At 37.5% G+C, this 887500-nt stretch overlaps 1 protein-coding gene, 3 long non-coding RNA genes, 1 other non-coding gene and 1 pseudogene across 8 annotated transcripts; 4 read left to right on the top strand and 2 right to left on the bottom strand.

Annotated features, from left to right (window-relative positions):
• The first annotated feature begins 179961 nt into the window (after positions 1 to 179961).
• Positions 179962 to 186473, top strand: LOC123379284. Its single transcript, XR_006583555.1, has 4 exons — positions 179962 to 180077; positions 184537 to 184594; positions 185775 to 185831; positions 186247 to 186473. It is a non-coding gene; the product is annotated as an uncharacterized LOC123379284 (long non-coding RNA).
• A 62374-nt stretch (positions 186474 to 248847) lies between these two features.
• On the top strand, positions 248848 to 746770 carry FBXL17 (F-box and leucine rich repeat protein 17). Of its 4 annotated transcripts, XM_003981190.5 has the most exons (9): positions 248925 to 250420; positions 269589 to 269711; positions 273972 to 274229; positions 294526 to 294657; positions 403847 to 403954; positions 429319 to 429449; positions 582540 to 582616; positions 724758 to 724900; positions 743868 to 746770. In XM_003981190.5, exons 1-9 carry the CDS (start codon positions 249434 to 249436, stop codon positions 744006 to 744008), a joined length of 2100 nt encoding a protein of 699 aa, XP_003981239.3. In that variant the 5' UTR covers positions 248925 to 249433; the 3' UTR covers positions 744009 to 746770. The 4 variants fall into 4 exon arrangements, with proteins under 4 accessions (XP_044890453.1, XP_044890457.1, XP_023114658.1 ...); XM_045034518.1 differs by lacking the exon at positions 294526 to 294657 and having other exon boundaries at positions 248848 to 250420; XM_045034522.1 differs by lacking the exons at positions 724758 to 724900; positions 743868 to 746770 and adding an exon at positions 588313 to 589965 and having other exon boundaries at positions 248853 to 250420.
• Positions 545375 to 569573, bottom strand: LOC109502603. Its single transcript, XR_002744595.2, has 3 exons — positions 569240 to 569573; positions 549219 to 549327; positions 545375 to 545578 (listed from the first exon to the last, which is right to left on the bottom strand). It is a non-coding gene; the product is annotated as an uncharacterized LOC109502603 (long non-coding RNA).
• On the bottom strand, positions 547247 to 547353 carry LOC111556731. Its single transcript, XR_002736448.1, has one exon. It is a non-coding gene; the product is annotated as a U6 spliceosomal RNA (small nuclear RNA).
• A 9152-nt stretch (positions 746771 to 755922) lies between the features above and the next one.
• On the top strand, positions 755923 to 771102 carry LOC123379282. The gene is made up of 3 exons (XR_006583553.1): positions 755923 to 757009; positions 763396 to 763552; positions 766202 to 771102. It is a non-coding gene; the product is annotated as an uncharacterized LOC123379282 (long non-coding RNA).
• A 106781-nt stretch (positions 771103 to 877883) lies between these two features.
• On the top strand, positions 877884 to 879112 carry LOC109503206 (annotated as a pseudogene).
• Positions 879113 to 887500: the final 8388 nt, after the last annotated feature.

The following is an 887500-nucleotide window of genomic DNA, read 5'->3' as shown; positions in this document are numbered from 1 at the left end:
TGGCTAATTAGATACTCCTATTTGAGGTGAGAGTCAGGGGATGGCCCATGACGGTTGCCTCATCGCAGCCAATGCCCAGGAATGTGGAGTCGGGCAGAGGGCATGAGTGTCGGATGGCAACAGACTGCTACAGTGATGTAATTTTGACTGTAACTTAAACCTTTTGGTTCCTGTCTGTTTCCAGGTCAGGATTCCAGCTGCCTAGCCTCCAGCTGCCCTGCCAGCTCAGTGGGCTATTCAGTAACCTTACAACAGATTCATTTTGTTTGTTCTTAGACTAAATTAGCCAGAATCAGTAGCCATTGTTTGCCATCAAGAGTCTAGAGGAACAGGATGTTCAGGAGCTTTGGGGCAGGGGCTTGTGAGCGCTGAGTGGCGGTGTCCTCAGTGGCAGCGGTGGGTGGTATGGCTTGAAGGACATTCTTGGGTCCTTGCTACGAACAAGACTGGCAGGAGGAGGGGCTCCAGGCTGCCTCTGGTAGGTCCTTGGGTGTCACCTGCTTTATAGGGAAGTGTTAGGTTGAAGTAAAAGAACATGGAAGCCTGAGTTCTAATTCAAGCACTGCCCTTTACTAGTTAGATGACCTTTATAGGCCTAAGTTTCTCATTCATGCTTTACAATGAGGGGAACCCATACGAGCTCACCCTGTGTTAAGATTCTATAAGTGTCCTTGATCATCCCGGATATCCAAGGTTGTGATTTTTAAATTCATTTTATTTACTTATTGTTCAAAAATATCTATAAGATGTGTGTTTCTAGTAATAAACAATAAACTTTGCTTTTATTACTGATGTAATTTTGTCTTCCTGACCCTGAGACATTAACTTTCATCAAATGTCTGAAGAAAAAATAATTTCTATATTACTGTGTAATATAATTGTCTTAAATATTTATATTATACTAAAATTAATTAAATTAATTTTATCAAGTAAATAATTATATATTAGTAAATAGGTTCTTAAATGTCTTCCAAAGATGGTTTTATCATATCATTTTCCTAAAACACTAAATTTTGAATGTGCATAAAACTTTATGAAGATCTTATTAATCAGGATTCTCTAGAGAGAAAGAACCAATAGAAAATTTTAGACAGAGATAGGTTAGTTTAAAGCAACAGCTCACAAAATTATGAAGGCTGGCAAGTCCAAAAGTCTGCAGAGAAGCCTAGCAAGCTAGAGACCCAGGAAAAAGTCAATATTGTATTTCAAGTCCAAAGGCAGTCCACTGGCAGAGTTCCCCCTTCTTCTGGGGAGGTCAGTCTTTTTCTATCCATGCCTTCAACTGATTAGATGAGGCCCACCCACATTATAGAGGGTCCATTAGATGAGGCCCACCCACATTATATCTGCTTTACTCAAAGTCTACTGATTTAAATGTGAATCTCATTCTAAAAATACTCTCACAGAAACGTCTAGAATAATTTATGACCAAATACTTGGGTACTCTGGCCTAGCTAATTTGACATGTAAAATTAACCACCACAATGCACACGGTTAAAGGTTAAAATTAATAGCATAGGTGGTAAATCTTACCCATCATCACTGAAGGAAGAGAATACCCACTTAGCTAGAGCGACTGGGGAAAGCTTCATGTAAGTGGTGTGGCTTAAGGGTAAGTGAAGATAGTTAGAGCTTCCATCTTCCTGTTCACCATTGAGACAGTCATTGACAGGGATTTGGAGAGTAGGCTGCTTCTAGATGTTTCTTGGTATATCATTCTCAGTGAGTAACCATTTACCTTCCTTATGAGCCCATCTGAAGCCTAATCAATTACTTTAGATGAATACAGACTTATTAAAATTCTTTTAGCACAAAACAGAAAGCTATTCAACCACAGCTAACATTTATTATCTACTATCTGTATTGGACACTGTGCTAAGTGTATTATCTAACTTAATAGACACAAGACACACACCTTAAAGTGGGTACTATTATTAACCCCACTCTACAGATACAGAAGACTGAAGCTCAGAGTGGTTAAGTCACTTCCCCCAAATTACACAGCTAAGTACAAAACCAGGATTTAAATCTAGGTCTGCTTAATGCACAAGCTCATGATTTTTTTTTTTAATTTTTTTTTCAACGTTTTTTATTTTATTTTTGGGACAGAGAGAGACAGAGCATGAACGGGGGAGGGGCAGAGAGAGAGGGAGACACAGAATCGGAAACAGGCTCCAGGCTCTGAGCCATCAGCCCAGAGCCCGACGCGGGGCTCGAACTCACGGACCGCGAGATCGTGACCTGGCTGAAGCCGGACGCCCAACCGACTGCGCCACCCAGGCACCCCACAAGCTCATGATTTTAACCACCAAACTAGATGTAAAAAAGAAAAAAAAAAAGTGCTACCAAGATAAGAAATTGCCAATGCTTTATCTTACTCTGGATTCCCCTCAAAGCAAATTTGACACAAGGTTTTGGCTGTATGTAAGCTCATCTGGGAGGTGATCTCAGAAGCACAAGTATGAGGAGGTAAGGCAGAGAAAGGAGGTCAGCCAATAAAGGATATTAATACCTTACTGTGTGGGTTCAATCCCCTTGGCAACTCTGTGAGACTATAGAACATGGCTCAGAACTGACCTGCCAAGGAGCAAAGAAGCTGGCACACTTATCTACCAGTTCTCATCCTTCCTTGATTGACTGTTGTTCTTCAAGGGATGAATTCCCTGGCCTTCCTAGTCTGCAGCACACATGGGCTGAGCAGGAGATCCAGGCACTTAAGGAAGGAAGTGCTTGGTGTATGTGGGAAGCACTGAAGTTACCGGTGAGCTTCAGGTTAGCCCACGGGATCTGAGTGGGACATTAATAGCATCTGCTACAGGATATGAATTAATTCAGAACCATTAATTATCAGAAGTTTTCTTATTGTGTCAGAACAGTTTATTTCATAAATAAATAGATTTGTGCTTCTGTGAAATTGTATCATAAAACAAATTAGCATTCACCCTTTAAATTCCCATTTAAGGAACTTACAATAAAAAAAAACAAAACGAAAATGATATCCAGTTCTAAGAACATACTAGAATTGCTTATAGAGCCATATATTAAAAAATAATTGCAGCAGCAAGCAGGCCAACCAAACATTGTGCTAGACAGTTACTAACCATTGCCGAATAAATTATCACTCCTTTTACTCATTCTGGAGACCTATGGAATATGTGTGCCCATGGGATCAGATCACCCTTGCAAACCTGAAAGCCTGTGGTTTCGTGTCTTTGAAGTACCATCCTAATGACTTTTCAAAATGAATTGTGTGGATACACTTGTAACCTAATTCTGTTTGTTTTGTTTGTTGTATCAGACCACCCTAAACAGACCCTATAAATTTGGTGAAATCTGTTCAGCTACTTTTTTCACGATGAAGCAATAAGCAAGCAGAGAGAGACTTCATTTTATTTACGGAGAGCTTGTCTTATATGTATGGGTAACAAACTGGATTTCAGAACTGAAATTAAGCTAAGGTAGTAAACAGTCAAATCCCAATTTCCCTAAAGGACAGAGCCTAAGGCTGTTTTAAAATTGTTTATTTGTTTCCTTATCTTATGACTATAGTTTTTAATTGGTTTTAGAACATCCGGTTCTAATAAATATTTTCCCTGTGCTTCTTATAGCTGAGTTTCCTCAGAGACCCAAGCACCTTTTTTTACATTTTGAAAGCTGTGTGATGACCTAATAATTAGCAAGTTTGTAGCTGGGTTAATAAAAATAAAGCATTTATTATGGAAAAAATGAGAAATTTATTGCAAAATTTTGAGCTATCTTCTAAATGTGGAGTCAATAAAGAGCTTGAAGAAAAAAAGAAAGGTGGAGAGAGATGTCAGTTGAGTATAATAGAGTTAACCTAAGGGTGCACTCCTGGAAATACTCAATTATCATTATATCCTAGGCTAAAAACACCCTTAGCTTTTTAGCCTTGAGTTTATTTCCTACAAACACCTCAGCCACTGAGTTTATTCAGTAGAGACTGCAGTTATTGCCTCATAAAAAGAAAGCATCCACAGCCTATCTCCTTAAGGAGAGAGATTGGTGTTTAATCCAGAAGTGGGTCTCAGAGGACTAAAAGTCCGCAGAGTTTGGAAAGCTGAAAACTATTCTTGTTGACGGAAAATGCGTGCTCATTCAAAGGAATTGTTTTTGTTTCTGTTTTTGTCTTTTTTGCTTTGTAATAAAAGTGGACAAAAGATCCAAATGTGCTTTAGGATGTAATCTTTTTTTTAAATATATGGTTGTCACCATGGATATTTTCTTTAAATCTAGAAAACTATCTCAAATGACAACTAGATTGAATAATAAATTGGGATCCTCTCTACCAATAATAAATTGAGAATAAATAATAGACAACATATTTCATAGAAGATATATCTCCATCATAATCAAAGCCAATCACGTTTCTAATTTAACATTCAGTATTTGAACCCACCTAAGTGGCCTACCTTTTGGGAATCTGGGGAATCTTTCTGCTGAAAGTTCATTAGGAAAAAACTTAACCTAAAACCACCAGACTTTGTATCCTGTAAATACAAGGTTACTCTTGAGAAATTCTCTGCTTGTCTGCTTTGTCTGTATTGATTTCTTAGGTCTCAGTAGCAACTTATTTTTATGATCTGTTTATGTTAGAACATGGGGAATACAAAACATATTCTACCTGTCCTTTGCAACTAATATTACCCATCTCACCATTAGCATTATTATACAGGATTATTTTGCTATTAATATCTGCTCACCAGTTAAATACTTGAGACAAAAAACAAACAAAACCTTTGCTAGAAATAATAAAACATAATAATTTCCAAAACATGACATAAAAAATTTAAGCTCTACTTTAGGGGGTGGTAAAAATGACCAATCTCAGACTCTGTCTTATTTCTTTTCAAAGCTGAAAACACAAAACCTAACTAGGTTTTGGATAGGAAGGCAGGACTCCAGCATATAGACTTTTAGGATATCACATCTTCATAAACACAAGCACAGATAGGTTTCATATAGTGCCAGTGATGGGTGTCTGTTTACAGATAGCAGAGTTATTATATTTCTGTCTCTATTCTCCTTTGCTTTCAATGTTTGGTACAAACATTTCTGCAGCTGTATTTTAACCTAGAAATTCTCTTTGAATGAAGCTTCTTCCTCTATCTTTGGCAGCAGCTCCCTTTCTTCCAAGGACTTCTACACATTTATTAGGTGGTGCACACTCCACTCTTTCATTAAGATGGCAGGTCCTAGAAGAAGCTTTCTGCATCTGCAACTATTACCCAATTGTAACCACACAGTCCCGTTTCCTTTTTTTTAAATGTTTATTTAATTTTGAGAGAGAGAGAAAAAGAGAGGGAGTGGGGAAGGGCCAGAGAGAGGGATAGAGATAGAATCCCAAGCCTGCTCCAGGCTCAGTGCAGAGGGCTTGGTCCCACAGCTGTGAGATCAGGACCTGAGCCGATATCAAGAGTCCGTTGCTTAACCAACTGCACCACCCAGTCGCCCCCACGCAGTGCCATTTTTGGGAGGTGTCCATGGCTTGAAGATACTAAGTTTATAAATTAAATAAGACAGAGAATTTATAAATACTTTTGAACATTCAGTTATCGTTTTTGAAGCTCAAGACACATCAGCTCTGTTAATCTCAGCTTCTCCATCAGTAAAGTGAGGGGGTAGGACACATAGTCTCTACAGTTTATTTCATTTTTAACATTCCAGAACTTAGGCTGTGGCATCAGAACACCTAGGTCCGAATCTTCCACCACCTCAGGAAACTTAGGAATTACATACCTAACAGGGTTGTTATAAAAATTGAGTAAGCCAATGCATGTAAAGCACATTGGACAGTGTCTAAGTGTCCTTTAACAAATGTTAGCTTCTGTTATTATTATTTTATAATAGCCTCATTTTACAAGTAGATATTCATTTCCTCTTTTATATATTTATTTAACAAATATTTATTCAACACCCACTCTATATAGGTAACAGGGATAAAAAAAATAAAGTCAAATAAGACATTAGTCCTGACCTCAAGGATCCTAGAGTCTCATGGAAAAGACAAACAAGTAAATAAATAATTATGATTCAGTGCAGAAGGTACTTTTGTAGCAGAAAGAAGGTTGGGCATGGGCGGTATGGGATGAGGGAATGCTTGTGGGATGGATGAGATCATGTCTAAGGTGCATCCTCTGAGCAAGAGTTAGCTAGAGTCAGCAAGGGCACAGGGCAGTAGCAGAGGTAAGAACTGGGGGATGGAAGGAGTGAGGAGCTCCACGTAGAGGGAATATCATGGGCTAAGACTCAGATGCATGAAACAGCATGGAGTATTTAGAACTGATGATGATTCTGCATGTGTGGAAAAGAAGATGCATGTGGCAAGTGGCAGACAAGCTAGTGAGGCAGATGGGGGGGGGGGGGGAAGGCAACATTTAAGAAAGGAACCGAGGAAGGGAAAAAAGACTGAGAAGGAGCAACCAGAAAGGGAGAAGAAAATTCAAGGTTAGCATTCTCAACTGTGTGGCATGCAGTGGGGAGATTATTACTTGATTCCTCTTTTACTGTCTACCTTTGGATTGAGTTTTTATTATGTTTCTGTTTTCTCTGCACTATTGACTTGGTTAGTTATGCTTCTTTGTTTTATGGGGTTTTTAGTAGTTGTTTAAGGCAGGGTTGACAAATTTTTCTCTAAATTTGAGAGAATAAGTATTTTCGGTTTTTTGGGTCATACAGATATGAAAACAAATGGGCTTGGCTGTGTTCCAATAAAACTGAATTTACAAAACAAATTTGGCTCACAGAACCTCGTTTCGCAACTCCTACTCTGGAGTTTACAATATACATCCTTAACGTACCACAGTAAACCTTTAAATACTATTGTACCACCTCAAAGTGTCTTTTCAGAACCTAATAGTATGCTTTCATTTCTTGCCTCTCTTCTTTTGTGGTGTTGTCATATTGCCATAAATTTTACTTCTGCACATCCTATAACCTTCATAATATACTGCTGTTATGTTTGTTTAAAGTCAACTATCTTTTTTTTTTTTAAAGATTTTCAAATGAGAAAAAAATAGCTATTTTTTTTATCTCTGGACATATTTGCCATTTCTGCTGCTTCTCATTTCTCTGTCCACATTCAGATTTCCATCTGATACCATTTTCTTCTGTCTCAGTTGGGATTGGGATGCTGGAACCATTTGGGGTTAGTTAGACATTTGACTCTTTCTCCACATGTCCTTTCATGTAACTACCTTGGCCTCTTCACAGCATGGCAGTCTAACGGTAGTCAGATATTTTTGCGTGACGCCTGGCCTCCCTCAGAGCAAGTGTTCCAAGAGGGACTCATTTCAGAACCCCAGAAAGAAGCTACTAGGTTATTCAATATCTAGCTTTGGAAGTTATGCAATTCCATTTCCATGGCATTCTATTGGCCAAAGTGAGTTATAGAGTCATCCCAGGGGAGGGCTCCACAGGACCTTGATAGCCGTGGTATGGTTCGCAGAGGTGGAGGAGGGGATGGCGTAATCCTTAAAGACAACCTACCATAGCTTAATGACAATAAGATTTATTGTGATTAGGAGGAAAACATTTCACTGAAGAGATGGGACTTAAGTAAGGCTTTGAGGGATATGTGGGCTCTTCCTAAGGAAAGAAAAGTACTCATGGTGAAATGAGCAGATCCTCCCAAGAGGTTCTGGATTTGAATGCTGCTCTTCCATTACTAATCACCTACCCTTGGGTTCAAACTCACTGGTTAGTTTAGTTGACAATGGTAATAATCTACCCGAAAAGCCTGGATTCTAGCAGGGGCTCATTAGAAGGGAAGTAATTACTACTACTCATAACGGGACAACCTTCAAACTGAAACATATACTGAAGGCACAGTAAGTGAACTCCAACATCAAGTCAGAGGTGTTAGAATGGGTCTGTTCCTCTATATATAATGTACATTTTCTCCCTCTCTGGATGTTTTAAGATATTTTTCTTCAATATTCAATGTGTTCCTTTCTCCTTTCTCACTGCTTTTCAGATTTTTTCTGTTCATCACTTATGTTTGGCAATTTCTCTATGATGTACTTTGTTCATCGTGTTAGATTCATGTTAGATTCCTATTCATGTTTGATTCCTATTGCTGCCGCAACAAATGATGACAAATTTAATGGCTTAGAATACAAATTTTGTGTATCAACTATACTTCAATTTTAAAAAATACAAATTTATCATCTTACAGTTATAGATGTCAGAAGTTTAAAATCAGTCCTATGGCAGAGCGCCTGATTGGCTCAGTAGGTTAAGCATCTGATTTCGGCTCAGGTTGTGGTATCACGGGTTTGAGCCCCACATGGGGCTTTCTGCTGTCAGCACAGATCCTGCTTTGGATCCTCTGTCCCCCTCTCTCTCTGCCTCTCCCATGCTTGCATGCTCTCTCTCTCTCTCAAAAATAAATAAACATTAAAAAAAATAAGCCTTGGGGCGCCTGGGTGGCAGAGTCGGTTAAGCGTCCGACTTCAGCCAGGTCACGATCTCGCCGTCCGTGAGTTCGAGCCCCGCGTCAGGCTCTGGGCTGATGGCTCAGAGCCTGGAGCCTGTTTCCGATTCTGTGTCTCCCTCTCTCTCTGCTCCTCCCCCGTTCATGCTCTGTCTCTCTCTGTCCCCCCCCCAAAATAAATAAACGTTGAAAAAAAAATTTTTTAAAAATAAGCCTTATGGAGCTAAAATCAAGGTCATGGCCTTCTTTTAGGGGCTTTAGGGGAGAATCCATTGCTTGCCTTTTTTAGCTTCCAGAGGCTGCTTGCATTCCTGGGCCCCTGGCCTGCCCTTGCATCATCACAGCCTCTGCTTCCATTGCCACATCTGCTTCTCTCTGACTTTCTTGCCTGAGTCTTACAAGGCCTTTATATTGGGTCCTCCCAGATAGATCAGATAATCTTCCCAAGTTAAGATCCTTAATTTGCAAATGATGTAAGGTAACATAGTCACAGGTTCCAGGAATTAAGACATGGGTATCTTTGAGAGACCACCACAATTCTGCCTACCAAAGTGTTGTTTTTTTCATATTTCTTATTTTTTTTAATGTTTATTTATTTATTTTGAGAGAGAGAGAGATAGAGCATGAGCAGGGGAGGGGCAGAGAGAGAGAGGGAGACACAGAATCTGAAGCAGCCTCCAGGTTCTGAGCTGTCAGCACAGGGCCCTCTGCAGGGCTAGAACTCATGGACCACAAGATCACCACCTGAGTCGAAGTCACACACTCAACAGACTGAACCATCCAGACGCCCTTTTTTTTTTTTTTTTCATATTTCTTGACTTGAAGTGTTTTCAGTTTCTTGTATCTGTGGGTTTATAGGTTTCATTAAACTTGGGAGAATATTTCTTCAAAAAAATTTTTTTCCCATTTTGTAGCCCGCTCTTTCTTTTGTGGCTCCAATACATGTATATGAGACTGCTTGATAGTATTCCTCAGGTCATTGATGCTCTATTAATTTTTTTCAGTCTTTTTCTCTCTGTTGATAATTTCTATTGCTAGTCTTTAAGTCCAGTGATCTTTGTTTCTGTAGTGTCTATCTGCTGTTAATTCCATCCAAGGTATTTTTCATTTTAGATATTGCTTTCAGATTTCATTTCATATATTGTATTTTCATCTCTAAAAGTTCTATTTAAGTCTTTCTTAAATCTTCAATTTCTCTCTTTATCATGTTCATATTTCTTCCACTTTTTTGAACATATGGAATATATTTACAATAGCTGTTTCAATGTTTTTATCTGCTGATTCTAAAATATATGTGATTGATTTTTCTCCTATCTAAGGATCTTATGGTCCTGCTTTTTGCATGCCTGGTAGTTTTTTATTGGATGCCAGACATTTTGAATTTTATTTTGTTGAGTGTTATATTTTGTTGCTTCATTTAACTATCGTTGGGCTTTGTTCAGGATCATTTGGAATTTGTTTTGATCATTTAGAGGTTTACTTTTAAATTTTGTCTGATTTGACCCAGAACAGTCTTTGGCCTAGAGCTAATTTGGCCCCACCAGTAAGGCAATAGCCATTTGAGAGGACTACCCAATGTCTCACGTATTAGGAAATCTTCATTTGGGCTTGTGTGAACACAACTTACTTCTTACTATGCATTAATTCCAGTGATGTTTATGCTTGTTCCTATTCCTTTTTGTTGGTTCATTCCCTGGCCTTGGGTAGTTTCCTCACATGCATACTTGCTCAGATCATTACTCAGATGAAGATTTGAAGAAAGTCCTTTGCAGATCTCCAGAGCTCTCTCTCTTTGCAGTTGCCTTCTCTTCATTACTCTGTCCCACAAATTCTAGCCACCCTGGCCTCCTTGAACTTTCAACTCATGAAACTGCCAGGCCCTGTTTGAGTTCCCTTATCTGTGCTATAGCCTCTTCAGGCAGTAAACTGAAGTAATCATGGGTTTCCGTTCCTGTGGATTACAGTCCTGGCACTACCCATTATTTCATGTTTGAAAACCATTTGCTGTCTAGATTTCATCTGAGTTTTTAACTGTTGAGGATGGGAGGCCAAATCCAGACCTTATTACTCGATTATAGCAGAAAGTTTTCAGTAATTATTAAAGCATAAAAACAAATATGTATTAAATATATATATACTTACTAGAAGAATTTATAAGTGGTTATATAACCACTCTTCACAAGTATTCCTTAAGGCAGAAACTATGTAGGTTACTTTTTTTTTTTTTAAGTTTATTTATTTTTGAGAGAGAGCATGAGTGGGGGAGGGGCAGAGAGCGAGGGAGACACAGAATCTGAAGCAGGCTCCAGGCTGTCAGCACAGAGCCCAACATAGGGCTCGAACTCACAAACTGTGAGATCATGACCTGAGCCAAAGCCGGACGCTTAACCGACTGAGCCACCCAGGCACCCCTGTCAGTTACTTTCTTAAGACTGTCCTTAACTCAACTTAACTCAGTCTACTGTCCTTAACTCAACAATAGCTGGATCCATCTATCAAAGACCAATCTCAATATGGAGCAGGCAGTACAGTGAGAGCCCCATTCTTCCTCTCCAATCCAATGAAATTCAGACTTTGAGTAGATGGCTCACAATAACTCTTTAACTGCCCATCTTGCTACCCCTCTCTCACTCTAATCCCCAGGGTTGAGTTCCCATCGTCCTGTCTATTCACTGTGACCCTACCTGCCAGGAACACAAATGAGTGGACTAGAAACAGGCTGATTAGTGAATAGAAATTGAAATAGACTCTTGCTATCTATCATCTATCTATCTATCTATCTATCTATCTATCTGTCATCTATCTACCTTTCTAGAGAGAAAAAATTGCAAGAGAGTAGGGTAACAAAGAGAGATTCAGAATCTGTGTGGTTGGACTATGATATATAAACTCAGAGGCTGGGAGACGCCACATTCTTTGTGGGCCACAATGAGTTATGACACATGTAGAGAGAAGAATATAACAGATATACATTAAGAAGAGAGATGGCTGACCATGGCCTGAGTTCCTGGTGACTTTCCTGTTCTTGATTCCAATTTCTTCTTGAATACCTGCCCTTGGGTCCTACGATACCCCTTTCGTACCCTTCTCCTTGCTAAAATGAGTTTATAGAATTTGTTACCCTTCAACAGACCTGGAATTTGGGTTTTCCAAAGTCAACCACTGGGATCCCACATTTCTGAATGTCCTTTGCTGCCTGTCAAATCTGGAAGAGACCTGTTGTCCTCCGACTGAAACTCTTTCCACCACCATGTATTTCAGCTTCCAGGATTTGCTTTTCTTTCCATCCTGCTACTCATCTTCCCCTTGCAAGCTGTTCCTGGGTCACTAAAGCCCTGCTGCAAACCTCAGTGACTGCAGCCCTTTTGCCTGACTTCTAGAACAAGGCCCATCTAACTCAAGGACCACCCACTCAGGATTCCTAGCTCCTACACTCCAGCCTAAGAGGGACCTATTGAATCACATGGAAGAGGCTGCCACTCTTCCTCCATGCAAGCCAGACCCAAAAGTGATATAGACTTTCCCGTGGGGCAAAGCAGGCTGCTGTACTATGTAATATTCTTCTTTATAATCCAGCCAAAGTTATGGGAAGAGTTTGGCAATGAGGGAATGAGTATCATTCATCATGTCTCCCCTTTTCTCTCAAGAGAGTACCTAGCTAATGCCAACCTAAATAAAAAGGTATAATCGAACACATTAATAATGAAGACTGCATTATGCTATTTTCCAGGGTTGCAGAAATGCTGAAAACTGGCTCTTTCAGAATAAAAATTAACAAGTGTTGCCTCCTATACCTCGAGTATGTATTATTATTAGAATTCATTTTTTCTTTCACATACCCATATTTCTCTCTAGCCGATCATAAATTTGCTAAGCTCTGACATAAAACAATTTTTAGCAAGAGGGTGCATGAGGGTAGTCATAGTGGGTTATTAAAGCAGTGGAGGGAAACCTAAATATTGCTGAACAGGTCATAAATGAAGCTTTAAAATGAGCAGTTAAATAGCCCAAGAGTACTGATTAGAGAAATAAAAAAGTTAGAAGGCTCCATGTGAATTTGGATTGTAACTATTAAACTCTTTCATGAATTTACCCAAACTCCATAGATATGAACATCTTTTAAAGAAGAGAAGCTTTTTTTTGTGTGTCTCTAGTGAGTTTCATGTTGTTTTTTATTTTTTCATTTTATAAACTAAAAAGCCAAGATCAATTTCTGTCCTTTGATAATATGTCTTTCCATCCAAACCAGATATATATCAAAATAACAAGTACAATTACCCTTAAATTCCACTTAAGAAAACAGTAAGAAAAAGTAGCCAAGAACATGAATAGACAACGTACAGATGGCTAAATGCAAGTGACTAATAAGTACTGTATATGAAAACATGTTTAATCCCTTCAACAAAGATGCAGATTAATATCACAGCATGGCACCATTATTTCTCTACCACATCAATAAAAAGTTTTAAAACAATAACATTTGATGCTAGTAAAGGTGCATTGAAATAGTTGTTCACATATTGCCGATAGCAGTGTAAACTGATGCAGCCTTTCTCAGAATAAGTTTAGGAATAGTCACGAAAAATATTAAATATGTTCATTATCTTTGACCCAGGGTTTTCTCTTTAGAGATTCCATTCTGGGAAATAATCTGAGATATGAACAAAGATTTATGCACAAAGATGGCTGTAACAGCAAGACTTATAAAATACAAGTACCAGAAGTCCTATGACATAAGCTGAGTTAAACACAGAGGAAAGTTATCCCACACAACAGGAAGAACAGAGGACGTAGGCTTCAGGGTTGTGATTCAGTGGTTCACTGATGTCATCAACGAACCAGGTTTCATTCCTTTCTCTGTGATCTTCAGAGCTGGCAGAAAGTAAGATGGCTGTATATCCACAATTCACAAGCTGTATAAGAAGAGAGACTATCACTTCTGTTGGCTCTGTCTTGGATGTGAGAAAACCTCCCCGAATCTCTTCATCAGAACTTCCTTTCACATCTTATTGGTTAGTAGTTGTCACATGCCATTTCTGAAATAATCACTGGGAAAAAGAATTGTATTTTTACACTAACCAGGGCCACTCCTGGAGCTCCTAGTAGAATCATTTCTCTTTGAGGTGCGTGTTTACCTGGAAGAGCAGTATACTCCTGACCAAATTCATTGTTCTTTTTGGAAAACAGAAAGGACAACCAAAAGTGTATATTATAAATCTAAATGAATTAAATGAGCAGTTTGGTACAATAAGTACAGGACATTCATGCTGTATGTTAGATGACTGGCCATTATAAATGTTGTGTTTGAAGAATGCTCAACATAGAAAAACTTTTGTTTATCATATAATGTTTTCTTAGTCTGCTTATGATGTCATAGCAATATACTATAGACTGGGTGGCCTAAACAACAGAAATTTATTTCTTATAGTTCTGGGGGCTGGGAAGTCCAAGATCAAAGGGACTGGCTGATTCAGTTCCTGCTGACAGCTCTCTTCCTGGCTGCCTTCTTCCTCTGTCCTCACATGTCAGGGAGAGAGAGAGAGCAAGCTCTCTCTGCTGTCTCCTCTTATATGAGAACTAATCTCATCAGGAGGGTCCTACCCTCATGACCTCAATCCTAATCATCTCAAAAGGCCTCATCTCCAAATAACATCACATTGGTGATTAAGGCTTCAACACATAAATTTGGAAGGGGATACAATGTTCTGTTGAAAACAAATGTTATGTAAAAAAAAAAAGGCAATTAGAAAAGCACATGCACATTATAGCCAAATGATACATACGTGTACATGTGTTGGTGTATACAGACAGATATCAGAAAGAAATGATAAAATATTAGCTGTGGATATCTCTGTGTAATAAGATTATTGATGGCTTTCCTTGTCTTTATTCTTTTCTGTATTTCTCATTCCTTTCTATATGGATGGATATATGTAAAAAAGTATAAAAGTTAAACGGGTGTCTGGCACAGTCAATTGAGCATCGGACTCTTGGTTTCGGCTCAGGTCATGATCTCATGGCTCTTGAGTTTGAGCTCCACCTCAAGCTCTATGCTGATGGTACAGAGCCTGCTTGGAATTATCTCAAACTCTCTCTCTGCCCCTCCCCCCCCCCCCCGGCTCTTTCCCAAAATAAATAAACTTAAAACAAACAAAACAAAAAATTTTTAAAAAGAATAGGTTATTTATAAAAATTTCACTCAAATTTGAGGTTAATGGTAGCTCTAATTCTAGAAAAGTCAATTATTCACCTCCAATTACTCACTGTATATGGTATTTTAACACTTTTGAGGGTATTTGTCCATACTTATGGGTTGGGTCTACAATAGATCATGTGTGCTGGATTATTTGATCAGGAGGTCTTTAAAAACATTTTGTTTTGACTTTTTACACAGTACTCAGTTGAATAGCTATTATCGGACTATTCACACTACCCAAAGATCTAGTTTATCGTTGATATCAGCCCCTGCAATACCTGTGATAAACTTTTGGCAAGCCATCCACTACTGGGGCTTGAGGACATCTACTTCTAAAAATACTTGTTAAGGTAATGAAATATTCCTTTGCAAGTTCATGGCACAATGGCCTTCTGACTAGCTCTTGCCACACTAACATATTTGAATAAGTGGAACCTTTCCATTCTCACACAGACCAGCTCATTCAACCTTCTTATCATCAATGTCTACCTTCAAGGGATACCATAGGAGTTGGGTAGGAAAAAGTCCAAGAACTGGAAAAAGAAGGTTTTAGGGTATCCTCCCTCACAGATGGGTAAGGTGACCAACCGTCCCAGTTTCCCAAGACCAAAAGGTTTCCTAGCTTGTATGCTAAAGCCAGGGAATGAGTTCCTGGGAAAGCTGGGATGGGTTAGGTCTCCCTAGTCACAGTTCCATAAACTGCTCAAGCCAAGAGAGCCACACCTGGAAATCATTGAAAAATGACTTGGGAGGCTAAACTATTATTTTTGTTTTCCTTTGTTTTCTTATTAAAATCTCCCTTGGAGCATTCCAGTCTGTTTCTGCTGTACTGCCATTCCATTTTAATGGAATTAAAATTTTTTTTTCCTACTTTTCAGTTAAGAGTCAAGGGAAGCAGAAAGACTCAGGAGGCTGGGTGGAGTGGCAGCATCAGGAAACCCTTAGGAGGCAAAGAGAGAAGTAAAATCCAGTAGGGAGGGGGTCTGTTTGTCCAGGGAGCTACAGAAACCTGGGGTAGGCATTAGAACATTCTTTTGTTGAAAAAATTAAGGATTTGATCTTTTGATGAGGTCCACAACCCAAATTTTTATTCATCTTTACCCTCACTTTCAGTTTTCAAGATCTGTTGTCATGGCAACGTCATGAATTGAGTAGTTAGTTCAACCTTAATGTTTGTTGGTATCTGCTATGTTATTTAAAACTGCAAGGTTTTCTTAAAAACAAAAACAAAAACAAAAACTCTTGATATTTTATTGTTCAATCTCCTCAGAAATCATTGAATGGACTTATTATTATGCTTATTCCTGACAGGAATACCAGAGCCATATGCAACACATAAATGATCTCTAAGGATTTTATCACAGGCCTCTCCTCATATACAGAGATTATGTGCAAAACCAAACTTTGTTTTCACAGAGTTACACAAATAGATAAATTCTGTGTGGTACATTATATACTGCCTTTTTTTTTTTTTTTTTTTTTTTTTTTTTACTGAAAGTGATTATCAGAAAGGTTAAGACAAAAACTTAAAATATGAAAATCCCCATACAGCTAGCAATAGCCTATAATCAAAAACCTTTAAGAATAAGATAGTAAAAGCATATTTAAAAATGAATGATTACTATGGTTTCTAGTATAGGTGCTGAGAAAAAAAAATTAGTATTTAAATTTACTGCTCCAATTCAGACAAGTCTTTAAATACTATATAAACTATATGGATGGATGGTTAAACTCAGACTCTAATCACTTGAGGCTAATAAGATGCATTTTCTTTGTTTTCCTTAATTAGCACATAAATGCACAACATTAGCATCTTATGCTTTCATGTTTGTTGAGTGAATCAGCCTACTTTTTAGGATGTGTGGCAGGAAAATGTATTTGAGAAGTTAATTATTTTTCTTTCTACTTCTACCCCCTTTTGCCCCATTCAGGCTTGTTAGTCTGATGAGATGAAGAATGTGTCAGAGAGAGAACCATCCTGGTTATCTAGGCAGACTGGCTCATGGACCATTTATAAGTAAAATTCCCATGCCCTAAATATGGCAGAGAAGCATTGGATAACTACAGGTCTTGCAAGGAGCTGTGCTAATCAGCATAGTGGAACAGTCTGCCATAAACTGGGTTGTGGACAATTGATATTCAGAGGAGTCCACCTTGGCCCTTGGTGCCTGGAACCATGGAACACCTGGTGGAAGGTAGATAGGGGATTGAATGACTCCAGCAGTTGGGAAATAAAACTTCAAAAAGACTATGTTTAAATTTTCTGAAAGCTAAGTAAAATGGGGACTGACCAAGATGGCCCTAACATTCCCTTTAACTTGACTAAATTTTAGATAAACTTCTTTCTGACTATAGGCGTCTGGTTGCCCTTTTCTTTTCTTTTCTTTTCTTTTCTTTTCTTTTCTTTTCTTTTCTTTTCTTTTAAGATTTTATCTTTTCTTAAAGTAATCTCCACACTCAACATTGGGCTCAAACCCACAACCTGGAGATAAAGAGACACATGCTATGCAGACTGAGCAAGCCAGGCGCCCCTGGCTTTTTTTTACTTTAGAAAACTTGCAGTTGTAAATTCTCTCTACTTCTCTTTGAAATGTAAATTTTCTACAACCAAAAATGTTTTTCTTGAGAACAGCGGAGCCATCCTTTTGAAATGGAATCATCAAGACGGAGACCCTGTCTCCGTCTTGGTGGAGGATAGGATCTAACTTTGATAAGCAACACTTAGTAAATACAGATGGTCTAATCTCATTGACTAACTTCTCAAGTTCCCCAGTACTTTTCCATTAGAAATCCTCCTGACTTTTGCCTCAGTAGAGTTCAATTTCTCTCCTCTATTGCAATAGTCTCTCTCTCCTTTTGCATAAAGTTTTCCTTGCCTGTTTAACTGGCCTGGCACAATTTTTCTTTTACAGGACTCAAGAGTAAACAATTAAGCTGTCATATAAAGTTTAAATTTTGGGGGTGTCTGGGTGGCACAGTCGGTTAAGCGTCTGACTCCTGATTTCAGCTCAGGTCATGGTCTCACAGTTTATGGGTTCGAGCCCCACATCAGGCTCCATGCTGGCAGTGCAGAGGTTGCTTGGGATTCTCCCTTTCCCCTCTCTTTCTGCCACTCCCATGCACTCTCTCTCTTTTTCTCTCAATAAATAAAATAAACTTAAAACATTTTTTTTATTTATTCAGTTCAGTTTGTGGCCTGAAATTCATAAGCCTTAAAAATAGAAATATTTCTGCTCTGTAGCTGGCTTCTGAAATCCTGGATATTTTGCATTAGAGTCAGATTCAAAAATAAACTGTTTCCTTATATGCTTGCTTCCTTTTTGAATGTTTCTTGTTCTTCATCATCAGAGATGGTTACTATTTTTTCCCCCAATTTGATTATTTATATTTCCTTGTGGGACATAAAAGTTGTTACAAGGATTGAAAGTAGGATCTGTACACTGAATATACAGAATCTAGCCTTTGACAGCCATTCAGCTAATGCAAAGAGAGTTGCATTCTTTCATCAAAGTGCTAACACATTCAACAGCCCATTGGTATAGACAGAAAAGTTCTAATTTAAGGACTTATTTTTCACAGCTTGAGAAGGAGACATAAACTTTCCTTTTCAATTATAAACAACAGAAGAACTGAAATGAAAACAGCTTAAACAGTAAAGATTTTTTCAATCCTACATAAGAAAAATTAATGATACAATACTTTTCTACTGTTGCTGTAGATAATGACTACACAGTCCCATGGCCCCGAAGTCTGGCTCAGCATTTCTCAACTAGGTCTTGTACTCAGGGTCTCACAAGACTGAAATCAAGGTATCAACTGCACTGGGTTCTTATCTGGAGGCCTTCAAGAAAATTCGACTTTCCAACTCCTTCAGTTTGTTGGCAGAATTCAGTTCCTTGAGGGTTACAGAGCTAGGCTCCCACTTCCTTGATATGGCCCCTTCATCTTTAAGCCAACAATGGCATATTAAATCCTTCTCATGCTTCAAATATCTGACTTCATCTTCTACTACCAGCTGGAGAAATAGCTCTGTTTTTAAGAGCTCACGTGATTACACTGGATAATCCAGAATAATCTTTTTATTGAAGGTCATCTAATTAGTAACTTTAATTACATCTGCAAAATCCATTCTGGCATGGAAAGTAAAATTCACAAGAGTAAAATCAGGGGGGAAAGGTCATGGGGACCAAAATTCTGCTTACCATAGACGGATTTGAAATATACTTTGGAGGTGGAGGTAAAAAGTTTGTTTCAAAAAGTATTTAAGGGACATCTGGGTGGCTCAGTCGGTTAAGCATCCAGCTTGGGCTCAGGTCATGATCTCACGGTACATGAGTTCAAGCCCTGCATCAGGCTCTCTGCTCTCGGCACAGATCCTGCTTTGGATCCTCTATCCCCACTCCAACCCCCTCTCAGTTCTTTCCCTGCTCATTCTCTCAGAAATAATAAATAATTTTTTTTAAATAAATAAAAGTATTTAACAGTTTATCTAGTGAGATGTGTATCCCCTATCTAGAAACTTATTAAAGGCCCTCACCCTTTCCTTCAGTACTTGTATTCATTAGTTGACAAATATTCTGCTTGAGGGCTTTCAATGTACAGAAAAAGAGCAAAGACAACTATCAGTCAGGAAAATTTGAACGTGGTGTTAAAAAGAAACAAGAGATCCCAAATGGAGTCACTTTTGCTAAGCCCCTGTGGGACCTCATATCTAATCTAACTGAATTTCAGCTTCTCCCCAGAGTGGATTTTAAACCAATCATCCTGGAATTTCCTGATCAACGCTGGTGAGGTAATCTGCAAAATAAGACCCCTTGCCCTTGCCCCGAAGGGAAAGTGGCCATGTCTGAAACCATCCTGTCTCTTTGGCCTGCCCTATTTCTGCTTCTAAAAAATCCTTCCATTTTGTATAGCTCCTAGGAGCTCCTTTCTCCTTGTTAGATGGGATACCACCCAATTCATGAATCATTGAGTAAAGCCAACTGGATCTTTACATTTACTTGGTTGAATTTTGCTTTTTTAACAGTGGTAATAAGAATTGTGGTTTGTGAGGCAAAGACATGGTGAAATTAAGCAGGAATTTGTAAGTGTGGAAGTCACTTTTCCACTGTTCATCCATATGGGTGTGCTGGCATGAACAGAAGCAGAAGAAATTAATGCAGAGGACAGTGATCTGGAGCTTGGGGTCACACATAATATGTGAGGAGAGGAAACCAGAAGTAGATTATGTTAAAGAAGCTAAAATGGTAAAGAAGAAGTCTTTACCAGGAAGTCCTAAGTAAGAAGAGGACAAATAAAGGTAAAAACAGCGTTAGGACCAAACAGTGTCATCAGCTAGCTAACCTGTTTGGAGACAAAAATTTATTGTGAGGCGTACATTAAAAAAAATGTTTTTTCATAAAAGATAATCTCCCTACCTAGAATCAACCCTGTAATTTTATAAAAATATTCAATTAATCATGGAGATCCTTGTTGAGTACAATGTATAAATACATACATATGCACATGCACACACACATCTTTTTGGGGGGGGAGGAGAGCTGCTATTTTGGGGAGGAAAAGCCCAAGTAAAGACCGAGTGGACAGCTTGATAGATCTCAGACAGGAAAATATGCTAAAGCAAAAGACCCATTGAAGTGTGCTCTATTTTTACTCACAAGCCCAGGGCCTCCACAAAAACATCCACAACAGCCACAGAAAATGCACATTTTATTCTGCTGCTCCTTCCACTGGACAGTGATTTGGATTTGGAATGAAAAACAAGCTCGCATTCATGATCCAAATTTTAAAACCTCTAGGTCACTGTGTAATAAACATTAATAGATTTTGCTTTTCATCGTCCTGGATCAGCTAAAACAATTATGCCCTCTAGTCTCCAAAAACTGTACTGCAAAAGCCATTTTAACAGTGTTTGCTTCAGCTTCATCCTCTTCAACTTTGGTTCTTGAAGTCAAAAGTTAGCAAAAATGTGATTCAGATTCACTAAGACTCCTCCAGGTGTAAGCAAACAATCTCATTTGGCTGCATAAACGTGGCTATTGTGAGGTTCATTTGCCCTCTTAAATCTCTACAAGAAAACAACAACTTTAAATCGCGTTCATGCTACATTTTGGCAGTCGTATTTTTAATTTTTTACATATTATAGAAAAAATACTCCCTAACAGTTGCGAAGGAGAAAGTTATCCATCATTTCCTAATAAAGGCACATGACTAAACACATAATGACAAATTACAGAGGTTGCCTGCCTGACCTTCATTAGCCATCTGACATTTAGGATGCTTATCTTTAAAAAGTCACCCCAGCATCTTTTAAAAAATGCTTTGATTTGATCTATTTCTACTTCTTCTTTGAGGTAATCAGGCTGGGTGGTTCTGAGAACACATTGTTTATTTGTTCCTTTGATACCTTTATGTCCTGTCTGCATGCAAGGGCACACCTTACCTAGAAAAGAGCTCCTCAGCAGTTCTCAGGAACAGGAGTTCAGTGCCTTCATCTTGGGCCACCTTTACCAGAATTTCATTTTTTCCCTCTTTGATTCTGAACAGTGCATATATATTTGAACACCCTAACAACATTCTGCCAAGTCTCCTTTGTGGAGTTGGAATTCAGATCGGTAGTCAGGTTATCAAAATACCTTCCCACCTAGATGGGATCGCTGTTAATTACTCTGATCAATTGTAACACATGGCTAAGACAGAAAAAAATATTGAGAAGAGACCTTAGTGGATCTAATTTTATTTCAGGGACAAAGACAAATGACTGGATATTTTAGGGGGAACCAGGAAGGAAGAGGAGGCAACATTAAGGTTTAAAGGCTTCCGACAATCAGTTTCAGGTCTCTAAATCTAAATGACTAATCTCACTTGGTTATTTTAAAGGCTATCTGGAAATCAAATGGAAACAGTTTGAGATATCTTCTCTGGTATACAGAGGATATGATTCATCGCAACAGCTATGTGTGGCTGGGCATTTTGTGTCAAACAAACTTCACGTTTGATATCTCTGCAAATATGCAAACAAATATCACCTTGGAGATTTAAAAGCTCAAAACATCTTGGAGTTTTGAAAGATTTTGTCATTTCAGAAATGGAGGAACAGGGATCCTCAGGAGCAAAGGTGGCTTAATGGATCTTCCAAAGCCCCAGATAACTATCTTTCCCTGACTTATTCTTAAGTTTTCATTTTTTTTAGATGCCTAAAATTCTCCTCAATGAGACATTAATTTAATTTATTAATAGCAAATCCTCTTGCAAGGATAACAAACACTCTGGGATGGTGAAGGGAATCTCTGTCATTTACAAACGTGTGTCTATATCCGGGTGGGGTTGCTTTAACAAATCTTCGGGACAAGAAAGGATTTGGGGGGGGGGGCACCTGGGTGGTTCAGTCGGTTAAGCGTCTGACTTGAGCTCAGGTCACACTCACAGTCTGTGGGTTCGAGCCCCACGTTGGGCTCTGTGCTGACAGCTCAGAGCCTGGAGCCCACTTCGGATTCTGTGTCTCCCTCTTTCTCTACTCCTCCCACGCGCACACTCTGTCTCTCTCTCAAAAATAAACATTAAAAAAAAATTTTTTTTAAAGAAAGGATTTTTTTTTTCTTAAGATTTCAAAATCATATCACACGATGGGAAATTCAGTGTCAGTCATGTTTAGGAGGCCCTCCTCCATCTAGCATTATGTAAGAATTCCAGGCAGTTTATGCTGTTCAGGAAACATGGAGAGGAGAATCTGGTGGTGTGCTCATCATAGCTGCACTGAGATCCTCAGTGTTTACGTGGTTTTCTGCTAATCATGACAACCTCTACCTCTGCACCCAAGTAAGCCACTGGCATAAATGTCAACCACCAGGCACCATCGACCCTCCACTTTTTCTAGTCTCTGCAGGGCATCCATTCTAATAGCTAGGTTCTCTCTTGCTCAATCAACAGAGTTCTCCTCTCTATATAATAATCCTGCTATTAAAAACGGAGGGGGCAGGCTTTTGAAAACTAAAACTTCTTAAACTTTTCTGAGCAAAGAAGACTCCAGACCTCCAGGATATTTGTCCTTTTGAGAAAGAAAACGTAACTGCTTCTTTTATAGATAGTCTGTTCAGGTTATCTACTGCTAGGTAACTCAGTCTGACTCAAAACAATAGCAATTCTTTATTTTGCATTCAAGTATGGGAGTCCACAGGACTCAGGCAGTTTTCACTTGGGGTCTCTCACATGGTTGCTGTGGAAAGGTGGTTGAGCCTGGGGTCATTGTGAAGGTTTTATCACTCACAAAACTAATGCCTGGACTAGGGAAACTCTAACAGCTGGAGCTAGAACAGTTTGGATTCCTTGGGGATCTTTCTCTTTCTGTGGTCTCTCCATGTGGTGTCAGGTAGCATGAAGGTAGCAGAGTTCTTACAAGGTGGCCAAAGCCTCCCAGAGTGAGTAGAGCAAATATCCCAAGAGATACCAGCATAAGCTGTATGGGCTTTTCTAATCAAGCCTTGGAAGTGACGCAATGTTACTTCCACTGAATCCTGTTTGTGTGGGTAGCCAAAAGGTCCGCTCAGATTCAAGAGAGTCTCCTCAGATTTTACCAGTTGATGAGAGGAGAAAGAACAAAATTGTGGATATACTTAAAAACCACCCCAAGAGTTTATAGGAAGGAAGGAAGGAAGGAAGGAAGGAAGGAAGGAAGGAAGGAAAGAAAAGAAAAGAAAAAAGAAAAGAAGAAACAACTTTTTCTCAGTTTGGTTATCCTTCTCCTGTGTGTCCACCCATAATTACCAGGCTGCTGCTGCAAACCTTTCTGGCTTAGAAATTTACTCCCCTTCCATTTCCCATCTCTTTGTAGAGCTTTCTTACTGTCAGTTTTGGTCCCACTGCTCCAAGTCCTGATTATCTCTCCTCCTGGGGACTAAACTAAGCTGGCTTGGGTTCTGTTTCTGATCAGTCTCTGCAGTTCTGTGTATTTTAGAACTCACAAATACTATTTCTACCCCTGGGCACGCTGCTGGGGAATCAGGTTCCAGCCTGGGCAAGAAACAGCTTCAGCTTTTCTGGAATGGAGGCTGGGGAGGTCAGAGCTGCCACACCACAGCTGGAAGTCGGCTAGGCCACAGAGAAAGATTTGCATATGGAAGTGGCGATCTTTATTTCAGCAGTTCCCTGGACTAAGAGTGGCGAAGAATCTCTCTGAGCTTCAGGTCTTTCCTCTCAAGTATCATGGCCCTCTCACAGGACACACAGCCCAGATTGATACTGCTGGTCCTGACGATAGCTCCATGCAGGTTACCTCTGGGCCTCCACTCTCACTTAGAAAATGGGCAGCCTTGTGGGATTAGGTATCTGAAGGCTTAGGTGTCTAAAACTCCTATTAGGATATGAATCCGGCCCACAGTGGTTCTGTGGCAGTCTTTTTCTTTAGCAAGATGTATCCTGAGCTCTGAACTGTCCACTTACAGAACAAACGGACACATAAACCCACTGTAAATTGTGTATCACATATGTGAGGGTCTTACCTCATTAACAGTGGTCCACAACCTGCCGCACAAATTCTTCCTGGCACTGTCATTGAACTACTTTTTCTTTTAACAATTCACAAACATTTTGGCAGATTTGATTCGTTTTGAATTTTTAAAATAGTATTTTAATAATATTTCTCCTCCAAGAAGTGCTTATTCATTACACATAATTTGGCAAACTTTTTCTTTCAGCTCCAATAGGAAAAACATGAGGAAAGCAATTCCATTGCCTCTTTTGGGTATAATGAATCTTTTCACATTTCTTCTAGTTAGTTTCTTAAAAAATAAAAAAAAGAATGACAGCCCGGACCATGCTTCTCATATTTGTCTGTAATGTTGTATGGTTAATAGTCCAGTCTCACATTTGCACGGGGCCAGCTGGCGAAGATGGCACCACAGGGAATCCACCATAATTTTAAGGCATGTTGCAGAGTCACATATGTGCATAAATCTAAATTCACTAGAATGCTTATGGGAACATAGTCATCATCAGATTTGGAAATAAATCCTTTATTGCTTTCATTTTGAACTTCACCCTTACTTGACTCAAATTATCTTTATCTGATAATGGATGAGAGTTCTCATAATGAGTAAACAAGTTTCCAAGAGCAATCTCATTTGTGAAACTTCTTAAAATTCTTGTCAGAGCCCATTTTGAACACAGCCAGGGCAATTATTTCTGTTCTCTTTTAAGAAAAATCTCCTTGACCTAGCTACTATCTATGATGTGTCACAGTTAACATGTAATGACAACACCAGCCAAAACCATAAACTCACTTAAAAAGTGCAGATTAAGAAATTTGAAATCCACATAGATTGTCAATCACACCATAAAAATATGGGGTCTCATCTCACACATAGCAAAGATTGGCATACCCAGCTATAAAACTCTTTCCACGTGCTTGGTAAAAATCATTTTTTATTTATATGTAAAATAGCCCGGATGTTTGTAAAAAGAGAAGAAGAAAATTGAATTCAGCCCAAATACTTGTTCATCAGTTCTTAAAAAGTGAATGTAGTTAGGGGCACTTGGGTTGCTCAGTCGGTCGAATGTCCGACTTAGGCTCAGGTCATGATCTCACAGTTTGTGAGGTTGAGCCCCACATCGGGCTCTGTGCTGACAGCTCAGAGCCTGCTTTGGATTCTGTGTCTCCCTCTCTCTCTACTCCTCCCCTGTTCACACGTTGTCTGTCTCTGTTTCTCTCAAAAATAAATAAACACTTTAAAAATTTTTTTTTAAAAAGTGAATGTATTTACTACTAATATATTTAATGACTTAGGATTCTAACCAAGTAAGTCATAGCCATCCTTCTTGAATATTCCTAAGAGTAAGTATAAAATCTCAAATAAGTACACAATCTTAAAAGTAAGTATAAAATAAGATTTAGATGAGATTTATCCATCCAATTCCAGACCTTGGAAGAGTTTTTCCATACACGAAAGTTGAGGGAACCAGCACTTCATCTGTGGGTAAAAAATACTTTCATGTGGTACAGTGAGGCAAGATGCAGTAGTAAAGGTACTTAGTTTATTTTTCCATCAAGTGGGAGTAGGTCTCCTTCCTCCAAATCTGGATTTTGGTAAATCACTGTTTTAAATAAGTTACCAAGACTCTCCTCTTGCTCACCATTGTTCCACTTCAGAGTCCCTGTCAGAGCCTGCTACTCTCCCACCCCGTATCCTTCTCATGTTGTCTGATACCTCCAGTTCCACACAGGGACACCCAGGGGATGTTGAAGAAAATCCCACTGCTGATTTTACACATGCATGGTTCCAGCTTCAGCAGAGGCCCCTCCCCTCAGCCTTCCACATGTCCCAGAAAGTTCTCGTGTCCATTCATCATTGGGGGCTATTTCACTCAGTCCCCCTCTTGGCCTCCACTATCCCTCACTCCCCATTCTTTCTCTCAGTAGATGATCTTCAGTCCTGTAACATTAGAAAAAAATAGACTCTAAGGCAGTTGCTAAACTTCCTACCCCTTCCCTTGCCCTCATCCTCATTCTGTTCCTCATGTCTTTAATTCTATCCCATTTCTGGGGTACCTTCAGTCTTTCCCTCTTCTTTGACTTCTCCTGAGCTTATGAAGCTAAGCCTCTCTAATCCAAGAAGAGCTCCTTTCAGTTCTGCTTTCTTTTCTAGTCACCTTCAACCCCCAATCTTACTGGTCTTTCAGGTAAGACTGGTCATACTGGTCTTAACTGATCATTGCAGGTCTGATACCTGTGAAAGGAGAGAAGGAAGGAAGGGTTGGATGGGAAAAGCCACAGACCACAGTGTAACTCTAAGAAAAATCTCATCTTTGATGATGATGAGACATCACTGAGCAAAAGTTTCCTGTTAGAGGGATCCTGTGTTGAGCAGAAGTGGGCTGGTTCTATGACCCTGCAGTGTTCAGTCAGTCATTAGGGGCAGTCTGTGCAAAGTATGGTCTCAGTGTTTCCATGGTAGAAGACAAAATTCATCAATCAGTTATGTTTCATACAACAATTTGGAGATCTGGACAGCATATCTGTGATTGTCACAGTCTATACCATATACTGCCCAGATTCACTTCTCCATTCATGCTTTCCATGGTCTTCATGTGCCTCTATTCTTAAGGGAAACTTAGAAGAGGGAGTTATCCTACAAGGATAAGTTACAACCCCTGTTTCTACCATTGATCTCAAACCTCCCCTCGCTTCCTCCCATACTAAGCTGTCTTCTTCCAGTCTTGTTGGCTTACCTAGTGGCATAACTCAAAAACTCATTCCTGAGGGGTCTGATTTCTTAGAAATCATAACCTTCTCAGGCTGTGGCTGCTGCACATGTACATTCACAGTTACCATTAGGCAAGAAAGTATCAAGAAACACCTAAGCAAACCACCTTGGTTCCATACATCTTCTTTTCTGCCCTCATTTTGTCATAGCAGCCCTACCTCTTCCTGCTGGTTGGGTTAAGTTATTTCTGACAAGATGGTGGCTCCATGTCTTATCTGCCAGTACTTGGACACAAAGAGTCCATAGTGATCTGGCAGCAGTCATAGCTTAGAGTTCATGGGGATCCTTATTCTGTTCCTTCACAAGAATGCACCTCCAATCTTGCAGGGTGACCTTGACCCCCAACCTTGCATGGGTGACCATGACCCCCAACCTTGCAGAGTCCAGAGCTGAAGGAATGAAAAACACAGAGATCTCAAGTGGGTCATTGAGAATGATGATAAATGAGGCCATTTCTATTTCTACTCTTGGTTCCCAGATCCATGTATTCTTCCTACTGAGGCTATTTAGAGGTCTCTGATGGCACCCCATCCTTGTAGAGTACTGCATTTAAGGATGTTAGTTCAGATGTGTCTTCAATAGGTTCTTCTAGTACTCTATGAGGGTGGCAGATTCCGGAAGGTGCAATGTGTATTGCAAACAGTGAATTCTTTGCTGAGCAGTGGTTTCCCTGATTGGATGCTATGTTATGTGGACTACATCCTATGGATCAAGCATCCTGTAAGCCCTCAGAGAGTGATCCTGCCTGAGGATCTATGGAAAGGAAAGGTAAACTCATATCCAGAATAAGTATCTACTCCTGAGGGAGAACATTTTAAAGTGAAAGGGGTTCAATGTAGTTCACTTGCTACCAAGAAGATAGTCAGTTTGCTGAAATAATAGTGCCAAATTGGGGGATCAACATTGATTGTTCTCTTCTGCTCATGGGTTGGACATTCAGAGGCAGTGGCAGTTAGCAAATGATAATACATGTTGTTAGATTCATGTGCAGTCTCCATCTCTGCCACTGGGCCACTCTCATTATGTACCCATCATTCCAGTTCTGAGGTGGCAGTGATGAAAGCTGGTGAATGCCAACTGTCATTTTTTCTGTTTAGTTGCTCATGGTCTCCTCCATAGTGCGTGCTTTCTCCTGGGTATTAATGTGTGAAAATCTTCATACTTTGTACCCACTACCATACGCTATCGATTTGCTTTTACCCCAGAACTCCTTATGTCTGATCTTCTAGTGTTTTTTCTTCTAGGCCCCTGGTCATCTTGTTAGGCTATTGGTCACTGCCCAAGAACCTATAGTCTTGCCTTGGGCCACTTGTTCTTGCACACAAAGTAAATGATGAGGCATATCACCTGCTCATTGGGAAGATTTTCCCTTTCCACCGTATTTCAAGGCCATCCCTGAATGTGGCTATACAGCTGCAATCCATTTTTGGATTGTACCCACATACTAAGCTGATCCATATGCAGACCAAACCTAGACATTTTCCTCCATCTACAGCTGGTCATAAGGGGCCCCACATATACTCATAGATGTTATCTGGGACAGTGGTTCTGGGGCAGCTGTGGTGGAAGGGTAGACTACTTGCTCATACAGCTTATTTGTGCCCTCTGGTCTTGCTTCTGATGATAGATATTAGGCAAAACTGGCCAATTTTTGCTCTATTAATTTTCCACAGCTCCCTGAAGTCAAGCATCCTTGGCTGTTCCACTCTCCTTATTGGTTGTTATGATTATTGTGGCCTGCTGGCTTTTAGTAGCTGATCATCACTGCTTGGTCTTCTTTACTTCACTTCTCATCATGAGTCCAGCTCTGTGACCAGCTATCTTACCATGATCCCTGGTCTGCATAGGTGGCCACCACTGAAACTTTGAGTGCTGCTGGTGTCCCTCTCACCAAAACATTCCTGAAAGCCTTGGTGAATGGTATATCCTCTGGGGCCCTCCATGGAATGTTATCCCGCAGAATGTCTTCTGGTTTCACATAATGTATCTATTCCAGCATCCCACTTTCTGCAGCCTTTATATTCCATCTTCTACCATATACAGGGAAGTTCAGGCATTCCCATTGTCCAGCATAAGACATCATTTTTTCCAGACTTCTAAGAGTCACCCAAGTTGAAAGTTTGTCTCATCCCCTTGGGTCCAATGCAGGGTGGTAAATCCTATGTCCTGAGAAAGCATCACCAGTTGCTGACTTTTTGCTTATCCAGTTTTATGCTCTGACCCTTTGATCAAGCACCTTCAAAATTCAATCCCAGGATTATTCCCCCAGTCCATGCGTATACATACTGCTTAATTCTTCCAACTTCTTTAACAGAAATCTCTTTTCCTCCTTCTCTCAGGCCCAGTATGTTTCCAGCAAAGTTATGTGGGGATTTAATCCTAGTAATTAGTCTGGCAGCCTGAAGAGAAGGTGGGATGAGCTCCTGAGGGTGTTATCCATTGTTTAATTAGGAAGAGAGCTCAGCAGAATATTTCCTCTTGGGAACTCTTCCTCCGGAGAGGTAGGCCACATTTTCAAACTCTGAGATTTCGGGGACTGTACAGAGTTAAGATCCACAGAAACACTCACTCTGGGTGTTTCCATTTCATGTTTCAGGGTCCCAGGTTTTCCCGACCTCAGCTCTTACCCTTGTACACAAGACCTACTTTGAGCATTTAAATATCACTAGAGTTCAGCAACCTCAATTATCAGATGTTGATTTTGCTCCTCAGCTGTGATTGCTCTCCCACACAGCAGGAGATAAGGGTTTTTTGTAAACTGTCAGGTAAGCTCTCACATTTAGCTTTTAACTGTTTGTTAACAGCTCTTACTAGGATTTCTAATCATCCCTCTGTAAGGCTTCAATACAACTTAGTAATAACCAGCCAACTCCACTATAGTCTTTGTCCTCTCAATATTTATCAGATGCTTTTGCATCATCTCGCTGACAAGGGCATTCTTCTCCACTGGGTGTTTCCCAGGTCATCACCTTTCCAATGTCATCCCAAATGGCCTTTCCATTCTCATCTCCTGCTGTCTATCTGTCTTCTCCCACCCCACAAGCACCTTAAGCTCCTCACCATTCTCCAAGCAATTTTTGCTGCATCATGCCTACACACCTTTGCCTATGGTATTGCCTCTGCCTGCAGCTTTTCCTCTTTACCTCTATGACCCATGCTTCAAGTTCAGTGCAAGCATCATCTCCTGAGAGTCATAAAGTGGACATGCCTTTGCTTTAAGGTCACACAGACCTGAGTTGTAATACCAACTCTATGACTTACTGCTGCAAGAATCCAGCAGTTTTTGGGGGGGGGGGGATGTAAACTCCTCTGTTAGTACTCAAACTGCAGGGATGAGTTTTCTGATAAGCCATGGAGTGCAGCTCTGTGCTATGGTAAGGATGTAGTAAAGTGTCTAAATTTGATGTAAATGGGAGCTGGTTTGGGGCTGGAATCTTTTAAAATGCATCCAATGACTCCTAAAGGTCAGGCTACCTCTATAGGCTGAACCCACACCATTCAGAACAGTCAAGGTAGTGATTGCTGGATTGGTGAAGCAGGTGAATTACCGGTTAAGACTTGGGAACCAGATACATCTAGACTCAAATTCTGACTCTGCTACTCAGCTGAATGACTGTGGGCAATTTACTTAAGCTCTCTGAGCCTCAGTCTCCTCCTGGGAAACTTGGAAACAGTAAGCCTAGCTCATTGCATGGTAGTAAAGCCTGGGTGAGAAAATGTGTAGAAAGCATTCAGTACGCTGCTCAGCACATTGTAAGAGCTGGATGAAATGAAGGAAGGAATGACATTGATTAGTCTACATTCCCATCTCAGGTGATGGTCTCTCTTTAGGACAGATGACCTGTCATAGATGGTGAAAGGGATATCCTAAGTGGGTTCCTTTCCTGATGAGCCCGTCTGGCCTCCTTCATATTTAAAGCTCTTTGCTCCTCTTTCTTTCTTGACTTTTTCCTTCCATGTATTTGATGCTTCACTTCTGCCCAGTTTGCTAAGCACAGTTCTTTCTCCCCAGCTTGTGCCAAATGCTTTGAATCTCATTTAGTCCATCACTTTATCAACATTTACCTCTTATGCCCCCCTTTGATTAGGGCCCTGCTGGGGAGACACCCAATTAATGTGGTGAAGCAATTAAAGGCAGGGCATTAATGGCTGGCAATGCTGCGTTCCTCCCAGGGAGTCTGAGGTACTTTAATAGGAGTCTCCTTAGCTCAAAGCAAGGAGTGACTAATGGGCTAATTTCAGGACCTTGTGAGGTCAACATCACTGGGACAACAACCTACATAAAATCCAACTGGAGGACTGAATAAACTAGTGAGTGCCAGACACTGACTATGAACAGGGTCTCCTGTCCTTGAAGTTGGTTAACAGTGTCAAAGGGTCAAAGATTCCTCAAAGAGCACACCAAGCTAAATGGGACAGTGGAAAGTAACCAGATAGGTGCATTACTGAGACTTTGATTCAAAACCTTAGTCTCTCTTGCCAAGACAGCAGGTCTCCCTGCCTCCTTGAATAGGTTTCTTTCTACTCTTTTTTCCATACCACTGATAGGGGACCTTTAGGTAATACCATTCTGAGAATGGTATCTTTCATTGGGCCCCCATTACCTAAAGGTAAGGTCTGAACTCCTTATCTTGACACAAGCCCCTCCTGCCACACGTTTACTCCCTTCTTCAGGCTCATCTTCTGCCACCGCCATCACACACTCACATTCCAGACCAAATGGGAAGACCTGCTGTCCCCTAAAGCCCTCCGGACCTAGCATTTGCAGTTCCCAAAACCCAGACTGCCTTCCTCCCCTCTCACTCCCATAATGCCTCATCTCCTCATTCTCCTCCTCTTGTACATTGCCCCATGGGTGCTTCTGTGTTTTTTCAAGACTCATCTGTTATCACATCCTGGGGAAGTCTTCACTATCACTCACCGTCACTTAACACTTGCAAAGTCATACATTTCTTCTCTTTTGTCCTACCAAGCATACCTCTGTTATAATATTTTCACTTTTTAAAAGTTACTTGTTTTGTATGTTTTATCCCACATTAGGTAAAAGCTCTTTGAACATTTGGAGCATGTCCTGTTTGTTTGAATCCTCAGCTTCAGGAGTTCAAGGTGATCGATAAAGTGTTTTGAGTGAAATGAATGTAGCTATGAATGACCAGAATTTAACTGGCATTCTGTGTCTACCGCATATTAGAGGGCAATCTATTTAATCTCTCAGTAACTCCATCTCCTATTTTGGTAAATAGGAATAAAATACCTACCTACAAGGATGAAAATGAGATTTTATGTATATGAAATGTCCTGTCCAATGCTGGGCACAGCACACTGTCCAATTGGGCTGCTGCCCCCACCTTTACCAGCCTCAGTATATGTCTGAGTTGAGTTACAGTACCTTTGAAGACAAGTCCCCAGAATCATAGGAGGAACCAAGAAACTGAGGGGAAAGCCAATATTTGCTGAGTAATTTCCTGTGTCTAGTCTTATTACCACTAGTAATAGTAGTTGTTCAATAAACATCTGAATTTATTAAAAATTTTTTTTAATGTTTATTTATTTTTGAGAGAGAGACAGAGTGTGAGTGGGGGAGGGGCTGAGAGAGAGGGAGACATAGAATCTGAAGCAGGCTCCAGGCTTTGAGCTGTCAACACAGAGCCCGACATGGGGCTCAAACTCACAAACCATGAGACCATGACCTGAGCTCAAGTCAGACGCTGAACCGACTGAGCCACCCAGGCGCCCCAATAAACATTTTAATTTAAATAAATCAAACAGAATCTTTTTACACTGATTCAGAGTTTGAGGACCATTTCCTTCTGCTGTACTTTCCCAGTAATTAAGTTACAGATTTTCCTTGAATAACTACGATTATGCAGACAGATTTATAAGCTGTTACTGCTGAGTACTTAAAAGAGACTGGTTCTTTATACTGGAATGAATGTGTTTGGCTCACAGTTTTTGCCAGCTTTGTGAGTAAAGAATTCAAAGACATACATTTCTATTGTAAATTGAAAATTTCTCTACCAACAACAAATAGAGGAAATGAAAGAGAGAGAGAGAGAGAGAGAGAGAGAGAGAGAGAGAGAGAGAGATTCCCATACGTGTATAGATACATAGAGAGACAAACGTCTCCTCCATTTGATGGCTATTCAGAGCACACTCTAGTCTGGTATCTTAGAATAGCTTATTTGTTGAATACTAGAAGAATCAAGTAACTATAAGGGATTCAAATTGCCATAGAAAGTCAATCTTTGCAATATATTGTTTGCTCAAATGAACTGACAAGGAAATCTTTCAGGAACTAGAACCAGAAGGCCTCCTAGATATAAAAGGAAAAACACTACAGTGAGCTCTTGGTTACTGAACACTTTTAAAACAAAAGGAAATGACAATAAGACATCATTTCCTTGGCTTTGTGTAAATTCAGTCTGTCAGTATCTGGGCAGGACTCTTTCAATCTTTTACTACCAGATATAAGTTGTAATCTATGCTGTTATTTACTGCTTATAGAATATTGTCTCTTAAGAAATGTATATAAAAAGGGTAAATATATACAATGGTATATGCAGATGTTTAATTTATATGTGTTCATTTATGATTAAACAATTATTTATAGAATCCTTGGTACGTGCCAGATAGTGCTTTAGGCACTGGATATATAGCAAAGGACAAGACAATGTCTTCTGTCATGGAGTGTACATTCTGAAGGATGGGGCTGAGGGTAGATGGAGAAAACATGGCTGTTAAATAAACTGATGAACAAGAAAAATATCACAGAGTGAAAAGTGCTATGCACAGGGAACATACAAGTCCCTACAGTAGGAATAGGCTTGGTGTGGTGAAGGAACAGAAGGCAGATCAACATGGTTGGAGAGAAGTGATATGGTTAGGAGGTGAAGTGGAACATCAGACTTGGAAAATCTAGGTACTGAATTTCAGTTTTATTCTCAGTGAAGTTGGAAACCGTTGGAAGGATTTTAAACTGAGTGGTGACAGAATTGGAAGAACATTTAGAAATGAGGGTGGAGAACAGATTCCAGTGGGTCAAGAGTGGAAACAAGATTTCCAGTTAGAAGGATTCTGAGTTGAAAAAAAAAAAAAAAAAAACATGACAGCAGCAAAGACTATAGCAAACTGGTGAAGATGGAATCAACAGAAAGACCTTACATATGATACACATTTGCATCTGTTTATTAATTGGCAAAAGAACTAAAATATCTTTGTCTTTTTGACATTTAAATACTAAATGTAAGCCAAGCACTGTGACGTATGCTTTATCTCATTCGATCCCATTACAACCCTATGGATTGCTATTATAATTATTTCTTTTTTATGAGATAGGGAAACGGAGGCTTGGAGGTCCAAGGTCATACCACTAAAAAAAGGTATCCTCGGCTCTCTCTGCCTTCCCCTGCTCATGCTCTGTCTCTCTCTGTCTCAAAAATAAATTAAAAAAAAAAATTTTTTTTAATTAAAAAAAAAAGGGGGGGCACCTGGGTGGATTAGTCGGTTGAGCAACCGACTTCAGCTCAGATCATGATCTCACAGCTCATGAGTTTGAGCCCCGCGTGGGGCTCTGTGCTGAAAGCTCTGAGGCTAGAGCCTGCTTTGGATTCTGTGCCTCCCTCTCTCTCTGCCCCTCCCCTGCTCATGCTCTGTTTCTGTCTCAAAAATAAATTTAAAAACATTAAAAAAAAAGTTTTTTTTTTTAAAGTATAGTTGGAACTTGTAATTCAGGTCTGCTTCTACCAAAATGAGTGAATTTATAACTTAACTACAAATTAAACTGCTTTTCAAAAGTGAAATATATAAACGATTTACTAAAAGTATCTAGAACGCTTTCTTCCCTTCCATCATAATTTTACCAAGGACTCTAGATTTTACCATTGAATAAACATCAGGATCAGAAGCATATAACTTGAGTCTATGGCCCTAACTGTGGAATGGGATATGATAAAAAGGACCAACAGATTGCCTATACATTTCTCATCGTACCTCACCAAGCACGTATAGGCCAGTCTTCTTGAGTTGAGACTTCCTCAACAAGCCACTTTGTGTTCTGATTTTTAAATCCCATTGATTCTATTTCAGTGCCTCAACCTCGTAGCCCTTTGTCTACAGCCGCTTTCAATACCCGTGTCCAAGTCCTATCACCTGGTGCCTCATCAAAATTCTACCGGTGGTGCTTTATGGTTTATAAATCATCTTTTCACATTATTACCTCAACTCTCATAGCAATGTGAGATAGATATCAATACATTTTGTTGGTTTCTTGATACATCTATCTTTTTTCACATTGTAACATATTTGCAAGTGAAATAGGTTTTACACACTGGCAACTAACAATTGCTATTGGCCAGATAGCAGTTGTGGTATGTTTGTCCTTGACTTGCTAGCTCAGTCTGACATATTTTTCCCGATGGTATGAATGGAAATCACTGTTCTCAACTGCTAGCTCCTAACAGATTGTTTAAGGAAGGAATATGAGTCCTGATTATTATCTAAATACTTCTATTAAACATCCTAAGATGTCTTCCAGAAACAACATTTTGAGAATGAATAGGGCTTGAAAAAACTTGCAGAGACTCGAGTGGAGCACTTTTTAGAAGATGATGCATCACCAATGCATCTACTGGCACAGAGGCTAATAATGTGTAGATAAAACATGGGTGCAGACTACTCTGAATCACAGCGATCCAGAAGAGTTGCACTATGAATGTGAAGAAGTTTTACGAACATCCTAACCCAGAGATTCACAAATTTTCTTGGTTTCAGCCTTACGAGGGTCTCAGTACTTGTTCACAGCATGCCAAGGCCAATAGTTCCAATTATTAATTACTTAGGTCCAACAATTTAGCAGCCATTTGAAAATTTGAAAAAATGATATATATTTTTTCCTTCCTAAATAACTGGAATTACCTTCTAACGGGGTAATGCTTTTGGGTACTGCACAACTCTAAATCCTTGGAATTAGATTGGACACTGCCACCCTCATTTCCTGTTCCACATTATTTTTGCATTATGTGCTTTTTTTTAAGTAAGTATAATTGACATACATTATATTATTTTCAGGTGCACAGCATAATGATTTGATATTTATATATATTGCAAAATGATCACCACAATAAGTCTAGTTAGTATCCATCACCATAGTTATATATTTTTTCCTTGTGATGAGGACTTTTAAGATCTACTCTCTTAGAAAACTTTCAAATATGCAATACAGTATTATTAACTATAGTTACCATGCTGTACATTACATCCCCATGACTAATATATTTCATAACTGAAAGTTTAGTACTTGCTTTTTTCTCACAGCGATTGCCAATAACCCACCTTCACAAAATACAATGTCATCAAAAGGGATGTAGCCTGAGCTAATATTAAAATTGCCAATAGTCTCAAGCTCATAGTTGGTACCATGTCTAACAGATGTCGAAGTATCACTGTGCTTCCCTTAAAAATGTAAAATATCCTATAATACTGTGAGTTCCTTGAGGAGGATTGGTACATGTTACGGGAACCATGGCCTTGCTCAATCCATTTGGCTCAGAGTTTACTTTTATAAATGCTCAAGAATAACATATGATAAAAATGAAAACAATGTCCAAGTAAGTACACAAGAGCAATTAAATACACATAAAATAAAGTTCCAAAATGATAAATCATTTTGTTACAATTTTATTAGTAGGAACCTTTCTTTCTTTGGGGTACATAAGTGCTTCTTATAACTGATGGCATCTTAGATTCTATTTTATAGATTGAGGTAACCAGACATTAGATTCTGAATTCATCTCCTTGCCTCTAGGCACTTAGGCTATACTTTGTTGTCAGATCAGTTGCCCTAAGTCATAATTTTCACTATGTCACTTCCCCTTATCCAAATATTCAACAACCTGCCTTTGCTTGCATGATTAAATCTAGGTTTCTCCATGCGACAGGTATTGCTGTCTGCAGGGTATTTTAATGTACCTACTTTTGTAGCCTTAGCTTTTGCCTTTTAGGGCCAGAAGACTCTCAGCCTGCACCTTCTTTTAATTGGAAAGCACTTTGCTACTCTAGGTCTCAGTTACCGAATCTATAAAATGAGAGTTTTGATTCGATCAGTGGTTCCTAGGTGTTTTGGAAAAAAAAAATTGAAGACTGACATAGGGTTGCCAGAGTTTGAGTCCATGACTGATTAATTCTGATATTCATATAGTCTATTTTAATAGAATTGTGTGGCAAATAAAGTAAACAACATAAATAACAAGAAAAAACTGAATAGAATTAACTATATAAAAAGTTGAGCTTATTACTTTTACTGTTTTCATTTCACCATGGACTGTATACACTGTTAAGCCTTGGTTCTTAGATCAGCATTTGAGACCAATGGATGACTCTTCCTACTCAAACTGAAGCCTTAGACCAGGGGCATCATATCACCTGGAAGCTTGTTGGAAGTGCTAAATTCAGAGTCTACATTTTAAAATGATGCACACGTGATTTGTATATACATTAAAGTGTGAGAAATCTTAGACCAGATGCTCTCCAGCAGGAACATTCTCTGTTACCTATGATTCTCTTATATGGACTTGGCTGCCAAACCATGACTTGCCCCGTGACTTGCATCAAGCTAATCTTATACTTTTCTTCCATATTTCTTACTGCTCAGCCCCCTCCCTGCCCTTTTACCTGTTCTTCAATGTCTGGCTCAGCTCTCATCTTTGCTTCTCTGTGTGTGACTTTAGGCAAGCTGATTTTCCAACCCAATTCGCAACTGCCTCAGAAATATCTATTTCATAAGGCTGGTGAAAGACTAAATGAGCTAATATTTGTAAACTTTGTACCACAGTGCTGGCCATAACAGGCCCTCAATGAGGAGGAACGGCTATTGTTGCTGTCTTTGTCCTTACTGTAACTAGCAATACTAGTGTACCAAACAGGCAAAATGCCCTGCCCCGTAGAACTTACTTCCTAGCAGGTACTGCCGAATTAATGTTTGTTGGATACTGGAGTCACATCTTGATTTGCCAGGCAGTCACTCATCAGCTCAGTGGGTCCTGAAGATTGCCAGAGAGCTCGCTGTGAGATTTTTGTATGCTTATGAAATTTACCATATTATGTGTTACACTATAAGTATTCATGTATTTGTTTTTCACTTGTTAACCTCTTAAATGCCTTGCTTCTATGAACAGTCCCTTGGCACTTGATACACAGTGGGTATGCTTAGTGGATAGAAGAATTTTAGAAAGTTCTCAGCTCTCTTTATCCTTCTAGTGTGAGGCTGCTGTAGTCAGTGCGGTTCAAGCAGCCATTTTAGAAAAAGGTGTTCCTAGCTCCAATCAGACACCGTTCTCTGAATTCTCCTGTTTGTCCAGGCTGTTTAACATGGACATCTCTATTTCTAGCCTCACTGTCTTTAAGTTGCCTTGTCACTGATGCTGATGACTTCATGGAGAACTTCTAGCTTGAAAAACATAATGCCAACCACAGGCTGGTCCTGAGTGCATAGGTTTTTGTCCACTACAGATTATTACAACACACATTCATTCTCTCCGACTTTCTGATGTGGCCTTTCCTGTAGTTCACATGACTATCATTAAGAAAAAAAGATCTTGGAAATTTTTGGTTTAAATATAAAAACTATCACTAAAGCAATTTCAGGGAAATGAAGAACTGTCTTATCGTTCCTTTTGGCCTTGTCTGCCCCATGATCTAATTGATATCCATTCTTTTTCAATTAAATCACCACTTGTTTTGGCAAATCCAAGACAGTTCATTGTCTTTCTACTGCCTGTTTGGTAAGGTCAGGGCTGGTGTTTCTGTGCATTAGTTTCCTGAAACCAGGTCGACACGAGCAGAGGGGACTTGGAAACCGAGGTTGTCTAGTTCCCTGGAATAGCCTAAAATCACCCTTCCAACTGTAAATGCCTTCCTCACTAAAGTTTCATCATCAATTTGCCGATACGCTTCTCTTTCTCTAACCAGCCCCAGTAAAGCCGTATCCCTTATTCAAAACACCCATGTTCTCTACATCCTAAAATTCGCCATCTAAATCCAAGATGCTTGGGGAGATCATTAGTTCAGACATTTGACTGAACAGAGCCCTTTATCCCATTTCCCCCCAAACAGCAAGCTATGCTAAATGCAGGGTAGGAAAACTCAATAACTCATGGCAAAGGCATTCATTTTACTTTTAAATTTCAATCACCAGGGTGAAGGGTCAAAAAAGGCCATGACAGAAATTCTTACAGAAGAAAATCCCCCTGTTGCCCTGAAGCCAGTCATCTTCCGATTGAATAAATCATTACATTCTGTGGAACGTCAGCTTCAGCTATGATCAGAGTGCCAAAGAGAAGGGCTTTCTTTAGGGCTTTCTTTTCGTTCTGCCTATTTATTTTGGTCAGGCTGACAGATGAACAGCCTTTTCAAAACAGCAAGATTCATTAAAGACTCGTTCCTACACATGCACTTGGTGCTGGCCTGGTCCCACTGTAGGAATGAGGAATCTACATTGCTGTGCATGGTCCCCACGGTAGCATACGCAGACCTCCTGGTCCTCTGCAAGGATATGGTGGCTATCCACATCCTCCTGCTTCACTCCTTTTGGTGAGATGCCACAATATTTAAAAGAGAAGGAGGAAATAGACTTTGACTCTAATCTGCAGCAAATGGACAGGGAGAAAGTCCTGCCTTTTGCCTCTCTCCCAGATGGCACCATTTCCTTTTCATCACCTATCTTCCCAGCTGCCCTGTACACCTGAGCTCATAACCCTCTCCCCCAGTACTCTGAGACTTCCACTGAAACTTCCAATGAAACCACACAAGAAACCAGAGAGACTGCTCACTCCCTGCTTCATGAATGCTCTTGCCTATTCTCTCCTTTCTGCCTCCTGGGATTACCTTGGTGCTTCCCAAAGTTTGGACTTGGCTCTGCTTCTGCATTTTGCTGAGACTTCGCTTCCCAGATGCCCAATAAAATCTCTACTGGGAGCACCACTTATCCTCAAACTCAGCACTGACAAGCTAAACTAGATTCATTCCCAGATAAGTTCTCCTCCTGACACCCCTGTTTCTCCAGTTGACTAGGTTTGAAAACAACAGTTATCTTCGATACCTCATTTTCTCTTCCAAAGAATGAAGCCAATAACCAATTGGTATGACTTAAAAATGTCTCTTGAATCCACTGCCTTTCGAACATCAGGGCCACATTTCTAGTTCATACCCTTATTTTCTTCAGACATTTACCACTGGCTCCTCTCATCTCTCATCTCACTTGCAGTCACTCCTAACTCTTCCTTGCCCTCCATCCTGTGAACAGCTCATTCTGGAACAGCTCTAATCCTGGTGCTTTTCTGCATAAAAACGTGTAGGGGCCCTCCATTGCTGAATCAGGTGCATGTTCTTCAGACCGGTTTCAGAGCCCCCAAAATATGGCCCCAAGATAGGACATCTGTAATTTTTCCTACCCAATAGGCAGTTCTTTTTTGGTAGATGCCTTTAAGTTTCCTTTGGGGTTTCCCTCCTCCCTAATCCATATGGTTTGGTTGGCACTGATCCCTCTTCTTGGCTCTAGAAGTGGACATGTGACTTATCCTCCAAAACACAGTAAATAGTTCTGGGAGAGGCAGAAATAACTTAAATTGGAACAATGAGTCTCTATTCTGAGGCTTTTGCCTAAACATTTGAGAAAGAGAAACTCATTTTGTGTTGACACTGCTAGGAGTAACAATGATAAAAGATTGGAGCTGCCAGGAGTTAACAAGCATAACATGATAATGAAGTCAACAGAGAGAAAAGAAGTGGCATTTAGAGAGCAAGATGGGAGTCCCTGGATCTAGCTTTGATTGAAGCCAGAGCATCCCCTGGCCTCTCCAGTGATGTGGGACAGTGCATGTCTTTCTGAGTTTGTCCGGTTTTATTTATGCTGCAGTGACCTTCAATCTAAAGAATTCTGACCAGGGGCGCCTGGGTGGCTCAGTGGGTTAAGCGTCCGACTTCGGCTCAGGTCATGATCTCACAGTTTGTGAGTTCAAGCCCTATGTCGGGCGCTATGCTGACAGCTCAGAGCCTGGAGCCTGCTTCAAATTCTATGTCTCCCTCTCTCTCTGCCCCTTCCCTGCTCACGCTCTGTCTCTATCTGTCTCAAAAATAAATGAAACATTTAAAAAAATTAAACATAAAAATAAAAAAATTAAAGAATTCTGACCAATGCAGCTTCCACTTATCCTTTTGAATGTTTTCTCCTCCTCTTCTACAGCTATGCTAAACTATTGGTCTTCCTTCAAAGTATAATGATTTTACATATTTGTGCTTTTGCTTGTGCTGTTCTATTTGGAACACTGCAGCCATCTATCTCCACCAGTCCAATCTTTTAAGGTCTCTTTCAGATGTTAACTCCCATCTGATGTCTTTTCTGCCCTTCAGCCCCATAGGGTCTTGCCCCCATTTGAATCCCCCCACTGCCACGGAGTCTTCTGTGCCATTAAACACTTAACATCCTTCACCAGTGACCCACATTAGATGCACAATAAACTCAAGTGAATTAAATCAAACTAAAAAGGAGGGGGCTTCCTACATAGAAATGAAGTCAATACTTGTTGAGTTGAGTTGACTTTATGTCCTGAGGAAAGTAACAGGAAATAGTTTATCCTTTCTACATTACACATGGCTTTAGTTTCTTCCAGCAGATAGGTAGACATTTTGACTGCTACTTCCTTAACCACACATGCCACTGTAAACTATAATTTTGCAGCATAAAAGCACTTTAGTTTGAACGTGTGGGAAGCAGTAGTCCTTCTGGTTACAGAAAGGAATTTTATTTACTTTAATACTAGGTGCTTCCTTTGACATAGAGATTTTGTTGTTCTTTTGTTGGTGTCACCATTGTTTTGGTGTTTGGGATGTATTTTTCTCAAATTCAATATTGTGGATTTATTTCACTAATAATATCAGTATTTCTGAGGCTTTTGTATTGCTTTCTCCTTCAGAGTACTGCAATTCTTTGAGCCTTGTTGGTTTTACTACAGCCCTATTTGAAATGAATGTTTTAGTTGCATTTGGTGTTTATATAATACCTGCCAGTTGATCTTCTGAATGATTTTTAGCTCCTCTCTGGAAGAGGAAAGTAACTACACCATAGTCTGGCAGAAGAGGGGCTCTTTCTATAAATGTTAACTGACTGGTTAAACACGAAAAATCCAATCCAACGCCTTGAATCTCTTGTCTATGTGATGCCAAAGACCCACTTTTTTCCCCTTAAGTTAAAATAGTTACCTTGATGTCACATAAATACAACTTATGGAACCAGACTTTGAATTCAAAAGAAATCTTAGGACTGAAATCCAGGCCTTTCTTTCCCTCACTGCCATAGGCTCCATCCCCTTGAAGAGCTGCTTTACAGTTAAGTGAGGAAAAAAAAAAAAAAACCCTCAATTTATGTTTGTCTTGGTAAGCAGCTTAGAAAGGAAACTCTAGATGGTCTATGCTCTTGTCCATATTCGGCTCATAATATCACTGGGAAATGTTTTTCTTATGAACACTGAAACATGGGAAACTTGTAAGTTTGGGGTTTCTATGTATGTGATGTGAGTGTCTGAACTAAAATGTTTACTGTTTCTACCTGATTTTACAAGCAATACATATTCACTGTTAAAAAACAAGGCCACAATGAAATACCATTTTATAACTGCTTTATGGGCAAAATTTAAGGAATCTAACATTCTGTGTATTGGGAAGGTGTAGATAAAAAACATCTTTCGTATGTTGCAAGTAGGAGTGCAAATTGGTTCCACTACTTTGGAAAATAATTTGGCATTATCTTGTATAGTTGAGCACTCACATACCCTATGGCATGAAACTATACTTTCTATATACCCAAAGGAACATGCACCAGGAGTTCTATACAAGAATGTTTATAGCAACCTTATAACAGCAATAAACAAACACACAAACAAAAACTGGAAACAACTAAAATACCCAGAAGCAAGGAAGTGTACAAATTATTGAATATTATACAACAGTGAAAATGAATGAATTATAACTACATGTAGAGTATATATGGATTTTGTAACATACTGTTAAATAAAAAAAGCAAATCTTAGAAGACTGCATACAATATTTTACTCTTTTAGCAAAGTTCAAAAACAATTAACATTTTGTTTAACCATACATTCACACAATGAATAAGAAAAGCAAGACAATGATAAACCCCAACTTTGAAAAACTTGTTATTTCTGGCAGTAAGGCAAGAGCATACTATGGGGAGGAATACATGGGAGAATCAAATAATTGTTCATGTTCGAATTCTTGGATTGTGTGATAGTTTGTGGGTATTTATTACCAAGAAATAAAATTAAACAGGGCTACGAATGGACCAATGATGGTAGGGTGCCATTAACCAAGATTTAAGGTGAATTCAATTCTGTGCATCAGAAGTCCAGAGTTAAGAAACAAAGGACAACAAACATGAAAAGGAAAAACATGTCACTTGAAACTTTTCATTTTTCAATAGTGGGAAACTCAACTGCAGTGGCTTAAACAAGAACGAGATTCCTTATCTCTTCCTGCACTGATATTCGGGTGTATAGGACTTTCATTTTTATGAAAGGCTAAAGCCTAAGATGCATGCTGACCAAGGCTGTCCTCTTTTAAAAGGATTTGCCGAAGCCCTATCTAGCTTCTGTTGGCTTCATTCATTTACTTTTTATCCTTGCTTTTACTGTTCCTGCTGCTTCCCACCACCTTCTCTCTACTTTCCTTCTCTCTTCTACATGGCTTCTATTTATTGCCCCTTATTGCTTCTGAGTATTCACAACTTCAGTGTCTTACCTTCTCTCTTTGTGCATTTCACTTTGTTCCCAAAATGAATGGTTTGTTCTAATGTCGTTAAGTTCAGAACTCCTTGAGAGAGACCTATTTAGCCAAAGCTCACCTGTTGGCCCCCTAAAGTGTCTCCAGTCAGGTTTATTGATTGGCTACCCTGCTTCATTCCCCTAAGGCATTATGCACCAGCAAGGCCCCTTTAGGGATGATCTCTCTGAAAAGGGTTGTAGGCATGGCAGACATTCCAAAGCTTGACCCATCAATGACAAGCCAGCTCATAATGTATAGCTGACATATACGGTCAACAATATGGTCCTAGAAGAGCATATAAATGGTAAAGGAGAGGGTGGATTTCTACATTGTTGTGGTATTGGGAAATGTTATCAACTCTTTTTAGAGAAATGTGTAAAGGATTCTTGAAGGAGATTTTTTTTTTTTGAAAGAGGAAAAGAAAGGATGAGTCTCACATATTATTATGGGTTTATCCCTCTTCCGGTATCTTTACTGTCATTTCTATGGGACACTGGAAAGGAGAAATAAATACAGGTTTTCAGTCAACCTCCTGAACCAGAAACCAGCTTCCGCATTTTGATGAGCTTAGTTCATTTCAACATCACCTGCATCCTTGAAAACAATATATTTTCACAAAATAACCCTTCTTACTGCTCTGGTATAATGAACAGGAAACTTTTAAAAAGGTGAATTTTGGGAAAGGCAAAGTCCAAACACTACTGCTGACAACCGAGTCAATGGGCTAATTTGTGGTCTCACTATATGGGGAAGAATTCATCCCTTGGCAGCTTTGCTGTGACTGACCATCAGTGGGTTTTTCCTGATCTACTTTGCACTTGGGAAAGAAATGCAGACTAATTTCTAGAAGGCTGAATCGTATTTTCAGGATGGGCTGGAGTGGGCAAGAAAAACCTAGAAACTCAGCTCAGCCAGCAAGTAGCATTTGTTGTCTTGTTAACTATCTTACTGTTATCTTTTTTTTTTTTTAAGTCAGCAGTTGGTATTGAAGGCATTATAACACAATTAACAGAGAAAGCAGCAGCAAATTCCTCAAAACAAAAAAAATAGTAATGAATGTAAATGCTCTTTGCCTCATCTCTTACTGACATTCTTCTTTTCCTCAGTGGTTTAATAGACTGTACTAAATCATCTACACGTGTTCAGCTGGTTCCTGCTCTAGAGGATCAGATACATTTGGAGGGAAATTAGCAAGAGTAAATATTTAGCCTTTGGCTGTGAGATGGGAATTTAATCTGAGTGAAGATAGTGACCCATTTGAGATTTAAATACATGATCTTGCCTCTAACCCATGGACCCTATATGGGGAAAAATCAAACAGTCCACCAGAAGTACTTATCTACATACATATTTATTTACTATTTTCTGTGGTGTGTTCAGTATTGTGGCATGTGTTAAAGATGGAGGAGTGGTATGGGATCAGCAATCAAAATGCAGAAACACCATTTATTAATTGGCAATCTACTTGGGTAGATAAAATATGAAGCAAATTGTAAGGTAGGATGCCAGTGGTTCTCTGCCTTAACTATCCACTGGAATCACCTAGGGGGCTTTTAACACTACTAGTGTTGAGGGGCACCTAGGTGGCTCAGTCAGTTAAGCATCCAACTTTAATTTGCACCATGATCTCATGGTTTGTGAGTTTGAGCCCTGTGTAGGGCTCTGTGCTGATGGTGTGGATCCTACTTGGGATTCTCTCTCCCTCTCTCTCTCTCTGCCCCTCCCCCACTTGCTTTCTCTCTCTCTCTCACTCTCTCTCAAAATAAATACGTAAACTTGAAAAAAAAATACCAATGCTGAGTCCTACCTCCAGAGAACTTCATTATATAATGTACTTAGTATATAGTAAAGAATTTGTCCGGTGAGGACTACAAGTCCTAGTGCTTGTTTTCAACATTAGTAGCATATTTAGAATCACTTGGAAGACTTTTAAAAGCCCATGAACCCAACTCAATAACATGAGGATCTCTGGGTATGGGACCCAGCCATTAGTATAACTTAAAGTTCTTGAAGGCTGAGAGCCATATCCCTAGAGAAATTCATAGCAAGAGAGAAAAAAAGTAATGTCTGGTACAGTGAAGAAGATCCCACAAAGAAGGGCATAAGATGCTTTGACACAGAAGGGAGCAGACTTTTATGTGGGAATAAACATGGGCAAAGGCACAGAACTGGGACAGAGGCTGGTGGGAACCCAGAACACAAGCTAGACAACAGTCAAGGCTTTTGTTTGAGAAGAGTGAAAATACATTTTGAAAGACAAGGTGAATTGAAAGAGGGATTTTTTAAAGTTTATTTATTTTTGAGAGAGAGAGAACACAGGCACGAACAGGCAAGGAGCAGAGAATGAGGGAGAGAGACAGAGAATCCCAAGTAGGCTCCACAATGTCAGCACGGAGACTGATCTGGGGCTGGAACTCATGAACCATGAAATTATGACATGAGCTGAAATCAAGAGTCAGATGCTTAACCGACTGAGCCACCTGGGTGTCCCAAAAGATGGATTTAAAAGTCACACTGCACACTTATTAAAATGATGAAAACCCCAAACACTGGCAACACACCAAATCCTGGTGAGGATGTGGAATGACAGAAACTCTCATTCACTGCTGCTGGGAATGCAAAGTGGGATAGCTGCTTTGGAAGACATTTGGGCAATTTCTTACAAAAAAAAAACCCAGGACATTCTTATACATTTCAGCAATCGTGCTTCTTAGGAGGTACCCAAATGAGATGAAAACTTATGTCCACACAAAAGCCTACACACAGATGTTTATAGCAGCTTTATTCATAATTGTGGAAACTTGGAAGTGACCAAGATGTCCCTTGGTAGGTGAATGGATAAATAAACTGTGGTACATCCAGACAATGAATTCAGCACTAAAAAGGACAAAAAGACATGGAAAAAACTTGAATGCACATCACTAAGTGGAAAAAGCCAATTTAGAAAGGCTGCATGATATAGGATTCCAGCTATATGACATTCTGGAAAAGGCAAAACTATGACAGAGTAAAAGGATCAGTGGTAGCCAGGGATCAGGGAGGAAACAAGGGATGAATAGGCAGAGTACAAAGGATTTTTAGGGCAGTGAAACTATTCTATATGCTACCACATTGGTGGATATATGTCATTGCACATTTGTCAAAACCCAAAGAATGTGCAGCATCATGAATGAACTATGGACTTTGGATGATAACGCATCAATGTAGGCTCATCGATTTTAACAAATCACCACTTCCATGCAGGAGGTTGATAGTGGGGAGCCTGTGCATGTATGAGGTCAAGGAGTGTATGGGAACTCTTTATAATCCCTGCTGAATTTTTGCTGTGGTCCTAAAACTCTAAAAAAATAGTCTATGTTTAAAAGTGGGGGAAACAAGTCAGGATGAAGAGTTGAAAATTTAGACCGGAAATAGCAGGGTGCTCTTGTATTTCTTGAGCAGGGAACGATGTGGTAAGAATGATGTTTTAAGAATACTTTTGTCACAGTGTATAGAGTAGATCAAAACAGCAAGACACTATGACAACAATATAAATGCAAAATGATGAGAGAGGGTTGAAGATCTGGTGATGATCTGAGACTCAATGGGAAGGAAGCCTTAATGTTGACATCTCGTCATCTTGAGCCCTGTGGTTCTCTTTTCATTATGTGATAAATAAAAGCGGTGTTGGGGCTATCTAAAAGGGAAAGGGAAGAGTATGAAAGAAAAGTTGAAATGTGTCCGAGGCTCTGAAAAATCTGTGCTTCAGAATGAGGCTGGAAGGCAGCATATGGAAAGCACTTGAGTACATTAAAAAGCCACCATGTGAATTATTTTAAAAATCTAATTTGCAAAGGCCATTGGCATTGCTTGGGTGCATTTGTAAATCAGGCAGTCGCTAAGTCATCTTGAACAGCTAAAGCTATAATTTCCATGAAAAGGCTCAAAATATTAAAACATTAATTGAAAAAGAGCACTTTGAAAATCCTGTTTGCAGAGTTCATTCAGCTGGGCAGGATAGGGTCAGGCTACTTTTTCATCTGCAGGATAGGCTAAGCCTTTTTGCATGATTGCCCTGGAAAACAAATCCTTCATATTGTAAATGAATGACTCCTTGGTCTGTTTGCTTTATTAAAGTCTATTGCAGTCCTTTTTATTTATTAAGCTCTCGGTTTCTAGTAAACTCTCAAACTTGAATATAAAATGTCCCGTGTTATTTAATCTGCTAGCTATTGTTTATCCCCTTGTCTCATGAAGCCAGGGCTGGCAGACTCAGCTTTTATTATAATGGCTGTAAAGTGTCTGTGGCATCTGTGATGGGGATAAGCCTGGCAGGACAGGGGTCTGCTGTTCCCTGCTCTTCTCCTGTGGGCTAGCAGGTGGGCACAGATGCTCCCCTAGCGCTCCCTCCCCAACAGCTCCTGCCAAACCTTAGATCACCTTTACAGAACAGAGGGTAACTCAATGTCAGCACCTCACACAGGCTAATCTTCCCTCTGAGGCAGTTGACAAAAGCTGCTGAGAACAGAAGATTGACTCTGGGCTCCTTCTCTGAAGGTCCTTGCTGTTTCAAGGTCAGGTAGGAAATGCACATAGTGTCTTAATTAGGGCAGACGCTACAAAGTCTGGAAGGGAATAGAAAAAAAGGAAAGGAGAACTATATGCTTATTCCAATCCAGGTACTTTATATTAGCATAGTTTACACTCTTACCATCTTAGGAGAAAAGAAATATTATTTCCCTCATTTTATAGGTGAAAAAAAAAAAAAGGAAGGTATAAAGAAATAACCAGGAAGCAGGGCAGGCACGCAGATACGAAGTTAGTAGTAAAAAAAAAAAAAAAAAAGTTATTAGTAAGCAGCAGAGCTGCGGGGGTAAATCCAGGCCCGCCCAACTTCAGACCCTGAGTACTTTTCACTCCACTAACTCTTGTCTTGGTTCTGTTGCCAGGTCCGCCTGGACCCGCCAGTACTCTGCACCTCCTGTCTGTGTGGCCCATTCCTGCATTGCTTCTGAGATCCTTGCCTGAATGGCAGAGCCCCAGGGCTCACCCATGGAAAGTTACTTCTCTGTAGCTCCCAGACTGCAGGTCAGCTGGGAAGTCCACATTCTTGTCACACACACACACCAATTTTGTCACTGGTAGGATTAATTTAGCTCATTAAGCACCTTCGCATTAGGCCTGTGGCTTAAGTGACGTGTCAAAATTTGATGACTACTATTTTATGAATTACACTGATGTGCTGCTTCTTTGATCCCTTTTCATAGCCCATGTGATGGCCATCTGGACACCACCTTCTCTTGGAGTTTTTGGGATGGCAGCCAAAGCAAGTACAGAATGCTGAACAGATCAATATAGTTAAGCTCATTACCATAATCCACAGACATTAAAACGTCAATACCTCATCCCCCTGACAAAGCCTATATCAAACAGAAGGCTCGATGGCACAATAGATAGATTCATGAGGCTTTCACCTCTGGGAATGGGTTTCAACACGGCTTAGGTCACTTGAAAAAGATGAGTTTCATGGTGTTAACTTTGCCAAACTTTGTTTATTGGCATTTGGGCTCCGATCGCAATCCAATCACATGGGCAGCTTTCCTTTACAAAGGGGACACTCTCCACGCTTTCATCAAACACAGGAATTCATTTGAGCTCTGTGTGACCAGTATCCTGTTCTATTAAAAACACCTATAAATATTAGACTGTGAAGCTTCACATATAACCATATCAATATGTTACGCCAAGACATGAAGAATTTTAAAACTCAATGAATATTTCTCAGGCACTTAACTTATGTGCTCAGCACTGTTCTAGGTGCTGGAGGTGTAGGAGGGGTATACAACAGACTAGGGGCTTCCTCTACAGAATTTATGTTGTGGCTGGGGAGACAGACAAGTAAACAAATAGATAAAGTAATTTCAAGTAACTATAGATGCCATGAAGAAAGCAGACCTGGAAATGTAAAGTGGGGTGGTGAGCTGAGTCCAATATGTGGAGAGAATAGCCGTGAAGAAGTTTGGAAGTTACAGGAGAGGCATCCTAGGTAGAACAGTAAGTGCAATGCCCTGAGGCAAGAATGAGCTTAATTCATGTAAGGAATAGAAATAAGGCCAACAGGGACCTCAAAGTCAAGCTGAAGTTGGCATGGGCTAGATCATGCAGAGCCTTCCTTGACATGATGAAGGACTTGGGGAGTCACTCGAGGATTCAAAGTAGTGAAGTGACATAGTTTTAATTTCATTTTTCATTTTAATATTTGTTATTAGTATTAATCATGATTCATTTTTTAGATACAAATTATTCTGGCTATGGCAGTGGTTTTCAACATGGGTGATTTTTCCCCATAGGGGACATTTGTCAATGTGTGGAGATACTCTTTGTTCATCACAACTGGTGAGTGCCACTGACATCTAGTGGGAAGCTGCTAAACATCCCATAATGCCCAGGACAGTCCCCACAGCAAACAGTCTAAAATATCAGTGGTGCTGTGTTTGAGAACCCCTGAACTATGATATGGAGAATAGATCATTAGGAATGGGGAAGAGTGGAAGCAGAAGGCTGGGGCAGGAACCAAGGAGAAATTACGGTTATTTGGACTAAACTGTCAGTGGCAAGGTAAAGTGACTCAAGATATATTTTGGAGATAGAGTTGATAGCACCTGCTGATAAATTGGAAGGAATTGCTGTAGGAAGTAAAGGAAAAAGGAGTCAAGGATGACTCCTCATGTTTTCGCTCTGAGCAAATGGGTAGACAATACAGTCATTTACCAAGATGGGACAGAATACGCAAGGAATGGGTTGAGAGGGGAGAGATCAAGAATTTTATTTTGGGCACATTAAATGTAAGACCTGTTAGACTTCTCAGTGGAGATTCATTAATACATGAATCTGAAACTAAAGGTAGGGATCAGTTATTGAGCATGTAGATAATAGTTAAGGCCATGGGACTGGAGAGGGTGGCTAAGAGGAACAGAGAGGAGAGTGCTGATCTCTCCAATATTTAGGGGCTGAACTGAAAAGGAAGATCCGGCAGTGAGCACTGAGAAAGAGGTGTTAGGGGAGTACCTGGGTGGTTCAGTTGGTTAAGTGTCCAACTTCATCCCAGGTCATGATCTCGCAGTTTGTGAGTTCAAACCCCACTTCAGGCTCTCTGCTGTCAGCATAGAGCCTGCTTCCAATCCTCTGTCCCCTCTGTCTGTCCCTCCCACCTCTCTCTATTAAAAATAAATAAACATTAAAAGAGAGAGAGAGAGAGGTGTTAGGGAAGCAAAAGGGAAACCAGGAGAATGCACTATCCTCAAAAATAAGGAAGGAAAGGGTTTGCAGAATGGAGCCATCATCTATACTGAATGTTTCAGAGAGGTCACATACAACGAGAGAGAAAAAAAAAAGACCTTGAATTTGGCTGGCTCGATTTGGCCAACAAAGTAGTCACAGACTAGAGTAGCTTGGGTGACATGGCAGATATTGCGCCCTGACTGGTGTGGGTTGCAGAGAGCTTGTTCAGAAGATATAATCAAACAATATGAATTCTTTCACTAAATATTGCTAAAAAGAGGAAAGAAATGGGATGGTGACAGAATTCCAATTGCACAGCAACAAAGAACTGTCTTCTTCTTAATAGAATCCTTTCTTTATAAGTCACAATGTGTTACATTTACTTATGAAATTCACCAGTAATCATTTAAACAACTAATTTCATTATTTCCTAGGCATTGGTATATAACACATGCATTTTATCAACAGTGGAACTCTATTTTATGAATGAAACTAAAATAAAACATCCCGGAGCCACTGAACGAGCTTCAGAACAGTAATTATTTTAAGAATGTAGTTAGAAAACGACCACATGAAGTTCATTTAATTGAAACAACAAACTTCCGTGCACCAGTCAGTAAGGGGGTAAACTTGTCCTCCCAGCAGGTTCTTTCTCCTAAACCTGAAATTATAGCAAGATTTTCATCTTGGCACCGTCACTTCTTAGTTCTCTGACTAAGTTGCTTCATCTCTGGACACACAAGAGTCCTCATTTATAAAACAGTAGAGGTTTGGGCGGAGATTAAATGAAATAAAACATGCAAATTGTGTGTGTCCTGCAGGCATTAAAAATCCATCTTCTCACTTCTTTCTGGCACCTTCACTCCAGTACTTTCTGACTTTCTTTACATGGCAGTGCTGGTCATCATGGGGAGTTCTGTTTTTTTCCCCACATCTCTCTTATGATGTCTTCCCACCTCGGCTAGCACACAGTCCAGAATGCAATGGAATTTGATACACTTGCTGCCTATTACCCTGAAGCATCTATATGATGTTAACACCGTAGCAAGATTTGTTTCCGTGGTTTCTGTATTTCAGTGTATGAAACATTGTGGATTACCAAATATGTAAGCTATGATGACTTCAGAGTGAGAACTCCACCAAATTGTTGGTTCAGAGTTTAGATACAGTCAGGACCATAAGATACAGCCAGGACCTAAATTATCCAACCACAAACAGAAGATTTTTCTAAGAATGAAAAAAAAAAAGACCAAAAATCACAATAACTTAAATTATTTATATAAGTAGAAGTGAGAAAAAAGCCTCTTCAAATTAAAAAAAAAAATTGCTACTGCCCTAAATTGAGATTTTTGAAGAGAAAAGAACTTATTTGTTGATTAAATTCTTATCAAAGATGGGGAATGCTATAGGAGACTGTTAAAAACTGAGAACAAACTGAGGGTTGATGGGGGGTGGGAGGGAGGGGAGGGTGGATGATGGGTATTGAGGATGGCACCTTTTGGGATGAGCACTGGGTGTTGTATGGAAACCAATTTGACAATAAATGTCATATATTGAAAAAAAAAGATGGGGAATGCTAGGAGGAATCCATAAAGACAAGGAAATTGTAATAATGAAATCTTTGTATAATTTAAGCAAAGCAATCAGTTCCCATACACCAAACCACAGGCTCTAGAGTTCACCAGTTCAGAAGAATGGCATATTCACAAATGTATCATTAGGATGGGCTGAAGGTTTCTGGGTTTGTTTTTTAGACAATGCTGGGAATATCTGCCAAAGAGTGTTCATCCTTTTGTGCTTCCAATAAATGGATGCTGATAGTTCACTCCAAATCCCCAGACTTTTTTTTCCAACCATGGTATTTTGGAAGTTTCTTTTATTTCTGAGTTGCCTAGACTTTCTCCTGTCTCTGTGCATACATTTAGGGAATTTTGATGTGAATGTCTCAATGACTGCCTTATTTTTAACTTATTTATGGGCAATTCCTAAGTTCTATCTAGTATTCAACTAATTTAAATGAATGAAAGACATCATTAAGTCATGAACTGTCATTGGAAGAAAGGTGATAAAGCCAGAGGCCCATGTTTTCCTCAGCAAAGTCTATAACTAGTCAATGGTCATCTAGATCCCCATTTGACCCTCTAAAGATCTAGAACTGAATATCCAACTAGGGAGCCCATGCTGATCCCAATCTATTTGAATGGCTCTACATCTATCCTCTGAATCCACACAGAAACAAACTAATTTCCTTTTCTAGGTAGGCATTGCCCATAACACAACCCAGCTCTGCCTGGTACAGAGTGAGGGATAGGGAGTTCAGGGGATGAGAAGGAGCTGCTTGAGAGGGTAGGTAACCAGGTACAAAGGGAAGAACTCTTGCTTAGCCTGTGAGAAGAGCATAGGTGAATGGGGGTGGTGGGAGTAGACAATGCCTTCTGTTAATGTTAAATACTTTTCAGGTCATAGTTTGAACCCTGTGCACAGACTGAAGGATGCATGCCATTTTAGCCCCAGTTAACAAGTGATTTTCACACTTTTGTCCCTTCCAGTCTCAAATCCCCCACTACCGCTCTGCATTTCTTACATTGGAGCCTAAACATCCCAGAACACCATCTCTGTGAATATTCTGAGATGTGCCTAATGGAGGGAGGATAATGTCCTTGGGTTAGGGTAAAGACTGTTTTGGAGATACTGACCTATGTTCAGCAGCCTTCCTAGGGCAGTTTCCACAATGAATGAATCCTATCTTTAAACATGGAGCTCACTTGGGCTTTTGAAATGTGAAGTCAGTGCCAAGTAGGACCAATCAGAGTCTGGTGTAATTTCTGCCATGCAAATCTCTTTTATGTAAATTGTGTCTTAGGGAGCTTCCAAACGCATACAGGTGAGGAGTGATTACAGAAAGTCCATAATTCTTCTCATATTATTAGCATCTTCAGTGCAAGAATTCTGACAGAGACACTAATGATGAAGCAGCCAAAAAGGAAATTAAGAAGACAATCCCATTTAAAATTGCATAAAAAATAATAAGATATCTAGGAAAAATTTAACCAAAGAAGTGAAAGACATGTACTCTGAAAACTATAAAACACTGATGAAAGGAACTGAAGATAATACAAAGAAATGTAAAGACATTCCATGCACAAGGATTCGAAGAACAAATGTTGTTAAAATGTCTATATTTCCCAAAGCAATCTACAGATTTAATGCAATCTCTATCAAAATACTAACAGCATTTTTCATAGAACTAGAACAAATAATCCTAAAATTTGTATGGAACCACAAAAGACCTCAAATAGCCAAAGCAATCTTGAAAAAGAAAAACAAAACTGGATGTATTCCAGACTTCCAGTTATACTACAAAGATGTATTAAGTATGGTTTGACACAAAAATAAACACATAGATCAATGAAACAGAATAGAAAACCCAGAAATAAACCCACAATTATATGGTAAACTAATGTTTGACAAAGGAAGAAAGAATATGCAATGGGAAAAAGTCTATTCATAAATGGTGCTGGGAAAACTAGACAGCTACATGCAAAAGAATGAAGTTGGACCACTTTCTTACACCATACACAAAAATAAACTCAAAATGGATCAAGGACCTAAATGCGAGACCTGACCATAAAAATCCTAGAAGACACTATAGTCAGTAATTTCTCTGACATCAGCTGAAGCAACATTTTTCTAGATATGTCTCCTGAGGCAAGGGAAATAAAAGCAGAAATAAACTATTAGGACTACATAAAAAAAAAAAAAAACTTCTGCACAGCAAAGGAAGCAATCAATAAAACTAAAAGGCAACTGATGGAATGGGAAAAGATATCTGCAAATGACATATCAGATAAAAGTTCAGTACCCAAAATATATAAAGAACTTACCAAACTCAACACCCAAATAATCAAATAATTGGGTGAAGAAAAACAAATAATCCAGTGAAGAAATGGGCAACAGACATGAATAGACACTTTTCCAAAGAAGATACCCAGATGGCTAATAGACATGAAAAAAATCACTCATCATCAGGGAACTACGAACCAAAACCACAATGAGATAAAACCTCACACCAGTCAGAATGGCTAAATTGAACAACTCAGGAAACAACAGATGTTGACAAGGATGTAGGGAAAGGGGAACCATTTTGCACTGTTGGTGGGAATTCAAATTGGTTCAGCCAATCTGGAAAACAGTATGGAGGTTCCTCAAAAAATTAAAAATAGAACTACCCTATGACCCAGCAATTGTGCTACTGGGAATTTATCCAAAGGATACAAAAATGCTGATTTGAAGGGGCACATGCACCCCAATGTTTATAGCAGCTCTATCAACAATAGCCATATTATAGAAAGAGCCCAATGTCCATTAACTGATGAATGGATTAAGAAGATGTGGTATATATATACAATGGAATACTACTCCGCAACGAAAAAGAATGGAATTTTGCCATTTGCAACAACGTGGATGGAACTTGAGGGTATTATGCTAAGCGAAATAAATCAGAGAAAGACAGATATCATATGACTTCACTCATATTGGAATTTGAGAAACTCAACAGATGAACATAGGGGAAGGGAAGGAAAAATAAGATAACAGAGAGGGAGGCAAACCACAAGAGACTATTAAATATAAACAGGGTTTGCTAGAGGGGAATGTGGTAGGGGGTATGAGTTAAATGGGGGATGGACGTTAAGGAGGATACTTTTCAGGATGAGCACTGGTAGTCATATGTAAGACACAATCACTGGGTTCTACTGAAGACAAGACTACCTTGTATGTTATCTAACTTGAATTTAAATAAAAAAGAAATCTTGCCATTTGCAACAACGTGGATGGAGCTAGAGAGTATAATGCTAAGTGAAATAATTCAGAGAAAGACAAAGAGCATATGATTTCACTCATATGTGGAATTTAAGAAACAAAACAAATGAGCAAAGGAGAAAAATGAGAGAGACAAACCAAGAAACAGACTCTTAACTCCAGAGAATAAACTGATGGTTACCAGAGGGGAGGTGCATGGAGGAGATGGGTGAAATAGGTGATGGGAATTAAAGAGAACACTTACCACAATGAGCACTGAGTAATGTACAGAATTGTTGAGTCACTATACTGTACACCCAAAACTAATATAACACTGTAGGTTAACAATACTGGAATTAAAATGAAAAACTCAACAACAACAAAAAAGACTTCTGATATAGAAAAGCTCCAAAAGTTCTAAGACTATTCATTCTTCAAGGGATGCTTCTCCATTTTTGGTTGTATTTTATTTCCCTTAGTATTATTCTATCTGCCTTGGCATCATTTTACTTTCTTAAAAAACTTTTTTTAAGCTTCATGTGGTGTGGATGAATCTTCAGCCTTGGGATAAAAGTCAATTCATAGCAATGTAGCAGTATCTAGTGATTCTCAGGATTGTCCTACTTAAGACAGGTTAAACTGTTCAACAGGTTAAAACTGTTTCCAGATCCCCACATTATCATTTATATCCATTGATTGAAAAACCGCATAATGACAGAAGCAGACGCACTTGAACAGAGCATAGTAGCAACTGAACAAGTTCACTAGTTTTCAAGACAGTACAAATACATGTCATATTAATCCTACACTTTTCAGGAAGTGCCTAGTGTGCTATAAGAATGAGTCAATCTTTTAATATGATGGCTGCTCAGGAGTCTGCCTCCATCCTTTCCTCATACTTCCCCACCTCCCCACGAAGAGTTCCTTAAAGCCCTGATACCTTTGTTAAGCAGTGTGCCAACTCATAACACTCATTGGTTTTGCCCAGAATGCAAGATAACTCTTCTGGCTTGACCTGATTAGATCCTAAGTTAAAACCATAGAATTTGGTGCTAGGGGGCAGTAGAAATCATCTAGTTTTACCACCTTAATTCCCCAATAAGTAACCTAAGGCCAAGGCATTGGAGTGGCTAGCATAGGGCATGGAGAGTAGGACAGAACCAGGTCTTTCTGGTGCCCAGTCCCTGCCTCTGTCTTATATATAGAAGAGCCAGGCCTGCATCCTAAGCATTGGCTACTCCCTAAGGCCTGAAGATTCTGCAGTGTGTCAGGTTGTGTCCTACTTTCAGCACTCTACTCATATAACTCCTCTCGCCCACAATCTATTTCTCTCCATAATTATCTGGCAGAAATGTGGTGCATTTTCAAGACTTGGCAGAGTAGAATCTTCCCATGAAGCATCTTTAGACCCTCTCAAGTCAAATAAGACACTTTTTTTGTGCTTCTACCGTAGAAAGAATAATGATAATGGCTAACATTTACTGAGCATTTACCATATGCCAGTAATGTTATGAATTATATATCACTCAATTCTTATAACATCCTATGCCATAGGAACTATTATTTGTCTCCAGGATGAAAATGAGAAAACTGAAATTCAGAGATTTAAGTAATTTTTAAGAAGTGCCTACAAGTGAGATGCCTCACTGGCTGCGTGAGTTAAGTATCCACACGCTTAAGTACTGTGCTATCAACAGTTGTTGAGGCACATCACCCATAACATGGGAGTGTACTTATGTTTGACATAGGTCTTTCTTTCCCACTAGACTGTAAACCCCTCAGAGCAAGGGCTTGTGTTTTGACTTTTTTTCTCTCCATACCTAGCAGTTTCTGGCAGAGAGTAAGTTGTCAATAAACATTTGCTGAATGAATGCATGGAGGAAAGAATCATTTTTCATCAGGGGTTCTTAAAGTGCAGTTCCAAAACAGTCCGTGAATAATGGTTTATAAATGAGAGGCCCAGACTAGTGATTTTTTGCCTGAATAATGACTTCCCCAAATAGACACTACAGATTGTTGGCAAAAATGTCAGATACTTAAAAGGCTTTATATAGTAGCACAAATACCTCTATAGGTCTCTATGAGAATTTCAGATTTCTCTCTCTTCTTTTCTTGCTAAGGAAGAAAGGGGAGCAAGAGAGGAAGCAGGGAACAGTGGGAGTAGTGTCAGAGTGGAGGCCAAGAGAGACAGCCCCACTTTCTGCTCTGTAGTCACTTAGCTTCCTGAGAAATGCTGGCGTGGGAGATAGCCATAAAAACACTCTTTCCAGTTTTAAAAAAGATATGCTTTTACATGCTCTCTAAGGCCTTTTAAAAGCAAATATTCTGGGATTCTAAAATTCACCTCTAAATTTCACCATGGCCCCCAGGTGGATCCAAAATTCAAGTCATAGGAAAAATCTTGGTTACTTTAGAATTCTTCAAAGTATGTATTTTCTATTGTACAGTTTTGAAGCTGCTTTTAAAAGACAGAAAATGAAAATTTAGAAAATGAAACTAAACCTATGCTTCTTTCTCAAGGGCAGAGCCTTCAAAGATTTTGTGTTTGTGGTGCTGAGGACCAAAGATGCGCTCACCTATAAATGGTCATCAGCCAACAAGAGCTGAAGACACGCCGTGACCCCGAGCTAACCCTCCAGCCCAGCTTGGTCTGCCTGTCTGTCAAATGCAGGGTGGGAGCTCATCAAAGGTCTCTTCCAAGGCAAATGTTCCATGATTTCACACACTCCTGAAATCAACTCGTGATCTCCCTTTACACCACCAGCAAGGGAGGGCATCAGATCAAAACCCCCTGCCAAATATGGCCTTTTGTAGCAACATGGATGGAACTGGAGAGTGTTACGCTAAGTGAAATAAGTCATACAGAGAAGGACAGATTCCATATGTTTTCACTCCTATGTGGATGCTGAGAAACTTAACAGAAGACCATGGGGGAGGGGAAGAAAGAAAAATGGTTGAGAGGGAGGGAGCCAAAACATAAGAGATGCCTAAAAACTGAGAACAAACTGAGGGTTTATGGGGGGTGGGAGGGAGGGGTGGTGATGGGCGTTGAGGAGGGCACCTGTTGGGATGAGCACTGGGTATTGTATGGAAACCAATTTGACAATAAATTTCATAATAAAAAAAAGCAAAAAAAAAAAAAACAAAAAAACAATCCCCCCCCCCCCCCCCCCCCCGCACCACATACCACTCCTTCTTCCACCGCCTTTCTATTAATGCTGTAGCTTTGGTCACAGCCATTATCTCTCCATGACTATTGGAAGTTCAAAGTCACTTACTTCTTTCTTTTGACTTTGATTCTCCTCATCCCCCACCCTGCCTACAATTTTTCTGGATGACTGGGAATTATCTGAGAACATGCCAATACTCACTTATGTCATCTTCTAGACACAAATCTTGAGATTCACACCCATTTCCTACCATAAGAGAAATACAGTATATATGCATTTAAAATATGACTTTCTTTGGAAAAAAAAATCCTTAATTTCACAAATAGTTTATTTGATGCAAAATTTGAAATTATCTTGAGTTTTTAGTTCTCGTGATTTTCTCATTAAATATATTTTGCTTTAAAAAAACACAGTAACAAAAAATTTAGTATTTGTAATTAATACTAAATGGTCAATAAATGACCATTATTTAATAAAAGAGGCTATGACATTTTCCAGTGCTTAGCTATGAAGCTCTCAGCATGCAAGTCCCTGATAGATATTTTTGAACAACTCACATAAGCTATTCTTAATATCATAAGCTTCCTTTTATCCTCTACCACTTTCTTTTTTAAACCTGTTAGATATATTCACAGAATATCACATTTTCCTCACAAGCTGTTTTAATTTGCATTTTTCTCAATGACTAATCTGACATGCCAGATAGGAGATTCTTATTTTTTTCCAACTTAGGAAATGCTACCAAAGTATTTTGTTTTGTTTTTGTAAATTCTGAGAAATCTAGCAATAATAGACAAGAAATAAAGAGTCCAATGTCTGCATGTTCTTGTTCTCAAGATGGTCATATTTTTGAGATTATCCTTTCTGCAAAATGGCAGTCCACGTTTCCTTTTCAGAAAGTCATAAAAGTGTTGCCAGAATCAATATTTTAAATTCTTGTGTTGGTTTCAGACAGCAGGATTCACAGTGGTAATACCGTATACCATGTGTTTCTATTTGAAATTATCTGAGTTTCTTATTTGTAGTTATGCTGCAAGATGGTGTGATTCTGAGTTTTCTTTTCTCCCAAAGATTTTATTGCCTTATTTTTTAGAAGAATGAATTTTCTTATTTCTAAGACATTGAGAAACGATTCCATTTCTCTATATTTGTACCAAGAAGAAGAAAGCAGTTATCCATTTCCATTTCTTCTGTGTCATATTAGTTGCCAGGAGAATCCTCCTTGTACTTTCAGTGGCCATTTGTCTCCCAGTTATTTATAGTCAACTAATGATCACTCTTCCGGAACTTTGTCTGTGTTCCACATGTTTGGTTGGAATAAGGCAGTCAGTTGGCAAGAAAGCTCAATGAGGAAACCCCTCAAAAACTGGCTTGAGGATTTTCCATGTTTATTGTTGGTTAGAAATAGGACTCAGGAAGTACTCATTCTGTACTCATCACCAGTAACAATCAGAGATTTACAATAAATGGAGAATCCCCATGTGAATGGTAGTTAAGTTCCTAAATGTATGTGATTGCACTTTTGCCATTGGCGTTTACATACCTTAAGTAAATCTTGCATCTGAAAGATAAGATGATTCTTCTAGAAAATTCTCATGACTGTGGCTGAAGAAACCACAAAGTTCAAAGGGGAGCCAAGAGTTGAGGCTGAGGGATAGCAAAGACTTAGAAACAGAGGCTATTTCAGTTTGCAGAAGGAATGGGACAAGTAAATGGCCTGACCTACTGGTGGCTTTACTTTTGAAAGAGTCATAACAGTTTCTTGAGAAGTTAGGCACAAAGACCTCAGACTGAGAATAGGGGTGACATAGAGGTTAAACAGACATCCCCAGACTAAGAGAAATGAGTAAAAATAATTTCTAAGGCTGGAGAATTCAAGACTAGTCCATCCATTCAGTAGCATTTATTGAGGATTTATTGTATGTAAGTCACCAATTATGTTACTATGCACACTCACCTCACTACTAAACAGAATGTTCCCCTGTCCCCTTCTCTTAGGAGTTGCTCCTCACTCGTCTCACGGTCATGAGATCGAGCCCTGTGTTGGGCTCTGTGCTGACAGCGTGGAGCCTGCTTGGGCTTCTCTCTCTCCTTCTCTCTCTCTCTCTCTCTCTCTCTCTCTCTCTCTCTGCCCCTCCCTCACTTGTTTTCTCTCTCTCTCTCTCAAAATAAATAAACTTAAAAAAAGGAAGTATATACTTTCTGCTTTGTAATTGTACAAGCCCTCTTAAGCCTCAGCTTGCGTTTTTATTTTAGAATCATATTGAAGACCACATGGCATTCTAACCTACTGAATTTTTCTTACCAGGTTTTCTAATGCTATAGACTCAGTAGGCACATGGTCACAATTCCTATATTTAACTAATTGTTTTGCTATCACATGACAATGACTGCCAATTTGTAATGGTGTGTTCACTGCCTTCTACCCAGTTTCCAGTCAGCAAGTCTCACTTTTTATAGTCTGTTATTTTCAACACCTTATTTCTGGGAACAAATTCTGTTCCCGTTAAGATATATTTGGTTGGGATGCATCTGGGTGGTTCAGTTGGCTAAGTGTTCGCCTCTCAATTTTACATCAGGTCACGATCTCACCGTTAGTGTGTTTGAATCCCACATCGGGCTTTTATCTTTTATGTCAAATAAACATATATTTGACACAAAAGATAAATTTGGTTGGAGGTAACGCAACATGCTGGACGGCTTAAACATCAAAAGTAATTTATTGGCTCATGTAATAAACAGTTTGGAGGTAATGTAGGCTTCAAGCATGGTTTGATCAGGGCTCTGGCCCCATTTCTCTGTGGTGCTTGGCTCTGCCCTCCTCTTTGTGTTAGTTTGGTCTTAGGTTGTCTTCCCAAATGGTAGTGAAATGGCTGCCAATGGCTACCAAGACTACGTGTTTCTTGTTTACAAATAATAAATTTCTCTCTAACTTTCACATCTTTTCTGTCACACAATAGAGAGAAGCTTTGGTTCACAATTAAGTTGTAGTTAATCATTTCCACATCTTCATGTACTAACTCAACAGGTACTCCTGACAAAATGTAATCCCATCACCAAATAAGGAGATAGGAGATCTCAGTCCACTCACCTATTTTCACAAGCATTTTATTTCATGACACTTCATGTTAAGCAGATTTTCTCTTACCAGACTCTAAGACCCATTTAAATTTTCCTCTTGCTCTTGAAAAGGACAATTTTCCTTATTTCCAAATTGATGTCTGAGAGCAAAGAGGACATATGGTTTTTGGTAAAACTGGAAAGTCTTTGGGAAAGAAGTTGTCCCAGGACAGAACACTCTTTTATGCTACTTTTTCCTTTCTGAGTCCACTCCTGCTCTTAGAGGTGTCAGTAGAAAGAGGAACAAGTCACCCTAAAGACACATAGCTTTGGGATGATGTTACCACCTTACACATACACCCTGGAATTTAGATATCTGGCTGCAGTGAGATCTGCTCCTTCACTTCTATGCCAACTCTGCAGAGGGTCCCGCATCCCTACTTTGTACCCAGCACATCTGTATTTTAGAATCAGCTCTTGTTGTTCTATTCCTTTTCACTAAGGCATAGGCAAACATATTATGGTCTCCAAATAGATTCAAACCACTTTCTTAAGAGCAGACTCAAGTATTAGATGTTCATGTGTAATATGGGTTTACTTAGAACATCCAACCACATGTTCAACTACAAAGGAAATCAGATTAGAGGAAGATGTAGTCAAAGTGGTACTTAGTAATCTCCCAAGGCCAGGGTCCAACCCTCTGACTCTGTGTCTGTGAAATGTATAGAGGTGTACCAAAGAAGGTCTGAGGGAAGTCAGGAGGAAATGCATTGTCCGTCTTAAGAGAATTTCTGATAAATTCTAAAAGAGCAGAAAGGAATTTGGAAATTTGGAAAACACCACACAAATAGCCCAGAAGTTGCAGCAAACAATATATTTGGTGGTTCAAGTTCACAACTCTCTCTCTCAAAATGCCATTATTTGGGACCCTACATGGAGTTAGGTCTTACAATCCAGCCTTTCCCCATCACAATGCCCTTCTTGATTTAGATATCAAAACCAAGCAGAATACAGTCTGACACCACCTTGGATACGACAATGGATAAAAGATTATGCCATCCACTCCTGGATTGGATAGAGCTGGAGTTCCGTTAGTGGACAATCCATCTAAATCATTCAAGGCTTTTGTGCTATGGCACCTTCGATGTCTCGGACAGCTCTCACTCCTCTCCCAGATATCTCTCCTATTTCCCAAGCAGCTCAAATGCCCAGCAATTCAACCATGTGATAAATACAAATTAAACTTTTGGCTGTCCCCAACTTTATTATGAACACCTGGGGGGAGCCAATTTAAGGGAATAAGCATTCAAGGGAAGACATAGCTATTTTGTTATCATTGTGCACAAAAACAGGTGGATGCAAATTCCTCACTTTATTGCTTTGTTTGGTTTGCTTCATTTCCTCCCATCAAGACCTTCTCTCTCTTTCTATAACCTGTTTTGTATTCTGCTGGTAGATCTAGTTCCTCCTCAACACAGAAAGAAAGCTAAATTGTTTTGAGATAAAAATGTCATCTGCCTCCCTCAAAATGGGAAATTCAATCATACAAATGACTGTACAAATGACTGTGGAGGCTGGTTCTCCATTTCCAATGTGGTGTCACTTAGAATGAGATGTCCTTCAGCAGCTGTTGTGCATTATTATGGAGGCTGAAAGCCCATTCCTCCAATCACAGCAAAGGACACCCAAAGCTGCTGCTCCCTCCCTCAAACAAATCACTCCAGGCTGCAAATCTTAATTGTCAACAGCAACCAAGAGAGCAGACTGCACTGGGGAAATCCAGTGCACCCAGCTTGGAGTATGGGCCAGAAACACAAATAGGAGCAGAGACTTGCTGTGTAGCCTGGAGACACATAAGTACCTCTTCCAACTGTGACATTCTTTGTCAGGTGAAGGTATAGAGGGCCTGAGAGCCCCAAGAGGGGAAGGGGCCACAAAGCTCGGTAACACGTCAGCTGGCTTCAACCAGATTTCCACTCCTTCATTCCGACTAAATATTCCCTTGGGACTATTGCTTTTCTCTGTTTGATAGTGTTCTTTAGGCAAACTCAGAACATGTTTTTTTAAAAAAAGTGTTTATGTTAATTTATTTTTGAGAGAGAGTGAGACAGAGATAGAGGGGGAGGGCCAGAGAGATGGAGACACAGAATCAGAAGCAAGCTCCAGGCTTTGAACTGTCAGCACAGAGCCCAACACGGGGCTTGAACCACGGACCATGAGAACATAACCTGAGTGGAAGTCAGATGCCCAACTGAGCCACCCAGGTGCCCAAATTCAGAACATATTTTAAAGATCCTCCCTGTTGATGGGGGGTGGGAGGGAGAGGAGGGTAGGTGATGGGTATTGAAGAGGGCATCTTTTGGGATGAGCACTGGGTGTTGTACGGAAACCAATTTGACAATAAATTTCATATATTAAAAAATAAATAAATAAAGATCCTCCCTTTCAGTAGATGCAGTTTAAAGACAACTTTAGTTTTTGCAATACCCATATTATACAGCCTCATGATTAGAAGGAAAAGGGCTCATTATTAAAGACGTCTGCTGGGCACCTGGGTGGCTCAGTCGGTTGAGCGTCCAACTCGGCTCAGGTCATGATCTTGAGGTCCGCGGGTTCGGGCCCCACATCAGGCTCTGTGCTGACAGCTCAGAGCCTGGAGCCTGCCTCGGATTCTGTGTCTCCCTCTCTCTCTGCCCCTAACTAACTCGCATTCTGTCTCTGTCTCTCTCAAAAACAAATAAACATAAAAAAAAAATAAAATAAACATGTCTGCCAAGGAACAGTCAATAGAGATCTACAACCAGTTCATTCTAATATGCCCAGATAACTGTTAACCCCACCAAGAATGAGAGCAATAAATTAAATGCACTAGTTGGTATCCACAAAAATGGTGACAGGAAGGGAAATACTTGTGTGCATATTTGGGGCCAGGCCTCAGTGTAAGGGATTTTCATGTGCATTATCTCCTATAGTCCTAGAAAACCCTGTTAGATAAAATTATAACTTCCATTTTTACAGGTAATAATAGTGAAGTTGACAATATTTAAATTGGCCAAGTTTCTATACAGAGAGTGAGTGAACTAGAATTTGACCTGTCTAGCTCTATGCTCTTTTCATTACATATTTCAATTTTGGGCATATGACTTCAAGAAAGCAGATTTAAGTAAACCTTTCCCACTGTGGGCCTGATCAATTTTAAGAATAAGTCCTATATGGGAATATTGCTTCTGGGAGGAGTAAATTACTCATACCTCAAGTAATAAAACTTTCTCTCCTGTTTTTCCATCTCTAAAACCTTCTCTTCCCTTTTCCTATTTGCATAAGCATGGGGATTTACAACAGCATAAAAACAGTAATTCTAAGAGAAATGTAATTATATTCCTCTAAAAAAGTGGCCGCCTAGGGGAATCCATATAATTCTTTCCCTCATCAAAAGTTACCCTTCCAAAAAAAAAATACAAAACAAACAAGCAAACAAAATGATAGGAACACACACACACACACACACACACACACACACACACACACACACATGCAAATTCTACATGTGTCTCCTAGACTGGCTGGTAAACTCCTTACAGAAAGAAATCATTGGTCTGAAACTTCATCATGAATTGAGGAACTCACATTGGAAATGAATGGTAGCTTGGGTGACTTAGACACTGCTCAAATTGCTGGCGGTGGATCTGAGGGTTTATCTTGAGGGAGCCCAGGGTTTAGAGAGACAAGGGAAGCCAGCCAACACTCTGCAGGAGAAATGCAGGACTGGGTCAGAGGTAGGAGTGAAGCTGAAAGTATAGAGCCAAGAGGTTAGAGTCTTGTGGAAGCAGAGATCTAAGTACAAGAAGGACAGAACAAGAGTGAGGACAATCACGGGACACCTGGGTGGCTCAGTGGGTTCAGCATCCAACTCTTGGTTTTGGCTTAGGTCATGGTTTCACAGTTTCATGAGTTCAAGCCTTGCATCAGGCTCTGCACTGGTAGCATGGAGCCTACTTGGGATTCTATCTCTCTCCCTCTCTCTCAGCCCTCTGCCACTCACACTGTCTCTGTCTCTCTCAAAATAAATAAACTTAAAAAAAAAAGAGTGAGGATGATCACCATGAACAGCGTTGAAGAATACGTAAAACTTTTCACTTTGGGATGGCTCAATTTTTAAAGTATACGGCACGTAAGATGGGTAATATGTGGTAGATAGGACAAGTACCTAAAATGGAGACTCACAAAAATGATCCATAAAATACATGTGGGTTTTATTGTTGTTATTGTTATCATATTACCTTAGGTCAGCAAGGTTTCCAATCTCAACAACAGCTCCATTCTTTCCCCTGGAGAATACATTTGTCCTTTTCCTTTCTGTGAGGATAATCTTCCTGATGCACACAGGTCATTGTGCTTCAATGTTACATATTTTCTTACCTCCCTTTTCTTGCCATGTTTTCTATCATCTACATTATTCCAAATGTGACTTGCATGGTTTTACATTTCCTACTGAGTTGTACAATCATTCATGTGCCTCCTTCTCACAAAGTTCCCTGAAAAAAGATTTATAGTCTATGGAAACAGTGCATTATTACCTGTAAAGTAAAATTGAGACACTCAGAACATCAGCATGGAGATAATTCTCTAGCCATGGAGCCCATGGAAATCTGTCTTATACAAATATTCCATTTTAGTGTTACACAAAGAATAATCTAGTACATAAAGAGTCCCCCTAGAAGTTAAGTAAGCACTATTATAAACTTGTTTTGCAACACCTATGTAAGGGACATTGTGATTCAATATTGAATAATAAAACATTGAAATACAAAACATTGTGGAGCCCGCTGTTATGCTCAAAATAAAACTGACGCAATTCTTATTTTTTTATAGAAACCTAGCTTATTTTAATGTTTATTTTTGAGAGAGAGACAAGCACAAGCAAGGGAGGGGGAGAGAAAGAGGGAGACATGGAATCTGAAACAGGCTCCAGGCTCTGAGCTGTCAGCACAGAGTCCCACGCGGGGCTCAAACTCATGAACTCATGTGAGATCATGACCTGCGCCGAAGTCACTTAACTGACTGAGTGACCCAGGCACACCCACAATTCTTTTTTTTTAATTTTTTTTTTTGAGAGAGAGTACAAGCAGGGGAGGGGCAGAGAGAGAGGGGTACAGAGAATCAAAACAGGCTGTCAGAGCAGAGCCCAACGTGGGGCTCAAACTCAGGAACCCCGAGATCATGATCTCAGTTGAAGTTGTATGCTTAACCGAGCCACCCAGGCACCCCAAAACTGATGCAATTCTTAAGTTAAAACTTGGAAAGTAGATTGTTACCACCTGGAGGTGGACTCAGGTTGGAATGGGAACCCTCTCAAAGTGTTTGCCTGACTCTGCACCCCTCCCTAGAGAAGAGTAGCTCTTATCTTTCCTTGGCCAATGCACTCATACTCTGTCAAGATGAAAAAAAGTTCTTCAGATACATGTACCGTGAAAGGAATATTCTTGAAGCAGAGGAACGGTATGTCCATCCTTCTATTCCCTCTACGTACACTTCTTCAGAGCATCAGAGAGGTGCCAAGACCTTGAGCTCTGCAATCAGGTTGATTCCAGCAAGTCTCTGAGCCAACTTTAAGTCCCATTTGGGGCAGAAGTCGAGAGAGTGTTATTTTCTGCCCTCCAAAGCTCTGGAGCATGCTTTGATAGAATGTTTCAAATCAATACAATGCAAGTCACACTCTAAAGTTCTTGAGGATTAAAATGTGCCTGAGAACAGGTTGCCAGCATATTGAGCCAGAATTCAAAAATTTCTTCTTTTGAATACAGAAAACCTCCTGAGGTCTCTTCACTACATTACCACACAGTCTCCTTTAGAGGGCTCGCAGTTGGGCTGGTTAAAAGCAACTCTGAACGCTATCACCCCTATTATATCTGCTTTGAGGGTGAAAGATTCTTCTAACTTAGTATTTGTTGTGTTTGCAGATCTTTTTTGGTCTCTTACGATTTGGAAATGGGAATGCACAGCTGCAGAGTGGCAATCAAAGTGGGGGAGGTGATCATTTACATTCTAACACACAGAGATTTCCTAGTCAAGGTTACTTATAAATCAAATAGACGTCATTTCATAAACACCCCCTAACAACTGTACTCCATTACCAAAATGGGAAGCAGTGCTGTTAATGGGTATCTAAGGACTGAAATCAATTTAACTTACAGGCACTCAGCTGCTACAACAGTTGTGAACATATCTGAATTTTAATAAACGCTGATTAGTATTAATATCATACAAGACTTTAAATGTGGCTGGCATGAAATTCTCAATCTAATGAACAGAGAAGCCTGTTGACAAAGATACATTCTCTATTCCCTTGTCTAAAGAAATTTTCCATAGGTTTGACAGTATTACCATCAGTTTCACAAAGATATCATGGCATTTAGTTAGTGTTTGATACTGTAACACTCTCATGAAAAGAGAGTAACTACAAGACTCACATGTCATTCAGAGACAACATGGAAATGATACAGAGCAAACCCAGGAGCAGCAAGTGGAATGTGAAAATTAGGAGGAAAGACAGTGAAGATATGCAGGCCGTGATGACACAGAACAGCTGGGGAGTGAGGGCCTGCTCCTTAGAGAAGAAGCTGACAGCGGCCATGACCTGTATAAGGAGTGATAATGCTGGGACATGGCTCCACTTTTGTTTCCTTTCAACAGGAGTGTAAAGGAGCAAAATGAAGGGAAGTGTAACCTATCAATTGGAATTGCAAACATGTCTGATTTTAGCAAGTTTCATGTGAACTCTGAGCTCTGATTTCTTTCTATTTTCTCACTCATCATCGTTTGCCTTGACTACCCTGGGATGTAAGAAAACTGGACTCAGAGTGGATAGTTAATTGTTAGAATAGTATGAATCAGTGGGTTTTATTTGAATAATATCTATTGTCTAGGATACTTATATATATTTTAAAGGATATATTGAAGTATAATTGACAAATAAAAATGATATATATCGAAAGTGTACTCCTTGATGTTTTAACATATGTATACATTGTGAAATTTTCACCACAATCAAAGTAAGTAACATATCCATCACTTCACATAGTTATCATAATTTTCCTTGTCTTTTTATTTTTATTTATTTATTTTTTTCGTTTATTTATTTTTGGGACAGAGAGAGAGCATGAACGGGGGAGGGGCAGAGAGAGAGGGAGACACAGAATCGGAAACAGGCTCCAGGCTCCGAGCCATCAGTCCAGAGCCTGACGTGGGGCTCGAACTCACGGACCGCGAGTTCGTGACCTGGGCCTTGTCTTTTTATTAATGGTGAGAACACTTAGGCACATTTCGCACGTACAATACACTATTGTTAACTATGGTCATCATGCTCTACGGTAGATCTTCAGGGCCCATTCATCACAAAGGTGACACTGCAGTGAGATGGAGGAAAGGATTCTCTTTTCAATAACTGGTGCTGGGTAAAATGGATATCAATATGGAAGAAAAAAAAGAATATGTAACCCCTCCCCCACTATATACAAAAAGAAAATTCTAAGAGGGCTGCAGATTCAAACATGAAAGGTACAGGTTTCCTTTTTTTTTTTTTTTTTTTTTTTTGAGAGAGAGCGAGTGGAGGAGAAGGGCAGAGAGAGAGAGAGAGAGACAGAGAGAGAGAATCTTAAGCAGGTTCCACGTTCATCACAGAGCCCGATGTGGGGCTCAGTCCCACGACCCTGGGATCATGACCTGAGCTGAAATCAAGAGTCAGCTGCTCAACTGAGCCACCTAGGTGCCTCACCTTTGCTTTATATGGGTTTCTGGGGTCCTAATGACACAGTTTCTTTATCTGGGTGCTAGTATACAGGTATGCTCAGTTTGTAAAACCGCATGCAACTGCGCACTTACAATTTGTTTACTTCTCTGTAATAAATGTTATACATCTGTTAGAGCTGTTATACTTCAATAAGAAGTTTTAAAAATCAAGTAACATCTGAACTTAAATGTTAACGGGTCCTTACTCTCTTACAACCCGCAGAAAAGTTGAAAAATTGTTAATACCATAAGCACACATATAATGTACACCTATATTCACCAGCTGTCAAAATTTTACATTTGCTTTCTCCCTCCCTCCCTCTCTCTTTCTGTCCACCCACATACATATCCACTTTAATTGAACCAGTTAAGAGTAAATTGTACCATTTTAACTGAACCAGTTATGAGTAAATTGTAGACGTGACTACATTTCACTTCTAAATTCTTCACTGTGGATCTCCTAAGAACAAGGACATGACCACATCAGCACTACATAACCACATTCTATTCTCATATTTTAAAAAGTGTCTTATGTAAATTAAGTGTTCATACTTTCCCAATTGTCTCAGTAATGTTGTACAGTTTTGTTGTTGTTGTTGTTTTTGTGTTTTCGAAGAGCCAGACTCCTAACAATTAGTTGTCAAGTCTCTTCAGGGGCAGTTGCTCTCTTCCTCCCTGCCTGCCCCAGGAGGGAGGCTTTCTACCGTCTCTACCTTGCCCCTGGTCTCTGCAAGCACTCGTGGCATCTGTGAGATGGACTGGAAGTGTTAGGACAGCCCTTGTGTTTGAAGCTCCCAGAGGCCACGTGTTGTTAAGCTTGCTCACCCTCAACATCCAGCAATTCATTAAAGCTTTGATCTGAAACGTTAAACTCACTTGTAGAGTCACCCCATCTTCCCTGTGTCCTGCCCCCGGCAAACCAATGTTCCTGTACCTTCTCTTCCTGGAGGTATCCATTTTTTCCCCTTAGATTTCACAATAGGTGGATGCACTGAAAAACTTAGCTTAGTCTGTTATCCAGTCTGTGGTTGAAGTTTCTCTGGATGTATCATTACCTTTAAAGTTGTTGTGTTGTTGTTATTGTTGTTGCTGTTGGTGGCGGTGGTGGTTTTGTGTGGGTATGTGTGTGTGTGTATATGTTTGAGGCTCTTTTTTTCCTCCATTTTTGTCCTATCTGCTTTCTATATTCTGGGAATTTCCCATCTTTTTTTATATATATGTTGATAGCACGATTTGTAGATTTGCTTTCTTGTGCTGCTGAAGATTTATTCACAGTAAAATATATTTTCTATTGCTAAAAGGAATTTGAGCTAGGAAGAGAGAGGTAAATGCACGTGCTCAATCCATTGTTTTGCTCTCATTTCTATTTTGATTCTTTTAACTTTACATCAAGATTTCTTGCAATTAGGGCCAACTGTGTACAAGCAGATGATTTCATCAACTCTCAAGTTGTTATACCCACCCCCTTCACTCTCCTAAGTTTTGTTCTTCCCTCTTTTGCTCCCTAAATAAAGAGAACAGAGAGAAGGCAGTTATGAAAATCATATACCACTTTTGCTTCTGTGTTCACCCATTGTGGGAAAAAGTTGACTTTGGTTAAAATTTCTCCCTAAAATGAAGGCCCTGCAGTATTAGATTTCCTCTCCACCTGAATACCCAATGCGTGGATAACAGGAGCACTGTCATAACCTTCAAATAACTGGAACATTTTGATGAAATAAGCCTATTCAATAAGCCATCAAAAGCACAAAGGAAGTGGAATCAAGTTGATAACCTCTTTTAGGGAACTAAGATGGAAGTGGATGGCACAACCTCAGAGACAATAATGATATTTCCTAATTGGACTACAGAGTGCAGAATGTCTTATCAACAGATAATATGGCATAGTGCAGCCCATAATTAAAGGGAAAGATTTTAAAGAAGCAGATTTTGAAAGGGACATAAAACTATTTAGATCAAACGACACATACAACTTATAAATGTATACAAATATATACACAAGTTGCTTGTCCAACTCACAGAACAAGACAGTCAGATTTGAACTAAATTTCCAGTAGAATTGTACGCTAAATGCATACGAGAGACCAGAGCATAAATTCAAGCCCTGAGAGAGTAATAGTAACTGACATACAGGACAGAGGAGAGCTGTTTTACATGTTCTCTCAGCAGAAAGTATAGTAAAGGGAATTGGAGGGATAAATGTTTCAGAGAAAGCTAAGTCTTGCAAAATGGACCAGGTGAAAAGAGTATTAATTCTAATATACAAGGCAAGCATTCAAGGGTGAAGGACTAGAGATTGTAATCCATCCTTCTCTCTGCCAGATTGAGTGCCATCCATACCATGCCAGGAAAACATTCTATTTAGGGCCATGAACTCAGTGGAAAATTGAGTAGCATCTATAAATTCTATTCACTCCCTTTTCCAGATCATTAAAGGCATTAAACTAGACCAGACCCAACAAAGACCCTTGCAACACCCGACTACACATCGCCCTAGAGTTAATTATGCTATCATTAATCATTTGCCCATTGTTTATAATCACCCAAGCATTGTTAATAGAACTAGATTCTTATTCAAGTCTGTTTTAAATTAATTTTGCCAATGAAATTTGGAGGGCTAACATACAATGATCAGTTGACACCTACATCCATCAATTATGCAGCATTCTCTCTTTTCCTCCTTGGGAATTTTTTTTGGTAGGATGTGCCCTCCCCACAGATCTAAGCTTTATGTTAGACATAGCTCAGCTGTGCTCTACTTGTTTGCAGTTTTTCTCTTTAAATAGCTGCACCATAACTTTTTAATCTGTTGACATAAGAACAACCAGATGATAGTGACTCGAATCACACTTGTTTCTTAAAAACTGATTACACGTCTGTTTTGTTTTATATTCATTTTTCCACCTACGACATTCCTGTCTTCATTTTCAGCAATATGTCCTAGTTCTCCATGGAAGTGACCAGTTCGTATATTTCTTTAACACTATTTAGGTCCTTTTATGCTTGGATGTGTGTCACATCATTGCCACTTTGGATTTATTAAATAAATGTCTTATACTCTTTTCAAACTGCATTTTGAAAAGGGTTATTTTTCATATTTTTTCCACAGACTTCAAAAACAGTCCATATCTTCCCTTTATACATCTGTGCATTAATTACTGGTTTTATTTTTATGGACTCTATTCTTTTCCAGCTCTTTTTCTCTTTCTCTATTTTTAACTAATAAAACCTAATTTTAAATGCATATATTTTAGAATCAAACAGCTCTACAAAGTTTGTAATGAAAGAGAATACTCTTCCATCCCCACCCCAGCATTTACTTCTCCAAGAGACAACAGATTTGATCTCAGCTAAATATTTTGGTATTTATCTACATGACTTGAAATAATGTACTTGAATTTCTACCATTGATTTTTATTTTAGACATTATGTAATGTCTTCCCATTATGGAAGATGAAAGTTTTACTCCTTTTCCTCCCGTGTTCCTACCATACATGTGTTACCTTTCCTTTATCTTATGCTTCGGATATGATTATATCATAATTTTAATTAGATTAATATCAGTTTATTTTATTATGATTATGTACAAGTTAGGTCTAGGAGAAATAAATGGTAAAGTCTGATTATTTATTCTTTCCTGTACAACTTTTTGTTTTCTCTGGAATTAACAATTGTCTTTGTTTTCTTGATTTTTTATTTACTTTTCACTAATTCATCCCCTGACTTCTCATCAGTTGTCAAAAGCTCCTCTCAAGACTGTCAGATTCATTAGCATTACCTCCATTGTCTCTTCCTAATAAAGGGCCTTACAGAGCCTCTGACTTCTTCCAGGCTGGAATGGTAGCACGCCAGGTCTGATGGACAACTCTCATCCTGGGATTCCCCCCATTGGTTGACTCTCCTGGTCTCTTTGTCCTGGGTTTTTCTCTTTCTTGACTTAATCTCCAAGAGTCTTGAAAATACATAAATGGTAGGTGATGTTTTGAGGAAGCTGCATGTTTGAAGTTGCTTTATATTGACGTAACACATTGTTGGCTGGGAACATAAATCTAAATTGGGACTGGTTTCTTGCAGATTGTTTGAGGCCCCCTATTCTATCAGCTTCTAGCTTTCAATGTTGCTGTTGAGAAGTCCGAAGCATTCTGATTCTAGCTTCTTTAGTATTTGATCAATTTTTTCCCTTTCTATTTGTTTCTTTTTGTGCCCTGTGTTCTGAAATTCCACAGTGATGAATCTCAGTATAGTTCTTTTTTTATCCATTGTGCTATATACTTGGGGCACCCTTTCAATCTAGAAATTAAGTTGTGTAATTCTAGGAATTTCTTCCTCAATTACTTCATTGATGATTTCTTCCTTTGTATTTTTCTTTCTTTCCTCTTTCTGGAATTCCAATTATTTGAATATTAAACTTAATGTGTTTTTCATTTTCTCCTGTCTTAGTTTCCATCTTTTTGTTCCTCTGCTCTACTTTCTGGAATAGTTCCTTAACTTTATCTGTCAATCCTTCTATTGAGGTATTAACTTTTGCTATATTTTCATTTTCTAATAGGTTTTCAGTTTCTAGTATTTTTTATTTTTATTTTTTTTAATATATGCAATTTATTGTCAAATTGTTTTCCATACAACACCCAGTGCTCATCCCAAAAGGTGCCCTCCTCAATACCCATCACCCACCCTCCCCTCACTCCCACCCCCCATCAACCCTCAGTTTGTTGTCGGTTTTTAACAGTCTCTTATGTTTTGGCTCTCTCCCACTCTAACCTCTTTTTTTTTCCTTCCCTTCCCCATGGGTTCCTGTTAAGTTTCTTAGGATCCACATAAGAATGAAACCATATGGTATCTGTCTTTCATCGTATGGCTTATTTCACTTAGCATCACACTCTCCAGTTCCATCCACGTTGCTACAAAGGGCCATATTTCATTCTTTCTCATTGCCACGTAGTATTCCATTGTGTGTATAAACCACAATTTCTTTATCCATTCATCAGTTAATGCACACTTAGGCTCTTTCCATAATTTGGCTATTGTTGAGAGTGCTGTTATAAACATTGGGGTACAAGTGCCCCTATGTATCAGTACTCCTGTATCCCTTGGATAAATTCCTAGCAGTGCTATTGCTGGGTCATAGGGTAGCTCTATTTTTAATTTTTTGAGGAACCTCCACACTGCTTTCCAGAGCGGCTGCACAAATTTGCATTCCCACCAACAGTGCAAGAGGGTTCCCGTGTCTCCACATCCTCTCCAGCATCTATAGTCTCCTGATTTGTTCATTTTGGCCACTCTGACTGGCGTCAGGTGAAATCTGTGTGTGGTTTTGATTTGTATTTCCCTGATAAGAAGCGACATTGAACACCTTTTCATGTGCCTATTGGCCATCTGGATGTCTTCTTTAGAGAAGTGTCTTTTCATGTTTTCTGCCCATTTCTTCACTAGGTTATTTGTTTTTTGGGTGTGGAGTTTGGTGAGCTCTTTATAGATTTTGGATACTAGCCCTTTGTCCGATATGTCATTTGCGAATATCTTTTCCCATTCCGTTGGTTGCCTTTTAGTTTTGTTGGTTGTTTCCTTTGCTGTGCAGAAGCTTTTTATCTTCATAAGGTCCCAGTAATTCACTTTTGCTTTTAATTCCCTTGCCTTTGGGGATGTATCGATTAAGAGATTGCTACGGCTGAGGTCAGAGAGGTCTTTTCCTGCTTTCTCCTCTAAGGTTTTGATGGTTTCCTGTCTCACATTCAGGTCCTTTATCCATTTTGAGTTTATTTTTGTGAATGGTGTGAGAAAGGGGTCTAGTTTCAACCTTCTGCATGTTGCTGTCAAGTTCTCCCAGCACCATTTGTTAAAGAGACTGTCTTTTTTCCATTGGATGTTCTTTCCTGCTTTGTCAAAGATGTGTTGGCCATACGTTTGTGGGTCTAGTTCTGGGGTTTCTATTCTATTCCATTGGTCTATGTGTCTGTTTTTGTGCCAATACCATGCTGTCTTGATGATGACAGCTTTGTAGTAGAGGCTAAAGTCTGGGATTGTGATGCCTCCTGCTTTGGTCTTCTTCAAAATTACTTTGGCTATTCGGGGCCTTTTGTGGTTCCATATGAATTTTAGGATTGCTTGTTCTAGTTTCGAGAAGAATGCTGGTGCAATTTTGATTGGGATTGCATTGAATGTGTAGATAGCTTTAGGTAGTATTGACATTTTGACAATATTTATTCTTCCAATCCATAAGCACGGAATGTCTTTCCATTTCTTTATATCTTCTTCAATTACCTTCATAAGCTTTCTATAGTTTTCAGCATACAGATCTTTTACATCTTTGGTTAGATTTATTCCTAGGTATTTTATGCTTCTTGGTGCAATTGTGAATGAGATCAGTTTCTTTATTTGTCTTTCTGTTGCTTCATTGTTAGTGTATAAGAATGCAACTGATTTCTGTACATTGATTTTGTATCCTGCAACTTTGCTGAATTCCTGTATCAGTTCTAGCAGACTTTTGGTGGAGTCTATCGGATTTTCCATGTATAATATCATGTCATCTGCAAAAAGCGAAAGCTTGACTTCATCTTTGCCAATTTTGATGCCTTTGATTTCCTTTTGTTGTCTGATTGCTGATGCTAGAACTTCCAGCACTATGTTAAACAACAGCGGTGAGAGTGGGCATCCCTGTCGTGTTCCTGATCTCAGGGAAAAAGCTCTCAGTTTTTCCCCATTGAGGATGATGTTAGCTGTGGGCTTTTCATAAATGGCTTTTATGATCTTTAAGTATGTTCCTTCTATCCTGACTTTCTCAAGGGTTTTTATTAAGAAAGGGTGCTGGATTTTGTCAAATGCTTTTTCTGCATCGATTGACAGGATCATATGGTTCTTCTCTTTTTTTTTTGTTAATGTGATGTATCATGTTGATTGATTCGCGAATGTTGAACCAGCCCTGCATCCTAGGAATGAATCCCACTTGATCATGGTGAATAATTCTTTTTATATGCCGTTGAATTCGATTTGCTAGTATCTTATTGAGAATTTTTGCATCCATATTCATCAGGGATATTGGCCTGTAGTTCTCTTTTTTGACTGGGTCTCTGTCTAGTTTAGGAATCAAAGTAATACTGGCTTCACAGAATGAGTCTGGAAGTTTTCCTTCCCTTTCTATTTCTTGGAATAGCTTGAGAAGGATAGGTATTATCTCTGCTTTAAACGTCTGGTAGAACTCCCCTGGGAAGCCATCTGGTCCTGGACTCTTATTTGTTGGGAGATTTTGGATAACTGATTCAATTTCTTCGCTGGTGATGGGTCTGTTCAAGGTTTCTATTTCCTCCTGATTGAGTTTTGGAAGAGTGTGGGTGTTCAGGAATTTGTCCATTTCTTCCAGGTTGTCCAGTTTGTTGGCATATAATTTTTCATAGTATTCCCTGATAATTGTTTGTATCTCTGAGGGATTGGTTGTAATAATCCCATTTTCATTCATGATTTTATCTATTTGGGTCATCTCCCTTTTCTTTTTGAGAAGCCTGGCTAGAGGTTTGTCAATTTTGTTTATTTTTTCAAAAAACCAACTCTTGGTTTCGTTGATCTGCTCGACAGTTTTTTTAGATTCTATATTGTTTATCTGCTCTGATCTGTATTATTTCTCTTCTTCTGCTGGGTTTAGGCTGCCTTTGCTGTTCTGCTTCTATTTCCTTTAGGTGTGCTGTTAGATTTTGTATTTGGGATTTTTCTTGTTTCTTGAGATAGGCCTGGATTGCAATGTATTTTCCTCTCAGGACTGCCTTCGCTGCATCTCAAAGCGTTTGGATTGTTGTATTTTCATTTTCGTTTGTTTCCATATATTTTTAAATTTCTTCTCTAATTGCCTGGCTGACCCACTCATTCGTTAGTAGGGTGTTCTTTAACCTCCATGCTTTTGGAGGTTTCCAGACATTTTCCTGTGGTTGATTTCAAGCTTCATAGCATTGTGGTCTGAAAGTATGCATGGTATAATTTCAATTCTTGTATACTTATGAAGGGCTGTTTTGTGACCCAGTATATGATCTATCTTGGAGAATGTCCCATGTGCACTCGAGAAGAAAGTATATTCTGTTGCTTTGGGATGCAGAGTTCTAAATATATGTCAAGTCCATCTGATCCAATGTATCATTCAGGGCCCTTGTTTCTTTATTGACCATGTGTCTAGATGATCTATCCATTTCTGTAAGGGGGGTGTTAAAGTCCCCTGCAATTACCACATTCTTATCAATAAGGTTCCTTGTGTTTATGAGTAATTGTTTTATATATTTGGGGGCTCTGGTATTCGGTGCATAGACATTTATAATTGTTAGCTCTTCCTGATGGATAGACCCTGTAATTATTATATAATGCCCTTCTTCATCTCTTGTTACAGCCTCTAATTTAAAGTCTAGTTTGTCTGATATAAGTATGGCTACTCCAGCTTTCTTTTGGCTTCCAGTAGCATGATAAATAGTTCTCCATCCCCTCACTCTCAATCTAAAGGTGTCCTCAGGTCTAAAATGAGTCTCTTGTAGACAGCAAATAGATGGGTCTTATTTTTTATCCATTCTGATACCCTATGTCTTTTGGTTGGTGCATTTAATCCATTTACATTCAGTGTTATTATAGAAAGATAGGGGTTTTGAGTCATTGTGATGTCTGTATGTTTTATGCTTGTAGTGATGTCTCTTGTACTTTGTCTCACAGGATACCCCTTAGGATCTCTTGTAGGGCTGGTTTAGTGGTGACAAATTCCTTCAGTTTTTGTTTGTTTGGGAAAACCTTTATCTCTCCTTCTATTCTAAATGACAGACTTGCTGGATAAAGGATTCTTGGCTGCATATTTTTCCTGTTTAGCACACTGAAAATACCGTGCCAATCCTTTCTGGCCTGCCAAGTTTCAAAAGAGAGATCAGTCATGAGTCTTATAGGTCTCCCTTTATATGTGAGGGCACGTTTATCCCTTGCTGCTTTCAGAATTTTCTCTTTATCCTTGTATTTTGCCAGTTTCACTATGATATGTCGTGCAGAATATCGATTCAAGTTACGTCTGAAGGGAGTTCTCTGTGCCTCTTGGATTTCAATGCCTTTTTCCTTCCCCAGTTCAGGGAAGTTCTCAGCTATTATTTCTTCAAGTACCCTTTCAGCACCTTTCCCTCTCTCTTCCTCCTCTGGGACACCAATTATGCGTATATTATTTCTTTTTAGTGTATCACTTAGTTCTCTAATTTTCCCCTCATACTCCTGGATTTTTTTATCTTTCTCTCAGCTTCCTCTTTTTCATAACTTTATATTCTAGTTCACCTATTCTCTCCTCTGCCTCTTCAAGCCGAGCTGTTGTCGTTTCCATTTTGTTTTGCATTTCGTTTAAAGCGCTTTTCAGCTCCTCGTGACTGTTCCTTAGTCCCTTGATCTCTGTAGCAAGAGATTCTCTGCTGTCCTGTATACTGTTTTCAAGCCCAGCGATTAATTTTATGACTATTATTCTAAATTCACTTTCTGTTATATTATTTAAATCTTTTTTGATCAGCTCATTAGCTGTTGTTATTTCCTGGAGATTCTTCTGAGGGGAATTCTTCTGCTTGGTCATTTTGGATAGTCCCTGGCGTGGTGAGGACCTGCAGGGCCCTTCCCCTGTGCTGTGGTGTATAACTGGAGATGGTGGGCGGGGCCGCAGTCAGTCCTGATGTCTGCCCCCAGCCCACCGCTGGGGCCACAGTCAGACTGGTGTGTGCCTTCTCTTCCCCTCTCCTAGGGGTGGGATTCACTGTGGGGTGGCATGGCCCGTCTGGGCTACTTGCACACTGCCAGGCTTGTGATGCTGGGGATCTGGTGTATTAGCTGGGGTGGGTAGGCAAGGTGCACGGGGGCAGGAGGGGCAGGCTTAGCTCACTTCTCCTTAGGTGATCCACTTCAGGAGGGGCCCTGTGGCAGCGGGAGGGAGTCAGATCCGCTGCCGGAGGTTTGGCTCTGCAGAAGCACAGAGTTGGGTGTTTGCGCGGAGCGAGCAAGTTCCCTGGCAGGAACTGGTTCCCTTTGGGATTTTGGCTGGGGGATGGGCGGGGGAGATGGAGCTGGTGAGCGCCTTTGTTCCCCACCAAACTGAGCTCTGTCTCCGGGGCTCAGCAGCTCTCCCTCCCTTTGTCCTCCAGCTTTCCCGCTTTCTGAGCAGAGCTGTTAACTTATGACCTCCCAGATGCTAAGTCGCGCTTGCTGTAGGAACACACTCTGTCCGTCCGGCCCCTCCGCTTTTGCAAGCCAGACTCGGGGGCTCTGCTTGGCCTGCGAGCTGCCCCTCCACCCCGGCTCCCTCCCGCCAGTCCGTGGAGCTCGCACCGCCTCGCCGCCCTTCCTACCCTCTTCCGTGGGCCTCTCGTCTGCACTTGGCTCTGGAGACTCCGTTCTGCTAATCCTCTGGCGGTTTTCTGGGTTATTTAGGCAGGTGTAGGTGGAATCTAAGTGATCAGCAGGACGCGCAGTGAGCCCAGCGTCCTCCTACGCCACCATCTTCCTCCTATCTCTAGTATTTTTTAAATGTTTATTTATTTTTGAGGTGGGGGGAGGAGCAGAGAGAGAGGGAGACAGAGGATCTGAAGCGGTCTCTGTGCTAATCAGGCTCAAACTCATGAACTATGAGATCATGACCTGAGCTGAAGTTGGAAGCTTAACTGCCTGAGCCACCCAGGCATTCCAGTTTCTAGAATTTTAAAAAATAAATTTAGTTCTATTAGAACCTTAATCCTGTTTTCAAATTTGCATTACCTTTTTTTATGTAAGCCTATTTTTCCAACATTTTAATCCAAAGATTTCAAACATACACAAATGGTGAAAGAGTAGAGTGATAATAATCTTACACACACTACCCAAATTTGGTAATTATATACCATCCAAACACAATAATTGTTAACATTTTACTACCTTTGTTTTTATCTATGTCTACATATGTATATATGTATATTTTGCTAAGCCATTTGAAAATCAATTGCAGATACCATGTTACCTCACCCCTAAATTCTTTCATGGATACAATGTGATCAGTTTATCCTCATTTGCCATTGATTTTCCTAGGTTTTTTAAATGTTTTATTTATTTTTTGAGAGGAAAGAGGAGGACAGAGGATCCCAAGTGGGTTCCATGCTGACAGGCTGATAGCATCAAGTCCATGTGGTGCTCGAACTCACAAAACATGAGATCATGACCTGAGCCAAAGTCTGATGCCCAACCAACTGAGCCAGCCAGGTGCCCAATTGTCCTAGTTTTTAAACTGAATGCCCTGTGTCTTGAGAACCCCGCTCAGGACAGTCGATCATCCTCAGTAACTCATAGTGATGACATTCTCCTACATAATCATAAAACCATTATCAAACCTAAGAAAATTGACAGAAATTCTATATCATCTTCATTCCACTCTACATTCGAATTTATCCACTTGTCTTTATAATATATATGTGTATGTTTATGCGTTTGTGTATGTGCATGTGTGTGTATATTAAGCTCTCTACCCTTTGCTTCTCTGACATTAACTTTTTAAGAAATCAAATGAGTTGTCTTCTAGAATAATGCCTTATTACATTTTTGGATTTTCCTGATTGTTCTTGATGTCATTTAGTTTATTCTCTGTCAACATTATATTCTGCATACAGGCAGTAAGGATTAAACTTTGATTGGGTTGAGGTTAAATGTTTGGTGTGAATACTCTATATGTTATACTATATACCTCAGAATGAATCACATCAGGAGGCACAAAATGTCACGGTTCCCTGCTATCAGTAATATTAGGTTTGAAATCTCAGGTAAGGTGATGATCACCAGATATCTCCATTGGAAATGCATGTTATCTCCTTTGCAATTAACAAATAATCCATGGAATAATATTTTAGGACCCTTAACATATTCTGCTCCTCACAACTTTTCATCTCATGATTTTAGCATTCATTGATGATTTTTACTGGTAATATTATTTCAAATGGGGCCACAAAATGGTGATTTTTCTATTTCACTTATTCCATATTTATTAGCTGATGTTGTTCTGTAATAAAGAACTTTCTCTAAACTGGGGATAAACAATAGTTTCTCTTAAAAAGATCTAGTAAGTCTTTGCTTTTTTCTCTTTCATTCCCAATTTTCAGAATAAGGAATGGTGCTATTGGCCCTCCAAAGGTAGCAAATAGGATCTTTCCCCTTCATCCCCAATCAATGAGGGGTAACAGGTTTTCTGTTGTTGTTGTTGTTAATATATCAGATTTTATAATTTTGTTTTATATATAATACAACAGATTTTTTTTTTTATTTTAGAGAGAGAAAGACAGAGTGGGGAAGAAGGGCAGAAGGAGAAAGAGAGAGAATCTTAAGCAGGCTCCACACTCAGTGCAGAGCCCAACATGGTGTTTGATCCCATGATGCTGTGCAAAAAAATCTCTTTAATTTCAATAAACATATATATGGATCATTTTTTTATTTTTATAGGTTTTTTAATTTTTATTTTTTTATTTTTTTATTTTTAGAGACAGTGCAAGCAGGGACAAAGGGGGAGAGAGAGAATCTCAAGCAGGCTCCACACTCAGTGGAAGAGCCCAGGACAGGCCTTGATCCCATGACCTGGGATCATGACCTGAGCCAAAGTTAAGAGCTGGATGCTGAACCAACTGAGCCACCTAGGTGCCCCTATATGGATCATTTTAAATGACTACATAGTGTTTCATTGTGCAACTAAAACAAAATCTGACCAGTCTTCTATGATTACAATTTTAAAGGCACTATTATCCTCTCCACTTGCCTATTTTTTTTCATTTTCTTTTATTGAATATCCAAACAGATTTTTGATTAGACAAAACTTGAAAATTTTCTTTAGAGAAAACAGAAACCCAAAAAGACAAAAGACATACAATTAGATTATTAAAATTAACATTTTTACATTTTACTTTTCCATGGAAGCTCTAATAAGTTTGAACATGGACCGGAATTCTATCAAAGAGAAGTGATATCACAGCATTGATATCAAACAGCCTGTGTCCTGACTGGTATTTAAAAAAAAGATGGAGCCAAACAGCAGCTCTCTAAGTATCCTAGCTTTGGCAGAAGAGTGTGTTTCTAGAAGCCAGATTTTAAAACTTGGATACTAATTATCCATAATGAAGATCCTTCTTTTGTAGGTCATATGTTTCAGAAGTGCTTTACTAAAATGTCTTCAACCCTAAAATTAATTTTGTCTTTAACTTTCTTTTCAGTTAACCTTAATCCAGTTATGGGAAATTGGACTCAGGTAAGTATGGGTGGTAATAGAATTGTTTATTTTTCTTTTTTAGCTCACTTATCTCATTATTAAGCTTTTAAGTATAATGGATACTAACAGCTTAGTGTTTGGCCAAATTGCTTATTCCAGATGAACTGGATATTCAGGGTTATTTTTATTTAGGAGGAAAAATGGCAGAGGAAAGCATGTGGTCAAAAAGAATGACAGAACGATGAGCCTAATGAAAGGGTTGGCTGGATGTTCTCCAGTATCTCTTTAAAATGAGATTTCTTGACCCAGTTATCTAAGAGAAAATTTAGAACTCCCCCCCCCAATCCTCACTTACAAAATTGACTTGGATATTCCATCTGTAGCATTAATATTTTGAAACAAATTCATTCCCTTAGTCATCCCCAATGAATTGTGTTTAACCTGACTTAGAGCAGGGAATTAATTCTGTCTTATAGTAAATGTATTTTGAAATTTCTAAGTGTGTGGAAGTAAAGCTCTGTTCAAGAGCATGCCAGTTACTTAAAATATTAAGAAAGGGTGATTCTGATTTTTCTTCTGATGTTCTTCCACCCTGATTTTGTATATTGGTCTTTTTCATTCATGGTCAACTCTTTGACCCACCAATGAGCCAACTTAGGATCCTAGACTTTTCTGGAAAGATTTACTAGTGGTTCTTTCTTTCTTTCTTCTTCTTTCTTTTCCTTCTTTCTCTTTCTTTCTTTCTTTCTTTCTTTCTTTCTTTCTTTCTTTCTTTCTTTCTTTCTCTTTCTTCTTTCTTTTCTTTTCTTTTCTTTTCTTTTCTTTTCTTTTCTTTTCTTTTCTTTTCTTTTCTTTCTTTCAGTACATAAAGATTTGCAGTGGGAAGTTCTTTCTTCCCCCATGTTGAGGCAGCATGTTGAGGTTGCTAAGTGACTGGGCAAGGAAATTACATTCATATTCATCATATGCCTGCACTTCTCTGCCTACATGAATTGAAACTATTGGTATCACGACGAGGTTTATTGTCGGCATCTTTGCCATCTGCATGCTTTTCACACTCTTGCTGATTGCTTTTCTCAGCTTCACATTTCAGCCTTCATTTCACATTGGCAATGCAAAGATATGAGTCACTGTGGCTTAACAGTTTGAATAATGGCCCCTCAAATAGGATCTCTGGACACTCTGCTTAAGCAGGGGCTTTCCTTGCCACAATGGACATAAAGCCTATGCCCTCTGCAAAGTGAGGAGAACAGTTTGAAAAAGAGAGGTTAGATTTAGTATCTCGGTTGTCCTCTTTGAACTGGGGTTGACTTCATAAGAAGAATGTTCTTGGCCTGGTGGTCTGTGAGTCAGGGCAGCTTTGCTGTCATTTTGAAAAATTCAATTGAGTTTAATACCAAGTGTTTAATTCAACACATTGACTGACTTCTCAATCTGTCCTAGGCACGATGTGGGCATAGACATGAGTCTCTGCCATATGTTCATTCAGCTGACCAGGTGAACTCTTGCCTAAGTTAGAGACTTCTCTAGCTGTCCTTTTTCTCATTCATGGCTGTCTTGGGGACAGTGAGATGGCCTATAGGAGCTGTTGGGAAGTCCTGGGGGACAAATAAATAGGATGTATAAGTCAGACTATAGATAATTAACTTGGCTCTCTTTTCAAAATGTTTTCCACTATTTCTGGAGCAGGGGAGCAATTATCCAAGTTCTTTCATCTGAAAGCTCTAGTGCTCCACATTTATGGTATTCATGGGAGTCCAGACTGTTCCTGAAGTTACACTACATCAATGTCACTTGCAGTTAAACAATTTTACATATAACTAGTCCTTTCTTCCTCAGATCCTGTCATTTTGCATGCATATAATTTCTATGGGAAACATGTGCCATATTCAAAATCAGCTTTCAGCCTTCATAAGTCCTATATGTACATTTCTGACGAGCAAGTGTCACTTCTCCAGAATTTGCAAATATCACAAAGGCATAACATTTTCTTCCAAAATGCACCTTTTGAGCATACTTTGGCACATATTCTGAAAAAAGATTTGAAATATGCTCTTTACTCAACTGACATTGGGAGGAAGTTGTCCAAAAAATACATTATTCTCTATTTCTTTTTTGTATAATGTACAAGTCAGAGCCTCACTGGGACATCTTTCTTTCCATTTTGATTGATCCATCTAATTTGCAATTTGGCTTAGTGGTTACTGAATCAGCCCAGCAACCATTGCCCGGCATCATATACTCTTTTCATAAAAGCTAGTGTCAAAAATGCACTTGTTTTTGTTTGTACCCAAATGTATAGAATGGAATCATTATATTTTACATCTGAAACTAATATAACACTGTGTTTTAATTATACTTGAACAAAAAAAGAAAAATCACATATAACTCTGTTCTTTTTATGATACTATTTTAAAGGGCACTTTAAAAATTTGGGGGTATATATTCTACAACTTACAGATTTCATTTGATTTCTAAATTTTATAGAAATCTCTATTCTCTGACTTAATGATACCAAGCCCATTCTTTTTAACATGCTTTACCTAATCAGGAAACATGCCCCATGTTTTCACCTAAACAAAGGAGAATCACTTCTTTAAGTGACTATGCCACTCATGACTGAGCAAAGCAACTTTTTCAGCACAATTTTAAAATTAACAAACAACTTCTTAAATGAATATTCATGGTTCAAGCAAAGACAATGGAAATGAAAATGTGAGAAATGTGCCTCCACTATCTTGACACCCAAACAAATAAAACTTTGAGTTCCTTTCCAGTTTTTATTCATACACATTGGCAAATTTGTCATAGTTACCAAGTGTAAACAAAATCTTATGCTCTGTTTTTCATGTAATGTTTCATAATAGTTTTCCTTCATGTTGAATGGTCTTCAAAAACTTAAATCATAATGACTACACAGTATCCCCAACAGTTCACTTTGAAAAATGCATAGAAAAGCCAATACAAAAGCCCACATCATTTCTCCCAATCATGCCTAAATACACATGAGAAATCTGAATGGAAGTGGTTATCAAAAAAAAAAATACACTTTTTTCCCTAGTGACAATTTCCGTAGTCACAGTTCTCCCTAGTATCAGGGAAGTTCTTCTCCCTGCTCATCTGTGGCTGTTTCAAAATATATCTACAAAATCTTTGACACTCCTCCTTTCAGAAGATGGAATCTAATTCTCCTCTCCTTGATTATAGGCAGGACTCACTTCTAACAACATGTGGTAGAAATAATGCTCTGTGACTTCTGCTTGGTCTTTCAGGATGCTTGCCATTGAAAACCAGTCACCACCATGTTGTAAGGAAACCCAAACTATATAGAGAGGCCACACGTGGGCCTATGGGCCTACAACCTCAGCTAGGTCTTCAGCCAATAGCCAGGATCATCCACTAAACATGTGAATAAATAACCTTCAGAAGACTCTAGCTGGTGAGTTTCAAACCTTGCACCTGAAGCTCTGAAGATTATGGAGCAGAGACAGGTCATCTACACTCACAGAAACCATGAGAGATAATAAATGATTATTATTGTTCTAGTGCAAGCCTCTTCAGTGAGCCTGAAACAGAAAAACACTTAACTTCCCCCTGGTAGATGTGCTCAGACTTTCAGAAACTTTGTGTTGACCTCTCTTTCAGGAGTCAGGACAAGAAAAAAAAAAACGCACTATTTGGCTTTTTGTTTCTTAGCAAATCATCATTTTGTTCAGTTGATTGTTCATAACTCTTTTGGTTACAAGTTTCAGAAAATTCAACCCCAAAGTAGTTTACACAAACAAAGGAAATTATTGTTTCTTGTGTCTGAAAGGTCCAATGCAGATCTGGCTTTAGAAACAGCTATATGAAGAAAATGAAACAGGATAAGAGTGCACTTAACATGGTGAGCACTGAGTAATATGTAGAACTGTTGAATCACTACCTTGTACACATGAAACTAATATAACACTGTATGTTAGCTATTCTGTAATTAAAAAAGAGAGAGAAGTAATGCCATTGGAACCTAGTGTGTCTCCAACGTTTTGTGGCTCTGCTCTTGTCCCTGTTTCTTCATTCTTAGCTTCTAGATGGTGACAAGATGGCAAAAATAATTACAGGCCAACCATCTTCCAGGTGCAAGTATTAACAGAAAAAAAAATATACCTCCCTGTCAGCAGACCCAGCACAAAGTCTGATTACATTTCAGCAGCTCTGATTGTGTGTGTGTGTGTGTGTGTGTGTGTGTGTGTGTGTCCACCTCTGAACCCGTTACTATAAATTTGGGAATGTGCAGTGCTAACCAAGTCACCTGAACTTCTGTGGGGCACACGAAATGGAAATTGAGAAGATGATTCTGAGATTCTATCAGGATGTAGTAACCAGAGAAGGACAGAGAGGTAGGTAGAAATAATTGCACAGTAAAGTTAAATAAAATGAACATAACAAATAGGGCAATGAATAAACTGAAATTTTCTAAGACATACTAGCAAAACGCCTTCTTTCCTCCTGCCTCCTTTAACCCAATGAACAAGTACAGAGAGTGTACTGTCCACTGAGGTGGTTTAGAATGCCATTTCTAAAGACTACATTTTCCATCAAGTTTTTAAGGCTGTTTACAAAAAGTGTTATTCTACTACTTCTGATTTTAAATCCATTAAGCACTTATAAATATCTAAAAAGACTACATTTTTCACACAAAAGCTTATTTACCCACTAGGTATACAGCACTGTTAAAGAAAACTGCATGCATTTAACAATGGTTATAATCTGATGTATCTTCTAAATATAACCATTTTGGCCTTATAACATTCCCTCCTCACTTCCCTATCTTTTCCACCAATCCAGTAGACAAGCACAGGCATGTGTAATGCTTAGAGGTGATGCAACAAATTTATATCCAAAAGCCATTTACAAAAGACAAGCTTTTCTCTGAATTTCAAGACAAAAGGTACAAAATGTGCTAATTTTACTACTTTGTCATATACTGGTAAGCTCTTTAACATCTAGAGACTAGACATTGCAATATCAGGATTTGTTTGTTCATTAGTTAAACTATATACAGCCCAAAAAATGCACATAACATACAGAAAAACAGTTTTGTTGGGAATGTTGATGAAAACATTAGCCTATTAACTTTTGAAATTCGTTCCTTCCCACTTCCTTCAAACCGTTGAACCAGTACAAATAGTAGTACAATGCTCACACAGGTGATTTAACAATTTCATTCCCAAAAGACAATATTTCCTATGAATTTTAGCAAAAAAAAATTTACAAAGTGCTACTTTACTACCTCCTCTACATTTAACATGCATCCAGTATTTCTACTAGATGTTTCAAATAAAGACTTCATCTGCCAACTGAATACACAGCAGTCTTGAATAAACCACACACATGTAATGACAATTATTATATGAAAATGTCTTCAAAATGTGAACATTCTGGCCTAAAATCCTTCCTTTCTCTCCCTCTTCCACTAACCCAGGGGACTGTAATGCTCAAATTTTCAGAAGACAATCTTTCCTTGGAATTTTAGCACAAATTTTTCAAAATGTGTTAGTTTACTAACTCTACTTTTGTCATAGACTGGCAACATCTTTGAACATCTAGAAAGGCTGGATATTATAAATTACAACTCAATTGTCTATTTTATACACTATATATCCTGTAGAGTAATAAAAAATGCACAGACATAAGGAACAATGGTTAATTTTGCCCCACTATAAACAGAGTGGAATAGTGGTCTCTGCATTTCCTCTCCCTCCCCAGAACAGTGCACAAATACAATTTTCCTGCTTAAAGAGATATTTTCTCTACCCCCCCAAAACAATATTGCATGTGAATTTTAATAAAAATGTATTGACAAAATGTGAGATTTTATAATCTCTATTTTCAACACATATCAGGCACTTCAGAACATCTAGAAAGATAAGATATTTAATAAAGCACTCAGCACCATCAACTATATATACAGTAGTAAGGAACATGCACACACAAAACAATGATTATAATATGAAAATGTCTTCCAAATATGACCAGTCTGGCAAAGAATCTGTTTTCTTTTCTTTTCTTTTCTTTTCTTTTCTTTTCTTTTCTTTTCTTTTCTTTTCTTTTCTTTTCTTTTCTATTTATTTATTTGTTTGTTTATTTAATTATTTATTTCAATATATGCAATTTATTGTCAACTTGGTTTCCATACAACACCCAGTGCTCATCCCAAGAGGTGCCCTCCTCAATACCCATCACCCACCCTCCCCTCCCTCCCACCCCCCATCAACCCTCACTTTGTTCTGTTTTTAAGAGTCTCTTATACTTTGGCTCTATCCCACTCTAACCTCTTTTATTTTTCCTTCCCCTCCCCATGGGTTTCTGTTAAGTTTCTCAAGATCTACATACGAGTGAAAACATATGGTATCTGTCTTTCTCTGTATGGCTTATTTCACTTAGCATAACACTCTCCAGTTCCATCCACGTTGCTACAAAGGGCCATATTTCATTCTTTCTCATTGACACGTAGTATTCCATTGTGTGTATAAACCACAATTTCTTTATCCATTCATCAGGTGATGGACATGTAGGCTCTTTCCATAATTTGGCTATTGTTGAGAGTGCTGCTATAAACATTGGGGTACAAGTGCCCCTATGCATCAGTACTCCTGTATCCCTTGGATAAATTCCTAGCAGTGTTATTGCTGGGTCATAGGGTAGGTCTATTTTTAATTTTTTGAGGAACCTCCATACTGCTTTCCAGAGTGGCTGCACCAGTTTGCATTCCCACCAACAGTGCAAGAGGGTTCCCGTTTCTCCACATCCTCTCCAGCATCTATAGTCTCCTGATTTGTTCATTTTGGCCACTCTGACTGGCGTCAGGTGATATCTGAGTGTGGTTTTGATTTGTATTTCCCTGATGAGGAGCGACGTTGAGCATCTTTTCATGTGCCTGTTGGCCATGCAGATGTCTTCTTCAGAGAAGCGTCTTTTCATGTTTTCTGCCCATTTCTTCACTGGGTTATTTGTTTTTTGGGTGTGGAGTTTGGTGAGCTCTTTATAGATTTTGGATACTAGCCCTTTGTCTGATATGTCATTTGCGAATATCTTTTCCCATTCCGTTGGCTGACTTTTAGTTTTGTTGTTTCCTTTGCTGTGCAGAAGCTTTTTATCTTCATGAGGTCCCAATAGTTCATTTTTGCTTTTAATTCCCTTGTCTTTGGGGATGTGTCAAGTAAGAAATTGCTGCAGCTGAGGTCAGAGGGGTCTTTTCCTGCTTTCTCCTCTAGGGTTTTGATGGTTTCCTGGCTCACATTCATGTCCTTTATCCATTTTGAGTTAGTTTTTGTGAATGGTGTGAGAAAGTGGTCTAGTTTCAATCTTCTGCATGTTGCTGTCCAGTTCTCCCAGCACCATTTGTTAAAGAGACTGTCTTTTTTCCATTGGATATTCTTTCCTGCTTTGTCAAAGATGTGTTGGCCATATGTTTGTGGGTCTAGTTCTGGGGTTTCTATTCTATTCCATTGGTCTATGTGTCAGTTTGTGTGCCAATACCATGCTGTCTTGATGATGACAGCTTTGTAGTAGAGGCTAAAGTCTGGGATTGTGATGCCTCCTGCTTTGGTCTTCTTCAAAATTACTTTGGCTATTCGGGGCCTTCTGTGGTTCCGTATGAATTTTAGGATTGTTGTTTAAATCCTTTTTGATCAGTTTGCAAGCTCTTGTTATTTCCTGGAAATTCTTTTGAGGGGAATTCTTCCATTTCGTCATTTTGGATAGTCCCTGGGGTGGTACGGAACTGCATGGCACTTCCCCTGTGCTGTCTTGAATACCTTGAGTTGGTGGGTGGGGCCGCAGTCAGACCTGATGTCTGCCCCCAGCCCACTGCTGGGGCCACAGTCAGACTGGTGTGTACCTTCTCTTCCCCTCTCCTAGGGGCAGGATTCACTGTGGGGTGGCGTGGCCCATCTGGGCTACTTGCACACTGCCAGGCTTGTGGTGCTGGGGATTTGGCGTATTAGCTGGGGTTGATAGGCAAGGTGCACAGGGGCGGGAGGGGCCGGCTCAGCTCGCTTATCCTTTGGTGACCTGCTTCAGGAGTCCTTGGCACCAGGAGAGAGTCAGACCCGCCGATGGAGGGATGGATCTGCAGAATCACAGCGTTGGGTGTTTGCGCGGTGCAAGCAATTTCCCTGGCAGGGACTGGTTCCCTTTGGGATTTTGGCCGGGAGATGGGCGAGGGAGATGGTGCTGGCGAGCGCACCAAGCTGAGCTCTGTTGTCCAGGGCTCATCAACTCTCCCTCCCGTTGCCCTCCAGCCTTCCTGCTCTCTGAGCAGAGCTGTTAACTTATAACCTTCCAGATGTTAAGTCCCTCTTGCTGTCCGAACACACTCCGTCTGGCCCCTCTGCTTTTGCAAGCCAGACTCGGGGTCTCTGCTTGGCCAGCGGGCTGCCCCTCCACCCCTGCTCCCTCCCGCCAGTCCGTGTGTAGCGCGCACCGCCTCTCCGCCCTTCCTACCCTCTTCTGTGGGCCTCTCGTCTGCGCTTGGCTCCGGAGACTCCACTCTGCTAGTCTTCTGGCAGTTTTCTGGGTTATTTAAGCATTTGTAGGTGGAATCTAAGTGATCGGCAGGATGCGGTGAGCCCAGCGTCCTCCTACGCCGCCATCTTCCCAACCAAATTCGTTTCTTTTCGTTTTATACAACATAAACAGCTAACTCTCCTCTGTCACTCTTTCCTTGATATTTCTAGTCTTATCATACAACCTGCTTATGGCCAACATCATCAATTATCAGTGATGTTGAGACTAACTGTCTGATTCTGTGCTTACTTCTCCTTCCCAATTCTTGGCCGTTATTTGCTGTGACAGTATTAACCTAGTGGCCCTTCTGCAAGGCTTCACTTTTTTGGTCCCAGACTAAATCCCAACTTTGGATATAACATCCCAGTAGAAATCTTTACAGACTTTAAATTTCACTAAGTCTTAGCCAACATGCTTGTACAGTTTGCTTTTTTACAAGTTGAGGCTGAATTCCAGCATAAATATAGAATTGGTTAGTCCTTTTGAAGGCCACCCTAATTGGATTTGATTTGAAGATTCATATTATAAAACTCACTCAACCAGACCTTTCAGTCTCTGATCCATAGAAGGATGAGAGGAAGTCAGAAGTGTAAATTCAATGACACTTTTTATTTTAACAGCAAGAAAATTGAAAAGCAATCTGAGAATTGGAAATCTATTTTCTTCATCACATGTAAACTTTTAAGAATCTGCTGTACATGACTAAATTTTTATTTGCAACATTATATAATTCAATTCACTAGAGTATTTAAAAGAGAAAAGTGGTCTAATATTAATTTTCAATCATTTATAATGAAAAAAATTCTATATTATAACTTTGTGAGTCAAAACAAACAAGTCTTTTATTTTCTTTAAAGGCTTTTCTGTGTTCTGTAATTACACTAAACAAATTTTCTACCCCTTTCCCCATTTTGAGAATTGTTTACTAACTAGCTAAGGAATTTATTATGTATAAACATAAGTGACATGATATTTTACAAATATCAACCTACCTCTGAAATGCAAATATATTTTGCTCAGTACAGTGATACAAATATGACTATAGATCCAAGAGTAGAAAGAGGCTTACACTTATATACGTAATTCTTTGGAAATTGCATAAAATGCAATCACAGAAATGTGTTTATAATATTTACTTTTCTTTGTAGTTACATTTTAAAAATACATATTTTCCCAAAAAGTTTTCTGTACAAATTTGGCCATTTTAATTATTAAATCTCTGCTTTCAGAAGACTGTTCCTTCATCAGCTATGTGCAGAAACCAAAAGAACCCTGAAATAGATAAATGGAGGCTATGGAGCTAACAAAAAGAAAAGCATATTTACACTCCGATCAATAATTACCTGATGCTATTTATGCCTCATGAAACTAGAGAAAGGGTTCAGCTCTAGAAACAGTGACCTCTTTCACTTATCAGTTAGCAAAACCAGAGAAGGATTCTAAATTGAATGCAATTCTGTATATTAAGGATGATTGGTCCAACCCAGCAGTCCAGTCTCTGGATGAACATATGTCCCTTTAGTCACATAGGTGTTTGCTTCTGGATTGCTACACGAAAAGGAAAGAAATTTCTATCTAATTTAAGCCACTGTATTTTGGGATCTCTTTGTTACCACAGCTTAACCTATGTCCTAACTGATGGAACAACCCAGAAAACCTCACCTACTGTGAGAACCAGCATAATCATCATCATTATCTTTGTCCTCATGATATAATATTTGCTATCACCTGATGTATCTACTAATACACTGCTCATGTCAAGATGATTTTATTTAAAAAATCAACATTAACAGCACACACTGTAATGCATGCAATACAATACACGGTGCAGGTTACAATGGTAAATGTGCACCCTGAGCAGCATTTTTGTGCTGAGTAACGTGCATGTGCAGATTTCACATCTCTTCACTAAAGACTGGAGTGTCGGAGAGGAGGTGACGTGCCCCTGGATCCTTTGAAAAAGGCCAGAATGTGATTGGGAAATGAAAATGGAGAGATGTGGCTAAAGTGTGGAACCACAAGTTCTATCTCTCTTAGAAACACATTTGCTGCTAAGTAATTGGTACTAAATATATCTTTAGACTAAAACAGACAGTTTCAGTAAAACTTGCAGGCAAACATACCACCCACAGAGGGCAAAAAGACAGAGGAATAACATGCATCATCCAATTTGTGCCTGTAGGTAAAATCCATCACCTGTTCAGACTGCTGTGGATCAGGCCTCTTCTCTGCCACTCCTCACACTCCGGGCAGCTGCAGGCTGACAGGAGCTCCTGGCAGTGAAGTTGTCTTTAAATTTCTCTGCTATTACAATTCCATTTCCAAGGATTTTTAGTGCAGCAATGGAATATATTAGTAGACTTGTATTATTCACTAGTCCTGCTTAGCTACACACAAAAGAGTTTATACTGAATTCAGAGCAATGTCTCTGGGTCTTAGAAGTTTCATAGATGCATGTATTCCTTTGTACAGTTTGGAAAAGAGGCCAATGTGAGAATTTCTCCTTGGAAGAGAAAACAGCCTCGAGCATCTGAGACCTTCCTGCCACAATTTTACCCTCTCCTGAGAAGCTCCAAATCTCCTCTCCAAATGTATATGTATGTATATGTATAGAGGATTTTGCCTTTCATGCCTGAATACACGGGGCATGTACTGCTGGAAATCACTGAAAAAAAAAAAACAGACTTAATTAATACAGGAATGTGCCTGAAAACACTCATATAGGGACAAATCAAATGACTCTAACTTTCTAAAACAGCAAACTGAATGCCTCCTGCACACAGATGTTGAAAATAGAACTTATTCATTTTAAATGCTCACATTTACAATTCACATGAGTGAAATTATCATATTCCATCAAGGTCACTGAAATTAGCATTACGGTGACCTCTCTATTGTGTCTCATCAATCATTCAATATATTAAGTCACTCTTGAGAGCCAGGCCCTGTGACAGGTCCAGGTCGCCGTGTGAGGAATGCCTTCCCATTTATACCATAAAATCATCTCTTACTCCATGGTAGGAGTTGGCTGGACCTAAAGAATAATGACAATTCATCCTTGCTTTTACAAAATCTATTGGATAGCTGAGGAGCAAGATACAAACATGACAAGTGTAACACTTTTTCAGAGATTTCAAAGCCCAAATTAATTAACTGCTAAATAGAATGAGTGGTGTAAAAAATTAGTCAAATTCCCAAACCTGAACAACCTCTAAAGGCATTGCCAACCCCTCCGCCAAAGGAGAATGCTTGGGTGAAGCGAAGTTCTAACCCTCCTGCTCGATCTCAGAGCTCAGACACAGAGCAGCAGTCCCCTACAAGTGGATGGGGGGAAAGTAGCTCCGGCTCAACCATCTGAGGAAGGACCAGCAAGGAAAGATGAAAGCAAAGTAGATGGGGTGAATGTCCCAAAAGGCCAAAGTGGGCACTCCAGCCATGGTCCAGGACACGGAGGGAACAAAGACCACTGGAAGGGGTCAGATAGGAAAGATGGCAAAAAGCATCAAGACTCCCAATCTGCAGATAAGCCAAAGAACCTGAAGAAAGTACAGCTTCCAAGTTCAGTTCTGCAAGCAAGTATGCTGCTTTCTCCATTGATGGCGAAGATGAGAACGAGGGAGAAGATTACACCGAATAGACCTCTGCATCCTGTGCTTCCTCCTAGTCTCTCCACCCTGGAACGTTCGAGAGCAAATCAAACCTCTGTCCAGACAAGACAATAAAACTCACCATCTCCTGGAGACCTTTCTTAACTTTTTTTTTAAAAAAACAAAAAACAAAATGAAATGAAATTCTTTTGCATGCTGCTGCAGCCTTTAAAGTATTGAACTAACTGGAGAATCGCCAGTGTAGCCAGAGAGAAAGAGACGGACAGCTTTTAATGGAAAAGTTGTGCATTTTTACGACACATGCAGTTGCCTGTGTGATTAGTGCCTGCGGGCTTCCATTTAGCAAAATGGCAGTGACAGTGATGCAGTGTCTGGATCTGGTTGGGCAGTAGGACAGGGTTAAGGAAGAGTGAGATTTCTACCTTTTCGTTCTTAATATCCTATTGTGGCACATATGAATTCTCAAACATTACCTGAATAAATTTTCCATCCTTGGAAAAAAAAAATTAGTCAAATTCTTAACAAAGCACCCAGCTGGTGGCCAAGAAGGACTTTCCAGTTATTGTCTCACCTAATCTTCTCCACAACCTCTTAAGTATTATCCCCATTTGTGGAAAATGAAGTTAAAAAGACAGAGTAATTTGATCAAATTCATGCGATGAGTAAGTGAGGGGTCTGGGACTGGAATCAGACCTGTCTCCATCAATGACTTGAATTTAGAGGACCAATTAGACTCTCAGGGAGAAGTGACATGACCTATGCCAAGTCTTAGAGGAAGGCATATTTGGCCAAAAGAAGAACAAGGGCTTTCAGAGTTAACATCTGAGGTAATTGGGGGCCTCAGGCTTGCTTGCCTACCCAGGAGATGCCTCAAATCCCAGGAGTGGTTACTTCTTCCTTTTGTTAGAGCATACAGTGCGCTAAGCAGTTGTCTGTACTATACTCATTTCCCACGTTTATATTTGCTTTCTCTTTCACTGGTGGTCTGAACGTATGAGTTAGTTTTGGGGACAGAAAAAGCCGCATTCTATCATTCAAATTAAATGCCTTCAGGTTTTTTTTTTTTTTCTGTAGAAGGGCATCTGGATATTAGCATTTCCAATTGTGCCTAGGAGTCAAGAAGCAGATAAACACATTGAAAAGTTGACTTTTCATTATGTCCTTGAGCAGATCATTGCCATGAAAACTTTAGTCCAATTACGGTTTATGCTGCAGACCTAAGGTTCCAATAAAGCTACTAAATTTGTAAAGAAGATTCTGTTTTAAACCTGCTGGAAATTTCAAGCTGGTATCTCCTAGGGTTTCCAAGATACAGTTGTCTCCAAATTGGCCCTTTGTGTTGTGCCCTAGGGCAGCACAGCAGTGTTGCAATTGTGTCTAATTAACCTCCTGCTAAACACAAAATGTCAGAAAGGCAAATCACCAAGCTACAGCAAGATGCTGGGCTGTTGTTATTTTCAACAAGGGTAGAACTAGCTGTTTTAGGTTTGAGGCAACTACTCAGAAATTTGGCAGGATATTAGCACTTAGTATTAGGGTATTTGCATGTCAAAGATGAGATTTGAATAGGTCTTAACTTTGAGGAGGTTACGTTTTAAAACAAGTAGCTAAGAAAGACAAAGATTATTATAGATGAATATTAATTTAGAGGAGATTTTGTAACTAAGTTTGGTTGCATTCAAAATTCTGTTATCTGCATAACTCAAGGTGACTATCATATATCGCAACTGAAATTTTTCTTTCTTTTTTACAAATTTTAATTTTTATTTACTTTTTGAGAGAAAAGTAAAGAGACAGAGTACGAGTGGAGGAGGGGCAGGGAGAGAAGGAGACACAGAATCTGAAGCAGGCTCCAGGCTCTGATGCAGGACTTGAACCCACGGACCGTGAGATCATGACCTGAGCCCAAGTCAGATGCTTAATTGAGTCACCCAGGTGCCCTTGGAACTTTTTCTTTATTTAATAATGTAGGTAAACAGGTGGGGAAAGCAAAAAACTTGTATTGCAATTCAGCTGCTGTAGGCTAAACTATGCTTCAGCAACAGCTCCAAAACCACTGTAGTCTTAAATACCAAAGTTTTTTCTTTTTTTCTTTTCTTTTCTTTTTTTTGGGGGGGGGGGGGTAATCTCTACACCCAACATAGGGCTCAAACTTACAACCCGGAAATCAAGAGTTGCACGCTCCACCAACTGAACCAGCCAGGCACTCCTCCCCCAAAGTTTTATTTTTCAACAGTGCTCCATGTCCACTTGCTCAGCTGGGACCCAGTTTGCAGGAGGTTATATCTCTGTACTACCACAATTGCCAACTTGTTTTCTATTGTTGTATATCAAATTACTACAAATTTAGCAGCTTAAAACAGTACACACAAGAGTCTTGTAGGTTCTTTGGGTCAAAAATTCAGACATGGCTTAACTGGGTTATTGGCTTCTCGGTCTCTCACAGGACTGTAATTAAAACGTTAGCCAAGGCTAGGACTCTCATCTGAAAGCTTGAATGGGGACAGATTCACTTCCTCACTCATGTGGTTTTTGGGAGGATTTAGTACCTTGCACGTGGTTGGAATGGGGGCCTCAGTTCCTTGTCATGTCAGCCTCACCACAGAGCAACTCAAAACATAGCAGCTTGTTTCACTAAAGCCAGGAAGGAAGCAAATGTGCTAGCAAGACAAATCTACAATATAATAAATATAATAATGGAAATGACTTCCCAACACCTTTGCTATATTCTATTTGTTAGTATCAAGTTACCAGAACAGCCTATACTCAAGAGGAGGGGACTGCACAAGGACACGAACCACAGGATATGAGGATCAGTGGGGGTCATCTTGGAGTCTGTCCACCACAAAGTAAGACAAAAAAACAAAACAAAAACAAAAACAAAAACAAAAACTAGTTAACATAAGGGGCCATGCACTGGCTCTTAAAGATACATCACCTCCACTACTTTCATCAGCCATACCAAGTCAAATGGCCATATCTGCTTTGGGAGAGGAGGCATGCAATCCCACTACATGCTTAGAAAGAGGAGAAACAAAACATTTGCCAATAGCCCCAGTGACAACCACATTTTGTCTATGCAATAAAATCACTTTGGTCTCTGTAGGCCAATTCACCAATTACAAAAAGATCAGTGCATAAAATAACAAATTTAAAAAAATAATAAAACAAGAAAATTATACCATCACACCATTGTCTTAACTTGGGTTCTAAAAGCAGACTCCGAGATAAAAAAAGTATAAGTAGTTTATTTTAGAAGTGATGGTGTGAGGACATGAGAGAGGCAGGGAAAAAAGCTAAAAAAAGAGGGGTGTGTGTGTGTGTGTGTGTGTGTGTGTGAGAGAGAGAGAGAGAGAGAGATAACAGTGGCTACTGTGGCAAATTGGGGCTCAAACCTTCTGAAAATATTTCTAATGAAATAAAATTCTGGAGACATTTTCAGGAGACCCGGCTTCCAGGTCCAACATATTATTCTAAGAAGCTAAGACCTCTTGAATCTTATTTTCTTCATCTGTAAAATTGAGGAAATTTGCTCCAAAACTTTTTTTTAGGTCTTGTAAAAATAATTTACTTCTGACTCATATATGTCATGTTATTTAATATGAAATCTGCTTTACTCTGGTGCCTTTGATTGTTTCTGTCACATTAGGGAGAAACTGAAGTTCCACCGTTCCAGGTACTATGCTAGACACCTCTGGGGAGACATATGAGTAAGAATCCTAACATCCCTCCTCAGAAAAGCTTTTAGTCATATAGGAGAGACAGACATGTACACCTTAATTCCTCCCCCTTATCCTCTTTCTCCTTTCTCTTAATATCACCCATGTCTGTACTTGGTATTCAGAAGAAATATGTGCAGCAAAAGATGCAATAAAGTGCTATGCTATTTCTCTATTTATCTTCATTATCTCCAGAGAGAAAAGATGCCAACGTGAAAATCAATGACAGGTTAACTGTCCCTTTCTCCTCACAAAGGAAACGCCTTAGATGGTTTCTTAGAAAAATTCAGACTTGGATTCCTTTCTGATTTCCTTTAAATGAAAATTAGCATAGAGAACTGAATTATAAATAAAATGCAGCGCCACAGGCAAGTTTGGACAAACCGAAAAACCAGTTCCAGCGTTAGAGAATTTCTGCATGTTGCAGGCAATGAATGAAACAGAGGGAAAGCGACTGTGTCCTCGCACCCTATGCCTCTCCTCATGAGATGCTCAGTGTTTCCCAGGGCCAGGAGTCCAGATGTTGAAGTCTTGAGAGTGGCCTGCTGAGCAGAGGTTCTCAAGAGATTGGTACCTCCATCTAGGGTATGGTTGCAGATTTAGTAAGTAAAAATACAGGATGCCTAGTTAATGTGAATTTCAGAGAAACAGTTATTTTTATAGTGAGAGCATGTCCCAAATATTTCACGAGACATATTTATACTGAAAAATATTTTGTTGTTTCTCTGAAATTCAAATATAACAAGGCATCCTGGATTGAATCTGGCAACTCTACTCTAGGGAGCTTTTCCAAAATTTGTGGAGGGAAATATTTTCATCACAGTGATGAAGGAGGGAGTAGGGATGCTGGATATTGTTCATGTGCTAAACAATCTTACATAATAGAAAACTGTCTCATAGCCACATGACTTTTGAATATCCCACTGGACACTCATGAAAACAAAGTAAGTTGGGATGGTTTTAATGTATAATGGGTTTAACATGCAATGGAATATTAAAAATAAGAGTGCAACAACTATGTATATTAAGGGATAATTTTGCTTTTTGTTCAGTCTGTTACTAATGGCAATCCATCATCCCAGAAAACCATATCACCCGTGGCAACAGAGTTTGTGGAATTTGAGTCACCAATATATCACCTCTGAATCACTGGTGGCTGTCACCATCACAGTGCTTCTATGTGTATGTGTGTACAAGGACGTGATTCTTCATTATTCTTGCAGTATTATTGAGTGCAAGTTCTTACATGTTAAAATACTGTGTCATAAATTATTTCCTTCTATTTCTCTTTTACATTAAAATTAGGGCATTATATATTTTATTCAAAATATTTGCAGAGATAGATTATGTTACCTATGAATTTCATCTCAGGACAGTAAGGGGGTTTGGGTCCAATTGGACCAATACTCACTGCTGGAGGGACCTGGGACCTAGATTTGTCTACCGTGCCACTTGGGTAGGCTCCGGCACAAAAAAGAACTTTGGAGGAAGAAGGACTCTAAAATTTTCAAAGGAAAATCAAAACAGCGTGATTATGCAAACACACTGCAACCTCTTCACCTCCTCCTTTCTCATCTAAATCCTTCCAAGAAACAGAAATTCAATCTTGATTCTGCTTTAAATTTTTTAAGTGTTATTTTTTCCTCTAAGCTTTGGGACAAAAACTGCATCATTGCATGTTGGATGTATTTCTTTGCATTAACCAAAATTATGTTTTATGAATCCTAATAGATCTAAATGGAAAAGAAATCAACCCCTGAGGCTATTTAGGGTTTATTAATACTAATACTTCCGTCAGCCTAAGGAATGATAGTGTTGATTTGGCTTTTAAAAAATCTATTTCTTAGTGAACACAGTATCTAACCAAATAGAAGACAGACCTAGATCCTGCAGATATCTAAACATAATTATTACAATTCACATTCTAGGCTATTAAGCAATTTGTCTGGCAATTAACTCTCTATACAGTTCCTTGAACCACTGTTATCATAATAAATAGCATTTCGATATAATCAATGTTGGGGATGCTATGAGACTGTCCTCAGGAGAAGGGAAAAAATGGATGCTGGTGACAAAGAGGAAGGACAGAGATGAGCCTGGGTGTTCTGGATATCAACTGCTGTGTAATAAAGTCCTCCTGAAATCAGTGGCTTAAAACAACATCCAATTTAATTATATCTCATAATTTGGGGGGTTAGGAATTCAAGTAAGGCTCAGTGGGGCAATTCTTCTGTTCCACAAGATATCCACTGGAGTCACTTGGGTATTTAACTGGAATTGGTCTGAATGGTTCAGGATAGCTTCCTTCACAGGCTCAATGCCTTGACAAGGAGAACTAGAAACATGAGCTAAGCTGGACCCTTGTCCTCTCCGTGTGATCTTTTCTGGAGAGTAATTGTGTTGCTTACCTGGTGGCTAAGATGCAGGAGTGTTTCCTATGAAGCAGAAGTAGCTGATCTTTTAGGGCCTTGACTCAGAAACTAGTGCAGTGTCATTTCTGCTGTACTCTACGGTTGCCATTAACAGACGGTGCACAAATTCAGAGTGAAGGAAAATTGACCTCACCTCTCAATGGGAAAAGGATCAAAGAATTTGTGGCCACTTAACGTACCAGATTTGAAGGGAAAAAGAAGATAAGCTGGTTGATGGGCGCACATTACACCACCACAAGATGCAAAGCACCATGTCGTGCAAGAAAAACATTGTTAAAAAGAGACAGAGGGAAATGGCATAGCACAAAATAAACAATAAGGTCAGCAGAGGTGCTGCTCACTGTGGTTCTGAAGAAGTCTGACAACAGTTTAAATTTACAATGTTGTGAGAGATTACAGCATCACATGACATTATATCATACTAGCTAACACAGAAAAGTACAACAGGTTCATATTTTGAAATATTGTATGATGGATATTTTATTCCTGTAAGATTACTTCTCTAAAGGCCTTCTTCAGAGTAAGGGAAGAGTACAGCAAAGATAAAAGATTTAATGTTCCTACTTGGACTTCCAAATTAAGTTCATGAAGTCCATTTCATATAAGAATGTAAAAGAGTCGGGTGGTTTAGAGTAAGTAGAACTTGCAGTTTTAAATGAGTCTGAACTTAGTGGAATCAAACAATAGAGGCTATAAAGTAGACCACAGAGTAGTACGGATAAAGATGTGATTGTTTTGTCAAGAACTGGGGACGTGTTATGCTCCTTGTACTTTTTATATGCGAATCCTATGGACATAAAGCATCTGGGAATTCTTTATTGATACAACCAGATCAACAACCAGAATAGGACTGCAGAGTCTGTCCCTCACACCGATCCCCCAGACTTCTCAATGAGAGCCATGGAATCTTTTAACTTAGGTGTGTGGGGCAGGGGCAGAGAATAATGGATTTTCTCCATTTACACACAGGAAAGAAGCTGCCACCTCTATGTCCTTCCCCCAAAAAAAGATGAAAAGAAAGAAATTTAAAAAACTTCTGATCCTTTGAGAATGGAAAGGATGCTGGGTTCTCACTCATTTGGATTGTAAATAAAATCTCTCCAGGAGTCAAAAAGCCTGGTGTGTTCCAACCTAGAGAGGTCCTGGTTTTTCATCTCTTTTTATACATAAATTCCTAGGAGCTAATCTAAGTGCCTATCTCAGGATGTTTGGATTTGGAGGAGATAAGAGAAGTTGTATTATCCTTTCAGATCAGAACAATTAGCTACATCATTAGAAAAACAAATGGCTACAGATCTAATCCTTATGGCATGTGAAAATGCATCCAGGGGAAGTGAAAGCCAGTATTCTCTATCTTTGTATCTTTCACATTTCTCTGTCTCAGGCGACTGGAGCTTTTTGCAGGAGCACTGATGAGGAATCCAGAGAAGTTTCATTTCCCCACAATGATATAACAGCGGTTTCCTGACATATAGAATGTTAATAAAAACACTTGCTAGTCTAGGGGTACAAGTGGAAGATGAAAAGTCACACATATTTAGAAGTGGCAAGACTAGGATATATATGGTGTCCAAGTTGATCATTTTTATTGCTTTTAGCTACAAGTACAAGTGACATAATCACAATGACTTACGTAAGTAGGGGATTATTTTTCCCCTCTAACAAGAAGTTTGAAGGTAAGTAATTCATCAACGTTCCAGACTTCTCCTGGCATCCGATTGCCATGTTAGCCTATGGCTGGTCAGTTACAAGGTGAGTACTCTACCTACTGTCATCATGGATGCACTTCAATAATTAAGAAGGAGAAAAGTCAAAGGTACATATCAGCTTTTTAAGTTTTTTTAAGTCCTAGAAACAATACCTTCTGAGAGGCCTATCCAGTTATATCCATTTATATCTTTTTTTCCCCATTTATACCTTATTGCCTATCCCTAGTGAAAGGGAACTTGAAAAGGTGAATATTGACACTAACCACATTGGTATCCTGAACAAAACTGGGTTTCTTTTAGCAAGAAAGACAAGATGAAAAGCTATCAGAACAGCAACGAGCAATGTTTCCCATCCCCTGGGCCTCAGGCTAAGGAAGGAACATAAGACTACAAAAATCCCAGGTAACTTGGGAGTAGGCTGAACATAGAGAAGGTTTCTGCTCCACTTGCTGTCTGGATCTGTGAAAGGAGACTTCCTCTCAATGTGCTGGCATTGTCACAGGGTGGATGGAGTGGAGTAGGAAGGCAGTGGTGGTATGTTTAAGCAGGGAAACGACCTAAGAACAATACGGTGGTTATCCAGAAGTTCATGCATCCTTTATGTGGCACTGAGAAGGGCCATAAGGGACAGAGGAATAAAAGAAGTCCCAGTCAGGGGCACCTGGGTGGCTCAGTCAGTTGAGCGTCCGACTTCAGCTCAGGTCATGATCTCACAGCTCCTGGGTTCGAGCCCCACGTCAGGTTCTGTGCTGACAGCTCAGCACAGACTCAGGCTCTGTGCTGACAGCCTGCTTCGGATTCTGTGTCTCCCTCTGTCTCTGTCCCTCCCATGCTTGTGCTCTGTCTCTCTCTGTGTCTCAAAAATGAATAAATGTAAAAAAAAAAAATTTTTTTTTAAAGAAGTCCCAATTAGGGTGAGAAGGATGCAGAAGACATGGATCCCCTCACCAGAGGCTCTGGCAGGGACAATAAACATCAGAATCTTATTTCTGTCCAAGATCCCCAACCACATACATCAGCAACAGATAGAGTGCTTCAGAGGTAGATCCCTAAAAAGCCAATGGCAGCTGCTGAAGAGCTGAGGCTGGCCCGTAGACCAGGCATGCTACCCCGACATAACAGTACAGAGTGGCAAATGGAAGGAAAGGTCACAAACTTTGAATTGTGTGCCTCTAAATCCTGAATTGAATATAATTCACTGAGAGGCTAAATTTTCAACTGAATGTGACTAAATTATGTCCAATCTGCAAAATCAAGATCATCTTTCCCTCTACAGTGAGTGGGGATAGGATAGAGTCCCGAGTTAGTTTAATTAAATCATGGAGATATAAAAAAGTTGCACTTATAAAAGTTACACTTAAGTTACACTTACGTCATATATAAATTTAAAATCTATGGTCATAGGTAGAGTTATGATTATGGCATAAAAATTATTGAAATTTAGAAATTGTGTTTGGCCATTTCTGATAGCAAAGTGTAATGATTAAGCCAATTCCTTTATTCAAGGCACAAACAATAACTGAGTCTTCTTTGAAGACTTCATGCTGGTGGCTTGAGCCTTCATGCTGGTGGCTTGATTTTAACCACCACAGCGGAGGCACAGACTGTCTCTGGGGCTCTCTGAGCATGAGACAGGAGGCTCTGCAAAGGTGAGTGAAGCAATATTCAGGTTCTGAGTAGGAAGACCCTTGTGGGGTGTGAGTCAGGCTGAGGAAATCTCAGCAGTTTGGGGTAAGTTTGGGAGATAGTCCACCCGAAGACAAAAGAAGAAATAGAATGTTTCTCAGAGCTTGGTCATCACTGGGGAATTTGTAAGAAATTCTCAGAAGGAAGTATTAGGAGAGGGAGATGATAAGATAATAATAGTAGTAATAATAATCACAAATACTTATAACCGCTATTATTGGCTATGAATTTCTACTCTTTGGGAAACATGAAAAATAGTTATCTTCAATTCTCACAACAATTCTTGCAAGGTAAGTATTTTTATCCCCAATTTTGCATATAAGGAAACAGACTCAGAGAGATCAAGGCACTTTCCTAGGATTACACAGTCAGTAATAGGGTTGAAACCCAGGTCAGCAGCCCAACACCAAAGCACTGCTCTTTTCACTGTGTTGTGCCTACTGCACACAACCAGGGAAACAGTCTTTGGCCATTTACCCAAACCCTCCCATTCTGAAAATGGGGAGAGGTTGTTCAAGACAAGCAGTGGGGTTTTGCCCCTTGTCCTGAGATATCCTACCTCCCATTCCCGCCAAAAAGGGAGCGGCTGAAGGTCCCCATGCTTACATCTGAGTTTCAAATCAACAAAATCTGGGTGTGTAAGTAGGAGGAATAGGATCTTCAACAGTTTCATGTTCAACAAAAGACTCCTGATTCCTAAAAGATGCAGTCTTCCAGGGTAAACACAGTGAACTTTCTGGAATTCATAACCAATTACATATGAATTTGGGATTTTTCCATTACATTCTTTGAGCTACTCCCTCTTAACTTCATAACAAGTGATGTCACCCCTGGGGGGCCACCAGGAAGCAGAGGGATTTCATGTGTCTTAAATCTGTATCTAGACTGCAATGGTATAACTAAGTCACATTACAGTATTTGCAAATATTCAACTCATTGTTTTCTTTGGATCACTGAAGCGCAGCATTAAAATAATCCAAATTTCATTTTTTGGTCTATTTCCCAGAATAGAACTCATTATGTCCAGAGCCTTATGGGTCTCTTTAGGAAGACAAGGGCAGATCTCATTCTCCTCACCACAAAGGAAAACAACAATTGAAGATAACCTGTGGCTTGCATCTCTTATATCTAACTTCCTCCTTTGGTCCAAATTTCTAAGGGTTCCCTAGGGTGAAAAGATAGGGGAGCTTGGACGGAAAGGAGAGAATGACAGTTCAGGATGAGAAAGTTTGTCACTAGTTGACCCTATGCAAGAGGATCCAAAGCTTGTGAACTGACCTTCCAAATATTCTATGCTTTTCATATAGAATGAAAATAGAAAATATGTGATATTTATTGACATGTTTCAGCAATTAAATTTAAAATTTTGTGTCAAGAGGCTCTTAACTGAAGTTATATATAACTTAGCCCACACTTACATGTCCAATGACATGGATTTATGATGGGATAATGTCATCTCTTGTGTTGCCCACAAGATCCTTAAAGGTGATCCTGCAAGAAGTGGGGACTAAGCCCAAAATGTCAGAATCAAGGTTGGGCATGATTTCACAATAGGGCAAGGTACAGAGTTTTAGGGGGTGAGCACACCTGGCCTTGATCTGAATTGGATCTGGCAGATGAGGTTTACAGAAAGAATTTCTGGAGGAGACTAAGGCAAATTAGGCTTGCTAGGCCAAGATCCTAGCCAAGTGTTGGAATACAGCATGGGGTGGCCACAAGGAACAGATTCCACTCCCCTGGAAAAGAGAATGAAAATAACTAGGTGGGGCTTGGGTTAGGGTTCTCGTACAGTAGGACAGAATACATTCAGAAACCAAAGCAAAAGCCAAGTTATAAATTATATAAGCACACTATCAGGTGACATCTGTAGCTGGGTAAGTCCAAGAATGCCTGGAGGTTTCCCCTAGGTACCACAGGTCATGCCACAGGCAGGAAGGGGGCATTTAATAGGTTCATGAAGTTGATTCATGGATGGTGAACAACAAGGCTGCCTCATTCCACAACTTTCATGGGGCATGTGAAGGGCCTCGCTTGGCTAACTATCCAGTGGCCAGGACTCAAAGACAGTACAAATGGCATCCACTGGAGTGTTCCATGCAGTGGCCGAGTGTCAAATATTTACTCTGCACATTTATGGTCTTTAGAACTGTTAGCATGGTATACAGGTAGAACAGAAGATACTGACCACAAATTTCTATTTATTTGTGCATATCTTAGACTGATTTAGAAATAATTCTAAAATATCTTGCTCTAAGTTGAACAGAGCATATTGCTGAATGTGAAGAGCCAGAGAAACAATTCAGTTGAAGCAAAATTTACTGGTTAGAAGTAAGGACCAAAGATTTTTTGAACCACAGATTTTTGAATACCAAAGTGCTTTGACTCTGATAGTTAGATTTATTTGTACAAGTTGCTCACATGAATCTTTTAACAAGGGAGAAATTTTTAACAAGGGAGATGAACAAGAGCTAAGCTGTGAAGCTAAGGAGGCTGAAATTTGAACCCACAACATTTCCTTGTCAGAGACCACAACATCTGGCTAGTGGAGCACATTTATATCCCTCCATTGCTGTGTCTTCAGGGTATGCCTGTCCATAACTCCACTCTACATTTTTTTATGTTTTATTTTTTTATGTGAGTCCAAACTCACCCCCACTCAGACTAGAATATGATAAATGACAACCTGAAGAATTGTAAAGATATGCCCCAAAAATAATTCTCACTCAGTTTTTTTCTGGCATCTTGTTTGGTCCAGTGTCTGAAGCTGTGATTGATGAAAGCTGGGCGCAATGGCACAAAGCTGGAGTCGTGATCACTCAATGTTCCTTCACCTGAGAAAATAAATCAAGAGGAATAGCACCACGTAGCAGGGAAGTGAGGTATCCTAGAGCTATTTCTGTGGCAGGCGGGGGGAACAAGTCATAGTCTCCCACAGAGCTTGAGTCTCTCAACTTCATTTCCATAATCAGGTTAGCTACTTTTCAAAGATGCACTATGACACTCATATGGAGGGAAAGCTCATGTTTCTTGGCTCAGCCTAATATGCTGACAGTGAAAAGGTGAGGAAGGCACTTCCCCTCTTTTTTTCCCTTAGTGAATTGAAAGGCACTTTGAAAATATATTTAGTGTCTCTGAACATTTCTGGGCTCACTGCTGGTAGCATTTACAGAAGCCACCTGGTGATACAGAAGCCTCACTCTCAAAAGCGAGCTTGAGATGAGTGAAAATAATGATCTAAATATTCTCTCCTAACTTGGGTGAGAAGGGAGCTGAGATGACAGGGGATCCCAGTTACCTAGCACTCCTTCTGATGCCTTCCTCTCCCTCCGTACCCTTCCAATCTATCACCTAGCCCTACCGAGGTTTCCTTCTGAATATCTCTTGAACCCACCTGTTATTTCCATCTCCACCACTAAAACCTGGTCTTCAGTTCTTATCGGGACACACACACACACACACACACACACACACACACACACACTGCACTAATCTATGGTCTCCTTCCTCCAGTTTTGTGGTCTCACAGTCCATTCCCCACATGGTAACCAGAGGTGTTTTTACAACATCAATCACTTATGCCACTCTCCTGAATCAAACTCTTTTATTGGCTTCCTTTCACACTCCAAATAAAATCCAAATTCCTCTAACCACAGTTTTAGGCCCTCAGTTATTTGACTTCTGCATCTTTCTCCATTCATTTCCTACAACTTTCTCATCATTCATAGTGCTCCAAACACACTGACCTTCATCCAGTTCCTCCTACCTTGCGCTTTCTTCTTACTCTTTCTAGAATGTGCTTCCTCCTGATCTTGGTTCTTCAGTACCACTTGGATAATCAGATTAAACATGGATGCTATACAGAGTTATTTCTGACAACGAATAGATTTTCACTCCCTGCCAAATCTGTAATGTTTTGTAGGTTACTGAATCATTTACCCATTTATTGTTAACCTCCAACAGACTATAGGATCCATAAGAACAGGTATCTCATCCTTGCACCTAGTAGTAACTGGCAGGTGGTTACGCACTCAGTAAGTATTTATTAAGTGGAATGGACTGAATAAATGAAGGAATGACATTCTGGCTGTAACCCCTAACTCCCAGTTGCTGAGTCATTGTTCCAGCTAATTGGCTGGCCTGCTTCCCAATATTATATTATCTTGCTTTCCTCTGGTTTATAGGCACCCCAAGAGACACTTTGATATATCAGTCACCTTTTCACCAATTGTGCTTTGACTGATTCTGCTTGTCTCAGTGAGCTATGCCTATGTATGGGCTCTGACAATGAATACCAATGACCCTAATGTAGTTTCACTAGCTAACAGGGATAAAGGATGGTATGATGGATTAAAGATTGGCACAAATTCACTGACCTTCCTCCTTGGTATATGTTCAGGAATATATGTCTACTCCCCTTGAATCTGGTGTGTTCTGTGACTGCTTTGACTGATAGGATGGGTTGGAAGTGGTGCCGTGCCAGTATGGGGTCCAGGCCTTATGAGACTGGTAGCTCATACTTCCTGACTCTAGGAACACACTCTCTTAGGGTCTTGAGTCATCATGTAAGAAGTTTAATTACCCTGTGGAGAAACCATGTAGACAGCCCTCAAACTACAAAAAAAGGGAGAGGGGCCTGGCTGAGCCCAGACATCAGGCAATACAAATAAGGCAACAGACACATGAATTAATCCTTCTTGGACTTTCCAAATCTAAACAACCACTAGCTGAATACAACTGAGTGACCCTAATCAGGGCTCCATGAGGCAGAAGAGTTGCTTACCTGAACACTGTCCAAATTCCTAGACTACAGATTTTGAGCTTAATGAAATAACTATTGTTACAAGGCATCATAGGTTTTTTTTTGGTTTATTTATTTATTTTGAGAAAGAGATAGAGAGAGAGAGTATATGTGAGCAGGGGAGGGGCAGAGAGAGAGGGAGAGAGAGAAATCCCAAGCAGGCTCCACACTGTCAGCCCAGAGCCTAATGCCAGGCTTGATCTCACATATCATGAGTTCATGACCTGAGACGAAATCAAGAGTAGGACTCTCAACTGACTGAGCCACCCAGACACGCCTATTGTAAGGCATCATGTTTTAGGTGGTTTGTTAAGTGAGAGGATGGGTGACAGGACAAGCAAGTAGACTGAGTTTTATCCTTCAAAGAAGGCATGATCCTCTACTCCTTTGAAAAAGATACTTGTTATCAGTCAGTAATATGGAACAAATTAATCATAATCAATATTTGGGAGGGAGTGTGATGTGTGATGACTTCTCAGGTTCAGAAGAAGATTCCTGTGTGTTTTCTAGGATGCAAATCTAAACCACAGCAATATCAAGACTATCTTATCAGGACAACTGATAAATGAAAAAAAACTGTCATAATATTCAATTCAATTCTAACTCAATTTTCTTCCAGGCCTATCTGATTAGTCTACCCAAATAGGATGTGATATATAGGTGCACTTTAGCATATTCTGACACAGGATTTGATTGCAATTTCTAGATTGAGGATATACAGCACTCTCAGAAATGAATCTAAAAACCTTCCAGCACTCTCTACCAACTATCTACTAACCCCATTAACAGCAGATAAGAGAGTATATCCAACAATTTTTCTTGCAGATTCCAGACTTTCTTAAGATTGTCTGAATCTGATATGCACTAGATTACAGTTTCTGTCTGTTTTAATCACTGATGTATCTCCAGCATGTAAAACAGGGACTGAGACATTGTAGGAGTTCAATAAATACTCTTAATAAAATAAATCACTGAATTAGAAAAAAAATCAAAGAGGCAATTCTGAGCTGAGGTGGTCACTCCATAAAAGTATCAGATTGGGGCACCTGGGTAGTTCAGTTGGTTAAGCATCCAACTCTGTTTTGGTTCAGGTCATGATTTCATGGTTCATGAGTTCAAGCTCCACATGGGGCTCTGTGCTGACAGTGTGGAGCCTGCTTCGAATTGTCTCTCTCCGCTTCTCTCTCTTTCTCAAAATAAATAAATAAACTTAAAAAATTTTTAATAATAAAAAAATAAATAAAAGTATCAGATCACCAGCATTTCTTTAGGACCTCAAGCATGCCCAAGTGCTATTCAGAAGATTATGACACCAAAATATTTCATTATAAAAGCTTTACAGTATATTTTATAAGATTTAAGAGAGAAAAAAGAGGAATGAAGAATAACATAACTGAAATTCATGTACTACTCCCACCCAGCTTTAGAGACAATTATATTATCAAAATTGTTCCAATTCACCTAGGGTGGCCCTTTGTAGGTGCCTTCTCCACCCTGCCCTGCAATATTACCACTATACTTAACTTGGTGTTCATCAATCTCTTTATACATGTATGTATGTACACAGAATCTAAAGCAGGCTCCAGGCTCTGAGCCATCAGCACAGAGCCTGATGTAGGGCTCGAACTTATGAACCACAAGATCATGACGTGAGCCAAAGTCATACGCTTAACTGACTGAGCCACCCAGGCACCCCTCTTTTTACATATTTTATACATAGGCACACACACATATGTAATATATATACATATGTGTGTGTGTATATATACATATATATGTAATATATATACATATGTGTGTATATATACATATATATGTAATATATATACATATGTGTGTATATATATTACATATATATGTAATATATATACATATGTGTGTATATATTACATATATATGTAATATATACATATGTGTATATATATACATATATATGTAATATATACATATATATTACATATATATAATCTCTCATATATATAATCTCTTTATAATAATGGTATTATGTAGATAAGTATCTTTAAGTGCTAATAGATAGTATTGTTCCATGTCTTAAATTGTGTTACCTAACTATATGAATCCTTCTGCAATTTGTGTAAGTCTATGTTTAAGAGTTCATCCTTCTAGAAGTTCTGCACATTTACATAGCACAGATACAGACAGACATACCATATATGCTACTTTGTGACCTTGTTTTTTTCTTTATGGTCTTTCATTCTAAAATAATTCACAAAACAAAAATATAACAAACTGAGGTGGCCATACCCCAAGAGGTAAAAAACACTGCGCATATACTAGAAGTGTCCTTTTTTCAGTGCATTCACTTCCTTCACTCTCCCTCTTATCCTCCTCCCATAGGCAGAATTTGGTCTTTATATTTATATCTCCCTCCCCCAAATATCTAATACAAGTTTTTATTTTTAAAAACTTTATCTATCATCCTCTTCTAGAAAGAAAAAGAGAAATACTGACTTTTTGAGGGTCTGGACTTCATGTAGGTATGTGAGTTCCAGCTCCCCACGTGGAAAGGGTCCTATGCCTAGTCTTAGATCCCCACACAGCCTCTCCTCTCTTGATTTTTCAAGACTTGAGATGCCCCAGGGCGGCCTGTGGACATCACTACCCAGGGGCTTCTCTCTCTCCATTTTTGACACTTGTAGATTTCTACTGTTTTATTGTGAGCTCATGTATACAGTTTAAAGATGTATATTTGACCTTATGCAGCATTTCAAGGTGCTTATAGCAGGAGAGTTTTTCAGAACATCTAATCTGCCAAATTTCTGGAAGTAAAAGTTATGAAAGTAATTCCTCAATATTCTAAATATATTGTAGGCAGCACAAGCATACAGTCATTTCCCATAAGACTGTCACAATTTAAATAGCTGACAAATATTTACAAAACACGTGCTAGATTTTTTAAGTTTGTTTATTTATTTTGAGAGAGAGAGAGACAGAGAGAGAGAGAGAGAGAGAGAGAGAGAGAGAGAGAATGAGAGTGTGCATGCACATGAGTGAGCAGGGGAGGGGTAGAGAGAGGGAGGGAGAGACATAATCCCAAGCAGATTCTGTACTGTCAGTGTGGAGCCCAAAGTGGGGCTCAATCCCATGAACTATGAGATCAAATTGGACACTTAACTGACTTAGCCACCCAGGTTCCCCACTTAACTAGATTTTTTAAAGACATGTATCAATTTCATCTAAATAACTCACTTTGTTTCAATGTGAATATCTTATATGATCATTTTTGTTTACATAAACATATTTTTAATTTTTTTAAATAGAGAATAACCACACATGCCTAATAGGTTAAAAAAAAATAACCAATTTTTCCTTCATTAGTATAAAAACAAAGGGAAATATTTCAGAGGCAATAAGTAGTTAAAAAGCAAAAGAAGAGAAAAATCTCCAAAGTGGTTAGGCCAGGCTTAGTGAGAGGGAACATTCGTGAACTGGGTCGACTAACACAGATAGAAGGAGGGGTCCAATGTCTGGAAAGGGGGGGGTGGTTAGTGACGACAACATAAGCAAGTGTAACTCTTAGTCAATGCTAATGGAAAAAAGAACTCTGCAATACCTGGGAAGTCTTGTTCTGGAACTGCATATCAAGTAGACTATTATTCTATCTGAAGTTATGATTATGATTGCTTTTTATTGGTTGTATAAGGTGGTTTTTATTTTGCTTTGATACTCTTTCTGTATTTAAAAATTCTTCCTGAGTTAGTAAATATCCTAGCTATCTTCCATTTGTCCCTTTGTCATTATCTAGCCTTCTCTGCCCTGTTCTGGAGGGTCCCTGGAGGCTGATGCATGGTCACAATGATCTCTTTTGGACCCTTGACTTTCGGTTGAGTTTAACCAATGAGAGGCACCAGGACGGGGCTAGAGGGTAGAAAGAGAATGAGTCAGATTACTTGCTCCCCCAGCACGTTCCCTGACAGGTAGTCATGGATTATCTGTCTCCTTCTAACCAAAGCCACATATTTCTATACAGTTACTAACTCCTTATAACGGTGACTCTTCCCCCACCTGCCCCATCAGACATCAGGTGGTCCCAGTATCATTACTACTAGCCCCATGAGCCATTAACACTGCCTATAACTTTATTAACCTCTCCTCAAATTATCCAACTTGATTTTATCATCTAATTTATGAAGGAACTTTGCATGATATCCAGGGATAATTTTGGTGTGACGTGAGACTGAAGAGATAGGTAGGGAAACTAATATGATCAGATTTTTTTTTTGAAAGATTTCTCTGGGAGAAGGCTGGGAAGATGGTGGAGTAGTAGGGCCCTAAACTTACCTCATACCACACATATAACTAGATAACACTCACATCACCATAAATAACCCCAAAAATGACCCAAAGATTGGCAGAACCAACTCTACAACTAAAAAAAGGAGAGAGGAGGCCACATTAAAGAATGTAGTAAAAGGCAGAGATGTGGCTTGAGAGCTAAACAGACTATCTGTGGTCAGGAGGGAGTTGGTGGCGCAGAGAAGGGTGAGAAAATTTTAACTCATCATTTCCCCATTTTATCATTCAGTCTTTTTGCGGTAGCATTGTTTAGATATAATATGCCATAGAGTATTTTTGGGGAAAGACACTATAATTTTTAAAGAGGAAAACATTTTTTTTCCTTAGCCTTTTTGAGGTAAATGGGTGTTAAAGGAATAAAATGACTATCACACCAGCAAGCCCACAAAGAGAAGACAGATTCCCATAACACTTTATTTTGAAAGTGAGAGAGACCGAACTTCATGAGTTCTTAAAACCAGTGGGACCTAGACCCTGGAATTTTAAAAATCAATGGCCCAACTCTTGGAGAGCCCAGAGGATGTTAGGAAGCTGATAAACAAACCAGATGGGTGGTTCTTTAAAATTTTTTTCATGCACATTACAATATGATGAGGCACATATTCATTCCTTCATTCATTCCTTCATTCCACAAATGCTTATGATTAATATTTATGATCATCCACTATATGGCAGGCAGAGCTCTAGATAGTGGAGATATAAGCAAGAGTAGAGAAAACCCTGCCCTCGTGGAAGTATCATTCTAGTGTGAGAATGTAGCATTGAACTTGAGCTTTTAACACATCTTGAAAGGTGTTTGTAAAATAAACTTCCAGATGTGAGTTATGAGCTCCTACCAGTGTATGTTAACTCTTGACCTCATGGACTTGGTTTTGAATCCCCAGCTCTGTAAGCCCTTCCTTCCACTCTTTTCTTTTTTTTTTTTTTAATTTTTTTTTAACGTTTTATTTATTTTTGAGACAGAGAGAGACAGAGCATGAACGGGGGAGGGGCAGAGAGAGGGGGAGACACAGAATGGAAGCAGGCTCCAGGCTCTGAGCCATCAGCCCAGAGCCTGACGCGGGGCTCGAACTCACGGACCGCGAGATCGTGACCTGAGCTGAAGTTGGACGTTCAACCGACTGAGCCACCCAGGCGCCCCCACTCTTTTCTCAATGTACTTGAACCTTAGCTTTCCGCCATGGAATTATCACTCTGGATGTCAACATTTTGAGGTAGCTTTAGCAGAGCAATCTGCTGTAGCTCTTGACTGACAGCACCTATCTCTGACATCTCAGATGGATGCACCCTAGATCTTCAGAGGGCAGGGTTGGGGTGAGCTGGTAGTGCTGAAGCAAGTATTCAGAAAGAATGAGTCCTACACAGCAGCAACAGTTAACAGCACATTGTGAGGATCTAAAAAATATTCATTTTATTAGTGTTATCAGCTACTTCCAACAAAATAAAGACATTAAATTGTTAGTTGAGGGGTTGGATCAGCTGCAAAGGATGAGGGGACCCTGGCCAACTAGGGTCAGTGGAGAGGAAGGAGTAAGCTGGGAACACACAGAGGTTGTGTTTGCTTGCCCGACAACCAAGAATGGTCTCCCAGCTCTACAACTTATTGAAGTTACCTCTCTAAAATTTCTCATACATAAAACAGACATGATAATGGCACCTAACTTTTAGGGTTGTGGTGAAGATTAGCATAAATATATAAAGCACTTAGAATAGCACCCTGGCATACAGTAAAAACTCAATAAACATTAGCTATAATTATTTTTTAAGTCATAGGCTGTGTTGAAGAGGGAGTGTGCTACAGTTGTAGTTTGGTCAGAAGTACAAGCATCACCAAGTGATGGCAGATGACTCTCCATATTGTTACTGCCTCCTACTGGAATGGATTCCAAATGGGGTGGAACTGCATGTAAGGACAATTGTTTGAAGTAACTCATGGGAGAGAAGAAAAACAAACAAGGAAATGAGTTACTGCCTGAAAAAGATAATTTGATACCTTTCCCAATAATCAATCCTAAAATTGTTATGATGCCATAGTTTAATATTTCTCTGGCTAATTCTCCATGTGGTATTAATAATTGTCTTCCAACTTGTCTTAAATTATCCTTGGAAGCTATATTGCTTCTAGAAACTGCACTATGCATTACAACCATCTGGAGTAATTATAAAACACACTGATGCCTAGGAGTTGGTTCAGTTATTTTCTCATAGGATCTAGACATCTGCATTTTTTTTTAAATGGCTCAGATGATTTCAGTGTGCAGCTAGAGCTAAGAACTTCTATCTTAGAAGATAGTTCCAGAATCAAACCAGTGGTTATCAAAAACTTTTTTCTCACAACTGCTAGCTCTGAGCACTTCAGCATGATGAAAAATTATTGGGACTGGCCCTTTTTCTAACACTCTACTAATTTCTAATTTCCCTTTCTTCCACTAAACAAAAGGAGAAAGGAAAAAGAAAAACTTCATTCAACCAAACTTTGTATCTTCAATCAACCAATATTTATTGGGCATTTGCTACAGAACAAGCATTTGTTGGGTTCTAAGGATCTAGTGATGAATAGTGTAGATTTCACAGACTGGTAAAGGACTGTGTGGTCTAGTACACTGCTTAGCCAATAGCCTCACATCTTACGTATGTGAAGTTCAAAGTGCAACCCTTATCTGGTTAAAATTAATCTGGGAATTCTTTATGGGAATCTGGGAAATCTTTATGTAGATTTACATATAAAAAAAGATTTTTTTTTAATCATTATTTATTTTTGAGAGAGAGAGAGTGAGCAGGAGAGGGGAAGAGATGGTGACACAGAATCCACAACAGGCTCCAGGCTCTGAGCTGTCAGCACACAGCCCAATGCAGGGCTTGAACTCACAGACCATGAGATCCTGACCTGAGCTGAAGTCAGATGCTTAACTGACTGAGCCACCCAGGCACCCCTATAAATCTTTTTTCTTTAATTTTTTATTGTGGTAAAATACACATATCATAAAATGCTACCATCATAACCATTTTTAAGGGCATGATTCAGTAGTATTAAGTATTATAATATTAATAGTGTCATATTGCCGTGTACCCATCACCACCATCCATATCCAACTCTTTTAATCTTGCAAAATTGAAACTCAATCCCCATTAAACAATAACTTCCTAACTTTCATCCCTCTAGCTGCTGACAACCACTATTCTACTTTCTGTCTCTGTGATTACGACTATCTGATACCTCATATAAGTGGGTTCATATGGTATTTGTCTTTTTGTGACTGCCTTATTTCACTTAGCATGTCTTCAAGTTCCATTCATATTATAGCACATCAGAATCTCCTTCCTTTTTAAGGTTGAATAGTATTCCATTATATGTGTATTCCACATTTTGCTTCTCTACTCATCTGTCAATGAACACGTGGGTTTCTTCCATGTCTTAGCTATTGTGAATAATGTTTCTAGGAACACGGATATACAAATGTCTCTTTGAGATCCTACTTACAATTATTTTTTGTATACACCCAGATGTGGGATTGCTGGATTGTATGGCAATTCTATTTTTAATTTCTAGAGGAACCACTTTACTGCTTTCCACAGTGGTTGCATTGTTTTACATTCCAACAGTGTGCAAGTGTTCCAATTTCTCCGCATTCTCACCAACACTGTTATTTTAAGGTTTTGTTTTGTTTTGTTTATTAAGTAGCCATCCCAGTAACAGATGTGAGGTGGTATCTCAGTGTAGTCTTGATTTGCATTTCCCTGATGATAAGTGATATTAAGGATCTTTTCATGGGCTTCCTGCCCACTCCTATATCTTTTGTGGAGAAATGTCTATTCAAGGCCTTTTTAAAATCTGAGTGTTTGTTCTTCGTTGCTGTTGTTGAGCTTTAGGAGTTCTCCATATATTCTCAATATTGATCCCTTATCAGATGCATGATGTGCAAATATTTTGTTTCATTAAGCAGGTTGCTTTCCACTCTGTTGATCGTGTCCAATGATGTACAGGTTTTTAATTTTGATGAAGTGCAACCTATTTTTTCTTTTGTGGCCTATACCTTTGGTGTCATATCCAAGACCTCATTGCCAAATCCAGTGTCGTGAAGATTTTCCCCATGTTTTTTTTTTCCTAAGAGTTTTATAGTTTTAGCTTTTACATTTAGGCTTTTGGTCCATTTAAAATTAATTTTTGTATATGCTGTAAGGCAAGGGTCCAACTTCATTGTTTTGCATGTGGATATCCAGTTTTCCCAGCACCATTTGTTGAAAAGACTACTGAATAAATAGTCTTGCCATTCCTGTCAAAAATAATTGGATTATATTTGCAAAAATTTATTTCTGAGCTTTATATTCTATTCCATTGGTCTATAGGTCTGTCTTTATGCCTGTTCTTCAGATGAAATTTTAATAAGGGAAAGGTAACGACACTTTCTGTAAAAAATCAAAGGAGGCATCAGAGCTATAGAAATATGGGCCAATATTTTATTTTTAGCCTGGCAACACTCAAGCCAGATATACCTATTATAACCCAGCTTCTAGCCACCTCCAGCCAACCTTGTGTTGGTTTCTTTAGAAGGAACAGAAGCAACAGAAATAGCAGCATATAACCTTTGATGCTCTCTTCTCACTGTCCCTCTTCCTGCATGCTTATGTGGTCCCTGCTTTGCTCTGTCTTCCCCCAATTCCAACAGACAGGCTGAGATGAAGGACAGACTTTTATTTCCAGGTTTTGAACTTACTTTATGTGAAGTAAATTAACAAACCTGGTTGTCAGTCATTTATACTTCAGTGTAAAATACAGAATGCTGATACTTGGGATACTTAGAGACCACTGAAATGTAGAAACATCTTAGCTGACAGGTACTTCATTGTAGAGTCAGAACTATAAAACCTAGATATCCATTCAGTGTTTTCTTCACCCTATTGCCTCTTCATGGTGGAGACAAGAGTGGGTGTTTTTGTAGAAGTGGGGTCAAGGATCCTCAATGATTTAGGCTGAGTTCTGAATACTAACAGTGTGGGTACAAACAAGGAAGACAGGGATGAAAAGCATTGCCTGCTTTTGTACTGTGCTGAGATCTAGCTCTTGATCAAATTTGACTAAGAGATATTTTAGTCAAATTTTGGATATTTTGAAATACTGAACTCGCCTCAAAAAAAGCTGATGTGTGCCCCTTCCGAGTGAAGTTTTGCAAGATACTCTAAGCTCTTCAAAGCACATATACAGAGCACATATCTGAATATCCACAGTGAGGATAATGCTATTCTTGTCCTGGGGTTGAAAAGAGGATTTCTCGCTCATGATACCACATTCTGCTTGTTACAAAAAAAGAGAGGTGAAATTGTCTCACAGCTGGCAAAGCTCTTTCCTAATCTATAAAAATTCTTCTATGCATTATGGCTTCTAGCTATTCTCTTAATCTCTGTAGCCTTGATTTTCTGATTTCTTCATATTTACAGGGAAGTCTTATTATACAAAGGACATCACCCATGATGGGAGTTTAAAATATTGCTATGCAAGAAAGGAGTCTTTGGTGTGTTTGATATGTAAAGCAAGAAAAAAAAAACCCTAAATTTACAAAGTTGATACATTTTCTCCATGATTCCCCAGGGGCCCAGCCAAAGCCAAAAATCAAAATGATCAAATTTAGTCTGGAACACACTGTACTGCTACAGATTACTTGTACTTCCTGCGGTTGGAGCTCTTCTGTTCCTCATTTGCGATTTTCATGGGCTACCAAGCTGATATCAATTTGGGCATTTCTAAAATCCAGATTGGGTGTGAAGATTTCTTATTAAAAATTAAGTTAAAATGGGAAGACAAAACATAATTGAACCAATCTGAGATTATGGTTGGATTGTATTTGTTCAAAGAGTTCGGTTATCAGTCTTAATAGCCATTAGTAATGGTTTGAGGTCAAACTTCATGCATGCCTTTTAAAATCAAGATATTTTAAAGAGGCCTTTTTGATGCTGTGTGTTCAGCCTTGAAATTATTTGCTTGGATGTTGCTGCCACAGGCTCTCAGTGATGTACTTGAAGAGAAGTTTCAATGGACAATCATTTAGAACATTTAGAATACTCAGAGGAAATGAGCATTTGAATGAATCATTGACCCAAACAAGAAAAGCTTCTATGTTATTTAAAATGCTTCAGAAATCCTAAAATAATTAGTAGCAAATCTGAGTACAGTGGAACATCCCTAAATCTTGCTCCAAGAGCAAAGTGATGAATCCCTCTTCTGGGGCCCATCTAAAATTAATATTCTTTAAGCCAATCTCTATTGTACTTACTGTAGGGATGTTTTACTTAATCAGAAAAGAATATGAGTAGGCTGGTATTAAAATGTGCAATGTAGCCAGAAAAAAAATCATTATTCGTTACAATTTTCTGTTTTATAAAATACACCATGTTGATAACACTATCTAAACAATTCCACTAAATAATGAAAATTAAAATGTTAATTGTTGATAGTCTCTAATCTGTCCAAAATGGTTTATCTGTTTGACTTATTTTGGCATTTTTTCTTGGAATTAACATGTCCATGCATGCTGAAAATGTATTTCTTGATCTGGATGGTAGGTACATGAGTGTCTTCACTTTTCTTTTAAAAAATCACTACTTTAAGTATGTTTTGTGTGTGTGCTATACCTCAATACATTGTTTAATACTTGCTGTAAAAACGTCTACAATAATACACTTGGAAAAAATATTCTCAGTTTATATCAAAGACCAAGGGTTAATTTTCCTAATTATATATAAACCTTCTAAAATAAAAGAAAAGGAGGGGCACCTGGGTGGCTCAGTGGGTTAAGCGTCTGACTTCGGCCCAGGTCATGACCTTACTGTTTGTGGGTGTGAGCCCTGGATGGGGCTGTGTACAGATAGTTTGGAGCCTGGAGCCTCTGCATCTCCCTCTCTCTCTGCCCCCGCCCCCCTACCCCCCATTCTCACTCTGTCTTTCTCTCTGTCTCTCAAAATTGAATAAACATTTAAAAAATAAAAAAGTAAAATAAAATAAAATAAAATAAAATAAAATAAAATAAAATAAAATAAAATAAAATAAAATAAAAAAGGGAAAGATCCAAAACCCAAGGAAAAAGGTTGTGCAAAGGATATGAACTTAGTGTTCACAGAAAAAAAAAGAAATACAAGTGGATCTTAAACATATAAGATAATGTTAAATCTCATTTAGAACAAGAGAAATGCAAATAAGACTTTATTGAAACAGCACTTTGTGTTTACTAGCTTGTCAAAAGTAAGAAAAGGCTGGGTGCCTGGGTGGATCAGTTGGTTAAGCATCCAAATTTGGCTCAGGTCATGATCTCACAGTTCGTGAGCTGGAGACCAGCTTCAGGCTCCACACTGACAGTGCAGAGCCTGAATGGGATTCTCTCTCTCTCTCTCCCTCTCTCTCTCTCTCTCTCTCTCCTCTCTCTCTCTCTCTCTCTCTCTCTCTCTGCCCCTTGCTCACGTGTGACTCTCAGAAAGGAAAGGAGGGAGGGAGAGAGTGAGGGAGAGAAAAAAGAGAGAGAGAGAGAGAGAGAAAGAAAGAGAGAGAGAGAGAGAGAGAGAAAGAAAGAAAGAAAGAAAGAAAGAAAGAAAGAAAGAAAGAAAGAAAAAGAATTACCCTAAAAATGAAAAAAAAAAAAAAGGTTGATCACACTATGTGGTAAGATCAAGGAGATCAACAGACATACTTCTCTACTGTAGAGAAATGCAAACTGGTAACATTTTCATAGAGGACAATTTGATGGTATCTGTCATATTTACAAATGGATTTTTTTTACCATAGCAACTCCACTTCTAAATATTTAACCTACAGTTATGTTTAAGCATGTGCAAAGTGACACATATACAAGAATATTAATGGCAGCATTGCTTGCAAGAGCAGAAGATGGAAAGCAACCTAAACGTCTCTCAGTAGACTGGAGGTACAGTCACACAATGAAATATTCTCAACCCCAGAAAAGAATGGGAATGTTCTTTGTGAGTTGATATAGAAGGATCTCCAAGAACTACTGTGAGTAAAATAAAAACAAGTTGTGGATAGTGTGTACAGTACACTATCATTCACCCACGAGAGAGGCAGTATGTATTAATATTTTCATGTATATTCACAAAATATGCTTGGAAAGATATACAAGAAAGTCCCACCATTGCTCAGAGAGGGGAACTGGGTGGTTTGGGAACAGAAACTCAAGGAGGACATTCACTATATGGCCTTTTACATCTTCCGAACATTGAACTAAGTGAACATATTGTTTGGAAAATACATTTTTTATTTTAAACAAGGATACATTTTTTTAAATATGCCCATGAATTTCTTCCTTTAAGTGTTACTAAAATGCCTTAAAGATTGGAATAGATAAGAAGCACTATAGGTGCACAAACTGATCTCATCCTGCTTTAAAGGATCAGTGGGAGATGTAATTAATGTATGGGGTACAATTATGTGAAAATTCCAGAGATTCTGTTTTGTTTTGTACTGTATGCTGATTTTTAGAGACTGTTCAGACTTCTAATGAGGTGTTTCTCATCAGTCAAATTACCAAAAGACTACTAAATAGGTAAAAATTGTGGTAGGGAATTATGTAGTCTCTTTCAATATTAGTTTCATTAGTCTAAGAAATCCGAGAAATCAGTTAAAGAATGTAGATGCTCTAATTCAATATTCTAACTCAACCCAGTATTATTCTAATTTGAATTCTAATTGAATATTCTAATTCAATCTTATATTTATTAAAATATTGCTTATCTTTCTGAAGAATGCCCTTTACAGAATGCCCTAAATAGAAGCCATAAGACACAAGAAAAGACAGTCTTGGCATTAAGACAACCAGCTTGCTGGGTTAGTGTCATGTCTTATTTTGTGTTCAGCAGGCATCTGACACTCTGAAAATAATCAAAACTGGTTTTGGAAGTTAATTATCAAATGGTGGGGCTATACAGTCAATCTGAGCGACTGTGCCAACATCATTTATTAAAGTAGTTAGAAAAAAATCAAAGCACATGTTGCAATGGCCTTGACTGCTCTATGGTGGTAAGATAAATGCTTAGGAAAATTATTTAAATTTTTCATACGATTAGGGTAGAGAGATCACTTTATAGTGATTATATTTGGTTTTCTACATGGAAAAAAAAACTAAACAGATAATTATCAGTTGGTGTTCCTGCTGTCGAAGACAAGGCATTTATTGAAGGCCTCTCTGCACCAGGCACTTAAGTTTGGCTGAGTAATTTTTATAGCTACATGAGGTAGGTTTAGTTATCTACCTTTTGAGACAAGGAAGCAAAGACACAGAGATTGTACATTTAGGAGTGATGGACCTAGCATTAAAACCAATCTCTGGCCAACAGGATGGACCAATATTCTTCTACCACAGTACTTTTACGTAAAAACTACTTACTGCCCATATTTCAATTTTGCCAGCTGACCTGTATAGCACTTTCCCCTTCTCTAGCACAGGACTGAGTCTAGAGCTGGGAAACTGCATGTAATCACCATGCCTCTTTAGCCTCTTTTAATCTAAAACATCTCCACAGCCTTTCTCTCTTTCACAACATTGACGTTTTTATTTTTAAAAATTTTAAATGTTTATTTATTTTTGAGATGGAGAGACACAGGGTGTGAGCAGGGGAGGGGCAGAGAGAGAGGGAGAAACAGAATCTGAAGCAGGATCCAGGCTCCAAGCTGTCAGCACAGAGCCTGATGCAGGGCTCAAACTCACAAACCGTGAGATCATGACCCGAGCTGATATTGGACTTAATTGGCTGAGCCACCCAGGCACCCCAACAGCCTTGGCATATTTAAAGAATACTGTTGCTCTGTATACTTTTCTTTTTACATAGAAAGTTTCTCTTTCTGTGTTTGTCTGATGTTCCCTATTGATTAGATTAAGGTTTTGTACTCTTGGGTGGAGTACTACACAGGACAGCAATGTTGTATTCTTAGAGCATATCATTGGGATGCACACAATGTGCATCTGTCCCTCACTGATGATCTTAATTTGATCATCTGGTCAAGGTGTTGTCCAATTTTCCCTCTCTGTAATTACTGGATTTTTTTCCTCAGTTGCAACCAATAAGTGGTCTGTGGGGAGATACTTTAAGACTATGCAAATATCCTGCTTTTCACTAAACTTTCCTCCTAAGTTTAACATGCATTGATGATTCTTATATGATTTAGTCTTTACCATTATGGTTGCAAGTGATAATTTCCTAAATCCAACATTCAGTCTACATTTACCAGTAAGGCCCAGTCATTCTATTTGAAGTAAGAGAAGTCATCTATCTACCTACCTATAAATCATCAGTAAGAATTCATAAGTTCATATTTTTTCAATCATTGATGACTTATTTTACTTAATTAGATGTTCAAATGGTCACAGATTTGGTGGTAGATCCTTGTGACATTTCCCTAGCATGTGTTTTAGTATTTCTTTACTTTCTGGAATAACAAACGATGTTCTTGTATCATCTTGTACCTACTTGCTCCAATTCCAGAATCAGCTATTTATCTAAGAAGCTCTAGTTGTTTTTATTGACAATAATGTTAGAGACCAAAATCTGGATGCTAGGTATGCTGACTGCTACCGGCATGCCTTTACTTCTTAGCTCCTTCAGTAGACAGAGCTAGGAAATATATGTATGTGTATTCACATATACATACACATACATACAAACAAATAGACATATAGATATATACACATATTTTATGATACCCAGCTTCCAAGATGGCCCCCAACAATCCCTGTCTCTAAGTTTCATGAGAAGTTTGGTCTGAGTGACCAACAGGACATGGCAGAATTGATGATATGTCACTTCTGAGATCAGGTTATTAGACACTGTGGCTTCCATTTTGATTTTCCTCTCTCCCTCTCCCTCTCTTTACTGTCTCTGAGAAAAGTCTGATGCCCTGTAAGCAGCATATGGAGAAGCCCACAGAATGAACAACTGAAGCTTTCTGCCAACAATCCTATGAGTAGGCCTGGAAGTGGATCCCCTAGCCTTAATCAGCCTTGAAGATGACTGCAGCCTCATGAGAGACAATGAGTCAGAACCACCCAGGTAAATTATTCCTGCATTCCTAACCCACAGAAACTATAAACAATGATTGTTATCTTAAGCTGCTAAACTTTAGGATAGTTGTAGGGCTATAGATTAATATATGCATACACACATACACACTTTAGAAATCATGAGTATATACTGGTATTTCCAATTCCAATCCCTTCTCACATTCCACAGTTGTATGTCCCTTCTTCCTCATCAAGAACTCTTGCTTCTGCAATCCCTATCACAATAACACCAGCATTATTCACAGAGCTAGAACAAACAATCCTAAAATTTGTATAGAACCACAAAAGACCCTGAATAGCCAAAGCAATCTTGAAAAAGAAAACCAAAGCAGGAGGCATCATAATCCTGGACTTCAAGCCGTTTTACAAAGCTGTAATCATAAACACAGTATGGCATTGGCGCAAAAACAGACACTCAAATCAATGGAAGGAATAGAAAACCCAGAAATGGATCCACAAACGTATGGCCAACTGATCTTTGACAAAGCAGGAAAGAATATCCAATGGAATAAAGACAGTCTCTTCAGCAAATGGTGCTGGGAAAAGTGGACAGCAACATGCAGAAAAACAAACCTGGAAAACTTTCTTACACCCTACACAAAAATAAACTCAAAATGGATGAAACACCAAAATGTGAGACAGGAAGCCATCAAAATCCTCAAGGAGAAAGCAGGCAAAAACCTTTTGAACCTCAGCTGCAGTAACTTCTTACTCAACACATCCCCAGAGGCAAGGGAAACAAAAGCAAAAATGAACTATTGGGACCTCATCAAAATAAAAAGCTTCCGCAGAGCGAAGGAAACAATTAGCAAAACTAAAAAGCCACAGACAGAATGGGAGAAGGTAGTTGCAAATGACATATCAGATAAAGGATTACTATCCCAAATCTATAAAGAACTTACCAAACTCAATACCCAAAAAACAAATAATCCAGTGAAGAAATGGGCAAAAGACATGAATGGACACTTTTCCAAAGAAGACATCCAGATGGCCAACAGACACATGAAAAGATGCTCAACATCAGTCATCATCAGGGAAATATAAATCAAAACCACAATGAGATACCACCTTACACCTGTCAGAGTGGCTAACATTAGCAACTCGGGAAACAACAGATGTTGGTGAGGATGCAGAGAAAGAGGCACTCTTTTGCACTGCTGGTGGGAATGCAAACTGGTGGAGTCACTCTGGAAAAACAATATGCAGTTTCCTCAAAAAATTAAAAATAGAACTATCCTACAACTCAGCAACTGCATTACTAGGTATTTATCCTTGGGATACAGGCGTGCTGTTTCGAAGGGGCACATGCACCCCCATGTTTATAGCAGCACTATCAACAATAGCCAAAGTATGGAAAGAGCCCAAATGTCCATCGACAGATGAATGGACAAATATATATATATATATATATATATATATATATATATATACACACACACATACATACACACACACACACACACACAATGGAGTATTACTCAGCAATCAAAAAGAATGAAATCTTGCCATTTGCAACTCTGTGGATGGAAGTAGAGGGTATTATGCTAAGCAAAATTAGTCAGAGAAAGACAAATATATGACTTCACTCATATCAGGACTTTAAGATACAAAACAGATGAACATAAGGGAAGGGACGCAAAAATAATATAAAAACAGGGAGGGGCACAAAACATAAGAGACTCTTAGATATAGGGAACAAATAGAGGGTTGCTGGAGGGATCGTGGGAGGGGGGATGGGCTAAATGGGTAAGGGGCATTAAGGAATCTACTCCTGAAACCATTGTTGCACTATATGCTAACTAACTTGGATGTAAATTAAAAAATAAAAAATTAAACAATTAAAAAAAGAACTCTTGCTTCCAACATCAACATATTTACTCATTAGCTTAATCCTATTAGGCATCCAAAGTCCTCTCAGAACTTTTTGCCATAGCATGACATAAATACACCTACTTAAAAGTGATCATAGGGGTGCCTGGCTGGCTCTGTCAGAAGAACACGTGACTCCTGATTTTGCAGTTGTGAGTTGAGCCCCACGTTGGGTGTAAACATTCATTACTTAAAAATAAAAAGTCTTAAAAAAAGAAGTGATCATGGCCTGTTTGCAATTCTTCCCCTTTTCCAGCCTTTCCCTACTCCAAACTGAGGGTATACAGGGAAATTCGATGTGCATAAGTTATTTGTATCACTTCTTTTTTGATTTCTTTGTTTTCTCTTCCTGAGTATGGTTCTGGTATTTATTTGAAGTAAAATCAGAATAAGTTCTTTCAGTTTTAAGGTTTTGTCCCTGTTCTCATACTTACTGATTTAGTTTTACTTTTGAATATATAAGATATTAACATGCCTTGGAAAGCCAAAACTATATAAAAAGTTACACTCAGAGAAGTATTACTCTCACATGTATCCTTTCCACACTATGCCCCCACACCCACACCTTATGGGTCACCATTAAAAAAAAATTGGTTTCTTGTTTATCATTTCTGATCTTTTTTACTTTGTAATAACAAGATGCAAGTATGATATTTATTGTCTTTTCTTTTGCACATACCTATATAATTTCATAGAGATTGTTCTCATTCTTTTTACAGTTGTATAGTGCCCCCATTTTATGTACCATAGTTTATGTTGGAATATTTAGGCAGTTTCCAATATTGTGTAATTATAAATAATGCTGAAGTAAATAACCTATGCATACATATTTTTATTTATTTATTTTTATTTTTTAATTTAAATGTAATTTATTGTCAAGTTAGCTAACATATAGTATATAGTGTGTGTGCTTTTGGCTTCAGGAGTAGAGTCTCATGATTCATTGCTTACATACAACACCCAGTGCTTATCCCAACAAGTGCCCTCCTCAATGCCCATCACCCATTTTCCCCTCTCTCTCACCACCCCACCCCCATCAATCCTCAGCTTGTTCTCTGTATTTAAGAGTCTCTTATGGTTTGCCTCCCTCTCTGAAACTATTTTTTTCTCCTTCCCTTCCCTCATAGTCTTCTGTTAAGTTTCTCAAATTCCACATGAGTGAAAACATAGTCTTTTCTGACTGACTTATATCACTTAGCATAATACTCTCCAGTTCCATCCACATTTTTGCAAATGACAAGATTTCATTTCTCATTGCAAAGTACTATTTCATTGTATATATAAACCACATCTTCTTTATCCATTCATCAGTTGATGGACATTTGGGCTCTTCCCATAATTTGGCTATTGTTGAAAGTGCTGCTATAAACATTGGGGTACATGTGCCCCTGTGAATCAGCACTTCTGTATCCTTTGGATAAATTCCTACTAGTGCTATTCCTCAGTCGTAGAGAAATTCTATTTTTAATTTTTTGAGGAATCTCCACACTGTTTTCCAGAGTGCCTGCACCAGTTTGCATTCCCACCAACAGTGCTAGAGGGTTCCTGTTTCTCCACATCCTCACCAACATCTGTTGTTTCCTGAGTTATTAATGTTGTAGTGACACCTGTCACTCCGACAGGTGTGAGGTGGTATCTCATTGTGGTTTTGATTTGTATTTCCCTGATGATGACTGATGTTGAGAATATTTTTATGTGTCTATTGACCATCTGGATGTCTTCTTTGGAAAAGTGTCTTTTCATGTATTTTGCCCATTTTGTCATTGGAATTTGTTTTTCAGGAGTTGAGTTTGGTAAGTTCTTTATAGATTTGGGATAGTAATCCTTTATTTGATATGTCATTTGCAAGTATCTTCTCCCATTCTGTCTATTGCCTTTTAGTTTTGTTGATTGTTTCCTCTGCTGTGCAGAAGCTTTTTATCTTGATGAGGTCCCAAAAGTTCATTTTTGCTTTTGCTTCCCTTACCTCCGGAATTGTGTTGAGTAAGAAGTTGCTGCAGCTGAGGTCAAAGTGGTTGTTGCCTATTTTCTCCTCTATGGTTTTGATGGTTTCCTGTCTCACATTCAGGTGTTTCATCCATTTTGAGTTTGTTTTTGTGTAGCGTTTAAGAAAGTGGTCCAGTTTCATTTTTCTGCATGTTGCTATCCAGTTCTCCCAGCACCATTTGCTAAAGAGAATGTCTTTTTTCCATTGGATATTCTTTCCTGCTTTGTCAAAGATTAGTTGGCCATACATTTGTGGGTCCAATTCTTGGTTCTCTATTCTATTCCACTGGTCTATGTGTCTGTTTTTGTGCCAGTACCATACCGTCTTGATGATTACAGCTTTGTAGTAGAGGCAAAAGTCCGGGATTGTGATGTCTCCTGCTTTGGTTTTCTTTTTCAGGATTTCTTTGGCTATTCAGGGTCTTTTGTGGTTCCATACAGATTTTAGGGTGGTTTGTTCTAGTTCTGAGAAGAATGCCAGTGCAAGTTTGATTGGGATTGCATTGAATGTATAGACTTCTTTGGGTAGTATTGACATTTTAACAATATTTGTTCTTCCAATCCATGAGTATGGTATGTTTCTCCATTCCTTTGTGTCTTCTTCAATTGCTTTCGTAAGTTTTCTATAGTTTTCAGCATAGAGATATTTTTACATCTTTAGTTAGGTTTATTCTTAGGTATTTTATGGTTCTTGGTGCAATTGTAAATGGGATCGGTTTCTCGATTTCTTTTCCTGTTGCTTCATTATTGGTGTATAGAAATGCAACTGATTTCTGTACATTAATTTTATAGCCTGTGACTATAGCTGAGTTCATGTATCAGTTCCAGCAGCTTTTGGGTGCAGTCTTTCAGGTTTTCTTTTTTTTTTTTTTTAACGTTTTATTTATTTTTTGAGACAGGGAGAGACAGAGCATGAACAGGGGAGGGTCAGAGAGAGAGAGACACAGAATCTGAAACAGGCTCCAGGCTCTGAGCTGTCAGCACAGAGCCCGACGTGGGGCTCAAACTCAAGGACCTCGAGATCATGACCTGAGCCGAAGTCGGCAGCTTAACCGACTGAGCCACCCAGGCGCCCCAGTCTTTTAGGTTTTCCATGTAGAGTATCATGTTATCTGCAAAAAGTGAAAGTTTAACTTCTTTGCCAATTTGGATGTCTTTTTATTTCATTTTGTTGTCTGACTGCTAAGACTAGGACTTCCAACAGTATGTTAAACAACAGTGGTGACAGTGGATATCCCTGTCATGTTCCTGATCTCAGGGGGAAAGCTCTCAGTTTTTTCTCATTGAGGATGATATTAAATGTGGGCTTTTCATATATGGCTTTAATGATATTAAGGTATGTTCCTTCTATCCCAACTTTCTTGAGGGTTTTCATTAATAAAGTATGCTATATTTTGTCAAATGCTTTTTCTGATCTATTGACAGGATCATATGGTTCTTATCCTTTCTTCTATTAATGTGATGTATCACACTGATTAATTTGTGAATATTGAACCAGCCCTGCATCCCAGGAATGAATCCCACTTGATCATGGTGAATAATTCTTTTAATATACTGTTGAAGTCGATTTGCCAGTATCTTGTTGAGAATTTGTGCATCCATGTTCATCAGGGATATTGGCCTGTAATTCTTTTTTGTGGGATCTCTGTCTTGTTTAGGAATCAAGGTAATGCTGGCTTCATAGAATGAGTCTGAAGCTTTCCTTCCATCTCTATTTTCTGGAATAGCTTGAGAAGGATAGGTACTTACTCTGCTTTAAATGTCTGGTAGAATTCCCCTGGAAAGCCATCTGGCCCAGGACCCTTATTTGTTGGGAGATTTTTGATAACTGATACAATTTCTTCGCTGGTTATGGGTCTGTTCAAATTTTTTATTTCTTCCCATTTGAGTTTTGGTAGTGTGTGGGTGTCTAGGAATTTGTCCCATTCTACCAGGTTGTCCAGTTGTTGGCATATCATTTTTGGTAGTATTCTCTAATACTTGTTTGTATTTCTGTGGTATTGGTTGTGATCTCTCCTCTTTCATTCGTGATTTTATCTATTTGGGTTCTCTCTCTTTTCTCTTTAAGAAGTCTGGTTAGGGGTTTATCATTTTTGGTTATTCTTTCAAAAAATGAGCTCTTACATTCATTGATCTCTTTTACTGTTTTTTTTTTTTTTAATTCTATAGTGTTTATTTCTGCTCTAATCCTTATTATTTCTCTTCTCCTGCTGGCTTTGGGGTTTCTTGCTGTTCTGCTTCTACTTTCTTTAGGTGTGAGGTTAGGTTTTGTATTTGGAATTTTTCTTGTTTCTTGAGATAGGCCTGGATTGCAAAGTATTTTCCTCTTAGGGCTGCCTTTGTTGCATCCCAAAGGGTCTGGACTGTCATATTTTCATTTTCATTTGCTCTCAAATAGTTTTTAATTTTTCTTTTGTTTAATTGCCTGGTTGACCCATTCATTCTTTTTTTTTTTATTTTTTTTCAACATTTTTTATTTATTTTTGGGACAGAGAGAGACAGAGCATGAACGGGGGAGGGGCAGAGAGAGAGGGAGACACAGAATCGGAAACAGGCTCCAGGCTCCGAGCCATCAGCCCAGAGCCTGACACGGGGCTCGAACTCACAAACCGCGAGATCGTGACCTGGCTGAAGTCGGACGCTCAACTGACTGCACCACCCAGGCGCCCCGACCCATTCATTCTTTAGGATGTTTTTTAACCTCCATGCATTTGGAGGCTTTCCAAATATTTTCTTGTGGTTGATTTCAAGTTTCATAGTGTTGTGATCTGAAAATTATGCATACATATTTTTAAATTGTTGGAGGTGTATCTTTAGGAGAGATTCCTAGAAGTGAGATTTCTAGTCCAAGGATAAATGAATGCATAATTTTGTTTGACATTGCCAAACTCACTTCCATTTTGAATTCCAATCAGAAATATATGAAAGTGCCTATTTTCCCACAGACTTATCAACAGAAAGTACCATCCAACTTTTGAATTTTAGCCATTCTGTTGAGAAATGCTGTCTCAGTGTAGCTTTATTTTGTATTTATCTGATTATGAGTAATGTTGAACATCTTTATAAATATTAAAGAGCCAGTTTTATATCTATCTTAATGAATTGTCTGTTTACTTTTTTTTTAAATTTTTTTAAGTGTTTATTTTTGAGAGAGATAGAGAGAGACAGAGTGTGAGCTGGGGAAGAGGCAAAGAGAGGGAGATACAGAATCCAAAGCAGGCTCCAGACTCTGATCTGCCAGCACAGAGTCTAACACAGGGCTTGAACTCACAAGCCTTGAGATCATGACCTGAGCCGAAGTCTGATGCCTAACTGACTGAGCCACCCAGACACCCCATGAATTGTCTGTTTACTTCTTTTGCTCAATTTTATCTATCAAGCCCTTTATCTTTTTTTCTTAATTTTTAAAAGTTCTTTATATATTAAGGATATTAGCCCTTCACCTGTGGTATATATTGCAATTTTTCCCCACAATTTGATAACTGTCTTTTGAATTTGCTTATAGTGTGTTTTGCCATGCAGTTTTTAAATTTTATGTCATCCAGTCTATCAATGTTTTCTTTTTATTGCCTCTGGACTTAAATTCCACTTAACTCAACTTTTCTCCACAGAGCAATTCACCTTTGTTTTAATACCTGTATTATTTTTTTACATTTACATCTCTGATCTATTTTTTTTTATTTATTTTTGAAGGAGAGAGAGAGACAGAGCATGAGTTGGGGAGGAGCAGAGAGAGAGGGAGACACAGAATTTGAAGCAGGCTCCAGGCTCTAAGCTGTCAGCACACAGCCTGATGCAGGACTCGAACTCACAAACTATGAGATCATGACCTGAGCCAAAGTCGGACGCTTAATCTACTGAGACACCCAGGCACCCCAGATCTCTGATTATTTAAAAGTTTATATATATATATATATATATATATATATATATATATATATATGTTTGACTCAGTGATCTGAGATACCACCTTAATCATACACTATTATTTTTATATATTTGGTTCTATTTCTGGACTTTTTATCTACCCCACTGACCTCTTTATCCTTGTACCAATACCACACTGTTTTGATTATAAAAGCTTTTGGAGTATGTTTTAATTGCTGGTAGTGCTTGTCCCCTCTCAGAAATGTTACTTTTCAGTATTTTCCAAACTATTCTTTTGTGTTCATTTTTCCATATAAATCTTGCAACAAACTTATTTGGCTTCACTTAAAAAAAAACTTGCTGGATCATGATGGGCTCTGTGCTGACAGCATGGAGCTTGCTTGGGATTATCTCTCTCTACTTCTCACTCTGCCCCTTCCATGCACATTCTCTCTCTCTCTCTGTCTCAAAATAAATAAACTTAAAAAAACTTGCTGGAATTTTTGTTGGGGTAATACAACACATATATATTAATTTAGTGGAGAACTGATATCTTGATAATGTTTAGAAGTTCTAACCAAGAACAAGGGATTTTTTTTAATGTTCACATCTACTTTTTGTTTCTCAGCAGTGTTTTATAATTTTTTTCATATAAGTTGCAGTAGGCATAAAAACGGCCTCCCAAAGATGCTACATCCTAATCTTCAGAACTTGTGAAGATTTTACATTAAATGACAAAAGGAGAATTAAGATAGCAGATGAAATTAAGGTTACTAATCAGCTGATCTTAAAATAGGGAGATTATCCTGAATTATCTGGATGGGCACAACATAATCACACCAGAGGGAGAAAGAGACAGGGAGGGAGGGAAGGAAAGAGGGAGAGATTCTGAAGTGCACAAATGTGGAAGGGAGAGGCAGAAGGGTCAATGTCAGAGTGACATGGTATGAGAAAGAATCAACCAATGGCTGGCTTTGAAGGTGGAAGTTGGCTATGAGCTAAGGTATGCAAGCAGCATCAAAAACTTAAAAAAGGCAAGAATCGGGGCGCCTGGGTGGCTCAGTCGGTTAAGCACCCAACTTCACTCAGGTCATGATCTCACGGTCCGTGAGTTTGAGCCCCGCGTCAGGCTCTGTGCTGACAGCTAAGAGCCTGGAGCCTGTTTCAGATTCTGTGTCTCCCTCTCTCTGACCCTCCCCCATTCATGCTCTGTCTCTCTCTGTCTCAAAAATAAATAAACGTTAAAAAAAATTAAAAAAAAAAAAGGCAAGAACCATTCTCCCAAAGCCTCTCCAGAAATCAATTCAGCTCTGTAGATACCTTGATTATAGTCCATTTCTCACTGTTTGGGACTCTGAACTTACAAATCTGTGAAATAATAAATATGTAATTATTACACCACTTAATTTATTGTAATTTGCCATGGCAGCAATAGGAAACTAATACATAAATTCTTAACATTTCTTGTTAGGTTTACTCCTAAATATTTTCTATTTTTTGCTATTATTGTGGATAGGGCTTTTCTGATTTATCTTGTAACTAGTTTTTATGCCTGTTTATAAGTTCTATTTATTTTTGCATGTTAATTGTATATGTCACTTCCTTTCCATGCTCTTTGTTTGTTGGTTTCATCATGAATCTCAAGAATTTTTCAGGTATACTACCATGTAACCTGAAAACAGAGATAGTTTTCTTTTTCTTTTTGTACTTATATCTCTAATTATTTTCTCCGGTCTAATTATATTGGCTAATGCCTCCAGAATAATGCTAAATAGTGCAGTGTTATACACGGAATGTTTGTGTCCCTCTAAAATTCGCATGTTGAAACTCTAAACCCCAAATATAATGACATTTGGAGATGGGGCTTTAGGAAGGTAATTAGAATTAAATGAGGTCATGAGAGTGGACCCCCCCATGAATGGGATTAGTGCCCTTATGAGAATCATGACTCATAACGTTGAGCTTTTGAAAAGTAAATATGTAGTCAAGACAAACTCTTGTTTAAAAACTCAGGATGGGGGCACCTGGTTGGCTCAGTCAGAAGAGCATCTGACTCTTGATCTTGGGGTCGAGAGTCTCAGCCCACGTTGGGTGTAGAGATTACTTAAATAAATAAAACTTCAAAAAATAAAATAAGTAGTACATAAATATAAATAAATAAAAATAAAAACTCAGGATTTTTAATCTCTCAGATCCTCATCTTAAGTCACTATGTTCTCTTTTTACCTTTTTACATCTTTTTTGTTTTTTTATCTTACAGTAAAATTGAACTTTTATTCATTTGGTATATAGTTCTATGGCTTCTAACTTATGGATAGATTTGGGTAACCACCATCATTATCAGAATATAGAGCAGTTCCATCACCCAAAAAACTCTTTGATGCTAACCCTTTATAGTCATTACTTTCTTTCTATTTATTTATTTATTTATTTATTTATTTATTTATTTATTTATTTTCTAAAGTAATCTCTATGTTCAATGTGGGACTTAAACTCTTGAGCCTAAGATCAAGAGTCACTTGCTCTTCTTGACTGAGCCAGCCAGGCACCCAATTACTTTCTTTTTAGATGAAATAAATATCTACATAAAGATTCAATTTTTTAGCCTATACCTTCATTTACAAATATGTATCCTTTTAATTATTCCTTCATAGATAATATATCAGTGTTCTTTTGCTACATAACAAAATACCACAAAAATTAATAATTTAAAGCAATAGCCTTTTATTATCTCAGTTTCTTTGGAGCTGGACTTTGGGTACGAATTACCTAGATTTTCTACTCAGGGTCTCACCAGAATGAAATTAAGATGTCAGCAAGAGATGGGGTCTCATGTAATGTCTGGGTCCTCTTCCCAACGTCATTCAGGTTGATAGCAGAATTAAGTTCCTTGCAGTTGTGGGATCAAGGACCTCAGCTACTAGAAGACCACGTTTCACTATGGGCAGTTGACAACATGACTGTTTTCTTCTTCCTTGAGATTAACAGCAAGGAATCTGCTGTTGCTTCTTGTCTCTTTCAGGGCCCACTTGACTAGTCTGGCCCACCTATGATAATCTCCCTTTTGGTTAAGTCACAGTCAAACTTTAAGGAACTTAATTGCATCTATAATACCTCTTTTGCCAGATAACATAATCACAACAGTGACATCCATCATTTTTACAGGTTCAGACCACACTCAAGAGAGAAAATTATAGAGTTTGCTCACCAGGGTGTAGGAATCTTAAGGTCATCTTAGAATTCTACCATAGATACCATAGATAGATAGATAGATAGATAGATAGATAGATAGATTTTTTTTTAACTTAAAATACTCTATTTTTCTGTCGTTGTAGTACACTGAAGTAACTACAGAAGCTGGGCAGGTGACATAAATGAGTAACCTGTTACGATGTTTCAAAGGGACACATGCACCCCAATGTTTATAGCAGCACTATCAACAATAGCCAAATATGGAAGGAGCCCAAATGTCCACCAATGGATAAATGGATAAAGAAGATGTGGTATATATATACAATGGAGTATTACTCGGCAATCAAAAAGAATGAAATCTTGCCATTTGCAGCTACGTGGATGGAAGTAGAGGGTATTATGCTAAGCAAAATTAGTCAGAGAAAGACAAATATCATATGACTTCATTCATATGAGGACTTTAAGAGACAAAACAGATGAACATAATGGAAGGGAAGCAAAAATAATTTAAAAACAGGGAGGGGCATGAAACATAAGACACTATTAAATATGAAGAAAAAAAAGAGGGTTACTGGAGGGGTTGTGGGAGGGGAGATGGACTAAATGGGTAACGGGCATTAACAAATCTACTCCTGAAATCATTGTTGCACTATATGATAACTTGAATGTAAATTAAAAAAAATAAATTAAAAAAAAACGAGTAACCTGTTGTGACAAATGATACAGCCATGCTCTGCTGAGCTGGGGGTGGGAAGGGAGGGAGTAGGTAGCTATTTACTCCCAAGCAAATGTCAGTCAAGCACATAGATAACTACTGCCAGATCACCTTTTTCAACAGATGTCACAAATTTGAATTTGTACACATGATCTGCCATTTTAAAAAATTTAGGACACTAGATCAAATTTTAAAAGAAATATTGTGTGGGATGAACAACTCCTAATTAGGAATGCATTCAGACTATTAGTTTATAGAACTATGTTATAGTGACTTCATGATCATATAAGTAAAATAACTGAGGTTAAGAGACCTGCCCAAACATCACTAAAGTACTTAATGTCAGGGTTTAAGTTAGGACTCAATTCTTGTGGGCCCTAGCACTCCCTTTATCTTAAGTAATCATTGAACTTGTTCCACTGTTATGTATTCAAATAACCCACTTGAAATTCACAGTGCTTTGAAGAGGTTGATCACTTCTCAAGACATTCACCTTTCAAACTAAACATTTCTAATAATTTTCCTTTCCTTTTATCTCAAAATCAAATACCAAAAGGCAGATTTTTATTCATGGTTCCTCTATTAAGACAAGGTATAATTTATCAAGTATTTGTAACACTTTGAGTATTGCTTTTGGAAAAAACATCTGCCAAGAGATAAATGATGTGATATCTGGATAAACAGTTGCCTGCAACTTGAGAAGCAAAGATTCTTCTCAATTAATTTATATCACATTAGACATTTGTGTCAAGTAGGTGCTTCATGGAATTTGACATCAGGACAAATATTATTAATAATAAATCTATCTTTCAGGTATATTGTAAAGTATAATTAGCTACTATCTGAAGAGTACTTTGTATGCAGAAATTGCTTTATAAATCCCAGGTATGATTTCTCATTAATAACCTTGAATGCATTTGACATTAGACAAATGTGAATTAATTTGACATGAAAATTGCCTATGACCCATGAGTGGTTATAAATGATATAATTATACAATACAGTATTATTAACTACCATTGCCATGCTGTAAACGTGCTAAAAGAGTAAATCTTAAAAGTTCTTACCACAGGAAAAAACAAATCTGTAATGACATACAGTGATGGATATTAACTAGACTTATTGTGGTGATCATTTCATAATATATACAAATATCGAATTATTATGTTGTATCTCTGAAACTAATATAATGTTGTGCATCAATTATACCTCAATAAAAATTTTAAAAAATAAATGACATAGTGTGAAACTCAATAATTCTAACCAAGTAAGAAAGAATAAATAGTGGAAATAAATATAAGTTTTTGGGAAATAGCTAAACACTATACCAAAAACAATTTTGAAAACTTGGGGCGCCTGGGTGGCGCAGTCGGTTAAGCGTCCGACTTCAGCCAGGTCACGATCTCGCACTCCGTGAGCTCGAGCCCCGCGTTGGGCTCTGGGCTGATGGCTCGGAGCCTGGAGCCTGTTTCCGATTCTGTGTCTCCCTCTCTCTCTGCCCCTCCCCAGTTCATGCTCTGTCTCTCTCTGTCCCAAAAATAAAAAAAAAATTAAAAAAAAGTTGAAAAAAAAAAGAAAACTCAAAGAAAATTGTTGCACAGAACAATAACAAAAAATTGTGGGGGGAAACAGTAAGATTTAGCTATTTGACTATTACTTTTGATTAAAATGAGATTCTCTTCTTTTTTAGAATTAAACATTTGACTTCATGTGAAAACCCCAAAGGAATCAAAGACTCATAAAAACATCCCAGGTATTACAGACAGGCATTTTTTATTACTGGGCTGAAGAAGAGCTCCTTTCTGAACCATTGCCCAGTAGCTATGAATTGAAATTACTGCTGTTAGAATTTATATGACTCAATAATAAAAAGATAAATAAGCCAATTTAAAAATGGGCAAAAGATCTACATAGACATTTCTCCAAAGATGACATACAAGTGGCCAATAATCACATGAAAAGATGATCAATATCATTAAGTCATTAAGGAAATGCAAAATTTTTTCAATTTTTTTTTTAAGTAATCTCTACAACCCAATGTGGGGCTTAAACCCACAACCTCACTATCAACAGCTGCATGCTTCACTGAGTGAGCCAGCCAGGTGCCCCCAAGGAAATGCAAATTTAAATCACAATGAGATACCCACTAGGATGGCTAGAATCAAATCATCAGGTAATTACAAGTGTTGGCAAGATATGGAGAAATTGAAACCTTCATACACTGCTGGTGGGAATGTAAAGTGATGTAGCCACTTTGGAAAATAGTCTGATGTTTTCCCCAAAAGTTAGATATAGAACACACTTCATACCTACTAGGATGGCTATAATTTTTTAAATGATAATAACAGGTGTGTGTGAGGGGTAATCATAAATCACAGACAGGAATATAAAATGGTACAGCCACTATGGAAAACAGGTTGGTGATTCTTCAAAAAGTTAGACATAAAATTATCGTATGAACCAGTAACTTTTTACTCCCAGATGTTTACTCAAAAGCATTGAAAGGGACACCTGGGTGGCTCAGTCAGTTAAGTGGCCAACTTGGTTTCAGCTCAGGTCATGATCTCATGGTTTCTTGTGTTTGAGCTCCGTGTCGGGCTTTGAGCTGACAGCACCGAGTCTGCTCGGGATTCTCTCTCCCCATCTCTCTGCCCTTCTCCCATTTGCACTGTCTCTGTCTCTCTCAAAATAAATAAATAAACATTTTTTTAAGCACTGAAAGAAGGAACTCAAATACTCATGTACCGATTTAAAAATTTTTTTTTAATGTTTATTAATCTTTGACAGAGACAGAGACAGAATCCGAGTGGGGAAGGTCAGAGAGAGAGGGACCTACAGAATCTGAACCAGGCTCCAGACTCAGAGCTGTCAGCACAGAACCTGACATGGGGCTCAAACTCACAAACCGGGAGATCATGACCTGAGCCAAGGTCACACCCTTAACCTACTGACCCACCCAGGCAGCCCTCATACCAATGTTTATTGCAGCATTGTTCACAGTAGCCAAAGGTGGGAATGACCCCAAGTATCCATCAACAGATGAACTGATAATCAAAATGAGGTATATATACTCACAATAAAATATTATTCAGTTATAAAAATGAAGTTCTGATATATGCTTCAACATTAATAAATTTTGAACACATTATCTAAGCCAGGCATACAAAGACAAATACTATATGATTCCAAATATATGAGGTACCTAGAATAGGCAAATTCATAGAGACAGCAATTAGAATAGAGGTTATCAGGGGATGGGGAGGGGAACTGGGAATTATTACTTAACAGAGTTTCAATTTAAGGTGATGAAAAGTTCTTGTGGTGATGGTTGCCTAACACTGTATTAATGTATGAATGTAATTATGTCACTGAATCCTATAAAAATCATTAAAATGGCAAATTTTATGGTTTACATATATATATTACGGTGTGTGTGTGTGTGTGTATGTATATACATATATGACCAATTTTTAAAAATTAATAATGTAACATACCAAAAACTTGGCTTGTATATTTTAAATGGATGAATTTGTGTCATATGAATAATATTCCAACAAATCTATTTTTAAAACCTATTGCTGGGGCACCTGGGTGCCTCAGTCGGTTAAGTGGCCATCTTGGTTTTGACTCAGGTCATGATCTCATGGTTAATGGGTTCAAGCCCTACATAGGGCTCTGTGCTGACAGCTCAGAGCCTGAAGCCTGCTTCGGATTCTGGGTCTCCCTCTCTGCTTCTCCCCTGCTCATGCTTTGTCTCCCTCTCTCAGAAATAAATAATTTTTTTTAAAGTAAAACTGCTTAAGCCCCAAATACTCCTCAAATATCATTTACACACATGCACCCAAAAAAATATATTTGCATATTGTACCCGTGATCCCAAGCAAGCTTTCCTGAACACTGCTTGTCCATTCAGAGTTAATTCCATGCTTTTCCTTCATAGTGCTTATCACAGTTGACATTTGTTCCACTACTAGATTCCTAGTTCCATGAGAGTAGGGATCCAGTTTGTTTGCAATTCACTACTGCTTTATAGTGGCTAACACATAATTGGTGTTGAAAAAATGAATGACTGGGTTTGCATGAATAGCTGTGGGTCTTATCAGTTGATAAAGTAACCTTGCAAAATCTATGAGTTGACAGCACAAAAAAAAGTTTATATAAGGCAGTGAATAGCACATTTCTTCAAAACTGCCTTAGGAGTGCACCCCAAGACACCTATCTACAAGCACACTAAAAACATGTGCGTCTAGTAAAGGAAGGTTTACCCAACTGTGATTTGAAAGGTGGTGCAAGGGTTTCACTACCAAATGGTTAGGATGCTGTTTTATATTTGGATAAAAGATTCATTTATACATTTATGTGAAAATTGAATTTGGCAGATCGAATATTAAGAGAAACCTTAAATTCTAGAAATAAACAAAAACAGTTGCTAGTATGCAAAGACAGCTACCAAAAAGAAGTCAAGAGATCTGATTTATTTAGATTAAAGAAATGACATTTCAGGTAGCAAAACACTTAAAAAGAGGGACTTGAGAGGAAAACAGACTTTAGAGTGAAGAGGTCTGAAGAACAGTAAAGCAAGAGCAAAGGGCAGACTCAAACTGAAATTGGGAAAATATTCCTGGAGCTAATTATGGTCAGAAAGTGGAACCATTTTCCTAAAGAGGTAATTATAGCAAACCCAATAGCAACATTCAAATGGAAATTAAATGTTTATGGAAAATGTGGTATTCATTTTTCTGATACAAGAAGTTCTACTAGCTGACTCATGAATTCATTACCCTCTTCCATATTCTTTCATGCTTTTGCTTCCTAAGAAGTTTTCCATTTTATCTGAGCTTGGGTCTGATGAGTGTTTTACAATTGTGTGCTTAGTCAGCATTTTATATTTTACAGGAGGTACTTATCTGAATGCCATATTTAAAATTTCATCTAAAGGCTAGGCCAGTGAAGTTCATACAGTATGATTTTCTCAGCTTGGGTTCAGTGCAAGAAGCTGTATTTTAGGCCAAAATCTCTCAATCTAAGTGACATCGTCAATGAGTAAAATACTTAAATCTCTTATTCAAACATTTAACGTTCTATAGAAATATGATACACATATATTTCAAGATACAAATTGGGATTTCCTGTTCAACAGCAAATTTAGAACAAGTGCTTTTCTCCTCTCTTTCCCTAGTCCCCAATAATATAGTAAAGGAATAAACCTAGTGAAAGATGATAACTACACTTATTATGGTAAGCACTACATGATGTATGGAATTGTCAGATCACTATGTTGAACATAATATAACAATGTATGCCAACTATACTTCACTTTTAAAAAAGTAAGAAATCCCTATCACATCAAGGGAGGAGAGATTTTGAGAAATTTCTGGAAGATAAAAAGAGGGACACAGATAATATGGGAAGGTAGGAACCAAAAAGAGAGGGGTTGATAGACCAGCTCTCTCCTGAACAGCTCCACCTGGCAGTCTCCTTCCCCTGCTCTCCACCTTTCTGTCCAGGTTACTCAGAAGTTATTCCCAGGCAAAATCACGGGGACCTTCTCTTAAGAATTTAGTGAACTGCCTGAGGAGAATTAGAGTTATTAGGGTAGCCTAATAACTGCAGCCATTACTGTTTTGACATTTGGGGCCAACACAGCCTTATGGCCAGCTCCCTCCTAGCCTCTACCCACCATGTCTATACAACTCCCAGTCAGCCATTCTGATGAGGCTACAGAACAGATGGAAAAACAGCACAGGCACTCTAAACCAGTTATCTGGAACAATCAACACAGTCAAACATCACAGACATAGGAAGAAAACCATCAGCGTGGAAGATATAGAAAAAAGAAACTGTATAAACAAAACAAAAATCCTATGAAAATGGAACCAACCATTAGAAGAAATGTCTTTGAGCAAAACTGAACAGACTCAAGACAGTAAACAGCAAAAGGGGAAGAGACGATGTTTGTGGCATGATAAAAAAAAGTTTCCTCCTTCAAGAAGAAAAAATTATAAACTTCAGAAAAAAACAAACTATAAAATTCATGGTCCAAATAAGCAAACTAAATTATGGCTAGATTTAATGTAAAATATTAAAAGAGAATTCATGTGGGAATATTTTTTTACAGGAATATTAGTCTTTGAGTGACCCAGAGGTCATGACATTAGGACCCAGCACACTCCTTTTCTATTCAATGGACCATATTTTACACAATGAAAAATGTAAATATTCTCATCTAATATAGTAGGAGTCAAGAGAAACTTTATTTTTAAAAAGTTTTTAAGAAAAATTTTAAATAAATATTCTAAAAGAAATACAAGGGGAAATATTTAAATAAATATTTAAATATTCAAATGTAACCAAAAGAACTAAAGTAATAATTATCAAAAATTGGAATAAGTAGGGGCGCCTGGGTGGCGCAGTCGGTTAAGCGTCCGACTTCAGCCAGGTCACGATCTCGCGGTCCGGGAGTTCGAGCCCTGCATCGGGCTCTGGGCTGATGGCTCGGAGCCTGGAGCCTGTTTCCGATTCTGTGTCTCCCTCTCTCTCTGCCCCTCCCCCATTCATGCTCTGTCTCTCTCTGTCCCAAAAATAAATAAACGTTGAAAAAAAATTTTTTTTTTTAAAAAATTGGAATAAGTAGAAAATAAGCTAAGGAAAAGAACTTATCTAAGTCCTTATCTTTCAAGGCAGGCAGTACAGACAATCATGTAACTGACAAATAAGAATGAGTATTATGGGTATATTTAGTGACATGGAAACAATTACGGAGTTGGGGGCAGAGAGAGGACATTTAATTGGTTGCTTCTTTGGAAAAAATAGGCTTAGGTATCATTACTTTTCATTATAAACCTTTATACAACTTTTCTTTTTTGGTGTTCTCGTTGCTACATAAATATACTGCTTAGATAAAAATTAAACCTGAGGGGAGGGGCCAAGATGGTGGAACAGCATGGAAGTTTTTTGTGTGTCTTATGTCCATGAAATATAGCCAGACCAACACTAAACCATCCTGCACACCTACAAAACTGATCTGAGGATTAACAACAATCTGCACAACCCGAACCACAGAATTCAGCAGGTATGTGGTGTAGAGAGGTGAACTGGGGGAGAGAGAAGCCACGGAGGGCAGGGAGCCGCTTTTGCATGCAGAGAGAGGACGGAGACGGGGGTGGGGGGAAGAATATGGAAAGGGACCCCCCTCAAGAGCAGCTGGAGAGAAAGTGGAAAAGTGGAAACAGCCCCAGGGACTGAACTAAAAAGGGAGATAGGAGAAAGGAGAGGGTTTAAATTCCATTACGACTATAAAAAGGGTGAGCACAGAGTCTGAAACTCTGCAGCTCAATACCTGGCGGTGCTCTGGTGGGAAGGGCGAATCCCCAGGAGCAGAGTGGAGTCTGGGGTTCTTCAGGCCACATGGAGACAGGCAGTTCCCCTGCTGGAGGACACCTGGTAGAGGCTGTGTGGGTGCCCCAAAGGCAAGGCCCCAGTGGACCCGGGAGAACAACCACATTTACTGGTGCTGGAACAAGGCTGTTAAGGGTGAAACCTGGTTCCAGATATGTGTTGTGATTTTCCATAATCCCTGAAACACTTTGCTACACTATCTCGCGAACTTTTTCTGGGGTGGGCTGGCACCCAGCTGCAGTCTCTAGGCATCAGCAGCAGCACAGTCCCGCAAACGTTCCTGAGTGCAGCCAGCACCTGGACATTGCTCAGTGAGACCCTCCTGCAGGGGAGGGCAGAATGGGTAAAAGCTGCGGTCCCTCAGAAGTGGGAGTCGGGAAGAACAGCCTCGTCTGGGACAGAACTCAGGAGGGAGGTGCTGCCTGGGTTATGGTCACGGATTGTGTAAAAGCAGGGAGTGGATGGAGGTTAAAGACAAAGGATGGGTGCGCAATTGCTGACCGGGGAGAACAGAGTTCTGATTAACTAGAGACTGGGAAGCTGGGTGATGCCATTTTCACTGCTCCTGCACATGTGCAAACGCACCTATGAGGGCCACAGCAATCAACCCCAGGAAGCTAAGCAGCGCCATCTAGTGGAGAATGGAGCCATTACACTAAGCCCTGCCCAACTGGGCCAACTTCGCTCTTCACGGACACAAGTCTCTCCGCTTGGTTAGCTTATGGACTACAAAGTGCTTCATAGTTTGACTTCAGGGTAAAATGAAGTAATTTCAGTCATATTTCAGTGTGTTCACAGGTCCATCTTTTCAATTTTCTTTCTTTTCCTTTTTCCTTTTCTCTTTTTTTCTTTTTCATTTCTTTTTCTTCAATACAGAAAGAGAAAAAATTCATTTTTTTAAATTTTATTAAAAATATTCTTTAATTTTTTTCTACTATATTTTTTACTTTTGTGTAAATTTTTTCAAATTCTATTTTACTTCCATCATTTCATTTTAGTCTCCCTCAGTGTATTCATGTTTTCAAATTTTCAAACTATTTCCTTTTTTTTTTCTTTTCCCTTTTTTCTCTAATCTATCAATCCCCTTTCAACATCCAGACCAAAACATACCTAGGATCTAACATCATTTATTCAATTTTTTTGGTATGTGTTTGTTTTTAATTTTCTCATTTTAATATTTTTTAATTTTATTTTTTTACTTTAATTTTTTTACCTCATTAATTCCTTTTCTTCCTTCAAAATGACGAAACGAAGGAATTCACCCCCAAAAGAAAGAACAGGAAGAAACAACAGCCAGGGACTTAACCAACACAGATACAAGCAAGATGTCTGAACCAGAATTTAGAATCACCATAATAAGAATATTAGCTGGAGTCAAAAATAGATTAGAATCCATTTCTGTGGAGATAAAAGAAGTAAAAGCTACTCAGGATGAAATGAAAAATGCTATAACTGAGCTGCAACCTCGAATGGATGCCACAGCAGCAAGGATGGATAAGGCACAGAGAATCAACGATATAGAGGACAAACTTATGGAGAATAATGAAGCAGAAAAAAGAGGGAGATTAAGGCAAAAGAACATAATTTAAGAATTAGCGAAATCAGTGACTCACTAAAAAGGAACAACATCAGAATCATAGGGGTCCCAGAAGAGGAAGAGAGAGAAATAGGGGTAGAAGGGTTATGTGAGCAAATCATAGAGGAAAACTTTCTTAACCTGGGGAAAAACACAAGCATCAAAATTCAGGAAGCACAAAAAAAGGACTCCCATTAGATTCAACAAAAACTGACCATCAACAAAGCATATCATAGTCAAATTCACAACATACTCAGACAAGGAGAGAATCATGAAAGCAGCAAGGGAAAAAAAGTCCTTAACTTACAAGGGAAGACAGATCAGGTTTGCAGCAGACCTATCCACAGCAACTTGGCAGGCCAGCAGTGGTAGGATATATTCAATGTACTGAATCAGAAACATACGCAGCCAAGAATTCTTTATCCAGCAAGGCTGTAATTCAAAATAGAAGGACAGATAAAAAGTTTCCCAAACAAGATTAAAGGAGTTTGTGACCACTAAACCAGCCCTGCAAGAAATTTTAAGGGGGACTCTCTGAGGGGTGAAGAGATGAAAAAAAAAAAAACAACATAACAACAAGAAATAAATAAAGACCAAAAGCAGCAAAGACTAGAAAGGATCAGAGAACACCACCAGAAACTCCATTCTACAAGCAACATAATGGCAATAAATCCATATCTTTCAGTACTCACTCTAAACGTCAATGGACTAAATATGCCAATCAAAAGACATAGGGTAACAGAACGCATAAGAAAACAAGATCCGTCTATATGCTGTTTACAAGAGACCCACTTTAGACCTAAAGACACCTTCAGATTGAAAGTAAGGGGATGGAGAACCATCTATCATGCTAATGGTCAACAAAAGAAAGCTGGAGTAGCCATACTTATATCAGACAATCTAGACTTTAAAGACTGTATCAAGAGATGAAGAAGGACATTATATCATAATTAAAGGGCCTATCCACAAAGAAGACCTAACAATTGTAAACATTTATGCACCAAAATGTGAGAGCATCCAAATATATAAATCAATTAATCACAAGCATAAAGAAAGTCATTGGTAGTAATACCATAATAGTAGGAGACTTCAACACCTCACTCACAGCACTGGACAGATAATCTAATCAAAAAATCAACAAGGAAACAATGGCTTTGAATGACACATTGGACCAGATGGACTTAACAGATATATTCAGAACATTTCGTCCTAAAGCAGTAGAATATACATTCTTCTCCAGTGCACATGAAACGTTCTCCAGAATAGACCACATACTGGGACACAAATCAGTCCTGAACAAGTACAAAAAGATCAAGATCATACCGTGCATATTTTCAGACCATAACACTATGAAACTCAAAATCAACCACAAGAAAAAGTTGGGAAAGGTAACAGTTACTTGGAGACTAAAGAACATCCTACTAAAGAATGAATGGGCTAACCAAGAAGTTAAAGAGGAAATTAAAAAGTTCATGGAAGCCTATGAAAATGATAATACCACAACCCAAAACCTCTGGGATGCAGGAAAGAAGGTGATAAGAGATATCTAGAAATCCAGGCCTTCCTACAGAAGGAAGAAAGATCTCAGATACACAACCTAACCTTACGCCTTAAAGAGCTGGAAAAAGAACAGCAAATAAAACCCAAAACCAGCAGAAGACAGGAAATAATAAAGATTAGAGCAGAAATTAGTGCTATCGAAACCAAAAAAAAAAAACAGTAGAACAGATAAATGAAAACAGATGCTGGTTCTTTGAAAGAATTAACAAAATTGGTAAACCACTAGCCAGTTTGATCAAAAAGAAAAAGGAAAGGACCTAAATAAATAAAATAAAAAATGAAAGAGGAGAGATCACAACCAACACAGCAGAAGTACAAACAATAATAAGAGAATATTATGAGCAATTATATGCCAACAAAATGGGCAATCTGGAAGAAATGGACAAATTCCTAGAAACATATACACCAACAAAACTGAAACAGGAAGAAATAGAAACTTTGAACAGACCCATAACCAGTAAGGAAATTGAATTAGTAATCAAAAATCTGCCAAAAAACAAGAGTCCAGGGCCAGATGGCTTTCCAGGGGAATTCTATCAAATATTTAAGGAAGAGTTAACACCTACTCTCTTGAAGCTGTCCCAAAACATAGAAATGGAAGGAAAACTTCCAAACTCTTTCTATGAAGCCAGCATTACCTTGATTCCAAAACCAGACAGAGAGTCCACTAAAAAGGAGAACTACAGACCAAGTTCCCTGATGAACATGGATGCAAAAATCCTCAACAAGATATTAGCCAACCGCATCCAACAATACATTAAAAAAATTATTCACCATGACCAAGTGGGATTTATACTTGGGATGCAGGGCTGGGTCAATATCTGCAAAACAATCAATGTGATTCATCACATCAATAAAAGAAAGGACAAGAACCATATGATCCTCTCCATAGATGCAGAGAAAACACTTGACAAAATACAGCATCCTTTCTTGATAAAAACCCTCAAGAAAGTAGGGATAGAAGGATCATACCTTGAGATCATAAAAGCCATATACAAAAGACCCAACGCTAATATCTTCCTCAATGGGGAAAACTGAGAGCTTTCACCCTAAGGTCAGGAACAAGACAGGGGTGTTCACTCTCGCCAGTTATTCAACACAGTATTGGAAGTCGTAGCCTCTGCAATCAGACAACACAAAGAAATAAAAGGCATCCAAATCAGCCAGGAGGAGGTCAAACTTTCACTCTTCGCAGATTAACATGATACTCTATATGGAAAACCCTAAAGATTCCACCAAAAAACTGCTAGAACTGATTCATGAATTCAGCCAAGTTGCAGGATATAAAATCGACACACAGAAATCGATTGCATTCCTATACACCAACAATGAAGCAGCAGAAAGAGAAACCAAGGAATTGATCCCATTTACAAGTGCACCAAAACCATAAAATACCTAGGAATAAATCTTACCAAAGAGGTGAAAAATCTAGACACGGAAAACTAGAGAAAGCTTATGAAAAAAAATTGAGGATGACACACAAAAAAGGAAAAAGATTCTATGCTCCTGGATAGGAAGAACAAATATTGTTAAAATGTTGATACTACCCAAAGCAATCTACATATTCAATGCAATCCCTCTCAAAATAACACCAGCATTCTTCACAGAGCTAGAACAAATAATCCTAAAATTTGTATGGAACCAGTAAAGACCCCAAATCGCCAAAGCGATCTTGAAAAAGAAAACCAAAGAAGGAGGCATCACAATCCCGGACTTTAAGCTATACTACAAAGCTGTAATCATTAAGACAGTATGGTACTGGCACAAGAACAGACAGATCAATGGAACAGAACAGAAAACCCAGAAATGGACCCACAAACGTATGGCCAGTGAATCTTTGACAAAGCAGGAAAGAATATCCAATGGAATAAAGACAGTCTCTTCAGCAAGTGGTGCTGGGAAAACTGGACAGCAACATGCAGAAGAATGACCCTGGACCACTTTCTTACACCATATACAAACATAAACTCAAAATGGATGAAAGACCTAAATGTAAGACAGGAAGCCATCAAAACCTCGAGGAGAAAGCAGGCAAAAACCTCTTTGATCTTGCCCACAGCAACGTCTTACTCAACATGTCTCTAGAGGCAAGGGAAACAAAAGCAAAAATGAACTACTGGGATCTCATCAAAATAAAAAGCTTCTGCACAGCGAAGGAAACAATCAGCAGAACTAAAAGGCAACCAGAAGAATGGGAGAAGATATTTGCAAACGACATATCAGATAAAGGGTTAATATCCAAAATCTATAAAGAACTTATCAAACTCAACACCCCAAAAACAAATAATCGAATGAAGAAATGGGGAAAAGAGATGAATAGACACTTCTCCAAAGAAGACATCCAGATGGCCAAACAACACGTGAAAAGATGCTCAAGTTCACTCATCATCAGGGAAATACAAATCAAAACCACAATGAGATACCACCTTACACCTGTCAGAATGGCTAACATTAACAACTCAGGCAACAACAGATGTTGGTGAGGATGCAAAGAAAGAGGATCTCTTTTGCACTGTTGGTGGGAATGCAAACTGGTGCAGCCACTCTGGAAAACAGTATGGAGGTTCCTCAATAAATTAAAAATAGAGCTACCCTATGACCCAGCAATTGCCCTACTAAGTATTTATCCAAGGGATACAGGTATGCTATTTCGAAGGGGCATATGCACCCCCATGTTTATAGCAGCACTATCAATAATAAACAAAGTATGGAAAGAGCCCAAATGTCCACCGATGGATGAATGGATAAAGAAAATGTGGTATATATATACAATGGAGTATTATTCAGCAATGAAAAACAATGAAATCTTGCCATTTGCAACTATGTGGATGGAACTAGAGGGTATTATGCTAAGCAAAATCAGTCAGAGAAAGACAAATATCATATGACTTCACTCATATGAGGACTTTAAGATACAGAACAGATAAACATAAGGGAAGGGAAGCAAAAGTAATATAAAAACAGGGAGGGGGGCAAAACATAAGAGACTTTTATTATGGAGAACAAACAGAGGGTACTGGAGGGGTTGTGGGAGGGGAGATGGGCTAAATGGGTAAGGGGCATTAAGGAATCTACTCCTGAAATCATTGTTGCACTATACGCTAATTTGGATGTAAATTAAAAAAAAATAAAATTAAAACAAATAGCAAAAGGTTGTTGACCAAAATGGAAAAAAAATTAAATCCGAAATTGTTTTTCTGAAATTCAGGAAGGAAATAGATTTGAACCATCATGTTCTTATTCATGACAATGTTAAGTGTTCCAGTTAACACTGGGGAAAATGAAATAACCTAACACATTTATTAGGGCTTTCTAGGGTTAACCCTTAGAAAGATCAAACATGTCCTTAGTACTTGAAAAAGTGTTAAAAAACAACCAAAAAAAAATCACCCCAGGGCAACTATGATACAGCTACTGCTTCAGTACAAGATGAGGCCACTGCTAGAGCAGAAGAAACCTGGGAAAGTAACGGCCATTGTGGATGGAAGGGATATCAGGAAACCATCAGGTGGGATTGTCCATCCTAAGGCAACAGAGGCCAAAGAAGGCAGGGACCTCACACTGTATAACAAAGAGCAATGGGACTGCTCTTTTACACAACTTGGTCAGGAAGCTCCCTCACATAAGTTAACATTTGAACAAAGACCTGATCAAAATGAGGGAGCAAGTCATAAAGATACCTAAAGGAAGGAAGTTTCAGACAGGGAAATCAGCAAGGGTAAAGGCCTTCGGTTGGAAATCTCATTTAATGCAAAACTTCTCCTTCAATATCTCAAAGGTATTTCTAACTTAGTATATTCCAAACTAGACTACTTTTTCCCTCAAACCAGTCCTCTTCCTGCACTTGAAACCTTGGTAAACAGCACAAACATATAGCCACTAGTGCAAAACAGGAACCTAGCAAACATCACAGATAAGGGTTTCTTCCTGTCCACAACATCTAATACATCTAGTGCATCTGGTGGACAACCTTGCTAGTCCACAGCATTCTCACCATTAGCAAGGACTCTTGCAGCAGCTTCTCCATGGTCTCCATCCTGTGTGATCTGACTCTGGTGACCTCTCCATCTGCATCTAGCACATCCTCACCTTTGCTCTCTGCACTCCATTCACAATGGCTTTCTTTCAGATCTGGGAACACTATTTCTTCTGCCTCAGGTCTTTGGCATCGGTTAACTACCACCTCCTGTGGCCATCCCTTCAGTGACCTGTATTTTATCAAATCTTTAGATTTTATTTCAAATGTCACTTCCTCAAGAAGAACTTTCCTGATTGGGTCAGGCCCTGATTCTATCAATTCTTATGCTTTTCCTTCCTCATCAATCTCTTAAATTCTCTGATGGAAGGAAGAGTGTTTATTTTGCTTATATCCTCAGCACTTACAATAGTGCCTGGCATATAACAGGTCTTCGGTAAAGTTGACCTTTCTTTTTCAAGCCCCTGGCTCTACATCACTTCCTGGCACTTCCCTCAGAACCTCTAACTTCCTCTTAAACCAAAGGGACAGGACAAGCCACACCAGACTTCTCCCTAGTCAGTGAGAAGGTCACCATTTCTAAAATGGAGGTAAAGGGCAGAAACATGTTTGCCTCCCCTATGTCAGCCAAACAGGATCTTGCACTGTCCCAACCATTCTTTGATCACCCTCTGCACCACTGTTCTGAAGACCGGAGGTGGTAAGCATGGGCCAAAGAGAAGACAGTTCTCTCTGGTAAGCAAACCCCAAACAATGGTGCCTGATAGCCCTGGTTCACTGATAGAAGACCACTACTGAGGCAAAACTTTCAGCTCCAAAGACAAAGCTCCCATGCCCTGTGGAATTGGGGATAACAGGTACAAGAGGCCATTCAAAAGTTTTTTAAATAACTGCAACAATACTTAATATTTATTGGGCATTTGGCATGAGATAGGCACTGAGATAAGCATTTTAAACATATTACCTTATTTAATCCTGTCAACAGCCTAGGAGCTAGGAACTACTCTTTTCACCATTTTACAAATTAGAAACACACTGAGTAAAGTCCAGCAATTTGCCTTAATCTCACAGCTAAACAATTGGTGGAACCAACTTTCCAGGAAAAACAACTGTGTTATACAGCATGGTTAACAACATGGACCTTCTAATGGTAAAAGTGGTGTAAACGACTACAATTTGCCAAAGCCTGCATGTTAACTAGGCAGTCAAGAGAAACTATTAGGCAATTTTCTAGCAAACATAGACTCATGCTACCTTCTTTTTAAGTCACAAACTCAGTATCTTTGCCTTACATATATTTGTGGTTGTATTTATTCCAAAATTACATATATGATCATAATATACACGATTTTATACATGCTAGGGGCTTCTGTAAGAATTATTCCACGTCACAGAAGCTGTAAATGTGTTACAGAGGACATGGATTCTAATATGTTCTATTACTGAAGAGTTTCTGTCTTACAGTCTTCAGGTCAACTAGCCCTACAGTTGCATCAATATTGGACCATTTTGATTGGGTTGGTTTCAAGCACTGTATCCGTGTACTACAATTGCTAAAATTCCCAACTGTGGGTGTGTGCAACATGGTGGAAAATGTCTCCCTACCCCCCAACTATGAAATGGCCCCATAGCTAGTCCCTGCCACTCCCAGGTTTCAGTAGTTTTCAGTCAATGTGTTCCTGGGCAGCACAGAGAAGTAGAAGAGTCCCCACAGGGGATTCTACAGAACAGAATTTAACCTTTCGCTTCTCTATCTTTTTCTAGTTTTGTGTTCCATATATGCTCTACCTTCAAGTAACAAGGGAGGTCTGCCCCATGCCTTTAACTTTATATAGACAGTGCCCTCTCCTGGCTGCCAAGGGTATGACATATAGAGCTAAATCACTTCTTAACTCTACCCCCAAAATGCCCAAAGGATTTAGAGAACTAGCTGACAAATCAATAGAATTACAGTTGGCCCATGAACAACACAGCATTTGGGGCACTAACATCCCCCCTCCTTGTGCAGACAAAAATCCATTTTGACTTCCCCCAAATCTACTTACCTGCTAATAGCCTACTGTTGACACAAAGCCTTACCAAAAGCATAACTGATTAACACATATTTTGTATGTTATATGTAATATATACTGTATTCTTACAATAAAGTAAGCTAAAAAAAAAAAGAAAAGAAAATATTATTAAGAAAACCATAGGGGGGGTGCCTCAGTGGCTCAGTTGGTTAAGTGTCCTACTCTTGATTTTGGCTCAGGTCATGGTCTCAGTTCCAGAGTTCAAGCCCTGTGTTGGGCTCTGTGCTGTCAGCAAAGAGCCTGCTTGGGATACTCCTCCCTCTAACTCTGCTCCTCCCCCATGCACATTTGTGCATACATGTGCACATTGTCCCTCAAAATAAATAAACTTTTTTAAAAAAGCTTCCTTAAAAGAAAGGAAATCATAGGAAAATAAATTTATAGTGATGTACTGTATTTATCAAAAAAATCCATATGTAAGTGGATCCACACAGTTCATAAAGGGTCAACTGTATTTACTGGTTGCAAGGAATTACACTAGGATTGGCATACCATACAATGCAATAAAAATACTTTTAAAAAATCTGAAAGCTTCCTGCCACGTGGTTTGTGAGTACAAACTATTATTATGAAAATAGTTCACCTTTGCTCTATAAATGAGAGAGTAAAAACTCCAAACCATTTGTATCAAACAAGGATCTGACAATTAAGTCTTTGTCAGACCAAAAAAGTGAAAATGCATTTCATAGGCTCTGGAGCCAGCCAGCAGGTTGGGGTCTGAACCTGGCTCTGTCATTTATCATCTGAGTGACTTTGGGCAAGTTACTTTACCTGTATGAGGTTCAAATTCCATAGGGATCACATACACTACGTACCTACCTCACAGAGTTTATTGTACAGATTAGATTTAAGAACATAGTAACATAAAGGACTTAATACAGTCCCTAGCACTTATTAAATGCTCAACAAATGGCAGCAATTGTGATATTGACAATGATATAAAGTAATGATCTCCAAATATCTTTGATTATTCACTTCTATCAGAAAAAAATTTTTGAATAGTGTATCTCCAACATATATATATATATATATATATCTTTATAAATTATATCCACATACACCAATGTGTTAAAATAGAACTGTCTGAAGGATGCAACACAGTATTTCTATTTATAGACACAATTATAAATAAAAGTTCTATTTTCTTTCCACATCCCAGTGAACTGTGTTGTGACACTCCTAGTGTGTGTGCACCCTACTGGAGACTACTGATCTAAAGGCCCAAAATAAAAGGCTTTTCCCAGAGCATCTAGGTCCAAGTTCAAGATCATATTTCTCCTCCATAACCTCTTACCACCCCTCTCTCTAAATTTATCTTCCACAAAATATAAGTCCTATAGACCATGTGGGAACTTGCTTTCTGCCTCTCCCGTAAGCCACATTCACTGTACTTGATGACTCAGCTCACGTCCAACCTATACCCCAACACCTGGCTTAGTAGTCCGTCCTGTCTATTGTTAGTCCCAGATGAATATGTGTGCTATCTTGATCTCTACTTGGTTTATATTTGTACACATCTTATCTCTCCAGCAATAAGACCTGAAGACAGGAGCCATGTCTTAGGCTTCTGGTGATCTCTGATGCTGGTGAATATATCTTCAAAATACATACCTGTTGAAACATTGACATGCAACTTACTTTTATTTTTTAAAAATATTACACTGGCTTCCTTGTCTAAAAGTGTGTTCTACCACATAAACTAATCATAAAAATTGAAGTTTCTTGCTACATGTTATTCAAACCTACTTCTTAAAATTAAACTATCTTAGAGGTGAAAAGAACTATCTTATTTTTCAAATGTGAAAACCAAGACTTGGAGATTAAGTGAACTCATTTTTTAAAGACATTTTCCAAAGGAAATTTTCAGAGTTCAAGATAGTTCTTAGTTCATCAGAATAAAAATATTTGGAGTGGATGGGGAGAGAATTTAGACATTCCTTTTATAGTTTGGTTCAAATGAGATCCTTCAGGACAGGAGAGCCTCTTTCTGTCTTCCTTGTCTCTGCACCTCATTTGTCTACAGCTTTAGGTTTTTTTTTTTTTTTTATGTTGTACAAAAGCACGAGGCTTTTAAAATCTGTCAAAAAAAAAAAAGTGGCCCTTGTTACAGGAGGTACCCTGAGAATTGAACATAAGCAGTACTAGGCAGTTAGATGACCTAACTATAAGATGATGACTATCGAATAGAGAAAATCAATTGCCTTTTTTTCCCTGCTCAGAAAGTGCCCTGTAGGGGATAGATAAGTGCAGGCTGTAAATAGTTTATTACTCCGGAGTTCTTCCTAATGGCAGGCAGCACTGAAGCTGACAAGGTAACAAGTAGTCACTCAGCCAAAGGTCACTTTCCGTAGCCCAGCAGCCTTCCCACTTGGAAATGCAATCTGGATCTAATGTTGATTTGAAAGGAGAGGTCATTATACCACCCAGCTCCAGGCATCAACTTTCTAAAGGTTTTTAAATTGTGCTTCTTTTAAAAATGAACTCAAACCTGTGATATTTGTGCTTTATTGCTAGTGAAAAGACCTGATTACCGTGGTCAGCTTAACTGCTTTTATTGAGAAGTGGAAGCCAAGGAGTGGAAAATAAATCTTGTGGCTCTGTGTAGGAAGTCTGAAATAAAATTCATCACTCCAGTTAGCTTTCAGAAATAAGAGGGATGAGGATGGGGCTCTGGTTTCTTTTGATTACAACTGTCTGTACAAGTGGATTGGGAGACTGTGTGGGGTCTGAAGGCTGCTGCCCTGGAGAAGGTCACTGGGATCCCTGAGCAGAAGGGAAGGACCTCCAGACAACACTGACTCTTGCACAGTAGCAAAAAATCAGTTCTGAGTCACCCTGCACTGGGCAGAAAGACTAGAATATACAGACAAGTAGATTTACATTTAAAGCCTCCCTGCCCCCACTCACTCCTCAAATATGCCTACCCTTGAGGGTAACCTAAGTAATTCTACTGGGAAAGGGAAGTAGAATCTACATTTAAGGATGTAATTTTTATTTCCATTCAGGGACAGCATTCTTTCACCTCTAGCTTTACTGGCATTAGTGGTGCTGCCACAGCCAGTTCAATTTCAGTCATTTGACAATGATTTGGGTTTGGCTGTTTGGGACCAACTAGCTCCAAGTTGAATAATGCTGATTATTACATATGATATGTTTTCTCTAATATGTCCTGTTTAATCTCTTATACTATCTATATTCACAAATTGTGTAACACCTACTTGAATATATCTCCCATACCTGTGAGTCTTCACAGCTACTCTTTTTTAAAAAAATTTTTTATGTTTATTATTTATTTTTGGGACACAGAGCGTGACTGGAAGAGGTGCAGAGAGAGAGGGAGACACAGAATCCAAAGCAGGCTCCAGAATCCAAAGCAGGCAGAGAGGCAGACACAGAATCCAAAGCAGGCTCCAGGCTCCAAGCTGTCAGCAAAGAGCCCGACACCAGGCTTGAGCCCTCGAACTGTGAGATCATGACCTGAGCTGAAGTCAGATGCTTAACCAATTGAGCCACCCAGATGCTCCTTCACAGCTACTCTTTTTTTTTTTTTCAATATATGAAGTTTATTGTCAAATTGGTTTCCATACAACACCCAGTGCTCATCGCAACAGATGCCCTCCTCAATACCCATCACCCACCCTTCCCTCCCTCCCACCCCCCATTGACCCCTCAGTTTGTTTTCAGTTTTTAAGAGTCTCTTATGCTTTGGCTCTCTCCCACTCTAACCTCTTTTTTTTTTTTCCTTCCCCTCCCCCATGGGTTTCTGTTAAGTTTCTCAGGATCCACATAAGAGTGAAAACATGGTCTCTGTCTTTCTCTGTATGACTTCTTTCACTTAGCATAACACTCTCCAGTTCCATCCATGTTGCTACAAAATGCCATATTTAATTCTTTCTCATTGCCACATAGTATTCCATTGTGTATATAAACCATAATTTCTTTATCCATTCGTCAGTTGATGGACATTTAGGCTCTTTCCATAATTTGGCTATTGTTGAGAGTGCTTCTATAAACATTGGAGTTCAAGTGCCCCTATGCATCAGTACTCCTGTATCTCTTGGGTAAATTCCTAGCAGTGCTACTACTGGGTCATAGGATAGGTCTATTTTTAATTTTCTGAGGAACCTCCACACTGTTTTCCAGACACAGCTACTCTTAAAACAGAGGTGGACTGAAGTGCCTGAGTGACTCAATCAGTTAAGTGTCTGGCTCTTGATTTTGGCTTAGGTCATGATTTTGGTTTTGGTCATGAGCCGTGTGTGGGGCTCTGTGCTGACAGCACAGAGCCTGTTTGTGATTCTGTCTCTCTCCCTCTCTCCCTGCCCCTCCTCCGCTCTCTCTCTCAAAAATATATAAACTTAAAAAAAATCAGGGCTGGGCTAACTGCTTATTTCATAATTCAGCCCATACTACCTGAGGGAGGAAAATGGCTCAACCTCAAAATACATGCATTTCCATGGTTTACATTCTGAAACTTAACTGGGCAGATTATTCAGCATATCCAATAATTTCTTTTGGAATTTTTCTGATTATGTGAATACACTTCAGAGGTAAGTTATATGAACTAGCTTGGATTTGCGTGCTGATCTTGTAATAACTCCATTGGCCAAAATACACCGGCCATAATTATTTCAGGTGGCCAGCCTCTACTTGTCCCTTGCTGCAGCAATACAGCTTTGTCTTGAGGACATCACTATCATCTCCACTCCTCAGAAGTGCACCGTTACAGGCCATTTTGAAGTGCGTCAAGTTGAAATCAGAGCTGCAGTTTCTAGGTCTCCAGGAAGAAAATGCATTCCTCAGTTTTAAGCTGACTAAAATGAACACAGAATTGGTTTTGTTTCGAGGAGAGTGAATGTATTCACAGCAACTTATGGATTAATAAAACCATAAGTTTTATTATGGGAGAAATAAATAAATTTCTTTGGGAGTTTTCTTTGGGAGAAACTGCCACAAAAAATGACAGCAGCTTTATATGGGTGTTATAAAAAGTGATACGCCTCAATAAGAAAATCAGAAAGGCTCTAATAACTGAAGTATCAAATGCATGGAAGGACAACCCTCAAAAGAGTAAATTTAGCCAGTAAGCAAACCTGGAGAAATGTTCACTCCTACCAGTAACCCAATGAATGCAAATTTGAAAAAGAAGATATTGTTTTCATCGCTTAAATCAGCAAAATTTAAATTAAATTAAAATAACCAATGCTGCTGAAGTGGCAATCTGTCACTCTGATGCAAGCGACCACATTTTAATTGGCTCATCCCTTTAAAGAACATTTGACAATAAGCAGTGAGAATGTTAAAACTACCTATTTTTGGTTCAATAGTTCCTAAGAAGATAATCTAAAATGAATAAAAGAATCTCATGCATAAAGACATTCATTTCAAAATTATTTATGTTACCAAAAATTTGAAATAACCTCAGTAGTCAAAAATAGGAAAATGTTAAACAAATGGCATATTAGATAGCCATAAATTATTGCTATCACGAATATTTATTCACACCTAAAAAATGTTTATGGCCTTCTGGTCAGTATGACAGTTTTGAGCTTGTGAAATATTTCTCCTCTGCTTCAAATACATTAAAATTTCACTTAAAAGTTAAAAAATTTTTCGGGCCCTGTGCTGACAGCTCAGAGCCTGGAGCCTGCTTCAGATTCTGTGTCTCCCTCTCTCTGCCCCTTCCCCTCTCATGCTCTGTCTCTCAAAAATGAATAAATGTTTTAAAATTTAAAAAAAAGTTAAAAAAATTTTAATATATAAATAATCTCAATTAAAAAGACTTTTAAAGCCTCAATACACAAGCTGAACAGCAAACTAAATACATTCTAAAAAGAAGTAATGAATTGGGAGACAGATCCAGGAATCTCACTGAGAATTCAAAAGCAACATAAAGAGATGGAAAAATATGAAAGAAATAATAAGAGACATGGGGAACAGAAAGATCAGTCCATTATCTAACTGAAGTTTCAGGATAAATAATAGAGAGAATGGGGAGAGGCAATATTTAAATTTAAAAAATGGTTTAGATTCTCCCAACTGTAAAGAGACATGAGGTCACAAAAGGGGCACCCTGTGTCCTGAGGACAGTAAAACCAATGCACATCTAACCACATCATAATGAAGTTGAGAATATTAAAATCACAGAGAAAATCCTAAAAACTACCAGAGATAAGTCAGATTATCTACAAAAGAACAATAATGGGCTTGGGTAACTCGCCTCTGAAGTGTCTCCACATAATAAAGAAAAAATCCCAAAAATGTTACCAGAAATGCTAAAGCCCTTCACCCATAGTTGGGTTTTTCAACATTGCTTATCTGTATCTATTTCTATTTCTATAGAAATATTATTATATTTCTATCTAATTTTATACCCTGCTGCCTTACTGTATCCTGTCAGTGTTGTTATAGTTTTTTATTTGTTTCTTTGGTGTTTTCTAGGTATAAAATGTATATAATGATGTACATATGATACTGTAATGTTTACAATTATATCACCTAGAAATAACAATGCTTTTATGTCCTTTTTACCAATGCTCATTCATTTGGTTTCTTGGTCTTATCTAAATGCGTTGACCAGAATTTCTGGAACAATATTAATTGTCTTGCTTGTCACTTTATTGACTACTTCCAGTATACAATCTTCAATTAACATGATGTCACTTGAGGGTAGAGATGAATTCTTCCTTAACATGATAAAACATATCTATTGATTCCCACTTTACTTATTATTTAATAAAGAATTGATGTTGAGCATTATTAAATATATTTTCAGCATCTATAAAGATGATCACATAAGTTTACATTTTGAGTAATATGATAAATATTATTAGTTTTTTCTGATGTTAAATTATTCTTAAACTTCTAGAGAAAATGCCATTTGGTCATGATTTATTATCCTTTTAATGTGCTGCTGAGTTTTGTTTATTAATGTTTTATTTAATGTATTACATAGTCATAAGACTGATCTGTCATTTTCTTTTCTGTTGTTGTGGGTTTTTTGCTGTCATATTTGGATTCTGGTATCAATGTTTTCCCATTTTATAAAAAGGATCTGGAAGCTTTAGTCCTTCTTCTATGTTCTGTAACAATTTAGACAGCATTGGAACTCTGACTTTTAGGAGCTAAATAAAACGCGCCTGTGAGAACATTTGGACCTAATGATGTTTTGGGGTTGCTTTCTGACAACTTTCCATACTTCTTCTCTGCTAATTCCTGTTTGCATTTTCAAATCTCTTCTAAGATCAGTTTTGCTAGTTTAATTTTTTCTATGAAATTAAACATTTTATGTTTTGATATTGATATCACTGATATGATATTAATATCAACATTATATATATTACATATATAAATAAAATCTCAAACTTACAAAACACTTACAAATATAAAGTGTTTATCTTTTCCATAAACCCTTTGAGTGTAACCTGTTGGCATGATACATCATTATCCCAAATATTAGTGTCATTTTCCTACAAACAAGGAAAGTCCCCATTCTAACCAAAATGCAAGCATCAAATTCAGGAAAGTAACACTGATATATCACCACCATCTTATCATCAAACTTCATTTAGGTTTCACCCATTGTACCCAAAATGTCCTTTACAGCCAAATGATCTAGCCCAGAATCATGTGTTCCATTTAGTTATCACATCCCTTTGGTGTGGAAAGAGACTCATTCTTTCAGTGACTTTCATGATCTTGTTGCTTTAAAACATTACAGACCACTTATTTTGTAAAATGCCCCTCAATTTAGGTTTGTCTAATGTTTCCTTATGATTAAATTAGGGTTAAGTGCCTTTGGTAGGAATAGCACAGAAGTGATGAAGAAAAAATATTGATTTTGGGATCAAATTTATCACTTTTTTATTGTCTCTAGATTTTGAATAATTAGAAAGCTTTCCCCATACTAAGATTAAAGATGTATTCACCCATGTTTTCTTTTTACTTAAATTGTTAGAATATTACACTTAGATCTCTGATGAACTTGAAGTTTATTCTTGGGTATATTGTGATTATTTCATTTTATCTTTTCCCAGATGGCTACCCAAGTCCATCTTTGACCCAGTGATTTGAGATATACCTTTACCATATACTGGATTTGTGTAGGAACTTGGATCTCTGTCTGGGCTTTCTATTCTGTTCTACGTCTCTGTCTATTCATATACCAGTATGACATTGCTTTAATTATAGGAACTTTGTATTATGTTTTAATGCTTGGTAAGAGTAGTCCTTCCTCATTTAGTGGTTTTTTGTTTGTTTGTTTTTGGTTGTTTGTTTTGTTTTTTGGTCCTGGCAACTCTTATATGTTGGTTTTCCACAGAAACTTTAGGATCAACTTTTCTACCCCTATATTAAAGACTGGTGGTGTTTTTATTGGAGTTGCATCATATTAATAAATTCATGTAGTGAGACTGTCTTAAGTTTTCCTATTCAAGAATAGAGGATATACTTTGCATTTCTTCAAGTCCATGTTTGTGTCTTTCAGAAGTGTTTTAAAGTTTACTTCACATAGGTTTTGAACGTTTCTTTATTTTTGGTTTGTTTTGTTTAGAGAGAAAGAGAGAGCATGAGCCAGGAAGAGGGAGAGGGAGAGAGAGAGAGAGAGAGAGAGAGAGAGAGAGAGAGAGAGAGAGAGAATCTTAAGCAGGCTCCATGCTTAAGAGCCCAATGTGGGGCCTGATCCCACAACCCTGGAATCATGACCTGAGATGAAATCAAGAGTCGGATGTTCAACTGACTGAGCACCACCCAGGTGCCCCAAGATTTTAGATACTTCTAAACTTTATTCTTAAATATCTGCTGCTATTATAAAGGGGTTGTTCTCTATTTTATGAAGACCTCTTTATTTTGAAACAAGACAAAACTGCTTCACCTTTATAGTTCCCTTTCCTTCTTCTCCTACCTAATATAAATTGCATACTCCATAAGTCATCCCTCCTAGGCACAGGGACATCACATCTAGTCTATGTAGGTGGTGCACTAGCTGTCTCCAGAGCATAGCAGGCACCTGTAATCTATGGCCATATGCCAAGGCCTTGCCAAGAAGCCAACAATATTACCTATGATATCCATATAGAAAAGATATAGTAAGGTCTGTAGAATATGACTTGTCACAGAATTACATCTGACAATGTCTAAAACATTAGTCACTTTTGTTCTCTGAAAAGCTCATCTAAACAGTTATAATTAATTATTTCATTATATGTCCATCTACCTTTGATCTGAATCCCTCTTTGAGAGGCATAATGCTTTAGTTATTTATGAATTAACAGTACGTGGCACATAACACTAGTTACTCAATAAATGTTTATAGACCCAATAAATGAATGAGTAAATTATGTCTATCATAAACACACCTTACCCTCTTTAAGACATAGATGTTGCCTCTTCCCATGGTTTTATTTTCTCTCCCATGCAAATTTAATATTGGGAACTTTTTTCCTCAGAGTAAGAGGAGAATATAGCATTTTATCCTACTACATTATAAAATGTGATTATTTCTCCCGAAAGTAGGTCTCAGAGTGTGTTAGGTCTTCCCAGTGCTTCTCCTCAGTAGTCATCTGAGTGTGTCAGAGCCACTTGATCCCTTACAAGCACTTCACATGTTTTCAGACATCATGGTTTGTAGATTTGCTGTCACTATCAAAACTCCTCAAGCTAGGCAAGAAGGATTCCTCTCTAGGTATAAAGGCCAAGGACATTAAGCAAGAGTCCTTACTGAGGACTGAAACCCACTGAACTGAGCACAACCAAATCTCTCACTCTAGTTTTGACCCCATCTAAAATCTGAAATTGAACTCACAGAGATTTTTTAAAGTTTCAGAAGAATACACTGCTTTCTGACATTTTCCTGGTTTTCTTCTCCAGGCAAGGTTGTTCTATCTCAATCTAAAAGCCATTCAATTTGGTAAATCTCTTCACAAATAGAAAAAAAAAATCCCATACCTTTTATAAGCACATAGCAGTTTTCTTCCAAGAATCTTCAAGTAGTAAGCAAACAAAAGCAATATTAGAAATGATGATAAGAGGAAGTAGATGTTACCACTGAATTGCTTCTCCAGTTGAGAAAGTATTACATGAGAAGCTAAAGCAAAAAATATCAAAGACAAAGGAAAGAACTTCAGAATCTGATCAAAGTCTCTCAAGTATGTGCCATCAATCTTTCAGAATCAATATCCTAATGGTCATTTGTCTCGATGGGCTTCAGTTTTCAAAGTGTAGGAGTGGGAAACATGGGGGTGGGGAGGGATTGATTGTGTTATGACTAAGGCCAGCTTGCTGAGGAGGGGCCAAGCAGGTGGTAGATCTTCAACTCTTCTGATTAGTTGGGGAAAGCCAGTGCTTCTCATGAAGCATGAGGAAGGGACATTACCACAATAACCCTTGAGATAGAAAGGAGAGGAGAGCATTCCACTTTGTGCTATGAGAAAATGCACTTGAAATGGCAAGATAGGACACACCTACAAAAAACAGTAGAAGATATGCCACTAGTGGCTAGATCCAGACTGAGGGCAACTAAACAGCAGCCTCTTTGTCATTCTTGTCCCTGAAAATATATTGTTACCTCCTGTCTTCTATCAAAAGGGTTTTTAAGAAATGTCAATTGAAAGAGTTGGTAGGAATGAATTTTCATCCTTATAATTTGGGAGAGAATATTACATTTTAGATTTCCTAAATCAATATTATCTTTGTTCATATTTTTTTAATGTTTATTTATTTGAGAGACAGAGTGCATACACAGAGAGAGAGGGAGAGAGAGAATCCCAAGCAGGCTCTGTGCTTCAGCACACAGCCCAAGGCAGGGCTCAATCCCACAAACCTGGGAGATCATCACCCGAGCCAAAATCAAGAGTTGGATGCTTTACCGGCTGAGCCACCCAGGCAGTTCATATTAAATACAGTTAAATCACTGAAATTATCTCCAAATATTAGGGTGTAGGTTTCCTGTTATTTCAGAAAACAAAAAAGCAAAAAACGGTAGACAAGTTAACAGGTGATCTGAGCAGAGACATGCATTTGGGTATATAATTAATTCTACAACCACTATTGGATCTAAATATACCTTCTTAGTTCAAAAATGCATAAAGCAAGGTTAAAAAAAATCATTTTCTGCAATCTGTGTTAAATCTTCCCATGTTTCAAAATGTAGAACCTAAAACTTTTCTTCGGATCCAGGCCACGTGTCTTTTTGAGAGATACGTGGGACTCATTTTATTGGGACTCATTTTACTCTGACGGAGGTTTACACAGTCTGTGATCACTAGAGGCTTAAAGGCATTTAAACTTATTATTTTCTAATTGCCTGAGAATTTAATTAAGTCTTGATCATATGATTAAAGGTTATCATCACCTCAATAGTAAAATCAGGATTTTGAATGTTATAGTTCTATTCATATGTCTTAGTTAACTGAAAAATAATTTCATCCAGTTGTCTTCTAAATTATTGCAGCCATTCTTTTGACTTTCCCGATAGCAATAGAACTCAGGATATCACAGGGAGAATGGCCATTTTCTCTGCTTTGATTAACTTTATTTTTAGGAGTGCAAAACAATAAGTAACTGAGTCTACTTTAACATACATAAAAGTACCACGAGTTTTCAAATAAGCTTTACAAAGGATCCATACCTACTTCTCCCCAACTTGAAAAGAAGCAGAAAACAAACAAGAAAATAAAAAAAAAAATCTGGATTTAAAAGCCCTGTGGCAACTGGGAATCAGCAAAAATTGAACAGATTATCTATGGCTAAATTCATATTATGATTATTATGGTCAACAACTCACATTAAATTGTTTCTATTTACCATTATATAGCTCATATTCTTAGCTGTAGGGAAACAGCCAAACCACCTTTGCCAACTTTAGAGACTTGTGACTTAGGTTCAGTTTCACTGTATGGTATAGCCAGAGCTCCTATGATCAACAGCAATAACAAGAATGTTCTCTTGTAATAAATATTAGCAAAGGGTGTGTATATTTCTGCTCTTCAGATGACTGTGTCAATTTAATCTAATTTTAGTTCAAAGAGTCATTCATCTCTGGTTCTGCATCAGAGAAAAAATTACTTTATTTGATTAACTGTGAGGACTGGGAAGAAGTCTTCCATATATCTTAATATTCAATTCTAATGCATTCATTAGGAAGAAACAATTCCATAACCTCAAGTAAATCGTCTCAAATTGGAATGGTCAAAACAAAAATGCTAATAACCAAATAGAATTTAGTGTGTTACATAAGCATGTGCAATCATCTAAATTAAAACTAATCACTTTGTATCAGAAGCAGTAATAAAAGCCAAGTTCTGCCTCATTGTTCTCCAGCGAAGCATGAATAATTCATGACTCAGGTAAGCTTCCCACCTCTTCTGTGTCTTCCTCAAGATTTTACCAGTTTTATTATTCAGACTGTGTCTCTTTAGAGCGCTTTAGCCATGTCAGAATTGAAATGATACTAGGCATCACACCTTCTGATGTTACTATTTGTAGATCTGTTCTTAGGCCTTGATCCAAAGCCGAGTTTGACCAGGTCTTCCTGGACAAAGCAAAATCCCAGAATTTAGCCTTGCTTCAGGACTTCCCACTCTCCCTGAACCTGCCCTGATTCCTCGCCATAGTCTCCAACACTCTCCCTGAATTAAAAATCTTTTCTGGTATCTGGTCCCACCGTGTCTTTCCAGGAAGCTGCTTATAGTGGAAAATTTAAATTAGCCTGTTTTATAGCCAAAAACTCTTTTTTTTAATTTTTTTTTTAATTTTTTTTTTCAACGTTTATTTATTTTTTTGGGGACAGAGAGAGACAGAGCATGAACGGGGGAGGGGCAGAGAGAGAGGGAGACACAGAATCGGAAACAGGCTCCAGGCTCTGAGCCATCAGCCCAGAGCCTGATGCGGGGCTCGAACTCACGGACCACGAGATCGTGACCTGGCTGAAGTCGGACGCTTAACCGACTGAGCCACCCAGGCGCCCCTAGCCAAAAACTCTTAATAGCACTTTTTACTTCACAATGAATGCACCCACCAATAGTGTCACCACTTTTGCACATCACATTTATGCATTCAGCAAACATTTACTGAGTTCCTACGGTGGGTGATATGCTAAAGTCAGAAAAAGACTCAAGCTCTGCCTCCATGGGGGAACAAACATGGTGGACCAAATGTTAAAACAGCGGTGCTAAGAGGTACTAACTCACAAGAACAGGAGACGTAGAGAAGGATTCCCAGAGAAAGACACTTCCACCGATTCTTAAAGGATGAGCAGGAGTACCTAGGTGGTTGCAGAGGAGGGAGAATAAGGGAAAGAACTCCAGCAGGAAGGGATGAACACCTACAAAGGTGGAAAGTTGAGGACAAGAAGCAGATTCCAGAGGGTTCCAACGTCAGTTCCAAAGTCAGGTCCCAAAGTCAGTCTGGATGAGCAAAGCTGGCTCAGGGCAGAGCAGCAAAAACTGGGAGGCAGTGAGCTGACTGGAGAATGCAGGCCACTTCGAAGGTACCAGCCTACAGTGGCCATGTGGGATTGTAGGCCCAGAGAGGCCAGAGGCAGCCAGGAATCTGGATGTTTATGTAATATCTTAAACTTTTTCACTGTCAGCAACTTTTTTTTTTAATACCAGTCAGTAGGTGAAATCAAACATATTATGTATTTTGTGGTAGGCTGAATAATGGCCCCTAAGATATTCAGATGCTAACCCCTGGAACCTTAAATATGTTACCTTATGTGGCAAGAGGGACTCTGCAGATGTGATTAAATTAAGGACCTTGAGATGTGGAGATCATCCTGGATTCTTCGAGCGGACCCTAAATGTAGTATCAAGTGTCCTTAGAACAGGGGGAAATGGGGAGATTTGGATTACAGATGAGAAGTAGGAGAGGAGATGATGGAAGCATGAAGCAGGAGTGATGTGAGGAAGGGGTCAGGAGCCAAAGAATGCAGGCAGTCTCAGAAGCTAGAAAAGGCAAGAAAATGTGTGGACTCTAGAACTAGAAAATAATTAATCTGTGTTATTTTTAAGCCACCAAGTTCATAGCAGTTTGCTACAACAGCCACAGGAAAATAATAGATCTTCCAACCTGATTCAGCTCTTTGAGTTGTCCGTGGCATGTGTGTTTGTGTGCCCAGCTTGACATTAGACTATAGAGGTGGCCTGGTCCAAGCTCTTGGTATTCTACCTGCTACCTCATTTGGAAACATTTGTTCATGTGTCATTCTACCCTATTAGATACTGTGAATTCACCAGAGACAGGGACTGCCGCTCACTCTCTCTGTGTTTCCATTGCCTAGCAGAGCGCTTGGCACATATTCTTTGCTTCTCAATAAATAAAAGGCAAGGTAGAAAGGGAGCCTGGAGCCAAATCACCAGGGTCTTATTTTTACCATGCCAAGAAATTTGAATTTTATATTGAAGGAGATGGGGAACAAATAAAATATTTTAAGCATAGGAAGGACATGATGGTTTTGCTTCTTAGAAACTGACAATACCTTAAGGACAATTTAGAAAAGCACAACTGAAAACAGGAGATTGGTTAGAAAGCTGTTGCAGTAACACAGGAATCCTGTAAAGCAAGACTAAGTTAGTAGCAGTAGGGATATAAAGAAAATTGATCATATATTGGGGTTTAAATTGATGGGACTTAAAGACTGGTTCAGGGCCTCCTGGCTGACTTAGTCAATAGAGCATGTAACCCCTGATCTCAGGGTCATGAGTTCAAGTCCCACACTGGCCACAGAGCTTACTTAAAAAATTTTTTTGTTAATAAAAAATAAAGACTGGTTCAATATTGTAAGACAGAAAAGGAGAAGTCTTAATTGACTCTCAGGTTTGTAGTGGCAAAAGTAAGGTGGAAAAGGAGAAGTATAGGAAAGAAAATGAAATTAGCTTTGACAGGTTGAGATTATAGTGCCCATGGGACATAAAATGGAACTATTCAGTTGATTATATTTTCTTGAGTTTACAAGGGCAGTTTGAGGTAGAGATAGAGATTCTATCTATCAACAATAGTTGAAGCTATGAATTGTGATGATATGACTTACAGGATGTGCATACATCAAGAGAAAAAGAGAGGAGGATAGAAGAGAAAGGAGAAGGGGCGCCTGGGTGGCGCAGTCGGTTAAGCGTCCGACTTCAGCCAGGTCATGATCTCGCAGTCCGTGAGTTTGAGCCCCGCGTCAGGCTCTGGGCTGATGGCTCAGAGCCTGGAGCCTGTTTCCGATTCTGTGTCTCCCTCTCTCTCTGCCCCTCCCCCGTTCATGCTCTGTCTCTCTCTGTCGCAAAAATAAATAAACGTTGGAAAAAAAAAAAAAGAAGAGAAAGGAGAAGGGGTGAAGCTCAAGACTAGTGGCATTTAAGAGAAAAATACAGAAGAGTATCTCTTAAAGTAAATAAAGGACAAATAATCAGAGAAAGGAAGAAAAGTCCAAAGAAAGACAAGTTACTGAAACCAAGGGTATGAAAAGACCAAAAACAGCGATGTGGTTATCAGGGTCAAACACAGAGAATAACTGAGATTTTAAGACTGAAATTTGTTTAAGAAATTTAGCAGCTACAAGAATATAAATTTCCTTAGCAAAAGAAATTTCAGTGGTATGACAAGATGAGGGCATCAGGCAGAATCAGACTGCAGTGGACCAACTAGTAAATGAAAAGGCAGGAGTATGAATACAGTGAGCAGAGATGGCGAGATCAGCTCTAGATACACATTGCAATTAAATTGGTAGGTTTCTTGGGGAAAACTGAAGAGGTTTCTGCCTTATTAATTCTATTTTGTCTATAAAGTGGGAGTCAAGATCCTTTCTTGAGAGCAATGATGAGTTAGAAGATATGAAGGGAGGGGCGCCTGGGTGGCTCAGTCAGTTAAGCGTCCGACTTCAGCTCAGGTCACGATCTCGCGGTCCATGAGTTCGAGCCCCGCGTCGGGCTCTGGGCTGATGGCTCAGAGCCTGGAGCCTGCTTCCGATTCTGTGTCTCCCTCTCTCTCTGCCCCTCCCCTATTCATGCTCTGTCTCTCTCTGTCTCAAAAATAAATGTTAAAAAAAAAAAAAAAGAAGATATGAAGGGAGTAATGAAGGCTTGAAATAGTCACCAAAATGATGGCGAAAGAGCTGAATAAATTCCAGGCAGCAAGGAAGATTAGCATACACTGGAGACCATCAATCCATGAAGGTTCCATACCAAACCAGTTGTGTGGTTCTTCTCCATAGCTGGTACAGTGAAAACAAGGACCAAAGAGTTAAGAGTATCCATAGATCATGGATCTCTGCCAGAAGGAAGAAGTGGACCCAGAACCAAGCTGATGGCCTGAGAAACAATGAAGGGATTAAGAGACAGGATATTAGGGGATAAGGCAGTAAGAGAACCAAAATGATAGGATGTCCTAGTCATATAAGAACACTTAGGGGTCTAATGTTTAAGTGGGGTCCAATCTAGTTCAAGGATCAGCCATGGAGCAGGTGACTAAGTGGGAGGTGGCAAAAGTTCTTAGAGCCACAGAGGGTAGGAATCCTAAGGCAAACATAATGCTAATAGAATAGATAGATACTGATGTCACACAGAATGACTTCAGGTAAGGAATAATGCAACCATTTGATGAAGTAATATAAAGCCCCACTCTGCCTCAGGTACTGCATTAAGTGATGGGTCAGACCCTACATGAACTAAAAGAGTGTACAATATTGTTCAGAGTAAAAGTGGTAAATATATATATATCCCATTTAATATGTGATAAATAGTAACTGATATGGAATACCCACCTAACTGTAGTGGGCATACAAAGGAGAAGGTGTAGTCAACAACTTGGCAAGTTCAGAGAAGACTTCACCAAGAATGTAATACTTGCCAGAGTTACTAGAAAAAGTTACATTAGGAAGTAAATAGCTGACAATGATAAAGAGGAGTAAAGGGCAGCCAGTCCTAATGACATGCAAGTGAAGAGCTGCAGGCACCAAAAGTCTGCAACACAGAAATGACATCTCCCCTCCATATCTCTGGCTGCCCTAAGTGCCACCTAAACTATTCAGCACACCACTGCCACACCTACTGGCCTCAAATACTACTTTCAAGACTTCGGTTTCCTTCTTACATCTTTCCATTTCTTTCCAGTTCCTTCACCAGTTCCTTTTTAAAGTGAACAGTCTCAATTCTTATATCACAGAGAAACAAATGTGAAAAACATTTGTTTTACTTGCCCAACATCCCCATCCCAACAGTATTTCCCACTACTTACCTATCAAGTACTTCTGCAATGTGTCACCTGCTTCCCGTCTTTCTCATTCATGAACGCTCATGCTCATCCCATGTTCTCCACGTGTGTTCCCTGTCTGTAATATTTCTCCCAGTTTTCCCATCTAAATTAGTTCATTTCTCCTGGCCTAGGTGAAGTTCCATGACTCCCATGATGCCTTTCCTTGATCATCTCTGAATTAGTTTACTAGGTATTATAGCCTTTAGAACTGTGCTGTCTCCTCATATTCTCTAACAGTTCACATGTGCTAGACCTATCTTTTCAAATAAGGTTCCTGAGGACAGAGACCTTGCTTTATACCCCTAGTGGTTTGTAGAGTGTTGAACACACATCAGTACCAAACTAATATGGTAGTAAGTACCTGAGTCAGATCTCATTTTTTAATTCAAGATTTGTTCCTCATACTGAATTCTTTTTATTTGTGAAATGAAGAACCTGTACCCTAATCACTCAGATCCCTTTCACCTGCTGCAATCTGAGTCTAACAAATGCTAATTATTTTATTTGATCAGAAGCTGTGATAGTACACATCAAGAATATCACATGGGCGCCTGGGTAGCTCAGACAGTTAAACGTCTGACTTTGGCTCAGGTCATGATCTCATGGTTCATGAGTTCGAGCCCCATGTTGGGCTCTGTGCTGACAGCTCAGAGCCTGGAGCCTGCTTCAGATTCTGTGTCTCCCTCTCTCTCTGCCCCTTCCCTGCTCATGCTTCATCTCTCTGTCTCTCAAAAATGAATGTTAAAAAAAATTTTTTAAAAAGAATATCACATTGCTTTGATTCTAAGATTCTATCACATAGCATGCACCATATTTAAAAGGAAAGTAAATATATTTCAATGTACACTTTAATTCTAAGAGTCAAGTTTAATAAATAATTATTAAATTCATTCAGCAAATATTTCTTGAGTACCCATTACATGTCAGGCATAATTCTAGGCTCTATAGGACCTTGTAGTATATAAAGCAGACAAGGTCTTTGCTCTCTTGGAGCTTATATTCTAGTAGAAACAGACACTAAATAAACATATAATATCAGGTATACTATGTCACTTACATGTCACTCAGTGCTATGGAGAAAAATAAAGCCTAGAAAAAGGATACAGAGACATGGGGTTTGTTATAGATGAGGTAGTCATCTTAATTTTAACATCACACAGAAAGATATGGGTATTCTTGTAGACATGGACACAGGTATGTATAGCTATAAACAGATACAGCTATGGATACATAGATAAGTACAGATGTCAATGTTCTAGACACAGCACTATGTGCCATGTAATGAGCTTAAGTGTATCATGCTCACAAGCTTATTTAATCTTTCCAACAATCCTTTGAAATGTACTCTCCCATTTTACAAATGAAAAAAAAAAAAAAACACCTCATATTTAGAGAGTAACATGTCCAAAGTCACTCAGGAAGTGTCAGTACTGGAAACCATACTGAATTTGCAAAATACTGATTTTCTTGCACAAAAATATTTTAAATTAGAATGGGAAGAAAAACCATCATGTATTCTGATTGCCAGGAAAAGAAATGTATTTTCGTTTTAGGGACACCTGGGTGGCTCAGTTGGTTTAGTGTCTCACTCTTGATTTCGGCTCAGGTCATGATCTCACAGTTCATGAGTTCAGGCCCCCATTGGGGTCTGCGTTAGGAGGGCGGAGCCTGCTTGAGATCCTCTTTCTCCCTTTTCTCTGCCCCTCCCCAGTTCATGCTCTCTTTCACTCTCTCTCAGAATAAATAAACTTTAAATAATGTATTTTTGTTTTAAATATGTCTTTGGCTTTGTTGGTTAATCATCTGACTTCGGCTCAGGTCATGATCTCACAGTTCGTGTGTTTGAGCCCCACATTAGGGGCTCTACCATCAGTGCAGAGCCCACTTCAGATCTTCTGTCTCCTCTTTCTCTGCTCCTCCCCTGCTTGCACACTCTCTCTCTCTCTCAAAAGTAAATAAAAATTTTTTTAATACATAAATATGCCTTAAAAGGTCAGAGGTCTTTTGTGCATTTAAGAATTGTGATGGATTATATCACCATAAAAGCCAATAACACAGCTGAATATGAAGAAAACTCCAAGTTACATGGTTATACAAAAAACAAAGTTGTAAAAATGTAATACATCATGCTGCCATTTATACATAAAAGTGGACCATTTTCCTTATTTGTGTATATATGCACAATATATCTCCCAAGATGAAAAAAAAAAATGTTGGTAACAGTGGTTACCCTAGACGTGAGTAAGGAGACTTCCTTTTTACTAGTATATAACTCTTTAAAATTTTTTCATGTGCATGTGTTGCTTATTTACAAATAAAGCTTTAAATTTTTAAATGGGATAATTGATGTCAACAGGACACCCAAAATTGCAGATAGAATAATCTTGTACAAAGAGATCCTTTTCTTAACAAAACATAAAAATTTTCCACAAGAGAGCTTTCATTAATGTGTAGCCACACTGAAAATTGATGTTATGATAAGCTTGGCCTACTGTATGATTGTTGAACCACATTCCTCTATAAGCAAAGAATAAATGAACAATTGGAAAATAGCCAGAAAGTAGAAAGTGACAACATAAACAATCTAAGCACTGTAAAGTTTTTTTTCCATCAGACATCTAAAGAGTGATAAGAGCTCAAAAGGTACTTGTAAGTATTCGAGAATAAAAATTTAGATTATTTTTCAAACCTTTCCTCCTATATAACATTTTCCCTTGCAACTTCCAAATATCCACCAAGATTACAAAGGAACAAGTCTTTCACAAGAAAGTCGTGGGAAATAAAAATGAGAATATCAGGGTTCTCTTTGTATAAAATTACAAGAATGCCAAATGCCAGCATTATCTGGTTACTTAATGTATTTTAAATGTAAAATAAGTTTACACTAATCCTTTGCCCTTTTGAGTCATGAAGTGTAAGTTTTTAGCTATAACGGGTTTAGCAAAACGTTTTACCTAATTCAAATTCATGCCTCTGCATTGAAAAAGGAGGCGGAGTCCAGGGTACCTCAGTATAATCTATTGGGAATTTAGACCTGTAATTAGCTGCCTTTGGTATCATCACTTGCTGTTCAATATCACTGCAACTGAGAAAGCATTTATCTGGCAATAAAAAGCTTTTTATATGTTATATGTGTCAGCTTTGTGTAGTTAGTCAGATCTGTAATTAACTCTCCTTTATAAGCTTTGTAGAAGAATGTAGGAGTACGGGTAGTGAAATCGTGGCAGGTTGATGCCCTGTGTCATTTTGTGGACTAGTTATGGTGCCAAAAAAAGAAAGGGGCCGAGTCAACACCAACTGGAACACAGCATCACAGAGATCTTTAATTTCTAGGATTATTTAGAAATAGATAATGATGGTATGACATACATTGACCCTGAATCTCTAGAATTGTGGGCACTTTGCTTCAAAATTTTGTTCGCAGTGGTGAGGTTGCCACTCAAGTTTTCTTCCTTCCTGACAGGGCAGGTGGATCACTGAGATGGCTGCCTACACTGCAAAAACAGTGTACATGTTTAAAGCAGAAATTTCATCAGCATAAAACTAACTGGGCAGAAATGAGGCTCTTCTGACCTTACCATCATTAGCATCTTGTAACCAAACAACTCAGATACCTTTGAGTCCTTTGCTGGGTCCCATGAATTATTAAGTGGAGAGTCTGATGGCTTGCCCAATTAATGATATACATTTTATTTCCAGGAAGGATTTATTCATCTCTAATAAGTGTTTACCATGTTGTGAGATTAAAAAAATAATAAAACACTTGGAATTTGGGTCAAGAAAACCTACAGGATTTATGTGACTCATTAATAAGTAGAGTAAAATAACCTTCATCTTGAATGTAAAAAAATAAGTACAGCAAATTTTCCATTAGAGTCGTTTCAAAATGGAGAAGAAACATAATGGAAAAGATTCCCTTTGACAAAATATAAACATTGAGATGGGAATAACAATTACAAAAATTACCTATGTAACTAGATATATAAAGGGTCCATGACAAGAGAGTGTATCAGTCATATATGTGAACCATATACTGGAGACAAGAAATCCTCTCATTTGAAAAAAGTGCCAGAAACCATCCAATGTCTACAAGTGGACCTGGTGTCTCACCTTCTGTGCAGGCAACCAGATTTTTCGAACCCGTTTCCTTTAAAGCCTTGCACACATATACATGAGTGATTTAGTAATCATTTTTTCCCATCCATTCTGATGTAGCAAGACAACATTCAGACTCCTTTACACAAAGAAGGCTTGTGCCAGGAGAAGTAAAGATATATACAAAGAAGGGCAAACAATTTTGCTCAAATCACTAGCCTTCCTGTGTTGCTCCATCATCCCTGACTGAATAGACGTACCAGACATAAGACAAGATAATGGGAAGAATATAAAAGAGATAATAATATTTTTTCCTTCTGAAGAATCTTCCTACTGAAGAAGGAACATACCTTTGTTCAGAGCAGATAAGAGCATACTCAAAGACAGTATTTGATCAGCTTCCCAATGGGAAAAACTATGCAGTTACAGGCAATTAAAAGGATGAGAAGGTAGGAAAATTTGCCTTAATTCAAACCAACAGTTTAAATATTACGTATAGATAAAAGCAAGCAAGGGATATCCAGGAAACAATGAAGCCATGTCACAGATAGGTAGAGAAGGGAAAGGGGTCAATTTAGAAGAATAAGACATACAAAATAGAGACTCTAGATATGTTCCTTTTGACATTAAATACTCTCTTGACATTAAATACTTGGAAGGTTTGAGCAAGGTAATAACCAAGTGAAAATAACTTATGTACAAGTATAGAGCTTAGCTATATAAAAAGTCCCTAAAATTTTTTTTAATTTATTTATTCTTTTTAAGTAGGCTCCAGGCTCAATGTGGAGCTCCAATTCAAGATTCTGAGATCAAGAGTCGCATGGTCCTCCAAAAGAGCTAGCCTGATGTCCCTGAAATTTTTAATTTGTTATAAAAGCATATTACTTAACCAAAAGTTACATCCTCATCTGGACATGGCTGAGAACATTCGAAGGAAGTAACAGGATCCTTTAAATATTCAGGGGGTACAAATCACAAACCAATACACTAAGGTTATCCCATTCACCATTGGAAAACTGACTTTCACTCAGAGCTTGTTCACTCTTATTTTAGAAAGGATCTAACTCCCCTCCCCATTGCAGATTAGAAGCAAGAAATTAAAAGGGGTAGCTTCTAGATTCGGGCATTCTCACAGTTGTAATAATTGATGGTTGGCAGTGAGACAATGAAGGAAGCAGAAAAAGTATTAAAAATAGTTATTAATTGAGAGATGTGGGTATTTACTTCAAACTGAGGTCAATTACCTCAGTAAAACAAAAATCTTCATTAAATCATTTGAATGCTTTATTTTCATTCTCCAATAATTTTGTTCCTGTAACAGCATGAAGCAGTTCAAGCCAACCAATAATGATCTAAAAATGTACCAAAAAGCCAACCTTTCTCTGACTTTCTGACCAATTTTAAATGTTACATCCTTTTATTTAGTTTCCCATTATAACATGTGACTGCACTCACACTAGACATTTACAATATTTGCTCAAAGAGAGCTGAAAGAAGGCTACTGTCCAACTGCAATATCTTCCTTGTAATGCTGTAATCACGTTTTTGCAAGGAAATAACAAATTTTTAAATAACAGTGTTTAAAGGCATACATGGTCTAAGAAAATGTCTCTTTTTTACCAGGCAGAGTTCTTGCCAACACAGTTCTCTTCTCATTGATTTCATATCATACAAACTGGTGTAAGTGAACATATAAAAATGGAAATTGCTTCAAGGCTGAATGCAACCCTGATAAAGCAGTCATACTTTGTTGCATTTCTATATTAACCATTAACCCACAAGAAACTGAAAACATGCTAAAGTGTAGCCCAGGGTCTCTCTTTGTACCTTGGGCTGCCAGACTCCTGTCCAAACGTGTCAGGAAACACAGATGAGGATGGAATCATCGTATACAAATCCAGAGTTCCTTTCTGGCACCACATGTTGTAATGCCTAAAAACAAGGGGGGAATAATAATCATAGCAATGTATTTTGACTACTTATTATGCCCAGGTACTGTTCTAAGCTTGTAAATTAACCCATTTAATTTTTTTAAAAAAGCACTATTAGACAGGATTATTAGATCTAAGTACAAGGCAAATGTGGCTGAGAGATTAAGTAACTTGACCATGATCACAAAGCTGGAAAGCAGAGCCTAAATTCCAAAGCATGTCTATCACATGGAAACTCTTAGGTACCTCAACTGAAATTTCCTCTTCTACTGATTAATTACTATACCTTTCAACCAAATACTAAGATTTGTTTTACGATTATAGAGTTGACAAGATGACACAGCACCAATATTTCCCTAATTATTGCTATCTGTCACTCCAGTTTTACAAATAGGGTAAAGGACAGCAAAGCAGAATTCTAAAACACAACATGAGCAACCTAGAGTACACTTTTTGCTCTACAGGAAAATGTCAACAACTCACTTTGTGGCCCCCTCTTCAATATTAACAGAAGTCTTCATTGTAACTGTTTGCATCCTTGTTAAGGCAAATATAGGCATACCATGCTCTTGAAATTTGGTGTATGGTTTCACCATTGCATTATTCAGGATTCTTTCAATTGCAAAAGGCAAAAACCAACTCAACTAACCTAAGCTACCATAATATTAAGGGTTCACTACTGGCTTCACATGAACCTAGATCTAGGTACTCAAGCGGTGTAGTTTGTATATCCTCCATCCACTCCCCAGCTTGGCCTGCCCCATGCTGCCTTCATTTTCAGGCTGGCCTCAAGTAGTGGCAAAATGGCCGAAAGAAGGTATAGGCTTAGCAACCCCAAAAAACAAAAGAGAGTTTCTCTTTACCACTGGTTCCAGCAGAACGTCTCAAACTGATATTTACAACGGTGACTGGCCTGCCTGGATCACATAAACTGCCTCTGAACTAGTCTCTAGGCCACGGCATATACTGCTCTCAACTTCCATGCACCAACCACTGGCTCTAGAGGCAGGTTCAACTCCAGCTGAACCAAAGGCCTCAACTGAATCAATGAAAGAGTTGAGAATCAACTCAACAATCTCCTATAGTTCCCTATAGGAGAATATTTTTACCCCGATATAGGGAAACAGACGCTGAGTACAGACAAGCCACAAATGTCCATTATTTCTTTCCTGGCATGCCAGGATAAGTTGCCATCTTGTCATCACTTTAAGCAGATTTTGAGTTCAACATGACTTCCTTATAATGGACTAACTTGTACTGAGTCAAACAAGAGCAAGCTGAAGAATATTAACAAGGTTTCACTGAATCATATCAATGCAGATGTGTAGACACAGCAGTAGCAGCAGAAAACTTAGGCAACTATAGCAGTCATAGATGGTGGGGCTAATTTGGGCAAAGGCAACCTTTAGCAGAGATGGCAAAGAGGCACTGCTAGTAAAGTACTTTGCCACATCACAGTCAACAGGTCAAACTCACATGATAATGTTTACTGTGAAAGTAACTGCAAATAATATATGCATCAGACTTCGTAGTTTTGCAAATAGGCAGAGAACAATGTTGTCAGCAGTAATATCTTTAATGCCGAGAATGCTATTTGGAAATAAAATAGGAAAGAACTTCAATATTCTCCTGCACACAAAAGTTACCCTAATTTAATCCAATTTGTCATGCTACACAGGTTTCCATTCATTGCTGTTACCCAATTTAAATAGTTCTCTTATAAATATATTGTGTTAAGAAGTTTCATTTGGAAGAAGAAGGAGAAGAAGAAGAGGAAGAAGCGGAAGAACTTGTTTCATTTGTAAGTCAGTGCTTTTAAAATTTGAGTCCATTTTCCCATTGAAAATGTATAAGAAATGGAGACTGGGTTCCAAGGCTAGACCACTAGCATCAATCAAGTAATCTGTATGTGCTTAATATAGAGCCTGGCACACTGCAAACACTTCACAGATTATAGATGTTATTATTTGTTATAATATGGTAAGCATGAACAAAATGATCAAAATGGTTTTTTAAAATACTAAGAGTTAAGCTAATGAGTATTTACAAAAATGACAGGAACACTCAGTTACTATGAAAAAACAAGCCATTTGTTTTAATTCCCAATTCCATTTCATATAAGAAGGTATTTAGGGGTGCCTGGGTGGCTCAGTCAGTTAAGCATTCAACTCTTGATTTCAGCTCAGATCATGATCTCAAGGTTCATAGGATCAAGCCCCTCTCTGAGCTAACTGTGCAAAGCCTGCTTGGGATTCTCAATCTCTCTCTCTCTCTCTTTCAAAATAAATAAATAAACATTTTTTTAAAAAGATGGTATTTAATATATTTCAGCTTAATGAATGTTTATTATTGCAAAAAAAAAGAAGTAGGGAATTATCTTAATATGTTTCAGAACAGAATACTATTTAAATTATGATATAATTAAATTTTGGGATTCTATGTAGCTGCAAAACTGAATTAAATATTTTGAGTACAACTAGATCCATACAGCTGGGAATATTTAATGAATTGCTTTTTATTTACCAAGAACTTTTCATAATTTCTCCTTCCACATGCTTACATCTGATGAAATTCCATTTATAAATTGAGGACACGGTATATTGCTATTACCAAAAAAAGAACTGTAATAGGGACACAGCCATAATTGAATTTACATCTTAATTATTTACACTCTTCTCTTTGCAGCCTGAATATTCTATGCCTCAGAGCTGTTTTGCAGACAAAATATCATCCAGGATTAGTAACGCAGATACTCTTTTGACATAAGTGACAAGTTCTTTTGGGTAACTCACATAATGTCTCAGTAAAATTTACTTCATTTAAGAATTAATTCCACAGATCTATTATAGAAAAATCTGATGCTAATTTTGACATTTTTTAAATTATTTAAATGCTAAAGATACCTAACTGCTATCATTTATCTGACCATTTTTGTTTTAGGACGATTTGGGAGATAATTTTTTCAATCAGAAGTCCTTAAGAAAAAAAATAAATGTAGATAATCATGGGTGCCTAAAAAAATTTAATGAGTTAGTGTCAATAAGACTGCCTCACTAGGGTTTAGACTTCTACTTTCCAAGTATCTGGCTTACTGCTACCTATAAAAGAGATAAAATAGAGATACCAGATTGATTGAACTTTGCTTCATTTTTTTTCATTCACTCAGTAACTAGTTCTGGAGCACCTATTATATGTCAGGCATATTTCTAGGTTCTAAAAGGAGACAGGAGTAAATAAGACAAAGTTCCAATCCTCCAAGGAACTTAATTCTGCTTGAGAAAGACAAAAAATAAATTATTAGGTAGTATTATTCCTCCAATGAAGAAAAATAAAGAGGATAAGGACAAGGTTGGGGAGAGAAGGATAGTGATCAGGGAAGTCCTTTCTGAAGAACTGACACTTGAGACTCAAATAAGAAAGTAAGCCATGCAAAAATTAGAGTGCAAAGGCCCTGAGATGCACAAATCTCACTGTGTTACAGAACAGCAAGACCATGGTAGCCAGAACAAAGTGAAAAGGTCAGAGGGAAAATGATAAAAGATGAAGTCACAGAAGTGGGAAGAGCCAGACCCTACAGAGCATGCAGGTCACAGTAAGGAGTTTGTGTTTACTTTAATTGCAATGGGAAGCCATAGGATGGTTGGGAATAAGACAGTGACAGGACAGGAAGTCCGGAAAAGAGGCTCTAAGGAGGCAAGGAGACCATTTCAATCTGGGCAAGGTATGACACTATTGCACTATTAAAATATTGACTCTATACTGCCTAATATCCAAGATGAAAATAAAATTGTTTCTGTGCAAGTGCCATGTTGGGAACAGAAAAATCAGCCATTTAGCTGAAGCGGAACAGATGCAGCTAGAATAAAATACCTGTTTCTATAATGACTGTAGAGAAACTGCTCACCTGAAGGCTTACCTGAAGTACCAATTTACAGAGGTTCTTTGTGGATGGATGCTAAATTAGAGAAGAGTGTAAAAGGTCAGAATATTCTGAAGTACATATAACACCTTATCTCCCACCCCCTCCTCCTGTGACAACCTGGCTTCTGGGTGTTGTTATGAATAGAAAAGCACGATGGGCACTACAGGCAATAAACAGCTTCTTCCAAAGTAAAATGCTGCCATCTTGAGGTTTCCAGAGAACAAAACTAATGTGAAAAACCAAACAAAAAAACCCTGTGTCTATTTGTTGTTTCTCTATGCAAGGTATTCGATTTGGGGGAAAAAAATCATAAAGGCCATTAATTTAAAAGAATCAACAAGTCATCTAACCAGTCTCATGCTCTTGCTTGCTTGACTCAACCTGTGCTCTATAGTGGGCCTTAAATTCATTGTAGGTAGAGGGTATGTTTGGATTTTTTTCTCCTCTGTAGCAGCTAACACTAGCCCTAATACCTTTTCAAATGATAAATCTTCTGCATCCCTTTCATGATCTGGACCTATTCAGGTTTTTTATTTATTCAATTTTGGTAATTTATATTCTTCTACAAAAACATCAATTTCCCAGATTTTTAAATTGTCATAGAGTTGTACATAATATTCTTCCATAAAAGTTTGAGTCTCTCGTCTACCCATGGTTATGTATTATTTTTAATCATTAGTGTTACATCTTTTTTACTTTCTCATTTATTGTAGAATTTTGAGCAGAAAAAAATGACAAACTTGGGACCATTTAGGAAATAGCTATCTCATCTCTAATTAGTAATAACTGGAATCTGAACCAAAGGAAACCAGATTTAAAGGATGCTGCAAAACAAATAAGCAGGAAATGGTGACTACTGATATCTGTTTATAAGGAAAAGGTTAACATGATGTTGCAGTTTCTAGCCTAGGATGATAACCAAAGGGGGAGAATAATGATCTCCCCTGAGGACATCTGAATTTCAGGTGATGGAAGGATAGCCTTGTGAAAAAGTCCAATCAGTTTGGAGCTGTAAATACAAATCAAAGCTAGGGATTATGGCTGAAGCTGTGACAATGCATAGATCAGATGGAAAAAATTATACAGGGAGAGAAAAAAGTGAGTGTATTAAAATGTCAATAATTAAGAGTTTTTTCTAAAGACTTACACTTTTGGGCAGCTGAATAAAATCAGAGAGCATATTAGAGAAGCCAAAAAGGTCAACAATTTTAAGGAAGAGGTTTAAAAAAAGCACAGCACAAAAGATGCAACAGACTAAAATGATAAAGATTTGACTACACAGAAAGAAAAACTTTAATGTGGAACAAAGTACCATCAATAACCAAATTAAAATTTTGTTTTTATATAAAAAAAAACTATTTCTAACATGCCTGACCAGTCATAGGACTAATTTCCCTAATACATGAGCACTTAAAAATCAATAAGAAAGCCATAAAAGAATAAACTGATAAACTGAACTTTAACAAAAACTAAAACATTTGCTCTGTGAAAGGCTCTATTAAGAAGATGAGGGGACACTACCGGCGACTAAGTGTCCGACTCTTAATATCCCTTCAGGTCATGATCTCAAGTTCACAGGATCAAGCCCCACTTGGGGCTCTGTGGTGACAGCGAGGAGACTACTTGGGATTCTCTCTCGCCCTCTCTCTTTGCCACATGCAAGTGCACACGCGCACACTCTCTCTCAAAATATGTAAGTAAACTTTTTTTTTTTTTTTTAAGGTGAGAGGCACCTAGGTGGCTCAGTCAGCTAAGCATCTGACTCTTGATTTCAGCTCAGGTCATGATCTCACAATTGTGAGACTGAGCCCCACGTTGGGCTTTGTGCTGACAGTGCAGAGCCTGCTTGAGATTCTCTCTCCTGCTCTCTCTGCCCCTCCCCCACTTGCTCACGTGCTCCCCCGCAAGATAAATAAATGAACAAACAAAACAAAAAAAAGAGGATGAAAAAACAAGCTGCAGACAAGAGAAAAATAGTTGCAAACAACCTACCTGACAGGGAATTTCATCTGGAATTTATAAAGAATTCTCAGATCTCAACAGCACAAACAAATAAACAACTCAATAAGAATGAACAACTCTAAAAGACATGGGTAAACAGATATTTTACCCAAGATGAGTTATGAATGGTAACTAAGAAAGATGAAAAGATGTTCAGCATTATTAACGGTTAGGGAAATGCAAATTAAAACCACAATGAGGTATCATTATACACCTATCAGAATGTCTAAAATAAAAATTATTGATAACACCAAATACTGGCAAGTATGCAGAGAAACTACATTAGTCATACTTTACTGGTGAGATGTAAAATAGTACAGCCACTCTGAAAAATAACTTGGCAGTTTCTTATAAAACTAAATATGCATCTGCTATACTACTACCCAGTAGTCACACTTGTAGAAAATTATCCCAGAGAAATGAAAACTTACATTCACACAAACACCTGTGCATGAATGTTCATATCAACTTCATTCACAACTGTCAAAACTGGAAACAACCCAAATGTTCTTCAGTGGATGGATGGTTACACAAACCTTGGTATATCCATATAATGGAATTCTAGTCAGAAGTAAAAAGGATAAACTATTGATGCAAACAACTTGGATGGATCTCAGGGTCATTATGCTTAGTAAAAATGCCAAACTCAAATGGTTACATACTGTACATTTGTGCTTGTATACATTCTTAAAATGACGAAAATATAGAGATGGAGGACAGATCGGTGGTTGCTAGGGGACAAGGATGAGTGTGGGGACAACTACAAATTGGAAAGTCCTTTTCAGAGATGAGTTCTATCTTGATTATGGTTGTGGTTACACAAATCTACATATGAGATAAAACCGCATAATACTTTACATGCACAGAGGAATAAAAATGGAATAAAGTCTGTAATCAAGTTAACAATTTTGTGCCAGTATCAGTTTCCTGGTTTTCATATTGCACTACAGCTATATAAAATGTGATCAATGGGATAAATTGGGTGAGGGGTTCACAGGGCTTTGTGTGCTGTTTTAGCAATTTTGTAGGAGTCTATAATTGTTTTAAAACAAAGATTTTTTTAAGTTATGAGGAAATATGTTATTGCCTAGAATGAAGGACTTCTAAATATGGAAAAATTGCTTTTAACTTTAGTTAGATGGTATATGCAACTGTTTTTGCAATGTTTCATTATTGAATATGTGAAAATAAATTAAAAGAGGAAAAATATCACTATGAAAGTGACACATCAATAGGAAAATAAGCAAAGAACTAGAACAGACCTTTCAGCAAAAGACATACAAAATGGTCAAAAAACATGTGAAAAATGATCAAGCCCATTCCTTATCAAAGAAATACTAGTTAAAATCAGACATCATTTTTGCCTTTCACATTAGCAAAAATTTTAAAGGAATCTGTGTGACTATAGGGAAATAGGGATCTACGTCCTTGGAACATTTTTGGAAGGCAATCTGGAAATATTTACTAAATTTTTAAGAGTTTTTTTTTAACCTAATAAACTTTTTAAAAGTTTATTTATTTACTTAGAGGAGAGAGAGAGAGAGAGCGAGCATGCCCAAGTGGGGGAGGGACAGAGAGGGAGACAGAATCCCAAGCAGGCTCTCCACTGTCAGCACAGAGCCCAACACAGGACTAGAGATCCTACCAGCCGTGAGATCATGACTTGAGCTCAAACCGAGAGTCTGTATGCTTACCCAACTGAGTCATCCAGACAGCCCTGTGGTCATTTTTTTGTAATGCTACTATTCTTCTCAAGAATTTATCTAACAGGGGTGCCTGGGTGGCTCAGTTGGTTAAGCATCCAACTCTTGATTTCGGCTCAGGTCATGATCTCAGAATTGTGAGATCCAGTGCTGCCTCTGGCTTGGTACTGGGTATGGAGGCAACTTAAAAATCTCCGTCTTCCTCTGCCCCTCTCCCACTCATGTATACCACACAGGCATGCTCTCTCTCTCAAAAAAAAAAAAAAAAGAATTTACCTAATAGAAACAGAGACTGTTCAAAGATCTATGGACACGGATGATCACTGTAATGTTTATCACAGAAGATTTTTACAAACATTTACAAACATAAATATCCAACAATAAGGGATTGTTTGAAAGTTAAGATATGGCCATACAATGAAATATAATCGGGCATTCAATTAATGCTATTTACCAATAACCTATTATTTGTTCTAGTTGCTTTATAGATATTAACTCAGATAACTATCACAGCATCCCTATAAGGTAGATACTATCATATCTCCATTTTTCAGGTGGAAAAAAATGAACTATAAACAGTTGAAATAACTCACCCAAGATACTCAGCTAGATGTAAGTAGTCCTGGCTTTACACAGTAATGTAGGACCATACAATGACCATGCATACTGAATACAATGAGGTGAGCTTGATAATCAGTAAGAAAATAATTGATATAAAGTTTTTTAATCAAAATATTAAAAATACTCATGCTGTCTATTATAAATGCACAGAAAATAATACAAATAATACTTAATACACTCCAATTTATTTTTTAATTTTTTAACGTTTATTTATATTTGAGAGAGAGAGAGAGAGAGAGAGACAGCACAAGAGGGGGCGGGGTGGAGAGAAGGAGACAGAATCCACAGCAGGCTCCAGGCTCTAAACTGTCAGCACAGAGCCCAACTCTGGGCTCAAACTCATGAACTGTGAGATCATGACCTGAGTCAGAAGTCAGAGTCAGAAGTCAGATGCTTAACCGACTGAGCCACCCAGGCATCCGTGTAACGTCATGTTTTAAGTTTGGATAACTTTCCAATATTTTATCCTTAATGCTTTCAGTATTGTGAAATATTTCTCATGGTTTCTGTGCTGTGAAGTTTTTGTAAGTGTCACTTCTTCTGGGATATCTTCCTCCCTTCCTTCACAAGCACTTTCTTCATTTATGTCAATGCATCCTCACTGAGTTCCTTGGCTGCATATCTAGGTCTCTCACATAGCAGCAATGTTAACATTCCCCTGGTCAGTCATTCCTTCTAGAAATTCTACTCGAATTTCACTTTCAGCACTATTACTTTTTGTTTCTTTGCTGCCCTTTCATCTTTTTTAGCCAATTCTTTCTTTTTTGTACCCATTTTTCCAAAATGTCACATAGGTTTATCAATGGGAAACATGGAAGCAACATAACTATGTGTTTTATTGGGGCACCTGGGTGGCTCAGTTTGTTAAGCATCCCACTTCAGTTCAGGTCATGATCTCATGGTTCATGAGTTCACGCCGTGTGTCGGGCTCTGTGCTGACAGCTCAGAACCTGGAGCCTGCTTCTCTCTCTATTCCTGTGTCTCTATTCCTCCCCTGCTAATACTCTCTCTTTCTCTCTCTCAAAAATAAATAAATATTAAAAAAACAATATGTGCTTTATTGTCTGTGTGTGAATTGGTAACAGATGTACAATGACCAATCATCAACAGATTTTGAAAGAAGTGATGTGATTGGTGACTGATCATAATATATATCTATTTTTACATACAGATGTGTGGTTTGAAGAGCTAGCAGCAACATTTTGTTCTTTATGCAATTATTCACATGGTAAGTGAAATATGAATTGTGTTGTTGAGTCTGGTATTTTTTTAACAAAACCATAGCAACTGAAATTCACGCAAAGAAAGAACTGACTGCAATAGCTTAGCCAGAATTTGAAGACTAGCAGTACGACACCAGAACATTTTCTCTTAACCACTAGGCAATAATACCTCTTAGAAAAGAAATGGTAGGTATATTAAAACTTTGAAATATGTCATTACAGTAGAAAAGAATTGCTAACATATAATATAATCTGATATTTGAAAAAATAAGTTGCAAAAATAGTCATTTGTGTGTGTATTAACATATTAAAAAAATCTGTAGAAATATTTACCAAACTGTTGATAGCAGTAATTATCTCAAGGTTGGGGTGCAGAGTCTGAGAACTTTATCTTTTATATTATATATTCTCTCTACACAGAGCCAGCATGAAATATGAAGACAAAGGGAGAAGGACAAAAGAGGAGGAAGTGATGGAGGAGACTGCTGTCAATATTGGTGACTGTGCAATTCAAGTAAGACAAGGCTTGTGACACTGAGAAATTGCCCTCATAAATCCTCTCGTCTCTCCTCTTTCAGTCCCTCTCCTGTCTAATATGCTCAGGTATCTCTCATCTTCGTTAAAAATTAAAAAATTCCTTCACCCTGTGGATTCCTCGAGTTCCCATTCTTGTTTTTGTTTGTTTCTATTCTTTTCATGGCCCACGTCTCAGAAGCACACACTTTTTCTTCTCTATTTCCTCTTGCCCAGCACTTCCCATCATGTCATAACCCCGTTCCCAGAACAATATCGATGTTGAAATTGTTCTTTCAAAGGTCAGCAAGGGGAGCAAAACAACCTCCTTCCCACTGCCACCCCCACCAAACCTGGTGCAGACACGGCCCGAGCAACCTTCCGAAACACGGAGCTAAGTACGCTGCGCTCTGCGAGCCGTTCTGGTGAGACCAACCCTCCAAGCAGAGGCCGCCAGTCACCGGGGAACAAGCAAGTCCCCGTCTCTACACGTCTCTACACCGGAAACAGGAACTCTGAAGGGGACAGAGAGGCGCCAGCGGTTGCACAAACTGAGGAGTCGGGTCTGCGCAGAGGACTTCAGCGTTGCTGCAGGACCCGGATGCTGTAAACGGCTGGTGTGCGTGCAGGAGCGAGATGGCCCACTGCAGGCTAAAAACGGGGATACCCTCCCCCCCGCTTCTGTCCTCCACCACAGTCATTGCAGGATGGGATGTGATTTTATAAAGAAGTCAGCAATGTTTCCTTAGAAAATGACGCCTTTATTACCAAATTCAGTGGACTATTCTTACCCTCTTTCCCAACATACATTATTACCACGAGGTAATCACAATACCTGTGTAATGCCCCAGAATTTACACAGGTGAGAACCTGACTCACCTTCCCCTCTGATGGAAGGAATAAAGGAAAAACCTGGTATCCGAAAACCCCTTTGCTCTGGCTTCACGTGCTTTTCTGCCTCATCCAAAGGAGCCCAGAGTGGCAGCTTCATGGGGCTGTGGCCAGCAGAAAGGGAGAGAGAAAGTCCTAGTAGCTGCAGCCACGGATTCTCCCCTCTTCCACACCAGTCGTCTGTCCTTTGATCAGGGGTGGGCGTGAGGCCCTCCTGGCTGTGCAGGATGGAAAAGGATGGATCCAGAGAAGGGGCTTAGATCTCAGCAAAGGCCATTTACCACAGAGCCAAGGATTCAGGCCGTGATCTTGGGGAGGCCAGGTACCCCAAACCTAACCCAAAGTCCTGTGGTGCCTGGTCCCAAAGCAATAAATCCCATGCTGCTCTGTGGACCCCCTTCCTTCTCAGTGGACATAGAGCACATTCCAGAACCAGGAGTGGTGTCACAGCCAAATATATTTGGACTCTGTGGGGATGGGGGAACAACTCTGGAAGAGAATTAAGTGTCACTAGGACCCTGGGATGGTAGTGAGAGAAGAAAGAGCTTCATGGGAATGGGATTTTCCCCTCATCTCTTTACATACCTGGCTCCTTCCTCTCAGGCCTCAGCTCATAAGTCACCTCCTCACTGAGGCCCTCCAAGCACACCCAGACAAGGCCCACTCTCCTCTAACTCCTCAATAGTCCTGGTTATTACCTTCTTTAGGTTCTGACAATAATAAGAATAAAATTTCTTTCACTTTTTTATTGCCCTCTCTCCCAAGTCATAAGTTCCACAAGAAGGGATCATGTCTGCTTTTTTCCCCATCTTAGTGTGGTTTACCCTCAAAATTGAAAAATATTCAGTGATGGGGAGGTAAGCCCAGGCAACACTGGAAGGGAGGGAACAGGGAAGAGAGACAGGGAAGGGAGGAAAACCAATAAAGAAAGCCTCAATGAGCAGGTCAACACTGGGAGGCAAAGTGGGCCTCAGTCCTCCAACTGTAAGGAGACTGGGGCATTTACCAAACATCTGCTGGGACCCACTGGTGAAGGAGCCTGTCAGAGGTGTTATCACATCTCTGAGCACATGCACAGACCTGACAAACACACTTAGCAGAGAAACTTAAGCAGCCATCGGCCTCTGTAGGAACTTGTGTGCCAGCAGCCTCCAGAGAACACTGGGCAGACACGGGCCAGGCAAGAACAGCGTAGACTAGGCCTGTTCCCAGATAGCCTCAGTTCCCAGATCAGGCTCTGGCACCTGGTGTGTGCTCCATAAATTACAGCTGAATAAACAGAAGATTGATACATGAATGAATAAAAATGAGGATGGATGGGATTCCAGTAATGATAATGTCAGGACTGTTTTTTTTTTTTTTTCTTTCTTGGTGTTGGCCTTAATTTTGACCCAATTCCTAGATCTTCACATTCTCCTTCTGCCAGGTTGAGAAAGATTTATCAGATTTCTCCTGCCATGTGCATTTTCCTTCTCTTCCTCCTCGCCTTCCTGGTCAGTGATTCATACACCTTCCTCAGAGGTGTTTTCTTATGCTCATTCCACTGTCAGAAAAAAAGCACTTTATGATTGACTTCATTCCTGCTCACTTTTCAATGAGAAAAATATTACTAGGTTTCTTGGAAATAAATATAACATTACTTTATTGATCCAGTTTTCCTGGTATGTAAGCTATTGCCTATAAATTAGTTGGCCTACTTTTAGAAGTTGCATTAATTCTTTTGGGCCAATTGAGTACACTTTAGTGCACAAACAGCAAGAAAAGTTAAATTTACAACATTGCACACTGCAACTATTAATCTAGATCAACACATACTAGGGACCACTTTTTCCTTTCCCTCTTTTTATATCGTTTTCGTCTGCACTATGAATAGGACATCTTGTCCTGGGCAAAGAAATATTATATCTTCACGTTTTCAAATACTTGATTAAAATCTTTTAATTTGATTTAAATCTTTATATTTAAATCAAGATAAAATAAATCTTGATATTTAAATCAAGATAAAATATTGATAGTAAAAATCTTTTAAACTTAAATTAAATTGCTGATGTACACATTCTTTTTGTTTTTCTCCCACAGCTCTTGGTTTACATGAGCTTGGCTTAATTCTTTTATGTAACAAACGCTCTGTGAGAGTGAATTTTCTTTATATAAGCAGTAATAATGAATTTGAAGTTATCAAACACATTTGATTATGTTTCTAATTGTTTTCTGTAGGGCCTCTCTCTTATTTGTCATAATCAATTGTTTTTTTCTTGCTTCATGGCGACTTGCTATAATACTGAATAATAAATGCAACTTTCCTGGCCAAGGTCATCTAAATAATACTACATGAACTTAAAATTAGTAAATAAACTCACATCTCTTTATTGTTCCTCTTATGGTTAATTTTATGTGTTATATTGGCTTGATCATGGTACCCTTGTTTTTGATCAAGCGCCAATCCAGATATTATGATTAGCATTTAAATCAACAGACTCTGAGTAAAGCAGATTACCTTCTGTAACAAGTTCCATCCAAGGAGTTGAAGGCCTTAAAGAAAAAAGTAAGGGCCCCAAGAAGAAGGAATTCTGCTAGTATATTGCCTTGAGATGTGGGACTGCAGCATCAACTCAATCCCTGGGTCTCCAGCCTGCCATTCCATCCTGCAGATTTCAAACTTGCCAGAACCCACAACTTTATAAGCCAATTCCTTAAAGAAAATCTCTCTCCCTCTCTCTCTCTCTCTCTCTCTCTCTCTCTCTCTCTCTATATATATATATATATGTACATATATATATGTGTGTGTGTATGTGTGTATATACATACATAATATATAAATATAAATACTTAAATATAAATACATATATATATATGTGTGTATATATATATACATATACATATATATATATATATATATATATGTATATATATATGCAGTTCCTAAATTGCAAAAAAAGTAAATCTTCAGAGGAAAGTCCTATATGAATTTTTGTATGTTTGGAAGAATTGTTTCCTTGTTTCACCTCCATCCTTCCAGTCATCATGTTGAGTATTAAGGGCACAAAGAAGAAAAGTCATGGGCACTGTTCTGAAGTTACAATATGATATGATGATAGCAGAGATAGACATAAGGGATGCACAGACATATTCAAGGAGATAAGCACTACCCAATGCCAGGAGAAGCTGAGGAGGCTTGACAGAAATGTTTCAGTTAAGCTGGATCCTGAGAGATTAGTAGTTGACTGGTATAGGAAAAAGATCTTCTAGACAGGTTTAATATTTGATTAAAAAATATGACAGCTACCTATTATATTCATTAATTCACTCAGCAAGTATTTATTGACTGTATGTTTTATGCTAGAGATGGTTTTTGTCCTCAATTTTAACTCCTATTTTTACATCTCCCTTTCCAGGCTAGGAAAAACCATCATATTTATCCTGCTAGATGGCTGTCTCTCATAGTTCAGCTCCCATCACATCCTATAGCAGATGTTGGCAATAAAATGTTGAGCAAAAACAAGCAAATAAAAAAGGAATGCTTAGGATTCACTTTAACAAGCAATGACAGAAATCCCCAAATAACAATGACGTTAGCATGATAGAATTTTATTTTTCTCTCATCAAAATGTCTACATCTATGATCTAGGGTTGGAATGATAGCATTAGGCTTCTTCTACCTCACTACTCTGTCAACCTCATCATGCAACTATCACTTAATTCAAAATGGCTGCCCTAGCTCCAATTGTCTTGTCTACATTAAACCAATAGGAAGGAGAAAAGGAAGAAGAGATGAGCACTAATCTTCTCTTTACAGACACTTCTGGAAGTCACATATATCACTTCTACCAAAATCCCATTTCCCAGAACTTAGTTATACAACTACAACTATTCTTCATTAGTGGCAGCCGTATACCCAGATAAAAATTGAAGAAGGAAAGGAAAAAAAAAAAAAGAGGTTAGAGTGGGAGAGAGCCAAAGCATAAGAGATTCTTAAAAACTGAGAACAAACTGAGGGTTGATGGGGGGTGGGAGGGAGGGGAGGGTGGGTGATGGGTATTGAGGAGGGCACCTTTTGGGATGAGCACTGGGTGTTGTATGGAAACCAATTTGACAATAAATTTCATATATTGAAAAAAAGTTGAAGAACGAAAGATAAATATTCAGAGACAATGGACTGTGTTGCAGAAGGGAGAGAATCAGAATGAGTATTATTCTGAACACTACACCCTTAGGCTGAAACAGAGTTGATAAACAGAAGTTAATTGTTGTTTTAATGTCTTCTAAAATCTCCACTATATTAGGGTGCCTGAGTGGCTGAGTTGGTTAAGCATGTGACTTAGGCTCAGGTCATGATCTCACAGTTCATTGGTTCAAGCCCCATATCGAGCTCTGTGCTGACAGCTCAGAGTCTAGAGCCTGTTTCCAATTCTGTCTCTCCCTCTCTCTCTGCCCCTCCCCTGCTTGAAGCCTGCCTCTCTCCCTCTCTCAAAAATAAATAAACATTAAAAAAATTTTAATCTCCACTATATAATTTCATTGTTTTAATGATAGTCATTTAAAGCTAGTTGTTTAGAAGAAAAACGTACTTGAATTTCTCCAAAAATCAGGAAACGAATTTACAATTTCTGCGTGAGTTAATTGATCAGTGGATAAGATAATTGGTTTTGTAAAGGTGAGTCCCTACCCAAAAGGTATATCCTCTTTCTTATTTTGAATCCTTTATATGATACATGGGAGAGGAAATCACAAACACTGAAAACTCAAAATAGAAGTCAACAGCATGGTTTCTCACTAGTAGCAAAAGTCTGAAAGATTTTTAATTATTGTAATTATTGTATTAAACATATCTATGTGGCTGCCATGGAGGCACACTGCCCATTCTTCCCTTTCAGAGAACCTGCCATGAGGAGCATTATTGATGGACACACCTCTGGATTCTTGGTTCAAGACCAGATAGCCTCTGACTGTTCCTAGCCAATGGCTGAACACAGTGAAAGTATGAGAGATGTAACCTGTGAATTTCCAATCCTGGTCCTCAAGGATCCCTTCAGCTTCTGCTCTCAGTTTTCACATGCCAACAACACATGAAGAAGCCGAGGCATTCTCCTTGAAAATGAGAGACTATATGAAGAGAGCGGCTCAGTCAGTAGCTGACACTAACTGCCAGACCTATAAGGACATCGTGAACCATCTAGTGACAAATTGCCATGTGACTTGCAACTACATGACTAATTCCAGGCAAGATCTGCAGAAAAACTGCCTTTGAGTCCAACACACATTGCTGACCCACAGGAACATGCGCAAATAAAACGGTTGCTCTAATAAGCTACTAAATTTTGGAACAGTATGTTAAGGATCAAGAGGTAACTGATACACACCTAAAATATAAGGTATATGGTGGCTGAGGATTAAATATATCTATACATACATATACATACACATATATACATATATAAGGCAAATACTAACAAGATTCAAGTCCAATTTTCTACATTAAACAAATTAGATTTCAAGACAAAAGCCATTATCAGAGTTAAAGGGCGTCAACATAATTCTAAATTGTATACACCTAGTAAAATGGTCTCAAAGTATATAAAACAGAAAAAAAGCAAAAAATGGAACTACAAGAAGAAACAGATACGTCTATAATCGACACAACTGCCATCAGTGATTAAAATAGATCAAGAGGACCAAAAAAAATGAGATTTGAGGAGATTGGAATGCACAGTTAAAAAGCTGGATTTAATTAACATATAAAGACCCTTATGCTCTGCGGTAGGAAGAATTTTAGCTTGTGCAGGGCCCGTGGATATGATGGGATAGTTACATCCTTCATTACACTATGTTATACAGGACTCCATCTTTTCAGACTGGAAAGAGATTCTCCTCCTGGCTTTAAAAAATGTAACCTCCTGTGTGTGAAAGGACCACATGGCTAGAACCAGAGGGGGCTCCAGGAGCTGAGAGCCACCCCTGGCCAACAGCCAACAAAAAATATGAGGGCCTGTTTTATAACGACAAGGAATCGAAGACTACCAACAATCTGAATGCATTTGGAAGAAGATCCTGGGCTGCAGATGAAATCATTGCTGATAGATACTTTGATTTCAGCAGAGAACCCATGCTCAGACTTGTGACTTACAGAAACTGTGCGATAATAAAAATGGATGTCATTTTAAGTCTCTAAGATTGTATTAAACTTAGCTAATATACACTCAACCATTAGAGAAGCATATTCTTCTCAACCTCACATGCAGTATTTATTAAAATTGATCACAAACAAGATTTCAGGGATAGTTTCCGCAAGTTTTAAATAACTGATGTCACATGAACTATATTCTTTGATCCCAGTATAATTAAAACAACAATCTGTTCATGAATTTCAGGGAATCCAGAAGGTTTCAGTGTCCAAATATAGCCTAAAAGCGCTAAGAGGGCTGGCTATACATGAGCAGGAGCCCCAGGTCAGGAGAAAGAGGCCACCATAAACGGAAATGTTGGATGCAAGGACAAATGATTGTGATGGTGGACTCTGCAGTGGCCCCTGTGCCCAAATAGCTCACAAGAAGCTAAGGACTAGCTTCCCTTCTGTAGTCGCCAGTCTGGGGCAGCAGAGTAGACACTTGGCAGCAAGACCATCAATGACTCTGAGGATGCTTTTCTCCCTACCATTCAAAGTCAAGAAAGCCTGCCAAACACCTAACATTATCTGGAAAGAAGCAGGTGAGAAGGAAGAGAAATCAAACACTGAGCACTAAGCCTAAAGAGGGCGTGCCTGGCTGGCTCAGTTGGTTGAGTGTCCCACTTGGGCTCCGGTCATGATCTTGCTGCTGGTGGGTTTGAGCCCTGCATCTGGCTCTGTGCTGACAGCTCAGAGCCTGGAGCACGCTCTAAGATTCTAGACGGATTCTGTCTCCATCTCTCTGCCCCTTCCCCGCTCGGGTTCTGTCCCCCCTCCCTCTCAAATATAAATAAAGCATTAAAAAAAAGCCCAAAGAGAATAAACATCCTCAAAAGACAATTAAAATGGAAACAGATACTACTGAGATACTATCGATCGATAAGTTTAAAATTTATTTTCCCTGCTATCAGCACAGATGGCTAGTGAGGTATTTTTTTTCATTCCTGAGAGGAGTATAATTAAGAATTTTTTAGGAGTGTGTGGGTGACTCAGTCAGTTGAGTGTATGACTCTTGGTTTGGCTCAGGTAATGGTCTCACAGTTCTTGGGTATGAGCCCCACTGCTTGGGATTCTTTCCCTCTCTCTGTCCCTCCCCCGCTCTCTCTTTCTCTCTCTCTCAAAATAAATAAACTTTTTTTAAAAAGATTTTTTTAACACACCACACAAAATTTTCTTTAAAACTCATTTAAGGGGCGTCTGGGAGCTCAGTTGGTTAAGCGTCTGACTTCAGCTTGGGTGAAGTCTCGCCATTCGTGAGCTCAAGCCCCGTGTTCGGCTCTGTGCTGACAGCTCGGAGCCTGGAGCCTGCTTCGGATTCTGTGTCTCCCTCTCTCTCTCTGCTCTTCCCCCACTCATGCTCTGTCTCTCTCCCCTTGAAAAGTAAATAAACATTAAAAAAAACTCATTTAAAAGATCAGTATTTAAATTATATCATCTCCCAGCAGGTGTCTGTTAGACCTATCTCCATACTAGGATCTCAAACTCAAGTGCTTAACAAGGACCAGGCATATAACATAAATGAATGAAGCAGACTAAGTTTACAAGAATAGGATATGGTGGAGTCTTTGGTAACCTGAAGAACACGTACCCCAAATCAAAGGATCTCAGATTCTGTGGCTTGGTTCTTGGCAGTGGGCCATCATTTTGTCTATTCCATAATATGCAATATGCATGCACATTTGTTATCTCTAATACATCGTGATCAAACTAGATCATAGTTAAATATTTTTATATCTGTTTCCCCTACAGTGAGATATTCCAAACGCTAAAACAGTTTCCTGTTAATCTTTAAATCCCCAGGATATACCTTTAGCATACAGTAAGCCTGCAATAAATACTTGTGGTAGAAATCATGAATGAATAAATAAATGACCAGGGGCTCATAGCAGCAAATCATCCAGATCAATGCATTAAATGAATGATGGCAAGAGTAATCAAATCACAGACATGAACATGAGGCACCTCACAAAGTTCTGCCTCTCTGTGGTGTGACATGCAAACAGCTGACAGCTCTCTGCTTAATGACAGTCTGCAACCTGAGATTCTAGAAGCTCAGTGTTTGGAAAGGCACTAATTTCTTTCATTTTTAATTAGGTGACCAGTGATTAGATTATTATTGCTAGAGACAAGCTGATTAAGAAGTCACTGACAAGTCATTTGTCCTCCTCCAACGGCTGTCACAAGGATACATTTACATAATGACAGCTTCCCAGATGGGATCTCTACTCTCAGCTAGTGTCACTTCTGGCAATAAATGCCAGTCCCTCACTATTTGGGACTTCAGTAAATTTTTCCAAGCAGGCAGTTTTCTAGAGGAAATTCTTACTGAAAAAACTTAGGAATGGAAATGTACTGAAAGAGGATTTGCTAAGGCTTGTAGGTTTCTCTCTCTAGGTCTCTTTTTCCTAGAAAGTAAGTTTCTTAAGGTGGTGATGATAGGGTGGTGGAGGGAGGGGAGGGATCATCAGTTCTGGCTTAGAAAGAACACTTTGGGGAATTAGTTAAAAGAGTATCACCTTAAAGGGGCAGGGAGGTGTAGGGGAAGGAGTGATTGGTGTGTGTGTGTGTGTGTGTGTGTGTGTGTGTGTGTGTGTGTGGCTGGGGTAGGAGTTGGAGAGTCGGAGAGCAGGGAGTGAGTAGAAGGTTCTCTCTTAAATATTGTTGTATTTGAAAAGCAGAGGGGTGGGGTGCCTGGGTGGCTCAGTCGGTTAAGCACCCGACTTCAGCTCAGGCCATGATCTCACAGCTCATGAGTTCGAGCCCCACGTCGGGCTCTGTGCTGACAGCTCAGAGGCTGGAGCCTGTTTCAGATTCTGTGTCTCCCTCTCTCTCTGCCCCTTCCCTGCTCATGCTGTGTCTCTCTCTGTCTCAAAAATAAATAAACATTAAAAAAAAAAAAAAAAGAAAAGCAGAGGGGGACCTGGGTGGCTCAGTTTGTTGAGCATCCAACTCTTGATTTCAGTTCAGGTCATGATCCCAGGGTTGTGGGACTGAGCCCCATGTTGGGCTCCACACTAAGCATGAGGCCTGCTTAGGATTCTCTCTCTCTTTCTCTCTCTCTCTCTCTCTCTCAAAAATAAAATAAATAAATAAAAAGAAAAGCCAAAAAACTTCACTTGATAAATTTTTCAAACTAGAGCAGCCCAAAGCCTCTATCTAGGTTGCTTTGTTACTTTTTTTTTTCTTCTCATTTTCAAAAGCCTTTCAAGGCTTATTGTGTTTCTCCATTTTTACATAAACAGTTGATTACATTCATTAAATGAAACATTCAATGGGATAAGACAAAGAGAGGGAGAGCAAGAGAGAGAGAATTCCACCTCTGATTATTTCAGATTAGTGAAGCCTCAGTTAATTTCTAAATGGAATGCCATTAATCAAGTCCCTAAGTTGAATCTCAAAAAAGACAAACAGAAAAACTGAACTTCAAATGCAACCTTCAAAATGGCTGAAAATGTAGGAGAAACTAGCTTGTTTGGAGTAAGTGTTCCAAATTAAAGAAAATTCTAATTATGTAAAATAAATCAAATTGTTTTTTCAGTGTTGCCAGCCAGGGATTGCTCTGAACTACTTAATGATATTCTAGCCCTGCATCTGAAATTTTCTGAAATAGGTGAAACATTTTTCATGCATTTTTTTTTACATTATTAACTTGTTTGGTAAATTTATTTTTTCCCATAAGAGATGATGATGCTCAGTAGAGTGCCCCAATTGTGGCAGTACATCAAGATAAAAAAGGGTACATTCCAAAAACATAAGGAGTTCAATATCAGAAAATCTAACGCAGTTCACCATCTTAACAGATTAAAAGGAAAAAAACATAACACGGATAATTTTTTGCTCATGAACTTGTAATTTGGGCTGGATTTGGTAGATATGCTTCACTTCTGCTTCATACAACTTTTGTTAGGGTGGCTGGACTGAGGCTAGCAATTCAGCTTCCAGGTGAGCTCATTATAGGGCCAGCAAGTTGGTACTTGCTATTGTCTGGAAGGCTAGTTGGATTTTTTAGGGGAGCCTCAGTTCCTTTCCACAGGGCTGCTTGAGCTCTCCACCACGAGCTGGATTCCACAAGCAAGTGTTCTAAAAGACCTGGGTGGAAGCGGCAAGGCTTCTTAGGACTTAGCCTTGGACATCCCAGAATGTCATGCCCACTGCATTCTATTCTTCAAGCAAGTCTCTTAGGCAAGCCTAGCTAGATGCAAGGGGAGGGGACTACATAGTCAGGTTTGGGGGTGCCAGCTTTTATAGGAGTTGTATGAGAACTAGCTGCTTGCAGCTGGGGATAATGGGGACTGTGGAAAGGCATAGGGCCCCCTATTCCAGGGGACAGAAGTCACTGATCCCATGGGAAGCTGAACCTGGGTGCAGTCACTCCAGTTGGCAGAGAAAGTAAGCTGGATTCCAGTTAGCTTGTTGACCAGATGACTCACAGTTAGTACCACAGTGAGAATTTTAGCTATTCCTCCCACTGCCCTTCCGTCTATCTGCCTATTTGCATCCATTGTTCTGGACACTTCTTGGTCCCCTTCAATCAGAAAGCTCGCATTCTTCAGTTTTTTACTGATTCAGTTCTGTTTTCTCTTCTTGAAGTTCCTATTATTTGGACATTGGATTCCCTAGACTATTCCTCTAATTTTCTTATCTTTTCATTTCTATTTTTCATCTCTTTATATATTTGTTATGCTTACAGAGAGATTGCCTCAATTTCATCTCCTAATGTTCTGGTTTTTTCCCACTGCTATAATGTTTTTAATTTCCAATATTCTTTCTTTTTTGTTCTTTATAAAAATTTTAGCATCATATTGTTGTTGCATAGTTACAACATTCTATCTCCCTAAGAATATTAAAAAAATAGTTTTGGTTTGGGGTTTGGTTTCGTTTCGTTTTGTTTTTAAGTTTTTTTCTACCTAGATAGCTTCTGTTTCTTCCAACTTGCTGTTTTGTTTTCTGTTTTGTCCTTATTTTCTTTGTTAGCTTTCCTCATATGCCTGGAAATCCTTGGCAGCCTGCCCTTCATTAAGAATAGGAAACTAATAAAAATGAACTATTGGGACCTAATCATAATAAAAAGCTTCTGCACAGCAAAGGAAACAATGAGCAAAACTAAAAGGCAACGAGAAGAATGGGAGAAGATATTTGCAAACTACATAACAGATAAAGAATTAGTATCCAAAATCTATAAAGAACTTATCACACTGAACACCTAACAAATAATCCAGTGAAGAAATGGGCAAAAGACATGAATAGACACTTCTCCAAAGAAGACATCCAGATGGCCAACTGACACATCAAAAAATGCTCAACATCACTCATCATCAGGGAAATACAAATCAAAATCACAATGAGATACCACCTCACACCTGTCAGAATGGCTAACATTAACAACTCAGGTAACAACAGATGTTGGCGAGGATGTGGATAAAGAGGATCTCTTTTGTACTGTTGGTGGCAATGCAAACTGGTGCAGCCACTCTGGAAAACAGTATGGAGGTTCCTCAAAAAATTAAAAATAATGGGTATTGAGGAGGGCACCTTTTGGGATGAGCACTGGGTGTTGTATGGAAACCAATTTGACAATAAACTTCATATGTTGAAAAAAAAATAAAAATAAAAAAATAAACGTAAAAAAAAAGTTAAAAATAGAGCTACCCTATGACCCAGCAATTGCACTACTAGGTATTTATCCAAGGGATACAGGTATGCTATTTCGAAGGGGCACATGCACCCCAATGTTTCCGGCAGCACTATCAACAATAGCCAAAGTATGGAAGGAGCCCAAATGTCCATCGATGGATGAATGGATAAAGAAGATGTGGTATATATATACAATGGAGTATTATTCAGCAATCAAAAAGAATGAAATCTTGCCGTTTGCAACTATGTGGATGGAACTAGAGAGTATTATGCTAAACAAAAGTAGTCTGTCAGAGAAAGACAAATATCATATGACTTCACTCATATGAGGACTTTAAGATACAAAACAGATGAACCCAAGGGAAGGGAAGCAAAAATAATATAAAAACAGGGAGGGGGACAAAACAAAGAGACTCATAAATATGGAGAACAGAGAGTTGCTGGAGGGGTTGTGGGAGGGGGGATGGGTAAGGGGCATTAAGGAATCTACTCCTGAAATCACTGTTGCACTATATGCTAACTTGGATGTAAATGAAAAAAATAAATTAAATAAAATGGTAAAACACACACACACACACACACACACACACACACACACACAAGAATGCTGAAGAATGATTCTGCTAATGACAGATATGTTAAAAAAAGAAGACTATTCAATTGAAAAAAAAGAATAGGAAACTAAAAAGAGGTTTTGGGCATGTGAATGAGACCTATCAACTATGGGCTTCTCTTTATCTGGACAGGCCATTTGTTAGGAAAGCCCTGGTGTTGATATATTTAGATATTTCCTCTTTGCCTAGTCATATTTCTAAGAATATTTTGACACTGACTGGAGAATTAGAGTCTAGCTGACTCTTCTGGAGGCCACATAAGGGATGATGGCTAGAGGGTTCTGCATTCAACACTAGGCATATGGCCACCCATTCTCCTTGTTTTTAGTATTGTAGCCATGTTCCCTCAACTGTGTTTAAAATGCCCCTTCCCATCACCTCCAGGGCACTGATCCTGTTTTACACTTTCCAGAATTAAACCTCTAATCCTCTACCTGGATGGACAATGGACAGTTTACCCAGAGTGACAGTGGGAAGGAGGAAATTTTAAAATCCAACCATTTCTCGAACAGCATTCACCCATATTTGTTATTATAGCATGACTCCAATACACACATATCCATAAATGGATACACTTCACATCCAGCTCCAAATGCACCTGGCACTAACAGTTCCTGAACTTCTTCAAGACTCTGGAGTAAATTGTGAATTGTATTTATTCGCAGCCTCTAGGCTGTTAGCTTGAGATATGGTCTTCTAGTTAATGTGCCCTCAACCACTAGCTTTCCACCTTACAAAATTCTGTTGTCACCACATTGAGGGGCTTTGATTATTGAAAATATACCTTGTGTGTAGTTTTAATATGGTTTGGGTAAGGAATTAAATTAGATGCACCATCTTATCCCAGTCAGTATTTTTTGTGGTTGTTTGTTTTGAGTATAGTTGACACACAGTGTTGGATTAGTTTCAGGTGTACATCAAAGAGATTCAATAAATTTATTATGCTGTGTTGACCACAAGGGTAGCTACCATCTGTCCCCATACATCTCTGTGACAATATCATTGTCATATTCTTTTCGGCATCTTAACCTAGCGGTGTTAATAGTTTTAATAGCAAATTTTATATTTTTTTCTTCTAGCTGCTGAGCAGTGTTTAAGTGTGTTCCCTCCTAGAACAAGTGAGTAGGCAAGACTGACACAAAAATAATCAAGCCTGTAAGCTGAGGTGTAAAGCTTTCTAATGTATAACCACACTTGTAAAAGTACTCTAAAATGGCTAGCTACTCTATATTCTATAATGTCCTAACATCTACAAATTTTTTAAAGTTGATTGGTATATAAAAGTTTACTGGATGGCATAGCAATAGGTCCCAGAGTCAGACTTCAGAAGAGTTTAAAAATCAGACCTTGAAGAGTTAATGGAATTCTTCTAAGACTCAGTTTGTTCAACTCTAAAAAAGAAATGATGAGTGTGGACCTTATAGGTTTATTGAGAGAATTAAAGGAGTGAAAACATAAAAATGGCTTTGAATAGTGCCTGGTATCCAATGATTACACAATAAATGTCGGGAATTAGAATTGAAATGCAATTTAATATATTGACATTAATTTGTTTTTAAATGTGCAGATCCTTCAGATAACTTTTGTATAACATTTATGAAATTAAATAATCCTACATAACATTGAAAAGAGTGATCTTCAAAAAGTTAACACTTGGTATTTCCTTAACAAGAAAATTCAAGACATTTATAAGAATTTCCAGTTTGTACTTAATCATTTCTGCCAAAACTTAGGAGAAAATGATACTTTAAATTTCTACCATAATTGTGCTAGCATAAATTAAAACTAGGAAGCAGCCACTGTATATGTCAATTTAATAAAACCAGTATATAATTAACAACAAGCTAAGCTCCATGAGATAATTTCTTCATTCCTTAGCTGACACATGTTTTAAAGAATTACCTCTTTCTTTTGATAATTAAAGCCAACCAGGAAGGGATTCTTTTTGTTTTGTCTTTCTAGTACCAAAATGAATTCCCTTTTATGGTTTATTGCTTAATTAGAGGATATAAGGCTTCTCTGCTGATAAAAATATTTCACCACTCGAAAACCAGCATTGCAGTTAACTTTTCTGCATAGGCACTAGTTGAAATATGGCATGGAGCAAGACTGACACCTGGTGGTCATATGAGTTCATCACACTTAATTATTCCTTGGAATTATTTCATTTAAGGCCCCTTTTTATTAAAAAATAATAGGGCGGAACAGCATTGAAGCTTTTTGTGTGTCTCGCATCTGTGAAGTACAGCCAGACCAACACTAAACCATCCTACACACCTAGAAAAGCGATTGGAAGATTAACACAACAGTCTGCACAACCTGAACCACAGAATTCAGTAGGTACCCGACACTAAGAGCTGAATTTGGGGAGCAAGAAGCCCCAAAAGGAAGGGAACCCATTTTGTGGGCGGAGAGAGGACGGAAACTGGGGAGGGGGGGGGAGCATACAGGAAAAGCACCCTTCCCCAAAAGCAGCTGGAGAGAAAGTGGAAAATTGGAAACAGCTGCAGGGACCAAACTAAAAATGGAGAAATGAGAAAGGAGAGGGTTTAAATTCTGTTAAGACTGTAAACAAGGGGAGCGCAAAGGCTGCAACTCCGCAGCTCCATACCTGGCGGTGCTCTGATGGGAAAGGTGGATCCCCAGGAACAGAGCGGGGTCTCAGGCCACACTGGGAAAAGCAGTTCCACTGCTGGAAGGACACTTGGTAGAGACTGTTGAAGCCACCTGGTCCCAGCAGACCCTGGAAGGCAGCCACATTCACTGGTGCTGGGGAAAGGTTGTTGAGGGTGAAGCCTGGTGCCAGATGCGTGTTGCAATTTTCCATGGTCCCTGAAACGCTGAGGCTACACTGTCTCACGATTTTTGGGGGGGACAGGCTGGCACCTGGCTGCAGTCTCGGGGCACCAGCAACAGCCGGATCCAGCAGGCATTCCTGGGTGCAGCCGACATTCGGCTATTGCTCATTCAGCCATCACTGGGTGAGACCCTCCCACAGAGGGGCGGAGGGGGTCAAAGCCGCAGTCCTTTGAAGTAAGGGGCCGGAGAAAACAGCTGCATCTGAGACAAAACTTGGGAGACAGGTACTGCCTGAGGCCTGGTCACAGAGAGTGGAAAAGTGGGGAGTGGACGAGAGCTGAAGACAGAGGACCGGTGTGTGACTGCTGATCCAGGAGAACAGACTGGGTGGCTGGGTAGCGCCATTTTTCAGCGCTCCCGTGCATGCGTGTGCGCACCAAAGAGCACCGCAACAATTCATCCCAGTAGGCCAACAGTGCCATCTAGGGGAGAGCGGAGCTGTTACACCGGGCCCTGCCCAACTGGGCCAACTTCGCTCTTCAAGAACACAAACCTCACCGCCGGCTTGTGTGGACTATAAAGAGCTACATGGACTGACCTCTAGGGGAAAACAAAGCAATTTCAGTCCTACTTCAATCTGTTAGCAGGTTCATCTCTTCAATTTTTTTCTTTTTCTTTCTCTTTTACAATTCTTTTCTTTTTCTTGAATATAGAAAGAGAAAAAACTCATTTTTATTTACAATTTTTATTAAAAATATCTGTCTTTAATTTTTATTACTGTATTTTTTACTTTTGTGTAAATTTTTTCAAATTCTACTTTACTTCCATCATTTTATTTTAGTCTACTTCAGTGTAGTCACCTTTTAAAATTTTCAGACAATTTCCTTTTTTCTTTTTCTTTTTTTCTCTTTTTCATTTCTTTTCTTTTTCTTGAATGCAAAAAGAGAAAAACTTCATTTTTACTTTCAATTTCTTTTAAAAATATTTTTATTTAATTTTTATTACTGTATTTTTTGCTTTTATGTAATTTTTTTCAAATTCTATCTTACTCCCATCACTTTATTTCAGTCTACTACAGTGTATTCACTTTTTCAAATTTTCAAATGATTTTTTTGTCTTTTCCTTTTTTCTTTTTTCTATCTTTTTTCTCTTTTTCATTTCTTTTTTTCTGAAATACAGAAAATGAAAAATTCATATTTCTTTTTAATTTTTATTACAAATATTTTTCTATAATTTTTTCTACTATATTCTCTACTTTTCGTGTATTTTCGTCTACTTTAGTGTATTCATTTTTCCAAATTCTCAAACGATTTCCTTTTTTTTCCTCTCCCCCCCCCTTTTTTTTTGTTTGCTTGCTTGTTTGTTTCTCTAATCTGTCAAACCACTTTCTACACCCAGACTAAAACACACCTAGGATCTAGCATCATCTATTTGATTTTTGTGTGGGTGTGTTTTTAATTTTTAATTTTAATATTTTTTAATTTTAATTTTTTTAATTTCAATTTTTCGACCTCATTAATTCCTTTTCTCCCTTCAAAATGACAAAACGAAGGATTTCACCCCAAAAGAAAGAGCATGAAGAAACGACAGCCAGGGATTTAACCAACACAGACACAAGCAAGATGTCTGAACCAGAATTTAGAATCACGATAATAAGAATACTAGCTGGAGTCGAAAATAGATTAGAATCCTTTCCTGCAGAGATAAAAGAAGTAAAAAATAGCCAGAATGAAATTAAAAGTGTTATAACTGTGCTGCAATCATGGATGGATGCAGCGGTGGCAAGGATGGACAAGGCAGAACAGAGAATCAGCAATATAGAGGAAAAACTTATAGAGAATAACAAAGCAGAGAAAAAGAGAGAGATTAAGGCAAAAGAGCACAATTTAAGAATTAGAGAAATCAGTAACTCATTAAAAAGGAACAACATCAGAATCATAGGGGTCCCAGAGGAGGAAGAGAGAGAAATACGGTTACAAGGGTTATGTGAGCAAATCATAACAGAAAAGTTTCCTAACCTGGGGAAAGACACAGACATCAAAATCCAAGAAGCACAGAGGACTCCCATTAGATTCAACAAAAACCGACCATCAACAAGGCATATCATGGTCAAATTCACAAAATACTCAGACAAGGAGAGAATCATGAAAGCAGCAAGGGGAAAAAAGTCCCTAACCTACAAGGGAAGACAGATAAGGTTTGCAGCAGACTTATCCACAGAAACTTGGCAGGTCAGAAAGGAGTGGCGGGATATATTCAGTGTGCTGAATCAGAAAAATATGCAGCCAAGAATTCTTTATCCAGCAAGGCTGTCATTCAAAATGGAAAGAGAGATAAAAAGTTTCCCAAACAACCAAAAATTAAAGGAGTTTGTGACCACTAAACCAGTCCTGCAAGAAATATTAAGGGGAACTCTCTGAGGGGAGAAAAGATGAAAATATAAATAAATAAATAAATAAATAAATAAATAAATAAATAAATAAATAATAAATACTAAAAACAACAAAGATTAAAAAGGACCAGAGACCACCAGAAACTCCAACTCTAAAAGCATCATAATACAATAAATTCATATTTTCAGTACTCACTCTAAACGTCAATGGACTCAGTGCTCCAACCAAAAGACATAGGGTAACAGAACGGATAAGAAAACAAGACCCATCTATATACTGTTTACAAGAGACCCACTTTAGACCTAAAGACACCTACAGATTGAAAATAAGGGGATGGAGAACCATCTATCACGCTAATGGTCAACAAAATAAAGCTGGAGTAACCATACTTATATCAGACAATCTAGACTTTAAAATAAAGACTGTATCAAGAGATGCAGAAGGGCATTACATCATAATCAATGCGTCTGTCCACCACAAAGACCTAACAATTGTAAAGATTTATGCACCAAATATGAGAGCACCCAAATATATAAATCAATTAATCACAAACACCAAGAAACTCATAGATAGTAATACCATAATAGTAGGAGACTTCAACACCCCACTCACAGCAATGGACAGATCATCTAATCAAAAAATCAGCAAGGAAACAATGGCTTTGAATGACACATTGGACCAGATGGACTTAACAGATATATTCAGAACATTTCACCCTAAAGCAGCAGAATATACATTCTTCTCCAGTGCACTTGGAACGTTCTCCAGAATAGACCATATACTGGGACACAAATCAGCCCTAAGTAAGTACAAAAAAGATTGAGATCATACCGTGCATATTTTCAGACCACAATGCTATTAAACTCGAAATCAACCACAAGAAGAAATTTGGAAAGGTAACAAATACTTGGAGACTGAAGAACATCCTACTAAAGAATGAATGGGCTAACCAAGCAGTTAAAGAAGAAATTAAAAAGTATATGGAAGTCAGTGAAAATGATAGCACCACAACCCAAAACCTCTGGGATGCAGAAAAGGCGGTCATAAGAGGAAAGTATATAGCAATCCAGGCCTTCCTAAAGAAGGAAGAAAGATCTCAGATACACAACCTAACCTAATGCCTTAAAGAGCTGGAAAAAGAACAGCAAATAAAACCCCAAACCAGCAGAAGACAGAAAATAATAAAGATTAGAGCAAAAATTAATGCTATCAAAACCAAAAAGACAGTAGAACAGATCAATGAACCAGAAGCTGGTTCTTTGAAAGAATTAACAAAATTGATAAACCACTAGCCAGTTTGATCAAGAAGAAAAAGGAAAGGACCCAAATAAGTAAAATCAAGAATGAAAGAGAAGAAATCACAACCAACACAACAGAAATAAAAACAATAATAAGAGAATATTATGAGCAATTATATGCCAATAAAATGGACAATCTGGAAGAAATGGACAAATTCCTAGAAACATATACACTACCAAAACTGAAACAGGAAGAAATAGAAACTTTGAACAGACCCATAACCAGTAAGGAAATTGAATTAGTAATCAAAAATCTGCCAAAAAACAAGAGTCCAGGGCCAGATGGCTTTCCAGGGGAATTCTACCAAATATTTAAGGAAGAGTTAACACCTATTCTCTTGAAACTGTTTCAAAAAATAGAAATGGAAGGAAAACTCCCAAACTCTTTCTATGAAGCCAGCATCACCCTGATTCCAAAACCAGACAGAGACCCCACTAAAAAGGACAACTATAGACCAATTTCCCTGATGAACATGGATGCAAAAATCCTCAACAAGATATTAGGCAACCACAGCCAACAATACATTAAAAAAATTATTCACCACGACCAAGTAGGATTTATACCTGGGATGCAAGGCTGGTTCAATATCCACAAAACAATTAATGTGATTCATCACATCAATAAAAGAAAGGACAAGAACCATATGATCCTCTCAATAGATGCAGAGAAAGCATTTGACAAAATACAGCATCCTTTCTTGATAAAAACCCTCAAGAAAGTAGGGATAGAAGGATCATACCTCGAGATGATAAAAATCATATATGAGCGACCCAATGCTAATATCATCCTCAATGGGGAAAAACTGAGAGCTTTCCCCCTAAGGTCAGGAACGACGCAGGGATGTCCACTCTCACCACTGTTATTCGACATAGTATTGGAAGTTTAGTGTCTGCAATCAGACAACACAAAGAAATAAAAGGCATCCAAATCAGCCAAGAAGAGGTCAAACTTTCACTCTTGCAGATGACATGATACTCTATATGGAAAACCCTAAAGATTCCACCAAAAAACTGCTAGAACTGATTCATGAATTCAGCAAAGTTGCAGGATATAAAATCAATGCACAGAAATTGGTTGCATTCTTATACACCAACAATGAAGCAACAGAAAAGGAAATCAAGGAATCGATCCCATTTATACTTGTACCAAAAACCATAAAATACCTAGGAATAAATCTAACCAAAGAGGTGAAAAATCTATACACTGAAAACTATAGAAAGCTGATGAAAGAAATTGAAAAAGACACAAAGAAACGGAAAAACATTCCATGCTCCTGGATAGGAAGAACAAATATATTGTTAAAATGTCGATACTACCCAAAGCAGTCTACATATTCAACGCGATCCCTATCAAAGTAACACCAGCATTCTTCACAGAGCTAGAACAAATAATCCTAAAATTTGTATGGAACCAGAAAAGACCCCGAAAAGCCAAAGCAATCTTGAAAAAGAAAACCAAAGCAGGAGACATCACAATCCCAGACTTCAAGCTATACTACAAAGCTGTAATCATCAAGACAGTATGGTACTGGCACAAAAACAGACACTCAGATCAATGGAACAGAATAGAAAACCTGGAAATGGACTCACAGACATATGACCAACTAATCTTTGACAAAGCAGGAAAGAATATCCAATGGAATAAAGACAGTCTCTTCAGCAAATAGTGCTGGGAAAACTGGACAGCGACATGCAGAAGAATGAACCTGGACCACTTTCTTACACCATACACAAAAATAAACTCAAAGTGGATGAAAGACCTCAATGTAAGACAGGAAGCCATTAAAATCCTTGAGGAGAAAGCAGGCAAAAACCTCTTTGATCTTGCCTGCAGCAATTTCTTACTCAACACGTCTCCGGAGGCAAGGGAAACAAAAGCAAAAATGAACTACTGGGACCTCATCAAAATAAAAAGCTTCTGCACAGCGAAGGAAACAATCAGCAAAACTAAAAGACAACCGACAGAATGGGAGAAGGTATTTGCAAATGACATATCAGATAAAGGGTTAGTATCCAAAATTTACAAAGAATTTATCAAACCCAACACCAAAAAACAAATAATCCAGTGAAGAAATGGGCAAAAGACATGAATAGACACTTTTCCAAAGAAGACATCCAGATGGCCAACTGACACATCAAAAAATGCTCAACATCACTCATCATCAGGGAAATACAAATCAAAACCACAATGAGATACCAACTTACATCTGTCAGAATGGCTAACATTAACAACTCAGGTAACAACAGTTGTCGGCAAGGATGCGGAGAAAGAGGATCTCTTTTGCATTGTTGGTGGCAATGCAAGCTGGTGCAGCCACTCTGGAAAACAGTATGGAGGTTCCTCAAAAAACTAAAAATAGAACTACCCTACGACCCAGCAATTGCACTACTAGGCATTTATCCACGGGATACGGGTGTGCTGTTTCAAAGGGACACATGCACCCCCATGTTTATAGCAGCACTATCAACAATAGCCAAAGTATGGAAAGAGCCCAAATGTCCATCGATGGATGAATGGATAAAGAAGATGTGAGATATATATATATATATATATATATATATATATATATATACACACACACACACATACACACACAATGGAGTATTACTCGGCAATAAAAAAGAATGAAATCTTGCCATTTGCAACTACGTGGATGGAACTGGAGGGTATTATGCTAAGTGAAATTAGTCAGAGAAGGACAAAAATCATATGACTTCATTCATATGAGGACTTTAGGAGACAAAACAGATGAACATAAGGGAAGGGAAACAAAAATAATATAAAAACAGGGAGGGGGACAAAACAAAGAGACTCATAAATATGGAGAACAAACAGAGGGTTGATGGAGGGGTTGTGGGAGGGGGAATGGGCTAAATGGATAAGGGGCATTAAGGAATCTACTGAAATCATTGCTTCACTATATACTAACTAATTTGGATGTAAATTTTTTTTTTAATTTTTTTTTCAACGTTTATTTATTTTTGGGACAGAGAGAGACAGAGCATGAACGGGGGAGGGACAGAGAGAGAGGGAGACACAGAATCGGAAACAGACTCCAGGCTCTGAGCCATCAGCCCAGAGCCTGACGCAGGGCTCGAACTCACGGACCGTGAGATCGTGACCTGGCTGAAGTCGGATGCTTAACCGACTGCGCCACCCAGGTGCCCCTGTTTGGATGTAAATTTTAAAAAATAAAAAATAAAGTGAAATCAAAAATAAATAAAATAAAATTCAAAATATATATAATAATAATAATAATAATAATAATAATAATAATAATAACTGGGGCACCTGGGTGGCTCAGTTGGTTAAGCATCTGACTTAGGCTCAGGTCATGATCTCGCAGTTTGTGAGTTTGAGCCCCGCATCAGGCTCTGTGCTGACAGCTCAGAGCCTGGAGCCTGCTTCAGATTCTGTCTCCCCTCTCTCTGCCCCTTCCATGCTCATGCTCTGTCTCTCTCTCAATAATAAATAAATGTTTAAAAAAAAAAGGTAAAATATGTAAAAGATTATGAAAGTAGTAAGAGATTTGCTGTACAATGAAAATCAGCTAGGGAATATTTTAAACTTCAAAAGCACAAAAAATGGCAATTAGATACATCTTGTTTCATTGGTAGGAGAGGTGAAACTTGCTTTTTATGCTTTTTGTAGCATAAAGCATTCTTCTGAATGATTCTTCTGCAACTATATGGGGATTTTACAGAAGATTCCTCCCGTAAATGAATTTAAAAGAATTCAAAACAAAAAAATCCAACAACAAATAAAAGCAAAGTATAAAGATAATATCATCAATACTAAACAAAGGGAACATATCTAATCTTGTCTACAAACTTTATGTGGCATCAATAATGAATAATTCAATTTAGAGCACAGTAAATGTAAATACCAAAGTCAAAGAGGGCTTCCTTTGTGGGAAGGTCAAGATGGTAGTGTAGGATATTGTAAAACAAACAAACAAAAAAAAACTTCTGTCCAGTTCAGGAATACCAGAACTGAGGACAGTAGCATACTAAGAAAAAGATACAGACTATGTTCTGTGAAGTCCTCTAGCCAACCTTCCAACATAGAAGCTAGAAGAGAAACCAAACAAGAGAGGCTTTCCCCTAGATACACCACAAAGTGGCAGAGAGATGGGGGTAATTCCCAGGGACCACTATCTCGAACTTGAGTGATAGTGGCAAATAAAGGCAGATAAGTGCAGGGATATAGGTACAGCCACACACACTCTCTGTCTCTCTCTCTCTCTCTCTCTCTCTCTCTCACACACACACACACACACACACACACACACACACACACACACACACACGACAAAAAATATTGTAACTGTTCACCAAAGTGGTTCACTCTCCTGAAGAGAAGAGCAAAACCCTGAAGGTAACATATCCTCATACTTGGTTAGGAAATATCACTATCTCAACTCAGCTAGCCTTGGGTGCAGGAATTTCAACAGAATTATGAGGAAAGAGAGAGCAGAAATATATTTCCCTGAATGCGATTGACTATGGATGTAGCTTCCTCCCCATCCATCTCATACAGCTGCATAATTGAACAGATAATACAGACCAACATATCTAGTCTTCTGGCTGCAGGTGAAGACTGAAAAATAGTACCCAAGGAAATAAGAAAGAAAGTCAAAAGGAAGCCATATATGGTATTAGGAGGGTAAATCATAATCCTGAATAAACTATTCTGATTCAAAGTTGAGAATAAAAGAGATAATCTTTAACGATGCAAAGTGCTGTGCTGTGCAAAGTGTAGCAAAAGGAAAAAAGAAAGTGAGTACTAGCATCCAAAGAGCATACTCTTGAAGAAGCTTATTCCAATAAATAGAAAAAAATAGAAAACAATGCTTAATAATGTCAGAGAAAATTTGACATAAAATAGTGGCACCTGGATGGCTCAGTCAGTTAAGAATCCAACACTTCGTTTCTGCTCAGGTCATGATCTCACAGTTCATGGGCTCAAGCCCTGTGTTGGGCTCTGCACTGACAGTGCAGAGCCTGCTTGGGATTCTCTCTCCCTCTCTCTTTGCTCCACCCCCCTCTCAAAGTAAATAATAAAATAAACTTTAAAAAAGTTTTTTTTAAAAAGAATAAAATAAAAATACAGTGAAGTGTTTTAGGAGAAAAATGATGGCATTACAGGACGTCCAATTCATTAGGAGTAGATATTACCTTACAGTAAAGTGAACCAATGACATTGAGACACATTTAAGATAGCCACACAAAGCAGAGGAAAAAGACAAAAAGAGGAATCCCTTTTTTTAGGAAAGAAAAAGAGATACAAAAAAATATAACAGAAAGGTACAAAAGAAAGACAGTAGAAAGCCAAATATAGGGGCACCTGGGTGGCTCAGTTGGTTAAGCATCAGACTCTTGATTTTGGCTCAGGTCATGATCTCGCAGTTCATGAGTTCAAGCTGGGCGTAGGACTCTCTGCTGTCCAAGGAGGAGCCCGCTTGAGATCCTTTGTCCCCGTGTCTCTCTGCCCTTCCCTGCTTGTGCTCTCTCTGTCTCTCTCAAAATACATAAACTTTATAAATCAATCAATCAGTCAATAAAATATTTAAAAAGAAATTCACTGACTCCAGACACAGATTTTTGTAGGGGCATATTGTCCTTTGAAAGGGAGTGAGTGATCCCTCCCCTCAATGCTATCCCAGCCAAGTTTGTCCCCTCACTGGGGGCCTTGGAGAGGAATTTTTGTGCTCAGCTCTTTCCATTTTTCATACACAGACCTCTCCCAGGGTTTATCTTAGGCCAGTGATACTGAGGTGGGACCAGGTTCTGGTTTTGGTCTCTTCATAATGTCAGAACCATGTCTGCCTTTCACTATATGGAACAATCCACAAGGTAAGCAGCATTTTTATTTTTAATTCTTAAAACACGAAAGGTCTGATTATTAATTACCCTTTCCCTAAGCCATCCTCCCGCCATCCTCCTGCTACTTTTGTCACTCTGTATGCAGCAAGGATGGTCGGTCCCCATCCCCCGTCCCCTCAGCCCCATGTGTTTACTTGCATCTGCTGTGAACAGCTTCCAGCATGGCAGGGTGCCCGCCCCCAGTGCCTGGGCTCACTTCTCTGCCTGAGAGCTTTGAATGGCACAGAAAGAGCTTACTCCTGGCCAGCAGGTGTAACTGGCAGTATAGGGGAGTTGCAGCCCCTGAGGGGCAAAGCAGAGAGGAAGGAAGTGGATGATTAAATGCTCCATCCTTCCTCCCTCCAGACTAAAACTCAGTGGTATTTTCCAAGCATTTACTCAGAAGGCTCTGCCAGGCCTGAGCCCCAGTTCTCCTGGTGGTGGCGGGCTCCTTAATGCACTCTTAATGACTGTCCACTTTTACTCTTCTCACTGTCACCCTGTCTCGCGTTTACCACTTTCTGGCTTGTGCTTCTTGAGATCACCTTCCAAATAAAACCACTTGCACCCAAACTGTCACAGAGTTATATTTATTGATATAGAAACATGTTCTCAAGTTATTCTGAACTGAAAAGAAAGCATATTAGAAAGCAGTAGCACCAGTTCCTAGCAATCATGGGCTGTGGTGTCTTCCCCTACAAATATGGTGCTGAAGCTATAGGGAGAGGTTGGTTTGTCCCAGTGCTAACCTCCAAGTTGTCGGAAGCACATTGGTCATGGAGAATGTGCCTGGAGGGGATACCTTTGTAGAAGAGAGGGGAATGTGTAGGTTAGAGGAGATGAAGGCCAGATGCCAGGAACAAGCATGGACAGGGGAGGGCTTCCTTATTTCCTCCCTTTTTTCTCCCCACATTTCCCAGACAAGCCCAATGGATATTGCAACGCATTGTGTAGCAGCCCCATCCAAGTGCCAGCCAGGGGTGTTGGGTCACTTTGGCTTGTGCAAGAACTCAGCTACAGGCCAGAGCTGATAAGGGTCATGCAGGCTTGTATTCTCCCATCTCACCCCCCTTCTATGTCATCATAGAAATAGGTATCCACCTCCACCCCCTCCATCCCCAACAACCATGGGCTAGGCAGTTATAATAAAGGGAGGCAGCCTCTCTTCTCTGAGCAGTAGTCCTAGGAGATAAATGAGTGGTCGAGCCCAGATTGCTTTATTCCTCAACACAGCACCACATCTAACTAATCTAGGATGGCACAAACTAGGGCCTACATTTGTACCTCTCCCCAGCTAAACATTTTCAGTGAAGGGAATCAGGCCCCAAGGAATATAAAATACTAAGAGGGGAGCTCTGAAAAGTGCAAACACTATAAACAAGATTACTTTCATAATTTAAAAATTTAGAAAAAGGAATTATAAGACCCACTTCACATATTATTATGACGAAGTCAAAATGCGTGGCGAGGACTGCCCAGGTATAAAGTTCTGTGCCAGTGTAACAGGAGGGGTACAGAGCACAGTGGAGGTGGAGTTTGAATGTTTGGAAGGGGGAAGATAAGGGAGGTTCCCTAATTGCTTCCATTTTCTTTATGAAGTAAGGGATGAGGTCAATACTTAGAGCAAAGAGGAAGGTTTTGGGGGTTTGAGCGGATGCAGAGGGGAACCAGGTAGGTTGGAAGTTTAGAAATAGCCTCATAGAGCAAGACAGTGAACTGCCCTGACAAATAAATCCAGCAGGTTTGAGGCCAATAATCACGAGTTTGTAGTGGGTATAATCTCTGTTGTGTGACTTCTGTCATCAATGTTCAGTTGTACTTTTGCAGACATGAACAGAGTGGGTAGTTAGGTTTATCCAAGACAAAGGTTTTGCCAGACATGGGATGAAAAGATAAAAGGACATAGTTTAGAGAATGGCAAAAGGCAAGGCATTAGTAAAACAATAAACCACTGAAGTTAAGCTGGATAAAAGGAAATGTAGAAAAACGGCTGGCCAAGAGGGAGATGTGGAGAGGCTAGGACTATGTTTATCTTTATGCATTTCCATCTTTACAGATTTCCTACAACTCGCTGAATGAATCATCCTTCTTTTAAGAAAGTGAGGCTTTTATTTTATTCTTTATACTTTACACGTTATATACTCTTGTTGATGTTTAATTTTTTTAATGTTTATTTAGTTTTGAGAGCCAGACAGCGCACACACAAGCAGGGGAGCGGCAGAGAGAGAGAGAGAGAGAGAGAGAGAGAGAGAGAGAGAGAGGCAGACAGACAGAGGATCTGAAGAGGGCTCTGCACTGACAGCAGAGAGCCAGACACGGGCTCGAACTCACTAACTATGAGATCATGACCTGAACCGAAGGTGGATGCTTAACTGAGCCAACCAGGTGCCCCAACGTTTAATTTTAACTGCCAAATATTTTATAAAAAGAAAATGCAGAGGCAAATTACAAGATTTCTCTAGTAAATCTCTTCACAAGGCAGATTATGTAGTTAAACCTTTTGCTTTACAACTGATGACACCCATGCTTTGTTTCTTAAATGAAGGTTTTCCTTTTCTTCTGAAGACAATAATCATCCTTAGTTGATAATAGATTAGAAATTCTGTATCTTCAGGTGCCAGTTCTTAAGTAGCTTCCAGTTGGGGCAAGAATTTAGTTGCAGGTAAAATGGACAAAATGAATGTGATATTCCTTTTGAGAGCCTTGCAGATCACACGGTCACCATTTTCTAGGGGCTTTTCTTCACTGTGCCAAGTACAACCTGAATCACGCCAACAAACTCTCCCACTGCTGTGGTCTGTCCAGCAAGGCCAGGTGGAGTCACATGACTGTCCAGGTGATGTCAAAATATAAATGACAACTTGGCATAACCCTGGAGCCACAGGGGAAAACTTCATAGACATTTGCCAAACCCCATGTGGATAACTTCAACTTCAGCCAACACAGCATCTGTGAAGACAGCCAACCAAATCTGGGGCTGCATGTGATTCTGCAGATTAACAACACATTGGAGTCTAATCAGTGTCTTACTGTCATCTAGTGACCGTTAATGGAAATGCAGACCCTAAAACTCCCTGAAAGCCTGCAGAACATGGGATGGCTCTGGGTTGGAGTTGGCCAAAAGAGAAATAGGAAAGAGATCTAGAAAGCAGAAGTGAAGCAGCAGCCATTGCTCTCTGAAGGTCACTGTGGTTAGAGACCATGTGAGAGACAGACATAGAGGTGGGATCCAGTTTGTACTCATTCTTTCTGGCCCCAGTTCCCAGTCTTGCCCTACAGCTGGCAGTTCTGACCAATAGCAAAAGTTCACTAATTGTTTACTGTGAACTCAGAGATGTCAGCCAAGAAGAGGGAAGAGCTTTCCAGGGACTTCAATACCAGCTTTTCAGGGGCTCATATTAGCAACTGCATGTGCCTGGCTTCCCATAAGCTCTGACTTGTCCACCTGTGCCAGTGCTTCAGAACCACTGTCCTTTTCCCTGATCTTCCAGTGTTGGGGACATCTTTACTGGCACAGCCCTTCTCCTAATTGTGTGCTGTCCAACTCCTATAATAAATCCTTATTTCGTATACTCATAGTGGTTCTGCTTCCCTGAATGAACTTCATTGAAACACTCCCTCTCCAATAATCCATGACAGCAGAAAAGATGTCCTGTACCCCACCTGTTTCCCGGCAAAATTCAGCCCCAAATGCAAATCCCAGAAGGTTACATCCGATTGGTAGAATCTCATTCATGTTTGCATTCAAGCAAACAAGGAAATCGGGACATGTGTGGCTTTGTCTTGCTTTTAAGTATTAGAATGTGGAGATAGTGTTTGTCAGGGGCCTGTTTGAAGAAGATGCCACCCTTAAACAGGGTAATATGACAACACTTTAAGACATGGGTAGGATTTAAGGAAAGTGGGTAGAGGTTGGCAATCATTGGCCTGAGAAATTAGTAAAGGGAGCAGATAAAACAAGCAGGAGGGAAATGGAAGGGGCATCTGACAGAAGCTGGGGCCTTCCACAGAGGCACACAGCTAACCACTTCCACCTATCAAGGACAAAGATGCTGACCACTTTCTCTTCCTGCCCTCTAGACCTCCTCTGGGGTCTGTATGATTACCGCAAGGGCCTTTGCTCACGCTATTGCCTACACTTCTCTGTATAGTTAATTTCTGAACACCCTTTTTACTTTACAACATCTATTACTTCCATCACAAAGAAAAAGTAATTTGCTCTTTCTGCTAGAAAAAGACTTTTCTATATTTTCAGCAAAATCTTTAAAATCCATGTTGAAAATATTTTAAGGCCTTTATAATAGTGATTCTTGATTTTGAGATTTCACTTTATTGTAGACCAATAGGTTGGTAAATTAAAAAGCAATTAATTAGAAAAAGAAATAAAAATAAAAGCAAATAAAATACAAGCCAAAATATTTTACCATTAAATTCTATAGCACAAAATTATCCTGTCAAATTGGCCATAACAGTTTCTTAATACATATCCTCCATTCTGTGCTACCATTGGTCCTCTACCTCTGCTATGTCCACGAGAATAGTTTGAAAGAATCGCCTCTGAATATTTTTTTTAAATAGTGTAAATTCTCTATACCAGACCAACTAAATCAAAATCTCTGGAAGGTGAGGACTGGCATATACATTTTGTTTTTAATTCCCCTATGTGATTCTAATATGAGACTATGGTTGGGAATCAATTACCCAGACTGATAAGTTAGCTAAAAAGAGAAACTGAATCTTCTTTGTATTTGCATAGTATAAAGCCTAGGATGGGTTTGTTTTTTAATACCATATTAATTTATTTACAAAATATTTACATTAAAAACCCTCTCCTCTAAATGTATAGCTTTAAATACTACACTACATTTAGAAAACCTGTCATTTTGCAAAAATAGTTTCTTCAATACTCTTTTTTCTTTCTCCAGTATTTTCCCCCTCTGAAGTAGTTTATCTTAATTATTGAAGGCGCTGGGGAATTAATTATTTAGGAAATCTTGAACAATGGCTTTTCTTCTTTCTCTTCTTTTTCTTTCTTTTTTCTTTTTTTTGGGGGGGGGGGAATTTTTTTAAATAATTACTTCTGTGAACTTTTCATCCAACGCTGATGCCTCTTATCTTTCTAGCAGCCTGGCCTAAAAATGTCAGGTTGGTATAATCCATATCCTCAAACATCTCAGTAGATTTTTACATGAATTTACTCATTTTTTCCCACTAAATGTATTCTCTTTGTGTTGTCTTTGTGTTGTCCTCTCTTTATTTTGCACCTGGGCTTTTTTCTTTTCTTTTCTTGGAAGTTTTCATGGAGCTTGTCTATTTTCCCTACAAATATACTTACTTACTCATAGTCTTAAAAGACCTAAGACTGTATGTTTTTAAGTAAGTTCTACCATTTTCTTCATTTGAGTTGTAAAAGGAGATTTTAAAGTGGAGCAAACAAGCCTAACTAAAAGAGTCTTTTTTTAAAACTAGGTTAAGGAGGCCATAAGGGAGGTGGAATGTATTCAAGTCCTCATCAGGGAAACCATGAACTTAAAAAAACAACTTTTCAGCCAGCTGTAGGTCCTCAGCCGAGACTTAACTTCCTCCTCATCAAGACACCTTAGTGATCTGCATTCTTCCCTTCAAAAGGAACCAGTGCCAGTGTTTTAAGAAGTTTCAGTCTCTCATTTGCATATTAATCCAACCAATCCCAGTTAACCTGGTTTTAATCCCTGATCATAGAGGGCCTGAATGAGGACTATACTAGTAGTTTTTTACTACTACTCTGCCCCCTCCTTTTCTTCCCCGGAACATGATCCAGGTTTCTACCTGAATCTCTGTCTCCCAAATTGCAATTCTAATTGCCCAAATAAATGCCTATTTGCTTAAATTGTCAGTGAATTCTTTCTTGATCAATGGAGCTTTAAACATTCTGAAGAGTCTTTGTGAAAGCTTTAGAGGTTCTGGAAAATTAGGAGAATTTTTAAAAGACGTTCCTCTTTCTTTGCCAAATTTATATTCTTAAAGACCTTGGTAGATTTTTCTAAATGAGAGGCTTCAGAGTAATTTGATTTTTTTTTCTTTCTCAGTATTTTCTTTCTTGTCTGCCTGACCATAAGGACGTAAATTGAAAATTCCAAAGGAGGCCCTGGGGAATACTTTCGGAGGCTGTCCCGGAAACTACTTCTTTCTCTTCTACTTAATAGAAGTTTTTTTCCTTCCTCTGAGCTAGAAAGAGGTTTTTTTAATGAAGGGTTTTCCCCTCCTAGTAGCCTAGTTTAAAAAGTGAGGGTGAATTTCTTAAACATGAAAATTTTCTGGGTCTCACAGCTTCTTTTTCACTTTTAACAGTTACTGGCTTCTTGTGAGAGATCTGCTTTAGTAAATCTCAAAGGCACTAGGGAATTAATTATTGAAGAAGTTTTGCATGAAGCTGTAGTCTTCGTTTCCACTTCAAATACCCTGTTCTTTCTCCAAGCCTTAAGACATGAGGTGGTGTTCTCTGATGAAGAACGACATCATGTAATGAGAATTGACTCAACCTGGTGCTGCCTTGTGGTTGTGAAATTGAGGGATAGATGAAAGAACACAGGTTTTAGAGTCAGAATACAGAGTTCAAGTTTTTTGTCCCTACTCCCTGTTAACTGTGTATTTGTAATTGATTTGCTTGGTTTCTCTCAACCTTATTTCCTTTATCTGCTGAAGAGGGGATTATATCTACTCCCTCAAGAGATGTCGGGAGAATTAAATTTGATGATATACATAAAAGTGCCAAACACTGGACTTGGCATCTAGGAACGTGTCCAGAGGAGAAGTAATCAGATCCTGATACCGAAGAGAGTTGATCAGGTAGCTGGGGATTGGTGGGAACAGAGAATATCAAACAAGTCAGTTCCTTTGACTACTTTCATGCCTATAAAAGTCTTGTTACATGTTTTCTCCAACATGGTGGTTTTCATTCCTGGCTACCCATAAGAATCACTTAAGGAACTTGAAAAAAACAATTGGGGGGGGGGGGAGGAGGTACAGTGAAAAATGAAATCAGAACTTTGGAGGCGGCAGGCAAAGATATTTGTTGTTCAGGTGGTTTTAAATGTGTGAGTCAGGATTAAGAATCAATGAACTAAGTAATTTTATACTAAGGAAAGATATAGTGAATTCAATAATAATTGTCTAATTGGAGCGCTTGGATGGCTCAGTTGGTTAAGTGTCCAACTCCCGATTTTGGCTCAGGTCATGATCTGATGGGTCATGAGATCGAGCACCACATGGGCTCTGTACTTACAGTGTGGAGGCTGCTTGGGATTCTCTCTCTCTTTCTCTCTCTCCTAGAATAAATAAACTTTAAAAAAATAATTGTCTAATCATTAACAAAAAGACATGTCAAAGACTGGGAGAAAGTATTTGCACAACACAAATCTGTGTTTATCCAGAATTTACAAAGAACTCTTACCACTGAGTAGTAAGAAGACAAACAACTCAATTAAGAAGTGAGCAAAAGAGGGTGCCTGGGTGGCTCAGTCGGTAAGCATCTGATTTTGGCTCAGGTCATGATCTTGTGTTCCGTGAGTTCGAGCCCCACGTCGGGCTCTGTGCTGACAGCTCAGAGCCTGGAGCCTGCTTCAGATTCTGTGTCTCCCTCTCTCTCTGACCCTCCCCCATTCATGCTGTCTCTCTCTGTCTCAAAAATAAATAAATGTTAAAATTTAAAGAAGTGAGCAAAAGATATGAGCAAATAACTTGATTAATCATTTTTTAAAACTTTTCTCTATTTTGTGATGTTTTGACATCTTACAAAGCTTGCTAGCGTGGGAGAGACTGACCCTCCCAGGACTAGCCAATTCTTTCAGAGGGCAAAGACTGGGCTGGGAGCACATCTTCTTATGCACACCAGTCACTCCCAAATCAATAGTCCCAACCAGTTCCTTGTCTAACTCTCACACCCCAAGCCAATATTTCCCCTGCCTTAAACTATCCCAGGGCCAGGTACAGACAACCAGAGACCACCTCTATAGATCTGGGGCTGCAATTATTCAAACTAGCCAACCCTAAACTGTTACTCTGCCCAAGAAATCCCCAATAAAGCTGGTTTCCACTTCCCTTCTGTTTTGCCCAATCTCAAATGGAGGGGCAGGAAGGGGGTAGATTTAGTAGATGGCATTAGGGCTGCTCTGTGGGAAAATTGCAAAATAGATGTGTGTGTGTTGGGGTTTTTCAGCAACCTCTTTGTGCTGTCTCCAAATTTCCCAAGGTCTCCCCCTCTCCCAGTCTTCCTGCTCTCCCGGCAGTGACCAAGTGCCCCTCCCAGTTCTCTAGGCCAATTGTTTTCAAAAGTTTTGAAATAAATATGGAAATCTGTGTACCCTCTTGCCCATTTTTAACAGCTAAAATGTTATCATACATTTAAATGTTTGTTGCTTGTTAATGGAAGATACCGAATATTAAATATTTTATTTATTTAAAAAATGTTTTTTATGTTTATTTATTTCTGAGACAGAGAGAGACAGAGCATGAGTGGGGGAGGGACAGAGAGAGAGGGAGACACAGAATCCAAAGCAGACTCCAGGCTCTGAGCTGTCAGCACAGAGCCCGACGCAGGGCTCAAACTCACAAACTGTGAGATCGTGACCTGAGCCAAAGTTGGTCGCTCAACCGACTGAGTCACCCAGGCGCCCCTTAAATATTTTATAAGATTAAATTGATGATTGATTATAATTGGAATCAATGAATGAAGATAAGATTTGATGAAACAGGTCTAAACTACCTTTTTGAATAAGCATATTCCACCTAAAGAAGTGATATTACATTTTTATCTGTGGGTTTTATCCAATATACCTCAAAATTTTGGTAGCTTCACAAAGCATGCCATTTCTGTTTAAAAGAATAAGAATCATTATCCACACTTCCTTTCCTATTGTGAATTCAATGCTTCAACATGGGTCAAACACCCTATTTCTCAGAACTTCACCTTCTTTTTAAAAAAGATTTTAGGGGCGCCTGGGTGGCGCAGTCGGTTAAGCGTCCGACTTCAGCCAGGTCACGATCTCGCGGTCCGTGAGTTCAAGCCCCGCGTCAGGCTCTGGGCTGATGGCTCAGAGCCTGGAGCCTGTTTCCGATTCTGTGTCTCCCTCTCTCTCTGCCCCTCCCCCGTTCATGCTCTGTCTCTCTCTGTCCCAAAAATAAATAAACGTTGAAAAAAAAATTAAAAAAAAAAAAAGATTTTATTTTTAAGTACTCTCTACACCCAATGTGGGGCTTGAATTCACAACCCTGAGATGGAGAGTCACATGCTTTACTGACTGACCCAGCTAGGGGCCACTCAGAACTTCACCTTTAACAGAAAGGCATATTAAGATACATATGCCTTAATTAACAATTGACAGGGGTTTCCTTGAACAAAAACTTGAATATTTCTTTGTTTGGCTCCTCAGAAGTATTTACATTTCAGAGCCAAGCACTGTAGTAAGATTTGAGATGGAGAGGAAGATAGGCATGCCATCCTTGTATAACAATGGGGAGTTGGCCATTTCAGAGAGCTCAATTTTGGAAAAACATAAGGATATTGATATCCTGTAAAACTATTCATGTAAATGCACGTACTTGAAAGTTTTCAGCTATAACCATGGTATGCATACCTATTGTTATCTTTCAAAACTTAACTCTATTTTAAACTTTATATTTATGGAATAAAAAGATTCATCTGTTTAAAGAAACTTCAGGTATCATGAATTGATAGTGAAAGTCTTTGGGAATGTGCTGTTGCTGGGTGAACTGGGGAGTCCCTGAACCCTGGGGCCTTGATGCAGCCAAACTACAAGGAGTCACCCAAGGTTTTTGGTCCACAAGAATGAATTCAAGGAGACAAAACAGAGCAGATGGATGAATAACACAAGTGGGAAAGTTTATTAAAGCAAAAAGTCCACTCTTGAGATATGAGGAGAGCCGGTGAGTTCTAAAGAAAGATTTGGGCACCCTGGGGGTTGGTTTCTAACTTTTATTGACAGTTATTAACTAGGGTGCAGAATACTTTTTACTTGGGGTGGAAAGCAGGGTTTCCTGCTTTTTCTTCCTAATTTGGTCAAGGGTTTCCTGTCATGGTGTCTGTCATCTTGGGCCTGTCTGGTTAGATCTGACCTCTTCTGGGGTACTGCATGGACAGACCTCTGACTTTCATGATAGCTGGCCATGACATCCTCCTTGCTGACCTCCAGCTATCTTGTTAAGACCTAATTAACTGCCTACTCTAACAGCACTGAAACTTGTCCATCACCCTGGAAATTACTCAGTGATGGTAGTCATCTATTGCCTAAAGTCCACTCTGGCATTAGATTCTTGAGAAAAATCCACATTTACAGCTTTATTTCTGGATATACCCTATGTTTTACTTCTGAGCTATTAAAACATAGGTATCTTTTTCAGATTACTTACGAAATCTATATATGTTTTCCTATTTTATATATAATCTTATATATTTCTGGCCATAAAGACTTACTATTGTATTCACCTAAGAAGATTTCAGTACATTTTCAAGTATGTTTGTCTTAAATATATAAATGCATTACTCAAGAGATTTCAAATGGAATTAATTTTCCTCTTTCTGCCAAATTAATAAAAACCTAATTATTATAATAAGTTATGGTTGAGTCAGAGGTTGGCAAACTATGACTTGTGGGCCAAATCTGGGCCAACACATATTTCTGTATGGCCCATGAGCTAAGAATGGTTTCTACATTTTTAAATGTGTGGGGAAAAAATCAGAAGAAAAACAGCATTTCCTGATACACAAAAATTATATGAAATTCAAATTTCAGTGTCTATGGAGTTTTACTGGTGTTCCACATCCTTCTATCCATGGGTGCTTATGCACTACAAAAACAAAGTTGAGTAGTTGCAACAGAAACTACATGGAACTAAATGTCTATAATATTTATTATCTGGTCCTTTACAGAAAATGTTTGCTGATCTCTACATCAGATTATTATCATACAATTAAAAGTCTGCTCCAGGGTAGAAATAAAATGGTGTACAGATTGAGTTGATTTTCAGCATTTGTCCTTTTTTAAAGCAGAGAAATCCACCTGGAAATGGAATTCTGCCTAGTGGTTTTCCACACCATTCAGAATGAAGTCCAAAGTTATTATCATGGTTAAGAAGATCATTCATGAAATTGCTCTTACCTACCACTGTAACTTTTACTATACTCTGCCTTTAGTCACTCTGATTTAGTCATACTGTCTCCTTGCTGTTCTGGGATTCACACCTCGGGGGCCTTTGCATTTACTGGACTCTCCATTCCCTCCCACCAACAGATAACAGCATAGCCTACTTACATATTGCATTCCTTGCTCTGTTCAAGTGTTACTTAATCTAGAGGCTATCCATAACCACCTTATCTAAAATAGCTCTCAGCCCCCAACATACATACTCTTTTTTCTACAATCTAAGTTCCCTGGGAGCAGGTACGTTAAGAAAGCTTTATTCAGCACTATCTTCGAAGTGTTCAATTCTGAGTAGATGCTCAAACTATTTGCTGATTGAACGAATAAATGATCACCCAAACTGTGTATATGTGAGTTACTAAATCAAACAGAGATTCATCTAAAATGCTGCAAGTTCCGTTGAAAAAATACATGCATGTGTTTGTGTACTACTCTGCTTGGTTAATCAAAGGATTTAAGGCAGAAAAAAAATGAGTAAAATATCTGGGAACTGTGAAGACATTTGAGGATAAAACTCAATGACTGTTGGCCAGACCCCACAAACCTATGATGCCGATAGACCCTCAGAAGCCAGTAAGAGAAGATCCATGGTGTGCCAGAGAAGAGGCAGTTTCCAGCTGGGCTGGAGAAGAACACGTGATTAAGAACCTGCAGACCTTGTGTTAGGTAAGGCCTCTCACTCCTAATTGCTCATTAACCTTTTAAAAGGTCTGTGGTGCAGACCTTTTTACAGATAAGGAAATTGACTCCAGGAGAAGTAACCTGCCTTAACTTTCTCCTACTTTCTTATGCACAGAAATTAGTGGGTTTATAAATGGTAGGATTACCAAACGGAAAAACAAAAACAAACAAACGAACAAAAAACAAGTACATTGGTGAAATGTACTTTGGTGAAAATCATATAAAATTTAAGTGAATATATAGTGAACTTTCGCTTTATTGGAATTCTACCAAGCAGAAAATGTGGATAAAGGGGACTAAGGACTGACGTTATAATTTTCCTAATGATTCACCATAAAAGACAGGGAAATGGGTGGGATTTGCTGAAAACTGATAGCTGGCCTGGAGGAAGGAAGCGAATGGAGGAGATAAATGAGAAGTGTGAAGAGTTCATTTCTTAAGGATTAGTGGTAGTATCCGTCTTACTTAGCATCTTTATAAATGACCTGGTGGAGGCTCTATCAGAGAATTAATGGATTTAAATAGACTTTTCCTTTGCATAGCAGAAAAGGTATAGATTAGAGATAGCCATCATTGAGATGTTAATGAATCCTATCTCCATCTGAGGGATTTGGATAGCTGCCTTTAAACCAATTAAATGCACTATTACCATCCCAAAGAGGATGTGTGTGTGTGTGTGTGTGTGTGTGTGTGTGTGTGTGTGTGTTGGGGGTAGTAGGGGAAGTACCCACTGACTGAAGGTAGAATCAAAATGGAAAAATTTTGGAAGGCAAGGGGCCAGAGTGAGTTTTGGGTTACACAAACTATTAGTATTTTTCTAAGAAGTAACTGAAACCTCTCCTAGGAAATTCTGACACTATCACCACCAATCACAAGAACAAAACTTCTTTTCCTACTCTTACGTAAAACTGTGGGGTTGATATAGGTGGAAGATTGTGTACTTTTTATAATTGTTAATTGTGACAAGTAGGATTTTTGAAGGGTCACTAAATTCACTGAAAAGCTGTGGGTAGTTGTGTGATAGCAGCTGAGAGAGCATAAAAATACTAACCTGGGAAGAGTAGAGAAACCAGGATATCGAGTGAGGAGAACAGTGACTTGTCTGGCAGGTTATGCCAGTCAAGATCTGCTAAGGTTTTCCTATCTATTGCTGATTCCTTAGGTGTAATTCCAGACTTTACATAACCAGGATTTAAATTACCTTTCCCAGGTTATCTTTCATTCCAGCCTTAGACCACCAATAGGCAGCATTGATGTGCGTCTAACTAACAAATGTTAATTGTTGTCATTATCAGTATCATCCTTTAAAACCCCTTCAGCTACCCTATTCTGAAGAAGTCTTTTCAAAAGATCTCTCTCACTCCCTCCTTGGGATTAGTTGATCCTTTTTTTTCCGGCCTTCCGAAAGACTTGTTTTACTCCTCATCCTCAGTATTCCTTTTATTCTGTCTCTTTCCTAGCTAATTGTTTATTTCTGGCTGCTCCCCCTTGTTAGTTCTTCAAATGAGGGAATCTTGTCATATTCAATTTCAAAATTTGCCATGTATATCCTTAAGATTTCTACCAGATGTATAAAAAGAGGAAACCTATTTTAGTGTCTTTCAAAGATACAATTGATATCTTACAAGCTTTGAGGATCATTTAAAAGATTTGGGCAATGGTGGATATTGTTTATGACTTTTTGACACAGCTGGGGTGAGTCATTAACTCCCGTCAGAGGCAAATGAGAGCAAATGAGAAAAATTTGTTAATGGTATGGCTTTGACATATACCTTTGGCACTTCCTCAAAATATTCTTAGAAATTCCGTTTGGAGAAAGGAAAGTGATGAGAGCTAGAAATAAATTCTAGCTGTCTGAAGATAGCAGATCATAAAATTAGGGATTGAAAAGATGGTAAAATGAATACTAATCTTTATTGATTGCTTTCTCTCAAAAATGACAATAATGAGAATCTTTTCTAAGATACCACCAGTCCTCACTTCTTTTCTTGTGTTTCCTTAATTAATGAAAATCAAATACATAAATTTCCTCACAGAATTTCTCTCTCAACCATTGTTAAAGAAAATCAAAATCAATAACACTTGTTAAAGATGGTAAGGCAGACTTTATTCAGGACCATCAAGTGAGGCGTAGGGGCCACTGCAATGGGATCTTATAGTGAGCAATGGAGAGCTTGGGCTCCACTCCAAATACAGCACAGGCCGGTGGCGATTTATAGCTGGGAGGCAGAACGGAGGTCCATGAATGAAGAATTACTAAGGAAACATCAGAGGTGAGGGTGATTCTGGCTAAACCAACCTAACGGGATTCTTGCTGAAGACAGGCCAGGGTGATCAGATATCACGGGGGGCGGGGGGAGGGGGGGGAGTAGGTACAGGATGGTGAACTTGATCAGATATCAGGGGCGATCAGATACGCAGAGTAGGGGGTTCTTGTTAAACTAATGGAGTTCTTGCTATAACTAGATTTTACAAGGAAGTACACAGATAGGCCTAGGAAAAGGTTCAGGAGCCTGACTAAAGTTTAGTGAAGTGAAGAAGCTGTGTTGCCATAATCGGCAGGAGAAAATTTTCCAATAGCTTAAAAATAGACATACATAGTAAGTTTCAATAAACTCCAAAATGTTAAAAATGCCAGGAGATGAAACAATGTGAAAATAAAAATAATATTAAATACTATAACATTGAATTTTTAATTATTTTAAAGATTTTTTAGATGTTTATTTGTTTTTGAGAGACAGAGAGTGAGACAGAACACGAGAAGGGGAGGAGCAGAGAGAGAAGGAGACATAGAATCTGAAGCAGGCTCCAGGCTCTGAGCAAGCATTCAGCACACAGCCCAACATGGGGCTCAAACCCATGAACCTTGAGACTGTGACCTGAGCCGAAGTCAGAAGCTTAACTGACTGAGCCACTCAGGTGTCCGAAGTTTTAATTATTTTAACCCTTTTTTTAAACTAAAAATAAAAAATATTACAAAATTAATCTAAATCACCACCTTAAAGTATCTACTTTTGTTTTAAGTAGATAAAAAACGTCATGACAATTGCCCTACCTTCTACAGAATGGGAAACATACCACCGTAGCATTTTGTCAAGATGACTTGCACCATGACTTAGTCATTTACCTAGTGATCACTGCCCCCTTCAAAGAACACACAATTCCAGGTTTCTAAACATGCCTTTTACCTAAGACCCACCAATATACCTGGGCTGCTGCTGACCTCGCCTTTACTTCCCTGACCACTAGAGATCATGTAACCTTTGCTGTGAACTTGTCTGTGAAGCCAGAAATTCTGAAGGTCGAGAACAGTCCGGTTTGGACTGCCTATGTGTTTGCCCCACATCAAAAACTTGTTCCCTATAAACCATCTGAAGAATTTTCACTTGATTTTGCTACCCATTAAAAAAGAGTTTGAATTAGAGATTTCACGGAGGACAAGCATCATTACTATTGTTTCTTTTAACATATCCGCACTTTGGGGCAGGCAAGGTGTATAGATAGGGTTAAGAGCTTCTTGTAAAGTATTTCGTTTCTAGTGGTTTTTCCAAAAGTTAACAGAGACAAAGTAGATGGAGCCAAAGGGGAATGGGACTGATGTTAAGGGAGGAGAAGGATGGAGAAAGGAAAGGGTAGATCTCACTGAGCTGACTCTATGAGGATACTGGGGAAGAGGCATGCTGAGAGGTGGGAGAAAATCTGTCAGGAAAGAGTACAGAAGACTTCGAAAAAGAGGCGTAAGAGATTACTGGGGGTTATATGCAATGCTGGGTGTTTTCTAGCCTAATCTTCCTTGTTATCTACATCTTTTGTTGTCTCAGAGCTATCTTATTGCTCTGTTAGTTGTAGTAAGCAGATAATAATATGATGGGGTTCAGAACACACTAACCCTAAACATGGCAACTTGCATATTGAAAATTTTAAGCTCAGTTTGAGGAAACAGTGGAAGCAGAAATGTATCTTTGACTTTCCCTTCCATGGCCTCTCTCACCGAAGTAGGTCATAAGACCCTCTTTTGAGAAGTGCCCTCCCTATACACAGAAGAAAGGAATTATCCTTCTCTCCAAGACAGAGGGACACCAAGAGGAATCTAAACAAGCAGGCCTTGCTTGGTTTCCCATATATGACACCTACCATGTGTTACTCTCTGTCCTATCTTATTTCTCCATGACTGTTCACTTTTCATCAGATCTAGCATACAAACACTCAGGCTTAACCACTTCTGTAGGTCTTCATTTCCTTAAGAAGCCTCCCTTGTCATGTAAATCTAATAGTAAATTAACTCACGATTTTTTCCTGCTAATCTGTCTTTGTCAGTTTAATTTTCAGACCCAGTCAGGCACCTAAACTTGTAGAAGGAAACTTCTTTCCTCTTCGAAAAAACAAATAATTCTTCTTGATAGAAACACAAGTGAAGTTTTGCTACTGGTAATGTGATTGATTATTGCCCTGTGAATGTTACCCAGTCTTGATCTCTTACCAAATTCATTTCAGTGTATCTGATTGTCTATACATTTGGCTGCTCTCTGATTTCTCCTTTGACTTTTTTTAACACCGTCCTGATTCTCTCATTGATTAATGGGTTGTAGAAAATCTTTGACACGTGTTCATGTTACATTTGATTGACAACTGTGATTTTCCTTGTACAAAATTTTAAAGTTCAAAAGTTTAAGAGCTCATCATCCAAGATGCCCAATGGCTTTACCTGGCAGAGCCAGGGAACACACACCCTGGAGAAGCGTATCTCAAAAGCAGCCCCAGCAAAATGCTGTGGCTCCCATAGGTGAATACCAAACAACCACAAAACTAACTTTGCTGACTTTTCCCCTCATTGGCGTATACAGACAGATCAGGGCACTTATGGGAAAAATGAATGGTTTTTGGAAAGATAAATCAGCAATAGACAGGAGAAAAACTTCTCTGTTAAATGGTAATGTAGAGGTTCCTCATCTTTGGTGATAAGAGTCAGTCTTACCTGTTTGCTTTCAGGGATGGAATTTATGACAATTGGGTTCCCTTAAGCTTCAGAGAGATTCTGCTTTTAGGCAGATAAGGAATTCAGAAACTCAAATGCCTTCTGCTCAAAGTAATTTTTATGCCACATTTTTATGCCCTTTATGTACATTTTATTTTACTTGGATTTGCTTTTTTCCTAAGCTACAGTTTCATTAATCAAATAAGCTGACATCACTTCTACATGATTAGAATTTTTTAAATGTAAATATTGTTTAACTAAGTTAAGTCCTTATTCTTTTTTTTAAATTTTTTTTTTCAACGTTTATTTATTTTTGGGACAGAGAGAGACAGAGCATGAACGGGGGAGGGGCAGAGAGAGAGGGAGACACAGAATCGGAAGCAGGCTGCAGGCTCTGAGCCATCCACCCAGAGCCTGACGCGGGGCTCGAACTCCCAGAACGCTAGATCGTGACCTGGCTGAAGTCGGACGCTTAACCGACTGCGCCACCAGGCGCCCCAGTCCTTATTCTGACAAACTTTTAATTTCAACAGTAATTTTGTATTCCAGTATGTCACCTTCAAGATAATTTCCAAGATCTTAAGGTAACTTAAAACCTTGGACTCTTATTAAAGTTTATTTATTTATTTTGAGAGAGGGAGGGAGGGAGGGAGAGAGAGAGAGAGAGAGAGAGAGAGAGAGAGAGTGCATGAGTGGGGGAGGATCAGAGAAAGAGGGAGAGATAAAATCCAAACAGGCTCCATGCTTCTAGCGCAGAGCCCTATGTGGAGCTTGAACTCATGAACCTGAGATCATGCATGACCTGAGCCGATATTAAGAGTCAGATGCTTTTCCGGATGGCCAACAGGCACATGAAAAGATGTTCAGCGTCGCTCCTTATCAGGGAAATACAAATCAAAACCACACTCAGGTATCACCTCACGCCAGTCAGAGTGGCCAAAATGAACAAATCAGGAGACTCTAGATGCTGGAGAGGATGTGGAGACACGGGAACCCTCTTGCACTGTTGGTGGGAATGCAAATTGGTACAGCCGCTCTGGAAAGCAGTGTGGAGGTTCCTCAGAAAATTAAAAATAGACCTACCCTATGACCCAGCAATAGCACTGCTAGGAATTTATCCAAGGGATACAGGAGTACTGATGCATAGGGCCACTTGTACCCCAATGTTCATAGCAGCACTCTCAACAATAGCCAAATTATGGAAAGAGCCTAAATGTCCATCAACTGATGAATGGATAAAGAAATTGTGGTTTATATACACAATGGAATATTACGTGGCAATGAGAAAAAATGAAATATGGCCTTTTGTAGCAACGTGGATGGAACTGGAGAGTGTGAGGCTAAGTGAAATAAGCCATACAGAGAAAGACAGATACCATATGGTTTCACTCTTATGTGGACCCTGAGAAATTAGCAGGAACCCATGGGGGAGGGGAAGGAAAAAAAAAAAAAACAGGTTAGAGTGGGAGAGAGCCAAAGCATAAGAGACTCTTAAAAACTGAGAACAAACTGAGGGTTGATGGGGGGTGGGAGGGAGGAGAGGGTGGGTGATGGGTATTGAGGAGGGCACCTTTTGGGATGAGCACTGGGTGTTGTATGGAAACTAATTTGTCAATAAATTTCATATAAAAAAAAAAGAGTCAGATGCTTAATGACTGAGCCACCCAAGCGCCCCACTGGGAGGTATTTTGTAGACGTGATTAACACGTGATTTTAAACAACTGAGCCACCCAGGTGCCCCTAAATTGAGTTAATTAATAGATAAGCATCATTCAACACCAGGACAATTTCTAGATAAACCAGAATACTGAATCATTGATTATGAAGCAAAATTTGAACTTAATCTACTTCTCATCCTAGGTCATATGCTACAAAGAGGCTATATCTTTCATTCATGTTAATGAAGTGTTCCTTTTTGCATCTTAACAAGGTATAAAATAGATGTATGTTGTTGTAGAAGTTGTGTTATATGTGTTCACATGCTAGTTGCTCAAATGATGGTGTATGACTGACAGTTAAACAATTGATCCCTGTTGGGAGAGAAACTTTTCCTGTACTCACTAATGCTCATTTCATAGGGACATGCAAATTAACTAAAAATAGACAAACAGGAGAAAAGACAAAGTTTATTTACATACTCTCACAGAAGTCACCAGTAATGAATAACTCACTGAATAGCCAGAGGTAACTGTTTATATACCAGCTTCACAAAGAGATAGGTTTAGGGCTTCAACTGGAAACCATGGAAGGTTCTATTGGTCTTTATTATGCTAATGAACAGATAATTTTGCACTTCCCAGTGGTAAGGACCAATCTTCTTCCAAATGAGAAAATCTCTCAGAGAGGTCAATGGCAGCTATATTTAGGGGAGAACAGTAAAACCTTGGTTTGTGAGCATAATTCATTACAGAAACATGCTTGTAATCCACAGCACTTGTATATCAAAGCGAATTTCAAGAACCTTTGGCTCAGTTGTAATCATGTGATGTTCATGTACTACTTGTATTGCAAGACATCATTCATTTATCAAGTCAAAATCTATTAGAAAAGTTTGCTCATCTTGTAGAACACTCAATGGAACAAGTTATTCGCAATCCAAGGTTTTACTGTTTCTGCTTCAGTTTAAATGTTTCCTTCTGTGGCTGCTGATTGGTCACATGTTTGAAACTTAAAGTAATTTTAATCGCTTCACCCCATACCATCATTTTTCTCTTTGAAATAAAAGCTAATTTCTTTTTTTTAAGTTACAATTTTTTTTATTAAATTTTTTTAATGTTTATTTTTTGAGGGAGACAGAGACAGGGTGTGAGCAGGAGAGGGGCAGAGAGAGAGAGCGGGAGACACAGAATCCAAAGCAGGCTCCAGGCTCTGAGCTGTCAGCACAGAGCCTGATGCGGGGCTTGAACTCACAAGCTATGAGATCACGACCTGAGCCAAAGTCAGGCACTTAACTGACTGAGCCACCCAAGCACCCCTAAAGTTATAATTACTAGGAGTGGTTGAGACCATAACAGGGGCAAGAATGACAGAGAAATAAAATTATGTGTTTTTGTTTTTCAAAGAAAAAGAGTAGGGTTTTTTCCCTTAAGAAAGGTAATTTTGGGGACATCTAGGTGGCTCAGTCATTTAAGCGTCTGACTTTTGATTTTGGTTCAGGTCATGATCTTATAGTTGAGGGATCAAGCCCTGTGTTAGGCTCCCCGCTGGGAGTGCAGCCTGCTTAAGATCTTCTCTCTCCTCTCCCTCTGCTCCTGCTTCAGTCACTCTCTTTGTCTCTCCCCAAAATAAATATAAATAAATAAAATCTTTTTAAAACAAGGCAATTTTTAAAAAATCTCAATATTCCTTTACACTTAAGAAGTATTGAGGACTCCAGAGCTTTTGTTTATGTGAGAAGTGTAAAAAATATTTATATTTTGAATCTTTGGAAAACAGCAATATCATATGAACCTATTGCATGTTAAATTAAATAACATTTTAATAAAAGATAACTGTTTTCCCAAACCAAAAAATTCAAGAGGAATGGCATTGTTTTACATTATTGGGAACCTCTTAACTGTCTGACTTACTAGAAAATAGCTGGATTCTCATACCTGCTACTGCATTTAATCTGCTGTGATATCACACTCTGTACTGTACACTTGTGAGAGAATAAGAATGAAAGGGGCAAATAATAGCTTAATATTATTATGAAAATAGTCTTGACTTGGTGCATCCTCTAAAAGAGTTTTAGGAACCAGGGTGCCTGGGTGCCTCAGTCAGTTAGTCATTTGACTCTTGATTTTGGCTCACATCATGGTCTCATGGGTTGTCGGTTTGAGCCCTGCATTGGGTTCTGCGCTGGCAGCTCAGAGCCTGCTTGGGATTCTCTTTCCCTCTTTTTCTGCCCCTCCCCCAGCTTGTTCCCTCTTTCTCTATTTCTCTCTCTCAAAATAAATAAACTTAAAAAAAAAACAGTTTTAGGGACCCTACAGGTCCTGAGACCATACTCTGCCCTAGCCACGGACTTAATGTTTGTGTCCTCCCAAAGTTTGTAAGTTGAAACCTAATCCCCAATGTGATGGTATTAGGAGGTGAGGCTTTTTGGAAGTGATTGGGTCATAAAGGTGAAGCTTTCATGAATGGGTTTAGTGGTCTCATAAAATGGACCCCAGAAAGCTCTCTTACCCCCTTCCAGCCATGTAATGACACTACAGTTAGCTGTCTATGAACCAAGAAGAGGGTTGTCACCAGACACTAAATCTGCCAGTGCCTTTATCTTGGACTTCCTAGCCTCCAGAGTTGTGACAAATACATGTTTGTTATTTAAGCTGCTCAGGCCATGGTACTTTGTTACAACGGCCCAAATGAACTAAGATAATCCTTAAGAAAAGGGTCAATTTATTCTAGAATATAAAATAAAATAATAGAGAAGACTCATAAAGGGAATTTTATTTTCTTTGGTTTTATAATAGATCAGTCTGAAAGAGGCTATAAAATATGTTAAATTTTAGCAAAGATAACTCAGTTTTAATAGCTTACTTCCTTGGTTGACTGATTAATAACTATCATTTATAAGATGAAAGCTCACTCTTTATCTTTTATGTTATCTGACTACATAGGAAAGATTCTGTGGCTTATCAGAATAATTTTATTTGTGCTTTAAGTTGATTTTGTGTTTGTGATTAAGAAAAGAAAAAAGAACAGTCTTTCCACTTTTGAAAGAACTAAAGTTCTTTTTTTTTTTTTTTTTAATTTATTTTGGGAGAGAGCGCATGCATACCCACACATGGAGGGAGGGGCAAAGAGGGAGGGAGAAAGAGAATCCCAAGCAGCCTCTACTGTGGTTGTTAACTCAGAGCTCAATGTGGAGCTCCTACCCACGAATGGTGAGATCTTGAGCAGAAACGAAGAGTCAGAATCTTACCTGAGTCACCAAGGCACCCCTGAAAGAGCTAAAGTTCTTTACAATCCTTTTAACCTTCTAGGTTTACCTTAAAAATCTTTTATTGTCACTTTGATTAAATAAGTAACTAAGTATTGTTTTTCAGTAACCCTTGATCCTACCTTAAGTATCTACAGATCCTCTGACAACTGTTTTGAAATTGCCTTCCCCAGGGGTGCCTGGGTGGCTCAGTTGGTTTGGCGTCAGACTTGGGCTCAGATCACGATCTCGTGGTTTGTGAGTTCAAGCTCTGCATCAGGCTCTTTGCTGTCAGAGTGGAGCCTAGTTGGGATCCTCTGTCTCCCTCTCACTATCCCTCCCCCAGGCTCTCCCTTATTCTCTCAGAAATAAACATTAAAAATAAATAGACTTCCTCAAAGCAGAACGCTAATTTGATAAATAAGTAAACAAACAAGTAAATAAACATTTCAGGATAACTTTTACACCTGTATCTTTGAGATTTTCAAAGGATCCCAAGAAAAATATCACAAAGACTTGCTTTCTTATTTTATAAAAAGAGAGATGCTACAAATAATTAGGTTTGTTTGAAATGTTCCTATTGTGAGAAGTGGATGGGAAGAGTTGTCAGATCAGAAGAGATGTTCATCTTCTCTAGCATAGATTTGTATAGACAAATGTTATTATATGTTTTCAGAGCTTGCATGCTTTATGGGACATCCCCAGAGGTTTGTTAGTGTCCTTGCTGTATATAATATTTTTAGTTTCGGGGGAAATCAGAATACAATTCATGAAATAGTTATGCAGTGCACCCCAACAGAGAATTTTACTTTCTTCCATTCTGAAATTATTGGGTGCAGTAATAAATGAACCATAGCCATTGAGGCTCTGTAATCTACACATAGGTTCATTTGTGTAGCTTTGAAGCTTGTCTGAGGGCCAATTGTCTGGAATTTATGATTTGGGAATGGTACTTTTTAAATGAGCAAGGATAGGTCATTTTAATGGAAAACAAAAGTTGACAAATGATAAGAATAAGTTCACTTACTGGGAGGCCAGAAACCTTAGCCTATTTTGGGGACCTCAGAAATGAGGAAATCACTGAATGCATAAGCACTACAGAATAAATCTGGTGGAGAGAGGTTTTGAGATTTGATTTCTTTTTTTTTTTTAATTTTTTTTTTCAACGTTTATTTATTTTTGGGACAGAGAGAGACCGAGCATGAACGGGCGAGGGGCAGAGAGAGAGGGAGACACAGAAATGGAAACAGGCTCCAGGCTCCGAGCCATCAGCCCAGAGCCCGAAGCGGGGCTCGAACTCACGGACCGCGAGATCGTGACCTGGCTGAAGTCCGACGCTTAACCGACTGCGCCACCCAGGCGCCCCGATGATTTCTTTTTTTTAATGTTTATTTTATTTTTGAGAGAGAGAGAGACCATGAGCAGGATAGGGACAGAGAGAGAGGGAGAGAGAAACCCAAGCAGGCTCTGTGCTGTTGGTGCAGAGCCTGATGCCGGGCTTGAACCCATGAACCGTGATCGTGACCTGAGCTGAAATCCATAGTCGGACACCAAACCCACTGAGTCACCCAGGTGCCCCTTGATACTTGATTTCTTATCCTTAGGATAGTCAATAATAGAAGCTTTTAAAATTCCAATCTAAGATTCCTTATGAAATCTCCCAATCAGAAGTTTATTTTGTGGTCTTAAAGCTTAGTGCTTAAGTTGGAATAGCAGCCTCAAGGCAGGTGATATAGTCGGTTAATAACTGTTGTTTATAGGGGCGCCTGGGTGGCTCAGTCGGTTAAGCGTCCGACTTCAGCTCAGGTCACGATCTCGCGATCTCGCGATCTCGCGATCTCGCGATCTCGCGGTCCGTGAGTTCGAGCCCCGCGTCGGGCTCTGGGCTGATGGCTCATAGCCTGGAGCCTGCTTCCATTTCTGTGTCTCCCTCTCTCTCTGCTCCTCCCCCGTTCATGCTCTGTCTCTCTCTCTCTGTCTCAAAAATAAATAAACGTTAAAAAAAAAATTAAAAAAAATAACTTGTTTATAAACTTTTCTCAGTAGTCAGTAATAAATAATTTAAGCCTTCAATAGGGCTAGGATCAGGGTGAGGCAAGTGAGACGTAGCAGTGTTTTGCCAAGCCATATTGGAACCTGAGGCAAATGGGAAAATCAGTAATACTCATCCTGTCTTTGTTTAAAATTTTGACATTTGGGTGGTTTTTTTTTTTTTGCATTCCTTTTGATTTTTAAAAATATGGCATCAAAGTATAATTCATTCATTGTTCATTGCTAGGTTTTTTTTTTTTTAGGTTTATTTATTTTTTTTAATTAATCTCTACACCCAACATGAGGCTCAAACTCATGATTCCAAGATCAAGATTGCATGCCTTTCTGACTAAGCCATCCATGTGCTTCTTTTCATTACTTCGTTCTTGGTGCCCCCTTAAATTTCGTGCCCAAGGCACCTCAATTGTTTCATCCTAGCTCTGGCCTTGTTTTGTGGACCTGTGACAACTTTTCAGCTCTGCCATTATCTAGAGAAAGCAGCCACAAACAATATGTAGATGAATGAGCACAGTTGTATTCCAATAAATCGTTAATTATGAAGACCAAAATTTGATTTTCACATAATTTTCATGTATCACAAAAAAGTTATGTATCTTTTGATGCTATTCAACCCTTTAAAAATGTAAAAATTATCTTTAGCTCCAGGAGGTACAAAAACAAGCTTTAGGCTGAAATCAGCCCACAGGTTGTAGCTTGCTGTGTTAAAAAAAAAAACAAAAAATTTCAAGTGAGTACATTTGAAGATCAAATTGGCTTTATTCAACAATTCATGAATCAGGCAGCATCCCATCTAGCAAACAGAAAGCAGCTCTGAACAGCTGAACAGAATGGAAGACTTTTACAGGTGGAAAGAGGCAGGGACAAGAAAATAGCGGATTACCTCATCTTTCTTTGGGGGACAGGGGTCTACATGGTGGATTACCTCATTGATGTTGACCAGGAAATTCCAGATATGCTGGTTTAAGATAACATTCCTAGGAGAAGTTGAAATTGCAGTTAGGTTAGGTATAAGTCTCCCATCGGTGATGTGGGTTTAGCATTCCATTTTGGGTTTGCTGTTGTTTTTTTTTTTTTTTTAACAGCTAACTCCTGCCTTTGCTTCAACTATGTAAACAATGAAGCCAAACCTAATAAAACCAATCTTTTTGTGTGATTAAGAGTAATCTTTGAAATTATCATTCTCAGAAGAAGAGACTGTCCAGAAAGATTGTGAAAGACTTTGAAATGACAAAAGAAAAAGTATCTTTGAGTGTCCTATGAAATGCCAGGTGTTGTCTAGCCCACTCTTCCTCATTATTTGTATCTTTCATTGTGTCTGAGTCTTTACCACTGTTAGTTATAGTAAATTACTTCACTATTTCCCTGTGAATTTTGATCTTTTTTTTCATGTATTAACAAATTCATTTTAGCACTCCTGAATGCCTCTATTTGCATCTTGCCTTCCCAATCTTTTTGAACTGCCTTTTATACTTTTCTAGTTTCCTCAATAACTTAGTTAAAACATTTTTTAACACATGCCTATTTTATTTTTGTACAACATATTCATGATATTATCTTTAAAGAAAAAGTATCCTTTAGCAACAGGCTAAGACAAACATAACTTACTATTAAAGTCCAGTTCCATACCCAGGTAAAGTGAGGATAGCTCTTGGATATTCTATTCATTCAACACTTACTGATTGGCAGAATGTTGGGGATATAAACATGAATAAGGAAATCCAGTTCCTTCCTCTTAGAGTTCACAATCTAGTGAACCTGCTGGTCCTTCCTATTGATTTATTCATTCACTCACTCTCTCATACTATAGATATTTACTGAAGCCTTCTGTTAGCATTATAGCTCCATCATACGTGGCATTCATGTCTTACCAACGTGCTTAACAACGTTGCTATGGGGGAAATGTTATGTGTTGTACATTCCAAGCAACTTCTGTTGATTAAAAACATTGGTAACATTTCTACAGCTTTCTCAAACAGAAGAGGAAAAGGTCCTACTTTCATAATTTTGTCTCACTACAAGATTAGTAACAATTTACAAATGAATTTTCAGCTGCTCTGTTGCATTGGAAATTGCCTATATCATTCATGGATTGCATATCCTTTTCCAATGATACCGTTATTCCTGAAAAGATTTCTCGAAATTCTTCTTTAAGATTGCTTTGAAATGTAGAAGTGCTCTCTTATGAGTACTTAAATGTAGATATTCATTGATTTTAGGAGGATTTGGTTTTACAAAGAGTCAAAAGTCTTTTGGAAAGAATTATAATCTCATTGCACAGATGTGAAATTAAGGATCAAAAATAAGGTTTTAGATGACTTCTTCTCTACCTCCTTTCCACCTTGAGTCTTTTACCACAAGAAAAGTAGAGATCACCTAAAAGCCTTTCAGCATTTTAAAGTGTAAAAAGTGTTAAGTATAGAGTACTAAATAAAATTTCTACTTGGGTACTTCCAATTTCTGCTTCTTCATCTCATTTACCAGTAGGTACCTCTACCTACATTATCATGTGTATCAACACCAAATTATTTAGGAACTTATAAAGATAGATCTATATACACTAATCACACACATATTTTTAAAACCTACAATCATGCAATATATATTTTTCTAGAATTTTCCTTTTAATCATAACCACTGTGGACATTTGGTATATAATAATGGCAATATTTTATTTTATTTTATTTTATTTTATTTTATTTTATTTTATTTTATTATTTTATTTTATTTTAAGCAGTCTCTCTACACCCAACTTGGGGCTTGAATTTACAACTTTGAGATTAAGGATTGCATGCTCTACTGACTGAGCCAGACAGGCTCCCCAATAATGGTAGTATTTTAGATCAGACTGTTATCACTAAGAAGACATTTTTCTGATAAGCACAACTCAGGTCAACAGATTCCTCACCTAGTTTTGAAAATGATCAGTATTTGGGGCACCTGGGTGGCTCAGCTGGTTAAGCCTTTGACTATAGCTTAGATCATGATCTCACGGTTTGTGAGTTCGAGGGCCATGTTGGTCTCTGTGCTGACAGCTCAGAGCCTGAAGCCTGTTAAGATTCTGTGTCTACCTCTCTCTGCTCCTCCCCTGCTCGTGCTCTGTCTCCCTCTCAAAAAATAAACAAACATTAAAAAAAAAAAAGATCAGCATTTGTCATGTCTCCCTTCCCCCTTTTTTATAATACCATTTGAAAGTAAGTTATAAATATCATATTTTACCTTAAATATTTTAGTATGAGTCTCTTAACAAAAAAGACATTCTTCTATATAATCATATTCTTTTAATGCCTAAGAAAATTAACAATAATTATATAATATCATCTAAAACCCAGTCTATATTCAAATATTCCATACGTACAAAGATAATTTTCTTAGTTGTTTTGTTACATTATTTTAAACCAGAATCCATTCTAGGTTCATATATTTCATTTGGTATTTTTCTTTCTTCAATCTATTTAAATATAGTTCAGATACCCTACTTTTTGTTTTTATAATATTGAATTTTTGAAGAGTCTAGGTTAGATGTTTCACAAATTAATGTCCTATGTTCCTCATTTTAAAGTTAAGTTTAATGACATATAATTTATGCAGTGTAAATTTCATCCTTTTTAGTGGTTAGTTCTGTGAGTTTTGGCAAATGCTTTTAGTCCTGTAAGCACCACCACAATCAAGTTATAGAATACTGCTAACTCCCCCCAAAGTTCCATTCTAGTAACCATGGCTCTATTTTCCGTCCCTACGGTTTTGCCTTTTTGGGAAAGTAACATAAATGGAATCGTATGCTATGTAGCATTTCGAGTCTAACTTCTTTCACTTAGCAAGATGTGTTTGAGATTTATCCATTGTTGTGGATATAACACAATGTATCCATTCAGCAGTGGAAAAATGAGTTGTGTGCAGATTTTAATAACTATAAATAAAGCTACTATAAATATTTGCATATAGACTTTTGTGTAAACATACTTTTTTATTTCTCTTTGGTAAATACCTAGGACTAAGATTGCTAGATCATATGGTAACTGTGTGTTTAATTTTATAAGAAACTGGCAGCATGTTTTCCAAAGTGGCTACCATTTTGCATTTCTACCATCAGTACATGAAAGTTTTACATTTTCCCCATCTTTGCCAACACTTGCTAGATCAATCTTTTTAATTTTAGCCATTCTAGTAGTAGGTGTGTGTGATGATACCGCATTATGAGTTCAATTTAAATTACTTTAATGATTTTGAGGTCTATGTCTCAGGGACAGGAATTGATAGTTTCTGGACTGTGTGCCATTAGAAAGACCCCACCAAAATGTTAAAGTCATTTCTCTATTGTCTTTTTTGTTTTGTCCTTTCAAGTTTTCTCTCTTTTGGCTGAGATTATAAACCCAGCCCCAATGCCTATCTCAGTCTAGTCATAAGGCTGCAAGAATTTTTCCAACCCTGAAAACTCTTACTTGCTTATATGTATCAGTTTCTCTACAAAATGAAGAGACTGAGTTAACGTTAGAAATTGTTTGGTATTTCTTGAAAATTACTTTTGATGGTAGCATAATACACAAGGAGAAGCCTTCTCTCTCTTTCTCGCTCTTTCACACATATACATTCCCATATACCTCCAGTAGTCTAAAAACTGATGGCTTCCCAGAAATTGGCTTCCCAGGCTCATATTTTATTTTATTTAATTTTTTTAAAGTTTTTATTTATTTTAGTAATCTCTACAAAATTTGGGATTCGGGGCGCCTGGGTGGCGCAGTCGGTTAAGCGTCCGACTTCAGCCAGGTCACCATCTCGCGGTCCGGGTGTTCGAGCCCGCGTCAGGCTCTGGGCTGATGGCTCAAAGCCTGGAGCCTGTTTCCGATTCTGTGTCTCCCTCTCTCTCTGCCCCTCCCCCGTTCATGCTCTGTCTCTCTCTGTCCCAAAAATAAATAAACGTTGAAAAAAAAATTAAAAAAAAAATTTGGGATTCAAACTCATAATCCCGAGACTAAGAGTTACATGCTCCCATTACTGAGCCAACCAGGTACCCCCCTATTTTAGAAACCATTATTCCGGGGCGCCTGGGTGGCTCAGTTGGTTAAGCATCCAACTTCGGCTCAGGTCATGATCTCATGGTCCATGAGTTCGAGCCCCACGTCGGGCTCTGTGCTGACAGCTCAGAGCCTGGAGCCTGTTTCAGATTCCGTGTCTCCCTCTCTCTCTGACCCTCCTCCGTTCATGCTCTGTCTCTCCCTGTCTCAAAAAGAAAGAAAGAAAGAAAGAAAGAAAGAAAGAAAGAAAGAAAGAAAGAAAGAAAGAAAGAAAGAAAGAAACCATTATTCCTCCATTAACCCACTCTTCAAAATTTCCAGAGTAATCATTATCCAACTTGATCTTAGCAAATATTTCCTATAATGTGCCTGAAAAGGATTGTTAATTTTCTTCATAGACTCTTCTCCAAAACTACATCTCTAAGAAGAGACTATGAAGCAAATCTCAATATTATTGAGGTGTAGTCTGGAATAGCAAGGCATAGTCAGAAATGAGACAGACATTTCAGGGGTGATGGGAGGCTGGTTGTTAATGAAAGTAGATGAAACAGCATGAAATAGGCAATACAATTTAAACTAGGTCTTAGGGTTAATTTCCCTTAGAATTAGAGTTTCTTCTGAAATAACAAACTTTCTTGTAATTCTTTATAGATTCTAGTCACTTTCTACTGACTATGTGTTTCACATACCTTTTTGGTGAAGATCCTAACACATTTTGGTGGCCCTAAGACTTCTAAAGTAAATTTTCTTCTTCTTTTTTTTTTAATTTATAAGAATGTGTACAGGGTTGGTGACTGAGGAACTATTATCCTTTCAAAATTGACATGGAAAGTGACTATCTTAATTTTAGAAATAGTTCCTCTAGGTCTACAGCCCTTAAAAATGGCATCTATCACTATCTGCACTTGTTACCTGTCAGTCGGCCAGCAGTGAAACACCTTTGATGTACAGTCTAATAAAGATTCAAATTATTCAAGCTAGACCTAATTCATTTATGTTCAGGGCTGTCAATTTTTACAAACATGGAAGAAAACAGAGTAAATATGTTGATGTATCAGGGAAAATCACTGGGAAAACAATAGGAACTGGGAAGAAGTCCTGACTTCCCAACACACACACACACACACACACACACACACACACACACACACACAAACACACACTCTTCCAGAAAATAAGACTGAAATTAATATACAAGGTGATGGGGAGAGGAAAAGAAGTCACAAAGGACAGTATGCTTCCTAAAAGAGTGGTTCTCAAGCTTTTGGGATCAGTTCTCTTGGCGGTGACAAAAGACCCTGACATCCACATTTTACACACACCCATTTTTCAGATGGGGGTAGGAGAGGGGACTCAAAAGCAAGCGTTACTGACCAAGCACATCTAAAAAAGATTATGTTTATGTTTGCTTTAACAACTGTGTTATAGACAACATAATTTTTAGTCCCTCTCCTTGGATCTTAACATGTAGTTAGTAGAAAATAATGGACCCCAAACTGGACTGATGCATTTGCATTATCACATACTGTGAGCATAATGGACAAAGATACTAAACTAACAAACTAAATTTAAAATGATTAAAAAATGTAATATATAATTAAAAAGCAAGTAGAACAGAAGTGAAACCCAATGCTACTTAATATAACAAAGGTGATATATTGATGAAGTGTCCTTCCAGAAAGTTGAGGGAATTTATGTAATTTATGAGGTTAAAGAGATTTCCAAATCATTCTTCCATTGCTTTCACACATGGGTATGACCCTAACTGTCTATTTTTAGAGAAGAAAAATAACTGAAAAAAATACTTTCATCCTGGGGCACCTAAGTGGCTCAGTTGTTTAAGTGGCCTACTCTTGATCTCAGCTCAGGTCTTGATCTCAAAATCGTGAGTTCAAGCCCTGTGTTGGGCTCCATTTAACACCTACTTAAAAAAAAAAAGTGCTTTTATCCCTTTCTATATCCGAGGCATATTATTCATTCCCTGAGACAAAAAACAATGTCTGAACACTTGGCTAAGGAGGCAACATAAACTTCCCCCAATCCAGGGATTAATACAGCCAGCAGTATGGGAATATCAGAGGAGAGGTGAGTTTGACCCCCACATCACCACTCCTGCCACCCTTCCTCTGTCCTCAACCTGTGCCAGGAAGGCATTACACATGTAACTTGAATGTTTTTTTTAGTCCCTTCAGTTTGTGGATGCTGGTTATGAATGGGAATGGGCTAGGAAGAGGCAACCTGCGACAAATAATCAGACGTGGAAGTGAAGCAAACAAGGCCAGAGCACTGACATTCAGTTAACTGTTGTACTGATGCCTACAAATTGTTAACATGTGGAATTGTGGCTTGCTATTTCTGAGTAATTAAAAGTAATTTTAATTATCTGGCCTTTCTTTGTTTATTGTGAGCAAGTAGGTAACTATTTTAAAATTATATAATAAGAACTTTTAAACTTGAGGATAAATATAAAATTTGTTAGGGAAACACATGTAACCTCAATCCTTTTATCTAAAGTTCCTGTCTTAGCAGTAGAAAGTGAGAAAATATCAATTACAATGTAGAATGTAGCTGGACACAGAATTGAGGAAGTATAAATGGAAGAACATCTTTGTGGTGTATTAATTCAAGTAGAAGATAAATATGTGATTCTTAAGCAAAAGAGAGAAAGAAAACTAAAGCCTCAGCTTTGCCTCAATTATTGCTTTAATTCATATAAAGGTGGGAGAACAAGGAATTCACTGTATTAAGTCCTGGTTGGTTGCTTTCATGACCCTGAATGAATCTTTGAAGAGGTATCAATTGTTTGCTTTCTCCTGGTAGACTATCTTAAGTCTTGGTTTCCAGAGGACTATGTTTGCTGGCTGAATACATTTCCTATTCCCACAACAACAAATTATCACAAATGTAGTATTTAAGACAGCACTTGTTTATTATTTCATAGTTACGTACATCAGAAGTTTTGGCAAGGGGCCAACTGGATTCTTTGCTCAGGTTCTTACAAGGCTGAAATCAAGGTGTTAGTGGGTCTGTGTTCCTTCTGCAGCTCAGGATCTTCTTCTAAGCTTACGTATTTGTTGGCATAATTCAGGATTCTACAGGACTGAGGCCTGGCCTTCTTGCTGGCCATCAACCAGGGCTACTTAGTTCCTCGGGGCCACATAGTCCTCTCCACAACTTGGGAGTTGGGTTCTTCAAGGCCAATAGTAAAGCGTCTGTTGCTGCTTTGAATCTCTCTGACTTGTCCTTGACTCTGAATTCTAGACTTACTTTTAAAGAGTTTACCTGATTACACCATACTTACTCAAAATACTCTCTCTTTAAAATGCAACTGATTAGCAACTGTAGGTGCTGGCGACTCAGGAGTAAACTTAATTTGGGAGTAGGGCTTAATTCTGATGTAGGCAACAGTCGACCAATGCTGAAACACTGCAACCGCAGACTGCGGTAGCTGCTGTGAAGGAAATGAACAATGTACTGTGACAGAACAACTAGGGAAGAGCTCTTGTGACAGGTGATATCTGGGCTGAGACCCAGAAGATGAGCATCAATCAGTCATGAGATGAGCTGAGGGAAGAACAGTACAGGCAGCAGCTGAACTTTTTTTTTTTTTTTTTTTTAATAAGCTCTATGCCCAACATGGGGCTTCAATCATGACCCTGAGATCAAGAGTGGTATGCTCTACTGACTGCACCAGCCAGGCGCCCCAGCAGCAGCTGAACTTTTATATCATGTCTGAAACAAACTATGGAAGAGTACAGATTGTCCTCCTGGGAGTTCTCCAAAAGCTTGTTTTCTCTATTATCTTTGGCTTTGAGTATTTGAAAAGCCGATCTGTGTATTATCTTTGTTTTTGAGTATTTCAAAAAGAAGGCCAATAAGGAATTAAATTTATTGAACGCTTGGGGTGCTGTATGCTTTTTCCACGTATAAAAGAAGGTGTTCTCCTAAAGAGTGTTCTTTTAGGTCATCTGTTGAACATACCACAATCAGTGGGATCAATAGCATGTTACTTGTGTTCTACTTGTATCCCTGGAACTATAGGATGTTGTAGCTATTTACAACAACCATCATTACTCAAATGCAAGCATTAAAGTATTTTATACATAAGTGTCTTCTTATAGGCAAGTGTGAATTTCAAAGTAGGTACATTCTTGGTCAGCAAAGAAGAAAGAAAAGGCTTTAAACGAAAAGCTGTCCTTTCAACATTTTAAATCTATATACTGGCTTTCAGTGTGATTCTATGTCATAACACATGTCTACCTTAGGTAAGAGCTTTATTCAAATATGAAAATATTTTATATTATAGAACTATTTCACAATTATTTATACATTAATAAAATAACTTAAATATACAAGTCACTATTTCGGTGTTCTTCCTTCCCTCCCTATACATCATCCCCTCTTCTCTACCTTATTCATAAATTACAAAACCCTGAAAACTCCACATAAGAAATAATTTTCAATCCTACCCCTACTTCATTTTCCCCACAATGATTGCCTTAATTCATGCTTTTAAGTTCTCTCCATTGATCTTTTGAACAATCTTAACTAGTCTTCCTGCTAAGAGCCTCTTCCTTCTCTAGCCCTTCTTTTATACAGTTACCAGATTATGCTCCTAAAAACTGAACAAAGTTCCTGTCCTCATGGAGTTTACATTCTAGTGGAAGGGACTGAAAGTAAAAAAAGAAAAAAAAAAGTCAAAATAAACATGTGATATTGAATGTAAAGAAAATAGAATTAGGGTAAAAGGAAAGATTAAAGGAGGGAGTGATTCAGTTTTAATGGGATATAACTGACATATAGCACTATAAATTCAGAGTGTGTGCATCAAGAGGAAGTAATTTTAGTTAGGGTGGTGACCTTTGATTATAACAAATGTTAATGACCTTCAGCCAATGTCAGCAGGAATATACCCATAGTCAAACCAAGTTGGGTTTATTGACTTGTCACAAGGACACAGTATAACAAGAGGAACTGTGGAGAATCTCAGTAAAAAGGTGTTGTAAAAGATATAACTGGGCTTGTGTTAGGTGATTCTAGAAAGGTTCAAGGCTTTCCTCTGGATTGGCTGCTGTCAGGAAGCAGAGGTAATTCTATGATGGAATATTTTATTTTTTTAAATTTTTTGAATGTTTATTTTTGAGACGGAGAGTGAGAGAGAGAGAGAGAGAGAGAGAGAGAGAGAGAGAGAGAGAGAATGAGGGGGGGAGGGGCAGGGAGAGAGAGGACACAGAATCTGAAGCAGGCTCCAGGCTCCAAGCTGTCAGCACAGAGCCTGACGTGGGGCTCGAACTCACGAACCGTGAGATCGTGACCTGAGCCGAAGTCGGATGCTTAACTGACTGAGCCACCCAGGCGCCCCTGATGGAATATTTTAATAACTGTTTTCTAGTAGAAGAATAGAGCAAGGGTAGGTTGTAATAGGTCAAGAAACAGGTCATTTATATTAACCAGAAATGCTTGGTCATTTTTGTGGTTTGAAGAATGTTCTTGTATTTGCTTTGTTTAGACAGAATTATAGAGGAGTCTTTTCTTTTTTTTTTTTTTAATTTATTTTTAGTTTTAGAGAGGTCATCATAGAGCCTGACATGGGGCTTGAACCCACAAACTGTAAGATCATGCCCTAAGTCGAAGTCAGACACTTAACCAATTGAGCTATCCAGGAGGGGTCTTATATTGGGCCTGTCTATTATGGTTACAGAGTGGCCATGACTGATATTGATGTTTTGTAATATTGTTTACGTTCAACAGAACACTCAGACCTAGCTGAGAATGCCAGAGACACCAAGGCCTAGCTAAGAGTTCCAAGCCAGTTATATCCATAACTGAATATTTATCAGTGTTATTATTTAGGATACTTAGTTCTAAAACTCATCACAGCTCTGATGACCACAGCAGTAGCTTATTTAATCATTACTAAAATACACAAGATTGCTACATGCTGTGGTAAAGAGAGAAACAGCCACCTGTTTGTAGTTGAATGCCTCTGGAATTGGAAGAATTAGTTCTGTGAATTTCAGAAACCCTTTCAACAATTTCAGTCACTTGCCTCATATTCTGAAAGCTAAGAAGTTGGGAGTTAACTGCACATTATATGTGCAGTTCTGATAGATCTGCATGGTGTCAAGCTGGGTAGTGATCATGTGGGGAGCTTGTTAAAATCAGGTAGAGATTTGAGCACCCCAACTCGAGAATCTGATTTAGCCTAAGTTTGGGACATTTATCCATGTTTTTTTTTTTTCCTTTCTTTTTAATTACTGAGTAATAGTCCATCAAATTAGTGTACCAGCTTATTTATCCATTCTCTACTGATGGACATCTGGGTTGTTTACAGATTTTGCTGATCATGAGTAAAACTGCTATGAATATTTTGTGCAGGTCTTTTTGTGCATATAGGCTTTTATATTTGAGTAAATACGGGAGTGGAATTGTTATGTCATAGTGCATGTTTAATTAATAGGAAACTAATGGGTCCATAATCTTGACATTAAGTAATAAGAAGATTTAGAACATCAACTTTTGTTCAGAGTGCAGCTTGGTAGAGATTGCAAAGGCCTGTTGTTACAAGGCCTCAGGCAACCCCTGTCACCTCTTAATTCTCCTCCTCAGTATTGAACCTCTGGAGCCAGAGAAGATTCCTATACAGTCCCAGAGGGATGAAAGCTGTGTGTATAACATCTGCAGAAACGTAGTTTGGGCAGTGCCTTCTGATAGTGAGTGATACGTAAAAACCCTCCGACAAGTATTTGCCTCTAGGTTCCCAAGGATTCTACCTGGCTGTGATCAAGCTCAGAAATGGAGATCCCTGAGTGCTGGAAGGTCTAAAATAAAAGTCATTCTTGACAAAGAAGCCGTTATTAGCAAAGGTTGGATGGTACGTTTGAGCAAAGGCTGGGGGAGGTTGGCCACAGGGGTGGGAGTCACACAGACTCAGACAATGGTCTCTACACTGATTGGCCTTGAATCTTGAAATAATTGCTTCCTTAGTTTTCTCAAGTTATCCTTAGCAGCTTTTAAAAACACCTGCCACTTTGCCTCCACTCTTCCAGCAGGTAAGCAGGCTCCACTTAAAAGGAAAATAGAGACTATGTGACAGGAACTTTCTCACTTTCATATCTCCCTATCTGTAGCCATTTTTTATGTATCTTTCCCTATTCCTCCCAATCAGTGAAGACGATACTCCTCCTAAGATACTCTGCCATTCCACCATCTCAGGGGCCTTGCTGGCTTATCTCCTCCCTTATACTGACGCATTCCCATCATTTAAGCCTCTTCGAATTTGTCCCTCGTGAAACCTAACCTTCTCTCAATACTAGGTACTGCTCTGATCATTGTCCTGCTTCTTGGATCCCATTACACTCAAAGCTTGTAAATGGCTGTCTGCAAAGCCTATTCCCTCTTTCTCTTGGGGATCATCAAGGTCCGTTCAGAACGCTTTATCCTACAGTAGGCACTGCACAATCATTTTCAAGGTATACGACGGGTGGTCGATGGGACTCCAGGAGTGCAGACGATAGTCCTCTGTAGCTTGTAGTCTGGAATGCCGGATGACTCACTCGGTTGGGAAACTTTGTATCTTTTTGGCGTGCAAAAGTAACGCGATATACGCTTTCACTTTGAAATAAAGTTATGAACTCTGCAGTTGGCCACAAGCAACAAGTATAAACACAAGTGAAATACACAGCGGTTGCGGCACCACTAATTAGCCACTCACGTGAGAACACAGGGGCACACCACCCAAGGGCCACGCATCTAGTACTGCACCGGAGAGGCTACCAGGGAGCCAAGTGGGCTTCCGGCGGAACCCTGTTTACAGCTCCTCAGTGGTCTCGGTATCCGAGTCTGGGGGAGGGGGTTGAGGGGAAGAGCGCAGCGGCTCCCGGCCAATGGCAGTTCTTGAACTTACACCTACAGACGTCAGCAAACGGATGTCACACAGCTGGCTCGGAAGCGTCTCCTCCCGCCTCAGAAAAGAGGCGTGGGCCCAGCGGCCTCCGCGAAACCTTGGGCGAGGGAGGGAGGGGCGCGCGCCGCTCCCCGACAACCCCGCGCGCCAGCCGGTCCGCTTCTTCCCAGCAGTCCCTGCCTAGCGGCCGTCCCCGGTGAGCAGCCGGGCGCCCGCGCGCCCGCCCGCCCCGAGCGCGCCGCCGCCGCCGCCAGCTCCGCCCCCTCCTCGAGCGGGCCGCGCGCTCCTGCGGCTCCGAGCAGTGTCGCGGGCGCGCGCGCCGCCGGCGGAGCCGCAGTTAAAATGGTCCGAGCGGGACCTCGCGTTCCCCCCGCCGCCGCACTGACTGACTGAGCCGGCGAACCAGGCTTGGACTGGTCGCCCAGCCGGCAGGCTCGCTCCCTCCGTCGCGTCCCCAAAGCTCGCGCCCATCGTTCTCCCGGCTTCCCGGGGCAAAGCATGTAGCCCCCGTCGGGCGCCCGGGCGGCCCGCAGCTGACGCCCACCCCCCACCGTCGCGTGTGTGCCCGTGTGTGCGTGTGTGTGCGCAGGGCGGGCGACCCCGCAGCGGGCCTGAGGCCGAGCCAGAGAGCGGCCTGCCCCGCGGCCGGAGCTCGCCTTTCGGGGCCTCCTTACTTCCCTGTCCCGGTCCCCCTCCTCGGGGCCTTCTATATGGGCCACCTTCTCTCGAAGGAGCCGCGTAACCGCCCGAACCAGAAGAGGCCTCGCTGTTGCAGCTGGTGCCGCCGCCGCCGCCCTCTCCTCAGGCTGCCCCGCCGGACCCCGGCCAAGGCGCCCCCCCAGCCGGCGGCGCCCCGGAGCCGGGACTGCTTCTTCCGCGGGCCCTGCATGCTCTGCTTCATCGTGCACAGCCCCGGCGCGCCCGCCCCCGCCGGCCCAGAGGAGGAGCCGCCGCTCTCGCCGCCGCCGCGGGACGGGGCCTACGCCGCGGCCGCCTCCTCGCAGCACCTGGCGCGGCGCTACGCGGCCCTGGCTGCCGAGGACTGCGCTGCCGCCGCCCGCCGCTTCCTGCTATCCTCTGCCGCTGCCGCCGCCGCCGCCGCCGCCTCGGCCTCGTCGCCCGCCTCCTGCTGCAAAGAGCTGGGGCTGGCCGCGGCCGCCGCCTGGGAGCAGCAGGGCCGGAGCCTCTTCTTGGCCAGCGTGGGGCCCGTGCGCTTCCTGGGGCCGCCCGCTGCCGTGCAACTCTTCCGGGGGCCGCCGCCGCCGGCCGAGCCCCCTACGCCCCCAGAGATGGTGTGTAAGCGGAAGGGGGCCGGGGTCCCCGCCTGTACCCCGTGTAAGCAGCCCCGCTGCGGCGGTGGGGGCGGCGGCGGCGGCGGCGGCGGCGGCGGTGGCGGGCCTGCCGGGGGAGGCGCCTCGCCGCCGCGGCCCCCCGACGCCGGCTGCTGCCAGGGCCCCGAGCAGCCACCGCAGCCTCTCTGCCCCCCGTCCTCCTCTCCCACTGCCGAAGGTACCCCCACAGAGGCCGGCGGGGACGCCGTCCGAGCGGGGGGCACCGCCCCCTCGCCCGCCCAGCAGCAGCGTGAATGCGGCGACGCGGACTGTCAGGAGCCCCCCGAAAACCCCTGCGACTGTCACAGGGATCCACCCCCCGAAACCCCAGACATCAACCAGCTGCCGCCATCCATCCTGCTCAAGGTGGGTCTGGGCGAGTGGCGCAGGGATGCGTGCTTTCCCCCAACCCCGGCCCCCGCCTCGGAGGTTTTCTCTCTCCTCCCCCTGAGCGTGGAGGAGGGGGTTCCCTGATAGCCAGAGAAGTCCGAAGGGGAGATTGGGAAGCCAATGGGGAAGATGCTTACGGCCTGCTCTTTCGAAGTAGAAAAACTTGGAGTCTCGTCAGTGGTTTTTAGTAGTTTGGGTTTGTTACAACAATTCAGGATTCGTCTGTTATTCCCAGTGGTTTAGAAATTATTCGTAGATGTTCTGCGAAATATTTATCACTTGAAGCAATTTACATTTACTGGTAAAGACTTCGTCTATTAGTTTTTGACAGTGTTCAAACCGTACTTTCCGATTCGGTAGCTAACTAGTTGAGGTCAGTTACGATGACCTTTAATTGAACATTTACTATGGTCAGGCAGTATGCCAGAGCTTTATATACATACCTCATTTAATCCTCCAATTAACGCTATGAAATATTAACCGCACTTTATACACGAAGACACTGATACTGCAAAATAGTAACTCAGGCAGAGGTGGTCTTTGCTTTGTGGAGCTTAGAGTCTAGCGAGGCTTGAAGAGCTTGACTTGTCCAAGGTCACACACACAAAGTAAGGGCACATCTGGGGGAATTTAGGCCTTTTGGACTTGAAAACCCTGTGATTCATTCTATGTTTTGTTGCATTCCTACATTTTAACCCTTATATAGAAGCATACAGTTTGCCAGAAAGTAGAGACAAAGGTATTTTTCATGGGGGAATAGGTGAGTGGAGAAGAGGTGGGTGTCCTCTGGGAGACTACAGGACACTTTCAACTACTAAGTTAAATTTGCACTTTTGTTAATGCTAGTTGAGAAATTTAAGTGACAAAGTTAGTTTTAAGTTACTGCTAGCAAGTTATTTTTTCCTCATTTCCCAGCCCCTTCCTGGAACTTAATAAATATAAACCTTTTTCACTGTGGGTGATATTTAAGACTAAGATATTTAAGATACTTAGTCAAAAATAAGCTAGACAAGAATTTGGCGACTTTTATTGTTACTGAAGTAACTGTCTTCAGTTACAGTGTTACTGCCACCAATATACTTTTCTGATTAGACCTTTTGAACATTTATAATCCTGTGTGTTAAGATTTGTTTTACTGTAATGTTCTTGTAACTGATACAGCAAAAGAATGGGAAAGCATAACCTCTTCTTGAGTCAAAATGTAATGATTTAACTCTTAAGGAGTTGTACTTGTTGGAGGAGTAATTGCCTCCTCTGTTTTGAGGGTGTGCATTTTAAGGCAGAGCGAACTTTCTTGAGTCCTTTTAAATCAGTAATGACAAAATATCAACAAATACTTGGTATAGAAGTTTGATTACTCTTGTTACTTGGTCAGTAAGACTGTTTAAAAGCAAACCAAAACAAAACCCAGGTACTTTCTACCCAAATCATAATTTCAGGAGGTAGAGAACATTTTAATTAAAAAAAAAAAAAAGTACATGGTCTTATAATAAAGAAAATTTGTATAGAATAAATTTTGCTAGAATAGAATATCTACAAAAAACATTTTTTTTTTCATATTTTTGTGTGGACTGTTGAGAACTTGGTCTAAGGGATATTTGAGAATTTTACCTACTGGATTTGCCTAAGACCTGTTGGGTAGATTTCCTTGTTAATAGAAACGTGAATAAAGATTCTTCGTGTGGATCTCATGGTCTTAGTGGTATTCGGCACAAAGGAAGTTGGGACTGTTGGAATATTGGAAATAGAGGTTTTTCAGTGTTTACTAATCCATTCCAACTTTTAGGGATAAGGCTTTTGGGAGCAGAGGCTCTGTCAACATATATTTTGTTTCTTGCTCTATCTCCTTCCCTAAGTGCAGTGGCTGGTGTGAAGTAGCTCTTAGTAAATATTTATGCACAAATGAATGGACAGGTGTTCAGGATGTCTAGGCTGATACTGTGGGTGACTGTGCCATGCCACTAAGCAGTCTCTAAGAAATGTTTATGTCCTGACTTGAGTTGTTTTGAGTCTCAATAAAAGCCATGTGATGGTGAAAAGGTTTTGGCTCTATTTCTGGTAAGAACTGGAGGTGTTTGGCCTGGAGAAAAGAAGACTTTGGGAGCTATTACAATGTTTTATAGTACAAGAAGAATTGTTGGGTAGAGAAGTACAAATCCATCACCTCTCTTGGAAACATTCTTAGAAAGCATGCCCTTCTTCCCTAATAGTGGGTCAGCAGCCTTTATGATTGTGTTGCTGTATCTTTGTACCAGAAGTTACTATAGTTGTAAAGGGGATGTGGAGGAGGGAGAGTTTGGGAGAGAAATGTAAGGAAATGTGATTTAAAGGTTGTTTTTTTTTTTTTTTTCCAACGTTTATTTATTTTTGGGACAGAGAGAGACAGAGCATGAACGGGGGAGGGGCAGAGAGAGAGGGAGACACAGAATCGGAAACAGGCTCCAGGCTCCGAGCCATCAGCCCAGAGCCCGACGCGGGGCTCGAACTCACGGACCGCGAGATCGTGACCTGGCTGAAGTCCGACGCTTAACCGACTGCGCCACCCAGGCGCCCCTAAAGGTTGTTTTTAAGGGATTGTTTCCAGGTAAAAGTTTCTCCGGCAAACAGCAAAGGAGAAACACTCAATTTTTTTTATGGTGCTTCATAGGGCAGATTTTTGGCTCAATATCAACAAGATTTTCTTTTTAAATTTTATTTTTATGTAACTTGCCTTAAAATATTAACACAGGTAAGGCAAAAGTTTGCTTAGGTGCACCCCTACCCTCCCATCTAGTTTCCTATCCAGAGGTAACTGACCACTCTTACCAGTTTAGATTGTTCTTCTAGAACTGCTTCTAGAACAGTAGCTTAAAGTAGTTAACATGAAATCAGATTTAAAATTTAGTTTCTCAGTCACAATTGCCATACTGGACTATACAGATCAGAACATTTCATCATTGAAGAAAGACCTGTATAAGCCTTCATAGGTGTTTTGTTTTGTTTTGTTGTTGATAAATGGCACCGAATTGTGCATGCTCTGCTTTTTTGTTGTTGTTGTTGTTAACAGTATGGTTTGGAAGTCTTTCTTTCCTAGTGAGCAGTGTATACGATTTCTTTTATTGTTTTCTTTTTTTTTTAAAGTTTATTTTACTTATTTATTTTTTTAAGATTTATTTATTTTGAGAAAGAGTATGAGCAGGGGAGGGAGAGACCATCTCAAGCAATGTTTGAGCTATTGGCACAGAGCCCGATGCTGGGCTCAGACTTAGAAACTGTGAGATTTTGACCTGAGTGGAAACCAAGAGTCGGATGCTTATCTGACTGAGCCACTCAGGTACCCCTAAAGTTTAAGTAATCTCTACACCCAGCCTGAGGCTCAGATTCAAAACCCTGAGATCAACAGCCATATATTCCATTGACTGAGCCAGCCAGGCACCCTTTCATTATTTTTAACTGCTGCATAGTATTCCATACTGTTATACTGTATTTCTCTACTATTGAATGTTTCCAACTTATTGCCCCTGCAAACAATGTTAATACATGTTTTCTGTGCACATAGAGTCCTTTCTTTTTTTTAAGGTAGCTTTCAAGAAGTGAAATTTTAGGATTGAAGAATGTATATATTTGGAATTAAAAAGTCCTTTCTAACAATAAGAACTGTGTGAAAATGTCCTAAAATAGTGAGCCTCACCGAAAATCATAATTAGGTAATTTCAGAACAGAAAGGGGTCTTTGAGATCATCTGGTTACTCCCCACTTCTGCATGAAAAAACAGGCATGGAGAAGTGAAATGGCTTCCCCAAGACATTTTAGATAATGAAAGGCAGACACTGGGCTGGAACCCCTCTCACTGTGTCCAGGTCTAGAGATATTTTCAGTATATTGTGAAAGAGGGTCTGAGTAATCTTCTTTCAGAGATTTTTATGAAAGAGATTCCTGAATTGGGGATGGCAGGGAGGAGCTTACACCAGAAGACTGTAAGCTCTTATGAGTCAGAGGCTAATTTTATAATTGGGTCTGTAGGGTTGAATTGTGGCCTGTAAATATAAGCAATTTGAGAAGTAGGGAATGACTCTTGAAAGGTCAACTGTGGGAATAGCTTTTTGTTAGTACTTATGCCTGTTATAGTTGATATTTGACTGGTTGATGGATTGCTTTGAATCAAATAAGGTAGCTTCAGTCTCTGGTACCTGTTGCCTTTAGAACTTAAAGCAATTCTGCCTTCTGATATCACAGTTATGTTTTTTTGTGTTTGTTTGTTTTTCAAGTAGGCTCCACACCCAATGTGGGGCTTGAACTCAGGACTTTGAGATCAAGAGTCAGATGCTTGGAGATCAAGAGTCAGACGGACTGAGTCAGCTAGGCACCCCCAACAATTAGATTTTGATATTGTGGAACCACTATGCAACAGTTTTACCAAATGATAGCTGTGAAATACTTTTCTTCAAGTGGTTACTATTTGAGTGACTGCGTATTTTGAGATCTATATTTAAGGCTTAGAGACTTTGTGTGCTTTATATTTAGATATTTTGCTCTCTGTCAGCAGACCTGTTGCTTTACAGAGGAAATGAGGTGAGAGATCCAAAGTCTATTACCACCATTAGAAAACTGCCTCACCATGTACGCGCCCCTGATAATGTGTCATTAGGTATTAAATCTTTGCTTTTACAGCTTTATTACCAACAGGTTGCTTTAGTGATCGAGGAAGAATTTTATAAGAGAATTGTGCTTTGGGGGAAGGCTTATGTACTTGCTATTTTTTTTCCAGATGTGAAAATAAGGATGAAAACAGTGGAAATGGGAGTCAAACAAAAGAAGTAATATCACTTTTTAAAGCTTTGAATGTAGATTACTAGTGAGTAAGAGAAACTAAATTAATATGTAACATTTCATGAATGCTTGACTTAAGCCTTCAGTACCAGATTACCTCTAGAAGGTATGTCTCTGCAGTTCTATGGATGATTTTAGTCAGCTCTGAAATGGAATGTTGTGAGGAAGTCAGGTTCAAGATTTTTCTTTGCTGAAGAATGCCAGATAATCTTGATTAACTTAATCAGGCATAAAAGGTGAGATTTGTTTTCTTCTTATCTTGAGAAGTCTATAAATTTTGGTGCCTTGTGATGAGTAGCTGTTAAGATGATAACCCTGAGCCAAATTTTTCTGCTAACCCTGGAATACCAAGTCCTATAAATGATAGGGAATATGAGAAGGTAAGTGAAGGCATATTTGGAAGTATTTAATTTAGCATAATAATCTCCTAAAAATTGTTTAATTTTGGCTAAATATCTTATTTTATGCTTGTCCAGAGTCTTGCCCAAGTCTTGGCCAGTTTGGAGTCAAGTGGTGTGCTAAGTGCATCTACGTGGAGAAAGAAGCTAGACTAGTGTTGAGTGATGGTTACATGCATACATTTATATGTAAATTCTCTAGTTCTGTCCATATGAGAGGGCCTTAGAGCAGCAATACCCAGTAATAATGTATGCACTTAGCATCCATATCTTAGCCTCTAAAAAACATTCTCTACTAAAAGGAATCTGTGCTCTTGGAGAAATGGCTGATTACAGAGCTGATACGAAGAAAGTACAAGATGAGCCTAGAACATTTTGTGCCAGAACACAATGAAGAGCTCAAAGGATAATAGATATGTGTCAGAAGGACACATCATTTCATAGTTTCCTTCCAAAATACTTAAAAAGAAAAGTTTTGTATTTTATTGAATTCTGTGACTGACTTTAGAATAGAACTCATTCTTGTGTAAATTTCATAATACTTTGCTATAGAGTAGCACTCAGTAGTAATAGTTGGGATTTTGTAAGTTTGCTGTGCCTTAAATTTTAATCACTAAATTGTGAGAAATTATTTTAAATTATAGATTAGAAAATAGTTTTCGAGTCTGTGACTTCTGTGTGGCTATGTAGTTAGAAAAGTACCAGAAATGTTTTGTGCCTCTGTTTTTCTAAATGGTGCTTTATTCAAGAGACTGCTTAATAAATGTTGCTTTCAAGCTTTTGGCAGGTAATGCAAGTAGAACATTTAAGAGGCAAGGTATGATACACATGGCAAAAAAAATGGAAAAGACCAGAAAAGTTGAATATGGTTGAAATAGTTCATGTTGAGAAGATTACAAAGAGGGAATCTATCTGAATCTTGAGAATATTACCTGCTTTGTTTCTGACTATAACATGTGATTGTTGTGTGTATGTGTGTATGTTTTCTCAATAGGAATCAAAGGTTCTGGGAAGAAAAATGATGGAATGATAGAAATACAGAGCTCATGGACTGTTAAAAAAAAACAGCTCTATTGATATTTAATTTACCCAATTTAAGTATACACTTTGAGTTTAGGAAGTATGTAGAATTGTACAACCATTATTATAATTGAGTTTTATAACACCTCAAATAGTTCCCTTATGCTGCTTTGTGGTCAATTTTTGCTCATAAGGGGTATGAGCAGCTAGGGAGCTCAGGCAACCACTGATCTGCTTTCTGCCTATATAGTTTCCCTTTTCTAGAAATTTCATGTAAATAGCATCATACACTATGTAGTCTAGAATATTGTCTTGTATCTTTAATATCGCTGTCTCTCTCATGACACCTAGCATAGTCCCTGCCACAAAAGGAGCCTGTATAAAATAGCTGCACAGATTTACTTCTTTTCAAGTATTTAAAAAAATTTTTTTAAATGTTTATTTTTGAGAGGGAGAGAGAGAGAGACAGAGCATGAGTGGGGGACAAAGGCAGAGAGAGAGGGAGACACAGAATCTGAAGCAGGGTCCAGACTCTGAGCTGTCAGCACAGAGCCTGATACAGGCCTTGAACTCACAAACCACAAGATCATGACCTAAGCCGAAGTCGGATGCTTAATTGACTGAGCTACCCAGGCGCCCCAGTCTTTTCAAGTATTTCTATAACTTGCATGCCACCTGCCTAGTCATAAATTTTTGCAGTAATATTTGATAGCAGATAAGACCTCTTTATCAAGAAATAAAATGGCCAAGTGTAAGTGTTGGCTTGGTTGATTTTCAAGTACTCTAAGGTTCTGTGGGGTAGGTATGACCAAGTGCTAAGCAACAGTGCATTCTCTTGAAGTTTCTTCAGTGTGAAGTCTTTGAAATCTTATACTGATGCCCTGCTTAAAAACAGAATCTTTTTTCTTTTTTTAAAATTTTAATGTTTATTTATTTTAGGGGGGGGAGGGGGAGAAGGAGGGGCAGAAAGAGAGAGGGAGACACAAAATCTGAAGCTGGCTCCAGGCTCTGAGCTAAGCACAGAGCCTCACCCAGGGCTCAAACTCACCAACTGGGAGATCATGACCTGAGCTGAAGTCAGATGCTTAACCATCTAAGCCACACAGGTGCCCCTAAAAATGGAATCTTTTAAAGATTAGAAGTATTTGGCTATCACCTCGTGGTGATTAGTTCAGATTATATCTGTAATATGACTTGGACCTTTTCTGGTAATTCATATTTAAAAAAAATTCTTTTTTAAAGTTTGTTTATTTTTGGGACAGAGAGAGACAGAGCATGAATGGGGGAGGGTCAGAGAGAGAAGGAGACACAGAATCTGAAACAGGCTCCAGGCTCCGAGCTGTCAGCACAGAGCCTGATGCGGGGCTCCAACTCATGAACCGCAAGATCATGACCTGAGCCGAAGTCAGACGCTTAACCGACTGAGCCACCCAGGCGCCCCTGGTAATTCATATTTTAGTTGTGTTTTCCAGATTCACCACTAAAGATCAAGAATATTGTTTTCAACCCAGGTCCTGTTTAGAAGTCACTGCTATTTTCTAGTAGCCATTCCCCTTGTATTCTTTTTAGTAACGGAATCTACCATGTTCTAGCTTGGCACATAATCACCTAATTAGAAACTGTTTCTCCGCCTTTCTTCTACATAGGTGTAGCTATGTGATTAAATGTTAGGTGATAAGATGTAAGTGGAAGTATTGTCCACTTTTATGGTATTCTTAGTCATACCATAAAAGTAGCTGTTTGTCTTTTGCTTCTTCCGTTTTTCAGGGCTAGACCACCTGGATTATAAGAGTAAGCCATTTTCCACTCTGTAGATGAGGGCAGTGAGGGAAGAGCAACAAGGTACAAGATGATGGATCCCTGGATCTTCTACATCCTTAGAATACCTACACCTCCTTAGTTTGGATTTCTGTTATGTTCAAGTTATTGCTAACAGGCCTGTGGTAAAGTAAGCAATTTCCTGGCTTGTTGCAAGTAACATCCAAGTTTTTTTTCCAATGTCATTTTTTCCCTTTGTAGTTTCCTTTATTCAACAAAAATGTTGTTTCTGGTCAGTCCTTTACTGACCTGTGGTCTCTTTATTCAAAGCAACCTTCGGGGGCACCTGGGTGGCTCAGTCGGTTGAGTGTCCGACTTCGGCTCAGGTCATGATCTCTCACTCTGTGAGTTCGGGCCCCACGTTGGGCTCTGTGCTGACAGCTGAGAGCCTGGAGCCTGCTTCAGATTCTGGGTCTATCTCTCTGCCCCTCCCCCACTCATGCTCTCTCTCTCTCTCTCTCTCTCTCTCTCTCTCTCTCTCTCTGTGTCAAAAATAAATAAACATTAAAAATTTTTTTAAAAACAACCTTCGAAATACTCTTTCTTTTAAGTCTTAAATTATCCAAAGATAATTTGGAAATGCCTTTGACTATATAATCTTAAAGCCAATGAATGCATCTCATGTCTTAATGTCTCCAGCAGAAACCTGGGTACATACACACAAATGTTGGTTAAATGAGTTAAGATAATTTGGGAGAGAGGTAGTTACTTTTTGAGGAGTTAAGATATGGAAGAGAGAGCATTTTAATGACAAGAACAGGAAAATTTTTATTTTAATTATCTATTTTTATGTAACAAATTATCCCACTGCTTAGCAGTTTCAAACCACAAACATTTATTATTTCATATTTTCTGTGGGATAATAATCCCTGTGAGATTGACATGGGTCCCTTTGGTCAAGGGTCTCTTATGAGGCTGTAATCAAGGTGTTGGCTGGATCTGCTCAACTGGGGCTCCAGAATTCCTGTCCAAGCTTATTTGTGAAATTCTTGGCAGGCCTCAGGTCCGCATTGGCTGTTGGCTAGATGCTTAAGTTCCTTGCCATGCCCTGTGGCTTCTCCATAGAGATAATAGCAACATGGCAGCCACCTTCTTCCAGAGCAACAGATCCTAGAACACCCAAAAATGGAAGCATTTTTTTAACTTCATCTTGGAAGTAACATCCTGTCACTTCTGCCATACTCTGTTCTTTATAAGTGAGTCATTAAATCCAGCTCACACTCAAGGAGAGGATTACACAAGTGTAAATATCAGGAGGTGAGCTCATTGGGGACCATTGTGCAGGTCGCCTACCACAAACAATATGCAAAGATCTATTAAGTATGCGTTGGCATATCAGCTTAGTGTTTTTACTTTTTTACTCATACCCATCTTTCCTAGTACTGGTTTTATCTACACTTCACCTGCTTATTAAATTTCCTTTCAGCTGGATAACTAAGACTCATGTAGCTCCACCTAGATTTAGTCAATTATCTGTGGATTAGAACAATCATCTCACTTTTACAAAAGAGAAAACTAATGTTCAAGGAAGGTACAAACCAAATTCAGACATATTTATTTTTGTAAACTTGATTTTGAGAGAGAGCATGCAGGGAGTGGGGGTGTGGGCAGGCTGATGCGGGGCAGGGGAGCGGTGAGTGAGTGAGTGAGAGAGAGAGAGGAAGAAAGAGAAGGGAAGTGAGAGAGGATCCCAGGCAGGCTCTGCACTGGTCAGCACAGAGCCTGATACAGGGCTTGAACTCACAAACCGGAACTGTGACATCATGACCTGAACTGAAATCAAGAATCAGATGCTTAACAGACTGAAACACCCAGGCACCCCCAAAATCAGATGTATTTTAAACAAGGTACTTGTTGGTTCCACTGACCATGTTCCACATATCTTCTACTTGTTAAGGGACAAATTAGCCCTTTAAAACCACATAAGTCCTTTAACCTTAAACAAATGATCTACTTTCCCAGAATCTTTATTTCTCATTTTATAAAATGGGGAAGGTGAGCATAAAAAACATCCACAAGAGAGGGACTTCCAGCTATGGCTGCATGAAGAGTTTGGTGACTGCTCTCCACAAAAATAAAGTAAAACTAGGTAAAATTGTCTGAAACTATTTGGGCTATGCAAATTTGGCAGGCAAAAATTCAGAAGCACTTATTTTTAGGAAAACAGCTAGAGCTTTTAAGAACGGTTGAAAGCTACAGCATTCTTGCATGAAGACCCCTACTGTGTGCCCCACCTCTCTTGCCCCAGTACCTGTGGCAAGAATGAAAGTTTGGGAAACCAGCGGCCCTGCTGGTTTGTGGCAGCAAGTGAAAACATGTATTTGTCAACTTAAAGTGATGAACTTGATGGGAAACAGGGAAAACTCACATTATTTGCAAGTGTGAGATTGTGGTGCTAATTGGGATGCGTGGGGGACCAGCCAGGTTTTTAACAGGCAGACTTTGGAATTGAGAATACCATAAAGGGATAAGTTCTCCATGCATCCCTGGTGAAACTATGCACATGTGCTGGGGAGACCTGAAAGTGTCTAGCAGAAAGCAGGGGCCAAGGCAAACTTGAGAACTGGCCAAGGCTTGAATATGCTCTTCCCATCCCACACACAGATTGAAGGGCAGGTTTGAAATGTGTGAGCATACCTTTGCCCAGATAACTAGCTGAAAACTAAGCTATGCAGATAAAGGGTAACCTCCTTAGGAAGCCATAGTGGAAAAAAAAAAAAAAAGGTAAGTATTAAAACCTGAGCAGAGACGTTGACACTGCAGGAGACATAGATCCCACTCTTTAAGGCCAGGGAAATTAAAAAAATTGTGGGGGTGACTGGCAGGCTCAGTCATTAGAACATATGACTTGATTTCAGGGTTGTGATTTCAAGTCCCTTTTTGGGTGTAGAGGTTACTTTAAACATAAAATCTTTCAAAAAATTCTGAAAAATAAATTCCAGAGTTGGTATATTTTTGATAATGTTATCTAAAATGTCTTGTTTTTAACAAAAAGCTAGGAGACATGTAAAGAGACAGAAAAATGTGACCTATACTGAGAGAAAAGAGTGCAGTTAATAGAAAATACCTGAGTGGACTCAAATATTAGACTTAAAAGATAAAAACTTCAAAAATGCTATTATAAACATGTTAAAAGAATAGAAGGAAACATTTTCAAATGATAGCAGAATATGATGATACTGACCCGACAAATGGTGACTCTCAATAGAAGGAAATGGAATCTATAAAAAAGTATTTTATTTTTTTAGTATTACAAATGGAAATGTTTTCATTTTTGAATTATTCATTGTTAATATGTGGAAATACTTGCTTATTAGCTCTAAATTATTTGTGTGTTCTTTAGGATTTTTTAAATATGTAAGATCATGATATCTGTGACTAGAGAACACCTTAGTTCTTCCTTTCCTGGATGCCTTTCATTTCTTTTTCGTGCATAGTTGCCCAGGCCAGAATCTCTAGTACAATGGAGACAGCAGACAGCCTTGTCTTGTTCTTTATCTCAGGAAAAACCTTTCATCTTTCATCATTAAGTATAATGTTAGCTGTAGGTTTTTAATAGATGTGCCACCTATCAAGTTAAGGAAGATTCCTTTTATTTATAGTTTTATGAGTATTTTTATCAAGAAGGGGTATTGGATTTTGTCAAGTGCTTTTGTGTATCTGTTGTCTGTTGAGATGGTCATTAAAAAACCCCCTTCATTACATCTAAAACGGTGAGAGGAAAATTGCACTGTATCTAAACGGAACAATATTTTCAAAGGATCCATAGCTTCAAAAATAATGGATTTTAGAGGATATTGGACCAACATCTTTACAGTGATGAGTGGGGAAAAAAACAAACAAACACAAAAAGCCCCTAAACTATCAACCCAGAATTCTATATACAATCAACAATTGTCTCAGGAAAAAAGAAACAATGATATTATGTCATGAATAAAACCTGAGAAAATGTTCATCAACTCATTTGAGCTGCAAGAAATTCTAAAAGATGTATTTTAGTTTGAAAAACAATGAAACAAGTGGAAACTTGTATATTCAAAAAGGAATGCAAACCATCAAAAATGCTATTGTGTCTGCCTTCTTGATCTAGGGGAGGAGGGTAGAATTCATAGGTATTAAAAATAAAAATTTATACAGAAAACCCCCCTTCATTTCAGTAATATGGTTCATTAAATGGATTTATTTTTTACATTTTGGATCACTTTTGCATTTCTGTGATAAATCCTACTTGGCCATGGTATATAATACTTTTAATATGTACTGGTATAAGTTTGCTGATATTTTGTTGAAGATTTTTGCATCTGATTTCATAAAAGACACTGGTCTGTAGTTTTCTCGTGATGTCTTTGTTTGGCTTTGGTATCTGACTCCATAGAATGAATTAGGAAATGTTACCTCATCCTCCAATTTGGAAGAATTTAAAGATTAGTATTAGTTCTTCTTCAGATGTATCACTAATTATGCCCTCTGTTCCTTGGCATTTCTTTGTTGGAAGTTTTTTGATTACTGATTTAATATTTTTACTTTTTATTCAGATTTTCTCTTTCTTCTTGAGTCAGTTTTATTATTTTTTTTGAGTTTGTATGCTTCTAGGAATTTGTCCATTTCATCTAGGTTGTTTAGTTGCCATAGTATTCTATAATTCTGTTTCTGCAAGGTTGACAATGATGTCTATTTTTTTTAATGGTTATTTTTGAGAGAGAACGAGAGTGTGCATGCATTAGTAGGGGAGGGGCAAAGAGAGAGAGGGACAGAGAATCTGAAGTGGGTTCCATGCTGATATCAGACAGCCTAATGCAGGGCTCGAACTCAAGAATCTCGAGATCATGACTTGAGCCCAAGCCAGATGCTTAACTGACTGAGCCACCCAGGTACCCCGATATCTCTATTTTCATTCATATTTTAGTAATTTGAGTGTTCTCTCTTTTTAATCTGCTGAAGGCTTGTTAATTTTGTTGATATTTCCAAAGAATGGACTTATGTTTTCTTTGTTTCTATTGTTTTTCTAGTCTATATTTCATTTACATTTGCTCTGATTTATTTTCTTCCTTCTCCTTGGCCTATATTTAGTTTTCTTCTCCTTTTGTATTTCTGTAAGGTGGAAGGTTAGGTAGGTTATTGGTTTGAGATCTTTATTCTTTTTAATACAGTTATTTACAGTTATATTCCATAAATTGTGGGATGTTGGGAGCACATGGCTGGCTCAGTCGATAGAGCATGAACCTCTTCATCTCAGGGTTGTAAGTTCCAGTCCTATGTTGGGTGGGAGAGATTACTTAAAAGTAAAATCTTTAGGGGTGCCTGAGTAGCTCATTAGGGTGAGTGTCCAACTCTTGATTCCGGCTGAGGTTGTGATCTTGTAGTTCGTGAGATCGAGTCCCACGTCGAGTGTGGAGCCTGTTTGGATTCTCTCTCTTTCTTTCTCTCTGCCTTTCCCCTATATGCTCTCTGTCTCTCTCAAAATAAGTAAACGTTAAAAAAAATCTAAGAAATAATAAATTTTGGGATATTGTGTTTTTGTTTTCATTGATCTTAAAGTACTTTTTACTTTTCCGTGTGATTTTTTTAAATTGTTTTCAAATGTGTTGTTTAATTTCCACATATTTCTATATTTCCTTTTGTTACTAACTTCTAATGTCATTCCGTTGTGGTCAGAAAAGATATTTGTGTAATTTCAGTCTTTTAAAATTTATTGAGATTTGATTTGTGGCTAACATATGGCTTATCTATGTGCACTTGAGAAGAAAGTGTATTCTGCTGTTGTTGGGTGGAGTGCTGTATAAATATATCTGTTAGGCCTAGTTGGTTTAAGCGTTAACATTTTCAGTTTCCTCATTTATCTTGTGTCTGGTTGTTTTATCTGTTATTAAAATGGGGGCTTGGTGTTTCTCTTGTAGAACTATTTATTTTTCCCTTCAACTCTTCAATCAGTTTTTGATTGATCTATTTTGGACTTCTGTTACATGTACATATTTAATTGTTATATCGTTTTAGTGGATTAACCTTTTATCATTCTGTAAATTTTTTTGGTCTCGTAACAATTTTTGTCTTAAAGTCTATTTTGTCTGACATTAATGGGGACACTGCAGTTCTCTTTTGGTTACTATTTGAATAGAATACGTTTTTCCATCTTTTTAATCCATTTATGTCCTGGGGTCTAAAGTCAGTGTCTTATAGACAGTATGTAATTTTATCGTCTTTATTGTTATTATTATTCTTTAATATTTTAATGTTTATTTTTGAGATAGAAACACAGGGAAACAGGGGAGGGACAGAGAGAATGAGACACAGAATCTGAAGCAGGTCCAGGCTCTGAGCTGTTAGCACAGAGCACAAAATGGGACTCAAACCCATGAATGGTGAGATCATGACCTGAGTTGAAGTCGGATGTTCAACCAACTTAGCCACCTGGGCACCCCTTGATCATCTTTATGTTCCATTCTTTCATTCTCTGTTTCTGAATTGGAGAGCTTAATGTTTTTATATTTGATGTAATTACTGATAAGGAAAGATTTCTGCATTTTTCTTGTTTTCTGTCTTATACTTTTTGTTCATCAATTTCTCCATTGCCCTTTTTATGAAATATTTTAAGTGTACTATTTTGATTCCCTTCTCTTTTCTTCTATGTATGTATATTTAGTTAGTTCCTTAATATTTGCTCTGGTGGATATAATTTATAACAACCTAGTTTGAATTAATACTGTTTTGTTGGTCTTGAGCCTGTCTATGGTAGTACATTATGTCAGAAATGCCTGCAGTGTTCTCTCAGGCACACATTACTCATGGCATGCTCCACAGACATTTCACCAACCAGGGCCCTCGTTTATTGCTGGGCCAGCTCTGCTGGTTCTTATTATGATATATATAGCATGCCAAGGACCATGTAGCCAGGTTGAGAGCAGAGAGAAAGAGAAAGCAGACTTGGGGCTCAGCCTTTATTAGGGTCCAGTTGTGGAGTGTCTAGGGTTTTGCTCATTCACTCTATTGGCTAATTTAAAGCAGAAAGGCAGGAATTAGGGCCTGAGAAAGGAGAAAATAGGGTCACTCATGTAGTCAGTTATTTAGGTTACCTGGGGTTTTCTGACAGAACTTTACAGATGGGGCAGCCTCATTGCTTATGTGGTGGTTTTTCTAGTAGCTGTGTCATACAGCTGGCAATATGTTTATTCAAGATAAATGTTTTTTGAAATGGATATCATGGCGATCAAAAGCTTAATGTTAGACCCACTACAATGAAAAAATCTTACTGTCACCAAACTATGGAAAGAGCCCAAATGTCCACTGACTGATGAATGGATAAAGAAGATGTGGTATATATACACAATGGATTATTACTGAGCCATCAAAAAGAATGAAATCTTGCCATTTGCAACAATGTATGGAGCTGGAGTATATTATGCTAAGTGAAATAAGTCAAAGGAAGACAAATATCATAGGATTTCACTCATGTGGAATTTAACAAACAAAACATGAACTTATGAGAAGGGGGAGAAGAGAGAGAAACGATAAAAGACTGTTAACTATAGAGAACAAACTGAGGGTTGATGGAACTTGGTGGGGGATGGACTAAATGGGTGATGGGCGTTAAGGAGGGCTCTTGTATTGAGCACTGGGTATTATATGTAAGTGATGAATCATTAAATTCTATTTCTGAAACCATATTACACTGTATGTTAACTGACTAGAATTTAAATACAAATTTGAAAAAAAAATCTTATTGTTAGACACTTAACCTACAAATATAAATACCATGGTTTCAATGATATATAAAAACTTTGTTTCTATATTTATGTACTTCCTGTCATATATTTTTATGTGTTTTGTGCCCAGCAACATAGATTTATAATTATTATTTTACATATTTTTAATTTTTTATTTTTTTATTTTTGAGAGAGAGAGTGAGTGAGTGAGGGAGGGGCAGAGGGGGGGGGAGAGAGAGAGAGAGAGAGAGAGAGAGAGACAGAGACAGAGACAGAGACAGAGACACTACCCATGAGGCGCAGAGAGAGAGAGAATCCCGAAGTGAGGCTCGAGCTCATGAACCAGGAGATCGTGACCTGAGCCAAAGTGGAATGCTTACCCGACTGAGCCACCCAGGCGCCCTTGTAGTTTTCTTCTCAATCATGTACAAAATAAAAGGGGTACAAGTCCAAAATACATTAGTTATAAATTTTATATTTACCTACATAAACACCTATCTTTACTGTTTTTTTTTTTTTTTTAACGTTTATTCATTTTTGAGACAGAGACAGAGCATGAATGGGGGGAAGGTCAGAGAGAGAGGGAGACACAGAATCTGAAACAGGCTCCAGGCTCTGAGCTGTCAGCACAGAGCCTGACGCGGGGCTCGAACTCCCGGACCGCGAGATCGTGACCTGAGCCGAAGTCAGACGCCCAACCGCCCAACCGACTGAGCCATCCAGGCGCCCCACTGTTGTTTTTTATTTCTGCATGTGATTTCAAGCTGCTGGCTTATGCGCTTTCATTTAAGTCTGAAGAGCTCCCTCTAGCATTTCTTACACTCAGGTTTACTAGTGACATACTCCCTCAGTTTTTATTTATCTGGAAATATTTGTTTTTAATATATTTTTTTAAACATTTATTTTTGAGAGACACAGACAAGAGAATGAGCAGGGAAGGGGCAGAGACAGAGGGAGACACAAAACCTGAAGCAGGCTCCAGGCTCTGAGCTGTCAGCACAGAGCCTGATGCGGGGCTCGAACCCATGAACTATCAGATCATGACCTGAGCCGAAGGCAGTTGCTGAGCCACCCAGGTGCCCATCTGGGAATATTTTAACTTCTCCATTATTTTTGAAGAATAGTATTGCCAGATATACAGAGTTCTTGCTTAACAGTTTTCCTTTCAGCACTTTAAATATGTCATCCCATTGCCTTGTGGCAAAAAAGGTAGTGAGGATTCCTTGCACACTCTTTAGTCCACAGAGTTCTCTTTGCTGGTTCTACTGGCCAGAAAAATGGTTTTACTTTCAGAGTTTTAGGTGTCTACACAGCTGCCACATTGCAGCTCTGTGACTTAGGCTGTATTGGGACATGGCCAACAGAGAGAGAAAAGAAAAGGGAAAGGAAAGAAAACCCAAAATGAAGGTTCTCACATTTTCTGTCTCACATTCTGTCCAGAAAGATGGTTTTATCTCTGTAGTTTAGTTGTGTCTTATGTACAGTTCTTCACAGGGGCCATCCTATTCCATGATGGGAGAAAAAACAAAAAAACTCAGGAAACTCATTCCTATTACTGACTATTCTTTAAGTTTTGGCTCACTTCCCCAATCCATCTGTTACTAACATTTATTTATTTGTTTGATGTTTATTTTGAGAGCATGAGTTTGAGTTTAATGTTTACTGAGAGAGCATGGGGGAGGGGCAGAGAGAGGGGGAGAGAATTCCAAGCAGTCTCTGTGATATCAGTGCAGAGTTGGATTCAGGGCCCAGTCTCCCTGTGATATCATGACCCAGCTGAAATCAAAAGTCAGATGCTTAACCATCTGAGCCATCCAGGCACCCAACCTTTTATTTATTTTTAATGTTTAAAAACTTTTTAAAAAGATTTTATTTTTAAGTAATCTCTATGCCTCCTGTGGGGTTCAAGCTCACAACCCCCAAGATCAAGAGTTGTGAGCTCTACTGACTGAGCCAGCCAGGTGCCCCTATTTACTAACCTTTTGGAGTCCTGAGTTAATTGCTTTTAGTATGTTGTCCATAGGTTTTAGTTGTCATGAGTGGGAGTGAGAGACTGTAGTGGGTTTAATGTCATCTTTGCTGGTGATTCTTACACATATTTTTTATTTCTCAGTAGACCCTTGGAAAAAGAATGGTAGTTGTGAAGAGAAGGTAGTTATTTTCCCCAGGCTTAAGATTTAAATATAGTAGAAATTCTAGCTGAGATGTCTACAACTTTTGCCTGCCCAGAGGCTTACCACTTTAGGTAATAATAATGATAGGAATCATTTATATACTATTTACTCTGTTCCAGATACTGTTTCCAAAACTTTAAACTCCTTTAGTCCTCACAATAACTATCAGGTCAATATTATCCCCATTTTATTTTATTTATCATTGTTATTATTTTTAATGTTTATTTTTGAGAGAGAATGAGAGCAGGGGAGGGGCAGAAGAGAGGGGGACAGAGGATCTGAAGTGGGCTCCATGCTGACAGCGGAGAGCCCAATGTGGGGCTCAGAATCATGAATGGTGAGATCATGACCTGAGATGAGGTCAGCCACCCAGGCAATCCCTATTATCCCCATTTTAAAGATGAATTGAGGTACAGAGAGAGTAAGTAATTTGTCCAAATTGCATAGATAATAAATGGTGGAGCCATGATTTAAACCCAGCATAAGACAATTTAGTGTTAGAGCACATGTTCTGGTTAAAATTTTTACTTAGTGTTATGGAAATTATCATATACAAACCAAAGTAGAAAATACTGTAATGAACCTGCCCTCCACCATGTATCTTCAACCAGTTTTATTAGTTTTCAGTATTCTGCCTTTCTTGTTTTATTTTTCACCAACTTTTTTTTGTTTTTGATAAGGTACCTGAAAGCAAATTCTAGATATCATTTTATTTATAAACACTGAAGTATATATCTAAAATGCATAATACTTTTATAAAACGTAACCACAGTATGAATATAACTACAATATAATCAAAGCTTAAAAAGTGAATAATAATTTTCTGATTTCTAATATCTTGTGTTCAGTTTTATCTGATTGTCTCAGAAGAACCTTCTTATAGTTGGTTCAGTTGAGGATCCCAATATGGTCCACACATTGTATTTATTGATACATACCTTAATTGTAAAAATTTTAATACTGGCAAACACACATTTTCTCTCTCTAGAGAGAAATCCCCCTGCTCTCACACCCACTCTTTTTACATAGAAGGTAATGTTAACACACATTCTTAACTCTCATACCCTCTTTAGGGCTGTCCCTAATGATGACTTTTCTAATAATGGCCACTTGTATTCAAGATGGTTTTCTGTTTTAAAAGTTAATTTTTTCTAATTAACAAAAACCTGTTCCTGTGCTTTTGAAGTATTTGGCACATATTATATGGTTCCTTTTTTATTTACAGATATTTTCCAATTTATCCCTGGATGAGCGTTGCCTTTCTGCCTCGTTGGTTTGCAAGTACTGGCGTGACCTTTGTTTAGATTTCCAGTTTTGGAAGCAGCTGGATCTTAGTAGTCGTCAGCAGGTATGGAATCTAATTCTAAGAAACACCTTAGCCTACTCAACAAATATCTTTATTTCTCTTCAGAAATTATTTCTTTCATGTTGGAGTTTTTCAAGATAGTTCGAATGACTGTAACTTATAATTCTATGCTTCAGTAATTTTTTTGTGTGAATTTATGTTATAGCTAGGTTCTTGTGGTGAAGAAGATATTTAATGTGGATTGGTAATTTTGGGTTGCTTCTTAATCCTTTTGTCTAAGTCCTCTTTGTCTTCTCCCTTTTTTCATTACATTTAAAGAAAGTTATTAAGCTTTCCCCCCCTTTTTGTAGGAATTATATCATGAATTTTAGTTTAGTAGTAGAACATAATGGCATATGTTTATATAGTACTGCTGATATGCCATTTACTGTTCTCTGGGCTTTACACATACTAAAGCATTTGAATCTTCTAACAACGTTTTGAGTTGATACTATTATTATACCTTTTAATGTGTTATTATTATACTATTAATTATAGTATCTTTACACTGTTGTTATAGGTGAATAGTATAACTATTTTTTTTAAATTTTTTTGTTAAAGGATTTTAGTTTATTTTGAGTGAGAGAGTGAGAGTGTGTGTGTGTGTGAGAGAGAGAGAGAAAGATCGGGGGAGGGGCAGAGAGCGAGGAAGAGAGAGAATCCCAAGCAGGCTCTGCACTGTCAGTGCAGAGCTCAATGTGGGGCTCAATCCTATGAACCGTGAGATCATGACCTGAGCTGAAACAGAGTCAGACACTTAACTGACTGAGCCACCCAGGTGCCCCAATAGTTTAAGCATTCTCGCACTACTGTTACAGATGAATAAATAGAAGCAAAATGGGCTAAGATATCTTGTTTTTATTTTCCTTTTGATTAATTTTCTAATCTTCCCTATTGCCTGGCTGCCCAATGTGTTCATATGGTGGCATAAGTTAGGAAAAAAGGTGGAGTTAATAGTGCTTATTGCATACAATTTGTTGGACTTGTTTTTTCTTTTGGACTTGGACTTGATTGTTAGAACTTCTTTTGGACTTGATTGTTAGAACTTGGCATTGAAATGCATAAAAATATTCAATAAGAATAGGATTTTATTGGAGTACTGAACCTGTTCTAAATCCATGATACTGTTAGGTACTGGTGTGCTGCCACATGTTTAACAACTCCTTTCAAAAACAAACAAATAGAAAGCTGTGATTTGTAATATTTGCTAGTTTTTGTGGTGCAAATGCTCCCACCATGGCCTATTTCAGGCTATGGATGTAATATCACTGAATGCGGTGATGTCCCTGATTTGGAAAGAGATACACATTGCAGGCTTTTGTGAGTTGGTACAAGCCAACTGCATGCAGCATACCACTAGTAGTTTACGTGGGGGTTGTGTGTGTGTATCACTCGTTCACTTTAAACAAAATAAGCAAATCCTGGACATTTATGTGTAAGTTTTCTTTTTGTTTTTCTGCCTCATTGGTTAGAAGCTGAAATAATTACAGAATTAGTCATTTCCCTGCCTGGGTCCATGAAATTTGTGTCCAGGGAGAATAGTGAGTATTTAGTTATTGTGGCTGGTAGAGTGGAAAGAAGTAATGTGAAATAATCCATTGGCTCTTTAGTACTCTTGGATATCTGAGCTGTTTGTTACAAACTCAGGCTAAGAATAGCTTTACCCTTCTATTGGTAGTTATGTCTGGAGATGAAAAAAGAAGAAAAGATAAAAGGAGACCTATGTCCAGGTTTTAACTTTGAAGGTAACTGTCTGTATTTATGCTTTTTCCAGGGAGCATAAAGGTAGTTTCAGCCTTGTCTCTTACTTTTAGTGCTCCTCAGCACTACAGTTCTTTACTTCTGTTCTAAATTTCGTCATGTGCATCTTCTTTGACCATTATTTGTACTCAGGGGACTTGAATAATATTAACCCTCTTTTTCTTTTTTATTTATGTTTACTTACTTATTTTTTATTGAAGTATACTTTTACAGGTGTACAGCATAGTGATTTGACAACTCTATACGTAATGCTGTGCTCATCCCAAGTGTAGCTGCCATCTCTCACTGTACAAGGCTATTACCACACCATTCACTATACTCCCTATGCTGTACCTTTCATCCCTGTGACTTATTCCATGATTGGGTATAGAATATGTACAGGTTGATTTTTTAAAAATTATGTTTAAAATTCAGACGGCCATGTGAGTTTTTTACCACATGAATTCTAAGGTTACTCATACTTAGCTTTGAGGTATTTTTTTTTATATAAATTAAAACAAAATTTTGTTTAACATTTTTTAATTTATTTTTTTGAAAGAGACAGAGTGCGAGCAGGGGAGGGGCAGAGAGAGAGGGAGACACAGAATGAAGCAGGTTCCAGTCTGAGCTGTCAACACAGAGCCTGATGTGGGGCCCGAACCCATGAACCCTGAGATTATGATCTGAGCTGAGTTGGACACTTAAAGCACCTCTAGCTTTGAGGGTTTTTTTGATAAAAGGTATTTGATATGGACATTTGTATGTAATCTTGGATGTGTTCATAAACAAAATGATGTATTTTATAATATATATATATATATATATGTATATATATATATATATGAGGTAGTATTCTGATAGAAGTAGTAAAGGGACACCTGTTTGGCTTGGTGTCCTACATCAGCTCACGTCATGATTCTACATCTGTGAGTTCGAGCCCTGTGTTAGGCTCTGTGCTGATACTCACAGCCTGGAGCCTTCTTCAGATTCTATGTCTACCTCTCTCTCTGCCCCTCCCTCACTCATGCTATGTCTCTCATTGTGTCTCAAAAATAAATAAACGTTAATTTTTTTTTTTTTAAAGGGGCACCTGGGTGTCTCAGTTGGTTAAGTGGTGACTTCAGCTCAGGTCATGATCTCGCCATTCCCAAGTTCGAGTCCCACATCAGTCCCTATGATAACAGCTCAGAGCCTGGAGCCTATTTCAGAGTCTGTCTTCCTCTCTCTCTGCCCTTTCCCCACTTGTACTCTGTGTGTCTCTTTCTCTCTCTCTCTTTCAAAAATAAATGTATATTAAAAAAATAAAAAATAAATTTTAAATAAAAAAGTAGTAAAACAATTAAAATTTATATTTTGTGGTAGGGATCATCTAATACTAGGTATAATAAGTTACAATTCATATAATGTGATGACTGATACACACTGTTTGCTGGGTTAAAAATAGAAAACAAAGCAATTAAAATCTCAGTATAATTTTGTGTATTCAAACTTTTTCAAAGTTTAACTTTGAAAGTTAAAGTAACTTTCCTGATAAGGATAGATCTTAGGCTTTCAACGAAAATTAACACATATATTTTTGCTTGGTGTTTTTCCATACCACTTCTGACACCAGATGTGTGGAGTTTTTTTCATTCTAAAAAATTCTCTGATAATAACTGGGTATCTAACAATTCAGTGCAATTCTGACACCAACTCCTGGGGTTAATGCAGACCTCAGCGATTATGGGCTTTAGTCCTATAAGACTGTCCCCTCTTCATACACCCCTCACGAGTCCCAGGAGTCACCAGTAGTTCTCACTGACCAGCTGTGACTTCAACAGTTCCCTCTAGTCTTTCCTCAGGTTTGATAATTTGCTAAAATGACTTACAGAACTCAGGAAAATACTTTTACTGGTTTATTGTAAAGGATACAACTCAGGACTGGCCAAATGGAAAAGATGCCTAGGACAAAGTACGGGGGTGGAGAAGATGTGGAGCTTCCATAGAGTCTGTGGGCCTGTCACCCTCCTGGCTCCTTAAGGTGTTCACCATCCTAGAAGCTCTTCAATTTTCATTGTTGAAAGTTTTTCTAACCTAGTCTCTAGCTCCTGTACCCTCCCAGGAAGTCAGGGGTTGAGGCTGACAGTTACCACTTTCTAATCACATGGTTTTTCTGGTGACCAGACCTCATCCTAAAGGTATCATCTAGGGGCCCCCGTTTAAGTCATTTCATTAGTATAAACTCAAGTGTGGTCAAAAGGGGCTTGTTATGAATAACAAAGGACACTCCTATCAATCAGGAAATTCCAAGAGTTGTGGAGGCTCTGTTCTAGGAATTAGAAACAAAGACTAAGTATGCATTTTATACTATACCACAGTTCTTGTTATGCTTTAATATTCAATAAGAAGGTTTTCTTTTGATTGTGGTTTTCATGCTGTAATCTAATTATTACTTATTTATTGGGGGAAAACTTAATAAAAGAATAGAAAGTAAGTTTCTACTTTTAGCAAAAGTTTAAACTTATTCCTTTTTTTTCCTCCTAGGTCACTGATGAATTATTGGAAAAAATTGCATCGAGAAGTCAGAATATAATTGAAATCAACATTTCTGATTGTCGCAGTATGTCTGATACAGGCGTATGTGTTCTAGCATTTAAGTGTCCTGGACTTCTTAGGTATACAGCCTACAGGTGTAAACAGCTTTCTGACACTTCTATTATTGCGGTTGCCTCTCATTGTCCTTTACTTCAGAAAGTTCATGTAGGCAACCAGGACAAACTTACTGATGAAGGACTCAAACAGGTAAATATTAGCATCTATAAAATGGTTTTACTCTGATTAACTCAAAATGTTTGCTTGAAGCTACACTTTAACACATTATTATATGTTAAAAATAATGCTCAGTGACTAAAATAAGCCATCTTGTTTTTTGTACCCATGAGTGGTTGGTTCAGTCAAATTGATAAATAACTTTGGTGTGTTTTGTAGTGAGTGCCTGAACTTCTGGGACAAGCCGTTTTATTTATTTTTTTGTTAGTTAAATTTTATACCAAATTTGGCTTTAGGTTCCAATAGTATGCATTTTGGGTTAGTATGAGGTTTTAAAAATTGACTTTTAATTCCCCTTTTATATTACTAGATGATATGCTTATGTGCTTTAAAATACGTATTTTAAAGCATAAATGAAAGTCCAAATTAAGGAGTGTAGAATGAAGTAAAAGCTGCTCATTACCCATATTTGGAACAATAATTGGATTAAAATACTATATTTTATCTTTGATGCACTTCCTTTGGAAATGCCATTTAAAATTTTTTGTCTCAGAGTGGATTATTCATTCGTGAGTATTGAATGGATTCTATGTGCCAGGCTCTAGATTTGTGAATATTGTGAATATTTAGTAATGTTCCCAGTTTTGTACTAGGTACTTACTGTATTTTAACATGTAACCCTTGAAGTAACTTTGTGAAATAGTTGGTATTAAACTCATTTTGTAAAGGGAGAAATTAAAGGTTACAAAGATTAATTAACTCGCCTAATGTTTAGCAAGTGGTGGAACTGGGGTTTAAAGCTTAGATTCTCCAAAATCTCTTCCATCTTTTGACTTTCCTACTCCAAAAGACTTTGAATAAGGGGGCCTGCTCTGTGAGGGCAGAGGCCCTGGACGTTTCCCACTCCAGCTACGGTTTTCTTGACAGACATTTTTGAAAGAAAGAGCTAATTAATAATTTCATTCAAGAACTTGTCAGGATTAAAGTTTAAATTTAGAAGTGGGGTGTAGTTCTGACACTTCCCAGTAAAGGCAGAATATTGGCAAAGTCCTAGATTTAAATCTGATCTGAAATGAACTTAGAAGAAGATCGCTAAATTTAAACATTACATATGAATTAATTGAAAGCTCAGTATTAGAAGGAATTTGGGGAGATTCTGTCTTAAGCAGTACTGGGTGTGTCAATCTAATTTATGTATTAAAAATGCTAAAATGTATAAGGGAAACTGTTCTGTCTGCAAAGGCAAATTGTGCAATAACACCGTTATTTGTTTTAATATCTGTCCTGATCATTTCTGCTATATATACGATCACCCACTAGTGGAATGAAGTTCTTATATGTATTAGAACAAATTAATCTTTAACGGGAAATTATAAATTTTGTTGACATGGCATGATTTTTTTTGTGATAGAAATCTGTTGACATTTATAGAGGTCTGTGTATTTATAAAGTTGACTAAATCTGTTGTATTTTTAAACATGATATAATATGAATAGTTGAGCAGACTGTTAAGGGTGTTTGTGGTAAGAATAAGATCATAACTATGATTGAAATAGAGGGAAAATAAAAAGTCCTTTAAGGAACAAGAGTTAATATGCCAATCAAGTACCATGAATTTATCTAACCTCTACAACTTCTCTAGAATGTAAGATATCTTGGAACCTATAAATTTATGATTAGATGTTTGCTTCAGATTTTCATGGCTCTTTTTTAAATACATATATTTTTAATTTTTAGAAAGAGAGAGAGTGCACGGGAGTGGGGGAAAAGGGCAGAAGGAGAGAGAGAATCTTAAGCAGGCTCCATTCTCAGCCCAGAGCCTGGCAAAGGATCTCACAAATGGATCTCACAACCATGAGAGATCATGACCTGAGCTGGAATCAGAAGCTTAACCAACTGAGCCACCCAGGTGCCCCATAGGCAAATATTTTAAATCAATTTTTGGAAACATGCTCAAAGAGCTAGTGGAAAGTATGGACAAACAACTAAAAGTTTTAGAAACTAAAAGAATTCTAGAAAATGATGTATCGAAAAATTGAGATAGTAATAAAGATCTAGAAATTATCAAAAGGAACTAAATTGTAATTCTGGAGCTAAAAAGTACAATAACTGATATTAAAATATTTTCTAGAGGGATGCAGCATCAGATAGGGGTAGGCAGGAAAGAATGAGTGAACCTGGAGATGAAACAAAGGAAATTATTGTGTCTGAGAAGAAAAAGAAAAAAAGAATGAGGAAAAGTGAATAGAGCCTGAAGGACCTGTGGGATATCACTAAGGAGAACAACATTTGCATTATGATTGTCCCAAAAGGAGAAGGGAGAGAGAAAGAGAAAGAATATTTGGAGAAATAATTACTAAAATGTACCAAATTTGATGTGAAAGACATGAATCTGTATATCCAAGAAACTCAGTGAACTCCAGGCAGATTAATTTCAAAGAAGCCTACAATGAGACACATGATAGTATGATTGTCAAAAGCCACAGACAAATAGAGAATCTTGAAAGCAGCAACAAGAGTAGTGTCTCTTAGCATACAAGGGATCTTTAATAAGATTAACAATTGATTTTTCATGCAAAACCTTGGAACCAGAAAGCAGTGTGCTGATGTAAGTTCTGAGAGAGAAAATATCAAACAATTTGATATTTGACAAAACTATTCTTTAAGTATGAAGTCAACATTAAGATATTCTCAGGTAAACAAAAAGTGAGGGAAGGGGCACCTGGTTGGCTCAGTCAGTGGAGTATGTGACTCTTAATCTTGGGGCTGTAGATTTGGGCCCTGAATTGGGTATTAGATACTACTTAAAAAAAAAATCTTCAAAAAAAAAAAAAAAAGGAATTCATCGCTAGTAAATCTGCTTTACATGAAATGCTAAAAAGAGCATGATAGCTATATAGGTAAATATAAAAGATAGTTTTACTTCACTTTTGGTTTGTAACTCCTCATTTTTTCCTATGTGATTGAAGAAAAGCAAATGTATAGATGAAGATTATAAATCTATGTTCATGGGCACGTAATGTGTAAAAGTGTAATCTATAATAATACTGTAAGTAGAAGGAGTAGAGACATAGCACCATCATGTATACTGTTGACACTATGTTGGTATTGTTCAAATTATGTTATTATAAGTTTATGATGTTAATTGTAGTCTCCATGGTAACCATTAAGAAAATAACTGAAATATGTGTAGGAAAGTAATGGGAAGAGAATCAAATGGTATACTGCATAAAATCTATTAAATACAAGAAATGTGGTAATGGAGGAATTGAGGAACAAAAAACATTTAAGACCTACAGTAAGCAAATAGTTTCTAAATGGCAGAAGTAAATCCTTCCTTGTCAGTAGTTACTTTATTTTATTTTTTTTAATTTTTTTTTTTTAATTTTTTTTTTCAACGTTTATTTATTTTTGGGACAGAGAGAGACAGAGCATGAACGGGGGAGGGGCAGAGAGAGAGGGAGACACAGAATCGGAAACAGGCTCCAGGCTCCGAGCCATCAGCCCAGAGCCTGATGCGGGGCTCAAACTCACGGACCACGAGATCGTGACCTGGCTGAAGTCGGACGCTCAACCGACTGCGCCACCCAGGTGCCCCTATTTTTTTTAATTTTTAAAGTTTATTTTATTTTGAGAGAGAGAGAGCACGGGAGGGACAGAGAGCAGTGGGGAGAGAAAGAGTCCCACCACCAGCTCAGAACCTGATGGGCTTGAACACACAAACTGTGAGATCATGAACTAATCTGGAACCAAGAGTCAGACACTTCACCCACCGAGCCATCCAGGCGCCCCTAACAGTAGTTACTTTAAGTTAAATAGATTAATTGGAGCACCTGGCAGGCTCAGTCAGTAGGGCATGTGACTTTTTTTTTTTAAAGATTTTAAGTAATCTCTACACCAAATGTGGGGCTTGAATTCATAACCTCAAGATCAAGAGTCACATGCTCTTCCGACTGAGCCAGCCAGCTGCTCTAAGCAAGCAGTTCTTCGATTTTTTTTTTTTAATGTTCATTTTTTTTTAAGTTTATTTATTCTGAGAGACACAGACACAGTGCAAGCAGGGGAGGGACAGAGAGAGGGAGCAAGAGAATCCCAAGTAGACGCCACACCACCAGCTCAAAGCCTAATGTGGGGCTTAAACTCATGAACTGTGAGATCACGACCTGAGCTGAAACCAAGAGTCAGACGCCTAACTGACTAAGCCACCCATGCAACCCAAGTAAATGTTCATTTATTTTTGAGAGATAGAGAGTATGAGCAGGGAAGGGACAGAGAGCAACAGAGGATCTGAAGCAGGCTATGTGCTGAAAGCAGCAAGCCCAATGCAGGGCTTGAACTCATGAACTGTGAGATCATGGCCTGAGCCGAAGTCAGCTGCTTAACCAACTGAGCCACCCTGGTGCCCCTAAGCATGCAACTCTTGATCTCATAGTCATGAGTTCAAGCCCCACATTGGGTGTGGAGTCTACTTAAAAAAAAGTTAGATTATACTGTAAAAGACAAAGATTGGCAGAATGGATAAGAAGATAACTGTACCTATCATGTCTATAAGAGACTCATTTTTTGATAGAGACAGAATGAAGTTGAAAGTAAAGGATGGAAAAAAGATACTCCATTCATTCCCGCCAACAGTGTGAGAGGGTTATCCTTTCGCTGCATCTTTGCTCACATTTGTTGTTGCCTGTGTTGTTAATTTGAACCATTCTGACAGATGGGAGGTGGTATCTTATTTTGGTTTTTATTTGTATTTTCCTGATGATGAGTGATGTTGAGCATTCTTTCATGTGTCTGTTAGCCATTTGTATGTATTCTCTGGAAAGCTCATGGGTTGGGGGTTTCTCAGAAAGTTAAAACTAGAATTACTCCATGACCCAGCAATTGCACTACTAAGTATTTATCCAAAGAATACAAAAATACTGGTTCAGAGGGGCATATGCACCCATGTTTATAGCAGCACTGTCAACAATAGCCAAATTATGGAAAGAACCTAAATGTCCATCAACTGATGGATACATGTGTGATACATGTATGATGGAATATTACTCAGCCATCATTTCATTCAAAACAAATGAAATCTTGTCATTTGCAACAATGTGGATGGAACTAGAGAGTATTATGCTAAGTGAAATAAGTCAGAGAAAGGCAAATACCACGTGATTTTGCTCAGATGTACAGTTTAAGAAACAAAACAGATGAGCATAGGGGAAAGAAGGAAAAATAAGATAGAAACAGAGAAGGAGGCAGATTATAAGAGACTTTATAAAGGACAGACTGAGGGTTGCTGGAGGAGAGGTGGGTGGAGGTATAGGCTGAATGGGTGATGGGCATTAAGGAGGACACTTGTTGGGATGAGCACTCAGTGTTACATGTAGGTGATGAATCCCTAAATTCTACTGATATCAATACTACACTATATGTTAACTAACTTGAATTTAAGTAAAAAAAAAAAAAAAAGATATTCTGTTCAAATGCTAATAACCAAAGATGGTTGGAGTAGCTATATTATCATCAGAAAAAAATCGATTTTAAGTCAAACAAGTTTATAGTAGACACTGAAGCTCATTATATATTGATGAGTTTCAATTTCTCAGGAAGATAGAACATTTATAAGCATATATATACTTAATAACAGAGCTCCTAAATATAGGAAACAAAAGTGGAAAGGTTTGAAGGGAGAGATAGGTAATTCTCCATTAATAATTAGAAACTTTAATACTGCACTTCAGTGATGGCTACAACAACCAGACCGAAGATCAACGAAGAAATGGAGGACCTGAACAGTGCTATAAACCAATTATACCTAACAGACATATATAATACACTCTACAATAGAATATATATGCTTTTCAAGTACACATGAAACATTTTCAAGATTAGACCACAAACAAGTCTTAGTAAGTTGAAAAGATTGAAATCATGCAAGTTTCTTCTGTGATCACAGTGAAACAAATCTAGAAATCAGTAACAAAAGGAAAATTCGAAAATGTATGAATATGTGGAAGTTAAGCAACACACTCTTGTACAGCCATTGGGTTATAGAGGAAATGATAAGGGAAATTGGAAAATACCTTGAAATGAATGAAAATTAAGACACAATACACAAAAAGTTATGGGATGCAACAAAAGTAGTGCTCAGAGGGAATTTCATGGCTGTGAAAGCTTACATTACAAAGAAAGAAAAATCTGAAATTAGTAACTTAAATGTACACCTGAAGGAGCTTGAAAAAGAAGTTAGCAGAAGGGAGGAAATAATGATCTGAGATAAATGAAGCAGAAAACAGAAAACTAGTTTTTCTGAAAATACTAACAAAAATGACAAATCTTTGAGTAAGAAAACAAAGAAGACTCAACTCACTAAATCAGAAATTTAAGCATGAGCATTCCCACCAACTTTATAGAAATAATAACAGTTCTACAAGAAAATTAAGAGCAACAATACACCAACAAACTGGGTGGCCTAGATGAAATGGGCAAATTCCTAGAAATACACAAATGGCAAAAACTGATTGAAGAAGAAGTAGAAAATCTTCTACAACAAGTAAGGAGATTGAACCAGTAATAAAAATCTTCTCCAAAAAGAAAAGACAGAAACCAGATGGCTTCCCTCATGAATTTCCTCAAACATATAAAGAATTAATACCGTTCCTTCTCAAACTTTTCCAAAATATTTAAGAAGCAGCAAGCAGTACTTCCTAACTCCTATGAGACCAGCATTAGCCTGATTTTGAAGCCAAAGACACTTCCAGAGAAGACAATTACAGAACAGTATCCTTGATAAGTATAAATGCAAAAAAACGTCAGAAAAATAGCAAGCAGAAGACAGAAACATATTAAAAAGATTATGTATTATGACCAAGTGTGATTTATTCCTTGATTGCAAAGGTGGCTCAATCAAGCCACTGATGAAAAATCAATCAGTGTACTATATCACATAACTAGAATGGAGGAAGAATTCACATAATCATCTTACTTGGTGTAGAAAATGCATTTGGTGATTCTAGTATCTTTTCATATTAAAATCACGCAATAAACTAGGAATGGAAGGACACTTCCTCAACGTAATAAAGGCCATATATATCAAAACTATTGTTAATATCATACTCAATGGTGAATGACTGAAAAATTTTCCCTTAAGTTCAGGAATGAAACCACGATGCCCACTTTTGCTTTTTCTCCTCAACATTGTACTGGAAATTCCAGCCAGAGTAATTAGGCAAGAAAAAGAAATAAAAGCCTTCAAAATTGGAAAAGAAGAAGTAAAACTATCTCAGTTTGCATGGTTTTATATAGGCACACCTCAGAGATACTGCAGGTTCGGTTCTAGACCACCACAGTAAAGCAAATTACAATAAAGCAAGTCAAATGAATTTGAGTTCCCAGTGGATATAAAAGTTATGCTTATGCTAATTGTAATTTATTAAGTGTGCAATAGCACTATGTCTAAAACAATAATGTACATTTCTTAATTAAAAAATACTTTATTGCTAAAAAGTGCTAGCCATCATCTGAGCTTTCAGGGAGTCATAATCTTTTTGCTGATTGCCTTGGTGTTGTTGGCTGCTGACCGATCAGAGTGGTGGTTGCTTAAAGTTGGGGTGGCTCTGGCAGTTCTCTTAAGAAACCACTTTCTTCATCCATAAGAAGCAACTCTTCATCTGTTAATGTTTTATCATCAGATTGCAGCAATTCAGTCACACCTTCAGGCTCCACTTCTGATTCGAGTTCTCTTGCTATTTCTACCACATCTGCAGTTACTTCCTCCACTTAAGTCTTGAACCCTCAGAGTCATCCATGAGGGTTGGAATCAACTTCCTCCAAACTCCCATTAATGTAAATATTTTGACTTTTTCCCATGAATCAGGAATGTTCTTAATGATGTCTAGAATGGTGAATCCTTTCTGGAAGATTTTTTTTTAATTTTTTTTTTTTAAACAAGCTTTTTGCCCAGTGTGGGGCTGAACTCATGGTCCTGAGACCAAGAATCACAAGGAGAGTGGGGGAAATAGAAAACAACTAGTTGGTGGAGCAGTCAGAACACATGTACTATTTATCAATTAAGTCTGCCATTTTATATGGGTATGGTTACATTGGAGTTCAGTGATCACAGATCACCATACCAAGTATAATAATAATGAATATGTTTGAAATATGGTGAATTTTACCCAAATGTGACACAGAGACATAAGATGAGAAAATGCTGTTGAAAAAATGGTGCTGATAGACTTGCTCAATACAGGGTTGTAAATTTGTTAAAAAATAACTGTGAAGTACAATAAGATGAAGTACAATAAAATGAGCTCTGACTGTATATAGAGTAGACCCTAAAAAAACTCTTCCCAAAACTGTTTGAGCTAATAAAAGTATTCAGTGAAGTTCTAGGATACAAAATCAGTGTGCAAAAATTAGTTGCATTTCTGCAAACTAGCAGTGAAAAATCCAAGGAAGAAATTAAGAAAATAATTGCGTTTACCATAGCTTCACAAATAAAATATTAAGGAGCAAATTTAGCGAAGCACATGCAAGACTTACACGCGGAAAACTACAAAACAGGTTAGAAAGAAACTAAAAAACACCTAATAAATGGAAAGACATCTTGAGCTCCTGAATTGGAAGACAGTATTTTTAAGAGGATAATACTACCCAAAATGATCTACAGATTTAATGTAATCCCCATTAAAATTCCACTGGTGGTTTTGCAGAAATTAAAAAAACTCATTATACAATTCATAAGGAACTTTAAAGGACCCAGAACAGCCACAACATTTTTGAATAGGAAGAACAAAGTTGGAGGAGTCCTACTTCTCAATTTTAAAACTTCTTATGAAGGTATAGTCATCGAAACAGTGTGATACTTAGTGGAAGAACAGATGTATAGAAAAATGGAATAGAATTATGAGTCCAGTAAACCCTCACATCTTTAGTCAATTGATTTTTTACCATAATGCCAAGACCATTCAGTGGGGGAAAGAACACTTTTCCAAAAAAAAGTGCTGGTAAAATTGGATGTCCACATACAAAAGAAAGAAATTTGATTATTTATACCATATACAGAAATTAAATGGGTCAGAGACCTGAATTTAAGAGCCAAAACTATAACACTCTGAAGAAGGGATAGGTGTATATCTTTAGGTCTTTGGAGTTGGTAATGATTTCTTAAATACAACACCAAAAAGGCAGGCAACAAATGTAAAAAACAGATAAACTGGACTTGATTAAAATTAAAAACTTTTGTGTTTCTATGGACATTATCAAGAGAGTGAACAGGCAACCCACAAAATATGAGAAAATATTTGCAAATCGTGTATCTGAAAAGGGTTTAATATGTAGACTATATAGAGGACTATTACAGCTCAACATCAACAGAAGCCCTTCCCAAAACTCAGTTGACAGGCAAAATGCTTGAATAGACCTTACCAAAGAGGAGATACAAATGGCCAAGAAGCACATGAAAAGATGCTTAACATCATTAGCTGCTAGAGAATTGCAAATCAAAACCACAATGAGATACCAGTTTATACCTATTCTCATGTAAATAAGCCCAACCCACAAAACGAAATAACGCAGTGTGGCTTTGTGTATTTGGAGAAACTGGAACTTTGTACATTGCTGGTTAGGAATATAAAATGGTGTGCCTCGTGTGGAAAACAGTTTGGTGGTTCTTCAAAAGATTGAATACGGGGTTAACATATGACTCAGCAATTCTGCCCTCAAAATATACCCCAAATAATTGAAAAAGATGACTTAAGTAGATACTTGTTTATTAGTTTTTGTAGCATTATTCATAATAGTCAAGGTGTGGAAACAACCTAATGTCTATTAAGAGATGAATGAGTAAACAGAAAATATATATGCATAATGGAATATTATTTAGCCATGTAATAGCATGAGATGCTGATACATGTTACTTAGTGCATGAATGAACCTTGAAAACATATGCAAAGTTAAGTAGGCTAGATACAAAGAACAAATATAGTATGATTATACTTATATAAAATACCCAGAATAGAAAAATTCACAGAGATGTAATGTAAACAGGAGTTTTCAGGGGCTAGGGGAAGTCAGGAATGGGGACTTGTTGCTAAATGTGTAGAGCGTTGGGGTGCCTGGGTGGCGCAGTCGGTTAAGCATCGGACTTCGGCTCAGGTCATGATCTCATCAGGTCATGATCTCACTGTTCTCTAGTTCGAGCCCCGTGTCAGACTCTGTCCTGACAGCTCAGAGCCTGGAGCCTGTTTCAGATTCTGTTTCTCCCTTTCTGTCTCTGCCCTTCCCCTGCTCGTGCTCTGTCTCTCTCTCTCAAAAATAAACATTAAAAAAAAAAATCAATAGGTAGAGTGTTTGGAGTGATAAAGTTTTGGAAGGAGGCATGGTGATGGTTGCATAACACTGTGAATGTAATTAATGTCACTAAATTGTATATCTAAATATGACTAAAATGGCAATTTTTATGTTCTATACATTTTATCACAGTAAAGGAAAAAAATAAAATATCTAATTGTTTTTAGATTCAAAATTTCTGTAAGATAAAGGAAAATGTCAGTCTCCCCTAATCTATCTTTACATGTTCCAATGATGTTCAGTCAGTTAGGGAATGAACAGGTGTATATTGAGTATGTACTATGTGTCAGGCACTGTTTATATATTCTAACTACATGTTCATGTTAAATTTCTCTTTTGATTCACATCTATTCTGAGATGAGGAAGCAGTTATAGAGGGATTGTAAGTTATTTATCTGAGGTTGAAGTAGTAAATGATAGGACTGACTCATATCCAGGGGTGTCTAGAATTCATACTAAATCTACTCAGTTCATTCCCTCCACTTTACAGATGACATGGCACACATTTTACCCTTATAATGGTGATTGATGTTTAATAGTAAGACTGAAAAACTAGAGATCTTGAAAAACCTTTTTTGGCAAAATGTGTTGTGTTTAGTTAAAGGATATTTTAGGTATTTTTTCTACATTAGCATCACAATTGGCAAAAGGAAGTAAATATATATTGGGTTCTTTTTATATATGTTACACAATTTAATCTTCACAACAAAACTGAGGTGGTATTTCAAGATGAAAAATGGAATCTCTTGTAAGTTATTTGCCCAGGTTCACATAGCTAGGAAGGTATGGAGCTAATATTCTCTTTCAATTTTTTGATCTCTGAATCATGTGACAACTAGAAATGTAGAGCTTTTATATAAATGTCAAGAAGCTTTTTTTTTCAGGAAATTCATCTGTATAGCATTTCTAAAACATTCCTTTCCCATGGATCCTAATGAATAGTTTTCTAATAGCTTCCTTCTTTACCCATTAATAATGATTAATAATGATATACAACATTTATTAAGCAATTTTGTATGCCTTGCAGTATGCTAATTAACATTTCTATGTGCAGTGTCATTTTTAATCTTCTCAGCAACTCTGTGAGGTATAGGTAGGCATTATTATAATTCATTATAAGCCTGATGATGGGCCTGAGAATGGAAGTTGGTCAGTTAACTGAAAATCAATTAAATTAAGGAATCACAAAAATCAGTGTGTGTCATAAACATTTTAATTAAAAAGCAATATAAATGTAATTCATTCATGAGTCTTTTGATATAGGGTTAAGGCCTTTTTCTTGAGTTAGAAATGGCTAGACTTTTGACTTTCTTTGGTTCAACTATTACAATGGTGTCACCTTCATGATTTTCAGTTGTTTTTTCATTTAAGTGATACAGGAACTTAAAACTACTAACAGAGGAATATGAGTGCATCTTAATTTAGAATATGATCTTTCCAGTACAGCTCTTCTTACCATGGGATTGCATTCAATGAACCTGTTGTAAATTGAAAATACCCTGTCAAAAATGCATTTAGTATACATAATTTACCTGACATCACAGCCTAGCTGACCTTAAACTTGCTCAGAACCCTTACACTAGCTTACATTTGGGCAAAATCATGTAACACAAAATTTATTTTATAATAAAGTGTCAGATATCTCATGTAATTTATTGAATACTGTATGAAAGTGAAAAATAGAATGTATGGGTACAGAATGATTTTAAGAGTACAGGTTGTTTACTGTCATGATTACATGGCTGGCTGGGAATTGCAGCTCCCTGCTCATGCCCAGCATCACGAGAGTGTATCTTACTACATATTGCCAACCTAGAAAAGGATCAAAGTTAAAAATTTGAAGAATAGTTTCTGCTGAATGTGTATTGCTTTGGCACCATCTTAAAGTAAAGAGATCATAAGGCAAACCATCCTAGGTTGGACCATATGGTTGTCTTACCCAAAACTAATATGACAGCAGCTTTTTATGGCTTCCTTTCATTGAATGCAAACATTCAACCTAGTTTTTATAGCTACAGCTTTCTTTTCTCCTTCTCATTGAAGTCAGTTTATTTATTTTTCTTAATGCAATTGTGTTATAAAAATTACAATTAGAAAAAACAGATTTGGGAACAAGCATCCCTGCCTCTTGGCAGTTTTTTCTCTCAAGTTTTGTTGACATTTGCTATTTCAGTGTGTTCCTTTTTTTCATTGTGATAAAATATACATAACATTTACCATTTTAATCATTTTGAAGCATATAAATCAGTGGCATTAAGAATAGAATATTGTGTGATTATCACCAATATCTATTTCTAGAACTTTTTCATCATTCTAACGAGTAACTCCATACCAGTTAAACATTTACTTTCTATTCCTCCTTTTTCCCTCATGCCCTAGTAAGCTCTGTTTTGAGTCTATGAATTCTAGGCCTATTCTAGCTGTCTCCTATAAGTGGAATCATGCAACAGTAAATATTTTGTGTCTGGCTTATGTTTTCAAGGTTCATGTATGTTGTAGCATATAATAGGGTTTCATTGCTTTTCATGGCTGAATAATTTTCCATTGTATGTATAAACTACATTTTTTCTTTTCATCTGTTGATGGACACTTAATAGCTTTCTATGTTTTAAAAATGAAGTTGAAAAAGTTTTAATCACAGTATTTTCTTAGTTGAAACATTAGTTGTGACAAAGGTTTTTTTTGGTGTGTTTTGGTGTTGAAATAGCATTTTTGATATGGATTGAGTTTTATTCACTGTTCTCATTTGCATGTGGATAATAATTACAGCAGTGACACATTGGGAATGGAAAGTAGAAGGAATAACTTTCTTTCTCTAGTGAAGGCAGCGTATTTTAAAAATATTTTCTTAATACTGATTTTGAGCAACTTTCATGTGACATTGGAAGACCTAATCTTGTTTTTATCCCACACCAGTTTTGTGGTTTCAGTTGTCTAAATTCATTGTCCGTTGAAGTATATTCTTCCTAAGGTGTTTTTTTTATTATAAAAATAACCTGGTAATAACAGATGGCTTCTTAAAACAAATTCTCTTTTATAAATGCTCAAGGGTAGTATGCAATATTTTAATTAAAATTTGAGATGCTAGGAAAATCACCTTCCAACATTTTATAGAAAAATTTGAAAAATACCTTTGGATGTTTTAGAGCAAATTTGTGAATAATCTTGAATAATTATTATAAAGAAGAAGAGAATTAATCAAGGGCAATCTATTTTCTGTTATATTTGTTTACTTCAGTCCATTTGTACTCCTGATTACTGTCACATGTGAAAATGAACCATGGCTTAATGGGTGGATGGAGTAGCTTCTTTTTAGGTGATGGAGTGACCAGCAGCATGCCTTTCACTAAACACTTTCCTTCAGGGTTGACTGCTGAGTGCCTTTTATATATTATTGTTCTTCCTGAGTTAGAGAGGGGTCTTCTATTACTATTTATCTGATTTTTACTTTTCATGGGTAGCCAGATATTGAACTGATGTCGATAAAATTTCAGAACTTCTCTTTTAAAAAATTTTTCTTTCTTTATTTTGAAAGAGAGAGACAGACACATACACACATGCAAGTGGGTGAAGGACTGAGAGAGAGGGAGAGAGAATCATAAGCAGGCTCAGAGCTACTGGCTTGGAGCCTGATGTGGGGCTTGAACTCACAAACTGTGAGATCATGACCTGAGGGAAAACCAAGAGTTGGACGCTTTAACCGACTGAGCCACCCAGGCGCCCCAAAATTCAGAACCTCTTAAATGATAAACTTGGGTTCTATATCTTAGGTTAGTTACTAAGGCCATTTACTTGAGTGAAGAGTGAGAGTTAGGATTGCACCTGACATGGGTGCCAGATTCAAGTAGAAATAAAGGGCAGGTTGAATGAAAATGGAGAGGTGTGGTTGGAGGTAAAATTCCACATAATAATCTCCATTACCTAGGAAAGCCTTCAGGCAGCAGTTTTCCAGTATCCAGCCAAGGTAAGTATTGATATTCATCTAGTCAACATCAACCAGATAGGTATTCTTACCTGGTGATGAGTAGTTATCATTTCACAGTGTTCTTTGGTAAGGTGGGAAGTAATATGGAGATAATTTTGAGATGTTTGTAGATCCTTTAGGTGTTGATTTTTGCTGGGATAAGAATAATGGGGGTAGATTATTTACTTGATATAGGAGGAGATGGATTATAATTTAGTGTTTCCTACCCTAGCATTGGTTCCGGTAGAGGTGTCTTCTAGTGGGTTTCTGCTCTGGCAAGTTGTTTTTCTGTGTCCACCTTTTTGTCTCTCCAGTTTTGGGGACACTGGTTTTTCTTGTAACCTCATTTCTGTAAGAAGAGTTACTGATTTTTCAGTTAAGCTTTTTCCTTTCTTGTTAGTATGGAGTGGTGACTTCTTTAAAAATTTTTTAAAAATTCTTTGTTTTTGAGATTGAGACAGAGTGTGAGTAGGGAAGGGGCAGAGAGAGAGGGAGACACAGAATCCGAAGCAGGCTCCAGGCTCCAAGCTGTCATCACAGAGCCCAATGCGGGGCTCAAATTCATGAACCATGAGATCGTGACCTGAGATGAAGTTGGATGCTCAACCGACTAAGCCACCCAGGTGCCCCTGGAGTGGTGACTTCTAAATTCCTTACCTGCTGGACTAGAAACTGCAGGTTAATTTTTTTTAAAGGCATTACTATTACTGGATGATGATTTTGATCTTGTTTATACTCAGTCATATGCTTTAATATGGTAGATTAGTGAAAAGTCCAGCGTCTTTAACTTAAATAATCTAGAATAGTCCCTATACTGGGGCTTGGTTCTTACTCCATAGTACCACCTTTTCCATGTCTCATCTGAAAACCAGTGTTCTTATCAAGATCTCTCCATTTTGGTAGGGCCAGAGCTTTAATATCTCTAGCACTCTCTTTCTGAATAGAGAATTCTGTTTTTAGACGAGTTATATACAACTTCTATAGTTATTAGATAGAGGACTAATTGTATGAAATTTAGGGAATCGTGACAGGGCTATTCATATAGGTTGATGCCCTCTCAATGTTTTCCTATGGACAATGGACAAGATGATTGCAGCATTGAGAGATCTGAACAACATTAACATAACTGGGAAATATATTGGGTAAAATGATTGACTCTCCGGTGATTGGATGGTCTGGAACCTTAGGATACTTACAGTTGGGAAAATGATGATTAGTTCAAATAAGTACTGATGGAAATGCAGTCTTGCCTATCATGTCCAGTGATGATGTTTAAAACAGAACATCAGTTTCTGCAGTGAGACTAAATGACAGTAATTATCCCTTGAGGCACTCTTTTTTGATAAGTTTCTGAGGCTCCCCTGCTGCTGATGTCTCTTGAAGCCCATGTTGCTTCTACTTCTATGGAAAGTCACTTGTTTTTATATAAAACCAAAAGACACTTCATAAGTCAAAATACCAGATGATCAGTTTCAAACTCTTTTGCAGGCTGCAGCAGTGTGACTTACGTGTGTTGACATGAGATTCTACCAACCTGTTCATACAAACTAATGTCTACATTCCTACCAGAGACCTCATTCACTCCTTCTGTATAGACTCCTCTGTATTTTTTCAGTGGTCCTGGTTGGTGCACTAAGAGTTGAGGCCTCTTTACTTCCTAGGATCTGAACAAATTAACAAGAGAAGGTAATAGGGACAGAGGAAAAATATCAAGTCAACTTTATTACTCAGAAAGGCTAGATTGGAGAATATTGCTTAAAATGGAGCAAAATGGGCTTGTTAACTCTGGAGGTTGGCCAGCAGACCCACTCATCATCAACTCAGCCACACCAGCAGAGTGGCCTTGCAAATATAGAAGTGCATGCTTGTTTGCTGTGGGCAGTTTGTTTCCAGGGGGAAGAAGGATAGAGATGAGCTGAACATTTCCAGTGTATTAAACACAAACTAGTCAGTGGAGAGATAAGGAATTAGACTAATTGAACTTTCTCCAGAAGAAGGAAGCATTACTCTTCTAAGCCTATCTGTATTTTCTTGATTTATCCATTTTAGACCATCTAGGCAGATTCCTTGCTATGGAAGATGAGAATTTAGCTTACTTATCCTTCCCGGTCTCCTATTCACTCACCCTCCCAACATAATTCTTCCATAATTTTGATTAAGTATTTGGTATTTACATTTTATAATTACATACCTGCCTTTTTTCTCTATAGAATTTTGTGGTTCTTGAAATTAATCTTCTCATCCCATTTAGTTTACTGACTTTTTATGATTTTTAAAATGTTTTTATTTTATTTTTGAGAGAGAGAGAGAGAGACAGAGAGAGAGAGACACAGAGCACGAGTGGGGGAGGGGCAGACAATCCAAAGCAGGCTCCAGGCTCCGAACTGTCAGCCCAATGTGGGGCTCAAACTCACAAACTGAGATCAAGACCTGAGCCGAAGTCAGACACTCAACTGACTGAGCCACCCAGGCACCCCATTTACTAAGTTTTATAGTCTTATCATGAATGGAGTCAAAAGCTTTTCCACAGTTGCATTAGTATATCTATATGTAGATACTTAGTTAATATATATCTTCATATAGCAGATTTGCCTGGCATAGTCTGTAGGGTCCACATTGGACTTCTTGTATACAAGTGCTCTTGCGTTAGTGGTCATCAAAGTATCTTAACCTTCACCATTATCCTTAAGGTTTTCCTGATCTTGTGGTTGTATTAGATATCCTGTTACCTAGATGTTATATCTTCTTTCTCTTGGTGTATTCTTGTTTTGTAGAGCACAGATTTTAGTAGCTTCCTGATAAAGAATATATAGGAGGTAAATCTTTTGAGAACTTGCATGTCTGAAGATGTCTCCTTTTTATACTCATACTTAATTCATAGTCTCAATCCTGAGCATAGGATTCTAGGTTTGAAATACTTGTCCTTGAGAATTTGATGGCATTGCTCTATTGCTTTCTTTCAGTGTTGTCATTAAGAAGTTTGATGCCTTTTTAATAGCAGTCTTTTATATGAAATATGTCACTGGAAGTCTGTAGAATCTTTTTTTTATACCCTTTAATTCTGACATTTTATGGAGATTTGCCTTGTCATTGGTCTGTTTTTGTCATTTGTGCTGGACATGTGAATGTGCTTTTTCAGTCCAGAAGTCCCTATCTTTTAATCCTGGAACATCTTACAGAATTCTTTATTTGAATTTCTTCATTTTCACCTTAGAAACTTTCATGTCATCCCCACATTTTCTGGAGTATGCTTTTGCTTTGAGCTATGCATGGTGTACCTCAGTCCAAAAACCCTGTGTTTTACTTACTCCAGTCTTTTGCTATTGTGAGAGAGTGGGCAAGATCAGGCTGTGCAGTCATGGGTAGGTGATCTGAGTGGTTAACCACTTCTTAAGTACACTTTAAAGAATTCTGGTGTTTTTAATGCCATCCTTGCCCTCAATGCCAGACATATGTGAGCCTATGAGGAGTTTTGTAGTGATATCAAGTTGATTTTCCATCTTCCCTGCTGTTGGCTTTGGATTAGCTTTCTTAGATGTAAGTAATGTGCCATTATACATTTGTTCTAGAAATATATGTGCCTCTTTTATGCATTATAAGATCTGGTTGTGAATGTAATGAATACTGATGAACAGAAATGGAATTTCATGATAGCTGCAACAGCAGTGATATTATAAGAAATTGTCTTTGATTTCCATTGTTTACAAAATCACATGTACTGCTAAACTATTGTGATTTTTTGTTTACATTAATAAGTGAAGTAAAAGCTAGAGTTCATTTAGAGGATAGTATGAAAATAAAAATGTACTCTTTTTTTTCTCATCTGCTTTCCTGGAATCCCTGAAGTCTACCTGTGGACTCAATTTAGAATTCCTGGATTAACTGGATATGAGACCATAATCATGGTTTCCTATATTCATCATTTTTCAAAGAGGCTTCTTTACATATATGTATCAGCCTTTTCATTCATTTAGCGAATATTTACTCAGTATCAGCTGAGTTAAGCAGAAGACACTGGGCACCAGGGATAGTTAACAGGAAAACTTCTGTCTTTGTGGAACTTCCATTTCTAGTTGAATATGTAATTGTTTATAGTGCGGTCTAGATGAATATAACATAGTTTAATTATGTATCCCTGGAAAATAATGGAATTTGCATGTCTTTGTTATAATGTCATTACTTTACTTGAAACAGAACTTTAAAGTTTTTTTTAAATTACTAAAGTAACATTTATTTTTAAAAAGATGTGAGAAGATTGATAGGCAGAAAAGAAAAAAAATGCACCATTAAAACCTTGGTGTACGTTTCAGTCTTTTTTCTTTTTTTTTTTTAACATTTTTTAAAAAAATGTTTTTATTTTTGGGAGAGAGAGACAGTGTGTGAGCAGGGGAGGGGCAGAGAGAGAGGGAGGCAGAGGATCCAAAGTTGGATGCTTAACTGATTGAGCCACCCAGGTGCCCCCACTCTCTTTTCTATACACATATACACATACACATATGTATATTTAAATGTGCATAATTTGTTTAAAGAAATTCAATTGGATTATATTTTAAAAACATATAAAATTTTAATTTTTATTTGTCAAGTGTTTACTTCAATTTTAATGGCTGTACAATATTCAGTTTCATGAAAACACTTATTTGTATCTTTAGGTTGTTTTCTCTATTTTACTATTTAAAAAAATCCCATTTGCTCATTGCTTGTAGCTAAAATTTACCAAAAACTTTTATTTAATTGTTCCATCAGTTTATTATGAAAAAATTTATACTAATGGAAAATTTGAAAGAATTTTACAGTGAATGCCCATATACCCACTATCTGGATTGTATAATTAACATCTTTTTTATATGTTTTAAAAGTTTTATATTAATTCCAGTTAATATACAGCATTTTATTAGTTTCAGGTGTACAATATAGTAATTCAACAGTTTCATACATTACCCTATGCTCATCATGACAAGTGCACTCCCTAACTCCCTAATCCCCATCACCATTTAACCCACCACCCTATAATTAACATTTTAGTATGCTTACTTTATCATATAATCTATCTAATTATCTGTCCCTCTGTCATTAATTTTTTTGCAAATATTTTTAAGCTGAGTTGTACATTTTTCAGTTACACAATTTTTTTTTCATTTATGCTAGGTTCCGCTCCAAGGAAACTTTTCAGTACTAATTTTCACTCTTACCATGACACTTTGAATCTTTGCTGACACACACTGAGTTTTATTATTTAATGTAATTTTTTAGATAATTTTTGATGTATAAGTTGTTGCTAAAGGAGATTGCTTATTTTAACTCTAAAATGACTCCATTCATATGTAGTACTCATGAAACAGCATTCATTTATAGTTTGATCATCTACACTGTGGCTTTTGAAAGGAAATGTATATAATTTGTTCTCTGTGATACTTGATGGTTTTAATGGGAACATTGTACCTGTTTGGTAACTAAGGTACAGTTGGAATTTCAATCTGGAAAATAGTCCTTTTGTTTTCAGTTTATGCAGTACAGTGTGTAAATAAGTACTCTAAAATATTACCTACAGCATATTGAGACTTTTTCTTTTTTCCCAGGGTAATGAGCCAGTGGAGGGAAATGATTCATTGGGGTCTTCAGGAGTAGAAGTAGATCTAATGAATTAAATATTCTTTCACTCATTAGACCTTTGCCTTGCTTCTTGGAACTTAGTTTTATTCCTTGTAACTGGGCTCCACCAGTGTAACAATATAATTGACTCAAGAGAAATACAGATGTGATTTTGAGGTGTTAAGAAATCTGGACGCCTTAGGTGGGCATATAGTATGAGGTAGTTGAAGCAGGGAAGTAATTAGCAGATGAAAAGGCTTACACAATACTATCTTAAGTTATAGATCGCCTACATTCTACTTTATTTTAAAAGTAGTTTATAAGCAGTTAATTTAACTTTGGTATGGCTATTTAAAAAAATTATATGGAAATTCCACTAGAAATATGTTATCTTTGTTATTTTCTGAGCATTCAGCTAAATCTCTTTGTTTACAGCTGGGCTCAAAGTGCAGAGAACTCAAAGATATTCATTTCGGCCAATGTTACAAGATCTCAGATGAAGGCATGATCGTCATAGCTAAGGGCTGTCTGAAATTACAAAGAATATACATGCAGGAAAACAAATTAGTAAGTACTTGTTACAATCTTCATTTTTAAAAATTTTGTTTCTAACCTTTGATTTCTTTATAACTTATAAAATTTTATCTGCTTCTTTTGATGGTTTAGAGGCAAATACTACTTAAAAACAAGAATCCTCTCAAAACAATGGTTTTATAAATTGATCCTATAACTCTGTAGGTACTTGCATGTGGTACTTGTGTGTTAAAAATTCCTCATTAGCATGTGCTAATAGGTTTTTGTCTAAATTCTGGCAATTAATTAACTCAGGTAAATTGGAAAAAATAAAATTTAGTTGCTAAACATAAGTCTGTGGTGCTTGTTCCTTTTGATTTCCTAGGGATTGGAATAATTCTAGGTAGTTAGATTTTTTTTTTTTTATGGTTCAGAAAGATGTGTACGTGTGAACTAAAGCTTTTCACTTAGTGTGGTAAATGAGATTCAGTAAACTGAGGCAGATAATCTTTTTAGTTATATAGATTTTATATTTTAATGACATACATGTGTAACTCATTCATAATATATATATTTACAGCTGTTTATTTTCTTTTATTGAGATGTAATTCACCTGCCATAAAATTTACTCTTTGAAAGTATTGTGACTTAATGGTTTTTAGTATATTCACAAAGTTGTGTAGTCATCATCACTAATTCTAGAACAGTTTCATTACCCCCAAAGAAAGTCTGCTAATTAGTTGTCACTCTCCATTTCCCCCTTCCTCCAGCCCCTGGCACCTGGTAATCTACTTTATGTCTCTGTGGATTTGCCTGTTGTAGGCATTTTATACAAATGGAATCACACAGTATGTGGTATATTGTATTTGGCTTCTTGGACATAGCATAATGTTTTCAAGGTTCATTCATGTAGTAGCAAATATCAGAGCTTCAGTTTTTTTAGTGGTTGAATAATACTCCAAACCTTTAAAATTTTGATTTGATGGGTGCTTAGTAAAAGTTAACAGAACAGGTTATCATTAGGGAGGTACTAGTAGATTTCTCAAGGTTGAGAAATCGTGTACATTAAAATGTAGGCAAGGTGGTACTGAATATGTTGCATATTTTCAAAGGAGACCTGCTCTTAATTGTATTCCCCAAATAAAGGGATCTTTTTGTTGCTTCTCGGGATTAGTTTACAGTATTTGATAAATGTGTCTCATAAATTAGTGTAAGTTTTAAAAGATCTCTAGAACCATCAGCACTTCAAATGAGATAATGTACTTTAAAACAAGATTCCAGTTAGAAAAATCAAAACACTATAAGTTAAAAGGAAATGCTTTTATCACCACATAGAATTATATTTTCCTGTGAAATTATATAGTAAAAATCCTCCACATTTCTCTTTACATTTATTACAAGTTTAATAATCTCTCTTAAAGCAGTATGATCTTATAGAATGAATAAAGTTTTCTGGGTCAGAGAGGGTGAATTTTTTAAACCTGGTGTACAATCACTTGTGATTCTAGGGAAATTGCTCTATGAACCTCTTCTGCAGACAGGGTTACTAATACCTGTTTTCTTGCAGGTTGTAGCTCTGAGGATTAAATGGCATAATGTCCTTACGTTGTCTAGTACAAACTCTGACCCATAAGAGACACTAAAACTAGTAATTTTTATGAAATCCTGTCTGTATTTGTTGTCTGTTGGTTTCCACTTTACATTCAAGAGAAATGAAAGGATGGTAAACCCAACTTGAGATTTTTATATTCTTCACATATTGGGGATGTTTGTTGGGTGATTAATATTTGTTTCCTTGTTGAGTAAACACAGAGAAACATTTTTCTTAACACATTAACATTTTTAGTCCGTGGTTCCCCAGAGGAACTAATTGTATATGTTCTGAAGTTTCTACTTACATTTACATTTGTTTTTCCTTATTATTGTGGTTCATTAAAAAGATGATATACTTAAATGATAAGGAAATCAATTTTGTATGTCGTGCTATTCAGTAAACATTTGATTTCATTGGAAATTTGAACTAATTTTGCTAAATCTTAAAGTTCGGTTCAATAAAGTTCCTTCAATTTAAAGTTCTAGAAAAGGAATCTTAGAATCATTTGAGCTCTTCATACTGGACAGTTGAATTATTATCTATCCTCCCATAGGAGCTACACCTTGTTGTTTTAGAATTTATGAAACAATGAGAAATATTTGAATCCTTTCAAAGCTATAATTTTAAGTAGTTCAGGTTTTCTCACTCTGAGAACTGTTATTATTAGTCTTTTAACAAGAAGTATTTTAAATGGGGTGAGTAGAAATAATAGCAGTCTGGCTAAAGGCAAATTATATTTATATACTTTTATATTTTTATACAGTATATATTTATAAAAATATTTATACTCCATATGTAATTACAGGTAGGAAATATCACTAAACATCACTAAATAAGACAGATTTTGTAAGTTAACAACTAATAGAGATATTTAGGAGAATGCTGTGTCTGAAACGATGCCAACAGAATTTGACCTGTGCAGATACCGATCATTAATGAAATTGTTTTGCTAATTCTCTTATTAAATTGAATCTTCTCAAAAGAGTATTAGAATTTTGTTTATAGTCTAAAAATAGTCATAGCATAGTGTTTCTTTAAACGTGTAAACTTTGCTGCCTTTAAAATATCAAATTGTTTTTATATATTGGCAGTATTTGAGTATACATTTTTTTTCATATTGTATCTTGGCCTTTAGATGGCAGCATTGTCTTTGTATATTTCAGTGACATCGCTTTTGTGTCCTTGATGTAACTATAAAGGTAGAATGCTTATACATAGTTTCTGCAGGTATTATGGTTTGTTTTCAATTTTTGTTCTTTAGGTGATTTTAATGGGAAAATTTCTTAAAATAATTTGAAATATTAGTTATATTTAGAAGTTAAAAGATGAACTTGCTATTTTACACAAAGTAGAAAGATATTTGAACATTCTTATTTGTGGGACTGATTCCTGTGTTTATCAGAGCGAGTTTTATTCCAGTGGAAAATGAGGACAATGACTTTAGATTTTAAGACTCAGTGAGTTATGGTGAGGCAAAGAATTGAGGACTTCCATGTAAAATTTTACTCAAAAGAGATTTCTGTTTTACTTCTTTTTGAGTGATACAGATCCCATGCTCCTATATGACATGTTTTGTATTTGGTATAAAACTGTGGTATAGATTTTAGAAATAGATTTGAGGAATGCAACTATAGTGAGGTTCTAGCATATTGTATACAACTATCTCCCTTCTTCTAGTGATAGCTTTTGTATCTCTTCTGTGCAGTACTGGCTACAGAGTTATTTTTTAATCCATACTTACTTAAATGTACAGTTATTGATGATCTAGACACCTCTTTAAATGTATTCTCTCTGCTTCTTTACTCTTGTTGCTCCAGATTCCTCTTCTTTACTCTTTGGACAGAGAAGTTCTTTGGGCAGCTTGTTACTTAGTTGTGACAAGATCAGATGGATTATCTGTCAATTGTCATCCAACCTGATGCTTTAAAGTACTAAGATTTTATAATTTATTTAGAAAATAGCTTCTATGTGAAGTCCTAGGGTCAGTATATTTTATTTAGATCTATATGTGTTGTGTTTATTTGGTCTATTTTTTTAACACCTTCTATTCTATAGAGTTGGGTTGTGATCTAGTATAGGGTGTCTCAATTACCAAGAGAGTAGTAATGTATTATGAATAGATTTTAGAAAGTTTTAGGGAAGTGATAAATGTTTCGTGGTTAAAACTTGATGTCCTGAGAGTTAATTGTGAACTTTTATTTTTTTTTCAATCTCCTGGTGAATTATTATTTTATTAGTTTTATAATTATATGGCATAGAGTTCTTTGACTGCTACCATAATTTTTTGATAATGTTTTTATTTTTTCATTTTATAATTTTTTGGAGGCTTACATGTATGAAGTAGATCTAAATTCACCTCTTCAGACCGCCTTCTTGTAGCCTGGAAGCATTTCAAGGGGTGATTGAGGCAAATGCCCTATTTGAGTTGAACTAAACTCAGTTCATACCTTGATCCTAAGGTTTCTCAGTCATGTGACTTGGGTTAGTTACCTTAATTTTTGTACTTTCATTTCTTTGTTTGCATAAAGGATATAATGCTACCTCAGATGTGTTCTTATGAGTATTAAAGAGATTAAATGAGATTAAGAGGTAAAGTAGCAAATGTGTTTTATGGTCCCCAAAATAGGAAGTCTTCTGTAAAGTTTACTTTACTTCCTCTTCCTTCCAGAGTTTACTTTCTGGAATCTACCAATTTGAATTAAGGCTATCATCTACTATATTCTGATTTCACACCTATTCACAGTTTAATTCCTGATTGCTGCTTGCTGTGATTTGAGGTTGTTGCAGCAGCTAAGTGAATACACTGGTAACCATGTTATCATCAACTGGAGTATGTGAGGTAAACATTTTCGTCAGAATTTAAATAGCAGTAGCTAATTCAGCATTTATATTAAGGCTTGCGTTTCCTGACTCTTTGCTTTTCAACTTAGAGTTAATATATTAAGGGATTTGGTTCCCCTTTTACCCCCAACACCCCACTACATTTCTTATATCTTATTTTTTGAAATACTCCTTGTGAAACAAGTTTACTTATAATCCCAGACTTAAATAATTTATATTTGTGAGGGATTCCCTTTTCAAAATACTCATTTCAACTTCCAGGTCTCTTACAGTAGATACTTGCCTTCATTGTCCTTTCCCCTCTTAATGGATGAGGCATTTACTTACATCCAGAGTGGTACTTACTTTCCAGTAGACACGGTGCATGAATGTGGCACTCTAAAATAGGTGACCTAAAGATACTGGGCTTTATCTTATTATTGAATGCTACATTTCAGGATTTTGCTGTCACTTGTTGATATTTAAAAATATTTGATAGTTAGGTTTTTCTTTTTGTATTTATAATGTGCCAGGCAGTGTGCAGTTTTACATAAGTAGTCCTCAAAACCATCATATGAGGTAGTTTATTTTTATTCTATTTTACAGATGAGGAAATTGAGACCTAGAGAGGTTAAGTGACGACAAACAGGTGTCAGGGTTAAGGTTCTAACCCAGATCTGTTAGAATCCCAAACCTTTGTCCTCAAGCCCTTTCATGGATACATCACAGATGGAGCTAATAATCTATTTGCCTTTTAACCATACAGTAATTTCTAAAAGACATTTTCCCCCTTTAAAACACTTGCTGACAGGTACTTTGAGACATCAAAGAAAGAAATTATTTATTATCATGAGCAGAAGATCTTTTTGCTAGGATGATAACTGATTTCAGGGGAAGTACCAATGGAGACATATTGAAATCTTTTCTAGAAAATTAGTAAACTTATCAAAGAATAAAGGCGTTTCAGGATGGCATTTAATTTTCATCTTAATCCTGTATGAATATGATCATAGTTAACTTTAATAGAATTGCACTATTTATGCAAAATTTTTTTACTTTGCAAAAGCATAGTATTTTATTTTAGTTTTTTGTGAAATTTGGATTCAGAAGCTAAATACCATTTTATTTTTGTCCAGTAGATTTAATAGAAATTTGAATAAGTCAATGAACTGATTACCTTCTACTCTATTCCTTAATATTGTTTCAGATGTTCATTCGGTTCATTTAATATTTGACTAGCGTGTGCCAGGCTCTGTGAGAAGTGTTGAGAAATTAAGTTTTATTGCTAAAGGGAGGAGATTCCTGTCTAGTTCTAAGTGCTGTGGAAATACCAATGACAAAAGTAGTTTGTAAATTGTACTATAAGTAGTAGGTGACAGTTGAACTGAGTCTTGAATGATATATAGTGCTGTGATATTATGATGCAGGTAAACATTTTTGTTGGGGTATTTGCATTTGTGAGAGACAGCACTAACAAAGACAAGGCACTGGGAAAATATGTGGAATGTTTAATATGTGTTGGGTGTTAAAGTAAGATTAGTTTTACAGGCAGGGTGGTGGGTGAAGTGTTGATATTTGGGTTTGTAAAGGAGGATAGGGATCAGGATGAGACTTTTGAACATCATGCTAAAGGAATTTGTATGTCTCTAGGTAATAGGGACTATAGCATGGGGTTTCAGCAAATGTGAAATGTGATCAGGTTTTGAGGTCTTGTATTATTTTTTTATTTTGAGAAATTGAAAAATATAGAATAATAAAAAGTAATAACATCTATATGCCCATCATCTAGACATTGACAGTTGTTAAACATTTTGTTCAATTTGCTTCTTTTTTGAGTTAATAAAATAAATAAACTTTGAGCCTCTGTTGTCTTATACCCCATGTCATTCCCACTGTCTCCTAGAGACAACTACTATGATGACCTAAAATGCTTTAAAAAAAAAAAACTTTAATAGACATAATTGGTACCATGAATGATATAGTATTGTTTAGTTTGTAGTCACATATAGTTTATATCTGATATTGTATTGTTAAATATCTGTTCTTACAAATTATCAGCCAACAATTTGCATTTTTACTTTTAAACTTACTTATTTTTTAGTTTTTTAAAATATAATGTACTGTCAAGTTAGCTAACATACATTTTATATAGTGTGGCATTTTTACTTTTTTAAGTTGTTTTTGAGATCTAGTGATAATATGTAATTCATTCTTTGTAACTCTTAGTGTTCTATATAGATATGTATATCTTGTTTATCCATTCCTTACTGAAGGACTCTTGTATTGCTTCCAGTGTTTTACTGTTACAGGTATTGTTGCAATAAAATCCTTATGTAAGTCTCCTGCGCTTATGTATAAGAATTTCTCTAGGGTCTGTACCTAGAAATGTAATTATAGGGAGCTAAGAAATGTAGATTTTCCAATTTTTACTAGATCATGCCAAATTGCTCTTCAGGAGTAATTAAAATCATGCTTTGCAGGTTTATCTTGCTGATGGATTATGAACTCTTTTGAGGGCAGGGAGTATCTACTTATTCTTTTATCCATCACCCCTCATTGTGCACGTAATAGACATTCAGTAAGTGTTGGCTTAGTGACAAATGGGTTCCTACTGAATTGAACATGCTTTTAAAATGTATTTTTCCAGGGGTGCCTGGGTGGCTCAGTCAGTTAAGTTAACTGAAGTTAACTGAAACTTCACTTTCAGTTAAGTGTCTGTCTCTTGATTTTGGCTCAGGTCGTTATCTTGCGGTTCGTGGATTTGAGCCCCATGAGCCTGCTTGAGAGTCTCTCTCTGCCCTTCCCCTGCTCATGCTCTCTCTCAAAAATAAATAAATAAACTTTAAAATGTATTTTTTCAAGTATTTTGGCGATGTACTTTAAAAAGAAGATAGATTTACGTATGTAAATAAAAGCTTGAAAAATAGCTTACAGATTCACAGTCAGTAGTTTTCTGACTTTTTAAAATCTTTTTTCATGTTTATTTATTTTGAGAGAGAGAGAGAGAGACAGAGAGAGAGAGAGAGAGAGAGAGAGAGAATCCCAAGCAGGGTCCACACTGTCAGCACAGAGCCTGATGTGGAATTCGATCTCATGAACTGCGGGATCATGACCCTAGCCAAAACCAACAGTCAGATTCTTAACCAAATGAGCCACCCAGCCTCCTCTGACTTTTCAAATAAGTAAATTTCTTTGATCTAGTTACTGTATTAATGATGTCACTCTTTGTGTATCAAATTTATCCAGCCATTGTCATTAAGTACTCAAGAGGTATTTTCTAGGATGGTGGATTTTTAACAACATGCAGTTTTGAGCAACAACTAGAATATGATTTGTATTCTTGTCAGAATTATATGGACTTGTGTATCCTTATTGTTAATAAAATTGGTTTTATTTTCTCAATGGTATTTGAAGGACCAATTTTAATTAAAAGCAAAAGTTATTTGGCATCCAAATAACTTGAAAACCAAAGTTAAAAGATTATTTGGTATATTTTTCAATCTGAAGAATATAATGAACTCATTATATATTCTTTGCTAAAACTTATCCTGTGTCTTTTTAATCTATTGGTATCTTTCTCGTGTGGATATCCTTTTTTATGCTTTTTTAAAAAATTATTTTTTTCTCTTTCTAAAAATTAAAGGAATTTCTATTAAGTTTTGTTTTAATTCCACTGTAGTTGGCATACAATGTTATATTGGTTTTCAGGTGTATGATATAGTGATTCAACAATTCAGTACATTATCCAGTGCCATCATGATAAGTGTACTTCTTTGGGTATCTTTATCAGGTATTTTGGTAAGAACATAAATGAATTGTATTATGTCATTTGGAAAGTATAAAAAACCATAAAGTGTGTGTGTGTGTGTGAGTGTGTTTTCTTCTCCTATGTACCAGTGTGACACAGAGACAGGCAGTGACTTGGATAATAACTAAATAATTTTTCTTTGGAATTTAGTAATTTTTTTTACCCAGCATATTTACTTGCCTAATTGTATTAGTTTAGTAGTATTAAAATTAGTTCACAAACTTGGGACTTAGGACTGATGATAGGAGATGCTCAAATGCAAAAAGCATCTCAGGAGGAAGCTAGCCTATTATTAAGAACTCCAATACAGATACCCAGTGTTGACAATGCAGAATTTATTATGGTTAAAAATAGGAGACTCCAAGTGGTATTTACATATTCTTAAAAAAATTTTTTTTGGGTGATATTCTAGATTGCTAAAAATATCCAACTTGTTTTGGTTTAAAATTTATAGTTGGTAGGTTATTTCTAGTATTGCGGTTCTTTTGCTGATGTTATTTCACTTATATATTTTATACTTTAGATCTTGCTTTTTCTTTAAAGATGTAATTTTTGTTTACTTTTCTTTTGGCACTGCATATTTTAAAAAATCAGAAAGATTTGGAGCAATTCAAATTATCTCTCAGCTATAAGTGTGAAAGTGCTGTCTAGGGCTTTGTGCTCAAGTGTTGGTAACAGGAGATATTGGATTGAGATAAAGAGCCTAGTCATCAGACTTAGCAAATAGAAATTTTATAGTGTTGGATGGCATTGGGATGCTGGGAGTACATTAATTCTGTCATTTATGAGCACATAGTCTTCAGCTACCTTTCTAGACTGTCAGTCACCAAGTAAGATGTATTGCTTGGATCTAGGGAGAAGTTTTGCCTTATGTGTTTCTTTTTCCACAGTAATGAGGTGCTAGGGTCTTAGGATATCCAAGACTTAATCCCATTTATTATTTTAGTTGTTAAGCTTAAGGGGAAAAGAATTAGTGTTTTTGTTTTGTTTTTTTAGGTTTGCCCTTCTGAATATCATTAGTTGAGTCTGGCTACCAGGTGACAGGATGCATCTTTCCTAGCATTTTCTTACAGCTGTTATCAAAAAGATAAGTTTCCATGAAAGTGTTATGCTACTTGGGCTTTCACCACTGATTCTTCTTCAGGTAAAAGGTGTACAGGTTGTGCTTCTGTCTAGGTAACTTGTGTGGTGAGTACTGTTCCTATTTCTGTTACATACTTTGCTTATTTATATTGCGTAGATTGTCTTCCTTTGTTGTCTTTCTTGAAGTTTTTGATAAAAGTCTAAACATGGAGTTGCCTCCTGGGTGGAAGGATGGGTTGTCCTGAGAGTGTTGGAGTAAATTCTTTGCCTTGGACTGTGTCTTCTGGTTTTTAGTAGTTGAGAACTTGAAAAGCCAGATGAAGTCTGTACTATTTTGATATTTACTCACTTTTTAAACTCTCTTATTGCATCTTATTTATGTAGCCATATCAAATTTAGGTCGCAGAAAAGATCAACATGGTATTTTTCTTTAGTAGTTACTGTACTTCACTATTTTTGGTTTCTAAAATATAATAGAAGTGGATTACTTCAGAAGAGTTCTTGGGGTAGAAAATTTATAGTGTCTGTTGCCAGGTTTTATGGGACTGACTTTCTGATTTAAGCGTAAAATCTAGGTGTTTATCATTCACTCTAAGATGATATATACATGGATACATTAAGAATATGTAATTCAAAGAAAAATAGTTATAAATCAGAGTCCTTCTAGTTGAACTACATTTGGGCGATGAGTAAATCTTTTATTTTTTTCTTTTTGAATATGTCTTTGTAAACATAAAGAGGAAGGTATTTATTTATATTCAGTGTTCTTAAAATGCCTATCTGAATACCTACAGATTGTAAAATTGTTTGCATGATGTTATGCTAGCCCTTCATTTTGACTCATCAGAGAACATGATAGAATTAGGTTAAGTTTTGATTTGTAGATTCTCTGAATGGGGAGTCAAAATGTATTTCTATGATTTTTCACTAAGTTGATGTTAACTTTAAATATTGGCATGTAATTTGAATAGCTTGCTATGTCATATGTTTTAAGTTGTTGCAGGACATAGTTTTGTACACACATGTACATACCCCTCTACCGCTGATATATTAATAAATATTTTTCTCATTATATATAATTGTAGGCAGTTCTATTACATAATCTAATATACATTCCATAAATTAAAGTTGTTTTAGGCTTACGAATGAAGAGCTTAATGGAAAACAGCGTGAAAGGTATACCACTGAATTGCGTCATGACCTAAGACATTTCCGTAGATTGACCTTTTGTTTTTCACATCCACAACCCAGGAATGCTCTTGATAAAATACTATTTATCATTTCAGAAAATCTGTAATGGCTTCCTTCACAGGTTTCTCTAGTTACTAGTCTCTATTCTCATTATATTCTCAACTTGTTCATTTACTCTTCTTTTTCTGCTATCATCTTGCTTCTAATATTTGTTCAATACCTTCAAGCTCAGCTAAATATTTTTTGTCAAATTTTCTTTAGGAATTCCACATTTATTACTTTCCCATATACTATCAGCTTTTCCTGTACTTTATAATTTTTTATTAATCCATTGATACCTTGTTGTAGGTTTCAAGGTTTCAGTTTAGTCATGTAAGCTCTTTGTAAATGGGGATGATAATGTCTTTTTTAAAACATGTAGTTAAGTATCAGACTACATCTGTCAGTGTTTTGGCTATTTAAATAGATATTAGAAGTTCTTAAAAATTAAAGATCTTCTATGTAAAAATTGTAAAGTTTTTGAAAATGACTGTTAATGAAGATGAGACATTTTATACTCAAGTCTTTTTGATTTAGTTCTGGAAAAATTACTTTTGTGACAGGAAGGAAAGCTATTAAAAATTAACATTTTCAATGAAACACATGTCAGTAACTTTAAAGATGATTATTTATACTTTGGTATGTACACATAGCCTAGCTTGTGGTACATAAATTTTTATTAACAACTGAATTGGTGAAATAAGCTTTATTCTCCAGCAGTGTCAACTGGTTCTTCATTAATGTTTATACCAGAAGAATGGCAGTGACAGCTTGAGGAAGTGAAACCCCAGAGAAGTCTACCCTCTTCAAGAATTAAGTAGTTTTTAGGAAATGATTTCTTAAAAGTGAACGTTGAACTTGTGTCTTTAAAATCTTTTTATTGTAAATGGCATTTCTTGATTTACATCTTGTTGAGAATATTTGACTTTAGTGCTTCCACCAATGCATTTTTTCCTGCTTTCTGACAACTGTAACAAAAATCTCTCCAAGACTGCTAAGAATTGTGTTTTTTTTTTTTTTCTTTTGTCAAACTTTAATCACTTGGATGTTCAGGAGATGAAAGTTACCAAGTTGTTTCTGTGGATGAGTTTGTTTAGATGAGTTTGATTTTGTTGCTACAATTAGAGATAGATAAAGTGTAATATTTGATGCATATCTTGGTTGCTTGATACTAGCTAAATGCACCAAATAAATCTGGTGTTAAGTTTAGTTAGAACACTGATACTGCATGCTTTGAGGGTAATATACTGTGCAGAAATGACACTGACATGTATTCTTTTAAAAATACTTCCTGTAAAAGTCATAGTTCTTACTTTCATAAATTGATTCCATTTATATTATTGTCTTTTTGTTCTTTAAAATGTTCTAATGGTTTTGTAGAATCAAAAATTGGGGAAAGAATACCCAGAAAGGAGCGTAAATAGGCATCTGACTAGAATAATCAATGCAATTTGTTTCTTTCTTTTCTTGGAGGAGTAAGTGCCATTTGGAAGACTTAAGGAAAAAAATGGGCAAGTATTTGTTCAACCAACTGTATTTTAACCTTGGATTGTGTTTTTTCATTCTGGAAGTGATATTTCTTTCTAGTACACCTAGATGGCTTTTGACTGTAAAGTAAGTCCAAACATATAGGAATCCTCTTTTTTTCATATATATATATATATATATATATATATATATATATATATATATAATCTTTTTCATATATTAAAGTCTATATAAACCAGTTACATTTTTTAATGTACTTTATATTATAATTTTTTTTTATTACAGTCAAGAGCAGTTTTGTTTTTTTTTTTAAAGATAAAGTACTTGTGCTGACTGTGGATCAGTGTAAGACTAGGAGGTATTTCCATATAGTCTTTTCCACAGTGGTGAATCATTTTCATTCTACTGTCTGCATTTCCCTAGTGTCACAGGTTAATTCTTCAGATGTTTGTGCTTTTCCCTTTTCTTTCTATTAAAGCATACCTTACTTTACCTGTTGTGGAAAGTAACTTCTTTCAGTTATTACAGCCAACTTGTAATCACCTCAGTGCTTACCTCCCATTCTTGAGATTCTATATTTGTACATGTCTAAGGTTAATTATTCATTTGTCTTAATACATTATATATATTAAAGGTACATTAGATTTGTTTGCATGTCTTATTGATAGTGCACTTCCTTCTTCTGACCCTACTTATTAAAGTAAGAAAAGTCCTGTTTCTTAAGCAAAAATGGTAATGACTTAACCTTGAAAGTGACCTTAGAAGACTCCCAAACCTACTTCCTACAAATTCCTTTAGTGCATGCCTGATAATGAGTTGTCCATCAATGTGCATCTGTGTTGAGAGGGTGATTTATTGATAAATATTCAAGAACTCATGCAATATTTTAATGACAGTTTAAAAATTATTAATAATATTCCAAAGTGATATTTGACCAGATTTTTCTTATTTCTAGCATTTAGGTTATTAATTAATGCCCTTTTTAAAAAAGAGTTTACATAAACTTAGCACATTATTTAAACAAGACTAGAGAAGCTTATTCTCACATCAAATTAGTCTGAAAATCTGTAATTTAACAATTGAAATCATCACCTTTTGTGATATGTGCATTGTTTTAGGAGACCTTTCCTTTTTTCGGTGGTGTATGGCAATACCCACTAAGTTAGTGGTTCCCGTAAAACTTCTGTGGTTTCATTTACTATTAACATGCTCTTTGACAGCTTGCCTTTACTAATCTCACACCATGGGCCTGAAACTTTTTCCTTAAAGCTTTATAGTTGAATTACAATACATTGTGTCCTTTATTTTCTCCTGGAAAAGGATTTAAACAAACTTTCTATTGCACTTGTTGAATATGTATTTCATAGTAACCACCATGAAGTTTGCAGCATTTAAGAAGATGAAGAAGCAAAGATAAAAGATACACATTCAAGAAGGCTTGGTTTCACAGTTGCTGCATAATCCTTTCTGCTGTCATTGGTACCCTAACCCTGTACCTACCAGAACAAAAGAAACTGAATTGGAAATTGTGGGAGCTGGGGAACATTCAGTTGGCAGCCCATCGCATGGCCCATAGGCGTTGTCAGGTCTCAGTTTGATGCCCTTTATTCTTTCTGACAGATGTGAGGTAGGGTCTATGAGGGGGAAGTCATTACTAGAGAGAGGGCAGTGTCAGATCAAAAGTAACCAGTGATCAAACAAGGTAAAGGGCTGTGGAAAATAGGCTCTCTTTCTGGCCTCAACACCTGCCTGATCACTGAAGGGAATAGTCCTTATGTGTCAGGGAAAGTTGATTTTCTTTGATGTACAGTGAATTAGAAGTCGGAATGGAAGCTTAACTGTAGTACAGAAGATTTTTACTTCCAAGTTCTTGGGCAATTTGGGTGTTTAAATTTTTTACTTTAATTGTCTAGAAGTTAGAGAAGTCATTCTCTTCTAAATATTAAAGCTTACCCATACTAACTTTGTTAACACCATATATGTAGAGGTAAGTACTAATAAACAAGCAAGTTTCAGTACAGTATAGAACAGGCTTTAGAAGTTACCAAATTCTTCTTTTCAGTATTGAATTACAACTTTACGCAGAGCATTTGTATGATTATGACAGTGAATACAAAGTGGATAGTGCTAAGCTTGTCACATAGTAGTAGGTCCCTTCGTTGCATAATTTTGGAATTTATCTAAGTCATTTCAAATGAGTTTGAATTAATTCTTTCTCCTTAAGTGCTTATTATTATATTTTCTCTTCAGATAATGCTTTCTAATCAAGTCAATTAAAAGAAAATTTAAAGAGAATCTTGTTGGGGTTTTCTATGTATGTTTCTTTTTTCCATGCCCTTTCATGTTTAATGCATATGACTAAAGTCTAGAAGAAGGATGCTATTTTTATCTTTCATTAGCTTGCTGTGGTGATAGATTGACAATTGAGACCTATTTCTAAAAATTTCATTTATGGTGTTTTCCTTTATATTAATAGCCAAGATTTAACCTTTACTAGTTCTTTACTGTCTCAACTTTGGGTATTTTAAATACTGCTGAATTTCATTCAGTTTATAAGCAATTAAAAGTCATTTTGTCCTCAAATTCTACCAGTAAGAATGTATTAGAAATTGTTGATTTTCCAGTAAGAAGAATAAAGAGTCTTAGTGCCTCTGCCTTTTAAAAATGATTTTTAATCTAATAACTTGTCTGGCTCTACATCTTTGCATGAACTCTTACATTTGTTTGTTTTTGATATTATTAGGTAACCTAAATCTTCCTCTTTGGTACATTTAGATCTATAAAGAAATATAAAACATGATATACATTATGTTGTATTACCTTCATATTAAATTAATATTTAGCTTCTAGATTACTGTTAATAATAAATATATTTTATGCTTGAGAAATTTCAGAATAATGTATTTGAGCGTACTGCTAACTACTGATATTTCTGATTTGGCTTTTAAACAAACTTTGCTCATAAATAATCATAAATATGTTTGTTTAGGGTTTTCTTAAGGTAGTTTGACTTAGGAGTTTTTATGTTGACATTGAATAAGATGCATTTTAATTTTTTTATTTGATTTATTTTCTTTGAAGTAAAATGTGTTATAAATTAAGATTCTGTATCTATTTCTGAAGCTTTATGAAATTTAAAAAATCTTAATACAGATACATCACACATCTAAATACAATTAGACTCATTTTTTTTTACTTTCTTTTATTATATAAATTTCAGGTATATAGCATTATAACTTCTAACATGTTTGCCCTGAACAGCCTCTGAAGGACTGCAAATTGAAACCAATATGGTAATATTACTCTGATTAAAGGAGGAGAATAATTTTGGCTTGGGTCTTGGTTCTTTGAGAACATTTCTCCAGTCTGCCCTTCAGTCTGAATATTTGCAAAATGGATTTGAGTTTGCCAATATTTTAATACTGTTAGGAAGAAACATTTGTAAAAGGTAAATTTCTATAAGGAAATTCCAGTTGTTTTTCAAAATGGACTTCAGTATAAAATTTTGCTAGTCATAATCTTTGGTTTTATAGCATGCTATCATTAGTCCATGCATGCTCTTATTTCCTTATAAAAGCCAATTTATCTAAAAATTATTTAACATTTACTCAAGAACTTATTCCTCTAAGAATAGCATATTACCAGTAACTTTCAACCACCCATGTATTCCTCCTTTCTCTCATTTCTGACTCCCCTTCAGAGGTAACCAGAAGTAACCACTATCTTGAATTTTATGTTAATAATTTTTCCCATTTTGTTACATATGTATATGTGCCTAAACAATAAGTAGTTCAGTTTTTACTTGTTTCTTTAAATTTAAATTTTAATTTATCATTTTTAAAAATATTTATTTATTTTTGAGATAGAGACAGTGTGAATGGGGGAGGGTCAGAGAGAGAGGGAGACACACAATCTGAAGCAGACTCCAGGCTCTGAGCTGGCAGCACAGAGCCTGATGTGGGACTCGAACTCTCGTACCGGGACATCATGACCTGAGCCAAAGTTGGATGCTTAATAACTGAGCCACCAGGGTGCCCCTACTTTTTTTTTTAAGTACATTTCTAAAGGGGCTGTTGAACTGGTAAAAACAGTACTTTCTCAGATATTTCAATGCATTATTTAAAAGTAATGTACTTTAGTCAATTAATATAAGGAAATATTTCTGAACTTAAACTCGATACTATTTATTTATTTTTTTTTAATTTTTTTTTCAACGTTTATTTATTTTTGGGACAGAGAGAGACAGAGCATGAACGGGGGAGGGGCAGAGAGAGAGGGAGACACAGAATCGGAAACAGGCTCCAGGCTCTGAGCCATCAGCCCAGAGCCCCACGCGGGGCTCGAACTCACGGACCGCGAGATCGTGACCTGGCTGAAGTCGGACGCTTAACCGACTGCGCCACCCAGGCGCCCCAAACTTGATACTATTTAAAGTAAATCTAATTTGTGAGAGTCTCTGCTGTGTTTTCATTTTAGATCTTTTGATTGTACAGTATCTGTATGTTGGTCCCTTGCAATTTGAATCTTCCATTTATAAATTATAAATATAGAGGATGAAGCCTTTTCTTTCTCAGTTTTGGTTTATAACAATTGTAGCAATTTCTATGACTTGGTGTACAGTTTAGAAAAATTCCTCTTTGGGGGCTCCTGAGTGGCTCAGTTGTGGGTAAGCCTCCAACTTCGGCTCGGGTCATCGTTTCACGGCTTGTGAGTTGGAGTCCTGCGTCGGGCTCTCTGTTGACAGCTCAGAGCCTGGAGCCTGCTTCAGATTCTCTCTCTCTCTCTCTCTCTCTCTCTCTCTCTCTGCCCCTCCCTGCTCATGCTCTGTGTCTCTTTCTCAAAAATGAATAAACATTAAAAAAAAAAAAAAGAAAAGTTCCTCTTTTTGGTGATAGAAATAGTTGATCAGGAATAGCTAAATAATTACCAGTTTGGTATGGAAGTAAGTGGATTTTAAGCTTACCAAATGACCTTTATGTTTTACTTAGTTTAATGTGTCATTAGTAATATAATAAATACAACCATTGCCATTTTCCTAAGGATAAAATGATTGAGCTAAATTTCTTTGATTGCTAGATATACAATTGATCTAAAAACAGCTTTTGGTGGTGGTGGTGGGGTTGTGTAGAGAAAGCTACATTAAATATTTAGGTTGGTTTTTAAGACTTCCTATGATTTCAGAGCTACTAATTTGCAGAAAAGTGTTTTTTTTGTTTTTTGTTTTCCTCTCTCAGCATAGTTCATTAGATTGGTTGGTAATTCAGTATTGGTCTGGTATACAAGTTTTGGTGAAATCAAATCAAATAGCATATTTGCTTGACTACAGGTGATTTTACTCCAGTTTCTATTTTTTTAACTGTAGTCCTTGTAAAATAAAAATCAATATTCATATTGTCTTCATGTTTTTGGTAATCCTTTGGAAATACAGTTGATAATACATAAGAATAGTCAATATTCAGAATGGCTAATGATTTGCAAATATATTGACTGAGCTAATTAATATTACTGGAGATCAAATTAGCACATTTCAACTTTGATTAGCACAGATTTTTTTTTCCTCTTGAGCAAGTTATGATCAATCACATTTACAAGAATGTAGAATATACATTTTTATACCAGTCTTCATTTGCAGGAGACTTTTGATCTAAGTGGAAAACTCATGCACATCCCTTTGTGTGTGTGTAAATATGTGTGTATGCATGCAAGCATACATGTATTTGTATATGTATGTATTTATAAAATAAAGTTGGTAAAGTGATTTCAGTTAATGTAATTTGAATTTAAAAGGGAGATTTTTTTGTTTCCTTCTTTATACTGATGAACTATGCTTTTTTGCTCTATTATGGTGTCCAAGAGGTCCATATTGAATGTTGGTTCATCTTTTCTCTCCAAAATATATTTTGGTGAGATCGCTTATGAATGATAAATACAATTGGCAGAAAGTATGTAGGTTGTAGTTTGAGAAGCTACACTTAGTTCATTCCATTGAGCTTTATTCGCTGTTTTGTAATGTATGGTACATCTGAAGAAGCAAAATAATACTCCCTTGCATGCTTTTTTTTTTTTAAGTTTATTTATCAGAGAACGTGAGCGGGGGAGGGCAGAGAGAGATTCCAAGCAGGATTCACACTATCAGTGCAGAGCCCCACGTGGGGCTCAGACTCACGATCCCTGAGATCCTGACCTGAGCCTAAATCAAGAGTCTGAATGCTTAACCGACTGAGCCACCCAGGCACCCTACCCTTTCATGCTTTTTAAAAGTGTCAAATAGTTTTCTAAAGATATAATGATATAGTTCCTTGTTTTTTCTTAATTTAATCTAAAAAGTTATCACATGGTTTATAGTGGTCATTAAATACATTGATTTAGGGTTTGGGAGAATAGAAGCTAAGGTTAGAGGTAGAGATTGAGAGTGGAGTGACATTGTATGCTCTAGTAAATGATATTGAAAACGTGGAAATAAGTGATGCTGCAGTTTCAGGTGATATAATTGTGTAAAATAATTTTCCTTGGCTTCTTTATGGTTATTAGCTACATGGATCAATTACTTTTTTTTTATAAGGCCAATATTTTACCATTCACTCATTCATTTTAAGCATTTCTTGAGTACTAACTACATATACAGCACCATGTTTCTAGACCCATTTGTCTAGTGTGCCAACTCACTTTATAGTAACTTTTAAGGATTATGAGAAATTTCTTCCTATCTTGTATTTATCTATGAAAGAGCCTGATGTAGAACGTAGTAATACCCCCTGTCAAAGCCATTGCTCTAGAGCCTGGACTCTTAAACTTTCATATATTGAATACTACATTTTAAGAGTAAGAATTTGAAAATTATGGAATGTAGATAATATTTTATTTGCTAATAACTTAATAATAATAACCTTGAAGTTATTTCATGTCTTATTTCATCTTTACTAAGATGAAATATTTTGAAAATTAAAACTAAAGGAGATATTATTAAATAGCATAAAACATGATATTATAATGACTTGGTCTTTTTTTTAACTTAAAATTTTTTTTTAAATTGAAGTTTCTATTAGCTGCTTATCAGAAGTTTTACTTTTTTTTTTTTAATTTTTTTTTTCAATGTTTATTTATTTTTGGGACAGAGAGAGACAGAGCATGAACGGGGGAGGGGCAGAGAGAGAGGGAGACACAGAATGGGAAACAGGCTCCAGGCTCTGAGCCATCAGCCCAGAGCCTGACGCGGGGCTCAAACTCACGGACCGCGAGATCGTGACCTGGCTGAAGTCGGATGCTTAACCGACTGCGCCACCCAGGCGCCCCCAGAAGTTTTACTTTTAAAGAAAGACTTGCTTCATTGAGCCATAGGAGTACTTGGGTAGTGTATGGGTTGTAATACTTAAAGAATTAAATATAATGAATTGAGTTTTGGCATTATTCCGCTGAACTGAATTTTAATTATTATTAGGATATTTAAGGGACATTGTTAACTATATCACAAAGAATCTTCCCTTATGAGAATTTTCAGCTAAATATTCCCTCTGGTCATAGTACTATGGAAAGCTAGACTTCTGAGCAATTATTTTCCTTTATTATTTTATTACTGTGAATTTTATAAAGGACATTTTGGTTTCCTTTCACGCTTTAGTGGGGCATCTTAGATATCAAGAAACAAGTTAGTAATTCATCTAGGACAAAACATTCACAACTTCCGTGTTTTATTGTAAAGTGACTTTTATTTTAACCCTTAATTTCCCTTGCCTCAGTTTTCTTCTACTTTTTTTTTCCTGTAGGGTTTATTTACATGAATTGCCTCAATTCTTTTTTGGAAAGGGGAGGAATAGATCTTAATACAAACAGAAGTACTTACATAAGCACATTTTAACTTTAAAATACATTCTTTGAATAGGCAGTTGTGGTATAATGAGAAACGCTTTGGAGCTTGAATTAGGAAGATACAGGTTTAAATATTACCTGTATCCTTTAGTTGAGTAACCTTGAGTGAGTGCTTCTGAGGTGGTTTTTTCATTTGTAGCATGAATGAGAATATTATCTCAGGTAGTTTATGTTCAAGTGGTAGTCTCATGTTAAGTGATCAGTAAGCTTTTTCCTTCAGAAATTTATCTGTCAAGCTGTTGTTATACATCAAAAGCTGACCATAATAAAAAAAATATTTGGGAGGATTTTACATAATACTGGGAAATATAAGAAAATAGACCTAAATAACCCTTACTATTGTAAAAAAAATACATGTGCATGGTTATGAAATTCTAATATAGAAAAGTAGAAAATGAAAAGTGTGAAAAACTTTGCTAATCCTTCTGGTGATTATTTTCAGTCAACTTTTAATGCATATACCAATATGTATACATATGTCTTTATTTAAAAAAATTATACTACATATTCTGTTCTACAGCACTTCATTTTTGCTGGGCACTTCTTTTCTTTTTTCCCCCTATAACAAATGATAAAGCCACAACTTTCAGTGGTTTTAATTAGAAAAATATATCTTCCTATGTGCCTTTTTATGATATTTTGTTGATAATTTTAGTAAAACCCAGAAGCATATCTTTTCTACATATGGTCCTTTATCTCCGTTCCTCATGTTTTTATTTTTTTTTAAATAGTGACCATATCTGCTGGAATGTTTTTGAGACCATCAAATAGTTTAACACCTGGAGGCAGAGATACTAGAATAAACAAGGTGCTTTAAAAAATATTTGATACTCTATACTTAGTCATATCATTAAGGAACATATTTTTTTTTGTGGAAAGTAACTGATCCTTTTCTTTGGGCCAGACCAACGGACATTGTGACAGACCTCTTGATGTTTTATCAAGAGTTTTGCAGAAAGGTAGCTTTTGTGTCAGACAGATAGAAATTCCAGTTCTAGCATTACCAGTTTGTAAGTTATAGATTCCTTCTTAAGCACTTAAATATTTTGGAGATTTGATTCTCTGTTTATAAATTGGAGATGATATCATATACTTTGGGCATTGAGAAAATTAAATGGACTGAGATATATATATGTAAATTGTCCAACAAAACATCTTGGCATCATGAAATAATAGCTTCCCCTCTTTTCTTGTTAACTTCCCAACTGCCATATCTCTTCTCTCTCTTCATGACCAAAGGAAATTAGGAAGGAAGTCATTGCTAGAGCTTGCTAATAGTGAACACTTTTGTTTTTTAGCAACTTAGAAAGGGGGAGAAGTAACTGATGGTTGCTTTATGTATTTGAGAGAGTTCAGTGAACCTTTCATCTTGTGGTGAATTTCTGGAAGAGTGATCTTTAACCTCTAGTGTTTGCTTGATATTTTCAAAACTCCACCTATGCTTCTTACTAGTTTTTTTGTTTTAATTTTTATATTTTTTGAAGTTTTAATTTAAATTCTAGTTAGTTAACATATAGTGTAGTATTGGTTTCAGGAATAGAATTTAGTGATTCATCAATACATTTAACACCCAATGCTCATCACAAGTGCCCTCCTTAGTACCCATCACCCATTTAGGTTGTTCCCTATCCAACTCCCCTTCCAAGCCTTCAGTTTGTTCGCTATAGTTAAGAGTCTCTTATGGTTTGCTTCCCTCTCTTTTTTTCCCCTTCCCCTATGCTCATCTGTTTTGTTTCTTATATTCCACATATAAGTGAAATCAGTGGTACTTAGCTTTCTTTGATTGACTTATTTCACTTAGTATAATGCACTCCAGTTCCATCCAAGTTGTTGCAAATGGCAAGATTGTATTCTTTTTGATAGCTGAGTAATATTCCATTGTATATATATCACATCTTCTTTATCTGTCGTCAGTGAATGGACATTTGGGCTCTTTCAGTAGCTTGGCTATTATTGATAATGCTGCTGTAAACATTGGGGTGTATGTGCCCCTTCAAAATAAATTTTGTATCTTTTGGGTAAATAGCTAGTAGTGCAATTGCTGAGTTGTAGTGTAATTCTATATTTAACTTTTTGAGGGACCTCCATACTGTTTTCCACCACGGCTAAATCAGTTTGCATTCCTACCAACACTGTATCAGTGTCCCCCTTTCTCCACATCCCTGCCAACATCTATTGTTTCCTCTCTTGTTAATTTTAGCCGTTCTGACAGGTTTGGAGTGGTATCTCATTGTGGTTTGGATTTGTATTTCCCTGATGATGAGTGATGTTGAGATCTTTTCATGTGTCTGTTTGGCATCTGTATATATTTTTTGGAAAAATATCTATTTGTGTCTTCTGCCCATTTCTTAGCTGGATTATTATTTTTGGGGGGGGTATTGAATTGGTAAGTTCTTTATAGATTTTGGATACTAACCCTTTATCCTATATGCCATTTGCAAGTATCTTCTCCCATTCTGTAGGTTGTCTTTTGTGTTGTTGATTGTTTCCTTCAATTTGCAGAAGCTTTTTATTGTGATGAAGTCCCAATAATTCATTTTAGCTTTTGTCTCCCTTGCCTCTGGAGATATGTCTTATAAGAACGTGCTGGTCGAGGTCAAAGAAGTTGCTCTCTGTGTTCTCCTCTAGGGTTTTGATGGTTTCCTGTCTTACATTTAGGTCTTTCATTCATTTTGAATTTATTTTTGTGTTTGGTGTAAGAAGGTTACTAGTTTTATATTTTGTACTCCTAGTAACTTATGTATAGTGGTTATTCTGGTTGATTTTTTTTTCTATCATTTTCTTATCTATTTGTTTATTTACTTACTACTTATTTATTTTTGGGAGAGTACAAGGCAGGGAGGGGTAGGGAGAAGGGGACAGAGGGTCCAAAGCAGTTTCTATGCTGACGGGCTGATAGCAGAGCCCGATGTGGGGCTCCAACTCAAGAACTGGCTCATGACCTGAGCTGAAGTGGGACGATCAACCAACTGAGTCACCCAGGCACCCCATGTTCCTATAATTTTTTTTTTGTCTTGAATGCTCATTCTCAGAAGTTAAATTCTCTTACTTTTTAATGGGGAATATTGAAATCATTAAGTATGAGCTACCTCATATCATCTATAATTCATTTGATTGCAAGTAACAGAAAACCTGACTCAACTTGCTCAATTAAGTTTATTCATGTATTCATAACTATGTAGATGTAGTTAGACTTTAGGGTTGATTTGATTCAGTGTCTTTGACAGTTTATTTATAGAACTGGTTCTTTTGGACTCTTAGTTTTATGCTTTGTTGTCATCTTTCATCTAAATCTGAATCCACTTGTAGTTCAAAGATGGTTGACAACAATTCCTAAGTATATTTTGTGTGTATATCATCATTAATTCATTTTGATTGGTGAGAATGTTGTACTCAATTTGATGCTTGGTACAGAATGTAAACATGCAACAATTTGTTTATCTTCTCATCTATTAACAGACATTTTGATTATTTATAATTTTTTTAAATGATTTTCTTGAAGTTTATTTATTTTGAGAGAGAGAGAGTGCATGCGTGTGCATGTCTGAGGTTGAGGGAGGGGCAGAGGGAAAAGAGAGAGAAACACAAGCAGACTCTGCACTGTCAGCATGGAGCCCAATGTGGGGCTCGATCTTATGAACTGTGAGATAATGACCTGAACCAAAATTAAGAGTTGGATGCTAATCGAATGAGCCACCCAGGTACTCTGGCTATTTACAATTTTTTAACTGTTATGTATAAAGCTGCTATGAACATTCATGAATAACTCTTTGAGTGGACAAAGGCTTTCATTTGTCTTTGGTAAAGGCCTAGGATTCATATAACTGGGTTGGATATTTAGTGTTTGTTTAAATTTTACCTTATGAGAAATTGCCAGAGAGTTTAACAAGGTGGTTGTGTGTTTCCAACAATGTTTGGTAGCTCTGTTTGACTATATCCTCATCAACAAGTGGTAATGTCAGACTTCCTAATTTTAGAAATTCTAAATGGGTGTGTAATGGTACCTTACTGTGTTTTACATTTTTTCCCTTCATGTCTAATGATACTGAACTCCTTTTTATGTGCATATTAGCCATTCCTGTCTTTTCTTTTGTGAAGTATCTGTGCAAATATTTTGCCTATTTATTTATTTTACAAATTTCATTGTCTTGCTGAGTTGTAAGAGTTTTTTATATGTTTTGGATACAGGTTATTGTGTCAAATATATGCACTGTGTTTACTTTGTGTCTTTCCTTTTCATTTCCGTTCATTTTCTTTTGAAGAGCAGAGGATTTTAATTTTGATGAAGTCAAATTTGTCTTTTTTTTCCTCAGTGGTAAGTGCTTTGTGTCTTGTGTAAAATCTTTGCTTAGTGTCAGCTGTTTTTCTTTATTATTGTGTATTATGCTGCTCCACTAAGGTGTAAACTCAGTAGGAGTAGGGAGCCCATCTGTCTGACTCACTCATGTATTCTCTGTCTAGAAGAGTGGGGCAATGTGATAGTTGCTCTAAAGTAATTTTTGAGTGAATTATTTTGGTCTGATAGACTAAAATATTTTAGCCATTGTTTATGTCTTACTCTCTTCTTTCCTCTGTACTTCACTCATTGTTAGACTGGCTTGTTTCCTTTGATTGCTTCCTTGCTTTTCAGTCCTACTGCTAACTCTTTAGTCCTAGCCCCTTTATTTTTGTGTGAATTGCAGTATCTCGTTAGGCTTGTTAGGTTTGCCTTTAAATCAATTCCAAAAAAATCAGTAAGATATTTACTCTCTCACTGGTACTTCCTTAAGAACCAGTTAAAGCTCTATTATACATGGTAAGGTAGAATCTGTTATCTTAATAGTTCTCTCTTTTTTTTTTTTTTTAACTTTTCATAGTTTTCATCTTCATTTATTCTACTCCTTCCTGGAATACTATCCCTTTTCCTCCTGCTGAAATAAATCTCAATTATTCCTTAGGTCCTTTCACTTATTTTTAAGATCGGGTTTTTGCCTATCATCTTGCTGAGTATTTCTCAACATTATTTTTTTGCCTCTCTGGATTGTTTTTCCCTCGAGGTAAGATTCATACCTTCTGCTTCTTTTGTAAGGAAGAACATCATAGAGGTGATGTTTCTTGGTGGATCACTCCTTTTCCTCCTTGACTGAATTTCATGGTGACACTGCATGGGAAGGGAGTACCTTTATATTCATTTTTCATCTCTTTTCAAAAATTATTTTATTTTTAATTGTGGTAAAATACATATAACATGAAATTTGCCATCTTAACCGTTTTTAAGTATGCAGATTACTGGTGTTAAATTCGTTCACATTGAGGAGCACCTGGGTGGCGTAGTAGATTAAGTGTCCGACTCCTGACTGGCTCAGGTCATGATCTCACAGTCAGGAGATCGAGCCTCACCCCCCCACCCCTTCAGGCTCTGCTTTCAGCATGGAGCCTGCTTGAGATTCTTTCTCTCTCTGTGTCCCTCCACTGCTCACAGTCTGTCTCTCAAAATAAATAAATAAACATTTATTTAAAAAATTTGTGCACGTTATTGTGTAACCAATCTCTAGAATTGTTTTCATCTTGCAAAACTGAGACTTTATACCAACTAAACAACAAGGTTTATTCCTTCTCCTGCAAGTTTTTGGCAACTGTCATTCTACTTTCTGTCTCTATGAATTTGATTTCTCTAGGTACCTCATATGAATGGAGTCATACAATAGTTGACTTCTTGTGACTGGCTTCTTTCACTTACCATAATGTCCTCACAGAATTTGTGCATATTGTAGCATATAGAATTTCTTTCCTTTTTAAGGATGAATAGTGTCTTATATACTTGATTTTGTTTATCCGTTCATTTTTTATTTTTTATTTATTTTTATTTTTATTTTATTTTTTTAACGTTTATTTATTTTTGAGACAGAGAGAGACAGAGCATGAATGGGGGAGGGGCAGAGAGAGAGGAAGACACAGAATCGGAAGCAGGTTCCAGGCTCTGAGCCATCAGCCCAGAGTCCGACGCAGGGCTCGAACTCATGGACCGTGAGATCATGACCTGAGCTGAAGTTGGACGCTTAATCGACTGAGCCACCCAGGCGCCCCTATCCATTCGTTTTTTAAATGACACTTGGGTTGCCTCCATGTTTTAGTTATTGTGAATAATGCTTATATGAATATGGGTATACAGATATCTTTTCAAGACCCCTACTTTTCAGTTCTTTTGGGTATATAACCAGAAGTGAAATTGCTGGATCATATGGTAAATTTTATTTTTAATGTTTTGAGGAACTGCCATTTGCTTTTCCACAGCAGCTACACCATTTTCATTTCCACCAACATTGCAAAACAGTTCCAGTTTCTATGCATCCTTGCCAAAACTGTTGTTTTGGTGGTTATTTTGGTAGTAGCCATCCTGATGGGTGTCACATGTCATCTTATTGTGGTTTTGATTTGTATTTCTCTCATGATTAGTGATGTTAAGCATCTTTTCATGTGCTTGTTGGCCACTTGTATATCTTTGGAAAAATGTCTATTTAAGTCCTTTGCCATTTTTAAATTGGGTCATTTTGTTGCTGTTGTTGAGTTCTTTGAGTTCCTTATATATTCTGGATATTAACAACCCCTTAGTAGAAATTAATACGGTTCACATATATTTTGTCCCATTCCATAGGTTGCCTTTCACTTTGTTGATTATATCCTCCAACGCACAGACATTTTAAATTTTGATAGAGTTCAGTTCATCCGTTTTTACTTTTATTTTCTGTGCTTTTGATGTCATATCCAAAAAATTATTACCAAATCCACTGTCATGAAGCTTTTATTTTTTGTTTTTTTTTCAAGGAGTTTTGTAGTTTTAGTTCTGTGTTTAGGACTTCGATCCATTTTAGTTAATTTTTGTATATGGTGAAAGTAAGGGTCCAGCTTCATTTTTTTTTTTTTTCTCCACACGGATGTCCAATTTTCCCAGCACCATTTGCTAAAGAGATTTACTCCACTGAATGGTCTTACCACCCTTGTTGTGAAAATCATTTAACTTACATATGTGAGAATTTATTTCTGGGCTTTGTATTCTGTTTGTCTGTATGTCTGTCTTTATGCCAGTATCATACTTTTGATTACTGTAGCTTTATAATAAATTTTGGAATGAGGACGGGTGAGAGCTTTAACTTTGTTCTTTTTCAAGATTGTTTTGACTATTCAGGGTTCCTTGAGATTCCATATATGCTTTAGGATAGATTTTTTGTTTGTTTCTGAAGAAAGTGCCATTGGGATTTTTACAGGGAATATATTAAATCTCTAGATCACTTTGGGTGGTAGTGACATTTTAACATAATTGAATTTTTCAATCCATGAACATGGGGTTTCTTTCCATTTATTTATATCTTTAATTTCTTTTAGCAATATTTTGTAGTTTTCATTATATGGGTCTTTGACCTCCTTGGTTAAGTTTATTCCTAAATGCTTTATTCTTTTAGATGCTATTATATGTGGGATTGTTTTCTTAATTTTCTTGATTTGTTTATTTTTAGTGTAGAGAAATAACAACTGATTTTTGTGTGTTGGTTATATGTCTTGTAACTTTAAAAGTTTTTTTGGTGTATTCTGCGGGTTATTTTATATATAAGATCATACAATCTATGAACAGGGATAATTTTACTTCTTGCTTTCCAATTTGGATGCTTCTCCCCTACCCCAAACCCAATTGCTCTGGTTGTGACTTCCAGTACCATATTAAATAGAAATGGCAAAAAAGGGCATCCTTGCTTTGTTCCTAATCTTAGAAGGAAAGCTTTTACTCTTTCACCATTGAATATGATGTTAGCTGTGGGCCTTTTCTATCACTTGTTACTGAGTAGTATTGGTCACATTCCGTAATAAAGAGTACTGTTTCTAGCTATAAACTAGTCTTGCTGTATTGGCATTAAATAAGGTTTTGGAGTTTCGTTTTTTTGTTTTTTTAGCAGGCTTGCATACATTAAGTTCCCAAGTAATATTTTTTATTCTATGTGTGTGTGTGTGTGTGTGTGTGAGAATATACACATATTAAATAGGCTCCACACCCAATAGGGAGCCTAGTGCGGGGCTTGAACTTATGACCTTGAGATCAAGACCTGAGCTTAGTCAAGAACTGCTTAACGGACTGAGCCACCGAGGCATCCCCTCAAGTAATATTTTTAATGACAGTATAGGCATTGATATGGCACTTGCTACTTTATCATCCTGTTTGGAAACATGTATTAAATAATTGATGGCAATATTACAAATGATTTGAGAGAACTAAAGTCCTAGTTTTTCCCACTCATATTTGGCAAAGTCACCACTTTTTTGAAAAGGTTACTGCTTCAAAAATAAAATTATTTTTAAAAATACATACCCCAGGAAATCTTGCTCCCTATGTGTAACCAGTGTTTACGAAAATATGAGAAAGTAGAAGCCTATATTCTTATATATTTTTTATACAAAAAGTAGTTAGTATTTACAAAAAGGGAGGTATGCTAGTTACAGAAATGTTAAATTACCATGTGTATTATATTTCACAGGTTTCTCATAACAGTTACATAACATATCACTCATTTTTTTCTCCTCTTCTGTAACTAGTATATAGTCGTTTATTATTTGGAGATAGCATAATTCATTCAGCATGTGATTCTTAGATGCTTAGGGTGTATCCATTCTTGCTATTACAAGAATTGTCAGATTAGTTACACATACATTATTTTGTACAAATATAAGTGTCTTTGTCAAGAGATTCTCAGAGTGGGATTGTTAGGTCAGAGGGTGCAGACACCTGTGATTTTGGTAGATACTATCAGATTTTCTTTTCTGGGGGTTGTGTCATTTTGTATTCCTATAAGTAGTGGAAATGGATTTAGAGTGCTTGTTTCCCACAGCCTTGTCCATAGTATGTCTTCAGTACATTAGGTTTTTGCCATTTTGATAGGCAAGAAATGGTATCTTACTTAGTTTTGATTTGTATTTCCCTCTTTAAAAGTCTGTTTGGGCATCTTTTCATATGTTTAAAGACCATTGGGATTTCTTTTTCTGTGATTATTCATCCATGGCTCATTTTGCTACCAAGTTGCAGATCTTTCTCTTATGTATTCCTAGGCAGTTGTTATTTATTCAAGATATTAGTTTCTTGTATGTGATTAGAGTTCTAAATATTTTTTTCCCAGTTTGTCATTTCACTTTAGCCTTGCCCGTAGCACTTTTACCATGCAGAAGTTTTTTATTTTGTTTTTATTTTTTTAAGTTACATTTATCACCTTTCCCTTTTTGGCCTCTAAAGTTTGTTTTATAGTTAGAAAGGCAGAAGCAGTACTTTCTGAATGGACTGGAATAGCCTCAGGTAATAGGAACATTAGCAACATAAATTGTACAACTGGTGGTGTGGCAGAGACATTGGAACATTTTTAGGGCAACAGTATGCAGATGTATTCTTACATAATAGCATTCAACACCAGTCTACATTTCTATAAACCAGAGGCCATTTTTTAATGTGAGAGAAGTAGGGAAAGGATGTCTAACCATTATTCTTTAAATCTGCACCAACAAAAGACATGCACTTAATTTTATTAGCGCTTGAGAAGAAGCCTCTTTATCCACTCATCTGTCCTCAAAGAAGCAGCAGAATAAATATTTCAGAAGTTGTGGCTGTATCTCTAGTTAGAGTCACTGATATCAATGTCTTGTAATTCAGTGCTTTACTGATAATGTATTCAGTAATTAAAGATTTGAAATGTTAGTATTGTTATAGATTTAAACATAACACAACAAATGCATGCATACCCATATGACAGGTAAGTAGTAGTAATGATATTAATAATAATGTTTTTATAAGCAAAAATTATAGGCAACATGAAAATTACTTTCATTAGATATATTATTGAATACATACCCTTAGGACACCCCTGCTAAGTGAACTATTTGGTGATTATTTAATTTTAGATATCTATTATAAAGCTTTGTTTGCAGATAGGCATTAAACCTGTGCTTTTCCTTTAAATAAATTTTTATAATTCTTCTCAAATTAAAATAAGCATGATCTATAAATTGTTAAAAGTTAATCTGTTTTTAAAAACACTGTTTGAAAGTAGTCTACTCAAACAAGATTGTTGAAAATCAAGTTTTTAAGGCTTTGGGAATTATTTTATCTATTTTTTTTAGTTGCAAAATCTGGGGTTTTCATTTTTGAATAATGTAGTAATTACATATTTAGTAATCGATATTCTTATTAGTTGGAGCAAAAATTGTGGGAAGCATAAAACAGTTTAGCTTTCCCTCAGATTTAAATGTTCAAATAAAATTAAAAATTTTCAAGACATTTAGAGTCTTAGCTTATAAAGACTTTATTTGAAACATTTTTGAGTTCAATAGACTTGTGAAAGAGATTGGATTATTATAGCCCAATTATGCTTTTAGTTCTCTTTTCTAGACAAGAGAGAAGAAATCAAAAAAAATTTTTGGATGCTTTCCAAGAGCTCTATGTGTGTGCATGAGAAGTTATAATCACTTGATTCGAGTCTGAGTTTTATTGGACAGGCTTGCTGGTGGGTTAAAATCCCCTCATCCTCTCCCAGATGGTAACTGCCTTGTTTATCTTCCCTTAAAAACAGTAAGAATTTGTTTTTTATAGCTATCTCAGACCTGGTGACATAGGTCACTTTGGCTTCATATGCTGCTGGCTTAAAGAAAGAATGAAATATGAAAAGACAAAAAGAAGGGCATAAAAGAAGGTAAGGAAAGGAATACTGTTCAAGGTAAAAGAACAGGAAAACATTGAGGATTAAAAATGATGAAATAAGTTCAAAGTAGTAAGGAGAGATAAGTATAGAGTGCTAAATGTTCTAAAGAAAGGTCTTATTATCATGTCAGAAAATGATTTTTGAGCTAAGAGAGTAGATATTTTTTAAAGAATATATTATCAAAATTGAGTACTTTTTAATGATGTATAAACAGCATTCAATGCCAATAGGTCACTTTTGGATCTTAGGGAACAGTTTTGGATCATGTTTGATAAACTTATTTTTCACTGCACACATTTCAGATACACTTATTTGAGGAAAAATATTGCTGTTCACTTTTTGGTAGTATCTAGCTTGGATTCCAGAGGTAATTATTCTAGGTTGTATATTAATAGTTGCACATTTGCAAATAACTAATTTAAAAAGTGAAAGTTATCAAAATTTAAATTGCATTTCTGAGATAATTTTATCCAACTAAAATAATTGCTTTTAGATTATTGATTTTTGTCTATTTAAAATATATTAGGGATGTTTATAACTATTTTCAAAATTATTTTGCATTTAAGAAATATTAACATAATGCTGCTATGAAAACATTGAAATCTTCATATTATTTCAGATGTCTTATAAAGTAAATTCTGCTGAAAAAGTTAAGTAACTCAAGTTGTCTCATTGTGAATACTTTCTGCATTGCAGTGCACAGATAAAATTCATTAGATATAACCTCTCCACAATGGTAGTTGTTTGTCCTAACCAAATTAGAAATGCTTTAATCCAAGAAATATGATATTTAATTTTGTTTTATTTTAGGAGTAATGCCACACTGTTAATTTTACTATCAAAGAAAATTTCAGAGAAAGTACATATTAATGTATTTAAAAATCTCTTAATGGGAATGGTGATTTTTTTTCCTGTTGCTAACTCTGCTCATGCTGTACTTAGATGATCAATTTCAAGAATGAGATTGATAATATAATTTTAACACTATTACATGGAAGAAAAAATGAAGTGGAATGGCTTATTTAAAATACTTCGTTTGTTGTCTGTATATGTAGAATAAAAACATTGGAAGGCAAGCACTGTTTGTCCCCACCTTGTGTCTCTAAGGGGGAGTAGACAAAGCAGAATGTTCCAGCTGTGTCACATCAAGCATAGTCAGTCATGGTTGGGTTTGGCCTTGTTTTGGGGATGTGCTATAACTTATTTTTTAAATGAATATTTAATTTCTGCTGTGGGTTTTAAAACAGTAGTGTTAAAAACCTTTTAATAATTAATTGCAATTGCCCTATCACAAATATGATGGATGTTAGACAGTTGTTTTCATAACCATTACTTGTTTGGCTTATGGTTTTAATGCCATGGATGAGAATGTTAAACATTTCATTCTGAGAGCAGTTGTATTGTATCTTTATCTTGTGTGCTGTTGATTCCATATACTTTAAATTCTAAGTCTCTCATGCCTATGATATATTGGGCTACTGTTTTCTGTTTATGATTGCATACAGTGCTCAGAAAGGCTTAATTAAACACAGTTTTGATGAGGAAGAACTAAAATAATATCTCATATTTGAAAATATCATATACAAATAGTAAAAGTTACCAAATGCTGTCAGTTTTTAAAACCAGTTTTCACTTCTTGCCTCAGAAATGTCAGGGCCTCTTTGCTTGTTGGTTATTGAAGAACATTGTTTTCTGTATACTCTTTTTAAAACAATATTGGATTGTTTGGGATTTATTTAAAAATAAAAATAAAAATGATTGCAAAGATATTGACGCATAGCACCATATAATATAAGGTGTATAATAGGAGTTTGGTAAATACTTTTGCTTGATATTTGTGCAACTTACTGTTTTGGTAAAGCTGTAGGAAGGGTGAAAACCTGCTAAGACATTAAGTTACTGGATGTGGTATTGCTCTGTTTTTGAACATGATATATGAGTATGTACCTCATTACTATTATTTTAAAATAGGTCATCTTTTTGTTGTTTGTGTTGGTCTTTTTCTCAATATTAGAGAACCTAACATTCATTTGTTAGGAAGGAAAAACGTTCACAGTTTTTATAGCTGTCTATTAATTAGTATGTTATTTTGTTGTATGTACAGGCAATGAAATGTTTTGTGAATTGTTTCATGAAAGTCATTTTAGACAAGAACCATATATTTAATTTTATTGTTATTTAATGATCTATTAAAGATTTTATTTTGGAAAAAACAGCTCCAGTAAAAACAGTTAAGTTTCATGTGATTATTTGTTTGCTAATACATAGACTAATAGATAGGATACATACATAAAATGCTTTTGCCTTTAAATCACTGGATATGTAAGGTGCATATACTTTTATACTAAAATTACTGTTCCATTTGATTGCTGAAATTCTTTACAGGTTTTGGGATAGATATTTAATATTGCTTTACGATAACATTTTTAATATGACTGTTATGTGGATACTGGCATATTTTTTTTTAATGAATTTGACATGTTAAGATGTATGGAAATGCTTTCTTATTGTACTTAGTTAAGGTGATTAATCTTCAATGTAACATATCTTAATTTTTATACCAAAATACTTAAGAGTGTTTTCTTTAGCAGATTGCAGGAAAATTATTGTTACCATTAAAAGTGCTCGTTAAAAGTTATGACTAAGGTTTTGGTAGTATGATTGTAACAAATAAATGAATATACATAGGTTTAGTTTTTGGAGAACTAATATGTCAACTTCACATGTTTTTAAAAACTTTTTAATCGAAAATATAATACAGGAAATTAACATGTAGCAACACACCTGTTTCACTTAATACCTGATGGGACTTGATAGAAACATAACTCAGAACTAGAAATTGAGATGATTTGTATGATTGGTAATTATTACTGTAAAGAATTTTAAATGTGATGGTTTTAATACATACACAAATTAAGTTTTAAAAACCTAAAATGGAACAATGTATATTGGCTCCATATCACAAGTGGTATTTTGTGTGATTAGTTGGGTTTACAATAACTTACAAGATTGCTAATAGTTTAATGATTTGGTGTGATTTAGTGATTACTGATCTCTAAAATATCAATAGTATAATTTCCATTTTGTGTTTATTCTATGGTATCTAATGGTGTGCAGTTATTTAATTCATTTGTTTATTGTATTTACAACATGGCCTTGCTGTTTAAAAATGACTACTTGATAGGCAAGGCTAAACTATATGTAATCTAGTTTGTTTAATAATGAGTGGGCATCATTCAACACGAGAAATCAGTGTTGTCTTCTAAATGTGAAGATTTTTCTCACTTTTTTGTTTTGATATTTTAATGTTAAAAATTTTACAGTTCATATTTAAAGGTAGCTATCATTTATATGTATAAACTTTTGAATACCTGCCGTATAAAAGGTTCTACACAATGATGACTAGTGCTTGTGTTGTGAAAGGTAGGATTTTATTAATCATCTATTAAGTGTCTTGTAGGTTTAACTTGTGATCTATGACAGAAGAAATTTGTTGTTACAGGGAGTTATTTCATGAGAAATTAGAACTTGATTTTGCCTTATGAAAATGGGTTACATTTCAAATACAATTCTAGTACGTGTTGATAATCTTTTAAAAATGTGTTTCTCTTGTAAGTATTTTAATCATAGTAGATCATCTTTTTTTCTTCTTTAAAGAGTTTAGAGGGTCAGGTAAGCAGGATGGGTTTTACTGAAAGTCTTAATCTTTCCTAAGGGTAGAGTTTCATTGAGTTCATATTATGTCATTTTTCATGAATCATAATACATCCCATTTGGGATAGATCTGTGTGGACCTTTTTTTAAAGAGTCTCATTACTGACGACCCTTGTTAAATAGATGTCAAGAGATGGCCTCATCAGCAAGGTGTGTGTGTTTCCAGGGCAGCATGGTGGTCAGACGTTAGTTATATATTGTGTCCATTTTGGGACATTTAAAAATGAAGGCTATTTACTTATTGGACTTACTCTATATATCAAAGATAAATGTTTCCTATTATCCATTCTAAAGTATTCTGTAGAGTTACAACGTGTTAATTTGTTTTTAAATACCCTCTGTATTTTAAAATATTGGAAGATGTTAGATTTATATCCTAATTGAATTATCAAATGATATACATTAGCAAGCAGAATTTTAATTGTAGTTGAAGAGTCTTTGAGTTTTTATGGGAATGTGGTGCCGAATTAAATATGTTTGATGCCTGGTTGCTTGAAGTGTTTTTCTTTTTTTTTCTTTTTTTTTTATTATTTTTTTTGAAGCGTTTTTCTTTTTTGACAACTTTCATATTTTTGGAAGAAAATAAAAAGTCTCCTAGTTGTATTATGATTGGAAGAAAAATACTGAGAGAAAACTGTTATCAGGTTTGATTAAAATTATGCAAGTTTGGGGTGATATTTAGTGTGCTATTTCACTTTTTTGATAGAAGAAAACTATTTTGAAATATAGTACATTTAAAGTTTATTGACTGTAACATTACTAAAATTATATATAACTTTTCACCTCACCATTCAGATGCACAAAAGTTAAATTATAAAGGGGAGAATCTTCCCGATCTTACTAAGGTATTTCTGTTTTTAACAACAGATTCAAAATAAGTAAAACCAAAAATAGGTCGCTCAAGCACATTTTCTTCTTACTTCTCTAGATCTTATAAGCTCTAGATAGATTCTAAAGAAGATACTTTACAATTTTTTTGAATGTATTTTTCTTTTTTGCTTCAATAATAATGCAACCTTACTGATATGCTCTTTTCCTAAGTTTTGATTATTTTTGCTTTCTAATGAGCTGCATTTTTGCAACCTTGTTACTTGATCAGTTTCAAAAAAATGTTCATCTATCATTCTTAAGTGATTTTTAGAGATAGTTGTCATATTGAACATAATGATGTATTACATGGCACTTATATTTTTCTTCATAAAACTAAATAAAATGGAAAAACTTTTTAAAATAGGAAAATAAGACAATAAATGGTCTTAATATTTCAATGGGTTATAAAATTCATCTATTAAATTGGTGTTATGATACCTGTCCTACCTAGGATGTAAGATTATAGACTAAAACAAGATTAGAGCTTTTAAAGGATTTTATAAGCTATAAGTGTTATACAAATATATTATTACTCCAGATGTTAGGACTCCAGAGATTTTCTTGCCTTATTTTAGAATGATGAAATGAAATAAACATATTTTATCACTTTTATAAATAGTAATTTCAGAAACTGAATGTTATTTTTTGCTTTTTTGTGGGGGCTAATATCTAGGTTGTATAGACAGACCATTTAACTTTGTAATACTATATTAATCTGAATTAAATTTGTAATGTGGAAGAAGAAATACTCAGATTAAAAACAAAATTTAGGATTAAAGTTAATAATATCAATTTGTGCTTTGTTAATTATAATATCAAATGTGCCAGTCATTATAGTAGAACATTAAATTATAAATTATTTCCCTTGTGCTATTTTTCTGAGTTCACTTATGGGAAAATCTTAGCAATTTGCTCTTTCACACCAAATTATAAATTGAATCTTTTTAAACATAGTTTAAAAACTTCTTGACTATACTATGTCAATACTGGCCGACAGTGTAAAGTTTATGGTTATTTTTAAGAGTATTTTTGAAGTCATCGATTTTTTCTCTTTACCACAGTTCAGGGGAATATATTCAGAAGACTGTAGAAAAATGTTAGTGTTTAAGGTTACTCAGTTACTTATTAAATATTAGTAGTATTTTAAGGAAAATGTTTTAAATACGGTCTTTTTTTTTGCTTTCATTTTAGGTGTTTAAATTGTTGTATTTTGAAATGATTTCAAAGTAGAAGTGTTACAAAAATAGTACAAAGAACTCCTATACCCTTTGCCTAGAATTATTAATTTTTAGCATTTTGCCACCAAATATGGTATTTCCCATTATCCTCTATTTTGACTGTGAATGCATTTTTCATTATGGTAACTATTCATAGTACTATGATTTTTATTTCTAGATCTTTTATTATCAGAACCTTCTTCACATAGTTTTTGTAAAATTTTTATTATAAAGTTACTATATTGGATGTTCAAAAAATAGTTTTAGATATATTTGGGACTGAGGCATTAAATACAGTGTGCAGAATTATAAATGGTGATATGAACCTAAATATTTTACAGAATCTGTTGTGTTCATTTTCACTGAGGCTGATGAGTGAAATGATAGCTCTTATCTTGGTAGCGGGTAGAGGAATAATGGAAATACAGTAATATATAAATATAAACAATTGAAGATAATTACCAAACTCAATACTAGACTGTTTCATCCTTCTTTTGCTGAGGTCTAACTCTTGCTGAAATGTAAATGAGCTGAATAGTTTAGTATAGCTAGTAAGGTTATATTTTGCAGTTGTTAGCTTGCTATAAATGAATGACAGAACTAGGTCTGTCTGTTTTAATTCCTTCCTCACTAACACAGTGATGTACTTCCATGTAGCAAAAGGTAGAGTTAGCATTAAATGGCCTTAAGCTTCTGCTTTTTGAAGATACATGGCCCATTGTTTTCACATTGAAATATCTGCTTTCAAAGCATGTTTATCCAGTCTGGGTGTGCAAGTTTGGAAGTAAATGTAGGTGTTTGGTAGGGCTTATTCCAGAAGAGTTGTGATCCCAGTTACTTACCTGAATAGAATGGCTTATACATACACTGGTGGTGTTAGAAGAATTATTATCAGGTAGCAAGTTGGGAGAGGTGAATTCTTCTTTCTAACACCTTGCAATTGTCTAATTTATGCACCATTTGAAAACAAAATTCTCCTGTCTATTCAATGGGTAAGAAGTGAAGAAGAACTGAAAGTGGAAGTTGGAAAGACAAAGTAGCATGAGCATTGGATAGTTGTTGAATCTTTAGCAACTGAGATTTGGCTGTATGTAAATGTTCACTTCCACTTAAAAATATGACAGAAACAATCAGTTGGACTTTGTTAATTGATTCAATTTAAATTCAGTTGTATTTCATACAAGTAACTTTGGTCTGACCTGAAAACAGGAAATCGATGACTGCCATTAGCTTATTATGGTGGAATGAGGGAAGAGTATGCTGTAACTACTGGTATGACTAGGCACTAACTTAGAAATTGTCAGTATTGGGCATTTTAATTAGAAGGTCCTGAAAAAAGAATATATATTTGTGAATGTTATATAGAATAACATATATTTGTGTTTCCTCAGAATAGTGAAAAATTTACATACTTGTATTTTTAAGGATAGAAATGATTTTACTCTATTAAAGTACTTTTTAAGTAAAAAATTCAGGATTAGAATAGCAGGCTTATTTTCCTTAAGTTTTACAGGGCTCTTCAACTGAAACTTAGGTTTATAAAAGTTAGGGTTTTTTGCTCACACTTTGGCATTTGTGCAGTGTCGTAACATGTGTGACTGCTTAAATAGAAGATACGTGTGAAATTACTCTCATCCCACTGTTGGGTTGCCTTCCAGCAATGGCTTGTACTGCTATAATCAGGCAATCTGCTACTCAGGATATTTAAGTTTAGAAAAAGGAGATTCTATTTTTTTTTTTTAAATAGGAATAAGGGAACTTGCTTTTCTACATGGAAAGGTTGCCATACTAGCTATGGTTGCATCAGAAGTAGAGGTAGTTCATGACCTACAAATGAGCAGTTTCCAGCATTGAATTTTTAAAGATGTGCTTTTTTTAAGGAGTTGAGTGGAACTAGGAACACCTTTTCCTAGGAGTGTTTTATGTAATGTGTTTCTAAGCTAGTCTACGTAGCATTTCCTATGAGCTATAATACTGCTGCGATTATGAGGCCTAGCTGCTTTTGATAAGAATATTTCTATAGAAAAATATCTTCAGAGCACTAGGTTAGGAGATTCAGAGGACACATTTCTGTCTTTTCATGATGACTCCAAAGACCTGGACAGGAACTTCAGCAGTGAGCTAGCTGGGGGCACAGAAGTAGGTGTTAGAATCTGGGGAACAGGTTTTTTACTTTGGAAGCTAAACGGTCTGACTAGAACTCTTCCATTGAAAATACCTAGAACACACCCATTATTTCCTGGCATTGGGCCTTCGTCTCTTCTCTTCTTAGGTTCATTACTAGCCTCTTGTTATCATCCACTCTTTTTGTAACTAGAATTTTTTTTTTCCTTTCTTCAACTAAGACACAAAATAGTGTCAGTATTCCCTTCTCTTTTCCTATCATCAGAGCAAGTCTTCTATCTTTTTGAGGTTTTCTAAGAGTATATACAAATAACAGAGATTTGGAGAAGGAATAAAAAACACTTAGGGAAAGCTCAGTCCAAGGACAGATAGCAGTGGTGGATATTTGGGGATTCAGAAACCAAAAGTCATTTTCTGTATAGACTTCATTGTTGCATCTCCAAGGGAGATCATGAAAAGAATTAGTGTTAAAAATGTATGTGAAGGAAGGGTAGGTAGGTTAACTTTTTTGCAATGGGGAACTGAAAGTAGAATGCGATCATTTCAGTGGTGCTTACCTTTCCCTTATTTCCATTTCCTCTTTAGTCCCAAATTTAATTTATGTTGACCTGGTCCTGACTTGTTCCCTGCTTGAAGCCAGAATGGTGATGGCTGGAGTTTTCTGAAGAAGTTTGCCGACAGTTTGGCTAGGAGAGGAAAGGAGATTAAATCTCTACAGGCAGCAGCAGATAGTGAAGGAAAATTATCTGTGGATTTTCAGTCTTGGGCCATGTAGGACATGTGTAAGTAGGTGATGCTTGCAAGTCACATACTGCTTTTTGTTTAAAGCAAAAGAAGCCTATGTTCCACACTTTGATGTTAAATAATGATGTAATGGTTATTTAATAGGGCAGTGGTAGAGGGCCCTGCAAGAAAATTAAGTAAGTATTCTAACATACATAATTTATTGATTCTTCAGTAGATATAGCTCTAAATTGATTTTTTTTGAGACAATTTAAAAAAATACCTTAAGAGTTCTAAGGGATTTTTTTTTTAATGTAAGAAACTTGCTAAAGTTTCAAATGATACACGTTGCAACCATAGTTAGGTTATTTATTGAAGCTACACAGTTTAAATGGGCAATTTCTGGCATAATTAAACATTGTGGGATATAGATAGTCTAAGAGGATTATTAAATGAAAACAGGGTGGGTAAATTTGGAATAGAGGATTTTTTAAAAAAATGATTTCTTAGAGTAAAACAGTTTTTAAGTTTGGTAATAGGGAGCTACTTGGGTAGAAAAGGAATAGTTAGTTCATATATTATGGGTCAGGGTAAGTGAATAGTGTGGAAAGTGCTTTTTTCTTAACCTCACTGTCCTTTTGCAGCTACTGGAAACGGTAGTCCACTCACAAATTTTACCTGTTTTGTGAGACCTTGCAGTTTTAAAACTGTGATCTTCTATAGGATATCCTATTTCAGAACATCCTGGTGATGGTTAGGAAGGCCTGAATAATTCTCAAACAATTATTTAAAAGTAGCTCTTAATGCACAGAAATTCACCTGCCCTGAAAGACCTTAAATATTTAATTTATAGAATGATACTTTGCATTTGATAGAAATTTTAAATTTTAGAAAAACTTTTTAGTGATTTTTAGCTGTCAGACTTATCCTAAATAGAATAGTTTTCCTTTGAATTATTAGATATGGAGTATTATTTTAAACATAAACAGATGAGAAGAGGTAGAGAATCCTTTTATTTCTTTATTTTGCTTTTTTAAATTACAAAATCAGTACATCGTCATTAAGGAAAGCTTGAAAAACACAAAGCCAAAATGGCAGAAATCACAAATTACCCAGAACCCAAAGACAAATCAATCACTGTTTATACCTGAATGAATATTGTCAGGATTTTTCTATGTAAATATAATTTGTATTTTCCAAAAATGTTATGTTTTATATATGACTTCACTAATTAATATATTTTAAATGTTATCCTATAACAAGAAGCAATTTGGGAGAACATCTACAGAAGAGTGTACACCATAGACTAGATAACTAAAGGTCACTCATTTAAATTTAAACCTTTTTCAACCTTTCTAAAATACTTTGTTAAAGAGAATATATTAAGATAGACTTTTCTGGTTGATTGAGGGTCATCACTATAACTATCAATACACTCAGGGTCAATTGAGAGGTATAGGAGTACTTGACTTGATAGTCAGTGGCCCCAGACCATTATTTTTTAGGTTTCATGATGGATACCTAAAAACAATGTGTTCAGTACAAAAGAGAGGGATAGTGTAATAACCAATAAATGACAGTGATTGAAGTAGACATAATCATGACAGTGAATTGATATATTTAATGGCATGGAACAATTACTAGTGTCAGTACTTTGGGTTTTTTGTATACCAACTAGTGAGAATGAGAGAAGAGAGAGAGTATGAAGGTTCAAGTTCTCTTTTATGTAAGACTTTCAAATTGCACATAACTTAAAATACTATGATTCAACACTCTGTGGACATCATGATGGAAAAATGGCAGCCTTATTCTTTATACTGAGAATGATAAAGTACTTGACAGACCCACAGTGAAAGGCCCCTTTATTTAAAAGAAGAGTCTGGCTAGATAACTTGCTCCAAGGTAAATAATAATACTTAACATGTGAATCCAGCACTCTGTGATATACTTTACCTATTTTAACTAGTTTAATTTTCATACCATCTCTATGAGTTAGGTAATATTATGTCCATTTTTCATATGAGGAGACCTGAAGCACAGAGAAATGAAAGCTAGTAAGTTTCAGGGCCAAACTTAGAATCTGGACACTATCTCATTAAAATCCATGTGCTTAACCACTGCTTTGTGCTACCTCTGTTACAGCAAATAAGGCCTAATGTTGTTTTAGGCATAAAAGTAGTAAAAATTCCTCTTGGAGACCTGTATCCTTTAGTAATTTATATTAAATGTATAACCACTATTGTGTCCTTCTCATTCATTTCAGAGCATTACAAAATTAAATCTCTAGGCCTACTTGAGACACTGGGAAGTATGTTTTCCCTATATCTAAATGCTCATAGGATAATAACAATAATAAATATACTTACATGTTTTTCAAGAAAATGTATAAAAATTTACCCCCAAAGTAAAAAGATCCTTTAAAAATATACAAATTCATGTATCTCCATTAATGTAGACAATTATGAATAAGATTTAAAAATTCCAGTGTAATGGCCCTTAGATATCAGAGTCTGCTCTGAGTACTACAGTGGTACTTTTAGATCAGTTTTACTTTGCTAGTAAAGGCTCAAGCAGTAGGTTTTGATATAAATGTAGTAGATCCAAACTGTCAGGTTTGGTTGTTGTTGTTGTTGTTGTTGTTGTTGTTGTTTTTAATAGGAATGGAAGTGAACAGATGTATTAAACAGTAAAGGTCAATATATTTTTTTTAAGTTTATTTATTTATTTTGAAAGAGAGCTGAAGGGGCAGAGAGAGGCAGAGAGAGACAATACCAAGCAAGCGCCATACTATCAGTATGGAGCCTGATGCGTGGTTCGAGCTCACGAACCGCAAGATCATGACCTGAGCCGAAATAAAGTGTCAGATGCTCAACTCACTGAACCACCCAGGTGTACCAAGATCAATATTGTTTTGAGAAACTTTAATTTCAGAACTAGATAGGTAAATGTATGGATGTTTCTTTCTGTGGAGATTGCTCAAAACTGTTGGAAAAGGACCCTTAGCAACTGCTTGAGTATTGACTCCAACTACCTCCTGTAAACGGAGACTGCTAAATAATTCTTAGTCTTATTCTCTTTCTGTATAAACCTTTATTTTCAGTTCAAACTGAGTAATGCTCAAAGCTCAGTTGGACTGAACTCATAATCTTATCTATCTCTTTGAATCTATTTTTCTTTTGAGTTCTTGTTCTTGGGTAAAATCCTTCAATGTTTGTTTCCGTAGAGATTCCACATTCCTTAGAATGGTTAGCAGTATCCCTCTTGGCTTGACTTCCACTTAGCAAATCTTGCTCCTACTATGCCCTTACAAACCTACCGTGCCTTAGCTGAATTCGCGTGTAGTTTTCTGAACATGATGTTCACACTTACTTTCCTGCTCAAATTTCTCTTTCCCCTCTTTTCCATCAGGCTCATCTTTTAAGACTTGTTGGTTTATGACAGCTTTATCAGGTAGGTATTCTTATCTCTACCTTTTTCATATGAGGAAATTAAAGCTTAGAAAGTTTATCTTTCTCAAGAACTGATCAAATTCCTGTCTTAGAAATTAGAAATTGGGAAAATGAATCCATTCCTCATAGAAAAATTTTATTGTAGACATACAGTAGAGAATCAGTTCCTAATGGAAAAACTTTATTTTTATTTTATCATAGAGCAAGATCAGGAAGAGATCTCCCTCCACACAGGAGAAGGAAATTGTTTTTTTTTTTTTATTATGTATGAGGCTGAGATTGAAGGTGATGGAAGGGAAATAATTGAATATGAGGGGTCGAAACGCCATGTGAGGAGAGAGGGTAAGGGCTCTCTTGGTGGCTAGGTCTTTTCATTCTTGTGTTGATAACTGTAAGAGACTTCCTTTCTCTGGAGTTCATTTGAATTGATTTTTGGTTCTTTGTGACCTAAAGGTCCAAATTAAAGCAGACCTGTATATTTGCATATATTTGCTAGCTTAGTTTCAATTAAGTAGAGGAAATCTTGACTGAAAAGTGATTATATTCCAGAAGTGTATTTATGAATTTGATTGGAATCTAGAAAATGGTTTCTCATGAAAACAATTATAAGTGATAATTATATTCTTTAGTTAGTTCATATAGGTTATATCGGGTTGAACTACTATATATTATTATGTAATAAAAATAGATAACACTATTGAAATATGTTTATTAAAGTCAAGTCGGTGATTCAAATGAAGACTAAAAGAGTTTTTCTCAAATGCTGGTACCTGAAGAAAAGCAGACTTAATTAAAGAAGCATAGGGTAGTAGATATAAATTTACATGACAGTTTTGGCTGCTTCATATTTATTTAAAACAACTGTATTGAAGGTGTTTAGTATCCATGACAGATAATTTGTGTTTAAAACTGTAATGAAATGAGAAAGGATGGAGATACATTTCTTTGGTCTGTGAAAGATAGAGGGAAAGGAACATGATACATGATTCCTGCCTCCTATGTTAAAAGCATTATTTGTGGGCACCAAATTTCTGTTCATTGGTTCTCAAACTCTTCGGTCTGTGGACCACTTTATACTCTTAAAAGTTATTCAGGACACCAACGAGTTTTTGTTTATGTTGTTATGTCTATTGATATTTTTTGTACTTGAAATTAAAAAAGAAATATTGAATATAGAAACATACATTCCATTAGTCATCAGAGTGATTATGTTATCACAAGGTCATATAGTGTCTGAGAAACTCCACTGTATACTCAGAAAATGAGAGTAGAAAAGGCATTTAACCTGTTAGCCATATTATTAAAATAGTTTTGACTTTATAGCTATCCTGATCAGGTCTTGAGTGAGAAACCCTGGATCAAACTTTGAAGACTGCTCCTGTAGTTATAGTAATTCTGTTTTGAAACTCTTTATTTTAAATGGGAGAAGACTTTAGTCTTCTAAAGTTGATGCAAGAAATAAACCATTTTCAGAATGTGTATATTTTATGTTGAGCAAACTCATCACTCTTAAATTCAGTTATTTTACATAATGAAAGAAAACAATTTGAGTTGACTTTGTATTTAGTTTTAGATTGGAAGACCAAAATATGAAGAAAAAAAGAGATGGATAGTGTTGATTGTAGGTGTGTGTGTGTGTGTGTGTGTGTGTGTGTGTGTGTGTGTGTGTGTGTTGGGGAGAAGTGTTTTGGTCAAATGGAATTGAGCTGGTACTGGAAATGTGATCTCTGTGGCTCATCTAATGGTGGTCATTTTGCTCTGTTTTTAGCCATCCATTGTGGTTCACTATATGGCTGTTACTTGAGTCCTATACCAGGTAATTTAGAGACCACAGTTAGTAAAGGGAGTATATTTTCAAGCATTCTTATATATGAAAGAATCTCATGACCTTTCTGAGCCTTAGGAAGGATGTTTATATTAAGACTTAAGCACTTTGTGTTGTTACTAACACTAGCTGGATTTGAACCAGGGACTTTAATGTAATGGTGAAGCTGTACAATTTGGTGTACAACTGTTTTTTAAAAAAAGAAAAAATTTTAACATTTATTCATTTTTGAAAGGCAGAGAGAGACAAAGCGCAAATTGGTGAGGGGCAGAGAGAGAGGGAGACACAGAAACAGAAACCGGCTCCAGGCTCTGAGCTATCAGCACAGAACCCAACGCAGGGCTCAAACTCTCAGACCGTGAGATCATGACCTGAGCTGAAGCCGACTGAGCCACCCAGACACCCCTACAACTGTTTTTTTAAAAAGTCGGTAGTGTTTGCCCCTTATATATTAGGTACTCTATTTAGTAAGTGCATGCAAATCACCTCCCCCCCCCCCCCCCCGTTACATTGAGTTACATGTTAACTTAATTGTAACATTTTTGGCTGAGAGGAATTCTGTGCCTTCCTTTTAAGTAATCTGCATCCCATCTGGGGCTTGAACTACGACCCTGGTTTCAGGAGTCACATGTTCTACTGATTGAGCCAGCCAGGCATCTCAATTCTGTGGCTTTTTTATAAAATAAAAAAAAATATTTTGAACTGTGAATTATCACCAGTTTTTCATTCAGCATAGGTTTTTCTTAAAAAAACAAAAACAAAAACAAATTATATCTACATATGAATTCCATAGAGTACATTGCAAAAAAAACTATTAGTGTGTATGTATATATATAAGGGCCATATGCCAATGTCTGTAAAACACTTTGAATTAAAATATCCCACAAATTACAAACATACTATTCTTTAAAATATTTAAATATAGTAAATATCACTTAAATTGAAATACTGCATATATTTCCTAAATGGTTCAATTAGGTTTAGGCATTTTGATGAGGAAAATTATTATCTTAATTATAGTTGCTTCTTTAGAAGAAAGTTTTCAGGTTTTGTGTGTAGAATTACGTTTTCTAAGTATCTTAATTTTTCAGTGCCTCTCTGAGGCCTAGGCAATGATGAGCTAATTCACTTTTTTAAAAGGGCTAATTTGGAAGTGATTATTTCTTCAGGCTAAAGATTTGTTTGGAGAGTCTTGTAACAACTTAACTGAGTAGAGTCAGGAAGCAATCTGGATTTCTAACTTTCTTTTTGAGACTCTGTTTGAAGTAATTATTCCAAAAACAAAGATGAACCCTCCACTCACTTTTTTTAGGGAAATTACTCAATGACATTGTATTGATATAATTCTTTTTTGAAGTATTTTTGACTAGTGATGACTTTATATTCATTTAGGAGTAATCATTAGACTATCTTTGTCTATTTTAGTGTAAACTTTTGTTTTTCCTTGGATGTGTCAGTTTAGTTACATTGATGACATCTGTATTTTCAGCTAAATTAGCCTTGACCAACTGCTTTATTGATTGGTCCAAATTTGTGGCATGTTTTTCAGAAAGACTTATGATGGGTTGGCGCACAGAAATGTCATATTTCAATCACGACATGAGAAATGGTTGGATTGCCTGTCCTACTAGGAGGTATTCTTAAAATTAGTTATCCTGTTATATCAATACTCATATCTCCCATTAAGAATGAGAAATATTTAGATTTTGTTATTACCAGTTTATTTATAAATTCATAGAAATTATCATTCGAGGAATTAATGTGCCAAACTTCTTTGGATTCTGAATTTTTTACTCTTCTTCTAAATAGGAAAATATGTCTCTGAGTAAATAATAACCTACTCTGTTGATACTGATAACTTATAATTGATATAATTGACTATAACTGATAACTCCATTTATGCTGATAACTGTAATTTTCCAGGAATAATGAAGCTTTATCACTTAGCATTGATGCAAGAATAAGTATTATTTCTCCAGCTTTTAATTTTTTTTCTTAAGACTAGATCTACAGAATTACAAATAAAAACAAAAATATAAAATTTACCTCAATTAAATTTCCATTATATAAAGATAGTAGTTAACATAGTATTTAAATCTTTGTCCATGAGAAATGTGACTTCAAGTGCTGTCTGTGTAAGAAAGATGTCAGAATCTTGCAGCATAGGTAAACTGTAGTAACTGTGTGCTAAAAGAAATGTTGTAAAATTACTGGCTTAAAATTGTTTTGTAATTCAGATGGTGCCAACAGTTCTTCATGAAAAGGTGACTTGTTTTAAAAATTCCATTTATTAATATGCATTTTAAAGCTTTTAAACTCATTTTAGGTTTTTATCATTTAATTTATCTATATAAATATGTGCCTCCTCCATTTTGAGAGTAGTTGATAGAAAACCGAGCAACAAAATAAAGCCAAAGGTCTCAGAATTAACAAGTGGTAGAAATAACAACTCAGAGATCCTTGAGTTTTATTTGTACTGTTTCTTACATTCAGTAGACAAAAATGCAGTGAAAAGCTATAATTAAAATGCTACAGTGGTTACTTTATGAATCAGTTTCATTTCATAGAAAAAACCTTTAGTAGGTATGTTGCTTTTTATTATGTTCATGTATACATATACTTTACTACAGTCTATAATCTAATTATAGACCATATTTTAAGCTATTATTTTAAACTATAAACATATTTAAACATACATATATTCTTTGATATTCATTTTATTTTCCTAACTGTGATCTTTAATTATAAATCATTTTGAGTCAACAATATTTTGGAACTAGCAGAACTCTACCCTTATATATATAAAACAATTCCATGTAGGCCTTCATTATATAAATTCTAGGTAACAAAAATGTAGACAGAAATACACATCTTTATTTTTTTCCTTTCTCTTTGTTGCTTTGTGTGTGTGTGTGTGTGTGTGTGTGTGTGTGTGTGTGTGTGTGTAAAAGAAGCTAAGTGACTTATTTCATACTAATGAATAATTTTTAGGTCTAGGAGCTGCCCTCTAGGTTTTCTCAAATTGCTACCATAGCAAAATAAAACTAAGTAAAACTCCATAGAATGAATACATCTTTCTGTATATAGAACATTGTTAAACATATTTACTTTACAGTAAAAATCTCCATATGGAGATAATTAAGTAATATAAAAGAATCAGGTCTTTTATAGCCATTAATTTTTAACAACTGCCCTATAATACAGTAGGTAATTTGGTCTGCACATTTAATTAAAACCATTATCTTTCTTTTTGGACACATTTATTGTACAATTCCGAAAGTTGTACATGAAAAAAATTGTGAATCTATTTGTCTCTAAATTAGGCCACTTTGAACAAGTAGGGGAAAGAGAGTGTGTCTCTGTGTAAAGAATTATTCATTTTAGATTTTTGAATAGTAAAGTGTATATAAAATTATTTTAGTTATGTCACTAAAATTTCTTGAGCCAGAGATATAAAAATGAAACCATGTACTCTAATCATTAGCAGAACCAGTGATTAGTTTAAAACATTTTTTGAAAATTTCAAATCAGAGTCTGAAATGTAACCATTTATTTCTGGTTTTAGAAAGTATAGATTGTACAAACTTGGAACTGTAATCAAAATTCCCTGTGAGAATGGACACATTACTTTTGAGCTCTAAGAAATTCATTTTATGAAATCTTTAAGTTTAGGGTCTAAATTTGCACATTTAGGTTCATTTACCCATCATTTTAGATGTTCTGGGAAGAAATATCTAATGATTTTTCCATGACATCTACCCTTTTTTTCAGATTCTCGACTGACATTTTATCGTGTTATTGTGTTCCACGCTATTTAGTTCCTTCTGGAGCCTTCCGAATTTCACATGCACTACTTTCATCAGCTCCTGCAGAGTGGATAACTTACCTAGGGACCCAGGTCTTGCTGGACAAGCAGGCAATTGTGAACAGGGACAGACTGGCCTTTTTTTTTTTTTTTGACTTAAATTTTTATATTTTTTGTGTTTTAAAGTATAGATACTCATTTTGGCAATTTATTGAAAAGTAAAAGCCAGTGAGTTTTCTGTAGGAAATACATATCTTTATCTGAAGTGGAAAGATTGTGTAGAAGTGAGCCTAACTACCTGCTAGCTTTTCTTTCCATATTCAGTAACTTTTACATTGTAACTGAAACATTTTTCTATCTCTAAACTAAGTATATCTTTGTTTTCTGGTACATATTTCTGTAATGTAAACATGCTTGTGTAGATATGAAGAAAACAATGAGAAGCTGTTCTGTATGCACAAAATATGGTGTCTTGTGGGGGTTTACTAAGGAGTAGAAGGGAGGGATTTATTTGAGGAGCTTTAAACTAGTTGCAAACTGGGAATTTATCTTGTATATCATAAAGGTATAATTCTGCCATCAGTTTAAAAGAAAAACAAGATTTTGGTAGACTCGACTAAATGACTTTAACAATGTTAGAGAATTCTAAAAACTGGTATAAATCAGACTGCTGTAGAATAACAGCAAAAAATTGGGGCTACTTTTTCGATGTGCACTCATTATAATTAGGTGTCTCTATTGGCAGTTAGGTAACAGGAAAATTTGATATGTTGTATTTTAATGAAATAATGGCACTTTATAAAACTGAAAGTTAATTTTAAATATTGTTTAGCTCAGCCAGCCAGAATTTTGATGTGGATGTGGAAGAAAAGAGTCACCTTATAAAGTGCAAGAATAAATATATATATTTTTAAATGCTAAAGTATGAAGTTTAAATTTTTTTGCTGCTTTTTGAAAATATGTAAGAACTAAATTAGGTTTTTGATTAATGACTAGTTAATAACAGGGAATAAATAAGCATGATTCTAAAAATCAAATAGAATGAATTAGGAATTGTTAAGACTTATGACGCTTTAAAATTCTGTATGAGAAAATAGTGTATTATCAAGGGATGAATTGTGTTTTGTGTTGATCGGGAGCTTTGCTATTTTTAAAAATTTATTTCTATTTTCTGCAATTATAACATTGTTTCCCATCTCTCAGACTGAATTTGAACTGATTTCTTCTTAACACCATTAAGCAACTTAGTAATCAGTGGCATTTAATTTTTGTAAAGCAAAACTTAGGGCTTTGGGTGCTTCCAATAAAACTAAAAAGCCATTGAAATTGTTTTGTTTGGATTTTAGTTTAAATCTGTGTCTATCCTGCTTTATAGCTCTCCCTTTGACTAATAGATTAGCAGTGCCTTTTTCTGTGCACAGGTTTTATGCAAAAAAGTAAATTTTCTTAATGTCTTCTATCCTTCTTTTTGACATTCAGTAGCCAAATACTTTTTGCCTTATCTTTACATTAAGTAGCAAGAACAGTGTAGCTTGAATAGATTAAAGATTATTGTGTTGGAGTATTTTTTATCATATAATGCTATTAGGTTTTGCAGAATTTCTGTAGTACTCTGTTTCTCCCATTAGAAGAAGAAAGAATTAGTTGTTTAATAGATAAATTTCAAATTGTATAATAGAAGCCCTAATTGGGTATTTGTGGAAATGCAAGACTGAAATTGTTTTATCATTCTTCTGGTAAGAAGTAAAAGCATTGCTTTGGTGAGAATGGCACTTAGAGTTAGAATTCAGCCAGACAATTGGGGCTTCAACTCTTTTTACGAATAAAGAGTATAATGGCCTATAGAAACCTAAATTTTCAGAAATATACTGATTTCTGGCTTAGCTGAATTTCTTAGTTTTGTTTGTTTGTTTTGTTTTTAAAGCTATCTTTCCAGCAAAGGATAGAATGTTAAATACTTAGAATTCTGAAGCATGATTTGGTATAAAATGACCTAAAATTATTTTTTAATTTATAATAAATACTGGGTTAATTTTTTAAAGTATATTTCTGAGTTGTTTAACATTTTTTTTTGCAGTATTCAATGTTAATTTTGAAAAGAAATGTTTCAGCAAAATTTTAAAACTGTTTTAGCACTCTTCTGTAGATGAATGGGCAGTCAGTGTCAGTCTTAAAATTCTTTTGCAAGGTAACCAAAATTATTTTTCTCTGTGCAGTAGAAACAGTTAAAATAATGTTTATGCACTGGGTTTTCTCCTGATGTTTGAGTTTTTAAAATTGCCACATAGTCTGAAAATGATTTCATTGTGCTGGAAATGCTTTGGGGAAGATTTATTTTCTTTGTAAGTGGAAATTGAGCACCACCTGTTGGTCAAACATATGTATTTTCATTTGTGATTTCAGCAAAAATATTTTGTTGTTAAGTAATTACATTTCTTAACAACAGAGGTCTTATATAATTCTGTCACAGTATAGATTTACTTCTAAAAACTGTATTTCATAAAGTTCACCCGAATGCCTTTATTATTACAGATTATAAATTGATCCACTTTTATCATCTTTACTGTATAAGATATACTGTATAAGTAAGTTTTCCTAACTTTATTGCTATATTCTGCTGAATTATATGTTACCCTCTTAAGGAAGTGGATGGTCTTAACCCTCTGTGTACCTATTAAGTTATTAAAAGAAATAATTATTTTATTTGCGTTATGTGGAAACTATCAAATTGAGGAAGAACAGTTTGACGTTTCCTATGTTATCTATGCATTAGCTGAATGCTGCTGGATTTAATGTTTTAGAAAAAGAAATCCTTTTCTATTTGTTTTTCTTTCTTAGTAACAGTTTGAAGTAAAAAGAAAGTAAGAATTCTTACACTAGAAAAAGCAATTACTGTTTTTATTGCAGCTTTTAAAATAATTTTACACTGTCATGCTGAATGTTTTATTTTGCTTGAAATGGATACTTATAACTCAAGTAGACATTGATAAAGCAAATTACTAATTTTAAAATGTTAATTTTAATAATTGATATGAATACGAATGTTAATAAAACTACTCAGAGCAAAGCAAAAAAGGTCTGAAGTGACATTTGATACTCTCAGAGATGTGAAAACTATATTTTCATTAAGACTAGTTGCAGAAGGCAACTGTGGTACTTCTTTCACTGCTGACATCAAAGTGAGCGCTACAGCTGTATCAAAGTCTTAACCCCTCATACATTAATAATGTACAGTAAATAAATCAGTCCTTTTGGGTTTTAGGGAGGTTGATCTTTTTATTTTAGGTTATACTTTCCAAGAAGAAATTCCATGCTTAGTGTTAGATGTATTTTTGCCAAGAAAACAGTATAAATACAGCCAAAAGAAATGTTTAAGAAATTTACGTTGGTATTTTATATATCATAACTGAAAGTAACTGACTTTTTATATAAAAATTAAGACTAGTAGTGTCAGTTATATTAGATTATTTCAAATCATGAATCATACCCCAATTCCCCTCAACTCCTGTTGCTTTTTCCTATATCCCTTTAATGTTACCGCTTCTTGCTAGTTTTCCAAGCTGGAAACTTCAGTGTCAGTCCTGTCTCATCTTCCCCAGTTTCTAAGCACTGGCAAAGACTCTTCATTCTCTTCTCCATACTACTGCTCTGCTTCAATCTTCCTCATTCCTCTGACTATTCCAGTAGCTACCTAACTAATTTTATTGTTTTTAATCTCTTTTCTATTTCACCTTATCTTCAATAGCACTGAGACATTTTTTGTTTTGTTTTTCTACTAAAACACTTGGCTGGTCATATTAAAATTATTCTTTAGATCTCAATTGCCTACTATGCAATCAATTCTAAATTCTTTCAGATGGCATTTTACTGGGACCTTAGAGGTCCTTACAGGTTCCAATCTACTGCCTTACTTTTTCCTCTTCCCTTTCCCACCCATTGAAACCAAATGTCCTCTCCTTTGTGAACAGTCTTTTGAAGAATTTAATTATACTAATTTGAGCTCTACCAGCAATTGGATCATATTACTAGAAGGTCTTTTATTACTGAAAGAGTTGTTAGTTTATACTGGTATAAATAGTTATGAAGTCCCTGAAACCGGTGACTATGGTTTTGTTTGTTTGTTTGTTTGAATTTTGAATTTTAAGTCCCAGGCATAGTCCTTGGCACACAAGAGGCTGTAAACTTAAAGAGTTTGTCTACTTTGTCTCCTAGAGCAATTTACTTAATTACTCAGTCCCTAAATGTATTTACATGTGTAATGTGCTTAGAACAGTGCCTGATACATAATAAAGGCTCAATAAATGTTAACATTTAAAAAACAAAATAAACCATTTAATACATTCAAAATTGGGGGAAGTACACAAATTTGAAGCAATTATTTAAAGATGTTTTTGTAGTAAAATATCACATTTGAAGCTAATTTAAAATCTTGACTATATGAAAACCATTGTAACTGAGTAATGAATGGTTTAAAGTTTTAGTGAGTTTGCTCTTTAGAGTTTAATAAAATATGTGTACATATACAAATAACTGCTTAATCTTGTCTTAAAGTTGTCATATTATGTTAAAGTAATATCACTCTAAACTGTTTACCAAAATGTTTTTTACAGCTACAGAGAAATATTGTTAAGAAGATAAATAAAAAAATTGACACCTTTTTTTTTTTTTTTAGGTAGACTTTTAAATTAAAAGATGAAGGCCTAGCATAGGTTCCCCCCCACCTCCAAAGTCTGGATTATAGTAATATTAGTAGAAGGTTTTAAAAGACAACTGTGGAATGTTTGAAATAAGTCATTCTGTCACAAGGCTTATGGCAGAAATAGACTTCTTTGTGACTTGACAGTCTTAGCTTTACTAGTGTTTTTGGTTGTTTGTTTGTTTTTACTTTCTTCCATCCTTAATGACTTGATGAATTTCCTCATCATTTCCAGCCAAGTTCAAAGTAAATATTGCCCTGATTTTCTTTCCATGGTTTTAGAGGGAGGATAGATGGGTACATAAGGAAATGTCAATTTTTTTATAATATATGATGTTATAGTTAAATTTTATTTCTTTAGTTAGAAATCTTTATTTACCATTTGGCATTGGGAGATAAAGGTTAAAAACATCCATTGGGAAATAGACCTCCGAATCTAGACAGTTCTCCTCAAAAATTCATAAAAGCATTCATAATGAATGAGAATCACTGAGTAATGTTAATATTAGCTTAGATTGTAAACGCAAGGTATTTTTAAGGAGTTTACAACTTCTTGGAATTATAAAAGGTGTTTTTTCAGACAACGGGGTAAAAAGAAATTTGATTCTTTGTGGGGTTGGATCTTATATTTTGTAATCTAGTATCATTAACATATTGCATAACTTTAAAATATCTTGGTATGTATCATTTTCTTTGAATGCTTATGTTGGAAACAAGTATACCTTTGACAGTCTGTGTTTAATATTATGTGTGTCTGCTTTGAATTTTTTTCTTTTTTGATTGACATACATTACTCCTGAGTAAGATGCTTACTGTTGATAATATTCTTAAATAATTTGTGCAGTCTGCAATTAATAATTTAACTGCAAATGGCTTTCTGTTGACTCTTTGTATGTTATTTCATCTTATGATTATAAAAGATGCCATAATTTAGTAAATTAATTTATTTGGGGAATTTAATTAAACATTCAAGGATGAATACAGTCTGAAGACTTATAATCTTGAATTTTATTTTATTGTTTAGTAAATCGTATATTATTCCCTAAGAGTTGTGTATTCAGAATAACATAGGGATGTTAAAACTTAGAAGAAACAAATATTTTAAAATTATTTTCGGGGCGCCTGGGTGGCGCAGTCGGTTAAGCGTCTGACTTCAGCCAGGTCATGATCTCGCAGTCTGTGAGTTCGAGCCCCGTGTCGGGCTCTGGGCTGATGGCTCAGAGCCTGGAGCCTGTTTCCGATTCTGTGTCTCCCTCTCTCTCTGCCCCTCCCCCGTTCATGCTCTGTCTCTCTCTGTCCCAAAAATAAATAAATGTTGAAAAAAAAATTAAAAAAAAAATTATTTTCTAGGAATAAAATGATACATCGTTCCTTACTTGAAAATACCTTTTAATTATTGATTTAGTTTTCACAGTTTTGTTTAGATCAGAAAGCTTTCAGTATTTCTTAAATGAATAAGCCACTTAACATTAGCATGAAATATTTCAATTTTATATTTTTATATTCAATATATAACCCATATTAATATGTAGCATTTCACTTTATAATGAAAATTTCTCATTGTAAGATGTAACTGTTATTCCTACCAAGAAATATTTTAATTTTAAAATATCAGTGATGACAATATTTTCAAAATAATAAGCTAATAGAAATACAATGTGTATTCAACAAATACTTCGGTGTCTAATAAACACTATGATTTAAGTTGGGGTATTTCTTTTTTTAAATTTTTTTAAATGTTTATTTATTTTAAAGACAGAGGGAGACAGAGCGTGAGCAGGGGAGGGGCAGAGAGAGAGGGAGATGCAGAATCTGAAACAGGCTCCAGGCTCTGAGCTGTCAGCAAAGAGCCTAACATGCGACTTGAACTCACAAACCGTGAGATCATGACCTGAGCCAAAGTCAGACACTTAGCCGACTTAGCCACCCAGGCACCCCTAAGTTGGGATATTTCTTAATGAAATATTATTTAGGAAGAGAAAAACATAATAGAGAATTAAAATGCAGTGTTACAAGTGCTATAAGAAGTGGTACAAAAGGAACTTAGAGCAGTGCTTAAGTCTTTTTAAGGATTCAGGGAAGGTTTTTGTGAGATTATTTTGCTTCAGCTCATTTACAAGGAATTGAAGAATATTTCCAGGTGGTATTAGAAAATAAAGAAGGGGTTTGAGGTTGAGGGAGCAGTATGTGCAGAGGTGTGGGGACATTTAGAGAGCAGGGCTTGAACGAGGGGGCTGTGGACCATGAGGCTGACTAGAGATATAGTCTATAAAACTTTTTGGGATGTTATGCTAATAATTTTGGATATTATCCTGGAGGCATTGGTGAGGCATTAAAGAATTTTAACCAGGAGAGGAACATGTACCCATTTACATGTTGAAAGATTATTCTGGCCATACTATGGAGGATGAGGGAAGAAAGGGCAATTTAGGAAATTACTGCAGTACAGGAAAGAGAGTGCCTGAACTAAGTGGCAGTGAGAGTAGAAAAGGAGGGTATTAAGGAGATAGAGTCAGCCAGCAGGTCTTGATGATTAATTGGTTGTTGAGGTTCACAATGTTTTGTTTGTTTGTTTGTTTGTTTTGAGTACTCAAGGACAGGTATCTAGTTTGAACTACTACCAGTGACATTGGGACTAATGGAAAGAGGACATAGTTTTGAGATAGAGTTGGACTTTAGTAGTAAGCATGCCATTTTTGAGATGTGAGAGAACGCTAGCTTAGGTACGTCCAAAGATCTGGAGCCCAAGAGATAGAAATTTGGAAGTTAGCCAAACTGGTCCCAAACTCATTTTGTTGATTTTGTTTTTTTAGCTTGTTAATGACTCTCTAAGAAAAACAGCAAAAGAGTAAGGAGAATTTAGAAATTGGGTCAGAGAAATTTTGGGAAAAGAAATGTCTGTGTATAGTCTATTTTGGATTTTAAGGGAACTAGCTGGGATTTGTTTCTCCTGCCAGTAAATTCAGTTCCCTGCCACCATCTATCTCATGTGATCAGTGAAGTTGTCTTAAGGGAAAGGAGAGTGGATAATGACCCAGCTGTTCTGGATACCTACAAATTTAGGGGATGCCTAACTTTTTAGTGTACATTTAACTCACGTGGGCACAATATCTGCTTTTTTGTTGTTGTTGTATGTGTCAGTGTTTCTTTCAGTTGGTATGGCAAATGGGGAGTTGACAGAATAAAATCACTAAAGTGAGCAAGCATAATTGTTTTGATGCCATTATTTATTTCAAAATTGCAGAAGTAGATCTAATCCAGTATTTAATCCAACATTTTATATGTGTTGTATATGATTTTGGATGCTATGTTATTTCCAGGACAGTTTATATCTGTGCTTTAGTTATTTTAAATGAAGTTGCATATGAGTTATGAATCTTTTATTTGGACTTTTGAAGTTGCAGTATTTTGTGTATCATGGAAATATTTTTGTTAATTTTTAAATTGTGATATGTATAAACATAGGAAAACAAGATTAAACGTATTGTATTGTCTTATATACTTGAGATTGCTAAATATTCCATAAATTTACCGAACATAACTTAAACGCCATTTATAATAACAAATCCCAAAAGTAAATACCAGGGACTAAACTCAACAAAAGATGTACAAGACCTCTATGGAAAAAATTACCCAACTTTATTGAAAGATGTAAGATCTAAATAAATGGAGATACCACGTTTTTGGATGGGAATACAAGAATAGAAATTCTCCCCAAATGAAACCATTAAGTTCAATACAATTTTGATCGAAATCCCAACTAGTAGCTTTTCTCAGCATTAGCGTAGATGGCCTACCTCGCCCAGCATGGTTTGCGCGCAAATGCAACTAACCTTGCATTTCGAATGGGCGCTCTGCGCATGCGCAAATGCCCTTTCGCCACGAGGGGGCGCTGTGTGCGTTCGCGAACAGCCTTCCTGCCTCAGGGGTGGTGTGCTTAGACAGTCTGATTTAAAAATTGACATAGAAGAGCGTCAAGAAGAGCGAATTGGTTTTGAAGTACAGTATGGGTGGACTCATCCTAGCACATATCAAATTTATACTTTGCCACATAAAACAACAGTAAATTAGCTAGAATGATAATGACACAGGTAAACAAATTGATGGAACAGTCTACCTCATCATCCTTATTTCCTTACTCCTCTTTGTATACAACTATATGCCAGCCAACCCGAACTATGTATGCCAACATCATGCTGGGAATTGCAACACTGTGCCTTGGGTATTGCCACTCTCTACAGAATTCCCTTCATCCATATATATTGTACTTTACTGAATCTAAAATGCATTATTATTTTATATACCACTAAAAAAAAAGTTGCCAATTGAACTGACACATCATCATTGCTGGATATGTTCTGTTTCAGAGATGTTAAAACATGAAAATATGTGTCTTAGGATCTTTGGAACATGGTATTTAAAATGCCAGGGGCGCCTGGGTGGCGCAGTCGGTTAAGCGTCCGACTTCAGCCAGGTCACGATCTCGCGGTCCGTGAGTTCGAGCCCCGCGTCAGGCTCTGGGCTGATGGCTCAGAGCCTGGAGCCTGTTTCCGATTCTGTGTCTCCCTCTCTCTCTGCCCCTCCCCCGTTCATGCTCTGTCTCTCTCTGTCCCCAAAATAAATAAACGTTGAAAAAAAAAATTAAAAAAAAAATAAAAAAATAAAATGCCAGTGTCTCCAGAAAAAATATTCCCTGGTTTCTCTTATCTGAAGTAAGTTCTCTCACTAAGAATTTGCAGAGCATTTATTTGTGTCTTTTTGTGAAAATTTTACAACAGATGTGTACAAAGCCTTTTCCTCTCAGATTTCCCATTTCTCAGTGTAGGTATCATCAACAGTAATTCTAAAAGAACTGAGAGTTAACAAATATTGAAGGCCTACTGTATGTCCCATGGTAGTTGCTTTAAGGGTATTGTCTTGATCTTTAGGGAGCTCTGCAAGGCAATTACTGTTATCCAAATTTTTGCATAGGAAACGAGCTTGGAGTTTAAGATTGCAAAACCAGGATTGGATCCCCAGACTGCTTGACTTCAAAGCCATGACATACCACATCACACTGCATTTCTGCCTCTCTGCTTCCCTTACCCTGATTACAGTGAGCTAGCTGATTGCAGAAACCATGTGTTTTGTATCTCTGTATTCCCCATATCTTGTTATTTATTCCTTAAACCTACTAGGTGGATGTGTAAAATTAGAGGAGATTAAGGCACCTCTTCAATAATTCTTTAAATATTTGCTCAATGTTTATTTCTGTGTGGGATCACACAGGGTAGGCGTTAATTGAGGCTATTTTTTTGACACCACTAATAGATTAAATAGTAGATGCCACTTCTTAATTCAATGAACTTTTGAACATTTTGGAAAAATAATTTCAAGTAAGAATTTGTATTTTCATGACAGAAAAATTGAAAAGTGAGTAAAAAAGATTAATAACACATATTTTGGAAGAATATACTATGTACCAAGCACTTCACATGCATTATCTCAGTCCGTAAAGTAACATAATCATAATCGTCAGTACTATAGTTATCTTTATTTTGTTACATGAGAAGACTCAGGCAACCAGCTGGTAAGTCAGTTAGTCCACCATGTCATTGCTAGTAAGAAGAAGAGTTACAGTTCGCCTAACAATGGCTACACTCCTCACTGTCTGTTTTGGTTGTTTGCTTTTAAACTTCAGTAGTGAACTCAACAGTTTGAAATTTTCCTTTTTTTTTTTTGGCCAATATTCTTTTTGAGATTTTGTCAGTATTGATTCATGTAGCTCCACTTCAATTAATTTAAAATTTTTCAGAAACCAGTAAGTGTACTTAGTTTAAAAAGTCAAAGTATGTTAGGCCTAGAGTGAAAGATGGATACCTCTCTCTCCATTCCTTACTCCTTCTCACAGAGACAACTGCTTTTCATATATATATATAAAAAAATGTTTATTTACTTATTTAGAGAGAGAGAGCATGCGTGAGCATGAGCAGAGGAGGAGCAGGGAGTGAGGTAGAGAGAGAGAATCTCAAGGAGTTTCCACGCTCAGCATGGAGCTCCATCACTTGACCCTGGGATTATGACCTGAGTCTTATCAAATCAAGAGTTGGATACTTAACTGACTAAATCACCCAGGCACCCCTGCTCTCAACTTTTGGTGCTCTTTTTTCCCCCTTTATTTACTTCTATATCTGCCCCCTCCCCCACCCCCCATTGACTCTGGTATTTCCTGACTTTTCAATTTTAATTATGTCTTTCTACTGTGAAAGACAATGATTTAGCATTTCCTTCCCCCCCCCCCCGCCCCCCACACCATTTTGTTTTCTTTTTTTTCCTCCTCATTTTTTGTTGTATTTACATCACATTATTATAACTGTAAATATTTACAACAGAGCTATGTAAAGTTCTATGTTCACTTTTTTTCTCTTTTGTGAATTTTTTGAGTTGTTAACTACCCCCCCACCATTTTCTTAGTTTTCATTGTACAAATTACTAATTCTTACCTTAAATTCTGAGCAAAATAGAACTCATCTCAATGTGATCAAATTAATAACATAATTAGTGTTTATTTATTTTTTTTTCTTAGAGACATTCTTTCTGGAGCCCTAAGCCCTCCTTCAATTCGGATTTCTTTAAAAAAATTTTTTTTAATGTTTTTTTTATTTTTGAGAGAGAGAGGGAGACAGAACGTGAGCAGGGGAGGGTCAGAGAGAGAGGGAAACACAGAATCCAAAGCAGGCTCCAGACTCTTGGCTGTCCGCACAGAGCTTGATTCAGGGCTGGAACCCACAAGCTGTGAGATCATGACCTGAGCCGAAGTCAGACGTCTAACCAACTGAGCCACCCAGGTGCCCCAATTAAGATTTCTTTTGTCTCTTTTCTGTGTTAGAGCCCTGTTTTTCCTGGTATCTGTATTTTTCTCTAACTTGTTTTAGTTCTTCAATTTTAATTCCTCTAATAGTGTTTTGAGGAAGAATGCATGGAGGTTACATTTTCCCCCTTGGAGAATTTAAAGTGATACATTGATGTGGAGTTAATTCTTCTGTAACTACAATAAAATCTGATATTTTTTTCAAACTGCCCAATAGTAAAAACAAATTGTTTCTTATCCTATAATTAAATAATTTAGGAGGAAAAATATGGTGAACTGTTACCTTGTTGAAACTTTCCCCTCCAGTTTACTACTGTCAAAGACTTCAGGTTGAATTTAAAAAATGATGAAGCACATGAAGATTTAGAGAAAGCATGGTTAATATAACTCCTTATATAAAAGAGGTAATGTCAGTTGTAAAGAGTGTCATGGCTCTGTTTTCATTGATATAATGGCATTTACTTTAAATAATTCTTGATTTAAATGAAAACATCTAAATTGTAGTGTTTAAAAGCAATTATAATCTAATTTCCATATAAAGATGTCCAAGATACAATCTAAATATAGGTTAAGTGGGAAAAAAAGTCTTTTATAATTGCCTATGGAAAAAATTAGGCAGAGTATGCACGTTGGTTTATCTTTTATGGTTTTTAAGTGGAAGCTTTCTGTTTCTGACATTGCAGAGAAGCCTTTTCACATAAATAACCTCCCATAAATCATCTCAAAATGTCTAAGTAAGGGCCTGCATAATAATTTTTTTCTTGAGTAGTCTGCAAATGACATCTCAGTCATTAACTACTTTAGGATAAAAGCATTTTGCTAACATTGAGCTTCACTCAAAATTCTTAACTTGTTTAGATTGGCATATGGTGTTTATAGTATTGTATTTGACTTATTTGTTAGATGTCTTTTTTTTTTTTCCTTAGTAAGAAATCTTACTGTTAGTTAGCTTGTCAGACATCATTATAAATAGGGGGATAAAAATCTTGGTGGTAGATTGCAGTGTTTTATAGTGAGCATTATTGATCCATAAAGACTTACAGTATATTATTCTAAGGTTGTCATTGCTAGAAAGGACTGAGGAAGGATTAAGGAACTACATTGACAGAAGTCATCATTTTAATGACAGGCAATTTAGTTTGAGGTAACTGAAGCAGGGAAAAATGCAATCAATCATCACAGCAAGGATTTTCACAAATGTTTACCAGTCTATAATGAATGTTGTGTAGATCATCAAGGTCATTTGATAGCTTCTCTGAAAGTATTCATATTATAACAAAGCAATTCTAGTATTTTAAATAAACTACTGTGTCCAATTCCTAAAGTTCTGTGGTACAATGAAGTTGTGAAATACAAAGTTTTAAAAGGTTAGGAAACATGAAAAAAAAACCCAGCTAATTCATTAACCATTTTATTTCATCCTTGGAATTAGGCATATTGTTTTCTCGCCAGTGATAGTTTACTCAAGTGTTTGGCTAAGGAATACACATAAAAGATAATTTGATATTGGATCACATTCACTTTATTGTTAATTGTTTTCAAGTTTTAATACAGTGTTAAAAATTTTATTTTTAACAACTCTTCAAATTGTTTTCTCTTGATTATCATGAGGGGGAAATCTACATATAAATTCCCTTCTACCCAGATTCCCCATCCAATTAGTTCTGGGATAGTACATGAGGAGGACTGCTGAGTTAGGAGAGTAGTGCTCGTGAAGAAAGTGAGGGTAAATGTTGCTCACTGGTTGAGAAAGCTTTAGAGGTAGTTTTGGGTTCAAATTTAGGCTCTGTCTTTTGCTGGATGCGTGATCTAATTTAGAGGAATAAATATCGTGTTCTGCCCCTGCGGAATGAGAATAATAATAATACCTTGCCAATGTGGTGGTTGTGAAGATTAATCTCATAGCTTTTGTAGGAGACTTACAGTTCTGGACACAAAGTAGCATTTCAAAGATGTTTAGTTTACTTCTTCACTTCTCCTGTATGAGAACAAAGATAATAAAACAGTTGGTCTCTAAAATGCCAGTATTGGTAGGTAGAAGGGAGGCATGGTTATTATTTTACATTTGAATGAAAATATACTTGGGGCGCCTGGGTGGCGCAGTCGGTTAAGCCTCCAACTTCAGCCAGGTCACGATCTCGCGGTCCGTGAGTTCGAGCCCCGCGTCGGGCTCTGGGCTGATGGCTCGGAGCCTGGAGCCTGTTTCCAATTCTGTGTCTCCCTCTCTCTCTGCCCCTCCCCCGTTCATGCTCTGTCTCTCTCTGTCCCAAAAATAAACGTTGAAAAAAAAATTAAAAAAAAAATATACTCAAGATTTAGTCACAAAAAGCTTACCATAGGCCAAGGTTATTAGAAAGTAAAAATTGTGGCTTAAAAAATTGTTTTAGTGATTTCATGTAATTGTTTTGATTTAAATTACTATGTATCTCCCTCTGCCCCCTCACCCCATACAAAACAAAAACCTGGATTAGCTTATTTGACCAAATGATTTGTTGGAGTCTTGTGTCCTAGGCACTACCTCAGTCAACTAGAACTATCACTGTAGTTATATGGTGAAGGAAATACCCTTGTCATCTACTTTATAAGTTACACATTTGCATTTCATTCAGCATTCATGGTAAGTAATCTTAAAGGTCATTAATTTCTGTTTTTCTATCTGGGATTCTGAGCAAGTTGATAGTTGTGGAGGGAGTGTTCATTTTGTTGAGGAGCTCTGGTTTTGGGGTTGTACAGACCTGGATTTTAATTGTGAGTCAGTCACTTACCTTGTGTGGACTTAAGTAGTAGTTATTTAACCTCTCTGCTTCTCAGTTTCCTTATATAGGAATAGGATATTCCTAATTATATCCTTAATTAGGATACTAATAGTAATGACATTTGTGGTTCTGTTTTTAATTAAATAAGATAGTATATGTATTTTGAAAAAGAACAAAGCTGGAGGATCACACTTCCTGATTTCAAAGTATATTAAAAACCATAGTAGTCAAAGCAGTATAGTAGTATCATAAAAACAGACAGATAGGTTAGTACAACAGAATAGAGAGCCCAGAAATAAACCCCACGTGTATGGTCAATTAATTTATGACAAAGAAACCAAGAATGTACAATGGAGAAAGGATAGTCTCTTCAGTAAGTGGCATTGGGAAAACTGGACCCCTATCTTACATGATGCACAACAATTAACTCAAAATGGGTTAAAAACTTGAACATATAACCCCAAACCATAGCGTTCCTAGAAGTAAACATAAATGGTAAGCTCCTTGACATCAGCCTGGGCAATGATTTTTTTGGATTTGATGCCAAAAGCAAAAGGCAACAAAAGCAAAAAATAAGGGAAACTACATCAAACTATACAAAGCTTATATAAACGAAGGAAACCATCAACAGAATGAAATGGCAGCCTACTGAATGGGAGAAAATATTTGCAAATCATATACAGTAAAACCTTGGATTGTGAGTAACTTGTTCTGTGAAGTGTTCCTCAAGACAGGCAAACGTTTCTTTTTTTTTTTTTTTCAATATATGAAATTTATTGTCAAATTGGTTTCCAGAGGCAAACGTTTCTAATAAATTTTAACTTGATAAGTGAGCTGCCTTGCAATGTGAGTAGTATGTGACTCTGAATGTCACATGATGACAACTGAGCCATTGGTTGGTTCTTCCATCTCTCTTGCTCACTTGCTTGCTGGCTTGCTTTGGGATTGTGGGAGATCAGCAACACAGTGTTACATTTCTGCAAATACTCAAAAGGAGACAAAAGCAGGTTCATTGGATAGGTTCCTTGTTAAAGTTGCCTGAAAAGAAAAAGATTCCAGTCAGCCAATAGATAGCAGTGATTCCGTTAGTGATAGTGACAGTCCTGCACAAAATCCTCCTCTCTCTTGTCTCCCTTACACCAGCCATGAACGTTTTCAAAGGTAAGTGCAGGTTAATTTATTTATTTCTTTATATTTTGGGTTTTCTTCATTATTTTGTATTATATTACAGTAATATAATCATTTTATATGAATATTTTGGGGTTGTGGCATGAATCATCTGAGTTTCCATTATTTTTTTTTAAATTTTTTTGATATTTATTTATTTTTGACAGAGAGAGGGAGAGAATGAGTGGGGGAGGGGCAGAGAGAGGGAGACACAGAATCTGAAACAGACTCCAGGCTCCACGCTGACAGCAGCGAGCCTGATATGGGGCTCAAACTCAGAGACAGTGAGATCATGACCTGAGCCGAAGTTGGACGCTCAACCGACTGAGCCACCCAGGCGCCCCTGAGTTTGCATGATTTCTTATGGGGAAATTCACTTTGATATAAAGTGCTTTGGATTACAAGCATGTTTCTGGAACAAATTATGCTCCCAAACCAAGGTTTTACTGTATCTAATAAGGGGTTAATAGCCAAAATATATAAAGAACTCCTACAACTCCATAGCAAAATAACAATCTGATTAAAAAATGGGCAGAGAATCTGAATGGACATTTTCCAAAGAAGTCGTACAGATGACCAACAGTTTCATGAAAAGGTAGTCAACATCACTGGTCGCCGGGGAAGTGCAGATCAAAACCACAGTGAGATAACATCTCACCCCTTTTAGAATGGCTATTCTAAAGAAACAAGAGATAATAGGTGTTGGTGAGAATGTGGAGAAAAGGTACCTCTTGCACTGCTGGTGGGAATATAAATTGGTGCAGCCAGTATGGAGATTCTCAAAAACTTAAGCATAGAACTACCATATGATCTAGCAATTTCACTTCTGGGTATTTATCTGAAGGAAATGAAAAAGCTGACTTGAAAAGATACATGCAACCTTCATGTTCTTTGCAGCCATTCATGGTAAGACCTGGAAGTAACTTCAGTGTCTTACCAGTGACTGAATGGATAAAGAAAATGTGTTATATATACCATTGACCCTTGAAAACTCAGGAGCTAGGGATGCCAAATCTCTGTGCAGTTGAAAATACATGTATGCTTTTTAACTTCTCCTAAACCTTAACAGCTAATAGCCTACTGTTGATTTGATAGCAAATAGTTGATTAACACATATTTTGTATATGTATTATATACTGCATTCCTAAAGTAAGCTAGAGGAAAAAAATGTTAAAATCATAAGAGAAAATACATTTATAAAACTATATTGTATTTATTGAAAAAAATCTGCATTTAAGTGGACCTATAAAGTTCAAAGCCATGTTATTCAGGGTCAGCTGTGTGTATATATATGTGTGTGTACGTATACACACAGTGGAATATTACTCAACTGTAGAGAAGAAATCTTGCCATTTACGACAACATGGATGGACTTTGAGGGCAATATGTTAAATGAAATAAGTCAGGCAGAGAAAGACAAATAATATACGATCTTACTTACATGTAGACTCTAAAAAAAACAAAAACAAAAAACTCAGCCACCTCATAGATGTAGAGACTAGATTGGCAGTTATGAGAAGTGGGTAAAGATGGTCAAAAGGAGCAAACTTCCAGTTATAAAATAAGTCATGGAGTGCAATGTATAGCATGGTGACTATCGTTAACACTACTGCATTATATTTTTGAAAGTTGCTAAGAGAGTGGATCTTAAAAGATCTCATCATAAGAAAAATTTATAAATATATGTGGTGATGGGGGCACCTGGGTGGCTCAGTGGATTAAGTGTCTGACTCTTGATACTGACTCAGGTCGTGATCTCAGAGTCATGAGACTGAACCCTGTGTCCATGCTAAGCATGGAGCCTGCTTGGGATACTGTCTCTCCCTCTGTCTCTCCTCCTGTCACTTGTGTTCATGCTAGCTCTCTCTCTCTCTCTCTCTCTCTCTCTCTCTCTCTCTCTTTCAGAACAAACAAACAAAATATATGTGGTGATGGATGTTAACTAGACTGGTTGGTGATCATTTCACATATATACAAATAGTTGAATCATTATGTTGTATACCTGAAATCAATAAAATGGTATATGTTAGTTATATCTCAATTAAAAAAGATAACACATGTAAAAGTCCTAATATACACAGAGTATCTATTGTTGACTGTTAATTATAATTACAGTTTTCATACCATACTCTGGATTAATTTATATACATGTCCACATGTATAAAAAATAACTATTTATAATGTTTTACAGTTAAGTCACTAATCATACATAATACATTTCTGACAAAGAGAGTATTAGTTTTATTGTGAGTGAAGTAAGAGACCCTGTTACTTGTAAAGTGTGGGGTAATTTGATATAAAAGTCATAGCATTTGTTGGTTGCTTTGTATATGTCCCACACTATGCTAGTATATTAGTTCATTTAATCCTCACTATGACCCTGTGAGGTCCATGTTGTTATCAGCCACATTTTATGGATGAAGAAACCGAGACACATTAATTTGCTCAAAGTCACATAGGTGGTAAGTGGGGGAGCCAGAGATCCTTGTTTTGAAGATCTTTGAAGAGTTCTTACTTTCACTTCCTCTTTAGTTCTCTTACCAAGTACTTGGAAGGTGTTTTCCAACTGTGTGAAAGGAACTCCATGAAATATTAAGATGTCACAAATAAGATAGATCCATGGCAAAACCTTGCATTTATAATTGAGTCTCCCTGAGCAGGTTATTTTATAGTTGTTATAGTTTGTAGTTTTTTGGCAGATATAGCCAACTCAAAGCATGTACCAGTCCATAAATATATTCTCATGAAGTTGCCTATAATAATAATTTCCTTCATGGTAAAGACTCATCTTTCACAATGTGTGCATTGTAGCACCTTCCAATATTTTCTCTAGCGTTTGATCCTGTGTTGTGATGAATAAAGAGTACTTCTATGGCTTTAACAGGTGTCAGGGGCTCATTAGCAATTTTAAGCTGTTTTGTGCTACCCACGCCTATGCGCATGTGTGGGTGCTACCTACCACCTGCTAGATTCCTGAATGGGTGGGGGAGGAACAGAAAAAGCATAAGAGAGTCCAGACTTATTCGATGGAGTTAGTCTTGGGTTTGGAGCAACCTCTCTCCTTTTCATTTTTCCTTAACCTCAATAGTGAACCTTTTCTAGTTGAGGTTGGCCTGGAATTGAGAAGGCCCTTAATAAAAATGTGATAAATTAATATAAGTAAATGGGTGAAATGAATTTTCTCATCACGATCAAACAGATATTAGGTGGAAAGTGGGAGGAGAAGCAGCTGCCACATGTGGATGTGACTGGGACATTTTAGGATATTAGAGAAGATAGACCTTTAACAGACAGGGGAGAAAGCTCCAATTTGAATTGTTCATTTCAGTGGTTCATGAGGAACAATGAGCCCATCAGGTGTCATGATTTCTATTATAATTTGCTTCGTTATTAGATATTGATTTTCATTATTTATGTTCTTTGCTGTTGCTATTCTTATTTTTCTTTTTTTACATCATCCTTATTTACCAAATCATTTGTCTTCATCATTTCTACTACTTGCTTGGATGTAATTATTGGGAAGGGGTGTGTGTGCATGTGCCCACCAGGGGTAAGGGAAGGGGAGAGAAGACAGAAAAGGATGTTTACCAAGAATTACACTTTTGGGGTGAATTTCAGTAATCTGTTATTCTTTAAGTAATTTTCCTCCTGGTAATATTGAAAGGGGATATGGGAGGAATAATTTAATAAAATATTGTTAACATAGAAGTGTATGTAAACTTTGTACTGAGAAAAGAAATTTTAAATGGGATTTAGTCTCAAGATTTATGGCTAATGAATGTTCTGTTGCTTTGGTTTTAATAGATAAATTTCCTTAGAAACGTGTGGTTTTTCAAACAAGGAATCTAAAGCTCTACTCTTTTTCATTTTATATAAATGGCTGTTAAATGCATGACTTAGCTGCATTTGGAAATGAGCTAGGGAGGCACCCTCTTTTCAGCTGAACACTGGAATGGAGTGTAAAGAAATCCATCACTTCTTCATAGGGCTTTACAGACATTGAGAGTTTTTCTTATTTAAGGTTCCTTTTTATTAAGTGTTTCTACTGTTTTTAAGAATCTAACCCTTTGTCTAGTAACATGCCTGGCATCCCTCCTTTTTACCTCCCATGGATGTGTTGTTTTTTTTTTTAATTTTTAATGTTTTTAAATTTATTTTTGAGAGAGAGAGCGCGCACGCGCATGGGCGCGAGCGAGCATGAGTGGGGGAGGGGCAGAGAAAGAACAAGACAGAATCCTAAGCAGGCCCCAGGCTCTGAGCTGTCAGCACAGAGTCTGATGCGGGGCTCAAACTCAAGAACTGTGTAAGATCATGACCTGAGCTGAAGTCGGACGCTTAACCGACTGAGCCACCTGGGCGCCCCTCCCATGGATGTCTAATAGATGATTGGAGATAATAAAAATTGTCTTTCAATCTATATGTTTCAAAACTTAGTTTCAGAGTTGTTGAGGAGACTTTTTCGCTTTGGATACTTGGTATTGCTGCTGTTTTTGGTTTTGTCAGGATTCACCTAATCTCTCAGTACCTAGTCTCTCAGGCTACAGCCACAATACTTCACATGGATATTTGTAGTAATAGTAGGGGGAAGTGCGTTTCAGGGCAGTACCAATATTTTCTTTGGTATTTCAAGTAATAAATTAACGTGATAGGAAAACCTCATCTAAAAGATTTCGGTTAATATTCTTTATTCTTTGAATGTATATTTTATGCCAGTACTGTCTTAGGTGCTGGAGTTTCAGAGATAACCAATGCATAGTCTTCTTTTTTTGGAAGATCTTTGGGTTGTAGAAGAGGGGTAGAGAGGGTGAGGAGGAGATCCAATAATCGTATTTTCATATCCTTGCCTCACCTCAGATTGCTACAAGTGTGGGGAATCAAGATTCTTCTGTGCACCAGCCTTATGATCATGTGGGGCCAGTGCTGATGTAAAAAGTATATAAAATGGGGATGCCTGGCTGGTCTAGCCCATGGAACATGAGACTCTTGATTTCAGACTAGTGAGTTCAAGTCCCATGTTGGGTGGGGAGATTACTGAAAATAAAAAATAAAAAAATCAACCTGCATTGAAAAAATAAATAAAAATGAAGGAATTTGGTGGAGGAGGCACAAATAGGCAGAGCACAGAGGATTTTAGTCAGTGAAAATACTCTGTATGACACATAATTATGGATATATGCCATTATACATTTTCCAAACCTATAGAATGTATAGCACCAAGAGTGAACCATATTGTGAAATATTAGGACTTTGGTCATTGTAAGTTCACCAGTTGTTAACAAACTTACCCTTCTGGTGGAGGATGTTGATAAAGGGGGAGGCTATGCATGTATGGGGACAGGAGATAATATGGGAAATATTTCCACCTTCCCCTCAATTAGCTGTGAACTGAAAACTGCTCCTAAAAAGATTTTTTTTTTTAAGATTTTATTTTTAAGTAATGTCTACACCCACCGTGGGGCTTGAACTCACAACCCTGAAATCAAGAGTTGCATGCTCCACCACCTGAGTCAGCCAGGTGACCACAAAACAGAAATTCTTCATTAAAAAAAATGAAGGAATCCACACATTTCTTCATCTGTCTCCAGTAACTAAGCTTGATGGAGTTAGCCCTGTTGTGTACATTCTTCTCATTAAATTCTTCAGATTATTCCCATCTTGGATTATCTTGAGATAATGGTCTCAGTACTTTTGCTGTGATGATGGATCTCATCTAAGTTATAGATTGAAAACTTTCATAACACTATAAGGAAATAATACATTCCAAGGTAATTCCTATAGTCAATTTTAAAGTCCTTTAATTAAAAACCTATAAAAAAGAGTATAACATGTCATAAGTGATATCTACCTTTTTTGAGTAGTGTTTATATATCTTTAAAGAAAATGAGTTTCTCCCCTCTGACATGTTTTCAGGGGTTGAATTCTAGCTTTTTAGTTTGGTACGTAAATCCAGCATAGTTCTGATTGAACAGTTTATCGGGGAAGGAGTGAAGAATCAGGCTTTCTGCAATAACTGAAGTATTGTGCCAAGTGGCTGATGCATCTCGGAAGAAAAACATGAGAATTTATATAATCTAAAGTTCTGGTCCTTTTCTGATAACGTTGAACCAGAGCCGTTTCATAGTTACAGATTTGCTTTTAAACCTTACACTTTGAGATAAAATACTTTGAAAGTAAAAAGAGAAAAGTGCTGGGTGAAGTTAGTATAAAAGACATGGCACATATATGCATGTGTGCATACACACACCCCCTACTCCATTAAAATTATTGCTTCTTTGGAATAAAATGAAAATAGAAATGTCATTTACTCATGATTTATTCATGAGCTGCTTATCCAGTTTATGGATCATCCAGACACTTTATTTCTCTTTCTTCTCCTGGCCCATCAGCTGCCTACTCATAAACCTCTAGTTTTTCTTTCTCATTACCAACTCTACTAGAGGGTGGGATGTGTCTGGCCACACAGCAATTTAAATTAGCCAACTTTGTTCCTTGTTGACAGTGATCAAACTAAGAACGAGAACTAGTTGAGACTTGTCTTTGATATATAGTTGTTTATGCTGTTCCTATTTATTATTATAAGGGATAAATGAAAGTTGACTTTCTTAAATTTTTTTTTTTTTTTTTTTTTTTTTAGAGAGAGCGTGAGCAGGGAGAGGGGCAGAGGGAAAGAGAGAATCTTAAGCTCCACGTTCAGCGCAGAGCCTGGCACGGGGCTTGATTCCAGAACCCTGGGATCATGACCTTAGCCAAAATCAAGAATTGGATGCTCAACTGACTGAGCCACCCAAGAACTCAGAAATTTGGTTTTTTAAATAATAAAATTCAGAAAATGTAGTTGAAACAACATGATCATTAATTTTTCATAACATCCTACAGGTAGGTCTCCACTCATATGTTACTTCCTCAGATAGGCTTTCCCTGATTTAACCCAGCCTAATAAAGCATACTTACTCACTGTTATCCTCTTATCCAACCTTATCCGTCTTCATAGGGCATATTTAATTCATCTGTCCACCTGTGTATTGTCTTTTGGTTTATATTACAAGTGCTGTGGAGGTAGTTGGTCTTACTCTAGTATAGTGCCTGCTTCAGAGTAGGCACAAAATATTTGTTAAATAAACCATAGACAAAGGAAGCAATTTTCTCTGTGCTATAGAAGTAAAAAGTAACAATTAAAGATAATAATTTACCAAGGTTAAATTACTCCTAGTGGGGGTAGGATTAAGTAACACCCTGAAATTTACAATGCATATCTTAAGTGTTGACAATTTACATAAGTAAGAATTTCTAACTACCTAAATTTGTTAATCTGTGTATAAACTAGAAGTGAAATAATTTGTAATTATGTATCATTTCATAATGGAGTTTTTTGACTTTCAGTCCAGTAATAAAAATTTGGTCTATTTTATAAATATGTTCTAAAGCATATCTTGGAAATACTGCTTTTGCTATGTTTGGAGAATTCTGTATATAGCTCTTTCAGAAACTCTAGATTTTCTGTTATATGTTAACTGAGAAGTTTATTGAAAAAAGTAATCTCAAGTATTGAGATTGGTGTGTGTAAATTTAGGAATAATAGTAGGGGTAAACATTTTAGGAAATGCACTTACAGACTTCACAGTATTTTCAAAGTGGCATTTGCAAGTGTTGTTTAACAAACCTTTAGTCCATACAACCCAGAAAAATAAAATTAGGTGTACACATTATGCAGGATTTTCCACAAATACTTTGAACATTTAGATGTAAACAGTTTTTGTTTGATATTTGGCTTATGTAACATAATGCAACATATACAAAGTATTGATAATAGAATTATTCTTAGTTCAAGTTCTTACTTTTATTTAGAGAAATTGGTTCTGTAATGCCAACTAGATTTTTAGTGATTCCCTACATAGTTACTACTACTCTGTTGTGGGAAAATCCTGAAAACATTATGCTAGTTAAAAATTTTTCCTAGTATAGTGTTAACTACCTTTAATAGTAAAAAACTGTTTTTTAATAATTTTTGTGAGAACTGTAAGTAGTTGCAATTTATTATGCTGTAGAATAAATCTACATTTCCCAATCATTAGAGTTATTAAAAATTATTTCCCAGTATTCAAACATTAAAGTTAGTAATGTGGTTACTGTTAGTAGTTGCACCTTACGTAAAGCTACAGTGTGAAATTTCAAGGAAATCTTGCTTCATATCTTTAAGTCTTGAAAAGATTCTTGTAGTATCTATATTTCAACTCTACCACACTCACTCATCTGTCACATTCTAAAATTTGGAAACTTGAAGGAATTGGAATTAGTTCACCTGTGTGAGAGAAAGCCAAAGGACATTTAAGTATTTCTGTATATGAAGAGAAGTATATTACATTTCTGTAGAAGTTAAACTTAATTGCAGTCTTGAACCTTGCTATTCAAAGTATGATTTGAGGACCAGCAGCACTTTAAGGTTTGTTAGAGATTATAGGATCTCAGGCCCCCCATCAGGCTCAGCCGTGTTAGAATCTGCATTTTAACAAGATGTGATGTGTATGCACATTAAAGTTTGAGGTGCTCTGGTTTAGAATAAGCTGGTCAAATAAAAATGAAAACAGGACCTGACTTTAGGGTGGTGAATACTGTTTTTCAGAGATTTAGATATTTAATAATAGCACAAGTTCCATAAGTCTTGCTGGGAGTAGGCGTGTTACTGTTTATATGAGCCCTGAGAACAGTGGTTGCTTCAGTTATCTCTTGTAAATGGTACAAGATTGACAAAAGTCAGTGGAGCTTTGAGAAATCACAAGTAGGATCTTTTCACTGTGTGCTGGTGTTTTCCATTAAATCTTTATTATAAAATAGTATTAGGTTGAACATACTCTAGATATAGTAAATGGGAATAGTTAGAAGAGTAAGTAGTTTTGGGAATAATGGCTTCTGGCTCTGTCACTTGAAACTATATTGGGTCAGGGATGCCTGGGTGGCTCAGTTGGTTCAGTGGTCAAAATTGGCTCAGGTCATGATCTTGTGGTTCATGAGTTCGAGCCCCGTGTCCGGCTCTGTGCTAACAGCTCAGAGCCTGGAGCCTGCTTTAGATTCCATGTCTCCCTCTCTCTCTGCCCCTCCCCTGCTTGTGCTTTGTCTCTCTCACTGTCAAAAATAAATAATAAAGCATTTTAAAAAAATGTATTGGGTCAGTTGTCTAGATTTAAGAATTGTATCAGGATCACTGAATATCAAAGTGAAAGTCCTTTCCTGAAGATGAGTACCAATAGTTTTGTTTTGTTCTTTTCCCTGATTACGTAGAATGATAAATCAGTATTTTAGGAAATCAGAGAACAACTGCCTGGGGTTAGTCATATCATCAAAGCAACTAAAAGGGCAATGAAATAATAAGTGTCCAAACATGAAAACAGAAAAGATCTTTCAATGTAGACAAATCATTGATTAAAACAAAATTCTAAATTATTCTATTGCTTTTCCTACAATAGAGTTTTGTGTTCTTGATAGTATTAATTCATCTAATAGTTTTTGAATATAGAACTAATCCATGGATTATGGATAAAAGAAATATGGCTTTGGCCCTATCACAATGTCAATAAAAGTTGAAAATATATTCTCAACTGTTGTTATAATTCTTCACAATTTTTTTATGTTTACTAATATTACATAGCATTAGGAAATGTAAACTAGGGAAATAGAAAATGGACTGGTGGGGTTCCTGACTGGCTCTGTCAGTAGAATATGTGACTTTTTTTTTAATGTCTATTTATGTAGGGGTGCCTGGGTGGCCTAGTGAGTTAAGTGCCTGACTCTTGATTGAGACTCTTGAGAGTGAGTGAGGGAGGGAGGGAGGGCGCAGACAGCACTGAGCCTGTTTGGCATTCTTTCTTCTGCTCCTCCCTTGCTTGTGTCCTTTCTCTTTCTCTCTCCCTCTCTCAAAATAAATAATTGAGGGAGAGAGAGAGAGAGCGAGTGAGGGAGGGACAGAGAATGAGAATAGAATCCCAAGCAGGCTCCGTGCTGCCCGTGCAGAGCCCAACATGGGACTCGATCCCAGCAACAGTGAGGTCATGACCTGAGCCAAAATCAAGAGCCAGACGCTTAACCAACTGATGCACCCAGGTGCCCCAATGTGTGACTCTTGATCCTGTGATTGACAGCAGTGATGGGTGTAGAGATTGTGAATTTAAACCCCATGTTTGGTATAGAGATTACTTAAAAAAATCTTAAAAGAAAATAAAAGACTGTTTTATTCATCTTTCATGGATATTTGAAGAGTTATGATTGGTACTTTCATACTAGTAGATTTGTTCTACTGAAGTTACTGTCATGGATCAGTAAAGCTGGCAGAGCTTAACTTATCTTGTCTTTTCTTTCAGCCTTGAACCTTTTTTTAACAAGTGAAAATCTATTTAGAAAGTCTTCCATATGAAAATCTTGCATACTTCGTAATTCACTTCAGTGTCAGAAAATTTTAACTTATTTTGAATTGGAATCACTTCATTTTCATTTTAACCCTATTTATTCCTATAAGTTTATAAACACTGAACCAAAGAAGCAGCACAGAGACAGGGACTAATTTGTTATCTTTGTGTAATGATTCATAAATTTGGCTTAATATTTTTTTCTATTCATCACTGGTTTTCCCCTTATGTTTTGATCATTTGGGACAGAGCACCTGACCCATTGAATGTTGTGAGTGCTCTTAAATTATAGAGACCAAACTAGGACAAGAGTACCCGTTGTCTTTCTGACTCAGTTGGGACCAAACAAGTTACTGAAAAGAATGTGTTAATGGAAAAAAGCTGTAGACATTCTTTAAAACAAATACTCCACATTATATACTGAATGTTTCTTTCCATTTTGGGTAGTGTGTTCAAATCAAGATAATTTTCTCTTTCTCCATAATTATGGTTTTGAAGAATTAATTAAGTGTTATGAACACTTTGACAATCTGGTGAAGACTATGGAAACTTTCTCAGGATAAAGTTAAAATACAAAGATATGTGAAAATACATAGATGTGTATTTTTTAATGTATTAAATAATAATATTGGCTAATAACTGATAATTTTGAAACCGTAATGAACATCAATGCCATTTCAAGATATCTGCAACAACTATAATGTGGAAAGAACCATGATTTCTGTTGGTGATAACCACTGTATTTTGTTGCCTATATTCATAACTGAAGTAAGTGCTAGGTAGAGGAAAGTGAAAGTAAAATGTTATAGGGAAAGTAAATAAGTTACTGAATATAAAAATGTAATTTATTTTTCCATCCAAATGTACATATCCATTAGAGGTAACAGACTCTATGGCAAGAACCCTTTATCCAACAACTTTCCTGAACTCTTTTATTTGGAACCTTAAAAAAATGTCCCCCCTGCCCCGGGTGGATATTTATATCATCTAAAAATAATGGTTTTTTCCCCTCCTTTCCAAGCTTGACACATTTCCTTTTCTTTTCTATTTTATTTTAACCATGACCTCTAGAACTGAATTTAAGAGCGGTGATGCTAGTAGTCTCCTTTTTTTCGTTCTCAATCTTAAAGATTCTTCATTAAATATAATGTTTCCTGTAGGTTTTTGCTATACGAGTATTCTTGGCTATCCAAGATTGCTTGGAGCCTGAATTTAAATAGTTGATGGGGGGCGCCTGGGTGGCGCAGTCGGTTAAGCATCCGACTTCAGCCAGGTCACGATCTCCCGGTCCGTGAGTTCGAGCCCCGCGTCAGGCTCTGGGCTGATGGCCCAGAACCTGGAGCCTGTTTCAGATTCTGTGTCTCCCCTCTCTCTCTGCCCCTCCCCCGTTCATGCTCTGTCTCTCTCTGTCCCAAAAATAAATAAACGTTGAAAAAAAATTAAAAAAAAATAGTTGGTGGTAGAGCAAGGAGATTTCAATTAATTGGTTATATATGCTTTATGAATTTTGAGTAGTGAGTGGTGAGAAGTAAGATAATGAGGAAAATTTAAAACTGAAAATGTATTTGAATTGATTTTGTTACTGAGTTTCACTGGTAGGGGTGCAGCTAAGTTCAGATGGGACAGTATCCCTGTATAGTTTATACCAACCTAAAGAAGTTCTATTCCATTAAAAAAATCATGAATAAGTAATTTAATAAGTAATTTAATAAGAATTTACTTTATCAAGTATTTTCCTGTATTAATTGATATAATCATATGATACTGAACTGCCTTTGCATTATAGAATACCTCATGATGTCATTATGTATTATCATTTTTTAATATAATTGTAGATTCAGTTAGCTAACATTTTATTTAGAGATTCTTTTTGTTTATTTTCTCTGTATTTAACTCATAAGTGAAATGGGCCTTTTTTTTTCTTATAATATCTGATTTTAGAATCAAGATTCCATTAATAGCTTCTGAAATTGAACTGGGAATTTTCACCCTTCCTATTTGCTGGTACAACTCATATTAGAAAGTCATTATTAAAACCCCCCTTTTTTGGGTTTTGGTCTTGTGAGAATGAGTGGAGTTGTCACTATTTCAAATTATTTCATGATATTTGGTATATTCATGGTCTTCATTTCTTCTTTTGCCAATTCTGGTATGTTATATTTTTCTAGGAATTTATCCACTTCATCTCAATATTCAACTTTGTTATACCACTTTAAAAAAATCTAGCATTTGATACTCCCCCTTTTCATTCTGTATTTTGCTTCTTTGTTCCACATCCCAACCTCACACCTATTTTTGATGAAAAGATTGTCAATATTTGTTAATATTCTTAATCCATGAAAAGCAATCTTTGTTATGTTGATATTTTGATTGGTATTTTGTTGATTTCTATTATTTATTATTTCCTAGCTTCTTGTTCTTGTTAACGTTATATCTTTGCTTCTTGTTTTTGTTTAGAGTTTTTGTTCTCAGTTGTGAGTATTCTTCGTTTTCCCCTTTTCTTTGTGTTTAGTTTATAGGACAATAACAGTAAGATATTTGATAACCCTTATAATCCTGTGTATTTTCATTTTCTTCCTGATTTTTTTGTTTGTTTGCTTGTTTTGAGTTTCTTTATATTTTAATAATCTCTACACCCAGAGTGGTGCTCAAACTCATGACCCTGAGATCATGAGTCCCACGATCAGCCTACTGAGCCAGGCAGGCACCCCTGTTTGTTTTTAATTTGGGTACCTTCTCTAAGAGTGTTCTCAGTTTGGGTTTTTGTGAGGCAAACTGTCTTATCCATTGTATGCCTGAGTGATTTTTATTCTGCCCTACTTTTGAGAAATAATTTGGCTTGATATAAAACTCTAGAGTGAATATTACTTAAACACTTTAAAATGTTACTATATTATATTGTATCTAGTGTTGTTCCAAAATTTATCTCCTTTCTCTCTGGAAGCTTTAGGAATTTTGTCTTTTTCTCTTTGGTCTCAAATTTATCCATGGTGTGTTATGGTATAGAGTCTTTATTTGTTCTTTTAAAGACTCTGATCATTTGGAGATATTTCATCTGTCTTTAGTTCTGGAACATTTATTTTAATTATTCCTTCAGAAATTTTCATTTTTTCTGTCTACTTCCCTCTCTCCACCATTTTTCTGGGGATTCCTATTATCCGGCTGTTCACATCTGCTTCCATCTATTGGCCTCCCTTTTGTGTTGTTATAGCTTATCCTTTTGTATTGCCTTTTAGGAAGAATCTCCAATCTGATTTTCTAAGTCGTAATTCATTCTTAGTGGTATCCATCCTGCTATTTATTTCCTCTATTGTATTTTCTATTACAGCTGCTATATTATATATATATATATATATATATATATATATATATATATATATACACTCACATATATATTAAGTGTCTTTTTAAAAAATGTTTATTTTGAGAGAGAGAGAGAGAGCAAGTGGGGGAAGGGAAGAAAGAGAGAGGAAGAGAGAATCTTAAGCAGGCTCTGCTCTTTCAGTGCAGAGCTCTATGTGGGGCTTGAACTCAGGAAATCGTTAGATCATTACCTGAGTCAAAATCAAGGGTTGGAGGGTTAACCGACTGAGCTACCCAGGCAATACCCCTATACCAATATTTTAAATTATTTTTAATGATTTCTTATTTATGACTCACGTTGCTGATATCTTTCTTTATTGCCATAGCTATATTGTATTTGTTTTAAATTATTAATACAACTATTCCAATAATTCTGCTTTAGTAGATACGTAAAACTCCTCCAGAAGATCATAAGTGAGTCCAAATTTTTAATTATGTAGGTGCAAGAATGTGTGATGTTGATATTGATAAAATAACTAGAGGAAGCCTGTGCAGTTTGCCATCCAGGATTTCTGGGTCTTGCACTGACAGCCCATTCTGTCCTGGTCCTTGCTGTGGTTTGGTGCCCCCTACTGGCCATTGCCTCTTCTGGCTAAAATTTCCATGGGCACAATTTAGTTTTCTTTTGTGAGCTGCAAGGCAGCAGCAGCAAATATAATTTTAAGTTAACTGTCTTTCATTTTGTGGGGCCGATTGGAATGATTAGTCTGGGAAAAATAGGGGAGTATAGGAACCCAGTCTCTCCCTCCCTGCTTCTAGGAATGGTGTTGCTCGGCATGGATTTGTCTTCCCCTTCACTCCTATCTCCCATTCTTTCCTTACTCATCCCAGAGAGGTAAGTCAATCTTAGATGTTTAGATTTGTGTATTTACTTAATTATGGATGTTCTTCATAGTTGTCCAAGGATCTAGATTTCTAGATCTAATCTTGTTCCTAGGATATAATCACTATGTTTCTTAATATGAATTGGGAAGGGCTGACGGCCAGCCTCTTGTGCTTGTTAATCCGGCATTGAACTACAGGCACCACTGACTTCCTGTTGATCACTCATTGCCTCTTTTCTGCCTAGAAGTTTCATCCCCACCTCACAAGAACTTTTAAACTGCCCCATGTTACCTTGCTGACATTAACGACCAGCTACCTACTGCCTAGTTTCTATGGTATGGTGAAGGTGAATGCTTTGCTTATCTCAGAGGAGAGGCAGGGGTAGAAATGAAAAGTTTTCCAACAGCCTGTTTCCTTCCAACATAGGCTCCAGGAGTCTGACTCTAACATAGTTTTTTGTTTTTGTTTGTCTGCTTTTCTTCTTCTTTTTTTTTAAGTTCCATGTAACTACTTCCTTCATCAAGCTATGGTTTTGCCCAGGATTGATTGTTGTGGAAGAAGTCATTAGTAGAGGGAGTTTGCCATCTTGATAGGAACAAGAAAATATATTACCTTATAGGTAACCACGAAACAAATTTTTTCTTAGCCTAGGTTAAAAAACAATTAGTCTCAAGTTGGTAAATTTAAAAATGGTATTTTATTGCATTGCCTTCTGGTATTTATATTTTGATTTCACTAGCTATTGAAAAAATTTTCTTTTAGGGTACTCTGTATCCTCATATGATTCCGTCACTTTGGGAATTCCTTTTGCCTTTTGTTTGGCTTTGTATTTTTTATATCTCATATTATCACATCTTCGACACTGAGAAATTGAACATGCCCTGGATTCTTGGAAGGTGTCACATTTTTTAGCAACAACATTTTTACAGAGCTCTTTCACATATATTAATTGTATTCATTTATAACTGACATTGTGTGGAGGAAACTGTAAGGCTCAGAGAGGTCAAGTTTTTTGGACACAATGACACAAATGGCAAGGCAAGAATGTAAACCTAGGACCAGCTTCAGTTCCATGGCTCTGTCTGCTACACTACAACTACACTGGGAGTTTTTTACATATTAGAATCCTCTGATTTCTTTGAAAATTATTCTTTATTCTTTTTTTGTGGAGAAATGAGTTTCACAGTTTTTGCCACTTAGAAACTTTTAAGTTAAAGATTTTCTCAAACCACATATTCTATATTGACAGGCATTTTTGATGGGTTGTACTGTATTTTTTTTTAAACCAACATATTTGCTTTGTACCTGACTTTTCTCCTAGATCAAATCTCTTCAATTCCCGATTTTCACAGCTTGAAAAACAGTGTTGTTTGTGTTGGAGAAAGAAATTTCTCCAATTCAAATTATGCTGAGAAAATAGCTGATAGCAGCCAAGGACTTCTTGTTGGTGGGGGGCACCTGCCACTTTTGAATCATAGAAACTGGTTATTTAAATGGAAATTGTGTAATTGTTTTCATTATGATCTATAGACTGCCTTGGAAATATGTAGTTTCTGGATTTAGCCTCTCACAGGTTTTTTTTTTTTTTTATGTTTAGTTTTTCTCTTGATTACTGGCATCTAATTTGTGTCATTGGAATTTCTTTTAAATTCTTTGTTATCACTCTAGGACTATATCTAGAGTAGACTCTTTGTTGATTAGTTTTCTACTACCTAGATTATAGGATCCTACAGTGTTTTAGCAGAAAAGAAGTTAAAGGTCATCCAGCCTGACTTCCTTGATTATATCTGAGCAAATGGAAAGAAAGATTAAATGACTTGGCCAAAGTCATCTTACAAATAAGGGCTTAAGCCTCCCCAGAGCTCAGGTTTTTTGACTCCAACTCTGGTTCTTTAAACTATACCACTTAATCTCCTTAATGAATGGTACAGAGAAAGTTTGTATTTTTTATTTGAATCTGTTTCTCTTGTAGGGGATCTCACATTTTTTTTCTTTTCAACAACTGACTACTTCTTTGCTACTTATTTTTTCCCCCAACATGTGAAAGTGTAGAAAGAAAAAAGAGAGCTAACATTATTAAGTCCCTTCTCCATTGATGCTCTGTGTTAGCCTGCTTGACCTGCCATACAAAATACCATAGACTGGGTGGCTTAAACAATAGAAATCTATTTTCTCACACTTCTGGGGTCTGGAAAGTCTAAGATGTAGTTCATTGTCTGGTGAAAGCTCTCTTGACAGCTACTTCTGCTGTGTCTTCACCTGGTGGGGGAGGGGGATAGAGGGGGAGGGAGAGAGAAAGGGAAGGGAAGGTGGAGGGAGAGGGATGGGGGAGGAAGACAGAGAGAGAGAGAGAGAGAGAGAGAGAGAGAGAGAGAGAGAGAGAAATCTTTCCCTCTCCTCTCCTCTCCTCTCCTCTCCTCTCCTCTCCTCTCCTCTCCTCTCCTCTCCCTTCCCTCCTCTCTCTTCCCTCCCCTCCTCCCCTCCTCTCCCCTCCCTTTTCTTTTCTTTTTTCCTTTCTTTCATCTCTTTCTCTTCTTATAAGGCCATAGTCTGGTCCCATAAGGGCCCCACCCTTGTGACCCTATTTGACCTGAATTAATTCCTAAAGACCCTATCTCCAGATACTGTCACTTGGGGATTAGGGCTTCAACATATGAATTTTTGAGGAACACAAAACAATCCATAGCATGCTTTGTGTATCATAACCCTGTGAAGTAGCTAGCATCCCTTAGAGCTGCTGACATGCCTGCCTTATAATTCTTAATGGATCACTGTTAAGGTCTGAGGAGATAGCAGATTGATGTAAGCACAATTTCTTCCACAACCTTTGATAAAGCACACACAGTTTCATAGGATTGTTCCCAATTCCCTAATTCAGGCAAGGACAGGGTTTTCCTTCAGAAAGTTATTATATGTGGGGCGCCTGGGTGAGTTAGTCGGTTAAGCGTTCGACTTCAGCTCAGGTCATGATCTCACACTCCATGAGTTCTAGCCCCAAGTCGGGCTCTGTGCTGACAGCTCAGAGCCTGGAGCCTGCTTCGGATTCTGTGTCTCCCTCTCTCTCTGCCCCTCCCCTGCTCATGCTGTCTCTCTCTGTCTCAAAAATAAATAAAAAAAACATATAAAAATTAATGTAAAAAGTTATATGTGTATGATTAGTTTAAGATCATTTTACCCATTTAAATTGCTGTTTAAATCTTAGTGGAAGTCATTATCAGGTCATGATTGAGTGCACATGTGCACATTCTTTGGTATGAGAATTCCTAGATTTGAATCCTTGTTTGGCCACTTAGTGTCTGTAAACTTGGAGAGGGTGTTTGTCACTCTGCCTCAACTCATTGGTAAGGTGGACAAAATTACCTCTCAGCTGCTGACACTGAGGAATAAAGGAGTCAGTGCCTCCTGAATAGTAAATATTCAGTTAATAATGATTATTATCATCTTATTTTGCTACTCCTCCTGACTCTTGGGGCCCAAATGACTAGCTTATTTACTCTCTGTAGTAGACCTAAAAAGTTCTCCCTTTGTCCCTTAAGGCCTTGGTAGATTTCAATTAATTCTGTATTGTGTCTTGGAAGGGTAAATAATTATAGGCTATTTTATCCAGTTTTTTTTATTCTTAAATTATGCTAGTGGTAGAGACATCAGGAATCATAATATCCCAACAATTCCTGCTTTAAAAAAAATTTAATGTATATTTATTTTTGAGAGAGAGGACGAGCTGGGGAGGGGCAGAGAGAGAGGGAGACACAGAATCTGAATCAGGCTCCAGCCTCTGAACTGTCAGCACAGAGCCCGATGTGGGGCTTGAACCCACAAACTTTGAGATCGTGACCTGAAGTGAAGTTGGATGCTTAACAGACTGAGCCAGCCAGGCACTCCTGTTTTATAGTTGAGGAAACTGAGTCTCAGGCTGAGCCAGAATTCTCTGTCAGGCCTCTCTGCCCCCATATCTTGTGCTGTTTCAATTACAGTTCATTAAAAACACTTCAGCACTTTCAAATGATATCTGATTAGTGTGAAGTTTGTAACATTCTCCTATAAAGCCCAGGTAATTTGTTACCCAGACATAACAGAATCCTGTTCAGTGAAACAAGAAGTTGGTGACTAAAATACTGTTAAGAACAAATTAAATATTTGTGGTGCTTCTAAAAATGCCAAAGGGCCACAACAGTCATAATGCACATCAAACTAGTGGACATAATGAACATTCAAATAATCATCTGAAAGAACTGAAAATCCTTATTATTTTTTGGAAAGGAGAAATGAGGGTGGGGGTGGGGGAGAGAGGTCTGCAATTTTTTTTTTAAATAAACCTTCTGAAGTTATTTGCTAATTCAAGACAGATACATATATAATTTTAATAAAATGAAGCTAGAAATAAAGAATAAACAAACTTTTGCCCAATCATAAATATTTTGACTTTAAGTTAGCTGATGTTTTGTTTGAATGTCGAGATAAGCATTGATTTTCTTTAGAAGGCATCATAGTTAATTAATTTGCCCAATATTAACTGAATGCCTGCAATGTGCTAGGCATAGCAGGGGATATAAATGTAAATTAGACAATAATCCTTGCTTCCAAGGAAGTTGTGATCTAGTCAGAGATGAGATATATGCAAATAACCTAAATGGAAGATAGTACAGAATACCTACCAGCAGAGCAGGCTTTCCTGAGCCTTGTTGATTCTGAGCTTTGCCTCAGGCCTTGGGGTAACAATATAGCTCACATTTCTAGTGATATTGGCCTTGTTTGTGATTTGCAGACTTGGTTTAATTTTAGGTCTTCATCTATTTCCAGTCTTGGTGATGTTGGCCCTTTTTTTCTCATGGCTTCTTAGCATTTTTTTTTTTTTTTTTTTTTGAGTGGACTTTACCTAGGAAGACACTTACTCAGAGAAATTCAGTAGGCAGGATGTCTTCATCAGTTGCTCCATTTTCATTTCAAATTTTACTCTTAGACGAGAGCAGATGTTTCTTTATTTGTCAGTATGTTTTTTGAGTACCTATAATGGACAGAGGTAGAGGTAATTGAAAGGTTGTTTATAATATATGAGATAAGAACAAGACACCCTCTCAGATTTCCTTCCAGACCAGTCCTTTGAGTCAGAAATTCTTCTAACTGAAAGGGTTAGAATCCAGAAATTGGGTTTTACAGATGAGAAAACAGCCCTAGGGAGGTTTAATGGTTTACTTAAGGGCAGGGAGCTGGTTATTTTTGGAGTCAACAGAGGGGCCAGTATTCAAAGTTTTTGCTAAAATTTGTACATGTTTATCATGTGCCTGTTTTGTTTTGTTTTGTTTTGTTTTGTTTTGTTTTGTTTTTGCTGAGCACTTTTATACAGATTTCCATTCTATCACAAGATCTCTGTTTTTATTTCTGCCCCTCCCCAGTGACCAGATTAAAAAATGTGGAATCTGTTTTTAGTAACACCTTCAAATCTGAGTTCTCCCAAATGATTTATCTAAGGTTGCTTTGTTAGAAAGATGCTTTAGAAAAAAGGATGTGTTGTTTATAACAAAACCTTGGAAAAGTTTGCATCATTTTGGGTTTTAAGACCCTTGTTATTTGATTTACAACCAATTTAAAGTAATATAATCTGTGTAAACAAATTTAATGTGTGGAAATAAGTTAACCTGTCTGACATGTTAGAAATAGCATCCTAGGAACTGGAACTAGATCACATAGTGGGCCTGATCAGTCTTTTATGAGCACAAACCCAGAGGACTGCTTGGAGTTGGGACTAAATATGAACCCAACATAGTTCTGTTATATTCCCTCAAACCTATTGTGGGAAAATAGGAAGTAAGAAAACCTTGCTACTGAATTAAAAGTCAATTTTTGGATTATGTTGAAGAAAAAAAAAACCCAACACACCTGAAACCTATTCTTTCTCTTTTATGAATTTGCTTTTGAATCTGCCTAATGTAGGGATTCATGGTAGATACTAAAAAATTCTATCAATTTCTAAGTTTCTGATTTTAGAAAATACTACAAAGAAAAGATTATAGGACCAACCAAATGAAAAAGTTACAATCTATTTTACAATGTATATATATTAAAATACTCTGGGGGTGCCTGGGTGGCTCAGTTGGTTAAGCGGCCGACTTCGGCTCAGGTCATGATCTCGCGGTCTGTGAGTTCCAGCCCCGCGTCAGGCTCTGTGCTGACAGCTCAGAGCCTGGAGCCTGTTTCAGATTCTGTGTCTCCATCTCTCTCTGACACTCCCCCTGTTCATGCTCTGTCTTTCTCTGTCTCAAAAATAAATAAACGTTAAAAAAAAATTAAAAAAATTAAATACTCTGCATGTTAAGCCTTCAGGACACTGGAACATACTTCTTTTTATTTATAAAATAATTATCTTCTGCCACAATTATGTTCTGCCTTAATGTTCTTCATGATTTTAGAAAAAATATATCTCTGTTTGCCAGAGAATAAACGATAAATGTATGTTGAGATATGTGTATATGGACCTTTCTTTAAGATTGATTACATAATCTCTTTGATGGAGATATTGCTCAACACTCTGTTGCATTAAGTTGTACAAGTTCTTTGTGCACTCACAGAAGCCACATTAATTATCTCACATAGCAGAGATGAGCGAGTAAAGCATCATATTTCGTATGCAGATTGTACAGTGCTCCACTGCAATAAATCTCATAGCTGAGTAGCATATGTGTAGCCAATTCGAGGAGGAGGACATTAGAGTTAATTTAAACATTGATACTAAATGGTTTTCTGAAGAGCATAATGCAGTACCTCTGAAAGCCCTAATGGAGGGAAAAGCAGAGGGTAGGGCTGTCCTTTGTTCTCTGTTCTCACCATTATAATTTATCTCACCCTTGTGGGATAAAAGTATATTTTTGTGAAATTATAGCTTATCTTAAATTATTAAATCTTATTTCTACAAATTATCATATTGTATCTTTCCTTGGAATACAATTAAATAAGAATCTGTCACTCTTCAATATTATAGAATTGATGCTTGAGAAATTAGAGGCATTTATGATTTCCATTTTCTCTCTGTTTGATTTACCCTTTGGGAATAACTGATGTCTTTAGGATGTCTTGATTATTATTTCGTGTCCTTACTGGATCTTCAAACTTAGTCACATCAGTGATTTAAACAGTGGAAGAAAGAAAAGCATGGGGGACAGAGTTTTCTCTCTAGGTGGGTATTGAATTAGGGAAGAAGCTATATATAGGCAGAGAATTTTAGACATTAGTAATTGGTGTCTTGTGTCTTCTGAAACATAAGAGAATATGTAATTTAGCCAACTCAAGCTCAACTGGGGAAATGGACTTGAATATGTTACAATTTTTTTTAAACTTTATTCCTCTTTCTCTTTTAGAAGCACAGTTTACTGTTTAAGAGCTATTTTACTAGTAAGTTTCTCATTTACCAGTAAGTTTTTTTTTATGTAATGTACCTTGAAACTCTTTTAATTTGGAGTTTTAAATTTTATAAAAAGTATTCTTGTCTTGTTTCCATGAGTACAAAAATGCAAATTTACCTAAGCATACCTATATTGTGGGAAAAGGTGGTTTCACATTTATTAGTGCTTGTATCTGGATACTTCTTTACAAATTCTAAATTACTTTAATTCCTTCTTAAAGTGTTGCTACTTCTAATTATCCCTATGACTACTGCTAGGTGTTAGAACCAAGGAGGATGGGCCAAGTAGGGGGGTCATCTGGTGGCAAGATCCGATATACTTTATTCATTTTCTCTTGTAAAGAACACACACAAAAAAATACGAAGGAATTAGTGGAGTAGCTCTCTATCAATCACTATGTCTACATCTCAGCAGCATAATGTTGAATGAAAAGATTAAAGCAAATTGTAGAAGGATATATATACAATATATGATTTATATAGATAATAAAACCTGTAAAACACCACTTATGTGATGGTGGAATATTATTTGGCTTTATAAAGGGCTTATACAATGTGGAGAAATGTGTGTTGTGTATAACAGAGTAGAAAATTGTCTATGATTATAGCTCCAGGGAAGTGGCTGTATAATGTGTTTACTGTTCTGCATCCTTCTGTTTGTAACTTGCTTGTCCTGTAGTTTTGCCAGCTTCTTTTGGCTCAGTGTCAAAGAATCTTGTGAATTTACAAAAGCAGATATTAGATTGTATCAGAATAATAAAGTCTGGCTGGGGGAAGATTTCTATTAAACTGTTTTTCTATTTATCTCAGAAAGAATCAGGCATTTATTGAGTAGTTGCTATATATCAAGCTCCAAACTAAAGGGATCAGACTTGATTTTCTTGTTCTCACTAAACAAGATAATAATAATAACTGAAAACAGCCATTTTTGAATAAACATATGAGATTTGCATCCTTATTAATAATGAAGAAACCCTAAATGAGAACAATGTTGTTACCTTTTTTACTTTGGAGGTTGGTGAAAGTGAGAAGTATGATAATTCTCACTAGAGTCAAGGATGTGCAGGAAGGGGTATTCTCTTCAGTGGCTCGTATCAGTCAGTGTAGTCTGTCTGGAAGACAGTGTAGCAAAATCTCTCAAAATTAAAAAGGCACATATTCTTGGATCCAGGAGTCACACTCTAAGGAGTGACTGCCGATACCTTGCACATGCTTTTTAAATTGTACTTATAAATAAGGATATTCACAGAAGTATTGTTTACAATAATAATACAAAATAAATAACAAAATGGGAGACAACTTAGATATCCATCAGTATAGGATTGGTTAAATAAATTTGTATTTTCACATGATAGAATACGGTGCAGTGATTAAGATAGACCTCTGCTTGTTGAGATAGAAGGGTCTCTAAGATATTGTAAGTGAAAAAAGAAAGCTGCAGAGCAGTGTATGAAGTACGAAACTGTCATTTTATAAAATTAAAAGGAAAAATAAACAAGTACATATACTATACACAAGCATATACATCGAACAATTTTTTTATAAGCGATTATAAGAAATCTTAAGAATAACTTTTGGGTGATGAAAATGAAGAGGAGAAGGCTTTTACTTTTCATTTTGTACCTTTAATTACACTTTATATTTTTTAAACTAAGACGTGTTAATGTAATGTTTTTTAAAATGGCGATAGGATTTACCTCAGATTTTCTGTCTCCTCATCCTCTACCCTCATTCCTCCTTTAATGATAAAATGACACAAGCTACAACAAGGAAACAAACAAAAATCAGCAAGCGACTGAGGGGTTATATAAAACACAAAAACAATTATGTTTTCAGTGAGCAGAGACGGTGAAAAACACCCTTCAAAATAGGTCATTATTAATAGTTATTTATTGTCTTGTTAGTTTAAAACATGATGCAAAGGTCAGGACAGTAATGGCTAAAGCCAATTGGTCATTAACTGTGGTAATCATTGACCTTAAAAAGGAGAATTGGTCTTCTAAATGATTTTCTGAAGTTGTTAATAACTGTATTTGAAGATTAGCAGTTATATTGTGATGGTGACAAGCGTGCCAAAAGACATTGGCCCCATTCGTATGACAAATTATGTTTTTGGTGTGTAATTTGCAATAGTATTCGTCAAAATTATTCATTCTTTCTAAAAGGAAAAAATTGATTGGTAGCAGTCACAGTGCCAAGGTTAGCATTTTAATGGTGCTGAAACATCTAAATTTCCTGGCTTTTAAACCTTTTAAAAACCTTTGAAGAGATTTATATGGCGTCTTAGATATGTAACAGTTCTTAAAAAATAATAAGGTCACTTTTTTCTTGTATGCGAAAAATGTATTTTCCTAGATATAGAGGAGAGTTGTCAGCTTTCCTTAACTGTTTTTGCAATCTCTTTATTCATTGGGGTTTACTTTTGGGTAAAGGAAAGAGAAGGTGGTTTCCCTGCTCTAATGTGGTGGCTCTAGTGGGATTTTCCCTGCACTCATATTTTGTTAGTATAGGAACGTGTCTCATTATGGGCAGGTGACCTCTAATAGCATGTTCTAGAAAATACGGGTCTTAGCTCTGCACTGCTCCTCTGGGCATCTTGCTTGGAGTAGTGGATTATGAATGGAGGTGAGAGTATTTCTGAATACAGGAGAGCAGTGCTCCATTTTCTTTCTGTATATGTTGCATTCCTATGCAAGTTGATGACCTTACAAAGGTAGCAGATCTTCACTCTTCAAATAAGTTAAATGTAGGGGCACCTGGGTGGCTCACTCAGTTAAGTGTCTGAAATTGGCTCAGGTCATGATTTCACAGCTCTTGGGTTTGAGCCCCGCGTCGGGCCCTGTGCTAACAGCTCGGAACCTGATGCCTGCTTCGGATTCTGTGTCTCCCTCTCTCTCTGCTCCTCCCCTGATTGCACTCTGTCTCTCAAAAATAAACATTAAAAAAATTTAAAAAACCGCAAATAAGTGAAATACAGAGTTCTCCTAACATGCAACAAAATGTGCATGGTGCTGTATGTAATACTGATTATATATGTTTCTGTAAATTAACATGCTGGTACAGAATAAAACAGTATATTTTATACTGTTTGGCCAGATCATAAGTAGAATCAGCTTTCATTTTTAATCCTTTGTTCCTACCATAGTTAAAAATAATGTTCAGGATTTTCTCTAAGTCAGGTGCCTTCCTGGCTTGTTGCGTCCCTTTTGTAGCAGAGAGAGAGAGAGACTGAAATCCTCCTTCTTAAAGCTGTAAGCGGGGGGGGGGGGGGGGGGGGGGGTAAAGCATGCTCAGTCATTACATTACAGTGCAGGATCAGGAAGGAGTTAGGTCTCTAGGCCAGGGAATCAAGATCATGTGTCCATTTGCTGGTTGAGAGAGGGAAGGGAATGGGAAATGGAGATTGCAGTGGGCTCCCTGGTTGAATCTGGCTTTGAATTTTTCTCAGCCTGTTCCTGCTTTAATGTTTTTATGTCAAATATAATTTAGAAAACTCAAGAGAAGGAAAATCTAGTGTATTAATCTATATTTTAACTTTTTCTCTTGCTCCTCTGTACTTTCCAATGTTCTGAGATTCTTTCTTTTAGTATTTCCTTTCATTTCAAGAACTTCCTCTTGTTCTTTAGAGTAAGTCTGCTGGCAACAAAGTTTGTTAAGTTTCTCTTTATCTATGAGTGTCTTGATTTCCAGTTCATTCTTGAAGGATATTTTTGCTTGTTACGGGATTCTGGCTTGCATTTCTTTTCTCAGCATTTGAACAATATTGTCCCATTTGCCTCTGGTGTCTATGGTTTCTGTTGAGAAACCTATTGTAATATTGAATTGTTTTTTGAATTCCACAATAGATTTAGCTGCTTTCAAGATTTTGTTTGGTCTTTAATGTTTAGGAGTTTGATTATGATACATCTTAGCATTTTTTTTTTGGTCCTGTTTGGGGTTCACTCATCTTCTTGAATTTGTAGGTTTATTTCTTTAACTAATTTTTTTAAGTAGCTAAATTCTCTGGATTATTTTTTGCCTTATATATCCCTGACTGGGTGCTGGAGAAGCCAGCAATCTGGAAACATCAATGAGCACAGACAAAAAAACAAACAAACGAAAAACCCCTAAGAAAATGGCCTCAGGAAAACTCTGCTGTCTTGCTGTTTCTGGTCAAAGGATCAGAGTCTGAATGTGTTTGTTTTATATATGATGCCCAGGGTTTTTGCTGTACTTAGGAGGAAGAGTAGAATAGTTCATCCTATTCTGGAACCACAGTGCTAGCTTGAATGTTAATCCCTGACACCTGATGGGTAGGAATCATGTCCCTTCCTAGCTTTGTCAGAAGCCATGAGCACTCCGAAGATGTTTAGAAGGCAGTAAAAGTTAAGTGGCATGAATAAAAATTAAAATATGCTCAAAACTTTTTAAAAATAAAATTTGAATATCATAAATTTATATACATTAATTTTAAGGGCGCAGTGTGTTAAAAATTTCAAATCTGAGGTTAGAGTGAGTCTGATATTAACAGAAAAAAATTTAATTATAATATCTTATATTTTTATGTGAGTGACCTTATTTATGAAAAAGCCTTAATCTGATAGTCTTATCTTCATTTTACAGAAGGCAAAACTGGGGTAAGAAGATTCAGTAATGTATCCAAGGTGGCCACAGTGCTGCCTAGGGCAGAGCTGAATTTGATACCTGGATGTTTTCATTCTTCCCATATACTTTGTATATTCACATCTCTAGGCCCTTGAGCCTCTTATTTTGTTGTGGTCCTTCCTTACCTCCATGCCTGGAATGATCTTTTAAAGGTCTTTCCTTTTGCAACTTTTATGATACCATTTGGTCCCTTTACACATTTATAAAACAAATTGCTTTGTCTTCTGTGATCCCAAAGCAATTTTGCAAAACTGTTTTAGCATTTTTCTCATGTTATTATGGGTATTTGTGTATATTACCCTCCACTACCGCTGCACGCACATACGTGTTAGACCGACCCTTTACATAGTTGATGATAAACTTTTATTAACTGAATTAAGATTAAAATCTGACTCCCAGCTAGGGACTTACTTTCCTATGTTGCATTGCATTCTCTGAATATAATGAAGTATACAGTGTTGGGTAGGTACAAATTGCCCAAGATTTTAAGAGACCAAGCGTCTTCACCTAACTAAACCAAAAGCCTGATTGAACAAAGATGTTCGTTTTGATGCTTTAGTGGTTGGTTTTCTTTATGAAATTGTGAAAACTTAGGTTTTACTCCAGATTAACATATAATATTTTCTATCTTTTGCCAAATTAACAGATTCATTTGAAAGCAATTACATTGAGCTTGTATTATACATGGGTCCTTTACATGCATTATCTCTTAATTCTCACTACAACTTGATGGGGGCAAATACTATAGTCGCTCTACTTAAGATGACAATATTGGAGTTTGGACAGATTAAGTATGTGGCTGGTATGTGGTAAATTAGTATTTCAAATCCAATTTTTGTGACTTCAGATCCAAGTCTTAACCATCTGAAGTCGTAGAGATGCTGTTCACCCATTTCTTTTTATATACATGCTTATATGCATAGTGTTTGCCAGTGTCTGGTGTGTGCATTTTGAAAACAGGAAGAAGTGGGAAAGATCTGTGGTCAGAGGACTAAGGAAAGGGGCAAGTTGTATGTCATCTCTTCCTCATTCAACACCTTGTACTTGGTTTTAATTTCTGTGGTTAGAGGGAAGGGGCCTGAAGCTTTATGAGAGACAGACAGACATTGTGATGTAGTGGGCCCCAACAGAAAAGCTTTGGTGATTCAGGTGAAGGGGGTTGGCAAAAGTCATGGAGGACTGATTCCCCTGGTTCCATTGGTTCTACTTCTGCTGAGATTCCAGGAATGGAATCTCAGGAGCTGTGGGAGATCACCCTGTGACACTGGGACGGTCATGAGAGCCAGGACAAACCTGCAGCTCTGTTGAGAGGCTGTGCTGTAACAGACATGGAGCAACAGGAGCCAGAGCAGGAGGAGCAGAACAGGTCAACACCTTATGGGAATAGCATCTAACAGATGGGCATTTGGGCAGGAGTGAGGCATTACTCTGGACACCTCACAAATGACTGTGGAGAAAATTTAGAGTTGCTAATTTCCATGCATCAGGCAACTGGGAAATTTTAGCTCCCTAATTAGGTCATTAAAAGCAAATTTGACCCTATTTTATAGTCCCATATGAGTGAGGTCTGGGATACATTTGATTTATATTGTTTTCAGACAAAATACAGGTGAGAAGCTGTGTGATACAAGCATATTATCACTATGTTGCTGAAGCGGTTTGCTTTGTGAATCCCTGGAATGCATCCCTCCACTAAACATCACATATTTCTGTACATTGGAAGTATCTTTTAATACTGAGTTCTAGCGTATATCTTGTTTTGTAATCTAGCTGTATGTTGGAAAATTTTCCTATTTGTATTTTGGTTCTAAATTAGTGAATTGACTATATAGTATTCTTCTTGTTCCTTAATAATTTTTAAAAATTTACATGTTTTTACTATATAGGAAAAAGATATAAGCAGATTCTTAAAAAACTTGGCTTTGGTCTGTGCAAGCAAAGTGTACTTAGATGTATTATATATTGCTTTATGGTATATTTTCTTCTTTTTTTTTAAGTTTATTTATTTTGAGAAAGAGCGAGCGAGCAAGCAGGGGAGGGGTAGAGAGAGGGAGAGATAGAATCCCAAGCAGGTTCTGTGCTGTCAGCGCAAAGCCCGACATGGGGCTCAAACTCACAAACCGTGAGATCATGATCTGAGCCAAGATCAAGAGTCGGATGCTTAACCAACAGAGCAACCCAGTGTATTTTCTTCTTATTGTGTAGTTTATAGAAGCAATTTTAGAAGAATAAAGGCCATTGGGGCACCTGGCTGCCTCAGTCAGTAGAGAATGCAACTCTTGATCTCGGAGTTGTGAGTTTGAGCCCCACGTTGGGTATAGAGATTACTTAAAAATAAACTCTTAAAAAAATAAAGGCCGGGGAGAAGTATAGTACTAATTTACATTTAATATTTTAAAACTTAAAATAACTTATGTTCTATTTTTTCCAATTTCTAAGAAAATTTATGTTTTTTCTTAAATTTTTCTAAATTGGAGAATTTAGAAAAAGAATAAAGTTTAAAAAGCCCTCTCCTGTGCTTTTTCCTTTATTAGCAGTTTTCTTTTATGACTATAAGAGTAAAAATATTGATGTAGAACTTTGGAGAATGAGAAAAGCATAAAGAAAATTAAAATCACACTTAGATAATCCCACCCCAAAGAGGTAGTTAACATTTTATTTTTCAGTTTTTTCTGCATATATACCTAATAGAATCATATTTCTACTAATAATTCTATATTCTGCTTTTTCATTTACATTATATTTTCCTACTTCATTAAATATTTTAAGAAATACGATTTTTCAAGGCCATGTAGCACTCTATCAACAATATATGCCATCATTCAACCATTTTAATACATTTGGGAGCTTTTAGTTTTTTCAGTACTACAGATAGTGCTGCAGTGAGCATTCTGGTCCACAAATCTGTCTGCTTCTCTGCTTAGCCTGTTGTATAGAGGTCCCCAGAAGTGTTCTTCCTGGGTTAAAATGTGTAAACATCTTTAAGACTTTACACTGTAGTTTAAATAAATATAAATGAAATCATCTACCATAGTACCTGGCGAATAGGCACTCAAATACTGACTTTTTTCTTAACAGTAGAAATCTGCATTTTATTTGTTGTTTCATCCTCATGATTGATTTTCCACTACCTGCCTTTCCAGGATTTTTTTTTAAAAAGTAAATTGTATAGCCAAAGTGGGGCTCAATCTTGTGACCCTGAAATCAAGAGTTGCATACTCTACCTTACCAAGGTAGCAAGTTGCCCCTCCTGGATTTCTTTTATTCATTTGTTCATCTATTCAGTAGGTGTTTATTGAGCACCTACTATCTGTCAGGCCCTGTGCTACTGGTACATGTTAACTTGGACTTGGGGAAAGCATCATGGAAATACTTGAAAACTTCCTTGACCCCTATACCTAGAGAAATGAATCAGTTCTTGATCTTGTACAGCATGAGCTCTCCCCTTCTGAGCTTCTAATTAAAAAAAAAATGAAGTGAAACAGATTTATACAATTGACATTTTAATTTTTTCTGCCAGAATTGACAAAGAAAATGCCTCCTTTGCATTCATGTTACTTAGCATGACTTCTTTTGTGAAGGTTAAGTGTGTGTACCAAGTGGACTAGGTCAAGGGTGGGTAATGGACTCACCATCTTACTTCCAATTATTGTGGGAACCTTATTAAACGAGGTGGGATTTCATAAGCTGTTTGAAATGTAAGAAAGAACATTTAGTGAGCTATGAATGTATTTGTCTGACATGATGAAAAATGTATAACCTAATTTTAGGTTTTGTTTTTTGATGATAGGTTTTCTTGTTTAAAGAATGTTAACGTGAATATGTAAGAAATGTTCTATATTCATACATTAGGGTGTTTGTACTCTTTTTTTTAAAACAAGTCATTATTGTCTTTCATTTATGATTAAAACACAGATTGTTAAGGCTTTATACCTTGGTAGATTTTATTCATCCTGGGAAGCATTTTCTCCTGTTAAAATATTAAAGCCTAATCTGAAATATTTTCACAAACACAAGTGACTTTTTGAAGGTTGTGCTCTTGCTTCTGTGCATTGTCTTTTTGCATATTATATATCAGCCTCTCAGAGAGGGGTGTGTTCTTTGTTGCTATAGAATATTGTACATTCAAATGAAGTCCACTTATATATTCATGACTTAAACACCTTTGTAGAAACCTTCCTTATAAACACAGGTGAAAAAAAATTTGCTATTCTACTTATTACCCAGCACCTTGTATATTTAAAAGCTTGTTACAAAGCCTCATTTTGGGTGTGTATACTTTGTTGTGCCTTACAAAGTCTTTAACAACAGTAGGAATATGCTGTCAAACCTAAGTGCTTAGAGTAGAATAATTTGTCAAGTTAGAACATTAATAATAGAATCGATGTACCCAAACAAAATAAAGTTATTTGGGTTATTTCCTTTTATTACTTATTATTTAAAATGTATTGCAAAATACAGGTAAACCTGTTGTGTACAGTTAAACTTGTTACTGATGTTTTACCACCCAAAGACTCATTTAACTTGTGTTTTTTTCCCTTCGATACCAAACTTCAGACTGGTGGACATGTATAGAGTAGAACAGTTTAGGTATTGGTATTTCTATTTATAATGACTTGGTGGTGGATAGGTGGGACATATTATAACAGAGAGTTTCATTAAGTGCCGATTTACATTCTAGCAAGTATAATGGTAGCAATAAAATTAACTTAGTATAGTAATGTTGTATCTCCAAGGAATTGGGGAAAGGAAATGTGTACATTGAGTAGTGGCTAAATTTTTTGAGCACTTTGCATGGTAGGTGTGTAGCACACGTCTCTTGGAATGCTCATAAGAATTCCATTAGGTTCATATCTTATTTTCACACTTTTTGGATAATAAATAACTTCCCTAAAGTCACACAGCTAGAGAGAGGTGGATCTGGATTGCAACCCAGGCAGTCTGGGCTCAGTGATTTCTTAGACAGCCATATAATACTGCTATTTCTTTTTGAGATAAATAAAAAATGGAATATCACTGATTTGAAATTGTTGCAATAATTATATTTAAAAAGCTTTCATGCCACATTATGACCAGCCACTTATGAAAATGTATGACAGTGGCCATAAAAGATGCAGAAGAAACATGAGGAAAAGGAAAGGAAGGACCCAGAGAAAGGAGGTGAGGTGACCGATCGAAAGGGGAGAGGACAAACGAAGAGGGATTCTGGCAGAGGTTGAGGAAGGAAGCAGAGAATGCTAGTTACATAGGTAAGGAAAGAACCAGAGACAGCTTAGAAGTCTAAGTAAAATTACTTTTTTCATGGCTGGCTTTTCCCTTGCTTTGTGAGTTTCAGCGTGCCTTTTGGAATACTGACTTTTCTGCAATTCACAGTTCTTTCACTCTTCTTTGTGTGTTAGCCTTCTGGGACTTAATTTCATTTCATCCTTTATGATGAAACTTCATTCAAAGTTGGATGATTCAGAATTCAAGTTGTATATATTCTTTTTTTTCCTATTTTCTTACATAACTCATGATACACATCTGCATAATGAAATTTTGGTAAGTGATCTGTCTGATGGATTTAATTTAGTCTTCAATCATACTCTTGTGAATTTCTCTTTTATACTTTTGAAATGAATCCTCAAACTAGCCATATCTGTTAATTTAAAGGTTTTATTTACAAACAAAGTTTGACAGAATAGAAGAGACTTTACTTTCAGAGAATGAAACTTTTTTTTTTTTTTTGGTGATATGACCAAAGAATGAATTATATGTTTATGAAACAACTACTTTATTTTCAATTATGTATACTTATTACTTAATTGATTCCAAATTTAGTGCTCAAATAGATTATTTGGTTTTATTTTAAGTACCTTACTGATTATTTTGCAATGAAAAGAGCACTGGGCTGATATGTAAACTTGGACAGGTTACTTTATCTATTTCTTTATTTGTAAAATTGAAATCACACCTGCCCGTTTCTCTTACTGGGTGAGTATACAAATGTGTATGTGTACTAGAAAATACCTTGTAGATATTGTTGCTAAATACACCTATGGTTGTTACATTAGTATATTGCTTTTAGATTCCCCTTTCCATTACTTAAAAGATGAGCAGATACAGAATAGACTAATTCTTCTGTTTCATTTAGATTATCCAAATATTGAATTTCAATAAACTAAAGCAGTATTAGTCAAAGAAACTTGGTCAGCAAATTGCAAGGAAGTGGTTAAGTCATACCCAGCCTATCATACATCTTTTTAATAGGGACAAATATCTATGCCATTAGTTCTGGACCAATGTCTTTCCCTTTCACAAGACTTTTAATGCATAACTTATAAATCTCTTTATCAGCCAATCTGACTTTTCCAAACCCAGACTAACATTAAGCAAGATAGAATGAGTAAAAATCAGGGAAGGTCAAATAAGCAATCAAATGATCAGATTCTCATTGGACACTAATGGAATTTTAGACTTTTAGAAAATGATTAGTTATGAATTTCAATGCCCTGTTGACAAAGGGTCAGTTTTTGTAAAATTATGGTAAAATCTTAATGAGATTTTTAAATCACTGTGTTGGATTATTATCTGCATAAAAAACGATACATAGTTCATATTAAGTCTCACATGAACATTTTTACTGAAAAGATAATGGTATTATGGCTATGATTTTTTAAAGAGCCTTATCTTTTAGAGATCTTTTGACAAACTTGCTGATAATTGTGATGTTTTAGAAGTAGATGGGGCTATTGATGAAACAAGGTTGGCCATGAATTAGCAATTATTGAAACTCGGTGATTGGCAAACGGAGGTTTATTTTACTGTTTTGTCTACTATTGTAAATTGTTGATATTTTTTATAATAAAAATAGGTGGGTGGGAGGATGGGTAAAATAGGTGAAGGAGATTAAGGGGATTAAGAGATACAAATTGCCAGTTATAAAGTAAATAGGTCACGAAGATGAGAAGTACAGCATAGGGAATATAGTAATAATATTGTTATAATGTGGTATGGTGACAGAGGATAACTACATTTATCATGATGAGCATTGAGTGATATATAGAACTGTTGAATCACTATGTTGTATACTTGGAACTGGTCTAACATTGTAAACTATAGTTCAATAGTAAAAAACCCCTAACATTAAATTTTAGTACTTTGTGTTTCTGATATACTTAGTGAAATAATTGTGTCATGCTAATTTAAAGTCAGAGTTGTACTGGCAAATGTGAAGTCTTAAAAAATCCTTGTCTTTTTCATGATCTATAAAATCAGGGGAGCCGGTCTGGCTCAGTTGGTAGAGCGTGCAACCCTTGATCTTGCGGTTGTGAGTTCGAGCCCCACATTGGGTGTAGAGATTGCTTAAAAATAAAAATTTTAAAAGTTAATATTTTTTATAGCTCTCTATTAAAAAGATATCAGGCATGTAATTAAGACTCAGCTTAAAGTGTTTGGGAAAAACCTTATTTGTAACAAGTATAATTTTTAGTCATATTTTTGGTTCCTTTCCATGTGAACTACCTAAGTATGGCATATATAGAAAATAATAATTCAATGACTATATTAATAGAGCGAACACAATTGTAACAAATGTTTAACATTTGTCCTTCTCACTAAATTGTAAACTCCATGAAGTCAGTCTGTAGGTCTTAATCATTGTGTGGAACACAGTGTGTGGAATATAACATGTGCTCAGTAAAAATTGTTGTGTGGTCATGGTTTAAGAGAAAACTATGTTTAAATAATTTGCCTTTAGATTTCATTTAAAAATGTATTAAAGATACAAAATTATTATTAAATGAAGAGCCCAGTGATGAAGGTCTTACTGAAATGATTTATAAAGCAAAGCTATACTAAGTGTTTGTCTTCGTAATTAGGTATTTCCTTTAATGTGACAAGTTCCATTCTTTGCTGTTTTTTTTTTTTGCAATACTGTGTCAAAGGAGAAAGCTTTCTTTTTTTTTTTAAATTTTTTTTCACCGTTTATTTATTTTTGGGACAGAGAGAGACAGAGCATGAATGGGGGAGGGGCAGAGAGAGAGGGAGACACAGAATTGGAAACAGGCTCCAGGCTCTGAGCCATCAGCCCAGAGCCTGACGCGGGGCTCGAACTCCCGGACCGCGAGATCGTGACCTGGCTGAAGTTGGACGCTTAACCGACTGCGCCACCCAGGCGCCCCAAAGGAGAAAGCTTTCTAATGCATTAATTGTGAGTGTACCTACTGCACTCTGTTGAAAGGTATAATATAGGAAAGCAAAGGAAGATGGAAATGAAATAGTTCTTGTAGATTTTCAAGATTTGAATGAACAAAAGGAGACATTTTATTCTGTTCTGATTTTTTTAATATTTATTTTTGAGAGAGAGAGAGAGAGAGAGAGAGAGAGAGACTGAGCATGAGTGGGGGAGGGGCAAAGGGAAGGGAGACAGAATTTGAAGCAGCCTCCAGGCTCTGAGCTGTCAGGACAGAGCCCAATACAGGGCTTGAACTCATAAACGAGATCATGCCTTGAGCCAAAGTTGGTCACTTAACCGACTGAGCCACCCGGGCACCCCTATTGTGTTCCATTTTTAAAGCTCCTATAAGTATAATGTATAGTCACTGGGTATTTAAATAAAATTTATTCCATTTGGGATTTTTATCATTATAGTACTTGACATATTCTTTGTCAGTTGTCAGATGTGGGTGCTTACTGATTGTGCCATGTGTCTAGGCCTAACTGAGGTAACCTGTGGTGTGCTATTCTGCTGTTTCCTAGGGGGCATGGACCCTGCTGTGGTGATAGCCTTCTGACATGCTTCTCTGAGGCCAAAATCTCTCTTTGGCTGGTTCTGTGTGTACCTGCTGGACTTTGAAGTACAACTCTCCCTTCACCTTTCACTTAGAGCCTTTAATTAATGGCTCTGTTAGTCATGGGCCTGCGGTATGTGTTAGCTTTGCATTTCATACATTGCCAATAGGATAGATACCCTCATTATCAAGTCATAAGTATCCTGTCTGTTTTTCAGCCCTCCGTAATCTGGTTACGTCTTCCATCTTGGCTTCACATCTAATCAGAAGGCCTTGGGAAACTGAACTCCACTAAATTGGGATGCAGTATACAGACTGAAATATTCCCAGGAAGCTTTCTGATAGTTGTGGGAGCTAGATCTGTTCCTATTCCACCGGTAGCTTCTGTTCTTAGAGGCAGGGACTGTACCTTATCTTCATACTGCATTAGTGCTTAACATGAGGTGGTATGACTATAATAGGTACTCAAATATTTGGTGATTGAAAGGGGCTTAAGAAACTGAGCAACCCTGAGTGAAATAAGCCCTTCCTTAAAAACACTGTAAGTGTGTCTTTATTTCTAAAGATATTGTTGATTTAGTAGACTCGGGTAGTCATTTACTACTGGGGTCACTTTTCTTTCTTAAACTTATAATTCATTCAAATGATTATTACCAAATGGTTATTACTCAGACAACCAAACTCTTTTCCACCTGGCTTTTGCCCAGAATCCATAAGGCTTTTCTTCTCTGGTGAATCTTGCTAAACTGGAACACATGGCAATATTTTGCCCTTTGGTTATAATGTTCAGTTAGAACCCAACCTAAGCAGATTGCTTTATGCTGGCTTTATTTTGCATTCAGAAGATGAGGGCACTCTACAGGCCCACTGACCACTCTGGCTGTAAGAGATGAAAAAAATAATTAAAGGTTAGCTTTCCTCCTGAAAAATTCCCTAGGAAGTAGATTGACTATGCCCTTGATCCTTGTTATTCTTTTTTCCTGGAGATAGAAAGAAGGCTTTGAATTGGTTCTGAGGTCTTGAGTGAGATTAGATAGTCATGCCAATAATTTCCCCACCTTAGTTTTCCAGTCCATTCCAGAATCAAAGTGCTGCTGTTGCTTTCTTTGAAAATCCTGTCCTTCACTTCATGAAGTCGTTTGTCTCATTCTTAGACTCTTGGAACAAATAAGACCAACAATTCACATTTTCTTGGCATTAGAAGGATTTGTTTTTCAATACTGGGCCAACAAGCCATTAACGTGCATCAAAACAGTACTTCGTTCATTTTTATTTTTGGAACTTCTGTTGTGTGCCAGGTCCTGTGCCCAGCACTGAGGATACAGTTGTGAATGGGATAGATGGGGAGACCATCACATAGTGAACAAGGAGAGAGGACGGTGGGATGAAAGGAGATATAAGAGACAGGAAGGAGGCAGATCATGTATGGCTTTGTAGGTTATAGAAGGAGTTTGGATCTCATTCTTAGAGTAATTGGTACCAGTGGAAGATTTTGAATAGCAGACTGACATCTGATTTTTAAAATCACTTTTTTTTTTTTTTGAAAGATCACTGTGGCTTGATGGGTGGAAAAGAGATAGGTGGAATCAAGGGCAGGCAGAAAGAGGTCCAGTGTGCAGGATATTGAAAATGTGCAGGAGAAGGCCGGCACATCGTGGACCATGGTGGTCTATTGTGGCAGTAGAGGTGGCAAAGAGATAACCCTGAAGTGTACCCAAGATCATCTTAAATACTAATATTTGAAAGTTGTAGTTAGCTATGGTTTTTAGATTTAGTAATAGGATTGTTTCTGTCTTGTCATTTGCAATGACATGGATGCAGGTAGAGAGTATTATACTAAAGTCAGTCAGAGAAAGACACATACCATATGATTTCACTCATATGCGGAATTAAAGAAACAAATGATCAGGGGCCACTGGGTGGCTCAGTCTGTTAAGCCTCCGACTTCAGCTTAGGTCATGATCTCACTGTTCCTGAGTTCGAGCCCCGTGTCTGACTCTGTGCTGATAGCTTAGAGCCTAGACCTGCTTTGGATTCTGTGTCTCCCTGTCTCTCTGCCCCTCCTCTTCTCATGCTCTCTGTTTCTGTCTGTCTGTCTCTTTTTTATCTGATCATTTGTTTCTTTTATCTTTATTTTTAAAAATTTTTTTAATGTTTATTTTTGAGAGAGAGAGAGAGAGAGAGAGAGAGAGAGAGAGAGAGAAACCAAGAAACAGACTCTTAACTAAAGACAACAAAATGATAGTTACCAGAGGAGAAGGAGATGGTTAAATAGGTGTGCACTTGTCATAATGAGCATCAGGTGTTGTATGTAAGTGTTGAACCACTAAATTGTACACCTGAAACTAATATTACACTGTATGTAAACTAACTGGAATTTAAATAAAAGTTTTTTTTTAAAGACTGCAAAAATAGGGCTATTTCTGGATGGATTCTATAAGAATCAAGGAAACTTGTTAAAAGTGTGTATTTCTGGGTCCTGGATTAGTAGTTTTGGGGTGAAGTTTAGGAAAAACATTGAAGTTTTCTGAGCAGGGTCAAGAAATAATTTTATATTATTTAGTGCATTCATGTACTATTTAGTACACTCGTACGTTCTATAATGCCAGCAGCATAAACGTATCGAAAGGTTGCTCTACCTTTTTAGAGTCACTACAAATTCCTTTCATTCCCAGATATGCTAACAATCATTCCCCAAAGTTAATCTTTCAGCTCAGATTACAAAAATCCCTTTCATTGAATCTATCTTATTCTGATAAAGATAAATCTCTCCTCCCAAGTTCTAAGAAAACTTTTAAGTGTTAAAATAAGAATAAATTGCATCTAAAAATAAGGTAAAACCAGAGAGACAAACCATGAGAGACTCTTAAGTACATCGAACAAACTGAGGGTTGCTTGTGGGGTGTTAGGTAGGGAGATGGGCTAAATGGGTTATAGGCATTAGGGAGAGCACGCAGGATGAGCACTGGGTGTTATATGTAAGTGATGAATCACTAAATTCGATTCTTGAAGTCATTATTACACTATATGTTACCCTGTCACTCTGCTTCTTTGGGGCTGAAGGGAAGGCCTTGACTTAGCTCTTGCATTTGAGTGAGATTAGCACCATGAAATGAATCACAGACACTCCTTACCACCAATGCTTTTCTTGTTGTAACACTAAATGGATCTGCATCCTCTTAATGCAGATGTAGAAGTGTAGCTTGGCTTTTAGAATGCCAGTTTAGGGATAGGGTTCTAGTTTGTATAAGGTAAAGAGCATGGGTCTCAAAACCTAAAAGACTAAAGTGTAAGCCCCACTTTGCCACCTTCTAGCTGTGTAATTTTGAGGAAGTCAATTTCTAATAGGCTTATGTTAGGGGCCTATGAAATGGAAATTATGATGCTTCTTAAAGCTCTTATGAAGATCCCAGATGATGCATAGAGAAGACTTAGTTTGGCATACGGTAATGCCTTAGTAAATATGGCCATTTATTATTATCTAGCTGTTTTATTACCTACTCCCTTTTCAACTCTTTGGCTGCTAGTACCCCTAATCTTGGTTTAGTGTGAGCTGTGTCAAGAGATGAAAACACAACCCAAAAGCACATTTATAAACATTTACTCACCAAGCAAAATTGGTGACCCTGTACTGTCCATCTTCTGCTCTTTCTATTCCAGACAAGAGTTTTTCAGTCATATATGGCCATTTCTGCCACAGTGGCTATTACACTTCCCCTGTATTAGAATTTTCTAGGCCAATTCTTTCTTTTTTTTAATTTTTTAATGTTTTAAGTATTTATTTTTGAGTGAGAGATACAGAGTGTGAGTGTGGGAGGGGCAGAGAGAGAAGGAGACACAGAATCCGAAGCAGGCTCCAGGCTCTGAGCTATCAGCACAGAGCCCGACGTGGGGCTGGAATTCACCAGCTGTAAGATCATGACCTGAGCTGAATTTGGACACTTGCCCCATAAGCCCATTATTTCTACCTCCTGAAGATGTTTCTCTCTTGTCTCCACAATTAGATCTCAGAAGAAATATATCTGATTGAGTGTAGTTCCCAAGAGCTTATGAGAACCAACATCTTTTTCCTTTGTCCCTTTGTACCCTGCATTTCTGGTTTTCATTTACTTCTAGGTTAGCCACTGGAGAAGGCCCTCTTATGATTCACAAACTAAGGGACACCTGGGTGGCTCATTAGGTTAAGCATCTGCCTCTTGATTTCAGCTTGTGAGTTTGAGCCCCTTATTGGGCTCTGCGCGGAGAGTGTGGAGCCTGCTTGGGACACTCTCTCTCTCTCTCTCTCTCTCTCTCTCTCTCTCTCTCTCTCTCTCTGGTCCTCCCCTGCTTGTGTTCTCTCTCAAAATAAATAACTTTCAATAAAGATTCACAGATTGAAGCTCTACTAGAATCTTTGTGCATGTTTGTATTATTCAGGCTTTTCATGGTTCTCTCCACTCTGAAGACATACACTCCTTGCCATCATTGCTTTTTCTCATTGTAACACTAAATGGACCTGCATCCTCTTTATGCAGATATAAAAGTGTAGCCTGGCTTTTAGAATGCCAGTTTAGGGATATGGTCCTTCTCTACCTCTGCCATGTGAAGAGATAATGCTATTGAATCTGAGGTTCATCTTCCTCTTTCTCTCCATCACAGCTTTGACTCAAAGATTAAAATCTGCTTTGTAAGCTGATCTCATTCTTCCCTTATTTTTTGTTGCTTCTTTCCAAAACCTGAGCTACATTTCTGTTTGCATGGGAATTCCTATGTGCTGCCTGATTTCCCACAGTCTTTGAGTTAGTGTGATCCTTCAAGGCCAACGATTCCAGGTTGGAGCTTTTTATCATTCCTGCATTAATAATAGAAAGGAAAGAACCATACAATCCTCTCAATAGATGCAGAAAAAGCATTTGACAAAATACAGAATCCATTTTTGTAAAAACCCTCAACACAGTAGGGATAGATGGAATATGCCTCAACATCATAAAGGCCATATATGGAAGACCCACAGCTAATATCATCCTCAATGGGGAAAACCTGAGAGCTTTTCCCCTAAAGGTCAGGAACATGACACGGATGTCCACTCTCACCACTGTTGTTCAACATCATACTGGAAGTTCCAGCCTCAGCACTCAGACAACAAAAAGAAATATAAGACGTCCAAATTAGCAAGGAAGAAGTCAAACTTTCACTCTTCACAGATGACATGATACTCTACGTGGAAAACCCAAAGACTCCACCAAAAAATTGCTAGACTGATAACATGAATTCAGCAAATTCACAGGATGTAAAATCAACATACAGAAATCTGTGGCATTTCTATACACCAAGAATGAAGCACCAAAAGAGTGATCAAGGAATCGATTCCATTTACAATTGCACCAAAATCATAAGAAACTTAGGAATAAACCTCACCAAAGAGGTGAAAGATCTGTACTCTGGAAACCACAGTATGTAATTTTTTAAACAAATGGTGGTAGGACAGTTGGATATTTATATGCAAGAAAGTGAATATTTACCTTACTTGGCGCTGTTCACAAAAATTAACTCCTAGAGCACAATAGACCTAAAGGTTAGAGCTAAGACCACTATTAAGAAAATGAAAAGACCAGGCATAGAATGGAAGGAAATATTTATGAAACAAATATCTGATAAAGGACTTGTGTCTGGAGTATATAAAGCGCTTTTAAACTTAGTAAGACAAACCAGTTTTTAAAATGTGTAAAAAATGAAACTTACATGACTCAGCAACTCTACTTCTAGATATTTATCCAAGAGAAATGAAAATATATGTCCATACAAAGTATTATATGTGAATGATCACAGCATGATTATTTATCAAAGCCCAAACTGGAGACAATTCAAATATTTATTATCTGGTGAATAGATAGGTAGTAGAGCTATACAGTGGAGTTCTGCTCAGCAATAAAATGAGCCAACGACTGATCCATGTAGCAAGGGTGAACCTCCAAAACATTATGCTAGTGAAAGAAGATAGAAACCAAAGACTACTTATGGTATAATTGTTTATATGGAATTTCTAGAAGAGGCAAACTATAGAGATAGAAAGCAAGACCAATGGGTGCTTAAGGGTGGGAGCTGTGATTGCCTGCATATGGGCAAAAAGGATGAAGGGCATGTTGGGGATGGTGCAGTGGAGGCTCTTTAAAAGGATTGTGGTGGGGCATCTGGGTGGCCAGTGGGTTTAACGTCCCACTCTTGGTTTTGGCTCAGGTCATGACCTTGTGATTTTGGGAATTTAAGCCTCATGTGGGGCTCTGTGCTGGCAGCAGAAGCCTGCTTGGATTCTCTCGCTCTCTCCCCCTTTCTGCCCCTCCCCCACTTGCACCGTCTCTCTTTCAAAATAAATAAACTTAAAAAAAATTTTTTTAACTACATTGTGGTGATGGTTGCACAACTGTATAAGCTTGCTAAGACTCAATAAACTATATCATAAAATGAGTGAATTTTATGGTATATAAACTGTACCCCAATAAATCTGTTTAAATAATTCTCCATAGCACTTGGTTTATGAGATAACTACCCAGTTTTTGCTCCCCTCTCCCCAAGAAGATGTCATAGCTCCTTGTCCCTTCAGTAGTATTTCTCAAGCTTTAAGGTACATGAGAATCACCTGGGGGGGGGGTGCTATTTAGCTAGCTCAGTTGGTAAAGCATGAGACTCTTGATCTTGAGATTGTGATTTTGAGCCCCACATTGGGTGTACAGATTATTTAAATAAATAGTAAAACAAACAAATAAACAAGGAATCACCTGGAGATCTTACTAAACTGTAGATTAGGATTCAGTAGGTCTGTGATGGGGTCTGAGATTTTGCATTTTTAACAACCTCCAAGTTGATGCCAGTGCTGTTGGCCACATTTTGAATGCAAGGCTTTTGAACTTGTTCAAAACTCAGGCTGCATGTTAGACTCTCTCTGGGTTGGGGGGGGGTAGCTTTTAGAATAAAATTAAGGCATATCTCCACCAGAAATTAAATCAGGAAACTCTTCAGGTAATTCTGATGTGCAGTCAGGCTGAGAACCTTAACAAAATGGGATTCTTTTTACCATAATGGTTCAATAATAAGCTTCTACCAATGTCTCCCTCACTCTCGTCCCACAGTTTAGCCCAAAACTTAGAGCCCCCAAATTATGATCAGAATGTCTTGGAATAAGTAGGAGGGTAAGCCAGCAGGCTTTGACTACACTTTTTTTTTTGAATTATTTTCTTACACATGTCAACCCCTTAGTCCTGGCTAAGAACTAGAATACAGAAGAAAGGGGAGCCTGGGATGATTATGATGATAATAGCTAAAATGTGTTAAGCAATTACAATGAACCATGTCCTGTTCAAAACATTTTATATGCATTTATCTAGCCTCATATTTTACCCTGTGAGCTAGGTACTGTTATTTTCTCTGTGTTATAGAAGGAACAAAGTATAGAGACATGAAATGACTTGCTTAAAATTACACAGCTAATAAGTGGTCCACCTGGGATTTGAAAAGAGTTAGGCAGACTACTGGGTCCCAGAGAAGCTGATACTCACCAGTACCTGCTGCTTGCAGTCTATACTTATTTCTGCCTGAAACAAGTGAGATATTTAACCCCAAATTTCTAACATATCTTCTATTCTTTGGAATGGAGCCAGACCCTGCCCGAATCTTCAAGGCCCTTTGATTAGTCTCCTAAAACATACCCAAGCGTAGTTAAGAGTGTTTCTATATCCCAAGGACTTACTCTGGTCTTGCTTGACTTATAGGACTCTTTTGGTGCTGGAAGCTCCTCTGAGTTCTCTTGTTCTGATTGCTTGAGCTGAACGAGGAAGACCCGCAAACCAAATTTTTAATACTCTTTTTTCTTCTCTCTGCAAGATTTAACACCTTGGACCTGAGCTTTCTTGTGTCCTTAATCCTTATCTGAGTTCCTCTCCCCTCCTTGAAGATGGAGGTAGGAAAGGCTAGATGTTAGAGTGAGATTGGGCAGGGTATTTAACCACCTGACCATATGTATTTAACCTCTGTTAACCCCTACCCTCTTTTTAAAAAATAGAAATTGGTTTCCATTGAGGCTTCAGGCGATTTTAGTGCTTGAAACATTCTTTGTTAACATAACGTTTTTTAGAAAGCTGAGTGTCAGGAAGGCCCATTTTTAATTTATCAATGGCACCCTTAGCCTTAATATGCTAAAGCATACTTTACTTTTGAGTGCAGAATTAATCTTTTATCAGATGTACCATGGATGCTGTTGGTTTCATTATTTTAGGAAAATGTTCTTGTGATTGTTTTAGAATTAATGCTACCCACATACCTTTATTTTCCAATATCTATTCAGAATAGATAAGGAAGATACAAAGTGTCACCCATATTAAAGCTAATGCAAAAGAGATTTGTCACTGCTGTTTGAAAAACTAACAAAGGTGTTTAACTTGTTGATCTCATCTTGACTGTGAAGAAAATGAAACTGAAATTAAGCCTATGGTAGAGAATATTTGGACCTTCTTTTATAAACTACCACTTTGTGGAACAGTGAAGAGAATTTTAGCACAATTACAAGAGGATAATTTTATACACTGAAATTTTCTGGAGGTGGGGGAAGACAAAAAAGGAATTTCACTTTGCCCTTTGTTTAAAGTAGGGCCAGGTGGAAATGTCAAAAGTTGTCAAGGTAACTTCTTGGCAGCACTTGGGCCTCAAGCTTTTACATGCCTAGGAGTCACTCAGGGGCTTATTAAAAATAGGGATTCTTGGGCCTCACCCTTTTGGCTCTGAATATTTAATGAACTCCTCAGGGAATTCTAATATGTATTACATTAGTCAGGGTTTTCTTGAGAAACAGAATCCGTATGAGAGAGAGAGAGAAAGAGAGAGAGAGAGAAAATGTGTGTGTGTGTGTGTGTGTGTGTGTGTGTGTGTGTGTGTGTGTGTTTCTATAAAGAGATTATTGTAAGGAATTGGCTTACACATTTATGGAAGCCAAGAAGTTCTAAAACCTGAGGTCGCAATCTGGAGACACAGAAAAGCTGATGATATGGTTCTAATCTGAGTCCAAAGGCGTAAGAACCAGTAGAGCCAGCAGTGTAAGTTCTAGTCCAAGTTTGAATCTGAAGGTAGGAGACTGATGTCTCAGCTTGAAGATAGCCAGGTAGAGAGAGAAAGAGCAAGAGCGAGAACAAAAGAGCTAGAGTGAGAGAGAGTGAGCCAAGTCTCCCTTACTCAGCTTTTTTGTTACATTCAGAACTCCAGTGGGTTAGATGAGGCCCACTCACATTGGGGAGGACAGTCTGCTTTACTCAGTACACCATCTCAAATGTTAATCTCATCACAAATATCCTCACAGACATACCCAGAACACTGTTTAACCAAATATTTTGGTGCCCCATTGTATAGCCATGTTGACACATAAAATTAATCATCACACCATCCTAATTTAAAGAATTTGAAGCAGCGAGGGGCAAAGTCAGATTCCTTGAAAGAAACACTTGAAGGTAGAAACCTTATAAAGAGACCATTGTTGTCTTTTAGGAACCAGTTATATAATTTCCATGATAAAAAATGTTCAGACCAGGCAAATCCATAGAGGTGGAAAGTTGCCAAGAATTGAGGGCAACTCTTTTGGGGGTGATAAGCATGTTCTAGGGTTAGATGGGTGCACAATTGTGAATATGCTAAAAACCACTGAACGGTACCCTTTGAAAGGGTGAATGTTATAGTGTGTGGATTATATGTCAATAGAAAATATGTACATTGAGAGAGATTGGTAGGAAGAAGTGGTGATGGAGAGTGTTGACATCTTGGGTGCCTGGCTGGTTCAGTCAGAAGAGCATGTGCCTCTTGATCTTGGGGTTGTGAGTTCAGGCCCCATGTTGGGTGTAGAGATTACTTGAAAAAGAAATAAAGTTAAAAAAACCCACAGGAGATATTGCTGCATGTTTGTAAACAGATTAAAATGAGCCAACAGAAAGGGAAATATTAATGACACAAGGTAGGACAGAGGGAATTTGCAGGAGCCAAATCTTTAAACTCGCTGGGATGCCACTTTGAATAACTTTATTCGTGTCCCTTCCCTAGGTAACAGATCAGTCAGTGAAAGCATTTGCTGAGCACTGTCCTGAACTTCAGTACGTTGGCTTCATGGGTTGTTCGGTTACTTCTAAAGGAGTCATTCACCTAACCAAGGTAGGTTCTGTGGCTGCATCTCCTTAGCCTTTCTATCATTCATATCAGCACCCTAGCATTGGTAAATGTATTTGAGTGAGGAACAGTCAGACCATTACAGGAGTGTACTAGGATTGGGGTGCCTGGGTGGCTGAGTTGGTTAAGCATCAGACTTCGACTCAGATCATGATCTTGCGGCTCCTGAGTTTGAGCCCCGCATCAGGCTCTGTTCTGACAGGTCGGAACCTGGAACCTGCTTCACATTCTGTGTCTCCCTCTCTCTGCCCCTCCCCTGCTCACACTCTGTGTGTCTCTCTCTCAAAAGTAAACAAACATTAAAAAAAAAATAAAAGTGTACTAGGATTTGGTAGTTGAGATCAGTTTAAAGCAACAATACAAAATCTATCCTTTCTTAAATGGAACATTCATTTAAACAAGAAAGCTTACTTTCTTGCTTTTTCATTGCTAATGACTATGAGATAAATACATGCATTAAAGAAACTGATCTATCTAACAAAAATTATTTAAATGTTAATTTATTGCATTTGGCTTTTAGGAAGTACATATGTCTCATGCATATGATTAAGCTGAAAATGTAAGGTGAAAAGAGAGGTGAATTTATGTCAAAAATTAACCTTCTAGGAGAGTTCACTTTTATACCAAATATATAAAATATCATATTTTGGCAATGATGAAAATGCCATTTCCTTTGTAATCTCTCACTTATGTGTCAGCTTTACTCCAGAGCTTTAAAATAATTAGGAGCTAATTCTTACATGTGTGTAATGAAGACTGGATGACTATAAAATTTACCTGTGTATTATCTGAAATTTGTCATTGGATAGATTTCAGCTGCATCATATTATACTTAGGATAATGGGTATGAGTCCTTGCCTTTCCCACTTTGTAGTTGAGTAACCTTTTCATTCACCTTTCCTTCATTTCACTACTCTTAGGAAACTGTTGTGTTAGCAGCACAATGTTGAAATAAACCGGTTGAGATCCCAGGTTTCTCAGAGCTTGGTCTCTTCAGGTCTCTTTAAGCTTACAGTTTAGTGGGAAATAATCTTTTTCTTTTCTTTCTAGGAAGAGAGCAAATGATAATGAGTTACGTGGGACTCTCCAATAAAGGCACAGGGGATAGGTGCCTGGGCTCTGTTGTTTGCTTGAGTTTGAATCTTGTCTCTGGCACTTATTAGCTGAGTAGACAAATATTTTTCAGGGTATTAATTGAAATAATACATGCAAGGTGCTTGCCTCAGCGTCAAAATTGCAGTAAATGCTAAGCTAATGTTACTCCTAGTATTAAAATGGATTTTGTTATATCTAAGTTGCTTGAAAATCAGAGCAAACTTTGAGAGAAGAATATCAAATCATTGTTTTGGTCTGGTGTGTCTGAAACAGATCCTGTGATTGTCCTGTGTCTTAAATGACTGATAACTGACCAACTTTAGTTGTTTTTTGAGGACCAGAGACTAAAGCTGGTGGAGACGAAAAACACATCATTCTCAATTATTGTTCTATCAGAATATCTTAGTGTAACCAAGACCATACATGACCATAATTTTTATTCATTTCCTATAACCTTGGCCTGGAACATCTTGGTGGATGAATGTTTTTCTAGTCACATCTAATGTTGTTTATAGTGTAGGGTAGAAATGCCTTTGGATGAACAGATTGTGCACAACAAGTGTTATAATGACCATATGTGGGATTTTTATGATCGCTAGAAATTGTACTCATTAAAGACAAAACAAGACTTATTAGATCAGTAAGTGCTTCCCTGAGCATTTTGAGATGGCCAAAAATTATGGTACACTGGTACTTAAAAGATCAGAATTACTCTCAGTGACAAAATAGCAGCTATAGCAAATAGCAAATGTCTGCGTTGGAAGGCTGAATTTGCTGAGAATGTTCTTCTGAAGATTATAGGCCGGAATTGGTGGTTTGGACTGTCAGTAGTTCAGATCTACTGGATTAATATCAAAGCCAGTCCACAGACTTTTGAGGATCATTCTTTGTTGGTCAATAAAGTCTTTTGCTCTGATGAGAAGACTGGTTGGTGGTATAATATTGCTTATTTTCTTGGATTCAAATAAAGGCAAGATAGAATTTTAAGCATGCATAGCTTCTCTAAAGCTATTTTAATTGTTTTTATCTCTTGAATACTAAGGGTAGAAATCATGTTTTAGGGGCACCTGGGTGGCTCAGTTGGTTGAGCGTCTGACTTCCGCTCAGGTCATGATCTCACAGCTCGTGAGTTTGAGCCCCACATGGGGCTCTGTGCTGACAGCTCGGAGCCTGGAGCCTGCTTCAGATTCTGTGTCTCCCTCTCTTTCTGCCCCTAACCCACTCACATCCTGTCTCTGTCTCTCTCAAAAATAAACAAACATTAAAAAAATTTAAAAAAGAACTCAGGTTTTAATAAAATAAAAGCTTTTGGGTTAAAATATTTGCATTCTGACAGTTTTCATACTCAGATATTGCACAAAATGTAATTTACATTCACAAAATGTTTATAAATATATAAATGCTCCGAGGAAGTTGTGTTACCCTTCTTATCATCATGGTATATAATTTTTAAATTAATGATTTAAGAGATGTGAGATGCAGAGTGTTGAGAGCTATTGGTGTAAATATGTTTAAGTTTATATGGTTTAGAAATTCTTCCCAATATATTACTTTTCTAAGTCTCTGACTCTCAGTTTGCTAAAAGAGGCAAATGACATAAAACCTCCATGATTTACTTTCCTGTCTATGAAGAGATGTGTCTAAATTAGATGATCTATCTTTAGAGTTTTTTGTACCCAGAAGAACCTATGCATTTAAAAGTAATTGACCTGTGGGGCACCTGGGTGGCTTAGTCGGTTAAGAGTCCTACTCGATTTCGGTCAGGTCTTGATCTCATGGTTCTTGAGATTGAGTCCTGTGTCAGGCACTGTGCTGGCAGTGCAGAGTCTGCTTGAGATTCTCTCTCCCTCTCTCTCTGCTCTCCCCTCTCCTGTGCACATGCTTGTTCTCTCTCTCTGAAATAAATAAATTTAAAAACAGAATCATTAACCTAGAAGGGACTATGAGGGGGGTTTCCCTGAAACTAAGAAACCAAATTAATAATTTAGAAAGGAAGATTGGGGATTTGTTACACCAAGGGCAAGAAGACAGAAGATTTGGAATAGGTGGAAAAATATTGATATCCTATTACTATGGATCATTGGGCTCAATTTTACTTTGATGCTCTCAGCCTTGACTAGACTGTTACTCATTTTGCAATATTTATTGACGAAATACCCTTAGTCTTCAGATAAATTCTGCTAATATCAAATAATCTTAGAGTAGGAGGTCTTCCTTCTAGTCTCCTATGATTGCAAATTAGAGTCCAGAAATAGCTAAGACTGAATGCAGCCAAGTTGAGAAGATAAAGTCAGGTTCACTAGGCTGTGTTTGGAAACATTGAGACCCATATTCAAGAAGCAATAATAAGAACTTTTGAGGTCTCCATTTAACAGTTGAGAATCTTAGTGACGTGTTGTATGTGACAGAATTGAGTCTTCTCCAACACAGGTATGTTTGTTCTTTCACTGCAATGTATCTGTTTATAAATATAAAATATTTCTATATTGTTTTCCCTCCTACTCTTCAAAAACAGATTTAGCAAATGCAAATATGTAATTAACCCCTAGCGTCTAGATGGTGGTGCCTAAGTATCATTTGCCACTGAATGAACTAATAGAAACACGTCAAAAGGACCCAAAGTAAACATGAAATGGTTCCCAGTGGCCTAAGTTGGCTTACTTTGAATATCAAAAAGGAAAATGGCTGCAATGGGTTAAAGCAAACCAAATGTACAAAAATCTTGAATTCATAATGATATATAAAAAACAGAATAAAATGATTTATTTTTCTAGCTAAGATGGAGCAATAGGGACCAGATTTACTCTTTTCCTTGAAATATCCCCCAAACCAGGCAAAATATATGTAACAGTAGTCTTCAAGACACTGGCTGTCAGACAACTAAGGACAGTGACCCCTGAGATATGAGAAGCAAGAGGAGTCCTATGATTGCTTCCATCTAATGCACTGAAAGAATTTCCAGCACATAGCACAGGGTGGGCATGGGCGGGGGGGTAACCCAGGCAAAACTCAGCAGACACTCTTGAGTTAAGACAGAACAGGAAGTCCAGGGAGACCAAGGCAGCCAGAGTTCAGAGGACAGACCACCAGAGTGGAGAGAACCCCATAGAGAACTCATAGGGAATCCCAGAGGTCTGTAGATGATCTCTTTTGCACACCCAATCCTAAATAACCCATGAGTACAGAAGAAATCAAAAGAGAAATTAGCAAGTATTTTTAACTGAATGAGAATGAAAACACAACACTGATGATTTAGTGTGATCCTGCTAAATTACCCTTTAGGTAAAATTAAATAGCACTAAACACCTATATAAGAAAAAAAAAGAACATCTGAATTTGGTGACTTTCTACGTTATAAACTTTTACCTTATGAAACTTAAAGAAGAAGAGCAAATTAAACTCAAAGTAAGCAGAGGAAAGGAAATAGTAAAGATCAAAATGGAAGTCAATGAAATGGAAAACAAAAAGAAAAGAAAAATCACTGAAATTAAAAACTGGTTCGGGGCGCCTGGATGGCGTAGTCGGTTAAGCGTCCGACTTCAGCCAGGTCACGATCTCGCGGTCCATGAGTTCGAGCCCCGCGTCAGGCTCTGGGCTGATGGCTCAGAGCCTGGAGCCTGCTTCTGATTCTGTGTCTCCCTCTCTCTGCCCCTCCCCTGTTCATGCTCTGTCTCTCTCTGTCCCCAAAATAAATAAACGTTGAAAAAAAAATTAAAAAAAAAAAAACAACAAAAAACTGGTTCTATGATAAAATAGATCAAATTGATAAATCTCTACTTAAACTGATTAAGAAAAGGAGAGACAGAGAGACAAAGACAAGACACAACTTGCCAATATCATGTCATAACTACAGATTCTACAGATGTTAAAAGGATAACAAGGGAATGTGTTTATGCCTAGAAATTTAATAAATTAATGAAATGAAAAATTCATTTGAAAGACAGATTACCAAAGCACACTCAAGAAGTACATAATCTGAATATCTCTGTATCTGTTAAAGAAATTGCATTTGTAGTTAAGAACCTTCCCTCCAATAATACTCCAGGCCCAAATTGCTTTACTGGTGAATTCTACCAAATATTTGTTGTATTTAAAAACTTTGAGGCACTTGGCTGGCTCAGTTGGTGGAGCCTGCATCTGTTGATCTCCGGGTCATGAGTTCACACCTCATGTTGGGTGTAGAACTTAAAAAATAAACAAACAATCTAACTAAAAAACTTTATCAGTAAGAGATACACATGAGTATTTACTGGTAACACAGTGTTTAGGCATTTGGTTTGAAGTATTTCAAAGAAGATAAAAAGAAGAAAACGTGGATTGGCCGATGAAAAATGGCAAACTATAGATAATTGAGCTAGATTATAGGACATGGAGGTTTATTACCTTATCCTCATTACTGTTGTTTGAATTTGAAAATTTCCATAATAATAAAAAAAGCTTTTAAGAGGTCAAAAATTTAAAAATGTTTATATTAATGTCACATGATAAAATCACACCATTCAATATCATACTTTTTAAGAATGCATGCGAACATGGGAAGTGTTCAAGATAATAATTAACAATAATTTATATTAGCATATAATATTAATTTAAAAATCAGTTGAACAGATAGATCTATGGAGTCTGAAATGTCAAAGTGGCAAGTTATTTTTACCTGTAGTTGGAGTACAAACTTCAGAAATGCTGTGGGTTCGTGAATTTAATGCTGCAGATCCGTTGTAAGTTTACATCAGATCAGCTAAAATGATTTTAATCTTTTATTAGATCTTACTTTAAATATCTACTAACGGGGGCACCTGTGTGGCCCACCAAGCGTCGACTCTTGGTTTTAGCTCATCGTGATCTCACGGTTCATGAACTTGAGCCCCATGTTGGGGCTCCATGCTGACAGCACAGAGCCTACTTGGGATTCTCTCTCCCTCTCTCTCTGACCCTCCCCTGTTTGGGTGCATGTGTGTGCCCACGCTTTCTCTCAAATAAATAAACTTTAAAAAAAATTAAAAAATAAATTACTACTATGGAAGGTGGGGAAGAATTTTTGACAAAAAGTTCACTTTTATTATATACCATGTAAAAAATTCATATTTGTCATAACTTAAAGGTAGATGTATTTTTTAGATTGCTGATATATTTTAAAGTTATGTGTGTTGATATTATTTTAAAATATGAATATAGTAAGATTGCTAAATATTATAAAGCTGTGAGTGTTAATTAGTTAATAATATAATTCTGATGCTACATTAGGTCTTATTGTTGCTTTAGTTATTCAGTTTATAAACATGACCTGAATTCTTGGGATATGTCAGGTATGGTTTTGGTTGAAGTTTTTAATGTTTGTTTCTGTTTTTAAACAGAATTTTTTGGGCAAGGTAACAGACAACTAAACAAAATGCCCAAACTTCTGATATTTTTTTGGACCATAATCACATTTAAAGATTTAAAAAAAAAAAACACGTATTTTAAAAGTGCTTATGGTTGAAAGTATGAAATGTTTTCTAAAGAAAAACAAAATTGATTTTTTTCAGTCAATTTAACTTAAGTAACTGAAAGAATGTTCATTCATGCAACTAACTCAATTTTTGTCTTCCCTTTCTTGTGTATCCAGAGACTAGAAATGAAAGATGAACTTTCTTGCCTTTTAAATTTCCAAACAACTGATCAGTTTAGAGTACTTTATTCTACAGTTAGAATAAAATGTTTTGCTGCCTTAAGGATGATGTTGCTGTTTAGTTATAGATTATCATTTCATTTTTTTCTAAGTAATTATAGTAGTTGAGTGTTATTTTGAGATATGGAAAAATACATGTTCTTAAATTCATTCAGCTCTAAAATATTTTGTAGTAAGTATGAGCCAGTGAGTATTATGAAGATTTGTTTGTTAGATGACCATGCTTTGGTTCTATTTAGCCTCCAGAGTTAGGAATTGAGCCCAAAACCTGAATGTTGAAAATATTGGCGATGATTATCTAGATCTGGTGTGATCCATTAATTGATTTTTTTTTTTTAGAAGTTTGCAATGGACAGCAAACCACTTATTGCTGTCATCAAAGCTGATGGTATGACCTGGGGCAAATCACCTAATTTCTTTGCCTCAATTTCCTCATCTATAAAATAAGGATAATAATAGCGTCTACCTGCTGCTTGGGTTGTAGAGGAAGTGTGCTTGGGCTGTAACTAAAGTAGTCAAAAAATAAAATAAATAAAGTAATGAGAAAAATATTCATCCTGGTGTCCAAAAGTTCCTGGTAACTCTTTAGTCCTAATCTACTCCTATTCTTTCATTAAAATAAAAATGTAAAATAAATTTTCATGAAAATAAATCTTATTTTAAATCTTTATGATCCTTTTATTTCTATCTCAGTGCCAATACTGAATCTTAAGATTAATAACCATATGTCTGCTCTTCATTGTTTTGTTTTGTTCTCTTCCTTTCCCTGCCAACACCCTTATGGGTAAGTTCATGCACTGAACAACTAAAATAGTATTTTTAATAAAATTATTAAAAAATTCTTACTGCAGCAGTACACTGAATCAGAATATACTCTTGTACCTTATTATTATTGCACAAATTAATGACTTTGATTTTTACTTTGCTAAATTAGTATAGGCAGTATCTACATAAGCTATGGCAATTTATCACATTTAGTTTTTTATTCTGTTACATCAGTAACACCTGTCCAATGAGGTTACTCTTTTTATATTTTATAACCCTGTTGCTCACATTCTAGTTGTAATATATATTTGTTTGTGCTACCTTTTCATTTCAACAACTACAGTGGCAGGATGTATCAATGTGACACGAGTAAAATAAATGAATTCATCTTTCAAATGACTCCATTTGTGAAAGTCCTAACAAGTAAAATGAACAGATGAGTTTCTTTGTTATATCTATCCTTTGATAAAATGGTTGCTTCAGGCTTTAATATAAATATATAATATAAAATGAAGAAAGTAGGCAATCTTTTTTGAAAGGGTCTTTCTTGGATCTTGGCTTTTATATTTTAAATATTGTTTTACACTGCTTATATTATCCTCATTTTATCCCTTGACTTTTTATCACATACTTCTTATTCATAAATTGTGGTTTTGAGGCAGATATTCTTATATTCGTATGAAAAAGGATTTCAACTTTATTTATCAGGTCTCTAACACATGAGGTCAGTCTTTATCTAAGAAAGATTAGGAGATGTTGCTTTCATGCTTTCTTAGACTTTCAAATTCCTTCACACTGTTTTGTGAGAGAAATTTTATTTAAGGAACAGTGTGAGTCTACTTCACTCAGTCTTGTGGTTTATACATAAATTGTAATATTAGACACGGATGGGGCCCCAACAGAACAGACTGCCGGAATTAGAGAAACCATATTTGGGGCCTAATGAGAATAAATTATAATGAAACTTAATGAGGAAATATATTACTGGGAAAAAATAAAGTAAGCAGATCTCATTTATTAATTTAAAATAAACATTTATTGAGAATTAGAGCTAAATAGAAACCAAATTTATTTAAGGGACATAGTCAATTATATAAAACCATTGACAGTTATATTCACTTAATAGTTTTGAATGATTATACAATATTTACCAGCATTTTATTTTTAATTAATTTAACTGTGTACTTAAGTACTAATTTCACTGCACCTGGGCAGATCTTGTTAGCCACAGGGAAGTGCCTATGTATGAATATATTATATTCATTCACACACATAGTTAAACATGGTACACACCCACACCATGCCAATCATTAATCATTACTCAGAAACCAAATAACCAGATTTTTCTTTACAATTTTGCTTAATATCATATGATGTTTATAATGATGAAGGGGCTCCTGGATACTGAAAGGAAGATAAATTATGTTGTGCCTTTTTTATAGTCGCATTCTTGGACAATAGGGAATTCATTTCCATAGTAACTCTCTGTTAGTCAAAAGCTAATTTATTTATGTGACAGTAGAGGTATGTGTTCTGAAATTTTAGCTTGAATCCTCAGTATTTAACCAGAATTTGAGCCAACATATTTTTACTCATTATTTTCCATAATTCTTTTTGGAATAAAGTTTGGTTCTGAGCTGCTTCTTCTCCAGACACCCTGGCCCAATAATAGAGGCCAATCGAGTCCATTGACTAAAGGCAATTGAGCTTCTTACATGTTTGCTATCCAGCCCAGAGGTATCACAGGCATTTACACAAAAGCTGTTGATCACACTGTATTTACAAAACCTTTAGGACTATAGCTGCTTCCCCTCCTGTAGACTTCCCTGCAATTGAACGGTAGACTTCCCTTCAATTGATTGTATCCTAGTGGGATGATTGGCCATCAACGTTTTTTTTTTTTTCCCAAGAGAAAGCTTTCCACTGGAGCTTTCTCTTTTATATTCACTAGAGGAAATGCTTGGTTATTATGTTTGAGCAGAGGTACTTTTTCAACATACAATTGGCTATCAATCTTGGATCTTTAAAAATGAAACAATACCCCCGTGCCTGAGAAGGCAGCACAAGTGATGACTTTTACAGATCTCATCTAGCTGGAAAAGAAAACAAAGTTGGTTAGCACCGCGTTTCTCAGGCAAGTTGCAGGAATACTCTGGCAGTTAGGCTTCTGGGTTGTTATAAAGAACTCCCATTAGATTTACTACTTTTTTCTTATTTTTGGAAACTGGATCTCCTAACCCTCTCCTTTTACTTTGTTCTCACCCCTAGTTCTGTTAGTCCTCAGATCCTTTTTTCTCTCTAAGCTATGTGCTTCTGCATCACAGAGGACTTCATTCTCCAGGCTGCATTCAGTGGGAGGCAGCTAGGCCAAAGGAAGTGAGAAACTAGTGTATTTCTCTCCCTCCCTCTCTGTCTCAGGTAACATTACTGGAGACAGCTTTATTTCCTCCATGGTTCTAGCCCTGGACAGATCCCCTGCAGCTCCAGCTTGTATTGGATGGCCATAGCCCATGGATTCCAGTAACACTGACCCGTCCTTTTGTCCTTCCCTCCTTGGGTGCATGTTCTTCCTGCTGTTGCAAAATCTCTGGCTTACACTAGCCTCTCCAGTTTTTCTTCTCAGCCTCTGCTTCACCAGAATAACCAATTTCCTTAATGAAATTCCCTTCGTGTAATTTTAATAAATACTTATAGTGGTTTCTGTTTTCCTGTTTGACCCTAATGCATCTTTCTTTCTGCATCATTCCATGTTTCTTACATGAGACCCCCTTTAAGAGAGTAGAACCAATAATTATTTCCTCTCAGAGGATCTTGTAATGGTGGCGATCAAAGCACAAAGCAGAGAATTGCACATAATGTAAGATTTAAGTTATTCTTGACCCTTCCTAAAATTATCACTACCTGTACTTCTGCTCTGGATCTAGACAAGCTATTCCTAGAGAGATAGAGACAGCTAGCTATGTGACAGTTAAAAACAATGAAGCTACAAGGCCATGGTGAGTCCCCAAAATAGGATGATGGACTAGCTGCTTAATTCTCAAAAGATAGTTTGTATACATGCTCCTAGAAAGACAAAATTTAAATGTTTTCTCAGTGCTATAATCTATAATGTCCATTCATAGAGGAAAATTTGAAGAAAAATATTTGACTAAGAAGTTGTGAACTAGTTATCTGAGTTATTGGTTATTAGTCACTAGTTAATTTAAGTTACATCTTAGATGGTTTTGACTGATAATTTAAAAATAACATGCTATCATGTCCACTTCTGTTTATTTTTTCATTTTCAAAAATCTTGGTCATGCTTTTTTTATTGATATGAGAGGGCATAAGTGACTCAGAGTACATATTATTAAAGTAAACCATAATTTGATATTAAAGCTATACCTTAGATGTACACTGGCTATTTTATTTTAAATTTATCTCGGTTGAAGCCTTTTACTCATAGATGGACAAAATAGGTTGAGAGAGTAGCGTTACAGATGGATAGTTCTTTGTATCAGAATGTGATACTTTAACATATAAGGCAAAGTTATAAAATTTTTGCAGCTTACTTTGGAAAAACTTGTATTTTCTATTTAATGATAATGTAGTTTCATGATCTATATTATTTAATTACCATTTTTTTAAAGTTTATTTATTTATTTTGCGACAGAGTGTGTGTGTGAATGGGGCAGGTACAGAGGAGGTACAGAGGTACAGAGGGAGAGAGAATTTCAAGCAGTCTCCGCACTTCGAGTGCAGAGCCTGGTGCGGGGCTCGAACCCATGAACCGTGAAATCATGACCTGAGCCAAAATGAAGAGTCGGAAGCCACCGCCTGAGCCATCCAGGAGTCCCATGATTACCGTTTCTTACTGATAACCGATATACTGCCTGTGGCATAGATATTAACCTTGATTTTTACATCATTCACTTTTAGCTCTTGAGTGCCATTAGCAGAGTGAGGAACTAAAGTTTACCAATTTCAAATTTAAATATATTTTAACCAAATGCTGTTGCTTCTCAAAATGGTTATTATAGAACAAAGGTAAAACAATTGAAATCTGATTTAGTGTTTGGAGAGTTCCTGACTTGGATTTTGAGTACACATCTTTACATGCCCTTTAAAAAGTTTGAGTCTTCTAAGATTTTTCTCATGTGGAAAGTGTTCATTCTTTCATTATCATAGGTGATTGGGGCACTTGGATAGTACCATGAACAATTAAATCAAGTACATTGCCAGAAATGAAGACTGTGGAAGAAATAGCATTTTTTCCCAACTTACATCTTGATTTCTTTTCGGATGGATTCAGTGACTCCTTTCTCGCTAGTAGTGGTGATCCAATTGATTAATTGTAAGTTTGTTAGTATCAGATATGTCTTCCAACTAGAAGGAATATTTGGGGTTTTATTTGGGTATTGTAAGGGGGAGTGTAGAAAGAAGTATGACATATATGTTTTGGAATGTTTCTTCTCATAAAAATGGCTTTGAGATTGAGAGGAGAGAATGCTGCTGATGGATGAGCTGTTTTCTTCCTTGGTGACTCAGGGTGCTCCAGACTTATAGGGCAAACCTCAGAGACAAGCTGCATGTACCTATTGACAGAGGCCCCATGCTGTTCCGCCATGTGTGTTAGGAAGTCTTTTTCTGGTGGCATGGAAGGCCGAACCCTGGTTGGTGGCCCCACTGGTGGTTATTCTGGACACCAGCGTTTTTTTAGTTCACACTCCCTGAAACAGTACCTGGTCACAGAATAGGAAGAATCATTTCTGAAATTAAGATTTAAGCACTTTTCCCTCTGAGCTGTGGCTTTAGGCTGAGGCCCAGAAATGAGAGTGTAAGGCTATGAGATTTTCGATGTGAAGGTGAGTCCCAGTTGCATATTCTAAATTGGGAAGAAAGAAAAAAACAGACATTTTATTTTACAGAGTAGGTACAACATTTCGGTAACATTTCTGGAATGCCAAAAAAATATATATGTCAGAATACTTTTTTAAGTTAAAAAGCATTAATGGCATCCTTTTGTTTTTCAGCTGCATACATTTAAAAATAAAGACTGGAATGATAAGACTTTTGCCTGAGTAGCATGTGATCAAGAGGTCAACGTACAGGTCGCTTGGCTTGGATATGACAAGCTTTTGTCCTGGGCTAAGTTTCATTTATTTTCCTACTTTAAAAAATTAGGTCATGAAACTTTTATTTGGAAGGTACCTCCCAAACTTCTGACACACTGAAGTGTGGTATATGATGCCAGTCACTGAGATAGGTTCCAAATTCCATGGACTGTCTTTTGTTTTTATAATAGATCTCGGACCTTGTTGCAAAGAAATGAAGGACAAGTACCCAACCAGTCCAGTTAGATGAAATAATCTCTCCTTGTTTGCATTCACATTTGACTTAATTTGCCCTTAGTTTATTTAAGCTTTGATTTTTTTTTTCCTATGTGAGTGAAACAGTGTGAACATTTTATTTTTTTAATTGAGGAGAAGTTCTGTTTCTTAGCTCCTGCTGGGTAAAAAAGTGACAGGGCTGCTTAGTGCTGCTAACTTTAAGTGCTGTTTGTAGTTTGTTATGAGCTCCAGAAATCTTATGTGGAGAAAAGAAAGGGATCTAGTGGAAAGAAAAGTCCTAGAAAAAAGTCAATTAGAGACTGCTGCCTGCCAGAGTACAAGATGAGGAGCAGAGCATCCATTCTGAATTGGTACACCAAGACGCAGAAATCCAATTAACAAATTCACATTTCTGCAGCAGAAGACAGTGATTACAATTTTGGTGAATTCTTCAGAATTCCTGCCACACACATCAAAATGCTGACAATTTACAGAGGCTTGAAAAAAAGAAAAACTGTTCTTCACTTTAAAAACAAATATGTAAATAGAGAACTGATTGTGCTTCTTGTTCTAAATGACCTTTAATTGTGTGGAATGAGATTTTTTTTTATTATTTAATACTTACATCTTAGTGAACTTTATGTTCACTAATGTTCAAAAATATCACTTTTAAAAACACGTAGCTTCAGAGCCTTAGATCCTGCATTTGATAGAGTTAGAGGGACAGATACCTGATTTCTGGAAATGTAAATAAATGAAAATATCTTTAAAGTTTTGACCCTAATTTCAGATTTACTCAGTCAGCAAGAGCATTTAATGAATTGAGTTTGATGCACCTAATACCGTGTAAGGCACTGGTGACATGAAGGTGAATAGCCATGGCCCTGACCTATAGTAACTTGCCTTTGACTCTAGTGGGAGGAACACTTACTAGATCAAACTGTAGAGCAGCGTGTTGAAGGCCCTGGTGGGAGAATGACCACCATCAGTGGGTGTACGTAGGGCAGTCTCTGACTCTGACAGTGGGCATCCCAGATGATTTTACAGAGGATGTGCCCTGGAGCTGTGAAGGCTGAATTATGCTTTGATGGGAAATGAAGCCAGCCTGTCACTGCCCCAAGGTGGCTCAGGATACTATTGCTGTTAATGCATTTAAAAATTTTTTTAGAATCAGATTAGCCGACTATGTATTATATTCTATTACTATGCTTATGTATGCTTGGATATTAATTTAATCAATCAATTAATTTTTTTTTCCCTCACTGTTAATTGTACCCTACTATCATTGTATCTGGCTAACCCAACGAATTTAATCAATTGTAAGTGCCATTTGTGTGCTGATGACTTCCAAATTTTCTTGACATCTTTTCTTGGCCATCTAATGGGCATCTTAGACAGAGCATATTCAAAATCAAACTCTTTTCCTATCCGCTACCAAACCATCTTAGTTAATTGGAGCAATACCTTCCAGGAGCTCAAATCAAAAACCTTAGAATCGTCCTTGATTCTTCTTTTTTTCTCATGCTCCATAATCCATTTGTCAAAAAATTCTGTTGATTCTTCTTTCAAATATATCCAGAATCTGATATTCATACCACCTCTAGCTGCTATCACTGTGGACCAAGTCAGATATTGATTGACTACATTAATTCAGTATAGTCTCTCTCTGCTTCTACCTTTGCTTCTCTTATAGACTCACGCAGAAGCTAGAAGATCATTTAAAAATGTAAGTTAGATCATGTCATACTCCTACACAAAACCCTCCAGTGGCTTCCCAAATTCCTCAGAGCAAAAGCTAAAATCCTTACCTTGTCCTACAAGGTTTCATACAGTCTGCCTGTCTTCACTCACCTCTTTGGCTATGTCTGCTGTTAGTTTTCTTTCTGTTCATTCTGCTGCAATACCTCTGGCTCCCCATTCCAAAATGCTCCTCCTGTTCCCATCCTAGGGTCTTCGCACTAAGTCTGGGCCCAGACATCAACATGTTTTGTGTGCTTCCTCGCCTCCTTCAAATCTGTGCTCAATGATCATCTTTTCAATGAGATCATCTTTGACTGCCTATTTAAAATCATACCCCATCTCATCCCTTCCCTCCACTGTTTTCCATCTGCCTTGCCTTGTTTTATTTTTTTTCTATAGTACTTTTTTTTATATAGGACTTTTAACATACTATATAATTTACTTACTTATTTATTTTTCTCCTCACTTTTTTCCAAGTAGGAATATAAGCACCCTATGGATAGGGTTTTTTTGTCTGCTGTGTTCACTGTTGTATTTTTAGCAACTAGAATAGTGTCTGGTCCATGATAGGTGCCCAATAAATAGTTATTGATCATATGAATAATATCTTATGCATTCTTTTTTTAAAATTTTTTAATGTTTATTTTTGAGAGAGAGAGAGAGAGAGAGCATGAGCGGGGGAGGAGCAGAAAGAGAGGGAGACACAGAATCTGAAGCAGGCTCCAGGCTCCAAGCTGTCAGCACAGAGCCCAACGCGGGGATTGAACACATAAACGGTGAGATCATGACCTGAGCCGAGGTTGGACGCTTAACCGACTGAGCCACCCAGGTGCCCCTCTTCTGCATTCTTTATTTGAGTGATTGAAGAGGCTGAGCTTTATGAATTAGTTTTACACTTTCAGGATTTAAACCTCAATAGCTCTGTATTAGAGAAGTGGTTCCCAATTTAGGCTGCGGTCAGCTGGGTATCTTTTTCAGAAATACTAATGACTGGCCTTACCTCAAGTCAGTGAATCAGAATGCCTAAGGATGGGGCCTCGTTATCAGTATTTTTTTAGAAGTTCCCCATGTGATCCTAATGTGCAGCCAAGTTAGAGTCAGGTGTTGAGGAGACATTTAAGTAAGTATGCACAAATGAATGAAAATTCACAACTATCCAGATATGGACCTGCTCAAGCATTAAGACTGGATGGCAAGTGTTTGGGGTGAAAGATTGTTCCTGAGCAGAAGAGCCTGGGAAGGGCTGGTTGAGTAGGAGGGCAGGTGGAGGGGAGGTGAAAGAGTTGGGAAAGACAAAGAGGGGTCTCCCAGGTACTTGTAGCAGGAAGGGAAGGTTGGACCCTGGTCCCTTGGCAGCTGCTGCCAATTGATGGTTCCTGTCTAAAGGGCATAGTTAATATTGGAGACTGTCTGGTTAATAATTTGTGTTAGGCAAGTAGATTGTATTTCCAATACTCACTAATTTTTACTCTCTCTAAAGTAATTGAGAAGGTTTTGTGGAGAAGTTGAGGTAGGAACTAGGCAGTTGAATAAGTGGCAGGGAGAGAAGAAGACACACTTCCAAGTTATCTGCATAAAAAGAGTGAAGTGAGAGCAATTTTAAAGTAATGAGCACAGCTCTTTGAGTACATTGAGACTAGCCTCTCAAAATTTGGGGAAAGAGATTTCAGCCAGCTTAACAGATTTCAGAAAATGGCAGTAATAGTGAAGGGCTTTGATAGGCAAGTTCTGGGGTTCTTTTTTGCAGTTGAAATATTTTTGTTTCCTAAAAGTTTCAGAGAAGGTGAGAGATATGGTCAGAGTTATTTAAGGAAGATTAATCTGGCTGGTGATGTGCCAATAAGGAGTTAGAAGGTACAGCTCTGAGACACAGTGCAGTAAAGTGTGCTAGAAAGCAAAACAGGATGTGAATAAAATGGCAAAAAATGTCAGATCTAGTAGGAGAATGGCAGGGTGAAACAGACCTTGGATTTGGAAATAATGCAAAGAAACAGCAGCCCAGTGTGATTAAGAAGGCAGTGGATGGAAGGAATACATAAAGTGTCAGAGAATTAACATAGTAGCTACTGTGTATGTGACAGCATTCAATACCCTGAAAGTCCGGTTTTCGTGGTTAGATTTAGAAATTTTTATTGTCTATGCCAGGATCTCAGGCTGTTTAAATGCTTTCAGTTACATCCTGAGGTTCTTGGTTCTGTGAGGTGCTGGGAAGGTTTCACCTGATTTCCTAAATGTAGCTTATCTAGCTTTTATTACCATTTCTATACTTGAGTGCAAGCCTTAACCAAGCTGAGATTCAGAGCTAGTTGATGAGCAGAAGGGATGCCGCTCATTCTCTCTTGTCCAACCAAATCCTCTAAATGTAGATATCAGACCCTGTCAAGATGTAGAAGCCATCCTATGCTCAGGGACAGAAATTCCCTCTCTGCCCCTTTCCTTCCCATTCCCAGCAGTCTTAATTTTTCCCCTCCCCCCGCTTTTTTTCCTGTTTTTCCCATGCAAGACCTGTGCTACAACACCTTTCCTTTATTTCTTGTGTCTCCCTCCCTGTCGCTAATAGGAGACTCTTCCCCAGAGAAACTGTCTTTCTCTGATCCTTCTGTCTCCCTGTGCCTCTGCTCTCTCCCATGACCTCCATCTTGGCAGATGAGTATGTGGTGCTGATCTGCAGCCCCAGTAACCCTGATATCACAAGGCAGCCTGTCTTAACCCTTGACTTTGCTCCCTAAAGATTATGACTGATTGCTTTGAAACCCAGTCCCAATAAAACCAACATCTGCAGGGCTGGTAAGAAGTAATTTAGGACTGGTTGGCCTTTGAACATATTAAACTATGCAGAAGTCTTTATTCTTTTTAAAAATTATTACCTCCAACTGGCTTCATCTGAATTATCCTTGTTAGCCTGAATTGATGGAACATCCCTGCTGCCGCTGCCAACGTCCCATGAGTCCTCTTATGTTGGTTCATCCACCATAGTCAATTTGCACAATTGAGGATTTTGTTTAATTTTTTTACTTTTCCAGAGTCTTACGAGAACTTGGAAGCCATTTGAGGTCTTTTTATAAACCTTCAAGACTGTTTCCTAGGTAACATTTTAGTGTCTCATTTTATACTTAAGTACATACATGGCCATTCCAATCATTGACTAATTTTAGTCTTTAACCTAAATTAGTTACAAGTAATATTTTTTCTAAATAAAAGCAAAATTAAACTGAAAGTTGATTACCTGTAGTCTACATTCTGACTTGGGCTTCTCTTAAAATACCTTACTACATGTTTAAGAATTGGAGTGACGTGTTTAGAAGATATTGGTTGTAAACTTTGTTTATTCAGATCCTCAGTGATTTGTGTAACCCAGCTACCAGTGAATTTATAAGGAAAGTAAGTTTAATTAAAATGCCAGTTTCCTAAATGTAATTATTTGTTTTATACTATGAAGGATTATTTTAGGTAGCTTTTTATGAAACACTTGAGGGCACTATTATGAAATTCCCATAGCAAGGGAAGGAATGTGATAAATTTGACAGAGCTGTTTGTGGAGTTTTCAATAAAAAGTCCTCAGTACGTGTCTTGTAATAATGCTGGTTTCCAGGAATTAGCCTTCTGAAACTGCCTTTGGATACTGTTGTATTTCATGCTGAACTGGCCAAAATAGTCATAGGGAAGACCACATGAGCATAGTCAATGACTGTCAGCTCATAATAAAATGAGCCTTAATTGGATCTGAGAGTAAAATGCTCTTTTCAAGATCTCAGAATGCTACATGTGATAGCCAAAGTAAACTTGTTTCCCCATGTATGAGTTTGAGCTCCATTGTAAGAGTAAAAAATGTTCCATTCATGGACAATAAACAGGGAGGCATCAGCCACAGGTGGGCCAGTGTCATCATTTGACCTGCCCTGTAGTGAGGAATGGTCCTGGATGCAGGATTTCTAAAGGCTAAAGAATCAACCAACTAAAATTAGAGGTTTTATTACATAGAGATAGTTTTTGGAATTGTTACTTCTTTCTATTCCATTAATTTTAGAAGATATCTTTGGATTTTCTTAAGTCTATAAAATAATTTAGATTTGCTAACATCTCTCTCCCTGTTATCTGTTCCTTAATAAGTTATTCAAACCTGTTTGGTCCTCAGTTATGTTTCGTAATGTGAGGGGACTGAACTGCACAAACAGCTTTAAATTTTCTTCTTTACACAACTTTATTACAGCCTCCTTCTATGTCCTGGTTGATGAAGTGATTTTTCTTTTGTATCTTGGCCAAATGTACCTAACATACATAGTTCACCTTTTTAACCATTCTTAAGCGTACACTTCTGTGGTACCAAGTACATTCACACTGTTCTGTTATGATAAAGATAATTTACAGCGAAGGAACCTAAGAGATATGTAAGAATTCACATAGAAACTTTGTCCCAGAAGCTGTGGTAGACTCCAAAATATACATGTGTAGGAAATATTTATGTGACTGGGTAAAAATTTTATGAATTTGTGTCTTCCTAGGGACTATAATAAAGAATAATTGGAAATAAAGTGATGCTGTATATGTATTATACATGGCTATATTTAATAGTTCACATATGCATATGGTTACACATAGCAAAATTCATCCTTAACACTCAGGTTTAATAGTCATGCTTCAAAGTATTTTCTAGCATCTCTCTGGGTCCATTTTGTGTATTTCTGATTTTGCTGTGGTACAGATATGTCAGGACATAAGCCCAGCAAGCCATCCAGCACCTGCAATTCAAAGAGGCTATTTGTTTCTTTATGCATTTCCAGAACAGTATATACTTAACAGTAGTACAGACTTTCGGGTGTTCACACCTAAAGGAACTAGGAAAAGAAAAAAGTTCGAAGGTAGTAGAAAGAAGGAAATAATAAAGATTAGAGCAGAGATAAATGGAATAGAGAGTAAAAAAAAAAAAAAAAACCAAAAGAAAATGTCAATGAAACCAACATCTGGTTCATTGAAAAGATAAACACAATCGATGAACTTTTAGTCAGACTCATCAAGAAAAAAAGAGAGGCCTCAAATAATATCAGAAATGAAGAAGGAGAAATAACAACTGACACTATAGAAACATAAAGGAATATAAGAGAATATTATATATAAAAAAACTATATGCCAACAGATATAGAACCTAGACGAAATGGATACATTTCTGGAAACATACAATCCAAAACTGAATCAGGAAGAAGTAGAAAATTTGAATAGACCAATTACTAGTAATGAAGTTGAATCAATAATCAAAAAACTCCCAACAAATAAAAGTCCAGGATCAGGTGGCTTCATAAGGTAAATTCTACCAAACATTTAAAGAAGAGATCTTACCATTTGTGACAACATGGATGGAACTAGAGGGTATAGTGCTGGGTGAAATTAGTCAGAGAAAGACAAATACCATCTGATATCACTTATATGTAGAATCTAAAAACCAAAACAAATGAACAAACAAACAAAAACAAACTCTTAAAAGCAGAGAACAAACAAGTAGTTGCCAAAGGGAAATTGGGCATGTGTTGCGGGGTGGCGATAGTTGAAATAGATAAAGGAGATTAAGAGGTGCAAACTTCTAGATGTAAAATAAATAAGTCATGGAGATGAAAAGTCCGGGAATATAGTCAAAAATAACATAGTGTGGTGACAGATGTTGACTATACTTTTGTCGTGAACCTTGGGTAAAGAATTGTCGAATCAGTATGTCATACACCTAAAACGAATGTAGTATTGTATGTTAATTATAATTCAGTTTAAATATACAAAAACATATCCTGTAAAGAAAACTAACTATAAAAATAATGTGGTTTAAGACAATGGTTCTTTTTTATATAGGAAATACAAGTATAGGATACATTACTAAGAGGAGCTTTAATAATAAGAGTATCAAATGTAACAGTGACTAATCCTTGATATGTACAAGTTCATCTTTGCTTAACTGAGAACAAGAGAACTTGACCAAAGAAACAATTAGCTACTTTTTTTAGTCCCAGTACAAATTCTTGTGAAAAATAAAAGATTTGTGAAAGTAAAAAGACAGGTCCTTACACTATTAAGATATTTATAGGAAATGTGACTGTTTACAAAATACAAATTGAGGGGGCACCTGGGTGGCTCAGTCAGTTGAGTGTCTGACCAGCTCAGGTCATGATCTCGTGGTTCATGAGTTATGGGGCTCACTGCTGTTGGTCTTTCAACCAGAGCTCAGTTCGGATCCTCTGTACTCCCCTCTTTCTTCCTTCCCTTACTTGCACTCTCTCTCCCAAAAAAATAAACAAAAAATTTAAAGAAATACAAATTGAGTAAAACCCAGGGGATATGCAAACATTTTCATGAAGCAATTCTAATAAATTCATCTTTCCGTGAGTGAGGATTGGTTTGAAGAATTTAACAAGACCTCCCCTCACTACAGTATGGAGCTAACAGGAGTGGCCAATTCGAGTTGCCTATTTTCCCAGGAAGTACTTTCTTGGCCTTTGAAGATACACCTAGAGGAGAAGGCTGAATGTACCACGCATCTCCTTCTATGCCTTTGTGAGCATATACATCTAAAGGAGAGAAGTGGGCCTCAGTGTTTAAGGTGGTTAAAGATATTACCCTTGTCTTAAGAGAAACTTGGCTTCTTTTCAAAGATAGAGAACCCTGAAGCTGTTCTGTATTAATTTTCTATTGCTGCATAACAAATTAACACCAATTTAGAACCTAAAACAATGCACATTTCCAAGGGTCAGGAGTCTAGACACTCCAATGTGGCCTTTTTTACAGTGTTCACAAGGCCATAATCAAGGTCTCAACTGGGGATGCATTTCTTCCTAGAACTTAGATCCTCTTACAAGCTCATGTAGTTGTTGGCAGAATTCAGTTCCCTATAGTTGTAGTAATGAGGTCCCCATCATCTTGCTGGCCTTCATGCAAGTATTTCTCTCAGTTCCTATAGGCTTCTTGCAGTTCCTCTCACAATATGGCTGAGTAATGAATGCTTCAAGACCAGCAGGAGAATGTCTCTGACCTCTAGACCATTAGTGTAGACCCTGACTAGGTCAGCCCCATCCAGGATATGGTCTTTTTTGATTAATTCAGTGTCAACTGGTCAGGCATCTTAATTACTGATGCAAAATCCCTTCAGCTTCACCTTATAAGGAAGATACCCCCATTATATTCACAGATCCTATTCACACACAGGGTCAGAATTATACCAGGGCCTAGATCATTGGGTTATTTTAGCATTCTGCCTACCATACTTGTTTATTTTCTCACTGTGTTTCTCAGGGTCAGGAGGTAGGGGCAAGATCTTTGCTCTCAGCTGCTTTCAGATTATCAATCTTCTACCCTCATGAACAATAATAACAATAAATATAATTAATAAAACACTGAGACTTTGAAACCTGTGCCATTTGGTGTTTGTTGTCTCCCATTTTACTGCCATCTTTTATACTCCTGGCATCTCCTGCTCTTTCATAGAGATATTGGATGCCAAAGATTTCGGCACTTGACTCACAGCCTTCCATTTTGTTCCATGCCCAACTGTTACTCTGAATGACTTCAGTTTCTGTGCCCATCACATAGAGATATGTCAGAAAGAAAACATAATAAGGAACATGTGTATTAGCCCTTTGATTCCTTATTAGAATTTTAGTAATATCAGAAAGACTATAAAAACTTTGGGGATGCCTGCATGGCTCAGTCACTTGAGCGTCTGACTTTTGATTTCAACTCAGGTGATGGTTCAAGCACCATATCAGGCTCTGCGCGAACAGGATGGAGCCTACTTGGGATTGTTTCTCCTTCTTCCTCTGCTCCTCCCCCATCTTAAAAATTAATAAACTTTTTTTTTAACTTAAAAAAACATACTTTGCTGTTTATTTTGTATTTTTTGTATTTGTTTTTTGTTCCTGTAGATACTTCGAAAAGTTTTGATCATTGTTGTTTTATTTAATGCCAGTCCGCCTTATATATAAGGGGTAAAGGATAAGGATCAGGAGTCACGTTTGAGGCAGAATGTTAGAGCCTGAGCAGCTCATCTCTGGGCCCTGGGCTTGGTATTGATTCTCGTCATCAGAGAGAGGAATGAGGAGAACCTTGGGGAAGGCGAAACAGGGAGGCTGCCCTGATTCTGACTGGTGAGCTATCTGGAGCTACTGAAGTGGTTAGAACAGTCTGTTTTATTTTAACAAAGTGAGTGCATTCCCTGTGTACTTTGGTTGCCAAGTACCGATCATATTCTGTTGTTGGTAAGGCTCTGAGACCATGGTAACTTGAGTAGGAACTTTGTTAGAACCCATTCCTCCCTCCCTCCCTCCCTCCCTCCCTCCCTCTCTCTCTCTCTCTCTCTCTCTCTCTCTCTTTCTTTCTTTCTTTCTTTCTTTCTTTCTTTCTTTCTTTCTTTCTTTCTTTCTTTCTAAATGTTTATTTATTTCAAGAGAAAGGGCAGTGAGGGGCAGAGAGAATGGGAGAGAGAGAATTCCAAGCAGGTTCCGCTCTGCCAGCTCAGAGCCCGATGCAGCTCAGAGCCCACGAACTGTGAGATCATGACCAGAGCCAAAATCAAGAGTCAGATGCTTAACCAGCCGAGCTGCCCAGGTGCCCCTGAATCCATTTCTTCTTTCCTGGTTCTGCCTCCATTCTGGAGTGTTGTCCTGAGTCTCACTTTGGATTGGTGGCTTTGATTATCTGACCCTATAGGCTGATTATAGAGACATTTTCCTAAATCTTTTTTATGAATCTTCAGAATGCAGCCCTTAGTGTACAGAAGCTTGCTGTCTCAATTAGAAAGAATGTACCTACTGTTGTGGACATTTTCATATTTCCTCTCTCTTAGCTATCTCTGTTTCTTTCCTCAGTTCTGCAGCATATATCAGGGAGCAGTGAGTAGTTGCTCTGTGTGAACCTTCTCTGTGTCACTACTTCCTTTGTGAGCTGAGGTGGAAAAGAGGGTTTGAGTGCTGCCTAGTGGACTCAGTTCTGTAGAGCTGCTCTGCCCAGCATTGTAGCCACTAGCCACATACATATATAAAAAGTAAATGTAAATTAAACAAAATTAAATAAGATAAAAATTCAGGTCCTCCCTCACATTGGTGAAATTTTAAGTGCTCAGTAGCTGCATGTGACTATGGTTACCATATTGGGCAGCAACGATATAGCATATCTCCATCATCAGAAAGTTCTCTGGGACCATGCTGTTTCAGAGCATTTCTTTCCCTGTAGCCTGACAACAGTGGAGATTCCAGTGTCTTACGTTGTCTTGGGATTGAAGCTCAATGAACCTTTGGGTGGAACTTGACTGTCTCATTCCTCTGAGGCCTTTGGGTTGGGTTACACCTGCAGGTCAGCTTCCTGCAGGACTAACCTGATCCCTTTACAGAAGGATTTGTAAAGAGAAGACTGGCCAGTTCTGGGAAAGCTCCCTCACAGTGCTAGAAATGCCCTATACTCATTTTCTACTGCTGACATAAAAATTACCGCACACTGAATAGCATAAAATAGCACAAATGTACTATCCCATAGCTGCATAAGTCAGAAGTACAACATGGGTCTCACCAGGCTAAAATCAAGGTGTTGGCTGGATTGTGTTCCCTTCTAGCAGCTTAAGGGGATGGATGATCTGTTTTCTTGCTCCTTCAGGTTTTTGATGGAATTCAGTTAAGGTTGTAGATCTGAAGTCCCTATTTCTTACTGGCTTTCAGCTCAGGGCTGTTCCAGTTTCTAGAGGATGCCCACAATCCTTAGCTCCTAGTTCTCTTTCTCCATACTCAAAGCCAATAAAGGCATGTTGAATCCCTTTCACAATTCTAATGTCTCCTACACCACCTTCCATTACATCTCTCTGACTTTAGCTGGGAAAGGTGGTCTGCATATAAAGGCTCATGTAATTAGATTGGGCCTACCCTGTTAATCCAGGATAATCTCTCCATCTCAGAATCCATAACTTTAATCACATCTGCAAAGTCTCATTTGCCAGGTAAGTAACATATTAGGGCTTAGACATATTTGGAAGGGGTGCTACTTGGTTTATCACTTGCATCCAGAATAATTCTTTACGTGTTATTAAGCAAAAATACCTTATTTGATTTGTAGCTTATTTGAAGAGGATGATTTCCATCTTTGTTTAAATGATATTATTAATTTTCTTTGGAGACTAAACATCAGGGGAAGACAAGAAACCTCAGGAAAGGAGGAGAGAAAAGGGAGAAATGGGGAAGGTGACACCTGGAGAAAAATCTTTACTTAAACAGCATTTTATATTGCTTTCCACTTGGTAAAACACACTACACGTAATAGTTCTATTTGGAGTTTATTGATAAAATATCACCAGAGTATCTCCGAATTAACCACTTACTCATATCTCATCTTTTAAAAAGTGCAAAAACCTATACAAAAGTGGTGTTATAATCCTGAAGATAAATATCTGAAATTGAACAATGTTAGAATAATCTTACTAAACTGTAGGTACTTAATGTGATATGTTTAACAGCTTTCCCACGTACTGTGTTGCTATTTTTGATTCTTATGAAATGTCAATAAAATCTATTTGATTTTAATATTTATTGCCATTCATATATATATATATTGCCATTCATATATATATATATACTTCTCCATTCATTTCTAATTTAGTACATAAAATATTATATGAATGAGTTTAACTTGATTAGACTGTTATCTATTTTCAGTATCATACAGTGTGATACTCTGTAATAAACTATATAAATTTTGAGAATGAATGTAGCATTTATCTTTCTCATCTTTCACTTTTTTTTTTTTTATCTCATTAGCTACGAAATCTTTCCAGCTTGGACCTACGTCATATCACTGAACTGGATAATGAAACCGTGATGGAAATTGTCAAGAGGTGCAAAAATCTTAGCTCTCTCAATCTCTGCCTGAACTGGATCATAAATGACAGGTAACCATTGTAACATCTTGAAAACAGTTTTCCAGAGGGAAACGTGTTTTACTGACCAAATACTAATTATCAGTATAACAAGGCATGACAATTTTAAGGAAAATTTAATGTAGCCATGCCTTTTGAAATAGATATGTTTAAGATTTGAAAACCATCTAGACGTATACTTTTAATCCATCCACTGCTTATATTTACAACAAGGTTTTATGCGTTTTGATTCAAATGTTTGCCTAAACAGTTATAACAGCAGTCTATTGAATTTTTCTTTGTCACCCATCCAGGATATATTGTTTGTTACTTTAATATTTTTGCAACTTTTGTGCTTGGTTTACTGTTCACTTATCAAGGAGAATGATTCTAAGAAATGATTTCAAATATTATGCATTCAGGTCCTTTCTCAAGGATGACATTTTGTTCTCTGCATCAATATAATTAGTTTTAAAAATGGAAGTCACGTGATGGACAGTTTAATACATAGTGTCAAAATGTATAAAATGGGTAGTTTTCTTCTTGTAAGCAATGATAAACCCATTTTTCTTTGAACTATTGCATGAAAGAAAATTAGATGGAGGAGCCCTTGAGAGTAGACTTCTTTATAATGAAATCAAATGTGGAGTAGGACTATTCCGCTGCTAATGATTATGTAGGTAGGTTCTGAAATACAGACAAGAGACAAGATGTTGGTCCAGTAACTTTGAGGGATAAATTTTGTTTTTGTTTTTTTTAAAGATAAGCCACCAAAAATATTTTGCTTTCAGAATAGAAAGTACTATTTTAGTTAAAATTAGTACCTATTTAAATTTAAATACTTTTGCATAAATAGGAGCAATGATTTATTAAGTTTGTTTCAGATAATGTTTTAAATCAAAATACTTTTCCCCTCCTCTTTTAATTTTGTACTTAAAATTAAAGTTACATGGACTCCATTTTCCCCCATTATGGTAAGTTCTAGTGACAGTTTTGTAACTTAACCCGCATTATCCTTACAGTTATGTGATAGCCTTTGACTTGACTCTTTCTTAGTAAAATTTTTCTTGAAAAATTTTCTAATCCAGATCACATGGTCATCATTTATAAAAGGTATTTATTGTTTTTGAGTAATAGTTTCCATATAGGGTATATTGAAATCTACAGAAAATTGATAAAAATGTTTTTAAAAAAATTCTTCTTTATAATCAACATTCTTCTACAGTCAATTTTATGACATCTTAAAATAATCTTTTAAGTGTTTCTCATAACATCTAATAAGATAAAGTGCATAAGGAAACATCCTGTGATGTTTTGCCTTAGTTTAATATTGAGATGAACTACTTAGTAATACAAAGAATTAAAAGGAAAAAACTGTTTCTTCAACAAAATGATTATGAAAATGATTTCCTTTTATTCCACAACAATTTTCTGTGTAGCTGACATATGTGGAAGAATCAGTAATTAAAGAATACAGAGGTAAATAAGAAGCAGCCCATGTATAATGTTGTCTTCTAAGTAAACATTTTGCTTAGGTTTATATCATTTAAATAAAGATATTTAGGGATTTCCAATCTTCTGGCTCTTCAAATGCTTATTTAGTCCTAACTGGATATTTACAAATGAGAACATGGGCACCCCTCACTTTGTCTTTCCTTTCCTTTGTTAGGCTCCATCTTTTCAAAGCTCTTGCTATTTCAATAATTTTTTTTCCTACTTAACTGTAATGGTTATTTGGTATTTGATCCTAAATATATGTACTGTAGAGATTTATTTGCAAGGAATGAAAGTGTATTTTTATGTTTTTAATGGAAAAGTTTGGATTAATTGAGAAAACATGCATTTTAATGAGGCTGAGCGGTAGAGTTTTAAAAATCAGACTCTTTTAGGTTTTAATTACACTACTTGCACTTATCCTGTGTACTGTAATAGAAGTTTCAAACATTAAAACCCACTTTGCAGTATCATCTAAATTACTCATCTCATTGTTCTTACCATACTCTATCACTAAGCTAAGTAATATTCGTAATTATATTGGTATAAATCTAGGACTTCTCGTCAGACTTAATTATAATTTCAGCACTTAGCCAAGATGGGTTAGTAACCTTTCATATAGAGGGCAGTGGAATGCACTAATGCATTTAGCCTATCAATTAGCGTCTGTTTTACATTTGTTCATTATTATTATCCTCTAGTAAATCAGGAAGCATTTATTAACCCCCTACTAAATACTTGGTACTGTGTCTCTGACTGTAGGGCACTGAGTCCCTCGTGCTCTCAAAGGTTGCTCTCTTTAGGTGACATAAGACTTAATGAGTGAGATAGATAATAGTGAGCCTTGTAAGGAGAGAAGGGAGGAAAGTAACCTTTACTACCCAGGTAATTGATAGGCACTTTATACATGTTCTCTTTTAATTCTTTCAGATCTTTTGTTTAGTGGAAGGTCATACTATTCCTATTAAATTTAGACCTTTGTATGATTTTTCTTTAGCTTTTCCAGCAGATGTATTTTTCCATCATTGCTGCATTAAAAACTGGGTGAGGACAAATGAGAAAAAGCACATGGTGGCTAATGAGTCAATTTTCCATTTCATAGTTGGGATTCACACACAACTGACATTAATATGTAAATTTCTTAATTTTTAAAAGGACTCTCATCATTTTCTTTTCTTAAAAAAGTATAATAGAAACTTTAGATGTTGTTTTATATGTAGTACATCTGAAAAGGATCTATGTTTAATGCTTCTAGCCTTAAGAAAGGAATCCTTACATGAAGATAAACTTTGATATTCAGAACTTTACACATAAGATTTATCTTGAACTTAAAAATTCTTATCTGTAAGCTTTCTTTTGAAGTTCAAAAACTTAAAATATGTAGTAATTGAAGGTCTTTATTGTTATGCTCTTGGTATCTTTTAGCATTTTTTGGTTCTTCTATCGATGTGTGTGACTAAGACATGCTGTTCTTTATCTTTGTTTTTCTAAAAGCACTTTTTGTGTTTAGAGAGTTAAACAGCATGATATTTTCTTGTATTCAGAAGGATGGTCTAGTAGTCATTTGACATTTACCATTGCTTTTGAACACAAATAAAATCCAAGTGGTTTATGAAAAGAGGACACTATTTCTATCAGTGACTTAAATTAAACGTCTGGTTGTTATATCTACCCTACTCTCTCTGACTCTAAGTTTAGTGAAATGTTTATTTGTATTTGATATAAATCTTTTGTTATTTCACATCCAATTTGGTCTTCTTCATTTTTGTATGTTTGGCACAGAGTCTAAAAGCAGCATGCTTTGGATATAACAAACTGATATGTAAAAAACTGAATGGTTCTGAGCATCTTTAGTGATAGCTTATAATGGCTCTTTTGTTCCTTTTTGCCAAGAAGAATTAAGTGAAATCTACTTGATTTTAATAGATCTTTACAAAAACTATTTAAAATTTTTAAATTGGTTATTAAAGACGTAATAAATCTCCCATTTTCAGTTTTTAACATTAGTCTTGAAAAAAGTTCAATCGCATGATATGTATACCCATTATCAAATATATGATCCACTCATTAACAGTTGACCATGCTTGCTAATGAATTAGGATAACAATATAAGAGAAATGAAAATTTCTCTAGCATCTATCAGCTAAAGTCACAAAACATAATAAATACCAGGTTGGTTGTTAAAGTAAGTTATGTTGCCAACCAGTCGAACTTGCCTAGCTAGCGATTTATGTTTTGAATTTGCAGTTAAAAAAATTGAATGTATTAAATTTGTTGAACATTAGTAACTGAGAACACTTTTTTTAAGGAGTTAATTGTGCTGTGTGAATCTGCTATTCATGTAAAGGAGTTAATTGTGCTGTGTGAATCTTCTATTCATGTCTATTCTATCAGTGGACATTCTAAAATTTGGAGAATTTTAAATCTTAGACTATTGTGACCGATTTCTTTCAAACATAAAATAGCATCTATAATATGTTAACATTTCACTTTATATGTCCTAGTGTTTAGAATAGTAATTATGGATAGTTTCTCTTTAAATGACACTTTTAAATAAGTTGAAGCTGCAAACTGGTGGTCTACAGCTGAGTCCAGTCCATAAAGCTGCTTTGTTTGGCCTATAAAATATTTAAAAAGTTGAACTAGTTGCCAACACTTTAAAAATTGGAATAGTTCACATAAAAATTATGAAGTTGGGCTCTCTGTTGGAAATTTGCAGATCTAGCAACATTGGACTCAGTCTTTCTGGGAAGACAAATAGGGTATTCTCTCTGGCGATTCTCCAGTCCTCCACCATTCCTACCAGGCGTGGTACTTTTGTACTTTTTTTTGTATTATCTGTCTATCCCCAGTCTACAAGCTGAAAATCAAGAATGTAGAGGTTTTTAAAGGGTATTTCTTATTTCAAAACAAATCGTTCTTTTTAAGTACAGTCTGATAAACTATATTAACAGACAATAGAGAGTTAATTGGTCTACTTAAATTAGTTCTTCATTATTTTAGGCATCAGAGCTTTGGCCAAAGGGTAGAAGTTACAGCAAGAGACAGAATTCAGCTTAAAATTAGCTAAACACTTTTAATTTCATCCACTGCCATCCAAAATGGACACTTCCACTCAGTGTTCAAACAAGAGTGTTCTAAAAAAAGTTTCCTGAATTACAAAGAGAGCTGAGCTAGTTTATTAAATTCCCTCCAACTTCAAGGCTGTGATTTAAAGTTACTTATTTTAAAATGAAATGAATTTATTTTCAGTGCTCAGTATTTGAATCTTGATTTCTTTGTTTATAGCATTGAGAAAAATCTTAATACTATTCTTTCTCCTCTTCTTCTGTGGGTAGCCCTGTTTAGTCTTCTAGGTGTACTTAGGTTGAGGTTGTAGAATGACAGATTACTCCACCACCCCTTTGAGGGAGACTGACAGCGCCCTGGCTCATGGAAAACTCAATGAGGCTTTCTATAAAGATTTTTCTAACTCCCTTGATCTTCTCTGGATGTTTATTCTGTTTCTTCTTTCAAATTTCCGTTGATTCAATAAAAAACGGTGACATTTAGAAATAAAGTTCAGAGAGGATTTGAGCAGGTGTTGGTGATATAAACTATTTGCTGAGTGCCCATTGTGTTTTATTTCTAAGAATTGTTTTGTGAGCATATGCTATATATTGTATTTATAAGTGTTCGAGGACTGGGTGGATAATCTACCATCTTCCTGTGAATGTCATGTCACAGTGGACTTAGAATTTTATTTCATTTCAATCCCCTAATATTACTTAATTCTCCTAGAGACTGAGGTTTAAAGATTGCCCAGGGGGGACAAACCTATCCATTAAATCCAGCAGGCATAGTTGAATTTGAGTTTGAGAATATTTTGTTTTCTATTAAAGTTAAGTGGTCTGGAGGAGAGGAATACTTTTCACCTTGGAGTATTGAGTGGTGTGAAGTTTGAACAATTTTCTCTTATAAAAGTCTGAAAACTTGGAAATAAAGAGGCAGCAAAAATAACACTGACTATTGAAGCAACGCTGTGGTGGCATTTACAGCAGCACTGCCCTGCGTGTGTAGAGTACGTGGAGCGCTCCGTCTGCATACTTTTGGTGCCTAATATTGTGGCTGGGCTGGTCAGCTCCAGCTTTTGTGCAACTGAATTTTAGCATATTTTTGTAATCTGAATAATCTTGTATGCTTTCTCTGATACTCATATTTTTTGCAAAAAGAATAAGAAATGTTTTATTGAGTTCCGAGGGAGTTCTAGGGACAGAACGGAGTCTTTCTGAGCTAGTGACACTTGTTTAAGCTTGGCATATTTTTTGACACTCTCTTTTATATTCACAATTATTTGTAAGACCGTCCCTAAAAGAATAGTATGATATTAGAGTAACTACTATTCAGATGCTCAGGCTATCTGTAAATATGTCTTCTGTGTCCTTCTATCCATTAGACCATCTTTTTAAAACTGTGATTGGTTCTTGTAATGTTAGAGAGGCCAGAGGGTATAATATTTTCTCCCTTTTGTTTTTTGGACCAAGGATAATGAAGATAGCTAATAATAGCTATCATTTATTATAGTTTGTGCCATACACTGTGCTAAGTGTTTACACACAGTGTTTCATTTGTCTTTACAACAGCCCTGAGGAAGAAATTAACCCCGTTTTCAAATGAAAGGATTAAGGTCCAGAGAGGCTAGATAGCTCACAAGTAGTAAGTGGTAGAACATACTAAAATGAATCCATATTAAAATGAATTCATTTTAATATGTTTTCAAAGTCTAAGCTCTAACCACGAGGGGCTCATGTTCTCCCAGTACCTCGTTCTGCCTCAGACCTGGAGTGACCTAGTGTTCTCATTTGCTAGAACATTTCCAGCCCATTCTTGTTATTTTGAAATTCTGTCAGGTTTAGCATTTGTGCTTCACTGTTCCCTTCTGTGGTCCAAAGTGTCCTGGTGTGTGTGATAAATTATATGGTCATCCTATCTCAGGCATCATGCTGTGCTTGATCACTCTAAACATTATCAGAATGCTACCTTCTCTTTTCCCTTCGGGATATTTGATAGGTGACAAGTTTTGGATATCTTACTGTGTACGTAAAGTGGATTTACAAAACAGCTAATTTTGTAATGAAGAGCAAATTTTCCCCACCGGCTTTATTTGTAAATACTCTTCATTTCATACTAAGTTCCTTGAGGAGAAGTAGAAAGTCTTGCCCATTTTTGTGTCTTGTACCACACCTCGTTCATAGTTGGTATCAACAGGAATTTCACAAATGAAATTTGGATAAGGATTTATTTAAGCATGTGCTGACACACATTTGTTTTTACAGATATTTCATTATCTATAAAAGCTCCCCTCACAGTTGTAGCAAATACTTAACCATTGCAGAGTAAAGGAGAATACTGGGTATATATTTTGAGTAAGTTGTCTCTGGGTTAAAAAGAAGGAAGTTCATTGAATGTCTCAGTACCTTTGGCAAAAAATAATTGCTATAACTAGTCTGTACCGGTTTCCCCGTATATGTGATTTTTCACAAAACTGATGATATTTTTGTACAAAAGGCAAAGTCTCTGATAAAATGATTTGTGCATCTATCCTCAGATGAAATTTTTAGTGCATTCAAATGAAAGGAATTTTTTCATTGTTTGGTACATAGTGATACTGAATATTTGTTCTTTTAGTACATCTAGTGACTAAGTCTCATTTTTAAGGAAATGTTAATTGATATATGTTCAAAAGTATTTAACCTAACAAAATCACTTGAAAGGAAAATCTGTATGAGATGTATATGTCTCAGCTTGCTTTAATTTTTAACTGCATTTCTGAAGATGGGATGGAAGCTGGATTGGATGTGGATGAGTTTGTCTTATTGATTCTCCATGTTCACATTATTTTGTCTTACAGAATAATGTGAATTTTTATGGTAGTTCTGACATGTAATGGCAACTTTAAATTTCTGCTTTGTGTGTGGTTCCTATTGTGTGATAAATACATAAGTAAAGATTTCTGTAAATAATAATTAACAGAGCTTCCATACAAGTATATATATCACTAGCTTTCCTGGATGTGGTACTCTAAACACTGCTATTGCTTTTGTGTTTTTCAGGCAATATAAATGTAAGTAAACATACATTAATCATTCAGTTTGGGGGACTAAAAAAAAACATATGTCTTGCATAGTATAAAATCCGAATTCATGATCAGATTATGGGAAGAATGGGATGTGTTTTATGCGATGATAGATGCAGCGCTATATGCTCATGGATTTAGAGGCTTCCTAACCTCAAACCTGCTTTAAAATTGCCAACAGTGAAGAAAATCTTCATTTATTGACAAAATGGTAATCGTTTATTGATTGCTCGGACAAACTTAGGACCATCCCTCCCTTCTCCATTTCCCCCAGGAGTTGTCTTTTTCTTAATCCCCAACCAGAAATGGTAATTAAAATAACTCACTGTTGTCAAAATTTTTGAATGTATGATAAATGAAGCCTAGTAAATAGTGAAAATATGAGAAAGGTGATTAAATCTGACAATTTTCCTGTAAAAGGCTTGAGATGATAAATATCTCCTGTGATTAGTTATTAATGTAGTGCAAGGGATTTGCATCAGCCTAAAATATTTTATGAACTGTGGCATAAAGAAATATTTTAGCAGATAGGTACACACATGTTTAACCAGAGGAGAAATTGCTGGAATTTGATTGGTAATAATTAAAAATGGCAGACCTGACACATATGTGCCTGGGCTATTTTCTGTGTGACAGTCCTTTCAGAAATTAAGAAAGAGGACACGAAGACGTGGAGACATGAAGAATGACAGAGTACTTGAAGCTTGAACCCTTTGCTTTGTGAAAACGGAAAGGTTTTAGGTATATTATTCCCCAGCTGATAAAATATTTAATTTAAAGTAGTATCAAATAACTCCTCACTTACTGAAGCCAAAAGATCAGACTTGTTTCATTAACAGTTATGGTTGCACTACTGATGATTTCCCTTAAATTGAATGTGAATTTCTTTATATTTAAAGAAAAGAAGAAATGATGATGGTGGTTGTAATGAAGTGCTGTATCGTGTTACTGTCTGGCTGAAGCCACAGCAGTCACTCTGTTGGTGGCGTAGATCATTTTGTGGCTGCATAATGTTTTGTGTATGAGTTTCTCTCCTGGTAAGGAGGACCTGTGTCTTCATCTTGGGCCCCCTGCCCCCATCGCAGCACCCCCTAGCATCTCGTGTAGGGCCCAGCTCAGAGAAGCCATTTAATACCTGCATGGTGCAAGAATTATAAATGCTGCTTTTGTAGGATGTATAAATCTGCCTTTAAATTTGGCTTGAACTCTGGCTGAAATCCAGGCGGTTGGTTCAAATGCCCTCTTTCTTCCAGATTTATTTATTTCTGAATAAAGTTGAAACTTCATAAGGTGAGGATTTAATGTCATTGTCTGGATTCGGATAGAGCTTGCTTTATGTATTGCATGCTATTTATCTGAAACCCGTAGCCTCATTTTTTGAACAATAAATAGGATTTTAATGTTGAATCCTTGGGTTTGCCCTTTTAATAGGGTCTTTGGAATACTTCTAAATGAAGAACCAGAAACTTCACTTGCCTTTCATATGTAATGATACCTTGTGTTAATTGAAAAGATGCAAAGGAGACAGTTACAGCTTTTTTCTGCTTCTTGGTGAGAAAAGTATGACTGAGGGAAAAAAAACACACAGTTTTGTTCTTAACTCGTCTTGTAGCACTTTTAAGTTCTGTTCTTTAAAGTATGTTTAATATTTGGTTAATTGCTACCATGAACCTAAACATACTGATTAAGGCCAGGTTCACATTAGAACAATTATCTGGTTAATTGCTCTGGTGCAAAAATAGGCTAAAAAATCATCAGAACATCAAGTTGTGAAAGCACTGGCAGGAGTTTCAAAACCACCAAGCATACCTACTGCAAATCACATCAGCAAAGCAATTAATTTAGGCTAATTGCTTTTCTGTTTGTTCAAGATGCACTTTGGAACTGTCTTTTGAAATCGTGGCAATTAAGATTAGTAAGCAGTATAATTAAAGAATGTTAGAATAGTCACTATTTTTCAAAAGTGGTAACTATTCCGTACGAACCTATATAGTGTATCTATCACTTGTGTAGGGCTGCGAAATAATTAAAGCAAGATAAGAGTGTTTTAGATATTTACAAGATTTCCTATAAAAATAAATTGAGAAGTAGATTACCTGTACAGGAGCTGTAGCATGGGGTTATCTTTAATCTTTAATTATCAGTTAGGATTATCTAATTTCAATATGCATGCTAAGTTGCCTTGTTCACATAGGAGAAGAAATACCTAGCCACCGAAGATGGCACCGGCTAGTGATATTTCCTCTAGCCGAATGTGTATTTGGCTTCTCATGTGGCTTCTCATAAAGTAATCAGGATTTTTAATGTCTTAAAAACCAGATTAGGCACACTTCATGTTATTGAAGTTTTCCATTATTGAGTATTATAATTTTGGCAGTATCAATTTGTCTAAAATTGAAAACTCCTTGGGTTTCCAACTGTTTCTCTATGAAGCAATGTTGTAACAGATTCTCAGCTGAAAAAAAAAAATGGCAAGTTTAGGAATGAGTTCTTCATTGGAAAATGTAGAAATGTCAGTGGGGGAATTAGCCATTTCCCGACCCCTCCTCTGCTCACCATATTGTCAAACAGCAAGTAGCTCTTTCTTTCACCTCTCTCCTTCCATAAGGAGCAATTCTTACCATTCAGTGTGTTTGGTGGCATATCCTGCCCCATGAAATTCTCCAAAACAAACAGATTTTATTGTATTAAGGACTGTGGCTCAAGATAAATCTTGCAGAGACACACATCTTAAAGAAAGTCTTGGTAGCAGTTATCATTTTGTGACTTTCCGAGGCTTGTGATAAGAAATTTAGAAAGATACTCATTAAAATGAGATTTGACACAATAATTTAAAGATAAGTTTCAAGTTTTGCTTGGCATTATACTTTTTGTTGGATGAAAGATATAAAAATTGTTGTCTTTAATTTATTTCTTTTTATTTTATTTCTCCTGAATTCAGGATGAATAGCTAGCTGACTGTATCACAAAACTAAATTTTTCTCTAGTGATCATTTTCATGGAGAAGAACAAGCATGTATATAATTTTTACAGTGATAGATTTTTCTTTATTTTCTTTTACACATTTTGTAGTCTCTAGAAGTACTTCATACTCGATCCCAATTTCTTGGTGATGCTGTTTGTTGTGGAATCTTTAGTTAGACAGTTGCTTGTTGAAGGTAAAGCCATCAAGTCAGATGAAAATAAATGTATTGATTAATTCAATAGAAACGTGCTGAGGACCTTTAGACCAGAAAAGCAACCAAAGAAACTTACATGATGGTATCAGTCACTGGGACTGGTTGTTGGGTATCTTTTGAAAACTGTCATTGAAGCAGCAGAAGAAATGTTTGGTGGAAAACTCAAGCTAGTACTTCTTCTTGGCCTTCTACAAACTTGGATTCTACAATTATTTAAATAATAAGAATTTAAATAATTCTACAATTATTTAAAGTTGTAAGAATTTGTCACCATTTTGCACCCTTCAGAAGATCGCAAATTACAGCCATAACTTTTTCCCATCCCTGTATGCATGCCTTTGTGCAGTGTGATGCTGCCTAGCCTCCCATCCGTAGGTAGCATCCATTTCCCTATCCTTCTGCATCTAGGCAGGCTTTGTGACTTTTTCTAACCAATAGTATATAGTGGAAATTATGTTCTGAGGCTTCCAAGCTTTGGCTTAAAAGACCTAGCAACTTCTGTTCTCGCCTTTCTGGAATGCTGCCATCACCTGAAGAAGCCCAGGCCAGTCTCTTGAAGATGAGAGACCACCTGGAGATGGAGGGCAAGCCAACAGCAAGGATCAACTGTCATATATGTGAACAGGGCCACCAAGACTAGCCTCAGTCAAGCCTTTGGATTCCTGCAGTCCTGTATAGTGAATGAGACCAGGAGAACTACTCAGCTAAGCCCAGTCCAAATTGCTGGCCCATGGAGTAGTGAGCAGATAAGCGCTGTTTTTTTTGTTGTTGTTGTTTGTTTGTTTTGTTTTGTTTTTTTAAGCTGCTAAGTTTTGGTGTAGTTTGTTATACAGCAGTTACAGAGAGAGATTTTATAGCGACTCTGTGTTGAGAATTTTATATTGTTAGGTAAGGTACCAAGAGTGTTTTAGTTATTATCTTATTTCATCATCACATTAACTCTATGACATAGGTATCATTATACCCTGTTTTATAGATGAACTAAAATGAAACTCACAGAGGTAAAGTATCTTGCTGACGATCACAGCTAGTAAATGCAGAGTCAGGATTGAATGTAGATATGTCTGACCTCAATCCCATCTATCAAACTGTCTCCAACAGCTTATTCTGAGTTTAAAAATATAGTTCGTTGCCATAAGCAGTTAAATCTACCAGTGGAGTCTATTGAATCGAAGTGCTAGCTAAATAGCATTATAATAAAATAAATATCATTGAATGAAATTAATATTACAATAAAATAACATCCATTTGCAGTTTCTCGTGATACTATTTAATCTTGAGTATTCATCTAAAAGATGCGTGGAAAAAAAGACAGCTCTACTGGTGCCATACGAGCTTTGAGTTTGAAGGGAACAGTGTGAATATAGATTTAAAAATACATAAATATAAGGTCTCAATTTTATGCATACAGTTGAGACTTGAACAGTGTGGGGGTTAGGAGTGCTGACCCCCTGCACATCTGATAATTGGCGTGTGTACTTTTGACTCCCCCAAATATAACTGCTAATAGCCTGCCATTGACTGGAAGCCTTATAGATCATAAGAAGTCAGTTAACACAATTTGTCTATGTTGTATGTATTATATACTGTCTTGTTATAATAAAGTAAGCTAGAGAAAAGAAAATATTACTTTAAAACTCATAAGGAAGAGAAAATACATTTATAGTACTGTATTGTATTTATTTAAAAAAATCTGTGTAAAAAAACAGACCATTGTGGTTCAAATCTGGTTGTTCAGTGGTCAATTCCTATATTAAAAACAATTTTAGGTGTTTTATAGTTTTAATAGTATATTCTGTTTTACTCAATTGTCACATTAGGGAGAAATGAAAAGGAAGAGACCCTCTCTTAGAAGGAAGTGTTGTGGCTGGAGCTTAATCACCATATTTTTACCTTCAGCATTTGTGTCTTCTAATAATAAGTCTTATAAGGACATAGCTTCTAGGGCATATGTAAGTAATGGCACTTAATACCTACCACAAAAATCCCACAAAATACAAGCGAGTATCTTTTCATTTTTGAAATGCTTTTATTGTTAGTTTTAAGTATCACCTTAATAACTATACATCAATAAACCAGTTAATAGTAGTAGTTGATTTTGACATATGTATCAGTGCTCATCTTATCATTTACCATAACAGCACACTAATCGGACCTGCCTCAGGGTTTTATTGCCTGTTAAATAAAGTCTGGGAGCATTTCCTCCATGATTTATTACAGTATTTTGAGAACTGGTTTCGTTTGGGAAAAGCAGTTTCCGTTTGTTTTCCTTCTAACTTGAATTTAAGCTGAATTCTTATTTTTGGTTTTGTTTAATCTCTTCTTTCAACCAATAAATCACCAGTGTATTTTACTATTTTGATATTTTATTGTATTACATGAATATAAACAAATATTTTGCTTTGTGTGAATATATATCTAGAAAATCTTACTTGATGTTTGGGGAGAGAAGAGAGAGAGAAGTTGCGTTTTTGTCTACTAGTTTTAATTTACACTCAGATGGTTTATAAATTTCTTAGAATGTTACATTGATAGCAGCATAGGTATTAAAACTGTATCTGGACATTGTGACTTTTCCATGTTCCTGGGCTCCTAATCGGAAGCTCAGTAAATCTGTGTTGATTGATTACATGGCAATCAGACCATAAGTTTGTGTTCAAGGTAAAAGGAAAAAAAAAAAAAAAAAAAGAACTGCTCAAATTGGTCAAGAAATAGAGCAAGTCAAAATAAGTCATTCAAAATAGTAAACTTCATTTAGTGGGTATAGACATAACCTTTAAAAACGCTTGCAGAGTTAAAGAGATTCTAACTGAAGAGTTAAAGAGACACTAACTGAATTCTCTAACAGAGTGGTGGTTTGTGTGTGAGGTATGTGGAGACAATTTTCGTCTAACTGACAACATGTTAACCTTACTAGATTAAGAAAACTGAATGAAGAAGGTGGAGTAGGGGGAAGAAAAACCCAGAAGAAACATGATATCCTTGTGACAGCCATTTATTGGGAAAAGGGATGACAAAATGTGTCAAGACAATGCCCTGGCTTCATTAAATTGAATAATCAATTTGGAAAAAAAAAAAAAGAGTTGTGTTCCATAACATTTCTTTCTGCAGATTTATAGACATTTATGGGATAACTGTCTTTGAAAAATATATATTACTTACCATAGAGTTAATATTTTGCTCATTATAGTCTTACTGAAATTAGAAATGTTTAGTAGTTTATATCTTTAAAGAGATGTCCATCTTCTTTTTGGTTCTGAGATTTTTCTTCACAAGTCTATTCTCAGTATGGAGACATCATTATGTTACAGAAGCGCTTTTTGGGGGGTGATGTCTCTTGGCAGACATCCATCTCCAAGTAGAATGTAACAGTGAAGCTTGTAAGAGGCAGAGAAGTAGAAAGTAGCACCAAGGAGGCCCTGACAGATATTTAGACATCCACACAGACATTGCTGCTACTGGAAGGTCCTCTCCCATTTTGAAAATGTAGCTGTTTAGGAAGGGACAAGGTCACAGTAACTTCACAGTGTTACACCCCTGTTGATTCTTGTATGCACATTTATTTTACTTGTGATTCTTTTTCCATTGACAGTATTTTTCTAATGTTTACTTTGAATGGTTGCATTTATCTTCACTAACTTGTCGCTGTTGCACAGTGTATTTCAGTCCACTAAGTTAGTTCTGTATGTGCATATTGCATTTGACAAAGTTTTTAGAATTTGTGATGATCCACACTGATGGGCTTGGGAGTGTATATGAGAGAAACATGGGATAATAGTTGGTAGCAAGAAATTCCAATGTGCACCTCTCTCTGCTTTGTTAACCCTCATATTAGCATCATTTGCTTCATTGTTGGGAGGATAGGTGTCCTGTGAGCATTTAGTTAGAACAAACTGCCTAAAATTAAATTTGGACTGTGGTTAATCTTCAGAACAGTTTACCCTCAGGCAGGTAATCAAAAGTGTAAATGTGTTATTTTGAAGGTTCTATTAAAGCTTTATTTAAAAGTGCCAATCATATGCAGATGAAAATTCCAGACTATAGAAAAAAATATATTCTGATCATCAGTAATGAACTGTAATCATTAAAAAATTTTTTTTTAAGTTTGTTTATTTGTTTTGAGACAGAAATCACAGGGGAGGGGCAGAAAGAGAGGGAGAGAGAGCGAATCCCAAGCAGGCTCCCCACTGTCAGCACAGAACCTGCTATGGGGCCTGAACCCACAAACTGTGACCTGAGCTGAAACCAAGAGGTGGACCCTCAACCAACTGAGCCATCCAAGAGCCCCATGAATTGCAGTCATTGACTTCGATAATCTCAACTGACTGAGCCATCCAGGAGCCCCATTGATTGTAATCACTGATTTCAATAATCACATTTGAAGCTAGGTACATTTTTTTTTTATTTAATTTAATGAATTTATTTTTTAAACTAGGTCCATTTAGAAAAAAATCCAAAATCTTAGTGTAAAATAATTTTCTCAATAAAATCATGTATACACATATATCATATACATTTATATAAATTTCAGAACGGTAAACATGTCCAACTGGATTGTTTAAGTATTTTTACAAGTGAAACTTACTTCCAAAGACTGTAAAATGGGACAATCAACAACTTTTGACTTTCTATCTTAAGGGCAACAAGGAGGAAATTTTTGTTCAGTTTCTATTTAATTTTCTGTGACTATTTATGACATTCACAAATTATGTCATTCATTTTGACATGCAAATGAGAAAATGAGTGACTTTGGGATTCAGATCTAAAGAGCTCTCACAGGTGCTCAGACATGTTGCCTCCATCTATTGCCTATTCCCGTCCCTCCCAGAAAAAATAGCATGATTTCTAAAGGAGACGTAGTTTTTCTACAAGCCTCCATAAAAGGAGTCTTTATTCTCCTTTCTGATCCATTAGAGAGCACTGGACTCTCAGGTAATTCTTCCCCTTTGATTGTGTCTTCTTCTTTTATTTAAAGCTGTGGTCTATTTTTTGTTGCTGTAGTCACTGATGACATTTTCTCAGGTAGTTTTTTCCCCCTTTAACTTGGATCTTCTTTCGTTCCTTAAATCTGTAGAATATTTTCTTTTATTGTTGTCAGTGTCACTGATGACATTTTCATCTGATTCTTGACATATTCATTTTATAATATATGGCATTGTATGGAGTTTTTTGGTCAGTGACATTTTGGCAAACACTTGCCTGTGGCTACCAGAGAAGGTCAGTTAGAAATAAATTACTCTTGAAAGGCTTCTCTGCAATACTAACGAATAGGGGCTTGCAGTGGGAGTTGAGAGTCTGGGGCCCTTTGTGTTCTTGTTTTTCTGTTATTCCAAACTTTTGTCATTGAGTCAGTCACTGTATGTGTAACCTTGGTAAACTTATTTAAGTTCTCTTTTATAAGATTGGGGTAATGAGAACCTACCTTAGTGGAATGTTTGTAGGCTTAATCATGTTTCGAAAGCATCTTGAGTATGAATCATTAGTTCATTATTAGAATGGTGGCTTGGGTGGTACCAGTTATGACTGATGCTTCATCACCATTATAGCCTCATAGTTTCCTTCAAATTGACAAAGGACATCTTAAGTCATATGGTTTTTAAGATAGTAGCAGACTCTTGAAGGTTACTTAATTGCTTATCGTATAGTAACACTGAAGTGTTTGCAATTTTTACAATTATCTGAAGAAAATAAGACAATTAGAGTGTACTAATTGTTATATATTTTCACAAATGAGTTTTCAGATTAAATGGACAAAGTACATTCAGATTCAGAAGTAGAGATTTAAAAAGAAACACAACAGTGTCTCCTACTTATATTGCCATAAAATAATTTATATATAGCTACTTACCTTTGTGAAATGTTTTTCACTCACAGCTTTTATCCAAATGTATTTTAAGGAGTTACACTTTTCAAAAGATACTTTAACATTATACACACACACACACACACACACACACACACATGCACGATGTGGGTAATGAGAGATTATGTGAAATTCAATATATTCTATGAAGCAGGGCTTTTAATTTCTAATTTCTAGTTCAGTTGAGAAAATGTAATGACTGAAAATTAAGAAAAATTAACTATTTACTTTGAATGTTTGTATGTTATTCTGAATTTAATATATTCCAAGAGTCACAGGATTTGACTTGGAAGTAGTTTCAGCCTTCTGTGCTCCTGAGCTCCTGGCTCTTCATCCATTGCATATATTCTCTCTCTGTGTTTCTCTCTGTCTCTCTTTCATTCCATCTTCGTACCACCTTTTCCTTCATCTATCATCTGGGTCTATTTAGTTAACATACAAAACCATACTCTGACTACATGACACTCAAAATGCTTCTTATAACCACAAGATCAGTTTCTTAAAGTGTTTTTAAAATCAGGTTATTTATTATTGATTTAAAAAAAACTGTGATACACCTCCTAACTTTAGAGCTTGGACAGGTCTATGAGAGGTTTTAAAATCCAGAGAAGTCTCCGGAGTGTGTGTTTTGCGGGAGTGGAGCAGGGAGGACATAGTGGGCTGCCAAAGGGCAAACCGCTGGAGGGAAGACATTGCACATGCTGATTTCCCTTTGCTCTGTCTCGCTCTGTTTTTCCAGCCCTGTGGCTTGCAGGTTTATTAAAATGCTAATGATGTTTATTCTGCTTTTATTGGCAGCTCTCCAGATTTGATTATTGATATATCTGAATAACAGTGGAATGCAACATCAAAGTCTCACTTGACTATTCCTTAGATTTTTGTCAGTAGACAGATAAATACTGCAATGTCAGATGGATCATATAGACTTTTTTTTTATCTGTATAAATGTGAAATGTTATAAATGAACTGTCAGCTGTTTGGAAATGAACTTTTATTGGGATGGAGAGGGTCTCCTGGGGGCTCCTTTCTTAGGAGAGTATACTATCCCACTCTCTGAGGAACAATCATATTTCCAAAAACAAGTTGTCTGAGTGGGTTTGTGGGTTTGCACTGTTGTTCTCATTTTCCAGACTTTGATATTTCACATCCTTCACAAACAAATTAAAGTGTATACTAACAAACTGCAGAATAATCCAGGGCCTGGGTGGTGCAGTTGGTTAAGCGACTGACTCTTGATTTCGGCTCAGGTCATGATCTCATGATTCGTGAGATCAAGTCCTGTGTTGGGCTCTATGCTGACAGGGTGGAGCCTGCTTGGGATTCTCTCTCTCCCTCTCTTTGCTCCTCTTTCTTTTGTTTACCCTCTCTCTGTCTCTCAAAATAAATGAATAGACATTAAAAAAAAGAATAATCTGGGGTGCCTGGGTGGCTCAGTCGGTTGAGTGTCTGACTTTGGCTCAGGTCATGATCTCACAGTTTGTGAGTTCGAGCCCCCCCGTCAGGCTCTGTGCTGACAGCTCATAGCCTGGAGACTGCTTCAGAATCTGCGTTTCCCTCTCTCTCTGCTCCTCCCCCACTCACACTCTGTTTCTCTCTCAAAAATAAATAAACATAAACAAACAAAAAAAATAATCCACTTGTGACTAGCAAGGGATAGAGGAGTTGTCCTTTTCATATCTGTTCTTTCTGAAAATTTACACCACAAACCATTAGAAATGAAAAGAACTTCTGAGAATACCCCATGTAACTCCTTCATTGTGCAGTTCTGAAACAGGTGCAGAGATCATCTGTAACTTGTCAAGCTTTACTCAGCTTGCTGGTGATGAAGGTGGTGCCTGAATGCTGCTTCCTCTTGACTCATACATAGGCTGCTGCATCCCGCTTTGCTTGAGCTCCTTTCTCATTGTTCTTATTAGCTGGCCACTTATTTGCCACCAACACTTATTTTCTTTCATGGCCTACAATGTGTCTCTGGATTGTAGGCTCTTGTAATTCTTGTATGCTCCTCTGAATGACAAAATAACACACACACTTAAGTAAATTTTTAGTAAATATTTTTAAAACAGTGAGACAACCTAAATTACTGCCATTCAGACATTTATACTGTTTACATTTTGATGAACATCTTTTCAGATGTACACATATGTATGTGTACTCCCCCTACTTCCTTTTGGAATTTCGTTGTGCATACTATTTTGCAATCTGTGTCTGAAAGTCAACAGTGTACTATGGATTTATTTTTGGTTTAATGAATATAGATTTATGTCACCATTTTTTATGGTTTCATGTGTTTCAGCACAGTGTATTTATACAATTTCTTATTGGTAGACATTCAGCTATTTCTACTTTTTATTCCTATAAATAACTGTAAAGTAAACATTCTTATACCTGTATATTTGTACACTTTTATTTTTGTCCTTAAGGTTAAATTCTTCAGTGGGAATTTCTGCATCTGAGTGAATACATACCTAAATTTCTTATACATCGTGCTTAACTCCCTGTAGAATATGTAAGTCTGGATCCCCGCAGAAGAGTGTCTGTTTCTCCATACCTATGCCAATTCTTGATGCTCTCACAACTATTTTGGAGCATTTAAAAATGACTTTAAGGTTTAATAGCTGAAAAAATAACTTGTAATAAATTATGTAGCCACAAGTGTATTTTCCACTAAGAGACAGTGTAGCGTAGTGGTTATAAGCACAGGCTCTGGGGCCACACAGTCTGGATTTATACCTGGCTCTGCCACTTCCTACACGTTTGTCATTAGGCAAGTTACTTAACCTCTCTTATTTTCTTATCTGTAAACTTGGGATTCCAGTAATATTTACTTAGGAAGTTTTTGTACGATTTAAATGTGATTATACATGTAAAGTACTCAGAAAAGTTTCTGGCACATAGTTAATTACTCAACATATGCCAGCTAGAATAAGAATTATTATTACTGTCAGCCAGTGAGCATTCAATTTCTATCTACAGTGTGTAGCATATAGTATACGGTGCTGGAATGTGCAGTTTGAAAAAAAACCATGAGACATTGTCACAGTGATCAAAAACATTCACCATATACTAGAAGAAATAAGACATAAATAAATGAAAAGTTACAAATGTAAGTTAAATATAACAACACAGAACTGCATCGTAAGAACAGACTTGGGCTAAAACATTATGAGTTACCAAATATGTGATATATTCATGCAACAGGACCCTCTTAGAGTACTTGGAAAGGCAATAGTGAAGCTTGCTCTCTGTTTTGTATTCTTATTTTGCACCTTGACCAAAACTTTTTGTAATATAGGGTGATCGTATGTCTCAATTGGTGTAGCATGGTCCTGATTTATGTCTGGCTTAATGTCATGGTTGGATGATAAATGATACGGTTGCCCTGTTGCCAGTTGATATCTTCTTTCTGTGGTTGTCATTGTGATGACGATGTGATGTTAAATTCTTGTTGTAGCCTGGGAGTTCTTTTGACTATTTGTAGTCAAAATATAGTTCTTTTGACTATCATTGCTCATTTGTTCTCTTTTTTCATTTCATGGTTTAACTTAGGAGACAGTCTTGTTTCTAGGTGCTCACGGGAAAGCTCATTCTTACCTATCATGTACTGCTTAAAATGTTAGGAGGGAAACCACGGAAAACTTTTATTGCCAGGTTTTAGATGATTCAGCATGTTGTATTGAGGTAGCAATTGAGATTTTATTTCTCTAAAACCAAAGGGAGAAATATTTCAGGGTGAATAATGGCAGTTGGGTGGAAAATTTTAGATTTATAAATAAAACAAATCCACTCTTTCTTAGAGTTCTAACATATTATTTTGCACAGAAGTGTGCTTGTAATGCTAAACACATTTGGAGCAATGGATAGTTCTCCATATCTTCAGTACAGATTTTTAAAAATGTTTTAATGTCCTGCATTGTTGACATCTTAGCCCATTTCCCAATATTTGATTGTCAGTTGAACCTTCTTATCTGCTATCCTTGTCATTGATGTCACAGTAATACATTGAAAGGATTGAGAGTTTAGTTTTTGCATGATGAATAAATGGTAAGGAAGAGGATAGAGGAACAGAGATTGACTGTATGATGAGCCTTGGCAAAAATGAAATATTTTAAGCTCTTTCATTATAACTGTCTCTTAATTAGATATTATCAAATGTTAGAGGAAAATTCTTGTCACATCTGGATTTATTATGTAGGAAATTCATGCTCTGAATCATAACAGGCCTAGATGACTTTTTTCTGATGAGAGTATTGTAATATTAGTGTTTGATTTGGCACAATTTGTATTCCTTTTTTTCTTTTGAACCATTTATTTTGTGCCTGGCATTGTGCTTAGTACTGGCAATACATAATTAACTAAGAAATGGGTCTGTGCCCTGGGGTCAGGAGAAGGGCTAATAAAACCAGTGACTGGGGCGCCTGGGTGGCTCAGTCGGTTAAGCGTCCGACTTCGGCTCAGGTCATGATCTCGCGGTCCGTGGGTTCGAGCCCCGCGTTGGGCTCTGTGCTGACAGCTCAGAGCCTGGAGCCTGTTTCAGATTCTGTGTCTCCCTCTTTCTCTGACCCTCCCCTGTTCATGCTCTCTCTCTTTCTGTCTCAAAAATAAATGTTAAAAAAAAAAAAAACAAAAAAAAACAAAAACCAGTGACTAGCCACAGGGTTTTTAAAAACATCCTTGGACATTATTACAAAATAACAGCAGAAACCACTAATGCTTACTTTGTCATTGTTCTAACTACTTTCTGTGTATTAAACCCCTAATAATGCTGTCTGTCAGGTTGATATTGTTATTATTGCCTTTTTTTTTTTTTTTGAGAGAGAGAGAGAGAGAGAGAGAGAGCGCGCGTGCACAAGTGAGCAGGGGAGCCAGAGGGCGGGGGAGTGGGGGAAGAATCTTAAGCAGACTCCATGCTTAGCGTGGAGCCTGGGATCATGACCTGAGCCGAAATCAAGAGTCAGAAGCTTAACTGACCGGGCCACCAAGGTGCCCCATTATTGCCGTTTTTCAAGTGAGTGAACCAAGGCACAAGAGATTAAGTTGTCCAGTGTCGCACAGGTAGAATACAGCATTCTATCCCAAGTGAATTCTTTTGAGAAGCATTCTTCACATGTGTCTGCTTTGTGTTTGAAAAGCATTATAAGAAGTAATTACTTGTGTAATCCAAGAGTATGTAAGGGAAAATTACTGTATGATATCACTTATTCTTCATTTATTCATTTATCAGCTATTTGTTGAGCACCTGCCAGGACTAGGCATTTAGGATAGGGCAGTGAGCAGAACCATTTGTGTTCCTGCCTTCACAGAGTTTATAGTTTAGTAATCCTTGCCTCTGATATAGTCAAGGGATTTCTGGATAATTGTATAATACTTCTGTTACTTTTCATTTTCATCATGTCTACTCCTTTTAACTCTGCTGAGCACACTCTGAAGCCTTGTTTGCTATTCCTATAATTGGCAAAATTAATGGTCTCCAATTTGCATGTGTGGATAGTTTTTAATTTCTATACACTGCACTTTCCTATCACCTGGATTTTCAAATATTGTACAGTGACTTCAATAAACTGCCTTTCATATGCCAAATTTCATTATTCTAGCTGACAAAAGACGGTACCTGGCTCTCATGTAGATTTTCTAACTTATTTTCAGTGACACATAGGGATATACTGTTTAAAATTCCTATTCCAACTGTATTTCTTTTTACATGTAGAGAAAATGAGTAAGTTTTTACTGTCCTAATGGGAAAGTAGTCCTGAGTCTTGAGTTGGTTCATCATTGCCCAGTGGTGTGATTACTTGCCAGCTACCACAGCTGGTAGGGAAGAGTCTGGCTTGTGTGGAAGCCTTGAGATGCCAGCGGCTAGCCACTTGCAGCAAGAACTGACCCACTGGTTGGCTTGCATTGGTTTTTTTGTTTTGTTTTGTTTTGTTTTTTTCCAACACACCATGATTTTCTCCCCAGGGTCTCTCACACAGGTGATCACTGAAGCACAATCTTGGCTGATGAAAAAGACATCTGGCATTTTTCCTCCAGGGACCTCATGTTTCCCACTGTAGAGGCTTGAAGGGTTGAGGGCTGGCTGACCTTTTCTGGAGGCCCAGAAACAGGGTGGAGAAAAGGGTGGTTGCTTTCAGGTAGGGGATACTGCTTGCTTCACAGCCTGAGTCATGAGTCCTCTGGTATGACTGGCAGCTGACTTCTCTCCAGGGCCCCAGTCAAGGTTCTTACCTTCCTGTGGAATCAAGTAGGCCCAAGGAAGGCATGCCTTCCTGGACCACAATTAGGGATTTTTATCATTATTATTTTTAGATCACTGGGACTAAACTTTTCCACTCCTACCCTTCTTCCAACTGTCTCAAATAATATCCTTAATTCAGGTTTCTGACTTTTTTCTTTTTGTTTTTACTTTTTTTTTTTTTTTTTTTTTTTAAACCATGAAGCTCAAACTCAGGATTCTGAGGTCAAGAGTCACATGCTCTACTGATTGGGCCAACCAAACACCCCTTATCATTCAAACTTGTTTCCGGTACTAGTTTTTGCCCTCGGTAGGGGGATTGCCTCTATGTATATGAAAAGGACTTTTCCTCTGGGATTTTTGTCCTTAATTTAGATGTTAAACTAAACATAGAATATAATTTGTGAAAACCCTTTTCTTATTGATAACTCATTTTTCCCCCAGTAGAATGCCAATCCCATTTTTACTCTGCATCCTCAAAGCTAGTGACTGAGAGCTTTCTTCCTCTACTCTTTATTTCAGAAGTAAGTAGTGGTTTGTCTAATTACTGTACTGTAGTTACAATTATAGAGAAAAGGTCAGTGTAGTCATTGCCAATTAAAGTAGGAAAAAAGCTGCATTTATAACCACTAAGAGCCATTATGTCAATTTAATGCTGTTCATCAGCGTGTAACCCATTTTCTAGGATATATAAATCTAATCTTGGTATTATAGTACACTCACCCTATTAAAGGCCTTTGGTACTGCCGAGAAGAGATTATTGCAAGCAACTTGTATTAATTGTGCATCCTTTCACTCATAGATTTTAGGATCTGGATTTTGTAAAACCCGGTCACCATAATGAGTAGAAATAGGCACTCCAAGTCACTGGTTGATTCTTTTATTTTTAGGTATTGGACAAAAGTAAAATAATCTGTTGAGATTTAGGTGTTCTTACTTTTTTTCAGTGACTGTTTCAGGGATATACTATTTAACTAAAATTCTCATTGTGGTTGTGTTTTATTTTATATATGAGGAAAATGTATAAACTTTTACTATCCTAATGAGAAAATATTTCTGGGATCTAAGTTGATTTATCATTGCTCTTTTCACTTTTATATCTTCATGTAGTATTTATGGATTTTTAACAAGACGTCATGGATTTAGTACAAGTTAAGAAAATATAATAGAAAATGAAATATTAGTGTTAATTTCACCCCTTATGAAAAGTCTGAAAATACTTCTCAATATATCTTTATATGCTATGTAGGATGTGTCACATTTCACCAGATTTATACAAATTGGACAGGTTTTATACAAATTGGAAAGATTTATACAAATTGGAAAGGTTGTCTTCCTAAGTAATCCTTTTACTTCAGTAGTTTTTTTAAATCAAATTGCATAGTGTTTGGAACAATGAAAAAGGGGGTGGGAAAGTTGAGTTTGTCCAGCTTAGACTTGTGAGGGACATAAGAACATACCTACCACTTGATATTCTAGAGTAGATTTCTGTATTCAGGGTGTTTGTGATATTAGGGCAAGCACATTTTGATCTTTATTCTCTGAGTCCTTTGTAAATCCAAAAGATGGATTGCTGATTGAAATACCACTATTTACGTTATAGGAACCTATTACTTTGGTTCCCTTTTCTTTTTTGAGTAGGGTTCAAGCTGTACCTTTGGGCCTTTGAAGCTTCCCATTGCTGTATTTGCCTGTTCTAGTGTCTTCTATCCTCAAGAGAAAATGTAAGGCTGAGTAAACTTATCAAGGCCTTCTTTTCTAGTTTTAGATTTCAGATGCTATTGTCTTGAACTTCCTAATCTGAATATGTCATGGTTGAGTACATTAAAAGTTGTTTTAAGAAAGATCAAGGTTGAATTCACTGGTTATTGAGTCTTTATAGACTGTTCCTAAAACTCCATAGAGCACAATAAACATGATCTTTAAAATAAAAAAGGGTTGGGGTGCCTGGGTGGCTCAGTCAGTTAAGTGTCTGACTCTTGGTTTCAGCTCACGTCATGATCTCATGTTTCTGAGTTCAAACCCTGCATTGGGCTCCTTACTGACACTGCAGAGCCTGCTTGGGATTCTCTCTCTCCCTCTTTCTCTGCCCCTCTCCTGTTTCTCTCTCTCTCTCTCGCCCTTCCTCCCTCCCTCCCTCCCTCAAAATAAATAAGTAAACTTTAAAATAAAATAAAATAAGATAAGATAAAATAGTGTTGGATTGAGTTTTGTTACATTTTCTCTTTTAAAAAAAGAACCTTCCTGTAAGAGATACTTGGGCTATTTCCCTGACTAGATCTTCCTAAAACATACTTTCCTAGTGACTTAGAGTTGTAGAATATTTGTTGACAGAATGTATTTTAATAACTCTGTTGCACAGCAAAATGAATTATTTGGAATGGAAAAGAATTTTGGAAAAAAATCATTCCCCCTTCCATTTGTTTATTTTAAAAAACTTACCCAGTTATTTCACATTTCTATGTTGTCCTTAGCTTACTATTTTTTTCTACTTTGTTCAGTGCCATTCACAGGAGTGCATGAAGTGAAAAATCAAATACTACACGATGCATATTATCAGATGGTGGATGTTTGCATATCTAACAGCTAGATCTAACTCTGTGTTTTAATTCATTATATAAAGTAAATTACTGAAACTCTTGTTTTTTTATTTGAATAAAAAAACTCTTGTTTTTTATTTGATCATTTCAAGAATGATTAAAAATAAAAGTATGTAACTTAAGAGATTTTAAATTTAGCCCTTTGTAAACTAATACTGATCCTCACTATTTTAATTTCCTTATTTTTTGGTGTCTGTCATGCATAAGAGCTAACTTGTATATTAGAATCAAATTATTATTCTTGGAACTTCAGAATAGAGCAGGAGTATAATTCCTACTATTATTTTTGTTTTTGTTTCTTATTTGACATGTAAAGCTAGATGTATACTTTAAGAAAAACTTCATTTAGACAGAATCATAAAATGATTCCTAAAACTTGTCTGTATGAAAATTGTTGAAAACTTGATATCAAGTGCTTTTATAACAACACATTTATAATTTCTCTAAGTAAGTAAAAATAAACAATAGAGGTTGATTTAGAGTAAGATGGTAAAATATCAGCAAGCTTTGATACTTTCTGTACTCTAGAAATTTTTGAATCCTTAAGTTGTGAAAAAAACATCTATTCTTTTTTATACTTCAATATAGTATATCTAGGATATACAAATAGGATTTTGTAGCTAGGACAACATTAATGTACGTGTCTCTGGAAATTATTTATTGATATCAAGTACACAGATTTTGTTTCTAGGTTGAATATATTTACATTTTATATTCCATAGAGGATTTTGTCCTCTCAGTTAATTTTAAGAACTCAAGAACTCTCTCTCCCTCTCTCTCTCTCTCTCTCTCTCTCTATATATATATATATATATATATATTCCACAAAAAACAATGCTCTATCTTAAAATCTTATTTTTCTAATGCTTATGCCCCATACATACACATACATACTGAGCACCTATTAGGCATTTATTCTAACACTGTGCTAAGTGCTGGGCACAAAAAGGTAAATAAATAATGTGATTTCTTGTGTTAAGTTGCTCACAGGTGTCAATAAGTAGAAAGGCAGATTTATGAATCAACAGCTATAGTATGATATGATGCTTATTTTGATAGAAGTCATGAGAAGCAAAAAAAAAAAAACCCCAAAACAAACAAAAAAACCTTAACAGGATTATAGCAAATATTCATCCTAAATTTTAATAGTCTATGGTGGATAAGGCTGTACACAACTAACCAGAACTATATATAAGTTGCTTCTTTAAAATTAAAATTAAGTTTTAATCAGTGCCCCATTTTTTACAAAAGGTAGTCTCTTTATTTATAATCCTGTAGTAGTAGTTTCTTGACTCTAGTTTTGTCTTCTTTCAGAGCAGTCTGGGAACATTATGGTCCTGCCTGATTTCTTTAGGCAGGTCTCTTCAGGGCTAATGGCTGGGCAAATCTCCAGGTTTCCCCTTTATACCCCTTTTATTCATGTTCTTCCACATCACTCTTTGGTCTCTTTTGTCATGTCTCCTTCCCACTCACCCCCATTTCTTTCATTTCATCTTTGAGATGATCTGTAATCCTTTTCACACCATTTTTTTTTTCCTCTCTTGAGTTTACCTATCTCTAGTTCTATATTTTCCCTTTCTCTTGTCTGTCTTCCACCCTTCCCTTTTGAAGTTAATCTTGTCTTCCAAATCAAGTGTTCACACCTTGGGTGTTTGGTGGTGCATGGAACATAGTCAAATTCGCCCCTTGCTACTGACATCATGCTGACATTCACCTGACTGTCCAGTTAGCAGATTTGACAAGTGGGTCTTTGGAATGTGTTGAAGTCCCTACACAGCCCGGGGAAGAAAGTACTGCCTGCAAGGGAAACTTTTGCAAGTTGACTGAGCCATGGACACCAAGGTAATACACATGGACCTCAGTGTCAAAGTTGTTTGAGCATTTTGGACTTTAAAAAACAATTTTAAACATATTTTTACATAATAATTGATCCTCTGTCAGCAGTCCTGACAACAGTGAAAGTGAGTGTTCTTGTGAATTTTACCCTTTACTCAGAGGATAAAACTTTGTTTTCAAGACAGCAAGCTAGTCCTTGATATTTTTTCAGTGAAATTATCCAACTCTTAGTCACAGATGTCACAGTCCCTGGACCAAGTGCTATTCCATTGAATGGTGGGGTTACCGCCTGTTAGATTGGAAAGATGTTGGCTTCCACAATGAAACAATGCTTTATCTTAAAATCTTATTTCTCTAATGCTTATGCCCCATAAGGCATTTTCAGAAATATTAAGTTTCTTGAGCCTGTCCACTCTGTAAGGTATGTAGGGCAAATAATATTAAAATATTGAGTGGAAATAGTGAAGTTACACAGAAGTAATTTATCAGTGTTAGTCACCTAGTTGGTGCTAAAATTGTATGTAAATTCAGTTCAGTGCCTTGTGTCACAATGCTGCCTATTTGTTGAATAGTAGTTTCACAATAGTAAAATAGAAATTTCTTATTTAGATCCGTATTGCTGATGGTAAATATCTGTTCCTGTTATACAGTAATTCAGGGTCATCAAACAAACAACGACCTGTCTTTGTTTATTAACATTTTGGTATTTTGTTTATCATGGATTTTTGCATTATTTTTATTTTTAAAAAATATTGTACTAAACTATTAATTATCTTGATTACTGAGTATTTTCAGTGCCTCTTTAAATCTTGTGCTTCTGGTTAAATCTTTTGGGGGGAATGCAAGGGGTTATTTTATTTGAGTATCAGCTTATATTTTTATATGTTAGCAATACATTTAGGCGCATAGATGACTCTGAAAATAACATCTTTAGAACTCATCAAATCTAATCCTCTTTTTCATAGAGGAAGAAATGATCACAGTAGCAAAGTTCAGACTAGAGTTCCTTGCTCACTGTGGTTTCTGCTGGTCAGTTAAGCTCCCTTGTGGGAGAATGCATAATTTAAATCAAACTTTTTTTTTTTTATCTTTGGTATTAAAGTTCATGAGAGTAAAGAATGTCATTGGAGCATATCGGTGTTCATTATTGGAGGTGTCAATGCACATTGTTCATCCCTAGATTACTTACTTAAAAAGTCTGCAGGTTTTTCTAGAGGAAAAAATATCAAGTGGAAAAATAGGTGTCTTTATTAAAATTGCTTTTCCATTTTGCATAATGGAAAGCTCAGTTTTGATTTTTATGGGTAACATTTGAGCCTAGGTCACAGTTACTTTCTGAAAAAGTTCTACTATTGTAATTGTATGTCTTGTCAAAGTTTCTTGTAGGCGTCTACAGATGGCTATGCTCTTCCTGTGCTTGCCCTCTTGACTTCTGATTTGGGAATTAAGATTTTGATAGAAACCTTATTTCACCTTCCTGTGTAGCTTGATTCATTAGAGCTGATAAAGTAAGATCCATAGCAAATACAGAACACTAGAGATATGACAGACAGCCTGGTACAAGTCTTTTAGGAGACAAGCTAAGAGCTTGATTGACAGATTGTCCTGTAATTTTGTGAAGCAAAGAGAATTTTCTTTATTAACCAATGAGACAGACGGGCTCAAGTTTGATGGGTTTAGTTTAGTTCTGCTTGTGTATGGATGATTTTTTTTTCTTTTTATAGAAGGTAAGGCCAGCAAATAGACTAGAGTTTGTTCAGTATGAGCGATGAGACAACTACTGTGTAAAATACTATATTTGAAGCTCTTATTAAAAGAAATTTCATAAGATTTAGAAAGGGGAGAAAAGGGAGGGGCTCTTTATACTGAGGGCTTTAGCAGACCATTACGCTAAAACTATAGGCCTCACAAAAGGACCTTATGGTGTGTTACTTAAGCAGGCATTCTGAGGACAGATTGGTTAATATAGCAACATAAGGAATGAGGGGCCCATGTGAAAATTAAGGTTGTCATATTCATCAGTGATGCGAAAGTCATTGTATGGAAAATTGTTGGGGAAAAATAGTTTTATAATTACTAATTGTGAAGGGTAAATTATTGTGAAGGGCAAATGTACCTTTACAATGGTAAAATCCAGCAGACTCTACTTTAATCGAGTGATCAATCATTACCGCCAATAGTGGAGAAAATGGCATTATGTACCTTCATTTGGGATCCTTTGGGAAGTACAGTATATCTTGCCAAAAATGCTTAATCTGAATTTAATCACAAAGTAGTAAGACAAATTGAGATTACAGGACATCCAGAAAACAATTGACATGGACTCCCTAAAAATGTAGCTTAATGAAAGGCAAGAGTAAAAGTTAAAGAAACATGACAATTAAATGTAATGAATAATCCATCATTTGATCCCGGATTGAAAAAAACTTTTGTTAAGAACATGAGTGGGACGGGGCGCCTGGGTGGCTCAGTCGGTTGAGCGTCCGACTTCAGCTCAGGTCACGATCTCACGGTCCGTGAGTTCGAGCCCCGCGTCGAGCTCTGGGCTGATGGCTCAGAGCCTGGAGCCTGCTTCCGATTCTGTGTCTCCCTCTCTCTGTCCCTCCCCCATTCATGCTCTGTCTCTCTCTGTCTCAAAAATAAATAAACGTTAAAAAAATAAAAATAAATAAAAAAAAGAACGTGATTGGGACAAATGGAGGTAGACTGTATTAGAGAAACATGATTGTATCAAAGTTAAATTTCTTGAGTGTGAGAAGATACTGTTATTTAATAGGAGAAAGTCCTGGTTCTAAGGAGATATGTTTATAGTATTTATAGATAAAGTATTTATAGATAAAATGTTTTAGTATTTGAAATTTACTTTAAATGATTCTGCAAAGGAAAAAATATATATTTTGAGAGAGCAATAGAGCAAATTTGGTGACATGTTAACAATTGATAAATCTAGGTGAAAGTTTTATAGGTATACATTTTCTTCTTTCGTCTTTTCAGCATGTTTGCAAATTTTCAAAAGTAAAAGCCAAAATCAAACAAGTAAGCTTCAAATCCCTAATTAATACAGGATTAAAATTTAAGGGGAAATCTCCCACGAGTTCCCTGCATTGGACTGTATGCCTTGGAGTTAGGGGTGGAAAAATAATCAAAGTAATGAGGATTGTTTTTAAAACACAAGTCATATGGTACATGAAAAAACACTTAGAGAATATGGGATATTTAAAAAGATTTTTTTTTAATGTTTGTTTATTTTTGAGAGAAAGAGACACAGAGTACGAGTGGGGAAGGGGCAGAGAGAGAGGGAGACAGAATCCAAAACAACCTCCAGGCTCTGAGCTGTCTTCAGCACAGAGCCCGACATGGGGCTCAAACTCACGAACCCTACAATCGTGACCTATGCCACAGTCCTACGCTTAACCGACTGAGCCACCCAGGTGTCAAGAATATGGGATATTTTGAAGTTAGGGCTTTTTTCTAATTATAATAAATTAATTGATAATTAACTTGGACTTTAGTATGAGAAGAAATGCCTGTGACTAACTGAAAGTACCAAGAGTATGGACTGTGGTTAGCATCTGTTGGTAACCCTGGGGGATGGTATTTGGAATACAAAGCGGCTGCCCCTGGCACCGACTATCCAGAGACTCATGTGCCAAGGGTAGGAAATGAAGTTAGAACCAGCTCCCAGCTCCTTTATGCTTCACACATGCTTGACACACTAAAAAAGTGGAAAAAATTTGTAGCTATGACGTACCTCAGATGACAATTTCTCTTAATGTTTATATGTGACGATTATTCACGTTCACTTATTTAGTTGTTCTATTTCAGTTAATAAAAGTCTCCTCCTTCTCCATTAAAGCCTGTGGAATGTACATCATTAAATGACTTGCCCTAAGGCCAAAGTAGGTTGAGCATGGTGGTGGCATGGTTCATTCTGAGCCTAGACCTTCCAACTCAGCAGTCAGTATGTCTTCTGTGTACCTCCTCAGAGAAATTGTTGCAAGGTTTAAACGAGATCATGTGTGTGAAAAGGGTAGAGAAATTTAAATGTTTACTCCATACATAATTCAGGTATTTTTAAATTGAATGTTTATTTTGAAGGCTATAAGGACAGTGAATCCTACCCTTCGAATTTATAGGTTGTTGAATGAGATATGGAATGTTTGCAAATCATGGTTATCCTACAAGCTGCACCGTGGTACATGCCACAAAACAATGGTGGTAAGAGAACAGGCTTTGAAGTCACATAAGTAGAACCCTATCATTTGCCATATACTATGTAACCTTGACAAAGTGACCTGAATCTTGGTTTTATCATGAGCAAAGTGAGAAACTCCCTCTTCGCTTATGAGTCATGAGGAGCGATAATGTCCTAACATAGCACAGTGACTGACTCACAGTTAGCACTTCATAGATAATAATAATAATAATGATATCTTTGTGACCCTATTCTATATTTTCTCCAGAACCTATAGCATCAACTGCCGCTTGATGGCAGCTCTCAGAATTATATATGTTGATGTAGAGGTTGAAATTACTTGATGTTTTGTGCCCTTCGAAAACTCCCTGAGATAATAATCTCTAATCTGTGGGTGCACTTAATTTATCTATTTTATTTTGTGTATTTGGATAGTTTCCAATTTTTGGGTCTTATGAGCAATGTTGCTCATGTGAATGTTCTCATGCATGTCTCTGAAGCACATATGCAAAAGTTTCTTGAGGTCATATACCTCAAGAATTGTGGGATTGTGCCTTTTCCCAATGGGATGCCAAACTGTTTTTCAAAGTGGTTGAATAATTTTACACTCAAAGCAGCAGTAGATGAGGGTCCCTTTGCCCCATATTCTCACAAATGCTTGTGAAACCAACTTCTTAATTATTGCTTGAACTAGTAAAGTTTAAAAAGAAATCTCATTGTAGTTTAATTTGCATTTTCTGGATTAGATAGCATGCTTTTCAATTTATTTAGTTCTCTTCTAATGTCCTACAATAAGATTTTATAATGTTCTGCATCAAGAACTGGTACATAGTTTGTTAATTATTCCTAGATATGATATTGCTGCTGTAAATGGTATTTTTAAAAAAGTTTTGTAACTCTTACAGGTATATAGAAATACAGTGGACTTTTTACTGTTGATTTTTATATTCAGCAACTTTACTGTCCTCTCTTATTATCTTATCTGTTAGATTCTTTGGTGTTTTCTACATAGACAGTCACAACATTTATAAATGATGGCAGTTTTGCTTCTTACCTATTGCTATGTAACTCTTTTTCCTTTGGGCTTTGTTACTAGAGTCTTACAAGTTTAGAATGTCGGTATATTTCTGTTGAAGAGAATGTTTTATTATTCTATCATGATGCTCTTTTTCTCTTTTAATGCTTTTAACGTCAGGTATCTTTTGTCTGATATTAATATAGCTGATTGGCTTTCTTTTTACGTAGTTTAATTTTAGCTGCTGAGTTATTTGCATTTGTGTGACTTCTAATATAGATCTTTCTTGACTTACAGTGGAGTTATGTCCTGATAAACTCATCTTAAGGTAAATTTATATTATATTGAAAATGCATTTAATACACCTAACCTGCTGAACATCATAGCTTAGCTTAGCCTGCCTTAAACGTGCTCAGAACATTCACATTAGCCTACAGTTGGGCAAAATCATCTAACAAAAAACGTATTTTATAATAAAGTGTTGAATGCTTCAAGTAATTCATTGAGTACTATACTGAAAGTGAAAAATAGAATGGCTGTGTGGTGCAGAGTGGTTTTAAGTTTTGTGCCCTTAAGGGTTGTTTAGCCTTGTGATCACTTGGCTGACTGGGAGCTGTGGCTACCACGCCCAGAGTCATGAGAGAATGTCATATCCCATATCACTAGCCTGGGAAGAGATCAATATTCTAAATTTGAAGTACGGTTTCTACTAAACGGGTATCATTACACTATTGTAAAGTTGAAAAATAATGAGTTAAACTGTTGTAAGTTGGAGACTGTCCATATTTTGGATATTTTGGACCAAGTTATTATATTTTTTAAGCTTTTTTAAAAACTGTATTTTGAGAGAGAGAGAAAGAGCATGAGCAGGGAAGGGCAGAGAGAGAGGAAGAGAGAATCTCAGGCAGGCTCCACACTGTGAGCACAGAGCCTGACTCGGGGCTCAAACTCCCAAACTGAGATAGATTATGACTTGAGCTGAAATCAAGAGTTGGACGCTTAACCGACTGAGCCACCCAGGCACCCCTGATAAAGTTATATTTTTTATTTATTTCTCTCTCCCAGCCTTTCCCCCATCTCCTTTTGTCTTCTTTTGGATTCACTGACTTTTCCCCCCTGCCCTGGGTTTGTACTTTTAATGGTTACCATACCTATTTTTTTTAAATTTTTTTTAACCTTTATTTATTTTTGAGACAGAGAGAGACAGAGCATGAACGGGGGAGGGTCAGAGAGAGAGAGACACAGAATCCGAAACAGGCTCCAGGCTCTGAGCTGTCAGCACAGAGCCCAACGTGGGGCTCGAACTCATGGACCGCGAGATCACGACCTGAGCTGAAGTCGGACGCTTAACCGACTGAGCCACTCAGGCGCCCCTACCATACCTATTTTAATATGCGTAATTAACAAGGTATAAAGGTAATCAATATGTAATTTTTTGTCAAACTTAACCTTTCCCTCCCATCAGAAATTATTGTTTTATAAAATTGATGTTTATTTAGATTTACAATATATTTACTAATATTTTCCATTAACCTTGTTTTTTTGCATTTCTCTTTCTCTCTGGGATCATTTTCCTTCCTCCTTCAAAAGTATTCTGTAGAATTTGCTTTGATGAGAAGCTCTTTCAGTTTTTGTTCTTCTGAATATGTCTTAACTTTTTCATTTTTCTTTTGGAAGATTGGTTGAGTGTTGAATTCTAGTTTATAAGTTATTTTACTTCAGCTCAATAAAGGTATTATTTTAGTGCCCTCTGGCATTCTTTGTTGCTCTTAACAAGTCATTTTAGGTCCAATTAATATTTCTTTGTAGATGATCAGTCTTTACATTCTGGCAGGTTTGAACATCTCCTCTTTGTCTTTCTTTCTTTTTTTTTTTTTAATGTTTATTTATTTTTGAAAGAGAGAGAGACAGAAGGAGGGACAGAGAGAGAGGGAGACGAAGGATCTGAAGTGGGCTCTGAGTTGACAGCAGAGAGCCCTATGCGGGCCTGGAACTCATGAACCTGTGAGATCATGACCTGAGCCAAAGTCGGACATCCAACTGACTGAGCCACACAGGCGCCCCTCCTCCTTGTCTTTCATATAGTGTGATTTCATGATGTATTGAGGTTCAGTTTTCTTTTTATTGTGCTTGTAATTCATTGAGCTCTTTAAGTCCGAGGATTGGTGTTTATCAGCTGCCAAACACCTTTGCCATTATCTCTTTGAAAATTTTCACTTTCCCACATGCTGTGTGTTTCTCTGGAGTTTTGATTACATATGTGTTGCTTCCTCCTATTTAACTCCTACTCCATATCTCTTTACCTCTCCTTGTGTCCATCTGTTTGTGCTCCATTCTGGATAATTTCCTCAGATTTATCTTGAACTATGTTGGTCTTGATTTTGATAGTCTCTAAATTACAAAAAAAAAAAAAATACAGTCAAGGCAACTGAGATTTAGTACTATATTCAATAAAATGTTAAGCATGAAAGTGAATTAACTTGTTCTTGTCTCCATAGCTTACTCCAGTAGAATAATCACACGGTCCTATAGAAAAGTGAAAAAATTACATTTCTTGCATAAATAATTATGTGGATTGAGATTTATATTTATTGTATCTAAAATTATTTTCTACTTTCACAAAAATCTCGTATGTCACTTCTTAATTTGAAAAGCAAGTCAACAGAACCAGGGCTAACTTCAAGGTTTTCTTTCTTTCTTTCTTATTTTTTTTTAAATCTTTTTTATATCTTTTACCTTTTGTCTGTCATCTGTATCAAATTTTTCTAATGTGAGTTTAAAAGAAATCTTTTACTTTTTAAAGTCCTGCTTCAGCTAGAGCTGAATTTTTCTCTTTTTTTCTTCTCATTATCAGTGAACACTTATGTTTATTTGAATTTGAATTGATGAACAATTTGATATTCCTTTTAAAAATTCAATTAAATTTCAAGAAGGCATGTAATGAACAAAACAGAAAGGTCCTTTAAAGGAAATAAAAACCATGGCCATAGATTTTATTTTAAGGAAAGTTCTTTTAAAGGGGAGAAAAAAACTTTAAAATAACAACACAATAATTACACATTGTTAAAAATTATATGAAATTATATATACATATTTAAGAGACAGAAATAAGCCTTCAAAAAAATGTAAATAGTTTAACAATACCCAAAAAAGGAATATCTGTAAAAAAAAAAGTAACTCTGTAGAGGGGCAGCTGGGTGGCTCAGTAATTTGAGCAGCAGACTCTTGATTTTGTCTCAGGTCATGATCCCAGGGTCCTGGGCAGAGCCCTGTGGTCGGCTCTGCCCTGAGCATGGAGGCTGCTTAAGATTTTCTCTCTCTCCAAAAAATAAAAAAATAAAAAAAAAAAATAACTCTATAAAACGTAAATGAAAAATAGGATTTGATAAATTATTAATGTTTTGTATTTTATTTTGAAAAGGTAAGAATGTAATTGTTTTCTTTTTTCTGTGCGGAAAGGTCATCAAAATTGTGTTCCTGCCAGTTTTCTCCTAAGCACAATATTTGCTACTGATGGTTTGGTGGGGGAGAGCAAGTGGAGAGTGAGAGAAGAGGATGTTGTTACGTTAGTAGATTCTTACTCTGCTCCCAGTTCATGCTTCATGTGGAAACCTCTGAGTTTATAATCGTTTTTCTAGCCTTTGCTAGATAGGATCTCAGCTAGGTAGATTCTTTTCTGCTTGAACCTGTTTGGGGGTCTCTAGCCTACACTACCAGTGCACCCACCCCAGGACACAACATTTCTGAATTTATAGCTCCTCCTCTTGTGGGGAAATTTTAGACAGATCGTTGATTGATGGCGTAAACCACATAGCTTAAGTCTGTAAGACTTCTGAAGTTTAAAAACCAGGTCATTGCAACTTAAAAGCCTGGGTTTGTGAAACTCAAAGAAGAGTTTGCTTCTTGTTTTCCTCAGATCCCTTCTCTAAGACTGTGCAGATTGTCCTAGCCACTTGGACTAGGGGAAGGACATGGCATACTAGGACCTAAGCTGGAAGGGAAAACTTTTGGTGTGTCCTACTCTAGTGATAATGAAACAGAAAGTAACCCCAGAGTTAATTTAGAGGCCATGAATTAAGATAATCCTCATGTAAATAAGAGGATTTGAAAATCCTTTTTTTATGTTAAAGAGTGACAATTTAATTCAGATTCTAAGATTCTGCTTTGGCAGTGAGAGGCTTAATAGCTTATGTTTACTCTTAGTATCTTTGTGCATTTTTCTATCAGTCTTGATAGTGATTAACTCTAATTTGTAAGGTTTTTGTTTGTTTGCTTGTTTGTTTTTAATTAAGGTAACCAAGATGTTGTCATCATCCTATATTCTAGAAGGGTTTTTTCTCTGTCCTTTAAAAAGACCCTTTGGAAACTTACTGAGGCGCCTAAAGTTCTAATTTCAAATAAGTCTTTAAAACTGACCTTTCTGTTATTTAGTATAATTCTCTTTATTTAATAATTCACTTTCTTTATTTGCAGAACTCAGTCTAAAAATATAACCTGTTTCATATCCTTGACTTCCCCACAGTAATAAACATTGTAAGACGCTTTTTAACGTTTGTGTTTTTAAATGAAAGTGAGTGGAGAATGAAGGAAATTGTGAGTTAGTATGTGTTTAATGTAGTATGTGTTTAATGAGGGAAATTTTTAAGTAGGCTGGTTTGGTGAGGCGATAAAATGGAATTTGTTTTGACCTATCTGACATTGGATTATACAAACTTCAAAGTTCTGTCTAGCGCTAACACTTCTGAGAGAGGGGATCTGAGATGCTGGTGTCATTGAAGAATCGAGTTCTGCTTGTTGCCACGTGATCCCTACTCATTTACTTTTATGAAGTTGATTGTTTTGTTCTTGATGTATTTATTCTACAAGTATTTCTTAATGCACGATGACAGAAGTAGAAAATGATCTGTCAAGTAAACTTCATGCATACTTTTTAAGTCACAAATTATGTTTCTCAATTCATCATTGGCAAGTGTCATAAGCTAGAATACATCAAAGTATATGGAAAATTGGGTCCTGTTTTACCATTTAAAAAAAAAAGCTTTGTGAAACTCTGATAATGAAGCAACTGTTTTCTCTATTTAGTGCTATTAATTTCTTGGTTCTGGTGGGTTTGGGCTGAAAGTCAGTAATTCTAAAACAATGTGTTTAAAATGTTACTGTGCTTCTCATCACATTTACATTTTTAAATATAGAAAAGTTTGCAAAATTATCAGTCTGTGAGTGTAACCAAATTACTTGAATATTAAACATGTTTATTTTCAATATATATGGAGATTCAGTCATGAGCCCTGTTTTACTAGTTTCTCCAGGTAAAATAGGCCAACTAAAAGATTTTGTCAGTTTCATTCCTATTATGATTTAATTTAGTTTGAGAATTTCTGTAGATTGTATGTGTTAAAGAAGTTTCTGATAAGAAAAAGTATGCAAAATCTATTAGACATACTGTATGAGCAATGTTTATGAAATAGTTTAAAATATATTGGCAGTACAGAATTACTAGGTACAGTTTTTTGCCTATAGCAGTTGACTATCAAATGATTAGAATTGTTGGAATGCTTGGTATATCTTTGAAAGAGAAATCTGCAAAAGTCCGTATCTACCCTTGGCAAGTTGCCAATCCATGTATTATGCCATTTTAATACAATTTTATTCTCATATCAGATTTTTAAATATTTTTAGCTGTGGGAAATTGCTTTCTCCAGTTGACAAATGATTAAATGAGGTCTCTTTCATGTTAGAAATAATTCCAGTATATTTATATGGGTCCATGACAGTACATAAATGTGAGCCAAATAATTTAATGTTTATCATATCCTTTTAGGTTCATATAGGATTAGCTCATTAAACACCTTTTAAGAATCACCTTCCCTCATAGCACATGCATTAGCTCGTGGAGGGCATTGGAGTATAATCAAATGTATTAGATTACATTAATCTAGTGAAGTAGTCAGGTTCCTTTTTTTGAGAAATGGTTTGAATAAAAAACTTTTATTTAACTTTTGATTATTTTCAATTTGGTCTAAATCTGTCAGAAATACCAAAGAATTATAAAACTAAAGAGAGGTTTCCAAAGGCGTCACACATCCTTGGTGCTACTATGACTTTAGAAACATGAGTTGCTAGTTGATTTTTTAAAAGCTGCAAATGAAAAGATGTTACAACATTTCTCTATAATTCTTCAGTCATAAGTTCTTTCCATTAGCTCAGTTTTTGGGTTTGTTTGTTTTTTTTTTTTTGTTTGTTTTTTTTAATTAGGATCTCTTTGTTAGCTTCCTGGGACACAAATTCAAGAATTAAAGAATGTGAGTTGTGTTTTTCCTGCCAAAATGAGGTCTTCCCCCAGTTTCACATGGAGGCATATTGCAGAAGCACCCACAGGCAGGATGTGTGTCCATTTAAGAAGGAAGCTTGCGTATATTCTGTTTTCATGAAAAATGTAAGGTCACAGGTGTAAAGAGCGATAGAAACACCTTCACTTCAAGTAAGGGGCTCAAAGAAGGTTTACTGGATGGGATTTTGTTAGGGCTGTTGGGCTTCAAAATATATTTAAATATTCACATACATGAATGAGGATGGAGGGATTTTTGATGCAGATGTTGGCACAAGCAGAGGCAGGAGAGAGCAGGGTCTAGTCAGAAGGCCAAGTATTTCGTATGACCGAATGTCTGTTGTAGAAAGTCTGGGCATGAAGGGATGCTTGTTTGCATTTGAAATCCTTTATAAAACACTGTAGCAATGAATAAATAAATTAATGGCATGTTCTTCTTATGAATATGTGAATGCTCTTCTTCTGTTAAGACACGCTAGTAGTCTGTATTTGTTTATTGAAGAATATATTTAATATCTGAATAATTCTGCATGGCAATACTTGCAACATCAGAAATTTCTTTTTTTAGCATTGGAATTCATCATATAAGTACTTTTTACAGTTAAAAGAAATCTTGCCCGCCTTCCTCATCAATACATTTTTTTCCTGTGGTTTTCCTTGTTTCCAATTAGTTCTTAAATGCAATAATTAGTATTACTTACGTATGCTCCAGGGGAAAAAATCAGTTAACAAATTGATATTTATTTATAAACAGACAGCATTTTTTGGACAGAGATGTTCTTGTGATTGCCGGAGAACTGCTGCTTTGAGTTGATTTAAGGAAATAATAAGGAGCATCTGGAAATTCAAGCCCAACTGATTTACCACTTACTGTATCATTTTGGGGTCTGTACAGATTTAGCTCATTAAACACCTTTCAAGAATTTCCTTTTCTGGAAGCAGAGTGGGAAAAAATTCCCTAACCAGTCTTTGAAAAATTACTGTTTGCAAAAAAGATTACCGGGGAAGCAAAATGTTGAATTCAAAATAATTATCATTAGAAGCATAGCCTCTTATAGTTTCTAAAGTGCCAGTGCTAATATGATAAGAATAGATGGGGAAGAAGGGGAGAGTATTTTAAGTGTAGACAAATTAATGTCAACTTAAGTGAGTTAGAATGTGTTTGTATTTTTGTGTTTGTACAATGCTCATCTTCTTACTCATCCTTGACACTTACTCAGCCACGTGAAACGTAGGCTTTTGTGTTCCAGACATTTAAAGATAAATGTTACAGCCTCTACTCTGGAGGAGTTAACATTCTAGTAGGAGAAACAAACTTTTAAACAAATAAGTTAAAGTGCATGAAATGAATGGAAAATACATGAAAGTTATCCCAGAGAGCAGGTGAATCAGCTTAGCCAGGGATGGCAGTAGTTAGGTCAGATTTCTGACCTTCTGATGCTTTATAGAGGTGTGATGCCCAGACACTAAATGCTTCATAGAGGTGTAATGTCTTGAGGCATGAGGGGAATTTTCCTACTGGGACCCTGGCAGAATGAAGTATCCATGTGTGCAAGCCTGGAGGCACAAGACAACATGTACTCTGATATTGCTAGAATGTCTGGTTTAAGGGTAAGGGTGGGTAGAAAGGGATTGTGGAGAAGCAAACAAGGATCAAGTGGGTCATGTAGTGACTTGGATGCCAAATTGAGGTATTTGAAAATTTCTTCAAATGTTCCTCATTGCCTTTAGATTAATTAGGGGTGTAACCTGATCAGATCTGCCTTTAGAAGTAGAACTCATAGGTGTATGGAAGGAGAAAAGTAATCGGAAAGAGAAAAGATTGGTGCCCTTATTTTCATTGAAAAACTATTGATTGGTTCCTACAGTGGCTTGAGGATGATTTGAAACTCTGGGTCACAAAGCAAAGAAAACCTGAACTGGTCCTGCTCACAGAATAGCAGGCAAACAGGCATTTCGACAAAATAGAATATAGTGTGGAAAAGTCTACAGTCAGAGCCGTCATTTTGATAAAAGGAAAAGAAATGTGGGGCGCCTGGGTGGCTCAGTCGGTTAAGCGGCCGACTTCGGCTCAGGTCATGATCTCGCGGTTCGTGAGTTCGAGCCCCGCGTCGGGCTCTGTGCTGACAGCTCGGAGCCTGGAGCCTGTTTCGGATTCTGTGTCTCCTTCTCTCTGACCCTCCCCCGTTCATGCTCTGTCTCTCTCTGTCTCAAAAATAAATAGACGTTAAAAAAAATTTTTTTTAATAAATAAAGAAAAAAAAAAGGAAAGAAATGTGAGAAACTGCCAGGTCTGTATGTGTGTTGGTAGAGGGTCAGAGGAGGGAATTCAAAGATGGTGTACACTGGACCTAAAACCTGGAAGCTGAGTAGAATTTTGTCAAGGAGATTCTGCCAGGTAAATAAGTCACTTTGGGCAGACTGAATTAGGCCATAGCAAGAAATAGACATAGATTACTGATTCTAGAGTATAAAGGGTAGGAGATGAAACAAGAGAGGTAGACAGGGGCCACCTAAGTGGAGGAGTGATGTCATCACATTTCTATGTCAGGACAAATAGAAGTTTAAGGTCAGGATTCAGGATTATTGATGTAGGGAGACAATTTGGGTGGTCCAGGCAAGAGATGACAATGTCTAGGCTTAAGGCAGGGTTAGGGAGGAAGTATTAGGGGAAATACATTAAAAAATTAGGAGGTTGGTTTAATGAGTTTTGGTATCTGATGTGATGTGGGGAGGGAGAAAAGGGATGATTCAAGTTTCTTGTGTGTGTAATTGGGTGGTGCCATTCACAGAATAAGGTGGGGTATCCTTGAGTTTATATCTACTTGGCTATCGAATCTAGGCAGTAGAACTTGGGAAATAAATCTGAGCCAGGTATTAGGAGATATCAATATTTGGTGGCTGTTAAAACCTTGGGTTGTGGATGTGCTCTCTTGAGAGTACCGTAATGTAAGGTTCCAGATTTAACCTCAGTGAATACCATTGGTTAACAAGTGGGTAGAGGATGCTGATGCCCCAGAGAGAGAGAATGAACAAGGGTTATCCGAAAAATAGGCAAGTTGTTGTTACTTGAAACCAAAGGAAGAGAGGTGTCAGATGCTTCTTGAAGCATGTCAGATGTTACTTGAAACCAAAGGAAGAGGGAGGTATCAGATGCTTCAGCGGTAGGTATGAAGTTGAGGACTGAGGAAAGACCTTTGGATTAAACATTTCAGAGGATCTTGCTGATTCTAGTGAAAGCTGTTTTAGCAAAGAAGTGGTAGGGGAAAAACCCCAGATTATAGTGGATTGAGGAGTTTTGTGTGCTTTTTTAAGGTGGGTGACACTTGAGTATGTTTGGCAGAGGAGGCAAAGGAAAGAAGAGAAGGAGAGAGATATAAGTAAAAGGGGGGTGGTTCATGAAGTGAGGTCTCAGAGGAATTCAAGGGACCCGTTAGGAATACGAGAAGTCAGGAGGAATTAACCTTGAGAAGAAAGACCAAGAGATACCCTCTACCTCTGAGAAGAGAGGGTGGATGCTGATTAAACACTCATAGGGTTTGTGGAGTATAAGAAATTGAAAGAGTGCAACTTGATGGCCCCTCATTGTTCTTTGAAGCCAAACAAGTTCTGAGATAAAAGCCTGAGGAAAGGAGGGAGTTGGGTAGGCCCCTGGGGACAGGAGCTAACATTTGAAAGAGCTGCTGAGGCAGAGGGAGCTGACCAGCAGAATGTAGAATTGCTGAGTGGTTGTGTGAGCTTGGAAACCATAAATTTGTAGTGGCATCAGTCCAACATGATTGTTGTATTTCCTCCAGCAGAACTCAACAGCCCAGTTATGAAAACTCAAAAAATGTTGATTGAAACTGAATCTGGAGATTCTGTGAACCAAGGATGGCATAAGACAGCTATCAAATTCCATGAATTCAAATTTGTAGATTTCAGAGTAGACTGAATAATTCTGTGAATTCTAAAATTAACAAATGTTGTATCTTGGGTCCTAAGTAGACATAATTTGTTTTCCACTTATGTTTCCTATTCAGGAATATCCTCAGTTACTTAAACACTGTGCATCATCACCACGCATGCCACCCTCCTCCCCCACTCCCCCAAGGATGTGATCTTAATTCTAAGTCCAGTGCCTATTTTATACCTGGAAGTTTCCTTATTTCAGTCAGATCATTTCATCTGAGTATTAAAAATTTCTACATTGGTCATGTAAGAATAAGAGTTTATGTCTGGATGAGTGATGTCCCTTGAAGGGAGTTAAATGCTTATTACCAAATGAATTAGTAAATCTAAGACACTTTTTACCTCAAAGTCTAGCTCTTATGTGGCCCTCTCCTTAAAATCTGTCTCAGGTTTTTCCCCCTTTTGGACAAATAACCTCATCTCCTCTGCCTGCCTTTTCTTACAGCCTCTTTTCCATACCTTGTCCATACAGCAGTTGTCACAGAATTTCATGACTTTTTCTGTATATTTTTGAATTCCATGAATACAGGGACTGAGTCTTACTCATCTCTGTATTTATTTCCTGTGTCTCCTTATTGCCTGGCCCAAATTAGACATTGAATCAGCAGTAAGTAAATAATAAATACATGAATAAAAAGTAATAATAAATGTATGAATAACTTATTACTTCTTCAGTATAAAAGTGATGAGTGAGAGAAAGGAAGAATAAAACTTTGTGATCCTAATTTCTTTCTACTTCTTTTCCCCACTGCAGTATCATCTGGTTTACCTGTGACCAATTCAAGAAGAGGTGTTTACTTATCTGTTTGATATCAGACCCAATTATTCTGGGCATTGGAATGGAGAAAAGCATAAAATCCATATACAATCCAAAAGCCCAAAGTCTTACCAAAGTTACTGATGGGCAAAAGAAAATTGAGAGTTGTAAATTTTCTCTTTTCTTTTCTATGCTTAAAATTCTATAAATAATGCATATTTTTAACAAAGCCAATGAAAAATTAGCCAGACATATTAGGGAGAAAAAGACAATGGGAAGAAGTAAAGGTTTTCTAAAAATGTCAGTAATCTTGAGGTTTGCAGTCTAAAACATATTCTCTTTGCTTGACCTTGTTTTGCTTATAAGACTGCCCCAATTAGCTTGAGTCTGTTTTTAAAATAACTTTGGACAAATTATTGAACAGTATTATCTTGCCAAATATCTTTTCCTTTTGATTTAGAATTTTTAAGTTATCTTGGTATCATAAAAGATGTTACTTCTGAAAACTTCTATGGGAAGTTACAAAAAATAGGCACAAAAATTCTAGAAAAATAAGGCAGCTTAAAATTCAAGATGGAAGCAGTTATAAATAGTTTTAATAGCTCTGGGGCTTTTGTCTTAGAAGTGTTGTACCCAGGGCCCTGGCTGGCTGTCAGTAGAGGACGCGACTCTTGATCTTGGGAACAGGAGTTTGAGCCCCATGTTGGGTAAAGAGATTACCTAAAAATAATCTCTTAAAAAAAAAAAAAAAGAAGTGTTACACCCATATCATCAATAGGCTTGGTATATATCATGCCCTTTTTTTTTTTTTTTTTTTTTTACAGAAAAACTATAGAAAACAGAAGGTTTATTTACATAGTATTTAGGTATAGGCCCTTTTGTCAAAGTGACATTCACTAATGACATGAAGGCAATTTGATACCCCATTTTTTTGTTGTTGTTGTTGACTTGATATCCCACGGAAACTAATGACAATCTCTCTAAGGTTTTCTAATCCTTATTTTTTAAATTAAATTTACATTTTAATAAATGACCTGTTTTGTTTCATGTATGTGGGCAAATAATATAGTGTTAAAATTTCCATTATTGATGTTAGATTCTATGCTGGTATTTTTGTATATAGTGCATCTCTTAATAACTCATCTGATTTTCACTGGACCAAGAGTTAAATGTGATGCTCCTCTTTTTCCCATCATTTGAAGTTTTAGTTCAACAGATATTATACAAAATAAATGTATAAGTGGTCATGTTAGACTATTTATTATGAGGAAGAGGGGCACGGCTAAGATTCCTGTCCAGAAATTTTGGTTATCAAACTGTCTTCATGACTTTCACTGCAAATAGATAATTTACAAGTCTAGTGCATTTTATGAAGCAGATAATTGTCGGGCAGTGATAAGCTGGAGGATAATTAAGTACTCTCATCAGTGGGCAGTTATCATCTACAGCAGCTTTTTCAAAAGTGGCAATGCCACTTTACTCTCATGCCTGATTACTAGCAGGTGATCCAATCATGCTAGTTTTTAAAAACACAGAGGTTATTAGTGATGTTTCTGATTTTGTGAATGTGGGTGGTGGGGAGATAAGGAGCAACATGTCACAGTATGGAGGCAAAGAGCAGGGAGGGGGCTTTTCCAAGTAATGCAAAGAGAGAGCAGTGTCTGATCCTTGTGCCCTCCCCCCCCACCCCCCCACAGCCTCAGGTTGCCAACACGTGCTATATATCATGCACAGATAACCAATTTCTACAGAGTTAGAATGAAATAAAGTATACTTAAAAGAGATCATACTGAATGTACACTGAGTTACATTTTAGGATTTTTCCCTATTTCACAATTAACATTATGATGTTCATCATAGAGGCAATGTATTTATCTCCTAGGAAATTCCAGTTAATGGCAACTTTTACAATTCTAAGGTTAATATCTAATTTCTGAGGACTCTGTTTTTTTTTTTTACTTTTTTTTTAATCTTTATTTTTGAGAGAGAGGGAGGGAGAGAGAGAGAGAGAGAGCGAGAGAGCGAGAGAGAGAGTGCGAGTGGAGGAGGAACAGAGAGAGGGAGACACGGAATCCGAAGCAGGCTGCAGGCTCCAAGCTGTCAGCACAGAGCCCGATGCGGGGCTCAAACTCACAAACCGTGAGGTCTTGACCTGAGCTGAAGTCGGATGCTTAACCGACTGAGCCACCCAGGCGCCCCCTGAAGGGTCTGGTCTTAAATCTTTTTGTCCTTTGCTTAAGAAACTGGGTGATGTTATCTGATTATTGAAAAGTTTCTTAGAAATTAAAGTATATGTTACTATATATATACATATAGTACATGTATATGTATATGTATGTATGTTATATAGTAACATATATAAAATTTTAGGTTATAGCTTTAAAGTAATCAATACATTGAAGCTGGATTTCAAAATAATCTGGATTATTCCTGGATTCATTAACTTTTTTTGCTGTATTAAGAAAAACTAGAATAATCAAAACAGATTTTCAGGATAACTTAGAAACATGAGGTTCCCTCTGAGTTTAGACCACATACCTAATAATAGTCACTTCTAGAAAATTCTGTAATTACCAAGCACTCTTAAGTTTTCACTAGGTTGGGCTCTCTGCACACTGCGAATTTATTATGATTTTCGATGTTTTTTCCCCCCGAAGGATCAATTTTATATATTAGTGTGTGTGTGTGTGTGTGTGTGTGTGTGTGTGTGTGTGTGTGTGTGTGTATTTATGTGAGCAGAGTGCTACCAAATTGTGTTTGCATGGATTGGCTACAGTACTTTTTATAGCCACTTCTTTGGCCATAGTCTTTCATTCTGTATTGCTCAAATGGGCAAGAAAAACTAGTTATGTCCACAGCCCCAAAGAAATACCATTGTTTAAACTTGATTATAGCATACCAAGAAACATGTTACTGAAACTTGTTATCACTATAACTTAGTGGTTATAACTTAGGTTTTGAATTTGATGTTTGAATACTTAATTTTTTTACATGCAGCAAGCTTAAAATACATTAGCCCATTTTCCCTTTTGTGAGAATGAATGAAACTTATTCAGAGGAAATGAATGATTTAAGAAGCATTAATCAACTTGGGATGACCACTGGATGTTGTATGCAAGCCAATTTGACAATAAATTATATTAAAATAAATAAATAAATAATAAATAAATAAATAAATAAAGTGACTAATTAAAAAAAAAGAAACATTATTCAGTAGTAGTTTGACTTAGTTCTGGAGTTAAGTTTATAAATAGGTAAATTTAAGAGGTTTAACCTATCTGCAATATTTTTTTTCATATATACGACACACATGTATACATATATTTTGAGGTGAAAACAAAATGTTTTCTTCAAAAGTAATCCTACTTATGCTGAAACAGAAACCATTGTTGCTCATTGATGATTCAAATACCCTTTATTCTCAAGGTGCCTACAAAGACCTACATTGGAGGCATTGACAAGTAGATGTTGTAAGAGGATAAGGTGACTGTTTTACAACTTCATTGCCCCTTTCCTGCTCCCTCATAAAATAATCATCTAATTAATTAATTATTTTTTAAGGTGTTATTTTTAAGCAATCTATACAACCAACATGGGGCTTGAACTCATGACCCTGAGATCATGAGTTGCATGCCCCACCGACTGAGGCAGCCAGGTGCCCCCAGATGCCACAATTAAGATAAAGATCCTTTTAGCCCCCTTTCTTCTCTGGTTTTGTCGAAATTCCATGCGTAACGTAAGTTCCTTACTGTTTAAATAGAAAGAAATTTTTACGAGTATAAAAATTGTGAAGGAGAATCGACAGTGGAGAATCTAGATTTGTTCATTTCACTACTGATGAGTATTTAAGGCATTAGTGAAGAACTGAATCTCTTACAAACATGGTTTGAATCTCAAGGATGTGTGACGTTAGCCAAGGCCATTTTCTCATCAAAATCCAGATGCTTGTATAATTCTTACCTTTTTGAATGTCAGGGTACTATTACCAGGAACAAAAGCAGCATACTATGAGTAAGCTTCTCTTGACTTGTACCTTCAACCCTACTCCTTATTGAAACCATCCCCTTTAAACATGAAGGAGCTGTATCAAGGAGTGATTTATGGGGGTCTTAGCTCTTCTCAGAACCACCACCAGTTTTTCCCTCTAAGAGCTATGCTGAATGAACAGATAAAAGCTTTGGGGCAGTTATGTGAAACACACAGGTAAGATGATTTCTGTGGATGCTCCTTCTCCCATCTGATTGACGCCACCCCCCCCCCCCCCCCGTCCCTTCTCTAATGAAACTCTGAAGCTGCCATTAAAGACAATAGACTATATTAGATAGATGGTTGCTAACCTTTTTAACTCTCTGATCGCAAAGCATTTTCTTAGATGATAAGAAATAGCAGTAATATTTTCTACCTAAACATGGAATGACAAAAAAAATCATTTAGATGTTGTTGTGATTATTAAAATACAAACTCATTAAACACTTCACTAAGTTCCTAGCAGCTTTATTTGTCAATAAGGAAGAGAAAGAAAAGGACATGCAATGCAGGTTTAACATGCAGCAGAATGGAGGGTAAGGAATCATGATCTGAGGATTTCTACAGAAGAAACTGCCAACCTGTGGGAGACTTTGGGAGCTAGGAGGCTGTTGGAATTAGGATTGGAAATCAGTGGATACATCCATATTTCACATGTCTTACACATATGTATGATTTTCAAATCGACTCCTTCATTGGAGAACTTGCAGTATTTACTGTTGTCACAATGTTAGTCCCCTGTGGTGCCTCTGCACATACTGTGTGCTTTTCTTTTTCTTTTTCTTTTTTTGTGCTTTTCTTTTTTTCACTATCCTGTGCCAGACACTCCTTGGAAAGAGAACTCTGTTATTATCCCAGAAAGAGTGGCTACAGTTTGGTTACATGTTTGAGGAAAAAAGCAGTTACATTTTTTATTTGTCATTTTCTGAAATTACATCTATCTGTTATTTTAAAACTTACGGGTAGATATACAAGTATGCCCCAGTTTAAGAAAAACTTGATATATTCAATTATAAACTGAAAAATGAGACAAAGTTAAGATGGGATTATTTTCATTATAGGATGATTTCTTAAAACAAAAAAGAAGAGTCACTCTTTGGATCCCCTGGTACATTTTCTATGTTTCTTACCACATATATATTCATATATTTGCTTTCAATGCAAATTTTGAGGGCTTTTTTTCCTTACATACAATTTCCCTCAGTGGATTATTATAGTCATATATAGCAAGTACTAAAGTTGTTTGCTATTGGACCGATCAAAAATTTGTTCTTTATTATTTTGTGCCATTTTTGAAGAAATTAAAGCTAGGTCTTTGGGCTTTTCTAAGTAATGATTATGTATCTTCAAAACAGCTAGTAAGGACAGCCAATGTCCAGCCTCACTTTACTTGTAATGCTTAAATTTGTAGTATTGGAACAGTAGAAGTGATTTTAAAATACAAATTCTTCAAAGTATATTAGTAGGTATTAGTAGGGCAGTAGTAGTAGGGTATTACTGAGCACCTACTATGTTTTGGACTTCTGTTAAGCCTTTTACAGATGCCACCTCATTTGACTCTCATTTTAACTGGGAAGGAAAAGAGAGCATTTTAAATACATTCAAGATTTTCAACTGGTAAGAATAGATATAGAATCCAAGCTGAGACGTTTGACTACAAAGCCAAAATGTTTTTTAACTCCTTTCTTCTATCTTATCTTTCCCTTCTTTCGATTTGCTACATACAGGCCACCCTTCTTTCCTTCCTTTCCTCTCCCCCCTCCATTTTTTTCTTCTTCTCTTCCAACAAATCTCTGTATACTGTCTGGATTCCTGACACTGTGGTTGGCATGAGGAATTCAATGTGGCTTGCCCTTGGGGGGGTTTAAAGTTCAGTCTCCAGAATGGGCTGCTCATTTGTACTCTGAATGAGTGAATGAAAAAATGAATGAATGGAGAAAACAAAATAGAAACTTTAGATTTCTTTTGTAACTCCGAATAGCTTATTATTGCTGTTAGTAAATAAGACTAAATTGTCAGATAGAATTCAAATGTATAACCTGTTAGGAAATATTTAAATTCAGTGTACTAAAATCTCAATGGTGGCCACTTCCTTCAGGCATAGTATCATTTGGTGACCCCTCAAAGAAAAAGCTAAACTTAATATAAAAATTTTTAGATGTATGGGCAATCTGAAAGAGGATAGTTCAGAGAGGAAATAGTTTATGAGAGAAGGTTAAAATTTACCTTAAAAATTTCAGACTTTTTGGGGTGCCTGGGTGGGTCAATCAGTTAAGCATCCAACCCTTGATTTCTGCTCAGGTTATGATCTCGCAGTTGGTGAGTTCCAACCCCACATCGGGCTTTGTGCTGACAGTGTGGAACCTGCTTGAGATTCTCTCTTTCTCTGTCTCTCTCTCTCGTGCTCTCTCTTTGTTTCTCTCTCTCTCTCAAAAATAGATAAACGTTAAAATTTTTTTCAGAATTTTTAATGTTTTCTTCTTTCATCCCTTTATTGGTAGTGGGTTTTAAATTGTAATCATAGTGCTTATGCAGTTTCACTGTTTGCCTCCATGTTTCTGCAGGATCTTCAGGGTGATCATATTAATGACTAGATTGCTACCAGTTGTGCCTCTGAGTAGATATTTACTGCATTTTATGTAACCATTTCCATTTTCCTCTTTGAAGGAATAATTTATTTTATTATTTTTTTCTTTTTTTCTTTTGAAGATATTTATTTTATTTTTTGTATTTTAACTTGCTTTATTTATTTATTTTTTAAAACTTACATCCAAATTAGTTAGCATATAGTGCAACAATGATTTCAGGAGTAGATTCCTTGGTGGCCCTTACCCATTTAGCCCATCCCCCCTCCCACAACCCCTCCAGTAACCCTCAGTTTGTTCTCCATATTTATGAGTCTCTTCTGTTTTGTCCCCTTCCCTGTTTTTATATTCTTTTTGTTTCCCTTCCCTTATGTTCATCTGTTTTGTCTCTTAAAGTCCTCATATGAGTGAAGTCATATGATTTTTGTCTTTCTCTGACTGACTAATTTCACTTAGCATAATACCCTCCAGTTCCATCCATGTAGTTGCAAGTGGCACAATTTCATTCTTTTTTATTGCCAAGTAATACTCCATTGTGTGTGTGTGTGTGTGTGTGTGTGTGTGTGTGTGTGTGTGTGTGTGTGTGTTATATATATATATACCACATCTTCTTTATCCATTCATCCATCGATAGATATTTGGGCTTTTTCCCTACTTTGGCTGTTGTTGATAGTACTGTTATAAACATGGGGGTGCATGTGTCCCTTCGAAACAGCACACCTGTATCCCTTGGACAAATGCCTAGTAGTGCAATTGCTGGGTTGTAGGGTAGTTCTATTTTTAGTTTTTGAGGAACCTCCAAACTGTTTTCCAGAGTGGCTGCACCAGCTTGTATTCCTAGGAATAATTTATTAAACTTATTTCTAGTTTTTCCCACTGCTTATAATACTGCAGGCAACCCCTTTATGCATATAACATTCCTTTCTCTTGGCTCCATGTTTATGTGGTGGGTTTGAGGTAAACTAATGCAGGATATCCAAATGGAGATGTTCTATTCACATTTGGGATTACAGTGTTGGTGAGATCTGGCTAAGTAAGCTTAAATGGTTTGTGGTGATGTTTACGCAGACTGTCCTGAGAATCAGAATACTTCTTGTTCTGTAAGACGATTGTTATTAGTTAAATGACATGTTTGTTAAGAAGAGGTAATAATGAAGGTAAAGGTGTGTTGCAGATCATGGTTTACTTGAATGAAAGTCTACTGAAATGTAAACTTTTAAATTTGCCAATCAAATCAATTAGAAAATACTTCTAGTAATTCTTAAAGAAAAAAATATTATTTATACAAGTTTTGAATATTTGTTATAAACATAACATGTTATAAAAAGCAAAAAAAAAATGTTATTCATTTATACAAAACACATCCAAATAGGGAGGTCTGACTGGCTCGGACCATAGAGCATATGACTCTTGATTTCTGGATTGTGAGTCCAAGCCCCATGTTGGGTGTAGAGTTTACATAAAAAAACAGCACACACCCAAGTAATATTCCTAGGTAAAGTGTTCACTTTGGCCAATATCTGTTAATAGGCATAAATATTAGTGTATTAACTAATTAGGGTTTTCCATTATTTTGTATTTAGCATTAATAACAGCTCAGAGATTTTAGTCTAATATGGTCATTGTTATCTGTATATAAGAGATAACTTGAGTTTTCAGAGCTACATGTGAATTGTTCACATTTTTGCATTTCTTAAAGGGGACTACCTTCAGTCAAAGTTAATATAAAATAATTCTTTGGAGAAAACACATGATTATACTTCTAATAGAATACTAGTTTGAGTATGATTGTACATGTAAATTTGTATGCCAATTTCTCTAAATAACTAAAAGGATTTTATGAAAAAAATCACTAAAATTCAGCCTTGACATTTATTGAGATAATTTTAGAAATTACAAGAGAAAACTAGAGGTTATAATGGAACCATAATTACAATAGCTATATGATAATTAGCATTCATAATTATAATAAATACTGTAATAATTATTTCTGTCTTACTAACCAGTCCATGTTCTAAATTCCCTCTGTAGTAAGAATTTATATTTTGATGAAAATATGGTCTCTTGCTGCTCTGAGAATGTAAGAGAATTCACAGTGGTGATTAGCTTGTGAGGAGTATATTCTCTCTCCCACTTTTTTTCCTAATGGAATGTTTTATTAGGATTTTCCTTCAAAGGTGTGGATTCTCATTATTAAAACCAATAGTGCCCATGTAAGTGGTCTTTCTATGGAAGCATCTGCCTCACTACAATTTTAAATCATTTATAGTCATCCTATTAATGAGGACTCTGGGGGTCTCTTCATTTGTGATTTTGGTACCTGAATTCTTGGGCTGCTTGCAAATCTTTCACAAATCACACTTAGAGCAAAATATTATTACCAAACAGTCATGGATTTATTTATAATAGAATTCAGAACTTCCAATGGTGAATAGTCAAGGAAACACATTTATTATTTAAGATTCATTAGATGCTTAAGGAACCTTTTAATGTAACCAGGAAGTAATAATTTACTGGTGTCAGAAATAACTTGAACCAAGAAGTTTGTGTCAGAATAGACATAAAACAGGAGTAGATCTAAACCTGCAAAATTGTTCCTATTCCTGCTTGAAATACGTTATTTATTTCAGTAGCAGAGTCAAGAATTGCATAGAGATTTATGTGGATAGTATGTCTCTTGAGTTTTGCTGTTTTTCTAAAATTTGAAGGTTTAGAAAGATTGCAAAATCTGGAATAATAAAAAATATTGCTTAGTCTATTTTCATTCTCAGAAACAAAATCTAAGTAAGAAATAAATGAAAAATGAGAACTGGAACTTGAAGTCAGTCTTTTAGGTGAGGTCATAACAATATTGAGCTATTAATGAATTTGTAAGAACCATCCTAATCTCAGCACACCTGGCGAGTGTGGTTGTGGCCATCTTTGAGTGCATAAATTTCATTATGAAGTTAGAACACAACCGACAGTGAATGTAAAGTTTAAAAAAAAAACAAGGTGGGATATTAAAACGGATTTTTTTAACCCTTTAAACCCTAGAAGTTGATAAATATGCCTTTAAAAAGGCGGCAATAGAAAAGAATTGGTTTGGGAAATTTGCAGCATATAGAAAAAGAGACTTTATAAATTTAACCAGCTGGAGTAAAATCTTGAACAGATAGCCTTTTTTTCTTTTATCCATATAGATTGAATCCGTGTATAATATCAGCCCTTGGTATCCTATCCATAGGATTGACACATAATCATTTCAGTGTAGTTTTAAGGACCTCTCCCCAAATTATATTACTACTTGCAGATATTTATGAATATTTTTACTTTTTTATTTTTTCTTTTTTTCTTACCCATGCCCACCCACTAGGTGAGATGTGTGATTTTTTGCCAGTTTTAAGGTTTGCAACTCTTAGGTTAGAATGGCAAGTTCACATGTGTATATGAGAGAAAGAGAAATTTTCCTTTTCTCATTTATTTTCTATTCCAAGTCTCACTTTTGATGTCATGAAACCTTTTTAGTGTTTGTTTTCTCACCTATAATAAAAATTACATTTCAAAAATCAGTTATATTTATTATTATGTAAATGGTTAAATAAAAATGTATGACACGGTCTGGATGGGAACATGAAAAATACAAATAATTTACATATAATTATGCTTCCTTTAAAACAAGTTTTCTTCTGTTAAAATATTATTTTAATAAACAAAATCATGAAATATAGAATTGTTTATATAGACTTACCAGAACTTGTATAAATTCTTACATTTATACTGGTCATTTTTATTAGATTATTAAGTATGTGTGATTAAAAGACATAGTTTATTTAGATAACAGACTATGAAGCAGCCTGTTAAAAAAAAAACCTCTCTGAAAAAAAAGGTAATTTAACATTATTTTAAATTTAAAGGATCTGAGTATACCAGCCAGTAATTATTTTCATTTATTTTGAAAAATTCTTGTTCTAGTCAGGCTTTAGAATAGATTTAGCCATCTACCATGGTAATGAATTACTGCTTTAAGGAATACTATTTGATATATTCTCAGGAGTTACGTAACTACCATGACATATTTTTACTCAGTAATTTTCATCTCAGTAGAGACATATTTAAATAAGTAATGTTATTCAAAACTGTTCGTGAAGTCTTTTGACTCCTTTTCACTGTTTAGAAAATATTAAGGTTAAAACTGCAAAGTGATTGAAGCTAAATGGGAGCCTACTTTGATTATAAAGGAAAATGATATTCAATTAGACAATTTCATACCTGTGAGACTTTTCAACAGATAGTGGTAGGTTGTCTATTTTAAGAGCATAAATCAGACTGCAAATGGATTCCTTGGAAATATGTATGCAACCCTGCTCGAAGATGCATCCCCTTAATTTACAATACTGTCATCCTGTGAGTGACAACTAGTGAATACATTGCATTGATTTCATAATACCTGACACCCTATACAACTGCAGAACAAATTGGTAAAATCCGACTTTGTGAAAAGATGGTGCTAAAAGAGCCTTTCTTTTGGTTTTCTCTTTCTTAACTCATGTGCTCCGTCAGGAGGTAATATAGGTAGATTGATTGCTTACAGTTGAAAGAAAATACTTAAATTCAGATTTTCTGCTAACAATAATCAAGACTTGAGAGCATTTTTAAGTCAATCTATTTGATGCAATTCTCTGGGAATGCAATTTTCAGTAGCAATTGGTATCACATCTACTTAAAAATCACATCAACCAGAAAATTCCATTTAAATAGCTAGATGGGGAAATGAATTTCTACATACTGTGAACATAAATGTAATAATTGAACTTGGTTTAGCTTGTTTTTATATTGCAGATATTTAAATATCCAGATGTTCCTGCTGAAATTATATATCATATTGAAAAGTTTATTTTCCTTACAGTTGGCATTATCTGCAGAAATTATACATTGGTAGCTGTACTCCCCGGCGTATCCCAGTTGCATTCTTTAGCTAGTGTTGTGCGATCTATATCTCATTAAAATTTTAAAGTGCTTGAAAAAAATTGTGCTATGGATCTTCACATAATTTTTAACTGTGCTTTGTAGACCCTTGTTGGTTTTGGTATTTTAATCAGCTATCATGACAGGCCATCAGAAGTGCTGAATTAAAGGAAGTTTTCTTGGCTGTTGTTTTTATCATCGAGTTTCCGTGTGCCACAGGGCAAGGCATAATAAGGTGATAAGTTATTGTCGGTATCTTAACCCTTTCACTTGTCATCTGTTTCATAGCCTTCTTTCTTATTGTAATAGCATTTTTAATATTGAAGCTGGGCCAGGCTCAATGACTAAGGTATCCCCAGTAGCACTACTGACTGTTAATGTTAGAGGAAACAATACCAGAAATGAAGAGCATAAAACATTGACCTTCATCACAGGAGAAATCCAGGGAAAGCAGAGTTATGACGGCAATGATTGAATTTTCTGGTTAATGGAAGGTTATGGAGGAATTCTTAATAATTGATAAGTAGAAAAAGCAGAAAAACAAATTGTTTCATAAAAACTCACAACTCTAATTAAAAAACCTTATGTGGGCTTGTTATCGAAACATTTTTCAGTGTTTCAGTGAATTTTCCACATTAGCGTATTTAAAAATCAACTTTTAATTGATGCTTGTTTTTTAGTAGTTTGATTTAATTAAAAGAAATTGGTATTAGGGAAGAAGTTTTTTTTTTTTTTAACGCTGAAAACTGTGATCTCTAGTTCATAGTTCTAGTTATAGTACATAGAGTTCTAGTACATAGAGTTGTTTGAAGCAGAATTTTAAAAATATACTGATGGTTTTTTTGTTGTTGTTGGAAAAATGGCCTGCTACAGAATTTCCTCCTTCCTAGTTTCTTATGTTTTTAAGCACCTCTTCTCATCATCTAACACTAAAGCACCTCCTTTTCTCCAGGGGAACAAATGTGTGTCAATAACCTTTGAAACTCAAAGTCCTATTAGTTATGCTGACTCTGCAGCTCACTTATATGAGTGGAGGGAGCAGTGATGGCAGTTTTGAAAAGGGAATCAAGATGCATGACCCCCTGGAGCTGCACAGCTTTTCGACACTGTTTTCCTTCCTATCGTGTTTTGGACAGGACAATGACAGCAGTTTGGTATTCATCATCATTGTAGTTGAGTATCAGAATTTGACACTGTGGTCTCACCATTGCCTCACTTGTTCTATCGTGAGGATGATAGGCAATTTGAAAGCTCCTTCTACGAAGACATACATATCTGAATCTTCCAAATCTGTAATTATATTTAGACAAAAATGACTTTTTAAATTTCCAATTGATATCTTTCTTCTTATTCCTATTGGCACAAGCCAAACCACCACCACCACAAAGCACAATATAGAGAAGCAAAGACAATATTGAAATTGTATTGATTTGAGGATTTTAGATACCTAAAGGCTTCTGGTGGCTTTAAATAGAATCTGTCTGGTGATGTTTATAATACTGTCTTCACTGACCACAGAGATGTTTTCTTCTCTTCTTTGACCCTCAATGACTCTTTTCCCCACAAATGTGTCTTTCAGTGAACTAAGGAATAAACCAAACCTGGTGATCTAAAATGTGCCTTGTAAAGTCAGCAAGTATTTTCATCTGCCCCTTCTTTGAGAAAATAGGCCTTTAGCTGACCCATACTGCATGTTTGCTCTAAGAATCAATGATACACACACACACACACACACACACACACACACACACACACACACGTGCGTGTGCGCGCACGTGTGTGTGTGTGTGTAAAACAAATTATAACTATGATAAAAATACAAACTGGCAGTTTCTCATAGGGTCTTAACTGTCTAGAATGTTAATAAACTCATTTTTAATCTGAAGTAAAAATAGTCTGATTTGAATTATGAAAATTTCAGGTTTAGTACTTTAGCAGATAAATTAAAAAAAATACTTCATGGTTTAACAAAAGAAACTGAATCTTAAATGAAAAGAGAGAGAAGTGAGTAAACCTTAGCTAATTTTACCTACAAAACCTCCAAAATAGTTTTTAAGAAAATGTGCCCTTGGGCTGATATCTCAAATGCCAGGTTCTAGGCGAGGGCCCATTTTTTTTTTTCTTACCTGATTTTTAAACTGATCAAATTAGAGGCTAAATTATGCTCTCTATTTTAGTTAAGCCATGTGCTATTAGCAGGGAACCTAGGACTATCTCTGGTCGACAGCTGACCAGAAACTACTTGCCTCTGCATCTCTCATAACTGCACATGATTGCTCTAGAGAAAACTCTCAAAAGCTCCATTCCATCAGAGCAATCTAAAATTAAGGAGTTGAGAAATAGAATTTTTACACTTGTGGGCTTTCAGAATTTTTGTTGACTCTTTGGGCCCTTTGGACTATGAGAATATACAGGTGTTGTGTTTCACTTGGTTACATTTCTCAGGAAAATAGAAGAACATGTATAGCTAAGGAAAGGTTTTCTGGTTGCTTCTGGGGTTTGGATATTATTTGAATGACAATAGCAGAAATTCATCTAACTTAAAAAGAATCCCCTCGCTCCCCTACACAAACTGTAAAATAGTTCTAGTAACACCATAAAAATTATATGCAAATGTCTGCCAAAATATCCATTAACATAGCCTACCAAAGCTATCACTGTTGATAAACTACCTGCCATTTTTAAAAGGTTTCATAGAATTCCATTAGCTAACCGCCCCCCCCTCAAAGATTCCTATAGTTACTCATAGATATAAATTTTGAATATCTCATTCAGGAAGTTCTTACTTCTGTCTAACTTATATTCTAATTGATGTTAGGTCTTACTCATTTTGTTCAGTTTTGACTCTGATCTAATTTTATTGATTTTTCTGGAACTTTCATGAAACTTTCAAATTTGTCTAGTTTATTTTTATTTACATTTATCTTGTTGTCTCTGTGAATAGTATGTGCAGAAACGCAGGAAAGTCTCCGGTGATTACGATCCCTTCTTTATGTTGCATTAATTTCTTTTCTTGTATGTTCCATAGATAGCTATATCTGTGATTTTAATTGCATTCTTTTTTAAAAGTAAAATGCAGGATTTTGTGGCTTCTAGTACCTTGATAACAAGGAAAAGTATTATTAACCAGGTATCCAACCCATAGCCCTTTTCGTTGGGTAATTAGATAATTTCAGGTATGGTTTAGTTGGACATGGAGTTTTCTACTTCGGTATTACCCTAGTCATTTTACTTTCTCAAAAAGAGGATATTTGATTGCAGTTAAATTGTGAAGTTCTAAAGCTATGTTAGCTAAATTTTTTACTATGTCAGCAAGCAGAATATTGTTTGCACTTCTTTGCTTTTTAAATGCTGCTCAGGGAGCTGCGTAAGTTATAATTGATGCACAGAAGAGATTTCGAATTTTATATGCCTATAAATTGGCACTGCTACATAGACTAGAAAGATGAGATTGGAGAAGTTATTTTCCCGTGAGAATGATACAAATTACTGTCAAACTGTTTATGCTTGCTGTAAAAATATTTTCGATGTACAGGTATTTGCTTACTAGCTGGGTAGCACTCTTATTAAAGTAGAATAACATTTTAAGCCAAAGTGAAATGTTTTCAGTAGTATTGTATATTTTTGTAATAGGCCAATTTAGTCATTTCAGGGCTTAAATACCTATAATTATGTTTGTTCTTTAAAACGCTGATAAATTTGCTTAAATTTGAAGTTTAAAAAATTTAAGGTACCATAGAGTTTATCTGGTCCAGCCTTTTTATCTTCCGTAGGAAGAAACTGAGGCCTAAGGAGTTAAGGAATCTATGCCAAGGTCGGAGACCTAGAAATTTGCATGAATGAAACTAAAATTAAGTTTTCTTTCATTACTTACTTTGGTTCTTTTCCGACCTACTTCCTACCTTAGGAAATTGCTATGCTTAGTATATGTTTATTCCAGGAATATGAATGCCTCTTCTTCTTATCAGTTTAATTTAACCTCCAGATGACCTGAAATTTGCAATGGTTTAGATGAATTTGTAGAACTTACTTGAAGTTGGGTAAAACTTTAAAACCATAGAACAAAGTAAGCACAGGCAAATCCACTGTTTATCTCATCTTGTCAAGACAGTTTAGTAATGTCAACAACGGGAGTGTGATTTTTTTTTTTACCCCAAATAAATTGGCAGTCACTGACTCAAACTTAGTACATCCTTTAATATAATCTCAAAAAGAATACTAGCAGGTAGGTGCTGTGTCATTGGGACTCAGGCGAGAAACTTACAGCCTGAGGTTACATAGGAAATTGCAATTCTTCATTTTGTGAGTGGCTTCTCCTAATAATAATGTGATGTGTTTTGTATATGAAGATATTGATTTTGACTGACCATTTCAGAGTGTAGTTTCTTGGTTTTGCTTCCCCTTTACCCATGAGCAGAATCTAGGAAATCTCATGCTTTGCAGTATTTTTTTTCTCTATTGGTATATAGAAGAGACACGGGAATAGGGAGCATCAGCTAATGAAAGGCGACAACGAGGCGACAGTTTGAGGTGTGTTGAAATAGGATGAAAACTAGGCTTTGCTTTCACTCAGACAGCTATTTTTTTTTTCTTTTATTCTGGGAAGTAAGCTCTAAGGGAAAGACTTCATGATATGTCTCTACTAAGAATTCAATAATACAAAAACACCAGGATGTAATTTGTTTACCTTAAAGTTATCAAATGGAAATGTACACATAGTAGCAGAATGTATCTATGCCCACAGTGATATTGAAGATTTATCTTTAGGAATTGGCGTGCATACTTAATTGCTAATCTTTAGGTAGCATCCTTCGATTACTTTAAGAGTTGCTTGAAGTTGCTTGATGTTACTTTTCAGAGCTTTGCCTGTGGAGAGGAGAATAAAGAGGTGAGGCTGAGGGAAATTAACAGGCTAATGCACTTCTCCTTAGAGAAAGCTATATTAAAAATAGAGACACTTGAGTAATTCCTACAGAATCTTGACTTTCCTGTGGAAGGTTTTGCCAAAACTGTGTGGTGGCGATTAAAAAAAGAAAAAGGCAAAAAGCTCAACCAAGTACATACGTGTACAAGCAGCATCACCACAAAAACACCCTTTTCCTAAAAGATCCAGCATGGTAAAGTAGGAAATCTATGCAGCTAAGGAATAAGGAGTAAAAGTCAGGCTAGAGATGAGAAATAATAATGTTTGCATCCCTCAGCCCAGGTTAAGGTCGTGTGTTGGCCGTATCAAAAGCAGATGCTCTCGTGAACTAAATGTTGGACTATTGAATGTGTGAGCCCCACCAATAATCAGGGGGTAACCGTGGGAGCATGCTGTCTTCTTGCACGTACTTTTCCGAAATGCCGTAGGAATGAGAACACACCACGGGAAGAAGCCGGGCAATGCTCTCTGAGCAGCTCCTCGTGGGCATTTTCTGTAAAGCCTTTTGCTGACAAATAATGCAGCAGACACTATTGAGAGTCATTTGCGTTCGCCTCACTGACTTTGAGTATATGTTACTCAAAGGCCTTGTTTCTGTAGGAATACAAAATTGGCATATAGTTCTAAAGTCCTATAATGTTGATTTTTTAGTTTTAGATATTTGTCCTTAGAGGTTATTTGTTTCTTGCCTCCTGTATGTGTGTACCTCCTGTTTGTGGTAATAAAGGTTAGGTCCACATTTTAAGGGCAATTCATTAGTGGAATTATTAGAAGATATTACAAATATTTAACTTTACATATTCTAACAATGTACTTAATTTATGATACCTTCCCCCAAAATTAAAATCATTGCTTTGTGAAATACGGCGTAGTGATTTATATTATGAACTCAGGAGCCAGACTGTCTGAACTTAAATACTGGCTCTGTTATTTATTAGCTTTGTGACTTATTAACAAATTACTTAACCTCTGTGTGCTTCAGTTTCCTCATGTTTAAAATGGAGGAAATGATGGTATATACTTCATAGGATTTTTATGAGGACCAAATATATATATTTATGCATGTACATGCGTATGAATATGCATATGCATATATATATGTATTATATATAACTTGGTATTTTATTTTATGTTATACAAATTATATAAAAAATTATATATAGCATAGATACTACTTATCCGGTACATAATAAGTTCTTCAAAAGAGTTTGCTGTTGCTGTTGTTGGTATTTTCGTTCTGAAGGCCCAATATAGTGTCAACATTTGGCTTGTAATTTAGAAAATAGTATTTTAATACTTTCACAGATGTTTTTACTATTTATTAATTTGATTCCACTCTCTTCCAGTGCATGGAATTAGAGTATTACTTATCCAAAATAATTTAAAATGTTTAGGCTGAATTATCATAATACCAAGGGTAGTAGTAATAAAGTGTTACTTTTCAGGGACTTTAAAAATAACATGAAGAAAACATTTAAATTGTAACCACATTTTTGTATGCATTAGATTTATGTAGCCTTTTCCTTTTGTATAATGAACAGTTATACATTAAAATATGCATAGCCTCATTCATATGAGTTAGAAATATTTCTTTTCTTCTTTTCTGTTTTTGTCAAGCCTTTGTTTATGTGGGGAGTATACATGTGTGTCTATCTATTATCACTTTATATATTCCATTGCCAAAAAACATTAAAATTTTATTAATGTTGTAGCCTATTTACTTGGAAAGTATGTAAAGTGACAGACTAAATCTGAAACCCCTTTATCCTTTTGAGCTTTTGACTAATACAAAGAACATAATAATCATGGTGGTAAGGATAGACCCATTCATTCAATCAATCAACAAGTTAAAATTTGAACTATTCTAGGCTGTAGGATACATCAGTGAAAGTTTTGGGTCAGAATTAAACTAACACATTTTTTTTTCATGGTCATAATTGTTGATAACATCCAGATACATATTCAGGTCACTGAGTTCTTCTTTACCTGTGTTATGTAGTTCAAATGATTTTTTATTCTCTTCCATAAAATACCTTAGATATTGTATGCAGTGTCTCTTACAAAGGGGAGATTAACCACAATGGGATTGTTCATAGAACTTCCATCTTGACATGAGCCACTGTTTTCATCAAGTTTGAATAAGTGGTTCCTGCTACCTGATTTAAAATAGTTTTATTTAGCCCGTGGACCATCCTCTTTGTTCCAGTAGGCCCAGGAGCTGGGATTGGGGAATTTTCGGCCCCACAGGGAATTTGTGTTCCTCCTAGTAAAGATAAGTTACTTCTCTCAAGTCAGTTTCTCTTTAGCACCTTGCTTTTGGAATGGGATGAAGGGTAGATGAATGTTAATTGTAAAGGCAACACGAATAGCACAAATGCAGCATATGTTAACACTATAGCATTTCAATGGTGAATGCACCATATGGAGCAAGGCTAATGCCAGGGCCTGATCAGGCAGTGCCCTGGAGCCAGTGGATGGCTCATCAGATACCACTATTTCCACAGCCACCTTCTCTATTTTGTAAAGTTCTATACCACGGAAATCTACACAGGGTAATCTTTTTAAAATCTGGTTCTCTGGAATTATTTGAAAATGTGGAGAAATGATCAGGAATTGCTGTTCTTGTTATGATGTAAGGGGACAAATAAATATCAAAATGAGTCAACCATACTGGCTTGTATTCTCATTACATAGAAACTTCTGCAAAATATCTAATGCGTGTTAACAAGTTACTATACAGCCAACTCCTCATTAGAGTACTAGATGTACTTATTTAATTTTCTGGCAAAAATATGAATGCTACAATTTTATTAATCCTTAAGGTCTACATTCCAGAACTTTCTTCATTGAGTTTTGGAGAGATGGAAAACACATTCTTTCCAAAGTTGAGGCTCCTGATTTTCACAGTGTTAACAATGGGCCCTATTATGCTGCTTCCAACTGAGCAAGGCTAGGAAGAACTTCACAGCTGGCTGGGCACCTGACATGCCCAAGGCAGGTACTCTGACCTGCTCATATAGCCCTGGTTCCTCCTGGGGAGAATAGCAGTTTCCATTCCCTGAAGTGCCTAATTTATTCCAGGCTATGAATAGAATGAGCTTGTTGACTTGGGACTAGTGGCATTCCCCTTGCACAACCTCAGGACATGATTATCCATGCCAGGGTCAGGTAGGAGCTTCCCATCTGACCCTGCTCAGTCCTCACCCTGAGCACTTAACAAGAGTGATAAGAGGCTATTGGAATGTCACATTCTTTCACATTTATTTGTATTTTTAATAAGGTATGGACATCTTTTGCTTTTATCTGAGCCTGACTTTATAGTAACTTGATTAACAAAAGGGATGTTAACCCAGTGAGTTGTTAGATGAACGATATTAATACATGAAAATCATAATCCTGGAATATTGCCTTTTAGAACACATGTGTTCTTTGAGTTTATAATGTATGCAGAGCACTATACTAGGTTCTATCTGTGACAACAAAAATATAACAGGAAACAATGTTTCTGTTCCTGAGGCAAGAAAAACCTAGAGATACAGAGAAATTGAGAAATGAATGGAAGAAAACATATGAATGAATCAAATCGTACATACTGTGATCTAACCAAATTCCTAAGTTATATTTAAACACAAAGGACACATCACAGAGAGAAGGTGACTAGGAAAGGTTTCTTGTAGATAGTAAATTTTACTAGAAGTCCTAGAATATTTCAGTAGGGTCCAAAAGAATGGAAGGCTAGCTGTCATGAGTAGTTTTTGGCCGGTAGGGTAAATTGTGTCTTCTTAGCTGGAGCTGCATCTCTCCTAAGAGTAACTTCTACTTAGTGGTTGTTCAGTAAATATTTGTTGAATTGAATCAGTTTTCTCCTTAAGGGAAGAGAGACTGAGGTCTCTGACACTGTCTGCAGAGTCAGCACAGGACCTCCAGATTCTCATATCCTTCAGGCATAAGGATTTCTGACCAAGAGAGACCCACATGAAAACTAAGGTATTTGAAACTTTAGTATATTTTGTGCTTTAGTTGTAGAAGACAGAAGGAGACATTTACGATTTATTATTGGCCAGGAAAAGAAAAGAAAAGAAAAGAAAAGAGAAGAGAGGGGAGGGGAAAGGACTAGAAGGGAAGGAAAGAAAATCAGTTGAGGGAATAGATGGAGGATGGGAGGTAAGGATTTCTGCTCGAGTTTCGAAGAGGGTTATTAGAACAAGGCAAAGAAGGAAATGATCACATTGCAAACTTAGGATTTTAAAAACTTGTTTTAGAGATACTGACTCAATGTAGGTAGTGTACTAGATAATTAAAAACATATTTTAAATACCTAGAAAATAATCCATGCCACCTCAGTCTTAGTGGGCAAGGAAGTGATGTAAAGCAAATAATTGCAGCAGTTTGAAATGAGTGCCTTTTACATATTTGAATAAAGTGCAGTGAATTAGCCCAGACTGGGAAGTATGCAAAGGGCAGGGGAGGCTCCCTGAGGAGGAGACATTTCACTTGAGTCTTAATGAATGAGGTAGGAGTTTTTTGGAAGAAGGAATAATAGTAAGGGCACTCCAAACAGAGAAAGCCTCCTGTGAAAACATTTAGAGATTTGGAGGGACATGGCAGATACTAGGGAGTATAAGAAGTTGCAAGTGTCCAGAACACAGGGTTATGTGTGGCGGTCATAATGAGAGGAAAGTCTAAGTAGGTAAACAGGAGACAGAGCATGAGGGATAGTGGTATCATACTGAGAATTTAAAAAATTATTGTGTATAGATTATGGGGAGGCATTGAATGTACCAAAAAGCCAAAGAGTTCTATAAAGTAGATTAGAGGGCAGTCAGAAGCAGGGAGACGTGATAGAAGACTATTGCCGAGGTCCAGGAGAAATTGTAGACATCCTGAACATCAGTAGTAAAAAGCAGAATGGAAAGGAAAGGATAAATTTGAGAGTCATTACGAGTGTTCCAAGTCTTAGTGATATGAAGGCTTGAGGGACTAGAGATGTCCCTTAGGAATACCTAAAAAGTTTCATCCCAATCCAAAGATGGAAGTCAAACTGACGATAAAGATTTTGAAGCCACCAAGATGTAGATGATAATGAAAATCAAGCATATGGATGGGGCTTAAAGAAAAGAGAAGGCTCATGTATAATACTCAGGAAAGCACAAACACTGGTTGTGGACCCTGACAATAAATATATGAACATTATCCCATTTCATTAAGGCAACCTACCTGCCAACTGTTGTGTGATAGTACCAAATAATGGAAACCTTGATCTCCTATAACTGCTCTTTGATTCCTTATGGTTCCAGTATTCTGACAAAGAATCCTTGAAGGAGTTTTTCACAACTATCTAGTATAGGGTTTCCCAAACTCTGTTCCGTGGAGCACCTTCTGCAATTCTGCAAGATGTTAAAATGCATTAAATGAACTTTCACGTTGAAAAAAGCAAAAGTGAAACATTACTTTATTCCAGGACTTCTTAAAACCTTTAAGAATGTACACTAGAAATTTCTAGGGGAAGGGAGACAGTTGATAGCTTCTTCCTGAGCTTCTCTTTCTTTTTTTAAAAAATGTTTATTTTTGAGAGAGAGATAGAGAGTGAGTGGGGGAGGGGGCACAGAGAGAGGGAGACACAGAATTTGAAGCAGGCTCTAGGCTCTGAGCTGTCAGCACAGAGACTAACACGGGGCTTGAACCCATGAACTGTGAGATCATGACCTGAGCTGCAGACACTTAACCAACTGAGCCACTCAGGTGCCCCCTGAGCTTTTCTCATTTTAAGCAACAGGCCTTTCTCTTCATGCATTAAGTATTGATATCTCAAGGTATTGAAAAAAATGCTTATCGCTTGATTGGGGAAATTAATGTCATCTTCATACAGTCATTTGGGCTTTTAATCTTTTAGAGTCTCTTATATTTGAAAGGAAAACTCATATTCCTTGCATTTTTAATTATTATTCATTTTTTTAAGTTTGAAATCTTAAGTTTTATAAGCCTTTAAGCTCAATTTAAACACCTTGTCATTTTAGGGGTGCCTGGGTGGCTCAGTCAGTTAAGCGTCTGACTTTGGCTCAGGTCATGATCTCCGTGGTCCATGAGTTCAAGCCCCTGTGTCGGTCTCTGTGCTGATAGCTCAGAGGCTGGAGCCTGCTTCAGATTCTGTGTCTCCCTCTCTCTCTGCCCCTTCCCCCACTCACACTCTGTCTCTCTGTCTCTGTCTCTCAAAAATAAATAAACGTTAAAAATTTTTTTTAATCTTGTCATTTTAAAATTTAGTAATTTTAGGGGTGCCTACCTGGCTCACTTGGAAGAACTTATGACTCTTGATCTCGGGGTCATGAGTTCAAACCCCACGTTGGGTATAGAGCTACTTAAATAAATAAGACTTACTAAAAAAAAGAAAACTTAGTAATTTTAGTTTAGATTTAAATACTCACTTTCATGTGTTCCTTGATTAATGATCAATTAATTAGCTTATAAGTTTGACAAATTCTAAACATTTTACACCATTTTTAAACTTGATTAATTAAATTCCTGTAAACATTTCAAACTTTAACCTCTAATATACTTAATTTTCTCAAGCATTTTAAACTTCTAGCAAGATAGCCTTAGAGATCTTCCAGAAATCTTCCTGAGCCCTTAAATACAATTTACAAATTGAAAGCTTAACGTATATGTCAGTCAATTAGTTTTTCAAACACTGTGTATAAACTTAGTCAAACTATCCTTAAATATTTCTAATGAAAATCTCAAGTTTACCATTAGTCAACTTCTCTTAAGTATTTTAAATAAAAGTCACAAGCCTAAAATGACAGCTTTCCTAAGATGTCAGAATCCCTTAAATGTTTCAGACACCCTAACTATCAAACAAAACATTCCTAACCCTAACAAAAGTATGATTTTTAAAATTGTTTTGATCTACCTCATGATTTTTGTATGTGTCCCTTCTCTTTTTGGGGTTGTAGAGTCTCATACATGATGAAATATGTGAAAGAGTAAGTGTCTCAGCCTTGCTGAAGCTAAGGATTCAGGGTTGTTGGCCTAACTGGAAATGAAAAACCTGGGTGTTCATTGCAGGATGGATCTCTCTAAGCTGCTTGAACAGAGTGATGAGATTTTTTTGTGCCCATAACTTCTTCTGTAAAATGGCGTTATGCATCCTTCATCCCTTATTCTTTATTTTAACCTCTTCTACTGTTGTTAATTACCTAGTCGAATTGCTGATATTCTTTACCCCCTTGCGGCTTGCTGGTAATCTCTCATGATCTGGCTTAGTTCTCACTTGCTTCCTATTTTGCTTCCCCGTCTTTCTCATAGAGCTGCCTTCTGGAGTCATTTTATTGCTGTCCGGCTGCAGGCCTTCCCACCTCCCACACTGTGTGCTTCCTTGACTTTAGGACTTCTCTTTCTTCTTTCTGTTTTCTTTCTGGTTCACTACATTCCTTCAAAGGAGATTTTATTCACAGTCCTCTTTATTTCAAAATTCTTGTTCTATCTTTTTTCAAGCCAGGACCATTTTAGTAAAATTTCTAAACAAACCGATGTTTGTTTATTTATTTATTTATTTATTTGTTTATTTTTAAAATATAATTTATTGTCAAATTGGTTTCCATACAACATCCAGTGCTCATCCCAACAGGTGCCCTCCTCAATGCCCATCATCCACTTTCCCCTCTCTCCCACCCCCCATCAACCCTCAGTTTGTTCTCAGTATTTAAGAGTCTCTTATGGTTTGCCTCCTTCCCTCTCTGTAACTTTTTCCCCCCTCTGTAACTTTTTCCCCCTCCCCCTTCCCCATGATCTTCTGTTAAGTTTCTCAGGGTCCACACATGAGTAAAAACATATGGTATCTGTGTTTCTCTGTCTGACTTATTTTTTTTTAATTTTTTTTTTTAATGTTTATTTATTTTTGAGACAGAGAGAGGCAAAGCATGAACGGGGAGGGTCAGGGCGAGGCAGACACAGAATCTGAAACAGGCTTCAGGCTCTGAGCTGTCAGCACAGAGCCTGACGCGGGGCTCGAACTCACGGACCGCAAGATCATGACCTGAGCCGAAGTCGGCCGCTTAACCGACTGAGCCACCCAGGCGCCCCTCTGTCTGACTTATTTATTTCACTTAGCATAATACTCTCCAGTTCCATCCACGTTGCTACAAATGGCTAGATTTCATTTTTTCTCATTGCCAAGTAGTATTCCATTGTATATATAAACCACATCTTCTTTATCCATTTGTCAGTTGGTAGACATGTAGGCTCTTTCCATAATTTGGCTATTATTGAAAGTGCTGCTATAAATATTGGGATACAAGTGCCCCTATGCATCAGCACTCCTGTATCCCTTGGGTAAATTCCTAGCAGTGCTATTGCTGGGTCATAGGGCGGATCTATTTTTAATTTTTTGAGGAACCTCCACACTGTTTTCCAGAGTGGCTGCACCAGTTTGCATTCCCACCAACAGTGCAAGAGGGTTCCCGTTTCTTCACATCCTCGCCAGCATCTATAGTCTCCTGATTTGTTCATTTTAGCCACTCTGACCAGCATGAGGTGGTATCTCGGTGTGGTTTTGATTTGTATTTCCCTGATGAGGAGTGACATTGAGCATCTTTTCATGTGCCTGTTGGCCATCTGGATGTCTTCTTTAGAGAAATATTTTCTGCCCATTTCTTCACTGGATTATTTGTTTTTTGGGTGTGGAGTTTGGTGAGTTCTTTATAGATTTTGGATACTAACCCTTTATCCAATATGTCATTTGTCAGTTGCATTTTTATACACCAATAATGAAGCAACAGAAAGAGAATAAAAAAACTGATCCCATTCACAATTGCACCAAGAATCATAAAATACCTAGGAATAAATCTAACCAAAGATGTAAAAGATCTGTATGCTGAAAACTATAGAAAGCTTATGAAGGAAATTGAAGAAGATACAAAGAAATGGAAAAACATTCCATGCTCATGGATTGGAAGAATAAATATTGTTAAAATGTCACTACCCAAAGCAATCTACACATTCAGTGCAATCCAAATCAAAATTGCACCAGCATTCTTCCCAAAGCTAGAACAAGCAATCCTAAAATTTGTATGTAACCACAAAAGACCCCGAACAGCCAAAGTAATATTGAAGAAGAAAACCAAAGCGGGAGTCATCACAATCCCAGACTTTAGCCTCTACTACAAAGCTGTAATCATCAGTGTAGTGTGGTATTGGCACAAAAACAGATACATAGACCAATGGAATAGAATAGAGACTCTAGAATTGGACCCACAAATGGATGGTCAACTAATCTTTGACAAAGCAGGAAAGAATATCCAATGGAAAAAAGACAGTCTCTTTAACAAATGGTACTGGGAGAACTGAACAGCAACATGGAGAAGGTTGAAACTAGACCACTTTCTTACACCATTCTCAAAAATAAACTCTAAATGGATGAAGGATCTGAATGTGAGACAGGAAACCATCAAAACCCTAGAGGAGAAAGCAGGAAAAAACCTTCTGACCTCAGCCATGGCAATTTCTTACTCGACACATCTCTAAAGGCAAGGGAATTAAAAAGCAAAAATGAACTATTGACACCTTATCAAGATAAAAGCTTCTGCACTGCAAAGGAAACAATCAACAAAACTAAAAGGCAACCAATGGAATGGGAAAAGATATTTGTAAAACTATGTTTATATAGCTCAAAAACAAAGAAACAAAAAACAGTCATGGAAAGTGGCCAAACTGTGTTATGTTATTTAATTTCGGTGTGATTGTGTTTATTTTAATCCCTTTGAGCCTTGGTCATGTCAGCTTGTTTTTTTTTTTTTTTTTTAATGTTTATTTTTGAGACAGAGACAAAGCATGAGCAGGGGAGGGGCAGAGAGAGAGTGAGGGAGACAGAATCTGAAGCAGACTCCAGGCTCTGAGCTGTTGGCACAGAGCCCAGTGCAGGGCTCAAACTCATCAACTGCGAGATCATGACCTGAGCCGAAGTCAGACCCTCAACCCACTGAGCCACCCAGGTGCCCCTTATGTCAGCTTTTTAAACTTTTTAAACTTAGTCTTACCTGACTGAGGACAGGGTCCAAATGAGGCAGTATTTTGGATTTTTTTTTCTTTCATTTCCTGTTTTTAATTTTTTTTTTTTTTTGAGAGAGAGAGAGAGAGAGAGAGGGGGCAGAGAGAGAAAGGGGGACAGATGATCTGAAGTGGGCTCTGTGCTGACAGCATTGAGCCCAATGTAAGGTCTCAAACCCACAAACTGCAAGACCACGATGTGGGTGGAAGTCGGATGCTTAACCCACTGAGCCAACTAGGCACCCCACCTTCTCTTTCATTTCTGATGGCTCCAATTCTTGTTCCTTTTCTTCTTGCTCAGTTGCTTACTACTAACGTGGTCTATGTATGTGGTCATTTTCTAGAACTACTCAGAGAAATAACGTTTTCAATTTTGAAATAGTTGCAATAATTTAAAAATTGAGAGATTTAAATTCTTTTCTTTTTTCCTAAAAATTAGAAGACGTGGAAATACCATATCTGCATTCCCACTTCTCCCCACGCAACTTGAGCTGAATATTCATTACCACCTCTGGATGGATGGGCCTGTGCTTTCCAGTTTGCCCTAGTCCCCACCACACTCTTCTTGTAATGAAGTGAGCCTATGAGCTATACCAAAAAACAAGTCTAAAAAGTGAGGCAGTATAGAAGTTAAGGATTAATGTTTATGTATGTGATGGTATGTGCATTTTAAAGAAAAAAATTTAATTTACTATAAAGACATTTTATATACCAGAATCAGCATGAATATATATTAAATTTTCACATGTAAAAAACTTAGTTTAAAAATCAATGAGGGGTGCCTGGGTGGCTCAGTCTGGTTAAGTATCCGACATTTGCTCAGGTCATGATCTCACAGTTTGTGGATTTGAGCCCTGTGTCGGGCTCTGTGCTGACAGCTCCAAGGCTGGAGCCTCCTTCAGATTCTTTCTGTCTGTCTGTCTGTCTGTCTCTTTGCCCCTACCCCGCTTGTGCGCTCTATCTCTGTCTCTCTTTCACTATCTCTCAAAAATAAATAAACGTTAAAAAATCCAATGAATAAAAGCCCATGTTTTTCCTGTTTTTGTTTTGTTTCCCCACTAGTAAGAACTTTCTGATTTTACCATGGGTTCTTGGAAGGGGCAAATAGTTTTGTTTGCATAACTTGAATACTTACTGTTCTATCAGATTATTGCACCTGCACGTATATTTCCTAACGATTATTCCTCAGTTTTTTCTAATATGTCTTGAATTTGCCCAATTGTCGTGTGATTGATGCATTCTTTTAGAAAATTGCTTGGGGACTGTGATCTTGTATACAGTGAAAAGAGTGCATACCATATTGAAATGGCTGCGTTTTTCAGACTGCATTTTTATATAGGATTAGAGGCACTCTATTAATATTCCAGATAAGAAAAGAAATCTGCAACATGTTTGTCATTTACCTTGGTTCTCTGGACTTAGGACATGAAATTCTATCCAGCAGCTTGAGAGCAATATTAAAAAATGATGTAGCATCACAAGTCAATGATAAATATGTTCACCCTAAGAATTTAAATTGTGGTGAGTAGATGCAGCAGTGTGATTAGCATTCAGTGGCCTATCTCTAATTCCCTTTTCAGGCATTTAAAAGTCAACCAAGCTTGAAACATTTTGCAATGTGCCAAGCATTTGTGTGCTCCATTCAGTATCAGGGTAAAATTTGCCCATTTGAATGTCTTTCTGATATACATAGTTTGAAAAACAAATGTCCACAGATACGAATATAAAAGTCACTTGATATCCTACACCATCACAAACAAAGAATGTGGGGCTACTGAACATACAACAACTTTATTCCTCATTATTGTCTATAAAATTATTTTCTTGCCTAATTTGTTTCAATCAGACATTTAGTGATGTGTACCTAATTGTCTTTCAATAATAATAACACTCAATTAATATAAATGATGATTTATGCTTGATGTCATACTGAATTTATAGTAATTTGGAAGCCAGAGACAACAACTTATAGGGGATTGAATGAAATGAATTCACTAAGACACTAACAAATCAAAAGTATTTTAAGAGTAAACACATCGTTACCATGCACAATAAATCTATAAACAATTGGGAAGTTCTAGGAGTTGGAGTATATACAATCTATACATGTTATAATCACAAAGTGGCATATAAACTGTTTTGAGGGAGGGTGTTTTCTAGTTTTTTTATTATGGATAATGATGATCAAGGTCAGCTTTATGACCTTCATGTATAACACTATCGTGTAATCCAAAGAGTTGTTGCCACAATTCTTTTTCTATAACTGAAAGAATGTAAAGGATTATTGTTTAAATAATTTACAAAAGTATTAGAAGGTTCTTCCCTATGCACAAATTCTAAAAGAAATGGAAGAAATTTAAACGATGTTTCATAATTATTTGTGCCTTAATTCTGTTTACTTTTTCTTTTGAAAAACCAGTTTTGTGAAGAATAGCTTACACAGCTACATCCCTAGCTTGCTTATTTCAGGTGTAGTCTTCAGGAGTTATCTCAAGGCAGAAGGACATAGTGTGGAGAGAGATTCTGGGGACAGACTTTTCAGTTTCTCAATGTTAACAAAAATTCAACTGAGTAAGTTTTAAAGATCAAATCAGCTTTACTAATTGATTCATGAATGCGGCAGTATACCATCTAGCAAGCAGAGGAGAATTCCAAAGGGCTACAGAAAAGGAAAGGTTTTTAAAGGTAGAGAGGGAGCAGAGAAAAGGAAATTATGAGCAAAGCATCCATTGTTTTAGACAAGGTCGCCCTCCTAAGGGGAACAGAGGCGGTTTATCAGTAAATTTCCTGGTGCTGACCAGGAAATTAAGTCTTGGTTTACTGACTTGGGACCTTAACCTAAGTGATGTCTTTGGGCCTGTGTTTTTCTTTTTAACAAACAAGAAAGGATGATTTTAAAATAGGCGTCCCTAAAATTGGATTATTTTAATGTGAGGTGTGTTCACTTGTAAGGGGATATTTCTCAGAGACTCATCCATTTTTGATGGTGTTTTGGTGTCTGCTTGAGAGTCCCTTAGTAGTTTTCCTGCCTCTGAGAAAGACATTGCAGAATTATTTTTTTCTTTCCATGTGCCAGTATTTATTACTTACTGGATTGATTCATATATATTACCCTGTTCATAATTCCTCTCATTCTTTATGTATTCAAAGCCAAATTTAAGAAGGTAGAATTTTCCCAACACATGATTTTATGTTATCTGCAATGGTTAAATGACTTCGTTCTATATTCACAGATACCAGCTTTAGTCATTTTAAAACTACTATGACTATTAGTAACAAATACTCATTGTTTAAATTTTGACTATATTAGGAATAAACTGGCCTATATATGGGACCTAGATTAGGGCAATGCAGCAATATTTTTCTGATTATCAGAGTGATATAGCATACTAATTTGATACTAATAAACACTCAATCACCCCTACTCTAATAAAAGATGGTATGTTGTTCCTCTCCATCCTTCCCATCTTTCCTCCTTCATCTACAACCTTGTAAAGGACAGTCATGCTATCATACACACCATTATATCCCATTGCCTCACCCAATAGCTGGCATATAGCAGATACTCAGTAAGTGCGTGTAAATGAATGAGTGAATAAGTCTGACATTGGAGGTGACTAGTGGAGATAATCCATAGTTTTAAATATAGGTAACCAGAACTAGAAGGGATGGAATATGTGAGAAGGGATTTGTCTCATCCCTTCTCCTGTGCTTCTTCTCCAATACACCCATTCCAAGAGTAGGATGGCATATATGTGTCTTGCTTATTTAGCCTAAGGGACTCAGTGACTGCAAAGTATTTAAAATTGCTGATGAAAACAATATTAAGTTTTTGGGTTTTTTTTCTTTATATATATATATATATATATATATATATATATATATAGAGAGAGAGAGAGAGAGAGAGAGAGAGAGAGAGAGAGAGAGAGAGTGCATGAGCAGGGTAGAGGGGCAGAGGGAGAGAAATCTTAAATGAGATCCACACTTAGTGCAGAGCCCATTGTGGGGCTTGATTCCATGACCCTGGGGTCATGACCTGAGCCAAAAACAAGAGTCTAGACACTCAACCAACTGAGCCACCCAGGCGCACCAAGACAATATTAAGGTCTTAATCTTAAAATCAAAGATTATCTTCTCAGGTAAAGAGACTGAGATCCGGCCACATTAGGCATATGCTCTTGAAGTCTTCAGACAGAGGCAGAGACCAGATGGGAGTACATGTCTCCTGATGTCCTACCCACACCTCCTCTATGACACCAACACATCTGGAGGATAGAGATCTAGATTAGAGTGAAGGTATGAGAAAGAGAGGGTGAGGTATTAAGAAAATCTAGATCGCATTCAACTGGATTACTGTATGCTATGTAATTTTAGAAGAGTAACTATTTACTTGCAAATGGGGGTGCAATGACGAGAAATATTAGAAAGAATGATTAAGACTATGAATATCAGATTAAGAGAAAGTTTGGAACCAACGGGCTGTGACATACCCCTACTTTACCCTTATTTTAGAGTTCAAATATCAGAGGAAATCAGAGGAAGAAGTTAAAGATTTATGAAAATATGAAATTTTTAAAATGTAGAATATTTTGACCTTAAAGCATATCAGCATATTATTTTACCTCCAGAAGTTCAGTTTGGATCTTTTTTTACATTTTTCAGTTCTTTCATGCTGATGCTTCTCTTCTCCTTTCTGAGCAATGATACATTTATAACGCTGATTAAATATCCTTCTTCACTAATGCTATCATCTATGTCATTTCTTTGTCTATTTCTGTTGATTGATTGTTCTCTTGGGTTATGGGATATATTTTGTTGTTTCTTTTCATGACTAGTAATTTTGATTGGATGCCGGACATCGTGAATATGAATTTGTCGAGTACTAGATTTTTTGTATTCCTTTAAATATTTCTGGATTTTGTCCTGGGATGCAATTAAGTTACTTGGACACAGTTTGATCATTTGTGGCTTGCTTTTAAGCTTTGTTAGGTGCATCCAGAACAACCGTTAGCCAAGGGAAATTTTGGCTACAGCAGTGAGGCATTGCCCTTCTGAGGCCTTGACTTGATGCCCTATATATAGATTAGGAGCTCTTTCTATCCTGGCTCTTGGAAAACTCAAATATTTCCAGGCCTTTGTGAGCTCCAGAGATTGTCCCAGTTGCTTCTTAATGATGATTCTTTCTCTAGCCTCAGTAGCTTTCTTTTATGCACAGTCAGACCAGTACTCATACAAATACTTGACCAGACTCCTGTGTATATTTCCAGAGCTTGCTCATTTGCTCTTTTTACACAGCTTCTTCCTTTATGGCACTCTGTCCAGCAGACTCTGGCCACCTTGGTGTTTCACAACTCTGAACTCTGTCTCCTGAACTGAGCACTGCTGTTGTGCTCTGTGTGGGATCTCCTGCCCCATGCATCATGCTGGAAACTCTCTAGGCAGGAGTGTTTTACGTGTAGGGCTTACCTGTTTTCTTTCCCTTCTCTCAGAGATCACTGTCCTGCATTGCCTGTTTAATGTATGAATACCAGTTTTGTTTGTTTGTTTGTTTGTTTGTTTGTTTGTTTATATATGTTGTCTAGCGTAGTGGTTTTCTGAGGTAGGAGGGTAAATCTGGTTCCTTTTCTCATCATGGCTAGAAGCAGAAGTTACAGAATCCACTGAAACTTTATTGTTATAACATTTAAAAATATTTAACATGAATTTAATTTATTTAAGATTTTTGATCATCTGATCAGAAGCCTGAAGTCAGAATTTTTAGTCAGTTCAAGATAGGTTTTAGGACCTTATGAATTTGTGACACAAAACTGTAACATGAGTCGTGCAGTGGTTTCTCCATGAACAATGCCTGACCTTCTGTAAACTGAAGAGCTGGGACTAAGTAATCAATCCATTTGGCAAATATTCATTGAGAGTTCATTATGTGATCGGATTTTGTCAGTCACAGAGAATGCAGAAATGAATAAAGCATGATCCCATAGCCTAGTGGAGAAAGCTGGCGTGTATGATTTTATACATTGACTGAATGATTATGAGAATGGGGAAGACTCTTCCTGAGAGATCAGAAGGTCTTAGAACACTTTGTGATTGCTGGATGTAACATATAATTAGATCTTGCACAGAGTAGCACTCAATAAATGCTTGTGGATGAAGGATGCTGCAAATCCTTTAGAAGCATATTCTGCTCAGAAATGTTAACTTGTTTATTTCTTAGTTCTCTAGAAAAGACAGTTTAAATAAATACACACTAGGAATATGATAATACATGTTTTAAGAAAAAATCTAACTTGGTTTAGCTAGTACTGTCATGGATATTATGTATTGATAATTTCAAAGAGTTTAAATACAACATTGACATCTAAGTTCTGCAGACCTGCTTTGTTTCTAATTGTCATATCAAACAGTCGAAAAGTAGCCATTCAGTCAAACCTTCGTTTTTAACTGCTGCTCCCCCTTTTTTGGCTATTCCTGTTCGTATTTTGAAAAGCAGTGTCTGCAGATAGTTATTTATATGTATGAATTCACTGGTTCATTCTAGTGCGAAATAGGTCATTCTGGAACAGTGAGAAATGTGATTGCTGAATTTCAAGCAGTTTTTGCTGCTCAGCTGGATCGTAGAAAAAGAAAGGGGGTCAGGCCAGCACTTGTTGAAGATTTCTTGTTGCCATTGTCCTCATGAAAGAGGCTTGATGCTGGTGAATACGGACTCTTCAGTACTGGCTGAGAGGGGTAAGGAGGCTTAGATCCCAGGTTTAGTAACTATTATGATATTTTATTTGAACCACTAATTAGGATCAAGGAAATGCATAAAATGCCATCCTAATTAAAATGTGTGGGGCTTTTTTGTGTTAAAAAAATTAAGGTACAGCAAATGGCTGTGTGATATTTTTCAGGCACAGAATTGCTTTTTTTTCCCCTTTCTCAAAGCATGCCAGTGTACTAAAAAGAAAGAAAGAAAGCCGCAGTAGGATTGGCAAGTGATGATTCTCGTCAAAAATAACAAATTCTTAAATAGTAAAATAAAGAATACTTAGAAAATATTCCACATTACTCAGCATTTGAAAATTGAAATCATTCTAAGCCTTCTTTTCCTCTGTGTGGAAAGTAGGACTCTAAACAGGAAACTATTTTTAAGAAGTCAACTTTACTTATAAACTTGATAAAGGGTCCATTAATTAAAATCTAATTCCTACAGTCAGATAGCATTTTTGCTTATGATACATGTATGAATTCATTAATTTCTTTTTCTTTTTTTAATGGCATAGCTGATTATAATAGACTGTGGTTATTTCTGTTAATGTCCAGTTAAGAAATCTCAGGAATCCAATATTTGGAAATATATATCTTAGTCCATTTCAGTTGTTAATATAAATAAATATCTGGCATTCCTGAAGAATTTGTTTCAAATTAAACTCAAGGAGACAATCTAAGAGATTAATTCAAAATTATACTTCAGGTTCTTCTGGGGTGTTCTTGAATCCACAGATCTTTTCCGTATCCATTTTAAGGTGAGTGAGAACAAGAGCTCACAGAACAGTGAGAGGTTGGCAAGGCAGGCCCGGGAACCAGGGTGAGATGGGGGCACACCCATCCCATCCAGGAGCTGTGAGACGAACAGGGGTCACACTTTAGCGTCTGTAAATTATGATGTTAATTGCTTTATTGGTCTGTAAGCTAGAAGAGAGTAACAGCATTTGACTCTGTCATATGACAGACTTAAAATTTTTTTTTTATTTGAATATAGTTGACACACCATGTTCTATTGGTTTCAGGTGTACAACATAGTGATTCAGCTTCTCTATACCTTATGTTATGCATATAACAGACTTTTAAAAGAAAATCTTTATTATGCAGAAAAGAATTATTTCTCTGACTTTGACAGAACGGATGTATCTCGTGCCCCTCTTCCCCCAACTTTTTTTTTTTTTTTAAATGAAAGGAAATATAAATCTTTGTAAAACCAGTTTGAGTTTTGAAATCTTTGTGGTAACTATTACCTCAGTAGAAGAAGATTATGCTTTAAAAATAATAAAAATTAGAAATGAAAAATCACTCTAAATAATAATTATGGCTCCAACATAGTTGTAAATTATAACAATAGTGTAAACATATTAGGATACATCCTCAAGGTTACATCTATTTTCCCTCAACTTTATTGAGGGATAATTGACAAAGTATATAATGTGATACAAAGTATACAATGTGATAATTTGATATACATATTCACTGAGAAATGATTACCAAGATCAAGATAATTAACACATCTATCCCCTAACATAAATAATGTTTTATGTATGTGTGTATGGTGAGAATGCTTAAGCAACATTATATTTAACAATTTTTGAATCAGTTTAGGGCAAGGACAATGCCTTATTAATCTTTGGACCTCACATAATGCTTAATACTCCTCAAAGAGCATATATGCTCATGTGGAATTTTTTTTTTAAATAATTGAGTGGTTAATATTGATCTAAATAGGAAAGTATAATGAAAACATACTTAGTTTTATTTTATACTTTACCTTTAAGTTTGGAGGTACATAATGTCAACTTTTAAAGTAAAATTCTTATTAGAGCCTAATATTATTTTTCGGGTAAATTAATTAAAATATATATACGTGCATGACACACTCATACATTCACATTGAGAAATTTTATGTTACTATATTTTAACTTGTTATCAGTTCCATTCAGTTCTTCTTCCATTTCTTTTTAAATTTATTTTTTTTTAATTTGCATCCAAATTAGTTAGCATATAGTGCAACAATGATTTCAGGAGTAGATTCCTTAATGCCCCTTACCCATTTAGCCTTTCCCCCTCCACAACTCCTCCAGTAAACCTCTGTTTGTTCTCCATATTTAAGAGTCTCTTAATGAGACTCTCTTAATATGTCCCCCTCCCTGTTTTTATATTATTTTTGCTTCCCTTCCCTTATGTTCATCTATTTTGTATCTTAAAGTCCTCATATGAGTGAAGTCATATGGTATTTGTCTCTCTCTGACTAATTTCGCTTAGCATAATACCCTCTAGTTCCATCCATGTAGTTGGAAATAGCAAGATTTCACTCTTTTTGATTTCTGAGTAATACTCCATTGTGTATATATACCACATCTTCTTTATCCATTTGTCCATTAATGGACGACATTTGGGCTCTTTCCCTACTTTGGCTATTGTTGATAGTGCTGCTATAAACATTGGGGTGCATGTGCCCCTTCAAAATAGCATACCTGTATCCCTTGGATAAATACCTAGTAGTGCAATTGCTGGGTCATAGAGTAGCTCTATTTTTAATTTTTTGAGGAACCTCCATATTGTTTTCCAGAGTGGCTGCATCAGTTTGCATTCCCACCAGCAGTGCAAAAGAGATCCTCTTTCTCCATATCTCGCCAACATCTGTTGTTGCCTGAGTTGTTAATGTTAGCCATTCTGACAGCTGTGAGGTGGTATCTCATGGTGGTTTTGATTTGTATTTCCCTGATGGTGAGTGACGTTGAGCATTTTTTGATGTGTCGGTTGGCCATCTGGATGTCTTCTTTGGAGAAGTTCTATTCATGTCTTTTGCCCGTTTCTTCACTGGATTATTTGTTTTTTGGGTGTTGAGTTTGATAAGTTCTTTATAGATTTTGGATACCAAGCCTTTATCTGGTATGTTGTTTGCAAATATCTTTTCCCATTCCACTGGTTGCCTTTTAGTTTTGTTGATTGTTTCCTTTGCTGTGCAGAAGCTTTTTATTTTGATGAGGTCCCAATAGTTCATTTTTGCTTTTGTTCCTCTTGCCTCTAGAGATGTGTTGAGTAAGAAGTTGCTGTGGCCGAGGTCACAAAGGTTGCTGCCTGTTTTCTCCTCGAGGATTTTGATGGCTTCCTGTCTTACATTTAGGTCTTTCATCCATTTTGAGTTTATTTTTGTGTATGGTGTAAGAAAGTGGTCCAGGTTCATTTTTCTGCTTGTCGCTGTCCAGTTTTCCCAGCACCACTTGCTGAAAAGACCTGTCTTTATTCCATTGGATATTATTTCCTGCTTTGTCAAAGACCAGTTGGCCGTACATTTGTGGGTCCATTTCTGGGTTCTCTATTCTGTTCCATTGATCTGAGTGTCTGTTTTTTTGTGCCAGTACCATACTTTCTTGATGATTACAGCTTTGTAGTACAGCTTGAAGTCCATCTTACCCCATATTCTATGGTAGAGGAAGGGGGCAGTGTATTAATGTATTTGTTGTATAAAAAGTGATTAGATAAAAGGTAGTATTCCTAATATCATAAAGTGTTTTAATCATATGTTGCCCTTCTACTGGTATATATTGCTTATATTAAGAATATGCAATAAAAGAATATGGATCATAAAACAGCATGTTTGGGAATCCTGGGAATTGGAGCTCTGGCAAGTATTACATTCTATTACCCTTTGTCCTATCTTTTGCAAATCTCATGTGTTTGTCTGCTCTCCTTTCTGCTTTCCTAATAGGTCTTTGTCTGAGGGTGTGAGTCTTTTGGCCCCCCGGGGAATGAGATCTAATGGGTGTGCTTTCCCCCAATTTGTCTTGTTTTAAGTAAGGACACTGATTGTGTAAGGTGTGCTCTACTTAGTGCTGAAAAAAATGGAGATGAACAATTTTTTTATATATAATAGGAAAGCCAAAGGAAATTTTAAAACCCTTTAGTAATAGCTACTCATGTCTTTATTCAAATATATAGCTCAATCCTAACCTGATTATATTTAAACACAATAACTTCATTCATTCATAAATCCATCTATCCATCCTTCAGAATTACTAGATGCTCAGCCCTAAGGGCACTAAGATGATTGCTGTATCTGAAGAGCTGATGATATTTCATAGTTTTCTAAGCACTTTCACTGAGACTCGTCTGATTGTTTATTCATTTATTCAACAAATACTTGCTGAGCTCCCTATTCTTGGCACTGGAGTTACAACAGTGAACATAACAGACCCTGCCTTCGTGGAGTTACATTCTAGTAGGAGGGATGGAAAATGAACAAGTCAAAATGCTCTTTACATCAGATAGTGATAAGACAAGTGTAAGAGTTTCAGTGGATGTGCCTGTTATTGTTTGTGGTGGTGAGGATGTGCCTCATCAAGGAGCTGGCACTGGAGCAGAGACTTAAACCAGGACCACATTTGTATGTTTGAGAAACAGAGAGGAGGGCAGTGTAGCCAGATCAAACTCAGTAGAGGAAGGAGGGGTGGTAGGAAATAAGATTGGAGTGCTAGCTGGCAGGCAGATTGTGTTGGGCCTCATAGGTCATGTGAAGGGGTCTGAATTTTTAGATATGATGGAAAGTTGTTGGAAGGTTTGAATGAGAGAATGGCATGATCTCATTTATGTTTTAATTTTTTTTTAACATTTATTTATTTTTGAGAGACCGAGAAAGAGCATAGGTAGGGGAGGGGCAGAAAGAGAGGGAGATACAGAATCCAATGCAGGCTCCAGTCTCCAAGCTGTCAGCACAGAGCCCAATGTGGGGCTCAAACTCATGCACCTTGAGATCATGACCTGAGCCAAAGTGGAGCCACCCAGTGCCCCTCATTTATGGTGTAAAAGAATCATGCCGGCTGATGAGTTGAGAATACACAGCAAGGAAAGGATGGAAGCAGAGAAATTAGTTAGGCAGTATTAGCTTACATGAGATCTGATGGTGGTGGGGGCCTGGATGATAGCAGTGGAGATTGTGGCAAGTGGTCGGATAGAGTGTGCATTCTAAGGCTACAGCCTGTCTTGGGAACTAAAGAGAAGAGTAGAGAATGGCTTGTCTTGACCTCTCTTGGTACCTACACCAACCCTATGCAGCTGTTCCACGTTGCAGCTAAGGAATGGAGTTTCCAAGGTGCTATTTATAGTTAGCCCTTAAGTAACTCCAGATTAAGGGTACCAGTCTCCTGCACAGTCAGAAATCTGCATATAACTAATAGCCTACTGTCAACTGGAAGTCTTACTGATAACATTAACAGTTGATTAGTTGATTCATATATATTTTGTATGCTAGGTGTATTATATACTGTACTCTTACAATAAAGTAAGCTAGAGAAAAGGAAATGTTATTAAGAAAGTCATAAGGAAGAGAAAATACACTTATAGTACTGTGGGAAAAAAAAAAATCTGTGTACAAGTGGGCCCGCAGAGTTCAAACCTGTGTTGTTCCAGGGTCAAATGTACTTTCCCAAGCCTTCTTCTGTTTCAGACCCTAGGCTAGCTCAGAAAAAAAAAATGTTGAACTCTTTTTCTAATCCATCGTTTTTTCCATTTCCTCCTATTCAGGAAACTAAGACCATTCTGCATTTAAATAAGGAGGTAATATTGTGGATATCAACATTACAAATACAATGAACACATTATTTTATCACTGTGAAGATTACAGAAATTTTCATTTTTTTTGAAACACACTCAAGATTTTAGATCAATTTCTTTAAGATTGTTTCCTCCCTTCTATTACATGCAACCATTCCCAAGTAGTATAGCAATGAGTGACTAACAGCCATGTAAAATTTTAGAGGAATACTTAGAAAGGACTCTTACAGAGCAGAGACAGAATAGAAAATAGAGGCAATAAATGGATAGTGAAAAGGAACATTGGGAATTTAAAATGAGTTTCTGTGCAGACTTTCCTTGCTGCATACTGTTCTCTCTCTAGTGATGGACCCAACATCTGTTCTCTCTGATATGGACCCACAGAGCAAAAGGTGACTCAGTGGTTTCAGTTGAGTAGGTGACATAGGGAACACAGGTAATAGTCCAGCTCCTTGCCCTGTACTCTGTCAGCCCAGATGCTCAGCTGAGATAAGGCTGACCCTGGTGCAAGCTGTAAATAAATTAAGGGACTGCAGATTTTTCCTGTTTTCATTATTAAGGAATTAGTTAACTCTTAGGCTGTGCTTATGTTGTATTATGTACATGGTACTGATCAAAGTGCTTTATGTATATTAATTCATTTAATCCTCAACAGCTTGCAAGGAAGTTACTATTATTTTACCATTTTAAGATGAGGAACCTGACCCTCCAGGGAGGTCAAGTGACTTACCTTGGGTTTATAGAATTAGAGCTAATGAATAGCACAGCCAGGATTAGAACCCAGGAGGTCTGGCTCTGCTGCTCTGCTCTTACTCTTTACACCATACATCTCACAAGGAATAAGTACATGTGTTGGATCAAATGAAACGGGAAAATGTTCCTTACATTTCATAGTACAGATTTCCAAGTTTTAGAAAAACAAAAAGGGATGTAAGCTTAGGAAAAAAATGTTGCCTAGGGTATAATTAATCAGTTTCAATAAAAACAGTATCAAAATAAGAGGCTTTGGGGGCAGACATCCATTAGAAGGATACATGTCATTGAAGAGAGATGAGCTGAATGAAAAGGTGGGAAGGACTTACATGAGTCAGTCCTAAGAAAATGGGTGCCCATCCTGACCCTTCAAAGTCCTCATGGCTCCCGAGGCATATTTACTTTATGTATGTGTCCTCTCTCCCTTTAAAAATATTTTTCACTTTATCTCTCTCTCCATATTCCATTCAAATGAAGTATTTTCCAAAGATAGTTTGATTCTGTAATTCACCTTCCTCATGTCTTTAAGACTGGCGAATGACAAGAGTGAGGTTTCCCTTATAGGAGGCTGTTGAAATGATGTTTTCCAACTATAAAGGAAGCTGAATTATAAAATAAAATACTGCCTAATCAGAGTTGGAAATCCTTCATTTCGCTATGTCAATTAACAACAACAACAAAAACCCCACAGTTGTGTTTAAAAGTCAGACATTGTTAAGAAAGATACTGTATGTGTGTGTGTGTATGTATATATATGTATATTTTTCTGTTTCTTTCAATTTTTCAGTTCTTTAAAAATTTTTTTAAGGTTTATTTATTTTTGAGAGAAAGACAGACAGACCATGAGTGGGGTAAGGGCAGAGAGAGAGGGAGACACAGAATCCGAAGCAGGCATCAGACTCCATGCTGTCAGCACAGAGCCTGATGCGGGGTTCGAACTCAAGAACCACAGGATCATGACCTGAGCTGAAGTCAGACACCCAACCAACTGAGCCACCCAGGCACCCCTAATTTTTTGCCTCTTTTTAAAATAACAGCTTTACATAGATGTATTTCACATACCGTAAAATCCAGCATCTTAAAGTGTGCAATCCAGTGGTGTTTGCTATATTCACAGGTTGTACAACCATCACCAAATCTAATTTTAGGATATTTTAATCAACCTAAAAAGAAATGCTGTTACCAGTAGCAGTCACTCCCCATTATCCCCTTCTTCCAGCCCTTGGCAACCAGTCTACTTTCTGTTGCTATAGATTTACCTGGATATTTCATATCAGTGGAATACTATATAACATGTGTCCTTTGCATCTGGTGTCTGTAACTTAACACATTTTTTTCAGTGTTCTTCCAGGTTTTGGCATTTATCTGTACTTCATTCCTATTTATTGGAAATATTATTCCGTTGTATGGATAGGCCATATTTTATCCATCCATTCATTAGTTGATGGACATTTGAGTTCTATTTTTTGGGGCGGGGCTCTTATGAGTAATGCTATTATGAACATTTGTGTACAAGTTTTTATGTGGGCATATATTTTCATTTCCCTTGGAGATTATATATATATATATCTATATATAGATATAGATATAGATATAGATAGATATAGATATATAGAGATATATATATCTGTCCACCTAGGAGTAGAAGGGCTGGGTCATATGGTACTTTATGTATAATATTTTCAAGGAACTGCAGACTCATTTCCAAAGTGGCTACACCATTTTACCAGCACTATATAAGGGTTCTAATTTTTCTGTGTTTTGGCCAATACTTGTTATCTGTCTTTTAACTTTCATTTCCTATAATTTTCATATTTAGATGAACTAGAATCCTGTCCTGCTTGGTTGTTTTATACTTAGTTCTCCTGCCACATACTATGGTGCAGTTGTTAGCTGTGGTGTAAAAAGAACACTAAACTTAGACAAATTGGCTTCTAGATCCAGTTGATTACTTCTTACCCAGCCTGAGTGACCTTGAGTAGGTCAATCAGTTCACTCCTGAGAGCCTCAGTCTTCCACTGTTTCAAGTAGGATTAATTCCCCCACTTTCCAACAATGGTCTAATAAAATAATATGTAGAATTAATTTGCAAATTATAGAGCATCAGATTCTTCTTGCTGTTCCTTCTTGTCACCATCTCTTTTACTCTCTGCTTGATACTTGTTTCTTAAGTAAATAGAGGGAGATATTAAGTATTTTTGCTTTAAAGACCTTTTTCTAATACAGTATAAACTCTAAAAATAAGTTTCTTTCCTCCCATCGTTATTGTTGATTAACTTTAGAAGTAGTTGTATTAGCACACATGTTGAAAGCAAAGTTTGTCTCTGTCCTATTCATTTTGGGAAGAATTTTATAACTTGTCGAGTATAAGAAATGAAGCACATAATCGATAACATACACAAAAATTAAGAGTTGAAGTAGCTCTCTCTCTACCATTTTAAGCTTTTTCCCACAATTGCTCTATTTATGTTTGTAACTTGGATATGTATCCAAAGAAAGCTATGTTGTCTCCTTTACCCTTTTTGTAGTTAAAGGCAACTTTCAGAAACACATGTAAGATCTAGTTAGTGGCTTAATAACAACAGGTCAAAGCCTTTGACAACAGCCTTTTTTTTTTTTTAAAGTTTATTTATTTATTTTGAGAGAGAGAGAGAGAGAGAGAGAGAGAGTGTGTGTGTGCGCGCGTGTGCGCAAGAGGAGGAGGAGTAGAGAGAGAGGGAGAGAGAGAATCCCAATCAGGCTCCACACTATCAGCCCAAGCCCAGTGTGGGGCTCGATCCCACAACCCTCGGATCAGGACCTGAGCCAAAATCAAGACTCAGACGCTTAACAGACTGAGCCACGCAGGCACCCCAACAGCCCAACTTTTCTCCTGCAGTTTTACCTGAGTCATCTTCTGAAACCACATTGGCATAATTATCATCTTTTGCGAGTGCCAAAACTTTGCTCCCACAGTGCTTTGAGCTTTCTCTGCCACCAGCCTGGCCCATCACTCCCTGCCTGTTCTTCAAGGTTCACTCGTGTTCTGCCTTTTTCAAGAAGCCTTCTCTTCTCTTTACTCATATGAACCATTTTATTTATTGTCAGTTCTTTGTTAATACAAATAGCAATTCATACTTTAAAAAATCTGGCATATCCAAACTATGTGAAGAAAAAGGTGAAGTCCTTTCTACTCCCAGAGTTCTCTGTATGTATACTCCTGGTCATTTTCAATATATAGCCAAATACATTTTTAACAGAAGTGGAAACATCCTATTCATTTTGTTTTGTCACACTTGTTCTGTCATAAAACTATGAATCATTTATTATATTCATTGAATGAATCTTTTACTCTTTCATCTGTTTTTATTTAATTTTCTCATGTGTGTTAGCCTTACTCTTCCAACTAAAATAAGAAGCTTCTTGGAGGACAGAGGCTGTATTTTCAGCTTTTGTTCTTCCCCATCATGCACAGAGGTCTGTCTTCTAGGAGATACTAAAGATCGTAGGTTGAGTTGGACGTTTTGAGCCTGTATCTCAGTGTGATCTTCTCTAAATTCAGGAGAATCCTTAGAGGATTGATTAATTTCTTTATTTTCATTGTAGATAATCTTTCTAACGAAAACAACACTTAGAAATGCAGTGAAATTAATATTTGGGTGAGGGAAGACAATAAAATTGATGAAGGGAATTTGAGAAAGTCCAGCACAGGCTGGTGTCTGGCACAGTTTGCTTTGTGGAAGAAGGAAAAGGATAGCAGCTAGAGGGGAATAGAAAGGGAAAATCGACAAAAACCCAAAGAACAACTTGTTGTCGACTGAGAAAAAAAGGTGAATAGAGGGAGACTTCTTGAGAAGTAAAATAGTCAATACAAACACTGTGGAAGAGACCACCCTACTGCCTCCCAAAATATGTATTCCATCAAAATAAAAAGGTATAAGCTTTGTAGTAAATGAAAGAGCAAATACCTTATTGGCTGGAAACATTTGAAAAATAAAATGCTTTACTGCAGAAGTGTGTGAGATTGCTTAACAAAATACATGACATGACATAAAAAAATCAAAGTTAATCTTCTCACGGCTTTTTCCTTTACTTTCGATTCTCATAATCATCTGTTGACCCGTGTTCAATTTTATTTTTTTCTTAAAGTAGATGAGTAGTGTTTTATACTAAAGGTTTACATTGAAGGTACCAGCGATGGGATCGCTGACCAAGCGATCATTTAAACAACAACAAAGATAACCAGTGTACTGTTTTTGAGGCAGAGGCAATGGCCCAGCCTTATGCTTTTTTCTAATGAACTCTTCTTGAATTTGAAAATTCTTCATGCCACTGGAAGGCGAAGTGGCTGCAGCCTAAAACCCTATGCTGGAGCAACTTTTCTGAAGTTTTAGAAGTTGGATTACTGAATACAGGTTACCTTCTCCATAATTGTATAAAGCTGATGGAATGGGTGTCTTTTGCTCTGACTGCTTTCTAAATTCTAGCCAAGTGAATTCACAGCTGCTGGTTTTAAGCAGAGTAAGGAGAGATTAACTGGCTCACATAAAATAAAACCTTTAAAGACAGAAAAATTAAATAGTCCCACAGCTTCACAAGGTGTTATACATATTTGCAAAGCACCCAGTAATTCTGATAGCAAATATCTTTTTCTCCCCCTCTGATTGGCTTCACTGTAGTGCTTATAGCATATTTACCTTTTCCTATTAGTCAACATCACCTCTTTTATTTAGTCTCTCAACTCTGACTTTACATTGTTTGGAATAGTAAATGTTATTGGCAGAAAAAAATTTCACGAGAGAATTGCTTTGTCATGAGAGCCTCAGTCTTGTAAAAGGTATGATTTAAATATTTCTTCTACCAGGAACCGTTTAGACAATTAAGCGTTGGTGAAACACAGGAAAAACTATGCCTGTGTCCTGTTTGCAGAAATGTTTTGTCAGGAAGGTTTTTTGTTTTCCGTTTTTTGTTGTTGAGCCGCATGTACACCGGTGAACTTAAATGAGAGCAAAACCAAAGACAGGGCCAACAGCGCGACAGTTGCTTTTGGACTGGAGCATTTCTGATCAAGGGCAGACTTAGCTGAAAAGGAAAGAGTCCCACCATCACACACTCCAAATTCCAAGTCACAATGTAGGCATTATTTCCATTTTACACATAAGGAATCTGTGGCTCAGAAAGATTAAATAATTTGCCCAAGGTCCCAATTAGTGTTGAAATCAGGAATAGAACTCAGGTATGTCTGATGCAAAATTCTGTCCCTTTTATCATCACACTTAGGATTTTGTTTCCTCAATTCTAAAAGTTTGGTAGAAAAAAAAAGCCTCTTTCAGTCAGAGGGGATTGAAACTTGTAATAAATTATTTTCCTAATCTGAGACTGAAAACTAGTTTAGGACTAAAACTTTTACTACTTAAAAATAGTACATGTTACAAGTTTGTTTCATTTTTGGGTTAGAATATCTGATGTCCCCGAATCTCTCCATATCCCATTTTCATGAATCTCATTCTCTAGAGACAAAAACCCTTTAAGTCTGTAATGGCCACCTCTTCGTGGGCGGTAGGGGTAGCGGTGTGGTAGACTGTATTTAATCCTTGTTCCTTGAGGACAGGCTGCCCAAACTGATTCACTTCATCTCATTTGAGTCCCAGCTGCTCAGGAGCTCAGCTACTCTGGGAACTGGTGAACCCCTTCACACAGGTCTCTGTCACATACACCATTTTCTCAAGAGCTTTTTGCTTCTGTGATGTCTATTTTGAAAATTTTGCAAGTATATCTTTAGCATTTCTCCCAACTGAAGTGGCATCCTTTATACATTCCGTTTTATATTTTTAGTGGTTTTGAATAATTTTGTTAGTTAAAATAAAAGCAACAGATTAGTGTAGGTGATGATTAAAAGTTGCTACTTGTTGTCCGGTTTCCCTGCCCGAGTGCTGTTGCAAGCGTAGGAGATGATAGGTTGGGAAATCACTATTATAAAGTACATTTTAAAATGACTAATTATAAACATTTTCTCCTTTTTGTGTCAGTTAATGTTAAAATACAGGAGAGAGGTAACTCAATTTAGTTCAAAAGCCATTTTCTAAATGAGAATTAGCTGGGAACAGTGTTACATTAATAGACACTGCCAGCGGCTGGATTCTGCATACAAAACACTTGTTCATGTTTTCCTTGAACCCCTTTGATTAGGCCCAGCACTAAGTTTATACTGAATGGGCTCAGTCTGGTCCTTGGCAAGCATCAGAGAGTAATGAATAGTGGAACATCGAAAGGCTTAAATGTCCTGGCACAGGCCCTGTGTCAGTATGATGAGCTAACCATTGCATTGTTCAATGAGAAGGCCTTGTGTCCTTTGGAAATAAAATCTTGGCCTGTGGACAGAGGTCTATGTACACACATTGAATTTCTGTCTTCCTGCTATGCTATTCCATTCATAATTAAACTTTGAAAGAGAAGTTCTGAAGAGGTTCTTGAATGCCTCTCCTCCTAGCATGCCCAGAAACAAGTGGCTGATGTAAAAATGACATAGCCCAACCCTTTTATTTGATAGCTCTCCGAAATTCACATCAAAGACCTGAAGAACAAACTCTTTAAACTAGAGAGCAGTGTGGACATTCACTGTTTTCTCTTCCATAAAATGTCTTCCCTCTTAAAGCTGGGGTAATTTACCACAGATTTTTGCTATGGAATTTCTGATGTTCTGATCTTTTATGTTTACAGCTCCATCTGTATTTGTACTGAAATGTCTAAATTTGTCTCAGTACATCTAAATTCTAAGAATGAATTGATCTTCTTCTGAGTATTTTCGCCTTGAAAGCAAAGAAAGGAAGAAAAATTAAGCCCTAGTGATTGGTTAAAACTATGACCTTATAACTTGCTTTTCCATTCTAATTTTTATTCTTAAAAACAGAACAAAAATTCTGTAATCAGAGCCTGCCAGAAAGTACCTGAAGAAGCCAGAATAGAAACTTATTTTAGCTGTTTTAAAACTGGTTCGGATTTTCTAAATTATTGAGGAGAGTCTCCTAACAAGCCCTTTTAAAGCATCTTTTAGTTCTGGGTTATAAAACCGGGCTCCTAGTATGGTATAAATAGCTAAATGAAACCATCAAAAAGCTGTGGTATATAAATATTAAAAATCTGAGCATCTATTAGAAATATATTTTGAGGGGTGCCTGGCTGGCTCAGTCGGTTAAGCGTCTGACTTCAGCTCAGGTCATGATCTTGTGGTTCGTGGGTTCGAGCCCCGCATTGGGCTCTGTGCTGACAACTCAAAGCCTGGAGCCTGCTTCAGATTCTGTGTCTCCCTTTCTCTCTGTCCCTCCCTGCTCACACTCTGTCTCTTTCTCAAAAAAATAAACATTAAAAAATTTTAAAACATATATTTTGAAATACTTACAAATATAATAACAATTTCTCAGATGCGCTTAAAAAACAATTTGAAGTGGACACGGAAGTTGGGGACAAGTTAGATCAGTGTATAAATGACTTAAGATCGGCTATGAGTTGGTCATTGTTGACCGGGGGCAGTACATACATGAATGTTCGCTATACTATTTCCTCTACTTTTTTACATGGTTTTAATGGTTTATTATGAAATTTTTCATAATATAAAGTTAAACAATAATTTCTTGTGGTTCAGAATGGTTTCATGGAATGAAATGTCCTCCTGGTAAAGAAATTCAAAATGTAAAATACCTTTAAAAACTTTAAAAATTTTTGTGATATTCAAATAACCCTATGATACATAAATAACTTTTCCTTCAGTGACTGTTTTTAGAATGCTAATGGCAGATATAGATATAAAAATCATACTATAAATAGTATCTTAACTGAAATGCAAAGGTCCTTGACATAATTAGAATAGTTTAATTTGTCTCTAGTATAGGTTATACACAGATGAACAATCTTCTAAAACCCTGCTATATTGTAATGCAAGCAGTAAGCACATACCGGGCATAATCTACTCTCCATAAAGTAATTAAGAAAATGGTATATTTTTATGGTTAAGACTTACCATACTGTTGTGGACATGGAAAAGGTTTGGTTAATAGAGTCTCAGCTAACAGAATGAAAGATGTTCTGTGTACCAAAGGTAATTGATAAGTATGTTAATGTCTATTTTTGTCACATAATAAACTATTTTATACTTCATTTTTCTTTGGCTTAGTTTAACCACTAATCAACTACATTAGAGTTCAGTTTTTAAAACTATGTTTATAGGGACATCTGAGTGGCTCAGTTGGATAGGCGTCTGACTTCAGCTCAGGTCATGATCTCAAGGTTTGTGAGTTCAAGCCCTGCATGGGGTTCTCTGCTGTCTGTGGAGGAGTCTGCTTGGGATCCTCTGTCCCCCTCTTCTTCTATGTCTTCCTCGTTTGCACGTGTGGGCTCATGCTCTCTCTCTCAAAAATAAACATTAAAAAAAATCCTATGTATATAGTATTGTTTAGTTGGAGAAAAACATATCTTGGTGAATTCCCAGTGGGAAAGCTTTAATCCAATGAGGCTGTTAATTTTGGTGTCAGAGGCAAAGCAAACATCAGGTAGATGCCGATGACTCAAGTAAGCATGATTTGTCTTTGATGACTTTTTTGCTGTGGTGCTCCTCTTCATATTTGCTTGAGTAAAATATTTTAAGAGTCTAGGTAACTGGTCCTCTGTTCTCTAAACTCTGAATAATGCTACATCCTTCATATATTCATATTTACAATCTTTTATTTCCTCTTTATTAAAATAAGTTACTATCTTGGAGGCGCCTGGGTGGCTCATTCATTTAAACATCCACCTTCGGCTCAGGTCATGATCTCATGGTTTGTGGGTTCAAGCCCCACGTTGGACTGTGTGCTGACAGCTCAGAGCATGGAGCCTGCTTCAGATTCTATGTCTCCTTCTCTCTCTGTTCCTCCCCAGCTCGTGCTCTGTCTTGGTCTGTCTCAAGAATAAACACATGTTAAAAAATAAAAAATAAATTAAAAAAAAATTAAAATATGTTATTATTTTTTTCAGTTTGGAATGTTTGGTAACATTCTGCTCAAGAGGGATTTAAAAAAAATAGTAGTTTCTGGGGCAAGTTAACTCCAAATTAAAATGAACAGGAGGCAAATGCTCTCAGATTGAAGACTTGATTTTTTTTAAATGCATCTGTGATATCACTGTGGACTTTTTCTTTAATTTTTTTAATGTTTATTTATTTTTGAGAGAGAGACAGAGCATAAGCAGGGGAGGGGAGGAGAGAGAGGGAGACACAGAATCTGAAGCAGGCTCCAGGCTCAGAGCCTGATGTGGGGATAGAACTCATGAACGGTGAGATCATGACCTGAGCTGAAGTCAGACGCTTAACTGACTGAGCCACCCAGGCGCCCCTCACTGTGGATTTTTATAAACAGGTATTAAAAATGTCTGTAGTACCTGGCAGTCTAGATGAAATTTCTGGTCCTTAAAGAGTACAATCAATCATCAAATATTTATTGAAGATATGCTGAAGTAACTATGTGCTCATTCATCTGACCATGCACTTGTGCATGTGCTCATTCAACTAATGTTTATTAGTTCCTAGTAAGAGTTTACTAAGTGTGTAAGAGATCCAGCAGTGAATAAGATAGGCAAGTTCCTTGCTTTCATGAAGCTTTTGTTTTAGGATTTGTGGGTAGGTGAGTAAGAAACTGATCAGATAGTGGGGCGCCTGGGTGGCGCAGTCGGTTAAGCATCTGACTTCAGCCAGGTCACGATCTTGCGGTCCGTGAGTTCGAGCCCCGCGTCAGGCTCTGGGCTGATGGCTCAGAGCCTGGAGCCTGTTTCCGATTCTGTGTCTCCCTCTCTCTCTGCCCCTCCCCCGTTCATGCTCTGTCTCTTTCTGTCCCAAAAATAAATAAACGTTGAAAAAAAAAATTTTTAAAAGAAACTGATCAGATAGTATAAAATGTTTTTCCGGGAGTTAGAGTGGCAGGAGAGAAATGTTGGGTGGTCAGAGAGGGCACCTATGCAGATTTAATGTTTAAACTGAGATCTGAATGGCACAGAGCTAATCTTGCAGAAGTGAGTTGCTTAGTTCTTTGTGATAAAAACTAAATCTTAAAGCTCTCCCTCACTTTCATAGTGGTAGGGTTTTATCCAAATAATAGGTATACTTTGATTCTACTTGACCAATCAGTGGACTGGTTAAAATGTTCCACAGAAGTGCATTGAATCCACACCACTGCCTCATTCAATAACACATTGTAAGCCCTTCTCTCTAACTTCCAATGCAAAACTCAAAACAGGATGCTTATGTTTGGCGTGTTTCTCTTGGCCTTACAGCCATTGCTGTGGGGCCTTCCCTCTCCCCCAGAACTTCATACTGCTTTCTGGTTGCTCAGAAACCTCCTTATTTCCTGATATTTTTCTTCCATGTGTCTGACCATCCAGGTACATTGTTGGTACTGCCTAAACTCTCACACCCGAAATAAGGGAAATCTAACTTGTTTTCTTCTGTCTGCTTGATGCCAAACTCTTGTTCTTCCAGAGGGTACTCCTGGATAATCTAATGTCCAGATCTGAGCCAATATGTGAATGTCAGAAAGCTTGACTACCTTCTCCTCTGTCACTCACTCCACTCCCCCGAGCTATCATGCTCTCTCCCTTCAGGGTAACATAAGCACATTTTCTGGTGGTCCTTTGGGACAAGGTCTACAACTTTGGTGGTAATTTTGGACTGCTACCAAAGGCATTATGGAGATAATGAGTCTTGTAACACTAAGGTTGTCCTATGTGGGTAACTGTCTAAATTAAGTACTATTCCTGCTCATGTCTGAAAAGCACTGTATTTTCCACTTGGACAGTAACAATGTTATCAATAATGAATTAATGGCTTCCTACTGAGCTGAAAAGATCACTTTGCTAATGTTTCATGTGTAAGATCTCCATGCCTAAATAAATTATTGTTTCAGTACCTATACAACAGGATGACCAACATTTAAAAACAAAATCAGATAGGATATTTTGTATTGCAGTAATCAATCACATTTTTTTCACTCCCTTAACTTTATGATATTGCTAACAATCATAACAGTTTTAGAACACTAAGTCTATATTGAGGAAGATAAGTAGATTGATATCGTAATCATGCTGTTTAAACAGACCCAGAACATTTTCAGCTCTTTAGAATTTTAAACTTAAAAAAAAATAAGTTTATATTTTTAAAGTTATGTTTTGGCATAGATAGCATGTCCATGTCCGGCATTGATTTTACCTGTCTAGGATATTGATTTATCAGTTTTTCTTATTTCTAAGAAGACAGTTCTCTTCATAAAATTCCCTAGTTCTTTTCAAATAATTGAATTTGTGTCATTTTGTTCTGACATCTGACTTAAAGGTGAAAACTCTATGAATGATGCCATTTATCATCACATCAGCCCTTACTGTGAATAAAATGTAACTACATTTGCCATTTGTTACCTCTGGCTTGATATTAACAGTGATGAATGATACAGAAAAGTTCCTAACATATAATGTGTTCCTAACACAACACGTATTATTAAGATTTGTTGAAGTAACAGGAAAAGCTTCTCAGTTGTCAGGAAATTATCAAGTCAGATGCTAGATAGCATTTTGTTAATGTGAATAGAATAGCTACTCAGTTGATTTTTTTCAATATAGTATATGGGGTTAAGGCTGGAAGAAACTTCTGTTCTCTAATTTCTTTGTTAATAGCTTACTAAAATAACGTATTTAAATTTTACATAGCTTGTTTTCCCGCATAATGGGCATAAATACCATCCCCTCTTTTTCTTTCTAACAGTATGGTAAAGGTTAAATAAACACCACATATTAAGTGAGAAAGCGTCTAAGGTTTCCACTGATTTCTGTTCCCCGTTCTTTCTTCATTTTCATACTATAGGTAAACAACTTTGCCATCTGATGGTATTTATACAAGTTGCTTAGAGATAAAAAGTAGGATTCTGAGCACATGTAAAACACTATTAATAGGAAGAAAAATACAAGTCCTCCTGTCCCTCAAGGGTAAACATACAACGTGCTATGATTTTTAAATGAATGTTATAAATAACACATTTGCCTTCTATAAAGACTCACTTATATATAAAATAGAAAAACTAAATATATCACTTAACATATGTGGCCAGAGAAGCAGGTTTTTTTTTTTTTTCCTCAGTGTGATGATTGGTTGCATTGCTTCCCTATCCGTTTTGAAATGCTCTGATAAAATGCATAAGAAATAGGCAGGCCTAGCTAAACCTTAGGTTGATTTTTCATAAGAGATCACTCACTGATTTACTTAGTTGTACCCTTGTTTCTATCAATTTTGATAAGAGCCTTTCAAACTTTAGGTTTTATCATTTTCACTTTGCTTCAGTTTCCATAGGTTCCTAATCATAGCAAATCATATAATAATTAGTCCCCAGAAATGGTTTAGAACAGTAACATCTTTAGAGCAGAATATGAGAGCCCATACAGATTTTGTAAGTAATCCATTTTCAACTGCAAAAAGCTCTTTCTCTCATAAAACAATAGCACACTTGCAGCTTTTGTTTGTGTTATTTAACCATAAGACCCATTTTTATACATGAATGAGAAACTTCTAAATATTTATTGTTCACATGAACATGCAAAATGGAGTTGAGGAATAGTTTTGGTATTCTCTAAAGATAAAGGAGAGAAAGAGAATGAATGAGTAGGGAGAGGCTCCCTTGGTTTTTCTCCAAATCGCACATGCTGTTTACCCAGTGTTATACGCTTGTCCTGCTGGCATTTGCATGATGGAAACTTGATCATATAATAGTTGCTTCTGTCTCTTAGAATCGCTGAGTTTACCAGGGTTTGGACAGCTTCTGGATGTAAGATACACAGAGATACATAATTAATTTTAACCATTTTATCAGAAAGATGATTTCATAACTTGTTTGCGCAGAAGAGCTTGTCCCTCGTGTCTTGCCCTTGCTTCTTGATGAACTAACTGGTCACAGGGAGCTTAATTTGCACAAAATAATGACTGAAAAAGCACACCCTGCTAAGTGCCACAGATTGTGTTTTATACCTGTGTTCTTTTTTAAATTTTTTTTTCAACATTTATTTATTTTTGGGACAGAGAGAGCCAGAGCATGAACGGGGGGGGGGGGGGGGGGGGGGGAGGAGCAGAGAGAGAGGGAGACACAGAATCGGAAACAGGCTCCAGGCTCTGAGCCATCAGCCCAGAGCCCGACGCGGGGCTCGAACTCACAGACCGCGAGATCGTGACCTGGCTGAAGTCGGACGCTTAACCGACTGCGCCACCCACGCGCCCCTTATACCTGTGTTCTAGTAATCATTTTAAGTTTCTGGGCCCAGGGGTCTTGGCTGTGCAGCCTTTAGAGAGCATACTATGTGCAAGTACAGATTTTGATGTTTAAACCATTGACTTTATGCTATGTTGGCACACCGAGTGTTCAAAGAACTACAAAGGGGAATATGGACATCTAAAATTAAGGATTATAGTACATGCAGATGTGTTCTGGCTCTAGCATCCTGAATCTGTGGCTTTCTAAGTACTTGATGGCTTTGATTTTTTAAACATCGTGCTCCTTTCTTTCCACATTATCATACATTTACATTACATCTTGAAATAAAGTTAGGCATTAGAATAAAACATAGACACCCTACTGAGTTAAAGATTTTAAATCTTATTCTATTGTCCTTACCCTTAGACAGATCCACCCACTTAACTCTCAGGTCTGCATATAATCATTGCAAATATAAATGCAGTAAAATTACTAAATCAAAAGATGTTAAAAACTGTCAGTGTGGGATTGTGAACTTGAATGGGGAGTAAAGGAAATTATTCTAGGACGCTAAGACGCTAAACACTGTATGATATAATATTTTTTCATTGGTGACCCCTAGGGAATATCTGGCAGTGTAAATTGCCTTTTCAGCTTTTGGATACATTTCAAGATGAATTCCTTATTAGAAATTCAAAGCAAATCTTCTTTAGTAATCATTTTAATGCTCCCCATCAGTGGATTCAACTTTGCTTTCTCATAAAGTTTTGCTGTTTCTTAGTAAATTACTGGCAAAATGCTGTGGGGCGTGGTGAAGGACTGAGTTTTCTTATAAAACTCACAAGGGCAGTAGTTCCAGGTGAAGGAAGATAGTAACTGTGCTAAACTACTGCATTTAATTTTTTTAAAGTAGACTAAGATTTTAAGTGGGATTATTATCATAAAAGTTGACTATGCCATGTAAAATATGAAAAAAAAAGGAATCTTTTCAACAGTGGAATATTTTAACAAATTATAAAATTTTAAAAATTTTAACAAATTATAAAAACCAAATTTTAAATGAGTCTCCCTAAAAGGATACCTGGAAGTATGCATGACCAGTGGTACTGGGGAGGAGTATGTGTGTGAAGAGGTCTGTGTGTGTGAGGTTAAAAATGTAATTATTAAATACTTTATCATTTGTCTAAGTAAATGGTTTAGAAATGTTTTATTTTGCTCTCCATTGCTGATTCTCCACGTAATTATCTCACAGATTGATTATATACTTATTTAGTTTGGGAATTGAAGAGAACATACTCTAATTAAATTCCTCAATTCATAGTCTTTTCTTTCTTTAAAACAAAACAAAAGTGATCAAGTTTTCTAAAATATGTAATACATCTTAACAGTATGCACAAATCCAGTAGTTACTGCTTGTTTTCATTTTCTTCCCTTTGGGAAATATTCATCCCTCAGGTATGTAATTGAAAAGACCTGTTTGTGTACTTATGTAGGGGAAAGCCTTTAATGAGACGTTTAAATGTTTCTTGGCAATGAAAAGAAAATAATTCCAAATTCTGTAAATTTCATATTTATATAAATACAGACCCACTCAGCTCCAGCCTCACCCTCTAGATTTTCAAGACCAATGCTTTGTCTCATTTAGCTATTGTCATTGTGAATACCTACCTCTCTCTGGCGTGTGACAGTCATTAGGAAGAGTTCAGATAGCCTGGTCCAAGTGTACGAGGTAGAGGCTTTGTAGAGGTTCTCTGATTTTTCATTGCAAAAAAAGACACTGATTAACTTTTGTTGGCACATTCAAATAAATTTTAGTTTGTAAAGTAATATATGGAACTAATTGTGTCCAGAGTCACACTTTTTTTTCCAGCCTAGCAGATTGCAAAGCTAATGCCAGAGTATAAACGTAGGAGGGGCATTGTGTTTTCTGGACAGGAGAGTTTGACACATAAATTAACAAAAGAAAACAAGTTGTTACAGATTTTTTTTTTGCTTTTCCAAAACTAAATATTTTATTTTGCTACCCACATATATTCTGATCTGTAATATAAGGATTAGAGTTTATTAAAAATTTACAAGAATTTTTATATGCACCTCAGTTTAACTGAAATGCATTTAAACAAAATGTACAACTGAAGAATTCACAAATTATGTTAACAATTCACATGCATAAGCAGTAGTTCATTTCTTAGGGACCTGCTGTGTGCTAAGCCCTGTTTTAGGGGAGTATGTGGGATACAGGCTTTGTGTGTAAGGAGTGAAGAGTTAGCATAAAGAGTGGGAGAAAACGCATAAGGCCTGATGCCTGTCCTCAAGGACAGCCTGATCCTAGAAGGAGCAAGGTTTATATAAAGCAAACAGCAGAGCAGCAAATAATAAGAATATGCAATAAAGTGTCAAAGTGGGTAGCATATTAAAGGAAAAATACAGGCTTCCCTTCCCAAGTGAAGTTTTATGCAAAATGCCAACACAGAAGACAGAGAAATGTGGGTTTTTTTGTGCTCTGATTTTGTTGTACAAGTTCAGATGTATATGATATTTACTCAAGAAAATATTTAAAAAGCAAGGGTATTTAAATGAACCAAAGAATTTAAATAAGTAGCAAAGGGGTTGGCTCATAGTAAGGACTCGATAAATGTTAATTACTCTTGTGATTGCTATTAGTTTTAAATTATATGCTTTGGATAGCAGTTGCAATACAATGTTAGCCTCAGCTTTCAATTCTTTTCTGTATTTTGTTCAGGTTGCACATTTCAGAGAAAAATCTTGACTCACACAGATAAATAGTTTTACATGGTAAGGTTTTGTTTGGTTTTAATAGTTTGCTTTGCTGATGTCACCTTATGATAGTCTTCAGTTAAATCAAGATGGCAAGAGAAGAAATTCCTTTAAGCAGACTCCCCTTCCCGCACTGGAGCAAAAAAGAAAACTTGGTGGCACAAGTTAATTCATTGGTTATTTTAGTATATAAAGAAGAGAGAGAGAGAGAGAGAGAGTGTTGTGTGTTGTGTTAATGTGTAACAACCTACAAAATAGAAGCAGACATTTGAAAATCCCTTAAGAAACCCTCATGTAATATAAACTTAGTAAGGCATGCGGTTTTGAGAACCCCCTAGTGTATCTTACAAGACCCAGGTCAGCAAACTACAGCCCATTGGTCAAATCCACCTCACTGCTTGTGAGCTAAAATTGGCCCAAGAGCTAAAAGTGGCTTTTTATGTTTTCACATGCTGGAAAAATAAATGTGAAGAACTTATCATCATGTGAAAATTTTTGAGGCTGAACCACCAGTACTTGATGATGGATTTGGATGTGGGGAGACAGTGAACTAGAGGGAGATGTCACTAAGGCTATTTGATTCTGGTTTTTCATTATAGGATGAACCGTAGCACCATTCCCTGAGATAGGCAACTTGGGAGAATGGCAGTTAGGAGTTTAGTCTTTGGCATGTGGAACTGGAGGTGCTTTTGAGGCATTTATCTGAAGTGTTCTGTGAGTGGTCTGTGTATGAGTGGATTATGTGTATCTCTGGATGGATGCTGCTTTAGAACCATGGTATGGTGTGGACACTGAGGATTGCTTATAGAATGAGAGGGGGCTAAGGTCCTTGGACCAAGCTTGAAGTGATGTCTTTTCATGACTGCACGGAAGGGAACGAGCCTGGAAAGTGTACAGGAAAAGGAGAACGGTGAGAGGGAAGCCAAGAGTGTTATGTGGTAGATGTTCGAGAGAATTGCCAACGGAGTGATAATACTTCAGAAAATTAAGTCTGTAGGACAGGATTAACGAGTGTCCATGGGGTTGTGCTGTGAATGTCTTTGGTGTCTAGAGCAAGAAATGTTTTGATGAGGCAATGAGGATAGAATCCCTAAATTGGGGTTGTTTTATCGAAGTTGTTTATATCTTTATATTCGTTTTAAAGAAAACCTTCATTCCCAGGTGTGATCTTTTTATTGTTCAATTGATCTCTTATAATGGCAGTTAATTAAAAAAATAGGATTCACTTAAAAGAAATTTGCTTCACAGCAAGTTTTGATTGAAAACATCTATTTGCCATCACCTAAATACTTAAATCTTACCCAAATTATACATCAAATCCCCTTTAATAAAAAACAGCAATAATGAGAAAAAAGGTTATCATTGCAACATTCAGAGTGACTAAAAAAAGCAAAACTGGTGACTCATGGGAAATATCACATTGCTCATAGCCTTGTCGATTTTAAGTAGGTTCCCAGCTAACTTAATAGTATTAATCCAATTTATTAAATAATGCCTTTCTCCCTTATGAAGATTTCTTCTACATGTGCCTGAAGGAATTTGTATTATCAAAGAAAGTTTGGAAAATGAGAGGCTGAGGTGGGACAGAAGAGAATCTATGTTGTACGTTTTGTTTGTAGAGATTTGGTGAGGATTTTCCTCATATGGTTTCACATATATACTTGTTTTTATGCTCTTGTCTTACTTTGTTAACAATATGTTGTAATGCTCACTTGGATAGAGACTGTGTCTGTCACTGTGGGGTTCTTTGGCTGCAGGCACTGAGATGGAGGTCAGGGTCTAAGGTGTGTATTAGGGATCAAGCCTTGTGAAAGGAAGCATGCAGGAAGGCTTGGGCTGAGGGAAAATTCAAACTGATGCAGCCGTAGGAAGGTCTTGGCCAGCCCTGCAGGGAGTTCCGGAGTCAGCATTTTCTGTCCAGGTGTCCTGCTTAGGGCTGAATGGGTGGCTCTTGATGTCTCCCCCCCCTTCCCCCCCCCCCCCCCCCCCCCCCCCCCCCCGCCCCCTGCTCAGCCACCATCGCAGACTGCTGCTTAGGCGAAGTGGCTGTCTACAGGGAGGTCGACCCTGTGGCAGAGGCCAGCATCTGAGTCTGGTGCTGCCGATGCCCCAAACTTGGCAGCAAGCCGTTGCTGGAAGGAGGATCTGAGCAGCTCATTTGTCTCTAACGTTACTGTCATGTAATTTTCCACATATTTGAATCGAATGCTTTATATATACTTATATTGGTTTGAATTCTTTGTTGTAAGCAGCTACAGTCACTTCGGTCAGAAACTTCATTGGCTCATGCAAACAGAGACCCAGAGGTCAGGTGGCCTTCCCAGTTTCCTTAATCCAGCAGCTCCAGCTCCATTCTCTGGGATTCTCTTTGCTATCTTCAGCCTACCACAGGCTCTTCCCTCTGGTTGACCTCTGGTAGTAGCAGGCAGCCAAGGTCAGGGACCTGTGTCTGCATACCACCCAGGCCAGAGCTGGAAGGAGTATCATGTATGTGCTAGGAGAGCTCAGGCATAGTCCCGGGACCACTCTGCCTGAATGCAGGAGCATAGTCCAGTGGCAGAGGTAGAGAAGATGCTGAGAGACTTAGCTGTGGTCTGTTCCTGGGGCCAAAGAGAAAAGAAAAATGAATAAAACTGACATATAGGAATTGTAAGTGTTAAAATATTTATCCACTTAACAAGTTCCTAGTCCCGTTTGGGACACCTATTGTATAGATAGGAAGTAGACTCTATAAAAAATTTCATTTTCTTGGAGGTTTTATTGGAGTTTTTACAAAAATATCAGCATTTGATTTCTCTGCCTTTACTAAGTGGTTGAGATTGCAGACTGACACTTATTAATTATACCAGATTTCTGGTTTTAATTAGAGAATGTCTTCTGAGACTAAACCTTTTTACCATTAGGCTGTTTGAAACCTGTGAGATAAAAAGGGAGAGTTCTTTCAGAAAATTATTTACATGATTTTAATTAATGATTATAATCTCCATGGTCATTTTTGCAAAAGAGCATTTAATCCCTTAACCAGTTTTCATGATTTGCATTTTGCAAAAACATGTCGGCCCTGCAGGCTTATTATCTGAGTTGTATTTTTTTCCAGATGAAACTTATTTTGGGTGAGTTTTATTTTGCTACTGCTCCGAGCCCCGTTTCATACCTTAACACCTGTTTCTCATGCAGAGCAAACCGATTGGTAGAAAAGTAAAGTTTGCTTCCTTTTGCCAAGACAGAACATAGCCCTTGGCAAGGTTACCTTTGAAAACAGTTTTTCATGCAGAGACCGTATACAAGTAGCATTGCTGTTGCCAAGATCCTCTGACTAATGAAGGGTCGGAGAGATGGTGTATTCTTTCTCATTGCTTGCGGCACGTATATGTAGCATTTCTTCTGAGAAAAGGCACTCTAGCGTTTCAAACAGAAGCTAGAAGTTTAACCTTCCAGGAGGAAGGTCAGTGTTAGTTTTTATTGATAACACAGAAGAAAGCCACTTTATAAGAATATGAAAGATAAATTCTTTGCTAAGTAGAAACGATTAAACACAGTGAGTTTTCCACCTTTCTTATGAAAATCAGTCTGAGACTATTTTCCATTTGCAAAGTTGCTTTTTTTTTTCCCCCTTTCTTCGCTGTCAGTCAGATCCTTTACATGGATGATACTAAGCACTGGTCTCCAAATTATGGAAATTTGGTCAGGACTCAAGGTCCAGGTCCCAATATATGACTGCCTGCTCTGTTTTGTTTGGTGCAGTTACGTTTTTTATATTTTTGTTCATGTGTAATCTTATTTTATGAGAACATTTACATTTCCAGTATGCTTTAAGCTAAGTATAGTCTAATGGTTTCATAAACAATGAGACTGATGCTTTGTTTCACAAATGGGAAAATCCTAGAGAGTAATGTTTTGTGAGTACTTGTGGAACTGGGGAAGGAATGGAAAATGTTTATTCCTGTGTGCATGATCAAAGTAGCTGTTACCTTAAGGTATGTGCGTGCGTGCGTGTGTGCATGTGTTTTCTGAGGTAAAAGTGAAGGAAAAGCCACGGAGAGGGGTGTTTTTTGCTTTATTTTCCTCTTCCCAAAACAGTCATTTGGTGGATGTTTTCTACCATTTAAAGATTTTTCACATTTTATACCTTCTTAAACATTATTATAAGATTATATTTTTCATTGTATCCCCCCCACCTTCAGTCATGGGCAAAGACAAATTAATGCATTAATTCCATAAAATTTTGGCAATACTGATGTATAATGTTGCTTCCTAAACAAATCCAAATAGCTGACTTACAAGTGCAATATTTCTCTAAATAACAAATTTTATTATCCAGATATTGCTGAAAGGCTCCACTTCCTGCTAGGTATTGCAAGAATTCAGCTATTTTCACTTTTGCTCCACAGTCTTTTCTTAATACTTTTGACCAAAGATGATCCAGTCATAGCATAGTTCAATCTGTTTATCAAAGGTTGGAAATAAATTTTGCAAAGGGTACTGGAGAGAAAACAACAATGCTATTATATGATATTTTTGTTTTCATTATTATTATTATTCTGATGTTTTGCTAACAGGAATTTGTAGATCACTTTGGGTTGTCACGGGGGTTCATGTTCTTAGAGCACATTGCAGAATATGAAGGAATATTTCTTCAACTGGAGATAAGAAAATGTGACATAAGTAGAAGAGATTGCTGTTATGTGGAATTTTGTCTACTGTGAGACAGAAGCAGCAAGTCAGGTGTCTCCTTGTACACCTGTCTTTGGTTGGAAATTTTTAGAGTAACAAGGAGAACAACTACCATATATTGAGTACTTACTATGTGTCAGGTACTATTCTAGGCACTTACCAATAATATTAAGTAGTTTAATTTTCATGACAATGCTATGAGGTTTCTTGCCATTTTGGAAATGAGAAACTAGACATCTACCATTAGGAAGTGATGAAGGTGAGATTTGAACCAAGCAATGTGAGCCTACAGAACATGATGAAACCACTGTCTTTCTACGTTACAGCAGTAGTGTTTTGGTACCAGAGGAAATTTTGGGAAATCCTCTATCACCCTCCTCATTTTACAAATGTCTCCATATTTAAATATGTAACCGGCTCTGAGACACTGAGTATCTTTCCCAGGGTCAGATGGTACGGATAGAGGTAGACTGTGTGCTTCTGGTTTCAGGTTTTCTCATCCTCTGGGGCTCTTCCCTGGTAATACTGGAGATGTGTTATACCAGGAAGCCTCTTTCCTCAAGCTGTATCTAGAATTGAGAGTGGCCTTAAGCTTTTTCTTCTTGATGATGTTACAGCCCAGAGGGTGCTGAAGTTTAAGCAGGTAGAGTGGAAAGTTAGTTGGAGAAGAGAGAAAAGGAAGGGAGGCTGGGTACAGATGGAGCAGGGCCTGGGGGAATGACTTGGACATTATTTGCCAGGCAAAGCTTGAGTACTATCTGAACATAGGATTATAAGGAGACCCTGTGACTGCGTATGGTTTTTTATCTTAGAGAAGGCAGTCTTAGCAGGCAGGTCCCTAACTTACCAAAATGCAAAGGTTGTGTTGCATGGGCATTTGGTATGTGACTCTGCTGAGTCCAGACTTTGTCTCTACTAACCAAGTGGATGATTTCTTCTTAGAATAATGGGAAGTGCAAACCCTTGTTGAATTTAAGAATTGTTTCCCCATGGCAATTTGTTTGGAGACATCTAATGCCAGAAGAAAATTCTTTTACTACAGACAGGAGTAATCCTTAGGCCAGATCATTATCCTTTTTACTTCTATGAGAAAAATAAGTTTTAACTGTAGTTAAGCTTTTATTTTCATTTTGTTTTTTTCAAGTTTTTAAGTTCCAGTTAGTTAACATACAGCGTAATATTAGAACTTGGTGATTCATCACTTACATACAACACCCAGTGCTCATCAGAACAAGTGCCCTCTTTAAAAACCGTCACCCATTTAACCCATCCCCCTGCCAGTTTGTTTTCCATGGTTAAAAGTCTGTTTTCTGCTTTGCCTCACTTTTTCCCCCTATATTTGCCTGTTTTGTTTCTGAAATTCCACACATGAGTGAAATTATATGGTATTTGCCTTTCTGTAACTGATTATTTCAATTAGCATTATACGCTCTGCCTCCATCCACATCATTGCAAATGGCAAGATTTCATTTTTAATGGGTATGTAATATTACATTGTGTATATACACCACATCTTCCTTGTCCATTCATCTGTTGATGGACATTTGCTCTCTTTCCACAATTTGGGTATTGTTGATAACGCTGCTATAAACATTGAGATGCATGTATCGTTTTGAATCAGTATTTTTTTATCCTTTGGATAAATAACTAGCAGTGCAGTTACTGGGTCATAGTGTAGTTCTATTTTTAACTTTTTGAGTAACCTCCATACTGTTTTCCAGAGTGGCCGCACCAGTGCACTCCTACCAACAGTGTAAGAGGGTTCCCCTTTCTGTGCATCCTCCCCATCACTGTTGTTTCTTTTTTGTTAATTTTAGTCATTCTGACAGGTGTGAGTGATATCTCATTGTATTTTGATTTGTATTTCCCTGATGATGAGTGTTGTTGAGCATCTTTTCATGTGTCTGTTGGCCATCTATAGGTCTTCTTTAGAAAAATGTCTACTAGAGGCACCTGGGTGGCTCGGTTGAGCAACTGACTTCAGCTCAGGTCATGATCTTGCAGTTTGTGAGTTCTCTGTGCTGACAGCTCAGATCCTGGAGCCTGCTTCGGATTCTGTGTCTCCCCCTCTCTCTGCCCCTCCCCTGCTCATGCTCTGTGTGTGTGTGTCTCTCTCTCAATAATAAATAAATGTTAAAAAAATAAAAAAGAAAAATGTCTACTCATGTCTTCTGCCCATTTTCAGGGAGAGAATCTCAAGCCAGCTTCACCCTTAGCACAGAGCCCTACGCAGGGCTCAATCACACAACCCTGGGATCATGACCTGAGCTCGAAATCCAGAGTTGGATGCTTAACTGGCTGAACCACCCACCCAGGCACCCAGCCACCCATTTTTAAACTGGATTGTTTGTTTTTTGGGTGTTGAATTTGATTAAGTTCTTTATATTTTACGTTCTTTATATTTTAGATGCTAGCCTTTATCAGAAATGCCATTTGCAAATACCTTCTCCCATTCTGAAGTTTGCCTTTTAGTTTTGTTGGTTGTTTCCTTCTCTGTGCAGAAGCTTTTAATCTTGATGAAGTCCCAATAGTTTGTTTTTGTTTCCCCACGGGGTTTTATTTTTAAAAGCATGCTTCAATAAGTTAAATTTATCTGGTTTTAATTTTTCTCTAAGATACTTACTTTAAATCCTATTTATTCATTTCCATGAGCCATATGTCCAGTGTCACAAGGATGCACTGAATAAATCAAGTGCCTGCAGACAGTAGATGGTGGTGTTCGATCCTGTACAAAGTGCTGTGTAATATAGAAATACTATGCTTAATATCTGCCTCCCTGCCTTGTTTCTTAATTGGATCAGTGCTCTAGGGGGCATTAGGTTGAACTGAACAACAATGTAGAAACAACATTACATTCCTGAAGCCAAGTCAATTAATCACACAATGCATTTCAAAGGAGTTACTTCTAAGTAATTGTTGTGTAAATTAGGCCCATTGCAATTGCTGGGTAGTAAACAGGAGACAAGCCAGCTTTATGCAACCTAAGATACATCACAAATTTGCCATTTCTAACCCCCCTGTGAGATAATCCTTAAAACCTCATTGCTTGCACCCACAAAATAACCATACAGTTTTTTATAACCACGTTGGTTATGTTTTCCCAGTGAGCCTATAATTACACATTTAACTTTTTCAAACAGAGGTTAATAATGATGGGATTTTTGATTTTGAGGTTATTTTATTTTTCTCTAATGACTTTCTCTGGTTCTTGTATAGGGGATTAAAATACAGGTAAAGAATGTCTTCTCTTTAACAGCACTGAAATTCCACCCTATACCTTTCATCACATCAAACAACATGAAATATATTATTTATATTTTATTATTAATCAGGAATCAGCGATTATATCTTGAGACTTCCTGTTTCAGGAATATATCCAAAATTCTATAAAGGACCCTCACAGAGAGAGTTTCAGGATCACTCTGCCCTGTTATACAAATTATTTTTCAGCAAAATAGTCAAGATACTCAGTAAAAGTTTCCCACTGGTCTCTTTGGGAAGCACCCAGCTTTCTAAAAGTAAGCATACCCAGGAAGTACAATTCCTGCTGGACCAGGACTAGCCATGTGACCTTTGCTGTTCACATTCCACCATCTTCCCCAAAATCAGATATGTTTGGCTTTGAACCTCTAAGGTCGTGTTCCTGAGAGTGATTTTTCTGGATCAACTGTAAATATAGCTCAAGCTCACTAGTCCAGCACAAAGAATGAGAGAGTGTGAGCCCAGAGCTTCCTCAGCCATGGTTCTGCATTGTGGACAAAATGATTCTGAGAGAATGAAGTCAATTTAGAGAGAGAAGTGGAAAAAGACAGAGAGGGTGATGGGCATTGAGGAGGGCATCTGTTGGGATGAACATTGGGTGTTGAAACCAATTTGACAATAAATTATATTAGAAAAAAAAGGAAGAAGACAGAAAGGGACTTCATTATCTCTACTTTCAGTTATTCCTGAATGTACCTTACTTTTGTGTGGAACCCAATTTATTGGCATTTCATACAACCTACTTCTTTTTTTTCACATTTTTATTTAAATTCGAGTTAGTTAACATATAGTGTAACATTGTTTTCAGGAGTAGAATTTAGTGATTCATCACATACATGTAACACCCAGTGTTCAACACCCAACAAGTGCCCTCCTTAATACCCATCATCCATTTAGCCCATCCCCCTGCCCACCTCCCTCCATTAACCCTCCTTTTGTTTTCTATCCTAAAGAGTCTCTTATGGTTTGTTTCTTTCTTTCTGTCTCTCTCTTTTTCCCCCTTTTCATATGTTCATCTGTTTTGTTTCTTAGATTCCGCATATGAGTGAAATCATATGGCATTGTCTTTCTCTGCCTGACTTATTTCACTTAGCAGACTACACTCTAGCTCCATTCACATCATTGCAAATGGCAAGATTTATTTCCTTTTGATGACTGAGTAATATTCATATATATATATATATATATATATATATATATATATATATATATACACACACACATATATATGATAATATGTACATATACATACATAACTACATACTGCATCTTCTTTGTCCATTCATCAGTCAGTGGACATTTCGGCTCTTTCCATAATTTGGCTATTATTGATAAGGCTGCTATAAACATTGGGGTACATGTTCCCCTTCGAATTTGTATTTTTGTATCCTTTGGGTAAATACCTGGTAGTGCAATTGCTGGATCATGGGGTAGTTCTATTTTTAGCTTTTTGAGGAACTTCCAGACTGTTTTCTGGAGTGACTGCATCGTTCCCACCAGCAGTGTAAGAGGTTTCCTCTTTCTCTGCATTCATGCCAACACCTGTTGTTTCTTGTGTTGTTAATTTTAACCATTCTGACAGGGCATCCAGCCTACTTCTTTTCTCTTTTCTTTTCCTTTGTTTTATTTTATTTTATTTTATTTTATTTTATTTTTTTAATTTATATCCAAGTTAGTTAGCATATAGTGCAACAATGGTTTCAGGAGTAGATTCCTTAATGCCCCTTACCTACAACCCTCCCACAACCCCTCCAGTAACCCTCAGTTTGTTCTCCATATTTATGAGTCTCTTCTGGTTTGTACCCCTCCCTGTTTTTATATTATTTTTGCTTCCCTTCCCTTGTGTTCATCTGTTCTGTGTCTTGAAGTCCTCATATGAGTGAAGTCATATGATATTTGTCTCTCTCTGACTAATTTCGCTTAGCATAATACCCCATAGTTCCATCCATGTGGTTGCAAATGGCAAGATTTCATTCTTTTTGATTTCTGAGTAATACTCCATTGTATATATATACCACATCTTCTTTATCCATTCATCCATCTTTGGACATTTGGGCTCTTTCCCTGCTTTGGCTATTGTTGATAGTGCTGCATAAACATTGGGGTGCATGTGCCCCTTCGAAACAGCACACCTGTATCCCTTGGATAAATACCTAGTAGTGCAATTGCTGGGTTGTAGGGTAGTTCTATTTTTAATTTTTTGAGGAACCTCCCTACTGTCTTCCAGAGTAGCTGCACCAGTGTTTATTCCCACCAGCAGTGAAAAAGAGATCCTCTTTCTCTGCATCCAGCCTACTTCTGAGTTTCTTTCACATTAAACAAGAGAGACCTGCTCAGTTATGTACATCTCCCTGAGGCTTCCACAGCACCTTCACAAACATTTGTGATGGCCCTCACCATATTACTTGGTATTTGTCTGTTTCTGTGAGGAAAGGTACTGTCTTCATTATTACTTAGCAACAAGTCCATCAGTTAATGGATAACAGGTAAATATTGGATGAAGAGCGAATGAATGAGCACCCATATAGCTTTCAGTGTCTCACCCTTTTTCTAGCAAGAAAATGATAAAAATCTACTTGGTTTTGCATGATATGGTTATTATATGACTTATTATAAAACATGTATAGAAACTGTGAAAAGATTTTCGTATTAATTTTTCCAGTAGTATTTTCATTACCATAGAGTTGTAATACTGTACCCTCCTTTTTTTTACTTCTCTCCTAGCTAAATATAGTTAAATTCTGGAGCCTGTTTCATGAGATTGACCTAATCCTCAGTAAGAATTTATATCTATGTCAGCCCAAGTATAGAAAATGCATTATAAATATAGTGCTGAATGCTTTCCATAGTAAGAGCCTTCTTGTGTGGGATTTAGAGGGAAACTTGCTTATGATGTAAAGCCTCCATATTGTTTAGTCATCATCATCTCCTAAGCCTTCAGGTAGAGCAGGTTAATTACTTATTTATTTTTCAATTTTGGTTATCTTTCATTTCCTCATGTGTAATATTTTTCATGATAGGTTTTGACTTCAATTTACGTCCCTACACATAATACTTAATAACTGGTAGTAATTACATTCACGAGTAACATTTTCTTTCATTTTACTTGTGTCTCAAGTCTTCACAGCTGCTACAAAAAGTAAGGTGGTAATAACTATTTAAAATACTGTTCTCTTCACCCCTTGTACTGATTTTAGGTCTAAATTTCAAAGCCAATGTAGTTCAATCTTTACCCATTAAGTGTAGTTTGTCCTATATTTGGTGCTATTCAATGTAGGAATATATACACAGAATTTTTCATTTTTCGTTTTATCCTCTTTACTCTGCCATTTAACCAGCTATTACCATGAAATATCGTTAAAACATTGCCTTACTGGCCTTCTAACTCTTGTAACTTGATGACTAAAAGTGTTCTTCCTGAAGCAAAAATATATGTAAGTGAAAGCAGGCTATCATTAAATAAGCATATGTATTTCAATAATTTTATGGACATGAGCCTATATACCTTTATCTTTTTCACTTAAGATGAGGTCCTTTTATTTGTTTAGCTCCCTAACATCTTTCCACTAAAAGCAACATATTTCATGTTGAGAGAGATGCTGAGTGCCCCTTAGCTTGGCTCTAGACATCTCAAATGTTTCTAATGCAAAAGAGTTAATTAGGGATGAGTTAGAAAGTGTTATTAGTGGTTGGGATCAAGATATGGCTGAGGACTTCCATGTCATACCTTCTGGGAGAGTTTCTGCAGATCATGACTGTGTAACTGTTTTTGACTTGCTGTTGGTCGTACTTGATTTGTAGTAATAGCTCTCTCATTTATACAATGTATTGCGAGAGTTTGGGGTGTTAATAAGATTTTTTAAAACTCATTAGATTTTTTTCAAATGAGCTGTCTAAAGCTTTATCTAGGTTAAAGTATAAGGAGATAAAGATGATGAACAGGTTTCAGAGAAGTTGAATCTCAAAGTGTATGTAGAGGTGTTGAGGGCATAAAGATTAAGAATAAAGCTCAGGGCCTGGGATGCATTTGGGAGTCATTCAGGCAGAGTCATGTACCCATCACTTGCAATAGATAAGGTCACTCCATTCAAGGGAGCTGAGGAAACATCTCCAACATTGTGTTAGGAAACTCAGAATAGTCAGGAAGATAGGAAAAGAACCAATCTGATGGCTGCCCGGGAGAAGACAGTTTCATCAATGAGTTTTGGCAGATCCGGACATTGTGGAAGTTGTGTTAAGATGAGATTCTGTTCTAGATTTTTGATTTAGGAAATTCTGTGATAGGCAATTTTACTGGAGTTGTACTCTAAAATGTAGGGAAGAGAAACTGAATTAGAATGTACCAAGGAGTAAATGAAAGAGAAACAGAAGGGACAGCAAGTGTAAATGATTTGGCCTGTAACCACGAAGGGCAGGAACATGTGTGACGATGATTTCACAGTAAAGTAGAATAAGGGAAGTTCCTTTTAGAATTTGAGAAACACAGAGGCATTGAGAGGCTGACTAAGGTTGGGACAGAAGAATAAGAGAGAAAAAATGGTCAAGTCTAGAATGAGTAGGTAAGGTTGACCACCAATTTCAGTGTTTGGAGATCTCTGTCACACCCAGCAGTACTATGACACCAGCTGGATGTCCTGCAGTTCAACTCAATTCTGATACCAGTTACCCAGAGATAACATCAGATCCCATAGATGAGGGGCTCAGTCTACTTCGCATGCCAGGTGCATGCCCAGCTGTTACCAGTGCTTCTGACCAACTGGCTGTAACTTGGAGATTCCAACAACCCCCTTCTTGGGTTTGATTAATTTGCTAGAGCAGCTCGCAGAACTCAGAGAAACATTTTATTTACTAGATTATTGGTTTATTATAGAAGGATATAACTCTGGATATATAAAAGCAGATAATAGCCAGATGGAAGAGAAGCAGAGGGCAGGGTCTCGGGAAAGGACAAGGAGCTTCCATGCTATCCCTGAATGGCTGTCCCCAAAAGCTTCATGTGTTCACCAACCCTGAAGCTCTCCAAACCCCATACTTTTAGGTTTTTATGGAGTCTTCATTACATAGGCATGATTGATTAAACCATTGGCCACTGGGAATTGATTAAAATTTCAGCCTCTTTCCCCTTCCAGGGGTGTGGTGGGGCAATGACAGAAAGTTACAGCCCTCCAATCACAGGGCTGGTTCTCCTAGCAGCCAGACCCTTCCTTGGGCACAGAACCAAAAACCACCTCATTAACATAACAAAAGACACCTTTATCTCCCTCATCACTTAGGATATTCCCCAAGGGTTTTAGGAGCTCTGTGATAGAAAGAAGGAGGAAGACCAGATACGTATTTATTATAAATCACGGTATCACAAAGGGACTGAAGAGATTAGGCTTGGAAAGGAGTAGAGCTACTTCCTCTGTGACATCAAAGCAACTTTAGAAGAGGACTGAATGACTCTCCCCACCCACCTACTCACAGGGGTTGTGGATGAGGAAGGTGACTTGGAATCAGATTTGTGTCAGTTTAGATCTAGCTTGAGACTGGACAGAGAGGAACCCATGCAGTTTGCTGAAGTCATCTTCACAACTGGAGATGCCAGGAGTGAGATGCAGTTTTCCATCTAATTTCAAGCCTATGTGTGAGATATGTGACACAAATGGGATTTTGTTTTTCCAGCGTTACTGAGTCTTGAAGCAGGTCATTCCTGTTACAGATTGTGCTCCATTGCCTTTCACCTGAAAACTTCATACAGATATACTTCATTTGAGTATAGTAGGATCATGAAATTCTTAGTGTCTACATTTCTACTTTCAAAACAGGATATTAAAATGTGTGTTTTGGCAACAAAGCCAAGTTACACTTTGGGAATTTCAGGGAGACTGAATTTGTCCCAGCAGTGCCACCTAAGATGCTAGTGCCATTTGTATCTCAGTAGCACATAATGTTTCACACATTGATTTTTTTGTTTTGATCTCAAGATGCTTTGGATTCTGATTAGCTCAGACAGCTCTTTCTCCATCAAGAAACTGTATTTCGTTGGTTTAAAAAGAAAGTATTATGTCAGTGCCTTATCCACTTCATGTGCAAAATTACCAAAATTTTTTTTTATTTTTTTAAGGATTCACTTTTATTTACACCAAAGTGTTTCCTTAAGCTCCTGCTGCAAATTAAAATTGCATTTCTCAGTGTTAGTTACATGGTAGTGGCTATTTTGGGTTTGGGCCTCTCTGTTTTAGAAGGTCTTTATGCTCTGCTGCACTCTGGAACTATACAGCCCTAAATTACCTTAATCTCACTAGTCCAGATAATAAGGATCAGAGTTAGTAAAAACTGTCCAAAGCAAACTATATATTTTTAATTAAGTGACATTAATTTGGATATCTTTATATCTATGTTTTCAAAAATGCTGAGATCCTTGCAATTGAGGTTTGGTTTACCCTAATGAGTTTACACTAATGAGTACTGGTTTGATTTATGCAATAGAAAGAACAGCAGGAAAGCAGATACATCTTGTGAGATGGGTTCGAAGCATTTGTAGTGATGAAGTGTACCTTTGCGAAATAAACCCTGTCGGTGACTTAAAAACAGTGTAATTTTTCAGTTTTCATTTTATGGCAATTTCTTTCTTCATGCTATCATGAAAAGCTCTTTGCATTTGCTAGCATGAGAGATAAGATTTTTAGTAATAGGGAAGACCTGTTAAGAGTATCTTTAAAAGTTACTGTCTCTGAACTTAACAGGAGTTTTCAAAGATAGCCACACTTCATGGAGATGAATGTAATCCTGAAGAAAACCATCGTTAACCTGCTCAGAGCCTTGTGATTGGATGTGTTATTGAATCTTTTGCCAAATTTGGCTTTGCAGGACCTGACTGAGTATAAATGGAATGATATAGTGAATATATTAATTTATGCTGAGATTTTCCAACATTGGTAGATTCATATACAAATCTGTTATTTGGAGAAATACTTGTACTTAATCTGCTGTTTTAATGCATAATATTTTAATTTGAAATATATGCTATATGTCCAAAGAAACCTCTTAGGACAGCAATAAAGGAAGAATCAAGCAACTAACATAGATGGGGAATTCTCTTTGTAAGAATATTCTATACAGATTAGTTTTGTTATTTGACCACTGGAGGGCTTCAAAATAATTATAGCTAGTAATCTAGGATATAAAATGAAAAAAAAAATCAGTTATCAATACTATAGAACTTGATTTCAGGCATCTGCATGAGGAAGGTTTTGAAATTAGAATGATATATGTAAAGAGTCATCAGCTCTCATTTCTTCCTCCAGCTACGTGGGGGCATGACACCCTTCAAACCACCCCCCCCAAAAAAAATAAGACTCCTTTCTTTACTGACCAGTCCAAGGTGGGCAGTGAGGGTGCAGGAAAAATAATCTTCCTTTTCTCCATGATCAGTAAGAAGTTAAATTTACCTCTGTGATACCCCGACTTACAGGTTATAAAATCCAGCTTTTTAATGAGGATAATTTTCTTTGTGACTTTGTCCTATGAGCCCTTATTTTCTATGTATGCGTACTGCTGGCATGATGCATATACAAAAGCACATTAGCAGAGATAACACAAAATTATCCTTTAAAACTGATTTTCCCTTTTTCTTTCTTTATACACAGACATCACTCATATTCCTTATCTTCTTTGACTTAAAAAAAGGTATGTCCTTAAGGTTTCTATTTTCAGAATAAATAAGCATTCTTGAATAGCCAAACTGTTAAATTAAGTCCTTAAATCCTTAATATCTCCCCCTTTAAAATACAAAATCACTCATTAAATGTAGGTATAGCATAGCATGGGGAGGAAAAGCAAATGATGTTATAGCTGCAGTAAACATGATTCATTTGTACATTTTAGGACATCTTCTCCGTGTCAGTTTTTCATATTTCTCTTCTACTTCCCAAGTAACAAAATGTCACATGAAAAGGATCAAAATATTCCTTGCTGTAGATCATGGTGTGTATGTGTGGTGTGTGTAAAATATCACACTCACACCTTCAGGCGTTTGTTTTAAGAAGAAATCTAATGATCTTATTTTCAGCGGAATCAGATGTTCTTGAAATATTTTCTTACATCCTTTCAAGGCTGAGAGTATTTCAGTTGCACCATTAGTTAGCACCAATATACAAGTTTGCTTTTTGGGTTTTTTGTTGTTTTGGTGTGGGTTTTTTTGTTTTTTGTTTTGTTTTGTTTTATTTTGTTTTTTTGGTTAAAACTGTCAGTGTTTGCACTGTGAATGCTATTTTCCAGGCATTCATTGCTCAGCATAGACTGTAAATATTCGTTTTGGACTAACACTTGTCAGAAAAAATCTGTGAGCAATTAGGAGTATTTGTATTTTATTTGTATAAAGAGAACTTTTTTTGTGTGCTGTGCTTTAACAAAAGCATCATTGGCTCAAAGTATTTCATGGTGTTTTCATGATAGTTGACTTTAGATATTTTGGTAGAGTATGCATGTCAAAACATTTAACTGCAAATTGAATGCTATATGTGTATTTTAATTGCTATGCATTTTTAAATGAGACATGTTAGATCACAGAGGCAGGAGTTAGCAACTTTATGATATTTTCACATGTTGAATGAAACATAAAGGATTTAAGAAGTAATATCAAAGTGTCTGTTTTCTTCAAGTACTCTAGGCTTTCTGAAAATATGAGGAAATGGGAAATGTCAACACATGAAGTAAAATAAGTGAGGTACTAGAGCAGCTGTTATCTGTCAATAAATGTCCAAGCATAATTGCCAGTAGAGAAGACTGCAATTTGAGAACACGTGCTGATACATGATTGGAATCTCACCACGTGATCTGTTAGATGATAAAGTATATTTCAGAATACTGTGCTCGCCTGTTAACTTAGAATCGGTCATATTTTTATTTTTCTACAAACAGTGACAAATATTTATGAATGTACACTAAATCTGGACTTCCTGACCCACTGTTGGTTCAGTTTCCATTCTTGTGTTAAGGTGTACTCGGCTCTGGGTGGTAGGAAACTGTGGAGGAGCACATCCCAGTCGGTAGAGCCTTCAGGTTTACAACTTTCCCTCCGTTCCTTAAGAAATCAAACACAAAATTATAAACAAAAAACTTGAATTCTAAATGTGCAGTAGTCTTAGTCATAGTCAAAATATCATACAAAAAATTTATGAGAACATATGACCAGGCAAATACAATGCAAGGATTGCTCCCAGGCCTTAGAAGGGCTCATGGAACGTAGAGGCCCTTAAGCTTGAAGATTACAGAAACTAATTTTCTAGTGATTATAATTATTCCTTTAAGTTTTCACTTTCTAGTCACATAAAAAAGTATTTTTTCTTATTTTACCACTTACTTTAGGAGTGCCTTTGCATGTTTTAACTGAAACTTGAATGTTAACAGTCAATTCATTTATTCAGTATTCAGTGAATGATCATTTATTGAGCTGCTAATATTTATGAGATTTGGTGCCTGCTAATAGGAATGCAATGGTATACATGGTCCTGGACGTAAGGTTTTAAAAAGTACACATATAACAATGTAATCATAAGAGGTAGGTATTGTCTATTTTACATGACTCAGACAGACCGTCTAGTTAGTGTATAGCCCCCCCCCCACATTCTTATGATAACAAGTTTTTCTGTTATTTAAATTATTACTGATATCCACCACTTTCCTTTTAGAATACCTATTCAATGAGATATAATCTAGTTATGTCTTTTAGGACATCTATTTAAAACATAGTCTAGATTCAGAGTTATATGATACCATGACCTTGCTTTATTGTACATCTAAGAAGAAAATTAATAATTTATTTTTTAGAAGATAAACTAAATAATCCATTTGTAAAATTTATTTTTGCTTTAAATGCTTATTTAGATTTTACACTTATATGCTCAGTGCTTATTTTCAAGATCCAGTGCTTTATTTAATGTAAGATATAATTATCTCATTTACTTCCATATATGAATCAGAAAACCATACTCTAAAGGCATATATGTTGTGTTTTGAATAACTGAGAATAAAAGTGAGAAATTCTTAAATCCTACTTCAGGTAAACAGTGTAATTATAAAACAGGTGATAGCCTTGTGAAAATATCCAAGTTTATAAAGCAGATAATAAAATGGAGAAAAATTGCAGTTGTTCACCTTCCAAAATGATACATAATGAAAAGAACACTTTAAAGTTTTGACACTGGCCTCAAATTTTAGATACAAATTATACACTTGAAACCTGCTTTATTCAGGAAAATTCATATATAGTTAATTTAAAAGATTGCATTATAGTTCCCAAGAATTATACAGTTGTTTGAAGTCACTTTAGAATGGAGATTATAATTACTATGATCAATGCTTTTTTTTTAATTAAATATAATTTATTGTCAAATTGTTTTCCATACAACACCCAGTGCTCATCCCAACAGGTGCCCTCCTCAATGTCCATCATCCACTTTCCCCTCTCCCCCAACCCCCATCAACCCTCAGTTTGTTCTCAGTATTTAAGAGTCTCTTATGGTTTGCCTCCTTCCCTCTCTGGAACTTTTTTTCTTTCTCCCCTTCCCCTCCCCCAGTGTCTTCTGTTAAGTTTCTCAGGATCCACATATGAGTGAAAACATATGGTATCTGTCTTTCTCTGCCTGACTTATTTCACTTAGCATAATACCCTCCAGTTCCATCCACGTTGCTGCAAATGGCAGGATTTCCTTCTTTCTCATTGCCAAGTAGTATTCCATTGTATATATAAAAAAAACATGGAAGCTTCACGAATTTCTATGTCATCCTTGTGCAGGGGCCATGCTAATCTTCTCTGTACTGTTCCGGTTTTAGTATATGTGCTGCCGAAGCAAGCACTATGATCAATGCTTTTATTTTAAGTATGTGATACGATGGTGGGGTCATGTACATGTACGCATGAGACCAGGCCAAGTATATATGCCAAACTACTACCACTACTACTGCTGCTTCTTCTTCTTCCTCTTCATCCTCCTCCCCCTCCTCCTCTTCCTCCTCTTCTTCTTCTTCTTCTTCTTCTTCTTCTTCTTCTTCTTCTTCTTCTGAGAGAGGGAGGGAGGGAGAGAGAGAGAGAGAGAGAGAGAAAGAGATAATGGGGGAAGAGAGAATCTCAAGCAGGTTCCACACCTAGTGTGGAGCCTGTTGTGGGGCTCAGTCTAATGACCATGAGATCACGATCTGAGCTGAAATCAAGAGTTGGAATCAAATCAGTTGCACAACAAACTGAGCCACCTGGGTACCCCTATATGCCAAACTTCTTTTTTTTTTTTTTTAATTTTTATTTATTTTTGAGAGAGAGAGACTGAGCAGGGGAGGGGCAGAGAGGGAGGGAGACACCAAATCCAAGCAGGTTCCAGGCTCTGATCTGTCAACACAGCCTGACACGTGGCTCAAACTCATGGACTGCAAGATCATGACCTGAGCTGAAGTCAGACACTTAACTGACTGAGACACCCAGGCGCCTTCTTAAGTAAAAAAAGATTTAAAAGATAACCAAATATTTAACTTACCTGTTACATAAATTAACATTAATGGCTATTATGTCTTAGAGATTTAAAATGCTTCTTTCATTGGCCAACATAGTGACTTGGTTAATAACAAACAGTAGTAGTTTGCAGACTTTGAGTGATTTCTAAGATTTCATAACCCTCCTTATAATCAATTTCATGATGTCCCCCAGGAAAAGCATTTTGAGTTTCAGAGCCTAGGTCTGCCCAGTTTCTCTTCCATTCTTTCCCTTCTTAGCATTTGGAAGACGTTCTCATCAGCAACGGTATAAAGTAAAAATCCCTGCCAGGAACCTGACTTTCAGTAGTTCTCTGTCTCTTATGAAGCCATTCGTTCCTCAGGTACTGTCCATTTTTTCTTTGGTAGCCCTTCCTTTCTCATATGAGATGTATTGGTAACCATAGGATTTCTAGCTCAAGTCCTGGTGGTTTTATTTCATTTTTCTCATTTTTTTTCCTTTCCTTTTTCTTTTTTTTTCCTCATCACCTCTTCCTTGAGAGGAATTTTGCCCTACAATTTGAAGGCTACTGGAAAGAAGGACTCTTTTAAAACTGAGATTTAAAATCCTTTCTTTCAGGTTCAATCCAAGTAGTTTTCTTGTTTTCCTATCTAGGGATAGGAATCAAACATATACCTTGAATTATTAGCTTCGAGAGTAAGAGGTTAACTAGAAGCAGAATTTATTAATTTTGAATTGTCTTCCTCCTCTGTAAAAATTCATAGTAAATCATTCTATAGTTACAACATGGAAAGGGTCAATTGCTACATTGTGTTTTCGAATTTCAAGTTTTTACCATTATAAAATATGAGAAAGTACTTGGCAATACTTTCCAAATAAAAAATGTATATACCTTTTGACCTGGAATTCTACTTTGAGGTACTTATCTAACAAATAACCATGTGTGTAAAATAATATTTAAGGATGCTTACTGTATGTGTTATTTGTATGTACAACGTAAAACTAACAAGTTCTATATGAGAAGTTTAAAAGTAAAATGCATCTTTCTTTTAGGCATTATACATTTTCATTAGGATTAAAAGAATGATCTCAGATGCTCTAGGCCTCTTAAAAGCTGAAATTAGTTTCTAGTCAAAGATACCTAGAGAGGTATATAGTCCAACTATGTAAGAAATTTATAAGCATGTTTTTTTATTCAGGTTAAAAAAAAAGAACTGAAAGATCACTGGGAAATTACCATCAGACTTTCTGGTCCCACTAATATTGGAGGTTGATTTAGATATTTCTCCTGCAGAACTTGTCTTGATAAGTAGATACATCTCACGGGATAAAGTCCAAGTATTTAACTGCCAAAGACAGAAAAAGAGTAAGTAAAGAAAAGCCCAAGACACCAGTAGAAGGAGAACTAAATTTATCTAAGACATAGTTAGAGGACAAAAACACAATCAGGGTAGCTCTACAAAAAAAACAAATAACAAAAAACAAAACAAAATAACAACAACAACAACAAAAAACACAAAAAAAACCAAAAACAAAACAGACGGAAGTTGGTAAAATGTCCAAAGAAAAGTTCTCCCAATGATCTTGTGACTCAGCTATTAAAAAAGAAAAAAAAAAAAAAGAGTGAAATGCAGAAACAGCATGTATGCACTGCTATTTATGGGAGACAAACTATATATATATACACATACATATGAATATGTATATATATAACTTACCCATGTATATATACACATACACACATATGGCGTATATTTGTAAATGCATAGGTTATCTGTGGAAGGCTATTCATGAAATTGCTAAAGGGTAGATAGCTAGCCTCCAAGGAGAGAAACAGGGCATTTAGGGATAGAAGAGTGGGGGAGTCTGACTTCATTTTCACTGTCTTACAGCTGTATCATTTAAATGTAATCTCTCTTAAAATATATATCTAAAAATAGATAGGATGTTTAAAATTAAAAGTAAAAAGAAGCAGGCCAGGTGAGAACCTTTGATGGAAGAAAGGTGCGGGAAGGAAGACTGCCCCAAACTGTTAAGCCCAGGAACCCTGAAATAAGAACACCAAGCCCTTTAGGTCTAACTGTCCATCTCACAAACTCTGACCTGTAAGTTTCCATGTGGGGGAGAATGCACCCATCTCCGCTTGCATTTCAGAAAGGTGTCATTTTAAATTGGTAAGGTAGCATTATAGGAGTTGAGTTTTCATGAGTGTATCCCAGATAGACTTCTCAGTTTCCCTAAAAGCACAAAATCATTCCTGGAGTACTGAGGACTAGGTCCCAACTTTGCCGACCCAGGTGAAGTGTCATCCTCAAGAGGCCTGCCATGCCTCCACTGGGCACCCACCCATAGATGCCATGTCTGCTCTGTGACTGTTGGAGGGCTGGGTACACATGTTGTTTGCCACCCATCAGGATCTCCCTTGCCCTGAAGTTTAGTTTTTACTTCATAGACTAAAATGAGCTCAGATTCCAAGAGAAGTAGGAAAATGAGTGCTCATTATCTACATTAGAAATTGTGAAGTTATTTCTCAGAAAGTGAAACTTGATGGACCCATAAAAGAATATTATCTGTGTGGAGAATACTTCAGAGTAGAATAAAGAGCATGGTAAGTGATTGACTGACATAAATATAGGTGTGCCTGCAATATATATTAATAAACAGGGCCGTAATATTAGGGACCAGAAGCAATCTATTTCATATTTAAAATATCAAGTAAAAACTATCTCCACAATTATGAATATTTAAACAGTATTATTGCTTCACAATATATAACACATGCAAACATACCACATCATTTTTATTGCCAAAAAGGAAAAAAATAATTAAAACTATAAAAAGCTGTTCTTAGTGTCATTTTAATGTCTTTGTTATTGCCATTTATCTCTGAGAGATAATATGAAAAAGAAAGTGAGAAATAATGCATCAGTAGATGATAAATTTTATTCATAGCAAACTGTTTTAAAAAATCACTGTTGCTTTTTATGCAAGCGAATGACAGGGAAAACAAGAAAGACATATCTGTTATAAATGCCTGTTTCATATTTACATCATTTTAAAAGCAAGGGTTTGCTTCTTCCATCAACTTTTCAATTTAGTTTCCCTCTTTGTTTGATTTTTGTCTTACCTATTTTCTTAAACTTAGGAAAGAATTTTATTCATTTCAATGAATGCATGCATGAAGGAATTTCCAATACATGGTTGCATTGTGGGTACACATACAGATCATTCACTCACGGCTGTGACAGATTAGGAATATAGTTCAAAGACTGGGCTTCTTATCTCCTCAAGTGAAAACAGTAGAATGAGAGGCCGTGAAGGTAGGGGATTGACAGTTCAGGTCTTTAAAAGCCACATTAAACTAAGATTACTGAATGGCCTATGCTTTGTACTGAAACTCACCTCAGGCTTGCTTGCAAATGAGACAGGAGGCTAAATTCTTGAATAGCTGACTAGGAGAAATGATGGTGCCTCTCTAGGTTTAGATAACCAATTCATTGCAGCATCTCCTTTTCTCAGAGTGTTCCAAATAAGACCATCACCATCATTTCTCAAGCCATTGGGGAACAGTCTGTAGGACAAATGACAAAGTTCTGGGGAATGTCAACTTTCCATTGTGATGGATAAAGCAATTTTTTGAAATGAAAAAATGAACTTTAAATAAAACAGAAACGCATGCTTTGGGTGTAAAATGTTTCTTGACATACTAACTGAAAAGAGCGTGATAAAACATTGTGTCTCCAACAGTGTATGAGATAAAAGAGAGAAAAACCCACACATACACAAACACAAAAAGCTGCATTATTAGAAAACAATAAGAGGAAATATATAAGCAGTGACTGGTGACTGCATTAGACTCATAGGATTATTTCTTTTTTCTCTTTTTATTTTCCTGAACTCTAATTTTTCTTTTATGAACCTGTATTGCTTACATAATAATGAGGTGAAAAGAAAGCCCTGTCCTTTGGAAATGTAGTAATTTTATGTTTTTATGTTTTTGCAGTCACACCTTTGTGCAATCTTAATATTCTATAAATTTGTATGTTATAACGTCAAAAAGAAAAAGTGAGAAAGGAAAATAAGCCATAGAAAATTTAGAATAAATACCAGAATATTTAATAAATGGCTGTTGCCCCCCTCCAAAATGTTGGCATGAAAATTGCCTTAGCATTTTAAATCCTAGATTGAGAATACTAGGTTCATTAGGCTAGGGAGTTTATCTATTTAATATGTTCCCTAGAACATAGAATCCAGCTTACTCCCAGCTGTTGAATAGTTTGTGATTCTTTTTTGTGGCTCACTTTGGAGATTCTCCTCTCATTCCTTTCTTTTTCATCCTTGGTAGAATTGCCAACTTTGTTGTTAGAAAAGTTTGTGTTCTTTTTAATTGATACCTATACTTTTAAAAATATGAATTTTATATAGCTGGATTTCTAGCTTTATGTTGTATAGCCCTCGTATCCATGGCCACATAAGTATGATGTCTGTATGCTAATATGCTTACTTAATCTTTAATACATTATATTTTAATAATATAGGAATGCCAAGCTACGGAAGAGCAAATGAAAAGGTCATTTTTTATTCATGTACTACTGAATGTACCTTCTGCTTGTAGCTCATTATACATGCAGTTGAGCCCAATTTTTTAAAAGTGGAAAGCATACCAAATTAAACCACAAGTTTCACAACTGATGTTCCTTTTGTAAAAGGAGTGCTCTCCATCTTTTCAATTTTATTTATTCTGACTGCTTGTTACTCATTTGTGCTTCTCTCTTCTCTGTTATAGTCAGAATTTCTAATCCCATTTCAAGCAGAAGGCTGCCACTTTTCATCAGAGAAGAGGCAATAAACACGCATCACACTTATATATGCGGGCTTTCATCTGGGGAGCTCAAAGTGTTTTATGCATAAGTAGCATTTCCCCTGGCTTTTTTTTTTAAGTAGGAAAAATAAAGTCTAGAGAGCTTAAATGACTGAAGGAGGCCCACACCTGCAACAATGGAAGTCGTGATTTTAATTAAATATATATCTATGAAAGTATTCAGGATTCCTTGACCTGGATATCAATTTATATGCAATGTTTGAAGAGTAACAAATTGTGGAGAGTAAAAATTAATACTAGCACACTCTTGTCAGTTAGGGGAAATGGTAACATAACAAAAATGAGCTCTAATGTAGAGTAACTTCATAAACTTGACTAATTCATTTAATGCCTTTAAATATCGAGATTATAAAAAGAACTCAATGGGAAAGGAAAAGTCTTTTTAGGGTCGGGCTTTTCAGTGTTACTAGGGTTGAAAGAGTCAAAGAAAGAGCAACCTCTGTATGGGGTCTAGTAGGGCAGCAGGAAAGGCCCGTCTCCAGAATTAGCCCCCTTCATTTAATCAATCTCACTCTTTCTTCCTGCGTCTTTCCCTCTCCCTCCTATCTTTCCTCCCCTACCTCCCCCCACCTTTTCTTTTTTTTTCTTTTTCTTTTTTTTTTTTTTTTGCCAAAGACGTAAATGATCTCAGTGGTACAATTCAAAAGCGCGAGTAAGAGATTGACAGAAAATAGGGAATTAATAATAATAATAATAATAATAATAATAATAATAATAAAAGACCATCTTATTTTGAGTATGTCTAGACTTAAGTCTGTGGTTTTCAACCTGCCTTGCACTGGGTCTGTGGGCAGGGCCTTGGGGAGGACTTAGAAGGTCTTTTGCCACCTCCACTTTTGGTGATGGTGGTGTTGTGCAGACTTGGTTTAATATGTGTGGGGGTGGCGGTGAAAGTGGGGGGAGTTTGACTTACATTGAGAAGGAAGGCATAGGATGTGAAGGCGAGGATGGAACGAGAAAAATTAAAACCAAAGAAGGCTGTGTCTTTGAGAGAGTGATGGGTGAATTTAGAGATTTAAATGTAGAAGTCAGAGGTCGTTGCTTTCCGTGATGAATGAGTCTTTGGGAAGGTAGTTTTCTGAAAAGGATTTTCAGAAGTGTAACTAATAGTGAGAGTTGAGTGGCTAAGGTACTAATCTGTAAGAGATTATTGAATTTGCTGGCATGTGACACATTCTGTCTGGTGAAAAAAATAGGCTAAAAAGTGCTGTGTGTTCCGTAGACTCTTATTAGAGATGGGTGGCTGAGAGCTTAGTATATCAAATAATGGATTGGGTGAACACCAAAGGGACGTCCATGTGATCTCACTATATCTCTCTGCCATTTATAATGCAAACCAGATTAATTTCCTAAGTAATATAGTTACTGAATTAATTCTAAGAAAAACTTTAATTTCCATCTAACTGAAAAATGGCATGAAGTAGAATTTACTAATACCAGTCAATATATTTTTTAGCTGTGCAATGTCTCTATATACACATATTTGGGGATAGTGATATTTAGGTAAAATGTAGATATATACTTAGCAAATAGTAGTACATATATACTGACGATTTCCTCCTGAGTTCCAAGGTATATATATTTATTTCCCCTGTGTAGAGTGTAAAATCACTCCCTATGTAGATATGATGAAAAGCACTTGATCCCCCCTCCCCCCCTGCAAATTATCCTTATAAAATTTAGAAATACTCTCGAGTGTCATAAATGCCTGTCAATATAGTAGTTGGGGGGAAATTGTGGGTATATTAGTCTAGAAACAAATATCTAAGATGTCAGACACCTGCCTGATATTCCCACTGCAAACATTTCATGCTCAAAATTGCAACCTGACCATGATGTTTGTGATGGTTCCTCTGGAGAACAAAGCAGCATAGCAAAAAAGCAGAACAACAGCATCCTGAGGCAATATTTTTCAGTGCCCGTAGCTACTCCTGCTTAGCCTGGTGGCTCTGGACCAGATCTGCAGAGAATGCCAGGGAAGTGCTGGATAAAAAGCTTCTGACACGTCCTCCTGCTAAAGCACCATGGCCAAATCCGATGAGGAGAGGCCACCACTCATTGGCAGTGCAGCCACTTTCCAGGGTCCAGTGATGTGGGAGCAGGTCCTCAATCCCTCTAGGCTCTTGCTTCTTCATATGTAAATGAAAGGATGATAAAACCCTTAAGGCCCTGCCAGATTTAATATCCAGAGATTATGCCATTTAGCCTCATCTGCCCTGGAGCTAGTCTTTGTCTATACCTTTAGTAAATGCACTATAGGTCTGTACCTAGTGGATAATGTACTAAATAAATATTCCTCTATGTAGTAATTATTGTAAAAAGGGAAAAAAAAAGCATAGTGTAGATTATTATTACAGTCAAGTTTGAAATATCAGAAGTTGTTCCCCAGAACAATTTACACTTGGGAAAATACTTGGTCAAGTCAAGTGAAATGGGCCTGCAATACTGTTCAGAGCTTTTACTGTGCTTATATGCATTGTGACCCAAATCAGTTTTTTCAGCTGATTTGAACGAAGTCTGTCTTTTTTGTTTGGAAAGTCTCTGCATTCTGGCAAACAATGTTTTTGGCTCTTGTCAGTATTCAGCTAAATAATCATCAAATATAGTGAGTGTTTTTCTTCCTAAAGTCTGCCCTTCTCCTAGCTTACTTTTGTCTCCAGAGACAACTTTTGTGGAAGTATCTCAAAGCATTAGGCTAGGAATTCAGTTTTAGGAAGGGGTGTAGAAATATCGGAATAGTAAGAAGCTACAGACCTGGCCCAGATTTACCTGGTGTTTTGAGTTCCATTCCCCTCCCTTTTCTCATATAAGAAAGTGTCCGTGTAGATAACTAGTAGGGAAGGAGTGCATATCATAGATTCTGAATTATTTCTAGCTTTAAGTTTATTCTCTTAGAGAAAAAGCACACACTTTGTAATCATAATCATGCCAACCTCAGTTTAAATCTGCCACTTACTGGATATAACAGTAAGGATGTGCTCCTATTTCTGAATTTGGAAAATGGAAAATGGTAGAATGGAGTAATATATCACAGAATTAAATAGGTAAATATTTGGCAAATTACCAGCTATTGAATGCTCACTAATGTTACTGGCATTATCTAGCAGAGAGGTCCTAGATATAGGAACTAGTAACCTGGTCTCATTCCTTTACTAACTTATTACTATCACAACATATAATATTGTTGCCCCCAGGACTTAATATCCCTACAACTCAGTCCTCGCAATTATCAAATGAAAATAAAACCACATACACAGTGTTTTCAAGTATAAACTAAGATAATAGATGTGTAATTAATTTGAGTTTTTTAAGATTTTATTTTTTTAAGTAATCTACACACAATATTGGGCTCAAACCCACACTCCCAAGATCAAGAGTCACCAACTGAGTCAGTCAGGTGCCCCTATTTCAAAAGATTTTTAAAGTACCAATTAATAATGCCATTTTTTAGTAGCAGTAAAATTATTATTGACTATTACTCTGACAGTGGAACCTTTTTGTTGCCAGTGAAATATCTATTGTAATGAGATTGCTGAAAGTTTAAGCATACTATTTTAACAAAATCCCTTTGGACAGATTTAAGAAAAAGTACTGAGCCTCTTGTTTTCCATCTTTCATAGGAAGGTTTATATACTTTTAAACATTTGTATACAAGTTCTTTCATCTTCAACAGCACAACTGGAAAAGATTTAGAGTTTTTGAAGATTATGCATTTAATTTTTAGCTAAATTGTATATAGATCAAATCCATGCATCAGAAAGCCTCCAAAAAGAGAATTTATACAGCCTGGGGAGATGGAGTTAAAAATTTATAAGTCTTTGGGAACTTTAAATGGGAAAGACGTTAAAAAAATGTGTTTTTGAGACACTTAAAACTACATTTTAGAACTATGGGAAACTAACTCTTGGTAAATTCTTAACATGAAAAGAATTTCATGTTGAAATTTTCATAATGAAACTTATGATGTTAATTTCTTCTATTACATTAAAGACACACCATTATGAAAATCATTAATTTCACAATGCAAAGATACTATTGGCATTGATATTTTGTACAAGTTATCTTAAAGCATTTTGTTTTGAAAGTTTATTTCTGATGTGAAATTTTATTTTTTTTTTATTTTTTTTTATTTTTTTTTTTATTTTTTTTTTCAACGTTTATTTATTTTTGGGACAGAGAGAGACAGAGCATGAACGGGGGAGGGGCAGAGAGAGAGGGAGACACAGAATCGGAAACAGGCTCCAGGCTCTGAGCCATCAGCCCAGAGCCTGACGCGGGGCTCGAACTCACGGACCGCGAGATCGTGACCTGGCTGAAGTCGGACGCTTAACCGACTGCGCCACCCAGGCGCCCCTCTGATGTGAAATTTTAATAGTTTAGTACAAAACAAAATTTTTTAAAACAAATTTAAATTTTATTTATCTTACATTATGTCAAACATTTTTTTTTTCCTAAGTTTTTCATTTGTATATCTGATCTCTTGAATAGACTTTGGGTTTTGAAGGCATTTGTAAAATGCTTTTGGGTGGTTGATAGCTTACCTGTCTGTTTTGATAAATCTCCATTTCCTTACTGGATATTTAGGAGAGAGATCTAGATTCCTCTGGGATATGTCTCTAAAGCCCTGGATGCTTATTCTGTCTATTGCAGCCATCTATTCATAATTCACTTTCCAAGTGTCAATAGTTAGATGGGCATTCTGTAATTTCCTGTAGGAGTTAAGTGTGTAGACAGAAAAAGTCTTAAAATTGTATTGTTGAGAAAATATTTCAAAACATGTAAATCATTGGTAACATTGTGTTCCATCTAAGATATGCTTAAATTGGTAAAGATCATAGGCCAGGTGTCTATTTTCATGCCATAAATGATGACAAAGAGTGCTTCATAGATGTTTTTATAGGAGTTTATTGTAGACCATGTGAGTCCATAAATTTCTGTATGCTAAGTTCCATCTCTGGGCACAGCACTATATCAAAACCATGGCATGAGAAATCTCTTCTGCTTAACACCTAGTCGTGAAATTTGATTAAACATGAGCCTCCTGTATTGGAAAGAGGAACATTCTCATGCCAATAATTTTAATATTTAATAATAAAATACTAAAGATTTAATTTTTTAAAATCTTTTTAATTTAAAAAAAAAATTTAATGTTTATTTTTGAGAGAGAAAGACAGAGCACAAGTTGGGGAGGGTCAGGGAGAGAGGGAGATAGAGAATCTGAAGCAGACTCCAGGCTCTGAGCTGTCAGCACAGAGCCCAATGTGGGGCTCAAACTTAGGAACTGTGAGACCATGACCTGAGCTGAAGTCGGACGCTTAACCAACTGAGCCACTCAGATGCCCCCTAAAGATGTAATTTAATTTAAATTTAGTAAGAAAATACTAAAGAAAAAAAACCCTTAAAATATTTTACAAATACATATTTTCTGATTTAGAAGTATTAATAATGGCTAACAACTGAAATAATAATTGAGTGCTTATGAGTATGAATCACTGTATGTGTATTATACCATTTATCTTCACAATAATCCTGTGAAGCCATTATCTCCATTTTATTGTTAAGGTCATAGACCATAGAGGTTAAATAATCTGGTTCATGGTCATACATCACAAGACAAAACCATGTGTGAACCTAGACCTCTGATTCCAAGTTCTGTGCTATAATGCTCCATATCTACTGATACATTGTTACAAATTTTATAGTTGCTTTATTGCCCCAAATATCTAAACCAAATCACTCCTACATTACCAAATCTGCACTCTACCTTTATATTCTTACATATTTAATGTCTGATAGTCAACTTTCATGATAAAAATCTCATGCCCACAAAACCTCAGAAATTATCTCCTTATTCCTACAAATCTTTTGGTAATTAATGTTTTGAAAGAAAGATATTAAATCTAAACCAATTTAAGAATATGGAAGAGGGGCGCCTGGGTGGCTCAGTCAGTTGGGCGGCTGACTTCAGCTCAGGTCATGATCTCGCTGTCCGTGAGTTTGAGCCCCGCGTCGTGCTTTGTGCCGACAGCTCGGCGCCTGGAGCCTGTTTCGGATTCTGTGTCTCCCTCTCTCTGACCCTCCCCCGTTCATGCTCTGTCTCTCTCTGTCTCAAAAATAAATAAACATTAAAAAATTAAAAAAAAAAGAATATGGAAGAAATATTAAAAAGCCGTAATATAGAAGTGTCCATGTTATTCATTCTGCTTTGTGACTTTATTTGTGACATATTCTTATTTGTGACTGTTTCTTGAAATCTTGACATGTCAAGGAAAATATGTATCATCCTATTACATGTGTGCATCTGGATACCATAATTTTATTTAACCTATTCTATTTATGTTTGCAGTAATAGAATTTCTGTGTCATAGGACACAGTCACTGAAAGTTTTCTTAGTTTTGTTCATCCTATATCACTAGGATCCAGAATATCCCTAGGCCATGTATGGTGGTCCTTAAGTATATAAAATGAAGGGATGAATAATACCAGACTACATTCCAGAATGATGTTGATAATTTATGCTCCTGCCACATGTGTATCTGTTTCCCCATATCCTTCCCACAGCCAGATATGAAAGTTGACAACTAAGTCCACATTGTCTTTTTATAAATAAACTGCCTTTTGAGTGAGTCTAGAAGCTCCAAATGATCAAAACTCATAGCGGCAGCTGTGTTTGGGGTGGCTCCTAGACAGCAGTCATAATATCCACTGCAGTTTTAAAAGGCAGTGTCAGATTTCTAAATGCTTATTCATAATTCAAGATTTTATTATACCTAAATATGTAATTCTTATCATTTTGAAAGTTTGGTTTAGAGAAACTAAAATATAAAGTTTTCTATTTTGTTTCCCAAGATGTAAAGTAATATCTTCACCATTTTTACTATTTTTAAATAAAGTACCAAACAATGTCATTTTTAAATTTATGATGATGAGGAATTCTGGCATGGGGCTTTAGGCACTTATTATGTATTCATTTTATGCTGATTTGCTGCATTGTCATGTTTTCCAACAGCTTTGAGATAGGGGCTATAATTAAATCAAAACTATAGCAAAATATATTTTACTGAGATAATTTTTTTTTCTATTTTCAGTATATTAGAACATATAGCTAGGATTTGGGGTAGCTTTCTGTGATTATTGTCCCCAAAGTGTATGAATAAACCTCAAAATTAATTAGTACTGATATTCCACTGTACAAATGAAGACTGATAATTTTTAACAGGAAAAGATATTTTGATTCTGGTGCTTTATTATAGTGACTTTGAATATCTTACATAACTTGGCTTTTGGAAAGGAAGCTTATTTTAAGCATTTGTTTTCCTTTTAGAGCAAAGTCATCATCTCATTGTCTTATAACTAGCTAAAATGAACATTTACTTTCATTTTAAGCTACTGCCAATTCTTTTGTTAAGTAAGCAGAATATAAATAAATAACTTGTCATTTTCTAAGTCTAGTTGATATCAATACATTTTACTGTGTATTTTATCTTTGGTCAAATGCAAAACACAGCTCTTTGCAATTTAGAAAGACCCCCAACTTCTGATTTATTGAGGCCATGGTTGTGGTAATATGATCTTCATTCTAAAACTATAAACATCATATCATTTTCTCAATCTATACCACTTTAATCTGATATTATGAATCAATCAATTAACTTAAATAGTAGAAATAATATTTGGGACAGGATTTAAAACAAAGTAATCTATGGATTCCATTAAGTTAAAAAGGGGGTCCAAAACATTTATTAAAGAACAACAAAACAAACTTGTAACTCAGTAGAAACTCTTCTTTTCTGCCCTTATGGGGATTAGTATTTGTTTATTTCAAGAGTTAAGAGGGAGGTAGGGATTGTAAAATAAAATATTAAAGTAGTTTGTATCATTTAAAATTCTATAAATGCCCACTTATTCACCAGTGTTCTGCTGAAGGACCAAGACCTTTTATTTGTACAAGAGCGTTCTGATGGGTGTTTCATATCATCTCACCTCTGCCAACCCCAATTGCATCATCAGGGATCTCCAGTTTTCAGTACATTAAAGTGGAATGTGCACTAAGATACTTCTTAGCACTAAGAAGCAATATAAGTAAAAACCTTCTACATTTTAGACTTTCCCCTAAACTTTTAAGATTATCTCACACCTAATTCAAAAGCATTTTTAGTGAGTTACTTTTATCAGATATATGCAAAGCATTCGACGTAGTTTTATAAAAATAATTATCTCTTTTTCACTTTCACATTTAATTTATTATAACATTTAGTTAAGTTGCACAATTAGAAGAACAAATATGGATAGCATAAAGAGATTTTAGGGTAAACACATTAAACTACCATATGATAAATTTTAAAAATTTAAAGTTTATCGTGGAAAGTTTCAAACATATATAAGTGTAGAATCAAAAAATGAACTCTTATGTACCCATCACCCAAATTAAACAATTACCAACATTTTGCTGTTCTTATTCATCAATTGATTTCCCTCTAACTTTTTTTTTTTCCTGGAGCCTTTTAAATTAAATCCTGAGCAAATACTTATTTGTAAATTCTTTTTTTTAATGTTTATTTTTGAGAGAGAGAGAGAAAGAGAGATAGAGTGTGAGCAGGGTAGGGGCAGAGAGAGAGGGAGACACAGGACCTGAAGCAAGCTCCAGGCTGTGAGCTGTCAGAATAGACCCTGACTTAGGGCCGAACTCATGAAGGACAAGATCATGAACTGAGCCGAAGTTGACGCTTAAACCAACTGAGTCACCCATGTACTCCCCTCATTTGTAAATTCTTCGGTTATCTCTAATGAATGAAGATTTTTATTTATTTTTTTTATTTTTTTTTTTTAACATTTATTCATTTTTGAGAGACAGAGAGAGACAGAACATGAGCAGGGGAGGGGCAGAGAGAGGGAGTAACAAAATCTGAAGCAGGCTCCAGGCTCCGAGGTGTCAGCACAGAGCCCAACGTGGGACTTGAACCCACAAACCGTAAGATCATGACCTCAGCCGAAGTCAGATGTTTAACCGACTGAGCCACCCAGGTGCCCCCCACCTTTTTTTTAATAATTTTTTTTTACATTTATTTATTTTTGAGACAGAGAGAGACAGAGCATGAACAGGGGAGGGGCAGAGAGAGAGGGAGACACAGAATCTGAAGCAGGCTCCAGCACAGAGCTCATGTGGGGCTTGAACCCATGAACTGTGAGATCATGACCTGAGCTGAAGTCAAGACACTTAACCAACTGAGCCACCCAGGCACCCTGATGAATGGAGATTTTTAAGTGTACACATACAATACTATTATTACAGCTAACAAGCAACACTAATTTCTTTAAAGTCTTTTTTCAGCTTATTTGTTTAAATTAGGATCTAAACTAGGTTACATGTTGCATTGGTTTGATACATGTTTTAGTTTCTTTTGGTGAATAATACCCCCACCTCCTGCATTTGCATGTCATTTATTTGTTGAAGATCATGAATTGTTTGTCCTACAAATTTCTTACATTGTAGAATTTAGCTGATTGTCTTCTTATGGTGTCATACAATGTGTTTTGCTACTTGCCCATCCCCCATATTGCCTATGAATTGATAGGTTAATTAGAAGCTTGATTAAATTGAGGTTTCTGGTTTTTCAGCAATATACTGGATAGGTAGTACCAGATATGTCTTAATTAAATCAGGAGGTGCATCACATCTAGAGATAATGGAAATTTTAAATAAAGTAACAATAGCTAAGATATGTATCATTTAATATGTGCAAGGTAGAATTCTAAACAACTTACATATATTATTTTAATCTTTACAAAATCCTTTTGAAGTGAATGTTATTTACCCCACTGCACAGTTAAGCGGAGTAAAGCACAGGGAGCTTTAGTAACAGACCAGATTTGATCTGGTCCCTGGCTCTCAGACTGCGGAATTTGTGCTCCATAGCACTCTGCCATTCTGCCTCTTGAAAGCACTGACATTTCCAAATTACACTAAAAAGAAATGTGTTCCAGATCCTTCTAGTAAACATACCGTCTTAATTCTGTAAGCAAATAAATGTTAAAGGGTATATATTTTAAATAAAAAGTACTTTTGAACTATGTTGTTTACCTCATCTTCCTTCTTTGAAAATAATACCTTGTAAACCATATTTATTTTCTTGCTGTGATATTTACTCTCACATTGACAAATTGTGGTATTTTCTTTGTCCTGAAGTAGAACTTGTCATGGAAAGTGAATTTACTTCCCTCAGGTAAATATTTCCTTTCCAATATCAAGAAGTGTAAGATGAGCTCCTTGAAATTAATAGCAATTTATAATTTTCACTAGCCGTCACATTTTTTAAGAGTTTATTACAGTTTTTGTTCCTTCTTTTGCTTACCTAAAAATGAATATTATAGCGTCTTCTGAATCATTTTGGCTTATCTAGTGTAGAAGATAAGTCTACTAGGAATTCAGCAGAGCCCACTTCATGTTTCTAGTACATGTTCTTATCCTATTATTATACTTTTAACTTTATGGATTTCCATATACAGTTTTTCTCCTTTTAAATCCCTTTACATTTTGTTATTACATGCTTTTTATCCTTTATGGTAGCCAGATTTTTCATAGATATTTCTCCTCATAACTACAAATTATCTAGTCGTTCTGCTTAAAAATAATGTCCTACTTTGTTGATATATTCTCTTTTTTTAAAGTTTGTATTTATTTATTTTGAGAGAGAGAGAGAGAGAGCTTGTGCATGCTGGGGAGGGGCAGAGAGAGAGGGAGAGAGAGAATCCCGAGAAGGGACCCCAACACGGGCTCGATACCACAAACTGGGAGATAGTGACCTGAGCCTAGATCAAGAGTTGGACACTCAACTAACTGGGCCACCTAGGTGCCCCTTATTGACATATTCTTAATAAAAGTGATGTATTTAGTCCTTTTATTTAGAATTCTAAGTATATACAAGGGCATGACTTGTCAGCACCAATCCTTCACTCATTTCATTCAACAAACCTGTCCTGAGCATCACATCACAGATGAGTAAAACATGGACCCTGCATGAGGTCAGAACTAGAAGTCAGGTCAGGATGATGAGCTATATACTTCATACAGTGGTCACAACAGAGGAGAAGGAAAACCACGGGTCAGGAGCAACAGTCAGTCTGAGAAGAGACCAGCACTTGGGTCTGAATTAAGGGTTTTAAACCAATGTGGATGAATATACATGGTATTTTCAGGAGTTGCAAACCTAAATGCCCATAAAAGCCAGACAAAGAATGTACATGAGTAAAGTAGATCAAATGTATTCATTAGGGAATGGTGGGGACTGTTACAACTAAAGAGCACATGTCTGATCTAAAAGCATTCATATTCAAATGTTTGTTTAAAACACAGACTCAGCCATATAAAATGTGGCTGGACTCTATGGCTCTGGTAAGATCTAAATATATTAAAAGGCATAGTGTTTTGAGAAAACATCTAGGTAATAAATGTGTTCAGTGCACCAAGTCAGACAGTTATGCAGAATATATGTGCCAGAAGTCATTCTTAGTTTTCAATCTACATTGAAAGAAATAGGTGGTGAACAAAATTTGAACAAAAAAATAAGTGGCAGAATCATTGTAGTCCATAAAATGGGGGGATAGAGTGTTCCCAGTGAAGTAGCAGTCGTTATAAGATCAGGCATTCTACTAGATTATTGTTAAGCAGACCAAGTGCACGCTTAGTGTATCAGCACCACGGGGACAACATAAACAATCTGGGGGGAAAAAAGAAAACAACTTTGATCTTCCTTTTATAAATTGTACAGTTTAGTGGATTTTTTAATTGTTATGCAATTACAGGTGAGAGAGAAACCATGTGGTGTTTTTTGTTTGTTTGTCGAGGACTTCATGGCTTCTGCTCATCTTTATCTGGCCTGGATAAGGCAATAAAATTTAAGATTCCAAGAATAGAGGGGCTAGGTGTTTGGCTGAAAACCAGACTCAGGGTGACTGGGTATGGATGTTAGAAGCTGGGGTCAATAAGGGTGACTCAGTCTGGTTAAGCATCCAACTTTGGCTGACTTCGGCTCAGGTCATGATCTCACGGTTGGTGAGTTTGAGCTCTGTGTCGGGCTCTGTGCTGACAGCTCGGAGCCTGGAGCCTGATTCAGCTTCTGTGTCTCCCTTTTCTCTTTATACTCCTCCCCTGCACTTGAGCTCCTCTTTCTCTCTCTTTCTCTCTCAAAAATAAATAAACATTAAAAAAAAAAAAAAAAGAAGTTAGGCTCAATAACAAATATGGCCCTGTACTAATATATGAATACACAGCCCAATGCCCATTAAGACTTCTTTCTCCCCCAAATAATTCTGAATGCCTCTTTATAATTAATGTTTGATATTGGTTGTACTATCTGTTAAGAGAGATTTCCAAACTTAAAGATTTCAGCTCTGTATTAATTTTTGCAGTAAACATGCATTTATTTTTCCTTGCAGGGATTTATAGACATTGATTCTAATCAGTGTTTAAAGTTCACTTTAAAAAGAATTAGACTGAATGTTTTGAAAGTTATATGGGATAATTGAATAATGTAGAAGTATAAAATGACTTTTAAAAGCTTTCATACAGTTAATAACTTTGCAATTATTTCTTAGTGGTTTCCATTTTTAAATATTGATATTATGAAAAATAATACAGTAGTTCATAGAATTCTTGCTGTAGTTTTACATAATTGTGAAATAAAGGTATCTTTTTCCCTCACTGAATACCAGACTTTGATCATGTAAGGTTTTTAGTAATATGCTTAAAGTTATTAATATCTTCAAGTTATCTTTATATTATGTATCAGAAGTCTCTTTCAGATGTAGCCGAAATCCTCAAATACGTGCTTGGCACATCTTAGTATGGCTTACTACGAACTTTTATATGTCTCGAGCCTTAATCGAATACTTTAAAAGATTCATGACTATTTCTCTCCTTGATCCTATTTGGAAGCCATGTTTACAGAATTCTTTAAATACCTGATGTTTAGTTGCTTTACCCAAATCATCTAGATCAGAGGTGAATCATTGTATGTAAGACATAAATAAAACTTACAATGGAGTGGAAAAAGAAAAACTGTCAGGTTAAATTTTCTTTGATCTTTTCTTTTTCTGTGTTCACATATGATTATAGAAAAACAGTGACTTTATCTCTTCAGCAGTACTAAGCATCTTAATGTTCACTTGAAATTTTCTGTATGTTTCAGTTAAGATTTTTATTTTATATATATTATATGTAGCTATGAAAATCAGTGGACTGCAAGTTTCTTAAAATTGGCCATTTTGCTTAAATAATTATAAATAGTAAAAGAAAGGAAAATCATTTGTTTTTATCCCCAGTAATTGAAGAAAATTCTGAGAGATCCACGGTATCCAACTTTTACTATTTGCTGACGAATGCCAAAGTCCTAATCTAGTTTCTGGCTATATATTTTTTTACAATGTTCTTGGTAATAGAATAAGCAGCCTACTTTGTAAGTCATAACATTCTATAATGTCTTCCACCAAATACTGATTTAGGTTATAAACCTTAAATGATGAAAAGCTTGGTGGTTATAGAGGAGATCATAGTTTGGAGCTGATTTTAAATTAGTTTCTAACTTCTAGTTCAACTTACGAGAGATAATGTGGAAAGCAACATATAAGGTAACATTGAGGGCTATATGAAATGACTAAGACTTCTTTCCTAAAATTATCTGATTACTGTTAGTTACACTGCCTGGGATAAAGATGATAAAAGAAATGGAATTAGCCATGAAGATGTCCCAAAGACCTAGCAGATGGAATGTTGCATCTGGGCCAAAAAGCTATTACAAAGAGTCTATACCAAGCTTTGTATAATGAGTAAATCCATATCATATATATGTACTTTTAATGTTGTGTGCATTAAAAAATTATGGAAATACAAAGATAAAGTTTAAAATATTGATCCGTTTCCAAATATAGTTTGTCATTGTGTAAATATTTTCTTAAAAGATAAAAAGAGTAGGGGCATCCGGCTGGCTCAGTTGGAAGAGCATCTGACTCTTGATCTTCGGGTTGGGAGTTTAAGCCCCACACTGGGTGTAGAGATTGCTAAAATAAATAAACTCAGTAAACAGATATAAAAAATTTAATTATTATCATGATAGAACATTTATGTTTTTTAATGTTTAGTCTTCATTACATACTCACCAGAATGTCTAGATGTCTGATAACATCAACAGGTGAGGACAGGAAGCAACTACAACTCTCAAAAGTGTTTGTGGCAATGTAAAATGGTATTACAACTTTGGAAGGAGATTTGTCAGTTTCTTCTAAAACTAATCATCTACTAAATACATACTGCTAATACTCTATGACGCAGCAATTCCAATCCTAGGTTTTTACCTATGAGAAATGAAAGCATATATCTACAAAAAGATTGTACAGCAATGTTCCTAGAAGCACTATTATTCGCACTTGCCCCCAATCTGCAAACGGTTCACATGCCCTTCCAGAGAAGAATGGATAAAAAACTTGCCATATTAATATAATGGAATACCTCTTGTCAACTGTAAGTTACAATCAGGAAGAACTACTGAAATATGAAACAACATAAATGAATCTCAAACCTTTATGCTATGTAAAAAGAAAAAAAAGGTTTACACAAAAGAGTACATACTGTATGTTCTATTTTTATGAAGGTTTAGAACAATCAAAACTAAGCTGTGGTAAAATAAAATAACAAAACATCTACAACTGTAGTTGCCTTTTTGGGTGGGTATGAGCAATGACTGACTAAAAGGGGGCATGTGGGAAGTTGGCGGGGTGCTACAAATAATCTTGATAGCAGTTCAAGGTAGACAGATGTGTGCTTTTGTCAAAACTGATTGCATTTAAGATTTATGCATTTCACAGTAGGTAAATCTTACTTTAAAAAAAAAAAGAACATTGAACTCTAGTTAATGACGTATATGCTGAAGTGGCTAGGAGTGAAATGTTTGCAGTTACTTTAAGATGCACCAAAAAATAAGTTAAATTGATGATAGATACCTGGATGGATAGAGAAATAGAGGAATGGATACATGTGACATAAAGCACATGTAGAAAATGTTAATTATAGAATTTAGGTGGTGGATAATGGATTTTCACTGAACAATTCTTTCAACTTTTTGTATGTTTGCAAATTTCTGTAATAAAATGTTGGGGGGGGATGATTGTTTATTCTAAAAAAGACATACCTTTTTTGGAATTTATTCTAATTCAGGCTTTAGATATGGTTACATTCTTTAAAGTTTTCCTGTTTTGTCCCTTTCACAAATTAAAATTTTGTCTTATCCAGTAACATCATCATAATTGCACTTAGCTTGTTACCTTTATAAATCACATTCCTTGGTGCCACATGTATAATGGTTAGTTTAATAACATTTATTAGGCTTTGGATTCATTTCCTATTGGTACTATAACAAATTATCACAAATTTAGTAGTTTAAAAACAAAGATGCCAGGGGCGCCTGGGTGGCGCAGTCGGTTAAGCGTCCGACTTCAGCCAGGTCACCATCTCGCGGTCCGTGAGTTCGAGCCCCGCGTCGGGCTCTGGGCTGATGGCTCAGAGCCTGGAGCCTGCTTCCGATTCTGTGTCTCCCTCTCTCTCTGCCCCTCCCCCGTTCATGCTCTGTCTCTCTCTGTCTCAAAAATAAATAAAAACATTGAAAAAAAAATTAAAAAAAAAAAAAAAAAACAAAGATGCCAGAATACCTGGCCTCCTAGTCAGGCTTTCCCTGTCACCCACTGAATGGCCTGCGCTGAGTCCTCTCCTGGCATCAGCTGCAAGCATGAACAAAGATAGGTGTCGACATTCCAGCGCGCTCTACTTCCCCTTCACCACGTCCTTCCAGCTAAAAGTTAGCCCGTTGGCAGAATGGCCTGAACAAGAAAAACCAGCCATCCCACGTGCAATATTTTTGGTGGTTTCAGTGATATTTCCTTAGAAAATGCAAAAATGGAAGAATTCAGAAACTTGAATTTCAGTCGAAGTCTTTCCAAAATAGCACCCAGTCATAGCAGATTTCTAAAAAGAAACCAAACTCAGGGTGTAAAACAGTCCCGAAATTAAAGGCCCATGTGGGGAGTGGGCCACCGCCGCCTGGAAGCCCAGGGCCAACCCCGCGCCCACGAAGCAGGCTCGGAGGGAAATCAGCAGCAGGAAACCGGAGGTGGAACCTGACCTCTGATGGATGGTTTTGCAAGACGGCAAGCAGACCCACCCGGGAGTACAGAGGCACTTCCTTCACACAACACAGACAAACCCCCCAGAGACAAGCCCCGGAAACTCTTCTCGCCGAGAGCGGGTGGGGCAGGAGGGTTCTCAAGAACAGAGAGGCACATTCTGGAAAGAGAGGAAGTTTACAATACCCAAAGACAAAGAACCTACTAGAAAACTGGATGTTCCAGACAGTAACGAGGAGGAAATGAAAGAGTTGCTGGGAAGCTTCATGGAATCTTCTAGAAAAAAAGAAGCACACTCCATCCAATCATAGTTTTTCCTCAGCACCACAGCCAGCAAGCCAGAACGGGTAAAACTCTTCCGGTAGGATCGGATCCCGGCGTAACGGAGAGTCCTTTCCGCCGGAAGCCGTTCCGGGGCGTCGAGTCGGCCGCCCTGGCAGTCGGCTGGCAGCGCCTCGTCAGCCGCTCTCGGCTTCTGAGCTCGCTCCCCACACACTCGCGCCTCGGGACACACAGCCTCCCGCCGCCAGCGTCACTTCCTCTCCTGCTCCCGGTTTGTACCCTCGACGTCGGGGGAGGAGCGAGTGAGGCCGGCTCGGGCGCTCTCGGAAGCCACCGCGGCCGGCCGGGCGGACCGCTCGCATTGCTCTGAGGGTCACAGGGTGTGGCCACAGGGGCGACCGGGCAGCGCACGCTGCTCCCTCAGCTTCCTGACCTCTGGGGGTTGAGGGGCCAAGTCAGACTTGTTCTGTCTTTAAACCCTTCCTATGGCAACCCTGACCAATTACAGAGCAATACCCCCAAAACTAACTTCTGGAGCCACCTACAGCAGAAAGGCAAGTCAGTTTACTTTTTGTAGAAGAGAAACTTGCCTCCTTTCCTTCTAAAATTCCCAAAAGGAAACAAATCTCTAACCAGGCACAGTTAAACGTGTCTGTTATTTCCAAAAGAAAGGACAAATCAACAAACACGCCACAAATATTTACTCTCTCGTGACTGTGGAAGACAAACCTCCAAAATCAGTTTCGTTGGGCCGAAGTCAAGGTGTCGGCCTCCTTCTGAAGGCTCTAGGAAGGAATCCATTCTTCCTCTTTTCAGCTTCTGGTGGCTACCAGCACTCCTTGGCTTGTGGCCAAATCACTGCTGTCTCCACCTGTCCTCACCCTCTGTGTCACTTCTCCATCTGCCTCTCTTAGAAGTACACTAGGTATTGTTTGAAGAGCCTCATCGGATAATCCGGGAGAACCTCCCCCTGCAAAGACCCTTTTTTCCACATAAGGTTACGTTTATAGGGGCACCTGGGTGTCTGAGTCAGTTAAACAGGGGGCTTCAGCTCAGGTCATGATCTCACGGTTTGTGGGTTAGGGCCCTCATGGGGCTCCCTACTGTCAGCACAGATCCCGCTTCAGACCTCTGTCCCCCATCTCTCTCTGTCCCCCCCTCCCCCCCCAAAATAAATAAACATTTAGGGGTGCCTGGATGGCTCAGTCCCTTAAGCCTCCGACTTCGGCTCTGGTCATGATCTCCAGGTTCGTGGGTTCAAGCCCCGCGTGGGGCTCTGTGCTGACAGCTCAGGGCCTGAAGTCTACCTTTCTCTCTTTCCCCCTCCCTCACTCTTGCTGTCTCTCTCTCTCTGTCAAAAATGAATAAACATTTAAAAATTAAACATAAAAAAAGAACCTAAATGTAAAAAAAATGTAAAAATGTAAATGTATAAATGTAAAAAAACCTGCATTTATAGGTTCCATGGAATAAGAATTGTTATCGTTGGGGGCCATTTTTCAGCCTACCACAGGTGTTTTTTTATGTGCCAACTTCTGTGCTAGGGCCTAAATAATATTAATTAATATTTAATTGCTTACTGTGTACCAGGTGCTATCCTATGTGTTTTATGTTAATTTTTTTTATTAAGAAAAAATTTGATTTAGCATGAACTTATTGAACCATACATTTCTTTCTTGCATATGCCAACTATTAAAGCCCCAGAGTGCTAGTTTTCTGAGAAATGTATGTTAGGAAATTCTATTCTATTCTAAATAACCCTGTCTTATTTGTGTGGAGGACGTTAAAGTTGACAAGATTGCGAATGCCCCTTGGGAAGAGGCTTGGCTTATCCATCTTTGTATCCATATAGTTAGGGGCATAGTAAGGGTTAGTAAATGTTTGTTGAATAACTAAAAGCATCCTTGCAGACATTATGAAATGTAACCTTTATAAAATCCTTGGAGGCAGATATCGTAATTTCCATTTTACAGAAAAGATTTAGAAATCTTTTTGTTCATTTGGGAATGTTTTTGTTTGATTTGGGAATGTTGAACCCCATTCCCAACACTAGGACAGTGGACGCACCCATATACACACACTCACATATGATGATGACAGTCTGAGCATCTGAAACATATTTCCAGTATCTGTAACTGATTGATTTTGTATATGAAACATTAAAATTTAGCAAAATTCCGATGTAACTAAATCTATTTTATTATTATACTGTTATTAATCATGTATAATATAGTTTTAATTTTTAAAATTTTTGAGTGGCCAGTTTCTCATGGGTTAAGTCCGTAGTGGTATTAAGAAATGAGAGGACATTTTCTAAATGATGCAGAATATTTTGATACTTTTTTTGAAACGTTAGCCTTTACCCAGAACTGCCTCAGGCATATCTAGTCTTTTTGTAGGTTCTTTTGAACATTAGATTTTTAAAAAATCATTGATATTATGAATCTTAGAAATAATCCTACTTTCCTCTTTACTTTGGTTCCTTGAAAGCTTATTCCAAAATCTTAACCCACTTGCAGAGGCTTTTCAGCACTGAATCGTATGAATCCCTTCAGGGTGAGTATACCCCTGACATTATTTTACTATCCGTATTTCTTACCTTTCTTGCCTCAAATATTTTCCTTATAATTTTGTATGCATTTCTAGGGGAAAAAACCTGAATGTAAGTAAACAAAATAAATTCAAGTCCCCTACTAATGATGAAATAAATGAATATATTTTTATATATTCATTATTACATATATGTTATTTATAACAAGAATCATTACACATGTTATATGTAATGTAGTATGTTACATATTTGTATTGTTACATGTTATATATATTGTTTTCTTCTTTTTCCTCTTTATAATACTCTTTTCACAATCTTAACTGAAGCCACTAGTTTGACTAGTACATCCCTGAGTTTATATCACATTCTCTGACTTGCTTATACTATTGTTACTCTTTATATTTTCATTCACCTTTTTAAAAGTTTGGTGTGTCATTGAATTGCCATTATTTTCCCCAAAGCCCCAAATTTTGCTAAATGGCCTAAGTGTGTTTTGTTTCTGAGGACTACGTATTTACCTTTCAATAAAAGATCACAAAAAGGAATTTGTGCTCTAATTTTATTTTTTAATACAATTCTGTCATTACCAGGGAAGAACTCATGATACTTTCAGGACCCATAGAAGCACAAAACTGATCATCAGATTCCAAGCACATTTACCTGACATCCCTTTCAAACACCTGGCATTGCTCTTGCCTCTTTATTCCACTAATTACTTTTAAAAACAGTAAACTCTCTTCTCAACTCTCAATCTTGCTTTTTCTCAGAATAGCAGAATGAATTCCTTTATTTAGTTGGGTACTTGAGAGAAGTGTTTTTTTTTTTTTTTTTTTTTTTTTTTTTTTTATGCAGAGCAGGAATGTTAATACTGTTATTCCATTTTGCTACATGGTTTGTTGCTTATGCAGACAGAACTGTAACTATAATCAACAGTAGAGCATTGAGAAATATGCCAGAGATGTGCCGTTCATTTTGATATAACTTTAGAATAACATAAAGCTGAGTACTGGGTTTGGGAGTGTTGCTTGTTCTTGCTGTCAGACATGATGTTGCCTGCAAGGTACCCACTGTCTGAAACAAATGGTGAAATGATTCTTCCCCATGTTTTTGCAACTTTCTGCAAGGAGAAATTGGGCAATGCTTCCCTCCATGGTTTCTATCAGTCTTACACACTGGTTTCATTAGCTTTCCACCACTCTCCCCAGGAGCAGAAATGTGTTTCCCCTTCATAGGGAATAGACCGATGACTAGTCCAAGCAGAGCAACCTGGATTTTAGTGATTATGATATTTCAGAGTCAAGACTGCTAAAATTTGTACTAAGTGCATTTATAACAATTATGTGTTTGCTCATTTAATGATAGTATTGGTAAGGGAAAATGTATTTCTTAAGAATTACATTTATAGGGGCGCCTGGGTGGCTCAGTCAGTTAAATGTTTGACTTCAGCTCAGGTCACGATCTCGTGGTTCGTGGGTTCGGGCAAGCCCCATGTGGGGCTCTGTGCTGACAGCTCAGAGCCTGAAGCCTGCTTCCAGTTCTGTGTCTCACTCTCTGTCTGCCCCTCCGTCCCCTCAAAAAAATAAATAAAAACTTTTTAGAAAGTAGTTATAACAAAAGAATTACATTCAAAAATGTATACACACATGCACATATATATTATATACTCTTCTGAATATAAATTAAATGGTTGATGATCAAGTCTTTTCATTGATGGATAGAGGTAAGAGAGAATCCTCTGGAAGTGTATTTTATAGGCAAATGAACTTTATATTAGGAATCATTGAATCGGCCTGGTAGCCAGAAAAGCTAAGTAAGATTCAATAGCCTTTCCCTGGAATTTCTGAAATTCATTCTGTTGTATTTACTTAAATATTATTTAAGAAGAAAATTTGGAGGACTTTGTTTCTATATCCTTCAGATAGATAAAAATTAACTGAAACCAGCCATTATTCTTCTGTTGGGATTTACAAAATATAAACTGCATACTTTTCATAAGAGAATTCTTGGTCAATGCCCCTTATTGTCATTTGTAGAAATATGTGGCTGTTTTCTTTCTTTTCTTTTTTTTTTTTTTTTTTTGGAAAAAGAAATGTAATTGTTATTTCTTTTTTAAAGTGAAAAAGTTCTCTCTTTGTGTAACTACAATGTAGCAGAACAATTAAGCATGACCCAATGCTTCCCTTTCCCATAAGTGTTAGAGCAAAGATTATTTTACCTCTGACATGAACATTAATATGTAATGATATGGGAGAAAACAAGAATAAAGCAGTGGCAGTTTCAGAGCTTTGGAATAGGTTTTTATGAATTCAGCAGCAATGATCCTTAAGCCTCAAAGGGTTCAGAGTTCAGTCTAGCCAAGTATTAGTAAAGTCAAATGTATGTAATGTCTCTGCCTTCATCAAGTCTGTGTGAGCTTTCCGTTTTCTTCTTTGTGGATGAATATGCAGGTTATTTTGTTCCCAGTGTCCTCCCTTTTCCAGCTCCTTAATCTAGAACTCACTCCTTTTCCTTTCTTTTTTCAGAACCTGACAAGAGGCCTTCACTATGCTTTTCTCCCAATTGCAGAATTATTTTTGTGTAATCACTACTGAAAATCACCTGTAAAAATTCTTTTATTGGCTTTTGCTAAAGCCAGAAATTTTCCAAGCTTAAAAATTTAATGACAAAGTACAGGCTTCCTGAGTATGAATACTTGAAGCGTAGGGGAAACATTTGGAGTGGAGAACGTTGACCTCCTTTCTTTGTGTTTTATTACAGCTATCTAATTATAAGCTTTCAAAGAAATCAAATTAGGTGCCCTCTTCATTGCATTTTAAAATAAATAATCTATTTTTTTCTTATCACTAAAACCATTTCTCAAGCAAAGTTTTGAATGATACATTTGGATGTTTAAAATCACTGTTAGCCAGAGTGAAACCATTCTTTTGACTTTTATAAATTGTCTTTACCTGCTGTGTTTTATAGTCTTCTGAGAATTTGGCTTATCCAAAAAGAGATTTTGTGCCTTCCCAAGTGAGAAGGAAACCTTTTGTCAGCATCTTGTCTGAGTTAACTCCTTGGCTACGCAGGTCATGGGAGGTCTATGTTGAACATCAGTCTTTGGCTCTATCACAGAACTAGTATTGAAGCACAGGCCAGCTCCCAGAGTACAGAGGTTAAAGAGGCAATTAGTCACTACAAAACCGACTTGTGGTGTCTTCTGGTAAGGAAGTACTTAACTCCTTCCTGAATGATGCCTGAAATCTCATCTTCTGGGTGCTTTTATACTCCAGTAAAATAATTCAGTCTTAGCCATTTTAAATCAAAGGTGAGCACGAAGTATATGATGTCCGTTAGATTGAGACTTTCTTATCTACTTACAGCAGTTAGGGTAAATGGGGTAGGAATGAGCAGGGAGATTATTATCAATTATATGTGGAATAGTCCACCTCAGTTTCATTTTAGTTGTTTGGAAGCCTAAAAATCTCTTCTAGCTTTAACATTAAAGTTTTTCTTTATTATTGGTGGTGGTAGTGGGGCGTGGTGTGGAGCTTGCCAGAATCTTGCATCATTTTTTTTCAGAAGGGGAGTGGCTTCTGATGAATTACAATTCACTAAAATGGACCATAGCTTTATATGTTTTTATATTCCTGAGTCTTTTTTTAAGGGCCTGGGCTTTTGCTTCCACACAATAAATTTTTGTAACATGTAGAATAATAAAATCTTCTCTTTTGTCCTTTGTCTAAAAATATGCCAGAAAACCATAGAAGTAGCACCAGTCTTAACAGTATCAACATTGTGCAGTGCCGTATTCCCCCAGAGATGTCGGTAATAAATTGATGGAACCCCAAAAAGTTTAAAGGAAGAGGAGGTTTTTTAACTTTTCCTGTTTCAAAGTAACTACGTTTTCCCCCATTGAGGAATGAATACAGTGCTGAATTAGAAAGTCTCGCCTTTACATTTCTTCCTCCTTTCTTTCTAGGATTTCCTTTAGTCCTGAAATATAACTGTTTTCAATGATATGTTTGTGGGTTTTTTTGCTCCTAGGTGGGAACATTATTATTAACAATAACAAAAATAAACAACAGTTGATTTATCAAGGTTATAAGTATTATGTCCATCATTTTATAATAATGTGGCTTTCTGATTATATCTTTTAATGTTTCTAACACATAGTTTGCACTCAATAAAGCATGGTTGAAATAAATAAATAAATAAATAAATAAATAAATAAATAAAAGCGTTGGATCTTTTTTCTGTTTCTTGCATATTTTGAGGAATGCTCAGACTAAGTGAGCTCACGTTGTTAAATAATGATTTAGTGTAGTTGTGGTAAAAGGATGGGACAATGGCTAAAATTAAAAACAAGACTTTGGATAAATGTATCTGAAATATTAAAGCCAAATCCATGTTTGTCACAAATTTGTTGGTTTAAGCTCCCTTTGGGGAAACCTTTAACCATCTTGTTTCTTAGTAGCTTAAAGAAGATGTACATTTTTAAAATAGTACAGGCTTCATTCTATCCAAAAAACATTTTTAAAATACTCTGAGAAACATCCAAATTATATTAAAACATATTTTACTATATAAATGAAGAAGCAAAATATTTCAGTTAGAGCTGATTTGTAATGGTCATTCCTAAATATATTGGAAAATATTATTTTGTTGTTGTGTACTCCCTTTTCAGCACTGACTCCTACCAGCTTTCCAGTTGGGAAGCCTACCTAATGTTAGAGATGCTTACAGAAAGGCTGGTCCAGAAGCATCAGCAATGACAACATCTGCTCTGCCTCCTCAAAGGTGTCTAAAGGTGCAAACCCCTAGGACTTAGGTTTCAATAACATTTCAATTTATAGGTCACTTATTGTAGTAGGTACTTACTGTAATAAGTCTACTTACTGTACTACTTACTGTAGTAAGTCTCTCCTTCACTATCCATGAGACAAAATGGGCATCAGTTCTCTACTGTTTTAAGTAGCAAATGCCTAAATTAATCTTAGGTCCACTAATCAGATATCGGCTTTCCAGAGAATAACGTTTCGTATATGAGAACTTAATAAGTGTCCCCCAATAACTATTGTTAACTGGTGGAGCTGGTGACATTTTGCATGTCACTGCTAGTCTTTGCCCCTGTGGTATATTAAGAACATGCTTTGAGCAAATACTTTTATTTAGCATTTTCATTGCAAGTCAACCTTTAAAAAAAATATCATATGGTGAACTTGTCTACTATGAGAATATATTTGGAAGTTTACATGAGAAAATAGACTTGCATATTTTTTGGTATCGTGTTGTAAATGGAATAGACTAGAAGAATGTTTACACAAAAGTGTATCATAAAATACAAAGCACACTCAGCATATCATTTTGATGCTGTTGTGTCTTTCATTTGTCATGTGTAGTTGTTTAAGTTAAATACAACAATAACTACTGCATACCATTTCTGTGAGGTTAAGGTGTCCTATTACTAGAAAAAGTAACTGTAAATGGAATGTTTATAGATGAAATTATAGTGACATGTAATAAGGAGAAATGTACAATTATTAATAGATTATTGGGTCGATTCGTCTTGTACATGTTTACCTGTAAATGTGTCTTTTTTTTTGTAAATGGAAATCGTTTATATAGGGCATTTTCTGAAAGCAAGATACACCTGTAAATCATGCCAATTCATTTGCTGCACTGGGATTGGATTATTCTTCAGTAAAACTCAGTTGGAGGATTTAGAAAAATCAATCAAATACCATTATTCTTTCCATAAGATGCCAAATTGTGTTTTGGTGACCTCTGCTATCATTTAAATGACCTGAAGTCAGGATGAGCTTTTGTAGCACAGAATTGGAGTAAGTTTGCTCTGTTGTTGCTCTCCTTAGATCTTGTAAATCCTTTTTATTCCTTTTTCATTTGTATGTGTCTGTGAGTTGCAGCTTCTTATGCTTTTATAAGCTATATAGCATAGGGTGGCTTATTGGCTTGCTCAGTTTCAAGAAATGATGAAAATGAAGTTCTATTCCTTAAACCCCCCAATAGATCACTTTTACAATGTGTTTGCATTTCAGGAGTTTTAAAGTTTGATCTCCATGTTTATTCAACCTTAAACATACCTAGCTCCCCATTGTACTTATTTGCCAATTACTTTACAGCACTTTTCATACTTTTTGTTTTAAATCTGTGGGGTTGTTTTTGTCTTGTTGCATTTTTTCCTCTCCTTGAAGTTATATCTATTATTCAAATCTAAAAGTGACTTAGGAAAGAACATCCTAAAGTTTATTTAGAAATTCACCAAGCCACATACTAATGCATCTCTAATGGGGACATTTCTTTCCACACCTCTAAGGTGATTGAGCCTGTCCTTTAAAGTGAGATTTGCAAACCAGTGTCTGGCAGCTCCAATTAGCTTCTTTTGGGTTTGAAGCACATCACAAACAGTAACAAGGTCTCCTAGGACACTCCTCTTGCAAGCAATGTAGTCATATTTCCTCATTAGTTCTTTTCAATTGTCACTAATGCCATGTTCTAGCTTTTGAGTAGGAGACAAAAAACATAAAAATTTGGTATGTATGTAGAATGGGCCATTGTTTTCCATAATTCAAGGCTCTTTTGAATTCCTTTGATAGTTTTGAAGCTTACACAGCTTAATTCATTAACCTTTACCCTTCACATAAATCAGGTGATTAGGAATCTATTGCTAAGGAGACAGATTTTCCCTCCACTGAAACTAAGTAAATGCTTTTTCTTCTGAAAAAAAAATCCTCTATAGCTGACAAAAGTAACCTTTTTGTTGCTTTTCGAATTTCATCAGATGTTTCAGGTGCATTTTAAAACATTATCAAAAGCAAGTGAGCATAACATTGCATTATTATAAATAATAATTCTGGATGCTTTGGATACTTTGGAGCAGGTTTTCTGTCACATTTTGGAATTCTAAAAGAGTTTATATGTATATATGTATGTATACACACACACATATGTACTCAACAGCTGTTACTCAAGAATTTACAGTGGTTGCAAATTTTAAATTTTTTTTCAGAACCCTGCCAAAGCATAAAAGAAGAAAATAATTGAGGGGAGGCAATTCAGAAGAAACTAAAATATATTGATCCTAGGATATTTGATTTGGATAAATTGTTCATATAGGCCCTCGTGTTTATGGAGAATGGTAATACGGGCTTTCAAAGGAGCTAGGTGGTTCTGTGGGTCCATGGACGTGAGAATAGGGTATATTTCGCCAGATTTTTTATTTCTTCTTGTTAAGATATGTCTCACTTTATTTCTCAGAATTTAGGGAAAAGTTTAGCAGACTTGTGTTGGATATTTTTTTTATTTGATAATCTAAAGTTTTCCTTTATGCCATTTTCTCATTATTAATTTCTCCTTAATAATCTTATAGATTGTTTCTTTCCCTAAGGATATAGTTCTTTTTCCAAGTTTTCTAATTCTTTATTTTGTCATGCATTAAGTGAGAAAGCTTTGAATGTACTGACCCATAGAGAATGTCCAGTCATACGATATTCTGAGGTTTGTCTTTAGGGATGGTGGGGACAAGCGTGGGGTGAAGAATGGGTAAAAATTGAATTCTAGATTCTGAGTTTAGGGACTCATGGCTTGTCCCTCAGGACAAAACTATAATTTATCACTGAAATTAATGGATATCCTCCTATGCATTATCTGCGAATAGGAGAGGGGATGGAGAAACCAAGGTTTTAAATGTGGTCCTTGTTTCTCTCGCTCTCCTTAAAGATTATCACTTTACAAACATTTCTTTTTTATTGCTACCATTTAAAAACTGACCCTTAAAAAATTATATAAGTACCTGTAGTCAAAAGTTTCAATAACTGCTACGTTTTACCACCTTGTTTGTTGCCTGCATAGTGCTATACAGTAAACTGGGAAATGCTGTAATGTTAATACACTAAAGGTCAGACTAGAGCCAAGACTCGAAACAGAAAATTATTTAGAGTAATGTGGTCCACAGACTATAGTGTTATGTTCACATGCTTCCTGTAAATACATACTGTAATGGACTCTAAAAGTTTCAGGAGGAAAGGACAGTCACCATGCAGGTGTCTGTCTCATCATGACCTGCTGTCACTGCAGGCTGCCTAGGAAACTAGACCTGGACTAATCCCTGGATTTCAGGCACTAGCCAGTTGAGTGGGGTTCCATTTCCATCAATTTGCAGTAACAAGACAATACAAACTGTTTCCACTTTCAACTCTCAAAACAACAGGTATTTTAGCTACTTATTTGAAACACTCAATTTTGCGTAATATCGTGTTAAGAGTTTCAGCCTACATTCACAGAACTTGGGGTTCCTTGCTTCAAATATCACACCTTGGAATGATGTGATATTTACATTAAAAAAATTAAGTTTTGCCACACATCTTCCAAGGAATGTTTTTTTTTTTCTCTCCATGAATTTTTATTCAAGGAGTACCTCTGTGTTGTGTGTAACTTCTAGTACACTGGCTGTGATTACAGGGTAATTAAAAGTGTTTGGAAAACCTCATGCAGCTGAACTTTTAAAAACAGCAAAAATCCTAGGTGATACTTTGTAAAAGCAAAGTGCTTTTCTCTTATATTTCTTTTCTCCTTTTCTGTCTAAAAGATATTTACTGCTTTCTTCTTAATCATGTGTTATCTCTTGGCTGTCGCCTCTTGAATAAGCTAAATTTACTTGCCATATCTATTCATGATAACTTTCCTCTGACACGCAGTGGGGAAACCTGATGCTCATGGCCTTTCATCAGTTTCTCAAGAGTTTTCATCCAGTGATTGATTATCTTATTTTATATGAATACTGGTTCTTGTTGCCTATAAAATAGCATTTGATCTGGCTTATACAGTGAAATCAATTTGTGTTATTTGCTCTTTGTAGTTTGCTCTGTGTGTCTTTAATGTTCCTATGTGCTTGTGGCATATCTTATAAAGAATCAAGTGACAGGAACACAGATAGGATATTGCATCTGGTTAGAGTTTTTTCACAATCAAATGTAACATCAGGCATTTTGGACTATTTGGAAAGAGCATGAGAATAAAATAAATGACACAAACATTATTTCTGTACTAATTTATTTTATTTTGTAGTAGTCATACAGAATAGTGCATCTGTTTTGGTAGGTGCTAGAGGAGGACGATGAAACGTACCTTTGGCATGAGAGAAGGTAGTCATTTCTTTTAATTTAAGGGTTTTGTATTTATCTAGGGTCTTTATTTTTATCCTTCGTGTGTGAAAATTCATTTTTAAAGTTGTAAATAAAACATAGTTGTTGCCTGTAATGTTTCATCTCCTTTTGCCCTTCCTTTTTTATGAGTTTATTCAAATATTACATTAAAGCCAAATGACATGGAATTAGATTTAAAATTTTCCCTTCATAATAAGCTCTATCAATGGTAATTGCATTGTATTGCTGTTTTTAAGTTTTCTGTTGTAGCCATGGAATAACTTCTCTGTTTTTGTCATAAATCGTTTTTTAAAAAAAGCCAAAAACAATGTTTATTCATTTATTCTGAGGAACTTTGAAATGTGTATCATTTCATTAAAACAATATTCTATAAAAATATCTTAAAGGAAAAAGTATGTCTTCTTTATAACTAATTTAACCTTCAGTAATGAATTATGTGAAGTAAAATCATATAAATTTTTCTGACATTTTATGAAGATTCCTACAAATAAGCCAGACAGCAAATAAAATATCTGCAAGGCAGAGATGGATACTCAGTAATTTTTTGATGGATTATACACACAGGTATCAAATTACTTGATCCTTACTTCCTAGAAAAGGTTAATGACTCTTTTTGCTTTTACCCTTTTACTTAACTGTTATTTATAAAGATTAAAACAGGGACTACATTGAAGGATGCATATTCCTACATTTCAGTATGACTGTACAGGTTTTTCTGATATTATGGGAGACTGAGCCACAAAACGGATGGCGTTGTTAATCATTATTTTTAAAGTTCATTCAGCTCTTTACCACATGTTCCGCTATAGCTATTAGAGCTGAGTGCACCATTCAAAAACCTTTTAACTTAAATGAAACCAGAGAAGACTTTAAATCTTACATATCTTTATATTACATATCTATCTATATTATTATATCTATGCAATAATTCACTTAAAATATTAAGAATTAAACATTTTAAAGCAATAGATTTTAAGGTTCTTATGTGTTCAGATTTTTCTTTCATCTATAATTAATGTTATAGATTTTAAAAATATTTCTGATTTTTGTGGAATAAAGCACACAAAAATGTATATTTTAGTGTTATCAAACTCCATCATTAATAATTGAACCAAGAGCCCATCCATCTATATTCTAGTTTCATTATAATTGTTATATATCGTTTTATTATGTAAATGACATGTTCTTTATATAGCCTGTGTTTACTAATCTGTTACTAAATGTGACATTACTTTTACAGAACCGTCTCTTTTTCATCACTTTGGTTTTAAAATATACACTAGTCATAAATGTATTTAATCAAAGTCATTTAGGTATTACTACACTTGAGTTTAAAGCAGAGAATATAACACTTTTTCCTGACACACTTGAAAGAAGTTTGTTGAGAGAAGAGAGCTGTGGCATTCATCAAATGCTGACCTCTTCCTGTTACAGTCATGGCCAGACTCTTGCTAATTTAACTTGAAACGCATTAGTGTAACTCACCACTTTTTATGTGTGTGTTTCAGGTGTGTGGAGGTCATTGCAAAGGAAGGACAAAACCTGAAAGAGCTGTATTTGGTGTCCTGTAAAATCACAGATTATGGTATGTAATGAGTCCTTGTCCTGTTCCTTTTTCTAGAATTAAAAAGTTACAAAATCTTTGAAAACTTTTTAAAAGAAATCAAGAGCTACTATCTCATAGAGACTGCTCATCTTATGATGTCTGATGATACCAAAGTAAATTAAGAAATCATAAGACGAGGGCCCAGAGTAAAATGAACATGCAGTGTCAATTTTTCACCACATGCAATCACACACTATGTGCATATGCACACATACACACTCACATTGGATTAAAAAGTATGTCTAAAAAAGCTTTCCAGTGAAAATAAGCACGAGCATAATTTAATATTTGATATAATAATAAGTATAACTAAAAAGTTATTACTTGAGTTAATATGCTTAATTTAATGTCATGTCAAATACATTCCCTGCTGACACCCCAAATGGCATGCTACTTAATGCTTTAAATTTCTTAAAGCATTGGAAACTTCCACAGGTAGATATGTAAAAAGTAAAGGGTATACATTTGGATGCAAGATTTTAAATTACCTTAATTTTCAGTATCTTTCTAAAGTGGAGAAGAGCAAGTTGTTTTAGAAAAAAATGAAAAGTACGAAATCATCTCATTGGAGTAATAAAAGAGTAACCTAGCCTTTTTTGTTCACATTTATATATTTTTTCTTATTAATTTGTATATTTAATCTAAATATAGAGTTTTAAGCAGATATTTGGCATTATGGGAGACTGAAATGGTTTTCTTTCCTCTTTTCTGATTTTTTAATTTGTTCATTTAAATTTGAGAATATGCTTTCTACCTTGAGGGAAACTAGTAATTCATCAAGTTTTTTTATTGTTAACTCTGACATATGCTAATAAATGACTTCAATCCTAGGATGTCATGCTGACCATCTGTCCTGGGTTGGAGAGTTGTATTTTATCAGCTACTAAATTCAGCCTTTAGAAAAATTCTATGCAGCTATAATAAAAAATAACATAAAACAAGATTTGGCTTAAAATAATGCTAATTTCTTTTCAGAGTTTGTTTTTTATAATGGTAAATGAGCCTTATGTTGATTTATTCATAATGTTTTTGGGTTGTTGGTTTTTGTTTTGTTTTATTTTTCTTACTTATACCAGGCAAAAGGAGTGTTTTGATAGGTTTTTCTTTTCTTATAGTTTGTTTTCTGGTTTGGCATATTAGATTGCCCCTTAGATACAGTAATTCTAAAACCTTCAATATCTCCCTATTGTCTAGGCCTTAGAGAGTTCTCTCTGTCCAACCCAGGGCATATACTCAATACCTATGGACTTGTTAATCAGCTAATATATTCATTCATTCCAAACTCTTTACTTAGCATTCGAGCTCCTTTACTCTTAGTCTCCTTCCTGCCCCTCCAATCTAATTTTATATATTTCTCTCCTTTACCTATTCAGTGCCAATGTCAGATTGCTAATTGCCACTAGAGCTATGGATTAAGTTCCTTAGAGTGAACTCTTCAAGGTCCTATAGTAGAAAATATTGCTAAAATGACACTCTGTCCCAGCACCTAAGTTAGCAAGTGCAAAGAAATGATTCAGAAGATACAGAGAGGAGAAAAATCTTTGGACTTGAGACTTGATCAAGTTCAAGCTTTGTTCTTTATCTGTTCTTTGGCCATAGAGAAGTTCCTTCACATCTCTGAGGCTCAGTGTCCTCATTTTTAAAAATGGGGAATTCATGTCTGATTCATATTTATGTACCTGGTACCAGGTCTAATGATTAGCATTGAAAAATGTTGCTTTCCTATATAGGCGGTGGAGAGGGAAAAATTTTTATACAAAATTCTTCTACCCTTTTTCCTTTCCTGGGTTTTGGAAGAGGTTTTTATTGTTAGCGTTGCTGTTGTCTGTTGTTATTATTTATTGCTATTGTTTATTGAAATTATCATGTTTTGGTGTTTAGAAATTTTAGAATTTTTTTCTTCCAGTGAGGTGAAAACTATGTTAAAACCTTGCCAATATGATTTACATTTATTCATATCTCTGAATTATTTAAGCCGGTGGATTTCTGCACATTAGGATCACCTGGGGAATTTCTAAAGCATACTGATTCCTGAGTCTCATTCAAGAGTAATTAAATCAGAATTTCTGTGAGGTGGGGCCCAGGCAAAGGTTTTATAAAACCTTCGTAAATGATGTTATATCAGCCAAAGTTGAGAACAACTGATCCAGTCCATCTGAAAGCACCAGAGATGGACATTTAGGGGACTTCCTTGCCATGTTGATGAGAAATCTGTCACAATATTTCCAGTATCTTAGTTCCTTCAGCGTTAAGCTCTCTGTCTCACCTCATCTCTCTTCCATCTTTCCTGAGGTTTTAGGTATTCATAGGGTTCATGGTGAAAGTCAGTGTTCATCTATTGATTCTGTTCTTCAAAATGTTGGGGCACAATTGAGGAGGAGGGGTAAAGGTCGATAGTTTATGCGATTGTACTATAATTGCTATTTGATTATAAAATTAAAACAAATCATTGAAAGTTCAGATCCGTTCATCTCTTTTTCCCTGGTAACATGCTGATAATACATGAATAATTTTTGTCAGAAAGACAGCAAAAGGATTATCCTTTGTTAACCAGAGAAACAGTGTGTTATTGGAGGTAAGTGCTCTGCTGGGGGAGGCTGGCTGTGACCCCTTGTTCTGTGTTAATTATAAATTTTAGGATGGAAAAACAGATGCCTATTTTCTTCTTTAGCTGGATAAGTAGAGATATATTCCGGAGAACTTTTAGATTATTAAGGCTACTTAAAATTGTGAAATTTGATGCACACCTGATACTGGGGGAGTTTCATCCTTTAAGAGACTCCTCCATAATTCTGCTTCCTATTGCTTTACTCATATTCGAGCTAGTTAGTCTCATCCTCATCTCCTCCCTCTGTGATGCTGTGTTTGTACATGCTTTCATTATAGTATCCCAAGATTTTTGAAGTTTTTTGCAGAATGCATTGATTCAGAAACAGCAGCCCGCCTGGCGTATCATTTGTAATTTTTGTCAAGATTCTCACAGATGTTGAATGCGGTATTATCGTACTTAGCAACACCTGGCCAGGCTGTTATGAAGTTATGTTCATTTTAATTGATGTATGATATAGTCGTCATGAAGAAAACTATCATTCTAATAGGCTTCTTATTCCCATATTGAACATAGATCTTTATGGTAAAGGATGGCAATTATAAACAAATCAATAATTCAGGCACAGCTAAATGGAAAATATAGTCTTGGGAAATTGCTCCCTGAAGAGAAATCTAATATCGTCACTCTTCTTTCCCTGAACAAATACATGTTATGTAGGCAGTATCGTGGGGGGAAAAACCCTCAAACTTAGGAGTCAGAGAGTTAGGTTAGAATCCAGCTTTGCTTCTACTTTTCTTTATGACCTTGAGCGAGTTACTTAACCTCCTAGTTTTGTCCTCTATTAAGCACATAATAAAATGTACCATAAAAAGTAGCGAATATGAATATAAAACATCTGCATTGTACCTAGTGGCATAAGTGGGTATTCATTAATTAGCAGTTCTTAAAATAATAGAATCATCTCTTTCTCTGAAGAAGAATCGGCTCTCCTCCTCCTCCTCTTCCTCCTAGTGTGGCTTTCCTGTCTGTGGGAATCATGATCTAGAAGTTTGACCTGTACTTGCCTCATTGACTTACATACCTAAGCTATGTCAACCACATTCTTATTAGTAGGGAATAAAGGAAAGATGCAGCAGAAAGTTCAAAATCTTTCATTTGCCTCCCTAGTTTTTTCCTCATCTCTTCTTCATTTTTGTTTGGATAATTTTCTCCTGGCTCCCCTTATGCTTTCTTTTGTTCCTATAAGAATTTGTCAGCTGATAGTTTTTAACCTACTTTCTGCTTACCTTCAAACGCTTTTCTGTTCAAAGTTCTCTGGAAAATTGTATCCCTGGGATTAAAAGGAATACGAGGAGTAGAAAGTCATGTGTATCCTTCAAGCCTGTGGGCATCAGAGCCAGTCTGTCTTGGACTGCATGGCACAGAGCATGTGGTGGGATGAATGGGATGGATGAATAAAGCACTTACCTCCCCTAGCGTTTCCATAGTGAGTTTTACCAGTGTGGCCCTATGTCAGGGAGCAGTTGTAAAAAGGGCCCTGTTTTCTTTCTGGGTTGTTATCACATTTCCTTTGACCTTAGCACTCCTACGGGCCCTAGAAATACACTCTAGAGGATATCTTTTTGCTTTCCCTCTCAAGTTGTCAAATAACCTTTAATTAAAGAGGACTGTAAACACTTAACTCTGACATCGATATTTGGGGCCTACAAGGTCACTGACAACCCACAGGGTCATTCTGTGCTGTTCCACAGGCTCCTCTGTCTCTCCCACAGGCCCTGGGGCTACTCTTTCAGCACAGTCTTTGGTTACCCCTTCTTCTGCTTGCCATTGGTCTTCTGCCTGATTTGGGACTTTTAAACCTAACCTCAAGGCTTGCCACAAAAGCTTTTGGATTGCTCTGAGCAAAAGGTCTCCCAAGTGAAGGAGGTCACTATTCCCATGGTGATCATTTCAGATGTCATTTCAGTTGGCCTGCTGCACAGAAGACGTGATACGTATTCATTCTGTCAGCAGATTGATTCAGCACCTACTATGTGATGTGTTCCATGCTACGTGCAAGACATATATAGTTTCTGTATTCCTGGAGATTTCATTCTGATGGGATTGAGAGGACAGGACTAACTTGCTCATTTAAAAAAAAGGAAAAAAAAAAAAAAGTAATGCATCTTCTTCCAGACAGGAAGAATGGCAGGGAGTGGCCTGCTGACATTAATCTGTGCTTTGGTGTAATCCACGCCTCACCCCAGCCTTGTTGAACTTTGAACATTATTGAAAGATTTATAGGTTGTGCATTCCCTACCTCTTCTTGAGATACCAGATCTCTTCAGCTGTTTGTTAACTCAAATTGGGATCCTGGATGCATTATCAAAACAAGTATGCACGCTAAAGAGACAAAAAGAAACCCTGACAAGTATTCTGGATATACACTCGTATCAAGAGGGCTTCATCTTTTCTTGTCAAACCAACACTGATAAAGTATTCAAGAAAAAGTCTCATACCAAAAATAATTTTGCTCTTTTTTATATTACTTTATTTTTCATATTATTAGGTATGCATTACATACAATGATATTCCACTTAAAATTAAATCTCTGGTTTTTCCTTTTACATTTTGTTTCATTTTCAAATTGTATTTTAAAGTGTTCCAAGATTGTTGGGTAAGATTCAGCTCCCTTTGTCAGCAGGAATAACTCTAATAGTTGTAAAGTGACAGAGAAGAACTTTAGAAAATACATTTGCAAGTCAAAAAGAATGTCTTATTGTTTACTGTTGATTATTCATGCTTTCTTTCCATTCTATCATTTAAATATAGATAGCTTTTATTGTTTCTAACAAAATAGTACTAAATTGCTAAATCTTCTATTGTTGCAAATTTCCCTTGTTTATGTGTCCATCTTGAAAGTTACTTCTTTTCACTTCTAATTCTCTATTTCTATTCCTGAAGTTCCTCACTGCTAGATTGATATACCTACTGTTGTACTTAGCAAATATTATATTCATTTTTTTCTTCTCGGTAATTGTCGTAATTTCTCACCAAACATTTGGTATTTAATTGCAATTTTTTTCTGAATGTTTTTCTTTACTCAACAGCAAAGAAATTGTTGACTTTCTTCCCTATTTCCTAGGTCATCCTAAGACTGCATCTACATAACCTTGAAGTAAAAGGCTGAGCAGTAACAATGCTTATCACTCTGCCTTGACATAACAGACTACAGAATCTCAAATCTATTGAGAAGGACTAAAGACGTTTCTTCAAGCTAATGCTCCCATAACCAATTCACAGGCCAGCTTTAGCTTCATTAATATAAGAAGTTTTTTTTTTTAATTAAGAAACCTTTAACCTACATTAGCAAGACAAATGGACCAATTTCTATTTGCTTGCTCCTAAACTTTCTTATACCTCCAGATGCATGTATGTTGTTGCTCTAAATTAATTAGTTTTTTTATAAATAAATACTAAATTTCTATATTTAACTGAATCATTAACTAAAATATTCACTTTCCAACTTTCCTCAATTACTTCTAACATTTCTAAAATGTAGCATTTAATTTTAATTTTAATTAGCTGTTTTTAACATTAATCTTATAAAGGAGGCCTATTATAGATAAAGAAATTTGTCCCAAATCACACACTTTTGAGAGTATGCATTCTAAGCATTTGTTTTCCCTGTAGTATGCTGTATTATTATTGAATTTTTATTATTATCAGTGACAACTAGATCTAAAGGGGACTACAGTGAACACCAAGATAATTGAAATAATACTATGTTTCCAGTATCCTACATGAGAAACAATTTCCTAGTGTTTAAAACTTCTTGAAAATAGATGCCTTGAATAGTAGTGAGTTCTCTATTACAAGAATTATTCAAGCTGAGGGGCACCTGGCTGGCCCAGTCAGTGGAGCATGCTACTCTTGATCTTGGGGTTGTGGTTTGGAGCCCCACATTGACTGTAAAGATCACTTTTAAAATTTTTTAAAAAAAGAATTATTCAAGCTGAGATAATCTCTTTAGGAGAATGTGGAAAGATGGAAGCATTGAGTAAGGAATTGACCTATATGATGTTTAAATTCCTTCTAATCCTGCGATTTATTCTGGACTGGTTTTATGTTTTGTTTCATTCCGCAGATGTTTACTGTATAACTGCTGGCTGGGTGCCGTGGAGGATACCGAGTTGGATAGGAAGTTTACTCTTTAACATTGAGAAGGAAGATAGAAACAGTGAAAAGTTTTTTAACAGATTAAACAATATGATGAGGTCAAAGAAAAAAAATAGGCCCTACAAGATATAGGGTTTTGAGGGGCCGATCATCAGGGATTGAAATGACTGGGGAAGCGTCTGTAATGAAAGAGGCATGGGAGGACAGAGATGAGAAGGAAGGGCATTTGAGGTAGTACAGCCCTAGGAAAGGCTCAGAGCAAGAACAGGTGTCTGAATGGATGAGTTTGTATGCGTTGGTTAATCTAAAGAAAGAACAGAAATCATCCAAAGTGATTACGTGCACACACGGGCAAATTTTGAAGAAACCTTATGAAAATATTCTAGTTGAAAATTCAGGGTAAGTTCCAACTTTCATCTCAACTTTTCCTGTCTTATTCACCATTCCCATGGTAACAACTTCACTTAACATATATAAAAGGAAACACTACTTTGGGTTCTAACTACTAATCAAGTATCCAGTTCAATTGAAAGAAATCTAATGTAAACTTTCATGACAATAATCATAATGATAGAATAGTTAACATTTTTTGGGTGTTTTCTGTAGGCATTATTTAACCCCCTTAATACCCCACTTTAGATAGTACTGTTAATATTCAGGCCTACAGATGTGGAAACTGAGGCCTAGAAAGGCTCAGGTTCACATAGTTTGTTAAGTAGTGGTATGATAAGGATTTAATAGTAAGTCAGTCTCTTGTATAATCACTCATAGGTCAGTGATGTGCTTAAAAGTATTTATTACTAAGAAAGCTTTGCTAGAGTTTCCCAGTTGTCAGAGCTTAAGAAATGTGACTGAATTGCCACCATGTTTGTCCATCTGTGGACAAACACTGTCACAAAGCTACCCTGTAAGATCTAATTATATAGTTACAGAACTTAATAGGTTTAATGTGCTTATTCACCATAAGTTTGTTATGCCAGCACCAAATATCAGTTGCATGCTGTGATTAAACATTCCCTAGCCAGAAGATGGAGACTCTCATTGATGTTCAATGTGTAATCATGTATTCAACAAATATTTTCTTAATAATTTCAACACTATATATAATTCTTCATAAGTAAAAAATTTTTCTTACATCTCCTACCTAAATTATTCCCCAGAATTGGCACTTGGGTGGCTCAGTCAGTTAAGCATCTGACTTCAGCCCAGCTCATCATCTCATAGTTCGTGAGTTCAAGCCCTGCGTGGGGCTCCTGCTGTCAGCACAGAGCTTGCTTTGGATCCTCTGTGTCCTTTCTTTCTCTCTCTCTGCCCCTCCCCTGCTCCCTCTCTCTCTCCCTCTCTCTCGTTCTCTCAAAATAAATAAACACTAAAAAAAATTTAATTTTCCCCCAAATTTATGAAGGAAGCAGAAATATTATTGCTCTTTTTTAGTAGAGGAGAAAGTTGAGCCCAGACAGGTTTTAATTAATTAGCAAATCTGGAACTAAAATCTCCTACTTCAAATCATTTACTGGATTATCTGCAGATAACTCCTCAAATGTCTCTGTTTTTCATATACAAATGATTTTTTTCATTGAAACACTCTTTAAAAGCAATTTTAGCCAATATTAAATGACCTAATTTCATAGCAACTTTTTAAAAGTACAGTTATTTCTAGAGATAAGCAGTCATACGGTTCTCAAAAACATAAGCAGTTGTGCTCCTCTTTAAGTTCATCTCCCTTGAACCTGAGCCCAGAGGTTCCTGGGGCCTCAGTGTCATCACCTGTCTCAGGTGCCCCTTCCTTTCCTTCCCTTAGGAGAGCCTCTTCCAAGAATGTTCTCAGAAAAGTCAGAATGGACTCTCTCTTCGGTGTGGCTTTGCACTCTACCTCCTCTATGCCCTTTAATTTTAGAGCTCCCCATTTTCTGAGATATGAAAAGGAGGAGTAGAAAGGGAGAAAAAAAAATAAGGCCTGCATCTCTTCCTTCTAAAGCATCAAACCACATCTCCTCCACTTGCAAGCATTCTCTAGGGTTTCACCCTCTCTTTGAAATGATTTTACTCTCCCCAGCTGATGTTTGACTAAATCTTTTTTCATTATTTGCTGACTAATTACCTACTTAAGATACTTGGCATCTGATTTATTTTAAAACAAAACAAAAACATTTATTATGTTTCCCCTTAGAAAGTGGTAGCACTTACAATAAAATATAAATTGAATATTAAAATAATTGATTTTACTGCATGCATGTCTGTCACTAGTTAGGCTCACATCATTATGTCCACTAACACTGATAGGATTGAGCTTTACAGACTATAGAAGGTCTTTCTCTTTTCTTTTTTTAGCAGCGCTTCCTTATAGTAATAGCAACTTTCCATGATCAACTTTTTGGTCTACCTGCATTCAATTTATATAGGAAAGAAGAGACTAATACATGACTTTTTCTCTTTATTTACTACCTTTCCTCTCTTTATGTTTCCATCATCCTCCAAAGGTGCCAGTGAAGAGTTGTTGTTGTTGAATTATCATTATAAACTCAGCAATCCCTTACGGTCAGTTTGTCCTATCTTTGGTAATGGAAGCTTCTTCAAGTTGGTTCCCATGTGCCTTTGATATAGACTGATTACGTCAGATACAACAGGCTTTGTGCATTTCATATTAGAGATGTGGCATCATCTGCTTTTCTAAAGAGCTCTGGTTCTTTGAGTGAATTAGGCTCTTTTTTTTTTTTAATTTAGAAAATTTCATCTTTTAAAATCTGTTGCGCTCTGAATCTTATGTCACCATATAAGACTATTATTGTTTTCTTTTGTTCCTCCAGCTTAAAACTTATTCTGTATTTCATCACAAGTCCAACCTTCCCATTACAACTCAGCAATTCAGCCCGAGTTTTAAAGCATCCTCATTTAGAGATTCCCAACACACTAGAAATTTCTAGTTCCTTGTATCCAACACTCTCTTCATCTTACCTGCATGTTCTGCTTTTGGAGAAGTTAGAGGTGGGAATTAGAAGGGAGAAGTAATTTTACATTTTAGCTACTCCAGCTTTTTGGAGTTTCCTTCTGATTTTGTTTATGATTTGTTTGCTGCATTTGTTTTAAGTTAAGTGTAAAATTAGACCTCTTGGATCCATTTGGAAGTAAGTAGAAAATTGTTCAAACTGTATGGTCTTCTATAATCTCCTTCAGGGCCTTCATACTTTCTTGTCTTACCGTGAAAAATACGTTTTGCATTTAAAATGCTTGTTGGACTCTCACTAAATTGATTTTATCACTTACCAGAATAACCAGGAGTTGATGCTGCTATGGTTCAACTTCTCCTTCGGTGTATAGGTAAGAAATACGTCTGTCATTGACCTGCTCAGGAGTAGAAAACTGATGGATTTCCTTGCTACAGAATGGTCACCATTCTTCTTGGGGTAGCAGATGCCAATCTTCCCATGCTCATCAAATCCCACATATTGCTTTTATTATCTATGGAATAAGGGGTTAGTGGTGCTTCTGTCTCGTATCTTTGGGAGTAAGAGAACCAAAGAGATTCTCTTGATGATTGATTTCACCTTAGATAGTTACTAAATGGAACTTTCTCCTGAGGCAAAAAGGTAGTTTTGTTAATTTCCTAATTTGGTAAATCCAGTGTACTTTTAAATATTAAAGTGTTCATTTTAACGCTTATCCTAAAACATTTCCTTGGGTTTATAAGACTCAGTCACCTAAAATTTATCTGTCAAATATGTTCCTTTTCTTGGGTTTATCTGCATGACATTAAATAAATAGTTTGAACTTTTCAACTTTTCAAACAATTGTGTGGAGTTGACGTGGCTGATCCAGCCTGTGTGTGTCTGTGTGCAATGTGTGCTGAGTACCTGAAAGCGACTTGTCTTTCATTACGAATGACTGAATGTGGGCAGAGAAAAGGAGATTTTTAAAATTGGAAATAAGAAGTAAACAAAAGAAAATTCTGTCTGTCTTCAGTGAGTTAGGGTAGGTTTCTATTTGTTATATAATGTATCCTTTCAAAATGAACGACCTTTATACTGATAGAATGTAAAACTTGCTTACCATGATACTTTTATGTGGCAAATCATTCTTAGAAGAAAAAAAAATAGTAGAAACTAGCTGAGTACTGTCTGATGATTGAATGACGACTTTTAATCATCTATCTCTCTTTCTTAGATGAAATTTCCCACTTTTTCCCTTCCTACTATCTCTTTCTTCACATTTATGTCTAGGAGCTTCTCCAAGAAAGCAGTTTTGCTTTGAAGATATTGTATTTCCTCTCGGAAAGGATTCTTCTGTTCTTTTAGATTTAAAATCACAATAATACCCTGGTAGGCTCCATCCCCTTCCCTGCCCTCTGTCTGAGAATCTCTCTGAAGTCAGCCTTGGAAAGTCAGATTTGGAGATTAGAAGTCCAGAGATGCTTCTCTAGTGTACTGAGGACAAGACCGGCGTGCGTGAAGCAGCTCATGACCAAGCTGAAATCATCCAGCATGACATTCTGAATGTGCTTGAGGAGAATATATTTGAAATTTTAAATCACGTATATCCTATAGTAACCAAACACTTCTTTCAAATGAATGAGAATAATATATATATATATATATATATATATATATATATATATATATATATATCATTATACATATATAATAGCATACAATTGAAGCCAATTTTGAACAGCAATAAGGAACTTAACATTTCAGCTCTACAAAATAAATGAAGAGTTTGAAATTCAATCAGTCCTATTTTATGTTGAGGCAAATGTACTTGGCTTTTTCTGAGAATCATACCTTCTGCTCTGGTTTACATAAGAAATCACATGAAATCCTTTAAAGCATTCGTTTTCAACTTTGCCATCACAACACACCTTGCAATCAAGGTTTGGAAAGGATTTATTTTCTAAAGAATTATAAATTAGAACAAATTTAGTAATTTCTTCTTTTCACTCACTTGGATTCTGGCAAAATTTTCTTGAGCAGCAGAAGGAGGGGTGAGTTTAGCAAGCATATTGAAATTTGCACATAATTTATGGGTTCTTTGTTGTCACAGCTTTTGGCGTGTGGTACTTACCAGTATACTGTTATTAATTATTTACATGCTTGTGACATGTGTTATTATGAAAGCCAGTCACCTCCTCCCCATACGCATATCCCTCCAAATTTCTGTTGTGTTCTTACTTCAACAACGTTTTGGGGCTAGAGCACATTTAGGGAATGCACACGAGTATGTGCTATACGTGTCAGTATTACCCATTATACTCATCATTCTCTGGAGGAAAACACAGATTCTAGAGCTGGGGGCCAGTGAGGACAATGGGACACCAAACAGCACAAACCTGAAGAAAGACCCTCTCCTCTACACACACAAAGGCTCAAAAGGCTATGCCTTTCCACAGTATGCTGGTTTTCTTGTGCCACTCATACTTCATCCTTTTGCTAGATTGTTGATCTGAAACTTACTCTACTCATTCGGATTTATGAAAAAATACAGTTTTTAAATTCCTCTTCCAGGAAGTGGTCTTTATTTTTAATAGTTTCTATAGCATATACTTTTACATTTGTTATTTTAAGATACAACGTTAAAATTAGACACCTACTATAATTTCTTATGGTTTCCTGGATATGGCAAGGCTCTTGAAAACATCTTTTTATATGCAGTGGGCTCTACAAATATTTACCTCTGTTTTTCAACTTTAGGAAACCAGTTGAAAATTGTAGAATTAGACTTCAGGGCTGTGTAGTGTGTTTTCCGACTATTGCAAATCTATCTAAATCTACAACCTGCTAGGAAAGATCGAATCCCTTCTAGCTTGTGATTGTAATAAATGATTTGTGTGGACTTGAGTCTGTCTCACAAATGCATTTATTATTTCTGAACCAAGCTTCTGTTCTGTGCCAGGCAGGTTTCTAACTGTGCGTGTTCAGTCCACTGATTGACTGACTGAGGGCCAAATTATTCTCACTAACACATACTCAATTCCCAACTACTACAGAAAAGATGGACTCCAGGGCCAAAATTGGACCCTCACTAACAAAGCTTGCTTTCTGCCACTAGTAATACTTACACAATGAATGAAAATTCAGTGACCTATATTCTTCCATTTAAATCCTTAAAATTTAAATTAAAACTTTGTCAACAGTAATTCTAACCATACTGAGGCAAAGAGAGTGTTCCCTGCAATCTGGCAGCACTAAATGTAATTCATAACTATCAAAAATCCGTTTTCTCTGCATAACTTTAAAGAACGCTCCTGATGTCTTGAAAATTCCATGCAATTTTCTTTAAAAGTTGGTTTGGAATGCCACTGTGCATCTTGAAGCCCACATACAGTGAGTTAAATTACAGCAATAGCATATTTCTCAAGCACCATATAGTTGCAAATCCTTTATCCTGAAGTACATAGTGAAGGATTTTCTCCTTGAACAGTAAAGGAAGTTGAACTTTGGGGTTGTTTCAATTTAACACATGATGTGCTGCACACTTAAAGCTGTGTTTTGCCTTTCTTACTTTTTCTTCTTTATTCATCCCCACTTCCTGTAAAAGGAATTAAGTATATAATTCTGATTATAAAACTGGATCCATATTATCACTTTTCTCAAAGCATCATTTCCCCACACTGCCGTATGTAAGTACTTACTTTTCAGGTGGTTAATCTAAATGCAGAGTAGAAGCCTGTTTATTCTTCACCACCATTTCTATCACATCTTTATAACCACTGCTGGTCTCCTCTGACTCAGTAAATGGCATTGCTGTTCACCGTGTTATTCCAGCCGAAAGTTAGGTGCCCCTGATGCTTCACTCTTCTTTATACGTCTCATCACATCCACTAATAAGCCAGGGCAGCTCCACCCTTGAAATATATCTCAAATAAAGCCAGCTCCACTGATAACTGCACTGGCAACTTAATTGTATTTCCTATTTGTCATCTTACCTTACCATCTGTTTATCATAGAGCAACTACAATGAACCTTCTAAAAAATTCTTGAATGAAAGAACCAATACAAATATTATTAAAATTAATTTGTCTGTGACTTTAGCATTATGCTGTTTGTCCTGGGTTATAGACCTAAAACCATAAGAAACACAAAAAATTAAACATTCGGATGCTTTGCCCGCATTCAACTGAACATTTAGACTTTTAGCCATTGTAGACCACCATTGGCACAGTTTATTCAGAAGGACGAGGATGGGAACCTTCTCTTGCCAGAGGACAGTCCTCTTCTCTAGGAGGCCTTGCACCAGTCCATCACACAGCTCACCCAGCAGTCAGGGAAGTATTTTCTTTCACCACCAGATGGAAGTTCAAGTGCAAGGAGATGAGATCCACGTGGTGTGGGTGTGGGCGCTGCCCTGGCTTAGAAATTTCATACCCCCATGAACGAATGTCTCTTGTAATGGTCAATAGGCACAGCATCTAGCATCCCTGAAAGTTACATGAATCGTTACAAGAATGACTGCACTAAAGAAATCCAAAGCCGTGGTGTCCCCATCAGGTATTTATAGTTCTCTTAAACCACTCAGATGCTGTCTACCAATTAGCTGCCATTGTTACTATAAGCAATGTTGCCTAGTAACATAGTTAATGTACCATTTGAGGGGAACAGATCTAGGAAGTTAACCAAAGGTCAACTTCTCATTCAGAAAGGGACAAGCTTGTTAGCTCTCTAGTCACTGTAGGATTTTTAAGTCAGTGTTAGATTTTACCTTAATTTTATTTTTCTTATTTTTTTTTCTTTCAAGTTTTTATTTAAATTCTAGTTAGTTAGCATATAGTGTATGTAGTATTGGTTTCAGGAGTAAAATTTAGTGATTCATCAGTTACATGTAACACCCAGTGCTCATCATAACAAGTGCCCTCCTTAATGCCCATCACCCGTTTGGCCCATCTCCCTGCCCCACCTCCCCTACAACAACCCTCAGTTTGTTCTCTATAGTTAAGAGTCTCTTATGGTTTGCCTCCGCCTCTCTTTTTTTTTCTTCCTTCCTCTATGTTCATCTGTTTGGTTTCTTAAATTCCATATATGAGTGAAATCATGTGGTATTTGTCTTTGACCTATTTTGCTTAGCATAATATACTCAAGCTCTATGCACGACATTGCAAATGGCAAAATACCATTCTTTTTTGATGGCTGAGTAATATTCATTCATATATGTATACACACATCACATCTTCTTTATCCATTCATCAGTCAATGGACATTTGGGCTCTTTCCATAATTTGGCTATTGTTGATAATGCCGCTATAAACATCCAGGTGCATGTATATCTTCAAATCAATATTTTTGTATCCTTTGGATGAATACGTAGTAGTGCAGTTGCTGAGTCGTGGGGTAGTTCTATTTTTAACTTTTTGAGGAAGCTCCTTACTGGTTTCCAGAGTAGCCACACCAGTTTGCATTCCCACCAACAGCGTAGGAGGGTTCCCCTTTCTCTGCACCCTTGCCAGCATCTATTGTTTCTTGTTTTGTTAATTTTAGCCATTCTGACAGGTATGAGGTAATATCTATTCATGGCTTTGATTTGCATTTCTCTGATAATAAGTAATGTTGAGTATCTTTTCATGTTAGACTTGGCCTTAAATTTAACATTATGTTATATTAGAGGGCAGACATTTAACTACCATATTTCTTGCTTTCTCTGCCTGGCACTGTATTTTGTTTTTGGTTTTAAAGAAACAGACATTTTACTCCTAAAATTGAGGTGAAAGGAGTAAGCCATTTGACAGGATGGTACTGCTGTGTTTACACCCCTCTGTTCCAGCCTCTGGACCACTCTGGATTAGCTAGGCCTGGCTTCACTGGGGATTCTGAAACCTTAGACATGGTCTAGACTTAGCAGCAGGTACAAGCACTTTTAAATATCCATTTTGTTTTTGCATGGGAGGGAAAGCCTAGCCAACACCAGGCAGCAAAATCACCTAGAATATTGCTTATGCCTAATGTATCAGTGTGGTCCCAAAATGACACAACTAAACAGGAAGAAAAAAGTCATTGAAAATTTGCCACTGTAGCAATACACTTGGTACTGTTGGGAAGACCTGTAAACTGGCACCTAGTATCCCCTACCCAGCACTGTATTCTTGGGGAAAAAAAGCTGTCAGTTTTGTAAACCTCTTTCAAAACCGTTGTTTCTGTTATTAAATCTCTTGGGGCTTGGGGAATGGGATGAGGAGTCCAGACTGGAAACTTCTAGTTAATACAATTATTAGTGGGAAAATTTTGCAAGAATGTGTTATATAATGTGCTACAATAGCTTTATTATGGCTTCTGAAATTATGGAAGACAGAAATTTCATCCTATAGGATTGGGCTAAAAGATTATCAGGCTTGAGAGCCATAGCAGCCATCAGAAAATGTTGATGTCTATGAAGCCCCTACTTTTTACAGAGGAAGAAACAGAGCCAAAACCAAGCTGTCCTCTTTCCCCAGCTGGAGGCCTTTTTCTCCTACAGACCATATGACTTCCCACCTCCCACTGTCAGCCTTCTTTGGGAGACCTACTAGGCTTACCTTTCCTCAGAATTGCAATGGGGGGTAGAAAATATATTGATTACTCAAGTAAGTCATGTTATGTGATAAAAGGGTATTATTTCTTTGGTGTACTGATTTTAGAAATGTTCTTTATTAACTTCTTATATACATTAAGAAAATAATATATAATTTCTTACCCGATAGCTTAGATTAGGCAGGATAACATTGTTGTTAGTTTATTCAAGAATGGGGAACATTGTATTCACGAACAAAGATGTGTGGTGGGCCTTTTATGCAGAAATGTTTTAAAAATATAAGATCACATTTTAGGGTACCCAATTCTTGAGTGATATGTAGCTATGTACATAATATTTTAAAATTATAGTTATTTTCTTTCAGTATTTTGAAGATATTATTCCGCTATCTTCTGGCTTCTATTATATTGAGAGAGATGACAGTCATCATCCCTTTTTAGTGATTCCTTTTTTCTTTGGAATGCTGATAATATCCTTTTTTTTTTCCTTTTAACGTTCTTCAGTTTTTCTGACAGCTCTATTTATATATTTCTTCTTATTTACCATGCTTAGACTTTGTAGAGCATCCTGGATCTAAGGACTCAGTTCTTTAATCAGTTTGGGGAAAGTTTCAATTATTAAGTTCTCAAACATTGCCTTTCCTCCATTACCTCTATGCTTTTTTCCTGGAGATTTAGTTAATTTAATTTAGTTTATCATATATTAGACTTTCTTGTCTGTTAAACTCTCTTTTATATTATCCTTCCATGGGTTATAAAAGATTCTGTCTTCAGATCTGTCTTCCAATTAATTAATTTTTTCTTCAGCTCTGTCTAATTGTCTCTTTAAGTGTCTGTTGCATTTTGAATTTGGGTAATCATGGTTTTGATTTGTAGAAATTCTGATTCATTTTCATATAGTCTTTATTTGTTCATGTTTTCAGTTTCCTTTTTATTTCTCAAACATTTTAAATATACATTTATTACATTTATGATCTTGTAATCTAAAATCTGAACTCCTTTGGGACTTAGTCTTGTTTTTGTTTTGTGTTTTAAATGTGAGCTCTGATTTGAGCTTTATCTGTAGAACTCCAGTGGGACTTGGGCTATTGGATGTGCCTCCAAAAATCTGTGTTTGCTTCCATCAGGAGCTCTGGGGCACTACCTTTTTGGACAGGTGAGTTTGAGTTTATTACTTGGGTAGAGGTTTCCAAGAGCAGTATTAAAGGGTAATTCGCAGTCCAAATTTATGTGAAGGATGGTGTAGGACTTTAATTCTCAGAGGAGTTCATTTTTCCCCCTTCAGGCCTACATGGCCATTAAACTCAGGCTACCAAGATTAACAAGTGTCTTCCAGGTAATTGTGGCATTCTTCCTTAATTTGGGAGTCCTTAAATTTTTCACATTCTTTTTAGGAAGACTTTATTTATATAACATAAAATTCACCCATTTTAAGTACACAGTTAAATTATTTTAGTAAATTAACAATTGTATGACTATCACCAAAATCCAGTTTTAGAGTATTTCTACCACCCCAGTAAGATCCTCTTGTCTGTTTACAGTTAATCTCTCTTCCCATATCCAACTTTAGGCAACTGCTATTCTAGTTTCTATCTATATACATTTGCCTTGTCTGGACAGTTCATATAAATAGAATCATAAAAGGTGTGGTGTTCTGCATCTCCCTCTTTCACTTGGCATTATGTTTTTGATATTCATTTATGTTGTGGCATATCTCAATGTTTTAATCCTTTTTAGTGCTGTATAGTATCCCATTGCATGGATATGCCGTATTTTGTTTTGTTTTGTTTTGTTTTGTTTTGTTTTGTTTTGTTTTTTGGATATGCCATATTTTGTTTATCTGTTTATCAGTTAATGGACATTTGAGTTGTTTCTAAATTTTGCTATTATGAATAATCCTGCTATGAACACTCTCATGCAAGTCTTTGTATGAGCGCATGTTTTTGTTTTTGTTTTTTATATTGAGTGGATGGTTATAAGAAGAATTGCTGAGTTGTATGGTAAATTTTTGCTTGCTTTTTTACAAAGTCAGCTGTGTATTTTGAGAAATGCTTATTAAATTTCATCCAGCATTTCTAGCTACTTTGTAGTAAAAAGATTTTTTTGTATATCTGGAGCTTAACAGTATTTGAAAGAGAAGCTTTTTATTTGGGTTTTTAATCTACAATTTAATAACAGAAATTTGTGAGTTGAAATTTTTGACATTTGAAAATATCCACTTGCAAGACAGTGATCATATCTGTGTGTGTATCTTTCCTTCTACTCTCTCCCTCTGTGTGTATCTCTCTCTCTCTCTCTCTCTCTCTCTCTCTCTCTCTCTCTCTGTAGTTATTATAGTCATCAAAGGCCCTTAATAACACAGGAGGAAGACACCAATAGAATGTCAAATGTATTAGGCACAAGATATTTTTGTTTATTTGTCATTTGTTTTAGTTTTTATTCTAGGACACAGGGAGCTGCCTTCCCCAAAGAAGTGAATTTCTCTTATGCCCTGTCAGCCAAAGAATTCAGTTGAAAGAAATACGCTTTTAATTTATTCAAATGTCCAAATCCAGATTACTTAAATTCTACTTTTGTTATTAGAATGAGCATTGACTTAAAAAGTTGTAATGATAAAGTCATTTAATTCGAAATTAATTCCATTTCAGAGACTTGGTTTGTACCTGTGCTTTCATTAAAAACATAAAAACATCCCCACTTAAACCATCCTTATTTCTCTGTTTGGGGTCTTCTTTTCTCTAAAGTGGACCACAACTAGTAAGTAGTTACAGTTGTTATATATAAAAAATATTGCACAACTAGCAAAGTCTACCACCATATGTGAAGATAATTTTTCTTCCCTCCACCCTTAGGTTATTTAGGGCTATGAGGACAACATTCTGATATTGTTAGTTGCTTTGAGGTTTTATATTTTCAGATCAGCTTAATGATTTTGTGCATCACCTGTTTTATAATTTCATGTGTCTGTGGTAGATGGAAGGGGGCACAAGTATTTTGGATTACCCGTCACCTATAAGCACTTTGCGATTCAGGGGCTTGTGTTATATTCCACCTAGTAGAGGAAATTACTTCACTAGCCAAATGCTTTAAAATAATTTATTGTGCTATGTTTCTCTTTTTCTATACAACAAAATCATTTTTGCAAGATCTTTCTAGATGGATATTGTTTTTGTTCATGGAAAATTTCAAGATCATAAGGTTGATTTAAATGCTTTTAACCAATCACTTATCATTAATGCAGTGAATCATCAGGGAGATGCTGAGAGCAATTTAAGGTTCTGGTATATGATACTCTCTAGTGAGATTTTATTGTCTTGAGATCCTGGCGTATCTATCTTAATAGAAAGTTGAAGATAGAGTTTTTACTCAGTGTATGGATTACATTAGTATAGGATGTTTATGAAATACACTCTTCCATCAAGTATATGAATTAAATTTTAGCAGCAGTCAGATATCTGTTGTCATTTCTAAAATATTGTTATTGTGCTTTTGAGTGTGCCATTTAAAAAAGAGGCTTTATTTTTCTTGGTAGAATCTCTGAAGCAAGCAACAAAAAAGATGATTAACATATAGATGTAAGTAGAATTCTGCCTTTAGAAGGAAGGAATCTGTCCTCATGTCTTCCCACGTATTTGCCATTACCTACTATAACCACTTCCTTCTGTTTCCGCCCTCGCCTGAGGAAGCCTCAGCAGTAAGTGTGCAAGAAGCTTCTGGTTAGACCAGAAGTCAGCCTTATCTTTGAGGTTGTCAGGGTGATGTTGTTTTTGTTATTATTATTCCCATATGCACACAAAATAATAAAGCAGCTTTCATTTATAGGTCATAATAGAAGCTCATTTATAGCAGATCTTGAAGGAGGGGAGCATTATCACCAATTACAGATAAGTAAATGGAGACCAAGGAAAGTTCTGTAATTTGCCTGAGGTTATTCAGCTAGAATGCAAATCTAAGTGTATCCGATTTTAAAACTCATTCAGGTAACCTATATTCCCCGGCTACCCTGACTGATTTTTTTGGTTTGGAAGATACCTGGTTTCTGCCCACCTTGTCTTTCATTATCTCCTTCTTGTTTGTTCTTAATGGGTACCCCATTTTATCCTATTTCTTTGCCTTGACAGTGGTATATGAATGCATTTTTACTTTCGAAACTATTGAGTAGTTTATGCTCAAGCACCAGAGAACATGAATATTCACGTTTCCATTCATTCAATCAACCAACAAGTGTTTGTTGAGTATCTATTATGTGTAAAGTACTCTACAAGATATTTTAGGAAGCATGAAGATTCAAATAAATCTGCTTTTGCCTTTGTGCTCCTTAAGAGCACAGTCTAAGAAATATAAGAATGAAGGGAAGAACAGAAAGAAACACCTAAAGGAGTTGGAAGTCATGGACTTTAGGAAGTAGGGCTTGAAAATGAGAAAGTGTACAACACGAGACTGCTGGTTGTAGTATTTAACTTTTTTTTGGAAACAATATACATGTATTGTTCTGATAAAAGTAAAGACAAAAGGAAACAAATTTCAAAAAGAAAAGCATTCCAAACTGGTAGAACAGTAGGGATGTTGGTCATATTTGTAGGAAAGCACTAGATGCTTCAAAAACATGAGAGTCTTATGTGGGTCATACCTAAGATGAAGGGAAAAAGTGAATATTTATTGGAGATCCAGTTCATGTCTGTCACTCTCCTAGATCTAGGGGCACAAAGGTACAATGTCAAGATGCTTGTCTTCATCTCCTCCTTCACAAACTGATCTTCAGTGGGGCAACAGCCCTGTACAATATAATGTGATAAGTGTGATATATGAAGATATCAATATACCAGATACCCGAAGGGTATAGAAAAGGCCATCCCAAGTCATCTGGGAATATCACTAAAGGCAAGGGGAGATCACCACCAGACAGGGAGGAGACAGGGGGCAGCAGAGCTCCTGAGCAAGCTTGGCATAATTGGGAAGGGCAAAGCATTTGCTAGTGGTAGAAAATTCTCAGAGATGAGAGTGGAAAGAGGTTTGGAGTGAGATGTTGGCAAGCTTTAACTCTGAAGAATTTAGACTTTATGCTATAAATGTTGGGAGTTGTTGGAGGTGTTTGAGGAGGAAAGTGACAAAATCCAATTAATCTTCCAAACCAGAACTCTAGCAGTGGTGTGGAGGATGGGTTGCACTGAGAAGAGACCAGTGAAGAGACAAATAAATAAGGAAGACATTGGAATAGTCTGGGAAAGAGATGACAAGTCTCAGGTTCCTCAGAGCTTTTGCTTTTGCTTTTGCTTTTGACTTCCTGACCTTGTAAACAAACACACACACACACACACACACACACACACACACACACACACATTGAAATCTGGTATTCTAGTGACATCTATGTCATTAAATATATTTAGAATTTACATTTAAAATAGATATTTGGAATTAAGTTCTTTAAATCTTATCTCTGTAGATCACTGTCTTAAAGATCAAAAATGTTTCGGGTGACAATGTAATAACATGCTAAATACCTACTGCATAATATCACATGAACATCTGTGACTCAGGAAGCAGTTGGCAAATATAATTCTTAATGAAGTTTGACTCCTCTTATTTGAGTTGAAGAGGGTATTTCTCATGTATATCACTTGCTTGAATGTCACATATCTTTGATTCTCATTCTAGGCCAGCATTGTCTAATAGAAATGTAATGCAAGCCACAAATGTGTACTACATATGTAATTTCAAATTTTCTATAAGTGCATTGAAAAAAGTGAAAAGAAATTGATGAAATTCATTTTAATAATGTATTTTATATAACAAAACATATCCAAAATATCATTATTTCAGCACATAACTAATTAAAAATATTACTACTTAGGTATTTTCCATTCTCTTTTTTATATTAAGTCTTTGAAATCTTAATTCCGATGATCCACATTTCAAGTGCTCAACAGCCATGTATGGCTAGTCGCTACTGTATTGCAGTACAGCTCTAGATTGGCCATCTTTTTTTTTTTTAAGTTTATTTATTTATTTTGAGAGAGATAGAGACAGCCCAAGTAGGGGAGGGGCAGAGAGAGAGCGAGGGAGAGAGAATCCCATGCAGGCTCTGCACTGCCAGCACAGAGCTCGATGTGGGGCTCTAACTCACAAACTGTGAGATCATGATCTGAGCCAAAACCAAGAGTCAGATGCTTAACTGACTGAGCCACCCAGGTGCCCCATAGGTTAGCCATTTTTAGTGTAAAACTCCATTTTTGGATTCATTCTAAATTTAGTAACATGAGAAAAATGGATGTCAGTTTGACTTTTGTTTTCTTTTGTTTTTTTTTTTCCCCCTTTGTGGCAATGATGCAACCAGTCACTGAACATGGATTTCATTTATTTTATTGCCTTGTTGATTCAGGGTGTTAATTCATACATGTAGTTAATAGACCTTAAGTTTACCTCCTTCTTCATCTTTCTGAAGCTTTTTCCTGCCTTTTATAATCTCATCCTTTTGTTCTCAGCTGTAGGATAATTTATAAATAAAGACTGTTCATCTGACATCCTGGAAGGTAGACTGGAACAAATCAGAAATAAAAAGGAACCCATATCCTTCACAACTCCTTGCCCTCTTCTATTGAAATCTGTCTTATTTGATATGATAATGAATGCTTGAAATTATTTTCAAGATGCCATCTCCTTAATACTCTTGAGTAATGAGTAGCCAGGAGCACCGTTCTCTTATAGACACCTGGAGGGGTCATGGAAGACCGTGTGGAGTAGATCCCCTGTAGAGGACATACACTGTACATTTCTGGACTGTGCTTTATGATGAACCCCTGCAGATGATGACATTTCAGTAGAATACCAGAATTCAGCATTTCACTGTGACATGTAAGTTGGGAGGGAACAAGAAGACTAGCTGTGAGTATTTTGTTAGTAATTTAACATTTATCAGATCCCTTAGTCTTCTCATTACAGACCTTCAATATCTCTATTACTGTTGTTGTACCGATAAGAAAATAGGCTGAGAGTATTTGCAAATGTTGCCTAAGGATACAAAGTAATGCCAGAGATAGGATTTATTTTTTTTTTATTTATTTTTTTCCAATATATGAAATTTATTGTCAAATTGGTTTCCATACAACACCCAGTGCTCATCCCAAAAGGTGCCCTCCTCAATACCCACCACCCACCCTCCCCTCCCTCCCACCCCCCATCAACCCTCAGTTTGTTCTCAGTTTTTAAGAGTCTCTTATGCTTTGGCTCTCTCCCACTCTAACCTCTTTTTTTTTTTTCCTTCCCTCCTCCATGGGTTTCTGTTAAGTTTCTCAGGATCCACATAAGAGTGAAAACATATGGTATCTGTCTTTCTCTGTATGGCTTATTTCACTTAGCCTCACACTCTCCAGTTCCATCCACGTTGCTACAAAGGGCCATATTTCATTCTTTCTCATTGCCATGTAGTACTCCATTGTGTATATAAGCCACAATTTCTTTATCCTGTTCATCAGTTGATGGACATTTAGGCTCTTTCCATAATTTGGCTATTGTTGAGAGTGCTGCTATAAACATTGGGGTACAAGTGCCCCTATGCATCAGTATTCCTGTATCCCTTGGGTATTCCTAGCAGTGCTATTGCTGGGTCATAGGGTAGGTCTATTTTTAATTTTCTGAGGAACCTCCACACTGCTTTCCAGAGTGGCTGCACCAATTTGCATTCCCACCAACAGTGCAAGAGGGTTCCCGTTTCTCCACATCCTCTCCAGCATCTATAGTCTCCTGATTGTTCATTTTGGCCATAGAGATAGGATTTAAACCCAGATTTCTCTGCCCTAAATCTGGTATCCTTTCCACCACAATATGCTGTCCACTTAGATATAATTGTTCATCCTTGAGTGTTCAGTGGAACATGGGGCAGAGGAACCAGAAGATAGTTTCTAGTCCCTGTGCTACTATTAACAGGGTGTCTAAGCACATGCAGGTTCGTTATTGACATCTATCTCTGGCAATGTACAAGGAGTAGTGGAGTTAGTCATGCAACCCATTTTCTAGAAGAGGTACCATGGTGAAGTACAGTCTTCCCTGTCCTTCAGAATCACCATCTGCTTGAAGGTAGATAGAGGCTCTAATATTTTGGAGTCAAGCAGCCTCCGTATTCAGAACCCAATATTGGTTTTTAATATCTCTGTGAAGACTGAGAAATTATTTAGTCTCTCTGTGATTCTAAATTTTTTCATCTGTGAATTGGACTGCTGGAAAGATTCAATGAGAAAATGTGGTACATGGAAGTTGTCCTTTCTTTACTTTTCCCATCAGAAAAAAATGAGTTGCATTCATAAAACACATCTTACATAAAAGTTAAGCTCCTAGTGCCAGAGGATTCTAGAGAAGGAGAAAGATCATTGGGAGCTGGGGTGTGATCAAAGATTTCAGAGAGGATGAATGTCAGATTGGTAGAGGAACGAAGGAATGATTTGGGCAGGCAAACTGGGCAATACAGAGAGCAGTATCATAGGAACAAGGGGAAAACAGATATGCTATATATGAGAATATTCAGAATTGGTAAAGATTTTGAGCATTTTAACCTTGTTGAAGTTGTTGAGCTTTTGGTCATAAGCTAACCTTAAAATTAAGTAGTTTCCTCTGCCTGAGTGTCTAATTATGTCTAAATAAATAAATCTGTTATAGCGAGCTGTCTCTTCCACGCTCAGCTATCCTGTGTACTTCACCAGATGCCAATTTCAGGTTTTGTTTGATGTCTGCATTTTTTTCATTTTCAATGTTCCATGACTAGAAATTTCACCTTCTTTTAGGATAATAGCTTTGTGTCTTTTATTAGGTTTCATAGAATCCATTTAAATGTTCATTGACCTAATACTATTTGGGTATTTAATATTATTTATCTGATAATATTATTAAATTAAACTTTCAGTGAGACCACACTACTTGAATATCTTACTGTACATTTCATATCATTTTTCAAAAATAAGATCTATTTTATTTTTCAATAATAAGATCTATTTTAAAGATCTTGAATAATTTATAAAAGCCCTCAGAAATTTGAGTTCATCAGGCTTTTGGTTACATTGATGCACATATGTACAAACTTTTATGGAACATGCTACTTTTTTTACTCCTTAAAAGTAAGGGAAATTTTGTAGTCTCTAAAAAAGGCCTGTTAGAATTGATGAAGAATATATCTTTGTTTTTCAGTTCTTTTGGTTTACCTGATAGAGATAGTTTAATTATCCTATACTAAAAGAGTTCATTTAGCCATCTTTACTCCTAATGGAGGCTAAGTCACATCCAAAATTATTCCGAATTGCTCAAAGGAGCATATATTTTTTTTTTAATTTTTTTTAACGTTTATTTATTTTTGAGACAGAGAGAGACAGAGCACGAACGGGGGAGGGTCAGAGAGAGAGGGAGACACAGAATCTGAAACAGGCTCCAGGCTCTGAGCAGTCAGCACAGAGCCCGACGCGGGGCTCGAACTCACATACTGCAAGATTGTGACCTGAGCTGAAGTCGGACGCTTAACCGACTGAGCCACCCAGGCGCCCCAGCATATATTTTAAATAAATCAGGTTAAATAAGAAATAATTGCCTTGTACAGCACTGAAATTAAAAGAACCACTTCTATATATATATTTGTGTGTGTGTGTATATTTACGAATGTGAAAATATGTACTGATATATAAAAATATAAACAAAAATGGTGTAATATCCTTTTAATTCATTTTCTACTTAAAAATCTTTTAAGTATAGGGACACCTAGGTGGCTCAGTCGGTTGAGCGTCCAACTTTGGCTCAGGTCATGATCTCGTAGTCTGTGGGTTCCAGCCCCGCATCAAGTTCTGTGCTGGCAGCTCAGAGCCTGGAGTCTGCTTCTGATTCTGTGTCTCCCTCTCTCTCTGCCCCTCCCCTGCCTATGCTCTGTCTCTCTCTGTCTCAGAAATAAGTAAACATTAAAATTTTTTTTAATTTGTAAGTATAATATAAAGAAACATGCACATATATTGTAAGTTCAGTAAATCTTCACGAAGTGAATATACCCTGTAACCAGCATTCAGATCAAAAAGCATTTCCACCACACTACAATCCTCACTCCTCCTGACCCTTTCCAGTGATTACCCTACCCCAAGGGTAATCAGTATCATTACTTCTAATAGGACAGATTAATTTTTCCTCCTTTTCTGCAAGAGCATTTTTCTTTAAATAAATGTAGCATTATAGAAGTCTCTAAAATTTATTGTTTATTGTCTTGTATGTTTTATTTTAAATATGTAATTTCATTGCTGTCTACAGCCTGAAGATAAACTAGTTTTAAATTAATTACCTGTGGCCTAAAAGGGAGGGAGGGAGATTTATAATCTGTGCATATGTGGGTACCTGCACGCACATGCGCACACACACACACACACACACACACACACACACACACACACTAAGATTTTGCTCTATCACAAATTCATCTGACTTAAAGCACTACAATAGCAAGAAAACACTATTTCAATGATTTCTTTTTAACATTTGGAATTACTTAGCATCGAAATGGAGGATTTTCTTTTTAAAAACAATTTTTGTGATACCATGTCACTAATCTTTATTGGAAGTAGTTTTGAAATCTTCCAGAATAGTCAGAAAAAACAATCCAGCTTTTGAATCAGTGTTTATTCTATTTATGAATCAGTGTTATTGTGTCTCTTCCAAGCCTTCTTTAATAAGATACAATTTTTACCTTTAAAATTTGTTTTAAATATGTGGAATTAACCATAAGGATAATTTCAATGTGATTTTAACGTAATACTGAAAATCACTACTAGCTCTTCAAACTCTGCACCACAGTCCTGACTAGGACACTAATGGGAACATGTATTCTTGAACTAAAAGATGTTAGTTTGAAGTGAGCTTGATCCGGTGGGATGGGCTGTGTTCAAAAATTGGTTGACTGTGGAATTCTCAGATATAAATTTTGATTTACCACCACATTTTGATTTAGTACTGCCATGACTTTACTATTTAGGATAACATCATGATACAAAGGATTATGATTTGAAGGAAGGTTTGAATACACATTATATTAAAGGAAGACATTACATGTAAAAATGAAACACCCTAGGAAAAATATACATTAGATTAAAAAGGAAAACATAAGAAATTGTCCTATTTATGCAGGCCTTGGTTTTTAGATACATGAAGAGCATCTATGTAGACTATTTGTTGCTTAGTCAAATGAATGTAAAAGTGGAATGAAAAAGTTGAGCTTTCCTGATATATGAAAAATGTTGAGAAAACCACATGTATTTAATAGCTTTGTTTAGAACATAGTTGCAAATGTGTGTTTAATAAATCCCTGCATCTCTAATTTCTTACCTGATGATCTATTTTAATAGAGTCTCAGATTACCCATCTAAAATACACATGTGTGAAGAATGATCACTCATCACCTTTAGTATGCCTGTTTAAGAGAACCTTTATTTTCTGGGCAAGCTATAAAAGCATTAAAACATAAGAGAAAAAATTTTATGAATGAAAAAAGTACAAGAGATATGCATTTAAAAAGAACACAAAATCAAATTATTCAGATGCTGGATAATGGCTTGACTAAATGCCCTCTGCCTGCCCTGCCCCCTTCCAATGATCTGCCATGCTATTTGGAATTTGCTTTAAAACAATCCAGTCAGTGTGTCCATTAGGGTAGGGAGAGTAGGTAGGGGTGTTTACAAAAACAGTTTTGTGAATGGGTTAATTAATTATTGAAGCTACGTGATGGATGGATACATGGAAGTTCATTGTACTATTTTTTCTACTTTTGTGTATGTTGGAAATTTTTCATGATAAAAAGTTTTAAAAATTTGTCCCCCAAAGTACATTTGGAACTGATATGAATAATTCTTCCATTTTCAATGTGCCATCAGTTACCATTTACATTATGTAGAGGGACAAAGAGGAAAATCTGCTTAGTAAAGGCAAGATTTTTAACATGAAAAAAATGATAGATATTCGCAGAGTCATGGCCTTGTTTATACATCTTTTTCAAGGACAACAGTTTTGGGATTTGTGTTCCAGTCTCAAGGAGACAAAGTATTCTTATCTGATGTGCACTAATAGAAAATTTCATTACTGTCTGTATTTAATGATATTGTACTTTTCATGTTAGGTTGGATATTTGTGATATGTTCCCAGAGTGGGAAATTAGTTCCTTTCCAGTCTGACTAAATCTATTGGTCATTGAACTGTACAAAGAGATGTACTACTTCCTAATTCTTGTTTGGTGTAAGGAAACTCTTAGTATTACATGGTATTATACTGTCTAGATGGTCCTATACCTGCCCCAACTTTATATCTTTAAATGTCAGTGTGTGGGTTTGTGTGTGTGTGTGTGTGTGTGTGTGTGTGTGTGTGTGTGTGTGTCTAATTTTTATCCCAGTATTTTTAGAGGCAAATAAGTGAGGTCCTGTTTCATCACCCCTCTCACTTCATCTGGAAGAAATTCTGATTTAGGCAGGTAGGTTTTATTTCACTAAATACCATGATTAAATCTCCTTACCCTAAGCACCGGAATGAATGCTTGGATATGTGTTTTATGTAGGGTACCCCTGAAAATAAATTATGTTGACTCTTCATTTTTCTAAGCTGATGAAAGGATATTGTAAAAAAGCAGATAAACCATGCAGGATTGTTTTTCTCCCAGCACAAGCAGTATCTAAATACCAAAAAGAGAAAGAGATAAAGTAGTAAGAGAAACTTAGATATGAAAGAGCAGTCTTCAGGTTATTTCTGGGGGAGTGGATGAAGATTACATAGTACATCTGTCACTTTGGAATTCAATTTTTTAATCTTATCTATAATTTGGCTTCATTAGTAGTTGGGATGTGTACCCCAAGTTATGTTTGTGTCTTCACTCAGTGCTGTAATGCAGAGTAAGAGCTCATATAACTCTACTGGTAATGACAATGGCATATCTTAGCTTTGAAGCACAGAATTCACATCCAGTTTTGCTATAAACTGCTCAGAAGGAAACTGTTGAACTAGGCCCATGGTCCGTAGGTCTGACTACACCTTAGAATCAGGTGGGCATGCTTTATTAAAATACCAGTGTCAGGTCTCACCCTAGACTGGTAAAACCACAGTCTCTGTGGAAGTTGGGGGCTGCATGATAATTCTAAAGATCAAACTGAGGTGAGTACATCCTACCCTGGTACTCTCTTCAAATACTCTGGGCAGCTCTGGGAGTGGGGAAATTACAAGTGATCATCCTTCTATCAGACCTACTAAATCTGACTCTTGCCAGGGGTAGGGTGAGAGTTAGGGGTGGTGAGCAGAGCTCTGTGGTTTTTTGTTAATGTTATTTAGTAGTTCTCTGGTGAGTTTTACGATTGGTTATATTTAGATATCACTGCTTCAAAGAACCCTATGTTCTTTTAAATCAAAACAAGGTAAATTAGAAAAAAAATACATCTTCTATGGGCATATGCATGATACTTCCCAGGCCTCCAGGACCATAGACCATAAAATCTCAGCACTGTTCCTTGATCTCAGCCTTTTACACTCTTGTCTCTGCTTTCAGAAGGCCCATTTACCAGAGTACCTGGGTGGCTCAGTCAGTGGAGCGTCTGACTTCGGCTCAGGTCATGATCTTGCGGTTTGTGAGTTCAACCCCATGCCGGGCTTTGTGTTGACAGCTCAGAGCCTGGAGCCTGCTTCAGATTCTGTCTCCCTCTCTCTGCCCCTCCCATGCTTGCACTCTGTCTCTCTCTGTCTCTCTCAAATAAATAAACGTTTTTAAAAAATTAGAAAAAAAAAAGCCCATTTACCTGCTCCATCTGTTCTCATACACAGCCATGATAGCTGTGTAGTCATGTTAAACAAACCAGATGCTTTTAGAAAACAAGACCCCATGTTTGAAGACAGGTACAAGGAACTGAGGAGAAAGGTTGGGATCCTTTATGTTTTGGGCCTCCATTTATCTGTCATCACGTACACTTCAATTCATTCTCATGAAGTCTTATTAGCTAATATTATCATTTAAAAAATCATTTGTTAGTAAATCAAGCTTGAAGTATAAAGTTGGGCCTCTTTAAATATACAAAAGATTTTAGCCTGGTCTTATTCTGAAAGTTGATGTTTGTTATAAAGATAAAGTGTTAGATTGGTATTAAGACGGTACTTTACGTCAAGAATCATGTTTCAGACAAATTCTAGAGTCCCAAAGAAGATGAAGACTCATGGGCGTCTGGGTGGCTCAGTTGGTTAAGCGTCCGACTTCGGCTCAGGTCATGATCTCGCAGTGCATGAGTTGGAGCCCTGCATTGGGCTTTGTGCTGACAGCTCAGAGCCTGGAGCCTGCTTCAGATTCTGTGTCTCCCTTGCTCTCTGACCCTCCCCCCGTTCATGCTCTGTCTCTCTCTGTCTCAAAAATAAATAAACATTAAAAAAAATTAAAAAAAAAAAAAAAGGAAGATGAAGACTCGGTACCATAAGACAGGTTCCTTGGGGGCAGGGACCTTATCTTTCATGTGCATATTTGTGTCCTCCCTTGCTAGCTGCTTGCCAAGTAAGACTAGCATTATCAATATTTAATATATTAAAAAATTATCAATAATAGTAACTAATGTTTATTGAGCTCTTGTTATATGTCAGGTCTATTTTAAGAGTTTCCACATTTGTTAACTTAATCAGTTCTTACAACAACCCTACTAGAGACTTATTATTATTATCCCCAAATTACAGATGAGAAAAGTAAGACACAAAGAAATTCATATCCAAAGTTCTGCAGTTTTTTCAGTGATCGAGCTAGAATTCAAATTATAGAGACTAATTCTAGAGTTTGCACCCTGAATCATTACTCACTTGATAATTAATTGTTGAATGAAGAAATGATAATGAAAATCTTTGGCCCCAAACCTAACACAGAACACTAATAAAAAAAATAATAAATAGGGGCGACTGGATGGCTCAGTCAGTTGAGCATCTGACTCTTAATTTCTGCTTAGGTTATGATCCCATGGTTGTGGGATCGAGCCCCACATCAAGTTCCGTGCTGAGCCTTGAGCCTGCTTGAGATTCTGTCTTTCTGTCTTTCTCTTTCCCTTTGCCCCTCTCCCCTACTCGTGCTCATGCTCTCTCTCTCGAAAAAAAAAAAAAAAAAACACGGAGTGCTCCTTTCATCTAAGAACAAACCAAGCAGGTTTCTGCCCCCAAACACCAATCCTTAGAATTAGTAACCACGTTGAAACAAAAAGGCACGATCATCTGCACCTCTCACTCCTGGGGCAGTAGCTCCAGTTTTGTCTGCCCATGCTGGAGGAAAAGGGATGGTGGGGAAGATGCTGAGTGGAACCTCACAGAAGGATGCTGGAAGAAGGCAACCACCATACTAGGTGAAGAAAAGCTCTTACCTCTTTTGAGAATTTCATCCCTAGAACTCGTTGCTCAATTGCCATGCTAGAATCCAACTTGAAGTCCACACTCTTCCTCCATGGAGAGAAATGTGGAGGAGTTAGGGGAGGAACAGAACGGAACTTCAAAGCTCCCTCCTGGAGCCCCGTAATGATGGCCTTTTTGAGTAAAGATCCATAAACAGTTCCAACAGGGAGATCCTAGTGGAGAAATTAAGTTAATTCAGGGAGTCACATATGTCCTTATATCTTTCTGGAAATATTAGCAACGCCAAATACATCAAATACACCCTTATTTAGATGTTCAGATGAGAACGTTCTATGGGCAAATAGACATGATATGAGGTTAAATAGCCATTAGGGATTATCCTCTTTCTTATTCAGTCTAGTCAAAAGGTGGCTTCTTTGCACAAAATTCTTTCTTTGCTAAATTTCATTGTTGTCTAAGAGAAAATTTAGCTTGGGGTTAAATTCCAGGTGGGTGGTTACCTACATTAGGCTAAATAAAAGATCAGATTATCATGCTCTTTTTTATTAATGAATCATCTTTATTTGTTTTTAATTTTTAACATTTATTTATTATTTTTGAGAGACAGAGAGAGACAGAGCATGAGTGGGAGAGGGCCAGAGAGAGAGAAAGGGAGACAGAATCCAAAGCAGGCTCCAGGCTCCAAGCTGTCAGCACAGAGCCCGACACCAGGCTTGAGCCCTCAAACTGTGAGATCATGACCTGAACTGAAGTCAGACGCCTAACCAACTGAGCCACCCAGGTGCCCCATAATTAATGAATCATTTTTAAACTAATGGATCAAAACATTCAAATGTGCTGTCATATCTAGATGACTAATTTTATTTTAATCAATTTAATCTAATCAATATTCTCATTTTAAAACTAAATACTCAAATTTGGTCTATTTTCAATAGTCCTGGTTTATTTGTGTTTGATGTATCATTCATATATAGTAAATGATCTTTAACTGTATTGCTCTACTTTTTATAAAATCATTTGTTTGGATTCATAAGAATACCACTCCTAAAACTGAACTACTTAGAAAGAGAACTTTATTTGTAACAGCCTATATATTCAACTCATATCAACTTTTCAGTGCTCTAAAGGTATTGATTGTGCTTATGAAAGCATTAGCACCCTGTATGACATCTTCAAAAAAATGATTGAAAAAAATTTTTAATTGCGAAAGCAGAGGAAAAGTGTTTGACCAGTAAGTTCTCAGATTAATCTGTTTCTGCAGCAGAAAAAGTGGTAATGAGTTGAAAGGTGGTATCTTGCTAGACTCCTGGATATAGAGTTACTTGGTTTCAAACTAATCATGGATTTCAGGATATTGTAGTTGTATTACACACAGGATATATTATGGGGCAGGTTGTGAATTTTATGTCATTTGATCCTTATTTTTAAAAACTATTTTTATTTGATAAAAGAAGAAATATATTAAAATTGGCCCTATGCACTAAAGAAAATCTGGTGATACCACTTGTTTGTATTGATGATGTTTAGTTCTTATCATTAGATTTTTTTGTTATCAAGTACACACACACACACACACACACACACACACACATACATACACACACAGAAATTCCAGCGGTATTCTCTTGTAGCCAATATTTATACAAGAGAATCAAATGAATTTAGAAAATAATTCTTTCAATCATCAGCATCAATTTAATTTCACCCAATACATCCACGATGAATTAAACACTGTCAAAGTATTGTCTTTTATCATTAAGGTGGGTATAGATTTAATCATTGCTTGGCCTGACCACAGCTTCTTATTCATTCCCAAGAATGCTCAAAACCCATTTCTCCGTTTGCTCATTCTCACCCATGGTTCAGAGCATCTAGTCAACATGTGCTAAATTATGCTAAATTTCTTGGCTTTGAATACCTTTATTGTAAATATTGTTTAAAAACAATAAACAAGATGCGCACTGAAGGCAGGTTTTATTTTCTGGACACACAGTATGCAAAGAGCCTGAGCAGGCATTGAGCCAAGGCACTACTTACTGTCTTACTAATCTGAAAATAAATTCACGACTTTAGGAAGGAGGTCATGAGAGAACTTGTACAAAACACCACGTCTATTAGGTTTGATTCAATAATTGTCCTTATTCTTTGATTTTACATTTTATTTTATTTTATTTCATTTTATTTTTAAGTTTATTTGTTTTGAGAGAAAGGGAGAGAGAGTGAGCATGTGTGTGAGGGAACAGGGGAGAGGCAGAGAGAGAGAAAGAGAGAGAGAGAGAATCCTAAGCACTGCATTGACAGTGCAGAGCCTGATGCTGGGGTCAAAAACACAAGTGAGATCATGACCTGAGCGGAAACCAAGAGTCAGATACTTAACCACCTGAGCCCACCCAGGCACCTTGCTATTATTCTTTTAAAATACAAATTTTGTTTTAACCCCAGCACAGGAGAAATGACCATTATGAATCTAAAGGGTTTTTCTGTGCATGTATTTTTTTTTTTTTTTTAAGAAAAGAGGAGTGTTGGCTAACACATTAAGCAGTAACAGTTGTAAATAGCTGAAAATCTACAGTACTTATGTGTTTTTTGGCTCTTATATATCACTTTAAAATATTTGTTTTCTTAATACCACCTTTTCTGTTTTCAATAATTAAAGACTATAAAGATAAAATATATAAAATACATGAACTGTAATATACTTTTAAGTTCCCACTCCTGTGTTTCCCTACGTCTTCTCAAAGGAGCAAATCTTCTCCAGTCACCTTTTTATAAAGCAGTTGATCAAAAATGTGTTAAAGTTTCAATAATCTGGGGCGCCTGGGTGGCGCAGTCGGTTAAGCGTCCGACTTCAGCCAGGTCACGATCTCGCGGTCCGTGAGTTCGAGCCCCGCGTCAGGCTCTGGGCTGATGGCTCAGAGCCTGGAGCCTGTTTCCGATTCTGTGTCTCCCTCTCTCTCTGCCCTTCCCCCGTTCATGCTCTGTCTCTCTCTGTCCCAAAAATAAATAAAAACGTGGGAAAAAAATTAAAAAAAAATGTTTCAATAATCTGACTTTTCATGTCTGAGTTTATTAGTAATTTTCAATTTAGGATATCAATAAATTTGTATAGACTTAAAAATTTTGCTCAGCCAGATCAACATAGTTTCCCCACAATTGATCTTACAAGTAACAAAATTATGACATTTGTTAGATATTTACATCCTCAGATCTGATTCTTGGAATGTATTATTAATTTTTGAGTGACTGATAATTTTTGAAATTGTCATTATATATAGGGCTGCACTGTTGTAAATGTGTCACTCTATTAACTAAAACACTTAGTGTGTTAATATGTAATATGTTTTCTTAGTGAGAATGACTACCAAGTTGTCAAAATAATTCTGATATAATTTGATTTGAAAGACTATTTTACTTAAACTTACGTTAAGTGACATGATTACGTCTGTTTTAAACAGTTTACTGGATTTCAGTATGTATCCTTGTTACATTGAAAAGTATATCAAGATATGATATGGAGACTTGAATTCTTTTGCTATAAATGCAGATACTTATTGCAACATTATTCACATTGCAAATAAAAGGATAAATATGTATAAATTAGTGTCAAGTTTGGGTTACATTGTTCTAACATTTGAGTAGACTGTTTTTTTAATGTATGTTTAATCTAATACTTTTCCTTAGCATTAAAAAAAGGTTAATTTGAGAGCATTTACATCTTTTGTGATTTGAGGTTAAACATGCCAACAAAAAAGTCCCTATTAAAATTAATCATTTTTTTCTGGTTTCCTTATATCACATTAGTTATGGTGGATTTGACAAGGCAAGAAGAGGATTTATCAGTATAAAGAGCATATATCTATATGAGACATTGAAATATTTACTCTAGCTACAGATATATTTTATCTCATATATTTATTATGGTTCCTGTGTAGAGTAGATTTGATACTGATGATTCAGTAGATTATATTTCTAGTCTGAAAAGTAAATTTGTTTCAGCCACATTAGATAATATAACCTTCCAAAGTTGCTAGGTTTCATGTTTTTAAAATGTTTTTATCATGGAAAATTTCAAATGTTAACAAAAGTTTCTACAGAAAACTGTAATGAAAGCCTGTGTATGTAGTACCCAACTTCAGTAGTTGAATAGACAGCTAAACTGGTTCTGTCTGTAGTCTCACCTTCTCTGCTCTCTTCCCGCATACTGAATTAGTTGGAAGCACATTCAAGAGACATTATGATATGTTTATAATTAGTAATTTGTAGGATATTTCATCATTTAATTTGGGCTGTGTTTAATATTCGGCTCTATTTTGGCTGGCTGCAGACTGATAGATGGTTGACCATTTACCTGTACATAATAATTAACATCATGTTATTGTTTTCAGACAAGTGGAAGACATTAAGAGTTCTTTTTGGGATTGGTTGCCATAGTTTAACACCAGATCTCTCTGACATGTATAAATCATAATAAAAGTGGAAACAGATATGTGGATATAGATGGCCTGATAAAATGCCTGAAGTTACTTTATGTTTCTCAGCAATATGGCAAAAGTGAGAAAAACAAGAGACCAATTTAAGGAAGTCCATTTATGGCAGCCTGAAAACACACATCACAGGCACAAAGAGAATAGATATCAAACTCTGACAAGCTTTCAGCGGAAAAGCCAGGATGTTCTCTGAGGTAATCCTGGAATAGCTACACAGTCTGCACCACCTCCACTGAACTTTTAGCTTTCTCTTGAGACACTTGGCAACATGCCATATCAGCCTGATGCCAGCAGTACAAGGACTAATCATCCTTAGACGTGGCATGCTCTGAAGGTGCATATAATTCTTTCAAAAACTGAAATAGGATCACAAGACTGAGGCATCTATTTCCAATTAATTTGGTCACAGGAGTTTATCTGTCATCTTTGTTCTGTCACAGCAGTTTGTGGTAAACCTGCTTCACATGGATTATCAAATATTAAGAACAGTGGATTGCAGAATTTTCCCCCCAGTCAATTCCTATTTTGTCACTTCTGGTTTAAAGTAGATGAAACTAGCCATGGGTTTAAAAATGAACTTGACATTTTCAAACTTCCATGAAAAGGAATTGGTCAAACTTCTGGCACGATGACATAGTAGGTTATCGTATATACCATACTAATTCATTCTGATTTTCTCCACAAGGTTAGTATAAAGTTTTTATTCTAGAAAAGTATATGCAACTTTAGCAGCAAAAATACTTTCTTCCTTTTGCCCAGAAATGCATATATGAGAATGGTGTGCATAAAATCCTTATTGCGTGCTAAATAAAATGGATACTAGTTTTGTGAATAGTATCTCTCAATATTTAAATAGCTTATCTACCTTAAAAGCATGACAAATTATTTTCCCCTCTATGGTCATATAATTCCAGTGCAAAACAGGTAGGAATTTGGATGCCATGATAACCGGTTTTTAATTTTTATCTGATTTTGATTCAATTGTTTTAGGCTATTTTGGTCGCAAGAGCAAAGGGAAAGGTCATTAGAAGGATACAGTGTATGTTGTAGCTAGGAGGTAATAGGAACTCATGGCCATCTGGGAACTGAAGTTGTATGGCTGGCTTCTTACACTCTGAAACCAGACCCAGAGTACCTCTGCAGACCTTACCGTATGAGGGACTAAACCTTTGTTAATATTGCCATTCCAACCATATTTACTCATTAGTTAATATACTGTGTCTGAGTTTTGTAAAAATGAGACTTAAGAATGGAGCACCTTGGTGGCTTAGTCAGTTAAGCCTCTGACTGTTGATTTGGGCTCAGTCATGATCTCGAGGTTGTGAGATCCAGCCCTGTGTCGGACTCCTTGCTGAGCGTGGAGCCTGCTTGGGAGTCTCTCTCTCTCCCTGTCTCTCTCTCTGCTCTTCTCCCACTCATGCACTCTCTCTATCTTTCCCTCTCTCTTCCAAAATAAATAAATAAACTTCTTTAAAAAATAAGACTTAAGTATAACTTATATTACAAATTTCTAAAATTAAATAACTTGAAATTTTTATGACTTGAAGGGAGATGGAAATGGGACCGTGACTCCTTGAAAGTATTTTAAATATCTAAGCTTGCCCTCATAATAGCTCTAGGAAGTTAATGTCGTTATTCCCAGGTGACTTGTGCAAATTTGATGCAACTAGCTCATGGGGGGAAAGCCGAGAATCAGAAACCTCACGTATACAAACCCCCAAGGCTGTGCTTGCTCACTAGACCACGTAGTCTGCCTGTGATGAAATTAATAAGAATTTTCAAAATTGCTAATGTTTGAGGGGCATGATTGGCAACTCCATTTTTCCTCTTTTGGACCTTAATCTTTTTACTTCGAAACAGGTTAAACCAATCCAGAACACCCCTCTGACCTTTTCCCTCATCATGTATTCCTTCTTCCTGTCTCTCCTTCTACTTATGTTATTCTCCATGCTACTCAAACCCTTCTACTTTTCTTTCTGATGAGTCTCAACACTCGCGGGGTGTGATACAACCACACAAAAGAACATAGGGAACATGACACCAGGTCAGTTTCCAGTCCTGCCTGGACTCTGCCCTCCTCCCTTGGCTTAACTCTTCTGACATTCCTACTGTTTGAAGACCTACTTTAGAATGGACCTTAGGGGCTGTAGTTTTATCCCCTGAATTTCTGGTAAATGCATCTTTGTTTTGTGGGGAAAGGTTTCCCATGCATTATATTCACCTCTCCCTTTGCCATCTCTGTATTGGTTTTGTTTATGAACTTCATGCATTGTTATTCAAAAGGCAAAGAGGGCTGCCACTGTGCATCCCAGGTACAGGGCGGCCAGGTTTCTTCCAGAGGAAACAGCAGGGCAACAGCCACGGCTTGGAAAGGAAATGACATCAAAGAGAAGCCATCATGTCTGCGGTGAAGGTGTATTGGACTTTTATGAGTAAAAAGGAGAGAACAGACACTCAGAAGGAGCAAATGAGCCAGAAAAAGGAAGGGAATGCTTCCATAACAACAGAGGTTGCTAATAACAAACAGCCAACTTCCCCAGTTTTCTTCTGACAGTAGCCTCCTAGGTGTATTCCCCATGGCCCAAAGTGGCTGTGGGCATGGGGAGAGCACTGTGGTCATCCGGGCCAGGAAACATGAAAACCACTCCTTTTGTTCCCTACTATGAGTCTTGATTGTAATGGAAATCCTGCCAGACCCTTAATTATGAAAGTACAACAGGGCATTAATATAATTCATCACCTGTTAGAAGGAGCACTTGTGGGCTATTTACTAGAAATCTATTAAATATGACATGAAGACAGATTGCACTCCATTTCTTAACATGACATTATAATCAGGATATATGCTCGGTAAAATGCTTTATAGAACCCTTGTCTGTGAGTCCTATCAATTAACCTAAAATCTGCATAAATGAAGTGTAGCCAGGCAGCGCCCTGAGCAAATGGATGCATTCTTTCTCTGGTTCTCTGCAGAGGAAAGTTTCATTTTGAAATATCAGTTGTTGTTTTCATAGCAAGTTCATTGCCATGTATTATATTCATCAGTGCACCAAGTGAAAGGATTATAAAACAGAGTACTCACTTCATAGTTGTGTTACTGAATGTTGAAGAATTTGTTTCTGTATGAACCTGGTACATTTCCTTGACATCCTAATATAAAAATCTTTTGTATAGATAAGGTCAATATTGATGGCCTAGTACTGTAATCCTGTAAAGTATGCCCTGATGTACCTTCAAGTACAAATATCCTTTTAAGCTTTTCTGCTTACAAATGAAAGAAAATTCATTTATGTATTATCTGCAGTTAAAGATGAGAATTTTTATTCTCATCTTTATAGCAGTTAAAGATGAGAATCTCTCTGGCTTTGAGTGGAGAGTAAGTATTCTCAAATGTATTTTATTTACCTTTGTGCTCAGGATTCATCCTTGCCTTTTTTTTTCCACCTAAAAATATTATGTGCAACTCTTCTCATTATCCTTATAGTTATGACCCCACTCAGTATTACTCTAAACTTATATTAGAAATGTTAGACAGTAAACAAGCAGCCATGTTTGACATTGTCTTAATCAGGCTTAGTTCAGATCTCTTTGTTCATTTCTCTGATAAGGTCACATGTACATATAGCTTTATCCATAGAGAGGCATTGTGTTTTGGCTGCAATGAAGGGAAGTAGTGGAAGAGGGCAACCAACATGAAATAAGAAGTCATCTAGGCATGGCTGTAGAATAAATATTTGGTTTTACTTACTATGTTTATTCATTGGTTTCTCTCTCCTTCACATGCCAACAAGAATGTCAAGGAGAATATTTTCCTTGTATTCTGTCCCCTGCCTTGGTGCCATATTGTGTTATGCTTTAAAACAGAAGCTGCCACTGCCGACCCAGATTTCTTTAAAGAGAACACACTCTCTTCAGGCCAGAATAGAGCAAGTGTTCGTTAGACCAGTGGGACCCTGCAGGCTGAATGGAGGGGGTAGGGGATGACCTTGTTAGTTGTTCTTTCACCAATCCCTGCCCTGACTGAGCAGCTTTCCACCTCTACTCTTTCTGTTATGCTTCTAGCAAGAGTTGCTTTCCTCTGCCTGTGGAGACAGAGAAGAGCTCTAAGCCAGGCTGTGGTCACTCCTAGTAAACATCTTCTTAGGTATATCCATGAGTGGCACAAAGGTGCAGAAACTGTAAAGAAAAAAAACATCGTTATGATGACATTAGGATTCTGGCTAGCGAAACCTTTGGCTATGAATGGGATAATCAGGTCCACAGAACTCATTTTCACCCCCAGGTCTTCTTTTATTTCACCATATGTCCTACGTCTCTACAACATGAACTCCTATGCAAGCCAAGCCAGGCTGCTTCTCACTCTGCCATAAGCATTTTATCCTCAATCCAGTCTCTGTGACCCTGGCCATGCCCCAGATGCCCTCCCTTTTCCCCTCATGACTGTATCTCATCTCCTCTATGAATTATCAGTTCCTTAATGACAGTCAAGCCTTTACTCACTTTTGTATCTCTCCCAGAATTTACTACAGGAGATTTTACTAAGGAGACATAGTAAACATCTGTTGAGGTAACAAAATGTTGTGTTATTAAGTAAAATTTCTGTGTAGTTTTAGATCTATAATATCTGTAGAATTAAGGTCAAGGGTTTGTGAGAGCATGAAAACGCATTTACATTTAAAGCTATTCTTAACTATTTTTAAATCTCTTTGTACATCTTCAACATAAGTAAACAGGATATGTTTCTTGAAATCTAAAGGCATGAAAATAATCCTTTCATTGTGTTCTTGTGTATCACATGCATCCAAAATTAATGTTCTCTGAGGGATAGTTCAGGGTTCATGATGAATACTTGTTAAAACGAACAATATAAGTCCTAGTTAGCTGTTAGCCCCAAAATAGAAATGGTCATTATCAATAATCATGTGCCCATAATAGATTCTTACTCTTTTGGAGGAGACCCTGATGTTTGCTGCCTCATTTCCAGAAGGGGCTTGTGAGAGAATCAGTGCCTGGAGTCACAGCTGTCACACTTTGGAGTCTCGGCAAGGCATGCTGGGTTGGAAAACCAGCTTTCCAAAGGGTCAAGGAAGCAGAAACTGATTTCTCACACACCATTACACAGTTTAACTAACATAACAAATGCCAAATAATTGCTGGCACTAATGGGTAGGTGGATGTTTACTTTGTGTGGTTACCATGGATTCTCTTAGCATTGATGGGCCTGCAGTGATTGAGAGGCTGCAAATTTAAGGAAATAGCAATGATATGATTAGTTTGACTCAATAATTTGAAAAAGGTTTATTTATCTGAAAGACGATTAAAACTGTCTTACTATGCTCAACTTGCTTTGATTTAATATATTGTCCTCTCCTATGGGAGTTGTTTCAGTACTTTATAATTCTATTTAATCCAAGTGTTTGTATGTGTGTGTGTGTGTGTGTGTGTGTGTGTGTGTGTGTGTAACCTTATTAGATGTATATAAATGTTTTTTGAACTATTGAGTTTACTGATTTATGCATCAAATCTGTTGAGTTCTTAATGTGTGTCATACATTGGAATAACCTTCACATATGTTATCCTGTTTAATTTTATTAGATATAATCATGCCCACTTTACAGATTCGAAAACAGAGGTAGGAGGAGGTTAAGTAACTTGTTAATGATACACCCTCATAAGTAGTAGGCCAAGGGTTTAAACCCCATTGGGTCCCCGAGTCTGTGCCTCGACTCAGTGTGTTCTTCCCTATCCAGCAGCAGCAGCAGCAGCAGCAGCAGCATTACTGGAAACTTGTTAGAAATGCAGATTCTCGGGCCCCACCACAGCCTGAATGAATCCAGAACTCTGGGGGTGGGGCTCAGCAATCTGTAGTTTAACAAGCCCTCCAGGTGATTCTGATGATGCTGAAGTTTGAGAATCATCAAGCTCCACTATTCTCAAAGCATAAGTTCCCAGCCAGGTTTACCAGCCTGCATCTGCCTCAGCTCCACCCCGCCTTCCACAAGCCCCCAGCCCATCCTTTAATAACTTGCTGTGTTTAATGAATCCAACCGTACAAGGAATATTGCCTAAGTTTATTGAAAGAAGAAACTATGTATAAGGTTTCTCCTGAACAAGTACTTTAATCATTATCTGATGAAAATTAGAAACTTTCTGCCCAGACAAATACGTTTGTCCAGACACATATGCAGGTTCATGTAGAATTTGTTAATCATGTTTCTTTGGAGCCAATCCATGGGATATCCCTGTCACTCAGGTGAAGACTCTCAGGTAGTGGCTATCAAAATTTGTCAAGGTGGGGCACCTGAGTGGCTTGTTCGGTTGAGTGTCTGACTTCGGCTCAGGTCATGATCTCACAGTGAGTTCGAGCCCCACGTCGGGCTCTGTGCTGACAGCTCAGAGCCTGAAGCCTGCTTTTGATTCTGTGTGTGTGTGTGTGTGTCTGCCCCTGCCCGCCTTGCACTCTGTCTCTCTCTCCCAAAAATAAACATTAAAAAAAAGAAAGATTTGTCAAGGTAATATCCAAGGCCCACAAATGCCCTTCATAGCAACAATAATACTCAGTTCATCTCTGTTCTTTAGTATTTTTTCTTAAAGAAAAAAAAATCTGACCTGTGACATTTAATTATCTATGTGTGAACTTAAGCACAGCTAACCATCTCTGAGCCACAGTCTTTTTTTCTCTATAAACTTAGGGGTATAAACTCTCTCTATACTCTCGCTCTCTTCTCTATAGACTGTGGGATCATTGAAAATTTAGCAGTAATAAATTTAAAGCTCCTAGCAATACAGCAGGATACTCTTAAATTGTGTATGTGTGTGTGTGTATTCCTTATCATTTGAAAAATACAGAATATTACAAAGAAAATCAGTGATAACCCCTAAATAAATGATAACGTAGAGATAACCCACTTGCCTCTCATTTCTAAAACTGCATTTGGAATATGCACAGTTTAGTAAATCCCACTTTTACTAAACACTTTATTATGATTCTTTGTCAACCTGCTTAGGAAGAATTATGTCCAATGAATAATTTAGTGTAATATACAAATAGGACTTAATCCCTGCCTGCCTACACCCAGCTATATATTCTTTGTCCTATAATAGTGGCAGGGATGCACATTTTTTACTTTTAAACTTGTACTTAAATAGCAAACACCCTCGAAATTTCCAACCCTCTTCTCCAGCCAATTCCCAGTGATAATGACCTTGGAAAGAGGGAAAAGAGTGGAGGCGAATATGGGCTTAAAATGTCTCTTATTCTTCTATGAGAATACACTCAAAGTACATTCTAGTACTTACAATACCTGCTCCTCTCTCCCCACCACCACAAGACTAGAATCACTTGTTTTAACTCTAGATATTATAGCTTGAGACCTCAGTTTAAACACTATTTATTTATATTGAAATCTGTTCCATGATCTCTTTTATTGTCTCACCCTTTCTTTCCCTCTAATTGCTTGCTATTACATGAGATGTCTCAAAAAGAGTAAAAAAAAAGTTTTTAAAGCATTTTTAAAAAATGAAATGTGCTCCATTTTCTACTCATAACTTATCTCCTGTATTGTTTCTTTACTGTTGTCTGGAACAAGGTATCCCCAAATAGAGGGAGAGCACAAACTACACAATCACAAGAAATCACGGGCAGACCTGTCCTGCCTCAGACCCTGCCGCTAGTGTCACCCCCATCTAGACTCTGAGTTTACACATTGCTGAGACCTGAGAGGAAAAGGGTAGGGTCTTTTTTTCATCATTTTTATCCAACATCTAGTACTGAGTAAAATTAATCCAATAACACTTTGTTGACTCACTATTATGAATTTGCTTCAAATAGCCTGAATGATTCAAATACCTTTTTTCCCTGTATTTCAGACATTCTTATATCAACTTCAGTAATTGGTTCGAGGGAAATCTAGCAATGTGAGGAAAAATTGCAGATAGAGAATCTTAGGTTTTTCTGCTTCCTTAATGCCTAAAATATTCTTTATACTTGTAACCAGTGGAGATAAGGTAGACTTTTAAAATAAAGTCATGATTCTTCCAAGTGATTGTATATCAACCCTGAGAGAAGTCAGCGTACATCATATATAACATCTGGAGATTTATGATCCCTTGGAGAATGCTAGCAGAAATCTTCCAATCTTCTCAGAATTGTATTTGGGTTTTAAACTTTTTTTTTAACATTAGCACCTTTTTATCTGTCTGTAAAAATGATAGCTATTCATAGTCAAGCATTTGAAAACCACAGAAATAGTAGGGGGAAAAATTGCCATCACCAGGAATTCAAACATACAAACATAACCTTTCTAACTTCTGTTGAATTTCCTGCTACCATATCCACATTTGTTGGATGTATCATTAAACAAAGGGCTGGCATAAACTATTATTTATGTTCATTTTGATATTATAAAATGATTTTACAGCATGCCCACTATTGGTATAATTATCTTTATGTTGAAATATTAAACATTTCCCCTGTGAAGCTTTGTTACCTGTTTTAGGTCAACCATCTTTAAGTTTCTTTTCTGAAAAATCCGCTTTAACTAAAGAAGGAAAATCAGAACAATCTGATTGTTGAGCGAGACTCCTAGCTGAACCTTACAAATGGAATCTTTGATATTATTTATAAGCCTGTTATCTCAAAAACTCTATCATCTGTAATAAAAATGAACTGTCAAATTTACATCTAGATTGATTCAGATTCCATGCATCTTTTATCTTTTGATTTCTAGAATTCTTTGTGTGTTACTGAAGAAAACAGTAAGTTCATTCTGCATGTTCAGTTCATGAGTCAAATTCTATTAATCCTAAAGCCATTACAATTAAAGAAAAACCCACTATAATAAAAAAGTATCCAAATCTCAGGCAATGACACATTTTTTTTTCAAATACTCTTTAATGTAGTAGATTGTGCCCAAGCAAATAAAAAACATGTATCCATTTTTAATCTTGAATACTATATAAAATTTTAAAGCACAAATATCAAATAGTATTTTTGTAGGAATACATTGTAAGCTCATGGGATGTTAGAAATGAAATTATATTTTATGATATTATTTCTTTATATGACCTATTTACTTGACCTTGGACTTAATCCCATTAATTAAACATATTTCAAGAACTGTAATGAAAAACAAGATTACTGAAGGGAAGTAAATTTCCAGAAGTTTTTGGCAAGTCTTCTAAATCGATAGATTTGTGTCACCCATCTTGTCTTGTCCTGGGTGTGCTAATGAGCAGTCAAAGCCAATACATGAAGAAAGGGAAGGAAGAGGAGGAGAAGTATTTGAGCATGTTTATTGGCAATCCATAGCTTATTGACTAGACACTGAATATCTGTGAATTGATTTTATAAAAGAGCATATTTTAAGAATGAGGATTTTCTTAAGTTCTTTACTCCCAGAACAAAATAATCTTACTATATTTTTAGGACGCTTGTCTAGAGAAGGCTTTTGATATAAATAAATGATGCATTAACATTATATGCAGACAGAGTGTATATGCCAGCAGAAAACTAAATGGGGGAAAATTGTATGTTTATACAATACAATTCCAAGGTCAGTTCACTCTTTGCTGAATGCACAGCTCAGATTTTTTTCTTCTTTTTCATATATGTTCCTTTTTCTGTTAACAGAAGATATCCCTTTATCAAACATTCCATAAATCTGATTCTAGTGAGAGAGTTTTTTGTAATTTTCCCTTGACCCATTTCTGTGCAGTTTTGAAAACATCTAACAGCTTCACAAAACAACTAGTAGCCTAAAATAACAAAATAGCTGAACGTGGAGCTAAGAGAAGTAAGCAAGTAAGGTTCTATATCGCAATCAAATTTCCAGTCAATAGTTATTTTTGATGAACTGACTAAACACTGTTCCTTAAGGACATTGTTGTTAATTGTCTCTAAGTGTATTGTTTATGACTTTTGGAAATGGTTGTGATAGTGACAAAAATGTTGTCTGACGGAAATTTCTCTAGGATCAAATATTTTTTGAGTGGAAATTAAATTTACTTATCTAGTTTAAAATTACCAATGAAGAAAGCCTTTACAACCATTAAGACATAATTGCTTTGCTCTTTTTTGTTTAAATGTGTACAGTATTTGGTTTGAAGTTTAGAAAGTAATGGAATCTTTTTAGTGAATATATTTAATTTTATTTTTTTTTTAATTTTTTTTTCAACGTTTATTTATTTTTGGGACATAGAGAGACAGAGCATGAACGGGGGAGGGGCAGAGAGAGAGGGAGACACAGAATCGGAAACAGGCTCCAGGCTCTGAGCCATCAGCCCAGAGCCTGACGCGGGGCTCGAACTCACGGACCGTGAGATCGTGACCTGGCTGAAGTCGGACGCTTAACCGACTGCGCCACCCAGGCGCCCCGTGAATATATTTAATTTTAAAGTTACTTTTCACTGGTTTTTGCCTTTCTGTACAGTTACACAGTAAATATTTTGTTGAGTCATTCAGCAACTTGATCTCAAGACAGTATGACTATCACAATCACTTAGATTGTTCAGGTCCCTATATTTAGCTTCTTATATTGACTTAAAAATCTTTTTACTTTTTACATTTTAAATAGTTAATTAATTGTTGGTTTACTTTTAAGTTCCACAGTGACAATAACCAAAGGAGACCACCATTTTAAAATCTTGGTTATAGGGGTGCCTGGCTCTTGATCCTGGGGTGGTGAGTTCAAGCCCCACGTTGGGCAAAGAGCCTATTTAATAAATAAACAAACAAACCTTGGTTATAATTTTATCTTTTTGTTTTTCGAATGGGAAACCTACCCAAACTGATATAATTTCCTTCTGTGATGAAATATTAACCTATACAGACTAAAGGAAAGCAATGTGATGGAGTAATTATCTATTTGTGATCACCTTTAATTCTACCCCATATACTGCTACCCATTTACCCATTATCGTTAAATAAGAAGATTATGTCTAAATAGATCGCATCACAATTAGGTACATATGCTTTTTTTAAATTAATTTTTTAAAATTTTATTTAGGCTATTACCCTCTAAAGTCCTTATCATAAGCCATAGGGGTCCATTAATTGGAGATCTTCAGGATTCAGTCCTGGTGCCTGTGTTAGATTCCATTCTGCATTTCATTATTTCTTGGGTGACAGAATGAAAAGCATACTGATTAAGTTTGGAGATTACACTAAGCTAACAGGAGGTTACAAACATTTGGAAAGCTAGAACTAGAATTCGAAATGATCTTAATAAATTATATAAATCACATTGCAAAAAATGGAACAAATTCAAGGTTATATTCTGAGAGAAGAAAGTAAACAATACTATCAGCAGAGGGAGGAAGATTATCCAAGCACAGCAATGACAAGAAAAGGACTGTGAGCTCAAGGTGAGTCAGCAGAGTAGTGCCCAGCCTAAAACAAGATTACAAAGGCCAGCTTTGCTCTGCAAAAGACATGTTTAGCTCCTTCGTGGTCTGGGCTACAGAAAATTAAGGTGAGGCACACATGGAATGTGCTTCGCTACTCAGAGCCCTAGTTCAGCAAGCTGGTGGGAACAGACACAGAGGGTGTCGCATGTGCTCAGGGCACCTTTGAACAGCTGTTCACAAGGAGAGTTTGGGTGTCAGGATCTCTTCAGACACCACCCATTCAGAGAGTGCATGTAGACTAAGAGGCACAGGGAGGTGATAAGAGCTGGTTGGCTTTTAGAAAGCATGCTATAAAACTCGTATGATACTGGGATTTGGGGAGTTAGGAAATAATCCTTTGTTATGTTTGGTGTTGTATGAGCTTTTATTAAACTATTTTGTCAACTTTGAAAAAGAACTGTGAAAATTGGGAAAGGTCTGTAGAAGAACAACAGAAATGCTTAATGGGATGTAAAATAGGTCATGTGGGGAAAGATTAAAGGAGTTCCGTTGCTTAGCCAGGAAAATAGAAAGCTAAGAGATGACTTGATAACTGTCTTATAGTATACAGAGGTTTATAATAAGAATGCTGACCAGTTCTCCATCGTTACAGAATAAAGAACAAAAGAAAATTAGTTTAAAGTAGCAAGGGAGAGCTTGCTTTTACATTGGTAGGGATTTCTTGATTATAAAATATCATTAAGCATTGTCTAAGGCTACCAAGAGACATAATACAATCTTTGAAGGTGTTTAAAATGGAATAAGCCTTCCTGGCTGGAAAGCTTTACAGTTAACTTGCTTGATGGGGGAACTGAGGCAGACCCCTCTTGAGGAATTTAACTGTTCTCTCGTGGTTATAAAATGTCGTAGTCCTCTTCCTTTCTTATGCATCTATAAAGACAAATTCACAATATTTATATTAAGACTTTATTTGACACATTCAAGAAATGGCTTTGCTTCCCATTTTCTTGTCTCTAAACAAGTATACTTCTCGTTTTCTGTTTTCTGTCATTAATTCAACGGTGTCTATTGAGTGCCTGTTCTGTGGAAAGCACTATGCTCAAGGCTGTGAGTAATACAAATAACTGGACATTCCTTTATTCTTCCTTCACAAACATCTTCTGGGCACCTCCCCTGCGCTAGACACTATGCTACATGCCCAGAATCCAAACACATGTGCAAAGACAGCTCTAAAGAGCTCACAGTGCGGTGAATGAGAATAATAAGTAAACAGAGTTGCAGTGTGATGCGATGAGGCCTGTGCCAAAGGAGTGAGCAGGCAGCTTTGAAACACATGGCACAGAGTGGGTGCATCTAATACAGATTGAGGTGGTTGTGGAAGTTGGGAAGGTTGTGCTGGAGGACACGACATCTGATCCGAATCGAGGTGCGATGGAAGGGGAGCCCTGTGTGCTTTAAAATTCCAAGAGGACTACCCTATGTGAACTGATTGTTTCTCCTTAGCAAGACACATAAAAACATTTGTTTCATTTTATCAACTAAAATGATATTGATTCTGCCCTCTGCCCTTTCTTTGGTCTGGAATAAAACAATGAATCTGATTTACAGTCAGTTCTGTTTTAAGGTGACATGCATGTTTCTAGATTCATCATGCTGCACAGAACATTATAGCTTAGGGTTAGGAAAGGGGGTTAGGGACAAACATGAGAAAAACTTCATCAGAGATGTACAAACAGATAGGAAGCTAATAAAAAATGGCAGCACAGTTTTACACATGTTAGTTAAGGAATACATACTAATACTACAGTGCTACTTAGATACTATAATAAATATGGCAGTGTCCCATGAAAAAGACCTGGAGTTTACTTGTGGAAGTCAGAGTCAGACGGTAAAGTCGTGGAAGGGGATAATCTAAAATCTGATGGGAATTGTGACAGCAGATGGGCATGAATGTGGCTCATTACTGCGTCACAACACAGGAAGTGAAATGAGAAGTTCGAGATGTGTGCTTATGTGTGATTTGTAAATTTCTCCACAATTCAGTTCAGCTGGGTGCAGTTTTCTGTGCTCACCTAGCATTTCTCACCAAGAACTCCACATAAGCAAATGCAAAATTCACATTATGCTCAGTGTTCCCTAATATACCAGTCCTCTTGGAACAGATTTTTTATTTTAAAATGAGTGTTATTGCGAACGGACGGTATATGGTTGCAGATTAAGTTCATAATTTTTTTATTATATCTCCTGAAATTTCAAGTATCATTTATTTAGATTCTACTGGGAATATCAGCATTCCTCATAAATTTTGTTTTCTGCTCAATTAATGCTAATACAGAGACTTCCGTTTTTTCCCCAAACAACATTTCCTCTAGGCTTCTGTAACAGGGGAGCATCCACAGGGAACTTGGAAAAACAGGTGAAGGCCATGCGAGTACAAATAGTGTCTTGCAGTCTGAGCCCCCATGTTTGCAACAACCGCTGGGGAGATGCAATAACAAGGACAGGAGGTCTTTTCTTTCATTCTGGTAAGGTAAATGGCCAAAACTGCAAAGGAAAGATCTCAGGAGACTGGGGTTTTGACCAAAGATCAGTCTCCACTACCAGGCATGCAGAGACAGTGATGCATATAGGGATCCAAGTGCTTCATTTTCATAGGGAGCCAGTAGGTCCAAAGAACTGGCCTTTACTTTCTGCTTTCTGCTTTCTAGAGTGGACTTAGATTCAGGCCTAGGGGGAGAGGAAAATCCCACTGGAGGAAGTTATAGTTAATGGGCAGTGGAGGTAGCATCTGGGGAGGTGTCCCTCAGTGGGCCCCTGTCTCCTTTTGAAGTATTCCCCCTCCCCATAAAAAATATCAACAGAATGCTTTTCACCTATGCAATGTGATGCGTTTTGTTTTTTTTTTTTTCCACCTAATTCAAGTAGTTCCTGAAAGAAAAGCAGCTCTGTTATGCTATCCAAGGTGGGGGAGAAAAGACCATTTTGGACTTGGATTTGGTAGTGGAGAGAGTCATCACAGGCACTTCATAGTGTTCTTAATGTAGTCAGAGTCCTCTTGGTCATGCTTAGCCCCCCATTTGCAGGCCTAGAGAGAAGGAAGATTCCATCTGCCCACCCCTCACTCCCAGGTTAAACAGCTCCTGCATAAAAATTGGGAGCTGAAGGGTTAAATTACACCAGATGATAAAATCCTTACATGGCCTCAAGCAAACATTCAGCTGACAAAAATGTTATTGTATGTTCTCTCTTGAAAGCTTTAAGATATGCTTGGGTTAATTAGATTTCCAAATATGCAAATATGCCCTAGTGAGGTTTTTCTGAAATGCACCATTTTAAAATTATGTAGCATGGCATTAGTGTTCAAAATACTGAATTGTAAGACTTAGCCTGAATAGCTTACTAACATATCATATAAATTCATAATTGATCAAACCCATTTATTCCCCACTGTCCACATTATACTGTTCAAATTGGGTTAGAAAGTTTTATGGAAATTAGGTTCTCTAGCATGCTTTGGGGAAGATCAAGGAGTAGTTTAAATTACAGCGGTAGTTCTTCAAAAAATGCCAATTCACTTGTCTGATATCAGTGTTTCCAGTGTGCTCAGGTTAGGGAACATGATACTTCTATAGCCCTGAGACTGAATCACCTGAAGGAAATTAGAATACAAACTTTGATCTTAAAGGAAAAAAGTGTTTCAGCAAGGGCATCTGAAATGATTTCATTTTGTTGACCTGCTTGTGCCAGTAAATAACTGTACGATTTTGACTTCTGAGTCATTTATGTTTTGAAATACTAGATTTTCCTTTAGGAACGTAATTCATTCAGGTGTTCTATAGACATAGTTTTCTGGTTAACTGAAATGTTAGTTCTGTGTTAGTTAAAAATAATATTTCCTGGAAACCTTTATAAAATGGGTCATAGCCTTCAATGCTTTATTAAATAATGCCTGCTGAAGCCTACTAAACACAAGCCAGTAATTTCTGGATAGCTCAGGTATGCTATGCCCATAGGCCCCAGTGAGTTATGGGAAGCTGTTTATCCACACTTTTAATGAGCTAGATTCTACCGTCAACAAACTTTTCTTTAAAGGGCCAGATATTAATGTTTTAAGTTTTGCAGGCCATGTGGTGTCTGTTACTGCTACTCAGCTCTGGCACTGCCCTGTGAAAGCAGCTATAGAAAATATACAGTGAATGAACATAGCTGATTTCTGTTAAAACTTTGTCACTGAACAAAAGCAGCAGTTGAATTTGGCCTGCAGGCTGTGGTTTGACAACCTCTGACCTCAGCCACCATCTTTCTTGAATCATTTTTTAGAAGTTCATCATGGTCATTTGTCTGTGTTTTTGATGTTCCTGTGTTCCTTCTTTTGGCAATATCTCATCTCTTTCTGTTTATTGCTGTTGATGTGCTTTGGTGTACAAGGAGAAGAAAACTGACTTGTTAGAATTGTACCTAAAATAAGAGTCACTGGACTCCCAAGGGAGGGGCCCTAGGCTTTCTAGTAGGGAAAGCACACAGTGCATTTACTTTGGCTTTTCTTCTCCATGCTTGCTCAGAGGCCATTTTTATTTATTTCTAGATTCTTGACCAAATTGTTAATGTGTAAAATAAGTTTTGTGTTAAAATAATTTTGTTGTGGTTCAGTGGGCTTTTATAACTCTACATCAAATTCACTTAAAAGTTGGTTGAATGGGTTTTTATAAGTAGACATCAAATTCGCTTAAAAGTAACAACAAATTTTTCAACTACATTTTCATGGGCATAGTTTAGCGTGTCTCGTCCGGTGTTTTCCATATTTATGACTAGTTATCAAGAGTAACAGATGTGTCTACTCAAAAAGAAGAGACTAAATTGCCTTTCAAACAAGAAGAAATTGCCCTGCCCTCACCATGATCAGTCTACTGTAATATTTTGTGCTTACTCTAGATTTACTTTATTCATGTAACCAAACTTTGTTTTTGAGTTATTGAGAACTTTTCAGCCTGCACACAGAACTGAGTTGTTGAAAACCCTCGATCTGGGTTCAAATCGTAGCTCTATCGCCTATAGCTATGTGATGTAAGGCAAATTGATTAACTTTCCTGAGCCTCAGCTCCTTCATCTATAAAATCTATAAAATAGGTACAGGGATAAGGGATACCTACCTGAGAGCATAGTTGTTCCATTTCTTTGATGTTTTTGTCTTTATTAATCCTCCTCTTTTTCTTCCTTTCCTCCAGTGACACTCAAATCAACTATAGGTTTAACTCTCGGTGTGTCATTTTAGTTACACTATCCTAGCAAGGCTCTTTTTTTCTTTCCAGTTCATCAGTGAAAGAGGTAATACCTGAGATTAAAATAATTTCTCTCACTTTAAAATAGGTGGTCACAGTGATACCTGCCATACAGGGAGTGAGGACTTGTAACATAAAAAGCCACATCATGATACAGAAAATGTTATTTTATCATTTTTGCTTTTATATTATTAGATAATCTAGGTCTTACCTACATCTACTTCGGGGTGCATGCTCAGCAAAATATTGAAAAGTTTGTATTACACAGGTCCTAAAATAAAGTCTGCCAGCTCAAGGAGAAGGTGATAAGTTTAACTGTCGACATTGGTCTAGTTCTTCCATGATTGCACTTCCAGGAATTTCTAGAGATTTAATTCTATTATTTGATTTTCTAGTTAATTTCCTAAGCATCAACTGTCCAACAATTATGTCGTTGATCTCCATGGTATACACAATTTAAAACTGTGCCAAAAAAAAAAATCTAAACTCACAGGGACCCCAATAATGACATGAATGGTATAGTTGATGGAAACAGCCCTGGTGGGTAATTAGGCAAATCATCAGTACCCAGAGCAAGTTGCTCAACTCCAGGCAAGAGTTGTTCCATCTTTAAAATAAAGAGGACTTTTAGGTTTTACGATGACAGAATAAAAACATTTCTGTACTCTACTCTTGAAAATCACCCAAAACTAGAAAAAAAAAGAAGCACACGCATAAAGTTCAATTGTGGTTAAAGTAGTAGGAGCTCACGCTAGCCCAAGAATGCAGTTGTGAAGCTAGAAATAAATGGAAGAATGAGAAATGATTGGGATAATGAAAAATCTTTGGGAGGAGATATTGGTGATGGTTGCATAATAATTTAATCGTTGCCATTGAATTGTGCATTTAAAATAGGTAAAATGGCAAGTTTTTAATATATATTTTACCACAATAAATATTTTAAAAAATAAGTTATTTACTAGAGAGAATTTACTAGAGAGGACAAACAAAAACACTTACAAGTTGAAAGTACCAAAGAACAGCTAGCCAATCTGCTTCTCAGAAAGGGCTCAGAAATTTCTAGTAATAGAAGGTGAGGGTACTGAAAATGGATTGCTTGAAAAGGTATACAAGTTGCAGCTAGAGCTCCTGATCTTCCTTTCCCCCACATCTCCTCTGTGCCTAGTCAGATGACCTGGCCACTTCTATCCAGGCAGGATTTTAAGCTGTCAGGGAGACTGAATCAGAGAGTCTCAGGCCTCAGAGACTTCAGGGACTGAAGACCGTGAGGGACCACATTGAAAACACAAGTGGAAGTCTACTACTAAATATGAGGTCTTCTTCCAGATGAGCCCCAGAATACAGATAGTCAGGGGTTATCCCTGTGAGCTATCTCACTAGAGAAGTCCTAGCTGATTTAAAACTATGGAGGTCAGTTGGCTCCATAGCTCAGGGGTTAGAGCACGGGTCTTGTAAAACTATGGAGGTGAAGAGCCAAAGCAATGACTGAAAGAGTTGATAGTCATTTCCTTTGGAGAGGAGGAAAAGAGGAGATGGGATAAATATACCTAAGGGTATTTTTTTCTTTTTTTATTGGCATGTACTTAACATACAGTGTTACATTAGTTTCAGGTATACAATATAATGATTCACTAATTCCATGCATTATTCAGGGCTCATCGTGATCAATGTACTCTTGATCCCCTTTATCTTTTTTACCCCTCCCCCCCCCCCACCTTCCCTCTGTGTCAACCACCAGTTAGTTTTCTGTATTTAAGCATCTGGGGTTTTTTTGTTTCTCTTTAGTCACTCTTAAGTTTTTAACAGACCTTTTACTTGATTTCCAAACTATATGCATGTAATACTTCAGTTTTTTAGATGATTAAAATAAATTTGAAAGACATAAAACAAGGGACAATTTCTAAGAGCACATCTTGCTTTTATTTGTTTCGGTCATATTCAGGCACGATGTCCTTGACTACTCTTTCTAGATTCTTCACTTTTTTCTGAAAGGAAAAGAAATTCACCCAAATAGCCATTTCTAAGGAGTGCTAATTGGTGTCATCATATTTTATGTGTAGTGTGTATTTCTACTTAGATACATTATTTTTCCCTCTGGTAATTTTGTGTCTGTGCACTAGACTATGTCTACTTCAAGATCACTAATTTGGTCCTAATTCAGAATGTCTAATAGTATCATCAGAGTTGGGCCTAGTTTCATTTATAATTTTTTCTGAGGTAACCATTTACTAAGTAACAGAATAGGGTATGTTTAAAAACATATTTGGGGGAGGAACATCCTATCTACTATCCAGCCGCTTTGAATTTGCATAGAAAATGTATGCTAATTTCAGAGGGTCTTATCTATACCTTAGAGAAGATCTGGGATTTTTTATTTTGCAGTATCTTATTTCCGTATAGAGCTATCTCATTGCCCTACTCACTAATAGGCTTATATTTTAATTCATTTTTATGAATCTAAACAAATGAGTTGAGTTTAGCAGACATTGTTATAATAGGTATTTTTCAGCAGACTACTGCAGTTGATTTATGCAGTTCTTTATGTTTGCTCCCATGAAAAGACCATTTTCATCTTTTGTTTTTATTTTCCAAACATACAAGGGTCACTAAACCTCTTTAGAAATTGCTTTTGAATAGTCATTCTTTGTTTGGAAAAACTACAGTATATTCCTTAAGTGAAATTCAATCAACTACTTTTATGGTAACTGGGCTTAAAAGACATCAGTGAAAATACCCACACAAGCTCTTAAGATCAAGGCATTTGTTTTAGCTGACTTTAGTATGTACTTATCCATTGTGCATCAAATAATGAGCAAAATAGCCAGACTTCTAATAAGCAAGTACAATATAGACAAAAGAGAACACTGATTTAAGGTCCTAGTGTCAAATGCGGTAAAACACTCTGTTTATAGCAGGTCAGGCTTGGGTTTACAATTAGCACTAATTACTGAGAAAAAAATCAAAACCTCAGCTTTAAGGAAGGACACTTTTCACTGCAAGATCAAAGGCAGTCTCTGCAGAATAGGGAAGCCTCTACCACTTAATTGCACTGAAGTGCTAATTGGATTGTAAGGAACTTTCATGAGTTCCTCCAATTAGCCAGCCATCTCTGACGAAATCCGAAAAGAAGAGATTATGAGTTCTTAGAGCTTTTGTCTATGTGGTTGCCATTTGTGTACCTGAGAGAATGTAGCCTTGCCTTCTTTTTATGCAAATCGAGGTCTTGGGGGTCTCAGTTATTAGCTTCCTATAAATAGCCTTGAAGGTAAAGCTATCTGTGCTAATGATAATGGAACAACATTTAATGGAACTATCATTTTTACTAAGATACTTCATTTAAATTATGAGAGTTGGGGGTAGCTTCTTGGCTCAGGATTGTCATCGTGCAGTTCGGATCCAGTTAGGATATTGGTATTACATTTGATATTTGTATTACATTTAAGTACTCTTCATTTTGGGTAATTTTATGAAAGGAATAGATAATAAATAACTTCACAGTGTTTATTCTCCAAGTAATAATTTTTATCCCTGAGAATTATTCATGGCTCTAATTGTGCTTTGCCCATGCACTGCCTCCCCTGTGATTTTTATTGTTGTTGTTTGATCATATAAGGCGGCAGCAAATCTGCCAGCTCACCACATGAAAGCTCATATGACAAAGTGATCTCTTTGGGCAAAATTATCCATTTGGATAAAGAAAATGGGAACCTTTGCCTGATGCCAGGTTGTCCCTACACAAAGTGAAATAAAAAATTGTCAGCTGTGTGGTAAGTTCACCTGTGTGTGTTAGACTGGGACTATAATAAATCTTAAAAAGCTCTTACTGACATAAAAGCTATTCTACTTTATTCATATTCCTCAAACTTTGTTTATTTGGACATTTGCCTAGGTGATAACTGTGCTAGGTCTCTTTTGTACCAGCAAAGGAAATCAAACTTAAGCATTTACTCAGAATTTTTAGATGTTATAAATTATCTGATGATTAGCCTCATTAACTAGAAAAGAATCTACTTACCACAGTTTACTTTCTGTTACCTAAACCCTAGGGTGAGTTTCTGAATAATAAAATTGTTGACTTGCCTCTGCAAAATTTGAGCACAGTTCTTCCACAACTTGCAGTAGGGTTATGTCTCAGTAAACCTGTTCTAAGATGAAAATACCATAAGTCAAAAATACATGTACGTTTTTTTAGGTTTCTATTTATTTTGGGAGAGAGAGAGCCTGGGGGAGAGGCAGAGAAAGAGAGAGAGAGAGAGAGAGAGAGAGAGAGAGAGAGAGAGAGAGAATTTCAAGCAGGCCCTACACTGTCAGTGTAGAGCCCCATGTAGGGCTTGAACCCACAAACTGTGAGATCATGACCTGAGCCCAGGTCAAGAGTTCGATGCTCAACTGACTGATCCACCCAGGCGCCCCAGCTGAAAATATATTTAATACACCTAACCTACTGAACATCGTAGCTTGGCCTAGCCTTCCTTAAATGTGTTCAGAACACTTATATTAGCTTACAGTTGGATAAAATCATCTAAGACACAGTCTGTTTTGTAAGAAAGTGTTGAATGTCTTGCATAGTTTATTGAATACTGTACCGAAAATGAAAAGCAGAATGGCCGTATGAATGCAGAGTGGTTATAAGTCTATGGGTTGTTTATCCTCGTGATCACATGACTGGGAGCTGTGGCCGCCACTGCCCACCATCAGAAGAGTATTTACCACCCATCACTGGCCCAGGAAAAGATCACTATTCAAAATTCGAAGTACAGTTTCTACTGAGTATGTATGGCTTTTGAACTGTTGTAAAGTTGAAAAATCCTAAATTGAACAGTTGTTAAGTTGGGGATTGTCTGTATGCTAACAATGGCAGAACAACTGACTGTCACAGAGAAGTAACATGATTTTCTGTGCTCCCAGAGTTAAATGTGTTTCATGCTCAGTTTTTGTACTTTATAATGAATGGAGGGCTTATGGTAATAATGGCACCACTATGTATATCGTTGATTTTATTAGGCATTTTGTATACTTTATCCCTCTTAGAATAACACTCAAAGAAAAAGAAGTGCTATCTTCACTTTCTAGGTAAAGAAAACTAAAGTTTGGAAAGGTTCAGTAACACAGCAACTGACTAGAGAAGTCAGGATTAAAATCCAGTTTTTTCTGACTTCAAAGCCTTTGCTCCCAGTTCATTGAAATTAATGGCAAAATGGCAAAAAGATCCTTTCTCTTATGTTTAGTCTTAGCACCTTGTATATTTCTTATATAGGACTTACAGTTTACATCTATATGTTGTTTTGTTTAATTTCTCATTCCACATTTTAGAAATAATGTACTATGTCTGTCTTATTCATCAGTGCCTAAAAAGTTGTCTGGCCCATAGTAAGCCCTCAATGAAAAGGTGGATGGGTGTACCAGTACCTAAGCCATAGGCTTCTAACTTGAAGTTAATGCTTTAAGTATTCTGGTAAAGTCCCGGAGTTTATAAAATATTTGTAGTTTAATAAAAGATCAGGGTTCTGGAATCCTACAAATATTAAGAAGAAAATATTCTTTAATAGTGTATGATTTTCTCTCCCAAATAATATATATATTTCCCTATCATGAACAGATACTTGCTGTTACAAATTTGAAAACCACCCTAAAGGAGGATGGATTTTGTACTATGAAATTATTCAGATAGCTTTTTAGAACTAGATTATTGGGTGGCATGCATTGTTTAAAATAACTGTCTTTTTTAATTTTTTATTGTTTATTTATTTTTGAGAAAGATAGAGTACGAGTGGGGGAGGGGCAGAGAAAGAAGGAGACACAGAATCTGAAGCAGTCTCCAGGATCTGAGCTGTCAGCACAGAGCCTGACACGGGGCTCGAACCCATGAGCCATGACATCATGACTTGAGCCCAAGTCAGACACTTAATCAACCGAGTCACCTAGCGCCCCAACTGTCTTCTTTATGAAATTTTATTCTTTTGCCAAATTCAGACATTATCTACAAGGAGGCCTATATGGACCTTGAAATTAATGAAGTCATTAAAAAATTTTATCAGCTATGTAAATTTATTGATAACCACTACTCTTTTCTAATTTACGAAGGAAATAATTAGCTTATGGTTAGACGCATTTTTAAAAAAAATAAAATGAGAAGTTGTTCATTAAAAAAAAAACCTGATACATGCTCAGTTATTAGTTTCAAAGAACCTGGCTCATAGATAACTTTTAAAGTGCATTTAAGAGTATGAGAAACAGGCATTTGAGATGCAAGGTGATAGCAATAACTTTTACATGATGATCTTCGAATTTTGCTTGTAAGTGATTTTTGTTATCCTAAAAGTATATATTCCTTATCTGTAAAATGGGAATAATACCAGTATCAAAGAGCATGTGTGGTATGTTGTGTAGAGGGCCTGCTGGAGTAAATGGTCAATAATTGGTAGCTATTTATACAGTGGACTGTTTATAGTCACAGTGAAGGCATGGGTTATTAACTAATGTTGTTAATGCTGATTTACACTATATAAAAAGTTTTCTACTGTAAATCCTAACTTATGTAATGTATATTTTATATATTTTACATCACATGTAATATATACAGTGGTTTCCCCTCATCTGCAGTTTCACTTTCTATGGTTTCAATTCCATTGGTTTCAAGTCCAGGAGCATATGGCCTTCCTCTGATGTATCATCAGAAGGTCAGTAATAATGTCCTACATCACAATGCCTGCATCATTCACCTCAATCCATCCCGTCACGTAGGCATCTTATCATCTCACATCATCACGAAAAGAAGGGCGAATATAGGACAATAAGATTTTTTCAGAGAGAGAGAGAGACCACATTCACATAACTTTTATTATCGTATGTTGTTATAATTTTTCTGTTTTATTTTTAGTTATTGTTGATCTCTTACTGTACTTAATTTCTAAATTAAACTTTATTATAGGTATGTAAGTATAGGGAAAACATAGTGTATTTAGGATTGGGTACTATCCTTGGTTTCAAGCATCCACTGGGGGGTCTTGGAACATATCCCCCACAGAAAAGGGGGGACCCTACTATACATAACTTTATATATATTTTAATTTTTTGTAAAATATGCAAAACAAAAAATTTGCTATTTTAGTCATTTTTAAGTGTACAGTTCATTGACATTAAGTATATTCACAGTGTTGTGCAGCCAACATCATCATCCATTTAAAGAACTTTCCAAACAGAAACAGTGTAAATATTTTATTTTTAAAGACTTAGACAACAAAAAATGCATTTAACAGATCTGTGGTGAAAATTTATTGAGTTCGCCCTTTTCATTCCAAGGGCATTTCACTCTTTTCTAAGTCACATTTACCATAAGGAATTAATGAATAAAAGTTATCATTATAAAAATCTTGATCTTCTCTTCCCCAGACTCCCCAGAACCGATCCCTGATCCTTTGCTCCCTCCCACCTAACCCCACATACATAAACCCCAACCCATGATTACTTGAAGTTAAAAAGTTTAGCTGAGAAATCAGTGCAACTGAGATAGTCTTCCATCTCTAAATGAAAGCATTCTCAAACCAGGCGTCTTTCAAGAAATGCATATTTACCAAGAAAAACATTTTCTATTAGTTCTGTTTAATCCACATTGTTCCAGGTTTTGATTTTGTTTGAACCATGAGTCTGAATCACCTATGACTATTTCCGCTGTCTTTGCTCCACCCTCTTGGTGCCCATTCCCTACCGCATTACCTTGGTTCATCTGAAGTTGACTGCACTCGAGTGTCCTATGTCTGTGCTTCTTGTACGTATTGCCTATTTCACCTAATGTGTCCCCTCCCTGGCTTGGACTCCACTTCTTTGCAGACAGGCTGGTTCTTACTAGCACTTTGTGCTAAGCTCAGACTTCACCTTTTCAAGGAAACCTTCTCTGGCACTCAGCCTACCTGCATCTCCTCTGCACACCCATAACTTCCTATTTTTATACTGTGGTATGGAGTCTGCATCCCACTCTTGTGAGAATTAAAACTTACCATCCTTCTTTCCCTCTACATTGGGAACTCCCTAAAGCTTGGGATTGTGACTTCAAACATTTGTATTCCTCTATCCTGGCACAGTACATGGCACAGAGGCAGCAGTCAGTAAATAGTTACTGAATGTTACCATATTAGAATGTTTCCAATTGTAGCCAACCTGTCAGACCCAAAAACAATGGGTTGCTATATTTTCAGTCTATCAGAAACCTTTGGGGGTTACTCTAAAGAAGAAAGTTGATGAATGAGCAACTATGCATGTCAGGAGACTTAGGACAAGCTGAATCCCAGAACCATGGATAAATGAGCAAGCTCCAGCCCACATGAAAATCAATGTATTCAGAGGAGCAAAAATAAAAAGGAATTGAAAACCAACAGGAACCACAAAATTCTCCAAATTTGCCTTCTACCCATATCATTCCTGTTCTTGATTAATCTGAATATCAGTTTCCACAACAGAATAAGGCCCTGGGACTTGTGTGTCACGTGAAAAGGAAGGTACACAGATTAATTTTAGTCATTGAGAACAGATCTACTGAAACATTCCCTGCAGTAAGTATGGATTTTATTACAAAGTGCTGAATAAACCTCCCAGAGCTTTTCTTGCTTTTGTGAGACCATGTTAGTTCCAGAGACAAAAAGAAAGAAAGAAAGAAAGAAAGAAAGAAAGAAAGAAAGAAAGAAAGAAAGAAAGAAAGAAAGAAAGAAAAGAAAGAAAGAAAGAAAGAAAGAAAGAAAGAAAGAAAGAAAGAAAGAAAGAAAGAAAGAAAGAAAAGAAAAGAAAAACCCACAGTATAAAAGAAACAGGGAACTAAGAAGCCGTTTCTAGCCGCAACCTTAGCAAACCACTTTAAGCTCTATTCTGCTTCAATCAAGACCACATTGGAAGGGACCTGAAACTGTTTTTAGTAATAAACAGCAGACATAGTTCCCATGTTATAAGTTCACATAACTTTGTACGTTGGGGATATAAACATTTTTGCATAATAAAAGCTACTGCTATTAGAATATACCATAAGATGGAGTGATTAACATGCTTTTTACAGTGTGAGTGTTGAAATGTACCAAGCAAATAAGCTAGTGAATTTGATGAGTGAATGAAAGGAGATATAAGGGTATTGATTAGACCCATGTGAAAGGCAGGTGAGACACATCACAAAATATATACAGAAATAAAATTTATCTTGATACTAACGATGTGCCTGTGTGCGTATAAGTGCTTGTATGTGTGATTATATAGCGGCCCCGTATATTAAATAATGATCACGGCTCAAAACGCTTTAATTTCTTGTGTAACTGAATAAAAGTAAGTTGAAAATACATGAGGTTCTTCTAAATGATTCCTGAACATTCTTCTTTATATGAAGTGGTTTTTGTACTCTGCTAAACCCAGGGTTCTGTGATTGATAATTTCAACCATCAGCGTCCCAAACTTAGGTTAATAACGGGCCCTGAATGCAGAGGGAGAACAATCCTATGGCCCAAGCACTCATCAGAAACATCATGGGGTATTGTGCATGTAAGAGAAGGCCCTTTGATGTAAGCACCAAGGCTGTTACCATGGAGACCACATGATTCAAGTCACTTCCTGATGCTAAAGCACCTGATCTTCGTGTCTCCACTAATTTCCACAGAACCTTGACCATACCTGACATTTTAAACTATAATATGACAGAATTTATTTTAAGAAAATGTGTGATTACCCATCATTCATAAAACTGAAGATGCAAAATTTTGAAAGATGTACAATAACCCCTATAAAATTTAGAACTTGATACAATTTTTCCTTCACTTTTTATGTCTTAGCTTTAGGACAAGATTATTTTACATGTAATTTTGAAAGTTATCCGTTTAATTTAGATACCTCTGAGAAAGCAGAGGTCTGTCCAATGTAAGGAGAGTGGTTCATGGGTGTTAGCTGGCAGCCACATTTAAGTGGGAAGAGACCAGGACTAGAGGAAGAGCCTATTGTTCGGGGGTATGCCAGGAGCACGCACAGGAGTGTTCATTTTAGAGCCCTTGCGCTGTTCCTCAGAGCTTGAATGATCTCCAAACCTCTATTACATTTGCATTAAATATAGGCTGCCGATGAACAGGTCACAGCTTGGGCATGAGCAGTGGTCACTGAAGGAGCAGCTATTGAGGGATGGAAGGACACTGATAACTTTTCATGTGGGCATGAGGAAGGAGCTCTTAATAAAGTATTTTTTGAGGTGTACAAAATGCAACATGCTATAGTTCACATCTTTAGATAAAATGAAGAACATCATAAGTTCTAATGTGTCATGTTGTTTTTACTGAACTCAGTAGTTAAGTAAGATCAATTTGAAATATAATTAAAGAGGAAATGGATGATTTAAAAAAAGGAGGCTATAAGACAGAGGAGCACATAACAAGTATCTCTACATCAAACGGCTAAGTCATTTGTGTTTTCCTGCTTTTTAAGGACAAGTTAATTTTGACTGGAATTACTGCAGAGGAATAAATAATTTAGGCTTTTCTTTCTTCACAAGAGGATGTAGGAAAAGTATGTGAGATGTCGATTCTCAAATTTTGAGCTGGCTGGCGCTAGTGTAGATGATTGTGAGATCAGTACGGTATACCTTTAGTTCTCAGAGTAAAGATTTTATGTTAGTCAGTAGGAGTCTTAAAGCCAAATACGGGGAAATATTGATGGTCAATGAGAAGAGAGGAGATATTTAAACTTACAGACAGTTACAGGAACAGTTCTATATCTCTCTGTGCTTTGAACAACTGACAAAGAATCTGGGCTATCTTTTCTCCTATTTTTACTCATGATTCACTTTTTTTTTCCCCAAGCCACTCCATTTCTATGCACCATAGTTGACTGAGTCATACGGGAGGTAATTATGCTTTCTACCTGTATTACATGGCCATTGTACTATTTCCACTTAGATCTTTTCTCTACCACATCGACAGTTACAAATTCACAGGGACACAGGGCCTTGAGGCTTGCACAGGATGCCTGGTTCAGAAACTGCTGTTTAAGGATGCATTCTACATGTTGATGTACATCGCCCCGTAGAATCAACTAGGTCATCTTTTTTTTTTAATTTTTTAAAAATGTTTATTTATTTTTGAGACAGAGAGAAACAAAGCATGGGGGAGGGTCAGAGAGAGCGGGAGACACAGAATCTGAAGCAGGCTCCAGGATCTGAGCTGTCAGCACAGAGCCCAACGCAGGGCTTGAACTCACAGACCGTGAGATCATGACCTGAGCTGAAATCGGACGCTCAACTGACTGAGCCACCCAGGTGCCCTAACTAGGTCATCTTAAAACTGTTAAGTGAAAATGGGAAATGGGGGTTCATTTTTAAACATTTCTGTTTTTTTCTCAATCCAACTGAATCACTAGGAAGTTTCTACCACAATTATGTTTTAAATAATCACCAGCTATATGCTCTGTTGTCAAAGTACAATTAAAAGTGCTTACTTACTTTTGTTATACATGTACATAAGTGTGTGCTTATGCTGTGTTTGGACATACAAAGCAGCTTAGGTTGTACTTGAGATAATATGGACAGAGAGCTACACAGCTTGTTAGATGGAGACATGGAATATACCCCAGTTTGAGGAATCTAATATCTCCAATGCATTAAAGTCTTTGTGAACCTCCAACAAATGACGTGTAACATTTTCTTCACTAAAATATCAGTTTTAAGGATAGTCCTTTTTAAGTAATGTATTTCTAAATGTATATTCTAAACAGGAATTAAAGATTCTCTTCTTCCTGGGTGATTTTTTTTTTCTTTTTTTTTTTTTTTTGGTAATTTGGCCTGAAGCCATTTTTTCTAACCAATGAAAAAATCTTGTTTCCTTTCTCTCCTTTCCAGTGTTACAACTGTTTATTAGCATGTTACTTCCTGATCACACTAATTGGCTGAGTGTGGTAGAACAGTTGGTGGAACCAGATGCTGTTTACAACCACTCTTCCTGGGTCTCTATCTCCATTATCCTCACCTGGATTACTTATAAAGCCAGTGCCCTTTGTCGTTTTGGATGTATACTTCTGGTATAAGGATTCTTAATCAGTGACACTAAAAGGTTGAGAAAGCACAAAGAAAAGAAAGGAATAATCAAGAAGTGACTATATTAAGCAAAGCAGTGAAACCATGTAAATTTAAAATTAAAGAAATCAATCTCACGGTCCTGAAGGTGACAAATTATGTCGTAATTTTAAATGTGAAATCTATGCAAATTCACTTGCTACCTTCTCAACACTATAGGTTCTTAGATTTGGGCACAGAGAAAATGCAAAAATTTACTTTTGTTTTGGAACCATTTCTTTTCAGTGCTTTTCTTGACTTTGCCCTTAATTATCCAATAAACAGTCTCTTTTCTACCCATTCCCACAAAATTAACCTTGGGAAGTATTTGTAAAACTTCTTAGGGTTTCATCAAATCACCATGGCTTGGATAGTTAGGAGCACACAACCCCAAAATAGTCCATTTCTTTATTGGCTGCTGTTTTGAGGTACATTCTGTGGACCAGCTGCACAACAAGTTAATTGTCACTGTGGGGATTGGACTAATAATGCTATCTTTGAGAGCCTCCCGTATGCCAGACTCTTAACACAAATTTTCTTGAATCCCCAGAGCATCTCTATGATGTACTAAAAGCTTTATTTTCAAGATTTTGAGAGTTCAATAACTTGCAGAATGTTATATTATAAAGGGAAGAACAAGAGTTGGAGCCTTCAGTCTACCTGACATCTCTGATCACTGCACCTTATGCCTTTGGAAAGAAAGCTAGAGATCACCTGTAACACGCTGTACACAAGTGAAGAGGCTACTACAGCAGTAGTTCTGAAACCTTACGGTGCAAAATAATCACACAGGGAGCATTGTAATACTGCAAGCTTTTTGCCATACTTGCAGATTCTAGGAATCTGATTTTTTTTTAGTGTTTATTTATTTTTGAGAGAGAGAGAGAGCGGGGGAGGGGCAGAGAGAGAGGGAGACACAGAATCCGAAGCAGGCTGCAGGCTGCAGGCTGCAGGCTGCAGGCTCCAGGCTCTGAGCTGTCAGCACAGAGCCCAACACGATGCTTGAACCCATAAACTGCAAGATCATGACATGAGCCAGAGTCGTATGCTTAACCAGTGGAGCCACCCAGGTGCTCCTAGGAATCTGGATTTTTAACAAGTACCCTGGACAATTCTGATACAGTTTTTCACATTGTGAATGGCTTTTCTAAAGGCATTACCAAAATTAACTGTATGTATCTATTCATCATGTGTGTAGACATCTGGAAGAGTTTCTATAATAATCTTTACTTGAAGGAAAAAGAAATCAACTTCTCTTGCCACAGGATGGTTAAGTTGTTGATGGCTTTAATGTCAACCCCTTCACAATCTAAGCATTCCTTCTCTGCCCACTTTCTTCTTCCCAAGAAAACTGAAGCCATTGGTTTGCTTTCTTCAGATTAATTCAAGAGGTCATTGGTTTTGAGTTAGTCATTCCAAGTAATGCTAAAGATGTTTTCATTTTGATGGGATCACAATTGTATTTAAGATTGATATCTATTAGTATTTTGAGGAATCTTTCTTTTGACACACTTAGCCACAGACATTGATTTTAATTAGTGAGCACAACTTAATTCTACAAGATTTTTGGGAGGTGGGCTGTTCTGAAACCAGATGTAAGAGTAGGCTGCCTTGAGAATGCATGTCTGAGCTACTAAAGAATTGGGGGGAAATAGGTGCAGCAACACTTTTTTTGTTATAAGACAAATTTTTAATTTAAAAAATTAGTTTTCCATAAGCCAGTACATTTTTCATGGAGAAAGGCGGTTGCTGACACTCCCTAAAGTGCTGCAACATTTTGCTAATTTAAAAAAGGTCTGCTTCAGATCGATTGCGACCTTATCAATAGGATGATCTCATTCATCTCCTTCGGAGACTCCTGTCACTGGGAGCTGCGCTGGCTCTGAGCTGCCTCTACTCTGATTGCAAAATCAACATTAAAGAGGGTTTCAGAATCAGTTTGTGGCAAACTGAAGCATTTTTGTGATCTTTCTTAGTTATTAGTTTTTAAAAATGGAACGTCTTTGTAATCTTTCTTAGTTATTTGTTTTTAAAAAATCACATACTCGTGCTGCTGGTATTATCCGTTCTAATTTTTTTTTCCTCTACAGACTAGGTTAGTCAGGTGCAAGAGAGAATGATTTCGTGAAATGTATTGAATTTGTGGCTCTTTTGGACAAGTATTTCCTCCTACTTAATGCATTAATTTTGTTGATATAAACGGCTATTACTTATTGGAAATAAAATATCAAACAAATATATATCAACAAATATAACAAATTTTATTTTCAAATTAACAAATATCAACAAATATAATAAAAAAATGAAATTCCTTATAGTTTACTAGTTGTCAAGATTTACTTGTGAGAAGTGGCTTTGTAATTAGAAAATATATATATTTCCTTGAAGTTGCATAAAATTTAGAGAGTCAGTTTTCAAAATGCATTATGTGTTCCATACTTAACATATCTAAAGTCTATCAGTAAATTAATGAGATTAAATTTCCCGTGTGGCTTCTGGAGTAAATCTCTGGCTTTAAAGTCTATTTTGTATCAGAGAAGTCATTGCACAATGTATAGTCAGTTCCTTGAGCCTAATTTTATAGATAATAATAAAAATGAGAAAGTTTTCCATAATTACCCTTCTTCCACTTCTTTTCTGTTTTCCACATTTATTAATTTTGTGCTAACCATTTCAGCTTTCTGATTCTAGTTTATCTCAATTTCCCTTCATTCCTGTGATCAAAACCATTTTCTCTCCATCTGCTATCTTTTCATTCATCTCTCCTTTTAAAATCTGTTTCCTCTCCTGTAGACTCATGAATATGCCATGGTATGTCAACTTTCTTTGACTAATTAGGAGGGGGAAAACAATTCTTTACTTTTGAGGTTGTCATTCTCCTGTGTACCAGTCTGAACAATTAAATCATCTGTCTTTGCCTGCTAGTGATTCCCCAAGTTAGATGTGGGAAATTGGAATGGGATGTTTTCCTTCTGAGCACCCCTGCACTCTGTAACAGTGCACCTTCCATCACCCTGCAGCCTGAGTGACTGCTATTCAGTGCACAAGTCAGCCTATTTTCTGAACTGATCTTTCCTAATGAGACAGCACTGACCTCTTAAAGCTGTTGCTATTTTAAATTATTTTTGTGTGTTTCAAATATGTGTCAGGAAAAATATTTATTTAAATGCCCCCATTTTGGTAATATCCATAATACTCGATAGAGTTATTTTATATCCATTTTATTTTGTGCCTGTTATTTACCTTCTGCTCCCTTGGAAATCCTATATTAAATAAGATGCTCTTCTAAGAGAAATATTTATTCAGAACTCAGTTTCTTTGTTTTAATATTCAAAACTATCAGATAATACTTTTAAGCATCTTATTCATATTTTAGAGATATGTCAGCCAATAACAAGTTACAAAGAAATATGATCCAAGAATGAGGATTTATTAAGTACCTACTATATGCATGAACTTTTCTAGGTCTTATGAGAAATGCAAAAAAGTTTATTAAAGTTTGGTAATTAGTGACACAGTAAGATATATGACTAAGTTTCAAAATAATTGGTAAACTCGGGCAATGCTCTACGATTTCAGAGGAAAGAGAAATCAGTGTAAGTTGATGACCTTGGAAAGCTTGGTTGAAGAGCTAGTATTCACACTTGTCCTTGAAAGATGGGTATATTTCTATATAATCTCTGTACCAAAGATCTCTTATTAATTATATTTAGCAGATTAAAGGAAGGAGTCAATAGTGATCTAAAGATTCCTGCTAGGATACCCTGGAGAGTGAAATATGATTAGTAAAAAAGATGTCATGGGATCTGGCTTGGGACAGAAGGTCAACAATCTGGTTTTGGACATTTTAAATGTGATATCCAGTAAGAAGGTAGAAATACATTAGATCAAATGAGATACCAAGGCTAAAAATGGATGCAGTATTGTATAGTTAGAGAGCAGACAACTGGAGTTGGCAGAGACCTATGTTCTGCTGCCCTCCCTGATGCCAACTAGGTGGGTCGGTTTAGTCAAGTGACTTCATGGCTTCCAAATTCCATTTCTTATGTATAAAATAAGAGAGTCCTGAGATTCCTTGCATTTTAACATTTCATAAAGAAACATTCCAACTTGCCCACATAGAAGCCATAGTTGAATGCATCAAGGACATTGGCCTTTGAGAAGAGGATACGTACTGAGAGTGAAGGAGGAGGGCTGAGTCTGGAGGAACACAGCAGTTTCAAATTGGAAAACGAAGTAGAAAGAAATGTGTTGTCAGGGGGCAGATGATAGGGTTAAGGAGAAGAGATGACCAGCATGTGAGATGACAGAGAGCTTAGGCAGAGTAAGTAAGGAGAATTACGGAGGGAGTGACAGACAGTTCATGTCTCCTATCTGTCCAGTCTTTGTGTCTGATGAGACAGACATTGTGCTGTGGCACCAGAGTAGTGTTTCTTAGAAAGTTATAATCACAAATCACAAGACATACATATGGATTTCACCTTGTTATATCAATTGAATATTTATATATTATGCATCAGGAAAGTCAGATTAACTTATTGCCTGTTCTAAGAAAAGCTGGACCTCTTTAGGCTAAATCAGATTCACACACCCAGTAAAGTCTAAATATGTTTTAATAGCCCATTTATGCCATTGAAATAGTTTGAACAACCTCAGTTTCATCTCTTATTACTTATTCCAGGTCCAAGTTTTGGAAACAGGCCAATGTTTTAAACAAAACTACTGAACACATCATTTGATTGTCTATGCTATTTGATGATATAGTAAAAGACACATTCTAGAACCCAAAATTTGACATACATCAGAAAACTGTAATTCGTAGAGCTCCTCAAAGACCTAATAGTCCTTTTTGCACAATCTTTCAGTAAAAAACAATTGTATTAAAATACTCATCATTTCTAACCAACTCTGTGACTGGAGTCTCCAAATAACTAATAATGCTGTTTATCCTCCGACATGTTACTAAGATAGTTGCAGTAATGTTGGGGGCAGATGTGGAAAACTGCCAACACCTAAAATATCCTGAGTTTTAAGACTGTGAGCAATGCAGGGGCACATGAGTGGCTCAGTTGGTTAAGCGTCCAGCTTCAGCTCAGGTCATGATCTCATGGCTCATGGGTTCAAGACCCTGTTGGGCTGTGTGCTGTGACAGCTCAGAGTCTGGAATTCAATTCTGTCTCTCTCTCTCTCACTGTCTGCCCCTCTCCTGTTCTCACTCTGTTTCTCTCTCAAAAATAAATAACACTAAAAAAAAAGACTATTAGCAATGTAAAAAAAATCCAATTTTTATCTTATCCGAAGAGATAAAATCATATAAAGGTCATTACAGAAGAATGCAAGGAGTAAATGTAAAAATGTTTGAAAAAGAGGAGCCATCAATGATTTTATGTTTTGACACTTAAATTGGCAGATATATTCTTACATATACCAACTGACTAAAAGTAAAAAGGAGTTTGCTTTTTTTTTTTAAACGTATGTGTATTCCTGTCCTTGAGTTTTTACAAGTGTTAAAGTAGTCAAGATTTTAAGAAACGTGTTGGGCTAAAACCAGGCAAGAAATATTAATTCTAATCAATGTTTATTCTCATGAGAATTTACTGTTTTGGGGGAAAAAGTTTTAGCCATTACAAGAAAAATGCCAAAAAGCCAATTAGATTTTTCTCTAAGTACTTTAGACAAGCACAGGTTATTTCTATTCACCCCCTAGAGCACTATGTGGGAAACTTTTGTTGCTATCTTTGATCTATGAAAAGTGACTACGCTGGGCTTTTTCTCTGGCTTCCCTTACCTCATACTTCTAGGCAGCTTTCATCATTAAAATGTACTTGATGCAGTTTTTAGCACCACTATGTACTAACTGCTTTATTCATTATTTAATTTAATCCTCACAATTGTTTTTCATTTTTGCAAAGGAAAAATGGAGACTTAACTGAAATAAGTTGCCCAGTGTCAGAGGTTCATCAATGGCAGAGCCAGGATTCCAAGCCTATTTGCTTAACTCTCATATGTAATGCATCCTTTTTTCTTGGCCGTCTACTCCAGACACCATGTTTGGTGCCAGGGATGTGAAGATGAGAAAGACTTTCTTTCTGATCTCATGGCACTCAGGCTGGTAGAGTAAGGTCATTGCCCTTTCCTGTGTGGTTCACCTGGCAGCACCAGGCCTGCCAGTGGCTGCCAGGCTGAGTGCTCCCTCCAGGTATCAAGTGACATCAGCTAGAGCCCCTGTTCTCACAGAAGCCACAGGCAGTTTTCTATCTTAACTCCAAGGTGGCTATTGCCTAATGCACGTTCTTGCTGTAACACTCCCAAGTATTTTCCAAGTCTTCTGGTATTCTCTCAACAGAAAAATCGGGAAGAAATGTTGCACAAGAATAAAGCAGGAATATTACTTATAGGAATTGAAAATGTGTTTCTGCAGTGTAAGTCAGAACTGACAGGCACATAGAGCCCTGAGCCCGAGCCTGTAATGAGACTTCCTTTTTTCCAGCACCCTGTGACCCACTGCATGTCTGGTCCATTATGACAGCAGCAGCAACCACTGTGCTCAGCTCACCACATGAGGACAACCTTTCCAGTGTGTGCCTGCCATTTATTGGGACATTAGTGGACGGCCATCCTCCAGATGCCCAGCCGTGACTGTCACACAAAGAAAACATTAGTTTTCTTGGATGTTGCTATTATAATTTGAAAATTAGTTTTGCCTTCATGGCTGCATCACATTTGGAATCTCTCTTTGATGTTGTTATTAGTTTGGCTCATGGTGTTCATGATAACTGTCACACATTAATCACGTCCATCACGTGATTCTTAATTTGCTCCATTATGACAAATGGATTTAGACACAAACTTGCAATTACCTATTTTGAGGTTAATAGCAGATTTGGGGTTGTAATTGGTTCCCAAATATTCAATTTAGGGAAATTATTTCTCACCCAGCTCTAAAACATGTTCTAAATGAGCAAATTGTATTTTTTACTGTCACTGCAAATTGTGCCAGATGAGACCATCTGAGACATTTGAGCATAGCAATACACCCAGAAGTTTTTATCAGAACAGATATCTGTGCATTCTGTGGGGTGTTTTGCTCTTTGTCATTATCTCATTTATCCACCCCATTTTTATCTGGATCTCAAAATACTCCAAAAAATTTTACTTTATCAACTCTCTCCTTATGGGGAATATTGTGTAGTAATTCTATTTTCAGAATGTTACCAGTCTTAATAATTACCTACAATTACCATTTTTTTTATCTAATGGCAAGAAGAAGATATTTGTAAAGGTTGCTATACCTTTTGGTTTTTTCTCGTGGATCTCTTTCTTAAGTATTGTATATTTTAAATGATTGCATATCTAAAACCATCCCAATAATTCTCCTTATGAATAAGCACAGGGATATCTAATAGGGTCCTTTTTGATTACAGAGTCTTTTTCTTGCAGAGTTTGTATAGATTAACGTTTCCCTTCTGCTGCAGCTATGTCTCCTACCTATGAATTCCTGTATATCTCCAGGAAATGGTACACATTCATCTATTCCAGTAAAATTTCCTTTTCTGACAGATCTTAGTAATAGGAAATTATAGGCACATGGGATGCCAGTTAACAAGTGACTGCAAAAAGGGGTGAGAGATGGAAACACGGGAATTACAGGTGGAAACATTCAGAAATCAGCTGGTTTAGAAGTTGTGTAGCATGGAGGCTAAGAGTCCAAATTCTGGACTTAAGCAGCCTGTACTTGATTCCTGTTTCAACTGTTTTCTGTTGGACTATAGGCAAGTCACTTAACCTGTATCAACTTTCTCATCGGCAAAATGATGGTATCTATCTCACAGAGTTATTGTGAGGATTAAGTGAGTAATTTTGTAAAGCCCTTAACACATCATTAAGTGCTTAGTAAATATTATCTATTACCCTCTCTTGTCCAAAAAGGAAATTCTTTCCTCATGGTCCTTAGAAGATGATCATTCAGCCTGTGCTTAAAACTTTTCCTGTGAAGGGCCATTTGTTACTCCTCTAAGTATTTTCCTCCTATTTTTTGAGTAGTCCTAATAAGGAAAATTCAGGTCTTCTTCCTTGTGACTTCTATACTTTGGGTCTAACTCTGCTCATTAAGACCTATGTAATGTGTTTTCTATAAAAAAGACTTTTCAAATATTTGAAATATCTCATCCATCCTCTCTGTCAGGTCTTTCCTTCCCCAGGCTAATTACCTCGGTTCTCTTAACTATCTCATACATTGTTTGCAGGCCCTTTACCTTCCTACTTGTCCCAAATTCATCCTTAAGTCACATGTGAATCCTGCTATTATAATATAGTGCCTAGAATAAAACCGAGTGTTACCTGACCAGTGCAACATGTGGCTTCTCTTGCTTTAGTTCTAAATAGTATCATGGTTTAATATTTCTTTAGATTGTTTTCTATGTGTGCATTGGGATAGGGAAGCAGCCTGGAAACCACCAGGGTCTTTTCTCTTACATGCTTGCAGTCACCTAAAATTCATAAGGTCTTTTTCCATGAACTGTGAAATGCCCTAAGCCATTTTTAGTGCTATTGATATTTTAACCCAAGTGTAAGACTTTATATAGTTTAGTTAAATGTAGTAATCTCCTTGTTGGCATAGCAATGAGAAAAGGGTGTATAGTGGAAGAAGTCCTAGAAAGAGTTTACTAGTTTTTTTGAGGTGCCTAGCCTAGTATCATACACACAGTGGATGTTCTCTGAGTCTACTGACTGTAAAATGTTCAGATAGTTAACACTTACTGAGTGCTTGCTGTGTATCAAGAAGTGTCATAAGCACTTTACAGGAAGGTTCTGCTCTTTAGCTGCATTTGATAGCATAAAAATTATAATGTAAAGAGAGATTCCATAACTTGATCAAGCTCATATAGATTGATAATGATGGAAAGGTGGACAGGAACCAAATCCTACATGCTTGAAAGCTAGGGAAGGAGTGTATATTTGATTTGCAAGCCATCGATATGACACTGAAGAGTGTTTCCTGGGGAGTGGTGCAGCCAGGTATGGGCTTTAAAAAGTTGCTTTGGCTACTCTGTGGAGGGAGATGAAGATGGCCTGAGGGCAGAGAGGTCACCTCAAGACTTTTAAAGGTTAGACAAGAGATGGGTGGGTGGGCAAGGGAGCTGTGGAGAAGTGGGTAGTTCAAGGTCTCTTATGGAGGTTGAGTCAAGATTTAGTGGTTGGTTGGACTTGTTGCCAAGGGAAAGAAGAACTCTGAGGTGACTCCCACAAGATGACAGTGGTGATTAAAAATACAAATTAGTTAAGGAGAACTCGTTACTTAGATGATTATGTGCTCAGAAAATATCTTAGTGTGTGCTAAACGAATGGATGCTATATGTTAAAGTTAAAAATAAGATACTTTCAAAAGGCTTACTTCTCTATTACATCATATCTTTAAAAAATTTATATAAGACAATGCCCTTATGAGAAAATGAAGACTGTTTTATAGCCATAATACCTCTCTCTCTGGGAGAGAATGCCTTTTTCCCATGAGGAAAGTTGGCAGGCAACAATTCCCATTTGTTCCTTTATGTTTCCGATCTTTTTAGTCGTCTCTGATATATTTCTATGAGATTAAATCATGGGTACATGTGTCCAAACACATCTGTTCTGTTCAGAGCATGTTTGAAACATTTAGGTAGGAGAAGGAACAGAGCTAGAAGGAGGTAGAATAAATTTTTTTTAAAAAAAGGAAAGTGATAGAATTTTAGCTCTGTGATAAGCCTTATAGATAATGTCTACTAAATTGCTCATTTTTGAGTTGAGGAAGTAAGGACCAGAGAAGGTATTCTTCCAATCCAGCCTGGGAGTCTTAGATCCTCAGTCTAGAGATCTCTCAATGGTCATGAATTTTCTTAAAGCCATCATCTAGAACCCTGTGCTTCAGAAAGGAGCTGTAGAGGAAGAAAACAAATTTAAAGTTAAGGAAGAAATAGCTTCCATCTGAGTGGCGACAGTGATCGTAACAGAAAAATACATCAGGAAGAACTTCACATTTTTGGGATCAGTAGGTGAGATGGGTGAGAAGAGAGGAGAAAGAAGCTTAGCATAGATATCCTAGTGAGAATCAGCAGCACAGGGTCAAGGTCAGCCAAACAAGTCAGGATAATGAGAGCCAGTAAGCATCAGGAGCTAGGGCTCAAGGTATGACATGCTTGCCAAGTGGGCTGGCAGACATATTCCAGACACCAAAAGGAACCTGAGCACCTCACAGCCCAGGCAAAGCCTGCACCATGTTACCTGCCAGAGCTTAGAGAGCTTTACTTAATTGCAAAAAGCAGTAGGCATTAAGCACCTGAACTCTGGAGTGAAAACGAAAGTCTTAGTACATGAGAGGCTGAGCTCTTGAAATTTGGGTCTATAGCATTGCCAAGGTAATGGCTATTGTATTCCACCTGTCAGGCCCTGACCATCACCATCCTTTTCTGATAAGTCTATGAAAAAGTCATGCAGGCATGAAAAGAAGCTGGAACTGGAGTTCATTGAGAGAAGAAAGTGAGAAAAACGATGTATCTTTCATAATAGAGGAGGTATAAAAATGTATATAGTGAAAAGTCACCTTCCGAATCATGTCACCTGCTCTGCCCAGTACCCATTCCTGCTAACAGCTTACTGCTGTTTGGGTTTATCCTCTGTGGGTATTTTTCTGCATATGTGAGCCAAACAAATACAATATTCTTGTTTCCCTTCTTTTTTTATAAAGTGGCTCTGTATTATACATTCTGTTTTGTACCTCACTGTTTTCATTTGATAAATAAGAACTGTCATAATACAGAGCCATCTCAAGTCCAGAATGTATCCAGGGGCTCCTGTCCTTAATGAAGGTTTCAAGATACATAGTTGTGATTCAAGCTTAAGTAAGATTGACAAAAGTAATAATACTGGAATGTTGGATATTGTGCTTGAGAATCCCTCTGTTTAATTACACTCTGTGTCTGTGGTTGTAGCCACTAGGGTACGGACCCAACTGCTCTAACCCTGTCACTGGCCAATAGACAATACTGACTGAGTTATTCCTGCCATTTCCTACTTGTAAATGGGAGAGGGTTAGACTGGCCAACCTTTAAATTCTAATTCTAGGACTGAAAACCCTGTTTGAGTAGTTTAAAATCTCACCAGTTTATGAGATATTCCCATGTTCAGGGACTGGAATATGTCTGGCTGTTAGATTTATATTTTGGAGGTAGATGTTATGGCAACTTCCTTCAATAATAATGGTCTTCAAAGTGATTGACTTTTTAAATTGTGAAAATTCCAGGTATTCAGAAAAGCATAGAGAATAGTATAGAAACATCAATACACCTTAGCTTAAAAAAACAAATGATTACAGATGCAATTAAAGTCCCTAATTACATGCCTTCCTTCCTCCTCCAAAAGTAACCACTCTCCTGATTTTAGTATTTATCATTCTCACACACATCTATGTACTTTTGCTTCATTTGTATGTATCACTGAACAATATAATTGATTGTTCCTTTGCAGGTTTTAAATTTTTATATGTGTGTTTTTTTAATACATACATATTCTGCTTCTCACTTATTTTTTGGTTATTATTCAGCATTATACCTCCAAGATTTATCCACGTTGGTATATGTGTCTTAATTCATTCATTTTTCCATTCTGTAAACAGCCCCAACTTAATTTTCCACTCTTCAGTTGAAGGACATTAAGGTGATTTTTCTCTTTTCTGTTACAAACAGTGCTGCAATGAATATCCTTCTGTGGGTGTGTGTATCTTTGTGTCTAAGAATAAATGTAGGAGTGCATCTTTAGCTTTATTAGATACTGCCAATTTGCTCTCAAAGTTGTGCTAATTTACACTCCTACCATCAGGTATAAGATTTCTCATTGCTCAGTATCCCTGCCAACACTTGGTGTTGCAGATTTTTTTAATGTTTGCCAATGTGATTGGTGTGAGATGATATCTCATTATGACTTTAATTTGTATTTACTTGATTTATGATGAGGTAGAGAATCTTTAGGAATGTTTATTGGAACTTCAAGTCCAATCTTATTTTGGATTGCCTGTTCATATCTTTTTTCCCCCTGTTTTAGGAGATTGCTTTTATCTTACTGGTTTACAGTCATTCTTAGGCCATCGAGATGTTCATCTTTTGTCAGTTGTATGCTTTGCAAATACCTTCTTTAAATCTACATTCTGACTTGAGTTTATGTATGGTATCTTCATGAACAAGTTTTTCGTTTTAATGGAGTTGAATTTATCATCTTTTGCTTTGTTTCTTCTATTTTGTCTTTTAGAGCCCTTCCCCATCCAAAATTTAGGAAGATCATTTTCTCCTAAAAGTTGTAATTTGTTTTTATACCTAGGTCTGTTATCTACCTGAATCCAATTTTTTTTTTTAAATGTAGCTAACCACTTATTGGGTATTCCATCCTTTACACAGTGTCATTTCATTAAACAAAAAATATGTTCTGGACCACAGAGTGTTCCCATCAAAGTTAACAGCCTAACAGAAGTATTTCTTTCAAGATGGCTGCCTTCACTGAAAATATTTTTGAAATTTCTCTTTTTTAAATTACATTCTTTTTTAAATGTTTATTTATTTTTGAGAGGGAGGGAGGGAGGGAGGAAGGGAGAGAGAGAGACAGAGAGACAGAGAGAGAACAAGTTGGGGAGTGGACAGAAGATCTGAAGCAGGCTCTGCGCTGACAGCAGTGAGCCCGATGCAGGGCTCAAACTCACAAACTGTGAGAGTGCCCCATTTTTTTAAATAATTTTTTTAAGTTTATTTATTTATTTTGAGAGAGTCAGAAACACAAGCAGGGGAGGGACAGGGAGAGAGACAGAGACAGAGAGACAGAAAGAGAGAGGGAGAGAGAGAATCCCAGGCAGGCTCCATGTGATCACACAGAGCCTGATGTGGGGCTTGAACTCACGAACCATGAGATCATGACCTGAGCTGAAGTCAGATGCTTAGCCTACTGAGCCCCCCAGGTGCCCTGAGAGTGTCCCTTTTTAAAATTGCATTTAAAGCCTGCTGTAAACTATTTATTACCTACCATCATTGGCAGACATTTTTCCCTTTAAGGTCAGATTTCATTTAGAATAAACTTGGTGATGAAGCTGGATAGTGACTTTTTATTTAACTTAAAATGAGATATGACTGCAAACTCCTAAAATTCTTTTCCTTGTATGAATATAAAGGGATTCTGAAGGCAGGCATCTAGGAGAAATTCTCAAACTATTTTGAAATAACAGTAGCCTCAATATAAATAGCAGCGTAAAATCTTCATTATGTTCATTTGAAAGTTTAATCCTGTTAAGTTTAAGCCAATTTCTTATAACTTAGCTAGGCAACCGTATCTGTAGATAGATGCATGAATGAAATACCAAGAGATGAATGCGAATAGAACAATATGTTAAGTGTTAGGAAATAAAGAAGATGCGTATGTGCAAGTCACCTTCAAGATCAGGAGTTTATTTAGTGGGCCAGAAATACTGTATTTGGCAACTACAGTTTGGTCCCTCACTACCAAATGTAGCCACAAAAATCTTTTAAGCATGGAAGCAGTGTGATCAGATTTATACTTTTAATCAAACTCATCCTGGCAATAGTGAACTTTTTCTATAAAGGGCCAGATTGTAAATAATTTAGGTTTTGTGAGCCACGTGGTCTCTGTCTCCACTGTAGCATGAAAGCAGCCATAGAGAATACATAAATGAATGAGTGTGGCTGTGTTCTGATTAAACTTCATATACAGCAACAGGCAGAAGGCAGGAGCCAGCCCTTGGTCATAGTTTCCTGACCACTGAATAGGAGACAGATTGAAGAGAGGATGTAGCAGAGATGGGAAGTTCACCTAGAATGATTGGGCTGGATTGGGGGGGGGGGCGGGGGAAGAAAGGAAACGGAAAAAAAAGACTGGATGGAGAAAAAGGGATGACTGAGTAAATGTTGCAGAAATACTTGGCAGAACTGGTGGTGGTCTGGAATGGAGAGGGGCTGGTATTGAGGTGAAAATAATGGTGGGATCTATCTCTGGGAAGCCTTAAATGTCCGTGGAGATCCCGTCACCTCTTTTTTGAACTCTCCAGGAGAACAGTCGTGGTTTGGGCTTTTGTTTTTGTTTTTTTAGAGCCTGCTTTATATGATTTGATGGACCATGGTGGTAGGGAAAGGCCTAGTGAGGGAATGTTAGACACCCTGTGGACAATTATGCAAGCTCAGCATATTTGCTGGTATTGCTACTTTAGCCTTATGCCAAGAGGTAGAAAATTCCACATGGGAACATCTGTGTACAGTGGACTTCTATGGGCAGTGACCATCATGGCATCTCTAAGTTGGCAACAGACATTTTCACAAGGAGATGCATCCTTTTGCCACTTGAGAGCCGGCTGTCAGAACCACTAAGGGACAGTAGTTCAACAACAGAACTTTCAGTCATGACAGTCTCTGAATAAGGCCTAAAAAATCTCTCTTCTTCTCTTCTTACAGTTGAAATAGTTGAGCTATATTCTGCCACTTGAGCTCTTTTGGGGGAAAGGGTGTGTGCAAGATGCTAAATTAGGTTCCACTTGAATCTTTAGTTCTGTTGACACTGAAAGGTTCTTCTTATCTTTTGAAATGTGAGTGCTAAGTTGAAGACAGTGAAGAATTTCTCTTTCTCTATCTCTAACATGGGATCAGGATTACATCCATGCTCAGCCACCAAGTCTTGTGTTAATGGAACTAAAACTCTCTGGGGAAGCATCCCAAACCTACTTAATGTTCCCAAGCACTAAAGTTTGCATTAGGACTTTTACATTAGCTGAGGTATCTATAAAAACGCATGCTTGCAACTAGGTCCCTGGTGGCTTCACATTGGAGGAAACTCTGGAGCATCTATCATTCTACCCAAGAACTAGAATAACTTTCACTGCTGCAGGTACTTCCATTACATAACTCAGTTGAGAGTGTTCTGCAATTGCCATGGCAGAGCTTAGCCATGATTCCATAGAATAATGTAAAGATAAAAAGGATTTTTACCTATTTTTACCCAAGATACGTTGGTAGGAGATTTGAGGAAAAGGTTTTTAAGATGAGCATTTGATTTTCTTTGTACCCCTTAAATGTCATGGCTTTTCCACACCGTTTCCTCATCTAGTGCTATAACTTAACACATTCTGGCCCACATCTTGCCAGCGGACCCTTACCTTCAGCATGCAATCACAAGCAGAAGTGTTTTGTTTTTAATTTTCACTTTATTTAGCAACAATTTTGTGAGACATTGTTTAGATTTGTATCTTAGGTGGAATCTTCTGGATTGGTGGTTATGTTTTGCTGCTGGTGTGGCGAATATTTAATGAAAGTCAATTTTTTTATAAATTAGACACTGGAAGCCAAGAAACATGATTCTCAGCCTAGCCTGCATATTTGAATCACCTAGGGAGCTTTTTAAAATACTGATGCCCAGGTCCTGCCCCATATCCTTAGAATTCGATTCTTTGGGAGTGAAGTCGGGCTCCAGTAGTTCTTTGAAAGATCCCCTGATGATTCTAATATGCAGCCAGGTTTGTGAACCACTGCCTTTTAAAATGGAAATCCTACTGCGCGCCTCTACACTTTATAACTTTTGTGAACAGAAAACAGCCTAACTCCTTAGTATTTAAGATCCTTCATAGAATGGCTTCGCTACTTGTCCAGTAAGCTCATGCTAGTCTGCTGTATACACCCTCTAACTACACCACTTTTTTCCGGTTCTATTTAGGTGTAATTGACATACAACACTATATAAGTATATGGTGTACAGCATAATGATTTAACTTACATATATTGTGAAATGATTACCACAGTTATACTCCGTTTTCTCAAATAGGCGGTCCTACCTCCATCTCCATGTGTTAAAAATATTTTGGAGAAGAGACCCTATCATTGCCCAACAAAGTTTTCCCATTTCTTAAGATGCCTCTTAGGCATCAGCACCCTTACTTAGCAAGCCTTTTCTGGTTCTCTTGGGTGAGGTTTTCTTCCCTCTGCACTGTGTATCCTTATCACCTTGCAGGCACTCAGTTGTCTGATGTATCACTATTTATCTATATGCTCCCCTCCTCTAAAACACTGAGGTTACTGAGGATTGGGTCCATGTTTTACTATTCTTTGTACTATTATACAGGGCCTAGAACATAATGAGTACTCAACCTATGAATAAATGAAATTTATTCTAAAACTCATGGGGAGCAATAGCATGGGTTCCAGAGTCAGACAGCCTGGGTTCAAGTGATAACCCTGCCACATACTAGCTTTGTAACCTTGTGCAAGTTATTTAATATTTCTGAGCCTCAATTTCATTATTCATTAAGTGGGAATAATATTATTTACTACTTAAGCTTGTGAGAATTAAATGGGATACTATTTATAAAGTGGCTAGTATAGTACCTAGTGCATGGTAAGCATTAAATATTCACTGGTATTATTCTTACTGCCTCCTCATTGATTTCCATATGGATGTAACTGTAAGTACTATGTGGGATAGTGATAGAGCAGGAAACAGGTGAAACGTGGTCTGTGAAGTTTGGATTCATCTGGTGTAGGTTGGTTGAACCCTCTTGCCCTTTCTTTCAAGGTCTTATTGGCTGGCTTGGAGAAAAGAGTAGACAGAGCTCCATGGAATCGACTGTTAGAATACTTTGTGAGTTTTTAGGGCTTGAACTCAGGACCCTGAGGTCAAGAGTCGCATGCTCTACCAACTGAGCCAGGCCCTTGATAGGATACTTTGAAAGACAAACAGAGGATCCTGGATTTGTAAAGGATATGCTATAGCAAGAGAGTGAAACAACTGAGATTACATATGAACAGAATTATTTAGGAAATACTGGAAACAGGGTAACCCCTCTCCCCCAAACTGACATGAAATAATGAGAATCTACCAAGGGTAGACACTGACTATGAATTTCTGACTCTAAGTCAGAAATAAAAAATTGTATACACACTGATACTTTATGGCTACAGTCATCTGCCCAGAGGCATTTATTGAAATCAGATCATCACAGCCCTTCCTGATCCCTGGTCTGAGACTGGAGATTCTAGTAGTTAGAAGGTTAGAAGAAGAAGAGGATGGGGAACAAAGACAGAGAGTAATCAAAGAATCAGATCATTTATTTACTCTTTCTCATGTTGCATGCCCTAGAAGCATGAGGATTATCAGGGTCTGATATATATGCAAAATCACCATTGTGATGACTGAAAATTACAGTGAGTTCAACCTTAAATAATGTAGTTATAAACATCATTACTACATTTTTTACTACATTTTACTTGTAGGTAAAATAAAAATGACGTATTATGTTCCATAGCACAATACTTGGTCTGTCATCTGTACTCAGTAACTATAAACTGTTGTTAATCTCATGAGATTGATGCAGATGATTGATGATAATTATCCATGACTCATTCGTCAGTAGGAGAAAATCCTCTACTTTTAGAGTATACTTAGGAATATTGGTTGGGATGATATATTGAAATTCATGCTAAGGTTTCTTTGACCCAAATTTAAACAATAATACTACCTTGATACTCAAGCGTGGGGATTTTATTATTATAGAAAGAAGTTCCTAGGTCCTAGAAAAGCAGTATTGTGAATAATAGGGATTACTTTGAACTGATTTTAAAACAATTCTTTTCAAATTTAATTCCTGTAAATATTTCAGAATCCACAGAAGAGATAACAACCAAAGGATAAAAAAGGGCCACTATTATTCAGGTATAAAAGTGAAGCATATGGCTGTTTTCCAGAAGACATGTTTATGGTAATATAACATATGGGTAACATATGGAGAAAATCAAGTTGGAAGCCCTCTGGAAATTAGACTAATATATCACCACTAAGCAGATGTAAATTGCAGTGCCTTAGTTACCTACTGACATGACTATCTCTCTTAGAATTAAAGGAGCTTTTCAATAGCTGAAATTGTTTGGACGTATGTTTACATACAGTGTATTTATTTATATCCTTAGTGTTTAAAGATAATGCTACTGCTTCTGACTACCATTCGTGACAATTGATGTGGCTAAAAGACAGAGAAGTGACTAATAACCCTTGTCACCCTAGATTCACAGAAACTAGTGACTTTGATGGCTAGGACCATGTTTTCCCACAGTTTTTCTCAGTGTGAGCTGTCCCATTTCTTGATTACTGGTAACCAGATTCATCTCATCTTCCCTGTTTTCCCAGGATTTTTTTTTTTTTTTTTTAACAGTGAGGCTGTATCATTTTGAATGGTACTTCACTGGGTTCTTTAAAGAATTTCTAACACTCGTCCAGCTTACGTTAATCCCATTTCAGGTCACCATAAAGCAGTTGTTTTCATGTCTAATCGGCAGGCTTGCATAATCCACAAGAAGCCTGTTGTCAAGTGCACTTCTTCAAGCTGGTAAATTTGTTGCAGTCTGGGAATGTGATATTTGTGCTTCTCTCTCATTGCTTACTAGGAGCTTAAGTATTACTCATAGGTGATGCTGATGAAATTGCGCAGATAATCCGATGTGGTCAGTTCAGGTCTCTAGCCACGTAGTAGAAGGTTGGACATTCGTCACTTTGATCTTGACCCTGTTGCTACAGTGAGTGCGCTCCCTGTCTGCCTGACACAAAGGTCATGCTGGCCTTCTTGATTTGATTTTCTACTCTGTCAGTCAGCACACCATTAGGCAGAGTGCTGCCGGTGACCCCTGTAATCTCAATATTGGCAGTGAGCGGTATGTGGGGTTCTGCTGATGGGGACAAGTACGTGATCTTATGGTGGAATTCAATTCAGCATCTATGTATTGCACATCTTCCATTCACCTAGAAACATACAAGGTGCCACAGGATAGAAAGAAATACAGGCACAGTTTCTACCTTCAAGAAGCTTACATTATTTTTGTGTGATGACAAAAGTCCATCTCATGATTTGGAGGGACAGACAAGAAATGATATTGGAGTTCAGTAAGCTTTTCAGTGTTTTGGCCACTGGACTTATTCTGCAGAAAGACCTATAACCATGAGCTGTCTTTCTCTGTACGCATTTTGAAAGCTCCCATGTCAGCCTACAGCAGCAGCCCTTGAATGACTATCTCACGGGCTTTTAATGATATACCGAGCTGTTAAGTGGTGTTTCCCAGAAGACAAAAATCAGTCTAACACAGGCTTTTGAGCCCTTTATTCTACTCTCAGAGAATCACTGCACACAATAGATTGAATAAGACGGGCTGATTTGCATCCCTGCTTCACCAGTTGGTGACTGAGCATCTCAGCCTATTTATGTTCAGATGATTATTGGATGTTTCACATGCATCCTATAATATGTTTTTATCACTAAGTTAATTCATACCCTTTTGTGTTTACAAATGAGAATATAGAATTTTTGCTTAATAATAAGATTTGTTACTCAAGTTTTATCTTGACTTTTTTTTTTAATTCAGGAAACACTTTCCTATGCTGACATTGGCCATTGTGGTTTTATTCTCAGCCATTTTCTTATCCATGGTTATTTTCAGTGATGAATTGTTTAATTCTTTTCCTCTTTGAGTTTCTTTAACTGCTAGTTAAACTCTTGCCAACCTGCTTAATATAATATAAAAAAGTAAGTGCTGAAGACAAGTTCATGGTGGATAAAGCTGATCATCTTGTTTCTGTTGTAATTTATAACCTGCAGGGTTTACCAATGTAAATATTTAGGAAAGTAGTCTTGCCACCCAGCCTCATATTTACACGTGGGATTTACTGGTCCAATGTTAGGTCAAAAGTCAATATAAAACAGGAGTGGAGGCTCTGATGTCTTGTCCCTTGGAAATGTTTTCTGAAAATTCCACAAGCAGATCACTGTACTGTGAAAATAATGGGCTGCTTAGCACATCTCCAGACTTCACCTACATAGGGGCCTTTGTGTAACACATCAGTCATCTTTCTAATGTAGAGTCATCAACAGTTTTGAATTCAAGAAAAGTAGGACAAAAGAATACTTGTTAGATCTGCCAAAGTAGAAGATGACACAAGGAAGGGGAGGAGGAATACTTAGCCAGAAGGCAAAAGAAAAGTAGCAAACTTAAGAGGATTCTCAGCCATTGGGAATAATTTTAGAAAAAATAAATAGTAAATTAAGTGACTTACAAGCTTTTTTGACCCCACTCAACAGTAAGTTGAATAATCTTGCCACACGAAACAAATAAATCTTAGGAAGGAATTTATACTTTGACTTCTTAAGCTATTAAGAATTTGTGCAGATTTGAGAATATAAAATAGACAGTGATGTAAACGTCAAAGCTACAGGATGCCTTGGTGAGAAACTGCATTTGAAAAATCAAGTTCATTTTCAAACTCATCTAATAGTGCAATTTAATGCAAACTAAAAGGAAATTATCAGCACAACTTTTTTATGGCTATCATACTTCTAGTAATAACATAAAGAAATAAGATTTCTTGGGAACAGATGGCGTATAGTAAAGTGGCTGGTATGAAATATAGTATTATTAATATCTGAGTGTTAACAATATGGTAGCATGTTATAAGTTGAAAAGAGAATTCCCAATTAAGTTCCTGTGTTACTTGACTCTTATCTATAGCAGTCTCTACCGCACTGCTCAGATTCTCCAGGATTTCTTGAGCTTGCCAACAATTCTCCTAATTGATTAGCAGGTAGCATGTGCTTCCCTGCCTTTCCCCACCCTCTCAGGTTGCTATGGTGATAGAATCTTAGCTTCCCCTCCTTTGCTTCTTCCCCTGCTCTGACTTATTTGTAGAGTGAGATCTTGTGAACCTGTTGGGCAAACTAGTGGTGGCATTTCTATTCATATGTGTTACCTAACATTCCTTTTTGGGTTAGTAGAAGGAAAGTGGCCTTTCATGCCAGCTAACATGCTTACCTTTTGTAAAAGTGTCTAAGAAAAAAAATGATGTAATTCTACTTTATAAAGCTTTTGTCTCATCATTACTTCTAAAACACTAGAGTATAAAATATTTTTAAGGTAAACCCTGAAAGCTCATTTACCTTCTTTCTTGAAGACTCCTAACAATCACTGTGAAAAGTATTCTGTTAACGCTGACAACACTTTTGAGAGGAGTCTGCCTGTGTGTGTGTGTGTGTGTGTGTGTGTGTGTGCCTTTTATTTTAAAGTTGTTTTGAGAATCAAGAGCATTGTTTTGTTTGCTTTAGTATGGTTTTTCAGAGAAGCTAAGGCAAGTCAGTAATATTTATATACCTTTTCTATAGTCTCCTGCTAACGTAAAAAGGACAGCAATTACTTTCAAATCAATTCCTCAGAGTCCTTGATTTTTGAAGGCAGCTATTCACACATAACAACCAGAGAGTCTAATCTAGGCATTCTTTGCATCTTCTGTGAGGAAATACACATTTAAGTAATATATAAAAATACCACTTTTTATTTAAATGGCATATTGTGTGTAAAAAGTACAGTAAAACAAAACACATCATCTTACTATTCTACTGACCATTCTTTACTGTAGACAGATGACAATAACTCCTTAGAACAATTCATTTCATAGGCTACCTGACTTGAAGTCCACATTTTTGGAACCCATTTTACTTCCAGTCGTGAGAGCACTGTGCTTTAGGGTGACATTTGGCACCTACCTTTTTAACATGACTTTATGTACTTCTGCAAGTACATAAATGTGATAAAATGTGTGTAAGTAGGGCAGTAGTTCAAAATGCATTCCTGTGCTTTTATAGGAAATACAGTACATAGTAAGAGAATCAAGCTCCTAGACTCCTGCCGTCAGGGCCCAATCTGAAATGCACTCATGGTGACAGCTAGAAATCTGCCTCTCCACCCACCTCTCCCCAGTAAGGGACATGTTTCAGAACTGGTAACCAGAGTCACTCTGCAAATAAAGAGCACACAGTGAAAGAATGAGAAGAAAATGAAATTAAGAAAACAAAATAGGAAAGAAAGTAAAAACAAACAAAAAAACCCACCCCATCTTTAACATTGGGAGCATGTACCTAGCTTCAAAAAGAAAAAACACCTTTGGTGAAGTTTATCCTGCTTCAAAAAAAGTTTTCAGGCTTGACTAAATTTTCAATAATTTTGACGTAGGGATAATAATTTAAAATTTTTTTTTTAATATTACCATATCGGGGCGCCTGGGTGGTGCAGTCAGTTAAGCGTCCGACTTCAGCCAGGTCACGATTTCGCGGTCTGGGAGTTCGAGCCCCGCGTCAGGCTCTGGGCTGATGGCTCAGAGCCTGGAGCCTGTTTCCGATTCTGTGTCTCCCTCTCTCTCTGCCCCTCCCCGGTTCATGCTCTGTCTCTCTCTGTCCCAAAAATAAATAAACGTTGAAAAAAAAAATTAAAAAAATAAATAAATAAAATAAAATAAAAAAATAAAATAAAATAAATATTACCATATCATGTGATCTGCTTATCTGTTATGTGATCATCTGCTTATTCTGTCATATTGACTATTTTGAAATTAAGAAAATAATTCATTTAATTTATGTAAAATTCTCATTTAATGTATTGGGTGACAATCAAAGAATGATTCACTAGAATTTTTCTCTTTGAAATCTGCAGAACAGTATATATGTGTCTTCAGAATAAGCCTGTAAATTCCATACTATTTCATACCTTAAGTAAGAAAACTGAGACTTCTTTTAAAGTGATCCAGCTAAGGTCATCTATCTGGATCTCAGACTTGTATCTTCTGATTCAAAATCCTGTCCTTTCCTTACATCTGTCTCCTCCTGTCTTCTGATACTATTCATTTACCCCTTTCAAACCATCTCTGTCTCCATTTTTGCTCTCATAATAACCATAACCTTATACCCAATTTCTAGAATTCCTATTTATATCCACAATCAACATTGAACTAGACATCCTGTGTACTTCTTAGCAGGCTCCTTACTATTGGTGGTGATAGATTTTTCAGGCTTAGAGTAATTTGGATTCTAAACACTGTTTTAGAGAGAGTTTTGGGGTTCCCCCCCCCTTTGCTGTTCTTTCCAGTTTCTCTTTAAACTTAACAGATATCTCTTATTTTGAAATAAATCATGTTCAATTTGAATATTTTGAGATTGTCTTTGATTCTTAAAAATCTTTTCACCATATGCTAAAGAAGAAAAAAGACTGTCTTATTTTGAAATAAATCATGTTCAATTCGAATATTTTAGGATTGTCTTTGATTCTTAAAAATCTTTTCGCCATATGCTAAAGGAGAAAAAAGACTGTCTTAGTTCAATGACTTGAGATACGATAATGCTTTTAAAACAAATCAAATTTGTTTTATTAAATATATTTGGGGTTGAGAGTTCAGTAGACAACAGTCAGCACTTTATTTCAAGCCGCTTAATGGAATTGCATAAAATAGATCAAGTAGGAGAAAGTGCTTTCCTATTCTTCGCAGTAATTCCACCTGCTGCTAGCCACATGCAGGTCATTAAAATATCCAGTTTCGTTGTATTCTTAGAAAGTTTTAAACATAAATGTATTCCTTAAATGTAGCTCTTTCCCCCCCCCAAAACTAGTATTTGCCAATATTACTATTCAAAAGATATATTATACCAATGAAAATATTCCATTAGTTGTTTCATAAAATCATATAATAAACTTTCTATTCTCATGAACAGTTAGTTCATTCAGTGAAAATTTATTGATGCCCATGAGATGCCAGGTAATGTGCAAAGTGCTGAAGGAGACATTAAAAAGTGCTAGATAAAAATCCTTCTGCAAAGGAGGAAAGACTAGACCGGTGGCTTTGAGCATGTGTGCCTCTTTCCATCAGCATCCACATCACCTGCCAAATTGGTTAAAAATGCAGATCCCTGGACCCCACCCCAGACTTACTGATTCATAATCTGTAGGTAGGACCCAGGAAGATGCACTTTTAAACAAGTTATTCAGTGATTGTGAGGCTCATTAATTTGAGAGGCACCTGTATATCAAGAATATAGATAGACACAGAAAGAAATTAGTGTAACACTAAGTGATAATTACTCTAGTGATATTGGCATTGATAAATGCTTGATTTAAATTTATGTTTATAATGAATGTAAAATGTAAACATATGACCTATCACATGGAGTGAGCACATGGGTAAATATTTATCTAGAATTCCATGCCTCAGATGCCTTTATATTTTCACAGAAATTAACTAAACATATTGGTCTAGAGATTCTGTCTATTTTAAACTAGAAGTGTCATAATGAAGTCATGTTTGGAAGGAGTAAGAATAAAATAGAAAGATACCTGTTTAAATTACTCAACTAAAAAAATTCTCTTTAACTTGAATAGCTCAAAAATATTAAAGAGGTCTTGGCTTCTTACATATTTCATAGCAAAAGCAGGATCAAGTGGCTCTACTTGAGGCTAACCCTACTGCCTGGTCTGCTTAGATGTGCAACTGGGAGTCTCAGAAGTATCCATCACTTAGTTTTACTGTTTGGTTCAGTTCAACTAACTGCTCAGCTCAACCACAAGTGGCGGTTCACAAAGGCTAGCCACATGGGCTGTATATATAGCCCCAAGGAGAAATGCCCTTATTTACTTTTTACTCAGCATGAAAAAGTGATAGCGCTAAATTCCAAAAGATGCTTAACAATCAATAGGAAATGTCAAGGTAGGAATTATTGACAAACTAGTGTAAATAAAGCTTTTTTTAAAAAAAAGGATATAACTTTCCAGTATTTATTAGTAAGGTGTGAATTTCTAAAATCATTCACCTTTTATAGATAAGCTTGCAGTAACAGTTTGAACTGTAGGTCACAGTTTCATATAAACAGGTAACACAGTGAAGTGAAATATAAAACAACACTAGGATGCTGCTGGATCTCCTCTTCACCTCAGTTTTTTCTCTTGTGTTTATTCATTTAACAAGTGATTATTGAGTGCAATGCCAGGTGCTCTCCTAGCCACTCGGCTGCAGCCTAGAATAAGCACACATAATCCTGCCCAACACTTGGCATTTGTATACTGGTTGGAGAGTGGTCCATAACAACATGAACAAACCAATTAACAAAATTGTTCTTAAGGAAATTTACAGGACTCTGTTACACAAAAGAACAGGGTGGGGGTCCAACCTGACAGAATTATCAGAGAAGACTACTCTTAGAAGGAAATATCTAAACCCCAAGATGAGAAAGGGGCAGGATAAAGAAACTAAGGAAACAATAGCCACAGAGGCCCTGCAGAGGGAGAGAAGGTGTGAGTTGAAGGAACTGACAGAATTCCAACACAACCCAGATAATAGGGACAATGTACAGAGGAAGTCAGATAGGTAGGTGGACTATCCTATATAGGCAGTGGCAGTGTGCTTGGGTTTTATTCTAAATGCAATGAGAAGCCATTGAAGAGTATTATGCAAAGCAGTGCTATCAGAAATACTGTTTACAAAGTTTTCTTTGGCTACTGTGTACAGAATTAATGGAGGGTGGTGGTGGAAAAATGACCAGTTTGGCCACTCTTGCTGTGGTCTAAGGAGAAATGATGGTAAGCATAGAGATGGACAAAAGTGAAGAGATTCAAAGTATATTTTAGAGGCAGAATAAATGGATTTTGCTGATGGAAAGTACATGAAGTTTTTAAGAGTATTATTTTCAGAAAGGATATATATAAAATCCAGACTAAATAGGTGTAGAAATGTAAGGAAATGGGGAAAGAAAATTTCACAGCTGCTAGCTCCCATTCCTTTTCCACCCTATGCTGCATCCTCTTTGGGGAAGTCATAACAAAAACATTTTGCCTTTGCGTACACTGATGGGGGAGGAGATGGAGTGAGCCTTTCTCCCTTTGATTCCTCCCACAGAGATCTGTAAGCATTATGTAGTCCTCTAATTGTATCAGCAAATGTTTCTTGGAGCCATTGTGTTTCATAGGTATGATTCCAACTCCTATTTTTGCCTCTTATGCCATGTCCATATTTTTAATAAATCAACATTTTAGATTGAGAGTAAAATCCAAGAAAATCTGGTACAGTGTTTAGAATCTCTAAAAATAAGAAAAAAATACGTATTTAAAATATTTTCACTTTTACTAGCATACACTTACATACCCATCATAGTTAAAATGTTGTTTTCATAATAATTTAATACGTTTTTCCATTAAGTAGTAGTAAAAGTAATTTTATAGCATTTAGGTTAATTTATCAGATTTAATAATGCCAAACAAATGCAGCTCATTTTAAGTAATGAGACTAGAGTAGGAAAAGAAGCATCAGGAAAAATCGGAAACCACAGAATAATTAGATTTAGGCTTTCAAAAGCTCTTGACTCCATATCCTCCACCCTACCTCAAAGGAAATAAAAGACAAGCCATTTAAAAATAAATTCTTTTCTGAAGACTTTTCTTATTGTGTCTGTTTAGTCTTCACAGTTTTCAATATTGACAGTGAGTTTCTTTTCACCACCAATATGGCAAGTTCCTTTGAGGTGGAGAGAGATTTCACCTTTCATTGCCTTGTGTTATTTCCCCTCTACTGAACTATGTAAAGAAAGGTAAATGGTAAAATGGCAGTGCACGAGATGGAGAGCCTTAGATTATTCACTCCTGCACAAGGAGATTGTTTTCTTTTTTTCTGGTGTCAGTGTGCATTTGGGGGGGGGGGAGGAAATCTGCTTTAGCAAGAAATTCTTCTTCCAGAGAGGTAATTAGGAAATACATAACTTCTGTTTTAAGAGCACGTCTTCTACAAACGGCTGCATGCACTTACAGTGATGATTGTATAATCATAGGCAGGCCTACAGCTAAATAACAGATGAAATAACTTTATTCGGAAGATTAGGGATACATGCCTTTTGCTCACATAGTAATAATATGTTAGGTATTAATCCAGTTAAAACCACTACCTCCTTCTCTTTAGACACTGTCCTTCCCATAAAGTAAAAATTTGAAGCTATTGAGCAGTGAATGAAATATGCAAAGTGTATGCCTTCCTTAAGCCCAAGCATATAAGATCCTTTAAGAAAAAGAAGTAATTGTTGAGTTTCTGTACGTAAAATTAAAATGTAATTTTATTTTTAAATGCAATATAGCTTCTTCAAAAGGAATATCTAGCACACATTTTGGGAGGTCATCTTTGCTGACTTGTTTAAAAAATCAAAGTAGCTTTTTGTCTCTTAGAACAAATCCTACAGCCAAACTCTCTTAAGTAAATAAAGGTTTAAAAGAATAAATGTTTCACAACTAAGGATGTGATGGATTGCTACTGTATATGTATTTTCCTGCAAAGCTAGTCAAAGGCTTTTTTTCTCCCACTACCTCTTTAATCTTAGTGAAAAGCTTTCCTTCGAGCTTCAACAGTCCCCATAGGAGCCCTATTTTCTCTTTATGTGTTTCTGCACGCTGCTTCTCTTTACCAGACTTTAAGATACACCCACGTTTCCTACACCAGTGCTCACAGAGCAGTCATATTTTCTCATATTAATTATTATTTAGAATTTCCTTTGTCATGGTTGAGAGGAACTGTCCCAGAATTTCTTTTCCCAGGGTAACCTTAATGTGTTTAAAGGCTCTGAGGATGAATGGTAAGAAATTAGTCATTTTATAATATTGTTTGCCATCCTTAAAATATTTGGATACTTGATATCTAAGTGCCAAATGAGGTCAGTTATAAGAACAGGTGAATTTAAAAGAGTAATTGCTAACATGATATGAAAAAAAGCAGCGTGCCACCTCCTTCATTCTTGCTCCTTAACTTCTTGGAAGACGTGTAGAATACCAATCAGTAAGTTTCAAGAGAAAAGGTGGCGTATGTTGGGTGTTAATTTCTTATAATTTTTTTTTATTGTAAGTTTTGGTCCCTTATAAAGAACGCTTATGTAAAGTTAAAGAACCTTTTCTTCAGAAGAAAATTACTATGTTAGTGAAAAATATAACCTTGTGATAGATAAAATGCTCTTTTATATCGAGTTTTATTTACTAGAGAATCATTGTGTGTTTACAGTTAAAGTCTTATGAGAACTTATTAACTGGAGAAATTCTTTTCTGTATGTTTTGGTTTCCACATTTGGTTCATAATCTTTTATATAAAAGGAAGCGATTGTTCTTAGCTATTGGACAGATGGGATGCTCAAGAAACAGACTTTAAAAGCTTTCCAAAGACTCTCACTCACGTGCTCCTCTACAAAATCTTGGGTAACGGAAGTCGATAGTACGAGTTACCATTGCACTTCTTCCTCCTGTAGCGAATTGCCTAGAGCATGCATTGTGGCTCTGAGCCATAATTTAAATATTGCTATTATGTAATGTAGTTACAGTTCTTATTATTAGAGGTCGTTTATTATTTACAGCATGTCAGTTTGTCATGGCTAGTTCACCCAAATAGATTAACCTTTAACATTTTAAATATTTGAAGAGAAATTGATTTAGCATTTATTTTTCTAGGGAGTGTTTTTATTAAAAGTCATAGGACTTTAGGGGCATTATTTTAATAACCACTAAGACCTGTTCTATAGATCACTTTAAGTTTAGCTTATTTTTTTAATTGCTCATTCACCTGTGCAATTTATAATTGTTTTTAGATACATCATTTAAATTGTTTTGTTGTCTTTACATGTTTAATTAGCAATTTTATTGTGCTGTGTTTTCAAACAAAATTCAAGTCAAGAGTCCAAAAACAAATAGGTTTCCAGTTGATGGGCTAGCAACATCATTCACTTATTAAAGAAAGGTATAGATAGCTCAAAAATATGCATTAGCAACTGAAAAGAATTTTTTTTCTTGACGTACTAAATGTTCCTAATTTATTTTGAGGCAGAAAATAAATATTGCCACTAATATCACCTCTACCCGCTTCCCTCCATATTAGTTTCTTTTTTTTTTCATGATAATGATGATGATGATGATAAAAGGGAGCCACTCACTTCTTCACCTAGCATAGGCAGGCTAGTTATTTTGCCTTTCTAACTTTTGACCTGAGAAATGGCTATTGGTCAAGGGATTGTGACACACGTTAATCACCAAATTGAATGTTGCAATACTCTTACCATACATATAAAAGGACAGACGCATGAATTTGCTTATTCAGAAGACACCAGGAGAAAGAGTAGGGAAGGATACAGGCAGCCAGAAAGATTATGACCACTATAATCAATAAATGAAGATACAAGAAATGCAGATTTTATGTGTGTGACAACGATGTTAGCAACCCCACATATAACTTAATCTCTCTGCAAGCCTAGAGCAAATAAATATTTATTAACTGGACTCCTTAGTCCTCTTCCTCATCTAGGCCATCCTCTAGGATAGCGTGGCATTAAGGGCTTGAACTCTGGAATCATCTCTGCAGTTTACAGCTACAGAACCATCGGCAAGTTACTTACCTTTCTTTTCTTTTCTCTTTTCGTTTCTTTTCTTTTCTTTTCTTTTCTTTTCTTTTCTTTTCTTTTCTCTTTTCTTTTCTTTTCTTTGTTTTGAGAGAGGGGTTGGGGACAGAGAAAGGAGACAGAGAGTCCCAAACAGGCTCCACACGGTCAGCATGGAGTCCAATATGAGTTTGAACTCACAAACTGTGAGATCGTGACCTGAGCCAAGGCTAAGAGTCAGGTGCTTAATTGACTGAGCCACCCAAGCACCCCAAGTAACTTACTTTTCTAAGTCACTGTTACATCATCTGTAAAATGGGATTTAGGCAACAGGTATTTAATGAATGCAAAGAGCTAAGGCTCAACAGTGAACCAGATAGTCTATTCCTTCAATAGTATCCACCTCACAAGGCTGTTGAGAAAGTCAATAGGATATAAAGTTTGATACAGTGCATGACATAGATGTGTTCAGTTGTTGTTAGATGCTTTCTTCATCATTATGTATGACACATATTATGTACAAAGTACTACATTGTTTTAAGAAACGCACAAAAAAAGGTCTGTTTTGGGCCTATTCTTTAGCATTAATAGTCTGTTTGCATATTTAAGATGTAGATTACTTTAGGTTGTAATTCTCGAGAGACTCTGAGGCAAGGATTTGAATGCAAGTAGCTTATTTCGGAGGCTATCCCAAGAAGCACTGGTAAGGGAGTAGAGATGGAAAACGGGGCAGGAAGGGAATGCCATTAGAGGATACATTAATGAACACATCACAGCAGTAGGCAGCTGGGACTCTGTCCCACTTGGGGGGGGTCTCTGGAAGATGACATAGGGAATGCCTCTGAGTTGTCTCCCCAAGGGGAAAACAAACTGGGGTATTTTTCAACCCTTGCCTTTTTGTCATTGGCCAAGGGCTGTTGCTGGGGAGTTAATTCCATAGCATTTCCATCCAGCACCATGTGCAGTCCAGGCATGCTCTGGGGCCAGAGATGCTCTCAGCAATCACAGGTGCTTGCAACAGGAAGCCCTTGGACTTTTCAGAAACTATGATTTTGAAGGGATCTGGGAGGGCACCAATAGCATTTGCTACATAGCTCTTCACCCAAAAACCACAATATAAGACTATATGTGGCGAGCTCAAAATACGTAGAAACATGAGAGGCGGGTACAAACACTAGATTTATAATTCCTTTTTCAAAATAAGGGTGGGAGCATTAGTATGGAAACACAACACCTGACTTACATAAAGGAAATGTACTTGAGCATTTTTCTTTCTAAAAGCATCACAAGTAATTGTTTGGCACCGAGGAACGTTTCAGAATGGTCACCATGTTTTGATCAGGTCTTTTATCAAATTAGAACTTAATTACCTAACATCTATATGAAAAAAAAATCAATCTTTTTTTTTTCTTAGTTGCTGAATCACTTGGACACTCCAAAGTAAATTGAATCTTTACATCAATTTTCCAGGAAAAGAAACGATAAAATCTTTGTCCTTGAGGTTCCACTTGACAGGGTCAGAAGCAATTCTTCCATTGTATTATACCATAACACAAATCAGAAAATGCAAAGATTTCAGAATCGCTCTATTTCACATATTATCTTTGTAGCTTTCCTCTGCAGCAGAGCAAGGGTGTTATTAGGCACAAGAAATTTTGTTGAATTCTTAAATTGGTCTCAAGAACTTTGTGATGGATGGTTTACCCAATTTAAAACAGATCATCGGGTGAAATTGCTTTTAGGTTAAAAGGAGGGTTCTTCAGACTCTTTTTAGGGCAGATCCTTTCAATTACTTGGTTAAGGCCAGAATTGCTAAACTGTAAAGTATGAAGACTCTGGGTACATTGGTGGTGAATATGATAAAAAGAGAATGCTAGAAGGAGAATAGAGCAGCCTCAAGGCCAAACTTTGTCTGCTTGAAGGTTTTACAGGGAGTAAGGACTGGCCTGACGACTTATTTATCTTTGTTCAATCCAGGTTATTCTGAGTAATCTAAACCTTAATTAATGATTATTAATTTGACATGAAGCTCAATGCAAATGCCTAGATACCATCTGGAGCATTTTACCCAGTTTCATGAAATAAATATTTGTCTAATAAGACTCCTCATACCCAACTAGAAATGTATGTGGCTCCTTGCCATGAAGCTCAGCTTTTAGTGGAACCTAAACCACATAAATGCAGACAAAATTATATGTACTTCTTTCATATTTTTGGCATTTCCTGGTGAAAGTTATAAACTGACATCTCAAAGGAACATGCTCTCAAAAGTCAAGTCTCACTGAGCTCAGATGTTACCTCCTCAGGTAGAACTTCCCTGGTTATTCCATTTAAAATGGTCCCTCATCCTGGCCCCTCACCTCCATCCCCTCACTATTTAATTTTCTTCAGCACACTCATCACTATCTTGTGTTCTTTCTTTACTTTTTCATGTTCCTTTATTTGTTTATATGTTTGACTTCTCACACTGGAATGTTACTGCCATGGAGGAAGAGAATTTATCAGTCTTATTCATTGTGATATCCCAATGTCAAGGGCAGTGCTTCCCATAGAGTAGGCACTCAATAAATTTTTGTTGAATGAATCAATGAAAGAGTGGATATTAAGAATCCTGTGTCCTTGAAAATAAATGTAGCATATCAAGTACCCTAGTGTTTTAGGGAAGAATCTTAACTCTTTGTAGCTTAAAAAATTGCATTTAATTTCACTGCAGCAATAATGTAAAATCTGACACAGAGGCAGCCTCTCAGTAGAATCTTGAGCTGTTGAGCACAGATTTGCTGACAAGGGAACAGTAGATGCAGGGATTGGGTGGCCAGAAGGTCAGTGTGCCAGGCAGCTGTGGAACTGTATTTGGAAAGTACCAGGGACTTAAGACAATGTGAATCAGCAAAGAAACAGGAGGGATCAAAGGCTCAGTAAATCCCCACCTTCTCAGGGCTCAGGCACCTGAGGCATCCCCTGGTTATAGGGGCCTTCTTACTGAGACCAGGAATAGAGGAAAATGCCATAATAGGCCACCAGAGGAATGGACGGGCTGAGTCTATTTGAGGTAAACACACTATGGGACTTTAGAGCAATCCAGTCTTTCCTTTCCTGAAAAGATAAGCCATTTATTCTTTTAACAAATATTTATCAAGGACCTCCTATGGACTAGCACTATTTAGACTCCAGCCTTCATCGTCTCTTCCTTCTCTGGCCCCCAACACACTTGCGTACCCATTGCTACAGAGACACTTTGCTTTTGGTTTTATTATTTATTGGCCTTTTGTGTAAAATTTGGTTTGGAGAAAGGGCTTTGCCACTGTAACAAGGCCAGCAAGCCTTCTTTTCACACCTTGTTAACACTAGTAGAGAGTGCTTTAGGTATAGGTAGAATATACCTATTCCAAAACACAGAATGAATCCCACTAAAATACTCCCTTCTGCCCTCCCAAGAAGTTTGGAAGTGTTCAAGTTTACTCTTGGGATCACATCATTTATGTGCAGGCCTGTTTTTCTTCAAAGGTACCAGGTGACCCTGTGCCTTTTGGGCAATTGAGATTGAAAGTTAGGTTTCTGCTGTTGTATTAAACTAACTCTGGTTTCTTATTTGACTGAAATATGAAAAAGCAAGGATTTTTGGATTGCTTCTGTTATATTTCCCCAGATGTGAGTGTGACAGGAAATTTTTATTTTAAAACAATACCGTGATCCGTGTACTTACTGACAGAAGACATTGGCTTAAAAGAAAAAAAAGAAAAGAAAGGAAAAGACAATGTCAATCTGAAAGAAATTGGGTGCAGCCAGACTGTTAAACAGACAAGTCAATTGCTGAAGATATCTCATCCTCATTCATTGAGCTCTCGGGGAGAGTTTTATTAACCTACTGTGTTTTCAGGGTCTATACAGTCTTCTGCCCAGTGGGCCATTACCCAGTGGGATTGAACCGGGTGAGATCCTTGCATAGACTCAACATCTTCTTAACAAAAATGAAAACAATATCATATTGCCTTTGAATCTGTTTGAGGAGAGAAATATTTTTAGGGAAAAAAAAAGATAATTGAAAAGCTCTGTATTCATCTCTCTGTGCCCTAGGACATTGATTTTTCAGACGTTGTAATGTATTACATGGTGAAAGAGTCCCATGGACTTTCATACATATTAGTGACTCCAGTGCCCACAGCACACACTGCAAACCTTTCACATTCAGAGATTCAGCATGCCTTGTGGTATTTCTGTCTGACCTCAATCCATTTTGGAAATAAAATGTTCCATACACTAAGGGAAAGAAAGTCTTAAGGGCCTCTCTCTAGCTTTCCTGCCATCCCTTGGTAGCTGTGTAGGGAAGCCAGTGGCAGGCATTCTTGCTCAGAATCTGCCTGGTGATACCCAGGTCTCTGCCAAGGACTTTAGGATCCATCTTTCACTCTTCTGTTTCCCAGCAGTACCATCTGCCCATGTGGTCACGGGAAATATGAGCTTTGTATTCAGCAGGTGCTCTGTAGATATTAAAATTGAATTGAATCAGGACTTAGTAAATCCAAGCCAAATCAGGTTTGAGTTGTGTGAACTATATCTTCACTGGAAAGCAAGAGGTAGAGGGAGGAGTAGCAGTGACAGCAGAGGAGAGAGAAATCAAGTCTTCTTCAATTTCAGGCTTCAATAGAGGCCTTCAATAGAGGCTCAAGCACAATAAAAGAGAAGAGATCTCCTTTATGTATAGATTGAGGAGGGAGTGTCTCCCTCTCCCATCCCAGGTTGTGACTGTCCCTGCACAAATCTCTGACCCATGCTTGATTTCTATTAGCAGATGCTTCTCTGCTGATCTTACCTCTCAGTCACCCAGCTTCCTGGCCAAGAGCATGGGTGTGATGCAGTGTGCATCCTGGGCCCCCTTCCTGGGTCACAGGAGACTGCCCCATACACCTTAACCCCTCACCAGGGATGCCTGAGTGTTGGTCTGTTCACCCTGGCTGCTCCCACAGCCCCTTCCAAGTTTTCATTATCCATAATGACAGCCAGCTTAGATTTAACTCCTCAAGTTCTATGTGTTGTGTTTTGTATAAGAAGCATGAAAATTTTGGGGCACCTGGGTGGCTCAGTCAGTTAAGCGTCTGACTTCGGCTCAGGTCATGATGTCTCGGTCTGTGGGTTCGAGCCCCGCGTCGGGCTCTGTGCTGACAGCTCCGAGCCTGGAGCCTGTTTCAGATTCTGTGTCTCCCTCTTCCTCTGACCCTCCCCTGTTCATGCTCTCTCTCTCTCTCTCTGTCTCAAAAATAAATAAATGTTAAAAAAAAAATTAAAAAAAAAAGAAGCATGAAAATTTTGGCGTGCTGCCTCCATTTTCTCCATTCTCTTCTATGACCAGCCCTTTCCTTCATGCCGTGCTACCTGCTATGCCTTGCCCTTTGCCACACTGCTTCTCAGTTGCATTGCTTTCTGCTAAGAAAAATTCATTAGAAGAGCTGATCGATGCCAAGTTTCGTGTTGTTGATATCTTAATACTTTATGTGAAAATAGTGGCATAATATGGGAATGTATATGAACTTTGGAATATACATGCCCAGCTACTGCTCTCTGCATCCTATATGGTCCATACAATGGAGGCAAGGGAGGTATGAAGCAAGTTTCATTTGGAAAGCAAGCACTTCTAGGCCAAAATCAGAAACGTTAGTCAAAAGGCAGGGTTACATACTCAGAATTTTCAAAGACTAGCACCGAACCCCTCCTAAAACTTTACATAAAACCCTACCAAAGGATATTCTGAACCGAAATCTGAGAAGTTCAAGTTTATCATTTATGACAAAAAATTCCTCATGCCCTACCAGTCCTCTTGTGACTGTTTATTAATAAACAGTATTGTTATAAACGGGCGTGTCCCTGAAAATGGACCCTGACATCAAATAAATATGTGTGCGCCTATAGACTTGCATAATTTTTTAAATTGGTTTGTTTTTAAAGCAGAATAAAAGGAAAATAAGTCTTTGCCAACTGTGTCTTTATTTATTCTTTTTATGTGTTTGGCATGTAAATACAAAAAAAGTTCTCTTTACATTTCTGAAACACTAATTTTGAACACTATTGCTCTTGGTAAATTTAGCACACATTTTCTTTTACAACTAGTATGATGAAAAGAATTCAGGGATGTTCAGCTTTACAGAATTCCTGAATAAACCTCATGGACGCTAATATAGTCACTGTGCTAAGAGTATGTGAATAATTAATTTTATGACTAGGCTGGAAATAAAAATTCAGTGACCACCTCCTTCATTCCCATTTACATTTGAAACCTCCTATTCAGCTTGTTGTGCATTGTCAAATAAACAATATAATGCTGTTTTTACTCAGTTTATTGCAGTGTTCGTTTTTAAATATTTTATCCTCTGAATTTTCATGTGACTATATCCTGTGGCTCTGTAGTATATATAATAGCATGTATTTTTTTTTCAACAAGGAATAAACAAAGAAGTGCTATGAAAATAGAAACGAATTGTAAACCATGGTCCTGACATAAGAAACTTAGTTCCTAGTGGGATTGTGGGGCAATTTTCATGGCTTTTAAAGGAAAGGAGAAACTTGTAGTGGTGATAAATTATACCACGGGGACCTCTTAAACACTTAGCCTTGCCGAACATTAAACCTGTCTCTTCAACAGGTTTATTGCAGGATTAGGCACTTCCTGGAGAAAGATTCACTCTGCCTTTGGCATTGATGTAAATTTGGTTTCTGCTAGATTTATAAAAGGTGCTATACAGAAGTCATTCAATTTTCTCAAAAGTTCACTTCAGGATTTGGGATGTGGATGCCATTGTCCTTAAAGTGGACCATCTAAAAATTTTTCCCAGATTCATACTGAGCCAGGTTGTTCTAATCCTTTGTAGTACTTCATATATGCCTAAACATTATATTAACTCTTTCTGGCCACCAGAATTGTGCTGATTAAGTGACAAAGTCAGTGGTGCTAAGACTTGTGAACCATATGTTAAGATTCATATACACACTTTAGACGTGAATGTGGCAGGCCCAGTCACTTCAGCTCTCAAATTGCAGATTTGTCGAACAGAACAGCATGTCATTTAAAAATATCTAATGGCTGAAGAGTCAGGACACTAAATAACTTTGCTTTTTTTGTTTAAGTTTTTGAATATGCATTTTGCAACTTGTAGTGTAAAACTGGATCTTAAAAAGTTGCTTGGTTGCACTCTTTAGCCATCATTCACTTATTCTTTGAGTATTTATTGAGCACTGTACCCCAGGTTTGTCCTAGGGCAACTGTAAGCAAAGCAGTGAAGAAAACAGGCAAAAATCCTTGCCCTCTTCGGAGTGGAGGAGGTTACATTCTAATGTAACTAAATCAATAGAATCAGCTGCTAAGTGATACGGAGACAGATAAAGCAGATCAAGGGGGATAGGAGAGCGTGGGAAGAAGTGTCATTTTAACAAAAGGAGTGAAGGAAGGCCTCACTGAAAAGGAAACTGTAAAAGAAAGATCTGAAAGAAGTGAGAGTGGAGCCCATGAGGTTTTGGGGGGAGGGAGGATTGAGCATATCCGGGTAAAGGGAACAGTAGGTGCAAAGGCCACCAAGTTGGGAGGATGGTTCATTTGTTGGTAGAACAGTGATGAGGGTGGTGTGGCTGGAGTGGAGTGAGCAAGACGGGGAGCAGTAAAGAGATGAAGACCAGGAGGTAAAGGAGGCCAGAGCATATAAAGCCTTTATGGCAATACTCTGAGTGAGGTAAGAGCCCTTACAGCTGGCTGATGTACAGAGGAGGGACTTGAGCTGATTCACTTCATTTTTTTAAGGTTTTATTTATTTATTTTGAGAGACAGAGAGAGAGAGAGAGAGAGAGAGAGAGAGAGAGAGAGCGCATGAGAGGGGGAGGTTGAATCCCAAGCAGGCTCCCTGCTGCCAGTGCAGAGCCCAGTGCGGGGCTTGAATTCACGAACTGAACCATGAGATCATCACCTGAGCCAGATCAAGAGTGGGAGCCATCCAGGCACCCTGAGCTGATTCACTTTGAAAGAATTCCTTTGGCCATTCATAAGAATAGATCCTAGGGAGACAAAGGCAGATGAAGAGGGATGGGTCAGGAGGCTGTCACAATCACTGGTAATCGAGGCAAGAGAGGAAATTGCCTTGGACCCAGGGTAGTACCAGAGGTGGGGAGAACCCGTTGGATTCTGGATCATTGGAAGGCAGAGCCAACAGCACTTGCTACTGGATCAATTAAGGCTGTGAGACCAAGAGAGGAGTCAAGACTGCCAGTCTTATAATCCCAATTACTTGCTAAGGTAATAGCCAAAACAAGAAATCCCATCTCCCTCTTTTCAGGACCCTATATATTTTTTCTTCTTACTGACTGTGAAAACCTGTTTCTTTGTCTTTAAGAAGACTAAAGTGATACAAGAAGTATTTGTTGCAAAGTCAACAAAGTTTCACTAGGGGGTAACATAAAATAGAGATGCTACTTGAAAATTAAGTTAACAAATACCACCCCTCTAACACAGCCCCTCCCCCAGTACATCCATGAGTAAGGCAAGCAAAGAGAGGGTCAAGTTTGAAATATAAGTGGAACTAAAACAAGAGCTTATGCATGACTTCCCTGGATCAAGACACAAAATCCAGAGGAGGGCTGAGCAAAGATTGGTTGATAGAGTTAATCATTCAGCAAGGCAAAATGCTGTTAAATCAACAAAGGAATATGACACATTCCTTGCCTTTGAGGAGCTTAAAGTCTATTGAAAGCACTTGCCTTCCATGACTCAGTGGAGCACCAGGATTTTATCTATATAATTTGCAGAGATACATGTCAGTAATGAAACTGTTACAAATAAACGTATAGAGATATTAAATATAGATTCATATAGATATTTCAATGTATGGTCTTTTATGTGTGTATAGGCCAGCAGTATAGGTATGTGGCTACAAACTTACTCGTATCCTTGTTCCAAATTTTAGTATTCAGAACGTGTTTGGCCACTGTGATGAGTAAAAGCAATAGTAAACTTGAGAGTCCATTAAAAAGTTCACTTTGGAAACTTAATACCCAAATAAATGAGAATATATTGAGCAAGATTTCTTGAAGAAAATCTCTGTGCATTGCATAACAGGTATTAAAATCTCAGCAACTCTCCCAAAGGTGCCCAGAGTTCCCAGCCAGCTCCAAAAAGGTGTCCGTGGCTGTGTTACAGCTCTCTAAGGAAGCTGGAGAGCAGTTGTGTGCTGTTCTCAGTCACTTCCGGCTTTGCCCCCTTTTGTGCTCTCCTCAGCCTGGCAAGGGAGATCTGCCTCTCCTTCGGAGGAGGCCCCCCTTGCTCTGACTCCTCTCCCACCAGGGAGCCAAGGAACAGCTTGCTTTCCTAAGCATCAGTGGTTGCGCTTCTCCCCTGGCTGAAAGGCTTCTACAGGAAGCAATGAGGGGACACAAAGCTGGCAAACCAAAGTGAGAAAGACACAAGACCTTGGCTGAGGGTCATCATTCTTGTATCTGTGTTCCTCAGTCTGCCCTGCAGAAGATATACTCACTAAACCTATTTGTTTGTTTTTAATTTTTCTGGTGAAATTTTGTTGCTTTTTAACTCCTATAAGTTCTTGAGCTATTCCTCCCCTCCCCAGTTCTAAGCTTCCTTTAACTTGTTTTGGAATAAGCCGAAATGAAACAAAATCGTACATTCTAAATCAAGCTCTTAAGACGGAACTGAGTTCATTGATTAAATATGAAAGAGAGCATCTTTAGCAAAACGAAAGCCAAGCTTTTAAGTCTTCACTGAACACTGGTTGATCTTACCACCGTCTTGGCACTAGTTTCCTCATACAGTTTTGCATATCAGGTGTTTACAGACTAAATAGTAGATGAGCTTCAAGTACACTATGTCATTTAATGTCAATGAGCTAACCCTGTTTATTCGGCTCTGTGCTTAGCAATTGAAATAATCTGCATCGAAGTGCTCAGTATGCTACAATTAAGAAGCGTGCTTGTGGAAGGCACACTCTTGGTTCATTTTTTAAAAAGACCATCTGTTTCTTGGTGAGCCACTTGTACAGGTTTTCCTTTCATCTTTCACCTTCTTAAAAAAAAATCCACAGCTTTCTAAAGCTTCCGATACTATTTCATATCGGGCTTTATAGAATGCTCATTCTCTGGATTTTCAGCTGTGGTTTTACTAGCATTCTCACAAGAACATTTTAAACCCCCAGGAATCTTAGAAATTGGAATAGGAAAATAGGAAGCCCTCCCCCACCCTGTATCTGTTCCCTTCTGGTGAGCTGACAGTTCCTGTCGGCAACTGGTAATGATACTACTTGTAATAGGGGCAGTGGTGGTGGCGGTAATCTATTAATATTTGCAAGTTAACAAGGTAAAATATATTTAAGGTTTATATATATTCAAGAAACTTTTACTCGTTTCTTTGAAGTGCCCTTAGGAAAGGATAGAAATGCCCTGACAGGCTGTGGAATAGGAAATCCTAAATAGGATTCTTCGACCAAAAGTTGCTATGTCTTAGTGGCATACCTTTGATCACGCTCAAAGACTAAATTTTTAGCATGTTGACAAAACAGTTTCTCATTCTGAGTATTTGTGATTCAGAAAACAAACTTCTTTAACCACATATTTTTAAGACATTTTCGTATTCAGTCTGAAGGTGAAGTGTGTACATTATTTTGTGGGAAATGAACAAGATAAAGGGAAGAGGTAAAATATTCTTCAGTTAAATAGCACATTTTATGCCCAGCAGCCACGGGAAATAGGTTAGCTTATTTAAGAAGTTTATTTCCTAATATAAGAAAGAAGAAAGATGTTTGTATAGCCTGTGCTTTGGAATAAAAATAGCAAATTTTAGACTTGACTTCATTTAAAATGATTAAACATAATGCCTATTTACTGCTGAATTTCTTGGAGGAAAGAACAGTCTTGTCAGAATTGTACATTCCCAAACTTCTTTACTTGGTGTCATTTTTATCTCATGAAACTACATTTAAAAAGGGAAGTAGGAAGTGAGGCAGCTTTAAGGAAAATCACAATGTCAGAAAAGAGATTGGGGGAAGTGAGATAACCTTACGCACCCCTGTGTTCCCCTGGGATGTGGAGAAGGTGGGGTTTTATGGTGACGTCAGCCTCAACTAAGAGCCTTCCCAACCTCTGTGGTATGTTTTGTTTTAGACTTTAAAAGCATGACCTTAAACATGTTTAGGTGGTCTTCCATTTTATAAAACCTTGTGAAAACAACGGATTGATTATTATAGTCCCAAACCAGCTAGTCTTTATTGACTAAATGTGGACATAATACCTGGGATCTGGACTTTGTGTTTACCACACCATCTCCACTGCCCAGCAGGGCTTAGGTGAGGTCTGTGCTACACAGAAGATATTTAAGCAACCAGTTTAGGTTCTCATTAGACTGCCCATCACAAGAAGAAAAATCTATTGTTTGGAGCAAAGAAAGTATCAAGTGAGCCTTTATATAGTGAGAGAAAATACCTGGAAAGCGATGAGGTGGGAAATCCAGAGGTGCCTATTGGTAAGCGTGGAGATCTGGCACCAAGCATCCTTTGCTGGCAGATGTGTAAAGGTCTCTGAACCAATAGATGTCAGCCTGATTGAACACAGGCGGGAGACAGCAGGAGCTAGCAATAACGATGAAATGTTTGGGAAGTCAAGTTTGGATTAAGGTATTTGGTTCTAGCCGTTGAACAAGGCAGCAGACACGGCTGGAGTAAACACAGCTCTCCTGTTTAGCTATTGATTTATTATCAGCACCAAAATTACTTTTATTTTTACATGCAAAAAGGTACATTCAGGTTCTAAAATTATATGTCCCAAGACTAGATGACGCAAGAACAATGTGGCTCACTGTACATTTCTTAGAAGCTAAGGGGGGAAAATCTCATTACTTTCATAAGTTCTTACAGAAAAGACTGTTGTATATTTTTCCAGACTATTGGTGGAGATTTTTCTTAACATATAAAGAATAAACCATTCCCCTACCCCAGCCCCTACACAATCTGGGAAACCGCTCTTATGAAATAGCAGTTCTCTAAAATAAAAACACCAAAGACATATTAACTAGGCTTCTTTTTTCTTTTTATTGTTGGCATTGAATACAAATCAACATTAAATCTGAGACCATTTTTAGTGTCAGATTCCCAGATCTAAAATAGGGTATACAAATAAAAAAAAATTGGCAAAAATGTTTTACTTATGTTTTATGCAGCTTGTAATGGTTGAGACTCTTCATTTAGAATTCAAACATCCCCCTCCGTATTCCATATGGAATAAATTTTAGGAAGTGCCAAAAATAATGAAGGGATGCTTGGGTCTAAGCAAATAATATATTTTAAATTTTCAATTACAGTAAGAAACTAGTTTTTTCTCTACACAAAAGATAGTTTATTAGCCTCTCCATCAAAGACCAAAATGTACTTCGGCATTCTATCTATATTTTTAAAACACTTAATCAAACAAATGAAATACTTTCAGTTAGGAATCTTTTGGTTGCAATTAATAAAAATACAAACAATCTAAACAAAATAGGAGGGGTGAATTTGATTGGCTCCTGGAACTGGAGAGGTAGTTCTAGTTACACACAGGGTTTGGACCAGCAGTTCCAGGCTCTCAGCCTCCGGCTCTGTATTTCTGTAGCTCTTTCCACTCTGCCTCCCTCAATGTATTGGTGTTGTCCTTAGGCCCACCCTCCTTGTGGTAACAAAAAGGGCTATAGTGGTTCTAGACCTAAGACATCATAAGTACTGTCCCAAGGGAGGAAAAAGGCTGTCCCAGCACTCCCAGCAAGAAGCCCTGGGATTTACTTTGGGGGGATTGACTAATGTCAAATGTTCACTAATCACTTTGGCCAGGTAGATGGGGCTCTTCAAAACCTTAGCTCCAGAGTTGAAGATATGTTGAATTCCATCTAGGTACAGCTAAGAATTGGGGGATGGGTTAATTCTTAAAGGAAAATCTGCATGTTTTTAGAACAAGGGAAAGAGGATGGAGACCAAATAATTAGGAGGCAGCCAGTGAATATCTTTTGCAACCGTATACCTAAAAAGAGTAGTGTCTTCCAGGCCTAGGCTTAAATTGGTTGGGGAAAGGGGCGCCTGGGTGGCGCAGTCGGTTAAGCGTCCGACTTCAGCCAGGTCACGATCTCGCGGTCCATGAGTTCGAGCCCCACGTCGGGCTCTGGGCTGATGGCTCAGAGCTTGGAGCCTGTTTCCGATTCTGTGTCTCCCTCTCTCTCTGCCCCTCCCCCGTTCATGCTCTGTCTCTCTCTGTCCCAAAAATAAATAAACGTTCAAAAAAAGAAAATTAAAAAAAAAAAATTGGTTGGGGAAAGTTTATCTTGCCCATCATCTCTTTTACCTCTCAGCAGACAATGCAATTCCCTTATGTGGGTGTTTTTAGTAGGGACGTTGCAATCTTGTTTCAAAATGTTAATTTAGGAGGGGTGTGATCCACAGACATAAGTGGTCACTTCCCCATTGATTCTAGTACCTCAGGTGCCCACCTCAGTTGACCAAACTCTGGTTTGAACACTGTTCTGGTTTCAACAACCTGCATGTAGGATTTAAAGAAAAGCTAGATTCAACAGGAAGCATTTTACCAGATTTCCTACTAAATCTATAATGAAATATTCCTGTAGAATGCTGAACTTTCATATGATGGACTTATGGTTGCATTTTATATTCATGTCATTGTATGAAGTGCTTCTTGTGGGGAAAAAAACAAAAACAAAAAACCTCACAGAATGAAATCGCAAGTTTTCCCTCTCTGTTTTTTTCTGTTTTTCTGAATAAGCTCATCCAAATATGTTCATTTCAGTCCTGTGTGGCACATGGTCTTACATGTTTTTAGCAGCCCTAAATTGCCCCGGTTGGCCCTAACTTGGATTTGCATTTCCACCCCCAACCATCCGTATTTTCAGAATGAGCAGTGATACTGTTGCCCTTAGCAGATAGCATCCTCCTGTGCTGAGTTTATGATGCCAAGCCCTGAATGCTCTCCTTAGACATACATAAGGAGAGGAGTCTAAGGATTAGAATGTGGCCTTTCATCCTTACCAGCCTGCACCCCTCTTCTCCAGGGTGGGGTGCAGTGAAGAGATCGTGGATCTGCATCACTGAAGGTTCCACAATTCTTAAGGCAGCTCTAAAGCTTTTGTACCCAAGTAAGGTCCCCAGAGGATCAAGGGAACCATCATCAGCATCACCACCATCTCTTCATGGTTCTTCTTTTCCTTTGCTCCTATCCCAGAGAAAATGTTTCTCTCAACCCAGTGATCTGCGCATGTGCTTCTCTCGTCTCATGTCCTCTGCTCAGCTCCGAGACTTGACATCGTTTCTATACCTCCACTTCTGCCTGCTCAGAATGCAATGAAGGCAGCTTGCCAAACCCCTTCAATCTGCCGGTCCCAAAAAAATGTCACCATCTCTTTCTCCTTCATAGCTGCTGTCCTGTAGTCATTCAGAGGCCATACCAGCTTCCTCAGCTTTTGCCCTGACCCACCCATACAAGCACACACCCTCCTAAAGTTTCTAATAATGAATAAATATTTATTGTGAGGTATTGTGTGAAAAGACAAAATGGTGTGTTAAGATACAAAATAAATTCAATATAGTCACTGCTTTTAAACCACCTAACAATCTTATGATAGCTGTTTCCCACCTAGTCAAGCCACTGAAACTCTCTCTCTAAAAGGGTCCCAGGGCTTGCCTACACATCAGACATAAAGTCTTCCTTAAGTCCTTAAAGTACACCTCTTTATAACATTTGATTCCTTGGGCAAGTATGAAAAGTAAGTGGCAAAGCAGGAACTTGAACCTGAGCCTTTTGGGCCAAATTGTGAACTTTATTATTACATTTTAACTGCACTGATAATACATGAATACTTTGTCCTTTAAAAACATGTATAATGTTGCAGGTAAATACCTTTTAGCCACCACCCTACTTCCCAAGTGGAAAACACTGTAATATGTGTAGTTCTTTTAGGCTATCTTTATATATATATTCATATGTGTATGTATTCATCAAAAACATGTAGTATTGTATTTATTTTTTTATGTAAAGGAATTCTAGTGTAAACATCTTTTAACAACATGCCTCTTCATTCAACAATATTGTTTTGAGATTCATCTGTATTGATACATACAGATTTAGCTCATTTTTTTAACCACTTTGTGAACTCCATGAAATGAATATACCATATTTTATTCATCTCCCTTTTTGAAGAACATTAAGTTCCTTTTTTCATGCTTTCACTATTACAGATTCCTCAGTGGCCCTCCTTGTGCATAGTGACGCAATGTATTTTGCTGGTTAAATCCCAGCTCTTGACTTACTAGCTACGGGACCTTGGATGAGTTACCCAAACAATCTAAGCTTCATTCTCCTCATCATAGAGTTGTTTTAAGGATTAGATGGGTTTAGGTATGCAAGGTGCTGAGTTACAGGCTTGGCACCTAGTAAGCGCTCCATAAAGTGAGCTGTTAGTATCGTAAATGTCTGGATCCTAAGTTGTACTCATTTTCAGTTTAATTGGTACTTCCAAATTGCTCTTTAAAGTGGTCACATTGATTTATAATTCCCTGAGCAGTATAAGAGAGTGTTCATTTTCCTTACTCCTCCTAACACATTATATCATCAAACCTTTTTATTTGCTGTTCTGTCCAATAAGAAATGTCCCCTAAGTGATATTTTAATTTGAATGTTCCTAATTATAAATGAAGATGAATACTTTTTATGTGTTTCTTAGCCAGTTTTATTTCCCCTCTAAATTATTTGTAGCCCTAGTACAGTTTTCTATTTTTGTAGACTTTTGCCAAGTTTTAAAAAATGTATTCTGGATACCAGTCCTTTGTTACGTGCTGCAAGTGTTTTCTCTCGATCTGCCACTTACTTCCCTTAGCTTAAAGTATCTTTGTCTTTAAAAAGATGGAATTTTATAGGGCCACACTTATCAATCTATTCTTTTGTGTGCTTTAGGCTCTGACAGTTGAGATTTCAATCCTAGCTCTGCCACTTACCAACTCTGAGGTCTTAGACAACTTACATAACCTCTTGATGCCTTCATTTTCTCAGCTGTAAAATGAGGATAATAATAACATCTACTTTATAGGTTGTCATGAGGTATAGGAATTAATACATGTAAAGTGCCAGCCACAGAGCTGACATAGTGTGTTTTCTGTTATTAAGTCCTGCCCCAACCCAGAGCCCAAAAATATTCTTCCATAGTATTTAGTAATTATTTCAGTTTTCTTCTAAAGTTCAGGTCTTTAATCCACCTGGAATTTATTTTATAGATGAGGTTGGGATCTACATATTTTTATATAAGGATCGTGAATTGTCTCCAGAATCATCTATTGATATCTTTTTGCCCCTGATTTGATACGGTGCTTCTCTCATAAACAACATTTCCATGTATTGGGGCCTATTTCTGGGATCTCTTCTATTTGTCTATCCCCTCGCCAGTACAATACGTTTTCATTATTGTAACTTTATGTTGTGACTGGACATCTGGTAGATTTATCCTCCCTGAATTCTTTTTCAAAATTGTCTTCCCTATTCTTACACAGTATTCTTCCATAGTAATATTACAACCAATTTCTTAAATTTCACTTAAAAACTATGTTGGTATACATTCAGTGTATAGATTTTTCTGCAGTGAATTTTCCCATCCATAAATTGGACATAGCTCTCCATTTCTGGTCTTCTTTTATGCCCTCTACTAAAGTTTTACAATTTTCTCTACAAAGCTATTTCATATTTTTTAAAGTTTATTCCTGTATACCTTTTTTTTTTTTACTATTATCAGTGAGATCTTTTTCTTTTAAATTTTAACTGGTTGTTGTTACTAAATTTGAATGCATTTGGTTTTGTGGATCTTGTAACTGGCTCACTTACTAAATTTTCTTAGTATTTAAAAACAGTTCCTTTTAAAAATTTTTTTTAATGTTTTTTTTATTTTTGAGGCAGAGAGAGACCGAGCATGAGCAGGGGAGGGGCAGAGAGAGGGGGAAACACAGAATCTGAAGCGGGCTCCAGGCTCTGAGCTGTCAGCTCAGAGCCCAACACGGGGCTCGAACTCACGGAGTGTGAGATCATGACCTGAGCTGAAGTCGGACGCTCAGAGCTCAGAGCCACCCAGGCGCCCCAAAACAGTTCTTTTTTAAATGTTTATTCATTTTTTGAGACAGAGATTGAGACAGAGCATGAGTGGGGGAGGGGAAGAGACCAAGGGAGACACAGAATCTGAGGCAGGCTCCGGGCTCTGAGCTGTCCGCACAGAGCCCCACATAGGGCTCGAACCTACTAAATGCGAGATTGTGACCTGAGCACAAGTCGGACTCTTAACTGACTGAGCCACCCTGGTACCCCAAACTTTCTTAGTGTTTTTTAAAGTTTGTTAGTTTGAGTCTCTTGTAATCGTAATTTGTGAAACTCCTGATTATCTTTGTCTCCTAATATTTTGCCTCATATAGCTTCTTTTTTTTTTAAGTTTATTTGTATACTTAGAGAGAGAGAGACCAAATGCATGAGCAGAGGAGGGGCAGAGAGAGAGGGAGAGAGGGAAAATCCCAAGCAGGCTCTGTGCTGTCAGTGTGGAGCCCTACGTGGGGCTTGATCCCATGAACCATGAGATCATGACCTGAGCTGAAATCAAGACTCAGATGTTTAACCAGCTAAGCCCCCCAGGTGCCCTGCCTCATATATCTTATTTTATTGCCATTTTCTAGGACCATGAATGTTCTGGATTCTAGGAATATCAGAGATGTCTCTGGCATGTTTCTGGCTCTAATGGACACTTACACTTTTACCCCTTCCAGTCTGATGCTTGCTTGCTGTGGGTTTCAGAGAAACACTCTTTCTTGAGCCTGTATCATATTACACTGGTTCTTATTTTGCACATTGGAAGACTGAAACAATGAGCCTTAGAAGTCTGCGTCAGCCTTCTTCATCTGTGAAGTGGAAGTCTTCGTAGTTTTACTTGTAATTTTCCACTGATTTAAGTTTTGAGGAATGTAAGATTTTTTAATTAATTTTTATTTGCTTCTCTCTTCGTTTTCAAAAGAGTCAGGCCTGATTCTATTATTTTTCTTTCTGTAATGGCTACTTTCTTGAATCCTTTGAATAGTTTGTCTCTTAATCCCCCATGGCCAGGCCTTCACCCAGTCTAGATAACTTCTCTTCCTACAAGCAAATGACATTGAAGATTCTACCTGCATTGATGTGAGTGGCTTATGGTGAGGTCACTTTAGTTCAATGTGTGTAGCTGTCCAAGAATAATTTAGTGTCCTTACTTTTCTAAGGAAGGAGTATTCTTAGAAGGCAACCAATATATATTCTACATATTAAGCCATTAGGCATCAATTTTTGTAATGTAATTGTAAACATATGTGTTTACCTTGTTCAAGATTGACTTTCATCCCTGAGATGGTTAGATCTCCTTGAAGTAGAGGCCAGTTCTGGTCTGGTCCCAGCACCTGGAGAGTGAGGCTTACGGAATTCTGCCTGGGATTATTTGGGAGAAGCTACATTAACATAGGTTAACTTTAGCATCCTTCCTGTCTTTATATGCAACTTTCCACTCGCCTCTATTATCCCTGCATTCGTGCTTTATATTTTATTTAAAGTCTCAGAATTCATTGGGCAAGGAAGTGAAGGGGATGCTGCCATTTGTATTATGTTTTCCTGAACAATCCCTGAGGCAAAAGGCCTTAATTAGTGAGAAAAGTAAGATTTTGCTACTTAAGCTTATGAAGCAGGATAGGCTGGCGAAATGTTTTAGTGCAGGAGGAAAATGTTTCAAAGGCCTGCAAAGCTAATAGCTATTCTTTGTATTTCCATCATTCACACAGTTGCTTAAGGATTTTGAAGACGATTTCATTCAATCACCTTCCTAAAGTTCCAATGTGCTCATTAGGCAAGGCAGCTAATTATGGTTTAAAGCTCTGTTAGTCTAAAGAATATTCAAGTTATGTGTAGCCACTGAGCAATAAACATTGTTCACATACAGTAGGTATCATTATTGAAACTAATTTGACAGTCTTGAAGCACTATGCACAAATTGTGGTTCTTTCCATGGAAACTTGGCGCAATTGTTGTGAAGTACTCAGGACCCACTTAAAGGAGTTAATAATGAGACTTCAAAATGGTCTGCCTGGAAATACTACTTCACTGTATTTTTACTCGCTCTACATTGGTTTATAGTACAGAATTCTGTTTAATTTTGTTCATTTTCCCCTCAGAATCTCAATATACGTTGCTGTAAACATCTGTTTATGTTCATTTAAGTGCACAAGTGGGATTGTCACAAGTTTGGTTAGTCATAATTAACATGGGGCAGAGTTTATCACTGTGGCCACTTGCCATGCTGCAGCCAGCAACAGTGTGTGTCAGCACAGCAAGAAGAATCATTTCAGAAGGAGATCACTGCCATGGATTTATGAGTGTAAGGCTGTTGGGGGCTTTCAGTACAGTTCAGCTTCCGAGACTAGCACTTACGACCTTCCCAGGAAGACCATACATTGATGCCCGTTGTTTCTCTCCATAGATTCATGTGTTCTGATATGATCAGGTCATCACTGATATGATTGTTGAACTGCATGCTGCCATGTGCATTCCTTACCCAGAGCCTTTGCTTCCCCTACCCCATTTCTTTTTTTTTTTAACATTTATTTCATTTTGAGACAGAGAGAGACAGAGCATGAATGGGAGAGGGTCAGAGAGAGGGAGACACAGAATCCGAAACGGGCTCCAGGCTCTGAGCTGTCAGCACAGAGCCCGACGTGGGGCTCGAACTCACAGACCGCGAGATCATGACCTGAGCCAAAGTCGGCCGCTTAACCGACTGAGCCACCCAGGCGCCCCAATCACCTACCCCATTTCTAGAATGCCCCCTCATCCCTTCCCAGTCCACAGTGTCATGGCTCAGCTTACAGCCTACTTCTACAAGAGTCTTTCCTGACTACCCTAACACACATGGTATTCTCCCTATTTTTGAACACATGGCTCTTTATAGGGAATTAATTTTATACAGATTTTTGGTTATGTTTCTCAGTTTTCATATATATCATTTTCTCTAATGAGGGCTCCAGGTTCATTTAAATTTTAGTATTTGGACATTTTGGCTTAAAAAGAACATATTTTTGGGGTGTCTGGGTGGCTTAGTGAGTTAAGCATCCTAGTCTTGGTTTCGGCTCAGGTCACGATCTCGTTTTGGTGAGTTCAAGCCCTCCATCAGGCTCTGTGCTGACAGCATGGAGCCTGCTTGGAATTCTCTGTCTCCCTCTCTCTCTGCCTTTCCCCTGCTCTCTCTCAAAATAAATAAATAAATAAAACTTAAAAAAAAAAAAAGAATATATTTTCTATCAGTATCCCACCCAATTCATTCTTTCATATTGCAGTGCCTAAGAACTGTGCCTGGAACCTAATAGATACTTAGATAGTTGTTGAATAAATGAATAGATTTCTCTTCATGCAGAAGGCAATATTCGAGTATTGGTGAAATTAGCAAATAAATCTCCTTATAAGTAAGTAACCAAAATAGTGATAGTTATTAGCGTATTACTAAGTAAAGGGAATACCAAGTAGAATCCTGTGCATTATTTGTTTGCTTGGTTGATTCCTTTTGTGTGTGTGTGTGTTTTGCTTTGCTTTGAAGAGGGATTAGTTTGCAGCCATCCTGAGCTGGGATTACACAGGTGTTGAGTACTGAGCTTATATGTACATTCAGTAGCCTGTGGCTACTGCATAATTTCATTCACAATGAACAAAGAACATCTATAAAGTAATGTTACTAATCTTTAACCAGCATACTAGAACTTCCCTATTTAGATCACTGTCATCTCCTTCAAATTAGTCATCTTTTGAAAGTATTCCTTATTCATTACACTGTAGTCACACTTCATAGATCTTTATAAGGTAAATGTGTGAAGTGTAAATGGATGATATGGTCAAGGAGAGGTAGAGGACAAGAGGGTAGGAGGGTGCAAATTAGCTATTAGTATTTTGCTCCATTTATCAAAGAACTGCTGTGCATGTCATGGGAGTTTTATCTATTTTACTAAAATATTAATTGTGACTCAAAAGTTGATATATTTCTCAGTCTGACTGGGAAAGAGCTACCTTGTATCCATGCAGAATGGAGACTGCTTGAGATGTACACCTAACTGAAAGAAAATTAAGTTTAATGTGACAGTAGTATTATAGGTTACCAAATATTGCATAGCGTTTATGACCGTGTAGTTTCTTTGTCTTTTTCAGACTGTTTAAATGAGAGGATAGCCCATTCCTTAGTTGTTTTTTAATCTCTTTGGTTACTTTAGTTTACTATTTATAACAATTTGTATTTAATAGACCTGTTCATAGGCATGTTCTCGCCACCCAAATTCTTTTGCCTTCTTTCCTTTCCAAGTTGTTTCTAATTATTTAGTGTTCTGAGGTGAGATGGACAGTCAATGGACCATGTGCTAGAGCTCCAGTCCCGGCCCTACCTCTTATTAACTATGGAACTTAAGTTGTAGTTGTTCAGCCTCATTTGGAGTATAGCCTCCTCATTTATATAATACCATTAGCATCTATGTCATGAGAATGGGATGAGGACTAATTGAGGAAATGTATATAAAAGCACTTACCAGATAGCAGATGGTCGTAAACCATTCCTCCTTTCACGATTATTATATTATTCATAGTCTCTTTGGTGGACACTATATTGTTTTTTATTTTCCCTTTATTTAAAATGGTTTTTACCAATTTTGCTGTAGTATATGAAGCTTAAGGTAATAATTTCCAGGTATATCTTATTTACATTTAGCAATGCTAACTAGAACACATCTTGAATACTTGTGATGTTTAAAGAGTGTGGTTTCAAAAAATATGAATTAGTAAAAATGATTCTCACTCTTTGGCTGGCTTGTCATCTAGTTTCCAAGAAAAGGTCAAAATGTACATTTGGATCTAGGGAATTTAACCAGATTTGCTAAACTTCCTGGAAAAAAAAAGTTTGCTTTAGGCGTGTAGTCTGCCTCTCTTCCTTTTCAGTTCATTTGGGCATCGTATTAGATTGGTTGCCAGCGTGGCCATGCCCTTATATTCTTGCTGAGTTTGTCTGCAGTCCCATACTTCATTCTCAAGAAATGTTGCCCAGAGGCACGAAGGTAGACCCACAAATTACCACAGGAGGCCACAGCTGCCTGAGGTAGATGAGGCCCAGAGTAAATATGAAACATATACAGTTTACTAAAAGGTAAGTCTTCACCCCAAAATATGATATGAAATTCCATTATAAAAATAATTCCAAATGGATAAAAGCTTAAAAATGACATTTTAGTATAGGTGAGTTATAGCCTCGTCTATATATCCAAAAAGAAGAAATGTGTGTGTGTGTGTGTGTGTGTATACACATATATACATATATATGTGTGTATATATATACATACATATATACATATATATGTATGTATATATATACACACACATAAATATATACATACATATACATACATGTATATACATAGGCACACACATATATTGTGATGGTATGTTCAGGTTTACCTGTCACTGGCCACATTTAACTACAAATGTCTGCAGTTGTCTGTATTTGATCTATTTAAAGGTCTCATTTTCATAGTTTATACTAAGTAATAGGTATACACCATTTCACAAATAGTAAATGAATATTAACATAGAAGTCTGAGGAAGTATTCCACACACCTTGGGGTTTTTTAGGGGGGTCGTTTGTTTGTTTTTTTAATGTTTATTTATTTTTGAGAGAGTGTGTGCATGCTGGTGTTAAGTGGTGGGGATGGGACAGAGAAAGCAGGAGGCTGAGAATCCTAAGCAAGCTTGCACTGTCAGCACTGAGCTCAAAGTGGGGCTCGAACCCACAAACTATGAGATCATGACCTGAGCTGAAATCGATTAAAGAGGCTTAACTGACTGAGCCACACAGGGGCCCCTCCACGCACCTTGTTTTAAGAGTACTCTTGTTTGATAATCAAAAGTAGAGCCTGTGAGAAATCAAAGCAAAAGGAATTTATCAGAATAATGTTGGATAAAGTCTTCAGTTTGGGATAAACTCTTCTGATTTTATTTTATTTTATTTAACATTTATTTATTTTTTGAGAGACAGAGCAGGACAGAGCACAAGTCGGGGAGGTGCAGAGAGAGAGGGAGACACAAAATCCAAAGCAGACTCCAGGCTCAGAGCTGTCAGCACAGAGCCCAGTGCGGGGCTCAAACTGAAACCAGGAGATCATGACCTGAGGTGAAGTCAGCCGCTCAACTGAGCCACCCAGGCGCCCCTGGGATAAACTCTTTTTAGAAATATATTAAGTATCCTGTAAGCAGAAAATCTTTAAGAAGACACAGAAAAGGGGGCGCCTGGGTGGCTCTGGGTTAAGCATCTGACTTCAGCTCAGGTCACGATCTCAGTCTGTGAGTTCGAGCCCTGCGTCGGGTTCTGTGCTGACAGCTCAGAGCCTGGGGCCTGCTTCATATTCTGTGTCTCCCTCTCTCTCTGCCCCTGCCCTGCTCATGCTCTGTCTCTCTCTGTCTCAAAAATAAATAAAAACATTTTAAAAATTTTTTTTAAAAAGACACACTAAAGATCGTTTTATATGGAAGAAGGATAGGTTTTATGTTAATGATTATTTAGTGAAAAGCTGTTTTTTACATAAACAATTAATTACTACACATTAAATTGAAGTATTTTTCATCTACTGTAAATTTTTAGACTATAGAGCAGTAAGTAACTTTTAAACTACTATCTTAAGCATTGTTGCCCTTTTATCATTAAATCTGATGAAGAGCCACAGTATATTTAGCTTAAAAAAAAATGTTGAGCTACCCTGTTTGGATTGGAAGCAGGTACCAGGGATCTGACTTACTTAGAGTTTCCCCTTTCTCTTCTCTCTCTGCTGCTGTTTTTCATCCTCTTCCTCCTTCTGCTCCACCCCTGGAATTGGTGTAGTATCTGGAAGTACTTCAGCAGAATTCAAGGTTCTTTAGCAGTCTGCTGGAAGTCTAATAACAACTCAGCTTATGTTAAATTCATAGAAGTGACATAAGCATTGAAATTGTAGCTGTTGTTATTGTTTTGTACCTTTAATCCTTTAGGACTTTATTTAGGGAAAATACACTTGGTTTTTGCTATGATATTTGATTATTGGCATAAGTAAACACTCCCTTAAGAACCTAAGTAAAGAGATGCCTGGGTGACTCAGTTTGTTAAGCGTCTGTCTTCAGTTCAGGTCATGCATGATCTCACGGTTCGTGTGTTTGAACCCTGTGTTGGGCTGTGTGCTGACAGCTCAGAGCCTGGAGCCTGCTTCAGATTCTGTGTCTCCCTCTCTCTCTGTTCCTTTCCTGCTCACGCTCTGTCTCTTTCTCTCAAAAATAAAATAAACAAAAAAAAATTTTTTTAAACAAGAACCTAGGTAAATAGGCCCAGCTTTATTGTCAGTGGGTGTTACTTACCTGCCACGAAATAGACTTATCTAGTAGTTATTATGCCCCTGCCTTTCTTTGGGTTCAAGCCCCAAATTAGCATATGCAAGTTAAGAAGGTGGTTTTTCATCTTTTTAAACAGCTTGATATGACTAGAAACTAGAGAGTGAACATATCGGAAAGCTTTCTTTATGTGAAGGCTAGATTGAAGTGGGGGTGAGCCTGGAGGCAGGGAAACCAGTTAGACTGGGTCACTGGTTAGCAAGAGATGATGAGGATCCAAATTAGAATAGAGGCTTTTGAGATGGAGAGATTGGGGAAGACTGAAGAGCTGTTCAAGAGACAGAATCAGTCCTAGGTTACTGATTGAATATGAAGGCCAAGGAAGAGGAAAAGCAAAGGATGACCCTCCCGGCTCTGATCTGGGCAACTTATTGGTGCCATCACCTGATAAGGAATAGGAAGAATGAGAGGTTTGGAGTCAAGAATGCTGAGTTTATTTTTAGACATGTTGCATTTGAATACCTCTGGAAAATTTAGGGGAACCCCCAGATGCAAAAATGCACTGGAGCTCTGGAGAGGTATGGAGGCTTAGAGTCATTAATGCTTTGGAAGTTCATTCTTTTATAGTGAATAAACTGATTATCAAAGTCACAATGTTACTCTTGCAAATGTGTGTTTATAAATGCATTGGAGAAATTTGCCCTTGTAGTCCTTGGATCATGTGACCAAGGCTTCCCTCCTACCAACTCTTGACATGGTACCCTAATGGCCTCAGGAAATCTGTTCTGGGGGAATGAATAGGAACAGTGCAAAATTGCTTCTGAAGTTGCAACAGTAAAGCTCAAGTCATGGTGAGAAAGCAAATGTCCAATCATTTTGCACTTTGTGGTATGATGGTTTCTATTTTTCCTGGTTAATATTGATATTATTATTTTCCGCTTAAGCAAATGATAAAAACTCTTACAGTTAAGGTACTGTCTTCTCCCTTTTCCCCTTAGTTTTGCCTACACCTGTCATCAGGTTCCCCCACCACATAAGAATACAGACTTTGGGACCAGCTGGACCTGGTTGTGAATCCTAGCTTTGTTGTTAACGAGCTGCGTGGCTTTGGATAGCTCATTCTACCAGCATCTGCTTAGTTTTCTTTGCTGTGATATAAGACTCATGCTAATATTACTTATTAGGTTGAATCATTTGCAATTGCTGGTATTTGGTCTACCAAAATAGCAATTTCATGGGGTTCAAACTAATACTGTGCAACCGTATAGTGAGGCTGAAATACTGTGTTTAATCTACCTTGAAGGTGCTCAGTAAATAATTTTTTTCAATAATTATTATGTGACTGGCTACTGCTGCCACTATAAATGTACCTCAATTAACTATATGCAATGATAGTTTCTTTCTAAATTTAAATTCTTTGAAATATCAAGGAAAACTAAAATTGCTTAAGTTGAAAATCTGAAGTGTTAGGGGGAATGTCTCACTAAAAGGTCTGTGAAATGGGAAATATTTTCCAGAAGTTTGTTGCCTAAATCTTTTTCTTTAAACTTCGATTATAAATCGAGTTACAGAGACAAAATCAAAACTACTTAATGGTTTTCATTTTTATATATAAAGGTTGATGAAATAGGTTGAAGGAAAGTTCTTCAGCCTCATAAATTACTGAGATAAAACACAGATTTCTGTTCTCTTCACTTTTTGTTCAGGCAATGCCATGAATGATGCTTTTTATTAAACTACAGTAAAATTTCAATTGTCTGGAGATCAATTACCAACCAACTTCAACTAGAACACAAACCAGAAGCCTGCAAGTTATCATAAAAAAAAAAAAAAAACACTTTGTGCAATTAAAATAGATACCACAAAGTACATGCATAAAATCTCTTACTTTTGTTTTTAAATTTCCATAATAAGAACTTTTAAAAAATAAATAAAGGCAGATGAGAAGAAAGTATGAGAAGATATTTTTAGATGGTTTTTAAGAGTGCATCATCTTCAGATAGCTTTCTACTTTATGGAAGGAAGAAAATAGACTGTGAGTTACCATGCTTTTTGCTTGCGTGCTGAAAGATAATCCTAACCTAGCTGTTTGAAATCTCACAGTGTTAACGATTTTGACTGCAACTCCTACCCTAAACGGGGGATGCTGTGATAGGGTTAGAGTGCATGGCACTATTCTGCTTGCCAGTCTCTCTTACATTCCTAATTGCATTAGTACTGCATCAATAGTAAATATTTCTTTAAAACCCATACTGTGATGTCACGTTGAAATCAATAAATTAAATTAAAATTAAGTTATCTTCAAAGAAACCTCTTGTCCTTTACTCCTGTAGAGCCCATTCATTCCAACTTTATATACTGTTGTGACACGTGAGATTATCTGATTTCTCAAGCTGTCCAACAATCTAAGGAGGCACTGAAAAATAGCTATGACAACAGGGAAGAGAGAAATACGTAGAAAGACCTAAAACCACACAGCATAGTATGAGACCAACTAGAGCAGAGATTCCACAGTTGTGCTTAATAGGCCATATTCATCTCACAGATATGTTTTGTTTAGCTCCCATTAGGTTGATCTGCACAGTGTTTTTTGTTTGTTTGTTTTTTTCAGTTGCTAACACTTAAGTAACAGATTCACATTCTAAAAAATTGATTTCAAGCCTCTCTTAAAGATTGAAGATCCAGCAGCACTGATTTACATTCCTAAAAGGCATTAGCTCTTGGCAGTTCCAATTGACTGCAGTGTATGGGGTATCTATCCAGTTTGCCAACCCTCCATCATTTAGGGAGGCCATTTTGATCTTCACAATCGCCACTCAGCCCTACTGTCTCCCCAGCAGTGAGGCTTCGTGCTGGCTGCCACTTATCTTTGCATATATGTATTTTTAACAGTCTGGTTTAAAAGAAACTGAGCAAAATATTTGTGACATCTGAGTCTCCATCAAAGGGAGGAATGGGGGGAAACAGGCTTTGTGGGCTGAGTGGTGTAGAAAGAAAGGGAACAACTACATTTTTTTAAGGAGGAAAAGAATATTTCTGTGTGTAATATGCAAACAGATTGTGTCAAATAATGTAATAAAGCAACTTTGTTCATTTAGTTTACCTACGTCACCCATTAGGCATGTGGGCTTACTAAAGAGCCCTTCTATAATTCTGTTCCTGGCTTATTATAGTAGAGTAAAGTCATGATAACCAAGGAAAAGTTTGACTAGATACAATAAATGCTATTTTAAAAGATAAAGAAATCTGTAAAAATTTTCCAGAACTATTTTTCTCCAAAATAGTTAAAATAAGAATAATTTGGTATATAAATGTTGAACCATATAGAATTGCCATATTTAATAATTTTTGACCCATAAATATGGCAACTTCACATCAATTAATTTGTTGTAAAGTAGTAAATGTCTGCTACCTCTTTATTTTATATGGAACTCTCTTTCCCACAATTCCATATTAATGAGAGAGTACTTTATCTGGGTTAATAAAATTCATAATATGCTAAAGAACAGTTACAGATATTATATGAATCTTATTAAAACATACAGTACCATGCCTGATTACAGTCTGAAATACAGCTTATGTTCATGGATATGATAATATACTCTGAATGTTATGACTGAAAATATTTTGTAGTAGATAAGCCCTTCATTAGGAGAGGATAGTAGCTTTACAAATCTTCTAATCCCCTGAGATGTAATGCTGTCTCTGGAGAGGCTTTCTCTATTTAGCATCTAATAAAAATGTTCTAGAAACTAACTACATTCCACTTTGTTGGTTCCCCTCTATGAGTGCTACTTTCTGCTTTTATAGGGTTCATCTTAAAAAGAAATCATTACCTGAAATTCAGTAGATTTTGTAAGAAGCTTCAATAAATGCGAAGCGTTTAACTTAAATAGAAGCTTTGGGGGATATAATTTTATTTAAAATCTTTCATTTCCTGGCATCTGAACAGTTCTTAAAAGTAATTTATTTAGTGCACACAAATAATTTTTAGTCGCATAGTGGTTACTACATTCTGTATACATATCTAAAAAAAAAAAAAGAAATGCAATGATTAGTAAATAGAGAATTATCTTACCTGATATTCTTTAGTTAGAACATTTTATTTTTGTTGAAAGCATAAAATTCCAGAGAACTAAAATGTGTAAATTCTGCTTTTTAACTTTTAAAGCTATTATCGCTGAGTATAAATTGCATTTCTTAAACTAATAATAGTTTGTTTATAACTGTATATATAAATACTTATGATATTACCGATTTGAGGGAAATGTCACTCATAGGCTACTTTTTTGAAGACATCTTTCTCTTTGGACCTGAAAAAAAGTTGGCTGAATTTAATGACTATTGCATATATTGGCATATATTGTGGATAGATGATGCAATGAAGTGAATGGAAGCACAATACTATTCCATTAAGATTTGCTACAATTAACCAAGTGGAATTCTATCTCTAAAAAGATGCACTGAGCAAGTCATGCTAATACACTTATGTTAGCAAAAATGGTTTCTTTACTGAAAATATTCTTTTGCATAAAATACCAGGTGTTTACTTACTTGTTTTCAAATATCTTAAAATAAAAACATTTCATCTATTAAGGTGTTGGTGAAACCAGAAAAAGTGTTTCAAATATATTAGGAAGGAAACAGCCAAATTACAGAAACTATTCCTTGAGAATATATGGAGAATTTTCCAGCATCTGGGATTTAATTTCAGATGTTGTTTAACTCAGTGGTAAATACAGTATTCCACTTGATAAAATAGTTAAAGTGCATCCCAATAGATGTTTTTTAAACAATCTATTAACCATATGGATTAATCTAAATTTAAAGTAGAGTAATATTAAATATGGAGAAAATAATAGGTCAGGGGCCAGGAATAACTAAAAAGGTATTATTGTTTAATTAGAAGGTTTACTTACATTTTCCAGGATATACTGCTCACCCTTGATGCTGAGTTGTCCTGCTTTTACTGTGCCTTTAATAGACTGGGTATGTAACACATACACATGTAAAGAAACTGACCTTTCCTTTAATGATATATTTCATTCAAGCTCAGAGGAAGCAACTTTTAATGAATGCCTAAAACGGGGAACAATTAGGAAAGACCATACCTTTCCCATGATTTTTCTCACCAATTAAAATAGCCAACAGACCACGTGCATTAATCTTTTCTTTGTTGTAAAATCTTGCTAAAACGATGTTAAAGGGATTTTTTTAGACAGAGAAAATAGGAAAGGAGATAAGAAAGGATGAGAGATGTCAACACATTATTAGAAATCAGAAATAAGAAGGAGTGCTAACCATCTTAACAAAAGCAGGGGAATTCACAACCCAAATGTTTTTAGAGAGGGACTCCATAACAGGTGAGCTTCTTGGCCTGCAGAACCCTGGCAAGGCTTAGCCTTCAGAGGCATTAGGTACTCTAGAAACCCCAAGTGATATGGCCAAAGATCCTTAGATGGCCAGACTGTTGAGAAAAGCATCCAACATAGAAGAGAGATATTAAAACAAACAGAGAAATTAGGCTAAGAGAAAACAGAGGCAATGCAGATAGCAGAAGAAGACTTCAAAAACTGTAAGTACTATTCTCAGAAATAAGAAGAGCACTTCCTTCCTTGACAAAGAACAGCCTGCTATGAAAGAAAGGACCTGAGTTTCCAGATTGAATGGGCCCACCAAATATCCAGCACCATGTATAAAAATAGATTTACATGAAGGCAAATCATCTTGAAAATTTAGATTGCCAAGGATGAAAAGGGGATTCTAGAAGTTTCCTAAGAAGGTAAGATCGATGTTTCCGATAAAAAGTAAGAGTGACACCAAATCTCTTAAAAGCTATATGGATGGTAACCATTTTGCACTATTTTAAGTATATCAAATCAACACATTGTATGCATTAAGCTTACACAATGTTCTATGTCAGTTATATCTCAATAAAGCTGGAGAAAAAAGCAATATGGGAAGCTAGAAAACAGTGAAGCAGTGGCTTCACAACTAAGGAGAAAAGGTTTTCAATCTAGACTTCTATACAATGCCCAACAATTAATTGTGAGAGTAAAATAAAGGTGATTTTAGGAATTTAAGGACTCAAATTTTGTCTCCCACTAACCCTTTAAAAAATGTGTTTCATCACAAAAATGAATAAGCATGGTAAGGAGAAGACATCGGACCCATAGGAGAGCTGAAAGAGGAAATCTTACAAGCAGGAGTTTGAAGGACGTCAGAAGAGAGGGCATGGAGACAGGATGGTGTAGTTGGGTAATGGAACTATTCAGTTGATTTATTTTTTTGAGCTTTTGGAAAAATATGGATGGGGATTTGAACTATTTGTAGGAACATTTAAAAAATACAAAAGATGAGGAGCACCTGGATGGCTGTTGGTTAAGTGTCTGAGTCTTGATTTTGGCTCAGGTCCTGATCTCACAATGCTGAGACAGAGCCCTGCATTGGGCTCCATGATGAGTGTGGAGCCTATTTGGGATTCTCTCTCTCCTTCTCTCTCTCTGTCCCTCCCCTGCTCATGCTTTCTCTCTCACTCTCTCAAAATAAATAAATAAATAACATTAAAAATGTATGTAATTTATTCTCCCTATCGCACTGAAAGCAAGGACAAGGACTCTGTTTTACTCATCTTTTTATCTCGCTTGTTATTTTGTGTGTAGTAATCATAAAATAAATATTAGCCAAATTAGTCTACAGTTTAAGAATTCTCTTTTGTCAACATTATTGATTCAAACCTCACAATTCTTAAAAAAATTTGGGGGGATACCTGTGATTAACATGTAATAGGTATATCCCATTTAGAAAGGGATAGCGACAATTCATTGATTCAAGCCATGAATCTCTATGCCCATGTAGAGTCCCAATTTTACATCCCAAAAGTGTTGAGTGAGAGGTCACCAAAGGAGAAACCATGTTGATGAGCCATCACCATCTTCTGCCACCTTGCTTTGGAACAGAAGAGACTTCCAGAAGCAAAATGGGTGAAAGAGGGAGAGAAGAAGAAGGTGCTAAAATTAAACACAAAAATGGTTCAAATGGTTTTGTTATTAGTAACACGTAACATCTTAAACATAGAAATCCGAGAGAAGAACAGGTATGTCAGGATAAAGGAAATAACAGACATGTGGTGAGGATACTGGACCCAAAGATTCTTAGTTAGTTCCAACTTATTACTCACCTCCCAGTATTGCACACAGATAGCCAGCCACAGGTAATCAAAGAAGAATTTAAAAGGAACAAACATAAGACCATTTACAGCGTCTGTACCTAGCATTTTATTTGAGTGCATCATTTACAAGGCGGGGGGGGGGGGGGGGGGGGGGGAGAGGAACAAGTGAAGCCAACAGAACAAGAGTGAAACACATGGATCCTGCATCTAAAGAGTTCTAAATCTACAACAATCAAGAGTGTCCTCCATGTTCTAGGAAAATAAATCACTGCAGAATAATAAAGACACTCCCTGATAAATACATTGATCCTAAGAAATAAAGGAGGAATCATATAGCTTTCAGACATTAAAACAAGACACGTATAAAAGGGAAGAAATCAGATTGGACTTAGTTTCTCCACAACAACACTGAAACACCTGTATATAAAGCTCTGAAGGTAAAAAATAAGTATGCCCCCAAATTTAATACTTAGCCATATTGTTCCTTAAACATAAGCCAAACAGTCTTTCAAGCATTCAGAACTTAGGGAATATATGATGAATCTTTCTAAAAAAAAAACACAAACTACTTATAGATAGTATCTAGTCACCCAAAAGATTAATCAAAAAAAGACCTCAGGAATGAAAAAAGAAAAATCATGAAGGAACTCATGGTATTTAATCCACCTAATACAGAACCAGAGCAAACCAACCAAGAGACTTGTGGTTACTAAAGCAGGTGGGAACACTGAAACCTGACAATGTAAAAATAATAATAGAGGTGATGAATATGAAAGGAAGAAGAAAGAGGTAGAAATGCCTACCAGTTTTCTTATTTTTTTTTCTAGAAGGGAGTTGATAGATTTTTGTCTGAGGTAAAGTATAGAATCTTTTAAATGACTCCAAATTCTTCATATTTTCATACATTTTGTTCTGAATTTATGTAGACTCTTTTAAGAATTATCTTGGTAAAGAAATATTTTACCAAAGTTCTATGATTCTTTTTCAATTCAATTTCTTTACTTTGGTTAAATTCAAGTAAAAACAAATTAAATACTTTTTTAAAGCATGCATAATTATTTCCAAGATTTCTGAAATTATTTTTCTCTTTCTTTTGCTCTGTCTATATGTGGAAGAAGGTGCTGGAAGAATGGTTACCAAGTATTAGTGATGGTATTTCTGGATAATGGGATTTGGGATAATTTTAGAGTGTTATTGTACTTTCCTTCATTGATTTAACTTTTACAATAACTTGAACCATTTTTTGTGCAAACAATAGAGTTATTATTTGAAAAATTTAAAAAGATATCGTGGAACTAAATAGAGTTATTTTAATTCTCCCAAGAGTGAGTACAGATATGTTAGTAACATCTACCAACAAAACCAATGTTTATTTACGGAGCCATGTTTCTATTTTCTGCTGGTGTGACTCTTTCAGCAGGGCATTGTTGAGAATCTGTCTGGGGTTTTTGTTATTGTAGAAAAAAACTGAGTTGTCATACACATAGTTTTCTGTATGAGTTAAGATTCAAGTTATAGAAACCAACAGAGACTACTTTAAGTGAAAACAAAACCCAGAACAAAAGCAAAGAAATTATTGGAAGAAGATGGGGTAACTCCCAGAATCAGGCTGTGGGAAAGATAAGAACATGGGATCTCTAGATAGCTGGGACTAATGAGAGTCTCTTCGGTAACCTCCCCTAGGATGGGTGTCTCCAGCTGTTTTACTTCTTAAGTCATTCTGGGCAGAAATCACATACTAGGAAGTGAGTATGCTTATAGTCAGATTTGGGACACATGCCCACCTGCATGTTGGAGAAGGGGAGGGAACCTTTGATTACAGTCCCCATGGTGCACCTTTGGAAAGGAAAATTAAGGGTTTGTTACCAGGAAGTGGGAATGGAAGCCGGGCATGTGAAAACTTCCCATGCCCCCTGTCTTTGCCTCACTTTAAACTGGCAGGGAGGTGAGCTTCTCTCCCACTCGGTATACCCCTAGAGGAATTAGCTGATTTAGTTTCTTTATCAGATCTGTTCCTTCATTCCTTTCAAAGTAATTACAGGCTGCTTCTTCCCGGTCTCATGACACTGATTATTAGCTAAAGCTAATTCATCAGCTAGATATAGGTGAAACACCTTTAGCTATCTTTCAGGAAAAGCTTAGTAAATTATTTGTCATTCTCCAACCCAAGAAATATTCTCCCTGTAAGTAAAAGTTTATTAGATACCGTGAGAGGTCTTGGGGTTCAGCCATTTTCTGTCCCAACTATAATTAGAAAGCTAGACAAATTATATCAACTCCTAGGGAAAAATCCACACACATACTCTTTTTAATAAATCCAATTTACTCTATTTGCTTGGTATTAACAACTGTTAATGTTATGTCCAAATTCCCTTCCTTCCTCTTTGAAAAGAACTATATCGCTACAGCCAGTACATACAAATGGATAGTTAATTACTCGGCACAGAGGGTTATGTGATTCATCACTGCAATGTGGAAGTGAATGTTGCCAATTGTCAGCTTTTTCCAAACTACATAGTGTTATATGGTTTATGTCCCAATCAATGGTGGCAAAGCTCCAGGTAGAAATACTACCTAGATGTCAGGGACTCATTAAACTGATCAGTCTGTAAGTCCTTCGTCAGTGATTTCCAAACCTGGCTATGCATCAAAATCACTTGGTGACATTAAAAAATAGGAAAGAAAAAGATACAGCTTCCTGATATCCACCCCCAAAGCCACTGAATCAGAATATTCTGTGTTGGATCAGGGACAAATTCAGGATTTTTCAGGACCTGAGGTTTAAACAATTTGAGATCTCTCTTAAAGAAAAGAATACAAAAGCATCTTGCTTTTACAGAATTGTACAAAAATACATTACCCTATGAGTACATTTCTGTGAACCAGGACTTTGTGAAGGTCCTTGTAAATGTTGGACCTTCAGAAGGCCTTTCAGTAGCTTTAAGATAAGTCTACCTGTGAATTAGGGCCTAAGAATAATATATGTATATACGTCTGTGTCTGTGTCTCCCTGCCTGTGTGAGCATTTGCTCTAGTGTGAAAACTGGGATTTCTTCTTCCCCCTGGAAGACAAAAAGAATATAGAAAGTTTAATGTTCCCTGAATTTTAATCTAGTTCTCCACTAAACTTTTTTTTGATGTTTGTTTATTTATTTTAAAAGAGAGAGTGACCTCTCACGTGTGCATGACCAGGGGATGAGCAGAGAGGGAGGGAGGGAGAGAGAATCCTAAGCAGGCTCCTCACTGTCAGCACAGAGCCCAATATGGGGCTCTATCTATGGAATCATGTGATCATTCCCTGAGCCAAAATCCTGAGTTGGGCACTTAACGAACTGAACCACCCAGGCACCCCATAAACTTGAAAAACTCAAACTGAAATGCTTTGAATTTCATGTTTTTATTTCCTTTTCCCTTCTGACGGCAGAAAGATCCATAAGCAAGTTTTTGCCAGTATCTAAGCTAATCTATGGTCTGGACAACAGCCCCTGAGTAATAACTGCTGTGGTTATAGTTAAGGAGGAGTAAGTGAACTTACCTTTTTGTATTTAATTTTAGTTTGCAAATAGCTTTATGCTTTTTTCACAGGATTTCATGATTTTTAGGTATTGAATTTTGGTACCAGTCAATGTGTTTGTTTGCCTTGACAAGCAAGGTTAGAGAGAAACCCCACTTTCAGAAAGGTTAAGTTTTGGGACACCTGGGTGGCTCAATTGGTTAAGCATCTGACTTTGGCTCAAGTTATGATCTCACAGTTTGTGGGTTTGAGCCCTGCTGACAGCTTGGAGCCTGGAGCCTGCTTCAAGTTCTGTGTCTTCATCTCTCTCTTCACCTCTCCTGCTCATTCTCTCTCTGTCTCAAAAGTAAAATGAAGGGCTCCTGGGTGGCGCAGTCGGTTAAGCGTCCGACTTCAGCCAGGTCACGATCTCGCGGTCTGTGGGTTCGAGCCCCGCGTCGGGCTCTGGGCTGATGGCTCGGAGCCTGGAGCCTGTTTCCGATTCTGTGTCTCCCTCTCTCTCTGCCCCTCCCCCGTTCATGCTCTGTCTCTCTCTGTCCCCAAAATAAATAAACGTTGAAAAAAAAATTTAAAAAAAAGTAAAATGAAACATAAAAAAGAAAAGAAATGTTAAGTTTTTTCCTCTACTCTGGTAAAACTAAGAAATCTATCTAGTTCCTCTTTTTAAAAACCGATTTTTTGTAAAGTAAAACATGCCTAGTGTTAGAAAAAAAATTAAGTTTGTTTGTTTGTGTGTTTGTTTGTTTGTTTAAGAGAGAGAGAGCATGCCCAAGAGAGAGCAGGGGAGGGACAGAGAGAGAGAGAGAGAGAGAGAGAGAGAGAGAGAGAGGGAGAGAATGAATCCCAAGCAGGCTCTGTGCTGTCAGCACAGAGTCCGGTATGGGGCTCGAACTCATGAATTATGAGATCATAACCTGAACTGCAACCAAGAGTCAGATGCTTAACCAACTGAGACACCTAGGTAGCCCACACTCTTGAAAATTTTTAAATGCAGAGACATATAGGGGGAAATGTTTATTACCTATAATCTCCTCAAAGGTACCTACAAACATCATAGTGATTAATATACTGTAGCTACTCAGTAAATACTTTTAGAATAAAAGAATGAATATGAACTCTAGAGAATGCAAACAAGACCCCTTTCTAAGTTGTTTTTCCCTAAGTGCTTTTAATTGTGATATCTAAGATGTACATATTTAAATGAACATATATTGAACACTAACAAGTAAAGGCCCTATGCTAGATAATGATGATATAAAGATGAATAAAGGTGGTCTTTGCCCCCTCAGAGTTTATATCCAAGAGAAGAAACTGATATATTCCTACTAGTGCAAGAACACTTAGACACACAAGGACCCAAGGAACAGCTATGTAAAATTCCATGCAGGAAATGTCTTTCAAATCTAAGTGCCGAAAAGAAAAGATTTCTTTTCTCTTAACACCCTGACTCTTCTCCGTCTCTTACTCCACACCCAGTCCATCAGCAAATACTGTTGGGTCTCTCTACTGTAGTCTAGTTCAACTCCTCCCCATTTCTGTTACATAGCCCTTGGCCAAGCCACTATCACTTCTTGTCTAGATCATTGCAGTGGCCTCCTTACTGGTCTCCTTGCTTCTGCTCTTGCCTCTTACAGCCTGTCTTCAACCCAGAAGCCAGAGAAAGTTTAAATTAGATCATATCACTCCTCTGCCCCAAATTCTCCAGTGGTTTCTGATTTCATTTAGAGGGAAAGCCAATGTCGTTAAAATGATCTACGAGATGATTTTGACCACCCCCTTTTCCATTAACTCTCCCCAATCTCCTCTCCACTACTCACCACCTTGCTCTTTTGCTCACTCTAAAACAAACCAGCAACCTTCCTGCCTCATGGCCTTGGCATTAGGTGTTCTCTGAACATAATGCCTTTCCCTTAGATATCTGTATGGCTTGTTCCCTCACCTCTTCAGATCTTTGCTCAGATGTCATTTTCTCTGTGAGGCCTTCCATGGTTGCCCTAATTAAAATTGTAGCACTCCCACCTCTAGGCCCTGCTGAATTTTTCTCAGAAGCCTAATCACCACCTGAAAACCTAGGTATTCTATTTATTTGTATTCCGAATACAAGCCTCACAAGGGCAGGGATTTGCTCTCTTTATGCTCAGTTCCTGAAACATTCCCTGGTGCTTAGGAGGCACTTGATTAGTATTTGTTTAAAGAAGAAAGAGATGATATATTCACTCTGCTGACATCCTCGTGTGTTCTTCTCTCTTCCTTCGGTTTCCTTCCCGTCAATGTCAAGATATTTTTACAATGCCTGTTGGGCAGTCTGGTAACACATATGTTGTCACCAACCTTGGTATCTCTCAAGCGGTAGTTGCTGCCGTGGCATCCTGCTCTGCTCCACGTGGGGTCAGATAAATATTTGTATCTGATGCCTGCTTGATACTGATGCTCCTTCTTTATGGCAGTCTGGAAACTCCAGCTCAGAAAGGTGGACAAGGCAGATCTGTGTCAGAAACACTAATACACTTTTCCATATCCATGAACCAACATATTGAAGCCCAGAATTCACTTCTCATAAAGTGAGGAAATCTAATATAATGTCAGAATTTTTAAAAATATGCATAATTCTTTGATAAGTAATATATGTATTTATGCAGGCTAGCTAGAATAAAAAAGAATCATTGAACCAGGGACTTTAAGGTTCTCAGCTAATGTTAAGATTAGTAAGGCTTTTTTTTTTTTCTTCCTCATCTTGGATTCCAAAATTTAATAAGGGGATTATCAAGGGAACCTAACATTCCTCTCAGAGGGTTGGTTTCCACCAAAAACAGCACCACTGAAAACCAGAGCAGTGGATCAGATTCCTGTTAAATGAAGGTTAGTTCTAAATATGCCTTTTGTTTATTACGTTTTCAGAAGTCACATACTCAAAAATAGTTTCTACCTACCCAATGTGATTTGTGTCTTTCTGCTATTAAAATAAAAATAATTTGGAAAGCATAAAGAATAAAAAATACTTATCCTTGCTTCTGATGAACTTAAAAAATTCTTTAAAAAATTCTTCATGTGAACTCTTACTTTTCACCAACTTGCTAATCTCCTAGGAAGGAAAGCAGGTGCAGCCTATAAATAATGTTGTATTTCCATTTCAGGATGTATAGGGCAGGAGAGTCTTTTCCCCGAAAGGTCAGGGGCCACAGCCAGCTTCTTCCCTTTGTCAGATAAGACTTGCATGTTGCTGTTCTGAACTCAGTAAGAAGAGTTCTGTAAAATGAATGCCCTTACATAAAGTGTCTTGAAAATTCTACCATAATTCAACATTTTCACTCCAATGTTATCCACCACAATTTTTGTATTATATTTATTTTTCACTTGATTGTAAGAGATTTAGAGTTCCTAAATAAAGCATACTCCACAGTCTTTGAAATTCCACAAATAAATGAGCATTTGGAAAGTTTTCTATAACTGTAAATTTTTTGAATTTACTCTCTTATTTTAAGAAACTTGAAGATTTTTTTTGTGTCTCCAGAGGCTAGACTAGTTTATTTTACTGGTACATTCCCTCAAATTATGTGGAAAATGATCTGTCGTCTAGAAACAGATATTTTGCTATTCTTTGCTAGGTAGTCTAATAATAGAAAACTTACGTGCCTCTCCTTCTTCATCAATTTAATTTAATAGATACTTACTGAGTGCTTGAAAGGATAAAGGCACATAATATTATGCTGGGATTTTTTTTTAATTTTTTTAAACGTTTATTTATTTTTGAGACAGAGAGAGACAGAGCATGAACAGGGGGAGGGGCAGAGAGAGAGGGAGTCACAGAATCTGAAACAGGCTCCAGGCTCTGAGTGGTCAGCACAGAGCCCGATGCGGGGCTTGAACTCACAGACCGTGAGATCGTGACCTGAGCCGAAGTCGGATGCTTCACCGACCAAGCCACCCAGGCGCCCCTGTTATGCTGGGATTTTAAAGCAGTGTATGACACCATGAAAAGATGCACAACATCATTAGTCCTTAGGGAAATGAAAATTATAACCCCCAATAAGGTAGCACCTCACACCCACCAGAATGGCTATGATCAGAAAGACAGATACCACTAAGTACTGGCAAGGATGTAGAGACACTGGAATCTTCACACATCACTGGTAGGAATGTAAATGTTATCGCCACTTTGGAAATGAGAATGAACAAACTATTCATACCCTTAACAATGTGGATGGATCTCATTAACATAACAGACTGCTGAAAAACCAGAAATAAGAGTACTGGGTGTTTGACTCTATATATTTGAAGTTCAAACACAAGAATGCTAATCTGTGTGGTTAGAAATCAGGATAGTAGCTATTCTTAGTGGCAGAATAACAGTGACTGGAGTTGGGGACGAGTGAGCTTCAGGGGTTATGGTCATGCCCTGTCTCTCAATCTAGAGAGTGTTACACAGCTGGGTTAACTTTGTCAAAATTCATCAAATTGTACCCTTAGGATTTGTGCAATATTCTGCATGCATGTTATACTTCCAAAAAATTCACTGAAGCTGTAAAAAATGAGTGACACTTGATTTTCAGAGACTTAGAGGTCCTAGAAAAGCATTCTCTACATTTGCTGCTTCAAAGACTTTACAATCTAGTAGGAAGACAGGTGTTTGATAAATAATTCTAATATGAAACAAACTCTGATAAGTGCTGTATTAGAAATATAAATAAGTGCAATGAACTAAAGGAAAATATTTACTAAAAAGGACAACCTGGAAAAATAGCATATGGTCACTGTCAGGTTTACTACATAATAATAGGAGGAATATGGGGCACCTGGATGGCTCAGTTGGTTGAGCTTCCGACTTCGCCTCAGATCATGATCTCGCAGTTGTGGGTTTGAGCGCCGCATCGAGCTCTGTGCTAACAGCACAGAGCCTGGAGCCTGCTTCTGATTCTGTGTCTCCTTCTCTCTGCCCCTGCCCACTCGTGCTCTTTCTGTCTCTCAAAAATAAAAATAAACATTAAAAAAAATGATAGGAGGAATTTAATAGTAATATATCAAAATGGAAGGAAAGGATATAAATTAGAAATACAGAAGTTAAAAAGTATTGGATTGTGTACAAGAAGTCACTACTGTTTGAGAGACAAAGTTGTATTAAAATATCAGAACACAAAGCTACTTATATCCTTGAAAATTAGTTCTTTTGTTTTTAGTTGACTGACTTTGCCCGAGTTACAGGTTATTCTGTTCAAGTGGTTCTCAGCCCTGGCTGCACATCGGGATCACAGGAGTTTTTATGGCTTCTCCTGAGTCAGAATCTCCAGGGGTGGGACTTAGGCATCTGTACTTTTTCTAGGCACCTGTGATTCTCCTGAACTGGCAGGGCTAGGAACCACTGCTATAGTCCCTGCAGGGTGGAGGGAGCCTTCCCAGAGACCATCACACAACAACGAATGTCTCTGAAAGTGTCATTTCTTTGTTTTGGGGGCTTCTGTGGCATCTACAAAGAAGAGTGCTTTTCATATTTATCTCTTTGTATCCATGCCAAGAAATTTCTTTGCAAATCCTTTTTTCCAAGTATTACATGAAAGATGTTAATCCCACTGTTAAATTTTAACCCTAGTTCTTTCAAGCACCAGGGCATTTCTTCTGATTGTATTGCAGGTACATAGATCCATAGCAGAAAATAGAACTGGAAAGGACAAAATGGCACATGCAGGTTACTTGTTAATGCACTCGTGTGACTAATCTTCCTCCTATGAAGAAAAAAATGTATTTTTAGTTTTAACATTTATATATCAGATTGTTCGCTGTGAAAGTAATACCTGCTTTCACTTAGAAAATTTTAGTTCTCTCCTTAGTTCATTCACTTGTTGTCTGTTACTAGCTTATCTACGCTTTTAAAATCTTTATTTTCAAATACTGTTTTTAAGATTTTATTTTTGAGTAATCTCTAAACCTAGTGTGGGGCTCGAACTCACATCCCCAAGATCAAGAGTTGCATGCTCTACTGACTAAGCCAGACAGACACCCCAAAATACTTTTAGAATTCAGAAAAGTTGCAAAACTAGTAGACAGTTCACATAATACCCTTCACCTAGCTACCTCTAGTGTGATCAACTCCTATAACCATAGTATAATTATCAAACCAGGAAATTAACATTGAAGCAATAAGATAACTAAGTTATAGATCTTATTTGAATTTCACCAGTTTTCCCCCTAATTTTCTTGTCTATTCCAGGATCCAATCCAGGATCTCACAGTATATCTGCTTGTCCTGTCTCCTTAGTCTCCTCCTATCTCTGATGCTTCCTCATTCTTTTCTTATATTTCATTACCCTTACCCTCTAGACCTGTAGAATGTTTTTCAGCTTAGGTTTGTGTGATGTTTGGATTGAGATTATTTTGGCAAGAATACTGAAGAAGTGATCAGGTGGTACATGTGATGTCTGTATGTGTTATTACTGGTGATGTTAACCTTGGTCATTTGGTTAAGGTGATGGCTGCTGGGTCTCTCCACTGTGATGTTAGTGATTATACTGACTTCCCTTTGCAGTTGATAAATATCTTTGGCACTATGCTATTATTCTGTTTCTCCCAAAACTTTCACCCACTGATTTTAGCATCCATTTGTGAACTTGGACTGCAACAGTTATTACTGCGGTCTTTGCCTAATGATGTTTTTGTATTTCCCCCATTCTTTCCAAATTGATTCATTGGAATTTTTCTGTAAGGAAGAGTTGTCCTTCCTTGACTGCATATCCATCTTCTATCTTTCTACCTCTATGAATATGGATTTTGTGGATGCTTATTTGGTTTTCTCAAGTATAGTCCAATACACTCATTTATTTTGAGATTCACATTGTTCCAGCTGTGGCCATTGGCAGCTTCTTCTGAATGCATCCTGTGTCCTTTTGATATGCCCTCACTCTTTTAAGCACCTGTTTTTTCTGATATCACAAGATGTTTCAGACTTATCTTGTATTTCCCTGCCCCAGTGCAGGAATCAACCATTTCTATAAGAAGACTTAATTCTTTTTATTAGAGAATGATATTTATAAATCAAGATCTGGGTGCCTGTACATCACTGTTACTAGAGTGTCATTGCTCCTAGTCTCTCTCAGCTGAAAAGATAGGGAATATATGCATGTATACTAACCCATGCATGCACATACATCATATTTATTAGTTATTTCTATATCTGTGTATCTGTTATGAACCAACAGTTCATTCTAGTACCTCTGATTCCAAATCAATACCACAGGGTTTATTATAAGCCTCTCCCCTTTTCTTATTTATAACTTCTTTCTCTGACAGTAAAAAGACTGGCTCTCATCATTTACAATCCTAGATTACACATAAAGTAGTTACTGAATTGCTACCTCATAGCCCTGTGAGAAATAGAATTACTAACTGGAATACAATGTTTGCTGACAGTTCTTTTTGGATTTCACCTTACAATATCCTGCCAAAATAATGTTTTCCAAAGTGACTGAATTCTTAATTCCCATCCTCTTCTGTGGGGTTATTTTATTTGTCTGGGTCACGCTCTTCATTTGTAATACAATTAGCTTCATTTGTTACTGTTTGTATTCTACTTCCCATTCCCCTACATCCTTGTTAGTTTTAATTTTTTTTTTTTTTATTTTGGGAGGTATGTTAAACATTACTATGATTCACAGTCGAAGCTATATCCAAAGAGATACTCCAGGAAGTGTCCCTCCCTCCTCAAATCCCCACCTCCACATTCCATGCCCCTTCCTTCCTCCCCTTTCCCACCAACCCCGTATACTTAAACAGTCTCTGTATTTCCTGGTTTCTCTCTCCCATATTCCTTTTTCACAAAGGAGCAGATTTGTGTTTTTTTTTTTAATTGTATTCTCTTTTATATGGTGATAGCACACCATATAAATTCTTGCACCTTTACTTTTTTCACTGAATGATTTAAAAGTTCCTAGTATTATTAAAAGTATCTTTTTCAAAAAGTATATTTCCAGGGTATATTCCTGGAAATGGAATTTCTTTTTTTTAATTTTTTAATGTTTATTTATTTTTGAGAGAGTGAGAGACGGAGCACAACCAGAGGGAGGGCAGAGAGAGAGGGAGACACAGAATCTGCAGCAGGCTCCAGCCTCTGAGCTGTCAGCACAGAGCCTGACACAGGGCTCAAAATCACAAACCGCCTGGGGCGCCTGGGTGGGGCAGTCGGTTAAGCGTCGACTTCAGCCAGGTCACGATCTCGCGGTCCGTGAGTTCGAGCCCCGCATCAGGCTCTGGGCTGATGGCTCAGAGCCTGGAGCCTGTTTCCGATTCTGTGTCTCCCTCTCTCTCTGCCCCTCCCCCGTTCATGCTCTGTCTCTCTCTGTCCCAAAAATAAATAAACGTTGAAAAAAAAATTAAAAAAAAAAATCACAAACCGCGAGATTATGACCTGAGCCGAAGGCAGATGCTTGACCCACTGAGCCACCCAGGCACCCCTGGAAATGGAATTTCTTAGTCAAAATTTAATATATATGTGCTCATGGTTTTCACTTTCTCTGTCTATGGAAATGCCTTTTAGGGGGTTAATGTATTTTCTTGACAATGATATAAGTTACTGGATTATAGCTTTTAACTTGTGTAATTTTTTTAGAATTTAACTATTTTTGTTAGTTGTACTTAGCACATAAAAACATATATTCAAACTGCATTGGGATTAGGAATTAGTCTTGCATAATTTATCTCTTTTCAAGGCTCAATAAATATCATTGTAATGTGTCAACAGCCCCTAGTGAAGGTAGTAATCACACATTACATTTGCAGCCCTATCATCCCAGGTGCAATCTACAAGTTCATGATCACCAATAGAGAGTAGGCAGTTCAGGAGCTCTAGCAGTGACATAATGACTAAATACTTATATAATGCTCTCATTTTCCTGGAGCATTTTATTTTTCAAAACTCTTTAAAGTCTTTTCATTTTATATCAACTGCACCACTGTAGAATGCTTTGGGAAAATATCACATAAATCATGACATTTATGTAGTGCCAAGCCCCTTACATGTATTATGTCATTTGAACCTCAGACCAACCCCGTGAAGTAAGCAGGACATATAGTCAACATCCCCATTGTCCAAGTGAGGAAGCTGAGACTCAGAAAAGTGAAATATCCTGAGGTCAGACATCTACTAAGTAGTGAGCCTGGAAATGAACTTGAGACTGTACCACACTACAAGTGTCATGGGTAGCTTGTGAAGAACAATGAAAAAATATTCAAAGGTAGGATATAGTCACAAAGATGTAAATTGTTCTATATATTCTGGAATTTACAGATTCTGGTGGACCGTGTTTTATGGTCACCGTGTTTTACTTGGCTCCCTGCAAGCTGTAATGGTTAAGTCCTGAATGGTGGTAAAGGGGAAAAATACATTCTGTACACATGCAGGCTCCTCAACCACCCGTGTGCTGCTGTGGTAGAACCAACACTGGCCTTGGAGCCAAACTATCTCGGTGTGCACCTTGGTTTTGCCACTTAGTAGGGGTGGGGCCTGGCTGAAGTATTTAACTTCAGTTTTCTACCATAAAATGAGTATTGTTTTTGCAGGGCTATTGGACAGATTAAAAGTAACTTCATCAGGAAGACTCTCCCTAGTGCCCACCCCCTGCCCCCCTCCCCCGCAAGTGTTATTCCTAAAGTAATCAGTCAGTTTCCTTCAGAACATTTGTTACAATTTAGATTTATATATGGTGGTGTGTTTATTTGCTTCACACCTGTCTCTCCTACTAGAATGTAAGTTAAAGGACATCAAGGACTCTGCTTGTTTTTGCTACTCTGTGTCTCTTATACCTACTCCAGTGTCATTAATCATTGAATAAATATTTCTGAAATAAATCCTGCCACTTCTTGGCCTTGTTTTTATTTCAGCTGCACAGAATGGCCTACAGCTGCCCTACCCTTTCACATCTCTCTATGCTTACATATGCTGTTTCCTTAGCCCAACATACTTGCCCAAGCTCCTTTGTTCTCCTAGAGAATCCTTACTCATCCCTCAAGACCTAGCTCAGCTCTTCCATGAGAGCTCCTATGATTTCTCTTCTCCCTTGAAGAGTGAGGGGCTCCGGTGCCCCCTTGGCATGCTTCTGTAGTAGACCCAAACTATATTCCAGTCATTGATGCGTTCCACTAATACTTTTAAGAACTACCTCCGTACCAGGCACAGGCTAGGGGCTGGGCATACAGCAGTGAATAGGAGCTGTCATACTTATGGGAGAGATGGGCTACAACAAAGTGAATAACCAAACAAATTAATAATAGCGTTTCCAGTAGTGGCAAATGATAGAGTGATCCATTTTGAGAAGCTGACCTTTGACTTGAGATCTGAGAAGCGAGAATGAGATAGGAATGGGAAGAGAGGGGGGATGAGCATTGTATTGTCACTATTTACTTGGGTGTTCCTCATTTCCACCCCACTCAGCTGGCCTCTGAGCTCTGAATCTTTCTGTCCCCAGCACCTAGCACAGGCCCCTCATGTTACACCCACGGTTCCACTTCCACACACCAGTGGTGCAGCATGTTAGAACTGCCTGGTGACTGGCCCCATGGTTCTGACTTAGTAGATCTCATGTGCAGCCGGGATTGAGAGCCTAATTCTCAGCCTATTATCCCTCACTTAGTGTCTTGTGACAGGGAAGGTCATTCAGTCTTTCTGTGACTCAGTTTTCTGATCTTTAAAATGGAAATAATAATAAAACTTCATAGGGTTTCTGAGAGGATTTAATGAAATAATTGCCTAAAATTCCTAGCCCAGTGCCTAGCCCATGGATAGTCAATAGACATTAGACAAAATGCTCTAGAGCAAGTACTCAGGAGGTGTTTGCTGAATAAATGAACAAGTTAAGGAATAATAAAGTTCAGTTCTTACTTTACGGTATAGAGCTATGTCAAAACAAACAGAGAATGCCCTGATTTATCTTCAGTTGTCTTGTTTACTGCTTATTTTAATTTGGACAAGAAAGGAAAAAAAGGGAAATAATAAACACCAGTGTTCTTAGAAGTTAGAATCAAAAGCTATTGACTCTTCATTTGCTTATAAAGCAGCTGCTAAAAAACTTCTCAGATCATTATTTTTATGTTTTTCTGTCCGGGGCAGGGCTTTCATGTTCTAGCCTCAAACCTAAATAAAAGTCCACAATCTACCAACCTGGGGCCTTCTGCAACTTGTGATTTGTCATCTTCTGAAATTACAGTTTGAGATTGGAAGAAATTTCTTTTATGTATATTCTACTTCAGTCATCATAGGAGATCCTTAGGATAGCATAACTAGTGAAATTATGATGGTGCCAGAGATCATGGCTTTCTTAGGAAAGGGACACCGATGGGATTAACCTGGCATATTACTTCTATGCACAAAATATCATTCAGACCACTTGGCAAACCTTTGGCAAAACCCCCTCTACCCTGCTCCACTTCCTTGAAAACTAAATGTCAAACTAGCGGGGCGCCTGGGTGGCTCAGTCGGTTAAGCATCTGACTTGATTTCGGCTCAGGTCATGATCTCATGGTTTGTGAGTTCAAGCCCTGTGTCAAGCTCTGAGCTGACAGTGTGGAGCCTGGGTGGAATTCTCTCTCTCCCACTCTCTCTTTTCCACCTCTGCTTGTGCTGTCTCTTTCTAAGTAAATTTAAAAAAATAACAAATGTCGAAGTAGGTGGGCAAAGGTGAAAGCATGAACAAATTCGTGGCATGAGGAATTTCTAGGAAAAAAAAATTTGTGTCCTTCATCGCATTTTCACTGGAATACACTGAGATGATGGGTGTTTTTGTAAACCTTAAATATCAGGCTACTTAGGAGTGCTTTGATACTTGAATCATAGGCATGAATTTTCTAGTAAAAAAAAATCACTGAGGTAATTGGCAAAGAGATTTTGCCAAGTTCTTTTCTGTGAGCTGTAAGAGTTAACATTTATTTACGTGAGTAATTCACTCTGCTCTTATCAATCTAGTCAATTGGAAAATATCATCCGCCTTTAATGTCACAGAAATCAACTCATCCTATCTTAGAATGAGGAAATAATTAGCAAACAATTTCTCTGTCCTTTTTAAAATGTGTGGCATTGTTTTCAGGGTTTTCTTTTACAAACCAATGCACCATGAACTTATTCTGGCTGGAGGTATTGAAATCTGTTTTTCTGCTCCACAAATATAGAGGTGTGCATGTCTATCAAGTCAGAAGTCCGTAGCAAAGAGCCACCTTCACTGATTGGTCGCTCTGACAGGGTGCTGGGTAATGGAGCAGTGATAAGTGGTGCACATCGTAGATTATGGGATAAGCATCTGCCCTTTAGTAGTGGTCCAATGCTAAACAGTCAAGAAGACTAGAGATACTGATAGTTTTCAGATGACAGGCTTCATTTTATATGTTAATAGAAGGAAGACTTCTGATAATGGTGAGGAAATTCAGCATAACAAATGCATTCCCTTTACCGCACTGTAGCATGGCACCAATTAAGTTCAACTGTATGTATAATGTACTCTTAATTCCTAACAGTCCCAAGAAGGACTAATGTGAAAAATATTATATAGTCTTACATTTTACAGATCGTGAACAGCTGGAAAAAATTATGCCAATCGGTAAAGAAATTTATATGTAGTATAATACACCTCAAAATGGTGCTTACATGGATTTTTCTTTTAAAAAATTTATTAAAGTTATCTTGGGTAAAGTTTAGTTTCTACTCAGCATTTTCTGTAACATTATATATATAATTCATTTTAATGTATTCCTTCTGCAGATATGAGTGTTTGAAAGTACAGGTAACCTTGTAATGAGTAAAACTGATAAGAAGCTGTGCTCCAATGAAAGGGGAATTATGGAATGATTATTCACTTTGTGAAAGGGTTTGTCATAGAGCAAGCTTTCCTAAAGCATTTCAAATTTAATTTCGTTTACAAAACATTCATTTACACACAACATTTCAGGAACAAATTTACTGAGGAAATGAGAGAAATAGTCATAATAAGATAGAGATCCCATACACTGCTAACATTTATGCTTGCTTTCTCTCTTTCTGTCCCTCTCTGCAGCACTGATAGCCATTGGCCGGTACAGCATGACGATAGAGACTGTGGATGTTGGATGGTGTAAAGAAATTACAGATCAAGGAGCCACCCTGATTGCGCAGAGCAGCAAATCTCTAAGATATTTGGGACTGATGAGATGTGATAAAGTAAGAGTTACCTATCAAGTTTGTAGTTAATAGCTTTCTATCATATTCTCTCTCTCTCTCCCCCTATATGTATGTATGTGTACGTGCACATACATGTACTGTTACAGTTATGCATTGCAAGATGCCTGGTTTTCTAAACTAATCTGAGGTTATTTTTGCATTTTTCTATTTAAAAATGAATTTTGTGCTTATGCAGAAAGGAAAAGCAATCATACGCACAAATTATATTTGGCCTCCTGTCCCTAAGTCCACGGACCAAAATTAAAAGTGTTTGCACATCACACAGCAATGTGCAGGGTCTAACGGTAAAATTCTTTTCTGGATTCCAAGTTTCCTGCAACAGTAAGGTGGAAAGAACAGTGCCAAACTGGTTTTTCACAATTTGAAGTGTGTGGTTTCAGTGCTCAACATGTATGTATTGTGGCCATCTGGGGGCAAGAAAGGGCCAGTGAGGGAATATTATGTGGGAATTTGTGCCTTTCTGCACTTAAGATGTCACTTTTAGTACATGATGAGAAATGGTCCCAGAGGTCCCACTGAAGGTGTGTGGCGCTGGCCAGAGATGTGAGTGTGAGTTTGGGAAATTGTGCCACGTTTAATATGGGGCCCGTGAAGACTACAAAGGAAAATGATAAAAATCTGTATTGATCACCAAGTACTACCGAGATGCTTCCATGTTTCCCCTGTAAGTCTAAGAAGTGGTTATTTGTGCTATGAACAGGAGAAAATGGAGACTTAGTGAGACCAGACCCTGGCCTGAGGCCAGTCATCCAAGATTTTACCGCAGGTCTCCAGGGTCTGGGCCCAGTGCCCGTGGCACACCCTGGGTGCCGTCTCCAGGCACGGGGTCTGCCCCCTGGGAACAGATCCACCTCAGACACTTGCTCAGAAAGTGCTAGCATCTTATAATAATTTACACATGTGTGCTACTTTTGCAACTGGTGATTAGGGACAGATCTAGCAAAAGAGAGTGAAACTAAATATATATGTCTCTCAAAGGACATGCATTTTCTAAATGTACCAAATTTGGGGGCCAGTAGAAGAATGGCCCAAATCCTTTGTGTGCTTTTGTCATTTTTGTTAATTGACCTAGTTCTTTTCTCCAAATGCTTTAAATGCTTTAAAATCCCAGCTTATACTAGGCCTTTGCCAGTTAGTTATGTTTAGAGAGATTTTACTATATATTCTCAGCCCAGCCTAAAAAGCTGGCTGACTTTGTTACTAAGCAACAGCACTTAGACCCAGGGGTTGCAAGTCTCCCTCAGATTTCACTACTAACTAACCTAATGCTGCTACTAACCCTTTCACTTTATTTTTTTTTTTTCAACGTTTATTTATTTTTGGGACAGAGAGAGACAGAGCATGAACGGGGGAGGGGCAGAGAGAGAGGGAGACACAGAATCGGAAACAGGCTCCAGGCTCTGAGCCATCAGCCCAGAACCCGACGCGGGGCTCGAACTCCCGGACTGCGAGATCGTGACCTGGCTGAAGTCGGACGCTTAACCGACTGCGCCACCCAGGCGCCCCTAACCCTTTCACTTTAAAATGACTCCTCTGAGGGGCATCTGGCTGGCTCAGTCAGTGGAGCACGTGACTCTTGATCTCACAAGAGTTGTGAGTTCGAGACCCATGTTGGGTGTAGAGATTACTTAAAAAATAAAATCTTTTTTTTTTTAAAGACTTCTTTTAAAACAAGTTAAAGAATCTACAGTAGGTGGAGTATTCTAGAAACGCTAAACAATGACAGCAGCTTTGCTCAATGTCTGCCAGAAGAAACTGCTACTACCTGGGTACTACCTGGACCAAGGACGCCAAAATGTATGCGTTCAAAACGGATCTGTATATCCACAAGCACTCTTAGAAATTACCATATTTCTAGTCTGTACTCCTTAGATTTGTTGAGGTCAGCTCCACCTTCAGAGATGAATGGTAAAAGTTTATGTTCCAGTTAGTACAGGAGAAGATTATTTCCGACATATTTGCTGACCAGCATTTTGCTTATTTTAAGTTAAGGAAAGGATCCTTTTCTACCCAGACGCAAATTAGTCCAAAATGGGATGGGGAGGCTGTTCTGATTAGTGGGCTCCCTGAGAGAGCGTTAGTCCTTTCCTCTGGCGGCCTCTGAATCCTGTCTCCAACCACTGAACTGCTCTGAGAGCCTCTGGCTCCAGCATCATGCTGTCTGCCCATAGCCTGCTGTGGTGCGGCCCAGCCCAGAGGATGCTGGGGCCAGCCTTACTGCCTGGCGTCGTTAGGCTTAGGGCAGCTCAGAACCAGACACAAGAGGTTCTGTGAGGACAGAAGAAGTTTCCAAGCCACCCACAAAGTGCAAATAAAGCCTTGCACATAATCGCTTGTTTGTTGATTTAGTTGGATGGAAACCTAGAGTGAGTAGCTACTCAGCTTTCAAAATTTGTGTTATGCAATCTGTCTCCAGATTTTAAATTTTTATCAAGCCTCAAAGTAACAATGTGAGTAACAAAGAGGTTAATAGTTGAGGGCATGGATTCAGAGGCCAGAGTTAGGTTCACATCTGGGCTCTGCTCTTAGTAGTGTTATCTTGGGCAGTTACTCAGTGCCTCTGTTTCCTCATTTGTAAAATGAAGATAATGATAGTACCTGTCTTGTAGAGTTCTGTGAGCATTTAAGTGAATGAACCTAAACCAAGCCCTTAGAATAATCATGTTTGTTATATATAAAATACTCAGTTCTACTGATTATTCTTATCATCAATGTCATATTAACCTGTGTTTTGATATTTGAAATTTCCAAATGAGAAAAAATTGTACTGCCTGCTATCTGATTTTGAAAGGAAATTAGGAAAAAATAAACTAAGATTAGAAAAGATGCTGCCCTTTTACTTTTTCCTCAGTTAAAATTAAGGTTATTATTTTCTATACTAAGATGTCAAAATTACATTTTTTTTTTACATACTCGACAAAGGAAAACTAATGCCTCCATAGGACAATCTGTATTTAGAATCAACTTACTAACCAGGGTGTAGGGATAAAGAAAGATTTGCAGCGTGAGAAAAGGCTGAATTGAAGAGAAGACAATTCAAATAGGCAGGGAAACAAAAAGAGAGTAATAAGAAAATAGTGGAGAAAAATAAGAATAGAAATAGAAAACACAGAGAAATCATGATCAGCATATGGACATGAAGACCCACGATTTATCTCAAGGTGAGCATCTGTGCCAACCAATAATTGAAGAACAAAACTATTTGGGTCTATCACTCTTCTCTCTGTCCCTTAACCAAATCTGCTAACCGTTAATAAGTCATCAATTTGAGCTCTTCCCCTTTCTGCACACCAACTGCATCCAAAGGAGGAGCAAGAAACCTCAATGGTCACCATTAACCCCCTTGTCAGGAATATTGTCACTGGGATCCCTGTGCTGGGGGAAAGATGGGGTTTGTGATGTCTTTGTGTCCCGGGCTTGTGATCTGCGATCCTGTAGTTCTGCGAAATAGTGAAGGCAGTTATATTTTCTTTCACACACAGCCAGTTTCATTTGGGGCCACTTATATTTAATTTGGAAGCTATACTTTACCGAACTTGAGCTTTTTTCCTCACGTGGGCTTTTGAGGAATTGAAAGAATGACGAAATGCATTGCATTTGTTGTAGGAAAAGGTGTTTTCCTCCGTCTCCCTGTTCTTTCTCTCTCTCATTTGGTAAACAAAGAACAGATGAGAAACATTCACCATATTCTTAGCAGATAAAAGCAACGTGCGCTTAGACTGTCAGACTTGTTTGGCTACAACATTGGTGACTTGTAGGGAGGAGTCCTCCAGCCATTCCACAAATGCAGCATTCCCTGAACACTTGTAAAACTAGGAAGTGCGTTAAGAAGCCCGTGTTTGAGTAGCTGTTCCGATTGCTGGATGGATAAGCATGTTAGAGGCATTACTTTGAGTTTTAAAGCCGACGCCACTTAATCTCCTAAACTTCAGTGCATTGTAAGAACCAAGAGAAGAAAACGCTGTGTGAGACAGCTTTGATGAATTGGGGTGAACTTATATTCTTAAAGACTGTTCAAAGGCTTACTTGACCTTGGGAATTAGAGTTGACCCAAAATCACCTATCAACTTAACACGCATTTATTTGGTGATTTAGTTAAAACTGCTTGTATAATCAACGGGACTCTCTAATAAGAGTGATATGTTTACTCTGCTTTCCACAATTATAGACAGTAGGTGGTTTTGGTCAGAGAATATTTTCACAACCTTAGAATAGAATATTCTGTAGAATTCTAGAGTCCATATAGATCTGTTTCTTCTCATAATAGGATATTTTCCTCATTTCTTACAAGGCCGTTTGGATGGAGAACAAAACTGAAAAGGACAAAAAAAAAATCATGGGAAAGCTGTAGGGCAAATGGAAACGCAATGTTCAAGGTTAATGAAAAATGTTTGGGGTAACAGGGTTGATGAGAAGGGAGGGAGCCCAGTGGCATGGCATTGGCTGAGAAACCAGACCTCGCCAGAGGCAGCTGGCTGGTTTGGGAAACCTCGGTGATAAAAAGTCGTGGTGGAAACCTCTGCAGTGTGTGTTAATACAGAAGTTCGGAGACAGAGGGCCTGAATTATGAGCAGCGAATAACATCATAAATGTAGCAATTCTCAAATGCCAAACCCTTGTGAAAAGCAGTTGGATGAAGAAATGCTGGAGCTTTTAAAAGCTCCCTTTCACTTTCTTTCTTTCTTTCTTTCTTTCTTTTTTTTTAAACTTCATGCAGAACTAATTTTACACACTGTTCATTTGATTTGAAAATGCCAGCGTCTGGGGTATCATTAAAGAGCGTTATTGAGGGAGCCACTCTTGGCAAAGCATTTGGCTTAAAAAGCCTATTTGTTCTTATGTCCCTGGAGAGTTGTAGATAGGAAGGAGAAAGTGTACCTCGATTTACCTAACGCCGCCCCTCTGCCTAGGCCGGGACCAGGTAGCTGCCCTTCTGTTGGGAGGAGGCTCCTTCTCCTTGGCCTCTAGAGGCGCCAGGAGGGTTGTGGGGGCCACATTACTGAAGGAATAGACACAAATAGATTTTGAAAGGTCCACCCCAATGTCCTATGACCAAAGCCTCTTGGAATTTCTTTGATTTCTAGTTGACATAAATTAGAATTACACAGGCGTGAAGAGTCCGCCCAGAAAAGATCAGAGAGGCTGCTGGGGGAGGAGAAGCCTCTGTGTGATCCTATTGATTATCCAGCTGCCTTCAGGCCAGGGGCCTCTGCGAGGCTGACTATTATTGATCCACACCATGGAAATAATCGAATTAATTCATTTCTCATCAGACTACCATTGCCAAGACCTTTCTCCTCACCTGCTCCAATTCCTGAAGTACTTAGTCGAGGAGTGAAATAGATGATTTCTTTCAATAAGAAATGATTTCTTCAGGTCATAAGAAATTCTTGTTTTCACACAGAGTTCCTCATTTAAATGGTAGGGAGATTTAATCAAATCAATAAGAAGCCAACCCAGAAAGCAAGTAATAGAAACCAGTCATCTCTTTAAAGCCAGAAATCTACTTTACAGCCTTCAAATATCAAGGGCCAAGTTTTGTGTGCCCAATTTAATGTAAAAATATTCAGGAAAAATTGACCACTGCATTTTTCAGGAAGTAATTATGGTAAGAGAAAGCCTCAACAACCTAAATATTTCTGTGGAGAAAATGGAGTTTTTATCAGCTTGTTTAGGAATCAGGAGCAGGAAAGCCCTATGGGGAAAATAATATAGGACTCTGTAACTAATACACAGAACTAACTGGAAAAATCAGTTTAAAGGAAAAATAATTTGTGGGGCGCTGTGTCCAGGACTGTTTGGGTAGCAATTCAGCCATGAAACAAAGTGTGTACCTGCAGGGACTCCCCTCTTCCCTGCCATTCATGCACAGCTGTTTCCAGATTGCCCATAGCCAAAACTGAGAATTGAAAATTTATGCCTTATCAAAGAAAATAAAGTGAAAAAACAAAACGAAACAAACCGTCCTGTGCTGATAAGGTGGGAGTGGTCTTGCCTGTGTTAGACTGTGCAGCCCAAGGCCTAGGCGACATAACCATTGCCCTGACAGCCCGTAGTCATGTGCTCAGAGGGAGAGGGAAGATGAAAAATGGTGACAGCATGGCTGGGACTCTAAAATCTGAACTGAAGTCCTTCGCTTGAAGTATCAGCATCTTGTTCCTTTTGCTGATAAAACAGTTTCTCCAGGTGATTTTCGCATAGGAACACTTTAAAACACATTTTTACAACCCTCTCCTGATTATTCCTGGTAATTGAAACAGAAAAACACATCAGCTGAAATTCAGAGGTTACCTCACAACCGCACTGTGGCGAAGCGCTCCCGTCTCCTCTTCTGCCAATCCTGGGCACCTGAAAAGCCTTCCCTGTGTTTAAGCATTAAACCAAGAAACACAGCATGGAGCTTTTATGGCAAAGGTTAAACTGGTAAGCACTGGTGTCAAACTGCTGGGTTTTTAAATTCTACCTACTTCACTTGACTGCCTGTGGACTTTGGACAGCTTAATCTCTAAAAGCCTCAGTTTCACCATCTGAAAAATTGGGGTGTATTTACTCCATAGGGTTGTCATGAGACTAAATGAGGTATTGCAATAAAGCATTTAGCCCAAAGTCATGCACGCTGCAAGCTCTCAGTAAATGTCCACTACTAGTGCTATTATATTTATTCATATATACATATCTGTTCTAGAATCTGGTCTGTGATATTCAGCCATGACATGAACTACCTGGCTCATGATATTGTAGCCATGAATAGAAATTCACATGCAAAGATCTTACAGAGAAACACCAGGCCCCGAGACTTAGCAATTCTCAGAAACAAATAGAATCTATTTTTATCATAGCTAAAATTCATTAAGTAACAATTCCACTTATTATAAAGGAAGAAGAAACTCAGAGACCAATAGGTCTCAGTCCTTTGGGGTAAACAGAGTAAAGACTTGCCAAGTTAGAAGGCCACTCAGTGTGCAGGCTGGGACTTGTTTGGTTTGCTTCTTCAGGAAAATCGACATCAACCTAGAACGCTTTAAGGGAGAGTGCTGTAAGGAGCTGCTTATATTTTGCTCACTTCTATTATGGGAATGATGTATGAATTTTTTTTTTTTTTAGAAAGGAGGAAGCAGAGGGCCTACTGTTCCCCAAATGCTGGAGGAATAGAATGTTATGTTGGAGTTTGCCTGAAGGCACCAGGGAGCGTCATTGCTTTGTAGTAAATAATCTCCTTGGAACTTTGATTTGGCTTAAGTAATTATATGAAAGAATTAGATTGCAGGATCATATTATTTTTCTAATTTAGAAACAGAAAAGGTAACAGCAGTTTCTTAACAGGGTTCAGATTAGATCCCAGAACTCCTAAGCACCTGACTTCACAGAATAGAAACAAAGACAGCCCACAGTGGCTCAGGAGACTGAGGGACTCCTTGGGAAGGAACAGGCTCAGCCCGCACATGAAACCTGGCCATCCAGCAGCAGGTTTGCGGTGAAAGTTTTATTTGGCAAGTGGTTTTTCAAGAAAAAAACCCAAACTCCTTCCCCTCTCCCAATTTTTATCTATTTTATCCATTTATTCAAGAAATATTTGTTGAGTGTGCTTGTTGGGTTCCAGTCACGGTGATAGGAGACGGGTCAGAAAAAACAGCGAACAAGGCAGTTCCTACCCCATAGGTAGGGGAGTCTCCTAGGGGAGACAGGCCAGCAAATGGGCAATTACAATGCAGTAAGACTGCAAATTAATTTTTGAAAGTGGTACCCCAAAGTATATTTCTTCTGCATGAAGAACCTTGCTTTGACCCCACAACTTCTTTCAGCTGCATTCCTCTACAGTTCTATTTTCTGCCACTCTCCTATTAAACTCCTTTCTGCAAAGGATGGACTATGAACAGTCATCCTTCCTTTTTCACCACTCCTTACAGTCTTACTTCCATCCTCATCGCGCCAGTCTGTTCAACATCACCAGTGACTTCCTTGTCACCACATGCAGCAGCCACTTCTCTGTCCACAATTGGTCTCATCCCTTAGCAACTGCACGCATATGGTAACCATGCCCTCTTTCATGAGAACGCTTTTCTCTTGCCTTCAATGTCACCACAATCCTGGCTTTTCTATCTCCACCTCCCGTACTGCCTCTCTCATCTGTAAAGAGGGAATAAAAATAACACCCATCCCATAGACTATGGAGAGAATTAAATGAGTTAATGCATGTAAACTTCCTTACATGAAGCAAGCAAGGACCGTTTGCAAGCAAGAACCATGTGGTGGTGAATTCCTACCTTCTTCATCCCCATCACTCTCCTCCTCACTAGGTTGTAAGATCCATGGATTTCTCCTTCTGTTATATTGCCAGACCCAGCCATAGGGGCTGATACATAACAGTTACCTAAAAAATATGTATTGGATGATGGATGAATGGATTGTGTTTCTTATCTGCATTCTGTGTAGCTCCAAGGTTCCGAGGAGGTTCCTCAGAGTCTCCGGGAATAACAGAGCAGCTAAGAGGGCAGGGTGCCTGGTCCTTACCATCTAACTGACTTCAGCCAGAGCAACCCCACTTTTATTGCTTTGTTTATTTAGTTTACTTATTTGGTTTGTGTATTTATTATTCTGGTTTGCAGAAGTATTGTACAGCTAAAAGCAAGTTTGAAAAACATTAGATCCCACTTCCTCCTGATAATTTTATAGATTATAAGAAGTATCTGGACAGAGGGAAATTAGAAAGGTAACACCTTGGATTTAACACCAGCTTCCTGTAGCTGGGGAATTCTGAGTGTAGCCGAAAGCCCCTGGGGTTCAGGACAGTCACAGACTGAGTTCAGGCATCTGCTGTGTGATTTGGACTCAGCATCCTTCTGAGGCTAACCCTGGAATTCGCTGATTTATGTAGAGTCTCTCTTCTGAAAACCAGAAATATCACTTGTTTTCAGGCTTTTTAATCTACAGATTTACAGATCACTTTTATGCAGAATAAATTTTTGTTGGTAATAAATTTGTTTTAGGAAACAGGTCAAATCCATAAATTCTACCTGATGGCAAATGCCATTTTAGAAAGATTTTTTTTTTTTTGGTCAGGTGTCCACTGGTGATTACCACCGCCCCAGGCTTTCTGTAAGAAAATAAAAACTGAAATCAAGAAAGCCATTAAGCGTACAAGAAGACATTTTTAGTTCTGAGAGTTTTCTTTCTCGATTGTGTTTTTTAGCTTAACTTTGTGAGTTTAATTTAGAAACACCCAGATGTGTTCTATAAATACGTTGTACTTACCGCTCAGTTAGTGACTACATTAATTATCTTATTAGGGCCCAGTTTTTCTCAAATAGTCGATCTTTTGCTGAACCATTTAGAGAATTGCAGATGACTCACCAAGTAGCTATCTCCATCCTGATGTCCCACACAGGTCCGCTTTGGTTCTCATCTGTACCGCACATGCAAATCTATACTAAAAAATGTATGCTTTTGTGTGCTAGGTCAATTCCATGGCCAGCGGTCAGTGGCCTCAGAGTGGCCTATGCAAGGCTCTGCATAGAGCTTACACTTGACTTGAAACATCCTTCTTGGTGGAGGATTGCTTGGAGAAACAGAATGAAAATGTCACTAATTTCTCTCTGACAGTCTGGTTGTTGGACTCCTGTCACACTAATCTCTAATTAGAGGCTTCAGGTTGGCGAGCCCCGATTCTCACTTAACACTGCAGGCGTTTCTGTGATCTTCATCCTCCCAGGTTCTTTGCTGCTTCCTCACTGTGCTAATTCAAGTGAATAGAAAGCAATGCTAGTGTTAACAGGCTACCCACATCTCATGAAAAAGAGACAGCATGAAGCCAGGCCTGTTGTGATATTGACAGAGCATAGCACTTCCAATCATTGCAGATTCTGAGATGGAATGACTGCATTTGACAAAGTTGACTGAATTTATGAGCCTGCCTCTGTCAGGTTCATTGCATTCTCAGTATCTGTCTCTTTCCATGCTTTGGGACTTTTAGATGAGTGTTTTGCCACCCAAGAGTAATATTTCTTACCTCTTTCTATTAAAAAAAAAATCCATCCTTGAAGGCCTCAGGGAGGTTCATGCATGAAGCATAGTGCATTGTGGGTGGCCTGTAGACACCTGACTCCCATATGTAACAGGTAGCTTTTAGTCTCCAATAAAATGATCAATTTTTCTTCTTAAAATTATATTAAATACTTAGTCGTGCGTGCCCTGTCCTTCACCTTATGGGTGGTCCCTTGAGGAAGCACTACATCCATCCATGTATAGCTGGGTTTAGGGGAATCTTCCCTTCCATTAGCTATTGGAAAACTCAGGAGGTGGCCTCCTTGGGCTGTGCCCAGCTAGAGATCCAAGACCAATGGTGACAGACAGGAAGCCAGTCTGTTTTTACCACATTCAAAGAATATACCTTTTGTTTCGGGTAGGGGTGAGTATTTGTAAAAAGATAGGCCAATAAGCTGTAGGAGCAACCATTTCTTTTCTCCATAACCCCTGACTCAGTTTAATAGGGCAGCGTGGGAGGCAAGTGCTTACTTGTTGTCTTCAGATAATCTTAGTTCAGACTTTGCCTTCAGATTCCCAGGAGCAGAAATCACCTGTGCCCTCTGGGAACTTCACAGCTGAAAGCTTTAACCTAGTGGGTCTCAGCCCAAGCTGCACATTGGAATCTCCTGGAGGGTTGGGGGGGTGGGTACTTTAAAAAACACTGGTGCCTGGGTCCCACTTCCCCAAGATGCAGGTACAGTTAGTCTGGGATATGACCTGGGCACTGGGGTTTTTAAAAGATCCTCAGGTGATTCTAGTGAGCAATTATGCTGAGATCCACTGTATTCTTATTTGTGTTCTTGTTTGCAGACACAGTTTAACTCATCCCACGTCAATAAATGTGTATCAAACATTTGTTATGTCTGAGTTGCTGTGGGGTTTGTGGTGAAGGGCCTTGGCTTGACTAAGAGAGACAGAGGGAAGGAAAGGAATGCGAAGTTGACTGTTGAGTAGAGACAAAGAGCAGGTGCTTTGGCTCACACCTAGAATCATTTTCACAGCTCTCACCAGTCTGGGAAAGACCCTTAATCTTCATTGTGGGCTCTGCCTGCAGCCTGTTCATGCATACTGAGCTACTGCTGTATCCTCCTCCAGACTTCTGGAAAGCTTAGCCTTGCTGCTGAAGAGAAAGAGTGTGAAGAGAATGAAATAAGAGAGTGTAAAAGTCCCTCCAAATTTTTGGTGTCCTGGACCTCCCTGTTCTAACGTAGGGAAACATAGGTAAGACATGGTATGTCACCCAAGCAGGGACATGAGAAATCCCTCTGCGAAGGGAAGAAAATAGAATCCCCAAAGAGAGCCTGCTGCATGTTGTTGGCTGTGCAGGGTCCTGGGAAAACCAATGTATCATCTGCTGTTTTATTCTTTTCTTAGTGTCCTATTTAAAATATTTTAAACTGCACTTAGATGACTCATCTCATTTACATGCAAAGTTGACATATTACTAGAATTCACATTACCCTTATTTTATCCATTTTAATATGTGCCCATCTCGGGGCCAGTGGGCACTTGCTTAAAGAGCAATTGGGCCTCTTTTGAATATGCATTGTCTGAGATGACTTTTGCTACACCTTGTGAATGCCGGGTTCCACTGATAGCCAGTACAGTTTCCCAGAGAGCCAGGAAACTCAGAGAGAAGCAGATTCCGGAGGCGTATTGCCCGACAGACAACACTCTGCCTCTGGGCCGCCAGGAGTCAGCCTCTGGGGCTGTTAGCAGTGAGTGACATTGCCCAGGGAGTCTGTGAAGAATGACAGACCAGTGTGAGGGCAAGAGCCCCGAATTAGGAGAGAGTAGTTGAATGTGCTATTTGCAGCCCCTTCACAGATGTACTGTGGGTTCCTTACTTTTCCCAGCTGAAGATAGGGGGATCCATTTTCTTCACTCCCCTTTCCTCAGAATGGAGCTATGTGAAGCAAGAACTACTGAAGTTATACACTTGAGTTTGCTAGGCGAGCTGGAGGAACATTACCTTACAAAGCTTACAAAGTAAGGGACAGATTAGTGGTTTATTCTGGCTCATGAATGGGTTTCCTTTCTTCCCTGAATAATATGTGTGTATTTAACAAATGTGTACACAGGCTGATGCTTCCCTGTCCAGAAGTTCAATTAAATATTCCTTCTTTTGGAAAGCCTTTTCCAGCTCTCCTGGAAAAGGTCAGGTGCCTCTGTCCACAGCAATCTGCACTTCCCCTAGAAATCAATCCTCAAGCTTTGCTGTTGCTGGTATAATTGTCCATTTTCCTTGCTCCAAGGGGTCAAGAACCTTGTCTGTCAAGTTGGCCATTCTACCTCTGTCTGGGACACAGAAAAACGTGTTGATGGGCGGGAGACTGGAGAAAAAGCAATGCCTGTTTATGTCATGGGCAGTTGCCCTGCCAGAAGGTCCCTTGTTAGTCCTGCAGCTTCATCATGTTTCTATCATGTTTCAAAGTCTCATGCAACCACAGCTGCACCATGGAATATTCCACAAGCAAAGTGAGATCTATTATAATTTACATTCCCACAGAGCAGCCATTTTGAAGACATTGTAAAGGACTTTGAAATGTGCTTATATGTAAATTGAAATCATTTTTTGTACCATAGATGGAAAAGGAATGTCAGTGAACAGTTTACTGGCCAGGTGATCAGCTAGGCCACAGTATGGCACTTCGTGTGTCTCGCTGTTACCTGTGTGCCAAGTCAACATGGCACAGTGCAGAGAACATCTTTGCTTAGGGGTCCTGGATTCAAATCCTAGCTTCTATTTACAAGGTACATGACCCTGTGTGAAATACTAATCCTCTCTGAGCCACAGTTCATGTGAAATAAGGAGTATTAATGCGTATATGCCTAGAAAATAGTAGATGTTCATTGAATACTTTTCCCATTCCCTCCTTGCTAGAGTGGAGGCATACTTTCGTTTTGCCTTTATTGGTCATTATGGTGAAGAATTAACAAATTATGTTCAACTTTTTGCCAAAGTAAACCATGCTGAAGAGAAGAAATGTGTTTGATTTATCCCCTACCACACAAGTGCCTTATTCTGATGAGCACAGTGTTTCTCAGTGGGGGGCGTAGGACAGTTTGGTTTGAAGAATTCTTCCTTGCCCAGGACTATACTGTGAGTTGCAGTATTATTTTCATGCTATCTGGGACAACAAATGCCACACGTCACTGTGATGACAACACCAACGATAGCAACAAAAAGTTCCTCGGATTTCCATTTGCTCCCCAGGGAGCAGTAAAGGCAGGTAGAATTTCTGAAGCCCAAGAAATTGGGTAGCATTATTTTGAGGTAGCATCATTTTGAGTCAGGGGATCTGCCCACAGTTCCCCTTCTGCCTCCAGATAACTGTGACATGAGAAGGCACGTTAAATGTCACAAAATTTCAGAATCTTCTGTGGGGCCCACCTGGGCCTGCCGCCCTGAGCAGGGCACTGACGCTGGAAGCAGAAGTGGGTTTTTGCAACGTTTTGGAAACAAGCTCATATCTAGTGACCAGTAATGTGTTTCTCAGTGTTATCCATCCAGTCTAGTGTGTCAGTGATCTCCAGTAAGGAAGGCTGCCCTCATTTAACTCCAGTATGGCCTGGGCTTTTCCTTAGTACTGTCTGACAGCAGAATGACCCAGCAGAAATTACCGAACCACCAGCATGAGCTACTTTGGTGTCCTGTGCCAAATTATTGGAAACCCGAGGGAAGGTGCATCTGGAAAGAGGCGCCCGGTGATGTCGGTTGGAAAGGAGAGTAACACAGAGAATCGCCTTAGGTATGAACTTCAAAGGATGAAAGGAGTTTGGAGCTGCCATAATGCCCAGACTTTAGAGACTGCTACCCCTGTAGTGGGAACAGTCTGGGAGCAAGGTGAGGCTATGTCCACTGTTTCTGATGCAGAACTAATTCGTGCTTTTGTGTTTACTCTGTACCTGTTCATTGAACAACTACTACATTAATTTAGCCAGCAAATATTTATTGAGTAGTTACTAGGTGCTAGGCATTCTATAGGTGCCAGAGATGTGGCAGTGAACAAAACCAACAAAAACTCCTATCTCGTGAGCTCATAATCGAATGGGGGCGAGAATATGCCAGCCAGTGTGCAAAGGACTGAAAACAAAGAGATGACTCAAATACTCTTTGCTGTCAAGAAACACAGTCTAGCAATAGCATAATACATTTTAATGTTATTGATATTTTCAGTAGTGGTCACCTTTGCGTGGAAACTTTCTCCATTTAAAAAAATGATTTTTTTAAAAAGTGATTTTAAGTGGTTTATTATATTCATGAATGTGAGTTTCATACACTCAGGTGTCAAATATTTCCCCCCTCACAAGAAACGTGTCCTATTTTAAAACATGAGACAAAGAGGAAATAATAATCACTTCACATAAATGTTTTTTTCTGAAAATTTTATCAGAAATAGCATTTTTTGAATGGTAGGTATCATTGGGGAGATACTTCAGATTTGGGCTTGCACTTAGCTGGAACTTTCTGGGGAAAGTATTGATAAGGTGAAGGAATGAGTGTGATGGTCTAGAGAAATTGTTTGAACTGAATCTCCGAAGCTCGAAGAGTCTCTTCTCATCCTTCCATAGTAGTAACAGGAAGAGAATGAAACTATGGTATGATTTACCTTAATTAGCATAGCAATTTACCTCACATTTTCAAAAAGTGCTAATAGATGTTAACTCAAAATAGATTAAAATACCAGACAAATTGCTACTACCTTGAAAAGAGTTATAATAATTTTGAAAATGTAAATTATGGTTATGCAGTCTTTGGAGAGAACTATAAAATCCAATCTTTCTTATATTTAAAAAATAACCTGTGGTACACACTTTTTTTTCCCTTTAATCACAGTAATTTCTTCAAATGACACCACTGCATATTTCTTTAGGAAGATAGGCTGCATTTTTCAAATCTCAAGTGTAATATAGGAGTTGCCGTTGATGGTTTTCAGCAAGAGGAAAAGAAATTGAATACAGAAAACCAGGGATCATGGAGAAATGTAAAAAAATTAATCTATGTTCCCTTTTTATATTACACACATTTTATGAGTTGGAACAGAGAATTGTTCCTTTCATTCTAGCAAGTGGAGTTGTGCATGACAAAATGTCTGCAGAAATGTGTATGTAGGCGTAACAATTTAAAATGCTTTGGACCCTCCTGGTGTCTAACGCTGAACTTTTTCTCTAAGGCACCAAAGTGCTTATGGATTCTATACAAAGAGGTGAGCATAATTTGTACTTCTGAGGAGTAAATGAAAATAACTTTAGTATAAAATTTGTCACACTGTATCGCCAGGAGACACTATAAGTAAAAGATAGAAACTTCCCTAGTGGGAACACATGTATTTCCCCTGAATAGCTTCTACCCAACAAAGCTCTAAAATGGAATATTTGCATTTTCCCCTTTGCTTTGTTTTCTAGAATTTACAGAGCACAGTTAGCAAAAAGATTACTTAGAAGACATATTATATCCACAGAGGATTGCTGGTTTAATTCAACTATACAAAACCAAGTTACTGTCTATTCTTGCCCATAACCTTTGAAAGCCAGAGACCTAAGATACTCTGTATTCTCAGCTATGGGTATACCTTACTTTAAGCAACTGAAATAGGTAAATTGAATTTTGGTAAATCAAAGTATATATACAATATTGGCAGAGAAAATCAGTTAACCTGACCGTGGATGCCTTTACCAAAGTGAATAATTATCCCCTAATTTATATACTTCATAAATTTATGTTTATATATCAGGTTTGCTTAAGGTAAATTGTATCTCTCTTCCCACAAAACAGTTACCACATAGAGATATTTTTTTTTCTGTGTTTAAAAATTGGACCTCCAAAACAGATTGCCTGTCAATCCCTAGGTATCGGACTTTGTGCAAGCCCACATGTAGATCAGAAAAGAGGCAGCACAGAAGACAGTGCCCAACTTTACAGTGGGTTTAAATGTTTTCTCTTCTCAGTTTTCTGTTATCTGTTTTCCTGGTCATTGTTCCTTGAATACTGAGTGGTCAGGACTTTCTCCCCTTGCCATGCATCCTGTCTGACCAAATGACTTCAGTTCTTTCTTAATGAGACCTGCATCCTTATGGGTTTGTTTATGACAGAAGGGAGGAAGGTAACCTAACAGCAAAGTGGGGAACATCAGGTAAAGAAAAGGGAGGATTTTCTGAAAGTAGATATTTAAAACCTGCACTGTTCCATTAAGGAAAGTTCTAGAATCACCTCCAGAGACCAATAAGGTAGAATAGACTCTTCCTGTATATGATGTATGTTTTAAAGCTTACTTCTCACCCTATGATTATTTTATTTTGAACACTACAACTAATGATACCAAGGTTCACTTCTGAAATATCTCAGAAATTGAACAATATGGAGCATCACGACAGAGAATCGGTCACCCTAGCGTATCGTTAATTAACTCATGCACCTAATAACCATTTACCAAGTGCCTGCTCTAATAATAAGAGCTACCATTTGGGGACCTTTTTAAGTCAGTCACAGTGTTAAGCATATCATTACACTTAAGCCTTACAACAATCCTGTTACTTTTAAGTAGTTTTATCCTGTGTGTATAGTTGAGGAAACTAAATCTTAAAGAAGTAAAGTGAAACGAGGGTTCAAACCTGTTTCTGGTTGACTCTCAAGTGCATGGTATGAACCACAGTTGCCATTTTTCTTCTCTACGTTGCACACAGCTTGACAGCCTTAAAGGTAAGAGACAGTCTCTGGTCCCCAGAGGCTCTTCTTATGCAGGTGGAAGCCATAGGCAAGTAAAGAGATGATTACACAGTGAGAGTGCTTAAATAAAAGAAAGAACCATGCAGGGTGCCCACCACAGGTGCACAGAGAAGGGGGTACCTAACCCTACCTTTCTGGGAGATAGGCTTGCTTCGGGAAGGCTTCTTGAAGGAGGGAATTCCTGAGCCAAATAAGAGTTCCTCAGGGAATTGGTCTTTGTGTGATTAGTATTTAATGTCTGGTTTTGCCTTGCTCTTGAGTTTCCATTTCTTACTTGCCTTTGGGTATTTTTTTTTATCATTCTGTCACTAATAACTAGGCCTGACTTGTGGGTACAAAAATGATCATGGCTCTTGTGGATTGTACATTGGGGCAGGAGAAACAGATATTAAATTAAGTAATTATAAACTAACTTTATAAGTGTTATGAAGACAAAGTGGGCAATGTTAGAAGAGTAAATAACCTAAAAGCCTTACCTAATTTGGGGTGGGGGGGAGCAGGGATAGGGCAGTGAAATGACATTGGGGAAATGACACTGAAGCTAAGAACTCAAGAGTAAGTAGGAAGTAGGCATGAAGAGAGGGCTTTTAGGGGGAAGTGGGTTAAAGAGTATTCCAGGTAAAGAGAATAACATGTGCAAAGACCCTGAGGCCAGAAAGAACTTGGACAGTTTGATCATCTGGGATTAAGTCAGGTGACTGGAGTATCAAAAATATGCTACCGAGATACATAGAGCCAGATGGCGCATGGCCTTCTTAAGTGTACTGTCTTAGGCTGCCTCAACCCAAGCAAAACTTAGATCATAAATTTAAATTAAAAAATTAAAAATGTTGCATAAGAATCCTCTTAAGGCCATCAATTCATATTCTCAACTCTAATTTGTATGTCAGTTTTTCTTTTTTAAATAATTTTCTTCTTGTTTTTGAAAACAATGTTATACATCATAACTATCACAAAAAGAATTAACTACATGGTTTGGTTGAATTTGGAGTGAAAGTTGATTTAATACAAGCAAGTCTTGAATAGAGAGGTGTTCTGACAGATTAAGTATCATCAGTGCAATGTTGAAATATCAATTCTCAATTTAAAAAAAAAAAGATTATATATAACAGTTTTCCAAATCACCCAGAAAACATCATGTTATCTCAGAAAAGTGTAGACGACTGAATGTCATGGTCGTCATACTTCTAAGCAGGCTTTCAAAGCAAAAAGCAAGGGTTTGATGTTGTTTTAGGCATTTCTTGGTGGTCCTGATCTTTTTCAAGAATGGACAGACATGGAGAGGGAGCACAAAATTATGTATCATAAGCACCTTCTTTCAGACCAGCTTACTCAGTATAAATGAAATATTGATGCATTTGAAAATGCCCAAGTGTTCAATAAAGATTTTAAGTAAAGCTACCTAAAAGTTGTGGTTCTTAGGTTAATCATTTATTTATCTAAAGGATGAAGGAAGCTGTCTACTTCTGTGATATGAACTGCAATCAGCTTAAAAATAATTGACAAATTAATCCCTTCACAGCACAGCAATTGTAAAGGTGTTAGTTTTAATTAGGCCTGTCTGATTGCCTTGTCTAATCAAGAATCAAGGTGGTATCTTTGATGGTTAAGGTCTATTGGGGCCATCCCTGACCTGCCAGCCATGTATGTTTTAATTATTGATTCCTCACATTTCAGCCCTTTTCACAAAGGGACTTGAAGTTTGCAATGCTTTAACATTTAAAGGGAAGAAAAATAAACATTTCCCCCAACACTTCCATCTAGATTCCTGTGGATCCTCTCTACCACTCTACAGTTTTGTCCTAAAAAAGCTGTCAGGTTGATGATGTAGCTAAATGCACATTAGAATGCTATCTCCCTGCTGCCTCTCCTCCCAGGCACTAGCTTTTCAGTGGGCATTGTTAAGATCTCAACAAGTCGCTATCATTTATGCTTCTAGAAAACACATTTGATTTCTTGATATCCTATGTCTTCTTTAAACAATCCCTGAGGGTGAATGTAGTACTCAGGAAATCGGGAAGGTCAGGCAAAAAGGGACACATACCTTCTCACAGAACACTGGCTCACATTGCTGAGGGGGAATGAGGTGAGAGTTCCTGTTACCACCATTAGCACGTCAGTCAGAGGACACGGGCAGTGGGCGGTCTCAGCCGTCCCGTCCTGTGCTTGACGATGGCTCTTCTTTGGTTGCAGGTCAATGAGGTGACAGTGGAGCAGCTGGTGCAGCAGTACCCCCACATCACCTTCAGCACCGTGCTGCAGGACTGCAAGAGGACCTTGGAGAGAGCCTATCAGATGGGCTGGACCCCCAACATGTCTGCTGCCTCCTCCTAACACTCCTGCTCCCACGTAGGTCCACTCGGATCAGTCAGCAGGGCGGAGAGGAGCAGGAGATTTGGGGCAGGCGATCCCTTGGAAGGGTTTTAACTGTTCCACGTGTACGGGTGTACCCGAGTGTGTATATTTGTGTCTTGTTTGCATACTGCATAGCATAAGCGCAATTGCTATTTGTTCCCAGGTGAGCTGGGGTTCTTTTTTTTTTCCTTAAAAATTAAAGATTTCAAAAGCCACACACACCTTTTAGTTTTTAAGTTCAAAGACTTGTTTCTCTAAAAATTTTTTCTTCCTGTAGAACCAAAAAAACATCGGTCTATTACTTTGAGCTTCTAACTACTGCCTCTTGAAGACGCCCCAAAATAAATGCAACTGTCTTGCCTTTTGATGGGATAGAATCGTGCACTTCTGATGATCACCAGACCAGAAGTGATGTTGCACTAATTGGAAACCAGGAAACCAGTACCCTGCAAAATTTCAAGCACGTACACACATATACGTTCTTACACTCCTTCATAAACATGCACACGTGCGTGCGTACACAACTCCAGGACAGTTTCTTTCTAGACCATTTCTGACACAGGGGCCTTCCTCCAGGTCACTGAGGAAACATGTCATCCACTGTGGCTCTGCCTAACTCACTGTATCCACAGATGGTCAACTTGCTATCTGGAGATGATGTAGGGACTAGAGAGAATTAAGCCTTCTGTGAAGTTTTTATATGGAGGCAACGATCTGAACTCCCCTGGCCAGCTCACAAGTTATTCATTATTTTGCAAATGTGTTCTGTTGAGTCCTGAATATTTCAGTGAAGTTTTGTGTTAACGTTGTGTTAGCTTTTATTTCACGGATAGTAACTGGTCCAGATATATGTTAATGATATTTGGAGCTAACCTTAGCATTCTCCACATTAAAGGCACCAATGTAATTAATAGTGCGCAGTTATTTAAAAACAACCCTACCGATCATTTAATTATTTTTTTGTTAATTTTGGTAATTATGAACGTGTATTTCTGAAATTTGGAGGTAGTCACATGAATAGAAAATTAATGAGTGAGATATAAGTAGACAATCTTCCTATTACTTTCTTTTTTTCTTTTTTTTCTTTGCTTTGCTTTGAGCTTTAGAACAGGTTTTATGGATATATGCATGTTATTTTTGAATAGTTCTTGTGCTACTGCAAAGATCTATTGCTGGTTAATGTATGAGTTAAGAGGAAAAATTAGAAAGTCTTTTCATTAAGATTTTGTTTACACTTGTCAGAAATAAGCATTTCTTTGTTTAAAGATTGCCAGCTTTCAGTTAAGACAATATCGATAAGTAAATGAATATGTGTTTTGATTTCACACATCTTTACAATTAATTCATAGTAGGGACTCAGGCTCAAGTAAACTTGCCTGTGTCTAGATTTATAATCAAGACCACAGGGAGCCTTTTTAAGCTAAAGAGTGATCATCTTTCACAGTAGAGCTAGATACAAAACCCTGACTTGTGAGTTTGCTATTTATTCTCCCCCAATGTGGACATAACTGGTTTTTTTTTGGTCTTTAACAGATATACTAAGGTTTGAGTTTCACTTTCTGTAAGCCCCAATATGGCTAAAATGATACTAGCTGTAAGAAACAAAATATAGCTTTACATTCAAATACTATTCACTTATTTATAAAGACTCCTTTTTTGTAAACATTGTTTCCTTTGATTACGTCAACATGTTTCTGATGTGGCATTGTTTTGCTTTTAATCCCAATCAGTTAAGAAAATCTACTTAGTAAGCACCAAGGGTATTTTTTCCATCACTAGATAGATTACTAATTTAATTTGAAAGGAATACAATTTGTGTAAGATTAAAAACTGTTTATTATTAATAAAAGAGTTCATCTTGCACATCAAATAGTATCGTTTTCATATTCATTTCCCCACCACTGAAAAATATTTTAATTCACAATATTTTAACTGGTTTTTAATCCAAAACTAATTTATAAGACAGTATGTATAGAAATAGTAGCTTGAGTGAATAAGCAAAAGTTTAATTTTTATATACGTCACACTATATTTTAAATAGTTAAAAAAAAAAAAAAGAAGGGAGAGCCATTGATGATATGGATGGTGCCATTTCAGTTCAAAGTTGTCATCTTTAGAGTGTTACAGTTTGCTTGTCAAATGGTTTCAGAAGTGTAAAATTGATTTTTTTTATAATGTTGCGTTGTTTGAATCTCAAATACAGCACTATAACATGCTTTAGCTTGGGGGTGGGGTGGGGTGGGGAACTTGCACTTATTCTTTAAGATGTTGACTAATCCAGAAAGCCTGATGCAACATAACCTGGAACACTGCTTTGGTATATTTGTAGAAATCTGTAGAAACATCATATCCAGCCTCAAAGCATTAATCTCAAAAAAACAACCAGAAAAAAAAAAAAAAGCATCACCTTGAGTGATCCTGTGATGGTTGTTGAATGTGTTCTCATTAGATGCTTTGAAATGAGGCTTAAAATGATTTCTGGGCAATATAGTTTCTTGTTTTGCTTAGAATGTCATAAATATATGTGAACACGTTTAATGCAGGGCTTTGTATCCTCTCCAAAATGTCAACAGTATTTTCAGAATAAAGACTATGAAATATATTGCTGTAGTGAAAAATTCTGGTCCTTTGTCTTTAATGTCTTTTTGAGTGGATAAAGGAAATTCACCCAGTTTGTAGTTTCTATATTTCCGTGAATCTTTTGACCTTGCAATGGGTTGCAATAAAAGAGAAACAAAATACTTTGTCTTTTGTTTTATTTTAGAGATAATAAATGGCCTCCCTGTTGCTGGTTGGGTGTGATGCATGCAGCGGTCCACGTCCTTGTGTGTTTCACTCCTGACTTTATGTTGGTTTGACTAACCAGGATAATGAACAAGACTGGGTTTAGGAGGTTCTAATTTGGCCAGTGATTACTGAGATAGATTAAAACCTTAAGGGTTTAAACAAGTGGTTTGTTTAAAATCCCATTCCCTAAACAGTCATTCATTTGCTTTGCCATTTATTCCATTTTTCAAAAGTAAACAGTTAAATTTATTGAGTAAAAAACATGTACCCAGCACTGGTCATTTAAAGATAAATAAGACTTATTCCCATCCTTGTTTCTCATAGCCTAGCAAGGAGACATTCTTGAAAACTAGCAATGGCAGTGGAGTACAATAGGTGTAATAATAGGCATAATTAGAGGGCACACATGAGACAGAGTAGCAGCTTTGGAGAGGAAGAGCTTCACAGAAGAGGTACTTCTAATGAGGGCTGAAGGAATAACAGGAATTTACAAACTTAGTGTGGGGAAGGAAGGGAGAGCAAACCTGGAAGATGGAAAAGTATGTGCAAAGTCATGCAGGAATGAGACAGCAAGGCAAGTTCAGGGTGTAACCAAGTTAAGGTAGGTAGCTGGGTAGGTAGGTAGACGGCCAAGGGAAATAGAAAAGTATGTTCTGTAGGGGCAGAGAATAGAAAAAGCCTCTACAGAAAAACCAAGCCTAATCATAAACTTTTCACGGACTACTAAAGAGATTGGATTTGTAGGGAGGGAAGATCGTTTCCACTAGAAAAGTCTTGCCCTAAATTCTTTCAACAAGTAGAAATTTAAATGCAGGACTTCTATTTCTGGCAATATGTTAGAATGAAGATCCTGAAAGATTTTCTGCTATGTAACCTCTGAAATTTTTCAGTAAAATAATTTTAAACCCTTTTACCTTTAGAAAAAAATTTAAGTTTATTCATTTATTTTGAGAGAGAGAGAAAACACATGTGCACACAAGTGTGGAAGGGAGGAGGTGGGGAGAGGGACAGACAGAGAGAGATGGGCAGAGAAAGAGGGAGAGAGAATCCCAAGCAGGCTCCACACTGTTAGTGCATAGCCCGACCCATAGCCCAACACCGGGCTAGAACTCACAAACCCTGAGATCATGAGTGGGACGCTTAAACGAACTAAGCCACCCAGACACCCCTTTTTAAACCTTTTTAAATGACTAGCTGTGCCTGCAAGAAAGCAAAAGGAACCCCTTGTGACCAGGAACAGAGTAGGGACATCCATCAAGAACAGGGGTCAGCAAACTATGGCCCCAGGCCAAACCTGGCCTGATGTATATTTTTGTAAATAAAGTTTTATTGGAACACAACTACACACATTTGATTATGTCTTATCTGTAGCTGCTCTTGTGCTACAACAGCAGAGTTGAGTGACTGTGGCAAAGACCATGCAACCTGTGTTCTAGAAAATCCTCTGGGTGATTGTGATGCTTGCTAAAACTTTTATCTCTAGAGAGGCTTGGAAACTTGCAAAATCTGGGAGACTATACTGATCATTGCAGCCTAGAGAATGTGTATAAAACTTTGGGGCTGTGGATGATTGGGACACAAATCAAGAGTTCACCTCACATAAAACCAGGATCCCTGAAAGGCAACATCCTTTTACAAATAGTGAACTAAAATAAAACAAAACAAAAATTGAAGATGCAAATAGTCGTTTTCAGCCTTGGCTAGTCTCGAGTTATTTTGTTTTGTTTTTTTTTAAGGTTTTCTTGAAAATTAATAGCCACTGGCTACCATTCACGTGGTTTAGTACCTGAATCTACAGTACTTGCATAGTTTGTGTTGCTTATTTGCATTTTAAAAGGATTCATTACAGGAATGCTCATTGCCTGACAAAAGCAAACAAAAATCATCCTTTGAGAAAGGTACCCTTAATCCAGTCCTAAAACCGCCCCCCCCCAATAGAGTGGCAACTAATTTAAACTCACAATCTAAAAACACAGAGAAATTTTAAAGAATTTTTTTTTTAAAAAGCGGGGGGCGCCTGGGTGGCTCAGTGGATTAAGCATCCAACTTCAGCTCAGGTCATGATCTCACAGCTTGTGAGTTCGAGCCCCGCATCAGGCTCTGTGCTGACAGCTCAGAGCCTGGAGCCTGCTTCAGATTCTGTGTCTTTCTCTCTCTCTCTCTGCCCCTCCCCCGCTCACACACACACACACACACTCTCTCTCTCTCTCTCTCTCTCTGTCTCTCTGTCTCTCAAAAATAAACATTAAAAAAAAATTTAAATCACAGAGAACAGAAAATAAGCCAACACTAGTTGCTAGTCAACAGAAAAAAAAAAAACACACATCTGCAAAGGGGTCAATATTAAATTTTCAAGTCCATAATACAAAAAGTTTTGATACACTTAAAGATACAAAAAAGTTATTTAAAACACATATAAGAAAAAAACTATCAAAAAAATGAACAGATACATTCTTAAAAGAGCTAAATAGAATTTTTAGAAATCAAATGTAGTAATTGAAATTAAGGGGGCACCTGAGTGGCTCAGTCGGTTGAGGGTCCTACTTCGGCTCAGGTCATGATCTCACGGTTTGTGTGTTCGAGCCCTGCATCGGGCTCTGTGCTGACAGCTCAGAGCCTGGAGCCTGCTTCTGAGTCTGTGTCTCCCTCTCTCTCTGCCCCTCCCCCACTCATGCTCTGTCTCTCTCTGTCTCAGAAATAAACATTAAAAATTAAAAACAGAAAAGAAATTAAGATGGAAGGCTTGAATAGTAGTGGTATTCAGCCAAAGGGGGAATTTGCAAACTGAAAGGTAGATCTGAGTAAAGTGAAACAGAAGTTAAAGAAAAGCCTTTTTTTTCTTTTGTATGGATAATTTCCATGTGGAAGACTGAGAGATTAAGACACATGGATATAGTATGAGACTTTTCCAAACAATCTCTCTAATCCCACAGAAGAAAAAATAAAATAGGATACAGGCAAACCAGAAGAGACTTTTAAATACAGAGAACACTCTGAGAGTTGTTTGGTGGGGGGATGGACTAAATGGGGGATGGGCATTAAGGAGATCACCTTTTGGGATGTGCCCTAGGTGTTATATGTAAGTGATGAATCACTAAATTCTACTCCTGAAACCATTATTACACTATATGTTAACTAACTTGGATTTAAGTAAAATTTAAAAATTAAAAAAAAAAGATAGTGGAGTTTCCACTTTTTGGAGAAGAAAAAAAATTTTTGGAGAAGATCGAAGTCTCAGTTTTGGATGAGTTGATTTTGAGATGCTTATTAGACATTCAGTGAGTATGTTGAGTATGCAGTCAGATACGGAAGGTCAGCTCAGAAGAGGGACTTATCGGTGGCATTTAAAACCATGTATGCACCTGTCTGTAACCATCATACTTGGTCATCACCCATTAATTTAGCTGGAAAGAGGTCTAAGGACTGTGTCTGGGCATGCCTAGATTTGGAAGACTGGAAGAGCAAGGAAATTGAGGTGGAATAACCTGAAAGGTAGGAAGAAAACCTAAAGTGTGTTCTATCCTAGAATTAAGTGAAAACAAGCAAAATTAAGTAAGCTGTTATTTAGGGACACACATGTATTTATAAAAAGGAGGAAAGATAAAGGTAACAACTGCCAAATTTCAGAGTGGTGGTTACCTCTGTGGGGAGCAGACAGTGGGTTGGGATTATAGGACCTCACAAAGGGACTTCAAAAGAATCTGTAGATTCTATTTTATAAGTTGAAAGTGGCTTCAGACTCTTTGTTTTATTAATCTGCTTCATAATGTATGTAAAAAAATATTTTGTATCAAATATCTTATTAAATTTTAAAGGAAAAGGGTCATATACCTTGTTTAAAATGATTGATTATCAAGAATTGTGAGGTTCCCTCCTGGTTTGGTAGTGGAGGTTAGCTCCGTGTAAAGCAGAGTTTACACAATCCCGTGTCTAAATGGTGGCAGAGGTGGGGAACACAGTAACTCACCCTTCTCTTCTCCTGCGCTGGGAGCATAGTGTTGCCCAACTTCCTGGTTTCTAGCCGACTGTCGTTGGAATTGTGAGCAGAACAGCTGTCCAAGTGGTGGTGAGGCAGCTATGGGATTTCTTGCGGCCTGTCATGTCATTACCACAGGAATCAAAGGACCACCACACTGTTTTGTAAAACAGTGGGGGACCCTTTCGTTATCACTTCATTTTTAATTACACAGATAAATCTGGTATCAAACCTTTTAGTGATACAGAGACTTGTCTGATAATGTGATAACCTATCGCTGAAACGAGAAGTTTTAGGGTCAAGTCTATCTGCTTCATTATATGAATAAACCAACAGTTGATTTACCCATATTACCAGTGGTGGATTTTAGGTTGCTTTCTGTTTGGGGCATCATGCTTCTAAAAATTATTTCTAGTTTCTTGATATATTTTGTAGTTATAAATGCAGCAATATAGCTCCCTCAGTCCCTGAAATGCAACCATCTCCAGAAAATAAACTTGAGCACAGTAAAATCATCTCTGTAACAACTCCAAATAGCATCCCCCTTTTTATGATTCTTCTTGGATAATAAAACTATGTATGGATGCCATCAGTCCAAGAAAAGAGAAACACCCAAAGGGCAAGTGTTTGTTTTGGCTCTTGTATGCACCACGTGATAGATGTTTCTTGTACTTTTCCCCATTTGGCATCACTTGAGAGATCTGGACATGAGAGGCATTAACATTGAGTGACCTGGGAATGCCTAGCGAGACAGGCTGACAGGCACTCGCTCAGATTCTTTCTCCAGCCTTAAATCTCCCAGTGGTGTGTCTGTGGCCCTGTGTGTGTGTGTGTGTGTGTGTGCATGCGTGTACACGCACATGTGCTCATATGTAACATCCAGTCATAAATGATGCCTACTGACGGCAGTCTGTTCAATCTTCTGTTCTTTGAAGTTTTTAGTGATTAACAACGAAAGATGAAAAAGTAGTGCCTAAAGAAGGGCTTTTTTAAATTTTTTTTTTTCAACGTTTATTTATTTTTGGGACAGAGAGAGACAGAGCATGAACGGGGGAGGGGCAGAGAGAGAGGGAGACACAGAATCGGAAACAGGCTCCAGGCTTCGAGCCATCAGCCCAGAGCCTGACGTGGGGCTCGAACTCACGGACCGCAAGATCGTGACCTGGCTGAAGTCGGACGCTCAACCGACTGCGCCACCCAGGCGCCCCAAGAAGGGCTTTTTAAGAAGAAGTGCTATAAAAATATATACTGCCTTGATGGTCCTCGGTGGCTAATAACAACGGTAATTTTTACAAATAATGCTAAAATAAATGGAGAAATCTCAGCAAACTTGATTTTGTTAATAGAAATAATTTTATGGTATTTTAAGCAACATCTTGCAACTGAGTCACTTACTGGCTAAAGTGGGGGAGAAAAGACATCTTGATAATTGGATTTCAATAAAGCTTTTATTAATGTTTTTTTTATTCCAAATCAAAAGTTGAATTACTATATGGGGTTCATGGATGTGGAGAGGCAAATACTGGGAAGTACACTTATAGATAACTTAAATAATTTGGCTTAATGTGAAATTAAGTGGCACCCCTCTTTATTAGATAACTTAAGACGACTGCCTTCCCTCAAATGTATACTAATGAATGTGTGGTCCACTTCTCTACTCTTCTCCCTGCTGTTGAATGTTACTGTTCCTGTTTCTTCTTAGCTCTACTTCACTCTAATCATTAACCAAACAGTCTAAGAAAATTAGTGATCAGAATCTTCATGCCTGTAAGGATTAACTATATATTTGAAACTGATCCCCAAACATAGAAAACACTCTGTGTTTTAAAACGTTTTGCTGTGAATACAACAGAATATAACACATTCATGTAATACAGTTGTGAACTAAGTTCCACTTAAGTCAAGAAATAGAGCATGACTGGCACCCTAGAAGCCCTCACCACAAGTACCCCCTCCCTGGCCCATGCATCACCCTGTCTCCAGATGCAACCACTCTCCTGGACTCTATGCAAATCATTTTCTTGTTATTTTTGCTGTATTACCTGTATGCATCCTTAAAAATATGGGTGCTTGGGTGGCTTAGTCGGTTAAGTGTCCGACTTCAGCTCAGGTCATGGTCTCGCAGTTTGTGGGTTCGAGCCCCACATCAGGCTCTGTGCTGACAACTCAGAGGCTGGAGCCTGCTTCAGATGTTGTGTCTCCCTCTCTCTGCCCCTCTCCCACTCATTATCTTTCCCTCTCTCTCTCTCTCTCTCTCTCACACACACACACACACACACGCACACACACACAAATAAACATTAAAAAAACTTTAAAAAATATAGTTTGGTTTTGCCTGGTTTTGAACTTTGCATGAAAGAATCATATTGTGTGTATTGTTTTGTGACTTTCTTTTTTATTTGATAGTGTTTCTAGGATCCATCCATTTTATTGCGTGTAACTCTAGTTTATACGGTTTTATTCCTACTTAATATTCTGTTGTGTGGACGCACTACTATTTATCCATTCTGCTATTGAAAAGCATTTGGCTTGTTTCCAGTTTGGGACAATTACAAATCCTACTGCCAAAACCAATCTTGTACAAGTGTCATAGTGCACATAAGCACACATCTCCAGATACAGACATAGGAGAGGAAGTGCTACTATTTGCCTATCTTCAATTTTATTAGATGATACCACACCATTTTCCAAATTGGGTGAGCCAGTTCACAAATCCATCAGCAGAGTATGGAAGTGCTTAGTGATCACTTATTTCCTTCTGATTGCCACGTAGTGATATCTTATCGTGGCTTTAGTCTGCATTCTCCAGAATATTTAAAAAGCTGGGTACCATTTCACATGTTTATTGGCCACTTAGGAAACAATGATTGTAAAGATCTTTAAACCATTTCAGAGAAAAGAAAGCACATAGGAAAGGGCTGAGAGGGTTGCCACAGTTTCACTGTGGATTATAGCTGTTGGGGCAAAAGCGATGCAAAGAGGGCAAGGAAGGTGAGGGACCCTGAAAGAGGTTTATAGATTAAAAAAACAAAGCTTTACCTTCCTGTGACTTTATTACATCTTGATGTATGGAAGGAGGCCATTATCTTGGATTTAAATGAGAAGTTACAGGGATCTGAACAGTGCCTTAATGCAAGGTTATATGGTTATTGTGACAATGTAATTAAATTAAATATGATGTAAACCAATCAAATAAGAATGGGAAAAAGAGAGTGTCACTTCTCTGCTATGAAAACAAAGTTGAGTGCTTTGGAAATTGAGATGAAAGGAAAAGCACACACACACAAAAATCTTTCAAGTCAGTTACAGAGCTCACAAGATGTGAGAGCTCACAAATGTGGGAAAAATTATAAAAACCTAGAAGGAGTTTGCATTTAGATTGCTTCCACAATGAATTTAATTTCTTATTCCATTTTAAAGAAATTGACACTAGAAATCATAAATGGTATGTTATGGTGATGGTTTACACAAGAATGACAATGTAGAACACAAATGGCCTTGGCCATTGAATGTGTATGTGTGTGTCTTATATTAGTATAAATGTGTATATAAGTTATGTGTGTTTATATATGTGTTTTATATTTATATAGATGTGTATATATGTTTCATATTAAAATACTGAAAAAATATATGAACATATATATGTTTAAATGATATTTAAATACACTTTTTCAATTAAGTAGCTAACTAGCTGTCCTAAATTTGCTAATAAGAGGGCTTTTACTTGACCTGCTTAAACCAAAACAGATATCCAACTCATGAGAAATCATGTTTTAAAAATACCATTTTTTCAATTGAAGTGTAGTTCATCTACAAGCAAATACATATATATTAAGGTACAGTTCTCTGCATTGTGACAAAGGTGTAGACTTTTGTAACAAGCCCACAAACAAGCTATATAATTTATAAAAAAAATATATAATGTAAATGTGTGTTTGTGTATACATATACACATATGTGCGTATACACTACCCCAGAAATTTCCTCAATCCTCTCACCCTACCACAGACAACCATTGTTCTGATTTCTATCCCCTATTCTGTTTGCCTCTTACTGAACATCTTATAAATGGAATCATACAGTATATATCCTTTGGGTATAATGTCTTTCCCTCACATAATTGTTTTTGAGATTTATCCCCACTGTTATATGTATCAATCATTGCTGAGTCCATTGTATGAATATACCACATTTTTTAATCCATTCTGTTGAAATTTGTTACCAGTTTTTGACTACTATTTATAATGCAGCTGTAAATAACTTTGTACAACTCTTCTTATGGGGTATATTCATAGGAGTGAAATTTCTTGGGTAACTACCTAGGAGTGGAATTGCTGAGTGATAGAATATGTATATGAACATAGACCTTGTGAAAAACTGTTTTCTAGAGTGGTTATACCATTTTCCACCACCACCACTACTGATGAATGAGAGTTCCTATTACTCCACATCCTGACATTTGATGTTGTCAGTGTTTTAAATTTAACCATGTTAAGGGTCCATTAGAACTTTAATTGGAATTTTATTTCAAAGTCTGGATAGGGGCGCCTGGGTGGCTCAGTCATTAAACATCTGACCCTTGATTTCATCTCACGGTTTGTGAGATTCTTTCTGTCTCCCTCTCTCCCTGCCCATCCCCAACTCCTGTGTGTGTGTGTGTGTGTGTGTGTGTGCGCGCGTGCGCGTGCACACACACACACATGCACACTTTCTCTCAAAATAAATAAACTTTAAAAAAAAGTCTGGATAAATTTAAGGATAATTGACTTATCAACAATACTGAGCCTCCTAGTCCATAAACATATTTCTCCATTTATTAAACTTTAATTATTCTCAATATTTTGTAGCTTTAAGAATAGAGGTCTTGTACTGCTTTTATTAAAATCATTCCTATGTATTTTACATACTTTGATGTTATTATAAATGGAATTTAAATTTTTTATTTTTAAATTTTTTTAATGTTTATTTATTTTAGAGAGAGAGACAGACAGAACATGAGCAGGGGAGGGGCAGAGAGAGAGGGAGACATAGAATCCGAAGCAGGCTCCAGGCTCTGAGCTGTCAGCACAGAGCCCGACACAGGGCTCGAACTCACAAATCATGAGATCATGACCTGAGCCGAAGCCGGATGCCCAACCGACTGAGCCACCCAGGTGCCCCTAAATTTTTTATTTTTAAATTGTTTGCTACTAGTATATAGAATTGTAGTTTACTTTTATCTATTGTCTTGCATCTAACAACCTTGCTAAACTTACTTATTACATCTTAGTTGTTTTGGAGATTCCTAGGATTTTTTTAGTCCAAAATATCATAATAATAAGGATAGTGCTTATTTCTTACTAATATTTATGCCTTTTATTTATTTTGTTTGATTTATTGCACTGGCTTATGAGCCCCAGTTGAATATTGAATAGACCTGGTGAGAGCTGACATCCTTGTTCCTGATCTGAGGGGGAAAGCATTTAGTCATTCACAATTATGTTCTTAGCTATAAGGTTCTGTAGATGACCTCCATAAGGTTGTCAAGATTCACTTCTATTTTTAGTTCCTGAGAGTTTTTATTGCAAACAAGTGTTGAATTTTGTCAAATGTTTTTCTTAATCTTTTAATATCTACCCTCATATTTATTATTTCTGGTGATCCTCATTACATAGTAATGACTTATTTTCTTCTAATATCATTTTTCTTTATCCTGAAGAAATTCCTTTTAAATTAATTATATAATCATATAGATTCTCACATTTATTTGTATCTGTTATATTATGACCTTGTAATATTTCTTTATTTTCTGAAAGACTATGTAAAATTGGTATTATTTGTTTCTTACACGGTTGAAAGAACTCTCCAGTGAAATCATAGGGCCTATAGTTTCTCTGTGAGGTTTTCCATTTTTTTCTTTTCTCTTGTGTTAGCATAACACAAGGGATTTTTTCTTCATTGCATCTGAGTTATAGAATTTATTGTCATAAAATCGTCCATAGTCGCTTGTTAGTTTTTTTTCATGTTTGTAGGATCTATAATGATACCTCTTTTCCATCCTGCTATTAGTGACTTGTGTTTTCTCTCTAACTCTCTCTCACGAGTTCAAGGTCATCAACGAATAATCTAACTGCCTAAAGGAAAAAAAGTTAAAAGTCAACACAGGAAGATAACAGAAGACAGAAACTCTGTAACATATGATCTACAAGATCCTGTGTATAATAAAAATAACTAAAAGGTATGTTCAGGGGAAGGAAAAGCTGACTCACACTCAAGAAAAAAAATTAGTCGAAATAGACCTGATACGATCCAGATATTGGAGTTAGCAGGCAAGAACTTTAAAGAAACTATTATAAATATGCCCTAGTACTTTGAGAAAAAAAAATGATCATAATGAGTGAACAGATGGGGAATCTTAGCAGAGAAATGGAAACTATATTTTAAAAAATGGAAATTCTAGAACTGAAAAGTACAATATCTGAAATAGAAAATTCATTGAATATGGGTTTAAGAGCAAATGTGAGTTGGCAGAAGAGTCACTGGGTGTGAATATATAGCAATAGAAATGATGTAATCCGAAGAATGGAAAGCAAAAAAGCTAAGGGAAGAAAAAAGAACAAAGCCTCAGTGGCCTGTGGTACAAGTACCCTAATACATGTGCAAATCCCAGACAAAGAAAAAAAAAGAAAAGAATAGGAGAGGAAAACATATTTTTAAAAAATAATAGCCAAGTCCCTCTAACTTGGAGGGACTTAGACTCCAAATGCTTTCTTGCCTGTGTTGGCAGAGCTGAAATGCCTTTTTAATCTTTCCAGCCTTCCAATTGTGGCTTTTACTGGGGTCTTCCCCATGCAGGCACACAACAGAACTCAGCCAAGGATTGTCGGAGAGTTTGTATGCAGGTTCTGATGGTGTCTTTTATTTCCAGAATGTCCCCGCTCAATGTCCCATCTCTTGGACGCTTCTCTGAGCCTTCAAGTCTATAGATAGCAGCTTTCTGCTCAGGTTCCAACCATCTTGGTACCATGACAACTGGGGAGTGCCCTCAGGGGAAAAGCCATGTAAAGGTGGGGCTCACCCAAGTGAGTGTGGTTCCTTTCTTTAAATGGCTGAATTCCCTTTAATAGTTGCTTACTTTAGGGTGTTCTCCTGTGACGTCAAGAGGTTTGTTTTTGTTTTTGTTTCTACCCCCAGAGTTTGTTTTCTGTGCAGCGGTTAGTCCAAGACAAACTGATCTACCACTCCCAGAACCATAACTCCTAATGTTTTGATTTTAAGGAAGCCAAATGTAGACATGCCACAGGGGTGCTTTCAATGCTATATACACACTGTCCAGTGGCAGAGACCACTCATTGCCTCCAAAGACCCATGTTCTCTTTCTTCCTCAGGAATAGAACCCTAATTTGATGTGGAGTCATCTTTCCCACTGTCCCTTGAGGCAATATAAGTTCTGGCTGGTGAGATATATGAAGAAATTGTTGGAAATTTGTGGAAGCCTCCTTAAAAGAGAAAAAGACAGCAAAACAAAGACCCTTTGCCCTTTATCTTTCTTCTCATCTTCCAGCATGTAGTGTGGACATAATGGTTGGAATTTCAGCATCCATCTTGGGTCATGAATTGACAATAGGAAGATGGAACAAAAAGTTAAGAGTGGGGGTCCCTAATTTCTGGGGAGTTACCACAGCAGATCTGCCTACCACCAATCTTTTTTCAAATGAGTGAAATATAAATTTTTATCTTATTTCAGCCATTGTTGGTGGTAGTTGATGCTAATCCTAACTGATCTAGGTCCAGTGAAGCCCTCATATAATTAATGCACCAATAAATACAAGCATACCTATTGTATAGGATTTTTGTCAGGGAAAAAAAGTAAGTGCAGTGGAAAGGTCATTAACCTGCAAACTAGGAGCCCTGAATTCTAGTCCTGCCTCTTCCAACTATAGCTACATATTTTTGAGCAAGTCTCCCTCTGCAAGCCACAATTTCCTCCTCTATGAAAGTCTCTCATTAAGTTAAATGGACCCTAATCTTTCTCCCCCCATTCCGCTGAACTCTACACGATATAAGTCACGTTTTTGCTATTTTATTTTTTTTATTTTTTTTAACATGTATTTATTTTTGAGACAGAGAGAGAGCATGAACGGGGGAGGGTCAGAGAGAGGGAGACACAGAATCTGAAGCAGGCTCCAGGCTCTGAGCTGTCAGCACAGAGCCCGATGCGGGGCTCGAACTCATGGACCGCAAGATCATGACCTGAGCCGAAGTCGGCTGCTTAACCGACTGAGCCACCCAGGCGCCCCACGTTTTTGCTATTTTAAAGAGTTTTAGAGATTTCATATATTTTCCCCTTTAATTTGATCATGAATCTTCACTTCCAAACAACACCCTCTTTCTCCTTGAGTTTCCAAGAAACTTTGGTGATCAAAATCAAAGAATCCATGTTCCCATTGATCTTAGTCTGCTGACCTTATGTTTGGAATGGAAAGAATAAATTTTTTCAGTGTACCTCTCTGCTCACAAATATTTCCCTAATTTTTTAAGAGGCTAGAACCAGTCAGTGGTACAAATCAAACAAATAAAACACATTTTCAACAGTGCTGAGGCTCAGAACTGTTGCTGAGACGATGAAATGGTTTTATTTTCTAGATGACTATTTTTCAAACTAGAAATATGTTTTGCATCAGTGATGTGTTAAGGTCAAGTCAAGAAAAGAGACAATATGTCCCATGTCACGGAGACCAGGATAATGAGAGTGTTCTCTGGGAGCTGGCTCAGAGGCTGTTCATTTCACCGGCAAAAGGTTATACCAGACAGATTGTTTCTCATTTGATGTCTTAAATTAAACTGCTGACATGACCTGCCTCAAAGTAAGAAACATACGTGTTTGCCAAACAGACCCTAAAGAAAATCCCTGTTTGAGAGAGTTGGTTTCTTTGGCCGCAGCCTTCGAGGCGTTTCTGTTTTTAAGGTGTGCTTAGCAACTGAACCAGGTTTTCCACTGCAGAACAACTTCTAAAGTGTTCTTCAGGGAAGCTGGTGGATCTGAGGCTTGGTGGCTGGTCAGAGTGCTGTGGGGTTTGTAATTTAGAAATATCACACATTCAAGATGCTCATGAGATCAAAGACGAATTACTGAGATTAGAAAATTATTTATACAGGATTCGTTTTGATTATTCTCCTCCTTTCTGCCCCTGCCTCACCCTCTTCTATGGCCATCTCCGCCCACTACCCAATCTGAGCTAAAGGAACGCCAGGTTTCGTGGAAGACGGTCCCCAGACAGGCCACATCAGCACCACAGGCCCTATCCCAGGCATCAGAATCTGCATTTGCACAAGATCCCCAGATGATTCAGAAGTCCTGGTCCATACATGTCAAATAAGATTAGGCAAGAGTGATGTGCCAGGCATTGTTCTAGGTTGGGAGGATATAGCAGTAAATATAATAGACAAATCCTTCTTGCGTTGACTCCACATTGTGGTGGGGGAGGAAGAGAGATCAGTAAACAGCAGACAAGGAAGTATTAGTATTTCTGAGCGTCATAAGTTTGGGGGCAGGGAAAGGGGAAAGAGGTGCTGATGTGGAGTGAGGTTCCTACTTATAAATGGTGATCAGGGAAACCTTCAATGAAAGGGTGAAATCTGAACAGAGATGTAACGGAAATAAGAGAGAGGACCAGTGGGTGAGTGGTCGGAGGAACTGAATCCAGTGTGACTTCCCTCTCTCAATGGAGGACAACATTTTGCAAGCTATTCAAACTTCCTGGTCCTTGGCCTCCTCATCTGTCAAGCAGAAGTAAAATACTCACGACAAATTTGTGGGTGATTTCGAGGATCAGATATGACGCATATATGCATGCACAAGCGCCATTAACCCTGTTGGCCAGGGTCCAACAGGTCCTTGGCCTGTGACTCACAGGGGTCCAAACTGGTGGGATTCACAGTTGCAAATGGAAGCATAAAGAGTTAAGCTTTGCACAGTTACTCTACTCGAAGTCTTCCCTGAGTGCCATACACAAGCTTGGACCTCACTTCCCAGAACAGAGGCACCTCCACATAACGTCCCCTCACTGACCTCCTATCTGACATGCTCCCTACACCTCTTCCTTGTCACAGTCTCACCTCCATGCACAGATCTTTAATATCTGCTCACCTCTGACGTCTCCATATCATCTTCTTCCCAGGCAATGGTCCTTCCCCAGAGTGAGGCCACTTCTACTTTCCTCTGGCAGGGAGTGTTCTCTCAACCCAGTAGCTTTTGCCAAGTCTACATATCCTCCTCATTTCCATTCATTTGAGGCTGTACAATGTGTAGCATCTGTCTGCTTTGTGGAGCCTGGAGCTACAGTGTAAACCCTCTTCTATGACTTAAACTTGAAGTGCTCAGTCCTGGGTGCTGGGTCAGCAGATAAAGGGACAGTAGAACTGACCCACCGGTGAGGTCCCCCACCAATGTGATGATGCTTGATGGAAGAGAGCCCTAGCCAAGCACTGTGCTGCAGTTTACCTTGTGGCATTTATTCTTCACTAACAATAAGTTCTTTCCGGTTAATTTGAGAGAATGTCTGTATTTGGTGTTTCTGTAATTTTATTTTGTGTTTCAGTTGAGTAAGTGTTGCTGAATATCCGTAGAATGTGTGATAATTTTTTTTTTGTAAAAAACTCAATAAAAGAAACATTAGCATAGGAAAATATTTTATGTTGTGTAAAACGCTTGGCTGAGGAAATGTTTTAATGCATTATATCAAAATGCTACAGACGCTCAGCAGCTAGATTACAGGAGTGTTTGGCACTGAAGGAGACCCAACTCAGCCTTGCCAGGTTGGGAGAAGGGCACTAGGGGAGGCCTGGATCAGGAAAAGAATTGAGTATCAAAGGGTTCTCAACTGGCTCAGCATTCATTCAAGCACCTTCAGGGCAGAGCACTGTTCTAGGCTCTTGGGAAGGCATATGGATGAAAAATACAAACACCCTATCTGCCTGTGGATTACAAGCTAGAGATGGTCTGGGTATAAGCATTCATTCAGTTGGCCCATCTTTATGGGAGTAACTGTGAGCAAAGCACTGTGTGGGATGCCGGGAAATAAAGATAAAACAGATGTGGACTCTGCCCTGGGTTCTAGCCGGGGTGAGGAAACGAGTTGTCATTAAAAGTGTCAAGTGCGATGAGTGGTAGATTTTGACATTAATGATTTTATATCTTATTTTTGAACCCAGCACCTCGCAACACTTGACATCCCTGTTTAACTGGCTTTGGTTCGTAGAATTTTGGTGCCTTACAGTGCGAAAAAGATCATGCTTCCCTTCTCCTTGTTCATGCTGCCAATTTTCACCACAATGCCCTTCACACCCCCTCGTGTCTCTCTTTTTATCTGACCTCATGGGCACCTCACCTAGTAAATAAACACATGTGCACTGAATGAATTGGGCCTGCTGTGTGTTTACCGAATTTTATCCTAGTATTTCTCTCCATTTAACACACATGTGGTCTTCCGACCTCAATCACAACTTGAGCTGCCCCAAATCCACAGTACGGAAAGAAGTTTAATAATACCATTCCCACCACCTAGGAGGACATACAGCCCTATATTCAGACTTCAGTTTCAAGTCTCAAGGGTTTCCTTGCAGAGGCTGTATTCAGACTTCGGTTTCAAGACTCAAGGGTTTCCTTGCAGAATCCAGACCACAGACATCATACGCGTTTTGTTTCTTTGAAAACATTTCATTTTGAATGGTTGAGACATTACCACCAACCACCAGTATTCTCTGTCACCTTTTATCTTGCCTGACGGCAAGCTGCATATGCTTGAGCTATCATTCAGCAACTCAACCTATCTTCATACATCTTGGGTCTGAGTTTTCAGGGACCTGTAGACCGTTGCAGCTCTAAGTCCTACCATTCTTATTCCGTGAAATTTAGCACTGCAAAAACCTCTGCTCCCAGATCATCGGAGAAAAAAAGCTGAACATCTTCACTCACATCTAAAAGGTTGCCGATCCCCTGACCTAGAAAACACAATAGTCATTGAGAAAATGTTGGGAGAAGTATCATAAAGGAGGCTGAGGATATTGGAGCCTTAATACCCTGCCATCGAGGCTTTAAAAAAAGAATTCAGTGACTTAAAAGCACAGTTTTTTTCACTTTGCATAAAAATAGTCTAACATTGGAGTAAAAAAAAATAGGAAGTGTATCAATTTTTAATAAATACAAGCCACAAAATAAATTTAATAAATTATAAATGATAAAATTATTGAAAAATTAAATATTAAACATTCCCACATAAAAATGTAGAACATTTATTAATTAGGGAGCATTTTCAGAGTAATACTTGCACTTTAAATTGGTCTTAACTTTTTAAACATGCAATGTTGTAGGCCTATAGAAAATGCCTCACTATATTCGCATGGCTGTTCACACCAGAAAAAATGATGCACTTGATCAGTTTCCTGCAGGATGGTCATCGGGTGGAGGGCACAAGATGGTTAGGGATAGGGCGGAAAATAGGACCAGTGGTGGGATTCCTGGGACTGGCATTTATGGAGCACAGTAAGAGATATCTCTTTTCCTATTTGGATTTCCAAATTCAGTAGTCCCCATTTATCAGCACTTCTGCTCTCCCGTTTCAGGTGCCTGTGGTCAACTGTGGTCAGAAGCAGATGATCCTTTTTCTGGCGAATCATCTGAAGGTCAATAGTAGCCTAACTCTACATCATTGCCTGCGTCATTCACCTCCCACCCCATCACGTAGGCATTTTATCATCTCACATCATCACAAGAAGAAGGGTGAGTACAATACAGTAAGATATTTTGAGAGGCCACATTCATATAACTTTATTACAGATTACTGTTAAGATTGTTCTATTTTTGTTATTAGTTATTGTTGCTAACCTCTTACTCTGCCTAATGCATAAGTTAAACTTTATCGCAGGTATATGTGTATAGGATTTGGTGCTATCCACGGTTTTAGGCAGGTCCCAGAGCATATCCTCTGCAGTTAAGGGGGACTACTGTACAAGGAAGAGCAACCATCCTGTGAACATTTCCAGCAAAAATTTGGAAGAAAAGTCCACACAGACATGTCTGGTTCTCTTCCTGGAGGCTATAGGGAAATTCCCAACCTAGATGTTCTTATTCTGGGTTTTGGATGAAAAAAGATGAGGGAGAAAAGACAATGAAAGAGAGTATTTGGGGAGGGAAAGCTTTCCGTTTTCTTTTCCTTAGATCATTGTGGGTTTTTTTTTCTTTTTACCTCCTAAATTATACACAGTCTTTCTCTGGGCCCTCCCGGTCATCTTCCCCCTCCTACAATGGGAAAATAAAGGGTCGAGTTTGTAGAACCCATGCAACAGGAACCACAGCGTGGCTTCAGTCCTGCACCCACCCCACCCTGTGCAATGCCACAGACCTGTTTGTGAGGTCTCTGAGTTGCCTAAGGAGAACTGGGTGTTAGACTTGGACACATGCTGGGCAGATTTCCATTCATGGAGGGTCCTCCAGGCCGGCCATAGGGAGGGAGTGAAGCTAGCAGCCAGCCTTCAGCCATCGGCAACTTCAGCATCAGCCTCAGCTGCAGAAGCCATTTGGCTGGCCACGTTCTTCCAGGGAAGCTTGTGTGAGACTCTCTAGACAACACTTATTCCAGAGCATTCTGCCAGGTTGGCCAAAGCTTTGTCAGGCCTGCATTGCAGATCACCTTCTTCCTTGGACCAATCCTTTCTCTCCCCCTTCTCTTTATAAGTATTAATACTTAATAAATATCATGGTCCCCAAATTGCCTCAGGAACTGCTTCTGGGGAATCAGCCTTTCAATACTGAGAGAAGTCTAAGATAGCAGGGGGTGATAAGATAGAGCTTTAAAGCCAAACCACTTACCACTTCACTGGCAATTAGGGCCCATTTTGGGGCACCAGGTGGTGGTCCTTTTGTTAAAACTCCCCTCAGTGGTGGATTGCTATGTCATATTGGTGGAAGGGAATTTACTAGTGACAACTATATGTGAGGCACCTGAAACTTATGATGGTGTGGACAGAAAGATAACAGGATTAGGGGACTACTGCTAAGTATCGATGATGCTCCAAGGAAAGATCACAAACAACTGAAGGCAAGAAATAGGTAACCGAAAGCCAGAGGTGAAAGCCTAGGGCCTCTTTGCTTGCACACAGTGAAGCTCTCCTCTCCTCTAGCTAGAGAGTGCAGCAAGCCAAGGACCAAGCCCAGGACTTCAAGTCAGACTGGATGAACCAACCAAGAAAGATCTGTTAACCCAAGGTCAGGGTTTTCCTGGCAGGGAAATGTAGGACCTTGACAAATGAACATCTGAGCAGATGCCCTCAAAGAAGCTATGGTATCCCCACGTGACCATGGTATCCATGGGTTGATCATATATATTCCACACTGCCCAGAAGGATATAATATATACATTGAACCAAAAGCCTTTGTAGGGCATTATGTCCCTACAACACTATGTTTCCAATAGGAAGAATTCATGTGTCTAGGAACCAAGGCATAGGGATAGGAGTGGACCCCACTCCCAACGACCCACTAGGGAACATTGTGCTTCATGTCCCTGCAACCCAAAGATGTCCCAAAGGAGATAGACTTCCTCTAGGGGACACAGCAAGGGTCCCATTAAATTCTAACTATAGCTACTGCCTAGGCATTATAGGATCCTTGTATGCAGGGAGAGGTAGGCAAGATGAATTATGGAGATAAGTGACCCTGGTCATCAGGGGCAGGTGGGCTTCTATTATAATGTGGAAACAGGGAGGACTATGTGTGGAACCAGATGGGTGCCGCTTTTTATGCCTTACCTAATTCTCACTCTAAATAGACAGAATTAACAATGCCATTAGAGAAAGATATAATGATCCGTGGAGAGGGTGGTCTGGGTCCAGCCACCAAGGTTAGCAGAGGTGGTACGTGAGGGTGACTGGAAGATAAGAAAATAAACATCGCTGTGGACCCTGAAAATACTTGTCTTGCTCAGACAACCACACTGGGAGTGTAATTACTCACTGATTTCCCCTTTTTAAAAGAGGTTCATGGGAACCCTGGAGGAGCTGCTCCCTGAACACATATGGAGAATTAGATCCAAGCAGCTCAAAGGGTGGACTGTGGTGGACACTGAGATGTGCCTCCCGGAACCCCTTCAGGGAAGGACTTGTTGCTGTACTGTGGGAGTGCGGCAGACACAGCTCCAGCCGTCAGTTTCGTCACGGTCAGCCTCAGCTGCGGAGGGTGCCTTGCTTGTGATCGTGCTCTTTCCAAGGCAGCTCTCATTTGGAGACTGAGCAAGAGGAGCAGTATGAAGGCCTGGGCATTACAGTCCAACACTGTATCTTCTGAAGGGCAGTACTCACACCCGGGTGGCTGAGCATTGTCGTTTTACTTGTTCCTCTGTCTAATCCCACCTTATCTGCTTTCCATTCACAGCTATTATTCCCTAAAGAAAATCTTGTACCCCAAATTCTATATAAGCATCTGCTTTGGGACAGTTCATTCCATAATTGGAATTTCCAGCTCTGAGAGGATTGTTGGCCCCAGAGCCAGGAATCAAGGGACAGAAAGACTGCCTTCCAGTCCTCATGATGGGTGCTCAGGAAGCCATCTTGCAGGTAAGAGACTGTCCTGAAACATTCACTGGTTAGGAGTGGTCAAAACAGGGCTGTAATGTGGCCAGTAAAGAGTTAAAGAAAAACCCTAATCCACCTCTAGGCATCAGTCTAGACCTCACAGAGCAAAGCCATTTCAGGGCTTGATGAATACTTGGCTGTGAAGGTTTGGAGCTTATAGGACAGGCACAGACCGCTGTGATGAGAAGCCAGCATTGGACACAGATGTGGTGGGCAGAGTGGGGTCCAGAAGAGAAGGTGATGAGAAGCTGCAGGGGATCTGCAGATCACAGTGGCATTCAACTGTATTCAAGTGGCCTCTTGATTTTTCTGTTTCACCTCCCTGCCCAGCCATTCTGTCTCTTCTTCATGGCAGGGACTATGTGTCATTCCCTGTAGCCATGGCAGTACCCAGCACGAAGCCTATACACAGGAGACATATTTGTAGAAGGACTAAACTGAAAGTAGCCAACAAAGAGGCCCTATGGCTCAGACAACCTTCAGCTTTCCAGCACTACCTTAAAAGATTCAGTGTGGCCTTCTGGAGGTAGTCAGTAATAAAAGCAGCATCAGTGATCACTGGGGTGATTTGCAGGAAATTTGCAGTTCCAGCAAATCCTTGTACAGCTTCAGTTAAAACTACAGTGTTCCTTTGTTTTGTTTTGTTTCCCATAACTGGCATGACCTAAAAACTAAATGCTATATTTGTTAATCACATGGATAGATGGATGGATGGATGGATGGATGGGTGGATGGATAGATGGATGGATGGAGTCAAAGAAAGATACAGAGAGAAAGAGACAGGCAGATAACCTCTTCTGCAATGTATCAGTTAAGATGCTTTTGGCTGCAAATAAGAGAAAATCTGGCTGAAAGTGGCATAAAAATGAGATGTTGATTATCTCACATAAGAAGTCTGGTGACAGGCTCTTCCAGGTTTAATTTTGTGGTTCAATGACATTGTCAAGGGCCCATTTGCTTTGTTTTTATGTGTTAGCATTCTCCTCTGACTTGAGTTGATCCACTCTGTCCCCTCATGGTTACAAGATGGCAGCAGCATCTCCAAGTGTCATATCCTCACCAAATAGTCTCCAGAAACTGTTCCTTCTTGCATTTATGTCTATTTCTCAAGAGCAAGAAAAGCTGCATCGGTCATGATAAAATAGATTATATATTGTAGTAACAAACAAACCTCCAAATGTTAATGGCTTAAGACAATACTAGTACACTGCTTGCTCATGTTCCATGTCTTTCACAGATTTGCTAACTCACTGTAAAGGATCCACGCTAATGGAGGCTCTCATCTTAAAAAGAACTTCAGATGTTGCAATGACAGGGGAAGAGAAGGTTGGAAAGTGTAGCTCCTGCTGTTAAATCTTTTGGCCTGAAGTGGCACATGTACCTTCCTCCTAGGTTTCATTGGCCAGAACTCTACCAAGTCCCTGCCTCACTTCAAGGAAATAGGGAAGCACAATTTACCATGTATGTCTAGTAGAGGAGAACCAGATAATAGTGAACGTTAGCTATGTCTTCCAAAGACAGCTTTCCCCCAGAAGCCCCAAGTCTTTTATAGCTCTTTGTCTCGAATTGGGTCACATGGTTATGGCTAAATGAAAACCTCATTCAGGGAGAATGGATCACTATCAATACTCTGGTGCGAAGAAACATTTGTGCCAGCAAGTCAGGAAGGGGGTTGATCTGAGTAGGCAAACATCAGTACCCTCTGCGTGCTATAAATGGACTTACTTGGCAATATCTGTAAGTCTATTAAAAAGGTCCTTCATAAGAGGATTTGATTCTAGATCTAGAAAATAATGCCTCCATGAGTTAGCCCCTTGCTCACTGACAATTCTTTAATCACCATGGGAGGGTCAGACCAAAACAGATCCTGCGACAGGTACCGTTAAGGATTTTGCCTTCATCCTCCAACAGCTTTGAGAGATGAATGGTGGACTTCAGACAATAAGAAAAGCTTATTTCCCAGAAAAATTAATTCAAACAAACAACCAAACAAAAAGTCTTTGAAAGAAGCCAATGAGTTCTTTTATTCAGAGTTAATGAGGGACGGTTGAATTCTTTTAGTTTCTTCCTTCTCCCTTTCCTCTCTACCCATCTATCCCACTCATAAAATAAAGCTACATAAAGTGCCATTGCCCTATTTTGCCATGGTTTTGGGCCTCACATGTTTGTGATTCTGTGGCAGCATGGGGGCAGTTTAGTGAATGGTTGAAAGGGGAGGGGGAGAATTACAGCAGATGGTTGAAATTCCAGAAAAGTCAGTCATAGCACCCCTGCTAAGACTAAAATTGCTCTATTTCTGGGTAGGTCCAAACCTGGAAGTTGTTTACCTACATAGCCTCCTTGAAAGGAAAAGCCGAGGGTTGAAAGAGGAGTCCAAACCTATAGTGCTGACTTGATCCCAACCCCAAAACAGGCATGTGGGGTGTGTGTGTGTGTGTGTGTGTGTGTGTGTGTGTGAGACATATGGCAATTTAAAACAGTTAAACATATGAAGAATGTTTTTCATTCACAGATGGTTAAAAAAAAAGGGATTTATTTTTTCATGTAACACATTCTCAGGGTTTGGAGCCAACCACCTCCAGGGAGGGTCACAAATCCACTCAGTGCCCCTGACAACTCAGGTTTATGTTTGAAGGTCTGCTTCAGCTGAAAGATGAGTAAAACTGTGGTTAAGTCAGACGTTCCCTGGTGGCTCTGGGGCCTAGGGGCACTGATTATTTCAACAAGTCTCTATGAAAAAGTCCAATTGGGAACATTTGCTTCAGATGGATTCACCTGTTCAAGGCAGGCGAAGGAACAAGATTTATCCACTGAGCTAAATCCTTCCCATGGCACTTACCTGGCAACATTTACCTGGCGACAGCTTTTCAGGAGGGGCTCCTGGGGCTGTAAAGAGAGGGATAGAGGTGGCTTTCCTATGGCAACCACATTCTCCTTTTCTCCAGTGAATAAAGTATTGCTACTTGCCAAGGTTTTCTCCTGCTGCTATGAAAGCAAATTGTGATCCAGAGTGTCCAATCAGGGCACCAAATCTCTGCACTACTTGCAAAGGCAATTATTCCACTGGGGCTTTTGACGGTGGGAAAAGAGAATTAATTAAGTCTCATTGTAAAATTAAGTAGCATAACTATATATTTTAGAATGAGTGCAATTATGCCTTATCTTAGAGTGTTGTAAATTCTTTGTAACTATGATGTGTTATTAGAATTTTTTTTAGAATTGTAGAACTCAACGGTCTTTAGAGATCACGTAATGAAGCAACTTCCTTTTTGTAAGGATGAAAACAAACCCAGAGCAGTTATGTGACAGACTAGAGCCTATAAGTCTCCTGACTTAAAATCTAGTATTCTTTTTTGTTTGACTTGCATTTCACACAGAGATAAAGTCTAATGCAGGTGAAAATAGCAGGTGGTCAAAATGGTCTCTGAAAATCTCTTAGAAGGGCACTGTGCTGCAAACAAGCACCTGTCTTCCACTGAGTCCAACACAACCAAGTTTGCCTTCAGAGTAGATCTTTGTTTCTCAAGTTGTGCACCAAATGAAGCAGTGGGTTGGGGCTTAGAGGCTATATTGTGTAGAAAACGGGTCTTTAAAGTCAAGGATCACAATCTGTAAAGATGCTTGCCGCAATAAATGACACCTACAGTTGAGACCAACTCATGGATGAAGTGTTCTTAGGCAGCGAATGAAAGGGAACACTGGGATCTCTGAAGTGTTCTCTCTGTGACCTCTAACCTGCCTGGTGCTTTACCCTGTGAAGTTTAACCTCCCTGAAATCTAAATTTTGTCTCCTCAACTTAGCCTGCTGCAGGTAATTTGGGACTCCCCTGTCCCTGGGTTGGAACCTGGAGACTCTCTTCGGACATAGGCTGTGGCAACCACAGGCTCACCTTGGAGTTCTCCAGAGAACCAGAACCAACAGGATATATAATATATGATTTATATAATTTATTATAAAGAATTGGATCCAGTGATTATGGAGGCTGACAAGTCCTAAGATTTGTGGTCGGCAAGCTGAAGACCCAGGAAAGCAGATGGTGTAATTTTAGTCTGAGATCCAGGAAGAGCCAGTGTTTCAGTTTGAGTCTGAAAACAGGAAAAAAATGATATCCCAGCCCAAAGGCAATCCGGAAGAAGGAGTTCTTTCTTACTCATGGGAGCCTTTTTGTTCTATTCAGGCCTTTAACTGATTGCATGAGGCCCACCCACACTAGGCAGGGCAATCTGCTTTATCCAGTCTACTGCATATGGTTCATACACTTATACCATCCAGAAACACCCTCACAGACACATCCAGAGTAGGGTTTGACCAAATATCTGGGTACCACGTGACCCAGTCAAGTTCACATATAAAGTTAACCGTCACCGCTGTTCTATCTGCTTTTGTCCAATGTATAAACATTTTTCCTTCAAACATTTCTTCTGTCTATTGTTATTTAAGGTGAGAGAATACATTTAGTTTTATTTAACTCTATCTTAACTGAAAGTGGAAGTGGGGCAGATGCATTATTATTTTGAAGGACGCGGTCACATTTCCTCCCTTGGGAGTTTCCCATTTCATCTTCTGAATCAGCAATGGCTACGTGCTCCTCTTTCCCTGCCCCTCTAGTAGAATGTGTTGTCTGACTTCAGGATTATTGTTTGTCTCATGGAAAGAAATGGCATCTCTGGATATTTTTAATTTGCTTTTCTCTTGTAATGAGTGACACTGATCATTTTGATGTATGTTTGGCATTTGTGTTTCTTTTTCTACAGTTTTTTTTTTTTTTCATGTTATTTGTTCATTATTCTATGTTGGATTCTATCTTCTTTTCTAGGGGTTCTTTTTATAGAGAAATTAGCGCTTTGTCTGTATATGAGTTGCAACTATTTTTTTTCTCTTTTACTTTCTTTATGCTGCTTTTGCATGGAGAACTTTGTTTATTTTTAATGTGGCTGAATTTATCAATCTCTTTCATTATGGATTCTGAATTTTCAGTCATAATTAGAAAGGGCTTTCCTACACCAAGATTCTCCCACGTTTCCTTCTGGTATTTTTGTGTTTCATTTTTCACATGTAAAGAATTAATCTTTGTATATAGTATAAAGTATGGATCCAATTTTATCGCTCAGCACATGACACTCAGTGTTCCCAATGTCTGGTATAAAAAGTCAGTCTTTACTGTATACTAAATTCTATATGTATATGTATTTTATTTTTCTTCTATAATATCTATTCTGTCTAAAGGTCTTTTTATATGGCAACACCAGTGTTTAAACATTGGAACTTTTTATTAATATCTACTAGAATTGGTCTCTAAAAATCCCTGCTCTGGCCAATTATTTTTCAGAGGTTTCCAGGTTATTTTGATTATTTGTTTTTTCCATCTGAACTTTAAATTCAGCTCATTTGTTTAGGTCCAGGAAAGAACTAGAGTACTTTTACTGAGCTCATGTTAAATTTATAACTTAATTTAAGGAGAATTGAGATATTCATGATGAAAAGACTTTTTGGTCAAGAACCTTTTGGGTCCTTCATTTGTAAAAGGTCCAAGGAGGTCCTGCTGGTTTTCAACCACTGCCCTCCCCACCCAGACTCAGCTGTCAGCTCTGCTAGGCAGACATTAGGACTGTCTTTTACACGAAGTCCTAAATAACCCAGAAAGCCAGAGCTGGAGAAGGCCATGTGTTTTGGTGGCAGTTCCACCTCCATCATTGTTAATAATGTGGAACATATAAGATCTCCCCATTGATGGATTATCCTAAATGACACCTCCGCATGGCACAGCAGAGCCATGTCATTACTTTTGGATAAGACCGGCCCTGTGGAAAATGATGAAGTGATCAACTTGGCAACTTCACGTTTCACATTTTTCATCGTTCTCCCCCACACAGCATCCCCTTCCTCCCCAAGGCACAACGGCAGCTACCAATAATAGTCCCAGGCTCCCTCCTTTTTCCTCTTCTCAAAAGCCATCCTTGGAAAAGAATCTGATATCAGTCATTTACACCTCAATGTGAACTTCCTTCTAGCAGTGGAAAGAAAGATTGTATTTACTTAAAAGAGTTTTGTGTACCTGGGAGCAACTGGAAGAGGCAGGAGCCTTCCACATGTCCCTGAAATATTACCAGATAGATCTGTACCTTCAAAGGCCCTACTCTTGGGCTTCAGAGGACCCTGCAGACCCCAAGAGATGCTCTTGTCATCTTCTTTCCCATGCTCTGAGAGGGATCCTGAGATGACACAGTTGATTTCGTTGTGACCACACGTTACAGGGAGGCTGTCCAGAAGGAATATATTTCCCTTATCTGCCAGGCCTTCTAGTGTGCATCCGGGATAAGGGAACTCCTCTGAAAGCCAGAAATGGTACGATTAGAAGCAAAAATATGAAGTGCATTACATGCAACTTCTCTTACAACACGTGCAAAGTAATCAATCTTAACCTCTGGCAGCCACACCAGGGAGTCTGTCTTTCCCTTTTTATTTATTGACTTGCCCTTGGCCAGGCCTTAACATATTTGTGTTTGTCGTTCCAAGGCTTTTGCTTAAAATTCAGCCAGTCCTGTTTCCTTCCTGGGATGTAGATGGCTCATCTGTCAGCTGCCTTCAGTATTAGTGACCAACACCCATACCATATTGTAAAATAAAGCCTGCTTTATCATGATTTAGCGACATGGAGTCTTTTCGGCTCAGTCATTCGGTGTTTTAACGAGCAGAGAGGCTCCCTTTGGACTCAGGCTCTTTGTGGCTCCAGTTGGAGGGTCTGAGGCCACAGCTCCTCGGGGGGCTGCCTTCTGGGGGCACCACCATTGCTCGGGACCTGGCAAGGAAGCCCTGAGGCGCCTCGGGCTCCATTCTCCACTGCTACTGCTTTGGAATCGGAAACTTTGTGCCCGGCTCTAAACACTGCATTTGAACAGTTGAAAAACCCAGAGCTTCACCCTCAGGAGTGAGGGGAGCCTTTGGAACAAATGTGAAAGGGATGTGAGCTCACTGAAGTTCCTGCATGTGAGGCGCTCAGAGTGGAGGACTGCACTTCATTTTTAAACACCTCGGCAGTTACTCTGCTTCAAGAACTAACTGCAGCGCACGGTATTAAAGGCCCCAATTCCCTCTGACATGCTTTCTTTTCTCTCAGCTTCAAAACTTAGACAGAGCTGGAGATGAGACTCGCGAAGAGAGCGGGGAGGGTGTGCCTCCGACCGCAGGAGACATTGTTGCCCCATCCGTGTTCCGGCTACTCCTTCTCAGGCTTCTTCTCTCACCTGCTCTTGTCTCTCAGGCGGGCTCTCCAGTTTCATCTCAGGACTTTTTATGAGGGCTGCAGTGAGACTGCACATCACAAATCAGGTGTGTGAGGATTTATTTTTCTTTAACTCTGCTTAATTTTAGATTAAGCCCTGGCTCTGCTGAGGTGGAGGAAATTTACCCTCCATTAATCTAAGGTCCCCTCTTGCCATTCTCCAGGGGGTGGCATCTGGGGGCCAGGGATCCGCAGAGGGTACAGAGGGGCAGGTGGAAAGAGGTTGGGGGGGGTGCTTTTGGTGTTTGGAGTGTCTGCCACCCAAGTCTCTACTTAGGAGTCCATATTTGGTCCTTTGCTCCTGTTCACCTGGACCCGTGGGGTCAAATATCTCTCTCCACTGTTCAGTGCCATGCTTGATGTTAGAGCCATCATTTTTGCTGTCTTCATGCCACGTGCCATTCTGAAAGCTGAAAATCTCTGCCAGGCCATCATAGGCCCGCCCTGTCTGCCTAGATTCACCGTACTGCCATTTCATCCCTCTGGGAAAGGGCACAGGTGCTCTCTGGTCTCAGATTTGGGAAAGCACCTTGCTTCTCCTCCCTGGGGCCTCAGCCCAGGAGACAGGGCCAAAAGACCCTTGTGTCCAGGAGCCACCACCATCTATATTCTATGGATTCCTCCCTGTCTCTCTTCCATTTTCTCCAGCTCAGGGAATTTTTTTCTGGTCTGAGGAGTTACACGGGTAAAGAGGAATACTTTTCTACATTTTCTCCCTCAAATCCATAGCTCTCAAACTTTTTGTCACTTTTTCTCCTTAGGACACGCAAGAGCCCAGGATTTTGGATGACAAAAGCCAGGAATGTAATTTTGTTTCCACTTTGTGTAGCATCCTTCCCTTGAAGCAATGAGCATAAAGTGGCCCAGCTGCTTGAATGGGTACAAAATACATTGATTAAAGTTTCAAAAGTATTATTCTGCCACAAGGATAAAATAGCTTAATAAACAAAAATCTCTCAGAGGGTCCCTCTGATGAAGCTCCTAATGACTGCTTGCTAAAGGGCGAAGCATAGCAGTATCGGGATGAAGGCTCTGGGCAAACTCAATGAATTTTGGCACTAGTTTTTCAAATGTGACTGCTTTTTGGCACACTAACGTTTGTTCCTGCTTTCTGAAATAGTTGTGTTCTAACGTCCTTGCTTAAGCAAAGGACTGCAGACACTCTCTAAGACCATATTACCAATATGGTGATGAACACTAGGACTCTTTCTAGCATTATCTGTCTTGTTCCCTGCCTGGTATATCCTGAGGTCAAAATGTATATGAAAGTGGAGAATGTATCCCTCAGTAAGATTCTGCTCTCCCTTCTCTAGCATTTCTTCTAAGTATTTTCCTTTACATTTTTCCCATTTAGAATTCAATAGTTTCTTTAATAAGTGAGCAAATTTGTAACAGACACTCTTTTTTTACATGCTTAATTTTTCAGCATATTGTCAGATAAGCTTCAAGTAAATGGAACTCATTCAGACAGTCTTTTTAAATTATGAGTCCTGTTGCATATTTTGGCACCAGGGATCCCATTTTAAAAGTAATATTTATTTTTATTGATTGTACCAATTAGCAATTTTTAAAAAATTAAAAAATTTTAAATGGCCTGTGTTAAGTAACAGGAAAACAAAGTTATTTTGAAATTCCTTAAGGTAGCACAGGAAAAATTGCTGTTGAGCTCAATATTCAGTGGTATCCATATAAAGACGTAAATCCACACAATACAAGAACACCTATAAGAGTACAGATATATACTCAAGAGTGGGATAATATAGAGATGAGAAGTGAGTGGATCATACAGGAAAAAGAGATTAGTGCCTCACAGGGAATAAAAGACTAAATTAGCATATAAGGTGTGCCTGCTGTGTGCCTGGTACTTCTCACGCCTGTGGTGTAAACATTATTGCTCTGCTCCACTGTGCAGAGAAGGAAACCAAGGCTCAGAAGGGTTAGGTAGCTTGCCCAAGGTTACATGTCCACTCAGCAACAGAGCTTGGCTTTGAATCTAGGTCTGTGGGACTCCACGATATCCTCTTCACGATCGCTGACCACCAGCTGTGGTCAGTCCCGTGCCCACAGAGTGGCAACGGAGATGTCTGGACATACCCACCTTGCGTGTTTTATACTTCTGGAAATCCGTGCCAAAGGATTAGCTAGAAGGAATACAATAAAAGGAGATAGCCAACTATGTGTCCTCATACTATATGCATTTCATACACTGAAATAAGGTTGGCTACAACAAATCTTGGAAGATACTGATTTGATCAGTGCCATCTTTCAAGATACGATCTTGGTCTTTGGCAAGAACTACACTATTTTTGCAATCCATCGAGTGGTGACAGGAGTTCACTTCACACCATCACAAATTTCCCACGAGACCTAACAAAAGCTTGCAGCTTGGGAACATGTGGGAAAGTGCAATATGCTACTCACAAAGTAAAAGTAATATGTCACCGTTATATGGTACAGTAATAAACTATGTGTGTAGTATAAGTGAAATGGAGCCGGGTGGAGGGGGCGGGAGTTAGTCTGCATACAGAAGGTGTATTGTGAACTTAGAAACAGCAGGAGATACTCCATTTCTCAACAGATTCACCTCCGACACTCAGTCTAGCAATTTGTGGTGTAAATGCCTCTGTTTCTTTATCCTCAGCCCAGAACTGGAATTCAGGCATTTTCATTTTGAAGTCAGTTTTTACAAGTATCAATCATTTGATGACACCTTTGATCCCTCAGAAAGAAAGAAAATCTACTTAAGTCTGATTTTCTTGAAGAGCTCATCTTTTGCATAAAATGCTTGATAAAATATGCAACCCATGTACAACTAATGTCTTAATGACTGTCTTGAGATTTCTCTTTCACTCTAACATTTAAGAAACAAACAAAAAAATTGGATGATCCATGTCTAAATCAAATCAGACCAGTTTCCTTTTACTTTTATTTTTTCTTATTTTAGCAGCAGCTCCTTTCTCTCTTTTTAAAGTAATCAGTATATTGATTTTGAAACCTGAACATCAAAAGAGAAAAATTTTTAAGGATGGTCATTATCTAGAAATGGCACCAACAACTGGTAAACCTAGTAATTTATGGTTCACCCATTGCTCATCCACTGCCAATAAAAACCACTTCAGGATAAATTCGTCCTTCTCCAAGAGCATTTATTCTTTGAAGATACAAGGAAGAAATCAAATATACCAGGAACACTGGAAAGTTCTAGGTAATCATTTTACTTCTAATTTTAAATAAAATTCAATTCTTTAATGCAATAGCTTATATGACCGCAGAGATATTCGGAGACAGTCTCAGGTAGAAGGAAGAACCTGGGTTCTTGCATCAGGAGGTTCCCAGGCCTAAACACACCACTTCCTAACTAGGTGATCCCTACCAAGCCACATGGTCTCACTGAACCTGGTTTCTTCATTCATAAAAATTGACATCAATAAGTCTCTGAACTCATGGGATCAAATGAGGTAATATTTGAAAGTCTTTTCTATACTCTGATGGTACAGACTTTTAAAAAGTAGGGAACTCATATTTCACATGGTTTACACTTACAACAGTGCAGTTTCCTTTAACTGCACGTTTCTTTGGCATCACGGGGAATTTCAACCACATTAGGAGTTAAACAAGCTTTCATATGCCTAGGCATGTAAGAACCATTGCAAACTTTTTTTTTTTCAGAGAAATAAATGTGAATCAATTCCCAATCAAACAATAAGCCCCCCCACTTGTCTTTTTAAATAAAACCTACTTGTTATTTGGGGAGTCACCTATTTTATTCTGCTCAGTGCTACCTGGAGTACAGGGCCCTTCCATGCAGGAACTGTAAAGGGCTCACTATTCCGTAAGTTTGTTGACAGTAGGGACCATTTCTGTGTATCTAGCACATAGTACAGTGTTTGACACAGAGCGGATTCAGTGAGTTGGTTGAACTCAATTGTTGAGCACAATGGAATAGGGATAACAGATGTGTACATATTGTTTGGCAACCCTCTTGGAGCTTCTCGGGTGTGATCTGAAACTGGCCCCTGTACTCAGAGGGCAGGGAGAGGCCAAGGAAAGGGGCAGGCCTCTTCAGGTTGGTAGGTGGCAATTTTAATAAGCAAAGGGAACTTAAACACAAGGCCTGTCTTGGGTAGGAGCAAGATGACTAAATCCTTGCACCTGCCTGTCAAATCTGAAAGCTTACCGACACCTTAACCAGGTTCAGTCATGTATACTATGCAGGTGTTCTGAACACCACATCACTATCTCAAGGCTATGTCCTTGGCGCAGTCTCTGGGAGTGGGAAAGGCAAGGGGAACCCGCATTCCAAGGACAGGGAAGGGGAAGAGGAGCCTTGGATTGCCTGCAGCCAGCTCATGGGTCAACCAGCAGTCATGTCTCTTCAATGACCTTCCTCAACACTGTAACAGTACAGTAAAATGAGGGAGTAGGCCAGGAGCTGACGTGTATGAACAGAGACTTCCTGCCTGGAGATAGCAGTGATCACCCAAGGCAACAAGGCCAGTGGTGGGAGCATGTCTGTAATTTGTGTGTAAGAGCAGAGTAAAATTCTCCCTCTGTGAGCTTGTGTATACATTTTTATTTGTGTAAATGTATGTATAAATAGATGATGGGAATTTTGATGGCTAGCTACACATGCAGGTCCATTTAAGTGACATAAAATCTGTTTATTAAAAACAATCAAGACCTCTTCCTTTCTCTAGTTGTGAAAGTTTATCTACTTTGTCTTTTCATTCTGACTTTCCAATTTGGCTTTTCAATTAAAATCTAATTTTACTTATTTTATCATCTTATTAGAGCTCATAAATATATTTTTAAAAAGAAACAAGTTATAGATGAAGAAAAAAGCCAGTCTGTTTGTAAATATATTAGTGTGTTTCATTTCATTCAGATGACTGCCTGGTCTGAATTAGGCTATAATGGGGCCAAACACTGAGCTTAGCGTTGGTTTCATGGGGGAAAAGCCAAGTAGTCAATTTTAATTACTTGTTGCCATATCCTTAAACAATGCACCAAGCGTGGAAATGTTCAAAATATCTTTCCTTCTGTCTGATTTCACTTTAGTCAATCCAAATTTGGCATCACTGCTTTCTGAAATATTTTTGATTTTAGAGCAGTTGGTGATTTTAATAATTTAGTATAGAGGAGAGAATGAAGAGAAAGAAATTGGAACTTAAAGCACAATGGCAAAAAAAGTTAATTTAAAGTGATGTTTGGTTAAAAAAAAAACGGTTCCCTTTGCAATGCTGTTGTGTAATTGAACGGATTAAGGGAACTGACGGGAACTTCACGGGTGTCTCAGTGGAGGTCTCTGAGGTCAGCCCTTAGCTCTGGTGCCTCACGTTAAACAAGTTTGTCAATTTTCCATCAGATTGATTTTTCTCACAGGTCTGAAGGCCTTGTCTTATTTCGCCTTATTTCCACAGGGGTTCTTAGCATTGCAAACTTCCATTTACTTTTGTTTCAAATTGTGAAAAGTGGTTTTTATCTCTGAGAGATCATCAAAGAAGAAACCTCTAGAATCGGAATACCCCATTTAATATGTGGACCATGTTGGTTGTCTACCACTTTCTTTCATTATTTGTTTTCTACTGGAATGAATCATGTTTATCTAGTTTACCTGGAGTTGTCTTTTGCATTTGATTTTTTTACTTACAACAGAGGTTTTGGAAAAGATCAGGTAAGTTTCCCCCTTCAAGACAAGTTGTTTAAGTGACCACGGAGAGATTCCAGATAGACCCCTGGGAAATACAGAGGCTTGCTAATATTTAAGAGTTGATCTACCTGGCCCAATGACATCTTTAAGAACTCAAGCACTGAGTAAAGAAGCTATTTCTTAGCTCTTAATTTTTAGTTCCTTTGTGATAAATATTGGATCTCTCAGGGTTTCTTTTTTTCATTTTTTTTAAAGTCGTGTTCTGTTAGTTCCAAAAAAGAAAAATCACTTTTACTCCAATTAAAAAAAAAAAAAATCTCCTTAAAATGACTTTTAGTCTTATGACTTCCTTTTGAGTTTTTTGGAAAGCATATAAGAAAAAAAAAACACATTTACATAAGCAGAATCAATTATGTCTTTCATTGCTGTCCTTACACGTGCTTGACTATTTCTTATTTAAATAGGAAACCACAAAAAATACAGACATCATGCATTTCTGTTTTCTTAAACTTTCTAACATTGTCTTCTCATACATGGTCTCATTTGCTCCTCCCAACCTGCTGTGAATTAGGAAGAATGGGTATTGCCAATCCCCATTCACAGATGGCATGAGTATGTCCTCCCCTAAGACATACCAATAAATGCAGAGTTGGATCTAGAACTCAGGTCTTCAGACTCTTCAGCCTATGCCTCTTCTACTGCATCCTACCACTTGAAAGAGCTTGTCAAAGCTCTTCAAATTGATACCCTGGCAACTTTTTTTAATGCAAATGGTTTCTTCATCCTCAACACTACAATCACTTCATTAATTATTGGGGAAAATCTTTTCATTTCCAGACTTTTCACAAATAGTTACCACTGAATAAATGAACCCTGCTCCGTCTCTTACCTGTTAATTTATTAGCTGTTTTCTATTAATACCTAGGACCAATCTTAGAAGGAAGCAAAACAGGTATCCAGAATGTCTGAAATTCCACTATTATAACATTTATTTCTTTGCCTACTTTTGTCCCCATTGGAAATGCAAATAATTCTCCGAGGATCATGAAATGTTAATCGAAATTGTACTATATGCTAGTCTCTGTGGTTATAGATATGAGTAAAAATGACATGTACTGAACTCTTAGTACCACCAGCCACTGTGCTGAGTACCTTCCACATACCTCATTGAACTATAAAACAACCCTATAGGTAGGTTCTTTTATCATCCTCATTTTACAGATTTGGAAATTGAGACTTAGGTTTAAAAGCTTGTCCAAGGCTCACCGCTAAATGAAGAGGTAAGGTCAGGATTTTTAACACCATCAGCCTGGCTCCCAACTCTTTGCTTTTAATGATCATGCTCTAGGAATCAAGTTTCCTGCCTGTGAGTAATTTGTGTTCTAGTCAGAGACACTACGATGTGATAGGAGCAAAAACTGTGGGACCACAGAGGAGGGAGTGCCTCAGTTTGCCTGTAACAGAGAAGGCTTTCCAGGGAGGAAGATCAGAGCCTGGGGCCTGAAGGATGGGTAGCAGTTTTCCAGGAGAAAGAGGAGAAAGGTGGAGAGGGCATTCCAGACAGAAGGAATAGCCAAGACAAAATAGAAGAACATAAAATATGTGGTGTGCTTGGGAATTTGCCGGTAATTTGGTGTCATTGGAGCAGAGACATTTAGAGTGGTAGCACTAACAGAAAATAGGTCGAAAAGCTGCAGGTAAACGCCAAATTACAAAGGAGCTAGGATGTTCTGTGCTGGATTTTTAGAATTTTTCTTTTAGAGCAATAAGGATCCATAAAATATTTTTAATAAGGTGAGTATGATTGGATTTGTGGTAAGAAAATGCAGTATGGAGCAAGGATACCATTTATTCGACTGTTATAATACCCTAGAAAACACAGGACTGGCTATATTGGTTATCTAATATATATTGTTTTTAGCTACCAAAAGTAGTAGCTTAAAACAATAAACATTTATTATTTTGCATTTTCTATGGGTCAGGAATCCAGACACGGATTTCTGGGTGTTTCTGACTCAGGGTCTCTCACAGGGTACAATCAAGGTGTCACCTGGGACTGCATTCTTCTCAAGCTTGACTGAGACTGAAGACTTCTTCAGAGGGATCCATGCCTAGGCTCACTCACATAGCTGTTGTGAGGTCTCAGACAACCCACTTACACGCTCAATTACGTGGCTATGGCAGGCCTCAGGTTCTCATTGGTTGTTGGCTAAGATATCAGTTCTTTGCCACATGGGCCTCTCCACAGAGCTACTCACAGCATGGCAGCTTGTTTCCCCTTAGAGCAAGGGCTCTAAGAAAAAGAGAGTGTGAACAAAGGAGAGACAGGATGAGGGAGCAAGAGAGGGCAAGCAACACAAATGCCAGAGGTTTTGGGGAACCTAAACCCACCATTAATGTCCTATAACTTTTGTTACATTCTGTGTGTTGGAAGCACGTTGCCAGACCCAGCGTATTGCAGAGGAGGGGATTGCACAAGGGCATGAATACCAAGAGGCAGGATCAGGATCATTGGCTGCCATTTTAGGGGATGCCTGCCATACCAGCTTTTTAGAATGTTGATTTTGAATGGCTTATGGGGCCTTAAAATGCTGATGTCAGTTGGGTGGTTGAAAATTGAGGTTTAAAGTTGAGATGGAAAGTTGGATCAAACTATAAATGTGTGTGAAGCAGGTTTTTTTTTTTTTTTTTTAGATAGTTCTGTGGCAGCTGTGTTTGAATATCGGGCACACCATAGATACATTCTCATTTACTTAGTAAATATTCTAGCACCCTCTGGTTGTAAGATGCTATGCTAGGCCTTCAGATAATTGGTGTATTGCTCTTCTATTTCTTAATGGGACTCAACCCCTTGTGGTCTGGTAGTAATTAAAGACTTTGTAGTGGCATGAAAATATGAGGTGGCAAGCCCACATACCCTCCTGTTCCATATTTTCACCATAAGCATCTTTGCTGTAGACATCTTTGCTGCAAGCATTTTCACCGCACACATTTTCACCGCATAACTAAGTGGCCATAAGGCAATTTTGCTGTAAAAAGATAAAAAAATAACTGGTTGACAGTTTGGTTTGACAGTTTGGTTTCATTTCTCCATTGACACAGAACTTCGATTTTATATTATATAAATCTCAGCCCTTATGATGGTCTATACACTGGTGCAGAGTTTTGATCCTATGCTTCCCATAGAACTTCGGAATATCCATCAATGGACATGTAACAACATGCCAAGAATAAAGAGCAGTGGAGAAAGCTTTCAACAGGCAATACAAAGGTCAATTGCAAATATATATCCTAATATTTGGAAACTGACTCTGAATGAAGGAAGAAATTTTAGTAAAAATAGAAAAAGTGCAATATTGAGCAAGATGAATCAACAACCAAAAGAAAGTATAATACTATGAACGAAAGACTTAGAAGACAAGTGCTTAGGTACAATTCACAAAATAAAATCAGTTATTTGCACAGTATTGCCTGAAACTACACACATTCTAAATGTAATCAAATGACTGTATTTTGAAATAAAGTTTTTAAAATTCTGTTGTTCATTTTTCATGTTTCATTATATTCTTTTTAATGAATGTCCACCTTTTATTTTTTTGTGATTTTCTTTTACAGCAAAATTGCCTTACAGCCAATTGGTTATGTGGTAAAAATGCTTCCGGTGAAAATGCTTGAGGTAAAGATGCTTACAGAGAAACTACTTAGAACCCCTCTTGTAGTATTGCCTAAACATGTTGAGGGGGAAGGCTGGGCACTGGGAGTGATGACCTTGCCACATGCAGCAGCTCATATAACCAGTCCACATGAAGGGCCAGCCTAAGGGAAGGCACTGCTCAGATACATCTGAACAATACCATGTGTAAGCTGATTTAAACGAACATCCTGGAATGCTAACCTGACTAGGATAAGGAAGCCAAACCCATTGCTGCCTTCATTTCAGTGAACTCGGAATAAATTATTTTGCAAGAACCACAACTAGAGTATGGCAGAGTTCACAGTCTGCAAGTCCAAATAGCACTGATAAGTGCATTTTCTGTTTGTGTTTACTCAAAGTGGATTATGTATCTTAAAAAAAAAAAAAGATCATTTAAGGCCACTTTCTAGATAGTTTAAGAAGGTTAAATCTGATTATAACAGACATCATTACAATGATAACTACCTATATAACAGAGGTCTAATGCCCAAATGATGACATACTTCTTGCAAACAATATTCAATATTCAAAACAATTAGTGTCTTAAAGTTTGTTGAAATTGGATTTTACTTATATCCAGATAATTAAGACAAGTCAGTAGTTTTCCTGAAATCTCCAGATAATTGCTTCACTTACCCCCTTGGGGTATATGTGAATAGCTGAATCCCCATGCAACTTCAGGAAGAGTCCCCCGTGTCTCAGAGAAGTTGTATGTACTTCACACTTTGGTACAGGATCCAGTTCATTATTCAAGAAGGAAAGTACAGCAATCTGAGATAATTAAATGCCTAGTCTGTCAACACTCAATGTGATACATTAACACAGGAGAAAATACGTGAATTAAAACTTTCTGGAGAGATGTATGACTAAAGCTGTACATGGCCAAGCTTTGGGGAAAAAATATTGCTACATCCAGGGAAGTAATATCACTGTTCTACCCAAATATGACTCAGGTCCTTTCACGTTGCTAATTTAATTTCTATCCTGTTAAGTTCTTCTTTATTTCCCCACTCAAGACTGCTGCATTGTGTGGCACGGAATGGAGCCATGGCTCCAGTTGGGAAGTAGAAGACTTATCTGTGCTCTCCACCACAACCTCTTCTTTGGTTTCATGGAACCATCTAGTTGTTTAGCCTACCTTCTTCTAATCTTTACTCTTCTTTCTTCATGTACCTCTTCATCCAACTTGACTTGCAACATATCGATGGTTGAGGTTATTGTTAGGACCAGTGTTCTGAATCATTCATGTCTCACAAAAATCTAGCAAGCAGTAAAAGCTCATATCTCACAGGTCTCCACATATTTACAGCACTAGTGTATTTGGAATATTTGAACTGAGAACATGATCCGACTTGATATATGAGTATCATAATCATACCTTATATTTTAAAAGCATTTAAAATTTTTTCTAAGCCTTCAACTGTATATATACATAATATGTATATTTAAATATATATTAAAATTTTATTATGTTTAAGATTTTATATATTTAAACATATATAATAAATATATATTTAAATGTTCATTGATACACACGGCAAGTATTACTGAGTTTATATTTTAAATGAAGAGATGGTCACAGAAAGCTGCGTCATTTATCTAAGTTCAGACACGTTTGGTGACAGGACTGTGATGATATATTATTCCTTTCCAAGGAAACTGGTGAAAATAAATTCACAATACCTCTCCTCCCTGTTTTCATCAGTCAGAGCAGCAAACATAAGCTCCATAGTGAATGGATTCTCAACAAACTCAGATCTTCATATCCTGCTGAATTGCTCCATCACCATTTTCTTCCTTGCTCCTGACCCAGCTCCCCAGTCCCTACCTGCTACCAACAAAACTTCTACTTTGCTGTCTGGAATTGCCATATTCCACACCCCCCCCCCAACCCACAGGTATATAATCATTTCTCAGAGTGCTCTCATTAACTCTCTTCTCAAGGAGGACCTTCCCCAAGGATTTTGCATCTCCTCACCCCTTTCAAGATCTGGCTGTTAATTCTCTCCCATCTAGTATGCCTCAAGGCTAGCAGGAAGGTTGAGTCAGTACTCTCTGCTTTCTGCTGCTACACCTTAACTGTGATTCCCCTGCCTTCTTTCCCTCCATGCCAGTTCTTTTGTGAATTATACCACTCAGTGCTACCACCCTATTCTTTCTCCAACTGACCCGTGGGTTCCTCTACTTTGTCTTTCTTCAGTTTTTTTTTTTAAATTTTTTTAACGTTTATTCATTTTTGAGAGACAGAGACAGAGAATGAGCTTGGAAGGGGCAGAGAGAGGGGGAGACACAGAATCCGAAGCAGGCTCCAGGCTCCGAGCCATCAGCGCAGAGCCCGATGTGGGACTCCGAACTCACAAACCCTGAGATCATGACCTGAGCCGAAGTCGGACGCTCAACCGACTGAGCCACCCAGGTGCCCCTCTTCAGTTTTTTTTTTTTTTCTGCCAGCTTAGACTCCTTGATATATCTTTTAAAAAATAACATTCTTTCAAGTACCCTCAACTCTCTAATACCTCTATGTTTTCCTTCATAATGCCTTTCCTGACCCTCTGAGCCCAAAGATACAGTTCACTGCTGAACTTCCCTATCAGCATCACTGCTTACAACTACCACAATTACAGCTATCCCTACTACTACCAACGTTCACTGATTACTCCCTCTACTACTGCCACCATCCACCATTTAACTGGGTGGATACTCTGCGCCAGCCCTGTGCTAAGTTCTTCGTATGAATTATCTTTTCAAATGTTCACAACAACCCTGTGAAGTAGGTAATATTATCCCCATATTATAGTCTTGGATTTAGCAAGACTTACTGCCTGTAGTACTTAGTGTGCACATAACGTGAATTTTTAATACAGTGGCCCACGCTCAATAGCTCAATGAGTTGTCATCAATGAAGGTGACTTCAAAGTTCAATGAAGGGCAACTCATTTCTAGGAGGATCAATTATATACCAGGTCTATACCAGACACAGGAGATACAATAAGCAAAACAAATAATTGTTCTTCCAAAATTTATGGTAGCCTGGTAAAGACAGATAATTAGGCATGCAATTGAAATCAGGCAGCCCATATTTTAGGGGCCAGGACAAGATGACAAATAAACACCCGCATACCATATGCCGAAATATTTAAAGCTAATAAGCTGTTAAAATATGTTCTATTTCCCTTCCTTGACAAATATATTTCATAGAGACAAAATTGAAAAATATAGGTAAAATTATAGCCTTTATATGATCTAAAGTTGGCAAAATGTCAAAAATGACTGAATTAATTGTTATTGCATATGTCTGAGTGTTCCGTTGATGAGCTGAAGGTGTTTGAATGAATAACAAAATAAAGATATACATAATTCATAAACTATCATATATTTATGTCATAAAAATTTTTCATTCATTTTAACAAAATCATTAATTAAGATGTTTTAGGTAACATTTTCATATAATTTGTGTTCTATTAAGAGTAACGTCTAAATATCTTAAAACATTAAGATATAGTTATATTATTAGCTTATATAAAAATGTGAAAAATTTATTTTCATTAAAATGCAAATGAAAGTAAATTTTAAAAAAGTTAAAATTAGGGGCGCCTGGGTGGCGCAGTTGGCTAAGCGACCGACTTCAGCCAGGTCACGATCTCGCGGTCCGTGAGTTCGAGCCCCGTGTCGGGCTCTGGGCTGATGGCTCAGAGCCTGGAGCCTGTTTCCGATTCTGTGTCTCCCTCTCTCTCTGCCCCCACCCCCCCCCCCCCCCGTTCATGCTCTGTCTCTCTCTGTCCCAAAAATAAATAAATGTTGAAAAAAAAATTTTTTTTTTAAATAAAAAAGTTAAAATTGTTTTATATTTTTAAAATAATTTTTCTTTTAACAGAAGGCAGTGTTATGATTGCCCGGGTCTGGAAAGGGGAGAGCAAGGGGAATTATTGTTGAAAGGATATAGAGGTTCTGCTTTGCAAGATGAAAATGTTCTAAAGATCTGTTGTACAACAAAAGGCATATAGTAACACTACTATACACTTAAAAATGACTAAGATGATAAATTTTATGTGATGTGTTTTTACAATAAAAATATTTTTCTTTTAAAATATTCAAAATAACCTATTAAAATTAAAAAGCACTATACGAATTATGATAATTTATCATTTTAATAATTATAAAATAAACATTCAAAAGCTAGATTTTACAAATCAAAGCCACAATGAGATACCACCTTACAGAATGGCTAAAATTAACAACTCAGGAAACAACAGATGTTGGCAAGAATGTGGAGAAAGGGGAGCTCTCTTGCACTGTTGGTGGGAATACAAACTGGTGCAGCCACTCTGGAAAACAGTGTGCAGTTTTGTCAAAAAATTAAAAATAGAACTACCCTATGACCCAATTGCACTACTGGGAATTTATCCAAAGGACATGAAAATGCTGATTGAAAGGGGCACATTTACCCCAGTGTTTATGCCAGTGCTATCAACAATAGCCAATTCTTGGCTAACAACAATAGCCAATATATATATATATACATATATATATATATGATGCATATATATGCATATATATATATATGATGCATATATATGCATATATATATATATATGATGCAATACTACACAACAACGGAAAAGCATGAAATCTTGCCATTTGCAACAACGTGGATGGAAGTGGAGGCTATTATGCTAAGCAAAATAAGTCAGAGAAAGACAGATATCACATGATTTCACTTACATGTGGAATTTGAGAAACGTAATAGATGATCTTAGGGGAAAGGAAGGAAAAATAAGATAAAAACAGAGAGGGAGGCAAACCATAAGAGACTCTTAAATACAGAGAACAAACTGAGGGTTGAGGGGGTGGGGAGAATTGGTGATAGGCATTCAGGAGGACACTTTTTGGGATGAGCACTGGGTGTTACACGTAAGTGATGTACCACTGGATTCTACTCCTGAAGCCAAGACTACACTGTATGTTAACTAAGTTGAGAATAAAAAACTAAAATAAAATAATAAAAGCTAGATTTTTAAGTTTTTAAAAATAAATCTTATCACATAGTCTCATTGGAAAAAAAAAAAAAAAACTATTTGCAACCCTACTCTTAAATTCCCACCTACCCGTCAATGTAAAGCATCAGTATCATGTTCATTCATGTTACATATAGACCCATGTGTACATACAAATTTCAGAGTAATACACATTGGCAGCCATGTGTAAGTGTTGTGAATGTCATACTCATGTGTGAGTACTTTGTAATTCCCAGTTGGAGTAAGAAGAGAAGCAAGCAAACGGATACTTGACACCATTGGGAAATGGTGCTTTGTTATGTAAATTCATTGCATTCAAGATTTGTGAGAGGATGAATTTGACAGGTTAGTTTGTCATTTATCTCACCTAAGTGCTTCCACTGTTGAATTCCTCTTTGTATTCTGGGGCAGAATCCACCCCCATCATCTCCCACCTAACCATAGACCTCCATGGAATTCAGATGTGGTCGCCTTTTGTTTTGAGGACGTAAGACAATCTTCGCTGGGGCTTAACAATATTATTCAGGAGATTAGATGTTTCAGAATGCAGACAGGGGGCACCTGTGTGGCTCAGTCGGTTGAGGGTCAGACTTCGGCTCAGGTCAGGATCTCGCAGTCCGTGAGTTCAAGCCCGGCGTCGGGCTCTGTGCTGACAGCTCAGAGCCTGGAGCCTGCTTGGGATTCTGTGTCTCCCTCTCTCTCTGACCCTCCCCCATTCATGCTCTGTCTCTCTCTGTCTCAAAAATAAGTAAATGTTAAACAAAAAAAATTTTTTTAAAGAATGCAGATAGCCTGGGGCACATGGGTATCTCAGTTGGTTAAGCATCCGACTTCAGCTCAGGTCGTGATCTCGAGGTTTGTGAGTTCGAGCCCCGCATCAGGCTCTGTGCTGACACCTCAGAGCCTGGAGCCTGCTTTGGATTCTGTGTCTCCCTCTCTCTCTACCCCTTCTCCACTTGTGCTCTGTCTCTATCTGTCTCTCAAAAACAAACAAATTAAAAAAAAAAAAAAAAAAGAATGCAGATAGCCAACCATGTGCTAGCATTGAACTTTGGATCTCAAATGGCAGAAAGGGCCACAGAACTGCGTAGTAAATAAAGTTTAGCATCTCTTGGCTTTCTCCATGCCCAGAGCTCCTTTCTTTACTTCCCTCAGCTCTGGGGGTTTTGCACTTTCCACTCACTACTCGCTGTGGCTCCCTCTCTTGTGAAGGCCATATGTTTTCTCCCTTTCCTGTTACTTTCCCTTCACTCTCCTCACAATAGAATTTCTGCTACTTCTGGTACAAAACTGGTAGTTAACCTGTGATTTGTTCTTTCCTGAATGGTGTAATAAACAGCACTTTTCCTAAGAATAGACAACATAACAAGTTCCTTCCCAGATTACCTTTTAAGTTTGGTTGATGTCTTCTGGATTCAGTGACTTTTCCCCAAAGATCAACTTTAATAACCAGTATATAGGTCACTGGGGCCTACAACAGGGAGGGACATATTTTGGGGAAGATGGGTGTACTGAATATTTCTAAAGCATTTGTTATAAAAAAAATGCCACAATCACGATTTCTATTTTCCTAATTCCAATATTTTTAATTCACTTAACTAATTCTATTCCACTTTTGCATTATATTGAGTCCAATGTAATCTAATTTTCAAAGGTCAAATTGCTATTACTTTTCACATCCCTTAAGGAAGCTCCCTGTGTTTGATATTCCTTCGTACTTAACCGTTGATCCTTCAGAGATGTGAGGAAGTCAGGAAACTGGCTGGGTGTCTGATCCTACTCTACATTCTGATTCACGAATTTAATAAATTACACTTTGAACAAGCCCAGACCATCACAAGTCACATGTTCTTTAAAGTCAGGCTTTTTATGGAACACTGCCTTCTATGCTAGTGTCCTTACATGACAGCAATAGTGGTATTAGTGACTGTTGAAAATGCCATTTAAGGATGGCAAGAAAACTAAAAACCTTTATGAAAGGTAATGAAAGTTAATTTCCACAGACACTTTTCAAAGCTAAATGCTTGAGACACCTTACATTTTTCTCATAATTCTAAAAATAATTAGATCACAATGTGGATTAATTTCTTGTCACATTTAATTTTTTAGACAAAAGCTGTTGTTCAGTTGAGCACCAATAATAATAATAATAATCCCCAAATGAAACCATTCAAACAATGTTGCCCCCATTTTCTCCCCCTGGCGCTTTTCTTTAAGAAAAGAAAGGTTAGGTCCCCTAGATTTTGGACTGCAGACTGAGATGGGATTTTTAGTTTGGTTCCTCATATCTTAAAAAAAGTCATTAAATAATCAAATTGTTGATTAAGAAAGAAACTCTCACATTAACTACTTACAATATTATAAGTAACGGATCTGACTGTTCAAAGGATCTCATTTTCAAGAGCCAAAAATGGAAAAAAATGTACAGGTAGTATCTTAGCAGCCATAATGAGTTATTAACCCAGAATTCCGTGATTGCCAAGATGTTGAACTCTACATTTAGAAAGATCAAGGTTCTGCTCCCAACACCACCATTCACTCCCTGACAACATCCAATAATTACAGTCGCTCCTCTGAGCCTTGGTTTCTTCATCTGTAAACTTCAGATACTAATACCTAATCACCAGGTGAGCATCAAACGAGACAATAAGTAGAGAGCACTTAACAGGTTCAGTTCACTGAAGAAAACTACTCTGATGAAGCCAGGTTGACTTTCAGGACATTACAAAATATTGTTCAGTTGGTATCAAATTAATACTTAGAAGTAATGAAATAGCTTTGACATAGAGAAAGTCTCGGACTTGCAGGAGACCATCCAAATCCCAGGCTCTGAGGGGTCACGGGCCACTTCAGATTTAACCATGTGATGACAATCTTTGTGAGTCTCGCCTTCTGTATTTCCCAGAAACTCCGTGACCCTTGAATCCCCAGCCACCTGGCCTCTCACCTGTTGTGCCAAGGCTCCCAAGAACAGGGCTTAGGTCAGGGGTGACAGTAGGAAAGGCTTTGTAAGGAGCTGGAGGCACCTGCTCCCTCTGGGACACCTGAGGAAACATTCAACAGCTTGAATACAGCAATGCACAGCTGGGGAGACCAGTCCAAGTGGGTGGGCAGCATCTGTTAAGGAAGACCAGCCTCACTCACAGGCTAAAATACTCTCGAAACAGCTGAGATGGAGGCAAGCTAGTGGTGAAGCCAGAATTCCAGGCCTCTTCCGCAGAAACGGACGAGTGGATTTCTGTATGCCCCCCCACCACTTTATCTGACACTTTCTCTGCTTCTCCCTCGCTGGGCCACTCTGCTTTCCTCTTCAGCCACCAGGCCCACCTGGTGGCCTGTCCTAGCCCATGCAAGGTGGTAATGCATGGACTCTAAAGTCAGATGGCCAGAGTTCAGCCCCAGCTCAGCTACTCATTAACATTGGTAAGTTACTCAATCCTTTGATTCTCCATTCACTCATCTGTAAGATGGGGTCAATTATTATTTATTTCAAGAGTAGTTGTTGAAGGTTAAACTGTATAATATAAACTTCTCAATATATACCAGCTCCTATAATCTTTTAAGAAATAGTTATTTCCTGAATGCAAGGCAGGTGATAGCAGTCGGAAATTCGGTGGAAAAGAAAGCCATTCTGCTGACTGTCCTCTAGAAAGGAACGTACATCAATAAATAATCATACAAGGACAATGGAGTTGTGAAGAAAAGATACATGGTGTGATGAAAATATATAATGAAGGGCTGGAAAAGCCTTCCCTGAGAATGTGGCAAATTGGCTGACCTCTGAAGAGGACATTGCCAGCTTCTGCCCAGCCCTGTCTACCTGCCCTCTGCCTGGGCCCCACCAGCACTTCAGGATGTGTCTGTGCTCCCCCTTCACAGTGATCTCTGTTGTATCTGCCCTTGGGCCTTTGCCTTGCCCATGAAAGAGCCAAATAGTGTTTAGGTGTGTGTTAACACAGGAGGGAGTCCTGGGCCAACATTAGCTGTGGCAGAGATTATGTCCAGTCTGTGAAGGGTCCCTCAGTGGCAGGCATGTCTACGCATTTACAGTGAAATGTGTGGGTATTTTGGGAAACTTATCTTGAAGACTCCCTAATAGGAGATTTAAACTATGAGAGATTTAAACATTCAGGTCCACCCATGTTAAGTAGACAAGAAAATGGAAGGATTCTTCAGGTGACAATCGAGATCTGTTTGTTCACTATTTCCTAGACCTGCCACAACTATACATTGTCTCCTACCTGACCTCCTGCTGTCCATATAGATTAGACTGCCTTGTATCCTCTCTGTAGACCCCCACAATGCTCTTTCCCAAAAGCAAAATTGACCACTCCACCTTCTACACCATCTACTGGCCCTCTACTTGTGTGGCTGTGTCACCAGCCCAGGGGCTGATCAAGACCAGGAGATGCCTCTTTGCATCACCTGCCTGGCACATAGTGGCACTCAATTAATTCCTGTAAAATGACTTGAGTCCCTTCGGCCATCCCTGCAGCTCTGATACCATGTGAAGTAGTGCCTGAGTTTTTATAAATGTCAACAGTATTTAGGAAGAAAACACTTCTACTTTATCACCTCCTTATTACATATTGGCTTCCAAATCTTTCTTTTACATATTTTCCTTATTCTAAATCCTACCTTCAATTTGAACTCAGGATATATTCTTAGTACTTTGTAAACTTTAATAATAATGCATTTATTATATATTTATTTGCCCGAAAACGATCCTCAAATATGTACATGTATAGAGGCATAGCAGATACCCACAGATATTTATAATGTTTGACTCACTCCAGAATGATTCCTGGGATTTTTGCTGGGTCAGCCATCTGGCTCCTGGACTATAGGCTGTCGGGTGTCTCACTGCGGTGTCTCCCAACCTTCCATCCCCTCGTTTAGTTGGGTGACAGCTTGCTTCTGTGGTCAAATCCAGCCCTCACCTCCTTGAGTCCTTTTCCCACCCAAGTCAATCCCTGGGTAGTTATAGTGGACATAGCTGAGGGGGTGGCCACATGTCAGAGGTGGAGGGTACAGAGGGGAGAAGGAGGAAAAGGGAGAGCTCCCAGCTGCATGACTGTCAGGGGCTTCTGGTGGGGGAATCTGATGGAGTCAGGAGGTGAGAGGAGGACCAGCTGCTTAGCAGCTATTTATAAGACTGTCATATGGGGAAGTGTGTCTGGCCGGCAGAAGCAAAGGGGGGTGGCGGACTGAACTGGCTCCTTATTTAGCTTTATGACACACACGCAGCCCAACTGTGAGAACCCACTCTGTGTGGAGACACCTGGTCAAATCTGCCACTGCCAGACGGTGGGAAAGAACATTGGCATTTCTCAATGGGATTGAAAAATGGTAGAGCAATTGAATTTTCAGCCAGAACAATAAACTTTTTTTTCTGTTTTCTTTTCCTTCTTTGCTCAATCACGTGGGCCTCCCATCACATGGACTGGGGTTATCCCCAACCCCCGGCACCCAGGAGTCCAGGCCCCCAGCCTGATAGTAATGCAGCGCTAGTCAGGAAAGAACGGAAGCAGAGTTCGACTGTTCTTTAAGCTGGGCAGGAGCAATCAAAGTCTGGGGGTTTTCACAAAACCAGCTAAGCAGCAGGAAAGAGTGTCAGTTGGTCTCCTGGAGTGGAGGGAGGTTAATAATGTGGTGCATTTGGGTCCGTTTGGGGACCAATGTTATTTAATGTGTTTATTATTGATTTGGAGGAACAAGTAGATAGTATGTTAGTGAGGGCTGTGGAGGGCACTAAGTTATTTCACTTAGTAAACACCCAGAGAGTTGTGGAGAATTCAGGAAGGATTTTCCATGGAGTTAAAGAAATTAGAAATGAAAACGTCTTGTTAGATGATGTACTCCATCCCACTGGGCCAGCACAGAATCGTTGCCGACAATAGAAAATATTTCCAAGAGTTTAATTCAACCTCAATTTTTAAATGCCTTGAGTGTGCTCACTGTCCCCTCGGAATATGGAAGTTCTGTCTCTTCCCTAATGCCTGTCTCAAATTTTTCTTTTTAAATTCCTCTTCTACACCTCACAGTTATTCCATGGGGCTGAGTGTTCTTTGTGGCTTCTCAGGATTTCTCTTTCTGTACGACATAATAAAAGCAGACCATTAGCATTCCTCCTAGCCAATTCTGCTCCAAAGTAATTCTTTTATCTTTTTTAAAACCATTTTGTCATTTCATTCAGTCTTCCAAGTTCCCAAATCCTGGCAACTGCCTCACCTCCAAAGTTCCTTTTCAGGTCCCCAAAGTGGTCTGGTCCCAAGCCTAGCCGGTTATCCTGGTGGCTTCATCTCTGGTTCCCGCCCAGGGAGAAGAAAATTATGTAAATGTTATACAGACATGTATTTATACAAATACCTATTCGTATATCCAATGGCCTGTGGTTGAAACTCAAAGTCCTAAAAACCAAGCGAATACATTGGAAACTCTTCTCCACTTTGCCATCTAGGCTTACAACCAGCATTCTCGAGTTCCAAGTATCCATCTAGCTCTAACCACTTATACTTCAGCTTACTATCCCCCAGTGAACCGCTTTGCAGTTTTCAATTCCCAGAACAGGGAGTTCTGGGCTCCAGGGCAGCTGCATGGAGCGTATTTTGTTATTTACAATATTCTTGACCATGCTGAGACATGGAGCAGCTTGATGAGAGACGGCTCTTTAAATAAATGTAAAGTTTTTTGTTTAAATTGATACTTCTCATCCTGATTGCTTAACTGCATCAATAACATGGGTAAACATGATTTGAGGATTAATTGTAATATATGTCCAGCCAAGACAATGGCGGAGGCTTCAACTTTGTACCCAATTTCAATCATTTTTCTTCGTCCTGTTGGTATTGTCTTCCTATTTGCATCTCACCTGCAGTCATGGCTAAGTACTTATTGACCTCCCAGCTCCAGTGTAGATATGGAAGAGATGGCAGTGGAGAAACTGCATAGAAAAAAAAAATCTCCTTGCAGGTTTGTTGTTACATTAGAGGAATTTTATAATGCTTCCACTCTAGCAAAACAGGCTTCTGTGTGGAGGTCTCCTTACATTGCCTATTCTTGTCTGGGAGGAAATATGGTTCTCCCAGCCCCAGATAAATACTCAAGGGATCATAGAATGTTAGAGCCGGAGAGATGGATCTTAAAGGTCATTTTAATTAGCCCCTGCATTTCTAGATGCTGGAATGGAGAAGCACAGAGTTTAAGCTCTTTGTTTGAATGCATGAGATGACTCCAGCAACTCATCTTTGAGTAGGAAAAATATTTAACAAATGTAAATAAAAGAACTCCCACTTTTGATGTGGCTACGGTATGCCGCCAAGTAGAACGTGCAACCTGGTGTAAAGTGTGTAAAGTGTGCAAGCAGGTGTAAAGTGTGTAGCTCAGCCCCGTTATGTCTCTTATCAACAGTTGATTATTCTCTCCCTGGAAATGTACCTTCTCAGCCCAAGTGGTCAGGTGCAGTTTTTAGAAGGACCCAAGAAGCTTTGGGAGAAGAATAGGGTGCTAGCCCAGCCAGCCAGCTCAGCCTAATCAACCGTGGTAATCATGAGGCAACATATGTCATAGATCATTCTCACATCGAAAATGCATAGAATTCAAAAGCCACTGTCAAAAGCAAATCTATTTATGGGTTAATAATAGAAAATGAGCAACCTCTTATCTTCTGAAGTAGTTCCTAGTCTCCATTTCAACATCTGTTTCTGTAGGATACTGTAGCGGATGCTGTGGCATGTCACCCAGATGCCCTTTCAAGACTAAGGGTCTCATTCCTCCTCCTAGTGGGACTGCGGGTGGAGGTGGTAGCTGATGGCTGTCAGCTGATCCACTCCAGGAATTGGCCCCGAGCTGGAGCGAGCTGCCTTGCCCCAAATCACATCCCTGCCAGGGAGGCGCCAATGACTAGTCCATTTCACTCCCAAAGATGGCTTATCCTGAGAGCACGCCTCAGTAAACTTCCTACATGCTCCTTCTTGGAGGGTGCTCCCTTGGGAACCCGACCTAACATAGATATATAGGACAGGTATTATTATTGCCACTATAAAAATAAAGAACTGGAAGCTCAGAGCACACTCTTCTTTCATAGCACTCATATATTTTATTGTGTAATTATATTCACTTCCACTCCAGTCAGAGACCTTCAGAATTACTGAAACACTTTCTCAAAATGCCTATGCCCAGGTCATATCCTGGAAATGCTTCCAGCTCTATTAAGTCTGGGCTGGGGTCTTCACTGATTAATTGTATGTTGAAGCTCCCCTGGCAACTCTGAGGGATATCTCTGTTTGAGAACACCTAGGTAGAAGGATCCAGTATTTCTTAGTCATTATTTTCCTCCAACAACACTTACGACAACGCCTGGCATATGGCAGCACTCAATAAATGTTAAATTAATGAATGAATTCCCTAAAGTCATAGACGGATTCATAACAAAGGCCTAGGACTCCTGGCCCATTGCTTTCACTGCTGGAGGTATTTAAGGGAAAAAAAAAAAAAAAACTTTCTTAGCAATATCTTAATCATCACTCCTCTGGCAATTGTTTATTTAACTTCTTAAAATTCCTTTCAGCAATGGCAACAAAAATAAAGCCACAAAAAAAAAAGCTGTATGCTAATAGGCTCTCTTAATAATTTTACCACCGAATTATATTGTACACTCTCCACTGTCATCCCCCACTCCAGAGTCATCTGGGCTAGAAAGATGATAGATACACAGATTAGTCTCTGGTCGTAATGAACACATCCATTATAAAAGCAATAGTAACTGCAACAGGGATTATGTGCTTGGCGAAAACATCTCCAGTGTCTTGTAAACACCTCAGCCTTCTGGCAGCCCCCCTGTGGGCCTATTTACTGCCTCTACAATGCAAGGTAGCTACTGTCTAATTATACACAACTGGCTTGGTTAATCCTGTATAATAATAATTAAAAACAATTCATATTTTTTTCTTTTACTCTCTTTATTAACTTTAAACTTTTAAAAGCCTCAGAGGTCCCTGTAGAATCAAAAGCTTATTAAAATATCAAGACATGCGAGCCTTTTCAAGTGCATATTATTACATTTGTTTTTGTTAACATGACAAGGCCCAGAAGAAACTCAGCAGACTTCTGTAGATCAAAACAAAGGCGATGTGAGAGAAACTGGAGCAATGTCACCCATAGCCATACAGGAAACAGCAGGCCCCACAGGACTGCCCTCAGCAGCAGCCCGGATGGGCAGGACAACATTAAGGGAGAAAGAACATAGCCAGGGGGGAACTGCCCCACCTTGACTGCTTTCTCAGGTAGGCCTGCCTAGGCTCTGGGGGCTTTTGGCTGCCTTGGTTACCTGGCCCACGGGTCCCAGTATCAGATGCATCCTTTCGACAGGAGGGCTTGAGAGAGGGCAGGGAAAGGAGGGGAAGGTGCTGTTCCAGGCTGTAGGCTGCTTGGATACTCAAAAGGGGACAACTGAAGGAGCTGGCTGCTTGGCTTACAGGGAAATAAAGGAGTCTTACACACATAAACCCACATGCACATTCTGGAAACGTACACAATGGACACTCCAAGCCTCTCCATGGGCCTTGGGTAAAGAAGGGCCTTCCAGGCCACTTATTTGAGGCTACCCATCCTTGATTCCTTTCCCTTTTTGGAAACTCTCTTTGCTTTATTCCACCTCCTTCTAGGCTTGGGAGGAGGGGAATCGGGCTGAGTTGTGTACATGGTGTGATTGGGCTTCTGGCCTCCTTCAGGGGACCACAGGCCCTTGGATCAGCCTAGGTAAAGACTAGTTAGTAATTCCCAAAGTGGATTCTTCTCGTTCCCTAATCACAAAAGGAACCCACATATTCGATGGAGTATTAGAGCTTTAGAGTGAAAGGGTTGCAGTGGTAAAGAAAGGAAAGATTCCCTTGCTTATCCATACCAACTAATTAGTGCTAAGTAATTTTAATTGGTCTCAAGAAGCAGAGGAGAGTGTGAATCCACATAGGCCACACACAGGCAATTACTATTCTGAGCAGAGAAGTAACATTATCTATTGAGCACCTTCTGGGGTCAGGCATGGCGCCAGGTGTTTCATACATATGTAACCTCCCGTTGGAGGTAGGGAACTGTGTGTTACTCAAATGAAAGTACCTAGAACAGCAACTACACTTTATACATATTTATCAAATGGATTAACTCATAATCCTCACAGTGACTTTGTTTGAGACATTACTATCCCCATTTGGCAGATGTGGAAAGTGCAGCTCAGACATTTGCCTGAATTCTTACTTCAGACACTCTCCTCCACTGGCTTTCAGGTCTCCACACTTTCGGTTTCCATCCTACCCCTCGTTCACCCGTTCCTCCTCTTCTTCCTCATTTCTTAATTTTGGAGTATTTTCTTCTCTAAATTTACTCCCTTGGTGACCCCACTGAGGCTTGAAATACTGGTAACTCCCTCACTTATATTTCCTCCCCATACACACCCTCACACTCCAGACTTGTCTACTCAACTGCCATTCAACATCTCTCATCTCAGCTTGGAGGTCTATTGGATATTTCAATCTTAACATGTTGAAAATCACACTCCTGATTCTTTCCCACCAAATTGACTTCAGGTACACCCTCCCCAACTCCGTGATGGCAACTCCACCCTTCCTGTTGCTCAGGCCAAAAACAATGGCACCATCCTTGGCTCCTGTCTTTCTCTAGTAACCTATCCACCCTCTGTCTTCAAAATATATTTAATTTGGTACTTCCTGTCAGTCCTCCAACATTGACACCCAGGTCTGAGCCTTCCGTATCGCTTGCTTGAATTATTGCAACAGCTGACTGGGCTCACTGCCTTCAGCCTTGCCCCCTGACACTGAAGCTATATCATGCCACTCCTTTGCTCAAAATCCTAAAATTCACACCATTTAGCTCAGAGTAAAAAGATAAATAAATTCAAAATCCTTCAACAACCTACAAAACCCAACATGACCTCCTACCTCCCTCACTTGCAGAACCTCAGCTTTTATTTATTTATTTATTTATTTTTTTAATTTATTTTGAGAGTGGGGGAGGAGGGGCAGAGAGACAAGGAGAGAAAGAATCACAAGCAGGCTCCACACTGTCAGCACAGAGTCCAATACAGGGCTAGACCCCACAACCATGAGATCATGATCTGAGCCTAAATCAAGAGTGGGACGCTTAGCCAACAGAGCCATTCAGGTTCCCCCAGAAACTCATCGTTTTAAATTCTCCCCTCACTCCTTGAACTCTAGCCATCTTGTCTCCCACCTTTGTTCTGGCTGTTTCCTCTGCCTAAAGCTACCTCCAGAAATTTGCCAGCTAACATGCTTTAAATCTTTGTACAGATCATACTTCCTCAATGAAGCGTATAGGATATTGTGGCTTGTCAATGAGATAAATACAGAAACTTAGAATGTGTAGGAATTTTTATAGCAACTTGACATTGGCCTGACACCCATGCATATGGTCTCTTGACCATGGGCTAGGCCAGTCCAGGTATTGTTGCTGTGCAACATGAGTCACGTGTGGTGTGAGCTTGCTCACGGGTCACGCGCAGTAGAACCGTGCACCGGTCTGCAATACACTGGAAGGTACAAAGCTGCTTCCTTGTCACAGTAAGTTTGAGAACTGGATGTTCTAGAGAGCGTGTGAGCACTGAGGAGATTGTTTTATGTTAAACTGGGACTTGGAGGTTGCAGAAGAATTCTCTCTATTGTCTCCCGCCGACCTGACGCTTTGAAGCTCCTGCAAGTTCATTTCTCCTTTCTTCTCTCATGTTACCCAGAACCTGTGTTCCCTTTCCCCCCCCAGAAGTTTGTATGTGATCCACTCAGTTAACTTGGAGAGAGAAGGCAGAGAGGTAGAGCTAGAGACAAAGAACACAGCTGCTGATCTTGACAGCTGCTGCTTCTGTTACTGAAACTGGGAATTAACTGAATTGGAGAGACTGGATAGAATTAGCAAGCCGTGGGATGTATCTGCTGGGAATTGGCTTTCTTCAAGCTGGTCAGAATGAGAATTTGGGAGGAGGGCTGGAAAGGGAAGGCCTCTGGAGACCCTATAGGGGAGCACTCACTCTGGTTCAGCTGGAGCTGCTGTTGGCTCTCCCCTGAGTCCAGGGGAATCAGTTTCCCCAGCTTTGCCCCCTTCTCAGAATCATCACCCATGTTCCTCCACAGCAGACATTTTCCTCCTTTTCTTTCTATCACCTGTGGTAAAGTAGTTATCTTGATCAGGGAAGCATGAAGGGCTCTGACATTTTAATTATCATCTGTCTCCTTGAACAACAAGAATAAGAGGGAAAACAAATCCCTTAAGAGTTACCTGCTGGAGGGTTTTGCCAGGTCTCCTTTTACTCTACCTTCTGTATAGTTAAGCGGGATCTAGGCTGTGAGTTATGGAAACGGGGACTATGAAAATGCAGAGCTGTGTGTGGCCCACAGTGTGGAGCTGAGGAGGACCCCGGGGGCCTAGGTGTGGAGTGGTATGAAGAGGCTCATTACTGAACGCTTCTATGGATCACAAGCGAGTTTCATAATTTCTCTTTGACTCTGTTTCCTAATCTAAAAGTGGGGCTAATACCAATATCACTCGATAGATGTGAGGATTAAATGTATGCACAAAATATACATAAGGCCCATAGCACAGAGGCAGATGCCTTACAAGTGATGCTCAGACAGTAGGCAGTGGTAGCAGGTGCTTTCAGTGAGTTATGTCTGTGTGAATTTTATCAATTTCTGGACATCTTTTACTCTCTGGCTCCCTCAGTGTGCCAGGCAGAATAAGCTCCCCTTCCCCTCCCAAGAAGTCTACACCCTAATCCATGAAACCTGGGAATTTGTTGTGTTACTTGGCAAAGGGGAATTAAGTTGAGTATGGAATTAAGATTGTTGGGGCGCCTGGGTGGCTCAGTTGATTATGTGTCCAACTTCGGTTCAGGTCATGATCTCGTGTTCCGTAAGTTTGAGCCCTGCGTCAGGCTCTGTGCTGACATCTCAGAGCCTGGAGCCTGCTTCAGATTCTGTGTCTCCCTCTCTCTCTGTGCCCCCCACCCCCCATCCCCCCTTGCTGCTCACACTCTGTCTCTCTCTCAAAAATAAATACACACAAAAAAATAATTAAAAAAAGATTGTTAATCAGCTGATTTAGCATGGATTATCCAGGTGGGCCCGATGTAATCACAAGGGTCACAATGGAAGGGGGCAGCATAAGAGAAGGCCAGGGTGACACAATGTGTGGACTCAAACCCCCTGTTGCTGGAGATGGAAGAAAGAGGCCAGGAAGCAAGGAAGGAAGGCAGTCTCAAGAGGCTGCAAAAATCAAGGAAAGGTATTCTTCCTAGAACCTCCGGAAGGAATGCGATCCTGCCAACACCTTGGGTTCAGCCCCATGAAATCCATTCCAAATTTCTGACCTCCAGAACTGTAAGAAAATAAATTTGTGTTGCTTTAAGCCACTATATTTGTGGTCATTTGTTACAACAGCAATAGAAAACTAAAACGCATCTCACCCTGTCTGGTGTTTATAGAACTGCACAAAGGCCAGGTTCTTATGCCCTAGTCAGCGAACATTCAGCATGTGCTCACAGAGCTCCTGCTATGCATGCAGCATTGTGGTAGGGCCATAGGGAGAATGGAAGGAATACAGGACTCTCTCTGCTAGGTCTTACCTTCTCCTGAGTGGACAAAATAGGCAGGTATATGTGAAATACATAGCAGTAAAAGGTACAAAGCAGTAAAAGAACTACAGGACAGAGGGAGGGCTTCACTATGGAGATAAGGAGTGTGAAGGTCTGGCTAGTATCTGAATATACCACAGGCGAGACATTCATCTGAAAGAATATATGTCTCGTGATATACATGGGGAAGAATGAGGCTGCTTGGACTTTCTGCCTTTATGATGGGCAGAGGTAGACAATGGGTAGGAGAGAGGTGTGTCAACTCCATTGCTTCTTAGCTGACAACCTCAGGATATGTCATTTTATCCTCTTCATCTATAAAATGTGGAATATACACAGAGCAATTTTATAAGGATTAACTAGACATGACCCATGCAAGTACTTTGTAAACTATAAGGAATACATACAAATAAGCTTTCTGCCTCTAATCTCTTTTGTAAAAGTTGGTCACCTATGTCCAACTGGCATCCTCAATAGTTATGCATAAAAGCTAATGTAAGCAACCTCTGGCTTCGTCCACAAACTGTCAGATAAAGACTTAGGGGTGCTGTTGGGAAATTGTTAATTACAAATAAATAGCTCCTCTCCTATAGCCAGGAACCACTGTGAACACCAGAACAGGGCAGCTACTAGAAGAGCACTCCTGGGAAGTAGAAAGCATTTGCTCTGGATCATGAAGTAAGCAATGCACAGCACATGGTGGGAAAAGGCAGGACTTTCATGGTCCCGTCTAGGGATAAGAGACTGACTTCATGAATGCTGGGACTTGAGGAGAGCATTCACCATACATAAAAGCTCTCCGGGGGGTAAGGGTGTACTTACACTGGAGCAGCAGGGTTGTTCTTGACAAGGAAGTACAGATAAATCCCCAGGGCCTGGACTCCAAGGCAGTGTCTTGTCTGACAGCCATTTTTATTTCTTCCCTATTCTGAGATGGTACAGCTGTTCAGGCCGTCAGTTACCCTTGGACACTCCCAGTAGTCGCAGAGCTCCCCACAAGGTCATCAGGAGGAGCAAACGAGCTGAGCCCTACAGAAGAGTTTTGCAAACTGGAAAGCCATGTCTATCAAAAGGTGAATCCAGACCAGCAGCATCACCTTTAGAAATGCGAATTTCCAGCTTCCACCCCACACCACTGAGTCGGAAACTCTGGGGTGGCACCCAGTACTGTGTCTCACGAAGCCTTTCAGGGATGCTGGTGCCTGCAACTGTGTTAGCACCCCTGCTGTCCAGTTACAGCATTACTTCTTTTCCAACAGTTTCCTGGCACCGCTGCCCCTCTACCTTAGGATGTAGGACTCTTTCCTCTGGGCTCCCTGTGAGAGAACCAAGAGCCCCAGTTGTACCACTGAAAGTTTTGTGTTACCCCCAAACCCCTTCATTTGGAAGATCAAGGTCGTTGGTCTTCCCAGAAGGGACTTCATTTTTTTTTTTAAGTTTATTTATTTATTTCGAGAAAGAGAGAGAGGGGGAAGAGAGACTCTCAAGCAGGCTCCACACTGTCAGTGTAGAGCCCAATGCAGGGCATGAGATCATGACCTGGGCCGAAACCAAGAGTCAGGCACTTAACTACTTGGCCCCCAGTCCCCCACTTCATGATCTCCTTAATTAAATATGAATATGGCCCTTATCTTATTTCATCTTCTATCTCTTCATGGCTTTGGGGAATGTGCTTATCCTAGTGTTCCTCCGAGGCCGGCAGAGAGTAGGGACTATATACTAACCCTGGGCAGCAAACACATTAAGCCATCATTGTACAGCACAATGACAGAGATATGTTCAGGGCCCTGTGGGCATGAGGACACCAGCCCTGGACTTCAGAGGAGTAGGGAAGGCCTCAAGGAAATGAGGACACCTAAGACCAGGTAGGATGTTGCAAGCTGCAGGGTATTGGGTTACGTATTCTCTAAGGTTAGAGTCAATTCAAATGCCTACAGGTGTGAGGAAGGAAACAGGTGAGTGAGACAGGCAAGGTATGAGGCTTTACAGACAGAACACGAGCTGTCGAGTCTAAAGAGGGCAGGGCTCTTCTGATGCTGCCTCACTTTTCCTGGTAGGAATGCATGCTCTGTGGCCAGGTTGTCCAATTTTGCAATAGGAGGCAGAACTTCTGATTATTTTCCAGCAGATGTCTTTCCCCACCCGCACTCCTGCCCCCATGGCTTCAGTACCTGCCTCATTGACACTGGTTAAAGGATTGGTATGGTATTTTACAGAGCCTCTAGTAGGATTTACTCTGACATCACAAGGATTTGGGGAAGTACGGTGGATTTCATAGCCAAGGGACCGTGAGTATCCCAATTCTCCTTACCACTTTTGATAATGATAGTTCACTTCTTGATTGTGGCAAACTATACAATGATTTCTGTGATCCTGAGAGATGTATAAGTGATAGATATGCTTAATTTTAATATATGAATATAAGGATGAAGACTGTTAAGAGAATTCTTTTCCAAGCAACAGTATATATTAAAGGGTGACACTGTCACTAAGCTTAAAGTTGGAGCTATTGCTGAGGTAATTTTTTTCAAATTTTCACCTTTAATCTTTCTTTGTTTTTGAAGTGACATTTTGAGAGAGTTAAGATTTGTTCTAAAATGTACCTTGCATACACACACACTCACATATTTACACTTGTGTATGAAAAGATCATGGGGTCTGTTTACCTGAGATTATTTTTTACTCTCTGTTATTTTGATTGGCTTGTCTTGCAATCCAAGGAAACACTCAACAGCTTATGTATCTTGAGTGATTAAAATGACTTCATAATAGAAATCATACAATTTTAACATTGATGGCTGTGAATACTAATTAATTTCTGAAAAGAAGTATGAATATTTTTTGTTAGAAAAATATTACAAAAGCATGTTTATCCCCATGAAAATTTTAGACTATGTTTATTGAAATATGAGTCAGAAGTCATGTGAGGCTTATGAAGATAAAAGAGTTCTTTAAATTCTGGTCTGTTTATTTTTTTCTCAGCTAAATTGCTTCTCTACAGAGAACATTACTGACAAAAAGGTGAAAATAGGCCAAGAAGCACCATGGAAATTAATAAAAGCCCTAGAGTGCCCTTCTTAGTAGAAGGTATCCACTATGTGTCCAGGATATTCAAAAGTGAATGAATCTGTGTTGTATAAAACGGTCCCAGGCAATATTTAACTTCATGAGAGTTTCTGCATAGCAAATATTTTCTGGTTATTTTAGTGAAATTGTCACTCATGCAACAGCTTTGAACTAGTTAACTCCTGGGTGGAAGAAATGCAGTTTATTTTGAAATACAGGGAAAAGAAATTAAAAAAAAAAAAAAGCCAAAGCAGTTGTAAGCCACATTTACTTCTTTCTGGTTTTGAAAGATTTTTCAGCTTTTTAAGAAAAGAGAATTAGCACAAAGTATTTCCTGGGCATCTCTTAAGGTTGAAAACTGAAGAAAATTGAAATAATGGCCCCTGTGTTTGGCTTCCTTCCTCCATAACTGAAAACTCTTCCATATGTTTGCTGTCTTACCCCTCCTCATCCCCCACTCAATCTCTTTTTGATTTCCGGGATGGCTGATCTTGTTTTCCTGTTTCTCTGTTTGGCTGCTATTGTTTGAGAGCAGCAGGACATCCACAGGAATGGCTCTCTGAGGACCCAGAATATCTCTATTCTTTGGGCTGTTTGTCCCCGTGTCAGTACTACAACACTAAGAATTTAGGGGGCTCAAATCATTTACAAGGGTACAAAGTACATTTTGTCATTTGCCTCCTGAGGTCCAAATCTTTCTTCAGATTGCAAATGAACCAACAAAACAAAACAAAACACAATTCTTTTAGCTGTGGTCAGTAACAAATGTGACACAGAGCAAGGAGATAACACCAGACCCTTTCAGGGCCGGACCTCTGCAAGGTCACTAGTTCCCATTAACAATAATGCATTGACTCTTGCCCCTTTGGGCTCAGAAAAATGGACATGCCACTTGGGCCATAGCTCAGACTTAGGTATAGGGAAATGATCATGCCTGAGCACCTGGCTCAAATTAGAGCTTGTTAAGGGGCATCTGGGAACCACATTGAAAGGACTTGCCTCATACCAGGGATGATTTAATGCTTATTTCACCCCAAATCAGGACATACATTAGAATTTGTGTGTGTGTTTGAGAGATGGAGAGCACGAGCAAGAGGGAGAGAGGGGCAGAGAGAGAGAGAGCATCGTGAGCACACTCCACACTCATCACACTCATTGCAGAGCCTGAGGCAGGGCTCAATCCCACAACCTTGGGATCATGACCTGAGTCAAAATCAAGAGTCAGAGCCTCAACCAATGGAGCAACCCAGGCACCCCTAGAATTTTTTAAGTTTATTTTTATTTATTTTGAGAGAGAGAGACAGAGAGAGGGAGGGAGGGAGGGGCGGGGGGGGGGGGAGAGAATCACAAGCAGGCTCTGCACTGGCAGTGCAGAGCCCAATGCTGCAGGGCTTGAACTCACGAACCATGAGGTCACGACCTGAGCTGAAACCAAGAGTCTGATGCTTAACCGACTAAGCTACCCAGGCACCCCTCCCCTAGAATTTTAAAAACAATTTTTATTTTTATTTTTGTTCCAGTATAATTAACATATAGTGTTATTAGTTTCAGGTATACAATATAGTGATTCAACAATTCCATACATCACCCAGTGCTCATCACAAGTGCACTCTTTAATCCCCATCACCTATTTCACCCATCCCCCCACGCACCTCCCCTCTGGTAACCATCAGTTTATTCTCCAGAGTTAAGGACATGTGTGGGAATTTAAAACCCTATCAAACTCTCTATATAAGCTCTTTTGTGAGGGCAACGACCATACCTAAAACATCACATGCCCAATGCATGCCACACTCAAGGTTAATTCATACATCTAAAAGTCAACTTTTTTTTTTAATGTTTAATGTTTTTTTAAACATTTAAAATTTTAAAACATTAAAAAAATTTTTTTAACATTTATTCAGTTTTGAGAGAGAGAGGCAGAGTGAAAGCAGGGGAGGATCAGAGAGACAGGGAGACACAGAATCTGAAGCAGTCTCCCAGCACTGACCCCAATGCAGGGCTAGAACTCACAAACCATGAGATCATGACCTGAACCGAAGTTGGCTGTTTAACCAGCCGAGCCACCCAGGCACCCTTAAAAGCAAACTGTTTAAATGATAGACTCCAGGGTTTTTTGTACCTATTGTCTACGAACTCCTAGTTAGTTAGTTAGTTAGTTTATTTATTGAGAGCGAAATTGCATGTGAGTGAGAGAGAGGCAGAGAGAGAGAATCTTAAGCAGTCTCCATGCTCAGTGCAGAGCACAGTCCCATGACCCTGGGATCATGATGAAATCAAGAGTTGGATGCTCACCTGACTGAGCCACCCAGGTGTCCCTAGTTAGTTGATTTTATTATCTCCACTGTACTCATCTATGATCTTAGATTTGGTATTGCCCTTCCTCTACTTAAAGCTGTGCTCTTCAGGAGTGGTATGGAATCAGTCTTTTCTACCATAGTGAAAATTTAAAGCATGTGTATAGCTTCTCCCAGATGTTTTTATTTATCAGTAATAATAAGTTAAGCATGCAGAGAAAATTTTCAGTGATATGAAGGTCTAACACTCAAATAGGACTTTAAGTGAACTTAGATCAGTCATAAGCATTTTAGTTTTCTGCCCCATCCATTCTCAGTTAGGGGCCTGACATCTTCCTCTGTTGATGGAATAACCTTGAGAGGCCAGTCATTAGCATGATGGCCCTCTTGCTGTTTCTACCTAACCATTTAGAAACTCTATGCTACTTCCAACATCCTTCCATAGAAATCTTCTCCCTTGCAATGTACAAATTAGGTAATTGGTCTTCAAAAGCATAGAATAAAACTTAAAGAGGCCTGAAGGTTAGGGAGCTAAGATTCACAAATCGCCTTTTCTCCCTTTATAACATGTGGGTTGCCATGCCATGCCATGGTGATGGGAGGATGGGAATTTGGAAAAGACCAGGAGATGCAAAAAAAATTTTTGTGATGTCTCACCTGAGTCCAGCCTGGGCCAAGATTATTGCTTGATCTCATTTTGTGGTGAAAGGTGGTCAGTAAACACACCTGGATTCTTTGTCTTATCATCTCTGCTTTCTCTGTGCTACCCTGAGAACTTAATAGGGCCTAGTGCTACCAGGGGGTTAGTGCTTCTATGGTTTACATGTCAAATCTCATTTTAAATAGTTAAATGAAAGACTGTTGGAATTTCAAGCCTTCTCAAGTATATGGATGATTCTGGTAAGAGTCATGCAGGAGTGTGCTTGACATTGTATCATACAACGGGTAAGGTAGACCTTGTTGCTCCATCCTTGCAATCCATAGCAAAAGGAGATAGAGAACAGAATGAGTCTTTCCTTGTCTTTTTCTAATAAGTGCAGAAATAAAGCCTTTGAGATATTTTTCATTGATTCAGTGCTCTCATTTGAGGGCCACATATCTCTTATGCAGAGAGATAGCCAGAACCCCCAGTCACCATCTCATTGACAATTTGAATATAGAAACTCCAGGTTCACAAGGGAAACTCTAAGCAAATGCACATGTTTCATGACTAGAGGAATTTGATCCCAGACGCCTCCATGGAACCCCTGACCATGGAGAGCTGGAGAGCCCAAGGTCTATGGCTCAAGTCATTACTTAGAACCTCATACCTGTGTTGGTCATCCAGGTATTACTAGTCACAGGTCAATAAAAGGCAGAAAATAGTAGACTCGACAGCAAGATAGTAGTCTTCTTCCTAAAGTCTAGAGTATGTGGTCTCTGCCACCCACTCCTTGGGTTCTGATACCTGAAGCCCCACTTACATCCACTAGGTTCTTTACAAGGGAGGAAGGGAGAGGAGTAATCTTTGTCACAAGCTGGAAGAAGTCTGGCTTGACTCATCATACCAACTGTGTGAGAGGAGACAGAGGGACCCAGGGAGAAAGACAAATGTTTTTAGAGAAAAATCCAAAAAGGGTATTTGTATGTACAAATGAGCTTTAAACTTCTTTGTCTCCTTGAGTGTCCCACACCCCAGAGTCTAATGTCCTGGTAGCATCTTTGGCCTTGACCTATATCAATGACCCTCTTGGTCCTCAAAACTCCTTCTGGACCAGGGCATTTTTACAACCCCTGATGCCTACATGGTCCAGGCAAGTAATGTCAACATATACCATGTAGGGACTTGGGGGAGTGGGTGGCTGTAATGGGAATAGCCATTCAGTTTTAGCTGATGGTTATCATGAGAAAATGCAATGCCAGATATTCCAATTAAAAAAAAAAATTTTAATGTTTATTTCTGAGACACAAAGAGACAGAGCATGAGTGGGGGAAGGTCAGAGAGAGAGGGAGACACAGAATCAGAAGCAGGCTCCAGGCTCTGAGCTGTCAGAACAGAGCCCAGCACGGGGCTTCAACTCACAAACCGTGAGATCATGACCTGAGCCGAAGTCGGTCACTCAACCAACTGAGCCACCCAGGCGCCCCCAGATATTCCAATTTTTAAAGTGAAGCTAGGAATTCAGATTTTTATTTGTATCTCTTATTCTTAGGATGCTAGTTCCATTTTAAAAAGCAAAAAACAAAACAAAATAAAAACAAAACACTTTATAACAGATACAGGCAGATGGCCAGTTACCAATTTCTACCCTGAAGCTTAGACATTAAAACAACACTATCCAAGAGTCTGGGTGGCTCAGTTGGTTAAGCATCTGACTCTTGATTTTAGCTCAGGTCATGATCTCATGGTTCATGAGGTTGAACCCTGTGTCTGGCTTTGTGCTGACAGCATGGAGCCTGCTTGGGATTCTCTCTCTACCTCTCTCTCTCTCTCTGCCCCTCCACCCCTCAAAATAAATAAATAAACATTTAAAAAACACCATTCAACATTGATCATAATAAATATTACATGAAAAAGTAAGTTTGGGAAATTCAAGACAGAGTGTATTGCTAACACATGGTGAGGGCTGTGCAGTAGCTTATACTTCAGGACACTCAAGCATAACTAAAGCAGAGGATAGTCTAGATTATATCTAGAATCTAACTGCTTCTTCCTACCTTGGTTTAAGCTGCCATCATCTCTTGCTTAGATCATTGTAATAATCTCCTAAATCATCTCTCTGTGTCTATAATTGTCCCTTAGCTCAATTCTGTAAGCAGAGAGATCTTTTTAAAACATGTCAGATCATGTATCTCCTCTGCTTAAAACACTACTATGGTTCCCATTTCACCTAGACCCAACGCCAAAAGGCCTTATTATTGCTCAAAAGGTCCTTGGTATTCTGGGCCCATTCTTCTCTGATTTCATTTTCTTCTCCTCTTTCTCTTGCTCCTTCTGCTCATGCACCTCCCAAATTAGGGCTTTTGCTGGCTGTTCCCACTGACTTAAATTCTCTTCCCTCTAATATCCATTTGCTCCCTGTAATGTAGAAGCCTGCCCTGATCACTCAATTTGAAATTGTCATTCACTCCTACCCTGGCACTCTCTATCCTCTTTACTTTGCTTTGCTTTTTCTCTTTATCCATAGTACATATCCCTTCCATTGTAATATATAACTTGTTATGTTTATTGGTTATTGGTTATTATTTTCCATTGGAATATAAGCCCCATAAGGGCAAGAATATTTATTTTTTCTCACTGATAGATCTCCAGTACATAATCAGTGCTTGCACAAAGCATCGTGGGAACACTCACTATATTTTTATTGTGAATTAACTAATGAATGGAATTATGTGGATATGGAAACATATCTTTGTGGAAGTCCCATTGGTCTAACAGATCGTAGTGCCGTAAATAATAATAGGTGCAGCCTGAGGCCAGTTGTGTGGCTGGATTGAATCTGGAGATTTGGTGACTCTTGAATGTGTCAAGGACCATACACGATGAGTGCCGAGAGAAAACAACAGGCTTCTTGAGTTTTGCTTCCATGAAGGGGCTATGCGAGCATCCGAGCCTGGAAGAGCTTGGTCTGAAACAGTGTACAAGGAACAGAGCCTCTTTGCACATAGTATGCTTGCACTGCCTCTTTGAAATCTGGTTGATGATGACATCTCCTTGGCAAAACTCAGTCTCCATGGTCCTGACTAATGTTCCGTTAAGACCTTGAGGTAGCAAAACCATTTCTCCTAGGAGCTTGGTTTGAGCACCGGCAGAAAGACAGGCAATCTATCCCTGTGTGCTGGCAACTGGCCTCTCTTCAACATCTGTTCCTTTCAGTTTTCCTATTACCACACACATGCCACTTAATTTTTAACTGCATTAACATATACTTCCTGCCACATCACCCACCCTCCCTGCTCTCTTCTTGGTGAGCTTCCTTCAGACCTACTCTCAGAAGATGGAACGTTCTCAAGGCATGATCCCAAGTGAACTTTACTGAGAGAGTTGATGTATCAGTGGAATCTTATTTCAGCCTCTACCCACTACACATTTTTAAATAAAAACTGCACACAGCACAAGACAATACATAGCTTACTGGCAGGACTTTTAACTTGAAAACATGAATTGCTTACCATCGCAAGAAGGGCTTACCCCTGACAAATTCTCCTATCACCTATCCAACCTAGTCCCACCTAGAAAAAGCCTGTGATTGATAACTACTTGAGGAAGAGTTCAAAAGCCAGCCAGAGGCTAGAAAGCTCAGGAAAGGAATTTTCAAGGAGCTGACACGTGAGGACAGTAGACAGAACTTAGTTACCTTGATGTCTGAGAGGACAGCTTTCAGCCACTGGAGCTCCTGAGAGTTAGGAAAAGAAGCGGATTGAATCACTTTAGTGGCCAAATGGGAGAGGAGGTGAAGAGCTTCAAGACTGGCCTGGCTGGGTCTTTCAGTTGGACTGGTCTCACATTCTCTGCAGTTTGGGTCACATTTAGTCCTCCCTCCAGGCCTTTGCTCACTTGAGTTCACTTTGTTCACCTGCCAACCCGATTCCATTCATCTCAAAAGCCAGCCACATGCCTCCCTCTTTTGTGGACTCTTCCTGATCTCCCTCATCTGATAAATCCAACTTCTGGAGCTTGCCTTGAATCCTTAGTCTCTTTGCCATACAGCTTAATGTTCTAGTGTGTTATTTCATACATATCGATTATTTCTCCTACTACCTTATCAAATAATATCCTCCATAATATAATGCTGTTACAATAATGTTAAGGTGAGGGCCTCAGAGAGATCCAGGCTATCCAGGACAGCCTGATATTAAGGACTTGGGGTACGGTTTCAGTGTGTAGAATAACAATATCCACAGAGAAGATGTGTACCCAAGTGATTCACAAGATGATCCACTCAATTAAGGAAAAACCATATTAGAACTTCTATTTACATTTACTTTTCAATTTCATCATTTTAAGATTTCTATTGTGTAACTTATCATACATGCATTATTTTAGTGAAGTGCACATGATTTATAAATAAGTTAATACACATTAATTAGAGTGGCTAGGTCAAAGTTATATTAAAAGGGTGTGTGCACTCAAAAAAATCTTTGAGATTACTGGCATAAAAGTCCAAATAGAAAAATAAACATCTGGATCTGTCTACATATTCCTGAATAAAACAAAAAGAGATCATCTGACTTTAGAAGGAAACAAATTGATGTACTTATCACCAATCATATATTGTATGATAAATACAGTATAACTCCAAACCGTTTGTACTTCTTGCTATGATAAGTACTATGGCTTTTGAGAAATCTTCCCTTTTAAAATTGTTGGTTCTGGGGCACCTGGGTGGCTCAGTCAGTTAAGCGTCTGACTTCAGCTCAGGTTGTGATCTCAGGGTTTGTGAGTTCCAGCCCCAGGTGGGGCTCTGTGCTGACAGCTCAGCACCTGGAGCCTGCTTTGGATTCTGTGTCTCCGTCTCTCTCTGTCCCTCCCCTGCTTGTGCTCTGTCTCTCTCTCCCTCAAAAATAAATAAACCTTCAAAAAATGTGTTGGTTTTGAGATTCTAAAATAGAGCATATTATTGATATTTATGAGTTGTGGGACCAGAAATAGCAAATATTAATCTTTGTAAAGTGGTAATCAATAAGTTTAAACTGGATGGATCCTCTCAGGTCCTTAATTGCTAAATAATGCTTTCTGGCTGTGACAGTGGGGTAAAGGAGAGGGTTAACTACCAGGCCTGAGATGTTCAAACCCTTTACGTTCAGAAGAAAACTGGCCCTTGACTGGCTCTGGGAAATAACTTCTAAATCCTTGGAATATCCTGCTTGATAACAATGTCTTTTTATACCTGGGGCCTTGGGCCACCCCAATACTTTATGTTAATGATGTAACTGATGGTGATGGCCTTGGGCCATGTTGTATCATTGTGACCTTGGGAAGGGTGGGATTACCCCATGCCCACATTACCACACAATGGACATCACAGCTCAGATAAGTTTCCCTGGTTGGCAATACTCTGTACATGTTGTTACACATTATTACTGGGAGAAATAAGCATTGTCTGTAAACTCAACTGAAAGAGGATAACTGGAAACTTGTGCCTGCCCTATACTCCTTTTCCTGATTTTAATATGTGTCTGTTCACTATAATAAGCTGTAAGTAAAACAGCTTTTCTGTGTTCTGAGTCATTTTAGTGAATCATTGAATCTGAGGGTAGTCTTGGGGAACTCTAGCACAGTGATGAGAGTATCTGTGACGTAAATCATAATCTATCATGTGATCTTACTGCATGGAACAGGAACATGATGCTCAGAAGAGTGAAGTGACTTGCCCAAGGTTGCACAGCTGGGAAATAACAGAGGGAGGAATCCAAATCCAGGAGTGTCAGATACTGAAATTTGTATTCAGATTTCCTGCAGTCAAATACCAGTTCTGCCCCTTACTGGCTGTGTGACTTTGTCCAAATGACTTAATGTTTCTGTGGCTTCAGTTGCTTCCTCTGTAAAGCAGGGATGATAAAAACAGCCTCAAAGGGCTGTTGCAGTTGGTGAGGATAATGAGATAGTGCATGTAAAGATATTTGGAAGAGTGCCTGGCATATGGTAAACACTTAGCAGTTATTAGTTTATGTAATTATGATGATGAAAGCAGTACTTGAGACTAGATTTATTCCAAACTGAAGAAACAGGCCACTAGCTGTGTGTGTATAAGCGCCAGTATATACATTTCAGCTATTCCCAAATCTCAGCCCTGCTGCTCCTCTACACGATCATTTGCTTCATGTGGTTTTTTTTTTTTTTGGTCCAGATTGATCCTATCAAACTAAAGAGAAAGACCTAGGTTCTACACCCTTTCTCTCATGTTAGATGTTGCTTCCGTTGCCAAAGGCAGCCATCTTTACCTTAGGCTAAATTTGGTGGTGATGGCTGAGCAGGGAGACAGAATCTCAGTTCTTTTCACTCTCCCTTCCCCTCCCCCTCTCCCTTCTCCTCCCCTTCTCTCTCTCTCTCTCTCCCTCTTCTTCTCCTTCTTCTCCTTCTTTTGTATAATTGACCTATAACACTGTATTAGTTTTAGGTACACCACATAATTGGATATTTGTATATATTTCAAAATGATCACCACAGTAAGTCTAGTTTACATCTGTTACCTCATGGTTACAAGTTTTTTTTCCTTGAGATTAGGAATTTTTTTTTAATGTTTCTAATGTTTATTTTTTTGAGAGAGAGACAGAGAGACAGAGACAGAGTATGAGCAGGGAAGGGTCACAAAGAGAGGAAGACACAGAATCTGAAGCAGGCTCTAGGCTCTGAGCTGTCAGCACAGACCCCCAGGCAGGGCTGGAACTCATAGACCATGAGATCATGACCTGAGTCGAAGTCAGACACTTAACTGACTAAGTCACCCAGGCGCTGCAGAACTTTCAAGATATACTCTCTTAGCAACTTCCAAATATGTAACAAATTATTATTAACTATGGTCACCACACTGTATATTATATCCATATGTTTTAATTATTTTGTAACTGGAAGTTTGTAGCTTTTGACCACCATCACTCATTTTTCCCATCTCCTACACTCCACCCTTGACAACCACCAAAATGTTCTTTGTACCTATGAGCTTGGTTTGTTGTTGTTTTAAAATTCTGCACATAAGTGAGACCATTATATCAGTATTGGCTTTCTCTGTTTGACTTATTTCTCTTATCATAATGCTGTCAGGGTCCATCCATGTTATTGCAAATGGCAGCATTTCATTCTTTTTTATGGCTGAATAGTATTCCACATACATATATCACATCTTTTTTATTCATCCATCCCTCACTGGATATTTGGGTTGCGTGGCTATTGAAAATATACTGCAGACTCATCAAAACATGAGAGGCATATATATTTTCAAATTAGTGGTTAGTTTTCTTTGGATGAATACCCAGAAGTAGAATTGCATATGATAGTTCTATTTTGATTTTTTTTGAGGAATGTCCTACTGGTTTCCATAGTGAATATACCAATTTACATTCCAACCAACATTTCACAAGAGTTCCTTTTTTTCCCCATATCCTCACTAGCACATGTTATTTCTTGGCTTTTTGATAATAGCCATTCTAACAGGTGTGAGGTGACATCTCACTGAGATTTTGATTTGCATTTCCCCATTAGTGATATAGAACATCTTTTCATGTGTATCTTTTGGCCATCTATATGTCTTCTTTGGAAAATGTCTATTCAGATCTTCTGCTCATTTTTAAATTGAATTGTTTATGATTTTTTTGTCATTGAGTAGTAGGAGTTCTTTATATATTTTGGATGTTAATCTCTTATCAGATATATGATTTACAAATACTTTCTCCCATTTCAGTAGGTTGCCTTTTCATGTCATTGATGGTTTCTTTTTTTGTGCATAAGCTTGCTAGTTTGATGTAGTCCCACCTGTTTATTTTTGCTTTTGTTGTCTCTGCTTTTGGAGTTAGAGTCAAAACACATTGCCAAGACCAGTATCAAGAAACTTACCACTTATATTTTCTTCTAGGAGTTTTATGGTTTCACATATTATATTCAAGTCTTTAATGCATTTTGAGTTAATTATCGTGTGAAGTATAAGATAGTGGTCAAGTTTCCTTCTTTTGCATGTGGCTATCAAGTTTTCCCAGCACCATTTATTGAAGAAACTTCTTTCTCTGTTGGATATTCTTGGCTCCTTTGTCATAAATTAATTGTCCATATATGCATGGGTTCACTTCTGAGCTCTCCATTTTGTTCCATTCATCTCTTTTTTATACCAGTACCACACTGTTTTGATTACTGTTTTGAAATCAGGGAGTACATCATGAATCTCCAGCTTTGTTCTTTCTCAGATTTGCTTTGGCTATCAGGGATCTATGGTAGTCCCATACAAATTTTTAGGACTGTTTGTTTTATTTCTGTGAATAATACCACTGGATTATTAATGGGGATTGCACTGAATTTGTAGATTGCTTTGTGTAGTATGGGCTGCTTAACACTATTATTTCTTCCAAATCAAGAGCATGGAATGTATTTCCACTTATTTGTCCCTTCTTCAATTTCTTTCATCAATGTCTTAGTGTTTAAGTGTATAGGTCTTTTACCTCCTTGGTTAAATTTATTCCGAAGTATTTTAGTATTTTTTATGTAATTATAAATGGATTTCTTTTCTTAAGTTTTCTTTTTAATAGTTTGTTATCAGTGCATAGAAATACAACTGATTTGGGTATATTATTTTGTATTTCACAACTTTACTAAATTTATTTATTAGTTCTAACAGGTTTTTTTGGTGGGAACTTTTGGGTTTTCTAAATGTAATATGTCATCTACAAATAGTCTAAGTTTTACTTCTTCCTTTCCAATTTGGGTGCTTTTATTTCTTTTTCTTGCCTAATTGTTCTGGTTAGGACTTTCCAATACTATGTTGAATAAAAAAGGTGAAAGTGGGCATCCTTTTCTTGTTCCTGGTGTTCAAGGAAATGCTTTCAGCTTTTTGCCATTGAGTATGATGTTAGCTATAGGCTTGCCATATATGGTTTTTATTATGTTGAGGCACCTCTATTCCCCCTTCATTGAGAGTTTTTATCATAAATGGATGTTGAATCTTGTCAAATGCTTTTCTACATTTATTGAGATGATCATAGGATTTTTATCTTTCATTTTGTTAAAGTGATGTTCTATTGATTGATATATAGATGTTGAACAATTCTTGCATCCCTCAAATAAATCCCACTTGATCATGGTGTATGATCCTTCTAATGTACTATTGATTTTGGTTTGCTAATAATTTGTTGAGGATTTTTGCATCTGTTTTTATCAAGGATATTGGCTTGTAATTTTCTTTCCTTGTAGTGTCCTTATTTGGTTTGGGGATCAGGGTAATGTTGGCCTTGTAAAATGAGTTTGGAAGTGTTCCCTCATCTTGCATTTTATGGAGGAGTTTCAGAAGGATTGGTATTAAATCTTTGATTTTTTTTTTTTTTTTTTTTTTTGGCATAATTCACCAGTGAAGCTGTCTGGTCCTGAAATCTTCTTTCTTGGGAGGTTTTTGGTTTTGTTTTGTTTTGTTTTGTTTTATTATTACTGATTCAGTCTTTTTACTAGTAATTTGTCTATTCAGATTTTCTATTTCTTCATGATTCACTCTTGGAAGATTGTATGTTTCTAGGAATTTGTCTATTTTTCTCTAGGTTGTTCAATTTGTTGGCATAGAATTGTTCATAGTAGTCTCTTATAATCCTTTGTATTTCTGTGGTATCAGTTGTAACTTCTTCTCTTTCATTTCTGATTGTATTTTCCTGAGCCCTTTCTTTTTTTTCTGGTGACTCTGGCTAAAGGTGTGTCAATTTTGTCTTTTCAAAGAACCAGCTCTTTGTTTCATTGATCCTTTCTATTGTCTTTGTGGTCTCTATTTCATTTATTTCCACTCTCATCTTTGTTATTTACTGCCTTCTAAGTTTGGGATTTATTTATTTTTCTTTTTGGAGTTTCTTCAGGTATAGGGTTAGGTCATTTGAGATTTTTTTTTTTAAGTAGTCATTTATCACTATGAACTTCCCTCTTAGAGCTGCTCTCACTGCATCTCATAAATTTTGGCATGTTGTGTATCTATTTTCATGTATCGCAAAGTATTTTTTCTTATTTCTCTGTTGATTTCTTTATTGACCCATTGCGTGTTAAGAACCTAAGTTGTTGATGGTGTTCTTGAGCTGCCAAATTCTTGGATCCGGTCCTACTTTTAGATTTCCTTTCATAAAGATAATACATTACATTGTTATGTAGTCACTTTGACTTAGGGCTTTTTGTTTGTTTGTTTGTTTATAACTTACAACAGAAAGCATCTTAACTAATACAGCCCAACCCCCTTGGTTGATTTTCAGCTTTGCTACTCTGTCTTGGAAACTCTAAAGACAACATTCTCTTCCCTTCAGTCAACTAGGATTCTTCAGTTGTAGGAAAGAGAAAATCAGTTCAGTCTTACTTGATCATCATATGGTTCCATTGTTTCATATAACAGAATATTCCTGAGATAGAATGAACCCTAAGTGTGATATGATGGGAACTCTGGTTCCATTCCTCTATCTTTTTTCCCAGCTCTATCTTTCTCTTTTTATTAGCTTCATGTTCAGCTGGCCTTGCAAGCTAACTAAGTGGGTGATTCTATGTCACCCTTCCAGAAGCCATTTCCCACCACTTCACACCTCTACACTAGATGGAAATTTACTTTTGGTTAGTGTGTAATAGAGATCCTCTGATCTCAGAGATCAAGGTTCTGAGTCTGGTTTAAAAGGTAGCTGTGTAACCCAGCCCTTGCTTCAGGGGTGTTTGAGAATGAAACTTTTTCTACTGATAGGAGGAAGGCATATGAGGAAAATGATGCTTTGTGCTTTGTGCTCCCTCTGCCCCCTGCTGCTGACTACAAATGCATAAGAATGGATCTGCTGCAATAATAAGACAAAGTGAATTATGGACTTGTTGCAGAAAAACCATTGAACTTAAGCCAACAAACTCTCATCTCTGATGTATTTTTTTAACAGTAACCAATTACTTTAATCGGGCATTTTGGTTACTTTAAGCCAAAAGTATTCTTGACTAATGTGTCCTACTGGCAGCAACCAGAGTTACATGCTTCCTTTACATCCAAGGGAAGAGAACTCACTTCTAACTATACCCAATGACTAAAAGTCCTAAACCTCATTCTGATTGAACCACCCATGCACCAATCACTATGGCACTGGGGATGACACACCCCTGATTCCCTTAGTCTGAAACGGAGTCAATCTCTACCAAGCCAAAAGTGTGTGTGGGAAGGGGGGGATATAATGATTTGTAGGAATAAACCACAATATCCACACACCTCAAATCACATAAGCAAGTATTAATAAGCACTGTGGTGACATGGAGGTGTACCACTTAGATGTTTCTTCAAAAGATCTTTGGGTGGACATATATTCAGCTGATGGCCTCCAACTTTGGCACCTGTGGGCCCACCACGGTGTTTGTACTAAGGCGGGAGTATTAGATTCAGGCCATTCCTGCTCAGCGAGGGATTCCTGTACTGTTAGTCTCACTCTTGAACTCCACATTGGCCAGGCTGAGACTTTCACAGAACAGCGCTGTATCCTAAGGCTGCTCTTAACTGATTCTTTTTCCTTCTGTCAAAAAGGCCAGACCTACTATTCTTTTTTCTTCTCCTACAAAAAGGCCAGACTATTGGTCTGAAGAACTCCCCACCTACTCCTGATCTTCTTCCACTTACTCTGCACAGGCATTTCCCCCAATAAATCTATTGCATATCTATTTCTTTCATTGCCCAAGATGCAAGCATCTACTGGATAGTTCAGTGCTACACATGTTTGAGCACATAATTGTCCTGGGAGTGAGTGCCTCTCTCCTGAGAGTGAGTGCCCCTTGACGGCCTCATTTGCATTCCTAGTCCCAGCCCTGCAACAGAGTAAATAAGTCAGACTTTCAGGCTAGACAGTCTTGATCACAACTGCTCAACTCTGTTGTTACAGAACAAAAACAACCATAGACAATATGCAAACAAGTGGGTATGACCATGTTCCAAAAAAACTTTATTTACAAAAACAGGCAACATCCCAGTGGGGCCTGTTGGCCAAAATTTGTTAACTCCTAAGACAAAGGACTGATTGGAGGTAAAGGGAAAATAGAGTCAATTAAAATGTTCAAATGAAAAATAATGATGAGCTGCTGATGATAAAGAAAACAAAAAGGAAACAGTTTTTACTTTCTTCATATTATAAAATTCATACATATTAATTTTTAAGAAGTGGAATTTGTAGGAAAATGCAAAGAAAAAATCAGCCATAAAATCATGAGCCATTTTTATGTGATTTCACCTTTCAATAATTTTCGAATTTTCAATAACTTTCAGTAATATTGCAAATTCTCTGTAATTGTGTATTATTTTACTCAATATTATTATAACATTAACATGTCCTCATACCATTCAAAGATCTTTGAAGAATTATTTCTGATGGCTGTACAATATTCAACTGTGTATTCTGTAATTTACTCAGTTTTCCTTTATTGATATGTTTAAGATTGATTTTAGTACCTCAACAGAATGGGAACTTGGAGATTAATAAGATCTGTTTTCATTTTTTTTAATATATTTTGAAATGATTTTATAGTCCTCAATATTTGGGAAAAGTTTTGGAGGTCATGACCTTTTTAGGAAGTCACAATAACATTAACATCTCCAAAATCTTGAGAATTCTGTAATAAAAGGCGAAAACTCCTTACCTTATTTTAACCCAGAATTTCTCAAATACACTTGCTTCTTAAATCATGCCTCCCTTTATTCTGGCTGAAGACATGTTGTATCCTCCAGGACTCAAGGAAAACACTTTGGAAAAAACTGCTACAGGGATTTTCATTGCAAAATGAAATTAGAAGGAAAGCAGTATTAGCACAATGCAGTTCTATTAAAAGTTCAAATGACATGATGGCTTTAATAGGTAAGCTTTCTGGAAGATAATCAATGGCTGTGAATATAATGTACTTATTTTTCTTCTGTTATTTCTAAAGAACGTTTTTTTATTGAAATTAGGGAAGGGATTAAAAATATGTCAGATAGAGATTATAGATGGCCACTGAACTGAGGCAAGAAACGAATTTATGAATCCTGCCACAATTGCAGTCTCAAAGTAAATGAAAGAGTTAGAACTTGTCGGTTTAAGAGTTATAGATTTCCATAGTTAGAAGCAAATGATAAATGATGAGCATCGATAGGATAATTTTGGCATGGAACATAACAGCTGAATATTATTTATATTTTATTATATATCAAGGGTATTGCAGTGTTAAAATTTCATCTCGAAATATAAATCTAAAGACATATTAATCTGCACCTGTATTTCTGAAATAGTAAAATCCTCAAATGAAATTGGTACTTGGCACATTTGTCAGTTCATTGATACTCTTGTCATTTTGTGGAAACAGAGAAAAGAGAAAGAACATTTTCTATTTTACAAGGAGTTATGCTTCATATTTTTCATGAACTTATATTAGCAAGAACCAATTGAAGATTCTTTTGTTGGGTATAGTGATTTCAGCAGCTGTCTGTGAAAGAAAATTAGTATTTTATAGCCAGTGACAAAAATTAAGTCTGCATTTCTAAACACAGGAGACTATAAAACATCAGCAGTACCATTACAAGAAGGCCAACTCTGGTCTATATCCTATTTAAAAAAAAATTTCAGACTGTCATATTAGGAAGATGAGGGTGGGGAAGGGTATAATAAAGAGTCTGAATTACAAGTGGAACCCAAACCTCATATAACATCTCTAGTTTTAAAACTACCACCTTTACTCAGTCCGTTGAGCATCTGACTCTTGATTTGGCCTCAAGTCATGATCCCAGGGTCATGGGATGGAGCCCTGCATTAGGGTTCCTGCTGAGCGTGAAGCCTGCTTAAGATTCTCTCTTTCTCTCCCTCTGCCCCTCTCTCCCACTTACATTTTTTCTCTCTCTAAGATAGATAGATAGATAGATAGATAGATAGATAAAACTAGCCACTTTTACGATTAAAAGTTCAAAAGGAAAAATAAATAAAATTAGAGAATTACTTAGTCTTAACCTCTATAGATCTTGCCCTAGCCCTCGATTATTAAACGAGAAATGATAAACAGGAAAACCATGTGCATGTTTTACAAATAACCCTCGTTCATATTTGTATACATGCATATAGATGCCCCTTTGGTTTCTACTTCAGCAAAATGTCTATGTAAAAGATGTTTCCCAGGATTGCTGGTTGATTAGTGTCATAGCAGCAAACTCTCTGATGTGATCTCTGCTAAGTACGGAATGCCCGGTAATAGTTAAATCTGCTATAATAGACATTCCATTAGCCTTACTAACTCATTGCCTAAGCTCTTTCAAGACTGAAATTCTGATCCCATTTACATTTTATTAGCAGTAAGTTGAGCTTGGCTGCAACATATATACATTTATGATTTCAGTTTATTAATCTTATTCTAGATCGTGTTTTCCAAGTATTTATTTTCTGTGTAAAGTCCTCCTTCCTCTGATTGGACCAGATCAGCATTTCTAAAAGTCACAAGGGGGGCGCCTGGGTGGCGCAGTCGGTTAAGCGTCCGACTTCAGCCAGGTCACGATCTCGCGGTCTGTGGGTTCGAGCCCCGCGTGGGGCTCTGGGCTGATGGCTCGAAGCCTGGAGCCTGTTTCCGATTCTGTGTCTCCCTCTCTCTCTGCCCCTCCCCCGTTCATGCTCTGTCTCTCTCTGTCCCAAAAATAAATAAACGTTGAAAAAAAAATTTTTTTTTAAGTCACAAGGGAGTTTTCGGCTTATTATAGAAATAGGTATTATAAATTGTCCAAGTATTTTTTAAGAAAAAAGAAAGCATCTACATTGAAAAATTGATCACGGACTCTTCTGTCCTGTCTCTTCCATTGCTCTTCCTTTACCTCAGTGCCATCTGGTAATATTTGAGTGTGGGCCATTGGGTCTCTGACTCCCCATTCCCCTTGTCAAAAGCACATGCCATTGGTCTTTCCTTTCTCAGAAGGAGTAAAGTGTTTGTTTCAATATCATACACCTATATGGGGCTGGTACTATAATCTCCTGGAGTAAAGTTTACTTTCAAAAGAGCTATAAATTCATGCCTTTTAGTAATGCAACTGATCTCAAATATACAAAACTAATGTTTTTCTAAATTAAAATTACTGTTTTAATGGGTCACCATTGTCTCTCTTTCCTCCATATAAAAGCGAAAGTAAATGAAGAAATTTAAGTGAACATCCTTTTCAGTAAGAAGATAGACAGGTATAATCAATAAATTCTAAGATAACATATGAGGGGCATAAAGCTTCTAGAGAAAACATAGCAAAATATCTGTATTACACCAGAACAAGAAAAGATTTCATAGACAGGACACAGAAAACAATAAGTATAAAAGAAAAAAATAATGAATTAGACTTCTTCCAAGTCAAAACTTTTGCTCATTTAATCACACTGTTAAACAAATAGGCAAACCACACACAGGGAGAAAATATTTGCCTTAGATATACTTGGCAAAGTGCTTGTATTCAAAATATGTAAAGAGCATCTATAGTTCAATAACAAAATACCAAATAATCCTATAAAAATGGATATACCCAAAGTTAGCTAAACTGCAAAGTCTTAGGGCACAGTCTTCCACAAGATCACTCTCACTTCTGACACCAATTTCAAGTTTGGTGGGGGGTGGTTCCAAAACCACCTTCATGTTCAATAATTCTCTGGAGTATTCACAGAACTTACCAAAAGCTATTATACTCTCGGTTACAATTTATTATAGAAAAAAAAATACAGAAAATTAGTCAAAGAAAGAGACTGCGAGGGCAGAGTCTGGGTTGGTCCCCAATTTGAGATTTCTATTGTCCCCAAGATACTTTACCCTCCCAGCATTGATGTTTGACGGTATATACAGAGTACTGCCAATTTGGAAAGCTCATCTGAAGTTTGGGATCCATACTTTTTAATGGGAATTCATTACATAGGCATGATTGATTGATTGATTGATTGCCTACATGGTTGATCTCAGCCTATAGGTGAACTGACTCCACGTGACCCAAAGCACCCAGCCTCCATTCATAAGGTTGATCTTTCGGTGGCCAGCACCCATGCCCTAAACAAAAGTATAACATAAATTACTTCCCAGAAAACAAGCACAAAGGCCAGAACTTTCCTTGGCAACTTTTTTACTACAAATGGCAAAGGGACCCTCTGCCAAGGAAGATATGTGATTGATTAATATGTACACCAAATATTCCTCAAATCAGTAGTCATCAGGGAAATGCAAATTAACACTGCAGATACCACTACAGTCCACTAAAATGGACAAAATGAAAATGATTTGACACTGTGAAGTATTGTTGAGAATGTGGACCAAATAGAATTCTCATACATTTCCTATGCAGATGTAAAATTGTAGAAAACTTTGTGATAAAGTTAAAAATACTTATGGCCCAACATTCCACTGCTAGGTCTTTACTCCAAATTAATAAATGTGTTTTTCTATGAAAATATGTGTACAAGAGTTTTCATGCCAGCTTTAGTCATAATAGTGAAACCTAGGTAACAACCGAAATTTCCATTAACAATGGATAAATGGCTTGAGGTTTATTCTTACAATACAACACCAATCCTCAACAAAAAAAGAATAAACTGCTGTCTTACCCAGAAGTTTAATTGATCTTAAACAATTTATGCTGAGTGAAAGAAGCCAAATACAGAAAGATTCCATAGTGTATGATTCCATTTATACAAATCATAGGACTGGCAAAGCTAATCTGTGGTGATAAAAATCACAATAGTGGTTGACATGTAAAACAATGGGGTGGAAGAAAGTAGTGACTGACAGGGAAGAAACTCAAAGAAACTTTCTGGTACGATGGAAATGTCCCATAACTTGGTAAAGGTGAGGGTTACAAGGTATAAGGCATAAACAGTTGTGAACTCGTCAGCTTGAACATTTAAAATTTGTGCATTTCATTGAATGTAAATTACACCTCAGTTTTAAATCCACTTGCAGAAAGTGAGACTCATGCAGAAAAAGGCAAGCTATACCTTCTTTGTTTGGAGTGATGGATGGGAGCTGTGTGTAGCCTTCTGCTGGACCAGGGAGATCACAATATAGAAATGCAAAAACTACAGAAAGATATGAGCCAATGGAGAGATGAAATGACTTGGCAGAACTAAAAGAGGAAGTAGACAAAAAAACAAAACTGTCATAAAAATAAAAATAAAATTGGAAGGATTCCAAGGAAGGAAAGACAATAAAGAGAATATAAATTAGTAATGTGTCAGTGCTGGGCGGGGGGGGGGGGGGGGGGGGGGGGACCTGGAAATGTTAAGAGTTAAAAAGCATTTGGAAAGAAAAATTATAGGTAAAGATAGATATAGCAGATAAGTGAAGGAGATCCACTATCCACATTTATAATTCACAAAACTATAAGAATCAATAATGGAAAAAGAAATAATTCTATAATTCAATGTTTTTACCATTATAAAAACATCCCGAACTCTATAAATTGAGTGGGCATCGTGTGTACCAGAGAAAATTGAGCCAAATGGCTCAAAAGAAACTTAGCGTTAGAAAGAAATAGAGACTGTTTCTAAGTATGGGGACCATTGAGCTGAGGATGCCTTGTAAGAAAAGACAAGCTCTTCCTCTCAGATAAAATGGATGTTACACACCCCTACATAATAGCATAATAGTGTATCATTTCTCAAGGTGCTAAACAGCAGAGTGTTGGGGCTAGCTTATACCTGCTCCCAAGAGCCAATTGTTAGAGGCAGGAAATTTTGAGACCTGGTTTTTAAATCATTGATAGCCTGAAATTAGCCATTGTGAGAGTATTTACACCATGTAATTGGTAAACACTACTAATCAGGGCACTTTCCCTCCCTCACTGGTTTAGCAGCACATCCCTAGTTAGAAGTATCTGTTTTTGTTTCTTCTAGTTATGTCCTTATTCACTGTTCTGGAGGTGCCCACAACTTAGCCTGGTGTTTGCAGGTTTCATATGGTAGCTGGGGAACATTTTACAATATTGAATAACTAATGTTACTACTAAATTTGTGTACCTGTAGGTATCTTATATTGAACATTGAATGTTAGGATTGCATATATTTAATTTTTGTGAAACTAATGAAATTTCAAAAAGTAAATTAGAAAGTTAACATTATTTTTTAAAGTTTACTTAAAATTTTTATGTTCGGTGATGATAATTTATATTTAGACTTTTAATTTCAATATATAATTTTAACATTGTAGAAGAAAATTAACTTCCTTGAGAAATATTTGAAAACTAAATATAAATAATTTTTATGTTTGATTTAAAGTTTTGATGCAAATGTATTCAGATTTCATATTTGATTACTATTTCCTTTCACATTTAACACCAGATCATTTTTGGCAATAGAACAAAAATTATGTGAAAACCTTAATTATTACAACATATTTTTGTTCATGGTTGCTAGAGGCTGGGGAAGTGGGAAATGGGGAGTAAGGACTTAGTAGCTGTGGGGCTTTTTGTGGGGGGTCATAAAAGTGTATTGCAACTATATAGGAGGGTGGTTGCATATTGAGCATGCATGGCCACTGAATCGTTCACTTTAAAATGGTTAATTTTATGTTATGTGGATTTCACCTAAATAAAAATTTTAAGAAATAAATAAAACAACATAATGTTGCTGAAAGGAAGGCAAGAAAAAAATTTTAGGAGATAAATATATAATAATTTATGAATTATGTATGTCTTATTTTATTATTTATTCAAACAGCAGCATATCAACAAAACATCCAGACATGTGCAAGAGTAACTGAATTCTGTCATTTTTTAACTATTTTTCAGACTCTTAGTCATATAAGAACTATGTCTTTTTATATATTACTCAATGTTGTTATTATGAACATTTATTTGTCAGGATAGAAGAATAAACATTTTATTGAGCGTGCTAACCTCAATCAGTGTAACCTTTCAGACATACAGTGTAACTTTTCAATATTTAGATATATAATATGTTGGCCTGGATTTGTGCTCCTGCCTGAGACGCTACCCACCAGTGGTAGGGATGGGCCTGTTCTACAGCATGTGAAGCATCAAAAGACATTGCAAGGAACAAAGACCTGGGAAGTTCTAGAAGCAGGAGAGACTGTTAGATAACAGAAGATACTTACAAAGTGCAATTTTGGAGTAAATGGTGAAATTCTCAATTATGGATTAACTTTTCAGTCTGATTTCCATAAACTTAGTGTGCTTGATTCATTTAGTGATGTTTCAGAAGACAATTTACACAGAGAAGAATATTTTAGAAGTTTATTACATCAGCAATATCATTGCGAAGGACTTTGCCAGTCTCTTAGAAGAAAATATTATGATAGATGGAATGTCTGAATATCAGTACTTAAAATAGGTGATTGTTTATCCATCAGTAAATAGAGATTTACCTAACCACTGATATTTTTAAAGATATTCAATAAGATAGAGTTGGAGAAAAACAATTCAATAAGATAGAGTTGGGAAGGTTTGTAACTTAAATTAAGACACACAACAGAGCAAAGAGCTAAATAGCATATGGCTGCCATAGAAAAGCTAAATGATCACTTGGTAAATTTTATCTAGAGTTCTTGGCGCTATATAGAACTGTACCTTAAAATGGCATTCACCAGGATGACTTTCCACCCCCTGTCATTGCGCCCAGTTTTGTCATTTTGAAATAACACGATAAAATCCTCTGGTAGCCCCAACTACAAAATAATTGTTATTCTCAGTCCTTTACAAAACATCAGAGAACTGCAAACATTTTGAAGGTCAGGGAAGTGACCTCAATTTGTGTGTGTGTGTGTGTGTGTGCGCTCACTCTCAGCACTCAGGACTCCAGCTGTATTGAGGGCTAATGTCACATTACAATTCGAGGAGGGTCTGATTGACAATACTGCATGATAGCCCATCCAAAAAATTAATCTGTGTTGGAAACAGTGAGATGCCCTCAAGACACTTAGTCAGTTGGCTCTTTTTCACTTTTTCTTAGAGATAGTAAGGATTACAGTGATTCTCCTCAGTCCTTGAGAAAGGAGAGCACACAGACATCAGAACAGCAACTTATGTCTGTATTTTCAGCAGGTCAGCCATCTGATCTGGGAGCTTTAGTTTTCTTTGCAATCATACTGAAATGTCGGTTTTGTCAAAAGATAGCATCATATCTACGCCGAATGTCTATGTGGTGGGGCTGTGCTGGGCTTTGGCGACATTATCTATGATGATGGAAGAGCCTGAAAGGTGATCACAGAGGCATTGTTGCTGTGTCCAAAGCATCTTCCTTTGTCAGCTCTTCAGAAACTCCTTCGTAACCATGGAGTTCGAAATCATCTTTCATGTGAAACATTTCAAAATGTCACATTACAATTGTTATTCTTCCAGAGAGGGTTGCATTTTCATGGAGCAAAAAGAGCAAAGAGGAGAAGTGCTTTTGAATGTAAACCCTGAGAAGGCAGAGACCAATCCTTCCTCATGATCTGATAGCTATTTTAGTTCTCAAAGAGGCATAGAAAGATCCAAGCTTAGGCATGAAATAACTTTTAACTTCCTGTACCCTAAATGATTGGAACGGCCTTGACGGTGAAATCTCACCTCAAACCTTCATGCCTCCTGTTTAGTTTCTCTGTTCCCTCCAACCTGCAGCTACACTCCACATTCTTTGACTCCATCAGTGACCTTTGTAATCAAAGGATAAACTGAGTCTTAGCATCAAACCAAAGTCGCAACTCCCCCCTCCTCCTACCAACTCTGAGACATGGGAGAACGACAACCTTGCCTTAACTTGTCTCTTGCAAAACACAAAGGAAAATACCTTTGCGAGGAGAAAAAAAAATCTACCTATATATATATGAACTATAGCAATAGACTGTCAAAAAGAGCACATGACAGGAGAGGGTTCATTCATTTCAACCCTGAAAGATCAGAGGGATGATAGAGAACAGATCTTGAACATAATCACTTTGGGTTGCAAGAGAGACCTTAAACTCTGCCATTGGAGTTGTGCCCTGTCTTGAAGAGAAAGATCACAGCTCTTTCACTTAGTAAGAGATAAAAATACCCTGGTGTAGAAGAGCGAGGCCTAAGAGCTATCATTTCCCCTCTGACTTCTGCTTGCTGCAGTCTGCTGAAAGATGTTACGGCTGACCGACCCTCAAAAATAGACACTGTGATGGTGATATATTGTGGCCCTTGAAGAATTTAATTGTCAAATTGACATTTATCAAAAGCTTTAGTGCGTTTGAAAGATAAATTGTGCAAGTTTGGTCAGATCAAAGAGCCCTGTTCTTCTCCATTCATAGTGCAGGCAGCTTCCGCAGGCGAGTCATGTGTGAAAAATGATCCCCTTCCAGGCCCACCCCTTTAAGCACTGCACTGGTGACAGATAATCACAAATTTAAATGGTAGCCTCCTCTTCAGAAAGTTCTTAAAATAATGGAGAACCCATTGAGACCATTTGTATTTGAAAGGAGTGCTAAATAATTTAGTGTTCGAGAGCAGGATGCGCTGTGCTGGGCAGATAAATGATGAAACCCCAGCACAGACTCTCTTCAGCAGTTGCCACACTAATTACAGATCAATTACTTCCCAGTTGTTTGCAACCTTATCAAAGAATGGTAAATTTACTGAGAGCAAAGTGTGATAAGATGACTTTTCATTATTACAGTAGATTTGTTGAAACAGCTCTGACACTGAGATTAATAAGAGCTCTCCCAGAGGTAATAGGATCCGTGAGCATATAGGGAGAATTTAAGAGCTGAAAACCGGATGCTAGACGCTATCATAAAAACCCTTCCTCTCATTAATGGTTATCATGAGTGTGTTCATAATGCAGAAATAAGGCAGGGAAATGATCCATTCACTGAAAGTTGCCTAAAACAATGTAGGTCTTTACTCCCAAAGAGGCACACTGAAAATCAAAGGAAAGTAAAAGCATTTGGGTTTGGAAGCAAGAGAAGAATGTGGTGTGTGTGTGTGTGTGTGTGTGTGTGTGTGTGTTTTAGCTGGATTCCATTTTCATTAAGACAATCCCAAAGAGATAGTCTGTCCAATGTCACTATAAAAGAAAGTATCAACGTTTTTGAGGTGGATGTCAGTGGAATTACTAAAGAACTGAGACCAATAAAGATTTGGGGTGGCTTCTAGGGTCACACATAGCAACATCCCTCCTGGGAGAAAAGCCCGGGAGGAAAAATGAAGGGTTCATAGAGGCCAGAGAATCTTTCAAAATTTGAATAAGTAATGTATAATGTTCTTCACACAGTGCACAGTAGTTATGGAACCCTATTTTTGTTTGTTTCTTTTTTTTAACTGAGAAGTAACTCATTGAGGAACACTTCCACTGGGTTAATTTTAACACCAGTGTGCCAGTCTACTAATATTTTAGAAGCCGTCTCCACACCTCCTGGTAACCCCAAGTCTAGTTGGCACTTGGAACTCTTGTAGACTTGTATATTCAAATTTGCAAAGCTATTGCTATTTTAAATGCATGCTCTGGTCACAGGAATCTGTGGGAAATGATGAGAAACTTCCACCGTGACTTGGATAACTAGAGTAAGATTTCAAGTTCCAATGGAAATGGATGAAGAGAGAAGCTGGGAAGCTAGAGCCAGCTTTTAAGGAATGGGCAGGATTTTATAAGACATTTTAATAAAGTCTTCCATATTTTTTTCCTGTCTTTTCAAGGAAATATGAAACCATAGAGTAAAGGTCATATCTCTTTGTAAAATTGAAAACTAGTCAGGAAAGGGAAGAACCAGGGGCTGTGAGGCACCATTTAGTGGTAGGATGTTGACCCTCACCCGTGTTGAGTGTTGCTGATAGGAGGATGAACTAAATATGGTTTACCAGAAAGTGATGTTCACCTGAACTTCTTAGGAGTTCTAGTCTATCAAGTTCTATAGTTATCCTTATTTTTTGAGTGGATCCAAATAGGTTAACTAAATCCCAAGGACAGAAAATAATTCCTCCCAGTTTGCCTTCAGAACAAAATTTGAAGCCTTGTTATAGATTTTCAATGCCAGTGATTCTGTTCCTTCAAGGATAAGCCATGTTGAGTTTGAAGACTTTTCAAATACAACCAAGAAAATTGGGAAAGAGGCCAGGGAGAGAGTATGTAATATTTACTTTGGATAAATGAAGGGAAAGATGATAATGACTGGGGAAAGATAATATGAACTTGGTCTATTTCAAATTTAATTCTTATACCTGAAGACTTAATTCTTACACATCCCTATGGAAAGGTCTTGGGAATAATTGCCAACCAATCAGTACATTTTTCTGAGCCACGGAGACCAAGAAATCAAGATGAAAAGTAAGTCAATGTGGCATCAATAGTAATGTTTGTTTTGTGCATTCATTTTGCGTGTTTTTGCCACTACAAAGGAATAAAGCAAAAAACTATACAAGAATAATAAAATATCTTCTTTAAAATTTTTCGTTAGCCAAGAAATCTAAAACAAATATTTGTATTCTCTTCTACTCAATGGGCTATTTGTAAGGTGATAATAGAGAAGAGAAAGCTCAGAAAAGCCTCTGAAAACCACACAATTGTATTTCCAGCCCAAATTTCTCTCCTCTGCCTCAATCCTCTCTGCCTTTCCCATCTCTCTTCCTACTTACTGAATTTGATCTATTTCACTCTTGGTGGTTACTTGGACATAGGAGCATACTGCTTTCTTTACACATTCTTGTTGTAAATTTGTTTTCCTTCATTTTAAAAATCGGGCTGGGAAAACTCTGGTGTGTGTATGTGTAAGTTGCTATTACACAAAGGGGAGAGGAGAGGAAGGGAGCTGCCGTGGTATATGAATTACACATGTTGAGAATATTTAGCATGGACTGTCTTGAAGCAGATGTGTTTGATGTATTCAAACACGTGCATATTCAAAAATCACGAGAGGTGTTGGGAAAGCTGATCAGTTCTCTGCATACTTCCTGCCCAGAATGTCAGAACAAAGGATCACTTGATGAAATTGAAGGGCAGAGATTTATGAGGGAAGGGGGTACAAAATGAAAGGAAATTCCACTTCACATTACATTCATTCAACCTTCTGAATCTGCTTCCATGGAAATCCCTGACTTAATACTGTGGTTGGATTTTAATAAGGTTAATTTTCTGACCGATTGTACCACTCATACAAGCTTTTGCTGAGATTATGATAAAAAATAAGAGAATCTCTTGTTTTGGGTTGTAAACCATCCTCAGAATGATTAACTTGATTCTATGCGTAGTGTTGGCAGAGTTATTCGAGGGAAGAGTGGGATTTATTTTCCCTCCTCAGAAGCATGCTTTGGGATCATCATTGCACTGGATGAACCTTTGCTTCAGAAAATCCTGTATGTCAGCCTGAAATCCACTTTGTTGAATCCATTTTGGTGTTAGCTGCCGTTTTCTAAAGCATTAGGGCCAGCCCCATTTTAAACATTTATACTTTGTTTCCATGGTAAAAATAATATGTGATCATTAAAGAAAATGCAGAAAATTAAGGAAAGAGGGAGAAAAAGTACTATCAGTTAGTTGTAGCTACTTTTAACTTTTCAATACATTTTTGTCTATTCCCGTATTTCCTCTACAAAGGATTTGTTTTCCTTTTTTTTTCCTTGTTGGTTGGATGGCTTGTATAATATATAATTATGCTTATTTAGAATTTTGCATCTTGCCCTTCTGACTACATTTTAGTAGAAGTATTTTCTACAGTATTGCATAATCTTTATAATCATTGCAATAGTTGTATAACATTGCACTGATATCATAAACTGTGGCTTACTTAACCATTCCACTATTATTGGCTATTGAACGTGTTTTCTATTTTTTACTGTTGTTTAGAATTGTTTCCTTGGAATGGTGGTGTTACCAAGTCAAAGAACATGAATATTTTAAAAGATCTCACTAATTTGGAATGCTAGTAATTAGAAAAAAAATAGATTGATAAATTTGTTTGATTCCATGTTTCAATATTCAAATAGTAAGGCACCTCGTTAAGTAGGAGAGGAATAAAGACATCACTTGTAAGCCATTTTGAGTAAACTAATGTCTGCTTGTGTTAAAGATGGGACCTGAGATCTATATCGTGTTTCAATGCCCTTAATGGCTACCATTCCAAGCCAAGTGGCCACCATGTCTATGGGCCATCAGCTTCCAGACTGGTTTGTTGACTCTTGTTATCAAACTTTGTCATTTTTACAAAGAACATTTTCAAGTTCCTTTTGTGAAAAACGTCTACAGTTGCTGCACTGAAGCTTCCTGATGGTATTTTTCTTTCACTACTTATGTAAAATTGAATTTGCTTTCTTTTGCCTCTTAGGTGACAGAATAAACTCACCCAGGCACACTCAAGGGCACATCTGCTAACTCAAACAAAGGGAGTTGGGTGGATTTCAGAAAGAATATTTTAGAGTGGGGGGGCGGGTAGGGAGCAGGGGAAAGGGGAAGAATTTAGATCATCTTAAGTGGATTTAAAAAAAAAAAAGATAATTAGACCACTTTGAGATCTCTCACCCACAATTGCCCTGGCCTGAGCGCCCTTGTCAAAGAAAAAAACATTCCACCAGGGAGGCACAGGGCAGGCACTGTGGCAATGAGTACTACTGTAGCCCTGTAGCCTGGGGGGTCCCCTTATATTATCACAGCAGTAGAACCAAGAGGTCAAAATTCCACTTTCTCACTATGGCAAGTTTGGGACTGTCCTCATTCTGCCCTGCCCTGAGGTCCTGCCCACCTTTTGCCCTTGGTGTGCTTACACTTGTGCTAGGGTGTTAGGTCAGTGCCAGCTGTGTCACACAGCTTCCTGTCAGGAAGGAGATGGGGAGGGGGATGTCAAGGATTGTAAGTAAAGCTAAAGCGATGGGTGTCCTCTACCAGGGGGCTTTTATGAGAGAAAAATGAGGCCATACTTGAAGGAAGCCTGTAGGCAAGTTTCATTAGTCCAATTTTGTAAATTTGTCAATAAGTTGCCAACCTTTAAAAATTGGGCACATTCACATGAAAATTTAGGTTTTTTTTATTTCTCATTAAGAAATCAAAAGTTGGGGCACCCCAGTGGCTCAGTTAGTTAAGCATCCAACACTTGATTTTGGCTCAGGTGATGGTCTCACCATTTGTGGGTTCAAGCTCCACGTCAGACTCTGTGCTGACAGTATGGAGCTTGCTTGGAATTCTTGCCCTGTCTCTCAGCCCCTCCCCTGCTCACTCACTCTCTCTCTCAAAATAAATAAATAAGCTTAAAAAAAAAAAAAGAAAGGAAATCAAAAGTTAATACTAGATGGCACTTCCATAAAGTACTACTCTGAGAAGCAACTACCCGCCCCCCACCCCTGCCCAGAGCATGTGCCCTGGCCCCTAGGCACCTGAAATGGTGACCTTCAAGATGCAAGAGCATGCCTAGGAAGAAATGTGGAGTATGAGATCCTAAGAGTGTCCTCAAGAGTGACACTCATCATCAGGGAAATACAAATCAAGGCCACACTGAGATGCCACCTCACACGGGCCAGAGTGACTAAAATGAACAAATCGGGAAACTACAGATGCTGGCAAAGATGTGGAGAAACAGGAACCCTCTTGCACTGTTGGTGGGAATGCAAACTGGTGAGCCGCTCTGGAAAACAGTGTGGACATTCCTCAAGGAATTAAAAACAGATCTACCCTATGACTCAGCAATACCACTACTAGGAATTTGCCCAAGGGATACAGGAGTACTGATGCATAGGGGCACATGTACCCCAATGTTCACAGCAGCACTTTCAACAATAGCCAAATTATGGAAAGAGCTCAAATGTCCATCAACTGATGAAGGGATAAAGAAGATGTGGTTTATATATACAATGGAATACTACCTGGCAATGAGAAAGAATGAAATCTGGCCATTTGCAGAAACATGGATGGAACTGGAAGGTATTATGCTGAGTGAAATAAGTCAGACAAGGACAGATATCATATGTTTTCACTCATATGTGGATCTTGTGAAACTAAACAGAAGACCATGGGGAAAGGAAAGGGGAAAAACAAATAGATACAAACAGAGAGGAAGGGAGGCAAACCACAAGAGACTATAAAATACAGAGCATAAACTAAAGGTGGATGGGGGAGTGGGGGAGAGGGAAAATGGGTGATGGGCATTGAGGAGGGCACTTGTTGGGATGAGCACTGGGTGTTGTGTGTAAGCCAATTTGACCATAAATTATATTCATTAAAAAAAAAGAGTGATAGGGCGCCTTCAGCCTGGGTGGCTCAGTCGGTTGGGCATCCTACTTCAGCTCAGGTCATGATCTCACAGTTTGTGAGTTTGAGCCCCACATCGGGCTCTGTGCTGACAGCTCAGAGCCTACAACTGGCTTTGGATTCTGTGTCTCTCCCTTTTTCTCTGTCCCTCCCCCTCTCACACTCTGTCTCTCTCTCTCTCTCTCTCAAAAATAAATATGAAAAAAAAATTTTTGAAAAAGAGTGACAATATATTGCCTTTCTCATGGATGCCATGGTCTTTTTGTTAGGGGTCAATGTTACTGGCTGCTCTAACCCTTTGACCATAATAACACTCTTCAGAGCTGTTTGCACTTACCAATACAGATTTCTCATTGTTTACCTGCCCAATCACATACAACAATCCTACTGACATGAACAATGGACATGATTTCACATCATCTTAAAAGAACAGCATAGGAACTTCCCTTTTTCATTAACTGAAATTCTGTGAAATGTTTTGCCCATGGCATTAGTGTGATAAAAACCCGGTCACTAAAAGCTGATGTCTACAAGAAACTACTGACCATGGTTAATTAACCCTGGAGTAAAACTGAGGTCTACATTGGGAAGAATTCCTTCCCATCACATCACATTTTCCAGTGAATTGATTTTTTTCCCCAGTATGTAAAGGTGTAATTTTCATTTACAAGAAGTGAATGTTCATTTTTATTTAATCATTTTAATATTTTTTAAAGTTTATTTATTTTGAGAGAGACAGAGTGCATGCAGGGGAGAGGCAGGGAGAGAGAGAGAGGGAAAGAGAATCCCAATCCAATGTGGGGCTTGAATTCACAAAACTGGGATCATGATCTAAACTGAAATCAAGAGACATTTAACTGACTGAGCCACCCAGGTGCCCCTCAAATGTTAATTTTTAAATAACATATGATGACATGGGAGAGGGGGTTTAATGTTGAATAAAAAATCAGAGTACAATATCACGTATACAGCAGGATTCCAACTTTATAAAAATGGCATTTAATATGCATGTGAAAAGTCTAAAAGGGAATAGTTCATAGTGTTAATTGTGATTATCTTTAAGTGGTGAGTTACAAGTAAATTTTCTTCCTTAAAGTCTGTTTTGATTATTATTTGGGGGCTGGGACTATTTTGTCCAGGAGAATGGTATTCTAGAAACTCTTATAATTATACAAATTGAAGTAGCATTCTAAAATCTTTCTTTAGAAGATACCAGTTGTTAGTATAATGAGGCTATGCTCTATATTGGTGAAATTAAGCATTCATATCAGATACTTAAGTATAGCTATTTGTTTCTCCCCCTATAATAAAAGGAATCGCACTTCCTTTTATATTTCCAGGTCCAATATGGGGCCAGCCCATTTCACAGACAACACAGCTGAGGAAATGCCAGGAAACAGGAATGAGAAGGGTAGACAGTACATCTGATATACTTTTGCCTGTGATGACTTTTTAGCTAAATAGTAATTGTATCTCGCTCTTTCCCTTCTGGGTTTCAAGGGAGAGGGATACATAAACATGGCAAATGGAGCTGAACATAATTCATTCATTAGTATGGAAGGTAAAGTCTGTCTTCTCTCTTTATTGCTTGTGCCATGTGACTAAGCAAGCATCTCCAACAATAAAGTGAGAAACTGGGAAGCATTTTACGATAAGAATTTTACCAAAGTGTGGGCAGTCTTATACAGAAACACATAGACACTGCATTAATAGATTAGTTTTTCATTTTGAACTCATTAATAAATATTAAGTACTATTTATTAACAGGACAACCAGACCTGAGATTTTTAAAAGTTAATGTCAAATTTAACAATATCCATTGATATTCATGGGCAGAGATGTCAAAGGTGAGAGTGTTCCAAAACTTTTCACTGATTTATTTATTTTACCAAGAAAAAGCACTGCTTTGGATCAAAGTTAAGCTAATTACCAGAATGTATTTAGACATCCCTAAACAGAGGCTGGGCTCTTTATAAACATCTCTTGCATTCTTGTCTGGAAATGAAACAGGGATACACCATTTAGAAGCCCATGTAAATTATTCCTACTAAATCACTGAGCAAGTTTGAAATGACTTTACAGCAACGTTTGTCCCTCAGGTATCAACTGTGTCTGGGTGCCCACAGAGCTCTGAGTGCCTGATTGGCCCTCTCAGTTCCCTGCCTGGCTTCATCTCTTTCTCAGCCCCTACTTCAAAAGCAGATGATAAAGGCCATTCTCTCAGGCATATTTTCTAGCTGCAACTATTAACTTTTTCTTCTCATTCTTTTTTGCAATTAGAAAAAAAAACACACAGAGTTCTTTTCCCAAATCATTGCTTCCTTCCGGCTACAGATGGGGCCATCTGCTCACTCTCCATTTCGACAGAGGCGGGAAAGAGGCAGCCATTGTGTTTTTTGCCCCATGACCTCTCATCCTTGTGTCCTTGCAAGGACACCCCAGAAACACACTTGTCACATTTTAAGTGAGTGAGTGGGTGGAAACTGAGAATTAGAAATTTCCTACCTTTTTTTTTCTAATCAAGGAGGGTCTGTTTTGCCATTCCCCCTCCGGTGGAGAAGGTGTTTGGGTTTGACAAGTGTCTCTCTTTGTGGCGGGGAGGCCCAGGGTGATGTGAAGACAGACAGAGAGGGACCAGAGCTGGCTTGTTCCTTCGTTAATTCAATGACCACGAAAAGTAAACTTTCCTGACACAGTTTTGTGGTTCACTGCTTTCATTCCCCCTGTCCTCCCTGAGCACAGAACAACTTTTAACTTTACCTCCGTAATTAGCCGGCCTCAGACAGCTGAAATTTAAATCCCTCTGAGAGGTGCTAAAAACATTTTAAAGAGCTACGACAAAAACTGTTAGCCTGTACCACATTTTTACAAACCTCTGAAATCCCTTCTTTTTCTTTCAAAATTCTTCCACTTTGAATTAGAAGAAACCTTGGCAGAGTAATAAATACTTAATTCTCGATAGACGGTTCCTAAATTGCTCAGGCCAACTTGTAAGTAATCCAGCCTACAAAGAAAAATGAACTACCCTATCCGTTTACTGTGCCCGTTAACAATCTAATTCCTAGAAACATCACACTTTCAAAACTTTACCCTAAAAATCTATTGCTCTCAGGCAAAATGCCAGTCACCCTATTAAAAATCCTGAAAAACGGATTGGTGATCAAGACAAAAACCACACTCGACATTAGGGGCTAGCATCTGACTTTCCATTTACTCCACAGGCAAAGACTGGCTTCTGATGCAATCCATCAACCGTGCTTTAAATGAACTGGTATAACACTGGTGACTTTCAAAATCACTAAGAAAGCCAACTTTGGAGAGAATTTACCGAGTAATGAACCCCCATGGATTTCTCCACAACTCTATTCTTCTTCCTCCAAAGCTCATCTCCTGGATCTCTTTCCCTAAATCAGTTCCCAGCACCCCAGGGCTCTCTATTAATCCTTCATCTGGCTCTATCACCCCCTGCTTCAGACCTATTGCTTCTCCCTCCCTATTGCTGCCAAGCTCCCAGGCTCCCCCACCTCTCTTGAAACATACCCAAGATTCCTGCCACTCTCTTGATACAAACTACTAATCTGAGACACCAATCCTAATTCAAGTTCTAGGAGAGCGTCCGAAAGAGTCTGCTAGTGTTCTCTGTCTTCAAGAGTCTCCTAGAGAGGATACCCTGTCTTTACCTAAATCCTAGAAATGAGTCTAATAGTAGAGATTCTTTACCAGTCCAATCACAAGAAGAAGGCAGCTGCCAATTTCTCCCATGCAGTGGGCTGGCCCTGGCTATAAGTATATGTGTGGGAAATTGAACTGAAGTTAGTAAACCTAGTATTTACCCTGACCTAAAATTATTTACTTGGAGGTCTTGTTGATGCTTCTTTTCTGTCATGCTTTATAAACACAATTCTCTAAACTTATTTATGCTTTTCCTTTCTCAGCTACAAGAACTGTTCTCAATGCACTCTCACTCCACACAGGTGTGTCATGATCAGTTGTGAGATGTCACAAGAAATTTGTTACCAGTAATAGTTTTCTTGGAGCCTGCAAAGTATTTGGTTTCTTTTTCTAAGAAGAGAGTTTTCCAAGCTATAGCAACCCTCTCACGGTCTTGTAACAGCTAGAATAACCCTGACAGTGCCCTTGAGAGTGTGTTGCACATGTGAAAGTCATCTTCCATAGATGAGAAGGAGGAAAACATGATGATAAACTCTGCACTACAGAATTACGCCCAGTGATTGAATATAAGGGAGATTACTGGATCACTTATTCCAATGGGCTCCTATTCAGTTAAACCATATGCCCAGAAGACCAAGGCAGACAATTCACAGGAAAGAATAGGGCACCACGGTGACTTTGTGACCCAGAGACCACACCGGGTCAAAAAGGGCAGTAGCTCCTCTGCTCTGGGTGAGAGCTGCCGTGAGAGAAATAGTCTGATATTGCCAGCACTCCCAATTTTTCTGAAGAAATAGAAATGCAAATTTTAATGTGGGATATCTCCGTTCATAAATGTAAATATCTATGTAAAATGTAAAGGTTAATTCACAATTTGTAAAACTCTGTTTGGGCCAAATGATATGCAACCAGCCAGGTTGGTCTGCAGGCCACGGTTTGCAATCTCTGGATTAAACAAAACATTAACGAGCAAGGTTCAGCATTTGAAGATGAGTATGACCCAGTTCCTAACCGATTGCAAGGAACCGATCAGGAAGAGAGGGAAAGCGTGAGACGTGGGTAGCTTAAGCAAAGCATGGTAAACTGCTTTAGGAGAAGCACAAAGTACCATTTAGCCAGGAAGCAGAGCAAACAGAGTTGGGAGAGCTCGTGTCAAATATCAAAATTTGTCTGCAACTTTGGCTTCTCACAGGGGCCAAGAGAAGTCGGCACCTGAGCCCTCCCCCAGTAGAGAAACCTTCTCCAATAGATCCAGACTCTACTCGGTGCTCTTAGAGCCAATATGAGCCTCTCAGGTGCTTTGTGGATACAGTCCCATGTGCATAAGGGTTATACATGGATGGCATATTATGCAGAGCACGCAAAAGGCCTCTTCATCCAGGCAGTTGGAACCCCATGGCAGGATGCTCGGCTTGGCCAGCAGATTACAGGATAGATTTCATCCCCCGGCCATGCCTTTGGCTGGGTGCCCTTTTGCAGGACACAAAATGCAAGACACATTTACCAAGCAGCCCAGTTTCTTATCAACCTAGGTGTGCATCTCCAGATGTGCTTTTTTGGAGCCTGGTAAAATGTAGACTGTGTTGAAAATGATTTTCCTGCACCGTCCTACCTGCCATGTAGATGGAAATCAGGAGCCCTTGGGATGTGGAGCTATTTAAAAATAAATGTGGCATATGTAACCATAGCAAGTGATTATATCAATTCTAAATGGACTTTGCCCTAAGAAAAATAAAAAGCCAAGCTTTGGGGTTTTATTTCATTTACCAAAACCCAAGTGAATTGAGCATGATTGAAGTGCCTGTGTTTGGCTGGGCTCCTCTATGTAATGCTGGCTTGTTGGACTGGTTTGAGTGGACCCAGCTGTAAAACTAAGAAGCCCCTCTGGACACAATCTCTTCCCAGATGCCAAAAATACCTCCTCTTTGAGAAGCTGGAGGAATAATTCTGCTCCAACAATAGGACATTCTTTCTTCTTGAAGGTTTTATTTTTTCAGGGAATAGGAATGGAGCAGGAGGTTATTCTCTGCCACAAGGCAATGCCCAGAGCAGGGACAAAGTCCTAACCTAGTTAGGAGACTGGGAATTTGATCCAGCATCCCAGAGAGAAAGTTGTTCTATTTTTCTCTTTAGACACAGCACCGTTGTCCCTATGGTACATTTAACGTGTGTGTGTGTGTGTGTGTGCGTGTGTGTGTGCATGTGTGTGTGTGTGTGTGTGTGTGTGTGTGTTGCCAGATGGGGATGAGAATCACTAGAATTCTTGGAACCAGACTTTGTTTTTATTTCTGAGGGCATCTCACTCACCGAGTTCTTTCAAAAACCCCAGTGCTGAAATATTTCACCAAGCCACATTATAGCAACGTGGATTATGCTGCGGGAGGCATGTACATTCTCTTCCTACACACTGCTCTGGGGATTGTTGTGTGGCTGCAATCTCTTACGGAAGCCTACCCCTCCTTTATTTCTCTTTCAGGGTGTACTCAGCAGTTCTCCCACACAACCTTGTAAAGCGGATGTCTCCCAGTTTTATTTTAGCTCACCACTTAGTTTGAAACTCTTGCTTCTTGATTCAATTTGAGCAACTGTGAGAGTTCAGATTGAAACAAAACAAAAAAGCATTACCTCTCTGTCTGATGTTGACTTTCAAATTGGCTAGAGGGCTCCTGGGATTAAACAGAAGATGTGTGGTATCTTCTTGTAAGGATCATTTTTTTTTCCTTTCTTTTTAATAGAAAATTTCTGACTGAGACAGAGGCCAAGAGAGTCTGTTGAAAAATCAGAACATCTCATGTGGCTATTCCAATGGAAAATAAAAAAGAAATGCAAATCGTGCACAGCACCTCCGTCCCTATGCAGGAACCGTGAACTTAGGAGTCTGGGAGTAGCAACTTGCCTCACTGGGGATCTGGAGTAATTAAACGGAATGTTGCAAAACCTAACTCGGAATGGATTTAAGCATCACTAGGGACATGCAACCCCTTCTTTGGGAAGAAGGTGAAAATATGCATCCTGATGGCAAACAGGAGAGCTTTTCATTTGACTCTGTACTTATTTATAGCATTTGCTACTTTCTGTCACATTTGAGCTTATCTTCCTTATTCTAGCCATAAGGAAGCAATGGTATAGCTTGTTATGTCACAGTTGTGGAGGAAGTACGTACCTAGCTGAAGAAAGCATGTCGTTATTTTTCATAATTATTTCAGAAATGTCATTTCTGATACCATCCAGTCTTTTGTAACTATGAGGAGAAAATTGAATAACCGCCCATTTCCCGAGAACCACTTTAAAAAGTTTGCAGTCAATTTTTTCAGATGGCCATGAAACAATTCAATGATATGGGTAAGCTTGCAGGATGATAGGAGAGCCATTACACGTAATCAGGAAAAAAATATGATGGTGTATACAGGCAGACTGTTTCACATAGTTCAGTTAGTTTAGGTTAAGAAATGTTTTCTCTCAGGAAATGCCTCTAAACCAGGGCTACATTTTATTTAATGATGTGGAAAAATTCCACAAAATATCCTTATGAGAAATGTATTTAATTTTCTCTTTTTAAGCCAGTCAGCAAGTAAAGTGAGCTGCATATTGCTTGCATTACTAACACTGCCTGGCAGAGAACAGTGAAATATGCCTGGTCATGCACATTCAGAGGTAATGTTAGTTGGGAGCACTTGGTATGGCTGCTTAGCACTTTCCAGAAACTGATTGACTTCAGCTGCTGGAAATTTCTGCCGGGGTATTGACAGATGTTGAAACCCAGAGTAAACTCCCCTTGCCTTTTTCTGTCCCTAGGTACAGAGGAATAAACAGATGTGCATCTTAGCATCACGAAACAAGAGCCTCACCTTCCCCGGGCTCTAATGACGGCACTGAAGGAAGAGCATTTATGCCCTGATCTAAAAGAGCAGTTATCAACCTTGGCATCATCAGGGTAGGTGGGGGGAATAAGAAGGCTCAGAAAATGGGACTGTTCTCTAAATGTGCACCTTTATTCCCTCCCACCCTGGCTACTATCCTAACTCGATTGATCTTTTTTAGGAGGTTTAATTATGAACAGGTCACATTCTGTCCTTCCCTGGATCATTTGGTTTCTCTCTCTGACCTTTGGTGGAGGTGGGCTTGCTCTACTCTGCTCTATAACACTGCAAAGGAGTAATGACATTCTCAAAATATGTGGGATTCAGTTATGGAAACCACTGAGTTGACAGTGATAAAACAGTGTGCTAAATTATCTTTTCCCTGTATATTTACAATTTGTAAACTCTAATTTTTACTCCAGGTAAAAAGCAAACGGTAAAGATAGGCTGATTTTTGATAGAGGCAAATGTGATAGAAAATTCTTGGTGCAAAATGAAATGTATCTGATTTGAGGTTTCCTTTCTTATTTGACCTTCACTCTTGCTTCCAGCTCAAGGCTACTTGCTTGAACACTACAAAGAGAATGTGTGTTTTTCAGAAGTCAGATATGCAAAGGGAGAATTGTATTGGCAGGGCTGTTTAGACATTTTAATTCAATTAAAGTGGTCACAGGGTAGTGTTTTCTATAGAATCAACTTCTCCAAATTTTAAATATGTACACTGAAGTTCATATATGATCAGCAAATTAATAGAAGATGTATATACTAACTAAGGATATGAGCACAACAAAACAGTAGCCCTTGACCTTGGCCAAGACATTAATCATAATTATTTATATTTACCCCCACAAGGTTATTGCTGGGAGTTTGCAGTGTGCTAATAGCTCTTATGGAGGATGTCAGCTATCAGTTAAAAATGAAGTTTTATTGTTACAGAGGACGAGATTCTGCCCTCTAGACTGTTGATTGACACTAGGCCCTGGGTAAACTTTGGGGTATAAGATAGGTGCAGTCACTTGAAGCCAAATGTCTGTCTGACTTTATCTTAATCCAATGGGAACAAAAAGGAACCAGTGTCCTGCAACACTGTATATCATCTCTTTAACCTGGAGACAGATGTTATCTCATGCTTAATAGAGGTTATTTTACACAACACTTTCAGTTCCCTGGGAAATATAAATATCCTATTGCTTTTGATAGCTTCAAATTACCTATAAGAGGACTTGAGAGGGGCACCTGGGTGGCTCAGTCATCTGGGTGTCCGACTTTGGCTCAGGTCATGATCTCGCGGTCCGTGAGTTCGAGCCCAGCATCGGACTCTGTGCTGACAGCTCGGAGCCTGAAGCCTGCTTCAGATCTGTGTCTCCCTCTCTCTCTCTGCCCCTCCCTTGCTAATGCTCTGTCTCTATCTCTCAAAAAATAAATAAATGTTTAAAAAAATTGTAAAAAAAAGAGAGCTTGATAGAAAATGTCTTATACTTGTGGAGAAAAATATAATTAATGATCATAAGATATATACCTCCATGATTTTTTTACTGTAATCTTTGACACAGTATTCTATATTTTAGCTCTATGCAAAGTGAGGTATTAGTTTATATTTTTACTAACTTTTTTGGTTATTAATTTTATAGTGTCCTTTTTCTTCCTTAATACAGGTAAAAATGAGGAGTTGCCCAGATTTCATTTAGAGCTTAAATAGCTCAATAACATCTCTATTAATTTTTCTCTATTCTAATATAAAATCATGCTAGACTGTTCAATTTCATACCATGTATTGGATTATCCATCTTACAGTCTCTATTTGGAGTCTTATTTGAGAGTGGTTGCCTTAACGCTTATTATACTTGGCTATCCTAAATCTTTTTGAGTAAAGCCACCATGATTAATTATACTCTTAAAGATAAATATTTTAAGAGATGTTTTAATATTGGCATATTATAGTTATTTGTCTCAACCATCTTTCTGATTATAGAAAGAATACATATTCATAATAGAAAATTGGGGGGGGGGGACAGAAAAATATAAATCACTTTTAGAAAGTAATGTTGGATTAGTTATATTCTCCCCATTTTGTACTTCCCCAGAAAGAATTTAAATTGAATATTGATTTCATTTTTTGCTTCAGAATATATCAAGGTTATAACTGCATATTGGTTCAATTAGTCTTTGAAGTAAGTGTTTTAGAATTCAGGAGGCTCAGAGTTTTTGAGTTTCTTATATCTCCTGAGGACAAAACACCTTTGTAATTTCCAGAAATAATCCCTCTGTACTAACAGATGATGGGACCCAATTCTCAAACCTTTATTCAAGAAAAAACTCCCAGTGGAGCCCAATGTTTAGGTAAGAACGCAGCATTGAGGCTGTATTTTATGTCCTGACCAATGCTATGGCCATTCACATGTGAGTCCTCCTGGGACCCCACAATGAATACCATCTGGCTTTGGAGAGTTGAAACACTCACATGTCTTAAGTGCTACGTAATGACTTCCTGGAAGACTTTATTCTCCATGAACATTTCACAAAAAATGAATACAGGGGACATTTTTGTTTTACTTTAAACTTCTTTTGCTGAAACTTCATCTCTTGAATTCTCGCTTTGTATCATATTCTTTGTGAAATTTATCGTTAGCAACAGAATTTTTCATCCAGCTTCTAAACTATAATATGTAGTTTTCAAAAAGGTTCTCAACAATCGATCTTTTGTGCTGTTTATCTACCCCATCGCATCTGAACTTAACATATGTATAATACCACAATGACTATAATTAGAGCCAGGTAGGTTTTTATCTTTTACATTATATTTTATTTTAAAGAATTTTTGTGTTTTTTTTTCTGAAGAAATCATTTCTCTACTTTATCACACAGGGATTGCTCTTTCTTGACTTTACACTTTACGTTTCAAAAGTATAGTGACCTTCAATGCCTTTAACTCAACATGTTTATACAACCTCAAGGCTGATTCTAGGCTGCTGAGTGTTTTTTATATGTGTGTTTTGCTTTGGTTTCTTCTCTGTACTAAATTTGCCCATAGGGCTGCTGCTACTGACCATGCCAAAAGGTGTAGAATTGTAGACTCTCATTCACTATTGAAAGGCTTCCCTTAGGTTCATTTTGCACAGTGGCTCTTAATCTTTTGTATTTTTTGTTTAACCAATGTGACTATACTATAAATTCCTTGAAGGCGGGGACTGTAGTTTATTAATATGAATCTAAATATTTGCAGTGCCTAGACAGTGCCCGACGTATGGAGTACTCATAAGTATTGAATAAAAGACTGAATGAGCGTCCCTTGACCTTACCACGATGCGAAATACTCACTCTTTCTCAAGCTGACTTTTATTAGTTTATGGTAATGTATTTATCATCTACAGACAGTTTTAAAGATATTAAAATTGCAGAAGCAGTTTTGGGAGTGAGCTTTAGTGCTTTTGCTAAGGCAAAACGGAAAATATTTCCATTTAGAATGTAGAAGTAGTCATGATGCTGTTTGCTACAAGTGGAAATAGAGACTGCAGAGAATAAACTCTTTACCGTTGTTCTGAAATCCTGTGGTGCCCTGCACTACTTCTCCAGCCCACAAGTGGCGTGTAGCTGAAATCCATCAATCCTTTGCCATTGTCCTCCTACCACAGACAATTCCTGATTAACTTTAGAATATTTGCATTAGATCGTGCTGTGGATGTGTTGCAGACCTGTGGAAGAGATAAACTTTGAAATTAACAAAAACTGTCACCAGTTTCTAGGAGAGGCTTGTGGTGTCACTGGGGTCACCACTAGACCAGGAACCATTGTAGAGATTTTGACAACCATCATCTTTTTGTGCTTGCCTTTTTTTTTTTTTTTAAATCTACCAGTAATAACAGTGCTGGCTTATCAGGAAGATAAAGTGATGAATTGATGTCAATGTACTTTAAAATGTACAAGACACCCAAAAAATATTGTTATCAGATAGGTTTACTCTGGTAATCTCATCCAGCCATCAGTTCCATGGAGCAGCCAAGGATGGGGAGAAATGCATGGTAGTCATTTTCTCTTAGATCTCAGGGTGTGTGGACAGAGAAGGGCCTAGGCCTTACCATGAGTATGAGTCATTTTGTTGAAGGGATCTCAGCCTCAAAAATTCCCCAAATTCCTATAAATTAAAGTTTAGATAAGAAAGATCTGATGGGGCACCTGGTGGCTCAGTCTGTTGAGCATCCAACTTCGGTTCAGGTCTTGATCTCGTGGTTCGTGAGTTCAGGCCCCACATCGGGCTCTGTGCTGACAACTCAGAGCCTGGAGCCTGCTTCAGATTCTGTGTTTCCCTCTCTCTCTGCCTCTCCCCTGCTCGCTCTCTTTCTCAAAAAATAAATAAACATTAAACAAAATTTTTTTTAAAGAAAGATCTTTCTACAACAAACAAAAGCAAACACAACAAAACAAAAAACTCCTGAGAAGGATGCGAGGACTATGCAATGGAACTATCCCTTCTCCCTGTATAACTAGTCCCTTTTGATAAGAAAGACACTGTGAGGTGATGCTGGGGATTGTGTGGCACGTCTTCTTCCCTGGAATCCTCAGTGGATCTGAGCGTGATCCTGGGCCAGCAGCGTTGACATCACCTGAGGTCTTACTAAAAAATTCAAATTATTGGGTTTACCCACACATACTATATCAGTTACTCAGGGAATAGGACCCAGCAATCTGTGTTTTAACAAGCAATCCAGCAGATTCCAATGCACCCTAGTTGAAAACTAGTGGTTTAAATCAGGGAGAAGTATAGAAGCTGATCATCCCAAACCCCATAACTATATCCATATTTGGTGAATAGTCTCATATTTGGTGAAAATACCATATTTCAGTCCCCAAGTGAAAGTTAAAAAGACATGGCCTGAAATTCCCCAAATAGTCTTTGAAGCTTCTAGCCTATCATGTTGTTCCTTCTGCCTTTCTTTTATCTCCCTTGTTGGCATTGACAACTCCTATTTACCCTTTAAAGTCCTGTTCAAATGACATTTCCTGTTTGAAAATTTTCCTGACTTCTCTCCTTCCTTTCCCAAAATCTATATAATAGAGTTATTTGTACTGCCTCTATATGAATTTTGTCATTACTACTTTTGAGAACTATAGATATTGCTCTACATTTTTCCTCCTTGGCCTCATTTTCTTGATCCTCTTCCTCAGCTAACCCCTAAAGTGTCAGTAACCGTAGGGCTCTCTCCTTTGTTCTCTCCCTGGACAGTCTTTCATTGGCATGGCTTCAACACCATCATTTAGTTGATGAGTTTAAAACCCATATCTCTAGGGGCACCTGGGTGGCTCAGTCAGTTGAGTGTCTGACTTCAGCTCAGGTCATGATCTTGTGATCAGTGAGTTCAAGCCCCGCGTCGGGCTCTGTGCTGACAACTCAGAGCCTGGAGCCTGCTTTGCATACTGTCTCCCTCTCTCTCTGCTCCTCCCCCTCATCACGCTCTGTTCTCTCTGTCTCTCAAAAATGAATAAATGTTAAAAAAATGTTTTTTAAATAAAAAATAAAATAAAATCCAAATCTCTAGCTTTCACCTATTCTCTGAGTTCTAGACCCATACTAATGCCACGTTAACATCTTCACCTCAGAGAACAACAGCAAACCTCAAAGTCAACATGTTTATGTGGCGTGAAACATCTTTTCTCAGCCCCTGCACCAACCCCTCATTTGCTTCATCTCTATTTTCTCTCAGAGGTTGTCACTGCCATTCACTCTGTGAACAATGCCAGAAATCTGCGAGCCATCTTAGTCTCCTTCTTTGCCCTCTCCCCCAATATCTTATTGTCACCTACTGTCATTTTATAGACCTTACCCTGTTTTTTTAATTAAATTTATTTATTTATTTTTAATTTACATCCAAGTTAGCACATAGTGCAATAATGATTTTAGGAGTAGATTCCAGTGATTCATCCCCTATGTATAATACCCAGTGCTCATCCCAACAAGTGTCTTCCTTAATGCCCCTTACCCATTTAGCCCATCCCCACCACCCACAACCCCTCCACCAACCCTTAGTTTGTTCTGTATATTTAAGAGTCTCTTATGTTTTGTCCCCCTCCCTGTTGTTATATTATTTTTGCTTCCCTTCCCTTATGTTCATCTATTGTATCTTAAATTCCACATTTGAGTGAAGTCGTATGATATTTGTCTTTCTCTGACTCACTAATTTTGCTTAGCATAATACCCTCCAGCTCCATCCACATTGTGGCAAATGGCAAGGTTTCATTCTTTTTGATTGCCGAGTAACACTCCATTATGTATATACATTATACATAAAGATGTGAGATCTATCTATCTATCTATCTATATCTATATATATCTATCTATAGATATAGATATAGATATAGATATAGATATAGATATCTCACATCTTCATCCATTCATCTGTCGATGGACATATCCTGTTAAATCTCTCACAAAAATACTGGAATAGTGTCATAACTGGTCTCCTAGGCTGAAATTAGTTCCTACCCCTATGCCTACAATTTACCCTGTTCACTTCAGGCAGAGAGGTCATTCTAAAATGTAAATCTGATTTTAGCACTGCCCTGCTTAAAACCTTCATGGCTCCATATTCTATATTCAACAGGAGAAGGACAAAACTCACTCAGCTGGGTCTTGGCAACCCATTCAGCCTTAAACTTTTGCCCAACACTCTATTATGAAAATTTTCAAACATATAGAAAAGTTGAAAGAATTTTACAGTGAATACTCACATACCCTCTACCTAGATTACACCATTAATATTTTACTATACCTACTTTATCACACAACAGTCCATCTATCCATCCCTCAGTGCATCTATCAATCCATCTTACTTTTAGAAGCATTTCAAAGACAGTTCAAGCATCAGTATACTTCTTCCCAAACATTTCAGCATGCATGTCATTAGCTAAGTTTCATTATTTGAGGTAAAATTTACATATAATGAAATGCACAAATCTTAAGTAAACATTCTCCGAGTTTTGACAAATGTATATATTTGTTTAACACAAGCCCTATCCCAATATAGAACATTAGCAACACTGAAGAAAGTTACCACATCCCCCTTCCCAGTACACTGTTACCCCTCAGGCACCCAGTTTTCTGACATTTTCCACCATATATTAGTTTGCCTTTTCTAAAACTTCTGAAAGTGGAATCTTTGTATAAGGCTTCTTTCCCTCAGCCTTGTTTTTGATGCATTCAAAATTGATTGTTGTACATAACCAATATAGTTTTCCCTCTTTTAATTGCTGAGTAGTATTCCATTGTATGAATAGAGCAGAGTTTATTTCTACATTATCCTGTTGATGAACTGTTTCCAGTTTTTAGCTATTATGAATAAATCCATGAACATTATCATATATATACCTTTGTGATCACATGCTTTAATTTCTTTTATTAAATGCCTAGGAGTGGAATTTCTATAGCCATAAAGTAGCTCATACCTACTCCAGGTTCTACCATTTGCTGCTCCTACCAATACCTTATAAGAGTTCTAATTAGTCTACATCTTTGTCAACTTTTGATGTTGTCTGTCTTTTTAACTTTAGCATTCCTTGTGGGTGTGTAATGGTATTGCATTGCAATTTTAATTGCATTTCTCTAATGACTAATGACATTAAGCATTTTTTTCATGTAGTTTTGGCTATTCCTATATCTTCTTTTGCAAAGTGTCTTCACATCTTTTTCCCCCTTTCTTATTAAGTTATAGTAGTAGAAGTTCTTTACATGCTGAATACCAGTCTTTTGCCAGATATATGCTTTGCAAATATTTTCTCTCAGTCTTCAGTGTGCCTATACATTTTCTTAGCAGTGTCCTCTGATGAGAGAATTTTCCATTTGAGGAAGTTGAATTAATTTTTTTTCTTTCATGGTTAGTGTTTTTTTTTTTTGTCCTATCTAAAAAAAAAATTAACCTGCCCCCAAAGCATGATATTTTCCTATCTTTGAAACATTTTCTCTTAAAAGTTTATGATGTTAGCTTTTATGTTTAAGTCTATTATCCATTTTGAATTAATTTATGTGTATAATGTGAGGTAGGGGTCATGTTCACCCTTTTTCCATATGGTTATCCAATTTATTGATATTTATTTCCTTTTATTTATTGTACAATTTATTGATGAGAATTGCCTTTTCCTATTGGATTACTTTGGCATCTTGTCAAAAACCAAATTCCCACCTAAGTGGGAGTCTATCACTGTGCTCTCTATTCTGTTCCATTGCTCTGCTAGTCTTTATGCCAGTATCACATTGTCTTGATTGCTGTAGCTTCCCAGAATATTGTAAGTCCTCCAACTTTGTTCTTCTTTTTCAAGACTGTTCCGAATATTCAAAGTCTTTTGCATTTCCATATAAATTTTAGGATCAGCTTGTCAATTTCAAGAAAGCCTGCTCACTGAGCCTTAACTTTTGATGTGCCACACTCCATCTCCACTGTCCCTACAGACTAGAGAGAGTAAAGAAACTGCCTTCTTTAATAAACTCTTAGCTATATTGGGCTTTAGCCAAGGGACAAAAGTTTTAAAATACTATATTTAAGGTTTGTTCTTAATTCTAGGGAAAAAATTCCTCTTTCCATCCTGACAAAATGCATATGTCTCCATTTCAATTTTACAATGAATATTTTTCTACAAGGACAGGGAAAGGAATGCACCTAAATCCTGTGCTATACTTTATTTTACCCTTGGAAAAAAAAGATTTTCCCATTTCATCACCAGACAATTGTTTCTCAGGGATCTCTTAAAAGGATTATAGATTTGAGTTTAGCTGATCTTCTTCACTCTCTTCCTTCTCTTCTTTTTCATCATTTTCACCCTTATCATTACCAACATCACAGCTGACATTTATTGAGCCCTTCCTCTGTGCCCCAACCCTATGCTAAGGGCTTAGTTCAGGTCTCATTTAAACTTCACATCAAGCGCATATAGTCGGCCTTGTTATTGTGCTCACTTCAAAGGCAAGGAAACTAAAGCTCACTGAGGTGAAGGACTTTTTCAAGGTCCAACAGATTGTAAGTGGTGGTGCTAGGGCTCAAACTCAAATTCTTCTTACTCCAAAGGCTGACATTTTTGGCATCTTTACTGAATCTATACAATGGTACTTCCTTTGTCCATCCTAGCATATTTTAAAACTTTTATCATTATGGTTGCTGTTTCTGTATAAGGCATACCCTGAAATCTTCAGATACTCCTCCAACTTTTGTAATTATGCAGTGCTGAAGACATCTGGGAAACAAAGTCGGTTCAGTTGGTTTTGCATTACAAGGGGTTTTATAGCCAAAGTAATTTAACCTTCCCCTCTTCTCTTCACAGTGGTAAACTATTTTCATAGTGTCAAAGGATTCCTTTATACATCATGTATGTCTCATTCCAGTACTAAGCTATCTTTATGTATAACTCAGAGTAAAGCTTGTCATGCCCCACTGATTTCTATCACCCAAACACATTGCTGAAATTCCAATTATGATGACTCTTTCTGACTCAGCCATATAAATTCAACCCTATGATTTGGATTTTTTAATTTCACAATTAGTGTAGAGATAGCCATTAATATATTTTTGTATTAAGCTACACATAACACTTCGTACTGAACTCTTTGTTTTGCTAAGAGTGGAACATATGCTTCATTATCCTTGCTCCTGAGAATCTAAACTTTCCTTAAAAAAAGAAATATATATGCACACACACACACACACACACACACACACAAACACATACGTACACATACATACAAACTCTAATAAAGCCACACAGGTAGCATTCTGTGCTTTCTAACTGACTCTCAAGTGGGGAATTGAAATCTTACCAGGTGTCTATATTGATATACAATAAGTGCTGCCAAAATCAGAATGATGATCTCTTCACTTGATATAAACAGAGAAGAGTTAAAGGATTCACACACTGGGATCCTTGAGAAAATGCCTTTTTCTGAAGGTGTATGGTAGAGGAAGAAAGAAACAATGACCTAGAGGAAAATATACTTTGTTTATTAACCACTGGCTACAAATAGACCCCCTATCACAAATTAATCAGATGGTGAGAAATACATTTATAGCTCAAATTCAACATGAATACATTAGTTGGTATAAATACTGTTTTGAAGATTTGAAATTAAAAACAGGAATTTTTTCCTATATCCATTCATTATTTTAAACAGACACCATATTTGTAAGCTTAATGGCTTTGGTTGAAAGCATAATGAAAAAAAGTTGTTACATTCTCAGTTTAATTTTATAAAGATCACATAATAATGGTGACAGGTGGAGCCACGTGGGGGTGGAGGCAAATTGGTCTTCTGTCCCAGACGTCAAAGACGTGCTGCAGACATCAGGGAAATGTCTCATGGTTGGGAAAGGTACGGAAACTCAGCAGGCTGGTCTTTGATACCTAGGGCTTTCATTTTTAATTAAAGAACAGAACTCTGGTGAAAAGTCATCATATCGTCCTATCTTATATAGGGCTTGGATGATAGCTCTGTAAAGGAAATGATTGGGAATATGCCTAATATAGTATCTAAAAGGTTCTACATATCTAACAAAACAATAAACAATAACATTTATTGAACATCATCTCACTACCGCTCACATCTCTGTGAAGGAGGCACAACTGTGATCTCCACTTTGCGGATGAGAAAACTGCTTCTTAGAGCAGTTGAGTAACTTCTCCAGGGTCACAAAGCTAGGAAGTACGTGGCCTAGGAGAAATAACCAGAATATCATTCTGAAGACTGTGCACTCACCCACAATGCCATATTCTGAGAACCTTTCTTCCTTTCTAGAGGATAGATTATGTTCCTAAATTTTTAATATACTGTGAGATAGAATCACTTCTTTCTCCATATGTATGGCCTCATTGAAATAAAAACCCTAAATGAGCCTTATCTCCAGTATCTTTTCTTCCAGCCATGGTACCACCCTGACCCCAGTGTGGAAAGATGTCTCTTCTTCCTTTCTTTGACCACATGCTATCATACCCCACAATTCTCCCAACTTTAGAGTCTGGAGACTCTTCCTAATGTCTCTTTGCAATAGCCCGAAGCATTTGTTCTCCTCTGAGTAGGAACATGAAACAGCTGCTCACTGTCACTCATATAATAGTTTTTTCAGACACTCACAAACTAATTGCTAACATTTCCTGTCCCTACCTTTTCTTTTCTGAGTCAAATAATTTGCCCTCCTCGTTCTCTTTGTCCTCCTCCTCCTCCTCCTCCTTCATTTATAAATTACTTCCACATAGAGCCTATTTCCAAAATTGCTAATCATTTTTGTTCCGGTCCTCCAGACTCTTTCAGCATCTGGATGTTCAGTGGGTGTCATGAAGACATTGCCATACAGTTCTAAAATTATGGCATCTGGGAAAAATTTTAAACATGTCCACAGGAATAGTTTCTGTTGTTTTACAAATTACAGGCAAAACATTAAAGAAAATTATGGTTTTCCCAGTTCTCAGATGGTGTTTTGTCTAAACTAATGCAAGACAAGAAAGGTAGAGTAGTTTATATTGTTTTCCCTATGTAGGAAAGATGTAGTCGTTTTGGAAAAGTGTTATTCTCTCTAAATTTAATAATTATTCACATTTGTGCATCTGAATTTATAATATGAGGGTTGCCAATAAGCTATAGAAATTTAGAGGAAAAGAAGTTACCATTTAAAGGAACCAGGCAAGGCTTCACAGAGGTAGCATTTGTGATGGATCTTAAAGAATAAGTAGTACTATGACATAAAGATCTTGTAAGGAAGAGAAGTTCAAAGTGAAAAAAAAACAGCATAAATGGGGTGCCTGGATGGCTCAGTTGGTTAAGTGTCTGACTTCGGCTCAGGTCACGATCTTGGGGTTTGTGGGTTTGAGCCCCGCATCGGGCTCTGTGCTGACTGCTCAGAGCCTGTAGCCTGTTTCGATTCTGTGTCTCCCTCTCTCTCTCTCTGCCCCTCTCCCACTCATACTCTGTCTCTGTCTCTCTCTCAAAAATAAACATTAAAATTTTTTTAAAAAATAAAGAAAAACAGCATAAGCAAAATGAAAGTATTTTGTTTGCAAAAGAGGAAACGGCTTCATTTTGTGTCACCCACTTTGGTTGGTACATCAAGAAACAAGCAATAAGGCTGGAAATGGATATGGGACTAGATTATTTAAGATATTTAAGCAAAGTTGAGTTTCCTTTAGGAAAATAATTGTGGCAGTGGAACAAATGATGGATAGAGAGATTGTCAGTAGGGGGAACAGTTTTGAAATTGATGCAATTATAACAGGACTGATATGTATTGAGAACTTATCATGTGCCCAGGAGAGAGTCAGGAATATAAAGTGTAACATGAAAAGGCTAAGGGTCCAAGAAAATGAAAAATAAGAAAAGACCTTTGGATTTGATGATTAGAAGATCATTGACTAACTTTGAGTGGAAAGTTATCTGGAGAATGGAGAAAAATGAATACAAATTGGTCAACAGAAATGAAGCAAAGGAAAGCAACATGATGGCAACTTGAAGGTCAAGGAATGTTTTCTTGTTAGTTTTGTAGAACGTGAGACTTAAACTTTATGGGGTAATATCAGGGAGATAGTAGAAACACATTAAAGATTCAAAATAAATGTAATTCCCAAAGCCAATAAAAAAATGTGACAAAGATTAAGGCATGGTCTTGACAAGCCTAAGAGGGACTTCCTTCTGAGATGACAACAAAAAGGGAGTAAAAGAATCAAATTATGGAGAGATTTTTGAGGTCAACAAGGGAGAAGTTGAGGGAGCTCATATTGTCTTACATTAATACTTTTAGTTAAATGTATGGGGAGTCACCTGTGGAGGTGATAGGAATAAATGGTGCCTAGATTTTAAGTGATAAAGAAGATTTGGTGTAAGCTCCATGGAAAAGCAATAAAGAACAGTTAAGAAATCAATTGCCAAGCAGCAGTGAGTGCCCAGCCAGGAAGGGTGAATAGCACATATGCATAATGAGCATTTGTAGGATATTTAATGCAATGACAGCAAAACATCTGATAATTCTTCATTTGCTTTGATGGTAATTTCATCTCTCTGATATAGAGGAATTGGCAAAGGAATTAGTAATCCCTTCTTAATTCTGATCAACAGGAACAGTGATTACTTCACCTGAAAGTGTATAGCAGTTGGACAGATAGCCTGACTCTTAGACAAGTCAATGTCTAAAAAGTTCCATGAGCTCAGCAATATATGAATACAAGAAGACAGAAAGGGCACATAGCCATGGTAAATGTAAAAGAGAAGTATAAATCTATTTTAAAACTGGCCCAAAGACCTAACTAAGAATATATCTGGGGAGACGTGATTTAACAGAAGTTTAAGTTAAATGATTTCAGGGAATTGACATATATCCTTTATATATTACTGATGTGGTGTAGCCAACATGAACTTGGACTGCATTACTAAAAGTAGCAGGCAGAACAAAGTACAACCACCCTATTGGATTGAGTTTTGTTTGCCATATTCAAATGATATTCAATATCACTCATCTATTGTCTTGGATTTTTGAAATAGTCCTCAAAGACCATGAATAATAGATGAGGTACCAAGTTCACTTCTGTAGGAAATACTAAGAGACCATAAGTCCAGTTTGGTCAGCATTACCCTGTCACCCATTCGACAGAAGATGAAAGAGGGAAACATAATCTGCTCCTTAAACCAAGAAAGGGAGGCTTCAAGAGAACTGGGCACGTATCTCCTGAAGCTTAGCACACAGAAATACTCACACCCTCATCTCCCCATGAGTCTGAAATGGACAGTTTAGGGGCAGGCACCTATGAGGAGTATGGCAGTGAGGAGATAATGCTGGGAAGGAACTCTATTGCTGCTAGCTATAGGGAAAATGTAGTGTCCTGGTGTTTATTTGTGGGCTCAGCTCAGCTCAGCACGAAAACACAGACCTGGAGGTACAATGTGCCCAGAAACCTAGGGCATAACCTGGTTTTAAGCGACCAGCCAGAAGAGAGGAACCACTTTTAGATCAGTGCTTCTCAAACTTTAGCTTGCATTAGACTCACCCGGAGGGCTTATTAAAACAGATTCCTGGGCCATACTTCTAGAAATTCTGATTCCTTAGGATGGAGTGGCCCCAAAATGTTATTTTTAACAAGTTCCCAGGTGATAATAAGTTCATCATTTGTGGATCACACTTTTGAGAAGCACCGATTTAGATGTCGCCAGCAAGGCATCTCAGAGGATCATGTGAAAGCACCACATAAGAGAAAGAATAAGCTTTGCATGTCCATTATGACTAGAAGCCATCAACAGATATAACTGCACCAGCCAGTTTTCCATAGTCTTTTCTCCCCCAGCACAACCCTGAAGTGGTGAGAAACAGCAGCTAGTAGGAAGGGGGAAGGACAATAAGATAATAAAGGAGACAACCATATTCTGTCCCCCAACTCCAAGTTTCAAAGACTGGGTCAGATCTGAGCAGGAGCACAGCATAATCTCTTCTGGACATATATTTGGAATTTTGACTAAACTGGAGTAGATTGGACTCGAGTTACAGAGTTATTAGATTTTTAATGCCAAAAGGGACTAATATTATTTCCCAAAGTAGAAAACCTGTGGTTTCTGTTTCAGATTTTGCACACTGATGGAAAAGAACTGGTTTGGGAAGAACAGACACAAGAATAAACTTAATTGAGGCAAGCTTGTTTAATCAGCCAATTACACATGTCTTAAGAATGGTATTTCTTAAACGCTTAGCAAATCCGGTGAAGCACAGCCAGGACAACAGGGTGCTGGAAACCTCACCAGAGAAACACCAATGCAAGGAGATAGGGAGCTTTAATTTAGAAAAGATTGAGGAGGCATAATGAGTCACTTCAAGTATTAACGGGCCATCTTGTCAAGGAAGTATTAGACTTCCGTGTGGTGGCAGAGGCCCCAATTCACTTAAGTTAGTGGAAGTTAAGACAGGAGTCTGCTTGGGTTCCATGTAAGGAAGACATAACAATTAAAGCCATGTTACTCACACTAAGTGGTGGACACTTGACTAGAATGCTGAAGAGTTTTACACCTGGCGGAGGGAAGTTCTGGAGGAACTCTCAGTGCATCAGCTCTACAGCAACATTTTGCAGCAGGTATGGTGAAAGGTGGGTTGGGGGTCATCAGGACCCCCTTGGCTCTCTGGCTCTGCTTCCCTCCACATACTTCAGCTGAGACTGCCTGGGGCTCCAGGACAGCTCCTAAAGTAGCCTGGAGGTGACTCAGCGTTCCAATGAGGGCAATTGCTCACGCATGGTTTTAGTCCCTCTTAGTTGAAATTTAGAAAGTGGGCCTTTGTAATCAGACCTTTCTAAGACAAAGTTACAAACCAGTCAGGATGACTGGATGCTGCCTGGTGTCCAAGCTCAGCCCTACTCTTGCCATTCCTCTCCCTGCCCTGCCCAGCCAGGCACCCTGTTGAAATAACTGACCGTGGTGTCTAGGTGTGATGAGAAACCAGAGAAGTCAGGGACAGGATGAGTCTGACAGGAGTCCTTGACACATGGAGAGTCAAAGCGCAGAAGGGAAACTAGAAAGATGGGGAGCAATGCAATGACAGCGGTGGAAGGAAGAGAGGGTGATATGATATTGCCTCTGACTGTGAAATGCAGATGTTTGTTAGGCCTGTTTATATGATCACAGACAAGAACAGTTATGATAGTTATGCCAGTCAAAATTCTGAGCAGACAGAAAGGCATTGTGTCTCTATTCCAAATGTTGACATAATCATGTAATAATCTGGGATCAAGAAGTTCCTAATCCTCCATCTAAAATAGCTTCCAAATGTCCACAGGGGTGCAGAAAAATATTAGTGGGGTCAGCTGACCACAGGTAAGTGATTGTGACAGCTGCAGGCCTTAGCATTTACTTAGTGAAACAATGGCTTTTAGACAATGTCTTTCCAATTTGTTTTCAACATTGCAGCCGGAGTGCTCCTTTCAAAACACAGATCTGATCATGTCACCAACCTCTTTAAAACCCTTGAATGGCTTCCCACTGTTCTTAGAATAAAGACCAAATCATTAACTAGGAACTGCTCGGCTAGGCTAGGCCGCTGTCGGGGTTGAGCTTGGGGGTGGGGTCCTCCTTTCGGTATGCTCTTCTCTGGGTCTCCACTGCTCCCCTCCCCCCCCACCCCGCTTTCTCAGTTAGCTTTAACTCAACCTTATTCTTTAGATCTCAGCTCAAATAGCCCTTTCTGCACCCCTACCTGGGCTCCTTTGTTCTTTGCTTTTTACAGGACTCCACTCTTTTCTTTTAAAGCACTTATCTCAGTTTGTAATTATACATTCATCAGTGCCATTATTTGTTTACTGTTCCCCCCCCCCCCCATCCCCCTGGCCTCCCAGGTCCATGAGTGAGAAAGGTCTCTTTTTGTTCACCATCTTGTCCTAGAGCCTAACATTGTGCCTGGCTCATGGGAGGCCCTCAATGCCTTTTTTGATGACTGAGTAAAAGGACTGCCTAAATTGTGCCTTCCTTCCAAACTTTTGAATTCTATAAAGGGAGGAAAGTGTTAACCAGACATCAGAACAAAATTCTTAGTAATATTTCCTCTGCTTCCATGCAGTGATTTATTTTAAAATGCAGAACCCTATGAGCTCTAATCTTCCTTTATATTATGTAGAAATCAGTTCATCAAAATAACCCTCTAACTCTACCTGGTATTCTCATTTATTCCCCATTTTCTCTGGAATGAATTTAAGTAGTCTTTCTTAGGGTTCATCTTCTTTTGGGAACTTGTATAGAGAACATTTTATTTTAGGTTAATTCAGTCGAGATTTTATTTAAAGGCACCCTAAGTTACAGACATTGACAGGTAAATGTTTATGAAAAGATAATATATATACACCCTGTATGTGTGTATGTCTATCAATCCATCTAAAAATATGTGTTTTTGTGACTTGAAATAGAAAAGATTGGATTTAGGTAAGGAAATCATTACAGTGTCGAAGTTTCCACCCCCAGACTCTTACCCTCTCCAGCTAAATTCTGCAGGATTTGGTGGAATAAGCAGGCAGTCGTGATTTCCTGATGACTGACTGAGGGACATGTTACTTCCCCTCCTAATGAAATCCTCAAATAGTGAGTCATAATGCCAGAGGCGCTGTTCTCCAAGATTCCATCTCTGCCTATTTCTAATCCAAATGCTGAAAAGAGCACAAGTCTAGATCCAGCCCTTTAGATCTCTGTGTGGGACTGAAGCATGCATTTCCTGTCCAACTTCTCATTTCCTTTCTGCAGCAGAACTGACTTCCACTGGGCAGGAGTGGTCAACTTTGATGACCATGATGGTAACAGAAAATAAAGAATTGATTGTTATTTGCTGGCTATGCCGTGGTGGTGAATGTCTCTTTCAGAAAGCCACAAAAATGGGCATTTACTCAGTCATGAAAGAGCCCAAGCCACATGATCTAGACAAACAACCTCCACTGTGACTATCCATAAATGGCAACATCTTATAGAAATCTGGTTATTTCCTTTAAAGTATCGATCTATCTGCCCCTCAGGAAAGATATTTTCCTAAGTTACATGGAAAGAGAAAACTATCTTTTGTTTTATTCTACAGCACCATCTAAGTGATTGTCATGTTTCTCACCATACTTTTAGTGCCAAATTTCTTAAAGAATGAGTCTACAAGCCCTGTCTCCTTTTCTTCACCACCTATTTTTTCCTGAACTCCTTGCTTGTTCTCCCACTAAATGACTAAATCACTTCTCACAAAGATTCAAGAAACCTACTCTAGGGGTGCCTGGGTGGCTCAGTCGATTGGGCGTCTGACTTCGGCACAGGTCATGATCTCACAATTTGTGAGTTTGAGCCCCATGTTGGGCTCCATGCTGACAGCTGAGAGCCTGGAGCCTGCTTTGGATTCTGTGTCTCCTTCTCTCTCTGCCCCTCCCCCACTTGTGCTCTGTCTCTATCAAAAATAAATAAAATATTAAAAAAAAAAAGAAACCTACTCTAATCAGTTTTTAATATTAGTTTCCTAACAATCATAGGGAGTTGCCCATTCTCGTTCTATCCTCCTTAATGCTTCTAGTTTCACTGACCCCAACTTTACCCTGAAGCTTCAAGAATAGTGCTCTGAGGAGATTCTCTTCTTCCTCATGAGATAACTTTCTGGATTTTAGCTGTCTGTGCCCAAATGCCATCCAACTCCAAGACCTAGCCTTGTCTTGGTTTCTTTTCTCTTTCTTTCAGCTCTCATCCGTCTTCACATTTTCAACTATCACCTTTCACAAGTGAATCCCCAAATTTCTTCCCTAGCACTTAAATCTTTTTTTCAGAGCTTCAACCTCACAGCTTGACCATCTGGTTAAATATCTCTTTTAATGACTATCTTGGAACACTTCCTATCATGTTCCCGGTTTCCCATTCCCATCTCTCCAAATCAATGCTTTGCCCTCACTGAGACACGCAAGGCTCATGCTTGCATTTGACTTCTCCTTTCCACACAATCTCTATATGCAATCAGTTACTAAAGTCTTCTCTTTTTTTAATTTTAATTTTTATTCAAATGTGATTAACATACAGTAATATATTAGTTTCAGGTGTACAATATAGTGATTCAACAATTGTATACATTGTTCAGTGCTCATCATGGTAAGTGTACTCTTAATCCTCTTTGCCTCTTTTACCCATCTCTCCACCCACCTTTCCTCTGGTAATGATCAGTTTTTTCCCTATATTTAAGAGTCTGTTTTTTGTTTTTTGGGTTTTTTTGTCTTTTTCTCATCACTTGTTTCTTAAATTCCACATATTAGTGAAATCATATGGTATTTTTCTTTCTCTAACTTATAGCATTACATCCTCAAGGTCCATCCATGTTGTTACAAATGGCAAGACTTCATTCTTTTTTATGAATGAGTAATATTCCATTGTGTGTGTGTATGTGTGTGTGTGTGTGTGTGTGTGTGTATACATATATATGTATATATCACATCTTATTTATCCATTCATCTACTGATGGACACTTGGGTTACTTCCATATCTTGGCTATTGTAAATAGTGCAGCAGTAAACATAGGGGTGCATATATCTTTTTAAATCAGTGTTTTCATTTTCTCTGGGTAAATACCAAGTAGTGAAATAACTGGATATATGGTAGTTCTATTGTTAATTTTGGGGGGAACCTCCACACTGTTTTCCACAGTGGCTGTATTAACTTGCATTACCACCAATGCACGATAGTTCCTTTTTTCTTTTTTTTTTTAAATTTTTTTTTTTTTCAACATTTATTTATTTTTGGGACAGAGAGAGACAGAGCATGAACGGGGGAGGGGCAGAGAGAGAGGGAGACACAGAATCGGAAACAGGCTCCAGGCTCTGAGCCCTCAGCCCAGAGCCTGACGCGGGGCTCGAACTCACGGACCGCGAGATCGTGACCTGGCTGAAGTCGGACGCTTAACCGACTGCGCCACCCAGGCGCCCCAATAGTTCCTTTTTTCTACATCTTTGCCAACATTTGTTATTTCTTGCATTTTTTATTTTAGCCATTCTGACCTGTGTGAGGTGCTATCTCATGGTGGTTTGATTTGCATTTTTTATTTGCATTTTGTTGAGCATCTTTTCATGTGTCTTTTGGCCATCTGTATGTCTTCTTTGGAAAAAATTTCTATTCAGTCCCTCTGCCTATTTTTTAACTGGATTATTTGCTTTTTGGTGTTGAGTTGTATCAGTTTGTTGTATATTTTAGATATTAATCCCTTATCAAATATATTATTGGCAAATATCTTCTCCCAGTCAGCAGGTTATCATTTTGTTTTGTTGATGGCTTCCTTCACTGTGCAAAAGCTCTTTTACTTTGTGTAGTCCCAGTACTTTAAAATGTTGCTTTTGTTTCTCTTGCCAAAGGAGATATATCTAGAAAAATGTTTCTTCAGCTGATGTCAAAGAGATACCACCTATGTTTGCTTCTAGGAATTTTATTGTTTCAAGTCTCAGATTGAGGTCTTTAGTCCATTTTGAGTTTATTTTTGTGTATAGTTTAAGAGAGTTGTCCAGTTTCATTCTTTTCCATGTATCTGTCCAGTTTTCCCAATACTATTTGTTGAGGAGACTGTCTTTTTCCCATTATATATTCTTGTCTCTTTTGTCATAGACTAATTGACCATATAATCATGGGTTTGTTTCTGGGCTCTCTATTCTGTTCCACTGATCTCTATGTCTATTTTTGTGCCAGTACCATTTTGTCTTGATTACTAAAGTCTTGTAGTATATCTTGAAGTCTGGGATTGTGCAATTGCCAGGTTTGTCCTTCTTTTTCAAGATTTCTTTGGCTATTTGGGGTCTTTGGTGATTCCACACAAATTTTAGTATTATTTGTTATATTTCTGTGAAAAATACTGTTGGTATTTTGATACGGATTGCATTAAGGCTATAGATTGCTTTGTAAAGTATGGACATTTTAGCAATATTGGTTCTCTCCCACCATGAGCATGGGATATCTTTCCATTTGTGCCATTTTCAATTTCTTTTATCAATGTTTTATAGTTTCAGAGTATAGATTTTTCACCTCCTTAGTTAAGTTTATTCCTAGGTATTTTATTATTTTGGTGCAGTTATAAATGGGATTGTTTTCTTAATTTCTGTTTCTGCTACTTCAATATTAGTGTAGAAATGCAACAGATTTTTGTGAATTAATTTTGTATCCTGCAACTTTACTGAATTCATTTATCAGTCCTAGTAGCTTTTCGGTGGCGTCTTTGCTGTTTCCTATATATAGTATTATGTCATTTGCAAGTAGTAAAAGTTTTGCTGTTAATGAGGTTTAAAGTCCTCTATTATTATATTACTATCAATTTCTCCCTTTATATCTGTGAATAGGTGCTTTATGTATTTGGGTGTTCCATGTTTGGTGCATAAATATTTACAATTGTTACATCTTTTTGTTGAAGTGTTCTTTTATGATTATGCAGTATCCTTCTTTGTCTCTTGTTACAGTCTTTGTTTTAAATGTTGAAAAACATTTAAAAAATTAAAAAAAGGGGCACCTGGGTGGCTCAGTTGGTTGAGCATCCAACTTCGACTCAGGTCACGATCTCACAGTTCATGAGTTCAAGCCTCACACTGGGCTCACAGCTGTCAGTGCAGAGCCCACTTTGGAGCCTCTGTCCCCCTCTCTCTGCTCCTCCCCCCCCTTGTGCTCTCTCAAAAATAAAAAATAAAAGTAAGAAATAAGGGCGCCTGGGTGGCGCAGTCGGTTAAGCGTCCGACTTCAGCCAGGTCACGATCTCGCGGTCCGTGAGTTTGAGCCCCGCGTCAGGCTCTGGGCTGATGGCTCAGAGCCTGGAGCCCGTTTCTGATTCTGTGTCTCCCTCTCTCTCTGCCCCTCCCCCGTTCATGCTCTGTCTCTCTCTGTCCCAAGAATAAATAAACGTTGAAAAAAAAATTAAAAAAAAAATAAGAAATAAAACAATAAAGTCTATTTTGTCTTCAGGGAGCCTGAGTGCCTCAGTTGGTTGAGAGTCTAGCTCTTGGTTTCAGCTCAGGTCATGATATCACAATTCGTGAGTTGGAGCCCTGCATTGTCTCTGCGCGGACAGTGCAGAGCCTGCTGGAATACTGGTTCTCTCCCTCTTTCTCTACTTCTCCCCCTTTCTCTCTCTCTCTCTCTCTCTCTCTCTCTCTCTCTCTCTCTCTCTCTCAAAATATAAATAAGTGAACTTAAAAATAAATAAATAAATAAGTCTATTTTGTCTGATAAAAGTATTGCTATCCCAGCTTTCTCTTTCCTTCCATTTACATGAGAAATGTTTCTCCTTCCCTTCACTTTCAATCTGCATGTGTCTTTAGGCCTGCAATGAGTGTGTTGTATGCAGCATTTAGATAGGTCTTGCTTTTGTATCCATTCAGTCACCCTATGTCTTTTGATTGGAGTATTTAGTCCTTTTACATTCAAAGTAATTTTTGATGGGTAGGTACATATTGCCATTTTGTTACTTATTTAATGGTTGTTTTTGTAGCTTTTCTCTGTTCCTTTTTTTCCCCCTTACCCTCATCTCTTACAGTTTGATGTATTTTGTTAGTGATATGCTTAGATTCCTTGCTTTTGTTTTTTTGCATATATATTACAGGTTTTTGATTTGTGGTTACCATTAGGTTTATATATAAAATCCTATGCATATTGCAGTCTATATTAAGTTGTTGGTCACTTAAGTTTGAAACCATTCTAAAAGTACTAAATTTTTACTCCCTCCCTCAATGTTTTATGTATATGATGTCATATTTTACATCTTTTTATTTGGTGAATCCCTTGACTGATTTTTATAGATATAATTAATTTTACTGCTTTTGTGCTTTAGGCTCTGTACTGGTTTTTATAAATGATTAATCTACTACTTTTACTATGTTTGGATATACCTGTGAAATTTTTTCCCTTCCTAATTTTCTTACTATTGGTTGTGGCCTTTTCTTTCCGCTCAAAGAATCCCTTTAACATCTCTAGTAAGGCTAGCTTAGGGTGATGAACTTCTTTAACTTCGTTTGTCTGGGAAACTCTTCATCTCTCCTTGTTGTGAATTGTAGCCTTGACAGATAAAGTATTCTTGCTTGCAGGTTTTTTCTTTCAACACTTTGAGACATCATGTCATTCCCTTCTGGCCTACAAAGTTTCTGCTAAAAAATCAGCTGATAGTTTTATGGGGTTTCTCTTGTATGTCACGATTTTCTTTTCTCTTGCTGCTTTTAAAATTCTCTCTTTATCACTATGTTTTGCCATTTTGGTTATTATTATTGCCTTGGTGTGGACCTCCTTGGGTTGATTTCTATGGGGGGGGTGTGCTTTCTGTGCCTCCTGGATCTGGATGTCTGTTTCCTTTCGCAGATTAGGGAAATTTTCAGCTATTGTTTCTTCAGTAAAATTTTCTGCTCCCTTTTCTCTCTTCTCCTTCTGGGATTCCTATAATGCAAATGTTATTAACTTGATGATGTTCCTGAATTCCTTAACCTATTCTCATTTTTCATTATTCTCTTTATTTTTGCCATTAAGCTTGGTTGCTTTCCATTACTCAGTCTTCCTGTTCCCTGATCCCTTCTTCTGTCTCCTCTAGTCTACTATTTATTCCCTTTAGTGTATTTTTAATTTCAGTTATTGAGTTTGCCTCTGATAGGTTCTTTTTTATATTTTCTATCTCTTTATTGAATGTCTCACTGAGATTTTCCACTCTTTTCTCAAGTCCAGTGTCTTTATAACCATTACTTTGAATTCTCTATCAGGTATATTGCTTATCTCTGTTTCATTTAGTTCTTTTGCTGTGATTTTGTTCTTTCATTTGGGAAATATTTCTATGTCTCCTAATTTTGTCTAACTCTTTGTGTTTGTTTCCATGTATTAGGAAAGCCAGCTATGTCTCCTGATCTTGAAAGTAGTAGCCTTATGAAGAAGAGGTCCTTCAGTGCACTGCAGTACAACCCCTTTTCACTAAAACCTGGTGCTTCAGTGATGTCTCTTGTGTGTGTTTCATGCACCTGACTACTGTGATTGAACTGTGTTTGCTTTTAGTGCAGCTGGCTGCAATGACCCTCTTTGCCTGTTGTGAGCAGGGTTTAGTCCCTGTGATATTAAGGGGCCAGTCTGGGGCCACCATGGCCTTGTAGTTGGGTCAGACCAGACACCTTCCCTCAGCCTGTTTACAAGGCCTGCAACTGCACTTAACTGTAGGGCACTTTCCCTGCATTGTCAGTGGAGAGGCTTTTGTTAGTGGGCAGGGTGTGCAGTCAGATCAGATGTCGACCTCCCAATCTACTGCTGGTAATACAGTCAAACTGATGTATATGAATATCTTCCCCTCTTCCCAAGGCAAGAGTACTTTGGAGTGGGGCTGGTCACTGTTGGAGCTGCTTGCAGAATGAGACCTGTAGCATCCCTTTGGAGGGACTCTTGCCCAGTGGGGTAGGCCTGATGGTGTAGATCTGCAGGAGAACACAGGGGCATGACACAGTGTTAACAAGCTATTTTGAGAGTGTTGGTGCTATTTCCCACAAATGTCTGGATACCTGGGCTGGGTATAAGGGAGGAAATGGCATCTGCCAATCTTCTGTTCTTGAAGATGACTTCTGAAGATATTTGCCCCTCCAAGGCACATTAGGATTAATAAATAAATCTTCTTCTCGTATACCCCAGGTGATTTTCAAATTGCTGCTTCTATGCTGTATCTCGGAGGTGTTGTTTGTTATGCTGGCTCTTTTGGGGCACGGACTCAGTTTTCTATCACCCTCAAGCTCTCCCAGAGGTAAGTCTGCTGATTTGTAAAGTTCCCACTGTTAAGACCCAATGATTGTAAAAACGCACAAAGTTAAGCTCTTCTGGTTTTCAAAGCCAGATGTTATGGACATTCATCTTCCCAAGGCAGGTCCCCCATTACTGCGGTGCCTGCTCCCATCCCTCCTCTGTGCTTATGATGTCCTTCCCACTTGTGGTTAGTTTGGTTCCCAACCAGACTTCATCCTTCCTATTGTTTTCAGTGTGGCTTCCTCTCTATCATTAACTGTGGAGAGTCTGTTTTGTCAGCTTTTTGTTCATTTTCTGGGTTAGTTGCCCTAATGTAACTGTTGTCTAGGTGTATCCATGGGAAAAAGTAGGTTAGGATCCTCCCACTCTGCCATCTTCCCAGGCTTAAGGTCTCCTTTATATGCCTCTAATGTCTGTTCTGCTTCCCATGTCCATGCCACCACTAAGGTCCAGAATCATTGACATCATGTCTGGATTTTGGCAATAGACTTCTAACTGGTTTCCCAACAATGCCTTCTCCACTCCAAGCCATCCTATACCCATTTACCAGAAGAATCATTTAACCACCTGAAAGCATCATTGTCTATAAGGAAAATTCCAAATATCCAGGTGTGGCAGGAAAACACCTTAATATATTAATTAACAGAGGTTCCCCAGTCCATTTTCTTCCTCCCCATTCCAAAAAGGCATCCCAGCCTTTTGGCTCTCTTCTTCCTTAGTAGAGAGGTTTGTACTAACTGGTGCCTACAAGGCACTTCCTTAAAACCTGAGTTCCCTGAAGACTTTGAAGGTAGCTAGAGGGGACAGAGGGTGATTGCTTCAGATTTATAAAAGGACTTCAAGTTTGCTGAGATAGGGAAGAGAGTGTTTCCTCTACTGCAATGCCCCATAAGAGGCAAGACTTCAAAAGCAATGGCTTTAAGCTCTATCTAGGCAGTGAAACCATGTTCACAGTAAAGATTCCCGTATGCCATTGTGTCTGAAACAGCAGGGAGTCATAAAACTTCAAGGAACTATTATGAGCTCAGTAAATAAGAACGGTTAGCATATTCAGACTGGAATAGACAATATAGATTCGATCCCTTTTTTCTAGGATTCAGAGAAGCTTCCTAGACTCTGATATGATCCAGGAATGGGAAATAGCAAAATAATGACTGAAATGGATTTTCCTCTGAGCTTAGTAAAAGCATGCTCAGAGTGAAATCTAATTTAGAACAAGATTCAACCCTCTATTCTGCATCCAAGGCTCTGAAATCTGCATGCCTTCAGTCATTCACTCAATAAAAATATACTCTGTGTTTCTTACACTGCCTGAGAACAAAAAGGGAAAATAGAATACTTTCTGTCCTTAAGTCATAATAGCGGGAGAAATAAGCAAATTCCCTCCTCTTTTCTCTTCTTGAAGGAAGCATCCCCATGCCTTCCCTGATCTTGGTAAAATCCCCGTATACACATTTTTAATAGCATGTGTTATCTGTGGTAAGTGCTCCTGAGGAGATGTAGTTTTACATTTATTTGAGTATAAATAATCATGCCAACTCTAATAGACTGTAAGTTCTATGAGGGCAAAGGCTATGTCAGTATTTGAGCAATGAATGTTTGGAAGAGATGATGTCTATAGTGAATACTTCCTTTTACCACATTAAGAACTTCTACGCTGCTCCTCACAATTTCTGCCAGAGTCCCATAGATTTTTTTTTGATATCTTGAGAACACGTCAATATATTTTTGCCTCTAAACTGTTCCTTTACCATTCTCTCCAAACTGAATTCCAGCATTGGCAACACCATACCTATCACTCCTAAGAGTTTTACAGTTTCAGTTATCTATATCTATATAATTATCCTATCTCTCCAATTGGTCTGGAAGCCTCTCAGCTGACAGAACTATATTTTATACTAGCCAAAAGTGAGGCACACTTAATTGTTGCTCATTCAGAGACCCTTTGCTTTCCATATTTCATGAACAGGAAGAGATTGTATTCTCTGTGAGAGGCATTTCCGAGGGCTGTTCAGTGCACAGACTGAAAGGCTATATGATGACATGGCAGCCCTAATTAATCCACACTTGAATGAATACAGTCCAAAGTAGGACAACTGAAATAAAGATCTTTCACATCTTTGTGATGTTCATTACCCTATAACTAATAGTAATGGATTCATTTCAACAAATGTTTTTTGAGCTTCTACTATGTGCCAGGAACGCATCTAGGTAACTGAGATACATCCATGAATAAAGCAGAGATCCCTTTTCCCCTGGAGCTTACAGTCTAGTGGGAGAAACATATAATAAACCATAAGCACTACAATTATTAAAATTAGAAGATAGTTCTACAGGAGAAAAAGAAGAGCAAAGGATAAGTGTTTGATAAAAGTTAATCTCCTGCCTGCAGGTGTAGTTTAGTTCTTGTCATTGTAAAAAGTAAGGTCAAACTCAGGTAGGTCCTCAAAAGTCAGGTCAGGATCTTAATCAATTGCCATTTAAAAGACTCAGGAAGACCAAAAACAATTCAGAAGCTCACTTGGAATTAGTTGTTGACCACTACTAGGGCAATCAGGCAGGGAAATGTTCGATGATAACATTAAGAAATTGCAGCTATAGCACAATAATATTCACTTTGTAACCAAGTTAATTAACATTAATATGATTATTTTTATTTTAGTGATAATAATAGCAAATGTTTTTGAGAGCCTACTGTAGACCAGACTTTGTGCTTAGCTTTTCTTACATTATCACTGTTATGTTCACAACCGTTTATTAGCATGGTCTATTATTACTTTCATTTTACAGATAGAGAACTGGAGACTTTATATAAGTTGCCTAGGGTAACACAAATGGTATACGATGGGGTCACAATGTAGAGATCGCAGCCTAGCTCCAAAGTCATACTGTCAACCACCTGCTCTATAGCCTCATGCTGATGAGAGATTAAAGAATCAGCCACAGGGAGGTTTAAGTACTGAAAGAATCTACACATGTGAACTGATGAGTAACTTAGGAAACTCCACCGATGAATGCAACTAAAATGTAGAGCTTTAGTTTCTATCAGGCAGTGAAGGACATAGGAGAAAAGAAATGCTCAAAAGCAAAGGCATTGAAGATACCAAGACCAGAGCCATAAAACAAATACAAGACTCTTCGTTCAGTTGTTTCACAGCTTGGGTTGAGTGTCTCTTGTTCAGATACACCTGGAAGGTTTGGCACTGATCAGTAGGAATGTTTGTTAATCTTAGCATATAATTGTTCATAGCTATTTTTCTTAACTTACTTTAATTCGTTTGACTTAAGCCTTAATGCTGTAGTTACGGTTTATTCAAAACATACTCTATAATTTTTTAAGACACTTGCTTTCCTGCTTCTAAATACAGTATATGTTTTCACTTTTATTGGGTTGTCTAATTTTACAATATGTTTTATTCTCCAAGTGATCTTTTTCATATGAAGGAATCATCTTATTCCATGGCTGTTTCTGATGGACAGTTTGGGCTGCCCTCCAATTGCTGATTATCTTGTTAGAGGTCATCTGAAGTTATGTGGAACATCTCATTGGCCATCCCCTGAGCAGTGCCCTGATGGAATCTCTAGAAAACTACACATCCAGTTCCATAAAACACATAGTTTTCACTTATCAAGAGTTTTCCCCAGTGGTTTCCTTTATCCAGAGACAGATCCTACCACATATGTGAATCATGACTTTTTCATTGATATCATGTGAATGCATGTTAGCTGAGGCCAAAAGGTAACACTGTAATTTTCTTCACAGTTCAATTCAAAGTTCCAAGAAATCTTCCTTAGTTAACTCCACTAACTTAGAATATCTTCATCTAGCTTGATAAATATCACAGAGTGATCTTGACTGTTTAGCTCTCATGTCTGCTTGAATATCTTCTAAATAATACACCTCTTGAAGACTGGAATTGTGTCTTTACCTTTTTTGTCTCTAGCTTTCTCATTACACTTCTGTACTTAAGTGTTCAATGGAAACTTGTGGAGCAGAAGAGAACAGAGCTGATCTTTTGAATTGCAAAGGACAATCTTGCATCTGGATGGTTTTGTGTAAATCTGGCACAGATGGTCATCTCAAGGCCCTGTTAGTTTCAGAACTCTATAGTCTCCATTTCTCCCATGTATCTAGAACATAGAGAACACTAATAGCCTCAAAGTGTTCAGAAATCAGCTTTAGCGGTAGCAATGCAGCCAACTAGATATTTTTTTTATTCCAAAGTAGTAGCTATTGATCGTTTGGCCTCAAATAAAATACAGATTTTAAGGAGATTTCTCGCTAAGTTTTGCTCATTTTTATTTGTGCCAAATGAAAACTTTCCAAGAATGTTCATTTAGAATCTAGAAAGATTTATTAAGTATGTATGTTTTAGTGTCAGAAAAATTAAATTCCAAAGAAAATCATTCATTATATAATATAGAAAAAGAACAACTCTAAAGACAAAAGTCAACTGTATTTGAACAAATTATCCATTCATGTTGGGCTCTGTCTCCCTACTCTTCATTAAGAATTTATCAATTTCTTAGAAGGAAAACCTACTATACAGTGACTCCATATCAATATTTAATGTAATAGTGCCTGGAGCACTGGATTGACTTTCTTATTGTGAAAATGGGAAAGGAAATTAAGACTCTGCCCTATTTTCTAATGGCAAGACCCTCGGATAAATTACAATTTTGTTGTTGTTCTTTACATCCTAGGAGTGATAATGATCAGATTCTTTGTGTTCATTGATATGTTCTTGCTAGTTTCATTTTGTCAGACTTAACTGCAGCATTTAATGTTATCGATCAGACTGAAAAGTGCTAAGATGTCCTAACACTCCCATGGTTATATGGCCTGGCTGTAGCTTGTCCAAAAAAAAAAAGTAATTTGTTGGTCTTCTCCACTGGGTTCCTGACCTTAAATATCCACTGTTCTCCTTGTTTTTATTTTAACATCTAGTATATTCAGTAAAAGTGTAATACATTCCTGATAACTGGCAATACTCTTGATATTTCTTTGCTGCTTGCCTATCTACCGTTCAGTGTGAGATATAGTGATTCTTCTGCTGTCCAGGTATGGACTTCGGTATAACATCAAGTTCACACAAAGGCAGGACATTCTACAAAATAAGAACAGGATAAGGACAGATATTACCCAATATGTATAGAGGCATATAGTTCAGGCCAAGGCCATCTTGTATTGTTTGAGGTGGTCAAGTAGAAGTACATGAGAAAGCTGTTTGGCAATCAGACCTGAACCATCCTCATTTAATCATTGAGTCTGGTTGCAAATGATTCTAGATCAATTCCATGATATAAAAATTTCCAAGATTTTCTCCTCCAAAAGCATCCTTTAAAGTGTCTTCTAAGGGTGTTTTCTCCAGTGTTTACCACTGAACTTTCTCATTAGCAGGTTTGTACTACGTGACTGAGACTTATCCGTGGATTTGAATGTCGTCAGAACATAGAAAATTAAGTGTCTGGAAAAGTGCCTTGGTGAGAAGGTGAGAAACCAATTAGACCATTAAATGCATTTGGAGAATCCATCTAATAGTAGATCCAACTAATAATAGCTTCTAATAGTTATATTAAAGCCAAAACATAGCTTTTATTCTTATAGCTTTCAACCCTGGCATTTTGTTTTGCTTTAAGACCACTATATTCTGGATCATGTATTACCATTGCCATCCAAATGAATCAGGACCAAGAAATTATCTCTTTATAGCAGAACAGCCCACCTCAAAGTGCATACATGATATCCCCATCCTTCATTGTAGATGACTCTCTTGCCCAGATTTCTGTGCTGAGTGGGTTTGTAATCAGTTGGCCAGCTGCAGAATGGAGAACACTTATTACTCATCCCTATAGAAATAAACTTTTGATGACACATTATTTATCCAAGCAGAGCATTGCTTCCAACTGCATAATAATTATCTATATGCATACATATAGATAAATAAAATAGCTGGGTATATAAATGTAGATATAATGTGAATGATCCTTGAGCTATGGATAACAGTATGTTCAGGAGATACTTTCTGGAACAATAAGATTAAGAGATACCACAGAGAAGTAAAACGTTTTTCTTAGGTATAGAAAATATCCATTTGTTTGTCTTTTGATAGCATTGCTATCTTTGAGGTTTTCTCAGTTCATGTAATTTGGTTGGAGCAACTTCAAGGGGCCCAGGGCTGGCCACCCAGATCATCACATCTTCCTGGGTTTGGTTTAGAAATGGGTTCATGATCCTGTCAGAGACAATGAGACTCAGTTCTAGGATGCTAGAGGAACCATTGGGACAAAAACTCTCTAGCTGATGGTAGACATTTTGATTCTAGGAGTGGAGAGATGGCATAAGAATGAAGGCAACACAGAGGATGGCAGAGGGAACCAGTGTTCTGATGGCATAGAATGTACAGAGGTGAACCTATAAATGATCTCTTTTGCCTAATCTAGTTTAAATTGAAATTCTGTCATTTGAAACTGAAGTAGAATTGAATAATACATGGGTTTACTTATCAGGTAGGTCAAGGAAATGCTGCACAATGTGTTAGTATTTCAACAAGGAATCTGACAGTGTTTTTCAGGAAATCCTTGTGGATAACATACAGAAATGTGGAGTGGATGCAAGCACAGTCAGGTGACTTCATCAATAATTGAAGAGCCATGTCCAAGAATGCTAATTCCATGTCAACCTGAAGGAAATTTTATAGTGGTGTGCCTCGGGGTTCTTGCCTGGCCCTGTCCTTTTTGACATATTTATCAAAGGTTTGGATGAGCACACTGATGGCCTTCCTATCAAATTCTACAGATGACAAGATGATTGGAGCACTAGATAGTATGTTGGATAACAGAGACAAGTTTCCAAAACTCTTCATAAGCTAGAGCATCAGAATGGAATTTTAAAAAGAACAAATGTAGAATCTTTGAATTAGATCCAAAAACTAATTATACAAATAACTGGGTAACACTAGAAGCTTAGTTAAGTGTAATTTCAAAATGGATCAGCAATGCGATACAGCTGTCTAAATAAATAAATAAGTAAATAAAGCTACATTAGATTGCATAAATAGGACACAACAGTGATGGAGGCAGATGTCATATTGAATCATAGTTAGGCTGGTAGGGAAGAAGCATAAAGAGCCAAAGGAACTAAAGTTTTCAAATATTTCTACCTGAATATCTAATGATCTGCCCCAATGTGCCAAATTATGTAAGCAGAAAGGACAAAAATTACCAATGGGAACATTCACAGCCCTTTTTCTGCTCCCACTTGTTATTTGGATATTCTAATTCCCCCTTCCCAAGAAGGAAGGGTTGGTTTTTCTCCAGGAGAGAAGTTAAGTTATGCTACCTAATAAAATAGGCAAGGAGGATAAAGAGAGGAAGAGACAGGAAAGCCAATGGGCACATACACTAAGAAAGAGTTTGGGCATGTTTAAAGATAGAGGAGTTCCAGAACACTTTTAAGGTGTAAGAGAATAGAGAGAAAAGAAAGGAAGGGGAATTTTTTGGATTATAGTAACCACTCAAGTACATGTAAAACCAAAATGCATCTCTACTATAATTACCCAGCTTTTGGTATGATTTCTGGCTTTGTAAGTATTATTAGGACTTTTCATATATTTCCTTCTCAGCCAGGTCCTGCCTCCTCCCCATTCTCTACCACAGGCATATAAAAGCCTTATGGGAAAGCCTACCACATTCCTAACCAAGAATGTATAATAGTGGATTTCATACCACAATATGATTGGGTCTGGAAGTAGACAAAGCTAATTTCTTTCAATGTTACTAATCAGCATAGTATTGGAAGTTTTGGCTAGTATAATCAGACAATTAAAATAAGGGGAATAAAATCTGGAAGGGAGAAGAGAAAATTGCCATTGTTTATAGATTATATAATAATTTACATTCAAGTACAAGAGAAGTTACAAACTCTGAAAATTATTAAGGGAGTTCAAGGTCAGCAAGTTTGAGAAATAAAAATATCATTAAACAAAGACAAATAGCATTCCTTTATATCAGCAATAACCAATTAGAAAATGCAAGAGAACATAAAACATTATTTACAGTAACCCAAAAGCTAAAAACTATGAGCTGGCCTAATGGTCTTTATAAAAGAAATTTTAAAATTCTATTAAAAGAAGAGATTTGAATAAATAGAAAGCCACACTACATAAACAGATGCAATATCTTTACAATTTAAAGATACAGATTTCCACAAATTGATCTACAAATTCAATACAATTCCAATAAAAGTTTCAGCAGAATATTTTGGGAAAACTGGATAAAATTGCTTCTTAAATGAATATGGGAAAATAAAGGCCCATAAACAACGAAGACAATCTTGTGAACGAAAAAATCTAGTGTGTCCCTCACTAGAGGAATAATATGATAGAGTACTTGCCTAAGATGGAATAATATGCAGTGTCAAAAGAAAAATGAATTAGATCTTCATATAGGAGCATGGGTGGATCTCACAATGGTATATACATATAATGGAATACTTTTAAAAAGAGGAAAATTCTGCGATGTGTGACAACATGGATGAACCTGAGCATATTATGCTGAGTGAAATAAGGCAGTCATAGAAAGACAAATACTGCATGATTCCATTTCTATGAGATATCCAAAATAGTCGGGATCATAGAATCAAAGAGAAGAATGGTGGTTGCCAGGACTGGGGGAAGAGAAAAATGGGGAGTTACCGACCAATAGGCATAAAGATTTAGTTAAGCAAGATGAGTAAGCTCTAGAGATCCAGCATACAACATACCTAGAGTCAATGATGATTATACACTAAGTTTAAGAAGGTAGATCTCATAGTAAGATAAAATATACTGCTAAGTGAAATAAATGTGGTTTATAGCAAAATAACAATTGTGTAAATTTCTAAAAAATTTTCACACATACCAAACAATATTTTTTACAGATATACATATATACACATAAACAAATGTTTAGAAGGTAGATGGGAAGTATTCACAATGCAAACAAAAGATTGGGGGATCTATGAAAGGACAGGAACTGGGATCAGAGACGAGGATGAAGGAAAAGAATACATTAAAAGGAGGGGAACTGCATGGGCCAATTAAGTGCTAAGAACTAGGGAGCATAATTAACTCCATTCTGGATAGGCAAAGACCAAAAAAAAAAAAAAAAAAAAAAAGGGTGGGGGCAAGTGGGGGAAAAAAGACTACTTAAAGGATACCAACTTAGGATCTCCTTTTCCATAAAGCATTTAAATGAGGTTTCATTATCCAGATTTCAGGCAGTGGCTACTTTTAAATGATCTATGGAGGAAGTAGCCTTTTGCTCTTGAGGTCCTAAGGTTCAAACTGTCTACACATCAAAAGAAATCAACTTACTTTATAAATTATGCATTCTTTCTTCCTTTCATATGTCTATCCATCTAGTTATATCCTAAAGCATAATCATTTATACAGTGCCATAGTATATAAAACATTTTCATGTGAACTATACCATTTTTTTAGAACAATACCATTTGATTGTCACAAAAATATAGTATTAAAGGTGAGGTAGGTATTATTATTATTATTATTATTATTATTATTATTATTATTGGTTTCTCCTTTTATAGATTATAAAAGCTCATATTTTGCCCAGGTCACATTAGTGGAAAGGGCCAGAGCCAGGAAGGAATGCAGATTAAGTGACATAAAATCTCCTGATGTTTCCACTGAATCCATTCTACAGAGGTGAATGTGCCCAATATGCCATTTCCCTTAATCACAAACATCTCTCGGAGGAAGGAAATATTACATAATGAAGAAACTGTAGTTCAGAATGTTTTACCCAAAATCTGGCAATTTATAGTTGCAGGAGCCAAGACTCAAACTCTGTTTCTGTGACTTAATCATCGAAAGGCCAACATTGAAACAACATCCGACCAAAGGTCTCTACAAAATGGGCTTCTTAAAAATACAGAAGCAAATGTTAAAAAATTTACTAGCGGCTCTGAGTCCTTTTGAGGGCCCACTGAGCCCTCCAGAGGCTCTGGCAGTCTCTAAAATCCAGCTTTGGTTTGCAAGGAAATGCTGCAGGCAGTAAAGCCGGCCTCACCACCAGAGCCACCTCCAGGTTGACCTGTTAAAGGTCACCCAGCTCTCTGCTCTGAGAGCCCGAAATCAAGGATGATGTCCCCCCCCTGTATTGTGATTGAGCAAGTTTAATGGACAGGCAGGAGTTCAGACAGAATGTGTGCTAGTTCCTCTATTGTTACAACATCCCTGACAGGTCAGTGAAGGCTCCTAAGTAAGTATTAACTCCTTAAACAGTATTGGAAGGTCTGTAACCAAACTCAGGAACTGTGGTTCTCAACCCTAGTGTGCAATAGAATCACCTGAGAAATTTACAAAAACACTGATGCCTTTACCCAGTGGACTGGTTAATTCAGAATCTCTTGAGAGTGGAATCCATGTATCAGAACTTTGTTTAAAATCTCCCTGGTTGGTGATAAACATGTTCTGTAATTAGATAGTGGTGATGGTTGTGCAACTTTGTGAATAAGAACTACTGACTTGTACACTTTAACAGGGTAATGTTTACGGTGTGTCAATTATACCTCAATTAAAAAAAATACTTTCTCAGTTTATTCTAAAGTATAGCCTGGGCTGAGAACCACCATGAGACTGGACAGTGTCTTCCAATCTGGGCTGTACATTGGAATTTACTGGGGAACTTTAAAAAACACTGAAGCCTAGGGGCACCTGCGGGGGGCTCAGTCAGTTAAGGGTCAGACTTTGGTTCAGGTCACGATCTTGCCGGTCGTTTGTTTGAGCTCTGCATTGGGCTCTATGCTGACAGCTCAGAGCCTGGACCCTGCTTCAGATTCTGTGTCTCCCTCTCTCTCTGCCCCTCTCCCACTCACACTCTCAAAAATAAAAACAAACCAACAAACAAAATACTGGAGCCTAGTCATGACCACCGTAGATTCTGATGTTATTAGTCTGGGTGATAATCTTGGCATCAGGAGTTTAAAAACTTCCTAAGGTGATAGCAATGTGCAACAGGTTGAGACACTGGTCTAGAATAGTGACCCTCCACCTGGGCTCCTCTGGGAACCTGGGAACTTGTTAGAAATGCAAATTCTTAGTCCCACCCTAGACCTACTGAATCAGAAACTCTAGTGTTGGGTCCAGCAGCCTATGTTTTAACAAGCCCTCCAGGTGATTCTGATACTGGCTGCAGTTTGAGAACCACTGCTCTAGCCCTCAAGGAAATTGCATTCCAATCCAGTTATTATCCTTAAATTTCCCTAATCCCTAAATATTTCTGGAGGCCCTATTCAAGATGTAGGAAACCTTTTCATACCTAGCACCATGCTCCACAACTGCGACTGAAGGTCTAGCTGGAGAGTGACTCACTTGGAACTAATCAGGAAGAGGAAGCCATGTAAGACGCGGGGTTATAACTTTTCTCTTACACAAGAGTGTTAATTTCAGGCAGGTGAGCTGCGGTAGGGAGCAGGAGGATCTGGAAGGAAGGAGTTGTGGCGTCAAGAATTCACTGCTTGCGGGGGGAGGAGGTTCTAACCCTGGGCGATGAGGCTGGTAGAGCAAAAAGGTCTTTTCCAGGCGGAGGTTGTAGAAGCTTTAATGGAGGTGGCGGCTTCATTCATAGCAGCCGCTACAACCTTCCCGGATGGAGGCAGTAATTTCAAAAGCGATGGTGGCAGAGGAGGATTTGGACAAGGAAGTGGCCACGGACGGTTGAACAAAGGCCAAGACCAGCGATCTCCAGAACATGTAGTTTTATTAGGAGCGTACCTGTATCCCTGTGGAGATGACATAGTTTTTAAATGTACTGCAGACAAAAATAAGGTGCTTTACTTCAGCGCTCCAGTTTATTTAGAGAGCAAAGAACAGATTAGTAAAGTGGATGACATATGTGGACAATTTAGAGATTTTTTTTTCCGTTAAATTGTCAGAAAATATGAAGGCACTTTCCTTTAAAAACCTGCAGAATTTCACATGGACCCATATAAACTGCTCCCACTGCAGAGGTTTTTACCTCGACCTCCAGGTGAGAAGGGACCTCCAAGAGGTGGTGGCAGGAGGAAGAGGTGGAGGGCGCCCAGTGGGCGGAGGGGCGGTTTCAGACGCGCAAGAGGAGGTGGAGATGGAGGCTTCAGAGGAGGAAGGGGGGTTAGGTTCTGACGGAAAGGACATTCAGCGTAACAGTTCAGGAGAAACTTCCTGCATGATCTGCTTCTATGGATCAGAAACTTGTTTCTTGAGCAAGTCTTGAAGAACTGGTCATTTTATGACAGTGGAACTAAAATGTCAATGCATGCAAAAGTCAGTGAAAAAAATACGCAATTTTGCTCTAAAAGAGTGTGAACAAGTGTTCTGTATAATGCTTGGAACTCTGTGGATGCTTAATAAATGGACAATTTTCATTTGAAATATTAAAAAAAAAAAGGAGTTAATTTCAGTTCTCACACCAAATCCTTGAGATTAGAATTACAAAATACTACCTACGTGGCCTGTTATTCCTTTACTTCATTCATTTTGAAACTCAAAATACATTGTGTAACCTCAAATCCTTCCTTAGTCTTAGCCTTTTTAAGCCAGTGATTCTCTTTCTTCGTTTTGATCAATAAATGATTTCTGCAGCCATTTGAGAACGATGTTGCTTTGACATTTTAGAAAATGCATTGTTTAGAATTTTTTTCTAAGTTTGTAATGAAAAATCTAGATTTAAATCTGTATTGAAGGTTTTGAGATAATTTTTTTCTATCTGCCAGCCCACAGTTGTGTTGTATGTTACTGCATCATTAATTATAGACTTTTAATGAAGCAGGTTTCCCTAGATTTTCAGCATTTGTGGGAATATCTCTTAACAGTATTGATCTAAAATCAGTCTTTGAAGAAATGGCCTACGTTTTTTGTCCGATGTTAGGTCACTTTGATATAACGAGGTTGCTAATCATTTATCCCCCTGACACTAATTATTCCCAAATTACAAATAGAAGACTCCGAACCTGCTGTTAAGGCTAGTTTATTTGGGAGCATTACAGTACCACACACACATACACACCTCTCTCCAGGCTCATTAACACAGGGATGACACAGCAGTATTTCTGGGGCCTGAATTGTGACCACACTTTCATTTGAATAGAGAGATAAGCTGCAAAACCAAGACTTATGTCCTTGAAATTATAGTGCCTTAAAATTGGTTCTAAGGCCTGTCAACATCAGAATGTAGTTTTATGTGACTTTATCTACCTCTTATGCTCTCCCAAATAAGAGAATTTCAACTCATTCTGCCAGACATATGCCTCAGGCCTTGAGTACTATCCCATTCCCGTTGGGGCCTTGCACTGGTACCCCATCACCACGGTGACATTCAGACATCCCTCAAGAGGCCTGAGCAGGTGAGTCCGTGCATGGAGCTCATTATCCCACAGCGCCAGAAGAGAGCGTAATGCATAGAAGAGTCGTTGGAGATCATGGAAGATAAGTAAAAGATAGTTATTAGGACCATTTATGGTAATTTTTTAGAGGACAGACGATTAAGTAAAATCAGAAAAGCATGAGGTTGAAAATGATTGGAAGGTCAGTAAATTGGGTATGAAGGAAATACTCTCCAGTGAAGAATGAGTCTTGAAACATCATATAGTCATTTCTATAAATTTATTGGGAATTACTTTAAAAAAATCATGTGTGAAAAATTTCTCAGTGAACTAGTAGAATCTTTCTGCCTTGGAGACCCTGGGAAGTCCTTTTAAATGAGTCCTCACTAGTTCTCAGGATTCCTTCAGTCTTGAAAATCAATTTCTATTCATTCTCCACGGAGTTCATTGTCCAAATATTATTGGTAACATTTTTTGAAAATTATAATCACACATAGTGACTGATCCATTATCCTTCACTCATAACATATCAATAATCTCCCAAAGTAGATAATTATATCATTATATACAACAGGATCTCTGAATATAACAGGTATGGTTAGAAGGAGGCACAGACAAGATGACAGCAAAAGGTCTGCTTAGGGATGAACACTTTTCTTCTTTTTTTTTTTTTTTTAGTTTTATTTCTGAGAGAGAGACAGAGAGTGCATGAGTGGGGGAGGGGCAGAGAGAGAGGGAAACATAGAATTCAAAGCAGGGTCCAGGCTCTGAGCTATCACCACAGTGCCTGACTTGGGACTCGAACTTACAGACCACTAGATCATGATCTGAGCCAATGTTGGACACTTAACCTACTGAGCCACCCAGGCGCCCCAGGGATGAATACCTTTAAAAAAATTGCCTAGTTCTTCATAAAGATTACCACCTGAAGATAATCGGAAAATACACCTGATAGCACATATTTTGCTTTTTCTTCTGGTACTTGAATTACTCCTTCTATAATAATAAAAAAAAAAGTCACATTGGAAAACAATTCAATATATAACCAATCTAAACACAATGTATTATGCATTAGCATTAAAGTGAAATTACATATAGTTTTATACTCATGATAGCCTAAATAAAAGAGATTAATAAAATAATTGTTAACATACATTCTTTTTAGAGTGTTAGTGGAAATATCAAGAAACTATTTTTAAGACAGTTAATAAAATATTTTTCTCTCTAAAAATCATGTGGATTATATGCAAATATGAAATGGAAATCTTTTATATTAATGGAAGAGGGTGTATACTAACCCTCAAGTAGCACAAGAAGAGAATTTCTCTGTATTTATACCATGAAAAGAACTTTTGACTCAAGGCTCAAAAAATAAGAGCCCTACTGGGCTGATGGCTCAGAGCCTGGAGCCTGTTTCCGATTCTGTGTCTCCCTCTCTCTCTGCCCCTCCCCCGTTCATGCTCTGTCTCTCTCTGTCCCAAAAATAAATAAACGTTGAAAAAAAAAATTAAAAAAAAAAAAATAATAAGAGCCCTAGTGGTGTTAATGATTCCAAATGCAATTGAATAAAACCATCTGTCTCTAGTTTTCACAGATAATTCAGTGTGTGGGGAAGATCTAACTTTTGGTGTAAAAATTGCTGTGTTTTCTGAAACCACACTTTTTTAATTAATTAACTTTATTTTTTTAGAGCAGTTGTAGGTACACAGCAAAACTGAGCAGAAAGTACAGAGTTCGAGTAAACATTCTGCAGCCTACATCACACTGTACGACTTCCCCTTCTGTTGACATCCTCCACCAGCATAGAACATTTATTACAACTGTTGGAATTACATTCACACATCATTATCACCTAAAGTCCATAGTCTAGGGTTCACTCTTGGTGATGTATATTCTATGGGTTTGGACAAGTGTATAACGACATGTGTCCATTGTAGTACCAGACAGAGTAGTTTCACTGCCCTAAAAATCCTCTGTTCGTGGCCTATTCATTCTTCTCCCTAACCCCTGGAACTATTAATCTTTTTACTGCCTCCATAGTTTTGTTGCCTCTTCCACAAGTCAGGCACACAGTTGGAATCATATATAAGGCAGCCTTTTCAGACTAGTGTTTTTCATTTAGTAATAGACTTTAAAGTTTCACTCATGTCTTTTTGTAACTTGATGGCTTATTTCTTTTTAATTCTGAATAATTAATTTTCACTTGTCTGGATGTACCACAGTTTACTTATCCATTCACCTACTGACAGATATCATGAATGCTTCCAGGTTTTGATAATTCTAAAGAAAGCTGCTGTAAACATCCACATGCAAGTTTTTGTGTGAATGTAAGTTTTGAGTTCATTTGGGTAAATACCAAAGGGAGTAATTACTGGATCATATGGTAAAGTATGTTTAGTTTCTTAAGAAACTGCCAAATTGTCTTCCAAAGTGACTGTACCGTTTTACATTCCCACCAGCAATGAGTGAGATTTCCTGTTGCTTCACATCATTGTCAACATTTGGTGCTGTCAGTGTTCCAGATTTTGGCCAATCCAGTAAGTATGTAGTGATATGTTATTATTTTATTTTGAATTGTTACTGATTTTAGTGGGAAAACTTTGAGTTTCTCATCATTAGGTATAATGTTAGCTATAGATTTTTTTTCTAAGATATTCCTTATCAAGTTGAGGAAGTTCCCCCTCTATTTTTAGTTTCCTGAGAATCTTTATCATGCATGAGTACTGGATTTTGTCAAATGCTTTTTCTGCAGCTATTACTATGACCATGTGATTTTTCTTCTTTAGCCTGTTGATATAATATATTACATCAATTAATTTTTGAATTGTTGAACCAGCCCTGCATACCTGATATAAATCCCACTTGATCATGGTGCATAGTTCTTTTTATACACTGTTGATTTTGATTTGTTGATATTTTGTTGAAAACTTTTACATTTATGTTCAAGATATTGGTCTATAGTTTTCTTGCAATGGTTTGTCTGGTTTTGGTATTAGCGTAATGCTGGCCTCATAGAGTAAGTTAAGAAGTATTCTACCTGTTTTTATCTTTTGAAGAAATTGTAGAGAATTACTATAATTTATTCCTTAAATGTGTGGTATAATTTACCAGCAAATCCATCTGGTCCTGGTGCTTTCTGTTTCAGAAGGTTAATTATGGATTCAATTTCTTTAATAAATATAGGTCCATTTAGATTGTCTATACCTGCTAAGTTTTAGTAGATTGTGTCTTTCAAGGAATGGTGCTGCATTTCATCTAGGTTATTAAATTTGTGTTCATAGAGTTGTTCACAGTATTTCTTTATTATCCTTTTAATGTCCATGGGATCCATAGTGATGTACCCTCTTTCATTTCTGGTATTAGTTATTTGTGTCTCATCTCTTTTCTTAGCGTAGTTTAGAGGCTTATAAATTTTAATGATCTTTTCAAAGAAGCAGCTTTTGGTTTTGTTGATTTTCTGTATTTTCTGTTTTCAATTTCATTGATTTCTGCTCTTTTTTTTCTTTTGCTCACTTTGGATTTAATTTGCTCTGTTTTCTAGTTTCCTAAAATGGAAACTTAGATTATAAGTTCTAGGGGTGCCTGGGTGGCTCAGTTGGTTAAGCCTCCAACTCTTGATCTCAGCTCAGGTCATGATCTCGTGGTTTGTGAGTTCAAACCCCACGTCAGGTTTTGCGCTGACAGCACAGAGCCTGCTTGGGATTCTGTCTTTCCCTCTCCCTGCTCCTCCCCAGCTTGCTCTCTCTCTGTCTCTGTCTCTCTCTCAAAATAAATAAACTTAAAAAAAGATTTTTTTTTAATTATAGGTTCCAAATCTTTCTTCTTTTCTAATACATGCATTCAATGAATGCTAAATTTCCCCCTTAGCCCTGCTTTCACTGTATCCCACGAATTTTGATAGCCTGTATTTAATTTATATTTAGTTAAAAATATTTTTAAGTTGGGGCACCTGGGTGGCTCAGGCAGTTGAGCATCTGACTTCAACTCAGGTCATATTCTGGTGGTTCATGGTTTCGAGGCTTGCTTCAGGCTGTGGGCTGACAGTGTGGAGCCTGCTTGGGATTCTCTCTGTTTCCCACTGTCTCTGCCCCTCCCCTGCTGTCTCTCTCAAAATAAGTAAATAAACTTAAAAAAATATTTTTAAATTTATCTTGATATTTCTTCTTTGAAGTATGTTTTATTTAGATGTATGTTGTTTAACCTCCAAATACTTTGGAATTTTCCAGTTATCTTTCTGTTGTTGATTTCTAGTTTAATTTCATTGTGGTCTGAGAGCAGACATTATATAATTTCTCTTCTTTTAAATTGGTTAAGGTATAGTTTATGGCCCAGAATATGGTTTATCTTCATGAATATTCCATGCAAACTTGCAAAAAAATGTGTAAATATCTGTTGTTGGATAAAGTAGTCTATAGATGTCAATCATATTGAGTTGATTCATGGCTCTGTTGATTTTGACCATATCCTTACTGATTTTCTGCCTGATAGATCTGTCCATTTCTATCAGAGTGGTGTTAAAGTCGCCAGCTACAATAGGGATTCATCTATTTCTCCTTACAGTTCTTTCACTTTTTATCTCACGTATTTTGATGCTCTGTTGTTAGGTACATTCACATTATGAATTACTATGTCTTCTTGGAGGTATTAATGCCAGTATCATTCTAGTGTCCCTCTTTATCCCTAATAATTTCCCTTGCTTGGAATCTGTCCTGTCTGACATTAACATAACTACTCCTCCTTCCTTCTGACTAGTGTATATTTTTCTTCATTCCTTCACTTTTAATCTATATGTGTCTTTATATTTAAAGTGGGTTTTTAGGGGCGCCTGGGTGGCACAGTCGGTTAAGCGTCCGACTTCAGCCAGGTCACGATCTCGCGGTCCAGGAGTTCGAGCCCCGCGTCAGGCTCTGGGCTGATGGCTCAGAGCCTGGAGCCTGTTTCCAATTCTGTGTCTCCCTCTCTCTCTGCCCCTCCCCGGTTCATGCTCTGTCTCTCTCTGTCCCAAAAATAAATAAACGTTGAAAAATAAATAAATAAAGTGGGTTTTCTATAAACAATATATAGCTGGGTAGTGTTTTATATTCATTCTGGCAATCTTTGTCTTTTATTAGTGGATTTAAACCACTAACGTTCAAAGTGATTATTGATATGACTGGATTACTATCTACCATGTTTGCTACTGTTTTCTATGTGTTGCCTTTGTTCTTTGTTCCAATTTTTTTTCCCATACCTTTTCTGCCTTCTATGGTTTTAACTGAGCATTTGATATGATTCTATTTTCTTTCCTTTCTTATCATATGAATTATATTTAAAAAAAATTTTAGTGATTACTCTGGAATTCACAATATATATTTGCAACTAAGGCGAGTGTACCTTTAAACAAAACTATACTGCTTCATGAGTAGTGTGAATACCCTATAATAACAAAATATTCCTAATATCTCCCTCCTCTCTCTTGTTTTACTTCTGTCACTCATTTCACTTATACATAAGCATACACAATCACATGATACATATATAATTATATATATATATATATCCCAGAATGAACTGTTATTAGATCAATTAAGAATGAGAAAAATGAAACTTTTTATTTTACTTTCACTTATTCTTCCCCAGAGCGCTTCCTTTCTTAAGTCGATCCAAGTTTCTAACCTTTATCATTTTTCTTCTCTATGAAAAACTTCTTTCAACCTTTCTTGCAAGGTAGGTCGACTGGAAAAAAAAAGTCTTTAATTTTTGTTTACTTAAGAAAGTCTTATTTTTCCTTCAGCTTTGAAAGATACTTACACAGGATACAGAATTCTAGGTTGTTGGGTTATTTTTTTCTCTCAGCAGTTAATATTTAACTCCATTCTCTTCTTGCTTGCATAGTTTTTTGAGAAGTTGGATGTAATTCTTACCTTTACTCTTCTGTAGGTAAAGTGTTTTTCTTCCTCTTGTTTCTTTCAAGATTTTTTCTTTACCTTTGACTTTCTGGAGTTTGAAAAATATATCCCTAAGTGTAGGGTTTTTTTGTATTTATTCTTCTTGATATCTCTGAGTTTCCTGGATCTGTGGTTTGGTGTCTGACATTAACTTGGGGAATTTTTAGTCATTATTGCATCTTTTCCTTTTTCTCTTTCTTCTTGCTCTGATAGTCCCATTATGCATATCTTATACCTTTTTTAGTTGTCCTGCAGTCCTTGGATATTCTGCTTTATTTCAGTCTTGTTTGTCTTTGCTTCTCAGTTATAAAAGTTTCTACTGTCATGTCCTCAAGCTCAGAAATTCTTTCCTCAGCCATGTCCAGTCTACTAATGAGCCTATTAAAGGTGTTCTTCCATTTCTGATACACTTTTTGATCTCTAGCATTTTAAAAATTCTGTCTTAGAATTTCCATCTCTTTGCTTATATTATCTATCTTTTTTTGCATGTTGTCTACTTTTTTTCATTAAAGCCTTTAACATATTATTCATGGTTTTAAAAAACTCCTTTCCAGTAATTTCAGCATTCTTGACATGTCTTACTCTGGTTCTGATGCTAGTTCAGTCTCATCAGGCTTGCTTTTTGATCTTTTAGAATGCCTCATATTTTTTTTGTTGTTGAATGGTGAACATGATGTGCTGGAAAAAAGGAGTTGCAGTAAATAGGCTTAAATAATATAATGTAAGGCATGGGGAGGGGGAAGCATTTTATAGTCCTTAAGACCTATTAGATCTTAACCTTTGGTGAGTCTCTTTCTTGGACTCTGTACTTCACGAGTGTTTCAGTCTTTCTCCTTCTCTCTCTCTCTCTCTCTCTCTCTCTCTCTCTCCCCTCCTATTGTGGAACAGGATAGCTAGATGGGGCTGGAGTTAGATATTTCCCTTCTCCCAGATAGGTTAGGCTCTGATAATGCCCTAGCAGGTTAGGGTCTGATAAAATAGTTTCTCCAGAGGACAGGTTACATTAAGAATAACAGAATGTTTTGTTGTGTTTCAAAATGGTTACCTTTCCCCTTTCCCTACCAGAAGCACAAGGGGATTTTGCTCTGATATTCATTATAAGGACCTGATAAAACTCCTACAGATACAAAACCAAATTGTTGTACCACCTATGACTGGGTTCCCTGGAGTTTTTAACTCAATGACTTGCCCCCACTGAGCCTCTATGAGGCCTCCATGTAATTCATGAATTACAGTTTAGGTTTTACTACCCTGGCATTGGTTTTGCTGAGGTTTCTGTTAATGAGTTTCTGCTCCAATAAGTTGAGATTCTCTGACCTTCCTGTCTGTCTCTCCAATTTGGGGGTCAGTAGTTTGCCTTATAATCTTACTTCTGTCACAGATAGGAAATAGGAAAGAAGAAAGAGGTGCTGAGTCCCAAGCAAATCTCAAACCTAGCAAGGCAAATTCCATTTGTTAGATGTTCTGGGTCAAGACTAATCCCCTTTGGCTACATGTCCCCCCTTCTAGGTCCACTGGGAGCCCTGCCTTCTGAAACCAACAGGGAAGCAGCCCTGGCCATGGGCCTATGGTGGGAATGGAAGCC

Source organism: Felis catus, chromosome A1, assembly GCF_018350175.1.
Source record: "Felis catus isolate Fca126 chromosome A1, F.catus_Fca126_mat1.0, whole genome shotgun sequence".
Taxonomy (NCBI): domain Eukaryota; kingdom Metazoa; phylum Chordata; class Mammalia; order Carnivora; family Felidae; genus Felis; species Felis catus.
This window is presented reverse-complemented; position numbering and strand designations above follow the sequence as displayed.

Coding starts and splice junctions, on each gene's coding strand:
- FBXL17 (XM_003981190.5), top strand. CDS start 249,434: ATGGGCCACCTTCTCTCGAAGGAGCCGCGTAACCGCCCGAACCAGAAG. Junction 274,230..294,525: donor CTGATGAAGGACTCAAACAG/GTAAATATTAGC, acceptor CTTTGTTTACAG/CTGGGCTCAAAGTGCAGAGA. Junction 429,450..582,539: donor AACTGGATCATAAATGACAG/GTAACCATTGTA, acceptor TGTGTGTTTCAG/GTGTGTGGAGGTCATTGCAA.